This window comes from Odocoileus virginianus, chromosome 29 (assembly GCF_023699985.2).
Source record: "Odocoileus virginianus isolate 20LAN1187 ecotype Illinois chromosome 29, Ovbor_1.2, whole genome shotgun sequence".
Lineage (NCBI taxonomy): Eukaryota > Metazoa > Chordata > Mammalia > Artiodactyla > Cervidae > Odocoileus > Odocoileus virginianus.
The window spans coordinates 19,207,424-20,201,521 of NC_069702.1; the positions used below are offsets into that span (position 1 = coordinate 19,207,424).

At 41.5% G+C, this 994,098-nt stretch overlaps 2 protein-coding genes, 1 long non-coding RNA gene, 3 other non-coding genes and 1 pseudogene across 10 annotated transcripts; 2 read left to right on the forward strand and 5 right to left on the reverse strand.

The window, feature by feature from the left end:
* Positions 1-9,806: 9,806 nt before the first annotated feature.
* LOC110136866 (uncharacterized) lies at positions 9,807-49,781 on the reverse strand. Of its 5 annotated transcripts, none has more exons than XM_020892815.2 (7): positions 49,645-49,781; positions 39,296-39,366; positions 35,570-35,666; positions 33,624-33,725; positions 26,097-26,255; positions 23,557-23,678; positions 9,807-10,898 (listed from the first exon to the last, which is right to left on the reverse strand). In XM_020892815.2, the coding sequence occupies exons 1-7, from the start codon at positions 49,720-49,722 to the stop codon at positions 10,829-10,831; spliced, it is 699 nt and encodes a 232-aa protein (XP_020748474.1). In that variant the 5' UTR covers positions 49,723-49,781; the 3' UTR covers positions 9,807-10,828. The 5 variants fall into 5 exon arrangements, with proteins under 5 accessions (XP_020748474.1, XP_020748478.1, XP_020748477.1 ...); XM_020892819.2 differs by lacking the exon at positions 49,645-49,781 and adding an exon at positions 49,414-49,483; XM_020892818.2 differs by lacking the exon at positions 49,645-49,781 and adding an exon at positions 49,169-49,405.
* Positions 49,782-49,869: 88 nt separating this feature from the next.
* Positions 49,870-98,038, forward strand: LOC110136856 (uncharacterized). The gene is made up of 3 exons (XR_011484524.1): positions 49,870-49,929; positions 91,684-91,784; positions 97,896-98,038. It is a non-coding gene; the product is annotated as an uncharacterized lncRNA (long non-coding RNA).
* Positions 98,039-104,123: 6,085 nt separating this feature from the next.
* TRNAE-CUC (transfer RNA glutamic acid (anticodon CUC)) lies at positions 104,124-104,196 on the reverse strand. Its single transcript has one exon. It is a non-coding gene; the product is annotated as a tRNA-Glu (tRNA).
* A 148,736-nt stretch (positions 104,197-252,932) lies between these two features.
* On the forward strand, positions 252,933-874,355 carry RASGEF1B (RasGEF domain family member 1B). The gene is given in 18 exon segments (XM_070458246.1): positions 252,933-253,097; positions 391,168-391,215; positions 490,618-490,671; positions 706,408-706,491; positions 848,428-848,610; positions 850,291-850,413; positions 850,770-850,907; positions 856,554-856,766; positions 857,247-857,321; positions 859,350-859,445; positions 859,556-859,658; positions 861,093-861,172; positions 861,320-861,415; positions 867,865-867,888; positions 867,890-867,961; positions 868,330-868,453; positions 870,243-870,315; positions 872,950-874,355. Coding segments are annotated over 18 exon segments (1,680 nt in total). The 5' UTR covers positions 252,933-253,028; the 3' UTR covers positions 872,975-874,355.
* On the reverse strand, positions 474,825-474,931 carry LOC139032079 (U6 spliceosomal RNA). The gene has a single exon (XR_011484628.1). It is a non-coding gene; the product is annotated as a U6 spliceosomal RNA (small nuclear RNA).
* Positions 874,356-901,798: 27,443 nt separating the features above from the next.
* Positions 901,799-901,932, reverse strand: LOC139032098 (small nucleolar RNA SNORA70). The gene has a single exon (XR_011484643.1). It is a non-coding gene; the product is annotated as a small nucleolar RNA SNORA70 (small nucleolar RNA).
* A 2,903-nt stretch (positions 901,933-904,835) lies between these two features.
* Positions 904,836-905,735, reverse strand: LOC110144364 (stathmin-like; annotated as a pseudogene).
* Positions 905,736-994,098: the final 88,363 nt, after the last annotated feature.

A 994,098-nucleotide genomic window follows, 5' to 3' on the forward strand; every position in this document is an offset into this window, starting at 1 on the left:
CGTTCCAGATCAAAACCATTTTCTGCAAAAAGGTTGGAACTGGTTGAATAAAAAGTAGGTTTTAAAAAGTGACGTTTGTTTGTGTTGGATAATGTAAAGCTATCAACTTCATTTTGAGTTTTTGTTATATTAAAATGTTACAGTGCCCCATGATTCGGGAGATTTAAATAGAAAAATGTGCTCAGGTGTAATTCTTTGCCTCCAGCAGTTCAGTGTTTTAATTTTAGGGGATGATTTATCCCTACGTCTGACATTTTATAAAAGTTATACTTGCATACAGCATTAGGGTAAATGTTGATTTTTATACCATTTGTTTCCATATATTTGATACCACATTTAAAATGCTATTCTCAGATCCCTTTCGGGTGTTATTTCTTGACCAAGATGAATATTTTCCTGTGCACTGGGCTCTGATTTGCATCCAAACTTGGGCAGAATTGAAAAACTCCCTTCAATTTATTCATCAGCTTCATATTTTTTAGGTCTTTTATGTTTCAGTCTGAACTCCTTGCCCTTCAAAATTGTTGAATAAGTTGAGGCTTTGCTGTAATTCAGAGAGGGGTGGTGGTGATGATGGTTTCCTTTTCTTTACCTATCAATTTAGATTCTCTTTGCCTGAATCCCAGGTCTTGCTTTTGTATAGCCCATCTTCCTGCTGAGGCCTTTGCATCTATAAAGGTCTATTCCATCCTTGTAACTGAATTATCAGTGCTAGTTTGACTCGATAGAAAACTCAAGGTTTCATTAAGAGATCTGACCTGTTTTGAATCTTCATCATATGAAATGCTTAGTGTTTTACCACTTATCGTCAGTGTTCTCCAGTTTCATGAGTGTCTTGGGTTTGTTTCATCCATTGTGCTGAGCACTCAGTGGGTCTTGGCATTGTGTAAACATGCTCTTCAATTCTGGGAAATGTTACTGAGCTAGTCCTTCCACATGGCCCTTCACCACCCGTCTCTTTTTTTTTTTTTTTCATTTATTTTTATTAGTTGGAGGCTAATTACTTTACAATATTGTAGTGGTTTTTGTCATACATTGACATGAATTAGCCATGGATTTACATGTATTCCCCATCCCAATCCCCCCTCCCACCTCCCTCTCCACCCAGTCCCTCTGGGTCTTCCCAGTGCACCAGGTCCGAGCACTTGTCTCATGCATCCAACCTGGGCTGGTGATCTGTTTCACCCTAGATAATATACATGTTTCGATGCTGTTCTCTCGAAACATCCCACCCTCGCCTTCTCCCACAGAGTCCAAAAGTCTGTTCTGTACATCTGTGTCTCTTTTTCTGTTTTGCATATAGGGTTATCGTTACCATCTTTCTAAATTCCATATATATGTGTTAGTATACTGTAATGGTCTCTATCTTTCTGGCTTACTTCGCTCTGTATAATGGGCTGCAGTTTCATCCATCTCATTAGAACTGATTCAAACGAATTCTTTTTAATGGCTGAGTAATATTCCATGGTGTATATGTACCACAGCTACCACCCGTCTTTCTGTTCTCTGGAATTGTTATTCGGGTGTGAGCCCTGCACATCCATTTCAGGTTGCTAATTATACTTCGAGCAATTTTACAACTTTCAGCTTTTTTTTTTTTTAAGGTTTTAAATTTCAATCAATTTCTAAGGCCACCCCTTCCAACCTGTTACTCCATGGGTTATCTTTTCTTCATCTCTAAGATTATTTGTAACTTTGAAAGTTTTGTTTCCTGCAAGATATTTTTCTTTCCTGTTGCTTTGGCCTCTGCCCTTCATCTTCCTCAAATATTTGGTGATCTTTAGCGCATATTTAGGAGTGGAGCATTTTAAAAGCTGCTTGGATGTTGTGTGTAGGGCTGAGGGGTGGGGAGGATGGGGACTTGTCAACCATGGGGTTCACTGCTAGGCAGTCAGGCTGTCTCATTGAGGAACCTGTTGATGCATTTCTCCCCCACTTCTTGAGCTTATCAGGTTCCCCAGAGAAGTGTTTTTTTTTTTTCCATTCTGCTGCCTGGAGGGTAAAACTTGGCTGCCAATGTTCTGAGATCCCAGTGTTGGGAGAAACCTGAGGGAAATGAACAAGTAAAGTCCTTTCTAACTCCTTTGTTTTCATCACAGTATGCCTGTTCAAAGAACACCCTCCCTTACCTGCTCAGACAAGTTTCTGCCAGGATGAGTTCAGTTGTCCTGCAATACAGAGAGGATATGGAGGTTTATTTGCTTGTCAACCAGTCCTCTTTACCTCTATTTCCAGAGATAGCTCGGCTACCAATTGCTTAATAAGCCTTTGGAGGTTCTGTGATAACAATTTGAGTTACCCTCACTTGCCTGCTTAGTCAATTGCCATTTGTTCAAAAGCTTTGCAGTTTATATAATTCAGTAGTTTCTTCTTTTTTATGATTTCTGTTTTCATTTTTGACTGTATGACTTGTGGAATCTTAGTTCCCTGACCAGGGATCGAACCCATGCCCACTGACAATGAAAGTTGTATTGCCAGTGGTAATCCAGTGGTTTGCCGGGGGATTGCCTCTTGTCCACTTTTTTTTTGTCCTTAACATGCATTTTTTTTAAACAACCAGTTTTTGCCAGGGACTGTTGCCAGCCCGCTCTCCCCTTCCCCTGCTTTTTTTAAGCACTGGGTTTTAGTAAGATTTCAGAAGAGACTAGAAGTGATAAGCAGCCTGTGTGTGTGTGTGTGTGTGTCTGTGTCTGTGTCTGTGTGTGTGTGTCTGTGTGTGTGGTGATGAAAGGATTGGGGGAACTGAATGAGGCAGACAAAAAGTACAAGTAGTTCAGTGCCCTTCTAAAGTTTGGCCAAAAAGTAAAGTTTACAGGTAGGTTGCTAGTTGAACATAGAACCAATCTCATTTACTTGCTGGACAGTGTTAGGAAGCTTTGATTTCACTTCTCCCATCAGTATTGTAGACCTGTTAGAGCTACTGATCCCATTTTCTATGCCTGTTGTCCTAATTCAGATTTTGATACCTTTTGATTGACTAGATGTCTGCTATCAGCTGAGTTAATTTCTCCTCGGGGCCCTGGGTTTTCTCCTTTGTCCCTTTTCTTATCTTCAGTCTGTTTTACACAGTTGCAAAGGTCTTGTTTACCACATTACTCCCCGCATTGGTACGGAGACTGCTTCATTGTTCTTTGTTGTATACAAGTTAGAATATAGTGTGTGGACACCTCTCCAGTTCCATTTATGCTGAGATAATTTTGAAAGGTAATCTTACTAATAACGTTAGAATCTGATTATCAGTTCTTTGTGTTCTGTAGTTTATGTGCTTTGTTTTACTGCTTGGAAAAGTTCTTTGAAGTTGTTACCTTCCACTTTAAAAGTACTGTATGTGTGCGGCCTTGAGGTATTGGGAATTTTAAAACAAGGACTGATTCTACTGTCCATCACGGTGTTTGTTTTTTCCTGAAATGTATAATGAGTTTATTTGGTTTAGAGTCAGATTAACCAGAAATGTAAAAATCTGGATCCATGTATAATGGATACCTGACATCTCAGTAAATTTATTTGGGTGCAGTTGACTTAATAGTGCAGTTTATCAGTGCACTAATACTTAAGGATGACCCTAGATTTCATAAAGACTGGTTGTTACTACCTACCTTTGAAACAGTTGAGAAGAATGCATACTGATTTACGCTTTCTTCACTACAGGCCATATTTAGTAGTCTAACCTGAAATTTTGCATATGTAACATTCTAGCAAGATGAATATCCAGCTGTGTAAAATGAGTTGGCTTGGGCTATATATTGCTGTCAGTTGCCTATAATCTGAAAAGTAGCAGGGAAATTTATTATAATCTGTTGGTATTTAAAAAGAGGCTTGCAGCCAGTTTATCAGAATCAGTATTGTTTGGAGGTGTTGCCTGGAGTTCTGTATTTCACACACATCGGGTGATCTTAGCTGCATAAGAGTTGTAAGGACTTGCTTTAAGATGGTTAGTTAAGCGTACTGTTTTCATTTTTTGTTTTTATTTCTATCTTGTGTAAAGACAAAGGTTCATGTTTCATAAAACTTAACACCACTCAAGGATTTTAATCACAGACCCCAGGTCTAGCTTGAAAGAAAAAAATAGACTTGGTATTCTAAAGAGTGAATGAGATGGCAGCAGTAGGGTACAAGCTGGGGAAGGAATGGAGGTGGTGGGAGGAGGCACGTTCTATTGCCTGCATATTGCCCCCTTGGTTTGCCACTAATCTCATTGATTCCATTTTTACGAATTGTTAATCAGCAACTCTTTAAAATTCAGTGTTGTCTAGAATTGGGCTGATTACATATTGCCTTATTTGTTCATAAGCATCTTTTAGAATCTAATGAATGAGATGTAATTCCAACAGCCTCCAGTTATAAATGACTATAGTACGGGCTAAGTTGCTTCAGTCGTTTCTGACTCTGCTACCCTATGGACTAGCCTGCCAGGCTCCTCTGTCCATGGGATTCTCCAGGCCTGAGTACTGGGAGTGGGTTGTCATGCTCTTTAGGGGATCTTCCCGACTCAGGGATTGAACCCATATCTCTCTGGTCTCCTGCGTTGGCAGGCGGGTTCTTTACCACCAGCACTATCTGTAACTTTGGATAAAGACTAGGGCCCAAGGGACTGTAATTTAGAAGACAGCAATGGGGTAACTGCTAAGTTTTTCCCCACTAAGCCCTATGAAGGCAGATAGTTTGGAGGGACAGAAAGAGCATGAAGAGGACTTGATAACATTATTTTACTGTTTAAAAAAGGGTGAGCGACTTCACAGGAATGAGATCCTAAGTGAGCAAGGTGTTCTCTGTCACAGCAGTCCGAGTCAGTTATTTTAGCTGTCATGGGAGGAATTCTTTACAGTCTTCAAAGAAAGTACAGACAGTAGCAAAGGTTCTATTCATTAAACATGGATATTAGGGTTACTGGGTTCTATTTTGAGAAACTTACATAAGTTGCTTAGGAAGATAGTTTATTTCAAGGTATACATTTTATTTATGTAGGCATATTGTTTTGTTTTAGAATTTGAAGGCAAGGTTACTTTCCTGAATTATTAAAAATTTCTCTTAAAACACTAGAAGAAACTTAAGAGGTCTGTTAGTGCCAGTACCTAAATGTGACATTTAATATGTCATGGAAAGCTGTGCTTTTGAATAAATAAATACTTGAGGAAAGTAAGTATAATTGGCCCCTTTTTGTATGGATAGCCCTGATTACATAGGGCTTTATCACATATTTAGAAAACATTTGCCAATCTCAGACTGGTGAAGTGGAACCCTTTTTAGAAGAAATTAGAAGAGTGTGTTAGTTATGAGATTGGCTATGGCAATAAAGAAAACTTCGAAATGCTCAGAAATTTGTTGTAAATGGCTTCTCCAATCATTGATAAAGCATGCTACTACTAATCAGTTACATGTATTAAGGCCTATCAGCATGTCATTTTTAAAGAACCTGGTTGACTTGATTTTAAACCCAACGTGATGTTCTCTGTACCATCTGATATTTCCAGGCATACTTTCCCTAAGCAAATTCTGTTGGAACCAAGTGTTTCCAGTTCTAGGACTCTACTTCTAGAGTCTTCATATGGGCTTTAATGGGGTTTTGATTTGCACTAAACTTCCTTTTCTGACAAGATTACTCATGTTCAAATGACAATGTCGTGCTTTTGTTTTACAATTAAACTCTTACAGCAGTCATGCATTTTTTGCACTGTCTTTTTTCTTTTTTAATTTAAGCTTTCCCCTCTTGGGTGAGTTTCTTGAAATAAGATAGGTCTCACTTTCTTAGTTGAAAAGGTAAGGCAACTACTGTCAAGTCGAAAAGGACATAATGTTAAATGATGGGATTTTACGCATAACTGGTTAAATAATATTAAAGTTGAGATTATGATGGACTAAAAAAGGGCAATTTCTAGTTTTCTCTAGGATGTTATGAGAAAGGATGCCTGCAATAGGAGTAATCTCTATGGGGATGTTCAGTCTTTGCCCTCAACTGGGCTTGCTGTCAGATTGTGGTGAAACCACCAAAAGGCCTGGGAATGCATTTAATATCTTTGCAGACTTACACATTTTTCAAAAAATGGCAAATTAGAGGTGTGCAATAGCAGTAATGTTAATCAAGGTACTTGTAGTCAATGTAAATACAGAAAAAGCCTAGCTGTTATTTCATTATATTCCTATGTTTGTGTCCTCTGAGGACTCCTTTCAAGGGATGTGGGGGGTCTCATTGTGCTGGCCTGCAAAGAGAGAGGTTGCCATTATTGTGTGGGTCATAGTACTGAACAGGTGCTTCCCCTCAAATGAACTCTCTTTAACCAGCTTGTGATTTGTCTAAATGCAGGCTGGAATTAAATCATACATTCTGTAGTTCTAGGTTCTGCTAACATTCTATAAAGAGATAATGAACTTTCAAAAGTTAAAATAATTCTCAGACTTACTAGAATGTGTGGGACATTCTGTCTAGTAGATTATTTTTTAAATTCTTGTTTAGTATATTCAGTGGAATAGATATCAAATGAATGCTTCCTGAGGTTCTGCTCTGTCATTTGCCCTGTGATGTTGGGCAAATAAAATTTTAACTCCTCCAACAAGCATCAGTTTTTCCAGCTGTAAAATTTGATGTTCTTTAGGAGGTATGTGCAAAGTGTTTTGGTGGTGGTTCTCAGCTTCATACAAAAAGTGGTCAGGCTTGAGGGGAGTAGACACATAATTGTCCACCATGATGGGAAGGAGTGCCCTTTGCGAGGCTTGCTTGGGCACCTGCAGGGACTCCCTGCTTCTGCTTCTGTCACCCTTCTGGAGTTTCTTGCTATGAGGTTCCATGTAGTAGCCCTGTGATTTTCGTGAGTGATGCACAAAGATGAGATAAGCAGGAGGGAGGAGTTAGGGTAGGCTAAAGACAGTTCTAGGTTACGGAATAGTTGAAATAAACTATTTTGAAGTAAACTCAAGCAGTTTCCTGGGGAAGAGAAAAATATGTAGTTAAAAGAGTTTCAGGATTTAAAATTTGAGGTGTTTGCATGATACCCATGTGAATGTCTCCAGTAGAAAATCATTGGTGATTCAGAAGGAAGGTTATTGCCAGAGAAGGCAGTGCTGTGGGAGTGAATAAAAACACCCCGGGTAGTGTGGAAAAGGAAGAGACCTGAAGTCTGGGCTCTGCAGGTCCTCTGGATGGATGCATGTGTGCAAGATTGACCTCCCCAGGTCTAGCCCACCTCCACTCACACAGCCAGCGGTTTATCCTCACTCCTAATGACATTAGCCGGATGGAGGCTGGCAAGTTAACCTGTGCTTCAGTTTTCTTATCTGTAAGATGGGAAGAATATTATGTACCTCAAGGTTGTGAGGATTAAATAAGTATTTAAACAGTACTGGCACATCAGTGGTCAGTAACGTTAACGGGACTGCCTTTTCCTGTTGAGATAACTTTGATTTCCAGTAGGGTCCAGTTCCCATCCCTCTTAATGATTGGAGCCAGTGATGATCATTATCTTTCTTGTATTTATTCCCTGCCACACAATTACCATTTAAGTAGATGGTATTTTAGTGTGTTTATGATCTTTATGAGTCTTGCCTTCTCAACGGAAATGTAAGCTTCCCTTAACATCAGGACCACTTCTCACACTTGTGTATACAGCCATTCATTTCTTAAACACTGGTTATCTCTATCAGTATGGTGAAGTCGCTCAGTCATGTCCGTCTCTGCATAACTTAGAATAAATCCTAATGTTCTAGGACTGTTTTGGTGCCGAGTAGGAACTCAATACTTGAACCCACAAGTGAAAAATCTAAGATTATCTAAATATTTGTTCCTTCCTACTTGGGTATATTGTGACAGATGTGGCACAGATAGCAGGGAAACACTCCTTACTAAATGAGTGCTTTCCTTCTTCCTGGCAGCTTTCAAGAGTTGGTAAAAAATGCACATCATCTGGAAAACAAACTCAGACTGCCTGGGGAAACGCATTCTGTGAGACTTGCTTCCTGGAACCAGGGTGATGACCTGTACTTTAAACAGTGCAAGTGGAGAAGAGGTTGCAAAGGCATGTAGTAACATAATAACATAGAGCATAATATTCAGGCTTCTGGGTCTCGGCATCTCAATATGTAAAACTGAGGGCGGGGTGGTGGTTCGATGAGGTGATCTTTTAAGTTCCATGTCTTCAAGCAATAAAGATGCTAGTATTCACTGGCAATCAGTGAAGCATTGTTTTATGAAATGGCAACCCACTCCAGTACAGTACTCTTGCCTGGAAAATTCCATGGACAGAGGATCCTGGTATGCTACAGTCCATGGGGTCGCAAAGAGTTGGACATGACTGAGAGGCTTCACTTAACTATACATTGTTTTATACATAATTATTATAAATTGCAGAAATATTAGGTAAATTTTATAGGGCTCAAAAATAATGCCAGCAAAACTAATGACAACATCTCTTACAAAACTTTAGAATCCTATCTCTACCCTCCAGAAACAACTACTAACTTGGCCCAAAGCAAAATAGTACTGATAATGTTGTCTGGCTCACAATTAAGCAGTCAGATAATATACTCTGAGTTAAATGTGGCTATATGGCTATATACTTCAGTCAGTACTTAGTCGACTCAGTAAAATCTCAGCTAACTATGTGATCTTGAATTTAACTTTGCTATTTTCTCATCTGCAAAGTAAAGATAAAGGTATGTCTAAGCCTAGACAGCATATTCAAAAGCAGAGACATTACTTTGCTGACAAAGGTTCATATAGACAAAGCTATGGTTTTTCCAGTAGTCATGTACTGATGTGAGAGTTGGACCATAAAGAAGTCTGAGGGCTGAGGAACTGATGCTTTTGAACTGTGGTGCTGGAGAGGACTTGAGAGTCCCTTGGACTGCAAGGAGATCAAAGCTGTCAAATCTTAAAGGAAATAAACCCAGAATATCATTGGAAGGACTGATGCTGAAGATGAAACTCCAATACTTTGGCCACCTGATGCGAAGAGCCAACTCACTGGAAAAGACTTTGATGCTGGTAAAGATTGAAGGCAGGAGAAGAAGGGGATGACAGAGGATGAGATGGCTGGATGGCATCAGTGGACATGAGTTCTGAGCAAACTCCAGGAGATAGTGAAGGACAAGGAAGCCTGGCATGCTGCAAGTCCATGGGGTTGCAAAGAGTTGGACATGACTTAGCGACTGAACAACAACATTAACATAGCACTTATGTGCTTAGAACTACTGTTTTATGTGCTTTACATTATGCTAACTTAATATAATCGTTTTTACCTCTTCATGTCATTGAAACACCTCACCCCCAAAGCACTTACTACATTATGTTGGACTGTATTCCCCCCTCCCCCCCGGGTATAAATTACAGAAACTCCAAAAATTTCTAACATTGAAAATGCTTTAATAAAAAATATTTGGTGAATGGAAATGTGATATTGTGCTGGAGGAATTGGGATCTATTTATAATGGTGAAATTAGATCATTATTAGGATTAAAATAAGTTCTCTAGTAGTCAGGAACTTCTGATCTTTATTCTTCCCCACGAGTCACTATGACTTTTATGATTTTAAGGCTGACTTTACGACACTTCTGTGGCCATCCAGTGGTTAAGACTCCACACTTCCACTGCAGGGGGCATGGGTTTGATCCCTGGTCAGGGGACCAAGATCCTGCATGTTGTTCAAACAAACTAACAACAACAGAAACCTACCTCAGACCTCATGATCCCACTTAAGAAACAACTCATGAAACCTTGTTCACCAGCTGTAAAGAAGTTGAATGTTTTGGTTTTTAGAAATCTTAGTAATTCATAGTTATTGAATGAGTGTATCACTCGAAAAAAAAAAAGCTCTTGGTGTGGTAAAACAGAAGACATGACCTGTGATTTATTTGAGAAATGACAAAGTTATCTATTTTTTTTTTTTAACACTTTACCCCCCCAAAATACCTAGTATAAAACAATGGTTTGAATTTTCATTTCAATGAAAGAGTGTGTAAAAGAGGTGATGTCTATCTGGACTGTACTCATGTAAAGATTCTCATTAAAAAAATTATTTGGCTGCACCAGGTCTTAGGTGCAGCATGCAGGATCTTTGATCTTTGTTGCAGCATGTGGGATCTTTAGTTGTGACGTGCAGATTCTTAGTTATGGCATGTGGGATCTAGTTCCCTGACCAGGGGTCGAACCCGGACCGCCTGTATTGAGAGTCCAGTCTTAGCCACTGGACTACCAGGGAAGTCCCAAGATCAGGAAATTAAGGTCAGGGTCATTTCTGAGTAAAGAATAAGATGATGGGAATTTAGTCAATGCCATAAGTGGAATCATCTTTCCTATTAAGTAGTAATTAACCCTTAAATAGCATTTACTATGGGGTAGACAACTCTGTGTGGTATTATTAACTCCATTTTAAAGATGAAAACAGCACCGAACATAACCAGCTTGTCTAAAGTCACCTCTATGGGATGTGGCAGAGGGCAGAAGTGAAACTTGGCCGTCTGATTCCAGGGTTTGTGCTCGGAACAGTAACAGAAAAGTAGTGGAGCGATGGTGATAGCAAAAACAACCCCCCAGCGCTCAGACCAAATGGGGTTACAGAGATAGAAGAGACACAAAGACAACAGTCAAGACACCAAAGAGACAAGGAAATACTTCCAACCCCCTCTTCCTCCATTCCTCCTACCACTGTATCGTCCGTGTCACCAGGGAAGCCCTCCTACCACTAGAGAATGCTTTTGTCATTGTTGGTGGTAGAACTCTATAATTATATATATAACAATTTATTGGTACCCGCTGGGGATGGGGAGAAGGGTCAAGTCGGTATAACGTTTGTACTTAAAAGAATGATGATGATTGAAAGGAGAATTGCCATGCTGATGATTATGATCTTTTTGCAGTGTTTCCGCCATATCCTCCTAAGAATCTGTATTGTTTGGGGGGATTCTTTGGCCTGAAATAAAAAAAAAACAAATTTCATGATTTCTTCTGATTTCTGGATTAATATGTACCCTACAATACATATTAGAACTATTTAGAAGAATGGATTTAATTTGATTTTGATCAGTCACAAAGTCTCAGTAGGTCTGAGCAGCTGTTCTAAAACGATGCACCAAGATTCCTTATGGTGTTCAGCTGTAGTTTTATTGGCTTTGTAAATTTTTGACCTTTAAAAGTTACTCTCTGAACTCCAGTTTCCTCATCTTCATGATTTTACAAGTGTCACTCTCCCTTACAACCCTATTTAAAATTGCTAACTCATCTCCATTCCAGCAGCCCTCTTCCTCTCAATACATTATTTTTTCCCAAAGTACTTACCTCTCCTCTAACAATATGTAAATTTTACTTTTATTGTTTGTTGAGAATGTAAGCTCTATGAAGGCAGGAATTTTTGTCTGTTTCTTTCATTGCTATAGTCCCAACAGTGAACCAACGATATACAGCAGGTGTTTAGTTAATATTTGTTGAAAAAAAAGAATGACTAAATCTGCTTATTAAATAAGGATAATAGTACTTGCCACAGACTAGCCCAGATTGTGAGAATTAACCAAGATAGTGAATACAGTATATCAAGACTGGATATATGAATAAATTATGCTATTATTCATATTTTGAGGGATAATGAGATGGATTTCCTTAAGTATAATACAAAAAGTTTCATATCTTCACCTAATTAACCTAAACAAAATAGCTCACTTTTATTAACTATTATTAAAATTATTAAAAGAATTCAAGGAGCAATGACGAGAAATGAAACGTGGCCATGCAAAATTATAAAATTCTTCTGCCCACCCCCCTGAAGTAAGCTTTATTGTTTTCATTTGGTCCACTCCTTTTTGTTTTTAAAATACATGTAACCGCTTTTCATCTAGTCATGATACAAGTGAATTGCTTGATGCTTATATGGATTTCTGCTGTCCTCCACTTGGATGAGGAAAACTATCCTATTTCAGTTATCTTTCTTCATGCATCAGGTCTGCTGCTTTAGTCTCAGTGTACAGTGATTTTCCAGGAACAAAATCCAGGTAGGTGCTTGCAGTGCTTACTGTTAAGTGGCATGAGTCCTGGCATGCCACTCAGATGGCCTCATGACTCTAGTTTATGACAAGTTATGGGAGCCCAGGTTTGTATATCCAAGATGATGTTGATTATTCCCAAAGACTTGGAGTATGGAAGCTAGCGACTAGGTGTACTTTCCAATGTGTTACAATGCTTTAAGTACAGGTACCATAGGATGTGCATTATATGTATTTATGCACGATACTATGTAATACTTATAATAACCTTAGATTAATATTCCTGTTTTACAGTGTTGAAGAAAAATGAGGCTCAGAAAGGTTGAAGTTACTGGCCTCAGATTTAGAGAAAGTGATGGAGCTGGAATTTAGATCTAGAATTGTGTGACTCTATACTGCCTTGTATAGAAATATTGAATTAAGGTATAAATGGGCTTTACATTCTTCTCTTGGATTATTCTCTTTTATTAATCTAACATGCATGTACAGTTTGGGCAGTCAGAATCCTATAAGGCATGTGAGTAAAAAGCGCCTTCTCCTGTCCTTTCCACCCCAACCCTATTTTTCAGAGGTAATCACTTTCAGTTCTTGTTTGTGTGTTTTGTTAGTTGCTGTATCCCTATTACCCGGAACAGTGGTTCTCACCTGGGGATGCTTGTGCCTTCCCGAGAGCACTGGGCAATATCAGGAGACATTTTTGCCTGTCATGAATGTAGGGGGTGCTACTGGGCTAGGAGCCAGGAATGCTGTTGAACATCCTACAAGGCCTAGGGCAGTCCGAAGTGTGCCATGGTTGAGAAACCCTGACCTAAAACAGTGTCTGACATATAGTGGGTGATCAGTAAATACTTGCTCAATACATCTCATTTAACTGTTTATTTTTTCCTGGGCTCTTCCTGGACCAGGGATTGAACCCGTGTCCCCTGCATTGCCAGGCAGATTCTGAACCACTGGACCACCGGGGAAGTCCCTTCTGCTTTATCTTGGAAGTTCCACATGGAGTCTTTTGATCTGCTCCAGTGGGTTTTGGTTGGGGTCTAGGTTTGCTGTACCTAAAGCTTTAGTCTTCAGATCTTTCTTCACCAGTATTCTGGGCATGCCCTTTCTCTTGTGTTTGCCTCCTGTTTTTTCAATCCCATTTCTTTTCATTTCTTGATTTATTCCCTCTTGTTGGTAAAAAATTTCTTCTGAAAATTTCTTAGAAAGAGTGACTGGGAAGTAAGTTTCTGAAAATTTACGTACCTAGAAATGTCCTTATTCTACCCTTACATTGAGTTGGTAATTTGGTTATATAAATCTAGTGTGGAAATAATTTTCTTTCAGGATTCCGAAAGCATTCCTTCTTTTTGCTTTAGCACACCTATACTATTTTTGCAAAATCTGTTATTCTAATTGCCAAGTCTTTGTTTTTCTTTCTCCATCTGAAAGCCTTCATAATTCTCTCATCCTTTCTAACATTCTATAATTTCAAGATTATATGCTCTGCTATGGTCCTTTTTTGTTGTTCATTGAATCTGTAAATTCACGTTATTTGTTTTATGAATTTTTCTTGTATTAATCTGGTTTTCTCTCCTCTGATTCTTTCATTTCCTTTTTCTGAAACTCCTGTTATTCATATGTTGGGTCTCTTAGACTATCCTCTTTCTTCTCTTTTTTTGCTCTACTCTCTGAGAGAATATCTCAACTTTATATTTCAATAATTCTATTTAATTTAAAAATTTTACTACTGTTTTAATTTCCAAAAGATCTCTTTGTTTTATGAATAAGTTTTTATATAGTTTTCCATTCTGTTTTCAGAGTTGTATTATATTCTGTTATTTCTCCCAGGACATTAGAGAGTTCTTTTTCTTCTTTTTAAGTACAGTTGATTTACAATATTGTGTTAGTTTCAGGTATATACCACAGTGATTCAGTAATATATATATATCTTTTCAGATTCTTTTCCCTTATAGGTTATTACAAAACATTGAGTATAGTTCTCTGTGCTATATAGTAGGTTATTGTTGGTTATGTATTTTATAGAGAGGAGTATGTATATGTTAATCTCAAACTCCTAATTTGTCCTTCTCCCCTAGAGAGGATTATTATTAACAGCTTATTTTTTTCCCATGCCATGCAGCATATGGGATCTTAGTTCCCCAACCAAGATCTAATCTGTGCCCCCTGCACTGGAAGTACAGTCTTAAGGACTGGACCACTAGGGAAGTTAGAGGCTTTTTGTTTTTTGTTTTATAATGAAGCTTTCTTTTGCTTCTGCATCATCTGTTTTGTCTGAGTTTCTTTTTTTCCTGTTTACTTTATTTTTTTATTATAGAGATTTTTCTCAAATATCTCACGGTCGGTGTTGTTGATTTTACTAAAGTGATGGTTGGAAACTCAGTATGAGTGAGTGAGGGTATCATTTGGTGAGTTTCACTATAGGGTAACCTGGTGCACACCTGACCGTTTCACTGGGGGAATGCCTCAATACCTGTAGGTTAGTATCTGTAGGTCTTTTTTCCTTGGTCTAGTCAGTTTTCTTAGGGAGGAATCCTCTAATCTCCCGCTGAGTGAAGCTGACTGGGAGTCAGGTTGGAGAGTGGTCACCATATTCTGGGTGCACGTTTTCACTAAGTTCACCTAATTTTAATATGATGGTCACTCTGGCCTTAACTGCACCTGGTATCTGAATTTAAAATCTCTTAGATCTGTTGTCTTTAGATAATACAATTTATTATCCTTTGTCAGTGATAAGGAGAGGAAGCAGAGTGGTTGTAAAAAGAAGGGAGGGGACTCTACACTTGTTCCTTTTAAAAACTTTATACTCAAGTCACTTCAAAGACCCATACTGCTTTTATTTTATTTTATTTTGATGGATGTGTGTATTTTATTTATTTTTTTTCATTTATTTTTATTAGTTGGAGGCTAATTACTTTACAATACTGCTTTTAGAAGTACCATGTGTCTACTTTTAGAAGTACCATGCGTGTCCAGTTGCTGATCCTTTCCAAGGTTTTATGGCCTGGATTAATTTGCATCTTAATATCTTCTGCTACTATAAGCTTGTGTTTTCAGCTTTCACTGCTTGAATTGAAGCTATTAAATACAAAGAACCAAAATTTTTTCTAGCTCCTAAAATTTTGAGATTTCTTTCCTGTTATTCTTTTTCTAAAAAATCCTAGTGGTTTGTACATTAAAATTTGTAACTGTTGTTTTACTTATCATTTTATGGAGTTTTGAGAGCATACCATGAAAAATGTATATGCTTAATCTGCTAGGTTCAAATCCATGACCCATATTTATCTGTAGGCAGACTGACAGAAAGCTTATTGTCCTAGTTTTTGTTAAAAAAAAACCCTGCTTTTTAAGTACATTTAGTAGAGTCTTTTACAAAAAGATTCAGAGAAAAGAGAAGATTAATTTAGATAGCCAAAAATAGAGGATTTAGTGAGAAAGATTATATGATATCTGTGTGAAAATAATCTGAGAACAATTATAAAATACTTTAGTGAAATTTCATCTTGTTTTGAGCTGCTTCTACTCAACTGGCTTCAAAGAGAAAGTAATTTTTTCCCATGTAATCATGAAAATACAATGTATACATAAAAGTGGGATTCTTGGAAGGGAAGGCAAGAAGTCTCAACTTTTTTTTGCCAAAACTTTCTGGGATTTAGATATTGCTTCTTTTCTGACAAGAAAGATACATGATATAACCTAATAGAAAAGGTAAAAGGTCCAGTGATATAGTGGGTTATGTAACTATAACCTTGCCACTTTGTGTGGGTGTTCTCAGTCCTGTGATTCTTTGTGACCCCGTGGACTGTAGTTCGCCAGGCTCTGTTGTCCATGGGATTCTCCAGGCAAGAATAATAGAGTGGGTTGCCATTTCCTCCTCCAGGGGATCTTCCCCACCCAGGAATCAAACCTGTGTCTCCTACACTGGCAGGTGGATTCTTTATCACTGAGCCTCCTGGGAAGCCTGCCACTATTACTACTCAAAAATGCTAGATAATATATTAAGTTGGCCTAAAAATGTGCCAACCTAATATTAACTTATTAACCAACAATAACTTATGGAAAAACCCAAATGAACTTTTTGGTCAACCCAATATAAGAAGCAAACTTAAATGCCTAGCTGAGCTTGGAAGAAAGTAAGGGAAAGGTCAAGAGCAGGAACCCAGGGAAGCAGCAATAAGCTGCACTGATGGCATAGCTCCCCTGGATTCGGAAAGGTGATGATGCTGGCTTCTACCATTCAGGCAGGGCTTAGGGTTTTAGTGGTCACAGGGACAGTGGGCTAAGCCTTGGGCTCACATGAGGAGAGCAATGAAGGTACTCAATTTCTATCCTTCCAGTTAACTAGGCTCAGCATTCTCTCTCACCCTGTATTTAATCTGTCAGCAACTCTAATTCACACCACCTTCAAAATAAATCCAGAGTCCAACCACTTCTCACCACCTATACTGAAGTCAATATTCACTTGGTGTTACCTATACCTTTAGTACTTTACATACTTTAAAATGTTAATTTTATGTTATGTGAATTTTACATCAATTACAAAAAAAAAAAAAAAAAAGATTCTGCCCTGCATTAGAGATCAGATTAAGGGTATAAGCTTCCTATTCAACCTAGCTAAATGGCCTCAAGGTAGTTGGCCTTTTAACCTGAGAGGGAGGCATGAGTAAGAAAGCAAATAACCAGGCTTTAGAACTTCAGAAATATGTCTGGAAAAGAACTTTACATGTGTCTACAGGCCCTTGGAAATAATTAGATGCAAAAAGAAGTCAACTAAGTTTTGAATGAAATTATAAATAAACCAAAAACTGGTCCTTTAAAAAGATCAAAAAAGAAAAAACAAAAGCTTTGCAGTGTGGTCGCCAGAGAAAAGACATGTAGGAGAATGGACAAAATACATAAAACCATTTTTACTAATTTTTCCATCAGGAACAAAAATATTTCAGACATTACCATTTCTATTCAATATATTACTGGAGGTCCTAGCTAATGTACTGATAGGAAGAAAAGAAGAAAGAACAAGAGAGAGAGAAAAAAGAGAAGAAAGGAAGGACGGAAAGAAGGATGGAAAGAAAGAAAAAAAACAAAATATATATTGGAAAGGATGAAAAAAATCCAGTCATTTATTACATATTATCAATTCAGTTCAGTTGATCAGTCGTGTCTGACTCTCTGTGGTCCTATGGATTGCAGCACACCAGGATTCCCTGTCCATCACCAACTCCCAGAGCTTGCTCAAACTCATATCCATCGAGTCGGTGATGCCATCCAACCATCTCATCCCCTATCATCCCCTTCTCCTCCTGCCTTCAATCTTTCCCAGCATCAGGGTCTTTTCCAATGAGTCAGATCTTCACATCAGGGGGCCAAAGTATTGGAGCTTCAGCTTCAGCATCAGTCCTTCCAATGAATATTCAGGATTGATTTCCTTCAGGATTCACTAGTTTGATCTCCTTGCAGTCCAAAGGACTCTCAAGAGTCTTCTCCAACACCACAGTTCAAAAGCATCATTTCTTCAGTACTCAGTTTTCTTTATAGTCCAACTCTCACATCCATACATGACTACTGGAAAAATAATAACTTTGACTACACGGAACTTTGTCAGCAAGGTATGTCTCTGCTTTTTAATATTCTGTCTAGATTTGTCATAGCTTTTCTTCCAAGGAGCAAGTGTCTTTTAATTTCATGACTGCATTCACCATCTGCAGTGATTTTGGAGCCCCCCAAAATAAAGTCTGTCACTGATTCCATCATTTCCCTATCTATTTTCCATGAAGTGATGGGACTGGATGCCATGATCTTAGTTTTTTATAGAACTGCGGTATAGAAAATGAAAATAACTTTTTAGACAAACAGTATTACCATAAAAGAGTTCAGCAAGACTTGGGATATAGACCAGTATGCAAAAATTGACTGTGTTCCTATTAACCAAATTTTTTTTAAAAATGTAGTTAAAAATATAAAATAACAAAGACAGGTATCAAGAAAGAAATCTCACAAAAGTTGTACAAGATCCTTATGGGAAAAATTATAAAAGTCAAAAGATTTTGAAAGAGACTTAGAAAAAGAGACATAGCATGTTCAGAGATGGGAAAACAGTATTTTAAAGGTATTAGTTCGGTGTGGGCTGTGGCCGTGGGAAGTGAATGGTTTCACCCAGAGGGCCCTGCGCGGCCTTTCTCCGCCGGCACCGGAGCTGCTCCCTTTTCCCCGGCCATGGCGTTCACATTCGCGCCGCGCTCATCATCTTCGCCTTTTGGCACATTACAGCATTCGATGAGCTGAAGACTGATTACGAGAATCCCATAGACCAGTGTAACACCCTGAATCCTCTTGTCTTTCCAGAGTACCTCATCCGTGCTTTCTTCTGTGCCATGTTTCTTTGTGCAGCAGAGTGGCTTACAATGGGTCTCAATATGCCCCTCTTGGCATATCATATTTGGAGGTATATGAGTAGACCAGTGATGAGTGGACCAGGACTCTATGATCCTACAACCATCATGAATGCAGATATTCTAGCATATTGTCAGAAAGAAGGATGGTGCAAATTAGCTTTTTATCTTCTAGCATTTTTTTTACTACCTATATGGCATGATCTACGTTTTGGTGAGCTCTTAGAACAACGCTTAGAAGAACTGGTCCAATTAAGCGCATGCAAAAAGCCACCAACGAAGGGATTCTATCCAGCGAGATCCTGTTTCCAAGAGTAGCCTATGGAATCTGATCAGTTACTTTAAAAATGACTCCTTATTTTTTAAATGTTTCCACACTTTTTGTTTGTGGAAAGACTGTAAATGGAATCACGCATAAGCTAATATAAAATGATACCTCTGGTGTCGACAGGTTTGAACTTGCACTCCTTGAGGAAGAGCCGTGACCCCTCGAATGGCTGCATTGATTACTGACCGTCCTTAGTCCACTGGAAGCTTTCCTTTATAGGAACTTGTAGGGCTCATTTTGGTTTTATTGAAATGCCATTTAATTATAAATTAGCTGTAGATATCAGGTGCTTCTGATGAACTGGGAATATGTATCTGACCTGTGGGAAACTTCATGGGTTTCCTTATCTACCATGTAGGTGATTATATATGGATGCATTAAAAAACTAAGAGTGGGATTTTTTTCCCCTTGGACTTGAAATACTACCCCTGTATATTGCATGAATGAGAGATTTCCCAATATTTCCACCAGAGTAATATACTTGCTTTAATTCTTAAGCATAAGTGAACATGATACAAAAATATATGCTGACTTACTTGTGAAGAATGCATTTAAAGCTATTTTAAATGTGTTCTAATTTGTGAGACTTTACTTATTAAGAAATTGGTTACTAAATGTTCTAATCTGGTGGTAAAGGTATTCTTAAGAATTTGCAAGTACTTTAGATTTTCAAAACCAAATGAGAGAGAACATTGTATAACCATCTTGCTGTTCCTTTAGTACAATACAATAAAACTCTGAAATTAAGGAAAAAAAAATAAAGGTATTAATTCTTCCCATACTAATGTCATTCCAACTAATATCCCAACATTTCTTTTGTGTGTGTATAACTTGAGATGTAGATTCTACAATTCCCTGAAAGAGAAAGAAGCCTAACCAATGTAATTTCTGAAAAGCAGAAAGTAGATGAACTTGCCCTATAAGATATTAAGGCTTCTCATAAAGCCATGATAACTAAAATGGTGTAATACTGGCCCAAGGATATAGAAATAGACCAGTAGAATATAATGTATACAAATCAAAAGAATGAAAGTTGTTTACACATGAAAACATTATATGTGGCAAGGTTGGCATTACAAAGCAAATGGGGAAGTTTGAGCTATTCAGCAAATGGTTGTTGGGCAATAGTCTTTATATAGAAAATACTGAAATTTTATTCCCACCTCATGTGTGCTCAGTTGTTGTAGCCATGTCCTACTCTTTGCCACCCCATGGACTGTAGCCCTCCCTCCAGGCTCCTCTGTCCATAGTATCCTCCAGGCAAGAACACTGGAGTGGGTTGCCATACCCTCCTCCAGGGAATCTTCCTGACCCAGGGATTGAAGCCGCATCTCCTGCATCTCCTTCATTGCAGGCAGATTCTTTACCCACTGAGCCACCTGAGAAGCCCTCCTACCTCATACTTCATGCAAAAATAAAATGCCACCTGTTTTAATGATCCATGTTTAAGAAGCAGAATTAAAATTTTTGGAGAGATAATGTAAGAATATCTTTGTAACCTGGGCAAAGTCACTTGGGAAGCCCTAAATAAGACACAGAAAGCATAAATCACACAGGGCAAGACAGATACATTTGCCAACATGGAAGTTAAAGACTTCTGTCCTGATAAATGGATAAAGAGATGTGGTACATATATACAATGGAATACTACTCAGTCGTTAAAAAGAATGGAATAATCCCATTTGTAGCAACATGGATGCAACTAGAGATTATCATACTTTGTAAGTCAGAAAGAGAAAGACAAATACCCTATGAGACCACTCATATGTGGAATCTAAAATATGACACAGATGAACCTATCTATGAAATAGAAACAGAACCACAGATACAGAGAACAGACTGGTGGTTGCCAATGCGGAGGAGGTGGTTGGGGGAAGGTTGGAATGGAGGTTGTGGTTAGCAGATGTAAGTTTTTACATATAGGATAGATAAATAACAAGGTCCTACTGTATAGCACAGAGAATCATATTCTATATCCTATGATAAACCACAATGGAAAAGAATATAAAAAAGGATATGCATGTATATATGTATAACTGAATCACTTTGCTGTACAACAGAGATTAGCACAACACTGTAAATCAACTATACTTCAATTAAAAAAAACAGTAAAAAAAAAAGACTTCTGTCCTAAAAAAGATACTATACACAAAGCTAAAATCAAGCCACATATTGGGAGAACATATTTAAACTTTATGGAGAGGGAGGTGGTATGGGGGCTCAGGATGGGGAACAGATGTACACCCATGGCTGATTCATGTCAATGTATGGCAAAAACCACTACAATATTATAAAGTAATTAGCCTCCAATTAAAATGAATAAATTAAAAAAAATAAAATAAACTTTATACAACTGCCTAAGTATTAGGATGAAGAATTATATATTCATTCTTTATTCTAATAGTTGTAAAATCATTGTTTTGTATATTAATATATATTACAAATTATTAAAAAGATAAGCAACCAATTAGCAAGATGGCCAAAGGATATCAACAAACAATTTACTGAAGAAATTCTAATGGCAAATAAACATAAAAGTTGCTCATTGTCATCCAAAATGCAAATTTAGACAATATTTTCTTTCCCCTGATTGTTAAAAATTATAATCTCATAATCCCAAGTATTGGAAAGATACAGAACTTTTCATACAGTACTGATGGAAGTATAAATTGGCACAACCTTTGGAAAGCAATTTTAAATTATTTGCTTAATTTAAGGGTGCATATATTTTAAGATCCAGAAATTCAATTTCTATATATATATTCTAGACTGATCGGAGAAGGCAATGGCAACCCACTCCAGTACTCTTGCCTGGAAAATCCCATGGACAGGGGAGCCTGGTGGGCTGCCGTCTATGGGTTCGCACAGAGTCGGATACGACTGAAGTGACTTAGCAGCAGCAGCAGCATTCTAGACTGATGGTTTAAAATAGGATCAAGCATCTCAAGGGGTTCAGATGACCAATTGGAAAGCAGGAAAATAATATTAGAATCTCTATTTGTTTCAATCTAAAAAACAAGAAGGAAATGAAAATATTTAAATTTTAACATATGGATAGCCACTGACATCTTCCCTAGGTATGGTGTAAAATTTAAATCATGAAAGTTAAGGTGTTTTGAGGGTAGAGTGGAAATTCCACAGTGATGAAGAGTTGGCCACTGCATACTCCTTTATCCATTCTCTTATAGTATATTGCAACAGCTATGATTTACATACATCTGGGTAAGTGAATGTATGGGTAATATTATTTAGGTTTAACTAAGCTAAAGAATAGACGTGGCTTAATTATATTGATACTAATAAGACAAACCTAAACAAGAAAATGACAAAGAGGATATATCTCTGCTTCTAGTTTGAATACTCTACCTTCCATATTTAGAGACTTTAAAGTCATTTGTAATCAGATCTGACTTTTAATCACATTGCTATAATTAAAATACATTATTAAAATTTTTCTTAATCAGAGTTTTATTTTCTTAAGAAAACAAACCATTTAATTTTATTTCATCTTTGTCTCATTCTTTAAATTTCTACTTTTCTGTATATGTTTTATATAAATTATAAGATAATACATATAATTTATATATATTTAAATGCATTCTCAACAATACTTTATAAATAAATGTGCATGATCAAAAAATTCTGTAGACTGCTGTCTTAGAAACATTTTGCAAGTGTGTACCAAAAGACATGTACAAGGGTATTCAATGCAGTGTTGTTCCATAATAAAGAAGTTGGAACCTACATTAATATTGATAAAAGGGGAAAGGACAAGAACACTGTATTTCTTAAAATAGTAATGAGATGCTGTCAGAAGCTAAATTGATAAGTTAGAGTTAAGTGTATCAAAATGAATACATTTCAAAAAAGAATAATGTTGAACTGAAAACAGATTGCAGAAGGATAGGCTCATTAGAATGTCATACATGACAAAGTTTAAAAATGCAAACCAACTATAGATACATATTATAGCAAAGGAATCAAAACATTCATACAAATGATTCATATCGAATTCATAATAGTGTTTCTTTTAGTGAGGGAGTGGAATGAGCTTGGGAAAGATTCAGAGGTGACTTTAATTACATTCATAATTTTATTTCTTTGAAAACCAAAGGCCCATATCCAATATGGCAAAATGCGAAGGCCATATAAGGCTGGCTGATGATTACAAGGGTATTAGATATATTATTCACGGAAATCTTTCACATACTTGAAATAACTGTTGAATGATATGATACTTATTATAGAATTTAATGATTGTGATTTCAAAATGCATTGTAAAAATGTAGACACTCTCAGTTATCCATTCTTTGGCTGTTAGGCTTTATCCATCTTTTATGAACTTAACATATACTTATATTGCAGTTAGGTTTATACTAATATGTCTCCTGCAATAGCTTAAACTTTGAAAAGTATCTTATTCATTTTTTTAATCCCTGAAGACAACAAGCATAATACCCTCTACATAACAGGCCCCCAAAGAATGTTTATTAATGAATGAATCTAAATGGCTTGAACAGTTTTATCTGAACTCTTTTAAAATTCTCATAACGTACAACTGAATCCTAGATAGTGATTTTCTTTATTAATTCTTCTTTGTAGATTATATAAACTGATGTGACCTCATCTTTTTACTGCTATAAAAATAATGAGGGTTGCCCCTGGAGAAGGAAATGGGAACCCACTCCAGTATTCTTGCTTGGAAAATCCCATGGACAGAGGAGCCTGGTGGGCTACAGTCCGTAGGGTCGCAAAGAGTCAGACATGACTTAGCAACTGAATGTGCACATACAAGTTCCTGTCAACAAACTGCCCTTGTTTACTAGGGTGGCTGTAGCAAAGCTCTACTAACTGGGTGGCTTCGAACAATAGGACACGTACTGTCTCAGAGTCCTGGAGAACACAAGTCTGTAAAGTGCCAACATTTTAAGGGATGGTCCTTCTCTTCCAGCTTCTAGTGGCCCCAGGAAATCCTTGAATTTCCTTAACATGTAGGTATAACACTAAAAAAAAAATGTAGAGGGTTGCTTTAAGTAAGTAATATTTAATGTAACTATCATCGAGTGCTTGTTTGCTGGGGTTATGGCCTTCATACTTATTCTTATTATTCTTAGTGCCTAACATAGAGTTTGGTAAGACAGTAGGTATTCAAGAGATATTTGTCGAATTAATCAATAAATAAAAGGTGCAGGGACTGCACAGATGAAAGAGGGATAGACTCAGCCTAAGAAATGGATGAGGAGATGATTCTTGAGTTGGGTTTTGATGGATGAGTAGAAGTTTTCCAAAGCAAGGAAAAAGGAACAGTATGCATATAGGTGTGAAATAATGCAACATGTATTTGGGAGAACTAGAAGTAGTCTGATAATTTTTGAGATTTATAAACTATATAAATTCATATATATATAGATTTATATATGTACATTCATAGGTTTATATTTATATAGATTTATATAGACTATGACCCCTGGGTGATGTGACTGGCAATATAGTCAGAAGAAAGCTCATTAAGTTAGGGAGGTGAACTCTACCTCGCTTGGACAAAGGTGCACTTCTGGAGGGTTTTAAGAAGGCTGTAAGTAGGGACTTCCCTGCTGGTCCAGTCGTTAAGAATCCACCTTCTAATGCAGGGGTCATGGGTTTGATCCCTGGTTGGGGAGTTAAGACCCCACAGGCTGTAGGACAACTGAGCCCATGGGGCTCAACTAGAGAGAACCCCCCCATGCTGCAATAAAAGATCCTGCATGCTGCAACTAAGACCCATCACAGCCCAAAATAAATAATTTACAAAGAAGGCTAGAAGTAATGCTCACTATTTGCATTTTAAAAGAATACTCTAGTGTTACTGTGGAGGATGAATGGAGCAGAGCAGAACCAAAAATAGGGAGAACAATTAAATCTGGGAGTTACCATAGTCAGACAAGAGGTAACTGACCTCCGAGTGAGACAGTGAACAGCACTGGAATGGGCAGAGGGTGGGTGTAAAAGAGGTTTAGCCATTCTGTGGGACACTATACAGCAACGATAAGGAAGAAAACATTAACATGCAACAACATGAATATCAAAAACACTAAGTAAAAGAAGTCAGACACAAAATACTATACACTAAAAAAAAAAAAAATCCTATACTCTGTATGACTGTATTTATAAGACATTCCAGAAAAGACAACACTATCGTGACAGAAAGCAGAGGAGTGGTTGGTTGGGGTCAGGGGTGGGGGAGAGTCAACTACAGAGGAGGGCAGATTTGAGGATGGAAGAGCTAGTCTACAACTTGACTGTGGTCACACAATTGTTCACAATTATCAGCAGGTCATCACACTCCACACTCACACTCCGCACGAATATTATATGTGAATAATATCTTGTATATTGTTTTGAAAGGTGAAAAGAATGAGGCTTATAATAAAAAAGATTTAGGAGGTTGAACCAACAGAACTTGGTGAGTAAAAAGTATGTATATACTTTGCTTTATATGGTGTCTGTGTTTCTAGAAAAGATCTGTAAAAATAAAATTTAAAATGCTCACCGCAGGGAATTCTGTGGCGGTCTAATGGTTAGGACTCTGTGCTTCATTGCAGGGGGCACAGGTTTGACCCCTGGTTGGGAAACTAAGATCCCACAAGCCGTGAAGCGTGGCCCAGAAAAAAAAAATGTTCAGAGAGGACTCTTCAAACCTTAGTGATTGTTTTAAAACTATTCTCTAACAGACAGTTTCAGACATATAACACAAGTTGACAGGATGGTATAATGAATCCCTATATACTCAACATCCAGATTCAACCATTGTTAATTTATGGCCAATTTTTGTTTAATTTATACCCCATTCTACTCCCCACTCCTGAACTATTTTGAAGCAAATCTCAGATGTTACATAATTTCATTTGTATATATTTTAGTATATATCTCTGATAAGTAATGACTCTTCAAAAACATACCCACAATGCCATTATCACACTTAAAAATTAGTAATATTTCTTAATCTCATCAATATCCAGCCAGAGTTCAAATATCTGTTTCACAAAACTGTAAATGTTCATTTTTACAGTTTATTTGAATCAAAATCCAATAATTGCAACTGATATCTCTTCTAAGTCCTTTTTTTGTTAAGTTTCCCTCTCCTTTTCTTCTTGGAATTTATTTGTTGACTAACCTGTGTGTTTCTTAATGTTGGAAATCCTTCTGTTACATGAATAGCCAACTTCTCCTTTAATAGGCTTGAAAATTTGGGTTGTTTTAGAATTATTCTTTTATGATTTTAGTTGCACTGCAATAATCTTTGATAAAGAGATAGTCTGGTGATATAGCATCATCTCACCAAGTGTCCCAGTATGTTTTTGCTTTGGGCACTTTGTCTCAGGAGCAGGGATCATATGGCTGAGAGCACTGTTTGGGTATCAAGACAGCTGTGGAACACTCACAGTTGTTTGCGGATCATCCGTTCTATCAGTGAAGATATTCAATCTGTCTTCTCTTTCCAAAATTTTATCGATATTTTGGGTCATAACATTTTTTACATCAGTTACTTGACTCTTCAGTGTGGATATCGAGCTGTCAACTTGATTTGTATTGTATTTCATCTATAGAGAAACAAGTGAAATCTATTGTAATACATTGTACAAATCAGAGCAAAGGTGTCAGAGGGACATCTCACTGGTTTTTCAGAATCAATTGAGCCTCAAATTGTCCTACCTTAAACTTGCAGGAAAAAAAGGGGGGAATGGTGAGAGAGGGAATATATCAATGTATTCAATCAGCAATGTTCAGAAGTGTTTTTTAAATTTATATTACTTATTTGTACAGACTTTTTAAAAGAGCAGTTTAGGCTTCCCTGGTGTCTCAGGCTATAGAGAATTCGCCTGCAATGCGGGAGACCTGGGTTCAGTCCTTGGGTTGGGAAGATTCCCTGAAGAAGGGACTGGCTACCCACTCCAGTATTCTGACTTGGAGAATTCCATGGACAGAGGAGCCTGGCAGGCTACAGTCCATAGGGTCACAAAGAGTCGGACGTGGCTGAGCAACTTTCACTTCACTTTTTAGGTTGACAGTAAAACTGAGTGGAAATTACAGAGTTCCTGAATATTCCTCACCCCCCCATCCCCCCCACAGCCTCCCTCACCATCAACATCCTGCGCCTGAGTGGTCCATTTGTCACAACGGATGACCCTACAGTGATGCAATCATTATCATCCAAAGCCCATAGTTTACCTTAGGATTCACTGTTAATAGTCTACATTCGGTGGATTTGGACAAATGTCTAATGACATGTATTTGTCACTACAGAATCATACAGAACAGTCTCATAATGGCCCTTAAAATCCTCTGTGCTCCACCTATCCATGCTTCCCTTCTCCCTAAGCCTAGCAACAGCTGGTGTTTTTTTTTTTACTGCCGCCATAGTTTTGCTTTCTCTAGAATACCATATAGAGTCATACAGTATGGAGCCTTTTCAGATTGGCTTCCTTCACTTAGTAACATGTATTTAAGGTTCCTTCATGTCTTTTCATGGTTTAATAGCTCATTTCTTTATATCACTGAATAACAGTCCATTGTTTGAATATACTGTAGTTTATCCATTCACCTACGGAAAGACATCTTGATTGCTGCCATGTTTCTGCAATTATGAATAACACTTCTGTAATATCCATAGACAGGTTCTTGTGTAGATATGATTTTTAACTCCTTTGGGTAAATACTGAGAAACACAATTGCTGGGTCATAAGGTAAGAGGATGTTAGTTGTATAAGAAAGTGCCAAATTGTCTACCAAAGTGACTGTACCATTTTGCATTCCCACCAGCAGTAAATAAGAGTTCCTCCCGCTCCACATTGCTAGCATCTGGTATTGTCAGTGTTTTGATTTTTAGCCATTCTAATAGGTAAGTTAGGGGTATTTCATTGTTGCTATAATTTGCAATTCCCTAATACATATGATATCAGGCCTTTTCATATGCTTATTTGTCATCTGCATGTCTTCTTTGGTGAAACATCTATTCAAATATTTGGCCCACTTCTATTTTTTTATTTTTATTTTTTAAATAAATTTATTCATTTTAATTGGAGGCTAATTACTTTACAATATTGTAGTGGTTTTGCCATACATTGCCATGAATCAGCCACGGGTATGCATGCATTTCCCCATCCTGAACCCCCCTCCCACCTCCCTCCCCATCCCATCCCTCTGGGTCCACTTTTAAAACTGGACTGTTTATTTTCTTTTTGTTGAGTTTTAAGAGTTCTTTGTATATTTTGGATTACAGTCCTTTAACAGATTTGCCTTTTGCAAATATTTTCTTTCAGAATGGGGCTTGTCTTCTCTTTCTCATGACAGTTTGTTGATTGAGTTTGACAATCTCCGTCTTTTAATTGTATTTACACCATTAACTTTTAAAGTGATTATTGACATATCTGGATTAATAGCTACCATACTTGTTACTGCTTCCTATTCATTGCTCTGTTTGCTGTTTCTATTTTTGTCATCCACTCTATCCATATTAAAAATATATCTATATCGAGTATAAAAAATATATATCTATATCTGGATAAACTGTAATTTAAAGAGATACCTGCACCCAATATTCACTGCAGCATTATTTATAATAGCCAAGACATGGAAGCAACCCAAATGGCCATCAATGGATGAATGGATAAAGATATGATGCATATTTATATATATATGATATAATTGAATATTACTCAGCCATAAAAAAATGAAATAATGCCATTTGCAGCAACATGCATAAACCTAGAGATTATCACATTAAGTGAAGTAACCAAAGACAAATACCATATGATATCACTTAAATGTGGAGTCTAAGAAAAAAGATACAAATGAACATATTTACAAAATAGAAATAGAAAACAAATTTATGATTACTAAATGGGGATGTAGGGGCGGGGATAAATTAGGAGTTTGGGATTAACATATACACACTACTATATATAAAAATAGATAACCAACAAAGACCTAGTATACAGCACAGGGAACTATAGTCAGCAATATTTCACTATACTCAAAGTACCCAATACTTTGTAGTAACTTATAAGGGACAAGAATCTGAAAGAGAATACATGTGTATGACTGAATCACTGTGTTGTACACCTGAAACTAACATAACATTGTAAATCAACTGTATTTAAGTTAAAAAGTGGATCTTTAAGATATAGTATATTTAAAAAACAAGCTGCAGCTGTAGTCGAGTATTAAATAATAACTTATCAAGCACTTTGTGTGTGTCAGGTACTGTTTCAAGCACTTCACTTCATTTATTAGCTCATTTAATTCCCAAACCTTTATATAAAGTAGTAATCTTATCATCTTTTATTTTCTAAGTAAGAAAACCCAGACTGACAGAAGTAAGTATGTTGCCCAGTGTTACACAGTCATCAACTCAATGGACATGAGTTTGAGCAAACTCTGGGAAACAGTGAAGGACAGGGAAGCCTGGTGTGCTGCAGTCCCTGGGGTTGCAAAGAGCTGGATGTGACTTAGTGACTGAATGACACAACTAGAAGTAAAATTAGCATTTAGATCAAGAAGCTCTAGAGATTAAACCTTTACCTGTTGAATTAATGATCCCGGTTTTGTGAATTTAATATATATATGCATATATATATATGTATATAAAATTGGAAGGTTCACCCCAAACTATTGAGTGCTCACCTCAAGAGGGTCTGTTTGACAGTGTAAGAAATACTTACATTTCACTTTATATACCTTTGTATTATCTCACCTTATTACTGAGCATTATTTTTTAAATAAAAATGATATTAAAATCCCCTACTCTTTGGCAAGTGATCACATTAAACAGAACTCTCATCTTGGTCACTGGACCATGCAACTTACGACGGACATTCTGTGAGGAGCTCACCAGTTGGATTTAGAAAAGAGGGAGTTGCTAGTTGAACTGTGTCCCCCTAAGAGCATGCTTTCAAGTCCTGATTCTGGATACCTATGAATGTGACCTTGTTTGGAAATAAGGTTTTGGTGGCTTATGTTAAGGAAAGTTAGGTAGACTCTATGGCTCACAGGTTAAAAATTTTTATTAAGACACAGTCAAGTTAAGATAAATGGTGAATCTTTTATTTTTCTTTTTATTCCTTTTCCCTTTTTCTCTCCTTTTAAAAATGTTTAATCTTTTTAAACTAAGGGACTCATCTAAATTTTAAGATAATATATTCATAGTCCATTCAATGACATTTGGTACACACACACAGACATACACACACATATATATACACACACACACATATATATATTTATACACACACACATATATATAAATGTTTAAAACTCCCTCAAAACTACTTTTTTTCCCTGTGTGCATTTTGTTAATTATAGCATTAAAAAGTCAACAACTTTCATAAAAATTTTATACAGATTTAAAGCTCATTGGGTTAGTTTATAAATGTTAAACAGAAATTTCTTTGATGTCAGTTGTGTTAACTGCTTAACATGTGCATATTTTCGCAGGGTAACTGGTTTTCAGGGAGCATGTTAATAATAGATTTTGGCTGTGATGAATACTGCAGAATTCTCCATAGAAAAGTATTTAAATTTGATATATCTATCCTTCATTATTTTTTCAGGCATTGTGGTGGACACACGCTATGGGGACCCCCACTGAGTCACATCTTTGTAACATCCCCTCCCTTCAGTGTGATTTGCCCTTAGTGAACGGAAGAAAAGGTGACGGATGTCACTCCTGTGATTATCATATTATGTCACATTCAGCAGACTGGAATGAGAGATTCCTCTGCTGGCCTTGAAGCAAGCATGTGTGCTGAGGATGCCCTGGTGATAAAGAACTGCTGTCAGCCTTAGGACCGAGGGTGTCCTCCAGCCAGCAGCCAGCAAAAAGCTGCAGCCCTCACGCAGTTCTTAGGAAATCAATTCTGCAACAACCTGAATGAGGCTGGAGGCAGATTCTTCCCCAGTGCTAACAGATGAGAACACAGCTGGGCTGACGCACCGACTGAAGCCTGGTGAGACCCTGAGCAGAAAGTCCCAGTTAAACCATTCCTGACCCACAGAAATGGTGAGGTAATACATGTGTGCTGTTTTGGGCTGCTGACTTGTGGTGATTTGCTACACATGAACAGAAAACGAATGCAGGCATACTTAAAACATTTTATTATGAGGAATTCCCTGGTGGTCCAGTGAGTCCCTGGTGGTCTCAGCTTCCACTGCAGGAGGCAAGGGTTTGATCCCTGGTTGGGGAACTAAGATCCCACCAGCCGCAAGGTGTGGCCAATTTTTTTTTTTTTTAATTATGGAAAAGTTCAAACATATACAGAAAGAGTGTACCCATTGTTTAGTGTACTCATCACCTAGTTTCAGCAGTTATCAACACATGGCCAATCTTATTTCTATCTGTGTTACTATTGATTCTCTGGTGGTATTCCCTGCTGGCTCAGACGGTAAAGTGTCTGCCTGCAATGTGGGAGACCCGGGCTTGATCCTTAGGTAGGAAGATCCCCTGGAGAAGGAAATGGCAACCCACTCCAGTACTGTTGCCTAGAAAATTCCATGGATGGAGGAGCCTGGTGGGCCACAGTCCATGGGGTCACAAAGAGTCAGACATGACTGAGCAACTTCACTTTCTTTACTACTGATTGAAAAGTCAAAAGTGTTAGTTGCTTAGTTGCATCTGAGCAACTCTTTGCGACCCCATAGACTGCAGCCCACCAGGGTCCTCTGTTGGGATTCTCCAGGCAAGAAGACTGAAGTGGGTAGCCATTCCCTTCTCCAAGGGATCTTCTCAACTCAGGGATCAAACCCAAGTTTCCCACACTACAGGCAGGCTCTTTACTGTCTGAGACACCAGGGAAGCCCCTACTGCTGATTACCCCTTCCCCAAATGTATTATTTTAAAGGAAATCCTAGGCAGTCTATTATTTTAATTTGTAGATGCTTGAGTTTGTCTCTCTAAAAGCTATGGCCTTGTTTTTTTTTAAAAACAAAACCATGGGGCTTCCTTGGGGGTCCAGTGGTTAGGAGTCTGCCTGCCAATTCGGAGGACAGAGGTTCAGCCCCTGGTCCAGGAAGAGCCCCACATGCCACACCGCAGCTAAGCCCCCGTGCCACAGATGCTGAGCCCGCGCTCGAGGGCCCGTGAGCTGGAGTAGCTGAGCCCTCGCGTTGCAGGGACTGAAGCTCGTGCGCGCTAGAGCCCATGCTCTGCAACAAGAGAAGCCGCTGCAATTAGTCCGTGCACCGCAAGGAAGAGGAGCCCCTGCACACGGCTACGAGAAAGCCCACGTGCAGCAACGAGGACCCTGCGCAGCCAAAAACAAATAAATACAATTTTTAAAAAGAGTAAAATACTGCCGCTTGCAGCAGCATGAATGGACTTGGAGTGCAATATGCTAAGTGGAATAAGCCAGCTAGAGAAAGAGAAATCCTATACGATATCACTTATATGTGGAATTTTAAAAATACAGCAAACTAGTGCATATAGCAAAGAAGAGGCAGACTAACAGATATAAGGCACCAACTAGTGGCTCCCAGTGGGGACAGGAAAGGCAGGAGGGGGAGGTAGGTGTAGGAGATTAAAAGGTTCAAATTATTAAGTGTAAAATAAGCTACAAGGATATATTGTACAACATAGGAGATACAGCCAGTATTTTATAATAACTATAAATGGAGTATATAACCTTTAAAAATTGTGAATCACTATCTTGTATCACAGTAATTTATACAATATTGTACAGCAACTATACTTCAAGAAAAGAAAAAATTTATAAAATGTACAATTTTAACCATTGTAACTGTATGGTTCAGGGCATTAAGTATATTCAGATTGCTGTACAACTGTCACCACCATCTATCTCCAGGATTTTTTTATTTTCCCAAACTGAAACTCTGTATCCATTAAACACAATTCTTCCTGCCCGCTTCCACCCAGGCTCCGGCAACCAACCTTCTACTTTCTGTCTCTAAGTCTGACTACTCTATGTACCTCATGGAAGTTGAATCACACATCATTTGTCTTCTTGTCACTGTTTTATTTCACTTATTAGGGACTACTTTTTTAAAAAAAAATATTTGGCTGTGCCATGTGGTATGTGATATTTTAGGTCCCAGACTAGGGATCGAACCCACGCCTCTGTAGTGGAAGTGTGGAATCTTAATTACTGGACTGCCAGGCAAGTCCCAGGACTCCTTTCTAAAACAAATTTTACTTAAGTATAATTAATTTACAATGTTAATTTCTGCTGAGGGCCTACTTTTAAAATATTTAATAATTTTATATTTATGTAAAATATGTACAGAATGATTGTGTAAATATTTTACAATTTTTATTTTTTTATTTTTTTTTAATATTTTACCATTTTTAAAACTGCATAAAATGTTTATGTGGTTCCAAGTCAAATTTGCAAGACAGGTTTCATTCACAGAGGTCTAGTTTCTATTCTCATCCCCATCCCTACACAGGCCTGTTTTCAGTTTATCCTTCCCTTGTCTCTCCATCCTCCCCTTTTTCATTATAAGCAAAACATATATTTGTATTTATTCCTCTTTCTTAAAATGGTTGTATATAAGAGATAGTAGGTAAATAATAGTATGCCATATATATTTTCTCTATCTTGCTTTATTCACTTACCAATATATCATGGATCTCTTTCCTTACCATTATAGGTAAGGTATACCATCTTTCCTTACCATTATCTTTCCTTACCATTTATATAAAGATAAAAGTTCTTAGTTCTCATTCATCTTAACAGCTCTTAAACTGATAATTCCTAACTGATTTGTCAAAAGTGATACTGACAAGGTTTGTTTTTGTTTTTGTTTTTGTTTGGCCACACTGCATGACTTGGAGAATCATAGCTCTCTGATCAGGGATTGAATCTGGGCCCCCTGCAGTGGAGGCTGGAGTCCTACCCAGTGAACCACCGGGGAAGTCCCCCTGACAATGTTTAGGAATACAGTTGGAGGCTACATACCATATACTCTCCTAATACTTGTTGAAAATCTGCAGCAACTGCATTTGAAGGAGAAAAATGTTCTTGTGACATCAAAGGATTTTTCAGAAAAGTCTCACTAACCTGGAGAAATCAATGGAAATATTTAAACTGTACAGATAATTTCAACCAGAAAATTACAAAACAAGTGTTAATTTGAAGCCACGTCTGGTAGAAACTTGCAATAAGAGAAGACAGAACAGTTCTAGATTTTTGGTGGCAGGGTATGTTTATATTTTAAAGATGCAGTATAATGAAAACTGCTCATATCTCATATCATGAGACTGCAGGTGTACCCTGATTCTTTGGTGTTGATATTTCTCGGGACTTGAGGGAACCCACAGATGTTACCTCTGGCAGACAAGGAAAGATAGGGGTCTATGATATTCTCTAAATAAGCTTTTCATTTCCCCCTCCTGCCTTACTTTCAAAATCCATTCAATGACAACAAAACAAACCCACCCAAATGTTAACCCTATAAGGTTGTTAAATGACATTTCAAAGCTTCAAGAAGGAATTCTGACAGCTGTTTGTACTTAATGTTGTATCACCCCAGAAGCAGTGGTAAAAATCATTCAGTTGAGCAATTTTGTGTTACCTAGTTTTGAGAAGTTGGTAAAGTTGGGATGTTTTTCCATAATGGCAGAGAGGGGAAAAAAATCCTAGTCTGTTAAACTGCTAACAGAGTTTATCATGTAGATGCTAACAGTTTAGGCATAAAGGTAGAGTGAATTACAATATTAGGCCTTCGACTCCTTGATTCTATGTGGTTATGATTTGAGTTGTGTTAAAACAAGTTGGTAAACTAAGCAAATAAAATCTATGCATGATTCATGAATATGACTGGAGAATATCTATTAATAATTATAGTATACTTGACTGATTTTTCCATTAGTATGTCTTTGTTAAAATATTTATCCTAAATTATATATTTGTGAATAAAATTGAAGATTAGCATTATCTACTTTTTAAAATAAGAAACAAGCATACTACCTGGATCATACAATTACTAGAATAAGGGCTTATCCCTCGTTTGTCTCTGAGACTGCCTTTCACAATCTTATTTTTGTTGTTGTTGCTTAGTTTCTCAGTCATGTCTGACTCTTCTCAACCCCATGGACTGCAGTTATTAAATGCTGGGTAATCATCAGTAACAGATGATAGCTATTAGAGAATGTTAATTACCTTTTAAGAAATTTATAAAATCTCATGTATCTACATAAGCACATACACATAATTACTCTATTTATATTTTATATTTGTTGGTAACTTTTACATAAAACCTTCCCTAAAGGTAGTGTAGGGCTCAGTGATAAAAGAATCTATCTGCAGTTTCAGGAGATTCAAGTTTGATTCCTGAGTCGGGAAGATCCCCTGGAGAAGGAAATGGCAACCCACTCCAGTATTCTTCCCTGGAGAATTCCATGGACAAGAGGAGCCTGGTGGGTTACAGCAGATGGGGTTGAAAAAGAGTCAGATACGACTTAGTGACTAAAACAACAAAAAAGGTAGTATGTCTTGATTAAAAAAATTTTTTTAATTCTTGTAATTGATTCACATTTTCTGCCAGAAGTGTGTTACATGTGTTTGAAAATTAAATACATATGCTACTGAGAAAGCATACTAAATATTATTGATACTAAAGCTTAATTTTTTTACTTTGAAAGGACAAAAGAAACATAAAGAGAGATTCTGATAGATCTGGGTTGATTGTCTTTGCAGATCTTGCTTTAGAGTGGGGGGAAGTGTGGAGGCAGGAGATAGGTGAAGGGTGAGGGTGAGAAATCTCTGAAGGTCATTAATGGCTCTGCTATATGGACAGATGGCTGATCTGCTCTTGGCTAGGGACATTACTACTAATAAACTATAAATCAGACCTCATAATTTCAGTAATTGAAAAAGTCAAAGTAGTATAAGAAATTACTTACATTTTTAAGAAATGCAGATGGTGTTAAAATATCTAAGGCATTGTCTGAGGCACAAAGGTAAGTGATTCCATCAATAAGGAGAGTATGGTAGACAAAGCTTTGAAAAGAATACATTCATTTACATATAATATTAAAGAAATTAAATACTGATACAGAGAATTGAATTTTGTTTTCAAGCTTTCATTAATAGTATAAAAACTATGTAGGTAACTTTTCATAATCAGAATAATTAGAAAATCATACATTTGAAGAATTCAATTATGTTAGATAAAAGCTCTCTAAAATGTGAATATGTATTTAACATTGCATCAAGAAAAATAAATTGCAAGAGAGAAAAGTCTAATAATCTAATCATATATATGTATATTTGACATGCTTTTGATGGAAGTCACTCACATTCCAAGGTTACATCTAGATTCTGATCAAACAGAAAATTCTATTTGTTCACTGATTTTTACTATTCTTATATTTTTAGGTAGACATGCTTAATTTTGGCAGTTCTTGGCTTTCTATCATGACAGATTAGAATTTAAAAGTCATAAACTGCAAAGATTAAATATTCTGGAAAATGTGAGTTTGGGGGGGCGGGGGAATTAAACTTCCCTATAGTAATCCAAAGTGTACCTTTTTCAGACCACTTAGCTTTCTAGGTACATTTTGTACCTTCTCAGACATTTTAGGAGGATATAAGATTTTTGGAGAGTGTTGCCACCTTTACTGCCCAGCAATCCAGAAAATGTAGGGATATAGCAAGCATTCTTGGTGCCTAGGCTTTAATCTAGTCATTTTTGAACACCCTATATCCAAATGGTTAATAGGCAACAGACATGTTCAAATGCTAAACTGAATATATATGAGAATGAGGAATCTCAAAACATGTAGAAAAGATAATCCCAGAGGTAGAAAATTTAAAATATGCACCCCTTCAAAACAAATCCTTCATATCATATCATGAATACAATATACTACAAATATTTTTAATGATAGTATTAGTTGACATGCATAACATCCACTAGGGCTTCCCAGGTGGTTCAGTGGTAAAGAATCTGCCTGCCAAGCAGGAGATATGGGTTCGATCCCTGGATCAGGAAAATCCCCTGCAGAAGGAAATGGCAACTCACTCCAGTATTCTTGTCTGGAGAATGCCATGGACAGAGAAGCCTGGTAGTCCATGGGGTCACAAAGAGTCAGACACGACTTAGTGACTTAAAAAATATTTATTTTTATTTTTAAATTGGGGAGAGTCTTTATAGGAAAAGAGTTTCTAATTCTATCATCTCTTCAAAAGTTACATGTGTGATTTGAAGTAAATTGATATTGGATGTGATTTTAAATTTATGTTTAGTATGCTTAGTGAATAGCATTCAGAAATGTCCTTAAATATTAAAAAACTTGAATACATGATGTCTAGGATATACTGTTAACTGACAAATGCAAGGTGGAGAAAAGTGCTTATGATGTACTACCATTTATCTGTCATTCTTGTGTGCTACCGTAAAGGAAATACAAATATATGGATGCACCTCTTATAGAAAAGAAAAAAAAAATGATAAGCTAAAAACTTAGTCAAAATAGTTACCTACATAGAGGGAGAGAGAGTAGTATGAAGAAAGGAACAAAAATGAGACTTCTTGAAGGAAACTCGTTTGTAGATTTGACTTTGGAGCCATACAAACGTTTTACATAATGATAAAATGTCATTAAATCAAACTTTAAGAGTGCAACCCTTAAAAATAAAAAACAAAAAGAAAAAAAGAAAAAGAATCTAACTTGATGTCAAGTAACCCAAGCAAGAGATGGTGGTGGAGGCAGTCAGATTGTGGATATATTTGGAAGGGAAAGACAACAGGAGTTGCTGATGGGTTAGATTTGGAAGTAAAAGAGATAAAAATCAAGGATCACAGAGGTTTTAGACCTGAGGAACTGGAGAGGTGATGTGGGGACAACTCCAAGAGGAGGCTTGACTTTGAGCCTAAGTTGGAGATGCCCATTAGACATCCTCTGTAGATATGGAATGAATGGTTGGGTATACAAATCTGGAGACCAGGGAAGAGGTCCTCAAAAGATTCAAATTAAATGTTCGATATAGGTAAGCAAATAGAGGAGAGAATCCCTTTTTCAAATCATTCCAGCTAGTAAGTAAAACAAAACTAGAATATCACGATTTTGCAACCCCCAATAAATTAATGGCTCTAGGGTGTAGGCCATGAATATCAATGGGTGCTAGTATGCCAAAAGGCAGAATTATGCACCATCAGATCAAAAACTGATGAAAAACCTACAGTCTTGCCAAAGGGATCAAGTCACTGGATCCAACTGCTTTGATCAGGATGAACTTCATTTTGAATATGCAATCAGCAAAACCAGACTATGGGAAACTCTGTAGGTTCTTCAACAATAAATTGTAAGGAAAAGAAAGGGATGTAAGGGCAATATGTGGATTAAAGAGACTTAAAAGACACCAAACTAAAAAATGGGTGGGACTGGGCTCTTTTGCCTGAAGATGCATATTCAGGTGCTGAGGTGATGAAGAAATAGGATAAGTGACTGCTGCAGAAGTTGGAATGGTTGTTGATTTGGGGGAGAGGGAGGAAGTTGTGAATGGGGTATCATGGTGGGGAGTTTCTGGAGTAGTTGGCTGGGATAGTAAGCCAAAGAGATCTATTCTTTGGCTTAGGTGGTAGTTGCAACTGGTTGGTGGGAGTGAGTCCTTTGAGAAAATTCATAAAACTGTGCATTCATTTAATGTGTCTTTACATTAAGTGTAAGCTAAAACAAATCCCCTCTTTAATAAACAATGATGAGTCTAAAAAAAAAAAAAAAAGAAATTGGGTTTCCTTGGTGGCTCAGATTGTAAAGAGCCTTCCACCTGCAGTGTGGGAGACCTGGTTTTGATTCCTGGGTTGGGAAGATCTCCTAGAGAAGAGAATGGCTACCCACTCCAGTATTCTGGCCTGGAGAATTCCATGGACAGAGGAGCCTGGCAGGCTACAGTCCACGGGGTCACAAAGAGTCGGACAAGACTGAGTGACTTTCACTTTCACTATTCCCCACTTGTTCTTTTACTAGCAAGATATTTACTTGGGAAATTACAGTATGGTTTAAGCCACATCATGTAGTATCTCAAGTAAAGTAGAATGATCTTATTGAAGATATTTTCAAGTGGAAATTGCCCTTTTTATTAATGAAATATTTTGGTATACCAAAAAAGGTACAGAGAATAAGAAGAACATTTGTAGCCCTACTGTCCAGTCAAAATGTTATAGATACAATTAATGTCCCCATATACCATTCCTCAATTTCTTCTCCCTTCTCTTTGTAGAGGTAACCACTTTCTTGAATTTAATGTCATCCTTACCATTCATAATTTTATACCCTCATTTCTGAGGATTCAATCAGGAGTCCATGCCATAAATATTTCCCCCCATGTCATTATCCTTATAATTACCAGCTTGTGGTTGTTGTTGTTGTTTAGTCGCTAGTTCAAAAGAGTTGAACCCCATGGACTGTGGGCCATCAGGCTCCTCTGTCCATGGGATTTCCCAGGCAAGAATATTGGAGTGGGTTGCCATTTCCTTCTCCAGGGGGGATCTTCTTGACCCAGGGATTGAACCTGCATCTCCTGTATTGGCAGGTGGATTCTTTACCACTGAGCCACCAGGGAAACCCAGCCCAAATATCAGCTAGTAATGATTAAAAAGTAGAATTTATTAGAATATAACTTACTTTCCCATTTGAATCATCATCTTTGGTTCAGCTCTAAGAAGTACTAGCTTAAGCACCACTGCTGCGGCTTCCTAAAAAAAAAAATTGTTAGCATTTACATAGAAGATTGTAGTGCCATTCATTATTCATCTCCTTAATTTACAAATGTTCTTTTTATTAAGGAACAACTGTTTACTAGGAGAACTAATGGGTAGTTATTCATAATGCATGGTAAGAGACAAGTTATCATGAAATATTCATATGAATCTGAAGGAATATATTAAAATTACATCCCTGGTTTGGGAAGATCCCCTGGAAAAAGGAATGGCAACCCACTCCAGTACTCTTGCCTGGAGAATTCCATAGACAGAGGAGCCTGGTGGGCTACAGTCCATGGGGTCCCAAAGAGTTGGACATGACTGAGCAACTGACATTACTACTACTAAATATATATATACTTTGTTTTTATACATATAAGTGTGCAGATATAAGTTGCACTAATTAGTCATTTTTATAACACATTATTAATATGACTGGTTATTATTAATATAGTCAACAAGAGAGTCTGAAATGCAGTACTTGGGTGCAGTCCCAAAAATGACAGAATGATCTGTGTTCATTTCCAAGGCAAACTATTCAATATAACAGTAACCCAAGCCTATGCCCCAACCAATGCTGCTGAAGAAGCTGAAGTTGAACGATTTTATGAAGCCCTACAAGACCTCCTGGAACTAGCAACCCCAAAATATGCCCTTTTCTTCCTTTTTTTTTTTTTTTGTCCTTTTCATTATAGGCAACTGAAATGCAAAAGTAGGAAGTCAAGAGATACCTGGAGTAACAGGCAAATTTGGCCTTGGAGTACAGAATGAAGCACGGCAAAGGCTAATAGAGTTCTGCCAAGAGAATGCACTGGTCATAGCAAACACCCTCTTCCAACAACACAAGAGAAGATTCTACACATGGACATCACAAAATGGTCAATACTGAAATCAGATTGATTATATTCTTTGCAGCCTATGATGGAGAAGCTCTATACAGTCAGCAAAAACAAGATCAGGAGCTGACTGTGGCTCAGATCACGAACTCCTTATTGCCAAATTCAGACTTAAATTGAAGAAAGTAGGGAAAACCACTAGACTATTCACGTATGACCTAAACCAAACCCCTTATGATTATACAGTGAAAGTGACAAATAGATTCAAGGGATTAGATTTGATAGACAGAGTGCCTGATGAACTATGGACGGAGGTTCATGACATTGTACAGAAGGTAGTGATCAAGACCATCCCCAAGAAAAAGAAATGCAAAAATGCAAAATGGTTGTCTAAGGAGGCCTTACAAATAGCTGTGAAAAGAAGTGAAAGGCAAAGGAGAGAAGGAAAGATATACCCATTTGAATGCAGAGTTCCAAAGATAGCAAGGAGAGATAAGAAAGTCTTCCTTAGTGATCAGTGCAAATAGAGGAAAACAATAGAATGGGAAAGACTAGAGATCTCTTCAAGAAAATTAGACACAAGGGAACATTTCATGCAAAGATGGGCACAATAAAGGACAGAAATAGTATGGACATAACAGAAGCAGAAGATATTAAGAAGAGGTAGCAAGAATACACAGAAGAACTAAACAAAAAAGATCTTCACAACCCAAATATCACAATGGTGTAATCACTCACCTAGAGCCAGACATCCTGGACTGTAAAGTCAAGTGGGCCTTAGGAAGCATCACTACAAACAAAGCTAGTGGAGGTGATGGAATTCCAGCTGAGCTATTTCAAATCCCCAAAGAAGATGCTGTGAAAGTGCTGCACTCAATATGTCAGCAAATATGGAAAACTCAGCAGTGGCCACAGGACTGGAAAAGGTCAGTTTTCATTCCAATCCCAAAGAAAGACAATGCCAAAGAATGCTCAAACTACTGTACAGTTGCGCTCATCTCACATGCTAGCAAAGTAATTCTCAAAATTCTCAACAGTACATGAACCGTTAACTTCCAGATGTTCAAGCTGGGTTTAGAAAAGGCAGAGGAATCAGAGATCAAATGGCCAATATCCGTTGGATCACTGAAAAAGCAAGAGAGCTCCAGAAAAACATCTACTTCTGCTTTACTGACTACGCCAAAGCCTTTGACTGTGTAGATCACAACAAACTGTGGAAAATTCTTCAAGAGATGGGAATACCAGACCACCTGACCTGCCTCCTGAGAAATCTGTATGCAGGTCAAGAAGCAACAGTTAGAACTGGACATGGAAAAACAGACAGCTTCCAACTGGGAAAGGAGTACATTAAGGCTGTAAATTGTCATCCTACTTATTTAACTTATATGCAGAGTACATCATGAGAAACGCTGGGCTGGAAGAAGCACAAGCTGGAATCAAGATGCTGGGAGAAATATCAATAACCTCAGATATGCAAATGACACCACCCTTATGGCAGAAAACAAAGAAGAACTAAAAAGCTTCTTGAGGAAAGTGAAAGAGGAGAGTGAAAAAGTTGGCTTAAAACTCAACATTCAAAAACTAACGGAGAAGGCAATGGCAACCCACTCTAGTACTCTTGCCTGGAAAATCCCATAGATAGAGGAGTCTGGTAGGCTGCAGTCGATAGGGTCGCTAAGGGTCGGACACAACTGAGCAACTTCACTTTCACTTTTCACTTTCATGCATTGGAGAAGGAAATGGCAACCCACTCCAGTGTTCTTGCCTGGAGTATCCCAGGGACAGGGGAGCCTGGTGGGCTGCCGTCTATGGGGATGCACAGAGTCGGACACGACTGAAGTGACTTAGCAGCAGCAGCAGCAGAAAACTAAGATCAGGGCATCTGGTCCCATCACTTCATGGCAAATAGACAGGCAAACAGTGGAAACAGTGAGATACTTTAATTTTGGGGGCTTCAAAACCACCACAGATGGTGACTGCAGCCATGAAATTAAAAGATGCTTGCTTCTTGGAAGAAAAGCTATGACCAACCTAGACAGCATATTAAAAAGCAGAGACATTACTTTGCCATCAAAGGTCCATCTAGTCAAGGCTATGGTTTTTCCAGTAGTCATGTATAGATGTGAGAGTTGGACTATAAAGAAAGCTGAGTGCCAAAGAATTGACACTTTTGAACTGTGATGTTGGAGAAGACCCTTGAGAGTCCCTTGAACTCCAAGGAGAGCCAACCAGTCCATCCTCAAGCAAATCAGTCCTGAATATTCACTGGAAGGACTGATGCTGAAGCTGAAACTGCAATCCTTTGGCCACCTGATGTGAAAAACTGACTCCTTGGAAAAGACCCTAATGCTGGGAAAGATTGAAGATGGGAGGAGAAGGGGATGACAGAGGATGAGATGGTTGGATGGCATCACTGATTCAATGGACATGAGTTTGAGTAAACTCAGAGAGTTGGTGATGGACAGGGAGGCCTTGCGTGCTGCACTTCATGGAGTCACAAAGAGTCAGACACAACTTAGTGACTGAACTGAATATGACTGGGGATTGGACTATCTAATCAAACATCTTTTCGGTGGCCTCTGTGAAGCTATATGTAAAATGTTAATCGATTAAAAGAATTCAGCTTTTAGTCTCTGATAAACTATGTGGTCTTTTTTTTGATTAAGATAAAAATTTTATTCATTATTATTCACTGATGTATTTGTATAAAAAATAATTGCTAAGATTTCTTCTGTTTATTATAAGTCTCATTCTTTGGGGAAAATTTGCAAGGTATTATGATTATTCAGGGAGTGGGGCATGGCAACCCACTCCAGCATTCTTGCTTGGAGAATCCCATGAAGAGAGGAGGCTGGCAGGCTACACTCCATGGGGTTGCAAAGAGTCAGACATGACTGAAGAGACTTAACAAGCAAGTACACACATGACTATCCAGAATACCTTAACTATACCTAATTATATGGAATCCCATTAATTTACTTTAGAAGCATGAAAGGAACCCGAAAATGACCTAAGAAGACTTGAATAGGCATGCTCCTGATTAACTTTTCCATTTGCAGAAAATGATGCTTGAAATAAAAACTTTTTGGGAGAGAAGAGCTTATTACTAATGATTTGGGAGACAGTAAAACTTGAAATTCTTGGTATTACCTGAAAAATCCAATTGTATTCTCTAGAAAATGATTTCCTAAGAAACATCAAGGGAATTAAGAGAATACATAATCTTTCAGTTACTCTGTTCTCATCACTGGAATATATTCCCCTAGATTTCCCAAAGTGTCTCTTTTAGAGTAAATAAACTAGGAAATCAGAAAAATGTGAAAAAAAGCAAGTGGCAACATGAGGCAGTAAAATAACTGACACATGAGGCTGTAGTGCTGTTTCTAGGATTGAAGTGCTCACAACTTAAGAAAATGACTTGTCTGGGTCTGTTTCCTTGTGTGAAGAATGAAGGGATTGGGTAAGATGAGCTCTACAAGAAGAAACAGAGACACAAACATAGAGAGCAAACGCATGGACACCTAGTGGGGAAAGGATGGTGGTGGGGTGAATGGGGAGATTGGGATTGACATATATACATTACTATGTATAAAATGGACTTCCAAGGTGGCACAGCAGTAAAGAATCCACCAGCCAATACAGGAGACGCAAGAGACACGGGTTTGATCCCTGCGTCAGGAAGATCCCCTGGAGAGAGAAATGGCAACCTATGCTAATGTTCTTGCATGAAAAAATTCCATGGACAGAGGAGCCTGGCAGGCTATGGTCCATGGGGTTGCAAAGCTCCAGTATTCTTGGGCTTCATTGGTGACTGAGAGGGTAAAGAATCTGCCTGCAATGCGGGAGACCTGGGTTTGATCTCTGGGTTGGGAAGATCCCCTGGAGGAGGGCATGGCAAATATTCTTGCCTGGAGAATCCCCATGGACAGAGGAACCTGGTGGGCTTCAGTCCATGGGGTCGCAAAGAGTCGGACACGACTGAGTGACTAAGTACTGGAATGAGAACCTACTGTATAGCACAGGGAACTCGACTCAGTGCTCTGCGGTGACCTCAATGGGAAGGAAATCTGCAAAAAGGGGAGACATGTATACATATGGGCTTCCCAGGTGGCACTAGTGGTAGACAGCCTGCCTGCCAATGCAGGAGACATAAGAGACAGGTTTGATCCCTGGGTCAGAAAGTCCCCTGGAGAAGGAAATGGCAACCCACTTCAGTGTTCCTGCCTGGAGAATCCCATGGACAGCAGAGCCTGGCGAGCTACAGTCTACAGGTTCGCACAGAATCGGACACAACTGAAGCAACTTAGCACATACGCACTCGTACGAAAGTGAAAGTGAAGCTGCTCAGTCGTGTCCGACTCTTTGCGACCCCATGGACTGTAGCCAACCAGGCTCCTCCGTCCATGGGATTCTCCAGGCAAGAACACTGGAGTGGGTTGCCATTTCCTTCTCCAGGGAATCTTCCCAACCCAGGGACTGAACCCGGGTCTCCCGCATTACAGGCAGATGCTTTAACCTCTGAGCCACCATAGCTAATTCACTTTGCTGTACAGTAGAAGCTATTAATGTGTTATGCACTCAGTCATGTCCGACTCTTTGCCATCCCACAGACTGCAGCCCACCAGGCTCCTCTGTCCATGGAATTCTCCATTCAAGAATACTGGAGTAGGTTGCCATTTCCTTTGCCAAGAAGCTATTAATAACACAACATTATTGTTGAGTGGTGGCCAGGATGGGAGGGGACTTTGGGGGAAAATGGATACATGTGGTATACACGGCTGGGTCCTTTCGTTGCTCACCAGTAACCGTCACAATATTGTTTGTTAGTCGGCAGTCCCCCAATACAAAGGAAAAGTTAAAAAAAGAAACTAACATAATATTATAAAGCAACTGTACTCCATTAAAAATTAAAACAAAAAGATGATCTCTACAGTCCTGTCCAGCTCTATTTGATTTCATGATTAAGCTTTGGTTGGTATTAGTATTTTCTAATGAGTATAAAACATTTGTGACATCAATATTTAGCACTGAAGGAATATAGGACAGAACTGTCCCTTAAAGTGCCTTCTTTTCTCTGGTCAGCCTTCCACACAGTAGTCATTTCAGACCTTTAATCCTGTCCTCCACCACCTTCCACTTTCTTACCTCCCTGCGTGCTTCATACAGAGAGTCCATTGGGCTTATAAACTCCTTCAACCTTCTGACCCTCTCTCTTCATAACTAATCAAGTGGTTATTGAGAATCTACTATGTCTAGGCATCATACACTGTAAGGGCAGAGATGGAAACAGTCCCTGTCCTGAAGAAGTACAATGGCAGAGACCGATAAGTAAAAGAAGATTCCAGTTCAGCCTGGCGAGTAGTTTGTTAAAGGGATGTAAACTAGCCTGGGCATTGAGGAAGCTTCAAGGAGGAATGCAGAAGAGGTGATACTGCTAAAGAATGGAGATAAGTGTGTTCAAGGGAGTGGGGACAGGAGATGCGAACAGAGACCTTGGTGAGACTGGAGAGCGGTGTGAAGTTCAGGGTGGGTGGAGCACCCGGGGGGTGGGGAAGAGGAGACAGTCATGGAAAAGCCCTACTAGGAGGGCCGTGAATGCCAGTCTGAGGACTATGAACTTTAAGATGAAAGTAATCAGTTGCCACCCAATGATTTGAAGCAAGGGAGTGACATGATCATATTTGCTTTTAGGAACAATCTCCTGAGTAGTAATGTGGAGGCTGGTTTTGAGAGGAACACGGCTGAAGTCTGGGAGATGAGTTAGGGGGCATTTTCAATGACCCTGATGAGAAGTAATGAGGGCCATGATGAGATGTGGTTCTGACACAAAGAGATACACTCACAAGACAGAAATGATAGAACTTGGTGGCAAAGAACAGATGTGAAGGTACAGAAGAGGCAAAAATGGAAAGTGACTCTGTTTCCAGCTTGAATGGTTCGGCAGAGCTGCCCAGCAAGACGAGAAATATAGGAGGAGGAATCTGCTAGGAAAGAATGAATTTAGTACTGGACACAATATGCTTGAACCTCTATTAGACAAATCTAATGGTGGAGAGAGATGAATACTTTGGAAGTGGATTTGGCAGTGATCAAAGCAAAAGTAATCCAAGGCTGTGAACGAATGTGTCAAGTTAAAAAGAGGACTGAAGTCAGAACCCTGAGGAACACAGCATTTAAGGGACTGGCACAGAGGCGAGCCTCAGAAGGAGACTAAGTTCCATGTCTACATCCAAACCCCTACTTTCCCCAAAAGAAAGACTACATTCCTCTAATCCAAGGCTCACTTCTCTACGGCCACATTGGATTCCAACCCTTCATGCTCCTTCAGGTCTTGCTCTCTCAAAAACTGCCCTCTTCACAAAATTTTCCACCTCTTCTCTCCATTAGCCTACAAACATGTGAAAGTTCTCCCTGTACTAACAAATGAGGCCTTTCTTGGACCATGCTTCTTCTAGCTGTTGCCCTCTCTCATTCCTTATATAAATTCTTGAAAGAATAGCCCAACTTCATTCTTCCTGCTTCCATCTCCCATTCACTTGTTGTTGTTCAGTTGTTAAGTTGTGTCTGACTCTTTGCAACCCCATGGAGCGCAGCACGCCAGGCTTCCCTGTCCTTCACTATCTCCCGGAGTTTGCTCAAACTCATGTCCATTGAGTCGGTGATACCATCCAATCATCGCATCCTCAGTCTTCTCCTTCTACCCTCAATCATTCCCAGCATCAAGGTCTTTTCCAATGAGTTTGCTCTTCACATCAGATGCCCAAAGTATTGGAGTTTCAGCTTCAGCATCAGTCCTTCCAATGAATATTCAGGACTGATTTCCTTTAGGATTGACTGGTTTGATCTCCTTGCAGTCCAAGGGACTCTCGAGAGTCTTCTCCAGCGCCACAATTAGAAAGCATCAATTCTTCAGCCCTCAGCCTTCTTTACGGTCCAACTCTCACATCTGTACATGACTCCTGGAAAAACCATAGCTTTGACTTCATGTCAGCAAACTGATGTCTCTGCTTTCTAATACGCTGTCATAACTTTTCTTCCAAGAGGCAAACATTTTTTAATTTCACGGCTGCAGTTACCATCTGCAGTGATTTTGGAGCCCAAGAAAATAAAACCTGTCACTGTTTCCACTTTTCCCCCCACTTGGCTTAAAGCAATGTCTTCTTCCTCCACCTCTACCACTATCAGCAAGATCACTTATCATCTCCTAACTGTCCAAGTTGACTCTTGTTCAACTTCTTTGGGGCACAAGACATTCTTGTAAGTTTTTCTCTTGGCTTTCAGAATACCACTGCTCCTGTTTGGTGACCCACCTCTCTATTCAAAAATTTTTTATTACATTTATATTTATTGAATTATTTATTTGCCCATGCTGGGTCTTAGTTGTGACATGCAGGATCTAGTTCCCTGATCAGGGCTTGAATTCAGGCCCCCTGCATTGGGAATATGGAGTCTTAGCCACTGAACCACAAGGGAAGTCCCTCTATTCTGTTCTTAATAGTGTCATGCCTTCTGATGCTCTTCTCTTCTCACTCTCTTTCCTTTTCTTGGGCAGTCTTATCCACTTCTACCATCTTTAACTGTTAGCTCTGACCCGTTGGACATGTTTACAACTTAAATCTTTTAGGAATAAGATGGAGGAATAAATACACAAACAGATGGGCTCTTTCTAACTGGCCACAGAATTCTACTTGTCCCAACTTGTTCTCTCCTCCCTTGCAGTCCCTCTTCTAACTCCTTCTTCCACAATCCTATTTCTCCATCTGTAGCTGCCATCTTGTTTCACACCACTTAAGAAAAAAAATGGACAAACTATACACCTTAAACTTACACAGTGTTGTATGTCAATTATATCTCAATAAAGCTGTGGGTAAAAAGATTGGAAAAAAAAAAAAAAGGAAACAACAAAAAACAAAAACCCTGAAGACTTCCCTGATGGTCTTAGTGGCTAAAACTTCCAGCGCCCAATGCAGCGGGCCCAGGTTCCATTCCTGGTCAGGGAACTAGATCCCACATGCCTCAGCTAAGACTCAGCATAGACAAATAAATAAATAAACAAATATTAAACAAATAAACAAACCTTGAGATTCATCCTAAGCATGGCACTGTTCTCTATTCTACACATCCTGCTGCTGCTGCTGCGTTGCTTCAGTCGTGTCTGACTCTGTGCGACCCCATAGACGGCAGCCCACCAGGCTCCCCTGTCCCTGGGATTCTCCAGGCAAGAACACTGGAGTGGGTTGCCATTTCCTTCTCCAGTACATGAAAGTGAAAAGTGAAAGTGAAGTCGCTTCAGTCCTGTCCGACTCTGTGCGACCCCATGGACTGCAACCTACCAGGCCTCTCCGTCCATGGGATCTTCCAGGCAAGAGTACTGGAGTGGGTTGCTGATCCTACATATCCTACCAGTAGGTTCTCCGATCCTACATATCCTACCGGTCATTAACTCCCGAGGACTAGTTTGCAAAGTCTGTTTAGTATCTGTCCATTCCTTTCCTTCTGCACTGTCTTTGCCTTAGCTCAGGCTCTTTGATCGTCTAGATCAACTATAAAAACACCATCCTAACTGAATCTCTTTCCTCTAAACCACCTTCTATGTTGTAACCATACCAAGTTTTCCAGAAAATGGATCAGATTTTGTCATTTCTCTATTTATAAATCTTGAACTGCTTCCTGGTATCTCTAGGATAAGAGAACCAACTGAATCTAGGACCTTTCAATAACTAGTCTCTGTTCACTTTTCTGACCTCGTCGTTAGCTCCTCATATACTGTGACCCTGCGCTCAAGCCACACTGAGGCTCTTGAGGTTTCCCCACGCCCACCATGCTGCCCTCTGCTGTTCCAGGCTGGGGAACTCTTGTAATGCTTTTAAGCCAAGCACCCCACCATCATCTCCTCTTTGCAAGCAGTCACCCATCCTGAGTGCTACCGTAGCAATCTCGATCTGCGTCCATTGACATACTTTTTACACACTGCAGGACTGAATGCAGCCCTTGGGTATAAAAGGACAGCTCCAGGCGCCGTTTTCATCGCTGTATCCCCTACACCATGACTCTGGGATTTTGCAGCTAAAACATTTTCAATAAACGTGTGTTGAACTGGAGGCCATTTCTCCGCGGGGGGAGAGAAAATCTTTAAGGGGTCTCCGGAATTGAACGTGACAGCCAAGTTACCCTCAAGTACGTCACTTGCAGCACCAACACTGACCCCTGGGCGGCGCACTTGCGGCTCGGCTGCCCGGGAGTCCGAGCGGCTCCCGCCGGGGATTCACAGCTCGCCGGTGCGGCCGTTCACGGGGGCGGGCCTCACGCCCCTCAGTCCGCTCGGGACCGCCCTTCAGGGCCGCGGCCTGCGGCCTGCAGGGCGGGTCCCGTGGGCGCCACCCTCGAAAGGTGGAACCTGCGAAGGCCGAAGGCGGAGGTGCCGACCGAGGGGTACCTGATAAGAGCCGCCGGTTAGGGCCAGCTCCGCTAGGACCGCTCGGCCATTTGCAATGCAGCTGTAGGTGATCGTCATAGTAGGCGAGCTAATGAAGGAAAAGCTCCCGCCGTATCTAACCGCCCGCGACAGTCTCGGGGCGGTGACTGGGGCGGGGCTTCGGGAGAGGGCGATGTCTGCGCAGGCGCGAGGGCCGGTTGATTGGCAGGCAGGGAGGCGGGGCCATCTCTTGCCTGGGCTGAAACTGATGAAACCGGGCGAGGTCCCTGGAAAAACTGGCTTTGGGTGAGTGAAGCCTTTCTTCGTGGTCATTCTTAAAATCATTTAAGAGCCAGTTACTTCACAGTGTTTACGTAATATGATTCATTCACAATCTAGGACATATGAAATATCGACCTCGATCTAAAAGAAAATTCATTCATGAGTTCAACAAGCACTTTTGAACTCCCACTGTGCGCTCCCTAGGTACTTATGTGAATAGATATGCAGAGGTAGGTTCAGACCCTGATTTTGAGGAGTTCATGTTCTAGTAGTGGTCAAAGAGGCACATGCAGGCAAATGCCAATCTCAAGTGGTAGATGTGCGCTCTGATGGAAAGATAAACTTATCACACAAGCTGGAGTGGAAGCAACTAGTCCTCCTTGGGAGAAGAACAAAGCTTTCGAAGTCACTGTCCCATTAGGGAGGATGGGTTGGGGTTCTCTTAAATGGGGAAGAAAGGTAGGACAGTCTAAGCAGAGGGAACAGCTCTGGGAAGGCTTGGAAGAAGGCAGGTGGGTGTAGGGAATGGATGTGAGTGTGTGTCAGAGGGAAGGTGTGTGGTGGAGTGGGTAGGAGATGAGAGTGGGAGGAGTGGTAGAATGACTTGTTATTCTAGACCTGGAGTTTGACTAGGGTATTTTAAAGTATAAGCTTCAGATAAGCTTAGCTATTTTCATTAGCAAGGTGTTGTGGTAGAGTAGAATATAGGCATTGCCATTTACTCTGTGCCTTTATTGTAACTTAGCCTTTCTGAGACTCCGTTTGCTAATCTGTAAAACAGGGATAGTTGTCAAGTTTAAATTAAGTAATTGTGCAGAATACTCAGCACACCATAGATATGTAGTTGCAATCTTTAGTGTGACAAACACATTAACGAGAATTACTATCTTGCTTCTGATGGTATAACTTTAAAGGAAAAACAGTTGATGCCTGGCTGGTCTTGAAGACAGGTAGTCGATTGAATTTATTTTAACCCAGTGCAATCAAATGGGATTTGACAAGCAAGCAGCAAAACTGGTCTGGACTGTTACTATTAAAAAATGGCTTGTTGAATCCTATATCCTTTTGTATAAAGGAAATCTTGAATCAATGTGTCTTACCAGCTTAGAGATAATGTCTTGTGTTATAGGTGGGATGCCTGAATCATGAGTACTGATCATGTTACTTACATGTGGGAAAAAGAAACATGTTAATTCTGAGGTGATACATGGGTATATTCTTGCTTGCTGTAAAAATAAGCTTAATAAGCTTGGCCGCACTGCCTTGCTTCTTCTGTTTAGTAAATGGTGGTGCTGAAAGTGACTGGGCAATGAATCCTGAACTGTAGTAATGACAACAAGCATCTGATGGTTGGTGACGTGTATATGGGACCTTCACCATCATTGGTCTCATCTTGTCATATTAAAACAATCCTGTAAACTAGTGTGGGGGGTTAACTTTGCACAGTCCACAAATTCAGGCCTCAGCAACATAAAGCATAATTTATAACACACCTCTGCCTTTCTCGTGAGCCTCATTTTCCCTGGTATCTGTGCTTAATCTAGTCAAAGAGGTTTCCTCAGTGAACTCAGAATTTCCCTTCTTTGTACACCGGGCGCCATTTGTGTGTGTGTGTGAGAAACCTGGAGGAGCAGGAGGTCTCCTGATTGAGGATCTTCATCTCGCCCAGGTGGCATCTGCTGCTAATATTTGTTTTCTGTTTGTCTCTGCTCATCAGTTCACACACCCGACTTGGGACCTCCAGGTTCCCTCATGCACTTTGGTTCTCTCTCTACCTCTTCTGTGGCCCTCTGAGGGGCGGGGGAGACTTTCTGCTGCTCCCTCGTGCCATTTGGAGGCTTTGGGAGGTTCAAGAGGCTGTCTCAGGACTCTGGCCAACACACCACGCTGCCTTCCCTCCTGTCATGCTGTCTCTCTGTTGCCTTGAGGGAGCAGCTCTTGGACCTTACCTCACCTGGGCCCCAGCGGCGGAGTGTCTTCTCATCCCACACCCTGTCTCCCCTCACCTTCCAGCTGGGACTCGGCTGAGTGGATTGCTTCCTGTGGACCTTCTGTGCTCCTCCAGCCTGGAGAGACTCCGGTGAGCCCAGGTGGGGTGCTGCCCAGCTCTCAGGCAGACCTCTCAGTTTGTGGCATTACTGTTGGCTTCTGTATCTCCAGCCTTTTCTTTCTGTATGCTGTCTCTTCAGGGAGTTTCCAAAATCTATTTTGAAACCTTTAGGAAATTTTTTCCTTCTTTCCCTGCTCATCCTCCTTTCATTTTCTTTATTTTCTGTTTTTATGCCAGAAGAATGATAGAGCCTAAAAACCACAGCAGGCAGTATAAAACAGCACAGGTATTTCTGTCTTTCCCTAGATGGTTTTGCAAAATCTTGGGGGTGGAGTAGAAAGAGTGATGAGAAGATGGATCCATGAGAAGGAGAAATGAGACACTGTGCTCTTGTCCATTTATTTTATTTATTTTTAAAAATTAATTAATTTATTTTTAAATTGAAGGATAATTACTTTACATGTCCATTTCTTTTAAAGCAAGGCTTTTAGACCTTTCATGGACCAGCAAATCTACTATCATTGCTTTTTTAAAAGTTTATTTTTTATGTTTTTTGGCCATGCTGTGTGGCATGTGATATCTTACTCATATATGTGTACACCCCGCCCCCCCCATCTTCTTTATCCATTTCCCTGTTGATAGATGTTTAGGTTGTTTCCATGTCTTAGCTATTGTAAACAGTGCTGTAGTGAGCACTGGGGTGCATATATCCTTTCAGATAATGTTTTTCTCCAGATATAGGGGCAAAGAAAGAAAACCACAATCACAGAAAACTAATCAAACTGATCACATGGACCAGAGCCTTGTTTAACTCAATGAAACTATGACCCATGCCGTGTAGCGCCACCCAAGACAGACAGGTCATGATGGAGAGTTCTGACAAAATGTGGTCCACTGGAGAAGGGAATGGCAAACCACTTCAGTATTCTTGCCTTGAGAAACCCTTGAACAGCATGAAAAGGAAAAAAGATAGGACACTGAAAGATGAACTCCCAGGTTGGCAGGTACCCAATATGCTACTGGAGAAGAGTGGAGAAATAACTCCAGAAAGAATGAGAGATGGAGCCAAAGCAAAAACAACACCTAATTGTGGATGTGACTGGTGATGAAAGTAAAGTCTGATGCTGTAAATAACAATATTGCATAGAAACCTGTAATGTTAGGTCCATGAATCAAGGTAAATTGGAAGTGGTCAAACAGGAGATGGCAAGAGTGAACATCGAATTTTAGAAATCAGTGAACTAAAATGGACTGCAATGGGAGAATTTAATTCATATGACCATTATGTCTACTACTGTGGGCAAGAATCCCTTAGAAGAAATGGTGTAGGCGTCATAGTCAACAAAAGAGTCCGAAATGCAGTACTTGGGTGCAGTCTCAAAAATGACAGAATGATCTCTGTTCATTTCCAAGGCAAACCATTCAATATCACAGTAACCCAAGCCTATGCCCCAACCAATAATGCTGAAGAAGCTGAAGTTGAACGATTCTATGAAGACCTACAAGACCTCCTGGAACTAACCCTCAAAAAAGATGTCCTTTTTATTATAGGGGACTGGAATACAAAAGTAGGAAGTTAAGAGATACCTGAAGTAACAGGCAAATTTGGCCTTGGAGTACAGAATGAAGCAGGGCAAAGGCTAATAGAGTTCTGCCAAGAGAATGCACTGGTCATAGCAAACACCCTCTTCCAACAACACAAGAGAAGATTCTACACATGGACATCACAAAATGGTCAATATCAAAATCAGATTGATTATATTCTTTGCAGCCAAAGACAGAGAAGCTGTATACAGTCAGCAAAAACAAGACCAGGAGCTGACTGTGGCTCAGATCATGAACTCCTTATTGCCAAATTCAGACTTAAATTGAGGAAAGTAGGGAAAACCACTAGACCATTCAAGTATGACCTAAATCAAATCCCTTATGATTATACAGTGGAAGTGACAAATAGATTCAAGGGATTAGATCTGATAGAGTGCCTGATGAACTATGGATGGAGGTTCATGACATTGTACAGAAGGCAGTGATCAAGACCATCCCCAAGAAAAAGAAATGCAAAAAGGCAAAATGGTTGTCTAAGGAGGCCTTACAAATAGCTGAGAAAAGAAGAGAAGCTAAAGGCAAAGGAGAAAAGGAAAGATATACCCATTTGAATGCAGAGTTCCAAAGACTAGCAAGGAGAAATAAGAAAGCCTTTCTCAGTGATCAGTGCAAAGAAATAGAGGAAAGCAACGGAATGGGAAAGACTGGTGATCTCTTCAAGAAAATCAGAGATATCAAGGGAACATTTCATGCAAAGATGGGCTCAATAAAGGACAGAAATGGTATGGACCTAACAGAAGCAGAAGATATTAAGAAGAGGTGGCAAAAATACACAGAAGAGAAGAAAAAAAATACACAAAAGAACTGTAGAAAAAAGACCTTCATGACCTAGATAGCCACAATGGTGTGATCACTCACCTAGAGCCAGACATCCTGGAATGTGAAGTCAAGTGGGCCTTAGGAAGCATCACGACAAACAAAGCTAGTGGAGGTGATGGAATTCCAGTTGAGCTATTTCAAATCCTGAACGATGATGCTGTGAAAGTGTCGCACTCAATATGCCAGCAAATATGGAAAACTCAGCAGTGGCCACAGGACTAGAAAAGGTCAGTTTTCATTCCAATCCCAAAGAAGGGCAATGCCAAAGAATGTTCAAACTACCACACAATTGCCCCCATCTCACTTGCTAGCAAAGTAATGCTCAAAATTCTCTTAGCCAGGCTTCAACAGTAGGTGAATCGTGAACTTCCAGATGTTCAAGCTGGATTGAGAAAAGGCAGAGGAACTAGAGATCAAATTGCCAGCATCTTTTGGGTCATCAAAAAAGCAAGAGAGTTCCAGAAAAACATCTGCTTTATTGACTATGCCAAAGCCTTTGACTGTGTGGATCACGACAAAATATGGAAAATTCTTCAAGAGATGGGAATACCAGACCACCTGACCTGCCTCCTGAGAAGTCAGTATGCAGGTCAAGAAGCAACAATTAGAACTGGACATGGAACAACAGACTGGTTTCAAATCGGGCAAGGAGTATGTCAAGGCTGTCTTATCGTATTGTCACCCTACTTATTTAACTTCTATGCAGAGTACATCATGCGAAATGCCAGGCTGAATGAAGCACAAGCTGGAATCAAGATTGCTGGGAGAAATATCAATAACCTCAGATACGCAGATGACACTACCCTTATGGCAGAAAGTGAAGAAGAACTAAAGAGCCTCTTGATGAAAGTGAAAGGTAGGGTAAAAAGTTGGCTTAAAACTCAACATTCAGAAAATGAAGATCATGGCATCTGGTCCCTTCACTTCATGGCAAATAGATGGGGAAACAATGGAAACAGTGACAGACTTTATTTTCCTGGGCTCCAAAATCATTGCAGATGGTGACTGCAGCCATGAATTTATTTATTTTTTTTTCCATTTATTTTTATTAGTTGGAGGCTAATTACTTTACATCATTACAGTAGTTTTTGTCATACATTGAAATGAATCAGCCATGGATTTACATGTATTCCCCATCCCGGTCCCCCCTCCCACCTCCCTCTCCACCCGATCCCTCTGGGTCTTCCCAGTGCACCAGGCCCGAGCACTTGTCTCATGCACCCAACCTGGGCTGGTGATCTGTTTCACCCTAGATAATATACATGTTTCAATGCTGTTCTCTTGAAATATCCCACCCTCGCCTTCTCCCAGAGTCCACAAGTCTGTTCTATACATCTGAGTCTCTTTTTCTGTTTTGCATATAGGGTTATCGTTACCATCTTTCTAAAGTCCATATATATGTGTTAGTATACTGTAATGGTCTTTATCTTTCTGGCTTACTTCGCTCTGTATAATGGGCTCCAGTTTCATCCATCTCATTAGAACTGATTCAAATGAATTCTTTTTAATGGCTGAGTAATATTCCATGGTGTATATGTACCACAGCTTCCTCATCCATTCGTCTGCTGATGGGCATCTGGGTTGCTTCCATGTCCTGGCTATTATAAACAGTGTGCAGCCATGAATTTAAAAGACACTTGTGCCTTGGAAGAAAGACTATGACCAACCCAGACAGCATATTAAAAAGCAGAGACATTACTTTGGCAACAAAGGTTCGTCTAGTCAAGGCCATGGTGTTTCCAGTAGACATGTATGGATGTGAGAGTTGGACTATAAAGAAAACTGAGCACTGAAGAATTAATGCTTTTGAACTGTGGTGTTGGAGAAGACTATTGAGAGTCCCTTGGACTGCAAGGAGATCCAACCAGTCCATCCTCAAGGAAATCAGTCCTGAATATTCATTGGAAGGACTGATGCTGAAGCTGAAACTGCAATCCCTTAGCCACCTAATGGGAAGAACTGACTCCTTGGAAAAGACCCTGATGCTGGGAAAGATTGAAGGCAGGAGGAGAAGGGGAGGACAGAGAATGAGGTGGTTGGATGGCATCACCGACTCAATGGACATGGGTTTGAGCAAGCTCTGAGAGTTGGTGATGGACAGGGAGGCCTGGTGTGCTGCAGTCCACAGCATCACAGAGTTGGACACGACTGAGTGACTGAACTGATGAGCAAAGTGGATTCTTAACCATTGGACCATCAGGGAAGTCCCTGTCATTGCTTTTTAGAGATTAGCTTCTCAGAAGGAGAAGTCACTAATTTTGAATCATCCTCTTTCTTAGGTTACTAGAGCGTTTCCAAATATTCCACAAGGTGGAGACTTTCAAGTACTCACTAATTCAAGATGCTGCTTGTTAAGTATTAAGGTCTCCTGTAAAGGATTGTTCTTTTACTTATTGTTGTTCTTCAGAAATGGAAATATTTTTATAGTTTTTTTTTTCTTGTAGCATGTGATCACTGTAGAAGTTCTAACAGTACAGCAGTAAAACTGTTTGAAAGTGAAAGTGAAGTCGCTCAGTCCTGTCTGAGTCTTTGCAACCCCGTGGACTGTAGCCTACCAGGCTCCTCCGTCCATGGAATTCTCCAGACAAGCGTACTGGAGTGGGTTGCCATTGCCTTCTCCAGGGGATCTTCCCAATCCAGGGATCGAACCTGGTCTCCTGCATTGCAGGTAGATGCTTTACCGTCTGAGCCACCAGGAAGTCTCTTTACCATCCCATAAAAACAATGTAGTGATCTAATTTATATTTTTCTTTTCTTTTGTGTATTTTATGTTTAACATTAATGAAGACTTTTCTGAACTCTGTTTTTTGCTGTTTTTAAAATTAATAATGCATTGTTTTCTGTGACTGTCATATAGATCTCAAATATTTTCCCCCTGACTTTTACCATTTTCTCTTTCTTTTTCCTGTCTCTTCATTTCCAGACATTTTGTTTCTTACCTCATCAAACATGTCAGTCTTTTTTAATCATAATGTTGGACCTGAGTGGCATTTTGGGCAAGGCTTTCTTTCCTATCTCCATATAAAAATATTGCCTTATTTTTCTTCTGTTATTTTTATTGGTTTTAATGTTTAAATCCTTAATCCACCTAGAATTTGTTTTTATGTCTCTTGTAAGAGTAGGAATTTGTGTTTTCTCAAATGTACAGCCAGCTGTTACATACCACTTAGTGACTGTTTTCCCCACTAGTTTGAAATGCCACTTTTACCATAGACTAAACTCCCCATATACATTGTTAATTGAATTTTAGAATTGATGTATAGGTCTATTTTTGTGCTGATATCACAGTGATTCAATAACCAAATCAATAAACCAAATTTACTTTTTACATTTAACAAATTGAAGAGAATGAATATATTTGCAATATTGAGTCTTCTCATCCAGGAACTGCAGTTAACTTTCTATTTATTCTACATTATATGTTTCTATAAACGCTCTGTAAGTTTCTTCGTAAAGACTTGACAAGTGTTTAAATGTTTATTCTGGGGCACTTTGGATGCTCTTGTAAGTGGAAGTTGTTTTCCATTATGTTTTCAAACTAGCTGTTTTTTTGCCATGTGGAAAATCTATTGGCTGCATTTAATTTCTTTTGCATGTAGCCCCTGCTCCATTATATTGTACACTCCTTAAGGCCAGGGCCTTCACACAGGGCTTTGCTCGGTATGAACATGAAATAGGATACTATTGTTGACCATTACATCCATTATCCTCAGTGGGCTTCCCAGGTGGCGCTAGTGGTAAAGAACCCACCTGCCAATGCAGGAGACATGAGAGACACGGGTTTGATCCCTGGGTTGGGAAGATCCTCTGGAGGGGAGCATGGCAACCCACTCCAGTATTCTTCCCTGGAGAATACCATAGACAGAGGAACCTGGTGGGCTGCAGTCCATGGGGTCGCAAAGAGTCAGACACGACTGAAGTGACAGCACACACATTATACTCAGGTACCAAGTGGAGGGAAACCTCAGGTAGCAATGATATTTATGGAAACTAATACTGATCGTGGTAGTGGGTAGAGATTGAAGGGACCTTGGAGTCAAAGCAGACCTTGACTTGAATGCTGACTCTGCCACTTTCTGGTTGTGTAATCTTGGCATCTCTGAACCTAGTTCCTTCCTTAGGCTTATCTCTGAACCTAATTCATAAAATGAACTAACACGAATAAAACATTTTGTGACTGGCTCTCAACAAGTATTCCATAATAGTTGGCTATTATGATCACTGGCTGAGTCCATATTGTCATGTAACAAAACCTATCCAGTAAGATGCACATTTAAGAAGGCATGGCCTGCCCTGTTGAGTTGCTTCTTCATGTTTTTTTTTTTTTGGCCATGTTGCATGGCATGTGAGATCTTAGTTCCCTGATCAGGGATCGAATCCGCGCCCCCTGCATCAGAAGCTTGGAGTCTTAACCATGGGACTTCCAGGGAAGTCCTGAGTTGCTTCTTTATAGATTTAGTGAACTTACTGGAATCAGCATTCAAGCCGCATGTTACATAAATTTTATGAAATTCTTCCTTTTGAGAAATGGATTGTATGTTGGTCTCCTCTTTCTAACTTGCAAGTTCCCTGAGAGTAGAGGCCAAGTATTACTAATTTTTTATTCTTCAGCACCTCACATAGTGGTGAACACAATTTAGGTGGACTGCATTTTATAGTATAAAGTATAATAATTTATTTTACCATTCCCTTTTTTAAAATCATCCCCCCCATACTTTTTGTTGTTGCTGATAGAAAAGAAGTTGAACTGTCATCTCTGCTAGGAAGCATAGCCAAGTTTAAGAGTGAATGTGTAGATGGCAAAGATCTCTGCAGGCCACCCAAATGTAACTTTTATGCTGTAGTTGGTTTTATTTTTTAATTTTTAAAATTAAAGTATTTTATTTTTTTGACCACACCGTGGGGCATAAGAGGTCTTAGCTCCCACACTAGGTATCTAACCCGATGTCCCTGCGGTGGAAACCCGGAGTCTCAACCAGGAAATTCCCCTATGCTGTGCGCAGTCGCTAAGTTGTGTCTGACTCTTTGCAAGTCCAGGTACTGTAGCCCACCAGGCTCCTTTATCCGCGGGGTTATTTTCTGGGGAAGAATACTGGAGTGGGTGTCCATTTTCTTCTCCAGAGAGTGGTCTGGACCCAGGCATCGAACCTGTGTCTCCTACATTGGCAGGCAGATTATTTACGACTGAACCACCTGGGAAGCCCGTGCTGTAGTTGGTTTTAAACCTAATTGTCAGCAGAGGGCGCCCAGAGCACAGTTTTGAAGGAGAAATCGGACTACAGTAGTGGTGGGGAAGGATTAAAAAGGCGTGTTTGCATATATATGGAATTTAGAAAGATGGTAACAATAACCCTATATGCAAAACAGAAAAAGAGACCCAGATGTATAGAACAGACTTGTGGACTCTGTGGGAGAAGGCGAGGGTGGGATGTTTCAAGAGAACAGCATCGAAACATGTATATTATCTAGGGTGAAACAGATCACCAGCCCAGGTTGGATGCATGAGACAAGTGCTCGGGCCTGGTGCACTGGGAAGGCCCAGAGGGATCGGGTGGAGAGGGAGGTGGGAGGGGGGACCGGGATGGGGAATACATGTAAATCCATGGCTAATTCATTTCAATGTATGACAAAAACCACTGCAATGTTGTAAAGTAATTAGCCTCCAACTAATAAAAATAAATGGAAAAAAAAAAAAAGGCGTGTTTGCAGAAGGAAAGGAGAGCTAGGAAGGCGGCCATCCCTTGTTCTCATTCTCATCTACTTTTGTAACTCGTTCAGGCCCAGACAGGCCTGTTCTCTTTTGTTTCCTGCTCAGCAGCTTTTCCCGGCCCTCCCTGTTCCTTTAGTTAATTACACAGACCAGCACACAGGGGTCATTAGGTCCTCCGGGCTGGTTTCTCCTTCAGCCAGCTGGGTTACTTAGCCCATACTCGGGGGGTGGACATTGGTGAGGGTCTCAGAAAAACCCCGAGGAACCCAGGAGCCTCACTTCATCATCCCCACTGAATAAAGCCCTCTGGAGGGACTTACAGGATAGAAAGGGAGGGCTTCAGGTGGTGAAGAATCCGCCTGCAATGCAGAACACCCAGGTCTGATCCCTGGGTGGGAAAGATCCCCTGGAGAAGGGAATGGCAGCCCACTCCAGTGCTCTTAGGGGGATAATCCCATGGACAGAGGAGCCTGGCGGGCTACAGTCCATGGGGTCGCAAAGAGTCAGACATGACTGAGCGACTAAAGCTTTCAGTTTTCTTTTTTCACTGGTAGGAAGGAGGGCTGGAGTTGGGTTCTCTGCGTAAGGAACTGAAGAGGCAAATAGGAACAGACTGGAAGGGCTGTGGGAAGTGGGGTTTCTGGAGAGTAGGAGAAATGCCACTTCCTGCTTTATTATCTTGTGTAAGAAGATCTGGTGAGCACAGAACCACAAGTGACGTGCTCCAACCACATGGACGCTAATGTTGGCCAGTGTTTCTTAACTTTTTCTGTGGAGTGCTAGGATATTAATAGGTACTATGTGGGAATCAGATCTATGATCATATAAGTGTGTCGAAACTGGGTTAAAAAACGGAAGAGGGAGTTCTACTGTGGGAGTTCTTAGATCCTTTAGTAGTCTAATTTATATGGTTTGTGAACTTCGACAGAAAGGGATGTGGTATGAGATTTCCCAAACTTATGTGGACTGAACCTTTTTAACGAAAATCTATGGGTTGAGTATTGTGTGAATTACTCTTGAAAAGTGCAGAAATAGTCTTGTCTAACGCTTAGGAAATTAGTTAATTACTCCATGAAATACTTTAAAAAGTGGCCCTGAAGCACGTTATAAAGGACAGCATTTTCTTCAGGAGTCTCCTGTGGCTTCCCACGGCTACCCACTCCAGTTTCTTACCTGGAGGATCCCACGGACAGAGGAGCCTGGTGGGCTGTAGTCCAGAGGGGGATGTCACAAAATTGTTGAACACGGCTTAGCCACTGAGTGTGCAGGCAGGGATGAGTGGAGTGCTGAAGGAAGCAATATCGAAATGTCAAGTGGGTTTTTAAAAAAACTTATTTATTTATAGTTTTGCTGTGTTAGGCTTTGTTGCCGCACGGGCTTCTGTCTAGGTGCGGAAGGTGGGGGCTCCTCTCTAGTTGCGGCCCGTGGGCCTCTCATTGCAGAGGCTTCTCTTGACGTGGAGCGTGGGCTCTGGGGCTCTCGGGCTTCAGCAGCTGCAGCGTGTGGGCTGGGTAGCTGTGGCTGCTCCCCGGCTCTGCAGCATAGCCTGGGAGTTGTGGTGCACAGGCCTAGTTGCCCCAGGGCAGGAGGGATTCCCTCCCCAGCCCCCCAGTCAGGGATTGAACCCATGTCTCTAGCATTGGCAGGCGGATTCTTCACCACTGAGCCACCAGACAAGTGCCTTCCTTAAGTGGTGTTTTTGAAATCTGTCATGTCCATTACCACCCCTCTTTCCTCCTTAGATAGTCTGATATCATTCTCACTTCCTCATCCCTATAGTTGAGGATCTATTGAATTGTGGGCCATTGCTGGCCCTGGGAATAGCTGTATCCCTCAAGCATGCTGGAAGAGAGGATATGGTTGTGAACCATTGTCCTGGAGTCCAAAATTCTCTGCCTGTTGTTTAAACTTTTCTATTGTCTTCTTAAACCCCCCCAATCTCCCTCAATTTAACCTTCTTCTCTTCCCCATACTATTTACCACTATATTCTGCTCTTTGACCTCAGAGCATATTATGCTGATTCTGGGCTGAAAGCTCTTGGACACACAATCTTTCTCAGCATTCTCCTAAATCCTCTTCCATCCTGCAGAATTCCGTTTAGATGTTACTTCCTTCAGAGGTCTCCAGTTATCCCCCAGCCTACACCATTTATTTTTTTACAATATTGGTTTCAGCTCATAACTGCAGACAGCTAATTTTTTGTTGATGAAACTGTTGAGTTTAAAATGTTTATAGAAGGACTGGAAGGCAGAGCACATTTCTGTGCATAAATATTGTAACTGAGTCAAGGTGTATTTGAAATAGAAATAGTAGAATGCAATCTCTAGTAATTAAGCAAAACAGTAACTCTAGTGATTAAACAAAACAGGGAATCAATAAGATTGAATTAGCTTACTCTCATTTATCTTGGTGCCGGTGTTTAAGGGAGAGCAGGTTTAATTAAAGGCAGATGAACAGGTGCTGGAAATTAGTGGCTATCCTGAATGGGCCTTATGGGGCAATTTCACAGAAGACATAGGCTTTATGTTATGTCTTCATTAGGTTAAAACTCCTAACTCTCTTTTTTTCAAAGTCTTTATTGAATTCATTATAATACTATTTCTGGTTTATGTTTTGGTTTTTTGGCCCCCAGACATGTGGGATCTTAAGGGATTGAATGCACACCCCTCGCACTGGAAGACAAAGTCTTAAGTACTGGACCGTCAGGAAAGTCCCACAATTCTTAACTCCTTGTTCCCATGATGCTTGTGTCTGCCACTAGTGCTTTTGTATTTAGCCATAGTTCAGACTATTTTTGGCTTGGAAAAGGTTATGGGTAAATATCAGGAAAAATGGCAGAAAATAAGACCTCCAAAGATTTTTCTGTCTTTAAAGAGCAGTGAAAAAACTGGGGAAAATTTTCAGAATTAACTTCTTTAGAACTCTAGAAATTAATCAAAGGCTTGTAGTAACTCAGGAATTGTTTATTCATGAAAAATGGCTGAATCTTAGTGTGAGCATTGAGCTCTGTGGCATTTTAGCTTGCCCTAGTCCTTCCTGCCCCCACTTTCCAGTTATGCAATAGTCTTAAAAAATAATTGCCTACATTTCCAGGGCAGCTTGACAGCCACCAGAGAGGCCTGGAGGGCAAAATGTATTTGGAGTTAATTCAAAGCCTTTTTTGTTTTTTTTTAATAGAATTGTTGTGATCTGACTTATTTGTTGGTTCCCTGGAAGACTTAACTTACAAGACTGACTCAGAGCTCTCTCAGTGCTAAAAATCTCCTTGCACAGAAGGAATTGTCAAGAATAATTAAAAGCAAGGATTTTAACTTTGCAGATACTTTAGATGAATAGCGTTGGGGCAAACAATAGACTAAAAGCTTAAAAGGAATAGCTGGCGAATGCACTGTGCATAGGGGCTTTGAAAAACTCTAAAATATTCCTGGTAATCTAGAAGGCTGTGTACATGGATGAGCAATGAGCATGCTTAGAAGAGACCTGAGAAGCCCCTAAGCTCTCATTCTTGATTGACCTTGAGCTTATTTGCAAGCAGGAAGGGAAGGCTAAAGTGGAGTTATAAGCTGAGTTTTAAAGATATGCTCCAGCACACACACAGAGCCATTCATAGTAAATTCTGGGAGATTGATTGGTTCCAGGTATTTAAGGAAATTTCTGTCTAATCCTTAGCTCACCAGTAAGCTAGCCAGGTAGAGACACTATGTGATGAAGAATGTAGACTTTACAGAATTAGTTCAGGAAAGTCTCTAAAAAAATAGCAATAGCTCTAACAAGTGGTAACAGTAACAAGCACTATAGGTATGGTGAGCAAATCTGATTGCCAGAGTTGTCATATTATTTTAAGTCTTTAGTTTTTTTCCCATCAATATTTTAAAAATTTGTTAAAAATATTTATTTATTTATGTGACTGTGCTGGGTCTTAGTTGTGGCATGCAGGATCTTTGATTTTTGTTGCAGTATGCGAAATCTTCAGTTGTGGCATGCGAGCTCTTAGTTGTGGCATGTGGGATCTAGTTCCCTGACCAGGCGTTGAACCTGGGCTCCCTGAACTGGGATCATAGAATCTCAGACACTTGACCGCTGGACCACGTTTTTGCTGTTGTTGTTCAATCACTAAGTCACGTCTGACTCTTTGTGACCTCATGGACTGTAGCACACCAGGTTCCTCTGTCCTTTGCTATCTCCTGGAGTTTGCTCAAATTCATGTCCATTGTGTTGGTGATGATATCTATTAAAAAGTCTCTTTTTAATCTGTTTTAAATAAAGCAGCATGTACATGTCAATCCCAAATTCCCAGTCTATCCTCACCTCCCAACCCTTCCCCCTTGGTAATCATTAAAGTTCATTAAATGTTCAGTTTTTTAGCAAAAATTATGAGACATAATTTAAAAACAGATTAAAAATATCGAGGCATAATTTAAGGCATAAATTATGAGGCATAGTTTAAAAAACAGAATTAAGAAAATATGCTCCATACAAGGAAAAAATGCTATCAGTAGAAATTGTACCTAAGGAACCCTGGATATCGAACTTATAAGACACTTTAAATCAATTGTTTTAAGTATTCCAAAGAACTAAAGCAAACCAAATCTAAAGAATTAATGTGTGATCACAACATCTTACAAAATAGAAAATATCGATAAAGAGACATAAATTATGAAAAGAAATGGAAACTCTGGAGCTTAAAAGTACAAAAAGCAAAATGAAAGAAATCACTAGTGGAGCTAAACAGTAAATGTGAACAGCAGAAAGGAATCTGGTAACTTGAAGATGGGTGTATTGATATCCAGTCTGGGGAAGAGAAAAAAAAAAAAAAAGAAAAGATGAAGAAAAATGAACAAAGCCTCACAAACCAGTGGGACACCAAAAGATGTTCCAATACAACCATAATGAAAGGGGAGTGAGAAAAGGGCAGGTAAAAAATACCTGAAGAAATAATGGCTGAAAATTTCACAAATTTGATGGAAAATATTCACCTACATATCCAAGATGTTCAAAAGCTCCACATAGGGTAAACCCATAGAGATTCACACCTAGACACATTGTATAATCAAACTGTTGAAAGCCAAAGGAAAAGATAGAATCTTGAAAACAGCAAGAGAGAGGAACTCATTACATATGTAGGAACCTCAACAGCATATGGAGAAGGCAGTGGCACCCCACTCAGTACTCTTGCCTGGAAAATCCCGTGGACGGAGGAGCCTGGTGGGCTGCAGTTCATGGGGTCTCGAAGAGTCAGGCACGACTGAGTGACTTCACTTTCACTTTTCACTTTCATGCGTTGGAGAAGGAAATAGCAACCCACTCCAGTGTTCTTGCCTGGAGAATCCCAGGGACGGGGGAGCCTGCTGGGCTTCTGTCTGTGGGGTCGCACAGAGTCGGACACGACTAAAGCGACTTAGCAGCAGCAGCAGCAGCAATAGCATTAACAGCTGACTTCTCATCAAATGTCATGGAAACCAGAAGACAGAAGACATATTTAAAGTGCTGAAAGGAAATAAAAAACCTATCAACCAAAAATTTTTATCTGACAAGGAGGAATTAAGACCTCATCAAGCAATCTATAGATTCAATGCAATCCCTATCAAACTACCAACAGTATTTTTCACAGAACTAGAACAAATAATTTCACAATTTGTATGGAAATACAAAAAACCTCGAATAGCCAAAGTAATCCTGAGAAAGAAGAATGGAACTGGAGGAATCAATCTGCCTGACTTCAGACTCTACTACAAAGCCACAGTCATCAAGACAGCATGGTACTGGCACAAAGACAGAAATATAGATCAATGGAACAGAATAGAAAGCCCAGAGATAAATCCACGAACCTATGGTCACCTTATCTTCGACAAAGGAGGCAAGGATATACAATGGGAAAAAGACAACCTCTTTAACAAGTGGTGCTGGGAAAACTGGTCAACCACCTGTAAAAGAATGAAACTAGAACACTTTCTAACACCATACACAAAAGTAAACTCAAAATGGATTAAAGATCTAAATGTAAGACCAGAAACTATCAAACTCCTAGAGGAGAACATAGGCAAAACACTCTCTGACATAAATCACAGCAGGATCCTCTATGACCCACATCCCAGAATTTTAGAAATAAAAGCAAAAATAAACAAATGGGACCTAATGAAACTTAAAAGCTTTTGCACAACAAAGGAAACTATAAGCAAGGTGAAAAGACAGCCCTCAGATTGGGAGAAAATAATAGCAAACGAAGCAACAGACAAAGGATTAATCTCAAAAATATACAAGCAACTCCTCCAGCTCAACTCCAGAAAAATAAATGACCCAATCCAAAAATGGGCCAAAGAACTCAACAGACATTTCTCCAAGGAAGACATACAGATGGCTAACAAACACATGAAAAGATGCTCAACATCACTCATTATCAGAGAAATGCAAATCAAAACCACAATGAGGTACCATTATACGCCAGTCAGGATGGCTGCTATCCAAAAGTCTACAAGCAATAAATGCTGGAGAGGGTGTGGAGAAAAGGGAACCCTCTTACACTGTTGGTGGGAATGCAAATTAGTACAGCCACTATGGAAAACAGTGTGGAGATTTCTTAAAAAGCTGGAAATAGAACTGCCATATGACCCAGCAATCCCACTTCTGGGCATACACACCAAGGAAACCAGATCTGAAAGAGACACTGCACCCCAATGTTCATCACAGCACTGTTTATAATAGCCAGGACATGGAAGCAACCTAGATGCCCATCAGCAGATGAATGGATGAGGAAGCTGTGGTACATATACACCATGGAATATTACTCAGCCATTAAAAAGAATTCATTTGAATGAGTTCTAATGAGATGGATGAAACTGGAGCCCATTATACAGAGCGAAGTAAGCCAGAAAGATAAAGACCATTACAGTATACTAACATATATGAAATTTAGAAAGATGGTAACGATAACCCTATATGCAAAACAGAAAAAGAGACTCAGATGTATAGAACAGATGTGTGGACTCTGGGAGAAGGCGAGGGTGGGATATTTCAAGAGAACAGCATTGAAACATGTATATTATCTAGGGTGAAACAGATCACCAGCCCAGGTTGGGTGCATGAGACAAGTGCTCGGGCCTGGTGCACTGGGAAGACCCAGAGGGATCGGGTGGAGAGGGAGGTGGGAGGGGGGACCGGGATGGGGAATACATGTAAATCCATGGCTGATTCATTTCAATGTATGACAAAAACTACTGTAATGATGTAAAGTAATTAGCCTCCAACTAATAAAAATAAATGGAAAAAAAAAAAAAAGACCTCATCAGGTAAACAGAAACTGTGAGTTCATTACTAGCAGATCTGCCCTATATGAAAAATTAAACAGTGAGGACACTATGCAGTATGCCAAATCCACAGAAAGACGGTTGATAAACTGGATAAACATAGGTAAATATGAGCGGTAATATAAATATAGCTTTTATTTGTTACTCCTTCCCTCCATATCTGATGTAAGACAGCTGCATAAAGAATAGCTAAATATATGCTGATTAGTACATAATGTATACAGGTGAAATTTACGATAATCATGGTATAGATGAGTGGTGGGGAATGGAGTTGTTAAGAGTGATTTTTTTTTACACATTATTGAAATTATTAAGGAGTATTAATCAGAACCAGATTATTATAAATTAATATGTTAATTGTAATCACCAGGGCAACCAGTAGGAAAATAAATAAAAAATACATAATATAAGAATTGACAAGGGAACTTCCCTGGTGGTCCAATGGTTAAGAATCTACCTTGTAATACAGGGGACATGGATTTGATCCCTGGTTGGAGAACTAAGATCCTGTAAGTTGCATGGCATGGCCAAAAAAAAAAAGTTCTTATAAGAGGACTTAAAAAAATAATATTGACAAGGGTACTAAAATGGTACAGCAGAGGCAGAAACCAACACACTACTGTAAAACACTTATCCTTCAATTTAAAATAAGGAGAGATCGGTCCAATGTGTTCATTGGAAGGACTGATGTTGAAGCTGAAACTCCAATACTTTGGCCACCTGATGCTAAGAGTTGACTCATTGGAAAAGACTCTAATGCTGAGATGGATTGGGGGCAGGAGGAGAAGGGGACGACAGAGGATGAGATGGCTGGATGGCATCACTGACTTGATGAACATGGGTTTGGGTAGATTCCCGGAGTTGGTGATGGACAGGGAGGCCTTGTGTGCTGTGATTCAAAGAGTTGCACACGACTGAGCGACTGAACTGAACTGAACTGAAAGAACAAAAAAATGAAAACCTGAAAAAGAATTATTGGGATGCTAAAAAGAAATGGTACAGCAGAAGATATCTATTTAACACAAAAGAAGGCAGAATTGGAGGAATCAAGAAACAAAAATAATGTCATATAGGGTTATCGTTACCATCTTTCTAAATTCCATATATATGTGTTAGTATACTGTAATGGTCTTTATCTTTCTGGCTTACTTCGCTCTGTATAATGGGCTCCAGTTTCATCCATCTCATTAGAACTGATTCAAATGAATTCTTTTTAATGGCTGAGTAATATTCCATGGTGTATATGTACCACAGCTTCCTCATGTATAGAACAGACTTGTGGACTCTGGGAGAAGGCGAGGGTGGGATGTTTCAAGAGAACAGCATCGAAACATGTATATTATCTAGGGTGAAACAGATCACCAGCCCAGGTTGGGTGCATGAGACAAGTGCTCGGGCCTGGTGCACTGGGAAGACCTAGAGGGATCGGGTGGAGAGGGAGGTGGGAGGGGGGACCGGGATGGGGAATACATGTAAATCCATGGCTAATTCATTTCAATGTATGGCAAAAACTACTGTAATGATGTAAAGTAATTAGCCTCCAACTAATAAAAATAAATGGAAAAAAAAAATAATGTCAGATATGTAAAAAACAAATAAATGGCAGATGTCAATCCTACCTTATCAGTAACTAAATTAAAATATAAATGGATTATACTCTTCAATTAAAGGGTAAAGATTGATAGGATGAATTAAAAAAAGATGATACAACTATATGCTGCCTGTACTTATTAGATGAAAAAAACTCAACAGCTTTAAAATAAAAAGGATGTATAAAAGATATACTATGCAAATAGTCACCAGTAGTCACCAGAGCACTGATGTAGCTATACAAATATGAGACAAATAAACTTGAAGACAAAAATTCTAACTAGAAACAAAGAGGACATTTTATAATGATTGAAGTGCCAGTTTATCAGGAAAGCATAACTTATAAACATCCATGTACCTAGCAGCGGAGTTTCTGGTTACAGGAACTAAAAATTCAGGGAACTGAAAGAAAAAATTGAAAATTAAAAAAATAATACTTGGGACTTCAATGCCCCATTTCCAGTAATACATAGAATAAGTGGGCAGAAAATCAACAAGGAAATCAAAGAATTGTATAATGATGTACACCAAGGAGACTGATAAGACAGCTGTAGGACACTCCACCCCAAAATGGCAGAGCCCACTTTCTCAAGTGCATGTGGAACGTTCTACGAGATAGACCATATATTGGGCCATAAGGCAAGCTTCAATAAATTTGGAAGGATTGAAATAATCACAAAGTATATTCTCTGATCACAGTTCAATAAAATCAGAAATCAATAACAGAAGGGATTTTACAAAACTCAAGATATGTGAGAATTAAATAACATACTCCTAAGATAACCAGTGGGTCAAAGAAGAAATCACCAGAGATGTTCACTCATACTTTGACATTCATGAGAAATGAAAGCACAGCATGCCAAATTATAGGATGCAGCTGAAACAGTTCTCAGAGGGAAACTTAAAGGAACGAAAATCCTGAATACAAATAAATACAAAAGGCATGTTTTCATGGTGATCGCAGAGGAACAAGAGCAAATAAGCTCAGTCAAGCAAGCTCTTTCCAAGCCTCTTGACTGTGTTACATTTGCTAATATCCTGCTCACGGAAATAAATTACATGACTGAGCCAGAGTGAAGGGGAGGGGCACAGCATACTCCGCACAGTGGGAGGGCCCTGGTGTTCTTCGCCATATAATATTTCTCTGTAATGTGACTTGTTTTCTGTTTCTCTGCTTTTTTTAAAAAAAACAAGTGCATGAGTTATTTATCATGATATTCAGAAACTTTATTACTGATTAAACTTTTCTTAAAGTTATCTACATCAAATTATGAGATCAATTGAATGTAGTTTTAAAGGCAAGTTTTTGTTGGAGTATAATTCTTTATAATGTTGTGTTCATTTCTGCTCTCCAACAACGTGAATTAGCTCTGTGTATACCTATATATCCCCTTCTTGAGCCTCCTTCCACCCCCCAATCCGGTCATCACAGAGCCCCGAGCTGAGCTCCCTGAGCTTCCCGCTAGCTATTTTACACATGGTAGTGTGTGTATGTAGGTGTTACTCTCTCAATTCATCCCACCACCCCTTCAAACAAACATTGTATGTTAATGCATATATTAGAGTCTAGAAAAAGGTACAGTTCAGTTCAGTTCAGTCGTTCAGTCGTGTCCGACTCATTGCAACCCCACGAACTGCATCACGCCAGGCCTCCCTGTCCATCACCAACTCCCGGAGTCCACCCAAACCCATGTCCCATCGAGTCGGTGATGCCATCCAACCATCTCATCCTCTGTCGTCCCCTGCTCCTCCTGCCCTCAATCTTTCCCAGCATTAGAGTTTCCCAGCATTGGAGTTTCAGCTTCAACATCAGTCCTTCCAATGAACACTCAGGACTGATCTCCTTTAGGATGGACTGGTTGGATCTCCTTGCAGTCCAAGGGACTCTCAAGAGTCTTCTCCAACACCACAGTTCAAAAGCATCAATTCTTTGGCACTCAGCTTTCCTTATAGTCCACCTCTCACATCCATACATGACCACTGGAAAAACCATAGCCTTGACTGAACAGACCTTTATTGGCAAAGTAATGTCTCTGCTTTTTAATATGCTGTCTAGGTTGGTCATAACTTTCCTTCCAAGGAGTAGGTGTCTTTTAATTTCATCTGCAGTCACCATCTGCAGTGATTTTGGAGCCCAGAAAAATAAAGTCTGACACTGTTTCCACTTTTTCCCCATCTATTTGCCATGAAGTGATGGGACCAGATGCCATGATCTTAGTTTTCTGAATGTTGAGCTTTAAGTCAACTTTTTCACTCTCCTCTTTCACTTTCATCAAGAGGCTTTTTAGTTCCTCTTCACTTTCTGCCATAAGGGTAGTGTCATCTGCATATCTGAGGTTATTGATATTTCTCCTGGTAATCTTGATTCCAGCGTGTGCTTCCTCCAGCCCAGCGTTTCTCATGATGTACTCTGCATATAAGTTAAATAAGCAGGGTGACAATATACAGCCTTGACGTACTCCTTTTCCTATTTGGAACCAGTCTGTTGTTCCATGTCCAGTTCTAACTGTTGCTTCCTGACCTGCATACAGGTTTCTCAAGAGACAGGTCAGATGGTCTGGTATTCCCATCTCTTTCAGAATTTTCCACAGTTTATTGCGATCCACAAAGTCAAAAGCTTTGACATAGTCAATAAAGCAGAAAGAGATGCTTTTCTGGAACTCTCTTGCTTTTTTGATCCATCGGATGTTGGCAGTTTGATCTCTGGTTCCTCTGCTTTTTATAAAATCAGCTTGAACATCTGGAAGTTCACAGTTCATGTATTGCTGAAGCCTGGCTTGGAGAATTTTAAGCATTACTTTACTAGTGCGTGAGATGAGTGCAATCGTGCGGTAGTTCGAGCATTCTTTGGCATTGCCTTTCTTTGGGATTGAAATGAAAACTGACCTTTTCCAGTCCCGTGGCCACTGCTGAGTTTTCCAAATTTGCTGGCATATTGAGTGCAGCACTTTCACAGGGTCATCTTTTAGGATTTGAAATAGCTCAGCTGGAATTCCATCACCTCCATTAGCTTTGTTTGTAGTGATGCTTCCTAAACCTATTTGCAGGGCAGGAATAGAGACATAGGCAACGGACATCTGTTTCTCTGCTTTCGAAGTAGGCATAGAATTATAAAAATGCAAAATAAAAGCAATAAAAAACACATTGCTTTCCTAGTTGAAGATCCACTTAGCATGAGTTCATATATTAGAAAACTGCTTTAGCTGTGTATACTCATCATTGATATATCCATGGGGAAAATATTTACCTGTTATCATGCATTCCCTGATCAGCAATGTAAGTTCTGCTCAGATGCCACCATTTAAATGGTCCTGGGAAATGATTCTTTCATCTGGTTTATCTTTTGAGATTGCCCGTCTTCAAATAGTGAGTTCTGCTGAGCTCTGTTGGTTAGTCCAGAGTTAATAACCCTTCACTAACCTGTGAAGTTAGAGGATAGAATTGGAAAAAACCTGAATATTGTATCATATAAACTGATTTTTATTTTGTCCACTTGGTGGTAGAGTTGTTTTTAGAAAGCACTGTGAAGAGTAACGAGCCAAGTGAAAGAAAGCCATAAATACCTAGCCACAAGAAAAATGCAGCATGCATTTTTAGTAGGTATTCTTTTAGGCAACATCATTACTTTTACTAGAGTATAAAAGATTATGTAATCCAGGGTAGGTAGGTTCATGTTACAGGTTTTTCTTTTTCTTTTTGCTAAGGAAGCATGATTATTTCATTTCCCAACACATCAGATGAAGCTATTTGCTTACTGGTTAGAGTTCAGTGCTCAGAAATACAGATTTTAGAGATTGTCTTAATTTGGGTAATCCTCAGCACTGTCTAATCTGATATCATCATCATCATTATTTTTAATTTAGAAAAGTCATTGTGTAAAGTAAACACTCCTTACATAGTATGGTTTAAAGTCCTTCTTCCTCAAACAGAGGTTTCCGCATCAGCCACATTGACATCACTTTGGAGCCTGTTAAAAATGAAACATCTTGGCCCTCACCCCAGACCTTGCATGCACCCCAGGCCCTCACCTCAGGCTTCTTGCATGCACTGCGCGATGCACTCTTCTTCACTGGTGAAATGCAAGCAGTGGATGATGTACAGAGATAAGAAGTAGGGCAGATAGCAGGATTGGAATCATTTCACAGATATTCACAGATTTATCCTGAACCTTTGGCTGCTTATTTGAAACCATCCTGAAATGTCCATGCTCTAGTACTGGAGACTGTCTACATGAAGCCATCTTGAGTTATTTTAGATTCTAAAAGAAAAAGAAAGCAGAGTTCTATCAGTCATTCGCAGACTCATCAACCAATGCTAAAACACAGGAGATTCTGGAGACTGGTGTTCTGTTCTGGCTCAGTCAGTGACCAGTGGTGTGACATTTGGCAAGATGTTAATCTCTTAGTCTTCAGCTTCTTTATCTGCAAAACAGGGTGGTTGGGCAGGTTTAACCTTTTCAGCCTTTCTAAAAATGGTTTGATTTTCGGTACAGTCAGGGTTGAGAATCAACTGGTAAACCCAGAGAGCACTGTGACCCAGTATTTGTTTAGTCGCGTCCAACTCTTGTGACCCCATGGACTGTAGCCTACTAGGCTCCTCTGTCCAAGGGATTCTCCAGGCAAGAATACTGGAGTGGGTAGCCATTCCCTTCTCCAGGGAGTCTTCCTGACCCAGGGATTGAACCCAGTCTTTTGTATCACAGGCAGATTCTTTACCGTCTGGGCCACCAGGGGAGCCACCGGAGAGCTCAGTACCCGTCTGCATCATGGTATCTGTTTGAGTGGCTGGTGCTCATGCCCCCGGGTTCTCACACGGCGTGACTACTGTCAACTGATGATTTCAGGGGAGCTAAGTGCCAGGGACTGTTGTTTGGTCGCTAAGTTATGTCTGATTCCTTGTTTCTTGTACTAATCCTTGGTTCAGTCAGAGTTAAAGTAGAAAGATGAATGATGTGGCATTTTCAACTTTGAAAGAGGAGCTTGTTTATTAATGTGTGATATGGGTGTCAACTTGCCATGATATTTAACTTTTTTTCATAAACATTTTTTCATTTGTTTTTTGGCCATGTGCCACAGCGTGTCAGATCTTTGTTCCTCAGTCAGGGATCAAACCTCTGCCCCTGCATTGGAAGCACAGAGTCTTAACACCAGGGAAATCCCTTGTTATGATATTTAGATTCAATTGTGTACACTATTCACAGCATGCCAAGATTGTATCATTTGAAAGTACTTCTGTTTTAATGAAAAAGATAGATGTTTCACTTAAAACTATGTCAGATAAATAGGCTTCAAAACTCTGATGCTGTACTGAGCTGAGTCACTCAGTCTTGTCCGACTCTTAGCGACCCCATGGACTGCAGCCCACCAGGCTTCTCTGTCTATGGGGATTCTCCAGGCAAGAATACTGGAGTGGGTTGCCATGCCCTCCTCCAGGGGATCTTCCCAACTCAGGGATCAGACCCAGGTCTCCCGCACTGCAGGCAGATTCTTCACCGACTGAGCCACCAGGGAAGGCGTCAAAACTCTGACGGTGAGATGAGAGCACTGGAGTCCGGCATCCTGCTCTTAGGCTGGGCATCATTATCTCCAGAATGTCCTTTGAGGTGAAGGACCACGATTTTTGGCTTCAGCTTTAAAAAAAGTTTACTAACTTTTACAAATCATTTTTTTTTTATTCCTTCCATGACAAAACAGCATGTGTTTATTTAAGACTTGCAGCACAGTACAGATGTGATGGTCCTGCCTGCAGCCACACTTCTGCAGGTACCTGTACTGAGCAGATTTCTGTTCTGAATCTTTCTCTGACGCAGGAGCAGCAGGAGAACCTTACTGGGTACATGGATGACTTCTTGAGCTGCCTCCTGGCATCTGAGATTGAAATACGGATTTGGTGCCTTCAACTGGACTCTCTGAGTTCCTAGCACTGTGCCCTCCTTCTAGTACCTAATGAACCTTTGTTGATGTTGACCTCTAATTTAAATGATTCAAAAGGAGCTAAAAGTAGATCATCTAAGATGTTAGTCTAAAGCACACATCTTTATGGGTAGTGAAGATCTTGTGCAAAGCTGGTGCTTTTTTGTAATTAAAGGTTACATTTACTTTTAAACAGTAGAGAGCTATCACAGAGAAATGACAAAGGTCTTTTTAGTCAAGTTTTACCTTCTTGATCTTCTCAAAATGCAGTGATTCCTCAGGCTATATCATTTCAGTAGAGGTAATACTGATAACTTTGACATTTGTAGTTGCTTTGTGTTTTACAAAGCACTTTGAGGTATGCCTGTTGGTGCAGACTTACTAAGAAGTATACCCATCTTAGAAATGGGTAAATGGAGGTTAACAGAGTTTCAGTGACCTTCTCAAGGTTACATAGTTAATGGTAGAGCTTGAATTAAAACATTTTTACTTTAGTGTTCTTTTCCCCATCCACATATAATGATTGCCTTTGTTAAATGATGATTTTTTAAAATTCATTTTTATTGGAGTGTAGTTGCTTTACAATGTTGTGTAGTTTCAGCCACATAGCAAAGTGAATCAGCTATACATATACCTACATCCACGCCCCATGGACAGTGGAACCTGGTGGGCTACAGTCCATGGAGTCACAAACGGTAGAACACGACTGAAACGGCAGCACGCACTCTGTCTGGATTTCCTCCCATTTCGGTCCCCACAGAGCATTGAGTAGAGTTCCCTGTGCTGGAGTAAGTTATCATTAGCCGTCTATTTTATACACAGTATCAATAATGTGCACATATCAGCCCCAGTCTCCCAGCCCACCCCACCGTCTCTCTTCCCCCCATTGGCATCCACATCTTTGTGCTCTATGTCTGTGTCTCTATTTCTGCCTTGCAAATAAGATTATCTATATCACATTAAATGATAATGTGGGTAAGATGACTTTGGGGGACAGTTATGGGATGGCTGGCATATGCTTCTGCAATTTCCGCTTATTCTTGCACAGTTTTCCTATCTTGGAAGCTAAGTGACAGTTTAGCACTATTAATATAGCGCAATAATTAGTTGTGACCGGATGAGGGCGCTCTCATTCAATGCATGGTTCAAAACCTGATGCTCAACCTCGCTTATAACTTCACATACAGCTTAAATAAATGAGTGAGTATATTTATCTTGGACCAAATTAAGTATTTCAGTTCAGTTTCATCTTTTTTCCCACCTATGCAAAGAACTAGAATCTGTTCTTTCCCCCTTCCTTTTAATATACTACAGTGTAGACTGAAAATAATAAAGAACCTTCCAAAGATTGGATTGATTTTACTCTGATTCCAGAGGGAGAGTGTGGAGGGGGAAATGGGGCTGGATCTGTCCATCTCTGAGATGATGGTCAGCAACTGGTGAAACTCTTTAAAGCAGCCCTTTGACCTGCAATGCAGGCGGCCCAGGTTTGATCCCTGGATCGGGAAGATCCCTGGAGGAGGGAATGGCAACCCAATCCAGTAGTCTTGCCTGGAGAATCCCAAGGACAGAGGAGCTTGGAGGGCAACAGTCCATGGGGTCACAAAGAGTTGGACACAACTGAGTGACTAACACATTTCCTTTTTCTTGACCTTCTTTCTTTAACTCCGTCTTAGCAGTGCAGATGTAACATAAACAGTGTTCCCTACGTGTGTGCTGACCTTCGGTGTTCAGATTAGCTTGCCTGAACTTTTGGCTAGTGCCAAAAGTCATAAAGTTTACATTCATGTTTGTTGATTTATTGATGGAAAAGTTAACCAGAGCTTCTGTTTTCGCTTCTGAGCTGCTGTTCATGGACAGACTTGCGTCATACCTTCCTGACTGGGCTGATTCGCTTCCCTCACCTGCCACCATCACAAACCCACACACACACTCAGGTCTCTCTTGAGCAGGTGCTGTCCCGCCCACCTGGGCCTGGGGGTCCCTAGACAGTACAGGAGGGTCACGTGGCCTGCCAGCCCACTAATCACTCTCATGGGCTAGTCTGTCTTTAGTTTATTGAAATCCATTATACCATAGTACACTGAATTTCTTTGTTTTTTTAAAAAATAATTTTATTTATTTTCGGCTGTGCTGGGCTTTCGTTGCTGCTCGAGCTTTCTCTGGTTGCATCGACTGGGGTTACTCTTCGTTGCAGTGCATGGGCTTCTCATTGCAGAGGCTTGCCTAGTTGTGGAGCACAGGATCTACAGCGCAGGCTTCAGTAGTTGTGGCACCCGGGCTTAGTTGCTCTGAGGCACGTGGGATCTTCCCGGACCAGGGATTGAACCTCTGTTTCCTGCACTGGCAGGTGGATTTTTTCCCGCTGAGCCTGCTAGGGAAGCCCTGGATGTCTTCAATAGTGTCAGATAGCGGTGACTTTGCCACTTCCAGAGCCGGATGTTAGATCCAGGCAAATGGCTTGTTGAAGAAAGTTTTTGCAATCATATAAAGAAATCATGTTGGCGTATTAGGTGACATGTTTGGCAGTGGAGGGGTAGTAGTGGTGGAAATGGTGAGAAGCAGCTGGATTCTGAATATAATTAGAAGGATTTGCTGGTGAGTTGGATATGAGGAGTGAGAGAGACACAGATGTTGCGAATGGCTCTAAGTGTTTGGTCTGAACAATGGGAGGAGTGGAGTTGATATTTGTCGAGGTGGGGATCTGGAGGAGCTTGGTGGTGTTTCATAAAATAACATGTATCAGAATTGTTAACAGAGATGGGAGGTAAGGGGCAGCAGGGAGTGTGAACTGGGGCTGAGATGGAGAGCTGGAATCAGAGCCCTGCCTCAGGTCCTAGGACCTAGACAGGTTGAAGAGGGACCCTGATATGTTGAAGAGGGACCTGGACAGGTTGAAGAGGGACCCTGATATGTTGAAGAGGGACCTGGCGTGGACAAGGACTCCTGTCTGCTGGAGCCCCCTCCCCTTGATCCAGGCCAGGGACCCCTCCAGACTTGATTGGCTACAAGTGTTCATTTTACAAAGAGCTCTGATACCCATTATTCTACTCAGTCTTCGGGAGAGCCCTGCAGTGTGGTGACTGCTCTTATGACTTGAAAACCATCTCAGAAAAGTTGTTATGCATGCATTCATTTAAAAAACATTTATGACATGGTGTCTTTATGTCAGGAAATAAACCCCAGTTCTCCTGATTCAAAGCCAGTGTTCTTTCCTTACAGCTGCTTCCATTATGTTGTTTCCTGCTTCACTTGCCTGCTAAATTTGCCTCTGAAATATTACCCTTCTGTTGTGACTTTGAAATGTCTACAAATTCATGAATGGTCCTCTTTTGGAGAAGGGGAGCCTCATCTCCCTCCCCGTGAATGTGAACTGGTTTACTTCTTTATTTAAAAAAATATTTATTTTTATTTGGCTGTACTGGGTCTTGGTTGCAGTATTGGGATCTTTGATCTTTGTTGCAGGATTCAGTATCTTTCGTTGTGACATGTAGGATCTAGTTCCCTGACCAGGGATCGAACTCAGGCCCCCTACACTGGGAGCACGGAGTCTTAGCCATTGGACCACTAGGGAAGTCCCTGGACTGGTTCACTTCTAATGAATTAGAATAAAGCAGAATGATGGTGTGTAGCTTTCCAGGCCATGCCATAAAAGGGACTGCACCCTCCTGCTTGTTCTCTCTCTCACTTGCTCTGGGGAAGCCAGCTGCCACACTGTGAGCAAAACTACGAAGAGGTTCACAGTGGGGAGAATTGAGGCCTCTGGCCATGAGCTGTGTCAGTGAGCTTGCAATCAGATCTTCTGGCTCTAGCGTGCATCTTGACTGTAACTCCGTGAGAACCTAGAACTACCTAGATAAGCTATTCTTACATTTCTAACCCTCAGAAACTGTGAGACAATAAACAATTGCTCTTTTTTCTTTTTTTAAACTTAGGTATTTATTTGGGTCTGCTGGGCCTTTGTTCTGATTCAGCACGTGGGATCTTTGATCTTCATTGTTGGCATACAGCATTGTTGTTAATTGTGGCATGTGGGATCTAGTTCCCTGACCAGGAACCCAGACTGCCTGCTTTGGGAGTGCATATTCTTAGCTACTGGACCACCAGAGAAGTCCCTAAAAAAGTTATGTTTTTAAAAAGTACTGAAAAATGAAGAAGAAAGAAAAGACAATCCACAATCTTGTGAATAAGAGTAGTATCTATCCCAACAGTGCAAAAAGCAAAAATTAAAACTCTTCTCCTATCCCTTATTTCTTTCCTCCCCAGTTTTATTTAGGTGTCATTGACATATAATATTATATTAATCCAAGGCATGCAACGAAATGATTTGAAGTCATTGTTCATTATTGTGAAATGATTGCCACAGTAAGTTTGGTTAGCATGGGTCACCACCAATTTCCAGTTCTTCAATGCAAGCTGACCAAATTATTCTTCTACAAACTTCATGTATATGCAAGTTTCATTTTATTTATTTATTTTTTTTGCAAGTTTCACTTTAAAATCCTGTTAAGATGTTCATAAAAATCATATTACACTCTTGAAAAAGCTTAATATATCTTGAAGATGCCTTCCTACCAGTACCTACATCTCTATCTTATTCTTTTTAATGGACTTTTCATTATTTGAATGCCTCATATTTCTTTAAATCAATCCCCACATTTGGATATTCAGGATATTTACACTTTTATTCCATTATAAAAATGTCTTGATGAACATTTTTGTGCTTTTGTGGGTACCCTTAGGTAAATTCCTAGTGGTGAAATTCTGACATTGGAGGGTGTGTGTACTTAAAGTTGATACTATCCACCTGTTTCTCAACATTTGCCCACAATTTACACTAAATATGAGAATGCCAATTCCCCAGAAACCTGTGCGTATCTTTGATAGGAAGCATCTTTTATTTATTTTTTGCCATGAGTTGTTTTTCTATTCTATTGGTAGGAGTTCTTCATATGTCATGAAGATTAACTTCTTTCCAATTCTACATGTTAGTATGTTACTTCTCTTTAACTTATTTGTCACATTTCTTGCTCCCCTTAGAAAATCCCAAAGCAGTAGTTAAAAATATGGCCCAAGATATTGTTGTTAAAATTTGTACTGGCTATTTGAAAATAGTAGTGACAATCATTTAGGTGTAACAGAGGAACTGTGATGTGGGTAATTTAAAGTCTCAGTAAATTAATCTAAATATGAAAAATAATCTCAAGGGAATTAGTTGCTTTGTTCACACTGAGGTCTTTTAAAATTACAATTCCCCTTTAGGCATCTTTATAATTGAAAAAGAAGGAGTTGGGGGTTTTCATATGCATTAGATTGACATTTGGGGAAATGAATTTTTACTTCATTTTCAACAAATGAATCCCAATCAGTTAAGTGGCTCTGGGCTAAGGGAACTACAGTGTCTTCCTTCTCTCATTTTGTTTCCACTCTTTGAAATGCCCTTTTTGGCCCCATGAAACTCTCCCATCCTGCTGGCTGATTCACATGTCACCTCCCTTGAGGCCTCGAAACCCCCTCTGATTCCCTGAAGCATTTTACACAGAGGCTTTGGCAAACATCCTTCTTGCCGTGAGAACCCCAAATTTGTCTAGGTGTTCCACTTTTCTTCCTGCATCCTCAGGGATAGACTCATACTGTAGGTTAGAGGTTGAATAGAACTGGCCAAAACCTAAACTGGTGTTTGCAAACTTTAGCATGATCACCTTAACCTCGGGGGCTTGGTAAGATTGATTGGTAAGATTGCTGAGCTCCAACCCCAGAGTATCTGATTCAGTAGGTGAGGGGTGGGGTGTTTCTAACAAGTTTTGAGGTGATGCTGATGGTTCAAGGACCATGCTTCAAGAATCATTGATCTGAGCCCATCATGATGGTCCAACTTTGCCTATGATTGACTTTTAGTTCCATTATTTTTCATCTTCTTTGTTTTGTCATTCAGACTATCTATCACACCTGGAAAGTGACACAAAAATAACTTCCTAGAGGAGAGCCCTCAGTATGTACCATGTGAAACGTGGTTTCCATTTTATACAGTTTCTGCTTCTGTTTCTGAAGATTGTGCACATAACACAAGCCAAGTATTTATTTTTATTTTATTTATTTATTCATATTTTTTGGCTGTACTGGCTCATCACTGCTGCAGCGAGCGGGGGCTATCCTCTGTTTGTGCTGCTCCGGCCCCTCATTGCAGTGGCTTCTCTTGTTGGGGTGCACCCTCTAGAGTGCAGGCTCTAGGGCATGCGGGCTTTAGTAGTTGTGGCACCCGGGCTTAGTTGCTCCGAGGTACATGGAATCTTCCCGGACCAGGGATCAAGCAGTGTCCCCTGTATTCCAAGGTAGATTCTTAACCACCAGACCACCAGGGGAGCCCTGGACCTCTAGGGAAGACCCAGAGTCGAGTATTTAAATACACAGGATTCATAAAGATATGTTTGTGACTCTGTATTTCAGATTAACTTGGTTTGTGAGAAAATCTGGCACATGGACTCGGATGTTAGAGCAGCCTGTGTTTGAATTATACTTTTTCTGCACTTATATGAACTTGGGCACATGACTTAATTTTTTGACCTTTGATTTTCTCATCTGTAAACAAATAAGAACATTAAAAATTCAAAATAAACCATAATGAAGTCTCCTTTGTCCCCAGTGACCCTCTACAGTTTGGTACATACAGTTAATAATGTTTAGTAATATTCATGTGACTACTTCATGCATTATTACTAGCTGTTAGTCTTGGTGGTAAAGAACTCGCCTGCTAATGCAGGAGATGCCAGACATACAGGCTCTTCTACCTGTCTAGGTCCTAGGACTCGGGGCAGGGCTCTGATTCCAGCTCTCCATCTCAGCCCCAGTTCAGACTCCCTGCCTCCCCTTACCTCTCATCTCTGTGTTAACACAGAGTTAATCTGATATATGTTATTTTATGAAACACCACCAAGCTCCTCCAGATTCCCCTCCTTGATAAATAGCAACTCCACTCCTCCCACTGTTCAGACCAAACACTTAGAGCCATTCTCAACATCTGTGTCTCTCTCACTCCTCTTGTCCAATTCACCAGCAAATCCTTCTGATTATATCCGGAATCCAGCTGCTTCTCACCGTTTCAATCACTACTACCCCACCACCACCAAACATGTCACCTAATACGCCAACATGATTTCTTTTTTTTTTTTTTAAATTTTTTATTAGTTGGAGGCTAATTACTTTACATCATTACAGTAGTTTTTGTTATACATTGATATGAATTAGCCATGGATTTACATGTATTCCCCATCCCAGTCCCCCCTCCCACCTCCCTCTCCACCCGATCCCTCTGGGTCTTCCCAGTGCACCAGGCCCGAGCACTTGTCTCATGCACCCAACCTAGGCTGGTGATCTGTTTCACCCTAGATAATATACATGTTTCAATGCTGTTCTCCTGAAACATCCCACCCTCACCTTCTCCCAGAGTCCACAAGTCTGTTCCATACATCTGAGTCTCTTTTTCTGTTTTGCATATAGGGTTATCGTTACCATCTTTCTAAAGTCCATATAACATGATTTCTTTATATGATTGCAAGAACTTTCTTCAACAAGCCATTTGCCTGGATCTAACGTCCAGCTCTGGAAGTGGCAAAGTCACCACTATCTGACACTATTGAAGACATCCAGGGCTTCCCTAGTGGCTCAGTGGGAAAGAATCCACCTGCCAATGCAGGAGACAGAGGTTCAATCCCTGGTCCGGGAAGATCCCACGTGCCTCAGAGCAACTAAGCCCGGGTGCCACAACTACTGAAGCCTGCGCTGTAGATCCTGTGCTCCGCAACTAGGCAAGCCTCTGCAATGAGAAGCCCACGCACTGCAACGAAGAGTAACCCCACTCAATGCAACCAGAGAAAGCTTGAGCAGCAACGAAAGCCCAGCACAGCCGAAAATAAATAAATAAAATTATTTTTTGAAAGAGAAATTCAGTGTCCAATGGTATAATGGATTTCAATAAACTAAAGACAGACTAACCCATGAGAGTGATTAGTGGGCTGGCAGGCCACGTGACTGTCTAGGGACCCCCAGGCCCAGGTGGGTGGGACAGCACCTGCTCAAGAGAGACCTGAGTGTGTGTGTGGGTTTGTGATGGTGGCAGGTGAGGGAAGCGGATCAGCCCAGTCAGGAAGGTATGACGCAAGTCTGTCCGTGAACAGCAGCTCAGAAACAAAAACTGAGCTAAAACAGAAGCTCTGGTTAACTTTTCCATCAACAAATCAACACACATGAATGTAAACTTTATGACTTTTGGCACTAGCCAAAAGTTCAAGCAAGCTAATCTGAACACTGAAGGTCAGCACATACGTAGGGAACACTGTTTATGTTACATCTGCACTGCTAAGACGGAGTTAAAGAAAGAGGGTCAAGTGAAAGGGAACATGTTAGTCACTCAGTTGTGTCCAACTCTTTGCGACCCCATGGACTGTTGCCCTCCAGGCTCCTCTGTCCTTGGGATTCTCCAGGCAAGAATACTGGATTGGGTTGCCATTCCCTCCTCCAGGGATCTTCCCGATCCAGGGATCAAACCTGGGCCTCCTGCATTGCAGGTCAAAGGGCTGCTTTAAAGAGTTTCACCAGTTGCTGACCATCATCTCAGAGATGAACAGATCCAGCCCCATTTCCCCCTCCACACTCTCCCTCTGGAATCAGAGTAAAATCAATCCAGTCTTTGGAAGGTTCTTTATTATTTTCAATCTACACTGTAGTATATTAAAAGGAAGGGGGAAAGAACAGATTCTAGTTCTTTGCATAGGTGGGAAAAAAGATGAAACTGAACTGAAATACTTTATTTGGTCCAAGATAAATATACTCACTCATTTATTTAAGCTGTATGTGAAGTTATAAGCGAGGTTGAGCATCAGGTTTTGAACCATGCATTGAATAAGAGCGTCCTCATCTGGTCACAACTAATTATTGCGCTATAATAATAGTGCTAAACTGTCACTTAGCCTCCAAGATAGGAAAACTGTACAAGAATAAGCAGAAATTGCAGAAGCATATGCCAGCCATCCCATAACTGTCCCCAAAGTCATCTTACCCACATTATCATTTAATGTGATATAGATAATCTTCTTTGCAAGGCAGAAATAGAGACACAGACATAGAGCACAAAGATGTGGATGCCAATGGGGGGAAGAGAGACGGTGGGGTGGGCTGGGAGACTGGGGCTGATATGTGCACATTATTGATACTGTGTATAAAATAGACGGCCAATGATAACTTACTCCAGCACAGGGAACTCTACTCAATGCTCTGTGGGGACCGAACTGGGAAGGAAATCCAGACAGAGTGCGTGCTGCCGTTTCAGTCGTGTTCTACCTTTTGTGACCCCATGGACTGTAGCCCACCAGGTTCCACTGTCCATGGGGCGTGGATGTAGGTATATGTATAGCTGATTCACTTTGCTGTGTGGCTGAAACTAACACAACATTGTAAAGCAACTACACTCCAATAAAAACTAATATAAAGAATCATCATTTAACAAAGGCAATCATTATGTGTAGGTGGGGGAAAGAACACTAAAGTAAAAATGTTTCAGTTCAAGCTCTACCATTAACTATGTAACCTTGAGAAGGTAATGAAACTGTTAATCTCCATTTACTCATCTCTGAGATGGGTATACTTCTTACTAAGTCTGCACCAATAGGCTCAAATAAGACACATCTCAAAGTGTTTTGTAAAATGCAAAGCAACTACAAATGTCAAGAGTTATGAGTATTACCTCTACTGAAATGATATAGCCTGAGGAATCACTGCATTTTGAGAAGATCAAGAAGGTAAAACTTGACTAAAAAACCTTTATTATTTCTCTGTGATAGTTCTCTATTGTGTAAAAGTGAATGTAACCTTTAATTACATAAACAAAAGGCCACAGGATCTGCACTACCCATAAAGATGTGTGCTTTAGACTAACATCTTAGATGATCTACTTTTAGCTCCTTTTCAAGGATTTGAATCATTTAAATTAGAAGTCGACATCAACAAAGATTCATTAAGTACTAGAAGGAGGGCACAGTGCTAGGAACTCAGAGAGTCCAGTTGAAGGCACCAAATCCGTATTTCAATCTCAGATGCCAGGAGGCAGCTCAAGAAGTCATCCATGTACCCAGTAAGGTTCTCCTGCTGCTCCTGCGTCAGAGAAAGATTCAGAACAGAAACCTGCTCAGTACAGGTACCTGCAGAAGTGTGGCTGCAGGCAGGACCATCACATCTGTACTGTGTTGCAAGTCTTAAATAAACACATGCTGTTTTGTCATGGAGGGAATAAAAAAAAAATGATTTGTAAAAGTTAGTAAACTTTTTTTAAAGCTGAAGCCCAAAATCACGGTCCTTCACCTCAAAGGACATTCTGGAGATAATGATGCCCAGCCTAAGAGCAGGATGCCGGACTCCAGTGCTCTCATCTCACCGGTCAGAGTTTTTATGCCTTCCCTGGTGGCTCAGTCGGTGAAGAATCTGCCTGCAGTGCGGGAGACCTGGGTTCGATCCCTGAGTTGGGAAGATCCCCTGGAGGAGGGCATGGCAACCCACTCCAGCATTCTTGCCTGGAGAATCCCCATAGACAGAGAAGCCTAGTGGGCTGCAGTCCATGGGGTCTCTAAGAGTCGGACAAGACTGAGTGACTCAGCACAGTACAGCATCAGAGTTTTGAAGACTATTTATCTGACATAGTTTTAAGTGAAACATCTATATTTTTCATTAAAACAGAAGTACTTTCAAATGATACAATCTTGGCACGCTGTGAATAGTGTACACAATTGAATCTAAATATCATAACAAGGGATTTCCCTGGTGTTAAGACTCTGTGCTTCCAATGCAGGGGCAGAGGTTTGATCCCTGACTGAGGAACAAAGATCTGACACGCTGTGGCACATGGCCAAAAAACAAATGAAAAAAAGTAAATGAAAAAAATTATGAAAAAAAGTTAAATATCATGGCAAGTTGACACCCATATCACACATTAATAAACAAGCTCCTCTTTCAAAGTTGAAAATGCCACATCATTCATCTTTCTACTTTAACTCTGACTGAACCAAGGATTAGTACAAGAAACAAGGAATCGGACATAACTTAGCAAGTGAACAACAGTCCCTGGCACTTAGCTCCCCTGAAATCATCAGTTGACAGTAGTCACGCCGTGTGAGAACCCGGGGGCATGAGCAGCAGCCACTCAAACAGATACCATGATGCAGACGGGTACTGAGCTCTCCGGTGGCTCCCCTGGTGGCCCAGACGGTAAAGAATCTGCCTGTGATACAAAAGACTGGGTTCAATCCCTGGGTCAGGAAGACTCCCTGGAGAAGGGAATGGCTACCCACTCCAGTATTCTTGCCTGGAGAATCCCTTGGACAGATGAGCCTGGCTGGCTACAGTCCATAGGGTTTCAAAAAGTTGGACATGCCTGAAGTGATTTAGGACATTCATCTAAAATCTAATTTGTCTGTAGGACAAGGGTTTACTGCATCTATTTTTGTGAAAACGGACTTCACAAGCCATTCAGTTCGGTTCAGTTCAGTCACTCAGTCGTGTCCGACTCTTCCAGACCCCATGAATCGCAGCACGCCAGGCCTCCCTGTCTATCACCAACCATTAGAGCTTTTCAAATGCAGATTTTCACTGCACTTGTGACTACGTCAAGGTCCAAGATCTGCTCCAGTGGTATTATGGAAACCTTTTAGAGTCCTGTATGGGTCACATACTTACAAATTGTATCTTTCTTATTTTGATGCTTAATATGCTTAAAAAAAAAAAACTTGAAAGGTCAGGAAAAATGCTTTATAGGAGAAAAATCTATATAGGAATTTTATTTTCTCTTTATTGGATCAATGCAATTTATTTTTTATCTTTTTTCAATTGAAGGATAATTCCTTTACAGAATTTTGTTGATTTGACTGCCAAACATCAACATGAATTTTATTTTTTATCTTTTAAAGCCTAAGTTGCTCAAGTGTCGACCCTCCAAAAAACAAATCTGTCTTAAAATAGACAACGATTCCAAAATTGGCCTTTGCTCTGTTTTTTTCTAAGGATAATCAGATTGTAAGTATAGTTTCTAACCAATTTACACATCATTAGACGCGCGCCTATTAAACCAGTTTGGATTTTCTGTGATCATCACTCAAACTTATTTACTAATTATTTTCTAAATAGCAAGATAAATCTGCACTCAGTCTTTCCCCCTTGGGCAGTCCCATAAGACATCATTTTGCTATTAGTCTGGAAATGTTCCATAAACAGAGCAGTGTGGTGGCAGTCTGCAGCGTGGCCTCAAGGGGGACATCAGATGTTGGTTCAAATGTGACTTTTATGCTCTTGATCCCACATCTGAAAGTAAAGACGTAATGTGTCTCTGCAAAGGTGGTGCTGAGCGGGGGCATTCTGTCTCTGTCAGCGTCTCAGCCTCTGGGGAAGTGCAGTCCGAAAGCCATCAGTGGACTCCTGGGCATCGTCTTTCATCTGGGTCTTTTTGGGGGTTCTTGAAATATGGCGGCAGGAACCAATTTAAACCAGTGAATGCTAATCCTGCAGCAGTCAGCCACACGAACACTTCTCATCCGGGGATTTAAAAACACTTTGCCAAACGTAAGTCATTAATCTTCACAGTGGCCCTTTGGAGTCATAAACATCTATCACTACCCATCTTTACCACTAGGAAGTCTGGGATTTCAAAGGCACAGGGAAGGGCTATGCCCAGGGTCCCAGGTGGGTCTCTGTGATCTGGCCATCAAGCTCTGGTATTAATCTTGGGAGCATGGCACAGTGGCCCCATGGGGAGATGTGACTGATGTGGAAATGGGTCACAATGGGGTCTTTGGAAGGGTTGGTTTTGGCTGGAGCCCACCCAAATGCTGTGTGTTATTTGAAGAAATGTTAATGGGAGAAGACTAGCTGTTATGTCTGGTCTTTTCCTTTCACTGATTATTTCTCTCCCTAGAGGTCTTTTTTTTTCTTATACTCATTCTCTTAATTTGATTTCTCACTTCTGAAGCCACAGATTCACAGCCCTTCAGAACATAGAGAAACCTCGGAAGTTGAGCACTTTTAATCTTTCTATAAAATTTTGATCTTCTGGGCAGGGGTATAAAGTTATTGACAGTGAAAACCCAAGCACTGAGTTCTGTTTCTGTTGCTTTATCGTTTCCTGAAAATTTCTGGCCCATGGCAGTTGCTTCATCAATGTTTTCTGAATGAATGTATGAATGGGTAAAACCATGTTGGGAATAAGACTTGGAAGAAAAGGGATCATGGCAGTGGTAATCATTCAGATATTACTCATGTAAGGCTCAGAGATTTACTAGATCATCTTTTCTGGTTGTTACATTGGTGCCTGGGAACCTTTAATCTATTTAAGGCCCTAACGTTATAGAACAAAATACCAAGGACACACAGAGACTGTAAGTGACATGCCTAAAGCTATATAATTCTAGAAAAGTATGAGAAACCAGTTTTGTAGAAACTTGTTTTGTAGAACCTAAAGTAACTGGAGAAATTACTCCAGTTACAATGTGTGTTTGTGTGTGTGTGTGTGTGTGTGTGTGTGTGCGCACCCACGTGCGCACACACTTAGTTGTCTCTGACTTTTTGCAACCCCATGGACTGTGGCAAGAATACTGGAGTGAGTTGCTATTTCCAGTGACTTAAAGTCCTCATCTGTCACTTATTATTGACCTAAGTCACTTAATTCTAATAAGCTGTTATTTCTTCATCTGTAAAATGCTAATAATGGTATTAATCTTACAGCGTCACAGTGAGGATTAATAAGATAGTGAATATGAGAGTGTTTAGTAGATGGTGGAGTATTAGATAGTAACAAATAAATATTTTATAATCCTATTTGAATATAATGTTTTTATTGGAGTTTTTCCCCCAAATTACTAAATTACATATAGTAACTTATTCTCAGATGGTGAAGAATTTGCCTGCAATGCGGGAGACCTGGGTTTGATCCCTAGGTTGGGAAGATCCCCTGGAGAAGGGAAAGGCAACCCGCTCCAGTATTCTTGCCCATGGACAGAGGAGCCTGGCAGACTACAGCCCATGGGTTTGAAAAGAGTTGGACATGACTGAGCGACTAACACACATACACACACAACGTATTCATCGTGACTCACTAGGCTTCCAGACAAATTTGGTAGTTATCAAGCAGGAGAGGATAGATATCATCTAGAAATATGTCTGGGTAATGTCAACCATTCGAAACACAGAACAGTTTTAGGTACTATATCACAGACCATGTTGAAATGAAAATATTAGAAAGTACATGGCTGGAGGCTTATTGAAGGCTTCTTGTGTGTGAGGAGACAGGGGAGTGACCCAGCAAGGGAGACAGAATGTGTGGGAGTGTCGTGACATATGTCATGATCTGTTCAGTTCAGTTGCTCGCTCAGTCATGTCTGACTCTCTGTGACCCCATGGACTGCAGCACGCCAGGCTTCCCTGTCCATCACCAACTTTCGGAGCTTGCTCAAAGTCATGTCCATTGAGTTGGTGATGCCATCTAACCATCTCATCCTGTCATCCCCTTCTCCCACCTTCAATCTTTCTCAGCATCAGGGTCCTTTGCAGTGAGTCAGTTCTTCACATCAGGCATATATGTCATGATATGTAGTTAGAAACCTTGAAGGCAAAAATTTTGACCTTGTAGTTGGACCCAAAAAGAAGCTTTATCTTTATGTAGATATGTAAACATTTGTCCACCCCTCTACTCACCACCAGCCCCATCCATACGTCCTGTATCTGAAGCTGTCAATTGATTGTCTACTCAGTGTATATTTTATACCACCTCTTCCCATGTAGCAAATTTCACTTCTCTCTTTTTTAAAAAAGTAATTAGTTAATGAGGCTGTGCAGGGTCTTAGTTGCAGCTTGTGGGATCTTTAATTGTGGCATGTGGGATCTAGTTCCCTGACCAGGGTTTGAACCTGGGCCCCCTGCACTGAGTGAGTGGCATCTTAGCCGCTGGACCACCAGGGAAGCCCCAAAGTGCAGCTGTCTTGAGTGAAGTTAAAAATGTCAGGTTTTCTCATTTTCTTAATGTGTTTGCAGCTAATGATGTCAGTATGACCCGATGCTGGTCAGTGAGCTGCCAGAGAAGTCTGCTGGGATGCAGTTGGGAAAGACGTCTTCCTGTTGGAGAGATTTGTCTGAGGAGGTCATTTTTTCCCTCTTCTGGGGTAATGTTCTGTGAGGTGAGGACATGATATTTGGAGTTGTTGTAGCAATTATAATACCGTGAGACATCCAACCAGAGGATGAAATCCAATGTGTTGAGACTCTCAGAGAATAAGGATGGAAGGAGCCTGGGACCTCGAAAGACATCACTGAGCTGCTAGACCAATTCTTGAGCAGTGTGTCTTCAGACTTATTACTTGAAAGTATTATGTGTATGTCTTTATTGTTTAAATCACTCTAAGTTGAGCATTCTGTTAACTGCAGTCATAAATATACAGATGTACTCTTAATTTACCTTTCCTTTGTCTCAGGAAGAATTTAAGGTACCCACCCCCTCACCCCCAGACAGTGTGATTAAAGAAATTTGAAATAGGTAAAAAATGATGCAACATAAAAACACAAAGGGAAGGAAGGAAAGATGGGATGAGGTCTGAGGTTAACCCACAAAAATTGTGTCATGACATCCAGTATACTTTCTAGAAGAGTGCTAACATTTTATTTTGTGGTCAAAGAAATACCGTCAGAGCACAATATTCAGTAGTTTCTCTTAAAAGTTTGTTGAATAAGTAAATGATAGTACCAGCCCCCAGGGGAGGAGCTCACACCTCTCTTCCCTCTACCGAGTGAGATGGTTTTTAGCACGGAAAGGAAGGGAAGTCAATGACCAGGCATTAAGACTGAGGCATGAGAGGACTTCCCTGGTGGTCCAGTGGCTGAGACTCTGCGCTCCCAAGGCAGGGGCCTGGGGTTTGGTCCCTGATCTGCCTTCCCAGGTGGCGCTAGCGGTAAAGAACCCACTTGCCAAGGCAGGAGACATAAGAGACATGGGTTTGATCCCTGGGTAGGAAAGATTCCCTGGAGGAGGGCATGGCAACCCACTCCAGTATTCTTGTCTGGAGAATCCCCATGGATAGAGGAGCCTGGCGGGCTACAGTCCATGGGGTTGCAAAGAGTTGGACACATCTGAACGACTAACACTTTCACTTTTTCACCCCCACCTTATTGGACCAAACTTACAGAACTGCATCATTAATCATCATTCTTGGTTAGTACACACTTTCATCTTTGCTTCTAAGTGATGTTCAAACTCTCCCTCCCTCCCACCCGGCATGCAGGGTCTTAGTTCTCTGACCAGGGATTGAACCTGTGCCACCTGGATTGGGAGCTAGGAGTCTTAACCACTGGACTGCCGGGAAAGTCCCTCAAACCTCCTTTAATTTTGTCAGAATCCCAATTTGATATCCTGTAACCTTTATAATCCTATAAAACTACATTATAAAATTTGTTACATCTACCATGCCTTGTATAAAATAAGGAAAAGGTCTATGGAAAAATGTATCAATAAAAAAGTAAGGAGAAATATATGTACAGCTACTACAATCCTCATTTGTGAGCCTGAGTATAATATTAGAGTTGGCATTCATAACTTTCTTTTTTCCCCTACCCATTCCATGTTCTCTTTGCTTTCAGCAAACACCTTAGTGGTTGTGATTTTTTTACCTGGTGAGTGACCCAAACATCTATCCCTGTTGAGTGTGAACCTTTGGTGGACCTGAGTATACTGGGGGGCTAAGTCTTCTGTTAATTTTTATCAACAGAGAGGGCAGCACTGGAAGCCACCAGCTCCTGGGTTCCAGATTTCATCTTCTGCAGCCCCTATGTTATAGCCGGCATCACCCGTTTCTCATTCCAGAACACGGTAGGTCTGTCTTCAGCCCCTCCTTGTCACTAGATTTTCTTTTTTCTGGGTTGCAGGTATGCTTAGGTTATTTTTTTTTTGACTGTGGAGCCTCTTCATTACCCTGAGCAGACTTTCTGTAGCTGTGGTATGCAGGTTTCTCTTGTTGGAGTACCAGAGCTCAGCTGCCCTGAGGCATGTGGGCTCTTAATTCCCCCATGAGGGATTGAACCCATTTCCCCCTACACTGGAAGGTGGATTCTTAACCACTGGGCTGCCAGGGAAGTCACACTTATTTTACTTTTGAGTGTAACTATGCCTTTGGCTCGCTTGCCAATGTGGGAGACATGAAATGTGAGTTCTATCTCTGGGTTGGGAAGATCCCCTGGAGGAGGGCATGGCAACCCACTTCAATATTCTTTCCTGGAGAATTCCAGGGACTGAGGAGCCTGGTGGGCTACAGTCCATGGGGTCACACAGAGTGGGACATGACTGAATGACTTGACACACATACTTTCGAAAGATTGAACTTTTCCCTGGTGGCTCAGGGTTAAGAGTCTGCCAGCAATACCAGAGATGCAGGAGACTCTGGTTCAATTTCTGCGTCGGGAACATCCCCTGGAGAAGAAAATGGCTACGCACTTCAATATTCTTTTTTTTTTAGCCATTCAAATTTATTAATGTAAACCTCCATTTTAAGTTGTGTTCATATTGGATCAGTAAAAATTCTCAGTGAAGCACTGCATCTTCCAAAGGACAAGGGTTTTAGGAATGAGTATTAATTTGGTTCTCATGCTGAAAGATATCTCTGCTAAGTTCCTTATGTATTTCTTTTTTAAAAATCTTTTTATTTTATTTTCAATTAATTTATTTTAATTGGAGACTAATTACTTTACAATATTGTAGTGGTTTTTGCCATACCTTGACATGAATCAGCCATGGGTGCACATGTGTCCCCATCCTGAACCCCCCTCCACCTCCCTCCCCATCCCATCCCTCAGGGTCGTCCCAGTGCACCGGCTTTGAATGCCCTGTTTCATGCATCGAACTTGGACTGGTGGTCTGTTTCACATATGATAATACACATGTTTCAATGCTATTCTCTCAAATCATCCCACCCTCACCTTCTCCCACAGAGTCCAAAAGTCTGTTCTTCATATCTGTGTCTCTTTTGCTGTCTCACCTATAGGGTCATCATTACCATCTTTCTAAATTCCATATATATGCATTAATATACTGTATTGGTGTTTTTCTTTCTGGCTTACTTCACTCTGTATAGTAGGCTCCAGTTTCATCCACCTCATTAGAACTGATTCAAATGCATTCTTTTTAATAGCCGAGTAACATTCCATTGTGTATATGTACCACAGCTTTCTTATCCGTTCGTCTGCCAGTGGACATCTAGGTTGCTTCCATGTCCTAGCTATTTTAAACAGTGCTGCAATGAACTGTACACTGGGGTACATGTGTCTCTTTCTCTTTCAATTCTGGTTTCCTCTGTTTGTATGCCCAGCAATGGGATTGCTGGGTCGTATGGCAGTTCTAATCCCAGTTTTTTAAGGAATCTCTATACTGTTCTCCATCTACTCCAATATTCTTGCCTGAAAAATTCCGTGGACAGAGGAGCCTGGTGGGCTATGGTCCATAGGATCACAAAGAGTCGGACGTGACTGAAGCGACTGAACACACACACTCACGCTCTTGGAGAGGAGGTGAGAATGGGCTTGACTCTGCTCTGTCACCCTGATGGACTGTGGCACCCACCCTGACTGCCCCCTTCAGGACTGGCACACCCAGGCCGTGAGTGATGGGCATATGGGCTGCCAAAGGCTCACAGCCGTGTCCTTCACTGTGAGGGGACCTCCGCTGCAGGGATCTGCCTTGCCCAAAGGTATACCTGTTCCTGGCTGGGGTGGGCGGTATAAAAGCCCACCTCCTTTGACTCAACCTGGAGCAACTATCGCAACTCCTGCTCTTCGTAGGAATGGCTGAGGTCTTAGTGGCAACTGCATGGCAGTCTGCCCCTCCCTCTGCCTAGACCTGCCCTCTTCACCTCCGTACAGGTGACATTTCTCCCAAGGACACACCCCAATAGCCCCCTGTACTCAGCTCTGCACCCTGGACACTATTTGGGAACTTTAAGACAGACTGGAAGTTCACCAGAGAAAGTATTCAGTAGCCTGCTAAAAACATCTGTGCTTTGACTGGTATGGTGGACATATATTAAATTTTTTCCTGGGAAGCCTTCTTTTTTCTCTAATTGGTCTTCATCCTTTTGGAAATTGTCATTCCCTGTGACCCCAGTCACTTTGTTTATTACAGGATCTGTATGTAACCCTACTTTTTATAGTTCCTCGTGTGGCTTTGTCTAGTCCAAACTAGAAATTCTGCTTCTTGCAACCAAATGTTCTAAGCTAGTTCACAGGGATAAAGCACTATTTTTATAAACTAGCAGGTTAATAGGCTTGATTTATCACATTAACTCTACTGCAGGTGAGCAAAGGGCAGTTTTTAAGACAGGATAGATTAATTAATATAAAATATTTGTACTTTTTCCTTAGCATGAAATTAGTGCATAATTGTTGTAGAAAACTTTGAAAGTAGGAGGGAGAAAAAAAAATGCTCTTCATTCCACTGCCTAGAAGTAGTTATTATTATTGTTTATTATTAATTTTTCTATATCCTTCTAGTCTTTTGTCTAAGGTTATCTGTTTATGTATATCTATTTTCTTTGAGAATAGTGGGATCATACTGTTGGTAAATTGCTTTAAAATAATTTTACTGTTTTATAAACATATTTCATGTCATTACTCTTCCACCATGTTCTTTTATTTAATTTATTTTTAAAACTATAGTTGATTTATAGTGTTGTGTTAGTTTTAGGTATACAGCAAAGTGATTCAGCTATTTTTTCAGATTATATTCTATTATAGGTTATTGTAAGATAGTGAATATAAAATTCCCTGTGCAATGCAGTAAATCCTTGTTGCTTAACTATTTTATGAATTGGTGGTGGTGCCCAGGTTCTCAGTCGTGTCCGCCTCTTGCAACTCCATGGACTGTATAGCCCAGAAGGAGCCTCTGTCCATGGAATTTTCTGGGCAAGAATATTGGAGTTAAAAAAAGAAAAGAATATTGGAGTATGTTGCCATTTTATGAATAGTGATTTGTATTTGTTAATTCCATACTCCTAATTCTCACCCCCCGCACCCCCACCATGTACTTTTAAATTGCTGCATGCCACTATCCTGGTGTGCTGCGGTTCATGGAGTTGCAAGGAGTTGGACATGACTGAGTGACTGAACAACAACAATAACAACAACAACTCGACTGTATAGTTGTATCATAATTTATTGACTCAAACTTAAATTTAGGTTGTTTCCAAGTTATTGCTGTCATTAGTGATATAGTGAATGAGATCTTAAGATGAATTTTTGAACACAATTCCCAGAAATGTAATTGCTGAATTAAAATATTGATAGATTTTAAGACCTTTACCATGAATTACTAGATTGATTCCTAAAATATTATATTGCCATACAGTTGCCAGCAGGGTATGAGAGTACACTGGTCTAATATGTGGTTGTTTTCTTAAAAGAATTTTGATAATTTAATAGGTAAAATGATGCTTTCTTCCTTATCTCATATTTCTTTAATTACCAATAGACGAATGTATTTTCATATGTTTATCACCTCTATGTGTGCATAGATATATGTATGTAGACACACACATATACATCTGGTATGTATGTATGTATGTGGGTTTGAATTGCCTATTATGTCCTTTGCTCAAATTTTTTGTGATAGGTTGACATTTTTCTGTACAATACAGATATCTTTTCCAGTTTGTCATTTGCCTTTTACTTTTGTTCATAGTGTCTCTTGATGTATACAGTCAGTTTAATAATTGTTTCTTTTGTGATTTCTGTTTTGCATGGGAAGGCCTTCCTCAACCCTAGGGAATAGGGACTTTGATGGGAGGTGGGGGTCCTCTGTGGCGAGGGGGCAAAAGGGAGTACAGAAAGGTTGATTAAGCCTGCGGCTAACTCCACAATCCCGACAAAGGCTCTGGAATTGCGTCTTCTACCTCCTTAATTTTACAGATGAAGAAGCAGAGGTCCAGGGAGAATAAGAAATAAGATTGAAGTGGCAGATTACAAAGTCTCCTAATACCAGCATTATCCATAAAGGAATATATTACATTTTTATGAGAAATAATTAATTTAGTGTGGGTGAAAAGCAAAAAAAAAAAAAAAACCAAACAATCCTTTTGTGTTCTTTCCTGTATTCTGATGTTGGTCATAACATTGACATAAAGAATTTAAAATGCTCCTGAAAGCTGATTACATCTTCACATGTAGAATTGATGGTTCTAATTTCTTTTTATTGATTGTGTAGCATATTATAAAAGCTGTATGGATGTCATGGTGCTTACCCAAAGCAAACTCACCAGAGCAATCATCATCCATCTATAATTGTTAACAGTGTCTACAAATTAAACTGGAGTGACCTGAAACTAAAGAGGAAGAATAGGCTATATAGTATTCAATATACAGCACTTTGTCTCGTTGGCTCAAGGAGTAGAAACAAACAATAAATAATGGAATATTCCAGAAGCACGCTTTACATCTATGAGGTGGAATATTAACTAATTTATAAGGTTGCTAGATTTAAAAAATAAAAATATCCACTTAAATTTGAGTTTCAGATAAACAGTGAATAATTTTATAGTAAGTATGTCCCACATAATGCATAGGACATACTTAACTAAAGAATTACTCACTGTTTGTCTGAAATTCAAAGTTAATGAAGCATCCTGCATTTTATCTGGCAACCCTAGCACTCAGGACCTTTTGTTACACATAGTGAAAAACTAAACCCATTGCATGCACTGTATGGGGCTGATTCGTTATCATTTCTCTTACACTAGTCAAATGAACAAGGTACTTTCAAGGAAAAGTCCACCAAGAATCTCACAGTGTTGTGAAAATTAGCAATAAGAAGCAGAGACACTGTATTAGATTCCACGGACTGCCATGATAAAATACCACAAGCTGGTGGTCCAAAATGACAGAAGTTTATTGTCTCACAGTTCCAGAAACTGCAAGTCTGAAATCAAACTGTCAGCTCCTTCTGAAATTAGTCGAGGGGTCCTTACTGGCCTCTTCCTAGCTTCCAGTGTGTGTGTTAGTTAATCAGTCATGTCCGACTCTCTGCAACCCCATGGACTGTAGCCTGCCAGGCTCCTCTGTTCATGGAATTCTCCAGGCAAGACTACCGGAGTGGGTAGTCATTTCCTTCTCCGGGGGATCTTCCCGACCCAGGGATTGAACCCGGGTCTCTGGCATTGCAGGCAGATGCTTTACTGTCTGAGCTACTAGGGTGGTTTGCCAATAATCCTTGGTGTTTCAGGATTTTAAGCTACATCACTTTTATTTTTAAGTAATTAAAATATTATTTTTTACTTTATTTTTGGCTGAGCTGGGTCTTTGCTGTTGCACTTTCTCTAACTGCAGCGAGTGGGGGCTACTCTTTGCTGTGGGCCGTGGGCATCTCATTGCAGAGCAGGGGCTCTAGGGTTCGCAACCTGCAGCAGTTGTAGCGCACAGGCTTAGTTGCCCCGAGGCATTGTGGAATCTTCCCAGACCAGGGATCGAACCCGTGTCCCCTGCATTAGCAGGCAGATTCTTTCTTGTAAAAAATTTATTTATTTGTTTTTTGACTGAGCTGGGTCTTCATTGCTGCGCGTGGGATTCTCTCTAGTTGCAGCAAGCAGGGGGCCACTCTCTAGTTGTGGTGTGAGGTCTTCTTATTGCAGTAGCTTCTCTTTTGTGGAGCACAGGCTCTAGGGTGCTTGGGTTTCAATATTTGAGGCACCTGGGCTCCATAGTTGTGGGTCTCGGGCTCTAGAGCACAGCCTCAGTGTTTGTGTCTCGGGGGCTTAGTTTCTCTGAGGCATGTGGGATGTTTCCAGATCAGGGATTGAACCCATGTCCCCCTGCATTGGTAGGCAGATTCTGAACCACTGGACCACCAGGGAAGTCTGCAGCTATAGCACTTATCTCTCCCTCCATAGTCACATGGTGTTTCCCAGTGTGTCTCTGTTTTCACATGGCATTTTCTTTTTATTAGGACACCAGCTATATTGGGTTCCTAAAAGAAATCAACCCTGAATAGTCCCTGGAAGGACTGATGCTGAAGCTGAAGCTCCAATACTTGGGCCACCTGATGCAAAGAGCTGACTCATTGGAAAAGACCCTGATGCTGGGAAAGATTGAAGGTAAAAGGAGAAGGAGGTGGCAGAGGATGAGGTGGTTAGATAGCATCACCGACTCAGTGGACGTGAGTTTGAGCAAACCCCAGGAGACAGTAAAGGACAGGGAAGCCTGGCGTGCTGCAGGCCATGGGGTGGCAGAGTCGGACACCACTTAGTGACTGAACAACAGCATACTGGGTCAGGACCCACGCTGATGATCTCATCGTGATTTGATTACATCTGTAAAGACCCTATTTCTGAATAGTCACATTCACAGGTCCCAGGGTGGGGTGGTGAGGACCTCAAGATAACTTCTTGGGGGGACACAACTCAACCTACAACAAATATGATCACCTAATATCTTTCATTATATATAAAAAATTGGAAAGTAACTTTAACTGTCATTTTATTACTTGCTAATTCCAAATACAGATACTGAATGGGAAGTCAGCTCCCATTCAATCATTCTTCATGGGAAAGATTTTCATTTTCCAAAGAACATGCAGAAATTTTTATCTGGGCTCCTTGAATTTAGCCTTATATGTTTGGCTTGCAACCCAAAGTTGATGTTAGAAGGAGGAGGCTCTAGGGACTGCAGAAGTTTTTATTTCCCTGCACATAAGGTGAAATTTTTCCTTTAAACTTTTTATTTTGTATTGGAATACAACCAATCAACAATGTTGTGATGGTTTCAGGTGGACAGCAAAGGAACTCAGCCGTGCATACACATGTATCCATTCTCCCTAAAACGCCCCTGCTATTCGGGCTGCCACATGACATTGAGCAGAGTTCCCTGTGCTAAACAGTAGGTCCTTGTTGGTTATCCATTTCAAATATGGCAGTGTATGCATGTCCAACCCAAACTTCCTAACTGTCCCTTTCCCCTTCTCTTCTGTCCTGGCAACCATAAATTCATTCTCTAGGTCTGTGAGTCTGTTTCTGTTTTGTAAACAAGTTCTTTGAATCATTTCTTTTTAGATTCCACATGTAAGGGATGGCATTGGATAAAGTGAAATTTATTTTTTTTAAACAAACTTTCTGGTGTGATAGTCAAGTGAAGATTTTTTTTTTAATAGTCCCAGAGGGGCCCTTTATAAACATGTTGACTTTTATTTATTTATTTTTGAACTTTTTATTTTGTGTTGGGATATAGGCAATTAACAATGTTGTGATAGTTTCAGGTGAACGGTAAAGGGGCTTCAGCCATACATATACATATATCCATTCTCCCCCAAACTCCCCTTCCATCCAGGATGGCATAACATTGAGCAGAGTTCCCGTGTGAGTTTTGGTGCAACTGCCCCAGAAAGGGAGGGGGAGATGTTATAAAGCCTTCAGAAACTTTTACTTTCAAAACTTGTAGAGCATGTTTATGTTAATGTGCTTTGGAGGGATCTTCAGACAACAACAAGGTCAGAGCAACTTCTTAGCGACAGCCATCCTGTAAGGGAGAGACTGAGCCAGCAGCAGAGGTGACTGTATAACATGTGAGTTTATGTATCAGCAACACAGAGGATAGTTAATCAAAGACTAGACCAGTTCAGTTTTCTAGTTCAGCATAAGCCAGGGAAAGAAGGGCATTTGAATATACTTATTTTTAGAAAGATGATATGACAACATTAAAGAAAAATTTGAAAAAAGTACCCTAATCTCAGAAGCCTTTTTTTTTTTTCATTTATTTTTATTAGTTGGAGGCTAATGACTTCACAACATTTCAGTGGGTTTTGTCGTACATTGACATGAATCAGCCTTGGAGTAGAAGCCTTATACAGATATGTTCATTTCTGTGACTTTCCACTCCTTTAGTAATATAGTGATATACCATTTAGAATCCACCTGCAAAGCGGGTTCAGTCTCTTGGTTGGGAAGACCCCCTGGAGAAGGAAATGGCAACCCACTCAAGTATTCTTGCTTGGAGAATCCCATGGACAGAGGAGCCTGGCAGGCTACAGACCATAGAGCTGAAAAGAGTTGGATATGACTGAGCGACTAAGCATATGCACATACCATTTTAAGGTTGGTGTGTCCCCATGACAAAGCAAAGCATATTTTTGTAAATTAAAATTTGAAAATAGAGACCACCCAACTTTAAAAGACATCTCCTACTTGGGCCTGTTATGTAAAAAGATTACAATAAAAATATTAAGTTGTTTGACATGAAAAGGTTGGTCTGATATGACGGGGACTTTGCTTGTCCTTGGGGAGGATTGATTGTCGTAAGTACAAACTCGTGATTCAGATTTACAGATGTTTAACCTCACAAACTCAAGTCTAGATATAAGAAATTATTGTATTTCCCAGGACTTTTAGTGTAATTTGGAGTATGAAGAGCTGCTTTTCAAAATGGATTCATCTCTGATGTGTTAATATTTTTGACGGTGTATTCTTAGGCAACTGCTATGAGTCACTAGCATTGAGTTTCTCTGACAGTTTTCACGTGGTAATCAGAGTAATGTATTTTCTTAGCTGACTCATTGGAAAAGACCTTGATGCTGGGAAGGATTGAGGGCAGGAAAAGAAGGGGGTGACAGAGGATGAGATGGTTGGATGGCATCACCTACTCAATGGATATGAGTTTGAGCAAATTCGGGAGATAGTGAAGGATGGGGAAGCCTGGCATGCTGCAGTCCATGGGACCATAGAGTCGGATACGACTAAATGCCTGAACAACAATGTTTTCTTGGCAAATCCTGATCCAGTAGACCTTTAGATGCTAGGGTATTTCCAAGATAGGGAGGGCCTTGATAAAGTCATAGAGAAGTGATGGGGAGCCTGTTCGCATCTCTTCTTGGCCACAGTTTTTTTTTTTTAATATAAATTTATTTATTTTTAATTGGAGGCTAATTACTTTACAGTATTGTAGTGGTTTTGCCATACATTGACATGGATCCACCACGAGTGTACATGTATTCCCCGTCCTGAACCCCCCTCCCACCTCCCTCCCCATCCCATCCCTCTGGGTCTTCCCAGTGCACCAGCCCTGAGCACCCTGTCTCATGCATCGAACCTGGACTGGAGATTCGTTTCACGTATGATAACATACATGTTTCAATGCCATTCTCCCAAATCATCCCACCCTCGCCCTTTCTCACAGAGTCCAAAAGATTGTTCTATACATCTGTGTCTCTTCTACTGTTTGGCATATAGGGTTACTGTTACCATCTTTCTAAATTCCATATATAAGCGTTAGTATACTGTATTGGTGTTTTTCTTTCTGACTTACTTCACTCTGTACAATAGGCTCCAGTTTCATCCACCTCATTAGAACTGATTCAAATGTATTCTTTTTAATGGCTGAGTAATATTCCATTGTGTATATGTGCCACAGCTTTCTTATCCATTCATCTGCTGATGGACGTCTAGGTTGGCCACATTTTATTATTATTATTGTTATTATTTTTACACATTTTGGCCTTTCCGTGCAGCATGTGGGATCTTAGTCCCTGGCCAGGGATCAAACCTGTGCCCCCTGCACTGGAACTGTGGAGTCTTAACCACTGGACCGCTGGGGAAGTTGTCAGCCACATTTTAAAGCTGAACCATTGGTTGGCTCAGTCCTCTCCCATCATTCACTTCCTCTGCGTCACCTTTTCTGGTGCCTCAAAAGTAGTGCCACAGAAGCCACTTATGTATCCTCCCCACCCTTGCCCTAGTTCAGAACCAGTTCTCCCCGAGACAGGACAGGCACTGTGTCAGGTCCCCTACTCTCTGCTTAGCACCATCATTTTCCTAAACCTGAGACGTGAGGACTCTTGGAGGCCCCCGCCCCGTGCCCTGGTTCTCTCTTGTTATCAGCCCAGGTTTCATGCTTCAGCGACTGCTCAGCTCCTACACGCTCTTCTTCTCCATCCTGTGTGCACAGTGACCTGGCCTGACTGTCAGCTTTGGTGCCTGTTAGCTTGTCTTGTTCTTGCCAAGCCTTCTCCCCAGAGCCAGGATAGGTAACCTAAGCTCTGCTTCCAGGGGTGGGTAGCATAAGCTCTGCTTTGCCCTGGAGAAATGTTATCATGTCATTCTGAAATCTTTCTTGACCCTGGATGTACAGCTGCTGTTCTCCACCCACATGCTGAGTAGCCTCCTGCAATCTTTCCTTTTAAAAAATTTTTATCTATTTATTTGTTTGTTTATTTTTGTCTGTGCTGGGTCTTTGTGGTGGCGCACAGGCTTTCTCTAATTGCAGAGAGTGGGGGCTACTCTCTAGTTGTGGTGCCAAGGCTTCTGCTTGTGGTGTCTTGTTGCATCTAGAAGGCTCTAGAGCCCCGAGGGCTTCAGTAGCTGTGGTGCATGTGGGCTTAGTTGCCCCACAACATATGGGATCTTAGTTCCTGTTCCAGGGATCTAACCCATGTCCCCTGCATTGGCAGGTGGATTCTTAACCGCTAGACCATCAGGGAAGTCCCGCTGCAATCTTCTCTTTAACTGCCTTGATGGAGCTTTGTTTCAGCCACTGATGTTCATTCCATTGTGTCCAGCCCATGTTCCTTTGCAGACCGGGTCTGTTTCAGGCAACCATCCTAACCTGAGACATATCTGGGACATGCTCTGAGACATATCTGTGGTATCCTTAACCCCTTTCCTTCCTGCTGAGAGACTCCATCTGTCTGATATTGAGTTCTGAGATGTAACAAGATGGGCCCACTGCTTCTGAACCATTTGTGGATTTTTGTCTTGAGATATTGAGTCTCTCCGAGTTCTTTCCATTTCTGCATTACCTGTTCAGAACTGTGACGGAGACAGCTTATAGCACATGCAGAAAGCTTTTATTAATTGAATGCATGACTGATTGAATGAATGAATGAATGAACAACCCATTGAGGATCATTCAGCTGAAAAATTCAATGCTCAGGTAGGATTTTAGCCAGCAGTCACTCACAGTAGACAGTGGAAGAGCTGGGATTCAAAACAACTTCTGCTTGGCTTCAATGCCCATAGGAAAATGCCAAAAGTGACAGCTAATTTATGTAGTGGAAGAAATACTCATAATTTTCTTCCTAGCTAGGGAATGTTTCAACAGCTCAAGAGGATGCATTGATAGGTTTTAACCTTTTTACATGGCTTCTGGTTTTATTGATTGCGTCTTGGAGCATTGACTGTGAACTATTGGACTTCTGTGCTATCGGTGATTATGTTGGAGGAATGCAGTTGCTTCATGTATGAGTGACTCACGCAGTGTGTGACGCTTCTGTGATGGCAGTGAAAGAAAGGGTTCTCTTGAGAGAAGCATGGGAGGAGAACAGCACCCAGTGGGGTTCGAGACTTTCTTAGTTTATGGTTATGTTGTAACACGCGGCAAACATGCCCCCAAACAAGAATTCTGATGTTTTGTTATCATATCTCAGGGCAGACCTGGAACAAGGATGTTTCTTTTATCCTAAGAAGGTCTTAGGAAGGAGTTTGGAAGCTCCTGTATAAGCCCCAGTGCTTGAGATACTCTCTGCAGAGGCTTGGAATCTGTTCTTTTTTTAATTTGGCTGCACCGTGTCTTAGTTGCAGCATGTGGGATCTTCGTTGGGGAATGAAATTAAAAAGATGCTTGCTCCTTGAAGGAAAGCTATGACAAACCTAGACAGCACATTAAAAAGCAGAGACATCACTTTGCTGACAAAAGTCCGTATAGTCAAAGCTATGGTTTTTCCAATAATCATGTACGGCTATGAGAGTTGGATCAAAGAATTGATACTTTCGAACTGTGATGCTGGAGAAGACTCTTGATAGTCCCTTGGACAACAAGGGGATCGAACTAGTCAATCCTAAAGGAAATCAAACTTGAATATTTATTGGAAGGACTGAAGCTGAAGCTCCAATAGTTTGGCTACCTGTTACAAAAAAGCCAACTTATTGGAAAAGACCCTGCTCATTGGAAAAGACCCTGATGCTGGGAAAAATTGAAGGCAAAAGGAGAAGGGGGAGGCAGAGAATGAGATGGTTAGATGGATAGCATCACCAACTCAACAGACATGAGTTTGAGCCAGCTCTAGGAGAGAGTGAAGGATAGGGAAGCCTAGCGCACTGCAGTTCATGGGGTTGCAAAGAGTCGGACATGGCTTAGCAACTGAGCAACAACAACAATGCAGGATCTTTTAGTTGTGGCATGTGGGATCTAGTTTCCTGACCAGGATTTGAACCTGGGTCCTCTGCATTGAGAGTGTGGCATCTTAACCACTGGACCACCAGGGAAGTCCCTCATAATCTGTTCTGCATGAGTGTGTGTGTGTTTGTGTGTATTGAGATTCTGTTTTGTTTTTCATTTTGGTACAGAATGCCAGACATCCTTCTGGCAGTCAGAAGAATGTTTTTGAATGCATAAAATGAAATGTATAAGATTACATAATATATAACAATCTTTATTGAAATCCAGCAGCATCACGATGTAGTAGGTCTAGTAACTGTTGTAATTTTGTAGTGGAGGGTACAAATGATATGAGAAAAAGTCAGCAGCTATGTGATATGATAGGAAAACACCTGGGATTTCTGGCAAATTCCGAGATGTTTCTAATATTTCTGTGGTTTGTGCTCTATATTATAACAGAAGGAAACCCAAGATACAGGTTTGTGTGTGGGGGAAGATGATTGTTTCCAACCCAAGTTCGAAATGCCCTGGTGAAGAACCCCTTCTCTTTGGGTGGGAGAACAAACTGGCTGTAAAGCCCCCACCACAAACCCAGTCTCCCAGGCCTCCTCACAGGTGGCAGAGGGACCCATCAGGCAACTACTGTGTGACAGCTGAACCAGATTCATCACGCCATCTCTTTATGCATCATTTTTTTTTCTGTGTCACTGAACCAGATATGTTGGCTCCATCTTTACCCAGAGGTTAAACGTAGTGATCTATGTCAAATAAAATATGTCACATGCCTTCAGGTCCTTAGAAGCAAAGTTAGTATTTAGCAGGTGTAATTTCATCTAGATAAATGTAGGGAAAATTAAATGGGAGAGATTAGTTTTCATTATTCATGATTCTATCTTTGCCCAGTTTTTTTCTTTGATGCCCTTCCTAATAAATATTGCTTCATGATGATCTTTTCCAGGATCTTAATGAAAACAAAGTAGCTCATCTCAATTATTCCTTTATTAAAATGTGGTTTGTTATCACATTATTATTAATAATTAAAAATTTCTTTGTTAGTTGAAAGATACTGGAAAAAACCCAATAAAGCCAATAAAAGGGAAAAAAGAATCACTTTCAATTCCTCAACTCTTTTGGGGAGTTACTTAAAAAAAAATGAATGTTATCCTATTCTCTGAACCTCTGCTCCACAAGATAAATAGAGTTTATAGTGAGGGTTTAAAAAATTTTTTTTCAACTTTTTCTAGCCTAGTTGCTATGTGTATGTGTGCATGTGGGTGTGCATTTGTGTTTCTGTATGTATGTGTGTTTTATTGGTCACTGGCATCAGCTGTGGTAACTCTAGTGCTTTCTATCTGGGTTGCTTCTCCATTCCCTTTCTTTTGCAAGACCAGTATTTCTAGAAATGGTTCTTCTATTCCACATGGTCCTTGGGGTTGGCCATGGAGCACTGCTCACCTTTGATATAAAGAGATGAAAATTGAGACCTGAGCATGACTGGCTGTTGGGATTGACCAGTGAGGAATAGAGATTTGTAGGGCATTAATCCAGGTTGGTTCACTTTCAACAGTCTTTCAACACCTGCTTCCATTTCCTTTGGTATTGAGTTTGGAATGCTAAAATTTCCCAGATCTCTTTGCAGTGGGGGTGTGGGATATGATGTTATTCAGCCAGTGAAAAGGAAACGAGAAATCTGCAGAGGGTTTAGGGGAACCTTTGTTTTCCTGATACAAGTGCTGTTTCTTTCTTCTCCGCCTGTCCCCAGAGATGCATTAGCTTGAGCACCAGTTGCCACATTGGGAGCACAAGACAGGCTGGAGAGAACTGCATAGCTTTGAATGGAGGCCAGTAGATACCTACTCTGGACACTTACTGTGATGTGCACAAAAACCTCAAAACTTTTATTGTGCTGAGTTCAGTTCAGTTCAGTCGCTCAGTCGTGTCTGACTTTTTGCGACCCCATGAACTGCAGCAGCCAGGCCTCCCTGTCCATCACCAACACCCACAGTCCACCCAAACCCATGTCCATTGAATCGGTGATGCCATCCAACCATCTCATCCCCTGTCATCCCCTTCTCCTCCTGCTCTCAATCTTTCCCAGCATCAGGGTCTTTTCAAATGAGTCAGCTCTTTGCATCAGGTGGCCAAAATATTGGAGTTTCAGCTTCAACATCAGTCCTTCCAATGAACACTCAGGACTGATCTCCTTTAGGATGGACTGGTTGGATCTCCTTGCAGTCCAAGGGACTCTGAAGAGTTTTCCCCAACACCACAGTTCAAAAGCATCAATTCTTCTGCACTCAGCTTTCCTTATAGTCCAACTCTCACATTCATACCTGACTACTGGAAAAACCATAGCCTTGACTAGACAGACCTTTGTTGACAAAGTAATGTCTCTGCTTTTTAATATGCTGTCTAGGTTGGTCATAACTTTCCTTCCAAGGAGTGTCTTTTAAGTTCATGGCTGCAATCACCATCTGCAGTGATTTTGGAGCCCCCCAAAATAAAGTGAGCCGCTGTTTCCACTGTTTCCCCATCTATTTCTGTTACCTGCCTCTAAATGCAAACCTTGACTGATTCAACATGTGTTTTGAGCTGGAGTTGTCAGGTCCATCTTGGACTTTCCTTTGGGAGCTGAAGGGGGAGACAGCTTGTTTCTCTGGGGTTGCTTGTTTGGATGGATGGGAGTCCCAGCTTCCAAGGGGCCACTTCAGCTACCCTGAGAAAGGGTTCATCTGAAGAATGAAGCTGAGGAACGACAAGCCCAGGAGAGTAACACAGGCCTAATGCATCTTTTGAGTTCCTGGATGCAGTTTCGTCTGAAGCCAGGAGCTCCCGATTTATGATAACAAATTTCCTTCTTGCCTGGTGTGATTTTTTCTTTTTTTTTCTTTTGTGATGAACCAGTTTTACTTTTTTTTTTAAATTTAAATTTACTTTTTTTTTAAATTGGAGGATCATTGCTTTACAATGTTATGTTGGTTTCTGCCATGCAACAATGTGAATCAGCCTTAAGTATACAGATGTCCCCTCCCTCCTGAAGCTTGCTCCCACCCCCATCCTATTCTGCACCTCCTGGTTGTCACAGGGCGCTGGGTTGGGCTCCCTGTGTTGTTTAGCGACTTCCCACCGGCTATCTATTTCACACATGGCGGTGTTTATATGTCAGGGCTGCTTTCTCAATTTGCCCCAACCTCTCCTTCCCCTGCTGTGTCTGCAAGTCTGTTCCCTGGATGGGTGTTAGTCATGTTTCTCTCACTTGCAGCTGACAGACTTCTGACTAACTGGGTCTACAACTTCTTCATTGTCCTACACCCACATGACTTGCCTCCATTCCAGAGATGCCCATGGTTAGTTTAATATGTGTTTTCCAGTTTCTTCTAATTTCTCCACATCCTCACTAACACTTGTCATTATTACTAGTTTTAATAATAGCTGTCTGAATGGATGTGAGTAGTATTTTATACTATCTTAATCAGCATCTCTAATTTACAAGTAATTTTTAAAAAACTCAAAGGTACTAAACTAGAGTGGATTTGACATAATTTCTTTAGTAATATCGGCTTCATCTATCTGCATTCTTGGGTGCTTTCTTGGGACTTCCCAGGTAGCTCAGTGGTAAAGAATCCGCGTGCCAATGCAGGAGATGCGGATTTGATTCTGCAGGGTCGGAAAGTTCCTCTGGAGGAGGAAGTGGCAACCCACTCCAGTATTCTTTTCTGGAGAATCCCATGGACAGAGGAGACTGGTGGGCTGTAGTCCATGGGGTCGCAGAGTTGGACCAGACCAAGTTTGTACGCAAGTGTTTTCCTGAGTGGAAGAGTAAAGGGGTAGAAGTGTATCGTGTGCCAGGAATTAAGTATAACCTGTACATTCAGTAATCTGACCATGTCCATTTCATGTGCAGGTAAACATTTTGCCAGATGGTAGTGAAGCAGATGAATAAAGCAAGATCTCTTATAGTCTATTGTATGTTTACAGATGTGGGAAATTTTTTTTGCTAATAATGCTGTTAATAGAATTTGATATATGAAATGGCTAACTATTTCCAAGATTTAGCAAAAAATTTACATTGGATGTGACTTTTTTTGTGTGTGGTTTGGATAGTTCTGAATCCTTTTAAAAATATTTTTATTTTTTACTGAAGTATTTACAATGTGTTAATTACTGTTATATAGCAACGTGATTCAGTTTTTATATATATATATATATATATACATTCTTTTAAAAAATATTCTTTTCCATTATAGTATATTGAACTATATTGAAACTATATAGTACTTTCAGTGAACTATATAAATAAACTACATTTTAATAAACTATATATAGGACTATATAGTTCTCTGTGCCATACATTAGGACCTTGTTATTTTTCCATTCTCTGTATAAAAGCTTACATCTGCTAACCCCAACCCCCAACTGCACCCCCCCCCCCCAACCCCTGCTCCCTTGGCAGTCACAAGTCTGTCCTTTCAGAGAAGGCAATGGCAACCCACTCCAGTACTTGCCTGGAAAATCCCATGGACGGAGGAGCCTGGTAGGCTGCAGTCCATGGGGTCATGAAGAGTCGGACACGACTGAAGCGACTTAGCAGCAGCAGCAGCAGTCTATCCTTTATGGACATAAGTGTTTATACTCCTTCTCAGAGTCCTTGAATCATGTGCTTCTTCTGAAGGAGTCCCCTTCTCTGATGCTGTCACCTCTTGTGGCTCCCTTGCTTTCTGAGCTGAGGCCCTGGATCCGTCTGGCATTCACAGTTCCAATGCTGAGCTCCACCTGCAGGAAATGAGCCTTTACTTCTGCGTTTGGGCACTCAGGGCATGGGATCCAGCCTCCTGAGCAGGTGCTGAGAGGCTGGATGTGGGTTCTGAGAACCTTTGATCAAGGGGCCCTGGAGATAGGGAATGGGGTAAATAAGCTCTCCTTTTCCTCTGCCCTGGACTGCTCCAGGGTGCTTACTTCTTGTAGTTAATTACTGAGAAACCCCAATGCCCAGTGAACACTTGACTGAGTGACCCACTGTGTCTCTGCAGATTGTAGCAAAGTGATAGGTGGCTTGCAACTTCCAAGGAAAGTACCAGCACTTTAATCCTTGCTTTGAGGTCTGCTTCCTAGGGAATTTGGGCTAAGACAGAACTCCATGTATATTTTGTGTTGAATTGTTCTGAACTAGTAGACCTTAATAGCTATGGATGATTATTGGCCATTAAACCCATGAAAAGATGCTCACATCATAGAGAAATGCAAATCAAAACTACAGTGAGGTATCACCTCACACTGGTCAGAATGGCCATCATCAAATCTACAAACAATAAATGTTGGAGAGGATGTGGAGGAAAGGGAACCGTCTTGCACTGTTGGTGGGAATGTAAATTGATACAATCACTATGGAGAACAGTATGGAGATTCCTTAAAAAACTAAGAATAAAACTACCATATGACCCAGCAATCCCATTACTGAATGTATACCCTGAGGAGACCATAATTGAGAAAGACACATATCCCCCAGTGTTCATAGCAGCACTATTTGAGTAGCCAAGACATGAAAGCAATCTAGATGTCCGTCTACAGAGGAGTGGATAAAGAAGATGTGGTACATATATACAATGGGATACTACTCAGCCATGAAAAGAATGAATTTGAGTCAGTTCTTGTGAAGTGGCTGAACCTAGAGCCTGTTAAACAGATGTAATAGGTCAGAAAGAGAAAAACAAATATCATATAGTAAAGCATATCTGTGGAATCTAGAAAAATGGTATTGATGAACCTATTTGCAGGGAAGGAATGGAGATGGAGATGTAGAGAACGGACTTGTGGACACAGTGGGAGAAGAGAGAGTGGTACAAATGGAGAAAGTAGCATCGACATATACACACTACCATGTGTAAAACAGATAGCTGGTGAGAAGTTGGTATATTAATACAGCACAGGGAGCCCAGCCTGGCATTCTGTGATGAACTAGAGGGCTGAGATGGGGGGAAGAGGTGGGAGGCCCAAGAGGGAGATGATTTATGTATAATTATGGCTGATTTGTGTTGTTGTATGGCAGAAACCAACATAATGTAAAGCAATTTTCCTCCAATTAGACAATGAATTAAAAAAAAAAACTATGGATGATTATAAGACTTGATGAATTCTGTTATTTCCAAAAATGCCTTTTCTAAAAGCAGTTCAAATTAAGGTCCCATTTCTCTTTGGCCTTAAGCTATGATTATTGAAGTGTACTGATTATTAAAAATATAAGGTCACTACTTCTTTCATCATATATGATTATCTTTTCCTGATCACACATGTAATACATGTTCATTGCAGATATATCAGAAAATAAGTGAGAAAAATATAGTCAGTAATCACGATGCAGGGAGTACAGTTGGTTGATATCTTTCTAGCTTCTTTTCTATGTCTATGTATATGTATGTGTATATATGTGTATACTTTCTATGTATATGTATGTGTATACTTATGCATACTTATGTGCATTGTGATTCCTGACTATATTTTTCTTGTTTGTACATATTTTTTTCTTTTTTTTACAAAAACAATACCAAAAAATCCTTTCTCTTTTGGAGCCAGTGTTTTGGACTCAATATTTCCATGTTACTAGTTCTACAGTGTCATTCTTTTTCCTGGCTACATAATAGCCCATTGTTGTTATGATATGCTCTAAAATTACTTTAAGTAGGCCATTGTGAGAATCACATATGGAATCATACACTTAAAAGTTCTTAGTAAGCTGTAAACCACTATACTAATGATAATATATTGTAAATGATAATAATTATTCTTATTTGCTGAATTAGAAAGTTGAAAACCTTTTGTTTGTGGTTTTGTTTTTCTGCCTAATCTGTTATTTTAGCCTTTGTCTTTTTGGAGTTATCTATTCAGAAGAGGTTGAAATAATACCGAGTGAGGGAAACTTTTTCTGCTGCAGGACACTGGAATTGAATTCTGCTGCCCTGAAGAAAACTCAAGAAGGATATTATGTGAATTTAAGTCATCTCATCTCTTTGGAGGGCTGGTAAGGCTGATTCAGAAATCAGCTCACTCTGTATAACTTTATGCATGCTCATCATTTTACATTCTAAATACAAAATACATGACCACTACATGCTGTTAGTGGGCACATGTGCAGTGTAATTTAGACATGTCAACCCTTTCTGACACCACCTAATGATTTTTGCTGTGCAAAGAATAATGTCACCTTGAGGGGCTGTAATAACGAGCAGTTTCTTTATCAATAATAGATAGAACTAGTCAGTGCCAAGGTCCAAATTGTTGGGTAAATTGGGTCCAGGTCCCTAGTGGTCACTGGTGTTTCTCCATGATTATCTGAGAATAGTTTCACTTTCTGGATGAGTGGAAAGCTGAGTAGGTAATTTTTGAATACCTCCTAAGGGATACCCTTTGTCTGGTAGCGAAGTCTTGGGTTGGGATAGGAATTGGTAGAACGTTGAGATTGCATGTTAGAGTAATCTTTAGTGAAAGAAGTTGTTGAACATTTGTATCTTTGTATCACTCAGAAGGAAGCTAGGGCACACACACACAAGCCAAATGATCCAGGAAGCTGTTTTGGTTGGCGGCTGAAGGCAAGGTTTATTATGCTCAAGTGTTTGACTATGGTGTTCATGATAATTCAAGATATTTTCCCACCTTGAAGATCCTTTGGGGGTTTTACCTGAGTCAGAAAAGTCTGAGTAAAAGGAACAAAGCGTTTTCCTCGAGTAAAAACTTCTGAATTTGGCCCAGAGAAATATTGGTCTCTAGCAATCTAGAAAGATTGGTCTCTAGCAGAGCATTCTTTTTTTCAGGCAGGGTTAATAAGGAGTAATGTTTTATTTATAATATTAGTGAGAGAAAATACAGAGAATTCTGTTGCTTCAGGAATCTGCCTGAAGAATCTGAGAGGATCCTTCCTGTTTCTGGGAAGGATACTGTTCATTGTTGTGGTCCAAGGAGGTTTAGGAATACATCCTAGGGTGGTTTGGGCTCCCTCAATTTCCAGGCTGCTCAAGAAATGGTCTCACTGCCACCTCATATCTCATTTCTACCCCTTCCCCCACCTCACCCTAGTTAAATTATATATTGGAGAAATATGTGTTTAATGGCAATTAATTATCTAGAATTTTATTGTTAAAAAACATATAATAGTCTCAAGTCAATTTGCAATGTAGGGATAAAGAAAAGGAATCATGAAACTGACACAGATTGTTCAAGTATTTTTAGTAGTCCTGATTAGAGTTTTGGATTCTATTCCTATTGCCTGTCAAAACACAAATCTGCCTCCTGTGGTGCTTAGCATAATGTTTGCTTTTCTTATTTATCAATTAAGCACTTTTATATTTGCCTTATTAGAAGACTTTTGTTGAGGAGGGGTAGCTTTTTATTTATTGATGGTTAACACATTGGACTTGACTCTGGATCTGCTTCATCCCAGAAAATAGATTTTAATGATGATTTGTGTCTATTCTTTGGGGATATTTGACCCAGTTTTCATTAGCAGAGCTGCCCTGTGCTCAATTCCAGTAGCTGTTTTTAAGTGATTTCCTCATCCTCCTTTTCTTCTATGAGTCTTGGAGAATGCCATGTCCCTGCTGTGTGACGTCACTCAGCCGTTAGCATGCATCATTGAAGTGTCAGGGCCAGGAGAGCTCGAGAGGGGATTTAAAGGGAGGAGGTCAGCTCTGTCATCGTTGTCTGTTACATTTCATTCAGTGAACTCCCCATATTATTTCCAGAGACTTCACCATCTTTCTCTGTTCCTACTTTGGCTTTTATACATTTGTTATCTGTTTGGGTCAATTTGTGGACTGGTAATAACCCTACCAAGAACCTACTCTTCAGGAGATACAAAAGAAAGACATTCATTTCCCAGTTTGTTTTCCCCTCAAGGAGGTATAGATAAGAATTGTCATAGCACAAAATTATAAATAATGTCAGTCCATTATTGGGGAACAATTAAATATACTAATTTATCCATACATTGAAATACTGTAGTGTGAATTTTTTTTTCATTTATTTTTATTAGTTGGAGGCTAATTACTTCACAACATTGCAGTGGGTTTTGTCATACATTGACATGAATCAACCATGGAGTTACATGTATTCCCCATCCCAATCCCCCCTCCCACCTCCCTCTCCACCCGATTCCTCTGGGTCTTCCCAGTGCACCAGGCCCGAGCACTTGTCTCATGCATCCAACCTGGGCTGGTGATCTGTTTCACCCTAGATAATATACATGTTTCGATGCTGTTCTCTCGAAACATCCCACCCTCGCCTTCTCCCACAGAGTCCACAAGTCTGTTCTGTACATCTGTGTCTCTTTTTCTGTTTTGCATATAGGGTTATCATTACCATCTTTCTAAATTCCATATATATGTGTTAGTATACTGTAATGGTCTTTATCTTTCTGGTTTACTTCACTCTGTATAATGGGCTCCAGTTTCATCCATCTCAGAACTGATTCAAATGAATTCTTTTTTAACGGCTGAGTAATATTCCACGGTGTATGTACCACAGCTTCCTTATCCATTCATCTGCTGATGGGCATCTAGGTTGCTTCCATGTCCTGGCTATTATAAACAGTGCTGCAATGAACATTGGGGTGCATGAGTCTCTTTCAGATCTGGTTTCTTTGGTGTGTATGCCCAGAAGTGGTATTGCTGGGTCATATGGCAGTTCTATTTCCAGTTTTTTAAGAAATCTCCACACTGTTTTCCATAGTGGCTGTACTAGTTTGCATTCCCACCAACATTTTTTTTAACGCAGTAAGTTTATATATACAGACATGATCTTCTACAGTTTTTGTAAGGTGAAAATATCATGTTTCAGAATGTTACTTGAAAGATGATGACATTTAGATAGGAATGATATCATCATATTATTGGATTCATTTTCTTTGTGACTTATTTTTTATGTTAGGTGTAATTTCATATTTTGCTTAATTTTTGCATGTGTATTCTGAAACCAATTTGGTCTTGTATCAGTTAGTTTTTGCTGTGTAATGGAGAGTTCCAAAACAACTCCAGAAACATAGAAGCTTAAAGCAGTGGTTTTGTTGACTGGATAGTTCTCCTTCTTCCCTCACTGTGCACATTCTGCCCCTATTTTGCTATTGATCAAGGAGATCTAAGGTAGATTCAAGAAAGGTGCTCTTGGGAAAAGAGCATACTTTATCAGTGATATATCTGTGCTTTACTTAATTATGATTAGTATCAGGCCAAGCACATAGTAGTTGCTTAAGAATATTTGTTAAAGTTAAAAATAATACTTAATTTTTGTGGACTGCTTCTGTATGCTGGGCACTATTTTAAGTGTTTTCTACGCAGTAATTCATTTAACAAATAAATGAATATTTTGAAAGATAACAGAAGAAATGCTTCTGAATTGACAGACATCAATTTGATCCATGTTTTATTGACATTTCTGAACATGCTCAAACTCATTTTTGAATTTAGTAGGAAATATTTACTAAATGCAGGTACTTACCATAATAAAAATTTCACTCTCAATTTCTGTGCTTGCAGCAGGTGTTTAAATAATGTTTCCAGGGATCTGAAGAATCAGAAAATAAATTTCCATTTCTCCTTTTATCATGTTTGATTGAGTGGTTGGATGTTTGGATGTTTGGAAGTTGTTATTATAAACCAAAATTATTAGTCTTATTAGTATTTTCTTACATATGCTTGAGAATGGGTATTACAGTTTTAAACCACAAAAGCTTGTATAATAATAAACTCTGGGTGGACTGTTTTGTGCTGCATCATACTATTTTCCCTGATAACCTCAGTTGCAGGGAGGAAATGACTGTCCTTAATACTATAAAAGTGACTAATAAGCATTAATAAACAACATGGCAGTGCTTTATATATCTTTGTCCTAGTTCAGGGCCTTACACTTAGGATCTCAGTAAGTGAGCATTGAATTCAATAATTTGGAAACAGGCAAAAAATTCATTCATATTCTCATCAATAAACACTTCCACTATTAGCATTTATGGGTATTTTATTCTGGATTTTTTTTCTCCCAAAGATAATGAAGATGTTTCCATGGGTTATTATTCTAATCTTTGTAACCATCATTTCAACATTTTTAAAAAATGGAAATGTCCTCCTGTCTTTTTTTCTCATTATAACAGGAAATAAATATGAAATTCAAACCTTAAGAAACACATTAAGTGCAAATGAAAATTCTTTATCACTTCACTTCTCAGAGATAACATGTTTAACAGTTTTATCCATTATTTGAAAACGTGCTTATAATTCCATTTAGTATATTTACTTACCTAAGTAATTTACTTAGGTTTTATTATTCGATATATAAGATTTTTCTTCTAATTTTTGCTATAAAAATAATACTCTAATGAATATCTTTGCAGACAAAGCTTTTCCTATTTTTATTTCTTTAAAGAATTGTATAGAATAAGATTAAATCATGGAAATGGTAAAGTTACTGTAAAAATGTCAAAACTTGCAAAATTTATTTTGGAATTACTGGGTCAAAAGCTATGAATGAACTTAAGGCCTTTGAAGAACATTTTCAAATTGCTTTCAAAATGGTTGTGCCAAAATACATCATCAATGATACTGAAATGTTGACACCTGGTATAAAAGTACCAGGTTAACATATATATTCAGTTCAGTTCAGTCGCTCAGTCGTGTCCGACTCTTTGCGACCCCATGAATCGCAGCACGCCAGGCCTCCCTGTCCATCACCAACTCATAATATATTACCATATGTAAAATAAGGACTTCCCTGGTGGCTCAGCTGGTAAAGAACCCACTTGCTAATGCAGGAGACACAAGAGACCACGGGTTCAATCCCTGGGTCTGGAAGATCCCCTGGAGAAGGAAATGGCAACCCATTTCAGTACTCTTGCCTGGAGAATCCCACGGATAGAGGAGCCTGGTAGGCTACAATCCACAGGGTCACAAAGAGTTGGACATGACTGAACATGCATAGACACACACACACACATACATGTAAAATAGATAGCTGGTGGACAGGGGTGGGATCACGTGGGAGGTGGGAGGGAAGTTCAGGAGGGAGGAGACATATGTGTACCTGTGGCTGATTCATGTTCATGTGTGGCAGGAACCAACACAGCGTAGTAAAGCAACTATCCTCCAATTAGAAATAAATTTTAAAAAATATATAAGTAATAACAACACAAAAGTGACAAGTGAAGTGAAGTGTTAGTTGCTCAATCGTGCCCGATGCTTTGCAACCGCATGGACTGAAGCCCACCAGGCTTCCCTGTCCATGGGATTTTCCAGCAAGGATACTGGAGTGGGCTGCCATTTCCTTCTCCAGGGGATCTTTCTGACCCAGGAATTGAACCTGGGTCTCCTGCACTGCCAGATTCTTTACCAACTGAGCTATGAGGGAAGTTAAGTGATAGGATTGAACATAAATAGAATAGAATTGAACATAAAAAAAATTAAAAAAATAACAGATACACAACATGATGTCTGTAGAGAATGTTATCATTCAACAAAGCACTCGCTAATTTCATGAGAAAAATAGCACTTTCCTATGGTTTTATTTTGTATTTCTTTAATTTCTACTGTAATGTTTCTTCATGTTTGTTTATTTGTTCTATCTTCTTTTGGGGATTGTCTGTTTATAAAATTGTCAGAGTTGTGGGTCTCTCCTTGGTGTATATATGAATCCTATATGTTGTAACAAAAACAATAATTTGTCTGCTGAATAAGTTAAATTTGTTCTCAGTTACAGTTTAGTTTGGCTGCTCAGTTATGTCTGACTCTTTGTGACCCCGTGGACCACAGCACACCAGGCCTTCCTGTCCATCATCAACTCCTGGAGTTTACTCAAACTCATGTCCATTGAGTCGGTGATGCCATCCAACCATCTCATCCTCTCTCATCCCCTTCTCCTCCTGCCTTCAATTTTTCTCAGCATCAGGGTCTTTTCTAATGAGTCAGTTCTTCACATCAGGTGGTCAAAGGATTGGAGTTTCAGCTTCAGCATCAGTCTTTCCAATGAATATTCAGGACTGATTTCCTTTAGGATTGACTGGTGTGATCTCCTTGCAGTCCAAGGGGGCTCTCAAGAGTCTTCTCCAACACCACAGTTCAAAAGCATCAATTCTTTGGCTTTCAGCTCTCTTTCTAGTCCAACTCTCATATCCATACACTCATACCAGTTGTTATGAATTGGTCCCCAAATTAGACAGGAGTAATTTATTTGAATCTTGGCATGTGTGCCTTTTGTTTACTTACATATGTATTAAATGATTTTAACTACCTGATTTTGTAGTTGACAGGATATATTTATTGAGAGCTCACATGTATCAAGCTCAGTAACTTACTAGTGACATCTCTTTTATACATTTTTTGATATTCTTACTTGCTTACTCTTTCAGATGAATTTTAAAATAAAGTATCCTCTACAATCCTGTTGAAACTAAAGGCAAATATAAATTTTGATATTTTTATAATGATTTTACCATTCTCATTACTTATCTCATTCTGTAAATATTTATTTTTATGGTATGCATATTTCTCATGGATAATTTCTCTTTAAAATTTTTGCTATTTTTATAGTAAATAAGATATACTTAAAAATTATATTATCTAAATGGACTACTATATAGAAATACTATTGACTTAAAGAAATATTTATATTTGGCCATTTTTCTAAACTCTTTTCTTAGTTCTTCTAGATTTTAGAATTCTTTATTTAAATATTATCTTCAAATAGTGGTAATTTTATAATTTTCTTTGCAGCATTCATAGCTTTTATTATAAATAGCATGAAATACAAGTAGTAGAAAGTGTCATTGTTTTGTACTTAATTTTGTTTTATTTTATTTTTTTCATTTATTTTTATTAGTTGGAGGCTAATTACTTTACAATATTATAGTGGTTTTTGCCATACATTGACATGAATCAGCCATAGATTTACATGTGTTCCCCATCCTGATCCCCCCTCCTGCCTTGTTTTGTACTTAATTTTAATGTTATACCTGTAGAATTTATTTATTGACTGTGAGGCTGGTTATTGGTTTGATTTTAAAAATAGCTTCCATTTATTGGGTACATATCATGTACCTGGAAATGTGTTATGTATGCATGAGGTTTAGTGGTGTTCTTTGACCCTGGGTCTATTTAATTTCAGAGTTTTTCCTCTTCTTCGTCCTGTTTTAAAGCTATTAACAAAGTCAGGAATGGAAGTTAATTCCATCAACTCCCTTTTTGGCATCTGGGTGTTTTATTTACTGATGTAATGATGTTACGAATGAATATTTGATCCTTTGTATAAAATGATATCCTTCTTTATTTGAAAAAGGATTTTAGTAGCTCTCAAGTATTTAGATATCAGGGTAAAAAAAAAGATGACAAGTTGAGGCAAATGATTAAATGGAAAACTATCTTATGGATTTTATTTGGCTTTTTATTAGGACATATCTTATTAATAAATTTTGCACCACTGGGCCATTCTTACTTTCCCTGTTTAATTCTGTTTGGTTACCTTAGATACTATTTTATTGAATTAAATCTGCTAATACTTTATTTATAATTTCACTTGTATTCTTGAGTGAAAATTTGTGACGTCTCCTCTCTTCTTCCCTTTCTTCCCTCTCCTTCCTATCCTCATTTCCTTAAAAAATTTTTTTGTATTGTCTTTGTGGGGTTTTGGTATTAGGGCTATATTTGTTTTTCTAGAACCTATTAGGTTCTTTTCCATTTCTTCTTTGTGTTCTGGAGCTAAGTCCATTTATTTACTACAACACACTCTCTGCTCCTAAAATTTTGCAAGTCTTTGCTTGTAAAAGAATGTGATCTGGGAATACAAGCATTCCAGTACATAAGACAAGAAATTAAGTGTGTGAAGACAGTATATATATATATATATATATATATTCCTCGCAAGTGTCTACCCTTCTTTATAAGTAAATTTCTCTTCTCAAATAAGAATAATAACAAGGACCTCTGTACTTTGAGATTAATCCATGTTTTAAACTGGAATTTTCCTGCTGTAATAATTACATTTGCTGGTCCATCAGTTCAAACTTGATGATCTGTTGACATTAGTGGTCCCTGAAAAGCTTCTTGATGGCTTATTATTGTTTCTGCTCCGCCAAGGCAACAAATCCACTTATTTTCTTCTTTGTTGTCATCTTGCTGAGAGCATTGCGTTGTAATGACTACCAGGGCTTCCCCAAAGGGCACGGAGTCCTTCTCTTCTTTCTCCTTTGAGAGAAAGCATGGTGCAGTCCTGAGAGCGGGGGCCGCTCTGGAGCAGCCACTCTTCTTAATGACAGTTGCCTTTTCTAAGCCTCATCTTTGTCAGCTATAAAGTGGGAACATCAATACAACTTAAGCCACTGGTTTTATGAGAAAATGCTTTTAAAGTGCTGAACATAGATTCTGAAACATTGTAAATACTTAATAAATGGTAGCTCTTCTTATGTGATTCTTGGTATTTATTGCTGCTTTTGTTATTCCACCAACAATGTCAAAATATTTTCAACATGTAAAAAAGGTAAAAAGAGTAACATTCTTATTTTAAAAATATGCTTTTTTTGAAATGTAATTTACCTACAATAAAATGCTTCCATAAATGTTGACAAGTGCGTGCACAGTCAAATACAGACCATTTCCACCGCCCAAGTGATTCCATGTGCTTTTTTCCTAATCAGTCCCCAGCTCCCAGCTCCAGCTCCAGGCAGCCACTGATCTGCTTTGTATCATTATAGATTAAATTTGTCTTTTGTAGAGTTTTATGAAATTGAAATTATGTGGTAGGAACTCCTTTGTATTCTTTTTTTCACACTCAGCATGTTGTTTTAGAGATTCAACTACATCGTTGCATGGAGCAGTTTTTAAAAAAAATTGCAATTCGTTTGTTCCTAGTTTTTGGGTATTATGAATAAAGCTGCTATAAACATTCATATAACAGTTTTATAAACATCTTTTTATTTTACTGATTTTTATTGGAGCATAGTTGATTAACAATGTTGTGTTAGTTTCAGATGTACAGCAAAGTGATTCAATTATACATACACATGTATCTATTCTTTTTCAAATTCTTTTCCCATGTAGCTTGTTACATAGTATTGAGTAGGGTTCCCTGTGCTGTACAGTAGATCCTGGTTGCTTATCCATTTTAAAAAAGGACATGTTTTCTTTTGAATGATACTTGGGGGAGGAATATTCCTGAGTCACATGGTAAATGCAGGTTGAATTTTCTAAAAAGCTGTCAAATTATCAAAGTGGCCATATTGTTTTACATTTTCACCAGCAATGTCTGAGAGTTCCCGTTGTTCCACATCGTCACAAATATTTGATATTGTCAGTTTTTAAAATTTTAGCTATGAGTAAGGAAGTCAAAGAGGAGAGTGAAAAAGTTGGCTTAAAGCTCAACATTCAGAAAACTAAGATCATGGTATCTGGTCCCATCACTTCACGGCAAATAGATGGGTAAACAGTGGAAACAGTGGCTGACTTTATTTTTTTGGGCTCCAAAATCACTGCAGATGGTGATTTCAGCCATGAAATTAAAAGACACTTACTCCTTGGAAGGAAAGTTATGACCGACCTGGACAGCATATTAAAAAGCAGAGACATTACTTTGTCAACAAAGGTCCATCTAGTCAAGGCTATGGTTTTTCCAGTAGCATGTATGGATGTGAGAGTTGGACTATAAAGAAAACTGAGTACCGAAGAAGTGATGCTTTTGAACTGTGGTGTTGGAGAAGACTCTTGAGAGTCCCTTGGATTGCAAGGAGATCCAACCAGTCCATCCTAAAGGAGATCAGTCCTGGGTGTTCATTGGAAGGACTGATGCTGAAGCTGAAACTCCAATATTTTGGCGACCCAATATAAAGAGCTGACTCATTTGAAAAGACCCTGATGTTGAGAAAGAATGAAGGCAGGAGGAGAAGGGGACGACAGAGGATGAGATGGCTGGATTGGATCACTGACTCAATGGACATGAGTTTGGGTAAACTCCGGGAACTGGTGAGGGACAGGGAGGCCTGGCGTGCTGAGGTTCATGTGGCTGCAAAGAGTTGGACACAACTGAGTGAATGAACTGAACTGAACTGAACTGAAGGAAGTAGTGGCATCTCATTGTGGTTTAAATGCATTTTCTTTAGGAATAAAGATGTGGAGCATCTTTACATATGCTTTTTGGCATTCCTTGCATCTCCTTTTTCAAAATTTCTGTTCAGATATTTTGCCCTCTTAACTGGATTATTTGTCTTCTTTTTATTGAATTATAAAAGTTTCTACAAATTCTGGAAACAAGTTCAGTGTCAGATAAATATATGCACTTTGAATATTTTCTTCTGGCAGTCATATGGTTTGGTTTTCATATTTAGGCTTATGATTATTTTCAAATTAATTTTTGTGAATAGTGAGGTGGGGATCAAGGTCTATCTCTTTTCCCATGTGACTATCCTATGGTTCTGTTACCATTTTTTATTGAACATATAGATGGATCATATATTAATATGTTTCTGTTTCTTTTCATTGATCTATATGTCTTTTTTTAAAATACCAAACCATTCTCTTTTGATTACATTAAGTCTTTATACTCTTTAAATCATGTAGTGTGGGTTCTTTGTTTTTCTTTTTCAAAATTGCTTTGACTATTTTAGGTTCTTTACATTTCCATATACATTTTAGAATCAGTCTGTCAATTTCTACAGTAAAGTCTGCTGGGATTTTGATTGATATTATGAAGCATCTATAGACTAATTTGGTGATAATTGACATCTTATCATATTGATACAGATTATATGTCTCCTTTTATTTAGGTTTATTTCTTCAGGAATGTTTTGTTGTTTTCAGTATAAAGCCTTGCATACATTAAAAAAGTTGTCCTAAAAAAAAGAAAGTTGTCCTAAGTAATGTTGTTTTTTTATCCTATTATAAATGACATTGTTTTTTTAACTTCAATTTCTAATTACTTATTCCTGGAATTTAGGAATACAGTTGATTTTTGAGTCTTGCCCTTGCATCCTGTACCTTCTTTTACACTCTCATTTCTAGTATCTTTTGTCTAGACAAAAGATTTCCTTAGGGTTTTCTATGTACATGAGCATATCATATCCACTAATAAAGACAATTTTACTTCTTTTTCCCAATCTGTATGCCTTTTGTTTCCTTCTTTTACCTGTTACATTGGCTAGGACTTTTAGCAAAATGTTGAATATGAGTGGTAAGAAAAAGAATTCTTGCTTCTGATTTTAGGGAAAAAGTATTCAGTCTTTCAACACTGTGTATTATAAGTATAGGTTTTTCATGTATCAGTTGAAGTTCTGTTCCTAGTTTGCTGAGAGTTTTAAACATGAATGCATTTTGATTTTTGTTGGATGCTTTTTCTGCATTTTGTGAGATAATTGGATTTATCCCTTTTCTGTTAATATTGTGAATTACATTCATTGGTTTTCCAGTGTTAAACCTTTCATTTCTGGGATGAACTCCATTTGATCATTGACATTTTACTCTTTTTACATATTGTCCAATTTAATTTTGCCTGAGATGCCAATTATTTCATTAAGTTGGGTGCAGATCACTTAGGATTTCATCTATCATTGATGATGTTCAAAGAAGTAGTAAGATGCAAGATATAAGGCAGAAGAGATGTTCCTCTAAAAGTGAGAGTAAGGGCTTCCCTAATGGTCCAGGGGTGAAGAATCTGCCTGCCAATGCAGGGGACACAGGTTTGATCCCTGGTCCAGGAAGGTTCCACATGCCGCAGGGCAACTAAGTCTGTGTGTCACAACTCCAGAGCCTGAGTTCTAGAGCCAGAGCTTAAAGCAGCAGGAGAAGCCTCTGCAGTGAGAAGCCTGTGCACCTCTAGAAAGCAGCTCCTGCTCACCACTAGAGAAAGCCTGTGTGCAGCAGTAACGACCCAGTAGACCCAGAAATACATAAATAAATAGCTTAAAAAAATCTCAGGCAACTCTGTTGGCCTGGACTTGCATTCCAAACCAACAAACAGAACTGAAAAAACCATCAAGGACAGTGGGTCATGTGTTTTATTGCCATAGTATTAACTGACCCAAATCCAGAGCTTTCTGTTTTATAGAGAAGCTTTTAGAAATGTGGGAAACTTCATGGTGAATATAATCTCATAAGCCTTTTTCTTCCTTATTTTCTTGTGGAAGTTGTCAATTTATATTCCTGCTCATGAGCTAGAGAAAGCTTCACAAATGGACTTCAGTTATTCTACCTGCCTTGAGAGCTGACAAATGCAATAACCTAGATATGTTACCTAGGCTCTACAATCCAATATCAAGGCCTTTCTTCCCAATAGAATTTAAGTAATGTAAACAACAAAAAAGGGGCATGAGGGAATGGAAATGTACAGAGCAAAGTTCTTAGGAGTATATCAGTTCTGAGTGATGATCCAAGGGTTATGCTTCTGGTGCCTTTGAGGATTATTCTGCATTGTGCAATCAGAGCCTGTAACTGTAAAATAATCTTTAACATTGCCATTTAATTTGTCATAGTGGAATACTTCTCCGGTAAAAGGTAAAGTTCTCACCAAAGCCTCCAGAGCAAATGTGTTGGGAGCACTTAAAATATATACAATGAAAAAAATTCTTTTAAATCTACACTGAACTGTGTGCACACCTTTTTTTGAGATTATCATAGTCTTTTCCCAAGGCCCTCCAGATTCTTCTAGTGCCCCATACTGTGTCCACTTACAGAGAGGGATTGCCACCCCAAATATTAATCCAGAAGGCATCTTGCAGTAAAAAATCAGCATGAACACTTCTCTGTAGGAGGCTCAGTACTTCTGTTCTTGTTTGAAGACTTCTTGAAAGCAAGATCTGCACACTGCTCAGTGATTGGTACATTGTAGGGCTCAGGAAATGTTTGCTGAGAGAAGGAATGGACAGGGGCTTCTCTGGTGGTCTGGTGACTAAGTCTCTGAGTTCCCAATGCAGGTGGCTTTGGTTCATTCCCTAGTCAGGGAACTAGATCCCACATGCCACAACTAAGAGTTTGCTTGCTGCTGCTAAAGATCCTACATGCCACATCTAGGATTGAAGATCCCGCATGGGGCCTCTAAGACCCAGCACAGCCAAATAAATAAATAAAGTATATTTTTTAAAAAGTATGGACGTTTCCATGAAACAATGTGTTTGCTAATTTATTCAGAAGTTGCGATGCTGGAAATCCTAAAACTATAGATACAGTCCAGTTTCTGGATTATAGATTTTTAATAGCTGAGGAATATGAACTCTATTTTTTAGAACAATTTATTGAATTTTGACTGTGCTGGATCTTGATTGCTTTGTGAGGGCCTTTCTCTAGTCACAGTGAGCCCGTGAGCCAGGGCTAATTCTTCTTTGAGGTGCAGGGGCTTCTCACTGCAGTTTCTTTTCTTGTTGTGGAGCACAGTCTCTAGGCATGCAGGCTTCAGTAGTTGAGGCTCGTGGGCTCTAGAGCGTGGGCTCAATAGTTGTGCTACATGGGTTTCTGCAGCGTGTGGGATCTTCCCAGACCAGGGAATGAACCCATGTCTCCTGCACTGATAGGTGGATTCTTTACCACGGGAGATGCGGGGGTGAGGGACCCAAATGGGTGTGGCCAGAAACACAGAGGAAATCCCTGCACGGAGGAATAAGCCAAGCGAGCGTTCTGATCCAAATGCCAAATTCGTCTGTAAATAGGAAATCTCTTTTTTTTTTTCCGGAATATGCAAGCAAATTAAAAATCATCCTTTATGCACAGCCGGATTTCAGAACAGATGTGTGCTCTGCTGCTCAGCTTTCAATTTGCAGGCCATGGCAACAGGCCAGCTCTATATGTAAGTGGAATAGGAAACCGCCCACACGCCAGAATTCTCTATAGCAACAACATGAGAGTTAGCGATTTGAGGCACGAGGCGTTCTTCTATTCCCCCGTCCTTTCTGGCTACTCACTGGTGCTTGAAATACATTGAACAAGGGACAAGGGCTTTGAATCACCAGTTGGAGAAACACTTCCTAGTGGCTACTCCCCATGGCTCTGGTATCATTCTGTATATTTTAATCCTAGTCCTTATCAGAGTGTACAGCCCCGGAGTGTGAGTTATATTTCTGTATTCCCAGGATCCAGCACAGTGTCAATCCTAAGATAAGTTGATTATTAAATATTTGTTGAGTGAATGGAAGTTACACTTAGGTGTTTTTTTTTTTTAGGATTTATTTATTTTTGACCATGCTGGGTCTCCGTTGCTGTGAGGGCTTTTCTCTAGTTGTGGCAAGTGAGGGTTACTCTTCTCTAGCTGTGATGTGCAGGCTTGTCATTGCGGTGGCTTCTCTTGTTGTGGAGCAAGGGCTCTAGGGTGTGCAGGCTTCAGGCGACGCGGTTCCCAGCTCTAGAGCGCAGGCTCAGTAGTTGTGGCACACAAGCTTAGTTGCCCTGAGGCCTGTGGGATCTTCCTGGATCTGGGATTGGACCCATGTCCCCTGCATTGACAGGTGATTCCTAACCACTAGGCCACTAGGGAAGACCCTACACTTAGGTTTGTTGTTGTTTTTCAGTAGCTAAGTTGTATCTGACTCTGCGACCCCGTGGACTGTAGCACGCCAAGTTTCCCTGTCCCTCACTATCTCCTGAAGTTTGCACGAACTCATGTCCATTGAGTCAGTGATGCCGTCCGACCATCTCGTCCTCTTCTCCCCTTGCCATCAATCTTCCCTAGCATCAAGGGCTTTTCTAGTGAGCCGGTTCTTAGCATAAATGACTAGTATCAGAACTTTTGCTGATTCCTGGTTTCTAAATGGTCTGGGTGAGGAAGGGACTCCAGGAGAGGAGGAAGGAACCAGAAGGAGGAAGCTGAGAAGACTCAAGCAAACTTTATCTCCTTCATAATTTTCCTTGCGGCCTACCCCAGCTTGGCTGGCTGAGAGTGGGGCCGCCTCAGCGACATGGGAAAAAACTTATACTTTTGTTCTTGTGCAAATTGAAATGTGATGGGTCCAAGTCATTATGAATGTTTCCTCTGGTGCCCAAAGTGCACAGCATGCTACCTAGAACTGTAATCCTAAGACAACAGGGAAGTCCTCTCTTGGACATTGAGTCTTAGAGTTGTACATTTATTCATCTGTGGGCAGATTTTTTTCTTCTGGTTTTAGGGTTTGATGCTAATATCTGTTCACATCACTAACTTAATCAGCAATTTCCAGGGGGCCAGTTGTGGGGTAATGCTGTCCCTTGCCTGGCAGGCTGGAATTAGTGACATGTCCAAAGCTGGCCAGAAATGCTGAACCAGATACATACACCCACACACAAATGTCATTCAGCCATTAAAAAAAAGAGAACTACTATTTACAACATCATGGATGAACCTGGAAGGCATTATGCTCAATGAAATAAGTCAGACATAGAATGACAGATACTGTATGATCTCACGTATATGTGGAATCTTTAAAAAGTAATAAAAATCAGAAAACTCATAAAGGCGCTTCAATACTTTGGCCACTTGATGCAAAGAACTGACTCATTGGAAAAGACCTTGATCCTGGGAAAGATTGAAGGCATAAGGAGAAGGAGCAGGAGACGATAAGAGGGTTAGATAGCATCACCGATTGAATGGACATGAATTTGAGCAAACTCCAGGAGTTAGTGGAGGACAGAGAAGCCTGGCATGCTGTAGTCCATGGAGTCACAAAGAGTCAGACATGGCTTAGTGTCTGGATGACAGGAACACCAAAAGGGACTTCTCTGGTGATCCAGGGGCTAAGACTCCATGCTTCCAATGCAGGGGGTGTGGGTTCTATCGCTGGTTGGGGAAGTAAGATCCCACATGCCTTGTGACCAAAAAAATAAAAACTCTTAAAAAAAAATTGGTGAACCCTGAATAGCCAGGAATTCATCCCTCCAGGGAGCAGTTGTCAGCCAATGGCTGATGGGTATTTTGGGACAAATCCCTCACCCGTTGCCTCTTCAGCGGGATGGCCTGGGAACGTGTGTTTCATACTGTTTCCCAGTTTCCCCATGAGATGAGATGAGATGCTGGTCACCCCCACTGGTAGCTCACTTGCCATCACACCTTCATTGCCGTCCATCCCTGCCCTCTCTCACTTCCTAGTCACCTACTGGAGGTAGTTCTTCCTGTGACCTCCAGGCTTGCACTTAAAATGTTGCCAAGGATCTGCTTCTGGGAAACCCAAGCAAAGACAATAGGTTTTTCTCATTCAAGAGTAGACACTAGGATCGTGCGGTCATTACTTAAGATCTGCTGGACTTGTTTTGGCAAAGTTTGGGAGGAGCACGAGGTGGAGGGGCAGGGATGAGAATGTATGGATTTCTGTTGACACTTGATTTCCTGGGCACACTGTGGGCTCGGAGCTCATCAGTGTTGAGAGTTCTTCTCATTTCCTAGTAATTGCCTCACTTCGGAAAATCCCTGCTTCAATAGAGCTCTTTATGGCCAGCCTATTCATCAGTGTTTGCAAGGCTGATGTTGATGGCCTTACTCGGGAGCTCGTCTTCAGAAAAGCCCAGATGAGAAAAGCCGTTCAGCTCCCATCTCAATTAGGTCCCAAGACCTCTTTGCCCTCATCCTCGTGCGCGTCATTTTCTTCACCCGGACGGTGTTGAACACACACCAGCATGTGGCAGAGCATTGAGGGGAGGTGTCAGGGCTGATGCCACTCTGGTCAATGTGGTGTGTCACCCTGCTCTGCGCAACTTAGGCAGCACGGGGCGTGATAAGACAGCCTGTTGGAGTATTATGAACATGTCAGGATGATGGATTCACTATAACAATATCACCATTGGCAGCACACGCAACACACTATATCTCAATCTGTCATTTTCCATGGTCATGCATTGTGTGGAATCATGCTATTTTTTTTTCTTTTGGTTTTGAGTGATGCTGATAATAGTGGTGGTGAGAAAAGCAGAAGTAAGATAATGCTTTCGGATAGCCTTGTTTGAGTTAACTATCGTTGCCAGGAGACAAGGGCCTGTGCGGGGTGTGTGTGTGTGTGTGTGTGTGTGTGTGTGTATGTATGTGTGTGTGTGTATGAGATACACAGAGACAGAGACAAAAAGAGAGAGAAAGAGAGAGAGGATGGGAAGCTGGGAAAGGGTGAAAGGAGATGGAAGCAAGATTATTATGAAAGCATTTAAGTCCTGGGGTAAAGTCTTTGTTGGGTTATATAGGAAACTCATGCAACATACAAATTTACCTGTACTCCCCTTGCAGGGACTGCTTGCTCCAACAGAGGGTAGAAAATTGGAAGCTTTTATTTGCAGCCCCTAATGGGTTATCAATTTGGAAAATGACCTTTAGCATCTCATGCTTTTCTCCTTTGTTTTCAACCCTGCCATGACTCCCCCCTCCCCGCCCACTGCCTCACCACTCACCCTGTGGCTGCTCATCACTTCTGGAAACTCTCAGATGTAACTTATTGGCAGACTGCTGCTTCTCTATAGAGGGTAAGCAAAACGAAAAGACACCCCACCCGCTGGGAGAAAATATTGGTAAATGATGTGACTGATAAGGGATTTGTCTTCCAAATCTGCGAACAGTTCATGAGGCTTAACGTCATTAAAACAAACAACCTAATCAAAAATGGGCAGAAGATCTAAATAAGACATACAGCTTCACCAAAGAAGACATACAGATGGCCAATGACACGTGAAAAAATGCTCAATGTTGCTAATTATCAGAGAAATGCAAATCAAAACTACAATGAAATAGCACCTCACACCAGTCAAAATGGCCATCATTAAAAAGTCTACAAATAATAAATGCTGGAGAGTGTGTGGTGAGAAGGGAATCCTCCTACACTGTTGTTGGAGATATAAATTGGTACAGTATGGAGGTTCCTTAAAAAACTAAAAATGGAGCTACCATATGACCCCCCAATCCCACTCCTGGGCATGGTCTGAAATGATACACGCACCCCAATGTTCATTGCAGCACAGTTTACAATAACCAAGACATAGAAGCAACCTAAATGGATAAATAGAAGCAACCTAAATGGATGAAGAAGTTGTGGTACAACATGTACAGTTCAGTTCAGTCGCTCAGTCATGTCGGACTCTTTGCGACCCCATGAACTGCAGCACGCCAGGCCTCCCTGTCCATCACAAACTCCCAAGTTTACCCAAACTCGTGTCCATTGAGTCAGTGATGCCATCCAACCATCTCATGCCCTGTTGTCCCCTTCTCTTCCTGCCCTCAATCTTTCCCAGCACCAGGGTCTTTTCAAATGAGTCAGCTCTTCACATCAGGTGGCCAAAGTATTGGAGTTTCAGCTTCAACATCAGTCCTTCCAATGAACACCCAGGACTGATCTCCTTTAGGATGGACTGGTTGGACCTCCTTGCAGTTCAAGGGACTCTCAAGAGTCTTCTCCAACACCATACTTCAAAAGCATCAGTTCTTCGGTGCTCAGCTTTCTTTATAGTCCAACTCTCACATCCGTACAAGACTACTGGAAAAACCATAGCCTTGACTAGACAGACCTTTGTTGACAAAGTACTGTCTCTGCTTTTTAATATGCTGTCTAGGTTGGTCATAACTTTCCTTCCAAGGAGTAAGCATCTTTTAATTTCATGGCTGCAATCACCATTTGCAGTGATTTTGGAGCCCAGAAAAAGAAAGTCAGCCACTGTTTCCACTGTTTCCCCATCTATTTGCCATGAAGTGATGGAACTGGATGCCATGATCTTAGTTTTCTGAATGTTGAGCTTTAAGTCAACTTTTTCACTCTCCTCTTTCACTTTCATCAAGAGGCTCTTTAGTTCTTCTTCACTTTCTGCCACAAGGGTGGTGTCATCTGCATATCTGAGGTTATTGATATTTCTCCCTGCAATCTTGATTCCAGCTTGTGCTTCTTCCAGCCCAGCGTTTCTCATGATGTACGCTGCATATAAGTTAAATAAGCAGGGTGACAATATCCAGCCTTGATGTACTCCTTTTCCTATTTGGAACCAGTCTGTTGTTCCATGTCCAGTTCTAACTGCTGCTTCCTGACCTGCATTCAGGTTTTGCAAGAGGCAGGTCAGGTGGTCTGGTATTTCCATCTCTTTCAGAATTTTCCACAGTTTATTGTGATCTACACAGTCAAAGGCTTTGGCATAGTCAGTAAAGCAGAAAGAATACAATGGAATATTACTCAGCCATTAAAAAGAATGAAATAATTCCATTTGCAGCAATGTGAATGAACCTAGAGATTGTCATGCTGAGTAAAGTTAGCCTGATAGCAAAGGAGAAATATATGCCATACCTTATATGTGGAATCTAAAAAGACATGATACAAAGCAGCTTACTTATGAAACAGAAACAGACTCACAGACTTAGAGAATGAACTGAGGGTTGTAGGGGGTGTGGAGAATGGGGGAAGGAGGTAGTTATGGAGTTTGGGATGGATATGTACACTCTGCCATATTTAAAATGGATTTCCAACAAGGTCCTACCGTACAGCACAGGGAACTCTCAATGTTATGTGGCAGCATGGATGGGAGGGGAGTTTGGGGGAGAATGGATACATGTATGTGTATGGCTGAGTCCTACTGCTGTTCTGAGATACCTGAAACTATCTCAATATTGTTAATCAGCTATCAGTCAGTCAGTACAGTTGCTCAGTCGTGTCCGACTCTTTGCGACCCCATGAATTGCAGCACGTCAGGCCTCCCTATCCCTCACCAACTCCCGGAGTTTACTCAAACTCATGTCCATCGAGTTGGTGATGCCATCCAGCCATCTCATCCTCTGTCATCCCCTTCTCCTCCTGCCCCCAACCCCTCCCAGCATCAGGGTCTTCTCCAATGAGTCAACTTTTCGAATGAGATGGCCAAAGTATTGGAGTTTCAGCTTCAGCATCAGTCCTTCCAATGAACACCCAGAACTGATCTCCTTTAGGATGGACTGGTTGGATCTCCTTGCAGTCCAATCAGCTATACTCCAATATAAAATTAAAACTTTTTCTTGTTGTTTTTTAAAGGCAAGGTGAGAGTATGTGATCAGCTTGTGGACATGCTTCATATCGGTTGGTGGCAAGGTAACAGGGTGGTATTTCGGGAATTTCAGTTATTGGTTTTTTGAGTCCAGCCCATCTGGAGTGCATGTGCTAGTGGTCAGTATGCAGTTCTACCTGGTGGGGGTTTTAGTATCTGCAAAACAGCTCAAAGATCTGGCTCAGGACATTATTGCCCTTGAGGAGGAACTAAATTTCCCTGGCTTTGTTTTATGACTAAATTATTATTCCTTTGTCTTTCTTGAGTATTTTCCTTTGGTCCTACATTTTCTCACTTCTCTGATTCAGTTTGCTCTTTGAAACTCCAGGAAAGACTAGGAGGCTAATGCTTTTCTGAAAACAAGAGGCAGGCAGGGGACATGTAGGGGTCTGTTCCTGGGAAGGACCCATGCAGTCCTTCTTGGTTTCAATACCACCTTTGAAGACTGTGCTTCCAAGGATCATCTCTATAGTTTGTCAGTATCACCTTTGTTTATATGTGTGTGTGTATTAAAACTTTTGCCAGATTTTGTTTAAGATAGTTCATACTATTTCCCTGTGACCTGCATCATTTATTTAGCCATTTCCATATTGCTGGACATTTAGTTTATTTCCATGTTTTCTCACTAGAAATATTACCGAAATGAACATCTTTTTTTTTTTCCCCCATCTTTAGGATGATTGCAGTATATCAGAATTGGAGTATAATTAATAACTTGATTTTCAAAAGAATCTTACATTCTCACCAGGAATATATAAAGACTACATTTAACCAGGTCTTCATCAGCACTGGGTATTCTCATCTTTGCTTTTCTTAATTATTAAAAAAATTTATTTATTTATTTTAGTTTACTTTTTATTATTTTATTTTATTATTGGAGTATAATTGCTTCCTTTCAGAATAGCTCATCCTATTTAATAATTCTGCCTCTAGCTGGTTGTTAAAAGACCAGTTTTCTAAAGACACTGAGAAGTATTCTTAAACACTGAGGGAGGAATGGGTAGCAATAATTACTTGCATGGGGATGCCACCTGAAGGAGGGAGAGAGGAGAGGGGCTTAAACAAATTAAACCCAGTGTGGCTCTTTTGACTTGGTGTCAGGAATGAGAGGATATTTCTGTTGGTTTCACTAGCCGTACGTTCATTTCTTTGTTATATCCCCTGATTCCATATGCAGATTTTAGAATATAGTTGCTTTTTGACAGATTATTTAAATCCCAGTGAGGTGGAACAGTATTCAGATTGTTTATAATGACTATCATCAGTGGCAAATTAGTTTAGCCTGTCTCAGTTGATTCTTTTTGACAGCTTCATGTTTATTTCACCCCATGGAGGCTGAAAAAGAAAACACATATAAAGAAGAACTTGTTTTATTGTTATTTAATTATATGAATAATAATATGATCAAGGATGTGTTTAGGACCCTGTCCTAGCCACAGAATGAAACTGGACCTGAAACACCATAATGCTTTGATTTCCTATTTTTTCTCACATGCAATTTTTTTTTATTGAATTCTATCAAGTTCATATTTTTCTAGAAATGGAAACTTAGGAAATAGACCACTCATGGTAATTGCAAACCACCCATTGCTTTGCTTTTGGAATATGTTGAATGGGATACCACAGATACCATGTCTTCTAGCCATGAGTTTAACAAAGGATGCTCTTTTACCTATTATTGCAATTAAAAAGTTAAGAATACACTATGTCTCCAGAATTCATTCATCTTCCGTAATTGGAACTTTGTACCCTTTGACCAACATCTCCTTTCCCTCTCTGTTTCACCCCTGCAACTACCACTCTACTCTCTGCTTCCATGAGTTTGAAAAATTTTAAATTCCATATAAAAATGAGATCCATGCAATCAATATTTGGCCATGTTGCCTTGTTTCATTTAGCATAATATCTTCCAGATTCATTCACATTTGTTACAAATGGCAGGATTTCCTTCTTTTTAAGAGCTAAATAACATTTCATTGTGATAAATACACTGTATTTTCTTCATCCATTGACAGATATTTAGGTTGTTTCCTTCTCTTGGTTCTTATTATGAATCATGCTGCAATGAACATGGGAGTGCAGATATCCCCTTGATATAGTCATTTTATTTCTTTGGGTATGTATCCAGAAGCGGGGTTGCATAGGGCAATTTAATTTTTAAGTTTCTGAAGAACCTCCATACTGTTTTCTGTAGAGGCTGCACTAATTTACATTCCCACCAACAGTGTGCAATGGGTCTCTTTTCTCCACCTCCTCACCAACACTTTTTATCTCTTATCTTTTGGAAAATAGCCATCCTAACAAGTGAGAGGTGTTGTCTCATTGGAATGGCATAGTGAGTACAGCTAACAATATTGTGCTGCGCACTTGAAGTTTCCTAAGAAGATATTGAGTGTTCTCACTATCAAAAGAAAGAAAAAGAAACAAACAAAGAAAAATGGTAATTCAGTGAGGCAATAGATATGTTAATTAGATTGATTGTGGTGGTCATTTCACAATGTTTACAGTGTTTTGATACCAAAACAGCAAGTTGTACACCTTAAATGTAAACAATGATAACTGATAAAATTCTTATATTTCAATGATAACTGATGAAACTGAAAAATTTTTTAAAAGATTAGCAATAATTTTTAATGTATCTAGGCATTTCCTTCTTGATAGTCTCAGTTAAGTTCAGTCACTCAGTCGTGTCTGACTCTTTGCGACCCCATGAACCGCAGCACGCCAGGCCTCCCTGTCCATCACAAACTCCCGGAGTTTACCCAAACTCATGTCCATTGAGTTGGTGATGCCATCCAACCATCTCATCCTCTGTTGTCCCCTTCTCCTCCTGCCCTCAATCTTTCCCAGCATCAGGGTCTTATCAAATGAGTCAGCTCTTCACATCAGGCACCAAAGTATTGGAGTTTCAGCTTCAACATCAGTCCTTCCAATGAACACCTAGGACTGATCTTTAGGATGGACTGGTTGGATCTCCTTGCAGTCCAAGGGACTCTCAAGAGTCTTCTCCAACACCACAGTTCAAAAGCATCATTTCTTCGGTGCTCAGCTTTCTTTATAGTCCAACTCTCACATCCATACATGACCACTGGAAAAACCAGAGCTTTGACTAGACAGACCTTTGTTGGAAAAGTAATGTCTCTGCTTCTTAATATGCTGTCTAGGTTGGTCATAACTTTCCTTCCAAGGAGCAAGCATCTTTTAATTTCATGGCTGCAATCACCATCTGCAGTGATTCTGGAGCCCAAAAAAATAAAGTCAGCCACTGTTTCCACTATTTCCCCATCTATTTGCCGTGAAGTGATGGGACCAGATACCATGATCTTAGTTTTCTGAATGTTGAGCTTTAAGCCAACTTTTTCACTCTCCTCTTTCACTTTCATCAAGAGGCTCTTTAGTTCTTCTTCACTTTCTGCCATAAGGGTGGTATCATCTGCATCTCTGAGTTTGTTGATATTTCTCCTGGCAATCTTGATTCCAGCTTGTGCTTCATCCAGCCTGGCATTTCGCATGATGTACTCTGCATATAAGTTAAATAAGCAGGGTGACAATATACAGCCTTGATGTACTCCTTTTCCTGTTTGGAACCAGTCTGTTGTTCCATGTCCAGTTCTAACTGCTGCTTCCTGACCTGCATACAGGTTTCTCAAGAGGCAGGTCAGGTGGTCTGGTATTCCCATCTCTTTCAGAATTTTCCACAGTTAATTGTGATCCACACAGTCAAAGGCTTTGGTGTAGTCAATAAAGCAGAAATAGATGTTTTTCTGGAACTCTCTTGCTTTTTTGATGATCCAGCAGATGTTGGCAATTTGATCTCTGGTTCCTCTGCCTTTTCTAGAACCAGCTTGCACTTCTGGAAGTTCACGGTTCACGTATTGCTACTTGAGACTATTTATCTCTTCTGAGCTGTGCCTCTAATTAGTGCAGGATATTGTTGGTATTGAACTTCCCTGGTGGTTCAGCAGTAAAGAATCTGCCTGCTAAGTAGGTGACACAGGTTCTATTCCTGGGTCAGGAAGATCCCCTGGAGGAGGAAATGGCAACCCATTCCAGTAATCTTGCCTGGGAAATCCCATGGACAGAGGAGCCTGGCTACAGTCCATGGGGTCGCCAAGAGTTGGACATGACTGAGTGACTAAGCATAGCACAGCATAGAGCACAATACAGAGAAATCTATTCATAGAAAGCCTGTATAATTTTCTTCCAAAAATCTGCTTCCACCAGGAGAATGGGGGTATATCTACCTGGGGACAGACGTTCACCAACATTAGAAATCAGCCATTCACCAGACCCATGTGCACAAGAGCAAGTAGAGTGATGAGCTTAGGGAAAAGGGCTGCCTAATTGGAGTGCCTGGGTTTGTAACTTGGCATTACCACATACCAACTGTATGATCTTAACCAAGCTTCTTAATTTCTGTGTTCCTTGGTTTCCTCATCTGTAAAATGAAGTTGTAAAGATATTGTGTTAACATGTGTAGATTGTTTGACACATGTAAATACTCGGTGCATGTTGGCTGTTATTAGTTTACATCTGCAACCCCGAGTGAAGTCCAAAGGCAGTGAACACATTGAGTCTCAGAGACTTCTTGGGCCTCATCCTATTCTGAGAATAGGCTGCTAGTGTCACAGCTCTCTGGGAGCAGCCTCTGAGATGGAGACTGGTAAGTGAGTTGCTGTTGTTAGGGACCGTTTTCAAACTCATCACCTGGGAAGGGAATGAAGCGGAGGTTGGGCAGAGGTGGTTTTTGTTTTCCTGATTAGACTTTGATCCTCCCCCGCTCCCCCAGTTAGCAAGAAAACCCCATGAGGGCAGTGGCTTTGTTTGATTTTGCTCATGGAGATATTACCAGGATTTGGCATAGCAACTGGAAGAAATTTCAACAGCACCTGCCATCATTCTCAGTCCTGGACTCAGCATCACCCTCCAGATTGTTCGGTGTAATCTCAAATGCTAACAACACATTCTGATGACAATTGCAGTTTTTCTGACCCTCTCACTCCTTTACTTTCACACAGTTCAAAAGGAGCACAGTAAATGAGGAATTTATATGTCTGTTTTTTTTTTTTTTAAATAGCAACCTTTCAGTTCAGTTCAGTCGCTCAGTCGTGTCTGACTCTTTGCGACCCCATGGACTGCAACACACCAGGTTTCCCTGTCCGTCACCAGCTTGCTTAAACTCTCGTCCATCGAGCCAGTGATGCCATCCAACCATGTCATCCTCTGTCGTCCCCTTCTCCTCCTGCTTTCAATCTTTCCCAGCCTCAGGGTTTTTTCAAGTAAGTCAGCTCTTCGCATCAGGTGGCCAAAGTATTGGAGTTTCAGCTTCAGCATCAGTCCTTCCAATGAACATTCAGGACTGATTTCCTTTAGGATTGACTGGTTGGATCTCCTTGCAGTCCAAGGGACTCTCAAGAGTCTTCTCCAATTAGCAACCTTTAATTGAATGTGATGTATATGTGCTTAGTTGCTCTGTCACGTCTGACTCTTTGTGACCCCATGAATTGTAGCCTGCCAGGCTCCTCTGTCCATGGGATTCTCCAGGCAAGAATACTGGAGTGGGTTGCCATTTCCTTCTTCAGTGGATCTTCCCATCCCAGGGATCGAACCCGAGTCTCTTGTGTCTCCTGCATGGGCAGACAGATTCTTACCACTGAGCCACCTAATACAATGCTGTGCATTTCTTTTCCTTTCCTTCACTCCATCCCTTCCTTCTTCCTTCCTTGCATCTCCCTCCTCTTACTCCCCCTTCTTTCCCTTCTTCCTCTTCCCCCTTTCCCTCTCTCCCTTCCCCATTTCTTTTGCTTTGGCTGCCTAGAAGCCCAGAACCAGATCTTTCACTTGAATATGATAGCTCTGTCAATCACCCATTTATTTCATTGAATACATATTTATTTTCATGGCTACCAAGTCCAGGTACCAGCGTTACAAAAATGAGTCAGATGTGGCGCTTGCCCTTTAGGAATACTAATAGAAGAAACAGACATGTGAGTACACGTGCTATAATAAAACCAAGTGTAGGAGTTCAGTTGGAATGTAGTAGAAAGGCTGACTAATTCTGTGGAGGTATATAGGTAAGCTATCACAGAGGGTTTGTGTCTGGAGGGATGAATACAGTTTTTTCAAGCAGATACTGAGGGGAAGGTGGTCCAAACAGAGGGAACGATAAAAGCATTATTAGCATCAAGGACTGGGAGCAGGTTCTCCGGCCTTCAGATAGGATAGGTTGCAACAGTTCAGGTCTGGAGTGCTATATGGGGAGGGGCAGATCTGACAGGGGAAAGTTGCGCAACCAAATCATCACGGCTCCTCGAACTTTGCCGAGGGGTTCAGACATCACACTGTGGTGATGGCGAAACCTCTGAAAGATTAGAGTAGGTGAATGCTTGCTAAGTCACTTCAGTCGTGTCTGACTCTTTGTGACCGACCATATGGGTTGTAGCTTGCCAGGCTTCTCTGTCCATGGGATTCTCCAGGCAAGAATATTGGAGTGGGTTGCTATTTCCTCCTCCAGGGGATCTTCCTGGCCCAGGATGTTTCTTTGCATCTCTGGCATTGGCAGGCAGAGTCTTTAGCACTAGGGCCATCTGGGAAGCAAAGCCTAATAAACACCATGATATAATTTGCTCTTATACGTAGAGTACAACCTGGAGGAGGACACGGCAACCCCCTGCAGTATTCCTGACCAGGAGAATCCCATGGACAGAGGAAGTCTTTAGGGTCGCAAAGCATCGGACACAACTGAAGCCGCTTAGCACTCACGCATATAATACAAAATGAGTCAGAGAGGTCTCAGACCAGAGGCTTTCATTATTATTTAGGCAAGAAACGATGCCTGAAATAAGGTGTGGTTGTGGGCTTGGAGACGAGGCTGTAGATGAATGTGTTTAATCAGGTGAAACTGATCAGAGTTTGGGTGACTGAAGGTTCTGGAGCCAGCCTTCCTAGGTTTGAATCTTGGTTTTCTCTTAGTAGCTGTGCAGACTCAAGATACTTCTTAAGCTTGGTGCTTTCCTCATCATATGCTATGGTAAAGCATATGGTTAATATGGTTAATGTATGGTTAATACATTAATAAACAAGCTTAGAGCAGTATTGACACATAGGAAATTACATTGGGGTGAGGCGGGGGTGAAAATAGGATGACATCAGATTTTGGCTGGGATACAAGATAAATGGCTGTCCTATTAATTTAGGGGGAAAAAAAAAAAGAAAACAGAAGGAATAGCATGCTGGAGGTGGTGAAACTTGAGTTTAGTTTTGGCTTTGTGCATTCCAGAGGACATCACTTGTACACTGTGAACTGACCTAAGCCAATTCGTTTTTGCATTAACTCTTAGGTTCTTTTTGGTTGATGATAGTAGGAACTCAAAAACTATGGTGACTGAGGGTCAGCTATTCTATAGAGTGATATCAGTCTTAGTGGCAAGTCTTAGATCAATTTCTGCCATAAGCTTGGACTTTTTAAGAATTTGTCAGCAGGCAGGCACAAAATAAGTCATATAAACCATTGTGTAAGGTTGATGGTGTCTTAGGGTGCTGTCCTATTAACTGTCACAATGATATCTTTATAAAAGGTTCACCTGGACTTCCCTGTTGTTCCAGTGGTGTTTGGAATCCATCTGCCGATGCAGGGGACACAGGTTCAATCCCTGGCCCGGGAAGATTCCACATGCCGAGGGACACCCAGGGCCTAGAGCTGCGACTACTGAGCCTGAGTGCCTAAGAGCCTGTGCTCTGTAACAAGGGAAAGCCTGATTGCAGCACCAAAGACCCAGCACTGCCGAAAGTAAACACATGAATTTAAAAAAATAAAAGGTTCACCTGTAGCAGGTGTATGGGGCCGCTGGCGTCCTCAGTCCCAGTGGTGGACTAAGTAGAGGACTTATTTCAAGCATTGGCCATAAAGATTCAGACTATGGGCTCTATTATCTTCTTATTCTCTATTATTATGAGGGAGGAGAGTGTCTCAAAAGTATTTTATTCAGTACATATCAATGGATACCACTGATTTTTCTGTTGAGAGCTCATTTTTATTTTTTATTTTTATTTTTTTGCCATTTGCTTCTATTTTTTTTCCATTTATTTTTATTAGTTGGAGGCTAATTACTTTACAACATTGCAGTGGTTTTTGTCATACATTGAAATGAATTAGAGAGCTCATTTTTAATATCCTCTGGGTTATTCATTTACCAGTGAAAACTTGTTTTTAAACATTTATTATGCTAATGAGCAAACCTCTGGCGTTGATCAAAGATAAAGACGATAGAAGCCCAGTGACAGCTGCAGCTGGAGTTGGAATTCCTGATTAGAGCACATACTGACCAACCCCTGACTTCCTTGGTGGCTCAGATGATAAAGAATATTCCTGCAATGTTTGAGACTCAGGTTCGATCCCTGAGTTGGGAAGATCCCCTGAAGAAGGGAATGGCTACCCATTCAAGTATTCTTGCCTGGAGAATCCCATGAACAGAGCAGTTTGGTGGGCTACAGCCCATCGGGTCACAAAGAGTCAGACACGACTGAGCGACTGACACTTTCACTTTGACCACCCCTGGAATATAGATTCCTGGTAACCCCTAAGATGCAGCTTAAACTTATTAATACAAATATACATAGAACACTGTCTATGTTGAAGCTTCTTAAAGACCAATATATCACAGTCAAGTCCAACAGAAAATAGGATTATGTAAGGCCGGGGCTCAGGGAAACATCTAAATTGGAAACATTTTTGGCAATCTTATGGTTTGTCATATTTACTTCTACTTTAAAAATAATACTGCTTTCCTTTTTTCATTCCTGTTTTATGAGCTTTTTCTTATGTACATTTATTCTTTCCTGCCCATTTTAAATACTTTTTAAATTTGGAGAGTATATATATCAATAAATAAGACTTTCCCCCCACCATATCAATTTTTAAAAATTTTTGCTAAGAACTATTTCTTCTGCAACCAGTTTCTTTTGAGCATATTGTGTTGCATTATTGTTTATTGGTTTTATTATTAACATGATTTCAGACAAAATCATATTAAGGAACTCTTTTAGAAGAAATATAACTTTTTTGCATTTCTTTTTTGAAAAATAAAGTATAGTTGATTACAGTGTTGTATTAATTTCTGCTGAATAGTAGAGCGATTCAGTTATACATATATACACATTTTAAAAAACTTTTTATTTTATATTGGAGAATAGCCAATTAACAATGTCGTGATAGTTTCAGGTGTCCATCAAAGGGACTCAGCCATATGTATACATGTATCCATTCTCCCCCAAACTCCCCTCCCATCCAGGCTGCCACATCACATTGAGTAGAGTTCCCTGTGCTGTACTGTAGGACCTTGTTGGTTATCCATTTTAAATATATTCTGCAACTAACTTTTAAAACTATGTGCAAGATATTTATTGTCTTTGCAATTTTTGTCACTTTACTTAAAGTAAAATTTTAGGTCAACTTCAGATTTGGATACACACACACACACTTTTGATGTTGCAAACCATATTTATTTTGCTCCTGTTAGAAATACCTCACAATAATGAGACTGATGTACTTTGCCAAGCAGCTGAGAAAAACAAGGTTTTAACTTTTCATATTTTCAGGCAAGGACATAAACTTAACTTTTTTTTCTAACTGATTCCTTTACATAAATTACTCTCTCCTCAATTGCTGGCCCTCAATTTAAATGTCACCACTAGTTCCATGGCGATGATATTTTTGTATTATATACTAAAAGGAGCAATAAATATTTTGATTTAGTGATATTTTAGGGATACTTTCTTTTGTAGACTTGAAAAAATTTTGTTATTTAAAATAACAAGCATATAGAAAATGAACAGATTTTAAGCATAGAGCCTAAAGAATTATCGCAAAGTGAGCACACCCGTGTATTCCCCACCCAAGTCAAAAAATAGAATATAGCCAGCACCTCCAAGGCTCCTCTTAGCTCCCATCTTGCTGCAAACATTTGTGTATGAGCTTTTTGTGTGAACATATGCTTTCCTTTCCCTCTGGTAAATGCCTAGGAGTAGAATGGCCAAATTATATCTTAGGTACATGTTTAAACGTCAAGAAAATGAGAAAGTGTTTTCCAAAGTGCTTGTAGCATTTTACATTCTCAGCAACAATGGATGAGAGTTCTAGGTACTCTACGCTTTCTCCAACACTTTTATTGGGTTCTTGGATCCAGTTTCAATGTGGGGGAGGCATTTTCCCCACACCAAGAAATTGCCAGACTCCAGCTGGATGTCCTACACTTCAACTTAATTCTGATACTATTTTCCTAGAAATAGCATAGATGCCACGGGTTTAAGGCTCAGCCTTACTGCCCCCTGCCCCCACTTCAGATGCCAGTGGGAAGCCCAGTTTGTCTCTTGTGCTTCTGAGCTACCAGCTATAGATTGGGAGTTCCAATGACTCTCTCCTTGGGTTCCGTTAACTTGTTAGCTTTTACATGGAACATTTAGATAATTATATTTAATGTATTACTCATTACTGAAATGTTGTTATTTTAATTGCTAAGTTGTGTCCGACTCTTTTGCAACCCCATGGACTGTAGCCTGCCAGGCTCCTCTGTCCAGGTAAGAATACTGGAATGGGTTGCCACTTCCTTCTGCAGGGAATCTTCCCGACCCAGGGATCAAACTTGAGTCTCCTGCTTGGCAGGCGAATTTCTTTACCGCTGAGCCAGTTGGGAAGTCCAATTACTGAACTAGTTGGTGATAAACCTATGATCTTCCTACTTGTTTTCAACTTCTTATTGCCTTCTTTTGAATTAAAATCTTTTTTCTTATTCATTTATTTCTATTAGTAAGTTGATTATAAAATATTTTACTGCGCTTCTAATGTTTACTCTTGATCGTAGATAACAGTCTGTCCTTGACTTATTAAACTTTAATATAAAGAAGTACTCTCAACTTTTCCAGGAAAATTCAAGAACCTTTCAAGAAAATTCAAGAATACTTTAACTTTGTTTATACGCATCCTGACCTATTATTGCTGTGTATTTTATTTAATTCTATCTGTATTTTGAGTCCTGCAAGATATTAGTGTTATTGTTTTATACAACCAGTATTAGTTTATTTTTTACTTTTTTCTCTGTTCATTCCTTTATTTCTTAAATTTTTGATATTCTACCTGAGATGATTATTATTTTTGCCTATAGGCTATCTTTATAAAAAAATTATTTTTATTTGGAGGATAATTGCTTTACAACATTGTATTAGTTTCTGCCATACAGCAAATGAATCAGCCGCAGGTATATATATGTCTTCTCCCTCTTGAACCCCCCTCCCACCTCCCACTCCATCCCACCACTCTAGGTTGTCACAGAGTGTTAGGTTTGAGCTCCCTGCATGTAGGAAAACTTGTGATTTCCTTTTGTGTGGGTCTAGAAGTGGCTTTCTTGTTTGCCTGAAAATATTCTTATTTTACTAGCATTCTTGTTTTTTCCCTCGCACATAGTGTGGCTTGCAAGACCTTGTTTCCCTAACCAGAGATTGAACCTTGGCCCTTGGCAGTGAAAGCCTGGAGTCCTAACCACTGCACCACTGGGGCATTCCCTTTATAAGCATTCTTAAAAGGTATTTTCACTGGGTATAGTTTGGCAGGTTTTTTTTTTCCTTTCAAAGCACTTATATATTTCCTTTTGAAGACATTATGCATTATTTTTTGGCCTCGTTGTTTCTGTTGAAAAGTGATATTTTCTTTTTTGAAGGCAATATTTATTTTGGAAGAGCTGCTTTCAACATTTTCCTCTTTCTCTTTCAGCAGTCTTACTATGGTTTGCTTAAGTGTATTTTACTTTGCATTTATCTTACTTGAGGTTTATAGGGCATTTCAGAGCTTTGGCTTGATATCTTTCACCAGCTTGGAAAACCTTCTCAGCCATTAACTCTCCATTATTTCTGTCTTTTTCCTTTTATATTTTAATTATCCTTTTATTATATCCCCTATATGTCTTACCCATTTTTGTACTGTCAGTCCTCTTGTTTCTTTTTCATTCAGTTTGGACAGTTTTTAACTTACCTTGCAATTCACTAATTCTCCTTTTGATTGTGTTTTGAGTGCTGTTTGACATATATAGGAAATCTTTAATTTCAATTATTTTATTTAAAAAATTTATAATTCTCCTTTGGCTCACTTTTATAATTTCTGGTTCCAAGTTGAAAATTGTGCCTTTAGTATCCTTGAGCATACTAAGCATATCAGATTTTGTGTCTGTTAACTTCATTTTTTTTTCAATCTCCAGTGAGTCTGTATTTGATTGTTATTGTTTATTTTTGTCTTCATATTGTCTTATCATCTCATGTTCCTTACTATTTTGATTGAATGCCAGTGATTTTTGAGGAACTGGAGAAAATTTGTAGCTTTAGATGTTATCTTCCTGCCAGGGAAATTGTATAATTGTGTGCAGAGTACATCATCATATGAAATTCCGGGCTGGGTGAAGCACAAGCTGAAATCAAGATTGCTGGGAGAAATATCAATTACCTCAGATATACAGATGAAACCACCCGTATGGCAGAAAGCAAAGAGGAACTAAAGAGCCTCTTGATAAAAGTGAAAGAGCAGAGAGAAAAGCTAAAACTCAGTGTTCAATAAATGAAGATCATGGCATCTGTCACATCACTTCATGACAAATAAATGGGGAAACAATGGAAACAGTGACAGATGTTATTTTCTTGGGCTCCAAAATCACTGCAGATGGTGACTGCACCCATGAAAATTAAAAGATGGTTGCTCCTTGGAAGAAAAGCTATGACCAACCCAGACAGCATATTAAAACGCAGAGACATTACTTTGCTGACAAAGGTCTGTATAGGCTAAGCTATGGTTTTTCCACTAGTCATGTATGGATGTGAAAGTTGGACCATAAGGAAAGCTGAGCACTGAATTGATGCTTTTGAACTGTGGTGCTGCAGAAGACTCTTGAGAGTCCCTTGGACTGTCAGGAGATCAAACCAGTCAATCCTAAAGGAAATCAGTCCTGACTGTTCATTGGAAGGACTGATGCTAAGCTCCAATCCTTTGGCCACCTGATGTGAAGAACTGACACATTTGAAAAGACTCTGATGCTGGGAAAGACCGAAGGCTGGAGAAAGGGATGATGGAGAATGAGATGGTTAGATAGCATCACTGACTCAGTGGACATGAATTTGAGCAAACTCCTGGAGATAGTAGAGGAAAGAGGAGCCTGGTGTGCTGCAGTCCATGGGGTTGCAAAAAGCTGGACACAACTAACCATTAAACAGCAACAGGCCAGATATACTAGTAATCGCAGACCTTCACAATCTAATCAGTATTTGAAATGACAGAAAGTTGAATTTCAACTTCTTTGGGCTCTGATCTGTGTTAATTTTACCCTTAGGTCCTAAAGGATCTCAACCCTATGCCTTGGGAGATGGCAGCGGGTGGGTCCTGGATTTATCAGCTGCTATCTGCTTCCCAGTAAGCCCTGAATTCCAGATTTTGTCTCCTAGCCCTGTGAGTCTGTTAAAAACTCATAGTTTCTCAGCCTCTCAGCCACTTCTTCTGGAACACTGGCACAGTTTTGTGGTAGAAAAATGGTTCCAAACTTCAGGTTCACATTTTGAATGTCCTTATTCTTCTGGACCTTGGCTATGTCATTTGTCACAGCTTTATTGTCTCTCTGTGCCTTCAAACATTTAAAAAGTATGTGTTCAGCTTTACAAGTCATTCTTAGCAATAGGTTTGGTCTAAATCACCTAGTCTTCATTAATGAAACCAAAAACCTTCCTTAATGAAACCAAAATAGGCTTTTAATACTCAAAGGACTGTATTTTTGCTACTCCAGAATTTCTGGAGGAAACTCAAGTAAATGCTTTAAATTAACATGATGTTTTTAATTTAAATTTGCTTACATCTTTGAATAAAAAGATGTACCTGTCTATAAAATAATACATTTTCATGGTTGAACTATATATATATCATCTTTTTTTTTTGGAACCATGTAACATGGAGAGAGGAGCCTGGCAGGCTACAGTTCAGGGGGTCACAAAGAGTTGGACAGGACTGAATGACTAACACTTTCACTTTCAATCTTTTTAAAAAACCTCTTTCCCAAAAGTGTGTCTTTATTTATAATTAGTATGTGTGTGTGCTCGGCTGAGTCCAGCTCTTTGCAACCCCATGGACTCTAGCCCGCCAGGCTCCTCTGTCCATGGGATTTTCCTGGCAAGAACACTGGAACGAGTTTCCATTTCCTACTCCAGGGACTCTTCCCAACCCAGGGATGGAACCTGTGTCTCTTGTGTCTCCTGCATTGACAGGTGGATTCTTCACCACTGCGCCACCTGAAAAGGCCATTATTAGTAACAATACACTTAAAATTTTTTTTAAATCGGAGGATAATTGCTTTACAATGTTGTGTTTGTTTCTGCTCCAACAGTGTGAATCAGTCGTAAGTATACCTCCATCCCCTCAGTCTTAACCACCCCTCCCACCTCCCAGCACATCGCTCCAGGTTGTTACAGAGCACCAGGTTGAGCTCCCCGTGTTACACAGCAGCCCCACTTGCCTTCTGTTTTGCCTGTGGTAATGTACATGTTTCAATACTACTCTCTCGTTTTGTCCCACCCTCTTCTCTCGCTGTGTCCACAACTCTGTTCTTTGTGTCTGCGTCTCTATTCCTGCCCTGAAAATAGGATTCATCAGCACCATTTTTCTAGATTCCACACATATGCATTACTATACACATACAATCCCTTAATGTTCTAGTTCTCTTTCAAATTCATCCTAAACGTAGGAAAAATAACCTGAACTATCTTTCTTTAGCTCCTTAACACATATGAAATAGGATGTTAAATGAAACAAGGCTCCTGAACTGAGTGAGCTGGAATCTGGCAGCTACGTTTTGTAAACTTAAATCTTAAGTTCTCTGGGTATTTTCATCTCATTTGGAAATTGACTCTAGCTTCTCTTATATGGGGACAGATGAATTGGAGTTTGATTTTATACACATTCGAGTCAGAATATAAAGAGAGGGAAAAGCATTCCCCTGAAAGTGGGAGTGTTGGTAACAAGATGGAATTGGAAAAACTCTTTTGCAAGAGACAGATGAAACTAAAGAGGAAATAAACAGGTTTCTACATATCTACCACTCCTCACTCAGAAATTTCCTTGAGAGATGCTTTATGTTCCATCATTGTAAAAGTTTGCCATTTCATGCAATTTCTCTCATTTAATAGGCAGAGCTCACTGTGGATCATAAGATCACTGCTTACCATTATCTATATCATTTTATGATGTCATCATTCTTATTAGTTGTATTATCCTAGCTACACATTGTACTGCGTGTACCACCAGATCAAGGGAAATCGAGCTGATTAATATTCTCCTTGCTTCGATGACCCTAGAACACTCAGGGTTTGATTCTTTTCTCAACTGGGGAAGCAGTGAAATTTATGTAGAATGCATCAATTCTCCAGAGATGTATGAGCAAGCAGAAGTTAATTCTTTTTTTTCACATAACTAGACTGACAAATGACTGGGTAAAAGACAGGGAAATAAAATGAAATTTTCCAAGTGGACTCCAGTGGAAGAATTTTAATGTCACAGTTTATCACAATATGGATAGATCAACTGTAATAGTTGGGCAAACATTGTTAGAAAGCAAACAAAATGATTTCTTATTTTACGGGGCAGAAAATGCTCTCAGTACTTTTTTATTTAGTCACATCTGTGGTCTCTTTTGTAGGATGTGTTTCTCTATTTAGTGATATGTGTATATGCATGCAGACTTACATATTATTTCTGATTACACTGGTTCCTTATGGCTTTTCATATGTGGGTGTTTATTATTTTGTAGCTTATATATGCACATTATATTAAATATTCCTTTAGTGTTGATGAGAAAATAAATCATTGGTATGAGAAAATGGTAGCATTACAAGGTATTCATCTGGAATTATTCAACCTTTCACAAGCAAATGAGAAAGATTATAGGATTAGAGCAAATCCTGGATTCCCTTTCCTCGGTGCCCATCTGTATTCATTACAGTTGAAAGACAGACAAATGAAACTATTGGTAGCTCAGTCTTTAAAGCTTTATGACAATTTAAAAGCATTAAAATAGAGAGAAAATGGAAAAATCTTATCAAAGGCTGGAAATGATCATCATGCTGAATAGTTGAATTTTCTGGCTTAATGACAATGAAAAATGAAGAGAGGTGTTGTAAAGATATGACTTCATTATTGGTATCACTCAGTATTCTCAATTCCAAAGAATTGAGCATAGAGCTTTTAAAAGCCTCTGTCAGAATATAGAACTGACAATTGGGCACATCACTGGAGGAAATGATATGGGTTAGTGATTTTCAAGTCTGTGTACACTGCTTAGGACAAGCTCACAGTCTTGGCTAAAACTCACACCTGAATCCAAGACTCCTGTGGACTGTTGCTCTGGTTATCGTTACGCTTCTTGGACCCCAGGAATGTGGATCGAGCAAAGGGAAGGGCTAGAGAGCACAAAACTGCCGCGTGAAATGCAGAGGATGTTGTTTGTTTTCTCCCAGTTCGTCTCCCCCTTTCCAAAGTACCCTCTGTTTTAAAAATTTATTTTTAGTTGGAGGATAATTGCTTCACAATGCTGTGTTAGTTTCTGCTATACAACACTGTGAAACAGCCATAAGAATACAGATCTCCCTTACCTCTTTTTTTTTTCCCTTGTTATTATTTATTTATTTATTTATTTTTCCATTTATTTTTATTAGTTGGAAGCTAACTACTTTACAGCATTGCAGTGGTTTTTGTCATACATTGAAATGAATTAGCCATGGATTTACATGTATTCCCCATCCCGGTCCCCCCTCCCACCTCCCTCTCCACCCCATCCCTCTGGGTCTTCCCAGTGCACCAGGCCCAAGCACTTGTCTCATGCATCCAACCTGGGCTGGTGATCTGTTTCACCCTAGATATACATGTTTCGATGCTGTTCTCTTGAAACATCCCACCCTCGCCTTCTCCCACAGAGTCGACAAGCCTGTTCTATACATCTGAGTCTCTTTTTCTGTTTTGCATATAGGGTTATCGTTACCATCTTTCTAAATTCCATATATATGTGTTAGTATACTGTAATGGTCTTTATCTTTCTGGCTTACTTTGCTCTGTATAATGGGCTCCAGTTTCATCCATCTCATTAGAACTGATTCAAATGAATTCTTTTTAATGGCTGAGTAATATTCCATGCTCCATGTCCGGGCTATTATAAACAGTGCTGCGATGAACATTGGGGTGCACGTGTCTCTTTCAGATCTGGTTTCCTTGGTGTGTATGCCCAGAAGTGGGATTGCTGGGTCATATGGCAGTTCTATTTCCAGTTTTTTAAGAAATCTCCACACTGTTCTCCATAGCGGTTGTACTAGTTTGCATTCCCACCAACAGTGTAAGAGGGTTCCCTTTTCTCCACACCCTCTCCAGCATTTATTGCTTGTAGACTTTTGGATAGCAGCCATCCTGACTGGCGTGTCAATTATGGTTTTCTCAGGATTTATGCCTAGTAGCAAAGCACTCCTCTTTAAATCCAGAACCTAACCTTCTCCAACACAGCTTAAGGACCTCAAGGGAAGCTGAGCCCATTCCCAGTTCCTGGGGATTTCTGGTAGGTTTAAGGGTAGTTCTCAGTGTCACAGCTATTGATTCTGGAATAAATATGTCACAATAAGGTCCCCAGATGCCTGCTGGGGACCTCGGGTAGAGCGTTTTTTTGGCTTTGAGGGAGAGCCACCAGGCACAAGGATGCCTCCTCTTCCTCTGGACATATTTATGATGTTAGTCCTAAAACTACTGTAGCCAATGTGAAGTAGACACATGGAAACGGGAGAAAGAGAATTCAAGAGAAGTGAGCCACAGCTCTGATAAAATCATATCTGATCATTGCTTTTAAGAGCTGTGAGTCAGTTGATTTCCTTAATTAATCATACAAATTTAAGTGGGCTGTTCCTTGCAGCCAAGATATGGTTCCTAATCTAGAAAATGACCCTCAGGATGTATTTTGGGGATCTCATGGCCAATTAGATCTCATGGGAGGGTCACAGAGACATCTCTGCTCTGTGTCTGCTTTTCAGTTTTTTGGACCTTTTATGATCATGCTCTTCAAAGTTCTCTGGTTTGTAAGCTGGAGCATTTCTTCAAAGACTATCCCTGCTGGAATGAATCCTCTAGATGCAGTTTGGTCCAGATCCCCACTCTTGAGTCCAGAAGTTCCTTCCATGGTCACCTTCAGTCTGTGGAAAACAAATCACAGGATTCTTCTCTCTGGTCATCCATCATCTCCAACTCAATGTCTAATAAGAAGACCTTTCCGTGGGAGATCCATTCTCATTCAGACTCACTACTGGCTTTTCTAATTTCCCACGCAATTTTGCTTTTTACAATAATTTTAGTCTAGGCACACCATCAGTTTTGGGAAAACATATTGAGCTCTTATTAAAGTGGAAGCCATTGTTATAGAGACAATTTGGCACTGCAAAGGTTTTGGTCAGGTGTGATGATAAAACTGCATCCAAATGATCTCTAAGCCCAATAAGAATAGATTGGTTGCATTCCAAGGGTAAGATGCCTATTATGGAGCTACCATATATAAATAAATTTCTATAGTGAGAGATCTGTGGTGTGCATGGAGTATAATATTATGAGCCTGCAATCATATGGGCAAGTTTTGTACTTCTGTTTAAATAGAACTAAATTAAAGACCAGTGGTTTCCATGCTTGGTTGGGAGTTGAGGTGGGGTGAGGGGTAGAACATTTAGAAGTCATGGTACTTAAGATACAACACTGTGAAGCAACACTTTATTTAATACCATTCTAAGTATTAGGCAGATTTTGGAGGCAGAAAATTGGATTCTTGCATCTATAACCCCAGAGATGCTGGACGTTTTTGTTCTAACCATAGAGCCTATCTCTGTTCGTTATTCCAGGCACAGAAGCACTAGTCTAACATTGAAAAATAATTGCAAAGTAAGGTTTTACTGTAATCTTTTGGACAATGTGAAGTGGAGATGACATTCATAAAACTGCAAAACTTTTTTAAAAAGTTTTTTACCCGTTCATCTTCTCAAAGTCTCCCTTATTGTGATGTGGTAAGTGCCTCTGAACTCTCTTATTCTCCTCTAAATTTTCAGAAATTCAAAAATAGTATATGCTGGCCTTTATCCTTTTGTCTCTACTCTCTTGTCTTCTGGTATGTTTTCTTCTTTTCTAGAGTAAATTTTGCCCTTTCCTATAAAAATTAAACAAGCCAATCTAGAATTCTCTTATAGCTCCCTATCACATATTACTTAGATTTCCACAGAGAGGCCCAGGAATTGTGCATGTGAGGAAAGAATTCTCCCTAGCATTACTTTAGAAGCTTTATTTATTATTCTTACCTTTTTAGCATCAGTTTTGATCTGACCAACATCTACCGGTTCAACGCCATTTCCCATGACAGCCCCACAGATGTGGCACACTTCGGCACAAAAGGATTTTAAGCAGAGAAGTTGTGTGATCATATTTACATTTTAGAAGGATTATTCTGAGTGCTGTTTAGAGAATGGATTGGGGTTTTGCTGAGACAGGGGGAGGGAGAGATGGTAGGAAAATCAAATTAAGAATAGGATTGTCTAGGAAAGAGATGTTGGTAGTTTGGACTAGGATGGTGGCAAAAGGAAATAGAAATAAGTTGAAAGGTTTGAGATGTATTTTGCTAATTTCTGGCTGGAGAAGAAATGAGGTTGTTATCCAGTGTAGGGAATACAAACAGATCTATTAGTTTAGACTGGCCTGCAAGACTTACAAGCTGGAATCAAGATTGCCGGGAGAAATATCAACAACCTCAGATATGCACATGATACCACTCTAATGGTGAAACTAGGAAAGGAACTGCAGTGTCTCTTGATGAGGGTGAAAGAGGAGAATGAAAAAGCTAGCTTAAAACTCAACATTCATAAAACAAAGATCATGGCATCTGATCCAATCACTTCATGTCAAGTGGATGGGGGAAAGTGGAAACAGTGACAGATCTTAATTTCTTGGGCTCCCAAATCACTGTGGACGGTGACTGCAGCCATGGAATTAAAAGATGCTTGTTCCTTGGAAGGAAAGCTATGACAAACCTAGACAGAGACATCATTTTGCCAACAAAGGTCCATATGTTCAAAGCTATGGTTTTTCCAATAGTCATGTGCATAGTAAGAGTTGGAGTGTAAAGAAGGCTGAGCACTGAAGAGATGATGCTTTCAAACTGTGGTGCTGGGTAAGACTATCGAGAGTCTCTTGAACAGCAAGGAGATCAAACCGGTCACTCCTAAAGGCAATCAACCCTGAATATTCATTGGAAGGACTGATGCTGAAGCTGAAACTCTAGTACTTTGGCCACCTGATGTGAAAGAACTGATGTTTCATTGGAAAAGTCCCTGATACTGGGAAAGATTGAGGGCAGGAGGAGAGGGGGGCCACAGAGGATGAGATGGTTGGATGGCATCACCAACTCAATGAACATGAGTTTGAGCAAACTCTGGGAAATAGTGAAGGTCAGGGAAGCCTGGTGTGCTGCAGTCCATGGGGTTGCAAGGAGTTAGACACAACTTAGTGACTGAACAACAATTAGTTTAGAAAGTATTGAGATTGGTATTGGATATGTTGAGTTTGAGGACCTATGGGGTATCTACTTGAAGTGTCATTTGGCATTTGACTTGGGTAAGTCTGGGTGTCAGAGCTAGAGATAGGGACTTGAGAGTTGTCGGCTTACAGATGACTGTGGAGTCCATGAGTTTTTCTGAGCATATTTCACGAGTTTATTTATTGGGACCGTATTTGCCAAGTGGAAGGGGAGTTTAGTTTTGTTTTTATGTTTCCAGAAAGAATACTGAGGAAGTACAAAGAAACACCAGTCAGTATGAAAAATTCTTTTACAAGCTGGTGAAAAATGAAATGGGCTTCCCAGGCGGCTCAGTGGTAAGGAGTCCATCTGCCTACCAGTGCAGAAGACCTAGGTTCAATCGCTGGGTTGGGAAGATCCCCTGGAGGAGGAAATGGCAACCCACTCCAGTACTCTTGCCCATGAAATCACATGGACAGAGGAGCTTGGTGGTACAGTACATGGGGTCCCAAAAGAGTCAGACATGGCTTAACAACCAAACAACAACAACAGAAAATGGAACAGGTTGGCTTGTTTGGAGTAAGGACCCTTTGATTAGAGGTGTTTGAGCAGGAACTGGCGATCTCCCATTCAGGAATGGTGGAGCAGGGATTCCTGTCTTGAGTAAGAGATTTACCTATGGAGGTAGCTTCTAATTTTAGAAGCCAGTGACTCTGTGGAGTTGTCTTTCTCTCTTTCCATATTTGAGGCATATATTGCAGATCACTGCACACATTGGGCCAGTGTGATGTGTCATGCAGTAAGCTTAGGGTGACTGTAAGGAGTGACATTTTATTCTTTGGAGACTGAGTGAAAGTGACATGAATCCTTCCCACGTTCATATCGGTACTCACGAAATTTTGTTGAGAATTCCTCTGAGAGAGAATGTCTTAGTATTGAGCCATTTTGTGGCCTTGAGCTGAGACAGTTGACGAGATATCTTATAATAAGAATAAGAGGGCAAGATGCCCTAAGGGTTTCACATGCATTTATATCAAAATGCTGTGAGGGAAAATCAATATTTAGCTTCTGGCAGTGAAAATCCAAACCTCACCAAATTACTAGGGATGGACACTTTATTTTCAAACACCAGAGAGGAGAAAACACCCTAAGTTCAACAAATGCTACTTTGGCCACGTGATGTGAACAAATTGGAAAAGAGCCCGATGCTGGGAAAGATTGAGGGCAGGAGCAGAAGGGGGCGACAGAGGATGCAGTGGTTGGATGGCATCACTGAGTCAACGGACATGAGTTTGAGCAAACTCCAGGAGATGGTGAAGGACAGGGAAGCGTGGAATGCTGTAGTTCACGGGGTCACAGAGTCAGACACAACTCAGTGATTAAACAGCGGTAGCATGTAAGATGATGTCATAGGCTTGGCAGTGTCGCTGTTTCAGAGCTTCAGTGCTGTCATCCCTTCTTCCATTTAGTCTTTCATCAAAATCACCTCAGTGAAGCCTTTGTCATGCAATCTCAGATTGTACCCTACTCAATACGTCATCCCCTCTTTCTCTGCCTCATGTTTTCCTTAACGCTTGTCTTGCCCAGAAGCAAGATCTTGGACAAGGGTTTGAATGCAGTGGTTTGTATGGGAGGTGATCCCAGGATCGCAAGTCAGGTTTGGGTTAGGGTTAGTGGGAGAGACTGGGAGGGGAAGGAAGCCAGGGTTAGGGTTAGTGGGAGAGACTGGGAGGGGAAGGAAGCCAGTTCAGGGTATGGCAATCAGAGGTTACTGTTGTCGGCAACTTGGACTCAGTCCTGCTGGGGAACTTGGGGACACTGCATAGACACGCCTTGAAGTGTGTCTGAGGCATAAGGAAGTGAGGGTGTTTATCCACCAATTCTCATCAGTTCATGGTTGAGAGCTGCCCTGGGGATGGGGGTGGGGTGGAGTTGGGACTTAAACTTTCCAGCATCTCCCATCACTGTGCTTGTAATTGAAGGACTGAAGGGTCCTTCAGCTGCCAGGGGAAGCCTTCTGAAGTTTGCAGGGGGAGCTCTGGGGTCAGGCCGGGTGGGAATGGAGTCCAGGGAGTCTGAGAAGGGCACTGATCATATCTGCTAGAGAACATGTTCCTCTCTACTGAACTGTATATTTTACTTATCATTTTTTCCCCTGTCATTATCATTCTTTTTTTATTTTTGTGCTCAGTTGCTCAGTCATGTCCTGCTCTTTGTGACCCCATGGACTGTAGCCCACCAGGCTCCTCTGTCCGTGGGATTTCTCAGGCAAGAATACTGGAGTGGGTGGCCATTCCCTTCTCCAGGGGATCTTCCCAACCCAGGGATTGGTGTTGGAGGAAGAAGACACAGACACGATGGAAGCTGGGATCCTGGGTTCATGAGCACCAGAGAAACCTTATAAAAAAAGTCAAGAGGGAAATTTAGGGTCTTCCCTGCCAGTTCAGTGGCTAAGACTTCGCTTGCTGTGCAGGGGCCGCGGGTTCGATTCCTGCTTGGGAAGCTAAGATCCCACGTTCCTTTTAGTGCAGTCAGAAACCCAGAACATAAACAACAGGAGCACTATTGTAGCAAATTTAATAGAGAATTTTAAAATGCTGTGCTGTGCTTAGTCGCTCAGACGTATGAGCGACTCTTTGCAACCCCATGGACTGTAGCCCACCAGGCTCCTCTGTCCCTGGGGATTCTCCAGGCAAGAATACTGGAATGGGTTGCTATGCCCTGCTTCAGGGGATCTTCCCAACCCAGGGATCAAACCCAGGTCTTCTGCCTTGTAGGCAGATTCTTTATGGTCTGAGCAATCAGGGAAGTCCAAGAATACTGGAGTGGGCAGCCTATCCTTTCCCCAGTGGATCTTCCCAACCCAGGAATTGAACCAGGGTCTCCTGTATTGCAGGTAAATTCTTTACCAACTGAGCTACCAGGGAAGCCCAACTTTTAAAATGGTCCACATAAAAAAAAACTTCAAAAAAGGATTACAAGTAAAGATGATAATTGGTGGTGTTAGCTGCTCTGTCAAGTCCGACTCTTTGTGATCGCAAGACTGTAGCCCACCAGTCTCCTCTGTCCTTGGAATTCTCCAGGCAAGGATACTGGAGTGGGTAGCCATTCCCTTCTCCAGGGGATCTTGCTGACCCAGGGGCTGAACCCAGGTCTTCTGCATTGCAGGCAGATTCCTTGCCATCTGAGCCACCCAGAAAGCCTAAAGATGATAATTAGACAAAGGCTTTTTTTGTAACGGGAGCATGAACTGCTAAATCAGAGAAAGGTCAACAGAGGGTGGAAGAGAAAATGCAAATGAGAGATTAGAGTGCTTACTCTAACCCCAGCTTCCCCAGAGACTCTCCTTGCTCACTGAGTCGCCACACGGGAAACCTCAGTCCAAAGCCTACCTCTTCCTGGCAGTTGGGTTTAGGAAGAAGATGCAACCTTAGGACCATAATCGAGGAAGATACTTTTCATTTGGGCTCTATGCTTCAGTTAATGCAGGCTTAGATCTGCCAAATGGCAGGGATGATTCATTGAGTAATTAACAACCGTTCCATGTATGACTGTTGAATTACTCCGCACCTGCTCTGAACTTTTTTCCTGCAACTCTAAACCCAAGTTTAGCATAGTTTTAGCACATGGAAGCCAATGTTTAGCTCTCACTTATCTACTCTGTCTTTTGACTCTCCATCTCATCTCCTGCCCTTTCCAACACAGCAGATATGATTATTATTTTTTAAAACTCTGAGCCCTAGTGTATTTAAAGAATTTTTTATCGAGAAAAATCTAAGTGCATTTGATTATACAATTATTTGTGTATAGCCATACCTCTTTCCCTTATATTAATGGTGTTTAACAAGGATTGACAAGACCGAAAATTCTTTCCGGTTGCATTTCTGAAATTTCTAATTTTGAATCTTTCCTCTGGGGTCAAATCTACAGGCAGCCAAAAATGTCAAAACACAGCCCATTGCTCTGGTTATTCTTGTTAAAATTTTGTAGTGTGGTTTCTAATTGGAGACTGTTTTGTACCCATCATGGGAGTATGTACTGTTTTAAAAGCAGTCATGAGAACCTCTAGAGTATCTCCTCAAAGTTGGGGAGGAAATTTATTTCTAAATGCAAACCTAAATATAAACGTATTTAATGATTTATTTGGTTGCAGCACACAAGATCTTTGTTGCCATGTGCAGGATCTTAGTTGCTGCATGTGGGATCTTTAGTTGTGGTATGCAAACTCTTAGGTGCTGCATGTTGGACCTAGTTCTCCGATCAGGGATTGGAAGAGCAAAGTCTTAACCACTGGACCACCAGGAAAGTCCTGCAAATCCAAATATTTTTAAAGTATAACTGCAGGAAGGAAAATTTGGACGTTTGTTTTATGCAGGCACATCTGCCTTGGAAGTAAAGGTAGGTAGTTACCTCCAACTTAGGGCCTTTTGGTAAATTAGGTCATCATCATCAAAATAATATTTTTGAATATTATTTATCACGTGCTATTAGGTGGACATTACACAAAGTGTGCATACTCAGTTGCTGGTTGTGTCCGATGCTTTGCAACCCCGCAGACTGTAGCCCTCCAGGCTCCTCTGTCCATGGAATTTTCCAACAAGAATATTGGGGTGGGTTGCCATTACTTTCTCCAGGGGATCTTCCCAAACCCAGATCTCCTGCATTGGTGGGAGGTATTTTACCACCGCACCACCTAGGAATCAATGTGGTCATGTAGAAATGCCTGTAGGAGAATTAAACGTGGCTGGGAGTTCAAGTGGCTCAATGCATCAAGGTTTGCCAAGAGTGCCTGTGAGAAGAAGAATTTAGTGTTTCTGGGATCTTTCTGTGCCAAAGATGGCATTTAGACCTCAGCATGTCAGCCAAATCATGAGGTTATGTGTGGACCCACCAAAGCCATTAAGTCTTGCCTGAGACTTTGGCTTATCCATTCCTGTAAGTTACAACAGTGGCACGAACAAGCACATGGACAAACCATGTGGTTGTGCAAACACCAAATAATAACTTGGACAAATAGAGAAAAAGCCCTTACATTAAGTTAAAAAATTAAGGACAGCAAAACGTACATCTGTGAGCTGTGTGCTACCTTGGGATTCCATAAAGGTTTTCTCTCAAGTAAAACAATGAGCTTACTGGTGTGATAAATTAGCAGACACCTCCTTTGGTGTGAAGTATTCCTGTGTTGCAAATCACCAATTTTATTAGATGGCAGCTTTAGCAGCAATCTAATGGTGCCTCATGAAAAATCTATAACAATTCAATCTAATTTTAATGGTTCTGGAAACTAATAGTACATATTTGAGAACAGCCCACTTGCTCATATTCCCACTTTCTAGTCAGGTCTTTCAGCGTGAATGTGATTCATGGGCTTTTGTGGCTATTTTTTTTAAAGCAATGTGCAAACCCCATTTGGTTTATCTTTACCTGTGTGATTCACGCCTCATCTCTCCTCTCAGCATATTTTTTTGCATCTTGCATATGTTTCTGGCTTGTTTACTTATTCATTTGGTTTCTAAGCTCATTGGAGGAAGATCAGAACTAATTCAGTTGAACATTTGAACCTGTTCTGATACTTGTTCACGGAAAAGATGCACATAAAAATGGCTTACATTTTTGTTTTAGAGAATAACCGAAAATAACTGTGCTGACGATTCTCTTTAGACATACAAGAGAACAGGAGGATTTTCTAAGATAAACACAAAATTGATGAAAGCCAATCTAGGAGTAGACCGTGACTCTGACTTATAGTCCTCCTAAATATTTTACTTATTTATTTATTTAGGCTGAGCTGGGTCTTACTTGCCCTTTGTTGTGGCATGCTGACTCTTAGTTGCAGCGTGCAGGCTAGTTCCCTGACCAAGGATTGAACCTGAGTCCCCAGCATTGGGAGCACAGAGTCTTACCCACTGGACCACCAGTGAAATTAAATGCCTTTCAATTTCATTTGTTTACTTACATGTAGATCTTTATTCATGTGACACCTTCATTGTGTGATAGTCATGCCATTTTCCTGTGAAAACCCTCTGGGAATACACAAGAGCCTGATGTTTATTTTCAACTAGATCACTATCTTTTTCTTTGGTTATAGTTGGAATAATTTGTCATCTTCAGGTCCAATATTGGAAAAGAACAGGACATTACTGTATTTTTGTATGTTCTGGTTCTGGTGTTAGCACTACTATCTGTCCATTGATTAAACCATACACATCCTTCAAATATCTCAAGATGAGACCATGTTCCTTCTCAAATTCCACAGTTTTTTAAATTCATTTTCTAGATATACATAGTTATCAGAATATGTTCTTTACATGATTTATTCTGTTAGGAGCATCATTTGTCAACAGCAAATATTTAGTCTGTTAATAAAATATTAGTCTGTATCTGTTTCTCTTACAGTTTTCTTTATTTACATATAATTTTACTGTGGTGTATTTTTATTGGCTTACAATTTCAAGATGAAGATTGTTGATATTATTCATTGTTTTGTTGCATTTTAATGGTTTCTACCACCAGTTGTTGTCTGCTGCTATTAAGAAATCTATCCTTTAATAGGGATGCAGTACTTTAAATGGGCTTTCCTGCTGGCTCAGATAGTAAAGAATCTGCCTGCAATGCTGGAGACCCAGGTTCGATCCCTGGGTTGGGAAGATCCCTTGGAGAAGGGAATAGCTACCCAGTCCAGTATTCTTGCCTGGAGAATTCCATGGGCAGAGGAGCCCAGTGGGCTACAGTCCATGGGGTCACAGAATTGGACATGACTGAGTGACTAACACTTTCGCTTCACTTGACTTTGAATAAAGACACAGATGTAGAGAATGGACCTGTAGACATGGAAGGGGGGGAGTGAGGTGATGACTTGGGAGCTTGGGATTGACATATATACACTACTGTGTGTGAAATAGATGGCTAGTGTATAGCACCGGAGAAGGCAATGGTCACCCACTCCAGTACTCTTGTCTGGAAAATCCCATGGACAGAGGAGCCTGGTGGGCTGCAGTCCATGGGGTTGCGAAGAGTCGGACATGACTGAGTAGACTCCACTCTCATGCACTGGAGGAGGAAATGGCAGCCCACTCCAGTGTTCTTGCCTGGAGACTCCCAGGGACGGGGGAGCCTGGTGGGCTGCCATCTGTGGGGTCTCACAGAGTCGGACACGGCTGAAGCGACTCAGCAGCAGCAGCAGCAGTGTATAGTGCAGGGAGCTCAGCTCAGTGCTCTGTGATGACTAGAGGGGTGGGGTTGGGGTTGGGGTGGGAGGGAGTCTCAAGAGGGAGGGGATGTATGTATACATATAGCTGATTCACGTCATTGTACAGCAGAAACTAACTCAACATTGTATAGCAACTACACCCTGATTAAAAAAAAATGGATTGGACTGTGGGAAAAAAGATACCTATTCAGTGCTTTGAACAATAAGTGGTAATAAGAATTTTGTAACAGAAGATCAGAGTACTGAAATAACAGTAGAGGTCTGTTGGTTGCCTCAGCTCTACCAGTGAGACAGAATAGCTTAGCCTAGAGCCGTACAAGTTGAAACAAAGGCCAAGTTCGTGGACTTTGCTCCGCAGGTGTGCAGGCCTGCGTAAGACCATTTGCCCAACTCACTGTTCTTGGAGATTAGCGAGGTCACAGTCTTAAAATTAAAAGTACTAATTAATACTGGGGCTTCCCTGATGGCTCAGATGGTAAAGCATGTGTCTGCGATGCCGGAGACCCGAGTGCGATCCCTGAGTTGGGAAGATCCCCTGGAGAAGGAAATGGCACCCCACTCCAGTACTCTTGCCTGAAAAATCCCATGGATGGAGGAGCCTGGTAGGCTACAGTCCATGGGGTCTCAAAGAGTCAGACACAACTGAGCAACTTCACATTTTTCACTTTCAATTAATACATAATTAGTCCTTTTAATTGGTAATCATCCCTAGAGGTGCTTGCTCTTTCAGAAGTCAGATTCGATCTATTTTTCTAGTCTTGTATTCCTGCTCTTTCAGAAGTCAGATTCGATCTATTTTCCTAGTCTTGTATTCCTGCTCTTTCAGAAGTCAGATTCGATCTATTTTTCTAGTCTTGTATTCCTGAGCTTTAAAGTCAAATATACTTGCCTTATACTGTTGCCTCTCAGGTGAGTAAAAGATTTATTACCATGCAAAAAGATAGAAAGCATAGTCCAGATAGCCTGTGTATCTGGAAAACTACTGGACCATACCATATAAAAATCTACTGTCAAAAGCTTAAAGGAGAAATAAGTAACTTAACATAAATTTTGCCTGATATTTCTTGTGTCAGACAAAAATGTCAATTAACCATTCATGAATTCTGGAAAAAAAATTAGACTATTTTGTTTTTAAATTGATTTTTTAAAGTCTGAAAATATATTACTGCAGCATTTTTTTTTTTCCTCCAGAAATACCTGCTACAAAGTAGGCTGTGGGATAGTTGAACCTTTATCTTCTCCAGCCCGTTTCAGAATTGATACTAACATTCCTGCTGGAGAGAAAGGCTAGGGCAAACCTCAACAGCGTATTATAAAGCAAGACATTACTTTGCTGACAAAGGTCTGTATAGTCAAAGCTGTGGTTTTTCAAGAACAATTCCCAGCTAATGTCTTCAACTTGTAGGTTCAGTGTCTCCAGTTCCTGAATCAATCCTTGATAAATCCAGAACAAGGCTCTATAAAAGTATAATATTGTTGTTGTTCAGTCCCTAAGCTGTGTCCAACTCTTTACTGCCTCATGGACTGCAGAACCCCAGGCTTCCCTGTCCTTCACCGTCTCCTGGTGTTTGCTCAGATTCATGTCTGTTGAGCCGGTGATGCTATCTAATCATCTCATCTTCTGCCGCCCCCTCCTCCTTTTGCCTTCAGTCTTTTCCAGCATCAGGATCTTTTCCAATGAGTCGGCTCTTTGCATCAGGTGGCCAAAGTATTAGAGCTTCATCTACAGTCCTTCCAATGAGTATTCAGGGTTGATTGTCCTTAGGATTTGGTGGTTTGATTTCCTTGCTGTCCAAGGGAATCTCAAGAGTCTTCTCCAACACTGCAATTCAAAAGCATCATTTCTTCAGTGCTCAGCCTTCTTTATGATCCAGCTCTCACATCCGTACATGACTACTGGAAAAAATCATGGCTTTGACTATACAGACCTTTGTCAGCAAAGTGTTGTCTCTGCTTTTGAATATGCTATAGGTTTGTCATAGCTTTCCTTACAAGGAGCAAGTGTCTTTTAATTTCATGGCTCCGGTCGCCTTCCACAGTGACTTCGGAGCCCAAGAAAATAAAATCTTGTCACTGCTGTCAGTTTTTCCCCTTCTATTTACATGAAGTGGTGGGACTGGATGCCATGATCTTAGTTTTTGAATGTTGAGTTTCAATTAACTCCTGTTTCACTTTTATCAAGAGACTCTAGTTCCTCTTCGCTTTCTGTCAAGAGGGTGGTATCATCTGCATATCTGAGGTTATTGATATTTCTCCTGGCAATCTTGATTCCAGCTTGTGCTTCATCCAGTCTGGCATTCCACATGATGTACTCTTCATGTCAGGGGATTTGTAGTGGTAAACTTAGGCTCATGAGTTTCTTACAGACTTTAAAGATAGGTGATTGCAAGTTAACTGCTTTTATGGTGGGCCAGGACTCATCGACTGTGGATAATGAATTTATTTTTTTCTGCTGCTGAGAACTGACCCAAACCACTTTGCTATGCACAAGTATTAGGTTCTTTTTGGTATATCTTGGGAGTTTTAATGGTTGCCAGTATTGAGGGTTAATTATTCTCTCATAACCTTGTATCAGATTATTAGGAAAACAAATCTCAGACCAAATTCTGCTACTCATTTAGACATTTCTGCAAGCAGGCACAAAACAACCATAAACCCCTTCTGCAAACATCATTTAGGGATATCACCTAGGGCTCCATTCCTAAGGATGAGGATGCCGGGCTCACTGGAGTCTTACCTCCTGTTCTTGCAAGCACAGAGTCATCTATAAAAGTATTAGGCAATTCACATTTCTCCACTGCCACTAATTTCCCAAATGAAAGCCTCATTTTTATCAATTAATGGGCCACTAATTCCACCAATGAAAACTCACTTCTGACATTATGCTGATTAGGAATGCTCTTGTGTTGAAGGCAGAAAATAATGACAGAAGACCTTTTAGTCCTTACCTCTAGTGTATGACTTTTCTAATAACACTCAGCCAATCATTCACAGAATGTAAATTTCTGATTAGGGCAACATCCTGCCCCAAGAGTATAATTGTAACTGACACACACTGTCTGTACTAAAAACTATTAAAATTAAGTATAGATACAATAACATAAGCTTTAAAGAGAGCTTTGGTTGAAGAGTCTGAGACACTTTCACCAGAGTATAAGAAATTAGGACCTTGGGGTTAAGCTTTGTGGATTCATTGCTTTTGGAAGCAGCAAGATCTCAGTTCTCAGGTAACTTTTTCCAGAACTAAGTTTTGTGTACATAATTTAAAGTCCATAATTTAAAATTTTATTAAAATATTTATTTGTTTTTGGTATCTGTTTCTGAGCATACACAAAAGTAGAAGCTGCTCTGATCACCCAGCTTCAGGGAGTATCAATTATGACCAATAATTATCTCTACACCTCTCCTTAACTTCCCTCCCACATGACTTGAAGTCCAGAATTATCTTTTCACCTATAAATACTTTAGTGTTTATTTCTAATACCAGGTAAGGATTTTCCTATTAGCATAAACTTAATACTATTAAAATACCTAAAAAATAAATAGTTCCTCAACATCCAGGCAGTGTTCACATTTCTCTGAATCATAAATATCTATTTATATAGTTGCTTTGATTCTGGATTCAAACAAGATTCTTAGACTGTGTTTGGTTGATATGCACCTTGGGCCCTGTATTTCTTGAAGTTGGCTCAGAACTGAGTTTCCTAATCTAAGCACTATTAATAATTTGGACTGGAGAATCATTTGCCATAGGCGGTTGTCCTGTCATTGTAGGATAGTCTACCTACTAGATGCCAATCGCACCAGTTTCCCTTGTGAAAATCAAAAATGTCTCTAAACATTGCCTCCTGTGCCCTTGGGGCAAAATTGCCTTAGCTGAGAACAATTGATCTAGCATTCATGTTTAATATTTTAGTAACAGTATTTCACAGTTGATAATTGTATTTTTTTTATTGTATCACATCCATAAGCACAAAACAATTGGTTTTTGATTAGTGAGTCCCAATGTCATTTACCTGATTCATCCCTGCTACAGTTTCTCATTTATCTTTTATCCAAGGATTTTAATAGCCATTGATGATTATTGCCTATATCCATTGTTTTTTTAGGGATTACAGAATGGGGATTCTGTTATTTTGTCATTACTTCAACATTTATTAGCTAGAACTCTTCCATAAAGGAGAACATCCCCTCATCAACAATTTGGTTACACTGTAAATGAGGAAATACTGTGTTCCTTAACCGTGGCTCAGACAGTAAAGCAAGCGTCTGCCTGCCATGTGGGAGACCCAGGTTCGATCCCTGGGTTGGGAAGATCCCCTGGAGAAGGGAATGGCAACCCACTCCAGTACTCTTGCCTGGAAAATCCCATGGATGAAGGAGCCTGGTAGGCTACAGTCCACGGGGTCGCAAAGAGTCGGACACGACTGAGCGACTTCACTTTCACTTTCACTACTCATAACACTCTAGGACTCAGTCTCACAAGACTGCTCCCCCCCAACTTCAGAGGCTAGTTTTAAGTCCCGGGTTGTCACTTGTACTTCTAGTCAGCTGGTTGTAAATTGGGGGTTCCCAAGATCCACTCTGGGTTCATTCTTGAGCCTAGAATGGCTGACAGAATTCAGGGAAACACTTGGCTTACTAGAGCACCAGTTTTTTAGAAGGCAGGCAACTCATGAACAGCCAAATAAGATACATAGTGCAAGGTATGAGATTGTATACACTTTCCATGTGGTCACCCTCCAGCATGTCCATTTGTCATCTTCCTGGGAGCTCTCAAACTCCTGCTGAGGGTATTTCATAGACATGATTGGAGGTTGGGGGTTGGCGATGAAAGTTCCAGTTCTCTAATCAGGTGGTTGGTTCCTCTGGCAACCAGCCCCCGATCCTCCAAAAGTTACCTCATGAGTATAAACTCAGATGTGGTGGAAAGGGGCTTATTAGGGATAATAAAATACTCTCCTCCTTCTCCATCATTCAGGAAATTACAAGGATTTTAGGAACTCTGTGACAGGAACTGGGTATGCAGACCAAATATTTATTTCTTATTATATCACAACATCACAGTTCACCCCCTGGTCTTTGAACACAAATGTCTTACAGTAAAATCTTGACAGAAGTCAAAAGATACTGGCACATTAGTAAAATCAATTCTATCATTAATGATTATCCAGCCCATCATCCTATTATATGAAAATGTCTCCCAGAGAGAGGCTACTCAGATTTGCAGGCTTTCATTTAATCTTGTCAGTTTCCAAATAAGGTATGGTCTCAGAAATAGATGTTCTTCATTGCTCTTATCACTTAACATAACTAAGAGAATACTCTGTAGTAGGGATTGTCCACTGCAGCACTATGGACCGGACAAATTTTGTTTTGAGCGACTGTTCTGTGTTTTTTAGGATATTTAGCAGTATCCTTGGCCTCCACCCACTAGATGCCCGTGACTCTTCTCTCTGCCATTAGGCAATAAAGAAGGTCTCCAGACATTGCCAGAAGTCATGCCTAGCTGAATTCCAGTCCCTTAACACTGAGAGCTTTCTCATTTCTTTTTACAATAGCATTGTACTCCATTTTGTACCATAGTTTATTCAAGCAGTTCCCTACGGTCAAGTATATAGTCTTTCACTATTAAAAAGAGTGCTACAGAGAATGGTGTCATGCCCACACCATTTTGTATTTTTGGCAGAATTCCTGAAGTAGGATCACTTGGTCAATGGGTAAATGTGTATATAATCTATCTAGATATTGCCTCAAATTCCCCTCCTTGGGGATTGTTCAGTTTTATTTCCTACAGCAAGGTATGAGAGGGCATTTTTTTTTTTTTCATAGAGTGTGTTTTTAAATACTTGGAATTTTGTTTGCTTTTCTTTTTCTATGAATTGTATCATTTACTAATTTTTCTATAGAAATTTCCATCCTCTCAAATCATTAAGACCTCTTTGTATATTAGAGATATTAACACTTTATGAGTAATTTAAGCTACATTCCCTCTGCCCCAGTTTGTGTTTATCCTTTGATTTTGTTTATTGTTTTTTCATGCAAAGGTTGCTGTCTTTTTGGTCAATTTTGTCCTTTTTCCTTTATTGCTTCTGGATTTTACATCAGAGAAAAGTTTTCCCTATTTCCAGGTTATAAAAGAATGACCCATGTTTTCTCCTAATATGAGTATGTGTGTGTGTATGTATGTGTTTTTATTTATTTATTTGCATCTGGTTGGGTCTCAGTTGCAGCACACGGGATCCTCATTGCATCATGCAGGACCTTTCATTGTGGACTCTGGTTGTGGAGTGGGAGTTCAGACACTCTGTGGCGTGTGGGATCCTAGTTTCCTAACCAAGGATGAAAACTGTGTCCCCTGCATTGCAAGGCAGATTCTTGACCACTGGACCACTAGGGAAGTCCCTGTCTGTGTGTATTTAACATTTAGTTCCATTTAGAATTTATTCTGGTGTACCCTGTGAGAAATAGTTTCTTTACACATTTTCTATATAACTAAACCACTTTCATTAGTTCATTTTTTTCCATACTGATTTGAGATTCTGCTTTTGTAATATCCTAAAACTTCCATATTTGGCTTGATGTGTTTTGGATTTTCATTTCTTTTCCTATTGCTCAGTCAATTCATGTGCCTAGACTGACAGTTTTATAATAGGTTTTAATATCTAGCAACACTGTCCTCCCTGCTCAATTGTTTTGTTTTGTTTTTAGTGTTTCCCTGGATATTCCAGGTTGTTTTTTTTTTTTCAAATAACATTTGTAACCAATTTATCTAGCTCTGGGGAAAACACCATATATATTTTTATTGAGATTATGTTCAGTTCAGTTCAGTTGCTCAGTCACGTCCGACTCTTTGCGACCCCATGAATCGCAGTACGCCAGGCCTCCCTGTCCATCACCAACTCCCGGAGTTTACTCAAATTCATGTCCATCGAGTTGGTGATGCCATCCAGCCATCTCATCCTCTGTCGTCCCCTTCTCCTCCTGCCCCCAATCCCTCCCAGCATCGGGGTCTTTTCCAAGGAGTCAACTCTTCGCATGAGGTGGCCAAAGTATTGGAGTTTCAGCTTCAGCATCAGTCTTTCCAATGAACCCCCAGGACTGATCTCCTTTAGGATGGACTGGTTGGATCTCCTTTCAGCCCAAGGGACTCTCGAGAGTCTTCTCCAACACCACAGTTCAAAAGCATCCATTTTTCGGAGCTCAGATTATGTTAAATTCATACAATCACTTAGGGAGAACTGACATTTTCATGATGCTGAGTTTTCTGATCTGAAAATGAGAAATGTCTTTGCATTTGTCCAAGCTCACTTCCATGTCTTTCAGGAGTATTTTATAGTCTACAAACACTTTGGCTGTCATACAGTGTGAAGAGTAAAGCTTTTCTCCCATTTCACTGACAACTTCCGAGCACATACATGTTTTGAGACTCATCCTCTCACTTTTGTAGCTATGATCATTGAAACCTGATTCTTTCTCAGAACCTGGGAGGTAGGGGGAAGAATGGCCGGTTGAGTGGTACGCGTATGGGGCTTAGGAGTTAGATTGCTTTTGGTTTGAGTTTGGCACTATCATTTATCAACTCTATGACCATAGGCAAGTCCCTATTGGTAAAATAGAGATTTCTCACCTTTTATAGTACTAAGGACTGAAGGAGATGATATATGTAAGGCAGCTCGCACAGTGCCTGGCATGAGTAAGAGCTTACTTTCAGTGGTAGCTGATGTCACTTAGCTGATACTTGTGGGCACTTAGTCATCTCAGTCTGTCCTGGTCATGAAGAATTTCAGGTATGGATTGAAAACTGTATCACTGGCCTTCTGCATGTGTTTGAAACCTAGCTGTCTCGTACATGACACATATATTTAAAAAAATAAACCCATCCATCTTCTGTCTATGTTAATTTCATTGGTGCCTAGCAATACCATGTTCTGAGCTTTTCCTTTCCCCCCATGAGTTGGCATTTTTTTAACTTTGTATTTTGCCTCAGTTTTACAAAATGCTGGAACAACCTGCAAGTTATGGCAGAAGCTTTGCTCATCTGAGCTGTGACAGATCTTCTTTTCCGGAAGCCATCAATCAAGAGCCGCTAACAAGAATCTGGAGTGGGGTAGGAGTGGGAGAGGCTCTGAAGGTCACTTTACTTGGTTCACTGACTACTTGCTGTGAAGGCTTATGATTGATGTTGTGGAAATTTCTGCTGATTTTGTCCCTATGTCAGGACAGGGTTGACTTGCTTTCCCCAAGCAGATTTCTGATTTTAGTTGAGAATCAGCATTCTAAAGTTCAGAAATTTCAGGTACACAGCAACAGTGATTGAGCACTCACTGTCTACTGAGTACTATGCAACGGAGTTAAAAGCAAGTAGAAGAGTGACAAAATACACCGTATGGGACCAAAAGTAACCGCTTGCATGGGCAGCTGGGGCAAAATTATGGACAAAATATACAAAGAGGCCAAAAAACCCAGCTGCCACTTTTGAAGAGCCTGGAGCAAAAACAGAATGTTGGGAACAAAAAGCAGGGTACTGCGCGTGCCCCCTTCACTCAGCACCACCAGTGAAAGTGAAAGTTGCTCAGTCAAGTCCAACTCTTTGGGACCCCAGGGACTTAGTTCATGGAATTCTCCAGCCCAGAATACTGGAGTGGGTAGCCTTTCCCTTCTCCAGGGGTTCTTCCCAACCCAGGGATCAAACCCAGGTCTCCCACGTTGCAGGTGGATTCTTTACCAGCTGAGCCACAAGGGAAGCCCAAGAATGCTGGAGTGGGCAGCCTATCCGTTCTCCAGGGGATCTTCCCGACCCAGGAATTGAACCAGGGTCTCCTGCATTGCAGGCGGATTCTTTACCAACTGAGCTATGAGGGAAGCCCCAGCACCACCAGAGGGGTGAGCAAACTGCTTAAGCCACTATTCCAGCCTGAAGTGGATGCATGCTTACCCCGAATGAGGAACAAGCCTGTCTCCCTGAGGTGAGTGAGCAAGCAAGGAACCTGCTGTTTGTTCTTATTTGCCCTCTGCTGTGACAGGGGCCCCAATAAAACCTTGGCTGGAAAAACTAAGTAAGTAGAGAGCCAGTGATGGGCTGTACCAGGCTGGGGGTAGGTGGGTTAGGCTTGGCCCCATTCTGGAAAGGTGGATCTGGCTGACTGATCAAGGTGGGCTTCCCAGCCCACTTACTCCTGGTTCGAGGAAGGTGGGCTAGTGAGTGCTCAGCTTCCATGATGGGTGCAGGGCTTGAAGTGCTGATTTACCAGGGCTGAGTCATCACCTGGAAGTCGAGGTAAGAAGCAGGAATGAAGTTAAGATCCTTTCTTGGAGAACAGGTGAAGTTTGGTGCTGTGGCCAACACCAAAGTGAGAAGAGGCAGTCTGTGGTCTGAAAGCCTTGGTTGAAAGCCGTGGAAACGGAGCAGATGGTGGGGCAGGAGTTAGGCCAAGATCAGAGGCGAGTAAACAGTTTCTCTCGGGAATGGGTTGTGATGACAGGTTGTGAGGGGCAGGGCCACCTTTCTCAAAGGGCAGCACAGGACATCCCTGAAGTCAAGCCGGTAAGGCACCATCCCTCATCTTAAAGGGACCCTGTCATCAGGGTCAAGAGACTCGGTGCCTGGGTGAACAGTCTCCGTAGTCTATAAGCCAAAGTGGTACCCAGCCAGGAAAGAGTCATGTTAGTAATAATAGCATCTTCATTTATTTCATGATTTAATACTTGAGTGTTTTCTCCTCTTTTAATGCACATGTATACCATGATGTTCCTTCCCTAGGAAGATGACGCCAAAGGCTTCCCATTAACCCTGTCCTTGGTTTTGTTTTTCCAGAAGTGTCTATGGACTTGGATTGATTAAATCACAGTTTTCAGTCTCCTAGTGACCTCCAGGAATTGGAAGCATCAGAGTGAAACTGTGTATTGTCTGTATATTCACTTGCTGTGAAATATGCATGAGCACATGTATTTATTCAATTCCAAATTCTTAGTGTGCATCTACTAGGTAGCAGGCACTGCTTTGGTGCTATAGATGTACAAATCTCTCTCTATAAAAGTTGTGTCTCTGTGTTTATTATCCTGTAATATCACCTGTTATCCAGAGGTCAGACTAATGGCGGCCCCAAGCATCCAGAACATAAATTGGAAAAAAACAGTGAGAGAGGCTTAAAGCTGCAGCATGCTGAAAACTTTATTCTGCAGGAAAGACAGAATTGCCCTCAGGCAGTTGCTCAGAACAACTGTGTGTATCAGGCAGCAGATGATTGCAGCAGGACTCACTGACCGCACAAGAAATGATAGCTGACAGCAGAAGAAAGAGAAAAACTCGTGGGAGTGGCATGATTTCTTTTGAATTCTTCTTAGTTGTTCAGCACAGTGATCTGAGCCATTTACTTTAGCAGAAAGCAACCACAAGGGCCCCAGTAACCTTTGAGAGCAGGATTGCGTTAAACAGGACCATAATTGATGATCATAATGCTACTAGCTTGAATTTCCATAGCTTTTCTTTTCTTTTTTTTTAAATACAGTTCTTTGTATTATGTGTAACATCGCATTAAGTCAACACAAAATCCTTCTGGCAGCACACATCAGAACACATCAGGATATTTGCATGTATAACTGAATCACTTTGCTCTACACCTGAAACTAACACAATATTGTAAATCAACTACAGTGGTAGTGGGTTAGTTGCGAAGTCATATCCGACTCTTGTGACCCCATGGACTGTAGCCCACAAGGTTCCTCTGTGCATGGGATTTCCCAGGCAAGAATACTGGAGTGGGTTGCCATTTCCTTCTCTAGGGTATCTTCCTGACCCAGGGATTGAACCTGTGTCTCCTGTGGCTCCTGCATTGGCAGGCGGATTCTTTACCACTGAGCCACCTGGGAAACCTATATATCTATATCTATATCTATATCTATATCTGTATCTATCTATCTATCTATCTATCTATCTATCTATCTATCTATATCTCCATTTATTTCCTTTATATATATAAAGGAAATATTTAGTTATGAGAAAGAAGGACATCCTGCCTTTTGTGACAACATGAAATTTCGAGGGCATTATGCTGAAGTGAAATAAATTAGAGAAAAACAAATTCTATGTGATCTTACTTATATGTGGAACTGATAGAAATAGAGTAGACCTGTGGTTGTCAAGGGTTTGGAGGTTGGAGAAATAGGAAGGTCAGAGGGTACAAACTTCCAGTTATAAGCTAAATAACTTCTGGAGTTCTAATATAGAGAATAGTGACTATAGTTAATGCTACTGTATTATATACTTTAAACTTGCTAAGAGAAGAGATCTTAAATGTTCTCATCATAAACACACACACACATATATACACAAAGATAGCTATGAGGTGATGGATGTGTTCACTAACTTTACTGTGATAATCATTTCAAATATATACATATATCAAATTATCACACGTATACCTTAAACTTACATGTTTATTATATCTCAATAAACCTGGAAAAATTGCCAGCCTTGTTTATTAGAACATTATGTGTATGGCATATGTTCTTTTTTCACAGTGCTGAATGGGGATTTTGGTATGTGCATTTTAAAAAGATTTTTAAAGCTTCTGGAAAGATTAGGACACTTTAAATTAATCTCTTACCAGTTATAAATGAGAATTCCCAGTTCCCTGAACTCTCACCAACACTGGTCTTACCATATTTAAAAAAGCTTTGCTAATTTAATAATTAAACATAGTATTTGTCTTAATTTGATTTTCCTTGATTGTTAGAGAGGTTAAACATTTGTCTGTATGTTATTGCCTATTTATATTTATTTTCCTAATGAAGTTATATTTTTAGCTTATTTTTTTCTATTGGCTTGTTAGACTTCTTTAAAAATTGACTGAAGTAGCTTTTCATGTATTGAGAATAAAATCATGTACCTCTTGTACATGTTGGAAATATTTTTCTCAAATTGCTGTTTGCCTTTTTGCATTTCACATTATACTTTCTAAAGAGTTTACAATTTTTATTTAATCAAAATTTCAATCCTTTTAGAAATGGTATCTGCTCTTCAGGCCATGCTTTGAAAGTCTTTCATTCAATATTATGTAAATATTCAAGTATATATTTCCATGCTTTTAGAGTTTGATTTAAAATTTTTACACTTTAATTCTATTAGGAATTTCTTTCATTATCACGGAGAGACGAAGCCAGGGATGATGTTCAAAATATTTAACAACCAGTATGCCCTGAGTGCTGACCAATCAGAATGAATGTCAGTCATGGAAACTGGTCAGACTGGTAGTTTTTTTTTTTGTTGAATATCAGCCCTGGATGAAATTGATTCTTTTCCCCAAATGATCAGCGGTTAGCCCAACACATATTACATCTTTTGCTCATTGATTTAAAATGCCTCATTTATCCTATGTTAAATATTTTAAAAATTAGAATCTCTTTCTGAAGTTTACTATTGACTTTCCATTACATGGCTGCCTGCTCTACCTATTCATAGTAAGGCAGTCAATTCAACACTGTTTTTGGTTAGTGTAGCTTCAGAAAACATTTGACTATCCAGTAGAACATTTTATTAACCTCTTTTCAAATTAACTGTGACTAGCAGGTAAGAAAGGGTGTCACCACCTTGACATTTGATCTTCAGGAGGTAATACAGCTGCTCTTACACAATGGGAGCAAGAAAGAATATTTTGCTCTTAAGTGTTCCATTGGGACATCTTCTGAGGCTCCCATCCCGGTTTCAAAGATATATGGACAACACCTACAGCAGTTATATAAATATTAATACACACACACATATATGTGCATTCCTTTTCATATTTTTTCCATTATGATTTATCACAGGGTATTGAATATAGCTTCCTGTACTGTATAGTAAGACCTTCTTTATCCATTCTGTGTTTAGAATCAGTTCAGTTCAGTTCAGTTCAGTTCAGTCGCTCAGTTGTGTCTGACTATTTGCGACCCCATGAATCGCAGCACACCAGGCCTCCCTGTCCATCACCAACTCCTGGAGTTTACTCAAACTCATGTCCGTCCAGTCAGTGATGCCATCCAGCCATCTCATCCTCTGTCGTCCCCTTCTCCTCCCGCCCCCAATCCCTCCCAGCATCAGGGTCTTTTCCAATGAGTCAGCTCTTCACATCAGGTGGCCAAAGTATTGGAGTTTCAGCTTCAGCATCAGTCCTTCCAATGAACACCCAGGACTGATCTCCTTTAGGGTGGACTGGTTGGAACTCCTTGCAGTCCCAGGGACTCTCAACAGTCTTCTCCAACAGGATAGTTCAAAAGCATCAACTCTTCAGTGCTCAGCTTTCTTCACAGTCCAACTCTCACATCCATACATGAGCACTGGAAAAACCATAGCCTTGACTAGATGGACATTTGTTGGCAAAGTAATGTCTCTGCTTTTTAATATGCTATCTAGGTTTAGAATAGTTTGCATCTCTTAACCCCAAACTCTGAATCCTTCCCACCCCCATGATGTTTTCCATAGTGGCTACACCAGTTTACCTTCCCACCAACAGTGTAGGAGGGTTCCCTTTTCTCCACACCCTCTCCAGCATTTATTAGTTGTTGACTTATTAATGATGGCTATTCAGATCAATGTGAGGTGGTATCTCACTGTAGTTTTGATTTGCATTTCTTTAATAATTAGTGATGTTGAACATCTTTTCATGTGTCTGTTGGTCATCTGTATGTCTTCTTTGGAGAAATATGTATTTAGGTCTTCTGCCCAGTTTTTAATTGGGCTATTAGTTTTTCTTTGTTGTTGAGTTGTATGGACTCTTTGTATATTTTGGAAATTAAGCCCTTGAATCCTTTGCAAATATTTTTTCCCAGTCTGAAGATTGTATTTTCTTTTTGTTTATGATTCCCTTTGCTGTGCAAATGCTTGTAAGTTTGGTTAGGTTCCAGATGTTTATTTTTGCTTTTATTTCTATTGCTTTAGGAAACTGACCTATGGAAACATTGGTTTAATTTATGTCAGATAATGTTTTTGCCTATTCTCTCTTCTAGGAGTTTTATGGTGTAATGTCTTATAATTTATAATTAAGCCCATAGAGCTTTTATGGACTTAATTGTAAATTAGCTTTGATTATATGAAGTCTCCCTGTGTATTAGAGATATAGATTAACTACAAAAAAGGATTTTCTTGAATTTTAAGTTAAATGAAAATGAGTTATTTAAAACTGTCCTACCCCCATCATTTCCTGAAGTTTTCCCCCATATACAATGTAGCCTGTGTAGATAACACACTTTTACAATAAGAACCTTCAATTTCATGAAACTCATAGTTCTCTATGAAGACTCTGCCCAGGTAATGACAAAATTAGGGATGAAGCTACAGGCAAAGCCAAGTTTGGCAACTAGAGTCTACTATAGGCCACATGTGAAGTACTTGGAAATAACTGATCAAATGCCAGGAAATGTTCCTTACCTTTGGGACATTAATAAGATTAATTTGATGTAGATTTTTTACTTGTGAAATTTATGCTTGTTTTTGGTAAAAAATTAAAACTACACAGAAGGCCTTCCCACACTGCAATCTCACTTCCAGAGTTTTCTGCTCTTAACAAATGTCTCCTGTATCCTTCAGAAAGTTTATGTATATACAGAAAAATATAGAATATCCCTTAAAATACCTTCTCCATACCACTTTTCACACGGGATTATCCTGAATGTGATGGCTTCCATCTTGCTCTGTCAATTAACAAATTGACAAATCAAGCCTTAGACCTTTTTTTACATAGCTGTGTTTATATCTGTTACTCTATTGTACACAGTAGTGTGCTATGTACATATGCCATAATTTATTTACTAGTTTCTTTTGATGCTCATTTGGTTGTTTCCAAGGTTTTGTTCTCAGAAAAAATACTGCAGTCTGCATTCTTGTATTTATGTTTATGTGGATTGTTCAAGATATTTGTGGATAAAATCTCTGAATAAATTCTTGCAGTAGAAAGTATGTGCATTTAAAATTTTGGTAGGTATTTCCAGGAACCAATTTATTTCCTTATGAATAGAGTATAAAAACGTGTGGGCCGAGTAGAGTATAAAAATGTGTGGGCCCAGATGCGTGACCTGAATCTAATCATGAGGAAACATTGGGCAAAGCAAACTAAGGCACATTCTTAAGATGAAACAAAACAAACATTTATCTTTAAAAGTGTCAAGTTCTTGTTAAAATAAAAATGGAAAAAAGGAAATACAAAAGCAATATTTTAATAATAAATGAGGTTGGTTGGCATGGACAAAAACAGAAAAAGAAAGTCTTTCAGCCGTTCATTGTGGTCTGTGATATTGGTTGTGGACTTGTCATGTAGGGCCTTTGTTATGTTGAGGTATATTCACTCTATGCACTTTGTTGAGTATTTTTGTCGTGAATGGATGTTGAATTTTGTCAAGTACTTTTTGTGCATCTATTTAGATGATCATATTTCTGTCTTTCATTTTGTTCATGTGGTGTGTCACATTGATTGATTTGTGGATGTTGATCCATTCTTGAGTCTCTGGAATAAATCCTACTCATTCATACCAAAAAATAAAATGAAAAAAGTGTCAAGGTCTTGAAAATGACAGAAAGACGGCATCATTTCAGACTGCTAGAAACTAAAGAGGCATGACAAATAAATGCAGCGTATGGTTCCAGACTGGATCTTCTTGCTATAAAAGACTTATTGGGAAAACTGGTTAAACTTGAAAGGGGTTTGTGGATTAGATGGTTGTGATGTACTAATGTTAATTTTCTGATTTTGATAGGTATTTTGGGGCTACATAGGCTAATTATCTTGTTTGGTGGCTCAGACAGTTCAGAATATATCTTCAATGCTGAGACCTGGGTTCTATCCCTGGGTTGGGAACATTCCCTAGAGGAGGGCATAGCAACCCATTCCAGTATTTTTGCCTGGAGAATCCCCATGGACAGAGGGGCCTAGCAGGCTACAGTCTATGGGGTTGCAAAGAGTCAGACACGACTGAATGACTAAACACAACACAGCACATCTTATTTATAGGAAATATATACTAAGGTATTCAGAGGTGATGGGTATCATTTTGGCAGTTTCTTAAACAGTTGAGAAAAAAAGTTCTTTTACTATATTTGCAACTTTTCTATAGATGTGAAATTGTTCAAAATAAAAATCTAAAAAAATATACAAAAGAAAAAATTTATAGGGTAATTTAAAATGCATATTTTATTAAAAATTTGCTCACCGAAGAGATCAGATTTATGCAGTTTCAAACTAGAGTGCTATACTAAGCTTTCAGAATTATATGAGTGAATAATTTAAAAATAACTAAAAAAATAGAATTATTTTACAAATTGCATTAGTAGACAATAATTCTATATGATTTCCTTTTTTGAGTTGTAGCTCTTTCATAGTTTTCCTTAGGAAATTGTTTCTAATATTTCAATCAGTCTTAATATTTGGGATATGTTGTTAGTTATTCATTTCTCTTGCTCTAATTTACCTGTTTTTCCTGATTTAATTTCATTTAATCATATTAAATAATATCTCCCATTTCCTTTTAAAAGTTATTTTGTTTTGTCCATTTCTTACATACTCCTTAATTATTTCTTGCATGAATGTCCCTTCATAGCTATATATTTTCATATGTGCCCACATTAGAAAATGATAGTGTTGTTTGATATTAAAAAGTTCAGTATTCTTGTTGGTTAGTAAAGCTTTATGCATGTATGAGTTATTGAAATAATTATTTACAAGACTTAATGTGATTTTGTTATTTTTATCATGAATGTAAGTAGTAATATATTTCAATTTAGATATGATTTAATGCAACTCTTTTGTTTGATAAAATATAATCTCTGTAAATAATTATTGCTCACATTCTTCACTGATGACCATTCATTAGTAATTTTTCAAAATAATTCTGACAGTTTTACATGTCACATATTATTGAGTAATCTGTAAAATGAACTTGTTTATTTGGAAAAGACAGCATCATTTCATAGTTGCATGGACACTATTATGATGCGATGTAGCAGCAATAAAAATATTAACAGTTGTTATGTCTGGGTTGTAGGAAGTTCTATTTTTCTCCTTTTGCTTACCTCTATTTACAGATTTACTTATAATAACCACATACTGATTTGTTTAAAAAATAAATAACATTTCAAACACAGTGTGTTTTTCAACAGGGGCTTCCTTGGTGGCTCACTCATAAAGAATCCATCTGCCCATGTAGGAGACGCAGGAGATGTGGGTTCAATCCCTGGGCTGGGAAGATCCCCTGGAGAAGGAAATGGCAACTCTCTCCAGTATTCTTGCCTGGGAAATCCCATGGACAGAGGAGCCTGGTGGGCTACAGCCCAAGGAGTCACAAAAAGTTGGACACGACTGAGCATGCATGTACACATGCATGTGTTTCTCAAAGAATTCAGAGGAGACCCATGAAAAGAGAGGTGAAGGGAGTGTGGGAGTGTGGCCAACAGTTCGCAGTTCTGTTCCTTCCCTGGTTCTTAAGGGAGCTGAGCAAAAATAATTCTTATGTTCTTTACTCTTTCTAAGAATGCATTATTTAAGTAGATTAACACATTTATTTTTCCATATGAAAAAGAAACACGAGCTCTGGAAACTTTCTACTTGCAAATAGTCTTTTGGTTTTTTTCCTGACCATAGGAATATGCACTCTGAAGTGAATACACTAAGCATCTGTATTAGTTTGCTAGGGCTGCCATAAATATGCACAGACTGGGTGGTTTAAACAACAAATTTGGTTTGTCACAATTCTGGAGGCTAGAACTCTCAGATCAAGGTGTTGGCAAAGTTGTTTCCTTCTCATAGCTGTCTTTGCCATGTGTGTTCACATAGTCTTTCCTCTGTTGGTGTCCATGTCCAAATTTCTGCCTTTTATAAGTGTCTGGTGAGTGTATGCTGCTCAGTTCTGTCTCATCACAACAAAGATTTGAAGTGACGGACATTAAAGCCCTCGGCGCGTCACAGCTCTCGGGTCTTGGACAGACTGTGTTACAGCTCTCAGGTCTCGTGTTATAGCTCTTAGACAAATCAGTGTTACAGCTCTATTTTATTTAGAAAATAGCAGGAGAATCCATCCTCCAGGTGTGAGGGCATGCCGACCCAAAGATGCGAACCAGCGCGTGGGAGAGAGAGAGAGAGAGCCCTTTGGCTCTTCTTTTTACATGTTTTTCCCTCCCCTGGGCCTGCCCTATGTAAATTGGGCTAGCCAGGAGTGCTGTTTATTCTACCTGAGGCCCTCACTCAGGTCCTCAGACCTTCCTTTGTTCTATTTTCATGGGCTTTTCCCTTCCTTGTCTTTTAGCCACCGCCATTCTGAACTCCTGTTTCCTATTCTAACTACCAACATTAGGATTAAGGATGCTAGTCATGTTGTATTAGGGCCCATCCTAATGATCTTATGTTATCTTAATTGTCTCTGTAAAGATCCTATCTCAACGTGCAATCACATTTTGAGATACTGGGGGTTAAGATCTCAGCATATGAATATTTGTTGTCGTCGTTCAGTTGCAAAGTCATGTCTGACTCTTTGTGACCCCATGGACTGCAGTACGCCAGGCTTCCCTGTCCTTCACCATCTCCTGGAGTTTGCTCAAACTCATGCCCATTGAGTCAGTGATGCCATCCAACCATCTCATCCTCTGTTGCCCCCTTCTCCTTCTGCCTTCAGTCTTTCTCAGTGTCAGTGTCTTTGCCAGTAAGTCAGCTCTTTGCATCAGGTGGCCAAAGTATTAGAGCAATAGCTCCAGCATTAGTCCTCCTAATGAATATTTGAGGTTGATTTCCTTTAGGATTGACTGGTTTGATCTCCTTTATGTCCATGGGATTCTCAAGAGTCTTCTCCTGCACCACACTTTGAAAGCATCAATTCTTCGGCACTCAACCTTCTTTATATATTTAAATATTTATGAATATTTGGAGGGGCACAATTCAGCGAGATGGTTAGATAGCATCACTAACTCAATGGACATGAACTTGAGGAAACTCTGCAAGACAGTGGAGGACAGGGGAAAGCCTGGTGTGCTGCAGTCCATGGGGTTGCAAAGATTCAGATATGACTTATTGATTGCACAACAGCCATTCACTCTATAAAAGCATCTGAAAAACATGCCTATCAGTTCAGATACTCTTTGGTTCCGTAACCATACATGGCTCATATAGAGTGAGTTAGGGACTCTTTTCATAATGAAAAGTTGGAAACTTCTACCCAGAGAAATGCACATACACAGTGAATTTCACATCAGGGAGTTTACAGATGTCCCCTGGCCCCTGCCATATCACCCTGTCTATGGATCCCTATGGTTTGATCACCTGGTGCAGGCGTGCTAAGTCTCTACAGTTGTGTCCGACTCCTTGTGACCCCATGGACTGTAACCCAGCAGACTCCTCTGTCCATGGGATTCTTCAGGCAAGAATATTGGAGTGGGTAACCCTGCCCTCCTCCAGGGGATCTTCCTGACCCAAGAATCGAACCTGTGTCTGTTATGTCTCCTGCCTTGGCAGGTGGGTCTTTCACTACCAGCACCACCTGGGAAGCCTCAGGTACTGATGCTATTAAAACCACAAAGTCAGGGAATTCACTGATCAGATCCATCAGACTGGTTGTTTGTAAGTCACAAAACTTCAGAGTTAGCCAGTAATAAATTACAGTTTTAGATCTTTTGCTTCAATGTTTATAGTCCATTGACTATAAGCTTGATACCTCAAGGAATTGAAAGCAGTTCTCACTCTACCAAAATCAATCTCCAGGTGCCTGCCAGCAACTCTCCTGCATGACTGGAGCAGTTCTCTTGGTTTCCAAAGATGTTTCTTGACACCAGATTTTAAGGATACACCGATAGTGAGGGAGGCCAGGCCTACTCTCAGGTGGTCCTGGGTTTGGACCTCTTAAGAATGAAAGGAGGTGGCCACACCAGATTACATCTGGAGCTTCCTTGGAGATGTAGTCGGGCTTTGACTAATCAGTGGATAGGGAGATCATAGGCTAATTAGGTTGATTTCCGTTTCAGACCTTCTTCCACCTAAAACATGAAGTCCTTTGGTGCTCGAAGCTCAAAAGGAACTTAATATTACTTGAGGCTGAGTCAGATTTCTGAGGGCTGGGCCTCTTAACTATTCCTGTGAAGTGAGCAGGATATACTGTTAGTATTTGTAAAAATATTTATTTATTTATTTGGCTGCGCCTGGTCTTAGTTGTGGCATGTGGGGTCTTTAGTTGTAAGATTCTCAGTTACAGCATGCGAACACTTACTTGTAGCATGTGAGATCTAGTTCTCTAACCAGGGATCGAACTGGGACCACATGTATTGGGAGCACAGAATCTTAGCCACTGGACCACCAGGGAAGTCCCCTTTAGCATTGTTTTTGCTTATAAATAAAGACAAGGGAAAAATCTGTTCCAGCTTTTATAGAAGTGAGCTCGAGGTGGGCCCTATACCAAGTATATGTAGCTTCCCATAGAATATATGGACTGGAATGAATGTTTAGACCCGGTGCAGAGAATATTTTGATGACCCTGTTTTTTTCTGGTACATTAGGTAAATGTGTCCATCTGAGTCCAGTTACTACTTTTTGTGTTGTTAGCACAACAGTTTGGCAGGGTTTGTGAGTCAGGAAAAATTTGATATTCGGGTTTAGTTTGTTTCAGCCTTCTGAAACATCATGTGGTTCTTTCCAGCTTTTATTTTAAAGTTCATTTAGATTTGATTTAAGTCCATTGTCAAAACAAAATTGAAAATGCTTATTCAATAACACAGTGCCTCTGGAAATCAGCTAATTCCACATTATATAGCTACATCAAAATTCTGTACATAAGCCAAAAATATCATGAAGGAAAAAGCTTGCTAATCTACCAGAAATTCTTTAATTAAATTATAAATTTTTAATGTATCTTTGGTTTTGTGTGAGTGTATTTTATTTTCTTTGTCCTTTTTAATTGCAGTGTGGCTGATTTACGATATTGTGTTAGTTTCAGGTGTACAGCCTAGTGATTCAAAAACTTTATCGATTATACTCCATTTAAAGGTATTAAAATATATGAGCTGTATTTCCTATGCTGTACAATATGTCCTTGCGGCTTATTTATTTTATGCACAGTAGTTTGTACATTTTAATCCCCTGTCCCATCTTGCCTCTCCTCTCTCCCCTCTCCTCAGTGATAGCCACCAGTTTGTTCTCTATATCTGTGAGTCTGTTTCTGTTTTACTATATTCATTTATTAGTTCTAATATAAAAAAAGGAGAAAAAAGTGACCATAGACTCCATAATCAAAACCAGTATACAGTCTCTTTCTCCTTATACATTTGTCTTTTTCATATGATATATGTGTAAACCTCCTTGGGAAAATTATATTACTCCATTGGTGACTGAATAAGTGAAAGAATAAAGATGGTTCAAAATTAAAAAAAAACAATATGTGGTACACACACACACACACCTATCAGAATACTACTCAGCCATAAAAAAGAATGAAAGTTTGCCATTTGCAACAGCATGGCTGGACCTGGAGGGTGTCATGCTTAGTGAAATAAGTCAGGCAGAGAAACACAAATACTGTATGATAGCACTTTTATGTGGAATCTAAAAAACAGATTTTTCCCTTGTCTTTGTTTATAAGCAGAGACAATGCTAAAGGCACCAGCGGCTGAGGCTCTGCTCCCAATACAGGGATCCCCGGCTCGGCCCCTGGTTGGAGAACTAGGTCGCAGGTGCTGCAGCTAAGTCTCCCACAGCTAAAGATCCTGCGTGCCATAACCAAGACTTGGTGCAGCCAAATAAATAAATATTAAAAACAATTACTAAAGGCATCTAATGCTGCTCACTTTGTGGGACTGGTTAGAGACCTCAGAAATCTGGCTCAGCCTCAAGTATCTTCAGTTTTGGGTACAGATGTCAAGAGTTCCTTACAAGTGGCTTTTTTTTTTCTTTACAGAAAACTACTCAAATTTTATTCAGATTTCATCAGTTTTTCCACTAATGTCTTTTTTCTGTTCCAGGAGCCAATACAAGATAACCACATTTTCTTTAGAATGCATTTTCTTTTATAAAGTGATTTTTGTTATTCCCATATTTTATAATAATTGCTGACTGGTAGAAATCCTGACCATGCTTATGTGTATGTTTATGGATTTTCTTCCCCTCTTCTTTGGGAGAATAGCAAAAATAATCCTATGGGATTCGGAGTCACACTGGCCTGAGTTTTAATTCTTAATTTTCTACTTAATTTTGTGGGGTACCAGTAAGGTCATCTAAATTCTCTAAACTTCAGTTTCATCTGTAATATGGTATTAATAATGATAAAAAAATAACACCTACCTCACTGAGTTGTAAGGACTAAATGTGAGTATACAGTGAACTATGATAATGATTCTTGGTTACTATTACTTACTATCTAATGACAATATTAAAGAAAAGAGAATTATCTAGAGAGCAGATGGTCAAAGATGATTTTAAAAATTGGAGGAGAAGAAATGGCATGGAAAAGCCACAAATTGGAAAAACTCACTCAAAAACAAGCCGCATTTGATTACTGAGTAAAATTAAGAAGCTTTCCTATTTCTTGCCAGCATATTTAGATGAAAATGTGTAACATGGGGCCAGTTTTGTTACTTGGCATGTTTCTGGCCATTTGTAAAAAAAAAAAAAAAAAATGTTCAGCAGCTGTTGTTCTGGGAGGCATATGGATGGATGACATTATGAATTGTATTTTTCAGATGGAGAAACTGAGGCACCCCGTGTTTTTAATTGTTTTTCCACATCGATGAATTATTGCATTTGAAATGATAGCACCCAAGTATCTTCTGCCTTCCAGCTACGCGCTGCAGAAAGGAATTGTCAGTGGATGAGCTGGTAAAAATGGGGAGCTTCCTGTGAGGGAGGCCAGCTGAAGAGTCGTGCTTTTGTGTCTGGTACAGATGGCCAACTGGTAGTGCTGGGCTCCCCTCCCCTGCAGCCACCCACCCTCAAGTGACAGCTTTTTGCATTTCCTTGTCTAATTAAACCACCAACAGAGAATGCCAGTTATAGGCTTGCATGACACCTCTGAATATTAAGTAGGTTTTGTAATTAATTATTTTTTGAAAGGCTTGATCCTCCATAATTAAAAAAAAATCTTTGAGAATTAATAATAGGTGAACACGATACATAGACTAAAAACACTATGAGCAACAGCTTGGCAGGGAGGGAACAACTTTGCCTCCAAGATAGTGTCTCTATTGATCAGCCTTGGATGGTCTGAATACTCCCAATACTAACATCACGATGTGTTTCTTCTCTTTTCTATATTCCCGTGCACCCAAGTGGAACCAATTGCTTCTGCACAGGATAAGATATAAAAATGCAGATAACTTAAATAACTTATTGCCCAACAAGGCTGCCTGTGTCGTACATGAGAATACATCGCAAGCAGCTGCCTGCCTCTTGTTGCCCTCTGGGTTAGTTATGACAGCAATGCTGTTTAGTAACTTTTTCGCCTTTTTGTGCTGATGGCGACACTAAGGCCAGATGATGGATGCTGGTATAATCTTGAAATCAGAGGCATGGAAAGAGCACCTTTGATCAGGTGTTCTTATTCTCCTATGGCGAGCTTGTAGGGTGTAGCGTAGCTGGCCCACCCCAGAGGACAGTCCAATATGCCACCGCTGTTTAGATGCAGGGTCTGCTGTTTTGCCCTTGAGGAGTTGGGCAGCTGCAGAAGCAGGAACTTGCTGCTGGGGGTTACTCTGCCTCTGGGCCTGGTGTTGTGTAATGTTGCTTTTTTTGGTGAGGGCTTTTTATTTTTATTGTTTAGTTTTGGCTGCGTAGGGTCTTAGTTGCAGTCTGCAAGCTCAGTTGCCCCATTGCATGAAGCATCTTAACTCCCTGACCAGGGATCAAACCCGCGTCCCCTGCCTTGGAAGGTTGATTTTTAACCACTGGATCACCAGGGAAGCCCGGGTAGAGGCTTTTTTTAAGCTAAGTCTGTTCAGTCTAGATTGTAGACTGCCAAAACTAGATAGTACAGGCATGCTGTAATTCATGGGGTCATAAAGAGTCGGACACGAATTAGGGACTCAACAGCCACCACAGCAACAGATGTTTAGCCAGCAACAGCTGGGGAAGGATTGATGGAGTTAGGTGAGCAAAAATGGGAGAGGGATCATACTCACATTTTTATTTAAAGGAAACTTCCTGCCCTTACCTTTCGCCAGGTCTCACTCTCCTCCCATCTTCACTTGGGATTCTCAGGACAAGGACTGGCCACGTGTCCTGATTTTGCATTTTTGTTTTAGTGGTTGGCACCAGTGTTGTTTTGCTTAGATTTCAACTTTGAGAACAGCAGGATCATGCCTCAGCAGAGTAGAATTTTAGATCTGGGAGGTATCTTGGGAGTTCTGGACCAGCCCTGGAAAGTCTTGAATCTTTAAGATTCTGAGAAGATTTCAAGGTGCCTTCCAGGGGTTTGACTTTTTGTTAGATGAACCCAGAAGTCCTATCTGGCTGAGAAACTTAGATGTAAAGGTAATGTCTGAAGATGGTATTCATCATAATAAGTAATTTGTATTGACTGATGCACACTCTATAAGCTTTGTCTTTTGACATTTTAGTTAATTTTTTAACAGGTAATAATCTGCATGTATTTTAATAGGTAACACATCACAATGCATAATTATGAGATATTTGATAACAATTTTCCCTCTCCCCTCCACTGAGTTACCACCTCCCAAAGAAATAAGTAATAACTGCTTCCCATGTGGCACTACTGATTAAGAACACTCCTGTCAAAGCAGGAGATGTAAGAGACGTGGATTCGGTCAGGAAGATCCCCTGGAGGAGGACATGGCAACCCACTCCAGTATTCTTGCCCAGAGAATCCCATGGACAGAGACCTGGCAGAGTCCATGGGATCACAAAGAGACAGACACGACAAAAGCAACTTAGCACGTATGTTCAGTTCAGTTCAGTCGCTCAGTCATGTCCAACTCTTTGCAACCCCATGAACTGTAGCATGCCAGGCCTCCCTGTCTATCACCAACGCCTCGAGTCCACCCAAACCCATGTCCATTGAGTCGGTGATGCCATCCAACCATCTCATCCTCTGTCGTCCCTTCTCCTCCTGCCTTCAATCTTTCCCAGCATCAGGGTCTTTTCAAATGAGTCAGCTCTTTGCATCAGGTGGCCAAAGTGTTCAGCTTCAACATCAGTCCTTCCAATGAACACTCAGGACTGATCTCCTTTAGGATGGACTGGCTGGATCTCCTTGCAGTCCATGGGAATCTCAAGAGTCTTCTCCAACACCACAGTTCAAAAGCATCAATTCTTTGGTGCTCAACTTTCTTTATAGTCCAAATCTCATACCCATACATGACTACTGGAAAAGCCATAGCTTTGACTAGACAGACCTTTGTTGACAAAGTAATGTCTCTGCTTTTTAATATGCTGTCTAGGTTGGTCATAACTTTCCTTCCAAGGAGTAAGCATCTTTTAATTTCATGGCTACAATCACCATCTGCAGTGATTTTGGAGCCCAGAAAAATAAAGTCAGCCACTGTTTCCCCATCTATTTGCCATGAAGTGATGGGACAAGATGCCATGATCTTAGTTTTCTCAATGTTGAGCTTTAAGCCAACTTTTTTCACTCTCCTCTTTCATGTTCATCAAGAGGCTCTTTAGTTCTTCTTCATTTTCTGCCATAAGGGTGGTGTTATCTGCATATCTGAGGTTATTGATATTTCTCCCTGCAATCTTGATTCCGCTTCCTCTAGCCCAGTGTTTCTCATGATGTACGCTGCCTATAAGTTAAATAAGCAGGGTGACAATATACAGCCTTGACGTACTCCTTTTCCTATTTGGAACCAGTCTGTTGTTCCATGTCCAGTTCTAACTGTTGCTTCCTGACCTGCATACAGGTTTCTCAAGAGGCAGGTCAGGTGGTCTGGTATTCCCATTTCAGAATTTTCCACAGTTTATTGTGATCCACACAGTCAAAGGCTTTAACATAGTCAGTGTACACTATCCATTTTTTGTATGTTCTCTCAGATTTTTGGAGAAGAAATCTAGTGTCAGAGAAGACTCTTGAGAGTCCCTTGGACTACAAGGAGATCAAACCAGTCAATCCTAAAGGAAATCAGTCCTAAAGATTCACTGGAAGGACTGATGCTGAAACTGAAGCTCCAGTACTTTGGCCAGCTGATGCGGAGAACTGACTCATTAGTTCCCCTGATGCTGGGGAAGATTGAAGGCTAGCGGAGAAGGGGATGACAGAGGATGAGATGGTTGGATGGCATCACTGACTTGATAGACATGAGTTTGAGTAAACCGTGGGAGTTGGTAATGGACAGGGAAGCCTGGCGTGCTGCAGCCCATGGGGTCGCAAAGAGTTGGACGCGACTGAGCATCTGAACTGAACTAACTGAACTCAGATTTTTATGCATAAAAAAGAAAGTCTGAATATAAACATATATATTTTCCATTTCCTGGCCAAGTGGTAACACATTACACATTGTTCTTTGTTTCATGTGTTGTTTTTACTTAATTCTCACAGCAGTCTTATGTGGAATGAGCTATTATTACCCCATTTTACAATTAGAATTAAGCTCTAGCTGAGTAACTTGCCCAGGGCAATGTAGCAGGGTGGAGGCGCTGGGATAACCCCCGACTGTCTAACTTGATCAGCCGTGATCTCAATCACTAGGCTGTCCTGCCTGGCTGGGACTGGTACGGACTCCCAGGAGTGCCTGCTGATTTGTACAAATTCCCTGGAGGCTCAGGTCAATGCTGGCTCCTAACCACAGACTCCAGCCAACAATGTGGGAAGGTGGCAAAACTTCATTCTGAATCAGTTGGTATTTCTTTCTTTCTTTTCAATGAAATAATGATTTTTTTTAAAAAATTGTGGCCAGATACATATAACAAAATTGGCCATCTCAACCATTCCATGGACAGTGGAGCCTGGCAGGCTACATACAGTCCATGGGGTTGCTGGAGTCAGACACAAACTTAGTGACTAAACAACAACGAAGCATTTTAAAGTGTACAGTTTAGTGGCATTAAGTTTACATAATTATGAAACCAGTCTCCAAAACTCATTTCATCTTCCTAAACTGAAATTCTGTATCCTTTAGACAGGAACTCGCCATGTCTCTCCCCACAGTGACCCGGCCCCTGGTAACCTTGGTCCTACTTTCTGTCATGTAAGTGGGATGATATTGTATTTGTCTTTTTGTGATAGACTTATTTTGCTTAGCATAGTGTCTTCAAGTTTTATTCATGCTGTAGTATGTGCTTTTGTTTTTAAGGCAGGATAACATTCCATTGTTTGTAAGCACAGCATTTTGTTTATTCATCCACCCCTTGGTGGGCACTTGAATTGCTTCCACTTTTTGGCTGAGGTGAATAATGCTGCTGTGAACATAAATGGACTCATATCTGTTGCGTTTCTGCTTTCAATTCTTTTGGGTACAAAGTGAAATTGTTGGATCGTATAGTAGTTCTGGAGGAGGAAATGGCAACGCACTCCAGTATCCTTGCCTGGAGAATCCCATGGACAGAGGAGCCTGGAGGGCTATACCATGGGGTTGCAAAGAGTCGGACACGACTAAAGTGACTTAGCACATAGTAGTTCTGGGCTTCCCTGTGGCTCAGATGGTAAAGAATCCGCCTGCAGTGTGGGAGACCTGGGTTTGGTCTTTGGGTTGGGAAGATCCCCTGGAGGAGGGCAGGGCAACCCACTCCAGTATTCTGGCCTGGATAATCCCATGGACAGAGGAGCCTGACGGGCTACAGTCCATGGGATTGCAGAGTCGGGTACAACTGAAGTGACTAAGTGCACGCGTGCGCGCACGCACGCACACACACACACACACACACACACACAGGGTAGTCCTACTTTTAATATTTTGCAGAAATGCCACACTATTTTCAATTTTGCCATTTCCAATAGTGCACAAAGGTTATGTTTCTCCACATCCTTGCCAGTGTTTGTTATTTTCTTCTTCCTCTTCTTTTTTTTTTTTTTGCTAGTAATCATCCTAATGGACATGAGATGGCATTTCTTTGATAACACGTTAATTCTTGTATAGGTCCACCTGCCAAAGAATTCAGAGTTCTCACTTACTGTCCCTCTTGCCGGAGGTGGGGAGAGGACTATGAAGGAACAACCAGCCTGGAGGCCAAGTGAGGCTGATACTCAGCTCAGTATACCTGGCCAGACCCCTCCACCGACCTGGGTCCTCGGTGACCCCACTCTGGCTTCACTGTGGCTGCACCTTCATGCTGGTTATTCCTCAGCAGGTTTTTTTGACCTTTGCCAAAAAGGCCAGGATGGGTTCCCAGAATGCAGAGGAAAACTTCCCATCTCGTAGATAACTCACATTACTTATCCCTTCTTCCTGGGTGGTTCTTGCTTTGTTAAAGTGACCTAGACCTTGACTTTGTTAAAGTGACTAGATTTTTAAATCTAGTAGCATTTTCATTCAATAAGTCAAGTCATTGTTAGGTGTCCACCTTCCAGTTTACATTGTTCTTTGTTTTATCCTCTCCAGGAAGAAGATGGGGATGTACTTGTCCCACAGTGTAATATGCAAGATATATCACGTCTCATGCAGACTCCCCAGATAAGTGACTTGGTCTGACATGTCAGGTGAGCCACTTTTTTCCCCTCCAGCTCCCAGCCCTGGGTTCTCTGGCAGTGTTTCTTGGAATAATTAGTTAGCTTCAGTTACTCAGGGTTCAGGCACGGCCTCAGAACGGTGAGGTGTCTGTGTTCCCAGCCGTGTTCCCCACGTCTAACTCAAGGCTTAGCTGCCGCTTGGGAGGAGCACTGCACCTCCGTTTGCGCTGTAACCCGTTCTGCAGTCATCCGCCACATGTCCTTAAATGCTGCATGTGCTCGGTCCTTGCGATGGACTAGAGCCCACAGGCTCTTCTGTCCATAGTTTTCTCCAGGCAAGAATGCTGGAGCGGGTTGCCATACCTTCCACCAGGGAATCTTCTCGACCCACGGATAGATCCTGTCTGTCTCGTGTCTCCTGCTTTAGCAGGCATTTTCTTTACCACTAGTGCCACCTGGGAAGCCCTGAAGTCTGTATAACCATCTTAAAAAGTAAATACTTTCTCTAAATACAAAAGCAAGCACATGTTTAAAGCAGAAAACTTGGAAAAGAAAGATAAACACATCACTATAAATGTAGTGCATAGGATCATAACACAGGTACTATTTTATAGCTTGCTTCTTTGCTTAAAAGATAGTGTAATCTTTCTACACTAACAAATATTTCTTTACCGTATGAATTTTATTTTTTTATTTTTAATTTTTTTTCTTTTAATTTATTTTTATTTTATTTTTATACTTCATTTTTTTTTTTTTTTTGTCATACATTGACATGAATCAGCCATGGATTTACATGTATTCCCCATCCCGGTCCCTTCATGGCGTAATATGGATATTCTATACTTGATTTAAAAAGTTCTTTATTGGGGTGCACGTGTCTCTTTCAGATCTGGTTTCCTTGGTGTGTATGCCCAGAAGTGGGATTGCTGGGTCATATGGCAGTTCTATTTCCAGCTTTTGGAGAGGGAGGTGGGAGGGGGGACTGGGATGGGGAATACATGTAAATCCATGGCTAATTCATTTCAATGTATGACAAAAACTACTGTAATGATGTAAAGTAATTAGCCTCCAACTAATAAAAATAAATGGAAAAAAAAATAAAAAGTTCTTTATTGTTGGATTTTTAGACAGTATCCTCTTGACTGTTAGAAGTTTTCATGAACATATTGGTGCATATACATATTGAAACTTATCTTATTTTTAAATGCTATTTGTTTGGAAAGATGTATAGGAGGATCTGTTTTATTAGGGGTGACCCTGACTCCACAGGGAAGTGGGCTGACAGTGTAGGGACAAATACTATTACCAGGAAATGGAAGAGAGTGCCTTCCCTTGGAGTTAGGACAAGAGTGTCTGGGCAGTGCCAGCAACTCCAGAGAACTCAGGACAAAAACAACATCGTTATTGTTTTGCCAATTTCATTTGACACCAGTGTTCTAAGGTGTTCAGGATGCTCTGTTTAATCCTGCCCTGCTGTTTATGGTCCTGATAAGTGGAATCTTTGGAAATATGTCTCTTGCAAATCAAGCCAACAGCCACACCCTCAAAATGTAGATCTCCCCCTTTGATTGTTTGTTTTGTGAGCTGTTAGATGGTCATCTCAGGTCGTTTCCGTTTCTGAAGTAGTCTCTATTTTCCCAGGACGTGTCTTTGGTTCTTACTGCAAGCCCAAAGAGCATTGTATCATTGTCATTCTCATTGTTATTCTGGGTATCTCCTCTGTCTCCTCTCCCTTGGTGATTTACTGCAGACAGTCCTGGCTTTTTTTGCCCTAACACATTCCTGAAGACTATGTTCTCAAGCAGATTTTTAAAAATCATATTTTCTAATGAGGATAACACCACAATTGAAAACCTGCATGTTCATACCAAACAATTTAGAATCAAATAAAACATAGGTATGGCAAATTATATGTCATTAAAACAAAGAAATATCTTTCTATATTTTTTTTTCTAAATCTTCTTCAGAGCTATCAGAGGCATTCAAAATACTTGCACTTATTCAGGTCATACAAAGTAAGCATAAATATACAGCATATATTGTGTATTCAAAGGGCCCCAAATGTACATAGAAAGTACAGGTAGAGACTGTAAGAACATAATTCCACAACGTGATCAGTTTAGCCCACATCTAGATCTTTTCGATTGAAGAAACTTGAGAAAGTTCTATCCTGCCTCACTTGATGGTTAAGGAAAGTGGGTCCCACAGCATAAAGTGACCTGCTATCAGTCTCCATGCTGATATTAATTCAACATGTAATTAGTGACAGTTTTGCTTCCTTTCTGAGACATAAAGTAGGTTGTGTGGGGGTGCTTATCAGCATTTCCCTTCAGGAAGACTGAAGACCTATTATCCCAACCACTAGGAGAACAGGCAGTGGACAGTTACCAGCTGAGTTTCTCTCCTGGGGCTTGTACTGGGCTGCGAAAATCCTCTTTATCCAAGGGCGGCTCCCATCTGATGGCTGCCTGGTTGATGTAGAGATATAAAGGCCTGGCCCCCCCAGCCCCAACTGAGACAACCCTGAAGGGCCAGTAGATCAACTGAAGCCTAATGTTGTCCCTGCATGTGGTCCAATTTTTCCCTCTGCCAGTGGTCCTTCCTTCCCTCTGGATACTAATCCTGAAAGCACTTTCTAATAAATACCCTGAAGGCAAACTCCATTTCAGAGTGTGCTTCTCAGGGAGCTGAACTGTGAGGTTAAGCAAACCTTTTGGGGATATTTGGGATCAACAAGTCTTTCAAAAAATGTGTAGCATTAAGTTTGAACTGATGCCTTACTGATGCCTTATTCTTTATATACTGTTTGTAAATTTTCTCAGAGAGTTAACAGAGGTGGGTGGCTCTGTTAACTCAAGTTGGAATATATGTATACACATATATTGTATTAATCAGTTCAGTTCAGTTGCTCAGTTGTGTCCGACTCTTTGTGACCCCATGGACTGCAACACTGCAGACCTCCCTCTCCATCACCAACTCCCGGAGTTTACTCAAACTCATGTCCATTGAGTCAGTGATGTCATTCCCTTCTCCTCCTGCCTTCAATCTTTCCCAGCATCAGGGTCTTTTCAAATGAGTCAGCTCTTTGCATCAGGTGGCCAAAGTATTGGAGTTTCAGCTTCAGCATCAGTCCTTCCAATGAATATTCAGGACTGATTTCCTAAAATCAGTCCTAAGATGGACTGGTTGGATCTCCTTGCTGATCTCCTTGCTGTCTCCTTGCTGTCTCCTTGCTCTCAGGAGTCTTCTCCAACACCACAGTTCAAAAGCATCAATTTTTTGGCTCTCAGCTTTCTTTGGAGTCCACCTCTCACATCCATACATGACTACTGGAAAAACCACAGCTTTGACTAGACAGACCTTCGTTGGCAAAGTAATGTTATGCTGTCTATGTTGGCCATACTTTTCTTCCAAGGAGCAAGGAGCATCTTTTAATTTCATGGCTGCAGTCACCATCTGCAGTGATTTTGGAGCCCCCCAAAATAAAAGTCTTTCACTATTTCCACTGTTTCCCCATCTATTTGCCATGAAGTGATGGGACCAGATGCCATGATCCTAGTTTTCTGAATGTTGGGTTTTAAGCCAACTTTTTCACTCTCCTCTTTCACTTTCATCAGAGGCTCTTTAGTTCTTCTTCGCTTTCTGTCATAAGGGTGGATCATCTGCATATCTGAGGTTATTTCTCCCTGCAGTCTTGATTACAGCTTGTGCTTCATCCAGCCCAGCGTTTCTCATGATGTATTCTGCATATAAGTTAAATAAGCAAGGTGACAATATATAGCCTTGATGTACTCCTTTCACGATTTGGAACCAGTCTGTTGTTCCATGTCCAGTTCTAACTGTTGCTTTCTTACCTGCATTCAGATTTCACAGGAGGAAGGTCAGGTGGTCTGGTATTCCCAACTAATACATATATTTCTGAAAATATTGCAACATTTTAATAAGGAGTTTAGTTTGGAAGGGACATAACTTTTTTTATTAAAGTTTAGTTGATTTACAATACTGTGTTTGTTTCAGGTGTATGGCAAAGTGATTTGGTTATACATATATATATATATATTCAGATTATTTTCTACTATAGATTATTACAAGATACTGAATGGTTTCCTGTGCTATCCATAATCCTTTTTGTGTATCTATTTTATGTGTGACAGTTTGTATCTGTTAATCCCATACTACTAATTTATCCCTCCCTCCTCTCCCCTGTGGTAACCCTAAGTTTGTTTTCTGTGTCTGTGAATCTGCTTCTATCTTGTATATAGATTTATTTGTATTATTTTTTAGATTTCATATATAAATAATATCATATAATGCTTGTCTCTGTCTGACCTACTTCTCTGAGTATAATATTCTCTAGGTCTATCTATGTTGCTGCAAATGGTGTTATTTCATTACTTTTTCATGACTGAGTAATATTCCATGGTGTGTGTGTGTGTGTGTGTGTGTGTGTGTGTGTGTGTGTAAAACATCTTAAGTCAATTGTTTCTTGATGACACTTGGGTTGTTTCTATGTCCTGGCTTTCGTACATAGCTCTGCTGTGAACATTGGGGTACATGTATCTTTTTGAATTGTGGTTTTCATTTTTTATGGATATATACCCTGGATTGGTAGTGGATATATACCCTAGATCATATGGTGGCTATATTTTTAGTTTTTTAGGAGCCTCGATACCATTCTCCTTCGTGGCTGCAGCAGTCCACATTCCCAGCAACAGTGTACGAGGGTTTGATTTTCTCCAAACCCTCTCTAGCATTTGCTATTAATATTTGCAGACTTTTTGATGATGGTTATTTTGAGCAGTGTGAAGTTAGTCATTCAGTTGTGTCTGACTCTTTGCGACCCTATGGACTGTAGCCTGCCAAGTTCCTCTGTCCATGGAATTCTCCAGGCAAGAGGTGATACCTCATTGTAGTTTTGATTTGCATTTCTCTAATAATTAGTGTTTTGAGTACACTTTCATGTATTTATTGACCATCTGTGTATCTTCTTTTGAGAAGTGTCTAGTTAGGCCTTCTGCCCATTTTTTGATTGGGTTGTTTGTCTCTTTGATATTGAATTGTATGAGCTATTTGTATATTTTGGATATTAACCCCTTGTTGGTCTCATGGTTTGCAACTATTTTCTCCCATTCAGTAGGCTGTCTTAGAAAAGACACATCTTGCTTATTTTTTTATTCTTCCCTTTCTCTCCCAACAAATTCACAGCCTAATTAAAGGGAGAAGAAAATTCCTCAAGTTTTGTTTGAGAAGGAGAGAGGGATGACTGGTGGGAAAAAGGAGATGAAGGAGAATAAAGAGGTGATTTTATGGAAATTAAATTTGAGGATTAAAGAAATAAAAAACATAAAATGATGTAGTAATAACAAATATTCATATATTTATTACGTATAATGAATATGTTGTAAATTTTCATGATTTGATTTTTTAAAATAAACAATAGAAATTTATTTCTCACTGTTCTGGGGATTCCAAGATCAAGGTGCTGGTAGCTTCAGTGTCTGGTGACAGTCCCTTTCCTGGTTCATAGATGGTTGTCTTTTTGCTGTGTCCTCACTTGGCAGAAGGGGCAAGGGAGTTCTCTGAGGTCTCTCATTTTTTTTTCCTTTTGAACTTTTTGTTTTGTACTGGGGTGTAGCCGATTAACAATGCTGTGATAGTTTTAGGTGAATAGTGAAGGGACTTAGTCATATAAACATGTAACCGGTTCTCCCCAAAACTCCTCCTGTGATCCAGGCTGCCATGTAACATTGAGCAGAGTTCCATGTGCTATACAACAGGTCCTTGTTGGTTATCTGTTTTAAATGTAGCAATGTGTACATGACTACCCCAAACTCCCTCTGGTAACCTTCCCCCTGGTAACCACAAGTTTGTTTAGAAGTCTGTGAGTCTCTTTCTGATTTATAAGTAAGCTCATTTATATAATTTCTTTTTAAATTCCACATATAAGGGATGCCATACGATGTTTCTTCTTCTCTGTCTGACTTGCTTAATTCAGAATGACACCGTCTAGGTCCATCCAAATATGAAATACAAGGTAGAGACAGAGCCCTTAGGATTTTCTCTTACCAGTACTGAAGAGCTATCCTGTTTGGGCTCAGTGCTTGGCTGAATCACTAGCCACACAGCAGCTGGTTTTTGACATCAAAAACACCAAAGGTGTAAACGTGGACAGGATAGCATCCAATGAACAGGGTGATGAAATAAGTGTTGAAAGCAGGACACATCTTCCTGGTATGTGGACATTTATTGTAATGGAGTCAGGACGGTACAAATTGAAATCTAGATGGTGCAGCTGCAGAGAACAATCCCTTGGGGAGTATAGCTCTCTCTCTTTTTTAAATAATGTAGGCAATAGCATTTTATTTATTTTTTCTGACAGTAGCATTTTAAAAGCCTTCTGAATCTGTGGATGTTGAATGGCTTGTGTAACGTGATTTGGAATTCATGATGAAATTTACCAGTAACTCCTCATTTCCCAAACAAGATTTCCTCTTCCTTCCCTGCTTCAGTAAACTTATCGCCAAATCACCTGAGTCAGAGACCTGGAAATCTCCCCAGAATTCTCCTGATCTGAGGACACGCAGTTGCTTTAGCCTGCTACAGAATCTTTCAGATCCACCCCTTCCTCTTCATGCTGGCTCCTTCAGTCCTCATCTGGAATCTCACCGGGTCTGGGTTGGACTGTTACAAAAGTCTCCTGAGTGGTCTTGGTACCTTTCACTGTGATGCCCTACCATCAGCCCCAACCCAGCTCAGAAGCAAGATTCACACCACCACAAGTGAGGTCTTCCTAAAAGGCGATTCTGGCATATCATTCCTGAAAAGGAAAATCCATAGCAATTTCCCACTGCTCAATTAATCAACTCAAGATACTCTGTGAGGCCTTCTTGCTCTCCACATCCTGGCCTCTGACCTTCTGCAGCACCCTTCCCTCCCTGCCATGCCTCACACTTCATGATTTAGTGATGCTCAAACACTGGATACCCCCACACCAACTATTTCACACTTTCTTGACTTTGCTCATGCCTCTTCCTTGTCTTGAACTAAATCCATCCTTCCTCCTATTTCTTCAGCTGGCAAACTCCCACTCAGACTTTTTTAAAAATAGCCCTGGGAGTTGAGCTAAAGAAGTAATAATAAATAATACAATTTTAAATTTATTTTATTTAAATTTTTATTTTTAAATTTAAATTTATTTGTCTTTGGGGGCATCGGGTCTTAGTCACCACACATGAGCTTCTCCTTAGTTGTGGTATGCGGTCTGGGTAGTTCTGGGTATGCGCTTAGTTGCCCTGCGGTACGTAGGAGTGCAGTTCCCTGACCAGGGATCAAACCTGCCTCCCCTGCATTGGAAGACAGGTTCTTAACCACTGGACCACCAGGAAAGTCCCTCCGACTCAAACTTTGAGGCTCAACATCGCGTCTTCTCCTTGAGGAAATCTTCCACAATTTCTTCAGCAGGTGTGGCTGTCTCTTTTTCTGTCTGCCCCTTATAATCTGATGTGAACTTCAAAGTGAAGTGAAGTGAAAGTGAAAGTCGCTCAGCTGTGTCCAACTCTTTGCGACCCCATGGACTATTCAGTCCATGGAATTCTCCAGGCCAGAATACTGCAGTGGGTAGCTGTTCCCATCTCCAGGGGGTCTTCCCAACCCAGGGATCGAACCCAGGCCTGCAGTGTTGCAGGCGGATTCTTTACCATCTGAGCCACAAGGGAAGCCCAAGAATACTGGAGTGAGTAGTCTATCCCTTCCCCAGTGGATCTTCCCCATTCAGGAGTCGAATCAGAGTTTCCTGCACTGCAGGTGGATTCTTTACCAGCTCTACCAGGGAAGTGATGTGAACTCTAAATCCTATTAAACCCTGCATCCCAGCATTGAACACAGTACCTGACTTCATAAATGCTACTCTTCGTAAATGCTTCTGAGTATTTGTTGAGTGCTGGCTCATTGCATCTGGGAAAGGGGTTGAATGCAGAACACTGGGTGGGTGGTGAGACCTTGCTGTGTGTGGCCTACAGGTTGCTGGATGGAGCGTGAGTGGAATGAGCTGGGGCATCTCTAGCACGTCACTTGCAGGGGTCTCTTCTCTAAGAAGGAGGCAGAAGCTTGGGCGATAGTCAGGTTTTGACTCTTTACTGAATCTCTGAGAGCTTCCTGGGCTCACACAGGCTAGATCACTGGAGTTGGGAGAGATTGTGGGAACTATGTCATTGGGTGAGTGGAAGGGAAAGGTAGAGGTGATAACTGGAACAAGAAATTGTTGAACGCTGCAGGACTGCCCAAGAACAGTAGCACGTTTTGCTTGGAAGGGACCTATGGGGAGTCATTTTCTTCCTCCTTCTCTTCATCTTCCTCTCCCACTCTTTCCTTTACTTCCCTTTCATTTCTCTTTTTTTCAGTGTCCTCTACCTCTTTCCTTCAGTTTTGGCAGACATGTTACATTTTATGTCCCAACGAACCATTTACTAATAGCAGCACAGAGAAAGAAAGGTAGAGAAAAATCTGGAGAAGTGCAAAATAAATTTGGGCTTAAGAGGAGGGTTGAAATTAAAGAGATGACAAGTAAAGTGGTTCATTCATTAAGTTGGGCAGCACGAGCCTTAAAATCAATTGTAAATCAAGCACTCGCATTATGTGAGGCATGTTGCCTTGGTGCATAAATCAAGTCACATTATCGCCACTGAAATAGAGTACAAGTTCAAGATGCTGGGTTATGAACCCAAATAGGAAAATATATAGTGTTGGGTGATACGGCGCGATGTTGAGTGTCTCCCTCGACCCTGTCAGTCATGCATAAGATATTGAGTTTCTTTGGTCACTGATGGATCAGAATTTGCATAAGGTATTTATGGCTTCTTGTGAATAGTTTGCAAGCTAAAGACTAACACTAAACTTTAGGGCATCTGTATCATCGGTAAAACTGCCAGTGCTGGAATTAAACCCCAGCAGGATTTTCATGCCGTTGAATTTATGGTGTCTTTGAAGGGACTATTTTCCTGTGTTTAGTTTAAAATATGTTCACAGGCCAGGTCGTCATTTCAGCCTCTTTACTCGTGCTTTCTCACAACACAGGCCTTTGACCCATGTTAGAAAAACCTGAAGTGTTTGCCTTGGTCTGGATTCTTGGGCCTCCCCACTCGGATCTACAGAGCAGGATTCCAGAGGGTGGGTGCTGGGACTCTGCAGTTTGCTTTAACGCCACCAGGGTTTTCTGCAGCAGGTTCACATGCAGAGCCTGCTGACTGTGCCTTATGAAAGTGATGCTTAGTGTCTGGTCCGCATGGACCAAAGTGATGAAACATCACATCAGCTCCAGATCACGTCAGCTGGAAGATGTGATGTGCTGTCAGCAGTTAGAGATGATGCCGTTCATGTCACACAGATGGGAAACCTGGCAACCCAGTGATGGGCAGGGGCTCCTCGGTAGCCTTGGGAACCCATCCCTGCTGAGGTGACAAAGCAGTGGCTTGAACAGTGTCCATGACCCTGGAGGGGCCCCTGGCAGAGGGTCTTAACCGCAATTGTATTTGGCTGCCTGACTCACACTTGGGAGGTTTTTCAGAGTGTAATCCCGACCTTGAACAAAACCGCACAGAGAAGCAGTCTGTTTTGTAGGCTGTGACTGGCATCCAGACCACAGCCAAATTTATCTGTGGCTCTGAACAGTTCCTGAGCCTCAGCTAGCCAGCTCTTCTGCAACTGCAGGGAAGCAGGTCTGCAGGAAAGCTTTGGGCCCAGATGCACTGGCAGCTGGCCTGCCATATCTTAGTGCACGGAACACGAAGTTATATTATGATACCCCTTCATGTCATTCAGCCCATTTGATGGTATTGCAGAAATACTTAAACATATTTTCCTGGTCTGAGCCACTCACCTTCTGATGACTTAGGACATCCCTATATCTTTCTGTCTCTGTGTGTGTGCTAAAGTGCTTCAGTCATGTCTGACTCTTTGCAACCCTGGACTACAGCCCACCAGGCTCCACCAGTCCATGGGAATTCTCCAGGCAAGAATATTGGAATAGTTGGTTTGCCGTGCCCTCCTCTAGGAGATCTTCCCCACCCAGGGATCAAACCCATGTCTCTATGTCTCATGCATTGGTAGGCGGTTCTTTACCACTAGTGTCATGAGGGAAGCCCCATCTTTCTGTCTACATCAATGTAATTCTTAATACAGTATGTCATTGAAAATGCACCCCCAGTCCCACCGATTTGAATTGATAGATGCATAACTGTCTGATATACTCACATGATGTCTTGAAAAAGCATCCTGGATTTGTTCCAAGAAATCTTCAGTTTACTCGAGCTTTGAGCTTCTGGGAGCGTGTGAAGATTTACTGCTGATTCTGAAAGTGGTTGTTTATCTATTGTAGCCCTCCCCTCTAGATTCATCATTGTTGGACCGCTTGTTTGGACTCTGGGTGTTCCTATCTGGCTACCAAGTAACACGGTGGTGGTGCCCTTGAGGGCTTGAACATGACCTCAATGAGCCAGCAGCTCTGCCCCTGCACCTGTCTGCTTAGAACTTTCCTGCAGACTCAGGATTGTCGTGCTTGTAACACACTTTTGTCGCTTCTGCAGGGAGGCCCACACTTAGCTGGATGCGAGGATAAAGGAAGGCAGAGAGTAAAAGTCCTTTAATCAGGGCCTCTGATGGTCTTGCCCATTGGTTCTGGGTTCTTGCTTTTATCTCTGACCTTCCAGACTTAGGACCTCATCTATCCAGAGCTGTGGCACCTACCAGTCCCTCCCAGCCTTAACTGGACTCTCTGGGATGCACTGCTGATTATAAGACTGATCCTTCTTTATTTATTTAAATAGATAAAATTTTATTATTTATTTAATTTACTTCTTTATTCTTAATTATAAGACTGATTCTTGCAACCTCATTCACTTGACCTGCATCTCGTACCTCTAGTATCTGTCAGCTCCCCACCTGTCAAAGCAGGCCTCTAGTACTGACTCTTCCTGGCTCACTGGGTCCTGTTTCCACCGGAACCTAGAACTTATCTAAACCTTGACTTAAGCTCTACATGGGTGGGCATTATGTTGATTTGCTCTCTATTTTCCTGTAACAGTTGCTCAATAAATGCCGGCCACATGTTGAATGAAGCTGTGTAAAGACGTCTACGTTTTAAAAAGTAAGTATAAATTATAGGAGTGAGAACCTGGAAAAGAATTTATTTGAATGAAGAACATGAAAGCTGTGATTCTCTTTCTCCTGTTCACAGTAATTCCTGGGGTCCCCGCTGTTATCAAGAGATTTTCCCCATATTTTTTTTTAGCTCTTTTAGGAATAACAGGTAATATTGCTTTGATGATCTAAGATACTGGTTTCCTTCTTGTAATATGAACTGTGCACAGAAGAACAAGCAACTTCTCCAAACCAGGGACTTAAACTGAACAGTTCTGGAGTCTAAAATTTACAAGAAGCCATTATAATTAATACTACCGACTCCAGGTACTTTCCTGGTGGTACAGTGGTTAAGACTTTGCCTTCCAATGCAGGAGTGAAGGCTCAATCCCTGTTTGGGGAGCTAGGATCCCACATTCTCTGTGGCCAAAAAGCCAAGATGTTAAACAGAAGCAATATTGTAACAAATTCAATATACACTTTAAAAATGGTCCACATGAAAGAAAAATACTTCTGACTCTGAAACATTTTTTTTTTTGGAAACACTTTTTTTTATCCTAGGCCACCCCTCCTCCCTTAAACTCACATTATCATACAAGCCAACTTTTCCACAAAAATTCTTGATACATGTTACTGAGCCAGAATGAAGTCAGTAAGGACACAGTTTTTTTTTTCTCAAGTCTTGTTTGTTGTAAAATAATAAGAAAAATCACTTATGATCTTACTGCCTTAACTAAATCAACTACTTGCCTCTCTGTTTCCTCAGATTGGAATATTTGTCTTATCTGAATGAGAGCCCGGGCTATGTATTTTAAACTCTGATTTGGCTTGCCTTCTTAGTAGTCACTTCAGCTTATCAAATGACTTCCTGAGGCTGATATCACTATGAAAACTTTGCATAGACTGTTCTATTTTTCCTAAATAGAAGGAACTAGATAAAGCATGTGGACAGTTGAGACGAAGCCAAACTCTGGATAAGAGCACATGTTTTGACATAGATTTTTTAAAAAAAATGTATTTATTTTTAATTGTAGGATAATTACTTTACAATATTGTGTTGGTTTCTGCCACGCATCAACATGAATCAGCCATAGGTATACCTATGTCCCCTCCCTCTTGAATCACTCTCCCCACTCCCACCTCTTCCTGCCCCTCTAGAATATTATTGAGCCCTAGTCTGAGTCAAACAGCATATTCCCACTTGCTATCTATTTTACATATGGTAGTGTATATGCTTCCATGCCACTCCATGATTTTTTTTTTTATATTAACTTTCAGTTTTTTATTTTGGCTGGAATTGTAAAAATTCTTTTTATTTCCCTTTTCAAGTCCTTTATCAGATATGTGTTTTGCAAATATTTTCTCCCAGTCTCTTAGTTATCTTTCATTTTCTTGAGGGTGTCTTTTGAAGAAGTTTTAAATTTCAATTAAGTCCAATTTATAGATTTTCTTTTATGATTCTTCTCCTTTGTCTAATCTCAGAAACCTTTGCCTAACTTTCCCTCCCTTTTTCTTTTTTTTTCCCAGTTATTTTTATTAGTTGGAGGCTAATTACTTTACAATATTGTAGTGGTTTTTGCCATACATTGACATGAATCAGCCATGGATTTACATGTGTTCCCCATCCTGAACCCCCCTCCCACCTCCCTCCCCATCCCATCCCTCTGGGTCATCCCAGTGCACTAGCCCCGAGCACTTGTCTCATGCATCCAACCTGGACTGGCGATCTGTTTCACGCTTGATAATATACATGTTTCGATGCTGTTCTCTCAGATCATCCCACCCTCACCTTCTCCCATAGAGTCCAAAAGTCTGTTCTATACATCTGTGTCTCTTTTTCTATCATGCATATAGGGTTATCATTACCATCTTTCTAAATTCCATATATATGCGTTAGTATACTGTATTGGTGGTTATCTTTCTGGCTTACTTCACTCTGTATAATGGGCTCCAGTTTTATCCATGATTTTTTAAAAATCAGGTTGACTCTTTTTATTTTAAACTTGACTACTTGTGGCTCTGGCTCTTCATTGCTGCATGTGGATTTTCTCTAGCTGTGATGAGCGGGGGCTACTCTTCGTGGCAGTGCATGGACTTCTCCTTGCAGTGATTTCTCTTATTGTGGAGCACGGGCTCTAGGTGAACGGGCTTCAGTAGTTGCAGCACATGGGCTCAGTAGTTGTGGCAGACGGGCCCAGCTGCTCTGCGGCATTTACGTAGATTTTTAAAAGAGCAGGCTATACCTTGAGATGGGAAGAGGCCAGTGAACCCTCAGTTGGTCTTTGCTGTGTGTTCATGAGGAGGAAAGATGGCTGGAAGAGGGATTCTGATATCTGACTTAGGACAGCTCTATGGGGCCAGTAGCATGGTAGCAGTTCCGTTTCCCGTGTTTCCTTGTTTGAGTCTCTCGACAGTCTTGTGATGTACATGGATAGGTTAGGTGGGTCACTAAACTTGTCTTCTATATGAGAAACTGATGCTCTGAATGTTGCTAAGTCTCATTCAGCAAATAAGCGTCAGAGTTGAAAATCAGACAGATCTTTTGATGATAAATTTTGCTCCTTTCCACATACCAGCTCCTGGAATAGTGCCTGTTATGTGTTCTTTCTGGAGCTACGAGCAGGCCAGCTAATCTCCTTTGTCGTGGATTGCCTGAAGACGGGGGCTGGTGTGAGGTATTTGCCTTTTCCTCGGTTTTGTTTTTGGTTTCTTCTCTTAATATTTTTCAAGATCATTTCCCATGCACACTGTTACTTATGAGGTCCAAATTCTTGAACAAATATTAGAGCTTTACCTGCCTGGAATTAATTCAAATAAAGTCATATCTTTGATATAAACATAAGTCAAAGTAAAGAGAAATCTGAAACATGTTCAAGGGGTTTGCTTTTCATTCTTTGGCTACTTTAGATTTGGGATGTCTCTGACGGGAAGTAGGATGGAGGCCTCATGGAACTGCCAAAATATATAGTTTTTCTTTAAATTCCTCAAGGAGTATGACTTGTGTTTCTTTTCTGTGGGAGGAAAAGACATTAAAGCGGATTTATTCTAAAGCTCCTTGGAAGGAAAGCTATTTCAAACCTGGAAAGTGTATTAAAAAGCTGAGACATCACTTTGCTGTCAAAGGTCTGAACAGTCACAGCTATAGTTTTCCCAGTACTCATGTACCGATGTGAGAGCTGGACAATAAAGAAGGCAGAGCACCGAAGAACTGATGCTTTCAAATTGTGGTGCTGGGGAAGACTCTTGAGAATCCCTGGGACAGCAAGGAGATCAAAACAGTCAGTCCTAAAGGAAATCAACCCTGGCAATTCATTTGGAATCTCCAATACTATGGCCACCTGATGCAAAGAGCTGACTCATTGGAAAAGACCCTGGTGCTGGGAAAGATTGAGGGCAGGAGGAGAAAGAGGCAACAGAGGTTGAGATGGTTGGATGGCACCACCAACTCGATGGACATGAGTTTGAGCAAGCTCCGGGAGATGGTGAAAGACAGGGAATCCTGGCATGCTGCAGTCCATGGAGTTGCAAAGAATCAGATACCACCTAGCGACTGAACAACAACAATTTTTTAGGTAATACTTAAAAAAAAAATTCTTGTTTGTACTTGTTCACTACCATTACCTGCAATTATGAATTCCAGAAAGCTTTGAAAATCCTAATTTTTTTCCCCATAAGTTTGGTGCAGACTTATTTGGTAGAAATATAAGGTCTACATTGAAATGTGACTGTTTCTAGTCTTTATTTATCCCATTTAATGTGGATATTTATGTGTTTTGCTGCAGAAGTGTTAATACAAGTTGCTGCCAAGATCCTGTTAAGTGTAGTACCTAAAGTATGGTTATACCATAACATCTGAAAAATTCAGATCCTGAAATACATTTAGCCTCAAGGGGTTCAGAGAAGGGACTTTCAACCTCTTCTTGAGAAGAGAGGAGAGGTGTGTGACTAAATGCAGAATAAGGAAGAAACACAAGCAGTTGGCTACAGGACCTTTCACCCACATTGATGCCCCACCTGATACAGGATGACGCGTCTTCGTCTCCATCCCCTTGAACTCATGCACTCCCATGTGATCGATTTTCTCTGGAAAACAAAATGTGAGCAGAAGCGAAGAGGTGAGTCATTTCTAGGCAAAGCTTTAAGAGCCAACGTGTAGCTCTTCATTCTTTTTCTTCTTCTGCCAAAGCTCAGTAGGGCTCTGTGTGAAGGCTGGGGTCTATTAGCTTGGGTTTCCCGTGAAACCTGGCACGGAGCTGTGACTGCTCGGTGCTGGAGATGTCATGTGAATGAGAAAGAAACCTTTGTTTGGAAGTCTCTCAGTCTGTTTTGAAGTCTCACTTGGTTTATCTTCACTGACGCATGTAAAATCAATGCTCTTTGGGATGGAGCCATCCATTAATGTAACATCTGTGGGCACCAACACAGCTAATGACCAACAGTCCAGTGTCCTCTGGGGTCTGTAGTCCAGCTTATACAGATCAATAGTTAAGAAGTCAGGTCTGGGCTGCTGCCCTGCCATGCCCTCTCATCCACCCGAGTCCTGGTTTCCCTGTTTCTACCCAAGGCCAGATGTCTCCTGACTTTATGTATCCAAACACATGCTTGGCTATTACTGCACACTTTTTGTTACTTTACTGGATTTAACAAATTACATAATTCCTGCTTATTATTATAAATTAAGCAACATGAAAATATATAAAGAAAAAATTTATTCTCTCTTCCTCTCTCTCCTTCCAATTGTGTGTATCCTTCTATAGATTTTTATGTGCAAGGCAAATATATATATATATATATATATATATATATTCAACATCCATCTACTTATTTATTTATTTGGCTGTGTCGGGTCTTAGCTGTGGCATGCAGGATCTTCAGTTACAGCACGTGAACTCCAGCTGTGGCATGGAGGATCCAGTTCCCTGACTAGGGATTGAACTTGGGTCCCCTGCATTGGGAGCTTGGAGTCCTAGCCACTGGACCATCGGGAAGGCCCTAGGGAAATATATTTAGAAGTTTTTTAAATTCTAAATTTTTAAAATTTAAAAAATTTAAAAATTATAACTTTTAAAAATTCATTTTTAAAATATTATCCTCCCTTGAGCGTTACTCTGCCAAGGCGTGCATGCTAAGTCACTTCAGTCCTGTCTGACCCTGTGTGACCCCATAGACTGTAGCCCACCAGGCTCCTCTGTCCATGGGATTCTCCAGGCAAGAATACTGGAGTGGGTTGCCATGCCCTCCTCCAGGGGATCTTCCCAACCCAGGGATTGAACCCAGGTCTCCCGCATTGAAGGTGGATTCTTTACCATCTGAACCACCAGGGAAGCCCCAGTATCCAAATCACTCTTGTGAATACTTCATTAAATCCCTTTTTTGAACCCTGTGAGGTAGATACTGTTATCATCAACTCCTGCCATTTGAGAAAATTGAAGCCTTGAAACATTGAATTTGTGAATGTCACATAGTTTAGGATGTGGTGGAGTGAGAAACCCAGGCAGCCTGACTCACACTCCATGCTTTGAACCTCCAAGTTATATCACTCCTGTGGTTGCATAATAGTCTGTGAATGAATGGATTATAATTTATTCAAGCATTTCCCTGTTGATGAAGATCTAGGTGGTTTCCTACTTTCCTCTTTTGATTTTGCTCCCATGAACAGTGTTGAGGTAGACAACAACATGCAGGTGCTCTTTTTTCCCGTTGAAAGAGCCCCACATCAGTTTCTTCCTGGGCCTTGTTTGGGACATCACTGCCAGCTCTGGGAGCTGGGTTCTGGTGAGGCAGGGGTTATCATAATTCCTATTCCAGTGACCAGTGAGGAATTCTTGCTTCACCAGTTCCTCTGAATCCCCTACATGTCTCTCTAGTCCTGGGCAGAGAGGAGACAGGCCTGTTTAAGTCAATGCAGCTTACATGTAGAAACAGGAGGAAGTGAACTGTAAGGGATTATGTTCTCCTAGATGTGTCAGATGCAATCACACAGCATAGATTTATGAAGCGGAGTGAAATATTTGTTTTGATTGCTCGCTGATTAAGAATACACTCTAATGCACAATCTTGACAGACATCTAGGGCAACTACCCTTACTTGAAAATCTGGGTCAGAGGTGCCCAACTTCTTCTAATTCAGCAGTCTCATTTCATTAAAGGATTATGCAAAGAAATCTCAGTTGGGTCTGTGCAATTGGCCGCTTCATCTTCAGTATTTAATATTGCAGGAGCCCCAGTGGTCGCCAGTGTTATTGTCTGTCAGTTTGTAACGTCTTCTTCGTCGTTGTTCAGTATGGAGTTTGGAAAAAGCAGTCAGTTGGGGATCTTGTGAAAAATGAACATACCCTATGAAAAGTGGACGTGTAATTTGATCCTAGAATAACTTGTGAATATATTCAGGGTAAGGTGTGAGACAGAACCCCACATGTTGGAGATGCTTAAAAGTGGGGTTTTGCAAAAGCCTGAACATTATTTAAAAGGAAATGGTTAAAAGTCTTGAGAGGTTTGTTTTAAAAATTTAATCTAGAAGCACTGCAGGGTAGGTATTTATCAACAGATTGCTATAATGTGTTACTACATGAAAATTGGACAGTAAAACACATTTGGCTATTTTAAGTTAAATTATCCAGTGAAATGCACTGGTGAAAGTCATAGCATAAATTGGGAGATCTAGTGTTTGGCCTGAATAGTGTATTTTTGTGTGAGGTAGAAGGTAGGGGTAGCTAACCATGGGTGCTGTGCTAAGTTGCTTCAGTTGTGTCCAACTCTCTGTGACCCCATGGACTGTAGCTTGCCAGGCTCCTCTGTCCATGGGATTCTCCAGGCAAGAACACTGGAGTGGGTTGCCGTGCCTTCCTCCAGGGGATCTTCCCAACCCAGGGATCGAGCCTGAGTCTCTTAGGTCTCCTGCTTTGGCAAGTGGGTTCTTTACCACTAGTGCCACCTGGGAAGCCCTAGATAAGCATATGATCTCCTTATTTATTTATTTTTTAGTACAGTGTAGGCTTTAGGGTAACCAGTTGTTAGTCTGTACAGTCTATGTTCGAAAGAAATGCTTTCAAGATCTTAAAAATTAATGATTACAAAAGTAAGAACTTCTACTTTCAGAAGCAAAGCATCACATCATCTCTGTCCTGAAGCGTCTGTGTGTCTATTTCTCGCCTCAGCAGCCATCTCCATTTCTGTTTACTCAGGAGCATGTGATTGAAAGGCTCCCTGGTAAGTATCCAGGATGCAGGCCTCAGTCCATTCTTTACTCTGTTCATCAAAGGTGGGAAATGTGACTGATATTTTATTTATTTATAAATATTTATGGGACAGATATTTTATTTATTAATATTTTTGAATACATATTTATAAAATGTTTATTTTATTTTTTAAAGATTTTTTTTGATGTAGGGCATTTTAAAAAGTATTTTACCAAATCTATTATAGTAAACTGCTTCTGTTTTATTTGGGCCTGAGACATGTAGGATCTTAGCTGCCCTACCAGGGATGGAACCCACACCCCCTCCACTGGGAGGTGAAATCTTAACCACCGGACTGCCAGGGAAGTCCTGATAGATGTTTTAACTAACCCACATTATCTTGAATACAGCAAGTCCCCAACATGTGAACCTTCAAGTTGCAAACTTTCCAAGATGTGAATGTTGATTTGTGTATCCAGTCACGTGAGTTCTGTGTCTGGCGTACATTGTCATGTGCGTGCATCCTCTACAAGTGGTTGTGCTTCTGTGCACGTCACTGCATGGTACTTGTATAGAGTACAAGAGTTCAGTATCTTTATTTCAAGCCCAGGATGTCCAGAAGCAAGTGTAAAAGCAGCAGTGATGTAGCTGGCACTGCTTAGAAGCCCTAAGCGAGAATGACCATGTTAATTGGGTACCTAGGCTCACTTTGTTGGATCTCTGAACAAATTGGACTTACAAATGTGCTTGGAAGTTGTTCGCATGTGGGGGACTTACTCTTCACCAACGAGAGCCTGTTTCTACAACCATGGTGCTAAGATGCTGCTGATTTCACCAAAGGAATTCCATTTCTGAAATTCTTTATACTCATGAGAAAAACACAGATAAGGACCAAGAAATGAACACCTGGCGTGCAAGTAGCTGCAGTCCCTCTGGTGTGTGGTCTTCCACCCCCTGATCGTGGGGTCTTATTAGGCCCCTTGAGTAAAGCCGAAACTGGCTAACACATTCTTGGGTCCTGTTGTCTATGCTGAAGATTTTAAAGTTAAGTTGTGGACATTTATCTGTGATGGACCTGTGTAAGCCCTTGCACTCAGCTGCTCTCCATCTGTTCCTTTCTATAATATATTCACTCAGATTTGCCTTTGGCCATATGCTTGTTCCCCTTTCTAGCTCAGCTCCGGCCCCCCTTCATACGTGATGACAGTTCCCTCTTTATACATAAGTATATGAAAAAGTATGGTTACTTTTTTGAGTGATCATTTAGGTTACTTTATTTGCTACTGCCATTGTGCTAAATGAAATGTTTTCACCTGAATGATTTAAAGCTTTGCCAAAAGAGGGGCAAAAAATGACAAGTTTCCCCTTGGTGTGAAATCAGTGTCTTTCACCTTCATCCTTTGGGCCTTTGCTTCCTTTCACCTGTAAAGTGAGGAATTTGGACCAGAATAGCTACTCTTTCCCTGGGAGCTCTGATAATCTGAGATGACTGTCTCAGCAATTACTCCTTAGTCTTGGGCTGCAGCTCCCTGTGAGGCAAGTCCATGGAACAGGGCTTGCTGCCTTGGGGTGTGGGTCTTTCTCCTTACGGCGATGAATCAGAGGACTGATTCATCAGTCCTGGCATCACTGTTTGATAATCCAGCCAGCTCTGTTCCTGACATGACTAACAGATATGTATGGTGATGATGCAGAAACTCTACCATAGGTGAGTCATCCATTAGACCAGGAAGTACATCATGAGGGGAATCCATGGTAATCAACTGCCTGGCTTTAGTTTTAATGTAGTCATTGATCAAATAAGCGTGAACAGTGTAGCTCACCTTCCCATCTTTGCCTTTATATTGAGTTCTGCTCCCTCAGCAGGTAGTATGATTTTTTTCCAAGGCAGCAAAGTTTTGATCCCTGGGTCGGGAAGATCCCTTGGAGAAGAAGATGGCAACCCACTCCAGTATTCTTGCCTGGAAAATTCCATAGATAGAGGAGCCTGGCGGGCTACAGTCCATGGGGTGGCAAAGAGTCAGACACGACAGAGACCAAACAACAACAACAAAACACCCTTTGCCTCTGAATATCCAGTGTTGTCTTTGAAGGAATGATGGGCTGGTGTTGATGCCTGTGTTTAATTTCACTTTAAATATTATTTTATAATAGGCTTTTGTTTCAATGTCCATTTAGTGTTTAGTGGTGGAGTTATTTGTCCTCACAGATAAATTCAGTAGACGGAAATGTGAAAGAAGATTTTATAGATATCAATATTTATTCAATATATGGTGCCCGTTGACTGAATTCAAGGAACGTACAGCTCCCTTGGCTGATATGCTGGTAAAACGACTCCTGTTTTGTTCATTTGTGGCTGTTTCTATCTGTTGTTTTTCTCTCGTCTTCAGTTCTCATGCCTTTGCTCATCTCCAAAAGGGAATGGTTTAGCTCGTGAGTTTGCTATCCCCTAGGAAATATGGGGCAAGAGGATTGGCAGAAATTGCTGCTTTTTCAACTCAATTGTTTTCCCTGGATAGTTTAGTTCAATTCTTTGCTTTTTCTTTCTCTCATTGAGCCATCAGGTCAACCAGAGAAAAAATCAAGCACACTTACAGTCATATTTTGATTATTCTTAATTAATCAGAGGGCTTCCCTGGTGGTTCAGACAGTAAAGAATCCGTCTGCAATGCGGGAGACCTGGGTTTGATCCCTGGGACAGGAAGATCCCTGGAGGAGGATATGGCTACCCACTTCAGTATTCTTGCCTGGAGAATCCCCATGGACAGAGGGTCCTGACAGGCTACAGTCCGTGGGGTTGAAAAGAGTTGGACATGACTAAGTGACTAAGCAATCAGAACGTAAAAATTTAAGGATAAAATATTATTTTTAATAGTCTTACCAAATGTGATCTATTATTATGTTCAAAGCCAAGCTTTACCTACCTCTAATCCCTAACCTCATCCTTAGGACTAATATATCTTTCTTTGCATTTTCACACTGACCCTGGAGAAATCTCATGACACCATGATCCTCACTTAAATTCATGTTTGGCCCATCTGTTTCTTTTTTTAAGGTTCACTCCTCCACCTTGTTCTGTGCCCTGGGAGTTTGATGTCTTCACCAGCATACCTTACCTCTAGCTCAAAGTTGGCTTGGCCAATGGGAGCCTTGGCAGGTATGAGAGGGAAAGGAGACTGAGTCGTGTGTGTTCATCACCCTTCCTGTCTCTTTGTATGGGCTTATTCTGGACTGTCTTCTACTTTCTCTAAAATGTCCCTCCCCACACAGCCTCTGTGTTTCCAAATTCCAAAGCCACATTGCCCCTTTAGGCTTATGGGTGCTAACAGGGACCACTGATACCAACTCTGCATTGTCCCTTGGGATTCATTATCCCCTGCATGCCCCTTTGTGGGCAAGACCCTTATGAAAGTTTCCCTGTGGTATTAAGTTGGAATGTGCCATCTGTTTTTATATTGGAGCCCTGGTGGATGGAATAATTCAATGAGTGCTTATATTACTGGTAGGCAGTGTGGTATAATGGTTGTCTTCCTTGGGGTCTCAGACAGAGCTAGGCTTGAACACACCCCATCACTTGTTAACTCAGAGAAGAGATTATTTAACCACTCTAAGACTTAGTTTCCTCTAATTTATTTACTTAATTTATTTGGGCTGCGCTGGGTCTTAGTTGTGGCATGTGGGATCTAGTTCCCTGACCAGGGATTGAATCCAGGCTCCCTGCACTGGAAGAGGGGAGTTTTAGCCACTGAACTACCAGGGAAGTCCCAGTTTTCTCTAATTTAAAGTGAGGATAATATTATCTACATCACAGAATTGTTATAAGAATATGTATGAATACTCAAAAATGTCAACTATTATATATAATTATATGCAGTAACATTAGAGCAATATATAGTACTATATATTATGCCATAATATATAATAACATATAATAATGTTTTATGTAATAGCATTATATATAATATTTTGGTTTCCCTTCAATTTGTACTGCTTCATTTCCTCACAGGTAAGGTGTGAACAATTACACATTAGTCATTTTTCGTTCCTCTTCACCTTATGCTGTTGATCTTTGTGATTCAAGTTATGTGGACTGCCTCTTCCCTTGTGCCCCACGAACTCCAGCTTATCTAAATGGTAGTTTGCTTCCCGCAGAGGGTCCTGACTGCTCTGCTAATCTTCCTTCAAGTCTGTGGAATTTTTACATGACTTTTCTTCAGAGGTAAGTGCTAAACACAGGGGTCCCTGGTGGAGTTCGAGTCTTTTGCTTTTGGGTTAACCCTGAGCACAGGCTGCTTTTCTGCACAGGAGCTAGGCATCACTGGGTAATCCCATGCTTTAGAGGATAGCCGTTTTTTGTTTCTACCTTCTTTAAGCAATATCTCTCAAATGTTCTGAGAGCACTGGCTAAGCCCAGAGAGGTGGTGCAAGGATTAGCTAATTGATTATTGTAAATGCTTTGAAACTGGCAGAGAGTTTAGCAGGAAGGACAGGCTAAATAATGTTTGCAGCCTTAATAGGAGTACAATAGGCCCTTCCCATTTGCTTTGTTATCTAGTAGAACGTGCCGATTGTATAACATGTCCCATTACAATGAGTTATATATGTTATTGCATTTAAAAGATGACCTGTGGGGATGCTTTAAGATAAAGAGAAGTGTTCGGAAGAATATACAAACATTTTGTCAAATGGATTTGCAGTTACTGAAACCACTTGGGTTTTTCTGACTTGAGGGAAGTCCTAGGAGGCACCACCCAGTTGCATTTGTTTTCTCAGGGCTTGTCATGTGTCAGGTCTGAATTGGTCACCATGGTTATGAGCCTTGAAGGCCCATAGACTAGAAGAGGACCTGGTATACACATAGTCAGAACCCTTTGATAGTATGTGATAGGGGCTGAGATGGGTGAATATACAAGGCACAGTGGAAAAAAAAAAGCAAGTGGTAATTAGCTCAACCTGGGGAAAATCAGCGAAGATGCATTATGGAAGAGAGGTTTGAATTGGTCTTTAAGGGTAAGAGAAGTTTGCCAAGGGATAAAAGGATTAAGGACATTTCAGACACAGGGAACAGCATATGAAGAGCCTTTTCTCCTCTCTCCCTGTTTCATTCAAACATCTTTAAGAGTCCCTGCTTCCTCAGTATCCTGCTTTATCTTATTCCTTGCTCATAGTAGATATTCAGTTAATTCTTATAAATGAATAGAATGGGTAGTAGAATTATAGGCAGTGATTTCAGTTTTTATTCATTAGGTTTTTCCTTATTTTCTAAATCTTCTAGAACAAATATGTCTTTATTTTGTAATCAGAATATTCTAGAATATTCAGGGAATGGTTATCAGAGTCCATGGCTGCACTGGACTTGGAGATGAATGGAGTCAAAGAGGTTGATGAACTTTTGGTCTTGTTAACCTGGTGGAGCAGAGGCTTGAGATGGTGGGAGGTATCACTGGAAATGAAGCTGAAATGAGAGGTTGGGGCTCAGAACTTTGGACTCTCTGTTGTAGACCATGAGAAACCACTGAGATTTTATTAGGCAGGATGTCTGTGTTGCATCCTCTGGCGATTCTCTAGAGCATGAACTGGCTGCAGGAGAGATTGGAGCGAAAGGACCAGTTGTGATACTTTTATAATCCAGGTGGGAAAGTATTGATGCTTCTCATGTTTGGGGAGTTGGGGAAAAGATAATACATTTCATTTTAGACAGAAGGGTACATTTGTCGTGTCCGTGTGGTAGTCCGTAGGAAGGTTGGTACGTGTTTGGAACTGCCTGGGGAGAGGAATCAATGCCTAAAACATGACTGACACCAGAGACCTTGGACAGCATGGTCACAAAAGCAAGAGAAAAATGAAAGCAAATGGTGTTGTGAAAATCATGAGAGGAGAGAAAGGAAAGGTGGTTCTGAAATGAGCAAATTATCTAGTCAGGGAGTAGAGTATTTTCCTTTCTCCAGACATTCCTCTTCTTCCCTGCATTTAGGTTTCTGCTCAAAAGACGTTTCTTCAGAGATGCCTTCCCAGACCACCTAAATAAAACAGCACCCTTCATCACTCCCAGCCACCTTCCATGAGCACTGTTTCAGAATGCAGCCTTTGTTATTATTCAAGTATGATGAGGATCAGGAAGTGAGTGCCACTGAAAAGGTAATTTGTTATCCATAGTTTCCTGAGGCGGGGCGGGGCATTGCCGTGCCTTGCAAGGCCACAGAGGGGAAACACTGGGGCCAGTCAGGACTTGGAGGGCAAGTCTTATTTTTTAAAATTTTATATTGGGGTTTAGCCAATTAACAATGTTGTGATAGTTTCAGGCAAACAATAAAGGGATTCAGCCATACACATATATGTATCCATTCTCCCCCAAACTTCCATCCCGTCCAGGCTGCCACATAACGTTGAACAGAGTTCCATGTGCTATATAGTAGGTCCTTGTTGGTTTTCCATTTTAAATATGTTAGGCAAAAGTCTTTACAGTGGTTTCCATGCAACGGAATAGGGGAGGCAGGATAAGCAGGCTTAGGATTGGCTAGTTTTCATTTTTTTTAAAAATTTTGGCTCTGATAGGTCTTCGTTGCTGTGTGTGGGCTTTCTTTAATTGCCTCATGTGGGCTTAGTTGTCCCAAGGTATGTGGGATCACAGTTCCCAACCAGGGATCAAACCTGCACCCTTTGCATTGAAAGCTCGGAGCCTTAGCCACTGGACCACCTGGGAAGTCCCCTGGGATTGGAGAGTTTGAGTAGTTCATGTGGACTCTTGGGAAGAAGGGCTGTGCCTTATGGTCTGGTACCTGCCCCTGGGTGGTTAGGGCAGGAGCTAGTGACCTGAGTGAAGTGGGTGGGATGGGCTTGGATTGGTTGGTTCGTATAGGAAAGACTTGCTGGATAGGTGAGTTGTTTACTATCTCTAGGAGTTACCCTCAAAGAAGAACAGCCCTGGGAGGGCAATGAAAGCCTCAGAATAAAAAGCCATGTTCAATAGGAGCACCACTTGACATTATGTTCATGTTCATGTGTTTGCAGGGCAGCTCCAGGCCTGGAACTAGGGTGTGGTGAACAACGCTTTTACCTCAGGCACAAAGTGTAAGGGGGTGGGTGTCAAAAAATTCAGTAATAAAGTTGGATAATATGTTAATATGAAGAAAGTCAAAATGGACACAGATATATAGCTAATGAATAAAAATACCAAGGTGGTAAATAAAGACAGGATCAGTCAGTGCTAAGTCATGCTGGAGCCTGAAACAAAAGAAAAAGGAATCAGTAATATGGATCCTCTCTTTGATTTTTTAAACTGTTGCATTAAAATTATCCAGCCTTAAAAAGGAAGGTAATTCTGACACACGTTACAACATGAATGAACCTGAGGTGAAGTCACAAAAAGAGTCACTTGCATAAAACACTTAGAGCAGTCAAAATCACAGAGACATGAAGCAGAACGATGGCCACCAGGGGCTGGGGGTGACAGGATTGGGGAGTAGGTGTTTAATGAGTATAGAGCTTCAGTCTGGGAAGATGAGAAGAGTTTCGGAGATGGATGCTGGTGATGGTTGTACATTGTTATGAATGCCTTTGATTCCACTGAGCCATGCACTTAAAAATGGTTAAGATGGTAGATTTTATGTTACTGTATGTATATTTTGGAGTGTGAGAAAAATCATTATTTGCTTAAGCCATAGTATTCTGTGATTTGCAGCCAAACATCTTCACTGATACAGTTCTTCTCATTAAACAAAATGGTCCCAAATCAATGATAAGTGGAAAAATCACAATCTGAAGAAGATCAGCCAAACCTCAGCTTCTGATACCCTCCCACCTTCCCCCTGACTCCCAGCTCCTCCCATAGTACTCCCCAGGCTCGAGAGGATGGTGAGGCCAGTGCGAAATGTAAGGGTGTGCCAACAAACTCAGTAATCAACATAGGAACTATTTTAATACAATAGTGATTTTTCACTTTTATTTTTTAATTTTTTTTCCCATTTATTTTTATTAGCTGGAGGCTAATTCCTTTACATCATTGCAGTGGTTTTTGTCATACATTGAAATGAATTAGCCATGGATTTACATGTATTCCCCATCCCGGTCCCCCCTCCCACCTCTCTCTCCACCCCATCCCTCTGGGTCTTCCCAGTGCACCAGGCCCGAGCACTTGTCTCATGCACCCAACCTGGGCTGGTGATCTGTTTCACCCTAGATAATATACGTGTTTCGATGCTGTTCTCTTGAAACATCCCACCCTCGCCTTCTCCCACAGAGTCCACAAGTCTGTTCTATACATCTGAGTCTCTTTTTCTGTTTTGCATATAGGGTTATCATTACCATCTTTCTAAATTCCATATATATGTGTTAGTATACTGTAATGGTCTTTATCTTTCTGGCTTACTTTGCTCTGTATAATGGGCTCCAGTTTCATCCATCTCATTAGAACTGATTCAAGTGAATTCTTTTTAATGGCTGAGTAATATTCCATGGTGTATATGTACCACAGCTTCCTCATCCATTCGTCTGCTGATGGGCATCTAGGTTGCTTCCATGTCCTGGCTATTATAATCAGTGCTGCGATGAACATTGGGGTGCACGTGTCTCTTTCAGATCTGGTTTCCTCGGTGTGTATGCCCAGAAGTGGGATTGCTGGGTCATATGGCAGTTCTATTTCCAGCTTTTTAAGAAATCTCCACACTGTTTTCCATAGTGGCTGTACTAATTTGCATTCCCACCAACAGTGTAAGAGGGTTCCCTTTTCTCCACACCCTCTCCAGCATTTACTGCTTGTAGACTTTTGGATAGCAGCCATCCTGACTGGCGTGTAATGGTACCTCATTGTGGTTTTGATTTGCATTTCTCTGAAAATGAGTGATGTTGAGCATCTTTTCTTGTGTTTTTTTGCCATCTATATGTCTTCCTTGGAGAAATGTCTGTTGAGTTCTTTGGCCCATTTTTGGATTGGGTCATTTATTTTTCTGGAGTTGAGCTGGAGGAGTTGCTTGTATATTTTTGCGATTAATCCTTTGTCTGTTGCTTCGTTTGCTATTATTTTCTCCCAATCTGAGGGCTGTCTTTTCACCTTGCTTATAGTTTCCTTTGTTGTGCAAAAGCTTTTAAGTTTCATTAGGTCCCATTTGTTTATTTTTGCTTTTGTTTCTGAAATTCTGGGATGTGGGTCATAGAGGATCCTGCTGTGATTTATGTCGGAGAGTGTTTTGCCTATGTTCTCCTCTAGGAGTTTGATAGTTTCTGGTCTTACATTTAGATCTTTAATCCATTTTGAGTTTATTTTTGTGTATGGTGTTAGAAAGTGTTCTAGTTTCATTCTTTTACAGGTGGTTGACCAGTTTTCCCAGCACCACTTGTTAAAGAGGTTGTATTTTTTCCATTGTATATCCTTGCCTCCTTTGTCAAAGATAAGGTGACCATAGGTTCGTGGATTTATCTCTGGGCTTTCTATTTGGTTCCATTGATCTATATTTCTGTCTTTGTGCCAGTACCATACTGTCTTGATGACTGTGGCTTTGTGGTATAGTCTGAAGTCAGGCAGGTTGATTCCTCCAGTTCCATTCTCCTTTCTCAAGATTACTTTGGCTATTCGAGGTTTTTTGTATTTCCATACAAATTGTGAAATTATTTGTGCTAGTTCTGTGAAAAATACCGTTGGTAGTTTGATAGGGATTGCATTGAATCTATGGATTGCTTTGGGTAGTATAGCCATTTTGACAATATTGATTCTTCCAATCCATGAACACGGTATATTTCTCCATCTGTTTGTGTCCTCTTTGATTTCTTTCATCAGTGTTTTATAGTTTTCTATGTATAGGTCTTTTGTTTCTTTAGGTAGATATACTCCTAAGTATTTTATTCTTTTTGTTGCAATGGTGAATGGTATTGTTTCCTTAATTTCTCTTTCTGTTTTCTCATTGTTAGTGTATAGGAATGCAAGAGATTTCTGTGTGTTAATTTTATATCCTGCAACTTTACTGTATTTGTTAATTAGCTCTAGTAATTTTCTGGTAGAGTCTTTAGGGTTTTCTATGTAGAGGATCATGTCATCTGCAAATAGAGTTTCACTTCTTCTTTTCCTATCTGGATTCCTTTTACTTCTTTTTCTGCTCTGATTGTTGTGGCCAACACTTCCGAAACTATGTTGAATAGTAGTGGTGAGAGTGGGCACCCTTGTCTTGTTCCTGATTTCAGGGGAAATGTTTTCAATTTTTCACCATTGAGGGTGATGCTTGCTGTGGGTTTGTCATATATAGCTTTTATTATGTTGAGGTATATTCCTTCTATTCCTGCTTTCTGGAGAGTTTTAATCATAAATGGATGTTGAATTTTGAACTTTTTTTTTTTAAACCAGGGTAAAATCCACATGTTGTTGTTGAGTAACTGCATGGATAGTAGGCCACCAGGCTCCTCTGTCCATGGGATCTTCCAGGCAAGAATTCTGGAGTGGGTTGCCATTCCTTTCTCTAGGGAATCTTCCTGACCCAGAGATCTGAACCCGTGTCTCTTGCATTGCAGGTGGATTCTTTACCACTGAGCCACCAGAAAAGTTCTGAAATATACACACAGTAATATAAAATCCACCATCCTAACCATTTTTAGTAATCCCTGGTGGCCCAGTGGTAAAGAATCTGCCTGCAATGCAGGAGACTCGGGTTTGATTCCTGGGCTGGGAAGATCCCCTGGAGAAGAAAGTGGCAACCCACTCCAGTATTCCTGCCTGGAGAATCTCATGGACAGAGGAGCCTGGCAGACTACAGTTCATGAGGTCACAAAAAGTCGGACACGACTGAGTGATTAACGTGTGCATGCGTGTGTGCTCGCACGCGCGCGCGCGCGCACACACACACACACACACACACAGCTTAAGAAAGCAATTCAGAATTTGTGTGATGCTCTCTATTGCTTCAGTAATTCAATAAAATTAAAATAATACTTAAAACTCAAAGTTTGCTTACATTCTCATAAGGGCATTTCTATGTATATAAAATAAATGTATCTTCTGAGGGTCTGGAAGACGGTTGTGGATGAGGGTGAAATTCACATTCAGCCTGGATCAGCTGACTTGAGAGTATGATTGGGTGGTTTTGAATGTCCTGGCTTTTCTTGGTTGTGGCACCTGCTTCCACAGATTCTCCCTGGTGTCTGAAAGGGAACTTCTTCCAGAATCTCTTCAGTTTAGTTTAATAATTCTTGGCATAAATGTTTGTTGGATAATCAAAAGCCTGAGCGGCAAGTTTCTCTAATCTTACAGAGGACTCTCAACAGTTCTGAAGATCGTCACCGGAGATGTTCAAGAATCCCAAATTTGCAAACAACTCTGTAGCATATAATTCCCCCATAAAATGGATATTTCACCCACTGGTTGGAGCAGCCACTGAAACAGTGTCTGGATACCCCCTCCTCCCATTTTCATATAGAGCAAACTGTGGACCCTTTCAAGTCCTAGATCCAAGTTCATTTCCAAATTTAACATTCTACTATTTGCTGTTTGTTTGTTGTTATTGTTCATTTGCTAAGTCATGTCTGACTCTTTGTGACCCCATGGACTGCAGCATGTCAGGCTTCCCTGTCCTTCACCATCTCCCGGAGTTTGCTCAAACTCATGTCCACTGAGTCGGTGATGCCATCCAACCATCTCATCCTCTGCTGTCCCCTTCTCCTTTTTCCTTCATTCTTTCCCAGCATCAGGGTCTTTTCCAATGAGTTGGTTCTTTGTATCAGGTGGCCAAAGTATTAGAGCTTCAGCTTCAGAAACAACATATCCAGAACTCCCTTTTGGAATCCAAAACATATCCAAAATTCCCATAGGAATTCAAGCTTCATTCCAGTTCCTATAAGGAATCTCCAGGGAATTACGAATTATGCTCCAAGTGCAAGGTCTCTCATTCAGCCTGCAGAATTTACTCTGATGCTACAGATGGCACCTTGTCCATCTTGAGTCGGCTGCACTGGCCACAGTGGCTGTGTTCCTTTGGCTGTTCATCCTGAGAGTGGCTCCTACATGGCTGATGTCCATCAAAGGCATGGCAGATGCTAGGACCTGTGTTGTTGATATCAGCTGGTACCTGTGCCCAGGATGTCTGGATGCCATGCCTGATGGTGGGACTCTGCAGTCTGCACCAGGGATGCTGGCTCCCAGAGCACAGAGCTGCCCGTACCCACACCCAGATGCCTTGTCTCAGAGATGATGATTGTGTTGCTTTTCTTCCCCCTAGGTACCCTTCCTTCCTTCCTTCCTTCACCAAGCTGGAGTATAAAATAACAGAAACCCTTGTAGCATAACAGTGTACAAGAGAAATGGTAAGACACGGTTTAGACAATGAGAAAGGTCTGGTAGTCTTCATAATTATTGTATTTGTAATATACCAGACTTGGGGAGTTTATTGCTTCTTCAATTTTAAGGAGTAATTGTGTTCTATACTGTGGCTAAGTTCTAAAGCCAGCATGTGAAAAAAAGCAAAGTGGACAAAGTCACTTGAAATCCCCTTCAGTTGCTCATAGACTGAGTATCCACAGCCATATTTATATGCCACAGTGAAGATTGGCAGGCCATTTTTTGATGAACCTAACACAGCTGGTTTCTTCACTGGCTACTGAAATAAACCATTGTTTGTTTGACTGACTGCTCAAAGTTGTTGACTTGGGTAGAGGGGCCACATTGTATCAGAAATTCAGATCTCTGGCTGTCACAGTGTTGTGGAATCCAGTAAAATGTTGGCACCACGAGAGTCATAAAAACCGAAGCCACCTAAGGGAAGATATGTGTTGTATTCACTCCTTTCAAAGAATAACGATGGTAAACCAACATTTATTGGAGACATGCTGCCAGGCACTCTTTAAAAATTTTTTTTATTGGAGTATAGTTGATTTACCGTGTTGTGTTTCAGATGTACAGCAGTGTGAATCAGTGATAAATATATCTGCTTTTTCTCAGATTCTTTTCCCATATAGTGTCAAGCACTCTTTTAAGCACTTTAATTGTTATTAACTCATTTAATTCTTACAACAACCCCCAGAAAGTGTTTGTTATTATTATACCCATTTTTTTTTTAAAAGCATAACTCCAATACTTTCGCTACCTGATGCGAAGAGCTGGCTCTTTGGAAAAGACCCTGATGCTGGTAAAGATTGAAGGCAAAAAGAGAAGGGGGCCGCAGAGGGTGAGATGGTTGGATGGCATCACCGATTCCATGGACATGAACTTGGGCAAACTCTGGGAGATGGTGGAGGACAGGGGAGCCTGGTGTGCTGCAGTCCATGGGGTTGCAAAGAGTCAGACATGACTTAGCCACTGAACAACATCATAACTGAGGCAGAGGCAGGTCAAGTGACTTGCACGGTTAGAAAGTGGCAGGGCTTGACTCTGAACTCCAGCAGTCTGGCTCGAGTGCTCGTGTTCTTGCCTGCTTTGCTCTACACTTTCGACCGTGACTCTACCATTTAAATGTCTTTTTCTCTCCTTCTTTCCATGTGGAATGGAGTGGAATTTACCAACTTAATGTTTTCAGCGGTGTGACTCCAGTGTGTTTTCTTGCCGTTGCAGAAGTTCAAATTATACTGAAAGGCATAAAATATACAAAGGGGTGATGTCCTACGTTCTCACCTTTAGCTGTAACAAATGTTAATGGCTGTGCGTCCACCCCCCACCCCCAGGATTTCTTTTATGCATGCATTCACACACGTATTTTGTTTTTGTTTGACATATACTTCAATTTCCTTTGTCACTTAGTAATGTCACAGACCTCTTTCTATTAATATGTCAGAATATAGAATTTCACCTCCTCTGTTTTTAAAAGGACTATTTTTAATTGGAGAACAATTTCTTTTTTGGGGGGTGGGAGTGGGGGCATGGGATGCGGATGGGCAAGAATACCATTCCCTCTCCAGGAGATCTTCCTGAGCCAGGGATCGAACCCAGATCTCCTGCACTGTAGGTGGAAAGCTTTACCACCTGAGCTACCAGGGAAGTCTCTGGAGAACAATTTCTTTACAATGTGGTGGTGTTTTCCGCTGTACAACAACATGAATCTGCTATAAATAGACGTGTATCCCCTCCCTCTTGAGTGTTCCACCCCCCAATCCCTCTTCCTACCCATCTAGGTCATCACAGAGCAATGAGCTGAGTTCCCTGTGCTACCCAGCTGCTTCCCACGAGCTAGGTATTTTACACATTTACCTCCTTTTCAAGAGCTATTTTAGTAAGTGCAGATTATTCTGCTGCACGAGTTAATCATAATTTAACTTTACATATTCCCTTACTGATGGATAGTCAGGTTTTAAAAAAGTTTTTGCCGAGTTTTTATTGTTATTGACTTTGTGGCAGACCGGCTTATTTGTTCTCCTAGTATTTTACAGATTTAGATTTTAGTTTTAAATCTTTGATCCACATGGAGTTTGTTTTGTGTGGGAAGTGAGGTGGGAATTAGAGCCATTTCTTGACTTGCCTCATCCAAATGATTACCCACCTGAAGAGATTTGGTCTCCAGGCACCCCAGTAATCACATTGCATCTATTAGAGGAATACTTGGGAAATTGTAATAAGGAGAATCTCTGTGGTGGAAAATATTTGATAGTGTGTGTTGGGGAGAGGAAGCAGAAACAGCAGGCTCTGCCAATGTGGACGAGAGGCCTGAGCTTTGCTTTCAGGTCGGAATGCTGCATTTTAATTAGCAATATTACTCCCAAATGTTTAGTTGCAACAGTAGGGGATTAGAGACCCCTGCTTGCTCATCATAATTCGGAACCTGCGCATCAGAGTGTCTAATTAGATCTGCTCACTTTTGAAAGGTCAGCCAATAAAATTGTCATGTTGTGTCATTCAAGCTCTAGAAGTTATTCTGCTATAAACTTGAAGGATTTTTTTTTAAAGTTAAAAATCGCCTATTCATGTCTGGTGTCTTTAAGTGAGCTTTGCTCGCCGAAGATGTTGGCAGGCCATCATGCAAAGGATCTGTGGGGTCTTTCAGCCACTTAGAACAATTCGTGTCCTTTGTAACTTTTTTTCGTTATCACTTTGGACACTGCTAGAAGGAGCCACTGTATCTTAAGCCGTTGGTTTTATTTTCCTACTCACAAGGAAAACAGCATTCAATTTGGTCTTTATTTTGAATCTTGAACTCTGAATTGAATATCACTTTCAATTAATTTCCATGGGAAAAACAATTCCCCAAAGAGCTGTGCTCCTCTGGAAAAATCATCATCATACAGAAATGAATGGAGCTAGGTTTTCTTAATTTTATTCCTTGGCTATAGTGAAGGAAGTTAGGGAGTGATCTTAATTCTTTTAAAGCCACTAGAATCTTAATTAGAATTCTGGATGGGGTGGCAAGTTCAGAGGAAAACAAATGTGAATTATGGGCAACTCTTCCATCTGACAGTTGCTGTTGTCTCGCTCGGCTTACTCAGCCACCATGAGAGGGACTGCCTCCTGGGTCCTTTGGGCCTCACACCAGCTTTTTCCACGCTCAGAGCTGTTGGATTTTTAGCCTAAAGGATCTGAGATGAGGGGGAGAGGGTATTCAAAGCTGAAAGTGATTATTACTCCTATTTCAATTATTTTATGGATTAAATTAGCTTTTGTGGGGGTAGGAAAAAAATCTTATCGCTCCTACTAATATCTTCTAAAGTGTGGTTGCTTCGTAATCGAAATGTTGCTCATTGGAGTCCATTCCTGAATGGGAATCTCTGGCAGCAGAACTCAGGGATCTATTTTTAACAAGGCTCTTATGCTATTCATTTGTGCATTAGAGTTTGAGAACATCTGATTTATAACATTACTTCCGTGGGAGAAATGAACTCCTGCTTCCAACCAGTTGGCTTCAAAGTATACCCTTGGAATCTAGCGTGTGGGTATGTTGGGGCTTGCCTGTGTATGAAATCCGTAGTCTGGATGGCAATCACATTTTAAAAGTGTAAAGCTAACAACTGGTGAGCAGATTATGGCTCTGGGTATTGAGGTTAATTAAATTCTAAGGTATGGAGCTGAGGAATTAAAGCGTACAATGGATACTCAGCTGGAAGGTGAAGCTGCAATAGTGGTTTAAATATCTGTACCCAGATGTCAACTGATTACCCTGACACTTGAGCTTTAGATAAGATGGCTCAAATCCTTTCCTGCATCCATTGGAATGTCCAGTGTTCTTTCCAAGATTTCTGCAAATCCTGGAGGACTTACCTTCCCAGGGTTACTTTAGGGGGATCACTTTTTTTTTTTTCTGCTTTGCATCTTTTGTTTAGTTGTTTGATTGCACTGAGTCTTCGTTACTTTGTGCTGGCTTTCTCTAGTTGTGGTGAGTGGGATCTAGTCTTCGCTTTGGTGCTTGGGCTTCTCATTGAGGTGGCTTCTCTCGTTGCAGAGCACAGGCTGTGGACACACGGGCTTCAGCAGTTGTGGCATGTGGGCCTAGTAGCTCCGCAGCATGTGAAATTTTCCCAGACCAGGGATCGAACCCCTGTCCCTTGCATTGGAAGGTGGATTCTTATCCACTGCGCCACCAGGGAAGTCTGCTCTGCATCTTATGATGATTGTTTATCTCTCTCTGGTATAGAAGACTCCTTCTTTTTGATTCCTCCAGCAACAAAGAGTTGTTTCATTTATCAGAATCTTCACAGAAGATGGTGGAATGAAAGGGCAGGAGTCATGCTGCCACATCACTCATCATAGATTACAACTTACACTCCTGTACGAAACACCCTTGTTTTTAAACATATTTTTGACCACACTGTCACGGGGTATGTCTCATTGGCCCAGACACTTCATATTGTGTCCTGGCCTCTCCCCAGACACTTCATATTGGTTCCTGGCCTCTCCCCAGACACTTCATATTGTGTCCTGGCCTCTCTCCAGATACTTCATATTGTACCCTGGCCTTTCCCCGTCTTGCTGGCTTCTCTGTCTCCTTTGTCTCAGCTAGCTTTCCTGACTTGCTTTCAGAATTCCAAACTCTTCTCACTCTTTTACTAGGAAACCATCAATCCTCTCATTGCCCCGACCCACCAACTCCCAAACTCATCCCCAGGTCCACCTTTGCATATCCAACACCAACCAAGCTGCTTGACTGAGCAAAGGGGCCACCCATTCTCTTCTTTAATAGAATGCATCCTCCTTAGAACACAGGTTGGGGATTAAATAGAATTTTCCTAAGATCTATTATGTATTTCTTCTGTGGAAGGATTAATTCTGTCCAGGCTCTCCTGAATGCTTAAGAGCTGAGAAAGAATCTGTTCATCCTACATCATTAAAGAATCCTTTTTGTTGGGAGAATGGCATCTGGAAAGAGATAAGCAGGATTTTTGTAAGGTTTTAACAGGCAGGTGCACATCAGTGCACTCCCATTAGTTACCCTCATCAGTCTTTACAGCGCTTCTGCTAACATGTTTAGGAGTAGAGCATCTCTGTTTGTAGCCAAATAAACACAAACAGAATTGCTTCCCATTTACCAGCAAAAAGAGTGCTGCTGACGCCAGGTGAGTGGCATCTGTAAGACCGTTCAGAGCGTTCTGTGTCATAAATCATATCTTGAGAAGAAAGCAATGGACTTAAATTGTTTTCAGAAGCATTTCCTTTCTGGCTCTGTTATCTTTTGTATATCTGAGAGCTTTCTGCTTTGCTTGAAATGGAAAGTCATTTCCCAGGCAAGAGATCATTTTATTTAGTGCTCTTATTTTCTTGGTACGGATTCTGAATTTTTTTCCTATTAATTTCTATTTTTATGCACAGTGATTCTCAATTGGTGAGAAAATTATGATCTCATAATCTCTTTTCCTTGTACTTGCTGAATGATTAGTCTCATTTGCTGTGTGAGTTCCACTTCATGGTTGTGAAATGACGATTCTCCCTGACTCTGGCTAAGCATGTCAGCTTGATGGCTTTGACCTTTTCCACAAAAACAAGGGAGATGAAAAGATGTGACATGTGTGTAAATTGTCACTCAAATGGGGTTATTTTGGCTAACGGCTTGGAATACATGCTTTGCTAAACTCCCTGAAGGCACCAGTGGAATGTTTTGTGTTTGGGGTTTTCTAAGACATTTGACAGTCTTGTTATTTTTAAGCAACGAGAAAAATCTTGATTGGCCATTAAATACAAACAATACATTTATATCCTGAATCACAAGCTCTGTGAATAAATGCATTATAGATTCCCAAGAAAAACCCTGTTCTCAAGTGGTGCAGTTAAATTCGCTTCATCTACACTGTGATGGATATTACTTCCACTGCACTTAATTGGGATAACTGACAAATTTAGATTCAGAACATTTCAGTGACTCCAAGGGATGTATAAATATCTTACCAAATCCATTTAAATGGTATTCTGGATTTGGTCAGGGGTCTCACTGTAGTAATTTGCAGGTGTGACCGATATTAACTTATAAATTTCCCATGACTGGTCCTTTGTTGATTTCAGGCTTCCTCCCTGTTCAGTAATGATGGCTCAGCAAGCATATTTTACCTTCCTTCTCTGCAGGCCCTTTATTGCTTTGAGATGTGTCTGTGTGTGTGTGGGTGTGTGTGCGTGCGTGCACACATTTTTAATAGTAATGCATGAGACAGTATTTCCCACGAGAGCATATTCATAAGAGCTTGTGGAACTGTTTCTTACTGGACATATTTCTCTCTTTATTTGTCTGTGCTTTTAGTTAAGGAGATGGAGATGATATTTAACTGGATAAACAGTGACAAAACAATAAGAATGGTGTAGAAGTATACACATGCTCTAATGATCTGGACATATCACACTTGGTTAATGGTCCTATGATGGGAGTTTTAGTAATGACCATCAGGGTCGGCATAATAACCCTAATGTGTTGCCAGAATGGAGCTGATAAATTTACATATGAGTAGAAATGATTCATTTTTAAGTCTGTTTTCTTTCTCATGACTGAAAATGAGGTTCTCATTCCCTGACACGATCTTTTTGTCATTTGCTCTCTTTTTTTCTATCACTAGAATTAAAAAAATACTTATTTACCCGTTTGGCTGTGCCAGGTCTAGATGCAGCATGTGGGATCCTCAATCTTTGTTGGAGCATGCAAACTTTTAGTTGTGCCATGTGGGTTCTAGTTCCCTGACCAGGGATTGAACCCCGGTTCCCTCCATTGGGAACTCAGAGTCTTAGCCACCAGACCACCAGGGAGGTCCCACTTCAAAATTTTTAAACAGATATGTGACATGATCAGATAATGTGTTTAAAAAGTAGCTCTAGTAGCAAAGAGGATGATAGAATGGAGAGGCATCCATCCATGGGACCCATCCATGCATCATTCACTTGGAAAAGACAGCTATAGCTTGGAGATTTAGGTGAGTCATGTAGGTGAGTTTGCTCAGGAAGGTGTGCAGAACAAAGAGAGAAGAGGGTGATGATCACATCCTGGGGAACACTAACATTTAATTTGGGAGCAAAATGAGAGACGCCAGAAAAAGAGAATAAGAAATGGTAGCAGAATATAAGGAGAAGCAGGAAAGAGCAAATACTGATGGACCTCTTTGCAGGGCAGCAATGGAGACGCAGACAGAGTGAAGAGACTTGTGGACACAGTGGGGGAAGGAGAGAGTGGGATGAACTGAGAGAATAGCATGGCAACATATACATTCCATATGTAAAACAGATAACCTGTGAGAATTTGCTCTGTAAGACAGGGAGCTCAATCCAGTGCTCTGTGACAACCTAGAGGGGTGGAGGGGGAGAGGGATTTAGGAGGGATTGCTGTGGATGTGTGGCCAGGCCAACACAATATTATAGAGCAATTGTCCTCAATAATTGTATTTTGTTCTGTACTTATCAATATTGTACAATTATAATCTTTAATAATGAAAAGAACTTATTAAAAAAAAAGGCACTGGGTAGATCAATGATGTCAAATAGTACATGGACAGAGACGATGGCATTGAACTGGACACCTGGGCCATTTTAATTTTTTGATCAAGATAGCTTAAATTTAATTTCATTTGCTGCAAGGAGTTTATCATCTTTTGAGTTACCTTACAACCTTGTGCTTCTGTGAGATATAGGACAAACTGCAGGAAAGATGCTGTAGCTCTCAAAGGGACATCTGAATCATATTCTAAAGATAACATTTTGATGATTATTGTTGTTTTCAGTTGCTAATTTGTCTGACTCTTTGCAGAAAAAGAGTCCCCTTTTGATGATGGGAACAATAATTTTTAAATGTTCTGGATAAGAGGATCTGAGTGTGGCTGGAATAAGCAATAGGAAGTCTGACCTAGGTAATGAGGGTCAAGTAAAAATGGTCCCACTGCCATCTTTAATTATTTTTTTTTAATTTTGGCTATGCTGGGTTGTCTTTCTGAGCTTCTCGAGTTGCAGTGTGCAAGCTTAGTCGCCCTGTGGCAGGGCAGTCTTAGTTCCCTGACTAGGGATTGAACCTGTGTCCCCTACCAGGGAAGTTCCCCACTGCCATCTTAAATGCAGGTGGGCCTTGAAGACAGACAGTGTCCACACCTATACGTGCTCTCCTTGGCACTTCATTACACCTCTCCTGATGGAAAAGGAAGTAGAAGCTATGCATCTGGGTCCCAGAGTTAAGTATGCTCAATAATCCAAGTCTCCTACCTTTCACTTTTATGATAGATTGTCCCCTCTTCCTCTCTGGAAGTCTACAACTCTAAAGGGAAAGTGTGTAAGCAAGTTGAGAGAGGATGAACACAAAAAGCCTGGGGTTCGCTGTAGTCAGTCTTAAAATTTCATGACTTGCTGCTGGTGAGAAAGGGTTAATTTGGCAACAAAGCCACCATGAGGTTATATTCATCTCAGAACCGAGTTGCTGGAATCCAACCCAGCATTGTAATTAACAGATACAGACTCCCTGCCTGGAGCCTTGGAGCAGAGGCTAGATGTTGAATTCAGAGAAGGAAGGCTCATTGACATCTAGTGTCTCTCCCTAGCTGCTACTCTTAATACGTTTTGCTGTCAATTCAGTTATATTTGTGTGTGACAAAGTGACTCTTTAAATGCTTCAAATGATCAGACCTTTATTTTTGACCTTTCAGGGGAAATATGTAAACAAATAGAACTACAAGACCCAAATGAATGATGGTGCTCAATTGTAAAATTTAATGCAATGAAACTAATGGTTATAGCAACACCATTATCCAGCTTAAGTAAATCAATAGCTTCCTAGTTGTATCTATAGCTGAGGATCATTGTGGCTGTGGCAGATTTTCTGCTGCAAACTTGAACTGCGAAGAATTAATACCAATGACACAGAATCCTGTTGATGTGGCTCTGGTTGCCCAGCTGGAGCAGGGAAGGATGCTCTGGTGCACTTTTTATGGCAAATGCAAATTAGCAGATAGTTGTGGGAATAAAGTTCTCTTCTTGATCTATGGCAGGAGAGAGCTAGTCTGCAAGAGTTCTTTGCAGACTGTAATTAGTTTATTCATTAGGGTTGGGGAATTCAATGACACAGCTGCATGAGGTAGCATGGAAAGCTACCTGAACATATGGCAGAAGGATAATGCAAATATCGTTCTTGAGAGAAAAAGGCAAAGGGTACAACTTTGTGCTTTTATTTTACATCCTGCAGTGATTTTCTGAAGGGAGATGGTGAGTTGATTACACTCCAAACCTTGTAATATATGTTGATTTTGAATTGAGGGGCATATTTATTTTCCTTGTGTGTTACATATAACACTTCAGTTCAGTTCAGTCGCTCAGTGGTGTCTGACTCTGCGACCCTATGGACTGCAGCATGCCAGGCTTCCCTGTCCATCACCAACTCCTGGAGCTTGCTCAAACTCATGTCCATTGAGTTGGTGATGCCATTCAACCATCTCATGTTATATAAACATATAAATGTATATAACATATCCCCCCACACATCCCTAGGCATCTCGACACATACACAAAAGACTGAATGCAGTTCTTTGGCCTCTAGCAAGAAAGACTAACACTTATATCCATTTATGGTGTTTCAATGTTGCCTTTTGTTTTTAGTGTTACTTATTAATCTAACAAGGTTTTAACTCTTATTAGAGGTGCATATGTTTGTGTGTGTGTGTGTGTGTGTGTGTGTGCGCGTGCACTCAGTTGCTCTGTCCAACTTTTTGCAATGCCATAGACTGTAGCCTGACAGGCTCCTCTTGTCTGTGGAATTTTTCAGGCAAGAATACTGGAGTGGATTGCCATTTTCCTCCTCCAGGGGATCTTCCTGACCTAGGGATCGAACCCATGTCTCTTGAGTCTCCTGTTTTGGCAGGCAGGTTCTTAACCACTAATGTCACCTGGAAAGCCACAGAGGTGAAATAAAACTATTGGTTGTATCCAACTTCTGAAAGACTATGGGTATTCATACCTGTAAAATTCAACCTTGCTTGTGGAATGCAAACACTTTCATAGCAGAGGTTCTCTTAAATCTGTTTTTTTGTACTGTAAAGACTAATCTGACTTCACATGTAGCCATCGTTATGCAAGATTTAAAATCCATATAGTAGTTGACTTAAAGAAAAAAACCAGATCTGAATTCAAGTAGGTTATAGAAAGAACGAAATCTGCATCATTTGTAAGGAAGCCCAGTAGGTTAAAAAAAATTAGAGCAAAGCAAAACTCGATTTGAACCATTATACGAAACCATTCTTGTGTCTCTCCTTATAATCTTCACGTGTCACCTGTAAACATTCTCAATGAAAATGTTATTGAAGTCAGAGCATTCAACCAGGGAAACAAGCATGTGTGGAAAAGCAACAGAGCCTGAATACTTTTGTTCTTGGCAATTGATTTACTCTATTTTAATGCCAAAAGCTATTTATTGACTATCATCTGCTCACATGGTTTCTTCTTCTTGTAACTCTCAATCCAAACTCATGGCTAACACAGATGAAACAAGATTCTTCTGCCAAAACTAAGATGGTAAATTAGGAAGGAACTCACAATGCACAGTCAGATGTACTCGTGATTGTTCCTTGGTATCTGGTTACAAGGAAGCTTTACAGCTTATTTTGTGGTTTTCTGTGCTGTTTATATTTTCTTAAAATGTGTATGTGTGTGTTGCTTCTGTAATAATTCAAAGTCTTTCAACTTCAGAAATGTATTTACTTCTGTTCAGAACCTGATGTTTGTGGCTGTGGCTCTGAGAGCTGGTTGTGGGAAGCAGATAGTTGTGGGTAAATGGACAGGAAGGGGCACCCACAGCTGTAAATGGTAGGTCAGGGATATGGTAGGGAATGAGAGTGAGTCTGGGATCTGAAACTTATATGCCTGTCAGAGAAGTGTTAGTCACTCAGTCGTGTCTGACTCTTTGCAACCCCATGGACTATAGCCCGCCAGACTCCTCTGTCCATGGGATTTTCCAGGCAAGAATACTATAGTATGTTGCCATTTCCTCCTCCAGGGTTTTTTTTTTTTTTTTTTTCCAACCCAGGGATAGAACCTTAATCTCCTAAATTACAGGCAGATTCTTTACTGTCTGAGGCACCAGGGAAGTGATCAGGGCAAACATAGCAGCAGATCAGTCAAGTGATGGGTTGAGTTAAGTGAATATGTTAAGAATCAAGTGGTGATCAAAAATCAAGGAGTCAGACCAGTACCATAATTCAGGATCTAGTCTGATGGTGGTTGATGAGAGCTGAAACAAAGCCAATCAGGAGTCAGATGGTACAGATCCAGCTGGGATCAGGAGACCCTCCTAGATGGAGCAGCTTCCTACATCCTTCTCTGAAACTTTCATATGTTTAGATAAAATAATTCCTGTGACAGGGAGAAACCTACTCCAATGTAAAGAGGAAGAGGCAGGTGAAAACACCTTGGTCGGTTAGAGAGACCAGAGCTTGATTCCAGTTGCATGTATAGTCCATGGTGTTAATTAATCCCATGAAGATATTACAATAGAGAATAAAAAGGCATTTTTCTGATAGTCAATGGATCATTCTGCAATTTTCATTTTTAAAAAAATTTTTATTAAAGCATAGTGGATTTGCAATGTTGTGTTAGTTTCAGGGGTACAGCGAAGTGATTCAGTTATACATACACACATATATACCTTTTCAGATTCTGTTCCCATATAGGTTATTGCAGAGTATTGAGTGGAATTGGTGCTTGTTAATTATTTTATATATAGTAGTATATACTGGTAGGGCTTCCCAGGTGGCTCAGTGATAAAGAATCCGCCTGCCAATACAGGAGACACGGGAGACTTGGCTTTGATCCCTGGGTTGGGAAGATCCACTGGAGGAGGAAATGGCAACCCACTCCAGTATTCTTGTATGGAAAATCCCATGGACACAGGAGCCTGGCGGGCTACAGTCCATAGGGCTTTCAAAGAGTTGGACACGGCTGAGTGGCTAAAGAGCAACCGTGTATATGTGTTAATTCAAAATTCTTAGTTTATCCCTCCGCTGCTATCCCCTTTGGTAACCCTAAGAGAATAATAAGACATTTCTCTGACAGTCAATGAACAGTTCTGCATTTTTTAAAAAGCTTTTTTTTCTCTGGAAGTAAGGGGAGAAGCAGCAGAGTTTTGGGTCTCTTTCGATAGCATTAATTTAGCTGGGTTGTTTTGTGGGTTTAAAGTCTAGACTTTGGTTTTTTGCATTTTGGGGGCTGTTCCTCCTCAGAAACTGTGTGTGCTAAGGAGTTATCTATTGACCGATTCCTCTACTGACGTTTTATGTATGAAGAAGAAATAAAATTTACAATCCCTGCCTTTGGGAATTTTGTAGCCCTTTTGAGGAGGCTAGATACAATCATGCCTTCATTTTTACATTCATTCACTCACTTGTACTAGATGCCATGTCTGTAATAATAAATTCGGTAGATAATTCTTGTCTTCAGGGAGGTTATAGTCAAATGAGTTACCAAGTGAAGCAAAACTTCTCTTCTACTTGCCTGTTGCAAATGCCCTACCTCTTTGCTTAAGGCATTTTTTATTTTGCAAATATGGAATAGAATGAAATAAAACAAGTTTTTGTAGTCTTAAAGCTTTATTAATTTTACAAGATGGTTTCAGCACATTTACTAGTGTCTGGTGAAGAATTGGAATAATTAAAATTCAGCTGTACTAATTAAAACAAATGAATAATGTCTTTAATGTTCTTTTCCTCACAATTTTTAATTTCCTTTTTGCTTACTCCTGACTTTGCAGAATTCTGTAATAGTCATTGGGGTTTCTACTGTCATTAGGGAAATTTATGAAGTTATATAGCTCAGGAAGCCTGAAGAAATCCTATAACAGTAATATTTGAATAAATTTAGTTTCCTTTGGGTCAGCTTTTTAAAATCAATGAATTTAAACTGATCAGTATTCTGAAAGTCAAACTTTCATAAGAAATTCTGACTGATGTTTATTATTTTAATGTGCTAGGGTTAAAACTGAGTCCCTGTAGGCTTTCTCAAGTCTCAGGAATTAAAAGCAATATTTGTGATATGAAATCAGCTAACTAAAAACTGCATAGAAAACAGAAGAAAATTATACAAAACGCTAATATTGGTTGTCTCTGGGTGCCGAGATAATTTTGTTTTGTGTTTTTGTTTATTTGTTTACATTTTTCTACATTTCTAAATTTTAAATTTCTCATATAAGCGACTTAGAAAATTACAATAATAGCAAGTGGGACTGATGCTGAGGCTGAAACTCCAATACTTTGGCTGCCTGATGTGAAGAACTGACTCATTGGAAAGGATCCTGATGCTAGGAAAGACTGAAGGCAGGAGGAAAAGCGGACGACAGAGGATGAGATGGTTGGATGGCATCACGAACTCCATGGACATGAGTTTGAGTAAGCTCTGGGAGTTGGTGATGGACAGGGAAGCCTGGTGTGCTGCAGTCCTTGGGATCACAAAGAGTTGGACACGACGGAGCGACTGAACTGAACTGAAATGACTTTGATAGGCTTCCCTGGTGGCTCAGATGGTAAAGAATCTGCTTGCAACGCTGGAAACCCAGGTTCAATCCCTGGGTCGGGAAGATCCCCTGGAGAAGGGAATAGCAACCCACTCCAGTATTCTTGCCTAGAGAATTCCATGGACAGAGGAGCCTGGTGGGCTACAGTCCATGAGGTCCCAAGGAGTTGGACATGACTGAGTGAGTATCAAATGCTTTTAATGGTTGAGATTTCTGCTGTAGATGGGATTTACCTTTCAAAGGCAGGTGTCAACTTCCTTTTGAACAATCCTTTCACATTTACAATGGAGGCATCCTTTGGCATATTTTGTTTTATGAATTTATATTTCATTTCTTTCTTTCTTTAGAAAGAAATTTGCCATTTATTTCTTTAGAACACTAACTCATCAGGTCCTTTCTGAATTAGTTTGATAATTTGATATTGCCATTGGATAATGGAGCATTTGGCTTCATGTTTTTAATTTAGTTCACCCTTGAAAATGTAGTGCTTCCCTGTTTATAATAGCCGGGACATGGAAGCAACCTAGATGCCCATCAGCAGACGAATGGATGAGGAAGCTGTGGTACATATACACCATGGAATATTACTCAGCCATTAAAAAGAATTCATTTGAATCAGTTCTAATGAGATGGATGAAACTGGAGCCCATTATACAGAGCAAAGTAAGCCAGAAAGATAAAGACCATTACAGTATACTAACACATATATATGGAATTTAGAAAGATGGTAACGATAACTCTTATGCAAAACAGAAAAAGAGACTCAGATGTATAGAACAGAGTTGTGGACTCTGTGGGAGAAGGCGAGGGTGGGATGTTTCAAGAGAACAGCATCGAAACATGTATATTATCTAGGGTGAAACAGATCACCAGCCCAGGTTGGATGCATGAGACAAGTGCTCAGGCCTGGTGCACTGGGAAGACCCAGAGGGATCGGGTGGAGAGGGAGGTGGGAGGGGGGACTGGGATGGGGAATACATGTAAATCCATGGCTAATTCATTTCAATGTATGACAAAAACCACTGCAATGTTGTAAAGTAATTAGCCTCCAACTAATAAAAATAAATGGAAAAAAAAAGAAATTAAAAAAAAAGAGGCAGACAATATTGTATATTAACATATATATGGAATCTACAAAAAAAAAAAAAGAAAATACTTTTGGAGAATGTTGCAGGCTTTATGTCCTTTTTGGAGATCTACAATGCACATTAACTTATAAAAGTCTCTGAAAAGTTCTGTGGTAAGAAAACCTATTAAACTTTGTTTAACCCGGTGTTTAAAAAAAAAAAAGAAAGAAAATGTAGTGCTTCTTGTGATTTATTAATAGTATAATATCAGTAATAATAAGTAATGCTTTTACAAAGTGCTGAATTATGTAAATGGGGGAGTTTTGAGGGAAATAAGATTTCCACCTGTCAATGTATTGGGTTGGCCAAAAACTTCATTTGAGTTTTTCCATTAACATCTTATGAAAACCCTGAATGAACTTTTTGGCCAACCCAATAATTCCTAACTCCTCTCGATACCCCCAAAATAGTAGGAACTTGGTAAGTGGTTTCAAATGAAATGAGAGAAAGAGTTCACTCCTGACTTCTTGAGTGTGCGATGAAGTTGAAGTCTTGAGTCGTGTACCCAGTAAGGATATGGGCTTTTGAATCTGAGAGCTGATTTCAGTTTCTTTCACTAGGTAGCTGTGTGATCTTTGATAAATTATTTTACCTCTCCGAGTTTCCTAATCCATGAAATATGGAAGGAAATTTTTACCTTTCAAAGTTACTTTGACTCGGTAATGTGCAGAAAACGTTTACCATGGTACTTGGCACACATGGCCATTGTTGGAATAGGAGAAAGATACCTATGGGTGGAAAAAGCCTCATATAATAGTCTTGACTACTGAATTTAGGAAAGTCAGCCTTTCTCCAGAATAATAGTCAACTCTGACAGGAAGTTATGAACTTTTGTAATAGAGGATGTATTACAAAGCACTGTTGGGGTTTTGAGTCTTGTTAATGACACCAAGTGGTCTTCTAAGCGTGGAGTGAGTACCATTGCCCACACAGCAATTAACTTCACCCTTCATTAGTAATGTGCCTGCAGACATGATTTCTTTTGCTCTATCTTATCTCACTAGGATGCCATCCAAGAGAACACTTAAATAAAAATCCAGTTGTCATGTCTTGCTGTTAGCTGAGCAAATGTAGGGTAAACACCATTAAGGTTAAATGTGTTACACTAACCTCTGTTGAATGAGTAATAAGAAGGCCAAGAACGCCATCTAAGCTGAGGAACAGCTCATTCTGAATGACAAAATGGAACCTTCTAAATTTAGACCTGGGTTTAATGAGGGGTTTCAGGCATTCTTACCTGAAAGCACAAGAGAAAAACTGAAGTTGTTCCTTCATTTGGGGTCTGTTTATTACTTATAATTATGCTCCCTGTTCAGGATCACAATCGAGGATTTTTAAAATATTTTTTTCCTTCCCCCTTTTCCTCTTTCATTCTCATCAGGAATTATTTACTAAGTCACTTCAGTCATGTCCAACTCTTTGAGACCCTATGGATCATATAGCCCACCAGGCTTCCCTGTCCATGGGATTCTCCAGGCAAGAGTACTGGAGTCAGTTGCCATGCCCTCCTCCAGAGAAGGAATTATTTACTGAGCATCTATTATGGCCAAATTACTAAGCTAAATTTTGAAAGCCAAAGGTATAACAGAATTTCTGCTCTTCATATTTATTCCAGCAGTTTAGGTGGCTCAGACAGTATAGAATCTGCCTGTAAAAATTCGGGAGACCCAGGTTCAATCCCTCGGCTGGGAAGATCCCCTGGAGAAGGGAATGGCAACCCACTCCATTATTCTTGCCTGGAGAAATGCATGGACTGAGGAGCCTGTCAGGCTACAGTCCATGGGGTTGCAAAGACGCGGACACCACTGAGTGACTAAGACAGGGAGGACAGAATAGCCATCGTAGGAGGTAGGTTTTGATGACGAATGCCAGATAAATTTCTATATAAAATATTCTGAGTTGGCAGTTTAGTAGAGACAGCCTGTCTTTCCCTCAGACTCTAATAGATCAAAACAGTTTATTTATCTTCAATTTTCCCAAATCAAAGCTGGCACTGCTACCTTAATCTACTTTTTTTTTTTTTTTTTTACAGGCATTTAAATTCTAAGGTGTCATCTGGAATTTGAGAGCCATGCTCCATTAACACTAATGAGTGACTTTTGGTTAAATCTTCATGGATCAGGCTGAACATTTCCCTGTGGGTATTGATTCACCTTTCATTTCAGTGGGCATCACACCAGCCTGCACTAAAATTGTTTGCATCATTTAACCTGTAAGGGTGTCCAACACATCTATGATTTATGATTTGGAAAGTATCCAGCTTGGTCCAGATTGTTACTGAAAATTTCCTGATTTCTTCCTTTCTATTCAGGTCAAATAGAGGCCTGTAAATTTACAGGCACTCCTTGTTTCCTGTAGGGCTCAGGTCAAAATACTTTATAAATGGGCTAATATGACTTCTTAAAATGACTGTTCTAACAATAATGGAATCATGTAAATTTACTTCTGAAAGTTGGAGGTTCAAGTTAAACATCCATGACAGACTATATATTTTTGTCTGTATATTTTGAAATAACCTTCAGATTCACAGCTATGTGGGTGGGCAATTTTTAAAAATTCCTGAACAATGCAAGGAACCTCAAAAAAATCATATTTTTACTTCCTACATAATTCTGAATAGTGTTTATATTAACTGTATCTACCTTGAGTGCAAACTTGATGTCAGGAAATACTGTTGAGATGTGTAATTCAAGGTGAATAAGAAGGTGTTAGGCTTCCCTGGTGGCTCAGAGGGTAAAGTGTCTGTCTGCAGTGCAGGAGACCAGGGTTTGATCCCTGGGTTGGGAAGATCCCCTGGAGAAGGAAATGGCAACCCACTCCAGTACTCTTGCCTGGAAAATTCTATGGATGGAGGAGCCTGGTGGGCTACAGTCCATGGGGTCGCAAAGAGTTGGACACAACTGAACAACTTCGCTGTCTAAGAAGGTGTTAGGTTCTATGATTTTGTCATGAAGCATAACTTTGAGGCCTCAGCCTCCTATTACTAATGAATTTTCCTCTCATGCTCCAAGATTTTGAAACTTTGAACTGCTGGAGGTCAAGTGTGGATCTTTGTGCCTGTATCTCCGCCCTTTGGTTTGGGGACCTGGTCCTTGCCAGCATTTTCTTAACAAGTTGAGTCCCTGTTATAGTCTGACTGTTAGATTGGGAGCCAATAATACTTGGCAATTTGTTGCTGTCATAATGATGCTGAGGACTTTCCAGATGGCTTTTCCCTTTCTCTCTAGAAGAACTATGACTTAGTTATTCCCTTTGATGGGGTTTTAATCAAGCAGACATTCATCATGACCTTGATCCAGAGTAGGGACAAGACTTGGTTGGTTCATCTCTAGTCTGAGGGTGACATATACAATACCCCTGTCTTGTACTCCGTAGGACAGGCTCACATGCTTGTCAGAGGTTTGGCTTTCTGATACGAGGATGAGGCTTTAGGAGGGTGGGAGTCATGTTTATTAGGATTGGGGTGTTGCCAGGATACATTTTAAGGAAAAAAAGAGACAGAAATATCCAATTGAATTTTTGAAATAACTAAACCAGCTGTGAAGGGAACAGGAAGTAGACAGATGAGAATGTTCTGTTTTCTTTGGGCCTGTCTCTGTAGTACTCTCAAAAGTGAAAAGTGAAAGCCAAAGTCATTTAGTTGCGTCTGACTCTTTGCGACGCCACGGACTATACAGTCCATGGAATTCTCTAGGCCAGAATACTGGAGTGGTCTTCCCAACCCAAGGATCGAACCCAGGTCTCCCGCATTACAGGCAGATTCTTTACCAGCTGAGCCACAAGGGAAGCCAAGAATACTAGAGTAGGTAGCCTGTCCCTTCTCCAGAAGAGCTTCCCGACCCAAGAATCAAACCAGAGTCTCCTGCATTGCAGGTGGATTCTTTACGAACTGAGCTACCAGGAAAGCCGCTGTAGTACTCTCAGGCTAGGCACTTAATGTAAGTTCAGATTAGGAACGAAATGAGACTTTTCTGCTATTAAGTTTAAAGGTAGATACTTTTCTCACATCCAACGTTGTTCCCCATCTTTTTCTATGACACCTCCCACTCAACCTTAAAGAGAAAGAAACGGAATTTTCTATAGAGTTTTATGGTTAGTGTTACCTCAGCAGTGTTCTCCTTCGGAATAAGGGTAGCGGTAGTTGGGCAATGTCTCTCCTGTGGGAGGGATGAAGGTTCCGTGTCAAGCTTCTTTCTGCCTTACAGTTCTCGCGTTTGGGCTGCTCTTTGGCCAAAATCCTTCTCTTCAGCCTTCGCTGAGGTCTCTGCTTAGACGTGCCCCCCTCTTTCATGTTCTCCGTGACCTGTTCCATCTGAGCTGGAGTCTCTCTCACGGTCACTCCGTCTCCTCACCCTCTGCCCACTGCGTTCCGCTCCACTGCACTCACCACTCCCACGAGACAGTAAGCTCTCTGAGGGCAGACACGTCTTACTGCTGTACCCTCAGGGTCAGCTCCCTGGTAGAGCTTCAAAATATATATAAAGAGATATTTATTTATTTTTTTAAGTGGCTGTGGCGGCAAGTCTTAGGTAAGGCTCTCAGGATCTTTTGTTGCCACTCATGGGCTTCTCTAGAGTTGTGACTCTGAGGGGCTCAGGAGTTGTGGTGGGTGGGCTTCGTTGCCCCAAGGCATGTGGGATCTTAGTTCCTTGACCAGGGATGGAACCCACGTCCCCTGCCTTGGAAGGTGGATTCGTAACCACTGAACCACCAGGGACGTCTCTCAGAAAATCTTTATGGGATCAATGTATTCATTTCTCACCTTAGGCTCTGTGTGTAGCCTCTGAGCCTCTATAAGCATGGAGCTCTGCTCGGCCTGTTGCGTGATCATAGATGCCCTGTTCCAAGACGTGCAGTTTTTTGCATTTCTGAAATCAGGATATGTATCAGAAACAAAGATTAAATAGGTGGTGGTTATCGCCATCAAAGCTGAAAGTAAATTGATATGCATCTTATAAGTCAATGTGCCTTAGAATCAAGGACACTGTGGTAGACAGAATGTATGTGCGTGCTAAGTCGCTCATCATGTGCAACTCCGTGGGATCCTATGAACTGTAGCTCACCAGGCTCCTCTGTCCATGGGATTCTCCAGGCAAGAATACTGGGGTGGGTTGTCATGCTCTCCTTCAGGGGATCTTCCCAACCCAGGAATCGAACCCATGTCTCTTAAGTCTCCTGCTTTGGCAGACAGGCTGCATTGGCAGCCACCTGGGAAGCCCCCGTAGACAGAATGCCCCCCACCAAATGTGTCTGTGGTCCTGATACTTGTACATATATGTCACCTTACATGGCAAAAGGGACTGTGCAGATGTGATTCAGTTAAGGATTTTAGGATGGCAAGGTTTTCCTGGGCTTTTCAGCCCACGCGCCTGTGTGCTTTTTGTGACCCAGTGAACTACAGCCTGCAGATTGGTCAATGTAATTACAAGCATCTTTATAAGAGAGAAGTAGGAAATTCAAAGTCAGAGAGGAAGATTTTGTGATGGAAGCAGGAGTTAGAGTGATGCCACAGGATAAGGAAGGCACCCTCTAGAAGCTAGAAATTCAAGGAAATGGGATTCTTCCCTAGAGACTCTGGAAGGATCATGACTCTGCCCGTCATTTTAGACGTCCACCTCCAGAACTATATGATAATAAATTTGTATTGTTTTAAACCATTAAACTTGGTTGATTGGGTACAGCCATATTATTACAAGCAAGAGCATGAATTATGTTCTGGAAATTTAAAGTTTTTATTTAATCTTTCCAACAAAGAGGGGTGAGAGTCAGTGGGTCATGTCAGACATTCCTGCCCCTCAGTGGGAGCATTTGGAGGTATGTTTCTTTTTTTTTTTGAGGTATGTTTCATGCAACCCTCCAGGGAATCCCCTTCAAGACTGAGCCCTAATTGCCCTCAGTACTCATTAGCGACCCTCTTACTGACTTGCCTTGCTACCTTGCCTTCAGGCTTCTTGGATTATTTCCGAGATAAACCTTTGGCATCCTAATCCTCACCTCAGGTTCTGTTTTTGGATGAGCCCAAACTGGCACGTCACCCTAGGTCAAGAGACTTGGCCCCAACCATCTTCCCCTCTATCTTCCTCCTTGCTACCCTCTCTCTTGCCCACCAACAACCAACGGCAGCAGCTATTATTCAGCATCTAATCTGTTCTGAATTCCTGCCTCCCATAGGATGTTTGCACTTCCTCCAACTGCGTGACTGCTCCTAAACTGGGTTCATCCTGCAGGTTCCCAGTCAGTGTCCCTTCTTTATGGAGTTTCCCTGGCCCTCCAGACTGTGAGTGTTTTCCCCTAATCCTCCTGCACTTTTCATGGCACTGACTACAGATGAAATGAGTTGATTATTTTATGGGAGGATGATTATCTGTTAGTATCGCATGATGTGGGTGTCAGGTAAGATTTATGGGAAACTCACAGGCAGAAGGGGCAATGTGGTGCATATGCCCCGTCCTCTCAGCGGCTAGCTGAGACGCAGGCTGGGCTAGGCAGAGCTGGACAAATCACGGGGAGTGCTGCAAGAGGAGGACCCTGCTGTGTACCATGTATGGATTTATAAGGTAACTGGGAGGAGGCAGGGCCAGCTAATGAACACATGATAGTGGAAGTTCCTGGACAGAAATATGTACCAGATCTACCTTATTGTGCCAGGGCTTAGCTGGAAGTCTTATCCTAATTTTCTTCCTTCCTTCTTCCCTCCCTTCTTTGCTTTCTTTTTCTCTTTCTTTATTGTTGAAGTATAGTTGTTTTACAATGTTGCATTAGTTTTAGGTGTACAGCAAAGTGATTCACAAATATATAAATATAAAATCTATTCTTTTTCAATTCTTTCCCCTTATCAGTTCAGTTCAGTCGCTCAGTCGTGTCTGACTCTTTGCGACCCCATGAACTGCAGCATGCCAGGCCTCCCTGTCCATCAACAACTCCTGGAGTCTACCCAAACCCATGTCCATTGAGTTGGTGATGCCATCCAACCATCTCATCCTCTGTCGTCCCCTTCTCCTCCTGCCTTCAATCTTTCCCAGCATCAGGGTCTTTTCCAATGAGTCAGCTCTTCGCATCAGGTGGCCAAAGTATTGGAGTTTCAGTTTCAGCATCAGTCCTTCCAATGAACACCTAAGACTGATGTCCTTTAGGATGGACTGGTTGGATCTCCTTGCAGTCCAAGGGTCTCTCAAGAGTCTTCTCCAACACCACAGTTCAAAAGCATCAATTCTTCGGTGCTCAGCTTTCTTTAGAGTCCAACTCTCACATCCATACATGAGCACTGGAAAAACCATAGCCTTGACTAGATGGACCTTTGTTGGTAAATTAATGTCTCTGCTTTTTAATATGCTGTCTCTTTTTATATGCTTTTTTAATATGCTTTCCCCTTATAGGTTATTACAAAATGTTGAGTATAGTTCCCTGTGCTATACAGTAGGCCCTTATCATTTATTTGTTTTATATATAGTCATGTACCGACTTGATGGACATGAGTTTGAGTAAGCTCCAGGAGTTGGTGATGGACAGGGGAGCCTGGCATGCTGCAGTCCACAGGGTTGCAGAGTCGGACACAACTGAGCAACTGAACTGACTGGCTGAATGTACATATGTTAATTCCACACTCCTCATTTTACCTTAAGTTTTAAGTGGATGGCCCCAACAGTTGAAAAAAAGGTTGAGTTCAGACTTCCAATATATGTATATGTATTTGTGTTTATACATGTTTCACTGTCACACTAAATGTCAAATGGTGAAGCTGAATTTCTCTTATCGAGATAAACATACACAAAATAAAAATAGACAAAAACAGAAATGACATTTTAAAAATAGAAAACTGCAAAATGGCTTTGCACGTCCTAATAGATCATTTCATGTGTTTTCTGAGTGCACACATCACGGGGTGATTACTGAGCTAGAGCAGTGCTTTCCTGAGGGACAGACCCCCTGAGAGCTGGTTAACATGCAGACTGTGATTCATCAGGCCTGGGAGGGGCCTGGAATTCTGCATTTCCCAGGTGATACCCATGGAATTGTTTTGGGAACCACACCTTACGTAGCCAGCATCTTGTTATCCAAAATATTCATAAGCCACTGAGATTTAGATGCTTGGGTTGAACAGATTAATATGGCATCTTCTGTCATTTTGGAATGATTTGCTTTGTCTCATGTTTTGCTGTTTCCAGGTGGACTCAGTGGGATGTGTATGACCTTCACTGCATCGTTGAATGATTGCCCGTCAGAAAAAAACAAAAAGTGAAGGGCAACTCGGCAAGGTAAAAGTTTGTTGACTCTTCATTTCTCTTGGCCTTTAAGATCCAATTATCTGTTTTTCTTCCTCTGAAGGGATAGCAGAAACCCAGTGAGCCCCGTGAGCAGGCTCAATGCCGGGTGCTTTCCATGTGCTGTTTCATTTCAGATCTGACTCTAATGGCAGAAACCAGTCTGAATACAAAGAGATCTGCTGTGTGTGCATGTGTGTGTGTGTGTGTGTGTGTGTGTGTGTGTGTGTGTGTGTGTGAAAGGGGAGGGCTCAGCTTTCTCTTCTGACCCTCTCTCTGATCTGTCGTGACGGATGGACCAAACCATTCAAACTCCCTCTGCTCAGGGATGCAGCTGAGGGTTTCCCAGTTAGTGACAGAATCTGAGTGATTTGTAGGCATTTGTGTGCTGATTGTCTTGCCCTCTAGGCATGAACTGTGTTGTATCAGGAGGGCAAGAGGGTTCCAAATAGATTTAATATGCCTTGTATGAGCTTCAACCATCTGCCCGCCAGCTCTCAGTGTGAGCATAATATATGTTTCCAGAATCAAACACAAAGAGTCTGTTTTTTTTTCCCCCTCTTTCTTTTTCCTTTTTTCAGAGGCTTTTAGTTCAGATCATTTGTCTTTTCCTTTTTTTAGCGGGGGTAGGCTACCAGGGTCATCCTTTCTACAATTATGTTGGCTTTCATTTTGTTTTCTGATTCCTCTGGCATATTTAAATAAATGGGTTTCCCTTTCCTGCTTGCCATGTACCCCCAACAGAAACGTATCCTTGGAATTGGTATATATCCATGAAATCTTGTGATACATCTATGAGGTGGTTGGAATGGAACTGCAGGCATTCCCAGTGAGTACAGATTAGACCCTGGACATCTGAAAAATCTTCCCAGGCTAAATCCGAATGCTGTTCTTCTGAATAATGCAACTTGAACCTCTTCTCTTCTCTCAGTGGAGATCGTGTGACTGTTGATGGGCCTGTTCTAGTAGCTATAACTTGTAGGACTCAGGTTATTCCAGTGTTGAGCGTCCTTGCCCTGGAACCCTTGTGTCATTATGGGGATCTTAGGCTCTGAAAGAGATGAAGTAAGTTAAGCCAATCACAGCGTTCTTAACTTCAAATGTCACTTAGGTTACAGGAATTTAGCAGAAGATTCAGGAAACTCTTTGCATGAAAGTTGGGTGGGAACATGATTAGAACTCTCCTAGCATCACTCAGCAAGCAAGGGCTGGGCAGGGAGGGACTAGTGGAAAGTGAACTTTCAATATGCTCTTCTAAAGGCTCTAGGGCATAGGGGGTCACAATTCTTCAGTTCTGCTTTTTTTTGTTTAGTCCGCAAAATTGGCATTGTTTCGTATTAGGCAGTGTATGTTTGAAAACTGCTTCCTCTTTAAATGCATTTCACATTCAATTCTCCCTACAGTGGAGGCTAAAAAAGCTCCACCCCTTGTTGCTCTTCCCCTCTAACCTGCATGCCTGGACAGGCTCCATCTCTTTCTAGCTGTGTGACCTTGGGAAGGTAATAAACATCTCCGTGCTGTATTTTTCTCAGTTGTAAAGTAGGGATTATGATAGTGTTTCATTATGAGCTGAGGAAATGATCAAATATAATAATGCCTAATGGTATATGTAAAGTACTGAGTAAGTGCCTGCCACATAGCACCGTGTTGGCTACTGTTACTGTCATTACCATGGAGATGAAGGATGGAGAAGATTGAAAGCGTGGATTCCCCATAACGGCTTGTGCTGTTCAGCTGTGGAAGACGTTGTCTGGACACATCTCTGCCCCTAGAGAACTAAGAAGTCAGGGCTTGATGGCAGGGAATGAAGGAAATAGAAATAGTATTTTTTTTTTTTTTTGAAGCTTTGGTTTAAGTGTGTGGCTGCCATAGGTGTGTGGTTGGATGGGAACCGTTCCTTCCTTCCTTTCAGGCAGGATTAGCCTTGCCCTCTCCTCCTTCTTTTAACCCCCAGGTATTTAGACTTGGTCTAAACTAGAGTCATTTTTTGTTTTGTTTGTGATGATGATGGAGCTTTAGGGGGACCTTGTCCAGAACTCACTGAGTGTCTGATGCAAAGCAGATCTGGGCCTCTGTGGATAGTTAGAACTAAACAACCTTTAGGGGGATGGCATGCTTTGGACCAGAGCCCAGAACCTGTCCATTCACTGTCCCAGCTGTCTTTCCTGTGGATTTTTTAAGGACAGCGGCCACAGCAATTAGAATGGACCAGTCGAAGGAGGGATGTGAAGCAATGAAATGCAGACAGAGATGGTGTTTGCCTCAAGTGCCTTCTGCTCCTTCCCCCTACCCCATCTTTTGGATCTTTAGCTTTCTGGCTCCCGTGGGATCTCTTCTCACATGTTCAGCTCTGCTTTTTCCTGCTGGTTCCCTGCCTCTGCTCCATGGTCTGTGGCCTCTGTGGAGCGATGGTCATGACTCTGATGTTCCTTTGTCGGGTCTCAGCCACATTGTTGACTGCTGCTGCCCATTGTTGCACTTGGCTCCATATCGATGGAGTTTCATATCGATGCCCCACGTGCTTCCCAGGTGCCCTCTAGCTCTCCTCCCTTGAGCTGTGGTACTTCGGGGTATGGCATAGTCTTGATACCACTGAGGGTTTGGTTATTATGCAGTATTAACTGGTTGGATAGCATCACCAGCTCAATGGACACGAACCTGGGCAAACTCCGGGATATAGTGAGGGGTAGGGAGGCCCGGTGTGCTGCAGTCCATGGGGTCTCAAAGAGTCAAACACGACTGAGCGACTGAACACCAATAACATACAGGATCAGTCCCATCATTGTCATCGGCGCCGACCTTGGCACTCCTACCATGACCATGATGAACCAGACCCTGTCCCACAAGCACAATGACACTTGTATTAAGCCCCAAACAGGCGACGTATAACTTATTCTCTTAGTCTCTTATCACACCTGTAATGCTGCACCTTTTCCATTTATCTATTTGGCATCTTCAGATTGTATGTTTCTCATGAGTCAAAATACAAGTTCCTTCCAGGGTTGGGTTCGAAGAGGATCGATATCACACTGAATGACTTAACCCCTTACACGGCCCAACTTCCTTTTGTGCTGACCATCAGCCAATTATATTGGCCTAAGTCTTGAATCTTTCCTTTACTAGAGTATGTCTCCTTCCCATCCCAGACAGCCAGAGCAGGACTTTCTTCCAGGAACCCCTTTACAACTTTCCAAAGAACTAAACCTTGACATCTCTGAAGTACAAGGATGGAAACCCCAAGTTCCTGCATCAGAGGAATAAGCTTGGCTGGGATGTGGGAGTGGTATCTAAAGGCTGTGATGCTGAGTCCTTCTCTGTCCCTCCATCTCCTCCCTCCCCTCTTTCTCTCTCCCTCCCTCCCTCTTCCTTTCTCTCTCGCTTTCTCCCCCTTTCTCATTTTTTTTTTTCTTTTGTTTTGCACCTAGCTCAAAGTAAAGCTTTTGGGGGCATGATTTAGTGAAGATGTAGGGGCACTGAGAAAATGACTCATTGAAAAGAGCATGGGCTACCAGGAGATTTAGAATCGGAGTTCCGCTCTGCCAGTCTGCTAGCTGTGTAAACTTAGGGAAAAACCTTAACGTCTCTGTGCCTCTCCTTCTACAAGTTTCTCTTGTTCTGTTGGGGCGAGGGCGGGGAAGGAGGAAGTAGATTGGACTAAATTCTCAAAAACATTCTCTGATGGAAATGGGCCGTTCGCAGTTAGTATTGGAAGAGTCCCAGTGTATATTAGACTTTCCCACCTCCCTTCTCGGTAAGGCAGACAGGGGTGCCCAGACAGAAGCCACACGCTTATGCGTTGTACCAAGAAAGAAGGGAGGCAGATACTAAGTTTGAATCAATTGTATTCCTCGAGCACTGAAGATAGAACTGTTTCCCCCAAATTGTTTTGATTGCTGCCAGTAGCTGCTATTTGGTATGAAATCCATTCAGATCATCAAAAACCAAAGGAACATACAGTGCATGAAAAGATGTGGTAATTGGCATCATTGTAACTCTATACAGTGTGTGATCTTAGCTGGGAGGAAGGGAGGGTTGTTAGATAACTTGTAATCTAATTTTCTTTGTTGTAAAATAGAATGTTACCATTGTATTCCTGTGGAATTATAATTATACCATCTCAGCCAAGTAGAGCTGCCTTTCTCAGGAGGTGCTTAAAGAGCTCAATAGACATCCATTCAGCCTTGTAAACATAGTAAAACCTGGCTTGCTTGCATATCTCTCGACTGAAAATTCCTATTAGCCAGCCTCTCCCCTCATCCTTCCTATGGGGATAAGTGATTTTTATGCTGGTGAACCCGACATCCCGAGAGACACTGAAGTGCCTTCTGAATCATCAAAGAATTATGAAACCTTCCGTAGAGTTTCAGTGTTAATTGCAATTTATGACAGCCTAATTTTTTGAAAAGTGGTAATTCACGTGTTGCATAAGTGATAATTAGTTGGAATAGTTGATTAATCAGACTGCTCTATTTTCTGACCACACTGAGGTAAAGTATTTACAGTAACTGCAATACTGGCTCTTTATTAGTGCCACGAGGGAGGCAGGGTAAATGAAAGTAGTATTCTCTATTTCATCATCATTATTATTATTTTAAAAATTTATTTATTTAATTGGTGGGAAGTTGCTTTACATTTTGTGTTGGTTTCTGCTGTCGAACAACTCAAATCACTCATATAATTAAATATATATATATATATTTCTTCCCTCCTGAGCCTCCTTCCCCTCCTCCTATTCCACCCCTCTAGGTCATCACAGAGTACCAGTCTGGGCTCCTTGTATTATTTAGCAACTTCCTACTAACTATCTATTTTACACGATAGTGTATATATGTCAATGTTACTTTCTCTAGTCATCCCACCCTCGCCTTCCCCCACTGTGTCCACAAGTCTGTTCTATACTAGTTTCATCAATACCTTTCTTCTATATTCCACATATATGTATTAATATTCAGTACTTATTTTTCTCTTACTGACTTACTTCACTCTGTGTAAGAGGTTCTATGTTCATCTCCCTCACTAGAACTGACTCAAATTCGCTTTTTATTCCTGAGTAATATTCCATTGTATATATAATATCCTTTATCCAGTCATCTGTTGATGGATGTTGAGGTTGCTTCCCTGTCCTGGCTATTGTAAATAGTGCTGCATTAAGCATTGGGATACATGTGTCTTTTAGAATTGTGATTTTCTCAGTGTGTATGCCCAGTGGTGGGATTGCTGGGTTGTATGGTAGATTTACTCCTAGTTTTTTTTTTAAGGAATCTCCATACTGTTTTCCATAATGGCTGTATCAGTTTACATTTCCAACCAACAACGCAGGAGGCTTCCCTTTTCTCCACACCCTCTTCAGCACTTACTGTTTGTACATTGTTTTGATGATGGCCATTCTGACTAGTGTGAGGTGATACGTCATTGCAGTTCTGGTTAGCATTTCCCTAACAATGAACATCATTTCATGTATGCATTATTATTTTTTATTAAGGTATAACTGACATATAATGTTAGTTTCAGATGTGATATGGTCCCTACTTACTGCAGTGTTCTATACTGTTCTATAGTGTTCCACCCTGTTCTATAAACATAGTTATAGGATTTCTTTCTTGCAATAAGAAATTTTAAGATTTACTCTTAGCAACTTTAAAATACACAGTACAGTATTTTTAACACATTACATCCTCATGAGTTATTTACTTTATAGCTGGGATACTACCTTTTGATCCTCTTCACTCATTTCAGACCTCCCCCACCCCACCCTTAGTCCCTGCTTCTGACAACCACCAATCTGTTCTCTGTATGGACTTGGTTGGTTTTGATTTTGTTTTTAAGGTGTGAGATTGTATGGTACTTTTCTTTCTCTATTGGACTTATTTCACTTAGCATAATGCCCTCAAGGTCCATTCATGTTGTCAAAAATAGCACAATTTTATTCTCTTTATGGATAAATAATATTCCATTATATTTATGTGTGATATTTTCTTTATTCATTCATCTGTTGATGGAGACAGTAGTATTCCATATAGCCTGGCAGGTGTACATTATTACTCGTTCTGGGCAAATGGTCATTTTCAGGACTTATTCCTCAATTTCTGCATTAACTTCTAAAATATATGAGAAAACAGGTAAATTATACAAATATATTATATTTGCTTTTCATGGCTTTGCAATCCCCAGGGTCATTGCTGATAACTAGACTATTAGCTCTTACAGTAAAGGTGAGTAAAATTGAATTTTGTATGATATTTAGCAGAACCTCTTCACAAACAGAGGTTTCTTAAGGGGAGTATCAGTGCAGTAGACTTGTGTTAATTGGTCCATTCTAAATGTGTTACAAAAGGGATAAGATCTTAAATCGGTTAAGATTAACTTGATAACTTTTTTAAATGCTCAAGTACCTAATAATGGGATCTTTAAAAAGTATTGGAATTGGGGTTATAGTCAGGTTCACTGCAAAGGAATAGAAAAATTCAGGAATATGTAAGAAGAAATAAAAAAAATCCATTATTCTATCACCCAGAGAGAACTATGATTGCCTTTGGTATATGTCCTTCCATTTTCTTCCTATGTATACATGCAAACATTTTACAAAGTTAGCATATACTACATGTACTATATGCTGCCCCCATACAACATACATAAAGGACATTTTCTAGGTTAGTAAATATATTCTTTAAAACCATACTTAATGCTGACTGTATTTATGAATTGTAATTTATCAATATAGTCTTCCATCATCAGACTTCAAGTGGTTTACAAATTTTAGCTTTATACTGCTTCAGCAAATTATCTTTGCTCATTCATTTGCTGATCCATCCATCCAATCAGTTTTTACTGAGTATGGTGTGCCAGGCTCTGGGTCAGTAATTAAGGACATATCATTAATCATAATCCTCCTAAGAGTTAACATTTATTACCATTTCTAACTATGGACCAGGAACTTTATGAGTATCTTAATTATATGAATAGGTATTAATATAATAATCATTCTAATAAGTTAGCATAATAATATTAACTAATTAAATCCTTATGAGGTAGACAAGGAAAACAAATAAGAAAACAGGTTTATCTAACTGAAGTGACTTGGCCCAGATCACTTTAAGTCAGTAGTTGCAAGAACCAGAATTCAAACCCAGGCAACCTGACTCCAGTCCTGGTCTTAGAACCACAGTGGCTACTATGTCAGTAAAAGCACACTCTCTTGCTCCTATGAAACAATTTTAATTGTAGTGCTCTTTGAATCATTTTGTTTTTTTGATTTGATTTCTGAATATTTTCTTAGGATAAAGTCTTAAAACAGAAATGCTGAGCCAGGGCTTCCCTGGTGGCTTAGTGATAAAGAATCCAGTTGCCGATGCAGGAGACACAGGGTTTGATCCCTGATCTGGGAAGATCCCACACACTGAGGAGCAATGAAGCCCATGCACCACAGTTATTGAGCCTGTGCTCTAGGCCTGGGAGCCACAACTACGGAAGCCCACGTGGCCTAAAGGGCGTGCTCTGCAATAAGAGAAGCCACTGCAATGAGAGGTCATGACTAGAGAGTAGCCCCTGCTCCCTGCAGCTGGAGAAAGCCCAGGCAGAGCAACAAAGACGCAGCGCAGCCAAAAATAAATAAACAGAATTATGTAAAAAAATCTAAATTACATTATAAAAAAAGAAATGCTGGGTCAAACATTATGAATAATCCTAGTGAATAATACTGTGGTCAAGGTCCCAAATGGGGGAGGACCAGGGATGAGAAGACGGTCTTTCTGTGTCTCTATCTACCCATCCATCTATCCCTCCACTCATACATCCATCTTGGGTCTCTCTTACTCTAACATCAGGGGAGACAGCAGGAAATAGATGTGGTAGTGATTCAGACCTGGGCAGCTTGGAGATGGTGTGGGCAATGCTCTTCCCATCAAGGCAGAATCAGTGGGTGGCTGCCCTTCAGGGATGTTTCTCGTGACACTATGTGATGCGGGATGGCAGAGGGGAGGTAGAAGGGATACGAAGAGCTCATCAAAGGAATGAGTCTAGATCACAAGTGTGAGTATACAGCCCCTTAAGATGACTATCGTTACAAGAAAATGCCTCCACCTCACACCAGTCAGAATGGCCATTATCAAAAAATCTGCAAATAATAAATGCTGGAGAGGATGTGGAGAGAATGCAAATTGTTACAGCCATCATGGAGCACTGGAATGCACTGTTGGTGGGAATCCAGCCATCATGGAGAAGAACAGTGTGAAGACTTCTTGAAAAACTAGGAATAAATCTAGCATATGATTCAGAAATCCCACCACTGGACATATGCCCTGAGAAATACCATAATTAAAACATGTACCTCAATGTTCATAGCAGCATTATTTACAATAGACAGGACATGGAAGCAACCTATATGTCCATAGATAGAGGAATGGAATAAGAAGTTGTGATATACACACACATAGACACACACACACACACATATTCCAATATGACTCAGCCATAAAAAGGAACAAATTTGAGACAATTCTAGGGAGGTGGATGAACCTAGAGCCCGTTATACAGGGTGAAGTAAGTCAGAAAGAGAAAAACAAGGATCATATATTAACACATATATATGGAATCTAGAAAAATGGTACTGATGAACCTATTTGCAGGGCAGGAATAGGAACTGAGACATAGAGAATGGACTCAAGAACACAGCGGGGGAAGGAGAGGATGGGATGAATTGAGAGAGTGGCATTGAAATATATACATTAAAAGGGAGGGGGGCTCAAATGGTAAAGAATCTGTCTGCAATGTAGGAGACCTGGGTTTGATCCCTGGGTCAGGAAGATCCCCTCGAGAAGGGAATTCATTGAAATATATACATTACCATGTGTAAAACAGATAGCTAATGGGAAGTTGCTTTATAGCGAAGGTAACTCAGCCTGGTGCTTTGTAACAGTCTAGAGGGGTGGGTTGGGGTGGGGAGTGGGAGGTAAGTTCATGAGGGATGGACATATGGACCTGTGGCTTATTCATGTTTATGTATGGTGAAAACCAACACAACACTAAATTATCCTTCAATTAAAAATAATAAAAAAGAAAATGCCTCTATTCACTAAAAATCACTAGTTCAGTTAAAGATTTTCTTATTTCAGTTAGTATTTAATACAGCCTTCCTTGTTCCTAAACCATAAATTACTCATATATGGCAAGTGACTCTCTATAAATATTCCTTCTGTTCCTTAAATTCCATATTTTTTCTTAAGTTCTGCTCCCCAAATGAACATTATTTGTTCTTTGCCAACTTTCTGTCATGTGGTATCATGTAATAGCAAAAATACAGATCTGACTAGCAGTTCCTGTCTCTGCCATGAACCTGCTGTGTGGTGTTAGCCAGTCTTTTTAATTCTTGATTTCTTACCTTTAAAGTAATACAGAGTTGTAATGACAATCATATGAAGTGCTATGAGCAGAAAAAAAAAATAACAGTTAACTTATATTGAGTTCTTATTTTACATATCACAAAATAAGACACTGTTCTAAGTGTTTAAAATGCATACATGTGCTTATTCCTCAGAATAATCACATGGTAAGCTGGATTCCAAATAGCTCTATGGCTTTCACCCCTGGTTTCCTTCTGTGATTATGTTACATTATGTGGGACTTTGAAGATGTGATTACGTTGACTAATCAGGTGACCTTAGGACAGGAAGATGATCTAAGTGGGCCTGGATATTATAATTGTGTAATCACATGAACCTCTTTAAAGTGAAAAGTCTTCTCTGGCTGTTTGCAGGAAAAGAAGTTAGAGAGATCTGAAGCCTGAGAAGGACTCAAGACGACTGTTGCTTAGAAGATGGAAGAGGTCACGTGAGATGGAATCTGGGCAACCTCTCTGAGTGGAGGGTGGGCACCCTGCTGACAACTGACAAGGAAACCAGGACTGCAGACCTATAGCTGCAGGGATTAGAGTCTGTCAACCAGTTTGCTTTAAAAAATGGTTATTTATTTATTTTTGGTTGTACTGGATCTTTGTTGCTGCACATTGGCTTTCTCTAGTCGCAGTGAGCAGCTGTGGTTCATGGGCTCCTCATTTTGGTGGTTTCTCTTGCTGTGGAGCACACGGGCTTCAGCAGTTGTGGTGTGTGGGCTCAGGAGTTGCACTCGTGGGCTCTGGAGCTCAGACTTCAGTAGTTGTGGGGCATGGGCTTCGTTGCCCTGTGGCATGTGTAACCACACATGCAGGGATCGAACCCATGTCTCCTGCATTGGCAGGTGGATTCTTAATCACTGGACATCCAAACCCGAATATTTATAGATAGAATACAAAAGATAAAACCAGAGATGTCAAAGAAATTTTGTTTTTGAGGATCTCTTTACTGCAAAAAAAAAAAAAAACTTGATTGAAAAAAGCTTGAGAAGCACTGAGCTGATATATTCAAAGTAATTTACACCTTTCCTTCATATTCTATTCCCTAAATTTACAGTGAGTTTGTTATACCAGCTAGAATTCTGGAATGAGAATCAAGAAATGGACCCAGCTATTCATCACCATCCATCCAACCACCCATCTTCTACTCATGGTGTCCAACAAGCATTTATAGGGTGCTCCTAAGACTGTGTGACTTGATGAAGTAATACAGGTTCTTCTATTTCTGTTTCCTTGCATTTAAAACTAATTAGGTGATGCGACAAACCTTTCTCTATTACCAACGGGATGCTTTTATAGTTCTTGTATGTGTTGACCTCTGGGTTTGACAAGGTAGGGCAGTATTTCTCCAAGTCCAGCCTGGGTATCTACCACCTGCAGCAGAATCTCCTGGATGCTTAATTAAAAAGCAGACCCTGAGGTTGCCCCAAACCTTCTGAATCAGAAACACTGGAGGTTGGAGTCCAGTACTTCTGGTTTTAAACAAGCTCTCCGAGTTATTCTCATGTATACTTCAAGTTCGAGGGGTATAGCTATGTTGTTCAATCGGCAAGTCCTGCAGACTCTTTGCAACCTCTTGGACTGGAGCTCGCCAGGCTTCCTTGTCCCTCACCATCTCCCAGTTTGTCCAGGTTCATGTTCATTGACTCTGTGATGCCATCCAACCATCTTATCTCTGTTGCCCTCTTCTCTTTCTGCCTTCAATCTTTCCCAGCTTTTTTTTTTTTTTTTAATTTTCTGGCTGCAAAATAAATATGTAAGGTAGGTTCCCGTGTCCTAAAATTATCTCCCTTATTAGAAGACAAGCCTTACAGGTTTGGAAAGAAAACAGGACCATACCTGTGTGCATGAACCTCCTGGCCATGTCCATCCGTCCCCGCCCTACCCCCACCCCAGCCAAGGTTGTGATTATGGAGCATATTTGTGCCCAGATAGCTCCCTAACTGTGCCCTGTACCTGCAAAGTCACCTTTCCCCTTCTGGGCCAGTGCCTGTCCCATGCATGATGAGGGGTTACAGGGAGAACGTGAGCGGGAGTCCTCTTCCCAGGCTTAGGGCGCCTTTTCTCTTCCCCGAGGGAGGGTGGGGCCGGCGCCAGCCGCCGGGGGAGCCCCTGCGGGCAGCGCGCGCCTGGCAGCCGTCACCCGGCGGGTCAGCCGTGGCCGGAGGCAGCCCTTCCCACCTCCCTGGGCGCGGAGAGGGGAAACCGGAGAAGTGGGTCACCCCGGCCGGCCCCGTCCGCCCACCCTCCCCGGCCTCGCCTCCCGCTCTCCCGCCGAGCTTCAGGCCTGGGCCACCGCCGAAGCGGTGTGGCTGGAGCGGCGGCGCCCGAGGCCGGGCCTCCGGTGCCCGCGCCTCGGCGCTCTGCCCGCCCGTGCCCTTGCCCGCGCGCGGCGCCCGTCCTGCGGCGCGTTGGCCCTCCCGCCCCGCCCTCGGCGGGGCCCTTCCCGGTACTCGGGCGAGAGTGACATTCAGCGGGAAAGGCTAGCGCAGACGGCGGCGCCCCGCTCCCGGGCGGACCCGGCCGCGCGCACTCGCACCCCGCACGCCGGGCGGCGGTGGCGGCCGGGCGGCAGGCGCGCTCTTCCCGGGCCCGGCCCCGCCGCGGGCCGCCCCCAGCCCCGGGCGGCGCTGGCCGGCCGGCTGCGGGCGAGACCCGGGCGCTCGGGCCCCCGCGCCGCGGAAGGACGGATCCGGCGCCTCGGGAGAGCCCCTGCCTCATATGGCAAAGTTTCTAGCCAAGCTCCTGGGCTGCACGTTGCCGAGCAAGGGCGCCTCTCCCATGTTTGAGGTAGGTGGAGGGCGTGTCCCCGCGGCGCGGCCGTCGGCGCGGGCGGCGACCCCCGGCCGGGGCCCTGGACCGTCTCTCTCGCTGGTTTCCACCTGCAGGTCTGGGGTGGGGCGCGAGGATGGCCGGGGGTGGTGGTCGGGGGGAAACCGGACCGCAGGGAGCCTGAAATCTAGCTCCTCTGGACCTCGGTGAAAATTTTGTTTTCCTTCCCTACTAGGCAAACACGTTTTCTGTTAATCGAGTTTTACGAGTTGCTCTTTCCCTAAAAGGCCAGGAACGTGTGAAAATGAGCGGGTACCCTGCAGTCCCTCCCTGCTGCCTACTTTGTTTCTTGCCTTTTCCTTTTCATCTGAAAAAACCTCAAACCCCAAACCCCAAACAAACCAGGACGTGCGATCTTTGGGCCGGGAGGTTCCCACCTTGCCGCCCTCCTCCGCTCCCCTCCCCCAGCCTCTTGCACAGCGCCAACTCCATTGAAGTTAACTCCTTTCTTCTTTCCGGAGTAAGATCCCTTGCGGATGAGAAGGGTTAAAAATGGGATTGGCCACCTCGGGTGAACGAATCGCAGTGCTGAAAGCAGGTACATCGAATTGCTCCCACCTGTCTGAGGCGGCAGTGATGCTGCGGTGAACATCTCTGCAAGGAGGCGTGTTAAGAGGAGGGCGGCTGGCTTCTCCTGGGGTGAAGGATGGCACCGACGGTTTTATAGGAATCCCATGGGGGCCACTCAGTAGGGACAGCGTCACACTGTGCACAGCTCCCCTTACCCCACGTCTGGAGCCCGTGTATCCTTTGTCTGCTCCACCTGCTGACTGCCTGACTGCCAAGCCTGGACCAGAGGACGGTGGCCGTGGCCGTGGCTGTGGCCAGGTTAACCTGCACTGCGGTGCGTGCCTGTGCTTTCTCCTCAGTGAGTCCTAGGCCCCTGCCAGCCTGAGGAAATAGCAACCCCCTCCGGTATTCTTGCCTGGAGAACCCCAGTCACAGAGGAGCCTGGTGGGCTACAGTCTGTGAGGTCACAAAGAATCGGATATGACTGAAGCAACTTAGCATGTTAGCACGACCTAAAGGTTAGGCATCATTTGAAGGTGGTTCTGGACACCCGAGGTGCTTCTTGAAAATAGCTTTTCTCTTTGGCTTTCTCTTCACTTGCGTTTGGATTTTTGTTCTGAAATTACCAGAATCCATGCCAAGCAATTTCAGTTGTACATGCTGCCTTTTAATGGTATATTCCTGCCTGTTTTATCTTCAAGCCAACAGATGCCCCACCTTAACTTCTTAAAATAATTGCCTCTCAATCATGGCTGGGAGGAGGGGGCCTCAGAAACTAGCCAGAGACCTGTATATTTATTTTCAACAATTTTATTTATTTTTGGCTGTGCTAGGTCTTCGTTGCTGTTGCGGCTTTTTCTCCAGTTGCGGTGAATGGAGGCTACTCCCTAGTTGTGGTGCGTGGGCTTCTCACCGTGGTGGCTTCTCTTGTTGGAGGGCACCGGCTCTAAGTGTGCGGGCTTCAGTAGTCGCAGCACACGGGCTCAGTAGTTGCGGCTCCAGGGCTCAAGAGCACAGGCTTGGTTGCTCTGTGACACGTGGGATCTTCCCGGATCAGGGATCAAACCCACGTCGCCTGCTTTGGCAGGTGGATTCTTTGCTACTGAGCCACCAGGGAAGCCCCTAGAGACGTATTAGAGAGTTAAGAAAATGAGTGGCTGTTTGGTCTTTGGAGAGCTCTAGGGAGTGGGAATTCCCTCAGTCCTTGGCGTCTCCTTGTGTCTTGCTCTGGGTTATTTTTAAGCACCCAGAGGCAGGAGCTGCCGTGGTATCTGCTGTCTTCCTTTCTACAACCGATGGATGCAGTGTTGGCTGAATCAACCCCAGACACTTCACCCAGGTGTCACTTTTAATCAGTGCTGCTGGAGCAGTTAAGTGATCATCCGTTTCCTCCCTGTGAGGGGAAAATCTGTGCCCTCAGACAGATGAATAACTGAGTCAGGAATGTGTTTCAAGGATGCTTTCTTCTCAGGCAGCAACACCTTCAACGTGCTCAGTCATAAACCAAGAGGCAGTTGTTGAGAGCTCTCGACGTCTGGGAGGGAGAGAAGTGTTGTAAGAAAGAGATTCTTAAATCTTTCTAAATATTCCTTTTCTAAAAGTGGAAGGCATGCTAGGATCTGATAACATTTTAGGCAGCTTTTCGTTTCCACCACACACTCTAACTGTGGAGGTTACCTTCAGTTTCAGGGAAATCAAGAGCAGAGATGGGTGTTTACATGATGCATGACCTTTGGTTTCATTTTGGTTTGGAGCTGACCAGGAATTTAGTTGCTTCCTCTGTGTGTGTGTGTGTGTGTGTGTGTGTGTGAGTTGCTCAGTCATGTCTGGCTCTTTGAGTCCCTATAGACTGCAGCCCTCCAGGCTCCTCTGTCCATGGATTCTCCAGGCAAGAATACTGGAGTGGGTTGCCATTCCCTTCTCCAGGGGATCTTCCTGACCCAGGGATTGAACCCAGGTCTCCTGCATTGCAGGTGGATTCTTTACCATCTGAGCCACGGGGGAAGCCCTAGTTGCTTCCTACGCAGGCCAAATAGGTTTATGCAGAAGAAATTCTACCTGAAAGAGCCCTGAGTCCTGACAGGACCTCTCTATGTGCTTACCATTGTCTGACCAGGGAGGACGGGTGCCAGGCTGTGGAGGACACGGGAGCCAGAAGTCACTATGGTTGAAAAACAATGCCAGTGCGTGTCCGGCTGCATCATCTTCAAAGGCTAAGGACAGATGGTGTGCGTTTGAAACAGAATGTCTTCGTGATCATTTTGTTTCATCTTTTTCTTAGTATTTCAGTTAACAAGCCAAGTCTTTGAGAAACGGCTTTAAAATTTCAAGGAAAAAAGAAAGCAAAGAACCATAAGTTCACTCCAGCCACGGTGGCACCGTGAGCATGGGGCTAGGTGTTTGGAATGCAGTTTGCAGTACATGAAGGCAGAGGTCCTGCAAAAAGAGTGGGCTTCCTGAGCGTTCTGATATCTAAGCACACGGGTACGTGGTTTCAGACCCAACAGGTTCTACTTCTCTGTGTCCTGTGGGCTTGGATGGCTGGATGTAGGGTCCTGCCATCAATTTCTTCCCCTTTAAGCTCTGACATATTAAGAACCTGTCCCCACCTCCACCCGCAATATTGCTTTGCGCCTCAGGGCTGGTCAGTGATGAGGTCTGGCTCCAGGATAGGAAGTGGCAGAAGAATCATGTAGGCAGAGGCGAATGCCTTTTCTCCTCCCAGAGCCCTCTATATTCAGTCTGCAAAGCTGCATGTTTCATCCTGCCATCCTCCATTGTGTAACCTCGCGGGGCACCTTTCAGAGACCACATCCTTTGGTCAGAACACATCTGGCTCTGCAGAAAAGGGCTGTCCGTTCCCCACCACTGTCATGGATGTTCTTTAGAATTGTCACACCTCATGTGCATTCTACTTATCTCCACCTTTTGTTTTCTGTCTCCCCTAGTATTACTGCCTAACTGCAATTACTGTTGTTCAGTCGCTGTGGTGCCCAAGTCGTTGTGACCTCATGGACTGCAGCACGCCAGGCCTCCCTGTCCATCACCAACTCCCAGAACTTGACCAAACTCATGTCCATCAAGTTCGTGATGCCATCCAACCATCTCATCCTCTGTTGCCCCCTTCTCCTCCTGCCCTCAATCTTTCCCAGCATCAGGGTCTTTCCCAATGAGTTGGCTCTTGGCATCAGAGTATTAGTTTCAACTTTAGCATCAATCCTTGCAGTGAATATTCAGGGTTGATTTTCTTTAGGTTTGACTGGTTTGATCTCCTTGCAGTCCAAGGGACTCTCAAGAGTCTTCTCCAGCATCACAAACCACCTCCTTTATGGTCCGACTCTCACATCTGTACACAACTGTAACTATAGTTTCATTTAAATTTATGTATAACATGAAATAACTATTATTTATTGCCTACTCTGGGCCAGGCATTGTTCTAAGGGCATAATATACATGATATCAGCTGTCCTCTCAAAGGCTTCATAATTTTGGTGTTAGCAACCATGTTTTACAGACAGGAAAATTGAGTTTTGGAGAGTTTATTTGCTTAAGACTATCCTATTAATGTGTGTTAGAGTGAGGATCTCTAGGTTCACCTCCCTTCCTCAACTATAGTTACTGGGTATTTAGTTTTTTATTTATTATTATTATTATTTTTTGGTATTTAGTTTTTTGCTTTTACTTTTTGTTTTCTACCTCAGCATCATTTCTAAATATACTGTTTGTCTTTGGAAGTAGGAAAAGCAAACCCCATTCTCTCACATTCTTTCTCTCACTGTATTACTGTTGGGATGGCATGAGTATCTTACTTCTGGAAATGGTCAACCCGAGGTTGATTGAACTCAGAGGAATTGTTAAAGGAAAGATTCAAGTTCCGTGTCTGTGACCCTTTACAAATAGGCTCCATTTGAAGGTGGGGTGGGGTGTTTCTTGTATGTCGTCCTGTCTTATTCCCATGTAACGTTATGAGAGAATTGATGTCTTCCCTGTTTCAGAAGTGAGGACGCCAAGGCGCAGGGTCATTACACGAATTGCCCAAGGTCACTTACCCACTCCAGATCTAATCTGGGAGGTAAATGTGGGATTCTGATTCCACATGCTTTGCCAGCCAGCTGCACTGAGTTATCTAAATCTTTTCCTGGCCTCTGATCTCTGTCTTACCCACTTGGTCTCTTGCACTGTTGCCAAAGTCATTTTCCTTAATAGCCCAACTGAGCGCAGTGCTCATTTATATATCCCCAGTTTTTGGTGATTCACCACTGCACACAGATTTAGCGGGATATGTAGTTCCCCTCAGCAGTGTGTTCCTACCTAATTTTCATATTCAGTCTTATCTTCTTCCTGTTATCTTTCCAGTGTTCTTGTGACTTTTTAGTCTCTTCCCATTTCTTAACCATATCCTCTCACCTCCAAGCTCTTCCTCTGCCTGGAATATTCTCCTACTAACATTCTCTTCCCTTTCTTCAAATTTTAGCTCAAATCTCATCTCCAGATCCACTTGCTGGACGACATCCAACCCTCTCCATGGGGCCACTGAGTGTTATTTATGTTTGTTCCTCTGTGAGACCTTGAACAAATTTCTCTTGTAACTCCTCTACGTTTCACTTTTCTAGCTTTAGTGGGAATAATAGCACTGCTGATTGCAGGGTGGTGAAGGTCAAATGAGTTAGTGACTAGAAGAGTGTTGCGCTGACAAAAAATTTTGTTTGGGTTTTTTCATTAGATGGTATGGAAAACCCAAATGAACTTTTTTAGCCAACCCAGTACTTAGACTAGTGCTCAGTACATGGTCATTACTGATTCTAGTCTGTGTGTCTCTGACCTCGTCAGGCCTTTACAACTAAGTCCTTTTTCCTTCCAGAAGACCTAACAGAGCATTTTGCACCTAGCTCTGCATCAAATAAATGTCTGATGCTTTCAACCTTGAAGATTCATGGTTTTCTTTGCCATTAAATTATTTGTTTATCTGAAATTCAAATTTAACTAGCATCCTGTACTTCTATTTGCTAAATCTGGCAACCCTTGCTTCCCTTCTTCCTCCTCCCCCCAGAACCCAGCTCCTAGAGTCCAATCCCACTCAACCATGGGAAGCTTTTCCCCATCCTTCCCTCTTTAAAGCCCCTTCTGTGCCAGAGATCCTGTCCCAGGCCAACAGTGTCACCTGTAGGGAATTCTAACCGGGCGGCTGTCTGTCCCCACTGCCTCACTAGTATGGAAATGCTGGAGTGAGCAGGCTTTCCACTGCAAGTTCCAGGACTGTGACAGAGAGCGGTGTATTCCTGGCATTCTGTGTGTTCATTCTTCATGTGTTCACCAGCTCAGTCACTCATTCATTCATTTACCGAATGTTGTGAGATGCCAGCTTTGTGCTGGATGCCCTGTGGAAGCCTTGCTAAGAGACATTCAAACTGTTTTGACTGAGAGTCACTGTCAGAAATATATTTTACATAACAATCCTGAAGGCACATCGCTATTTATACCTGTAACACTGAAGTTAAGTTTCAAAAATAATACTTCTCCTTACACCTGGGATGTACTTGATCTTTGCAATTTTATTCTTTCCTTTTCATTTATTGCATTCTATTAAGAATTAAACTGGGAAGGACTCATTGAATCGATTTCATGATTTGTGACTCATAATTTGAAAAGCACTGCTATGTAGGATGGCAAGATTCTATTTTTACAGAGCAGTTTGTATTACTTCATTATCCCAGTACTCTACTTACACCGTATTATACTATACATTAGATTTTTGGGGCCTGTCTTGGGAAACCGTTCACCATGCATAACTTTTCGGGGTGGGGGCATATTTTCAGAGTTTCAGACAACTAACTTACCAAATGACTCTTGATGAATATCCTGCCTCTAAACTGGGTAAAAGGTTTGACATGTTACCTGATAATATTTTATGACACAGTTTTTAATCTTGAACACTGTACTCAAATTTCAATTTATTTCTCTTTTTGCATTCACTAATAACAAATGCGCTCCATTGGTTGGATGGCCTCCCCAGGCTACATTTAATGGATCTTTCTGGCTATATATTTTAATTGACTCCATCCCTTCTCCCTTGAAGAAAGTTGTACTTTGAAGCAGTGTTTTTCCCCTTCTAATTTGCCTGGGGAAGATCTTGATTTTATCCACTACAGTGAGCTCCTTTGTCTGCTTAAATGAATCTTGCATACTCTCATCCACTTGGTCCTTCTGACCGCTTCAAGCATCTAAAGGCAGAACCATGTGGTCTGGCTGTTTTGAAAGCAGATAACTTGCATGAGTGTGGCTACTGCTTCAGTGATTGGATGTTGGTAGATGATCATAAAGGAGAAGTTTACTTTGAGAATAATAGCTCCCATTGCCACAGCTGGGCTTGCTATGAGGGTCATTTGAATTTTAAGCTAATGGATACTGAGTTTGTCTTGTAAATTCCCCATTCAGTTGGTTTGAGGGCCAATTGGATGGCTCTACCACATCTGAGCCATTGTATACACACAGGCAACTCTGCTTACCTTTTGTGTTGGCTGCTTTTAAGCTCCGCATGTGGTCCTAAATGCTCGTGTTTCAGTTATAGGAATATGTGGTCCCATTATGATTACATCTGTCTAATGGCTTCTTGCTGAGAAACCGTTACATGATTTTTTTCCTTTTTTTTGTATTTTGATAAGGAAACGCTAGTGTTTCACATCTGTCAAATCGCCAGTGCTGGCTGCATGTCATGGGGAGCATGGATGGGAGCTTAACTCTTTGATTTTTTTTCTTTTTGCTTAGGTCTTTTCAATTCGTAATGACCTTCTTGTGTATTATGAATTTCTACTTTGTGAATCTTTGAAAAGATACAATTGATCTAATGGTGATGTTTATATTAGGAAAGTTCTGCCTACTTAGATTTGCCTATTGAAGTGGCCAGTAAATAAAAACACAACTTTAATTTGAATTTTGTGATGAGTAAGGACTGTGCTTCCCACTCTTAGAGAGTCTTAAATGTACTCTAGGTCTATTTCTCCAAGTATCTATAATATATTAACAGTATTCTAACGTCCCTTTCAAAGTTTGCATTTTCAAGCCAAAATCATCATTCCCTCTGCTCCCCATCTGAAACCCACTTTTCCTTTCCAACACCATCATCATCCCAAAGCTCCCCGTGTCTTCTTTTCACCTAGAGTAGCACTTTGGTGCCACCTTTGCTTAGTCTCTTCTCTTCTTTCTTCATGAACACTGTCAGTGATTCTTGCAGATTTTGTCTTGGATTTGTACCATTCTTTTTATTGCTTCTAGTCATCATCTACTGATGTGACAAATATTTATTGAGTATATGATATGACCGAGGACTGGTGGGGTCTGTAGGGGTTTTCATGGTAAGCTACTAATTGATTTGCCCCCCTGATGTCTCCCTCCTCTCCACTTTTCCTGAATATGCTGCTGGGACACCACAGTGCCTTTTCATTATCACTTCCCTACAGATGAGTCTGTATGACTTTCTATTCCCAAAGGGTCAAATCTTTAAATTCCACCTAGGTTATTTGTAAGGTATTCAGTTAAATGTCTCACTCTGCATACCCAACTTTACTGCTTGTCATTGATTTCCTTCAGGGATCCTCACCTGTTAGATATAAATTCTTGCCTTTCGTATTTGCTTATGCTCTTTGTTTATCCTGCAATATGATGACCTATCCTCATTCTTCCCATTCATCCTGCCTAAACGCTATCTAATCTTCGGAGCCATAATAAAGACCCAGTTGTTTATGAAGGCTTACCCAAATAAAGCAAAGAGGTTAAGAGTACATGTGCTCATAAATCAAACACTTGGCTTCCAATCCTGGCTCCCTTACTTCTCAACTATGAGACTAAAGAACAACAGCCACAGTCTAGTATTTTAATCCCAAACTCCTAATATATCCCTCCACTCCTTTCCCCTTGGGTAACCATTAGTTTGTTTTCTAAGTCCGTGAATCTATTTCGATTTTGTAAATTAATTCATTTGTAGCATTATTTTGGATTCCACATATATGCAGTATCTTATGATATTTGTCTTTCTCTGTCTGACTTAGTATGATAATCTCTTAGTATGATAATCTCTAGGTCCAGCTGTTTTGTTGTAAATGACGTTTTCATTCTTTTTTTAAGACTGAGTAATATTTCATTGTGTATGTGACCCTAATTAAGTAAATTACTTTCTTGTGTCTCACGTTTATTTCCTGTAAAATTAAAATAATAATAGTGGCTATCTTATTGCATTGTTATGAGAGTTAAATAATTCAAATAAAATACTTAGCATCGTATCTATAATAGTACTTACTATAACATGTATTTTCACCTTGATCTTCATACCCTGAGTATCCCCTCTTCTTTGACTGATCTTACAAATAATATCTTATTGTTGTTGCTGTTGTTCAGTTGCTAAGTTGTGTCTGACTTTTTGCAACCCCCTGGGCTGTAGCAAGCCAGACTTCCCCTTCCTTCACTGTCTCTCAGAGTTTGCTTAAACTCGTGTCCATGGAGTCGGTGATGCCATCCAACTGTCTCATCCTCTCTTGTCCCCTTCTCCTTCTGCCTTCAATCTTTCCCAGCATCAGGGTCTTTTCCAATGAGTCGGCTCTTCACATCAGGTGGCCAGAGTGTTGGAGTTTCAGCTACCAGTAGCATCAGTTCTGACCAACGCATGTTCAGTGTTGATTTCTTTTAGGATTGACTGATTTGATCTCCTTGCCATCCAAGGGACTCTCAAGAGTCTTCTGCAGCACCACAATTCAAAAGCGTCAGCTCTTCGGCACTCAGTCTTCTTTATAGTCCAACTCTCACATCCATACATGACTATTGGAAAAATCATAGCTTTGACTAGACGGACCTTTGTTGGCAAAGTGGTGTCTTTGCCTTTTAATATGCTGTCTAGGTTTGTCATTGCTTTCCTTCCAAGGAGCAAGTGTCTTTTAATTTCATGGCTGCAGGCATTGTCAGCAGTGATTTTGGATCCCAAGAAAAGAAAATCTGTCACTGCTTCCACTTCTCCCCTTCTGTTTGCCATGAAGTGATGGGACTGGATGCTGTGATCTTAGTTTTTTGAATGTTGAGTTTCAAGCCAGCTTTTTCACTCTACTTTTTCATGTTCATCGAGAGGCTCTTTAGTTCTTCACTTTCTGCTATAAGGGTGGTGTCGTCTGTGTATCTGAGGTTGTTGATATTTCTCCCAGCAGTCTTGATTCCAGCTTGTGCTTCATCCAGCCCAGCATCTCTCATGATGTACTCTGCATATAAGTTAAATAAGCAGGATGGCAACATACAGCTTTGATGTACACCTTTCCCAATTTTGAACCAATCAATTGTTCCTTGTCTGGTTCTAACTGTTGCCTCTTGTCCTTCATACAGGTTTCTTAGGAGGCAGGTAAGGTGGTCTGATATTCCCATCTCTATAAAATTTTTCCAGTTTGTTGTGATTCGCACAGTTAAAAGGCTTTAGTGTAGTCAATGAAGCAGAAGTAGGTGTTTTCCTGGAATTCTCTTAGGTTCTCTATGAGCCAGTGGATGTTAGCAATTTGATCTCTGGTTCCTCTGCCTTTTCTAAATCCAGATTGTACAACTGAAATTTTTTAGTTCATGAGCTATTGAAGCATAGCTTGAAGGATTTTGAGCAAAACCTTACTAGCATGAGAAATGAACACACTTGCATTGTAGTTTGAAGATTCTTTGGCACTGCCATTCTTTGGGATTGAAGTGAAAACAGACCTTTTCCAGTCCTGTGGCCACAGCTAAGTTTTCCAAATTTTCTGGCATATTGAGTCCAGCACTTTAACAGCCTCATCTTTTAGGATTTTAAATAGCCCAGCTGGTATACTTTTATGAATTCTTCATAGTGCTGAGCACAACATAGGTGCTCAATCAGTGCTGATCAATTTTGAAAACATTATGCAGCTTTATAAAAATCTGGGTACCAGTTTATTTCTGGATATATTTAATTGTAGTTAATTGAAATGTGACAGCTATTGTCCTTTAGTGACTTGTCCTCAATCTATGGGATCTGTGTTAATTCTAACTTAGGCTGCTGTTGTGCAAATGGTGATAATATACTTTTATATGCAACTGTGACAGAAGCAGTTCTTGAAAAATGTACCAATTATAAGTGTCATTTAAATGAAATTCAACCATAGATTGAAATTTAATTAAACACAGGGTATTTTTTGTTTTTCAGTTGGTTTGCAAAACATGTATCCTCAAAATAGGTCAAGTGAAGCAAATCCATGCCATAAGTCAAGGTTTTATTCATCAGACTTTTGTGTTCCATGCTGTTAGTGGAGAATTCTGGCTTAAAGTCAGGTTGGATTATTCCAAAGTTAATTTACTCCAAAGGACACTTACTCAGTGGGCTTCCTTATCATATTTCCAGTGGGACAGAGGGAGTAATGATGCCCTGCTTCCCTGGAAAACTCTGTTGGATGGTCTGAAAGCATGGGGATTTACTTTCATGGAGATTGTTTGAATTTGGTTGAAAGTGAAGTGGGGGTACCTACAGTGAGACACATGGGGCTGAAAACTAAAGAGTATCAGCCTTATGAATTGCAAAGAACCTGCACCCAGAGTCTTAAGATCTGAATCCTGAACCTGGCTTATCTCCCCACTGGCTGAATGCAATTGGGAGAAATCTCCTTACCTCTCTGAGTGTCAGTTTTCATAGCTCTGAAATGCACGTATCAATATTCGATTTGCATTATTCACAGATGATGTGAGGCTCTGGTGTAATAAATGTGAAAATCCTTTATATAAAATATCAAGCATTATACAAACATGAATTGCCACCACTGGTACTGTAACAAAGAGGACGGGAATGTATGGTAACTACTTGGTGTCCTGGGCATGTAGGAACCTGCTGGCAAGTGGCTTGTTGGGGATGGTATGAATGGCAAAGAATAGAAATGTTTCTGTTTCAAAGGTAGAGAAAGAATATGAAGTCATAATTTACAACCAGAGCTTGAACACTTGTGTAATAACCCCTGGAATCTCTGTATGCAGAGATTTTCTTCAGGAATAATGCACTTTTAAAAAAATATTGGAGGATAATTGCTTTACAATATTGGACTGATGCTGAAGCTGAAACTCCAATATCTTGGCCACCTAATGCGAAGAACTGACTCATTGGAAAAGACCCTGACGCTGGGAAAGATTGAAGGCAGGAGGAGAAGGGGACGACAGAGGATGAGGTGGTTGGATGGCATCACCAACTCAATGGACATGGGTTTGGGTAAACTCTGGGAGTTGGTGATGGACAGGGAGGCCTGGTGTGCTGCAGTCCATGGGGTCGCAGAGGGTCGGACATGACTGAACTGAACTGTGGTGTTAGTTTCTGCCATATAGCAAAGTGAATCAGCTGTACGTATCCATCTATACCCTCACTCTAGAGCCTCCCACCCTCCCATCCCACCCATCTCGGTTATCACAGAGCCCCGAGCTGAGCTCCCTGTGATGTACGGCAGGTTCCCACTAGCCCTCTGTTTTGTACATGGCGGTGTATGTATTTCAGTGCTACTCTTTGAATTTGTCCCACCCTTACCTTCCCCTACTGTGTCCACAAGTTCATTTGCTACATTAGCATCTCTGTTCCTGCCCTGCAAGGTTCATCAGTACCAGTACCAGTTTTCTAGATTCCACATGTATGGGTTAATATACACTATTTGCTTTTCTCTTTCTGACTTCACTTTGTATAACTGGCTCTAAGTTCGTCCGTCTCATTTCCACTGAGTCAAATTTGAGGAAGAATGCACTTTTTGAGACATAAACTTGAACTAGATTTATGAATGAAATTCTATCAGCATGGGAGGAGGAATGCAGATTATCAGTGAAAGAAGGAAAACTGCAAGGTGGGACTGCTGGAGCAGACTCAGAAATAGGGTGTGAGGATATAGGACCCTAGATGGAAGAGACAGACAGTGGTTCCAACTCTTTTTGTCCCCTGAATCTAGCTACCTTGTGCCAGCAAAAAAGAACTTGACATATGATGACGCAAATAACCTTGCTGTGGGGCCATTTCAGATAGTAGAGGTCAGACAGGGCAGCCTGTTCAATGCAGGGGGAGCACTGTGGGTCTGGCAAGGAGGCAGTGAGTAGTTTTGAGCAGGAGCAGTCCAGACATACAGGCAGCCTGGAGCCAGCAAGGTTCAGTGGCTGCTTGGACTGGTTCAAGAGTTTTTAGGATGTAATCTCCCCCAGAGAACACCTACTGATACCAAAGGAAGAATGGATCCTTGGAAGAGAACCTGAAATGCTCAATGTGTGGGTAGGGTTATGTGGCTAGCAAAATTTGGATGTGAGTGATACGATGATTTCATTTGTAACCACATTTGGGTACTTTAAACTTGCTGGTGTTATCTTGTCAATTTCCTTCTTTCCTATTCCAGTTTTCAACCAGGGTAGGCCTTTTGTGAAATCTAACCCCCGAGGCAATTTTTTATTTTTTAGCCTAACAAGCTTATTCTTGATGTTTATTTTAACCAAATTTCATGTGTTAACATGTATTGTGTGTCTATTTGAGAAAGGTGGGTGGTGTGGAAGAGGTCAGGCTGACATAACAGAGCCACACATAGACAGAAAGACACACAGACACACTGTGATTTGCTCCTGGAGTGGTCATGATGATTGAACCACACCATAACCAGTGGTTAAAATGAATCCAGAAATCTCACTGATTTTATTTACCAGCTTTGCTCTGAAACCTCAAATGTGTTTATGTACGTGAGGCCAAGCTCATGGTACACTTCTCAAGCATTAGCAAATGGAACTTCCTTTCCTTCAGAGTTTCTCTTTTGCCTCCTTCCTCTCTTCTAGCTTAGGGAGGCCGTTTCTAAGAATCTGTGGCATCACTGTGTGCAGTTTTCATTTTTTTTCTCATCTCACTCTGCAAATAGAAACTGATTTCATTTTTTCTCATGTATAAAGAAATAGTGCATCTGATTTTATAGGCCAGAAAGAAATGATTGGAAAGCATCCAGCCAGGCCCTGGGGAAGCCCCTAAAATTATCCTCTGCCTTATGGACTGTCCAGATTGTTTGTACGTGTGGCTAGGGAAGATGGGGGTAGAGAAGAGGGATTTGGGAAATAGACTTTTCTTGTGCCCAGATGCTGTGAGTGAGTCAGATGGCTGAGCGAATACCCCGATGCCTACTGTGATTTTTAGGAGTCCATTTGCTCAGTGCCAGCTTTGGACGTCTAGGCAGCTGGGTGGATCCTCTGGGGTTCCTCGCTGATGCCGCACCCTCTCTCTGCTCATTGTGTGGACTTCCCTTTTGCGTGAATACTTCCTGGATAAATAGACTTCTCTTGGCTTACCTTGAGTTCTTTCTTTGATTTGGAATTACTGCTGGTTAGAATGACTAAGAAAAATGCCTTCACTTAACAGAGTTGATGGATCATAGACAATAATAGCAGTTCTTTGTCGTGTTTAGAATTCACCAGAACACCTCATATACATAATCTTATTAGAAATGGGAAACAGTAGGGGGGTTCTTTTACTCTATTTACAGATGGAAAAATGAAGGAAGAAGGAATTCAGAAATATTAACCTTTGGAAAACAGCTTGGGTTTAAAATTGTCCAACAGCCTTGCAGATAATAATTTCTCATTTTTTTCTGTGTTTGTCTTCCTCAATAGAATTAAGCAGATAGCACTAGAGAAACACCGTCAATTGAAACCATTAATATGAAAGTCTTTGAAACTCATAAAGTAGTGCAAAAAATTGGCTTTCCAGGTGGCAGTGATAAACAATTCGCCTATACTGCAGGAGATGCAGGAGACCTAGGTTTGATCCCTCAGCTGGGAAGATGCCTTGGAGGAGGAAATGGCAACCCACTCTAGTATTCTTGCCTGGAAAATTCCATGTATAGAGGAGCCTGGTGGGCTATAGTCCATGGTGTTGCAAAGAGTTGTACACATGACTGAGCGACTAATGCACTCTGGAATATTGCAAGACATACCTAAATACTGTAAAATATTATTATTATTTAAATGAAAAGTTTCCCATTTATGGCCTTGCAGATGGACATGGTAACAGAGGGGACCATCTTTTTTAAATTTTATTTATTTATTTTACTTGGAGGCTAATTACTTTACAATACTGTAGTGGTTTTTGCCATACATTGACATGAATCAGCCATGGGTGTACATGTGTTCCCCATCCTGAACCCCTCTCCCGCCTCCCTCCCCATCCCATCACTCAGGGTCATCCCAGTGCACCAGCCCTAAGTACCCTGTCTCATGCATCGAACCTGGATTGGTGATCTGTTTCACATATAGTAATATACATGTTTCAATGCTATTCTCTCAAATCATCCCACTGTTGCCTTCTCCCACAGAGTCCAAAAGTCTGTTCTTTTTTTTTTTTTTCATTTTTTCCATTTATTTTTATTAGTTGGAGGCTAATTACTTTACATCATTACAGTAGTTTTTGTCATACATTGAAATGAATTAGCCATGGATTTACATGTATTTAAAAGTCTGCTCTTTACATCTGTGTCTCTTTTGCTATTCGCACATAGGGTCATCCTTACCATCTTTCTAAATTCCATATATATGTGCTAATATACTGTATTGGTGTTTTTCTTTCTGACTTACTTCGCTCTCTATAATAGGCTCCAGTTTCATCTACCTCATTAGAACTGATTCAAATGCATCCTTTTTAATAGCTGAGTAATATTCCATTGTGTATATGTACCACAGCTTTCTTATCCATTCATATGCTGATGAACATCTAGGTTACTTCCATGTCCTGGCAATTATAAACAGTGCTGCAATGAACATTGGGGTACATGTGTCTCTTTCAGTTCTGGTTTCCTCAGTGTGTATGCCTAGCAGTGGGATAGCTGGGTTGTATGGCAGTTCTATTTCCAGTTTTTTAAGGAATCTCCACACTGTTCTCCATAGTGGCTGTACTAGTTTGCATTCCCACCAACAGTGTAAGAGGGTTCCCTTTTCTCTGCACCCTCTCTAGCATTTATTGTTTGTAGACTTTTTGATAGCAGCCATTCTGACTGTCATGAGATGGTACCTCATTGTGGTTTTGATTTGTATTTCTCTGATAATGAGTGATGTTGAGCATTTTTTCATGTGTTTGTTAGCCATCTGTATGTCTTCTTTGGAGAACTGTCTGTTTAGTTCCTTGGCCCAGTTTTTGATTGGGTCATTAATTTTTCTGGAATTGAGCTGCAGGAGTTGCTTGTGTATTTTTGAGATTAATTTTTTGTCAGTCGCTTCATTTGCTATTATTTTCTCCCATTCTGAAGGCTGTCTTTTCACCTTTCTTATAGTTTCCTTTGTTGTGCAAAAGCTTTTAAGTTTCATTAGGTCCCATTTGTTTATTTTTGCTTTTATTTCCATTACTCTGGGAGGTGGGTCATAGAGGATTCTGCTGTGATTTATGTCAGTGTTTTGCCTATGTTTTCCTCTAGGAGTTTTATATTTTCTGGTCTTACATTTAGATCTTTAATCCATTTTGAGTTTATTTTTGTGTATGGTGTTAGAAAGTGTTCTAGTTTCATTCTTTTACAAGTAGTTGACCGGTTTTCCCAGCACCACTTGTTAAAGAGATTGTCTTCTCTCCATTGTATATTCTTTCCTCCTTTGTCAAAAATAAGGTGTCTGTGGTGCATGGATTTATCTCTGGGCTTTCTATTCTGTTCCATTGATCTATATTTCTGTCTTTGTGCCAGTACCATACTGTCTTGATGACTGTAGCTTTGTAGTAGAGCCTGAAGTCAGGGACGTTGATTCCTCCAGTTCCATTCTTCTTTCTCAAGATTGCTTTGGCTATTCAAGGTTTTTTGTATTTCCATACAAATTGTGAAATTATTTGTTATAATTCTCTGAAAAATACCATTGGTAACTTGATAGGGATTGCATTGAATCTATAGATTGCTTTCGGTAGTTTGCTCATTTTCACTATATTGATTCTTCTGATCCATGAACATGGTGTATTTCTCCATCTATTTGTGTCCTCTTTGATTTCTTTCATCAGTGTTTTATAGTTTTCTATATATAGGTCTTTTGTTTCTTTAGTTAAATTTATTCCTAAGTATTTTATTCTTTTCATTTCAATGGTGAATGGAATTGTTTCCTTAATTTCTCTTTCTGTTTTCTCATTGTTAGTGTATAGGAATGTAAGGGATTTCTGTGTGTTAATTTTATATCCTGCAACTTTACTATATTCATTGATTAGCTCTAGTAATTTTCTGGTGGCGTCTTTAGGGTTTTCTATGTAGAGGATCATGTCATCTGCAAACAGTGAGAGTTTTACTTTTTCTTTTCCAATCTGGATTCCTTTTATTTCTTTTTCTTCTCTGACTGCTGTGGCTAAAACTTCCAAAACTATGTTGAATAGTCATGGTGAGAGTGGTTACCCTTGTCTTGTTCCTGACTTTAGGGGAAATGCTTTCAATTTTTCACCATTGAGGATAATGTTTGCTCTGGGTTTATCATATATGGCTTTTATTATATTAAGGTATGTTCCTTCTGTACCTGCTTTCTGGAGGGTTTTTTGTCATAAATGGATGTTGAATTTTGTCAAAGGCTTTCTCTGCATCTATTGAGATAATCCTATGGTTTTTATCTTTCAATTTGTTAATGTGGTGTATCACATTGATTGATTTCTGAATGTTGAAGAATCCTTGCATCTCTGGGATAAAGCGAGGGGATCATCATCTTTGATGATCTGTTTCTGAAATCTTTTCTAAGCCCTTCTTTGTCCCACAAAATTAGCATAAATTCCACCTGCCATCTCTAACCAGCCGCATCAGCCCCATCTCTTCGAGTTCCTTGTATCACTGAATGAAAAGCTCCTAAGCCAAGGCCTGTTGAGAACAAATCAATTTTTGTCTCAACACAAACCCTTCCTAAGGTACAGCCTGTGGGCTAATTGAAAGATTCAGAAGCTGAGGTTCATCGAGATAAAGCAGACATCCTAAGATAACCACAGCCAGGAGGAGAGCTGAGACTTTGGCTCCAGGTCTTGTGTTCTCAAGTTCCACTGCTTTTCCCAGGGCAAGCTGAGTGTTAACTGTGATGCCCCATCTCCCCCGCCACCAGTGTAAGGAGACAACTGAGTCTCAGATATGTTAGTTCTCTTCATTCTCAAGTCCCCCACTCTTTCCAGGGCAAGGTGGGTATTAACTGTGATGCCCCCTGCCACTAGTGTTAGGAAGCAACCGAGCCTCAGATATGTTAGTTTTCCGCATAATGACTCCATCACCAAGGCAAAGCCGTGACTCTTCCCACTCCCTGTATCTTTATTGGTACCAAAGTCTGTTCTTTAATGATTATCTTCTAGAGTTTAAGCCAGATCTCTACTCTGTCACTCATCACTTATTGTTGTGTGAACATAGTCAAGTTACTTAACTTCTCTGAGCTTCAGGGTCTGTTTTTCCATAAACTGAGGATGGTGATTACCATGAGGATTAACTGAGAAAATAAGTATAAAGTGTTAAGCACTATGCCTGGTGCATAATTAATGTTAGATGTTACCTTTCTTCTGCTGCTTATTTAAAAAAAATTTCCACCTCATGGTTGGGCTTGATTTACATTTTAGCCTGGTTCTTCTCCTGTTAATTTTTTGAAAGTGAGGTGGACATTGAATGGACTTGCGATGGGAATGGGAAATGCCCAAAAGAAGTCACCTTCTATATATATTTTGTTCCTGGTACATGAAAACTGTATTAGATGCCATACTCTAGTGGTGATAAAAGATTGGTTTTCAAAAATTTTTTTTCTCATAGATGGATGTTGAGTTTTGTCAAAGGCTTTTTCTGTATCTATTGAGATAATCATATGGTTTTTATCTTTCAATTTGTTAATGTGGTGTATTACATTGATTGATTTGCGGATATTAAAGAATCCTTGCATTCCTGGGATAAAGCCCTCTTGGTCATGGTGTATGATTTTTTTAAGATGTTGTTGGATTCTGTTTGCTAGAATTTTGTTAAGGATTTTTGCATCTATGTTCATCAGTGATATTGGCCTGTAGTTTTCTTTTTTTGTGGCATCTTTGTCTGGTTTTGGAATTAGGGTGATGGTGGCCTCATTGAATGAGTTTGGAAGTTTACCTTCTTCTGCAATTTTCTGGAAGAGTTTGAGTAAGATAGGTGTTAGCTCTTCCCTAAATTTTTGGTAGAATTCAGCTGTGAAGCCATCTGGTCCTGGGCTTTTGTTTGCTGGGAGATTTCTGATTACAGTTTCGATTTCCTTGCTTGTGATGGGTTTGAATATTACTCAGCCATTAAAAAGAATTCATTTGAATCAGTTCTAATGAGATGGATGAAACTGGAGCCCATTATACAGAGCAAAGTAAGCCACAAAGATAAAGACCATTACAGTATACTAACACATATATATGGAATTTAGAAAGATGGTAACGATAACCCTATATGCAAAACAGAAAAAGAGACTCAGATGTATAGAACAGACTTGTGGACTCTGTGGGAGAAGGCGAGGGTGGGATGTTTCAAGAGAACAGCATCGAAACATGTATATTATCTAGGGTGAAACAGATCACCAGCCCAGGTTGGATGCATGAGACAAGTGCTCGGGCCTGGTGCACTGGGAAGACCCAGAGGGATCGGGTAGAGAGGGAGGTGGGAGGGGGGACAGGGATGGGGAATACATGTAAACCGATGGCTAATTCATTTCAATGTATGACAAAAACCACTGCAATGTTGTAAAGTAATTAGCCTCCAACTAATAAAAATAAATGGAAAAAAAATGAAAAATAAAAATTTTTAGACACTGAAAAAAAACTAAAAAAAAAAATAAACTAAAAGTTTAAAAAAAAATAAAAATTTTTTTCTGGGTAAATAAACTAATGTTTACTTTTCTTTCTGAAGTCTCTTGCCCATCACATACTGTGCTATGCTGATTACTCATTGAACAAGTATTTATTTAGTCACAATTATGTGCCCTATTCATGTGCTTGGTGCTGTAAGAATTACAAAAGGAATAACACATAAGCTCTTCCTCAAGTTTACTTGAAGAGGTTTGATCTTTAAGTGCAAAAACAGGGGACAGTTCTGAGCTGAGGTCTGGTAGGACACCACTATGCCTGTTCTAGGGACAAGATTTCACAGGCTCTTTCCCCAGAATGTTTCCAAGTGCTGTGGCAACCATTTAAAATCTTTTAAAACCATTTAAAAGAAGGAGTTGATTTCAGAAGAGAATCTGTTTTTCTAGATTGATATGATAAATAGGCAAAATAAATTATCATTTGTGTTTTACAACTTGCCAAGACACCAGAAATGATTTAAAATGGTAAAAGGTGGAATTATATCTGAGGTCACATCAGACATAAAACCTTTTAAAAACCAAGCCTCTTTATTGGATTTTCTAATATATTTTGCAGTACTTTCAGCAGATTACTTTCCTCATATGTATAATGTTCTAAAAAAAAAAATCTCACTGGTCTTCCCTGTAGATTTTATGAGTTATGACATGAAAACACTCAATACAGGCCCCAGCACATGGTAGCAAAGTATCCAATTAGTAATATTTTTCTTTCTTCGCTGATGAATATGCTCTTTGTCTTTTCTAGATCAGAGGTTTAAATTAAGTTCTCCCTTTGAAGTCCCTCCTCCTGTTATCCACTTTTATTCTGCTATCTCCTGGAACGTTTCAATATTGTCTACAGCTCAGCATGGCTTTTCCTACCCCATCAAAGAGTTAATAATGCCACGCTCTAGCTTTTCTAGTTAGCTGGAACTACTTCATCAGAGAAATCATTGTGGCTCCTTTTGTGCAACTCACTGATGTCCAGAACAACTAATTAGAGAGGGGGAATATAGAAAATCAATCTTTACTAACATTGATGTTTCTTCCAGTTTAAGCAATTGGTTTGCTTAATTCTTTGTGAAAACCTGTTGAGATCTAAAATTACCCCAGATGACTACGTTAGAGAGTTCTAATAGGCACTTGGTGTTAGAATAAAGATTGCCTGAGCATTAAATACATCGTCAGGATTTGGAAGGGATCCAACACATTATGTGAACTCACTAGACAGTGGTTTGTACTCACAATACCATTTAAGAAGCTTCAGGCAAAGATGAGACTAGTGTAACTTCATGAGAATCTAGCCTAGTTAGAGGAAAGAGGATGGTATTAGATCTGTTTCCCTTTGCACCTTTATTTCTTGATTTTTCCCCACTGTGGACTCAAGGAAGTCAACCTGTATGAAATACATCCACAGCATTCTCTTGGCCCCAGCATCTAATTACTGGCTTTAGCCAGGGGAGAGCATTGGCTAGAGATTGGAGGGAGTGGTGATTGTGAGGGCAAGATGTTTATTACCCTGACTCACAGTTTTCTAGGTTACCTTGAGCTGGTAGGTTCCTGCTACCTGAGATCACAGCTCCTGTAAGGTGGACCTCTCCACATAGCCTGTCTGTCTCTAGCTTCCTGCAACTCTCCCCTTTTCTTGCTGGTTTAAGCAGGGTGCTGTGCTGTGTTTAGTTGCTCAGTCATGTCCAACTCTTTGTGATCCCATGGATTGCAGCCTGCCAGGCTCCTCTGTCCATGGGGATTCTCCAGGTAAGAATATTGGAGTGGGTTTGCGTGCTTGGGCATGTTACTAGTCCCAAGACACAGTACCATGCCTTGTGGTCTTTCTTATATCTTTCTTGCATCTTTGTAAAATTTTACTGAACTTCTCTCAAATTACCCAATTCGAGTGTGTCATCTGTTTCCTATGAGGACCCTGAATGATAGAGGAACATTAGCAACATCCTTTTGAAAGATCAAAGCGGCCATTGGAATTACTGGCTTGAAAAAAATTCTGCCAGTTCATAAAAATGCGGTGTACCTTGCTACCTATTCAAGTCAAAGTGGGAAATCACAGGAATGACGTATAAAGATGTGGCTTGTGTTGGTTGTGATTGTGGTTACATGGAATGTTGTTTGGGTTGAATGATGTATTACTAGAGCTTCAGTAAATGCCAGAATCTTAACAGTGGAGCATTTAGAGTGGGAAGCTGAATGCATTGCACCTCAACTTCTCAGCTTGCACGTGAGGAATCTGAACTGTCAAGAGAGTTAGGTGAGTTGCCCAAGGTCAGCTGGTTAGTAAGTATGTGGAAAAGCTGGGTCTTGAACCATGTCTTGTGATTCTGACATAGTTCATAGTGGTTTTACTGCTTCTGATTGTGGAAAGGTGTCAAATTTAGTTTCCATTAAGCAGAATACAAGACCTTTAGAACTAACTAACACCCAGAAAAGATGTCCTTTTCATTATAGGGGACTGGAATGCAAAAGTAGGAAGTCAAGAAACGCCTGGAGGAACAGGCAAATTTGGCCTTGGAGTACGGAATGAAGCAGGGCAAAGGCTAATACTTTTGCCAAGAGAATGCACTGGTCATAGCAAACACCCACTTCCAAAAACACAAGAGAAGACTTTGCACATGGACATCACCAGATGATCACCACCAAAATCAGATTGATTATATTCTTTGCAGCCAAAGACGGAGAAGCTCTATACAGTCAGCGAAAACAAGACCGGGAGCTGACTGTGGCTCAGATCATGAACTCCTTATTGCCAAATTCAGATTGAAATTGAAGAAAGTAGGGAAAACCACTAGACCATTCAGGTATGACCTAAATAAAATCCCTCATGACTATACAGTGGAAGTGAGAAATAGATTTAAGCGACTAGATCTGATAGACAGAGAGCCTGATGAACTGTGGATGGAGGTTCATGACATTGTACAGGAGACAGGGATCAAGACCATCCCCATGGAAAAGAAATGCAAAAAAGCAAAATGGCTGTCTGAGGAGGCCTTACAAATAGCTGTGAAAAGAAGAGAAGCGAAAAACAAAGGAGAAAAGGAAAGATATTCCCATTTGAATGCAGAGTTCCAAAGGATAGCAAGGAGAGAGAAGAAAGCCTTCCTCAGTGATCAATGCAAAGAAATAGAGGAAAACAACAGAATGGGAAAGACTAGAGATTTCTTCAAGAAAATTAGAGATACCAAGGGAACATTTCATGCAAAGATGGGCTCAATAAAAGACAGAAATGGTAGGGACCTAACAGAAGCAGAAGATATTAAGAAGAAGTGTCAAGAATACACAGAAGACCTGTACAAAAAAGATCTTCACAACCCAGATAATCATGATGGTGTGATCACTCACCTAGAGCCAGACATCCTGGAATATGAAGTCAAGTGGGCCTTAGAAATTATCACTATGAACAAAGCTAGTGGAGGTGATGGAATTCCAGTTGAGCTATTTCAAATCCTGAATGATGATCCTATGAAAGTGCTTCACTCAATATGCCAGCAAATTTGGAAAACTCAGCAGTGGCCACAGGACTGGAAAAGGTCAGTTTTCATTCCAAAACCAAAGAAAGGCAATGCCAAAGAATGCTCAAACTACCGCACAATTGTACTCATCTCACACACTAGTAAAGTAATGCTCAAAATTCTCCAAGCCAGGCTTCAGCAATACGTGCACTGTGAACTTCCAGATGTTCAAGCTGGTTTTAGAAAAGGTAGAGGAACCAGAGATCAAATTGCCAACATCCGCTGGATCATCAAAAAAGCAAGAGAGTTCCAGGAAAACATCTATTTCTGCTTTATTGACTATGCCAAAGCCTTTGACTGTGTGGATCACAATAAACTGTGGAGAATTCTTCCAGAGATGGGAATACCAGACCTCCTGACCTGCCTCTTGAGAAACCTGAATGCAGGTCAGGAAGCAACAGTTAGAACTGGACATGGAACAACAGACTGGTTCCAAATAGGAAAAGGAGTACATCAAGGCTGGATATTGTCACCCTGCTTATTTAACTTATATGCAGCGTACATCATAAGAAGCACTGGGCTGAATGAAGCACAAGCTGAAATCAAGATTGCAGGGAGAAATATCAATAACCTCAGATATGCTGATGACACCACACTTATGGCAGAAAGTGAGGATGAACTAAAGAGCCTCTTGATGAAAGTGAAAGAGGAGAGTGGAAAAGTTGGCTTAAAGCTCAACATTCAGAAAACTAAGATCATGACATCTGGTCCCATCACTTCATGGCAAATAGATGGGGAAATAGTGGAAACAGTGGCTGACTTTATTTTTTTGGGCTCCCAAATCACTGCAGATGGTGATTGCAGCCATGGAATTAAAAGACGCTTACTCCTTGGAAGGAAAGTTATGACCCACCTAGACAGCATATTAAAAAGCAGAGACATTACTTTGCCAGCAAAGGTCCATCTAGTCAAGGCTATGGTTTTTCCAGTGGTCATGTGTGGATGTGAGAGTTGGACTGTGAAGAAAGCTGAGCACCGAAGAATTTATGCTTTTGAACTGTGGTGTGGGAGAAGACTCTTGAGAGTCCCTTGCACTGCAAGACGATCCAACCAGTCCATCCTAGAGATCAGTCCTGGGTGTTCATTGGAAGGACTGATGTTGAAGCTGAGACTCCAATCCTTTGGCTACCTCATGCGAAGAGTTGACTCATTAGAAAAGACCCTGATGCCGGGAGGGATTGGGGGCAGGAGGAGAAGGGGGTGACAGAGGATGAGATGGCTGGATGGCATCACCGAGTCGATGGACATGAGTTTGAGTAAACTCCGGGAGTTGGTGATGGACAGGGAGGCCTGGTGTGCTGCAATTCATGGGGTTGCAAAGAGTCGCACCCGACTGAGCGACTGAACTGAACTGATCTGAACTGAAGCAGAATACATGGATTCGACTTTAACTAGTCAGCTTGCATGGAGAAGGAAATGGCAACCCAGTCCAGTGTTCTTGCCTGGAGAATCCCAGGGACGGGGGAGCCTGGTGGGCTGCTCTCCATGGGGTTGCACAGAGTCGAACACGACTGAAGCGACTTAGCAGCAGCAGCAGCAGTCAGCTTGCAATGAGCTAAAAACATCCCTAAACACAGTGTTGTGGATTTTGATTTATTGTAAACAGGAAATTAAGTGCAAGTGAAGAATTTCAGTTTATGATCATTCATTCATCTGTTGCATCAGTTTATCTACATAGAACAATGTTTTGGAGATGTTAACACTGTTTTGGAATTGGTCTGTCCTTAAGGAGATTTTTTTTTTTGCTGTATAGAACTTTTAGTTTCAGAAAATGTAATTTATATTTGTGCTGAGTGATGGATTATAAACATACTCAGAAAACAATCCTAATCTCTGAATGTGTTTCATTTTAAAAGAGTTTGGGGGGAACTCCCAATGTGTTTCACATGAGAGAAATGTTTGATTTTCTATTGTGTCTGTGGTGTGTGTTCCCTATGAATTGGTGTAGTTGTGATATGGAGAATGTAAATGTTTCTGCCCTTAAGATAACAGCAGCCTAATGCTGTTATATTGGATAGAGATTATGTTCCAATTGGAAAACCAACAGGATAAAATTTCCTGCTTTAGTCAACTGTTAGGAAGACCTGAAAGATAACCTCTTCAATTAAAGTATAGACCTCTGACTTCAAGGATGGAAATTTAGATTTCTTTCATAGTCTCTTCTACCTCTTTGCATGGTGGACAGGGAAAGTGATAATTGCTTAGTAAAGACTTGGCCAGTAAAGAAATGAAATCATGGTAGATGTTCTTATAGTATTTCAGGAATAGGAATGGGAATTCACTACTGTTGTTGTTTTATCCAGTTCATAATTGCTAGGCTTGATGGCTCACACAGAGGGAACATCACTTTGCTATACATTGTATGTGAGTGTAGTGGCAGCTTTTTGTTTTTTTTCTATTTAGGTTTGCATACAGAGAAATTGGATTGTTAATTCAATGTTATCTTTTTAATCAAAGAGTAAAACTGTTTAGGTAAGCAAATTAATAGTATATTGATTTAAATCAATTTTTACTATGAAACATCATCAATTTTCATACATATAAGCTTGAAGTTTAATAAATATAAGTGATTTGTTGGCTTCAGTTTTTGTGCTTTGATCCATAAAAACGGTGACTCACAGCAACCAGATGTGTTATTTTTCTTGTACCTTTGCAAGGTGCTGGGACAGTCTTTTCTTCAGTCCTGCTTTCCTGGATAATGCTTATATGTTATTATATTACATGAATTGTTTAGAATTTTGAGCTATCAGTTTTGCCCTGTATAATGCAAACAAAACTGCGAATATATATCACTCCTTTTAAAACATCATAAATGGGTCCTTTTTAAAGCAGATGCCAAGATTGGCTTAATTATATTTTGAATGGGGGAGCTTTCAGAGAAACAGGTCTGTTGAAAAGATAATAGTCATCTACGTGCTGACCCTTATGTAATAATTGTACTTTGATAATGATATTTCCTCCAGAAAGAAAGTTAAATAGAAAGTTATGCCATAGTCCTCTGGGGTGCGTCCTCAATGTTAACTTATTCCTCATCCTATCAAAGTATTCCTCTGCCTCATTTGACCCCAAGATGGAGGCCCGTGAGTCCTAGAGGTTACAGGCCTCAGATTAGGCCATACCTGTGAGTGAGGGGAATTGCTCTGTACGTATATCTGCCACTTTTTCTTCTATTTTGCCTTCTTTTCTTCCTTCTAAAATGGTAGGAACGCCCACTTGTGAAAATGCCCAGTCAACTTCCCCCACTTTTTTCCTCTTTTTCTCTTTTTTCTTTTATTATTTTCTCTTTTTCCTATTTTTTTTTAAATTGGAGGATAATTGCTTTGCAGTATTGTGTTGGCCTCTGCCATCCATCAGCGTGAATCAGCCACAGGCATACATATGTCCCCTCCCCGTGAGCCCCCCTTCCCATCTCCATACCCCGTCCCACGCCTCTAGGTTGTCACAGAGCACTGGGTTGACTTGGCTGTGTCACACAGCAAATTCCCACTTGCTCTCTGTTTTATATATGATAATGTCTATGTGTCCATGCTGTTCTCTCAACTGGCCCCACCCTCTCCTTCCCCCAGGGTGTCCGCAAGTCTGTTTCCTATGTCCGCATCTCCGTATTCTGTATTGTGAGAGTAGAAAGCTGTGCCTTTGAAGAGATGCAGCAGACTTTCTTGCTCTCTCTAAATTCACTATCCTCATTCCACACTGCAGCAAATGTGGAGTGACTGTCCTACCAAGAAGCTTAATATTAGACAGTGAGAAGAACTGTGTATTTCTTCAGTATTATATCCCCAGCACATTACAGTGTTTCCCGAACAGCAGGCTTACAGAACTAATAAAATGACTATAGTCATAAAGCCACACCATACCTTTTTCACAGACCTTCCTCTTTCCCCATCACCAAGAAAACTTGAAAAACATTGGTCTCTGTGAATTTACATACTTAAGGATAGAAGGTACTTTTTTTTTTTTTTTTTTGATGAACTCGTTCCCCCTTCTCTTTGGTCTTGAAGACTTACCAATTTGACTTTCTTTTAACCTGCTTCCAATTGCTTTAAATATTGAAGTGGATAGAAAGAGATGTTAGAATGTGATTTTGCCCATCTTTAGGGAAGGCATCGGACCCTAAAATATTTTAGGATGACTTTGATTGTAAATTCTAAGATATATTATGAAAATAACTTTAACATTGTTTAAGTTGATCAATAATATTTATATGTCTGACATTTTTGATTGATACAGTTGAAAGTTTTCATTATTTTCAAATCACTAGTATTCAATTGAAGAACATAAAATTTAGTTTAATTCACTTTTTAAAATTACTTTTTGTGTATATATTTACATCTTTTGAGGAAATTTCTGTATAAATCTTCAGTTCCTATTAATTGGAACACAGTAGATACAGAGATTTTTCTCACAAATTGTTATATTAAAAAATGTTCATAATTTTAAAAGGTAGTTACAAAAAATGAAATTGGACAACTTTCCTTATTATCATAAACACCACATTAACTTGAAATATTAACACTTTCTGTGAACTTTTTGTCTCAATGACATCTAAAACAACCCTTGTTTTTCTGCTTGAGTCAGTGACCTTTTCAGTCTTGTTATAACTGTCCATGGTGCTGAAAATATACTGTCTTAATAGACATAGTCACAAAATGATGACAGTGTGAGAAGTTTCCAGACTAATGTCCCCATTTTCAGTGAAGAAATATAGAGAAGTAAACTCATTAACCTAATTTGATGTAGTTTGTAATGGCTGATCAAGACTAGAATTCATGTGTTTTTTCTGTTATGCTAGGCTGGCAAACCTGGCTTCAAACCCTTAGTAGCCCCCCAGGCCCCTCTGTCCATGAAATTCTCCAGGCAGGAATACTGGTGTGGGTAACCATTCCCTTCCACAGGGGATTTTCCCAACCCTGGGATAGAACCCAAGTTTCCCGCTTTGCAGGGAGATTCTTTACTGCCTGAACCACCAGGGAAGCCCATAGTAGAGTTAAATGCCCAAAACTCTAGGGTTCAATTTGAAAAAGCAGTTCCTGCATTATGAGTCTTCATAACCCTTTGGACACAGGAAACTATATGAAGATTTTTTTCTTTTTGAGGTATAGTGATGAGATTTCATTAGCTTGCAACAACTCTACTGGTGATGGCTCTGAAACCTTTGGGAAAAAGAAATTTTAAAAAATTCCAAATCGTTTCTCACATTTGAGTCTTTTGAGAACCTTCTTAAAATTCAGACTGACTTGTGAGTACTTTCCAAATATGAACAACTACCTCATTATTTTAAAATTTACTATTAAAATTCAGTGTCTATTTATGATTTTAAAAAAAGTGTTTGAGAAAGATAGCAAGATATGGAAAAATAAATCTTGAGATTTCTGGGTAAAAATTCTGCGATAAAGTATGAGCCACCCCTTATAAATGATGCTTAGAAGAATTTTATGTGGTGAAGATTTTCTTTTCCTTCTTAATAGTTTGAGAAGCTACCTACTTAGTTTGTTCTTGCAGTTTGGATTGATAATTTTATTTTTCTCATTATTTTTGCCTTGGTTTGACTATCTTATAGAAACATTTGAAATCTGTTTTGGTTCCATCTTTGAAAGATTCATAAGATTACTTGTATTTTACTTAGATTATGGGAGTATTTTTAGAAAAGTTCAGACATTTTGTCTTCCAAATGTTTCTATAGGAAAAATAGAAAAAACCATCACTTAAGTTAATTCTATGTATTCATAGATATGAATCTATGTATTCATAATACAATGAATACATATGTATTATAAGTGCATGCTATTTTCTCTCTCTTTTTTTTTTGGTGGTTATATTCTCTTTTTAAATTGAAGTATAAAGTACAATATTATATAAATTGGCTCCCCAGATGGCTCAGTGATAAAGACCCCACCTGCCAGTGCAGGAAACACAGGAGACAGGGGTTTGATCCCTAGGTTGGGAAGATCCCCTGAGGAGGATATGACAACCCTCTCCAGTATTCTTGCCTATGAAATCCCATGGACAGAGGAGCCTGGTGGATTACAGTCTGTGAGATTGCAAAGAGGCAGACACGGCTGAGTGAGCACAACAACATATAAGTTACAGGAGTACAGTATAGTGATTCACTATTTTAAAGGTTATACTCCATTTATGGTTATTATAAAATATTAGTTATATTCCCTACGTTGTACAGTATATCCGTGTAGCTTATTTTAAACATAGTAGTTTGTACCTCTTAATCCTCTCCGCTTAAATGCCTCTTCCACCTCTCTCCCCACTGGTGAAAGAAAGTGAAGTCGCTTAGTTGTGTCCGACTCTGTTGCCCTATGGACTGTAGCTCACCAGGCTCCTCCATCCATGGAATTTTCCAGTCAAGAGTACTGGAGTGGGTTGCTATTTCCTTAAATAGTCTATAAAAAAAGATAGAAATGGAAAAAGGCAAACCCGAGTCAATTCTTCATGCCATATAAATTTATTTCTGAATTCTCTACTGTGTTCTGTTGATTTATTTGTTTATCTTTGTGCCAACACCAAACTGTCTTGAATACAATTGCTTTATAATAAGTCTTTAAATTGTGTCCTCTCATTTGGCTATTCTTTCTCAAAGTTGCTTTGGCTATTCCAGGCTCCTTAAATTGCCATATAAATTTTAGGGTTCACTTACCAGTTTTTTTTTTTTTTGAGGGATCTATAGATCAATTTAAGGATAACTGACCTCACAACAATACTATATATTCTAACCTATAAGCATGAAGTATCTCTTCACTCATTTAGGTCTTTAAACATTTTTGTTGGCAATGTTTTATAGTTTCCAGTGTATAGGTTTTGCATCATTTGCATCTTTGTATTATATATATTTTGTCAGATTCATCCCTAGGTATTTTGTATTTTTAATGCTGTTATAAATTGCATTATTTTAATTTCTAATTACTCATTGATTATATATATAGAAATGCAATTGGTTTTTGTGTATTGATCCTGCAAAATTTCAAGCCTCACTTCTTAGTTCTAGTTGCTTTTCTGTAGATCCCGTTGTATTTTCTATTAATACAAGGGCAATCATATTGACATATTTTTCTTTTGTTACTTTGAAGATCTTGCTCCATGTTTTTTTCTGTACCCTGTTTCCAATGAGAAATCTGCTGTCATCCTTATATTTGCTCTTGTGTATATAGTGTGTTTTTTTCCCTGACTGCTTTAAGATTTTTTTCTTTTTAACACTGATTTGAGTATTTTTATTATGTGGTGCTTTGGTGTCATTTTCTCAGGTTTCTTGTGCTTAAGAAGAGTTTCTTGGTTTTAATTAAATTTGTAATATTTTCATCAGTTATTCATTAAAATTTTTTCACTCCCTGTCTCCTCTTTGGGACTCCAGCACATGCATGCTAGACCTATTAAAGTTGTCCCACCACTCACTCAGTCTCTAGTTTTAAAATGTTTTTTTTCTCCATGTTTCATTTTAGAAAGTTTCTATTAATGTACCTTCAATGTAATATTTTCTTCTATAATATTTAACCCGCCACTTATCCCTTGCAGTGTATTTTTCCTTCTAGACATTATGTTTTCATCTCTAGAAGTTTGATTTGAATTTTTTACATGTCTTCCATGTCTCTATTAAATTTTTGAAGGTATGAAATAGTTATTACAGCTATTACGATGTCCTTGTCTTTTAATTCTAACAGTTGTGTCAGTTCTGGGTCACTTGTAGTTGAATATTTTTCCTTATTAAAATTTATGTTTTTCTGCTTTTTATGCTTGATAATTTTTAATTGGATGACAGACATTTTGTGTTCTATAATTTTGTGCTTTATTTTGGAATGCAGTTATTTAGAAACAGTTTATTCCCTATCAGGTTTTATTTTAAAGATTTTCAGCTCACCTAGAAGCGTGTTGTTCTTTAGTCACTAAGTTGTGTCTGACTCTTGAGACCCCATGGACTGTAGCCCACCAGGCTCCTCTGTCCATAGGATTTACTGGGCAAGAATACTAGAGTGGGTAGCCATTTCCTTCTCCAGGGGATCTTCCTGACTCAGAGATCGAACCCGAGTCTCCTGCATTGGCAGATGGATTCTTTACCACCGAGCCACATGAGAGAACCCAAGAGGTGTGTTAGTCTAGGGTAATTATCCCCCACTTCTAAGGCAACACTCTGGTGAGTATCCTATCCGATGACCTATATGTTGTGATGTTTCCTTGTCTGCCTTGAAGGAAGAGGGACTATTCGCAGCCTTAGATGAACTCTAGATATTGTTCATTCTAATCCTTTCAAGTAGGTCTTTCTCCAGCCTCAGATCCTTTCCTCACTTTTATGTGCAAATCAGTACCTTGCTTATTGTTTTTGGAGAGGTCTGCAGAACTCTGGAGTTCTCTCTTTGTGAAATCTCTCCTTTTTGGTACTCTGTTTCGTGTACTGTGTGTGCTAAGGTGCTTCAGTTGTGTCCGACTCTTTGCTATCCCATGGACCATAGCCCACCAAACTCCTCTGTCCATGGTATTTTCCAAGCAAGAATGCTGGAGTGTTTTGCATATAGGGTTATCGTTACCATCTTTCTAAATTCCATATATATGTGTTAGTATACTGTAATGGTCTTTATCTTTCAGGCTTACTTCGCTCTGTATAATGGGCTCCAGTTTCACCCATCTCATTAGAACTGATTCAAATGAATTCTTTTTAATGGCTGAGTAATATTCCATGGTGTATATGTACCACAGCTTCCTCATCCATTCATCTGCTGATGGGTGCATGAGACAAGTGCTCGGGCCTGGTGCACTGGGAAGACCCAGAGGGATCGGGTGGAGAGGGAGGTGGGAGGGGGGACCGGGATGGGGAATACATGTAAATCCATGGCTAATTCATTTCAGTGTATGACAAAAACTACTGTAATGATGTAAAGTAATTAGCCTCCGACTAATAAAAATAAATGGAAAAAAAATAATAAAGGGCTTTGCTGACAAAAAAAAAAAAAAAAGAATGCTGGAGTGGGTAGCCATTATCTGCTCCAGGGGATCTTCAGACCCAGGGAGGGAACCCATGTCTCTTATGTCTCCTGCATTGGCAGGTGGGTTCTTTACCACTGGTACCACCTGGGAAGCACCCTGTGTACAATCTAGCTGCCTTAGTCTCCCTAAGACTTTCACTCTGTCTTTTCAACCTGTTTAGTCAGCTGACTTCCCCCTGGCTTCCCTCTCCTTGGGCTGCAGCCTAGAAGCTCTGTCAGAGTAGTATACCAGCACAAATGTAGGGCTCTTCTTATTTGTTTCTTATCTTTCAGGGAATGTTGTTCTTCATTGCCTGCTATCCAGTATCTTAAAGACCACTGTTTCATATATTCTGTTAGTTTTATGGGGTAGTTTTGGGCAGGAGGGTAAATCTGGTCTCTGTTACTTCAGATGCTCTCATTATTGTTGGGAGAATAAATATATGCTAAATCATGTGCTAGATGTGGAGAGTTCTTCAAGAGATGGAAATACCAGACCCCCTTACCTGCCTCCTGAGAAATCTGTATGCAGGTCAAGAAGCAACAGTTAGAACTGGACATGGAACAACAGACTGCTTCCAAACTGGGAAAGGAATATGTCAAGGCTGTATATTGTCACCCTGCTTATTTAACTTATATGTGGGATACATCATGCGACATGCCAGGCTGGATGAAGCACAAGCTGAAACCAAGATTGCTGGGAGAAATATCAATAACCTCAGATAGGCAGATGACACCACCCTTATGGCAGAAAGTGAAGAAGAACTAAAGAGCCTCTTGATGCAAATGAAAGAGGAGAGTGAAAAAGTTGGCGTAAAAGTCAACATTCAGAAAACTAAGATCATGGCATCTGGTCCCATCACTTCATGGCAAATAGATAGGGAAACAGTGAAAGACTTTATTTTGGGGGGCTCCCAAATCACTGCAGATGGTGACTGTGGCCATGAAATTAAAAGACACTTGTTCCTTGGAAGAAAAGCTATGACCAACTTAAATAGCATATTAAAAAGCAGAGACATTACTTTGGTGACAAAGGACCATTTAGTCAAAGCTATGGTTTTTCCAGTAGTCATGTATGGGTGTGAGAATTGGACTATAAAAAAAGCTGAGCACTGAAGAATTGATGCTTTTGAACTGTGGTGTTGGAGAAGACTCTTGAGAGTCCCTTGGACTGCAAGGAGATCAAACTAGTCCATTCTAAAGGAAATGAGTCCTGAATATTCACTGGAAGGACTGATGTTGAAGCTGAAGCTCCAATACTTTGGCCACGTGATGGGAAGAGCTGACTCATTGGAAGAGACCCTGATGCTGGAAATGATTGAAGGTGGGAGGAGAACGGGGCGACAGAGGATGAGATGGTTGGATGGTATCACCAACTTGATGGACTTGAGTTTGAGCAAGCTCTGGGAGGTGATGGATGGGGAAGCCTGGTGTGCTATAGCCCATGGGGTCACAAAGAGTCAAACATGACTGAGTGACTAAACTGAACTGAACTGAGAAACCCATTACTGGAATGGGTTGCCATTTCCTCTTCCAGGGGATCTTCCCGACCCAGGGATCAAACCCATGTCTCCTGCATTGGCAGGTGGATTCTTTACCACTGAGTACTTGTTGGCAAGTTTTGGATTTTCCTGTTCTCAGATCCATCAGATACTCTTTGCTTCTTTCTCTTTCCTCCTGCATTGCAGGGGATTCTCCATGGGACTTGAGACTGCTGGCAGCTTATTCCTTTCTGCTCATATTTTCAGGTTCCTGGGGAAATCTCATCACTTAATTGTCACTGTTTAATGTAAATATTATTTGTAAGTTTTTGGTGTTGTTATCCTAGTTGCTTTGTTTTTATGGAGGGTTTGGGGGAGATTTAAAAATGATATTGTGTCTGCTATTGTGTCCTCAGAATTCATCCCTGATCAGAATGTTTTTCACATTTATCTCCCCATTTGAGACATAGCCAACAGTTTTCTGGAAGCTTTGACCCAAAGGTTAATGAAATGGAAACTAGATCGTGATAAAGGAAACTACCCTAGCTGGAGGTGGGTTTCTCGCAGAGTTATTTTAATGGAACCATTTAATTTTTCTGGATGTGTCTGTGGCTTAGGATATGTTACTTCCTTATTATTTAATTTGCAGTTTTGGCTGTGTCTATATCATTTTTATGCATTTCGGATATGCCAAGAGTCAATGTCTGCTCTCCTGTCTAATAAACATGAGAATTACTCAAAATTTTTTGATGCAGCTCTATTAGCTTAAAGTTCAGGTATTGGTCTTATTTCCTATCCAGAATTGTAAAGGGATTTTACTTTTTTCCATGTTGAGCGTGTTTTTCTGATCTTTTGTTGAGCTGGGATTACCTTTTTTTTTCCTGATCTCTTGTTTTTCTTGGTCTTTAAAATCATTGAAGTTGGAGATGGAGGAGGTGAAAAGCTTTTTAGAGTTTTCATTGCCTTCAAACCTAGGAAGTGTCAATTAAACCAATCTATTATCTTTTGGAATTTTTCCTCTTTTTCTGAGGATATTAATCACTGTAGAAATAAACATGTCATCTGGTCATTTGAAACCTTATAGATTTTTGTTCAAGTTTAAAATTGATTACAAGTAGTGCCAGTAGTGGTGTGGGGTGAGTGAGAACGGAAAGGAGCAGAATTAATTATCTCCTGAAATCTATCCTTCTCCAAGGGCATCTTCTTCAGCATCATTATTTTGAGTGTATTGTTAGACCTCACCATGGAAGACAAGTGTATTAGCAATTTTACCTGATTCACAGGAGAGGAAAATAGGAATCTGAGAAATTCTTAAAAGTCTAGGAATATATATTATAATTAGTTCCCCAAAGTCTTCCTTGTGTTCTATGTTCTGCCATAGAAATAGCTGAACTTTTATCAGCAGTCATCATTAATGACCTACAATCTCTCTTACAGTAACAATTTTCACTTAATTTTCAGAGAGATTCAGAAAGCTTTCATTTTGGAAACCAGAGAAAAGACTACTGACCACACACATTTTTGTGCACCAGTGGCCTTTGATGTACTTGGATGATTTATATCAAGGAGAGGTTTTTCTCCTTATTTGACTTCACCGTTTTGTCTGCATTGCAGCCCATGTGCTCCTCTCTAGAGTCTTGCTGTGTGTGGAACGCGGTTCATGACTGCCTAATTCCCAGTTCCCACCCTTGCCAGGCTCTTGTCCGCAGACTGAAATGTCTCCTGTCATCAGTTTTGTTAGTAGGAGTTCATTTCTCCACTTTTATCTAGCTCAAAACTAAATTCTTGCACAAAGTCTTCTGTTGAATGCTATTTGTTCCCTCTGAAATGCCATTAGGATAGCATCACTTTGCACATATATTTTTGATTTGAATAATAATGCTTCTCGCTGCATTTAGTATAGCTTTTAGTCCAGACTGAGCTCTTAACATATGATGCTTAACCAACTAACCTATTACCTTTCCTTGTAGGAACACCAGGAAGTAAGCCTCATGTGTCACACATCTATATTTCTTAACATTTTGAGGGTTTGAGGGTAAAATGAATGCTTTATGAAAATACAGGATGGATGAGTTTTGATGAATTGATTTTTATACGTAATCTGGTTGTATGCATACCAACACAGATAAAACATATGGTAATAACTCTATAAATGCCTCTTGGATGATAAAATAGCTGCTGTGTGTTGTTGTGTGCCAGGTTTCTGCTTAGGAACCTGGATCATCTTGTCTTGTCTTTGCCACACTTGGAAGTATGTGGCTTAGTGGTAAAGAGTCTGCCTGCAATGCAGGAGTCGCAGGAGACACAGTTGCGATCCCTGGATTGGGAAGAACCCCTGAAGGAGGGCATAGCAATCCACTCTAGTAAGCTTGCCTGGAGAATCCCATGGACGGAGGAGCCTGGCAGACTATACAGCCCATAGGGTCTCAAAGAGTTGGACACAACTGACATGACCTAGCACACACACGCACTATTAATATACTCATTTTACATGCAGATGATGACCTTGATGAGCTTAAAGAAGCTAGGTAGCTTGCCCAAGATCACCTGGATAATAAATGGCAGAGTTGTGGTTCAGTAGTTGCAGCACATGGGCTTAATTGTCCCTCAGCATGTGGGATCTTAGTTCCCCAACCAGTGATCGAACCTGGGTCCCCTGCATTGGAAGTAGGTTTCTTAACCACTGCATCACAGGAAAGTCATCAGAACAATACTTCTTAAAAGGGAGATTTTTGGAATTAATTTTAATAAGGATGTGGCAGACATAATAATGGCCCATGAAAAGTGTCCATGTCCTAATCTGTAGAGTCTGTGAATGTGTTAGGTTGCATGGCAAAGAGGAATTACGGTTGTATACAAAATTAAGTTGCTAATCAGATGACCTTGAGATGTTGAGATTATCCTGGAACATCAGAGAGGGAGTCAGTTCAGTTGCTCAGTTGTATCCGACTCTTTGCGATACCATGGACTGCAGCATGCCAGGCCTCCCTGTCCATCACCAACTCCTGGAGCTTGCTCAAACTCATGTCCATCGAGTCAGTGATGCCATCCAACCATCTCATCCTCTGTTGTCCCCTTCTCCTCCTGCATTCAGTCCTGCCCAGCATCAAGGTCTTTTCCAATGAGTCAGTTCTTCGCATCAGGTGGCCAGAGTATTGCAGTTTCAGCTTCAGCATCAGTCCTTCCAATAAATATTCAGGACTGATTTCCTTTAGGATTCAGTGGTTTGATCCCTGTGTAGTCCAAGGGACTCTCAAGAGTCTTCTCCAACACCACAGTTCAAAAGCATCAATTCTTCAGTGCTCATCTTTATTTATAGTCCAACTCTCACATCCGTAAATGACTACTGCAAAAACCATAACTTTGACTAGATGGACTTTTGTTGGCAAAGTAATGTCTCTGCTTTTTAATATGCTGTTTATGTTGGTCCTAGCTTTTCTTCCAAGGAACAAGTGTCTTTTAATTTCATGGCCACAGTCACCATCTGCAGTGATTTGGGAGTCTCCAAAAATAAAGTCTGTCACTGTTTCCATTGTTTCTGCATCTATTTGCCTTGAAATGATGGGACCAGATGCCATGATCTTAGTTTTCTGAATGTTGACTTTGACGCCAACTTTTTCACTCTCCTCTTTCATTTTCATCAAGAGGCTCTTCAGTTCTTCTTCACTTTCTGCCATAAGGGTGGTATCATCTGCATATCTGAGGTTATTGATATTTCTCCCTGCAATCTTGATTCTAGCTTGTGCTTCATCCAGCCCGGCACTTCACATGATGTACTCTGCATTTAACTTAAATAAGCAGGGTGACAACATACAGCCTTGACTTATTCCTTTCCCAGTTTGGAAGCAGTCTGTTGTTCTATGTCCAGTTCTAACTGTTGTTTCTTGACCAGCATACAAATTTCTCAGGAGGTAGGTCAGGTGTTCTGGTATTCCCGTCTCTTGAAGAATTTTCCACAGATTGTTGTGATCCACACAGTCAAAGGCTTTGGTGTAGTCAGTAAAGCAGAAGTAGATGTTTTTCTGGAACTCTCTTGTTTTTTCGATGATCCAATGGATGTTAGCAATTTGATCTCTGATTCCTCTGCCTTTTCTAAATCCAGCTTGAACATCTGAAAGTTCATGGTTCACATACTGTTGAAGCCTGGCTTGGAGAATTTTGAGCATTACTTTACTAGCATGTGAGATGAGTGCGATTGTATGGTAATTTGAGCATTCTTTGGCATTTCCTTTCTTTGGGATTGGAATGAACCTTTTCCAGTCCTGTGGCCACTGCTGAGTTTTCCAAATTTGCTGGCATATTGAGTGCAGCACTTTCACAGCATCATCTTTTAGGATTTGAAAAAGCTCAACTGGAATTCCATCACCTCCACTAGCTTTGTTCATAGTGATGTTTCCTAAGGCTCACTTGACTTCACATTCCAGGATGTCTGGCTATGGGTGAGAGATCACACCATTGTGATTATCTGGGTCATGAAGTTCTTTTTAGTATAGTTTTTTTGTGTATTCTTGCCACCTTTTCTTAATATCTTCTGCTTCTGTTAGGTCCATACCATTTCTGTCCTTTCTTGTGCCCATCTTTGCATGAAATGTTCTCTTGGTATCACTAATTTTTTTTGAAGGGATCTCTAGTCTTTCCCCTTCTAGTGTTTTCCTCTATTTCTTTGCATTGATCACTGAGGAAGTCTTTCTTATCTCTCCTTGCTATTCTTTGGAACTCTGCATTCAAATGGGTGTACCTTTCCTTTTCTCCTTTGGTTTTCACTGAGAACCCCATGAACAATATGAAAAGGCAGAAAGAGAGGGAGAGTCTCATTGTAATCAGAATAGTGGAAGAGGGAAACCAAAGCACCATTGTGATCTGAGAAGGACTAGATCTGTTGTTGGCTTTGAAGGTGGAAAGGGATTATAAGACCAGCAATGAAGACTCCCTCCAGAAGCTGGAAAAGATAAGGAAATATGTTCTCCTCTAAAGCTTCTGGGAAGAACACAGCCCTGCTGACATCTTAATTTAGCCCAGTGAGGCCTTGTGGGACTTCTAACATACAGATATGTAAGATAATAAATTCATATTATTTTATACCAACTCAAGTTGCTAGTAATTTTTTACAGCCACAATAGAAAACTGATACATGAAATTAAATGTGGGGAGGGTGATTTCAAATAATAATACTTTAACTGGGGTCATTTACCCTGCAAACCTTGAAGTACGCGAAGGCTGTAATTGTCGTGTCTGAATGTTTGAAAATTTAATTCATTCCTTTGGAGCTTTGGTGGGTGCCATCATGACTTTTTGATATTGTAATTATGGGGTTGACATGGAAGCACATTATACACAGAGAGTGAGTACTGGGAATGTGTGGTGTGCTATTGGTACCCATTCGGAGCCAGGTCTTGATGGCCTAGCATGTAGCTGAACTTCAATGAGTGGCATGCCAGCCCCGTGAGACATGGTATTTCCGTAGAGACCCTGTTCCTTTGTGTCTCTGGTAACTTATCAGGCTATCACTATGCCGGTTATGGAGGCTCGGCAAGAAGCAGGAGCACCTGTGTGATTGGTTTGTTTATCTTATGCATTTTCTGTAGTATTTTTTGTTTTACTTATCTCCCAGTTCTCATATTAAAACATTTACATTTGCTATCATATTTTTAATTTCCAAGAACTAACTTTTGATTTCTGAATGATGACAAACTTCCACTGAGCCCCTTTCTTGGCTAGACCAGCGGGAGCTGGGCTCCCAGCCCAATTTTGGCAAGAATCCTGCTAAACTAGTTTAGGGTGAATCCCCCCATCCCAGTCAAATTCCTCATCTCCCCAACCTTTAATGCCTAATAGATTTTTTCTTAGTGATTCCCCATCTACTGACTCCCTTATCCTGCCTATGCTATAGATCCTCAACTGCTTCCCAGGTGAGAGAAGTGGGTGCTCAGTTGTGTCTGACTCTGCAATTCCATGGACTGTAGCCCACCAGGCTTCTCTGTCTATAGGATTATCCTAGCAAGAATACTGGAGTGGGTTGCTATTTCCTCTTCCTGGTCAGTGGCTCAGTGGTAAAGAATCTGCCTGCCAATTTGGGAGACACAGGAGATGCAGGTTTGATCCCTGGGTCGGGAAGATGCCCTGGAGGAGCAAACAGCTCCTCCTTCTTAAATATGAAAAACAGGGGAAAAAATCCTCAAATAAATCTAAGTGTATTTTTAAAACTCCAGAGCCACTGGTGGTCCAGTGGCTAAGACTTTGAGCTCTCAATGCAGGGTGCCCAGGTTTAATTCCCGCTCAAGAAACTAGATCCCACATGCTGCAAGTAAGACCTGGTGCAGCCAAATAAATAATTTGTTTTTAATGCAGAGGGGAAAAAAGCTTTAAAAACAAAAAAGCCCATCATTAATGTTCTCTGATTAGTAAGAGAAGAAAGGGGCAAAGTCTGTATGAAAGAAGCACTGCCAAAGAGAAATTGCACTGGACAGTTAAACAGATGAGGAAGATTTTATTCAGGATTACTGCAACAAGGATCAAGACTACTTGCAGTAGGGAAGAAAGAACTGAACTCCAAATACAATAGGGAAGTATGCATGTGCTCAGTCGCTGAGTTGTGTCTGACTCTTTGTGACCCCAATCGGACTCCCTCTGGAGTTTTAAAAATACACTTAGATTTATTTGAGGATTTTTTCCCCTGTTTTTCATATTTAAGAAGGGGACACAAAAGTTCTTACTGGAAGTTCCGCATATGACTTGTTAATGCAGGGCTTTAGTGTAGGATGATAGGTGAAGTCACTTCCATCATCTCTGCCTCTTTTTACAGTCCCCTGTCAATACCTGTGGCTGCATTCTCTGGGGCTGGTATGTTTCTCCAGAGAGAAATTTCCCAAACTCTTGCCTGTTGGGAAAGATAATAAAAGATTAGTTATGTGCGTTCTGGATGCAAGGGTGAATGAGAAACTGGGACTCTCACCTTTCAATCTGTGGCTTTTATGTCATCACATTATCTAAAGTGTGATGTCCATTTTTCTCTGTGTCCCAGGTATCCCTTAGCCATAATCCCTTCCATTCCCCATTACCAGAAAGTGAATCTAGAGTCCTCTGTAGGTTAGAGAGGATCTTGAGCAGTCTTATGTAGACTCCCAGTTGATCTTCCTGTTTTTAACCCTGCCCAATTTCCCATTGTTTTGGAAGTCCATTACTACTCTACTGAGTCTTTTAATCATTCTGAGGGAATAATTGGTTGGCTCCTTGGTTTCTTTCAATGCTGTTTTAGGATTCAAATTTCTCAGGTCTGCTAAGTCAGGATGATTTGTCTATCTGCTCTCCATCCTCCAATATTTTGTTTCTGTCTTCCCCACAACTGTTTTTTGGTCTTTCCTAAAAGTAAAGTATCAGAAAGTGTTCAATGCATCATGTTTAACTGGAAGTAAATGTACATTTTAGAAAGGTTTCAAGATATTAGCTAATTATTTTCTGGTTTCAGTCAATAAGAAATTCAATTTACCTTAACCTCCCAGTTCCTCCCCACAAACATAGAATTAGTAAATGGTGATGGAATGATTGATTTATTATGCAAATAGACACACTGTATTTCCTTGACTCTTTTTAGAGGACATAAAGGAGTACTATATTAAATAAATCCAGTTGAAGGCAAAGTATTTCACAACAGAGTATAAATTACATAAATAGGAACTGCCTCACCCAGCATATTGCATTAGAGGCGAGGATTATCTCAATAATAACCCAACAATAGGGGTCCGTATTGATTTTAGCTACTAATTATGTCAGGGATATGCCCCCGAGTTAGAATTTTAAATCCAATTCTGTTTAATCTGAAAGCACTTCATGAACTCTGAGTTGTAATTTAAACAGAAAGGATTACAAACCCTGGCAAAACAACAGATCTGAGTAGTTTATCCCACAAGAACTGATTAAGAAGGTTTTCGTCATCTTTTATGATGGCAGAATCTGGCTTTGTATTTTGGACCAAGGAGTCACAAACTGGGATACTGAAGGCTAACCCAAGTGGAATAAAGCTCCCAACAAAGTGAGAATCAGTAAATGATGATGGGACTATTCAGTCATTAATATTGGATATTTCCCTTGTGTTTCAAGGACATTTGATTATAATTTAAGGAGTAAAGTAAAAAAAGAATCAAGAGTAGAGGAATATAATGAATTCCTATTTGGTAAAATCCAGGACTCATCTTTCTCTGGGATAATGCCTCAAATCTCTGCCTTCTTGTTAAAGGATACAGAAGTAAACACTGATGGCGGCTTTTTCTCAAAGCCAAGCGTGATTCTTGGATCAATCTTTTCATGTTCTTCATTTACATAAATTTGATAGTGGCTGAGATTTTTGGGATGTATTTTAGGTCAATATTGATCAGCTCAGCCACCTAAAGGACCTTGTTTAAAATATGATCCTGAAACGTCATTTGAGCATTTCATTTTCTTGGATGTTTAGCTCTAAAACAGGGCTTAAAATATCTTGTTGGTACATAGATATGAATTTTTGGCTGTCAAGGAGACGTAGAAGATTAGTTGAATTGATTATTGCTTCACTCCATTCTGAATATGTGTTTTAATGTTCCAGAACATTTCCAAATTAAAAAAAAATGCTTCTTATTGAAAACAGAGTTCTGTAAGTTGTTGCCAGGTGGTGAGGAGAATAAATTTCTAAAGCATCCTGTGGTACATATCTGTTTTGATTAATATAACCTTTAAAAATATTCTTTTGATAAGCCTCTTTCACCTGTAAAATAAAATTTCTGTTCAGATACTCTTTCAACAAAGCCAAATGGTTTTCCATACAAGGAAAGGTATACTATTAACTGACATAAGGTATACTATTAACTGTCTTAAGTTTCAATACAATGAAACAGACTTAAAAGTTTTTTGAACTACCTTTGTCAAATATACAGTTAGACTCTTGCATTGTCAATATTTCAGTCTGCAAGTATGTATCAATCAAGTGTTTAACATTTGTGGGTTACAGAAAAACATGTTTTCTTATTTACTTTTATGAAAACACCTGCCATAGTGCCGGTCACACGATAGATGCCTATTTAACATTTTTCTGGACTTCCATACCTGTTCAATTTGTTGACTACCCACTGAAAAATAAAAAGTCTTCAGAAATAAATTATTAAGCAAAACTTAAACCTTTTAGGCAAGTGAAGATGAAGCCATGTTCAAACCATAATCTTAAAGTAAATACGTCACCACTTCCTCTTAGGCACAATTGATAGTACTGTGAAGAAAACTGAGCGCTGAAAAATTGATGCTTTTGAACTGTGGTGTTGGAGAAGACTCTTGAGAGTCCCTTGGACTGCATGGAGATCCCACCAGTGCATCCTAAAGGAGATCAGTCCTGGGTGTTCATTAAGGACTGATGCTGAAGCTGAAACTCCAGTACTTTGGCCACCTCATGCGAAGAGTTGACCCTTTGGAAAGACCCTGATGCTGGGAGGGATTGAGGGCAGGAGGAGAAGGGGATGACAGAGGATGAGATGGTTGGATGGCATCACCAATTCGATGGACATGAGTTTGGGTAAACTCCGGGAGTTGGTGATGGACAGGGAGGCCTGGCGTGCTGCGATTCATGGGGTTGCAAAGAGTCGGACACAACTGAGTGACTGAACTGAACTGACTGACTGGATGTAAAATATCAACAATACCAGTTGGTGTATACCAGCCACTGTTCTGAATACTCACCCCTCTCTCTGTATTTAGCATCCTGGGCCTACCTACAACCCATCAATTAAATAATTACAGCCTGGCACAACAGGCAGTCTTCATGGCCTAGAGTCTGTTCTGATTGACAGATGTCTGGGATATTCTGTTAGAATCTTGATTATCACCCTCTTCACTCACCAGGTGATATTTGCTTAGGGAATGCAAATAAATTTCCATAGTAGCTGGGTGCAGATTTTATTAGTATGCAAATCATTTTTTGGGGGGAGGGTAGATGAGTGGAATAGAATGTAGCATTTCCCAAGGTCTTTTTTTCATGGAAATATTATTAGTTGACTTGAAAAATGCTGGATTGAGCAAAGTTACACCTATTATTTTTGTGTGTGTTAGTTGCTCAGTCATGTCTGATTCTTTGCGACCGAATGGACTGTACCTTCAAGCTTCTCTGTCCATGGGATTTCCCAAGCAAGAATACTGGAGTGGGTTGCTATTTCCTCCTCCAGGGGAAATCTTCCCGACCCAGAGATTGAACCTGGGTCTCCTGCATTGTAGGTGGATTCTTTACCATCTGATCCGTTCCTTTGGTGTAGAACCTAAAATATATGACTTTATATTTTAAATCTCTAGGAATGGATATCTCTTATTTCCCAAACTTACTTTACTCTAAAACACTTTTTTCCCCTCATGGGACACCAATTAATATCAATTGATACAATGTATATTAAAACTCTAAATATTTAGGATAGCACTTGGTGCTTCTCACATATATATGTGTGTATATATACACACACACACACATATATATATATATATATATATGTTAGGTTTATTCACTCTTTTTGAATTATCAGTTTTATGGCAAGGCAGAAGAAAAATTAATGTTGATCAAGGCAACGAAAAGTGAGAGCTGACTATTGTAGTCAGAGTAGGTTAGGTCAAACTGTTGATGTTCAGTTGCTCAATCATGTCCAACTCTTTGCAACCCCATGGACTGCAGCATGCCAAGATTCCCTGTCCTTCACTGTCCCCCTGAGTTTGTTCAAACGCATGTCCATTGAGTCAGTGGGAACACCCAATACCCAAACCCTAGTTGGTTTGATACAGCGGTGGCTCACTCATGCAAAGGCTGCTGTGTTCCAGACATTGTCCTTCAAGTAGTGACCCAGAGATGTGGCTGCTTTTTTCTTACTTGGAGGAGCTGATGGAATGTTTGATGAGCCTTGTCTCTGCTGAACCTGTATTGCAAAAATCAGTATTATGTAGTTTAATATGTTGATTGTCCTTCATTTTGGTAAATAAATTACAAGCTATGTGTTTTTACCTTCTTCCAAAAGTACTTTTCCATTCTGCACATTAGCCATGGGAAAGTATCAACTGGCTTTGCTTAGCTCACTCTTAAGAGTATCTATCATTTTACCATTACATATTCAGGTGTTTAGTTCAGGTTTTTAAGTATCCAGTCAGTGCTGTAGACACACAGAGTTGAGAATATGGTTATCTGATTTCTTGCTTTTTGGCATCTTGTTTACATATCAGAATTGTTCATTTTAATGTTACTTATTCTTTGTGACTGGTCAATTTATTTGTAGATACTTAAACAAAAACTCTACATTTTTTCCCCTAAACATGAGAAGTGCTTTCTCTTACCATAATTCTTTTCTAAAAGACTTGCCAAGTGAGAAATCTTCCCTGATTTTGTCAAAGCTGACAGTCTGTTTTGAAGAAAGAGTCTCATCTTTTGTTAACCAAGGGAATAGTGCAAAGGGCATGAATACCGACAGAACTTCACAAGAGCAGCACGTGGTATCCTGTAGTGCCTCTAAATCAATTGTTATTAATTTTTCAGTTTAGTGAGTAGCACATCCACCCACAGTTATTCAGATGTTAATAAAGCCTCCAGTATCACCAGTATTACCTCCTGCCTCTTCAACACTTTATTGGAAGGAAAGGAGCTAACCTTAAACTGATGTGAACTGAGGCTCAGAAATACTGTCGTGAGGGACGAGATGAGTCCCTTCCACTCGTTACTTAAATATCTTTCCAAAAATTATTTGAACTTAACATAGTACCCTCATATAGTTTTTCTTTATGGTGCTGTAAGGGGCGAAAAATATCTTTTCCTTCTGCGCTTCTAAGTTCTTGGTTGGGTCCCATATAATAAGACAGATGAACAAGAAAAAGGCATACAGATGTATTTTTTTCCCAACTTTTAATTTTGTATTGGAGTATAGCCAATTAACAATATTGTGATAGTTTTAGGTGGACGGAAAAGGGACTCAGCTATACATATGTATGTATCCATTCTCCCCCAAACTCCCCTCTCATCCAGGCTGCCACATAACATGGAGCAGAGTTCCCTGTGCTATACTGTAGGTCCTTGTTGGTTATCCATTTTAAATACAGCAGTGTGTACAAGTCGATCCCATACTCCCTAACTATCCCTTTCCCCCATCCTTCTCCTCAACCATAAGTTTGCTCTTTAAGTCTGCGAGTCTGTTTCTGTTTTATAAATAAGTTCATTTGTATCATTTCTTTTCAGATTCCGCATATAAGGGGTGTCATATGATATTTCTCCTCTGCTGGACTTCTTCTCTCAGCCTTCAGATGTATTTAATATAACATTTACATGACATGAGAACCTTGATAAAAAAAATAAATACTTGAAAGAGCAGTTAAACTAGAGTGTTTTCATACTAGGTTTGATAAAGAGTAGAAAGTCATGGAAAAATGTGATAGGATAACAGAGTACGAGCTAAGGGTGGTACATAGGGAAAGATGTGATCTCAGCATCCTTCCACCTTGGAAATAAGGAGGTTCCTTTCCTCCCAGCATGGGGAAGGCCCCTCTCCCATGAGGGTTTTGTGACCTCCTTCAGGGGAGAGTCACAAGGTCCTTTCTGCATGTGATATTTTTGAAGTTTTTTTCAGCTTAAAGTATGATACCAAGGTGTCATATCTTGGCATAGGTTGTCCTGAAGACCATCAGTGTTATGAGTTAAAGACCCAGAGAAGCTCATTAGTCTCAATTGTACTTGATACTCTCCTTTATGGGTTTCCTTACTCATTCTTCCCAAGTTCTCCCAGCAGAGGTGGCCTTTTCCAGTTTAAGAAATTCATAATGTACAGGTGCTGCATAGCAGATATACTAAGCCCCAGATGATAATATTTTCTCCTACCCTTGTGAATTCAATGCTTTGAAATAATAATTTTCCCTCAAAAATGTTGGAGATGGGGTTTAGAGTCTTTAGCCTCTTGGATCTTTAAAATTAAAGATTTAAAAAAAATATTAAATTCAAAAGCAATATATTTCATTATAAAAATATTAGAAATGACAGATAAAGAGAATAAGAAAAAAAAATCCAGGGATTTCCCTGGTGGTTCAGTGGTTAGGACTCTGCTTTCATTGCCAAGGGCCTTGGGATCGGGGGAACTAAAATCCCACAAGCCTTGCCATGTGGCCGAATAAAAAGAAAAAAAGTCACCTTTGACTGCCCCCAGTCCCCTACACAAAAATAATTACTATCATCCTATGTGTGTATATTGTTTATGACTTTTTAATGACCTTTTTTATACAGGTGTAAATAATTTTATCTATGTAAGTGATTTCTCAAGGTTGTAGTAATAGTATAAACACAATTCCATGTTTTCTTTGGTTTTCCTTTTTATAAACTCTTTTCCATGCTTTTTGTATAATCTTCATAGTTACCATTTTAGTGGCTAACACCATTATTTGAAAATGAGTCATTGTTGGAAGAAACAGATTCTCAGAGAAACATTTTCCCTTCTACTCTTTTAGTTTGAACAAAGTTCTGGAGTATAGGGGCTACCCAAGTCGTGTAGCGGTAAAGATCTTCCTGCCAGCGCAGGAGACAGAGGTCCAGTCCCTGGGTTGAGAAGATCCCCTGGAGTAGGAAATGGCAACCCCCTCCGGTAATCGTGCTCGGGAAATCCCGTGGAGAGAGGAGCCTGGCCGGTGCAGACCTTGGGGCTGCAAAGGGTGAGACAAGACAGCACACAGCAGCGGCAGCTGGAGTATACGGGACCCTTCCCTCCCCACCGTGGGCATGTGTTCACCCATTTCCTCTTCCTCTGTTTTCCCCTTCATACTAGAAAGATTTTTTTCATCCAGGCAGATGAATAATATTAGAAATTTTTGTGGAAAGAAATAACAAGTGAGAGAAGTATTCTCTGAGGAGGATCTTTTTGGATAGGGTGGAAGACAGGGTTTTTCATGCGATCTGACACTGGCTTCCACATGAAAGTGAAAGGAATGGCAGCTGTATTTTAAGTGCAGAATTGTGCATATCTGTGTCTCTGAGCAACTTGATGAAACAGCTTAGAAAATGATCATCAGTGCCTTCAACAGATCCATCACCAGGTGTGTACTTATTGAAAGCACATTCTTGGGTCCTCTGCATTCACGTGGCCTGCTTTGTAATATATGCCTTTTTTCCCCCTGAGTTTGCATATCAGAGAGGATGTCTTTTTCTCTCCCTCCCGGTATGCACTGCTGCTGCCTCTACCTGGGATTATGCAGATTCTGGTTTAAACCTCTTTATTCTTTTCTGCAAGTGTACGGCATGATGGGCTTCATTTCTGGGAGTAAATGATAATGGATTTCAGCTTTCAGCCGGTGACATTTGGAAACTACATGTCTTCAATAATACGTGCGCCATACAATAAAAACAGTCACCCTGTTCCAAGGATGGGAAAGTGTAAATAAAATAGCCATGCTGTAAATATGGAGAAGCTAAATCTTCCAATGAAGGTAGGGGGTCCTCATTATTTTAATGGAGCCAATTTTATGATTTTTCAAGCTGGATGTAGAGGACAATCTTATCGATAGTGGGTACTTGGGATAATCAGGGGAAGGCTCTTAAAAAGGGTTTAATTTATTTTGTCAGATAGTCAAGGCTATAAAACATTTCAACAAATCAAAGCCATCGTTTTGAGAAATAATAAAGATTAAAAGCCAGCATTGGACACCACAAATTTGGGTCCTTCCTGCCCTTGAATCTGAGTGCCAGTTTTATATGAAATAAAGCATGCTTATCACTGATTAGCATTTATTTCTATCTCCCTGGGTGTGCAGTGCTTTTTGATGGTCTGGATGTAAAGGGACCCAATTTCTTGTCTGAAGCAACTGAGCATCTATCTTTTGTTTATAATGATAAACTCCATGCGTGAAGGTCGGCAAGAGAGAGTTTTGATCAATTTGTCAGACCTGGGCTTCCTGGCTACAGTTCACAGGGGGAGGAGAGGCAAGGATGTTTGAAAAGAGCAGGGAGATTTCTCTAAAGAGCTGTGACCTCAAGAGGTAAGGTTACTGAAATCTTAAATCTCAGTTTTGGTTCTTGAGGCAAAGTAGCCTCTGCCGCATCCCGAAATTTCCATCTTAGCAGAGTCTGGGCATCAGTTTCCTACCTTTATGAAAACAGTTTATTGGGCTTCTCATTTCCACATTCTCTCTTCTGTAAGAGAAAGAGGAGGCTTTTCTGCTCGAAATGCCTGGGGAGGACCGTCCTCATTTCCTATTCCTGAATCATCTGGGTCCTCGCACTTGGAGTATTGACTGGTGGCAGCGACACCTCCACCTTGCGGTAATATGTCTTTCAAGCGAGAAGGCTTTCCTGGTCAATACTGAATCAATTTGCTCTGGCAGTCTAATTGAATGCCTCCCTCAGACAAATGGGTCACTGGGGGAAAGGGCAAAACCTTGATATGCAGATCTGAGTCGAAGCCCCAGAGAAGGCTGTTTTTAAAATATATATTCCTCTTGAGAAGTAGCCTGTGTAACAAAAGCAGTGCTAGTTATTTGCTCAGCAAAGTGGACATAAATCAATCTGTTTACATCCTTCTTTTTATTGGGCTACAATTTTACTTTAACTTGATCCCTGTATAGCAAGAGAGAAAGAGAGACAGACAGACAGAAAAAGAGAGAGGAAAGAGAGAGAGATCAAAGCTCTAGCATGACCTCTATGATGAGAAATCTCTTGCCTTCAAATTTTGGGTATGTCGATCTCTTTTTTAGATTGCACACCATTTCCATTTAGCTTGATGCTTAAATTCGTTGATATCCTTAATATTCATAATATACAGCTTGTCCTAAGATGACTATGTTTTTTTCTCAGTGTTTCCTTGGGGGTTTATTAGAAGAAAGTGGCAGTTGAGTGTCCAGCATTGTGTTAGCTTCTTTCTAAAAACTCTCTCTTTTAAACTAAAAGACTAAAACAGAACTACCATATGACCCAGGAATCCCACTATTGGGCATATATATACCTAGAGAAAACCATAATTCAAAAAGATACATGCATCCCTATTTTCATTGCCGCAATATTTACAATAACCAGGACATGGAAGCAACCTAAATGTCGTAAACAGAGGAGTAAAGAAAGAAGATGTGGTACATATCTACAGTGGACTATTACTCAGCTATAAAAAGAATGAAATTGTATCTTTTGCAGAGACAACCTAGATACTGTAATACAGAAGGAAAGAGAGAATAATGTTGATTATTAATGTATATATATGGAATCTAGATAGTGGTATAGAGGATCTTATTTGCAAAACAGAAATAGAGGCATATATGTAGAGAACAAACGTATGGATACCAAGATGGGAAAGGAGGGTGGTGGGATATACTGGGAGATGGAAACTGGCATACAGTCACTATTGATACTATGTGTAATTAGCTAATGAGAACCTACTGTACAGCTCGGGGAGCTCTCCTCAGTGCTCAGGGGGACCTAAATGGGAAGGAAACCCAGCAAAGAGAGGATATATGCACACGTTTAGCTGATTCACTTTGCTCTGCAGTAGAAGCTAGCACAATGTTGAAAAGTGGCCACGTGTGTTAGTTGCTCAGTCGTGTCCGACTCTTGTGTGATCACATGGACTGGACTGTAGCCTGCCAGGCTCCTCCGTCCATGAAATTCTCCAGGCAAGAATACTGGAGTGGGTTGCCGTTTCCTTCACCAGGGCATCTTCCCGACCCAGAGATCGAACCTGGGTCTCCTGCATAGCAGGCAGATTTTTTACCATCTGAGCTACCAGGGAAGCCCCTATACTCCGAAAAGATAAAAAAACTCCCTTTTCGTCCTTACTCCAGCCCTATGAGAAGATTCACAGAGCAGGAAACTCGGAGCTTTGTTATCTTGCCCCAGGTCATTTAGTTACTTAGGGGTTTCCCAGGTGGCGCAGTGGTAAAGAATCTGCCTGCCAATGCAGGAGACACAAGAAAGGTGGTTTTGATCCCTGGGTCAGGGAGATACTCTTGAGTAGGAAATGGCAACCCACCCCCCGCCCCCCCGCCCCAACACACACTAACAGACTTTGGTGTTTTCAAGGCCAGTGCTTCTTTTCCCATAGCATTGAATTTTGAATCACTTTTAAAAATAATATCTTGGGGTACCTTGGTATTTTATTCATCTTTTTGCCTAAATAGTATGAAAATGTATACACATTTAGTATTGTTTTCCAGTTGCTGCTGTAACTAATTGCCACAAACTTAGTGGCTTTAAACAAAACAAATTTATTATTTTTCAGCTTTGGAAGTCAGAATCCCCAAAATGGGTCTTACTGAGTTAAGATCAAGGTGCTGGCAGGCGTGTGTTCCTCCCTGGAGGCTGGAGGGGAGAATCTTCTTTCTCACCTTCTCCAGCTTCTGGAAGCTGCTCTCACTTCTTGTCTCATGGTCCCTTCCTTCCTCTCCCAAGTGATTACATGGGTCCATCTGAATAATCCAGGAAAATCCTCACATCTCAAGGTCAACTAATTAACAACGTTGATGCCATCAGCAACCTTATTCCCCCTTTGCCATGTAACCTGACATAGTCAACAGTCAGGGGAGTAGGACTTGTACATCTTTTGTTGTTGAGTTGCTAAGTCGTGTCCAACTCTTTGTGACCCCATAGACTGACCCCATGGAAGACTGACCCCATAGACTGACCTCGTGGAAGACTGACCCCATAGACTGACCCCGTGGAAGACTGACCCCATAGACTGACCCCATGGAAGACTGACCCCATAGACTGACTCCATGGAAGACTGACCCCGTAGACTGACCCCGTGGAAGACTGACCCCACAGACTGACTCCCTGATAGCTCAGTTGGTAAAGAATCTGCCTGCAATGCAGGAGACTCCAGTTGGATTCCTGAGTTGGGAAGATCTGCTGAAGGGGTAGGCTACCCACTCCAGTATTCTTGGACTTCCCTTGTGGCTCAGCTGGTTAAGAATCCACCTGCAATGTGGGAGACCTCGTTTCGATCCCTGGGTTGGGAAGATCCCCTGGAGAAGGGAATGGCTACCCAGTCCAGTATTCTGGCCTGGAGAATTCCCTGGACAGAGGAGCCTGCCAGGCTACAATCCATGGGGTTGCAAAGAGTTGGACATGACTGAGTGATTTTCACTTTGAATGTCACCTACTTTCATGGACTGTATAGTCTGCCAAGCTCACCTCACTCCAGTGGAGTGGGTTGCCATTTCCTTCTCACTGGGTTTGAACCCATGTCTCCTGCATTGGCAGGTGGATTCTTTACCACGGAACCACCAGGGACATCTTTGGGGGAACCATTATTCTGCCTGCCAAATATTATGAAATCTTTTAACAGAAGTACACAGTAGTGAGAGACCCAGCGTTTGAAGTCAGAATGCCTGAGTTCAAGTCCTAGCCCACTGCTTTCTCACTGTGTGGTGTGGGGCAAATCAGTTACATTCTCTGTGTCTTGGCATTCTTATCTATAAAATGGGACTAAATTTCTGGTGGAGATTAAGCATGTGGCCTATAGTAGACATCCAATAATTCTTGGCTCTTATTGTTTACAAAACATTACATGAGTGTGCAGTGTATTGTACTGCACAAAAATTTTCACAGATATAAATTTTTTATTGCTGTGACATTTATTGTTAACACATTTTTAGTTTATTGTGAAATTATTTTTAACCCAAGTTGAAATTATTAAAAAAATGGCTTAAAATTAAGGAGAATTTGTGGGAAATCCATCATTTAATTTTTAATACTTCATTTTAATCTTTTAATACTTCTAGGTCTTTACCTGCGTATGTTCTATAGTTATTTATGAGCTTCTAGAAAGTAGAGATAGTGTTTTTGTTCATTCTATAGGCACTGGCTTGAACATAATTAGCATGTAATGAATGCAGATAAATGCTTGAAGGAATCCAAAGAGGCTGAAATGACCAGAGATGAGGGCATAGGCTAGGAAGTGATGAGGCTTTTACATTCTCTCACTTTTTCTGCTGCTTTGAAAGTTGCCTAGTGGGCCCCTTGACCTTGATATGTTCAAACTTTTCAATTCATTGAGGACATAGTGACCTACTAAGAGCTGCCTTGATTAGTTCAATGAATTGGCTTTAGCCATGTGCAGGTAACAGAAAGTTGGTCTCAGATTGGCTAAAACAGTGAGGCATTATCAGCTCATATAACTGAGAAGTCACAGAAGTAAATCAGGCTTTAGGTCAGGCTAGAGCCAGTGGTTTGTCGATGCCATCATTTTGTCTCTTTCTTCTTGTTTTCATGACAGCTTGTGTATCACAGGATGACTGGTAGCAGCTTCTCAGGGCTCTACACTTCCTTGTTTATGTCTTGTAAGGAGAGACAGCCAGCTTTCAGTAGCAGTCACAGAAGAGCCAAGAACAAAGTACTCAAGCTGCAGAGGGGAGAGGTGGTTTCTGAGCAGCCAAACCCAACAGAAACGAAAACAGCTCAGGACATCTGGGAGTGTTCAGGAAGAAATTCTTCTAAGTAAGGAAATCTGTCTGAGTTGTGTCCTAGTCTATTATACCTTTAGAAGCTGGTCTCTTGAGTCATTCTTCTTGCTCATTTTCTTGTTGACTTATACAGCATTTCCTAAAGGTTTTGCGATTTCCTGTTAGAGTATAAACACTGCATTTATTCATTTGCAAGGATTTATCCAACACCTACTCATGAGAGCTGCTCTTCTAAGTGCTGGGGGATCCAGAAGTGAATAAAACATGGTCCCAAACTTGACCATTAATCTTACCACCAATGAGATAGAATAGAGCCCCCGAGCTTCAGAATCCTTGGTTAGTTTCAAGGGTAAATCCTTGTCAGAGTCTCAACCTGACTGCAATTGGGTCAAGAAAGCTGAATCTTCAAACTTGTACATAAGCTTGAAGAACCCACTCACTTATCTCAGATAGAGTGATTTGGGGAAGGATATAAGTAGCATGGTTGAAAGGTGTACAGTCAGCAACAGAGATTGACACTGTTTAAATTTCTCGCATTAGAGTCATAAACAGTAGGGTGGCTGGGAGCAAGACAGGGTGATTGAGATGGGATGCAGAGAGAGATGGAAGCCGGAAATGCGTTCCACGGGGCCCTGGTGTGAATTGAATGGAAAGTGGCTTGAAACCGTGCAGTTACTTCACAGTTCATGACCTCTATTGGAGGAACCTAGGATCGAATCTGTCAATTAAAATCCTATTTTCTCTCCAGGAAGTAGGCCCTCTGGGTCATCCTGTGAGCTTCCACTGATGATGAACTTCACAGTTTAACTGCTTTTTCTCTAAGTAACTACCGCCCTAGGGTGGAAGACGCAGATCCTTTGGTGCATACAAAACTTACTTAAGCAATGAATCGACTTCCTGTAGGTCAGCTCAGGGTAGCTCACAGGGTAGGGGCTAGTTGGGGGCAAGGACTAGGGTTAAGTCAGGTTACTTAGCCTGTATCCACTCATGTGGCTGCCATTTTTTTCTCAGTTTTGTAATGGTTGAGTGCTAGGAGCACAGAAACTTGAGTATATTGAAACACGTTTATTAAATTTCACACATTATGTTTCAAAGAAAAATAAGGTGACCCACCTTAATGGTATTTTTAGTAGTTGTTATACATGTTGCGATTAGTCATAGTGGAGTTTTCCACCAGTTATTCTAGTTAGTATGACTTTGACATAGTGTTCCCTTTGCTTTCTTAGTTTTCCAGTATCCACAAAGAGCATTCAGGCTTGTTGGGATCCTTGAAGGGAACCCATGAAATTAAACCCTTTGTCTTGCTTGAGCACTAAGAAAATTAAGAATTAAGACAACACAGTAAAACAGATGAGAATCCAAAACACCACTGTGTGTGTTAGTCCCTCAGAATCGTGTTTGACTCTTTGCAACTCCATGAACTGTAACCTGTCAGGCTCCTCTGTCTATGGAATTCTCCAGGCAAGAATACTGGAGTGGGTAGCCATTCCCTTCTCCAGGGGATCTTCCCGACCCAGGGACTGAACCCAGGTCTCTTGCACTGCAGGCAGATTGTTCACCATCAGAGCCACCAGGTAAGCCTGAAAATACTACCTTAGTTACACTTAAAGACTCAGCAGGAGGATATATTTAACCCTACTTTCCCACTTGGTTGTTGGCTGTGCTGAAGTACCACTGACTGTCTGTGGCTGGGGCAGGAATGGAGAAGGGATGTCAGGGCGTGACTTGGGGCTGCCCTGGAGGGACACAAAAGAGCAAAAGAGGTATAAAGCAAGAGTGAGCATGTTCATTCAGTTCATTCCTTCAAATTTATCAGATAGGTCACTTCAGAGAGGTCAAGGGTGTTACACGGAATGAATTCCCTTCATCCGGAGTATTCTTTTTAACTTTGTAAATAGTTTTTCTAGATGTTTGTACAGTTTAATCCTCCCTTTATCTACTGACTTGACCATTTACTGTTGTTCAGTTGCTAAGTCATGTCTGACTCTTTGTGACCCCATGGACTGAAGCACTCCAGGCATCCTCTGTCCTTCACTATCTCCTGGAGTTTGCTCAAACTCATGTCCATTGAGTCGATGATGCCATCCAACCATCTTATCCTCTGTCTCCCCTTGTCCTTCTTCCCTCAATCTTTCCCAGCATCAGGGTCTTTTCCACTGATCCGACTCTTCATATCAGGTGGTTAAAGTATTGGAGCCTCAGCATCAGTCCTTCCAATGAATATTCAGGTTGATTTCATTTAGGATTGACTGGATTGATCTCCTTGCTGACCAAGGGACTCTCAGGCCCTGTCATCCCAAAAACAAGATCTCAGATTCAAAACAGTCTTTGTATTTCCTTTGTCCTTCATCATCCCTGTTTCCACCTTGTTCCTCTTCCTTTTACGGTAATTCTGGCCACTGGGGTCAGACTTTGCGAGGTCCTCTTCTATACTGATTTAAATTATTTAGATTATATCCCACATTTAGTCCCATTTGGGAACTTCATAGATTGTCATGTGCCAGTCACTTTATATATATTATTCCATTTAATCCACAACAAACCTGGGCAATAGGATTTATTCTCATTTCCAGATACAGAAACGATCTCTTAGAGATGGTGATTCATCCAAGGTTAAAGAGACAGTAAATGATGAAAACAGAATTCCTGTCCCTTCACTCCAAAGCCTGAGAGAAGCTGATAACCCCAAGCACTCCGTCCTTCCGTCCCTACAGTAGGGAAGAATGGGGTATGAGTCAGAGATGAAATACATCTGCCTTGACCCATGGAGTGAGCAAGGTCACATGGGTCTTTGGCAGAAGTGGGTGTAGGACAGAGCATGGTTGAACCTGGAACTCGCTGAAAAGGCAGAGGGGAAGTTAAGAGAAAAGTAACTTACATCTTTGACACAGGCCTCTGTCCTCGTAACCCTATTCTACATGGAGAGAAGTTAGAAGCTGGCCAGGCTGCAGAGTTAACTTTTCTGGCTTTGCTGTGACCACAGGCCAAGGACTTGGCAAAGACTTAACTTGCCTTTGGGTGGCAGCCCCAGGGCTTCCCAGATGACTCAGTGGTAAAAGAAACTGCCTGCCAAGGCAGGCGACTCAAGAGATGCAGTTTCTATCCCCTGGAGTAGGAAATGGAAACCCACTCCTATATTCTTGCCTGGAAAATTCCATGGACAGAGGAGCCTGGTGGGCTACAGTCCATGGGGTTGCAGAGAATCAGACATGACTGAGCACACACTTATTCCCATTACTCCTAGGGCAGAAAGATGTTCAGGTCTGTGAACAGTTGAGCTGAATCATTTCTTGACCTTCTTTTCTCAGACAAGGATCTGTTCTCCCCTGCTGACCCCCAAGGCCTCTTCTCTGCTGGGACCCCTCTTCCCTTCCCTTCCGCCTCTCCACAGGCCAGCAAGATAGCAGGAGTGGAGTACATGCAACCTACACTGTTGAGGACCCTTCTGGTCCAAGGTTAATAAGGCTTTCCTGTTGCTGATGGAGGAGAGAGAAAAGAAAGTGTATCTTTTAATTTTTTTTTTTTTAATGAGGGCCATTTTTAAAGTCTTTATTGACTTTGTTACAGCACTGCTTCTGTTTTATGTTTTGATTTTTGGGCCAAGAGGCATGTGGGATCTTAGTTCCCTGACCAAGGATCGACCCCGCATTTCCTGCCCTGGAAGGCAGAGTCTTAACCACTGCACCGCTGGGGAAGTCCCCAAAGTGTGTCTTCTGTTTTTCTTTGTTGTGGAGTGGATAGCTGTGTCCTTGCATGACTGTTTCTGAGGATCTGTGGTTTCCTGACCAGCTTTGCCTCTGGAGCAGAATGCTTTCCTTGACTTTCTGCTGGGTTGATGATGCTACAGACCTTGCCTTCCTGTTTTCTCTGGGAGTATTGAGCGTGCCTCACCAGCCCTGCCACCACCAATCTAAATACTGACAACACTCACATCCCATGTGCCTAAGGCGTGAGCTCGGAATAGTCACATGGTTGACTGTACCACATGCACGGAACTTGCTTTTTCTAAGAAAATAACGGAAAGCATATCTATTTTATTTTTCTCTGTGAAGTATCGTTTCTTTTTTGTTTTATCTTGTATTATTTTTTAATTGGAGGGTCATTGCTCTAGAATGCTGTGTAGTTTCTGCTGTACAATGGTGTGAGTCAGCTGTGTGTATACACATATCTCCTCCTTCTTGAGCCTCCCTTACACCCCCAGCTCCATCTCACTCCTCTAGATTTTGTTTTTTGATTCAATAGGAATTGCAAGTGTTATATAGCTCAGGGATAATGTGCTGGTATATTCATAATAAGTCTTTCCAGGTGGCACTAGTGGTAAAGAACCCTCTTCCCAAATCAGGAAATGTAAGAACCTCGGGTTCGATTTCTGGGTAGGGAAGATTCCCTGGAGGAGGGCATGGCAGCCCCCTCCAGTATTCTTGCCTGGAGAATCCTATGGACAGAGGAGCCTGGTGGACTATAGACTGTGGGGTCACAAAGAGTCGGATACAACTGAAGTGATTTAGCATGCATGCACACATATTCATAGTACCTAATGTTCTTCTTTCCACTTATCTGGATACCTGATAAGAGAAATAAGCATCTCACTTACTTATGGGCAAGATTCTAAACCTGTCGTGTGAAAGTGACTAAATATTGGGCTGAGACTTGTGAAATATAGCAGTAATTTATTGGTTTGTTCTGTGCTAAGGGCTTGAGTTACATCATGAAATTCTTAATTGCACAGTGGTGGCACAAGAAGATTTTAGAACCTTGTTGATAGTGTTTCTGAAACACTGAGGATTTCCCAAAACAGAATGTCTTGTTGCTCAATCTCTGCTCCATTGGTCATTCTAACTGGCCTTTGTAGATATAGTTATTTCTCCAGTTTATACCAAAAAAGTAAAATAAATAAAAGAAAACACTGAAAATCAATTTTCTTCATTTCCACACTGCCCAAGGAGACTACACAGGAAGTATACTAGGAAACTTAACTTGATTTTAAATTCTTTTGGTACATGTGAAAAAGAAAAAGAAAATCATTTCTGATTGATTTCTTTCACTCTACATCCATCTCCTTTACAAACAAACTGGAAACTCTGACAAGATTCTATTCCATTGATTTCTTTCTTGGTTAGGGTGATGAGGGAGTCCATCAGTCATTTCTGTGAAATTGTATCTTTGAGGTATCTGTTTTGTTCATGAAGGACTTATGAGTTTTGTTGTTGAACTGATTCCCAAGCAGTTTCTCATTTACAGACTTCAGGAGAAATATGTAACCTGTGTATACCTGAGTTAGGCAGGCTGGCTGAAAAAGTGCTCACACGTTATATACAATATATTTTTTTGTAAGATGCCTTAGTGCCATGTCGTAGATTGAAATGGGCAAGATGGTCCTGGTCAGGAACATACAGATTGTTAAAGCTAGCTAGGGTTGGAGGCTTTGGGCTTATGTTTAGCCTGATGTTTCTATCTCACCAAAGAATAGTGTGGCTCACTTTTCTTTGTGTGATTGCGAAGGCGAGGGAAAGTGAGGAAAATTCTTTAACTTTCCAGAAGGTCCTCTTATCATCTCTTCTATTAGCAATAGCTCTTATTTCTGTTTCTTTTTTAAAATTTATTTTTATTGGAGTATAGTTGCTTTACAATATTGTGTTAGTTTCTGCTGTATAGCAAAGTGAATCAGCTATAAGTAGCCCATCTTTTCTTTGGATTTCCTTCCCGTTTAGGTCACCACAGCGTACTGATTAGGGTTTCCTGATTAGCTGCTCTTTCTTGAGAGCTAACTATGGGCTAGCTCTTGTGCTAAATGCATGGGTTTACACTGGCAAATGTTAAACAATTGGCTCTCAATAAAAGTTGTAGTCTGTAGCATCTGTCAGTTTCTGTGGTGTAAATACTCCCACCGTGACCAGTGTCACGCCATGTGTGTGATGTCACCAAAGGGAGCCTTGGGAAGAGATGCCATCCATAGGCTCTTGTGAGCTAAAAGGAGTCAAGTCCAGCGCATGCGTGAATGTGTGCTAAGTTGCTTCAGTCATGTCTGACTCTTTGTGACCCCATGAATTGTAGTCCACCAGGCTCCTCTGTCCATGGGATTCTCCAGGCAAGAATACTGGAGTGGGTTGCCACAAGTTCAGTACACCCCTGGCGAAATGTTTTACTAAATTCGCTGACTCTCACAACAGCTCTGTGACTTGGGTACTGTAACAGACTCATTTCAGAGGTGAGAGCACTGATGCCCTGAGAGGGGAACTAACTTACACCTGGTCACACTGCTAGCAAATAGCACACCATGATGTGCACACAGCAGTCTGGCTCCAGAACCTGGGCTCTTAACCACCATGTCATATCACTTGCAGGTTTATATTGGTTTCATCTCCAGTTCGGGGTTTCCCGGGTGGTGCTAGTAGTAAAGACTACACTTGCCAATGCAGGAGATGCCAGAGAATTGGGTTTGATCCCTGGGTCAGGAAGATCCCCTGGAGTAGGAAATGGCAACCCACTCCAGTATTCTTGCCTGGAAAATTCCATGGACAGAGGAGCCTGATGGGCAACAGTCTATTTGATCACAGAGTTGGACATGCATGCACACATCTCCAGTTCAGGAGTTTAATGAAAATGCTGTTTAGGAATATGAGGTTCTTGAGCGTGAAAACTTTCACTTGATGAAACTGAACGAGGAGAGTGAAAATGCTGGCTTACAATTCAACATTCAAAAAACTAAGGTCATGGCATCCGGTCCCATCACTTCATGGGAAATAGATAGGGAAACAGTGACAGGCTTTATTTTCTTGGGCTTCAAAATCACTGCAGATGGAGACTGCAGCCATGAAATTAAAAGATGCTTGCTTCTTGGAAGAAAAACTATGACCAACCTAGACAGCATATTAAAAAGCAGAGACATTACTTTGCTGATGAAGGTCTGTCTAGTCAAAGCTATGGTTTTTCCAGTAGTCATGAATGAATGTGAGAGTTGGACTATAAAGAAAGCTGAGCACTGAAGAATTGGTGCTTTTGAACTGTGGTGTTGGAGAAGACTCTTGAGAGTCCCTTGGACTGCAAGAAGATCCAACCAGTCCATCCTCAAGGAAATCAGTCCGAATATTCATTGGAAGGACTGATGTTGAAGCTGAAACTCCAATCTTTTGGCCACCTGATGAGAAGAACTGACTCATTGGAAAAGACTCTGATGCTGGGCAAGATTGAAGGCAGGAGAAGGGGACAACGGAGGATGAGATGATTGGATGGCTTCACTGACTCAATGGACATGAGTTTGAGCAAGCTCTGGGAGTTGGTGATGGATAGGGAAGCCTGGCGTGCTGCAGTCCATGGGGTCACAAAGAGTTGGACACAGCTGAGCCACTGGACTGAACTGCATTTGTATCTGTGGAAGTTCATCTCTGTAAAATAACTTTAGGTAATGATAGTGAGGGGCCATCATCTGGGGGCTAAGATAGAGCTCACATGGGGACATATCTCTAAAAGTAACAACTATCTGAAAACAGTGCATGAGCGGACAGGTGGAGGGTGGGAGAGCCTGTGGATGAGTAGTGATGACAAGAGGTGAGGATCTGGGAGCAGACAGTCCAGGTGCCTGTGAGGCAGATCCACTGAAGTGAAACAGCTTCATGGAACACTACCACCTGGATTTCCTGGAGGAATGCTTCTGCTTGTCTGCTCACCTGCCAGTGAACTCCAGAGAGCCGCTGGGACTCAACACGCTGTAAGTAAGGGTGTCTCCATTAATTGAGCCCTGAACTCCAGGAGAAAAAAGCTGATATGCTCCCTTAGTAGCTCTTCTGTGGTTCTTTGATGTTCCAGTTTTTTTCTCTGGGTGTAGTATCTTTTTTTTTTTTTTAAGGAGGCTAAAACTCTCTTTCTGTATTCAAAACACTTTTGACATCAGATATGCATTTTTTCCCATTATGCAATTCTCCAGTTCTCAGCAGACACCAACTGGGTAACCTATAGTCTCACTCAATTTTGACACTAACCGGCTGGAATTAGCAGACTCCACAGGGCAGGACTCTGTCCCTCTAGACTGTCCTCCACTTTGAATGCCAGTCACAAATCCCAGGTTATGAAAGTGAAAGTGTTAGTCACTCAGTCATGTCTGACTCTTTTTGACCTCATGGACTGTATAGCCCTCCAGGCTCCTCTGTCCATGGGATTCTCCAGGCCAGAATACTGGAGAGGGTAGCCATTCTCTTCTCCAGGGGATCTTCCTGACCTAGGGATCAAACCCAAGTCTCCTGCATTGCAAGTAGATTCTTTATCATCTAAGCCACCAGGGAAGCCAGCTGGCTGTAAGTGAGGGTCCTCATGATCCCCTCTTCAGGTGTGATAATTTGCTAGAGCAGCTCATGGAACTCATGAAAGTGTTTTTACCATTACTGGCTTATTTTGGAGGATACAGCTCATGAGCAGCCAGATGGAATAGACATTGGGCAAGGCATGTGGTGCAGGTGCCTGGAGGTTCTACATCCTCTCTGGATGCTCGACCCTTCAGCAACTGTGTGTGTTCAGCAACCTGGAAGCATTCCATGCTCCTTCCAATAGGGTTTTTATGTAGGTTCATTTGTACGTTTTTCATATGTATATTTCTATGTAGGCACAATTGATTTAATCAGTGGCCATTGGTGATTAACTTAATCTCTGGTCCTTCTCTCCTCCCTGGAGGTTCAGGGGTTCCCTGGAAGGTGAAAATACAAACCCTTGAATCTCCTGGTTGGTTCTCCATCCTCCACGAGTCACTTTATCAGCAGAAACTCAGGTTTGGCTGAAAAGAGCTTGCTGTGAATCACAAAATACACTCTTCTCACTGCTGTCACTCAGGACATTCCAAGGGTGTTAGGAAGTCTGTGCCAGGAATGGGGAATGAAGACCAAGCAGTATTTCTTTTTATATCACAATATCCCAGAGCCTTTCCTCTGAGTTAAGCAAAAGGGTGTGTGACAAAGAAAATTATTGCTAATTATAATTACTGTTTTTAACATTCAAAATCAATACATCCATGCTGGTATAACCCAGATGTCCCTTGAGGGAGGCTGTTTCCTGGTCACCTCTGACTTCTAATCCTGTTTATAAGTCAGCTCACTATTGCATACATGCTGTCCCAGTATTGCAAAGTCAGCACAAACGGAGATCAAAATCAAAAATACCTTTTTTTGGTGACAGTTCCTCATCCCATATCCAATCCATATCCCATATGCCAAAAGAATGACCAAAGCCAACCTCCTACGATCTTTGAGTATGAGGAAGACCTTGTGGAGAGTCAGAGAGGGTTTCCATTTTGCAATAACATTAATAAGTTCATATTAAATTTTGATATTTCCCTTAAAAATTTTTTTTGATGTGGACCACTTTTAAAGTATTTACTGAATTTGTTATTATATTGCTTCTGTCTTATGTTTTTTTTTTTTTAGCCATGAGGCATGTGGGATCTTAGCTCCCTCAGGGATCAAACCCGAACCCCCTGTGTTGGAAGGGAACTCCTAATGACTGTACTGCCATGGAAGTACCAGAATTTTGATATTTCCTTTCACAGAAAGTCTCTTGGCCATTTCCTCCAACCTGAACTCCAGTTTTCCTCCATTTTCTTGTTTTTCTGTTTCTCAGGTTTTTTTTTTTTTTTTTCTGTCTCTAGATACTCTTCAAAGATCTTGTATTTCGTTGTCTACTTTTCTCTACCTACTACCTTCAAAGTCAGCTCCAGGCCTCTCTCTGTAAACTAAAGACCCATTCCAGTCCAGTCCAGTTCAGTCGCTCAGTCATGTCCGACTCTTTGCGACCCCATGAACCACAGCACACCAGGCCTCCCTGTCCATCACCAACCCCTGGAGTCCACCCAAACTCATGTTCATTGAGTCAGTGATGCCATCCAGCCATCTCATCCTCTGTCATCCCCTTCTCCTCCTGCTCTCAATCTTTCCCAGCATCAGGGTCTTTTCAAATGAGTCAGTTCTTCGCATCAGGTGGCCAAAGACCTGTTAGTAAACTCTGAAACACGTGGGTCTTTCTTCCTTCTCTATGCATCTTTTATAGAGGAAGAGACAGTGCAGAATAGATCCTCAATGATATGAAATATGCACCCATGCACACCTCTACCCACCCCACCCCGTCCTGAGTAGAATGGGCTCACTCACTTTGGTTCTGGTAACATTTGATTTGATTTTCCATTTTCACCTAGAGCAAATATAATTCTCGAATTCACTCAAATGCAGTTTGGTTGTAGAATAAGTAGGCACGATATAGCGGGGGAGATCGTTGCATGACGTGATTGTCTGACTCCACAATCTGTTGTGTCCCTCGGGGGCACAATCTCATTTGTGTTTTCTTAGGTCAGTGTTGGTTTTATCCTTTAAATCTGTTTATCAGCATAAGGGTGGATTTGACAGAATAGAGATTGTAGAGCTGTCTGGGAGCTTAATAAATTTTGAAAAGCCTTATCAAAATTTATTAAGCAGTATGTCCAGGTGTGTTTGGAGGGTTGGATGGCCTTTGTGAACAGACCTAAGCCCACTTGGATATGCTTTTGGGTAGATCTCAGCAGCCCCTACTAGTTAGAAGGGCATGATGGTTTGCCATCCCTTCTCCCCTCCCCTCAAGTTACACATACTCTTTTTAAAAACACGTTTATTTTATTTAACTGCACTGGGTCTTAGTTGCAGCATGCGAGCTCTTTAGTTGTGCTTGTGCATTCTTATCTGTGGCAAGCGAGACCTAGTTCCCTGACCAGAGATCGAACCCTGGCCCCCTGTATTCGGAACACAGAGTCTTACCCACTGGACCACCAGGGAAGTCCCCTCACACATAGTCTTGATACCAGGTTATAATGAATTATACTGAATTTTTTCCCTCATGAAGATGCTTACTAGCCAACACAGTCATTGAATGTGTTCTGTGGGTAGATGAAGCTCCAACTCTGTCGTTTTTGGTCACCTGAAAACATCTTGCAGGAAAGGTTTACCTGCAGTTATTGTAGCGCTACTCCAGTGTCAGGATTCAGTGAACTGCTGGGAAACCAAAAATCTTCTGATGCACTGACTAGGCACAGGATGTTTAGAAATTAGGCTACAACTGCAGAACTTACTATTGGGCTTCCCAGGTGGCTCAGTGGTGAAGAATTCACCTGTCTATGCAGGGGACGCAAGAGACACTGGTTTGACCCTAGGATCAGGAAGATCCTCTGGAGAAGGAAATATCAACTCACTTGATTGTTCTTGCCTGGAGAATCCCATGGACAGAGGAGCCTGGTGAGCTATAGTTCGTGGGGTCGTAAAGATTCAGGCACGACTGAGTACATACCACTGCAGGACTTACTATACTATTATACTGGTTTTCATGTGTATCTAAATGAGTGTCTCAGATCATCTGTTCTGAGTATTTCTAATTTCACCAATGAAAACCCTCACCAAAATTTGTTAAGCCAATTGCCAAAACCTCTGGTGTTGATCAAAAATAAGGATAGCTGAAGAACTGATGCTTTTGAACTGTGGTGTTGGAGAAGACTCTTGAGAGTCCCTTGGACTGCAAGGGGATCCAGCCAGTCAATTCTAAAGGAAGTCAGTCCTGAACATTCATTGGAAGGACTGATGCTGAAGCTGAAACTCCAATCCTATGGCCATCTAATGTGAAGAAGTGACTCACTGGAAAAGACCCTGAGGCTGGGAAAGATTGAAGGCAGAAGGAGAAGGGAATGACAGAGGATGAGATGGTTGGATGACATCACCGACCCGATGGACATGAGTTTGAGCAAGCTCTGGGAGTTGGTGATGGACAGGGAAGACTGGAATGCTGCAGTCCATGGAGTTGTAAAGAGTTGGACATGATTGAGCAACTGGACTTGACTGAGCGACTGGACTGAACTGAACTGAAGGATAGCTGAAGGCTTGTAGTACTTACCTCTGATTCAATGATGACTGACTACCCCTGGAGTATGATTTCTAATTAAGGCAACTGTAGTTAGATTGTAGTTTAAACTAACAATGATATAATACCATGCTGTAAACAAATAGAAGCTGTGACAGGAGCATCTCTTGTCCCAAGATGTTCAAGTATTTTGAATGTTTTTTCTAATTACTGAGCATCCTTACTCCTCCCTTCCAAAGAATGTCTCCTAAATTGCAGAGAAAACTGACCACTTTCTTTTCTTTGTGGTACAAATAGGAGCAGAATGCGCTGTTGTAAATAGACATGACTGGAGACAGTCTGGTTTGATAGAAATACATTTGCAGCCATTGTGATGGATTAAGTTGTAGAACCGTCTACAGGGTTAGATATCTACTTTTCTGGCAATAAACTTGGTTTCCTTTAAGTATGTACTGAAAGAAATACTAGAAAAATGCAGAAAACAAATCTTCAGAACATTGATGTAGCTCCTTGTTTTCCATTTTTTTTTTTTTTTTGTAGTAAATATCACCCACAATTTGCAGATCAAATGCGCAGCAACTTGAAACTCTTGACTACCATTAAGTCTTTTTTTCTTGGTAATTTTGTGTGCCAGTTCAGACACATTGATGGCTTATCCCATTAAGAAGAAAAAGATAAATAATGGGAATAGACGATTAACCTTCCTAACCAACCTGCAAAATAAAATATTCATGGAAACCAAGGTTCTTAATTAGCCAAGGGCCATGGAATGGCCAAGTTTATGAAAGGCTGCTTGAAAATTGGAATTGGAAACACATCTGAATTTTTATATTGTTCAAGATAGATAGCAAATTTATTTCCCTAATTAGAATCTCAAAAAACTCAATGATAAAAAATTGATGTCAAGTTCTTTGGTTTTGTTCAATCAAATCAAGTTCAATGATTTTGTTGAAACTCGTGTCCCAGAGAACAAGGTTCAGATCATGATGTGTTTTATTTTAAAGACAGACGTGAACGAATGGGTTCCTGTCAATGGGTGTACTGCTTATGCTTGGGATAATTCTGTACTTTCTGGCCACCACATCTTTGAATATATTCCCCCTACTTGGCACTGTTTTATCCTTGCTCTCACCCTGACCTTTCCAATCTCAGGTTTGTTGTTTTTACTGTGCTAAGTCTAAGTCTAGGATTTCTTCAACAGCAGGGTAGCGAAATGAAGGAGGAGACTTGGGTTTGGATTGGGGTCAGTTCTGTGTTTTGGAAGTAGGGTCAGAGGGCCTGATCCAACTGCGAGTGCTGAGAAGTAGGTGAGTGTGGTAAGTTAAATATGGTACTGAGTGAGGAAGGTAATGAAAAGATAATAGTCTGTGAAACAGGATTAGGAAGGATACAGCCTTTGTACCCACCAGCCCTATCCTTCCACGCCACGGACAGCCATCACTAATGGATCATGACGTCCTTCCCTCTAGAACCTAGACAAGGCCTTGGACTTTTTTCCAACAAAGTATTCTCAGCAGCAAGTCCTGTGAAATGAATTGATATTCGTGGTTTAATTGGGTGACCCATGTGGGGCATAAGAACCCACGGAGCAGGCAGTATCTGGAACAGGCATGGAGCCCTCAGCTATGAAGAGTCTGGGACATGGGCAGATAATCAAATTGGGGAACAGGACAACATTCTCAAACTGGACTGTTAAGTGGGGCCAAGGGTTTGAGGAGATACAAGAGATGCAGGTTCGATCCCTGGGTTGGGAAGATCTCCTGGGGTAGGAAATGGCAACCCACTCCAGTATTCTTGCCGGGAGAATTCCATGAACAGAGGAGCCTGGCGGGCAACAGTCCAAGGGGTCGCAAAAAGACACGACTGAGTGCACACACACACACACACACACACACACACACACACACACCTCTCTACACATACACCAAGGGTTCGAAAAGAAAGAGAAGTCCTGTTATCAGGACTGGGGAGCAACGATGAATCTGGATGGGCTGCAAGGAGAGCTTGGTGCCATTCCGTGGAGTAACGGGAGAGAAAGCAGAGAGAGAAAAAGCCATCTTCACTGGGTGCCTGCTCTGTGCCAGGGACTGTTTGGTATTTTACGGGCTTGAGCCGATTACGCAGGCAGTTCCTGCAGTTCCTTCTGCCCAAGAGTCGCTTGATTCCTGGGCCGGATGCCCGCCAGCCTGTAGAGGCCGGAGCCGTCGCTTGCCACCTACTCTCTTCACTTGTCTTTGAAAAATCTCCAACTGGATTTCTTATTTTGGACCACACGATGCAGCTTGCATGTGGGGATCTTACTTTCCAGATCAGGGATGGAACCCGGGCCCTGGCAGTGAGAGCGCCGAGTCCTAACCACTGGACCTCCAGGGTAGTCCCAGCCCGGACTGGATTTTAAGCATTTGAGGGAAGAGACTGGGCCTGCTGCTTCTTTGTATTCTCCTCGTGTCCTACTTGCCTTAGACACTCGGTAAATATTTGTTTTTTGATTGCTGCCTCCTGGTACCCATGGCGTCTGTTTTAGGAGAAACCTATTTCTGGGATTGTGTCTCCACGCTGATCTCTGTAGACCAGACGCTGATTGTCCTTGAACCGCTCTCTTGTGGAATCACTGAATGAGCAGGTAGCGAGGGGAAAGCGTGCAGTCCAGGTTTGAATGTGTTGAAAGTAACAGGGCAGAGTCCTCCCAGTGGGTGCTTTCAACACTGAGTTTCTATACAAGGAAGAGTTTGGGCTAAAAACTACAAAAGCCAAGGAAGGAAATAGTGCAGAATTCTTGGTGGGGTTTCACGAGTCCCGGGATATGTCTTCCCCAGCCCCCTTCCACCTCAATATGTCTTTTGTGTTGTCTGAAATTTCCATAGTACTTAAAGTGCTTACCTGTTGTTCAGTCACTAAGTTGTGTCCAACTCTTTTCTACCTCATGGACTGCAGCATGCAAGCCTCCTCTGTCCTCCACTATCTCCTGGAGTTTGCTCAAATTCATGTCTATGAATGGGTGATGTTATCTAACCATCTCATTCTCTGCCGCCCCCCTTCTCCTTTTGCCTTCAGTCTTTCCCAGCATCAGAGTCTTTTCCAATTAGTTGACACTTCACATCAGGTGGCCAAAATATTGGAGCTTCAGCATCAGGCCTTCCAATGAATATTCAGGGTTGATTTCCTTTAGGATTGACTGGTTTGATCTTCTTGCACTCCAAGGGACTCTCAAGTGTCTTCTCTGGCACCACAATTTGCAAGCATCAGTTCTTCAGGGCTTAGCCTTCTTTAAGGTCCAACTCTCACATCCATACATGACAACTGGAAAAACCGTAGAGTTGACTATACACAACTTGCTGACAAACTGCTTACCTGTATGTTTGGGCAGATCCTTGTGAGTATATGTTAAAATACAGTCAATGTTTGGAAGATTTAAATTAAACATATATCAGTCCTTTGTTTTGCAAAATCAATATTATGATACTCTTAAACTAAGTTAGAGAAAAATAGCATAAATTAGTATATATATGTGGAATCTAGAAAAATGGTACAGGTGAATCTATTTGCAGGGCAGGAATAGAAACACAGACATAGAGAATAGACATACGGATGTGGCAGGGATAGGGGAGGAGTGGAATGAATTGGGAAATTAGGTTTGACATAGATCCACTACCGTGCGTAATGTAGATAGTGTGAACCTGTCGTATAGCACTGGGAGAAATCAACTCTGTGCTCTGTGATGGGGTGGGGAGAGGAGCGCCAAGAGAGAGGGAACATATGTATACATATAGCTGGTTCACCTCATTGTACAGCTGAAACTAACGTGACATCGTAAAGCAATTATATTCCAATAAAAAAGATCATGATACTCTTTTCTGTTAGGGCTGTCAGGTTAAGCTTGGTACAGCAAAATGATTGGAGAGGAAACTTGTGTGTAAATTAAAAATAACCCTAAAAGACAGGTCCAATCATCATTTCTCAATCTGGGCTGTCTTCCTTTAGATATTCTTGGTGGGTGCTGAGACATGCGGGTGAAATAACAAGGCTTTGATCTTAGAGGGTGTTTTTACTTTGTCACTTACTTACTTAGGCAAGGTAATTAACCTCTCTGATTCTCGGTTTCTTTATCTCTAAAATGAGGATAACAATGCCTGTGTGCACAATTTTTATAAGGATTTAAGAGAACGCTACACATTGTGCAGCATGAAGTGGATGCCCAGTAAAATGTGGGTGTTATTAAACTTTTGACTGGTCTTTGAAATGAGGAGACAACCCTATTCTTATCTGTTTTTATTCTTTTCTGACTTTTCGTTTAACTAAAAATCAAATCAATAAACCAAGAAAGTACAAAGTCATTCTGATGCATTTTTTTGGCCTCTTTATTCATTGGATGTGGAGGTTTTGTCATTTCTTCTTTTATCCTTCAGGCAACATATACCCCAATGTATGTGCAAATGCAAATGTTGAAGTTCATGCTTACAGTTAGAGCATTTTGTTGCAGACCATTAGGGAATTCACAGTAGAGAGACAAGGGCAAGATAAATCTTTGATCTATAGAAGCTACTGAAAGAAGCACACATTAATTCCAAGATGCAGATATTGAGGCTGTTTGCCCAACATCATCTCTGCCATGTTCTTCTTTAACATTATAGTTTTGAGTATATATTCTAGCTTTCAGCCATCTTTCAATCCTAAGTGATCTTATTGAGGAGCCGTCTCCCATTATCTCTTAGGCAACCATGACAAATTGAGTGAGATTGTACTAAGGCAGTTCTAACCCAACAGTATCTTGGCACACTTTTTTCACTTAAAGAAAAATATAAACTCATGATGAAAGAGAACCTGCTATGCTGTATGTATATGTGTGTGGCCCCAGTCACTACAGAGCTGTTTAATATTCTGTGAAAATATTTTTACAAGTTTAGTTCCAGTTACTACAATCATGATAATAAATTTTCACACCCTGGCACCTATTAAATTAGCAACCAAGTTCTTTTCTTGAGCCATTATTCAAATGGATTCTGTCTGCATTCAAATTAATCTCAAGATCATAGAAATTAACAATGGAAAAAGTACATTAAATCACCTACTCTATTTCTTTGCTAGGGGAGAATTGATCTTTACCTCATAATCTCTAGCGCTTTGTCCAGTCTGTTTCAAACATCTTGAATAAGTGTTATTCTGATTCTGGGTGGTCATCTCATCAAATTCCAGGGGAAATTCTTTTTCACAGCCTACTATAATATATATGGATTTTCTGATGCTATGCAATTTACCAGTGTTAGAGCTGCCAGAAATGGGGCAATGAATTTTCCAGAGAAGTATGTGTGTGCATGTATGAGTGTGCGTGAGTGTGCATTGAAGGGGGTTGGATAGGCCTTGTTGGGGATGGGAGACAAAGACAAAAAGAAGGCATCCTGAGAAGGATGGTACCTTTGATTATATATGAGATTTGACTGTTGTTTGTTTTCATTTTGTAATATCCTGAGTGGCTTGGGGAATTCAAGGGTGAAGTAGATGTAATCACAAAGTGAAGAGAGGGGCAGTGAAAAATGTGGGTGAGTCTGATGTCAATTTGAATAGTAATTATGAAATTTTTATGAGGTCAATATCTAGAAGCCAGAGAAAAAATTCTTTACCTTAAGGTTATATTTTATTAATCTTACATATGGAAACTTTAAGATATAGACTCTAAAGTAGAAAGTCAGAGTGTAGGCATTTTACTGATAGTTATTTTTCTCTCTTTATAATTCAGTTTCAGCATTCTAATTAAACAGCTAGAAAGGTAGATAGTAAGACAGGCAGATAGAGAGATAGATAAAATAGGCTTCTATATTCACCATCCAGCTCAAGAAATAGAATATTGATAGTACAACGAATCCTTCCTTGATTGTTGTCTTATTGAACTCAAATGGCCCCTGTTTTCTTATTTTTAAAATGAGATAAACATAAGGGATGAATCAAACACTTTATAAATGTTAGGGCACAGCAAAAATAAAGCAGATTTTGTGATTTTCTTGTAACACATTCATTGTTCAAATTTAACAAGTATAACAGGGAAGGAGTTGGTGCCCCAGAACTGACATTAAAAGCATAAGGATCTTTTCTTTCAGAATCTCATGGAATATGAGGATCAGAAACTCCCCCCCTCCTTTTTTTTCCCTGCCATGGTGCAAGCATGTGGGATCTTAGTTCTCTGACCAGGGATGAACCTCTGCAAACCCACGCTGCCTACATTGGAATCTCTGCTTCTTAACCACTGGACGACTAGGCAAGTCCCCAGAAAGCACTTTAAATCCATTTACCCTCTGTTATGCTGCTTGAATCCCCACTTCAGCATCCAAGACAAGTAGTTATTCAACTCCTAGCTGAATACCTTCTGTGGTGAAAAAAAATCATTAGTACTTAAGACTTCAGTAAAAATGGTTTGAAGGTTCTTATTTCCAGTGAGACCCAAACTCTGCCTCCTTGACAGTTTTATCCATGGATCCAACACTTAAGGGCTGAACAGAACTAATCTAATTTCTTATAACAGCTCTTCACATGTTTGAACACAGTTGTCATTGCCCCTTCCTTAACCCACCCCGGTTCTTTAAGCTAATTCACTGTTGCCAGAAAAGGTCATCACTTGGTTTGCACCAGTCTTAAGTGGTGGCTCCAGGCAAACTCATTCTTCACTGTCTTCCTGAAATGTGTTCCTTCAGAGACATAGCAAGGGCTTAATGTATAATTGCTAAATGGATAAGCTTTGTCTAGCCAATCACAAAGCATATTTATCTATATTGTAAACCTTAGTTTTGAAAAACTTGTTTTCTTTAATATCTCCCATATCATTCTCTTTCCAAGTCTCTGTCCCCAGAAAAGATTAAAATGCTGCCTTAAAAGATGAAAATGCTGCCTTTGGTTCCAGTGGTTTCAGTCTTTCAGTAACTGATCGATCCTTTCTTTTTTTAAATTTTTATTTATTCACTTATATTTTTGACCGCACTGGGTCTTCGTTGACGCTTGCAGGATTTCTCTAGTTGCCGTGCAAGGGGCTTCTCTTGCCGCGGAGCACGGGCTCTAGGGCTCTCGGGCTTCAGTAATTGTGGCCCACGAGCATACCTGCTCTGTGGCATGTGGGATCCTTCCGGACCAGGGATCAAAGCCGTGTCTCCTGCATTGGCAGGCAGATTCCCAACCACTGGACCACCAGGGAAACCCCAATTCATCCTTTCTGATAAGCCCAAAACACAGCAAGCGTTATTTCAAGACTTCCTGTTCTCCCCACCTACTCTTTAAAAAAGGGAGAGTCTGCACTGAACACAGAACATTGAACAATGGCCAGTTGAACTGTCCCAGGTCTGAGTTGTACACTCAACTACAGAGCCCTTCTACAACCTCCAGAGCCGGAGGTGGCCTAGATTTTACAGCAATAGCTGGTGTTACTCAGGCTACTGCTGACGTTGGGGAGGGAGGTCTTTGTGCAAAGCAGGAGAAGGGGCCCCTCTGGTGCCTCTAACAAAAGCCCCCTGCCCCCAGTCTTCGGGTGGCCCCACCAGGCACCTTTGTGGGCTCCACGCTCAGACAAGCCGGTAAATCAGATGACTGATAATAGAGAAAACTCTTGGAAACATTTGTTGGTTAAAGGGTGATGTCAGGAAAAGAAACAGACTAAATGCCAGTAATCGCTTTAAGGAAAATGAACCACATGAATTTGCTTACGTTTGGCCGTGCCTGCAAACGCAGTCTGCTTGGCTCACGACGTGTGCACTTCTTCACAGAGAACTATTAACAGAGCCCTGAAGGATGGAGAAGGCTTGTCATCTGGAAGGGGACTTGCTGTGCTTCCCGATGCCATGGAGCCCACCGATCCCCCGACAACAGGATCGCCAGCTTTGCCTCTTTAGTTCAGTGTTGCTGCCCAGGAGGGGCTTCCCAGGTGGTGCTAGAGGTAAAGAACCTGCCTGCCAATGCAGGGGTTTGATCCCAGGGTAGGGAAGCTCCCCTGGAGGAGGGCATGACAACCCACTCCACTGTTCTTTCCTGGAGAATCCCATGGACAGAGGCGCCTGGCGGGCTGCAGTCCATGGGGTCGCACAGAGTCGGCCGTCACTGAAGCGCCTTACCAAGCACAGACAGGAGGGGGAGAAAGCGCCCCAGCAGGTTGCCTGCTGCTTGATGGTCCCAAGGCTCAAGCCCAGAGTTTGTTTGGTGATGAAAAGCTGAGCTCAGAAGGAAGTGAAGAGCCCTGGAAGAAAACACAAGCACATCTCTTGTAGGGAGGCCAAATATAAAGTCAGTGCTGTCATCCTTCCACTGAAGTGACTGCAGGGGAAAGAGGTGTTCTTAATTTTTGCACATCGCTGTCAGCAGCTTGGAACTGAGTTCTGTCATCAGCCTGATTCTCAGGCCCAAGTAGCTGCTATGCTGTAACCTTTGGGCTCCAGTCAGGGACACACCCTCCCACTGCCATTGTTGCCACTGGGATGAGCAGATCAGGCTCTCCTTCCTTTTGTCCTTGTCCCTCCAGTTCTTCCTTCCTTTGTGGTTGTTCAGTCGCTAAGACGTGTCTGACTCTTTGCGACCCCATGGCCTGCAGCACGCCAGGCTTCCCTGTCCTTCACTGTCTCCTGGAGTTTGCTCAGATTCATGTCCATCGAGTTGGTGATGCCATCCAACCATCTCATCCTCTGCCGCCCCCTTCTCCCTTTGCTTTCAGTCTCACCAATGAGTCGGCTCTTCACATCAGGTGGCCCAGCTACTGCAGCTTCAGCATCAGTCCCTCCAGTGAATGTTCAGGGTTGATTTCCTTTAGGATTGACTGGTTTGATCTCCTTGCGGTCCAAGGGGCTCTCAAGAGTTTTCCTTCCTTCCCCCGGTACAAATCTGAGATGCCCTTGTAGTAGGACCATAAAGAAAACTTTGCATCCGCATATAACAATTGGTGACTGACTGAAAATGCTTTTCTACAACCCATGGGGAAACAATAATGTGTGTAAAAATGAAATAGGTTTATTGCATGTGGTTTTAAGAGACCATTTGGAACCACAGAAAATAGCACCCAGCTTTAAAGTACTGGAAGGTTGATCTTGCAGTTTGTTTATGATTTTTTTTTTTCTCCAAGAAAAGCCTGTAATTTGTCTTTTCGGGGGAGGGGAATGGAGAAGAGGTAATGGAATGATCAGCAAGAAAACCAGAATTCACCCCCTAGCAATATGAATAATTGCAAGTCCTTAAATGGAATTGGCAAGGTTACAGATGACATAACATTTGTTGGTTTAAAATGGGGTGTCCCCAGAGGCATAGATAGCTTTAATTGTTCTTGAGAGCTTTTATGAACCCGGGAATAGCTGCAATTTTATAGTATCTTTGTGGCAGGTGCCCTGGATAGCAGCAAAGATATGTTTAATAAAGTTCTCTTTCTAGACAGAGCCCGAACACTCTGAGGCTTTGCACTGCCTTGGGAGTGTAAGATGCCAAAGCTAATTTCCATTTGCTTTTTGTTTGTGTTCTGTCACATATAGGGTGCTCCGTAGAGTTTAGCCATGTGCTTGACCTCAGTGAAATTCTCTGTTCATGTCCTCATCTCTGCAAGTGTTTCTTCCTCGGAGGTGCTGGGAGGAAAGGTGACATGATTGGAGTTTGGGGGAGGAGGATGGGAGGTGTATGTTCTGAGCCAGGCATGTGGGAAGGTCAGACTGAGCTGACTGAGGGACTTCTTCTGGGGGACCTCTTATGCTGATAGCTCCTGTCCCCCTCTAAGGGCTTGGGAAAGTGTTACAGCTATAGGTCGTGGAGGACCACTTTGTGACATTATTTCCAAGGCTCGTTGGTTCTTGACGTCAACTTGCCCCTGTTCACAGATTATTCACGGAATCACAAACAAAGAAGCACAAACCTCGGGCTGGGGAGGCGGGGGCAGAATCTCTGCAGTGTGTCCAAACTCATATTCACTAATTTCTTTTTTAAAATTAATTATTTTATGTTAGTTGGAGGATGATCACTTTACTATGCTGTGATGTTTTTTGCCATACATCAGCATGAATCGGCCACCAGTATACATGTGTCCCCCCATCCTGAAACCCTTGCCACCTCCCTCCCCACCCCCCTATCCCTCTGGGTTATCCCAGAGCACCGTCTGTGGGTGCCTTGCTTCATGCATTGAACTTGCACTGGTCATCTGTTTTACATATGGTAATATACATGTTTCAATGCTATTCACTAATGTCTAAGCCTTTACAGACCATGTGTCAGTGGAAATCATCTTTGAGCATACTGTATCCACTTAATGTGCACTTGTCTTCTCTGTGTTCTGATATAGCAGTGAAGAGACTCCCGGGCTGTGAGAAGTCCACTTCCATGGCTCCACCAGGGGCGGCCAGGCCTTAACAAGTACTGATCCATGCCGGAGGCCTGGACACTGCTCTTGCCCCTTTTATACACTCTTTGTGTTGCTGTAAATCTCACACACTGGCTCTTTGATCTCTCTGAGATGGCTACACTCCAGACTTACCTCCTGAACTTGCCAGCACTCTGATCTCCACCTCTTACTCTATCCAGGCTACATTTCATGGCTATCTCTTCATTCAACACTTTCTAATAGCAGGCAAATGAATCTCTGTCCATATGGAGCTCATATTCTAATTGGGAGAAAGAAAAACAAGCAATATATGTATGAAGGCATGTGGGTGGGAAGGTGGCAGGGTTAGATCCCATGATCATGGGCTGCCCACTGAAGAACTCAGGACTGAGTACCTACCACCTTCTTTCTGGGTAGCCAGAGAACTAGCCTGCCTCATCCTTCTTGGAGTTCTAACTCCTATAGAAACTGAGTCAATGGGGAAATTTTGCTGAAGATGGAGAACTCCCCCAGTACTGGCACAGAAATAGACACAGTGAGGATATCTGAAAGTATGCAACTTTGTCTTCATCCACATCCCAGTATTTGATGTGGGTTGACTGACCTAATTTATTGTAGCACTGAAATACCATGCTCACTACTGCTCATGTCCAAACGAAATGGATGGACATATTAAAAATAATACAGATGGGGCTTTGCTGTCTAAATAAAATGTTTGTACGAACACAGTCTCATTTTAGCTTTGCAAGAGTCCAAGAGGAAGGCAGAGTAGATAGCATCTTCCACATGACAGTATCATACCTGTAAATCTGGTCCTACTGTGTTTTCCTGGACAAGTTCCTTAAATTCACAAAGTCTTTCTTCATCTCTAAAATGGGAATAATAATAATAATAACGATACTTACTCTTCAGAATTCTGGAGAGGGTTTAATGAAAAAACATAGGTAAGTTTCCTAGATCTTACCTGACGTGTTATTGGAATGCTGAATGCCAGCTATTGTTATCATTATTACTATTTACAGTGGAGAAAATCAAGGCTAACAAAGGAAAGCCACTGGGCTAAGTCTGTTAATAATTGGCTGGAACCCAGATTCAGAGGCTGTTGTTTTCCCCCTTAACACCAAATGTCTGTGAGTTTGTCATGTTCTGATTATGAATCTCTGTGCATCACCCACATTTAGTTTCAGACACATGGTCTTTTATGCTCCCCAGAAAATTAGTGCCATTGATCTTGTGAAATGATGCTTGTTTCAGGGCAGATGACATCTGTAGTCAGAGATACTGAATTTTTAGGGCCTAGGTGCTTTCTTTAGGTCCTAAAGCATCCTCATGGACTCGGGTGAAGAAAGCACCAGGAAAGAGTAAGAGTGAGAAAGCGCCTGCTGCTCTGGGAGGTGAAGAAGGGGGCCCCATTTCTTTCTAACTCTTTGGGGAGCTTCATTTGCCTGTTCCCAGAGGATATTTTCTAAGGAAGAGCATCTTCCATCTGAGGCATGTAAATGAATTGATTCCCTAAGTGTGAATGATTGAGATACCTTACCCTACGCTCCTGTCTGAAAAAAAATGATCAGGATAGACATACTGCTTGGCGGAAATTGGCATGAGGAAGCACTGAAAAAAGATTGCACCCGCCAGATTTTATCTGTTTTCACTGTTTTCTGCAATAGACATTGTATGCATGTGTGGTCAGTTGCTCAGTTGCGTCTGACTCTGCAACCCCATGGACTGGAACCTGCCAGGCTCCGCTGTCCATGGGGTTTTCCAGGCAAAAATACTGGAGTTGGTTGCCGTTTCCTACTCTAGGAGATCTTCCTAACTCAGGGATCAAACCTGTGTCTCTTGAATCTTCTGCACTGGCAGGCAGATTCTTTACCACTAGCACTACCTTGGAAGCCCAGGCACAGTATAAATGAGTACTTTTTTAAAAAAGGCCTAAAATTCTGAGTTTCAAATAACCAGTCACATTTTATAGCTTTATGATGTATGAAGTACCTTTAGCAAACTTGATCTCATTTGAGCAACAGTTTTGCTACATAGAAGGGCAGATGGTGTTCTCCCTGCTTTAGTGATGGGGGCTGTGACCCCTGGAGGGTAACCAGGGTTGCAAACTCAAACCCCATCAGTTGTGAAAACAATAGGGTGTGGGAGGTCATTGAAGACTGCCTGGTCCAAAAGTGTTTACATCTAAAAACTAAAACAGGGACTTCCCTGGTGGTCCAATGGTTAAGAATCCACTGTCTAACATAGGAGACTCGGGTTTGATCCCTGGTCAGGGAACTAAGATCCCACATGCTGTGGGGCAGCTAAGTCAGGGTGCTGCAGCTAGAGAGCCTGCATGCCACAGCAAAAGATCTCACATGCTGCAACTAACACCTGATGCAGCCAAATAAATAAATATTTAAAAAATTGAAACAAATGAGCCCTGTGTTGGCCTATTAAAACATATCTGTGGAGTCAATGTGGCTCATCTCTTTATATCATTATTGATTAAATCATAAATCTTGTCAGTGGTAGAGGTAGGCCTACATCCTACATCTGTCTCTGCATTCAGTGCTCTTTCTATAGAACCTCATCCCCTTACATGATTGATCCCCTGGGTTTCTGTGAATAAGAGCAATAGTAATATTTATCAAGCATTTTGCAGTTGCTGGGTCTTTTTCTCCCTCCTCCGGTGCATTCGTTCATGCAAATCTCATGACAGCTCTATGGGGTTGGTAGCTTATTGCACCTATGTTGCAGATGAGGACAGTGAATCCCTGTGAGGAGGAACAAGCTGCCCACCAGTCTCACGTGGTTCAGAAGCAGAGGAGCCAGCCCTGGAAGGCAGGCAGTCCTGGCTGTAGATCATATGTGTGCGTGCATGTGCTCAGGCGTGTTTGACTCTTTGCAACCCCATGGACTGTAGCTCACCAGGCGTCTCTGTCCATGGGATTCTCTAGGCAAGAGTACTAGAGTGGGTTGTCATTCCCTTCTCCAGGGGCTCGTCCCGACCCAGGGGTCCAGCCCACGTCTCCTGTGTCCCCTTCACTGCAGGCAGGGTCTTTACTGCTTGAGTCATTCAGGAACCCTTCAGATCACGGCTGCATACTTTTAACCACTGCGTAGTGTTAGAGCACTAATTCTTTCTCTGAAAATTTAGAGACAAAAACAACCAACATATTTGTTAACCTGAGTCACAGGCACAATGTCTTCTTCATAAAAGTATGCTGTTTTGGGGAAACCTCTTTGAGATCTAAAATGCAAGGTAATGATTGAGCATCTTTCTCAGGGCTCTGGCTGGCCCACCCAGCATAGGCAAGGTTGGCATCTGGAAGTCAGGACCCTCTGGCCTTCAAGTAGCAGGAATGGAAAGGGGACTGAGAACCCTGAGAGGTACATGCTTTGATTTGGTAGGAGATATGACCCCAAGTATAATGGATATATGTCCTCAGACTGAATTGTGTATTTTTCATATCTTTCCCCTCTTAATCAAAATTTTCACTTTACATTAAAAAAAAATGATGCGACTGTGTTGGATCTTAGTTGTGGCACATGGGACCTTTTGTTGTACACATGGACTCTCTAGTTGTGACTCTAGGGCTTCAGTAGTTGCAGCAGGCAGACTGTCTAGTTGCAATGCGAAGGTTTAGTTGTTCTGCCATATGTGGGATCTTAGTTCCCCAACAAGGGATCGAACCTGCATCCCCTGCATTGCAAGGCAGATTCTTAACCACTGGACAACCAGGGGAAGTCCCTCTATTTTGCTTTAAAATTAAAAAAAAAAGGTTCCATCACTTATTTTCTATGATTGGAGATGTGGCCTAATCTCCCTGTGCCTGTTTCCCTCTCTGTAATGATATACTTATATCAGGAATAATGTGAGGAATAAATGAGTGTATACAAAGCTCTTTGTGTAGTTCCTGGCATATCCATTATAAATGCTCAATAAGTGTTAGTTTCATCTTCATTGCCGAAGCTGAAGCGCCAATACTTCGGCCACATGGTGTGAAGAGCCAACTCACTCGAAAAGATCCTGATGCTGGGAAAGATTGAAGGCAGGAGGATAAAGGGACGATAGAGGATGAGATGGTTGGATGGCATCACCAACTCAATGGATATTAGTTTTAGCAAGCTCCAGGAGATGGTGAAGGACAGGTGGGCCTCGCGTGCTGTAGTCCACGGGGTCGCAAAGAGTCAGACACGACTGAGCGACTGAACTACAACATCATCATTGTTATTCTTTTAAAAAGTGCTGGTAAATTCTTACGACTGATATATTTCAACTCAAGCCAAGATAGAAACGTATAAGCTGATCACTTGGGTTGGAGATTTATTTCCTTCCAATTAAAGATAATAAACAAAACATTTGTTGAGCCTCACTGTACCTCAGGCCCTCTGCTGGGGGTTGACATCTTGTTTAGTGACTTGATCCTAGTCCATGAGCTAGCTGAGCAGAGACACATGTTATTCCCATTTGACATATGTGAAAACTGAAGCTCAGAAAAAATAAGTGATTCTCAAAGTCATTCAACTAATAAAAGGCAAGTCCAGACTAAAATTCATGTTTTCTGACTTAAAACCTGATGCTTTCTCCATAGTACCACCCTATCACTTTCCCCTGACCTGAATCCACCCATCTCTGTTGATTGATTACCATGCTTTCCCCAAATTCTGGCTTGGTGTAATGACAAGCTCAGTTCCTTTGCCTGCAGTCTTCAGGATCTTCAGGCAGATCTTCAGGCATATCTTCAGGCATGAGATGAAATGCTTTCATTTCAAAGATTTTTGAAATCCTTACTTTACAAAGATTTTTAATGCTTAAAAAAGTGTTTTTCTTTGGCATGTGAAATTTCTTGCTTTCATTTCAGTTCAGTTCAGTCGCTCAATCATGTCCGACTCTTTGTGACCTCATTTTGTGACCTCACGCCAGGCTTCCATGTCCATCTCCAACTCCCTCCCAGAGCTTGCTCAAACCCGTGTCCATAAAGTCGGTGATGCCATCCAACCATCTCATCTTCTGTCGTCCCCTTCTCCTCCTGCCTTCAATCTTTCCCAGCATCAGGTTCTTTTCCAGTGAGTCAGTTCTTTGCATCAGGTGCATTTCTTGCTTTGCAGTTGCCCAAATCTGTAAGTCCAATGTCTTATATCTCGTTAAAGAACTGGATGATAGCTATACTGAGTAATCTGCAGGGTTTATGCTGAGTAACTTGAAAACAATCATATTAAGATAAAGGTAAATTCAGAGCTGATGACTGTGCCATCTATGAGAAAGACTCAGAGTACCCCAGCGCCCCGTTGCGTGTTTTAGGTAATGAATGAAAATTTGCCCGACTGTTCAGTTGATTGTAGCAACAGAGTAAATGGGAGAATGTTTCTTTACAAAGCAAAAATTTCGCTTTGCAAAACTCAGTTTTGTTTGACTTTTGGCCTGGTTTTCCTTCTTGCCTTTCTTCTTCTCCGGGCATGGCTCCATCCATTGTAATTCGCAGTGTCCCAGCCTGCCTGACGTCCCACTTGGATCAATCGTGCGGAGCTCTGATCGGGTCCCGCACGGTCAGCTTGCTGCTGCCTGCTCCGTGCTTACGCTGGTTGCAGAAACGCAGCACCGTGAAGGGGATCCACAGGAATTGGGTCCTGAGTGGGATGAGGCAACCCCCTCAAATCTCTTTGTCATAGGCTGATGTCAGAGAATTATTTAGTGATCTGGACAGTTTCTAGGCTGTTTCTGTGGGTAGAAAATGCTAAGGACTTGTATATAAGTGAGTCATTTGTAGATTCAGCCATTCACCAAAACATTTTCTTTAAAAACTTTAAAAATCTTTGTTTTAATTGGAGGACAATCACTTCACAACACTGCGGTGGCCCCTGCCACACATCAACACCAATCAGCCATGGGTGCACATGCGACTCCCCCAATCCTGAGTCCCCCTCCCGCCTCCCTCCCCACCCCATCCCTCTGGGTTGTCCCAGAACATCGGCTTTGAGTTGCCCTGCTTCATGCATTGAACTTGCACTGGTCATCTGTTATACATATGGTAATATACATGTTTCAGTGCTGTTCTCTCATATCATCCCACCCTCGCCTTCTCCCACATAGCTCAGTAGCCTGTTTTTTACATCTGTGTCTCTTTTGCTGCCTTGCATATAGGATCATCATTACCATCTTTCTAAACCCCAAATATATGCATTAATATACTGTTTTGGTGTTTTTCTTTCTGACTTACTTCACTCTGTATAATAGGCTCCAGTTTCATCCACCGCATTAGAACTGACTCAAATGTGGTTTTTTTTTTTTTATAGCTGAGTAATATTCCATTGTTTATATGTACCACTACTTCCTTATCCATTTCTCTCCTGCCGGGCATCTAGGTTGCATCAAAACATTTTCAAGGGTCTTTCTAGTTGTTTCCCTTTAAACTTCCACTACTCAGCACAGACGACTCATTGGAAAAGACCCTGATGCTGGGAAAGATCAAGTGCAGAAGGAGAAGAGGGCATCAGAGAATGAGATGGCTGGATGGCATCACCGATGCAATGAACATGAACTTGGGCACACTCCGGGAGGCAGTGAGAGACAGGGAGGCCTGGCGTGCTTCAGTCCATGGGGTCAAAAAGAGTCAGACACAACTGGGTGACTGAACAATGGCAACTCAGCCTTACATGATCGTTTCTCTTGACTCAATGAATGAATGAAAAATGAATGAGTGAAGAAAAAACACTGTGCTGTGGGAGCATGTAAGAAAGAGGCTTCATTCCTCAGAGAAGACTCCAGGAGGAAGAGATACGTAAGAGGAGCCTTGAAGGACGAGTAGGTGTTAGTCATGAACTAAGGAAGTGTTTGCAAATCTGTATCTGCTGGAATCCTCATCATAAGAAAGGACAGAAAGTGGCAAGGAGGGGCACAGCCAAGTACAGAGACAGTCCAGAATGTTACACACACGCTCTTCCTGCTCCAGGAAGAGCGCTGGACATGGGGCAGGAGGTAGCTAGATTTATTTTTCTTTGTTCAACGAATACTTATTAACATAAGTAATAAGTAAGCCCAACATAACAATATGAGTTGGGCACTCTTGGGCTCCAAAATCACTGTGATTTATTTGACTGTGTTTGGTCTTACTGCAGCCTGAAGGTTCTTTAGTGTTGGCTCGCAGGCTCTTTGTTGCAGCATGAGGGGTCTAGTTCCCTGATGAGGGATCAAACCTGGGCCCCGTGCCTTGGGAGAACAGAGTCTCAGCCACTGGAGCACCAGGGAAGTCCCCAGCCAGATTCCGTTCATTCCCAGGAAGTGATGCTGCTGAGATGCTCCTGCGTGCCCACATCTGCTTGTTACTAAGTCTGGGCTGTCCCTTCTGCTCTGTGTTGCTTCAGGCACAGTCAGAATCTCCAGATGAATTTTTTTTTATTGTATTGTGGGAGGAACACTTGACATGAGATTCACCCCTCTTAATGAATTTTCAGTTGGATGATACAGTATGGTTAGGGCTTCCCTGGTAGTTCAGCGTTAAAGAATCTGCCTGCAATGCAGGAGACATGGGTTTCATCCCTGGGTTGGGAAGTACCCCTGGAGAAGGAAATGGCAGCTCACTCCAGGATTCAGGTCTGGGAAATCCCATGCATAGACGAGCCTGGCGGGCTACAGTCCATAGGGTTGCAAAGAGTCGACAACTTAAGTGACTGAGCTGAGCATGCATGCTCCTTGGTGCCTATGATGCAGTCAAGAGGCATGGCTGAAAGGCCAGTGTGGATAAAATTCATGATATGAGCCCCCTGAAGGAGCCTTGGTGATTCAGATTTGCTAGGCTGGATTGACAGATATGACTTTGGATGAAAACAGCATGTGGCTATTGTTTCTAATAGATTGTGCTTCTAACCTGTATTTAGTGAGTAGTCCCCGCAGCCGATGGGCTATTGGCTTCTGGACCCAGGAGCTCAAGCTCATTTTTCTCTCCCTAAAAGCACGATCATTTCCAGAGGGCAGCACATGTTAGAAACCTGTTCCTGGGGGCTGCTTTGTCAGGAGAGGGAGATACAGTAAGAGTCTGTCGGGAACAAACAAAGACATCCTTGACAATGGCGATTTATCTTGCTACCTGCAACATGCCCTTTGGTGTGATAGCTGCCTGGGCTGGCTGGGATTATTTATCTTGAGCACACACTGATATATGGAAGTGAGCTCCTGGCAGGCTTCCTTCCTTTCTTCCCTCTCCCTGGCCAGTCTTCTCCATTCACTCTTCCATATCAGAGGGCTGTCAGCCAGCGTGTTCCTGGGGAATAAGAGGGGAGGGCAAGTGCCTTGCAATATCTTAGGAGAAATTATCTTCTTTGTAAGCAGGACTTGATCTGGTTTCTTCTTTCCTGTTGGTTCAGCCCTGGGAAATCAGAGATGCCGAGGAGAGGGTCTGGCAGGTGTAAGGAATGCAGAAGTGGGCTACTCCCCAGCAGTGATCTCCTTTCAGCAGACCCTCCCTCCTCTTCTGCCGTTTCAAAGAATGGCTTCCTTCTGCTGCTTGGGCTCATTGCAGGTGATGCTAACTTCACAGTGACAATTGCAGGAGAACCCCTGGCAGCAGCTCTCCCCCATTTTGTGCCTTGGAAAATACTACTCCCTCTGTTAAGAGTCTTGCTTTCTCCCTAAATTCCCCTGGCCGACTCCTGCTGGATATTATACATTCAGCTCAGGCTTGACCTTTTTTCTCAGCATCACTTGTCCGGTTTCCCATCTCAAACTGCCAAAGGTTTTTCAGGACCATCTAGAGAAAGAGTTACTATTCAGGGGCCCTGGTATTTTTCCGAAGTCCCAACACAGGTGTGCAGTGGAGGTGGGCACACACGCGTGCACACACACACACACACAGACACACACACACACACATCTGCACTCTGCCACCCAGTGAGAATGAGGTCATAGCCTTAATGGCTTAGTCTACAAATTGTGAACTCAGTGTCTGCAAATGTTATCAGAATGGCAGGAAATGGAAATTGTTCTCCAAAGACTTAAGCTGAGCAAAGTTTAATGAAGGGACTTTCCAGCAGTGTGGGTGAGCCAGTAAGGGGTAAAATACTCAGAAACTGGTGATAGGAGGAAGGGGCAAGGCTTAGGATTCTAAGGTGCTTCCATGCCCTGGCTATTGTAAATAGTGCTGCAATGAACATTGGGGTGCATATATCTTTTTGAATTATGATTTTCTCCGGGTACATGGCCAGGAGTGGGATTGCTGGGTCATATGGGTTCCTTAGTTTTTTAGGGAACCTCCATGCTATTCTCCATAGTGTCTGTGCCAATTTACATTCCCACCAACAGTGTAGGAGGGTTCCCTTTTCTCCACATCCTCTTCTGCATTTACTGTTGATTTTTTTGGTGATGGCCATTCTGATTTGCGTGAGGTGACATACCTCATTGTAGTTTTAATTTGCATTTCTCTAATAGTTAGTGATGTTGAGCCTCTTTTCACGTGTCCATTGAGCATCTGTATGTCTTCTTTGAAGAAATGTCTAGTTAGGTCTTCTGCCCATTGTTTGATTGGGTTGTTTGATTTTTTGATATTGAGCTGCATTTTGTATATTTTGGAGATTAATCCCTTGTCAATTGCTTCATTTGCAAATATTTTCTTCCATTCTCTTTGTTTATGGTTTCCTTTGCCATGCAAAAGCTTTCAAGTTTGACTGGGTCCCATTTGGTTTTGTTTGTTTTTAGCTGCCCTGGCACATGGGGTCTTAGTGAGGCATGTGGGGTCTTAGTGAGGCATGTGGGGTCTTAGTGAGGCACGTGGGGTCTTAGTGAGGAATGTGGGATTTCAGTCCCCCAACCGGAGATGGAACTGGTGCTCCCTGCAGGGGAAGCACTGGACCACCAGGGGAGTCCCTACTTTTTCTTTTCTGAACCACTTTGGCAATCTGGAAAGCTAATAGACCCTTTTTCAAAATAATATTTCTAAATGCAAAAATAGAATACATAGGGTTACAAAGGAAGCCAGTTATTTTAAAATACAGTTACCAAAATGGTAAAAATACAAACTTGTTGTATAGTCATATATTTACTTGTTTATTAACACGTGGACTACGCAATCTAGTGGCAGAATGAACAATTGCCAAACTTTCTGCATAATGATAAGTGTAAATGCTATTTCAAGATACCTGTAATAGCTGAAATGAATATGAAAGTATCTGATGTTTTTTGTTGGTGATAAAGCCTTAGGCACTTTTAATACTGGCGTTTCCCTGGTGGCTTAGTGGTTAAATATCTGCCTGCTAGTGCAGGAGACACAGGTTCAATCCTTGGGTCAGGAAGATCCCCTGGAGGAGGAAGTGGCTACCCACTGTAGTGTTCTTGCCTGGGAAATCCCATGGACAGAGGAGCCTGCTGGGCTACAGTCCATGAGGTTGCCAAGAGTTGGACATGACAGTGACTAAACAACAACAATACTAATATATCTGTGCTTTGTTGCCTACCTTCATAGTTGAGGAAAATGCTAAATTTCAGGTGAGTAGAGTGTAGTGATAGAGATCAATATATTAATTTTTTTCCATCTAAGTTCACTGATCCCTGAATTCTGTTCAAGCGCTACTTCAGTTCACTTCAGTTCAGTTCGGTCACTCAGTCGTGTCCGACTCTTTGTGACCCCATGAATTGCAGCACACCAGGCCTCCCTGTCCATCACAAACTCCTGGAGATTACTCAAACACATGTCCATCGAGTCGGTGATGCCATCCAGCCATCTCATCCTCTGTCGTCCCCTGTCCTCCTGCCCTCAACCTTTCCCAGCATCAGGGTCTTTTCCAATGAGTCAACTCTTCCCATGAGGTGGCCAAAGTATTGGAGTTTCAGCTTCAGCATCAGTCGTTCCAATGAACACCCAGGACTGATCTCCTCTAGGATGGACTGGTTGGATTTCCTTGCAGTCCAAGGGACCCTCAAGAGTCTTCTTCAAAACCACAGTTCAAAAGCATCAATTTTTCGGCACTCAGCTTTCTTTACAGTCCAACTCTCACATCCATACATGACCACTGGAAAAACCACAGCCTTGACTAGACGGACCTTTGTTGGCAAAGTAATGTCTCTGCTTTTTAATATGCTGTCTAGGTTGGTCATAACTTTCCTTCCAAGGAGTAAGTGTCTTTTAATTTCATGGCTACAATCACCATCTGAAATGATTTTGGAGCCCCCAAAAATAAAGTCTGACACTGTTTCCACTGTTTCTCCATCTATTTCCCATGAGGTGATGGGACCAGATGCCATGATCTTAGTTTTCTGAATGTTGAGCATTAAGCCAATTTTTTCACTCTCCTCTTTCACTTTCATCAAGAGGATTTTTAGTTCCTCTTCACTTTCTGAAATAAGGGTGGTGTCATCCGCATATCTGAGATTAATTGATACTTCTCCCGGCAATCTTGATTCCAGCTTGTGCTTCCTCCAGCCCAGCATTTCTCATGATGTACTCTGTATATAAGTTAAATAAGCAGGGTGACAATATATAGCCTTGAAGTACTCCTTTTCCTATTTGGAACCAGTCTGTTGTTCCATGTCCAGTTCTAACTGTTGCTTTTTGGCCTGCATATAGGTTTCTAAAGAGGCAGGTCAGATGGTCTGGTATGCCCATCTCTTTCAGAATTTTCCACGGTTTATTGTGATCCACACAGTCAAAAGCTTTGGCATAGTCAATAAAGCAGAAATAGAAGTTTTTCTGGAACTCTCTTGTTTTTTTGATGGTCCAGCAAATGTTGGCAATTTGATCTCTGGTTCCTCTGCCTTTTCTAAAACCAGCTTGAACATCAAGTGCTACTTAGGGCTCTGAATATCCCAGGTTGAGGCAATTTGCCTTAACTATAAGTGTAGGGATGTTAAGTTCTGGTGGCCTGGTGATGTAAGCTGGATCACAAGAGGGTAGCAATGTAGACGGAATCCAGCTTCTTAAAGGACCAGAATCCTCCTTGTGCAGTGTCCCAGGGCCCTCAAAAATCCATGCTAAGAAATGATGCATCTGCTCAACTCCTCGATCGTCATCTACATCTGTTAAATACTATTAATACATCCTTGGCTCTGCTAGAATGTAAAACTTCATGAGGACAGAAAATGCTAAAAACTTGTTATTGAAATATTATATAAGTATAAATGTATATTTCATCCACTGCACGGCTTGGTGAATTTTCATGAACTGAACACACTGGTCTAGGTGGGACCTGGATCATTATCTGCATCCCAGAAGCCTCCCTGAGGTCGCCTTCCTGACATGCCATCTCCCCTAAGGATAACTGCTCTTCTGATTTCTAACAACCTAGAGTAGTTTTTGTTCTTTCTGTAAGTAGAATAATACACAGTCTACTTTTTTGGTGTCTGGCTTCTTTCTCTCAACATCATACTTGCGGGATTCACCCATATCTGTCCATGTAATTGTAGATTATTCATTCTCATCTCTCTATAGCATCCACTGTGTGAATATTATCCATAATTTATCCATTCTGCTGTGAATGAAGATCTGGATAGTTTTGAGATTTTGGCTATTATGGATAATGTGTATGTGCTCAATCGTGTCCAACTGTGACCCCATGAACTGTAGCCCACCTAGGCTCCTCTGACCATGGACCTTTCCAGGCAAGAATACTGGAGCGGGTAGCCATTTCCTTCTCCAATTATGGATAATACTTGTTATAAATATTCTAGCATGTGCCTTTTGGTAAGACTATTGAAGTATTTCTGTTGAGTATATACTTAGGAGTGAAACTGCAAGGTCTTGGGTCTGACTTTAACTTCAGTAGGTATTGTCAGTTTTCCAAAGAAATTGTATTGATTTCTATACTTCTGCTGGTTCCAGTTACTCCAGATCCTCACCATCACATTGCATTCTCTTTTTCGTTGTGACCATTCTGGGGGTTTATGTATTGGTAACTCTTTGTGGTCTTAATTGGCCTTATCCTGGTGATGAAAAACCTTTTTTAATGTAGGGTATCCTCATTTATGAAGTGTTTGAGTTTTTTGTCTATCTTCCTATGGCCTGTGGTTAGATATCTTGAGCAAGTTATTTAATTATTCTCAGTCTCCTCATTTTTTAATGTAAAGACAATTTTATTTATTTATTCTTTAAATATTTATTTATATAGTTGGCTGCACTAAGTCTTAGAGGAAGCTTTTGGGATCTTTAGTTGCAGCATGCAAACTCCTTAATTGTGGCACACGGGATCTAGTTCCCTGACCAGGGATAGGATCTGGGCCCCCTGCGTTGGGACTGCAGAGTCTTAGCCACTGGACCACGGGTGAAGTTCCAAGTTTCCTCACTGTTAAATTAGGACTTTAATAGAATCAATGCAAAAGGTTATTGTGAGGATTAAGAGGGATAGCCTATAAAATGTTTAGCCTGGTGCCTGTCTACTGGCCTGTGGTAAGTGCTCAATAGTTTCTAACAATTATGATTAATCACTGAAGCAGTGCATATCATGGATGCTCCATCTATGCTTGCTGCATATCCGAATTTAAAAATATTACTGTAACAGCGTTATAAATAGAACCTGCTAATCTTGCCTGTAGCTAGGTGGGGAGCTCAGTGGCTTTGGGATGGGATGAAGGAGAATTTCTTATTTTTTATCCTCTTTAGTACTTTTTGAATTTTGCATGATGGAATGAATTTCCTATTAAAACACATGAAACTAAAATCCAAAAAGAATAGCTGAAATAGGGATGGAAATAATCTGGAGCTCTACCACCTGTGCTGCCAGGTATATCCAGGATATACATGGAGAAGGGGCGTGTTTAACTGCGGTGAAGAGGAAACTCTTTGAAGAAATAGATTTAGTCAGGAAGGTATGATGTCCAAGTATTATGAAAAAGTTACGATAATGGGAGGAGAAGTAAATTATGATGTATGATTAAAGTTTGAGTGTTCCCAGGCCTCAGGGAGATGGGATGTGATCTTAACGTTGGGAGAAAAAAAAAATATCAGGGGAGCAAAGTGAATGGAATGCTTTAGTCATGTTCAGTCCAGCCTCTAAGGATTCCAAGAAGTTTCAAAAGACATATTTTGGTCCAGAGTTCTTGAGGATGAAGGCACACATTTCCGTGTCTCTTGAAACTTTGTTATGCATAATAAGGCATTAGCCCTTCTATTGGATTGGATGATTGGATGGTATCACCAACTCAATGGACATGAGTTTGAGTAAATTCCGGGAGTTGGTGAAGGACAGGGAGGCTTGGCATGTTACAGTCCATGGGTTTGCAAAGAGTTGGACATGACTGAGCGATTGAACTGAACTGAATTGAGCCTTTCTTAGTGAATTTTATGTTTCACTTATCCAAGATAAGTCACTTTTGAGTGACCCAGGAGACAGAACCCTCTCAGGGTGTGTTTCTAAATTATTATTACTGATAACACTACTGAAATTAATATCAGAGTTGGACTAGAAAGCTGAGCCCTGAAGAATTGATGCTTTTGAACTGTGGTGTTGGAGAAGACTCTTGAGAGTTCCTTGGATTGCAAGGAGATCCAACCTGTTCATCCTAAAGGAGATAAGTCCTGAGTGTTCATTGGAAGGACTGATGTTGAAGCTGAAACTCCAATCCTTTGGCCACCTGATGTGAAGAGCTGACTCATTGGAAAAAACCCTGCTGCTGGGAAAGATTGAAGGCGGGAGGAGAAGGGGATGACAGAGGATGAGATGGTTGGATGGCATCACCGACTCAATGGACATGAGTTTAGGTGGACTCCGCGAGTTGGTGATGGACAGGGAGGCCTGGCCTGCTGCAATCCATGTGGTCGCGAAGAGTCCGACACAGCTGAGTGACTGATCTGAACTGGACTGAACTGGGTGACAGTTTCAAGATCACTTGTGACAGCCTCCTTGGAATTTTTCAAATGAGGGAACTAAGACCCGGGGAGGCAAAGTGACTTGTCCACCATCACAAAGCTGGTTAATGTCGAGGATGGAATGAAATAAGTGGGAGGAGAGTAAAAGAGCAGAGTTGACTGTCAATAAGGGAATTTTTCTGTAGAAGTTGATTACAGTGAATTTTCAGGAAGGCGAAAGTTCTGGTAGTTCTATGGAAAGAGAAGGATTGCTTTCCAGACCAACAGGAATTTTACTCCTCTAGCTGCCAGGTGATGATGGCAGATGGTCGCCGTAGGGTTATTGTAGATATGGATAAAGAAGGTCTTTAGTCACCACACTCGCTGATACCCTGTCAGTTCAGCACTTTGATCCTGAACCAGTGCTGAAAATAGAAACTCCTGAAAGGACATGGCAGGATACCGAGATGGCTCCAGAGATTATTGCCGTTTTTACACACGCTCTTTATAACGCTTTTCCCCTTGAGGATGGACGGGTCTGTGTATACGACCGATTTCACTCCCACAGTGAATTTACATTGCATGACAAAGATGAAGGAATTTTGCAGATATAATCTCAGATCAGTGAAGGGAGGTAATCCGGGATGGATTTGAGATTTATTCAAAAGGGACTGAGACTCAAAGGGAGAGCAATTCTCCTGCTGGCTTTAAAGAAGTAAGCCTTTATGTTGTGAGAGACTCCTAAAGCTAAGACCTGAGACAGCTCCGCTTGGAGCTGAGGTAATCTCTGGTGACAGCTGGATCCCTGGGTCAGGAAGATCCCCTGGAGAAGGAGACGGCCACCCACTCCAGTATTCTTGCCTGAAGAATCCCCATGGACAGAGGAACCTGGCGGGCTACAGTCCACGGGGTCGCAAAGAATTGAACATGACTGAAGCGACTTAGTACACCCTGGGTGACAGCCAGCAAGAAACCAGGCTCAGTCCTACAACCACAAGGAAGTGTGTTCTAATAACAACATGTATGAGCTTGAAGAAAATCCCGGACTCTGGACTTCCCTGGTGATCCAGTGGTAAAGGATTTGCCTGCAAATGCAGGGGTCATGGGATCGATCCCTGGTCTGGGAAGATTCTACATGCTGTGGAGCAACTGAGCCCGTGTTCCACAACTGAGCCCGTGTTCCACAACTACTGAGCCCTTGAACTTAGAGCCCGGCTCTGCAGCAAGAGAAGCCACCACCGCAAGAAGCCTGAGGACCACAGCCAAGAGTGGCTCCTGCTTGCCGCAACTGGAGAAAACCCGTGAGCAGCGATGAAGACCCAGTGCAGTCAAAAATCCGTCAACAAATTAATGAAAAAGAAGAGCCCAGCTGCTGATAAGATCATAGCTTCAGCTGACACCTTGAGACCTGGTGAGATCCCGGGCAGAGGACCTAGTTGTTACACTGTGTCCAGTAGTGATGTATGGATGTGAGAGTTGGACTATGAAGAAAGAACCGATGCTTTTGAACTGTGGTGTTGGAGAAGACTCTTGAGAGTCCCTTGGACAGCAAGGAGATCCAACCAGTCCATCCTAAAGGAAATCAGTCCTGAATATTCATTGGAAGGACTGATGCTGAAGCTGAAACTCCAATCCTTTGGCCACCTGATGTGAAGAACTGACTCATTTGAAAAGACCCTGCTGCTGGGAAAGATTGAAGGCGGGAGGAGAAGGGGATGACAGAGGATTGAGGTGGTTGGATGTCATCACTGATTCAATAGACATGAGTCTGAGTGAACTCCAGGAGTTGGTGATGGACAGGGAAGCCTGGCATGCTGCAGTCCATGGGGTCGCAAAGAGTCAGACATGACTGAACGACTGAACTGAACTGAGCTGAACTGAGACTTCTCATGTACAGAAGTTGTGAGATAGTAAATTTCTGTTGTTTGGGAAAAAAAAAAAAGGAATTTTCCTTTCTAAGTACCACTTCCCTGGAATGTCCAAGTTCAGAAGCATAAATTCAGGCAAGAGAAGCCCCCTTGGGGGACACCTTGTTTCTACTTGGAGTCAAGGCTGATATATTCCTTCTTAGTATAGCCTGTGAGCTAATAATGGCCAGTAATAGCAGATTATCAGAGAGCTGGCTTATCACAGTTTCTGTGAATCATTTTACAGAGAAACAATTTTCTAGGGAGTCAAGTCAAACTTTGTTAGAAGCTTTAGGGAAGATAATATCCCTGGAAACCCATCAAAGATTCAAAGTAGATCTCCTGCTCTTGGAGACAGCATTCTTTCAATTTATCCAAAATCTTCACTTGCTTAAAGAGGAAAAAGTCTTTCTGATGTATGAGGGAGCTCACTTCTGTTTTTCTGCCCTTTTACCTTGTTTTCGAGAATACTTCTGAATTCTTTCCTGTACTTACTGAATGTGCTGCGTGCTCAGCTGTCTTGTCTGACTCTTCCCGACCGCATGGACTGCAGCCCACTGTCCTCTGTCCATGGGATTTCCCAGGTGAGAGTACTGGAGTGGGTTGCCATTTCCTACTCCAGGGGATCTTCCCAACCTAGGGATCGAAGCAGTGTCTCCTGCATCTCCTACATTGCTGGTGGATTCTTTTACCACTGAGCCCCCTGGCTAGCACTTACTAAACAGGAAATAGTAAACAGTATTTGTTTCTAATTGGTGCGTGGTGTACTGGGGAGAGGAGGACTGAGATGTTTGAGAGGGACTGGCCTGTTTATTTTTTCCTTTTTTTTAAAGAGTTTTCTTGGGGTATAGTTGGCTTACGATGTTGTGTTATTTTCTACTGTACACCAAAGTGAATCACCCTAGTGTGTTAGTCACTCAGTCGTGTCTGGCTCTTTGTGACTCCATGGATGGGAGTCCCCAGGCTTCTCTGTTCATGGGATGCTCCAGGCAAGAGTACTGGAGTGGGTTGCCATTTCTTTCTCTAGGGGATCTTCCTGGCCCAGGGATCAAACCCAGATGTCCTGCATTGTAGGCAGATTCTTTACCATCTGAGTCACCAGGGAAGCCCAATATGTGTATGTGTATATATTCCTCTCCTTTTAGGTCACCGCAGAGTACTGAGCAGAGTTCCCTGTGATAAGCAGTCGGTTCTCATTAGTTATCTATTTTGTACATAGTGGTGTATATATGTCAATCCCAATTTCCCAAGTCATCCCACCTCCTTCCCCCCCACTTGGTGTCCATACAGTTGTTCTCTACGTCTGTGTCTCTATTTCTGCCTTGCAAATAGGTTCATCTGTACCATATTTCTAGATTCCACATATATGCATTAATACACAGTGTTTTCCAAGCCTTTTGTTGAACGGGGCTCTCAGAGTCAACTGCGTTTCTGGTGGTCTGCCTGCTGCATAGTCTTCACTCCATGGTACCAGGCCCCCTCTGCTGTGAGGGCAAAACAGGGGAGTTGGCAAGATTCTCGCTTAGGAAGAGCCACTTTCGGGGACTTATTTGTGACATTTCTAGTAAACACGTATAGAAACGTAATTCTTTATTTCAACTCTGTCATGGCTGAACACCTGTAAAGAAAAGATTGTTGTAGTCATGTTCAGTTGTATCTTCCAGATTCTCTTAGACATTGTGAATATCAGTCCAAATAAAAGCTAAAGACAAGCTTTCTAGTTTGTGAGTCTCACAAAAGGGGACTTTGAGAAATCATGTCTGTAGTCAGGGGCTTCCCCAGTGGCTCAGCGGTAAAGAATTTGCCTGTAATGCAGGAGACACAGGAGATGCAGGTTCGATCCCTGGGTTGGGAAGATCCCCTGGAGGAGGGCATGGCAACCCACTCCAGTATTCTTCCTGGAGAATCCCATGGACAGAGGAGCCTGGCAGCCTACAGTCCTTGGGGTTGCAAAGAGTCAGACATGACTGGAATAATTGAACATGCTCACAGGCACATCTGTAATCAAGGGAGCTCTAGATGGGGGGCTCTGCATGTTCCCACAGTGCAGTGTCCAGGCTCTTTTGTGAGATGCAAGTGTTAAGGGCAAGGGGATGAAGTGAGGACATCACCTCCGAGGAAGCATGCCAGATTAATTCAAGCTCATTTGACGGTCAGAAATAAATCTCTAAGTAAGGATCCTTGTGAGTGATTCCACTCAGGAGAACAGGAAGAACACTTAACTTTCGCCAGTTCACAGAACTGTTCAGAGCCTCGATGTCCTTGGGTGTAAGCGTGGGTGTTTCTGTAGCAGTCTTTGTCTCTAAGGAGCAGAAGCTAGCTCTCGTCGGCTTAAGCAGAAGACTGTTTGGAAGATGCTGGGCTACTCCCAACACCTGTAAAGGCTTGAGACCCTGGGTGGGGAAGGGCAGGAAGCAGAGCCGGCCCGAGGTCTGTAGAGTGGCAGCATCTGCCACGGTAGTGACTATGCTCAGCCTTGGTGGGAGACGTACTTCTTTCCCATGTGAATATAGACAGTCCAGGGCTGGAATGGAGGCTTCACAATCACTGAGGATCCTCCTGGCTGAGTTCCTGGTTTTTGGCTTCCTAGAACGGAACTTCAGATTCATGATGTGTGCTTGCTAAGTCACTTCACTTGTGTCTGACTCTGTGCGACCCTGTGGACTGTAGCCCTCCAGGCTCCTCTGTCCATGGGCTTCTCCAGGAAGGAAGCTGGAGTGGGTTGCCACACACTTCTCCAGGGGATCTTCCCAACTCAGAGACTGAACCCACCTCTCTTTTGTCTCCTGTATTGGCACGCGGGTTCTTTACCACTAGCGCCACCTGGGAAACCCTCAGATTCATGATATGAGTATGCAATTTATATGAAAAAAAGATGGACATTTCCAGTCTTTCTTTTCTGGAACAATTTCTCTTCTTGAATATATGCATTTGTTCAGCAAAGTTTTGATTTGATTGAAGTTAATATACTTGCTACCAACCTCAAGCTTGAAATGTTTAATAGAACTCTAATTTTATTATTAAATGTTATAAAGAAGGTAGAGACAGCTCTAGGCTTGACATCCTTGACATTTAAATCTAACTTTGCAAAACAATCTACTGGGCAAGAGAATTATTTCCTAGGCTTCCTCACGTCTGCCTGAATATGTTGTTATAAAATGGTAATGAGCTTCCCTAGAAGGGGCTAAATGCCCGTTTGAAGTTGCATTTTTATTTTCTATTTTATTGAAATAGATTCTCTAGATCTAGATTAGAATTACGATTTGGGAGATATTTTTAAGGAAGTACACTGGCATTGAATGCATCAGACACTTCTCTCTGCTATTCCGAAAGCCAGTTGGAACTCAGCTGAGAGAAGTGCTGGTTTTAAGGAGCTCAGATTCACGTCATTCATTCAGTTTACTGCATAGTAGTCACTCCGGAGTTTAACCATTTCAGATCATTTTCTTCATCTAAAAATGATAGAATATTTGTGTGCTGGCACCAGAAATATTTTTCATCAGCATAATCAGATGTTTTAATCAGCAGATATTAAATAAACTCAAAATATTGACTGCACATTTTTTTTTTTTTAATACCAAGAGATGGGCGAGGATTATAAGAGCCTCAGTCTTGGCTTTACACTCAGGTTTAGGAGACGATGGTTTATCTTCATACTTAGTACTCTCAAGCAGCATTTTCCTCTCAGTTGTTAGTGCCTGGGATGTGCTGTAGAAGCAGGGCTTTTGTTTTCCAATCAGATTCCCCAGGGAGCATCTCTCACAGGCACAGACTGTCATGTATGTCCGAGTGATGGAGCGCCCACTGGATCCCCATGGGAAGAATGTGGCAGAGGGGGCTAGCAGTACTCCCAAATTCATGCTCCTCTTTCTATAGTACAGAGTTGTCCCTGCTAAGTAGCTATCCATCTGAGGCTAAATTTCTCAGCCCCTTTTGCATCTCAGCACGGCCATGTAGCTATTTCTAACTAACGGAATGTGAACGGGAATGATGTATGTCACTTCCTGGCCATAGCGTCTAAGAGGAAGGATGCTTCCTCCATGTTTCTGCTTTTTTCTACTGACTGGATGCAGAGAACACCCCTGCCCTTGCCCCCTCCCTCCACCCCGAACTGCCTCAGGCTTGGTGGAACCACAGGATGGAGCCATTGTGAAGAGCGGCTCCACCTATCGGCTGGGAACATCCACCTTGTATTCTTTTCTTTAAAAAAAATATTCCTTATTTTTTTATATTATTTTTGGCTGTGCGGAGTCTTCGTTGCTGCGCAGGCTTTCCTCTAGCTGCCCCGAGCACCTAGGATTTCTGAGGTCACTCTCTAGATGCGGCACACAGGCTTCTCATTGCAGTGGCTTCTCTTGCTGTGGAGCACGGGCTCTGGAGCACCCGCTCAATAGTCGTGGTGCCCCGGCTTACTTACTCCGCAGCAGCTGGGATTTTCCCGGATCAGGAATTGAACCCATCCATGCCTCCTACATTGGCAGGCTGATTCTTTACCTCTGAGCCACCAGGGAAGCCTCACCTTGTATTCTTACTTGAACAAGACATACATTTTTATTGTGTTTGAGCTTTTGTACTTCTGCAGGCTTAATTGGTATAGCTACTAACTTTACCCTATTACAGGAAATAGATTCCCTTGGGTCACCGCTGATCTTGCTACTCTATATTTAGTGTATCTTTGAAATCCTTTGCCATTTTGAACTTACAGTGAAAAGAAAAGAGTAGTCTACATCTTCAGTGCTTATCCAATCTACAGACGTGTGAGTGAAAGGAAGGAAAGAGTGGGAAAATAACAAGGAAACTTACATTACCATATGTAAAATACATAGCCAATGGGAACCAGCTTTATGGTTCAGGGAACTCAAACTGGAGCTCTGTAACAACCTAGAGGGGTGGCGTGGGGAGGGAGGGTCAAGAGGAAGAATCTAAGGTACACCTATGGCTGATTCATGTTGATTTTTGACAAAAACCAATACAATCCTGTAAGGCAATTATTCTTCAATTAAAAATAAATAAATTTAATTAAAACATTGTCACTTCTCAGATTTATCAATCATCTTCCTAAATTCTTCTCCTGAAATTTTAGCCTTTTGAGAGACAGTGCGACCTAGTGCTTAAATGTATAGGCTATGGAGCGAGCACACTTGGTTGTAAATATCCCCTCTGTTGCTTACTATCTCTGTGACCCTGAGTAAGTTGCTTGACTTTTCTGGGTCTCTGTCTCTTCATCTGCAAAGTGAGGATAACAACACTGCCTTTCTCAAATGATGGGATTAGGAGAATCAGTGCAGCTTCGTGCTTATGGTGGTTTCTGGCTTAAAGTAAGCACACAATAAATGTCATTTCTTGTGACTACTGAGGGTCTTTGTTGCTGTGGTTTTGCCTAGGATTTCTAAGGACCTTTGCATTTATATGTGGTTCTTTCGTCTTAGGAGAATCCCGGAAGCTTATGTATGAAGGGTGATGCCTTTGTTAACAACACAGAGAGAAATCTAACATTAAATAAAACGATCTGCAAACACTAGCTCCCTTGTGGATTGCACTGTGCTTAGTAGCTCAGTTGTGTCAGACTCTTTGCACACCCATGGACTATAGGCTGCCAGGCTCCTCTGTCCATGGGATTCTCCAGGCAAGAATACTGGAGTGGGTTGCCATGTCCTCCTCCAAGGGATCTTCCCAACCCAGGGATCGAACCCAGGTCTCCCACATTGCAGGTGGATTCTTTACCATCTGAGCCACCAGGGAAGCCACCTTGTGGAGTAGAAGATCTAAAAACATGATGATGATAGTTTAGGTTAGTGCATAATAAGTGTCAGGCATTATTTTAACTTTGCATATATTAGCTTATATAATTATCACAGGGCCTCCCTGGTGCACACTACCCTTTTGAGGCGGGTATTATAGTTTTCCCTATTTTACAGATAGGGAATTTGAGGCACAGTGAGGTTAAATTACTCACCTCAGGTCACATAACTGGTAAGTGATAAGAGTTTGGATTTTTCAAATCCAAGCAGTGTGGCTGCAGAAGCCATGCATAAGAAACTCCTGTTCAGCTTTAACATTTAGTCAGGGGGCTCCTCTTCTGTGAGGGTTTCTGTGAATTCTTTCCTGGTCTGTTTGAGCTCCCCAGGTAGCGCTAGTGGTAAAGAACCTGCCCGCCAATTCAGGAGACATAAGAGTTGCAGGTTCAATCCCTAGGTTGGGAAGATCCCCTGGAAGATCCCCAGAATCCAGGTGTGATGGTTAATTTTAGGTTTCAACTTGACTGAGTTCCCGGGTATATGATCAAACATTATTAAATAGAGTCAAGCAGATGGCCCTCTCTAATGCAGATGGGCCTCATCCAATCAGTTGAAGGCCTGAATAGAACAAAAAGGCTGACTCTTCCCCAAGGAAGTGAAAATTCCTCCTGTTTGATTACTTTTGAATTTGGACAAAGGCGTCTTCCTGCCTTTGGACTCAAGCTGATTCATCAGTTCTTCCTGGATCTCAAGTCTGCCAGCTTTGAACTTGAGCTACACCGTTGGCCCTCCTGTGTCTCCAGCTTGCCAAGTCACCCCATGGATCTTGGGACTTATCAGCCTCCATAACCGTGTGAACTGGTTCCTTATAATAAATCTCTTTCCTCCTGCCTCCCTCTCTGTCTCTCTGTTGGTTCTGTTTCTCTGAAGAACTCTGACTGCTACAGTGGATCTGAGTGAGGTCTGAGACTCTGCCTTTCTAGCAGGTTTCCAGGAGACACCAAAGCTCCCAGGCAGTGGTCCGTATTTTGAGAAGCAAAGACAATATGGTCTCATTTACCTTTTTATCCTTGGTCTCTAACACACAGAGGGCACCCAGTGAATTTCTTTTGAATGTTTTGGATGAAGTGTCTTACCAGGTGAAAGATTCTCTAAAAGAAAAGTGAAGGAAACAGTGATCAGATGAAGTAATTTTGAAAACTCTGACTTCAAGTTTAATATAGTCCAAATGTGACCTAAATAAAGAGGAGAAAAGAGAAGGGAAAAGTCAGGAAAATTACAGATTGTAAGAGCTAAACATCTAGGAAGTGGAAAGTAAGATTAATGAGGCTGATTGGGACTGACTGACTCCATCAGCATAGAGTATAGAGAAGATCAAATTACTTTTAGCACTTGTGGTTTTAATAGCAGGGATTTGAAACTAGGCACTGCCTGGGTATCTTAACGTTATAGAAAATTTACTTCTGCGCATTCGTGCATCAAAAGTCACTTTAATCATTTGTAAGTATGATAATGTATCCATGAAGTCTGAGCCTGATAACCTTCAGTTAGTTTCATGGGTCATTATTTTCTGATGTGGAGATGGTGTGGTTCATTGGATGTGTTTCCTCTTGGAACTCTGTTCCCAAAGTTTGGTTACACTGTAATCAGCTCAACGAATGCAGGACTTGATTTCTGTATGGTAAATGTTGACAACATGTTTCATCATTGCCTTCATTTGTTTTCTCCTAGTAACTAAGGTTTATTTACCACATTTATAGACCTTAAGATTGAAATTGCTCCGGGAGTTGGTGATGGACAGGGAGGCCTGGTTTGCTGCAGTTCATGGGGTCGCAAAGAGTCGGACACGGCTGAGCGACTGAACTGAACTGACGATTGAAATTATCCCAGGAAGCACATAGTGCTAAAACAACAACAAAAGAAGACAGTAGGAGTAAGATACACACACAAACATATGTATTCAATTTAAGATCCTGTTGATTGTAAGATGCATCATTACGATACATACTGTTAAAACTGAAAAAAATGCTGCACTATAATTATTTTATGTTATATATATAATATATAAATATATAATACAATATATTATAATATATAGTGTAATATAATAAATATATAATGATTATATTATTATGTTATATAAAAGATGTCACATGATTATAAGGTGCAGTTTCAGAGATGTTAACCTAAAAATATGTGCATTTTAGAATTTATGGTATACATTATGTTTTTTTAATGTGCATATGTGGGGCTATAGAATACATACATATTTATTAATATTTATACATACCCACTTAGGTGTATAGGCAATATTAAAAGCTATGTCTCAGTCTAAAAGTATACAGACACTTTATACATAATGTGTAGAAAAATGTGTTGCTTTTTATTCCCCAGAGCTAGAAAAGGAGACCACTAGTGGTGTTTTCAGCCTATTCTAAATGTTAGGAATGATTGAAGCAGAGTCCACTGTAGTGTTCCTAGGGCTTAAACTGTGGTGTTGTGTTGTTCAGTCACTAAGTCTAGCAGCATGCCAGACTCCCCCGTCCTCCACTCTCTCTCGGCGTTTGCTCACATTCACCACCATTGAGTCAGTGATGCTATCTAACCATCTCATCCTCTACCACCCCCTTCTCCTTTTGCTCCAGTTTCAATCTTTCCCAGCACCGGGGTCTATTCTGATAAGTCGGCTCTTCCTATCAGGTGGCCAAAGTACTGGAGCTTCAGCTTTAGCATCAGTCCTTCCTGAATATTCAGGGTTGATTTCCTTTAGGATTGACTGATTTGCTCTTGCAGTCCAAGGGACTCTCAAGAGTCTTCTCCAGCACCACAGTTCAAAAGCATCAGTTCTTTGGTGCTCAGCCTCTTTATGGTCCAACTCTCACACCCATACATGACTACTGGAAAAACCATAGGTTTCAGCAAAGTGGTGTCTCTCCTTTTTAATATGCAGCCTAGGTTTGTCAGCTTTCCTTTTAAGGAGCAAGTGTCTTTTAATTTTGTGGCTGCAGTACCATCAGCAGTGGTTCTGGAGCCTAAGAAAAGTGTATCCACTTTTCCCCATCTTTTTGCTGTGAAGTGATGAGACTAGATGCCATGATCTTAGTGTTTTTTTTTTTCTGACTTCATTTATTTTTTTTCCCATTTATTTTTATTAGTTGAAGGCTAATTAACTTACAATATTGTAGTGGTTTTTGTCATACATTGACATGAATCAGCCATGGATTTACATGTATTCCCCATCCTGATCCCCCTCCCACCTCCCTCTCTACCCGATCCCTCTGGGTCCAGTGCACCAGGCCCGAGCACTTGTCTCATGCATCCAACCTGGGCTGGTGATCTGTTTCACCCTAGATAATATACATGTTTCAATGCTGTTCTCTCGAAACATCCTCACCTTCTCCCACAGAGTCCAAAAGTCTGTTCTGTACATCTGTGTCTCTTTTTCTGTTTTGCATATAGGGTTATCGTTACCATCTTTCTAAACTCAATATATATGTGTTATATACTGTATTGGTCTTTATCTTTCTGGCTTACTTCACTCTGTATAATGGGCTCCAGTTTCATCCATCTCATTAGAACTGATTCAAGTGAATTCTTTTTAATGGCTGAGTAATATTCCATGGTGTATATGTACCACAGCTTCCTTATCCATTCATCTGCTGATGGGCATCTAGGTTGCTTCCATGTCCTGGCTATGATAAACAGTGCTGCGATGAACATTGGGGTGCACGTGTCTCTTTCAGATCTGGTTTCCTCGGTGTGTACGCCCAGAAGTGGGATTGTTGGGTCATTTAGTTTTTTAAATGTTAAGTTTTAAGCCAGCTTTTTCACTTTCCTCTTTTCACATTCATCAAGAGGCTCTTTAGTTCCTCTTCGATTTCTGCCATTAGAGTGGTATCATCTGCACCTCTGAAGTTGTTGATATTTGTCCTGGCAATCTTGATTCCAGCTTGTGCTTCATCCAGCCTGGCATTTTGCATGATGTACTGTGCATGTAAGTTAAATAATCAGAGTGACAGTACTCTTGTGCCTTGTGGTACTCCTTTCCCAATTTTGAACCAGTCAGTTGTTCCCATGTCTGGTTCTAACTGTTTCTTCTTGACCCACATACAGGTTTCTTAGGATACAAGTAAGGTAGCCTGGTATTCCCATCTCTTTAAGAATATTCCATAGTTTGTTGTAATCCACACAGTCAAAGGCTTTAATGTAGTTAATGAAGCAGAAGTAGATGTTTTTCTAGAATTCCCTAACTCTCCATGATCCAAGGAATGTTGGTAATTTGATCTCTGGTTCCTCTGCCTTTTCTAAACCTAGCTTGTATATCTGAAAGTTCTTGGTTCACGTACTATTGAAGACTTGTTTAGAGAATTTTGAGCATTACTTTACTAGTGTGTAAAATGAGTGCAATTGTGTGGTAGTTTGAACATTTTTTGGCATTGCCTTTCTTTGGGATTGGAATGAAAACTGACCTTTTCCAGTCTTGTGGCCACTGCTTAGTATTCCAAATTTGTTGGCATATTGAGTGCAGCACTTTCACAGCATCAACTTTTAGGATTTGAAATAGCTCAGCGGAAATTCCATCACCTCCACTAGCTTTGTTCATAGCAATGCTTCCTAAGGACCACTTCGCACTCCAGGATGTCTGGCTCTAGGTCAGTGATCACACCATAATGGTTATCTGGGTCATGAAGATATTTTTTGTACAGTTCTTCTGTGTATTCTTGCCACCTCTTCTGAATATCTTCTGCTTCTGTTAGGTCCTTACTGTTTCTGTCATTTATCATGCCCATCTTTGCCTGAAATGTTCCCTTGGTATCTCCAATTTTCCTGAAGAGATCTCTAGTCTTTCCCATTCTATTGTTTTCCTCTGTTTCTTTGCATTGATCACTTAGGAAAGCTTTCTTATCTCTCCTTGCTATTCTTTGGAACTCTGCATTCAGATGGGTTTATCTTTCCTTTTCTCCTTTGCCTTTCGCTGCTCTTCTTTTCTCAGCGATTTGTAAGGCCTACTCAGACACAATCACTTTGCCTTCTTGCATTTCTTTTTCTTGGGAATGGTTTTGGTCACCACCTCTTGTACAATGTTACAAACCTTCATCCATAGTTCTTCAGGCATTCTACCAGATATAATCCCTTGAATCTATTCATCACCTCTTCTGTATAATCATAACAGATTTGATTTAGGTCATATCTGAATGATCTGGTGGTTTTCCCTACTTTCTTCAATTTAAGCCTGAATTTTACAGTAAGGAGCTCACCACCTGAGCCACAGTCAGCTCCAGGTCTTGTTTTTGCTGACTGTATAGAGCTTCTCCATCTTTGGCTGCAAAGAATATAACCAATCTGATGTTGATATTAACCATCTGTTGGTGTCCATGTGTAAAGTCATCTCATGTGTTTCTGGAAGAGGGTGTTTGCTATGAACACTGTGTTCTCTAGACAAAACTCTGTTAGCCTTTGTCCTGCTTCGTTTTGTACTCCAAGGCCAATCTTTTCTGTTACTCCAGGTATCTCTTGACTTCCTACTTTGGCATTCCAATTCCCTATGATGAAAATGTCATCTTTTGTGTGTGTGTGTGTGTGTGTGATAGTTCTAGAAGGTCTTGTAGATCTTCATAGAACTGTTCAACTTCAGCTTCTTTAGCATCAGTGGTTGGGACATAGACTTGGATTATTGTGATGTTGAATTGTTAATCATTCTTTGAGACTGCACCCACGTACTGCATTTCGGATTCTTTTGTTGACTATGAGGGCTATTCCATTTCTTCTAAGGGATTCTTGCCCACAGTAGTAGATACAATGGCCATCTGAATTAAATTCACTCATTCTTAGCCATTTTAGTTCACTGATTCATAAAGATATCAGTGTTCAATCTTTCCATCTCCTGCTTGACTATGTCCAATTTACCTTGATTAATGGGCCTAGCATTCCTAACAGTATGCAATATTGTTCTTTTTATAGCCTCGGAGTTTGCTTTCACCAGCAGACACATCCACAACTGAGTGTCATTTCTGCTTTGGGCCAGTCTCTTTATTCTTTCTGGACCTAGTAACAAGTGCTCTCCACTCTTCCCTGGTAGCATATTGGACACTTTCTTACCTGTGGAGCTCATCTTCTAGTGTCATATCATTTTGCCTTTTCATGTTCTCATGGAGCTTCTGCAGCAAGAATACTGGAGTGGGTTGCCATTTCCTCCTCCAGTGGATCACATTTTGTCCAGACTCTTCACTGTGACCTGTTTGTGTTGGGTGGCCCTGCATGGCATGGCTCATAGCTTCATTGAGTTATGCAAGCCTCTTCACCACTAAAAGGGTATGATCCATGAAGGGGTTAAACTGTTTTAGGCTTCAAAAATAATGTTTATTTGACCTACAAAATTGAGGATTTCTGGTTAACAAAGGAAATTGTAATTCAGATAAAAGCTATTTCATTATTCATATGAAAAATATGGTCTGTGATGTCTTCATGCTATCTTGATTTTTTTTCCCCAGACATTTTAGTACAAATCTGCCACTTTGTAAAATTGTATTTGATATGAGGTGTCACTCAGATGGACCCTGTTAATCAAATCAAATTGCCAAGGCTTTCTCTGTGTGACCTTGGTTAAAATCTCAGAGCAAGTTGAGAATTGCTTCAAGCATATAGAGCTCCCCAAAGGTCAATAATGATCTTTAGGGTATGTGGATTTAGTGACAAGTAGCCATGGACTTTATGTGAGAAACAATTAAAATAGCATCAATACCCACTAATGTCTTGCACCAAGGGATCAGAATTGTGAAAAAGCTATGAACCCCAGGAACATGATGGATATCGTAGGCAAGCCACAGTTGTCATGGAACAGCTAATGATCATTATTTTTCATGGATGAAACTTTCACACTGCCAATAAAACCTTTCAAATGGCAGACACGGGTCCCCCAGGAAACATGTTTAGGCATTGCTAGAATCTGTTTTCCTCTGTCTCCCTAAAGTCCCTTTAAGAGATTGATTATTTAATGTTGAGCCTTTTTTATTTCATGTTGCTTTCTGTTGATATCTTGTATTTGAATTAAGGAGGCTATCTTATTTACTGCTCAAGCAGGAAATAGAAGAGGGACCTTTGGGGCTACCAGGACTATAGGGGTCAATGACAATAAAACTTCATTTTAGAGGATGGAAGTCCATGGGAATTTTGTAAAATATTATTATTATGCCAAGTAAAGAGTATTTTTTGTTTTGAAAAAAGAATCCACACTATTTGAATACTGGAGTGGGTGGCCAATCCCTTCCTCAGGAGATCTTCCTGACCCAGGGATCAAATCCGGGTCTCCTGCTTTGCAAGCAAACTCTTTACTGTCGGAGCCACCGGAACAGCTCCACTGAATAGCGATAGGAGATGCAATGTACTTGCAGTTAATAAGAATTGAGTTTGGCTTTGAAAAAGGGAAACTTTTTTCCACTGGCAACAATCCTATAAGCAGATACTCTTACTAGACTGTGCTACTGACAGACTGGGGAGCACAGAAGTGTTAGGTAACTCACCTAAGTTTGTCAGTTAAGGCCCTGACAGGAAACACCTTCAAGTTGGGTAATCAGAGGAGAGTTTATTAAAAGGATTATTTACTAGACTTCTAGGGAATTACCGGGTGGCTCAGTGGTAAAGAATCTGCCTACACTACAGGAGACTCCAGTTTGATCCCTGGGTCAGATCCCCTTGAAAGGAAATGGCAGCCCATTTCAGTATTCTTACCTAGGAAATCTCAGGGCCAGAGGAGCCTGGTGAGCTCCAGTCCAGGAGATCACGAAGAGTCAGACACAATTGAGCAACTCAAGAAGCACAAGAGTATTGTAGGGTTTAGGGAAACCAACACAGACTTAGCAACATCAGGGGTCATTTCTACTCCTAGGATTGAAGGGGTAGGGGAGTAGAAAGTGCCTGGATCCAAAGCTATGTAAGAGGACTGTCTGACAGGATCTGTGGATTTGGGGAGGAAGTTGGGTCAATAAATAGCAATCCTCACTCGGCTTCTGCACTTGGGTATCCTCCCAGTGCCTTCCACTGATTGGATCCCACTGGAACCAGAGGGCAGGAGAGCCCATGGAGGCAACTGGTCCCCAAGGCTCAGCCTCCCAGAACACAGAGTGGGATGGTGTGTGGTCTCATTCCAGCACCAGTGCTCCTAGCCCCTGACTTGTGGTAGATGCTTTTAGTTCACTTTCATAATGAATCTAGGATCGAAAAAAAATCCCATAGAAATGTCTTAACCACCCCAAACATCATTAACTTGTTCTTTATTATTCACTTGAAATTTCACTTAACTTCCATTTCTAGTATTACAAAGAACACCTTATCCATCTTTCCCCAGGTTGCATGAAGTTCAGACTTATCTTTGACTCTCACTGACTATGTGTTTCGTTACTTCTTCATCTCTTTGTGCAGAAGTTCATCCCTAATAATTGTTTTATTGTTGTTTAGTCGCTCAGTCATGTCCGATTCTTTGGGACCCCATGGACTGTAACCTGCCAGGCACCTCTTCTCCTTGGGATTTCTCAGGCAAGAATAGTGGAGTGGCTTGCCGTTTCCTTCTCCAGGGGATCTTCCCAACCCAGGGACTGAACCCGCATCTTCCGCATTGCAGGTGGATTCTTTACCGCTGAGCCACCCGGGAAGCCCTGATAATTGTTTTATTTGAAAAGAAACAGGTTCTTAAAGTGATCTTTAAGTCTGTTAGATTTGAGAGTATTTTGAAATATCAAGAAAGTATCTATTTCTAAGAAAGAGGAGAAATTGCCTTTTAATGCATGTGTCAAAAAGCTGAATCATCTTGAGAAAAATAATCCAGATAAATGAGTAAATGATTATCCATTTTTGTATTGAAGTGTAGTTATTTCCATAGATACCAATTCATAAGGATTACTTATACAGTTGTGTTTTCCAAAGTCTGTTTGAATTGTATTTGGCAATGGTATAATAAACTTCTAATTTCCTACTCTAATACTTCATATTTTTCTTTCAAAAGTTAGTAAAGCTTAGTTGAATAGGTTCAGCCTTCCATTTTTATATTCACAGGATACGTTTTAGAAGAATGGGTGCATGTGCTTAGTTGTGTCCAACTCTTTGCAAAACCCCATAGACCCCTCAGGCTCCTCTGTCCATGGGATTCTCCAGGCAAGAATACTGGAGTGGGTTGCCATGTCCTCCTCCAGGGGATCTTCCCGACCCAGGGGTTGAATTCGTGTCTCTTGCATCTCCTCCATTTTCAGGCAGATTCTTTACCACTAGCGCTGCCTGGGAAGCCCTTGGAAGTATTTTAGAACTTATTAGTTACAATAATCTTATTTTTTATTGTTGAAAAAAGTATAATGAAGGTTTTATATGTTGAAATGGGTTGGTATTATGATGACGTTTTGACCAGAGCAAGCTGTTCTTCGTAGTGAGTACAGAGCCCCAGTTTAGCCATGAATCTACATCTGGTCTTAGAGTGTATAATAAGTCATGGAGCTTAACATGGCTTCTGGTAGCCCTGGTGGACTGCCAGTTTGGTGGATATCCTGGTTAATGGTAATAATAACTAATATTCCTATATAGCTTTAAAACTTACAATACTTTTACTTCCATACATTGTTTGATACTTGTTGAAGAAGGTCCTTTGGAAATACTTGCGGTGTAGTTAAGATACTTGCTTCAGCAGATGTCCCCTGAGATAGTAAGTCATGCTAATAAGGACAGTGGGATAGAAAAGTTACGTAAATGTAGACAGGTCTCTGTGCTTGTGTGTGTTTTTGTGTGTCTGTGTGCAGACATAGGTAATTCCAAGGTAGTTTCTTGATGTCTAAGTGGTGCATTGGATGTACAGTAGTTCCCCGTTATCTGTGGGAGATATGGTCCAAAACGCACAAAGTTTGAAACTGTGAGTAGTACTGAACCCTGTATTATACTATGTTTTTTCCTATATATGCATACCTATGATAAAATTTAATTTATAAATTAGGTACAGTCAGAGATTAATAACAATACAATGTTACAGGGTTAGTCACTCAGTCATGTCTAACTCTATGCAACCCCATGGACTGTAGCCCACCAGGCTCCTCTGTCCATGGAGTTCTCCAGGCAAGAATACTGGAGTAGGTTTCCATTTTAAAATAGAATAATTATAACAGTATACCATAATAAAAGTTGTGTGAATGTTGTCTTTCTCAAAATACCTTTTCCATCTTAACTATTTACTTATCATATGTGGCCTTAACTTTTTAAATTTTATTTTGGAGTATAGTTGCTTGGAGAAGGTAATGGCAACCCACTCCAGTATTCTTGTCTGGATAATCCCCACTTATGGGGAGCCTGGCGGGCTACAGTCCATGGGGTCGCAAAGAGTTGGACACGACTGAATGACTAAACACAGCACAGGTTACAGGGAGGTTAAAATTCCCAGAAAATTCCGTTTACATAAATACTATGTATATTTGCATGGACTTTAAATTAAGCTGCACTTATGAAAGCCCTGTGAGCTCTTTGGATTAAATACTACATTTCAATCCTAAGAATTATGCCCGTGCCTAGAGTGTACCCAGAGGAATACTCTTTCTCTGATTGCTTATGCAACCTCCCCGTCCTAGCTCAGCCCAGTTTCATTAAAATCTCTATTAGTGCAACACAGTTATGATTAAATATTCTCCTACTTTTTCAAGAAGAAAAAAAAAATGCAGCTAACTCTTGATCGCCTGTGTCAACTGGGGACATGGATCACAGGGATAAATTAAATCCATAAATAATCCAGAACCTTCATTTAAGCCAACAGCTTCAATCTCCATCCTCAACAAACCTTTTCCAAGAGCTGCTAACAAAGAGTTCAGACTGGCTGCAGCGAGCCTCCTTTGTGCAGGGTCAGCTTCAGGCAAAATTGGGAGGTGACTGCCTGCTGCCATCTACCCCCCGGAACCCCCACGGCCTCTGTGCCCTGCGTCTCACTCATAATAAACCTCCTAAATGCCAGATTGCTGTTGTCATCTTATCGGACCTTTCTGTAGCTCCTGACGCTGCTGACTACTCCTATCCTATTTTCCTGAATCTCTTCCTACAGACTTTATCTCTTCTCTCTCCTGGTTCTCTTCCTACGTTGTCAATATGCTGTTTCGGGATATATTTTATGTCAGTGTTTCCCCTACCACCACACCCAGTTCATTTTTTAAAATAATTTTTTTTATTTATTCATTTTTGGCTGTGCTGGGTCTTTATTGCTACATGGGCTTTTCGCGAGCTGTGGTGATGGGGGCTACTCTCTAGTTGTGATGCGCAGGCATCTCATTGCGGTGGCTTCTCTTGCTGTGGAGCATGAGCTTGAGGGCATGTGGGCTACGATAATTGCAACACATGCGCTCAGGAGTTGCAGCTCCCGGACTTGAGGGTACAGTCTCAGTAGTTGTGGCGCACGGGCTTAGTTGCTCTGCAGTCTGTGGGATTTTCCCAAACCAGGGGTCAAACCCATGTCTTCCGTATTGGCAGGTAGAGTCTATACCGCTGAGCCACCAGAGAATCCCCCCAGTTCAGTTTTTCTTTGTTTGGTTTTCCTGGAACATATTTTTCTTCTTTATTTTCCCAATTATTTTTTTTTCTATTTATTTTTATTAGTTGGAGGCTAATTACTTTACATCATTACAGTAGTTTTTGTCATACATTGAAATGAATTAGCCATGGATTTACATGTATTCCCCATCCCGGTCCCCCCTCCCACCTCCCTCTCTGCCCGATCCCTCTGGGTCTTCCCAGTGCACCAGGCCCGAGCACTTGTCTCATGCACCCAACCTGGGCTGGTGATCTGTTTCACCCTAGATAATATACATGTTTCAATGCTGTTCTCTTGAAACATCCCACCCTCGCCTTCTCCCAGAGTCCACAAGTCTGTTCTATACATCTGAGTCTCTTTTTCTGTTTTGCATATAGGGTTATCGTTACCATCTTTCTAAACTCCATATATATGTGTTAGTATACTGTAATGGTCTTTATCTTTCTGGCTTACTTCGCTCTGTATAATGGGCTCCAGTTTCATCCATCTCATTAGACCTGATTCAAATGAATTCTTTTTAATGGCTGAGTAATATTCCATGGTGTATATGTACCACAGCTTCCTCATCCATTCGTCTGCTGATGGGCATCTAGGTTGCTTCCATGTCCTGGCTATTAGAAACAGTGCTGCGATGAACATTGGGGTGCACGCGTCTCTTTCAGATCTGGTTTCCTTGGTGTGTGTGCCCAGAAGTGGGATTGCTGGGTCATATGGCAGTTCTATTTCCAGCTTTTTAAGGAATCTCCACACTGTTTTCCATAGTGGCTGTACTAATTTGCATTCCCACCAACAGTATGGTACTGGCACAAAGACAGAAATATAGATCAATGGAACAGAATAGAAAGCCCAGAGATAAATCCACGAAACTATGGTCACCTTATCTTCGACAAAGGAGGCAAGGATATACAATGGAAAAAAGACAACCTCTTTAACAAGTGGTGCTGGGAAAACTGGTCAACCACCTGTAAAAGAATGAAACTAGAACACTTTCTAACACCATACACAAAAATAAACTCAAAATGGATTAAAGATCTAAATGTAAGACCAGAAACTATTAAACTCCTAGAGGAGAACATAGGCAAAACACTCTCCAACATAAATCACAGCAGGATCCTTTATGACCCACATCCCAGAATTTTAGTAATAAAAGCAAAAATAAACAAATGGGACCTAATGAAACTTAAAAGCTTTTACACAACAAAGGAAACTATAAGCAAGGTGAAAAGACAGCCCTCAGATTGGGAGAAAATAATAGCAAACGAAGCAACAGACAAAGGATTAATCTCAAAAATATACAAGCAACTCCTCCAGCTCAACTCCAGAAAAATAAATGACCCAATCCAAAAATGGGCCAAAGAACTCAACAGACATTTCTCCAAGGAAGACATACAGATGGCTAACAAACACATGAAAAGATGCTCAACATCACTCATTATCAGAGAAATGCAAATCAAAACCACAATGAGGTACCATTATACGCCAGTCAGGATGGCTGCTATTCAAAAGTCTACAAGCAATAAATGCTGGAGAGGGTGTGGAGAAAAGGGAACCCAGTTATTTTTATTAGTTGGAGGCTAATTATTTTACAGTATTGTAGTGGTTTTTGCCATACACTGACATGAATCAGCCATGGGTTTACCTGTGTTCCCCATCCTGAACGCCCCTGCCACCTCCCTCCCCATCCCATCCCTCTGGGTCTTCCCAGTGCACCAGCCCCGAGCACTTGTCTCATGCATCCAACCTGGACTGGCGATCTGTTTCACCCTTGATAGTATACTTGTTTCAATGCTGTTCTCTCAGAACATCCCACCCTCGCCTTCTCCCACAGAGTCCCAAAGTATGTTCTATACATCTGTGTCTCTTTTTCTGCCTTGCATATAGAGTTATCGTTACCATCTTTCTAAAATTCCATATATATGTGTTAGTATACTGTATTGGTGTTTATCTTTCTGGCTTACTTCACTCTGTATAATGGGCTCCAGTTTCATCCATCTCATTAGAACTGATTCAAATGTATTCTTTTTAATGGCTAGTATTCCATGGTGTATATGTACCACAGCTTTCTTATCCATTTGTCTGCTGATGGGCATCTAGGTTGCTTCCATGTCCTGGCTGTTATAAACAGTGCTGCAATATCTCTCATACCTGTGAGTTTAACTATGATGTCATATAAGTGTAACTCTTGTCTGAGCTCTTTTTTGACACATATTAGATGTTTAATAGACACCTATTGTTAGTTTAATAAACACCTATTGTTGCTTATTGACCAGAAGTTGGGTTCTGCCCTACTTCTCCAGCCCATTTCTTAGTAGAACCCCTCCTCCATGTACTTCACACGTCAGGCAAAGCAGTTGTCTAACAGACTGTGACTTACAGCTTTATGGCTTGGCTAATAACTTCATCCCCTTCTCAACTTCAACTCATCTTTCAAAACCCACTACAATGAGGTATCACCTCACACCAGTCAGAATGGCCATCATCAAAAATGTCTACAAACAATAAATGCTGGGGAGGATGTGGAGAACCCTCTTGCACTGTTGGGAGGAATGTAAACTGATACAACCACCATGGAGAACAGTATGGAGTTTCCTTAAGAAACTAGGAATAAAACTACTATATGACCCAGCAATCCCACTACTAGGCGTATGCACTGAGAAAATCATAACTGAAAAAGGCACATGTACCCGTGTTCATTGCAGCACCATTCACAACAGCCAAGACATGGAATCACCCTAAATGTCCATTGACAGATGAATGGATAAAGAAGATGTGGTGCATATATATATAATGGAATATTACTCAGCCATAAAAAGGAACGAAAGGGAGTCATTTGTAGTGATGAGGATGAACCTAGAGCCTGTCGTGCAGAATGAAGTAAGTCAGGAAGAGAAAAACAAATGTGTATTAACGCATATCTGTAGAATCTAAGAAAATGGTACTAATAAACCTAGTTGCAGGACAGCAATAGAGACATGTATGTAGAGAACAGACTTGTAGACAGTGTGGGAAAGAGAGGGTGGGATGAGTTGAGGCAGTAGCATTGACACATATACACCACCGTGTGTAAAATAGCTAGCTAGTGGGAAGGGGCTGTATAGTGCAGGCAGCCCAGCTCAGTGCTCTGTGATGGCCTGGAGAGGTGGGATGGGGGTGGTTGTGGGAAGGAGGCTCAAGAGGGGTTGGTATATGTATACATATGGCTGATTCATATTGTTGTACAGCAGAAACTAACAACATTGTAAAGCAATTATCCTCCAATTTAAAACACTCTTTTTTAAAGTCCACTTGCAGTGTCAGGTCTTCTGTGAAATTTTATCAGCTCTTTCTTTCTATTCCTGAAGAATTAATAACCGTGACCACTGGACTCTGAAGACACACTTCAGTTATACCAATATGTAATGGCATTGAGCGCACTAAAAAATACTGATGGAATACTGAACCATCTGCTTAACTACATTTGAAAACTTCTTGGAAGTAGGGACCATATTTTATTCAATTTTGTTTCTCAAGTGACAGGTACAGTGCCTGTCTTGTAGGGATCATATCCACTCTATCTAGATAAAGGGCTTTGACTGAAGGAAAAGGATGGATCCTTCTGGATCATGCTGGGCAGGTTTCAGGTTGAGGACTTGAATGGATGTTTAGGCCAGAGTAAGGGAACTGGTTGGAGAAGGAAATGGCAACCCACTCCAGTGTTCTTGCCTGGAGAATCTCAGGGATGGGGGAGCCTGGTGGGCTGCCGTCTATGGGGTCACACAGGGTCGGACACGTTTGAAGCGACTTAGCATCATCAGCAGCAGCAAGGGAGCTGGTAGTGGGAGGATGTTATGAGCTGAGACAAGGTATTGGAGCTGTAGATCTTTTCCTGCATGTGCAGATTCCTTTCTAAGGGAATATGAACAGCTCATGGCACCTGCTGCCTCCACGACAGTGTTCCCATCACATGACCTCACGCCTCACCTCAGGCACAGATGGTTGGCCCAAGGATGGACAAGTGACCCAATGGGAAGCCAACAAATAGGCTGGAAAGCAGTCTAAAGCCTCACTCAGAAAGATGAGGATGACCAAGAAGATGTCTTTCTCCCTCTGTCTACCTCCCTGCTCCCTCTCAGAAGACAGCCTGAAGCATTTAGTAATGGGAACTAAAGCTTAACAGTTATGGTATAAAAGGATCCTAGAAAGTGTTGGTCATGATGACTTTTTAAAAACATGGTTTATAAGTCAAAAGAGTAAACAAAGCAGCAGAGAATAGAACCTATAACAGAGAACAGCTGGGACCCCAAGGGAGGGTGAGAGAGAGGGAAACAAACTGAGATTTTTCTCAACAGCTTCCCAGTTGGTATTTCTGTGAGATCTGGTTCCCTCCATGGTTGCCCACTTTATAATCTTCTTTTTCTTGGCCTTTCTTGAATAAACCTCTGTCTCTTACAATAGTCCATATAAAATAAAGACGGCTGCAGGAAAGAAATTATGAAAATGCTGAAGACAAACTTTTGTTATACTTTGCCTACTGCTAAATCTGTATATAAGAAAATGAAAGCAGACCCCTACCATATACCATACACAAAAATTAACTCAAAATTGTTAAAAAAGTTGAATGTAAGACCTAAAACTATAAAAATCCTAGAAGAAAGTGAGCTTCTTGACATTAACCTTAGTGATGATTTTTTTTTTGGATTTAACACCAAATGTAAAGGAAACAAAAATAAACAACTATTAACAGGATTACATCAAACTAAAAACTTCTGCACAGTGAAGGAAACCCATCAATAAAGTGAAAAAGCAGCCTACGGAATAGAAGAAAATATTTGCAGATTATCCAAAATACATAAGCATCTCCTACAACTCCAGAGCAAAAAAAAAAAAAAAAAAAAAAAAATCCAACTGAAAAATGTGCAGTGAACATTTTTCCAAAGAACACATGCAAATGACCAATGGGTCCATGAAAAGGTGCTCAATATCACTAATTATCAGGGAGATGCAAATCAAAACCACAATGAATTGTCACCTCATAACTGTTAAAATAGATAGCATCAAAAAGATAAGAGATAACAAGTGCTAGCAAGGATATGGAAAAAAAGGGAACACTTGAACACCATTGGTGAGAATGTAAACTGGTGCTGTCACTATGGAAAACAGTATGGAGGTTCTTCAAAAACTAGAAACAGAACTGCCATATGATCCAGAAGTTCCACTCCTAGATATATATTTGAAAGAAATGAAAACACTAACTCAAAAAGATACATGCACCCCTAAGTTTGGTGCATTATTTACAATAGCCAAGATATGGAAACAATCTAGATGTCCATTGATAACAGAATGGATAAAGAAGGTGTGGTGTGTGTATGTGTACATATATATTTATGTATATGATATAATATTATTTGACTGTAAAAAAGAAAGAAATCCTGCCATTTGCAGCAACATAGATGGACCTTGAAGGCTTATGCTAAGTGAAATAAGTCAGACAGAGAAAGACAGATAATGTATGATCTCACTTGTATGTGGTATCTAAAAAAAAAAAGCAAGAACTAAAAAAGAAAATGAACTTACAAGTACAAAGAACAGATGGGCAGTTATCAGAGGCAGGGATAGGGGACGTATATGAAATGGTTGAAGGAGGTTAAAAAATACAAACCTCCAGTTATAAAATAAGTAAGTCACGTAGGCATAATATACAGCATGATGGCTGTACCTAGTAATATGCATTGTATGTTTGAAAGTTGCTAAGAGGGTAAATCTTAAAAAGTTTTCATCACAAGAAAAAGGGAAAAAAAGAAAATGAGAGTAAATTATCCTTCTCCTTTCCTTGAACTCCACTTCATAGTCCCAGCCCTCAGAACCCATAACTCAAGCCACTAGTCCTAGAGCCATGGATAAATTATGTCTTGAAATAAATAGGCTTTTATGGAGTGCCTGAGAAATCAACTGTTATTTCTGACATTTCTGTGGGACAGTGAATTCCAAGATGATTCACTCAGCAGATATTTACTGATCACCGGCTGTGTGCAAGACACTAAGCAAGGAACTTGTTCCACGGGAATGGACTTTGTTCTTGTGGAATTTACTTACTGGTTAGGAAGAGAGAAATACGTAAGCAGGCAGACAAAAAAGGTAATTACAAACCCATGTGTTATAAATGAAACTACAAGAAACTGAGAAAGAGAAGAACAAGAGAAAACTGTAAGGCAAGGCCTCTCTGAAGAGCTATTTGAGCCAAGACAGACAGGATGGAGAGCAGGAGCCGAGTGTTCACGTGTGATGTGGAGACAGCAGCAGCAGAGCCTTACGGCAGGGGGCCCACGATGTGCTCAAATCACTGGACAGTGTTGGCTGAAGACTGGAAAGTGAGTGGTTGACCAGAGGCAAGAGCCATATCATCTACGAGTTTGTAGCCCCTTAAAAGAATTTTGGAATTTATCCCAACTACAATGAGAAGTTCCTAATGAATTATAGCCAGGGGGATAAAATGGATTGATAAATATCTTTGGAAAATCATACCTATCTGTGGATAATTGATGAGGGGGGACCCAAGGTTGGAAGAAGGGAAGCCAGCTAGTACACTAGTGTAATAGTACAGGTGAACAATAAGAATGTATTAGACTAAGAAGGCGGCAGTGTCCATAGGTCAAGTGTATGGAGTCAAGATATTTCAGAAGCGGCAGGACTTGCTTATAGAGTGTATGTGAGTTGTATCAGAAAGAGTTACATCAACAGTTGGTGGATATGGGTGCCATCTGTGGAAACAGGGGAGACTGGAGACAAGGGGATGTTTGGAGGAGAAAATGCTTCATTTAGGATATGCCACTTTTGAGACGTTTGTGAGGAATCTCAAGGGAGAAGTCAAACAGTCAGATTACCTTTTGAATATGTTTGCTAAATCAATGGCTGCCTGCCTTAATGTTTAGCTATTTCACTGTTATTTTTCAAAGCTATTTCAGTCTTCATTTTTCACATCTTTCCTTGTGACAGTAAACAAAGGGAGTTCAAAAATGGGACTAATTCCATTTCTCCTTCAAATACTTATTATAATGGTCTAAGTAGGGATCACAATAATCAAAAGAAATAAAGTCATGAATAGCCTCTGTATTATTTATGTGACTAATTATCACCTTCTGTATTATTTATAAATGACTGAAATGTCGTTCCAACCACAAAGTTCCAGCCACAACACTGAACTCATCTATAGAGAAATCTACATAGAAACTCTCTAATTATAGCTAACTAGGGCACCATGATTTTTGTACTCTGCAGGTTGTCAATATGGCATGCTGACTGGAAATTATAAAAACATATGATAGATCTATGATTATCTTAGTGGCAGCCTCCTTCCCCAAGAAGGGGGTCATTGTTGTACTAACTTATCGAAAGCTCACTTCTCATTCCCGACTACAATAGCTTGTGGGATCAACCACATAAAAACACCAAGACAGCATTACATAAAATCAGCACAAGGGACTTCCCTGGTGGTCCAGTGGTTAAGAGTCTGTGCTAGCAATGCAGAGGATGTGGGTTCAATCCCTGGTCGGGAAACTAAGATCCCACATGCTGTGCAGTGTGGACAGAAGATTAAAAAAAATTTTTTTTTAAAGCATGAAAAAAAAAAAAACTCAGCACAAGTATGCTTGATCAGCTACATCTGTGAGTAGAGTTTTTGTAAATCAAATCTGGCTTTCATTTTGACTCACGTTTTGCCTTAAGAGAAGCTTATCTTTGTTTCTAACTGATTTCTAATTGATAGTGGCTCCTACAGCTTCACATTTATGTTCTTTTTCTCCTTAGTCACTTTGAATTCATTAATGCTATATAAATATGTACCTGAATGCCTAAGGAATAGCTCTGTGTGAAAATAATCCTATAGTGACTCTTTTCTTTAAAACATGGGATCCTTTGAAATGTAGATGTTGATCTTCTGATTTTCCTGTTTAATTACTTGGAGAATTTAATGTGAGTACCCATTCAAAACACCTGTGTTTTCTTAAAAGAGTAGATGAGAACATGCTATGGCCTGTATTTCCATCCTCTCACTACTGTGACTCCCCTTTTTCAACTCTCAAGATGATGGAAAGAAATACACACCAAGTCTGGATTCTGAAAGCATCCAGTGGGCGCTTCATGCTCTTCACAAGAGGTTCTTTTCCTCCATCAGAATAGTCCCCGGAAATTCTACAAGAAGGGCTCAGAGACCCCCAAAGTAGAATAAATTCCTGGCAGTCTGAAGTATGTGCCCTCCTCTGCCACCTACCCTGTCATAAAACTTCAATTTGGATTTCTCCAACCATAAGTCTCAGCATCAGACCTCTACTCCTACTTACACAGCAGTTTCTTAGGGCTTATATATGTCCACCACTTTCTACAAATTCTGCTTGTTGGTCTATTCCAAGACATAAAAGATGATTCTGCTTTTTCTGGCGGAGAAGGACGTGGCAACCCACTCCAGTACTCTTGCCTGGAGAATCCCAGGGACAGAGGAGCCTGGTAGGATACAGTCCATGGAATCACAAAGAGTCGGACACGACTGAGCAACTTCTTCAAACACAAATTCTCCAATTATATATTAAAAACCTCCCTTTTTCCAGAAAGACCATCTGGCACTTCTGTGATACTACTGTAGACATGCTGTGACTTTCGGGGATCCTGCCCACCATGTCAAGTTATTGAGATTCACTTCCAGGTCTCATAGGGGCTGCTCCCACATTCAATCACTTGGATGCTCAAATTGGAAGCTTTAGAATTTATTTTTAATTGGACGATAATTACTTTACAATGTTGTGTTGGTTTCTGCCGTATAAAATATGAATCAGCTGTAGGTATACATATATCTGGGCTTCCTTGGTGGCTCAGTGATGATGAATCCGCCTGCCATGGCAGGAGACTCAGTTTGTTTTTTTTTTTATTAGTTGGAGGCTAATTACTTTACAATATTTTAGTGGTTTTTGCCATACATTGACGTGAATCAGCCATGGATTTACATGTGCTCCCCATCCCGCCTCCCTCCCCATCCCATCCCTCTGGGTTTTCCCAGTGCACCAGCCCTGAGCACTTGTCTCATGCATCCAACCTGGGCTGGTGATCTGTTTCACCCTTGATAGTATACTTGTTTCAATGCTATTCTCTCAGAACATCCCACCCTCGCCTTCTCCCACAGAGTCCCAAAGTGTGTTCTGTACATCTGTGTCTCTTTTTCTGTTTTGCATAATGGGTTATCGTTACCATCTTTTTAAATTCCATATATGCACATTAGTATACTGTATTGGTGTTTATCTTTCTGGCTTACTTCACTCTGTATAATGGGCTCCAGTTTCATCCATCTCATTAGAACTGATTCAAATGAATTCTTTTTAATGGCTGAGTAATATTCCATGGTGTGTATGTACCACAGCTTCCTTATCCATTCATCTGCTGATGGGTGTCTAGGTTGCTTCCATGTCTTGGCAATTATGAACAGTGCTGCGATGAACATTGGGGTGCACGTATCTCTTTCAGATCTAGTTTCTTTGGTGTGTATGCCCAGAAGTGGGATTGCTGGGTCATATGGCAGTTCTATTTCCAGTTTTTAAGAAATCTCCACACTGTTCTCCATAGCGGCTGTACTAGTTTGCATTCCCACCAACAGTGTAAGAGCGTTCCCTTTTCTCCACACCCTCTCCAGCATTTATTGCTTGTAGACTTTTGGATAGCAGCCATCCTGACTGGTGTGTAATGGTACCTTATTGAGGTTTTGATTTGCATTTCTCTGATAATGAGTGATGTTGAGCATCTTTTCATGTGTTTGTTAGCCATCTGTATGTCTTCTTTGGAGAAATGTCTGTTTAGTTCTTTGGCCCATTTTTTGATTGGGTCATTTATTTTTCTGGAATTGAGCTGCAGGAGTTGCTTGTATATTTTTGAAATTAATCCTTTGTCTGTTGCTTCATTTGCTATTATTTTCTCCCATTCTGAGGGCTGTCTTTTCACCTTGCTTATCATTTCCTTTGTTGTGCAAAAGCTTTTAATTTTAATTAGGTCCCATTTGTTTATTTTTGCTTTTATTTCCAATATTCTGGGAGGTGGGTCATAGAGGATCCTGCTGTGATTTATGTTGGAGAGTGTTTTGCCTATGTTCTCTTCTAGGAGTTTTATAGTTTCTGGTCTTACATTTAGATCTTTAATCCATTTTGAGTTTATTTTTGTGTATGGTGTTAGAAAGTGTTCTAGTTTCATTCTTTTACAAGTGGTTGACCAGTTTTCCCAGCACCACTTGTTAAAGAGGTTGAGGAGACTCAGATTTGATTCCTGGGTTGGGAAGATCCCCTGGAGAAGGAAATGACAACCCATTACAGTATTCTTGCCTGGGAAATCCCATGGATGGAGGAGCCTGGTGAACTACAGTCCATGGGATCGAAAAGAGTTGAATACAACTTAGCAGCTGAACGAATGAATGATACATATACCCCCCTTCCTCCTGAACCTCTCTCCCACCCTTCTAGACCATCACAGAGCACTGAGCTGAGCTCCCTGTGCGATACAGCAGCTTCCCACTGTCTGTCTGTTTTATGCATGGTAATAGTGTATATTGGAGAAGGCAATGGCGACCCACTCCAGTACTCTTGCCTGGAAAATCCCACGGATGGAGGAGCCTGGTGGGCTGCAGTCCATGGGGTCGCAAAGAGTCAGACATGACTGAGGGACTTCATTTTCACACATTGGAGAAGGAGAAGACAACCCACTCCAGTGTTCTTGCCTGGAGAATCCCAGGGATGGCAGAGCCTGGTGGGCTGCCGTCTATGGGGTTGCACAGAGTCAGACACGACTAAAGCGACTTAGCAGCAGCAGTAGTGTATTTATGTCAGTGCTAATCTCTCAGTTCATCCCACCCTCCCTTTTCCCCTCTTGTGTCCACAGGTTCATTCTCTATGTCTGACTCTATTCCTGCCCTACAAGTAGGTTCAACAGTACCATCAAATTGGAATTGTTTTTTTTTTTAACACGTTTTGCTGAGTCAGAGAGATTTGTCCTCAAACATGAACTTTACCATATTTCTGTTTGTACTTTCTTGACTGTATTTCTTCAGGTTTCTGAGCCTTGATTTCTATATCTGCAAAATGACAGTGCTAATAATAGCTACTTCTTAGGGCTGTTACAGCATTAAAGGAGAAAATGGCAGAAGTCACCGAGCACCGGGCCTAGAGTAAGCGGACGAGAAATGATAGTTGTTGAGGCCGTGGTGCTGATTGTGGTGGTATTTTAGGTAAGGGGTAATCTGCATGTGCCTTTGTGTTACTTCTTCAGTCAACTCTTGAATACACAAGTTCTCTAGCAGTAACTCAGCCCAAGATATTATCCTCTAAGAACACATCAAAATATAGCAAGATACTCTGATGTGACTCACTAGATTGCCTCACATGGGCTATGTCCTAAAGGACAGGAATGATGTTCCAAGATCTCAGTGTCTTTCTGTGATTCAATGTTCCATTGTGACAGCATCTTCTACCTTTTTGTGTTCCACAGTTGATCTCTTTTTCCCCTCCCCAAGGGTCAATTCCATTTCTTAAACAATTATCAACACGTATATGAATTGGAAAAGACCCTGATGCTGGGAAAGATTGAAGGCGGGAGAAGGGGACGTCAGATGATGAAATGGTTGGATGGCATCACCGAATCAATGGACATGAGTTTGAGCAAGCTCTGGGAGTTGGTTATGGACAAGGAAGCCTGGCATGCTGCAGTCCGTGGGGTTGCAAAGAGTTGGACATAACTGAGCGACTGAACTGAACTGATACGAAAACCCATGCAGTTGCACAGAGCACAGAGGCATATACGTGTGCTCCAGGATTCTGATGTACTTGGGCAGTCGTGGGAACACAAAGGGAGACTGGAGAGATGCATCTATAGTGGTCAAGACAGCAGTAGATGTGACCACAAGGGAACTTGCTCTAGATGTGGGGTTCACTAGCTGTGCTATTTATTTCCAATATAATAAAAAAGGAAAAAGAAGTTCATAATTATTTTTGCAATATATGCATTGCCTGACATATTTCAAAAAGCCCAGAATTTATTGAAATCCTAAGTGAATTCTCAAGGGGAAAATTACTTCATTTTATGAAAAATATTCACTACTTGGACAGGTAGTTGTGGTTTATTAAGTTGGTATATATTTGGAAGCTGTCTCCCTTTCACAGATTTTACAAGTATGACAGTTGTGTTTTTTTTTGCTTCAGACCTACCTAATGATCTGAATGTCACAAATTTCATCATGGGATGCCAAACGCTACCCGAGTGGCATCAAAATGTTAGTGTTGTTGTTGTTTAGTTGCTGAGTCGTGTCCAACTCTTTTGTGACCCCGGGGACTGTAGCCCACCAGGCTCCTCTGTCCATGGGATTTCCCAGGCAAGAATACTAGAGTGGGTTGCCATTTCCTTCTCCAGGGGATCTTTCTGACCCAGAGATTGAACCCAAGTCATCTGCATTGGCAGACAGATTCTTTACAACTGAACCACCTTGGAAGCCCCCAAATGTTATAGTATTTTGGCCAAAAGAACATTGTAGCCCCTAATGAGTGGTCTCATATTTGTGGAAACTATGTCTACTAATTACTACCCATAACTGAGCAGGAACTTCTTACTTTTGTAAACTAATGCCTGCTTACAGGATTGTCCCTGATGTTATTGCAGGCCCATTCTGACGTATCAGTTTCTATTCCAAGAGAAAGGAAAAACTGAGCCCCAAGAGGAGAACGAAGATCATAACTTTTCAGGGAAATTTTTGTTTGCTTTCTCTTTTTATCAAACCTCTTCACTGATGTACAGAGAGTCCAGGAAAGTAAGAATCCTCGATGCCACGGTTCAGAGACTTGCAGGTGCATTAGACAATGGGACCGAGAGGAAGAACAAACCAGACAGGCAGTGGTTCAGAACGGGGCTGCCTGAGATAAAATGTTGGCCTTTGAGTGGGACATATGCTATTACAGAGGAAGAATGTTGTATTTACCACCTTACAGACTTCTCTTGGGTCTTTACGAAGCAAAGGAAAGCAAAAGAAATTTGGAGCTGATTAGCCTCATATCTGGATCCGTGGGCTCTTCACTTTTGGGACGTAATCTCTTGGTTTAATCTGGGCACTCTGGGCTTCTGACTGAGAAGCAGACCGCGAACTGTGATCAAAATCCTTCCTTTAGCATTTGTGTCACATTATTCCAATGAGTGATCTCTGTGGGCTGGCTGTCAACAAATGACCTAACAAGGGATCACTGAGCAAAAACAGTGGGAAAACTTGATACTTATAGAGGTAGAAACAACCACCCGATACTTGATATGCAAATGTGAAACTTCAGACATGGGTGAAGACCTAGATTGATCACACCCTTAGATATAAATGACCAATCCTTTTGTTCAGGCTGAAGAATGGCCACAAGGGGGACATAGTGACCCCAAGGCATCTATGATAGTCCTCACTTATCTGCAGTTTCAGTTACCCATGGTCATCCACAGTCCAAAAATATTAAATGGAAAATTCCAGAAATAAGTAGCTCTTAAGTTTTAAAGTACATGCAGTTCTAAGAAGCATGATGAAATCTCACGTGCTGTGCCTGGGACATGGCTCCTCCCTTTGTTCAGAATATCTTGCACCTTAGTACTTAGTGGCCATCTGAGCAATCACATAAACTATCACAGGATCACAGCATGTGTGTTCCAGTAACCCACATTTTACTTAATATGGTCCCAAAGAACTAGAGTAGTGATGCAGGCAATTTGGCTCTGCCAAAGGAAAACCAAAGAGGAGAGTGAAAAAGCCAGCTTAAAACTCAATATCAAAAGAAACTAAAATCATGGCATCCAATCCCACCACTTTATGGTCAATAGAAGGGGAAAAAGTGGAAGCAGAGATAGATTTTCTTTTCTTGGGCTCTAAAACCATTGAGGATGGTGACTACAGCCATGAAATTAGAAGATGCCTGCTTTTTGGAAGGAAAGCTATGACAAACCTAGACAAATGTATTAAATGGCAAAGACATCACTTTGCCAACAAAGGTCCGTATAGCCAAAGCTATAGTTTTTCCAGTAGTCATGTACGGATGTGAACATTGAATCATAAAGAAGGCTGAGTGCTGAATAATTGATACTCTTGATCTATGGTGTTGGAGAAGACTCTTGAGAGTCCCTTGGACTGCAAGGAGATCCAACCAGTCAGTCCTAAAGGAAATCAACCCTGAATATTCATTGGAAGGACCAATGCTGAGGCTGAAGCTCCAGTACTTTGGCAACCTGATGCGAAGAGCTGACTCCTTGGAAAAGACCTGATACTGGTAAAGATTGAGGGCAGGAGAAGGGGCAACAGAGGGTGAAATGGTTGGATGGCATCACTGATTCAACAGATATGAGTTTGAGCAAATTCTGAGCGGTAGCAGGGACAGGGGAGGCTGGTGTGCTGCAGCCCATGGGGTCGAAAAGACACGGCTTAGTGACTGAACAACAGTAACTTTGATAAAACATAAAAAGAAGATCTTAGATGTTTGGCAGCATGGGGATTCCCTGGTTGTCCAGTGGTTAGGCCTTGGTGCTCTCACTGCTGAGGGCGCAGTTTCAATCCCTGGGCGGGAACTAAGACCCCATGAGCTGCACAGCAGTGTAGACAAAAGAAAAAAGAAGTCTCACCAAACAAAGAATGTCAATAAAGATAAAAACTATTTTTAAAAAATTGATAACATGATCATTTAAATTCATTTACTTTCCACGGAAATCAAGGTAAAGACTGTTGACTGAAACTCGACCCTCCCCTTCTATGTATTCAACCTTTCCTTGAGAAAGTGAGAGGGTCTGAAGAATTGTCACCATCTAGAGCTTAGGGATCATTTCAGACAACTTCTCCATTTTGCAGTGAGAAACTGAGGACCACAGAGGAGAAAGAAATGATATGTCCGAAGTGCTGATCTGTTTTGTGCCTGAGCTGGGAAAAGAACTGAGTTTAGGGTACTCATGTTATACTGATAGCTCAGACAGTAAAGAATCTGTCTGGAGTGCAGAAGACCTGGGTTTGATCCCTGGGTCAGGAAGATCCCCTGGAGAAGGAAATGGCAACCCACTCCAGTATTCTTCCCTGGAGAATTCCATGGACAGAGGAGCCTGGAGGGCTATAGTCCATGGGGTCACAAAGAGTCGGACACGACTGAGTAACTAACACTTTCACTTTTACTTTAGGGTACTTACTACAGAGTGAAACCTGCGTTACTACTAATGCTAGCAATAAAAAAGCAACATGCAGATGTCCCTGGTCCAGTGGTTAATCCACCTGCCAATGCAGGGGAGACAGGTTCGATCCCTGGTCCAGGAAGATTCCACATGCCACAGGGCAGCTTAGCTCATGTGCCTGCACACTTAGAGCTCATGCTCTGCGACAAGAGAAGCCACTGCAACGAGAAGCCCGCTCATCACAACTTGAGATAGCCCCTGCTCATTCCAATTAGAGAAAGCCCACGTGTAGCAACAGAGACCCAGTGTGGCCAAAAATAAACAAAAACAAACAAAAGCAACATGGGTACAGTCCAGCCAACTCTCTGAACTCCTCTCTGGGCCTCTTTAATCCTGCCGGACTTTTCTGTCCAAAACAAACCTGGCTGTTATTCCTTCTGTATAAAAGTCTTCAATCACTACACTGCATGTAGGATGAAGTCCAGATTCCTTTGGATAATAAACACATGCCTACTTCTCTGGTCCTGCCTGCCCACTTCCTGCCCCTTGAGATCTGCCTTTTAGACACACTTACCCGTGTGCAGTCCCACACTCATGTTCTCACACCTTTTCTCTGTCACATTCTGGAATCCCCGTCCCCGCTCCCAGTGCTTACCCATCAGTGGCAGTTCATCATCTGAACTCAGCCCAAGCACCACCTCCCTCCCTCTCACACCTTCTCCCTTTGTGTTTTCTTTCTCAGTTCAGTTCAGTCACTCAGTCGTGTCTGACTCTTTGCAACCCCATGGACTGCAGAACGCCAGGCTTCCCTGTCCATCACCAACTCCCGGACCTTGCTCAAACTAATGTCCATCGAGTTAGTGATGCCATCCAACCATCTCATCCTCTGTCGTCTCCTCCTCCCGCCTTCAGTCTTTCCCAGCATCAGGGTCTTTTTCAGTGAGTCAGTTCTTCGCATCAGGTGGCCAAAGTATTGGAGTTTCAGCTTCAGCATCAGCCCTTCCAATGAATATTTAGGACTGATTTCCTTTAGGATTCACTGGTTTGATCTCCTTGCAGTCCAAGGGACTCTCAGAGTCTTCTCCAACACTGCAGTTCAAAAGCATCAGTTCTTCAGCTCTCAGCTTTCTTCAGGGTCTAACTCTTAGATCCATATGTGACTACTGGTAAAACCATAGCCTTGACTAGACGGACCTTTGTTGGCAAAGTAATGTCTCTGCTTTCTGTTCTCTTTCTAGGAGGTTGCATTTCTCTGTATAATACTTGCCACATTGATTGAAAGTTGTTTGCTTGTGTGTTTGACTGTTTGCCTAGGAGATCCTTGAGTTTAGAGAGAATGTCTTACTTATTTGTACAATTTGAGTGCACAATACCTGGAATGTCTTGGTGACCATATATGATTGTGGAAGTGAATTGTAACAATAACTGCAAATCCCGCAGTTCTGAGCCCCTAATAGACTATTTAGATGAGATTGTCCCAGGAGCTCTTTACGGTTTGAAACTGCCCTATCCTGCCCACCTCTTCTTCACAACCTTATGGAGAAGTTGGCCAGCTCAAGTATTCTCCACGGACACCATATACATTAATTCCTCCCCCTGTGCTCTTGTCCATGGCGTTAGCCCTGCTTAGCAAGCCCATCCCCTTTGTTTATCTAAAAGTTGTTGAAGCTGCCAGTATGTCTTTCATGGTGCTGGACTCTCATGTTTCCCTGTCTATATAGGACTCTGCCATTCCAGGTCCCCTTGCCCTATTCTCACTTGCCTCTTCTAACTAATGGGCTCAGCCCTCTTTGTCACTTTACCACTTCATGTAGGTTCTGCATATTTGATATTTAATATTAACTACTCATTTATGCTTAATTTTCATTCTGGGACTTTTCACATACCTATTCAACTAAGTTACAAGACTCTTGAGTGCAGGAACTGTGCTATATATTAACTGAATATTAGGAAGTGCCTTAATAAATGTTGACCAATGATTGGAAGCACTCAGGGGACTTTCTCATGCTGAGGCTCTGTGTTCTAGCTCCTGGACTCAGCTGAGTGTGTTATTCATGGAGGCAGGTCAGCCTGGCTGTGATCCGGGGTTGTGAAATTGAAGGGTGACTTTCTGAAGCATGGCTCGGATAGTAATCTGCCTACAATGTGAGAGACCTGGGTTTGATCCCTGGCTCTGGAAGGTCCTCTGGAGAAGGGAATGGCTATCCACTCCAGTATTGCCTGTAAAATTCCATGGACTGTAAAGTCTGGTAGGCTACAGTCCATAGGGTCGCAAAGAGTCTGATATAACTGAGCGACTAACACTTTTACTTTCAGAAGCATAATTGCCCATGATATTAAAAGCAAATATCTCCCAGATGAAAAAACTACATCATGTAAAGATTTCCCCAATTTGCAGTGATCTATAGACTTACTACAGTAGCAATTAAAATCTGATTGGGATGGGAAAAAGTTTATCTGAAAGAATAGTCAGAATTTTCAAAGGAAATTCTTAAAAAGTACCTTTTGAAAGGCTATCCTTTCAGATCTTAAAGCACAAAAAATTATAGTAGTTAAAATATTTTTGTACTTATCCTGGTGTCTCAGATGGTAAAGAATCTTCAGATCTTAAAGCACAAAAAATTATAGTAGTTAAAATATTTTTGTACTTACCCTGGTGTCTCAGACGGTAAAGAATCTTCCTATACTGCAGGAGACTGGGTTCAGTCCCTGGATTGGGAAGATCTCATGGAGAAGGAAATGGCAACCCACTCCAGTATTCTTGCCTGGAGAATTCCATGGATAGAGGAGCCTGGTGGGCTATATAGTTATATAGTCTCAAAGAATTGGACATGACTGAGCGACTAACACTTTTACTTTCCACAAATTGAAAGATATATCATTCTATGGTTGTTGTGTGTATGTATTATACTATAATGCATATGTAAAAAAAATACCTATAACTAGTCTCATCTTGCTCTCAAATCTTCACTGAAGAAATGGTGGGGAAAAAACCTTAATATGCCTTTACCTTTCCCCTTCCTAGGGAGAGCAGAGAAAGGAACCAGATTAACAAAGGCAAAGCATTGAAAGTATATCAAAAAACCATGACTCTTTCACATGAAAAAGTTAATTATGTGATTTAAGAGATAACGTAAAACTGGATAGATTTATCCTGGCAAAGGATAGATTTAAAAAAAATATTGTTTAGATGACTAGTAGCAATTTGGGGGCAAGGATTAATGTAAAATATCTAGTAAAATAAATACCAAATAGAAAGTATAAGAAGAAAAAGTAAATATTAAAAAATTAGATCACAGTCTACTAGCATGAAGAAAATAACCTGAAGATGTATCGAACTTTAGAAGGGGGTTGTTTTACATGTTTGGGGTTTAGAAAGGGCTTGGTGATGACTTGGTAGCACATGGAGATGTCTAGTTATTGTCTTGACTGTGCAGCTCTGTGTCCTCAAGAGCATCTGCCACAAAGTGGGTTCTGTAACTACTTGTAGAATGTAGGGGGACATTTGGATGTCTGAATGAATGTGTAGACCTTTAGTGTGATGAGCTATGAGAGTTCTCTGTGTGCCTGTTTTGACTGCCTTTGAACCTTGGGGAGAGAAGGGGAAAAGACATCGGGCTATCAGGCATCACTTCTGACACTTCATCTGTGCTAGTCTTCATGCTCTGTGGGAAGAGGGTGCAGGGGAGGATGAGACCTCAGAACCAAAGGATAAAAAGATAAAGCTCTTTCAAGGGTGTAGGATGACTAGGAAATGTATTGGTGGATGAAGTAAATTTCTAAATGCTCCTTGTGTGAGTGCTCAGTCATGTCCAACTCTTTGCGACCCCATGGACCAAAGCCCACCAGGCTTTTCTGCCCATGGAGTTTTCCAGGCCAGAATACTGGAGTGGGTTCCCACTTCCTCCTCCAGGGGATCTTCCTGACCCAGGGATCCAACCCAAATCTCCTGCGTTGGCAGATTCTTTACTATTTTGCCACCTGGGACACCCTTTAATGCTCTTTAAGTAATCTTATTTTAAATGTTATTTACACTTTCACCTCACTTAGTTTCTTTTATTCTCTAAATGCTTTCTTCTTTTCTTCCTCTTCCTTGCAAATTTATAAGTGAAGATAGTTTTATATTTTTAGGAGTTTCCCCATAACTGTAAGTAATCTTAATCCTCTTCTGTTTTTTGTTGTGTCAAATAAAATGGTGGCCTCTCTGGCTTATGTCCCCTTTTCTGACTAAAATAGCTAACAGCGAGTTGCAAGCTGAGAAAGGCAGTCGTTCATCTGGATTTTTGTCAGTTTCATGAATAACTTCTTGCTTTGTGCCTTCAGAGAGCAAGAGAGAAGACAGACATAACCCTTGCTTTGGAGTTTATTGTGTGAAAATAACTGGTCTTTATTAGTATTTTCTTTGTGGCATTGTGTTTTCGGAGAATGCTCAATATTAGACTTCAGCACATTAATTAGCTTATGAAACGTATGAATCCAGAATACATTATAGTCATTTGTCTTGGCCTTGTTGGTGCACTGTGCTCACCATTGTTTTAGCTTTGAGCACGGCTTTTTCTTTTCCTCTTGTCTGAGGAGTTATTAATAGTAATAGGAGCTTCCCGGCTTCCGTGAGTGGCGTACCTGAGAGGAATGTTCGAAAGAGATAGGAAGGACTCATGTCCCAAGTAATTTGTATGCTAGGCAGTACTGCTCCTTAGAAACATTTGTAGCTGACGTGGCTCCTGTCGAGGCTGGCAGGGAGGGAGAACCATGGCAACCAGGGCAGAAACTGGCCCTTAGACTAAAGCCCCCCGCCCCCCCACCTCCCACTACCACCCTCCATCCCAGGGCTAGACAGCTGCTAACAGTGAGCCAGGTGAATGCACCAGCTGGCAGTGGGGAGAAAGAACAGGCAGGTAGGCACACCACGGTGCCCAGGCAGTCACGGGGCAGTTGTGGAGGAAGGTGTGAATGCAGAGAGAAGACAGCAGGGCACATGGGATGTGACTGCATATCATGCTTAGGACGGGCAACCAGTAGAAGTGACACAGATGTCCATTAACAATGAATGTGTAGGCAAAACATGGTATAGACATACAATGGAATATTATTCAGCCTTAAAAAGGAAAGCAGTCCTGACATACGCTACGATATGGATGGACCTTGAGGACCTTATACTAAGTGAAATAAACCAGTCACACACACACACATACAAATCAGCATATATATATATGATTCCACTTATATGTTTCCTAGATTAGTCAAATTCATAGATAGAGAAAGTGGAATAGTAGTGGTTTCCAGGGGCGGGGGAATTGGGGAAGGAGGAGTTATTTACCAGGGGTAGAGCTTCAGTTTTGCAAGATGAGAAAGCTCAGGAGATAAGATGCAGAACAGTGTGGAGGCAGTTACCGTTACTGAACTGTACACTTACAAATGGCTACTATGGTAAATTTTGTGGCGCATATTTTGTGTTTTATTTTATGTGTTATTCAGTTTATAAATTGGGAAGAAATCAGAGATGGTCTAAAAGGCAGCTTTGAAGACAGGCCATCTGAGTTCAAATCCTGGTGCAGACACTGACTAGATGGGTGCGTGTGTGTGTGCTAGTCTCTCAGTTGTGTCTGACTCTGTGACCCCCATGGACTGTAGCCCCCAGGACCCCCGTCCATGGGATTCTGCAGGCAAGAATACTGGAGTGGGTTGCCATGCCCTCTTGCAGGGGATCTTCCTGACCGAGGGATCGAACCCGCGTCTCTAGCATTGCAGCAGATTCTTTACTGCTGAACCTCTGGGGAAGCCTGACTAGATGGGTGCCTTTGGGCGAATCAGGTAATCTCCCTGAGCTTTTTTTTTTTCCCCCTATGGGTCTGACAATAATAGTACCTGTACTATAGGATTTGTTGTGAGAATTAAGTGACATACTATATGAAAAGCCCATGGCACTTGGGAGAATACAATGGTGTTACTTTTCACCATGATTATCGGACTAGTATGTGACATTTTAAGGGTACAGGCAGGCAGCTTTCTTTAGGATGTCTATGGAGCATTCTGAGGGAATAGGGGCCAGGATACTAGTTTCGGGTTGAGGGCTATGACTTCAGTTCATAGTGGGCCCTAAGGAGCAAGGTGTGACCCCAGAGAGCAAATATTCATGGAGTACGTGCTAGGGGTTGGGTTATGCTCAAAGTGTAGAAAGACAGTAATATAATATCATTCATAGTATGGCGGGTGTATTGTCAAATTATTAAGGGGAAAATCCAGTTATATGAATGAACTATGATACCTAATAAAGACTAAGTATTAGATATATTACAGAACCTCAGTCAGTTATTATAGAATTATACCACAATACAAAAAATAGATTAAAAACGGAGGTAATGCTATTTATTAAGACTTTACCAATTGCTAGTGACATAAATCCCAATTGAAACTAGCTTGAACACATAATTTAATTATTGCCTTACATAGTGAAAATCTGGTCGTATATCTGGCTTCGGGCATGACTGGACCCAGATGTTCCCATGATATTGGAAATCTGTCTCTTGGCAGCTCTTATATCCTATCCCTGTATTGGCATTTTTCTTAGGCAGTTCTTTGTGATGGGGGTAACATGGCCACTAATGCCCTTTGGTTTATATTCTATCAAGTTAATACTCGTGTTCTTCCTCTTTCTGTTTCTTTTCTTCTTCCGTCTTTTCCTTTCTGTTGCTGAACCGCTCCACTCAAAACCTATTAACTGAGATTGAGCAAGCTAAGAGACGTCCCTGCGGGCAGGGGTGGGAAGCCGAGATGGCGCAGAGCAGGGTGTTGGACCCAGTGGGGATGAGGAGCGCATCCCAGTGGGAGAGTGGTCTGTGCAGGGTGTTAGAATCCAAGGGGGTTAACGAGAGCATCCAGTAGGAGGGCTCATCAGTGTGTTGTGTCAAAGCCTGTGTGGGGTGAGGAGGCCTCCACCCACTGCAGGTGCTGGAGATCAGGCAGGACGAGGAGGATGGGCAGAGAAGGGTCTAGCCCGGAGTGTTGGGCCCAGGTAGATGAGGAGGGTGTCTGTGGGTGTAGGTGGCCCAGAGTGAGGTGTCAGTCCCTGAGAAGCCTCTCCCTGTGGGGGACAGTCAGCACCAGGAGAGGGTCCGGGCCCAGGAAGGGCAAGAGAGACATGTGGTACAAATATGGAATGGAAAAAAAGTAAAATCAACTCTGGCAGTGGATTGGAATTGGAGGTATTGGTGTGAATTCATGATTTTCTTGCTGTCGATGGACAGGTAGATGGATGGAAAGAGATGCAAAGCATAAATATAAATGTGTATCTCTGCAGTAGGTGTTGCTTTTTAAATGTATATATTCTATGGCTTCTAAATGCCATTCTCCACTGAAAGGAACCAGGGGCCACATCTGGGACCATTTGAGCTTTAAGATAAATAGCATGCAGGCTCAGTCGCTCAGTTGTGTCTGACTCTTCGTGACCCTGTGGACTGTAGCCCACCAGGCTCCTCTGTCCATGGGATTCTCCAGGCAGGAACACTGGAGTGGGTTTCCATTTCCTCCTCTAGGGGGTTTTCCCAACCCCAGGATGGAACCTGCGTCTCCTGCATTGGCAGGTGGATTCTTTACCACTGAGCTACTTGGGACGCCCCTGGAGGCTAATACCTACTGACTGGCAACCGTGAGTTCAGACTGACACACGTTGAATGATGGTGAAGAACTTTGAAGAATGGACACATATGTAGTCTCACCACAAAATACTTATTTATGACCAAGGGAAAAGGCACGGGAAGGTGGCATTTCCTAAAGAAGGGCTGAAGTGCTGATGCTCAGGGTGTTAAGGGGAGGCTAACCGCTACAGATGCTAAGTCCCCTGTCCTCTGGCTTCCACCCAGTTTTGGCTGATGGGCCGTGGTGGCAGGTGCTGGGAGGGGGTGGGCGTCTCTGCCTCTTTGCCAGCTGGGTTGCCCTGTGGAAGCCGCAGTGCTTGCTGTGGTGACCTCGCCTATAGCTCGCCCTGCAGTCAGTGGTGATAATTACTAACCACTGATGTTAGCTGAGGTTCATCCCCACTCTTATTACTGGTTTCCCTTGATCCTATCTACACCTCTGTGCAGCTCTCTCTGGGTGCCCTCTGTTTCCTGCTGGGAGCCCCACTGATACAGTGATAAGGCACTGTTATCAGAGAGAGACAGACAGACAGATGTCCAGCAGCAACTGATGTTGACTCACCACTACGGGGGTGAGGTCCACAGATAGGGCTGAGTCCACAGCTGTCCAGTGACCCACAGTGTGGGAAGAGAATAAAATCAGAGACAGGGACTCTAGAAGGACCTGACAGCAGCTCAGTGACCCGAGAGGAATTTTGTCCCAGTTATTTATACCGGAAAGGAAAGACGCCTCAGTTTGCTGTTGAAGAATCAGAAATTTCCCCTCTCCCTCAGTTAAGAAGGCGCTGGCCCCACGTTATGAAGAACTGCAGTTTGGAACGTCATAGGCCTTTTGAATTCAGCTGTCTGCCTGATTTCTTCCAAAGATAACTAGACTAAAAAGCAATGCACAGGTCAAGGCAATGTCTTCTTTCAGTACCGTGCGGTCTTGACTGCACGGTTATCACCTGACAAATCAGTAAGTGCCAGCCACTCTTATGTCTGGAACCTTTTCCGTTTCAGCCATCTCTTCTTTTGTATTCTGGAAGGCAGGCACAGACAAGGACACGAAGTGGAAGGCTTTCTTATGTCACATCAGCTCAAAGGTGTCCCTTGTTCCAGCCTCTGAACAAGGGGTGACACTTCTGGGTACAGCCTGCTAAGAGAGTCAGCTAGTACTCACGTGACTTATTGGGTTGCTAATCACCTCATTTGCAGACTGAGCCTGTAAAATTAGCCTGCAGCTCCAGTTAAGGGAACTCAGACCAGAGCTCATGTTCAAGAATCCTCCCTTGTCAGTTTCATCCTGGGGTTTAATTGAATTCTTCATGTTGGTAGAGAAAACTGAAACATGTCCTAATTCTGCTAAAAGTAGCAGGGAAAAGAGGCCCTATTCGAGGTGGACAGGATCACTGGTGGGCCACAGGCGTTGTATGTACTGGGAGAGGTCACTTCAGTTCCCTTCTGGTTTCTAATTAATCCCTGCGTGTTATATACTCGATAATAACTGCAGACTTAGATGTCAGAACACCCATTTTCCTAAGCAGGTCTGGAAAACACAATCAGATTCATCTGTTGCTATTTTCAACTTTGGAGTAACTTACAGAACCCACAGGTTTAATGAACACTGACTTATATAAGAGTTCAAGTCAGAATCCCAGGACAGCTTGGTGTCATTTAACTACAGAAGAAAATCATGGGTTTCATTTATGTTTTCTTCACCTGCTGCTGTCTCTTTTTTATGTACATTGTGGGCAGTAAGGGTGGAGGCGTAGCCTTATGGGTAGGCGACTTTTATTTAAATGTCTTAAAGACTATAATAAAATACCATGCAGGCGTCCAGGGGGTTAGCACACCTGATTTCTGTGTGTTTGCTGCAGATGTGTTGCCAGTTAGGTAATAAGGTTCCTCATCCCACCTCACCACAAAGCTGCTCTGCTCTCCTCCCTTTTTACCATTTGCTGCCTTTAGAGAACATCTTGGGTTTCTTGGGCACGGATGCTAGCTCAAGTCTGACTTGGATGAATTTCTGATCTATTACCTTTCCCCTACAACTTCCTTTCTTTCTCTTGAAGCAATTATTTGTCAACACAGTTTCTGGGTATTCTCTGATTTTTGCTACCCTAGACGGTTCTAAATTCTTCCTTCGGCATTAATTCTTATATAAATAGTAGAGTGACTGCATGTGCTAAAGCACTTCAGTCATGTCCATCTCTGTGACCCTATGGACTTTAGACCGCCAGGCTCCTCTCTCCATGGGATTTTTTTTTTTTTCCCATGGGATTTTTCAAGTAAGAATACTGGCGTGGGTTGCCATTTTCTACTCCAGGGTATCTTCCTGACCCACAGTATACAATTTTTTTTTTAATTGAACTTGCAGAGCATTTCGATTATATCAGAGGTTAAACAGGCCTTTGTGTTATAGCGTATAAAATTACTTCTAAGGGGAAAATAAGCTCTGAGTCCTCAACACCTAACTAAAGAAAGAAATTTTTAGAAGGTCAGAAGTTTTTAAGTGGGGACTTGATGTATAGCATGATCTGTATCATGCAGGTGATATTTTATCAGGCCCAACCTCCATTCTGCCTTGATAATAAATTTACCAAGAGAGATCAAAGAACTCATTTAATGTCAAATGAAAATGTTATTTCTCTGGAATTAAATTGGCTTTTGTATTAGTCAGTGTTCTCCAGACAAACAGAACTAGTAGGAAATATGTATGTATGTATGAAAAATTATATCTATATCTATATATATATATATATATGTATAGACATATACACACATACATAATTCCTCAAGAGTAGGAGGAGATGAGCATCCCAACTCAAGAAGACAGGGAATTTGCTTTTCCTTAGCCTTTGGTCCCATTTGAGGCCTCATTGGGTAGGATGGTGCCCACTCATACTGATGAGAATGGATCTCATTTCTTAGTCTGTTAATCAAGTGCTAATAATCTCTTCCAGAAACATTCTGATAGACATACCCAGAAATGATGTTTTACCTGCTATCTGGGCATCCCTTGGCCCAGTCAAATTGACATAAAATTAACCATCACAGCTTTTTATCCCTTTTATAAATGGAAGTCTTGTGCTTTGGGTCATGTCTGCTATTATGACTTTGAGTTTAGTGCAAAGGCCACATTCAGGGATGTTTATGGCATTTACGGTAATATAGAAACCCAACCACATTTATAAAAATATAAATAAACACAGATTTTTTGTGCTTATGTTTATAAACTGGAGAGGTTAAAGAATTGTTGTAGATCTGCTTTTGGACTAGTTTGAATAATTTACCAACATTCAGCCTGTTTCAATTATCCTGGTCCACCCACTGGTTCAATCAAATTAAGAATTTTAACATCAGACATTGAAAAGAGAAAGGGAAAGAGGTTTATTTATTTGTATTCTTCAAAGAGAAAGAGAGAGGGAGAGGGATTTAACACCATTTTCCATATTTTCCTACTTCTCACCCCAAGTTACCACCATCCTTGGCAGGCAAGTGGTCCAAGTATCTATCTGAATTTCCTTAGCTGCCATTCCAGACCTCCTGACTGGAAATTTCTGGAGTTGGGTTTCAGCAAATTGCATAGTTAAGAGCCCCCTCAGTGATCCTTGTGAACTCTAAAGTTTGAGAACCACCGGTCCAGACATTCTTCCTTAGGGTGTCTGTGGTTGACTAGGAATGTGATGATAACGGTCCCTTTTGATTCAGGACTTGGTTTTGCTGGACCTCCATTTCTGGATTCTTGACTTTTTTGGGGTGGATTTGTCAGGGTCTATATAATATTGGTTTGCTAGGGTTACAAAGCAAAATACCACAGGCTGGGTGGTTTAGACAACAGAAACTTATTTTCTTACATCTCTGGAGGCTAGAAACCCAAGAACAAGGTGTCAGCAGAACTGGTTTCTGGTGAGAGATCTTTCTTTGGCTTAAAGATGGTGTCTTCTTTGTCTTCACTTTGTTTCTCCTCTATGCATGTGTGTTGTCTGTGTCTTAATCTCTTCATCGTATAAGAGTGCCAGGCATATCGGGTTGTTTTTCATTGTTTAGTCGCTAAGTTGTGTCTGACTCTTTGCAACCCCGTGAAGTTCAGCACTCCACACTCCTCTGTCCTTCACCATCTCCTGGAGTTTGCTTAAGATCATGTCCATTGAGTCGGTGATGCCATCCAACCATCTCATCCTCTGTTGCCCCCTTCTCCTCCTGCCCTCTGTCTTTCCCAGCATCAGGGTCTTTTTCAGTGAGTCAGCTCTTCACATCAGGTGGCCGGAGTATTGGAGCTTCAGCTTCAGCATCATCCTTCCGATGAATTTTCAGAGTTGATTACCTTTAAGATCGACTGGTTTGATCTCCTTGCTGTGTTTGGACTTTACCTTCACCACCAGACACATCACAGCTGAGCATCATTTCCACACTGGCCCACCAATGGATTTCTTTCTGGAGCTATTTCTCTGCTCTTCCCTGGTAGCATATTGGACACCTACCACCCTGGGGGGCTCATCTTCCAGTGTCGCGTCTTTTTTGCTTTTTCATACTGTTATTGGATTAGACCTACTCATAGAGCCTTGTTTTACCTTATATACCTCTTCATAGGACCTACCTCAAAATATGGTCACATTCTAAGGTGTTGGGAGTTAGGAATTCAGCATATTAATTCTGGGGGGAAACAATCGAGCCCATAACAGAAGGAAGTATATTCCTATTGGCCTCTTGATCTCTCTTCTAAGGCAGCAGGAAGGAGGTAGGGACAGTGACACCTTGCTTTTCAATGGCTTTGTTTCTGCTAAGTTCCAGTTTTTTGAATGTCTAGTTACTTTGAGAGTTTAATTACCACTGGCTCAAGTGCTTTAAATGACCAAGAGTGGCAGTTCTCAAAGGAAATCGGAGAAGTCAAAACTCTTTCTTTGCCTTTTTTTTTTTTTACTGAGTAACATCTGCACTGATTGTGCAAGAGCCATGGAACTAAAGCTGTTGATATTTTAGCGTGGATTAAGGCAGTAGCACCAAACTATACTGGTAGTCATAATTTCACCATTGTGCATCTGTATTTCAGGAAATAAAATACCAGTTTCACTTAAAAATACCCTCGATGAAGTAGGAAAAATTATTAGGTTGACTAAATTTCAACCTTTGAAATTTTAGTATCATCTTCTTAGTATTTCATGTGACATAATAGGATGCGTGCATAAAGCATTTCTACTGCATGTAAACATTCAGTGACTGTTTGGAAGAAAAGCACTTCTGTGATTGAATTGTGAGCCAAACTCGCCTCTGTTTTCATAAAACACCATTTTAACTTCAAAGGATAAGTGATAGGTGAACTATGCTTATTCAGATTCACGTAGCTGGCAGACATGTTCACAAAAATAAGTCAAGTGAGCCTGTCACTTCAAGAAAAGCAACTGACAGTATTTGTTGCTCATAATAAAATTCAAAGCTTTCAAGTGAAAATTAGAATTTTGGAAAACTTGTATCTGTTACTGTGAGCTTGATAGCTTACCAAGAGTTTATGATTTTTCTGGTGAGGCTGTGTGTATGCGTGCGCGCAGTTGTGTCTGACTGTTTACAACCCCATAGACTGTAGCCTACCGGGTTCCTCTGTCTGTGGGATTCTCTAGGAAGAATACTGGAGTGGGTTGCCATTTCCTTCTCCAGGGAATCTTCCTGACCCAGGGATGTAACCCGAGTCTCTCATGTCGCCTGCATTGGTAGATGGGTTCTTTACCACTTAGGCCACCGGAGAAGCCCAATGTATTCATAATCTGACATAGTAGTAAGCCTGAAAAACTCTCTGCCAAAATATTCTTGATCAATGGTTGTTTTACCTTTCTAATTGCAAATAAGATTAGATAGTCATGAATAAGCTGGGAAAAAAAAGCCCTCTATAAGAACTATTTTTTTTTGAGAGAGAACTTTGTTTCTATCGAGTTAGAATTCATTTAAATTAGCAGAGATTGGAATCTGTCCTATTGAAATACACTTGAAAAATCTTGCCATAAATGTCCCCTTCTCTTCCTTCTGCCTCTGTTTTCTCTTTTTCTAATATTTATAGAGCCTTTTTTTCTCTTTTCTCCTTCATTTTTCCTTTCCTCTTCTTTCATTCATTTCCCCTCCTTTTGCTTTACCTTAGTACACTGGAAGTATTTCCTCATATGTTGCAGTTTTCAGTTTCTGCCGGTGTCCTCTAGGAGAGATGCTGAGTCGGTACATATGAGGCAGGCATTGACAAAGTGTGAGTGCATCTTTGCCATCTCAGCTCCAGGACTTAAACAGTCTTCCATTCAATATGCAAAACTCAACACTGGAGTCTATGCTTGGCTTCTATTCTTAGATTTCTAGAGGCTGTGAAGGAAGGTCAGGGGAAAGGATTTTAATGGAAAATGTATACCTTCCAGAAGAAGTGACTTCAGAATCAGCTCTACCATTATATTGTGTTCTTTACAAATTTCTTTCTCTTTTTTCTTTTAGTCCACAAGTCACTCCCGAGTTGGCCTGAAAGCAAGCACCAAGCAAAAGGTACGTTTTGTTTCCCTCTGTGTTGTTCCTTTCAAAAATAATTATTTTGGTGAGTGCTTATATATTTTAAAGAGTGACTTGTTTTTGGAAGGCAAGGGTATATACCCAGAAACAAAGTGTTTTTGATTTTCATTTACTTTGCCTCCATAATAGCAAAACTGAAACTGGAGGGAGATCCTTGAAATGAAATGGAATGAGAAGTAATCTAGATACCCAGTGACAGAACCTCAGAATTTTCCATGGCTTACAAACAATTCTGAAAGCAAGGTCAGAAGGTACACTCCCAGGTTCAGCTCTTATATTTTTCTTAGCCCTTCACAGTGAAGGAATTTGTTCCTGTCTCAGTCCATATTTCTACTAAAGTTCGTTCTCTCAGCATCTGCTATGGAGAATGACCCTCACCTATGACCTGTGTTGAATTGGCTAAATCATGAGCTCAGAGTCAGAAGGAATTGGGTTCAGTTCCTGAGTCTGTCACTTTAATACTTATGTGACCTTGGACATATTTGTATGAAGATGACTGTATCTTGTAATGTAGTATATTTTAACAATAAAATGAGATAATACATGTGAAAATAGGTGCACCATGATTTTTTAAATTATACCATATATATCATTGATATTTCCAGTGTACAAAACAATGGAAAATTTGAAATTCCAAAATTTTAATCCTTGAATGCACACACACTGTGTCTAAATTATGCTCACTGCCGGTGACACATAGGGCAATGATGTAAATAGGTGTATTAGGATTTGGAGAAGTTTGTGCTAAAAAACTATTTTTCTAGTGTAGACATTTGCACTGTTTGGATAACTTGCCAGACCTCTCAGCATAATGGATATCTTAGCTCAGAGGACCTTTCTTGATGTCAGTTGTTGGAGGAAAGAAACACCTGAGAGGTGTTTAAGCATATTAAAAGAGGTGACTTCTAGGAAAGCACTAAGCCCAGTGCCTGAGAAGATTGTAGCCTTATTTAATAGAGAAACATCATGTTGACTGGAAAGAATATGGGCAGGCCTGGGCTCTAACCCAGGTTCAGCACTTTTCAGGAAGTGATAGCTGACCTCAATATGGCCAGTTCTGTGCTCCAGATAGTTGTGAGCGCTTTGCAAGGACCGATTCATTTAATGCGCTAGCTAGGTGTTCTTGTGTCCCTCAGGGTTGGTCAGGAGAGTAAATCACACCAATAATTTGAACAGAGAGAATTTGATGTGAAGAACTGTTAATCGGTTATAAAGTTGTCAACTAAGTAATGGAAAGAATGAAAAGAGAACTCTAAGGCAGTGGTCCCTCAACCTTTTTGACATCAGGGACTGGTTTCATGGAAGACAGTTTTTCTGTGGGTTGAGGCGAGGGGGATGGTTTTGGGATGATTCAAGGGCATTACGTTCATTGTGTATGTTATGCACATATTATTATTACATTGTGATATATAAGGAAATAATTGTACAACTCACCATAATGCACAATCAGTGGGAGCCCTGAGCTTGTTTTCCTGTGACTCGATGGTCCCATCTGGGGGTGATGGGAGACAGTGACACCCAAGGTGACCAGATCCCGCCTATGCACACTTCACAGTAGGGCTCACGCTCCAATGAGAATCTAATGGCATCACTGCTCAGGTGGTAATGTGAGTGATGGAGAGCAGGTATAAATACAGATGAGCTTCACTCACTTGCCCACCGCTCACCTCCTGATGTGCAGCCTGGTTCCTAACAGACCACAGTACCAGTCCCTGGTCCAGGGCTCGGGGACCCCTGCTCGAAGGTATAGGGTGGGGAGTAGCAGTTCTAGGAAGCAGCTACCACCCCCAGGGCTGAGGGCACAAAGGAGAGAGTGGGGATTACTTAGACTTCTCACGTCCTTAGAGGAAGGTCCCCACAGAGCTGAAATGCAGGCCTCTGAGGAGAGGGTGCTGGCAGCAGGCTCTGAGGCTGATTCTACAAAAACCCTACAAACCAGATTCAGTGGCTCCGCAGGAGGGAGAAAAAGGTGGGACCGCTGAGTGAGTGAGTTCCTTCTTGCTCTTGCGTCTCTGTACCCCTCGCTAGCGCCCCCTACCGATATAGCTAAAAAGAAGTGAAAGTGAAAGTTGCTCAGTAGTGTCCGACGTTTTGCGACCCCGTGGACTATAGAGTCCATGGAATTGTCCAGGTCAGAATACTGGAGTTTGTAGCCTTTTCCTTCTCCAGGGGATTTTCCCAACCCGGGGATTGAACCCAGGACTCCCGCATTGCAGGCAAATTCTTTACCAACTGAGCCACAAGGGAAGACCGCTAAAAAGAAACCAGCTGACTAAGCAGGGATTTGTTCTGCAGAGTCCCAGCTTAGCATCATAGACTGGTTACAGAAAGTGCGTTTGGCCATGAGAGACTGGTACACGTACTAGCTCCGTTTTGTAGATGAGGAAACAGAAACAAGTGTGTTACGCAGTGTTTACCCAGTGCTATAGTCTGAATGTTTGCATCCTCACTCCAAATTCAAATCCTAGCTTCCAAAGGGTTTGTTATTAGGAGGTGGGGCCTGTAGGAGATGCTCAAGTCACCAGGGTAGGGCTCTGATGAGTGGAATTAATGCTTTTTTAAAAGAGACCCTTCCACCATGTAAAGACTGTGGGAAGTCTGCAATCCTCACCTGAGCACGCTGGTATCCTGATCTTGGGCTTCCAGCCTCCAGAACTGTGAGAAAAAAATTTCTGCTGTTTAGAAGCCACCCAGTCTATGGCATTTTGTTATAGCAGCTTGAATGGACTAAGACACCCATCTAGGAATTTAAACCTAGACAGCCTGGCTCCACAGTGCATGCTTTTTAACTTCTTGAATAAGTGAGTCAACACTTATTCTAAACATGGGTCAAAACACTTCTCTAAAGCTTACTTTTAAAATCTGTAGAGTGAGGAGGACAATTTCTAATACGTAAAGTTAAATAAACAATGAAAATGATGTCCTGTCCTATTTCCTGGCACATAGTCGATTCCTAACAATACTAGCTCTTACTATGTGTGGCATTTTTCTTGCTTCGAGTCTAGAGGACTATTCATTTGACCTCAGTGAATTTGTATGTAGTTTTGGAAAGTATTGCCTTTGCCTTTGTTGATCCCATTTCAAATGGATTGTTTATCTCTCTGGCTTAGCATAGTTGGGTGTTTACATTGACAAGTGAGCAGCAGATCAACCTGGAGCTTGATCAATGGAGGCTTTATTGATGATGTCCTTAAAATCAGAGTTTATCAGGGGCTGCATCAGAGTGCCGAGTTGGTCTTTCACTTTGAATTTTAAGTAATGGGGGAAATCACTGAATATATTCATTCATTCTTTAAAGCAACAGTTATTTATTGAGTGCTTAATTGCAGTAGACACTGTGCTAGGCATGGGGGTGGTAGAAACAGATGGATGGACCCTAACCTGAAGATTGTTTCTTCCAGTCCATTGGGGGTTGTGGTGCAAAAACTCAACAGCTCATTTTCCCTCACTCCTCCGGGTGTGCATGTGTGTGTATATATATATATTTTTAACATAGTTTTAAAGCCACTGGGCTTCCCTGGTGGCCCAGATGGTAAAGAATCTGCCTGCAATGTTCGAGACCCAGGTTCAATCCCTGGGTTGGAAAGATCCCCTGGAGAGGGGAATGTCTACCCACTCCAGTATTCTTGCCTGGAGAATCCCAAGGACAGAGGGGCCTGGCAGGATGCAGTCCATGGGGTTGAAAAGAGTCAGACACGACTGAGTGACTAAGTAGTTAATGCCGTCATGTGGGGAAAATCTCTACTGGACCTACTATGGAGTTAACCGGTATCTAAGGGAGGTTGTGTGGGGGTAGACGTGTGAGGGGAAAGCCTGTCCTGACGGATGGGGTCACTCATTAACCAGGGGAGAGGGAAGTCTCAGACCAGACTCGGGGAATGAGTGGGCGGGGCAGGGAGGCAGCAGCCCTGGGGAGCTCTGGGATTCCTGGTGGTGGGTCATAAGATGTTGTGTGCAGGGGTAGGAGGGTTTAGGGCTCCGGGGTGCATACTGTGATACTCTAAGGGCCTTTTTGCTCTCGAGTGTTCTGTAGAGTGGAAAAGAGAGCCTGGGACTGGCAGGGCCTTGTTGTGTTGTTTAGTCACTCAGTCTTGTCTGACTCTTTGAGACCCCATGGACTACAGCACACGAGTCTCCTCTCTCCTTCACCATCTCCTGGGGCTTGCTCAAACTCGTGTCCATTGAGTCAGTGTTGCTATCCAACCATCTCATCCTCTGTCTTCTCCTTCTCCTCCTGCCTTCAATCTTACCCAGCATCAGGGTTTTTTTGGGCAATGAATCAGCTCTTCGACTTAGGTGGCCAAAGTATTGGAGCTTCAGCTGCAACATCAGTCCTTCCAGTGAATATTCAGGGTTGATTTCCTTTAGGATTGACTGGTTTGATCTGGCAACCCGCTGCAGTATTCTTGCCTGGAGAACCCCATGGACAGTGTGAAAAGGCAGGGCTTTAAAGCCCTGGAAGTAGCTGACTGGTGGGATCAGGATCCTCTCCTGTACAAATCAGGCTGCTTTTATCCTTTATTTCCCCTCTATGTTTTATTTTCTTTTTGCTTCAAAGTGCCAAGTATCTTGGTATCCCTAAGAGAACTAAGGGCAGAGCTTTATCTGTGTTCTTTGGCCAGAACTTGAAGGAAAAGCTGGCCTTGGAGACTAGCATGGTAGTTGTTTCATTCAGGATGCTCATGAGAGAACCCCAAGGTTGAAGCCTTATATTCAAGGTCATACTACATCTTGTTGCTCTTTCTAGAAATTCTGGTGAAAACTAAGGAGTTTAGTTTATATTGAGATATATTTTGTAGGACATGGGAATATCCAAACCTCTTGTTGACCCTCCTCAGCTCAAGGGAATTTATTTTAGAGGAAAATAAATATATAGAGGGAATAGACAGGGAGATGAATATTCTGTCACCCCAATGTAGAACCTCAGTGAGCAATGCTGGAATAAATAGAAAACTCTTTTGTCTCCTTCCCACAGACTTTCTGCTCCCCCAGTATATTTTCAAGATTAATAACAATATTAATGGTAAAAATAATATGTAAGTGTTTTGGTTGCTTTGCGAACATTCAGTGGTAGCACTGTTTTCCTTTGATTTTAATCAAAAAGAAAATTGGATTGCCAGAGCCTACTGTTAACAGTGTGTTTTAAATATTCTAAGTCTCCTGCCAAACATTTCTATGACATTCAGTGATCTCGAGTTTACTTTATCCTTGCTTTTATCAAAGCCATCTTTTCAGATCTTAAAAATAAATTCACAGTAAGTTACATTTGAATTATATGGCTTAAAGTGTAATCTTTCCTAAGGGTATTTGCATTTTAATAGATGACAGAGCTAATGAAATTGAGTCGAAGGGGTGGAATTTCTGGCACTAGCAAACAGGGGACAATTTTTAGTTGGTAGAAAGATCTTATCCTTGTTCCTAGAATTACATCGTTTGCATATAAGATTGATTCAGAAGGAAACATTAAGTGGTTAGATGACCTAGGTCACAGATGTTTATAGTTGGTAGGGAGTCAGTATTCCATTTGGGAGCACGGAGGCTGGGTGGGGCTTGTCTCTTCAGCCCATGACTATCTCTTCCTTCCACACCATCCCCTACCAACCCCCTTCTTTTTAAAATTAATTAATTAGTTAATTTGGCTGCACCAGGTCTTAGTTGCAGCACTGGGGATCTTTGATCTTTAGTTCTGGCATGTGGAATCTAGTTCCCTGACCAGGGATTGAACCCAGGCACCCTACATTGGGAGCACACACCATTGGAAGCACTTAGCCCCTGGACCACCCAGGGAAGTCGTCAGCCTCCTTCTTAGATGAGTGTAATTTCCTTTTCCATAGAACTGTAAGCTTTCCTCCAAGCACAAACGGATTTTCTTAATATTTGTGCCTTTTTTTCTATCCCCCTCTCTCTGGCACCAAGTATCTGAGAGCTTCCTAAATGTTGCTATGCATGTTGAAAAACACCCCGGCCCCATTTATACCTGAGCATTCCATGGGGACTTCCTTGATGACTCAGATGGTAAAGAATCTGCCTGTAATGCAGGAGACCTGGGTTTGATCCCTGGGTTGGGAAGATCTCCTGGAGAAGGGAATGGCTACCCTCCCCAGTATTCTTGCCTGGAGAATTTCACGGACAGAGGAGCCTGGCGGGCTACAGTTCATGGGGTTGCAAAGAGTCTGACACGACTGAGCGACTTTCATATACATACATTGGTGATGTTCATTCTCTGGGTTTGGACAAATAACTGACACGTATGCACCATTGTAGTTTCACATAGAATAGTTTCACTGCCCCTAAAGCCCACTATGCTTTACCTGTTCATGTCTCCATCCCCAACCTCTGGCAGCCACTGGTCTTTTTCATCTCCATTGTTTTACCTTTTCTAGAATAAAATATAGTTGGAATAATAGAACCTTTTCACATTGGCTTCTTTCACTTAGTAATTTAATGGTCTTCTGTCTTTTCATGGTGTGATAGCTCATTTCCTTTTAGCACTGAACAATATTTCATTGTCTGGGTGAATCGCAGTTTATTTATCCATTCACCTACTGAATGGATAAAGCTTGATTGCTTCCAAGTTTTGACAATTGGGAATAAAGCTGCTGTAAACATCCATGTGCACATTTTTGGGTGGACAGAAGTTTTCGTCTCCTTTGGATAAATACCAAGGAATACAATTGCTGCATCAATTTTTCTTTATAAGTTTCTTCTCACAAATGACTGTCAGCCTTTGCTTGATTGTCCTCCAGTGTCTGCTCCAGCTTGTGTATTTTCCCAGGCATGTTTCCGCTTCTTGGCTGGGTCTGTCCTGTACTGAGGCTCTGACATCCCCAGGGATGATCTGTGCCCCACCTGGAGGAATGTAAGGAAAGAGAGAAACCTTATGCTGCAGTAGTACAGGGAAGATTTTAGTTGTAGCAGCTGGATTTGAGCAAGTTAGGAAGAAGAGACCATAAGCTGAGTTTATAGCACCCAAGAGTTAAATTCTGTCTGCCCAGGCAATTCTTACTGGCATCGGAAAGAGTCACTTAGGCCTTTTACATCGCTGTGAGCCTCTGAACGCTGAATCTAGCTTAAGGGAAATTAAAAGTCACTGCTTTCTGGTAGTGACAATTCCCCTTGAAGGTCCTGACAGGAGATGGAAGGGAAATCAGGCTCCCTGAAGTGGAGTCCATATTATCCTTCATCCATGTTAACTTGCTGTGGTCATGCAAGATGCCTGGTGGCTTTCTGAAAGACGCAGCCAGAATTAAAAAAAATGACAAAACCAGCAAGATGAATTTAAAAGAGATGGAGGTCATCCCCACAGACTCACAACAATAGAGCTTTTAGGTGAGCCTGCTATTTTTTTTCCCCAGAAAAACAAACCACGCCATATTAGCATTTTTATATTTCAGTTATTTAAAAATACTATTTTATTTTCCTGGAAACAGGGAAGTTTTTAAGGCAAATACTGTTCAAAGGACCAAAGGCTATGTATCAGATGCACTGACACTAAGTTTTACAGTCATCTTGTTTCTGAATTTTAGTCATAAGAGACCCAGAAGGACACACTGAACATTTCAGCAATGTAGGTCAAATTCTGTTGCCATGCGCTTCCGGGGACTGGCTGTCAAATGCCTTTTCTCCTCTTGAACTTGTATTATATTGAATAGTAGTTGGCAAATACGAGCTTTGGGCTGAGGCTTTGGGAGAATAGCATGGATTTTTAAGGTGATGGTGTTTGTGAAGTGGGTACTGGAGTCATTTCACTTTTCACTTAATCCTTTCTTTCCGCTCCCCATGGTGGAGAGTAGCCTGTCTTATCAAACCTGTGGTCCTCGTGTCTCATGCCCCTACAGCCCAGGTCAAGGGTCCGCTTCAGTCTTATCTTCTTTCTTCTACCTCTCCAGTATCCTGAGACAGTCCCGAGATAGAATGCATGCTCAGACCTGCTTTGGTTACGGCCTAGTATGCCAAACTCAAAAGAGTCAGCTTCGAGGAGGGTGTAGGCCTGTGGTTTTAAGAGTCCCTTTCATCAAAGAGCAGATGTAATCTTATAAATCCTTTGGGAGGTGAGGCCTGAGCAGGATTGCTCAAAGCCCATCAGCCGTATATTTCTGGAGCAAAGGAAAAATAATAATGCCTCCAAGCATAGCTCTCCTTGTTAAATATTAAATATGGTCATGACCCAACTGCCCCGTGTTTCTCTGAGTTCTGGTAGGTCTCTTCAAGCTGGCCCTCTAATGGGCTTTTCTGGCCTGTGAGATACACCCAGTGTTTTGGAATGGCAGTCATTCTACAAGGAGAACCAATGAACTTAAATCTAATAAGAGAGAGAGTTCCATGTGTTATACAATAGGTCTTTGTTGGTTATCCATTTTAAATGTAGCAGTGTGTATATGACCTTCCCAAAGTCCCTAACTATCCCTTTCCCCTGGCAACCATGAGTTCCTTTTCTAAGTCTGTGAGTCTCTTTCTGTTTTGTAAATAAGTTCATTTGTATCATTTCTTTTTAGATTCCATTTGTGCCAGCCTGGATGGGAAGGGGGTTTTGGGGGAGAGTGGATACCTGTATATGTATGACTGAGTCCCTTCCCTGTTCACCTCTAACTATCACAACATTGTTAATTGGCTATACCCCAATAAAAAATGTTTTTGGTTCAACAAAAAATAAAAATGAAATAAATTTAAAAAAAGAGATAGAGACTAGGGGAGGTTTTTCTGGAACAGGACATGAAGGATCTGTAAAGCAACCTGAATGCAATGCAGCTGCTTCTTTTCACTGAAGGAAATATTAGCTCTGAAAAATTCATGACAATTCAACTCAGAAAAGTTGGTCAAATACCCTTGTATCAGGTTGTTCTGAAGTCCAAACTTTGATTTCTGTGTCCACAGGTTCCTCTCCAAGTGGCCTTTTCATTTAGCCTCACTGAAACGAAGAAGGTGTTTTAATTTGCATAAAATAAAATCTTCCATGCATCAGAAAAGCTCTAGATAGGATTTCAGAAGGAAAGAATGAAAATTCTCAAAAAGAATGAGAATTCTTTTTTCTCCCTTTTCTTTGTTTTTAATTGGAGGATGGTTGATTGACAATGTTGTATTAGTTTCAGGTGTATAGCACAGTGAATCGATTAACTTACATATTCATGGGTACCCACTCTGTTTTAGATTCTTTTCTCATGTAGGCCATTACTGAGTATTGAGGAGAGTTTCCTGTGCTATAGTAGGTCCTTACTAGTTATTTATTTTATATGTAGTAGTTTGTATGTGTCACTGTCAGTCTCCCAGTTTATCCCTCCCCGCCATCTATTCCCTGTTTTCTGCCTCTGTGACTCTCCTTTGGTCTAAATAAATCATCTCCCTTTTCTTATAACCAAGATGATTCTCTCTGCAGAGATTGGGAATTCACAACTCAGCCATGTTTTGTTTTGCCCATTTGAGTGATTTTTATCAAATACTGTGCTAGTATTGTCAAATGTGAGTATTTTCATACCAATATGTGGATTTGTGCTTGTCCTGAAAAATTGAAATATCTAGCAATGCCGAGACCCAAATGACAATAATCTACCATAGCTAAGAGTCTGCTGCTCGCTTTGAACAAGGCAAGGCATCTTCAGTTTCACCATGTGCCTCACCCCTCGCCACCTCCGTCTTCCTAACACCCTCCAACTGATGCCTTTCACAGCTTTCCTGGACTCGAGAGGCATTTTAAGTTTTTGACCTCTCTTCTAGGAGTATTATGCTACTTCTTTCTTGAGGAATTATAAATCCTTCTATAGATATTTTAGCTGAGATCAATCCTGGATTGTCTTGCAAACACATTCTGTTTAGCAAATTCATTATTAGGGTTCAAGTTTTCTTAGCAACATGTTAGGCTTCAGTGAAGAGTTACTTAAAACATTCTTTGGTTTAAACTTATTTTCTTCTAACTTATTGATATTTAAGACTTTTTTGGTTAAAGACAATTCTGTTTCATACTCTTCCATTTCCTATCAGACACTTGATGTACAAAACAGCAGTTCTGCATTCTGTTTAAGCTTAAAATAATTTTCCTTGAAAATGAAACTAAGGACAGAATTCTAAAATATGAATATGTTAGCTTCCTATGTAATGACATTACTCCAAGTCCATACGTTTTTCCAGACACAAATTTGGCAAACAGAAATATTCTTAGACCTCAATAACTTGATCACAAAATAGCCAAGATAGGGATAAAACAATAAAGAGAAACAGGATAGTCCACAAAAGGAGGGAGTAGCAAGGGAAATCTGAGCATTAAAATGCAGATGATGGGATTCTGGAAGGTTGTTGCCTGAACCAGTGGATCTAGAAACACAGCATCACTGTCACGATCTGGTCCAGATCCAGAATGAACTGACTGAGGCAGGCGCAATATTTAAGAGGGTGCCAAGAAACTTGGTAATTATAACAAACACAAACATTTTAAAATGGTGATGCACTATTTTAGAAATCATAATGAGTGCACAGAAAGCCACGGTGGATAAAATGGTCTTGTTGGCCAATAGGCTGACATTTGGCCAGCATGTGGGAGTTACTTACCCAATGCCAGGTATGGTGCTAAGTACTCTTCATACTTTAAAAATAATTAATATGTTAGGCATTACTTACCCAATGCCAGATATGGGGCTAATCACTTTCAACTTTTAAAAAAATTTTATATACAGAACAGCTCCATGAGATAAGTTCTCTTATTGCCTATCTTTCTCCACATTTTATAGCCAGGAAAACTAAGGCTTAAAGATATTGAGTAATTTGCTTGGGTTAGAGCTAATAACTGACCGGGCTGGGATCCAGGTCGCTTGAGTGTCACAATTGCTCGTGTTCATGGTACTGCCCACCTCTGCGGAGATGGCTCAGCCCCCGGGTCATCAAGTTCTGCGATGCTAATATGCTTCCACTTTCCTGGCGTTCCTCCTGGGTCAAGGATAGGTTCATGACCTCAGAGCAGCCATGTGTATATATATATATAGAGAGAGAGAATCTGGAAACACACACAGACAGAATCCTAAAGACAGTGAGGACAAGACGATCAATAGACACCTGCTGTTGGCAGAGGCAAGGACATAGAGGAAGAGGCAGATTCTCCATAAGCTTCAAGCCCAGAATGGAGAGCAAGGGAACCCTGCAGCCACAGGGAGCCCACATAACTCACCTAGAGCCGCAGTGGGATGATGCTCTAGTCCCTGGGAGTAGGTCTGAGTTCACTCAGACCTGTTTTCTGGCTTCTTTATTGTGTGTCCCTCCCCTGTCCTTCTCTACACATCCTCACTTAATAGACAGCTTGAAGAATTCATTACAAACCGAAACAGCCCAATGGGCTCTCATTCCCAATTTCACAGTCTTCACCTCCAGTCTAAATTGTCTTGTCTTCCTATCCTTCCGCGTTGAAGAGGATGGAATGTTAACAGCCTTTTACTCATTAGTGTTTACTTATTGGGTTTCCCTGGTGGCTCAGTCGGAAAGAATCTGCCTGCCAAGCTGGAGACACGAGTTTGATCCCTGGTCGGGAAGATCCCCTGAAGAAGGAAATGGCAACCCACCCCAGTGTTCTTGCCTGGGAAACCCCATGGACAGAGGAGCTTGGTGGGCTACAGTCCATGGGGTCACAAAGAGTTGGACGTGACTTAGTAACTAACCATCACCACCACCACCACCAACAACAATCATTTATTATGCTTTATGTACGTAGAGAAAATTTGCAGCTATGCCTCAGATGCTTTAGGATGTCTGTTTTTAGAGTGGGTGGGTGGTTTACTTGACACATTTGCATCATTTGAACTTTTTGCAGGGGTCAGTCAGTGAAGTCAAATTTATTTGACTTTCATGTATAAATTCTAAATAAAAAATCTTAGAAGAGGTTTCCTTTATGGTAGTGTAAACCTTCTCTAGGCCAGCTACTTGTTTTTCTATATAATTTTTCATGTGTTTTCATGTGTTTCATGAATTTTTAATTCATTCACATATTGATTTATTCCATACTTGCTTATTGAGTCTCACTCTGAACCAGGTGTTTTCTAGGCACTGAGATAAGGCAGTGAACAAGAAAGACCATGGGGCTCACATTCTAGTGGGGAATATAGTCAGTAATACATCAAGTACTGTATACTAAGAAGAGAAGAGAGCAGGATACAGAGATGGAAAGTGTTAGGAAGTTCTGATTTTATAGTCAAACAGGGACTCTTAGAAGGGCTGTTGTGTGAGCATCTGCCTGAACGAAATAAGGGAGAGAACCTTGTGAATATCTGATGAAATGCATTTCAGAATGTAATTCATAATGTTTATGCAGTAGTTTGGGTTTTAATTTAAAATCAGAGTCAATCATATCAACAGTACTTATTGAGCATGTACTCGCTGCTTGGTGAGTGAGGTGGGCTATAGGATAATAGGGAAATATGAGATCTGACCTTGGTCACCTCGTTTATGACTTCCATGGGAGTTGAGAACAGCACACATAAAATATTTAGTGGTAAAACAGTAGTTATTTGATGCTAAACTGTGCGGTGACACAGAGTCTAGGTTTTGGGAGTCTCTTTTGGGTCTTATGTATTCAGAAGCAACAGTCTAATTCTACTAGATTCAAACATTTTTGAGGACAAGGCCATAGACTGAAACCAGAGGGAGGAAAAAAGTCCTCTGTGGGACTTTAGTTCTCACTCCTGTGGGGATTTCCTTCTCTTGGAGGTTATTTTTATATTTAGACAAGTGAAAATATTAGTCGCTCAGTCGTGTCTGACTCTTTGCGACCCCAGGGACTGTAGCCACCCATCTCCTCTGTCCACGGGATTTCCCAGGCAAGAATACTGGAGTGGGTTGCCATTCCCTTCTCCAGGGGATCTTCCTGACCCAGGGATCGAACCTGGGTCTCTTGCATTGCAGGAAGATTCTTTACTATCTGAGCCACCAGGGAAAAGGCAGTATATTTAGAAACACAGTCCTAATTGGGGATAGCATACTCTGTTAAGAATCCAGACAGTGGATTTACTGTCTGTGGGATCCCAAGCAGTTAGCATCCTTTGAACTGTGTTGCTATAGGATGGTGGCAAAGGTAGCAAATGCATTCTTTTCCTGCTTCTCCTTCCCATCGCTCCCCTGTGCTATGAAGTGGGAGTTTCCATCATGGTTTAGACTTGTAATCAAATTGAGACTCTCCATTTCCTAGCACAGAACTCTCAATAATGGTTCCTAATTTGGTCTTTCAGTAAATGGCTTGTGACTGAACTACCAACACGCTAACAGTATTTGGGCTGCGGAATTATGACATTCTGGGTATTTTCTGTTTTCCACAAATCCTAATTGCTCATAACACAGTTTCTGATTGTACTTTAGTTTTGGATTCTATTACCATTGAAATTTTTAAAAAGGAAAAATTACTGTAATGATTCAAACACATCATTGGATTCATTACGTTAATGAGTGCTTATTCAGCTTGCACAATAGACTTTTCTCTGCTAAATTTAAATTTTTTGCTTCAAAGACTCATGCTTGAACAAACTTTTTCTTTTATTTTGATCATGACTATCCTTGCAAGCATTAATTATAATACCTAGTGTTCACACTATGATTTTCACCCAAAGTGATAGAAACACATTTTTAAATTCAGTAACCCCTTATTAAAGCTAAAGCCTAGACAGTAGATACTTACGTTTTATAGAAAAGCCTGGAGGTCAGGTGATGACAACAGCAACAAACCAGATACATTTTTCTTTGATCTGATTGGAGATAAGCTTTTTTTTTTTTTTGCAAAGCTGCCTAGTCCCTTCCCAAAGCTGTTTCTAAGGATGCTAGTGAGAAGCTTTTCTGAAATAACACTTAAGTGCTGCTGCAAACCTGAGTCAGAAGGCTCTCCCTGTGGTTTTGATTTATAGTTTCATTAGCTGCACAATCAAAGACTAGATTCCCCCTTGTTTTGTTCTCCGGCGTTAGAATTCCAGGCAGTGATCTCGACGTGCCGCTTCGCACGTGGAGAGCCTTTGATCGTTTCGGATCTTTGTTGCGGTGTTTAGCATGCCGTGTGCTCCGTCCCTCTGCCTGCGCGTGCCTTCCTTGCCCTTCCTCTCTCTGCTCCCGGTGACGGGGACGAACCTGGCAGACTGGACTGATTCCCCGGCTCCTTGTGGTCATTTGGTCCCTGGTGGCTCAGACGGTAGAGAATCTGCCTGCAATGCAGGAGACCTGGGTTTGATCCCTGGGTCGGGAAGATCCCCCGGAGAAGGGAATGGCAACCCACTCCAGTGGTCTTGCCTGGACAATCCCCTGGACAGAGGACCCTGGCGGGCTACACGACTGAGCGGCTAACACTTTCACTCTCACACAGGGCTCCGCCAGCCTGTGCGGTTGGAAGAGGGCAGGGCAGCAGCTCCTCCAGGTCGCCCAGCTGCGGCCTGCTTCCTTGATCCCTCTCGCCTCGGGCTGGTCATGGCTTTCTGCTGCTGCGCATCTCTGGGCTACCTCACTTTGCTCTTTGGTTTCTCAGCAGCTCTTGCATCACCTCTGCCACAACTTCTCTGCTACTAAAGTCCCTGTTCCGAGTTTGTAAAGTGGTTTCTGATTTTCTCATTTGACCTTGATTGATACAGATACCAGTTCTCAGGGATGATTGCCAACAGAATGAGCGATTATTGTCTTTGTGACAGTTCTCAGCAAATAAAAGTTTATGAAATTTACTTCACTTTGGACCTCCAAGAGCACGGTAAGAGGGGGAAACAGAAAATAGCTTTATCATTTTGTAGGCACGTACTTCTGAGCTGATGAATTATTCTACATACTGCTGTCAAATGAGACATGTTAATTACATCGGCCTGTGAGTTTCTTTGTTGTCCTCCTGTATTTGTAACACTTTGGAGTTATTGAAGAGTGTGGAGTATGCTGGGGTTTCCCAGGTGGCTCAGTGGTAAAGAACCTGCCTGCTAAAGCAGGAGATGCAGGAAACGTGAGTTCAATCCCTGGGTCAGGAAGATCCCCCCTGGAGAAAGGAAATGGTAACCCACTCCAGTATTCTTGCCTGGAAACTCCCATGGACAGAGGAGCCTGGCGGGCTATAGTCCAGGAGGTCACAAAGAATCAGACACGACTGAATGACTAAGCATGCATGCACACATGCATAAAGTATGCTGCTGAAATATGTTAATTGAAATATTTAAAAGTTTGTATCTATTGTACAACACGGGGAATATAGTCAATATTTTGTAGTAACTGTAAATGGAAAGTAATCTTTAAAACTGTATAGAAATTTGAAAAATTTAGAACAAGTTTATACCTAAAAGCCCAGTATCTTTGTCCTTATTTGAGGCAGACACGCTTCTTAGTAGTGTAACTTTAAGTAACGCTGAGAAATAAGTTTCTGTGATTTTTCTGAGACAGGAAAATTGTTCATCTGGATGAGTGACCAGTGTTAATAAGTCAGGGGCTAGTATGTAGTGTCTTCTAGATCTCTTTAACCACATGACCTTCAACAGTGGTGAAACCACCAGTCTAGGAATCATAAAGCATAGATCCTATCTTAGGTTGGGTTCCCGAGAGACAGGGGTGTGCAGATGATTTATTGAGTGGAGTATCAGTAGGAGGTGAGAAGATAGAACAGCGTAGAGAAGAAGATAAGCAAAGAGGCAATTTTGGCTGAAATCTAACCACAGCCTGATCACATGGGGAAGCTGGGAGCGTGAATGACACCAAAGAGAAGTCCCATCTTTTTTTTAAAGTTTGTACTTTATATTGGCATATAGCCGATTAACAATGTTGTAGTGGTTTCAGGTGCATGGCAGAGCTACTCAGCCATATTATACATGTATCCATTCTCCCCTAGTCTCCCCTCCCATCCGGGCCGCCACATGACATTGATCATAGTTCCCTGTGCTATACTGTAGGTCCTGGTTGGTTATCCATTTTAAATACAGGGGTGTGTACATGTCCATCTCAAACTCTTGAGAAGTCCTGTCTTGACACAGGGAAGCTGGGCTCTCGTCACCCTTCATCAGTCAGTTATTCACTGCAGGAGCCCGAGAGTAGGATAGAGGTACATACCCTCCCAAGCATTTATAAATTGCCAAGGAGGGCAATTTCTGGACAAAGGTGTAGCTATGAGCTCTTAGCAGCAACACCTCTAGCAGCTGAGTGATGGAGAAACTGACCTGATACAGGAGGCGTGTGTGTGAGGAGGCACCCACAGCATCTACCATCAGTAACGGTATACAGAATACCCTCTCCTCCTCCTTGTACAAGCCCTTTAGCGCGGGACAAGACACAGCCTCTCCAAGCTGCAGCTTCCTTACCTGTCTAAAATGAAAAAGACTGGGAACTGGTAATAACAACCACCCTATCACTTTCCTTTTTACTCATACGCGTGCTCTTTCTTTATATGAAAGAAATCAAGTGCTGTAGAAGTGTGTTATTTCCCTGGGTAGCTGGTCTATAAGGGGAGGGGGCAGTGCAAGGTTTGTAAAGTTAACTTGAAAACTTCAGCTTAAACATGATCATGGTCTTCGCTCGGATTCCCGAAAACATAGTCTGAAACAGGGAGGTTCTTTATTTTGGAGGTGACGCTAGCAGTCAGGACTGGAGGAGTGGAGGGTGAGATAGGGATGAAGGAACAGCCAGGGGACAGGTATGCTGCTGGAGTCCCTGCAAGGCCTTGGGTTGGGCTCATTTCCACACTGGAGCAAGCTGCCATCCTCAGGAAGTCAGTCAAGCCTGCGTGTCACTGCTCACACCCACTGCCACAAGTGTCTGGTGTGCATGCTCTTGGCACTACTCAGACCCACCGATGCTCTTCATCAGTTCCATTGTCACTGTTCTTCAAAGACTAGGCTGACCCCTGCCTTGAAGAAAAGATTTCAGTGTAGTGAGCCACAGTCCTCCTTACCGCGGTGGGTTCTGCAGTCACAGTTGGTACCCATCATCTCTCTTCTCTGCTATGCCCTGCAGGCTTCCCTCACCCTCAGCCAGGAGGTTGTTGAATCAGGTGACCCAGCCTCTCAGGGTCTGAGACTGGGTGAGTTGACTTCCTGCCTGTTCCCTGTGATCAGTGGGTAGCAAACACCAAGAGATGCCTCGGAGGATAGCCCGAGATCCAGACTTTCTCCTCGTTTGCTTTTCCACTGTGTAGCGTGGGACATAGATGGGGAGACAGTGGAAACAGTGTCAGGCTTTAATTTCTTGGGCTCCAAAATCACTGCAGATGGTGATTGCAGCCATGAAATTAAAAGACGCTTACTCCTTGGAAGGAAATTTATGACCAACCTAGATAGCATATTAAAAAGCAGAGACATTACTTTGCTAACAAAGGTCCGTCTGGTCAAGGCTATGGTTTTTCCAGTGGTCATGTATGGATGTGAGAGTTGGACTGTAAAGAAAGCTGAGTGCCAAAGAATTGATGCTTCTGAACTGTGGTATTGGAGAAGACTCTTGAGAGTCCCTTGGACTGCAAGGAGATCCAACCAGTCCATCCTAGAGGAGATCAGTCCTGGGTGTTCATTGGACAGACTGATGCTGAAGCTGAAACTCCAGTACTTTGGCCACCTCATGTGAAGAGTTGACTCATTGGAAAAGACCCTGATGCTGGGAGGGATTGGGGGCAGGAGGAGAAGGGGACGACAGAGGATGAGATGGCTGGATGGCATCACCGACCCGATGGACATGGGTTTGAGTAAACTCTGGCAGTTGGTGATGGACAGGGAGGCCTGGCGTGCTGCGATTCATGGGGTTGCAAAGAGTCGGACACGACTGAGCGACTGAACTGAACTGAACTGAGCAGTGACCCTGCTTATTATCAGTCAGTTTCTCTGCCAGTATATTGAGAAACATTCCATTCTTTGACCATGGTTCATGGCATGAAGAGCCTGAGTGGTTAAGTGGAGTTGCAGCTTCAGGCTCAGTGTCCTATGAGAAATGCCTTTCAGAACCAAGACCTATATTCTAGCAAAACTTAAGGTTGTGGAAACAAGCAATCTGAGTGAAGCAATAGTGATGATGAGAAGAGCCAACCAATGTGTGCACCTTGGTGCCCAGGCATTTGTTTTCTGGCTTTGGGGGACCCAGTGCCATGTAATGACTTTTGTTTCAATGCACAAAATGCATCTTAGAGAAGAGCCTCCTAACTCTGTAGGTTGTGGGCTGAGTGGCGCCATGTGCTATGCTCTGCTCCATCACTCAGTCAGGTCTGACTCTTTGCAACCCATTGGACTGTAGCCGACCAGGCTCCTCTGCCCATGAGATTTTTCAGGCAAGAATGCTGAAGTGGTTACCATTTCCTTCTCCAGGGGATTTTCCCAACCCAGAGAACAAACCCGTGTCTCCTGTGTCTCCTGCATTGCAGGCAGATTTTTTATCTGCTGAGTCGTTGGGGAAGCCCATAGCTGAGCCAGTATGATGTTGTTGTTTGGCCGCTGAGTAGCGTCCAACTCTTTGCGATCCCTTGGACTGCACGCCAGGCTCCTCTGTCCTCCGCTGTCTCCTGGAGCTTGCTCAAACTCATGTCCATTGAGTCAGTGAGGCCATCCAACTATCTCATCCCCTTCTCCTTCTGCCTTCAATCTTTCGCAGCATCAGGGTCTTTTCCAGTGAGTCAGCTCTTTGCACCAGGGGGCCAAAGTATTAAAGCTTCAGCTTCAGCATCAGTCCTTCCATTGAATATTCAGGATTTATTTCCATTAGGATTGACTGGTTTGATCTTCTTGCAGGCCAAGGGACTCTCAAAAGTCTTCTCCTACACCACAGTTCAAAACCTTCAATTCTTTTTTTTTTTTAATTTTTAAAAAAAAATTTTAAAAAAATTAGTTGAAGGCTAATTACTTTACAATATTGTAGTGGGTTTTGTCATACATTGACATGAATCAGCCATGGATTTACATGTATTCCCCATCCCGATCCCCCCTCCCACCTCCCTCTCTGCCCGATCCCTCTGGATCTTCCCAGTGCGCCAGGTCCAAGCACTTGTCTCATGCATCCAACCTGGGCTGGTGATCTGTTTCACCCTAGATAATATACATGTTTTGATGCTGTTCTCTCGAAACATCCCACCCTTGCCTTCTCCCACAGAGTCCAAAAGTCTGTTCTGTACATCTGTGTCTCTTTTTCTGTTTTGCATATAAGGTTATCGTTACCATCTTTCTAAATTCCATATATATGCGTTAGTATACTGTAATGGTCTTTATCTTTCTGGCTTACTTCATTCTGTATAATGGGCTCCAGTTTCATCCATCTCATTAGAACTGATTCAAATGAATTCTTTTTAATGGCTGAGTAATATTCCATGGTGTACATGTACCACAGCTTCCTCATCCATTCGTCTGCTGATGGGCATCTAGGTTGCTTCCATGACCTGGCTATTATAAACAGTGCTGCGATGAACATTGGGGTGCACGTGTCTCTTTCAGATCTGGTTTCCTTGGTGTGTATGCCCAGAAGTGGGATTGCTGGGTCATATGGCAGTTCTATTTCCAGCTTTTTAAGAAATCTCCACACTGTTTTCCATAGTGGCTGTACTAATTTGCATTCCCACCAACAGTGTAAGAGGGTTCCCTTTTCTCCACACCCTCTCCAGCATTTATTGCTTGTAGACTTTTGGATAGCAGCCATCCTGACTGGAGTGTAATGGAACCTTATTGTCAAAACCTTCAATTCTTTGATGCTCAGCCTTCTTTATGGTCCAACTCTCACATCCATACATGACTACTGGGAAAACCATAACTTTGACTATATAGACCTTTGTCTGCAAAGTGATGTCTCTGCTTTTTTCACACTGTCTGGGTTTGTCATAGCTTTCTTTCTAAGGAGCAAAATTCTTTCAATTTCATGGCTGCAGCCGATATGAGGTGATTCGAATATCCTATTAAACAGAGTCCTTCTGGGTGATGCAATATGTGATAAGAGCAGTGGATCCCAGGGTTGTTCATCTACTGTTGCATCTTCTCTGGAAGAGGTGGTTATTATAAGGTGTGCTTAACTCACATGAATGTCCATGCCACCCATGGCTGAAATCATAGGCGAGCCCCAAAGAATGTCATTTGGGGGCACCTAGTGTGTCTACTGAAGTTGCTCTCACAGATCTTTGGTGAGATTCCTCGTTGTGTGTGGTGCTGGGCTAGGGCCTTGTACCCAGGAAATGCTTAGACACTGGTTCTGCCTTCTTTGATCTTCTATCCCGTTTAGTGTTAGTCGCTTAGCCCCGTCTGACTCTTTGCGACCCCATGGACTATATAGCCTGCCACGTTCCTCTGTCCACAGGATTCTCCAGGCAAGAACACTAGAGTGGGTTGCCATTTCCTTCTATCCCCTTTACATATGAAGAAAATAGCAGATAACTCTCATGTGCCAACAGGTAACTCTCAAATATGAAAAACGTCAGGTAACTCTCTATGTTAGGTAAATATGAGCAAAGTTTCTGTTCTTTGCGAACTTACCATCTAGCACAAGGAATATGTATATGAAGAGTGAACTATACTTTGTGATAGATGGTTTGGATATAGGAAACACCTAAAAGAGAGTAATTAATCCTGTCTGGAAAGGCTTCATTGAGGAGATGATATTTGAGTGGACCATTAAACTGTAATATAAGTTTTTAAAATAGAACTTGGGGGACTTCCCTAGTGGTCCAGTGGTAAAGACTCCGCCTTGCATTAGGGGGCTGTGGGTTCAATCCCTGTTCAGGGGACTAAGATCCCACATGCCGGGGAGCAACTCAGCCCTCACACTACAGAAAGAATCTGTGCGCCACAATGAAAGATCTCACACGTCGCGTGATTCTCCCATGTGCCCTAACTAAGACATGACGCAGGCAAATAAATAAATATTAAAAAAAAAACCAGCAAAAAATAGCCCTTGATAGAGAGAGGGCAGGCTGGGTAGAGAAAACAGCATCAGCAAAGGCACTGATGTGAAGGAACATGACAAGACTAGGGATGATGGGAGGTTTAGGGTCCAAGCAAAGTGTGTGTGTTGCTGGGTAGGGTGGAGAATGAGAGAAGATAGAATTTGAGGAGGAAGAGAAGGCTGAAACTGGTCAAAATGAAAGGCCCTTTATTATATTTAAGGAATTTGGACAGGATAGGTATCTCCGATATAGACATGTGTATAGACTATGTCGTCAGCCTAGTGGAAATGGTACATGCTTGCATGCTAAGTCGCTTCAGTCTTGTCCCACCTTTGATTCCCAAACTAGTTATCTCTGTTGGGTGAGAGGAGCAGAGTGGGGAGGGAAAGAGAGAGGAGGGAACACACCTCTGAGTGGAGGTGGGGTGGGTAGCAGGACACAGGGACCTGGCAGAATTACCTAGGGATTTCCTCGCACCACCCACGGCTCTTATTCCAGGAGCAGAAATGCTAATGACGCCCCCTAGTGGAGGAGGTTAGCTGATGCGCGAACCTAAGTCACAACAGACGGTCCTGTCTTCTGGAGGTGGTGTCGAGAAACGAGCTTCAGAATTCCTGATTCAGCCTTTGCTTTTGCCTTACCTTTCTGATATATTCTGGGAGAATCCGTTTAAATTTCATTTTCTTCGTGATATCAGAAAATTGCTAATTCCTGTATTTGTATATTGTAGCCGTTAGGGTTTATAGTGAATTCTAATTAATGATAACCTGATCAGCATGATGAATTTGACTGCTGAAAGTCTTAGGCTCAGATGGTAGACAGTTCGGGACAAGTGTCCCCACTTCTTTCATGTGTTAGCAATAGAGAGAGGTGAGAGGGAGGAGGTTTCATGTATGTTTATTGTGATGCTCCATCATGAAGGCATCCCCAGTGCTCTGAGCCACTGTTAAACACCTCCAGTTATGGGTGAATAATAATGACATGAAAAAGAAAGAAGACTGCAGAGGGCTTTGTATTTTGGTAATTTGTGATCCATAATGGTGGTTGAGGGGGAGAGATTAATTACTTACTACCAAATCTTTTAAATAACATGTTTAGTACAAATGTATAGCTTAGTTCCAGTAATGAGAAAGGCTTTTATTTCCCCATGGTATTTTAGAAATATTTAAGTTGTGAAAAGAAAGGGCACAGCATTAGCTGTATTGTAATTTCATCCAGTTTTTTAAACTTTGTTGTTGTTGTTCAGTTGCTCAGTTGTGTCTGACTCTTTGTGACCCCATGGACGGCAGCATGCCAGGCTTCCCTGTCCTTCACCATCTCCTGGAGTTTGCTCAAACTCGTGTCCATTGAGTAGATGATGCCATCCAATCATCTCATCCTATGTCATACCCTTCTCCTTTTGCCGTCAATCTTTTCCAGGATCAGGATCTTTTCCAGTGAGTCAACGCTTTGCATCAGGTGGCCAAAGTATTGGAGCTTCAGCTTCAGCATTGTCTTTTCAGTATTTAAAGAATTTATTGCATAAATAATTGCACTTGGTTTTAGAAGTCAAATATTGCTGTATATACATAAATGATCAGTTTAGTTCAGTCGCTTAGTCGTGTCCGACTCTTTGCGACCGCACGAGTCGCAGCACACCAGGCCTCCCTGTCCATCACAAACTCCCAGAGTTTGCTCAAACTCATGCCCATTGAATTGGTGATGCCATCCAGCCATCTCATCCTCTGTCATCCCCTTCTCCTCCTGCCCCCAACCCCTCCCAGCATCAGGATCTTTTCCAACGAGTCAACTCTTTGCATGAGGTGGCCGAAGTATTGGAGTTTCAGCTTCAGCATCAGTCCTTCCAATGAACACCCAGGACTGATCTCCTCTAGGATGGACTGGTTGGATTTCCTTGCTGTCCAAGGGACTCTCAAGAGTCTTCTCCAACACCGTAGTTCAAAAGCATCAATTTTTCGGTACTCAGCTTTCTTCACAGTCCAACTCTCACATCCATACATGACCACTGGAAAAACCATAACCTTGACCAGACAGACCTTTGTTGGCAAAGTAATGTCTCTGCTTTTTAATATGCTATCTAGGTTGGTCATAACTTTCCTTCCAAGGAGTGAGTGTCTTTTAATTTCATGGCTGCAATCACCATCTGAAATGATTTTGGAGCCCCCCAAAATAAAGTCTGACACTATTTCCACTGTCTCCCCATCTGTTTCCCATGAGGTGATGGGACCAGATGCCATGATCTTAGTTTTCTGAATGTTAAGCTTTAAGCCAACTTTTTCACTCTCCTCTTCACTTTCATCAAGAGGTTTTTTTAGTTCCTCTTCACTTTCTGCCATAAGGGTGGTGTCATCTGCATATCTGAGGTTATTGATATTTCTCCTGGCAATCTTGATTCCAGCCTGTGATTCTTCCAGGCCAGCCTTTCTCATGATGTACTCTGCATATAAGTTAAATAAGCAGGGTGACGATATCCAGCCTTGATGTACTCCTTTTCCTATTTGGAACCAGTCTTTTGTTCCATGTCCAGTTCTAACTGTTGCTTCCGACCTGCATACAGGTTTCTCAAGAGGCAGGCCAGGTGGTCTGGTATTCCCATCTCTTTCAGAATTTTCCACAGTTTATTGTGATCCACACAGTCAAAGGCTTTGGCGTATATATATAATTGATGCTTTTGAATTGTGATCTGTGGTGCTGGAGAAGACTCTTGAGAGTCCCTCGGACAGCAATGAAATCAAACCAGTCAATCCTAAAGGAAATCAACCCTGAATATTCATTGGAAGGACTGATGCTGAAGCTGAACCTCCAATACTTTGGCCACCCAATGCGAAGAGCTGACTCATTGGAAGAGACCCTGATGCTGGGAAAGATTAAGATCAGGAGGCGAAGTGGATGACAGAGGACGAGATGGTTGGATGGCATCACTGACTCAATGGACATGAGTTTGAGCAAGCTCCGGGAGATGGTGATGGACAGGGAAGCCTGGCGTGCAGTAGTCCATGGGATCACAAAGAGTTGGACAAGACTTATTGACTGAACACACACACACACACACATATATAAATGGTATGTATGTAAGTAATGCCATAGATATATGTGTATGCATAATAGTAGTCATTTCCTCGCTCATTGAATGTCATGCTATTCTCTAGAGGCAATTAACTGTTCCTAACTCTTTATTTGTTCTATGACTTCCTGTTCTATGAAGCTAGAAATTTTAGTCCTATGCCCTATCTTCCAACCTCCTGTATCCTTTTGATATGGTTATTTCACAATTTTTGGCATTGTTTTTAATATTTTTACTAGGTAAATATTATTTTTGTTTGAGCTAAATAGTAGGCAGTGATTACATTTATTTTATTTTAATTTTTCCTGAAATTAATCATCACCTCATTCATTGTTTTTATTGGCTGCACTGCCTTCAAATCTCTGGCCCAACTCAATTTTTCCCATCCCCTCTGGCTGTGTGAGATGTCTTTCTTATTTTTCTCATAGTCAAACCTACCAAACAATCGATATCATATCCCATCCTCTTTTTTATTTTTATTTTTTGAAACATCTTCTGTAGCCCTCAGTACTCTGTCCTAGGCTGGTGGATTCATTTTTTTTTTTTTATGATTTTTTTTTGATATGAATCATTTATAAAGTCTTTATTGAATTTTTTACAATATAGTTTCTGTTTTATGTTCTGGAGTTTTGGCCATGAGACATGTGGGATCTTAACTTCCCACCCGTGGGGTCAGACGTGAACCCCATGCCTTGGATGACTGAGTCTTAACTGCTGGACCGCCAGGGAAGTCCTGATTCCTACTGCAGACCTGTTGTCCTTTGCCCAGTTCAATTTGTTTCTCTCCCTTGTGTCCAGGATTCATGTCATTTTCTTCCTTAGTTAATTTCTTCCTCCTCCTCGTTCCCTGGGAAGGTAAATTTCCTGAGACTTTACATATCTGAAAAAGAGTGTTTATTCTGTTTTTACACTTCATTGATGGTTTGGTTGAATCTAGGGTCATTGGTGGCCGATTATTTTCTTTCAGGATTTTGGAGCTGTTCCTACACTGACTTCTAGATCATAATGCAGTTTTTGAGAAGAGTGATGCTTTTCTTATTTCTGAGCTTTTGCCTGTGACCACTTTCTCCTTGCTGGAAAACTTTGAGATCTCTTTGCCTCTGGTACACTCAACTTTTACACTGCTACCCTCAATACGAATTCCTTTTCATTCATTTTTGCTGTCTTTTAAGCGAGAAATTTCTGTCCTTCAGTGCTGGTGTATGAGCTCCTTAAGCACATGCGTGCTAAAGTCACTTCAGTTGTATCCGACTCTTTGTGACCCCATGGGCTGTAGCCCACCAGGCTTCTCTGTCCTTGGGATTCTCCATTCAAAAATACTGGAGTGGGTTGCCATGCCCTCCTCCAGGGGATCTTCCCGACCCAGTGTCAATGCTGGGAAGCTTCCTTAAAATATTTCTTTGAGAACTTCTTCATCAGTGATTTCTTTGTTCTCCTTTTCTGGCACTCCTATTGGCTGGCTTGAACCTCTAACCTTCTTAAGCTTTTTGGCCTATTTTCCACCTCTTTGTTCTTTTGTCCTACTTTCTGGGTGAATTCCTTGACCTAATCTTGCTGTCCGTTTGCTGTTTCTTATTTTTAAATTCTTGCAGTATTTTTAATATCTTAAAGAATTTTCTTTTTTTGTGTTTATTTTTGTTATAGGTTTTTATTGCATGGATGTAGGTTTTAAAATTATGTTTAAATTCCCTATTTCTCTTTCTCTGTCAGTAGAGAGCTAATAGGCCCCTTTGTTATTATTATCATTATTTTTTTTTTTGCCACACTGCATGACATATGGGGTCTTAGTTCCCTGACTAGGGATCAAACCTGCACCCCCTGTATTGGAAGCAGGGAGTCTTAACCACTGGACTGCCAGGGAAGTCCTGTAATAGGCCCGTTTGGCAGGAAGGAAGGAATTACTGCTCCTCTTAGCAGGGATGTCATACCCCTTGGCATTCTGGGAGAACAGTGACACAATGCCTGAGGATACCGAATAGAGTGGTTTTTTTAGTTTTCCTTTTCTTCAGGCACTGTCTCTGTTTCTTCTGAGTTCATTTTATTTCTCATCATTTGTGGGTTTTTTTTTTTTGAATGACTTTAACATTGCAGACTTTCCTCAAATGCCTGGAGTCCTTGGCTGTCCATTCCTGTTTCTGAGTGAATCCTTAGAAAACCTGCTGAAGCTTCTGTGTCTATTCACTGGACTTTCCAGCTGCTGGCTCTCTGTGTAGGGGTCCTTAGGATGATACGGCTTTTTCACTGGGGACCTTTCAAATGTCAGAAATTGTGGTACTTTGTCAGGTGAGTGGTTTAGTTTTTCTAGAGAAGATTCTTTCCGCTGTCTGTAAGTTCTCTCTGTTAAGAATGAAGACTTCCCTTTAATCGCTCGGTTTTCATTTGCATGCCTCACCTCCATTCTTTCTTTTACCTCTTGTCCCTGAGTTTGGACCCCTGCTTTCTCCTGTAGGGGTGGAGGCAGAATAGTCAGACCCAGGTTTACCCTACTTTCTGAGGTAGCTATGCTCCTACTGTCTGGATTCTGTAGGTATTTTTGACTCACTTCTCATCGTTACCTTCTTCTGCAGGCACTTAGATGTACTCTTCCTTCTCTCTAGCAAGGTATTTTCTTCTCTATTGCTTTCTGCCGTCTTATAATTGGATTCAGAATTAAAATTATCCCCTAGACTTATCAAAGATTGAATTCTATTTCTGATTCTTACTTCCTTCAATATTAGGGAGATTTTTAAGATGAGAGAGGTTGGAAAATGTCTACAGTCTTGAACCTGAAAATTCAACTATCATCACTTTAGTTATAATGGAGAATAATTGTAGGTGGCTAAATTAGTTGGTTGGAAAGACTTTTTCTCTTAAATTCCCTTTCTGTTGAAAGCTGAAACACTTGATATCATGAAAAAATATCTTTTTCTTTTTTCTTTTTTAGTTTGTGAGGGTAGATGGGGAAACTATGAAAGGATTATGGCTGAAAATCCTATTGCAGCATTTTTTCCATCGTTGATAGGATGGTAGTTTCTTGCCTGCTTTTCATACAAATTCATACTTTCATAGCACACCAAGGTTAGAATGCAGGGAGGGGGGGAATTGTGAATTTTTAGGCAGTCTGTAGTAGTCTGCATTTTTGCAGAGTACAAACTTAACCTGTGAGAAGAGTGCTCAGTTTTCTGGTATCACCTACACCAATGCAGCATGTAGACACTGCTGTATTTAAAGTGAAGAATTAGCAAAGACCTGCTGCATAGCACAGGGAACACTGCTCAGTATTATGTAACAACCTTCATGGGAGAGTAATTTGAAAAAGAATAGATACATGTATATCTTTAACTGAATCACTTTGCTGCCCACTATCACAGCACTGTTAGACAACTATGCTACTGCTGCTAAGTCACTTCAGTCACGTCTGACTCTGTGCGACCCCATCCCTGGGATTCTCCAGGCAAGAACACTGGAGTGGGTTGCCATTTCCTTTTCCAATGCAGAAAAGTGAAAGTGAAGTCGCTCAGTCATGTCTGACTCTTCTCGACCCCATGGACTGCAGCCTACCAGGCTCCTCCGTCCATGGGATTTTCCAGACAAGAGTACTGGAGTGGGGTGCCATTGCCTTCTCTGGTTAAACAACTATACTCCAATATAAATTAAAAAGTTAAAAAATAAAGTGTATGTTAAAGTATTTGTCGCTCAGTTGTGTACGGATCTGGGATCCCATGGACTATAGCCCACCAGACTTCTCTGTTGAAGGAATTTTCCAGGCAAGAATACTGGAGTGGGTTGCCATTTCCTTCTCCGGGGGATTTTTCTGATGCATGGATCAAGCCTGAGAGTCAGATGGCTGGATTAAGTTGGGGGAAGGATGGTAAAGTGCTTCCTGAGAGACATGAACTAAGTTATTGGTGGTCAGAGAGGGCAGTTGATGACCATTGGTTTTGAGCACTTACTGTGTGGCAAGTACGTGCCTGGAAGTGCCTCTTACAGACATTATGCCATTTAATGCTCGTAATAACCCTATGCTGAAAACGCCATTACCTCTCTTTCACAGGTTAGGAAGCAGAGAATGAAGTGACTTGCCCAAATTTACACACAGCCAGGATTCAATCCCTGGCAGTCTGACCCTGAAGCCTGTGCTCCTAACCTACTCCGTACTAATGGAGAGCCCGTGGAGATAGTACTAGGAGGAGTCAGCAGTGCTAGACGAAGGACAGGGGAGGCTGCCAGTCCCAGCAACGTTCAAGGAAACTGCGCCCCAGGGGTCTTGTGGGTCCCGCTGAGAAGATGGGGTGAGGAAAGGAACTGTGTAAACATTTGCTTCTGCTTGAGTGTATTCCTTCCAGCACCCCCCACCAATTAGGAGAGCCGTCTTGAAGAATGAAGAATGCTGCCTCGGCTTCTGTAAAGAAGACCCCAGGACATGCATTAATGAGAGGAGGGGGAGTCGCAGCTGACAGAAAAGTAAAGGTCTCAGCAGGAGCGCTGGGCTCCCAGCAAGCCCCGAGCTTGTTGACTGAGCGGCGGGAGACGTCTGCCTGTTGGGCTTCCCCAGCCGGGCTGGCTCCCTGCTGCATCTTGGAAGAGCACTACCCCCGAATCCCTTGATTCACCTTATATGGGACAATTAATGAGCAGTTCGGGAACAGCAGACACCTCTCCGTATTGTTCAGAGCTTGGCCTTGTGACCAGACAATTCGCCATTGCTCTTCCAGTTCCATCAGAGAAATGCCTTCTCAGCAGTTTGTAGAATTAGGTTGTAAAAGCAAAGGGTACAGTGTTCACTGCATCACGTCGTTCATTTCTTCAGTCGTCTGCGTTGGGATGAAGCATGGATTCATTTCTTCAGTCGTCTGCGTTGGGATGAAGCATGGATTTAGAAGGGAGGGCTGTCTTACTCTGAGATGGAGTTTCTCCTTAGTCGATATTAGGTTGCTTATTAGAATTACTTTGAAAAGAGCAACTGGATTCTGTTACCACTAACTTAATACAAAAGGAAATCCCTTAAGGCAGAGTTTTTGAAAGGCTTTCTTCTCCTTAACCTATTTTAATTCAAGAGGAAGGTTTTATTCCCTTTCAAAAGATAGCTAGAGATGTTTATGTAAGGACTGTACCCAAGGTCACATGGGGTTGAAATAGAAGTGGAACTAAGGTTGACTTGCTCATAATTCTGAGCTCTTTCCCCAGTGAGTTACCTGTTGCTCAAAGTTTGCTAAAGGCGATAACTCCTCAAGGCTTAAAAGGCATCTTGGAGATGTCTTATTATGCGGCTCCAGGAGATCAGCCAGGAAGAGTCAATCACTAAGCATTTCTTTTTAGATTATGTAAGTTCTCAATAGACTGCTAGGTACATAGAGAAAATAAATTAGGTTGGGTTTTATGTCTCTAATAAGTTTTCAATCTCATTGGAAGATAAGTAGTGTAAACAAAATATTTAAAGAACAACTAAGTTCTTCTAGAACAAAAAAATTTACAGTTTGTTTGGAAACATAAGAACAGAGCTGGAAGAATCAACCTTCTTGACTTCAGACTATACTACAAAGCTACAGTAATCAAGATAGTACATGCTGTGCCATGCTTAATTGCTCAGTCGTGTCCGACTCTTTGTGACCCTGTGAACTGTAGCCCGTCAGGCTCCTCTGTCCATGGGATTCTCCAGGCAAGAATACTGGAGTGGGTTGCCATGCCCTCCTCCAGGGGATCTTCCCAACTCAGGGATTGAACCCAGGTCTCCCACATTGTAAGTGGATTCTTTACCATTTGAGCCACCAGGGAAGCCCAAGAATACTCCATCAGTAGTCTATCCCTTCTCCAGGGGATCTTCCTGACCCAGGAATCGAACCAGGGTCTCCTGCATTGCAGGCAGTTTCTTTACCAGCTGAGCTACCAGGGAAGCCCCCAAGATAGTATGGCACTAACGCAGAAACAGAGAGATCAATGAAACAGGATGGCAAGCCCAGAGATAAACCCACGTAGCTATAGGTACCTTTCTTTGACAAAAGAAGCAAGAATACACAGTGAAGAAAGATAGTCTCTTCAATAAGTGGAACTGGGAAAATTGGACAGCTGCATGTAAAAGAATGAAATTAGAGTACTTCCTAACATCATACACAAAAATCTACTCAAAATGGATTAAAGACCTAAATGTAAGGCCAGAAATTGTAAAACTCTTAGAGGGAAATAGACAGATCACTCTTTGACACAAATTGTAGCAAGATCCTTTCTGACCACCTCCTAGAGTAATGAAAATAAAAACAAAGGATGACAAAGGAAACCATGAACAAGAGAAAAAGCCAACCCTCAGATGGGAGAAAATATTTGGATATGAAACAGTGGACAAAGGATTAATCTCCAAAATGTGCAAGCAGCTCATGCAGCTCAATATCAAAACAAACAACCCAATCAAACAATGAGCAGAAGACCTAAATAGACATTTCCCCAAAGAAGATATACAGATGGCCAATAAACAGATAAAAAGATGCTCGACATCACTAATTATTAGAAAAATACAAATCAAAACCACAGTGAGCTAGCACCTCACGCTGGTCAGAATGGCCATCATCTGAAAATCTCCAAACAGTAAATGTTGGAGAGGATTCAGAGAAAGGGGAACCTTCTTGCACTGTTGGTAGGAATGTAAATTGATACAGCCACTATGGAGAATAGTATGGAACTTCCTTAAAAAGCTGAAAATAGAACTACCGTATGACCCCGGAATCCCGCTACTGAGCATATACCCTGAGAAAACCATAATTCAAAAAGATGCATGTACCCTAATGTTCATTCCAGCACTATTTACAATAGCTAGGACAGGGAAGCAACCTAAATGTCCATCGACAGATGAATGGATAAAGAAGATGTGGTACATATATACAATGGAATATTTCCCAGCCATAAAAAAGGAACGAAACGGGGTCATTAGCAGTGATGTGGATGAACTTAGAGTCTGTCATACCAGGTGAAGTAAATCAGAAAGAGAAGAACAAATGCTGTATACGAACACATATATATGGAATCTAGAAAAATGGCACTGATGGACCTATTTGCCGGACAGGAATAGAGACACAGACAGAGAGAACAGACTTGGGAAGATGGGGGGAAGGGGAGGGTGGGATGAACTGAGAGAGTAGCACTGACATACATGCACTGCCGTGTATAGAACAGACAGCTGGTGTGAAGCTGCTTTGTAGCACAGGGAGCTCAGCTCAGTGGTCTGTGATGACCTGGAGGGTGGGATGCGGGGGGTGGGTGGGAGGGAGGCTCAGGGGGAGGGGATATGTGTATCAACATATGGCTGATTCACTTTGTTGTGCAGCCGGAACTAACACAACACTGTAAGGCAATTATAGTCCAATAAAAAATAAAGAACAATTAAGTTCTTAATTACAACTAAATAATAAATGTAGAGTTGCTCAGAAAAGGGATCGAGAGCGTATGCTGGAATACTTGGGGAGTGGGGAGTGGATGCGGAGGAAAGGGTCGGGGTGGACATGGATGAGACATAAGAAGGCAAGAAAGGGTTCTTTCCTTCCAGTGCAAACACAGAATTAGAACAGGAAAGGAAGGTTCTGGGCCAGCCCAGGAGTTTGGGGTCATGATGTCATGCTGCTCTTGATTTTCTTCTCTCACCAGAATGCATAACATGGGACCGAGAAGAAAAAAGCCACTTTTTCTTGCACCTTTACTTATTGTATTTCTTAATCTATCCATTGTTCTAACTGGATTTTGAAGGCAGAGGACAAAAGTGCCCAATACCTCAAAAATATTTTTAGGAGAGTTATTAGTAATCACTGAACATATTGTTTTGACTTTAAATTCGAACAACCCCACACTCCCCAGTTGATTTCAGGGATTTTTTTTTTTCTCCAAATCATGTCTCTATGTTTATCAGAATATCCACATGGAAAGAATTTATATAAGTATACATTCAGAAAACATAAGTAAAAATAGAACTGCTATGTAAATATCAGTGCCTCCCCAGGGGAGAAGCTACATAAATGAGACCAGGCAGAGCCCATCTTTCCCCCTAGTATTTCCATGATGTGAATAATCAATCTCTCTTCTTCAGTATGCATCTAGAAGGAAGAGACCATGTCATGTGCATCTCTACATCCTGGTATCTAGTATATGACTAGTGGTAGAGATTACTCAAGTGGCCTCTACCGTTCATTTAGTCGAATGAATAAGTATATATCTATATAAGTGCAAGGCTAGCTTTCATCTTGTTGTTAATTAGGGTAGTGCCAGCTGCCATGACCGGGCCCTCAGTTTCAGTTTTGCATAACAGAGCTTTAGTTATCACTCATGAGAGTCTAATGTTGATGGGTGGCTTTCCTCTACTTGGTGATTCAGGGACCTGGCCTCTTTCCATCTCATGGTTCTGCTTTCCACTGGGGCTTCAAAGCCCACTGCATATGGTAGGCAGACAGGAAAGAGAACATGAAGAAGGAACAGATGACACACACCACGTCACAGACTGGCCACCTGACCCTGTCTGGGGACAAGGTGGGCAGGCATATGTGGTCCCTGGCTGGGTGGCTTCCTCAGAGAAACACAACACCATGGAGGAGAAGTCTGGGTTTTGGTGGACAGTTGGCCATATCCGGCCCTTAGCCCTTCCTAGCTGTGTGATCTTAGGTAAGTTCATGGCCTGTCCAGGTCTAAGTTCCTTCCTTGCAAATGCAGTCCCTGTAAGATTATTGTAAATGTTAAATGACACATATATTTGAAGTAGCGAGAAGTGGTGCTGATGAGCCCCACTTTATTGGCTTAATATAGGAGATATTACAATACTGTTACTTTTCTTGTTTCAGTTAGGTTAAGGTATTTATTGTGTTAATGTTTGTTTTTCTTCAGTTACAATAATGGTACATACAAAACTAGGGAAACTCAAGGAGACTGGGTAGTTTTACCTATTAAGGTAGAAGAATAGGTAGAGACTTTTATTATTTTTAAAAAATATTTATTGGGCTGCACCAGGTCTTAGTTCCAGCATACAGAATCTTTAGTTGTGGCGTGCAGGATCTATCTATCTATATTTAAATATTTGTTCATTCATTTGTCTCCGTCGGGTCTTAGTTGTGGCATGTGGGCTCTTCGTTTCGGTGTGAGGGCTTCTCTAGTTGCTTCTCTCTAGTTGCGGCTCACAGGCTTAGTAGTCGTGGTGCCCGGCTTCGTTGCTCCCCAGCATGTGGCATCCCAGTTCCCTGACCAGGGACTGAACTCACGTCTCCTGCATTGGAAGGTGAATTCTTAACCACTGGACCACCAGGGAAGTCCCAGCACACAGGATCTTTAGTTGCAGCTTGCAAACTCTTAGTCGCGGCATGTGGGATCTAGTTCCCTGACCAGGGATCAAACCCAGAACCCCTGTATTGGATGCTCAGAGACTTAGCCACTGGACCACCAGAGAAGTCTCTAGGTAGAGACTTTGAAATTGAGAAACCCTACTGGGGCCATGAAAACATACTAAGGCCAGGATAACACATGGTACCTGTTTGGTGGTATAAACTTTAGATAAAAAGAATTGTCTCTTGAAAATTTAGTGCAAATCTGCTAAGAGTGGCTACATATTGTCAGTGTGAAAGGCTGATAGGCTTGTAGGTATCATCCTATCCTGGTGGTGGAAGATGGAACAGAATTATTACAAGGCTTGTCCCATAGACCAAAAGGAACAAAAGGCAGGACTCTAGGGAAAGGAGAACAAAGGCATGTAGGACTCAGGATGCCCTGGAAAGAGAAGAGAAGGGAAGAAAGGGAAGGATAAGGAGGAAGGGAGGGGGCAGTGGCTGGGCACCTGCCTCTCCCTTCAGGACTGAATTTCTCTCCTTCCCCAGCTGCTTTTGAACTGTGGTTGTTGGAGAAGACTCTTGAGAGTCCCTTGGACTGCAAGGAGATAAAACCAGTCAATCCTAAAGGAAATCAACCCTGAATATTCACTGGAAGGACTGATGCTGAAGCTGAAGCTCCAATACTTTGGCCATCTGATGCGAAGAGCCAACTCATTGAAAAAGACCCTGATGCTGGGAAAGATTGAGGGCAGAAGAAGGGGGCGACAGAAGATGAGATGGTCGGATGGCATCATTGATTCAGTGGACATGAGTTTGAGCAGATTCTGGGAGGTAGTGGAGGACAGGGAGCCTCATGTGCCGCAGTCCATGGGGTCACAAAGAGTAGGACAAGATCAAGCGACTGAACAACAACCCAGCTGCCGGAGCATGTTGGTTGCTGAGGGCTTGTGACTGAGTCTTCCCTCTTCCAGAAACTGACCTTGGTTGAAAGGAGCTGCATCTCCCAAGATTACAAACCTCCCTTGTCACTATTGTGGCCCACTGTGGACATCTCTGGGGCCATCCCAGCTCTGCAGTTCCCAGCAGGGCTGCCTGAGGCCTTGGCGGCAACTGAGTTCAACTTCTCTGCCCAGTTCTGCCTTCCGCATGCCTTCAGGGCTGTGGTTCCCAATGTGCTCCCCAGGAAAGTTCCTGCATAGGACTGCAGTTCAGAGTCTGTGTCCTAAGGATCCGGACCTGTGAGAGTAGAGAAGGAAAAAGAAGAGAGGAGACGGGGAAGGACGGAAGGCTAAAGGAAGGGAAGAGGACGCCTAGGAGAGGGCATCTGTCCTTATGGGTTGTCACCTGCCGTAGACCCCGGGAAGAAAGTGAAAATGTTAGTCGCTCAGTCATGTCCCACTCTTTGCAACGCTATGGGCTGTAGCCCACCAGGCTTCTCTGTCCGTGGGATTTTCCAGGCGAGAATACTGAGGTGGGTTTGCCATGCTCTTCTCCAGGGGATCTTCCCAACCTAGGAATCGAACCCAGGTTCTCCAGCATTGTAGGCAGATTCTTTTCTGTGTAAGCCACCAGGGAAGTCCCCGGAGACATCACAATAAAAGGAATCCTATTTACCTCCAGGAAAACTCAGTGTCGTTAGACAATACGATTCTAGCTTGAAGTGAGGGGCTCTTTGTGCATCTCATGCTTGCCCAGCTAACAGTTTAGTTTGTTTAATAATGGATTGTTGTGCTTACCTTCTGCTATCAACGGTATGGCTGGTAGTGTTACATGGTCCTTCTGTATAAAGAATCAGCTTTTTACAAAAATCTGTTTTCTCCCTCCTTCCTACTCCCCACCAAATGTAGACTAACTCATCCATTTCTGCTTTGAACTACAACACAAATGTGCCTTCCGAATTCATGTGCGGGAAAACAAGGGGAAAGGTCTATTACCAGTGTCTGTCTTGGGCTTTTTCACTGAGAGGGCTGATGCTGCCCCTCTCTCTCCTGCCAGGAGTGAATGTAAGTGGGTTTCATGATCTTTTGCACCAAGCACCCAGTGGGCCTGCAAAAAGTGCATTTTAAAGTGAATTGCACTGAGTCTGTAATCAGTGGGATCTCACTGGCTGGGGTGAAGGGATCTCCCTGGAAACCTGACCTTCCAAGGTCGTTCACCTCTAGGCATTCTCATCTTTATCTAGTTGATGCCTTTGGGAGACTGCTTTCACAACAAGAGCTCCCAATTCAAGGATACTGGCAAGATTCTAAATTGCCCTGTATTTCAGGTGGTTCTGTTTCCTTGTGGGTGGGTTTGCCATGATGAGTTTCAATTTCCCTGATAGAAGTGTGTTTTCTGGGCTCCCGTGGTGATTAATTCAGGGGAAGCCTTTATCAGTTGTGATCTAAATGTGTATTTGTTTTACCCTCAGCCAACAAGACAATTACAAATGTTGTCTTGCCTGCCACGGCAGGCTTGGAAATGCAGTTGTCACAGTGAAAGCTGCAAAGCATATGAGTTCCAGGCTCTGTGCTGACGCTTGACTAGCTGAATACATGCAGGAGCCAGAAAGTGGAAAATATTTCACAGGAGATGATGAATGCTCCTCGGCTTCCACAGAATTGGTAATGGGCTTTGCCGGGACTTTAATTTGACCCAGAGTTGTTCCTAAAAGTGTGCAGGGTGACATGACAGTCTAATCTCTCTACATTACTATGTGCCTGTGTGTACGTACTCCAAGAATATTAATTGCAGAGAAGTGTCCTGCCTTCATTTTTTAATTTTAAAATTTATTTGGTTTTGGTTGCACTGGGTCTTTTTTTTGCTGCACATGGGCTAGTTGTAATGAGCAGAGGCTACTGTCGAGTTACAGCGCGCTGGCTAATCATTGCGATGGCATCTCTTGTTGTGGAGCACCTAGGGTGGGTGGGCTCAGTAGTTGCGGCTCTCAGGCTTAGTTGCCCTGAGGCGTGTGGGATCTTCCCAGACCAGAGGTCAACCCATGTCCCCTGCATTGGCAGGTAGATCCTTAACCAGTGGACTGCCAGGGAAGTCCGTGTCCTGCCTTCTTCCACCTCAGGGTTTTCATGGACTCTAAAAGGTCTGATGGGCTCCAGCATTTGGGACAGACACTGATTGGACCTGGGCAGGTGGATTATTCTGTATTCAAGAACTGGGGTAGGGTTGGTGCTCACAGAGAAAGCTCAAGGATGGAGTATCCCCACTGCTATCCTGCAGAAGGTGGAGCCTGGGCGTGTGTGCATCTTAAGTGGCCTCAGTTGGGTCCGACTCTGTGACCCCATGGATTGTAGCCCTCCAGGCTCCTCTGTCCCTGGGGATTCTCCAAGCAGGAATACTGGAGTGGGTTGCTATGCCCTTCTCCAGGGGATCTTCCTCAGGAGCCTACTGGACCATAATCCACGTCTCTCATACTTACGTGCCCCAAACCCATCAGTCTTCTGTCACATGTTAACATTCAGAGTCAATACTTTGCTGCCCATAGTTCTAAAGACAGAGATGATAATGAAAACATGCTGATAACTGTGCTATCTTTGTCACTAAAACTGAAAAAAAAATGTGATTTAGGCGGTGCCCTTCCTAGTGACAAGTCTGAGTATTTAATGCTACCTTGAGATGGCTCCTTAGGGAGCTGTTTTATGTCATTTTCTTGTAACTGTCACTCTAATGTGCTGAAGGGAAGTTTTATTGTCATTTGCATATTCTGAAAGTTTACTGAATTTTAAGAGATGCATGCTAGAGCAATAACTTGTCTCGATATGTTTAGGAATTTAGATTTTTTTTTTTTTCCTGGTTGGAGCTGCCAAGCTCAGCTGCTTCTTGAATCATTTATTTCCTATAGTTTTACGTGGATTTAGTCTAAGTGCTTGGGATTTAAAGAGGCATGAGCCATGATTGCCACGCACAGTGGCGTGATGGGGTCATACATGTAAGTACTGGGAGTCCAGAGTTCTCCACCGAGCTTCTGGTAGAAGAAGCACTTCTTCTACCAAGTGCTGTGAGAGCAGAGAGGAAGGACGAAGAGCTGATCGGTCACCTTGGTATCCCTTCAAGGTGGGAATGGCACTTGAACTGGGTTTTGAAGAATAATTAGGAGTTGAGGGGATGAGGAAAGGTAACAAAGACCACCCCAGACAAGGGGCAAAGCATGAAGAGACAAAGAGATGCAACACAGTGGGGTGTACTTATGGATTTGACAAGCATTCTGTGGGTAAGAAGGTCCCTGGAGATTGGAAGCTTTGTAAGAGTCTAGGGGATTTGAAACTCTGGTGGAGCCAGGGAAGTCTTTTAGGTAGGAGATTGAGTGTACATGTGGGCAGTGATCATATGCTGCCTGGAGGGTGAGTGAGATGAGAATTGAGATGTGGCTGTAAATAGGTTGACCTCTGAGGGGGCAGTTGCTGTGGGGTGGTGTTATGGAACCAGGCTGAAAGAAATGACAGAGTAGGTTGAAAGCTCAGAATATTAGCAATAAAGAGATCAGGAGAGTGTGGCATGGTAGAGAGAGGATGAGGATGGTTAAGGGAAGGTGAGAAGGTGAAGATTTGTGTAAGAACCACCACCTATATGAACTATTTGTTATGTGTATGTTCTCCTGGACTTCTTTGATATATTTGATCCTCCTAAAGTCCCCCAGGTAGAGATGAGCTTTGCTTGAACGTTCTTCTTGGCTTCCAAAATACTCGAGAAAGCTTAGCTGCTTACATATTTGCCTTCCCCTTCTAGGCCATAAACAGCTTGAGGGCAGGGATTGTTTTATTAGTATTTGTGTCCCCCATCTCTGGCACTTAGTAGGTGCTCAGTTGGTATTTGTTGAAGAGGGATTGAATGATGATATAAATGTGATGGGTTGAAGGGCAGGAAACTGTAGAAATGAAGAGGTCGAAGATAAGAGAGAGAAGGAGAGATATTAAGAGGAAATTTCAGAGGGTACAAAAGGATAGATCCTCCAGAATAGGGGTCAGCAAACTTTTCTGTAAATGCCTGGATAGTAACTATTTTAGACTTTAGGGGCCAGATGGTCTCTGTTTCTCATCTCTGCCATCACAGTGTGAGAGCAGCCATCCACATTAGGTCAGAGAAGGGCATGGCTGTGTTCCAGAAACACGGCTTCTAAAAACAGGCCCTGATCTAGAACAGCGATGCCCAACCTTTCAGGCACCAGGGGCCAGTTTTGTGGAAGACAGCTTTTCCATGGAGCAGGGATGGGATGGTCAGGACAATTCAAGTGCATTTCATTTATTGTGCACTTTATTTCTATTATGACTACATTGTGATATATAGCAAAATAATTATACAGCTCACCATACTGCAGAATCAGTGGGAGCCCTGAGCTTGTTTTTCCTGCAACTAGATGATCCCATCTGGGTGTGAGGGGAGCCATTGACATCCGAAGTGTGTTGCTCAATTGTCACTTGCCGCTCACTGATAGGGTTTTGATATGAGTCTGCAAGTGATTGATTTATTATGGTCTCTGTGCAGTCAAACCTCCCTGCTAATGATAATCTGTATTTCAGCCACTCCCCAGCGCTAGCATCACCACCCCAGCTCCACCTCAGGTCATCAAGCCTTACGTTCTCATAAGGAGTGCGCAACCTAGATCCCTTGCAGGGCCAGTTCACAGTAGGGTTAGAGCTCCTATGGGAATCTAATGCCACTGCTAATCTGACAGGAGGTGGAGCCCAGGAGGTAATGCAAATGATGTGGAGTGGCTGTAAATAGAGATGAAGCCTTTCTGCTTTCACTGGGTGTAAACAGGTGAGGTATACCTTGGCATTAACCAAGGAAACATACCAATACTTTTGTGAATCTCTCAATATGCTATTGTTGGGGTAACATTTAAATTTGATCACAATGCTGGCAAGTATGACTGAAAAATTAAATGAATCTCTTTGGATACCTTGTAAAGCTTTTGGTAGGTGTGACTGTACATAGCAACAAAACTGCAGTGTGACAGGCATGCTAGGCCGTTGCTGGGCTCACTCACCGAGTGAGTCCTCAGCAAGCTGACAGATCTTTACATGTCACGGCCCTTTAGGGGTCACTTGCAACTAGTGAAACTGCAAATGCTAATGCAGTTTGTTTTATATGTTAGTTGTAGGCTTGTTTTTAGTTAAGTGAATAGATTGGGTATCTGTGCTCAGTCATGTTCAACTCTCTGCAGCCCCGGACTGGTGCCCACCAGGCTCCTCTGTCCACAGAATTTTCTAGATGTGAATACTGGAGTAGGTTGTCATTTCCTACTCCAGGGGATCTTCCCGACCTAGGGATCGAACTTGCATCTCTTGTGTCTCCTGCATTGGCAGGTGGGTTCTTTACCCCTAGAACCACCTGGGAAGCCCCTAAACTAATAGACTAGATAGTAAATATGTCAGCTCACCCTTTACTTTGCTTTTTAAGTACTTCATGTGTTGATCAGAAACTCATGATTATTTAATGAATATCTGATAACTGAAATGAATAGCTCTACAAATGTAATTGAGACCATGTCTATGGATAAATGAATAAACCGTGTCTATCGATATGAATTTTAGCAAGCTCCGGGAGTTGGTGATGGACAGGGAGGCCTGGTGTGCTGCAGTCCATGGGGTCACAAAGAGTCGAACATGACTGAGCAACTGAACTGAACTGAACTATGGATAAAAATGAAATCATCTTATCGTTAATGTCACATTTATAAAGCCTTAGCTGCTATCTTATGCCTTGAATAGCTCAGGTTTCCCTCAACATTTCCCTCATTTGTAACTGACAAAGACTTGGGTTTGTGTGAATAGCAATTTTTAAAAATAGAATTTGGTCAGGTAATTAGAAAAGAGAGGTATTACTTCTATTCTTCCAGTGGGTTTCGTATTTAAATAATTGATCACAAACCTCAGTTCAGTTCAGTCGCTCAGTCTTGTCTGACTATTTGCGACCCCATGAATCGCAGCATGCCAGGCTTCCCTGTCTATCAGCAACTCCTGGATTTTACTCAAACTCATGCCCATCGAGTCGTTGATGCCATCCAGCCATCTCATCCTCTGTCGTCCCCTTCTCCTCCTGCCCCAATCCCTCCCAGCATCAGGGTCTTTTCTAATGAGTCAACTCTTCGCATGAGGTGGCCAAAGTATTGGAGTTTCAGCTTCAGCATCAGTCTGTCCAATGAACACCCAGGACTGATCTCCTTCAGGATGGACTGGCTGGATCTCCTTGCAGTCCAAGGGACTCTCAAGAGTCTTCTCCAACACCACAGTTCAAAAGCAAAACCTAAGACGCTGTAAATGTGTTTTATTTGCATGGCATTTATAAAATGTCTGAATTGCTTGCCAGTAATAAAAATCAAGAAATCTTGCCAGAAAACCTAGGCTTCCTAACAACATGGGTGCTCTCCCTGACTAGAGGGAAGAAGCTGCTGTCCCATTGGAAGGTGCATGGCGGGCTGGCCCCAGGCAGCCCAGCTTCGCTTCCCTCATTTCCACTGCCTGCCTGCCTCCTGTGGGCATTTTAAGTTTATGACCCATGTAATAGCTTATGACTGAATAAATAAAAGTTGTCACCTAGAACTGGAATGTGGGGCCCTCTTAAGAGATCACATTGTTAAGAATGTTCAGCCATCGGTCATAAAAACTGATTTGTAATTCATCTTCTTTGTGAAAAAAAAATTATTTGGTTTTCTGTTCTGGGCTATGCAGATTTTGAAGATTCACAAATTAATTCCTATTTATGCTATCATTAGCCTCTTTATCCAGCATTCTTTGAGCTAAGTTATTATAACCTCTCCAAGTTATAATAAGCTCTCTTGCTAAGTTATTATTTTCCACCCAGAAAATGGCACTTTATTTTATTTTTTAAATTAATTTTTATTGGTGTATAGTTGCTTTACAATGTTGTGTTAGCATCTACTGAACAGCAGAGTAAATCAGCTGTATGTGTACATATAGCCTCTCTTGTTTGGATTTCCTCCCCATCTACATCACCACATAGGACTGACTAAATGTTTCCTCAACTGCACAGTAGGTTCTCATTAGTGATCTATTTTATGCATGGTATCAATAGTGTGTATATGTCCATCCCAATCTCTCAATTCATCCCAAACCCCACTCCCTGGCTTCCCCCACTGCACGTTCATACGTTTGTTCTCTGCATCTGTGTCTCTATTTCTGTTTTGCAAATAAGCTTATCTATACCATGGGCTTCCTGAGAGGCACTAGTGGTAAAGAACCCACCTACCAATGCAGGAGACATAAGAGGCATAGGTTCAATCCCTGGGTCGGGAAGATCCCCTGGAGGAGGACATGACAACCCACTCCACTATCCTTGCTTGGAGAATCCCCATGGACAGAGGAGCCTGGTGGGCTATAGTCCATAGCATCACACAGAATTGGACATGACTGAAGCAACTTAGCATGCACACACACAACTATACCACTTTTCTAGATTCCACATACATGTGTTAACATGCGATATTTTTCTATTTCTGACTTACTTCAACTAAGTTATTATTTATGCAACTTGGAGAACATTTTTGTAACCATGGTGTTTATGTGCCTGGTCCGTCTTTGTGATCTTCTTAGATGACTCTTTTCTTCCATCCTTTAGGATTGTCTGTCTTTGCCGGCTTCCTAGGGGAGATTGTTCTGCTCCGTTTCCTCCTCTTTGCTCTAGTGCATTGTTTTGTGTGCTAATATCGGTATCATCCTTTTCCCTTCACTTTTTTAGCTTGAAAAATGTATCACTTCATCATGAAGCATATGCCTGGAAAATGAACATATACCAACAATCACTATTTTGATAAGATGTACACAAACAGCCAGTATAGCTACTTGAATATATATCAAGGAATTAAATTTATTCACTCAGTCCTTCACTCAGCGGACACTTCTTGAGCACCTAATGTGTGCCTGGTATTTCTGGATCCCAGGGATGCAATGGTGAACCAAAGAGAGCAACATTCAGCCACACTCTAGTGGAGAGACACTCAACCTATATCTGATATCTTGTCAGTAGGGCCAGTGCTATGAAGATGATAGAGTGGAGGTGATGATTGAGTCCCATGGGTGCTATTCTAGCTGGGCGAGGCAAATAAGGCCTTGCTGAAGAAGTGGCATTTGAGCAGAGCCATGAATGAAGCAAGGGGACAAGCCATGTGGATGTTTCTTGGAAGCTTTACTGGGTGTTGGAACAGCTTTTGCAAAGGGCCTGAGGAAAGAATGGTCTTGGTGTGTTCCTGAAAGGTCAGTGTGGGTGGAATGAAGAGCCTGTGGGAGACGGTAGGACAGGGTTCAAGTCAGGTTAAGTAGCTTTGTAGACCATGAAAAAGAATCCGGGTTAGATTTTAATTGTGATGGGAAACCATATAAGGAAGATTTGCTTGTTGGTTCTTAAGATGGGAGATCCTTGAGCGTCTATGAATATACCCGCAGAGGAGAGGAGTGGCTATGGAGAATGTCTGATCAGTGGTGGGTTGGTTTCCGGATACAAGTTCAGATTCATGTGAAGGAAGTGGTACACAGAGCTTGCGCTAACTGTGGCTGGCTGCTGCTGTTTCCCTGCCCTGAGTCCCTGGGCTCTTTTCCCTCTCCCTGATTCACTCCTACTATTAGAAAGTATTCCCTGTGGAGTGTATCAGCATGATGCAGAAGTGGGGCATGCTAGCTTCTCATACATTTGTGATTTGTGATGTACCTGCTTCAGTGTTCATTTGAGTCTTCCCAGGAGAACATGGATTCCAGGAACCAGGGTCTACATATTTGACTATGTAATCGCAACAGTATGAATATCTGGATGCTCACTCAGGGATGCATCCACATTTACTGAAACAGAAAGGCTGTGCAGCATCTTTCTGTTCAGAATCCTCCAGGTGCATGTTTGGAGGGATATGCATTTGCGTGCGTGCTTGCTCAGTCTGTCAGTTGCGTCTGAATCTTTGTGACTCCATGGACTGTAGCCTACCAGACTCCTTTGTCCATGGAATTATCCCATCAAGAATCCTGGAGTGGGCTGCCATTTCCTCCTCTGGGGGATCTCAAACCTGTGTCTCCTGGGTCTCCTGCATTGGCAGGTGGATTCTTTACCACTGAGCCCTGGGAGGCCCTGTCAGGCATACCTTTCAGGAGGGATAATTTTGATAGACAAGCTAGTTTGTGATATTCCATTGATCAAATGACAAAAGCACTCACTTTCCCATATTCCAAAGCTCCTCAGTAATTATTTAACTGTTTGGAGGTATCATTCTCATGCTAAAGGCCTTATTACTTTTCCTCTTGTAACACTGATTTACCTGTTTTTCCAGTAGAGAGGGCTTTTAACTAAAGCCCACTGATAATGTGTTCCTCTTGTCAAAAATTCACTGTCATCAGAAGTTAGAAGATTATTATTGTTTGTTCCTATTTTTGTTTTGGCATGATTTTTAACTCAAAGCAACACTTGAAGGCAAAAGGAGAAGAGGGCATCAGAGGATGGCATGGTTGGATAGCATTACTGACTCACTGGATGTGAACTTGGGCACACTCTGGGAGATAGTGAGGACAGGGAGGCCTGGCGTGCTGCAGTCCATAGGTTGCAAAGGTTGGACATAACTTAGTGACTGAACAATAACAACCACAAACACAGCAGCACAATGTAAAACATTATCTTGCCTCCTGCTCTGTATTTTACTACTTCAGGACTCTAGCTTTCCTGTTTCCAGCCTCAGTTTTTGAATTTGTTGCTGTCTCTTCATTGAATTCTTCCCAAGATGCACACAGCTCTATCCTTTCTTTCCTCAAGGTTTCTGTACATGTGTCGGCTCACCAAAGCCTTTTCTGACCATCTTTTGTGAAATAAATACCCCACCATGGTGCTTCTCTCTTTTGTTCTGCCTTGTTTTTCTCTGTAGCATCATCACCCCTTAGCAGGTTATTTATTTACCCATTCACCTGGTTATTTATTGTCTCCTTCACTAGAATGTAAGCTCTGTGAGAGCAAGGACTTTGTTATGATCGTTGCTTATGCCCTGAGTTCCTAGAACACTGTTGTATACAGAAGAGTCAATCAATATTTTAAAAACAAAACTATGATGATTAATGGCTGGTGAAGTCAAGTTTGCCTTCTCATACTGTTCTTGGGGTTCTCAAAGCAAGAATGCTGAAGTGGTTTGCCATTCCCTTCTCCAGTGGACCACATTCTGTCAGACCTCTCCACCGTGACCCGTCCGTCTTGGGTGGCCCCACACGGCATGGCTTAGTTTCATTGAGTTAGACAAGGCTGTGGTCCGTGTGATCAGATTGGCTAGTTGTCTGTGATTGTGGTTTCAGTCTGTCTGCCCTCTGATGCTCTCCCTCAGCGCCTATTCAGTGACACCCGTTTATATTCTGAGGGTATTTGGGAATACATAACAGTAATGATTCCCTGGTGGCTCAGATGGTAAAGAATCTGCCTGCAATGCAGGAGACCGGGGTTTGATCCCTGGGTTGGGATGAACCGTGAACTTACAGATGTTCAAGCTGGTTTTAGAAAAGGCAGAGGAACCAGAGATCAAATTGCCAGTATCTGCTGGATCATCGAAAAAGCAAGAGAGTTCCAGAAAAATATCTATTTCTGCTCTATTGGCTATGCCAAAGCCTTTGACTGTGTGGATCACAATAAACTGTGGAAAATTCTGAAAGAGATGGGAATACCAGATCACCTGACCTGCCTCTTGAGAAACCTATATGCAGGTCAGGAAGCAACAGTTAGAACAAGACATGGAACAACAGACTGGTTCCAAGTAGGAAAAGGGGTACATCAAGGCTGGATGTTGTCACCCTGCTTATTTAACTTATATGCAGAGTACATCATGACAAACACTGGGCTGGAGGAAGCACAAGCTTGAATCAAGATTGCCGGGAGAAATATCAATAACCTCAGATATGCAGATGACACCACCCTTATGGCAGAAAATGAAGAACTAAAGAGCCTCTTGATGAAAGTGAAAGAGGAGAGTGAAAAAGTTGGCTTAAAGCTCAACATTCAGAAAACTAAGATCATGGCATCCGGTCTCATCACTTCATGGCAAAGAGATGGGGAAATAGTGGAAACAGTGGCTGACTTTTTTTTTTGGGGGGGGCTCCAAAATCACTGCAGATGGTGACTGTAGCCATGAAATTGAAAGACACTTACTCCTTGGAAGGAAAGTTATGACCAACCTAGACAGCATATTAAAAAGCAGAGACATTACTTTGTCAACAAAGGTCCATCTAGTCAAGGCTATGGTTTTTCCACTAGTCATGTATGGATGTGAGAGTTGGACTATAAAGAAAGCTGAGCATCGAAGCTGATGCTTTTGAACTGTGGTGTTGGAGAAGACTCCTGAGAGTCCCTTGTACAGCAGGTAGATCCAACCAGTCCATTCTAAAGGAGATCAGTCCTGAGTGTTCACTGGAAGGACTGATGTTGAAGCTGAAACTCCAATACTCTGGCCACCTGATGTGAAGAGCTGACTCTTTTGAAAAGACCCTGATGCTGGGAAAGATTGAGGGCAGGAGGAGAAGGGGATGACAGAGGATGAGATGGCTGGATGACATCACTAACTCAATGGACGTGGGTTTGGGTAGACTCTGGGAGTTGGTGATGGACAGGGAGGCTTGGCGTGCTGCGGTTCATGGGGTTGCAAACAGTTGGACATGACTGAGTGACTGAACTGAACTGAACTGAAGTCAAGTTTGAGTTCTAGACCCCCATTAGCAACATATTCTTGTCAGTTGAGCTAGTTGCCATTGAGACTTGAAAGGCCAAAGCAAGCAATCCTTCTAGCCACAGATTTGTAGAGGACAGTTTTCTTTGGATGTTGGGTTATTTTCTCTTAGGAAAGAGAACTTTGCAAACATGATGAATAGACTACTGTACTGGGTCTCTGAATCCTTGCTCCTCAAAGCATAGTCTGCCTACCAGCAGCATTGGCATGGCCCCAAGCTTGTTAGGATGGCTTCCCTGGAGACTCAGTAAAGAATCCACCTGCAATGCACAAGACCTAAGTTTGATCCCTGGGTTGGGAAGATCCCCTGGAGAAGGAAATAGCAACCCACTCCAGTATTCTTGCCTGGAGAATCCCACGGACAGAGGAACCTGGGGGGCTATATATAGTCCATGGGGTTGCAAGAGTCGGACACTACTTGGTGCCTAAACCACCACCAGAAGGATATGGCAACCAGTATTGGCCGATACACTCCAGTATTCTTGCCTGGAGAACCCCTTCTCCCTGACAGAGAAGCCTGGCAGGCCATAGTCTACAGGGTCACCAAGAGTTGGACACGACCAATGAGACCCTGCATGTATAGACGCAAGGTTTTTTTTTCCTGTGGCAGCTTTGCCCCAGTGAGAGTTGAGCCTGAAGGTGGTGCAGCTGCTTGGCTTACAGGGACCCTGGTAGCGCAAAGTGTGCAGGGTCATGGACTGTCTCCACCCCAGGAGTTATGGCCCTATCTGAGTCTTTTTTCGAGCGTCTTGTAGCTGGTGATCAAAAGGCCTCTTTGGCCAGTCTTTCTCTGTAGCTCCGTCCGTTCAGGCACTTAGAGGGCTCCCTTGCCTGGGGTCCTTTGTTGTTTGGCGTGTCCGGCCCATTGAGGGGCCCCCTGGCTGGGGTCCTGCTCTGTAGTTTGGCACATCAGTCACTTAAAGGAGCACCCTGGCTGGGGTCCTGATCTGTAGTTCACTGCCTCAGGCGTTTGATGGGCCAGCCTCTATTGTTCAGCTGCCGATGCTGGCAGTGTGGGGGGAGAGAGGTTATGGTGATGGCTCCTCCCCCTATGCGAGACTCAGCAGTATTGCTTTATTTCCGTGACTTCCTGGCTTTTCTCCACAGGCATTTTGCACCACAGTCTCCTCCCTCACATCCCCTTGATCTGTCTCTCCGAAGTCTACAGCAGCCCTCGCCCTGGGATTGCTCCACAGTCCCTAAATTCCAGCTCCCAGCCTTCCAGGGGACTTGCAATCCTGTCGGGGTGTGTATGGCTGTGGCAAGAAATGTCGGATTTTCATTCCATTTAGGCTGCCACAGATCAGCTGTTTCACTTTCAGCCTTAAATGCTTCTCCTTTGACTCAGACAATTGGCCCAGCATGGGGATCGGACCCCTGCTTCAGTTCATCCACCCATTGAGGGTAGGTCCAGTCCTACTAACACTCCTGTTTTCCCGCCTAGTTCCTTCGTCCTACCGAGTTTTGCATGGTTCTAGATAGTCTTTTCCGCTGGTCAGGTACTCCTGTCCACTCTCAGCTGGTGTTCTGCATGCACTTCTGTGTCTGAAGGTGTATTCCTGATGTATCCATGGAGAGAGAGGTACTCCACGTCCACCTGCTCCTCCTCCATCTTGTTCTCCCCCAATCCTTTATATCCTTAGTTTTTCTTTTTAGGTTGAAAACAGATGGATTTGGAGTTGGTCACTTAATCTTTCTGTCCTCAACTTCTTTGTTTCTATGAGGAGGGTACGTATGTGCATGCTCAGTCCGTCAGTCGTGTCTGACTCTTTGGGACCCCATGGACTGTAACCCACCAGGCTCCCCTGTCTGTGGGATTTCCCAGGCAAGAAGACTGGAGTGAGTAGCCATTTCCCTCTCCAGGAGATCTTCCTGACCCAGGGATCAAACCTGGGTCTCCATCATTGCAGACAGATGCTTTACCATCTGAGCTACCAGGGCTGACATGTCTGTGTGTGTAGATGTATATTTGGCGTGTACCTTTATTTCAGACCCAAGTCAGAGTAGATCTATAGATATCTTCTGTTCTCCTTCTGGCCTTCTAATGATCTAGAAGGATGGAGAAACCTTTCCGGGGAAAATGGTGACCACATTCTGTTTGAAGAAAGCAGTCATATGTGCTTAGCCCCAGAAAGAATGTCAGCTGATGTGTTAGTTAGACTGAAAAATTTCCTATTTGAGCTCTTGCTCTGTCTGAGGGCACTGTCTGTGTGTTTTACATCATGGGCTGACATAATCCTAAAAACATCTTGAGAAGATCAAACTGGTGCTGTTGTCCTCATTCCACAAGTAGTGGAAACCAAGGCCTGAAAGGAGTCAAGTTCCTCAGTTACTAAGTGGTAGATCTGGGATTCCAGCCAGGCAGACTGGCGCCCAGACCTGAGTGCTTCACTGTTTCTAAAGGGGGACCCTTGCAGATTTATCAACATCTGTTAGACAGAAGCATGGTTGAAACATTGGTCAGAGGCAATTGTGGGTTCTTCAGTGAGACTGACTGTGAATTTTGAGCTGAGTGATCAAGCTTTGTTTATTTCTTTTGAGGCTCATATTTGAACCTTTTGTTATGTAAAGCTGCTGATGTGATCTTCCAATGCAAAAACTCTCCAGCATAATGAACACATTGCATATATTTATGATCATTATTTTTACTAAAGTATCATTTGTTGTATTATGATTTATATTTTATTGAAGCTGATTTACAAAGTTGCGTTAATGTCTTCTTTACAGCAAATTGATAGTTATATATATGTGTGTGTGTATGAATATATATACATTATTTTTAATATTCTTTTTCACTATGGTTTATCACAGGATTTTGAATATTGTTTCCTTATTATTCGTTGTAACTGAAACAGGAGGGAAGGGGGCAGGGTACAATCCTAAAGAGAATGACATGTTTATAGGACATGACAAAAACTGGTTAGAACCAACTAGATCTAAAATGGTGGAAAATTTGACTTCCAGTGGACCTTGAAGCTCATTATACTCTCATTGTAATATAGTAGCGTGCTCAATGGCACACCCATCAGAGCCGTGACAGTCCTGAGGCCAAGCATGAAAGGCCAAAATGTGAGCAGCAGTCCAATACCTGGATATCTCCTCTCTGTCCCCAAAATAATTGGAATAATCCGCCCACTCATTAGCTTGTGAAATTACCCTGCCCATAAAAACTCAGTTCAGTTGCTCAGTCCTATCCAACTCTTTGTGACCCCATGGACTGCAGCACAGCAGGCTTTCCTGTCCATCACCAACTCCTGGAGCTTGCTCAAAATCATGTCCATGTCCTGATTACTGACATCATCAGTCAGTGATGTCATCCAGCCATCTCATCCTCTGTCATCCCCTTCTCCTCCCGCTTTCCATCTTTCCTAGCATCAGGGTCTTTTCCAATGAGTCAGCTCTTCCCATCAGGTGGCCAGAGTATTGGAGTTTCAGCTTCAGCATCAGTCCTTCCAATGAATATTCAGGACTGATTTCCTTTAGGATTGACTGGTTGGATCTCTTTGCAGTCCAAGGGACTCTCAAGAGTCTTCTCCAACACCACAGTTCAAAAGCATCAGTTCTTTGGCACTCAGCTTTCTTTAGAGTCCAACTCTCACATCCATACATGACTACTGGAAAACCATAGCTTTGACTAGATGGACCTTGTTGGCAAAGTAATGTCTCTGCCTTTTAATATGCTGTTTAGGTTGGTCATAACTTTTCTTCTGAGGAGCAAGTGTCTTTTAATTTCATGGCTGCAGTCACCATCTGCAGTGATTTTGGAGCCCCCCCAAAATAGAGTTTGTCACTGTTTCCATTGTTTCTCCATCTATTTGCCATGAAGTGATGGTACTGGCTGTCATGTCTCAGTTTTCTGAATGTTGAGTTTTAAGCCAGCTTTTTCACTGTCCTTCTTCACTTTCATCAAGAGGCTCTTTAGTTCTTCTTCACCTTCTGCCATAGGGTGGTGTCATCTGGACTTTCATCAAGAGGCTCTTTAGTTCTTCTTCACCTTCTGCCATAGGGTGGTGTCATGTGCATTTCTGAGGTTATTGATATTTCTCCCAGCAAATCTTGATTCCAGCTTGGGCTTCATCCAGCCTAGCATTTCACATGATGTACTCTGCATACAAGTTAAATAAGCAGGGTGACAATAAATAGCCTTGATGTACTCCTTTTCCATGTCCAGTTCTAACTGTTGCTTCTTGACCTGCATACAGATTTCTCAGAAGGCAGGTCAGGTGGTCTGGTATTCCCATCTCTTGAAGAATTTTCCACATTTTGTTGTGATCGACACAGTCAAAGGCTTTGGAATAGTCAATAAAGCAGAAGTAGATGTTTTTATGTAATTCTCTTGCTTTTTCAGTGATCCAACGGATGTTTGCAATTTGATCTCTGGTTCCTCTGCCTTTTCTAAATCCAGTGTGAACATCTGGAAGTTCATGGTTCACATACTGTTGAAGCCTGGCTTGGAGAATTTTGATCATTACTTTGCTAGAGTGTGAGATGAGTGTAGTTGTGTGGTAATTTGAGCATTCTTTGGCATTGCCTTTCTTTGGGATTGGAATGAAAACTGACCTTTTCCAGTCCTGTGGCCACTGCTGCATTTTCCAGATTTTCTGGCATATTGAGTACAGCACTTTCACAGCATCATCTTTTAGGATTTGAGAAAGCTCAACTGGAATTCCATCACCTCCACGAGCTTTGTTTGTAGTGATGCTTCCTAAGGCCCACTTGACTTCACATTCCGGGATATCTGGCTCTGGTGCAGTGATCACACCATCGTGGTTATCTGCATCATGAAGATTTTTTTTGTACGGTTCTTCTGTGTATTCTTGCCACCTCTTCTTAGTATCTTTGCTTCTGTTAGTTCCATACCATTTCTGTCCTTTACTGTGCCCATCTTGGCATGAAATGTTCCCTTGGTAACTAATTGATAATTTCCTTTGGAAATATTCTCATAAAAACTAACAATGCCATATTTCGGGGCTCTCTCTCTGTCTCTTTCACCTTCTGAGATGGCCCATACTCTGTCTGTGGAGTGTGTTTTCTCCTATTTATCCAGTTCTTACCTATCACTTTGTCTCTGAATTCTTTTGTGACGAAGCAAGAACCGCAGATTCACTGGGTGCATGACTACGAACCAGCAGAATGACTAGAGATTGTTCAGTTGCTCTAACCACCTTCAGGCAACCCTGAGCCTGCAAGCAGAGGCAGCACAGTGGTAGCTCCCCTGAAAATTTCCCAGTGACTCGGTGCGGGGAAGGGGGAGAGTGAAAAGGGACCCCTGATTTGTATTTCACATCTGTGCTGGGTATCTTACAGTCATCATCTTTTTAAAAAAATTATTTATTTTTCACTGTGGTGGGTCTTCATTGCTTCATGGGCTTTTCTCTACTTACAGAGAGTGGGGGCTACTGTCTAGTTGTGATGTGTGGGCTTCTGTTTGCAGTGTCTTCTCTTGTTGTGGAGCACAGCCTCTGTAGTTTTGGTGCTTGCTCTTGATTGCTCTGAGGCATGTGCATTCTTCATGGATCAGGGATCAAACCCATGTCTCCTACATTGGCAAGAGGTTTCTTTACCACTGAGCCACCAGGGAAACCCTATCACCTTGTTTAATCTTCACAGCACACCGGTGAGGAAGTGTCATCTCCTGCATCTTTCCAAAAGAGGAAAACCAAGGTTTGGAGCCATTAAGTACTTGGTCTGAATCTTACAAGTAACTGCTAACTGATGATGGCAGTATTCAAACCAGATTCACTTGATCTCAAATTTACCCTCTTTCCATTTCAGCGCTTTGGAAAAACACAGGGAAGTGCATATGTTTAAAATATTGGAAATATGGATTTCAGGTTAACAAATTTATTCTAAAAAGATATCTCTCCATCCATCTGTCACTGCCTCCCACCTCAGATTGGCTGACAGCAGTAATATAAGTAAATTAAAAAAAAAAAAGATGAATGGTTTCTAAAGCCATCACTGATTGACTGAAAACAAGTGGGGTGAACAATCAGTTTACCTGTAGTCAGACACATTATCTATTGCATCTCCAATCATGGTAAGTAATCCATTTGTTCACTTTATTTGAGGGAGAGATAGGTTTTGCCTGGAGGTACTTGAAGGTATAAATACACACACGTCTCTAGCTATCTTCTTAGCATCGTGTTCCATGGCTGGGGTGTATTGACCTGTTCTGTCAACACACTCGGTAGGAAATCCAACCCAAGTCTTCACTCTTGTGATTTGCTTCACTGGATGCAGTTATCCTTGTGTTGTTGTGTAGTTGCTCAGTTGTGCCGGACTCTTTGCAACCCCGTGAACTGTAGTCCACCAGACTCCTCTGTCCATGGGATTTCCCAGGCAAGAGCACTGGAGTGGATTGCCATTTCCTTCTTCCAGGGATCTTCCTGACCCAGGGATTGAACCCGAGTCTCCTGCATTGACAGGCAGATTCTTTATCACTAGCACCACCTGGGAAGCCCACAGTTGCCCTAATGCTGGCAAATTCTTCAAATTGAAAACTCAGGCTGATTTTACTTCTCCTCATTCTCAACTCCTACCATACAGAGCATAGGAGATTTTGATCTAGACAGGTCACCCCAGCCATTCCTATGAGTTGGGATTCCTTGACATATTTCCAGGTGTTTTGATGAAGCAAAGTTTGCAAAGGAGAAGAGATTCTCTTTTTATTGAAAATGCACAGTATTTTTTCTCATTCTTAAAGGATGACATCTGAGCTTCTCAGTCACCGAGGAGGCATGCTGGCTTTCTGCATTTCACAAAGTGCCTTCCATGAGGGCAGCAGCCCTAGAAATTCCTAGGAAATCAGCACATTTCCCCCTTTCCCAGTTTAAGTGGTTTCTTCCCTTTAAAACTAGGGCTTCCTGCAAGTCCTCAAGGGCTTCCCTGATGCCTCAGACAGTGGATTGAGAATCCTTCTGCAAATTAAGAATCCACCTGCAATGCAGGAGACCCGGGTTTGACCCCTGGATTTCAAAGATCCCCTGGAGGAGGGCATGGCAACCCACTCCAGTATTCTTGCCTGGAGAATCCCCATGGATGGAGGAGCCTGGTGGGCTACAGTCCATGGGGTCCCAAAGTGTTGGACACGACTGAGCGACTAAGCGTAGCACAACACAGGAAGTCCTCAAAGCAATCCATTTCTATGCTGCCTCTTCTTGCGGCCTTTCTTACTGAGGGATCTTTAATGTAGTAATTTGGGGAATTATTCTTGAAAGTAGTTGTCAGCGCTTACGGAGTGATCATTCTAATTTGAGTCACCCTTGCAATGTCTGGTGCAGAATGAAAAACGGAGGCTGATCACGTCTCGGCGCCATTCCCCAGTCAGGGCTTCTTAAAATCCTTCGTGTTATTCTCCAGTGACAGTATTTTTTCAGCTTCCTGAGGCAGCTAGTGAAACTCTGATGTAAAAGGATTTGTCATTTTGATTCTAGTCGAAATGAAGCATTTTGTACAGTACGTGAAAAAATATAGAAGTCTTTTCAGTGGATGAACAGCCTATTATCCATAGCAAAACTACTGTGTTTTACGTCTGTCTGAGAATTACCGATTGCAGCCCCAGCCCAGGCGGGAGGCAACTAAGCTGCTGCTAAATTGTCGTGGCCTGGATATGGATGGAAGCTTCATTTTTTTGAAGCATTTTCAATTGGTGCCATAGTCTCCATTTTCTAAAGTACAAATGAGCTCTTTGCTTAGAAATCCTGAGGGTAAAAGGCAGCCCCGTAAATGGAGGAGACATTCTCTGACTGACCGGTCGGTTTTGGAGTTGGAGGGGAGTGATGGATCACCCATTCATTCCACTAGTGACAAAGCTGCCTCTTTGAAACCAGTTTACTTTTACAGGATGATCCATCAGCATTTCCCAGTTGCGTCTGTGATGACCGCTTTGAGGGCAAGATCAGTGCCTTTTGTGACTAATGTGTCTTAATTTTGGCAAGATCACAAAACAGTCTTTTACGGAGACTTACTGCAGCTTCAGTGTTTAGATGTCATAGCTGCCAAAGTTTAAGCTTGCCTGTTTCTTGGGTATAAAACTCTGACTCTGGGAATGGGAGACAGGAAGAAAATGTAATCACAGGAGGAGTCATTTGCTACTAAAAAATTTGTAGTAATCCTAATGATAAAAAGCTTTCTGTTCTTATACCCAGCATGTACTTCATGGGTGTGCAGACCACACAGTTGCTCAGGGCTGGATTTCAGAAGGGCCTCTTGCTTGGTTTGATCCCTGCTCTCACCTTCTTGAAATTCATCGTTTTTGAGCAGGAAATCCTTCATGTTTATTTTTCACTGAGCTCCACAAATCATGTAGCCAGTCTTGCTTATAGTTTAGTCTTAAAAGATGATAAGCAGGGACTCTGGCCAAGTAGGGCTAGGTAGCACTAGTGGTAAAGAACCTGCCTGCCAATGCAGGAGATGTAAGAGGTACAGGTTTGATCCCTGGGTTGGGAAGTTCCCCTGGAGGAAGGCATGGCAACCCACTCCAGTATTCTTGCATGGAGAGTCACATGGACAGAGGGGCCTGGCAGGCTATATAGTCCATGCGATCACAAGGAGTCAGACACAACTGAAACACCTTAACACGCATGTACACACGTGGGTAATTGATCCCATGCCCGTCGGTGGATTTGAAGTGTAAGTTGAGAACTTACAAGAACTTTCACTTCCGGGAACATAGCTGCATTCCTAAATTATTTATCTTCTGCTATCCTGCACCATCAAAGCCTTATGTCTGCTCCAGATATTTTATTGATGCCAACTTTAGCATCCAGTCAATGATCAGGAAGTATTCGACACTAGGTAGATATTCCATCAGTTCCATCAACTTGCTATCATTGGAGTGGCTTCTGCAGTGGCTGGAGAGATAGTCTTTGGCAGTTAATATCTGGGTCCTCTGCCCCTGGATAGCACACAGATTGCCACAAATATGCAGGCAAGATCCTTTGTGCTAGGTGAGATTGCTTCTGTAAAGTTGGACTGTTCTACTCTATAAAATAAAATGAAGTAATCTATACTTCCCTTTGGATTCTGTTCATGTACAATGAATGATGAAGCTTTTTATTTTGCCCTCCTATTTTCCATAATTGAGGATGAAATTTATTTAGTGAACTGCACTGGCTACTTAGCATTTCTGCATTACCCAAGGTAATTGTTACTCAGAACCAGTCCTTTATTGCTTGCATTTAAAGGTTTACTTTTCTTTTGTTGTAGTTTCTTGACTTGGCTTTGAGTAGGGCAGACAAATTAATAGGCATCAGGTACTAAAGTCTTGCAATTAAAGCAAAGTGGTAATAAAAGTGACCTTTTCCAAGAACGCTTTTCTTTAAAATGAAGAAGAAAAAACCCTGCTTAAATCAATGTCCATTGTGTATGGATTGCTCTCTTTGCTGCAACCCCCTTTCCATAGTCAGATTTTAAATACTTTTACACTAATTTAAAATGGGTAATGATTGCAACTGTTAAATCTTTAGCTTTACCACAGCTCCTTGAGTGTTGTCAATTGTGTTTTGAGCTAGATCTCCCTTATATAAGAGAGACAGAAATAATGGCACCTATTTTAGTCCCCACCCCATTCATTTATTCAACAAATATTGACTGAGTACTTCTTTTTTAAATTAATTTTTTTTTTATTGAAGGATAATTGCTTTACAGAATTTTGCTGTTTTCTGTCAAGTCTCAACATGAATCAAGCTTTTTATTTTATATTGGAGTAGAGCTGATCAACAGTGTTGTGACAGTTTCAGGTGGGTAGCAATATGTGGATCAGGGAATCAGCCATATGTATACATGTATCCATTCTCCCCCAGGCCCCCTTCCCATCCAGGTTGCCACATAATGCTGAGCTGAGTACTTGTTATGTGCTTGCAGTTGGGATATAAAGGTATAAGACTATGGACTGTCCCCTTGACTTGTCACAGTTCAATAGAGAGAGACAGACGGAGGAATAATTGCCAAGTTATATGATTAGCTGAACAATAAGGAATATTGGAAATATAGAGGAGGCTTTAATTAATTCCGTCTCAAACAGTAGTCTTTATCTTTAATATTTTATTTTATCTTTTAATTAAAAATTTATTGGACTGTAGTTGATTTACAGTGTATGTTAGTTTCTGGTATATAGCCAGGTGAATCAATTATACATATACATACATCCACTCTTTTTTCCCCTAGATTATTTTCCCATACAGTCCATTAGAGAGTATTGAGTAGAGTTCCTTGGGCTATACAGCAGGTTTTTACAGTTATCTATCTTATATATTGTTTAGTCATTGTTTATGTCATTGCTTAGTCCCAAAGTTGTGTCTGACTTCTTTGTGACCCCCATGGACTGTAGCCCACCAGGCTCCCCTGTCCATGGGATTCTCCAGGCAAGAATACTGGAGTGGGTTGCCATTTCCTTTTCCAGGGGATCTTCCTGATCCATGGACTGAACCTGTGTTTCCTGCATTGGCAGGCATTCTTTACCATTGAGCCACCAGGAAAACCAATTGTAGTGTGTATATTTGGACAGTAGTCTTTAGGAAGGAGGTGTGTTTTAAGGGATGAGTATGAGTTCTTCCTGAAAACAAGGGGAACACCCTGTTGGGCAGAAGAAGGGGCCTATGCAAACCAGGGCAATGCCAAACAGCCTTTCTCATTTTGAGAACTCCAAGCAATTTGATATTTCTGGAATCCAAGGTCTGAGGTGAGAGATCTGGATGACTAGGCTGAAGGAGTATCTTGTGAAAGAACCTATGTTCTACCTGGGTTAAATGTTCTCTTTGGGGGATAAACATGATTTTTAAAGCAAGGGAATGATGTTGAATTTGGTAAGATCCTCTGGAAGTGAAGTAGATGTTATTTGCTAGTTTTAATGGAATACATAGTCAGCAGATGACTATTGATGATAATATGGGTCTAGGAAAGCATAAGTAATTGAAATCCTTGAATGGAAATTATTTGGCATAATAAGTGAAAAAATAGATATCAGCCTGGGATCCATTCCACTGACACTAAGTAACTTCGCAACTCAGAAAATTGTTTAACATCTCTGGACCTTGGTTTCTTTCTATTTCCTCATCATCTGACCAAGGATGCAATTGAATACATTTTCTGAAATCTCCTCCAAAGCTAATTCATCGTGGATGTCACCCAGTGGATGACATCTTTCCTCACCATACTTTTTTTAAAAATTAAAATGTTTTGTTTATTTTTGGCTGCCTTGGGTCTTCATTGCTGTGTGCAGGCTTTCTCTAATTGCAGTGAGAAGGAGCTACACTCTAGTTGCGGCACACAGACTTCTCACTGAGTGGCTTTTCTTTTGGCGGAGCAGGGACTTTAAGACACGTGGGCATCAGTAGTTGTGGTGCACAGGCTTAGTTGCCCTGGGGCATGTGGCGTCTTCCTGGACTAGGGATCGAACCCATGTCCCCTGTATTGACAAGTGAATTCTTACCACTGAATCACCAAGGCAGTCCCATCACCAGACCTTTTAAAAGAGCTGGAGTGGCAAAGAAGAGTGAATGTCTCCAGCCCTGTACTACCAGTACAGGATAGGACATGTTATTCCCTCATAATAGAATAGTTTATTTTGATTAGCAGATGATTGGTGGGTCTCCTTCAGGACTGTTCAGGTAAATCCAAAGTTTCATATCTTATGTTCCAGCTAAAACTTAAAATGTCTGAGAAGGCTAAAGGTGAAATCATATTTTATTTATCTGTCTTAGAATTCCAGCTGAGCTATTTAAAATCCTAGAAAATGTTGCTGTTAAAGTGCTGCATTCAAAATGTCAGCAAATTTGGAAAACTCAACAGTGGCCACAGGACTGGAAAAGATCAGTTTTCATTCCAATCCCAAAGAAGGTCAATGCCAAAGAATGTTCAAACTACCATACAATAGCACTCATTTCACATGCTAGCAAGGTAATGCTCAGAATCCTTCAAACTAGGCTTTAGCAGTATGTGAACCAAGAACTTCCAGATGTACAAGCTGAGTTTAGAAAAGGCAGAGGAACCAGAGATCAAATTGCCAATATTAGCTGGGTCATAGAGAAAGCAAAGGAATTCCAGAAAAATGTCTACTTCTGCATCATCAACTGTGCTAAAGCCTTTGACTGTGTGGATCACAGAAAACTATGGAAAATTCTTAAAGAGATGGGACTATCAGACCACCATACTTGTCTCCTGAGAAATCTATATGCAAGTCAAGAAGCAACAGTTAGAACCAGACATGAAACAATGGACTGGTTCAAAATTGAGAAAGGAATTCCTCAAGGCTGTATATTGTCACTCTGATTATTTAGCTTGTATGCAGAGTACATCATGTGAAATGCCAGGCTGGATGAATCCCAAGCTGAAATCAAGACTGCTAGGAGAAAGAGCAAGAACCTCAGATATACAGATGATACCACTTTAATGGCAGAAAATGAAGAGGGACTAAAGAACTTTTTGATGAGGGTAAAAGAGGAGAGTGAAAAAATTGGCTTAAAACTCAACATCCAAAAAGCTAAGATCATGGCATCTAGTCCCATCACTTCATGGCAAATAGATGGAGAAAAAGTGGAAACCGTGACAGATTTTATTTTCTTGGGCTCCAAAATCACTGAGGACAATGACTGTAGCCCTGAAATTAAAAGATGCTTGCTTCTTGGAAGAAAAGTTATGACAAACCTAGATTGAGTATTGAAAAGCTGAGCCATCACTTTACCAACAAAGATCCACATAGCTACAGCTATGGTTTTTCTGGTAATCATGTATGGATGTGAGAGTTGGGCCATAAAGAAGGCTCAGTGCCAAAGAACTGATGCTTTCAAACTCTGCTGGGGAAGACTCTTGAGGGTCCCTTGGACTGCAAGGAGATCAAACCAGTTAATCCTAAAGGAAATCAACCCTGAATATTCATTGGAAGGATTGATGGTGAAGCTGAAGCTCCAATACTTTAGCCACCTGATGCAAAAAGTCAACTTCCTGGAAAAGACCCTGATGCTGGGAAAGACTGAGGGCAAGAGAAGAAGGGGATGACAGAGGATGAGATGATTGGATGGCATCACCGACTCAATGAACATGAGTTTGAGCAAGCTCTGGGAGAGAGTGAAGGACAGGGAGGCCTGGTGTGCTGCAGTCTGTGGGGTCACAAAGAGTTAGATGGGACTTAGCAAATGAACAACAGCAGCCATTTATCTGTCTCCACTGTCCTGCAGTGAATTTTCTTTCTAAGGAAGTAACTGGCAGAAATCTTTTGAGGCCCCTTTAATTGCCATGCTCATCCAATTTTCTATTCATCTACTCTTCTATTTCTTCTTAGTTTGAGGTGTTCTTTTTTGTTAATCTCAAGGGTTATAGTTTTGCCAGAAAAGGCAGTGAAATAGCTGTTCTGTGTTACTGGAATTACTTGAAAAGTAGGCTTTTTCATGGAATGTTATTCATCCAGAGTCAGAAGGATATGGTGTCAAGCTAGTTGTTCCTCAGTAAAGGGTGAGCTGATGGAAATGACCTCAGAGAATGAAATAGAGTTTGTCATCATCTAGTTCACTGGTATGTGAGTTAGCATATACTCATAGTCAGACTGAGTCTTTTCACCATTGTGTTATGTCACATACTTAACTTTTTTTTAAATTGGGGTATAGTTGCTCGGCAATGTTGTGCTAGTTCCACTGTACAATGAAGTGAGTCAGCCATATGTACACATATCTCGCTTCCCTCTTGGACCTCTGTCCCACCCTCTCCCCCTATCCCATCCTTCTAGGTCATCATCTTGTTTTACACATAGCGGTGCGCACATGTCAATCCCAATCTCCCAGTTCACCCCACCCCACCCCTCTTGTGTCTGCATGTCCCTTCTCTATGTCTGCGTCTCTTTTCTTGCCCTCCACAGTGGAATATTACCCGGCCATAAAAAGGAACAAAATCGGGTTGTTTGTAGAGACATGGATCGACCTAGAGTCTGTCATACAGGGTGAAGTAAGTCAGAAAGAGAAAAACAAATATCATATATTAATGCATGTATGTGGAATCTAGAAAATATAGTACAGATATCCTTAACTTCTGATGTAAGTGACTTCTGCCTCTCAGTTCCCATGCAAAAGGAGGCATGGGATCACTATACAAGGCAGAGATCTGGAAATAGAGTCCTAGAAGGCACTTGAGAACCATTTAAGATGACCATAGTGATAAAAAAAGACTACAACATTTCCTATGGCATTTACATTTTTAAAATATGTGATTAATTCAATTTTCTATGAACTAGATGTAAGGTACCTAGAAAATGATACTGTTGTGAAATTCACATTTAGTACCCTCCACTGCTCTTTCAGAAGGTGTTTATGTAAGGCTTAAAGAAAGAGAAAACAATCACAGCTTCTCTTTCTTCATGCAGATTTGCATAGTTTGCATATAATTTGCATAACTTAATGTCAAGCTATACAGAGTCTTCTTCAATCTTTGCAGATTTCTTACCAGTGTCTTTTTCCTCTAAATAACTTAAACTGTGTTTCTTGATTATATTTACTTGCTGTTTAGTTTCTCGGATAAAAGACCTGCAGTTGGAGGAAATCCAGTTTTCACTTTGTCTAACAGTATTTCTCTTATCTGTGCAAGTTTCAGTGGATCATTTGGCTTAGGAGTACCTGTTTTCCTCATTATCCAAGGCTTTTAGGTATATACTTGCTGACTGAAGTATGCTATGTAAAGACATTGTGTGGTTGGCTTTGTTCATGTGAGAGAGTAATAAATGGCTTCCATTTAAAGAAAACATGCACTGTATGTTAACTGCATGAGGCAGTAGGATGTGGCAGTTACCCACTCACCGTGGGTACCAGATCCCAACTGGCTAAATGTGAACCTAGGCTCTGCCACTTACTGGTTGTATAAGCTTAGGCAATTATTCTCAGAGCCTCAATAGAGATAATAAACTGTGTCTATCTTAGAGAGTTTATTATGAAAAATAAATGAATTCATTCATTTAAAAACTTAGATTAGTATTAAAAATATAAGCTATAATTATTATTTCATCAGTCCAGTTAAGTCATTCAGTTGTGTATGACTCTTTGCAACCCCATGGACTGAAGCAGGCTTCCCTGTCCATCATCAAATCCTGGAACTCATGTCCATGGTGATGCCATCCAACCATCTCATCCTCTGTCGTCCCCTTCTTCTGCCTTCAATCTTTTCCAGCATCAGGGTCTTTTCCAGTGAGTCAGCTCTTTGCATCAGGTGGCCAAATTATTGGAGCTTCAGCTTTAGCATCAGTCCTTCCAAAGAAAATTCAGGACTGATTTCCTTTCAGATGGACTGGTTGGATCTCCTTGCAGTCGAAGGGACTCTCAAGAGTCTTCTCCAGCACCACAGTTCAAAAGCATCAATTCTTCAGTGCTCAGCTTTCTTTATGGCCCAACTTTCACATCCATAATGATAATTATTAGACTTACTACTGTTCCAAACCCATACATAATCTTCTGTGGCACAGTAACCTATAATGCTGCTCATTCCTTTTCAACCTGGTACCAGAAAGTGATCTGGGAAAAAGGATCTGAAAAGTCTCTATTTTTTAATGTTAAGAAGGGCTCTGCCACAGTTAAATGTAAATAAATAAAGCTGAGCTGCCTTTAAGTTAATCTCTGCCCTCTGTCACTTGGGCTTTCCTGGGGCTCAGATGGTAAAAAATCTGCCTGCAATGCAGAATACCCAGGTTTGATCCCTGGGTTGGGAAGAGCCTCTGAAAAAGGAAATGGCAACCCATTCCACTATTCTTGCATGGAGAATCCCAAGGACAGAGGAGTCTGGCAGGGGTCACAAGGAGTTAGACAGCACTGAGCGACTAACACTTTCATCGTGTTACTTAAAAACACCCGGAAAAACACCCAAACAAAGCAAAAATAAAACCCCAAACACCTATCCAATGGTGCCTTAAGAAGTGTTAAAAACAAATTTTAATTTTAAGTGTCTCAAATAGCCTCTTGATGCAGTGCAAAGAGGAAATAAAATCCCTTTCCCCATCTCTTTTTTTTTCAAGTCTGTATTTCATCGATATGTACAATGATGATGAATTGATACTGTTTGAATAATAACATCTCAGATGCAATGAAACAGGATATCTCCCACGGCATAGCAGTTGCTCCCAAGACTTCTTTTCTCAAAGGACTTTGCACTAATATTTGTCTCTCTCGTTGTCTTCCTTGCATTTCTGGATCTCCTCTCTCCTTTTCTCCCCTCTCCTCTCTTCTCTTTTTCTCTCTTGATACAAGTCATATTAGCTGTTCCAACTATTTCTGTTCTCTAATTTCATCCTGTACCTCGAATCAATGCAATGAAAGACCCAGGCCTGGCAGCCGTCCTAGCCACAGAGGCCCACATCCCTGGTAAAGTAGAAGAAGGGGAAAAGTTATGACTACATTAATTTGTTTTACAAATGGTTTTACAAGGATATCTGCAGAAGCATGTTTCAATCCAATATTCACCTCTCCAGGTGCACTAGTGGTAAAGAACCCACCTGTCAATGCAGGAGACTTAAGAGACATGAGTTTGATCCCTGGGTTGGGACAATCCCCTGGAGGAAGGCATAGCAACCTGCTCCAGAATTCTTGCCTGAAGAATCCCGTGGACAGAGGAGCCTGGTGGGCTATGGTCCATAGGATTGCAAAAAAGTTGGACATGACTGAAGTGACTTAGCACACATTCACGTCTCCAGCCTGATTTATCTGAGCCCGTCACCACCTGTCTGCACTCCCGTTTCTTAGACATCACTGAGAGAGCATACACCCCTCCATCCCAGTCTGCTCTTGATGGAGAGCATGACTCACTAGATTAGCACAGTGGCAAATCTCAGGGTTTCTGAGATTTATTTTGGAATTGAAAACAGCTAATGTTTTTCTACCGTCTTTTTTCCCATATGGTTGTAATAATCATCTTTGCCTCATTGCTTAAGTGTTTGGAGCATAGAGGTGTCGGGGGAACTCACAGAAGGAATGACTATCTACTTGAGTGGGAAGAGGATTTGAGGAGAGGTGATAATTCAAATGTATTTTGAGAGATGAGTGAGTGTTGAACAGGCGTATTGCTGGGGAAGATTTAGGAAGGAATTGGGTAGAGATGAGGGGATATAAGATCAGTTCAGGTGAAGATGTGAGCAAATAGATCGAGTCGGGGTGTCTCACAAGAGCCTCCTCAGTGGACGTTAATGAGTTTGGTTTGTGTGAAGGGCAGGGCTCAAAGAGAGGGCAGGGTTCGTGAGGAAAATTGATAAATTTAGTGTAGATGTGCTGAGTGTGTGTGTCTTTACCTATATATCAGGCAAAGCGATCTGAGAGGATTGTATATGGTTTGGAATAGTTATAAGTCTGAATGAAAATATAGACTTGGGAGTTGTGAACAATTTAAAGAACAGTTGTTTGGAGAAATGGAATAATAAAGATGGATGGGCACATGATTGTGGTCATAGATTGTTATGCTACAGTTAAGGACTTAAGAAATATTTTTCCCTTTAGAATTATTTTATTAAACAATAAATATACAGCAGCTTCTGAACTCTACGCATGCACTTAAATATTTTTAAAGGAAACGTTATATCTTACCACACCGTATTCCTAGTTGATAGTTTTCAGAGCTTTAAGAAAAATCTTAAAATGTTTCACATGTTACCAGTCAAGTGATAATAAACTCTAGGATGAGAAAATTAAAATTGAGATGATGCAAAATAGTGTAATTGATTGCTTTTATAATTATATTTGAAAATGACTTTGCTGTTTTCAAAAATCTTTTCAATTAAAATAATGAAGAATATCATAAGACCTGGATTAGGCATCTGAATGTCTTCTTTTCCTGCTGCTCTGCCAAATTTCTTTACAACTTAGTTCCTAATAGAAAGTAGCCACTTAGGCTCATATAAGCTTTGACTTTTTAAAAAGACTTCTCTAAAGGAGGGAGTGAGTTAAGTCATTTGGTGCCTATAAAAGTGATTGAAGTGCTAAATAAGTTGCTGGGAGTAATATAATGAAGACAGTAGAGACTGTCAGTAGTGCTGACAATAACTGTCAATAGTGAATGTTAATGTGTCCCAGTGTAGGAAAGATGATGGTCCAGGGCAGGTCTGAAAGTGGCTCTAACGAAAGATGGGATCGAGGCTTTCTGAGGACTGCATCTAGGTTCTGCTCCTGCTCACAGTGAAATTCACTTGGGTCATACATAACACGGATACCTGATTGTTGTCCTCTTGACGATGTTAATAAACTCTATACTGCTGCTTGTTTAGAGATTGTACAAGTTGTCTTGTACCCAGGCCTTCATGAAGGATGAGTTCCCACCCTCTCTACTTCATTCCATAGTTTTACAGTGATGCCTTATAGAAGTTATATTCACCATCTGAAATCTTTTGGAGCACTGATTGTTGAATCTCATTTAATAAAGCACTTTTTGCTGATCTATATATTTATTTATGTGTTAATTATTAATTACATCAAGATGATTTTGATCATGATTAATTACTTTAAATTCTTAACTGGACATTTGCCCCAAACTAAGGAGCTATAAAGATACACACACATACATACACACACACACACACACACACACACACACACACACTCACGCACAAAATCAAGGCTGAACAAATGCTTTCCCCTTATTGCTAAGATTTTCAGTCACAAACCATCTGGCAGTCTGTAGGTCTTCTGGACAGCAGTGTGTGGGACCCCTCCCCCCAGAGCAGGTCTGAGGCTCAGACTGAAAACTTGTCCCTACTAATGGGTTGACCAAACAGTTCATTTGTGGTTGTCCCCCAAGATGTTACAAAAACCCAAATGAACTTTTGGGCCAGTCGGATAGTTCCTCAGCCTCCTTCCTTGAGGTTCACTGTGTTCTATTATGCGCATCCTGGTAGTCAGAGGAGGCAGGAGAAGAGGACTGAAGGAGAAGAAGGCCATGTCTCTGGGAGCCTAGCGCAGAAGGACTAGGACAGCTTCTACAGAATCTTTTACCCTGTGTTTTAGTTGCTCAGTCATGTGTGTGTCCAATTCTTTGTGACCCCATGTCACCCGCCAGGCTCTCCTGTCCATGTGGATTCTCCAGGCAAGAATACTGGAATGGGTTGCCAGGCCCTTCTCCAGGGGATCTTCCCAACCCAGGGATGGAACCCAGGTCTCCCACGTTGCAGGCAGATTCTTTACCACTGAGCCACCAAGGAAGCCCTTTTACCCTGGGTCTAACCCTGTTGTCTGCTTGCTGTTCTGGAGGGGAGTAGAGGTGATGAAGGAGGAGGAAAAGAATGATGCCTTCTACTGTTGGGCTGGAGTTGGGATCCAGTAGGAAGAGGGCAGCTGAGAGATCCTAAAAGAAGTCAGGATTCTAAACTGCCAGAAGGCAGACCTTTTCCACTTATTACACCTAAACTTCACCCTCTGGGATCCACTGTCCTTGTCTCTACTGTGAGCATCACATGCTGTCTTTAGAAGAAGAGGTAAGGGAACAATGGAAGGAGACTTTTGTGGACCATTTGCTTTGTGCGTGACCTTTTTAAGTTATTAGTTTTTAAAATCAGTACTTTTTAATGGAAACAACTTGATCAAAAATCTATCAGAGAATTTGAGACCCATTTTAAAAAGTTTAATGAGAAAATAAGAGAACAAAAGAGAAGCTGTGGGTTTCCTCTGGAGATCAACATTTGTTTATTTGTTTGTTCAATACACATTAATATTTTTTGATTTCTTGTGCTGGCATTTTTCAAGACACTGTTGTACAAATATATAGTGAATGAGAAAGAGAGATTGAGAAGAGAAAGTGAAATTTTATTTGTCTCTGGATTTGTACAGAATGAAAAATACTGTCAATTGCTCTGATATAGTAATCTTGCTTATGAACAAGTGTTATATGAAATGTGGGTGGGTGGTTTCTATATCACTAACCTTTGATATATTAGAGTCATTTTCTTCCATGTATTTTTATTTTATTTATTTTATTTTTATTTTTTTCATTTATTTTTATTAGTTGGAGGCTAATTACTTTACAATATTGTAGTGGTTTTTGTCATACATTGACATGAATCAGCCATGCTTCCATGTATTTTTAAAGTATATTAATATATTGTGTTGAATGACTATAAATTAGGAAATTTAAAGTGTCTATTTTTATTCTGAGTTAAGAAATTGTATGGGAGATGTCCCAATTTATTGTCTTGGCAAATTGCTTAGAATGGCTGTATGGTTTTTAGTCTTCTGATAGCCAGGTTGAAGAGTGCCAGGTTATTTGGCAAGATTTCTGTCCCGCTGTGCAGTCAGACAGACATATGCTGAACTGTGGAATAAACCCAAACCTTTTCTTGGACTGTGGACCATCTGAGGATATAGGTCATGGTCACTAATATATAGAACTTTACATTGAAGACCAGCCAGTACTTAGCTGAGATGGTAAATTTGTGGCTTTCTGTTGGCTGAGAGTAGATATGAACCATTCTGACTGAATGTAGAGTTTCTGGACTGCTGGTAAATTAACTAGAGATTACCAACACAGGGGTGTCCCCATGCTGCTAGTTGGCCAGAGAATGTTGGCACCAAAGAAGGCTTTCTTGGCCAGCCCCCATGAACAAACTGGCCTAGAGTCTGACATTGAGAGTTGACAGTGATCCAAGACCAGGGTGCATCTTTTGAAGAACGTATGGAGTTGTTTTTGGTCATCTTTTTTTATTTCTTTCGTTAATTAATTTCCCTATAAATAGCTATAACTGAATGATACTTTTTCCCTTTTAGTAACTACATTTGAATTCAACCATATGCTCTTTTGTAATACTTTCTAAGTCAAATTATCAAGCATTTCTAAAGAGAGAATTGGTATGGTATTCCCTTTTTGTTTCAGTTAAGTTTAAGAGGTTGAATTCTGTATCTCTGGGGCATTTAGGAGGTTCCATACACTTCTGATGATGGGGTTTGGAAACCCCTAAGTCCATAGGAGTAAAGCGTCTGGTAGGAATAACTGGATGTGAAAATATAAAATTAATGACCAAATGTCCTGCTGGCTCAGATGGTAAAGAAACTGCCTGCAGTGTGGGAGACCCAGGTTTAGTCCCTGGGTCAGGTAGATCCCCTGGAGGAGGGCATAGCAACCCACTCCAGTATTTTTGCCTGGAGAATTCCATGGACAGAAGAGCCTGACAGGCTACAGTTCGTAGGATCGCAGAGTCAGACACGACTGAGTGACTCAGACTTTCACTTTCATCATTTTACAAATTTCATGCCCCTTGTCCTGAATGTCTCTGTAAACATGGAGAGTTTGAACAGCGACAGGTTGCTTCCTTCACTTAAGTCATGAGTTAAAAGTCCTTGATGAAACTGGGAAGGTTTCCAGCAGGAGAGCCAAGCCTGTAGTGTTGGCGTGGAGTGCTGGACGGTGGACAGCTCCCTCACCCAGACCAACCTGGCCCAAGCTTTTGCTACTTGTTCCATGTTTTGAATAGATTACTGTCTCTCTTGAGTGCATATGTATTTAATCATCCACTCGTGTTTGGCTTCCTCTAGCCCTTCATTTTACCTTGTTTATTTCACGTTTTCATAGTGTTGCATTATATGAAGACATGAATTGTGTATGTCTCATTTAGTTTTTAATATTTATCCCGTTTATAGTGGAGATCATTGACTTAATAACTGGCAGTTGCCAGCCTCTCTTATGACATATCCAAAGATGTATGATGGTCTCTGGCTTGGTCCAGGCCACTGTCCTTACCTGGTGGCGTCTGACTTGAAAATGAAGATACATTTGCAGGCAGGTTTCCCACCGCCCCCCACCCCCGGCCACTCCCAGCATTGGCTTCATTATTCCCTTTTGTATACCCACTGCTCTTGTCAAACTGGATTAGGAATTTTTTCCCAAACACCGCCCTCATCCTTTACCCTTTCCTCGTAGTTATTACATCTGTCTGAAATTACTCATCGACATTTTTCGTCTGTCACACTCTAATCCAGTGTTGAAAGGCTAGTTGATCTTGAGGAGATTAAACAGGAAATTGTAGCAACATTTCACCTGCTTCCTTCTCTTCCTTTCTACTTGTCTACCGCATAACCATGGCTGAGCGACTAAACAACCACCACCGCAAGCACACAATCATACACAAAACTAGCAACCTCGTCTTCTTCATAACGTCCTTAGCGCTTTTCACGCCTTGGTCACCTTCTGGTTTTATAGCAGTTGTTGTATATTGTAAATTCTCTATCAAATTACAAACTTGTCAAGGAAGGAAGCCCCACATCTTAGTCACCGCACACTTAATTCACGGTCCATTCTCCTCTGTCTTTCCCCTCCTCACTTTCCACTGTACTTTGTATATAGTAGATATTCAGGCAAATATTAAATTATCTTGAAGATAAATTTCATTATTAAAATGAAATAAGATCAAAGCATGCAATATGTATGTTAAAAACTCTCTGAAGTGGGAAGTTAGGGAAGGTGAAAGAATCAGGGGCCTTTGTTTTTAAAATCATTTAAATGAAAATAATGTTAGTAGTATATCTAGTGGCACAGTAAAAAGGCCTGTCTCTGACCCTCATGTCAGAGTTTCGGGAAACACACTCTGACGTGGAGTTTTGTATGTGAGAAGTTTCCTGGGGAGACCACCCCCCAGTGTGAGGCCAACATCTCTAGAGAGGGAGGAGGGAGAAACAGGATGCAGGCTCAGCTGATTCCCCAGAGAGTTCTAGAGCTGGCCATCACTGCAGGGCTGGTCCATCTCACGTCCAGAGGGCTCAGTCTTTACACAGTAAGTCCCCTACAGCTTTCAAAGATGCGAACGTGCGTCCCATCAGTGGCAGGCGTGAGTGAAATTGCAGCCTGCCCTCCATCTCCTGTTGCTGACGATCCTTCAGCTCTACCATCTCCCACCTCCTCTCTTCCTCCAGTCAGGAACTCCTCTTGCCTGGACACTCGATGCTAGCCCCTGTATGCCAGCTGTTGTACCGTACTGTAAGATTAAAAATATTCTCTTTATTTTTTGTGTTTATTATGTATTATTTGCACAGAGTTGGACGTGACTGCCGCAGCTTAGCACAGCACAAACATCTCTATGTTTATATTGTTATTTTTGTTTGAACTTTTCAGTTTTGATATTGCCTCTTGATGTCTGCTACAGGAACTGATGACTTAGTTTTCTTCTATCTCCTGTCTCTGTCTCCCTGGCCCTATTTTTCAATACATACTTTCCCTGATGTCTTCCAGATATGGTTATGTTCTAAAGTTGTGGTTTATGTTGCTGAGCGTATGTTACTGTCATTTGTAGCTGAGCTGTGTGCTATGTTATGATTGCATTTGCTTTTCTATGTAACTTTTAGGGAGTTTTTGGAGTTAATAATTACCAGAAACTCTATGCCTCAATTTCTCTAACTATAAAATGGGGATATTAACTGTACCTATCTCATACAGTAGTCAGAATTATATAGATTTTAATTAGTTTTCACTGACTTTGTTTTTTATATGCGTGCTTGCTAAGTCAGTTCAGTCATGTCCAACTCTTTGCGACCCTATGGACTGTAACCCCCCAGGCTCTTCTATCCATGGGATTTCCCAGGCAAGAATACTAGAGTGGGTTACTCTGGGGGATCTTCACAAGTGGTTTCACTGGGTTACTTGGAAAGCCCCTGTTTTTTTTTTTTTTTTTTTTTTTTTAATATCAGCCCCTAATTCAGCTCAGACTTTCTAATGGAACTGTAAATATGCTCAAAACACTTCATCACATATTAAGTGTTCAATCAATAAGGGCTTAAAAATATGCATGGTTAATACTCATGAATCCCAGAATAATTTAATTGAGAGAAGAATGCATTCAGAATTGGGAGGCCTGATTCAAGGTCTGGATCTGCCCATATCTAGCTGTATGACCTTGGGCTGGCATAGTTGAATTGAAGTTTTATAATGTGCAAATAAGAGAATTGGATTAGATAATCCCTAGGGTCTCCGCCAGGTCTGGGACTCCATTAATGAAATAAAGGATGTGCAGAAAATATCAAACAAATTAAGGTTATAGTGGTATTGGCTGCCACCAATTTTGGAACCACCTCTAGAAGACCTGTTAACAACCTCTGTCTGGCAAGAGTATGGAGCTATCACACACACTGTGATAAAGAACATTGCTTAGTCATTTGATTGGAGCAGTTGTCCCACCCCTATGGGACACCTGGTTGTAATTTAAGGGAGCCACCACTACATGTCGCTATGCTTACGTAACTAGAAGGTCAGGAGGCACTCCAGTGGCCTCCAAGCCTCAGAATTACCCTGTGGTTGGCCTTCTTACAGAGTTAGAACTACACACTTACAGTACTTAAGCATCTAGAATACTTAAGTGGAAATTAAAGGATTTAAAAGGAAGACTGTAATACCTTCCAAATTCTTCCACTTGCTGTTCCCTCAAATACTGTTTCTACATGTCTAGTTACTGATGTAAACTGAGTAAGTGTTAATCACTCAGTTGTGTCTGACTTTTTGCGACCCCAGGGGGCTCCAGGCTCCTCTGTCCATGCGATTCTCCAGGCAAGAATACTGGGGTCTGTAGCCATTCCCTTTCCAGGGGATCTTCCTAATTCAGGGAACGAACCCGGGTCTCCCACATTGCAGGCAGATTCTTTACCATCTGAGCCACCAGGGAAGCCCAGGAATACTGGAGTGGGTAGCCTATCCCTTCTCCAGGGGATCTTCCCAACCCTGGGATCAAAGCCAGGTCTTCCACATTGCAGGCCAAGCCATAAAGGAAGCCCATGAATACTGGAATGGGTCGTCTATCCCTTCTTCAGCAGATTTTCCCAACCCAGGAATCAAGCCAGGGCCACCTGCATTGCGGACAGATTCTTTACCCACTGAGCTATCAGGGAAGCCCATAACTTTTTGTTATTTTTCTCCCCTGAAAGTAAAGAGATTAAGCTACAGAAGGGAAATATGAAATCTTTTTGTTTCCTGGTTCTTGCTTCTGTTTTATCTCTAAGCTTCTCTGGAATCATAAATACTTAACTGATTTCACTGATTTTATGAAAATGTACACATATTTTTCATATTTTAGCTTTTATGAAATTGTGATGCTTCATAGGGTCAATGGCAGCATATGATTAGCAGCACTTTTTCCTTTTTAGTGATGTCTTATGATCAATGATGTCTTTTATGTGATAAAATATTGTATCTTGTATTGTGGTATATCCATCTTCATTTACTGGGGCTTCCCAGGTGGCTAAGTAGTAAAGAACGCGTCTGCCAGTGCAAGAGGCATGGGTTTAATCCCTGGGTTGGGAAGACCCCCTGGAGAAAGAAACGGCAATCCACTCCATATTCTTGCCTGGGAAATCCCATGGATAGAGAGGCTTGGTGGGCTACAGTCCATGGAGTTGCAAAGAGTCACACATGATTTAGTGCCTCACTAACCAACAATAGTCTTAATTTATTAGTGTTCAGTGCTACATTAAAAGTTATTTGACAGGTAAACTTCCTTTTCCAGTCAAGTTTTTTTAGGAGCTCGAACTGGAAGAGAGAGCAATGTTTCTCGAATGTTCACCGGTGTTGGAGCTGTGGGCTGTGTGTTTATGATTGTATTTAATCCTTTCTATGCTGTGAAGTGGGGTTTTTTTGTTTCCATTTTACAGTAGAGGAAACTGAGGCCCAGAAAGCTCAGTAACTTGTACAAAGTCATGTTGCTGGTGAGGAATGCTGCTGAAGACAGTGTATCTATGTATTTTGGCTATAAATCCTACGCTTTTTGTGCTTGCATGTTCAGTCGCTAAGTCATCTCTGACTTTTTTGCGACCCCATGGACTGTAGCCCACCAGGCTCCTCTGTCCATGGGATTCTCCCAGCAAGAATACTGGAATAGGTTGCTATTTCCTCCTCTAGGGGATCTTGCCAACCCAGGAATTGAACCCATGCCTTCTGCATTGGCGGGTGGGTCCTTTACTGCTGAACCACCAGGGAGGCCCATACTTCTTGTACCATACTGCAAAGATATTGTAGGGCAGTGGTGCTCAATCTTTTGGCACCAGGGACTGGTTTCCACGGACCATGACGGGGTGAATCGTTTCAGGATGATTCAAGTTTATTACATTTATTGTGTGTTTTATTTCTATTATTATGACGTCAGCTCCACCTCAGACCATCAGGCATTAGATCCTGAAGGTTGGGGACCCCTATTTTAGGGCACACTGCCTCTCTTTAATACCAGGCATTTCTGACTTAGCCCGTAGAACTCAGCCTTCTTTGAATAACACACACTTTTTTCTGACAGCCTTTAACAATGTTGAATCAAACAACATAGAAGTGGTTTTTTGTTTTTTTTTTTCTGAATTCCGGACTCAGTCTTTGTGGTTAAGAGGATGGAGTGAGACTTGATGTATCTAAGATGAGAATAGCTTCTCGGTGGGGCTGTGGGCTCCGGGTGTCAAGGATGCTGGACAGGAGCCACGTGGGATCTAGCACAGCTACTTCAGGGCCTTTGGATTCCCTTAGTCTCCTGGCAGACCTCTCTAGGAAATAGTTTTCAAAATGCATTGAATTAAAAGTATTTCCCCCAAGTCTCTAATGTACAGAAAGCTGGTTTATCAGCTTTCAGAATGTGGCTCCCATCAGAGTACAAAGCACCCTGGAGATGCAGGCTATGTGCCACATGTACGTGGTAGGAAGAATTTAGTCTCTCTTGGCTTAACTTTCCATGGGGGCAGGGCCGAGAAAAGGGCAAATTCTTTTTGCACATATCTTTGCTCTGACGCTCTCCTGTATGCAGATGGCACCCGCTGGCAGTCAGGAAGGAGGAGAGGGTGGGAGGCAGTGTACATCATAATCATCATTGTGTTTGCACAGGCCCAGGTAGGCTGAATTTTCACTTCTCAGCAACTCTCAGAAATTGCTGAACCACATTTCATTCTAATTCCCCACCTCATGTCCTGAAGGGCATTGGTTGTCTGCAGACTGCACTTATGTTTTCCACTTTTATTTTTTTTATTCCACAGTCCTTTTTATTTCAAGTTCTCATTTGTAAATCTGAAAACAAAACATTAACAATCTGTCAGAGGTTCTGCTTCATTCATTTGTCTAGGGATTTATCATCAAAATATTCCTTTTATATCAGTAACTTGGGGGTCTTATGGTGATGAATAATCTGTGATTCTACTTCGCAAGGATTTCTCGAATAGAGGGCATGTGACTATAACATGTACAAGAGATAATAGTAAAAAAATTCAAGGTCACTCAGAGATGGGTTGATTATAATTATTTTAAGTTCCTTGGCTTAAAGACAGTACTATTTGCTGAAGCAATTTTGAAATGATGTGTTTAACCTTCCATCTCTTAAAGCCAGCCCATCTCTGTTGGGCTTCCCTGGTGCCTCAGATGGTGAAGAATCTGGCCACAACCCAGGAGACACAGAAGACTCAGGTTCAATCCCTGGGTCAGGAAGATCTCCTGGAGAAGGAAATGGCTACCCACTCCAGTATTCTTGCCTGTCCCTAGACAGAGCAACCTAGTGGTCTTCAGTCCATGGGGTCACAAAGAGTCAGACATGACTCTATTATATGTTATCTGGATGAAAACCATTGGATAAAACCTACTTGCACCTCTTCAGAGCTATCCATCCATTTTATAGAGATTTTGCTCTTGGAAGAAACGCCAAATGACTAGCAGGAGACTTTTCATTTTATCAGGAATTTTTGAACCTTCCAATGTGAAACTCATGAAAGTTATGTGGTAACATACAAGAATAGAAGTCAACCTTTATTTTCCTGAATACTAAAATCAAGGATCATCTTTCATCCTCATCTTATGTGATGTCTTGACTGCTTTCACTTATTTATTTAAATATTCATCTCTTCAGTTTTTCAGCAGATATTTATTGACTAGTAGGTATGTGCCGTGTATGTGTGAGTACTCGGTCACTCAGTTGTGTCCAACTCTTTGCGACCCTATGGACTTTAGCCTGCCAGGCTCCTCTGCCCATGGAATTTTCTAGGCAAGAATACTGGAGTGGGTTGCTGTTTCCTTCTCCAGGGGAATCTTCCTAACCCAGAGATCGAACCCACATCTCTTATGTCACCTGAATTGGCAGGCAGGTTCTTTACCACTAGTGCCACTATGTACCATATGTTGTCAATAACACAGAGTCCCTGCCTTTGGGGATTTATTGCAAAATTCAGACTTAAATTGAAGAAAGTAGGGAAAACCACTAGACCATCCAGGTATGATTATACAGTGGAAGTGACAAATAGATTCAAGGGATTAGATCTGATAGAGTGCCTGAAGAACTATGGACAGAGGCTCATGACACTGTACAGGAGGCAGTGATCAAGACCATCCCCAAGAAAAAGAAAGGCAAAATGGTTGTTTGAGGAGGCCTTACAAATTGCTGAGAAAAGAAGAGAAGCTAGAGGCAAGGGAGAAAAGAAACGATATACCCATTTGAATGCAGAGTTCCGAAGAATAGCAAGGAGAGATAAGAAAGCCTTCCTCAGTGATCAATGCAAAGAAATAGAGGAAAACAAGAGAATGGGAAAGACTAGAGATCTCTTCAAGAAAATTAGAGATACCAAGGGAACATTTCATGCAAAGGTGGGCTCAATAGAGGACAGAAATGGTATGGACCTAACAGAAGCAGAAGATATTAAGAAGAGGTGGCAAGAATACACAGAAAAACTGTATAAAAAATCTTCATGACCCAGATAACCATGATGGTGTGATCACTCACCTAGAGCCAGACATCCTGGAATGTGAAATCAAGTGGGCCTTAGAAAGAATCACTACAAACAAAGCTAGTGGAGATGATGGAATTCTAGTTGAGCTATTTCAAATCCTGACCGATGATGCTGTGAAAGTGCTGCACTCAAGATGCCAGCAAATTTGGAAAACTCAGCAGTGGCCATAGGACTGGAAAAGGTCATTCCATTCCAAAGGTCATTCATTCCAATCCCAAAGAAAGGCAATGCCAAACAATGCTCAAAGTACCGCACAGTTGCACTCATCTCACACGCTAGCAGAGTAATGCTCAAAATTCTCCAAGCCAGGCTTCAACAATATATGAACCATGAACTTCCAGATGTTCAAGCTGGATTTAGAAAAGTCAGAGGAACCAGAGATCAAATTGCAAACATCCTTTGGATCACTGAAAAAGTAAGAGAGTTCCAGAAAAACATCTACTTCTGCTTTATTGACTATTCCAAAGCCTTTGACTGTGTGGATCACAGCTGTGGAAAATTCTTCAAGAGATGGGAATACCAGACCACCTGACCTGCCTCCTGAGAAATCTGTATGCAGGTCAAGAAGTAGCAGTTAGAACTGGACATGGAACCACAGACTGGTTCCAAATAGGTAAAGGAGTATGTCAAGGCTGTATATTGTCACCCTGCTTATTTAACTTGTATGCAGAGTACATCATGCAAATTGACAGGCTGGATGATGCCCAAGCTGGAATCAAGATTGCTGGGAGAAATACCAGTAGCCTCAGATATGCAGATGACACCACCCTTATGGCAGAAAGCCAATAAGAAATAAAGAGCCTCTTGATGAAAGTGAGAGAGGAGAGTGAAAAGTTAGCTTAAAACTGAACGTTCAGAATACTAAGATCATGGCATCCGGTTCCATCACTTCATGACAAATAGATGGGGAAACAATGGAAACAGTGTCAGACTTTATTTTCTTGGGCTCCAAAATCATTGTAGATGGTGACTGCAGCCATGAAATTAAAAGACACTTGCTCCTTGGAAAAAAGGCTGTGACCAACCTAGATAGCATATTAAAAAGCAGAGATATTACTTTGCCAACAAGGTCCATCTAGTCAAGGCTGTGGTTTTTTCCAGTAGTCATGTACGGATGTGAGAGTTGGACTCTAAAGAAAGCTGAGTGCCAAAGAATTGATGCTTTTGAACTGTAGTGCTGGAGAAGACTCTTGAGAGCCCCTTGGACTGCAAGGAGATCCAACCAGCCCATCCTAAAGGAAATCAGTCCTGAATATTCATTGGAAGGACTGATGCTGAAGCTGAACCTCCAATATTTTGGCCATCTGATGTGAAGAACTGACTCATTTGAAAAGACCCTGATGCTTGGAACGATTGAAGACTGGAGGAGAAGGGGATGACATAAGATGAGATGGTAAGGTGGCATCACTGACTCGTTGGACATGAGTTTGAGCAAGCTCCAGGAGTTAGTGATAGACAGGGAAACCTGGTGTGCTATAGTCCATGGGGTTGCAAAGAGTCCGACATGACTGAGCAATGGAACTGCTTTTGGGGAACTAATATTCTATGAGGCTTGCAGACAAATACATAGTTAAAGTCACTGTGATAATCATTCTGACAGAGTTTAGTATGGAGTGAGGTGGGATCACGTAGAAGGGGGTTCTGGTTCTGAATTTGGGAGATCAGGGAGAGCTAATGTGAGGAAGTGCTATCTTAGGGTTCCTTCTGGAAGTGTTATTCTGTGACAATATTCTGGTTCTTCCACTTCTCTCACTGCTTTTTCTTAATTTCCTTAGCTGGTTCTTCCTTCCTTTCATCTTAATAAATATCAGTGCTCCATTGGAGTTTGTCTGAATCCCTCATTTCTTATAATTATCTATTTGTAAGAACTTAAAATCATAACCATGGTTTCAACTACCCTTATCCACAATTGGTGCCTAACTATATCTTTAACTAGCTTTAGACTGTTAAATTAGTGACTCATTCATTGTTTTTGCAAACATTCATTGACTTTCAATCACATACCAGACTTTGCCCAGGGTAAAAGAGATGAATCAAGTTGACTTCTTAACACTCCCTGAGCTTTCAGTCTCACTAGCAAGAGCTTCATTACAAAATTATAAAATATGTGAAATTAAAAACTTTAGCAACAGAGAAAGGGAAACCTCTAACTGCTCCTGGTAGTGTCAGAAATCTTTGCAGAGGGAAGAAGCAATTGACTAGGTGATTTAGGAGAAGGGATTTCAGGCAGAGGGAATATTGTAGTATGTTCAAGGACTTGGAGTCTCCCTGCTTGTCCAAAGAATAATCAAACATTTAGTGTGGTTAGATTATAGGACGTGTAATGGAAAAGGTCAGAATCCAGCCTGATGGAACAAGTTGCAGTCAGATTGTCAATAGGTACCATGCTCAGAATCAAGGACATTTTTCTTTTACACATTAGGGAGCCAGAAGAGATTTTTCAGCTGTCAATTTGCAAATTTAGATTCTGCAATATCTGGTGGCAAGGTAGAAGCTGCTTGTGGCATGGAGATTTGGTAGGAAATTAAATAAGAGGTGATGACAGTCTGAACTAAGGCAGTGACAAGGCAATGGGAAAAGAAAGGTTTATGACTTGAACATTTTCCATAGTCAAATCAATAAGATGTGATAGGTAAGGAAAGAGAAGAATCAAAAAAGACACTGTAATTTGTGGTTGAAAGGGGGAATAGATGGTCTCACTGTTTAACCAAGATATGAACAACTGGAGGCAGATTTGCTGTCAGGGAATATGGTGTGTTCAGTTTTGGACAAGTCAAGTTGTAGATACCTATGGACATTCCAGTGGAGGTGTTTAATAGACAATTGGATATAATTAATTTGAAGCTTAGGAGAGAATTAGGGATGAACATACACAGTAAGAATGAACATCACATAAAGGAGATGTGGTACATATATAATGGAATATTACTCAACCATAAAAATAAAATAATGCCTTTTGCAACAACATAGATGAACCTAGAGATTATCATACTAAATGAAGTAAGTCAGACAGAGAATGACAAATACCATGTGATATCACTTATATGTGGAATCTAAAATATGACACAAATGAACTTGTCTATGAAACAGAAACAGACTCACAGGCATAGATAATAGATTTGTGGTTGCCAAAGGGAAGAGAGGGGGACAGGGATGAATTTGGGAGTTTGGGACTAGTAGATGCCAGCTATTCATTATAGAATGAATAAAACATAAGGTCCTACTGTATAGTACAGGGAACTATATTCAATATCCTATGATAAAACATAATGGAAAAGAATATAAAAAAGAATGTGGTTATATATTTTATATGTATTTAAGTGTGTATATTTTAATATACACATTAAATATAAATGTATATATACATAAATATAAATGTATGTATACACATATATGTGTGTATATATATAGGCTTCCCTGGTGGCTCTGAGGGTAAAGAATCCACCTGCAATGTGGGAGACCTGGGTTCGATCCCTGGGTTGGGAAGATCCCCTGGAGGAGGGCATGTCAACCCACTTCAGTATTCTTGCCTGGAGAATCCCCATGGAAAGAGGAGCCTGGTGGGCTACAGTCCATGGGGTCGGACACGACTGAGCAGCTAGGCACAGCACACACGTATATATATATGTATCCAACCATCCCCAAGGAAAAGAAATGCAAAAAAGCAAAACGGCTGTCTGAGGAGGCCTTACAAATAGCTGTGAAAAGAAAGGAAGCAAAAAGCAAAGGAGAAAAGGAAAAACATACCCATCTGAATGCACAGTTCCAAAGAATAGCAAGGAGAGATAAGAAAGCCTTCCTCATCGATCAATGCAAAGAAATAGAGGAAAACAAGAGAATGGGAAAGACTAGCGATCTCTTCGAGAAAATCAGAGATACCAAGGGAACATTTCATGCAAAGATGGGCTCAATAAAGGGCAGAAATGGTATGGACCTAACAGAAGCAGAAGATATTAAGAAGAGGTGGTAAGAATACACAAAAGAACTGTATAAAAAAGATCTTCATGACCCAGATAATCACAATGGTGTGATCACTCACCTAGAGCCAGACATCCTGGAATGTGAAGTCAAGTGGGCCTTAGGAAGCATCACTACGAACAAAGCTAGTGGATGTGATGGAATTCCAGTTGAGCTATTTCAAATCATGAATGATGATGCTGTGAAAGTGCTTCACTCAATATGCCAGCAAATTTAGAAAACTCAGCAGTGGCCATAGGACTGGAAAAGGTCATTCCATTCCAAAGGTCATTCATTCCAATCCCAAAGAAAGGCAATGCCAAACAATGCTCAAAGTACCACACAGTTGCACGCATCTCACGTGCTAGCATTAATGCTCAAAATTCTCCAAGCCAGGCTTCAGCAGTACATGAACCTTGAACTTCCAGATGCTCAAGCTGGATTTAGAAAAGGCAGAGGAACCAGAGATCAAATTGCCAACATCTGCTGGATCTTCAAGAAAGCAAGAGAGTTGCAAAAAAACCATCTATTTCTGCTTTATTGACTATGCCAAAGCCTTTGACTGTGTGGATCACAATAAACTGTGGAAAATTCTGAAAGAGATGGGCATACCAGACCACCTGACCTGCCTCTTGAGAAACCTGTATGCAGGTCAGGAAGCAACAGTTAGAACTGGACATGGAACGACAGACTGGTTCCAAGTAGGAAAAGGAATATGTCAAGGCTGGATATTGTCACTCTGCTTATTTAACTTATATGCAGAGTACATCATGAGAAACGCTGGGCTGAAAGAAGCACAAGCTGGAATCAAGATTGCTGGTATCAATAACTTCAGATATGCAGATGATAACACCCTTATGGCCGAAAGTGAAGAAGAACTGAAGAGCCTCTTGATGAAAGTGAAAGAGGAGAATGAAAAAGTTGGCTTAAAGCCCAACATTCAGAAAACTAAGATCATGGCATCTGGTCCCATCACTTCATGGCAAATAGATGGGGAAACAAAGGAAACAGTGGCTGACTTTATTTTTCTGGGCTCCAGAATCACTGCAGATGGTGATTGCAGCCATGAAATTAAAAGATGCTTGCTCCTTGGAAGGAAAGTTATGACTAACCTAGACAGCATATTAAAAAGCAGAGACATTACTTTGTCAACAAAGGTCCGTCTAGTCAAGGCTATGGTTTTTCCAGTGGTCATGTATGGATGTGAGAGTTGGACTATAAAGAAAGCTGAGCACCAAAGAAATGATGCTTTTGAACTGTGGTGTTGGAGAAGACTCTTGAGGGTCCCTTGGACTGCAAGGAGATCCAACCAGTCCATCCTGAAGGAGATCAGTCCTGGGTGTTCATTGGAACGACTGATGCTGAAGCTGAAACTCCAATACTCTGGCCACCTGATGGGAAGAGCTGACTCATTGGAAAAGACCCTGATGCTGGGAAAGACTGAGGGCAGGAGGAGAAGGGGACAACAGAGGATGAGATGGTTGGATGGCATCACCGACTAGATGGCCATGGGTTTGGGTGGACTCTGGGGGTTGGTGATGGACAGGGAGGCCTGGCGTGCTGTGATTCATGGGGTCACAAAGAGTCAGACACGACTGAGGGACTGAACTGAACTGAATCACTTTGCTATACAGCAGAAATTAACACATTATAAATCAACTATACTTCAGTAAAATAAATTTTAAAAAAGAATAAACATCTTTCATCTAGTAGTTGAAGCCATAGAAGTGAATGGACTATGTTTTATATTCAACACATTAAAAAAAATCTACTATATAAGAGTCATTGTGAATATGGGATGTGTGAATTATGAATTCACATTGTGAATAGGAATATGAGTATAGCATGACCGTCTGGCTTCCAGAGTTCTCTGGGCAAAGGACATAATCTAATAAATGCACTATAATATGAGAATGGTTATTAATAGAAATGTGTTCAAGGTATAGAAGTGGCACAAAGGAAAAAGAGATCACATAAGCAGGATGGAAGACACTGAAAAGAAGAAAGCCAGGCTCAGAAATGAGTAGAACTTCTTCAAGGAATATGAAAAGCTTCATAGATTTGCTTGTTATTTCTTCAAGGCATATGTCATATCTCATTCATCAATATACTCTCCACAGAACCCAGCCTAATGTCTGCAGCGTAAGTGTTCAGTAATGTTTGTTGAATAAATGAGCCCAGGGCAGTTGGAAAGACATGAAAAAAAAAAAGTGAAGCATGGGATTTCCCCAAGCCCTGGGGAACACTTTAATCATCTCTTATTAGCCTTTCACATGGAGAGCTTGTGCAGGTGGATCTCAAAATAAACTGAAGAAATGAAGATGCAGCAATTTGGAACTAGGATAAGGACTGCATCTGTCAGTCCTGTAATTATGAAAGGTGCTTATGGCAAGCTAGATCTTTTATTTTTATTTCTGGTGTGCAGTAAAAATTGTGTAGCCATGGATTTCCTGTCAAACCATCCCTTAGAGTGCTTGAGATAATGCCACATCACCATTCATTGATTAATGACAGTGCTGGGCTTTTAAACAGGAACCCATCCCACTGAGCCCTGCAACCTCCATTCTTGTTGTGTGTCCGTTTAAATGATTTGTAACAGCCAGTAATTATGAGAATGTCTTTCTTTTTTTTTTTTTTTGAGAATGTCTTTGTTCCTTGACCTTCCCCTTCCTCTCCTCCCCACCCACTAAATTTACAAGTTAGTATTTCATCAGCTTGGATTATAGATTAACATATTGTTTTTTCAGAAGACAGATCTATGTAGGTACATATTAGTACACAGAGTCACTGTGAAAAAAAAAAAAGAGGAAGATACTGTGTGAAAACCTCGTGATGAAAGATATTCCTACCACTCTGCCAGTAAGAATCTCTCCAGGGGCTGAGCACTTCAGTTTCACTGCCCAAGACTGGCCGTGTTTCTTTACTGTCTTACCTGAGAATTTTGAACGAGGGAATCTTTTTTTTTTTAATTTAATTTTATGTATTTTTATTTTGGCCTGTGATGGGTCTTCACTGCTGCTCACGCTTTTCTCTAGTTGTGGCGAGTAGGAGTAACTCTCGAGTTGCAATATGCTAGCTTCTCATTGCGGAGGCTTGTCTTATGGCAGAGCACAGGCTCTAGGGCTGTGGGCTTCAGTAGTTGTGGCTCAGTAGTTGCAGTTCCTGGGCTTTAGAGCGCAGGCTCAGTAGCTGTGGCTCTAGGGCTTAGTTGCTCTGAGGTCTGTGGGTTCTTCCTGGATCAGGGATCGAACCCATGTCTTCTGCTTTGGCACACAGATTCTTTACCACTGAGCCACCAGGGAAGCCCTGAAGGGGGGAATCGTATTATCAATACCAGTGGTGCTTTATTACTTTTTAAAATTTGTTTCTTTTCCCCGCGTAACTTTTTTTTAGTTGATGTGTTATGTTTTCATTTTTATTCACTTCAGGAAATTTTCTTTCCTTTTTTTTCTTTGCTCACACAGCAGGTGGGATCTTAGTTCCTCAAACAAGTATTGAACCTGTGCGCCCTGCACTGGCAGCACAGACTTTTAACCACTGGACCACCGGGGCCTAGCAGTGCTTTTTAACCACCCACCCTACGCCCTCCGAAATAACTAAATGTGGTATCATGTTTTTCACCGTTTTCTCTGGCTGACGTGTAGTTTTTCCAAGTCAATTTTTTTTTTCCTGATTGTATTCTCTATCTGCCTGAAATATCATGCTTTTCTAGAGGATGAGCTATAGCAGCCTCTGGAATATTTTCGCAATAATTCAGACCTGCAAGCATAACCATGTGTGTTGATAGTGATGCTTCATATCACTTTTCTCTCCTCTCAGAGACTGCACAGTATTCACAGCATGAGTCATTACCCGCCTAGTTCAGCCAGGGGCATGAGAATTCACTAGCTTACGATGGACCAGAGATCGTTCGAGGGAGGAGGGGCTGGTCCTCCTCCCTGGCCCCCAGCCACTTGCTCTTCTAGAGCCCAGGCTTCAAGTAACCTTGTCGCCTTCCTCTGCTTCCTCAGGCGCCACTGTGAACTTCAGTGGCACAGGTGTGTGTGTTTTACTCACTCAGCTCTGTCTGACTCTTTGTGACCCCATGGACTCTAGCCTGCCAGGCTCCCCTGCCCATCGGATTTCCCAGGCAAGAATACTGCAGTGTGTTGTCAGTTCCTTCTCCAGGGGTCTTGCCAACCCTGGGATCAAACCTGGGTCTCCCACATTACAGGCAGACTCATTACCATCTTGGTGGCCAGGGAAGCCCAGTGGCACAGATAGACCCCTGTAAATAGGCATTTGTGAAGTCTGTAGAGTAAGAACAGCTGGAGACAAAGCTAGAGAAGAAGTCCATAATGCTCTGAAATAATAGTGATAGCTACTATTTTTGGAGCACACATCCTCTTAAATTCTTACCAAATACTCTCAGGTAAGCTGTCTTGTTTCCATTTTCAGTTTAGTTCGGTCACTTAGTCGTGTCCGACTGTTTGAGACCCTGTGGATTGCAACACTCCATGCTTCCCTGTCCATCACCAATTCCTGAAGCTTGCTCATGTCCATTGGTGATGCCGTCCAACCATCTCATCCTCTGTCATCCCCTTCTCCTTCTGCCTTCAATCTTTCCCAGCATCAGGGGCTTTTCCAATGAGTCAATTCTTCACATCAGGTGGCCAAAGTTTTGGAGTTTCAGCTTCAGCATCAGTCCTTCCAATGAACAGTCGGGACTGATCTCCTTTAGGATGGACTGGTTGTATCTTCTTGCAGTCCAAGGGACTCTCAAGAGTCTTCTCCAACACCACAGTTCAAAAGCATCATTTCTTTGGTGCTCAGCTTTCCTTATAGTCCAAATCTCACATCCATACATGACTACTGGAAAAAACCATAGCTTTGACTAGATGGACCTTTTTTGGCAAAGTAATGTCTTTGCTTTTTAATATGCTGTGTAGGTTGGTCATAGCTTTTCTTCAAGGAGCAAGTGTCTTTTAATTTCATGGCTGTAGCCATCATCTGCAGTGATTTTGGAGTCCAAAAAAATAAAGTCTGTCACTGTTTTCCTTTGTTTCCCCATCTATTTGCCATGAAGTGATGGGACCGGATGCCATGATCTTAGTTTTCTGAATGTTGAGTTTTAAGCCAGCTTTTTTTTTTTTTAACTCAAAAATATATGGAACGCTTCACGAATCTGCATGTCATCCTTGCACAGGGGCCATGCTAATCTTCTCTGTATCATTCCAATTTTAGTATATGTGCTGCCGAAGCGAGCACTTAAGCCAGCTTTTTTTTTACTGTCCTTTTTCACTTTTATCAAGATGCTCTTTAGTTCCTGTTTGCTTTCTGCCATTAGGGTGGTGTCATCTGCATATCTGAGGTTATTGATATTTCTCCCAGCAATCTTGATTCCAGCTTGTCCTATCCAGCCCAGCGTTTCTCAGTATATACTCTGCCTATATGTTAAATAAGCAGGGTGACAACAAACAGCCTTGATGTACTCCTTTTCCAGTGTGGAACCAATTTGTTGTTCCACGTCTGGTTCTAACTGTTGCTTCTTGACCTGCATACAGATTTCTCAAATCTGTTTGCATTTTACAGATAAGGAATTGAGGCTCAGAATTTAAGTCATGAGCTCTAGCCGCATAACATGGGCAGAGCCAGAATTTGTGTTTGTATCCTTTCCATCCAGCTACCCTGCTTCCAAGAGGGACAACTTTGGCCTGGTCATGCTTTTCTGTGAGCATCTTTTAGAAGAAGGGCATCAGGTTGCTAAGAGATCATCACTATGGCTTTTTTCTCTGTTCTTTTGAAGACAGGTGATGACATGCCAGGGCTTCCCAGGTGGTTCAGTGGTAAAGAGTTCACCTGCCAATGCAGGAGACACGGGTTTGATCCTGAGATCAGGAAGATCCCCTGGAGTAAGAAATGGCAGCCTTCTCCAGTATTCTTGCCTGAAAAATCTCATGAATAGAGGAGCCTGGCAGGCTGCAGTCTATGGGGTCGCAAAGAGTCAGACATGACTGTGTGACCGAGCGTGTGTGCGCACACACACACACACACACACACACACACACACACACACGGTGATATGCCAGGGTGGATGGGGATGGAGAGGAAGACAGTAAGGGGGATGAAACTCCCGATACTGGTGGCAGCCAGGAGTTGGCAAAAGATGCGATTTCTTTCCTGTTCACTGCAAACATGAGTGCTAAGAGTTAGGAACTGAGAATAAGTTTAGTGACCACACTTGTCTTTACATCCAGGAAATGCACAGTCTTAGGGACAAAGGAGAATCAGAATCATTAATTTGGAGTAAAATCCTTGTTTAGGACCACAGCTCATGTGTGCTAGCCATTTGGAGGGTCTGCTCTGACATCCTCAAGGAATTACTCCGTCCCAGGGAAATCTGCAGCCCTGTGTTGTGTGGACAAAATAAAACTTCCTCCTGTGAGCTCTTGTCTCTCTTCTGTGGTGCTTACTTTGGCTGTGCCTTGTGCCAGACCTGAAAATCTGGAGCTGTCAGCTCTAGTCCAGCCCCTGTGGAGCCCAGTGGCAGGGTTCCAATTCCTTGCGGTGGCGAATGTGAAGAAGTGCTGTGTGTGGGGTAATATTTATGGCTTTGTCAGCTGTTGGCACCGTAGCAACAGACTCAAGAATGGCCAAAGGAGCTTTAGTGATGATGAGTGTTTGTTTAGAATGATAATCTAGGGAACTGAGCTCTAGGCTGTCATCAGCAGGCCTGTCCTGGTTGAGAACATTCCCTAAAAGAAATTCTTGGTTCAGCAGTTAGCCCCAGGTCAAGTGTGACCAAAGACGATAATGTACATTTGCAGTGGAGATGCTGTCTATCCCAGAAAGTCCTTCATCTGCCCACACCCTTGTGTGTGATAGGCATTTTCTTTTCCTCCTTGCGTGATCCATCTGAAGATGTGGGTGATTTAAGGGAGTTGTGTCTTTTTTCCACTCTGCCCTGGCTCCATGATTCAGGGTCACTTGATCATCACCCTGACCTTAGTGTTAGTATTTCTGAAGAGTGAGACAGAGCTAAATCTATCCAAGTATCAGTAGGGTTAACTGTATACAAAGTGTTTTAAAGTATATTATTTTCATCTCATCCTTGTAAACTTCCACGTGGGGAAGAAAAAGTTTATTATAGTCTTTGAAGATGGAAGTCAATGATTTAATTAAGTTGCAAGAATAATAAGTGGAATCAAGACTACAGGTAGGTATTTCTGATTCCTAGATCTGTACCTTGGAATAGACAAGTTAGAGCTTGCTGGCCAAATCTGGCCACTGTCTGTTTTTGTACAGCCTGCAAGCACAAAGTTTTCACATTTTTAAATAGTTGGGGGAAAAATAACAAAAGAAGAATATTTCCTGACACATAGCATAGGTAATTCAAATTTCAGTGTCTAAAAAATAGAGTTGTATTGGAACACAGACACGTTTATATATTTAGGCATTGTCTGTGATTACTGTTATACTACAATGACAGACTTGAGTTTCTGTGACAGAGAGACCTTATGGCCCATGGCACCTAAAATATTGTAAAGGAAAAGTTTGTCATCCCCTGTAATAGATGATCAATGAACAGAAACCCATGGAACAGTCTCTCTGCACTAGTCTGCTAAGGCTACATAAAAAGTCCCATGAACTGGGTGGCTTCAAACAACAGACATTTATTGTCTCCCAGTTCTGGAGGCTGGAAGTCCAAAATTGAGGCATTAGCAGAGCTATGCTTCCTCTGAGACTCTGGGTAGAATCCTTCCTTGCCTCTTCCTAGCTCCTGGTGGTGGCCCAGAGTCCTTGGTGTTCCTTTGTTTGCATCTATGTCCATCTAGTCAATTTCTGCCTCCATCACCAGATGGGTGTCCTCACCTCATCATCCTCTGTGACTGTCTGTCCAGATTTCCCCTTTTTGAAAGGACACCAGATATATTGGGTTGTTGTTGTTTAGTCACTAAGTTGTGTCTGACTCTTAGGACCCAAAGGACTGTAGCCCATCAGGCTCCTCTCTCCATTGGATTTCCCAGGCAAGAGGACTGGAGTGGATTGCCATTTCCTTCTCAGGGGATCTTCCCGACCCAGGGTTTGAACCTGCATCTCCTGCATTGGCAGGCAGAGTCTTTACCACTGAACCACCTGGAAAGCTGCTATATTGGATTAGGAATCCCTCTAATGACTTCATCTTACCTGGATCATCTGCAAAGACCCTAATTCCAAACAGGGTCACATTTCCAGGTACCAGGGATTATGACATCAGTGTCTCTTTTTGGGGGACACAATACAACTCATAGCACTTTTCCCAATGTAGGGTGTCATTCACACTTTATCATTGCTCTTCCTTATTCCTCCCTTTGTACCTCCTTCCCTGCTTCTTCCCTCACCCTCTTGCATCCCTTATTCACTAGACATTCAACAAACATTTATGCAGTCATTACAGTGTCCTCACCGCTATGCCCATCACTGTGCTAAAGTATAGTGTACAAAAATGATTGAGTTTTGGCTTCTGGCCTCAGTGAGCTAGCAGTGCATGATCAGCTGTCTGTGATAAGTCCTCTCAGAGGGATTTGTGTAAGCAACAGTAGAGATTTGAAAGGATCTTTAGCTTTAAATTCTCAAATATTGAGCAATAATCTTTCAAAATAATTGATGTAGTCTTCTTTAACATACCACGGCTGTTGACTCAAAAATAACAGATGCTGATATCCTTAGAATTGTAGAGTTTCCTTACTGTTCTTTTAAAAGTCAGAAACCTTCAGCCCCTCATCTGCCTTTATTCCTTCAATCTCTCTTCCGTTCAGCACTGACCATGTCAGGATGGAGTGTCTGTTCTGGGAAAAAACAATGGAACGGCCCTGAGGAGGGGCTCTGGCCTGGTTAAGTTAAGTTGATGGCTTTTAGGGAAACTTAGTCGTGGCTTTGTGGGATGAGGCTGGACAGCACTCCGTGCCTCTTGTCCCTATACGTGTGTTTTGTTGTGTCTTCTTTGAGGCTCTTTGTCACTCTGCTGTCTCCTTCTGGCACTAATTGGTTACATTCAAATATAGTCATGAAGTGCGTGAAATATGTTCTGACAGCTTTTTCTCCCCTGGCCCCAGAACTCAGCATCTCGCTGGTCTTGTAGGATCCTCATGGATGTGAAGGCACAGCAAGGAAGGAGGTTCGTCCTCTCTGTGGGGGATTCTGGTGGGACTGTTTGTGGACTGCATCCTCGGGTCCGATTGTATTATCTCTGTGCAGTTTGTCAACCATGGAGTTCCCTCTGCTCCCTGCAGATTCAGAATTTCCTACTGGTTCTCAAACCCTAAGATGCTAACCTGATGGAAACATCAAAGATCCCACTCCCTGTAGGAAGAGGGTGAGGAAACTGATGCTAAAAAGTAATGCCTCTTCTCCCAGTGGTGTCCTCTTCTCAGAGTTCACAGTTGCTGCTGACTTTTGTATTCAGACTTTGTGTGTGTGTGTGTATATATATATACACAAAGTCTATATATATATATCTGTTCTACTTAGCCTTTTAAAGGAGCTTCTTTGATTTTTTTAAAAATTAAATTCACTATGAATGCCAAGATTCTTCAGCTTTTATAAATGGTGTGGAGTAAGAAGAAATTAATACTGACTTATTGGTAAAGAACCTCTGACATTGATATTGCGAGACTACAGTTACCTTGCTTTGTTAATTTTAACTGAATTTCACATTTTACCCTAATGCTCCCAGAGTTCAATTCCTGTGTCACAGTCTACCCCAGAAATACTTCTGAAGGCCAACGACCCAAATCTTGGCTTGACCACTTACTACTTAAGAAAACTGGGGCAAGTTGCTTAACCTCTCTGTTTTCTCACTGTCCTGAAATGAGTGAAACAGGTACTTTACGGGGATGTTTGGAAGTTCAAGTGAGACAGTGTGCATTAAAGGGCTTTAGAAATGGGAAGTTTCGTATAAAGGTCAGAAGGTATTATCACTACTGTCCTGATGAAAATTAATGCTATGGAAATTCTGGTCAGAGATACATTTTCTTCTTTTCTGTGACCTTAAAAGGCAGAGTTATCATTGCCACTAATTTGTTTTGGGTATTTCTTAGACTGTGGGTTCTCAAAGTGTGGTCTCCAGGCCAGGAGCATGAACTTTACCTGAGAATGTGTTAGAAATGCAAGTTCTTGGACCCCCACCTCAGACCTCCTGAATCAAAGTCTCTAAGGTGGAGCCCAGCATCTGTGTCTTAGCAGGAACTCCAGGTGATTCTCCTGGCACTAACGTTTGAGGCCCGCTGGCTTAGAGTTACACCCAACTGCGTGTGTGCAGGCTCTGATTTAGCTGATGTTTTAAAAATGGAAGTAGAGCTGCTTGACAGTGTTGTGTCGGTTTCCACTGTGCAACAGTGTGAGCCAGCCGTGTGTGTACATACAGCCCCTCCCTCTTGGACCTCCTCCCACCATCCCTGCCGCACCCTCTAGGTCATCACAGGGCGCTGAGCTGATCTCCCTGTGCTATGCAGAAGCTTCCCGCTAGCTCTTTATTTGACACATAGTAGCGTGTACATTTCACTGCTTGTCTCTCAGTTTGTCTCACCCTCTCCTTCCACCTGCCACGTCCACAAGTCTGTTCTCCATGTCTGCGTCTCTATTCTTGCCCTGCAAATAGGTTCATCAGTACCATTTTTCTAGATTCCATATATATATATATGCATTAATATATGATGTTTGTTTTTCTCTTTCTGACTTACTTCACTGTATATGACAGACTCTGGGTTCAAACACATCACTGCAAATGACCCAATTTCAATCCTTTTTATGGCTGAGTAATACTCCATTGCATATGCGTACCATATCTTCTTCATCCTTTCATCTGTCAGTGAACATTTAGATTGCTTCCATGTCCTGGCTATTGTAAATAGATCTGCAGTGAACACTGGCGTACATGTATCTCTATGAAAATACTACACTTGATCTTAGCCAAAAGGCCGAGAAGCGATTCTGTGAAAATAGAACTACCATATGACCCAGTAATCCCACTGCTAGGCACATACCGCCCCCCTCTTTTTTTTAACCTGGCTTTTCTTTCAGACCTGGAAGGGATTCTGAAAGACAAATGTGTGCATCTAAGATTGAGTTGCCACCATCCGTTGACTTCCTAGAACACGCCTGCCTGACAGGTGTGCCATTTTTAGCATTGCCATTTTTAGCATTGACAATCCTACGAATGCAGGTCCTTAAAGCAGCCTGTTGGTTAAATACTACTTGTTGGGGATATGCTGGAGGTCCATAGCAGTGCTGTCTACTTAAGTGCGTTAATAACAGTTGAATGAGATGACTGGTAAACTCTTCTGTGAGATTCAGTATAGCTCCTGCTGAGCTTGATTTGTATTCTGGCCACCCTTCAACATCAGGTGTCTTCCTCGCTCTAATAGTCTCTTGGCTTCTTCAAAGGAACCACTACCTCTAGATGAGTTGGGGCCCCTATCCTGAAGTGCTCTGACAGGTCATAGAAATATCCAGGGGTTTCCCTCGTGGTCTGGTGGTTAAGAATCCACCTGCCAGTTCAGGGGACATGGGTTTGACCCCTGATCCAGGAAGATCCCACACGCCTCGGAGCAACTAAACCCCAGTGCTGCAACTGCTGAGCCCAAGTGCCGCAACTGCTGAAGCCTGTGCTCCGAAAGAGGAGGAGTCCCCACAGTGAGCAGCCCTCGCGCTCCGCAACTGGAGAAAGCCCGGGTGCAGCAACAAAGACCCAGCACAGCCTAATAAATAAATAACTAAACTTTAAAAAAGTGAAATAGCCAGCTGCCCCACTGCACACCCTGTACTTCCCCATCATTCCCCGGGATTGCAACTATGCTGTGGCCGTCCTGACAGTTAGATGGACGGTAGTTACCTTATACTGAAAACAGAACTCTAAAGGTAATTAAGACCGAAGCGAGAAAGTGGTGGGAAAAACCTTAGGGAAATCACGGTGCTATCGGGCTGATCCATAAGGGCAGAGGTGCATGGTAGGTGTTCAATAAATACTTACAGAATAAATGAATGAGGGCAGAATTTTGTGTTTGGGAAGTGATCCTGCCTACTTCACTTATGAGCATCTATCTTATTCCAAAGGAGCAGACATTATGCCTTGATTGAGTGAACTATTAGATATGTTTAGTTTTAAATGCAGACATAAATAGATTTGATCTTTCCATGGTTCGAATTTCCTCCCATCAGCTTTCCCTTAATTATCCACAAGTGTTCCAAGCCTTCATTAGCTAAATAGGATGCAGATGATGGTCATTAGCCTGGGATATAAATCCTGCTGGCACATTCAATGGCTTTTCACTCAGTTAATTGAAATTTTCAGTATTCATGGACTACAAGAAAACACTAATTTTGTCATTTATTTGGGGGTACAATTTTTTTTCCTTTTGCTGGTTGTGTTTCATAATTATGAAGTTAAAAATAAAGATGAATGCCACACTTTGCCTGGAGAGGATACCACTGTTTTAAGTGCACATGTATCAATACTAGTCTGCTAAAGCATGGAGACCAAATGGAAAATCATACATTGTCTAGAAATCTTAGAATTGGCCAACTAAATGTCTAAGAAAGCATCCAAGTAGCATGCACTTTGGGAACCCATTGATTCAAGTGTAAGGGACTTCCAAATTGTTAGTAATATGAGTAGGTCTGGTCTTGACATCTGCCAATGAATAAGAAATCATCCAGTTGTCCATGGAGTGCAAATTGCAGGTATCAAATAGAGATGATTAATGCAGGTGTTATTCCTGTAAATGGTTCTTAGCTTTTGACTGCATTTGACCATTTGTCAGAACTAACTGGCCTCTGTTTAGTGATATTGAGAGTGAAACACACATACGCAGACACATGTGTGCAACTGATATGTGAAATAAAATTTCATAAGATTACCATCTATCTTAGAGATTCGGTTTCTGAATTCCTTAGTTTTTATAATCCAATACTTCAGCAATGATCTCTGCTCCCCCCCCCCCACTTTGTTCCAATTTAATCGAGTAAGTGTCATCTGTGTGCTGTTTTAAAAATATAAATCTTGGTTATGGACGTTACATGGCAGAAGTTGGCTCAGTAGAGGCAGAGTATATCTATTTCTAAACCTAATTTAGTGGGAATAAAACAGCATTGTAATAATTCTCAGAGGTAAACTCTCCCTTAAAAAGGAGACTAGAACATATGGAGTCTCTTTTCAGTACTCAATCACTTTGCAAAACACACCCACCAGTGAGAATAGGGTAGGCAGCTGCCCTTTCAGAAGTCTTTTTGTAGGCTGGACTGGATGAACCCATCCATCACTGCTCCTCTGTCTAGGTTGGAAGAAGCCTTATCAGTTTCAGTTGTTTGGCACTCTTCCTTCTGGGGTTGCTTTGACCTTTTTGCCCCTTGGAATGTTTCTGTGAATGATTCTTAATGATAATTTAAGGAAGATATGTTTAAGCACCTCAGTCTTCTAAATCAACCATTATATATATATATATATATATATAATATACATGGCTTAATATTGTGGGTTCAGTCACTAAGTCCTGTCCGACTCTTTGCAACTCCATGGACTGAAGCTTGCCAGATTTCCCTGTCCTTCACTATCTCCTGGAGCCTACTCAAACTCATGACCATTGAGTCAGTGATGCCATCCAACCATCTCATCCTTTGTCACCACTTTCTCCTCCTGCCCTTAATCTTTCCCAGCATCGGGGCCTTTTCCAATGAGTCAGCTCTTCATATCAGGTGGCCAAAGTATTGGAGCTTTAGCTTCAGCATCAGTCCTTCCAAATGAATATTCAGGGTTGATCTCCTTTAGAATTGACTGGTATGATCTCCTTGCAGTCCAAGAGACTCTCCAGAATCTTCTCCAACACCACAGTTTGAAAGCACCAAATTTCTGGCACTCAGCCTTCGTTATGGTCTGACTCTTACATCTGTACATGACTACTGTATAATATATAAATACATATATTTAATATGTATGTCAATATTTAATTTATATCTGTCTCAAAGTCAAATATAGAGACATTTTATCAGTTATGCTTTTGGGAATTCCCTAAAAAATTCTCCTTTCTGCCTCTGTAGTTAATCAAAATATGAATGTATTATTCAGCCAGATGTCCTGCCCTCAGAGGATGCAGAAAAGAAGTAGTCAGTCTTCTCACTGATTTCCAAAAATGTGCCTGATAAGATCCAGCTTTTTTTCTCCAGATTAACCAGGGTTCTCATGACCTAATGGGAAATGAACAGGGGTTTCCTCATTTCAAAATGAAGAATTCAAGACCTCTAGTCCAACAATCTGTCTTAAGCTTACAAGGTTAATGTTTGTCTTTTATTAAGAAGAGACAAAAATCAAATGCCTAGATTCCTGAGCAAGTGACCCATTTGTTTATCTCTCCAGCAACTCTTATCATAAAAGACCAGCAAATGTATAAACTCTAATAAGGGGTCACATGAGCTTCCCAGGTGGCGCTAGTGGTAAAGCATCAGCCTGCTGATGCAGGAGATGCAAGAGATGCGGGTTTGATCCTTGGGTTAGGGAGATCCTCTGGAGCAGGAAATGGCACCCCACTCCGGTATTCTTGTCTGGAAAGTTTCATGGGCAAAGGAGCCTAGTGGGCTACAGTCCATGCTCCTGCAAAGAGTCAGACATGATTGAGCGACTGAACACAAGGGGTCACATTTTTCAACTAGAGCACATCTGTCATAGCCAGTATCAGCCCTTGGCAAAACTGGGTCAAATTAAAGTGTACTGTAGTAAACAGAGCCAGGCTCCACACAGATCTCCATGCACACAGCTGTCTGCCCTCTCAGGAAATTGCCCTTGGCTGAAATGAGGCATCATCCTTAGGGTTTGCCCCCTTCACAGGGGAGCCCTTTCCCTTGCCCCAGCTTAGGACAAGTCTAGCCTAGTTTCAGAGCTCTCTATTTGGTTGGCTGAGACCTTGGTTGACTTTGTACTCCAGCCCATCAACCCATTGCATCTCCCTCTGCTCAGTCCTGCACCTTTGCCTTCCCTTCTCCAAGTGGAAATCCGAAGGTCTCCCTAACGAACCTCCTGCGGGCTGGTCTCCACCTCATAGGCTGCTTTTGAGGCAGCCTAACCTGCGACCTGTGGGATCTTTTCCATCAGCATTGAGTATCTGAGATCTTCATGTTCTAAGTCATCGTTTCTCTCAAAATCTGCTTTGAAATTAATAAAAGACAAGGAGCATCTGCTTGTAGGAAAGAGAATAAATACATTCCTTCTCTCCAAGATGCACCAGGCCAAAGATTACAAGACTCAAAATTTCCAGTTTCCCCTTTGTGGTGACTCTTACCCCTAGCATCCCTCGAGGGTCTGTCTATTGTGATTCAAAGCCTTCTGCTGGAACCAGAGCTCCTATACATGAAATTTCAGGTATCACTATGTAAATGAACAACAGTGGGACCTCAGCTTTCTAGATTCATTTAGGAAATTGCTGCAACTGTCCATGTAATACTGTTCACCCCATGCTATTCATTCTGCCTACAGTCTTAGAAGTCAGCACTCTAAAAAGCCACGGTATATGTACACCACAACTTCCTTATCCATTCATCTGCCAATGGACATTTAGGTTGCTTCAATGTCCTAGCTATGGTAAATAGTGCGGCAATGAATATATACACAATGGAATATTACTCAGCTATAAAAAAGAATGCATTTGAATCAGTTCTAATGAGGTGGATGAACCTAGAACCTGTTATACAGGGTGAATTAAGTCAGAAAGAGAAAGACAGATATCGTATATTAACACATATATATGGAATCTAGAAAGATAGTGCCAAAGATCTTATTGCAGGGCAGCAAAAGAATCACAGATGTAAAGAACAGACTTTCAGACACAGTGGAAGAAGGAAAGGATGAGATGATTTGAGAGAACAGCACTGAAATACAGAATCTAGAAAGATAGTACCAATGATCTTATGTGCAGAGAAGCAAAGGAAACACCAATGTAAAGAACAGACTTTTGGACACAGTGGGAGAAGGAAAGGGTGAGATGATTTGAGAGAATGGCCTTGAAATATACACATTACCATATGTAAAAGAGATGGCCAGTGGGAGTTTGATGTATGATGCAAGGAACCCAAAGCTGGTGCTCTGAGACAACCTGGAGGGATGGGGTAGGGAGGGGAGCGAGGCGGGGTTCAGGAGGGGACATACGTATGTCTATGACTGATTCATGTTGGTGTATGGCAGACGCCATCACAGTACTGTAAAGTAATTATCCTCCAATGAAAATAAATAAATAAAAGCCATTGTGCTTCCTTGCAACAAACTCAGCATCAGGCAAACTTTGGTGGAGGGGCCTCATTAGCGATTTCCTCTTTAGTAGAAAAATATTGATGCAACAATCAAGAAGGTCACGGCATGGGTAAGTCACCATGTTTTGAGGCTTTCATTTTCAGTAATTAAAGTGAGCATGTTATTGGAAGGTTTAGAAAGCCCACCCAAAGTCATTCACAATAGCTGCCATCAGGAAACTGGAATGCCAGCGAAAGTCTTTCGACGGAATGAAATGAGACTGACCAAGCGTGTAAGCACAGTCTCCTTAGAAAATGGCCAAATTAAGGATATGGACTCTCATTGACCCTTGCCGTATTACTTCCACACTTGTTCCATGTCCTGAGATTTCACTGTATATTTATGCTTTGTCTCAAGTGATTCTTTGCTACGAGTGCAACATTTAGAGCTATATATATATATATATATATATATATATATATATACATTTTTTCTTTTTAGTGAAGCCAATTTCACCCATCTCTGACTCTCATTTCTCCTCCAAACATGTTTCTCAGGTTACCTGAGACTGTTTTTGAAAGTTGAATGGTGTTGTTTAATTTTGAAGATCATTTCCCCTGGGGGCAGAGCACTAATGTCTGCATTCTTAGACATGTTCCTTAATTTACTCTCTCCAATGGTGTATGTTAAGCTTAGTTAAAAATGCAATTAGAGCCGCTCAAGTTGCCCCCACTTGGCAACTGCATGGAGTCTTCAGTAGCTGAGATTTGTGTCACCGCCCCCCCCCACCCGCCCCAGATTTTTACTTCCATTTAGGACAGAAATTTGTTGTTAAGTTGCTCAGTCACATCCAAGTCTTTTGCAACCCCATGGACTGTAGCTCACCAGGCTCCTCTGTCCATGGGATTTTCCAGGCAAAAATACTGCAGTGGCCTGCCATTTCCTTCTCCAGGGGATCTTTCCAACCCAGGGCTCGAACCCTCGTCTCCCGCATGGCAGGCAGGTTCTTTACCACTGAGCCACCAGGGAAGCCCTAGGATAGAAAATGAGACTTGAAATCAGGAATAGGAAGAGAAATTCCCATGATTAGACTTTCCCATTTCCTGGAAAAAATTTAGTTGCACTGATCAAGGAATTATGATCATTTCTACAAACTAGCTCAGTGAGAGTTTATACCTTTTGTTCTCAACTGGGGATAATTTTGCCTGCCTCCCGACCCTTGGCAATGCCTGGGCACATTTTTGGTTGTTATGGCTGATCCAGGGAGGAGGGTGTGCTGCTGGCCTCTGAGGGGTGGAGGCCAGGGATGCTGGCAGCCATTCTGCAGTGCTCTATACAGCACACACATCCCACAACAATGGATTATCCAGTCCAGCGTTCATAGCCCCAACACTGAAAAACTGATTCAACCAAACCATGTGGATGAGACAATGGATATATGCTAAACAGAGAGAAAAATGTTATTTTACTACAATTCAGGAGGCTTTTGTGTCTCTCCTTTGGCTTCACTTTGTAGCTCTATGACACATGAGTGAATCTGCGTCCAAAATAATGTTTTGGGATGAGACTGCAGTCTTTTTTTTTTTTTTTTTTTTGCATTTTTTTTTCATCTGGTGCATATTTAGTGGATACCTTTTCTGTGCCAGGCACTGGGCTAGGTGGTGGGGCTACAGTGATGACCGAGTCTTGTTGGGTCTTTCCCTGGAGCAGAAATCTGAGCGTGAACATCAAGATCTCCCTCGTGGTACAGTGTTCAGTGTACAGGTGTGTAAAGATGAGGAAAGGTCATGAGGAAGGCCTTTGATGGGAAGATTGGAGAGGATGCTTCATTGTTATACATGCCAGCTGTCTGCTACTTTGGCTCTTCTTTCTCTCCTTTCTGGTCCAATCTTGATTTTCGCTTTTTCTCATTTTTTTTTTTCTGCTGCCAAAATCTTTCCTCCTTTCCATTTTCCCCTTTCAATTCAAACTTTTGAATAACATGTATCCCTTCCTTTCCAAACAAAATTAAAACACACGTAAAAACTACCAGCAATCCACATGTAAAGATCATGCCCACCTAAACCTTGAACTTAATTTGTCTTCATTAAAGATCCTTTTTTGTATGTTTATCTATGTCTGTGTTTTCTGTCCTTTAATACTGCATATTATTTGGGGACAGAATACATTCTGTCTCAGATTCTTAACTTTTTCTAATTCTTATCCCAAAACATATCAAAACCCTAAGTAAGTTGATAAATATTTTTATGTTATATGGAGAAAGAGTGAGAGAAAGTTTATACACATTAGATTTTTGAGCCATACCAAAGTCTTTGTATACATTTCTTCCAGTTTTTTATTTCTATTCAACCAAAATAAAACTATCAGTGTGCATATATATACATATATACACACATATACATACCCGTACACAAGATACACATACATACATCTATGCACACGTATACATAATGCATATGTATGCATATTGTTGTTCATTCGCTAAGTCATGTCTGACTCTTTGCGATCCCATGGACTGCAGCACGCCAGGCTTCCCTGCCCTTCTCCATCTCCTGGCGTTTGCTCAAACTCATGTCTATTGAGTCCTGATGTCACCCAACCATCTTACACTCTGTCATCCCCTACTCCTCCTGCCCTCATCTTTCCCAGTGTCAGGGTCTTCTCCAATGATTTGGCTCTTTGCATCAGATGGTCAAAGTATTGGAGCTTCAACTTCAGCATCAGTCTTTCCATTGAATATTCAGGGTTGATTTCCTTTAGGATTGACTGGTTTAATCTCCTTACAATCCAAGGGTCTCTGAAGAGTCTTTCAGTACCACAGTTTGAAAGCATCAATTCTTTGGTGTTCAGCATTCTTTATGGTCCAACTCTCACATCTCTACGTGACTACTGGAAAAATCATAGCTTCGACTATTTGGATCTTTGTCAGCAAAGTGATATCTCTGCTGTTTAATACACTGTCTAGGTTTGTCATAGCTTTTCTTCCAAGGAGCAAGCATCTTTTAATTTCATGGCTGCAGTCACTGTGCAGTGATTTTGGAGCCTAAGAAAATAAAATTTGCCACTGTTTCCACTTTTTCCCCATCTATTAGTCATGAAGTGATAGGACCTGATGCCATGATCTTCATTTTTTGAATGTTGAGTTTTAAGCCAGCCTTTTCACTCTCATATATGCGCACACATACATAATACATATTTATGCATATATTACATATGTATACAATAATATTTATTGCAATAAAATAACAAAAGAATGAAGTCCTGGAAACCATCAAATCTCTGTCAGTAAAGGAAAGCATAAATAAAGTATGACAAATCCATATTATGCATGTTATGCAGCCATCAAGAAGAATGTGTGACTCTACGTGAAGTGACTGGAAAGATGTTGATAATGTAGTCTTAGTAGGACGGTATAATCTCAAGAAAGAAAGAAACTTCTCTGTGTGATATGTAATATAATGTGTATAACTAATATGTAATACATACTTATTTGCATAAAAATAAAGTGTGGAAAGATGAACAGAGATTTTTACTATTGGTTACCTCCGAAGGGTAGGTTAGAAAGGGGATTGACTTATTAAGAATATATATTACCGTGCCATGCTCAGTTGCGTTAGATTCTTTTGTGACCCTGTGGGCTGTAGCCTGCCAGGCTCCTCTGACCATGGGATTTTCAAGGCAAGAATACTGGAGTGGGTTGCCATTTCCTACTCCAGGGGATCTTCCCCACCAAGGGATGGAACCCGCATCACTTGTATCTCCTACATTGCAGGTGGATTCTTTACCTGCTGAGCCATTTTAGTTTTGTAATTAATTAAAAAGTGGAAAATTTTGCTGAAAAAATTATTACCATTATGTCCATAGAACTCTTCATAGGATAGTCCAGAAGGAACAAACTTGCATGTAAATCCCAACTGGCCTTGAATACCAAAGTGCCTTTATAGTGGCTCACGAGGCCAAGAAAATATCCACACAGCTATATAAAAGTCAATTATGCAAAGAACAAGTGAGCTAAAGAGAGGGGATGAGACAGCAAGTCCGATACCACTGTTCAGGCTCACACTGCTTACGGGTGGAGAGAAGCTCCACTCCATCATTCAGCTTCTTCCAGGTGTCATTTGAAAGATACTGGCATTTGACGATTTGCATGTCTCTTCAAAAGAGAGAGAGTCCCTTGCATGGTTGAGAAGGTGGGTACTAGAGTCAGACTGATTGGCTTTCATTCCTGATCTACTGCTAAGGTACGACAATTAATCTAATGGCGCTATAGTCCTTTATTTGTGAAATGAAATAAATAAGACTCTTCATCCTTACTAGATCATCGTTGGCCCACATTGAATGTTCTGACTTGGAGGGGGTGGAAAGTGGGATTGGTGAAAGACAGGCACTTTTTATAATCCAGAGAAATCAGGAAATTCCTTGGTGGTCCAGGGGCTGAGACTCCGAGCTCCCAATGCAGGGGGCCCAGGTTTAATTCCTGGTTAGGGAACTAGATCCTGCATGCTGCAACTAAGGGTTCATGTGCTGCAACTAAGATTCAGGGCAGCCAAAATAAATAAATAAATAAATATTTTTAAAAATCCAGAGACATCAGTGGGGTCATGGGAGATGGTCCCCACCTTGCATGGGAGATGCACAGGCCAGAGTCAACATCATTACACTTTTCCAGTTCTAATGGGTCTTCCACCTTCTTGTGTTACAGACCACCATCTTCAGCACACTGGCCAATGAGAAGTCCTTATCTGACTGCAAAAAGGTAAGTCAGCCTGTAGGAATTCCAGCCTGCAGTCAGAGTAACAAATGACTTTAGAATTGATGACATTCAGTTGAAAAGCTATGGCATCAATGAAAATGCTCTGCTAATATTGTGTGGTCGTCTTTCCTCAGAGATGGAAATTTGAATGGTTCTCTTTAAGGATGTGGAGGACGCTGTTATCATTTGACAGTGGTTTCTTATACAGAAGCTCTGGTTCCATCTATTTCTATCTTGCTATTATCTGATATTTTATTCTGTAAGATGAGCGTCAAGGGAGTTCAGGGCAAGCTGCATGGCAGGCATCTCTATCTTTGTTTGCAAATTTAAATGTAATAAACCTAAACCCAATACAAAATAAAAATGATTTTGTATTTGGAAAGCTGAACTTCTAGCATAAAAATCTGGTTTGGATTCACCACAGTCGAGTTTGAGAAGCTGTCAGGCTTTGCAAAAGGATTAGCCTCGCTGGCATCTGAAGGAAGCCGTCTTGTAATGGATCATGTCTGAGGACTGCCTGCTGGAGCAGCAGCGTGTCTAATTCCTGACCTCTGCAGTGCAGGGGGCACTTTTATCCGCCTCTTTAATCTCAGGTTTAACTAGATCTTCTCCTTCTTGAGGGGAAAGAAGTGATTTCACAGTCTGAAAACTCAAATAAATTCTTTGACACTATCTATTGATATGGCAACCAGGTGCATGAAGAGTTGACCTATGCCTTGTGTATTAGTTATTTGGCATTTCTGGGGATTTGATGCCATGACATTCTTTGCTGGGCTGTTTCCGTTTCTAAATTTACTTGATATGGAAATAGGTAGCGGGGGTCCTTATCTTTAAAGGTGGCATAGGAGCCCACTGTTCTGAGTGCTATCCATTTCATTACCTTGATCATTTTTTTTATTATTGTGTATTAAGTCGCCATCTTAATTGGGTTCTGTAGTGTTTGTCGGGTTTTGGGCTCCCTGAAAGTGAGGCCCATGTGGAATTCTTAAAATTATAGAGCTTAGAGAACAAAACAAGAGGAAAGGGGACAGGGGCACAACCTTTAAAAGAATGATATTGCCCAAGGACACAACCTAAATTGCTTAGAACCAAATAGGTCCAAGATTGCAGATAAGCTGACTTCCACCAGAAATCCCCACCCCTTCCCCAAACTAGCTGGAATACTCCTCCCACCTTTTTGCCTCTGAAATTACCCACCCCTGTAAAAACTTCACAACCACATACTCCCCGACCTCTCACCATCAAGAGATGACCCAAACTCTGTCTGTGGAGTGTGTTTCTCTCTAAATAAATCCACTTCTTACCTCTATTACTGTGTCTGTCACTGAATTCTTTCTGTGGTGAGACATCAAGAACCTGAGCTTCGTTAAGTTCTGATAGCATCTGTGATCTCACTTAAAAGACTGTGGGTTCAAATCCTAACTGGGTTTAGGCTGGGCTCGAGTCCCAGCATGTGGATTCAAGTCCCAATCTGCATTACACGGTTTCAAAAGGACTTCAGGGGTTCTCTAGTCTCCTGCTTTTTCCAGATTGGACTGCCATAAATGTCATGTATAGATAATGATAATGAGGCTGGTGGGCCTCTAGCCTCCACTTGAATGTTCTACTGATGGTGTACTTAATGACTCTGTCACTAGAGACAAAGTATTAGAGACTTAGTTCTTCATTTTACTGAGCCAGTATCTGCCTCCCTTTGACTTCTGTCTAGTGATTAAGTATGAAGCCAGCTAATATGCTATCTTCTGAATCTTCTCCCCACCCCATTGCAAGGCTATTTATCTTCCTTATTTATTTCTAATAGGATGTTGATAATGATTGATTTCCAAAAGCTTGGCTGCTGGGAGCTTACTGTCCGGTTTAAAAACCTGGCTCTGCTACTTGTTACTTATGTGACTTTGGGTTGGTGACATAACCTATTTGTGCCTCATCTTTGCCATCTGTAGAATGGGCATAATAGTTGCACACTTCATATGGTGGATGAATTAGCATACACAGAGTGTTCTGAACAGTGCTCAACACACAGAAGCACTGTATTAGTTATTATTATTATGGCTTCTAGACCAGGTTATCCTTTTCTTTGGGTGGGAGGAGCTAGTGTTTTTGTAACCAGTGTCAAGAATTGTGCTTTCCACTCGTCATTCAACAAGCTCTGTTTACAAACTTAGTGTGTGGCAGGCACAATAGAAGATGTGATCTGTGATGAAACAATAAGCTGTAGGCATTCTTGAGTGCAGCAGTAACATTCTACTAACAGTCTTAAGATGGCACAAGTTTCTGTTTATAAGCCATGTCCTTCTGTTGATCACATGGTGCTTAATGTCCTTGCATGGGCCCTTAAAACATTTTTACATGAACTGGCTTTAAAACACAAATCTGTTTTATATTTATGTCAGTGATTCTTTTAGTACAGATGCAGGCCATTATGTTTATTTTTATTGAATTAAAAAATTTTGGTCAGTCAAGATAATTTATAAACCCAGGCCTGTTATCCAACTTATTACTACCTCTCCCAGTTCTGTGTCATATACAAATGAGAGTAGCGTAGTTGGTCTCTGTGACTTCACTTTCCTTCATCCATTTATCCATGTTCACAAGTATTCACTGAGCATCTACTATGGAATGTGAACTGGAATATCCTGTGAACAAGTGACATCTGATCTTACCCTCACAGAACTAGTAGGTTGTCATTAAACAAGTAAAATTGTCATCGATGATGTGTTGTGTTGGCCAAATTGTGATAGATGATCTGATTTTTTTTTTTTTAAGTTAGGAGGTTCTGAGATCATATACCATGAGAACCTAAGCTAATCTAGGGGCCAGGGAAAACTTTCCTGAAGAAGTGACTTTCCCACACAGTAAATGAATGGGATTTGGTTGTGTGAAGACAAGGTGGAGACAGAAAAAGAGCAAGTGTGAAAGTCTGTAAGTGAGAGGTAGAGAACTGTCAAATGTTCAGAATGTCTAGAAATTATAACTGGAAATAGAAGATGGGGAACAGTGAAATAAAAGGCAGCCTGATCAGGAATGGCCTTGTAAAACTATAGTAAGTGTTTAGATATATTGTAAGGGTAACAAGCAATTTTTAAAGGACTTTGAGCTAGGGAGGGTAGGTGTGTATGACATGATGTGATTTTTATTTTAAGATCTCTTGGTTACTAAATAACAGAAGCAGCTAGATTTTAGATATGAAGTCTAAGAGGGAGGCTATAATTTAGGCAACAGATGGTCATAGCCAGAACCAGAATAATGGCATTGGGAATCAAGAGGTTTATAAAGTTAACAGCATATAATAATAGTTTGGATACATGGGAGAAGAAGTTGCTAAAGATGATCCCCTGATTTCAGACAAGAGCAATGGGCAGATTTGCAGTGCTGTTTTCTGAGACAGAGACAGGGATAGGGAGGAAGTTGGTGTAGTTCAGATGAGTATTGCTTGGTCTGTGTTAAATGAGTTCAAAATGATATGTGTTAGATTTGTGAGATCGCCTGGTAAGGATGACCAGCAGGCATCTGGCATGTGTAGCGTTACAATTCAGGAAAGCTTTCTGGGCTGGAGATATGAATATGGGAGTAATATGCATGTAGAGAATGATTGAGAGAGTGGGAATGGGTGAGGTCACCCAGGGAGGGTGTGGAGAGTGAGAAGGAGGAGGGTTTACAAAACTCTAGAGGGGTATTGATATATAAAGTCAGGGAGAAGACTGTGCACTTGCCCTCTCTAAGACACCAGCTGACTGTACAGACATACTGAGGCGGGGAAGAGGCTCCACTCTGCTCCCCAGTTCTGTGGCCAGTTGGTTTTTGACAAGAGTAGCAGGTCCATCAGTGGAGAAGAAAATCATCTTCAACAAATGGTGCTGAGACAGCTGATGTGCATATGCGGAAGAATGAAGTTGGACCCCAAACTCACACCATAGAGCAAAATGAACTCCGAATGGAGCAGTGACCTAAATATACAAACTTGGAGGAGAGGAGGATAGAGGAGAACCTGTTTAAGAAGTAAGAAGTTTTGCTCTGCTGTGATGGAGATGTTCAGGTAGTAGGTAGAGGTAATGGTCGCACAACATCGTGAATGTTCTAAATGCCACTGAATTGTCCGCTTTACAATGGCTATGTGATGTGAATTTTACCTTAATAAATTATTTAAAAGACATCTAAGAGATCTCAGTTTTTATACCAAAGAGCCCCTAAACTCTGCATCACTTGAGCAGTCTGAAGACCTGGAACAGACTGCTCGAATACCCCTGCCTTCTCATCGGCTTGGAAAACTCACTCTTCCATGGAGAGATCTCTTTCTTTGTCCCTTTCCTTTTCAAGATTTTTGAAAGACTCTTCATGGTTTCTCCAAGAAAGATGAGTGGTTTTATCTCCTGAGCTCATAACATTTGGTACTAACTTCAAGTATAACCTAACAACAACCATACAACTTGTCAAATATTGACCATGTTCACAGCCCTGTGCCAAGTACTTTACGTGGATTTTCTCTTTCGATTTTTATAACAGTGCTCGAAGGTAGGTAATAAAACCATCAACTGGTAAAGAATCTGCCGGAGGAGCACTCCAGTAGTAGATGTTGTAGTCAGGATGTGAGTTCAGCTATCTGACCCTAGAGTCATCACTTTCAGTGTTTTTTACCTTCTCTGCCACTGTATTATAAATACTTATTTATCTTAGGTCCAGCTTCCCCCTAAACTGTCAGTTCTTGGAAGGGAGGAACCATGATTCTGTTAGCAGGAGTAAAAAAAAAAAATACCCCACAGGTAGTATGAACTCAATCAATGAATTATTGAATGAATTTGGATGAGATCCATGAGAGAATTTGCTGCAAACATGATAACGAAGGACAGGGAAACCTAAGGTCCTGCATGCAGTCCACAGGGTCACACAGAATCGGACATGACTTAGCAACTGAATGATAAATGGTTGTCTGTTAGCATAATATTATTATGGCACCATTTTGTTCTAAAAAGTATTTTAATTTCCTTTTCACAGGAGTTGAGAAAAGAATATTTTATATTCACTATAAAGGTAATTTCTGCATTAAAATGAGGTGTTAATGGATGGCTAGTGGGGACATGTTAAGGTTGGGCAAAGACAGCAAATATTCTAAAGCTTACTTCTTAAACACCATCTGATAGAGTTGTAAGAACTCTATTCTTATTTTCAGCCAAAGACTAGTTCATGCTGTAATTTGGAAAACTTAAACACCTCTAGGTAATATGCATAAATTCATTCGTTATTCATGAATATTTATTATCTCCTATTGCAAAGCAGTTGTTATTCCTAACATGTTATAGGAGAAAAACAAACATGTCAAGACATGAGATGACTTGCTCTAGGGCACATATTAAACTCAAGATAAACTCTTAGAGGATAGGCCTGATTCAGATCTTCTGATTTCCTCTCTCTAAAACCCTTCGAATAAAACTAGCACATGACACAGCCATGCCACTACTGGGTATATACCCTCTGTATGTGCGTGTGTGTGTGTGTGTGCTCAGTCGCTCATTCGTATCTGTCTCTTTGCAACCCCATGGCCATGCTCCTCTGTCCATGGAGTTTTCCAGGCCAGCATACTGGAGGAGATTGCTATTTCATACTGCAGGGGATCTTCCTGACCCAGGGATCGAACCTCTGTCTCCTGCATCTCCTGCATTGACAGGCAGATTCTTTACCACTGCCCCACCTGGGAAACCCTGAGAAAACCATAATTCAAATTAACATAGGTACTCCAATATTCACTGCAGCCCTATTTATAGTCTTAAGGATAGGGAAGCAACCTAGATATCCATCAACAGATGAATGGATAAATGAATGTGGTATATATATACAATGGAATATTACCCAGCTATAAAAAGGAACAAATTTGAGTCAGTTGAAATGAGCTGGATGAACCTATTATGCAGAGAAAGAGAAAAACAAATATCATATGTTAACACGTGTATATGGAATCTAGAAAAATGGTACTGATGAATGTGTTGGCATTGATTTGTATTCATTGCAAGAATACACAGATGTAGAGGATGGTCTTGTAGACACAGCAGAGGAAGGAAAGGGTGGGACAAATCAAGAGAGGGCATTGCACATACACAATACCAAATGTGAAATAGATCGCGAATGGGAAGTTGCCATATAACACAGGGAACTCAGCCCAGCACTCTTTGATGACCTAGAGGGGTGGGATGGCTGGGGGGTGGGTGGGAGGGAGGCTCAAGAGGAAGGAGCTATATACTTATGGCTGATGCCCCTTGTTCTTCAGCAGAAACCAACACAACATTGGAAAGCAGTTATCCTCCAGTTAAATTTTTTAAAAATTACAAAAAGATAAAACCTCTCCACGCCACACTATTTATCCAGTGTTGACACATGAAGGGTGTGTATTCAGTGGACAGGCAGCAGAGAATGATCCTCAAGTGAGCTTCATGACGTCTCCTGCCACCTGTTTTGTGTTCATTGGTATTTGTATTTTTGTGTCTTGATGCTTTCCCATCTCTCAGTGCAAGATATGGACCCGCATGTGTCAGGACTTTCCGAGAAGCACTATTGAACTTCCAGCGTTTTAATTGGAAGCAGCGCATAAGACAGATGCCTTCACCCCTTCGCCAAGGCTCCTCACCCTGACCCCCACCCCTGGGACACAGGTCAGAGATAGGCAAGGGGGGACCGAGAGGTGAGGGTGATGGATGGGGTGAAGGTCAGGCATAAGATGAATCTGAGGGATGGGTCAAAGGTTAGAGATTTCTGTTTCACAAATTACTTAAAAATGAAAAACAGTGGTTTTCCAGTTTGACATCAAAACGCCCTACCTTATCCTGCTGTGTATCCCACCTACACATAGTAACCTAGACTCCCAACTGTGTAAGAGTAGTCGGGTAAATAGGTTTTTCAGGTTGGAGCATTTATTTTAAAAATTCAGCTGTCACTTGATGGTATATTGTACCTTGTGTGTGTGTTGAGGGGGTGGGTGGGCTCAATTTCTCTCTCTCGCTCTGCCCTCTCTCCTTGGACTTCTGATATCAACCTATATACATGAAAACCTTTAAAAAATTCATTTAGGAAATGAATCCTTATCATATTAAAACGTATTGGCTTGGGGACTATGTGGGAACCTAAAGGAAATCTGTTTGTTGATGGTGGTAATTTGTGGGGATATTTGTGGCTGTACTGACTCTGCTTCCCTTCCATCCAACCATTGACTTTGACTTGTCCCTCCACCGTGACCAATGATATATGAATATGCAGAGCACATGCTTATGTCATCACTTAGCCCACTGGATGAATTTTTTACTTTTAATAGACATAGAAGATGCTTCACTCACACAGGCAAGGTAATTTTCCTTCAGGAAGCGGTGATTAAAATAGACAATGTAACAGGCTTTTGGAAGTTTTCATCCGTGTTGATGAATGGGTCTCTGTGTAAACACAGCCCAAGATAGTAATATCGGTTGTTAAGATATTTACTTAGAGTTGGTTCCTCAGCCTTTGAGACTGTATTATATCTGGCTTCCTCTTTTAAAGACCAAGACTTGGTGTCTAGACGGCGTTCGCTGACCTCCACAAAGCAGGCTGGGCAGATTCCCATGACTCCTGGCCTCTTGGCAGAATTTCCAGGCTGGCAGGTCACCGTGGCTTCTTCCCATGGCCTGAGAAAGGGCACGGAGACAAAATCAACCTTGTCAGCATCGAGGAAAATTTTCAGTTCCCCCCTGAGAAAGGCAGAATTCCATGTTCTGGAGCAGTTACAGTGAAGGGTATCATTTCGAGTAAATTTAAATGCTGTTTTCTTTCTAAATAGGTTTTTTGGGAAGCTATGAAGGTTCCTTGTTGGCAGAGTGCTGTTTTTGCTGACTTGCTATAGGGCTGTCTGCTGGATAAAGAATGACAGTGACGTATTTGCAAAGTTCTATTCCTTTTTTCATATGTGCCAATACAGATCACTAACTTATAGGAAGGAAAGTTGTATCGCTTTGAACAGAGGGGCAGTATTGCAGCCAGCGCCCCCCTCCCTGTCGCTCCACGTCTCACCCGTTTAGCCAAGAATGGGCTCTTGGTGCTCATTTGCAGTATTTGGGATAAGGATGCGTGGTTCTGGACTGTGGGCACTCTGCTTTCAGCAATTATTGCCCAGTTTTTGGTTTTTATTCTTGCATTTTTCCCCATGCCCACTCTCCTGAGAGGCAGTATGATGCAGGGTTAAGAGCACAGACTCTGGAGACCAATGTCTGTGACTTGAATCCCAGCTCCACCATCCAGGAGCTCTGCAACTTTGCCCAAGTCACCCAGCCTCTCTGTGCCTCACTTATGTCATGTATGAAATGAGACAAATGATGGTATCAACCTCCAAAATTGTTGTGAGGGTTGAACAGGTGGATCCACATAAAATTCTTCGAACAGCCTCTCAGTAAGAGATGTTCATTATTATTCCACCCCTGTGCTTACAGAGAATAATTTGAACTTTGGTGCTCTGTGTCCGCTATATCTTTTTGCTCTAAAATACCAAAAATATCAAGGAAAGTACTCAAAAAACTTGGGCTAATGTCAACATTTGGAAAGAACATAAATAGTAATTGCACTAGAGAAATACCCTCATGTGGGTCTCTAATTCTTATTTAATTCTTAATAACTAGAGTGCACTCAAGTTCAATGTTGTTGGGGGTTTCAGTTCTGTAGAAGAAGGCATTTCTTAATAAATGAAACATAAAATCTTTCTAATTGTACAATGAATATACTTTTTTTATCTCTTCTAGTACTGGACACAATTTTGACCCCATAGAAGACATTTAATACTGCTTGTTAATTCATAAGTTTGGCTTGGTATTATTCTTCCAAGAGCCTCCAGGAGAAGGCTTGAAGTGGAAAAGAATCTACTTTTTGTAGATGGGCTTATGGCTTGTTTCTTATCAAAAGGAGGCATTTCGATGGATGGAGGCTTTGGGTTGGTGACTATGAAAAAGTGCTGTGGAAACGTTGGACTTCCTTGCTTTCAGTGTAGCAGCCATGCACATAATTTAAGAGAGTGGATATCGGTGATTCCTTCCTAATGATTTTATAGCCTTGGCCTAGAAATTTTTCATTCTTTTCCATATGATTGCAACATTTTCAAATATACCATATATTTTCACATATACCCAAGGTCAAACCAAGTAGTCCTAATTTACAGGATTGAAACCGGCTGTGGAAAATAGTCTTAGGACCAGAAGAAATTCTTTTCCTATTTTTGTGTATGTCCTACCTTAAGCAAAAAAACCAAGGAATACATTATAATCATTATTTGGACGAGGTATAATTTGCAGCAAATAAAATGTAGGGATAAGTTGACTGTTTAATGATATAATTGTTTTTTAAATTCGGCCACAGAATCTCATCAGTGCCATTAAGATATGCCTTTTGGGGAGTGAGCATTTTCATGAATGCGGCCTTACTGCTCTGGTGATGCCAGGGCACCCCCTAATTCTCTCCCAGCAGCTGCAGTAATTGTCATCATCATTTCAGAATCAACAGCACATTCAGGTCCATAGTTTGTCTACGTATAGTCATTGTCTTAAACAGGAACACTGCTAATAGGAAGGAAGGTAGTTAAGGGCAAGTGTCACGAAAGTTTGCTTTGATCCCTTCTGAGCTATAATTATCGCTCTGCATCTGCATTTGAACAATTTTCAAGAGCACCACCTTGGAAGTCTGTGGTTCATGCCTAACTGCTCATGTAATATACATTGTAGGATATATTTGAAACAGTGACAATTAGTAGCAACCCTTTCCCCCCACCACACATACCTACACCTGAAAAAATCTATTTTGAGCCACCAAAAAAATAAGTGGATTTTTGTCATAGTAGTTCTGGACTGCCAAAATTATTTAATGGGGGTGGCAGAAATAAAGGGATGCTGACTAATTTTGCAAATTATACTTGCAAAAGGGCATTTAAGAATTGTTTTATTATGTATGTGGGTGTGTATATAAATAATCCAGAGATATAAAATGATAATATTATGGAGGAATCACCAATATTTACTCTCTTCAGTTATCTCTATGGCTGCTACACCGAAAGCAAGGAAGTCCAACGTTTCCGTAACACTTTTTCATAGTCACCAATCCAAATACATCATCCATTGAAGTGCCTCCTTTAATGAAGAGAAAAGTTGTACGCCCATCTACATTGGGCTAAATCCATATATATATATATATATATATATTTGTGTATGTGGGGGGGGTGGTTAAAGATCACAAGAAACTACTCCATTCAGCTCTACAATCACTAACTTGATCTCCTAGTTTCTTTATCAAGTACTAAAGATATTATTCCCTGATGGCTCAAATGGTAAAGCATCTGCCTGCAATGTAGGAGACCCAGGTTCGATCCCTGCATTGGGAAGATCCTCTGGAAAAGAGAATGGCAATCTACGCCAGTATTCTTGCCCGGAAAATCCCATGGACAGAGGAGCCTGGCAGGCTATGTATGCTCCTTGGGGTCGCATAGAGTCGAACAGGACTGAAGCGACTTAGCACAAAGATATTATGGTGAACTTCTGGCTGTAAATTCTGTTTCCTTTGTGATTCTAGGTGGTTTCCTTTGAGGCTGTAATGTTGCTGAGTCTCAAGGGCACCATGGCAGCTTTCTCTCTTTTTTCTTCTGTTTTTGGATTTTCCAGACTGTTATATAATCAGGATTTGGCATAGTTAAATAGACTTGTGTGCCTGCACACACATAAACACATTTAATTTTACATAATATGCTCTGAAAGATGAGCTTTCCTAGAGAGATTTATCTTGTTTTCTAAGTCCACAGCACAGTGTGCTAGATGTGAAAAGAAGGCAGAAAAAAAAAAAAAATTAAAAGATGACTCCATAAGAAGAATGGCTCAGAATTCGTGTAAATTGGATCTCTCTACTGGCTTACAACTCTTTTTAGAAAAGTGGAGTTGTCAGAATACTTAATTTGCCTCAATTAAGAATGATCACTCTCGCTATTGTTGCTCAAAATGGGACCAAGTCACTCTGCAATCAAGCTAATTGCAACCTCTGATTTTAGCAGCTTAGCTCTGCGCTTCGCCTTTGTTTTCATAAAGGATCTGTACAGGCCAAATAATCCATCCCCTCCCACTCCCCTCACGCGGATTGTTTCTCTTCATTATTTTAATTCCATACTTTGAGGATTGCTATAATCTTCTGAAGCCGTTGCTCAAGCCAACTGCTAAATAAGACAGCTGATGTGAGGATGAGGACAGGGCACTCGGATAAGGAACCAGCGTGGTGGCTGCATTGTGAGGTCCAGAGCCAGCCCTGAGATGCTGCTCCAAGAATTTTATGTGGATCCACCTATTCAATCCTTTCATCCGTTCTCTAAATTGATACCATTATTTGTCTCATGTTAGACATGACACAAATGAGGCACAGAGAGGTTGAGTGACTTGGGCAGAGTTGCAGAGCTCTTGGGTGCAAGGCCTGGACTCCAGTCACAGAAGTTGGTCTCCAGAGTCTGTGTACCAATACCGCCTCTCAGCAGAGTGGGAATGAGAGAATGCAAGAATAAAACCCAAAAGCCCGGCAATAATTGCTGAAAGGAGAGTGCCTGGAATCCAGGACCAAGCATTGCCCATGAGCGCTAAGAGGGCCTTCTTTCCTGGACAGTGAGAGGAAGGGGCGCGGAGGAGGGGGTGGGGGAGGGTGGACTCTGCTCCTTCCCTGCGTCAACAGTCATTCAGCTTATCAGTGTATCAGCACCTTCTCAGTGACCACCGGATTCAAAATTGCAACCTGTTTCTGCCCCAGGAATCTCCAAGCTGCCTATGTTTTCACTTCACATTTTGAGATACTATGTAACTCATTTTTTTCCTGTATTGTTTATTTCACGTCTCCTGACAGAATCAGTTCCAGGATGACAGGGATATTTAGATCTGCTTTATTCATGCATGTAAACTGAGATTTGAACATAATAGCTCCTCAAAATTACCTGTTAAATGAACTACTAGGACCACGACCACCACCACCGTCCTTAGTCATAGCAAGGGATGGCCATAGAGTTTTAGAGCTGGAAGTGATCAGAGGTTATCTCTAGACCAGCTCTGCCTTTTGTCAAAGCAGAGACTCCTGAGTCATGTCCTGGTCTTCTCAAAGACTTGTCTGCCCCCTGAAATGAGCGGGCTGATTCTCCAATGTAAAGTGGCTAGCACTTTAAATATTGTTCTGGGCGATCTCATACTCTGCCCTGCTCTGGGGTTGAGCCTAAATTTAATGATCTTTAAAACCACAGACCATGAAGGCTTGCAGAACGACCTAGATATGTTGGAAAAAAGAAAAAAAGAACAGTACTGCTGGTGTGGAATTGCAAGATAAGCAGAGAACCCAGTAAATGACTCGATGGGAGTTTTCCCCAAGAGAATGATAAAGAAAAGAGTGTACTGTTTTTTTGGCAACGGAAACTGGCACTTAACATGATTATTGCAACTCTGGGCACTTGGCTTTTCCCACTGGGGAGATCAAATGTGATAAAAGCAGAGCTGCTTTTCCAAAGCTAAACCTTCGTGTGCTTCCGTCTCCAACTGAGGTGTCAAAATGGCCGATATCCCTGGCTAGAAGAGTGGTTTAATTAATTAGACCTTGAGCTGGCAGTTTGCCACAAAAACACCTGACCATGGTTGCCCGTGAAAGGAAGTGCAGAGGGCCACTGCCAGGGACTTTCAGAGCATCTGCCTGTCTCCATGGGAAAGACAAGTGTCGTGTTCTCCTGATGGAGGACCTGTTTCCCCTTGATGTTCTTCGGAGAAAATTTCCTGGCAAAGCCTTACCTCTCAAATAGCTCCAGAGGTGGGGGAGGGGGGGATAAAAAAGATGAGAAGGAAATTACTGCTTCTGCTTGTGTTAAGAGAGCCACAAAAGTCAGCATCCGCCGCAAGCAGAAGGTGTCCAAGGAAAGGTGATCCTTCTGGCCGAATCAGAGCTTGTCATCTTGCATCAACTCTGGAAATCCCAAGGTTCTCTAAGTAGGATGACGTTTTGAGGCTCTTTAGTGTCAGTGAGGTGACCTGGCATGTTGAGGTGCATCCCCCCCGGTGATCTAAGGGGCTTGGGGACTCGGTTGTCAGAAGCAGTATTGCTAGGTGTCTCCGTGGAAGTGCCCTGAAGGCTTGTAGATGCTTTCCTGCCCTGGTTGCGCTTCTGAGCGGCACCTGCTGCGCGTGTTGTTGCAGGAGATGCCCTTTGGAAGAAGGGTTTCTGTTTACTCAGAGGAGATGGAGATGGGCTGGAGCACAGGGCTCTGCTCACCTTGCCTTGAGGAAAGGTGCCGAGGGCGGAGTCTTGTAACTGTAATGAGGATCGCTGACTGCAGCTTCACTGCTGACCTGTGCAGGGCATCTGGCTCCCTTCCTCTCCTTTGACTCCTGGGCCACTCCATTTATTTTTATAAGCAATTTTTCCTTTTTAAAATCAATTTTCATTTTGTGTTATTAATATTTATGTTTATTTATTTTATTTGGCTGCTCCGGGTCTTGATGCAGCCCATGGCATCTTTGATCTTTGTTGAGCTGGCACACGGGATCTTTAGTTGGGGCATGTGAACTCTTAGTAGTGGCCTGTGGGATCTAGTTCCCTGACCAGGGATCGAACCCGGGCCCCCCTGCTTTGGGAGGTGGGAGCCTTAGCTACCGGAACACCAGGGAATCCCTCCTGGGCCACTCTTAATCATGGCGGGGGAAACGCTTCCTGTGACCGTTTCTTCAGTGCTCCTCTCAGCTCTCTAAAGTAGTTCTAAAAATCTTTTAAGCTTCTAAAACACATGATAATGTACTTTCAGACATCAAATGGAGTTGTTACGGATTTACTGGTCACATATGCTATGTAATATGTAGAATATTTATGGCATTGTGTGACGTATTGTCCAGTTTCTATGTAACTACTAATGACTCTGGAGTAAACTGACTAATAAAATGCTGCCTTAGCGCCCATTCACTCTGTGATGCTCATTGTTACCAAGACCCCTCTGTGCCTGTATTTCTCCTTCCCTGCCTTCCCCTTCCCCACCCTCCACTCCTCCTTCTTCATTTTTGGAGAAACCACTTGTACTTCAATAATTTAGAAAATTCTATCTTATTTATACTGAGCAAGAGTCAGTTAACAAACTTCCAAACCGCTCAAGAGCAGCTCACAAAGCATTGCATGCAACCTATCACTGTGATGCCAGACTGAAGTCCAGAGACAACATGTGCTTTGTTTTCCAATTTGAGAAAAGAAAAACCCATAAATGCAAAATTAAAATATTGTATTACTGAGTACCTGAGTTAGCAAATATTTTGGCCCAGAGGAGAAAATAAAACTTGGCAATATGTGGATTTTGTATCTGCTCTTGTTACAGTCGCTTCTTAAAAATCAACATTTTAGGCCACATTAGTATTACTAATGATTTAGATTTGGGAGTGACCCTCAAAAATTATAGTTATTAAAGCTTTAATAGTAAATGTCAACCCTTAGACAGGCTGAAAAGATCAAGGTAGGAATCAAGGTGAAAGGAGAAATTGGGGAATACCACTATTTAGGGGTCAAACAGAAAAGTAGACAGAAAGGGAGAGGAAGCCATCTCAAGCCTGTAGACAGGACCAGAGAGTTTGAAGGCACAGAGAAAAAAAGGAAATCAACTGATGCAGGAATGTTGTAGAGATGGAGAGGTAAGGGTATTGGTCATGGAAGCCAGAGGGTCAGTATAGAAATTAACCTTGACTAGAAGGAGAAACAGCTCACCAGCAAAGAGAACATCTCAATATAAATGGATTTGGGTGTGGGACCTCCTCATTCTTTGTTGTCAGTTGTTCAGTCATATCTGACTCTTTGCAACCCCGTGGACTGCAGCACGCCAGGCTTCCCTGCCCTTCACTGTCTCCTGGAGTTCCCCCAAGTTTATGTCCATCGAGTCAGTGATGCCATCCAACCATCTCATCCTCTCTTGCCCCCTTCTCCTCCTGCCCTCAGTCTTTCCCAGCATCAGGGTCTTTCCCATTGAATCAGCTTTTCACATCAGGTGGTCAGTGTATTGGCACTTCAGCATCAGTCCTTCCAATGAATGTTCAGAGTTGATTTCTTTCAGGATCGACTGGTTTTATCTTCTTGGTGCCTAAGGGACTCTCAAGAGTCTTCTCCAGCACCATAATTCAAAAGCATCAATTCTCTGATGCTCAGCCTTCTCTATGATCCAACTCACATCTGTACCTGACTTCTGGAAAGACCATAGCTTTGACTATATGAATCTTTATAGACAAACTGATGTCTTTGCTTTTTAATACACTGTCTAGGTTTGTCAATAGCTTCCTTCCAAGAAGCAGTCCAGTTGTCTTTAATTTCATGGCTGCAGTCACCATCCACTTTAAGGTGGATTCATTCTTAAGGTGGTAATAATGATAGTATCTGGCTCGGGAAATTACTGGCTCAGTGGGTAAAGAATCTGCCTGCCAATGCAAGCGACACAAGAAACACAGGTTCCATCCTTGTATCAAGAAGACTTCTGGAGAAGGAAATGGCAACCCACTTCAGTATTCTTGCCTGGGAAATCCCGTGGGCAGAGGAACCTGGTGGGCTGCAGTCCATGGGGTCTCAAGAGTCAGACACAACTGAGCATGCGTGCACTCAAGATGACATCAAACCCAAAGTTCAGGATCTCGTGAGAGGCTCTATCTCATTTCTGCATCTCCTTCTCTTGATCTGGAGGCAGATCTACCCACCCCCGTTCGGGGCAAATTATCTACTCCCTTCCCCACCACACAATAGGCAGTGGTGGAACAGAATCGGGATACCCACATGCATGCCTCTCATCAGGAAGGGGAAATCCAGATGCACACATAGGAGCTGCTGATGGTACAACACTGACATCCCTGCAGCCTCTGACTCTTGGGTGAGCCTCACTTCTGTTTCTAGGAGATAATTTCCCAGGCCTCTGGCTCTCCCTCTGAGAGGGTTTTCTTTTACTAGCGTCCTCCTTGGACACAAGTGAAAATGGCATTAGCGAATGTGCCCTACTTGAAGGAGCCTTTCTCAGCCTTCTCCCTGCTGGTTGAGTTGTTTTTAGTCCCAGGCCCTGTAACTCACTAGGAAACTGGTAGGCTTCTTCTTATCTGATTCCCAGTCAGTTCTATGTGCTCATCGGCACACTCTTAATTATTTATTTTAATTTATATCCTCTACCTTTTTTCTTTTTATTGATGTATCACTTAATATACATCTGCAGTGCAGGAGACCCAGGTTCGATCCCTGGGTCAGAAAGATCCTCTGGAGTAGGAAATGGCAACCCACTCCAGTATTCTTGCCTGGGAAATTCATGGACAGAGAAGCCTGGTGGCCTACAGTCCATGGGGTCACAGAGTTGGACACGACTGAGTGATTTTCACTTTCATCACTTACATATGAAAAATGCACATATTGTAAATAAACCAGCACAATCATTTTGGGTATGCCCATGTGTGCACTATCCATATTGAGCAATAGCATTTTCTAGCAACTTCTTGAACATCCCTCTTCTGGATTCTGGGAAGAATTTGGGTCCTTAGGCCTCAAACCAGTACTGTTCATTCTTGGAGTTTCACAGCCTTTCTTGAACACAGCACCTATAGCTTCTGGCCTTAACTACCATCCCCACTGGGTTCAAGATGAGTTTCCCGAATCTAAGAGGAAAGGTCTCTGCTGCAGCATTTCCCTCAATTAAGCTCATCCACTCTTCCTTGTCTGTGTCTTCCCTTTCTCCTGAACAATGTTGCTCCAAAATTTATGCCCTTCCATCTAGAAAGAGCTCTCAGATATCCTAGACCACAAACATATGTGCTCAGGTAGTAGCCAGCCCAGTTCCATGAACAGGGACCCTTAGCATTCTAATCTAGATAGCTGGGATGCTCTGAAAATTGGTTTCTCCGAGCTGTGAGTAGCTCAAAGTCTGGGCTCAGAAGACATCTAGTTCCAGGAAAGTATGAGTTAATTAAGCAACGTGTTGGCCTTTTTGTTCCTCCAGACACCAGTCACTTGCTGGAGGAAATCCGTGTTTATGTTTCTAATGCTCTGTATATCTGTAATGTGCCTTTCAACAATGTCTGGATTTAAAGGATTGAGAAGGCCAGAGTATCTGTAGATTCTTATCTTGACCTTCTTTCATAAAGAAAGGAAGCTAGATCACTTATTGAACAACTCCTTCGACATCCTAAGAACCAAGCTTACTATCCCAGCATTTTAAAAGTTGCCTTTTGTGTCTGCAGACTCTCCTGTGGAATCAGGGAGTCCCAGATAAATCATGACCTGGTTGGGAAAACCTGTCAGTTTGGCTTCAACTTAATGTCATTTTGTTGCCATTTGTTACTGTGAGGTTAAAAAAACTTTTTTTTAGATGAAGGAATAGACATAATTCCCGGAGGAAAAGAAAACTGAAATTAGATCATTTCTGTGAAAATTAGCTATGTCTGCTCTGGGAAAATAGTATCAGTTGATCCAGGGGAAGTTGCGCTGTGACGCTGCCTGCATCTGGGAAGCACAGGCCTGAGGAGCGTGCATTTGGACACAGAGGGTGGTGGATGGCTGTGCTGAAGGGCACAGGGGCTGAAGAGAGAAATTCAGGGGGTGGAGTCGGATGCGTTCCCGGTCCTGGGGTGAGGAGCTGAGACGTAAGTGATAGGTCCTCACAGCCTCAGCATCCCCTGAGGACAGTGAACAAAACTAGAGACCCCTGCGCTCGGCTTGGCTCCCCGAGACGCTTCTTATTCGGTTGTCTTGACAGGAAGTCTGGACACTGACAAGCTTAAAAGCTCCCTCTGCATTCTGGCTTCCCCTGTGGCTCCACGGTAAAGAATCCACCTGTAAATGCAAGAGACATAGGAGATGCAGGTTTGATCCCTGGGTCAGGAAGATTCTCTGGAGGAGGAAATGGCAACCCACTCCAATATCTGTGCCTGGAGAATCCCATGGACGGAGGAGCCTGGTGGACTACTGTCTGTGGAGTCACAGAGCGTTGGACACGACTGAGCACACCCACACATACTGGGCATTCTTCTGTGCAGCCAGAATTGACAACCATGGAGTTAAAGGAGCAAGTGGGTTCCCAGGTCTAAGTCCATTTTCACGTGAACTGGCCGTGGTGAAGTGGACCCAGCCTGGTCTCCCTCTGCCATGGGCATTGCTCCCAGGTCTGCAGTGCTCGGGAACAGAAAGCCGGGACACTCCCTCCCTGGCCTTTGCCTGACCACCCCAAGAGGCCTCCATGCTGTCCCTGCCTGGGGTTGTCTGAGCTCTCCTCGGATCCCTTAGACCTGCTCCTTAAAGCTCAAGTCCGAAGGGGGCCCACCTCATCTGGGCCTCAGAGGGTGACACCTGGGAAGCACAGGTCTAGATGCTTAGAAATTCCTCAATGGGTGCTGCGCTAACATCTGCAATGCCTCGCTGTCTTTTCACCCATAGCTTCTCAACGGAGACACATGTCAGAGTCACCTGCGGACTTCCCTGGTGGTCCAGTGGCTAAGACTCCATGCTCCCAATGCAGGGGACCTGGATTCAATCCCTTGTCAGGGAACTAGATTCCATGTGCCAGAGCAGAGTTCACATGCTGCAACTCAAATGCTATAGTTATGCCATATAGAACACCCTACATTTTATCTTCTTATTTTTTCTGTACCCCCCAATATGATCACAACCCCAGTGTTTCTCAGGTACCTGGAAAAACTGTAGTTATTTAAGATCTAGAAACACCATGGAGAAGGCAATGGCACCCCACTCCAGTACTCTCGCCTGGAAAATCCCATGGACGGAGGAGCCTGGTGGGCTACAGTCCATGGGGTCGCTACGAGTCGGACACGACTGAGCGACTTCACTTTCACTTTTCACTTTCATGCGTTGGAGGAGGAAATGGCAACCCACTTCAGTATTCTTGCCTGGGGAATCCCAGGGATGGGGGAGCCTGGTGGGCTGCCGTCTATGGGGTCGCACAGAGTCAGACACGACTGAAGTGACTTAGCAGCAGCAGCAGAAACACCATTTTCTATGTCAAGAAGCCATTCAGTGTGAATTCTTATAGGCTCTGGGCATGGTGGAAACTGTATTTTCTAGAAGATCACTCCTTGGAACTATTTAAGATTAAGATCAGGGGACTTACCTGGTGGTCCAGTGGTTAAAGATTTGCCTTCCAATGCAGGCAGTGCATTCCTTGGTTGGGGAGCTAAGACCTCACATGCCTTGTGACCAAAAAACCAAAACATAGAACAGAAACAGTATTGTAACAAATTCAGTAGCGACTTTAAAAATGGTCCACATCAAAAACAAAAGCAAGAAAAACCCTTTAAAAAAGATGAAGAACAGTACTGGCATTCCACTTCCTACTATCCTGTGCCCATGAACCCACCTTGGGTTTCACTGCTTCCTGTCTCGTCTGCCCCCAGAAATTCTGTTCCCATCTCTATTCTCAATCTACCCTTTGAAGCCTAAGATAGAGAAACAGAATATGTGTGGATGGCGTTCACCCCCACAGAGAACAATGGCAGCTTCTGCCACCTGCTGCAGGGATGCTATGGGCCTCAGCTCACCGCTCATCTCAGAGTGTGCCACCCAGCAAATCCGGGTTGGACTCAGGACCCCCTGCCCAAGGACAGGCCATTGGAGAAGGGCTTGTGCAAACTTGACCTTATCTAGCCTTCTAAAGTGGAGCCAACTATGAACAAAAGCTGCAGAGGCTAGCTGGTTGTGTTCAGAACTTCCACTCTACCCTCCTCTCTGACGCTGACCCACTTACTTTCACTCCATGTCTAAATCTGCCTCATATCTGATTTCAACAACCACATGTGCCTTTTTGCATCTTTGTCATGCTTTCTACCTCTCCCACCAGTATTGGGGACTTCTATACTCTTTTAGGGCTTCTGGTTTAACTTACCTAACCCACTTGTCTGTCTATTCTGGCAATTATAACAAAATATCATAGAAGGGTGATTTAAGCAACAAATATTTATATCTCACAATTCTAGAGATGGTAGACCAAGGTCAAGGTGCTGGCAGATTTGAGGTCTGGTGAGAGCACATCACTGGTTCACAGATAAATGTCATCTTGCTGTGTCATCCCCTAGTTAAAAGAGGGTGAGAGAGCTCTCTGGTATTCCTTTTATAAGGGCACTAGTCCTTTTCATGAGTTCTATCCTCACGACCTGGTTAGTTCCCCAACGTCTCACCTCCTAATACCATGACATTAAGATTTCAACATCTGAATATCAAGAGGAAACAAATGTTTAGTCCATTGCATTACTGCCCACCTGTACCTGAATATACGTGCACAGGTGTGCACACATATGCATGTGTATTCACACGTGTGCACACAGAGATATGGGCCTATAGACGTATGAGGCAAGAATAATAGCCAGGGGTCAGATGATGAATGGCCTCCAAAGTAGTTTGGATTTCATCCTGCAGACTGTGAGGAGTCACTGAATGTTCTAAGCAGGAGAATGGTTCAACGTGCGTTTTAGAAAGATCTCCATTTATTTTTATTTGGCTGCATCAGGTCTTAGTTGCAGCACCTGGTATCTTTTCTTGGCATGTGTAGTCAGTAGTTGCTATGTGTGGGCTTAGTTGCCCCATGGCATGTGGGATCTTAGTTCCCCGACCAGGGATCAAACCCACGTCCCCCACATTGCAACGTGGATTCTTAACCACTGGACCACCAGCGAAGCCCAAGATCTCCATTCGTAAATGCAGTGTGAAGATGCTTGAGACCTTATAAGGCCTAGAAGCAAATGCTAATGTGTCAGCCCAGCCCAGGTTCCTCCTTATTACCTGACTTTTAGCTCTTTAATTCACAGGACACTGTTTTTCTACCTCTGTGTTCTGCCTGCTGTATACTGGTTGCTCAATCAATGTTTTTAAAATTAAGCTAAGAAAGCAGGCTGAGTCTTCACAATTGATAGAAATATGTATAGAATCCTTAGAGAAGGAGACAGCAATAGGGGACCAAGAAAATGAGGGGCTTGATAGAAAGGTGGGCTTTCATTTGGGACAAGAGAGATAAGAATGGATAAAACATAAAGTTGCTGGGGGAAAAAAGTACAAGTTGGAGTAGGCTTGTATGACAGGCAAAAAGCATCAGATAAGAAAGACTCACAATGCAGATTGTGTGGCTGGAGGGAAGAGACACTTGATGTGGATTTAGTTGCAACAATCAAGCTGAATACAAAGAGGAAAGTCATTGTTCCTTAAGGAAGATAGAAGAGTTATATCAAGGTGAGATTTCTCTTGCATGAAATCTGAGTTGGAAGATGTAGTTCATGAAAAAGAAGTATAAGGCACCAAAAAGTGAAGAAGAAGCAAAATATTTAATAGTGGGCATGATAGCTTGGGAAGTGAATAGCACAACTGAGTTTTAAGAATATAAGCTTTCCCATGCCTGTGGATCCACAGTTGCACTATACAAAGCTTTTGGAGGACCTTTGGCAAATAGGGTGAAGAGAAATAAATAATGACTATCAGAGACCAAGAAAGATTTTAGAAAGTGAAGGCTACCACCATCGCTGAAAATTTATTACAGTAGATTTTACCTGCAGGACAGTCTGTTGCGGTTGACTAGATTAACAAAAGGCATGTCACAGGGTTTTGTAATATCGCATGTGTGGCGGTAAAAATATAAATTGAAGAAAAATCTCAGAACATTCCAAAGGAAAATAGAATCTATGCTATGTTTGAATTAATGATATGCTCTTGCTTTATCCAACACACTCTTACTACTTTTCTTTAAGACCATGTAAAAATGTATAGTCCTAATAAGATGGGTTGAAAGATCTTTGAGTTACCCTCAGCCCATGTGACCATTTTTGAATTGAGTGATTAGGAGGGGGAGGAAATGTAAGCATGAGGGCAGTGAAACTTGAGAGCCAACACATGGCTTTATTCTATGTATTTGTGGTTCAGTCGCTAAGTCTGACTCTTTGCGACCCCACGGACTGCAGCATGCCCGGCTCCCCTGTCCTTCACTATCTCCCAGAGTTTGTTCAAACTCATGTCCATTGAATCCATTGATGTCATCCAACCATCTCATCCTCTGATGCACCCTTCTCTTCCTGCCCTCAGTCTTTCCCAGCATAGGGTCTTTTCCAGTGAGTCCCAGTCTATGTATAGTCTGTTAGTAATCTCTGTATTCACCCAGATTTCACTGAGAGAAGCAGGACCAGGAGGAGACACGTATCAAATTTATTTCAAGGAATTGGTTGCACAGTTGTGGGGCTGACTCGGCAAGTCTAAAATCTATAGTGGGAGCTCAGGAAAGCCAGAACTCTCAAGGACAGGCTGAAGCTGCTGCCCACAGGTGGAATTTCCTCTCCTTCTGGAAGCTTTACCTGTGCTCTCAAGGTCTTTCAACTGATTGAATCAGGACCACTCAGCTTTCCAGGATGAGCACCTTCATTTAAATGTCAACTGATTATCTTTAATCATAACTTTAATCACATCTGCAAAATACCTTCACAATAACTAGATTAGTGTTTAACTGAATTATTGAAATTGTAGCTGGCAGGAGAGAATAGCATTGAAACATGTATATTATCAAGTATGAAACAGATTGCCAGCCCAGGTTGGATGCACGAGGTAGGTTCTCAGGGCTGGTGCACTGGGAAGACCCAGAGAGATGGGATGGGGAGGGAGGAGAGAGTGGGGATCAGGATGGGGAACACATGTAAATCCATGGCTGATTCATGTCAATGTATGGCAAAAACCACTAAAATATTGTAGAGTAATTAGCCTCCAACTAATAAAAATAAATGAAAAAAAAACATGTTGCTAATGATTAAAAAAAAAAAAGAGACTATGAAACTCTATTAGGGAAATTTGGTAAGAATGAGGCATTAAATGAAATGTTAGTCATTCAGTTGTATCTGACTCTGTGACTCCCTAGACTAGCCTGTCAGGCTCCTCCATCCATGGAATTTTCCAGGCAAAAGTACTGGAATGGGTTTCCATTTTCTTCTCCAGGGGATCTTCTCTATTCAGGAACTGAACTCAGGTCTCCCACATTGCAGGCAGATTCTTTATTGTCTGAGTCACCAGGGAAAAGGGGTCTAATTATAGGAGCTCAGCCAAGGAGCATGCCACTCATTTATTCTGACAATTAAAGAAAGGGGGAATGTATTCAAAGTCTGTGAGTAGAATTTGAAAAAGTGTTGGATGGAGCAAAAGTCATTAATTCACTCACTTGATTATTCACTCACTCATGCACGTGGTCATTAATCAAACATATGCCTCTTGCTAATGTATGAGACGTATTAAAAAGCAGAGACTTTACTTTGTACACAAAGGTCTGTCTAGTCAAGGCTATGGTTTTTCCAGTGGTCATGTATGGATGTGAGATTTGGACTGTGAAGAAACCTGAGCGCCGAAAAATTGATGCTTTTGAACTGTGGTGTTGGAGAAGACTCTCGAGAGTCCCTTGGACTGCAAGGAGATCCAACCAGTCCATCCTAAAGGAGAACAGTCCTGGGTGTTGATGCTGAAGCTGAAACTCCAATACTTTGGCCATGTCATGCGAAGAGTTGACTCATTGGAAAAGACCCTGATGCTGGCAGGGATTGGGGGCAGGAGGAGAAGGGGACGACAGAGGATGAGATGGCTGGATGGCATCACCAACCCGATGGACATGTGTTTGAGTAAACTCCAGGAGTTTGTGATGGACAGGGAGGCCTGGCGTGTTGTGATTCATGAGGTCACAAAGAGTTGGACACGACTGAGCGACTGAACTAAACTGAACTGAATGTATGAAACATGGAGGTTATAGCAATAAAGCACTGCCTCTTCCAACAAATAGTTTCCAGCTTGGTGGGAGAGATACAGAAAAAGGCATTTGCAAAATGTGTAATTTTGGTATGTGAGATCCTAGTTCCCAGGCCAGGGATTGAACCTGTGTCCCCTACAATGGCAGGCAAATTCTTAACCACTACACCACTAGGAAAGTCCTGAAAATGTGTGTTTTAGAATAATGTTATAGAAATGTGTATATATGATGGGAACAGCAAGGAAGACCAAGGAGGATGGTAGAAAAATGGAAATGAATGTGTACTGAATTGTGGAAATAGGTGATAGGCCAGTGAGAATTCTTGGTGTATATGACTGAGGATTAATAAACAAAACGGCAGTGAAAATAGAGGAAGTAAAAAGTTAACAGGCATGGGGGGGGGTAACATGTCTTAATGCTAATTTTCCTTTTACACATTCATGATGTGTGGCTCTTCCCACCAAGAGCATGTGTGATCCCACCAAGAATAATGAAGATCCTTTTATGGCCCGTGGAAAAGCAGCGCAATCTCAGAGGGCAGCTGTGCATCTGCTAGGCTGGAGGGAAAAGAATGTGCTGCACAGAATGTTTTCACACTTCAGGGTTACTGAATTTCAACTTTAAGAAGCCCGGAGGTAAGGACAGTGGTGGAGTGTGTGGGTAACTGAAATATGAAGTGCTGAAGTTGGCTCAGAAGGCTCCCCTGAAAAGAAGTAATGTTTATAGTGAATTTATCTGTCTGCAAAGGCACCAGGTTATGTTTGCTCCTTTTCCTCCTGTCTTTCAGAATAGATCTCTACTGTATGAACTTGCACTCTTGATTGCAAGTAACAGAAAGCAATTTAAGCAGGCCAAGCAAAAAAAAAAAAAAAAAGATTATTTGTTAGACTGCAGGAACAGATTCTAGAACTGAGAGTGGGAAGGTAGCCAGATCTCAGATGCGGGTGGTGGGGTGGGGAGATGGGGGGAGTACCTGGGATTTTCACCCTCCCTCCCCTTCTCTCCTTTCTGCTCATTGGCTTTGTCATCCCTGAGAATCAGAGATCTCTGTTCTCCAGTCCCCCTGGTAGAATATCTGCCACATGGAGGACTATTTGCTCCAGAGTTAACAATTGCGGCTTGAGCAGTGCACAGGCTTTCCCAGTTCTAAACCTGATTGGCCTGTGTTGAATAAGATAGCTGCCCCATTTAATCAGATACGGGCCAGGACGGGGGCCAGAGGAGCTCTGAGGTCTGGGAGAGGTGGGTCATGGGTTAGTTAGACGTCCCCAGGGAAGCTCACAGAAAGAGAGGGGAGACATAGGCACCCTATAGACCTTTAGTCTCTGCTATGAAGTTCTTGATTCCTATCTTTATTCTTTCATATCCTGAGCTATGGGTGGGTCTTACTTTTGTAGCCCTGGAAAACTATGATGTCCGAGATCCAGAGTGAAGTCTTTAGGAAACAACAGCCATTGTGCTTCATTTGTTTTTCCATTTCAGTAAAACCATAATAACACACTGATCCAAACAGCTGGCCTTTTGGCTTTTCTTGCACTTTAGTCCACCTACCCCAGAAACTGAAAAGCAAAAACACAGTGGATCATCATATCTCTTCCCTCCTGTGTGTTTAGCATCGTGGAGATCAATATCAGAGATACAGAGGAAACAAAAGACATGAATCTTGCCAAAAATAAAATGGCTTGAAAGTGAAAGTCGCTCAGTCGTGTCCAACTCTTTTGTGGCCTCTGTACAGTCCATGGAATTCTCCAGGCCAGAATACTGGAGTGGGTAGCTGTTCCCTTCTCCAGGGGATCTTCCCAACCCAGGGATTGAACCCAGGTCTCCAACCCAGGTCTCTCACATTGCAGGCAGATTCTTTGCTGCTGAACCACTGGGGAAGCCCCAGAATGGCTTATTACTATCTATTGAAAAGAATAAAAGGAATAATTGAGAATAAGCTGAATTAACCAGATCAATATTGGGATACAGCATATTGATATATATGTATTATATGCATATAATATCAGAAGATACTAGAGGAATAAGATATTGGGGGAACTGCTCTCTGTGGGCCTCATGTATACCTGTGGGTCAGTCTTCTGAGCACAGGGAAGGAAAGGCTCAACTTGTCCCTTCTCCTTCTTCAGAGAGAGAGAGGAGAAAGCCTGATGAGATCAGAGCAGAAACGCTAAGAAATGCAGGGCTGGGGAGAAAGTGAACGTGAATAAGGAAATAGTTCTAAACCCGCCTAGTGGTTTTTGAAATCAAATTTATTAGCCTTCTCTCCTCATTATACCATACTGCCTCTCCATAGATCTATAAGTGATGGTAATTGCTCTATTTTTCTGAGCTTTAGCCCTTATAATAGTCTTATAATGATAATATATTTTACATGGTAATATCCTAATAAGAACACTACATATAAGATTAGGTGAATTGTATTTGACAAATTTAATTTTAAAAAGCTAACAGAAAAAAAACCCACATCCCAGTGAGATTAAACGCCGACTTAAGTCCTCAAAGCGGGAAATTGCCAGAAGGTTAATTTTGCCTTTATCATGGCCCCACTGCCTTCTCCCAGAGGGCCTTGCAGCTGCTCTCATGGCCTGCGCTCCAAGCCTCTGAGGCACTCGTGGACTCCTGAGTGAAAGGCAGGTGAACTTCAAAGTGAGTTTTTCCTTCTTACTATTACTGCTGCTAAGTCACTTCAGTCGTGTCCGACTCTGTGCGACCCCATAGGCAGCAGCCCACTAGGCTCCCCCATCCCTGGGATGCTCCAGGCAAGAACACTGGAGTGGGTTGCCATTTCCTTCTCCAGTGCATGAAAGTGAAAAGTGAAAGTGAAGTCGCTCAGTCGTGTCCGACTCTTAGCGACCCCATGGACCGCAGCCTACCAGGCTCCTCTGTCCATGGGATTTTCCAGGCGAGAGTACTGGAGTGGGGTGCCATTGCCTTCTCCTCTTACTGCTACTAGTTATCTCTTAATGAACTCTATAAAGATCAACAAACAGATGACGTTTGAGTGAATGAATTTAGAGGTTTGTGGGGAAAGGTGATCAATAGGTTTAAAAATAATTTAATATCCTCTGGATCATTTTCTCCTTCTTTTGTAAAATAGTTCAACAGAGTAAAATCTGTATTAGTTTTTGATAGGAAGGGGCTGAGTAATTTTCCAGTGTATCAGTAATTTCAGAAGTTTGCTTTGTTAAAAAAAAAAATCTCAAAGTTCATTAAAGTTCACAAAGAGAAGTTTGAATTTTGAAGGCAAATCTGTCACATGGTTTTAAGGAGATGGAACAAAGAAATAGTGGTTCTGTTTCTCCATCAGAAATAGTACTGAAAAGGGAGACAGCTCCAACTGTGGTCACTTCCTAAGGGTATAAGGAAGGAACTCCCATCGTAAGCAGTCAGTGAGAAACAATCACATTTTTTTTTATAATAAAGTAAATATAAAATTAAATTTCTGGTGGCTCAGATGGTGAAGAATCACCTGCAATGCAGGAGACCTGGGTTTGATCCCTGGGTCAGATCCCCTGGAGGAGGAAATGGCAACCCACTCCAGTACTCTTGCCTGGAGAATCCCATGGACTGAGGAGCCTGGTGGGCTACAGTCCACGGGGTTGCAAAGGGTTGCATATGACTGACACAAAATTAAATTTAATGGCAGTAGGAAATAAAGTGCTTTTTTCCTCTCATCTATAGTGTACCCAGTTTATTACATAGCATGTTCTGTCTGAGGATATGATTGTTAATTTTATGTGTCAGCTTAGTTGGGCCACAGTGTCCAGATATGTGTTCAGATCTTATTCTGGATGTCTCTGTGAGGGGCTTTTCGGATGAGATTAACATTTACATTGGTGGACTTTGAGTTAAGCAGACTGCCTTCCATAGTGTGGGTGGGCCTCACCCAATCATCTGAAGGCCTGACTCGAAGAGAAGACTGACCTCTCCTGAGCAAGAACACATTCTGTCAGGAGAAGGCTTTTGAACCTGAATTGTATCAGTGGCGCTTCCCTGGGTCTCTAACCCATAGGCACACCCTGCAGATTTTAGACGTATTTAATTCCTTAACATATATCTCTGTCTCTCTTTCTCACTTATGCACACACACACACACACACACACACACAGAGACATGCATGGTGCGTACACGCACACACACACACATGCATGCACGCATGCAAACTCTTATTGGTTCTGTTTCCCAGACTAACGCAGAGGTTGTTATTGATCAGTCTCTAAATTGTGTCCCACTCTTTGTGACCCCATGGACTGCAGCACGCCAGCCTTCCCTGTCCTTCACTGTCTCCAAGAGTTTCCTCAAACTCATGTCCATTGAGTCACTGATGCCATCCAGCCATCTCATCCTCTGTCACCCCCTTGTCCTCCTGCCCTCAGTCTTTCCCAGCATCAAGGTCTTCTCCAATGAGTCAGCTCTTTGAATCAGGTGGCAAGTATTGGAGCTTCAGCTTCAGCATCATCAGTCCTTCCAATAAATATTCAGGGTTGATTTCCTTTAGGATTGACTGGTTTGATCTCCTTGCTGTCCAAGGGACTCTAAAAAGTCTTCAACACCATAATTTGAAAGCATCAGTTCTTTGGTGCTCAGCCTTCTTTATGGTCCAACTCTTAGACCCGTTCATGACTGCTGAAAAAACCATAGCTTTGACTATGCAGACCTTTGTCAGCAAAGTGATGTCTCTGCTTTTTAATATGCTGGACTTTACTTTCACCACCAGACACATCCACAACTGAGCGTCTTTTCCACTTTGGTCCAGCTTCTTCATTCTTTCAGGAGCTATTTCTTTACTCTTCCCTAACAGCGTATTGGACATCTTCTGACCTGGGAGTCTCATCTTCCAGTGTCATATCTTTTTGCCTTTTCATACTGTTTGTGAGGCTCTCGAGGCGAGAATACTGCAGTGGGTTGCCATTCCCTTCTCCCGTGGACCGTGTTTTGTCAGAACTCTCCACGAGGACCTGTTCGTCTTGGTCCTGGGTGGCCCTGAAAGGCATCACTCATAGCTTCACTGAGTTATACAAGCCCCTTTACAATGACAAGGCTGTGATCTATGAAGAGGAACGCAGAGGTTGAGTTCTATTATTTAAAGGAAAAAGAAGAGAGAAGAGAGAAAAAGCAGCTCCCTTTAAGAGTAGCTCCCCTTAAAAATTTCTTTCAATGATACAGACTATTGCTTCCTTTAAAACATTGTCTCTTGAGTGTATAAGTTTATAAATCATTTAAAAGGTGCTTTATTCAAGTAAGTACTTAATGAATTGGAACAAAATCTGCAATAAGAAGTAGATTGTGTGGGCACGCATATTAACAATTATTAAATTGTGAACTCATGGAAGACAAGGTCATTTACATCATATCAATTTCAATTGCTGATCTATTGTATTGAGCCATATGAAATGACTGATATTTGAGTATTTCTGACCTATTAAAAAGAAAAGCAATTACACATGGTTCAATCAAATAGAAATATAATAGTATATGATAAAGGTCAGAAAAAAAGCATTTCTAGATTTTTTTTCCCCATGTAATCTAGACCAGTTTTTTGTTTAGTTTTGTTTTTTTTTTAGGACCAGTAAGATGTGTGTGAGATGAAGGTAATCAAATACTTTATGTGAAAAATATACAAACTTGAACATGGTGGTTATCCTTTTAAGTATTTTTGTCAAATTTTAAAATTTCAGCTCCTTTTTTGAGTACATGGCAACACTCCTAAAATCATAGATACAAATTCTTCCCCCCCATAATGTAGCTTACATCTACGGCGCATTCCATGCCAGTGGACTGGCTGTGTGCCAGGCATTCATATGGATCCTATTGAAGTGCCAGTTGAAATACAGTATGTCTCTTAGGTGTTATCCAGAGATCTGAACAAAGATAATTTGTGATGTCCCTAGTGATCTCTAAGAGGATCTGGAATTGTGTCAAAGTATCTTATATTTGGGTAACACTTGACAATCTAGAAAGCTTGTTCTCTTTTCATCTTTGCACAAACATCATACAGCATTTTGTCTTTCCCTTATTTATCATAGAGGTAATGCAGTACAGATAGCTGAAGTCATTTACTGAGGCTACATAACTTAATGGAAAGAGCTGAAACTTTAAAGCACTTTGAGCACTGTTGTTGTTGGTTTTTTAAATTTTCATTAGGGTATCCATCAGTCATGTCTGACTCTTTGTGACTCCATGGACAGTAGCCCACCAGACTCCTCTGCTCAAGGAATTTTCCAGCCAAGAATACTGGAGTGGGTTGCCATTTCCTCCTCCAGGGGATCTTCCCAACCCAGGGACTGAACCCCTGTCTCCTGCATTGAAGGTGGATTCTTTTCCACTAATGCCACCTGTATAGGTGCTTTACAATGTTGTCTTGGCTTGCTATAGAGCAAAGTGAATCAGCTATACGTATACATATATCCCCTCTTTGTCACCGCAGAGCATTGAATAGAGTTCCCTGTGCTATTCAGTGGGTTCTCATTAGTTACTATTTTATACATAGTAGTATATATATGTCAATCCTAATCTCCCAGTTCGTCCCACCTCTTCTTCCTCCCCATGGTGTTCATACATGTGTCCTCTACATCTGTGTCTCTAGTTCTGCTTTGCAAATGGGTTCATCTGTACCATTTTTCTAGGTTTCAGATATGTGTGTTAATATGTGATATTTATTCTTCTCTTTCTGACCTAACCTCACTCTGTATGGCAGACTCTAGGTCCGTCCACCTTTCTGCATGTGGCACAGTGAGCACTGTCACTTTAGCACTGCGAGATTCATTTCTAGCCTTCCTGCACCTTGCTCTTCCCCTTCCAGTTTGCTTCTAACCCTTTTTGTGGATTAGTTCCCCACAGGACCCTGAGTTGCTCATGCACAGGATTCTGCAAACATTTTCAAGGCAAATCTTAGCGGTCCCCTGCTGCATTCTGCTGAATCTGTTTCTGAGCTTGTTCTTGTTCCAAAATACAGTGCTGATTTTGCAAATGGCCCGTAAAGCAAGTGTGCTTTGAAGTCACAGCCATCTGTGTGCAGCAGAGCTGGAAATGTGGCATCAAGCAGCCAGCTGTTTACAAGACCACCTCCCTTGCCTCGTCCATTCAAAGAAGAGACAACATCAGGATACATGTGTAGCTGTTTTTTTGTTGCTGTTGGTCCCTCAGTTGTGTCTGACTCTGCAAACCCATGGACCATAGCCTGCAAGGCTTCTCTGGCCATGAGATTTCCCAGGCAAGAGTACTTGAGTGGGCTGCCCTTTTCTTCTCTAGGAGATCTTTCTGACCCAAGGATTGAACCTGTGTCTCCTGCAAGTCTCCTGCATTGCAGGCGGATTCTTTTCCACTGAGCCACCCCGGAAGCAGTAAGCTGAATTCAAAAACTGTGAAAAATGAGGGGCGAAAAAGTGGCAAGGAACTTCTTAAAGTCCCACCTGAAGCACTGGAAAACAGCGGAGACTAAGGGGAATATGTGGCCATAGAGCAGCCTGGCTGTCACCGACTGTGGATGGAAGTGTCCTTTACCAGCGAAGATACAGACAGTTGGCCCAAGAGAAGATGCCCTGGACTGCGGGGACTCTGCCTAGCTCTGCTCCGTGTTTGCCTGAGGACTATGCATGCAGCCCAGACTCACAGATTGGAAGAAAATAATTGTCAAAATCAGCAGAATGTTCTCTGTGGTCATAGAATAACAGACTCTCTAATTAAGGAAAAATGGTCCACATCTTTGTTTCAGCATGTTTTAGCACCTTTGCTGGTGGTATCTTTTATTCTTGGAAGGAAAAAAAAAAATTTTGCCGTTCTTTTTTGCTCCGGCTTATCAGAATCTGTTTTCTTCACTACCATATAAATTCACAGAATTTGTGAATATATCTTCAAATTTAGTTCACAATTTCCCCAATTATAGATTTTCTTTCTTGTGAATTTATTTTTCAGGCTTTTGCCTAGACATTTTAGTTGCTTCGTTCTTTCTGGCTTAGTGCCACAGGGACAGTGCTGGCATAAAACAAACATTAGCAGACTAGAATCCAAGATCAATCTCTTATCTTCCTAATTACCACCCATTCCTGCTGACAAAGTCTTCAGGTCTTAAAGAGAAAACAAGCAGTCTACCTGAAAAGCAGAGGCAGTCTGTGCCTGCAGCTTCACCTGGCTGGGTGTGTTATGCTGGAGGGATTTTCAGTGCTGACTTTCTGGTTGTGTGTGTGCTAAGTCACTTCAGACATGTCTGACCCTGTGGGACCCCATGGACTGTAGCCTGGCAGGCGCCTCTGCCCATGGGATTCTCCAGGCAAGAATACTGGAGTGGGTTGCCATGTCCTTCTCCAGGCAATCTTCCCAACCCAGGGATCTAACCCATGTCTCTTATGTCTCCTGCCTTGGCAGGGGAGTTCTTTACCACTAGTGTCAGCTTCAGGTTGGTACAACTTAAACAGTAACTGCAGTAACAAGGTCACCTCTGGCCTTGAATCTCTCAGCTAATAAATTAAATCTCAATTTCCCCATCTGTAAAACTGGAATAATCATAGCTGCTTCACAGTGTTTGAAGATCAAATGACTTAATGAATGAGAAATGGCCTTGTGAACTTTAAAGTGTTGTAAGAGTTTTAGCGCTTAGCTCAGTTGGTAAAGAATCTGTCTGTAATGCAGGAGACTCAGGTTCAGTTCTTGGGCTGGGAAGATCCCCTGGAGAAGGAAATGGCTACCCACTCCAGTATTCTTGCCTGGGAAATCCCATGAACAGAGGAGCCTGGTGGGCCATAGTCTGTGGGGTAGCAGAGAGTCGCACACAACCGAGCAACTAAACCAAACCACAGGAGCTTTAGCTGTGGTCAGGTGATGATGATTGCTGTGAATTTTGGGAGTTAAAGAGTTTTCTACAGTCAATTTTAAGTTACTCTTTACTTTTTTTGGTCCTGTTAATGAATGAACTTGTTCATAGGTAGTGCAATTAGAACACACATACACACACCATACAGTTCCTTATAGATTTTTTTCCCCTTAAGAATGGCCAAAAGATTGGTTTTAAAAGTCATGACTACATAGAATTTTGAGAGGGGTTGGCAAACAATGGCCCATGAATGAAATCTGGCCAGCTGCCTGTTTTTGTAAATAAAGTTTTATTGGGACACAGCCTGACCATTTGTTTACAAATTGGCTGTAGTTTCTTTTGCAACAGATTGGTTACTTGCCGTAGACTGCATAGCCCTAGAAGCCTAAAATATTCACTACCTGACCCTTTATAGAGAATGTTTTGTGACTCCTGAATTAAATAGAAGGATTGGCAAAATAAAAGAAATGTTAACATGTCAGTCTGAACATATTCTTTACTATCCCCAGTGGTTCAGTTAAATGGACATTTTGATACACTGGTGGTGAGAATATAAATTGATGTGGCCTTTTTAAAGGGCAGTTGGGCAATGTGTATCGAGAGTTTGAAAAATTTGCATCCAACTTTAGTCCCTGAATATAAATACGATGAATATTAACAGTGTTTACTTCTGAGATACAGTTCTTCAGATGCTCTTAGAAACAAAGGAAAGCTCTTCTAACTCTTAAAATTCCCTGCTGTCATTTTAGAATCTTCATGAGAATCTGATAAAAACAAAAACATACCAACTTACATGATGTTATGGGGAAAATATGCCCCTAGTTCAGTTCTACTTCAGCAATTGTTATTTCAGGAGCTATAGAGAGAAGCCTTTTGGTATGTGGATAGGCAGCCTGTATTTTGTTTTGCAAGTTTAGAACACTATTTTTAGGTTTCCTTTAAACAGATCCAGCACCCTAAGTGCTTCAATGTACCTTCTGATCAAATATTTCTGTTTCTCATATAATTGATACACACATACTCCCCAAAGGGCAAATCAGCATTAGTATAAAAAATATTATTATCTATTTTCAACTTCTGGAGCAAATAATTTCATGTAGAAATTCCTGTGCTTAACAGTTTATTTGGTAGAAAGGAATTACTGTGGCTGAATATATTAAAGTTTCAGAAAAAAAAATTATTTTCTAGTTGCAATAGCAAAACTTCACCCTCGAAAAGGGAAACAGAAAAAGAAATGGAATGCAAGTTTGGAGCCTTTGCTTTGGTTTCAAAATTACTTTATCCAGGAATCTATTTGCATTTATTACTCTTTTGTAGTCAGTGGTAGTTCTCTTCCTTGCTATCTTAACATTCTTCCCCCAGGATAAACGTATCAGAGAGAGTGGTAACCCATGGCAACCAGGCACCATGTGAAAGGGGCAAACTAACTTGGAGGTGTACTTAGTATTTTCTTGGTGAGGAAAACTTGTGGAAATGATTTCCCTTTTTCCTATTTTCATAATTCACAAGGAACGCATGTGGAATGTCATAATGAATGCACTATGAGATACGCTACTGGTAGATGGCACATAGTTATCAGCTTCTGAAGTTCAGTTTCAAGGCTGCATAACTGCATTCAAAGGCCTGGGGGCTTCTCGGTGCATATGCAAAAGCTAAATGAGTGCTTACCAAAAGTGTGTGTTTTCTCACACTTAGAGGTGCAATTTTGGTGATTACTATGAAGCGACTTTTGTTTCAAGAGTCAGAAACCAGGATTATGAAAAAATAGACTGTGTATTCTGTGTGCATGTTGTTGGAGATAAGATACATGAATAGGATTTATAGATAAACATGCCCTGAGTGTGGAGATGGAGTGCTACTTTCTTGAAAGGACTAGATACCTGATAAGAAATTCCAAGACAGACCTTTCCTTTTCCATTTTCATATATAAACACACCACAAGTTGTTTTTGTTTCTTTGGAAATAAAATGAGTATTGTTTCTATTCTTACAGTTAATAGAAACAGTAGGTTTCTATTACTGTTTCTGTTACTTTTACAGTTAATAGTCACAGTTCAAAATAGGAAAGCTTGACGAACTGATGATTAAATCCAAGAATATGGACAAAAGCGTAAAATAGGATGTAGAGGGAAGAGCTTTCCATACTTCACTCTCTAGAACAAAACTCAGCTATGACTCTTCTCAAATAAAGAGGAACCGTTAAATCACAGACTTGTTTGATCCAACTCTGGGAGTTAGTGAAGGACAGGGAAGCCAGGCATGCTGTAGTCCATGGGGTCATAAAGAGCCATGACTGAGCCACTGAGCAACAACAAAGTTAAATCATTAAGGGCAAGAAATTAATGGTGATTCTTTGCATTTGCAGAATATACCACCTTCATTCCAAGGATGATGGGCACATGTTGGCCTTATTAATTGTACTTTACCCTGTGACTCTGTGTTGCAGTTCATGGTGTCGCAAAGAGTCAGAGATGACTGAGCGATGAACAGTAACAACCCTGTGAGTTAAGTAAGCAGAGCAGATTTTATCACAGGGGAAAAAATATATTATTATAATATCTGTGTGTATTTGCTGAAGCTGAAGCTCCAGTTCTTTGGCCACCTGATGCAAAGAGCTGACTCCCTGGAAAAGACCCTGATGCTGGGAAAGACTGAGGGCAGGAGGAGAAGGGGACAACAGAGAATGAGATGGTTGGATAGCATCACTGACTCACTGGACATGAGTTTGAGCAAACTCTGGGAGATAGTAAAGGACAGGGAAGCCTGGCATGCTGTAGTCCATGAGATCACAAAGAGTTGGACATAACTAAGTGACTGAATGACAACAATGTGTATTTATAACAGATGTGTATATTGTGATATACTGGTATTTTGATATATATGGATGTGTGCATACATATGTATCATACATACATGCTTCTGCATTATTTGCAATAGCAGAAAACACAAGGATCAAGTAACTTACATGCATCTCAATAGGAAATGGGCAAAATGAATCATGGTTCTATGAAGAGCCTTTTAAAAATGAGGTTTAGAGGAAAGTGGTCAAAAAGTACAAACATTTTTTTTATAAGATAAATAAATGCTAGAGATACAATGTACAGCACAATGGCTATTGTCAACACTGCTGTGGGACATACAGGAAAATTAGAAAATAAATCTTAAGAATTCTCATCACAAGAAAAACATTTTTTCTTCTTTCTTTTTTAAAATATTGTATCCACAGGAGATGATGGATATTAGCTGAACCTATTACAAAAATCACACAGAAGTATGTAAACAACACCATCATGCTGTAGGCCTTAAACTTATACAATGATGTATGTCAATTATTTCTCCATAAAACTGGAGAAAAGAAAGGAATTAAATAAAGCTCTATTGGCTGATATGAATGTTCTCCAAAATGTAAAATTAAATTAAAAAAATCACTGTGAATTATCTCATTTATATAAATAACAGGATACGTACACAGACACACATATGCTAGCCAATTATAACTTTTTGTTTTGGAAGGATGAATAAAAAACTATTGTTCATAGTTAGGTTTGGAGAAAAGTGTAGGGTTTGGAGGAGAAAGAATTCTACATCTCATATTTTCCTAAACTGCATGAAATTTTTACTATGTGCATATAATAATTTTATCATTTAAAAGTATTAAGATTTATCTGGGGGTAGAAGTTTTGTCCAATATCTTTTTCAACATTTGAAAATATCTATGTTGTTAAAAACACTTCCCAGGTGGCTTAGTGGTAAAGCATTGGCCTGCAATGCAGAAGACGTGGGTTTGACTCCTGGGTAGGGAAGATCCCCTGGAGAAGGGAATGACTACTCACTCTTTATTCTTGCCTGGAAAATCCCATGGATAGAGGAGCCTGGTGGGTTACAGTCTATGGAACTGCAAAAGAGTTGGACATGACTCAGCAACTAAAACATCAACAATATTATTAAAAACAGTATTTGTTAGCTACAGTGGCAGTTGACCACCTTTTTAGCCATACGGGATAGTAAGAGAATTTTAAATTTGTGTTGCTCTTTGTTCTACAGTTAATAATGAAGTCAGGTGGAACTTAATGTCACCCTCAGTCATTTCCTGCAGAAGGAAATGGTAACCCACTCCAGTCCTCTTGCCTGGAGAATTCCGTGGACGGAGGAGCCTGGTGGGCTACAGTCCATGGGGTTGCTAAGAGTCGGACACGACTGAGCAACTTCACTTTCACTTTTCACTTGCATGCATTGGAGAAGGCAATGGCAACCCACTCCAGTGTTCTTGCCTGGAGAATCCCAGGGACGGGGGAGCCTGGTGGGCTGCCATCGACGGGGTCGCTCAGAGTTGGACACGACTGAAGTGACTCAGCAGCAGCAGCAGCAGTAGCAGTTATTTCCATTATCTACAGATGATGCTCTCTGCAGTCTATCTCACTCGTGTGTTTTAACTGCCACAGTTGCAGTTGAGGTTCCCAGGTAGTACTAGTGGTAAAGAAACTGCCTGCCGATGCAAGAGACATAAGAGATGCGGGTTTGATCCCTGGATCGGGAAGATCCTCTGGAGAAGGAAATGGCAACCCACTCCAGTGTCCGTGTCTGGCAAATCCCATGGACAGAGGAGCCTGGCAGCCTGCATTCCAAAGGGTCGCAAAGAGTTGGATACGACTGAAGCAACTTAGAACGCACGTGTGTTGCAGTTACCAGTTCACGTCTGATAACGCACAACGCTGGATGGATCTAATAGCCAGTGTTCTGTTGGTTGAAAACAGCCAGGCCTAGTAGTTCAGGGTTTACATCCTGTAGAGGCTTCAAATTCTATAGTCAAAAGAGCCCAGGTTTCTGAGCTGTGGCTCCACAGAAGAAGCCAGAGAAGGGAAGAAGAGGTCAGTGTAATATCCAATGGAAAGCAGACATCTGTATTATCACCTGTAGTACCTGATTTCTAAATTTTACATGAACAATATGTCTCCAGTCAGAATATAAGTAAAGTTTTCATCAGTTTGTACACATATATTTGAAATCGTGTCTTAAATCAGGGGGCAATATCACTAAAATTTAGGGGCTTGTGATAGATTACATTGAAGTTCACCCTCTTTTTACTCAATAATGTAATCAATTTTATATTAAATTTTATATTAAATAAAGAAAGGAATTACTGACTTGCCTGTCAGGGAGGTCCAGTCGTGACTGGAGACATAGGTTGGTGGCTAAATCAAGGGATCAAACCGTGCTGTGTTTGTATTCTTGATTTTGTCCACTTTGCACATTGCTGTAATTGTCTGCTAGTGCTTACTCGCTTGTTTCCTATGTAACAAAAACGACGGTTCTTGGAAACCGTCGGCTCATTGGGTTATGCTTCTCTGTCCAGTGGGATAAGGACAGTCATTTTTCCTAATGTCTATTAACATAGTCCAGGGAGGATTCCTGTTGGCTTTTTGAGGATCAGGTGTCGGTTTCAGAGCTAATCATTGGTCCTAGAGGATGTGGTCTGTGAGTGGTGTCACTTGGCTCCTCTGCCCATCTCTGTGTATGGGGCTGGTGGTTGGAGAGGTTTCAGGATTGACAGTATCAATAATAATGGCTTCCCTGGTGGTTCAGACAGTAAAGAATCTGCCTACATTGCAGGGGACCTGGGTTTGATCCTTGGGTCGGGAAGATCCCCTGGAGGAGGGCATGGCAACCCACTTCAGTATTCTTGCCTGGAGAATCCCATGGACAGAGGAGCCTGGTGGGCTACAGTCCATGGGGTTGTTAAAGAATTGTACACGACTGAGTGACTCACACACACTTAGCAACAATAAAGTTCTCCCAGGGCGACCAGCATAAGCGTGGTTTTGGAAATGAAAAACAACTACAGCTTTTGTAGTTTACCATGCCTGTGTGCTGAGTCACTTCAGTAGGAAACCTGCAGTCTACTCAGGATGGGATCAAAAGCCATCATTTTGCTTTCAATCATAACCTGAACATAACTTCATTTAATTCCACTTGTATCTACAAGTGGATTCAAGTGAAGGATTAAGATGGCATTTGGGCACACATTTTTCAAGTATCTTTCATTAATGAAAGCTATTCTTACATCTTATTCCTCCCCCCCCTCCCAATTTTCTCTCATATTTTATAGAAAAGTGTTGAGAATTTTCCAAGCCAGGACTATTCTGTGTTAATTAATTTTAAAAATTAAAACTTTTGTCCTCCTAACCCTTCAATTAATAAAAAGTGTTGAGAAACCAAACCAAAACAAAAATAGGCTTATTAAGTTACCAGGTTGGCACATCACATGAAAGTCAGAAGTTAAAGGAACTTCCGTGAATAAGATGTCCCTCGTGTGCATCCTCCCCTTGACTACAACAGAGTGGTGTCTGTCAATAGATTAAAGTGCCGTTGTGGGAACTGTGGGGTCCAGCCCCATACGTGATACACGAAAGCATCCCCAGGTGAGCCTCACCCCATGGGCTGCCCTGCCTCTGTGCTGTGGGCTCTGCTGTGGCCCGTGAATGACTCCAGCCCTTCTTGGCTGTGGTCTGGCAGCTCCTGGAAACAGTCTTAGATGCTTCCCCACAGACAAGAGAGGCTTTGTGGAAGCACAGGTTTCCAGCACAGAAGTTCCAACAACTTTTGTTAGAGCAAAAATCACCAGTTTGGATACTGCAGAGAGGGTTGTTTTTGCTTAGTCACCAAGTCGTGTTCAACTCTTTTGCGATCTCATGGACTGTAGCCCACCAGGCACCTCTGTCTATGGAATTTCCCAGGCAAGAATACTGGAGTGGGTTGTCACCTCCTTCTCCAGGGGATCTTCCCGACTCAGGGATTGAACCCGCATCTCCTGCATTGCAGGGACTAATTTGACTTTACCAGCATCTGCTTTCCCCCAAGAAAGCACATTTCAGTGCCAAGAGAACCCCTACCCCCGGCCTACCCCGCTGCTGCACCAGTCCCACCAGAGTACTGAATCAATGAGCTGAATGACTGGAAGTGGGAAAAGACTGGGATGTTCTCAGAGGACGTTAAAGGGATGTGGGTTCTACCAAGTGTGTTCTGGACTCCATCAAGACGAGCCCCCATGAGCTGCTGACATGCCTTGCCCACGGATTCCCCCCACCTGGCCCATGGGCACCCCCATGCTTCCTGTCCCTCACCCACACACCCACTCACCTTGTGGCCAGCTCTCTGTGCATGCTCCTGATGGTGGCGATAGTGAGCTATGGCAAATGGCTAGTGAGCATGCATAGACATACAGATGGCCAACAGGTACATGGAAACATCACTGATCGTCAGCGAAATGCAAATCTAAGTTACAATGAGCTCTATCACCTCACACCTGTTAAAATAGCTGTTATCACAAAGACAATAGGTAAGTGTTGGCGGTGATGTGGAGAAAGGAAACCCTTGTCCACTGTTGATGAGAATGCAAATTGGTGAAGTCACTATGGAAAACAGCGTGGAAGTTTCTCAAAACATTAGAACTAGAACTGCCATGTGATCCACTAATCCCATTTCTGTGTATATATTCAAAGAGAATAAAATCAGGATTTTGAAGAGGTATTTGTACCCACCTCCATCCATGTTCATCACATCGTCATTCACAGTAGCCAAGAGAACAGCCTAAACATTTGTTTTTGAATGAATGAATAACGAAACTGTGGTTCATGTAGTGAGTGGACCATTACTCAGCCACAAGAAAGAAGGAAATTCTGTCATTTGCAACAATATGGCATTAGTGTTAAAGAACCTGCCTGCCAGTGCAGGAAACGTAAAAGATGTGGATTCAATCCCTGGTTCAGGAAGATCCCCTGGAGGAGAGCAAGGCAACCCACTCCATTATTCTCGCCTGGAGAATCCCATGAACAGAGGAGCCTGGTGGGCTACAGTCCATAGTCCAACTCTTTGGACACGACTAAAGCAACTTAGTACACACAGCATGGATGGACCTTGAGGGCATTATGCTAAGTGAAGTCAGCCAGAGAAAAATAAATACTGTATGATATCACTTATATGCAGGATAAAAAAAAAGTCAAACTCATAGAAACAGTAGCTGGGGATAACTAGGGGCTGGAGGATGGGGAAAATGGGAAGATATTGGTCAAAGAGTACAGACTCCAGTTATAAGATGAATAAGTTCTGGGAATCTAATTACCGTATGCATAGTAGTGATAGTTAATAATACTTTATTACATATTTGAAAGTTTCTAAGAAAGTAGATCTTCAATATGCTCACCACAGAAAAAGAAATGGTAATCATGTGAGGAGATGAAGGTGTTGGTTAACCCTGCATTTCACAATAGGTAAGTGCAGCAAATCAATACATTGTATATCTTAAACTCACCCAATATTCTGTCAATTATGGGCTTCCCAGGTGGCACTGGAGGTAAAGAATCTGTCTGCTGATGCAGGAAACATAAGAGATGCGAGTTTGATCCCTGGTCGGGAAGATCCCTTGCAGGAGGGCATGGCAGCCCGCTCCGGTATTCCTGCCTGGAGAACCCCACGGCCAGAGGAGCCTGGTGACCGTAGTCTGTAGGGTCGCAAAGGCAACCTTGTTGTTCAGTTGCTCTGTTGTGTCCAGCTGTTTGCACCCCATGGACCTCAGCACCCCAGGCTTCCCTGTCCTTCCATCTCCTGGAGCTTGCTCAAACTCATGTCCGTTGAATCAGTGATGCCATCCTACCATCTCATCCTCTGTTGTCTCCTTCTCTTCCTGCCATCCATCTTTCCCAGCATCAGGGTCTCTTGCAATGAGTCAGCTCTTCATATGAGGTGGCCAAAGTATTGGAGCTTCAGTTTCAGCATCAGTCCTTCTAGTGAATGTTCAGGATTGATTTCCTTTAGGATTGACTGGTTTGATCTCTTTGCAATCCAAGTGACTCTCAAGAGTCTTCTCCAACACCATAGTTCAAAACCATCAATTCTTTGGTGTTCAGCCTTCTTTATGGTCCAAATCTCACATCTACACACGACTACTGGAAAAACCATAGCTTTGACTAGACGGACCTTTGTTGGCAAAGTAATGTCTGTGCTTTTTAATACGTTATCTGGATTGTCATAGCTTTTCTTCCAAGGTGACCTAGCACTCACATATCTCAAATAAAACTAGAAAAAAGTCAGAAGTTATTTATGAATATAGAGTTTGTATCTTACTCTGTATACTTATATTACATTAGAGATGGGGCGAAATCCCCAAACTTGAATATGGCAAATCCCAGTGGGAGAGCTGACTTCCAGGACTCATGGTGATGCAATCAGGAATTTGCCATTGCTTTACAGCATGTCATTGGCTAGCGATGATGTGGAGGATATTTGAAAAGCCTATTCCTTTATAGGAATTTATAAGGTTTTTATTTTCCATTTTCTTAAACATGATATTTAATTTCGGTTATGCATGTGTTCTTGTTTCCTTTGAAAACTCTATTTCTTATTGGGGAAATGATTAAAATTTTATAGACATTGTGCCCTTTTCTGAATGGACTTTATAATCATCCTTTTGTATAGCAATTCAACTAATAAGCTTCCTGGAGCACTTGATGAGTATTTCTTATTTCAAAAATTGTTTCAAGGCTCATTCTAACTGATCCACGACAAGTTGCTTTAAGTAATTTCTCAGGCATGATGTCCTCTAAATGATTTCAGAGTGTAGTTTAGAAACTTAATTATGATATACCAAAGCTGTAGAATCATCACTTTTCTAAATATTTTCTAAAAACTTTATTCCATGTTTCTTCTAAAAAAAGTGCATATTTGAGTCCCTTGATCCAGTATTTTACAAGAAGAAATGAGTGGGTTTCAGACATAACTATGTTACTAAAGGAAGCACAAAGGTATAGAAGTTACAATAGTAATAGTTTAGAATCAGTGAATGCTGAGTTTTTATTGGGTTGGCCAGAAAGTTCATTCATAACATGTGATGGAAAAATCTGAGCGAACTGTTTGGCCAATCCAGTATTTTGACTTTGCTATATGACAGGTTCCTTGGACAAAGTTTCTTTACCTTTTTGAGCCTTGATTGTCTTCCTGCTAAACATCAGAAATATTTATTAGGTAACATTGAGAATGCTAATGGGATAATATTGATAAAAGACTCATTCCCAAATCAACTGCATAGTAAATATGTACAAATCTGTGTTTGTTTAAATTGTTGTTACTTTTTACTGTTATCATATATTTTTAATATTAGAGGTAAACATCTGTCAAAATCTGTACCAGATTGTGTGTTCCCTTTATTGATTTCTGATTCTACATGCTTATTTATGGACCCAGCTATGTGACCCAGTTACCAAGAACCTAAATCTTTTCTTGCTTAAATGTCATCAGGTGCCATCTTTTCAGATATTTCTGCATTTGCCTTGAAATTGTAAAGATAACGTCTGTTACATCATGGAGTGATCCCTGTTCCCTCCTCACATGGGAAATTTCTATCAGAGTTTGGTTCTAGGAAAAGCTTTATCTCCCTTGGGAAAGTAGTGAGTTTCCTCTTCTCAGGTCAAATTGACTTATGTGATTTATCACATTTTCCCCTTTGTCTTGTTTGTCAGGAAGATTACAGTTGATCTTTTCACTCAACCACTTAACTTTTTGTATTTTGAATATTTACTTTTCTCCTCCTGTTTCCCACTAAAAATATTAGTTTATTAATTTATTTTTGTCCTTCTTTTACTAAGTGCCTCATATCCTTTTGGGAAAGAGGTGAGGCAGGAATGTATGTATTTATGTGGGTGTGTATGTGTACACACACAAGGTGCTGATTACAAAGTCTATTTAGAAAAAGACCCAGTGTCTATAAAATTTTATTGGATAATCATTTCCCCAGTAAGAAACAAACTTTTCAAAGGAAACAAGTACACTTCATACATGCATAAAAAAAAAATCTTGTTGTTTTTAAGAAAATGGAAAATAAAAACTTAATAAACACCAAAAAAGAATAGATTTTTCAGATGTATATATTCTTATATATTTTCAGATATATATGTATATATATCTTCATGCAGAAATATTTTCTTATTAATTTTTACTTTTAAGTTTGACACCCAAGTTTAAGTTTTGATATTAGCAACTTCTTTAAATCAACTAGTGCCTTCTTTCCCCTTTTTGCATTTCATTCTTATGCTTGTCCAACAAATATATCTTGGTTTTTAGATGGTTTTAGATTTTTAGGTGGAGAAAACTCTATGAAAATAAATCAAATTGTCATCAGGGAGCAGATGTGCTACTGGGGGATATGGACTCCTGAGAGGAGGAACAGACCTAATGAGATCAGAGGTGCTTTCCTTAAAAAGATGTGAAATTTGAATAGCATGCTAATTCTGATTTAAAATGACAGGTAGGAGAAAGGCCTGGGCTTTTTTCCTGACATTATTACTGAATCTAATAGGATTCCACTAGTTTGCCCACAGCCTCAGGTGAAATTGGTTTTTCTGTTCATTAGCTTGGTGCCTTTTCTACAATAGCTACAAATAAGATGTCCTTTCATATCTGCGAAGAAAGAGAATGAAGTTTGTTTTGTCACATCCCTGCCTATACTCTTCAGGACAGGAAGAAAATACGGCCTAAGAGCCCCTGGTTGTTGAGTCCCATTTTCTTGTTATTGTGCTATACTTTTAGGATATTTTGTAGGATGACTTAACGATCCTTATTTACCGTTGTCATATTTTCATCCCTGTGGTTGTTTAAAGCAACAAGAGGTCTTTTATCCTATTTCATGGAGAAATGCAATGCCTTATTAATCATGATTATTTTATTTATATGTCAACACTGCTTCAGTGGAGCCTGGATCACCCCAGGGATAATTCTTTTTTTTTTTTTCCAGGGATAACTCTTGATGTGTGAAGGGAGACTTTCAGCTCAGGGGTCTCTTTAGGGACGTTTCTGTTCATCTCAGAGAATGTTTTTGACTTTAATATAATGGTACGTTTTATCTATGAACGCTCCTCCCATGTTAGAGATGTGCTTGGTAGCACAGTTATGTCCAATTCTGTGCATCCTCATGAACTGTTGCTGCCAGGCTTCTCTGTCCCTGGAATTTTTCAGGAAGGATTACTGGGGTGGGTTACCATTTCCTACTCCAGAGGATCTTTCTGACCCAGAGATCAAACTTGCATCTCTTTTGTCTCCTGCATTGCCAGGTAGATTCTTTACCACTAGGGCCCACCCGGGAAGCCCATGTTAAGGATGATGGCACTCATTTTGAGCTTATCTTCTCAATGCCCACTGAGCTGCCAGTGTGAGTTTTATGCCATGTTGGAAACTGGACTGAACATAACTGCAGTATTTTGTATGTTAAAACTGTAGTGAAGACTGAAAGTAAGAATATAAGATACTTTGTGGGTATATAGTTTTTGTTGGTCTTCTCTCACACTCTTACTCTAAGAAGAAATATTGGATATGGGAGGGGCTTAATGAATTTAGGATAGACCCTGTTATTGAAGTTAGGGTAACCAATGGTTCTAGTTTTCAGCACTGAAAGTCCTGGCTCCAGGAAACCCCTCACTTTCGGGCACAGTGGCATGGTTCAGTTCAGTTCAGTTCAGTCACTCAGTTGTGTCCGACTGGACCCCATGGACTGCAGCATGCCAGGCCTCCTTGTCCATCACCAACTTCCGGAGCTTGCTCAAACTCATGCCCATTGAGTCTGTGATGCCATCCAACTATCTCATCCTCCGTCATCCCCTTCTCCTCCTGCTTTAACTCTTTCCCAGCATCAGAGTCTTTTGTAATGAGTTGTCTCTTCACATCAGGTGGCCAAAGTATTGGAGCTTCAGCTTCAGAATCAGTCTTTCCAATGAATATTCAGGACTGATTTCCTTTAGGATTGACTGGTTGGATCTCCTTGCAGTCCAAGGGACTCTCAAGAGTCTTCTCTAACACCACAGTTCAAAACCATCAGTTCTTCGATGCTCAGCTTTCTTTATGGTCCAGCTCTCACATCCATACATGACTACTGGAAAAACCATAGTTTTGACTAGATGGACCTTTGTTGGCAAAGTAATGTCTCTGGTTTTTAATATGCTGTCTAGGTTGGTCATAGCTTTTATTCCAAGGAGCAAGTGTCTTTTAATATCATGACTGCAGTGCAGAAACCTGAATTCAATCCCTGAGTTGGGAAGATTCCCTGGAGGAGGGCATGGCAACCCACAATGACTGAGTGAAAGCGATCTCGATCTAGATTTGTCATAGCTTTTCTTCCAAGTAGCAAGTGTCTTTTAATTTCATGGCTGCAGTCACCATCTGCAGTGATTTTGGAGCCCAATAAATAAAGTCTGTCACTGTTTTCATTGTTTCCCCATTTGTTTGCCATGAAGTGATGGGACCTGATGCCATGATCTTCATTTTTTGAATGTTGAGTTTTAAGCCAGCTTTTTCACTAGAATGGTTGATCATACTGCATTTGAAGATCAGATGGAAGCTGTGTCATAACATAACCATAAGGCGACTTGGACTTTAGGACCTCAGTTTCCAGTAAGGCAACCTTAAACACAGGCTTCCAAGGTGATTTAGTGGTAGAAAATCCACCTGCCAATGCAGGAGATGCAGATTCCATTCTTGGGTTGGGAATATCCCCTGGAGTAGGAAATGGCAACCCACACCAGTATTCTTGCCTGGAAAATCCATGGACAGAGGAGTTTGGTGGGCGATAGTCCGTGGGGTTTCAAAGAATCAGACACGTCTGAACAACTGAGAGCTCGTGCAACCTTAAACACGGCATTTTTCTTTGCAGGAAAATTATACCTACTAGCTTAAGTAAAGAGGGTTTATTATAAGGAGTCTTGTAGAAATAAAGAAAAACTGAGCAACTAGGGTCCAGAAAAGGTAAGACAGGTGACTCTGAGGACCTCAGCAGCTTATGTTTAAGGAATTTAATGTAGTGTTCTGTCATTAATGAGCTTTTCTGGTGGCTCAGACAGTAAGTAAAGAATGTCTGCCATGCAGGAGACCTGGATTCAGTCCCTGGGTCAGGAAGATTCCCTGGAGAAGGGAATGGCTACTCACTCCAGTCTTCTTGCCTGGAGAATTCCATGGAGAGAGGAGCCTCATGGGCCCCAGTCCATGGGGTCGCAAAGAGTTGGACATAACTGAGTAAGCAATACTTTCACTTTCATCCTGTCGTTAATATGAGCTGGTTCCCAACTCCCTTAGGCTCTGTGCCCCTTAGTTCAAATTTTTGAGAACAAGAATTTTAGTGACTTACATGTGCCTAGGAGTTGATTACTCTTTGGTCTTATGTCCGAACGCAGTCTACTTAGCAGTTGCCCCAGGTCCGAATACTGATTATCGCAACTGACTGGTGAGCACCCACCACCCCAGCTGATCATGGTAATTCTGATTTCTTTACCTGTGATTGGTTTGGGAAAGGATATGTTACCCAGTTCTCATCAATGAGACCTTAGGGGAATCTTCTGGAGGGCTTTTGGGAAAGTTTCATAAATCCTCAGAATGAGACACATGTCCTCTGCATAGTGTCATATCTACTTGTATTGTCTAGAACTACGGAAGCTGTCTTGCTAGCAGTCTGAGGGTGAGGACTGCACAAGAGGGGCAGACAGAGAGGATGAAAAATCTTGAGGCTTTTATGAAATCTTTGAGTCAGTGAATCAACCCAGAGTGTGCCTAATGCTGGACTTCTTGAAACTGGAGAGTTAAAAAGATTCTTTCCTTGTTTAGGAAACATATGATTTACCCTGTATCCTAGGATGTATAACGCATCCTAGGGTAATTATAATGTATCATCATCATCATCTCACAAACACCAGTTGGCTGGTGGGAGCTGGTAGAACTGCTCCTGTTAGTGGAATATATTCTTTATTTAAGAAAGCTTGAGAAGGAAGAGAATGAAGAGTATCACTTCTACACAAGTAAACCAGAGATTCGCTGCAGTTCTTCATTTGAACCTCTGCCTTAATGACTTGAATCCTCTTCTGAGTGTGCTGATTACACGTCTTCTCTCTCTTTAAAGAGAACAAGAGATAAAAGATCCTACATCCTTTTACTTACAAATGCAATTGCTCTAATCACAACCTAGGAAGGGTTCCCATAAGCAATGGGCCCTGCTGTCTATTGCTTGCCAGGAGGAAGCACCTCAAAAAGAGAGTATCACAAAAGGTTAGACATCTTCTAATGTTAACTGGATTATAATGAGCTCTGTTCAGGGAAGCACCTTATCTGATTACCCAGGATACATTTTGTAAGCAGTTCATTTTACAATATGTACAAGGAAGATTCATTGCTAAAGGGTAAATGTTTTACAGATGCTTTACATATGTGTGAAAGTGTTAGTTGCTCAGTTCTGTCCAAGTCTTTTGTGACCCCATGGACTGTAGCCCACCTGGTTCCTCTGTCCATGGAATTCTCCAGGCAAGAATGCTGGAGTAGGTTGCCATTCCCTTTTCCAGGGGATCTTCCTGACCCAGGGATCAAACCCGTGTCCCCCACATGGCAGGCTGATTCTTTACAGTCTGAGCTGCCAGGGAAGCCCCGTGTGTGTGTGTGTGTGTGTGTGTGTGTGTGTTATGTTTAATGATCAAGCTAGACATTTTATAATATCAAAATTTGTAATTGTCCAGGCTTAACATGCTGCCATGTTTGTGTCCTTGAACTATAGATGTCATGATTTTTGATTCACCTGTGAGTTAGACTGGGAGAATCTTGGTAAGAAACAAGCTTCATGGGAAGGAGGGTATTTTTTCCAGGCCACCCACGGGCATATCTCAGAGCACTCTGACTGGCTGTTAAAGCATGTGATCCGAGTTGGCTTCACAGGTGTGTGATCGTATACAATTACACAGGGCCCCCCCTTCTAGAGGCCCTTGTACTGGGTTGACTATTCTTCTTTAGCCATCTTGAAAATCTTAATGACTTTGAACAGGGAACTCTACAGTTTCATTTTGTGTGAGTTCCTACATATGATTCCTTACTCGTCTGGATCTGGCAGCACCAAAGACTTAGATTCTTAGTTCTGTCAGAGAATAGAATTTTGCATACACAGCCCTTAGTTCTTATCAAAATTCATAAAACAGCATTTGTGAGGTTTGGCTGAAGGCTGTGTGGCGTTTCTGCTCCTCTGAACATGCTAAAATCAATTTCTGGCTTAACCCACTGTTTTCAGTGCTTGGAACTCATGATTTTCTGCTCTCACTGCCCATCCCAGCCCCCGTTGCTTTACTGAATTGCCCTTTGGTGGCGGGCCTTCCTATTGCAGGATGTCTAAAAAAAGTCTATATCACACTCATCATTGTATTTTCTGGAAAGACAGTGTCGAGAATGTTGTCTTTAACAATATGCATTATCCTTTTTAAAAACGATTTATTTATTTTTGGCTGTGCTGGGTCTTTGTTGCTACATGGATTTTCTCTAGTTGTGGGGAGCGGGGGCTACTCTTCAGGTGCGGTGCATGGCCTTCTTATTGCAGTGTCTTTTCTTCTTGTAGAGAACAGGCTCTAGGGTGCATGGGCTTAAGTAGTTGCAGCTCTTGGGCTCAGTAGTTGCCATCCCTCGGCTCTGGAGCACACTCAATAGCTGTGGTTGCTCTGTGACATGTGGAATCTTCCTGGACCAGGGATCGAACCCATGTACTGCCTTGGCAGGTGGATTCTTTACCACAGAGCCACCAGGGAAGCCGTGTGCTATCCTTACTGTGGGGATCCATGGAAGATATTTTTATTTGTTCTCAGTACCAGGAATGCTTTTCCTGACTTGTTTACCTAGTTTATCTCTTGGATATAGAGTCATGAGGTTGCATTTTCCTATTTGTCATGGTTGCTAGAAAGCTTAGGAAAGAAGTGACTAAGGATTACAGGCACAAACTTCATAGTTTGTGATTTGTTTATTGACTTCCTTCTTGCTTTCATCTTTTCCCTATGCGTTCATTTTTTCACTCACTTCAATTTAAAAACAAATAGCAATCTCTTTTTGTCCTAGCATGTGCTATAGTATCAGTTCAGTTCAGTTGCTCAGTCATGTCCGACTCTTTAGACCCCGTGAATCGCGGCACGCCAGGCCTCCCTGTCCATCACCAACTCCCGGAGTTTACTCAAACTCGTGTCCATCGAGTTGGTGATGTCATCCAGCCATCTCATCCTCTGTCGTCCCCTTCTCCTCCTGCTCCCAATCCCTCCCAGCATCAGGATCTTTTCCAATGAGTCAACTCTTCACATGAGGTGGCCAAAGTATTGGAGTTTCAGCTTCAGCATCAGTCCTTCCAATGAACATCCAGGACTGATCTCCTTTAGGATGGACTGTGCTATAGTATAAGTGGCCTTAAATTCTTCTAGAATATGTTGAATAATAACTATATAACAAAAGTTCTGTCTTGTATATACTATATTTCCACCTGGGAACATATAAAGGAAACATTTTTAAAGAGTGGCAAGATTTAAGGAGTGAAGAACAGTGACAGAGTTTTTACCGTGTAGGGATACAAAGAAATCATTTTAGAATGTTATTGCAAGAAATGACAAGGGAAATGTTTGGTGATAGTAAAATGTGACTTGAAATAGATTCTCTCCCTAAAAATCAATTGCGTTTGAGTTTTATTTCATGGTGACTCTTGAAAAAAAAAATCCCCATTTCTTTGTGCTTTATTGTCATCTCTGAAGAGTGGATAATAACATACCATATGTTTATACATATCCAGGAATGGTATTTAGTATTACCATAATTAAAAGAAAAAAGAATTGTTTTTAAAGAGATATTTTTGTAAGTACAAAGAATTTATTATAGCTGATTTTTAAAAAAAATCAGTGTTGCTGCTTCTAGTTGTTTTGTAAAGGATGGAAGGTTGCTTACACTGGAAATAAAATAAGTTTAGAAAGAAATAAATGAATTATGTATCTTTGTTTTCTGACTTCAAAACATACATTGTCTTGTTTCCTCATGACACTTTTGATCCAGTAATTAATTCAGTATTCTTTCACAGGTGTTTTTTGAGGACCTACAAAGTATCAGGTATTGTTCTAAGTGATAGGAATATATCCGTGAGCAAAAAGCACCCCACCTTATGGTTCTCCTATTTAATGATTTCCCCCAAATCATCTCTATCAATTGTTTGAGTTTATATCTTTTTCCGCTGCTATATTTTATTTTGTTTTGGCATGTTGAAATCAACTTTGCCTCTCAATGTTCTGGGCTTTCCTTCTCTTTCTTTTTTTTACTGATCAAATGCCTGGAAGCTTCACTTGATTTGCCAGTGAGCCACATATTTTACTGCTTACGGGGGTTATGTGATGTGCTTGATTTGGGCTAATTTACATATTTTCCTGATTAAGCTACATATTAGCCTTTTGACCTTTGCACTTTTTCAAAGGTAGAGAATAATTAGTCTGCACAATTTGATAGAAAGAATTCACATCTGTTAAATCTTTTTTTTTTTTTTTGCTTCAATTAACAGACACTTATGATAATATATAGATTTTCTTCCAGGCTAAATATGAAGAAACTATTTGCATTCTGTCATGAATGGCACCATTGAACATTGTCCATATTTTTTTTTAAAAAACAAAAGCTATGCCACTTCTTTTTCAAAGCAAGTAGGAAAAAAAAATCAAGGCATTTGTCAATGGAAGACAGCAGTTTCTTTTTTTAATTAATTTTTTTGAAGTATAGTTGCTTTACAATGTTGCGGTAATTTCTACTGTATAGCAAAGTGAATCAGCCATACGTATAAATATATATCCCCTCTTTTTGGATTTCCGTCCCATTTGGGTCACTATAGACTTGATTAGAGTTCTCTGTGCCATACAGTAGGTTCTCATTAGTTATCAGTTTTATTTTTTAAATTAATTTTTATTGAGCTTTGCTTGTGGCTCAGCTGGTGAAGAATCCACTTGCAATGCAGAAGACCTGGGTTTGATCCCTGGGTTGGGAAGATCCCCTGGAGAAGGGAAAGGCTACCCACTCCAGTATCCTGGCCTGGAGAATTTCATGGAAGTCCATGAAAGCTGTTTTACAATCTTGTGTTGATTTCTTAGCCCTGATAACTTACTAGCTGTGACGCAGAAGGAAACAAAAAGGGTGATGCTATTTGCAAAAACATATGAGTCTGCACTTGGCACTCAAATGAATATGTACTACAATATCTAGTTAGATGAGGATTTGAGATTTCTTTTCTGGAAGGAATACCTTTTAACTCTTCAGCTCACTTTTCTGACTAGATGGAGAAAAGCTACCTCAGAATAGCTTTGTCCTGAGGATAATTGTCCTGGAGGAAAGAAATAATAGGACTCTTTGGGAAGGCTTGATAGAGGATAGGAGACTTGACGCTGTGATCCTTCCTTCTTGATGCATGCTGATATTAGCAGTTCGGTGGGTTATGACGGCTCTAGGGTGACACGCACCCTTCCTAGCCCAGGGGAAGCTCATCAGGAAGAAGAGAGGAGTGCCAGCTTCTCCATGCAGCTCACATCAGGACTGTCAGGTCCAGGCGAGGTGCTGCTTTCACTCAAAGGTTTCCTCTACCCACCTTGGCATTGCTTTAGACACATGGGCTCGCTGTGTTACCGCAATTAAAGAACAAAGGCCTTGCAAGTCACGGGGTTAACCTTGAGGAACAGAATCTTCTTTCCTTGGTAAGCCAGCTGGGCCTCTGCAAGCTTCTGAGTCAGCAGCGGAGCCACAACAAATTGGTCAAAGGCCTTTGGGCCTCTGTGAAGTTTTAGTAGCAATTTGTGCGGTGGCCCCGAGAGCAGCGTCCACTTGGAAATGAAAGTTGCTTTTCAGAGGACTGAGCAGACATCTCAGGTTTCTCAGTGCAGAGCTCGGAAATAAGGATTTTTAGTAAACTTCCAAGTGAAAGTGAAAGTGCTAGTTACTCATTCATTTCCAAATCTTTCCAGCCCTGTGGACAGTAGGGTCTTCTGTTCATGGGATTCTCCAGGCAAGAATAATAGAGTGCGTAGCCTATCCCTTCCCCATCGGATCTTCCCGACCCAGGGATTGAACAAGGGTCTCCTGCATTGCAGGCAGAGCCTTTATCATCTGAGCCCCCAGGGAAGCCCCAAACTTCCAAGGCCCTTGAACAGATCAGCAGGGAGGGGGAAACCTGTGTAAGAGGGAAACTTCCTGCTGGTGGTGGTAGCTAGAGATGGGTGTTTTTAAATTTGAAAAAATATAGAAGAAACGAACTGGAATCATCTCATTATATTCACCATCCATATCAAGATGTTTGCAATGAATTGACTGGGACTGATTTTCTAAAGCAACTAAGGAGGGACTTCCCTGGGGGTCCAGTGGTTAAGAATCTGCCCGCCAATGCAGAGGACACAGGTTCAGTCCCTGGTCTGGGAAGATCCCACATTGCGTGGATCAACTAAGCCCATGGACCACAGCTGCCGAGCCTGTGCTCTAGAGCCCATGCTTCAAAACAGGAGAAGCCACTGCAATAAGAAGCCCACGCAGGGCAATGCAGAGTAGCAACCACTCGTCACAACTAGAGAAAGCCTGCCTGCAGCAACAAACACCCAGTGTGGCCATAAGTAAACAAATAAAGCGACCAAGGGTAGTTGTGGGCACTTTAATAAGGACCGTTTCAGGGAAGCAGCACTTGTAGATTCCTGGGTGAAAGAAGTACTTGGGTCTCTCCAGGAGTTACTGTGAGTGGTATAATTTGAAATTCAAGTGTTCCCATTAAAACTGGCCAACCACTTGTAAAAGAATGAAACTAGAACACTTTCTAACACCATACACAAAAATAAACTCAAAATGGATTAAAGATCTAAACGTAAGACCAGAAACTATAAAACTCCTAGAGGAAAGCATAGGCAAAAGACTCTCTGACATAAATCACAGCAGGATCCTCTATGACCCACCTCCCAGAGTAATGGAAATAAAAGCAAAAATAAACAAATGGGACCTAATTAAACTTAAAAGCTTTTGCACAATGAAGGAAACTATAAGCAAGGTGAAAAGACAGCCTTCAGAATGGGAGAAAATAATAGCAAACGAAGCCACTGACAAAGAATTAATCTCAAAAATATACAAGCAGCTCATGCAGCTTAAAACCAGAAAAATAAACAACCCAATCAAAAAATGGGCCAAAGAACTAAACAGACATTTCTCCAAAGAAGACATACAGATGGCTAACAAACACATGAAAAGATGCTCAACATCACTAATTATCAGAGAAATGCAAATCAAAACCACAATGAGGTACCATCTCACGCCGGTCAGAATGGCTGCTATCCAAAAGTCTACAAACAATAAATGCTGGAGAGGGTGCGGAGAAAAGGGGACCCTTTTAAACTGTTGGTGGGAATGCAAACTAGTACAACCACAATGGAAAACAGTGTGGAGATTCCTTAAAAAACTGGAAATAGAACTGCCATACAACCCAGCAATCCCACTTCTGGGCATACACGCCGAGGAAACCAGAATTGAAAGAGACACTTGTACCCCAATGTTCATCATAGCACCATTTACAATATCCAGAACATGGAAGCAACCTAGATGTCCATTGGCAGAGGAATGGATAAGAAAGCTGTGGTACATATACACAATGGAATATTACTCAGCCATTAAAAAGAATGCATTTGAATCAGTTCTAATGAGGTGGATGAAACTGGAGCCTATTATACAGAGTGAAGTAAGTCAGAAAGAAAAACACCAACACAGTATACTAATGCATATATATGGAATTTAGAAAGATGGTAATGATGACCCTATATGTGAGACAGCAAAAGAGACACAGATGTAAAGAACAGACTTTTGGACTCTGTGGGAGAAGGCAAGGGTGGGATGATTTGAGAGAATAGCATTTAAACATGTATATTATCATATGTGAAATAGATGGCCAGTCCAGGCTGGATGCCTGAGACAGGGCGCTCAGGGCTGCTGCACTGGGATGACCCAGAGGGATGGGATGGGGAGGGAGGTGGGAGGGGGGTTCAGGATGGGGAACACATGTACACCCATGGCTGATTCATTTAAATGTATGACAAAAACCACTACGATACTGTAAAGTAATTAGCCTCCAATTAAAATAAATAAATTTAAAAAATAAAATTAATTTTTTAAAAAGTGTTCCCATTTAAGTCTGTCTATGAACTTTTGAGGTAGCCTCTTATTATTAGAGAAGGTCTATGCATAGTTTTGAAACCAAGACTAATCTATGGTTTTAAAGTTTCTCATGAGCCAGAGTAAGGAGTGAAGCCTGTCTCTTTAAGAAAACTACCTCAAACCTCTTTAGTCTATGAGACTTTTTCTGTCCACACATAGAAATAATTTTGTTAGGATCTGGAAAGGACTTTATTTGGTTCTTATCGGAAAGGACTTTATTTGTTTCTTATCATGGGGCTTTGGTATGGAGCTTTTTTTTTTTCTCCTCCCAACACTTCAGTGGACATAGTCATCTCTTTTTTCTGTGTTGAAACTGGTTCTAATGCCCATGAAAGTGAAAGTCGCTCAGTCATTTACGACTCTGCAACCCCATTGACCATACAGTCCGTGGAATTCTCTCAGCCAGAATACTGGAGTGGGTTGCCTTTCCCTTCTCCAGAGGATCTTCCCGACCCAGGGATCGACCCCAGGTCTCTGGCATTGAAGGCAGATTCTTTACTAGCTTAGCCACAAGGGAAGCCCAAGAATAGTGGAGTGAGTAGCCTATCCCTTCTCTAGCAGATCTTCCTGACCCAGGAATCGAACTGGGGTCTCCTGCTTTGCAGGCAGACTCTTTACCAACTGAGCTATCAGGGAAGCCCATGGGCCCCAGCAAGACTCCCTGGAGGCACGTTGCATAATAGTGGTCCAGCAGAGTGTGAATATTGGTTTCTCTCAGATCTAAAGTATGCTCTGGAATATGTTTCTCTTTTCCATTTTAGGAACTATGTACAGTATTTTAACTGTTCAACATTTAGTGACCATGAAAAGCTGTGGCAGGAATAATAGATCTGACATTGCCTTACATAGTATCTAGCACATAACAAGTACACAGTAAATGCTTGTTGAAAAAGTAAAGGAAAAACTGCTTCTTAAGAAAACATCCCATCGCCTCCTCCAGGGGATCGTCCCAGTCCAGGAATCAAATCTGCATCTCCTGTGTCTCCTACATTGGCAGGCAGGGTCTGTGGTACATATATATCATAGAATATTACTCAGCCACAGAAAAGAACAAAATAATGCCTTTTGCAGAAACATGGATGGACCTAGAGAGTATCATACCGAGTGAAGTAAGTCAGATAGAGAAGGAGAAATATATGACATCCCTTATATGTGGAATCTAAGAAGAAATTATACATATAAACTTACTTACAGAAAGAGACTTACAGATTTGGAGAACAAGCTTATGGTTGCCGGGGTGGGGAAGGGAAGGTTGGGAGAGGGATAGTTAGGGAGTTTGGGATGACTGTGTACACACTGGTTGGTTGCAAGGAGATCCAACCAGTCAATCCTAAAGGAAATCAGTCCTGAATATTCATTGGAAGGACTGATGCTGAAGCTGAAACTCCAATACTTTGGCCACCTGATATGAAGAACTGACTCACTAGAAAAGACCCTGACACTGGGAAAGATGGAAGGCAGGAGGAGAAGGGGACAACAGAGGATGAGTTGGTTGCATGGCATCACTGACTTGATGGACATGAGTTTGAATAAGCTCTGGAAGTTGGTGATGGACAGGGACAGCATGCCAGCATGCTGCAGTCCATGGAGTCGCAAAGAGTCAGATATGACTGAGCAACTGAACTGACTGACTGACTGAGTACACACTGCTATATAAATGGATAACCAACAAGGACCTACTGTATAGTATAACTGTATAGTGAAACTCTGCTCAGTGGTATGTGTTAGCCTGGATGGGTGGGGAGTTTCGGGGACAGTGGATACTTGTATATGTGAGGCTGAATCCCTTAGCTGTTCACCTGAAACCATCACAACATTGCTAATCAGCTGTACCCCAGTACAAAATAAAAAGTTTTAAGAAGCACAAAGAAAACCCCAAAAATGATCTATTTGAAAAGGAGGGGATAATGATAAGTCACTGTCTTTCTTTTCTATTTGGAAAGAAAGGAACAATGATAAGTCACTGTCATATTTGCTGACTTACAGAGTCTGCAAAAAATCCCAAGAAATAACTACACAAGAGAATCCTAATTAGTGATACTTGTAAAAAGCACACGGTCTTTTTGCATCCCTGATGTCTGATTGGTGGCAAGGTAAGCCAACCTAATCACAGTTGTTGCTCTGGAAAATGGATTTACTCCTTCAAATTTTTAGTCTACTTCAAGATTCTTAAACCAGGAAGGGAGGAGCAGGAACCTGAAACTTAAATTGTACTTTTTTCTAAAACCCCTGATGTGGAGGATTAATGTAAATTATCTGAGTAAAGCCCTAAGAAGCCGAATCACCCTTCACACGTTACTCATTTTACCCCTTTATGACACGTAAGAGGATAGAAAGAGGATTTCTCTGGGTAGTCATTAATTATGAGAACAGTAACTTTGCTTTAAAAATAGTGATGTTGAGCCACAGGTAACAGGAATATACAGGCACTCAGGGCCTTCAAAGCAAGTTTCAACTCTCTTGCATTATACTTTCTCTGTATAAAAAAGGCATGGCTTAACTTTTCCCTTAAACTGGAAGCTTCATCCTGAATAAAAGACACCCAACTCAGGCAGTGATTCAAAACCACCAGTGGGTTGACCAGCTGCATTAGTATGAATTAACAACTTGCCAAAAGACTGGTTTTAGGGCCACGCTCTTGAAATTTTGATTCAGTAGATCTTGGTGAGGTCTAGCTCTGTGTGCACATTGAAAGGGTTTTTTTATTTTTGGTTATAGAATGGATTAGATGATTAGAGAAATCTTTCCTGATCATTCATTTAAAAATGAACAGTAAGATAGGTAAAATTAAAGCTATCTATGTATTGCTCTTTCTAAAAGAGTGACAGAGAAAGAGAGAAAGATACCTTGGACTTCAGGTCTTTAGTACTGTGTAGGAATAAACACAAGCACGTTTTATAAGTAGTTGAGTTACAAGCAGAATAATGGAATTCATTTGGTTGAAGTGTGATAAGGAAGCTTGACTACATAGAATTAAAGTGAATGTGTTAGTCACTCAGTTGTGTCTCTGACTCTTTTGTAGCCCTAGGGACTATAGCCCGCCAGACTCCTCTGCCCTTGAAATTCTCTAGGCAAGAATACTGGAGCGGGAACCCATTCTCTTCTCCAGGGGATCTTCCCAACCCAGGGATCGAACCCAGGTCTCCCACATTGCAGGTGGATTCTTTACCATCTGAGCCTCCAGGGAAGCCCCCATAGCATTAAGCGAAGTGCCAAATCTGGTATGACCCAGAGGCTTTGTTAATTGCCGGTGTCTGACAGCCTGGGTTTTAATTGTCCACGTGTGAGCTGAAGGAGGAGCCAAAGCTTAGGGCTCCCAAGCAGATTGGAAGTCAGATCAGAGTTTGCACATAAACCCAGAATACTCTGAAGATAGTGTGCTCAGGGTGTGCCTGAAAATTGTCTGCCCCTAGGTGATGCAGACATGCACCTGTTTTAGCTTTGGATCTGGGTGAACAAACAGATTAAAAAAATGGCCTCTTCTGATAATCCCTGAGCACAAGCTCACACGCTTGTGGGACTGTGGCTTGCATTCACTCTATCTTGTAGGTGCCCAGTCGCGCCCAGCAGTATATTTACTGTGAAGTGACCCTGCCTGGTATAGCCTCCAGGGCGCATATGAAAGCCAGACAAATCCTCCTGAAAGCTATGCACTTTAAACAGGGTCTCAGGAAATCCCATGGATGATACTCCAAGTTAAATGAACCCATAATTTTTAAAAAAATCCCTGCAGATACAAGGAAATAAGCCACTGTCAGTGAGAAATAGCAGGAGTGAAGAACTGCAGTGGCAGATAGGCAAACAGTACAAGAATTGGGATTATCAGATATCAAGAAGTATGAAGACAGATATTCGCTCAGTCTTGTCTGGCTCTTTACGACCCCACAGACTATAGCCTGCCAGGCTCCTCCATCCATGGAATTCTCAGGCAAGAATACTGAAATGGGTTGCCATTCCGTTCTCCAGGGGATCTTTCCAATCCAGGGATCGAACCTGGGCCTCCCGCATTGCAGGCAGGTTCCTTATCATCTGAGCCACCAGGGAAGCCCAGTCAAGAAGTAGTAGGCAGTAAGAAAATAGAAGGTATTCGTTTTATGATCAAGAATAAGAAGATGCCCACTCTTGGTGCTCTGTGTTCTCCGCTGGGACAGGAATGAATCAATAAACTGTGGTTTATGTTGGTGTGTGGTTTTTTTTTTTTTTTTTTGACTTGTAAACAAATAAAAGAATGTGTCTGTTTTAGTCTGCTTGGGCTGCCATAACAAAGTACCATGGACTGGAGGGCTTAAGAAACAGGTTTATTTCTTCACATTTCTAAAGGTCTGAAGTCCAGGGTCAAGGTGTCAGCAGGGTTGGTTTCTTCTGAGGCCTCTCTCCTTGGCTTGCAGACAGATGGAGGTGGGAGAGTTAATCAGGGGGCAGCACACACATGGCCTTTTAGGCAAAGATGAAAAATTTAAGCTTTATTCTAGGTTTGGTGAGGAGTCGTTGAGGATTCAGGGCAAGGAAGAGAATGATCTGATTTCCTAATTGACGTAATTACTCTGGCTTCTCTGAGAAGCCTATAGGAGGGAACAGAGAGGCAGGGGAGGGCAGTGTGTGAGTTCCAGTGAGAGAAGGGGGTTGTTTTGTTTAGGTGTCAGAAGTAGAGAGGAAGGACTTCCCTGGCGGTCCAGCGATTGGAAATCTGCCTGCCAGTTCGGGGGACATGGGTTCGATCCCTGGTATGGGAGGATCCCACATACAGTGGGGCATCTAGGCCTAGGTGCCAAAACTATGAGCCCATGCGCTGCAACTACTGAAATCCGTGCACACTAGAGTCTGTGCTCTGCAACGAGAGAAGCCATTGCAATGAGAAGCCCGTGCACTGCAAGTAGATAGTAACCCCCCTGCCCCCTCGCTCGCTGCAACTGGAGAAAGCCCTCGTGGAGCAGTGAAGACCCAGCACAGCCAAAAGTAAATAAATAAATACATTTTTAAAAGAAATGGAAAAATAAAAAGAAGTGGAGAGGAGAAAGATAAATAAAGGGCTTACATAAAGATTTTGGATTTTATTTTTCGTAGGTAAGGTGGACAGAGCTGTAGGTAGATTAGATATCGGGTCTGGGGGAAAAGGTAACCCTTTTGATTGGGCCTGAGCACCAGGTAACATTCACAGAGGTGGGAAAGCCCAAGGAGAACAGAGTTGGGAGGGTAGGTGGGTAATCAGGAGCTCTGTTTTGGGCAAGTTTTTGAATGACTACTACATATCCAGTTAGAGATATTAAGATAGGATGGATGTGGTAGCTGAGATAAAAACTTCAGAGTTATCTGCATATAGATGATTGTATCAATTATAACATTTCCTGCTGGATGTAACAGGAAACCCAAGTTCAGTGAGGTTAAATGAGGATGACAAAGAAGAATGCTACCTAACTCAGGTCTGGATGCTCAAGGAGCAAAAGCAAATACCAAGAGGCAAGTGCTGTTAAGAAAGGAAAGTTTGCTTTGTTTCAGAGGCTGGCAACCGGAGGAGAAGGCAGACTCATGTCCAAAAGCCAACTCCCCCTGCTGAGCAGGGGACAAGAGCTTTTAGAGTGGAGTTTTTCAGGGCTGTATAGGCAGAGGAAAGGAGCTATGTATAGGATGGTACAGTCAGCTCTGACAATCTTGAAATTGGTCATGCAGTGTTCTGATCAGCATAATGTTGATTGTTTTAAGTACAGTTAGCCTTCAGTTCCAGGGTCAGCTCATTCCCATTTCTCCATTCTTGGAGGTCAATTCTTGGAACTGTGCAAGATGGGGCAGCTTATGTCATGGTTACATGACAGTTTTGTCATCATGTAATTAACTTCTTCCACCTGGTGAAGGTTTTGGTATCTACAAAATAGCTCAAAGGATATGGCTTAGAATATTATCTATCACCCTTAAGGAGGAACTAAAGGTCCTTGACTTTGCTTAATGACTAAACTGTTATTATTTGGTTTTGTTTGCCTGCTTTTCTTTGCTTTTGTTTTTTTCACATCCCTGATCAAGCTTATTCTTTGGCTAAAGATTTTCTATGGACAAGAGGCAGGTGGAGGAGATGGTGAGAGGGTGGGGTCTGTCCTGGGAACGCCCCATAGGGTCCTGCTCTGTTTCAAGAGAAAGCCCAGACATAAGTCAAGCTTCTGGTTTGGTTTATCCAACACTTCTGTGATGTCTCCAAAGACTCAACTATTTCCTTCTCTTTATTGTTTTGTACTAGTGTCTTCATTTGCCCAGAGTTGCCTTTTTATGGTTGGCATCAGAGCTATGGGTTTCTTCATTCATATGTGAAGGAGAAGATAGATGTCTCTTAAGAACAAAAAAGACTTCCTAGAAGTCCCAGTCTTCTAGGCTGGGAGCCTCGAAGCTCCCAGCAAATCTTTGTGTGTACCTTATTGCTTCAGGTTGGCTTAGACATGCCCATCCCTGAACCATGATTGGCAACAGTCCTGGGGTTTCTAGTGTTGACCTAGATGAAGAACCTGGAGTGAAACCAGTTTGGGGAATCAACCTCAATATCCTTTTTTAAACCCGTGTAATCACTTCGGGAAAAACAGAGATAGTGAAAGGAAGATAATCCAGGTATGCTCTGTGGGTTTCTAGTGTTTAGAGACTGACCTGAAGAGCAAGAGCAGACAGCAAAGTAGACCAAAGGGCAGAAGTCAGCAAGGGAATAGGGGAACCAGGAGAGTGCCATGGCTCAAAGGTTGAAAGAAGAACGTGTGGGGAAATGTGCAAAATGCTGCTGAGGGAAAATAAAGTGAGGCAGGAAAGTGATCTTTGGATTTTATGAGAGTCAGGTGAGGCCTGTAGAACATTCATTCTCATTGCGTTGGGGCTGTAAGCAGGGGACTAACTCCACATTCATAAAATCCAGTATTGATGTTATTCTTCTGGAGGAAAGGTGAGGAGTGGTAAGAGTTTATAGCTCCTTTTTCCATTTGGTGATTGTGAATCAATAGTCATCAGGAATAGTAGTTGCCCATAATAGACCTTGTTGCGTGCATGCTCACTCTGTCATGTTCGACTCTTTGAGACCCCATGGGCTCTAGCCCACCAGGCTCCTCTGTCCATGGAATATTCCAGGCAAGAATACTGCAGTGGATTGCCATTTCCTCCTCCAGGGATCTTCTCAATCCAGGGGTCAAATCCATTTCTAAAGCATCTCCTGTACTGGCAGACAGATTCTTTACCACTGAGCCATGTGGCAAACCCAATAGGTCTTGTTACGCAGGTAAAAATGCCTCTTTTTTTAGACCTTTGTAGTTTCATACGTAGATATCCAGGTCTTTGATTCTTTATCACATCATACACTGGAATGAAAATGCAAAGTGAATATGAGAGTTGAAAAATCTGATATCTTTATCCTCCTTCCTAGACCTCTACACATTCTTTTGTATTCATAAGTGCCCAGCTAGACCACAGTTGTGCAGGAGACAGGTGCATCAAAATTCCCTGTGACTAAACAATTGAAATTGTGTAGATGTCAGTGACAATTCCATGTTCTCTTATGCCAAGAGAGAAAATCATGGATGGATGGATAGATGATGATGGATGGAATGCTGAAATGCTGTATGTTCAAAATTTCTTAATCAAACCCAAGGTAAGACAAGGTCATAAATCTGATAGATGAAGTGAGTGCAGTAAAAGAAACAGGAATATGCAAGAATGATAATACAGCAAGTCTTGCAGGGCATTTTGACTTGTCTATTTGTTTAAATTAAAAGTATATTTCTCCCTCAAAAATTTTAACTCCTTTAGGGAAAGGACTGTATTTTAGTTACTTTTGTATTTTTGGAACTGAAATAAAGTACCATGTCTGAAAAAATGTTAAATAAATGTAAAGGAGGTTGGATGGAATGAAATGGGTTACCATAGGACTGAAGTTATATAAAAGAAACCAGTAGTTTTGCATCTTTGTGTGAAGTCATTGGGCTTCCCCAGTGGTGCTAGTGGTAAAGAACCCACCTGCCAGTGCAAGAGACCTAAGAGATGGGAGTTCGATCCCTGGGTCAGGAAGATTCCCTGGAGGAGGGCATGGCAACCCACTCCAGTATTCTTGCCTGGAGAATCCCATGGACAGAGGAACCTGGTGGTCTACAGTCCATGGGGATACAAAGAGTTGGACATGACTAAAGTGCCTTAGCACACCCATGTGAAACCATTAGTTGTGCTGTGAAACCTGGCAAAAGAACCCCCATGTTAAGAACTCAAACTTTTCCTTAAAGGCCCTATCAGTTCCATTAAGCCAACGGTTCTACCAGGGGTGATTTTGCTCCTAAGGCATATTTGCAAAAGTCTGGAAACATTTGTTACCATTTTCTGCATAGTAAGCTGTGCATTTATTTCCTGTCTCCTTGTAGAGTAGAGCCTTTGGTAATGATACCTGGAGAAAAGCAGAACCAACCCTAGATTCTTCAAACTCTCTGGAGCTTTCAAGAATATTCCATGTAGTATGTTGGTCTGGAATTTACAGACACCTTGTTTGCAAAGAATTTGAGCATCACCTGCTTATGTTGTTTCTCTAGATGGAGTCTTCATCATCTTCCTTTACAGGAGGATGTAATCAAGACGCCTCCAGTGCCCAGTAGATTAAAGCAAAAGTGAAAGTGTTAGTCACTCAGTCATGTCCGGCTCTTTGCGACTTGATGGACCGTAGCCCACCAGACTCCTCTGTTCATGGGACTCTCCAGGCGAGAATACTGGCGTGGGTAACCGTTCCCTTTTCCAGGGGATCTTCCCGACCCAGGGATTGAACCTGGGTCTCCTGCATTGCAGGAAGATTCTTTATCGTCTGAGCGAGCACCAAGAAATCCTGCACTTTAGATGAAACAATGATCAAATGAATGGCAGGGTGTGTAATGAAATGGACTCCCCGCTCCCGACCCTGTACTCAAATGACATAGCGCTAACACACGCCACAGTGCTGCTGTGTCCACTTGAGATTTCCATTTGAAACTGAGCAGCAGGTGGTATCTGACAAGCTGAAGGATGCTGAATAAAGACTCGGCACAGCTGTAAGTAGTAGGGAGCTCCCCAGGATAAGGCAGGGAGCGTGTGGATCCTGCCAGATTTGCAGGCTTCTGTGCAATCGCATCTGCGTGTGTAGCTCCAAGGTCTCTCATTACAATTTTAAATGATGAGCTTATTTTTTAATGCACATAAATTGCCATCAATAGACTTGGTGATTGAACACAGTAAATATTTTTCTGTGCCACTAAAAATAGCAAGAACTCTGGAAAGCCTTTCTCTTGCCTTTTCTTGCAAAGGCTTGTCTTTCAGCAGAGCAGGAGCTCTTCTTGAACATGGTCTTTACACACACCCTTCGCACTGTGTTTTTTTGTCATCTCCTTTCTTAGACTGAGCTCTCTCCAGCACCACTGTCCTCTGTAAGCAGAGCTGGCCCAAGGAATCTGTCGTCCTTGGCGTATGTGCCCGTGCGGTGGCAGGGGGGCAATGCCTTTGGGAAAAGCTGCTGGACTTGGGACAGAGGGGGTCCTCCTCCAGCTGGCTGCCTTGTCACATGACTGGGCAGCTGTACCTCTGTTCCTTATGGCAAAAACCCAGCTTGCTCTTTCTGCATATTTTCTAGGGCTTGCCATCCCTCCGAGGAGCTGCTCATGTAAATTATATCTGCAAAGGTTGTCCTTCTCTGTCTTCTGTTTTCTGTGCATACCCATCTTTGTCTTGGTGTTAGCTGTCTTGGTATCACTCTAAGGGGTCCCCACTATCCAGGCCCCCAACAACACATTCCTGTAAATTGCCCTTGGCTAGGGGGCAGGGAACTTGTATAAACAGAATCTATGCTTGATGGTTCCAAGCGTGATCATTGAGCATAGCACTGAATAAAATAGCTTTTCTTCAAATTCATTTAAAGGACAAGTGGATTGAAATGAGATACAGAAATCTCCAGCTTAGGACAAAGTTCACAGATATCCAGAGGGCTGACCTTCAGACACTGCACTTTTAATGTCACTCTATATTTTCAGAAGCTGGTGCATTTCTGTCTTGCCTCATGTGAAAGTGAAAGTGGTAATTGCTCAGCCGTGTCTGACTCGGTACAGGCCCCATGGACTGTAGTCTGCCAGGCTCCTCTGTCCGTGGGATTCTCCAGGCCAGAATACTCGAGTGGATAGCCATTCCCTTCTTCAGGGGATCTTCCCAACCCAGGGATCGAGCCCGGGCTTCCTGCATTGCAGGTGGATTCTTTACTATCTGAGCAGTTTCATAAAATGTCAGTCTAGTGTCGATCTCTCTTTTGACTCCTGGTAGTTTATTGAGTTCTTTCGGCTCTAAAATGAGAGTGGTTATTGCCTCAATCGACTCCAGGCAAAAATGAGAAGAGAGATGCTTTTAAAATCCCAGAGAAATTGAAGTGTCCATTCTTTGAAGGGAAAACACTGGCTGAATATCCTTTCCTGCCTGAGGTGTGTGCATGTATGTTTGTGCCTATGTGCATGTGTGTGTATGTGTATGTGTTTGTGTAAATGTCACAGAAAGCTGCTGGAAGGGAGCAGGTCTTGGGTCCAAGTGCCATGTGGACCAGAGGAGAGGGGAGAGAACCTTGGGACTTTAAAAAGTGTGGTTCTCACCAGTGTTCACACCAGTAGACAAGGCATTGCCTTAGATGTGCTGCTCAGAGACCATAGGGGCTCCTTGCTGGAGAGGCTGCTGGTGGGCAAGGTGAGAAGAGCTGTGAATGTATCCCCTTGCTGGTGGTGGGGAAGCAAAGGACAGGCTTCATGCATGGAGCAAAGGAGCTCCAGCCACAATTTCCGGGTGGACGCCTTCTGGCAGCTCTTTCCTGGAGCTCAATCCCCAGGAATGACTAGATAACGCAGACTCTCCATGAAAGCAGATCCACTATTAATACATTCAGAAGTAAAATAAATTTATGAATGAGATCACCAAGAAAATGACATCCACATAGTTGTCTCTTATTCTCCAGTAAGTGTGTAAAACACTTCGTGATATTTTTTTTAAAATTTTGGGGCTTTGTATCATGTTAAATTAAGATTCTGAGGTTTAGAAACTAGCTCACTTGAAATCCTTCAGGCATTATTGTGAGGAATGTAAATGAAGACACAGCTCAAGAGAAGGGAAAGAGTGGGCCGTGCTGATTCCTAGCACACACCTCTGCATACTCACCTTGTACTGTGGGCTGATTGTGTCCACCCCTCACAGTCATAGGCTGAAGTTCTCACATCCAGCACCTTACAAATGACCATATTTGGAGACAGGGTCTTTAAAGAGGTAATGAGGTCAAAGTGAAGTTATTTGGTGGGGGCCCTCATGCTATATGAGTGGGGTCCTCGTAAGAAGAAGAAATTTGAATACAGACCAACTTCTTCTGCATGCAGATGGAAAACCATGTGAAGGCAGAAAGAGAAGGAGGACATCTACAAACCAATGAGAAAAGTCTCAGAAGAAGCCAACATGGCCAACACCCTCTTCTTGGACTTTTTGCCTAGAGAACTGTGAGAAAATGATTTTTTGTTGTTTAAGCCTCCCAATCTGTGATATATGGTGTTTTATTAAGAGCGTTCTGGCAAACTAATTGGGCTTCTCCAGTGGTTCAGTGGTAGAGAATCCACCTGCAATGCAGGAGACATGGCAGGAGCCATGGGTTCAATGCCTGGGCCAGGAAGATCCCCTGGAGAAGGATATGGCAACTCACTCCAGTGTTCTTGCTTGGAAAACCCCATGGATAGAGGAGCCTGGCGGGCTACAGCACATGGAATCACAAGAGATTTGGACACAACTGAGCAACCAAAGCAAAGGCAAACTAATACAGCTGCCCATTCAGTGGAGAGTGGTGTGACACGGGCTATACCTCTTAGTCCAGAGTCTTCCTTCACCTCGTATGTAAGAGAAAATATGATTAGAACATGTTCTTCCTAACTCAGTCCATCCAGCAAAGCAAAGAAGCAGATCGAGAAATATTAGCCAAAAGAGTATTATTCTCAGTAAAGAAGAAGTTAGATTATGATCTGTCAGTTAGTCCTCTGAATACTTCCCTCTCCATCCACCTTCTCTTTTTGCATCCTTCTCCCTCCCCTTCATCCTTCCACCCATCCTTCCACACATAACTACACAGATGGTCGTTGGCGTGGGTGGGAGGGAAGAGTTCACATTCCCTGGAGAACTGAAGGAGGCCTGGGTGGTTGGAGAGCTGAGAGCAAGGGAGATTGACATGCAAGGAGACTGAAGACGTGGGCAGGGAATAATAAATGAGTATGAATTATGACAAGAATTTGTGTCTTAATCCTGAGAGCCACAGAAAACCATCGAAGGATTTTTAACTCAGCAAGCAGCACAATCAAATTTGTATTTGAAAGGATCACTCTATTCATAGTGTAGGCAATAAATTGAAAGACTCCTAGAGTGGATCCAGGGATCCATGGGATTGCTACTGTCCAGGCTTGTGGCATGGAGATGGAAAAAATGGATTCCAGAATTGAGGTTCACTTAACATCCATTCAGATGGCTACTGCCAAAGAACCAGAGAATCATAAATGTTGTTTAAGGATATGAAAAATTGGAACCCTGGGCAATGATGGTGGGAATGTTAAATGGTACAGCCACTGTGGAAAGCAGTACAGCAATTTCTAAAGAAAGTTAGAAATAGAATTATTACATGATGCAGCAATTCCACTTCTAGGTATATGCACAAAAGAATTGAAAACCAAGTCTCAAAGAGATATTTGTGCCTTCATGTTCATAGCAGCATTATTCTTAGTAGCTAAAAAGTAGAAGCAACCCAGACATTCATCAGAAGATAAATGGATAAACAAAATATGGTATATACATCCAATGGACTATTATTCAGTCTTAAAAAGTAATTCTGACACATGCTACAGTATGGATTAACCTTGAGAACATAATGCTAAGTGAAGGGATAGGGTTAGGGTTAAGGATAGATACTATATAATTTCACTTATATGAAGTATGTAGGGTTGGTTTTAGAGACAGAAAGTGGAATGGTGGTTTCCAGTGCTTGGGAAATATGGGGAATAGAGTTATTGTTTAATGGGTACAGAGTTTCAGCTTTGCAAGATGAAAAATTTCTGGAGACTGGTTGCATAGCAATGTGAATGTTCTTACTACTGAATTTAAAATGTTTAAGATGGTACACTTTGTGTGTATTTTACCACAATAAAAATTCCTTTGGAAAAAAACCAAAAGGGATTAGGGGGTGAGGTAAGATGGAGGTAAGATGGGAATCACCCGGTCCTGGGCTGGATATGGGGTAATAGAGAAGGAGTGTCAAGGACAATGCTTAGATTTCTGATTTGTATAATGGCTGAAAAGTGGTGTTACTCACTGATGTATCAGACAAGGTTATTGGACACAAATAATAAATACCACCTGGACATCTTGCCTTTGAGATGCATTTGAGACACTGACATTGTGACGTGGCGTTGGCATCTGGATACATGAATATAGAGCTTGGATGAGCAGCATAGGGATGAAGTATAAAGGTCACCAAGTTACATGTGAGTGGGAGTGTGGGGCAAGGGAATCAAGGAATGGAGGCCAATCAGAATCAGTTAATCAGGAGGTTATTTAGTGTCCGATGAACTAAGTAATGATGGAGAGAAAAGGATTTCAGAGATACTTGTGATGTATAATTACAAAATATGGAGACTAGTGGGAGTAGGGGATCTATTTGAGGGACATAGTTAACTCCTTCAAGTTTCTAATTTGGGGAACTGGATGGATGGTGAGATCATTGGGTAAGCCCAGAAATTTAGGAGGCAGAAAAAAGGTAGGAAGGCATCATACATTTCAAACCCGTTGAACAAACAGTTCCAAACTGAGATATGTGATAGGCCGTCAGATAATCAGTCTGGGTGTCTCTCAGGAGTTCTGTTCTGGGGAAACAGTCTGGAGATCAAGAGTGTACAGATGAGAGTGGAAGGTGATTCTGAGAATGAGCAGCAGGCCAAGAGAACGGGCACAGTAGAAGATAATAAGGCTAAAACCAAGCCCTAGAGACACTGACAGGTCAGCAGAGGAAGAGGAAACAAAAGGAACATCAAGTTAGAGGCAGAACTTCCCTGGCAGTCCAATGGTTAGGATGTCACCTTCCAATGCAGGGGTTACAGGTTCGGTCCTTGGTTGGGTAGCTAAGATCCCACCTGCCTTGTGGCCAAGAAACCAAAACAAAACAGAAGCAGTATTGTAACAAATTCAATAAAGACTTTAAAAATGGTCCACATCAAAAAAAAAAACCCACAAAAACAACAACCATTAAAAACAAACATCAAATTAGAGGAGAATGAGAAGAGTGTATTGTTACAGAATCCAGGGGTGAGGTTAAGAAAGGAGATGCTGCTAGTTGTTGTGACATTGGGTACATCAAGGTCAGTGAGATTAGAACTGAGAACACTGGTCCATAAAGAGACCCTTGCTGGAAGGGTTTGAAGTGGATGGAGACATGGATGCACAGTAAAAAAACAGAGGTAGTGTCTGTAGGTTATCCTTTATAGAGACTGGCCAGAAGAAGATGAGAGAATGGAGGAATTGGTTAGAGGAAAGACACTGACTTGAAGGATGGTTTTTAGATGCATGTACCCCAGTGCTCACTGAAGCACTGTTTATAACAGCCAGACATGGAAGCAACCTAAATGCCCATTGACAGATGAATGGATAAAGAAGTGGTACATACACACACACACACACACACACACACACACACACACACATATATATAAAGTATATAGTGTATATACACACACACGCATGCACACACAATGAAATATTACTCAGTCATAAAAAAGGAACAAAACTGGTGATTTGGAGAGACATGAATAGACCTAGAGACTGTCATATGGAGTGAAGTAAGTCATAAAGAGAAAAATAAATATTAATGTATATATGTGGAATCCAAAGAAAGGGTACAGATGAATGTATGTGCAGGGCAAGAATAGATACACAGATGTAGAGAATGGACGTGTGGACAGGTGGGGAAGGGTAGGGTGGGAGGAACTGGGGGATTAGGATTGATACATATATACACAGCATGTGTACAATAGAGAGCTGATGGGAAGCTGCTCTGTGGCGCAGGGGGCTCTGCTCCATGCTCTGTGATGACCCAGAAGGGTGGGATGGGGGTGGGTTGGGAGGAAGGTCCAAGAGGAAGGGGATAAATGTACACATACAGGTGATTTACTCTGTTGTATAGCAGACACTAACACAACATTGCAAAGCATTTATGCTCCAATAAAAAATATTCTGTAGTGTTAATACAAAAGAAGAGGATGAAAAAAATTTGTAGATTGAGAGAAAGGGGCTATTTAAAAAAAAAATAGAAGCTTAAAATATAGGAGGAAAAGGCATGGGGAGGCACCTAAGAATGAGGGAAACGATACAGTTGATCCACATGGGGAATGTGTAGTCATCAAGTATGACTTGATGCTTGAGGAATGAGGTCGGCAGAAGCATAACTATGGATAATTCTGATGATGGTGAGGGAGAGGAGGATGTTGAGGAGATTCAGGCCTCTTTTTCTGTGAAATAAGATGAAAGCTCACCTTCTGAGAGCAGCAAATAAGAGTTGGGCTAAGAGATTCTAATATAGGGGTGAAATATTGAAATCCTGGGTGAAATGCAAGAGGAAGTTCACTGGGTCAGGCCAAGGAATTGCTGGCTGGTCCTGCGGTCTACAGAGCCTGTAACCATAAGTTGTACTCGTTGATATAGTGGTGTTACCATTTTGAAAAATGATCCATGGTCTGGGGAGAGGAACACAGAAGGCAGATGGTTTAGAAATTAAGGAATTTGAAGAGCAGGTGCAAGGAAAAAGTTTAAGAGAGTGAAGGAATTAAAAATGGTAGTCAGTGAGGGATTGAAGTGATCATGGTTTGTTGAGTCAATCCTGGGAGCAGGAAATGAATCAAGGGGGAGAAAAGTGAGAAGTCAAGTCATGTAAAATCTGAAAGAGGTCTAAATGCAAAGATATTCAGAGTTCGAGATTGGAGGGCTGTTGGGATAGAACTTCGTGGTCACAATGTGACATTTTGGAGTATAAGATTCTGGAGATGGAGCAGTACCAGATGAAGAAAAGATTATGGTGGGAGAAAAGGCTATTCAAGTAAAGTGTGGTTAAAAGTCATTGAAGGTGAAAAAAAGGGGCAGAGGTTCATTTTTATCACAATTTACCATGACAAATAAAACAAGGTGAAATATCCGTGAGAAGTGACCAGTCAGGGCTGGAGTTGCAAAGGATAGACTTAATGATGATTAATTATGAGAGATTTTTTTTTTCCACCTTAGGAAAGGGCATTTGATTTGCTTGCTTATTTATTTTTGTTCATGCTTATTTAAATAAAGGGAATGGACAGTCTGGTTTTTCCATTTCTAATGTCAAATAAACCCCTAGGAGCTGGAAAAAGAGCAACACAGATGTGTTTGCTGCTCTAAATAATGAATTCTCCCTCAATGCCACCAAATTGCAAATGAGTCATGATACACTCATGATTATTTCTTTAATGAAAATGTGACATTAAGACATTCCCAGCGACATAGTAAACTTCTATTTGCTGATGCAGCTGGCCTTTCATTAACCTTTTCACACATGCTATAGGATCTATTTTCAGTTCATCAAAGCTTTATATTCAAATTCATCATAAATATTTTATCAGTACAAATGGAGAGTTTTCCTTTTAGCACACGAGAGAGGCAAGTAGGAGGCCCTACCTCCCAGTTCTACAAGCACCAAAGCCACTAAAAGCAGGATTGATGGCTGGAACAAATTGAGATCTTGAAGGATGGTTGTCATGGAGAATTCCAAATCGCTCTAAAATTCACTTAGTGAACTGCTATTACCGAACTAGCTCAGAGCTAGCCTTTATGTTTTACACTGTTTTCTGTTTGCTTATCTTGAGAACAAAGTTGATAGAGAGAAAGAAAAGAGGTAAGGTGACTTGAAAAATACTTGTTTAGGTTAAGAAATCTGTCTAGGAGTCTGACTGATTTAGTTTCTAGGACTCAACCCTCTCGCTTTTAAAATTTTTTGGTGTTACTTTTTAAATCGTTTTTATTGAAGTATACTTAATTTATAATATTGTGTTAGCTTCAGGTATACAACAAAGTGATTCAGTTATATATGTATACTATATATATATATATTATATTTAAGTGTATGTGTGTGTGTATGTGTATGTGTGTGCTCAATTGTGTCTGACTCTTTGCAACCCTGTGGACTGTGGTCCATCAGACTTCTCTGTCCTTGGGATTCTCCAGGCAAGAATACTGGAGTGGGTTGCCATTCCTTCTCTAGGGGATTTCTCGACCCAGGGATCAAACCCACATCTCTGCACTTGCAGGTGGATTCTATGCCACTGAACCACCAGGGAGGCATTAAATATACATAAACATGTTCTTTTTCAGATGCTTTTCCGTTATAGATTATTATAAGATATTGAATCTAGTTCCCTGTGCTATACAGAAGGTATGTATACTGTATAAATAAATACAGTTTATTTATTTTATATACAGTAATGTGTATATGTTAATGCCAAACTCCTAATTTATCTCTCCCCTGTCTGCTATCCCTTTTGATATCCATAAATTTGTTTTCTATGTCTGTGAGTCTATATCTGTTTTGTAAATAAGTTCATTTATATCATTTTTAAAGATTCCACATTTAAGTGATATCATATATTTGTCTTTCTCTGTTTGACTTGCATCACTTAATATGATAATCCCTGGGTCCATCCTTGTTGCTGCAAAAAGCGTTATTTCATTCTCTTTTATGGCTGAGTGATGTTCCATTGTATATATGTGTCACATCTTTTTATCCATTCACCTGTTGATGGACGTTTAGGTTGTTTTGTCAGTAGTGCTGCAGTGGACATTGGGGTGCTTGTATCTTTTTGAATTACTTCCTAAGATTCCGTTTTCTCACTTTTAAGTGATTCCTTAAGCATGCATGCATGCTAAGTTGCTTCAGTCTTGTGCTACTCTTTGCGATCCTTTGGATGGTAGCCCGCCAGTTTGCTTTTTCCATGGGATTCTCCAGGCAAGAATACTGGAGTGGGTTGCCATCCCTCCTCCAGGGGATCTTCCCAACCTGGGGATCAACCCTGCATCTCTTACATCTCCTACATTGGCAGGCAGATTCTTTACCCACTAGTACCACCTGGGAAGCCCTTCTTAGGCATATCAGGTCCCTAAGCTGTGCCCTATAAATTGTTCACTAGGAACATTCCAAATTACTTATGATGTAGCTTATATCTTCAGAGCTGTTTCTTAAACTGCTGCATAGAAAAAGCCAAAGCAAATTTACCTGAGCAAGGCTTCTGTCAGCTGGGGAGGCACTCAGATTGCCGGGGAGCTATGAAGCATGCATTTCTCAGGCTTACCTTTAAAGGGGCAGAGAATAACCTGCTCTTGTTTTCTTCCTCATGGTTTCATGTTATACATTGTCAGTGCTGCTGCTGTCAGAAACTTAATTATGCTGGTCTGGATCAAAGACTTTCTTCAGACAGTGTGGGCAGAAGAATACTGGAGGGCCACGGAAACATCATTGGACAGAGCCAGAAATGAGGGATGCATAGCAGGCAAGATTGTTCCGCTGACTCATGGGCTGCTGAAGGGACAGTTTCACCCAGCACAGATCCTGCAAGCCAAGTGGAGCTTCCTTCCCTCCACTTCCCCCAGGTATATGGGGGTCTTGAATTTTTTCAAGGAAACTCATGTTCCTTGTACCCCTACCAGTATTTCCTGAAGCTGGTTGTTATTCTTATCCCACCCCAGGCCACTGTTCAATGTCAAAGCATATAAATCTGCTATAAACCAACAACATGGATTGTCTGACTTTGAGTACCTGGTCTTTTTCTGGACCAGTTCCTGACAAAAGCTTGGTTGCAAGAAACTGTAATTATAAAGGAGCATTTGCAGATGTTTCAATCCACCCACTGCTCCAGATATAAAAAGCTTTTCCCTTGGCTAAAGAAGACCATCAAAGAACTGTCCACCTCCATCCTTATAATCATTTCTTATTGAAGTGCTTTAGCTGGATTGTACTTCAGACTTTGAACTTTTCTGTTTTAGACAGCAAAGGAAACTATAAACAAAATGAAAAAACAATCTATGGACTGTAGAAAATATTTGCAAATGATGCTATCAACAATACAAACAGCTCATACAGCTTAATATTAAAAAAAAAACCCAATCAAAAAAATTGACAGAAGACCTCAATAGACAGTTCTCTAAAGAAGACATACAAATGACCAACAGGCACATGCAAAGATGTTCGATATCACCAATTATTAGAGAAATGCAAATCAAAACTACAATTAGGTATCACCTCACACCAGACAGAATGGCCATTATTTAAAATAACAAATAATACATGCTGGAGAGGGTGTGGAGAAAAGGGAACACTCTGACACTGTTGGTGGGAATGTAAATTGGTACAGCCACTATGGAGGACAGTGTGGGGATTCCTTAAAAAATAAAAATAAGAGTTGCCATATGACCCTGCAATCCCATTCATGAATATATATCTAGAAAAAAACTCTAATTCAAAAAGATACATACACCCCTATTTTCAAAACAGCACTATTCATAATAGTCTGACCAGGGAGGCAATGTAAATGTCCATTGAAAGATGGATAGAGAAAGAAGATAAAGTATACAGTGGAATATTTGTTGTTGTTCAGCTGCTAAATTGTGTCCGACTCTGCAACCCCATGGACGGCAACGTGCCTGGCTCACCTGTCCCTCACTATCTCCAAGAGTTTGGTCATATTCATGTCTGTTGAGTCGGTAATGGTCTCTAACCATCTCATCATCTGCCGCCCCCTTCTCCTTTTGCCTTCAGTCTTTCCTAGGATCTTTCCCAGTGAGTCAGCTCTTTGCATCAGGTGGCCAAGATATTGGAGCTTCAGCTTCAGCATCAATCCTTCTGATGAATGTTCAGGGTTGATTTCTTTTAGGATTGACTGGTTTGATCTCCTTGTAGTGCAAGGGGCTCTCAAGAGTCTTCTCCAACACCATAGTTCAAAAGCATTAATTCTTCGGTGCTCAGCCTTCTTTATGGTCTGACTCTCACATTTGTACATGACTACTGGAAAAACCATAGCTTTGACTCTAAGGACCTTTGTCGGCAAAGTGACGTCTAGGCTTTTTAACACTCTGTCTAGGTTTGTTATAGCTTTCCTTCCAAAGAGCAAGTGTCTTTTACTCAGCCATAAAAAGAGTGAAATAATGCCATTTGCAGCAACATGGATTGTCCTAGAGATTATCATATTAAGTGAAATAAGTCAAAGACAAATATCATATGATAGCCCTTATATGTGGAATCCCAAAAAATGATATGAATGAACTTATGTACAAAACAGAAACAGAGTCATAGACCTAGAAAACAAAATTAGGGTTACCAAAGGGAACAGCGCATGGTAGGGGAGCCAGGGCAGAGATAGACTACAGTTTGGGATTAACATATATACACTACTATATATAAAATAGTAACAAAGGTCTACTGTGTAACACAGGGAACTCTATTAAGTAGCTTATAACAACCTCTAATGAAAAAAGATTCTGAAAAAGAATATATATATATATATATATTAACTATATTTGAACTTAAAAAATGGTTTGAAAAAAGGATTTGAACTGCTCTTGGCTTGCAGTGCTGGCTTTCATCAGCAATAGTTAATGATTTTCAGTTCAGTTGCTCAGTTGTGTCCGACTCTTTGCGACCCCATGGACTGCAGCATGGCAGGCCTCCCTGGCCATCACCAACTCCCGGAGTTTACTCAGATTCATGTCCGTTGAGTTGGTGATGCCATCTAACCATCTCATCCTCTGTTTTCCCCTTCTCCTCCCGTCTTCTATCTTTCCAAGCATTAGGGTCTTTTCAAATGAGTCAGTTCTTCACATCAAGTGGCCAAAGGATTGGAGTTTCAGCTTCAACATCAATCCTTCCAATGAATGTTCAGGACTGATTTCCTTTAGGATGGACTGGTTGGATCTCCTTGCAGTCCAAGGGACTCTCAAGAGTCTTCTCCAACACCACACTTCAAAAGCATCACTTCAGCACACAAAAGCACACTTCAGCGCTCAGCTTTCTTTATAGTCCAACTCTCACATCCATACATGACTACTGGAAAAACCATAGCCTTGATTAGACAGACCTTTGTTGGCAAAGTAATGTCTCTGCTTTTTAATATGCTGTCTAGGTTGGTCTGTGAGATATTAATATGTTTGAGGGCCTTCCTAACCACACCCCGCAATGTCCCCTACATGAGATCCCACAGGCGACATGGCTCTCAAGTCTCACTACGAGGAAAAACCATGTTACTCCCAGGTAGTTAGCTTGCTTTCCTCTTAAAGATACAATTCATCTTGTAACATGCTTTTCATTCTTTGCTTTAGCAATTAGAAAGTTAGAGCTATATTTGGGACATAGCTGTAAAAAGCATAGAGCTAGTTTACTCTTAGCTTTATTATATTCCTTTCCGTTTTACCTTAGGTACCATCTTCTTCAAGAATTCAATATCCTTGTGTGATGACATAATAGCAAAATTTGTATAAAAAAGAAAAATGTGATTTTATGTGATTACGTAAAATTTCTCTCTAATTTGAAGAAAGGGTAATGCAATCACAAGAGTTTGCAAGTAAAGTAGTGAAACTTTAGCTCTGATGCTCAAAGAAAATAAAAGTAATGAGCCCACACAAAGGAGCCCACGAGTGAGTGGGCCTGGCTCAGTTCAGAGCATATGGACGATGCAAAGAATGTCTGCCACGCAGCTTCGTGTCATTTAAGTCAGAAAGGCATGGCTAGAATCAATGTTCCCTGCAGTGTATTCCCTTTAATTCTTAAAGGAGTCTATGTTCAGATATGTGTGGGACACTCAAGGAATATACTTAACTGTTTCTAAACCTTAACTGCAGGATTTCTAAAAGTTCTTAACATACATTCATTATGAATCTTCAGGAGGGCAGTCTGTGGTGCAGAGTTTCTAAATTTATTTGACCATTTATTTTTCCTGGAGCAAGTCCAAGAGCTAATCTTCTCTGAGAAACGTAGGGTAGAATAATGCCATAATAATAATTATTATTGTTAGAGAGGACTTTCTGTTTTCTTTTAAAAAGTCAATGGTGAAGGCCTAGCTGTTTATTGGTGGTATTCTTAATTTCTTATTTTAAAATTTAAAGTGAAAATGCACTGAAAAAAAAAGCAACAAAAACGTTTATAAGCCGCATGGGGTGGTTTGTGGGTTTATTTAGTGGAGTCTTTTGTATTTAGGTTAGTCCTTCTTAATTTAATATATAAGGTTCTTATCTATAGAATAATGTGATGTTGCAATGGAATTGTTGGCAACATGCTGATTTGATGACTTAATTACACTTCAGGAAGGCATAGGAGTGAAGTGGCTGGAGTCTGGAACATGGTTTCAATTTCTGGTTCTATCACTTACTACATATCTGAATCTGTGACTTTAGGAAACTACTTAAGTTCTATAAGCCTTGGTTCCCTTCTCTGTAACATGGGGATTATAACTGTCTCCTAAACTTGTGAAGATTAAATCAATTCATGTGTGTGTGGTGCTTAGCACTTACTATATTGATTTTCAAATAGAACCTAATAAAGAACCTAATAAATCATGCTTGTTATAATTTTTGGTTATTCTGCAAACATTTATTAAGCAACTGCAAGGCAATGGGTCCTGTGTGGTATGTATGGATGTAAATACGAATGAGTCACAGTCCCCACCCTGGAAGAACATAATAACTTTGACAAGTTAACAGGCAGTTACATGCATGGATAAGTGAAGTGCTTATGTATTGTTGATAAATATAAGTACAGAAAGAGTGGAGTCATCGAAGAGAGGTTGTCAGTTCTTCTGAAGCAAGGAGGAAGGGGGCTTCCAGAGGATCCATAGTGGATGCTGCATTAGAGATGAGTTTTAAATGGTGATTAGCTGTTTGCCATGGAAAGGACAGTGAGGTCAGGAATGCTGATGAGAGGGGTTCCAGGCTGGCTTAAGAGAATGAACAAAGGTGGAGTAAATCTAGGAAGCTGAAAATAGCGCAGAAAAGCAGGATATGGCAAGTGGGACGTAGGGGTGGGGAGGGGAGGTAGGATGAAGAACAAGGTGGCTGAGGGTGGCACTGGCTAGATCAGGAGGGCCCTAAATCCCCAAAGGGGAGCATCTGTAAGTAATGGGAAAGCACTGAGGAGTGTTGGCAGTGGGGTAACCACATCAGATTCATTTTAGATCAGTCCAGCTTCATAGGTGGGCTGCGTCCTTGGGGCATGTCCATCACCTGGGGGCTTTGTTAGCAACGTCCATTTTCAGGCCCCACCCAAAGCTATTGGATCAGAGTCAGTGCTTTGTGTTTTGGTAAACTCTCTAGATGAATATTTTGGTAACATCCATGTGGAGCAGCACTGTTTTAGATAGGTCACTCTATGCACTTTATAAAGGATAGGCTGGATGCTCTCCAGTTAGAAGCAAACAGATGAATGCCTCAAGAGCCGTTGCTCAGGTGAGGAATGATGGCAGAAATGGAGAAAACAGGAAGAGGAGACAACTGATAGAAAGGTTAATTAAGTTTGCTTATGGAACCTTAGTCACCACCTGGCTAGTGTGTTAGGAAAAAGGATAATTCAGGAGTGATCTCCAGATTTCCTGCTATATTAATACGATGCTGCTATGAGATGGGAGTAAAGGAGGAGTATAAGGCTTTTTGCTTTATTTGGGGTTTTTCATTTGTTTGGTTTGAGAGTGAAAGGGCTAAACAATAATGGGTTTTGTTTTCAGTATATTAGAAGTGCCTGTAAGATATCCAGATGAAGGTGTGCTATTGGTTTCGGACACATGGCCCCAGTGCTGAGAAGTGAGGTTCTGACCAATGTGATGGATGTAGGGGTCATGAACATCACAGCATAGTTGTAGCAGCAGGAATGGATGAAAGTGAAAAGAGATCCAGGTACAGAAAGTTGGGTAACAGCACATGTTTTAGTGGGCCTTTATTATCACGGCACTGTTTATTTTTCTGATCTCATCTCACACCACTTGCTCTCAGCAATCTACGTACCAGTCAAATATAAACCACGTGAGGTTCTCTGACCACACATGCTCTCTTAATGTACATGCTGTTCCCTCTGTCAGGAATGTCCCTTGCCTCATTCTGTTGCTCAACTCTCTGCATTTAGCAAACTCCTATTGATCCCTCAAATATTTGTGTGTGTGTGTGGGGTGTGTGTGTGGGGTGTGTGTGTGTGTGTGTGTGCGCGCGAGCGTGTGTGCTCAGTCATGTCTGACTATGGTGACCCCATGGACTGTAGGCTGTCAGGCTCCTCTGTCCATGGAATTCTTCAGGCAGGAATACTGGAGTGGGTTGCTGTTTTCTTCTCAAGGGGATCTTCCCAACCTGGGATCAAACCCACGTATCTATGTCTCCTGCATTGGCAGATGGGTTCTTTACCACTGGAGCCACCTGGGAAGCCCCCTGGTCCCTCAAGGCCCACCTCCAAAGTAATCCTCTCCCCAGGAAAAGTACCCCTTGTATGCGCTTTCCTGGAGTGACCACATTACATAAAATGGACTCTTTGCTTCTCTCTTTTGTGCTTAGGTCCTGATGATAAGGTCTGTGTCTTGTTCACCATTTCACACCAGTCCCTGGCAGTGTACCTGACATGCAGCCGGTGCTCAATAACTAATTGTTGGCTAAGGTATGAAAGAGTGGTCCTAAAGTTGTCAAGGAGAACTAAGAAAGCATCGTATTAGAAGTGGAAGGAATACAAGGAAGGAGTGATTGAAGGAAACCCAAGAAGGATGCTCTAGAAGGGAGTGGTCAGTAGTGTCAAAAGCTTCTAAGCAATCATGTGAGATAAAGACTGAAAACGTTCATGTGTGTGTGTGTTAGTTGCTCAGCTGTCTGACTCTTTGTGACCCCGTGGACTATATAGCTCGCCAGGTTTCTCTGTCCCTGGGGTTTCCCAGGCAAGGATACTGGAGTGGGTTGCCATGCCCTTCTCCAGGGGATCTTCCCGACCCAGGGATCAAATCCAGGTCTCCCACGTTGCAGGCAGATTCTTTACTGTCTGAACCACCAGGGAAGCGGAAAACCGTTCACAGGGTTTAATAATCAGGTTAGTGGTGCCCTGTGAACTGTAGTAGAAATCAGATTGCAATGTTTGAAGAACAGTTGATAGATAAAAGTAGGGCCTGACTGCTATCCAAAAGTCTACAAGCAATAAATGCTGGAGAGGGTGTGGAGAAAAGGGAACCCTCTTACACTGTTGGTGGGAATGCAAATTAGTACAGCCACTGTGGAAAACAGTGTGGAGATTCCTTAAAAAGCTGGAAATAGATCTGCCATATGACCCAGCAATACCACTTCTAGGCATATACACTGAGGAAACCAGATCCGAAAGAGACACATGCACCCCAATGTTCATCGCAGCACTGTTTATAATAGCCAGGACATGGAAGCAACCTAGATGCCCATCAGCAGACGAATGGATGAGGAAGCTGTGGTACATATACACCATGGAATATTACTCAGCCATTAAAAAGAATTCATTTGAATCAGTTCTAATGAGATGGGTGAAACTGGAGCCCATTATACAGAGCGAAGTAAGCCAGAAAGATAAAGACCATTACAGTATACTAACACATATATATGGAATTTAGAAAGATGGTAACAATAACCCTATATGCAAAAAAAGAAAAAGAGACTCAGATGTATAGAACAGACTTGTGGACTCCGTGGGAGAAGGCGAGGGTGGGATGTTTCAAGAGAACAGCATCGAAACATGTATATCTAGGGTGAAACAGATCACCAGCCCAGGTTGGATGCATGAGACAAGTGCTCAGGCCTGGTGCACTGGGAAGACCCAGAGGGATGGGGTGGAGAGGGAGGTGGGAGGGGGGACTGGGGTGGGGAATACATGTAAATCCATGGCTAATTCATTTCAATGTATGACAAAAACCACTGCAATGTTGTAAAGTAATTAGCCTCCAACTAATAAAAATAAATGGAAAAAAAAAAAAGTAGGGCCTGAAACTATGAGGAACTGGCCTAGGATAGAAAGCATGGAAGGAGACATGGAACACAGGGAAGGCTCTTCAAAACAAGAGGGGATGAGGTGGAGGAGTCGGAGCCTGGTAGAATGAGGAGTCTAAAATAATGGAGGAGGAATGATAACTGAACCCAATTTCTGCTTCCAGGAAGGGATAAAACTTCATGAAGGAGAATTAGTCTTGAACTGGAAGAGGGCCTGGAAGGGAGTGAAGATGGGTGTGGATGTAAACATGTTTATAGAGGTGGGGAGGAACTTTCAGAGAGTTGAGGATTTGATAGCTTAATTTTCTCAGGGAAGTAGGGCACAAGTTAGACATTCCTGTTTGTGACTTGTGTGTGTGTGTAGGGGCTGGTTTGGACAGGCTTGGGGGTGTGCTTATGAACAGAATAAAGGTTCCAAGTAGTGCTGTAAGACCTGAGAGAGGGAGCTGACCAGAAATACATTATTCTTCTCTTAGAAAAGGAAGTCCCATCAATTTAAGGTTTGTGCCCTTTATGAATTCTGAGAGTTTATTGATTTATATGAGAACTTTTTATATAGTACATAGGGAGTGCCATAAGTTCATTACTGATTTATGATATTACACTTGAGATACTATCAGTGAAGAAAAAGTATTTTTAAAGGAGGGTCCTTCCATAATTCAAAGAATGTTATTTGTCTCACCATCTAGGTATTTACATACTATATAAACGACCTGAACATTTAATAACAATGTGACCCAGGTCAGCCTCCCACGTTACCAAAGGAAAGGGGAGAATTCAACCATGTTATTACTTTGGTTGAGTTTATCACATCCCTTAGTTAAATGCACGAGCGAGCCATGCTTTGCTGCCTTGAATAAACTATTAATCTGTATAAAAGTAAAAAGACATGCACCTTAAATTATGGTTTTGTATCCCAGGTGGCCCATTAACATTTATTGAATTCTTACATAATGCCAGGTGTGCTGTGCTAAGTCGCTTCAGTTGTGTCTGACTCTGGGACCCTATGAACCATAGCCTGCCAGGCTCCTCTGTTCCTAGGATTCTTCAGGCAAGAATACTAGAGTGGGTTGCCACGCCCTTCTCCAGGGGCTCTTCCCAATTCAGGGATTGAACCCCGGTCTCTTACATCTCCTGCATTGGCAGGAAGATTCTTTACCACTAGTGCCACCTGGGAGCCCACGTAATGCCCTATATTATCCTATAAAATTTCCCAGTATATTCTCATTTAAACTTCATAGCCATTTCAGGGGCAGGAAGTATTTAAGTCCTATTTTATAAATGAACACACCAAGGTTTAAAAATAGGCATCTTGCTTCTCTTTTAGTTTGCCACTCAGAGAAGACTATGTCAAGTTCAGAGGGCCCACTATTTAGATAGAGTTCTGTATTTTAACTGCACTTTTATAACTTTTTCAATTTTACGGCATTGCACAACCTGTGTAGGGTAACCTGAATTAGCCCCTTGCTCATGACACACAAGAACATGACATGTATGCATCCCCATACTTCTCTGGCCACTGCAGACATTGATCATCAACCGTACGATACCTTCTGTGGGGCCCAGGATTGGTGTCAGAAACCCTCATGAGGTGATGATCCAGGCAATCACCAATTGATTTGTCATCCAGAAGCTAATATCCCCAATTGTTTTGTGAATCACACCTGGTGGACAGAACTGTGTGTCATTTCAGATCCTCTGAGAAGCAGCCAAGCTGGGGTAAGACTTATAAGAACTTTACTGGGGGAAAATGCCCGTGAAGATAAAGAGGAAGGGGGAAATGGAGCTGCTGTAGAAAGGGAGGGTCTTCAGACCACAGTGTAGGTTTGACACCTGTGAAAGAGGGAAGACAGGGGAGGAAGGACTGGGTAAGTAGGGCTTTTCTGACCGTAGCACAGTTCTAAGAAAGTCTCAGCCAGGATAGTGGGTTTCCTGAGCAAAGGTGTCTCTTAGCAGAGTCCCACCCTGGGCAGGAATGGGCTGGCCCTCCCTGCTATTCCCCTTACCACGCCCAGGGACTGGCTGCAGGGAAGCGTGGCCTTGGCGCTGGAAGCCTCGATGAGCCTTTGAGTGCACACTTCCATGGCAGCTTCAGCAAGTATCCCTGAAAATATCTCAGCTGATCTTCTGTAGATCAACCAGAAACCACTGTGCTACCAGAGCTGGCAATTCACAAAGGCCCTGAAGGTTTCTTAGCAGCTAGAAGGTTAAAACTCTTACTTCTCTTTCCTGGAGTTGTGACTCATCTTCCTGAGTTTTAATGCTTGTGGGCTTGTGAAGTCCTTTGTGCTCCCACTAACCATCAAACCCTGAGAAAGAAGAAGGAGTGGCAGCCACTATTTCTCTCATTATGCTGACTGATTCCTGGTCTTATCACTTCCTTTGGTTGGAAATTATGTCTCACTTTCACTTAGTAAAGCTATCTTCTTGGTTACAAGGATTGTAAAAATAATAGCGTATGATTTATAGAGTATCACAAAACACTGGTATCTACAGGGAATATGTGTGAGATCTGCAAATATTCCCTGAAATTACAAATATAGAAATGTTTAAACAGCTCATTGGCTTTCTCCCAAATTATATTTTCACTGAAAGACACACGTATTTATCATGTGAGAAACATTTTTTTCCTTAATAAATAAACAAAGATTTTGCCACTTATGGAGAAGTAGCAACTCAGCAGTGCTGATAGGCTGGTAACTAAGTTTCTTCAATAGTTAAGTGAATTGCTCCTATACAGACTCTCAGAGTGTGTGGGATTCAGGTATACTTTTCATTAAGGTTACACATTCAGTTCAGTCGCTCAGTTGTGTCCAACTCTTTGCGACCCCATGTTCTGCAGCACAGCAGGCCTCCCTGTCCGTCACCAACTCCTAGAGTTTGCTCAAACTCATGTCCATTGAGTTGGTGATGCCATCCAACCATCTCATCCTCTGTCATCCCCTTCTCTTCCTACCTTCAATCTTTCCCAGCATCAGGGTCTTTTCTAAGGAGTCAGTTCTTTGCATCAGGTGGCCAAGATATTGGAGCTTACGCTTCAGCATCAGTTCTTCCAATGAATATTCAGGTCTGATTTCCTTTAGGATTGAATGGTTTGATCTCCTTGCTGTCCAAGGGACTCTCAAAAGTGTTCTCCAACACCACAGTTCAAAAGCATCAATTCTTCAGTGCTCAGCTTTCTTTATAGTCCAACTCTCACATCCATACATGACTAGTGGAAAAACCATAGCTTAGACTAGATGGACCTTTGTTGGCAAAGTAATGTCTCTGCTTTTTAATATGCTGTCTAGGTTGGGCTTCCCTTGTGGCTCAGCTGGTAAAGAATCCACCTGCAATGCAGGAGACCTGGGTTCGATCCCTGGGTTCGATCTCCAGGGAAGATCCCCTGGAGAAGGGAAAGGCTACCCACTCCAGTATTCTGGCCTGGAGAATTCCAGGGACTGTATAGTCCATGGGGTCATACAGAGTCGGACATGACTGAGCGACTTTCATTTTCACATTCACTAGGTTGGTCATAGCTTTTCTTCAAGGAGCAAGCTTCTTTTAATTTCAAGGCTGCAGTCATCATCTGCAGTGATTTTGGAGCCCAAGAAAATAAAGTCTGTCACTGTTTCCATTGTCTCCCTATCTATTTGCCATGAAGTGTTACGACCAGATGCCATGATCTTAGTTTTCTGAATGTTGAGTTTTTAGCCAGTTTTTTCACTCTCCTTTTTCACTTTCATCAGGAGGCTCTTTAGTTCTTCTTCACTCTGTCATAAGGGTGGTGTCATCTGCATATCTGAGATTATTGATATTTCTCCTGGCAATCTTGATTCCAGCTTGTGCTTCTTCCAGCCCGGCATTTCACATGATGTACTCTGCATATAAATTAAATAAACAGGGTGACAATACACAGCCTTGACATACTCCTTTCCCAATTTGGAACCAGTCTGTTGTTCCATGTCCAGTTCTAACTGTTGCTTCTTGACCTGCATACAGATTTCTCAGGAGGCACATAATGTGGTCTAGTATTCCCATCTCTTTAAGATTACACATTACCACATATTGTAATAAAGACAACTGTTATTTTTGTTGTTCAGTCACCCAGTCGTGTCCAATCTTTATGACCCCATGGATGGCAGCACACCAGGCCTCCCTGTCCCTCACCATCTCGCATAGTTTGCCTAAGTTCAAGTCCTTTACATCAATGATGCCATCCAGCCATCTTATCCTCTGACACCCTCTTCTCCTTCTGCCCTGAATCTTTGCCAGCATCAAAGACTTTCCCAATGAGTTGGCTGTTTGCATCATATGGCCAAAGTATTGGAGCTTCAGCTTCAGCATCAGTCCTTCCAATGAGTATTCAGGGTTGATTTCCTTTAGGATTGACTGGTTTGATCTCCTTACTGTCTAAGGGACTCTCAGGAGTCTTCTCCAGCACCACAGTTTGAAGGAATCAATTCTTTGGTGCTCTGCCTTCTTTATGGTCCAGCTCTCACAACCATATGTGACCACTGGGAAGACCCTAGCCTTGACTGTATGGACTTTTGTTGGCAATATGATGTCTCTGGTTTTCAACACACTGTCAGTTATCACCTACCATTTATTTATTGGTCATTGCCAACACACTACATCTGAATACATTAATATCAGATATTTATCACAACCCTGTGAGGTAGATGATACCACGTCTTATAGAGAGAGAGGACATTTTTATTGCCTATTATATTTTTAATTTTTAATTAACTTTTATTGGAGTTTAGTTGCTTTACAGTATTATGTTAGTTATTGCTGTAAGCAAAGTGAGTCAGCCATATGTTTACATATATCCCCTCTTCTTCAGATTTCCTCCCCATGTAGATCACTGCATTGATTAGTTCCCCATGCCCTACAGTAGGTTCTCAGTAGTTATCTACTTTATATATATAGTATCAATAATATATATATGTCAGTCTCCCAATTCATCCCCCTCTTCCTCCTTGGTATCCATATGTTTGTTCTCTATGTCTCTATATTTGCTTTGTAAATAAGATCATCTATACCATTTTTCTTGATTCCACATATATATGTTAATATATGATATTTGTTTTGAGAGAACATTTAAAAAAAAAAAGCATCAGAGAAGTTAAAGAAGCTACCAAAGTCAAATAGTAAATGGCAGAACTAAAATTTAAAGCCACACATCCTTGACATTAAAAATAGAAAACAACTTCTCTGTTTTTCTCCTTTCAAAATTATCTGGAGGCCAAGCTCTAGGTGAGCAGAGTCTATGTCTGGTTTATTCCCCGCTTCTAGCATCATGCTTGGAACATAGGAGAAACTCCATATAGACATAGCATGAAGGGTTGCTGGCACATTTGGCTTCTGAGAAAATGTGATATTCACTTAATAGAAGATTGTAGGCTGGAGAATAAGTTCACTTAAATTAAGATGGGCAAAAAATCCAGAAAGTTGGATACTGCCAGTTTGATCAGTAGTCTAGTCTTCTTTGAGGTTGAGGATGGTTCTTTGTGGGTTTGATTTTCCCAAGGGACACAATAAAGGGGCAATTGGCTTAGCAATTGAGAAGAGAAAATGAAAAGGAACATCTGACCACTATTTTTTGAAATGCTTTATTACAAGCCCTAGAAAAAATGTGTGCAGATCAAAACAGCCAGGTGTTCGCATAACAGCCCTCCGGGGCCAGCTGGCAGAGGGCAGCTGGTCATCAGAGTAGATGGAAAAAAATCTTCTGAAAAATGAAGGCTTAGCCCAAGAGAAAGGACAGGAAAACACACAGTGTAGGGGAGGCTATGGACAGACCATAAATTATGTGGATGGAAAAGGATTAAAGGAGCACATTTTAGAAGGTTCTAGGGACTAATAAAAGGTCTCTTTAATAAGTAGAGTCAGACATCCACCTAGAGTGTCAGTTGACCCTTCCAATGTCGGTGGGTCAGTAGACATGCACAGAATTCAAGAGGTGGAGAAACTTACGTCAATGCTGGTGCAGTGTTGAGCACCTAAGCTCAGGGATCTAAATTACAAGGCATGACACTCCAGCTTAAATGCAGGAAATTGAAAACTACTAAAATTTGGACAAACAACCATGTGATTAATACCCTTATGGGGAAGTAATCCAAAATACATGTCTTGGAATTTGAACTTCTCATCCAGCAAAATTATGGATTAGACAGCTGGATGTGGTTCTCATCTGCAGATTCAACCAATCATGGATAGAAAATATTTTTTTTGAAACTTCCAGAAAGTTCCAAAAAGCCTAACTTGAATTTGCCACACTCTGGCAACTATTTATATAGCATTTACATTGTATCAATATTTGCAGATATTTGCATAGTATTTACACTGCATTAGGTATTATAAGTAATCTAGAGATAATTTAAAGAATATAAGGGAATGTGTATAGGTTATATGAAAATATGATGCTATTTCATATAAGGGGCTTGAACATCCCATCCCATCAGATACTAAGGGATGACTGTACTTATAAAGGAGAAATTTGAAGTTTTGCTGTGGTCTCCCTTTTCTTCACCCCCTCCATTCTTTGACCCTTTTTCTATTTCCAAGCCAACAACATATTATATATAACAACAATTAACATTGCTTGACCCCATTTTAAGTGTTTTATGTAAATTGTCTATCCTCACAGTAGTCCTCTAAGGTGACACTTTTCTTATCCCTTTTTACAGATGAGGAAACTAAATCACAGAGAGGGAATTGATTAAAGAAAAAAGAGCACCTAGCACCCAATAGAGTAAGAAAATGTAGTCAGTCCCACCATTATTAAAACAAGCTGCTACTTACAGTGACTGAGAGCTGACAGATGGGAGGAATGGACAAGAAATGAGGTTAGAGGAACAACTTTGATAAGGAGGTGGACGAACTGAGAGAGCAGCATTGAAACGTATATATTACCGCATGTAAAATAGACAGCTGGCTGGGAAGGTGCTGTGTAACACAGGGAGTTCAACCCCGTATTCTGTAACAAGCTGGAGGGATGGGATGGGTGGGTGGGAGGGAAGTCCAAGACGGAGGGGATACGTATGCATGACTGCGTGCTAACTCAGTCGTGTCAGACTCTTTGTGACCCAGTGAACTGTAGCCAGCCAGGCTCCTCTGTCCTCGGGATTCTCCAGGCAAGAATACTGGAGTGGGTTGCCATTTCCTACTCCCGGGGGTCCTTCTAACTCAGCGATTGAATCCGCATCTCTTGCATCTTCTGCCTTGGCAGGCAGATTCTATACCACTCTGCAAGCCCAGATATGTGTGTACTTCAATTTTATGAACCCAAGTTCTTACATTTTCCCATATCTAGAAAGGCAGTAAAATCATTAACAGTGACATGTACTTTAACATTGAGAAGGGGAATGCATTTGAAAGTCGAAACAGAATAACTATGGTAGAACTGGGGCTTTCCGGTTAGCTCGGTGGTAAAGAATCCCCCTGCAATGCAGGAGCCACAGGAGACTCGGGTTCAATCGCTGGGTGGGGAAGATCCCCTAGCATGGCAGCCCACTCCAGTATTCTTGCCTGGAGAATCACATGGACAGAAGAGCCTGGTGGGCTACGGTCCACAGGGTCGCAAAGAGTCGGACATGACTGAAACGACTGAACAGGCACCGCTGATTCACATTCTTGTGTGGCAGAAACAAACAGCATTGTAAAGCAATCATTTTCCAATTGAAATAAATTAAAAAAAAAAAAAAGTAAGAAGTAGGTCTAAAGACTGTAACCTTAGACCAATGTTTACTTATTAGAGGAACTTTACAGCTAGAGGATAATCTCTAAACATATTTGGTCTGTTTCCTCCAGTCAGCCTAATGAGCCCCAACCTTGAAAAAGCACCGAGAATAAAAGGAAGCGAAAGTGACGCGGAAGAGACCGCAGACGCGGGGGCGGGGGCGCGGGCTCAGGAGAAGCAGAACCCTGGTGTTGACTGGGTCGGACTGGGATGGTCATCTGTCTTGGCCTGCAAGCCCTCAGGGCTTTGGCTCTCAACGCTGAAAACCCTCACATCTATTGTGGGGTCCTTGGAGGAAAATTCGCCAGGCTCCCCCACCCCCATCACATAGATTCAGATTGCAACGCTGTCTTCTATGAGTATCTGTTTTTCACTTAGGCGAATCTGAGCTCAATCAGCCAGCCCACCCAGGGTCCCAGGCCATTCCTCGCTGAAGTCTGTCCCGGTCACTGCACTTGCCTGGCCCCCTCCCAGGCACCCCAACCCAACGTCCCCAGTGATCCGTGAGGACAGAGACTCCAATGGTCCGTGTTCAAGGGCTCTCTCTCTGCCTCATGAGTCTCTGCTCCGGCCACAAGAGACACTGTTGCCAAGAACTAGGCCAGTGAAAACACAAGGATATTTTTCAACCAGATAAAAATACGCAAACAAGCTGGTTGGAAGGGAGGTGGGAGGCAAACCCAGAGTCTTAGCTCCTGAGCTGGAACAGAGGGAGAAAACTGGGGAATCCGTGTGATTGTGGCTCAGAAGTAGAAGTGTAGGGAACCCATGGCTGGGAGGATCCATGTGGAACCCGAGAACTGAAAAACAGAACCAGAATACAAGGAACGTCATCACACTGGAGCCCGCAACACACAAGTTTAGATTACCATCTCTCTTCTCTCATTTTGTAAGCTGTCTGATGTTGCTTATCTGAAGGCGTCACATAGCAAGTATGGAAGGGTTCTCTTTCTGATCTCCTGTCTGCTCTCGTGTGACTTTGGGGACACTGAGACCCTGGCCACACTGCCCTTGGTCTGCTGCTAAGAAGAAAATCCTGTCCCTGCCCCCCTTTTTTTGCGGGAGTGGAGGGAGAATGGGAGTGTATCTCAAAGTTTACTGTCTCTTTTCTTGAGGAGTTAATCTCCTGAAGCATCATGTAGAAGAAATGAGATGGGTGTAAACAGCAAACTTCCTGAGTGAAGAAAGGGGCAGAAAGACCTGTCTCTGCTGGAAATCATAGCAAACTGGGGCAGGCAGAAGGGTGTGTGTGTGTGTGTGTGTGTGTGTGTGTGCCTGTGTGCGCCTATGTGCTTTCACATGCACACCCATGAGCACATCAACTTGATTGCCGGCAGCATCTGTCTGGTCAATTTATCAGGTCAGTCTTCAGGATTAACTGATCACAGACCCCTGTTTCGGCTTACTTGTTTTTTCAGTGTATTGTTAGTCTCAGGGGTATCTACATTATTTAGTCCAACAGCGGCTCTCAACATTGGCTATACATTGCCATTATCTGTTATCTGAGTGTTATCTGAGTGTTAAGTCCCACTCTGTGTGACCCTGTGGACTGTAGCCCGCCAGGCTCCTCCGTCCATAGGGATTTCCCAGGCAAGAATACTGGAGTGAGTTGCCATGCCCTCCTCCAGGGGGTCTTCCCTACCCAGGGGATCAAACCCGCATCTTTTCTGTCTCCTGCATTGGCAGGCAGGTTCTTTTACCGCTAGTGCCACCTGGGAAGCCATTGTCTGGGGAGCTTTAAAATACCTGGATGGGTGGGAGAGTTGGATTCAGTTGGTCTGGGTGTAGCCTGTGGAGCTGGACTTTTAAAAGCCCTCCAGATGATTCTCATTTGCCGTCAAGGCTAATAAGTACTGAAGGTGTAGAGTTACTTCCTGATGAGAAACTTAGAAGGACTGCTTATACTACTGGGCCAGATGAAAGGATATATTATAGTGGCACCATTAGTCAAAAGGAGGAAAAGACATTGGAAGTAAATATCTAAATGAGGGCCTTTCTGTTGACAAAACAGCAGCACCAACAGCTCTGAGTCTATAGGGGAGGCCACAGAAAACACTAGATCTCTTCCAAGTTTCATGCTTATCATTGATCCCTTGGGATCAAGGTGTGTTACTGTCTCCTCTTAAACACTAAGAGATGATCAGGGCAAAGGTACAACTTTATTAGCAAGGTGTCCACCAGACCCCCCTGGAATTCAGCAACAGAATAATCACTGCAAACAAACCTCATGCTTTCAGTGCACATCAAGATAGACACCAAAGCCAAGTTGTTTAGGTCTGTCACCCCTGATCTCCAGGTGAGTTCAACTGTGCAACCGGAAAATTATGCCACTGAGAGTTCGGACAAGAAAATGTCAGTCAGATTCACAAGGTCTTTCTGCAGTTGGACTCCCAGGCAGTTTTGCAGATATGACTTGAATTTAGTCAAGGAGTTCTCTTCCCTGATACGGTTCTATCAGATAATGTCACTGCTGTGTATACACCACACATTCTGCTGAGGGATTTATATGGATTGTCTCATTTCATCCTTACAGCCTCCACAGGCAGTAGATGTTGTTTTCCTCATTTTACAGGTGAAGAAATTGAGACTTACTATGGCTTTGTGGTATGGCCATTGCCTTGTGACTAGTATATGATTGAGGAATGGTTTATTTTTCTAAGTTTTCTTTTTGTACTGGACTATAGCCAATTAACAATGTTATGACATTTTTGGATGTACGGCAAAGGGACTCAGCCATATATATACATACATCCATTCTCCCCCAAACTCCCCTCCCATCCAGGCTGCCACATAACATTGAGCAGAGTTCCCTGTGCTATACAGTAGGACCTTATTGGTTATCCGGTTTAAATATAGCAGCGTGTGCATGTTGATCTCAGACTCCCTAATGATAGAGCAATGGTTTAATCTGTATCTGTGACTTTAAAATCCCAGGTTTTCACAATGAGGTACCATTTCACACCAGTCAGGATGGCTGCTATCCAAAAGTCTACAAGCAATAAATGCTGGAGAAGGTGTGGAGAAAAGGGAACCTTCTTACACTGTTGGTGGGAATGCAAACTAGTACAGCCACCATGGAGAACAGTGTGGAGATCCCTTAAAAAACTGGAAATAGAACTGCCATATGACCCAGCATCCCACTCCTGGGCATACACACTTAGGAAACCAGATCTGAAAGAGACACGTGCACCCCAATGTTCCTCACGGCACTGTTTATAATAGCCAGGACATGGAAGCAACCTAGATGCCCATCAGCAGACGAATGGATAAGAAAGCTGTGGTACATATACACAATGGAATATTACTAAGCTATTAAAAAGAATACTTTTGAATCAGTTCTAATGAGGTGGATGAAACTGGAGCCTGTTATACAGAGTGAAGTAAGCCAGAAAGAAAAACACCAATAGAGTATACTAACACATATATATGAAATTTAGAAACATTGTAACGACAACCCTATATGCAAAACAGAAAAAGAGACACAGATGTATAGAACAGTCTTTTGGACTCTGTGGGAGAGGGCGAGGGTGGGATGATTTGGGAGAATGGCATTGAAACATGTATATTATCATATGTGAAAAGGATCGCCAGTCCAGGTTCGATGCATGAGACAGGGTGCTCGGGGCTGGTGCACTGGGATGACCCAGAGGGATGGGATGGGGAGGGAGGTGGGAGGGGGGTTCAGCATGGGGAACACATGTACACTCGTGGTGGATCCATGTCAATGTATAGCAAAACCACTACAATATTGTAAAGTAATTAGCCTCCAATTAAAATAAATAAATTTATATTAAAAGCCCAGGTTTTATCACCAAGGTACTGCCCTGATTTATAGACTTCTAGGGAAAAAACCATTCACTTTTGCTTGTTTTTCAGTCTCTTGGTTTATCCCTTCTTAAAATCTGAATCCAAGTCATTATAATCATGTGGAATGTTTTGGTGATTGATATCTTTAGAACTTAGTCTTTCTAGAAGAAATTTGCCAATGCATATGTGAGCCTCAAGCAATAGCTAACTTTATAACTGGGGATTGAGATGTTTCCTTATGCAGTCAAATTAATCACAAGAAGGAGGCGACGGCAATAAAAATGGAAAGAGTGGCTGAATATGCTCCCGTGCTGAGTCATATCACTGGTGCTGCTATTTTGTCAACACTGAAAACTGGATTTTGTACTTTATACTGTTCCTTTTCTGTTTTAGCTCATGATTGTTGTAACATTCTGCTCAATCTGCCGGAGATACTTGAAAATCTTCCCAAAGCTATCATTAGCATGTAATGCAAGGCAGGGCCAGCCGTCATTTCTCTGCCTACTAGCATGTGGGTGTACTGGATGAATGTACAAGGGGTGATGGTACCTGAGCTTTTCTGATATTGACTGTATTGCTACAGAGTAAACAGGAAGGACAGGAGGGTGGCATTTGAAGGTTTTGTTAATCTGTGCTCGAATGTGTGTGTGTAAAGTAGTCTCCAAGTTCTGGGTCTTCTACTAGGCTCGCATCCTGCACACTGAGTGTGAAGCCCAGCCTCTGGGAAGCCTTGTCATTTTCGTATGGAGTGAATGGCTTGGGCTTTCGTACTGTCTGAGCTTGCCTTGTCCTTTCGAGGGACTGGATGGGATGGCTCTTCTCTGATGGGGATGTTTGTCTGGCCATTATAAAATAGTCAGGACATCTTGCCTGGGGCTCTACACTTGAACTCACACTATCAGTGGGTCAAGGCCGGGCATGTGGATTTATGGAGTCTCCTTTAAAATCTGTTGCAACTTGTCAGAGTCTTCTGAGGCCATATAGCCTAGAATAAGTAATCTCAAAGATCAGCTTATTCCCTTTTTAAAGGTTTTGCTCCTCTGAGAAGATGACCAGATTTTTTTTTTTTATCTCCCCAAAGAAAGCATGTAACAACATGCCTTTTGATGTTGTGTGATCCTGTAACTTCTGCGCTCAAGGACAGGATGGAATTGAAAAGGAATCTTCTTATAGACTCACTGTGGACATGTAGAGAGAACAAGAAATGATTTTTTGTTATTTGAAACTGCTGAGTTCTGGGGTTCTTTGGATTGACAGCATAGTCTGACTGACAAGAAAAAACATCATATCAAAGCTCCCATATTGAGGGGTAGTAGAAATATGACAAGGGAGATTGCTTAAGAGGAAAGGCTTAGACATTTGTTTATTTGTTTGCTTGTTTTAACTTTTGGAACTGCTGGCCAGCAAGTGTAGGAAAAGATTGAAAAGATAAGATGCCAAGGTCAAGTCCTATAAAGCCTCTGCTTTTTAAAAAAAGTTTTAGTAAAATTTGCCATTTTAGCCATTTTTACATGCGCTGTTCTGTGACATTGAGTATCAGTACATTCACACTATTGCATAACCATCACCACCCTTCATTTCCAGAACTTTTTCATCATCACAAACTGAAGCCCTTTACCCATTAACAACAGCTTCCCTTTCCCTAGTCCCCAGCAACCACCATTCTACTTCCTGTCTCTATGAATTTGACCTCTCTAGATACATCTGTAAGTGGAATCCTTCAGTATTTCCCCTTTTGTGTATGGCTTATTTAAAGCTCCCCCCTGTTAAAAAAGATTGCATTCTAGTTTTTGCTAGGAATCCCTATATCTGTCTAGTTATTCCGATGACAGTCTTTGCTCAATGAAGAGAGAAGGATGACAAGAATCTGCCTAATCACTGACTCTGGCAGTGGGTTGAGGTGACTGCTTGCTTTCCAAGCCAGAGGTCAGCAACCTTTCTGAATTGGAATGCCAGAGTTCCAAGCCCTGTGCTTCCTTTGGGTCAAAGGTCAGGGATGGTTTCAAACCCTGAGTGAGCAGGGTCTGCCTACTGATGCTGTGGGGAAGACAGGTTGCTCTCCTGCAAATTGAGTTGGAGAGACAGCTTTGATTTCTTTCAGTTGCAGAGGAAAGGTTGAGCCCAGTGACAGCAGGTGGTTATAACTTTCAGGAGAAGCTGTGACAGAAGTGATACGTCCAAAGGCCATCAAAGAAGGAGGGAGCTTCTTTACCATTCTTTCCACTCGAAGAGAAGTCAGTTGTCCGAAGTTGTCTGAGTAAATGATTGCCTTTTTGGTCATTGCTTTTCTTCTTTCTAGAATTGCAGTTGTTGGTAATATATGGATGATCTAAGGTGGACATTGGAGGGATGAGGGGTCAGAGGACTGCAAGTCGGAGGATGCAAACTGACCTGCATTGATGTGGTCCCCAAGCTCCTGTTCAGGGAGGCAGGCCACCCTTGGAAGAGACAGGTGAGCCCTGCAGGCTGCCTCTGAAATCTAGCTTTTGTCTACTCCATGAGATCTGCGGGCCACGTGGGCAAGAGTGCTGAAAGCCCTATCTTCTGGGCATATTGAAGTTTTTCTTTGGAAATTAGTAGGGTCAGAGGCTTACTTTTTAAAAAGGATCACGGGAAATTTCCATAATTGCTGTAGAGATAATAAAATTGTGCTCTAGGAAGGATGTGGGGGAAAGGACAGTTAGGGGAGATTGGGAGTGGACATGTACACACTGCTATATTTAAAATGGATAATCAACCAGGTCCTGTTGTATAGCACAGGGAACTCTGCTCAATGTTATGTGGCAGTCTGGATGGGAGGGGAGTTTGGGGGAGAATGGATGCAGTATATGTATGGCTGAGTCCCTTTGCTGTCCACCTAAAACTATCACAGTGTTGTTAATCAGTCATACTTTAATGTAAAATAATAAAAAGTTTTAGAAAACTGTGCTCTGGTTTACGTATTTTGCTCAGTGGGTATCAGCTTTGTGTCAGGCAGTTAACTAAGTGTTAAGGATGCAGCAGAAGTATAAACACACGTGGTTTCCTCCTTCATGAAGCACACAGTCCAGGGATCAGACAAATATAAATCAACCAGTAGGTCAGTCAATAAGTATTTATTGAACACGCATTATGTTCCAGACACTGAGGATATCCGAGGAAGCCAAGCAGATACAAATCATGTAAAGAGATGTCAGATGGTTACTCTGATGAAAGCTAAGTAAGGGAGGTGTTCTGAACCAGGAAAGCCTATAATCCAAGCTTAATAGCCAGGGAAGGCTTGTTTGGAGATCTGAGAGATGGAAGAGCTTCACCAGGGAAAGGGGACCAGAGTGCATACCACGCAGCGGGAAGAGCACATGCAAGGGCCCTGTGGCAGGGATCTGGGTGGGCATGGGGGTGAGTGGACGCCATCTGTGGTTGGAGCGGGTGAGAGGGACTGGTGGACCAGTGAAGGCTGGAGAGTAGGTGGAAGCTAGTCAGGAAAGACATCCACATACAAGTGAGAGGAGTCTGACTTGTCGTTTTTCTTCTTAGAAAGTCTTTCTTTTTGCCCTCAGCACCATGTTTAAGAGCATGGGTTCTGGAGCCAGACTGCCAGGGTTGAATCCCTGCTTCTCCCACTGACAAGCTTAGTGACCAGAAACATGCTGCTCAACCTCTCTGTGCCTCAGGTTTTAAATCTGTAAAATGGTGAATAGTGCCTACCTCATAAAGTTGTTAGGAAAACTAAGTGAGTTTATATATGTAAAGTGGTTAGAACAATGCCAGAGACTAATTATAAGCATCACATAATAATAAGACCTATTATTATTACTCTGTATAGCAGAGGGCATCATTATTCACCAGGTATTACCCAATCAGTTTATACGTAAGAAATCCACCCTGGATTATATCCAGAACACATAGATATGTAGAACACAAACAACAACAGAAAAATCTAAAACAAGCTGTAGGTCTCTTTAATGTCCCCTGATGGTATGGAAAATTGTGTTCCTCAAGTCAGCTATCTTGGAAAAAATCCTGTTTCAGAATTGAGAGAATTAAATGCTTTGTACTTTGCTCCATGTGTATTTGAAATTTGAGAAAAAAAAGCGTATTCTTGTTAATGATTCAGGTGATACTCAGAACCAAGGGCAGAATGTACCTCAGATCCTTTCATCATTTTATCAACTCATGCAATTGAGCAATCAGGATGGCAGAGCCAGAAACAACCTTAGAGATCAGCTAGTCATTTGTTCTGACTTAATTGACTTGTTGGTTTCTCCATGAGGTGATCACATTAGAAAAAAGAGCTGAAATGCCTAAGAATTTAATAGACAAGTTAATTTCACTGAGATGCTTCTGTGAAAGTAACAAATGACATCTGCAGCTTCTCCTTTGGAAGGTGGTAATGCATTTTTGCTGAATTTTTTTTTTTTTGGTAACTATTTCTGAAAAATACAAATAACAAGTGGCATTACTTTGTACCTATGGACTTGGTGACACTGAGTCATCAGGTCCTCTGTGTGCACAGTGGTATGTTATTGAACAAACAAACTTTTATTGAAAACTCCCTGTGTATGAGACCTTATGATGGATGCTTTTATATGATGCCTCATTTAATCCTCACAGTAATTATATGGAGTCTTGAAGCCTGCATTGCCCTTCCTCTGCCTTGCTCTGCATTGAGGGGGCCTGTATCCTGTAGCTACAATTCCTAGCCTCTCCTATCCACAAGTTCCTCACTGGGTTTGAAGACAGAGGCACTGGTGGAAGTCTAGGGTAGGGTGGATAAAGAAGGCATATTTCTCGCATGTTTCTCTGCCTTGGGCTGCATCTTCTGAATGGCACCAGCTCCCATGGGTCTGACAGATGATAGTTCTAGCTTCCATGTGGTGGATCCACCCCTAGGCTCTAATAAACATTCTCTCCTTCCTTGGTCTCTCCAGCAATGGGTAGTAGACCTTTCTGCTCTTGTTTATCCCTGGATTTCCCCATTGTCTGATCTTTGGCTTATAGTCTCCAGTACCTGTATAACCAGTTCCTGCATTAAACTCCCTCTATTAAAAATAATTGAAGTAATTTTTTTTATTTAGGCCCTAACTGCTTGATTTCAGTATAATTATACTTGTTTTGCTTGTTTTCAGTATATGAGGAAACTGAAGACTATATAGGCTACATGTCACAATATTAAACCCCTTATCACAAGTCTACTAATTAGACTTTGCCCTACTAAATTCATGTACACTTCATCTATTATTTCACTGTGATAGCTTCATGACTTTATAGAAAATGGAAACCTTTTTCTATAGGGGAAAGCCCCCATCTGGACTTTCCTGATGGCTCAGATGGTAAAGAATCTACCTGCAATGCAGGAAACCCGGGTTTGATCCCTGGGTCAAGAAGATCCCCTGGAGGAGGGCATGGCAACCCACTCCAGTATTCTTGCCTGGAGAATTCCACGGACAGAGGAGCCTAGCAGGCTGCAGTCCATGGGGTCACAAAGAATGGAACTCGCTCAGTCATATCTCCCTCTAGGACCATTAGTATTTGAGGGGTTTTGCTGCAATCCCACTTTAGCTCAGTTGGATTGATGACTTATTTCAGGATGAATTTGATGGTCAACATCTTATATCTCTCCAGAGACAGAATGATTTGACTTCCATGCAACAGATCAGAAAAGATGCCCGTTTGGATGAAATTATCCACAGGTCCATGGAGCCACCAAGTTCTGGCAACTCTTCCAGACCAGGTGATGGTTCCCGTTGTTTCAATTCACATAGAAAATTGAGATCTTCATTCCTGGATTTACAGAGTCAGGATAGGAATACTCAAATTATTGCTAAGTCCCACATAAGATCAAAGACTTTGGGCCTTACCATAATTTTAGGCATAATTTTTAGACTCCTTTCATAGGAATAAATCATAGGCTAAAATGTCTGTGGTCTGAGAACACTGAAGAAATCCTAGGATACCATTGGTTTACATATACAGACTCTTCATATGAAGAAGTTGGCATTCTAAAAAGGACAAGTTAAATGCTAAACCAGCAGTAGAAAAATAGCCTCTGAATTCTCTCCTTCTGTTTAATAGTAAGAATAGATAGAAAGGACCAAGTATTGGTTTGTGTGTGTGTGTGTGTGTGTGTGTGTGAGTGTGTGTAGGGATAGGGGTACAGTGTAAACCATCAGCACAAGCAATTGAGTGGTTTGACTGTGTGTTTAGGGAAATAGGTAAAATTGTGTTTGTTGAACTTACAGATGAGGAAGAATGTCTGGATTAAGGGTACTGTTACAATACTACTATAGATTGTATACATAGCCAATACTATGTAATACTGTTTGGTAGTTAAGAAGAAAGATGAACACTTGAATTGAGTGACTTTGGAGTCAAAGCTACAGGTGGATGCATGAGATGACATGGAGGCAGAATTGATCCGATTTGATCATTGATGGGGTAAGTGGTAAGAAGGGGAGAGAAAACTTGAGGATTATTCTGAAGTTTGGAGTCTTCATGACTCCATCTTTTTCTTTCTCATATAATGTGCTCTGCTTCATTGCTCAGTCATGTCTGACTCTTTGTGACCCCGTGGACTGTAGCCCACCAGGCTCCTCTGTCCATTGTGATTCTCTAGACAAGAATACTAGAGTGGGTGGCCTATGCTTTCTCCGTGGGATCTTCCCAACCCAGGGATTGAACCAAGGTCTCCTGCATTGCAGGTGAATTCTTTACCAGCTGAGTTACCAGGGAAGCCTTTTTCGTATAATATCCAACTCAAATAACTTTGTGTCCTGTTGCAAGACTTTCGTATTGCAACCAGAAACTGATAGTCATTCTTCTTTGATGAGGACAGAGAAACCTACCAAGTGGAGTTAGTACAGCTGCATTGCCATACGTGAGACAGAAAGAGAGCAATGTGGAGACTCTGAGGTCATCAGTACTCCTGATCACGTACTGAGACCATGGTGCACTGGGAAGACCCAGAGGGATCTGGTGGAGAGGGAGGTGGGAGTGGGGATCGGGATGGGGAATACATGTAAATCCATGGCTGATTCGTGTCAATGTATGACAAAGAACCACTACAATATTGTAAAGTAATTAACCTCCAACTAATAAAAAAAAAAAAAAGAAATGGGGCAACTTGCATCTCCTCATCACACAGAGCATGACTAAAACTAGGGCTTGACAGTAGTTTTCGATCTCTAGGTAAGATCTAAAGATCTCTGGGTAAGAATCTCGCACAGAGTTAGACAGGGATGAGGTAATCACCCAGCTCACTTTTTCCGGGATCAGAAGAAAGCCTTGCAGGGTGTTCTCATACCTAGTGTAGCCCTGCCCTCTAGTCCGGGAGGTCTGTGTGCTGCCTGCGGGCAGGTCATGCTTCTGCATCTCTGTCCTTGCTTCTGCTGCTCCCCTCACCTGCAGGACCCGCTCCTCACCGCCCTTCAGATCCTCCATCCTCAGAACCTAATGCCTCCTGCTGCCTGGGGTCCGCCACAATAATTTGCTTTCCTTTAACTTATCACAGTGTGCGTATTTCATTTTTTTTTTTCAATTGGGGTATAGTTGTTTTACAGTTTTGTGTCAGTTTTTGCTGCACAGTGAAATGAGTCATCTCTGTATATACACATGTCCCCACCCTCTTGGACTTCCCTCCCAACCTCCCATCCCACCCCCGACCCCACCCCACCCTCTGGGTCATCACAGAGCACCAAGCTGAGCTTCCTGTGCTATAGAGCAGGTTCCCACTAGCTGTATGTTTCACACATGGTACTGTATATATGTCGATCCCAACCTCTCAATTCCTCCCACCCTTCCTTGTCAACATGTTTTCTACGTCTGTTTTCTATGTCTGCATCTCTGTTCCTGCCATGCAGATAAGTTCATCTGTGCCATTTTTCTAGGTTCCACAGATATGAATTAATATTCATAGCAGCACTGTTTACCCTAGGCATGGCATGGCAGCAACCTAAATGTTCGTATTCATCAACAGATGAGTGGATAAAGAAGGCGTGGTACATATACACAATGGAATATTACTCAGCCATTAAAAGGAACAAAATTGGGTCATTTGTGGAGACATGAATGGACCTAGAGACTGTCATATAGAAAGAAGTAGATCAGAAAGAGAAAAACAAGTATTGTATATTGAATGTTTTTTGTTCTTCATTATATATTGCATTTTGTTATCCTTTCATTTTCCAGTTGCATTAGTCTTCTCTTTCAAGTATCTCACAAACTCCTTGAGGGAAGAACTATTTCTTGCCCTTTATCATCCTTCACAACACCTGTCTAGAGTGAATACTTTTGAGCAGTTGGTTCAGTGTGAAAATTTTGCCCCAGTCTGCCCTAGCTCCTAGCCACCTGATTGGCTTAGCTACCTATTGCTTCTTGAGCTATTGGGCAGCCATCACCCAGTACAAGTTCTGAACGTGCAAATATTTCTTCCAGGACATAAAGAGTGCCAGATATGGTAGTAAGGGTGGAGGGAGAAAGAAAGGAAAATGCATGTAGAAACACAGCTTGTTCTTTGACCTGGGAGAACTTGTTTGCTAGAAGTTATTGAAAACCAAAAGCTGCTCAGAACAATTATTGGTCTATCTTCAGACTCTGGGATGTCTTAAAATAATAAAACAGTAGGAAATGACATGAGCCAATCCTTGGTGGGACTTTTGGGTTAAAAGTATTTCTTGCTTTAAGAACATTCATTAGCCACGGACCTACTGTATAGCACAGGGAATTATACTCAGTAGTCTATAATAACCTATATGGGAAAAGTATCTGAAAAAGGATGGATATGTGTATATGTATAACTGAACTGAATAACTTTGCTGTCCATCTGAAGCTAACATCACATTGTAAATCAACTATACTCCAATACAAAATTAAATTAAAAAAAAAAGAACATTCATTAGCTTCAATATCAGTATGAGAGTCCAGTAGCTATTATTTCTTGAGTTAGGAATATGTGGCAACTTATATCTACATGTTGAAGTTTTTAACATCAATGTAGGTATAGTATTCTAAATTCCACTAAAATGAGAAAACTTTTATCTAGAGGGTTTCGGTGGCATTAATGTATTGCCTCCTCCAAAAAGCCTTCCTTGAACCTTTAGGATGGGGTACGCACTGTTATATCTCCCAAGAAAACTATGACTATGTTTATCATAGCTCCTACATATTATTTTATGTAGTGAAAATGTTAGTTGCTCAGTCATGTCTGACTCTTTGTGACTCCATGGACTGTAGCACATCAGGCTCCTCTGTCCATGGGATTCTCTAGGCAAGAATAGTGGAGTGGGTAGCCATTTCCCTCTCCAGGGGATCTTCCTGACCCAGGGATCGAATCCAAGTCTCCTGCACTGCAGGCAGATGTTTTACTGTCTGAGCCACCGGGGAAGCCCTCCATAGTTTTATGTAGTAATACAAGATAATAATCTGTTTTATCTATCCGTCTCCTCTGTTAGGATGCAGCTTCCCTGAGGATAGAGAAAGTTCCATTTCTAAGTCCAGTGCTTTTTTTTTTTTCTTCTCTGTGCTACACTGTGATTTTCATACATGCCAGAGACCTGGAAGTTTTAAACCACAGAATGCCTTTCAGTCATTGAGAATAAATTACTAACTTTATTATACAATCAGGGTTACTCAATGTGTCCTCTTTCTATACGTAAAGTAATACTTAGGACATTTCCTTTCTTTTCAGACACCCACCCCACTGCATTTTAGTGGATGGGGGAGGCTCTGTTTCCAAAAGTTAACATCACAGGAGGACGGCTTATAGTTATCATTGCCCGCTGGCAGAAAGGTTGCCCCGGACACTGGAGAACATTCACGGTTAATTTCATACAACCATGACTAATGGGACAAATCGCTCAGCTATGGAGTCTCTTCAAGCTGAAAAGCCATAAAAAGATGTAAACGGGGGGGGAGCAGATCATGGGCTCTGCCCTGGGATTCAGAGGGGACTCATAGCCAGGAGAAAGCAGGCAACTGTGACTCACTGTGGGTGGTGTTGGCCTCAGCTCTTGCAGCTGGACTGACATCTGCAATACGTGATTGACATCATTGCAAAGAGGGTGTGTGTCAGGGTCCACCAGGGTTTGAACCCATGAGAACAGTGAAACCATCAGTGAGCCCTCTCTTTCTGTCTAAAGCCTGTCTAGTCTCACCTGACTTAACAGCACATCCGAGAGGTGCTGTGCGGTGTCTTAGATCACACAGAAGGTTAGAGGCAAGGCTGGGACTATTAACTGGATGGTCTGACTCTTCATAGATCCCAGAGAAAGACAGATATTTAAGAAGTTGTGAAATCAGGTTAGGAATGACCTGACTCTTGCTTCTTCAAAGCACAGAAGGTCACTGGGGTGTTCAGTGACTGCAGTGATTTGACAGGGCAGCTTGCCTTTGTTTCCTGGACGTGGTTTCTTACAGATCAAACAAGAAAAATATTGCAGTAGAACAGTCATCATGCATAACTGATCTTTACTGATGTATAAGAAGCAACAACCAAGCATGCAAGAAAGTGATGTACGTGGGTTCTCTTCCTGTAGAAGCAACACCGTGCCCTTTGATCAGGGAGCAGTAGTGCATTAATTGTTGTTATCGTTCAGTCGCTAAGTCATGCGCAATTCTTTGAGACCTTGTGGCCTGTAGCAGGCCAGGCTTCCCTGTCCTTCGTGCATATGTGTGCTAAATTGTTTCAGTCCTGTCTGACTCTTTGCAGCCCTATGGACTGTAGTAGGCTCCTCCACCAGGCCGCTCTGTCTATGAGATGCTCCAGGCAAGAATACTGGAGTGAGTTGCCAAGTCCTCCTCCAGGGGATCTCCCTGACTCAGGGATGGAACCCGCATCTCTAATCTCTCATGCATTGGCAGCCAGGTTCTTTACCACTACAGACACCAGGGATGCTCATCCCTGTCCTTCACTAGTGCATAATTAAGACTATAATATTCTTTAGAATAATTTTTGAAAGATAGTAAACAGCTTGAGTTTGCTAAACACTTCACTTACTCAACATGCTTTGATGAATCCTGTTTCATTTGAACTTCACAGCTATTTCTGCATAACTCAGGAGGCGGTGAAAGTGAAAAAAGTCAAAGTAGCTCAGTTGTGTCCAACTGTCTGTGACCCCCATGGACTATACAGTCCATGGAATTCTCCAGGTCAGAATACTGGAGTGGGTAGCCTTTCCTTTCTCCAGGGGATCTTCCCAACCTAGGGATCGAACCCAGGTCTCCCTCATTGTAGGCGGATTCTTTACCAGCTAAGCCATAAGGAAGCATAGGAAGCAGTAGCAGGCCCTCATTCTGTAGATGAAGAATCTGAAACCAGAAAGGTTTGGTGATTTGCCCAAGATCACACAATGTTTACTGTCAGAAATAGGACTAGATTTTTGCTTCTTTATCTCATGTTTTTGTGTAGTAAAGTTCACCATCCTTTGTCTAAAATGCTGAAATCCAAACAAAAACAACAGGAGTCTATTTTTATCCCTAACTTATTTGGTGGCAGAACTTCCCCTGTCTTGACCTACTTTGGTAAGAAAAATCTGTTTTGAGATGCTGTGAAGCTCTTCATTGTCCTCTTAGGGAGAATGTTCATGTTTTATTACAGAAATTTTAATGTGTTTAATTACCAGGTGTCCCAAACCAGTATATTATCTTTGTTTTATGAGTCATCTTGTCTTTCTAAAAAGTCCACACACAAAAAAAGAATTCTAATTTTTAGAAGCACATTTGAACAGAAGAGTTTTGGATAATAATTGTCACCCTGAAGTAGACTGGCTCTGCCATCTAACAGTCTAGAAATTAAGTATTTCTATTCACTAGATATAGTTAATAGTCAATATAGGTGCAATATGTGCATTACTATGTTGAATAAATTAGACTATAGTGAAATAAACTTGATACCAACCTAGCAGTTGTTGCAAGGATTAAATAAGATAATTCAGGTAAGTCATTTGGCACAGTATCTGGCTTACAGGACACATTCTGTAACTAGAGTGTCAGCTACTACTTTTCTTTATAAACTTTGCATCCCCAAGAGTTAGTGACAGGCAGAGAGGTTAAGTAACTGGCCAAGGTCACACAGCTAGTAAGTGGCACCGTCACGACTGGACACCCAGACTGTCTCTTCCACCCAAAGCATATGCAAAACCAGTAGGGTGGAGATAATTCTGGGATCTTCCAGGGGACTCTAGAAATCCTTCCAGATCATCATTATGAAAATTAATTACCGAATCATTGGACTGGAGCATGTGGAAGTGCTGTTTAATAGCCTGCTGGGTAAGCCAGCTTTTGCTGTTCTCAACAGAGAGGGAGGGAAAGAGGAGAGAGAGAGAGAATGGGAGATGATTCCTGACTAGAGAATACTTTATAAATTAAAATGTTGGGATGCCTTTATGGAGTGATTGGCAAACCTCTATTCCAGAGAATCCTTATAAGAACAGTAACTTCCTTGGATGGATTCATGAGGTCTTTCTGGGAATTAGAGCAAAGACAATTCTTTTCTTTCTTAAGACTTGCCCCCCAAATTCTGTGGATTAGGCCAATGAAGCCTATGGGTTTGAGGGAGATGAATGATGACATATAGGTGTGTGTGTGTGTGTGTGTGTGTGTGTGTGTGTGTGTATATATATATATATATATATAAGGGGCTTCCCAGGTGGCTCAGTAGTAAAGAATCCTCCTCCCAGTGCAGGAGACTTAGGTTCGATCCCTGGGTCGGGAAGATCCATAAAGTGTTAGTGTGTTAGTTGCTCATTCCTGTCTCACTCTTTGAGACCCGATGGACTGTGGCCCACCAGGCTCTTTCTTCCATGGGATTTTTCAGGCAAGAATACTGGAGGGGGTTGCCATTTCCTCCTGCAGGGGATCTTCCCCACCCAGGGATTGAACCCAGGTCTCCAGGGAAGCCCGTCTGTATCTATAGGCGTATCTATATATGTACGATGAGAATCTGCTCCCATCCTGCCTGCTCCCCCCACCCCCCACAGTGGCCTTTTTACCTTCTCCATGCCCTTCCTTTAAACCTAGGACTTTGGTTTTCCAACCAGGCTTTGGAGGTGAGTGCGGAGCTGGGGGTGGGGTATGGGAGAGCAGCCTGGGATGCGGGGATGGGGGAGCTCCGGAGAGGAGAGGGGGGCAGCGCCTGCCTCCCAAACGGCTTCTCATCCCGCAGCTCCTTCCCCGTCACAGCTCACATCCCAGATGGTGGGAGGAAGGGCTGCGGTCTGTGAGGACACGGGCTGGCGAGAAAGCGAGCCCCAGGGCGGCTCGGCCCGAGATGAAGCGACCCGGTGCCATTGTGTTGGCAGCTGCTCCGCCTCCCCCCGTGCGCCATCGCGTCTGGTCTCATTTGCGCTCGGGGAGGCGGCACTTGAAAGGTGGCCCCTCCCCCAGACTCTTTGACATTTGTCCAGAGATTAATTGGGCTAATCCCCTTCTTGGAAGAATAGGTTGCGGGGTGTGTGTTCGGGGAGGGCGAGGGGGCCGGCTGGGATTGAAGAGACGGGCATTAATGAAGGCGCTGGGACTCGCTGGAAGCCTTTGAAGGAAGAAAAGAGCAAATTTCGCCGCTGTTCTCGGCCCAGGCTGACAGGTGGGCAGGGAGACTGCAGCTCTTCTGTTCTGCCCGGCTTTGCCAGAAGGTCTGTGCACACCAGCGGTAACGACTTTTGACAGCACCAGCTGTCACTCACGGAGGCCGGGCTCCCAGCACACCTTGGCCTGCCATTCTCGAACTTGTAGCCAGGGCAGAAGGTGAGAGCCCAGAGCTGGGCCGTCCTGCTGTCCAAAGCCCACCTTGCTCAGATTCTTGTCTGGGATACTTAACAAAAAGACGTTTACATTTCATTTTGAATCAAGCATGCAAAATACGCACCATTTATCAGTTGAGATTTTTGGCAGAGGACCGTGGACAGTGTTTTCTTGTGCTTGTGCAGCTAGCTGTCCATTACTGGGAGGGAGACGCGCAGCTTTTCACCTTATTGTCTAATAAGTGTCGTTCAGTCCCTAAATCATATCCAACTCTTTGCAGCCCCGTGGACTGCAGCTCACCAGGCTTCCCTGTCCTTCACAATCTCCCAGAGTTTGCTCAAATTCATGTTCATTGAGTTGGTGATGCTCTCTATCCCTCTCATCCTTTGTAATCTTCTTTTTCCTTGCATCTTTCCCAACATCAGACTCTTTTCCAGTGAGTCAGCTCTTTGCATCAGGTGGCCAAAGTATTGGAGCTTCAGCTTCATCATCAGTCTTTCCAGTAATAATAGCTAGCATTGATTGGGAGCTTATTAGGTGTCAAGGCATCATTCTAAACATTTTCCATGTGTTAATTAATTTTTTATTCTTAAATTTAGTCTTTATTTTATAGAGCTAGTAACCTGCCCAGGGTCATTTTAAATGGTGGCATGAAAACTCAAACTTCTACAGTCCAACTTGCAACCCCACCCTCTTCACCCTCTTAACCATTGCACTAGGCTGCCTTGCTAACAGAGGAAAGGGAATAAGTATTTCCAAGTTTAGAACATGACTTCAGTGAGATTGAACAGTTAATTGAGGATTATGCATCCCAGGAGAGCTGAAGATAAAGAGCCGTGGAAATACTTTGAGGTCCCTGGAAACCGCTGAAAGATATGTGCCTAATTGCACTATAGGTAGAAAAATTCTTTTCCTGCTACGGGATTCCAATCATGTGCTATGTTTCTTTGTAACTTACTGCAGTCACTGGCATAATGAATATGAAAAGAGTGGTGGTTAATCAAATGAACTTGCAGGAAGAGAGTTCTTCAAGTAGGGTTTATATTGATGCCCATTATAAAAACTATTAATAGTGAGGAGTTTTAAAAATGTCACTGCAAAGTGAAAGGAAATCTGCAAAGGTATGAATATCTGTTCATCCTTTACCAGAGGTAAGATAACTAGGTCACAGAAATTACTTTGGGAGAAATTGAATCAACAGATCCGAATGTCAAAACAATGATTGGAGAGCTGGGGGCATATATGTGGTTTCTGAGCACAACCAGCAATGTTCGACTTAAGAGCGTCGAATTAAACCTGGTTCTCCCTTCTGTGTAACTGCTGTCCACCCAGCAGGCAGCACACACAGCCTCTTCATTTCCAACCGAGTTTTTTTTTTTGCCCCCGTGTCATGAGGATTGATTTCCAGGCACTAGAGAGACCAGTACAGATTCTCAAGTGGGGTAAGGAAGATAAGAGAGAGTAAATGTAGAGTCAGCTCATCTCCTGTTTGATCCTCAAAACCATCCAAAGAAGGTATGCTGTCTTCACTTAATGGTGAGGCAACTAGAGATCAGAGAGGTTGCTAACTGGAGCCTCTCCAGTGAGTAAGTAGCCAAACTGGCTTTGTGCATAGGCGGTGACGCCCAGAATGGGGCTTCCACACTGGGTCCACTCCTGCTTGTCACCGTGTGTCCAGGGCCAGGTAGCAAGGATGGGGAAGGAAGGAGGGGGAAGCCTCATCCTGCCACCTTGCCCACGCCTGCTTGCTGCTAGGTCCTTTTGCTTCATCCAGAGTCCGTCTCCTTGCTATAATAAGGGAGAGGGGAAGGGGGAGGGGAAGAAAGTAAGCATCCCTGCTTCCTAATTCCTCATTTTTTCCCTTTCTCCCAGTTCCCACAGCCCCCTCCTCATCTCGCAACTCTGGTCTCCTCCCACGCAGAGCCTCACTGCATACTTGGACCAACCAGAAACTACACTGCTGTTGACTCCTTAAGATAGAAGTGACTTTAGATTTTTGCCTCCATCGTGGAATGACCTCTAGGTCAGCGTCGCTCCATCTGCCACTCCGGGCACCTACCTGCCTGCTCAGTGGCCAGTACCGTGCGCCTGCCTGGTGTCTTGTCTTACATAACACCACCAAAACCAACCCTCCCCTCCCTGCCCTACTTTAGCAAAGATAAAAGAGCACACTCCAGGGTGAAAAAAAAAAGAGAAAATGACTTCAGTCATCTTTATTGAACTCCTAGGTCTGACACACACCTGAGAGGTGAATCCTCTTGTGTCTTCTGCAGTTTTTCGATAGTCATCACTCATAGAGGGATTTGGCTGAAAGTTGGGTACATCCAGAAAAAAACTTGATGCTTCAGGTTTTCAGAAGAGCACCTGTTCCAAACCAAAGATTTCCAAAGAAACTGGAAGCAACCTCTTTTTCCAAGTTGGGAATCACTGGACAAATGCATTGGACAAATAGAGTAGTTTCTAATAACATGCTCAGTGGTTTTTGCATGAATTCAGTGTCTTAATTCTACAAAGTAATGTCATCTAGAGGCTTCCCTGTTGGCTTAGCAGGTAAAGAATCCACCTGTAATGCAAGAGACACAGGAGACTTGGGTTTGATCCGTGGGTTGGGAAGATTCCTTGGAGGAGGACACAGCAACCCCACTCCAGTATTCTTTCCAGGAAAATCCCATGGACACTAGGGCTATGGTCCATGGAGTTGCAAAGAGTCAGACATGTCTGAAGTGACGGAACACACACACACACACACACACACACACACACACACGATGTCATCTACATTCATCTGACTTTATTTTAATGTGGCCCAACTTGATAGGTGACAGGATCAAACCCAACCTTTCCTCCTTGGTGCCTTGCCCGCCTATACCACATGGCGATCATTCACTCTCCTGCCTTTGACTCACATCAGATGTGAACTCTTTGGCCGCACAGACCCCCGTTTTAGCTTACTTTGCATCTTAGCGTAACATCCTTCCACTCTTACCCTGTCCAATCCATTTTCCACACATCAGCTCGAGAGAGCTTTTGAAAACATAAATCAGATTGTGTCATTTTCTCGCTTAAAACTTTCAGTCTCCCCACAGCCTTAAAATATGATGTGCGTGCCTGACTGGGACTCCTTGCCTCCTGCAGGTCCAGGCTCTCGTCACGTCTCCAGTCTTGCTCCGGGCCTGCTGGCCTTTGCTCATTGCTCGGCTGCCTCAGGGCCTTGGAGCATGGTTTTCTGTCTGTCTGGAATGCTCTTCTCCTGGCTTTTGCAGAGTTGGCTCCTTCTCTTGCCTCCAGTCTTAAACGCTTAAATGCCACCTTAAATGTCAGAGAGACCTTTCTCTGAATGCTCCATCTGATATAAGTCTTCCCTGTTACTTTTTATCTCTGCATTCTGTTTAATGTCTTTATAGTATATGCACAATCAGCAGTGACTTTATTGCCTCATTTGGGGGGTTTTCGGGGTACATGTTTGCTTTTTTTTATTGGAGTATAGTTGCTTTACAGTGTTATGTTAGTTTCCGCTATACGGCAAAGTCAGTCAACCACACATATACATATGTCCACTCTGCCTTGGATTTCCTTCCTGTCTAGGTCACCACAGAACACTGGGTAGAGTTCGCTGTGCTGTATAGTTAGTTCTCATTAGTTATCTATTTTATGCATAGGAGTGTATGTATGGCCATCCCAATCTCCCAAGCCTCCCCACTCCCTTCCCTCTGTGGTATCATCCTGTTGGCTCATTTTTCACTCTCTATTTCTCTTACTAGAATGCAGTCATCATGAGAACAAGGTTGGCGTGTGTTCATAGATGTATCTTTGGCACAAAGAGTAGTCTTGGCGTGGAGTGGAATTTATGTGTTCAATATTCAATAAAATGAATGCTTGAAAGAAAAAATGAACAATTGAACTGATGGACAATTCAGTCATTAACCAGCAGGAATTACATGTAAAGAGTCTACCAAGGGTTTGTAACTTCTGTGTGTACTCAGGTGGATACTGTGACCACTCGCATTTGTGAACAGACCATCCACAGGGAGCCAGAAGAAAGGTAACTGTTACTAGGAGAGTGCTGCCTGTAAGCAGAGTTGGTGTTCAAAAGTCCCAGTGCTTCTCAGCTGCTCACCTGCTCCTGCTGAGTCCTGTATCCTTCTAAGTCCAAGATGGCCAGAGAACTTTTGGATGCTCTATATGCAAAGAAGAATGAATTGGGAGGTTCACTCTTGATTTGGGGAGATAAAGTATTTTCATAGGAAGCTTTAAAATAAATGCATGCTTAGTCACTCAGTCATGTCTGACTCTTTGCGACCCCATAGATTGTAGCCCACCAGACTCCTCTGTACATGAGATTTCCCAGGCAAGAATACTGGAGTGGGTTGCCACTTCCTTCTCCAGGGGATCTTCCTGACCCAGGGATCAAACCCATGTCTCTTACATCTCCTGCATTGGCATGTAGATTTTTTACCACTGCGCCACCTGGGAAAGAAATTGATTAGTTGGGATCTGACCCCAAAGGCTGCTACCTGCTGCTGACCAAACAGGTTATTTGTACTGCCTGATCCAAAGCCCTATGTCTCTAATTAAAAAAAAAATTTTTTTTTAATTTATTCATTTTGTCTGTGTTGGGTCTTAGTTGCAGTGCTCTGGCTTAGTTGCTCCATGGCAGGTGGGGTCCTAGTTCCCAAACCAGGGATCAAATCTGAGTTCCCTGCACTGGAAGGCAGATTCTTAATCACTGGACCACCAGGGAAGTCCCACCATATGTCTCTTTTTTAGGCCGTTTTAGCATCCTGAAATGCAAGGGAGCGAGTTTCACTAACTCTATAAGCCTTTAGGATGACTTATTTTTTGGTTCAGCCTGATGAGCCCCACATTTAAAACAAGGAAAGGTGGCGTGATCCCAGCAGCCCATGGTGTCCCCTGTCCCTCTATCGCTCCTCAGTTTTGCAGCAAAGCCCTGGGAGCTACCATGGAAAATAACTTCCCCTAAACATCCAAGTTATTCAGATTATTTGAAATGCATTTCCGTGGACAAAGATGCTGTTGTGTTTTAAACATTATATTTGCTTATACTTACAGTGCTTAGCAGAATTTCCAGTGTGGCGTGTTGGTTTATTTCCTGTAGCACTATTCATGATAACTAACACTGACTCAAAAAAGAAAATGACAGGGATTGTTCTAAGGAAAAATTTATTTCATCCCGGCATTATCAGCTCTTTTGAGATTGAAAACTAATTTCCTAAATTGTGGCCTAAGGTGATCATCTCCTCCATATAGTCTCCTGTCTCAGTCAAAGAGTTGAAATCCTTGTTTTGTTTATTGCCTTTGAATCATTTATGGATTTAAAGCCACCCCGCTGAGCACCGACTCATCTCAGCCAGGTGCACTGGGCCTCAATGGGTTGGCAGTGAAATGTGGGGTCCCGGGCAGGGAAAGAGATGGAAACCGCATTCACAGTTTATTTGCTCACAGATGTTCACATAATAGCGGCTGAAATTTAAGAAGTAGCTTCTTTCTCTTTGTATGGGACAGAGACAAAGAGAAACAGTGGTGTGGGGGTTGGGAAGGCAAGGGGCGATGAAGCTGTGAGAAGAATCGGGAATACCTATGTTCTCCAGCCCAGCAAAGAGAATAAACTCATTGACAGGGGTATTGATTTTCATTTCTGGAAATATAGTCCTGGGTATTTGGATGATTCGTCAGCAAGTGATTTTTACAGGAGGAAGGAACTAGGAGGGCTGATCATGGATGAGGGCTTGATCATTGATTGTCCCCACTCCCCCCGCCACCGCGCCGTCCCCGTCCCCTGAAATGCAACATGAGAATCATCACGTAGCATCAGGGGCATGACTGCCCTCATGCTTTGTGATACTGCTACGATGTCAGCTATATATTTCTCCTCCGCCCGTGTCAGCGCACTCAGCTTTGGTCTGTTTGCCACAGGGACCTGGCCCCGTGCGGTACTGAGTTCTCTGTTTTCTCAGGCAAGAAAAGGTGGGACAGCATGAGTGAAAGAGAGACTCTGTGATTTTCTCGGCCAGAAGTGTATGTAGAAGCTGCTGTCTTTCCTCCGATGTCTGGTGGTTCTGTAATCAACGGTCAATGATCAAGGGAATAATTGCTTCTGAATTATGATTTTTATGGCCCGAACAAGCTAAATTTCTTTCAGATTTGGTTAAGTGTGCTCACTTACTCATAGTGTCTGACTTTTTGTGACCCCCATGGACTGTATCCTACCAGGCCTCTCTTTCCATGGGATTTTTCAGCCAAGAGTAACGGTGTGGGTTGCCATTTCCTGCTCAAGGGATCTTCCTGACCCGGGGAACAGACCCACGTCTCCTGCATCTCCTGGATCACAGGCAGATTCTTTACCACTGAGCCATCGGGAAAGCCCCAGTGAGTCAGTGTTTAAGATGCTTTTCCAATATACTATGATTCTTCTAAAAATTGTATTTATCATGCCATATGTTAATTTCATGTCACCCGGAGGGCTCAGATTCGAGTTTCTCTCTTCTCACTTGTCCTAGCAACCAGTGCTTATTTCTGTTGACGCATCAGTGCAGAGAAGACCATGATTGATTTTCAAGGCCAACAGACATTATTCTATTGCTAGCTCCAGGTGTCTCATTCTTATCAGTATGAAACTTAAACACATATTAATACATGTAATTTGGCTCACATCCCTTACTTTCTCTAAAACTTTCACCTTGTGAATAGTAACACTCACTAATCAGGGAAGGCTTGCTGCTCTACAAAACGACTCCCACATTTCAGTATCTTAACAAAGCAAATATGTGTGTTTCTTATTCAGATGGGAGGGGTGGGGACATGCTCCATTCAGAAGCTCAGGGTCCTTCCATCTTGTGGCTCCACCTCCTTGTAGAACTTCAGTGACTTGTCCATTCTGCTGGTGATGACAGGAGGGTTAGTATTATGCACTGGAGCTGTTTATGGGTCAGACCTGAGGAGTTCACATTACACCCATTTTACATCACTTTAATTTTATTGACTATATATCTATGGTGAGTATTTGTGTATTTGTTTTCTCAAGCAATCACATGTGTTATCTGGAAAATCCCATGGACAGAGGAGCCTGGTGGGCTATAGTCCATGGGGTCACAAAAGAGTCGAACATAACATAGTGACTAAACAACATCAACAACCCACTATAATTTTATATACATACACATATATGTGCACATATATACACATATATATATGTACATATATACATACATTCAGGCTACAGTCTAATTGTATATACATACACATATATGTGTGCATATATACATACATTCAGGCTACAGCCCATGGGGTTGCAAAAGAATCAGAAATGACTTAGTGAATAAACAACAACAACTCGCTATATTTGTGCGTGTGTGTGTGTGTGTGTGTGTGTGTGTGTGGTGTGTGTACATGTATACACACATACATATAGTGGGTACTTCACTGTTTACTGTTCTCAATGAAAGAGTTCTCATGTTTAATTTGTCCTTGCTTTTAGTTCATGTGTAAGTACAATACCTAGAGACCCTTTTCTAGAATTGAACTTTCTTTGATTCATCCATAAGAATGGCATTTCTTCAGTTTCACCAGATGTCCCATCAAATCCAAGTTGATACCCTGATTTCAGTTTGTGATGCTGCTTTTGGATTTCTGGCTTCCAGAAGAATGAGAATAAATTTCTGTTGTTTATGTCACCAAGCTGGGGTAATTTGTTGGAAAGCCACAGAAAACTAATACAAGCAACGGTTGCTAAATTTTTTGTTTTTATACCTATCAGCAAAACATATATAAAATATGTGTACTCAAAAATATTTGCACATAGTACTCTGCCAATATATGATATACATTATATGATACACAAAATAAAAAGTAAAACCAAACTGTTAAGAAAGGAAATAAAAATAATTTTGTATTACTAATGATATAAAAATCTTTTTTTCCTACTAAGAATTATATTTTAGTGAAGGCAATGTGTTTGAATATGCTTCCATAGTTTAAAATTTTGGCTTTAACACTTTGTTAAAGATTTTTGTTAACACGCTGTTAAAGACCTGGTTCAGAGTTGAGTTTATTTTGATATAACCATTATTCTAATGACTATTGTAGCTGAAAAGAATACCTCACAAGGATATGCAAATCCAAAAGAAAGAAAGACTTCCTTGACTGTGCTTACTAAGTCAGGACAGTCTTTTATTATCCCATCCCATTTACTAATTTTACAAATTATTTTTTTTAACAGTTTTTAATTTTTAATTGGAAGTTACTTACTTTACAATAGTGTGATGGTTTCTTCCATACATCAGCGTGAATGTGCCATAGGTATACATATGTCCCCTCCCTCTTAAACCTCCCTTTTATCTCCTTCACATCCCACCCCTCCAGGTTGTCACAGAGCACCAACTCCGGGTTCCCTGTGTCATACGGCAAATTCCCACTGGCTATCTATTTTGCATATGGTGGTGTATGTTTCTGGAGAAGGAAATGGCAGCCCACTCTAGTGTTCCTGCATGGAGAGTCCTAGGGACGGGGGAGCCTGGTGGGCTACCGTCTCTGGGGTCGCACAGTCAGACACGACTGAAGCAACTTAGCAGCAGCAGCAGCAGTGTATGTTTCCATGCTACTCTCTCAAATCATCCCACTTTCTCCCTCTCCCATTAGGCCTGAAAGTCTGTTCTCTAAGTCTGCATTTCCATTGCTGCCATGTAGATAGGTTCATCAGTACTGTCTTTCATATATATGTATATATATATGCATTAATGTATGATATTTGTCTTTCTGACTTACTTCACTTTGTATAATAGGCTCTAGGATGAACCTAGAACCAATGAGTTTTTAATACCCTTCAGGTAATACATTTCCACGTTAACCTGGTCAATCAGTACTCTTCTAAACTCATCAGATGATGTCAAGTTCCTGAACTTTTAACAGATAGGTTCATCTCACATTCACCTAACAAAGAATTTCAAACCCTACTGAATGTCTTTATTGGGAAGATTTGAAAGTAGATGCAAGTCTTTAAAGAGAGCAGATAAAAGAATATTTTAGGTGGGACATAGTGTTTTCAGACAACAAGAGTGAGTTGCCATTTCCGTCTCCAGGGGATATTCCTCACCCAGGGATTGAACCTGTGTCTTATCATAGCCCTGGGGTGGGAATATCAATGACCTGTTAAAAAGAAGAGACTTGAGGCCAGGAGGAAACACTCAACCCGTCAAAAGTTCACACGAGTCTATGATAGCTGAGGACCTAGAACATAAACTGGAGCTTTATTCACTTGAACACCTGATTTTCCAGGACAGAGAGCAAGCTGGTTTCTCCCCAAAGGTGAAAATGTTTTCTGTGGTGTCTGACACTCCATTTTTCTTAATTACCTAGTTGTGCTCACAAAGATTCGAGTGTCTTTGTGGGACTAAAAGAGAAAAGTCAGACTGTTCAGATATGAAACAACCGCATGTGCTGAAAGGGACATATTATCATCAACAAACTGTCAGAAGAAATAACCATGAAAAATTGCCTTCAAAGAAAACTGATTTCTTTATCAAGAGGAGTCAGAGTTTCCAAATACTGGGCCTTAATCCATACCTTCCCTCGGGGCATAAAGTGCACCCAGAGAGTGAGTTGTATAGTGCGTAAGTCCTGAGGCGCCTTTAGCATGAGCGTGGTGCCAGGCACATCTTAGGTACTCGACAAATATTTGCTGGATGGGTAAATGCATTGGCTGCTTTCCTCAGCTTTCAGAAGCTTTTCACTGCTGGACTGTAGCAAACCCCTCCACTCGTCTTCCTGGTTAGGATGTTGTAACACTGATGGAAGGGACAGGTAGTATGACCTATTTTTTACAAGGCAAGTCCTTCCATAGATACATGTGTGAATGGGCTGGTGTACTGAGGGTTTAGGAACCAGAATGCTTCTAGTTTCACCTTTGTCCTAGAGGCCTGACTTACTCTGTTGTCAAATATTAATGAGTTGGCTTGGACCTACACAGTAGTGGCCATTCAACTGGGGCTTCGCTGGTAGCTCAGATGGCGAATAATCTGCCTGCAATGCAGGAGACCCAGGTTAGATCCCTGGGTTAGGAAGATTCCCTGGGGAAGGGAATGGTTGCCCACTCCAGTATTCTTACCTGGAGAACTCCATGGACAGAGGAGCCTGGTGAGCTACAGTCCATGGGGTGGTGAAGAATCAGGCACGACTTGACTAACACTTTCACAAGCACTTTTTGAAGACCTGCTGTGGCCAGACATTAAGCTATGCTGGGGGAGTACAAAGATAAATGATTTAGACTCTCCTCTCAACTAGCTCATTATTTAGTCCCTGGCAGCCCCCCTAGAAGAGTGGGGGTTGTGGGAAAGTCTACCAGTATAAGGGCTGCACTAGGTACGTGCACTTGAAGGAAGGCTGTGCTGTTGGTATATTCTGTGGACCCCCTGGGATATAGTTAAAGATAGAGTTGTCAAAATTGAATTTTAATGATATTCAGGAAGAAAAAGGAGAAAAATGAAGCTTTTGGGGCTCACTTTTTTTAGAGAGAGATTTATTTTTTAAAACTTCATTTATTTATTTTTGGCTGCTCTGGGTCTTGCTTGCTGCATGTGGGCTATCTTTAGTTGTGGTGAGCAGGGGTTACTCTAGTTGCAGTGTGAGGGCTTCTCATTGTGGTGACTTCTCTTGTTGTAGAGCACAGGCTTTAGATAACACTCAGGCTTTAGTAGTTGTAGCATGCAGGCTCAATAGTTGTGGCTCATGGGCTCTAGGGAATAGGCTCAGTGGTGGTGGGGCATGGGCTTAGTTGCATGTGGAATCTTCCTGGACCAGGGATCAAACCATGATCCCTGCATTGGCAGACCGATTCTAGTCCACTGTACCTCCAGGGAAGTCCTGTGGCTCGCTTTTAAGCTCACCCTCCATTCCCTAAGCGTGGGCCTAAGCAATAGTCAATTTCCCCACCCAAAGATGAGCCTGAAAAGATCACTGTGGCAGCAGTGTGAGAACAGCAGCAGAGCCCAGTTGAAGAAAGCAAGACTGGTTTTGGGGGAGTGGGGGCTGTGGGGGATGGTAGTGAGGTTACAGAGAAGAAACTGTGTGAAAGACGTGCTGCGTATAAGGATGTAATCAAGAGTTTATAAACAACTAATGTTTACTGAGCACTCATCATTTGTCAGGCCCTGTTCTCAGCACAATACATTCATTATTTCCTTGAATCTTTACAACAACCCTATGTGGTTGATATGATGATGATGATGATGGTGTTTTTCAGATGCAGAAGCTGAGGCATGGAGTCACAGCTAGGAAGTGGTAGGGGCAGGTTTTGAACTCTTAACCTCCACTCTGTTCTTCACTATACTTGACAGATTGAATGTAAGAAGTGCATTGAAGGGAGGGCCCAAGGTTAACACTGGATTTCTGGTTTAGAAACCACTCCCCATGATGGCCTCACTGTGGTGGGGAACACAGAGGACGAGTACATCGGGGAGGCCAGGAAAGAGTGTGGGCTGGGACAATTTATTTTAGAGACCGGGGCATCTTTGGGATCTGCAGATGGAGAGGTTCAATTAGCCTGTGGCTTATGGTTCTGGAATTCAGGAGAGAAATCTGAGCCTAGAGAAATTGAGCTGGATCTGAAGAAACAAACAGAAATCAAGAAACAAATGAAAAAACACACATAGCAGGAAATGAAACATTTTTAATAATACTTGAAAATTTGACTTTTTGTTTCGAACTGTTGATATCCAGAGTCGCCAGATAGCCCAATCCTCAGAATTTATGCAACAGCGACCTTCATGCATAAAGATGATATATCTGACTTTTCTCATTAGGAGGTCAAGCTCTGAGTGATACATATGCATGTGCGCTCAGTCGATCGGTCATGTCTGACTCTTTGCAACCCCATGGACTGTAGCCCGCCAGTCTCCTCCATCCATGGGATTTTTCAGGCAAGAATACTGGGGTTCCCATTTCCTTTTCCAGTGGGTCTTCCCAGCCCAGGGATTGAACCCACATCTCCTGCATTTCTTACATTGCAGGTGGATTCTTTATAGCTGAGCCACCAGGAAAGCCCTGAGTGAGATATATATTTATATATCACACATATGTATACATATATATATGTATATTATAGATATAAACATATCTAGATATAAACATATAGCTATATCTAGATATAAACATATATAGATGTAAACATGTATCTGATGATGGACAGGGAAGCCTGACGTGCTAGAATCCATGGGGTGGCAAAGAGTCGAACACAACTGAACGGCTGAACTGAACTGAACTGAGACCTATCTATCATTCTAATCTTTTGATAGCAGTAATGGATTTACAATCATGTATCCCTAGTCTTTCCCTCGGCATTTATGACAGCAGTGACGAGCATCGTTGGTAGAGTTTACGTCTACAGAACTAATCAACCTACACAGACATCAGAAGCAGGGCCTTGATCCCCCTGTCGTTGCATGTCCCCCAAAGGGGCTGACCTGGCAGCAGTACCAAGAGAGACGTGACGCTGCTGACATTTTTATGAGCCTGTTAAAATAATGTTTCGGAGCTTATCTATCCCATCAATCTACTTCCAGAATGGATGGCATATTCTACATGGTGAGGCAGATAAATCAGCTGCATGCCTATGCAGGTCTTTGTTCCCTGTTCAATAAAAGGGGCTGCCCACCTGCATGTCTGCATGTCAGTCTTCAGTCAAGGATGTACTTCCAGGGCCGCACGTGTACCCTCTCCAGCCCCAGATCAGAGTATGGCCCCGTGTTCTGACTTTTGTTGAATGCCTATCAGGGAATCAGTTTCATGAGGCTCGCAGGTGATGAGTGGTTTCAAGCCAGAGGTCTTAGCATTAGGTTGATGCTGCCTCCATGGAGGAAGTCGTTGCCCGTAAGCTCACAAAGCCTCTGTCTGTCTTTCTGTGGGGCAAGGTGGTGGGCAGTGCTGCTCCACACCAGAACTCAGGGCCCCAGGGACCTTACTAGTCAGAAAATGGACAGAAAATTGCAAAGAGAAAGAAACCAGTATATTAAGGAGCCAATACATTAAGCGGTGGAATTCACTCTGAAGAAAACCTGGGGCTGCAGATTTCTGAAGAAGCAGGATGACAGGTGCCCCAGGACATGCCTCTCTTTCTCTCTAATAGGAATTGCCTGAAGGGCTATTCCTTCTTGTCTCTGTGTAGCCAGGATAGCTGTTGCTAAGAGAGTCACCTCTGGGAGAAACCCATGTTTTCTTGAAAGGGATTTAGCATTATTCTCCATTCTCTCTTTAAGTTACAAGTCTTTAAATTTTTAAAGTGTCTTCGCCTCTCTACAGAAAAAAAAAAACCAAAACACTTGACTGAAGATTCTCAGTAAATGTATATATTTTTAAATTGTGTGTATTTGTATGTTATGAATGTTATAAAATTCTACCGCTTGCTCATTCAAGTGAACCGTATTGCAATGCCCATGAGTGAGAGTAGTAGTATTGATCAATTTTGGTTATTGATTATTAGGAATTGTTAGTGAAAAAGAAAAATTTGTTGTCATGAACTCTCTCCATATATATGGATATCCCAAACTGAGAAAGCCAGAATTGGGGAGCAAGAAAACTGGGAGAGATTTCTGCTGGGGTTTAACAGAGACACGATGGTAGAAGTCAGCACGTTCATCTATTTAATGGGTAGGCATTGCACACCTCCTTTGTGCCTTGGAGCAAAGCAAGTTCCCATCTGAATGGACCTCTGTTTTCCTACAGGGGCCCAGCTGCCCTGTTTACATGACCCAAGTGGGTGCCATTTACAGAGGCTACATGGAGGCCTTAGGGGAAGGTGGCATTGGTGAGGGAAGCTAAGGAGTCTACTGGGTCTGGAGGGGATAAGTGCTCTGATGAATGATGCCAAGTGAGAGGGAGGGGAGAGGAGAGGGAGGGGCTGTTTTTTCTGATGGTGGAAATCTCCTGAGAAGGTGGAGCTGAGGCTGGCCCTGACTGCCAGGAGGCAGCTAGTCCGGTGGTCTCTGAGGAAGAGCATTCTGGGTATTTGTCTTGGGTCCCATCCTGCATCCCTGGCTACAGGTGACCACAGCCCAGAGGGCCTGAGGGCCTGGGAATGACCTCCTGAGGGGCCAGCGGGCTCCCGAGGAACAGGAGACTCGTCCTCAGCAGCTGGGAGCTGCCACATAAATAAGGCACCAGAGCTTTGTCGCACTCAGGCTGCTCCCTGTCAGCCGGACAATGCACCCGCTTTGTGCTCGCTAATGATGGATCTGCTCTCTGAGGCGCCATCCAGTTCTGAAGCGTAAACTGTGAACTGGTTAAGCCCAGCTCCTCTCTCCCCATGTCTCCTCCCTCTACAAGACCAGGTCCTCAGAAGTTTTTAAAGACTGTTATGAACATGGATTGCCATTGCCTTGTATCGAATGAATGTCCAAGGCATGCAAGCAGTTTGATCATCAGCTGGCTAGACCTTGGCCTGTACAGTAAGTCCCCTACATATGAACCTTCAAGATGGGAGCTTTCAAAGATGCAAAGTGCATTCCATCAACATCAGGCATGGGTGGAACTGCAGCTCGCCCTTCGCTTCCTATTGCTGACGACCCTTCAGCTCTACCATCTCCTGCCTCTCCTTCCTCCTCCAATCAGTAACTCTTCTTGCCAGTTCACTCGATTTCAGACTCAATGCCAGCTGGTGTATTGGACTACTGTGCTTTTCAAGGTCCCGTACTGTAGAATTAAAAATGTTTTAAGTTTTTGTGTTTGTTTTTATGTTATTATTTGGAAAGTATTATAAACCTATCACAGTACAGTGCCATATAGTTAATTGTGTGAGTTAAGTACCTAGGCAAATTTTGTTGGACTTATAAACAAATTGGACTTAGGAATGTGCTCTCAGAACAGAACACATTTGTATGTAGGGAATTCACATACTTACCCAGTGTTTTAGAAAATGCATCTATATGATACTGCTTGTAAGAAGAGGCCGAGGTAGGAATTTTGAACTTTTGCTTAAGGACAGTTGGGATCTTTCAGAGTGTCTTTCCCCATATGTATCTACTGAACTTTTTAAAATTATAGGAATAATATATTTCTTAGTAAGTCCAATAGTACAGTGGTATTTTAAAAATTAATAACCCCCAATCCTCTCCTTCTCTAATAACTTGTATCATAGAATAGTGCAGAGTCAAGAGTGTAGACTCTCAGTCAGACACCTAGGTGTAAAGCCTGCCTACCACTTGCTAGTTATGTGACCTGCACAAGTAAATCTGTTTTGGCCTTGGCTTCCCTGTTTGTAAAATGGGAGTGATAGCAATCTTTTACATACCTTAGGAGATTGTTGTGTGAAATGAATAGCACATAATGCGCTTAAAATAAGACCTGGTAAAAAGTAAAACCTATATTCATATTAGCTAATATGAGGTGTTACTTCACTCTTTCTTTGTTTTCTCTTAAATCGAATCATTGTATAGAATTTAGTAGCTCATTAAAAAAAATTTTATTGGACTATAGTTGACTTACAGTGTTGTTTTAATTTCTTCTGTACAGCAGAATGAATGAGTTATACATGTACAAATGCCCACTCTTTTTAAGATTCTTTACAGAATATGAGTAGAATTTCCAGTAATATATAGTAGGTCCTTATTAGCTATCTATTTTATACATAGTAGTGTCTTTTTTCACCACTTAATCTATCATTAGCATCATTCTAGATCCAGATTCAAACATATATAGAGATTGTTATAGATTTTTAACAGCTGCATACTCCTATTTAATATTTATTTGTTTGCACATTACATTACATTCTTACATATGATTGTTTCTAAGTTTTTACTCTTACAAACAAAGCAGTAATAAAGACTTTTGAACATCTATCCTTTTGTATTTTTGCTTTTGTTTCTGAAAGATTCTCAAAAGTGAGAATTCTGGATCGAAAGTCATGAGATTTTAAGATGGTAATAGATGTCCCGAAATATCATAGCAATTTGCACTCTTACCAGAAATATATGAGTGCTCATTTCCCCATGTGCTTACCAGCAGTGGATATTATCAATCTTTAATTTTTTTTCCAGTCCACCAGGCAAAAAATAGAATCTCATTGTCCTTTCAGAAGACATTTCTCTGACTGCTGTTGAGATTGGGTGCATTGAAATTTCTGAGCTGGAGGGTTAAATAGTAAGATTCCTACTTTGGAAGCTCACTGGGGCTATGATATGGGGAACAGGTTAGAATGAAAGTGGGGATCTGGAACTAGGGAGAATGGTCAGGAGACTGTTTCTCTTCTCCTACCTTTACCTGTTACCTTAATAATAACCTCTACTCCCAGATGTCATCCTCTAACCCTTGATCTTTGTCCTGGGCTCTAGCATCACATTTCTTTTCCTGTGTTAGACATTACTCTGTGGGTGTCAGTTGTAGAGGCAGCTCAAACTCCAAATGTTCAGAGTAAGTTCCTATATTCTGTGCCCCCTTTCTACCAAACCAATCCTTTCTTTTATTTTCTTTTCTTTTGAAAAATGTTGTCTGCCCTGGATCTTCGTTGTAGTTCATGGCTTTCTTCATCTTGGCTCGTGGGCTTTCTCTAGTTGCCCAGATGGGGGATTCTCTAGTTTTGGCTCATGGGCTCAGTAATTAGGGCACTCGGGCTCTCTAGTTGAAGTGCACAGGCTTAGTGGCCTCCACCATGTGGGATCTTATTTCCCTGACCAGAGATCAAACCCATATCCCCTGCATTGGAAGGCGGATTCCTAACCACTGCACCACCAGGGAAGTCCCTCTCCTATTTTCTTGACTTAGTTAATGGCCTCACTATCCCCTTAACCCACTCTAGCACTAGGTTTAGTTAGCCTTTCCTGAACTACAGAACTTGGAGTCACTTTGCAGTCCTTATCCTTTCCCTCCCACAGCCAGTCCATCCCTGAATCCTCTGATTTACCTCTGGCTTGATCATTTCATCCTCCCTGCCTGCCATTCTCTCTGGAGCTGTCATTGGCTTACATTTCATCATCTTTTTCTTGATTATTAGATAACTCCATGGGTTCCCAGCCTGATTATATTCCCTCATCTTCTCTCTGAAATTTTCTTCCATCATTCACCCCTAAATTGGGAAGGGAGACTTTCTTCTAAGCTCAGCTGAGTGTTTCTTTTCCTGTGAAGCCCCCTGCTTTTCACATTCTGATTCCAGGCAGAACTCATAACTCCTTCATGCTCCCCACATTCTTAGGTTGCAAAACTTATCCCCATGACCAGCACTTGACTGCATGGTACTCTCTCTTTCAGATGCATGTGACATCTTTGAGAACATGGGCCATGACCTCCTCATCCTTTTTATCCAGCACACTACTGGCAGAGGTAGCAGTTAACAGTTTGTTGAAACAAGGACGGCCCCCTGGTTTAAACTTTTGCTGCTAAGAATGATATTATTCATAAAATATCTCACCCTTAAAATTCTTCAAAATTTTAAATTGTAAAACATCATTTACTTCTTGTAGAAAATGTGGGGAACATAATGAAAAGTAGAAACCAAAAGTGATAGAGTCATACTTGTTCCTATTTATCTTTTTATCTTGCCTTTCCACCTTTTAGTTTAAGGATTACTTAATCATGCATAGTGGGAGATTCCCCTTCACCTCCAGGTCTCCATTCCTAGATTCTTGAGAGTCTTAGACTAAACTGAAGAGGAGGGAGCCTGCCATCATGTCAGTTAATACTTCAAAGGGGAGGGCAATCTTTTAATATAATGAAAGTAAAGAATAATGCTAGCAGAGGTTATCCTTCACAGTGTTTTGATAAGATGTAATATTTTTCACTGTGGTGCCGCAGGGTCTAGAATTAAGTTTTATAGAAATGAAGCATTGGATTAAATGAATAGGTCGTGGGTGCTCATCTTGACTCCCTACCACTCAGTGTAGGCTTTATCTCTCATCTGTGTTTTTTTTTTACCCCTGAACAGTAGACTTTCTCTGGTGAGATTCTACTTCTCTGTTTTTTTTTTCATTTTAAGTGACCAACTAAAGCAATGAGAAAACTTGTGTTTGTTGTCTGCTTTATAATAGGGCTTGAGAACAGACAAGGGAAATGAGACATATCTCATCCCACCAAATCCCTATATCATTAGACCCAGGAACAAATAAATAAAACAGTTGAATTTCCTTTGGGATTTCTGGTCAGCTATGACAGTAAATTTATTTTGTAACTGACATTTCTCCCTCTTTCATAATGAGAGATGTGATTGCAATTTCCACTTGTTTGAAGTGCTATCTTAATTTGTATACTGAATCCCATGATGTTGGACATTTAAGTCTTCCTTTTTTATATTATATTGATTATATTCCCTGATAGCTTAGTTGATAAAGAATCTGCCTGCAATGCAGGAGACCCGGGTTTGATTCCTGGGTCAGGAAGATCTGCTGAAAAAGGGATAGGCTACCCACCCCAGTATTCTTGGGCTTCCCTTGTGGCTCAGCTGGTAAAGAATCTGCCTGTAATGCGGGAGACCTGGGTTCAATCCCTGGGTTGGGAAGATCCCCTGGAGAAGGGAAAGGCTACCCCCTCCAGTATTCTGGCCTGGAGAATTCCATGAACTGTTCCATGGGGTTGCAAAGAGTTGCGCACAACTGAGTGACTTTCACATGAAACATTTTTCAGTATTTCAGCTTTATATCCTTAAGCCTGTTCTAGAATTACTGAATCAAAGGGTAAGAACAGTTTGAGGCTCTTGATACATATCCCTAATTGTTTCTAAGAGTTTTTCAAATTTATACTTTCTCTGTAATGTATGAAAATGGCCATTTTGGTCACATCTTTTCTAGGAATGACTGTTGACAACTAAAAAATTAATCCCTGCCTAATTTGTTACGTGATCAGCAGCCCTAGAATTTTTGCAGTGTGTCTTCACCTCTTCAGGAAACCTCTTGATAGACCAAGAGTTCATCTATCTATAAAGGTTTTAACTGGGCTAAAAGTCTGTTTCGGATTACTTTAAATGTTCTGATAGTCCTATAATTCTTGGCCACCCTGAACATTATTTCCATTTACAAGGTGCACAGTTGTGCTTCAAAAATGGGTAGTTATAAATAATGTGGGCTGTGTCATCTTTGTGTAGGAGGAATGACTCCGTGTAAGAGAGATGGCAGCTGGAGGCCCCAGGGAGAAAAGAAAGGAAAGAAGATGTTTGATTAGGGTAAGTTGGGTAATCTGGGGGAAAACGAGCTCACTGAAATTTGCTAACCATAAATCATAGTTCTATGACAAAAGGACTGTTACAGAGTATAACTAAGGGCTTGCTTTTCTTTTTTCAGGTTAAAATAATATTGCACACATCATTCTCTAGGTAAAGGCAAGAGATGGGAAAGGAGGGAATGACACAGCAAAAACCTTGGGAGTCTGGACTACCTTCAAATTAGTATGTGCTGAACAGGCTTCCTTCAGGCCTGTTCAGGCAGTAAAGAATCTGCCTGCCAATGAAGGAGACACAGAGGACACAGGTTCAATTCCTGGGCCAGGAAGATCCCCTGGAGGAGGCAGTGGCAACCCACTCCAGTATTCTTGCCTGGAGAATTCCATGGACAGAGGAGCCTAGCAGGCTACAGTCCATAGAATCACAAAGAGCTGGACATGACTGAGCACACATGCATGCTGAACACTCATTGTGACCCACTAACCGTCCTTGTCTTTCATGACATTTGGTGGCTTCTCTAGCTGTCTGCCTTTTGACTGTATACAACGCAGAATGCAAAGGTTGAATTTCCAATCACTATTTGGAAAATCATTTCAAAGCCCCCAGAGTAGGAATTTGCTATTTGTGGCAAATGCTTCTCAAATAATTTCTAGCACTTCACAGATATTTTGTCACCAATCACTGTGTATTTTTGTTGCTGTTCTTTGGTAGGAAAGTTGGCCTGATGAGATGAGATTCTGCTCCTCTACCTTATTCATTTTCAGCGCTAACTAAAGCAATTGACAAGTGTGTCTTGCTCTCTAGTTTGTGTCAGGCCTTGAAAAGAACCAAGAAGGCTGGCTTGGCAAATCTCATCCCATCAGATCCTTCTGTTTAGGAAAGAAGCTCAAGTTGATTAGTAACTAAATGAAGTACTGCTTTCAAATAGATTACATTCAGGTTTTGTAGAGAAACTTGTTGCACCAATAATGGAATTTTTTCAGTGTGTGATGGGTAGATGCCAAATGTTCAGGGTACAAGTATGAATGCAGACCAAGATTAATAAATTATTCTTATTTGAACTTCACCAGAACCTTGTCTAGTATTATAGTCCTCATCTTCAGCTAAAGATACTGAAACTCAGGACTTCCCTGGTGGTCCAGTGGTTAAGACTTCACCTTCCAATGCAGGGGCTATGAGTTCAATCCCTGGTCAGGAAGCTAGGATCCACATGCCTCAGGACCAAAGAACCAAAATATAAAAACAGAAGCAATGTTATAACAAATTTAATAAAAACTTTAAAATGGTCCATATTTTTTTAAAAAGGCAAAATTGAGGCTGAAATTTTAAATAAGCATCTTATCAAGCAGAATCCCATGATTAAGGGCATAAATGGCAATCCACTGTGGTATTCTTGCCTGGAAAATGCTATGGACGGTGGAGACTGGTGGGCTGCAGCTCATTGAGGTCACAAAAAGTCGGACACTGCAGAGTGACAGAATACATAAACATTGTTCATGACTCAGTAAGGAGGTTTGCCTGCTTGGGTTAGATGCTGCTACAAAGTGATATGGAGAGAATATGATTTTGGAGGTAGAGTAGAACCTTTGGAACTAAATTAGATGTCTTTGATTTTTTTGGAAAAGTTTTAAGCAGGAATATGAGTATTAAAAATGATGCCTGTCATAGGTATATTGGTTGAATTGGGATGGGGAGAGAGAGATTTATAAAGGTTGGCTAAATAATGTTGTGATAGCCAATGTTTGGGGCTTCCCTGGTATCTCAGTGGTAAAGAATTGCCTATCGATGCAGGAGACTCAGATTCCATCCCTGGGTTGGGAAGATCCCCTGGAGAAGGAAATGGCAACCCATTCCAGTACTCTTGCCTGGGTAATCCCTTGGACAGAGGAACCTGGTGGGCCACAGTCCATGGGGGTCGCAAAAGAGTCAGACGTGACTGAACAAGTAAACAACAACACCAGCCAATGTGTGATATGCTGGACTTAAATGTGAATGGAAGAATGAAGAGGAGAAGATCCCAAAAAGGAAATATCAAAAGAAAAATGTGGAAGTCTTAGTAACGAAATGGACATGATCACTGATAAAGCAAGGAAGAATAAAAGGTGATTTGGTTTTGAAGCTGGCAGCAAGTGGATTGGCAATTCAGTTGACACGGAATTGGCTCCTTGAATTCACAGGAAACCAGACAATTCTCTGAAAGTGTTTCTGGTGCTGGAGGAACACAGAGGCAGAGTCTGGTTACAAAGCAGGAGTTTCTCTGGCTTGTGTATAGTCACTAAGTTGATTCGATGAGTTCAGTTCAGTTCAGTTGCTCAGTTGTGTCCAACTCTTTGCGACCCCATGAACCACAGCACGCCAGCCTTCCCTTTCCTTCACTGTCTCCTGGAGCTTGCTCAAATTCATGTCCATTGAGTTGGTGATGCCATCCAACCATCTCATCCTGTGTTGCCCCCTTCTGCTGCCTTCAATCTTTCCCAGAATCAGGGTCTTTTCCAATAAGTTAGCTCTTCATATCAGGTGGTCAAAGTATTGGAGTTTCAGCTTCAGCATCATTCCTTCCAGTGAATATTCAGGGTTGATTTCCTTTAGGATTGACTGGCTTGATCTCCTTGCTGTCCAAGGGATTCTTTTGATAATTTAGGTGTTTTAAATGCAGTTACAGCTTGGCGAAATTTTTAACTTAGGGTGGCATGTATAGGGTTGTGATCCCATCGTAAATGGGGGAAGATCTGTAGCTGTAATCAGCGGTTTTCAGATCTGACTGAAAACTCTTTGATCTGAAATGAAAAATTAAAAAAAATATGGAATATGACCAGTGACCTTCCAGTGTCTGGGGCCGAAGAGAAGCTGAGATCTCTTTCTTCTTCATCATCCACATACTTCTTGTCCATCCAACCAGCTAGCTCCTTCATTCTCTTAACTTTTTTAGATTGTCTATATGGACTTCCTACTTTGGAAATTATTATATATTGTGTTCTAAAAGTGTATTCCAGATATTTCACAGCCAGTTGACAAGCATTACCTGAAAAGCCACTGTATGCCCTGAGCTAGTTCTTGTGTAAGACCTCTCTTCCATGTTGACCGAGTCTGGCTCTTTGTCTCTATGGAGACCTTGATAGAATGCTAAGTAACAAAAAAAAAAAAGAATGTTAAGTAACACTCCCAGTAAATTGCCATTTGCTTTGGGATTTGGGCAATGCTGGGACAAGAGTTCCTTAGCGAATTAGTATTGTATGTTACTGAGACTGCTCAATACCAGATTCTTTTCAGTGACTGTGAGCCTTCCCTGATATATATATCTATATATAGATACCTGTATATGGAGTCGGACATGGTATTATATATGTTGATATTATATATATGTATATATAAATATATGATGATATTTTATAAATGATGTTCATTTATTTAAATGCTTCCCAGCTGGCTCAGTGGTAAAGCGTGATGATGATGATGATGATGATGATGGTGCTGAGTCACTTCAGTTGTGTCTGACTTGTTGGAACCCTATGGATACAGTCTGCCAGGCTCCTCTGTTCATGGGATTCTCCAGGCAAGAATACTGGAGTGGGTTGCCATGCCCTTTTTCAGGGGATCTTCCCAACCCGGGAGTTGAACCCATGTCTCTTATGTCTCCTGCATTGGCAATCTGCCTGGCAATGCTGGAAGAGACAGGAGATGAGGATTCAATCCCTGTGTCAGGAAGATCCCCTGGAGTAGAAAATGGCAGCTCACTCCAGTATTCTTGCCTGGAAAAGCCCATGTTGCCTGGAAAATTCCATGGACAGAAGAGCCTGACTGGCTACAGTCTGTGGGGTCGCAAAGAGTTGGCCATGACTGAATGAGCATACACGTTTATTTATATTACATGGTCGGACACACTGAGCCACCCAACTGAACTGAACTGATATATAAAATATCATATGTATTTCATGCATATAAATATATCTACCAGAGGCTACTATTAAAAAATAGAGACAGGATGTAGTGAAGCAGTGAAAAGAGACCATGAACAGAAGATTTCTATTCTTGAATTTCCCTAGCCTGCTGGGAGGCTTTGTCCTGGTTGTCTAACTTTGGGCAAATCCTTTGGTTTTTCTGTACCTTGGTTTCCCCATCTGTGAAATGAATGGTTGGTCTAGGGACTGCTTGTCATTCCTGCCCTTTGCCCTAGCTCTGGCAGAAAGAAGAAAGAAAGATAGGGCTAAGTCGTATATGATTCTTGTGATCTATGAACCATAGCCTGCCAGGTTCCTATGTCCCCAGGATTCTCCAGGCAAGAATATTGGAGTGGATTGCCATTTCCTTCTCCAGGGGAACTTCCTGACCCCAGAATTGAACCCAGGTCTCCTGCATTGCAGGCAGTTGCTTTACCAGCTGAGCTATGCGGGAAGCTCTGGGATTCTGTTATCAAATCTTTTATAACTTTCATTAGGAAAAAGTGGTGTCTTCTATACTCTCAGAATGCAGTAAACTGATGTATAGTGTATTAAAGTGATGGTAATAGTAAACGATACTTTGCTTGCCTTTCAAAAACCCACCCTTTTCCTTTATTGGAAAATAAATCTATTTGAATGGATTATTTGTGTGAAGTTACTCTCAAGTCCCTTTTAACTTGGGTGTTTTGTGGATATAAAATAAGTCTAACTTTTTTCAAAAGAGATAAAGGCTCAGTGTTTAATCAGACCACTTTACTGTTATCCAGGGGCAGTATATGTTCATTTCATGGAAAATGATTTTTTTTCAGTAGACTAATACGGGCCTATCATATTTCCATGGTGGACCTGGGGAACAAGATTGGTATGTAGAGTTGAAAAAATACAGAGAAAAGAGAAGTAGGTAGAACAAAATGGGCCCTATTAAGTCTGTGTTTTCTTTAGAGAGGAAAAATGGCACAGCTGCTCCTGTGAATTTAAAATAATAAAGATTTGTTGTTTAATTATTCAGTTACATGCTCCCTGTTAGTCATGAAAGTGAAAGGGAACCGAATAGTCTATTTAAATTAAACTGTCGCAGGGCATTTTTCTGGGCTTTAGCTGCTTCTCTGACTCATCCCGGGATGTTCACTTTCTGGTTTGGCATCAACCCCATGACGATGGTCGTGTTGCCCTTGACAGCAGGTGAACTTAACAGGTGGGAAGGTGGTGGGGTGCCAGGCAGGAGGGGGACTTGGGACACCTGCACTCATCTTCCCAGATTCAATCTGGGGAACATATGCCCTCTGAGAAGGCAAACCCCTGCCTGGCCCTGTGATCTAATGTACCCTGTAATTTCTAGGGCAAAATCATAATTTCTTTGGTTACTTTTGAGACTTGTTCTTTTGAACCAAAGCTGGACTCTTCCACAAGATTTCCTACCCAGAGTTTAAAGCTCCCTCTGATCTTTCCCCAATTCACTGCAAGCTTTTATTCCCTTGCCAGGGCTCTATGGCCATCAGTTACAGGACCCGGGTGCGATTTTGCCAGCAGCTAAATATGGTCCCTTGATAAGGACCAAAGGCAGTGGCTTCCAACAGAGGCTGCTCTGGCCTTCGGCTTGTTGTGTGGTCAGACTACTAACTGCTGCCTCTGACGTTTGTCAGATGCTTAGGAATGAAGATATTTTAGTCTAAGATTCCTTTTTCTATCCCTCCTGTGAATTTGAAGTTTGCACATAGATGGTTCTAAAGGGAAACAAGTAGGTTGCCTGAGGTCACAGTTCTTCTCTGGGTCTCGTCTTCCTCATCTGATAAAGAAGAGAGAGTTGTCTTTTCCAATTTGGATTCCTTTTATTATTATCACTTATACGTGGGATCTAGAAAAGTGGTACAGATAGACTTACTTGCAAAGCAGAAATAGAGACATGGATATAGAGAACAAATGCATAGATACCAGTCCCTGTATGAGGGAAAGGTGGTGTGAATTGGGAGGCTGGGGTTGATATATATACCCTATTGTGTATAAATAGATAACTAATGAGATCGAACTGTATGTCACAGGGCAGTCTACTCAGTACTCTGTGGTGACCTAATGGGAAGGAAATCCAAAAAGGAGGGGATGTATATCCTTCCCATTTAGGCCACTGCAGAACACTGAGGTCACCCCAGAGCACTGAGGTCACCCCAGAGCTCTGAGGTCACCCCAGAACACTGAGGTCACCCCAGAGCATTGAGGTCACCCCAGAGCACTGAGGTCACCCCACAGCATTGAGTAGGGTTCCCTGTGCTCTGCCACTGCTGCTTAGTTACTTCACTCGTGCCCGACTCCGTGTGACCCTATAGACTGTAGCCCGCCAGGCTCCTCTGTCCATGGGGATCCTCCAGGCAAGAACACTGGGGTGGATTGCCATGGCGCGTCCAGGGGATCTTCCTGACCCAGGGATCAAACCCAGGTCTCCCACATTGCAGGCGAATTTTTTACCATCTGAGTCACCAGGAAAGCCCAAGAATACTGGAGTGGGTAGCCTATTTCCTCTCCAGGGGATCTTCCTGACCCAGGAATCAAACTGGGGTCTCCTGCATTGCAGGCAGATTCTTTTCCAGCTGAGCTACCAGGGAAGCCCTCCCTGTGCTATATATATGTAGCAGAAACTAACCCGACATTGTAAATCATATATGCCAGTAATTTTTTTGAAAAGGAGAGGGTGGTCTGAGGTCTTTGCAGCTCTAACACACCAAGATATCACAATATCCACATGTTTATCTCTGTTTTCCTACCAAGTTCCTGCTCAAACCCCTTCCACTCCATGAGGCTTCTTTGTCCCCCATCTCCATCAAAATAAATGTCTCTCTTTGCAATATCATCTCATCATGTTCTATTATAACTGTCATCATAGCTCACTTTTTGTTTCAAGCCATTAATCTGTGTCTGTCTCCCTGACCAGACTGTTAACTTCTAAATATCAAGACAGCTCATGTGTTATTTATCTTTCCATTTCTTCCAGTGCTCTCTGCATTGCAGGCAGGCACTGGAGAAATGTCTGAGTTGAACGGAACTTTCCACTTGCAGGAAACAATCTGTGAGCAGGTCCATAGAAATGCAACAGGTTAACTCTGAGAGATGGGGAAGGACAAGGAAGCCTGGTGTGCTGCAGGCCATGGGGTCACAAAGAGTCAAACACGATTGAGCGACTGAGCAACAACAAAAATCTCAATTCTTGTTAACCTCTATAGAAGCTTAGCCATGGAGGAGACTGTTAGCTCCGTGCTCCCAGACCAAAGTTAATTAAAAGGACAGTTGGCTCTGAGACTTCTAGTTCCCTAATGCATTTTTAAAGTTCTGTGGCAAATAAGGTTATTTCAATTCCTGCCAGATTAATGACCCCACAGAGAAGCTGCCTGTACAGACAGTCCAGAGATAGCCAGCTTTGCAATCCACTGAAAACAGAGACTGGTCAGAGTTCTTTTTCACTGTTGTGGCAGAAAATTCAAAACGGTATCATTTCAGCATATTCTTCAGAGTATAGCAGAATGTGCAAGGATGAAGAGAACCTACCTTCTGCTCTTAGAAGTTAGCAGCTTTATGGAAGTTTATAAGAAATTGCTTACATGAGTCTAATGTGAGTCTGAGTTTAATAATTGCAACTAGCACATGAGAAAATGCCAGTTACAGCGTTCAGAGGAGAGAAAGCTTACATGTAATTGAACTAATTCAAAAAAGCTTTTATTTTATTTTTATTTTTCATTGAGTTGATTCTTTCTGCTTTATTTTATATCATTATAAAGATTACTTTCCGTGTACAATTATTACAAAATAGTGGCTTCATCCCCTGTGTTGTATAATATATCATTATAGGGCTTCCCAGGTGGTTCAGTGGGTGAGAATCCACCGGCAGTGCAGGAGATGAGGAGATGTGGGTTCAAGCCCTGGGTTGGGAAAATACCCTGGAGGAGCACACAGAAATCAGCTCCAGTATTCTTGCCTCGAAGCTCCCATAGACAGAGGAGCTGGGCAGGTTGCAGTTCATATGGTGGCAAAGATTGGACACAGCTGAAGCAACTGAGCATGCACACACGAATAGACTGTCTTAAACCTAGTAGTTTGTTCCTCTCTCTCCCCTAGCCCTATATTATGCCTCCTTCTCCCTCCCCACTGGTAATACTAATTTCTTCTCTGTATCTGTGAGACTGCTTCTTTTTTTGTTATATTCATGAGGTTGCTGTATTTTTTTGGATTCCACATATGAGTGACATCATGCAACATTTGTCTTTCTCTGTCTGACTTATTTCACTAAGCATGGTATTATCTAGGTCCATCCATGTTGCTGCAAATGGCAGAATTTCGTTCTTTTTAAGGGCTAAATAATATTCCATTGTTTACATGTGCCACATCTTCTTTCTCCATTCATCTGTTTATGGACACTTAGGTTGCTTCCATATCTTGGCTGTTGTAAATAATGCGGCTGTAAACATTGTGATTCACGTATCTTTTGGAATTAGCGTCTTGTTTCAGAAAGCTTTTAGAACACAGAGTTTGAGAATGGCATTGAAGGATACGTGGAATTTTAGTGGATAGGGGAGCTGTATGAGCAAGATGAGGAAGTGAGAAAACCTGAAGAAATAATATTCCAGCCTTTGCAGAATGGAGATTATGTACATCAGAGTGCTGTGAGATAAAACAGGGGAGGTGGGGGGTTCATGCTGTGGAGGAGATTGAATTCCAAGAGGATGGCTTGTCCTGGAATTGGTAGGATAGGGCATGAGAAAAATTTCTGATAGGAGAGTGAATATTTTAAATCAGAGATCAGCAAACTTCTGGCAGTGGTCCAAATCTGACCTGCTGTTATATTTTCTCAGAACACAGCCGTGCCCATTTATGTATTGTTTATAGCTGTCTTTGGCCGACATGGGAGAGTTAAGTACTTGTGACAGAAATGCTGTATGTCATATACATGTACAGAGATCCTGTGAGCCGCAAAGCCTTAGCTCTTTACTATCTGGCCTTTTATAGAAGAGACCCCTCATATAAACATCATTCGTTCATTCAGCCATCCATTTATTTACTCATTTATTGATTGATTCAACAAACAACATTTAATGAGTGCTCAGGATATGTGCTGGTATTGTTTCCTCCATTGTTTAAGTTGGGTCCTTATTCAAATTGCTCTTTAGAATTGTTCAGAGAGATTTAAATTCTTGTGTAATTCTTGTGTGATCCATTATCGGACATGCAGTTTCTTCACATGTCAAGGAAGCGTTCCTTTTAGAAACATTCATAGCTAATATTATCAAGGCTAAAGCTCAAGCAATATTTATATTAATGACAGAGGTGGAAAGTGAAAATGTAAGATTATAAATTAAATAATGCAGCCAAGAATGTTAACTACAGTGTAAATGAAAGACAACGAGGCCGATTGTACTATGTAAGTAAGAATTAGTTTGGCCACTTTCTTAATCACTGGTTGTCTTAACTTCTCTCCTAAGGAAAGATGGTAGCAGAAGGGAAGTGTTTGCCCCATATACCAACCTCACACCACTTCTACAACTGTTGTTACATCACTGCATCTGCCATTTCTAAATACTATTACTTCTTATGGCATTCCGCTATGGCACATGAAAGTAATCCTGTGTTATTTTGCTAGATCTGCTATAACAAATATCAGAGACCACATAGGTTAAATTGTTGTTATTCAGTCCCTAAGCTGTATTCAACTCTTTGTGACCCCGTGGACTGTAGCCCTCCAGGCTCCTCTGTCTGTGGAATTCTCCAAGCAAGAATACTGGAGGGAGTTGCCATTTCCTTCTCTAGGGGATCTTCCTGACCCAGGAATTGAACCCAGGCCTCCCATATTGCAGGCAGATTCTTTATCCTCTGAGCCACTAGGGAAGCCATGAAGTGATGGAGGATCATGGCATCCTCTATAGCATAGATGCTATGATCTTAGTTTTTTGAATGTTCAGTTTTAAGCCAACTTTTCACTCTCCTCTCACCTTCATCAAAAGGATCTTTAGTTCCTCTTAGCTTTCTGCCACTAGAGTAATATCATTTGCATAACTGAGGTTATTGATATTTTTCCCCAGGAATGTTGATTCCAGCTTGAGCTTTATCCAGCCCTGCCTTTCACATGATATACTTTGCATATGAGTTAAATAAGCAGGGTAACGATATACAGCCTTGATGTACTCCTTTCCCAATTTTGAACCAGCCCATTGTTCTGGTTCCAACTGTTGCTTCTTGATCTGCATACAGGTTTCTCAGGTGACAGGTAAGGTGGTCTGGTACTCCCATCTCTTTAAGAATGTTCCACAGTTTGTTGTGATCCACAAAGTCAAAGGGCTTTCATATAGTCAATGAAGCAGAAGTAGATGTTTTACTGGAATTCCCTTGCTTTTTCTATAATCCACCGGATGCTGGAAATTTGATCTCTGGTTCCTCTTCCTTTTCTAAATCTAGCTTGTATATCTGGAAGTTCTTGGTTCATGTACTGCTGGAGCTGAGCTTGAAGGATTTTGAGCCTAACCTTGCTAGCATGTGAAATGAGTGCAATTGTATGGTAGTTTGGACTTTCTTTGGTGTTGCCTTTCTTTGGGATTGGGATGAAAACTGACTTTTCTAGTCCTGGGACCACTGCTGAGCCTTCCAAATTTGCTGTCAGCTGTCATACTGAATGTGGCCCTTTAATGGCATCATCTTTTAGGATTTTAAATAGCTCAGCTGGAATTCCATCACCTCTTCTAGCCTTGTTCTTAGTAATGTTTCATAAGGCCCACCTAACTTCACACTCCAGGATGTCTGGTTCTAGGTGAGTGACCACACCATTGTGATTATCTGGGTCATTAAGACCTTTTTTTTTTTAATAGTTCTTCTGTGTATTCTTGCCACCTCTTCTTAATCTCTTCTGCTTCTGTTAGGTCCATACCATTTCTGTTCTTTATTGTGCCCATTTTGCATGAAATGTTCCCTTGGTATCTCCAATTTTCTTGAAGACATCTCTAATCTTTCCTTTCTATTGTTTTCTTCTATTTCTTTGTATTGTTCACTTAGGAGGCTCTCTTATCTCTCCTTGCTATACTTTGGAACTCTGCATTAGGTTGGGTATATCTTTCTTTCTCCTTTGCCTGTAGCTTCTCTTCTTTTCTCAGTTATTTGTAAGCCCTCCTCAGACAATCACTTTGCCTTCTTGCATTTCTTTTTCTTGGGGGTGGGTTTTATCACTGCCTTCTGTACAGTGTTATGAACATCTGTCCACAGTTCTTCAGGCACTCTGTCTAACAGATATAATCTCTTGAATCTATTCGTCGCTTAGAAGGGGATGACAGAGGATGAGATGGTTGGATGGCATCACCGATTCAATGGACATGAGTTTGAGCAAGCTCTGGGAGTTGGTGATGGACAGGGAGGCCTGGCATACTACAGTCCATGGGGTCACAAAGAGTTGGACATGACTGAGTGACTGAACTGACTGACTGACTGACTGTATAATCCTGTTAGGTCATATCTGAATGATCTAGTGGTTTTCCCTACTTTCTTCAAATTAAGCCTGAATTTTGCAATCAGGAGCTCATGAACTGAGCCACAGTCAACTCCCAGTCTTGTTTTTGTTGACTGTGTAGAGCTTCTCCATCTTCAGCTGCAAAGAATATAATCAATGTGATATCGATGTGTATTGACTTCCTGGTGATGTCCATGTGTAGAGTTGCCTCTTGTGCTTTTGGAAGAGGATGCTTGCTATAACCTGTGCATTCTGTGTCGACACAGGTTTGATGAGTATAATTTTTGCTAACAAGATAAAGAAATTTCTTCCCATGAGAAAGGTGGCAGAGTTGAACATCTTCTCCCCAAATTGCGCTTGTTCCTGCCCTGGGTTTGCAGTGAACAATCCGGGGTTTTTTGAAAGTGGAGAACAACCATCAGCACAGAGCAAGGTTCCCCTGCAGATGCCTGGGGCACGCAGACAGTGGGCCAGAGTCATGCGTGCAGCCCATTTATGTTTCTTTGGCCTTGGTTGTGTCTGAAGAAAATTGGGAGGTTTAGGGAAAAATCCAGAATTCTAGCTTCTAAAAAAACTGAACATGCTGTATTCCAGTTGCGTATGCATTCTAGTACACATCAGCTACTGGTGTGAATTAGGGAGGTGGTGCTGCTGCTGGTTGCTGTTATTTCCCAGCGCTGTGGTTGCAGTTCATCAACCCACATGAAGTACTGCTGGTGAAGTACTGCTCCTTTGAATAGAAAGCTAGGCATAAGCACCTTGTGTTTCAAGAAGAGAGTTTTCCTGAGTGAAGGTGAGGACATAAACCTTCGGTATAATGCACTGGCGTGTTTACTCATTTTGGTCACCTGCCTGCCCCTGTTGTGACTTGAAGGGGTGACCCTCCTGTGGACATTGAGGAAGTAATGCTGAGAGTCTCCCAAGGGATAAAAGGAAATAGGTTGTCACAGCCCAGGCCCAGGCTGAGTGAGACCGAGGGGTGGGGGAGAAATTGTAAGAGGACTACATGCCTCCCTCTGTCAACCTCCCATGAGTTCTGGGGTCTTTACCCTGGTGAAGTGCTGGGTCTACCAGAGAGACTTGGTGATGCTATGGAAACAAATGGCCCTTAAATCTCGGTGTCCTAAGGCAGTGGTTTTCATTTCTTCCTCGCACCACACGTGTCCATTATGCGTGAACTGCAGGTTCTGTGTTGTGCCAACATCACTGCAGCATCTCAGCTGACAAAGCAGACACCACCAGGAACAGTGCCAGCTGTCAGGGGGAAGGAGAACTGTGGGTGCTTGCTCACTGTTCTTCAGACTCTCCCTTGGAAATAACACGTGCTCTTTCTTTTCACATTTCATTGGCCAGTTGTCACATGGCCTTGACAAACTACTACAAAGATCATGCTTCATACAATCCTACCGTGCCCAGAAGTCAGAATTGGAAACGTTTGGCAGATAGCACTAAGAACTAAGACATTAACCTCTAGAACAGTGGTTCCCAACCTTTTTGTGCACCAGGCACCTATTTTGTGGAAGACATTTTTTCTACAGACCAGGGTGGAGGGAGATAACTTTGGGATGTTGCATTTATTATGCACTTTGTTTCTATTATTACATCAGTTCCACCTCAGATCATCAGACATTAGATCCTGGGGATTGGGGAATCCTGCTCTGAAGAATCTCTCTTAATTTATTGGTACTACAGGAGTTGGAAGCAACCCAGCTTACATTGAACTTTAGAAAGAAATGACTGGTAAAAATTCCCATGACTGGTCATGTAACAGCCATGGAATCAGAGACCATGTGCTTGGACATGAGCTTTGAGGAAGTGTACTGTTTGTTTCAGTTGCCCTTTGGTCAACTGAGCCTAGGAAGTTTGAAAGGATTTCTGACCCAAAGCACTAAAAAACATTCCCATTTTAACAGCACAGCAGAAGCTTTTGTTTTCTTCCAGAAATAAAAAAAAAACAAAAAAACAAACCCATGATTTTGGCCTTTCATTTCTCTTTTTCTCATCTCACCCTCAAAGTGACTTTCAGCATATGTGCTTTTTGGACATGGCACGATTTGAATGTGTTGACAATTTAGTGTATTCTTTTACAATTCCATAAAACCTACACAGGCATTCCCTAAGTATATCTGTAGAGTAGTAGTGAATAGCTTGCTAAACATTTAAAATTGGATCATCAAATAACCAAGTATGATTTCAGAAAGCTCTCAGGACTTCTAATCACTAAGTCAGTGCACTTGACTGGTTTATATTTTCCTAAGGGAATGCATCAGTATTGTTCCCTGAAAGATGTTGATGGTGCAGAGGTTTTCAAGCAGACATCTTAATCTTTCAGGGGAATTTTAGCTGCTGAAAAGTCACATCTACTATCATCAAGATTTATACTTTTTTTTTTTAATTTTTAAAGTAGCTCCGTATGATTTTTCTTAGTAGAGAGAAAAAGGTTAATTACTGACTAGATATACAGAAATAGAAGTATTTTGCCCAAGAATGTGACCAGTAGCTGGGAGTCATGCTGTCTCACCAGACATTTATGTGCTTTAATCAAGGAGGGGTATGAGGAATATTCTATAATATTAGTTAAATAGAAGACATAGAAGACACAGATAAATGAAGTTCCACATGTTGGGGGAAATAAATGCTAGAAAACTCTATGTAATTTGAAGTTCTTTTATTTTCATCAAAGAATCAAACATCTTTTTGTGAGTCTTTTTATGTTTTACTTAGCCTGTTAACAAGGAGAAATGAAAAATATAGAATTCCTTTTTCTAGAGATCTTTTTTTTTCTAAAACACATAATTCACAATGACATAATTATTTGATCTCCCCAAGTCTAGATCTGTGAAATACCCAAGAAGGCATGATCATACAATGCAACTTGACAGGTCATCTCATACTACATGAAAGATCCTAGTTTGAGGCATACCTATCCATGGATTTCTAATAACTGGTGTTGTATCAGTATAATAAACCCTTTGAATTAGGAGTAGAAATAAAGATGTCCTCAACAAAAGAGACAGTAGAATCAACGTCCCTTTGAGAGAATGGAATATAACCACTTTTAATCCCAACAAACAAACTCCCAAAGTTCTCATCTAACATCCTGGCTTCTGGCAGACTGGTTGTTCTCAGACTCTTCTGTGGGGTCAGTGCCTAGGTGGCCTTTATGAAAGACATCTAGTACTCTAATTTCCTCCAGAGAAAAGTGATTCCTTCATTCCACCCAGGAGCTTGCATTTCTTCTTTCCATAGCAATATGCGCCTTCTTTTCATCTAAGGGTCACTGAAGGACTTTGCAAAAGCAATTGTTTGCAGATCATGGAAAGTATGTTATTCCATTTGTCAGACAGAGAAACTGAGCCAAAGACTTAAACAGTAAAAAAAAAAATAGGGCCATTATCCTAAGTATAGGAAACCAGGAGGCATAAATCATGACTGTGATTCTAATGAAGTGATCTGATTAAATTGCAATCCATAGTACTTTTTTTTTTCATCTTAAAAATCAACCCTGCAATTAAAACATAATTATGCTTTGCTCTTTTGTGGTATCTTTCACCCAGGGAACAGAAAGTGCTTTACAAACATTAATTAAGCAGTACAACACCCCTGTGAGGAAGGTAGGAATTATCCTGCTCTTAGATGTTGGTGACATGGAAACTGAAGAATTTAGTAACTTATCCATGATTACAATGGGAATTGTCGCTGAAGTTCCATATGGTTGAAGTCTCTCTGTGGTCTTATACTTCAGTTAGACAGTCTTTGAAATGTATTAATCATCTTTTGTGAAAAATAGTTTCCACTGCTTATTGTTATTGGCATTTGGCGTGTTTTTAAAAAAGCTATCTTTTGTGAATCATTTCACTATATATCTTTTTAAAATTTTAAGTCTGAGCTTAGTGATAAGGAACATTTTGGGTTTGTTTGTTTTATTTTTTGGCTTGAGTACTCTTTCTAGGGTCGCACCTGAACCTGAAAGTCATAAAAATATCTTTTAGTAAACTTTTTATGAAATTATATTGAGACAATACATAGCTATACAAGCAATGCAAAAATCGTAAATATAAGGCTTGATGAATTTTCACAGAGTGAATGTATCTGTGTACCAGCACAGCACCCAGACCTTCACCCTGGTTGCCGCCTCGCAGTCACTGCTCACCCAAAGGTAACCAGTAGCCAGTGTGCTAACAGCATAGATTAGCTGTGCCTGTCTTTACTTCCGATGCATGAAGTCACACGTTTGCCTCTGGCTTATTTCTTTTGGTATCATGTCTGTGAGATTCATCTATGTTGTTGCCAGCAGTTATATTCATTTCCTTCTCATTGGTATACAGTATTCAGTTGTTGAAACCTCACAATTTCTTTATCTATTCTACTGTTGATGAACAATTGGGCAGTTTCCAGTTTGGGGCAACTTAAATATTATTTTATATCTTTTAAATTAATATTTATTTATTTATTTATTTGACTATGCCAGGTCTTAATTGCAGCACTCGAGATCTTTGATCTTTAGTTGCAGCATAGAGAATCTTTACTTGTGGCATGTGGGATCTAGTTCCCTGACCAGGGCTGTAACCTGGGCCCCCTGCGTTGGGAGCACAGTCTTAGCCATTGAACCACCAGGGAAGTCTTAATTATTATTTTAAAGGTATGCTCCTATATAGACTTTCCTTCAATTAGGTTGAAATAAATCAAAGATATCTTTTTTCACATGCTTTACTCATGAAGGCACTGAGATAAATGATGTGTTCTAAAGAGTTGTTGGATGTTATTCATATAAGGAAGAATGAGAGAGAAGAACCTGTTTCCCAATTGCAGGGTGGGGATAATTAAACTTTTTCTCTAAACCTGAAAATGTAATCTGCCTTTATTCATTAATTGAGTTCACAAGAGGCATCTTAGAGAAGCTTAGAGAGCTCAGTGACCAGGTAGACCTGGGTGTGAACTCCAGCTCCAGCACTAACTGTGTGATCTCGATCAGCTCAGCCTCATTTAGCTACTCTTTCCTTAACCATCAAATGGTCTCCAGGTTTGTTGAAAAATATGAAGTTAAATACATTTCGTGAAGTAGGAACTCCAGGAATCCTATATGCTATTAGATATTTTTTGACCCAATGTGACTCTTATGTACTACCAGATGGAAGTCTTACTGACTTGGATTATAATTTTGGATTATTAAGAATACTTATTTGAAAATTCAGTAAATACTGTACAGTGAGTATGCATGCGTGCTAAACTGCTTCAGTCACATCAGACTGTTTGAGATCTCATGGACTGTAGCCCAGCAGGCTCCTCTGTCCATGGGATTCTCCAGGCAAGAATACTGGAGTGGGTAGCCATGCCCTTCTCCAGGGGATCTTCCCAACCCAGGGATCGAACCTACATCTCCAGCAGCTCGTGTATTGCAGGCAGTTTCTTCTGTTGAGCCGCAGGGGAAGCCCGCATATAGTAAGTATGCTGCTGCTGCTAAGTTGCTTCAGTCGTGTCTGACTCTGTGCGACCCCATAGACGGCAGCCCACCAGGCTCCCCCATCCCTGGGATTCTCCAGGCAAGAACACTGGAGTGGGTTGCCATTTCCTTCTCCAGTGCATCAAAGTGAAAAGTGAAAGTGAAGTCCCTCAGTCGTTTCCGACTCTTCTTTACCCCATGGACTGCAACCTACCAGGCTCCTCTGTCCATGGGATTTTCCAGGCAAGAGTACTGGAGTGGGGTGCCATTGCCTTCTCCGTACAGTAAGTATAGGAACATCTATATTCAAAGAGACCTCTGACACTAAAGGGACCTCCACCATTAAGGATATCTATATTTCTGTTTGAGATATATTCATGATCAGTATACAGTGGTCAATTGATTCAATCTTGGCCTCCCTGGAAGAGTTTATCATAGAAATAAGAAAAGAGCAGACCAAGTATCATTACAGACATACTCTATAAACAGCTTGATTTAATGTATGGTTTAGGTTAGAAAATTGTTGGCTCCAAGCACAGAATTCTGTAGAAGTGGAAACTTCAGGAGGAAATTGTTATGGGACTTTGCATTTGTTGGTTCCTAGATCAAGGAGCCTCATGTTAAATGATATTTTCTAAATGATAATAGTTGGAGTGAACTGAACTGAAGAAGTAGGTAATATTTTTGCCGGATGTGTCTGGCTGCCAGTTAAATTCACTTCACATGTTCATGTATTTCCATGGAGAGTCATTTGTCTGAATCACTACATTGTCCTAGTCTACCTTTTCCTATCTGAAAAATGGTCCACAGTTGCTGAAGCTAGAGCCTGAATGTTCCTTTTTCTTTTTGCTACGCTGGGTCTTTGTTGCAGTGTGTAGTCTCTCCACAGCAGCATGCAGGCTTTCTTTTATTGCAGCCCAAGGGCTTCTCTAGTTGAGGCACACAGGCTTAGTTTCCCTGCAGCATGTGGGATCTTCGCTCCTTGACCAGGTATTGAACCTATGTCCCCTGCATTGGTAGGACTGAACAACAACAGTATATCAGTGGGTTCTCTGTGCTGAAACATCTCTAACAAGAAAACAGACTGTCAACCGTACTATGTGATTTGGGCATACGTATGCCTGAAGCATAAAGCTTAACCAAAGGTCTTTTAAGATCCTTTAATCTTTGTGTTTGTATGACTCCTTATTTCAAAGTTAAAGCCAGAGAGCCTTTACTGATGAACAAATGTAATCTGTATTTCCTAGAGTTAGCCTCATATATGCCTTGGTGTCAGTTCCTAAATCTGCAATGATTAGGAACTAGGCTGATAGTTTTCAAACTCTGTTATTTTTGTTCAGTCATTAAGTCATGTCCAACTCTTTGTGACCCCATGGACTGCAGCATGCCAGGCTTCCCTGTCCTTTACTGTCTCCTGGAGTTTGCTCAGATTCATGTCATTGAATCCATTGGGGTTTGTCATGGAGACAATCAAATAATCATAGGTGATCTTTCAACTTTAAAACCTTTCATGTTTACTTAGGATCCATTTCTTCTTGTTTGGTACCTTGTGAACATGGAGAACAAATTAACATTATCACCATCTTAATATGTACAGATGTCTCATTATCCAAGAGGACCAATTCCCAACAAGATCCCTCTCCTCCACAAACTAATTGGGGGTCCACTCACCCACATGCAGTAAAGCCGATCTACTGACACCAGGTTGCAATAAACAAAGTGAAAGTCACTCAGTCGTGTCTGACTCTTTGAGACTCCATGGACTGTACCCAGCCAGGCTCCTCAGTGTGTGGAATTCTCCAGGCCAGAGTACTGGAATGGGTGGCCATTTCCTTCTCCAGGGGATCTTCCCAACCCAAGGATCGAACCCAGGTTTCCCGCATTGCAGGCAGATTCTTTACCAGCTGAACCACCAGGGAAGCCCAAGAATACTGGAGGGGGTAGCCTTTCCCTTCTCCAAGGGATCTTTCTGACCCAGGGATCAAACCCAGGTCTCCCGCATTGCAGGTGGATACTTTACCAGCTGAGCCACAAGCAAAACCCCCACAAACTTATTGTGTTAGAGCAATCTTAGACACTAAAGTTGAACCTCTTTCATTTTATGTAAACAAATGCAGGGATTATATGTCATTCAGTTATAAATCTGACAGATTTATGAGTTAATTTCAGCACCTCAGATGAATTTTTATCCTGGGTTTTATTTTCCCATGGTACAGTTGGAAAGCATCTGGCCCATTTAAATTTGGATCTGGTACAAATCCTCTTCTATCACTACCTACCTGTCTGATTTCAGCACATTATTTGACAAACCCAGGCTTCATTTTTATCATATGGTAGATGAAGATATAAACTTGTGTTGTGTAATTGTATTGAGAATCAAGTAAGAAACAGCATAGTGCCTAGCATGTAATAAGTACTCAGTTAGAAAATGGGTGTGTTTGTTGTTGGTACAGTATTTTGGAAGACAATTTGGCAACCATCAAGTCATCAGTAGGCATATTTTATATCTTGATACAACATTTAGAAAAGTAGCTCACTATCATAGGACTTTATTTACACAGTGAGTCAGAGATTGTTTTCTTAAGAAGAACACAGAGTAGGACTTCCCTGGTGGCCCAGTGGTTTAAACTCCGTGCTCCCAAAGCAGGTTCAATCCCTGGTCGGGAAAGTTCCACATGCCACAGGATACGGCCAAAAATAAAATAAATTAATTAATTAAAAATTTAAAAAAGAGACTAGATTAAATCTTGATATAACCCAAATGTCCGAGAACAGTGGTGCTGTCTTCTGACAACCGTCTGGAAGAATTTAACTACAGCTACTTTAGTCATAAGAAGAAAAACATTATGATAAATGAGTTGATAGTTTATTTAACATGTATGATGTGCCAACCCTAAGCTTATTCACTTAATCTTTGCCATAACCTTTTGACACAGATACATTATCCATTTTTAAAGAGATTAAGTAACATGTGCATCTTTGGGTAGTAGTGGAGTGGCAAGGGTGTCACAGAGTTTGTTGGTGGTTGAATAGGGATTTGAACAGAAGTTGCTTTGATTCCAGACTCAAGTGCTTAACTCTATAAGTTTTACATGTAGAGATTAAAACAAAACAAACAAACATTAATGTGAGGGCCCGGGCTTCTCTGCTGGTTCAGACTGTAAAGACTCTTCCTACAATTCAGGAGACCTGGGTTCCATCTCTGGTTCTGGAAGATTCCTTGGAGAAGGGAACGGCAACCTACTCCAGTATTCTTGCCTGGAGAATGCCATGGGCAGAGGATCCTGGCAGGCTACAGTCCACAGGATCACAAAGAATCAGACATGACTGAGCAACTAACACACACACACACACACACAATGTGAGGGCCCATCCCAGATTTTCTGAACCACAAAGATGTAAGACAGGCAGAGTTGAAAACAGCTGTCACAACCATTAAGTTTTTCTGTCTCTATGTGCCTTGTATTTGGTCTGCTTACTAGAAAGAAAATATACTACTGTGCATGACAAGAGATTATCTTAATCATTTATTGTGGTCCTATTTTCACCCATCAAACTCTGCAGGCAGCATCCTTGAATTGCCTCGGGGTATGGGCTCCCCATTGGAAAGACCTTGATGAAAAACCCTAACTAGGTACAGATGCCCTTGAATGTTTGTTTTACTTACTAATGGTTGGGTGTAGCTTTCTTTCTTTTCCCTTGTCAAGGAAGCTGAGGTTCGGAGGCAACCACAGACTACAGCATAAATATGGGGAGGAAGGCAGGAAAAATCTTGGAAAACTCAAAAGCCGGCTATTTCCCAGACAAGCCCGGATCTGCCTTTGACATCACTCCAAAGGGAGCGGTTTCCAAAGCAGCTTGTGTGTAACCTAATGTAACTTGACCTTCCTGGAACCAGGCTGCATTAGATGCTTAAGATGTTTGCTTTTTCTTCCCTGCAGCCAGGGACTCTATTCTGCAGATCTACTTGCTGGCTGCTAAGAGAGGGGTGGGTGCTTGGGTTCCTCAGGCCAACAGCTGTCTTCATGGCAGCTCGGCTCTCAAAACTGCTTCCTCCTCCACCGACATCACCAGGTCCAGTGGGAGTAATTTGTGCCCCAGGTTACATGTGTGGTTGACAAGTGTTCATTAATTATATCCTTCCTCTTATTTCTAACTAGCGCTGCTTGGTAATCCATCTGAGAGCTAGAAGAGTTTCTCTTTACATTTGGCAGCAGCAAAGATTGAGAAAGGTTTGGGAGGTGAAAGAGTCTGCCCAAGGCAGCATGGGAATAGAAACTGAGCCAGACAGACCTCATCTCTTAGCATTTACAGTCCATCAGGCAAGATGACCTCCCAGTTTGCCATGTGGGCCATCACATTCTCCGTGTATCTTCTGACCCGAACTGTTTTTCTGAGATTGACAGCGAGGTTGGAGGAAGGGTCAACAGTCTGGTGACTTGGCATTAGCTTCCATTAGGACTGCTTCTTTCTCTGGAATGGTGAAATTCAATCTCACAGTTTAAATGCTTGTCCCAAAATATTGCAAAATGTGAAATGCATGTGAGCCAAATGACAAAAATGTTTTTTGAAAAAACAAAAACATGGGCTTCTTGTCATCCACCACACTGGCTGTTTCAATGTCTGTTCAGTCAGTAAATTATTCTTTCTGATTTTCATTTCTGATGATATCCAGATGGTCTAAAAGTCAATCTTTTTCTGTGAGAGAGAAACTCTCTGTGAAGTTAAAAGTGAGTAACCCTCATGTTCAGATAGCGTGGCTGGGAATTAAGTGGAATGACACAGGATTGACTGTACCCAATTAATATAATATTTAACTAATTACAGTGTCTATATATTCAGCTTGATGTTGGGCTTAATTGTTAACGTTCTTAACCATTAAAGGAAGACTGTATCTTTCACCCTAAATTATAGGAGACTGTAAAATCCAAGACTGCTAATGTTAACTTTTCCTCCTTTCTGTTTCCTCCAGATTTTCTAGAGTTAAAATACTATTTTGATGGGTTCAAAGATGTTCTCTAGTCAGCCTACCACAGGTTGAATCTGAGAGCTTGAAATAAGTCATGGTGAAATAAGTCATGCATGAGAGTGTTTAAGATTTGTTCTGTTTCTTTTTAAATATAGCCTTTAAATGACTAATTCATAATAATAACAAAATGTTCATATTATCTTTGTCATCATTATTTATCAGACTTTGAAAAAAGATACTCTTTTTCAGAAAAAGAAAAGCAATACTAGCTTCTCTTTATTGAGTCTTTACTATGCACTAAGCTTTATGGTAGATACTTTCATTTGTTATCTCACTTATTTCTTTTTAGAACCCAAAAGGTAAAGAACCTGCCTGCCAGTGCATGAGACATAATAGACATGGGTTTCAATCCCTGGGTCGGGAAGACCCTCTGGAGAAGGTAGTGGCAACCCACTCCAGTATTCTTGCCTGGACAATCCCATGGACAGAGGAACCTGGCAGGCTACAGTCCATAGGGTCACACAGAGGCAGACACGACTGAAGTGACAGCACACACACAGGAGCCTGTTAGAAATGTAGAATCTTGGGCCCTATCTCAGACCTAAAGAATCAGAATCTACCTTTTAACAAGGTCCTCAGGGAACTGATATGCATGGTAAGTTGAGAAGCTCTGGCCTAGAAGAGTCTAATAGGTCTTTCCCTCCAGAGCAGAGTCATTGATCTCAAGGTAAAAAGAATCGTCAGAGAATATGGGTTCCAGGCTCCTTCTGGAGTCAGAACCAGGACTGTTCTGTGGGTGGGGAGACATGTGTTACTGCAGGTAACAGACTAGGACAACCCTGCCCAGGTAACAGAGTATCTAGTGGGAATTGTGGGTACCATTCTACTACCGCCGTTGACAAGGTTGCTGCAGTCCCTGCCCACAGATGTGCATGCAGACACACATGTACACGCATGTGCAAGTGCTGTCGCCACATCACAAAGAGCTGTGTTGTCCCATCACTAAGTCATGTCCCACTCTTTGCAACCCCATGGAATGGAGCACGCCAGCCTTCCCTGTCCTTCACTGTCTCCTGGAGTTTGCTCAAACTCATATCCACTGAGTCGGTGATGCCATCCAAACATCTCATCCCCTTTTCCTCTTGTCTTCAATCTTTCCCAGAATCAGGGTCTTTCCCAATGAATAGGTTCTTTGCATCAGGTGGCCAAAGTATTGGAGCTTCAGCCTCAGCATCAGTCCTTCCAATGGATATTCAGGGTTGATTTCCTTTAGGATTGACTGGTTTAATCTCCTTACTGTCCAAGGGACTCTCAAGAGTCTTCTCCAGCACCACAGTTCGAAAGCATTCAATTCTTCACTGCTCAGCTCCGGAAGATGGTGAAGGACAGGGAATCCTGGCATGCTGCAGTCCATGGGGTCGCAACGAATTGGACACGACTGAGTGACTGAAAAACAACAGCCTTCTTTGTAGTCCAGCTCTCACACTCCCATACATGACTACTGGAAAAACCATAGCTTTGACAATATGGACCTTTATCGGCAGTGACATCTCTGTTTTTTAATACACTGTCTAGGTTTGTCATAGCCATGTGTGCACCTAAAGGCGAGGGAAGAGAGAAACCCAAATGTATTACGTCTCCTGTGTGCCAGACATTGCAGCAGGTGCTTTCGTTTTAAAGACTAGACAACACATAAAAAATCAGATTATTGTGAGCACGCATTCAATTACTAGCCAAACTTCATTAACCAAGACCTTCTCATATTACATAGGTCTGTAACTGGTGTTTTTAATGGTGACCTCATTAAATGATTCAGTTAAATGATGAGATCTTAAAAATCTAAATCAAAAAGAGTAATTAAATTATATTAGAGTTCTCATATAGTATCATCTTAAAAAGACAGTTTCCAAGTGACCTCAAATGCAGAAAACATATTCTAATCTAAAGTATTATACGCTTAACCTCAGATATTTGCAGCTTGAAAGGGACTCTCTTTCCTAGGAGTAGCTTTCTGGAGCTGGATACTATGTTATGAGTACAATAATTTAAGCAGTTAGCTCCTTACCACGCTCTGGGAAGCCGATCCTTTACAATATTCCTTTCTTTGATAGGACCTAAAAGTTCCCCAGTGCTTCACCTCTACAAGGACAGGCGTTCCCAGCATGGGGTTGTGCACAAATCCTTGAATAGATTCTAGCCTTGTTACTGTTCTGACTGGCTAGGAGATCTGGGATGTGACTGACTCTTTTGGGTCCCAGGTTTATCCTCTATAAGAAGCAGTGAGCTTGTATAGCACAGGGAACTCTACTTACTGCACTGTGGTGACCTGAATAGGGCTTCCCAGGTGGTGCTGTGGTAAAGAGTCCACCTGCTAATGCAAGAAGACTCAGGAGATGTGAGTTCGATCCCTGGGTCGGGCAGATCCTCTGGAAGAGGAAATAGCAACCCACTCCAGTATTCCTGCCTGGGAAAATCCCATGGACAGAGGAGCCTGGCGGGCCACTGTCTATAGGGTTGCAAAGATTCAGACACGACTGAGCGACTGAGCATGCACATAAGTGACCTGAATAGGAAGGAAGTCCAAAAGGGAGGAAATATATGTGTATATGTGGCTGATTCATTTTGCTGTATGTAGGGACTAACACAACATTGTAAAGCAACTATATGCCAATAAAAATTAATTTTTAAAAATGAATGAGCTTGACTGGACTCTAAGATCCCTTTCATCACCTGAATATTCTAGAGTCTACAGATAGAATATTTTTTACTAGAATATCAGCATGAATTCAAATGAATTCAGTTGGGTCTCATCACATGCCACTGACATTTCCCGGCATCCCAAAGTCAACATCTTCCTCTCCATTTCTTCTCATAGACTTAGCTTGTGTCAGACACCAGCTCAGCTACTGAGGCAAGACGGCAGGTGGTGAGGTACTGGCTGGTGATCACTACACAGAGAATGTTGGTGTTTTGACTGTACCATGGCTTTTCAGAAAGGGATCTGGGTCTCTGTAGTCATTTCCTAGGTTTCATGTTGAATATCTTCTTTTGTTTTTGAAATGTTCATCCCAAATTCAGGACAATGCCCAATGTATTTGTTTTAATTATTTGAAAATTATAAATCCTGTGATAGTATATGGAGTATCTATCTACAGAAGCAAATTTTTGACTGGCAGCCTATGTAAGAGAAAAAATTGTTATAAACTTTGAAGTTAGAAGGACCTGTATTTATATAGCAATGCTTCCTAGCTGGGTAACTCTGGACATGACAATTATGTTCTCTGAAACTTAGATTCATAATCTCTTAAATGGGGGTAATGATATTGACTTTGTCGAGTTACTGTTAATGTAATGATTCAAGATAATGTCTACAAATCCCCTGGCATAAAATAGTTGCTCAATAAATGTCAGCTATTATTTTCAACTAGAAAAATTATTCCCAAATGCCAGTTTGTGAATCAGCATGTTCTTTGATACCATTTTCACCATTCTGTGATAAACAGTACAGAATAACTACAGTATAGGTAGTTTTTCACAAATTTAGATTTATATGGTAGTTTTTTTAATAAAATGATATTGACACTGGATGATAATGATTATTTTAATTTGTTTAACAAAATTTTAAGAACTGGCAGTTCTGTCTGTATTATCCATATTTAATTCGTCTGCTCTACATAAAAATAGGACTCACTGAATTAAGACATCCTAATCATACTGAGAGGCTTCCCAGGTGGACTGATGATAAAGAATCGGCCTGCCAATGCAGGAGACACAAGAGACTCGGGTTTGCTTCTTGGGTTGGGAAGATCCCCTGGAGGAGGGTATGGCAACCCACTCCAATGTCCTTGCCTAGAGAATCCCACGGACAGAGAAGCCATACTGAATATTAGGGTCAGATGAATCAAATGATTTTCACTTTCAAATCATTTTAATGGGTGCAGTGGGATTCTGAGCATTCCTTTCCTTCATAGCACAACCAGTATTATCTCCTGACTTCCTACAATACCTGTCATAGGGGTAACTCAGTTCACATTCCCTGTGTGTGTCCTTAGCACCAGTACTCACTGTGGTCTCAATGCGTCCTGTGTCTCTGTGTCTGATTCTGGAGTCAGGCGCAATAACAGAAGGAGGCCGTATACCGTGATAGAGTCTGGGCTCTGAAATCAGACTTCCTGGGTTCAAGTCCTGGTTCACCACTGGGGAGCTGTATAACCTCGAAAGTAACTTACTTTCTCTATGCCCCAGTTTCATGATCTATCAAATTTCAGAATTAAGATTACCTATGTAATAGGGTTATTCTGAGGATTTACTCAGATAATCCATGTGAGCATTTAGTGTAATGTCCGATACATAGTAAGAGTTCAGTGAAAGTGAAGTAATAGTGAAAGTTGCTCGGTCGTGTCCGACTCTTTGTGACTCCATGAACTATACAGTCCATGGAATTCTCCAGGCCAGAATACTGGAGTGGGTACCCATTCCCTTCTCAGGGGATCTTCCCGACTCAGGAATCGAACCAGGGGCTCCTGCATTGCAGGTGGATTCTTTACCAACTGAGCTATCAGGGAAGCCCACCCTATCATAGCAGATCAATAAACAGACAAGGAACAAGCAGACAGAAAATTCTAGAGTCAGACTGGGTTGAGATCAGACACACCCACCTCCATCAACAACCCCTCCTCCGTTGCACAGCACGGCTTTAGGCAAGTTACTTAGCTTCTCTGCCTCTTATTTTCCTCATCTATATAATGTCTACTTTGTGCATTTGTTGTCAGCATCAAATAAGTTATTATATGTAAATTATTTAATATTGTGCTTGACTCATTGTAGTTGCACAATAAATGTTTTATCAGTTCCACAAGTCTGTGTTCCACACAGTCCTTTCTCCCGACTTTGCACATAATAATTAATAAGCATCTGTTGCAGGCCTATAACCCACCTCTCTGTCTTACTTCCTGTCACCTGCATTGTCAGTTACTCTGCGAGGAAGGACAGAGATCCATGTGCTCTAAACACACAGTAGGAGTCTCACTGTTATGGAGTCAGGTTCCTCAGACCTGTGGGCCATTTCTCTGCTTTGGCCAAGATCAGTCCTGACAGACTCCTCTTATGACAAGACAGCTAATCAGGAAGAACACTGCATTGGGACATTCTGGGTCATCTTGTCACAGATGAGAGAGTTATGGGCCCAACACATTATTTTAAAGACATGTTCTTTTTCAAGTTTGTGGTTGGTGTCTCTCTCTTTTCTGAGGTCTCCAGTCTCAGCTTTTTCTTTTATGTGATTCTCTCATTGTCAGACCACGAGGCCAAGGTGAACTGCCTTGTTGGACTTGACCTCCAAACCTGACATGCCCAGGGAAAACTTGTGAGACATATTTTCAGGATTATACTGATGTGTCCCTCAAGTTAAATGAATACTGTTACTCTTTAAAAAAAAAAGACAACACTCTTTTAAAAGCCATTTTGGAGCAAGATTATGCTCATTTTCACTGCTGGAATGAGGGAATAAAAGAATGAGTGGCTGCAGAATAAATCTCTATAAATAGTTTAAAAACACACACACACACACCCAAACGCACGTGCACACACACACACACACACACATATATAAACCTACTTTGACATTAGTGTTCTAATGTATGCGAATGCAATGCTCCTTGTACTAAACCCTGGTTCTTTACCTCTTCTCAACTTCTTCTAAGTTGGAACATGTTTCTTTGCCTTTTTGTTTCTTTATTCATTTTAATTGGAGGATAACTGCTTTACAGTGTTGTGTTAGTTTTTGCTGCACAACAATGTGAATCAACTGGAAGTATACATATATTCTCTTCCTCTTGAACCTCTTGCCTTTTTCTTTTTAAATTTTTTCCCCCCAATCAATGCAGCATTTTAGGAGAGACTCTTTCTAAAAATGAAAATTTAGGAGTGGTTGAAATGCTGACTATTTGTGATTCCAAGATGTACTCTGACAATTAAAAGTTTATAAAGCAGGGAGTATGTTCTGCGCCACCTTGCCAGGAACAGGAAATATAGATGTTCACTTTGGGCACCTTCATTGCAGTGTGTTGATCCTAAGATGCCTACCATTCCCCTTGCTCAGCATAGAATGTTTCTTTACTACAACTCAAGCACCTACAACTGGCTCCACAAACAATAATGTTTTGTAATTGTTGGGGAAGAGTCTTTGTAAAATCTCATTATGTTGACACTCTTGCTCTGCTCTGTCGGAAGACTGAATTTAGACTGCTTTGGTACTCTTTCCCTCCCATCGTTTTTAGTATTCCATTTTTTTTTTTTACTTCGTGACAGTGCATCTTAAATAAAATAAGGTTGAGATCTCACAGCATATCACCCCATTTTAGGGAGACAAAGAGGAGCAAGAAACAGACCTTTATTATGTGAGCCAGACTTGGTCATGTTTTCCCAAACTTAAGTTCTTCAAAAACTGTTTGTGATTTTTTCCCTTGTCTGTACATTACTCCTCTTATTAGCTCATAGATTTTTTTTTTTTTACTTTAAATTGAAGCGCTTTAAAAAATGTAGCTTTGTCCTAAGCAATAGCGTCTAAGAAATTATAGGTTTTATGTTCTAAGTTCTTGACACATATAAAAAGAAACCCATGAAAGCTAACACTAAATTTTAAAATATATGTCTTACTTAGAATCATCCTATGTAACACTAGTGGTGGTGGTTGTTCTTCAGTTGCTCAGTCGTGTCTGACTTTTTGCGACCCCATGGACTGCAGCGCACCAGGCTTCCCTGTCCTTCACTATCTTCCGGAGTTTGCTCAAACTCATGTCTGTCGAGTCCCTGATCACATCCAATCATCTCGTCCTCTGTCACCACCTTCTTCTCCTGCCCTCAATCTTCCCCAGCATCAGGGTCTTTTCAGACTGAACTTTGGGAAACGTTGAACTGGGTTATCCCACTGTTGAAGCTGAAATCAGGAATCAAAATCACATTCCTTATGTGGGATTGGGAACATAGGAGTTGATTTGCAAAGCCAAGGTTGGTAGAAATACCTGTAGGCGTGCCAGGTATTTAAGGCCTCCTTCCCTCCCTGTCTGCTTCCAACCTGCTCTATTCTAATCCTGTGGGCCTGAACCCTAGGATTCTCTCTCCTCTTCTTTTGTATCTTGACCTTCATTCTTAATCACTGCCTTTGCTTCACCACTGACTGTGCTTGTGGGTTGCCAACCTCAGACTGAAGACCTAATACCTCCTTTGCTCCTTTGCAGGCTTTACACTGATTTCTTTTGCTATAGAACTAGTAATAGCAAATTAGTATAAAACAGTAAATGAGAGCTGAAATTTCTTTGGGAAAAACTTTGGAAGGACTTTGTGTGATTAGAAGTGGGGCCATTACCAATTAAAACAGAAAGTCTTGTGAGAAGAGAATTTGTGAAAAGCTTACAATAAAAATAGAGTGTCTGCCTATATCTCTCATAAACATTTTCTATCTTCACTGTGAAAAATGTGGACCACCCTCACTGGTCCTCTCATTATTTCCTGAGCCAAAATGATGTTCCATGCTGCAAAAGTCATTTCCAAATATTCTTAAACATGAGTTCACCATTGTTCACATGTATCCCCAGGGACCACTGACAGTTTTAGGACTGGAAGAAGAGAAGTTCTAATAACACACCGAGGAAATGTCCTAGTTTAAACCTCAATCCCCTGGGCTTCCCTGGTGGCTCAGATGGTAAAGAATCCACCCGCGATGCGGGAGATCTGTGTTCGATCCCTGGGTTGGGATGATTCCCTGGAGGCAGGCATGGCAACCCACTCCAGTATTCTTGCCTGGAGAATCCCCAAGGACAGAGAAGCATGGCTATAGTCCATGAGGTCACAAAGAGTCGGACACGACTGAGTGACTTAGCACAGAAGAAACCTCAATCCTCTATCTCCTTCACTGATCTTTTGTATTTTCATTTTTCTTAGCTCGAAATAATATGTCCATTTTTTTTAAGGGACGAAGATCTGTAAAGAGCCCTGTTAAGTAATATTACAACTGTAATTGGTCTGTTAAATTTATAAGAATGCCTTTGATAAAAATACCAACACTCTGCTATACTTCTAGACAATGAGATCAAATTCTGGGGCCACGAGTTTCCACTATATGCACTGATAGCTTTCACCTGGAGTCTTATATGTATTGATGCAGTTGCACAAGTCACCTTTTTGGCAAAGAAGATTTAAGTCATCAATACAACAAGAGAAGAACATCTAGAGACCCCAACACTTTTGGAGTCTTCTTCTTCTTAAATGCCAGAATTCTAACTGGACTTTGGGAATATGAATTTCCTGAGTCATACTAACCAGCTGAAGTAAATTTTAAGCCAAAGTGGCACATCCATGAAAGGCTTGCTGCCAAGGGTGGAGGTAGAAAAATGTCAGTGTTCTTGAGGCCAGGGCGGGATATTATTCATGTGTGTGGGCAGCTGGTAGGTTCAGAGTCCTCTAAGAGATGGCAAAACATGCTGTGTCTGCAATATTCACTGCTTTACTCTGTCCCCACCATGTAGCTACAAGCATCTGAGAGCTGCAAGCCCTTTATGATGGTACCTACCAAGTCTTGCTCTTAGTTTTGCTGGACACAGTCACCAGCAACCTGAAAGGGTTAAAAAGCATGGTTAAAGAGAAGCAGAAATGTAAATGTCTTATCAAGTGTTTCCAGTAATTGTTTGAGAATGCTGCAAATGTTTACTCACATAGCAGGATCAAAACTGGCGTTGTAGATTAAGAATATCAGAAAAGCAAAGACTTGGTTTTGACTGATAACACCCACCCAAAAATGAACGGACAGAGCACTTCCAAGGAAATCTAGGTCAAATTTCCCTTTTGACTGGTTCATATTTCTCTCTCACCTCCAAATTCCCCATACTTCTATTGTATGTCTCCACAATTTATAAGGCAAGGATGAAGCCTGTTAAGATGAAAATGATTTGTTTATTCATAATTCAGCTCATAACTCTGCTTAAGCACATGAATTAACAAATAATTGCAGAATTCCTTAATCTGAGAGCTCTATTTTTGGCCAGTTTGATTTTTTCCCTTGACTTTAACACCACATGTGTGTGTGTGCTAAGTTGCTTCAGCTGTGTCTGACTCTTTACAGCCCCATGGACTGTAGCCTGCCAGGCCCCTCTGTCCATGGGATTCTCCGAGCAAGAGTACTGGAGTGATTTGCCATGCCTTCCTCCAGGGGATCTTACCAACCCAGGGATCGAACCCACATCTCTTATTTCTCCTGCATTGGCAGGCAGGTTCTTTACCACTAGAGCCACCTAGGAAGCCCTTTAACACCATAAACACTGATAATTCATTTATTGAAGGAAAAGGACTAACACTTTTTGCTGAGCAGCAACTCAAAAGAGCTCCATCTATCAAATGTCTGCAGATGCCTTTCAGAAAGAGTCTCCCCTGATGGTTTCCATCAACAAAATTCTTACCCTTCTGGGTGGGAATTCAGGTGACATCAGCTCAAAACCCTCTGTGGTCTAAGCAAGGTAGTACATCACAGAAGAAAGAGCACTAGAAAATAAGCTTCAAATTCTAATTTTGCCACTAAGTAGTTTTGCGACTTTAAACAAGTTATTTAATCTTTCTGGACCTCACTTTTAATGAAACCCAAATGTTGGATCAGATCTGGACTTATCTCAAGTGCTAATTCAGATTCATCAGCAGTGATATGCTGGAGAATGTTGAGAACATTTGTAAGACTGTATCCAGACACAGTGGGAATGAGTACCCTTATTTATTTATTCAGACTCAGGCATATACTAATAGATTTGCTGTATCTGTCCTATACAGGTAATGGCAGGAATGCCTTGCATGTGTTAAGCCCAGCTAGAAATGCTGTCTAAGGTGCATTTCATCTCTATTTAAGAGAGGTAGGGCACATTTCAGAAGCAGCAAGATTATTTTCTAATGTTTAGAATCAGAAGTAGAAAATTCTCTTGAATAAATGTTCAGAGGCAATTCTTTCCAATTCCTTGGCCCAGTATCTCATATTTTCCTTCTGACTATTAATAATTAGTTGGAACAAATGGCCAGATGATGCACCCTGCCTGGGGAATGGATGGAAGCACCCAGAAATTCCTTCCTCACTCACACTGATTAGACAGAATTTGAAAGGTTTAGTTTGCTTACCGGTCAATGAACTCACGATATGCTATTAAAAAGTGCTTAGAGCTAGCTGTAAACTAGATTTTATATAATTTTCATTTGATGGGATCAACTTTGAGAAGTCTTTAAATCAGGCTGAAATCATACAATTATTTAAGTCTACAACATCTTTAGGAGAAAGTTTGCCATCTAATTGTAATGTTGACTTCCACACTTTGGAATTCATGCCAAGTACCCTGAGTAGCTTCAAATACACAAGTCTGTCTTTTGTTAGTTTGTTTATTTAATGAAAGTTTTGCTACTTCCTAAAAAAAATCTCAGAAATTTGAAAATTCGGACCATTGTTTATTTATCCATTAGAGCAGTTTGCTTGAATTAAAGCTGAGACCTTGAAATCAGAGTTCATTACCCTTTGGCTGTGGACTTTATATTTGACTAAGAGTCAGAGTTTGGGGCTTCTGGTCCTATTTGTCTTTTTACTGGATCTGTTCCTAGTTTTAGGAAGATTGTTGAAGCACAGTGTTTCTGCATCCCTCTCCAAACAATTAGATATTTGCTTTTGCCTCTGATTGTATCTCATAGATATTTGAGGCATCAAAGAAGTCCCAGGAGGTCCACAGAGGCCCTCTGGTGAGAGCACTTGTGCCATCACCATAGTTGTTGTTGGTGAAGTTGTAACTTACCCTGTGCCTTCATCTTAAATAGCCCTGCATGGGACTTCCCTGGAGGTCCAGTGCTTAAGACTTCACCTTCCGATGCAGAGGGTGCAGGTTTGATTCCTAGTCGGGGAACTAAGACCCTGCAGGCCTTTGGGCCAGAAAACCAAAACATAAAATAGAAGCAGTGTTATAACAAGTTCAATAGAGACTTTAAAAATGGTCCACATCAGAAATCTTTCAATGAATAAATAGCCCTGTGTGTTCTCTTGAGCACAGAGAGGCCATTTACATGCCATTTACCACACCCAGAAAATGCAGAGGCTCAGAAGAAATAATTTCGACTAAGAAGTACTAGTAATTTTTACCTTAATCCATAAAACAAGTTCATCTACTTGGTGATTTCTCAAATGTCTGGGAGAATGTAAGCAACAGAGGCTGTTGCCAGGTCATAAGGGTGTGTGGGCAGGTGTCCTAAGCAGGTTTTATACACCCCGGACACCTGTTGTCACTTCTCTGACATTCACCTGTTCTGTTAAAGGCAAAAAGGAACAAGACTGACATGTCATGACTTCATTGTCCTTAAAAATCTGTTAACTTCAAGAGGACAGGTGTACACACCTTCAGAGAATATGATTTTATTTCACTGGTCCTCTGCTAAACTATACTGTTACTGGATTTTCTACATATTATTAGAACTGATTGTTTTTCTGCCAATATTCCTTTTCTTTCTCCTTCTCCACAATCTTCCCATTGTTTATTCAATATGAGCAGTGGTACATGAGTCAAGGCTTAAAAATCGGATCTCTGAAGAGAAAAATGAATCATGATTTGTAGCATTTGCCAATGGTATGGTCTGAATACTCCCAGCATGCTATTTTTGAGTTACCAATATGTCATCACAGGACACAGAGTTGAGAAGAGATGCACAGTAGATACCACTATATATAGTATTACCACCACCCCAAAACAATGGATGTGAATGAACTTGAGAGTGTAGATAAATAGTAAAACACAGGATTAGGAAATGATGTTTTTAGTATATATTACCCTTGTTTAAAACATAATTTATTTGATAGTGCATGTAATTTAATTTTTAATAACAGCTGTTTCTAACAATCAGTTCACAAATTTCCTGAAAATTTAATAGTCGGTTCTTGTGAGCTGGTGTGGACTGGTTCCAGCACACCATTACAAATGAGTTACTTAGAGACTCAAGTTTGTTAATTCCCTAGGAATGCTTGAAAAACTGGGCCGAGAAATGGAAGTGATTTGAAACTCCTATCCTAAGCAAAGTAAATTAAAGAGCAGGGATGTATCCACTTAACATGCTTTATTTGGTGCCAGAACAAAGCCTTGGCATTTGTGCTTTTAATGCATAGATCATATCAACAGTGAAGAGTGGGGAGACCCAACTTGCCAGAGAGGCCCCTCCTAAAACCATCAAAAAGACTCTTTAAAATTTTGAAAGGAATATAAACACAGCAGAACATGAAACTCGAAGAACTGGAGAGATAGATTTTTTTTTAAGTTAGTTTAATCTAGACAGTATAAATACACAGAGATACTATTAAATCTGTCTGGGTAGGCAATACTGTAGATATCATTGTTCATTGTGTATGAAATGAAGGAAGTAAAGAAGACAGGCCAAAAGGAAATAGAGCCTTAGATTTGATGTATGTAGGTAGATTAAGAAAGTATAATTTGTATTTGCTTTGGCTGCAGGTGAATGGATCTGAGGCCAGCGTAAGTCCGTCTTCAAAGCTTGGCTGCTTGATTAGCATAGCTCACAGTGCCAGGAGGGAATCTGAATTCTACTGTGTCTGGCAATGGTGGCAGAAGAAAGGAAAACGGCCTTCTATGCTACAGACCTTTCTTCTCTTCCTCCAGAAACTGCCTCTGAGCAACATACTCCGTCACTCCCCAAGTGCTGTTGATTCTCCCTTCAGTGCTCTTGCCAAGGGTTTACTTGGAAGTCTCTTTATCTGCTTCTTGCCTTGTCTCCCTCACTGTCTCCTCCCAACTTCTGCTGTTCTTGGAACTGCCGCCCCAGCATCAATTCCAAGAAGCCTTCCTTGACCCTCCAGCCCTAGCTGGAAGTCACGATGTGTTGACATTTCGTGTTTATTGGTGTGTCTCTCCCAAGAGACTTAAAACTGCTTACAGATGGAAATATAACTCGTGCTATTGTATCCTTTGTACTCAGGGCAAACCCTGATGGGTGCTCAACAGAGGCTTTCTCTGAATGGGTATAATAAATGAATCAATGCCCACAAGGGAGACGGAACCCAAAGGGTCCTAGGAGGCTTTCCATTGCTTAGGACACATAGTAACGCCTGTATTACTGGGTGATAATCCCCCTGGTACTACCCTCTCTGAATAAATGAGCCCAACAAAGTCAATTGTGAATATTCGTTCAGCGAATGTACTTCTTGTTGCCCTTCCTCATTCCGTTGTTGTTGTGCTATGCTTCAGTAGTGTCCGATTCTTGGCGACACTTTGGACTGTAGCCCACCGGCTCCTCTGTCCTTGGGATTTTTTAGGCAAGGATACTGGAGTGGGCTGCCGTTTTCCTCCTCCAGGGGATCTTCCCCACCCAGGGATCGAACCCTTGTTTCCTGTGTCTCCTGCCTTGCAGACAGATTCTTCACCTGCTGAACCATCAGGGAAGCCCCTTCCTCATGCTCATCTCTGATATTCTCCCATCAATTCTGTTAATAGCCTTTTCCCTCTTCCTTTAATTGCCTTCTGGAGCTCCTTTCTTACTGTACCAAGTATCATAGATGGTCTGAAATTACCTGGGGTGAAATAAAGGAGGACCATGGGTTCCAATGTGAGGGATTCACCACATTGGAGCACATGTGTCACTTCTGTCTTTACACAAATAATTAAGTACACGCTCCTTTGTATTACTCTTCGGCACTCTGGCAAACACTGCTCTCTACATAATCATGGAGACAGAATAAAATGGAGTAAAGAAAAATTACAGGTTAGACAAGTGTCTGGTGATAGCCTAAATTATTATCTTTGCAGAAAGCTAAAGGTTGACGTAGGCCTTTTATACACCTCCAAAGACATGAAATTCAGGTTCTAAATTAGAGGTGGAATACATTATGGAGCTTGCTGCATTACTCTCAGGTGTGGGAGATGTCTGGAAGTAAAATAGTGTTAGCCACTGTAAGACTGGTGCTGTTTTACATTGGGAGATAGGTTATTTGCATGATTTTTTTTTTCCAGATGTTCAAGCTGTTTTTTTTTTTTTTTAATTTTTTTCCATTTATTTTTATTAGTTGGAGGCTAATTACTTTACATCATTGCAGAGGTTTTTGTCATACATTGAAATGAATTAGCCATGGATTTACATGTATTCCCCATCCCGGTCCCCCCTCCCACCTCCCTCTCCACCTGATCCCTCTGGGTCTTCCCAGTGCACCAGGCCCGAGCACTTGTCTCATATTTGCATGATTTTTAATAGGCAGAGATGCCTTACACTTTGAAGAGATTCACTCTTTTTCTCTTGCTAGAGTAAACATGGATTTTATTCACTGCCCTCAAAGTCATTTAGGCACAACTGATGACCATCTGTTAACAGTGAGAACTTTTACTGCCTTTGTGACCGTAGCATGCGGACTGTCCTATCGGCATTGGTGAGATTATTAGTCCTTACCTGCACTTCTTCTGCTTGATCTTATTACTTCTATCAGGTATGAGCGTCTCAGGTACTCTCATGACTCCTTCAAATGCTTCCAGAGAAAGTGAACAAGACTTTGGTATTGTGGTTTTCTCTTTCAGTTTTTTTTTAAATTTTTTTTTTTCATTTATTTTTATTAGTTGGAGGCTAATTACTTTACAACATTGCAGTGGTTTTTGTCATACATTGAAATGAATTAGCCATGGATTTACATGTATTCCCCATCCCGGTCCCCCCTCCACCTCCTTCTCCACCTGATCCCTCTGGGTCTTCCCAGTGCACCAGGCCCGAGCACTTGTCTCATGCATCCAACCTGGGCTGGTGATCTGTTTCACCCTAGATAATATACATGTTTCGATGCTGTTCTCTTGAAACATCCCACCCTCGCCTTCTCCCACAGAGTCCACAAGTCTGTTCTATACATCTGAGTCTCTTTTTCTGTTTTGCATATAGGGTTATCGTTACCATCTTTCTAAATTCCATATATATGTGTTAGTATACTGTAATGGTCTTTATCTTTCTGGCTTCCTTCGCTCTGTATAATGGGCTCCAGTTTCATCCATCTCATTAGAACTGATTCAAATGAATTCTTTTTAATGGCTGAGTAATATTCCATGGTGTATATGTACCACAGCTTCCTCATCCATTCGTCTGCTGATGGGCATCTAGGTTGCTTTCAGTTTTTATTATTGTTGTTCAGCCTCTGTCACGTCTCTTTGCGACCCCGTGGACTGCAGTACACCAGGCTTCACTGTCCTCCACGGTCTCCCAAAGTTTGCTCAAACCCATGTCCATTGAGTCGATGATGCTATCCTACCATCTCATCCTCTGCCACCCTCTTCTTCTTTTGCCTTCAATCTGTTTCACCAATGAGTCAGTTCTTCTCATCAGATGGCCAAAGTGTTGGAGCTTTGGCTTCAGCATCAGTCCTTCCAATGAATATTCAGGGTTGATTTCCTTTGGGATTGACTGGTTTGATCTTCTTGCAGTCCAAGGGACCCTCAAGAGTCCTCTCCAGCACAATTCAAAAAGCGTTAATTCTTTGGTGCTCAGCCTTCTTTATGGTCCAACTCTCACATCCATACATGACTACTAGAAAGACCATAGCTTTAATATAACCTTTGTCAGCAAAGTGATGTCTCTGCTTTTGAATACGCCATCTAGGTTTGTCATAGCTTTTCTTCCAATGAGCAAGTGTCTGTTAATTTCATGCCTGCAGTCCTTAGCCACTGGAAATGGCCATTTTTGAGCTGTGGGTATTTGTTCATGGTCTCGTCTCTCTTTGTTGAATTAAATAGCAACTTTTGTAACTGACAGTAATTTAAAACTTGGAGGTTCCAAAATATTTATATTCAACTTTTTTAAAGGATCAAAAAGAATAACTCTCTATCTGAATGTGCTTACTATAGAACTTTGTCAACCCTTTAGGATCCTCCCCAAAAATTCAAAAGAGTTTATATCCAATTACATTTCAAGAATATTGATTCTAAGTATCTTTATCTGCATGAATATTATTAAGAAAACATACAGCAAATATTTTCAAAGCAGTCTTTAATGTATTCTTTTTCAAAATGTGGACCGGTCTTCCTGCATCTTATTTGGAGAGCTTGTTCAAAATGCAGATCCCTAGGCCTCATACTGGATATTACAAATCAGAATATCTGAGGGTGGGACCTAGGAATCTGAATATTTAGCAAGTTCCCAGGTGATACTGATTACATTAGAGACTAAGGATCATCAATTTAGAACAGCAAGAAACAAAATGTGAGAAGTACCTGTTGTTTTTCTTGAAACACATGGAAATAGCATGCTCAGTCGCTCAGTCACGTCTGCCTCTTTGTGAACCCACGGACTGTAGCAGGCCAGGCTCCTCTATTCATGGAATTTTCCAGTCTAGAATACTGGAGTGGGTTGCCATTTCCTCCTCCAGGGGATTTTCCTGCCCCAGGGATCCACCCCATATCTGTCTCCCATGTCTCCTGCATTGGCAGGCAGATTCTTTACCATTGTGAAATAGAGCATTCCTCATTACTGCCGTGAGTTGATAAAGATATAGGCTTTGTTGGGCAGCCATGTAGGTGGATGTGAATGGCAGAATCTGAGCTGCAATGGGTCGTAATCTGTATAAGTTCTAAAAATTGGTAGCTGTATTAATCAATAGCAGAATGGCCTACAGTTGAACATTATACATTGTACTTGAAATGACCCATGTAGAACAGTCAGGTTCAATAATCCAAGTGGGACTGAACAAGTAGGTTTCCTTACGATTTCCGTGAGATATTAATAAGGGCAAAGATTTCATAGTACTTTTCATTACTCATTCATTCAGTCATCCATTTGGCAGATAATTATTGGGCACTTTGTCTTAGGCATTACCCTAGATTCTGAGAATACTGATGTGAGCAAAACTGTTGTGGTCCCTGCCTTCATTGGGCTTAAGTCAGCATGAGAAGGAAGATTTCAGATAAATAATCTAGAAGCATAGAACTAAGTACATAGTTATAATTTGTAGTAAATCTATGAAGAAAAACTACATGGTGTGGAGAGTGACAAGAGTATCAAATACAAAGTAGGCTGTACTGTTTATAGTGAAGTTGACAACTCCAGCAGAACAATCTGAGTGCTTCTGCTCCATCTCTTTCTTATCTATGTAACAAGTATCATCAAAATAGTAGCTAATATCATGGAGGGCCAACTATCTGTCTTGGCACCATGGTAGATTTTTCACGAATGTTTTCTCATTTAACCTTCTCAATGACCCTTTGAGTTCCATCTCATTTCACACATAGAGAAGTAGAAGCTCCCAAAGCTATTAAATACCTCCACTGGGATTCAGGCTCAGCTGTCTGATCCTAGTGCCTGTATTCCACTCACCATTCACTAATCATTTGTCAGACACCATAGATGCATAGAGTATTTGTGAATGGCGTATCAGAAGTCATCTCACTCTATTACCACAGGAGCCAAGCACCTATCAAAACTCTTGTCAAGAGTTGTTGATAACAGAGCTGAATCTAGAACCCAGGTCTTGAGCCCCAGTCCAAAGCCCTTCTTGCTCTACCATGTTGCTTCTGAATCTCATATTATTGGCTTGGTCAAAAAGTTCACTTGGGTTTTTCCATAATAGTTTATGGAAAAGCCTGATTGAAATTTTTGGCCAACCCAATATATGTGTCCTGTTAGGAATTTAGCATGCAACTCATTCTCTGTGCTAGATTTTTAAAAACTGGTTGGTTTAGGTAGCGGAAATAATTCTGCACTCTGTTGTTCTAACTGATTAGCACTATATTGTTCTTATTTATCATTATTCTCATGCTTTTCTTCTAACCATTTAAATTTTACCTTGTGATCATTACTGGTAGCCTGCTGCTTTTTAGGTGCAAATAATATGCAATTGGTGCACTCTTTGGTAGGAAGGGACTTCTCAGTTGTGTTTTTGGTAATGGAAATGTCTTTATTTTTTCTACTTTTTACTCTGGGTTACAGTAATCTGGCAATGTGCCTGAGATCCAAGGACCTGCAAGATAAACACCTAGGAAGTTACACCTTCCTAGAGCATTAGTTTAGCCAAACAGGTATTTTTAAGCCTTTTATTTAACATTCCAGCAGACATGAATATGTTATGGAATAGAATGCAAAATTAGAATGAATTGCTTAGGTAAATAAAAGGCTTCAAAGGAATTTGAAACATTAAAAAAAAGGTTAAGGAAACAATTGGGATAAGAATTTTTTTTTCTCTGACAGACGTTTTGTTGAAATCTAGTCTTTATTTTCTTCACATCTGTTGTGGAACTGATATGATTTATGATGTCAGGATCATAAATCCGTTGCACCATAACTAGGGCTTCCTGGGTGGCTCAGTGGTAAAGAATTCACATATGATGCAGGAGCCACAGTAGACAGGTTCAATCCCTGGGTCGGGAAGATCCCTGGGAGGAGGAAATGGCAACCCACTCCAGTTTTCTTGCCTGGGAAATTCTATGGACAGAGGCTCCTGGTGGGCTACAGTCCATGGGGTTGCAAAGAGTCGGACATGACTGAAGTGACTTAGCACACATACATGCTAGATCTAGTGCCACTCAGATTTTGCCTTAAGTTAGAATGTTCTGATTTTTCTGGTTTCCTTTCCCACTTCCTGTTTCCAAAGCCAAGAGCTTTAAAAAGGTCAGAAAATAATTATCACACAATATTAGGCCCATAGGAAAAAATGTTTTTATGAGTCAAGTGCCACTTGGTCAGAATTATATAGCTTAAAATATCTTCAGAGGCTATATATAAGTTTATAGGCAAAATCCCCTTGGATCCTATTCATCCAAGCTATGAAAACTCTACTGTGAGTTGACAAAACCAGCTGACAAATTCCTATACTCCTTTGCATTGTGTGTGTTTGTGATGCATACGTTATGGTGCATGAAAGCCTCAACAACAGTTCTATACAGACTCACCTTCTATCTGGTTCTTCCAGAGAAGAAGTAAAGAGAAGGCAGTTGCTCTGAAGATCAGAAGAATGTTGAGCCTGGCTGTTGGCCTGGGGGAGGAAGATAGAATGATTTCCAGCCCCTCCTCCAGAGAACATATTCTCCCCACTTCTGTTCTATGTCAGCTGTGTATCGGTCTCACCACAGTCTTTGGTAAGACTGTCATCTTCCCTAACTGTAGAGAGGACAACCTCATGGTCTCTAGCTTCAAACCAGTAACATCTCCTTGATTAAACATATAAGGAGTTTGAACATCTTGGCATTCTTAAAAAGTTTTAATGTTATTTCTAAAATTAGAAATACCTAAGAGAAATAAGAACCTCCCTGAACCACATTCCCGAACGACTCTGTCGCATTTCTTGTTCAAATATACTTCTCAGGGCCTCTCTTCATCATATCTTTTGAGGATATTCAGAGATACCTGTCCCTTTGAGCAATCAGAAATAGGTAGAGGTGACAGAGCTCTCAGAAATGCTCACCTTTTTTTCTGCCCTGTCAGACATCTCTGAACCATTGCATCACACCCAGCTCTAACAGAGAAAAGTCTTGCCTAGCTAGAAGGTGTCGTTGGCTGGCCTACTTTGGAGAACAGATCCACTGATCATCTCAATAGTGCATGACTAAAGCACAGAGGAAGGAAAATGCTGACAGTTTTGATTGAAGACAGAGATGGCCTAACCGGATGCAGGCAATTGTCAGGTTAAGAGCTCAGACCCATGAATCATCCTTGCCTCACAGAGATGGCAGGAGGCAAGGGACTTGGGAACTTGCTCTGCCTTGTGGCACTGGGACGAGGTGCAAAGAGAGGGTATTGAAGGAATCCTAACAGGCAGGGTTCGAGCTTGAGCTTTCAGAGAAACATCTGGGTGTTTGATTTCAACATAGTAAAGAATTTAGATACATTTCCTTCTCCGCTGAATTGGCTTTTTACGGACAGGGAGGCCTGGCGTGCTGCAATTCATGGAGTCGCAAAGAGTCGGACACAACTGAGACACTGAACCAAACTGAACTGACCTTATAGACACATATAATTAGGAATTTTCATATTATGTACTTTCAGGTGACAGCCCTCAGGGCTGATAGTCAACGCTGAAGGAACTGAGATCAAGATCACTTGGCATATGGAGTGAATTGTTGTTGCCTACCTCCCTTTCAGCAGCAGAAGAAAGTTTAGAATTTGAGGCTAAGTGAAGGCTTTCCTAAGACTCTTCTTAGCCATGTGTGGTCACTTACTATGTGTGATACCTGGAGTCTTACTTCATTCCACCATTATTTATTGAGCTAGGCACAATGCTGGATGCTGAGGAAAAACAGAAAAGGAAAGTCCCTGTCATTGAAGAGGGTACAGGTCGACAGGAGAGGCTCAGGTAAATGCTTTGATTTCTCAGCTCTGTCAAGCCCGCTGATCTGCTGTATCTTGGTCTCCTGGAGCTTGTTCGCAGCACTTGTTTCTGGGACTAACACAATCCTACAGAATCAAAATCTCTGACATTTTAACAAATGTCCCCAAATACTTCTGATGTCATAAATTGTCTCATCGCCCATTTTAACCATGACAGGGCTTTATTTTATGATGCTTCTGCAAGAGGGAACACGTGAGCAAGCGTGTTGGTTTGGGGTGGAGTGAGCACTGAGTTTGTGGCTTTCAGACCTGACTTTCAATTTTGATTCCTCCAGGTATAGCCCCTCCGCTTCTTTACTCTCCAGCCCCCTGGAGGGTTATCTGTGACAGTGCCAAGTCAATGACCTCTGATCGCTTCTTTTGACTTCTTTATTAAATAATGTACTCATAAACAATGTTAACACATAAGCCAAAGACAGGGAGAGTATACTTGCATTATTTATATATAATATATAAATTACTGTTGTTCTGATTGTGTAAAACAAAAGAATGTCTACAAATCATTAGACAGAAAAGACAAATGTAACTGCATAGAGAAATGGGCAAAGGACGTGTATAGGCAAGTGACAGAAAAGGAAACAATCAGAAAAAAAACTCAGTTACAAGGAGTTGTGAATTAAAACAAACATGAGGCAGATACCTTTTACTGTAGACAGGACGTTAGCAAAAACTCAGAAGTCTGAAAGTCTCAGCAGTTGTCAACATGTGGGTGAAATGGTATCCTTCCTCATTGGTCTTGGGACTATAACGTGATATACCAACTTTCAAGTTATACTGACAGCCACTAGTAAAATTCAAGATTTAATACCTAGGTCTCAGTAATTCCACTTCTGTGTATATACCCAGCAGAAACTCTGGTGTATATTTACAGGATCATGTAATAGGGTGGGTATTGCAGTGTTGCTTATAAGAGTAAATGAAGTTGGAAACAATCCACAGTCCACTATAGAGGAATAAATGGGCAAATAGAATGAATAGGAAGAGAATGAACAGGCAAAAATAACCATCTCAATCAACTGGTTAGAGCTCTAGAACTTTATATGTAGTGAAAAGAAGGAGAAGAACAAAACATTCAATGTGAATCACTCATATAAACAAGAAACAAAAATAATATTATATTATTTAACAAATTTATTAATAGTGATAAGTACACAATAACATATTATTAATAAAAACAAAACATAATACTATATGTTGTTTTACAATGCATGTTTATATATGTAAAGTTTTAATGAAACAGAAGGAATCAAATCTCATGATATTTGTTGCCTGAGAAGGATAATGGAAAAACGATAAGTGGTTAAAGATCTTTGACTCTGTCATTTAATTCCATAAAAGCTGGGACTTGCCTGGTGGTTCAGTGGTTAAGACTTCGTACTTCCAATGCAAGGGGCATGTTCCGTAGTTCCCCAATTAAGATCCCACATGCTGCATGGCCTAAATACATAAACAAAAAGAAAGATCTTTTAATTCCATAAAAATAAAATAATAAAACCTGGAAGAGATACAACCAAATGTTAAATCTGCATGTAAGACTGTGAGTGTTTATTGTCACATTATTCTTTGTAGTTTTATACAACATTAATGTTTTGAAAATTAATAAATGGCACCGATTACTCCTCGTTGCCTCAGAAACTGTCCAGGCAGAAAAGGGGTGGTCATGTCTAACCTGGAGTGCACTGGGGGGTCCCGGTTTACCTTCTGCGGGGTTCGAAGTTGGCTGCAGAGTGTTGCAAGTCCCCGAAAGACTCCCATGGAGGGAGCCCCTGAGAATATGAACTGTGTTTGTATCAATAGTATGGTTGTGTTTGTTTTTAATGCTCTCAGCTACTGTTTATGTAGACGGTGAGATTACCACTCAGAGACTCAGAGGATAAATAGGTCTCTTTCTTCTCTTGCATGTCCCCCCTTCTTACCCCCCACTCGCCTGTGGTTTGGCAGCCACACTTGAGGGCCTTACAATTGGGTGCTCCTCCTTTCTGTTTCATCTTTCTGTCTGGTGGGTGGCTACAGAGGAAGGATGAAGGAAACAAGGAAAAGAGAAACCAAAGAGGGAGAGTGGAATCAACTCTGGATAAAGAGAGGACATCTCTTGGTTTATCATTCAAAGGGTCAAGCTTCACGCCCTGACCTCACGTGACTGTAGGAGTGAGGACACCAGAGATTCTCACTTCCAGACCCCTGAGCAGTTTGTTATTATTATTATTATTTATTTAAGGGGAAAAAGTGAAAACAGTGACAGATTTTATGTTCTTGGACTCCAAAATCACTGTGGATGGTGACTGCAACCATGAAATTAAAAGATGCTTGCTCCTTGGAAGGAAAGCTATGACAAACCTCAACAGCATATTCAAAAGCATCACTTCGCCAACAAAGGTCTGTATAGTCAAAGCTATGTTTTTTCTAGTAGTCATGTATGGATGTAAGAGTTGGACCATAAAGAAGGCTGAGTGCCAAAGAACTGATGCTTTCAAACTATGCTGGAGAAGACTCTTGAGAATCCATTGGACTGCAAGAAGATCAAAACAGTCAATCCTAAAGGAAATCAGTCCTGAATATTCATTGGAAGGACTGATACTGAAGCTGAAGCTCCAGTACTTTGGCTACCTGATGAGAAGAGCTGACTCATTGGAAAAGACCCTGATGCTGGGGAAGATTGCAGGCAAAAGGAGAAGGGAGTGGCTGAGGATGAGATGGTTAGATAGCATCATCGACTCAATGGACATGAGTTTGAACAAACTCCAGGAGATAGCGTAGGACAAGGAAGGCTGGCGTGCTGCAGTTCATGGGGTCGCAAAGAGTCGGACATGACATAGCAACTGAATAACAACAGAATTTAATTATTTGACTGCTTTGGGTCTTAGCTTCGATATGTGGGATCTTTGTTGCAGCACCCAGGCTTCTCCAGTTGCAACCCACAAGCTTCAGAGTTTGTGTGGTCAGTACTTGTAGCACATGGGCTGAGTTGTCCCATGACATATGGGATCTTAGTTCCCCAGTCAGGGATCGAACCTGAGTCCCCTGCACTGGAAGGCAGATTCTTAACCATTGGACCACCAGGGAAGTTCCCGCTGAGCGGTTTTGTAGTGATCCTTGTTTCTTGTAGCCTGCAGCACACAGTGACGCACAAACATACACTCACTCCTCACTCCCACCACTCACACTTAACCAAAACCTCCAGCTTGTTTGGTCAACCTCCACCCCTATAAATAAAAAACAGTGCCCCAGAGAGTAGAATGTAAGGCATCTTGTTCATTTTCAGGTGCTTCCCTACACATGCATTTAACTTGCAAGCCTCAATTGATACATGTCAGGGAAAACGAGGGCTCATGGTTCTTTGCAATTCATGGGTTATCATTTGGCTTGGACAGACCATCTAGGGTTTTCTCTTCTTGGAAACAGGGTGGATATTTGTTGATTCTTTCCTTCTATAAAAAGAGCTGCCGTGGTACAGTATAATGTAGTGGTTTCCACAAAGTATGGTCCCAGTACTAGCAGCATCAGTGTCACTGGAAACTTGTTAGAAATGCAAATTCTTGGGCCCTACCCCCGACCTGGGCTTCCCTGGTGGCTCAGTGGTGAAGAATCTGCCTACGTTTGTAGGAGATGCAGGTTTGACCCCTGGGTCGGAAAGAGCATGTGGAGAAGAAAACGGCAACCCACTCCAGTATTCTTGCTTGGAAAATCCTATGGACAGAAGAACCTGGCGGGCTACAGTCCATGGGGTTGCAGAGTCAAACACCACTTAGTGACTAAGCAACAACCCCAGACCTACTACTGGGTGAAGGTGTGACAATTGCTGTTTTAACAAACCCTCCAAGTGATTCTGATGAATGTTAAATGGAACCAGAAATCCAGAGAGGTGAGATCAGATCAGATCTCGACTCCTTTACTTACCATCTGTGCCACTCTGGGCGAATAACTCACTAGGATAGAGTATTTTTATAAAATGTAAACAGCTACTAGTTACTGAATGAGTCATATCTGTGAAGGTTCTCTGAAAATTGTGATGGATCCTGTAATATACATTGTTATTATTGCTGTTATCTCATGAAGGGAGTGGTTTTGTTTGCTGAATCAGAAGCCCTGATTTAAGTATCTCTTCTACTTCTCTGAGAAGCTGTTTACTACTGTCCATGAAGATCTGCCAGATACAGTGAATGAAAATACAGGATACACAGTTAAATTGGAATTTCTAATAAACCACAAGTAATGTTTAATATAAAGAGTCCTAAATATTGAATGGACATACTAATATGGAAAAATTCCTTATTGTTTTTAACAAGTCGTATATTTAATTTGGTGTCCTATGTTTACTCTCGTGACCATTTCTAGGGGTCTTTTTTAAGGTTAGCCACCAGTTTTTGTTGATCGCAGAATGTTCATGTGTTAAAAAGAAATGCTTTAAGCCTAAACAAACTCTTTAGGCATTAAGCCTAAATAGAAAGTCTTGGAGTTTTTAACAAGCAGAGTTTATCTTTCTTACATAGCGGGTAGTCTTGGAGAAAGGTGATTCTATGAAAGCTTCAGTGGCTCAGAGACATCAAGCGTCTGAGTCTGGCTTCCTGTGATTCTCTTGGTCTTTCCCTCATGAGCAGTAGCTCTAAACATCTCTCTTCACAGAGCTCTCTTGTCAGCCACTTTTGTCGTGTCAGGAAGAGAAATATCTTTCCCAAAATCGTTCTGAAAACCTGGTAAGGTACCTAGCCTTTTCAGTCCCCAGAATGAAGGTCACCAAGGAGGGATGGGCTAAGAAACATTTGGGGTAGCTCAGTGAAAGTGTATGCTAGTATTGAGCAGACATTTATTGAGTGCCTCCTGTATGCCAATTCTGTGCCTAGTGTTACAGACACAGAACGTACAAGACAAAGTTTCTTCCATCCAGGAGCTTATAGTCTATTCCAGGAAGGCAGGTGTAAGTCACATGCAATGATATAATTAGTGATGTGCTTTGTTAGAGCCCTGTGCCAGGTGTAACAAGAAATCACAGCAGGGCACTTCTCTTGCACCAGGAGGTTAGAAAAGGCTTCTGGAAGGGATTCTTCTGTTTAGCACATAGTAGATGCTTGGGATTGTGTGAAGACTGGATGAGTTTATGCATGTATCAATTCAAATCTTTATTGTGGTGTCTGGGACATAATAAGGATACAATAGGTGTTAGCTCTCATAATGATTATTATCCTAGCCAAGGAGCCAGTGGTTGACCTGTCACATGGGTGTCCATCGAATTTAAGGTAAGTGACCTGCCTTACCTGACATAGGATTAGGAAATTGAACAAGGAGTGGTGAGAATGAGCAGAAACTGAGCAGGTGGCAGAACCAAGGAAATTAAAATTCATAGATCTGAAGAGCTGTCTAATCAGTGGCTTTCAAAATTTTTATAGCCCTTGCTCCTTTATGTATATGAGTTTGTGATCTTCATATGATCATTGGTGTGAACTGCAACTTAAACTCGCAACTGTAACTAAAACCAAATAAAAAACAGTGGGATAACATGCTGCTTGTATCTCATCTTGCCTTGCCCCACAAAACCTGTTCAGATAACTTCCCTCTGCCTACTGTGTTAGCTTGCTATTGCTTTGGAGATCATATGGATTGGTGGGTTTTTATTCTGTGATTCCCCGGGTCTCTGGAGGGTGCCACAGGGCAACTTCAGGGACCAGTGAAAAAGTCAAGTGTTTTGGACTGTATTGTATTAACAGTCTCACATGCCCCCTTCCTCAATAACACACACACACACACACACACACACACACACACACACACATACATGCATGCACGCGCCTAACAGGGCTTCCATTTAGCTGGAGATTTAGAGCAAAGACTGGAGTGTCACACTGTCTGCTCTCTACCAGCTGGGTGACCCTGGACAAGTATCTCAACTTCTCTGTGCCTCAGTTTCCTCACACATAAAACAGGAATGACAAACTTGCCTAGTTCTTAGTGTTAAGAGTTAGAACTTAAATGAGGTTGTCTACCTGGAGTGCTGAGTACAAAGCCAGGCAGAGTCTAAGTGTGTAATAATTGTGAATTGTGAGTAGTGCCACTTTTATTATGATTAGATATTGGGAATTTGAATGTGATATCTCAAGAGAATTCCACTACTTAAAGAAAGACCACGGTCTCATCAAATCCCCTTGTTTTGTTGCTAAAGCCATTGAGGTCCAGAGAGGCAGTGACTTGTTTGAGATCGTTCAGTTAGTGGTAGATTTAGGTCCATCTGGTCCCCAAACTCTCACTGCAGATCCTGTAAAGACTCACACAGATCACAGGGTTTTTACAGCTCAAAATAATGTTACTTGAATTATTACAAAACTGGCAACAGATAGCAAGTGTTTGTGGGAATGTACTTGAAGCACAGGTTTCTATGTTTCATTCAAGGTCTGATGTGAGCAGTGGGTGGTGTGTTCGTTACTCAGTCGTGTCTGACTCTTTGCGACCCCATGGACTGTAGCCTCTGTCCATGTAATTCTCCAGGCAAGAATACTGGAGTGGGTTGCCATGATCTTTTCCAGGGATCTTCCCAAACCTGGGATCAGACTCAGGTCTCCTACGTTGGCAGGCAGTTTCTTTAGCATAAGCAGTGGGTAAACCTACTTTAACAGCAAGACTTAGCATCCACTTGTCCCGCTGATAGTATTCCCTTTCAATCTGTTTTAAGTTACTCCCCAAGACACAGGTCCACTCTCAGCAGTTTTAGGAAACAATTTCTTCTTCTGGCTGGATGACCCCTCACTGAACCACAAACTCAGAGAGATGGCCTTAGAAAACTAATAATTTCTCCCAGAGGAGAAAGTAACCTATACCCCTTATAGGTCATCCCATTCTCATGGGTTCCCAGTCTAGAGACTTGGAATTTATTTCTAATTCTTCTTTCTCTTTCCCACATTTCTATTTTACTTTCTATAAAACCTTCAAAGGCCCTTTTCCAAAACCAGGGTCTCCTTGGTTTCACAAACATGATCTCCTTCATTAACCACGTCATTCTCTTCACTGGACCCAGCAAGTAATAAATCCAATTAAAATGGGCTTAGACGGGAAGAGGCATTGTCTCATATGACAAGAAACCTAAGGAAAGCAGTTACAGAGTTGATCATCAAGGGTGCTGGAGCAGCCTCTCTGTAATTTTTTTGTGTGTGTTCATCTCACAGTACTAGATGGCCACCACAGTTGCAGAGATTCTGTCCTTGAAGGACTGTGTCCTGGGAAGGACTTTCCCCCACCTGTCTCTTCTTGTCGATGAGAGAAGAAGCCATTTCCCAGAGTGCCTTGCCCTTCTGCACCAGGATGGTGGAAGTTGTCCATGGCTTAGCACTCAAGGCAGTTGGAAGACTCTGTGGTGGAGGTGGGCTCTGCCAGATAACAGACAAGAGTGAGGAGTGGTGGTTGGTAGTTGATTAGTATTGTCGTCACAAAATACCACAGACTGGCTTGGCTGTCTTGTACACCTCAGGCTTGCTTTTTCACCTTTGTGGAGGCTAAAAGTTCATGGCGGATGTGCTGACAGGATTGGTTTCCTCTGAGACCTCTCTCATTGGCTTGGGGTTGGCCATCTCCTTCTCTGTGCTCACGTGGTCTTTCGTCTCTGTGTGCACCCCTGGTGCCTCCCTCTCTGTGCAAATCTCCTCTTTGTGTAGACGCCACTGAAGCATCATGGCAGAGCTAGAGCTCCCTCAATTCCACACTCTCAGCTAAATTTCTCAGCCCCCTGGCTCTTGGATGGGACCATGTGACCAGTTTGGAGCAAACGACAGTATTTGAAAGTGAAAAGGGTCATGTCAAGGCAGTCGAGTCTGTGTCTCCTTCCCTCTTTCTCTCTCCCCCCCATCCATGGCCATCTTGGAGGCCATCCATTTCTGGTGGCATAGCCATGAGATGAAGGAAGGCCATGTGTCCTACAATGGACTTTGTATTCTAGTGAAGAAGAAATAAAGCTATTATATTAAGCTAAAAAAAAAAGATCTCCACTTTGTATAAGGACCCCTGTCAGTTGAAGTAGAGCCCACCTCAACGGCCTCGTTTAACTTAATTGGCACTTTTTTTTGTTTTGTATTGTCCTGTGTGCTTAGCTGCTCAGTCTTGCCTGACTCCTTGTGACCTCATGGACCTCCCATGGACTGTCAACTCCCAGGCTCCTCTGTCCATGGGATTCTCCAGGCAAGATTACTGGAGTGGGTTGTCACGCCTTCCTCCAGGGGATCTTCCCAACCCAGAGATTGAACCCAGGTCTCCCACACTGCAGGCAGATTCTTTACAGACTGAGCCACCAGGGGAGCCCATCTTGTGCTGGGGGACAGCCAGTTAACAGTGTTATGATAGTTTCAGGGGAACGGTGAAGGGACTCAGTCAAGGGCCTATTTTGTATTGGGTGTATGCTAAGTCACCTCAGTCCTGTCCAAGTCTTTGTGACCCCATGGACTTTGTGACCCCATGGACTATAGCCAACCAGGCTCCTCTGTCCCTGGAAATTCCCAGGCAAGGTATTCCATGGGAATACCCACTAGAGTGGGCAGCCATTCCCTTTTCCAGGGGCTCTTCCTGACCCAGAGATCAAACCAGGTCTCCTGCATTCTAGGCAGATTCTTTACCACTGGAGTCACCAGATTGGGGGACAGCCAGTTAACAATGTTGTGATAGTTTTCAATGAACAGCAAAGGGACTCAGCCAAGGGCCTATTTTCAAATACAGTCACATTCTGAAATACTGGGGGCTGAGGGGGCGGTGGCTAGAGCTTCAACATGTGTATTTTGAGGGGGACAGAATTCACTCATGACAGAAGACAAGCAGCTGTCCCTGTCATATCGCCAGTGACAGATTCCTTTTTACCTCTTCCTTAGACTTTGTTTGTTCCATCCTTATTTTATGGAATCCCCTTTGCCTCTCCAGATATCCAAAAGACACTCATTTTCAAAGAAAGTATATCCAAAGCCCACTTTCCCAGGAATCCTATTCCTGCACCTTTTATCTTCCCTGTCCACTTCCATGGAACCCTGCCTCAGTTCACAGGCATGCATCTTTATCACTGAAGACTTGTATGCTTGAGAATACCTTGCTTAGAGCTGAAGAAATATGATAAACAAGTCATGACATCACATAGTGTGAATCATTGTTTAAACAAAACCTGGGTTTGAACTGTGGCTGAAGGAGGGAAATTCCGATGGGAATGTGATTTGAAATCTCTTATAAAATCTGGGTGTTAGTTCATCGTGTTGAAGTGAGAACTCGAGAGGAACTTAGAATTCAATCTGGCATCTTTAAAGGGGACTTTAGAACAAGAAACTGAAGAATGAGTTTTAGTTACCCAAGGAGAATTGGTTGGGCACTGCTTTATTTACTGTTGAATTCCTGATTCTCTGTACCTGTTACCTTGTTAGAATGTGTTACTATGGAGATGGGGAAATGGCAATTTCAAAAACTCAGCTCATCTAAAAGGAAATCAACCCTGAATATTCATTGGAAGGACTGAGGTTGAAGCTGAAGCTCCAATACTTTGGCCACCTGATGCAAAGAGTCAACTTATTGGAAAAGCCCCTGGTGCTGGGAAAGATTGAGGGCAGGAGAAGGGAACAAAGAGGAGGAGATGGTTGGATGGCATCACTGACTCAGTGAACATGATTTTAAGCAAACTCAGGGAGATGTTGAAGGACAGGGAAGCCTGGTGTGCTGCAGTTCATGGGCTTGCAAAGAGTCAGACGTGACTTAACGACTGAACAACAGCAGCATAGACTTTTATAGCAGCAACCATGCCACAACTGGATTTTGAAATGTGTAATTAGCTTCTCAGTCCTAAAAGAGTCTGTTCCTCATAGGAGGGTCTGGGGCCCCTTATTATAAGACTGTCCTGGGTCTGGAATTCTTATTTGTCATAGCTTTTCTTGGTGACTTTTTGAAATGGATATTGCAAGATTATTTGAATCTGAATGTTGGAAAAAAAAAAAAGAAACTACATGGGCCTGTTTAAGGCACTGTGCTTTCAAGCTTGCTCCCCTCTGTCCATGCAAAGGTCTTTTTATCTCTGATCAGTGCTGGTCTTCAAAGAGAAGGACACATCTTGGACATCTGGCCTTCCCACACTTCCTTTCTTTGCAGCTTCTATTGAAAGAAAGCCAGCTTACACCTACACATGGAACGTGCGCACAAAATACCAGGTGTTTTGGGCCAGGACCTTCCAACGTCCACCCCAGTTGGGCCTTGAAAATAGTCTTTCAAGTCAACAGAAGTTTGTTGTCAGGCTCATAAGGAAAATACAGCATCAGAAGTTTGGCTTTATGCTGGAACCATCCAGTTTTTGAGACATGCACATTTGCCATGCTTTCTTATTTAAAATCTTCAGCAGCCTATGAACTATAATACGCTGTGATTAGTGCCAATGACTGGTGTAAATGAAGTGCCACAGAAACAATGTTGTAAACCACCAATATATAAGGTATTGTTAGTTCTGTCTGACACGGCAAGACTCCTAGACAGGTTGAGAGGGAAGGAAGCCTTCAAAATGAATAAAGTAGAATTTTGTTGGATTGGAGAGTAAGAAATTATGGGCAGAGGCCAGAGCATGGAGGAGTGAAAATGGCAGGTCTGTTGATGGAAAGATGAACAGTGGCTCTAAAGTTGGGGCAACAGGACCAGGGTGGGTAGAGAAGACTTTAGAGGGAGGGAATAAACACACTAGTTAGGTCTTCAAAGATGCAGGGTACTGAGAAAGCAGAAAAGGGAACACGTGTGGAATAAAAAAGTATACACGGAAAGTTCTTGGCACTAGTATTTTACACAATGGGAGTGACTATAGACACTTATCTGTAAAGTAGTTAGAGAGCAAGAAGAGTATTGTGTTATGTTCTCAACTCAATTCTCTGGAGGTTAAGCGCATATTTCTTTTAAGGTTATTCAGAGGTCAGCGTATTCAAGGAAGTCTTCCTGGAGTGGGTGGAAATGAGGACTTGATTTATCAGAGGAGAGAGGAGAAGGCATTCGCCCTGAGCCAGCAAGTAGGACTGTGGGAACAGAGGTGATAGAGATTCAGGACAAAACATAGATTAGCTTAGCAATATGGAGGTGGGCTTCAACTGCAGATCTGTTGGTTTGTTTCAGTGCCTCTCCATCTTGACTGCACACTGGAATCACCTAGGGAGATTTTTTAAATATTGGTGTCTGGATCTGATGCCCAGGAATTCTGACTTAATACACGTAGAACATGTCTTGAGCAACAGGATTTTGCAAAGCCATTTTGCAAAGACTCTAGTGTACCAAAATTCATGGAGAAATCCTGGAGTGAATATCTATCTGAGCATCAGGTCAGCATTGTGCCTGTGGGGAAGGAAGGCACAGGGCAGACCTCAAAGACACATTAAAGAGGTATCTCAGAAACCTGATGACAGGGACAGCAATATTTAGCAATAAAAAAGTGGTGATTCTAGACCCAGATTCAAACTGAAGCTCTGCCCAATTGCTAGCATTATGATGGGAAAAGCCTTTAACTCCTCCTTTGGATCATTTCTCTGCTTTAGAGATAGGAACAGTACTTACCCAGCAGAGGCATGGTGAAGAGCGGTGAGATAACGTATGTAAAGTACCTGGCATAGGGCAAGTGTTTAGTAAGTGCAATCAATGGTATCTTTCCAATAGGGAATAAGAAAGCTGACTGTTTAACAGTATCCTACATTGGAAATAGACCACTGATCTAAAGCTAGCTTAGCCCCTTGAAGATGGAATGACTTTGGATAAAGGATGCATTCTCTCTAAACTTAACTTTTACCCATTTGTGAGATCAGAACTTACTTCCTTTCTGTGTGTGTTAGTTGCTCCATCATGTCCGACTCTTTGTGGCCCCATGGACTGTAACCTTCAGGTTCCTCTGTCCATGGACTTCTCTAAGCAAGAATTCTGGAGTGGATAACCATTCCCTTCTTCAGGGTCTCTTCCCGCCCCAGGGATCGAACCCAGGTCTCCTGCATTGCAGGCAGATTCGTTACCATCTGAGCCACCATTGGTGGACCAATGGGAAGCCCCATTGGTTGCATAATAGTAGTCCATTGAATGAATATGCTTCATTTTATTTATCCATTTCTCAGTGGATGGACACCTGGGTTGTTACTTTGGGACTTTTATGAATAATGTTGCTATGGGTACTTGTGTACAAATTTTTGTGTGGAATATATGTTTTCATTTATCTTGGGTCTATACCTAGGAGTGGAATTGCTAGATCATGTGGTAACTCTGCTTAACGTTTTGTTTTCCACAGCACTTGTACTGTTTTACATCACTACCATCACTGTATAAGGCTCTCAGTTTCCCCATATCCTTACCAGTACTTATTATTTGTGATTTTTTTTGTTATAGCCTTGCTAGTGGATGAGAAGTGATATCACATTGGGTATTAATATTTTGCACCAACCTAATATTTTTCTAATAGCTAGAATATTGAGCATCTTTTCGTGTCTTTATCAACCATTTGTAAATCTTCTCTGGAGAACTGACTAGTATTTAAACCCCATGCCTATTTTTAAATTGGGTTATTTGTCTCTTTAGTGTTGAGTTGTTCAAGTTCTTTATATATTCTGGATACAAATTCCTTATTGTAGGTATAATAGGCAAATATTTTCTCCCATTCTGTGGCTCATTTTTTTCACTTTTCCTGATGGTATCATTTGAAGCACAAAATCTTTCAGTTTACCTATTTTTACTTTTGTTCTTAGGACATGTTATCTTGCTTAACCCAAGGTCATGAAGATTAACACCGGTGCTTCTTCTAAGAGTTCTAATAGTTTTAGTTTTTACATTTAGGTCTATGATCCACTTAGAGTTAATTCTTATCTATGGTGTGAGAAAGGAGTCCAGCTTCATGTTTTTGCAAATGGATATGCACCCTTTGTTGAAAAGAAAAGACCATTCTTTCCCTATGACATTGTTTTGGCACCCTTGTCAAAAATGTGTATGTCTAGTCTTAGGCTGCCTTATCTTTTGGATGAGAAAATAATCCAAGTTTGAGAAATATTATAGGACTTGCTGCTGTGACTCTCCTTTGTTAGATTTAGGCCATTGAAACATTTTAAATGATCTACCAGACCTTTTAAACATTTGATCTAATTTAGACTTTATTCTATATTTCACATAAAAATTAGTGAGAAAATTATTACCAAGATTTTTTTTTTCAATTTTCCAAAAAAGAAAAAAGCATGGAGATTTGACTTGAGGTCACAGGCGTGGTGCACACATGCTTACTGTCACACATTTTCCTAAACATCTCTCTCTTGGCATTCTTTCTTTAATGCTTAACCCGGCTTGACCAGCAGTCGGTTTTGTGGCCAGGGAACCATGCTTAATTCTCTCTTTATGTTCATCACTGTGGATTTTCAGTAGACCTCTGGCAGTCTTGTTTATCCAAAATATCTCGAAAATCCTTTTTGAAAATGTGCATTGTTTCTCTGCCCTGAAGGTAAACACAGCAACCTTGTTTAACAGCAGAGCCCACATGGCTAGCAGTTCAGGGACAGAAGGATTGACTGTCTTCCCTCTGGGTCTTGTCCTCATCGGTTCAGCCAAAGGATGGGGAACAGAGCTGAAGAGGGGCAGCCAGGCTGGCGGGGCAGAGCTGCGCTCTATTGCCGGGAAGGCAGCACATGGGGCAGCCTCGCAGGGGCTGTTCTGCCTGCGGAGTCCGTGAGAGGTGGCCGGTGGCAGCAGGCCTTGTGTGCCGCGTGTTTAGTCGCTCAGCTGTGTCCAACTCTTTGCCACCCCGTAGACTGTAGCCCTCCAGGCTCCTCTGTCCATGGGATTCTCCGACAAGAATACTGGAGCGGGTTGCCATGCCCTCCTCCAGGGGATCTTCCCAACCCAAGGATCGAACCCTGGTCTCCCGCATTGCAGGTGGATTCTTCACCCTCTGAGCCACCAGGGAAGCCTCAGCAGGCCTTGAGAGTTAATCCATACCCACAAGGACACAGATGATGTCTAAGTCTTTAAGCTGTCCCAGTTGTGGTCTTGAGACACCAGACTAACACAACAAAAGGTGATTTGGACCCAGAATGGAGGGTATAAAGTGATCTTGGAATGGAACTTGATATCTACCAGTCTTTCCCCTGGCCTAGACTCTTCGGGATTATCTCCTCAGTGACACATGCTAGGGTATTTTATCTCACCCTAAGTGTAATGCAGGGGCTTTCCTGGTAGCTCCTGGTAAAGAACCCGCCTGCAATGCAGGAGACCCAGGTTCGATCCCTGCGTCAGGAAGATCCCCTGGAGGAATGGCATGGCAACCCACTCCAGTAATCTTGCCTGGAGAACCCCATGGACAAAGAAGCCTGGTGGGTTACAGTCCATGGGGTGGCAAAGTTTCGAATATGACTGAGCAACAAGTTTCATGCATCCAGGAATAGTAGACAAGACAATGTCTGATCAGCCTTGAATCATTTTTGTGAGATAATGTAAGGAATGAATGCTTGGTTTTGTTTTCTCTGAAGCTAGTGCCTTTCGAATAGCATGAGAAATGAATTTGTTAACAATTCTGAAAGAGAGATAATTATTTCAATCACATAATTTATGCAAGCTTCTGCTTTGTTCTCTGTTGGTGCTCACCAGGCACATAGGATTGGTCTACTCTGCACCAGGAAAGAGAACTTACTACCCTTACTTAGCTTATTTCTTCTTTGTAGGTGAAGTGAGGATAGAAAGGTACAAGTAGCATGGATATCATTTATTTAATTTGGATTTTCCTTTGAAGAACTATGTATCAATTTAAATTTATCAATTTATCAATTTGTAACATGGATGTCTTCTGAAGCACTTACATTCAGTTGAGCCTGTTAACTTTGAAATTCTAGATCCCTTTTCCAGATCTAATCTAGACCTTTTCTAGGTTAAGATATTTCAGTCTTCCTTGGTTGAGATGCTTTCAAGTTCAAGATCATCATAGTTAAAGAGCTGGCTGTCAGTGGTAGACATCTAACCTAGATGTTTAGAAACATCTACCCTAGGATGTTTAGAAAGTATTGTCATGGAGGCTGAGGGGACTACTGGAATGGAATGGATCAGGCAAGAGATGTTAGACATCTGTCTAGCTGTGTGGAGGACAGTCCCGCACAACGAAGAATTCCGCACCCCTCACCCTGCCCAGAGGTGAACAGAGCTTCCCTCTTCCCCATGCTGAGAAGCTGATCCACTCACTTGAGCCTGAGTGTCATCTCTCTGCTTTCGAGTGGATTGATGCATTCTTGTCTCCACATCCGGGGCTGACAACTACCCATCTGATGCAGTTACAACATCACTTGGATCTGCAGTCTTTTTCCCCTTCCTGCATCCCCTGTGATCTAGACTCTGCTAAACCATCTTCCTTCCATGCCTCATTCCTGCCATCTGAAGCAGGATGTTAGCATTTACTCAGTGCTTTCTTGATATCAGGGAAGATGCTGGATACTATTTCATATACTATTTTATTTTGTTACTGCAGTAATCCCAAGAGGAGGAACTTTTAATATCCTTCACAGAAAGATTTTGAGGGTTTAAAGAATTTGCTTACAGTCATACAAAGAGAACAGAGCAGTTTTCAGAGTTGGAATTTGTTCCCATGCCTGGACACTCACAAAGCCGTGTCCCAGGACCTGCTCTGCTATGGGCTTCCCCAGCCTTGGTCTCAGCGACAGGCCCTGCCTTGGCTCCCCCACTGGCTCACCCTCTCTACTTATTGCCCTCTCTGCTAGGAAACTTCCTCCTTCCTCATCCTTATCCCAGCCTTCTTTGCCCAGCTGATTGCCAGTTCCCAGTCTCACTTTCTTAGGAAGCCTTCATGACTTTCCCCAGTTTGGGTTAGGGGACTTCATCTCTGTGCACCCTCTATTTCCTCAATTGTGGGTAATGATGACCATGCTATAGTTGCAGTTCACATGTCTACACAACTTTCTAGACTCTAAAGGACTTATGGTTTGTTTGATGCTCGGTCCTTGAAGCCTAGCTCGGCCCTGGCACAGACCAGGTGCCACATAGACATTTGTGGGATGTGCAGTGGACTCACCCCTCTAGTGCTTAAAGAGTGGTTCTGGTGGGCATGACCCCATAACCCCAGCTTACTGATCACATCTCGCCTTCATGATGGGGACTCGCTCCCAGGCCAGCTCTAAGTGGGGAGCATGAGCAGAGCTCAGTTGGGGAGACTTGCGCTGATGAATATGGAGACAAGGGTCTTCATGAGAGAGGTGGCCCAGAATCTGTGGTCCTATAGCAGGACCTCTGGCACAAATGGGACAAAGTGCCATAATGTGGACTTCCTGGGAAGTAGAAATGGCTTCCAGATCCACTGATTTCCTCTCAACTTATTTTTTTTTAATATTTATTAATTTCCTTACTCATCTATTTTGTGCTGTGCTGGGTCTTCACTGCTGCTCACAGGCTTTCTCTAGTTGTGGAGAGCAGGGGGCTACTCTCTAGTTTTTGTGTGTGAGTTTCTCCCTGCAGTGGTTTCTCTCTCTCTCTCTTTTTCTTTTTTTTGCATTGGTCTCTCGTTGCAGAGCATGGGCCCTAGAGCTCTGGCTCAGCAGTTGTGGTGCATGGGCTTCGTTGCCCCTCCCCGTGTGGAATCTTCGTGGAGTAGGGATTGAACCCGCATCCCCTGCATTGGCAGGTGGATTCTTAACCATGGGACCACTAGAGAAGCCCATCCTCTAAACTTATTGCAATTAAAGTAAGGCCCAAACTGGATCCAGTGGGGTAGCTACCCCCCAAAACCTCCGTGACTTGATAGGGAAAAAAAGCTCTGGGTTTCATGAGGAAAACAACAGAGAAGAAACAATTCTTGAATAATGCTGCTGGCATTTAACATGAAAGAAAACCAGTTCATTACTCAGAAGTCAGCAACTCAGGCACATTTTTATAGGATTATATAGATCCACAACATAATTATGACCTGGCGATGGTACCTACTGTGTGCTAAGGGCATTAGACATGTATATGTGGCTTCATTTATTTATTTCTTTTTCTCGCTAATGTTTGCCACAATCCTAAGAGTTGGGTATGGTTTCCCCCATTTTACACAAGGTTATGTAACTCACTCAAGGTCATGTACCTTGTCAGGTGGCTGAGAAGGAATTTGAACTCAGGTCTGTCTGAATACAGTCTGACGAGTTGCCAGTGGCCTCAAGCAAAAGCATCACCTCTCTCCTTACGCACCAGCACCTCCTCCCACGGCGCTTTCACTTCCTCGTTCTTTACAGAGACAGTGTCCTCTGTCACCTGGCGTGAGCACCTGGCCCAAGAAAGCATGAGCAAAGGGAGACTCAGGCGTGACAGGGGTGGGTGTGTGAAGAGGAGGAAACCTGGCCTTTCTCTGCCAAAAGCTGGGATAAAACCTCTGCCAAGCTGCAGGCGGAAGTGACCTGTGATAGAAATGCGAAGTCTTTCTTTTCTTGCAGACCGCTTTTCATTTAGCAGAAAGGATGGATAATGCTCCAGAATAAAGAATTTTCCTAACTTTGTTTGTTCTTATGCAAAGTTTGTTGTTTAAACCTGGAACCGTATTCAGTCTGACTCAGCCAGGAAACCTGATCATAAATAGATCCTCCTGAACATAATCAAATGATATTTCGTCCTCGGGGCTCGACCAGCTCTGGCCGCCTAGCTGTAATTATCGTCCACCTGCCAGTCTCCAGAGTGAATTCATTCTGTCAATTCACACTCATTTCTAGGCCCTGCAAAGAGTTGCATGGCTTTTTTATTTTTTATTTTTCCTGTAGCTCAAATCCTCCCAGTCTCCAGAGGCAAGCGTGACTGCTGTAAGTCGAATCAAATTTGCAATTCCCAGGAGAGCCTTTATCACTGTTGTGCAAACACCGTGTCCTCCTGAAAACCTGTCTAGAGCGGCATGTGATACCTTGGCGTCACCTGACTCCATGAGGTCAGAGGTGAAAAGCTCGCTTTCCTCTGCACACATTTTCATGGCACCAGCACAGATTGGGCTTCTTGTATCATGAGAGGGCTGCCCTTGTCTGGAGTCCCTCACATAGGCGGCTCCCTGAATGGGCTCAGTCATCACTTAATACAGGAAATGAGTGAGTGGAGGTGACATGCTCAGTTGCTTCAGTCATGTCCAACACCGCGATCCCATGCACTGTAGCCCGCCAGACTCCTCTGTCCATAGGATTCTCTAGGCAAGAATACTGGAGTGGGTTGCCATTCCCTTCTCCAGGGGATCTTCCCAACCCAGGGATCAAACCTGGTTCTCCCACGTATGCAGTCAGATTCTTTATCATTTGAGCCCCCAGGGCCGTTTATCTAAATTCTGCCAGCTCCTATTCCTTTAACTTTAGTTTCCATAAGGATCCAGTCAACAAACTTTGGTCTTGGGGAAGAGTTTAGGAGGCTTTTTCTTTTTGTTCACTGTTTATTTTACCTACTTTTATATAAAAGCCTCTGGGATTCCCAGGGTCAGATAGAGCCATGGAAGTCAGGCCCCCTTTAGCCTAGCTGTCCCCAAATAACTGGTCAGATAGCTCCATGTGTACATGAGTGGGTCCATTTCTGTCGAGCCCCTTTCTGTCCTAGATCCCCCCTGCGAAGACGGGACCATCCCAGGAGGTGTGTGAGCTGAATAATTACACTACGTGCTGCACAGACACATGGAGAGCTTGTCACCAGGACAACCGTGGATGACAGGCAGGAGAGCACTCTGTTTCCAGGGTCCAGAGAGAGGAACTGATGAGAGGAAGGTTTCGGCCTCATAGCTTGTGTCTGTTAGCGCTGACATGGTCAGCTTTTGAGAGTTTAGAGGCTGTTTTTCTGCCCAGGGAATGAGTGAGGGCCTTTTATCCTGTGATTGCCAGCCCTTCTTTCCCAAGAAGGGCAGAGGGAGGGGAATCGAGATCAAACTGAAACACATCCATTTTCCAACTCGTCGGCAGCTCAGCCAATAGTGGCGATGCCCTACAATGGTTTTAGGATGAAGGATATTTAATATATATGCATCACTCTGTTCCTTAAAGTTGACGCAGATGAGGTTTTTTTTTTTTTAGGCAACTAGGAAGTTGGAATTCCCAATTCTGTAGCCCTGTTGGTGCTCAGGGTCTCACTGCCTGTTGGGTACCACCAGGCAAACATCAAGTAGGCATTTTAGACTTAATTAGTCAACAGTCAAGCTAAACTATGGTCCCTTCTTTCCCCTGGACCACCCCGGCCCCCACCCCTCACAATTGCTCATCATCACTAAGAATTTCCTTTTATTGTTGGTGGAGCAAAAATTGCTTCACCATCTTTGACAAGAAATCTGGAAGACTCAGTGACAATGAAAAGTATGTATATCCTTTAACCCAGCAATCCTACTTATGGGTTCTCTTATTGAAGTCAAAGCACATCTCTGTATGAGCATATGTAAGTAAGGATGTTTATTTTGCGTCGTGGTGAGAACTTGGGAACAAACAGAATGCCCATCGGGGGAGAATAGATGACAGCGAATTATAGCCATTATTTAGCTATTTGATGTGAAAAGAAGTCCATGGTGTATTCTGAAGTCAAAAAGCAAACTCGGAAAGTAATATGTACAGTAGTATCTAGTATATCAGGTAGTATTATCTAATTATTGTATAAAGTCAATCTAGAAAAGCATATGTGTACACGTGTCTCTCTGTGCTTGAATGGATATGAGGTAAGCAATAGACATTCGGCAGACTGTTAGGATTGTTTCCCGGGGTGGGGCAATGCCCAGGAAAACAGAGCATATATTGTTTTTATAGTAATTGGAAAAATATTTAATTGCTTATCCTCCTGTATTTCTTGCTAGTCCCTCAAGTAAGAATCTTAGCATCACCTTAGGCACCTCTGTCCCCCTTCCTCTTTCCAGTGAGTCATTGTTCTTACAGTCCCATCCTCCACTAGACTATAGAGTCATTGTGAGCAAGGGCCTTCTGCACGGCACCTCACATATATCGCTCAGTATATGGTTATTGACATGAAATGAAGATGTTAGTGTCCTTGTGCCATATTTCTATTCTCTTACATCTCTAAGCTTTCTTCTAATTCAGAGTGATACCAATGCTTTCACCAAAACCTTTTAATACACATCCCCTTCCCCCACCCCTGCTCTAGAAAATTGGCCCTTGGAATATAAGATATTACATTATGTACTCTCCCATCCCAGGTTCACTTATTTGATCTCCTTTTACACATATTTTTACTCAGCTCTGCATCCTGCTTTCAGTATCATTTAGAGTTCCCTGGATGGGAGGCAGGTAAACGGGATAAACAGCCCCCAAAGGACTGTTTGCAGATTTGCACTGAAATAAGCAGAGAACGAACGCCACATGTGTCAAACATAATGATGAAGAAACCAGTCCAAACATCCAGGTGTCTCCTGGTGTCAAATCTCTGGCCATTTGAAACCACGGCATTCAGACATTTTAGAACCAGTTCTTAAAATAGTACATAGGGAACGTTTTGCCACACCCCAGGGAAGCTGTCAGTACACCCACACCTTTATACACCCACACCCACACCCACGCTGCATCGAGCTTTACCTGAACCCCCACTTGCTGAATCACGACTTTTCTGGCTCAGTTCCAGTGGCTTTCCAGGGCTGATGGCTCACTTCTGAGTGGCCTGAGAAGGGAGTGGTAGGTGTATAGTCAGACTTGATGGGTGAATTGCCCCACTGATCTTTCCACCAATTCTGCACGTACTATTCCTGTCTGCCTTTCAGGACTTGAACAGCTTCCAATACAAAGATCTGTGATTGACCATCCTCCCAGTGTGTGGGATCTCACAGCACTTTCAATGACCAGGCAAGCAAATAAACAAGAATACGGGACCTCTGAGAGCAGATTGAGTGAAATCATAGCATGCTATTTATATCCCCAACGTCTTTCAGCCTGAGAGTTCAGCATAATCGCAAATATCAGTCACAACGCTCCTTTGTTCCTGGAAGTTGCTGTTTATCCCCTTTGCCATTTTACTAAGAGGGGGACAGGGAATAACTCATAAGACATAGAATCAGCATTCTATTAAAGGACCTCAACTCTGCCAATAGTGAGACCCAAGAAGTTAACATCAATTGATATGAAACAAATTGGGGTTTCTTAAGAATGCAACCATTGTGATGAGATCTATACATAGTTATGATATATCAATAAGTTCCAGACTGAACACAGCCAGTAGATAGAATTTCACGCAGGAGGTATGCTTCTTGACCCCCCCCCCCCTCTCTGTTTGCTCTGCATTTTTAAGAGCTGGTGTCAAGCTGGTCCCTGTTAGGGGGCTATATTTCCACCTACTCATTGTGAATTCTGAATACAGCCTCCTCAGTCCAATCAGTTGACTATTCTGCTTGGAGTCAACCCTTTGGAAAGATATTCTTATGCATTTTGGCTCTTTATCGAGCCCCCCTTCTCTACACCCCACCTCCCCAAATAAAGAAGAAATACCACCCGAAGCAGCAAAATGTCCTCAGAGTGAGCATAATCTCCTAGCATCAGAAGTTAGTGGGAGCTTTGCCGAGGGAGAGGAATTAGAAATCAGCCCATAAAAATAAATGAATCTGTTTCCATAGTGACGGGAATCTTTCTCCTCATAGTTTTTATCCTGTGTTCCCCCGCGGATCCCTTAGGCAGAATAACAATAAACTCGAAGAAAACATTTTATTATCTTAATGGATTCTTAATTTAAAGCCAAAAGCCTTTAAATTATCTTCCCAAGGATACCGCTGGCCATAACTTTTGGAATTGAATACCTGAACAGCGTTGCAGGAGGAATATCACCTCCCAGAGCCCAGCCAAGCAGGAGAGGCGGAGAGGGGAGGACCTCATGGGTCACACAAGCGTTTTGTATGCTGCTTTCCTGATGGGTAACGCACCTGTCATGTTTAATATTTCATCGGAGGAGGAAACGTGCATCTGTCTACGTTCATCTGCTGAGCGAAATTCTGCTCCGATGAAGCCTGCATGCGGTAAACGCGACAGGGCGCCCTCATTATGCCCCTAAATCACTTTCCGTAGCAACCAGGAGGGATCCAGAGCAGCAGCGAAGCCTGAGCCACTGCTCTTTCCCCACCAGCCAGCTCCAGGGAGCGCTTTACCTGTGTTTTTGCAGCTGCGGCTAGGCCTGCCTCTGCCATCACATTGGAGAGGCAGAGGGAAGCCCAGCAGCTGTACTATGGGAAGAGTACTGCAGAGAAAAAGGACTCAGAGGCACAAACCTCTGGGCCAACACGAGAAGGGGCTTCCCACCTGGTACTAGTGGTGAAGAACCCGCCTGCCCAATGCAGGAGACCCAAGAGGTGTGGGTTCGATCCCTGGGTGGGGAAGATTCCCTGGAGGAGGGCATGGCAACCCACTCCAGCTTTCTTGCCTGGAGAATTGCATGGACAGAGGAACCTGGCAGGCTACAGTCCGTGGGGTCGCAGAGTCAGATACGACTGGAGTGACCTGGCAGGCATGCATGCCGGTGAGAAACTGACAGGCAGAGCTGGTGGAAACGTCTTGGTGTCAATGCGGCAAATTCATCAGATAGATAGATGGTTGGTCCATATGTGGAATGGTGCAAACCACACGTGTGGAAATGATTTCAGCCTTGTCGCGAAACTGACCAAGACAGATCTGAGTAGATACCCTTGATTTTCTCAGAAGCCATGTCAGTAGAAAAAAGTCATGACTCCCTTCCTTAATCCCTTATGAGAGTGAACATAGGTCTCTGTTTTGGGGGGAGGTTTAGGGTTTATGTCTATTGTCTTAGGATAATGATTAATGCCACCTCTTTTCATTCTTGAAAGTATCTAAAAGGCTTGAGCAATAAATGTGAAGGTCACCCTACTTAAAGCCTACAAATCTAAGTCTAGTCTCCCACTGCTGACCTTATGTTTATTTCTTTCCATAAATATTCCATGCCGTCTGTAGACAGATTTGCCTCTTTCCTGTAATGTAGCAGTTGCCAGGTATAGACTCTTTCAGGCTAAGATACGTGGAGCCAGGGAGATATGATTCTGAAAAGGAAAAGTAGAGAATGGAGTTGCTTCTTCCTTACATTGTAATGCTTCAGGTGTATGAAAAAGCCCATGAATTACTTTTGTAATTTTGAAATTCAGATGTGAATTTCCTGAAGACAGAGAGAGAATATTACTCATCTATTGCCAGAAGCATTTAAGACATTCACTGCATGCGTGCTAAACAGCTTCAGTCATGTCCGACTCTGTGACCCCAGGGACTGCAGCCTGCAAGGCTCTCTGTCCATGGAATTCTCCAGGCAAGAATACTGGAGTGGGTTGCCATGTCTTCCTCCGGGGAATATTCCTGACCCAGGGGCCAAAACTGCATCTCTTACATCTCCTGCATTGGCAGGCGGGTTCTTTACCAATGGCACTGCCTGGAAGCCTACAGGCTCTCAGAAGAAGTGTGTAACTGCGTGAAAGAATGAACACAGCAATAGTAAGGAGGGAGTTTATTTGGGCCCAACATGAAGCAAACTTTGGAGGAGAGGGTTTGGATACTGACACATAACTGTGGGGTTGAAAAGGCAGGGGGAGAAAAGGAATTTCTGAGACCATTATCTTCTCTCTTCACATCGTTCATTAACCTTGGTTATTGCATAAAATTAGAAAAAAGAAATAGGCAATAAGAAAGAAGAAGATTTAAAAAGGTCACTTACCTCCCAGAATAATCATGATGAATTTTCTGGGACGTGATGTCTTGTGTTTGTCCCTCGTATTCACACAAGTGGAAATGTGTGTCTGTATTTTCGTGTGGGTCTCTGGTCAGGATCACTGCTCTGGGAAGAACTGCAGTATTGCCATTAGCAAGAATCGTCGTCAAGAGCAGCCTGCCCCTGCTTGTTAAGGTGGCAGATGAGGGCTTGGAATTATTTGAAGACTTTATGTGAGTACTGCAAGTGGTGGAAGAGAAACCTGCGGGAAGAGCAGTGATTGTTTGGGGTTTTTATAATTTTATTTATTTTTTTATTTTTGGTGGTGCTGGGTCTTTGCTGCCGTGCGAGCGTTTGGGAGCACGGGCCTCCCATTACAATGGCTTCTCTCATTGTGGCACGTGGACTCTAGAGCTCAGGCTCAGTAGTTCTGGCACATGGGCTTAGCTGCTCTGAGGCATGGGGCATCTTCCCAGACTAGGCTTTGAACCCATGTCTCTTGCATTGGTGGGTGGATTCTTTACCCCTGATCCACCAGGGAAGCCCCGGGCTTGACTTTTTTTTTTACTTTATTCAGACTCAAGTTTTCCAATGTTTTTCAAGGATATTCTATCTTTGCCAGAGGCTTCTGTCACTTAGGACCAAGTGAGTACAGTTGAAAATACTGGACTTGGAATCAGAAGATTTGTACCACTTCTAAATTCATCTCTTGTCTGTTATCTGAACCTGGGCTAGTTCTTTAACCATTCTGAACCTTAGTTTTATCACCGTGGAGGCATTTATTCCCACCATATAGCATCAGTATAAGGATCAAATGGAATCAGAAACATACTTGATGGTCTAGAACATAGGGAGTGATCTGCGGATGGTGGCTGATGTAAAGAGTGGTAAATATGTTCTTTACAATTCTTATGGAATAGTGTTTTTGTGGAAAACAAAGGCTTTGGGACATGGAGTTGGGTTTGAGGTTGTGTGGAGCCCATGATTGTAATTTTAAAGCAGTTTGTTTAAGTTTTTTAAGCCTTTGTTTCCTCATGTTTTGTGCTCAGTCATTCAGTCGTGTCTAACTCTTTGTGATCCCATGGACTGTAGCCCACCAGGCTCCTCTGTCCATGGGATTTCCCAGGCAAGAATCCTGGAGTGGGTTGCCATTTCCTCCTCCAGGGGATCTTCACCACCCAGGGATTGAACCCATGTCTCCTGCATTTTCGGCATTGCAGGCAGATTCTTTATCTCTAAACCACGTGGGAGGCCCTTGTTTCCACATTAACTACCTGAAATTATTTACATAATAAAGTGTTAAATTAACAAATCAAACTTCACATCATCATCATCGCTTTTGTGATGATGATGAGGAGGATAGCTTCCTTATTGGTAGAGCTGAACAAAGAAGGAAGAGGAGGAGGAAGTGTTTATCGTGCTATTACAGAGACAGACAAGAGGATGATATTTTATTATTATTCTTTAAGTCCTGCACTTTCAGATGGAGGTCTGTTTTATTTCAGCTGTTTTCAACCATAACTGTGCATTAGAATCATTGGAAAAGTTAAGAAAAAAAGCAAAAAGAAAAAAAAAAAACAGTAAAATGAGAGGCTCTGAAGAGCTACACTGGCTATCATTATTTTTAAAAGCTCCTTAGATCATTGCCATAAGCTGTCAGGGTTGAGAACTGCTGCTCTATATCTCTGCCTCCAGAAGGGAGCTACTGGTAAGAAGTATGACTAATTTTCACAACTCGGAAGGGCTCCAACAGGAAACTGGTGGGGACCCTATACCCCATATTGGCCGGGAAAAGGAGAAGCTGGGGGAGCCAGCCAGCCGTGGAAAGTAACCGCCTCCCAAGTGGCTGGGTGTTTTACAGCACCAAGTTTAGAGGTAGTGGTGAGCTGAACTCAGCGGGGAAGGCCTCCTTGTGGTTCTGGGCACTCAGCCCACGTCTGCATAGCTGCGGCAACCCCCTCCCTACCTCCCCGTCTCTGGTCTTAATCCTCACGTAACTGTTTCCCGCACAGTCCAGCAGAAGCCTGTGTTTGTTTTCTGCTACTGCGGAGCAAATCTCCAGGGATGGGGTGCTGTAAAACCATGCCCCCTGTGACCTCACATTGCTGGAGGGATAGGGTAGCTGGATTCTCTGCTCGGTACCTCACTGGGCTGAAATCAAGGGGTTGGTGGACTATGTTTTCAGCAGGAACTCAAGATCCCGTTCCAAGCCCCTTCAGGTGGCTGATAGATTTCAGTTCCTTTCTGTTGCAGGACTGAAATTCCCCTGTGCCTGCTGCCTGTCAAGTCAGGGACCACTCTCAGCTACTGTGCACCGTTCCCACTCTTTCTCACATGGCCCCTCCAGCAGTGAAGAATATCTGTCATGTCAAATTTATCTCCTGCTTTGAATCTCTGTTGCCCTGATGAGCTCAGTCTGTTTTAAGGGCTTACCTGATGGGGTCGCAAAGAGTCAGACACGACTGAGCTACTGAATGGAACTGAACTGAACTGACTAGATCAGGCTCACCTAGGATAATCTCTTTATCTTCAAGTCAAATGACTTGGGACCTTAATCACGTCTGGAAAATTAGTGTTTCATTCAATAACTGAGAGAGGGTATGTGTACACAGTGGAACTACCTTAGGATCACAAAGTCCAAATATATGCTTAAAGCTTTTCAGTGGCTGTTCATTTTACCTATTTCATAAAGCTCATGCTCCTTAGCATGGCATTGTTGTTGTTCAGTCTCTAGGTCATGTCCGACTCCTTGCAACCCCATGAACTGCAGCATGCCAGGCTTCCCCATCCTTCACTATCTCCCTCCCCGAGTTCGCTCAAACTCATGTCCATTGAGTCAGTGATGCTATGTAACCATCTCCTTGTCTGCTGCCCTCTTCTTCTCCTGCCTTCAATCTTTCCCAGCATCAGGGTCTTCCAATGAATCAGCTCTTCGCATCAGGTGGCCAGAGTGTTGGAGCTTCAGCTTCAGGCCTTCCAATGAAAATCCAGGAATAATTTCCTGTAGGATTGGCTGCTAGGATCTCCTTGCAGTCCAAGGGACTCTCAAGAGTCTTCTCAAGCACCACAATTTGAAAGCATCAATTCTTTGGTGCTCAGTCTTCTTTATGGCCCAACTCTTGCATCCATACATGACTACTGGCAAAACCATAACTTTGATTATACAGACTTCTGTCAGCAAAATGATGCCTTTGCTTTTTAATATGCTGTCTAGGTTTATCATAGGTTTCCTTCCAAGGAGCAAACATCTTTTGATTTCATGGCTGCAGTTACCGTCAACAGTGATTTTGGAGCCCAAGAAAATAAAATCTGTCATTGCTTCCACTTTTCCATCTTCTGTTTGCCATGAAGTGATGGGACTGATGCCATGATCTTAGTTTTTTGAATATTGAGTTTTAAGCCAGCTTTTTCACTTTGCTCTTTCACCCTCATCAAGAGGCTCTTTAGTTTCTCTTTATTTTCTGCCATTAGAATGGTATTGGTATCATTTGCATATCTGTGTTGTTGATATTTATCCTGGCAGTCTTGATTCCAGCTTGTGATTCCTAGTGGAGAGTTCTGACCAAACACCAAGGACCAAGACAGGGAAACTGAGGCTGGAAGCCTAGCTGTAGGGACAAATCCAATACACTGACAGTAAGGAACTTGGGGACAGTGGGCTGATCCCTGGCTGTGTGATGTGAGTTTCCATCCTCAGTACTCACTTTGTGAAGCTCTATTGCCATGTATCCAATTTTGTTGAAAATGATGGTTGACAGGTCTGTTTACTGGTCTCCTGGAGGTGGGAATCAGTAAAGATCTCCCTTCTGTGCCTGGTTTCCAACACAGTTGTCTTCAATATCCTCCACATAATTATTGGTTCTCAACCTGAGAGCTTCCTGCATGAAATCAGAAACTGGCCCCAGCCAGGGAGGGCAGGGATCGGCTGAAGGTAAAAGCAGACTGCTCCACATTGATAGGTGGTCATTTTAACAGCAAGAGAACTAACCACAGATGTGTGTCTCCAGCAGCTGCAAGACAAGTCAGCCTCTGTGCCCTCCCACCAGTATCTTAAAGTTTACACAGAGGCCCATGTAACAGGGTTCCATCATGTGCCCAATCCAGATGGTCTCAACAACACATTGCTGTCTTGAGGCTGTGTCCTTGGAGTAGCTTTGGCTGTGGGAATACTGGACAGAACATTTCATAGACAGGAGTGGGGGCGGGGAGCCTCTGATTACTGGGGTGCAGCTCATAGGTCAGTCTTCGGTCAGGTGCTTTCTATGACCTCTTCCAACAATGGTCAAGTTGCCGAACGGGGTGGGGTGAAGCATGAAGCCTGCCAGGACCAATAGGGTCTGGCTGTTGACTTCACTTTTCTGAATGACCTCCTCAAGGTGACTTGGGGAAAATTGTTTGTTGTAATGATGTACACTGATTCAGTATTCTCTTTAGAACTAAAATGGGACAGTTCTCATGGTGCAGCTCTAGGGGATGGTAGAGGACATGCAGTCACCTTCTTTCTTTCTCTCCTCTTTCTGGACCCATCTCCAAGTGCTTGCTTGTTTTACTATAAAGCTTTTTTTTTTTTTCCTTTTTGCTTACTCATAGTTTCTATTAATACTGCCTCATAATTTTGGATTGCATGTTCCTTTGGCTTGCCATGAACCCAAGTCTGTTTCATGGCTTTTTTCAGCTTCATTTCATATCACCAGCTGGTACACTCTGCATGACTTAACCCAAACTTAGGAGGCAGAGAACTTAGTCATCCCAGCTCATCTTTTTTTAACACCAGCAAGCCAAAGGATTATGTTAGTTCAGGTGCTCACCATTTAGCTTAAGTAGCTGAAGCCTGTATGATTGGGGAAAGGAAATAAAGAAAAGGGATCATGTGCATATAATGTAATGGCTTAGATACTAGGGGTCTGAGGGTGGGAAAAATTTCCTCCAAAGAAGATGTAGGTTAGCAGACATCAATTGACATTTCTTAAAAAAAAAAAAAGAAAAAAATGTATATATCTTTGGCTGTGCTGGGCCTTAGTTGCCACTTGGGAGAATCTTTAGTTGCAGCATGTGGGATCTAGTTCCCTGACCAGGGATCGAACCCAGGTCCCCTGCTTTGGGAGCATGGAGTCTTAGCCACTGGGCCATCAGGGAAGTTCCCAATTGATATCTCTGATTCCAGCAGTGAGATGAGTCCTTGAGGGGGGATTGAATATTAACTCAGGCATTTAAATATCATCACTAAATACTGAGAGTCAAGAGGAGGCTTGTGAGGGAAAAGTGAAACCAATATTAAGCAAAGTCGAATTGTGAACAGAAGGCAGTGAGCAATCTGAGGAGTCTAAGGAGCATGTCTAATGACAGCTGATCTTTGTTTTCCAAGTTAGCACCTGCCATTCCTACTCTATTGGGCAATAGGAGAAACAGGGCAAGTCCTCAAGCCTATACACATACAGAGAGATGTATTGGGCTGATCCAAAATAAAAGCTGAGAGTTCCTGTAAGTATCATTAGTATGCACCAATGGCATTCATTCATTGAAGCTTAACTTGGTCCCAAGCATTGTCATAAATACTGGGACTCTGGCAACTCTTCCTCACCCCTGACACTCCGTAATCCCCCTCCCTGGCTTATTTTTGCTAATAACACTTTCCAATTTCTAAAAAAGCTGCCATTTCACTTACTTCTTTATTTTTTATTCCTCCCCTGTAATCTAAGATCCATGGGGTCTAAGCTCTATGAGAACAGGGATGGTCTGTATCTTTTTTTTTTTTTCAGTTTTATATTTAGAACATCCAGAAAGTAGCTTTCTCAAAAATAACTGGCTGAATAAATTAATGAATTCCATCATTTACTTGGTTACTTGGGGGTAAGTAGCTGGCAGTGGTTGTGAGAAAGATGAGGGAGGTTGGGGGGAGTGGTGTTAGAAGAGACCATTCCCACTTCTAGTGTTAGTTGATCAGTCATGTCCAGCTCTTTGAAATCCCATGGACTGTAGCCCGCCAGGCGCCTCTCTGTCCATGGAATTCTCCAGGAAAGAGTGCTGGAGTGGGTTGCCATTCCCTTCTCCAGGGGATCTTCCTGACCCAGTGATCAAACCTGGGTCTCCTGCATTACATGCAGATTCTTTACCATCTGAGCCACCAGGGAAGCCCATTTAATCATTTATATGTGTTACTTGCACAGAAAATAAGATCATAGTCATAAGTCAGAAACCATACAAGAGTTCCCTGGAAAACATGGATGAAGTGTGTATACATTTCTGGATTAATAAGAGAGGATTTCCCCCTCTTATTGAGTAAGAATATGTCTCAACATGTTTACCAGTATACTAATCAGTATAGGCTATATTATGCTGTGATGACAAATAAGCCCACAATTTAGCTTAACTCAACACAACATATGGAACACTGGGTAGCAGAAAGCTCTGCTCCATAGACCCACTCAGGAACCCAGGCTAACAGTGTTTCCAGCATCCTTTGACACCAGCACCTCAAAACTTCAGTTTGCTGCTGCAAGAAAAAAGAGAACAAGGCAATGTACTCTCTTTATGTTTGCTCAGACCTTGCTCCTTTCTCTAACAGGACCATGTCTTTTTCCAACATGACCTCAGGGGAGATAGGGAGGGATTCCCATTCAGGAGGAAGAGAAAAGCAGTTATAGTAAGTCCACAGCCAGTGACCCATACTGTGGAAGGACCACTGGTGTTTACCATAAAAGCCCCTGGAGAGGAAAGGAGTGGTGGTGGGAGGAACTGGACGATTGGGGCTGACACAAATATGCTGTTGACACTGTGTACAGTGAGCATGCGAAATTGTTTCAGTCGGACTTTTTGCAGCCTTATTGACTGTGGCCTTCCAGGCTCCTCTGTCCGTAGCATTCTTCAGGCAAGAATACTGCAGTGGGTTTCCATGCCCTCCTTCAGGGAATCTTCCCGGCCCAGGGATTGAACCTGAGTCTCTTGCATCTCCTGTATCAGCCGGCAGGTTCTTTACCACTAACACCACCTGGGAAGCCCTTATGTATAGAACAGATAACTAATGAGAACATATATACAGGGAATTCTACTTATTGCACTCTGAGACCTGAATTGGAAAGAAAATCCAAAAGGGAGGGGATATATGTTTATATATGGCTGATTCGTTGTGTTGTGCAGTAAAAACGAATACAACATTGTAAAGCAGTTATACTCCAATAAAGATAAATTTTAAAAAGGTGCTTGGAGAACACAGAATTGACTTTTTGGGTCAAGTTGTTTGGTTTAACAAGATTTGAAATTTAGGGCTAGAACTAAGTAATGATAATTACATAAATGTTTTTGCAAAAAAAACACTTCAAGCAAAATTTTTTGAGGAAATTAAAGGAAAACATCACAGAAGGATGTCAACATGTAGTCACTGACCCACTTGAGTAATTGGATCAAGACTCTCTGGCTTGTTGGAAAAGTTTGGATCTAAACCAGCTCTCTCAGCACTCATTTCCTTTACCCTCATTAAGTTGGAATTTGTTGTTATTATTGTTGTTGTTTTTAATCTCTTATTAATGTAGAATTGCTTCAGCAGAATCCATCTTTCTGAGTAGAGATGTCTATTTGGGCCTGACCTCCAAGGCCCCATTAAACATGAAAAGCAAGTGCTTACTATCTTCTGAAGACAACAGATTCTGGTTTTTTATCTTATTATGAAGGAAATTCCGTCATACCAGCTCAGTCACTGACCTTGAGCTCTCGGGCTTGGCAGGACGAGTTGTGCATAGTCTCAACAAGCCCAGTTATCATAAATTCACCCTGCTCCTAGTGGGAAATGTTTGCAGAGAGCAACTTTATGAACAGGCAATTGATGAACTTATATTGATACATCACAATCACCCAAAGTCCACAGGTTACCTTAGGGCTCATTCTTGGTGTATAATAACATGATAACATATATCCATCAACATGTAGTATCACCCAGAAGTAGTTTCACTACCCTAAAAATCCTCTGTGGTTTGCTTATTCATTCCTTCCCCTACTTCCTGGAAACCACTGATTTTTTAAAATTAATTTATTTTTAGTTGAAGGATAATTGCTTTACAGTATTGTTGGTTTCTGCATACGTCAACATGCATCAGTCATAGACATACACATGTCCCCTCCCTCTTGAAACTCCCTCCCACCTCCTACCCCTTTCCACCCCTCTAGGTTGTCACAGAGCCCCGGTTTGAGTTCCCCAGGTCATACAGAAAAAAATTGCCATTAGCTGTCTGTTTTACATATAGTAGTATTCTTGCCTAGAGAATCCCAGGGCCGGGGGAGCCTGGTGGGCTGCCGTCTTTGGGGTCGCACAGAGTCGGACAGGATTGAAGTGACTTAGTAGCAGCAGCAGCCGCAGCCCCAGCAGTGTATATGTTTCAGTGCTACTCTCTCCATTTGTCTCGCCATCTCCCTCCTCACTCCTGTGTTCACAAGTCTGTTCTCTATGCCTGCGTCTCCATTGCTGCCCTGCAAATAGGTTCATCTGTACAATCTTTCTAGATTCCATGCATGCAAGCATGCTAAGTCTCTTCAGTTGTGTCTGACTCTTTACTACCCTATGGACTGTAGCCCACTGGGCTGCTCCTCCATGGGATTCTCCAGGCAAGAATACTGGAGTGGGTTGCCATGCCCCCCTCCAGGGGATCTTCCTGACCCAGGGATTGAACCCATGTCTCTTATGTCTCCTGCATTGTCAGGCTGGTTCTTTACCACTAGCACCACCTGGGAAGCTCCCTAGATTCCATATATATGCATTAATACATGATATTTGTTTTGCTTTTTCTGACTTACTTCACTCTGTATAATAGGCTCTAGGTTCATCCACCTCATTAAAACTGACTCAAGTGTGTTCCTTATTGTGGCTGAGTAATATTCCATTGGAGATCAGTCCTGGGTGTTCATTGGAAGGACTGATGCTGAAGCTGAGACTCCAATACTTTGGCCACCTCATGTGAAGAGTTGACTCATTGGAAAAGACTCTGATGCTGGGAGAGACTGGGGGCAGGAGGAGAAGGGGATGACAGAGGATGAGATGGCTGGATGGCATCACCGACTCGATGGACATGAGTTTGAGTAGACTCCAGGAGTTGGTGATGGACAGGGAGGCCTGGCGTGCTACAATTCATGGGGTCGCAAAGATCGGACACGACTGAGCGACTGAACTGAACTGAACCGAATATTCCATTGTATATATGTACCACAACCTCTTTATCCATTTATCTGTCAATGAACATCTAAAGAAACCAATCTGAGAAAGCTACGTACTGTATGATTCCAACTCTATGACATTCTGGAAAAGGTAAAGCTATGGAGGCAATAAAAAGATCAGTGGTTGGAAACCACTTAGCCTTTTCTGGAATGTCACAGAGTTGGAATCATGCAGCATGTAGCTTTTTCATATTGGCTTCTTTCACTAGTAATATGCATTTAAATTTCCTTCAGGTCTTTTCATGGTTTCATAAGCTCATTTCTTTTTAGCACTGAATAGTATTCCATTGTTTAGTACCACAATTTGTCTATCCATTCACCTACTGAAGAACATTTTGGTTGCTTTCAAGTTTTGGCAGTTATGCATAAATCTGCTATTAACATCTGTGTACAGGGTTTTTGTGTGAACATAAGTTTTTAACTCCCTTGGGTACATAACCAGGAAGCGTGACTGCTGGATTGTATGGTCAGGGTATATTTAGTTTTGCTAAGAATTGCCAAACTGTCTTCCAAAGGTGTTGTACCACTTTCCATTCCCCTGTTGCTTCACACCCTCACCAACATTTGATGTCAGTGTTCTGGATTTTGGTCGTTCTAATATGTGTGTGGTATCTCATTTTAATTTGCATTTCTCTGATAATGTATGATGTGGAGCACCTTTTCATATGCTTATTTGCCATCTGTATGTGTTCTTTGGTGAAGTGTCTGTTAAGATCTTTGGCCCATTTTTTGTTTTCTAATTGTTGAGTTTTCAGAATTTTTTGTATATTTTGGATAACAATTCTTTATCAGGCATGTTCTTTGCAGATGTATCTTCCCAATCTGTGGCTTGTCTTCTCAGTCCCTTGACACTGCTTTTTGCAACACAAAAGTTTTTAATTTTAAAGAAGTCCAGCTTATCAATTATTTCTCTCATAGGTAGTACCTCTGATGCTATATCTAAAAAAGTTATTGACATACATACCCAAGGTCATCTAGTTGTTCTCCTATGTTATATCCTAGGAATGTTGTAGTGTTGCTTTTCACATTTCAGTCCATTTGAGTTTATTTTTGTGAAAGGTGTTAGGTCTGTGTCTAGATTCACTTTCTGTTTTCCCTGTAGGTGTCTAGTTGTTACAACACCATTTGTTGAAAAGACTATCTTTGCTCCATTGTGTTGCCCCTTGGCTCCTTTGTCAAAGATGAGTTGCATATAGTTATGCCGGTCTGTTTCTGGGTTCTGGATTCTGTTCCATTGATTTTTTCCCCCATTGTTTTGTCAGTACTATGTCTTGATCACTGTAGGTTCTTTCTAGTCATTTTCATTTTTATTTGCACACACACACTGTTCAGGAGGCTGAAGCAAATGGGCATGGCTGCGGTTTATAGCTGCTTTGAGTGTAGGCTATTTTCAAATCAAGTTCATTTTCAGAGTGTATGAGAATTCTTTGACCCTCAAAATCAGGACACCTGCGCTGGCCTGACATTAGATTACAAAAAGCAAATAAACACCTGCATCTCCTCCATGATTTTCATTAAATTAACACAATTCAGAGCTACATTTCAAATGTGTGGATGGAATCTTTTAAAAAGTAACCAAGCAAATAAATCCCCTTAATCCATTGCAAGGTTTAATATTAAGCTGAATTCCTAGATAATGTTAAGACTAACCCTGACTTTAGATAAATTCCAAATTTCAGCCAAAACAAATAGATTTCATAGAGAATAGAGTTCAAATTCAGCCAAAGAGCAGGAGGACTCTCCCGGGCAAACATTAGTGAAACAACTCTTTCTTCCTCTATGAATTCTGTTGTGCTTTCCTTTACTCTCTCATCTATTTGGTGATTAGGTACAGAAATTCCTTAGTTCTTATCATGCCAGGTCAAGGTGAGTCCAGGAATAGACCAAATGTAACAATAAATTAAGGTGGATCAACCTCTGTTTCTCTTTTCTTTTGCTATGTGTATGCATACACTGATACCAAAAGGTAAATCCTAAAATTAAAAAGAGAAGGTTAAGAATATAGTGGCTGTATTGCCATGTTCAATTTGTATGTTTAACTTTCCCTAAAACTTTAAGTAAATACATTAACATCATACATTGGGAAATAAAGAATTAGAAGGAGAGTGACTCAGTCAAACTAAACACCAGTTTGGCAAATAAAGCACCTAAATACCAGGTTCCAAACCTGCAGTGATGGCTCACCCTCTGTGTTTCTTAGATTTTTTTTTTTTAAAGCAATTCAAAACCTAAATGGATGTTTCTCCATTAAGAGTTTGTCTAATACTTCAATCTGTCTTTAACCATCAAGGACACTTTTATAATGCAAAAGTAATTTTATTTATGATTATAAATTAGATGGAAGAGACACTCAGGAAGAACAAACTCTCCTTTCGGAATATTGAGGATCAGAAGGAAAGTGTTACTTGAGTATGACTACTGGGTTCTCTGTTTTCCTGTTATTGCACAGGGGGGCCTTGCATTTGCTCTGTGTCTGCCCTTTTCCAAAGGAAGCTCCCTTTCCCCAACAATGGGGAGGTGTTTCCCTGCCCACAAATATGACTGGGGATGAAGTCCATGTAGATATTCAGGCTCACCTGGCATAATGTATGAAGGAGTCAGCTGCCCACATTCTGTAAGCTGAAGTGCCCCCAACCCCCTCGCTCCCCCAGGAGTAGCAGCTGATGTTTATGTGCTCACATCAGCCCACAACACTGCAAAAGTAGATAGTATCAACACCAAAAATGAACTTTGTGTTTGGATGGAGGGCACAGTTTTCACTTCTCTTCAAGGCTGATTAATGACATGATTTGTACCAGCAATCACTTGTCAATTATAAGCAGCAGGCAGCAGATGATACTGTAACTATCTGGTGGATGATAATTTTTAGAGAGGAGTGTTCAAAAATAAAATTGGTTTAGGAAACAATGTAATTAAATAAGCAGCCAAGAGAAAATACTTCAACTGTTCTTATAGCCCTACTCTGCTCTTGTCTATTCAGCTAAGAGTTTTTCCCTAGGGGTTGATTGTTACTACCAATTTCTAAATGGAGTCCAGTGTTGCCTTTAGACATGGTTCCGTAGCTGCAGTTGCATGGTGCATAGAAATGCCCTTGTGCGTGCCTGCGTGCGTGCTTGCGTGCATTCTCACTCCCTTTAGTAGTGTCTGGCTCTTTGCAACCCTATGGACTGCAGTCCACCAGGCTTCTCTGTCCCTGGGATTCTCCAGGCAAAAATACTGGATTTGGTTGCCCTGCCCTCCTCCAGGGGATCTTCTTGACTCAGGGATCAAACCTGTGTCTTCTGCATCGCAGGCACAGTGCAGAGCCACCAGGGAAGCCCAGAAATGCCCTTGGTGGGTTTCCGGGTAGCTCAGCTGGTAAAGAATCCGCCTGCAGTGCAGCAGACCTGGGTTCGATCCCTGGGCTGGGAAGATCTCCTAGACGAAGGCATGGCAACCAACACCAGCATTTTTGCCTGCCGAATCCCCATGGACAGAGGAGCCTGGCGAGCTATAGTCCATGGGGTCGAAAAGAGTCAGAGGTCTGAGCAACCAAGCATAGCACACATGCCAAATCTATTCAATTTCAGTTGTTTCTTTTAATGTCATCTGTGTTTCAGATAGAAACTTAAGGGAAATTCCACCGAAGCAGAGAATCCTCTTTATGTTAATAAATTGTCCCTAAACCAATAACACTTTTTGCCAAACAACAAAAACTACTACTAACAGAACAACAACAACCAACCAACAAACCAAACACATCAGTCTCATAATCTGTAAAATTCTTGCAGGTTAAATCAGTTTTGAACTGAGTCACATTTAGTATTTATCTGTTAAAAAAAAAAAGAAGCATAACAGAAACAATTATATTCCTTCTCTACTCTGTACTCATTCTGAAAAAAAAAAAAAAAAAAAGGCATCTTTCAAAGAAAGACCAGTGTAGGTGGTGAAGAAATATATTACTGTTTATGACCCAGCAGTGTTCTATAATGCTTTAGAAAGACTGTAAAATATTTTATGAATATGAATTACCATTATTACCTAAGACTCTATTTAGCAGAGCTGGACTATAGCATCAGTGTCTGCCAGTAACTGAAGAATATTGGCAAGCAGTTTGTCATGCTCACCACTCCATGGAATGTTCGTCCTTTCTGAATCACATCTACCACCTTGCCTTGGATACTCTACACAGACACTGGGGAAAAGAAGGAATCCTGAAAGATTGCTGGTGCTACTTGATATCATTTAGAGTTAACAGGATCTGCTTTACATGTCCTTCATAAATTAATCAGCTCTTTTCTTAGCTTCAGAAAGAGAAATCATCAGTATGGTATGTTGTTGAGCAGCATAGATTTTGGAGGCAGACAGTGTTGGGTTAAAATTCTTGCTTTGTCATTACATAGATGATCTTAAGCCATTTATTTCAGTTTATTAAATGTCCGTTTCCCAGTTTGCATAAATGCTAATCATACTTCATAGGATTTTGCCTAATTCAATGCCTGGCATGTCACTGTTGAGTGAGAATGATTAACTGGGGTTATCTCTGACTATTTAACTCCATCTAGGGGAGTGTGTATGTGTGTGAACACTTAGTTACAATATCTGATTAGAAAGTAATCAATACAAGGTGGTTACATAATGGCATCAGGGCCTCTCTCCCTGCTACTCTTAACCTATAACATTCTTCTCCAGATTTTTCCTCATGTCTCATGAAGTTCTTATTTGCAAGCAACAGAAACCAGCTCTGGCTAGTAGAAACAGAAAAAGAAATGTTATATAGTCACAGAATGATAAACACGGCAGTGAAAGAAAATGAACTATTGCCATATACAATGCCCTATAATATATCTGTTTTACAGTTTTACCTTTCATAATAAAATTTCAGATTAAATGTCCCTGGTGTGTGTCCTCTCCACTATCACTGTAAATTCCATTTCTTTGGTTTGTTTGAGAGAAACTAATCTTTGTGTGGGCCTTCCCTGGTGGCTAGGTGGTAAAGACTCTACCTGCCAATGCAGGAGATGTGGGTTCGATCCCTGGATCGGGAAGATCCCCTGGAGGAGGAACTGGCAGCCCACTCCTGTATTCTTGCTGGAGAATCCCGTGGACAAAGGAGCCTGGTGGTTTACAGTCCATGGGGTCGCAAAAGAGTTGGACACAATTTAATGACCAAACAATAACAACCGCTTCTGTTTGGAGCTGGCCAGGCTCCTCTGACCATGGAATTTTTGCAGGCAAGAAAACTTGCCTGGAATTTTCAGGGGATATTCCTGACCCAGGTATCGAGCCCTCATCTCTTGCGTCTCCTGCATTGGCAGGCGAATTCTTTACCTCTGAGCCACCTGGGAAGCCCCATTCTTTCTTATTGTGAATTGAATCCAACATGCCATCTCTCCCAGGGAATTTCACACATTAAAATTTTTGCTGTTAATTACAGAATGAATATCTTTTCTCTAGAAAAGAAATTTCAAGTGCAGATAATCCGAAGATGGGCTTCCTAACCTCTGCACTTGAAATTGTATCACCTATTTGCTCTTTGGGAGAATTATGCCCATAGCTGTGGCTCCATTTGTGGTCTGCCAAATATTAAATATTATCAAATTATTAGTAAGAATTTTATAATTTATATCTGTATTGTACCATGTCAGTTTAAGAGCATTGAACTTATCTGCTGACTTCCTGAAATTGTACAATTAATGCTTAGGAGCTTGTGCACGTATGTATGTCATTCTTAGCAGAATGGCTTGACACTCTGCACAACAGGGTGTGTGCGTGGGAGAAAGCAAAAATACTTGGTGGCAGTGAAAATTTCAAACTGAGGCAAGAAGGCAGGGTAAGGCCAAAATGTAGTACAAATTTTACATCAATAAAAAAGACATTTAAAATCAGGGCTTCACAGTGGGGAGTGCTCTTTGCACCTTTTGGTGCCCAGGGCAGACCCTGAGGCAAACAAACTCCCCCTCAGCTGTATCCTCATCACGTCCTTTCCTTCTCCTGGAGTCTATCGTCTGTGCCCCTTGCCTCCACTCCCTCACTCTCTATACCTCTGTCTCTCCTGGTTTGTGACCAGGGTGGCCCAAATGTTTGCCAAGCTCCTAGTCTCTCCTCGTCTCAAATGCATGCTCCTGTCTGCTGCCCAGCAAATCCATTCACATATTGTTGTAAGAGAATCGTGGGCCTCTTAACCTACTTCTCCAGAGTCATCTCGCTCTACCTCTGTCTCACCCTTTAAGATCTAACAGCCCCAAATTATCTGTGGTTCTTATAAAAACCCTTGGGTAGGAAATGGCAACCCATTCCAGTATCCTTGCCTGGAAAATTCCATGGACAGAGGAGGCTATAGTGGGCTATCGTCCATGGGGTCCCAGAGAGTCAGACATAAAAGCTCAACACTTCTTTATATTGCATACCTCTTGCACTCATGACATTTTCTCCTCTTTTGACACCATAAGTCTCTTTCTCTATCCCCAGCAACCCACCACCCCACATCCACCCTGCCCCATACCACTTCTCTGACTACCTAACTTTGTCCTCCTGTCCTTAGCCCCTGTACCAGCTTCCTCCAGTAAACTTCTGGTCACAGAAACCCCTCCCCTGGCTGGGCTAGCTGTTCCTCCTTTGCTCCGACTCCATCTTCTGTGTATCTATGTTCTGAATGTGCACCCTCCTTTGAATATTATTTGTTCACCTCTCTCTCCCACTAGACTGGAAGAGCTCCCTGAGAGTAAGACAGCATCGTAGTCACCTGGGCAGCCCCAGGGCCTGCTCAGTACTGAGGTAGAAAATCCTGTCCATGCAAACATCTGCATATGTTTTGTCACCAGTCAAGGCAACACCCAATTCCTTTGGAAACCTTTCCTACACTCACTGCCTGTGCTTAAGTCGCTTCAGTCGTGTCTGACTCTTTGTGACCCTAAGGACTGTAGCCCACCAGGCTCCTCTGTCCAAGGGGTTTACCAGGCAAGAATACTGGAGTGGGTAGCCATTTCCTCCTCCAGGGGATCTTCCTGACCCAGGGATAGTATTTGCATCTCATGTCTCCTGCATTGGCAGATGGGTTCTTTACCACTAGCTCTACCTAACTGCCTCAGAGTCCCCAAAAGCTTCTCTGCTAAAAGTCCTTCCTCCTAATATTGAATCTGTTTGTTGTTTTGTTTTATTTTTGCTGGGAAGCCTTCTATTCATTTTCTAGAGTTTCCAAATTGAGTGACTGAAACAACAGAAATTTATTTTCTCACGGTTCTGTGAGACTAAAAGTCTGAGATGAAGGTATCTCCAGAGTTGATTTGAGACTTCCCTCCTTGGCTCACAGAGGGCCGTGTTCTCCTTGTATCTTCATATGACCTTGCTTACATGTGCATCTGTGTATACATTGCCTCTTCTTATAAGGACTGCAGTTATTTGGATTGGGGCCCACACTGATGATCTCATTTTAACTTAATCACCTCTTTAAACACCCTACCTCTAAACACAGTCACATGCTGAGGTGCTGGGAGTTAGGACTGTAATGTATGATTTTGAAATAAGCTTATAACTTGCCGCTTACCTATGGGTACTTTCCCCTAAATTTGCCACTGATCACCAAGCAGATCCCATCTGCAAAGATGCAAGTTACAGCATCCTTCCCTCCCTTCTGTAAAAGTTCCATATGATTATTTTATGAGCCTATACTTCCTGAATCATTTTGCATATGATATCGACCTCCAGTGATACATGGAAGGTCAATACAAGGGAGAGAACTATTTCTTCTTTGACGTAATATTTTCTCACCTTTGGATAGATGATGACTTTGCATTTTTATTTTCCTTCCTATTTTTTCTGAACTCCTAGATAATTTAGGGTTCTTATCATACAAGTGAATGGACAAATTTTGTGGTGTAACTGTCACACCTGGGTTTTGATGTATCAAAAAAGCTGTATGATTTTTATCTGTTGTTGATTGTTTTCAGAAACATTGTCTCACTGGATCTTTTTTTTTTAAAAAAAAGCAAATTATATACTATACTTTTTATTGATAAAGAAATGTGGAACCGCAGAGAGGTCATATACCAAGCGAGTGTCAAAGCTATTCTGAAATCCAAGACTTCAGAATGAGGCACCACAGCTATTTTTGCTTAATCATTATTATCTTGTTTACTAGGTCCTTAGAGCCAGACTTCTGCTTTTAAAAATAAGCATTTATGTTTATGAGCCAATGCTTATTTTATTAACTCATGATTGGTTATTTTTTAATATTTAAAATATTTCCATTTTAGACTTTGTGTTTTACTTAAAATTTAAAAAATTTTAATTATAATTTAAAAGTCCTGAATATTTTTAATTTAAAAGTAAATATACCATTTAAACATAATTGATACATTTCTAAATAACTTCCTTGTGCCTTTTATAATTTTTTAAAATCTATAATTGCTATAAATTTTATTGAAACATTTTTATAAACCTTGACATTGCTTATGTAATCAATATTTTATATAAAAGTCATAAATTTAGTACAGATCTAAGTTACAGTAGCTCAGAGGATAGTTTTCTGATTGACAGTAGATGAGAAAATGTATTAAATTATAATAGGGAATTGAAGATACCTAATATTTCACTTTGAAGAGGGCACCAAGGAAGAATAACAATAAGCCATTTGTCATTAACATGAAAAATGATCTGAGCATTATTATGCAAGTTTCTTTGATGACTTGAATTTTAATTTAAATCCTCCAGATACGCCTATGACTTAGGTATCATCATGTTGTATGTTTGTGGAAACTGATGCTTAGTGATTCAGCAACCTACTCTAGATCTCCATGCTAGTGTGTTATGGGGCTGGAATTTGATCCCATGCCTCTGACTCCATCCCCATATTTGTTTCATCGTGACACAAGCTGAAGAAATTACAGGAGAGACACGCAGTCAGCAATTACTGCTGTGACATGTTGGATTCAGACACTTGAAGCCAATGAAGCCCGTAAAAGAGGCATTGCTTTGCTTTGGTTGGTCATCTAACACTTGAGTTTCCAATCTCTATGACCCTTGGTATCTTCATCTATAAATATGAGATTAATTAATTGTGGCATCTTCCTCAAAAGTTTGCTGTGTTGAAAAAAGTGTGTGTATACATACTTGATACACATATGATATATGGTAGTTGTGTAAACTTATTTAGATATTGTGTTTTGCTTATAATTACAAGTCTAATCCTTTCAAAAAGCAGTATAGATAGTAAATAGCAAGGGCCATAAAAATGTCCGTAATTTTGGCACAGGACCCCTACTCCTGGAAAAATAAAGAAATGATTTAAAAGACCAAAAAAAAAAAAAAAAAAAGTGTATTTTCATAGGTATTAATTGCAGGGGAAAATAGTTTGATAGTTCCTCAAAATGTGAAATATAGAAATGTCTTATGATCTGGCATTTCCATACCTAGGTGTATAACCAAGAGAAATGAAAATTTGTACATGAATGTTCATAAATGCCTCATTCATAATAGCCTCAAAGTAAAAACAACTCATATGAATAAATAGATCAATAAAATGTGGTATATCCATTCAAAGGAATTTTTTTGGACAGCAAAAAATGATGAAGTGATGATATATCCTACAACATGGATAATCTTTGAGAACATTACACTAGATGAAACTCACAGAAGACAGCATATTGTATGATTTCATTTATATAAAATGTTTAGAATGGGCAAAAATACAAATAGATAGTTTACTAGTGGTTGCCTAGGACTGGGGGGAGGGGACGGGGGAATGGTGCAGAGTTACTAACAGGTGAAGGTTTTCTTTTGGCAGGGAGCACAGGTACTTTAAAATTACGTTGTGGTAATGGCTGCACAAACCTAGACAACATATTAAAAAGCAGAAACATTACTTTGCTAACAAAGGTCCATATAGTTAAAGCTGTAGTTTTTCCATTAGTCATGTATGTACATGAGAGTTGGACCATAAAGAAGGCTGAGCACTGAAGAACTGATGCTTTTGAACTGTGGTGTTGGAGAAGACTCTTGAGAGTCCCTTGGACTGCAAGGAGATCAAACCAGTCCATCCTAAGGGAGATCAGTCCTGAATATTCATTGGAAGGACTGATGCCGAAGCTGAAGCTCCAATATTTTTGGCCACCTGATGTGAAGAGCTGACTCACTGGAAATGACCCTGATGTTGGGAAAGATTGAAGGCGGGAGGAGAAGGGGATGACAAAGGATGAGATGGTTGGATGGCATCACTGACTCCATGGACTTGAGTTTGAACAAACTCCAGGAGATGGTGATGGTGTCCATCACCTGGTGTGCTGCAGGCCTTGGGGTTTGCAAAGAGTCAGACGTGGCTGAGCGACTGAACAGCAATATTGGCTGCACAACCTTGTGAGGTGTTCTTTTTTCTTTTTGAGAAATATTGAATTGTGCATCTTAAATGGGTGAAGCGAATGGCATGTGAATTGTATCAATAGAACTGTTTTGAAAACTTAAAAAAAAAAATCAGAGCGAAAAAATGGAAATAAAATATGTATCAGGATAGTAAATGACATTATACTCCATCCTGTTGATGGAACATGATGTAATCACTAAATATTATAAGCCCTAAAACTACATAACAACACAGAATATACGTAATGTGATGTTCAGAGTAAAGCAAAGTGATGTTGTAGCTAAATATACATTCATTGGGATAAAGGCTGGCAGGAAACTCAGAGAGAGGAGACTGTGGTGAGGGGGCTGTACCATTTTCTTTCAAAAGTCTCATTAATGTTGTTGAGCATTTTGAAGGCACTTGTTTTAATGTGTTTTGTAATGGCAGCCTTATGGTAAGTACAGGTGGTACTGAAGATGCATAAAACATAGGAAAGGAAGGCACAAGCACAAGGGACATTTAAAAATCAACATGTAAAATATCTAAGAATTAGAAATTGACATGCAAAGATTCAGTGGAGCATTTAAGGGAAATGGGTATTGAGGGAGGCACTGAAGAATATTTAAGCAGGTCAGGTTCTCCCAGGATTCTGCCCAGAAACTTAAAAACTGGAATGCCTGCGAGTCTCTTCTTCCCCATGAGCCTCTCTCTGCTCACAAGTGTTGAGGGGAGGGGATTTTCATATATCGGAGCTGGTGTGGGTCTGTGATGATAACCCAAAGGAAGTGGGAACACTTAGCAGCGGGTGCAGTTTGCTTAAGTTCACCAAAATTGTACTGGAGTGTGGAAAAAGGAAGTCTGGTCAAGCCTGAGTGAGTCAACATTTAATGGGCCTCCACCCACCTCTCCTCCCTTCCCAAGGCCACCTCACCTCTGTGTCTGATGCTTGACCCTTGCTAAGAAGGAACTCCGGCTGGCCTGGGTGGGGTGAACCCAGATTCCTGTTGATTGGTCCCAACTCTTAGGTTGGGGGGACAGAGGGGAGAGGGGCCAGAGCAATGGGGCCTGGCCCCTCCTCTCTATATATCTGTATCACATCCCTTTTAGGAACTTTCCCTGCCCTGGTTCCCACTGAATGTTTGAAATAGTACAATCCCCTCAATGTCCTGAGTCCTAGAAGCAGTTTTTGAAAGTACTGCCCATATGTTTGCTGTGTTGAAAAAAGTGTGTATACATATGTGCAATACATACACGTATGTGATACACATATGACATATGGTAGGCTGTGTGAACCAGCCCAATCCTTTTGAAAAGCAGTATAGATAGTAAATCACAAGAGCCATAAAAAATGTCCATATCTTTGGCATAGGAACCCTACTCCTGGAAAAATATTCTGAAGGAATGATTCAAAAGACCAAAAATAAGAAAAGAGTGTGTTTTCCTAGGTGTTAATTACAGGGAAAAGTAACTTGATATTTCCTCCAAAGGTGCAATATAGAAGTGTCTCATGATCCTTTGGGGTAAAATTGTCCTCAGTCCTTTGGGAACTCTCTGTAGTCTCTGTTGTGGGACTAACACAACATGTATACGTATAGCTGATTCACTTTGCTTTACCGTAGAAGCTAACGCAATATTTTTAAGCCACTGTGTATGTGTGTGTGTGTTAGTCACTCATTTGTGTCTGACTCTTTAAGACCCCATGGGCTGTAGCCCACCAGTCTCCTCTGTCCGTGGAATTCTCCAGGCAACAATACTGGAGTGGGTTGCCATTCCCTTCTCCAGGAGATCTTCCCTACCCAGGGATCGAACCGAGGTCTCCCCCATAGAAGGCAGATTCTTACCATCTAAGCCACTGGGAAAGCCCCTATAAAGCAACTACTCTCCAATAAAAATTAATTTAAAAAAATTGAGATTTCTGAGCAAAGACACACTCTTTTCTTCAGAGTTATTAGGGTTGTTTGAGCTGCCCAGTGACACCCCCTTGGGCAGATGCCACCTGCACTGATCCCACTGCGCGATCAATGAGCTGAGCTGCCAGGTGATCCCTGTTTCCTTCCTCCTCAAAATTCTGGATTATTTCTGTCCTTCGGCACCAGGAATTGCCCTTATATTCCAGACTCCAGGGTAAACACTGAAGGTTGTAATTACAGTTCATGGTCTTAACCACTTCTTTGGTCTCCTTTTAGGAATCCAGTCTTACAAAAGTAACCCCAGGTAGCTGTCATTGCAGAGAGCTCTCAGCAGTTCTGTAGCTTCTCAGGAATGCTCTGAAGTTATTTTGGGAAGAAGATAAAGGGGCAGTTTCACCCTTATCTTGCAGAGAGCTGGAGAGGATGACCAGATTTGCCTGAGGCTTTGACTTCTCCCAAAGTTTCTCTTATTCCACTTTAAGGCCATCCTCAGAGTCCCTGTCCCCACATAGACCAAACAGTAGGGTAGATGGGGAACAGCTCCCAATACCAGCCACCCAGCCACTCAACTACCCAAATAATAGCAACAACAAACCCTGTGTTGGAAAACCTAAAATGACCAAAGGAGAGAGGGAAAGGGAAATACTATTTAGGGGGGCAGGAGGAGAAGGAGGTGACATAGGTTGGATGTCAAGAGGATGAGATGGTTGGATGGCATCAATGAAAGTTGATGAAACTCAGTGAAACTCAATGAAAGTTTGAGCAAGCTCCGGGAGATAGTGAAGGACAGGGAAGCCCAGTGTGCTGCAGTCCACGAAGTCTCAGAGTCAGACATGACTTAGAGACTGAATGACAACTATTTAATCATAACAACATGCCCCTGACTACTCTGTGTTTTGTATGTGAACCCATTATTTCAGAAATATCCTTTTATATATGGCTCAGAATCATCACATATTTTCCCACCCAACAAATAATTTCTAGGTAAGAGATCGATGCTTTGGGACACTTAGGTTGTTTCAGTCTTAAATATACCCAGTGCAATCATATCAAGGGACTCTTTAGTCCAAAGAAAATCAAGCTGCACATCCACCTAAGAAAACTAGTTACCTGTTGCCATAGCAACTGGACCAGCCTTAGAGGGAAGGGCAGAGTTCCTCAAATTCATCTACTACGTCTGCAGATTGACTTCCTTGAAACTAAGTCATGTGTCCTGATCATCAACACTGATCTGTTATTTTCATTAAGGAAAAAAAAGTCACAGTCTCAGTTGATGTATTTCAGCTTTTTCTCTGGTGCCACAAAATGAATGTCTTTTTATCTCTGAAAGGTGGGATTTGGTAGCTGGATCCTTTAGAACTTTCATGCATGCCCTAACGTGGTGGGACCTTGGGCCAATGGGTTTGGTAGTAATTAAACTTTGATGGCTGGAACATGACCTGTGAAATGAGTTGCAGGTCTCAGCTTCACTCCTAATGAACAGAAACCCATATGCCTTGGAATTTGACCATCACCCCTGTTTCTAGACCACAGGAAGAAAGTCAGAGGTTTGAATGGCTTTTCCTGGGGGTAGACTGCAGGGACCTCTTCCCTGGGAAACATGCTTTGCCTTTCTAGGCCACAGATAGCGCCACAATTCGTCTCAAAATGCCCTGCGAGATATGTGTAAATAACGCGAACCACATTTACAGGCAGGGCCACCCTGGTCGAAAGTACGAGTAATTTGCCCAGAGTAAGATAATTAGTAACAGCAGGGGTAGAGATTCCAGAGGGTCGTACTCCATTGCTTTGCTAAGACCACTGAAAAAAATCTTTCTCTCACTCAAGAGACATGGCCAATTAATGGAGAGCAGGAGGAGGGGATGGGTCAATACTTGCTTGATTCAGTTTTAAAGGTCATTTTTATTTTATGGGGTTGTTGGTACCTACGGTTAAGATTTTTTTTTCAATAACAAGTATCTTGATATTTCCTCTAATGAGACTGAAAAATGTGCTTAGTGAGAATGAGAGCTGAGGGCCGGAGAGAACTGGATCGGCTGGGGTGTTTCTACATAAAGAAAAGATTCAGCTGACAAAAGGCAAGAGTACTGTCATAGAAAGCACCTATATCTATGTCTTAGTCCATTCAGGCTGCTCTAACAAAATGCTACAGATTGGGAGCTTATAAGCAGCAGACATTTATTTCTTAGATTTCTGGTGACTCCAGGTCTAAGATCAGAGTGTCAGCACAGTTCAGTGAGGGTCTTCTTCCAGGGCACAGACTTATCCTTGTGTCCTCACATGGGAAAGAGGTCAGCCAGCACCCTGGGATGTCTTTTACAAAGACATTAATCCCAATCATTTCCCAAATCACTGTCTAAAGCCCCCACCCCCTAATCGCATCACCATTTGGGGTTTAGGATTTTTTTAAGGGTTTTTTTTTTTTAATGTGAACCATCCTTAAAGTCTCCACTGAATTTGTTGCAATAACATCTCTGCTTTTTATGTTTTGTTTCTATTAGCTGCAAGGCATACAGGACCTCAGCTCCCTGACCAGGGATCAAACTGACACCCTGCATTGGAAGATGAGGTCCCAACCCCTGGACCAACAGGGAAGCCCTTAGGGGCTTTAGGATTTCAACATATGAATTCTGGGGGGACACAAACATTCAGACCAGAGCTATGCATGAGACCTGCATTAGATTGTAAAGGATACAAAGATAACAAAGACAGGAGTCCTGTCTTTAGTAAGCCACTTCCCAGCAGATAGTGACAAGTACCCTAATAATAGTATGTGAATCCTGTGATTGGGAGAAGTTATATTTTGATTCTAGCCAGAGTGGAGGAATATAGCGAAATGTTTCTTAGGGAATCTGAGCTGTACTTTTTAGGACAGGTGGGAAGTCACAGACAGATAGTGAAGAAAGGATCTTTTAGAAACTAGGGGCAGTATAAACAAAGGCATAGACTGGAATCTACTGAAGAAAAACACATTTGGCCAAATGTGGCTTGAGGTTTAGGTTAAATTATAGGAGAGATCTGGAACTAAAGCAAAAAAGGGAAAAAGAGCCACATTTTGGAGTGTTCTCAAGGGCAGGTAGAGGATTTTGGACTGTACTCCTTTAGAATCAGAAGTTTGAAAACCAGAAGCTGAGCTGTGGTCAGTGTTTTTCTGTAATAAGATGAGATACTTGTAGTGTTATTATTTTTTTTAACAACAACAACAAAAAGATTCACATAGTCTAATCTATGTTCTGCAAGATACCTTAGCAGATTAGGCTGAAAGTATTCTGCGCTTCTGTCAATATTCCTTCAGAATGTCATGAAAGGTTTTGTAATGTCCCCGTGCACAAGGTTAAATGAGTTTGCCCTGACTGCAAGCTGAAGATGCTGGTGTAAAAACGCCGACTCAGGTATTTCCAGTGACAACCATTATGGTTAAGTGCTTGAGGCACTGTTGTGAAAAGCAGGAGAATGGCTTCATGCAGTAGGAGAGCCAGCCAAGTCCCTGAAATCTCTCTCTTTCTGTTTCCTTTCTCATAGGAACAGCAATGGAAACCTTCGATGTACAGCAGCGTAACTCCTATCTGCTTTGCAAGCCCTCTGCTTGAGAAGCCGGTTGGCAAAGTAAGAATGAATTCATTTCTTGCTGAATGGTTTAATTTGAGTCTGTTGGCTGTTCTTTCTTTTTGTCTTGAGCGATTTGGGTGACGTAATCAAATTGATCTCATAAAAGTGGCTGATAAAAGTCCAGATTTTGAACTGTTTGGTTGGCCCTCGTTGCATTGATCCATGGCAAGATGTTGAGCTGAGTGATGTTGATCTGAGATTCCCTGGTCTTCACATGGATCTTGATGCTGTCCTCCCCAACTCCCTTCAGTGCCCCGCTTTCTCAGCTCTTCGTCTCACCTTCCATTGCCTATTGGAACACATTAGAAGGAAAGAGGTGGCTTTTAGTCATCTACATTGTAGGGGAAGGGAAACCTTTTTCCTCTCTCTTTTAGCTTAGTGCACGGGGTAATACAAAGTAAACTGAGAAAATAAAAAAGACAGGTAAACAGAGAAAAGATTTATTACTGTGAATAAAGAGGCCTTCATAGAAAAGAAGTGAAGACCCAAAGAAGCAACTGTATTTGAGACTTGTAGAATATTTTAACAAAGACTGACTAACTGGAAAATTGATAAGAGAAAGGTGAAGGGTTTTGGGCTTCCCTGGGCCATAAATTGTGAGCTGGTCAATATATGGGGGGAAATTAATGAAAAATTAAGACTTATTTGGTAAGGTGTGTTATACTAACTCACGTTGGTGGCTTTCTATTACTAAGAGTTTTTTCTAGTGATTAAAAGTCATCTTCTTCCTGATATGAAAAAGCAAGACACTGTTACAAATTTATGTTACTTTTACAAAGGAAAGTTTACATGCTACTTTTAGACAGAAAGAGAGAAGGCAGAGAGCTTTGCCTACACCTGCTATTTCTCAATTGCCTTTGACTCAAAGTAATCCTTATGCAACCAACCTAGATAGCATATTAAAAAGCAGAGACATTACTTTGCCAACAAAGGTCCGTCTAGTCAAGGCTATGGTTTTTCCAGTAGTCATGTATGGATGTGAGAGTTGGACTGTGAAGAAAGCTGAGCGCTGAAAAATTGATGCTTTTGAACTGTGGTGTTGGAGAAGACTCTTGAGAGTCCCTTGCACTGCAAGGAGATCCAACCAGTCCATCTTGAAGGAGATCAGTCCTGAGTGTTCACTGGAAGGACTGATGCTGAAGCTGAAACTTCAATACTTTGGCCACCTCATGCGAAGAGTTGACTCATTGGAAAAGACCCTGATGCTGGGAGGGATTGGGGGCAGGAGGAGAAGGGGATGACAGAGGGTGAGATGGCTGGATGGCATCACCAACTCTATGGACATGAGTTTGAGTAAACTCCGGGAGTTGGTGATGGACAGAGAGGCCTGGAGTGCTGCGATTCATGGGGTCGCAAAGACTTGGACACAACTGAGTGACTGAACTAACTAACTAACTTAACGTGAAAAGTGGCATATTTTGGGGTGGCAAAATCTGATCCTGTTCAACATCTTATTGTGAAATCCAACCACCACACTCTCTCTCCCAAACATATTTGTTATTTAAACTATCTTGTAGAATGAAAGACTTTGGTTCCAGAAGAGAAATTACAGTATTTGCCTGAACTGCTACTGTTCTGAATCTGAAATCACACCCATCGGTCCCACCAGGGAGTGTAGAGCTAGGTTCTTAAGAGTCAAGAGGTGGGTTTTTAGAGTCAGGATGCCTGGGGTCACCAGCTCTGTGACTTTGAGCAAATCAAATGTAAAGAAGGCTTCACACCAGTACCTGCCTCATGGGACTGTCATCAGAATTAATTTAATAAACATTCATGAGAACAAGGATTTTTTAAACCTATTTTGTTTACTGTGTATGCAACTACTCAACAAATGCAAATGAGTTGAACGAATGGATGAATGAAACACTATACACATGATAAACTTAGAGGAAACACATTCTCAATTTGCTTATTTCAACAAGTGGGAGCTGGGGGGTGTTATATATAGGGAGGGACACCATTCTTGACACTTTGGCAAGAATGCCAAGGACAGTTGCCAGGCACCGATCTACCTGGGATAACAGTCACCTTCCTGTCCTTTGCAAACAGTTATTGGTGCATCTCCAGACCACACACAATCTAACCACTAGGATGAACCATAGTCACTGTCTGGACAAGTCAAAAACAAACAAAAGTTCTTTCAATAGGTCTTTTCTCTCCAACTTCTGCATATGTGGGCAGAGCTGGAGCTTTTGTAGTTTTTAAAAGGAAATGAATCTATTTTTCCCAGCAATTCCTGGTAATTCTGCCTTGGCAGTGAGTCCTGCCAAGACAGCTGTCTTTGGAGTGCGACCTCCCAGTGGAACAGGAAGTTTCCTACCCATGCTCTCAGCACGGTTGACGTTTTGCCGGCGTAGCAGGGGAATGACCCAAGCTTCTTGGGACTGACTTTTCTGTACTTCATGTTCACTAAGGCCTGCACTTCCCCTCTGCTGACTTCAGTTCCAAGTAAGAGGAGTATCCTTTGGCCCAAAGATTAAAACAACAAACAAACAAAACACTCCCTGAACATCACAAAATGTGTTGGCAGCAGCTCCGTTTCACTGCTTTGTCCCTGCCTGGGTCCCTTCCAGCCCTACTTCCTTTGACTTTATTTCTGTAGGTTCCAAATAGCCCACCACTTTGTGGGGATGGAAAAAAGCCATTTCAAAGGTTGAGTTCAGAAGTCTGTGAGCCCTGGAGAGACTCTTTTGACTAAATTTCATGTCAATATAATAGCCAGTCCTGAGTTTACTTGTTGTGTTTTCCTCGACCTGATTAGAAACACTAACAGCAATGTAGAAATGGTAGAGAGTGCCTTTGATAAATGCTTGTCAGAGAGCCGAAGGAAGTCAAGGGCAGTGTGACCATCCTTGGATTTCGCAGATGGCTCATTGGTAAAGAATCCACTGGGAGATTCTTGATGCAGGAGACATGGGTTTGATCCCTGGGTCAGGAAGATCCCCTGGAGAAGGGAATGACAGTCTATTCCAGTATTCTTGTCTGGGAAATCCCATGAACAGAGGAGCCTGGTGGGCCCTAGTCCATGGAGTTGCAAAGAGTTGGACATGATTTAGCGACTACACAATGACAACATGACCATTCTTGGTTCGATAATATTTTGAGTCATGTTCCTCAGGTTTCCCCACCCACAGAGCTGAATGAGCAGGTAGTTGTCTATCTGTACAGTGACACCAGGACTGTCCTGGGGTGAGAGGTGCTGCTCCCAAAGGATACTCTTTCTTTTCTCCCCATAGCTCTGGCTTTGGCTAAGCACTTGTTCTGTGAAATATTCTAATGAATTCATTTTTACAATCAGCTCTCTGATCCATCCACCTGGGGGTGTAGGGGAGGGGGGAATGATGCCAAATTGTGAGAAAGGCAAGCTTTAATTATAGAGGTCAGTGGAAGGCAGCATTTGGGGGTGGATAATTACAACCTATGTTTAATCTGCCCAGAATCCAAACTCTCTTCTTCACTGACAAGAAACTTTCTGTTGGTTAAAAGGCTGCGAGGTGGACCCAGAGACAGTTCCTACCACCCAGATTAGGGTGCCCTAAGCTGAACCAAAGACCAGTGTTTCCTTGCTACAAGGAGGAGGAAAAGTGTTGAGAAAAGATCAATTAGAAAACAGAAGATTGCCATGTGAGCTCACAATAGAAGAAGGAATATTTTGGTGCCAACTCCAGTCTTACCACTAAATGATAACTCTTTTCATTAGTGGTTATGATTAGAGGGCAGGAATTAAAGGAGGGAAACTTCCTTCTTTTCTAGGGAGAAGCCCGTGAAATCACTTTGGGCAGCAGGCAAGCCTGGAATGTGTGAATATCCACTCTCAGACCAAGAAGAGTTTCCTGTTTTATTTTACATAACTGGAGTCAGCGCCTTTTGAATGGAGCTTATAAATTTATGTAAACAAGAATGCAAATGTTAAAAAATATGTATCTTGACATTTCCTGGGGATGACTTGGTAGCTTTGTCTTCCTGCCTTTGTATCATCTAAATATCATGTTGTGAAAACTGGGGTGAACTTACTTCCCCAAATCCCACAATGTTATAACTAGAGGGCTTTCTTTATCATTTATAGGAGATTTTTTGGAGAATGAATTAAGACAGACTAATGTATTTGACATTAAACATGTTAGCTCCAAGAAGATACACAGGCCAACAGTAAATGCAAAACGGATTGGAGAATTTCAATAAATTAATGGCAGATTCAAAGTGGATTATTGAAAGGGAACTAGAAAATGATGATGGAAACAAAGGCAGGGATTTAGGGAGATAGGTGACATGAGAAGATGCCATAAAATTCAAATTCCATACTCTCCTGCAAATTCTCACTGGAGCTACTGACAAGAGAGTGGGTTGAAAGAAGTATTAGTTCAACTCAGCATTACAGTCCATGCCAAGTGCAGATCATGCCAAGTCTAAATGACCCAAGCAAGTGCCATGACCTCTGAAAGCTGCAGAGAATACAGAGAATGGAACTGTTTGGGATTAAAAGCTGCCCATGAGTATGGCTGTGCCAACTTGTCTTTCTCAGTAAAATTTAGGAGACAGGTAAACTTGTCCTCAAGTCTAAGGAAGTGTAACTTTAATACATGATTTGATTTGGCCAGAAGGAAATGGAGAGAGATAAATAGCCTTGAAGGATAGCAGTGTTATTGAATGGAAGGGTAACTAAGAAAGTAATGGAGGCCCCCTGGGCCTTCTATATTTCTCTGTGAGTAAAGAGGGAAACTGGAGGAGCTGGGTGGAAGTACTGGATAAACAACAGATAAGAAAGGAACTGGTGAACTCAGAATTAACCACACATAGAGCTGCTTTATTTCAGAGTTGAGAGGCATCTGTGGGAGGAAAATAAACAGAGGTGTCCCTTTTTTGCACACTGATCTTTAGCTTCTTTTAGCACTGGAGAATTTTTCTTACCAAAGGAAAATTTTAACTTAGCCAAAATGAACCACTTTAAGAGTTGTCATCTAAGTCATGGCCCATTGAGAATCTCTGAGTGTGTTACATCATTATATCATGGCTAGGTCTGCATAGACAGCACCAATTCAATGAGAAGTACCTTGGAACTTAATACTCAAGATTTCGGGCTCTAAGTGACCAAAGAAGATGGAACCAAGAAATCAACCCACAAAGTACTCTGTGGCCTCTTGCTGCTTCCAAAAAAAAAAAAAAAAAAGAAAAAACCCAAAAGTCGGGAATGGAATAATCCAAAGAGAATAATAACTTTAAGCACAGCAAGCTACTACAATTACTACAGTCATAGATAAATGTAATTTTCATTAATTGAGAATGAGGGCACCTGATGTGACTGGTTCTCTTTCTCTATACATTTAGCTCCTGGTCACTGAGGTAAAATGCATTAAGCCAACTATTCTTCAAGGTGAAAGAAACTTCCAAGGTAAAGGGTCAGCTTTCTTCTTCTAAGGTAGTGGAGGATTTAGTTGGGCGTATGTCCACCCAACTAAAGAGCACATTTTCAGCATCCCTTGCAGCTAGATGTTGGCCATATAATATTATGGCCAATGAGATGTGAATAGAAGTGATGTATGTAATTTTTGAATCATGCCATTCATATTAAAGGCAGACCCTTCCTGCTGGCTGGAATATAAATATGGTAGCAACAATTGAAATAGCCACCTTAGACCATGAGAGGATGGCAGAGAAACCACATAGAACCATTATCTGCTTGTGTTCAGACAGCTGTTGCCTGAGACAGAAATTGGCTTTCATCTTGTCTACATCTCTACTAATTTGGCCATTGGTATAGTAGCTACAATGGTATCCTAGCACACAATTAAAATGGGAGAAAGTAGACTGCATGCCCTGTGAGAAGTCATGTGGGATTCAGTGAAGGCAAAAGGCAGAACCTACACAGTCAATATCAGTTAAAGGGATGAAAATTCTGTGTTGCTGTCTCCCCAATCAATCTGGATAAGGAAGAAGAGTTACAGAGACTAATTTCCGGCTCTGAGGATAAGGGGATGAACAGAACTCTGCTTAGCTGAGCTCTACTATAGTAAACCCAGATAGCTATCATATCCTGAATTTTGGAGTTCTCCTTAGAACTGAAACAAATTTCTACTGAAAATATTCAGATTCAAGCACTGTAGTGGAACCGGTTATCTGGCCAAATAACATCCTATTGATAATTATTATATGTCGGAGCTACATTAGTTTGGAAATGTTTATAAATATCTCCATGTATTTGGTATAATATTCTATTCTTTCATCATCTGGAACAAGTTTGGATTCCCTGGGGCTTCAGGGAATCACCTTGGGCTTCAACTTTTGCTATAATTCTATTACAAAGGATTTTAAGGGAAAAGCGAATTGTTATCTCATAGCTTAGTCTAGATGCACTGTCCTTTTTTTAACATAAAACATAATAACATGTATTATTTGGGCTTAATAAATTAAAACATCAGCCTTTACTGCTATCACATATTAAAGTCCATGTCATTTTTTCCCATCATCTCTTTCCTCAAAATGTCTGACATGATGACATGTACATAGTAGGCAGGTAGTGCTTGCCCAAGGATGGTTAAGTGAATGTGGATTTTACTCCATTACTCAGCTATTTTAATCTTCTTATCCTGATCACAATGGTTGTTGAATAGTATTCTATGTGAGTGGGCTACTATATCTACTAAAGACAGAAAAAATTCTTATTCAATAGCATTAGCACTGTCCTATGAATATTAAGTAACCAGTGGTGAAAATATATTTCCCTTGAGTTTCGATTCCTGGATTCTCACTACCACCTAAGCAAAACCTTGACTGAAATTTACTACATTAGGTCCATTGATAAGAGTTCAGAAGGATAAGAAATGCTTCCTAATGCACAAGGATAAAAAGTCTTTGCATCCCAACATTCCTACCAGGCAAGATGGTTCTACAAACAGGCTTGTAAGGACAAAGAGTTGGAACAAGATTGAACAAACATGCTGAAACCAATGGCAGTTTGAAAGCTTTGACCAACCTAGACAATGTACTAAAAAGCAGAAATAAATTACTTTGCTGACAAAGATCCGTACAGTCAAAGCTATGGTTTTTCCAGTAGTCATGTATAGATGTGAGAGTTGGACCGTAAAGAAAGCTGAGTGCCAAAGAATTGATGCTTTTGAACTGTGGTATTGGAGAAGGCTCTTGAGAGTCCCTTGAACTGCAAGGAGATGTAACAAGTCCATCCTAAATGAAATCAGTCCTAAATATTCATTGGAAGGACTGATGCTAAAGCTGAAGGTCCCATCCTTTGGCCACCTAATGGGAAGAACTGACTCATTTGAAAGGACCCTGATGCTGGGAAAGATTGAAGGCAGGAGGAGAAGGAGACAAGAGAGGATGAGATGGTTGGATGACATCACCAATTTGATGGACATGAGTTTGAGCAAACTCTGGGAGTTGGTGATGGACAGGGAAGACAAGAATGCTGCAGACTATGGGATTGCAAAAGTCAGATACGACTGAGCGACTGAACTGATAAGCATAGAAGCATATTCAGTTCTGGCTCCCAAACCTATAGGATATAAGCGAAATATGAACAATTAATATCTATAGAATTTATTTTATTATGCTTATCAAACAAGACTACTTGAGTGGGTAGCCATTCCTATCTCCAGGGGATCTTCCCGACCCAGCTTTTGAACCTGGATCTTCTGCATTGCGGGCAGATTCCTTACTGTCTGAGCCACCAGGAAAGCCTTGTCAAGGGTTTTAATTCATAAGCAGTTAAATGCCTATACACAATAAAAATGAGAAACAACAAACTTAGAAATCATTCTTATTCTCTGATCTTGTTTTACAGCTTATCTCTTTTAAAGGCTGAAATATAAGGTACAGTATGTACAGCTCAACTGCATAGACGTATCACTATATACTTGATGTTTAAATATGAGATAAATGGCTTGTTAACATTGCACACACACACACACACACACACACACACGTAATTACCAGACCCTTGCTATCACAGACTGCACCATTGTCAAAGGTCTCAGAATCATATTTGTATTACATGGGACTATTGTTTATTTTTCCCTTAGCTCGGTGTGCTCACACTTTCCATTTAACACCACATTGATTTCTCTTGCACAACCTGGTTGAAAAATACCATGTGGAACTTCTGAGGGAAAAATGCTAAGTAAAAATACTGCCTGCTCTGGTACTGACCAAAAGAGAAATTTTCATTTGTCCCACCTGGGGGCAGGGAAGAAAGATGACCTTGAACTGGCATAGAATACATGTTGTCTCTATTCACAAAGATCAGAAAAATAGAGTATCACTGTATTCTGAGACATAGCAATGCAGAATTATCAACAGAATTAGCCCAGAATTTATGCAGTTTTGCTCCTTTCTCCATATTCTGGGTCCCCTTGAGAAAGCCAAAGGAAGCTCCTCTTGGAAATATTGCATTCTAAGCATTCTATGCCAGCTGCTTATTTCCACTAAGAAATGCCTTCCATGTGTGAGGCAGTGTGCTATAAACAGTAATTCAGGGCAATTTGATATAAATGATAACAGCAATAATCATTATTATAATAGCTTCCATTGTTTGAGAACTCTGTGCCAAACACTAACCTAAGTTCTTCATATCCAGTCTCTCATTTAATTGTTTTACCCATGAAGCCTGGAAAGGATAAAGGACTTATTCAAGGTCACGGACTGGTAAACAATAGGGTTGGCATCCAAAACTAGGCAAGGACCTATGCCTTAACCACCTGCCGGAGAGACATTTTAAAAATGTATTCAGATGATCTCTTTTCTCTTCCTCGTTGAAATATAATCAAAGTTTCCTGAGAGGACACAGAAGGATGCCAAAAAAAGTATGACCTGGCTTATATTATGGGTCACAGGGGCTGCAGTTAACCAACCTTAGATTTTCTTTTTCCAAAAGGCCCTGTTATAAATAGCAACCCGGCACAAGTGGGAAATAACGTGTGAGCATGCGGCGTTAGGTTGCCCCTTTAAAGGCAGCTGCTTTACAAAGGACTTTAAAGGGGATATGAACTGCAAAGAGAGCGGCATGAGGTTACTCAGATCAGAATAATATTCCTCAGAAGCCATTCCATACCTTTGGGTGTCCCAGTTTATCTCCTCTGGAAGAAGGCGAGCTGGTGCTCACCTAATCCTTGAGGCAAGGCATTTAATTTTAAGAACTCTAACGCTCTCAATGAAAAAGGGTCAAAAGTGGCCTTATTAAAGTTCAACTTAACAGAAACTCATGGTACAGACAAGGGTAGAGCTGAAATCTGCACTCACCACTAATGCCTGTTCAGTTTTTCATGGAGGCAGTTTAGATGCCTGGTGAAATAAAGGCATCTGTTCTCTTTAGTGAGCAGAGAACAGATTGCGTAAAAGTTTATGGTCTGAAGAGTAGGGAGGTAATTAGTGGTGCGATGAACTCCCCAATTGTGTCTGTGTTTTTAAAGGTCATTTCCTGGATTTTATGAGAAATGGGGAATTACCTCTGGGCCCCCATAGAACTTTACTTTTACTGTTATGAATGTTTATTTCAGCTTACCTTACCTTAGGGTTGGCTGATTGCATGTCTGTCTTTTTTGCAGGGGCTTGTAATCTCCTTGTCTGGGGGCTAGGGTGGAGCAGAATTGGGCCTTACTCATTATGTGTGTCCCCAAAGCACCACACATAATTCTTTCCATACAGGAGCTGGTTATTGAGGAGGGGGAAGTTGTAGAAAAAGAAAGGGAAAGGAATTCTCATTTTGTTTATCTGAGATCACTCTTTTTAGATTACCTGGGTTTGGGCTGCCTTTCATGAAATGCCTTCTGAAACCTCTCTAAGAACAACTTAGTGAAAAAATTCAACTTTACTTTAAAAGACATTTGCTGACAACATTTGCTTACAGAATAACTCTTAAAAGGCTCTATTCATTTGTAAAAGGCAGAAAGTGAAGTTTTTACCCTAAGGACTTTCACAGAGAATCAGCGATAAGAGATGTGTTGAGATTAAAACAAAATAGAAAAAAATAAAAAAACAGAGAATGTGCTCATGTTTCATGGCATGGAAGTTGTTCCTTCCTTCGCTGCACCAGTCAAAGTGATCTTGCCAAGGTCGGTAGGGAAATCCTAACTGCTAAACGCAGAGTACATTTCATTTCTTCTGGAACTTAACTCAGTTGACCCCTCCTTGAAAGTTGTTCTTCTCTTGGCTTTTATGAGAGATGACTGTTGTAATTCTCATGTGACCTTCTCAGTCTCTTTCGTTATTTCATTTTCCCTCAATAATACTTCCAGTTTTGTGTTCCCCAGTGTTCCATTCCAAGTGTACTTAAAAAAACTCAGCACTGTCTCAATGAGCAATAGTCTGTTTTCTTCTTTCATTTGCTCAACACTTTCGAACCTGAAGAAGTCAGCACCTCTTTTGGGTCTCTGATTCCCCTGCTCTAACAGATGTTCTGTTCCTCTCTCAATGACTGTTCCTACCTTCTATCCAGCAATTCAAATCAGATTCTTGGGTGTCATCCATCATTCTTTCCCCACTCCCCACCCCACCTCATCCTTTCAGTCAGTCATCCAATTCGGATGGTTTTAAATCCTTTATATCTCACCCTCTCCTTCCCTGTTGTGATTGCCGTATTTAAGGCCTTCATCATCTCTCATCTGCTTCCTAAGGAGCCCTCTTCATTCTCATCATCTTCCTTCAGTTCCTTGTCAGTATCACTACTGACTTACCCTTTCAAATGGCAACTATGATCAAGTTACTTGCTTGACTTAAAGGTGGAATGGCTTTCCACTGAGTTAGTCTGTGTCCCTCTGAATGGTCGAGGTGGGCGCATGTGAAATACTCCCCTGCCCCTCCGCCACCTGCCTCTGCTTGTGCCCTCCCAAATCCTACAGGAAACTCTGCTTCACGAGACTGTCATCGTACGTGCTACTCCTTCTACTTCGTCCTGCCTAATCCCTCTTCTTTTTAAAAATCTCTCTTAGATGTCCCTTCTATTCTCTTTTTTCCCTCCTACAACCTCGATGCTGAGTTACAGCTGTACGGTGTATTTTTCCTGTTGCAGTTTTTCTCTCACTTTACTGAAATCGCTTGTACTCTGTCTCCTCTTGGTAATGGAGCACGTTTGTCATCTTGTATTCCTCCAGGTCCAGCACAAACCATAGCACACGACGTGAATAGATGCTCCAGAAATCTTACTGGTACCTAGGAATGCGTTGCCTGTTCATTTCACAGCAAGCCGAGAATTCAGAGTTCATTCAAACACACAGTTTAGAACTCTTCTCGTCATGTTATACCTCTCAGGATTTTCTTGGCCAGTGTACCTGACTCTGAACTTTCATTAACGAGGAAGGTAAACACTGCTTATAGAGGTTGAATGCCCACTGCTATGCTGAAGCTCATCATAACGAAGGAAAGGTTTTCATCAGTTGGAAACCACAAAGACAGCACCCTGGTCTGTGTGAATTTCTTCCTATTGACTGGTGACAGTGAGATCACTGCGGATGGAATTCTCTAGGCCAGAATACTGGAGTGCGCAGCCTTTCCCTTCTCTAAGGGATCTTCCCAACCCACAGATCGAACCCAGGTCTCCCACATTGCAGGCAGATTCTTTACCAGCTGACTCACAAGGGAAGCCCAAGGAGATAGGCATATTACCCCATTTAGGTAAATCTGTCGGATCTATTTTATTAGCTTGAATTACAGTAGAAGTTAGAAGTGCTTGCTGTGACTTTAGAAGGCGAGAGTGATCATGATCAGTGTTTCCAGATGCTCTGTCTACAAACAGGAGGAAAAAAGGTTACTGGCTCCAGCTTGGACTTTGGATAGCAGGTCAGTCACCAAAGAAAGTTCAGCCTTTTTGTACCTTGAAAAATCTGACTGGTTTAAAATTAGACATTCTGATACAGAAAAGCCAAGTGGGAAAAAACAAGGACTTTGAACATACCAATTTAAATGTCCCCGAAGAAGAATCTGTAGCACTAAAATTTACACTCTTTAGTTTTTGTCACTATGGTAATCATAAAAATAAAATGTAGTGGTATGCTTGTTTTAGAGAGACAAAAATGAATCAAGAATTCTCACACAACTTCATTTCAGCATGGAACAACTCTTAATGTGAGAAAAATTATGATTATATCATCAAAAATGTTTATTAAATATAGTCAATAGACATCATTTGATCAATAGTGCCAAGTATTCTGGGAGATACTAAGGAAGTTATCTTAAGGAATATAGAATGACTTATTTAGCATTGGAAGATAATTTAAATATCATCCAGCCCAACTTCTCATCTAATCCTTAATCTATCCTACAAATTCCTGCCAAACCTCTTCAGAATATCTCCAGTTAGAGGAAGCTTTCTGCCCTCTGAGGCAGTTCATGTCATATTTAAACAGCTCAATAAAATTTATTGAGTGCTTACTGCATGCCAGACACTGAGCTAAGCATTTTATCTTCAAAAATCCTATTTAATCTTTATCACAACCTTATGAAATGGTACTGTTATTATTTCCATTTTAAAGCGGAGGAGGAAACTGGGCAACTGCCCAGCATTGCATGGCTGGTAAGTGGAAGACCCAGCTTTGACTGTGCAGTCTGCGTTCTTAAATAATTTACACCTGCACGCTCCCTAACCACTTCTTTCCTATGCTGATCTGAAATCTATCTTCTTATACCTTCTACTCATGGGTCCTAATTTTTTTGGTCTATAACTCTTATTTTTTAATTGATTTTTATTGGAGTGTAGTCACTTTACATATGTTGTGTTAGTTTCTTGTGGTTGCTGTTCAGTTGTTAAATTGTGTCCACCTGTTTGCAACCCCATGGGCTGCAGCACACCAGGCTCCCTGTCCTTCACTATCTCCTGGAGTTTGCTCAGACTCGTGTCCATTGAGTCGGTGATGCCATCCAACCATCTCATCCTCTGTCGTCCCCTTCTCCTCCTGCCTTCAGTCTTCCCCAGCATCAGGGTCTTTTCCAATGAGTCAGCTCTTCTCATCAGGTGACCAAAGTATTGGAGCTTCAGCTTCAGTATCAGTCCTTCCAAAAAATATTTAGGACCGATTTCCTTTAGGATTGACTGGTTTGATCTCCTTGCTGTCCAAGGGACTCTCACGAGTCTTCTCCAGCACCACAGTTTGAAATCACCAGTTTCTATTGTGTAGCAAAGTGAATCAACTAAATATATATAGTGCTCAGTGCTCTGTAGTGATCTAAACTGGAAGGAAATAAAAAAGGAGGGGAGATATATATATATATATATATATATATATATTAGTGTTAATCATGTAGTCATATCCAACTCTTTGTGATCCCATGGACTGTAGCCTCCCAGGCTCCTCTGTCCATGGAATCCTCCAGGCAAGAATAGTGGAGTGGGTAGCTATGCCCTTCTCCGTGGGATCTTCCTGAACCAGGGATTGAACCTGGGTCTTCCACATTGCAAGCAGATTCTTTACTGTCTGAGCCACAGGGAAGCTCTTTTTTGGATTTCCTTCCCATTTTTAGGTCACCACAGAGCACTGGGTAGAGTTCTCTGAGCAATACAGTAGGTTCTTACTACTTTTCTATTTCATACGTGGTATCAATAGTGTGTATATGTCAATCCCAATCTCCCAATTCATCCCCTCCCTTTCCTCCCTCAGTATCTATATGTTTCTTCTGTACATCTGTGTCTCTATTTCTGTTTTGCACATAAGATCATCTATAGCATTTTTCTAGATTCCACATGTATGTGTTAATATATAATATTTTCTTTCTCCTTCTGACTTATTTCACTCTGTATGACATTCTCTGGGTCCATCCACATCTCTACAAATGACCCACTTTTGTTCTTTTTTATTCATGGGTCCTAATTTTTAATGAGATAATACCTAACATATCCTGTTTTATTCCACACAATAGCTCTTCAAATAGTTGAAAACAGTTATCTTATTTACTCTACACACCTCAGTCTTTCTACTGGATATGCAATTACATTGCCTTCCATTTCCCCTCCTGTGAAATGGTCTGTAGTCCCTTTAACATCATGATCCTTTGAACAAACCTCACTTTGGGGTCTTATACATTGAACACAGCATAAAATCATATAAGATTTTTTGTAAGAGTGGAAACAAAACGTTAAGTCATATGCTTGTGGTCAACCAAAGCCAACGTGTTCCGCATATATGAGGGTAATCTGTATCTCTGCTCTTCTGTATTCACACAACTGTTTATATTAAACTTGAACTTAGAGCTTTGTACTTAAATCAGGTATGTGTTTGTGCGTGCTAAGTCACTTCAATAGTGTCTGACTCTTTGGGACCATATGGACTGTCGCCTACCAGGCTCTTCTGTCCTTGGGATTCTCCAGGCAAGAGTACTAGAATAGGTTGCCATGCCCTCCTCCAGGGGATCTTCCCAACCCAGGTATCGAATCTGAGACTGCTGCATTGCAGGAGGATTCTTTACCGCTAAGCTACCAGGAAAGCCCTAAATCAGTTATATTTCATATTGGTTGTATCGTTTATGATTCTAGAAAGCTGACACCTTTTAGATCAAGATTCTGTCATCTAAAAATTTTTACCCTTTGTGTTCTTTAATGTTTGCCGCGTATGAAGCCATCCCCAACTTAATGGATTAAAAGAACAATTTAGCTTCTGATTCTATGTGTCTGGACTTAGACTGGGCTCAGTTTAGGGCTCTTTGAACTTGACTGGGCTTACTCACACATCTTTGATCAGCTGCTAGGTTGATTGGGGGCTAGTGAGTCTAGAAGAACCTCATCTGGGATGGCTGGAGAAGGTAATGGCACCCCACTCCAGTACTCTTGCCTGGAAAATCCCATGGATGGAGGAGCCTGGTAGGCTGTGGTCCATGGGGTTGCAAAGAGTCGGACATGATTGAGCGACTTCACTTTCATGCACTGGAGAAGGAAATGGCAGCCCACTCCAGTGTTCTTGCCTGGAGAATCCCAGGGAAGGGGGAGACTGGTGGGCTGCCGTCTATGGGGTCGCAGAGAGTTGGACACGACTGAAGCGACTTAGCAGCAGCAGCAGCAGCAGGGCTTGTCCACATGTCAGAAAAAGGATCCCAAGAAAGCAAATGAAACTAAGAGAGGCCCCGTGAGTCCTAAGCTTAGGACAGGGACACCATCATTTCCCCTGTCTTCTGTTAGCCAAAACAATTTTAAGGCCAGAAACCTCCAAAGGCTGGAGAAATGGACTTGATGGGAGGAGCTTCAAAGTCTCTTTACAGTGGGTCTCAATAGAAAAAGAAAACATGACGATTGTGTCCATTTTTAAAAATCTGCCACGCTTTCACGGTCATACCATTTGTAGATCTCATAAGCGCATCATCAAATTGATCCTTTAAAAATTCTTGAGTTTTATTTTAATAAGATCTAAAAATAAAGTCCTGAAAAAGATCGCCAGTCCAGGTTGGATGCATGAGACAAGCGCTCGGGGCTGGTGCACTGGGATGACCCAGAGGGATGGGATGGGGAGGGAGGTGGGAGGGGGGTTCAGGATGGGGAACACATGTAAATCCATGGCTGATTCATGTCAATGTGTGGCAAAAACCACTACAGTATTGTAAAGTAATTAACCTCCAACTAATAAAGATAATTGGAAAAAAAAGAAGTCCTATGTAGCATACTACTTTGGCTCCTACAGCCTAGTTCAACAACCATAACAAATGTAAACAGTAAAAGAAAAAAATTACATGTTATACTATACCATTCTGTTTACAGAGAGGCATGTGTAAAGGCCACCACCAGGAAAATGCTTGTAGATAAGACTGAATTTGATATATATGGACTTTTTTTTAAAGGCTAGAATCTTTACTAGGAAAGAGAAATTGTAAAAGTGTTCAGATTAAGGATTAGCATGTGCAAAAGCACAACAGCCTAGAGAATAGACTAGAGTGAAAATATTGAAGGATTATTCTGAAGAATAAGTGGTAAGAGAAAGGGTGGCTACTTGGTGGGGGATCCATAATGAGAGAACTTGGAACTAGAAATTTGAATTTGACTCTAAGCAGTTGGGCAATATGGATGGTTCTTAAACAAAAAGATAAAGTGATTGAATTTTTGCACAATTAATCTAGCAGTAGTTTGAATGGTACTTTTTTTGCAGTCAGGGAAATCATTGAGAAAAGCCTTACAGCTTTTTTATTCCTAATTAAAATCAAGTACCTAATATCACTTTTCCTGTGGTCGTAAAGAAAATGACCTAAATAATTGTCTTGCCAATATTTTTCATTTCTGCCAATTGAAAGAAAAGACAAGGTACCAATATCTGGAAAGAGGTGACTATATTCTTTTTCTTAAAGAGGAAGAAAAGAAAGTATAACTACTTCTGCTTAAATTTGAATCATGTCATGTGTACAGATTTTTTTCCAAGGTTGTTTCCTTCAATGGCAAAATGATGGCTAATGGAAATAAAAAGCTGACATTTTCAAAATTCAAAAACTTTGTGATTGAATAAAATCCTGACTACTCACAAAAGTCTTAGTTTTCCATTCTGGTATGGAACTGCTACTTACTGTAAGAGGATGTAAAATCACCCCAACCTCCTCAGATATTCTTAGTGTGAGTCCTACTGTAGGGTCTCTGTAAATACTGAAATTTCTCTTTAACCGATGTTCCAATACCAGGACATGGAGAATGTTGGAAAAAATATTATATGTTTGGAAAACACTTTGGAATTCCCTTAGGAAAGGAGTGTAGCCAGTCAGAAATTCCATTGCTAATTACATGATGTAATAAAGGCCATCTAGATTACTTGTCTGAAGACTTTCTTGGAACACATCCTTTCTAGAAGAAATCAATTTAAGTCCTTGTTTGCCTTGAGAATCCCATCGACAGAGGAGCCTGATGGGGCTACAGTCCATTGGGTTGCAAAGAGTTGGACAGGACTGATCAATGTTGATGGGTGTGTTGGTTGCTGATTGAAAAGTTCTGATCAGCAAGAGATACAAAGTGTTTACATGTGACATGATATTATGTCTGAGATTTAATTTAAAATACTTCAGCAAAGGACAGTAAGGGGACAGGAGATAATAGATGAAACAAGCAGAATTGTGACAAGTGCTAGTCAATGAGTACTTTGGATTTATTATCATATTCTCTTTACTTTCATGTATGTTTGGTAGTATACTGTTCAAATTATTTGAAAGTTGTTGGAAAAATCATGAAGGCAAACATTAATACAATCTACCATGTAAACAAAGTTGAGAAATTCTGTGCCTTCTTAAACAGCAGGCTGGGGAAGATATTTGTTACAAATGCGGCAGACAGAATTAACATTCATTTTCATACAAATGCACATATATGTGTATATACACTAACACACATATCTGTATGTGTATACACACATAAAAGTTGATAGGACAAATACTAAGAACCCAACAGCTAAAAAATATAAACAGAATTTAAAAGGGGAAATGCAAATTGCTTAAAATATTCCTTTAGAAAGAATCATAAAAAAAGCAAGTTGAAGTTTTCTCAACTGCTGAAGCAAGCTATTCTCCAGAACATATATGCCTTTTATGTCCTGGAAAACAGTCATTTTCAATGATCAATAGAGAAATCTTTAAAAATAGTAGCAGCCTTTTTATTAAATGCCAAAATAGTGTCATGTGCTGTACAGTAAGGATTATTTTTGGAAAGTCTTTCTAACACTTCTCCAGTGCTGATAAAATCCTGGCCAAGAATCCCTGCTGGGGCTGAAGAGGGAGTGCTTAAAAAAAAAAAAATGAACTTAGGGGAGGGTTGTGAGAAGGAAGTCTTCACAGGGTGCTTCTAAGGGTGTTGACAGTGTTCTCAGTTTGATTGATAGCCATATGGGTGTTCCTTTATAACTAGTCCTTAAAAGTGATTTCTTATTTGTGTATATACATTTCATGCCCCTTTTAAATATAAATGCAATGTATTTTATAATGACACTTTTTTTTAAGTAAGCTCCAGCAACTGTAGTCACCCACGTGACTTGAGTTGCCTTATGTGTTGTCCTGATATTATCCTGATTGAGCACAGAGGACCCTGACCGCCTTGGAATGGCGTGAGCTTGAGGTTCTACAATGGCAGAAACTGTTTCCCAAGAGGAACTCTTAGCTCATGTTTGATTACAGGGCTTCTCCAGGGACATTGTTGGCTATTGGAAGAGTGTTCAGCTCTGGAATTACCCTACAGTTAGAAAGCGCGCATGTGTGTTCCTTCGCTCAGCTGTGTCCGACTCTTTGTGACCCCATGGACTGTCGCCTGCCAGGCTCGGTCTATGGGATTTCCCAGACAAAAATACTGGAGTGGGTTGCCATTTCCTCCTCCAGGGGATCTTCCTGACTCAGGGATCAAACTCGAGTCTCCTGTGGCTCCTGAGTCACGTGGGCAGTCCGTAATGTTAGAATACCCCAGGAAAACCCAAGAGTCCCCTGAGAAGTTGTTTTTTTGTTTTATTAATCCCAGCCACCTGGGATGTGTTTAGTGACTAGAAGAAAAATGTGAATATTATCCATAAAGATACTGACAATGGGACTTTCTAAGAGTGGGCAGGCTCTGAGATGGTTTTCTAATAATGAAGATAGATTTACTGTTACTTATTTTCATCTTCTTACCTAATTCCTCCAGGTGGCTAAAAAGTGTTTGCAAGATGGGTGGTGGGGGTAAAGGAGTGAATGATTGGTTAAACTATGATCTTAAAAAATATGCAAAACAGAAAAAGAGACTCAGATGTATAGAACAGACTTGTGGACTCTGGGAGAAGGCGAGGGTGGGATGTTTCAAGAGAACAGCATTGAAACATGTATATTATCTAGGGTGAAACAGATCACCAGCCCAGGTTGGGTGCATGAGACAAGTGCTCGGGCCTGGTTCACTGGGAAGACCCAGAGGGATCAGGTGGAGAGGGAGGTGGGAGGGGGGACTGGGATGGGGAATACATGTAAATCCATGGCTAATTCATTTCAATGTATGACAAAAACTACTGTAATGATGTAAAGTAATTAGCCTCCAACTAATAAAAATAAATGGAAAAAAAAAAATTAACTGAGTTGATTCCCCAGCATTAGCTTTCAGCTTTAAGATTCAATGACTAGTTTGTAATGGATGTGTCCAGAAGGCTTGTATGTTAAGCAGTCATATCTGGTCAATATCTAATCCTCTTCTTAACATCAAGTACCCAACAATGATTTGTCCATGGTCGTGCAAGAGAAAAAAAAGATAAATGATAAAAACAAACCCAAATATCAGAGAAAGATGTGACCATTTGCTGATCAAGTTGTGGAGGTAGTCTATTAGAAAATCCTTTTTAGAAAACCTAATGTGTCAGATAAATGGGAAAATGTGGCTTCTAATAATTCACTACAGTCTTTATCATTTAGAACAAGGTACTAAAGCTTCCTGAAACCATACAACTCACATTACACACTTTAATTCTTTCTCCTCACATATCTCCCCAGTTCTCTCCAAATTTATCAAATTACCTGGAACCTGATTATTATATGCTTGCCTTCTAAGAAAGTCTCTCCCAGGGATAAGGGATTTAGTCTTTAAGTTTCATCCATGAATTTGAAATATTAATTAACAACAAATAGGAATTACATTTGATAATTTACAGTAGAATTTGGATGTCTTTGTTCTTAAAAAAACTCTTCTTATTATTATGGGAGTAATACTCTCTCACTCTTCCTCATTATGGGTAACTTGGAAAATTCAGGGAAGGTCAGAAGGAAACAAAAATTTCCACAATCCAAAGTTAACAGTTTAATGCATTTTCTTCCTCTTTATGCATATGTTTGTATTATATAACTGAGATTATTCAACATATGCAGTATTCAGTAAACTCTAACTTACTTTATTGCATGAGCATTTACAACATCATTATATAGATATTTTAAATCTTGATTTTAATAAGTAATATTTTAGTGTATCACTGTAGCTAAGTTATTTTTACCAGCAAGCCAACTCTGGACATTCTGGTGGTTTCTAACTTTTGTTATAAATAATACTAAGATAAATAATGAACATAATTATAGAAAGATCAGTGTATATTTTTCTGATTATTTTGTCATAGTTAGTCCTAGAAATAGCAGAGGTTAGAAACTTTTAAAATTTCACACGTTATACTGCCTAGTTGCATTCCAAAAAGATTGTTCAGTCTGTGTTTCCAGTGGCATCATATAAGAATGTCAACCTCACTATACTTTCATCAGCATTGACTATTGTAAGTTTTCATCTCTGCTAAGTAAAATCATGGCATGTTTTCATTTGTTAGTGTTTATTAGTGGGATTGATTTCTTTGCTATATTTCTGCTTCTGTACAGTGTACATTCCTATCCTTTATTCATCTTCTTTTATTTGTTATTTATTTTTGGCTGTGCAGGGTCTTTCTTGCTGCATGGGTTTTTCTCTAGTTGCGGAGAGCAAGGGCTACCCTTGCACAGGTTTTCATTGCGGTGGCTTCTCTTGTTGCCAAGCAAGGGCTCTAGCCTAGAGCACATGCACAGACTTCAGTAGTTGCGGCTTGCAGGCTCTGAAGCACAGGCTCAATAGTTGGTTGCTCCCTGGCAGTGGGATCTTTACATATTGGGGATTGAACCCATGTTTCCTGCATTGGCAGGCAGATTCTTTACCACTGAGCCACCAAGGAAGCCCTCCTTTATTCATTTTCTATTGGAGCTTTAGTATTATTATACTGACTTTGAGTGACAGAGATAAAAGGAATATGTGTGACAGAGATAAAAGGAAATTATATTGAACCACAAATGTTTGTTATCCCTCTGTCTTTCCCCTTCTCTCTTTTCCAATCCCATTTCTCTACTTATAAGAAGAAATGATGAGCCTTTATCTCAGCTAGTTAGAGTGAGGTGTGGTTGGGAGAATAGAGACTAAATTAATGTACATAAGAAAAGGCATAAAAATATTTTTTCTAATGTGGAAATATGAAGATACTGGATGGGGAGGGGAGATTTGTGAAAATAGCAAGAATTTGGAGACATTTGGCAAGAGAGAGAAAAGAGGGGGAAAGCCAGAATGGGCTACAGTTTGGAAACAGGATGATAAAGGAGGTTATCTTCCCTGGTGGCTCAGATGGTAAAGAATCTGCCTACAATGTGGAGACCAGGGTTTGATCCCTGGGTCCAGAAGTTCCCCTGGAGAAAGGAATGGCAACCCACTCCAATATTCTTGCCTGGAGAATCCTGTGGACAGAGGAGCTTGGTGGACTACAGTCCATGGGGTTGTGAAGAGTCGGACACGACTGAGCAACTAGCACTTTGGCTTTGATAAGGGAGACGAGAAGCTACTCTGATCGATGAGACTTCAATGGAAAGGCTGAGCAAGAGGCTCTTTAGTATATTTCACTGTGTTTTATGCAGTGAAACCTTGCATTTGCTGCCATCTCTGCCCCTCAACCAAATAAAACCTTCTTCAATAAAGTATACACATTAATCTTCAAGGTTCTGGAATTAGATTTGTGTTTGGATGTGTCGCTGGGCTAGGACAGGTCTTAAGAGAGAAGATAGCCCAGGTTTATTATGAAGGTTAAACTCACATAATTAATACAAAGAACCCTGTCATAGTTTTCAACAAATATTTTCCCCTACTGGCTATCTAATTTTATGAGAATTTTGTACAGACATTCTGGAAAGTGGAAATAGCAGCTTACAAAACTGAGACTGAAAAGCAGTCTCCTATCTGGGGAAGATGTTTTCTTTAACCAAATGTGTGGTGTTAGACGTACATATAAGGTCATGAGGTTGGAGAGAACCCCTCCTGACCAAGCAGATCACTTGGATCAACCCAGGTGATCAGTTGACACAACCAGGAAGTCTGCCTTCATACAGTCATACTATTATGATACCTTTCCACATTAAAGTAAGTATCTACAGCTAAATATCTCTGTTTCTATATGGTTATGTTTACATGTGCGTGTGTGTGTGTGTGTGTGTGTGTGTGTGTATGTGTGTGTGTTGGAGTGACCCAATAATATCACCTTTCTTTTCTTCCAGTTTTTCTGTGGTATCAATATTAAATGATTATGTAATGAATGACTTTTTTAATAGGTAGGATGAGACAAATATCTGTGTTGATTATTTTTAAAATTATCCAGTTTGTTCTCATGTCATCATTGGAGAGCTAATTCCTTCCTTGTTAGTATGTGTGACTCACTTTGTGCCACGTCAAGTCCTCATAAGTTTTAGAACCATTGGACTTTTCTTTTCTGGTAGCATGCTATGTTGATTTTTTCAGATTTATAATGGCTTTTGATATTCCCTCATAACTATTTCAAAGTTATTTTGGAAACTTTATCAAAAGTACATTAGAACTATAAATTACTTTGCAAAGAACTGACATCTTTATCACATTTCTTCATCATGTTCAAAATAAAGAACATCTCTCTATTCCACTATCCTCTCTATCTCATCAGAAAAAAGTTATAATTTGTTCTTATGTAAGCTACCACATGAAATCAAAGTTATTGTTATTGTTTTATATATTCTATTGCTATTATAAATTACATGTTTTTACATCACCTTTTTTTTTCTTCATATTCCCTAACTGGATGTTGTAAATACATAAAACAACTTTTGAATTTTGAACATTTATTTTGAAACTGATCACCATACAGAACTTTAAAAAATTAATTCTAATGTTTTATTAGCTAATTCTCCTGCAGTTTCCTAAACAGATTTATACTATCTCTAACTAAAAATAAAATATCAGAAAGGAGGTAAAATCAATTCCGTTTCTTATATTTTGATTGGAAAATCTTTCAGGAATATTTTTACATAATATTGAAAAATAGTAGCGAGGTCATAGGTCAGTTTGAAACACCAGAGACATCCCTGTTGATTTCAGAAACAAGACAGGAATATCTTTAATACCACATTAAAAAAAAAAGACCACATTACAAAGATCATTTAAGCTCATTAACATAGAAGGCATAATTAATACAGAATGCATTTAACCTTGATGAGATATACAGTACATCAGTATTATCATATTATAGTTGAAGAAATCAAAACAGAGTGATGAAGAACTTGCCCTGGTTCTAATAGATAGGATTTGAGTCCAGTTCTGTGATATTCCAGTCTGTTCTGTTCACTAGACCTTTTTGCTTACTTGACCTTCCAGCAAAAGGAAAGCATTTTCTTTTTTAACTGCTTAAAATTTGATAACATGCCTTTATACATGTCATCTCACATTTTCTCAGAACTAAACTTGGAGTTAAGGGAACCCATTATCATTTTTACATAGTATTAAACAAACACTAAAACCTTGTCTCTTACTTCATAGGTGGTTTGGCTACATCAGAGTATCATCTATTTCCTGAAAAAAAAAAAAAGATAACACAAAGCGCTTAGAGAAAGCCTACTTTATATTCAGAGTTGCCTTTGCTGCTTTAATTACACCTGTGGGTTTTTTCTCTAAAATATATTTGATAATATTGAATTGGTGTAATTTTGTGAGAAAATTTCGGTGAGTTTAGGGGTTTGTGAAAAACCCAGCTGGAAAGAGTCATTTTCCTATTGTGTTGGGAAGAAGAGCTACAGAAGAAATTTCAAGTTATGTTGGGGATAAAATTTGTATGAGGGAATGTGATAAACTTTTTCCCCAAACAAGTTCCAAACCCACAAGGAGCAGCATTGGATACTGTATTCTGAAATAGAGAATGGAGCCAGGATTCCTCACATCTTGTCCAGGGTTTTGCCAAGGATTGGTGCCAAATGTGTGCTGATATCATTTTCTTGTGCTGTGCTTAGTCGCTCAGTCGTGTCCGACTGTTTGTGACCCCGTGGGCTGTAGCCCTCCAGGCTCCTCTGTCCATGAGGATTCTCCTGGCAAGAATCCTGGAGTGGGTTGCCACGGCCTCCTCCAGGGGAGCTTCCCAACCCAGGGATCAAGCCCAGGTCTCCCAGATTACAGGCAGATTCTTTACCATCTGAGTCAGCAGGGAAGCCCATGAATACTGGAGTGGGTAGCCTATGCCTTCTCCAGGGGCTCTTCCCAACCCAGGGATCAACCCGGGGTCTTCTACATGGCAAGCAGATTCTTTAGCAGCTGAGCTACCAGGGAAGCCCAATTGTACTGCTGAGAGAGGTTGTGCTGTGTGCTTAGTCATGTCCAGCTCTTTGTGACCGCATGGACTGTGGCCCTCCAGGCTCTTCTGTCCATGGGAATTTTTCAGGCAAGAACACTGGAGTGGGTTGCCATGCCCTCCTCCAGGGGATCTTCACAACCCAGGGTTGGAGTCCAGGTCTCTCACCTTGCAGGTAGATTTTTTACTGTCTGAGCCACCAAGGAAAGAACTGTATGACATTTTATGTTCTTTCAGTCTTTCCATTAGAAAATATAGATTTAGGACTTACGTGCATGTGTTGATTCTGCGTGTCTAACCTGCTCATCTGGACTTTACAATGACCTTTATCCCAGATGTTCTTGTCCTGTGACTAAGATCAAGTTAGGGTGGGGCTGTGCCCGCCTCATTATGAGTTACAGTGGATTGGGAAGCTGGAAAAACACCCACTGAGCTCTCATAAAAACGTTTGTAATGGGTTCAGTTAGGAAAACAGTACTCAAGGGATTTTTTGAAGGCAGGCTAGATTTCTCCACACTAAATTCTACTCAGCTGTTGTGTGTGTGTGTGTGTGTGTGTGTGTTTGTGTGTGTGTTGCCACATTTGGTAGGTAATAAAAAGATTTGTGAAAGCATATTGTAGGTCTTCTGAATCGTTTGAGCAACCACAGGTCTCAGATTTCTTAACACCTTGGGAATAATTTTAATAGCATTAAAGTAATCAACTTTGTTGTCATTTAGACTTATTTTGCAATGCATTCGTACTATGAAATGTTGTTATTGTTGTTCAGTTGCTAAGTCGTGTCCAGCTCTTTGTGACCCCATGGACTGTATTCCACCAGTCTCCTCTGTTTATGGGTTTTCCAGGCAAGAATATTGAAGTGGGTTGCTATTTCCTTCCCCAGGGGATCTTCCCGACCCTAGGATGGAACTGGCATCTCCTACATTGGCAGGTGGATTCTTTACCCCTGAGCCACCAGAGAAGCCCATTAAAAACTGACTGAGTAATATTTAAAGCATATGCAATTTAAAGCATCTATAATAACTTGGGGAAATATTTTAAATGGTCAGTAAAAAACATCAATTTAAATTTTCATTGTTTGAGTCAGGTGTCTTTTGTTTGTCTGTAACATTGACCCAGCTCAGATAAAAGGGGCTTTGAGTATGTTTCAGAAGTCTTGTAAGGATCAAAGCCTAGGAATCGAGGACAGATGGATCTCTTGAAAATGAATCTAGAAAATCACTGAGCATAATGTTTCTTTCTCTTTCTATTGGCTTCCTTGTTCTCCATCTCTCTGTCTCTACCAAGTGAACCTCCTCTCCTTAAACATAATTTTTTGCTCTGTCATAAATTCAGCTTGCATGCAGTTCAAAATGTTTTTGTTAGCTTCTGTCTCACATGTACTCATTTCAGCTTCGTTACTCACTGGCTTCATCTCTCAGCGTCCCAATTCTAAATTCTTAAACTGATTGGCTCAGCGTGTCTTTCTGAGCCAGACGACAACTCTTGGGTCCTGAGTCAGCCTGAGATTGGACCACCCTTGAGTCTGGTGGTCAACAAAGCAGCTCGCTTTACAGCTGGGTGAGAAGCATCACAAAAGTGTCTAGTATTTAAATGCTATGTAGTAATATGCATGGATAGAAAGTAGAGTTAGGGAAATAAACCTAAATATTAGCAGCAGTTGTCTCTAGGCAGTAATAATACAGTGAGTTCTTTTTTTTCATTTTGTTTTTTTCTTCAGGGAACACATGTTTTATAATTACAAACTTAATAGACCTCAAAATACTGAAAAAAGTTTTTTTTTTAAAATGATGATCTTCCCCATCCTGAGCCCTGCTCCCACCTCCCTCCCCATCCCATCCATCTGGGTCATCCCAGGAGGAGGAACACGTGTACACCCATGGCTGATTCATCAATGTATGGCAAAACCACTACAGTATTGTAAAGTAATTAGCCTCCAATTAAAATAGATGAATTAAAAATAAATAAATTAAAAATAAATAAATTAAAAATAAATAAATTTCACAGGAAAAAAATGATCTTAATAAGCAAAAAGTTTTCAGGATAATGTAATTCAACACCACTTCAATAATTTAACACCACTTCAACCTACAAAGGTTGAAACAGGCCCATGTTCATTAGTGACTTGACCAAAGTCATAGAGCAAAGGAGTGACGAAGCTCCGAGTGTCCTGCCTCATTCCTGGATGACCTCGGTCCCACAGGGTGCTGCCTTGTCTGAAGCAAATGAGATTGACACCCCTGGTTGCAAGTCAAAGCCTGTGGGTAGCAGATCCCTGAATGTGAGGTCTAACGGTAAACCGCATGCTAAATCTTTAGGACTTGAGCGAGTTTGTTAAAATAATATCCAGTTGAGCTGAAACAGAAATGTACCCCCCAGGTTTCATTAAACCAGCATTTTCTATGATCTATATTTTGCTAAGGGCTTCTACTTACACACTCCAAATTGTCAGCTCTGCTTTGTGTTAAAGTAATGCCGGCAGCAGAGAAGCAAAGGAGGACTTGGGGAATTTCCAGACGTAAAGTGAAAGCTCCCTCTACACTTGTGTCTGTGTCTCTGCTCCGGTGGTTGGGGCTTCCTTTCCGCCAGTGTGTGTTTTTTTTTTTTTTTCTTGATGGATTAATGTGATCTCTTAAGAAGAGAATAAAGTCTTTTGGGGTGAGAGCAAAGTATAGGCTGGGAGGGACATAAAATCAGATCTACACTAAAGGAGAAAAGGAGAGAAAAATTAGACGTCTCTTAAGGTTTCATTCAAAAACAATACTTCAAGTTGAAATAAAATACCATGCTTGGCAGGCAAAAGTTCCCACACAGTTTGAAGCTGGCTCCTGCTTAACCTAAAGGAAACAAAAGTCCTGAGGGATTTAGTAGTTCTGGGCATCTAAATGCTTAGAGATAATCCCATCTCTAAAGCATTTACTGTGTGCTTTATAGTGTGTGAATTCCTCCTGCATTGAGCCTCAGAGAAGCTTGAGATGTGGCTCAGGTAGAAATCCCTGCTTCCATGTTGGCTCAGATGGTAAAGAATCTGTCTGCAATGCAGGAGCCCCAGGTCCAATCCCTGAGTTGGAAAGATTCCCTGGAGAAGGGAATGGCAACCCACTCCAGTATTCTTGCCTGGAGAATTCCATGGACAGAGGAGCCTGGCAGGTTACAGTCAGTCATGGGGTCACAGAAAGTCAGATATAACTATGTGACTGACACTTTCACTTTTTTCAGTTTTTCTTTTCACTGTTGTCTTAGAAGAGGATGATCCAATATGACATATGTCGAATGATAGACTCAAGATTAAAGAATTCTCCATAGTTTGTAATGATAGCTTGAAAAATTCTTCCTCCAGAAAATGAAATGAAAAAAAAATTAATGTATAAATAAAAAGTCCTAAACTCAGAAACTAGCAAAAAAGAACCATACAAATCAAAGATAGGCCAAGGTTGCTAATTGAAATTGACATGAAAACCTCCTTGATGTATCAATTTCCAGTTCAATGTGAGTTAAGTATGCCCAAGGCAATGATTATAGAAAAATGTGTGCAAAATATTTTTTTAGATTTTGGTATTTGGAAATACTAGGAAATTGGCACAAGCAGACAGGAGCAGCCAAAGTAAGGAGGAGGTCTGTAAATCATGTCTTAAGAAATCAGGAATATTCAGTTTAGGGGAGGAAGGAGGAGGAATATACAATAATGGTTTTCAAATGCTTCAATGATCCTTATGGAGTTAGAGGTCTTTGATAAAGGATCAAAGCATTGAATTTACAGGAGGCAAAATTCAGTTTGAAAGGAGGAGGATCTTTATAGCAATCAGAGTTAACCCCCAACTGCCTTGTGAGGGACTGTGTCCTCTGCTAGTAAAAGAGTTTAAACAGAGGCTAAAGACTCTACTTCCCAGGTGGCTCCGTGGTATAGAACCCGCCTGTCAATGCAGGAGATGCAGGTTCGATCCCTGGGTCGAGAAGATCCCCTGGAGGAGCAAATGGCAACCCACTCCAGCATTCCTGCTTGGAGAATCCCGTGGGCAGAGGAGCCTGGCTGTAGTCCATAGGGGCATGAAAGAGTCAAACACAACTTTGTGACTGAAGAGCAACAAAGACTGTACTAGATTGTGGTGGGGGTTCTCCTAGGACTAATGATGGGACTCTGTACTAGAAACTTAGTCATTTAAATTATTTTTCTCTTTTTATATTGTCCTCTGCAGGAACTTAGTGAGATCATTGCCCGTGTTATTTCAAGGTGGATATTGAAAAAATAAGAATATAAAAATGGCTTAACAGCAGAATACCAGCAGTCAATGTTGCCTCATGTATTCCTTAAGTAATGAGCTTACACTTTGTAGGGGGTGCTATGAGACCTCTACATTATTTATAAACATTTCTCAGCATTTACGGAGCATCTGCCCTGTGCTAGGCAGGCATTGTACCAGGTTCCAGACTACAAACATGAAAAAGATATGGTTCCCCTGCACACAGTTAGAGTTGGAGTTATGACCCATAGAATGGGCAGGGTGTTATGTTCTTCATGCTAAAATCGGTTGTAAGTTTTCTTTCTTGATTGAATGTTCCCCCCATTTTGTTAGATGCTTTCACATCCTTAGATGGAAACTTGTTCAAGTAGATCTTGGTGAACCACCCCTACATTCGAAATCTTTTGATGTGTCCAAGACAAAGAAATGGCTTTATTACATTCTATCTGTGTGAAAGTGTCAGTGGCTCAATCCTATCCAACTCTTTGCAACCCCATAAACTGTAGCCAGCTAGGCTCCTCTGTCCATGGAATTCTCCAGGCAAGAACACTGGAGTGGGTTACCATTCCCTTCTCCAGGAGATCTTCCTTAACCAGGGATCCAACTCAGGTCTCCTGCATTGCAGGCAGATTCTTTACCATCTGAGTCACCGGGGATAGAAAACAAGTAAGTGTGTGTTTAATTCAAGCCTTGTCGTCTATACTGCTGTCTTTGAATACCTAGCAGATTGATGCAGTACTTATCATACCTAAGGCATCTTTTTATCTTAGCAAGTTGAGCTGGTGAAATTCAAGTTCTGAAGAAATCTCTAATAATTAGAGGCCCTTTGATCTGGAGTATTCCACAGTTAATGTGTGAGCAGATGTTGGCCTGCATTGAGCATTAAGATTTAAAAAAAAAAGAGTTAAATAGGAGGTTAATTTTGCAGAAGTCTTCAGTGGTAACCAATCAGTAGGATTTCTGCTTAGAGGAGAGGAAACTGGCAAGTAAGTTTCAGTGTTATTTGCTCCTTGACTACTTTGCAACTATCTGCTTTCTTTGTATTTTTTTTTATTTTTACAAATTACATCAGATTTTTTAAAGCAGCCTCTAAAATTGCATTTAATTTGCTAAAACCACCACACACCATCTGTGTGTGCAGGTAAGGAAGTGGGGGAGAGGCGTCTTGACCAAGCCTATATGGCTACTTTCCCACTGAAATGTGATCCTTTTCAACAGAAGCAAAGACAGATTAATTCCCCAAGGAGGAACAGCCAGGCTGCTTACTAATCTGACCACCTCTTTATCACTTCTTGTCACTTAGGTTTAGATATCTACTGAATCTGTGTTCCGTGGACCCAAGTGTCAGTCATGTTCTTAGAAAGATGTATATCCACTTTTCTGAATCCTCCTCTCCTTCGACAGGGCAGCACAGTTGAGTGTAGATAACTTTCTTTCAGAATATCCAACAACTATTTTAAAAACCGTAATGGTAACCTCTGACTCTTTTTGTTTTAACATGTATCAGCGCTGAAATGAAACCACTGGTGGTAAGACCTACTCTCAATCAGGAAAAGTACAATTGTAGGAAATCAGATAGATCATAATAATAACAGTGAAACACAAACTACCATATTAGATGATACCCCCCTTTTCAGTTAGCTAGTACAGTCTGATCATTGGAGTGGGGCAGGGGCACTGAAATAGCCAGGCCTGGTGACTTTCCAGGAGTTCCTTCTAATAACACTTTTGCCTGGTGACCCTGGAAAAAGCCTGGAAGGACCCCTTTTCAAAGTTGTGTCTGTATAGATTAGTGGGAACAGAAATGCCAGATGTCTTAAGCAGTTGCTGGGATCTGAAGAAGACACTGATTTGTGTCTCTCCAGTTTTCATAATTTTCCCTGGTGGCTGAGATGGTAAAGAATCTGCCTGCAATGCAGGAGACCCAGGTCCAATCCCTGAGTTGGGAAGATCCCCTGGAGAAGGAAATGGCAAACCACTCCAGTATTTTTGCTTGGAGAATTCCATGGACAGAGGAGCCTGGCAGGCTCCACAGGGTCTCAAAGAGTCGGACACGACTGATCGACTTTCACTTTCAGTCCTGGTGATCACTGGGGTGGGGTAGGGGCACTGAAATAGCCAGGCCTGGTGACTTTCGAGGAGTTCCTTCTAACAATACTTTTGCCTGGTGACTCTGGAAAAAGCATTTCCATAGTCCTCCCTTCTGGACCACCTCTGGACCCTGGCTCTTATGGAAGACCAGTCTGTGATGCTCACAGTAGGAAGAACTCACACTCATCTGATCATGGTTCCTTTTAATGTTTAACAGTTGGGTCAAACTGAGCAGAGAATAAGAGCAGACTCAAAAGGATCCATTTTACCTGTGTTTGTTTTGTAAGTTTTCAGCTAAGACAGGCCAGAGGAGGAGCATGTAAATACGTCTTCCAGACTGACTTGTCTTTTTCAGTGCGTCTTGAAGTATGTTCAGCTCTGGTATCCTTCCCCAGCTCTTTTATCCTTTCAGCTTCCATTCATGCTCACATTTTAGAGCACAATACTGTCAGCCCAGGTGAGTTTCAGTGCCACACATTTCTGAAAGCCAATTGAGAGAAAATTCAAAATCCAGTGCCAGAAATACCCAAGTATCACTCCTACTCGTACAGAGTTGTGATGGACCAAGTGAAGGATGGAGCAGGAAACACTGATGCTAGTTTGCATCATAATTAAGAAAGTTCCACAGTCCTGCAGAGTCAGTAGAGATTCCTGTCTGGTGATTCTTAATCATTTGCTATGGTTCTACTATAACCCTGAACCTCTATATTTTTCTCAAATTCTATTTCAGACCATTAGACACTGGCCAAAAGTGTCATTTCTTTTAATATTTTTCAGATGTCTTGCCTATAGTAGTGGTGATTTAGTTGCTAAGTCATGTCTGACTCTGGCGACCCCATGGACTGTAGGCCGTCAGGCTCCACTGCCCATGGGATTCTCCAGGCAAGAATACTGGAGTGGGTTGCCATTTCCTTCTCCAGGGGATCTTCCCTAACCAGGGATCGAACCCAGGCCTCCCGCACTGCAAGCAGATTCTTTACAGACTGAGCTGCTAGGGAAACCCTGCATATAGTGAGGCCAAGGTAAAATATGAATGTCTCAGAAATGAAAACTATTCAGAAGCCATCAGTATAAATGCATTGCTCACTAATGATGAATTCTAGGGAAGAAATCATGCTATTATCTCAAGAGCCTCTGAATGTTCTCATCTCCCAATTTGACAGGAATCAATCTGAACTCCTGTGTTTTAAATGTACATTCTGACTGTAATAACAGGGTGAGTCAGAGAAGCTTTTGAACATCAAAATATCAGTTGGAGCTGGCGTACAATAAATTAAGGTCCACCTTTACAGATGGTCAGAGTATCAACACTGGATATAATAGCTCTTCCGACTTCAATAAAGCATTTAACAAAAGACTCCTTTTTAGCATCCTTGATGGTGAATCTAAGTAGGACATTGATAGTGGACTAAGTAAAAACACCAGGGAGATGTCTCTGGCAATACAGTGTTCAAGACTCTGCACTCACACTGCAGGGGGCATGGATTCAGTCTCTGGTCAGGGAAACAAGATCCTGCATGCCATGTGGCACAGCCAAAAAAGTCCTAAAAAATTAAAAATTTTTAAAGTAAAATAAATCGAAGAAGCATTTAAAAAATAATGGCACCAGCCACGACATTGTATTAAAATACCCAAACAAGTTGATAGCTGTTATTGTTAATGTTATTTCCACACTCAGACCAACCAAGGCCCCAGGCCAAAGGAGTGTTGCATTAAGACCGGTCCCTGTCCCTGCTCATTGGAGAGTGTTGACTGGGAGCAGTGTTTCCTCTAAACCTCTGTTTCAACCAAAGTCTGGTGGCTATGTGAGCATCAAGCCACAGCCTCCCTTAAACTGACTGAGCGGCTAACACTAACACACGCTGAATATGGTAGGTCCCTCAGAAAATAATTCTGAATAATTAAACGATTTTGTTTCTGTGTTAATCCAAATATTCCCAAATAAAGAATATTCTAAGTCAGTTCCCATTTCCTACTGTGGCTGAACATTTCAAAGGAACCAAAATAATGAGGATCAAAGCGCAATTCTATTCAAATTCTTCTATTTTTTCCCTTCTATATAGAATAGATAGAATAAAACCCTCTAGGCCCATGAACTTCAGAATGCAGACGTCTTCATATACCCATGGGTGCCATTTTAATAACAGAGGCTATTTGATCTTTCATTTTAACAGGATCTCATACTTTCTATCAATAGGTATTTTCTGTCAAATGATAAGAGAGGCAGAAAATAAAGGGTTTTTAGCTCCTTGATACTCTTGAAGTCCAAATCATTTGACAAATGAACTATTAACAAATATCGGTTAAAGATATTAATTGTACAAAAGTTTGTATTTACATAGGACCAGAAACACTTTCATTTTTCAGAAACAATCTCAGTGTCCAACAAGGTGGGACCAGTTAAATACATCATAACAGCAAGTCTCGAAGTGTGACCCATTGACCCATGGGATTGATTGTAAGATTAAAACTGTTTTCTAAATAATACTAAGACATTATTGATCTTCTTCATTGTTTTGATGTTCGCACTGATAATGCAAAAGCAATGGTGAGTAAAACAGCTAGTGCCTTAGCATGAATCAAGGTAGTGCACCAAACTATGCCAATAGTCATTGTATTCTTCACCGCCTGGCATGTTCATTACAAATAAAAGCCAGGTTTACTTAAGACTGTCTTTAATGAAACAGTACAAATGACCAATTTCATTAAATCTTGACCCTTGAGTACTTGTTTCGTAGTATTTTGTGTGACAGAATGGGAAGCATGCAAACAATCTTTGGCACATCCTCCAGTGGGGGATTTATTGCAAGGAAAAGTACTCATGTAATTGTTTGAGTTGTACACTGAACTATAATGGAACATTTTCAACTGAAAAACTGATTGCAAGCTATAGTTATTCAGAATTGGGTATTTGGCAGATACTGTCTAGAGAATAAGTGAATTTATTCAAGGAAAGCAATAGACCACGTTTCCCACCAATGGGATTTCCAGAGAAAATTAAAATTTTGTAGCCCCTAGGAATTTGACAAGTTCTTCATATTTAAAGATATTTCTAGGGAGATTAGTGGTGATACTAATCGCCACTAATTAGTGGTGTTTAGTTATTGTGTTTATGTTATGTATTCACTATGCAGTGGGCTTACAATTGTCATTTTAAATCTATTAATATATTTTTGAATTTTTTTCTCAGCATTAATTCATAATACATAGAAATCTAAATATAATAAAATTATATATCAATATAAGAAGAAATCCTTGGACACTTCAGTAATTTTTAAGAATGTAAAAGTTCCAGAGACCATGAAGTTTGAGAACTGCCGAGTGATGGTATATTACTAAAATGGAATTCTTTGTAACAGTGGAATAGAATGAAACAGATTTGTAGGTGCTTGTTGGAATTCACTCCATCGTATATTGTTAAGTGATTAAAGTGAGTTGCATTATGTATGTATAGTATGCTTCCATTTGTATTAAAATGAGGGAATAAAGATGTTTAAGGTTATAGTTATGTATATATTCATATACAAATACATGTGTTTTTATTCATGAATGGAGATTTCTTGTATATTCTAAACTGTGGTTGCATCTGGGAAAATGACCTGGGATTTTAGTAGACAAGAGAATAAATTTTATGGTATTTCCTTTTGTATTAATTTTTTTTTTTACAGTGGATGCTTACTGTTAAGAAATTTAACAATTTTTTAGAAAACAAAACTCATGCAAAGAAGTGATAAATTACTTAATATTAGACAAAAACATGCAATAGGACAGAATTGATAATAGACCCTAGGCCTAGGCGTATTAACACTGAGTTGGCCAACTCTGGCTTATCTATTAAAAGAAATGGCTCTTTTTGAGTTCACAGTTTCAAATTTTAACTTCAACCATAACAAGTAAATGCGTTTTGTCCTGCTTCTTATCTTTCTGCAAATATTTATTTTTCATTAATGTTAAGCAATTCTACTGGCAGTGCTGTTTTTGTTAAAGTGGAATGGCAAAATTTCACAGACAGTAAATGTCCTTTCTTCTCGCTATGTTCAATTTATTGGAAGAGGGGAAGAAACACAAATAGGACATGAAGGACAGGAAAGATAAGGAAGTTGCCTAAAAGAATAAGGGAAAGGATTAAGTTGAGGGAGGGAATGGATGACAGTTGGAGGAGAACAAGACAGGGAAAGTGAACCAGGAAAAAAAAGTCAAAAATAGCATGGAAAGAAACCAGGAGAGGAGGAGGCAAAATTAGTACAAGGTCAGAGAGCAAGCGCTTAGAGATAAGAGGACACGGGAAAGAAAAATAGAAATCCAAACACAGGGAACCTGAGTTGAAAACAAAAAGTAATCAATCAGAAAGAAATATCCTTGACCGCAAGTAACTAGGAAACAGATGACTTTGGCTCCAAGAGAGAAAAGAGTGAAAAATCACTAAATAGAAATTTGGTGGAAAGTGAGACATTGAGTGGATGTGACACTTGGCAGGAAGGGAATCTAGAATGTTAATTTAGATGAGACTCTTCTTAAAGATGTAAGCTCGAGGTAGAAAGTTTCTCGGCACAAATGATGTTGCCCCCAACTTTCTATGCTTCATCTGTAAGGCTGATGGCATAGAAAAGACAATGCTGAGCTGTGATGGGGTCGGGGGTTGGGGTGCTGCAGCAAAAGGCAAAAACTGAAAGAAACCTCTGTGATCCCGTATGCTGGAGGAGGAGAGAGGGAGGGGAACCCTGTATCTGCTGGCCTTGCAGCTGGAGCGCGATTCTGTCTCTCCGGCTGAGCGTCAGCCCAGTCACTTCTGACCCAGACAGTCCATGACAAACCGCGTTCCACCCACAGCCTTGGACTGCTGCCAGGGGCTGTGCAAGGCGGGGAGTAAGCAGAACAGTCTCCAGATTAGAATATTAGGGAAATGGAAATTTTGAGAGAAAAGAGGAAAGATAGGTTGGACATTAGCAAAAGTGAAACTTTAACAATACAAAAACTTGAGTACCTAAATTGGGAACAAAGAGAACAGGGGCAGCATGTGATCCAAGTATCCATCAGACAAATTACACCCACTTGGATTTTGACTTGAAGGTATGCTTCTTACTCCTTTTAAGGAGTATTCGTTCGGTGATGATAAAGAATTTGGAGATTCTAGGTCAGTATTTTGTTATTGTTTTTACCATCTCCTGGATCCTAGGTCCCCCTATTTTAGATTTCATCTTTTTTTGTTGTTTTGTTTTTTTACATTTTGAACTTTTTATTTTGTATTGGAGTATAGCCGATTAACAATGTTGTGACATTGTTTCAGGTGGACAGGGAAGGGACTCAGGCATACATATACATGTATTCATTCTCCCCCAAGCTCCCCTCCCATCCAGACTGCCACGTAGCATTGAGCAGAGTTACCTGTGTTATATAGTAGGTCCTTGGTGATTATCCATTTTAAATATAGCATCTTTTATGGCTGAGCTCTTACAACCAGAGTAAGATTCACCATGATCTGCTCTTTGCAAGCAGCTAGTTGTGTCAAGGTACCAAGAATAATTTACCAATTTGCTAGTGTAAGACATTTATTAGCCTACAATGGACACTGAATGAACATCCATAGAAAGCAAGGATGGGACAATTTAGTCACATTCTTATCTTTATATGCTGTTACCTTTTGCTTGTAAGGTATTTGTCTATAGGGGAAATATTAACATAATAGTCTTTAATACTAGGCTAACACTAACCAAGAAGGAAATGTTCTCAAGTGATGAGAAAAGTGAGCCAAAGTTTAAAAGATTACAATAAAAATTTTTCCTGAAACATCTGGAGATGAGTCATTCAATGAAGTTGACAATTTGTCTCTTGAAGCACCAGAATATTTTTTTATTGTATTTGCTTTATGTGGAAATAATATTAAGCAACACAATTCATTTGTCTCTTTCTTAAAGAGTGTATTGTGATTACATTTTTGCCCTTTATTACTCAGTGTTCATTATTGTTAAAATTAGTTTTTCACCAACTATATAGTGATGATATGAGTCACTTAAAAGATTATAAATTTGTTTGCCACTCTGCTCAGCCTCTGGATCGTTGGAAGTTTAAAGATTTTCTCTTGAATTTTCTTTTTAAGGTTTTCTGTTGTTTCCTTGTTGCCAGCTATCAGCAGTTGCTCCGCCCCCTCCCCCTTTAAACTTGGGATCTCTGAAAGTCAAAGGACCATGTGTACAAAAGCTATGCATACACTATCAGGAGACAGGTCTGAATCAGGATAGCAGCAAAGCCCCGAGCTTCAGCTTGGAGGATTTTCTGGTCTCTTGGTTTTGGTGTGCGACCTTGGTGACACCATTTGGGTGCCCACCGTTGTTCTTGTTTTATTGTATCTTCTCCTTTATGATCTGGTTAACAGAGGCTGCAGGTGAATTCAGGAAAAAGGAAGTACTTTGAACACCAATTGAGGAAATCTTAGTTGTTGCTAAAGCTTTCTCGAACACAGACTTGACAGAAGATAATTTTTGTGGAAAAGGGAGGGCAGATTCCAGCTCCCTGCGCCCCCAAACAAAACACGTTTATTGCTCTCAAGACTAGAATTCATGATTACTTTTCAAAATTTCAAAATACTTTTTAAATTTCAAAAGTAAAGAAAAAGGAATAACAAGTATCTCAAAAATATTAGCAATATTATTACCTTTATTAATGTTGATATGATTAATAGTCATATCTTTCAGGAAGCACCGCTTAACTAACTGCAGGTTTTCTCTTACATAGGAGTAATAAGACAGAAGTTATGTAATTCTAGTCATTTTGTATATGTATTTGTAGCCTATCTGCTTAATATATCATAAATTTTTTTGCTTTACTTCATAATCTCCATAGAGTTCAATTATTGCATAATATATCAAATGGATACACTTTAATGTGTATATTTAGTACATCCTGGTGTACTTATATTTTTCCACTTATTTTATAAATTTACCTATTTTGGTATTTTGAGCATAATTATTCTTTTAACATATTGTTGCAGTCTTTTTTCTTAATATTTTATTTTGTCAGTTAGTTTTGACCATACTACTCAAAATAGTAAATTCACTTTTCTAGCAACATATTTTACAAATATAAACTAAAAAATAGAAGTCATTTGGATGGATATTTTGTTGACAGCAAACTCTGAAAATACACTAATCAAAGACATCTGAGATTGTTTGCTCACTCAGATGTCAAAAAGTTCTTTCTCTCTTCCCCATCTTGCTCATTTTAAGCTGTCTTCTCTTTCTCATTCAAAATAATGATTTTTAAAAGGCCAGCATTTTTCTGACTCTGTCATATTCTCTAACTTTATAAATAAAATTCTTAACTCCTTTAAAGTAGCAGTGACTCAATCCTTATATTTAAACAGGTTTATTTTTTTACATGCATTGGTAGTACAAGATAATGTTTCTTCACAGCATTCAACTGAACCAAGAAAATTGCTATTATAGACTATATATTCTGCACAGAAATTTGCTTGGTATTGATCTTCCTCACAGATATCTTGAGAAAGAAAACACAGCTTTTATTTCTCTGCATCGGAAGTACATGAAAAAAAATAGCAAGGAATTGAAAATCAGATTATATGATTTAGTCACATTTATCAGAACTGTGTGAGTTTTAACTGTCTAGCATGAATTTCCATAAGAATAAGAGGAGAAACTTTCATTTGGAAACTCAGTTATAGATTTAAAATACTAAAATCGGATATTACACCTTTCCCAGAGATTTAAGGTATCCTTGAGAAAGAGTCTAAACGCAATAAGTCAAACATATCTAATCTGTTGAGGGATATTTTAGCATTTCCAACCTGGGAACAGGCTATCTGACCTTGGGCTTCTCACTAGCCAGACTGGGCCTCTGTCTTCTCATTTGTAAAATGATATGGTCACGTGACCAGGTCTCAGCGAATCACAGTATTTTACACCTGGATGGAATCTCAGAGAGGGTCAGCCAAAGCTAAGCTAAGGATGTCCTTCAGTTAAGACCTTGACTCAACTGCCTATAGAAGTGGTAGTGGAAAATCCAAGATGGTCCCACTTTCATTATTTCAGCTGCTGGTTTCATTTCCTCCACAGCAGGAACCCCCTGCTGTGACGTCCAGGAAGGATGCTTGAAATGGAAGCGAAAGCAGAAACTCCAGGCAATATAGGAAACACCGAGTGAACCATATGTCTGCAAGGGGGTGCTGGCTATTTACTGTTTTGAGTGTTTTGGAAGAAAAAGTACTTAACAATATCCACTTCCTCTACTAATCCCTTCCTTAAGTGAGTGTACTGCCTAAAGACAGTAAACATAAGACCAAAATTTCAAGGTGAAACTTCCCTAGGAATTTTCTTTTAAGAGAAATAAATATTGTCACCAGCTGTCAGAGGTCAATTGGAATTTTTGGTTCTTAAGTGCCTCTAAACGTACCATTAAATAAACTTGGGTGCCATCAAGGAGAAAAGCTCTAGAACAAGGCTGGTAATAGAGATGTAAAGAGAATAGATTCATCAAAGATTTATTTATGAGTGGCTAGTTCAAGCCCTTGAGAAATACCATTTTATTTTGCCAAGTGTGTGATTGGCATGGGTATGGACAGGTTGCTAATGAAGGCCCAAGACACTCCTCAAATTCCACATCTCTCTGCTTGGTTGCTCATGCTCTCAGCTATTTTCCATAGCCATGGGCACTTGTAAGGTTGGTTCTGGAAGAGCATTTTTAGGTCTTTTTTGACCACAACCCACAATAAAAACACATTTTAAACCATGAACCAGTTCTTATGTATGTGAGTGTATGCATTGTGTATTTAAATAAACACATCTGAGAAAAGTCCCAGGAAGTGATCCACTCACCATATGGGATGCACTCTTAGACTTTCTGTGTTACTCTATGCTGCTTTATTTACTAAAATGCTGTGACAATCCAGTATATTGACTATAAAACCCATACATAGGCTGAAGTCCATAGTTTGAAAAACATTGGCCTAGGTTAATAGTAATCATGATGATAAATATAACAATAATATCTTTTCTCCAGTTCAGGAGAATTTTCTAAGATGACAACTGACAACCATTTGGAAAGTTTTGTCCCCAGTCCACCTCTGTTCCTGATTCATCACAATAGTGTTACGTTAGATGTTTGAAAGATCTGCTTTTCATATACTCTCATCTTAACTGGATTTGAGAGTTAAAGGGTTAAGGTTATGTTGTTGTTCAGTCGCCCAGTCATGTCTGACTCTTGGCAAACTCTGTAGCACACCAGGCCTCCCTGTCCCTCACCATCTCCCAGAATTTGCCCAAGTTCATGTCCATTGAATCGGTGATGCCATCCAGCCATCTCATCCTCTGACACCCTCTTCTCCTTCTGCCATCGATCTTTCCCAGCATCAGGAACTTTTCCAATGAGTCGTCTGTTCACATCAGGTAGCCAAAATATTGGTAGCTTCAGCCTCAGCATCAGTCCTTCCAATGAATACTCAAGGCTGATCTCCCTTAAGATTGACTGATTTGACTTCCTTGCTGTCCAAGGAACTTTCAGGAGTCTTCTCCAGCACCACAGTTAGAAGGCATCAATTCTTTGGCCCTCTGCCTTCTTTATGGTTCAGCTCTCACAACTGTACGTGACCACTGGGAAGACCATATTCTTGACTATTTGGACCTTTGTCAGCAGAGTAATGTCTCTGCTTTACAACACATTGTCCAAGTTTGTCATTGTTTTCCTGCCAAGAAGCAATCGTCTTCTGATTTCATGGCTGCAGTCACCATCCACAGTGATCTTGGAGCCCAAGAAGAGGAAATCTGTCACTGCTTCCACCTTTTCCCCTTCTATTTGCCATGAAGTAATGGGGCCGGATGCCATGATCTTAGTTTTTTTTTTTTTTTTAAATACTTAGTCTTACACGGGCTCTTTCACTCTCCTTCACCCTCATCAAGAGGCTTTTAGTTCCTCTTTGCTTTCTGCCAATAGAGTAGTGTCCACATATCTGAGGTTGTTGATGTTTCTCCTGCCTATCTTGATTCCAGCTTGTAACTCATCCAGCCCAACATTTTTCATGATGTGCTCAGCGTATAGACTAAACAGACGGGTGACAGCAGTCAGCCCTGTTGTACTCCTTTCTCGATCTTGAACCAATCAGTTGTTCCATACAGGGTTCTAACTGTTGCTTCTTGACCCGTGTACAGGTTTCTTAGGAGACAGGTAAGTCTCCTTTCTTAGGAGACAGGTAAGATGGTCGGGTATTCCCATCTCTCTAAGAGCTTTCCATAGTTTATCATGATCCACACAGTCAAAGGCTTTAGCATAGTCGATGAAACAGATGTTTTTCTGAAATTCCCTTGCTTTCTCTATAATCCAGCAAGTGTTGGCCATTTGATCTCTAGTTCCTCTTCCTTTTCTAAACCGAGCTTTGACATCTGGAAGTTCTTGGTTCACATAATGTTGAAGTCTAGCTTGCAAGGTTTTAAACGTGAGCTTACTAGCATGGGAGATGAGTGCAATTGTCTGATGGGTAACACATTCTTTGGTACTACCCTTCTTGGGAACTGGGATGAGGATTGACCTTTTCCAGTCCTGTGGCCACCGCTGGCTCTTCTAGATTTGCTGGCATAATGACATAATAGTGTTACATTAGATGTTTAAAAGATCTGCTTTTTATATACTCTCATATTAACTGCTTTTGGAAGTTAAAGGGTTAAGGTTATAGCACACTATTATTTCATGAACTGCAAAGAAGGAGAAAATTCTGTTAATTATGATTGTGAAATGCCACCATTATGTGACATATCTATTTCAGATATGTTAAAATATAAAAATATATATACATTTAAAAATCAACACTGGGTTAGCTCTCCTCAAGTCTTTTAGGTCCCCTGTTTTTTCCTTGAGGGGACTATCAGAGGTTTTTTTTTTATCCTTGGGGAAAATTACCTAGGATTACATTTTACTAATCTCATACAATTTAGTAGAATTCTAAATTTAAAAGTCATTCTCAGTGATGATTTGGATTATTCCTCCTCATGTTACAGTTGAAGAATCTGATACCCAGAGAGATGATGTGACTTGCCCCAGTTAACACACCAAGGTGGGGACAGAAAGAATTGAAAATAAACATAAAGATCTAGGGTTGTCAGACTGCAAAGAAGAAGTAGCACAGAGAAAAATCAAGGCTAAAACCAGAAGTCTCTGGTTCATTTAGGCTGTCTCTGTAGTTTTTGATATAGAATTGGTTGTATCAAAGCAAGGTTATTAAAAGGAAAGCAGTGTACATAATCCAGTTATGTTCAGTTCAGTTGCTCAGTCCTGTCTGATTCTTTGCAGCCCCATGAACTGCAGCACGCCAGGCTTCCCTGTCCTTCACCATTTCCTTGAGCTGGCTCAAACTCATGTCCATGGAGTCAGTGATACCATCCAACCATCTCATCCTCTGTTGCGCCCTTCTCCTCCTGCCTTTGATCTTTCCCAGCATCAGGGTCTTCAATGAGTCAGTTCTTCTCATCAAGTGGCCAAAGTATTGGAGTTTCAGCTTCAGCATCAGTCCTTCCAATGAATATTTGGGTTGATTCCTTTTAGGATTGACTGGTTTGATCTCCTTGCAGCCCAAGGGACTGTCAAGAGTCTTCTCCAACATCACAGTTCAAAAGCATCAATTCTTCCGTGCTCAGCTTTCTTATGGTCCAAGTCTCACATTCATACATGACTACTGAAAAAACCATAGCTCTGACTAAAGGGACCTTTTTTGGCAAAGTGATGTCTCTGCTTTTTAATATGCTTTCTAGATTGGTCATAGCTTTTCTTCCAAGGAGCAAGCATCTTTTAATTTCATGGCTGCAGTCACCATCTGCAGTGATTTTGGAGCCCAAGAAAATAAAGTCTGTCATTGTTTCCGTTGTTTCCCCATCTATTTGCCATGGAGTGATGGGACCAGATGCCATGGTCTTAGTTTTTTGAATGTTGAGTTTTAAGCCAGCTTTTTAACTCTCCTGTTTCACTTTCATCAAGAGGCTCTTTAGTTCCTCCTCTCTTTCTGCCATAAGGGTCGTGCCATCTGCATATCTGAAATTATTGATATTTCTCCTGGCAATCCTGATTCCAGCTTGTGCTTCATCCAGCCTTGAATTTTTCATGATGCACTCTGCATATAAGTTAAATAAGCAGGGTGACAATATACAGCCTTGACGTACTCCTTTCCCAATTTGGAACCACGTCCTTTCCATGGAGCTCCTTTCCATGTCCGGTTCTAACTGTTGCTTCTTGACTTGCATACAGATTTCTCAGGGGGCAGGTAAGGTGGTCTGATATTCCCATTTCTTGAAGAATTTTCCACAGTTTTCTTTTTGAAATCTCTCAGGAGAAGTTCTCTCTTACTGCCACTTTGTCCATGTTCCCTTTTGTTGTACATCCACGGAGCCCTGAGCAATTGTGGTCCAACCTAACACTTGTCATTGTATCATAACTGTCTGCTCACAGATTTCCATTCTCAACTAGCCTGAGAGGTACTTGAGATGTGGTGCCAAGATGCGTCTTGGAAACGTTGGCACCTAGGATAGTGCTGACCATACTTCATGGTCAGTTCACACTGTTCCAGGAAAAGAAAAAGAAAATAAATTTGAGAAAAATATTTGAGAAATATATCCACCACTGAACAACTCTTTCTGGAGTTAGTGCAAAAACAGAATCACAGTGATTTCTCCTAGATATTAGAGGTTATTTTTAGAGTCAGGTTATTCTTTAGATCCCATCTTTGGTGTGGAATAAGTTGTGTCAGCTTGTTAGTCATATGTTAGAAAAAAAATATTATCATCTAAAGGTTAGAGCCAGTTGGACTTCTGTTCAGTGACTCATCAGGCAGCCTTCAAGATGCTGTTTTTCTCTGTAATGCTACTGCCATTTTATTGCCATAATATTGTCTGGATTGGATAATGCACATTATATTGATTTGCTCATGTCTTTTTTTTTAAATTTGCTCTTGTCTCTTGAATTAAGGTGTTCTTTACCCTTTAAAACCAGTTATGTATGTATTAGCTTTAATAAACCTTCATCAATTCATTTCAGTTCACCTCTTTCTCTATTATTGTTACTGCACCATTGGCAAAGTTTTCCGAGTCAAAGAAAGGATCCTCTCAAGGAATGAGAAGACAGCTACAGTTTACTTTCAAGTATTCCATGAAATACCTGCATACCAGTCAATTTGCATTCTGGAATCCATAATCTGAGAGGTATTCCCTTTCATTTGAACCACACAAGAAATACATCTCTGGAAAGACCTGTGGGTGGGGCTCAAATATAAGTCATTTTAGAGTTTCTCACTTTCCTGCTTTGTTAGATGTCAGGAAGTCTAGCAAAATGCAAATGGAATGGACTCTGTAGTAATGTTCCAACATCTGTGGAATGCCACATACATTATAAGGATGATATAAAGAACATGTGAGTCACACAAACTTGATTTAACCTTCTGCCATTTGCCACCTGGGTGATGTTGAGCAGCTTACTCTCCCTCTGTGCCTCAGTTACCTCTTCTATAAAATGGGATTTAAAATACCTAACTTCCTCGAATTGTTATAAAATGTATGTAAAAGAGTATATGTCAAGGCTCATGTGTATTAAATGTCAGATGATGAACAGGAGGCCTGGCGTGCTGCAGTCCATGGGGTCGCATGGAGTCGGACACAACTGAGCGACTGAACTGAACTGGACATATTAAATCTTTAAAATGGTTATTACTACTATCATCACTTCCAGGTTATTATGTAAAACTATAATCTCATTTAAATAGTTTTTCATCAATATCTTTTGCAAAGATTTAAAAGCACAATCAATAGCTTCTGGGATGGCTGGCACCAGCACTGACATTTTAGATTTAGGGTTTCTTGTGTAACTTGTTTTCTTCTGTTTATCATTCAGGATTTCCTCCTGGCTCACCTTGTGTCAGGTACAAGTATCATTACAAAGTTGAATTATTCATGGAACCAGAATACCATATTGATGCTCAAAAGAGTTCCTTGAATGCAGAGGCCATGGTAAAACCCTCCGGTGGTTCCTTTTGGCTGAATAAATTACTTTGGAAATTTTTATTGACCCAGGAAAAGCCTGAGCTGGAGAGACAGTATCATAAAATGACTCACAAATCCAAAGAAAGCTTCTAAATTATTGGGCTGGCCTAAAAGTTTATTTGGGTTTTTCCATAACACGTTACGAAATTTTTGGCCATCCCAATATTTTGTCCATGATTATGTAGAAAGATAACTCTTAGAAAGTCAGCAAAAACAAGAGGGACTGATTCTAAACAAATAGGCATGCCTACCTAGGCCATGACAGATAAGCTTAAGGTTCTGCTTAAAGAAAGATTCAAGGTTGTGGGGCAGATTCTATAAGCAACAAGTCTATTTAAGAGAATATGACATTTTGGTTTTAAGTAAAAAGACAAATTCCAAAATGCTGAAAATCTAGATATACAAACATTAAAATGCACAGAAGGAGTGATGAGATTGCAACTGGCTTTTTATTTTATTTATGTGTCTCTCTAATTTTTAAACAATAAACCTATATATCTTATGTATTAAGATAAAAGCCACGTTAAAAAGAAAGAGTGTGGTTAAAATTTATCTGAATGATGTTCAAGGACTTCTACAACTGTTCATATCATCTGATAACAAATTACTTGAGTATTATATAGCAGTGAAAGGAGAATGGATTATATTGAAAATATCCAGGCCCCTAGAAAGTGCAGTGTTGCCAGAATACTCAGTAGTACCCAGGAGAGCATGATAGATGTCTACATTTGTTTTCTACCCTTGTGGGTAAAAGCATCTCCCACGGAATATTTTCAAAGGCACTTTTGCTGGAGTCATTGAGACCAACATGCTTCCTACAATATTTCAGTAAAAACTGTTGCTATAAACTAACTTATGTGTTAAAACTATAATCCTGTCATTGCAAGGGAGTGGCACAGAAACCTCTTGGTAAAGAACTGGTTTATCTCACCAGTAGTGGTGGTGGTGAGTGCTGGTGGTGAGTTGTGTATGTGACCCTTTGTGACCCCATGGACTGTAGCCCACTAGGCTCCTCTGTCCTTGGAATTTTCCAGGCAAGAATACTGGAGTGGGTTGCCATTCCCTTCTCCAGGACATCTTCCCAACCCAGGGATTGAACCCGTGTCCCTTATGTCTCCTGCACTGGCAGTCGGGTTCTTTACCACTGAGCCACCTGGATGCAAAAAGCCAACTCATTGGAAAAGACCCTGATGCTGGGAAAGATTGAAGGCAGGAGGAGAAGGGGATGACAGAGGTTGAGATGGATGGATGGCATCACTGACTCAATGGACATGAGTTTGAGCAAGCTCCGGGACATTGTGAAGGACAGCCTGGGGTGCTGCAGCGCGTGGCGTTGCCAAGAGTTGGACCCAACTGAGAAACTGAACACCACCACCTGGCAAGCCCAATAAACTTACAGAGCTTGTTCTAAATTCAGAGGATTTAAAAAAAACTGAATAGAATTTTACCAAAACAATTTTTATATTCATAAAAATTAAGATTGGCCATATGAAGCAGAGCTTTTCAAAGAAATACTCAAGCTTGCCTTACTTTCCAAAGCTAAAAATCTTAGTAATTAGAATTCAGGAAATAAACATTACAAAGAACTGCTGCGTAGTGGCTTACCACCAAGGAACAAAGCTCGCCAAACACCAGACCTCAGAACCTCACCGAAGTCAACTTTCTAGATCAGGAAGGATAAGTAGACAGTCATAAAATAAAGACTGCTTTGTGTTTTTTTTTAAATTTTGGTTTAAACTTGAGGTGGTAAAGAGTCTCTTTACTAAAATGAGGCCAAGCAATCTTGAACATGAATTCTGCTGGCAAGAAGCCATTAGACATTGAACTTTCAGTTAAAGCTCAGTTAGAGCAGACCTGCAAGTTAGAGAAAGAAAATCCAGAGGCAGACTTGTTGAGTGACACATCCAATAATTCAATGCCTATTAGGGGGTGAGCCTCAACTTCTTGTCAATTAAAAGCTATAGTTGAAGGCAAGGGCAGGAAAGAAATTGGGTATGCCAAACAAGTATGGTGTGATAAGAGTCTTGTTCATTTTTGTATGGCTGTTCCTTTCAGACCTAAGTCCTTCATGATTGAGGAGATGGAGTGGAGGTTAATTATATACTTCTTCATTCTAATAAGATTTTGTGATTAACCTCTACCTTTTCCTGCCAGTCTAAACACTGTTTGTCTTGAATGATAAATTATATGTTCTGTGAGTTGTTGATCTTTCTTAATTATGAATTCTTATTTATCCAGAAATCCATGGATAAGTAGACCCCTCTGAAAGGCAGTCTATTTGTGGACCTTTTAAGGCTGGGTCGTAAGGAGAAATTCCAAATTGTTAAACATTTTTACTTGAATACAGGATGATTTCTACCATTATAGCGTCACTGCCCTGAGTTAAGGAGAGTAAAGTGAATGAGTGAATCAGGCTTATTGTGTGCCTGTGTGTGCTTAGTCACTCCGTTGTTTCTGACTCTTTGCGACCCCCATGGACTGTAACCCATTAGGCTCCTCTGTCCATGGAATTTTCCAGGTAAGAATACTGGAGTGGGTCGCCTTTTCCTACTCTAGAGGACCTTCCCGACTCAAGAGATCAAACCCACGTCTCTGTGTTTCCTGCATTGACAGGCAGATTCTTTACCACCGAGATATCTGGGGAGCCCCTATCAGGCTTATTGTATTTTATATAACATAGAAGTTTATGTATTAGGGTCGGGCAAAGGATGTAGACTGTGAACTCCTTGTAGGTATCTAGTGTCTCTAAGACCAATAACTTTAATTATAATCAGTATCAGTATCAGTTCAGTCACTCAGTTGTGTCCGACGGTTTGGGACCCAGTGATCTGGAGCACGCCAGGCCTCCCTGTCCATCACCAACTCCTGGAGTTTACTCAAACTCATGTCCATTGAGTTGATGATGCCATTCAACCATCTCATCCTTTTGTCATCCCCTTTTCCTCCAGCCTTCGGTCTTTCCCAGCATCAGGGTCTTTTCAAATGAGCTCTTCGCATGAGGTGGCCCAAGTGTTGGAGTTTCAGCTTCAACATCAGTCCTTCCAATGAACACTCAGGACTGATCTCCTTTAGGATGGACTGGTTGGATATCCTTGCAGTCAAAGGGACTCTCAAGACGCTTCTCCAACACCACAGTTCAAAAGCATCAATTCTTCAACGCTCAGCTTTCTTTGCCTGAAGGCAAACCTTTAGACATTAGATTCAATGGGTTTCTGTGCTATGACAGTTTCTTCTTTATACCAAATGTCCCTATTCTATTCTATACTTGAATATAGTCTGTAAGGAGAGGTCCATACTAGGCTATTCGAGATGAACACACAGAATTAATTACTAAAACTGAGGTCCATCAAAGAGCTGAGCAACCTTCAAATGTACCACCGAGAAGCCCAATGCATGAGCAGAAAAAAAACAAGAGATTGTCTTGGAAAGTAAAGCGGGATCAAGGAAAGGGAAACAATGTAAAAATAAAAGAAACATGGTAGACTCCGTGTAGCATACTCCCAGGTCTTGAATCCATTGGTATTTAGGAACAGCTACTATGAATAATTTTAGAGATTTGGCCCACCAGCCTGGAGAGATAATATTGGATCAAATAAGCTACAGTGTCTTCCAAGTCATTAAAAAATTTCAAACTAAAAGTTGTGCTTTTTAACTGTTTCATTTTTATCTCAGATAACTGAACACAAGCAAGAAACAAATTTAAAAACCTGAAATCTGCCTTCTTTTCAGAGCAGTATATTTGTTTGATTTTCCCAAATGTTGTTTGAATGATGCTTTAACGTGGCAGGTCAGTTACATAAGCAGGAAATAATTTATCAGTAAACACATAACTGTGTTTTTCCACAGGACTAAGATGTTCCAATGGTTTTCCAGTAAATGAATTTATTTTTATTGGAGATCTATTTTCATAAGCTGAAGGTCATTACTGGCCTTTGCTACTATGAGTATGCCCTAAATAAACCCCCAAATAAGCATATTTTTTAAAAAGCTATGGAGAAATCCAGGATTGGGAATAGTCATGTATCAAAAAATTAAGACTAAGTTGTCATCTTTCACATGTTCTCAAATCTTTCCAATTTAGAAATAGTCTAATGATTTTATTTAAAAATACTTGTTCCCCCAACCCCTGAACATCACAGCACTTTTGTGCCTGTTATTATAGCATTTTAATAAAATTTGTTGTGCCTTTTTGTGGTAAAAGTTTTATGACACGTATTTGCTTCTTTACATTACTGACTTTATCCCTTGACTGTGAGCCCCTTAAAGAAAAGAATTAAATTTTTAAGTTATCTTTTGATCTTCAGAAACTGTGTTTGGTACCTGTAGCTGTTTTAGTCACTAAGTCGTGTCCAACTCTTTTGCACCCCGGTGGATGGTAGCCTGCCAGACACCTCTGTCCATGGGATTTCCCAGGCAAGGATACTGGAGTGGGTTGCCATTTCCTTCTCCAGGGGATCTTCCCAACACAGGGATCAAACTTGGTCTCCTGAGTCTCCTGCATTGGCACTGGGATCCTTTTCCACTGTGCTTACAGAATTAGATTATGATTTGTGCAGAAATTAGGGAGTGACAACTTGGACCAGAGCCCGTGCTGGAGGATAGGCATAGTTGGCAGTTTCTGGTTAACTCATAGGACAGACCACTAGTTGCCTTTTTGTGTTGAGTAAAGAAGAGACTCCTGGTGACAAAGCAACCAACTGTGTCTACTGCATAAAAACTCTATTTACCCATACACAAGCAGGTGTGTTTGGCAAATTCTTGAGTATGCGCCAAAGAAGATTTTTCAGGTTAGGGAACTGTGATACCCTCTGAAGAAGAATTAATTTTAAGGGAAATAGCCAATCATGATGGGCAGGCCATTGGCACTTCTTTCCTTACTTTGAAAGGAAAGAGTGTTCTGTGCTCAGGCAGATCCACCACACGGATTGTCTCTGAAAGTGGAAGCGTTAGTCGCTCAGTTGTGTCCAATTCTTTGTGATTCCAGTGGACTATCTGTAGCCCGTCAGGCTCCTCTGTCCATGAAATTCTCCAGGCAAGAATACTGGAGTGGGTTGCCATTCCCTTCTCCAGGGGGCCTTCCCGACCCAAGGATTGAACCCAGGTCTCCTGCACTGCAGGCTCCTGTCTGAGTTACCAGGAAGGATTGTCTCCATTAGACCCATTAGACCCGGGGAGGGCAGAAGTTTGATGAGCCAAAGTCAGAAGGACTCTTTTAATAAACGCTCTAACATCTGGGGTATATTTTTACAGAACTTAATCTCCCATCTTCCTGTTTTCACAGAGGCAGGAACTTCTCTTCTTCCCAACAAGCCTGTGGCTTTGAAGATGCCGTCTAGCTTCTCTTCCCAACCCCACATTCACTTCTCCATGAAGGAGGTAGGGCAGTTCTCAGGAAAAGGTCGCTCTGTTGAGAATGACAGCGCCTACACAAGCCGCCTGCTCTCTAGGACCTTCAGGGGAGCAGTGGGCACTCAGGCTCCCTAGCTCTTTGCTTCTGTATGAGAAACGCACTCTGGGAGATACTTCACCTCTTATCCGTCCTCTTTCCTCTCTGGCCAGCCACTAGCAGGGTTGATGAAGCCTGTGACCTGTGCGCAAGGGTGGGTGGTGAGTTTATGCTGAAGACTGTTTCTCCTCCCTGCCCTCAGCCCACCCCAGGCTGCAGCGGCTCTGCAGTCTCATCTGGATGGGGATGGGATGAAACATGTTGGCTCTGGATCCAGACTGCATTCTCCAACCCAGCATTTACTAACATTTGCAGAGTATCTTGGGCACTTGCCCAGTTTGTTAATACATGTGATTCATGAATAAACCCACAAGTGATCATCAATTAGCTATGAGTTCCAAGGGTCTGTAGTTTCTCCATGGGAATCTGGTGGAGAGTCAGCATGGATCATAACCTCCTCTCCCACCTAACCCAGATCCTACTCTGACACGGTCAAAGCCCAGGGAATCAGTGGGCTGTGCCCAGCAGGGTCGTGACAGAGGAGTGATATATGCCTTAGAAAAGCCAGCATGGTTGATGTCATGGAGTGTTGATGAAGCACAGGAGGGGCTGGGCCTGGTGGCGCAGCAGGAGAAGCTGAGCATTGATGGAGCAGCTGCAGTGCCCAGCAGGAATCTTTTCACGATTGTATATGAGAGGTTCCAGTGGCTAAGAGTCCTCGTTCCCAATGCAGGAGGCCTGGGTTTGATCCCTAGTCGGAGAACTAGATCCCACAGTTCAGGCCAGTTCAGCCACTCAGTCGTGTGCCACTCTTTGTGACCCCATGGACTGTATCACACCAGGGCTCCCTGTCCATCACCAACTCCCGGAATTTACTCAAACTCATGTCCATTGAATCAGTGATGCCATCCAACCATCTCATCCTCTGTCTGTCGTCCTCTTCTCCTGCCTTTAATCTTTCCCAGCATCAGGGTCTTTTCAAATGAGTCAGTTCTTTGCATCAGGTGGCCAAAGGATTGGAGTTTCAGCTTCAGCATCAGTCCTTCCAATGAATATTCAGGACTGATTTCCTTTAGGATGGACTGGTTGGATCTCCTTGCAGTCCAAGGGACTGTCAAGAGTCTTCTCCAACACCACAGTTCAAAAGCATCAATTCTTCGGCTCTCAGCTTTCTTTATGGTCCAACTGTCACATCCATATATGACTACTGGAAAAATCATAGCTTTGACTAGACAGACCTTTGTTGGCAAAGTAATCTCTCTGCTTTTTAATATGCTGTCTAGGTTGGTCATAACTTTTCTTCCAAGGAGTAAGTGTCTTTTAATTTCATGGTTGCAGTCAGCAGTGATTTTAGAGCCCCCCAAAATAAAGTCTCTCACTGTTTCCATTGTTTCCCCATCTATGTGCCATGAAGTGATGGGACCAGATGCCATGATCTTAGTTTTCTGAATGTTGAGTTTTAAGCCAGCTTTTTTCCTGTCCTCTTTCACTTTCATCAAGAGGCTCTTTAGTTCCTCTTCACTCTCTGCCATAAGGATGGTGTCATCTGCATATCTGAGGTTATTGACATTTCTCCCGGCAATCTTGATTCCAGCTTGTGCTTCCTCCAGCCCAGCGTTTCTCATGATGTACTCTGCATGTAAGTTAAACAAGCAGAGTGATAATATACAGCTTTGATGAACTCCTTTCCCGATTTGGAACCAGTCTGTTGTTCCATGTCCAGTTCTAACTGTTACTTCTTGACCTGCAGACAGATTTCTCAAGAGGCAGGTCAGGTGGTCTGGTATTCTTATTGCTTTAAGAATTTTTCACAGTTTGCTGTGATCCACACAGTCAAAGGCTTTGGCCTAGACAATAAAGCAGAAGTAGATGTTTTTCTGGCACTCTCTTGCTTTTTCGATGATCCAAGGGATGTTGGCAGTTTGATCTCTGGTTCCTCTGCCTTTTCTAAATCCAGCTTGAACATCTGGACGTTCATGATTCATGTACTGTTCAAGCCTCGCTTGGAGAATTTTGAGCATAACTTTGCTAGTGTATGATATGAGTGCAATTGTGCAGTAGTTTGGACATTCTTTGGCATTGCCTTTCTTTGGGATTGGAATGAAAACTGACCTTTTCCAGTCCTGTGGCCACCACTGAGTTTTCCATATTTGCTGGTATATTAAGTGCAGCACTTTAACAGCATCATCTTTTAGGATTTGAAATAGTTCAACTGGAATTCCATCACCTCCACTAGCTTTGTTCCTAGTGATGCATCCTAAGGCCCACTTGACTTCACATTCCAGGATGTCTGGCTCTAGGTGAGTGATCACACCATCGTGATTATCTGGGTCATGAAGATCTTTTTTTGTACAGTTCTTTTGTGTATTCTTGCCACCTCTTCTTAATATTTTCTGCTTCTGTTAGGTCCCTACCATTTCTGTCCTTTCTTGAGCCCATCTTTGCATGAAATGTTCCCTTGGTCTCTCCAATTTTCTTGAAGAGATCTCTAGTCTTTCCCATTCTCTTGTTTTCCTCTATTTCTTTGCATTGATCACCAGGGAAGGCTTTCTTATCTCTCCTTGCGGTTCTTTGGAACTCTGCATTCAAGTGGGTATATCTTTCCTTTTCTCCTTTGCCTTTAGTTTCTCTTCTTTTCACAGCTATTTGTAAGGCCTCCTCAGACAACCATTTTGCCTTTTTGCATTTCTTTTTCTTGGGGATGGTCTTGATCCCTGTCTCCTGTACAATGTCATGAACCTCTGTCCATAGTTCTTCAGGCAGTCTGTCAATCAGATCTAATCCCTTGAATCTATTTGTCACTTCCACTGTATAATTGTAAGGGATTTGATTTAGGTCATACCTGAGTGGCCTAGTGGTTTTCCCTACTTTCTTCAATTTAAGTCTGAATTTGGCAATAAGGCGTCTTGATCTGAGCCACAGTCAGCTCCTGGTCTTGTTACAACTAAAGATCCCCTGTGCACAACTAAGACCCAGCACAGCCAAATACATAAAACAAATATTGAATTAAAAAAAAAAAACGATAACTTATGAGAATACAAGATACCGACTGGTGGTTTCCAGGTTTGTGGATAGGGAACTCTTACTGGCTATTGAAGATATACACAGGTCATGTAGGTGGAGCAAGTGGAAATTAAATGACTATTTTAGGTGATCTCATTCATAGTCACAGACTGATGGCTGCTGGGAAAATCAGGGTTCCTCTCCTTCACTCTCTGAGCGCTCATTCACTAGAACACCTTGTCCAAAGTGGGCAATTATCATGGGACTGGAACTGGTTAATTCACTTGAAATGGTGACCATCTCATATGTTGCTGTTTAAAGGTTTGTTAGTTGAAATAAGAAGGCTAGTATTGTTACGAGGTGTTAATATGCTATTACAAGAGTTTTCAATTTTTGTTCACTTCTGTGTGCCTTGACTTTGGAGTATGGTGAAAAGTAAGCCTGCAAACTAGCAATGAAGGCTTAATCCTTTAAAAAAAAATTTTTAAGCCAATATAATTATTTAAAGCTGATTCTCTATGTCCTAAAGAAATTCTCTTTCTTCCTACCTCAAAACCACATTGCTTATCAAAATTGTTTAATCTCAAAATGAATATCTTTCAGCTAAGTTATTATTTCAAAAGATAATACCAGATTGGCCTGCAGTTTCCATTTGAAATTCATTCCAAGTAGATGCTGCTTAATGCATTTAAAAAATTTTAATATTTGATTTGACACCTAACTATATACATGTATACACATGCATACACAAAATTTTATTTTGCTCTAAAATGCATTTTCTATCTACAAATATTATGGTTGTAATTTTAGACATTTCCCAAATTTTATAGCATTTTCTTCTTTTCTATCATAACCAATACCTGTTCTCTTCCACATAGCGACAATATTTGTTTCCTATTTTTATTGAAATGGAAGCAAAGGGGGATGGGTGAAAGGAATCAAGGTGAAGGTGATTAAAAGATATAAACCTCTAGTTATAAAGTAACTAAGTCATAAGATTGTAATACATAGTACAAGGAGTATACTCAATAATATTATAATAACTTTAAGTGGAGTATTTGTTGTTCTTCAGTCATGTCCAACTTTTTGCGACCCTTTGGACTGTGGCATGCCTGGCTTCCTTGTCCTTCATCATCTCCCAGAGTTTTCTCAGACTCATGTCCATTGAGTCAGTGATGCCATCCAACCATCTCATCCTCTGTTGCCGCCTTCTCCTCCTGCCTTCAGTCTTTCCCAGCATCATGGTCTTTTACAAAGAGTCAGCTCTTCACATCAGGTAGCCAAAGTGTTGGAGCTTCAGCTTCAGCATCAGTCCTTCCAATGAATATTCAGGGTTGATCTCCTTAGGGTTGACTGGTTTGATGTCCCTGCAGTCCAAGGGACTCTCAAGTGTCTTCTCTAGCAGTTCAGTTCAAAAGCATCAGTCAATCTGCAATAATTTTGAATCACTATGTATATACCTGAAACTAATATAAAACTGCAAACAAACTATACCTCAATATAAAAACTAAAACAAAATTAAAAAATTAAAAGGAATGGAAACTATTATAATCTTGAGACCACAGAAATACTTTAATTTGTATTGTAATATTTATGTAGTTTCTATTTTTTTGCTCTTAAGAATGACATTTGTATCAGTTATTCTTTGTAGCGTGTATCAAGTATTAGAGTTTGCTGCTGCTGCTAAGTCACGTCAGTCGTGTCCAACTCTGTGTGACCCCATAGACGGCAGCCCACCAGGCTCCCGTCCCTGGGATTCTCCAGGCAAGGATACTGGAGTGGGCTGCCATTTCCTCTCCAATGCAATGAAACTGAAAAGTGAAAGTGAAATCGCTCTGTCGTATCCGACTCTTAGCGACCCCATGGACTGTAGCCTACCAGGCTCCTCCACCCATGGGGGTTTCCAGGCAAGAGTACTGGAGTGGGGTGCCATTGCCTTGGTTTCTCAAATGGCAAATTTGCATCTAAATTGAGTTTGATAAACTTTCAAATCACCAATCTACATCATATATTTAAGAGATTAGTTTCAAAATGACATATGTTCTCAACAAGTAATTCTTGGGTTGTTTTTCCAGTTGGGTTGTCAAAATGGCAAATAGCTTTTCTTTTTTTTTTTTTCAATTCTGATCCAGTAGCTTTATCTCAAAGGTAATGATAATAATGCTCTGCTCTGATCATGGACGGGTGACTTGATATGGTGGAGGAAAGGAGTGGACTTTTGAGAAAAGGAGACCCCAGTTCAAATCTAAGCTGTACCACCTACTGTCTGTGTGATCTTGAGTAAGTTACTGCACAGCTTTAAACCTCATTTTCTGCCTATGTGCTTCCATGGTAGCTCAGACAGGAAAGAATCGCCTGCAATGCAGGAGACCTGGATTTGATCCCTGGGTCTGGAAGATCCCTTGGAGAAGTTAATGGCATCCCACTCCAGTATTCTTGCTTGGAGAGTTCCATAAAGGAGCCTGGTGAGCTACAGTCCATGGGGTCTCAAAGAGCCTGACACAATTGAGCCACTAACACTTTTCATTTTCTGCATGTGTGAAATAGGAATCATGTACATATTCTGGGCAGAAGAAACAAGACAGTGTTTGCTGAGTCCTTGTAACATGATAAACACTGAAAAATTCCAGTTTTAATATCTAGTAACGTTTCTCCCTGGAAGCTCAGCTATCTCTGTGGATTTAAATATACTACTCATCTTTTTAATAGCTATGAAGTCATAGTACTTTGGGACTAGACGTTACCTTTAAGATCAACTAATTAGTAGTATTCACAGATGGGGAGGGATTCCCTGGTGCCTCAGATGGTAAAGAATTCACCTGCCAATGCAGGAGCCATGGATTCCATCCCTGGGTCAGGAAGATCCCCTGGAGAAGAAAGTGGCTACCCACTGCAATATTCTTCTCTGGAAAATTCCATGGACAGAGGAGGCTGGTGTATAGTCCATGAGATTGCAAAGACTCGGGCACGACTTACTGACTAAACAACAACAATGACAGATTGGGAAAGCGTGACACTGGAAAGTTAAACTACATAAAGAGTCTTTTTCTACATGTTTGTATAATAAAGAAATTGGAGACAGAATCATTACTTGCTCGAGTTTCCATTTGAAAATGGTAGACAAAGCCAGCCCTCAAAGAGGTGGTACCAGGTATGAGGTAAAAGTCGATCAAGGCTTATGGTTTACACCCAAAGTAAGATAAACACAATGTATTTTGAGAAAGAGATTCCTTCCCTTTACTGTTTTAATGCATCTGAGTGCTTTGGAGAATCCTGAAAATTATTAACTGCCTATAATCAGTTATTCAACATCTGAGGAAGTATATTCACTGTGATTGCTAACACTACATCCCAAAGGTTTTTAAGATGTGCTTGAGATATTTTTATCCAAGAAATATTTTTGATCACTATTTAATCATATTTTAATCACTATTACTATAAGTTTGATTCTGAGGAGTAAGAAATCTTAGGCCCTTACTGTGTGTGTATGTGTGTGTGTGAGTCACTATCTGACTCTTTGCGACCCCATGGACTATAGCCCCCCAGTCTCCTCTGTCTATGGGATTTCCCAGGCAAGAATATTGGAGTGGGTTGCCATGTCCTCCTCTAGGATTCTTCCCAACCCAGGAATCAAATCTGGGTCTCCCAACTTGCAGGCAGATTCTTTATCTCTGAGCCACCAAGGAAGAGGTCTTCATTTTCATCTGAAGACTTTAAGAGTTGTATTAGGGGAATATTTCCCACATTGCAATCTTTTTATAAAAACTATCTAATTAAAGAACTTATTTGGCTGCACCAGGTCTTGGTTGTAGCATACAGGATCTTCGATCTTAGTTGCAGCATGTGGGATCTAGTTCCCTGACTGGAGATGAAACCCAGGACCCCCATCGGGAGCAAGGAGTCTTAGCCACCGGACCATCAGGAAAATCCTTGCAATCCTTTACGTTACCGCAGTCACAGTTTTCATTGTATAACACACCTGTAATGTTATATGCTGTTTTAAAATGGCCTGATTTTGTAAATTTAACCTAATCTTGCACAGTATGATGTAGGAAGTGGCACATTTGCTACACTGATTCTACTGTTTCTAATATAAATATAACTTCATGACTGCCAAACTAAAAGATTCCTGTATATACCACCTAAAATCATCTCATGAATCATGCTGTCTTCTTTAGAGACCTAGCAGAATCTTATTCTTACTTCTGTTTACTACTAGGTTTGATCAGAATGAAGTATGATTTGCGATGACAAAGTCCTTTCTTTTTTTTCTTTTTTTTTCTTTCTTTTTTTTTAATTTTTATTTATTTTTATTTTTATTAGTTGGAGGCTAATTACTTTAAAACATTGCAGTGGTTTTTGTCATACATTGAAATGAATTAGCCATGGATTTCTTTTCCAGGCTCAAGTGTTTAGTTTCTGGTGTTAAAAAAAAAAAAAAAAAAAAAAAGGCTCCTGTCCTAGGTTCATGTGTTTCTTGAGGATGAGGAGGTTCAGGTCTGTGTGCCTTTTGGATAGGCACTATGGGAAATGCAGCCAAATCCAGCAAAATTTCCTGTTTAAAAAAGATTGAACCACCACCATTAGGAAGTATTATTTATTTTCAGATTAGTTCCAATAAAGCAAATTAAGTCCAAATCATTCATATCAGTGTGTACTTATCCAAGGAGACTTCATCTAAAGACTAATGTTCTTAGTAACATTCCTGAAGGCCTATGGAAATTGTAACAGCCCCCAAAACAACATTCCTTCAAAAATAAAATATTTGAATAGGAACAAGTGGGAGAAAGTACATTAAAAAATTAGCCCTCATTAATGAAGAATGTATATTTTGGAAAAGATCTTGGAGAGTAATCTCAGACCCACATACACATTTCCCCGTAGACACAGACTTCTTAGTTGAACTGATTCATTGTTCATTTTCATGAAATTCCTCTTCTCTTCACTAAGAACTTAAAATTGCATTCCACCATTTCTTTCAGACATGGCAGAGGCATTTTATTTTTTGTTTTCATTGAATATATAAATAGAATCATGGCTATTTTCTATTAGATAGATAGATATAGGGAGATAGATAAATACAGTGCATGCATGCTGACCCCCTTCAGTCATGTCAGACTCTTTTCAACTCTATGGCCTGTAGTCCACCAGGCTCCTCTGTCCATAGGATTCTCCAGGCAAGAATCCTGGAGTGGGTTGCCATGCCCTCCTCCAGGAAATCTTCCTGAACCAGGGACTGAACTCAAGTCTCCGCATTTCTTGCTTTGCAGGCAGATTCTTTACCACTGAGCCACCAGGGAAGCCCAGATGAATTTAGTATACACACACACATACCACACACACACACACACACACACACACACACACACACACATACACACACACAACTATATAATTAACAGAGACATAGAATGCTTTATTTGGGAGGACCTTAATGCTCACTGAGCCCAGCATCACCTAAACTGTGCTCCATAATTTCCATTCAGTGTTGAATGAGTGTTCCATTGAGAAAGGGATCCATGATCAAATAATGTTGGTAAATATTGGATTAAACAAAACTTAACTTATGACATTATATACTTTTGATTTCCAAGAAGAGCATACATCAGTGCTTCTCAAACTTTAATGCATATGTAAAATTGCATATTAAGTGTGAATCAGGGCCTCAGATTCTAACAAACTCCCAGTGATGCTAATGCTTCTGGTCCAAGGACCACACTTTAAATAGCAAGGGTGTCTCTCTTAAGACCTTATTTTACCAGTGTACCATGTCCTGCTTACACAAAGTTGGTGTTTTGAAATGTTTGGCTGGTTGGTTGACTGACTGGCTTGTTAATTAGTGTTTGTTGATTTTGAAAGTTAAACATCAGTAATTTACAGTTTTCCAAACTGTTGCTGTATCTGAATAGCCTCTCTTATAGAATGTCATTATAGATGTGATTTTTAAAAAAAATCACCCTACATTTACCTAATTAACTTTTACCTTTTCAGTGGCTTTGCCTTGTTTCACTTGAGTTATGCTTGGGAAAACATGAATCCCTATATGATTGAAGAAAGGGATGAAGGAAATAAAAGGACATAAATCTCTCGAATTCATTCCAATATGCAGTAAAGTGTGTGCTCACTTTATAAGCCCACTGAAAAATAAGCTTGACTCATATAGCCAGACTAAAACTTATGTGCAAACAATTGTTTGGATTTATATTATTGATCTTTTTTTTCTTGTCTGTTCAACAATTAATCATAGAATCATACAGAAAATCATCTAACTACCTTAAGTATCTGGCAGGCCAACCACTCAGTACTCTCCACCTACTCATCCACCCACCACCATTGACCTGTGAATCCACTTGTTTAACTATACACTCATCCACTCACACATCCAGGCCCACTCGATCACTCAGTCACATGCTCACCACGTGTCCACCTACCCATCCATATGCTCATCCATCCCTTTATATCAATTTGGTCAATGATATTTATGTGACATTGTTTCTTGGCAAACATGGAGTAAAAGCAAAATTAATCTGCAAGTTTAGGTAAAAGAATCAATTACATGTTATTTTACAATCTCCTAAAATACTTCCTTGTGTGCTAAACTCTCATCTGTAAAAGAGAGTTATTTCAATGGTAGGTTTTAAACAGTGGCTTGGATGGTGCCAGTGTAGGGAAAGAAACAAGTTGCCTGTGAGCGGAGAGCTGAGCTGTCCAGCATAGCTCCTTAACTTGACATTCCTACTCCTTCATTCCATGAAGAATTCTTTCAGTCCTTTCTACCACATTGCCTGGCATTCCTGTTCATGCTTCTCTCCAGCTAGCTAAACTGAGCGATTGAAATTGCCCAAACCATGCCTTTGATTGTACTTTTTCTTCCATCTGATCTGTTTCCTGACCATCCTGGATGTCTAGTTCATAGCACAATACATTTCTTTACTAAAGTTTTCCCAGATCTTCTCTGATTTGTCATCTGTCAGTCTCCTCTGACATTTACAGTTGACCTTACATTCTAGTTTCTATATGCATGTCTGATCTCACCTGTTAAGCATAAAGCTCCTAGAAAAATTAGGTATGAACCTAATTATCTTTGCATCTGCCACAGAACCTTAAATAGGGCCACTCAGGAGACATTTCTGGAATAAATGAATCAATCCACCTACACTTCTCATTGAATTAAAATTTTGAGTGTGCTGATTTCATGAGTAACTGAAGAGTTTGAGGCTAAGAAACATCCTGCTATATAAAATCATTTGTTAACTGTATTAGTGGATTATTACTGCTGAATCTTTTGTAAAGTACTTTGCCATGACTTTATCCAAGAATGTTGGTATGTTTCAAAGTGATGGGATAGTCTTGATTTAATTAAAGTATTGACTTTCTGGAGCACAGGCTGTTAAAATGATACATCCTTACTCTAAGATGTATTAATTCGAACACTATTTTTTCCTCTAAAACTTTTCTGCTGGTAATAGCAATTCAGTGTCAAAACTCGTAAAGAATCACATGGGGTTGTAGCTTGGAACTTACTAACCAGTGACAATTTCTATTGTTCCCTTTGGCTGTCAGATCACTTGAAGATGCAAAGTCTCTTTGTCACCAGCAAGATTTTTACCTACCCTTTTCCATTTTAGAAAATGATAATAGCTTTTGTTGTTGTCACTCTTCATTCCTTTGCATTGTCCCAAACACTGCATGAATTCTCAATAATTATTATATGAAGGAGAGAGAGAAAAAAGATAATGACTCCACTGGTAACTCCAAGTCATAGCCTGTAGAATTGTCCCAAGGATGGAAACAAAAGTGAATCTTGTCTTTCTCATTTTCCTACAAAAATTCTTGCTTTCCTACAAACTTTTCTCTTTAATATGTAGTCTGGGACTTCCTTGGTGGCCCAGTGGTTAAGAATCCATCTACCAGTGTGGGAGACACAGGTTCAATCCCTGGTCTGGGAAGATTCCACATGCCGTGGGGCCACTCAGCCCACGTGCCACCACTACTGAAGCCCTCATACTCTAGGCCAAACCCTGCAACAGGAGACGCCACCACAACGAGGAGCCCACGCACCACAACTAGAGAAAGCTCAAGTGCAGCAATAAATACTCAGCACAGCCAAAAATAAGTAAATAAAGATTTTTTTTTAAAAAAGAGGCATTCTGACATTTCAGGTCCTAGTCCTAAGGTCTGCTAATCTATACGATTGTGTTGAAGTAGACCTAGATTATATCTTGTTTTTTCACTTTGTCATGAAACTCTATGAATTTTGCAATGCCAATTTTGAAAATTATATGTATATATATATTTTTATATATATATATATTACTTTGAATAAGGACAGGAAATATAAGAAATATATAATATATATAGGTAATAAAAATATAAAAAGAGTTTTATTTACATTGATTCCATTGTCAATGTAAATTTACCTGGCCCTCTTCAGACTATAGGTGGAACTGTGAAGCTCTGAGAGATAGAGCTGCTTCCATAAGAGCTCAGAGTCTCCTGGCCTCGTTACTCAGTACCCATACTTTGTCAGCCTTTTCCTTTCATCTTGACGACAATGAATAACAGTATTTAACACATATATAGACTCTTCCCATGGTGTCCCACTGCCAGGATCACTCTTGTTTTTCTGCTACCACCATGCTTCCATTAGGCTGGGGCTGTCATCCCACCAGGAATGGGGTTGTTAACAGCTTTGAGCACTCCAGATTTTTGCCCCTTCATGAAAGAAGAGCAAACCAAAAAAAAAGAACAAGAAAAGTACATGTCATCCAGACAGTAGTTTTCCCTTTCTCTGAGTCTTGAACAGTGTACTTGAGAAATGTTTGGACATGCTTATTAATTTTCAGCCGTCCTGAAGGTTCCTTTTTTTCAGTACGTACAGATGGGTCCCCTGACCCTTACTAAGTCCCATCTGGCTTGCCTCCCTTTGGAAGCGCCCTTTGCCACTGGTGTCCTCCACTGAAGGGCCCCACGCCTGCACATCCCACCCACTGTCACGGTCAGCTGCCCAGGATGGAGCGGCATTGAGAGGTGGCCCCCGAGGGGGACTCCCCAGTCTGGTATAACTTCCCTTTGCAAATGTTTCTGCTGACTCTACAGTTCTGCCCCTCAGTCCTTCCCACAAAATCCTTCACCCCCTGCGCCTTGAAAGCAAGAGAGCCCGAGAGCTTCCAGCACCATCTCCCTGAGAGACCCATAGAGACCCAGTCCATCATATCTAACGTGGCCTCCTTTGGAAAAGATAGTTTAAATCCCAAACAGTCAACTGTCTCATGAATTTGGAAGGCAGACTGTGTTTGATTTGGGGATTCTGTGTACTTACATGGAGGAAGTGGGGCTGCATATAGAAACTACAGTCTAACTGCTGAGTGAGCACTTAACATTTTTTTTGATATATATATAATTTAATTCTCTAAAGACAGGAAACTGCAGCCAGCTGCATTTCCACCATTCAAGAAGCACTTTCCCCTTTACAGCAAGAGAACTCAACTATGAAATGAACTTTGCTGTCTGAATGGGAGCTAGGTATTTTGGCAGTCTTTCAAAAGTCTTTTTCGGTGGAGTGTCCATCAAATAGCAAGTTTGTTAAGTACTGCTTAGAAATGCTTGCTTTTATTCTTTGATGATTAGAGCAGGATAAGGAGGGAGCAGGAATCCAGAGATACACATAATTTTTTTTTTTTTGCAGCTGGAGAAACTGAGTCAGTGAAAAGAACATTATGCGAGGTCACAGAGGGGAGCCTGCAATTTTGAGAAAATCATCTTCATTTACTCAGTCATTTCCAGGCAGCTGGTTGAAAGCTAATCTTATTTTTAGATAAGCTTAGTTGTCTGGGATATTATTGGCCACTCCATCACTGGTAAAGGCGGTGTGTTTTAGGAATAAGGTTAGTTATCAGACTTCTATCAAAGACAAAATTTAAGAAAAAAAATAGACTTGCTTCCTTATAAAGTTGATTAACAACTTCACTTTTTTGTTGTTGGGTATAAGCAAAAATATTAATGTACAGATTGAGGAGTATATTTAAGTTATGAAACATAATAACCACCTCCCCAACTTAAGAACTGGAATATGAGCAATGGCATAGAAACTTCTGGCATATTCTTCCCCAGACTTCTCCACTTTCCCCTGCCTCCTGCACAGAGGTGGTCTTGTTCCTAGATTTTGTTTGTCTTTTCTGTAGCTTTATTATGTATCATTAGACAATTAATGTTAATTTTAGCTTTCTTAGAGCTTCAGTGAAATGGTATCATAGTGAATGTATTTTTCTGCATCTTAGTTTTTCATTCCAATAGTGTGTTTCTAAGATTTATATTGTTTCATAAAAGCTGGAGCTTACTCATATTCACTGCTGTATAATATTCATCATATGACTATATCAAATTCAGCAAGTCACTCTTGACAGTCGAATTGTGGATTTGGGAATAAAGGATGAACCATCAGGACTGGGCTGATATTCTTGTCCAACAGTCTCTTCAAGTCAGAGGCTTTCAAAACTTTTTTCCTTCACTCTTATCAAAAACAAAACCTATTTGCAGGGCAGGAATAGAGACACAGATGTAGAGAATGGATGTGTGGATGTGGTGGGGGGCGATGAATTGGGAGATTACGATTGGCATAAATACACTATCATGTGGTGAAACAGTTCACTAGGAGGAACCTGCTGTGAAGCTCAAGGGGCTCCGCTTTGGTGCTCTGTGATACCCTCGAGGGGTGGGGTGGGGGTATGGGAGGGAAGTCCAAGAGGGAGGGATTACATGTGTACTTATAGTTGATTCACTTCGCTCTACAGCAGAAATTAACACAATGTTTTAAAGCAACTGTACTCCAATTAAAAAAAAAACATTTTATATCTCAGTACACACACACATAAATAATTGAAACAAAATATAATGAAATAATACTATTTTTATTTTGTGTGATATACTCTAATATTTCTATTCTAGCCCATTCTATTTCATTTTTACTTTTGAACACTTAACCATTTAAAACAACTATTTAATACTTCATTGGCAAGGTCCAACAAATTGATTTTGTTACCCTCTGTGTTGCTGATCATAGTTTGAAAAACACTGCTCTAAGTCTTGCGGTGAAGAATCAATTAGTCGGTCAAAAAGTAAAGCATGCTTATTTCTAATATTATGAGTTTTATTGGGGTCAGGAAAAGCAATATAGCAAAATCCATATAACATTCACATACGGTGCTTTTTATTGTGATCACTGTAAGATTTTATCCCTCATGTCAATAAAGCCTCCTTAATGAGATTTTAAAATGTTCCACAGACGTAAACACTTCTAAAAGAGTCTTTTGATCGAAACTAAATTGTGAAAAAGTCCAGCACAACACTGAGTCTTTAAAAAAGTACATTTTCATATCATTTTAGAAAGTTTAATTTTGTGATCAGAAAAAGCAAAATATTTTTTTCCTTTCTTTTGCCATGGGAGATAAGAGATTGCTTTCCAGATTATGAGTCAGAAAGTTAAGCACACACAGACCTTGTTCTTGACTGTATCCCCTGTGAGTTCCTCACTCTACACAGCAGGCAAGAGATACCAGTATCTTAAGGTTTGCACCCATCCCTCTTACTGCAAGGACATTAGGAAAAATCCTGTATTTTAGCCTCCTCAGGGGAACACTGGAGAAGAATCTCTTCTATGAATCCCCAAATGCAAAGCAGCACTGAGTTCCTTTTTATACTTTATCAGAGTTGATGGAGATTTACCATTTTTGCCCCAAATTACAGACATCTTCAAACCTTGACAGTTTCCTTCCTATTACAAGAGACTTATGGGAAGCTGGGTAGAGCTACTTGCCAGGTGTCCTCACTTGAAAGAATCAGTAAAAAATTTACAAACAATAAATGCTGGAGAGGGTGTGGAGAAAAGGGAACCCTCTTACACTGTTAGTGGAAATGTAAATTGATACAGCCACTGTGGAGAACAGCATGGAGATTCCTTAACAAACTAGGAATAAACCTATTGTGTGAACCAGCAGTTTCACTCCTGGGCATACACTCTGAGAAAACCATAATTCAAAAAGATACCTGCACCCAATTGTTCATTGCAGCACTGTTTACAGTAGCCAGGACATGAGAGCAACTTTATCCATCAGCAGATGAATGGATTAAAGAAGTGGTGCATACATACAATGGAATATTACTCAGCCACAAAAAGGACTGAAATTGGGTCATTTGTAGAGACATGGACGGACCTAGAGACTATCATACAGAAGTAAGTCAGAAAGAGAAAAACAAATATTGTATGTTAACACATATATGTGGAATCTAGAAAAATGTTATAGATGAACTTATTTGCAAAGCAAAAATAGAGACATAGACATAGAGAACAAACATATGGATACCAATGGATTAAGACTGACATATATATGTCATATTGGAACTGACATATGTTCACTACTGTGTATAAAATAGATAACTAATGAGAACCTCCTATAAAGCATGGGGAACTCTACCTGGCGCTCTGTAGAGACCTCAATGCTCTGTGGTGACCTCAGAAAAGAGAGGATATATGTACACGTATAGTTGATTCACTTTGCTGTACAGAAAAAGCTAACACAACATTTAAAGCAACTATGTGCTGTGTGCTAAATCCCTTCAGTCGTGTCCAACTCTTTGTGACCCTATGAACTATAGCCCACCAGGCTCCTCTGTCTGTGGGATTCTCCAGGCAAGAATACTGGAGTGGGTTGCCAAGCCCTCCTCCAGGGGATCTCCAATAAAAAAAAAAAAAGTTTAAATAAGTAAATGATTAAAGATCATAAAAAGGAATGAATTCTGTTGGTACTTTCACCTTTGGCCCTCACACACCCAGAATGAGGAACAAGTTAAAGAGTTTGCAGTCCTCAATGAGATACCCAAGATTTTAGACAATCTATTTGTCTCTAGACCTTCTCCCTGTTGCTTGGGAATGGATTTATTCTATGTCGGAAGAACTACTGTGTCCTCTCCAAGTAAAGCAGAAATAATTTTTGGAAGGGTTAAAAGCATTTTTATAATTATGATAACCTTGAGTTATTCTTGGATCATAAATTAGTCTCTTCCTTCTTAACCTTCCTTTCTCTTTCTTCAGAGACTAATGAAAAAGAAACACTTCCATTTCTAAATCTTTGAGCAGATTTTTAGTTTTTATGATCCTCTTCCTCTCCCTGGGATTTTATTGTTTTGATTAGCTTTCACAATAGTGCCTATCCTTTTTTCCTCTTTATTTTTGTTTGTAAATCATTGGCTATTTTACTGTTTTGTTTAAGAAACAATGTTTAAGGAGGAGAAGGGGACGACAGAGGGTGAGATGTTTGGATGGCATCACCAACTTGATGGACATAAGTTTGAGTAAACTCTGGAAGTTGATGATGGACAGGGAGGCCTGGCGTGCTGCGATTCATGGGGTCGCAGAGTCGGACACGACTGAGTGACTGAACTGAACTGAACTGAATGTATGACATGAGATGCACCAGTACATAATGGGTAGCATAAAATATGAGTTATTACTGGATCCTTACAATTCTATTGGCAAAGGAAAATCAGACCTAATGTCCCTCAAAGATAGAAGTTTGGGGCTGGATGAACTGGGTGTTAATTCATTTTGCTGTACCGCAGAAACTAACATGACATTGTAAAGCAACTAACCTCCAATAAAAGTTAATTTAAAAAGAGAAAAAAAAAAAACAATGTTTATATAAGGGACAATTTACATTTTAGAAAGAGTCTTGAGTGGTTGAGTGAGTCTTCTGGAGCCAGACTTCTCAGGTTCAAAGCCCAGGTCTTCCACTTACTGCTTGTAGGACCTTAGCAAGTTACTTAAACACTTGTGCCTGAGTTTCCTCATCTGTGTAATGGAAATAATACCTTCTGCATGGGACTTTTATAGGCTTATGCAAGTTAATACCCAAAGTGCATAGACCAGGACAAGATATATAGCAAAGGTTCAATATATATTATTCTTGTAATTATAGTCCTTGCTATATTATTATAAAGTTATTATATGTTGTGGTAATCTGTGATTTCCTTCTCATGCCTAAGAAGCTAAGACTGATTTTTTTGTTTCTAAATTTGTTAAAACAAACACAATTTTTTCTCTTTGGGGAACTATATAACCAATATAACTTTCTGATGAAAATTTGGCTTTGCTTAGTTATCAAGTGAGATAAAGCCTATAAAGTACTTCGTAAATCATAAAGTACTATACAAATGTCCATTATTATAATACCTACTACTAAGAAAATGTCTATTTTCTGGATGCCATTATTTAAGAATTCTTATCTTTCCTTTTGGAAATAAATTTTAGGCGATTTTCCCATAAAGAATAATCTTTATGGTGCCGCAAAGATTTTAGATCTGTTGATGGCATTTTTCATTATTGGGATAAGGATTTAGATTGTATCAGATTGAAATATATTTGCAATTTCAGCCTCTCCTTCCACAGAGATATGAAAAGATTGCTCTCCCTTGTCTATCAAAAAAAAAAAAAAGCAAAGGACTCTTGGTTGCAAGAATTTCAAAAATAAATGTTAAATAAGACAAGTTCTCAGAGATTTCAGCTCTCAGACCATTTGATACATACTTTATGTAGCTAATTGTAAACCTGTAATTAATTGTGTATCTTAAGAAATTTCTCAGAAGGAGATATCTAATCTACCGACAGGCTCTCAATTGGTGAAATTTCTTAGACCATCAATGCACAGAATTCTCCCCTTCTTCAATTTCCTTTTGTACACGTAATGCAACTCTCCCCTAAGTAAGACCTTATCATGGTTTATATTATCCTTTCCTCAGGCTGTCAACCCTATACAGCCTGGCATTTCGTTATCAGCATATTATGTTATCATAGGTAAAATTATTTCCTGAGTGTATTTAGCCTCCTCAGCTAAATTTTAAATTCTTGAAATCAAGGCTTATATTTTATACTTTTCATAATCTTTGTATATATAATGGCCAGCAAAATCCTGATCATATAATAATTGCTCAGGGAGTGCTGACTGATTGGTTAATTGAAATTCACATGAGCCTACTCTAGAATCCAATGAGACAAAGCCCATATTTTCCCCAAATGAAAGGCTTCAGAACGGAATTCTTTTTCACTCTTCCTCAGCCTTCCTACAGGCTTGTCTGATGCTTCTGTGACCTGCAGACACAGCTGTACAGAAAGAAAAGAGCTTTGGTTTGGGTTTCAAGTGTCTGCGTTTCAAATAGTAAATGTAAACAGGATATTTGACCTCCCTGAGCCTCAGTTTTCTCATCAATAAAATGGGAACAATAACGTCTGCCTTAGTATTTTGAGGATTGGAGAAAATAATTGATCTAAAGTGCTTAACATGGCACCTTATTGGGACACAATAAAAGTAGCTGGTAAACACCTACTTAAGTGGAGGTGCTGACTTGACCTTTACCTTAAAGACTCAGTATTTCCAAAACCAAGCTCCTGATTTTCCCTAATTCCCAAAGCTGCTCCTCCTTCAGAGAATGGCACCACCACCTATCCGAAATCTAGACTTCATACCACTCACACGCTCTTTCACATCACCCATTTCCAAACCAGCACAAACTCGTTGCCTCCAGAATCTCCCCATACCTCCGTACCTGAGACAACCCTCAGATAGTGGAAGCTCCCGTCACCTCCCATTGGGACCACCACGACACCTCCCACCGAGCTTCCAATCTGCTCCCGTGACACCAATAACCTTCCTTTATGAATGCAAATCTGATTCCATCTTTCCCTCTTTGCTGATCATGTTCAGAAGAACAAATGCTCGAGTCCCTCACTTGGCTGATAAGATCTGGAACCACCGGGCGCATACTCTGCAGGACATTTTCCACTTGCCCCTTCAGGTCCGCTTTATTCCTCTCCACCCTGCGGTGTGCGCTGAGAGCTCACTTGTGGTAAGGGGCATCACGGGGCTCCCCCGTCATCTGACTTATGGTGCTTTTGACTGAGGAAGCTTCTCTGGTGGCTCAGTCAGTAAAGAAACCGCCTGCAATGCAGGAGACCTGGGTTTGACCCCTGGGTCAGGAAGATCCCGTGGAGAAGGAAACGACAACCCACTCCAGTATTCTTGGCTGGGAAATCCCATGGACAGAGGAGCCCAGTGGGCTACAGTCCATGGGATTGCAAGAGTGGGTCATGAATTAGCAACTAAACCACCACGGCTAATGAAACGCTGGAAATAAGGAGGTGGCTGGAGACTGCAGTCTGGTACTTCTTCTTGCTGTGTAGCTTCAGACTATCTGCATCTCCTTACAGCTGCAGCCACTGTGAAGTGTCTCTTTCCCAGAGCCCTTTTCTCTGATAAATACTCCTGCCCTCCACTGTGATGCCCAGGCACGGGAACAACTTTTCATTCTTGGGTACCATACAGTCATGTTGACTTCCCTTAACCATTCAGACCCCACTGCAAAGAGTCCCTGCATTTAACTGTCCCCAGTGGCCCTACGTGTGAGCATGCCCTGTTTCGCTGACTGAATCTTTCTTCCCTCCTTAAGCCACTGGCCTTTCAGTACTTCGAATATATCCCACCTCTGCCTGCGTGAATCTTTCTCTTTCCCTAGTTAATGCTAACTCATCACTCACATCGTGGCTCAGATATCACCTTCGTAGTGGAATCTTTTCCTGTCTCCCGAAGTAGGTCAAGTAACTCTACAATATGCTTTCCAACTTTCATGTAATTTTCCACAGCACTTAGAACAAGATAACAAATGCATCATTTAATTAAGGAATGTCTCTGCCGTGAATGGAGGAACCACGTCTGATTTGCTTGCTCATCACTTCTCCCTAGTTCTCAACACAGTGTCTGACACATGTGGTCCTCGGAACATAAATAATAAAAGAATGAATGGTTTGAAGTCAGGGAGCCTGATTCCTCCAGCTTCATTTTACTTTCTCAAGATTGCTATGGCTTTTCGAGGTCTTTTGAGTTTCCATACAGCTTGTAAAATTTTTTGTTCTAATTCTGTGAAGAATTCCATTGGTCCTTTGATAGGGATTTCAGTTGTGTCCTTTTGTAGAGTTGTGGATGGACCCAGAGTCTGTCATACAGAGTGAAGTAAGTCAGAAAGAAAAAAATGAGTAGCTTGTGTTAAAGCATGTATGTGGAATTTAGACAAATGGTACTGATGAAACTATTTGCAGAACAGAAATAGACACCCAGACATGGAGAACAGACATGCAGACACAGGGGTGGACGGGGAGGGTGGTACTAATCGGGAGATTAGGATTGACATGTATATGCTACTAGGCGTAGAATAGATAACTTTTTCTGTGATACCCTCCCTTACCTGACTCAATATTTTGATAACTTTTATTATCATCTAGCATCATTTATGGGCTTCCCGTGTGGCTCAGTAGTAAAGAATCTTTCCCTGCTATAAAGCACAGAACCTCAGCTTGGGGCTCTGTGATGACCTAGAGGAGTAGGATGGGGCATGGGGGTGGGAGGGAGACCCAAGAGGGAAGGATATATGTATACATGTAGCTGATTCACTCCATTGTATGGCAGAAACTAACACAGCATTGGAAAGCAACTGTGCTTTACAGATGGGCAGTCATGTCCCACCGAAATAAATTATGCTCAGTCACATGGTCGTGTCCAACTCATTGCGACCCCCTGGGCTGGAGCCCGCCAGGTTTCTCTGTTCATGGGATTTTCCAGGCAAGAATACTGGAGTGGGTTGCCCTTTCCTTCTCCAAGGGATCTTCCCAACCCAGAGACTGAACCCAATTCTCTTGTGTCTTCTGCACTGGCAGGCAGATTCTTTACCACTGAACCACCTGGAAAGCCTCAAAACTATACTCCAATTAAAAAAAGAAAAAAAAGAATGTACCCAATGTGGTATTTACTAACTAGAAATATGCCAGAATTTAGGTGTGTACATGTTTACCTGTTTATTCTGTAGATCCATGTCCATGTGCTAATCATATTTGGACAAAGAGATTATTTTTATTATTTTTCCCAATCACAATTTCCAAAGCCAAGCATTTCAGAATTACTTTAGGGATTTCCTGGCAGCCTATTTGCCACCAATGACTATCCTTTCTTCTTCTTCCCATAGTCTGCCCTTAGTATTTTTGCTCAATAAATAATTTTCTACTTTCCATTATGTCTTATATGCAGCCAGAAGTACCCCAACCTCTCATATCCATGGGACTAACTCCTTTATTTCCTTCAAGCCTCTGTTCAAACAAAGGTATCTAACCTAACCACACTATTTAAAATTCCAGAAGCTACCCTTTCTCTGATACCCTCCCATAGCCTGCTCAATATTTTCATAATGTTTATTTTTGTCTAGCATCGTTTATGGGCTTCCCTGATGGCTCAGAGAGTAAAGAATCTGCCTGCCTTGCAAGAGACCCAGATTCAATCCCTGTGTTGGAAAGATCCCCTGGAGAAGAAAATAGCAACTCACACTAGTATTCTTGCCTGGAAAATTCCATGGACAGAGGAGCCTGGTGGGCTACAGTCCATGGGTTAGCAAAAAGAGCTGGACATGATTTGGTGACTAAACAACAAGAACATCCTTTATATTTTCATGAGGCCTATTTATTGTCTGTTTCCTCTAGTAAAATCTGTGTATCTCAAGTCGCAACAACAGCACTTGGAACATAATAGACCTTCAAAAATATTTGTTGCATGAATTAAATTGGTGTTCTTTTCTCAATCTTTGACTTGCCTGCAACTCTTTATTCACATCTGTTCTTTTCTCACAATCCAAAAGATTTAATGATTCTCCCTTTCCCTTCCTCTATCTGGATAAAACTCTACCTAGACAAAACTTTCTGGTGCAAAAAAACAGAAAAGACATCTCATAGGATTTAAAGGAGATGCCCTTACCCTACATACTTCTTAAATGATTAATTAAGCCATGTGAACACAAGAAGCATGCTTTTTGCTTTACATGTCCCACATTCAATAAATATTTTGTTATGAGGGCGGTAAAAATGAAAGCAAGTGTTCATGAAAGTCTGTAAAGGTGTAAGTAAAATGCCTAGTCTCTATTTGCTAAGCAATTTTCTCCATTTTATCGGCAAGTCACTTTAGAAATACTGCATAAAAAGCAAAATTGTCACATAATCTAGCAAGAGAAACCATTTATGACTTTGTTATATTGCATTCGGTGTTATATTCATCATTGATATCCAAAATAATTAGTCTAGGCTCTGCAAGATCCCACAGTGCCTTCTGAATTGTTAAACATTAAATTTTCAATAATATTTCAGGCCTCACCTTATTTATTGGACACTGGTTATACATGTCCTGTGTATATGGTCACCCTCTAGTAAACTGGAAGATTCCAACCGATCAGACAGGAAGTAGCTATTAAATGACTAGCATAGACTCATTCTCATATCGTTTTATCAGTCAGGATACCATGCCTTGGACTTCCTGGTGATCCAGTGGCGAAGACTCTGTGGTCCCAGTGCAGGGGGCCTGAGTTCGATCCCTGATTGGGGAACTAGATCTCACATGCCACAGCTAAAGATTCCACACATGGCATCAAAGATCGAAGATCTTGTGTGCTGTAACTAAGACCCGATGCAGCCAAATAATTTAAAAATAAAAATACAAGGACAAACTCTTCTTTAAAAAAAAAAGAATCCCATGCCTCTGAGTATGCCAAATCCTGCGAATTTACTGTATTATTAACTATGAACATCCGTCAGTCTGAAATTGCTTTTACCCGGATGTCCTTATACGGCTGAAGAAAAGGAGAAGTGAAGCCTATTAACAGTCCCGTGGGTGCTTCTGCCTTCACGATGCTGCCTCTTCTCTGAGGTACATACCTCCTTTCTCCTCATGATTAATCATGTCCAAACTCTAATTGTGTTTTCTCCTTTAAGGGAAACATGGTAGAAAATTTTATCTGAAATATTTTACATGTCTTTTTGTCTCCCTTTTACCTTCAGTTCCGTTCAGATGCAAAATTGTGTCTGACTCTTTGCAACTCCATGGACTGCAGCATGACAGGCTTCCCTATCCTTCACCATCTCCTGGAGCTTGCTCAAACTCATGTCTATTGAGTCAGTGATGCTACCTAACCATTTCATCCTCTGCCACCCCCTTCTCCTCCTGCCTTCAATCTTTCCCAGCATCAGGGTCTTTTCCAATGAGTAGGCGCTTGGCATCAGGTGGCCAGAGTATTGGAGCTTCAGCTTCAGTATCAATCCTTCCAATGAATATTCAGTGTTGATTTCCTTTAGGACTGGTTTGATCTCCTTACCATCCAAGGGACTCTGAAGAGTCTTCTCCAGCACCACTTTCAAAAGCATCTGTTCTTTGGCACTCAGTCTTCTTTATGGTCCAACTCTCACGTCCATACATGACTACTAGAAAAACCATAGCTTTGGACCTTTGTTGGCAAAGTGATGTCTTTGCTTTTTAATATGCTGTCTAGGTTGGCCTTAGCTTTTCTTCCAAGGAGCAAGTGTCTTTTAATTTCATGACTTCAATCACAGTCTGCAGTGATTTTGGACCCCACAAAAATAAAGTCTGTCACTGTTTCCATTGTTTCCCCATCTATTTCCCATGAAGTGATGGGGCCAGATGCCATAACCTTAGTTTTTTTGAATGTTGAGTTTTAAGCCAGCTTGTCCACTTACTTGTCAATAAAAAGAGCAATTAGGAAGTACAGAGAGAGAGACAAAGCATTAATTCCCAATTCTCCCACACAGTTCATCACTAAAGGAAACAACTGTTATTGGGGGATATTTTTCATGGTTTTTACACACACACACACACACACACACACACACACACATGAGTGATCTGCAGCTTGCCAGTAGTGGAGAGCTAGAAAACAACAGTCCAATCCCATAAAAGTGACATCTATTAAAAAAAAAAAATACCTAAAAGAAAAACAAGAAAGAATGAAAACCTAGCCTCCAGGGTAAAGGTTAACCACTGAACTGTCATTTAGAGTTGATGATTTGCTTCCCCCTAAGCCTAGAACTTTCAGGGAATTAGTTTATGATCCCAGGCAGCTTTCTCGGCAGGGGGGGAGGGTGCCCAGTTAGCCCTAATTATGACATTTTGTTTCACATTCCCACTTAAACAGCTAACCTTTTTTTTTTCTAATAGGTCTGGACTCTGGCAGCCACAGCTTGAACTGACTGAGCCTTTCTTTCTCTAAATGGCCTTTTGTGTGTGGGTAATGACTCCACTCTCTTGAATAGGGATTTTTTTTTCCCTACTTACTGTAGCTAAATGCATCTTTGGAAAAAACAAAGCAAAGAGAAATTGCAGTAAAATGGTACATGATGGCCCCCTGGGTGGGGAGGCAGACTTAACTCTTAGACTTTCACACTTTGCTACCTTTGAAGTTTCCTACAGAATAATGTTTTGCTTCAGAGGTGGGGTGGGAGAGGGGTGTGGATTGGGGCCATGTTCTGGGTTGGGATTTAAAACAAGCTGTCACTGAGTTAAGGGATGCCTGGGTCTTCTCAGTGCAAATACTGCTCTGCTTCTTGAGTGAGTTTATTGAGTGAGAGCCTGCCTCAGAGGAAGTACTAGAAATGTTTCTTCTTGGTCAGCCTCCGGCTTCTGAGGGACATGGGTCATCCTTGTGCTACAATTCCATGTGCTGTCTGAGCGTACCATGTCTGTAGCATGGGAAAGAGTTGTGAAACATGAATGAAAGCTCTTGGAAACCCACTTGGTGTACCAAAGATTTAAAATTATATTCAAAAATTTCCATATTATAGAAAGAGTAATGGTATCAAAATTTACAAAATTGTAAGGCACATTTTGATCTACCAGTGTTATATTTTGAACTAATTAAGGAGCTATGTAGATTTCTTTGTCATCCCAATATATTTCCTTACCAACTTAAAATCACAATAAGGCAATTTTAAGGTCTAAGGACTGTGTGTTAGTGGAAGCTTCCTACCTATACTAATTCCGGATCCTCTTCACTCCTTTCATTTATTCTCCTCCTGTATGTAAAAAGCACTTTGTAAATTACTGTGGGTCCTGTCTGACTGTGGACTGTAGCCCACCAGGCTCTTCTGTCCATTGTGTAAATACTGGTCTGTGTGATCTAATTGCCCTTCTATCCTGCACTGAATTCCCTGCATTGCCCCGTGTTTACTTGGTCCTTAACTAATTCTGACCAATCCATTTCTGCCTCCTCATCCCTTGAGTATTTTAATAGCTTCATTTAATAAATTAATAACCCATAATGGGTTAATAAAAGGCATTTAGGGATCCTAGGTTACAGTTCTTAGAAGATCTGTGACTTATTCACTCCCACTTTTGAGTGCCCTGGGCACTTCATCTTAAAAGGGAGTAATAATAACATACCTTCTTTACTCAAACAAGCGAAGATATGTGTGGTATATGTGTGTGTGTTTAACATTTTTAAAGTTTGGCCTCTGCATAAGCAAGAGGACAGGAAATGGGACTGAAACGCAGAGAGAAGGAAGTTGAGGAGATTGTTTCATACAAAAAGACAAACTTGAGGCTTCCTGACGGCCCAGTGGTTACAAATCTTCACTTCCAGTGCAGCAGGGTGTGGGTTCGATCCCTGGTTGAGAAACTAAGATCCCACATGCCTCTTGGCATGGCCAAAAAATTAAAAATAAGTATATCTTTGTGAATAGATATAAATATTAGCAACAACAGCATATATATTAATTGAAATCATTTTCAGTATATCACCAGAAATTTTGAGTAGATTTCAAATATGCTACATTTTTAAAAAAATACTACTAGAAATCCAGTGGGGTTTGGAGAAAGTTCAGGCGAGCAAACTCATCCCCTGTGAGGGTGTAAGTCAGCCATTTGTGAATAGTCCTTCTCTTCCTGGAAGACTTTAGAGACAAGTGCAGCTTTGCCCAATAGCTTTGGGCTGCAGCTGCTGAAGAGGAGGATGGAGCTAAATCGCAATACAGATTGGTTTATAAACCTTGGCTTTCCGTGTGGACAGAGTGCTTTTTGACTCATCAAATCTACACTTTCGATGTGACGTAGTCTTTAAAATCCATGTGAGAATCTGAAAGGTGACTAAAGTTTTTAGGATGAAGAATGCTGACCATCTCAGAGTAACACTCCTTCTAAATGTTCTTTGTCCGTCTAGAGTTATCATGAGGCAAACCACTGCCAGTGACCTGGATCTGCATACACAGCCTTGGGATACTTTCTGAGCAAATGCTGACCAGTGACAGCTAAACCAAAGAAAGGTTATAGACTAGGAGTGACAATTACAGTTCCATCATTGCCCATGAAATGGTGGCATTCTATGTTGCTTCACTCTATATGTGGGACCCATTCATTTGTATGTTCACAAATCTTTATTGAGCATCTCTTACTTGCTAGACATGATATTAAGGTCCAGCGATACAGGCGATAAACAGGATTATCTCTTCCCTCAAGAGATCACTTTCTACTGGAAGAGACTGAATATAAATAACAAAATAATTATTCTCACTTGCTCCTGCTAGGTGAGTTCCTGCTACTGTTCTAAGTCAGCAGTACCCAACCTTTCTGGCACCAGGGACTGGTTTCTGGAAGACAATTTGCTATGGACCTGATTGAGGGGGTGGGAGGGGATGGTTTGGGGATGATTCAACCACGTTACATTTACCGTGCACTTTATTTCTATTATGATTACATCAGCTGCACCTTAGATCATCAGACATTAGATCCCAGAGTTTGGAGACCCCTGTCCTAAGTGATTTGTATGCATTCACTCTCTTCATCTCACAATTTTAAGGGGTATGTGTTATTATAATCCTTTTCTGCACTTGACTGAACTGAGGTGCAGAGCTGTTTGTACTAGTACAAAGTCACACAGTAGTAGATGATGGAGTGGGTATTCAAACGCTCTAAACCACTGCCTCTGACACCGTATTCTAAAAGAAAGGTATAGAAAGAGGATCGAAAATCCCTGGGAAGGTATTAGCACTTTTGTTAAAACTTTGTTTTAGTCCTACTCCCATATATAACTGGGCTTCCTTGGTGACTCAGCGGTGAAGACTCCACCTGCAATGCAGGAGACATGAGAGACTTGGGTTTGATCCCTGAGTTGGGAAGATCCCCTAGAGGAGGACACTGAAACCCACTGCAATATTCTTGCCTGGAGAGTCCCATGGCAGATGAGCCTGGAGGGCTACAGTCCATAGGGTCATAACGTTGGACATGACAGCAACTTAGCATGCATGCACCCATGTTAAGAGTTTGGTGAATTTCCTTTCGTCCCAACCAATCTATGTGTCTGGTTTGGCTGCTTTAAAAGAAATAACTGTAATTATATTGTATATACAATTTTAAACATGTAATTCTGAAGTCTGGCTGTAGGCCTTGAATGTTATTAAGCAACGACAAAGGAAGTCCTTGAAAATCATTGTTTAAGGGTTTTCATGGCCCGAGAGATACTGGTTTTTACACTACCTTTAAAAAACAACCTAGTTCACTTGGGAAGTATTCATTTACTTGTATAAAGTGTACATTACAAAAATAAGCAATTTCCCTGTATGACTCATCGTGAAGGCTCACCTACATATTGAAATAACTAGAAGTCTTGGGTATGAAAATGATATTTAAATACTTTTACATCCTCTTGCTGTTTAACCTAAGCAAGTTAAATTGGTACATCAGAATTGTAAATGCATTTATAATTTTAGAAGGTTCCCCAAATATTCATCAAGAACTCAGTAAAAGTAATGTTTCTTTTATAGCAGCACTAAAATTTAGCAATGGTGGGGAGGGGACTCCAAGAACCATAATGATAGCCAGTCTTTCCATAAAGTGTACATCTGTTCAAATTTTAATGGTGGTATAAACAGGAGTACTTTGCACCCCAAGGGTTACACATTTTAACTATTAGGAAAGCATGTGACCCTCTTATTAGAAAAATAAGGAAGTAGGTAGGGGAAGAAGAAGAAAATGTGCTTCGGAGTTTTAAACTGTAGCTACTGACTTTCCTATCAGAAACCAATTTTACATCTGAACCCCCAACAGATCTGAGCAAATTTTTGGCTTGCCAACTGATGAGTTTAAAAATGAAGACCTCCTGTTGTTGCTTGATTTTCTTTCTGCTTCGGTTGTTCTTTCGAATAAACAACGCTGAAATGCTAAGGAAGCAATTTTCAGAAATACGTTAGTAGTGAAATCACAGCTGTATGGTTGAGATCCCATGTAGGTGGGCTTCATCTGTGTTACCCAAAGCCTCAGTAACATTCTAATGTAACTTAAAGGTGGAGAAATCAGTGCTTAGGGAAGGGAATTTCTTAGCTGGTCAGACAAAAACAATAAAATTGCATAGTCATGAAGTCATTAAAACAAACTCTAGCTTTTTCCTTATGATTGTCATGTTCACTAAAATCTTGCTGTAACATTGATTTGATAGTAAATTCTTCAATATAAGACAAATTTGAAAAGCAATAATATTAGGCCCAAGCACTTCACTTAGATTATCTCCTTTGAGCCTCATAACTACTATATGAGATAGCTACCATCATTTCCTTGGTTGTCTAGATAAGGAAGTTGAGGCACAGAGATTTTTAAATATTAATAACTAGCCCATGTTTACAGTTAGGGAGTGGTAGGGCTGGAATGTGAACACAGATAAGGTTTCCCAAAGCCTTATTTTTTGTCACTTCCTCCTTCAAAATCTCCAATGGCAACTAATAGCCTTTCAATCCAAATGATAAGAGATGATATATCTTTTTGGCACTATCTTGGGAGAAGAGGGAATGAATGAAGGCACAGGGAAGGGAAGGCATCATTTTTTTTTTTTTAAACCCGCCTTTCAGGAAAGTTGCCAAGGGAGTAAAACTTCAAAGTTCTCATCACAAGGAAAAAAATTTTGTAGCTATGTGTGGTGATGGATGTAATTTATTGTGGTGATCATGTCACAGTATATATAAATACCAAATCATTAACTTGTACATCTTAAACTAATGTAATGTTCTGTGTCCATCATATCTCAATAAAAAGAAAAACAGCTTGGTGATTCTGTTTTCAGTTCTCCATCCTTTTCTCTCCTGCCCTCACCATCTCTGGCCTGTAGTTGGGTTCAGCCGATAGGAGGCCCTGGCAGGAGAAAGCAGGGCTGGAGGAGATAGAGACTGCAATATTTCTTCCTCACATCGTCCCCACTTCAGTACTTGTCTCTGGTAATTACTACATCTTTTCTGCAAAATGACCTCTCTTGCTCTTTCAGCCCCAGGGCTGCTATCAGCCTTCTGTTGCTAGAAAAAAAGTGAAAATGTTAGTTGCTCAGTCTCCAACTCTTTGCCTGCCAGGGTCTTCTGTCCATAGGATTTCCCAGGCAAGAATATTGGAATGGATTGCCATATTTTTCTCCAGGGGAATCTTCCCAACCCAGGAATTGAACTCAGGTCTTCTGTGTCGCATGCGGATTCTTTACTCTCTGAGCCACCAGAGAAACCCCTGTTGCTAGTCCCATCCCTTCTTACTCCTCTCCTTAAGTCATCCCTTCAGTAAAGTGGAGCTTGAATTATTAGAAGGAAATTCTGTTTCCTCCTGAACCTGACTGCTAGACTTTGTCCTTCTAGTCTTATTCCTCTCTCCTCTCTACAGAAATCCTTTCACTGATTAAATATTCACTGAGTTGGATGCTCTCCCAAGGCTGGTGGTGAAGAACATCAGATTAATGATATGGATAAAGTCCTTGCTTTCTTGGTACTTAAACTATATGCTTTCATTTCCCCATGCTTTTGTTCATTCCCCATTCCTCACTCATCTCTTGACAACTGAAATTTTTTAAGCCCCGGTTCCAATATTTCTTCTTCAACATGGCAACATTTAGACGTCTTTTGAGCACTGTAAAGGGCTCGGTTCTGTGCTAGCAGTGAAGATTCTAAAAAGAATTCTGAAAGCATTCATCGGTCACCCCTGCATTCCAGTTCTTCTTTCTGAGAATCCAGAACTCTGAAAAACCCAGAGGAACAGAAGGAATTTTCCTAAGTGGGCGGCCACTGACTGTTTGCCCCTTTGAAATGATCAGCTTCCCCAGATGATAAAGAGATGTTTGTGTCCCAGGATGATAAGATTATGAAAGCATTTTTCTCTAAACCATTTCCAAACAGCAAGGCTCTGGGGCTCCTTTGCCTCAAGATAGGGGTGTGTTGCAGAAAGCAGAAGTTTTCCTTAGACAACCTGCCTTCCTGATTATTGTTTCTAGAGGCCTGAACTCTTGAGGAAATCATGATGGTGGGGAGAGGGGGATGAAGGTGGTTGGAGGCAGGAGATGAAACTGGTGAAGACTCAAGACAGGGCAGAGGCCACTGCATGGCATTCCAGAGAGGTGGCCATGGTTGTATGTGTTCCCAGTAAGTCTGACTTCTAGTCCCTCATCCAGGATAAAGGCCCAGGGAGGCTAGAGCAGAGAGTTCCCAAGCTCCCTGCATCCCCCGCCCAGATTGGCACCACAGTGCCAGCCCCCACCTTCTAGGGATATAGGTAGCAAGATATAAGACCACCTTAATCTCCTCTGAAGTTTTTTTTTTTTCTTTTTTTTCCCCAATTATTTTTATTAGTTGGAGGCTAATTACTTTACAATATTGTAGTGGTTTTTGCCATACATTGACATGAATCAGCCATGGATTTACATGTGTTCCCCATCCTGAATCCCCCTCCCACCTCCCTCCCCATCCCATCCCTCTGGGTCATCCCAGTGCACCAGCCCGGAGCACTTGTCTCATGCATCCAACCTGGACTAGAGATCTGTTTCACCCTTGATAATATACATGTTTCGATGCTGTTCTCTCAGATCATCCCACCCTCGCCTTCTCCCATAGAGTCCAAAAGTCTGTTCTATACATCTGAGTCTCTTTTTCTGTCTTGCATATAGGATTATCGTCACCATCTTTCTAAATTCCATATATATGCGTTAGTATACTGTATTGATATTTTTCTTTCTGCTTACTTCACTCTGTATAATGGGCTCCAGTTTCATCCATCTCATTAGAACTGATTCAAATGAATTATTTTTAATGGCTGAGTAATATTCCATGGTGTATATGTACCACAGCTTCCTTATCCATTCATCTGCTGATGGGCATCTAGGTTGCTTCCATGTCCTGGCTATTATAAACAGTGCTGCGATGAACATTGGGGTGCACGTGTCTCTTTCAGATCTGGTTTCCTCGGTGTGTATGCCCAGGAGTGGGATTGCTGGTTCGTATGGCAGTTCTATTTCCAGTTTTTTAAGGAAACTCCACACTGTTCTCCATAGTGGCTGTACTAGTTTGCATTCCTACCAACAGTGTAAGAGGGTTCCCTTTTCTCCATACCCTCTCCAGCATTTATTGCTTGTGGACTTTTGGATAGCAGTCATCCTGACTGGCGTGTAATGGTACCTCATTGAGGTTTTGATTTGCATTTCTCTGATAATGAGTGATGTTAAGCATCTTTTCATGTGTTTGTTAGCCATCTGTATGTCTTCTTTGGAGAATGAAGTTTGGTTTTTAAATAAGGCAATTGACACACATCAGATCCTGATGTTGCTTTATTTCTTAGCAGCTGGATGTACAGCCTACTATGGTTTTTTTCTAGCATGGCTCGGTGCTATTGAGTTGACATCACCTCAAATCTGTATCTAAATTTGTATGTGAGTCATTAAATTGTATTTACAAAACCCTGAGCTGCTTATGAGAGAAATAAAATTGTAGTTCCCTGAGTAAGTAGGAGGATTCCTTCCAAAAGGGCTTTTTGTTTTCCTTGTTTGCTTATAGTTTTAGTAGAAGAGAAGGAGAGAGAGAGAGAGGAAAGAGAGAGAGAGAGAGAATTGACCAAGTTTAAGAGATATTTTATCAAATCATTGTCATTTAGGGTAGGAGTTGGCAAACTATGTCCCACAGGCCAAATCCAAGTGTCACCTGCCTTTGTATGGCCCATGAGCTGAAGATAATCTTTACATTTGTAAATGGTTGAAAAAATCAAAAGAAGAAAAATATTTGGTGACACATAAAATATATGAGATTCAAATGTCAATGTCCATAATAAAGCTTTATTGAAACATGACTAGCCTCACTTGTCTATGGGGCTGCTTTTGTGCAATAATGCAGTGGAGTAGTTGCAACAAAGACCCCCTAAAACCCAAAATATTTACCACCTGGCCCTTTATAAAAGTTTGCTGACCCTTGATGTGGTGTGAATGTGGCAACTCTTATTCCTAGGCTTTCATCCTGGCTGTCCAAGAGAGGATCTGGCTACCTAATACCTGGATTCTGTTTAAATACGGAGAAGACAAAGGTTATTACTCACACAGGGGTGGAGGTCAGCACCAGAATAAACTAAGTCCGAAAAGGGGGCCATGGGATTTCCCTGGAGTTCCTGTGGTTAAGACTCTGCCTTCCAATGCAAGGAGTGTAGGTCTGATCCCTGGTCAGGGAGCTAAGACCCCACATGCCTCATGGCCAAAAAGCAAAACATAAAACAGAAGCAATATTGTAACAAATTCAATAAAGACTTTAAAAATGATCCACATCAAAAAACAAAACAACAACAAAACCAAAAGGGGGGCCATTTTTATGAGTTAAACAGAAATCAATGCATTTTGAATGAGTTTAGCCTGAGGAAGTACTCCCAGAGACATTCTAATAATATTAATAGCTTCCACTTACAGAACTCTTATTATATGCCACCTACTTCGTTAGCAACTCAATTTAATCCTCAAAAACAACCCTGAAAAGTAGGCATTTTAAAGATGTGACGAAGGTAAGGCAATGAGTTGAAATATAAAAATCAAAAGATGTGTTCAATCTACATGAAACGCTAGAGGTTGGGGGAGGCCTGAGAAAGTGCTTCTGAAGTACGGGACCAAAGGTTGAGATTTCTGCCCATCTGACAGGAGGTCTGTTCTTGGGATGGATAAGACCAACATCACAGGGTTGTCATAGGGGATCAGTAACGTAACTCATAAGACTAACAGCGTCTGGCAAGTAGTGGTTGCCAACAAAGGTTGGTTTATTTTCTTCCCTTTTTTTTCTAATTAACTATCCTATTTGCAACATGGATGTGGATTTTGCCTAAAGAAAGACTATGAGAGTGCAGCAACAAATAATACAAATGGTTACTGGCAGGGGCTGGGCAGGGTACAGGGCACACAGGGACAGGAGTGTGAGCATTGATTCTTAAGATATTATTTCCATATTATTTTGATTTTCAACCATGTAAATATATTTGCTATGAAAAAATTAAATGAAAAATATGTAATGAAGGGACTTCCCTGGTGGTCCAGTGGTTAAGACTCTGTGCTTCCATTGCAAGGCGTGTGAGTTCAATCCCTGGTTGAGGAAATAAGACCCTATATGCTCAGCAGTGTGGCTAAATTTTTTAAAAAAGAAAAAAGGAGAAAAATGTGTAATGAGTTTTAATTTGAGACCTGTAGATTTTAGAGCCTCCCTACTTAGAAGCCTACTCAATTGTATGATTGTGGCTCATCATTACAGATTTCACTGCATCCTATTTTTTTTTTGTTTGTTTGTTTTGTTTTCTTTGGAATTAACTTATTCCTTGGTTTGAAAACTTAAATACATATCCCAGTTTCTTTGTTATACAGTTAACTCCTATGAATAGTAGTGATTCTTAGCCAGTAGTTTATTTTTATAACAAAAATAGTTTTTAACAAAAAAAGTTTCTGAGAGCTTGGTACATTGTAGTTCCAGGTCCTTTTCTATCTACTAATTCAATCCAGTAGCATTATTGTTTCAACCACATGTATCCAGAGGGTGAAATACGACTTAACCAAAGTGTTAGTCACTTAGTCCACTTTTGCGAACCCATGGACTATAACCCACCAGGCTCCTCTCTGCATGGGATTCTCTAGGCAAGAATACTGGAGTGGGTAGCCATTCTCTTCTCCAGGGGATCTTCCAGACCCAGGGATTGAACCCTAGTCTCATGCATTGCGGGCAGATTCTTTACCAGAGTCACCAGTCAAATGAAATACTAACATACTTAGAAGTTAAAGGAATTGTTTCTGAGCTTACTAAAAATTTCAATGGCTTGTGATTATAGAGAGATTCAAGTCCTAGCTCTGTACCAGAAAGTGCACAGCCCTCTGGGGCCTGGATTCCGCCCTCCTCTCTGCAGCTCAGCCCCCAAGACTCCCTGCTTGGTATTCCAACATCCCTAAACAGCTTGCCTATCTCAGATTCCTCATGCTCACCTAAGTGCCTGCCACTTGGTAGATGCTTAATCAATATTTGATAAACTGATGAATGAATGACCAGTAGACTCTCTGATATTGATTTAATTTTCCAGAATACTGTTCCTATTCGAGAGGAATGAGACAGGCTAAATTGCTTACCATGCCTGCAAGCCATTCCTCTTCATAATTGTGTGTAACTTCCTAAATGCTTAAATTGGCTTTTATGAACAAATCTCTTCTGAGTTTAGTTTACTATGGATCAAGTCATCTATAGTAAATTGATGAAAACAAGCTTCAAGACCCACTTGACCTATGGCTTGGAATGGACACTACAGAAGTCAGTGAGGGAAGAGGTTTCAGAAAAAGAAACCTTCTTTCCTTATCCCTTAAGAGTAACGGTGTAGAGTCTCACGGGGGATGAGACAGGTTGGGACCTGGGACCCTTTGTGGCAAGGCCACAATGCTTGTACCTAGACACGTCCCTCCTTGAGCAACAAAATGCAAAGAAACTATATGGGACTAAAAATAACTGTGTGAATGCACAGTTGGGGCAAATTCTGGACAAAAGATACAAAGGCATCAAAAAACCCAGCTGCCACTTCTGGAGAGCTCAGAACAAGTGCAAGGTACTGCGGTACTATGTGTGCCCCCTGCACACAACACCACCAAAGGGGTGGGCAAACCACCTAGGCCACCCCTCTGGCCCAACCCCTCGACACACACCTCCCCTCACCTCAATAAGGAGCAGACTCCGCCCCGAGGGAGCCAGCAGCAAGGGAACCTATTGTTTGTTGTCGCTTCCCCCCTTGCTGTAGCAGGGGACCCAATAAAACCTTGCCTGGAAAAAGAAGAAGAAAGAAGCATTTGAGAAGCACAAACAAGTTACCTTCCCTCTCACCACTCTAGAAAAGTACCCAGACCCATACTCTGTTTCCAGGACATTCTGAAGAGCCACGGCCTCTTTAGAAGTCTGCTTTTACTCTCTTTCTAAAGACTTCATAGACCATATTCTAATTAGGATAATGTTCAAAGCTTTTTTTAACTTGGTCCCAACTGTACTCTTTTGCACCATTTCCCCCAATAAAGCTCTCTACTCTGATTTGGTCAGTTTCCTGAAGATATATGCTCTGTTCATTTCTACCCTCAAATCTTCAACCATATTCTTCCCATTAAAAAAAAAAAAATCCCTAGGTTGGTTTGTTTTTAAAGTGGTTTTTTTGTTTATGCCAATTAAAATTCTGTATGTCATGAAAGCCTAAATAAAACTTATCTGTTTCCCACGATCTTCCCTAGCACCTGCTGTTTATACCATAACATCTAATACTTGTCTATAGGTACCCTAATTGCTTCCCAGTTGCAAATAGGAGTTTATCTATATCTCTTGTCTCCTCAAATAGAAGGAATATTCTTCTGAGACATTGTGTGGGCCTTCTCATCCTTTATTATTTTTTCGTAATGCCTACCGCAGAGCTAGTTGGACTGAGTAGGCATTCTAAGAACACCAATTAAATTGAATCTCCATAAAGTATTTTCTATTGGAAGGAATAGAACAAATCTATAAGACCTACCATGATAGGTGTTTATTCTTTGTTATCTAAAGTTATCCCCATACAATGCTGCCAAGTATGCATTATTAGCCCCGTCTTTTAGAGATGAAGACCCAAAACATTTAGCAACTGTTCACAGACATTTAGCAACTCACCTCAGTGTCACCCAGCTTGTATATGAAGAACTGGAATTTGAAAACACGTCTGCTTGATAGCAAAGCTTTTTTCTCCCTCCTTCCAATCAGTCTTTTACTAGTAGCTGACAGTGGTACTAATCTTTTAAGACCGAAGGGTATAACCTGTTAGTATGTATTCTAAGTAGGTAATTTGATGGAAAGACATTAGTTTTGCCTATATAATGGCTTTCTTATCTTTGAGACAAAATTAAAATTGCATAAGGGACAGCTTCTCATGATCAAATAAAATATGGAAACACAAGGAGGGATCATTAAGGAAATAAACTCAATAGATAGAGAAATAAACCCTTGCCCATCTTTGTTAACTAACAGAAACGTTCTGCCTTTAGACAAACTTCAGGCTGCCTGATTTCTTGGAGAGACAGCAAGAATGTCAAGGTATATTTTCTACTGCTTGGAAAAGGATCTTTCAAAGACAGGATATTTTTTTCTTTCTTCTTTAATTTCAGAAGACCAGCTAAGATAGTAGTATAAGTTTAATGTCTAATATTTTCCAAAGTAAAATCGAGGCACAATATGTCAAGAAACCAAAATGGCAAAAAAAAAAAAAAAAAAGTCTTGTAAAATTCTTTCTGGAAACCCAGATCCTCTTTCCACCTATGAACATCAACCGCATAACCCATTCTCCCTAACCCTGCGTCCTCCACCGACCTTGGAGATGGAGTATGTGTGTGTTTCCTCTGCTGACTTTTTTACTTCTCTTATGGTTCTCATTGAGTAGGAGGCCCTGGTGTTCTGGGCTGGGTGTGGGCAGAGGGTATCTCCAGAAGCTGCCTACCCAGGCAGGATGGCAAATGGCAGACAGAAGAAAGGATTCAGCCCCACTCATGGCCAGGCAAGTCCTCCTGAGAAACTTCCAAGCTCCAGGTGTGAAATGACTACAGATACATTCATTTACTGGACATCTTTGTTTCTAGTGCCCACTGCTTCTCCTTCCAGTCAGATCCGGAAACTCACGTAACAAGCCATAGCTCTGTAAGTCCTCCCACTGATAAATATCATTCTGAGACTGGATAATAAGAGGAAGGGAGAGGGTGAGGGGGAGGGAAGGGGCTTTTTGGAGGAGGATGAAGCTTTCTTTACATGGAAAAGCCATTTCCTTTTATTCTAACCTCGGGCTTCTTTTAATTTTAAGCTATTAATTTGAAATAGCTAATCAGTTGCCACAGGCATACACACATTGCCAAGACTGCAAAATACCTGTCCTTTCCTAATCAACCCTAGAGTGATCATGATTTATATGTATAACGTGCACTTAGCCTGAAAAGCCCAGGCACTTTCTGTAGGATGATTCGCAGAGATTATTCAGTAGGATTTTCTAATCCATTCTGATGGCTGAGAGGCCCAGGGAGAACTGCAGTGTTTTCACGATGGAATAAGAGTGAACACACGCACTTCATAAAAACAAAACAAAATCCCCAAAACCGTAAACTCCAGGAAGAGCTTTCACAAAACTTCCTTTACCCATTGACTCGGTCAAGTGTCATTTTGTTTTGAATGTTTTATCATTCTCGGTGGAGTACTTGTGGAAATGTCCTAGGAGCCCCCAAAGTGAAGCAAGGTTTACGTAGCACGAGCTTTCATTGCCGCTCTGATACCAAATATTTACTGGGAAGCAGGATGGGTTTCTTCATTTAAATGAGAATTATTTGGTTTGGCTTAATGAAGCAAGAATTAACTGTTAGCTCTCTCACTTAACCCACTGCTGTGATGTATCTGTCTTTATTAAGGAAACCTAATATCGCCTTGGCAGATCACAGCAACACTATGCTTTTGAGGGAATTGGTAAGAGAGAAGAACACTGACTCTAATTGAAATGACAGCAGGAATTTGAGCAGAATGCAGTAGTCTGCGTTGAAATGTTCCTGCCATCCCAGTTAGAGTTTGTGTCCTGACTTCTACCCAAATGGTCAATCAGACCTTCAGTGACCTTGCAAAGCAATATTTTGGCCACACTCTTAAATCTAGTCTGGGGACTTCATTTCCATAATGGAGTGTTCATTCAAGGAAAAGCACAACTCCATCTTCATTAAGTGTCAGACTCAGCATAGCAACTTCGCCTGGCATTCTGCTATTCAAGTCAACTGCAGTGTTGACCCAATTAAGATTATGAAATATCTTGGGAACATTATTCTAGGGGACACGGTTGGGAAATGGTCAGTTTACACTTAATTGAATTTGACTCGTCTTATCCAAAAAGTCTTTCTCAAAGTGAGGTGTATTCAATGTTGTCATTAAAATATAATCAACATTCAAGTAAGTAGATTTCTTAGGTGAAACATGTTTATTGTTAAGCTATTACAGTATTAGAGATAAAGGGTCATAAGAAAAAAGAATGTAGGAGCCAAGAGAAGTCACTGAAGACTAGTTTTTCAAATAGAAATTCTATTTGAGATGCTACTTTATGATAGTACTATTTTATTTTAGTGCCTGCCTCTCAAAAATCTCAATATACTTTACCAAAAATGTCTTTTTTTACTGTTGTTTTAGATTCTGAATTTCATAACTTCAAAGATATGCCTTTTCCCAGTAATAAGAGAGAATTCTTTAACTTTTTTTTACAGTAGATCGCATAGCAGATTGCTTTACAGTAGATCACATAGCAGATTGCTAAAACACTGTTTTGGTGGAATAATTTTTTTGTCCCTTTCTATAGATCCTTGTCACTGTTTCCTAATTGAATATTTTAAGACATAAATAATATATTAAAATATTATTTAAATAATATATTTATATATTAAATATATAGAGATTAAAATTATATAGAGACATATATTATATATAATAAATATGTAGAGATTAAAATAGAGATATATTAAAATATATAGAGATATAAGATATATAGAGTTATTATAATACATAGAGATATATAAAATATATAGAGATATATAAAGTATATATATATATAGATATATATATAGATAGATAGATAATATATTTAACCCCATACTGCCTAGAATGAACTGGAACATGAATATCTTCAGGCCACATTATTCTTAGGGAATTTGTTTTCTTTTGGCTAAGATCAAGGGAATTTGTTTTCAATCTGGTATTGCAAACTTGGGAAAATAATTAGTAGAATATGGAATTAACTTGTTGTGTTGCATGTCAATAACTAGGGTTGCCATATCAGTTGGACCTCAGGTCTAATACATGCCCAGTAACTTTTTGGATAGTTGTAGGTGGAGCAATTACTTGGTGACGATATGTCTGCAGAACACCTAGATACCTTGGAATGATGTATTGATAATTCAATTCCCCTTGGCCAATTTTTAACAAATCTCTGTGTGTATAAAGGGAACTGAGTGTGCTCCTGAGAGATGCTCTGTAGTTCACCCGGTCTAAGGTTTCTCTCTCCTTGTTCTAACTGAGGTGATCCCATTTTAATGTTACCTATCAAAGTGGATGTCAGAGTACATTTCCCCTACAAGAGACAGCTTCTGTGGATAAGCGATGCAGGAATATCTAGATTGTCACATGCTCTAGAAACCTGTTGGGTTTTACAAATGCTCTAAATTTAGAGTTGCTAGTTTTAGGGCATGCAAGCGTGTGGGAGACTGTCAGTCAAAAGCAGAGCTTAACATTTACAGTGACTTTGGATATTAAAATAGGATTCCTTTTTGTCCTCAGCTGTAAGCTCAGAAACGGAGTGGAACAAGTTAATTAAAACATTGGTGGCTTAATATTTTTCAGCCTCTGATAGCTTCCAGTCAGCACCCCTTGGGAACATTCTCTGTTACTGTGAAGCTCATCCAGAGCCAATAGAAAGATTCCTTAACAAACACAGTAATTTCTTCTAAGCTCTTTCTATCCTCTCTTTTAAGATCTGAAGATGACAGTTTTTTGGACTATCTGTTGATGCTTCAACTCCTCTATGATACCATGGGAAATGTAGAGAATATCACGTTTCACAAGTATATACCTAGAAAATAGCTTTATCAGCAGGCATCAACTTATCCTTTCCTATGCACAGACTTTGAACAGTCTGCCCACTAGCAATTGGCTAAATCCTGAGGAATAAATAACAACAAAATCCTTCATAGGTTTCTAAGGTTATTTTTGGCCCTTGGTGTCCTAGATATAGAAATATACGGGAAGAGGTTTATTTGTATGTTGAACTCTTTGCTCTGTGTGGAATTATTTGAAGAATTTTTTTTTTCACCAAAATATTTTACTATACAAGGAGTGAGAATGTATTCATGGAATGTTCCTCTTCTAGAAGTTGCTCACTGGTGGCCCACAGGCCACATCTAGCCTGCAGACATGCTTTTTGTGGTCTATGCATCTTCTAATTAATTGACTTAGGAGGCCTTTTATGTCAATTGGAAATTTTACATAGAAATAGATTTCAGGATTAAAAACAAAAAAAATCTGTCACCAGTGGGTCTGCACTGTCTTGAGGCAGAAGTTAAGTAGAATCTGCCCTTTAGATGTGACTCAGTCCCTCCATAGATGGGAGTGGACCCTCCTATATCAGGCATAAGTTCTCTAATTGCCCTCTTCAAATGGGACACGGGCCTTTTGGTCACCCCCTTTAGGTAAGCATGGGCCCTCAAGTTTGCCATGGTTCTCCACAAATCACAAATCAAATCCTACTGCAGGCTTACCAAAGACATTTGCTTTTGTGATCACTGTTCTTGACAAAGAACTTTTGGATATCATAATCTTAATTAGCAGTAACAAGAGAGAAACTAAGTCAGAAAGAGAAAGCCACACATCGTGTATTCATGTATATGTGGAATCTGAAAAAAAGTGGTACAGACTCTCTTATTTACAAAGCAGCAGAAATAGAGACACAGATGTGGAGAACAGATGTACTATACCAGATACCAGTGGGGAAACTGGGGGTGCAGTGAATTGGGTCACTGAGATTGACACATATATGCGTTTGATACTGTTAATATGTATATAATGAGAACCTACTACATAGCACAGGGAACTCTGCCCAGTGCTCCGTGGTGATCTTAAATGGGAAGGAAAAAAACAGAAGAGGAAATTATATGTGTATGTATAGCTGATGCACTTTGCCATAGAGTAGAAACTAAAACAACATTGTAAGGCATCTGTATTGCAATACAAATTTAAAAAACAGAAACTATGATACATGCTTTTTTGAGTTCCTTAAGTAACTTCCTTTCCATGAAGATGAACCGTCATTTTTTAAGTGCCTGTCATGTGCCCGGTGTCATTCTTACCCTGTCTCATGTGATCATTACAAAAACTCCAAGTAGTTATTCTATAGACTAGAGAAATGGAGCTCAGAGAGACTGAGTGACTTGCCCAAAATCACACAGCTCTTAACTGGTAGCACTAAATAGCATTTCTAGGCCCTCCTGTTTCCAAGTTTTCTTCCCTGGTGGCTCAGATGGTAAAGAACTTGCCTGCAATGAAGGAGGCCCAGGTTTAATCCCTGGGTGGGGAAGATCCCCTAGAGAAGGGAATGGCAACCCACTCCAGTAATCTTGCCTGGGAAATGCCATGAACAGAGGAGTCTGTGGTCCACAGTCCATGGGGTCGCAAAAAGTTGGACGTGACTGAGCAAATAACACTTCCACTTCCTGGTTCCAAAGCCCAGACTCCTCCATTAAACCTCCTGAAGACTTCAGATGGCTTACACAGAATCGCATTCCTCTTACCACATCCCTGTTGAGAGTAAGGAACTGAGTCAGAGAGGTGGAAGAGAGAAAGGGAAATTTTAAACTTTTTTTCTCAATGGCTACGTAAACATTTCCTTCTTAGAATTACAAAAAAATTTCCTATTTTGGATTTTGTAATTCCTCAGGACAAATTATGAAATGTACACGTGGATCCTGTAGGCCACTCACAGGCTGGCATCCACGTGGCTTTTCTTTTTTTCCCCCACTGGCTGTGTATTCTCACCTCTCAATTGCTGCACAGCTGTAAAGAGCTCAAATTGTAACTAAAGTGGTTTAGTGCCAACTGTACATTTATAATGGTCTTTGATTTCCCCCTAGGCTTTGACAATCTCTCTTAATTATCTGTCTGTAGGCTTGAAGTTTCTTTGCCAAGTCTATCTTCATTTTCTGTAGCGTCCCAAACTACCACTTTAGAGGAATTTCTTCAGAAGTGAAAACTGGCCCCAAGCCCTCATATGGGGGAAGGTCAATACAAGTGATGAAGTTGACTTGAAAACTTACTCCAGTGAGGAGGCCCTTTAAGAAAAGGCATTAGGTGGGAATTTACTGAATGACACAGGGAGCTCAAAGCCTGTGCTCTCTGCTAACCTAGAGGAGTGGGATGGGATGCGAGGTGGGAGGGAAGTTCAAGAGGGAGGAGGCATACTTATACCTACGGCTGATGTATGGCAGAAGCCAGCACAATATTATAAAGCGGTCAGCCTCCAGGCAAAAATAAACATTTAATTTAAAAGCACACACACACAAAGCCACACAGGGCCCACTCTGTTTTAAAAATAAAAGTTGTAAAAATGGGAGTGAGGGAGGCAAAAAAGAACACTAAACAGTCCAGAATTGGGGGGGAAATAACAATTTAGTTGAGCTGATGCACTGGTGAAGGTTAAGCTTCCTTCTGCTCTGTGTAGCTCCAAATTCCTGCTTTTGCCCCAACAGACTTATACAACCTAATCCATACCTTCATTCAGCTATTCATTGAAACCTTCTCTGGGCACATATATAAAATGAGACCTGCATCCATCTCTAGCCCCTTAAGCTGCTTTATCCTCTTCTTTTCACTCTTATCACTGCCTCATTCTATTATATATTCAGTTGTTTTATATATTGTTTGCCCTCTCACCTAAACATCAGCTCTCTGAGCACAAGGACCTGGTCTATGTGTTCACTTCTTATACCACTAGCGCCTTATACATGACACATGATAGAAGCTCAATAAGTATCAGTTATTCCTCCTATGTACATAGAGTCTGAAAATGAATAAGACATGGTTTCCACCTCCAAATTATTCACAGTCTTTTTGGAGAGACAGATGCAAACAGAAATGCCACTCATTCTTTGAGAACTTGACCTGTATTCACAGGCTTCCCTGTTAGCTCAGCTGGTAAAGAATCTGCCTGCAATGCAGGAGACCCTGGTTCCATTTCTAAGTTGGGAAGACCCGCTGAGGATGGGATATGCTACCTTCTCCGGTATTCCTGGGCTTCCCTGTTGGTTCAGCTGGTAAAGAATCCACCTGCAATGCGGGAGACCTGGGTTTGATCCCTGAGTTGGGAAGATCCCCTGGAGAAGGGAAAAGCTACCCACTCCCGTATTCTGGCCTGGAAAATTCCATGGACTGTATAGTCCCTGGGGTCATAAAGAGTCGGACATGACTGAGCAACTTTCACTTTCGTGACTTTAGCAAAAGTGATTTAACTGATTGGTTGTTGGATTCCATAGTGGGATGGTTAAGTTTATGTTTCAACTTGACTGCCATAGAGTACAAAGGTATTTGGTTGAACATTATTCTGGGTGTGTCTGTGAGGGTGTTCCTAGTTGAGATGAACGTTTGAATCAGAAGACTGAAGAAAGTAAATTGTCCTCCCTCATGGGGTTGGCCTCATCCAATCAGTTCAAGGCATAAATAGAACAAAAAACCAGACACCACATCAGCACCACCACTACCGCCCCACCCTCCCGCTCCCCAGGAGTAAGAGGGGACTCCTCCTGCCTGGATACTCTGCCCTCGGTCTTGTCTGATTTTTGGACTTGGACTGAACCATTATCAGCTCTTCTTGGATCTCAAGCCTGTCAGCTTTCACACTGGAACTTGAACTATCAGCTCTTAGACCTTTAGATTCCAAAAATGGAATTCCACATTGGTTCTCCTGAGTCTGCAGCTTGCCAACTGCAGACCTGATGGCATCTCAGACCCTATGACTACGTGAGCCAGCTCCTTATAATAAATGTATATCTCCAGTAGGTTCTATTTCTCTGGAGAACACTGGCTAACCCAGTGGGCCAGGCAGGCACTTTGGAAAATGACATGCCCTGCTTCTCTTAGAAGCAGATGCCAAATGGAATTAAATCTGCAAGAGGTTTACCAAAGGAAGTGCCTGTGAGGGATGAGGGGTAAAGTGAGAAACAGCAGTATAGTCAAGGGTAGCCTTCAGTCCATGATATAGATCTGAGACCTATTAAAGGAAAGAGGAAGGAAGGATTGAGTAGGAAGAGTTTGAGGCCACAGCACAGCTCTGAGAAACTTTCCGTTATCCTGGTGGAGAGTCCCCAAGCCAAAAGTGCCTCTTTGAAGAGTCCCCCTTGGGAAAGGAATGACCCAACTCTAGTTCCCCTCACCCACCACTTCCCTACCCCCGCCCTGTGCTCAGTCAATAGTTGGGAGCAGCCCTGGGGTGGTGTGGCTTCAGAGTAAACACATTAATGGATCCAAAACATGGCATCTGGTGGCCGTCTATCAGCTACGCTCCACACCAGGTTCTCCGAGCAGGGTACCTTCATGACCTGTCCTTCTAGAATGCCCTTCTGTTCTAGAAAACCCACCAGCTTTCACAGATGTCAGTCATCATAGAATCTCTATGTGGGAGGGACAGAGTATAAGAGGCGATCCCAGGAACTCACCTTAGAGCACGTGGTCTGACTCAAATTGTATATTCACCAAAGCCAGTCTTAGAGCCATCCCTGTCCACAAGCAAGAATGGGATCGACCAAGAAAGGCTGGTGGTGGGAATCAGGGGAAAGGAAGGGACAGAAGCTGGACTGTCTGTCAAGTCTGCCAAGTCCAAGGGCATGGGAACAGCAGGCACTTACGATGCTAAGTGATGGGAAGAGGATCTGGTCTTTGAAACCAATAATACATCAATCCATGGGCCAGCTTTAGTACCAGTGCTATACTTGACAGACCTCTGGTTGAGATTTTGAGGATCTGGATACATTTCAGTAGAGCTGGGAGGGAAATGGCAGAGATGAGCTTTCTTAGTTGGAGTGAAAAGCTCCTGTGAGTGGGCAGGAAAAGATAGGAGGCCACCTGTTCTTCTGGCAAACCAAAGAGTGCTTGTTTTGTTCAATGATTAAAAAGCAAGTTCTTTCTTTTGTTTCTTCTTTAGGATCAAAATTTATTAGCATTTCAGAAGCTTTTACGTGGCCTGGGCTTCCCCTGTAAACATTTTCCGTCTTTAGTGTATTTCTTCACTTCTGCAAATGAAGAGAACTGCCACTGAAAACTTGTCAAAAATAACCTTGTCAATGAATGCTGATGGAATCATAGTGATGAAGCATTAGTACTAGACAGGAATTTGGAGATCCTTTATTGTTACGTATAGAAAGATTGAAACCCACAGAAATAATGATTCCCCAAGGTTAGTGGCCTGACTGATGGCAAGAAGTCTGGAACCCAAAGCTTTAGTTTTTAGGCCAGAGCTGTGCTCATCACAGCAGCCTAGCCTTCTTCTCTGATTGTACCCTGCTTTTTATTTTAAGTTCTTTAAGTTGAATACATACTTGGTTAGCCAGAGATTTTTCATAGCACCATTTCTAAGAAATCACTTTTTTTCTCTGGTTAAGAATTTTGAAACCTAACTTAATCTTGGAAAAACCAAACCAAACAAAAAAAAAAATGACTCTGTAATTCAGGAGCTTGTGCAAATGCCATTGCCTTGAAAATTGACAATGGCAATAGCTTAACATAAACCCTGTGGAGGGAAAAAGAGAAAGTGAAAATGTTAAGTCACTCAGTCATGTCTGACTCTTGGCGACCCCGTGGACTATAGCCCTTCAGGTTCCTCTATTCATGGGATTTTCCAGGCAAGAATACTGGAGTGGGTGGCCATTCCCTTCTCCAGGGGATCTTCCTGACCCAGGGGTTGAAACTGAGTCTTCGTGTTGCAGAAGGTCTCCTGCATTGCAGGCCGATTCTTTATCATCTGAGCCTCCTGAAATCATCTGACTTCGTAGCTGGTAGATCCAACCCTCGCTTACTGCTGTGGAAGATTCCACTGCTGCTTGTCTACAGACTCTGAAACTTCCATCAGCTGCAAGGAACTCTGACAATTATTTATGAAACCAAAGCCCCAGGAAAAGCAAATTAAGACTGGAACCCACATTTTCTTTTAGCCAGGTGATTGTTGATAACCTAATACTTTGAAGGATCCAAAGATGAGGGTTTTTATTTAAGACAAGCAAGGGCAAATGAGAAAGTCATGTCCAAAATCAGAGCACACTGGCAATGAGAACCACTATTAATTCCTTCTACCAGGCACTGTTCTAGGTACTTTACATGGATGGAGAACTTTCACTGGGCAATGAGTCAGCTTCACCAGGTTATGTCCCAGTAACAAGCCCAAATCAGTGGCCTTATAACACAGTGGCTTATTTCGTATGTATTATATGTTGATTGTTATAGTGGAGGCTCTATTTCCTGTGTCTTCTTCATTCAGGATCTAGCATGAATGAAGGTGAAAGTGTTGGTCACTCAGTCGTGTCTGACTATTTGCGACCCCGTGGACTGTACCGCCAGGCTCCTCTAGCCTTGGAATTCTCCTGGCAAGAAGATTGGAGTGGGTTGCCATTCCTTTCTCCAAGAGATCTTCCCGACCTAGGGATCCAACCTGGATCTCCTGCATTGCAGGCAGAGTCTTTACCATCTGAGCCACCAGGGGAGCCCAGCATGAATGAGTTGACCGTATTAGAGATGAGCCATCCTTGTGGCAGAAGAAAAAGAGCACAATGGCTCTGAAAACCTCTGCTCCCTCATGGCGTATGTAGCTCGAATTCCACAGGTCAAAGCAAGTCACACGGCCAAGCCTGATGCCAATGAAAGAAACACAGCAAGTCATATGATAATGGGTATGTGTTTAACATGAAAGGCAAAATATTTGAAGCAATATTGCAATATACCACAATGAGAATTGTCACATTTATTAGCTCCTTTAATTAAAAAAAAAAAAAACCTATGAGATAGGTAAAGATATCATTTGATGTTCAAAGTATATAAAACACTTAAGAGACAGAACTAGAGTAACCTTCCTTTCCCCCGCTGGGAGCAAAGACTGCCACCATGTCCTGCCAGCCATTTACTGCACATGGTGGGATGTCACTCCAGGATCCTGCTTCCAGTCTGTAGGATCCCTGATCCATTAAAACACTGATGTCTCACAAAAAAGGAGACAGAGACAGAGATAGAGCTGATGTTTGAACCCAAGCAGTCAGGCTCAAGAGTTCACGCTTAATCAATAGGCTGTATCACTCTTCATAATATGATGCCTTTAGTCCAGTAACCTTCTGACACAGGTTCCCTCACCTCTCTCCCACTACCAACAAGTAAAGTCCACCTAACACCTCACCCAGAGACTTCCACTGTCTGTGATTTTTACCTGCTTTCCCACATGTACTTATTTATTCAAAAAACACATATGTGCATCTGTGAACAGGCCATGATACCAAGCAGTAGGCAGAGAGTAGTTACAAAAATAAATCAGAAATAGATGATGAGCCCTGTTCTCAGAAACCTAGTCAGGATATGTATAACTGAAATGTGGAATAAAGTGATAAATCTTCAACACATATGAACCTACTGTTACTTGCTATGGGGAAGTAATAAGAGATTTCATCTGAGGAGGGAGGCCTGAAAAAGGATGGGAGTGGAGCATTAGTTTGGCCTTTGAAGGAGGGGTTGGGTATGAAGATGTGCAGATGGAGGGAAAGGAATGGGATGCAGGAAAATGGGGCCCTCGGGGATGCAGTGGGCCAACAGAGCCGTTGGTTCAGGGTACACGTCCACCACGGACCTCAGCAGAGTCTGTGCTTTGACTCAGCAACACATACACTGGCAAGAGTGCAGAAGCCCTTGTCACCTGTTTTAAACTGCTGTTCCAATACTGAGCCACACTGTTTAAAGTGACTCAGAAGAATATTTGTATAACTCCTGTAATTATCTTTGAATGGCACAATTATATTCCATTGCGTTTAGTAAACATTAAGAGCATTAATTTGATAAACATCACCTTCTCATATTTAGCAAACATTTAAAAATCCTGTTTTGGCTTTTCTTCATTAAAAAAAAAAAAAATATATATATATATATATATATATACCAGGGACTTCCCTGGTGATCCAGTGGCTAAGACTCCCTGCTCCTAATGCAGGGGCCCTGGGTTTGATCCCTGATCAGGGAACTAGATCCCACATGATGCAACTAAGAGTTAGCATGCCACAACTAAAGATTCTGCATGCCACACTAAAGATTCCGGGTGTGACAACTAAGACAGGGCATGGCCAAATAAATAAATTAAATTAATGCATATAAAAAATATACCAGCAGCCTAAAAAAAAAAAAAAAAGAAAGCAGATTTTATATCTTTCAATGTCCAACAGGTTCTATAGTAAAATCACAGTAGAAAGAAAGTTCAATCATTCTGACTGGGAAAATTGCTTTCATTCACTCAACCAACAAATATTTAATGAACCCTTAACAAGCTATGATTCCAGGTATTGGGAATGAAATAATGAATAGAGGCACACATTTCTGCCCCCATGGAGTCTGCATTCTGCTGAATACACAAAGAAGTAATGAGAACCAAAAGGCCAGATTGCACATTTTTGAAGGAAGTGAACCTTGACTGTCAAGCTGACTAGTCTCATTTTTCTTCTGAAGACTATGGGGAGTCATCAAAGCCTTTCCACAAGGAAGAGAGAGGTTTGCAGCTTAGTCTCTGGTAGGGACCACACGGTTTAGCCCAGAGGTATATGGTGGACTTTGGCACGCTAGTTTCCCAGGTGACTCAGTGCTAAAGACTCCACCTGCAATGCAGGTGACACAGGAGACTCAGGTTCGATCCCTGGGTCGAGAAGATCCCCTGGAGAAGAAATGGCAACCCTCTCCAGTATTCTTGCCTGGGAAATCCCATGGACAGAGGAGCCCGTTGGGCTACAGTCCATAGGGTTGCAAAAAGAGTTGGGCATGACTGAGCATGCATGGGCACAGACCCTAGCTTTGGAGTCTAGCCTGACAGTTGATAGCTGTGAAGCTTTGGGAAGATGGCTTAACCTCTCTGGGCTTTAATTGCTCCATCTGGAAAAACAAAACATAATCCCTAACTTGCATTAAATAAGATAATAAATACAAATACACAGAACACAGACTAAGTGCTCAATCCCTTTTTGTTGTGATTATTATAGTTACGGGGAAGAGGAACTGGCTTGGAGTATACATTTGAAATAACTGCATACTCATTTGAAGTAACTCCAGAATAACTTCAGAAGTAACAACTTCCAAAGAGAGGTGTTGAGTGGACAGAAAGTTGGGAGGCCTTACACAAGCCCCTAAATTAATAATGACAATATATTCGCATCTATTTTTTGAGCATCTACTGTGCTAATGATTTGATAAGGTTCAACCCAATTAGTTCTTCCAGTAAGCCTACAAGAAATACATGGTTGTCATCACTTAAAAATTTGACTTTGTTTATTTTGGCTGTGTTGGGTCTTCCTTGTAACACAAGGGCTCTTCATTGCTGTGCGTGGGCTTTCTCTATTTGTAGTAAGCGGGGGCCACTCTCGAGCCAAGAGTGGAGAAGAGACTTGTATGATACTGTTTGATATCACTTACGTGCAATTTAAAAACAATACAAATGAATACACATGCAAAATAGAAACAAACTCAAGTTTAGGGGCTTCACTGGTGGCTCACTGATAAAGAACCTGCCTGCTGATGCAGGAGATGTGGGTTTGATTCTGGGTCAGGATGATCTCCTGGAGGACGAAATGGCAACCCACTCCAGTATTCTTGCCTGGAGAATCCCATGGACAGGGGAGCCTGGCAGGCTACAGTCCATAGGGTCACAAAGAGTCGGACATGACTTAGCAACTACACAGACTCTCTAGTTGCAATTCGCAGACTTCTCATTGTGGTGGCTTCTCTCGCCGAGGAGCACTGGGTCTAAGGCGTGCTAGCTCCCATAGTTGTGGTGCAGGGACATAGCATGTGGGATCTCAGTTCCTGGACCAGGGATCGAACTCATGTCCCCTGCATTGGCAGATGGATTCTTAACCACTGGGCCACCAGAGAAGTCCATGTCATCACTGTTTTAAAATGAAACATTTCTTTTCTAAATTTATCCCAGCCTACACAGCTGATGAGGCAGAACTTGAATTCAGGTCCCATTGACTTAAACATTAAGAGTTTGGAGTGGCAAACTCAGAGGTGGCACTTCATTTAGTTTAAGAACAATAACTGCCCGTTCATCCATACTCAGACCCCTCCCTAACCCTGCAAGAGGGCGGCCTGGATTCTCTGCTCTGCTTATGAAGGTAACCTCCTTGCCCATCTCCACAGCACCTTTTGTAGACTGGAGCTGATTTCATGGTTCCACTCAAATACCTATTCATAATCACAGACAGCTCCTTGGCTCCGGAAAGGTCTGCGTGTATGCTCAGTCATGTCCAACTCTCTGCGACCTCAGGGACTGCAGCCCACCAGCCTCCCTTGTCCATGGGATTTCCCAGGCAAGAATACTGGAGTAGATTGCCATTTCCTACTCCAATCCAGGTTGGCTCTATCTTTCTCTAGTAATTTTGAGCAAGCTACCTGAGACTGGGAGCCAGTGCAATAAAAATATACCAGTCCAAAAAGTCAAGACCCCAGTTCAGTCTGGATCTTCATCATTTATTACCTGTGTTTTTGGAGGAAAGTCCCTTATCTGTTTTGAGCCTGTCTCTCTTGCTCATTTGCAAATCAGAGAATGACCTCAGGCTCAGAACAAACAAGAGAAAAATAAGGTGGTTTGGAGAAGGAATCTGTAAATAGCAGCTGTTCCCTATGACATTTCTGTCCTACCGGTGGTCAACTGGAAGAGGGAAGAAAATCTAGGTTCTTAGTTCCCAGAAGATGTCGAAGCCGTGAGCCACAGAATGCTCCCAAGGGAAACATCTCACCTGACCCTTGAATTGGACCACCTTGAACTTAAGTACAAACCTATTTCCACTCTTCTTTTGTTTCCCAAGTGCAGCTATATTGAGTCATTTTTCACTCAAGGAAAAGTGTCACATTCACAGTTCTGCCCCTTCTATTTCGATGTTAATTTTAGCGTTACCTTTGCAGATTACAGGTTTCCGATTCCAAGCAAGCCTTGCTTAGGACAGAATGGAGGCCTCTCTCTGACTGACTTAACAGCTTAATATCAAGCTTTGCCATTTCTCAGTGAATAGTTTCTGGCAGCATAAGTCTCGTGGGCTATATTCTTTCCTAATAATTTTCTGTATGAGGAACTGACAAATTGGCTTCCAAAAATGCACCACGCAAAGGTGGCACTGGCCAGCTAGTGTTTGGGAAAAATTTTGATATTGATCAGAAGACATGATGCAGATTGTTCTATGTATTACTCAGGGAAGCCTGACTTTATTTCTCATTCCGGGTCAGTCTCTTAAAAATATGAACTTGTCCCAGAGAGCAGAGACTTGCCTTTTCATCAACATCCACGCCTCGCTTCGACTGTCTCACAAGCAGGCATCTTCTTGTTGTTGTTTTTTTTTTCCTTTTCCTTGAATGTGCGATCTGGCCAGTCGAAGGAAACATCAAAATGCCAGAGCAGTCGAGCAAATAATCGGCATTTACTCTGGGCTCCGCCACATTTTCTAGCCAGAAGGACGGCAGAGTTGAATGAGTGGGGGTCTCCAGCATGTGGCTTTGTTCAGCAGGCCTGCCAAGCATTACTATTCCAGCCCTTAAGCCTGTGCCAGACTGTTAATGTCTTAATGCTTATTCAAGTGTCGGGGAGTGCTGGCAGATGTCAGGGAGAATGGGAGGCTGTCAATAAGGAAATGACTTACATTCACAGGGTGATTGCTGCAGTCTGTCAGGTAGCATTTGAGAAGATGTCAAGCTGAAAAGAAGGAAGCAGAGAAAAAAAAAAAAAGGTGGCAGCAAACAGCGTAGGGGGAGGGCCCTTTTTATTTTTATAAATTGTTTCAAGATATTTTTATTTGCCTATTTTGTCTAGAGCTAAACACCAGATCCAGCAGTCATAGGTCAAGAAATAAACAAGCAGTCGTTTCCTACTTCTGAAAACCTTAAGTGTCAGTGCTCCGTGACTGGGGCCTTTTGTTTTTGACACACGACAAATCATTCAAGCTCTTGCCCTAAGAAGACAACAGGAGTCAGTTCCCTGGTCATCAGGAAACACACATGGTTTTCCTTGAAAGTGTATTAGTTGCTCAGTCATGTCCGACTCTTTGCGACACCCTGGACGGTAGAGCGCCAGGCTGCTCTGTCATTGGAATTCTCCAGGCAAGGATATAGAAGTGGGTAGTCATTCCCTTCTCCAGGGGGTCTTCCCAACCCAGGGATTGAACCTGAGTCTCCTGCCTTGCAGGCTGATTCTTTACCATCTGAGCCAGCAGGGAAGCCCCATGGTTTTCCTTACATTCTACATCTCATTCAGCCATGACTTACTACCTTCTATGTGCCAGGCATGGCAGGTAACCCAAAGATTTGATGTACACACGAGTGTATTTAAAACCACATTTTTGAAATGTTAGGAAGGAAAAGACTTCCTTGCTCTGTGGTTTAACATTAAGAATTTGAACTGAGTAAAATCCCACCCGTGTAACTTTGACAGCACCTGCCTTTCTTCTTGCCTGTTTGGTGAGGACACTTGGGGAATAGAGCTTTGGAGAAAGAGGTTTACAGGCAATCTTGCCCTTAAAAGCTTTTCTTAATTCCGGATCTGCTATAGTGATTCTATTTATTGCCTTCTTATGCATGAGAGGACAGACAGAATGAAAACCACAATCACAGAAAACTAACCAATCTGATCTCATGGACCACAGCCTTGCCTAACTCAGTGAAACTATGAGCCATGCCGTGTAGGGCCACCCAAGACAGATGGGTCATGGTGGAGAGTTCTGACAAAATGTGGTCTACTGGAGAAGGGAATGGCAAACCACTTCAGTATTCTTGCCTTGAGAACCCCATGAACAGTATGAAATCATCCACCTATCAACAAGGTAATTGATATATGTTCTTACAGTGGGAAGATACCCTGGAGAAGGGAACAGCTGGCTACCCATTCCAGTGTTCTGGCCTGGAGGATTCCATGATGTGTAGTCCATGGGGTTGCAAAGAGTCAGACATGACTGAGCAACTTTCACTCACTCACTCTATGCCTGTAAAGCCCTATTTCTGTCTTTTTTCTGGTCTTTATACCCCTTACCCCATCCCTCTGTGTATGTATATGTCTGATGTCTTTGGCCAACACAACAATCTAATTACAAGGGGGGAAATGCAGATGTGGTTACAAAACCTAGCTTTGTAAGTGAAAGGATGGGTCCTTCAGAAATACCCTGGAAACATGAGACCCCTCTGATGTTTATCCCTAATAATGGGAAAAACATCTTTGCATTTAAAGGGAATATGGCAATTCCATTCTTAGTTAATGATGGCTTTTTAGGGCTGTCTGCGCTTAAGCTATAATATCTCATGTTGCTCAGTCCTGTCCAATTCTTTGCAACCCCATGGACTGCAGCACACCAGGCTTCCCTGTCCATCACCAACTCCTGGAGCTTGCTCAAACTCATGTCCATTGAGTCGATACCATCCAATCATCTCATCCCCTGTTGTCCCCTTCTCCTCCTGTCTTCAATCTTTCCAGGCATCAGGGTCTTTTCCAGTGAGTCAGTTCTTCGTATCAGGTGGCCAAAGTATTGGAGCTTCAGCTTCAGCATCAGTCCTTCTGATGAATATTCTGGACTGATTTCCTCTAGGATGGACTGGTTGGATCTCCTTGCAGTTGAAGGGACTCTCAAGAGTCTTCCCCCACCCCACATATTTCCTACCATAACCTAGCTCCCTTTACTACTTTAGAAATTCTCCCAGGAGGAATAGAAGAGGGGAAGTTAGGCACATTTGTGAGTTGCCGTTGGACTACTTAAAGGAAAGCAGGTATTTTACTGATGGATACTCCAAGGTGAAAGGTGCCCAGGAATACAGGATTCAAGGACAGGGAACATCTTCCAACAGAGCCTGAGTCAACCAAGCTCCTGAAAGATGCCGCTGGAGGACTGGACTCCTTGGGGACAAAACAGGCTGGGATGAAAGCTGTAGTCTAGACTTAGCCTTTTCATACAGTTCATGGGATTCTCAAGACAAGCATACTAAAGTGGTTTGCCATTCCCTTCTCTGGTGGACCACATTTTGTCAGAACTCTCCACTATGACCTGTCCGTCTTGGGTGGCCCTACATGGCTTGGCTCATAATTTCATTGAGTGAGACAACGTTGTTGTGGTCCATGTGATCAGTCTGGTTAGTTTTCTGTGATTGTGGTTTTCATTCTGTCTTCCCTCTGATGGAGAAGGATAAGAGGCTTATGGAAGCTTCCGGATGGGAGAGATTGACTGTGGGGGAAACTGGGTCTTGTTCTGATGTGCAGGGCTATGCTCAGTAAATCTTTAGTCCAATTTTCTGTTGATAGATGGGGCTGTGTTCCCTCCCTGTTGTTTGGCCTGAGGCCAGACTGTAGTCAGGGTAATGAAGGTAATGGTGACCTCCTTCAACCAACAAAGGTCTGTCTAGTCAAAGCAATGGTTTTTCCAGTAGTCAAGTATGAATGTGAGAATTAGACTATAAAGAAAGCTGAGCACCAAAGTATCGATGCTTTTGAACTGTGATGTTGGAGAAGACTCTTGTGAGTCCCTTGGACTGCAAGGAGATCCAACCAGCCCATCCTAAAGGAAATCAGTCTGAATATTCATTGGAAGGACTGATGCTGAAGCTGAAGCTCCAATACTTTGGCCACCTGATGCGAAAAATTGACTCATTGGAAAAGACCCTGATGCTGGGAAGATTGAAGGCAGGAGGAGAAGGGGATGATGGAGGATGAGATGGTTGGATGGCATCATTGACTCAATGGATATTAATTTGAGTCAGCTCCAGGAATTGGTGATGGACAGGGAAGCCTGGTGTGCTGCAGTCCATGGTTGCAAAGACTGAGTAACTGAACTGGAACTGGAGACTTAGCCTGGACAGAGAGGTGGCCCCAACGGCTCCAGTGGGGGCCTCCAGGCCACCTCTCCCATCCCAATAGTTCAGAGGACGCTGTGTGAGATTTGGATTCTGGACAAGAATGTGCTCGGTCCACATCATCACAGCCCCCCCCGAGGAGCACCCCACCTCCCGCTGCTTGGGCTGTGTACTCTGGATTTCCGGGGCACATGCCACATACCTTCATGGCTCTCACCCTAGTGGTGGAGGAGGCCCCTGGCCTTTGAAGTGTCCTCTGAACCTTTGAAGTGCTCACCCCAAGAGGCCATCGGCAGATTACTTTCTGAAAAATGTGGCATTACTTAACCCATCCCAAGAGGCATTCTTCCAGGGACACCTCACATTTCAGGAAAAGGTAATTAAGTTTCTATCAGCTGAATTTACAACAGCTTTGCTTCTTTTCCTTGCTAAGTTGAAGCAGAGATCAAGCTGGACACCCTGTGGTCTATATAGTAAGTTTTGAAACATCTTTCCTTGTTAGAGCTGTCAGTTCTTTACCCTCACCTGCTCCACCCTCATCTCCTATATGCATCCATCTCCTATATGCTGCAATATAGGACTCTGGGTAAAAGAGCATATCAATCAATCAATCCAGGACTAATGCTGAAAGAAATACATAAAAATACAGGAAAACACAACCTAAGCAATATTAGGACAAAATTCTGGAGATGTCACTAAAACATTATCAAGGCCCCAGATTTCCTGTATGCATTTGTTTTCCCACTTGGTTATTTACCATATACTGCTCATTTTAATGAAACATTCTATTTTTAAAAAATTAAAATCCATAGCATTTTCAAAATATTTTGTTTTCCTCCCCTATCCTTTCTACTTTCATAATTGCTATTATTATATATCTTTGTTTCTTTTATCCTGTTCTCTAACTGGATACTGGTCAGGGAGTAATGAGAAAAATGAAAATAACAAGGTCAACTAATTGTGTCATTAATTAAGTACTTACTAAATGCTGGGTTAAACTCTTCAACATCTCCTCACTAAGATTTTAGGAGAATCCACTACCCCTATCATTACAGAAGACTGATGCTTAGAAATGGGAAATAACTTAAGGTCTTAGATTTTGTAATCCCAGTGCAAGGTCATTTCCTCGGGGAACCACTCTCAATTAGGACGTATACCTCTTTAAATGTTCTTATACTCTTATAACATTTTGTAACTTTCCTTCATATTTCTTATGAGAGTTTGTAATATTGCATTTATTTGTGTAATATTTTTGAATAAAGTGTTTCTCCCCACTACACTCTTGAGTTCTAGGATAGCAGAAACCTTGTCTGTTTTTGCTATTACTGAGTCTGGTACATAGTAGGATTATGATACATATTGAGTGACTAAATACTGAAATGTCTTAATTAGTGGATAAATGAATCTTTGTCTAACTCTGGAACTTGAGAGTTTTAGTTTAGGTGGCAAGAATTGCTTTTTTTTTTTATTTATTTATTAGTTGGAGGCTAATTACTTTACAATATTGTAGTGGTTTTTGTCATACATTGACAAGAATCAGCCATGGTTTTACATGTATTCCCCATCCGGATCCACCCCCCCTCCCACCTCCCTCTCCGCCCGATCCCTCTGGGTCTTCCCAGTGCACCAGGTCCGAGCACTTGTCTCATGCATCCAATGAAGTTCTAGGGAACAGAATCTGTAAAGTGCTACATCAGTTCAGTTACTCAGCTGTGTCCGACTCTTTGTGACCCCATGGACTGCAGCACATCAGGCTTCCCCGTCCATCACCAACTCCCCCCCAAGAGCTTATATATATATATATATATCTTATTTAGATTCTTTTCCCTTATCAGTTATTACAGAATACTGAGTGGAGTTCCCTGCTAAACAATAGGTCCTTGTTGGTTATTTATTTTTTACACAGAAGTGTGTGTGTGCTACACACTCCCTTCTTATTTTCCTTTTTATAACCATCCCAACTGGAATCTGACCAATACTTCACTATCTTTCTGGGCCTTCTCCAAATCAGTTCTTCAATGTTTCCCCAGCCTTCCCAGGACAACAGTCATCAGGTGGTCCTGATTCTTCCTATTTCCTGAATGCTCTCTAGGCTCAAAGTAACGGAAGGACCATAGTGAAAAGAAAAATGAGACATTCAATCAAATCTCCTGAATGGGGATTTGTCTTCAGGCCTGCTTCTGACTGGCTATTTGATTTTGAGCAAGTTGTTTCACTCTTCTAGGTTTCCCATTGTCCATCTGTGGAAATGAGACTAATTCTCCATGAAGTTTGTTCCGGAATTGTTTTCCCTTTCTCTGCCCTGTTTGTTTAGATCTATGTCATAAGAGCAGTAACAATAGTACACGCTTTCAACTTACACTTTCCAGAATCTTTTGTATTGTTTGGTCACCGTGTCAAAAGTCTGAGGATTTCCAGCTGGACACTATCACTCCACTTCCAGATAAGGAAAGTGAGCTAAGACAGGAAGAGCATATGTGACTTGGCAAGGTCACAGAGGCCCTAGAACACAGATGTATCTGACTGTGGTCTCCCAGACGTCCATGGTATGTTGTATGCATTGTTCTGGGCAAAGTGCTAGTGATACACCACCAATCCCATATTTTTTTTGGTAATGGAATATGCACACAAAGATTACCTGTTAACCAAAGGTATCTATTACTGAGTAATTGAGTAAACTACAATTCCTTTTCATCTTATGGACTTGACTGTGAAGAAAGAATCCCTTCTTTTTTTTAGATGAAATTCCCCCATTGTTGTATGCTACACACTCCCCTCTTATTTTCCTTTTTACAACCATGCTAACCAGGACCTGACCAATACTTCCCTGTCCTTCTGTGCCTTCTCCAGATCAGTTCTCCAATGTTTCCCCAGCCTTCCTAGGACAATAGCCATCAGTTCAGTTCAGTTCAGTCGCTCAGTGGTGTCCGACTCTTCGCGACCCCATGAATCTCAGCACGCCAGGCCTGCCATCAGGTGGCCTTAATTCTTCTTGTTTTCTGTGTGCTGTCTAGGCTCAAAGTATTAGAAGTACCGTAATGAAAAATGAGACATTCAGTCAAAACCCCATCTCATGTAGCTACATGGAAGACAGAGATTCATTTTACTTTACATCATTATTCAATTCTATGTCAGCACTAGCCTTGGAATGGGTATCTTTCAGCAATGGTCTGTTTGGACTTGAACTACTGTATGTTTTGATTTATTCCCAAACTTTGAAATTCTGTAGAAGAACAAAAATCAAGATTGGAAGCTGTCTTGATAATTTTCTTGTGAGGTTTTTTTGTTTTTGTTTTTTTGACTCCGTGTTTTAGTTCTAATTGTATGAAAAGTATGCAGAGTTTCAGTTTCATTTTCAGTGAAACTGGGGAGTGCCAGAATTGACTTGGAAACTCCACAACAAGAATAAACACTAAAAGAATATCTGGAATTTTTTCTATTAAGAAAATTACATTTTCTTAGGACTTTTGGTAGTGCTTTTAAGGAATTTAAATTTTTGAATGTATTCACACAAATACAAACATGGTAGAGTGAGAAAAGCTGTCTTGAGAAGTTTCCTTTCTATCTCTCCTTCTCACTGTCTTCCACTCACATAGTTCTCATCTCTTCCACCGAATAGCTAACCAACCACTTGTCGGTTGTCTGTTTATCAACCCAAAGATTTTTCAGTGTAAAAAAAATAATGCATTACAAATATATCTTCCTTCTTGTTTCCTTTTTTCTTTTACCTAATAGCACACACCACATAATAATCTGTATCTTTTTTCACTAAACAATATGTGAGTACTTCATATCAGTACACAGTTTCCTTATTATTGTTTATTGTATTATATTAGCTGAGTGTTTGAATTCTGTGCATTTATCAAAACATATTTATTCAGCTCTTTAATGAGGGACAGTAAGTTGCTTTCTGAAGTTTTACCTGAAGAAATGAATTAATACTTTGTTCACGTGTTACTTCACATACTGAGTAGAGTGTATCTATAGGATAATTTTCATTGGCTCATATTGGTGAATCAAAAAGTGTGTAAGCTTGTAATCCTCCACAACATGGATTTTTTTGCTAATCTGAGGCGTGAAAGAAAAAAGATACCTCAGTATAGTTTTAATTTACACTGTTCTTAGTATGAGTCAGAGGGAATATCCGTTTAAAAACCTTTTCAAATACAAGCTGTGTGTTCACACTCTGATTTTCTCTGGGCTCTTGATGATTTTCATTCAGACAAAACACAACAAATAAGTGTATATTCACTATTCCCTAAGTTTGCTATGGGGTAGGCTTCTTTGTTGGGAGAAGGTGGCTATTCTTACCTTCTTTATAACTGAAGCTACATACAGGTGGTTAGTTTTGGCAAGCCCCAACAAACCCTACATCTTTTTTTTCTATTTTTAAGATTTGACCAAGTTGAACTGGAACAAACAGAATTATATTTATCCCCAAAGTCCTTCTCTTTGTATCACACTTCTCCACATGGTTGAAATTTGCTCAGTGTAGGAAAGAAAAAACAAGTTCAACTAAGAAAAACTCCCAGTCTTTTTTCCTCTGTTAGTCGTTTTAAAATCATTCACTGGTTCTTACAATAAAACTGGAGTAACTGATAATGTGAAAAGAAAAAAAAGTGGAATTGTCTACAACAGAATAAATCTAACACTATCACTAAATGATGATTTGCTCTTTTTTCCTCTCTTCCAAGTTTGAAAACAATTTTTCAATCCAGATACAGTTTTCAGAAACTTGGAAAAGCAACAGCATGTTCTGGTATCTCTAAACATGTTCTAAAATTAACCTATTGGCTTCCTAGTGCGCCACATGAAAACAAGGAAAACCTGAAGTGTGAAAGGAGGATGAGGTGGCCTGTACTCTGAATACTGATTGATTGAGCATGTATTGTTGAACAGTAATTATGAGCTAGGGCTTCCCTTGTGGCCCAGCTGGTAAAGAATCTGCCTGCAATGCGGGAGACCTGGGTTCGATATCTGGGTTGGGAAGATAACCTGGAGAAGGAATAGACTTCCCACTCCAGTATTCTGGCCCAGAGAATTTCATGAACTGCGTAGTCCCTGGGGTCGCAAAGAGTCAGACTCGACTGAGCGACTTTCACAGTCACTTATGAGCCAGGCCTTCTACTGAATGGGCTTCTCAGGTGGCACTAGTAGTAAAGAATCCTCCTGCCAATGCAGGAGATGCACGAGATGCAGGTTCAATCCCTGGGTCAGGAAGATCCCATGGAGTGGGAAATGGCAACCTGCTCTGGTATTCTTGCCTGGAAAATTCCATGGACAGAGGAACCTGGTTAGTTACAGTCCGTGAGTCCATGGGCAGCAAAGAGGTGGACACAACTGAGTGACTGAGCACACTTCTACTGAACAGATCAAATACATGCATGCATGCTAAGTCACTGCAGTCTTATCTGACTCTTCGCGACTCCATAGACTGTAGCCCCCCAGGCTCCTTCCTCTGTCCGTGGGATTCTCCAGGCAAGAATACTGGATTGGGTTGCTGTGCCCTCTTCCAGGGGATCTTCCCCACCCTGTGATTGAACCTGTGTCTCTTTACCACTAGCTTCACCTGGAAAGACCATGAAATATGAATTAGTAAATAAAAAAGGTGTGCTCCTGCCTTCTCAGAGCTGGGATCCTACACTCAGCCATCTTTACCCAGATTACAGTGAGGATTATCTGGAACAGCTTTGCAACAATACCAATGCCTGGACCCAAGGTAAGAAATTCTAGGGGTGCAACTCAGGAAAAAGTATTTCTCAAAACTCCCCAGATGATTCTAAGAGAAGCAAGAGTTGAAAACCACCAGCCTACATACCCTAGAGGTAGCTACAAAACCACAAAATATTTTCAAGAGGAAGTGGTCGTGGAAATTTTCTGTGATGTAATATGAACTACATAGCATCAACTTTGAAGCATTCTTGCCATGTTTATCTTAAAATCAATAAAGTTTTAAGCCTCTCAATCCAATTTTTGGATAACTTAGAGGATAGAAGGAAAAGTTAAATGGCATCTCAAGGAAAAATAGCAAACAGTTCCAGAATGGCACTTTCTCCAAGACGAATAGATTGGTTTCTTCACAAAGAAAGCAATATCAAGAAAAGCAGAAAGGGGTTAGGAGTGGAGTGGGGACTGGTACACATTAAAAGAGAAGGAACAACAGAGTTTCAAGGGCTTCAATCCCTGAGTCAAGAAGATCCCCTGCAGTAGGAAATGACAGCCGACTCCCTGGGTCAGGAAGATCCCTGGAGAAGGAAATGGCAACCCCCTCCAGTATTCTTGCCTGGGAAATCCCATGGACAGAGGAGCCTGGTGGGCTACAGTCCGCAGGGTTGCAGAGTCAGGCATGACTGAACATGGACACAAAGAAACAGCAACCAAATAAAACACTTTAATTATGTCCTGGTTCGCAAAATTCTTGGGAACAATTTTGAGGGGCAATTTAGGAAATTTAAGTTATACACTAGAAATTAGATGATATTAGTTAACATTGTCAATTTTTCTTAGGTGTTTAGAAATCTCAATATCACTGTCCAAGAATGTCCTTACTTTTAGGAGATCCATGTTGAAGTATTTAAGCGTGTCAGCAACTTTCAAATTGTTCTTCAGCAGCCCAAGAGGAAATCACACATATAGATAAGCAAATATAGTCATATTTTTTAAGATGTTCGAAAGAGGCTCAAGTGTTAAAGATGAAAGCGTCTGCTGAATAGTGATGATAATTATATTTAATTAACTACCATTTACTGAGTTCTATGTTCCAGATACTGTACTAAAGACTTTATATGTTGGTATTATTTCGTTTTTCAAGCAAGCATTACCATTTTAATTTCACAAATGAGAAAACTGAAGCATTAGTATTTTAATTCCATGAATGAGACAACCGAAGCTTGTAAAGAATAAACAATTTTTTCAAGTTCACACTGAACCAGATTTTGAACCAAGTTCTTCCTCTTTCCATTGTGGGTGATCTTGAGTATTACGTGTGCAACATTGCTCTGCCCCAAAAAGTACACACGCTTTATATTTGCTTCCTTACAGCACTTATTACCATGAAAGTCCAGCGAGTGTTTATGTATCTACTCTATAGACTGTGTCTTCCTTGTCACAGGAAGACTACGGTCTTTGGAGTCCGGCCCACCTGGATTCAGATCTTGGCTCTGTTACTTAGTTACTTTGGCAATTTTTAAACACTTCCCTCAGTTTCAGTTCCCTCTTTTGCGAAGATGGATATAATATTGTTTTATAGGACCGAAAGCATTAGCACAGTTCTGGCATATAGTGAATGCTCAGGAAATATTTCCTCTCTCCTTACCTTTTTAACAATTTAATTTGGATGACCACAAATGACTTCTGCTCATACTGAGAAATCCCCGATGCTCAGTGATTGTTTAGTACTGAATCCTGCAATTGTGTCCATTCACTGTCAACTTGGCATCAGGGACCATAGCTTTGAATCCCTAAAGCCTACAACAGGAGAATTCAGCTAGTCTTTAAAAATATATACGTGTGTTAGTATTAAATCATTGGCATACCTGGAGAAGGAAATGGCAACCCACTCCAATATTCTTGCCTGGGAAATCCCATGAACAGAGGAGCCTGATGTGCTACAGTCCATGGGGTCACAAAAGAGTCAGACACGACTGAGGAACTAAACAATAAGAGAGTGCAGTGAGAATCTATATTTATTTCTAAGAAAGAGGAAACAGACACTTTTTAAATAGGAGAGAAGCTGATATTGCTGGAGAAAACTTAGTAAAGATGTGTTTTGCTTTGAAAAGGTAAAAATAAAATTAATGATCAGTATGCTAGTCATTGTGATTTCATTTATTAAGCTTGTGCCGGGTATTAAAAGTTCCCTCTAGGAACTTAAAATTATGATATTTTCAATGGGTTTCTAAAATTCAGGCAGGAATAGTCATTTGTGATATATTTAGGAACTAAGAAATGACATTCCAGGTAAATGGAATAGTCTGAGTAAAGTCATAGAAATGGGAAAATGTAAAAAAATTTTTCCAGAGACAGGTAGTAAACTCAGTTGTATTGCTATACATGTAAAAGCATAAAGAAGAGTTAAGATTGGAAAGTTTGGCTGAAAACCTTCAGGCTTCAGTATGAAAAACTACTATCAGTTCTGGAGCACCTGAACAATTTAAGTTTCTGAGATCTCACATATCAAACCTAGTCTAATCTAGAAGTATGTTGTATGTGTATCTGTATGTGTCCTGTTGGGCAGATGCAAGGGTGGCAATTGGGTAGGTGGTCATTTCTCTATTCTCTGAATGCAATGGGACTAGAATGGTGAGGGAAAGTAAGGGAGATTTAGAGGGTAGAAAAATTAGAGGATATAGCTATTGACTGGATGTAGGCAACAAGCATGGATAAAGAGGCCAAGTTGGCTTTGAGGTCTGTAGCCTGAGTAACTGAGAAAATAAAGGTACCATGAGCAGAAGTGAGAAAGTCAGACTCCCCTCTCATCCAGGCTGCCACATAACATTGAGCAGAGTTCCCTGTGCTATACACTAGGACCTCGCTGATTGTCCATTTTAAATAGACCGTGTGTACATGTCGATCCCAGACTCCCTATCTGTCCCTTCCTCCTATCCTTCCTCCCTGGCAACCATAAGTTCATTTTCTAAATCTGTGAGTCTGTTTCTGTTTTGTACATAAGTTCATTTGTTAGATTCCTCAAATAAGGGATGTCATACTACATTTCTCCTTTTCTGTCTGACTGACTTCACTCAGTATGACAATCTCTAGGTCTATCCATGTTGCTGCAAATGGTATTATTTCATTTTTAATGGCTTAGTAATATTCCATTGTATATATGTTGTACATCTTCGAGCTTCTCTGGTAACTCAGCTGGTAAAGAATCTGCCTGCAATGCAGGAGACGCTGGGTTGATTCCTGGGTCGGGAAGTTCCCCTGGAGAAAGGATAGGCTGCCCACTCCAGGATTCACAGGCTTCCCTGGTGGCTCAGATGGTAAAGAATCCATCTGCGATGTGGGAGACATGGGTTTGATCCCTGGGTTGGAAAGATCCCCTGGAGAAGGGAATGGCAACCCAATCCAGTATTCTTGCCTGAAGAATCTCATGGACAGAGGAGCCTGGCGAGCTACAGTCCATGGGGTCTCAAAGTCAGATATGACTGACTAAGCACAGCACAGCACATCTTTATCCATTCCTGTGTCTTGGCTATTGTAAACAGTGCTGCAATGAACATTGGGGTGCATGTATTCTTTCGGGGTTGGGGGAGAATGGATACACGTAGTTGTATGTCTGAGTCCCTTTGCTCTCTACCTGAAACTGTCACAACATAACTGTTAATCCGTTTTTCTCCAATATAAAATAAAAAGTTAAAAAAAGTAAGTGAGAAAGTAATAATAATGAGCTGTTTCAAGGGACTTGAGAAATTTCCTAATGGAAAAGGTAAATTAGTTCATTTGTTAGATTCTGCTAGAATCTAGCTAGAGTTTGCTAGACTTGTGCCTTCTTTTAATTAGTAGCACCACAATCCACTAATAGAGGCAGGTCATCATAAAGCTGAAGTCTTGAAGATCTATCTCTCCTCAACTTAGGTCTCAGAACACCTGACATCCTATGAGCTGATGCCTGGGCATAGAGCAAAAGCAAGGGCTTGGCACAGTAGGCACAGACTGGTTTAGAAGAGCCCTGGCCTGAAGCTTCATGGCTGTTCCATGGCCCATATGATCAATACTTCCTTCTGCCTCATGGATAGTCTGGTTGAGAAAAAAGATATAATTCGGGAAAAGTAAGTTTAGGGTAGCTACATAGTATTAATAAATCAAAATATTACTACTCTCCTTTATTTATTCAATAGATATTGAACACCTAATAAATACCAGGTATTGTGGGTACCATTGGCATTGTAGATTAGATCTTTATGTGATGCATTTTTATTCTAATTATTCTATTAGCATTTTATTCTCCATCTGATTCTAACAGTAAGCACATAAATGGATAAACAGTTTTGGAGAGTGATAATATTCTCCTAAGATTTTCTTGAAATGTCTCTTAATTTTTAGAGATGATCTAAAACTTACCTGCCTTGGCAATACTCATGACTGACTCCATATCCTTCAGGTCTAATTTAAGAGAAATCTTTTTGACCCCCTCTAAGTAGAGCCCAACAGCTGTTTCCCTCCCAGTAACGACCACCATCTGTAATGATTGTTTATTATTTATTCCCTTGTTTAATGTCTGTCTTACCCACGTGAATGGTAGCCTCATGACAGCAGGAATCTTGTCTGCTTTGTTCTCATGGGGGTTTCCTTTTTCTAGGGCCAGACCCATAGGAGGTTCTTGGTAAACTCTGTGAAATTAGGGTGACCAACTGTGCCAGTTTGCCAGGAGCTAACGGTTTGCCCAAGACATAGGATTTTGGGAGCTACAACCAGGATGAAGTGAAAAAAGTATGAAGTGGAAGTGTTAGTTGCTCAGCTCTGTTTGACTCTTTGCGACCCCATGGACTGTAGCCAGCCAGGCTTCCCTATCCATGGAATTCTCTAGGCAAGAAAACAGGGGGAGGGGGCAACCATTCCCTTCTCCAGGAGATCTTCCCCACCCACGGATCAAACCCAGGTCTACTGCATTGCAGGCAGATTCTTTACCATCTGCTTCCATTCATGGAATTCTTCAGGGAAGAATACTGGAGTGGGTAGCCATTCCCTTCTCCAGGGGATTTCCTGACTCAGGGATTGAGCCTGAGTCTCCTTCAGTGCAGGTGGATTCTTTACCACTGAGCCACCAGGGAAGCCCAGAACCGGGATAGTCCTGAGCAGATTGAGATGCTTGGTCACCCTATATGAAATGCACATCTGTTAGATAAGAAATTAGCCCCCAAATTAGCCCCAGACCTTCCGTCATTGAAGCTGAATGTCAGAGCTTATGAAACCAGACCCAGAAGAGAGGTATCACTGTGCCATGGGATGGTGAGTTGCAGCCACTGCCTCTAGTGTTAGGCCGAACCTTAGGGAAAGTGAAAGCAGATCCTGGGGACTCTGAAGCATCCTCATCACTATAATAACGCAGGCATTGAACTCTAGGGAGAGATATAACCACAACTATAGTCATAACCAAGTCTGTGGAGTTGGGTCAAGTCCATCACTTCTGGGCCTCCTCAGGCCTCTTGGCTGGCTGCTGAAGTATCCAGATGGAATCAGTCTAAAAACTGACAACTAAAAACAGTCTTAAGATGAAGTAGTATTTGCCAGCTAGAAAACACCTCCGAAATCGAATCTCCAATCCCCTCATGTTACAGTTGAGCAAACTCAATGGAAGTGTTAACTTCTCCAACAGAGAGCCGGGTTCTATAGGATCCCTGTTATTAATACTTATTCCCTTGCTGACCAGGGTTCCTTTCAAAGAGTATTCACTGCTTTCACTTTACAGGTGAGAAAATGAGTCCTTTCTGTTATCTGCTCTAAACAGGCTGTCCTGTTTTACATTTTCTTCCTCATTTTGTATGCTCTGGAACAAGTTCAGCTAGCCTTTTTTGCAAATGACTTATTTCAATATACTGGTTGGTTCTCCCTAAAATAACTGTCTAGCAGATTCAAACATTACTTCTTCCTGGTTTAATTACTCTGAGATTTAGAGTAAAAAATTTCCCTGCTATGTAAATCACAGAGAAAGAAAGAAAGGGAAATTTTTTTAAAAAGAAGATAAAAGAAAATAAAAGGAAAGAAAGCCTAAAAACTCCTGTAAAAAATTGTGAAACCTAGTATAGGCACCTTATCAAGTTAGATGTTCCTAGAGTTATATCACTGTGATATACTTTAAAGGCTAGGTTTTTTCCCTCACCGGTGGAAAGACACAGGCCAAACTTCACATTCATTTTTATTTTGTTGTATGTTTTGAATTAAAAAATGACAACTGTCAACTATTAGCCTTAGTGCAAGAGTGGAGGCAGGGCTAGCCAAAATTGCATCTATTTAGAGATATTTTCAAAACAGTATGTCCCAGTTCAGCTATTTTGGGGGGAAAAGTACAGTTTGTTAGTATTTTGGAAGTTAGAAAGTTTGGGCTCACAACTGCCTTTTGTAACAGCTGGTGTTTGACTTTTAACTTACGAAGGCAGGGCATTTCAAAAAGAGTTTGTTATGAGTTCTTAAGAAATAAAACAGAACTTAAGACAAATGTTTCATATATCTGGGGGATTTTATCCAGGCAAAGATACTTTATTTGACCTTCTGTTGTGGATTTCTTGTTGTGAGAGGTGTTAAATTCATCCTTTCACAGAGAAGGCCTTGGTCTTTCTTAGGCTTATTTTCTTACATGCTTTTTCTGGGGAGATAATCTCTTTAAAATCACTGAGATAAAATTCTGGACTGGAAAATTCTTACTTATTCCATCTCTTTCCAAATTTCACCTCTGCTGGCAACAGGCATGTCCTTCCACCCCATTTACTCATCAAACACATCTCGAAAACATACACTCTCTCTCCACAGACCTGAAGTGAATGGACTATTCCACTAATAGACATTTCCACGTATTCAACCTCCATTTTCCTTTCATTCTTGACCACTCTTCAGAGACAGCTAATTGGAGATAATTATGTGGGTAACTGTAGATTCTAAGGTTATCACTAGTTAATTCCAAGCCCTAGAAACATTAGTCATACGCTAGTGGTGTTAATGTGTATGAGGTTTGACTTTAAAGAAAATATCTATCCAGACTCAAAGCTCTTTTGTGGGTTTAATACTCATAATACACATCACAGTCTAAGAGAATACATACACAGTCACGTCACAGCAAGAGAAAGCTCATCTCGATAAACTCTGTGAGATGCATAACATTCTTTAACAAACATTTCATATATATAATTGTGTGTGTATATGTGTTCATGTGTTTATATGCATGTGTGTGTGCTCAGTCGTCTCCGACTCTGCAGCTCCATGAACTGTAGACTGCCAGGCTCCTCTGTCCATGGAATTTCCCAGGCAAAAGTACTGGAGTGGATTGCCATTTCCTTCAAGAGGGGATCTTCTAGACCCAGGAATCAAACCTGTAGTCTCTTGTGTCTCCTACACTGGCAAGTGAGTTCTTTACCAGCTGAGCCACAAATTCTCTGGACTTTTTATTAAGTTATACTTTATAAATGTGATTAATCAATGAGCAGAAAAAGGTAAAACAATAACTTGACCAGTATATGTTGCTTTAAAATGCAAACCTTAAATACAGACATTTAGGGAGTTCCTGGCCTAGTGGTTAGGATTCTGAGATTTACTGCCGAGGTCTGGGTTCAATCCCTAGTCATGGAACTGATATCCTGTAAGCTGCATCAGTTCAGATCAATTTAGTTCAGTTGCTCAGTCATGTCTGACTCTTTGCACAGCACAGAACTGTAGCACGCGAGGCATCCCTGTCCATCAACTCCTGCAGTTCACCAAAACTCATGTCCATTGAGTTGGTGATGCCATCCAACCATCTCATCCTCTGTTGCCCCTTATCCTCCTGCCCTCAATCTTTCCCAGCATCAGGGTCTTTTCAAATGAGTCAGCTCTTCCCATCAGATGGCCAAAGTATTGGAGTTTCAGCTTCAACATCAGTCCTTCCAGTGAACACCCAGGACAAATCTCCTTTAGGATGGACTGGTTGGATCTCCTTGCAGTCAAAAGGACTCTCAAGACTCTTCCTCAACACCACAGTTCAAAAGCATCAATTCTTTGGCACTCAGCTTTCTTTATAGTCCAACTCTCACATCCATACCTGACAACTGGAAAAACCATAGCCTTGACTAGATGGACCTTTGTTAACAAAGTAATGTCTCTGCTTTTTATTTTTATTTTTTTAATGTCTCTGCTTTTTAATATGTTGTCTAGGTTGATCATGACTTTCCTTCAAAGGAGTAAGCGTCTTTTAATTTCATGGCTGCAATCACCATCTGCAGTGATTTTGCTGCCCCCCAAAATAAAGTCTGACACTGTTTCCACTGTTTCCCCATCTATTTGCCATGAAGTGATGAGACCAGATGCCATGATCTTTGTTTTCTGACTGTTGTGCTTTAAGCCAACTTTTTCACTCTCCTCTTTCACTTTCATCAAGAGGCTCTTTAGTTCTTCTTCACTTTCTGCCATAAGGGTGGTGTCATCTGTATATCTGAGGTTATTGGTATTTCTCCTCTCTATCTTGATTCCAGCTTGTGCTTCTTCCAGCCCAGTGTTGCATGGCACAGCACAAGAAAAAAAGAAGAAAAGAAATAATTTTAAGGTTATATAACGTAGTTATATGAAAACACCCAATTTTCACCATAAAAATCTTTTGTGTTTTTGGAAGAAATTTACAAAATTTAAAAAAGAAAAGTTATTGACACCTGTGTAGTCACCACCCACAAATGATAATATCAAACATCTTGTCATGTCTGCTTTATATCTTTCTTTATTAAGGAAATAAATACTATATTGGAAAAGACCCTGATGCAGGGAAAGATTGAGGGCAAGAGAAGAAGGGAGTGACAGAGGATGAGATGGTTGGATGGCATCACTGACTCAATGGACATGAGTTTGAGCAAGCTCCGGGAGATGGTGATGGACAGGGAAGCCTGGCGTGCTGCAGTTCATGAGGTCACAAAGGGTCAGACATGACTGAGAAACTGAACAACAACAGTAAAAACACAACACATGAAGTTGGAATCCACTTTGTCTCCCATGCCCAGCCCCACCCCCACCCCTTCCCAGGGACAGCCATTCTAATTCAGTGAAATAATTAGATCACATGATCTGCTCCATATGTTTTTGTGCATAAAAATATACTTAGTGTCACATTTTTCACAGCAATATTTAAATATATTGAACAGAAATGCTGCTGTTACTATGAAAATAATGGCTGTCCATGAGTCAAAATGTCTGGACATTTTACAAAATTAAACTTCACAGAATTATCTAGAAATCACAACAATGCTATAATATTTATGAAAGAGGATACAGTCTTATGAAAATTATTTTATTAAATTAAATAAAAAATACCTTTTAGGTATATGTTTTCATGATGACAACAGCAAATGCTTACTAAAGAAGGTTTTTGATTTCTTTTTTTGTGGGGACGGCATGCTACACAACTTGTGGGATATCAATTTCACAACCAGAGGTTGAACCCAGACCCATAGTAGTGAAAACTCAAAGTCCTAACTACTGGACTGCCAGGGAATTTCAGAATTTCTTGAGTACAGTTTATAAAGTCTGATTAATAGTCTAAACTATGGTTATGTTAATGATAAAGCAACCAAGAGTTTACTATATTACTATCTTGAATATTAAATAGATAAATGGTATTAGCACTATTTAGAGAAATCTAATAAAAGGCATTAGCAACATCTAAAGCATTCTTCTTTATCATTTCATCAACAAGTATTTAATAGAGAGTATTTGTCATCAATATTTGAAAACAAATTATACTTCCATAAGCTCAAAGTTCATCACCAGATGGTCAGCACTGAAATCAGTTTGATTATATTCTTTGCAGCCAAAGATGGAGAAGCTCTATTCAGTCACCAAAAACAAGACCAGGAGCTGACTGTGGCTCAGATCATGAACTCCTTATTGCCAAATTCAGACTTAAATTGAAGAAAGTAGGGAAAACCACTAGACCATTCAGGTATGACCTAAATCAAATCCCTAATGATTATACAGTGGAAATGAGAAATAGATTTAAGGCACTAGATCTGATAGACAGAGTACCTGATGAACTATGGACAGAGGTTCATGATATTGTACAGGAGACAGGGAGCAAGACTATCCCCAAGAAAAAGAAACCCAAAAAATCAAGATGACTGTCTGAGGAGGCCTTACAAATAGCTGTGAAAAGAAGAGAAGCAAAAAGCAAAGGAGAAAAGGAAAGATATACTCATTTGATTGCAGAGTTCCAAAGAATAGCAAGAAGAGATAAGAAAGCCTTCCTCAGTGATCAGTGCAAAGAAATAGAGGAAAAAATAGAATGGGAAAGACTAGAGATCTCTTCAAGAAAATTAGAGATACCAAGGGAACATTTCATGCAAAGATGGGCTCAATAAAGGACAGAAATGGTATGGACCTAACAGAAGCAGAAGATATTAAGAAGAGGTGACAAGAATACACAGAAGAACTGTACAAAAAGATCTTCACAACCCAGATAATCACAATGGTGTAATCACTCACCTACAGCCAGACATCCTGGAATGTGAAGCCAAGTGGGCCTTAGGAAGCATCACTACGAACAAAGCTAGTGGAGGTGATGGAATTCCAGTTGAACTATTTCAATTCCTGAAAAATGATGCTATGAAAGTGCTGCACTCAGTATGCCAGCAAATTTGGAAAACTCAGCAGTGGCCACAGGACTGGAAAAGGTCCGTTTTCATTCCAATCCCAAAGAAAGGCAATGCCAAAGAATGTTCAAACTACCACACAGTTGCACTCATCTCACATGCTAGTAAAGTAATGCTCAAAATTTTCCAAGCCAGGCTTCAGCAATACGTGAACTGTGAACTTCCAGATGTTCCAGCTGGTTTTAGAAAAGGCAGAGGAACCAGAGATCAAATTGCCAACATCCGCTGGATCATAGTAAAAGCAAGAAAGTTCCAGAAAAACATCTATTTCTGCTTTATTGACTATGCCAAAGCCTTTGACTGTGTGGATCATAATAAACTGTGGAAAATTCTGAAAGAGATGGGCATACCAGACCACCTGACCTGCCTCTTGAAAAATCTATATGCAGGTCAGGAAGCAACAGTTAGAACTGGATGTGGAACAACACACTGGTTCCAAATAGGAAAAGGAGTATGTCAAGGCTGTATATTGTCACCCTGCTTATTTAACTTATATGCAGAGTACATCATGAGAAATGCTGGGCTGGATGAAGCATAAGCTGGAATTAAAATTGCTGGGGGAAATATCAATAACCTCAGATATGCAGTTGACACCATCCTTATGGCAGAAAGTGAAGAAGAACTAAAGAGCCTCTTGATGAAAGTGAAAGAGGAGAGTGAAAAAGTTGGCTTAAAGCTCAACATTCAGGAAACAAAGATCATGGCATCCGGTTCCAACACTTCATGGCAAATAGATGGGGAAACAGTAGAGACAGTGGCAGACTTTACTTTGGGGGGCAGCAAAATCACTGCAGATGGTGACTGCAGCCATGAAATTAAAAGATGCTTACTCCTTGGAAGGTAAGTTATGACCAACCTAGACAACATATTAAAAAGCAGAGACATTACTTTGTCAACAAAGGTCCATCTAGTCAAAGCTATGGTTTTTCCCGTAGTCACGTATGGATGTGAGAGTTGGACTATAAAGAAACTCAGTACCGAAGAATTGATGTTTTTGAACTGTGGTGTTGGAGAAGACTCTTGAGAGTCCCTTGGACTGCAAGGAGATCCAACCAGTCCATCCTAAAGAAATCAGTCCTGAATGTTCATTGGAAGGACTGATGTTGAAGCTGAAACTCCAATACTTCGGCCATCTGATGGGAAGAGCTGACTCATTTGAAAAGACCCTGATGCTGGGAAAGATTGAAGGCTAGAGAAGGGAATGACAGAGGATGAGATGGCTGGATGGCATCACCAATTCACATGAGTCTGAGTAAACTCCAGGAGTTGGTGATGGACAGGGAAGCCTGGTGTGCTGCAGTCCATGGGGTCACAAAGAGTTGGACACGACTGAGCGACTGAACTGAACTGAACTGAACCTCAAAGTAGCTCCATCAATTTCAGCCCTGAAGGAATAATTAGGAAGTCAAATAATGTAATTTTTGAAATCTTGGACTTACCATCCAGGCTTTTTGACTTGTATAACCTTGGCTCTGACCTTGTTGGATGGCCTTGGAGAGATCATCTAATCTCTTAGTATTCAATTTCCTCAACTAAAAAATGCCTTGTTTGGTGGCATTGAGGTGGGGAAAGATGAACAGAGATGATCATTAATTTTTCTCAGCTGCAAGATTTTATTATTCTATTATTCATTTTCTCCCTTCCCTACAACACTCAATGTTCTAGGACATAGACTGGTAATTAGTCAAAAGTGAGGGGATTGTCTAGCAAAATAATCATATAATATTAAAGGATATAAGAATTTGAAACATAAAAACTTCTTCTTCATTCATTATAAGATCAACTCCTCCACAAGAAACCAGACCAAACCACTATAAAGAGAAATTTGAACTAGAGAAATAGTATATTTACCATTCACTATAAAGATTTTACAAGATGAAGAGTATTTATCTAAATAAATTAATGTTAAATATAGTTGAATCTCCACTCAAAAGAATGATTTATTGTTTAGTTACTCAGCCGTGTCTGTCTCTTTGTGACCCTATAAACTGCAGCACACCAGGCTTCCCTGTCCTTCACCATCTCCTGGTGTTTGCTCAAACTGATACATTATGTTAAAATAGTGTTTAAGGTTATGAAATATTTCTTATTAAAAAAATCACTATGCATTAAATAATCAATGATGATAAGACTGTCTCAAAAAACCTTATGATCCGGCCAAGCAATATTATTTCTCAATATCAATATCCCTTCTGAGAGTATTGCAAAAATTACTTGGTATGAATAAGTAAGAATTGGCAAATGAACAAAATAATGATGCTTATAAAGAAAAATAATATATTTTTCTTCCTGCAGTTCTTATCTAGTATAAATGAAATAATGGTAGCTTTTACATCTTCTTAGGGCACTTTGAAAACCTACTATGAAAACCTACCCACTTTGTGGAATTTTCCATGCAGTTGTGACATTCTTCTTTACAACTTTAAAGTCCAGTAGACAAACAGTGACAGTTTGTCACCTAGAGGATCACCTAGATGTGTGGAAGAGACTTCCCTGAAGTTACCTTTTCTAGTCAATTCCCTTTTACTTAGTGGTAGCTTCTTAACAAATCTAAATGAATGGCTCTCTATAATATTTTTGGTGATCCCAGGAAAGGAAAATGTATGCCTCTGTAACAACCACCATTAGAACTGAGTGACCTTCACGAACTCAGTATTCTCCCTAAATGAGACAGTGCTGTGAAAGAACATTGTAAATGGTAACAATTGTTAGGAATTATTATTGAGGAGACCATTCCAAGGCTGACCCAATCATGTTTCATTGCAAAAATTCCTCCCAAATGGCAGGGTTCATTTTATAGTTATGAAGGCCCAGGGACTTAGAATCTTGAATATGTAAATTTTCAAGTCCTGTGTTCACCATCCTTCCTTCAGGTTCCAGGAAAAGATAGGAACAGAGGTCAGTGTCAAAAACATACACACTTTATTACTGTGAAATTCCAACATAACCCCCTCATAGGGTAGGAGGGCCCATGGGCAGAATTTATTTTACTCAGGCTAGAATGAGGAAGAGGCCATGAAACCCAAGCATGCCAAGCAGCTTCCTTCCCTGTTTCATTCTAGGCTCTCAGATGAGGAAGGGGAAGTCAGGGGAAATCATGCTAAAAAACAGGGGAATATGAGGGTTTTTTGTAAGGTCTAGAGCCAGGCTGGTCTAATTGACCTGATCAACATCTCATCATACCATTTTAGCCAAATGGGGGGGAGAATCCAAACAGAGAGGATCCCAATAAATCAGACCTCTGGTTCCAAACTGTCTTTGTCTCTACTGAGCCACACCACTGTAATATTTCAGCCTCCCTTTGTGCAAAGGGTGCAGTGTAGGGGAATCTTGTGGTTTTCTTTCCTCCCTCTTCCTTTAAATTGATTATCATGCAAAAGCAATCGCTTTTCCCGCCCTTTTATATAAAATAACAGTATCTGTGCAGTACCTAGCTATTATAGAGTTTGATTTCTTTTATCTGTTGATTTAGTTCAGACAAAGGATGAATTAACCAGCTACAAACTTGTACTAACATACCTTGCTTAGGAACTGTTTAATGATTTTTCTCAAAATTGCATCTGGTCATTCTTCCTGTTTCTGCTTTCTGAAATTCTTGTAATCTTCTGTCAAAATATACGTGAGGCAGTGTACATCATACTTATAAAACATGGGTTTGTCTTCCTTGGCTTTGAAAGTGAGAAGGCTGAGGATGTGGTCTAGACTGGCTGTTGATAAGCAGTGTGACCTATGCCTTTGTTTCCTGCCATTTATAAACTGGAGCTGAGATTCCATATCCTTGGGCTCTTCATCTTCATATTTCAGAGTGACACTAGGAAGCTAAATGAAAGAGAATATTTGGAAGTGTTCTAGAGAGTTACTTGGCCATTTTGCAAGGCCCTTTAAGGTCCAGAGAGAGGGAATTCAATACCAAAAAAGGCTGCTGTTCAATTGGGAGCATTGTTGTTCAGTCACTAAATCATGTCCAACTCTTTGTGACCCATGAACTGCAGCATACCAGGCTTCCCTGTCCTTTAGCATCTCCTGGAGTTTGCTCAAACTCATGTCCATTGAGTTGGTGATGCCATCCAACCATCTCATCCTCTGTCATCCCCTTCTCCTCCTGCTTTCAATGTTTCCCAGCATCAAGGTCTTTTCCAATGAATCAGCTCTTTGCATCAGGTGGTCAAAGTATTGGAGCTTCAGCTTTAGCATCAGTCCTTCCGATGAATATTCAGGACTGATTTCCTTTAGGATGGACTGGTTGGATCTCCTTGCAGTCCAAGGGACTCTCAAGAGTCATCTCTCCAGCACCACAATTCGAAAGCATCAATCCTTTGGCATTCAGCATTTTTTATGGTCCAACTCTCACATCCATACATGACTACTGGAAAAACTATAGCTTTGACTAGACAGACCTTTGTTACTGTTTTTCTTACGCTGAAGCCTTGGCCCATTCCTTTATACTTTTCCCTATTTAGTTCTATTTGGTGTTCTGGAGCCTTATTCCTCTTTGATAAGGTGTGCTTTAAGCATCTGAAGGCAGTTATTCTTTGTGAGATTGTCATTTAAATTTCTTGTGTCTTAAGAAAATCATAAGCCACAAATAATGATTTTTAACTTGTGTCTGAGACAAGTGATAAACCTTGCTTTGCAATGAAAAGAACTGGTCTCTGGTTTATCTACATGTATCTACCAGTTTTAAGAGCAATGAAAAAGCCAGACTCTGGTTTAATTTATGTACACATAGCTACTAGTTTTAACCGAAATACCTTGGACATGTGAAATGACCAAGAAATAGAGGATTTTTTTTTTCAGATATTATTTCAAAAATCTTACAGTAATTATATCCATTCTGCAGAGTGGATTGGAACATTGGAATCAGAGAGATACAAGTTTAATTCATGACTTCTCCATTTGCATGTTCTTGGCAGTTATTTACCTTCTTAAGCCTTAATTCCTTATCTCATAAATGGAAAAAACAGTACCTATATCTCAGAGTTTTGGTGAGGACAGACGATAATGTAAACAAATATGAAAGTGAAAGTGTTAGTCTGTCAGTCCATAAAACGAATATGATGAAATACTCAACAGCGAGTAAATGAAATGGACAACATCAACTTATGTCAACATGGATGGATAGATGATCAAAACTTAGAAAAAACCACGAGAAAGAAAATGAGATGGATTGCACAATAATGTTTAGGTAAATAAACTCTTGTGGTGTTCACATAAAATATATGTCATCATTCGTGAAAGGCAGATCAAAACATCTGCACCACATCTGTGAGAAGGATAAGTGGCTTTGGGTGAGAAGTGGGGTCTTAGATGGGAAATGAAAGAGAGTGAAATAAAAGGAGGAATGTGGGACATGAATCAGTCGTGACGACTGTTCTAATTTTGTGAGCTTTAGGTCCAAAGGGAAGGGAAAGAAAAATAATGTTCAGCACAGAGCTGGCCACATAGCAGAAGCTCAATACAGGTGGCTGTTTTTATTACCCAAGTGAGGTCCTACTCAGCAGGGGTTTATCTGCATCAATTTGACCAACATTACTGACCTTACCAACATGTCAGAGACAAGAGCTGAGCTAATGGAGTCCAAAGATCAGGAAAAAACTATAACAAGTAGAGGATGGAAAGAATATCTTTTCATGATAGAAAATAATTAAATACATACTCATAAAAGCTATTATCTACCATTTGTGAGGCATTCATTCATTCAACCAACATATAGATAGCAAGTGTTTATTGTGTGCTAGACACCGTTAGATGTTGGAAACAGCAGAAAGACCACAATTACAACAACAAACCACAAACTTGGCTCTTATGGAACTTACATTCTAATGAAGGGAGGGAGGCAAATACTAATAAGTAAAATAGACAGTATGTTAAATGGTAGAAAGTGCTATGGAAGAAACAACAAAACAGAGAAGGATGAGATGGATGGGTGGTGATTACAGTTTTAAATAGGAAGATCAAGGGACTTTCCTGGTGGTGCAGCGGCTAAGATTCCACTCTCCCAATGCAGGGGGCCCAGACTGGATCCCTAGTCAGCGAACTAGATCCCACATGTTGCAGATAAGATCCCACGTACTGCAGCTAAAGATCCTGCATGCCACAACTAAGACCTGGCATTGTGTGTATGTGTGCTCAGTCGGGTTCACTCTTTGCGACCCCACGGTCTATAGCCCACTAGGCTTTTCTGTCCATGGGATTTTCCAGGCAAGAATACTGGAGTGGGTTGCCATTCCCTTCTCCAGGAGATCTTCCCCACCTAGAGATCAAACCCAGGTCTCTAGTGTCTCCTGCATTGGCACTGGATTCTTTACCACTAGCGCCACCTGGGAAGCATTAAATAAATACTAAAATGAATTTAAAAGATAATAATGAGGTCAGAGAAGGCTTCTCAAAGGGATGCTTTTCCAAGCTTATTTTATGTGTTATCCCTTTTCATCTTGTTCCATGAAGAATTTGCTTTTATAAAGCATGACTGCTATTTTTTAGATGGGTCAGCTGGGCCTCAAGAATCCTTCCTTGCCTTTTCTAAAGTTTGATCGCTGGCTAAGAGATAGGGGATTAGAGTTTGAGCCCCCTAACTCTGGAGCAGTCTCCATATGTGTTACTCTCACACAGAGAGCTGGAAGAGGCCCCGGGGGATGAGCCAGAATGGGGAGCAGGAATGTGGTTTGGAAAAGCACCGAATCAATAGTATCATAGTATCTATTTTAGATTTTTGAGAAATTAAAACAAACATCTTTTATTTGGATGGAAGAAAGAAAAACTGCAGAATGTAAAACTGGGCAAATCTTTTGGGCTGGTGGGTATATCTGGAGGCTACAAAGGATGCCAAACACTTCCATTAAGAAATCATGATTTAGTCCAACTCTTATTTATTGCTCCAGGAGCAAGAACCTCAAGATTGGAAATGACTTGCCCAACCTCTTAGGGCTTGTTTGCCGCAGAATCACAGTGGAAAACTGAGCTTGAAAGACTCAGCACAACCACAACAGAGCTGGGTCACCCAGGCCTGGTGCTTTACTCGGAATAGCTAGCTAGCCATGCCAAGCTGTCTTGGCCTTATGGTTCCTTCTTTAAACTGTAGAGAAACTCAGATAAGTGACAGTGGCTTCCTGGGGGAGGGGGCGGGGATGGGAGTGTAGGGGTGGGGGTGGGGAGGTGGGGGAAACCCATTTATAGAAGAGACGGATGGAGTATAATTAGTGAAAGAGAAGCCCCAGAAGGCACAGATGAAGAAGCTGAGGGGAGGGATGAGCTAAGCATAGGCAAGGTGAACTTCAAGAGCACTGTTTCCATCCCAGGAAGGAAGAGGGAGGGAGGGAAGATGGCACAGAGACAAAAAAAGTTCCTCCATCCCAGTAATCCTATTTATAGTCCTATAGGCCAGGTATGAATAGTGTTGTTTTATACATGGGAAAACGGAAGCTCAGAAAAGCTGCTTTACTTATCCAAGGTCACATAGCAGGCAAGAGAGTCTGTTGATGTGTGTGTGTGTGTGTGTGTGTGTTTTAACTTTTTATATTGTATTGGAGCATGTAGCCAATTGGGTTTCCCTGGTGGCTCAGACTATAAAGAATCCGCCTGCAGTTGAGACCTGGGTTTGATCCCTGGGTTAGGAAGGTGCCCTGAAGAAGGGAATGGCTACCCGCTTTAGTACTCCGACCTGGAGAATTTCATGGACAGAGGAGCATGGCAAGCTACAGTCCATGGGGTGGCAAAGAGTAGACAGGACTGAGCTACTTTCACTTCACTTCACTTCATATAGCCAATTAACAATGTTGTGATAGTTTCAGGTAGACAGAAAGGGACTCAGCCATACATACACATGTATCCTCCTGATGCTTTAAGATTTTGTTCTTTTCTTGCATCTCTTCCTTCCCCTATTTTTCATCTTTTCTTCCCTCCAGGCTCTTTTCCTTCATACAAGGTGAAGTACTGGGGGTTTTACTTCTTTTTCTAAAATAGTTATCAAGTATCCAATGATAAAGTATGAGGTTACTATGACAGCAAGACATTTGCCTCCAGAGTCTTATTTCACAGCACAGTTCCCTTTCATTGTGGCCCCTGTAACAGCCTCAATTTTACGTTTTGTTCGGGTGACGATTTTCTTAATGTTTGTCCTCCACTAGACTGTAAGCTTCATAATGGCAGGGACCAACCTGGAGTGTGCTCCCAGCGTTTGGCACAACCCTAGCTTTCCGTAAATATTTGCTGAGCGAATGTTCTTGTGGTTTCTCTCCGCTCTCTTCTGAAAGTTACACGGACAGTAACCTCTAGCTCATAATTATGTTAATAGAGACGGTATAACAAGTCGGGCCGGTATTTACACAAGTAAACGAACACACACAGGCACACACATGACTGCACAAACAGCCTCCGGCAGGTGCACTTGGGAGGAAGCGCACGCCGTCCGAGCGAGCCGAACCAGCGTTGGTAAACACTGCGGCGCGGCGCTCCGCCGGCCTCCGCAGCGTGGGAGGTCACCGAGGCAACCTCGCTGCTGGAGTCCCGGGCCCCTGGGGACGCGTGGGCGGGGCCCGGGCGCCTGGGGCGGTGGCGGAGTGGGCGGGGATCTACGCCGTGATTGGCCCGTGAGGACGGGCGCGGGGCGGGGCTGACGGCGAGGGCGGGCCCTCGGAGCCAAGTGGGTGTGCGCCCCGGCCGCCGCCGTAGTTTCAGTATAAACAAGGCACCGGACTGGTTGGACAGAGTTGGGTTTTTTTTTTCCCCCTTTCTTCCCGCGCGCTTTCGCTCCCTGTCCTTTGGTTGCGTTGGTGGGCACACGGAAAACAATCGGGAAGCCGAGGACGCGGGGTCCATCTGCAGGTGAGTGGTTTCCTGATCAGTAGTTCTCCCGGGCGAAACCAGAGCCAGGCTGCGGGAACGCGCGACCCTGCTGCGCGCTGCCCTCTCCCAGGCTCTCGGACTCGCTCCGGCCGTCGGTGCCCCTGGAGGCGGCGGGAGAGCCAGGCGAGCGAGCGCTCCTGGTGCAGAGCGTTCCGCGAAAGCGAGTGGAGTGGGGAGTTCTCCTGCCTGGCCGCCGAGGGCGTCTGGGGCCACCCTGGGAGCGGTCACGGTGTCAACAGGTGCGGGACCCAAGCCGATGGGGTCCAGGAAGGGACAGGCTTAGGTTTTTGCCTTGTTTCTCTCAACCGGATCCCACAGCCAGGCCTTCTGTCTCGAGATCTTGGTGCAGTTTTTGAGGATCTATCCGAGTCTTACTCGCTGTTCATCCTTTCTAAATCCTCTTCTCCCTTCTTAGGTTGTTTCCTTCTACTTCTTGGCTAGTTTTCGTGCGTGGGTGTGGGGGGGGGAGGGGTGCTGTTTATTATTGGTGTCGGAGCCTTAAAATCTAAGGTCTGACTCTTAGAAGAGACAAGGGAACAGAAGTCATGTGCTCACCACTGACATGGTGATATTCTTTAATTCCTCCGTTAAGCTGGCTACTTGGGACAGAGTGTCCCCTTGCTCTTGCCTGAGCTCAGGTGAGTAGTCTCGGGTCACCTGGCTGGGAGATTGTAATCTGAACTGTGGGTACCTGGGAGCCTCGCGGGCTGCTGGCGGGAGGGAGGCTCCTTTCTGGGGGAACCGTGGAAACTTCAGTGCTGTTCCTGAGAAAAAGCCGAACAGGGGGCTGGAGGGTACGTGGGTGTGTCTGTCTGTCTACGTACCACTGGAGTATTGATTCCCACCTTACCCCAAGGTGATCCGCGCAGGTCAGGCTAGAGCAACGTAGCTAAGTCCTCTGACAGTGCAGAGTGGCGCAAGTGTACCAAGAGGGCATCTCTAGGGAGCGACCCTCTTTTCTAACTGGATGGATATGCCCATCTTTGCTAACGCATTCGGTGGGTATTGTGTATGTGGATAGATATGCACACAAATTTGTGTACGTGTGTTTGGGTCGAAAGCGTCTCCAAGGAGTCCTTCGTCAGCAGCACCATGTGACGGTGGTCAGGGACTGCTGGTGCGCGTAGATCTATATTTAGACCTCGATGATCTCTGATGGCCTGGGAGGGTCTCTGAACTGGGTGCATAAAGGGGAAGAGTTCAGGGATCAGGCTTTTGCCCTCTTGATTAATGTCTGGTACAGTCAGACTCAGATGGGGTGAATAATTATTCTTTCCTTCTGAAGACAGCGGCTAGAGCTTAGCATGTGACGGCTGTGTCTTAATTTAAAACATAGACCATGGTGATAAGCCTAGGCTAAGAAACAGGGAGGTTACAGTTCACCAGAGTATATGCCTGATCAGAGATTTGGGGGGAAAACAACTAGTCAGGTGAGGTTTAGAACAAATGTAGAAGTGACTTCTAAAAGGAAATAAAAATAAAAATGCTTGGCTGTTGAGATTTTCATAACAGATTAAAAAGTGTGGCAGCTTGTTGGATCCTATTATTAATGGTTATTTTATTTGGGGGGGCGGAGAAGGGAGGGGGTTGGGCCAGGGAGGACCTGGGGCATATTTGACAGAAATCAGGGTTCACAGTTGGTGCTATGTTAAGCCTTTCAGGCAAAAAGTGGAGATGATCAGCTACTGATTAGCAAGCTTCTTGTTGACATTCTTCTACGACATGTTGGTCAATCCTTTGTTTTCCTAGAGGTGGCAACATTTCTGGCTACTAAGTCTAGTACTTTCCAGTGGTCTAATGGACTATTAAAGTCTTACAATTTATCTCACCCTTGGTGCATTTTCAGTCTTGCTCTATTTTATATGCTCCACTAGACACTTAATCTGATGCTTGAGATCATACTGACTTTCGGAATAGAAACTCATAAACCATTTATATTTATTGTTTTCTAAATTTAATGTATTCTCATCCATATATTAAATATTTAAATATTATTTGTCATAATTCACGTTTCTCATATTATTACTAACACTGCATTCTTACAGTCTAAAATTAGCTGCTAGCTAATAAGCTACAATAGACCAAAAAAAAAAAAAAATCAATCAAATAACACCACTCTAGGAGAAAAGAGAAATGGTTAAGAAAATTGAAAGGGCAAAGCTAGGTGATGGTCTGTGTTGGTAAGGTACCTAATATGGCACAGGTAAAGGTGGGTTCAACTTCATCAGCCTCCAGAGGTGGCCTGGAAGAATTGGACTTTGGAGGAGCATTCAGATGACCCCAGAGAGAGTATCTGCTTGGACAGGAGATGAGGAAATAAGGGTATCCTCCCTTCCTTGGGAGAAGAATCTGGTCTCTCTAAAGCGGGGACTTAGAATCTTGATTCTGGTGCCACAGATAATAAATGGAAAAGCCATTATAATATTTTATGTGGTCATAAGGAGACAAACTGTACTATTGAAAATACTGCTTAAGATTGATGAGGTTTTTGTATTTAGTGCTTGAATTCAGATGTTACCTCCCCTTCAGTTGTACTTTGGGGTTTGCAGTTAAATTGATAAAAATTAGATTTGTGCAACCCACTTATTCTAGAATGACAGATGTAGCCAAGTGCTATAAGCAGGTTTCTGCCTTGGAAATAGAGACTAGGGTTCTAATCAGTCTGGAGCCCTAACAAGTCACTCCGTCTCTCTCTATGCCTGCGATATCTGTGAAATTGATGAGTTGTCAACTAGATGATTTATGAGTCTCTTTTAGCTCTGTGTTTGCTGACTTATTTTGCTATACTATCACTTCATTCATTTGCACCATTTATTGGCTGTGGAAGAATGAAGGCTGAAGTAATGATCTGTGGTTAGATGTTCAGCTACTTTCTGGGTACACAAAAATGAAGACAGGAGAGTGAAATTTCTTATTGATGAAAATTATGTAGACATTTATTATTCGCCTGAAATGCCTTTTGTTTTTCTCCTACAAGTGTTTTTAAAAATGCTAGTTTTCAAGAAGGCTGAAAGAGGAAAATTTTTTGACCTTTTAAATTAGTGTTACTGTTAAAACCAATCATCTTAAAACCAATCTTTTGACCAGTCATTTTTTCTTAGGTCTGTATATTATTTTGCTTCAAGGTATGTCTATGTCTAGAAGTCATTCAGTTGATTCATATTCTATTAGGAAACCCTGGTATGAAAATTACTGTAACACAGAGAAAGCACAAGGTAGTCTTGTAAGAAAGGAAAGCGCTTTATAGAGAGCACTAATATCCATCTATTTATCTTAAAGGGAAGAATGGAGGAGGGGTGCGAATAAGGGTAATTTTTCAAGAACTTGCAGTCAAAAAATAATATTATCCCAGTAACCATGTTAATAGAAAATTATACTTGTTTACTAAATGTCCTAAGTATCAGGTTATTTTCCTACTGAGGTAAATTGGGTTTAGAAACATAAACCCTTTTAGTTAAGGTTGCTTCCCCATTTGATATTCTGTAATTTGACTTGAAATCTATCATGTGTGAATGATGATTCCACTACTTATCTCTGTGCTGTTCAGTATGGTAGCCAGTGCTGTTCAGTAACTAGCCACATGGGGATGTATGAACTTAAGTTTAACTAAAGTAAACAAAACAAAAAAATTGCATGAGTCATGTTTTAGGTGCTCAATAGCTACATGTGTAAGTGGCTGATGTATTGGCCAGAAAAAGAACGTTTCAAATACCTCAGCAAGTTCTTTTTGACAGCCCCTAATTAGATGATGATGATTTTGATTATCCAGAAGATCATTTTTATTCCTCTGGGAAAATGACAATTAATTCTCATCATAAACAGCACCCAAGACATAAGGAAATAAGACTGACTGGCTTTGTATGGTTGCAACTGTATATCATGAGCAATGCCACCTTCCAAAGTTCAGTAATTTGCCACAATCACAAACACCAATTTCTCAAAAAATTTCCCCCAGAACCCCAGTTAGCCTTTCACTTTTCTAAACCAGTGCCTACTGCTTCTGCTAGAATGCACCAGCCCTTTCAACGACAAGGAACATGGAGCCATCTACTGTTAAGTTCAGGAACTGCATGGAAGTTGTAGATGGAAAAACAGTGCAGGAAGAATATCAACATGCAGGGTGATCAGTTCCTACAAAAAAAAAAAAAAAAGTAAAGATTTATCTCATAGAAAGATTTTAAATGATTCTCCAGGCCTATTTCTAGTTTCCATGTACTGAATTGTTGTTTTGTGTCTTGATAAACTGCTGACAAGATATTCCCAAGTCAAAAGATGACAAAGTTTAGCTTTGCTTTTCTTTCAGGGAGACCAAAGATAGTAACTATTTGACTCAGAATTCTTTTCCTTCATTATTTAGGAATTAGTTTGTTTTTTTTTAAAGGTAGCATCTAGGACCAATGAAGCAAAATGCAGATTCATTTTTTATATGGAAACCTGTAACAAATCAGGAAATACCCCTATTTCATCCTTGTAGAGAGAAATAGGACCTTCTTTCCTCAGAAATACTGATTATTTCCCCTTGACTGTGAGATCGCCTAAGCATTTGGTGCTCAGTTCCAAAAAATGTACTTATCTGGGAGTTACTTACTTTTTGTTCTCGTGCCAAAGCGGTGAGTCAGTTCTTACTTGTCTACTCTGTATTGTTTGTAATCGCAACACAATACCTCTTTTTTCCAAGGAGGTTAGCAAAGGTGTAGCTTTTCTAGCATCCAGAGATGCTGCTAGGAAGCAATGAGAAGATAATCTTTGAGATGCTTTCAAGCTCAAAATAAGCATGTTTTAGCTAGTGTTGGAAACTTGATTTTACTTTCTTTCAACTCAGATCCATAATTAGAGAAACACCCTCTGAGCCTACTGTTGGCTGTTGTCTTCTGAGATTCCGCAGTGCCTGAAGGAGGATAAAAGTACTTGAGATCCCACTTGGACTTAAGTTGAAATATGTGAACCCTTTTTTCATTCCCATCTCTGGAACCTCAAATGAGAAAGGGAAGTGGTGGCCTCTCATCGAAGGGCAAAGTTCCTCTGGAATCTAGATGGGAATTTGGGAACCAGTCATTCCCGGATCTTAAATTAAGCCTCTCCTTACTAAGCAAATATGGTTTCGAAGTTCAACTGTGATAAAGTGGCTGTCCTCTACCTCACTGGGACACATGCCCAGCATTTTTTAACAGAAGCAAAAGGATAGCCATCAATATAAAGGCATTGGATTTATTAAATATCTCACCAAGGCACTCTATGATGAAACAGGGATTGAAATACAGCTTTTTTTCTTGCACTCCTACACTTTGCGATCTCATTCTCCTGGGTGTAAACGAAATGCTGACTTGACATCTTGGTAGAGATTTACAAAACACCTAAAGCAGATGTTGAAGGATGGCCTTTGATTTAGTTCCCACACCCATCTTTTCCTGGCCCTCTTTTCCAATTTGCATTGTCACCTGAAACCACCTTAGCCTCATGCACCTGCCTCCCCATAAATAACCTTGTGCAAAAGCAGTCGCTGATTTAAACACAGTCTGCTGTTACAAGAAAAGGCAGCTTTTCATCTGGTGCCTTAGTTGGTTTGAAACCATTAGGCATGCCTTTCAAATCCATTCATCCCTTAAATCACCCAGAGTCTGCTTCCTTGCTGCTGGATCAATGTCACGCTGAACTCTGGCAGGGTCCTTGAAAGAACATGATATATCTTTGTGACTGAATTAGCTGCTCCTGTGAGATATCTTGTCTGTCAACCAACTTTCCAGGTTCCCAAATTCATTTTAAGAAAGAACATTCATCTTGTATACCTGGGTTGGATATCACTTACTTCCCCTTGAGAAGTTTCCCAGAAGAACCTGTAATCTGTATGCTAATTCTAGCAACTCAAAGCTTTCTTTTATCCTGGGTCATTGTTTTAAGAACCAAATTCATTTCCCACTGTCTCTTTGCCTTCTCTCCATTCCAAAGTCCTCAATTTGTGGAGGATGTGGGAGGAGGGGTGGAAAGGCCTATTTAATTATCTCTTCCCCCCAAAAAAGAACTGTCTTTTTCATTCTCTTTAACTCCATTGGATCAGTACTACTAGAAAAAAAAAACAACAACAAAAACAAATATTTATTGCTTTCTAAGGAGCCAGTTTTGAATGTGTTACACCAAGGTTCTCTTCAGAACCACCATATTCTCTTTCTTTGAGGAAGTGGGTAATAAATACGATCCAAGTTCTGTACAGGCCAGCACACATACTTCCTAATCTGAGATCTGAACTCTAAAAGTATATACACATTTGTTGGTTGATTTCTTGCAGAGAAGTTTGTGATCTCCCTAAAAAGCTAAGAGCCACTGGCCAAATAGAATATATTCTGAGTTTCCAGCAACTGGTTTACAAATGAAACATTGCAAGGTGAGAGCAGTTTGTGAGATTAACCTGTCTCTTAAGCCTTATCTTCCTGGTAGTCATTTGAATAGAGTCAACAGCTTTTTCAAGCATCTCACATAAATCTAACTTTTTCCAAAGGAGTTAACTGCTTTGAAGTTTGACTTAACCAGCAAATTAAGGACAGTGCTTAATCACCTGGGGGAGGAAATGGCAATCTGGTCCAGTATTCTTGCGTGGAGAATCCTATGGACAGAGGAGCCTTCGGGCACCAGTGCATGGGATCTCAAAGAGTTGGACAAGACTGAGAACAGCACAGCACTTAATACCTTCACTTATTTCAATTTTGGAAAAAAGTGAATTTCTCCTAAACCAGAATTTTGTTAGCTGGTCCCCACAGAGCAGGTACATTGGGTTGGGCAAAATTTGTACTAAAGAGAGATGGAGAACTTGGTGGAGGATGTGCTAAAGAAGGATGAAGTTAGTGTTGAGATTATGTTGGAAAGGATAAAGAAGTTAAGTAATTTGAGAGTTTACAGAACCCAACAGACAGAACATAGTAATTGTGAGAGCTATAAAGAGAAGGTTTGCTGCAGATAAGAAGAAGCCAGAGCTTCACTGAGATTAAAGAAAAGAAATGGAAGCTGTGGGTAGGAACTACCTTAAACTCAGTCCTTCGTCCACTGGGGTAACATTAGCAAAGGATTCCTGGAATTAATAGCACCCAGGGCTAAATGCTTCTCTAGATTCTCATGTCCAGTACTTTGACATTCTGCGAATTTGTTTTCTTAAACAAAAACCAAGCCAATATTTAATCTTCTGAGCCTCCCTATTTACTTCTAGAACTGTAGCAAGTCGAACTAAAGTCTTGGACATCAAGTTTGAGTAATGCTAAATAAACAGTAGTTCCTGATGTGGGTAACAAGAGGAGAGATACTTGAGAGAAAAAAATTCCACTATGTTTATCTTTGGAAGTATTTAAAAATCCACTTCACAATCAGTACTTTTTGTGCCGTTCTGCTGACCCTTCCCCTTTTTTAACAGATACAGCTATTACACAAGGCAGTTGATCTTTCCAGAAAACAGACTGGCCACTTGCTAGAGATTGTCCAGAAATTAGTGATGCCTGCTGTGATCTATGAGCTTTCTTTGTGTCATTTTATCTCATCAGATTTTTTTTTTTTTTTTTTACTGGAACTCTATAAAGTACACACAAGCAAATATTACTGTATTTCAATGAATCTAAGATGTCACCCATTATAAGATGCTCTTTTATATATTACTAAAAAGAAGACTGATGGTTAAATGTGTTTTCTTGTCACTCAACTATCTAATGAATGCCAATTTCAAAGAAACTAAAATACAAAGAAGTGTATATTAGCATCTCTGAAATCTCTGATTAGAGGGGATTATTCTTTGATGGCAAAGGTCAGTATCTTAAATACTTCTGTTGACAGTGTTGCTTTTTAATAAGAGTAATTAATGGCATTTCATACGTCTTTGGAGCAAGGATTTATATAGTACTTGTGAAGCATATAAATTACTCTAATAGACTACAATTTGGGACAGACTGACAGGCTTTTCATTTTATGGGTAAACATTAGAAGTTCAAAGAAGACCATTTGCAGTATAGCATGATGCAGAGTTGTAAATTTTGAACCTGGAATGTGAAGTCCTGGGTTTGAAATACTTTATGCAAGTGGGATTATCAAGATGGTTTGTGGTCAAATCAATCAGCTGATCAGCAACAGAACTTTGGGCTAATTAGAAGGCAGAAAGCAACCAGTGACATGGTCTCTTCTTAAATTGATTTTTGTAAAGTAAAACTTGATTTTTAGTAAACTAAAACCTCAATTAACTTATCTCAGTTTACCATTCTTTGCTATTTGCAGTATTTTCTTTTGGTACCTGGCGTTTTTTGATACTTTTGTACACATTTCCCAGGAACAATACGAATGCCTTTTGTCATTGCTCTAAAAAAATGCTCTAACCTTGCCATAAAGGAAATGGGTAGTTTGTTATTATTTAGAATTTTGGAAGGAGAGAGAAAAAGTGGAAATAATTTTCCAGGTGAAGACTATATCTAGTGGTGAGTAAGTGACTCTCTATAAAGTTTTCAAGGCTCCTAAGCCCCAGATGAGGGCTTCATACAGTCCGCGTCCTTGTCCAGATCTGGATCCTTGTCCGCTTTATGGGAGTAAATAATTAAGAAGTACTTTTGGTGCTGAGTTTTTGAAAGGGAATTCTGAGTAGTTTATGACCATTTTGTGGGTTAGTGATTCTTGGCAATCAACCAAAGGCCACAGGGGGTGTGTGTGCAAGATGCAAGAAAGTTCCATTGGGCTCACTTGATGCTGTAGCCACGTGACTGTGTGGTCTTAATCTGGTCACTTCACCTCACTGCATAGGGTCTCAGTTTGTACATTGGTTGACAGAGGAGAGTGGACCTGACTGTCGTGGCTCTTGGAGCTTGGCTTCTTGCCGAACTGTTTTGCAGTCATTGCTGATCCCTTAGCACCTAGTTACAGCCTTAGATGCTAATCCCTTCGCATATGCTCCCCACCTAGTTACAGCCTTTGAATCCTTACTCTTTGTAGGGCCTCTGGGCAACCACTTCAGATGGATTGCAGTTAGAAAGTGAAATGAAACCTATTTCTATCTTCGACTAGCTGATTTCCTATGGTCCTTTTGAACTTTTGGCACTTTCTGATTGTCTGAAATTCCCAACTCCTGGCCAGCTGTCTCCCCAAAGCACTTTACTATGATGGTTTCAGTAGCAATGAGTCAGTGGAAAAATCAAGGAAAATTCATGATTCTTGGTAGAAGGGGAAAAAGAAAACCTTCAAGGACGTGATGGAGTGAGTTCCACTCGTCAACCTTGGATGCCAAGGATACAGTGTGGTTTTAACCATCTAAAGCTTTTTTAAGCCAGAGGCAGGTGACCACATCCAAATGGAAGATTCCTTCCAGGCTGTAACTTTTGGATGTTTCTCATCTCAGTCTCTGGTGTCCCAGTTTAAGGACGTTTTGACTTTCTCAGGGCAAGGGCAGATGGTCTCTCGTTTTTCTTCCCACCAGGGACAGCCCATTTGCAAAGATGATATTGCATGTGAAACAGACCCATTGAAAACTGGCAGTTTGAAAAGGACAAAAGCATACTTTCTCCATTGCCTTATAATATGTTAGCATTGAGTTGTTTATTTAACTGTGATTCCTGTGTATAAGATCTTACCAACTAAGTGGAGAGCATTTGTGTTAATGTCTACATCTGATTGTTCCTGGTCCCTTGGCCATTATGACCATGTGCTGCCCAAGCGAGAGGGATGGCAGCGACGACTCTGGTGGTTACCGGTCTCCCCAGACAGAGTGACTCTCAGTCCTCACTTTCTTCCCATCTGTGACTATATTTTTGGAGTGTAGTTGATTTACAGTGTTGTGTCAGTTTCAGGTGCACAATAAAATGATTCAGTTACATGTAAATATACTGCTGCTGTTCAGTCGCTAAATCATGTCTGACTCTTTGTGACCCCATGGACTGCAGCACACCAGCCTTCCCTGTCCTGCACTGTCTCTTGGAGCTTGCTCAAACTCATATGCATTGAGTTGGTGATGCCATCCAACCATCTTGTCCTCTGTCACCCCCTTCTCCTCTTGCCCTCAATCTTTCCCAGCATCAGGGTCTTTTTCCAATGAGTTGACTCTTCACAGCAGGTGGCTCAAGTGTTGAGCTTCAGCAGTAGTCCTTCCGAGAATATTAAGGGTTGATCTCCTTTAGGATTGACTGGATTGATCTCCTTGCTGTCCAAGGGACTCTTAAGAGTCTTCTCCAGCACCACAGTTTGAAAGCATCAGTTCTTCGGTGCTCCGCCTTCTTTATGGTCCAGCTCTCACATCCCTGCATGACTCCTGGAAAAAGATACTCCTTTTTCAGATTCTTTTCCTTTATAGATTATTACAAGAGATTGAATATAGTTCCCTGAGCTATACAGTAGGTCCTTGTTGTTTATCTATTTTATGTATAGTAATGCATATCAATTAATCCCAAGTTCCTAATTTATCCCTACCACCACCTCCCACCACTACTTTCCCCTTTGGTAAACACAGACGTTTGTTTTCTGTGTCTGTGAGTCAGTTTCTGTTTTGTAAATAAATTCATTTATATTGCTTTTTAAGACTTTGCATACAAGCAGTATCATATGAGGCTTATCTTTCTCTGTGCTATTTCATCATGAATGGTTTTATGTTCTCCCTCTCTTGGTTTATGGATGGGATGGACCACAAAATACTGAAGTTATTACTTTTCTCCTTTTTCACTTTCTTGATGCTTCTTTCCCTAAATGCCATTTCACCTGCCAGGGCGGCTTTACAGTGGGTGTTGTTTGTTCCCAGCACCCCAGCCCCGGCGGCCCCCTGCCCAGGCACGTGGCAAGGGGTGGCAAAGGGGGGACCTGGGACAGAGGTGCTTGGAGAGGGATGTATAGCCCCACTCCCTGCCCCTATTCAGATGCAAATATCTTAAGCCTCTTGGAAAGAAGGATTAGTCCAGGTTGTGTCCTCCTGCAGCCTCCAAACACCCTGGGCCTGTCAGTCCAAGCCCTGGAGTTTGTCTTTCCCTCATTGTTTGCCTCCGAAACCCTCCATCTCTGCAGCTCCTAAATGCCTCCATTGTCCAGACGGGCTGCCGGAAACGGGAGTCTGTTCTGGGCATAGGAGCTCATCCCTCGGCATCCAAGTAATAACTTAAGAGCCTCTGGCCACCACCAAACACCGTCTTAGGAGGGCTCTGTGAGCAGGAAGGCGCACAGAGGGAGAGGACCTCACAGCGCTCCTTGTTCCTCAGTCGGGTGCTTTCTCAGCCTGTGTGTTTACTGAGCACTGAGGCTTTATAGAGCCCTTCACCCCGAAAGAATTTGACACGAAGGGGCAAAAATGAATAGCATCAGACTTCAGTGAAAGCTGGGGAGTCGGCATTAAATCTCCTGATATATATATGCCTCTATAAACTTACACAGTGCTTCCCTGGAGGCTCACTGGTAAAGAATCTACCTGCGGTGCAGGAGACTCTGGTTCAATCCCTGAGTTGGGAAGATCCCCTGGAGAAAGGAATGGCAACCCACTCCGGTATTCTTGCCTGAGAAATCCCATGGACAGAGGAGCCTGGCAGGCTGCAGTCTGTGGGGTTGCAAACAATCAGATGTGACTTAGCGACTAAACAAGGACATAAACACACACACACATGTGTGTACACACACACACGCACACACACACACTTTAATTCTAGGCTTCTTTTAGGTTTTAGTTTTTCAGTTTTTTAGGTTATCTCCTAATATGCCCAGTGCTAGTTCAATATTTCTTAAGCATTATGTAATTCTTTCCTGCCAACTTTGAAGGTACATGCTTCCACCTTAGGATGATATTTGACTGGGAGGAGAAAGCAATTTAAAGCTCAGCCCCCATCCCTGCCTTCCTAACCAAATGTGAAGGAGTAAGATCTAAACACAGCAGCCAGAGACTTGACTTTAGGTATAGATTGGAGCCTTTGATCCAAGTATTTCATGGTATTTTATTGAACAAGTTTGGTACTCAAAAATATGCGTTCATGTGCTGTTCAAAAGCAGTGTGCTTCTTGATGGGTTCTGAGATTGTTTCGTAATCTGGGTTTAAAATTGCCTGCTTCTTCATGACTGTGAAAGCCTCGTGCCTATTAAAGTTTACTTTTCTTTGGGACTGCCTATTACTGACAACGTGTTTCTTCCTTTCTTATTCATTTTAGGAAAGCATGCCTCAGACTCCTCCGTTTTCTGCCATGTTTGACAGCAGTGGTTACAACCGAAACCTTTATCAGTCTGCAGAGGATAGCTGTGGAGGGTTGTATTACCATGACAACAACCTCCTCTCCGGGTCTCTGGAAGCACTTATCCAGCACTTGGTACCCAATGTGGATTATTATCCAGATGTAAGTATTCACCTGTTTCTGAAACGCATCCTTGGTATCCAGCAGAAATTACAATAGAATGCACAGGGACCCTGGATGCTACAGAATTATATCTGGGTTGCTAAAGAGTTTTTCTAACAAGAAATTGCATGTTGATTATTGAGTGCTTTGAGATTCAGTTGAGCCTGAATATGATAGGTCTGTATATCACTTTTCTTTTCAGGGTTGGCATCACAGGGTAGACAGTCCGAAACCATCTAAATGAAATAACTATAAGGTTTGACTCGTGCGTGTACTGTGATCCTTAAACAGAAATGCCAGAGAACCTTGGATGCTCCTCGAAGGTTTAGGGCCTTTTTGGTTTCCGAGACCATCAGTATGGTGAGAAAGGTGAAGTGACACAGGGAAACTTCGTAGAAAAGAGAACACGAGTTACATTCAAGATGCAGTTTTTTGTAGATTGGACATCAGATAATGCTTATGTTTTCCTTTAATCCCTGACATTTGAAAGGTGATCCTTTCTAATTCAGGAAATCCATTTGTATTTTCTCAGTCTTTAGAGCAATTCCAAGAGACTCAGAGAGAAAAAATTTGAAATTTGGGATTCAGTTGGCACGTGGTCTCATGCACGACATCAGCCATCAAACCCGGGTTTTCTATTTCTAGAGCAAGTGATGTCTCTTCCCACTTCCTTTGTGCTGTGGCTGACCCCGTTGCTCAACAGCTGCTTGTTGATAAAGATTTAGTGAAAATAACCAGACACTGGATTCAAATGCTTTTATAAAAATAATAATGACCTTGGTGTGCAAACGATAGTCTGTGCTTGCCACTGGAGTTCACCATAGTGTTTCTTCCTGAGCTCTCTCTCTCTCTGTGTGATTTGTTACATAGCATTTTCAAATATGTTGCCACACAGGGAAAACTTGTAATCAAAAGTAAAAGGCATCCCTTGTTCAGCCCTGTAAGTGTTTATGAGCTATAAAAGGGTGCCTCAGGGGGAGAAAAAACCCATGGAATTTTTCTTTTTATTGGGAGTCTGAAGCTATTATAACAAATAAGCATTACTTCGTTACTGGCTTCTTGGGAGACAGTGTGCTTAAAGAAAAGTATATAGTGTGATATTATGTTTTATCAAATTGCTTAGCCTTTGAGCAAGTGAACAGATGACTTGAACGCCTGTCTTTGAATATTCTAACAAGCACACAAATGCTCCAGTGTGTAATACTGGACCCACTGGAAAATTCTTGAACTGATGTGGGTTGGGTGGTTTTTTGCTTTTTGTTTTTTAATTTCCATTGAGTCACCATAATATTTGGATGCAGAACAAGATTCTGCATGGGTGGTGTGTGTAGTAAGTTAGATTGATCTCCATGGCCTGAATTTCATTCTTCTTTACTGGGCTGAGTTTTATTTCCTGATATGCAGGCTCCAGAGGATTGATGTAAAAATGTGCTGTGAATAATTTAGTAGCTCAGCTTATCCTGTACTTCTGTTATTTTTAGTATGGTTTAAGGGAAAAGATATATCAGAAGGTAAAGGAGAAATCCATGTTGTTTTCCTACTAGTAAGCATCACTTTTGAAACTACAGCATTTTCACTTTGATCAGGAGAACTTGATATATGATGTATCATGTTTAGGGAAGCTGCTAGTTTCAGATGTAGGATCTAACCATGATAACTTTTTTTTTTCTCTTGCCACAGAGAACATACATATTTACCTTCCTATTGAGTTCTCGGTTATTTATGCATCCATATGAGCTAATGGCCAAAGTTTGCCACTTGTGTGTTGAGCACCAGAGACTAAGTGATCCTAATAGTGATAAGGTAATGATATATTTTGAACTTTACTCTTTTTTATTGGGTTTGGTAGCTTTATGGCTTAAATCTTGTGAAGTTGGTCTTGTGAAGTTGGTCTCCTGAAGTAACCATCACTTCTCCCTGGGCTGAGGAGTATCATGGCTATGCAAAGGAAATGGGGAATGATATAAAGAACAAATATAAGTCTAGTGCCATGGAAGATCCCTAGGTCCTTCCTGAAGTTGGTAGCACTTGACATTGACTTGGGAGAGGGGGACTAGAGCTTCTTTAGCCTCAAAGACTTTGCCCTAGAAGTTTATCAGTAACATTGTAATTATTTCTTTGATAGCTATTACTGAATTCAATTTGCCTTTCCTCCCTAGAATCAGATAAGAAAAATTGCACCGAAGATTCTTCAACTCCTGACAGAATGGACAGAAACATTTCCTTACGATTTTCGGGATGAAAGAATGATGAGAAACTTAAAAGATCTGGCTCACCGAATAGCCAGTGGCGAGGAGGTTGGTAACCTGAACTGAGTACAGTCATTCGGATTTCCAGGCAGGGTCTTGGTTGGGAAGTGGTGCTGACTTGTGCATTGGCATCTGCACTGCTTCCCCTGGATTTCTGCCTTTGGACAAGTCCTCTCCACAGAGAACTGTTCTGTTTGGTGTGCCAAACGGAGCTGATTAGACAATCCCACTTCAAAGGGGTGTGATCTGAAGTTTTATGTGATTAATTTGGGGGTACGTTCATGTCAGTTCATGCAGAGGATGCATGTTGCAAGTGTGTTTTCATGTCGTTTTATTTATACCTTTCTTCCTTCCAAAAAGGTTTGATCTAGCAAGTTAGATAAAGAATATCACAATAGGAGCTATAAATACTAATACATGTAAAATAGCATATTTATATATTAACAGATAATAAGGAATATATTACTAAATCAGAAATAGTTTGTATCATGGGAAGGAGAAAACAAATAGTCTAACATTAAGAACCAGTTGACTAGGACAAGATTGTTGTATTTCACTGTAATCTCTAGGTAAAAGGAAAACACAGTTGGTGATATAATTTTCACTATCAGAGGAGCAAAACCATACAAATTCTTCAAAGAATTAAATAAAATTTTTAAAAAATGTCCTGCAAGGACTTGGTAAATATGATCATGGAAACTGTTCTGTTTCCATTGTGTTTGCAACAAATACTGCTTGGTAAAAACTGCAGCCATTAGATTATTATAAATTAGCAAAGGTAATTCTTTAGGAGTAGAAAAGACAGAGATAAAAGGATTCAAGTCTTGTGCCTGGAAGTTGATTCAAGGCTAGCACCTAGACTAGGTGGAGATGGAAAATAAGTCTGTTAGATAATCTTTCGTAAATATCACGTTCCTCAATTGAGCCTTTGATAAGCACTAACTAGCTATGACAAATTCAAGGTTATCCTCTTTGAAGCAAGCCCGGAGGACTGGTATTCTGTGTTGAGGCTTGTTGGGCAAGGAGGTCTTTGTAGTTTCCGTGTTGCTAGCGTGCTCCAGGGAACACATTACTTAGGCCCAGATACAATCTTCAAAAAAGATAGATGAAACATTTGGCATAGCCAATGGTGTCTTGTTTCATTTGTCTTAAAATGCATTTTCCCATTATGGATACCCTAACTGGAGAAATCATTCTTTCAGTGATGTGCCGTCAAGATCCTATAACAAGACACCCTATCTATTCTGTCTACTTCTGGTGAATACATTTTAATACTATTTCTCCAAACTTTAAAAAATCGACAAATTTTTCTAAGATTAACACTTGAAAAATGTGTACATGCTTCCCACATTATGTTCTCATGAAAGTGGAATTAATCCTTTTACAGTTCTCCTATGACTTTGTCGAGCTATGGGTTGGGAAGATTACCTGGAGGAGAAAATGGTAACCCACTCCAGTGTTCTTGCCTGGAGAATTCCATGGACAGAGGAGCACGGTGGGGTAGCAAAGAATTGGATGTGACTGAGCACATAAGCACATATGACTTTATATTGAACACTGGTGCTCAGAACAGCCATAACTTATACAAGGCTGAATGAGTGGTTCCCTGGGTCGTTTTGCAAATTCTGACACTTCTAATCATTTTGCTAGTTTGTGTGTAACAGGTTCTAGCAAGATAGGAATTGGTGTGTTCATCAATCATAAAGGCAAAAGTTAGGCATCACTGTTTTTTAGTAAATCTTTTCTTAAAGGGCTAAGCTGCTATGCTGCTTGGCAGAAGCAGGGCTGGCTCAGTGACCTAAGTTTATGACAAGCCGCTCAAAAGATTAGTGGTTTCATAAGGACTTTTTCTTGTGTGAAGGCTAAGCCCTGAGTCAGGCAGTGCTTCATTTCAGTTAAATTGTGTTTAGATACTTAACTTGATGTGGCAGTCAGCTTCCTTTTTCTCTATCGCCTTTTAAAAAGGTAGAAATGATGCCTTGTTTTTTCCCAAAGGAATACCTTAAAAATCTTTTTCAGATACAGTGCCAAGTGGATGGCTTCTTGTCCTTCCTGTCATGGAAGTTCATGAGGGGATTGCTGCTATCTGTGTTGGCCAGATTGGGTCCGATCTCTTTTTAACAGGATCAGGCCATCCCAGAATTGGATGGAACCAAGCAAGGCAGCCAGACAGCCTTGTGCCTGGGCTTCTTCTCAGCCCTCCTGTGCTCATAATAAATCCTTGATAAACCTTGACATCTTCAGAGAGTTGTAAGTGTGAAAAGAGGAGATGAGAAGATAAGCCAAGTGTAACCACGGAGTTGGTAGATTCATCTAGGGCTTGAGTGGAGAGATGTCACCTGCCATGATTTGATTGGGTTTTACAGTGAGATGCTATTCCTTTAGCCACTTTATAGCCTGTATTCAGAAATGGGTCCATGGTTTGGCAGCTGGTTGATTTGAGTGCGTTGGCAAGTTCTCTAAATTCTCTGCTCCTCCTTCATTTCTATCAATCCTAGAGGTAACCCCTGTAGTAATGTTGTGAAGTTTTGTGATTGATGCTCTTATCCTCGGTTCCGTGCTTGGCAGGCCACTTACCTGTCTTGTGCTGAACTGTCTTTCCTTGGAGAGATCTGCCCCCACCACCCAGCCATGGTCACTCCCCGTTGCTGGCTCCCACCACAAATTTCTTCACAGCACTCTGTGGTTAGTAATTACTTTCTTTATGACTTGTTTTCCCTCCTCTAGACGCCATGCTGTGCCCCTTCTGCTCACATAGCACCTTAACTCCTAGCCCAGTACCTGGCATTTAGTGGGCACTCAGGAGTGTTTGAATGGATGAATGAGTGAATGAGTGAACAAACTAATCAATTAGTGGAATAGGAAAACATATTTCCCTCCACTGGAAAAAGGATCTCCCTTCTTGGGAAGGAGTGTGAGCTTGGGTTGGGACTTGTTGCATCGTGCCTGGGACTTATTTATTTATTTTTTTTTTTGGCAGTCAATGGATCCAGGTGTGCCCTCTATGTAATTTAGTTGAGTTCTGAATCTGCTAGAACAGTTCCGCATAATATGACCTAATATGTTTCCTGCCTCGGGATTTGCCCAAAATGAACAGGTTTATTAGGACTTGGCTGCAAGGAACCCAAAATGAAACTGATGATTGAATTACATGACAAATGACTATTGTGGGTAGAATGCAATTTTCTCTCCCTTAAGGGGCTGGTCTTTATTCTATCTTTCTTTGCCAGGTAATTACTGACACTGGCATTTGAAGTTATAAAAAAGATTAAGTACATATTTAGCAATCCACGATTCAGGAAGGAAGCATGCATAGTGACACCAAGCTTTGGCTTCTCAAATGGGGTCAAGTGGCAGCAACAAACTCTGCAAAGAGGTCACACACATCGTACCACACATACGTATTCCTGTCTGTCTCTCACAGACAGACAGACAGACACACACACACACACACCCCTGCGTGTGCACCTGCACACACACTCGTTCTTTGTTATTTGAATGGCTTTTCCCCTGTACCCTATTGCATGCATGTTCCCCTCATATTTTACTGCTTTTTGCTCACTAGGTGAATCCTCCAACTGTACATTCCTCTGCCTCTTCCCTAAAAAGCACTTTTTAAGTGTACAGTAAGAATCTTTCACCAGATATACTTTGCTGTGTGTCAGAATCACCTGGGGAGCACTTATTATGACATTTGGGACCATAGACCGCAGAAACCATTTGAAGTTGATGGATTTTTATGTAACTTAAGATTATGGAAGTAGAAGAAGCAAAGGAAATAGGGATGAAGGATTTTTATTTTTATTTAGTTTCATTGAGGTGCAGTTGACATATAACCTTGTATTAGTTTTAAGTGTACAGCATAATGATTCATTGCTTATGTACATGGAAAAATGATCACCACGGTAAGTCTAGTTAACATCTGTCACCTTTCATAGTTACAAAATTTTTATCTTGCATTAACTTTTAAGATCTCTTAGCAACTGCAATGCAGTATTATTAACTGAAGTCACCATCCTTCCTGGACATTACATTCCCATGACTTATTTTATAACTGGAAGTTTCTACCTTTTGACCCCCTCTTACCCATTTTGCTCATCCCCCGGTGAAGAATTTAAAATATCCCTCAATTTGGCCTGAAGTGCTTTGAATTCTGAAGAAAGAGGCATTTTCTTTGAGTGACAAGCATATTATCAAATAGATAGCATCTTCTAAACTGATAACTTTAGTGCTGTGTGGAAGATAGCTTCTTTGAAGGCTCAATTTTTTAAACACTTAGGTATTTCATTAGTGACTTTAGGGTGATCTGTGAATGTAGAAGGGGGGAAAAGGTCATCTAATGCTCCAGTTTAAAGAACTCAGTGGAATATATGCCAGACAAATAGAGAAGAGAAAGAAGGTTGTGTGTGCTTTTTCCCCTTGACTGTATGAGAATTGTTCATTCCCTCCTGTTTGTAATTTTCCTCCTGTTAAGTATGAAGACATCTGTTCATTTAAAATTTTATAATATGCTCTGCTAAAACAAATTACCACTGTTGGAAAAAAAAAAAAAAAGGTGGTTCTTAGACTTGTAGGTAAGATGCCATTTAATTTTCAGGTAATTAATCTCAGAAAATGTTATTGTGGTACTTTTTGAAAAGGAGCTGATAAGTTAGTAAAGCATGGATATAGGATTTTCATCTGGAAATTCACTGGGACTGTCCTCCTTTGGAGCTTTAACTTAAGGACCACACTAGCAATGAATCAGCCTGTGTGCCTTTTGTGATACCAGCGTCTCAATTTACTTAGATGGCTAAGTGTTTGGCAATGTTTGGCTGGAAAGGAAGAATAAAAGAACACCCTTAACTTACATCATGATAACTGCCCCCTATGTATTGATTGTGGAGTTGTTTTTTGGACTTAGTAACTATTTTAAAAGTCAAGAGGCTAACATTTATCTATAACATGTGCATTGCTTTTAATACTAATTTATCTTAAGTGTGTGGCTGTAGCACGATGTAGTCACAAACCAGGCAACAGCATTACAGGGAGATTGCCATGTGAAAGAATTTGATTGTAAACATTAGCACTGACTCAGGAGTGCAAAAGAAACAGACATGAGCCAAATGGAGGTCAGATACCAAAAAGGAATATCCAATGCTTCTTTTGGTGGGAACTCATGTCATATGTGGAAGTCAGGAAAGTGGTTAGGGGCTGAGTAGGAAGTGATGGTGTATTTCTTTCAAATAGTTGTTTGTACTTAGACGAATGAGATCGGGAATGATAGAAGTAGAAAAATCAAGAAGGTGGGCCTAAAGAAAAAGAATTAGGAAAATGATGCTCTGACTTGAGATCTGTGCATCTTCACCTCCCAGAAGAAAACCAGTAGGTTCCTATTTTAGTCCAGAGAACATTAGTTGTATGCGGTTCCTATTATATGGAATTCCCTCAATAGCTCATTGAAAATATCATTATGGTAGTTTCATGGCCCAACTTGAGTCACACTCTCAAGAGCAGCCCAAGGAAAGAACTAAATCTTACAGGTCTGAAAAGACACCATATGTATATGTGTCTTTTAAATTGTTAGAGCAAAGCTGAATCCTCTAACTGCCGTCCACCAAGGCGGCTGTCCAGCATCAAAGTAAAAGCATCGAGTACAGTCTCTGAGTTTGTGGCGCGGTGCGAGGAGGTCATCCTTTGCTTGTTTCCTGGCAGACGTATCGGAAGAATGTCCAGCAGATGATCCAGTGTCTGATCCGCAAGCTGGCCGCTCTCAGCCAGTACGAAGAGGTGCTGGCCAAAATCAGTTCCACGTCGACGGATCGACTCACAGTCCTCAAGACCAAGCCACAGTCCATCCAAAGGGACATCATCACGGTCTGCAGTGACCCTTACACGTTGGCCCAGCAGCTGACTCACATAGAGCTGGTGAGGCCTTTGTCATACTTGTCCTTTATAACCCAGACTTGGTTTGCTGTGGTAACCAGATAGCATGTTTCTCAGCAGTAATGTCAAGGGAGAGGTGAAAATAATCCAAATGGGAGCTAATCTATGAAATAGCTGCAACATGTTTTGTTTAGATATTTGCGTATGACTGTTTCTGATATTCTGAGAATTCACTTTAAAATAAATACTAAGCAAGAGCGAAGAGGTTATTGATCTTCCTCATGTTCCCCCTCTAATGAATTTTTCTGTAACTTTCTCAGCCTTTTATTTTCTAGTATACATTGATCCAAGCAGAAAACTGTCTCTGCTCAGATCTTAAAGATGATGATGGTTTTGAAGGTTAAAGGCTCATTTTACAAGCTGCCTGTTAAAAATGAGGATAGTGGCAGAAAGTAATAGAATGGAAAGACCATTCCTTCTCCCTTTCTTCAATACTGTTGACCTGCTGGGTTTGTGTTTCAGGAGAGGCTCAATTACATTGGCCCAGAAGAATTTGTTCAGGCCTTTGTGCAGAAGGACCCTTTGGACAATGACAAGGTAATGGGTCTACCCAGAGGTTATCTCCCGAATTGGAAATGGAATTCTTTAGTCCATGATAGTGGGTATGAGAGACAGAAATTGGAACAATTTTGTTTTAGGTTTTAGAGATCAGGAAGTTGTTGTTTTTTTAATTTATGTGACTCTGTTTATTGCGATATTTGTTTTATTGCGGTAGTCTGGAGCCAAACCCACAATATCTCTGAGGTATGCCTGGACTTTGTGCACGAGCCTTTTTTTTTTTTTTTTGGATCATCCTACACAGCATGTGGGATCTTAGTTCCTCAACCAGGGATCGAACCCATGCCCCCTGCAGTGGAAGCACAGAGTCTTAATCCTAACTACTAGACCACCAGGAAAGTCCCTCAGAAAGATTTTTTTTTTCCAGCCATGTCTGAGTCATCGCATTTTTATTCTTGAGTCTGATCTCCAAGTGCCATAACAGAATTCTTACCCTATCACCAACTTTTATCCTCTTTTTCTCCTTATTGGGAAATTTAATAAGCAAGTAGATGCAAGCATCTGTGGTGATGAAGGTGGGAGATAAAGGATAATGGTTTTAGCAGATTAAGTCAGAGAGAAAATACGAGAGGATGCTCGGCTCATGATTCAGCAGCAGCAGGGGCGGTAAAGACAGGATGCATGTCCAGTGTGCTAAGGACAGGTCTTCGCTGCTCTGCCTCTTGTTTTAAGGTGAATCCCTCACGACAGGTTAATTGCCTGAGTAAGTCCATATAGTCAGAAACTGATGGTACGCACGGCTGTAAGATCAGCGTACACACACACAAGAAACTTTTCCTCTCGTTACCTCCAGAAGTATTAGGCAAAGATGGTATCACCCACTAATGAGAGCTCCTCTTTCAGAGTAGGGGCAGCAGCTGTTTTCCGGCCTTAGAATAGTTTCGCTCAGTACAGGAAGTGAAGATCAGGTTTTGCAATAGAGGCTAGTGGACTTTTTTGTTTGCCTCACTTGGAAGGAAGGAAAGAGGGGTGTAATTAGCCTGTTTAAGCTTGGCCTTGAACTCTGAGATGAGCTTAACTTCTTTTTGCTTTTGAACAATGTGTCGTCACTCTCCAAAAACCAGGATGGTGTAAACTTCCTCTTTACCTACCTTGGAAGATACTAGTGTTTGCTACACAGTGTTCCAAAATTGTCTCCTAGACCTAAGGGAAAATTTTCTAGACCTCTGCACTCTCAGCTTCTCCATGCTATGTGAATAGCAGTAGGTATTCACACCCCTATTAATTGGTCAAGATTGTTTTAGAGTGCAGTCAAGACATATATAATATATATATATATGCATATATATATATATATATATTATATATGCTGCTGTTGCTGCTAAGTTGCTTCAGTCATGTCCGACTCTGTGCATCCCCATAGACAGCAGCCCACCAGGCTCCCCCATCCCTGGGATTCTCCAGGCAATAATACTGGAGGGGGTTGCCATTATATATATATATAATTTTTTGGAATGGTGCTTCTGAGAACCATTCTCATCCAGACTAATTTGGTTTCCTGGGAGAGAAGGCACTGTCATGAATGCAGCAGAATAGGATTTTAGATCTTCAGGTTTTCACAGGACTATACTAAGAGACCGATATTTCTGTCTTGAGAGTCATGGGCTTCCCAGGTGGCACTAGTGGTGAAGAACCCGTCTGCCAATCCTGGAGATCTAAGACATGCATGTTCGATCCCTGGATCAGGAAGGTCCCCTGGAGGAGGGCCTGGAAACCCACTGCAGTATTCTTGCCTGGGAAATTCCATGGACAGAGGAGCCTTGCAGGCTGCAGACCATGAATGTCCCAAAGAGTTGGGCAGGACTGAAGTGACATAGCACACACACATGCAGGAGAGTCAAGACTATTAGTGATTTGTTCTCTTTTTCCCCTCCCTGCTGCTCCCGCACATCCTCAAAAGTCTTCCTAATTCGTAAACTGAGAATAAAGGCCCATATCTGACAAAAACAAGAGCCTCATACGCCCTTTTTTCCTTCAACTCATCTGCTCATTTTCCTTTCTCAATAGAGTTGCTACAGTGAACGGAAGAAAACACGGAACTTAGAAGCCTACGTAGAATGGTTTAATCGCCTCAGCTACTTGGTTGCTACAGAAATCTGCATGGTGAGAAAATGAATTTTTCTCCCAGCCCTCTATCTTAATTTTTCATACTTCCTTTATATTTGTTGGGCCTACATGTTGGACAACTGCTCTCTTTTTCTCGTTCTATACAGCCTGTCAAGAAGAAGCATCGAGCAAGGATGATTGAGTATTTCATTGACGTGGCTCGGGAGTGTTTTAACATTGGCAACTTCAATTCCTTGATGGCAATAATCTGTGAGTGTTTTCTGAGAGATACGTGTCCTTTGTTTGTATAGGTTCTGCGAAATGGACCCACTAAGAATTAGCAAATTGTACAGTTTTGTTAATGAAAACTGTACTCATTAATCCAGACTTGTTTCAGAATGATCAGAAAGCTTTAAAAATACAAACTGACACAAATATGTTTAATCTTTTATAAGTGTATAAGAATCCATGGAATATGTTTAGTTAGTTTATCTTCATCTGAATATTTATCTATAAAAGATATTTGCCTAAATTAAGGATTTTAGAAAGCATTTGAGCAGCTTGTGTATTGAGCATTATAGAAACATGTGATCTGAGAGTAAATCAAGTGATTCCACTGGTAAGACAAGAGGGTGGCCTGAGAAACTGGAACATTTTCTGACTACCTGTGTTCCTAGTACTAGTCATCTGCTGACCTCATTAGCCTCACAAGGGTTTTTAGTGCCAGAGACTATTCATTCAGTAAACACAGGGCATGGGGGTAACACTGTGTCTTGTTTTTTTCCAGTTTACACCTGTTTTCTTGCTATGATTATTGATAATGACTGTTTTATTTAAAATGTCCTAATTTATATGATAAACGATATGGCTATCTTACACATTATAAGTACTCAGTAAATGTATGAATATTTACCTGGCTCTTTAGAATCAGGGTCAGTTTGAAGCCAGAGAATCTACTGAATTTAATTCAATAATTTTAATGTTAATAACTCCCCTCACGAATCCCTTTTTCTCTTAAAAAAATTTTTTTTCCTCTTCGTTTCCCCCATAAAAATAACTGGTGTATCTTCAGCTTATTATCTGGTTTACTGCACAAAAATAGTGAACAGAAAGGTCATCTAAATCAGGGACTTGAAAGGTCCACAGTCTAGGTAATAGGAGATTACCTAATTTCCCTCTTGTGCTGTTAAGAAAATGTCAGGGCAATTTATATCACAGGAGAAAGTATTTGTAATACATCTAGCTGAAAACTTGTATTCAAACTCTATAAAAGACCCTACAGAGCAACACTATGTAGACAAATAACCCAATGAAAACAAGGGCAAAATACATGAACAATTCATAAAAGAAGATATACTGATGGACAGACAGTATATGAAAAGAAGCTCTATGTCACTAGTCATTAAAATTAGAATCACAGTGAAATACATTTCACACACTGGAGTGACTGAAATTAAGAAGACTGGTTGAACCAAATATTGTGAGGATTATGGACCAAGTAGAATTCTCAGACCTGGGTGGGGTTGTGAAATGGGCCCACTACTTTGGAAAATCGTTTGGCAAGTTTTTTGTTTTTGTTTTTTTAAAATAAAGCTAACTTCCTTTCACTTAGTAATGAACACTTTTTCAGAATGTACCTTAGAATGACTTCTCTGATTTCTCTGTTTCCACTTTCTTTTTCTCGCCTCCCATTGTAATCGGAAGCTGGCATGAACATGAGCCCGGTCTCTCGACTGAAAAAAACTTGGGCCAAAGTGAAGACTGCCAAGTTCGATGTTCTTGAGGTATGTGAAGCGGATCTCTTGCTGTTAAGTAACATTTTGCCCCCGGAATTATTTGGACTTCTTGAATCCAGCATTTAAAGTATGATCTCATAAACTTTCTGCAGGTGAGAAGTGTGTAGTTAATATTCTCCTCTCTTTTGTCTACAGCATCAAATGGACCCTTCGAGCAATTTCTATAATTATCGAACAGCTCTTCGTGGGGCAGCGCAAAGGTCTTTAACTGCTCATAGCAGCAGAGAGAAGGTATGTGTTTAAACAAGTTTTATTTATGGCATAGTTGCAACGTGTTGCACTGAAATGCACTGTGTGTGCATGCGTGCTAAGTCGTTTCAGTTGTGTCTGACTCTTTGCGAACACTCCTCTGTCCATGGGGATTCTCCAGGCAAGAATATTGGAGTGGCTTGCCATCCCCTCTTCTAAGGGATCTTTTCCACCCAGAGACTGAACCCATGTCTCCTGCAGCTCCTGCCTTACAGGCAGACTCTTTACCACTGAGCCTCCGGAGAAGCCCTGAAATGCTCTGTACTCAGCTTTTACCTGTTTAGATCTAAGAAAGAAAGTTCATATGCTGTAGACATGTTTGTCACTTGCCACATAGGGAGGGGGGATGCTAAAGAAGGAGGAAAGGGGAAGGTAACTTGGTAGAGAGCTTTGCAAATGTTATTATTATGTTATTTAAATGATTATTTTGTAATGTGTCATAGTTGTGTTTCAAGCAATAAATTAAGTCCTACGTTAAGATGACTAATGGCATTAGAGAGTAATTTGATTTAATGGAATACAGACATTTAAGCTCAGCACAAGGTAGCTGACTTAATGTAATCTTTTAAAGAATTAGCTTACCTCCCATGGTTAAGTCATTTATTTTCAGAAAGTAGGTTAGTTGCTGTAGCATTAGGCCTGCTGTTACTAATTGGGTATGTGGGTGGCAGAGAAAGTGCCAGGATGATGTCTGAGAAATGAATGGTCTTCACTCTACCTGCCCTGCCCTTAAATAGTTTCACACTGTCCTGGATCAGCCTTGCTCCTGACTTGGAAGGGCCTTTACCCACATTTCATACATGGGAAGCAGGAGATCATGTTATTTGAGAAGTAAATACAGTAAATGGGCTAATTAAGGTTGCTTGGTGAAAACTATTTTCTGCTTAGGTTCTACCCATCTTTTAACTTGAACTGTATGCTCCAACAAATTAAAGAAAATGAGGATACAAAATTTTAGGCCTTCTTAGTCACTTACCCTCAAAAGCTTCAGCCTCCATGATCTAAAATGAAAACAAATGCAAAAAGAAACCCCACCTTTTAAGCACACTAAATTGCTTCTCACCAAAATCTAAAATATTGGTTCTGATCATGTTTGAGAGCTATTATAAATACATTAACTTTTTATATAAAGCAGCAAGGTCACAGTAGGGATGAGGCAGAGAAAACTATCTCAATGTAGCCCAAAGGAGTATATGAGCTTTTATTATCATTTTCTTTTAATGTTTATTTATTTGGCTGCTCCAGGTCTTAGTTGTGGCATGTGGTATCTACTTCCCTGACCAGGGATCAAACCCAGGTCCCCTGTATTGGGAGGGTGGTGTCTCAACCAGGGGACCACCAGAGAAGTCCCTGTATGAGCTTTTAAGTACTGCTTTTCCACACCTCAGTACTCCATGACGAGATTGAGAAAAATCTAATCAGAAGCTTTTTTAAGCTTCAGAAAATGAGCACACTTGTGGGAGGATACCAGTGCCCTGAAGGTGCAAGGCTTTCTCTGCAGGACGTCTGTGAGTTAGAGGGGTCTCTGTCCTAGGGAGGAAGCGACTGTAGAATCATCTCTCTTCGTCGGGAGCTGGCTGCATTTGTACAGGTCCAGTCAGTTGCTCGGGCGTGTCCGACTCACTGTGACCCCATGGACTGTAGCCCACCAGGCTCCGCTGTCCATGGGATTTTCCAGGCAAGAATACTGGAGTGGGCTGTTAGTTCCTCCTCCAGGGGTTCTTCCCAACCCAGGGATCGAACCCGAGTCTCCTGTGTCTCCTGCGTTGGAGGGCAGGTTCTTTACCACTAAACCACCTGGGAAGCCCCTAGCCTGGAGCTGCAGCACTGGCCAGCCCCCCAGCTAAGATCTCAGTGAATGTTATACCTGTGGGACTCTGATAGCTTTTTCCAGAAAAACAGTATTTACCCTTTCTGTCATTGAATAAATTCTGTTGACTTTAATTTCATTGTTTTCTTAAACCAGTTCTGTCTGAGCATATGGATTGTATTCTCCAGTTCATAAAACAAATGGTATCACCACCAATTTTTTTTTAAATATGACATTTCTCGTTCACAGTTGCCCTCCAAGTCTGTGAATGAAAGCATTTGGGGGACAAGAGCCATCTTTGATTCAAGAGAATTGGGATCCTTTTTTTCTTTTTTTGAAGTGAGGGTAAACTCTGAGTTATTGCCTGTTTTAAAGTCTTCCTGGCAACACGGCTAGAGTAATGCAATCTTTGATAATTCTTTGAATTGTGTTTATGTGGCCAATGTGGTTTCTCTGTAGGAACCACATTAGAACAGATTAAATCTATCTGTCACATAGGGGCCGTTAAATGATCCTTAAGTAGCTGTTTTTCCTATGAGTCCTTGTGTCTCCTGGTTTTTAACCACTCATGCGAGTGTATGGTTTTAAATACTGTCACCATCCCATTTCTGATCGTGGGAACTTACTCCTCCTCATCACCATTCATTTCTAGGTGTGGAACTGATAACTCCTTTAAGGTGTAGCTGCCAAGTTTCTCAATTTAGAATATTGTGAAGGGGAATTAGGAAGCATTACTACTTGAGAGGTTTTCCCACTAAAGCCTTCATTGAAAGACTTCTCAGAAACCAAACTTTTGTTCCTGTTAGTAGCCTGTATGTCTACCTTAGCTCTGGAAATCCAGAGTCCTTGTAGTCTGATTTTTACTGTGGTGGATTTGCATAGGGGCTGCCGATCTGAAGGGAACCATTCATGAGGAAATGAGAAGGTGAAGGAGATTGTGAGACTGCTCTGTCTAGCATATGGGCGTCAGGAACAGAGCAGGAATAATGAGGGCCATTATTTCTGTTGCTGCATCTTGGAAACGTAGTTCTGACAATCAATAGTGGATCAGTCCAGCAATTCCACTTTTGGGTACTTATCCAAGTATATAAAAAACACTATATAATTCAGAAAGATATATGTACCCCGTGTTCATTGCAGCATTATTTACAAAGCCAAGATATGAAAACAATCTTGTCCACTGATGGATGAAGAAATTGTAATTTATGTATAATATATACATACACACATACATATATATAAAATATATACATACAAATATGTACACATTGCAATTTATTCATTGTATATGTAATAGAATATTATTCAGCTATTAAAATGAATGAGGTCTTGCCATTTGTGGTAACATGGGTAAAACTGGAAGACATTAAGTGAAATAAATCAGATTGAGAAAGACAAGTACTATGTGATCTCTCTTATATGTGAGATCTATATGTGTATATGTATACGTACATATGTGTATATATATATATATATATTTTTTTTTTTTTATTTTAAGACAAGCTTAAAGATACAGAGAACAGATTGATGGTTGCCAGAGACATGAGGTAGGGGATGGGGAAAATAGGTGAATTGTTCTTTGTATTTTTCTGGTTTAAGTAAATTTTATTTTTAAAAAAAGACTGGATTGTATGGCACACACCATGAATGCAAAACTCACATATGTTATAGCCTCTGCCACCTAGCTAGAGGCACGTGACAAGAACTTCTGAAGAGTTTAAATATCCTTGTAAGACAAAAAAAAAAATATATATATATATATATATCCTTGTAAGACAGTGAGTGATCAGTACCATATGTAGGTCCACCTTAATTATAATTCAGTCCTCATTTTCCTGATGATGATCCATCAGCAGTATTTGTCCCCTTGTATGGGGCCCATGGGTTTGAGAGGGATGCTTAATTGAGATCAAGCTTTGTATTATTTAATTTAATCCTTGCCACAACTCGATGAGGCACTGTTTCCATTTTAAAGTGAAGAAACTAGGCTTTCTTTGTATGTTAGCCTTATACCCGGGGTTGGCAAACTTTTTCTCTTAGGGACCAGATCATAAATATTTTAGGCTTTGTAAATTGCACAGTTTCTATTGTAACTGCTGAACTCAGACACAGTGGCACGAAAGCAGACATAGCTGATGTGCAGGTGAGTGGACGAACGTGACTGTTTCCCACTAAAGCTGTCTGGACACTGGAATTTTAACTTCATGCTCATGAAATACCATTCTTTGACTTCATGCTCATGAAATACCATTCTTTTGCTATTTCCCCAGCCATTTAAAAATATAAAATGCATAACCTCTAGGCCATTCCAAAACAGGTGGTGAGATGGGCTGGCTTGTGGGCCGCAGTTGGCAGACTCCTGGCTTATATGGCCAGTCAGGTGTGGAGCCAGATTTGGAACTGCGTCCTGGCAGAGGCAAAGCCCAACCCCTTGCAGGCACAGGTGGTCTTGCAAGGAAGTGAGGTGCAGGAGTCCTTTTGTCCTTGTTGTGATGGCTGTTTAGTCCTAAAACCATAGAAAAAATAGCCAGTAGTATCAGGAGAACGTTATGAAGCGACCTTTACGAATTCAGTTTAGAGACCCAGACAGTAGCAGATAATTCAGGGCTTCCCTGCTGGTCCAGTGGTTAAGAATACGCCTTGCAGTGCGAAGGACGCAGGCTTGATCTCTGGCCCAGAAAGATCCCACTGCCTCAGGTTCAGCTGAGCCCGTGAGCCACAACTACTGAAGCCTGCTTGCCTAGAGTCTCTGATCCACAACGAGAGAGGCCACACACCACAACTCGAGAGCAGCCCCTACTCACTGCTACTAGAGAAAGCCCGTGCAGCCACAAAGACCGAGTGCAGCCAAAAGAATAAAGTAAATAAGGAAGTAAATTTTTTTTTAAAGTACATTCAAAAGTGCTATCAAGAAATCAGCAAAACAAAAAAAAATAATCAAAGCCTATCTTTTTAAAATGACTTTAGGGGAAAATCTGAATTTCTTTCTAGAACTGAAAATGTCTGCGAATATTTTTGTGTATGAGCCAAAACATATGTTTTCCAGACCTCCCCTTCATCTAGTATAGATGTACCACGTGAGTCCTAAGCTTAGGGAAACTTCAAAAACCTGCTCTTGGGTAAACAGCATAGGCCCACCCACGGGTGTTTGCGGCATTCTTTGCGCTGTCGCAAACTTAGAATCTTCAAAAGCATGTTAGCATGTGAGAGAAAGGAGAAGTTACAAAGGAGAAGAACAGAGAGTCTTATTCTTTGTTCCTTCTGGATTTAGCAGGAATTAGGATACTGTCTCAGAGATTATAATTTTAGGTTAATTCGTTAAATACCACTCTTTCAAACGAAAGATGTAAGGCAGGAAAGGCTTACTAAAGAAGGCTCATTGTTTAAAACAACTCTTAATTTGCACATTCATATTCCCCCCTCACCTGGGCCTCCCTCACAACATTGTGCAACGTATTATACTACTTTGGTGCTTTCCCAAGAGAGCAGGTGTTTACTTGTTCTGACATACAAGGCCAGATTTGCTTAATAGGAAGTTTGTAGCAACTATTACTCAAAACTCCCAGTTCTCATGTTATCTTGAGCTGTGTCTTCAAGAGAAGGGGCTTCCCAGGTGGCCCAGTGTTAAAGAATCACCTGTCAATGCAGGTGAGTCAGGAGACGCAGGTTCCATCCCTGTTTTGGGAAGATCCCCTGAAGGAGGAAATGGCAACCCACTCCAGTATTCTTGCCTGGAAAATTCCATGGACAGAGGAGCCTGGTGGGCTACAATCCATGGGGTCACAAAGAGTCGGACACGACTGAACGACTGAGCATATATTCAGTTCTTCAATGGAAAAGAAAATGTTCCTCTAAAAAGAAAAATCATCTGAAATGTAGATGTGATGTAAATGATAGATGTAAATGATAGAAAAAGTATAGATCCTCACAGACAGATGGGTCACATATTTTAAAATCAGTACCTGTGGGACTTTGCTGGTGGTCTGGTGGGTGACTCTCTACGCTTCCAATGCAAGGGGCCCAGGTTCAAGCCCTGGCCAGGGAACTAGATCCCATAGACTGCAACTAAAAGATTCTGAGTGCTGCATCTAAGACCCAGCACAGCCAAATAAACATTTAAAAAAAAAAAAAAAAAATCTTTGTACCTGCAGCAGCAGGTATTCTATTAATATTTGGTTCTAACTGAATGAAAAGTAAGAGTCCTTTAGATCTTGTCCCTTTGGTTGTAACTATAACGCTCAGATTTTACTATATTCTATTATGTTGAGAAAAATAAGGAAAACAACCTGAAGCCATCCACCTCCCAGTGCCACTCATCTTTGCTTCGTTTTGGTTATTAACAGCATTTGCGTGTTCAGAAAAATTATGTAAGGAAGGAAATGGCTGTCATGGGAAGTCAACAAAACACTGCACCCATCCTAATCAATGGTAGCCTACTATGGGAGATGGGGAGGGACGGGGAGGCCTGGCGTGCTTCAGTCCATGGGGTCGCAAAGAGTTGGACATGACTGAGCGACTGAATAGCAACGATGTAATCCCTTCATTAACATCTGGTATTGTTTGATGAGAGACTAAATGTTTATTTGCCCAAAACAAACCAGAATCTTTTTGTTTTCTCTAGATTGTGATACCATTCTTCAGTCTGTATAATCAAAGATATTTATTTCCTCAATGAGGGCTGTGCCAACCGCCTTCCCAACGGCCATGTCAACTTTGAGGTAAGGGTAGGCTGCAAAAATCTGAGCGCAGAGAACGAGCCTCTCCACCAAGAGCAGAGAGGCCAGGCCATCTGACCTTGATTCTGAAGTTCTCAAACCAAGTTTTCTCTTTCCTTGCTAATCTGTGAGAAGATAACAGTGCTGAGCAGAATAAATTAGCTACACCATTATTATTCTTATCCAGAGATATTTGAGTAACTTTTCACCACTACCTAAAAATATCAATAGCTGATTTTTCTTAAATTAAGAAAATGGTGTAGTGCAGAAGATTAGAAGCCAGAAGAGAACATTAAATGGAGTGGTTTCATCCAAGCTCATGATTTTTGACAACTGCCTTTCAATTCAACTTTCATTTGATTCTTTCGTAGAAATTTTGGGAACTGGCCAAACAAGTGAGTGAATTCATGACGTGGAAACAAGTGGAGTGTCCATTTGAGAGGGACCGGAAGATCTTACAGTATCTGCTCACAGTACCAGTCTTCAGTGAAGACGGTGGGTAGCCTGTTAAGCCGTGACCCCCTACCAGGATCTGTAGATCCTATGATCAGGAAATCAATGTATTAAGTGCTTGGTGTCTGGTTCCTTATGTAGTATGAAGCCTGTCTTCTGACCTGTTCCATCTTGAGTTTTCTGTTGCACAAAAAACTGTGTGATTTATCCCTAAAATATTTGAGTCAGGCGCTCACTCACTCTTCACCCACAAATAGTACATTTCTGGTTTAAACAAACTTTTATAATGTTAGATCTGCAGAGCTTTGGGGCACAAATGGAAAGTTACTGAGGGATTTTTTTCCCCTTGTGCAGGCTTGCTTTAATGGAGAAAAAAGGTGTTTCATGACATGTTGATATTCAAGACAAACTTGAAAAACAAAGCAGTTGCTACCCGCCGCTATTTGTAAAACATAAACCATGGAAAGTCTTAACCTGTTAAAACATTAGGGACTTTGAGGCAGAAACAGTGATTGTGTACCAAAAAAACTGACAAGATATTTAAAGTTCGTAAAAGACTTGGGAATTGATTATATTACTCTATTATAGCCTAATATTATACAAATCAATTGCACTATTAACTGTTTCTCATGGTAGATTGATAGTGTTTATGATAATGACTAAAGAACATTTTGAATTAATAAGATCTATTCCAGGGGGCTTGATTGTTATTAACCTCTGAAGACAGGATTAATACCAAGCTTTTAGAGCTTTGAAAATCTTTTTGACTTAAAATTAAAATGAAAAACATTAGAAAAGTGAAAAATTGACCTAAAAACCCTAACTTTTTACCTGCTAAAAGCTCTTTTAAAAAGCTAATGGGGTCCAGGAGTCTTTTTAAAAGCTCTGGTGGTCCAGTGGCTAAGACTCTGTACTCCCAGTACAGAGGGCCTGGCTGCGATCCCTGGTCAGGGAACTGGATCTCATGTGCCGCAGTGAAGACTGAAGATCCCATGTGGCACAGCTCAGACACGGCACAGCCAAATAGATAAATAAATCCAGCAGAAAAGGCTCCCCATCCCATTCCCCCTTTTTGTAAAGAGTATAAATGTGAGTGTATATTCCAGTCCTGTGACTTGCCTTTATAAGCTTTTTTTTGCCTCAAAAATTGTCTGAGTTACGGGCCTCCCTGGCGGCTCAGTGGTAAAGAATCTGCCTGCCAATGCAGGAGATGGAGTCCAATCCCTGATCCGGGAAGATCCCACGTGCTGTGGAGCAACTAAGCCCGTGCTCCACAGCTATTGAGCCTGTGCTCTAGAGCCTGGGAACCGCAACTAGAGCCCACATGCTGCAACTGCTGAAGCCTGAACACCCTAGAGCCCATGCTCTGCAACAAGAGAAGCCAGCACAGTGAGAAGCCCTCTCACTGCAACAGAGAGTTGCCCCCAGTTGCTGCAGCTAGAGAAAAAGCCCACCCAGGCCAGCCAAAAATAAATAAATGTAAATATATACATATAAATAAGCTTTAACAAAATAGAACCTTGGAGAAATGCTATGGTCATGTCAGACTTTGCATGTCTTTCACAAGTATCCCTTTAAAAAATAATAATAAATTGTCTTAGTTAACCAAGTACTTGTTTGGTCTAGAGGCCCCTGGCGTTTTGTTGAGAGGGTCCAGCAGGGGCAAAGTGGTGTTCTGTGTTTCTAAAGCTTCCCAATGGTAATTTGATGTTTCAAAGAGTGTGCTTTGCTGTAGGATTTCGCTGAGGTTGAGTGGGGGATGAGTGGAGGTGGGTAATGTATCGGAAGAAGGCTTCAGCATTCATGCATTCTTCCTTTTGGTTGATTGTAGCTCTCTACTTGGCTTCCTATGAAAGTGAAGGGCCTGAAAATCATATAGAGAAAGACAGATGGAAGTCTTTAAGGTGAGTCTCATGGCTTTTCATTGCTGTGCAAATCTAAACATGTTGGCCTAAGTGAAAAAGGCCATGTGCTTGCTGTAGGAAGTCCCTGCCTGCGTGTTGGAAGCCCTCTCTGTAGCTTATCTCTTGTTTACTGAATCTTTGTGGCTCGAAATCTTCATTGCCATCCTTCAGTTTTATTGCTCTTTTTTTTTGAAATACTGACGGATATACAGTGACTCTGTGCTTCTTTTTCTCTCCCAGTATTTTATGGGATGAGGAACTGAAATTGCCCCATGGTGTGTTAAAAAGGCCTCTGACACATTTTCTTCATCTAAAAGATAAGAATTGTTCTAACACTAAAATTTTATTTGACCTGAGATAAAAAAAGACCAGTTGGTTCAGTAAATCTGAGAGTGTCACTTATTGCCTAGATCTTGGTCCCCTCTTTGGTTTGAGAGAGAGTTAGGACTTGAAACGTAATCCACAGTCGTTTCAAATTTTAAACATTTTTTTATTCTATTAGTGTTTTTGAACAAAACTAGGATAGATAAGTTTGTCTTTTAACCACTTGAGATGCTTTAGTGGGTGAAAGTAGCCCAGGATATAGAATTACTATAACCAAAATTGCTGTTTGTCAAATTTAAACATTTTTTTATTCTGTTAGTATTTTTGAACAAAACTAGGATAGAGAAGTTTGTGTTTTAATCATTTGAGATGCTTTAATGGGCGAAAGTAGCCCAGGATATGGAATTACTATGACCAAAATTGCTGTTTGTGTATTTTTACTGAGAGACTCTGGGAGCGTGTGCCTTTTGGTACCAGGCCCATTTTCTCTTCTTTCCAGAGTTGGGAGCCTTCGTTAAACTTGATCAGGGCTAGGTTTTATGAACCAGGGTATCTAAGATATATTTGCTTTTGTGTGACTTTGTTTCAAAGGAAAATGTAGGCCTTCTTTGAACCTCTTGTAGAGGAGAGATAAGGTATTGGAATAGGCATTGGAATTATTATCGTTAGAACAAATCGTGGTAACAGGCAAAGGATTGGGGCGGTTTCTTCTCCGCCCTTCTGCTGTGTGAGCCCTTACGCTGAGCACCAGCCCCTCCCTCGTGTCTGCCGCAGCTCTGGGCGTGCTCTTGTGCTGCTGAGCAATGACATTGAGGGTATTGCAGGTGTTGGGCAAGGCAGAGCACCCCCACGGAGGATAAAAAAAGGAGTATGCGATGGCTCTTTGCAAAACCACACATGCCAAGTGGATACTAATGCTCATTAAAAACAGAGACATCACTTTGCCAACAAAGGTCCGTCTAGTCAAAGCTCTGGTTTTTCCAGCAGTCATGTATGGCTGTGACAGCTGGGCCATAAAGAAGGCTGAGCGCTGAAGAACTGATGCTTTCGAATTGTGGTGCTGGAAGAAGACTCTTGAGAGTCCCTTGGACTGCAAGGAGATCAAACCAGTCAATCATAATGGAAACCAGTCCTGAATACTCGTTGGAAGGACTGATGCTGAAACTGAAGCACCAGCACTTTGTCCACCTGATGCGAAGAGCTGACTCATTGGAAAAGACCCTGATTCTGGGAAAGATTGAGGGCACGAGGAGAAGGGGATGAAAGAGAATGAGATGGTTGGAGAGCATCACTCAATAGACATGAGTTTGAGCAAACTCCAGGAGATAGTGAAGGATAGGGGAGCCTAACACACTGCAGTCCATGGGGTCTTAAAATGTTGGACACTGCTTAGCAACTGAACAACAACAACAAATTCTCAAATGATGTACCTGCCAGAACTAGCAGTTCTCCCAGATAATATGAAAGACTTCAGTGCTTAATATTTTTCTGTCCTTTTTTAAAATTTATTTTTAAATTATTTTTTATTATAGTTCATTTACAATATTGTGTTAGTTTCTGGCAAAGCAGTTCGATTTTATATATGTGTACACACACATACATATGTGTGTATATATATATATATATATCCTTTTTCAGATTTTTAATAGGTTATTACAAAATACTGAGTATAGGTCTTTGTTGTTTATTTTATATACAGTAGTGTGTATATGTTGGCTTCCCCCGTGACTCAGAGGTAAAGAATCTGCCTGCAATGCAGGACATGTGAGTTTGATCCCTGGGTCAGGAAGATCCCCTGGAGAAGGAAATGGCAACCCACTCCAGTATTCTTGCCTGGAGAATCCCATGGACAGAGGAGCCTGGTGGGCTACAGTCCAGAGGGTCACAGAGTCAGACATGACTGAGGTGACTTAGCGACCCAATATACTTTTATTACTTTAGAGGTGTGGAGAAATTCCCAAACTTGAGTATAGCAAATCCCAGTGGATTAGTGACTTAGCATGCATGGACAGTGTGTGTATGTTACTCTAAAAGTCCTAATTTATCCCTCCCCCACTTCCCCCTTTGGCAATCCTGCTTTGTTTTCTATGTCTGTGAGTCCTTTTCTGTTTTGTCCATCAGTTCGTTTGCGTCATTTTTTTAGATTCCTCATGCGCGTAATATCACATGATATTTGTCTGACTTACTGTAAACTGTTTAAAAATCGAGCTTCAAACACGGGACAGACAAAACTAGTGCTAGGTGAGGATTTTCATCCTCCTTCAGATCATCTGCTGCCCTCCTTCTGATCGTGTCTTCTTCCTTCCTCAGATCCAGCCTCCTGGGCAGAGTTTAACACACGGGCTGCTGTTTCTGCTGCCGCCGCCGCTGCATCACATAGATCATCGAGGGGCTGGCCTTTGTGTTCAGGCCTCTTGTGCTACAAAAAAAAAAACCCATGAAGTCCCTGCAAGCACGCTCCCTCGAGCAGATGGGGACCTTGCTCCCCGCAGCTGACCATTGACTCAGATTCTGTGAGACTGAAATGTTCGCCGAGGACACTTGAGAGAGAATCCTCTAAGGGTCCCAGCTCTGCGATGATTCATCTCCTGGAATTTCCATGTGAATCACAGCTCTGCACCTGGATGGAGCTTTCTTTGTGTGTGTGTGTGTGTGTGTGTTTGTTTTTGTTTTTTTTTTTAATTTGGTTCAACATTTGCTGCTAATGGGACTTGCCCCGCTGAGGGCTGGCTCTTAGGAAGCCCATGTTTCTTTGTTAACTTAAAAGAAAAAGGGAGAGAAGGGAGGGGAAGCAAGCCTTCCTTTTAGATCCCAAACTGCAGCTCAGTGGCATTGCCCCGGAGGGATCAGGCTGGCTGGAAGCCAACCTCGGACTTAGTTTCCCTGAGCTCTGGCCGTGTTGTGAATTCCCCTCTTCCCTCTTCCTACGAGGTTTTGAGTTGGCTGCTGGTTAGCAAACTCCTTTTTACCCATATAAGTTATTTAATATAATAATGAAGCTCAACACTGTGGTAGGAAAATAGCCACTAGGAAAAAAAAGGCAGAGTTTGTCATTGGACTGCGTAACGTTCTAGAACAACTGTCTGTTTTCTTTGCCCTTCTGAGCTGTTTACAACTGACCACTGTGTTCTACGGATGTATTTTTTTTGTAGTTTTTTTGTTACTTAGTTTTCCATGATGTGTATTATTTTTTCCTCTTGTAAATTTTAAATTATCTGACTGTAAGGGTCTTGGGAGAAAAAAACCCCATGGTCTAATTACAATTTAATTTTTTAACAGTTTGTTATTTTTCATTACCTTTTGGAATCTGTTGGCAACTGAACATGTGAACAGAAAACAAATTGGAAAAGTTACCCCCCGCCCCCTACCCACTAGAGCAGTGAACAAAACAAATGAAAAACATCTTGCTGTTAACTCAAGAGGTCGATCTAATTGTGAAATAGTTCACCGTGTTAAACATCTAAACAAATCTGTAGTTGCTCTGCAAACAGCCATTATATTTATTTACTCTAGGAGAATCTGTAGAGTAGTAAACTGTGCTAATGAAAAAAAAAAACAAGACATCATGTTCAAAACAGAGATGTATTTGAAAACTTAATGACATGGTTTCAAAAAACAGAGCATGTCTGTATACTGCACGCCATCTCAGCAGACCGAAAATGTCTCTAAGCTGTCCTTTTACAACCATCAATATATTTGACACTCTGCGGCCTGGAGTTGTGATGCCTTTCTTTTCTTTAATGGATGGAATTGATGGGGGAGGTAGGGGCGGTGGGGGACTGGAGTCTCAGTCATTCGACTCAAGTGACTGGCTGGAAATGTGTCTTGTCCTTGGGGAAGTGGCCTTTAGAAGTATGTGTGTGGATCCTGACTTTCTTGAACCCATTCTCGAAAACAGGAAAGTGGTAGTTGCTCAGTTGTGTCCCACTTTTTACGAACCCATGGACTGTAGCCCACCAGGCTCCTCTGTCAGTGGGATTCTCCAGGCAGGAATACTGGAGTAGGTGGCCATTCCCTTCTCCAGGGGATCTTCCCAACCCAGGATCGAACCCGGGTCTCTTGCACTACAGGCAGATTCTTTAGCACTGAGCCATCATTTAATAAGCATCACTTGCTAGACACTTCTGAATGTTTGGCATGGATCATCATCCTCATGCTTTTAGGTGTGGAAACAGGTGCCTCAATAATGATGATGATTTGTTCAAGGCCATGTAGCTAATAAGAAACGCAAAGACTTGACTTAAACCTTCTAATTTCAGAGCCCAGGCTTTAAATCACACTCTCCAGCCTTCTCAGACTTCAGTATCACCTTCAAGCTTTCACAGGGGTCTTGTTGACTTGCAGGTGTGGATTTTGTAGGTCTGGGGTGGGGTGCTGGGAATGCTGATGTTGCTGGCCCTAGAATCCGAAGAGCAGCAGGGTGCCCTACCGCTCTGCCTCCCAGTCCCTTCACTGCCTTTCCGTGAGCACTGCATCCTGCAGGTGTTGCCATGACACCAGCAATGGCCATCTTTCAACCACTTACATTGGGGGGGGTGGTCTGCAAATGATGGGCTGCTGGCCAAATCTCCTTTTATTTGAGCCACAAGGTGACAATTGTTGGAAAAAATTGAGAAAAAAGTGTTTCACGATACATGAAAATGATATGAAATGCAAGTTTCCACATCCATAAATGAAGTCTTTGGGATACAGACACACTCACTTGCTTACACACTTCCTCGCGGCTGCTTTTGGCTACCAACCAGGGTCTTATAGTTCAACAGAGACAGAATGGCCCACAAAGCCTCAGATATTTACTCCCTGCCCTTTACAGAAAGAAAGTTTGCTGCTGACCTCGACTCTCTTAACTGGTTGTTCCGAGTATTACAGTGAGTTTGCAAATATGCTCTAAGATTTTCTATTTAAGGCATTGTTGTTGTTGTTCAGTTGCTAAGCTGTATCTGACTCTGCGACCCGACAGATGACAGTACACCAGGCTTCCCCGTCCTTCACCATCTCCCAGAGTTTGCTCAAACTCATGTCCCCTGAGTCAATGATGCCGTTCAACCATCCCATCCTCCTCTGTCGTCACCCCCTTCTCCTGCCCTCAATCTTTCCCAGCATTACGGTCTTTTCCAATGAGTCAGCTCTAATGAGTGGCATTAGATACATAAATGGGGCTAGTGAACATTTTTTTTTCCTAAAGTGATAAGAGGCTTAACAAATTAGGGATTTTTAGAGATTATAAGGCTGTTTAAACAAAAACTCTTCACGGAAAGAGTTACCATTCTCATGTGTGTCTTTTGTTTTCATGCCCAGATAAGCCAGCAGTTTAAACTGAGCCGTGGCAGTCATTCACCATCCTCCTCCGGGTGCCGCCCTCGGGTTTGGGTCTAGGTGCCTGGATCATGGCTGCGGCTGGATGGAAGTCTGGGTAAACACAAGTGTGAACGGCACCCCGTAGGTGTGGATTCCGATGTGTTCTGTTCAGGCACGCCCTGCATTCCTGGGCTGCAGGCTCTGAGCTGAGGCCTCACATCAATCTGAGTTGGGTGGGGAAGGAAGACAGCCCCCTTTCAGGATTTGAAGTGTCCCTTGTGTTTGAGGACAAACCCCCTGTGTTTGAGGACACAGACCCAGGTTCCCCAGCGGTAGCCCGCCTTACATCTAACAAAGAACATCATTGGAAAAGGGTTGCCTCGCGTCTGTCTTTGAAGGTTTTCAGCCTTCCCTCTCCGCTGGCCCCAGCTCTGACACCCCTGCTGTTTCCTCTCGTAGCTCTTGCACCTTCAGCACACTTGTGCTTCTTTCTGTTCTGCTGCCTGTTAGCCTCCTGCACATAGAATCCCGGGAAAGCATGGCCCAGCCTTGGAAGGAATGTTCAGCTACAAACGATAGAGGTTCTCTGCCTTCCACTTGGGTGCATTCTGTTTACCCTGTGGCCTGTCTCAACAAAAGCCTCTGCCTCTATTCCAGACATGTCTTGCTATTCTGATGGAGAGTGGACCACTGGGGATAGAAACGTGGGCTAGAAAAGCTGATTTTTGCGGGGGGTAGTGGTGGAGGGGAGCTAAGACTTCAAAGGAATTCCTGAATTTGCTTCCTGGAGAAAAACGTGCTTAGTGACCTGGAAACTAACTAAACATATCGAACTCGAAGAGATTCTGATGACGACTCAATTAACTTTACCCTTAAGACATTTTGAAAAGGAAAGACTTTTGTCAGACCTGGGCTTCTAGAGTTTTAATAGAAAACTGGGGACTTCCTGGATAAGTCAAGCCAAAATTTTTTTTCTGGGTTTGAAAGATTAGGCAATAGATTCAGTTCTCTGCTTCATGTCATCAAGATCACTTTATTCTGTGCTAACAGAAGAGATGTTGGGATCTGAGATCAAGGTATCCAAACGCTGCCTTTGTTAAAGGTTAGAGGCTTGTCATTTGAAACTAGCGAATAAGTCCAGATCCATGCAAAATAGACCCTAATTAAAAATCTGCCTTAATTCCGTACTTAAGAATCAACTTCTCTTAAAGGATGCATTTTTTTCCTTTACTTAACGCAGTGAGGATGTTCACAGGTAGTCAGTTCCTGCTTTAGTGCTAGCAAGCTTTGGCAGGTTTAAACCCCACTCCACAAGCCTGAACCCTCCTTCATTTCATTAAGATTTGATCTAATGAGAAATGAAACATCCCAAAGTGTGTACTCACATTCTGGATAGCATGAGATAGCAGTTTTAGAATATGGTTGTGCGTGATTCTCCAGGCAAGAATACTGGAGTGGATTGCCATGCCCTCCTCCAGGGGATCTTCCCAACCCAGGGATCATCAAACCTGCATCTCTCTTGTCTCCTGCATTGGCAGGTGGGTTCTTTACCACTAGTGCCACCTGGGAAGCCCCAAAATATGGTTAGTTGTTAGCAAACTTAAGTTTAAATGTGCACATAATCCAACATTTTGGGACTTCTATGTAATGGTCTATGGAACACAATTTCCAGAAGTAAAGAAAAAGGGAACTAATATTTCTCAGAATAATCAGGAAAATTTTGTGTTCCTTGAAGAGTGCCAAATCAGTGGGCTTTCTACCCTAAAAACAAGTTTGCTTTCTTTCCCTCTTTCCACCTACGCTGCTCAGAGAAAATGAAAGCATGAAATTGTCTTTTCCTGGATGAGTCACTGTGGGAAAGTCCGTTCAGCAGTGTTAGTCCGCTTGGTTGAGACACAGCAGTGGGAGGACCGTGGGTCTTGTTCATTTTTCACAAAGCAGTTCTGGATCCTCATACGTGCAGGTGAACAATGTGGGGTCTACATGTGTGTTCAGGACTAAAACGGTGAATCCTGGAGCTGGTTACCTGTCTGGGAATTGGAGCTTCATGGGTTTTGCTTTACTGGGGCTGAATAAATCCCAAGTGCCCCCCTATAATAGTTGGACTTTGGAAATGAGTGTAAATTTCAATGATTCTGATCCAGTCTCTTGGTGACCCCAAGGACTATAGCCCGCTAGGCTCCTCTGTCCATGGGATGCTCCAGGCAGGAATACTGGACTGGGTTGCCGTGCCCTCCTTTGGGGCATCTTCCCGAACTAGGAATTGAACTTGCATCTCTTATGTCTCCTGCATTGGCAGGCAGGTTCTTTACCAATAGCACCATCTGGGAAGCCCAAAGAATGGGAGGCCTATGGGCTAAACCTCACTCTCCCCAGATTTTCTGGACTTTGGGAGAAGTTTCCCCCCGCTTTGGGACCTCAGTGTCCTCAATTGGAAGTAATGGGTCTGGATTAATTGATGTCTGCTGTTCATGGTCTGAGAGTTTGTGATTTGGGAAAGCACTTCCTCACCTTACTGAACTAAGAGGTGAGTTAGCAAGTCAATACAGCATCCTGCATTTATGCTGCCAACCCCTTCTTTCTGCCTGACTCTTTATTGTTTTGTTTGTTGTATCTGAAAGGGGAAGGAATAAGAAGATAATTGCTACTTGATTGGAGACAAAGAAGTTACAAAGGCTCAGCTCCCCCCTCCAGTTCCACTCCACACAAAGGTATAGGGTTCTTTATGGTAAGGAGTGATTGCTACCCAGACCAGAAACCAAAAAGTTCCCTTTGTGCAAGTCCAGTTCTGTGATTTCAAAGGTTCTAGATGAAGAAAACATAGTTTCCAAAGACTACAAAAATGCTTTGTTGTGTAGACTATATCTTTGCCATGGCAGCTGTTGCAGTTACGCTGGCTTGTACAGATAAAATCTTAGATAAAGTGCCTGTTCACACCTAGTCATTTACAAATGAGTCAATATTTGGCTTAAAAGACCAAAACTCAGACTCATGATGATCAGAGTCCGCTTCTGCATTTTGTCAATTTTCATGTCTTAAAAATGATTGGAGGCCTCCTCTGAAGACTCCTGAATTTGACATACCTTTTACAGGAAGTCCTATACAGAAAGAAACCAGAATGGGCATGGACCAGTCATGTGAGTGTGGATACCTTCTCTCCTTTGGCTACAAATGCTCCCTGAATCCTAATCCAGGAAGACCTGTGCAAAAGAGAAAAGATCAAAGGAAGGAACAGGCAAACAACTCAGAAGAGAGAGAAAATTGTAGAGGGATATGTAAATGACAGAGCTTTGGCAAGTGGAAGAATTTGGGAAGAGATGTAGCATTAGCAGTGTTGGAGCTTTTGAAATACTCAGACATTGAAGATCGAATAAGAAAACGAATCAAGGAAACCTGTCCTCTTGGGAAACTACAAGCTATTTAGCTACTAAAATCGGTATTAGGGAAATGGATAGAATTAGATAACTAGGGAGGATATTTTTAATTACAGTAATTTACTGAACTCCATAAAATAAAGTTTGTAAAATTCTGGAAAACAGGCATCACCAACCCTTCTCCACCTATTCAAAAATTATCAAGGCCTTTGTGCAGGGCAGAGAAGAGCTGGCAGGAGGGCATGCTTTTTCAGGCAGTTGAGACTCAGATGGGAAATAAGGATAACCCACAGGGTTCCTAGATGCCCCCCTCAAAGGCTTAAGATTTGTAAAATGCTCTTTTTCTTTCAGGGTGTTCACTTGGCTTACAGGTAAACCCAGCCATGCCGCAATGGCCAGGTACACAGTGGGATAAATGGGATCCCTTAGCTCTGTTCTTAAACTTTATGAGGTGGGGGTGCAGGCCTATGACCAAGGTACGCTTACAAAGAGAACTTGGAATATTCAGAGATTTCAGAGTATGGTGCAAAATCGTTCTTGGATTTTTCTTGAGTAGTTTTTCAGCCTGTACTCTGTTAATCTGGAAAGAACCTGAAAGGAGTTTTACATTGCCCTCATGGAAGGCAAGAAGCTTTCCAAGTGGTGCTAGTGGTAAAAAAAAAAAAAAAAAACAAAAACAAAACCTGACTGCCAATGCAGGAGATGTAAGAGATGCAGGTTTGATCCCTGGGTCAGGAAGATCCCCTGGAGAAGGGCAGGGCAACCCACTCCAGTATTCTTGTCTGGAGAATCCCATGGATGTACAGAGCCTGGCAAGCTATAGTCCATAGGGTCGCAAAGAGTTGGACACGACTGAAGCGACTTAGCACCTGGAGGGCATGGGGCTTCCCTTCAGATGGTAAAGAATCTGCCTGCAATGCAGGAGACCCAGGTTTGATCCCGAGGTCAGGAAGATTCCCCCTCGAGAAGGGAATGGCCTCCCACTCCAGTATTCTTGCCTGGAGAATTCCATGGACAGAGGATCCTGGAGGTTCCCAGTTTCTGGGGTCACAAAGAGCTGGACACGACTGAGCAACTAACATACATGGAAGGTATGAAGGAAGTTAGTTCTATAACCGCTAATATCAGGGGAACAACTGACTGAAACTGCCTGCATTTCGAGCAGGCATAGTGATAACCAGTTGCATGAATTATCTTAAACAAGAGGTCCTGGTAAGGGATATGGAACGAACAAGCTACCACCAACCGGAAGAGTTCAGGAAAGGTCAAAAGGAGAGCGGAAACACCAGCCTACATATGCTCCCAACCTCCCAGAACCCTCCTCGCTGGAATCCATCTTGGCTGAGTGATGCATGCGCTGCCAGGAAGGACCCTAATGGGCCAGCCAGAAGCAATTCAGACACTAACCCCGTCACCATAAAACCTGAGACAGCAAGTCACATGGCAGAGTGTTTCTCCTGGGTTCCCTTACCTTCCTGTTCTCCACCTAGCTGTCCTTCCCAATAAAGTCTCCTGCTTTGTCAGCAAGCAAGTCTCCCCAGACAATTCATTTCCGAGTGTTAGACAGGAGCTCACTTTCCGGCCCTGGAAGAAGTTTCCCTTCTTGCAACACTAAGCTTGGCCACCTCTTTCAGCATAATCCCCAGGTGCTAATGGAGTCTCTTTTCTTTGCCTTAACAAAGAGTCCTATCCATTATCCTTGCTTGGAATGGGCCTAGGCCCCGGGAGGTCAATGGGCAGGTGCTCTAGGGGGTAGGGGATGAATGGAGGCCACTCAGCCTTGTTAATATCAGACAACACTATTTCCAGCAAGGCTGGCACAGCCCCACCTCCCATCCTTCCCCCTTAACATTCTCCATGCCCTGGAGTTTCTCCTCACTCCTCATTTCAAAAAGTGCATTTCTTTAGGGCCTGCTATTTTAGCATGCAATTTAAAGGTTTAAATTTGTTAAGCCAACTCATACTATTGAGCGATTGACAGAATCATTTCAAGTAGGTTGTCTAGCTGGTAGAGTATTACGACATATGTGTGCATGCGTGCTAAGTCTCTTCAGTCATGTCCTACTCCTTGTGACCCCGTGGACTGTAGCCTGCTAGGCTCCTCATTACATGGAATTCAACAGGCAGGAATACTGGAGTGGGTTGCCATGCCCTCCCCCTGGGAATCTTCCTAACCCATGGGTTACATTTCCTGCATTGGCAGATGGGTTCTTTACCACTAGTGCCACCTGGGAAGCCCATTTGGGCATACAGTAGAGTAGAATTTAGAAATTCTAGTAGAATTTAAAAACTTAGGCAGCGAGGAGAGAAATGTGGACAAGAGGACCTTATAAAACCATACATTGGAAGAACTTTAAAGGTTTGACCAAGCAATTGATTCCTCTAGCCATCAAGCTAGTTGGTGAGTGGCCTGGGACTAGAGCCACAATCTAGGACCATTCCTTGGCCCTAAGCGGCTTCCTTTTGGAGCAGGTCAGCCTGTCTGGGACTCTGCCCAGGTTCACACCCTCAGCAACTTGTGCTGTTTTCAGCTAATCCAGCACTTTTGAATTCACAGTTTCTACTTTTCAAAAAAAAAAAAAAAGGAAAAATCTCATTTGAGATGGACAGAGTATGCTGCACAGTGTATTGAGTGCTGAGATACTGGGGTGTGAATAAGACCCAGAACCAAGGTTGAAGGAGCTCACCTTCCCCTGAGGAAACTATCCTGCAGTGAAATAGGTGTTGGGAGTCCATCTTCCCTAATTCTCCCATTGAACTGTCTACTCTGAACAAATCAGCTTGGGAGATCAGAGAGTTTTCCTTGTGGATGCAAATCTGAGACCTTATGAATGTTTGCCTGGGCAAGTCCTACCGATGTGCGTGAAGGGCCAGGAAGCTATATATGGATATATTATTTTGTTCTGATTGGCACTGAAATCCATCCCCAAGCTGTGTATGGAGCCTGTACTGAGGCAACATCCACCCTGAGAAAGGAGGGCTTTATTGTAATTCATCCTCCCTGATGGAGAACTTTTTCCTACTTGGCACAGAGGCTCTTGGATCCTAAGAGCAGCATTCCTGAAGGACACAAAGAAAATATGCCATTCAAAGAACCACCTTGTGTTTGTTACATGTGAATTAGGGTTTAAGCTGAGGCTTGAGAGGTCGTCAGGACCCAGAAGGAGGAAAGGCTGGAGATCTGTGCTGAGAAATGGCACTTTATCCAAAAGGTCTATGCCGAGCCACTGAAGGATTTTTAGCAGTGAGGTGACAAGGTCAGACATGCATTTTAGCAAGAAGATACTGGCTGCTCAGTTCAGTTCAGTTCAATTGCTCAGTTGTGTCCAGCTCTTTGTAACCCCATGGACTGCAGCACGCCGGGCTTCCGGCGTGTCCATCACCAACTCCTGGAACTTGCTCAAACTCATGTCCATCGAATCGGTGATGCCATCCAACCACCTCATCCTCTGTCGTCCCATTCTCCTCATGCCTTCAATCTTTCCCAGCATCAGGGGCTTTTCCAAGGAGTCAGTTCTTTGCATAGAGTGGCCAAAGGATTGGAGTTTCAGCTTCAGCATCAGTCCTTCCAATGAACATTCAGGGCTGCTCAGCAGAGGACAAATAGGTGCTGGGGGGAGGGGTGGGGAGGATGGAGAGGTGGGTTGGGGAGGGATGATCTTATAAGAATAACTTGCAGGGGCTGGGTAGGTGAGTCTTGTCTTAGACCAGACAATAAATTAGGAGGATATGGGCCCAAACAGGGAAGATAGAGAGGAGGAAATAGGTTCATCAAACGTCAAGGAGGCAGAGATAAAAGCTCTGGGGGAAGGTGACTCACATTGTGAATGCCCTTGAGAATGAAGAGGAGTTGAGGCTGAGGGCAGCAGTTGTTTGTGTTATGGGCTGAATTTTATCCCCCCAAAGATGTCTTGGAGCCCTGGTACCTAGGATTCGTCCCTACATGCTCTCCGGTCCGAGTACCTCAGAATGGGACCATATTTGTAGGGAGGGTCTTTTTCAGGGAAAATCAAGTTGAAGTAAGGTTATTAGTATGGGCTCTAAACAATACAACTGATACGCTTCTAAAGGGGAAATGCGGACATAGGCACAGGCACACAGAGGGTTCAGTTCAGCTCAATTCAGTCGCTCAGCCGTGTCCGACTCTTTGCGACCCCGTGGGCACGCCAGGCCTCCCTGTCCATCACCATCTCCCAGAGTTTACTCAAACTCATGTCTATTGAGTCGGCGATGCCATCCAAGCCATCTCATTCTCTGTCGTCCCCTTCTCCTCCTGCCTTCAATCGTTTCCAGCATCAGGGTCTTTTCAAATGAGTCAGTTCTTCACATCAGGTGGCCAAAGGATTGGAGTTTCAGCTTCAACATCAGTCCTTCCAATGAGTATTCAGGACTGATTTCCTTTAGGATGGACTGGTTGGATCTCCTTGCAGTCCAAGGGACTCTCAAGAGTCTTCTCCAACATCACAGTTCAAAAGCATCAATTCTTTGGCACTCAACTTTCTTTATAGTCCAACTCTCACATCCATACATGACTACTGGAAAAACCATAGCCTTGACTAGATGGACCTTTGTTGGCAAGGTAATGTCTCTGCTTTTTAATATGCTGTCTAGGTTGGTCGTGACTTTCCCTCGATATTGCCATGTAAAGATGGGGTTATGCTGCCACAAGCCAAGGAACTTCCAGAAAGTAGGAGATTGAGAGCAGGTCCTTCTCTGATGTCTTCAGAGGGACCATAGGCTAGCCAACACCTGCATCTCAGACTTCTGGCCTCTGGACTCCAGAGGTCATACATTTCTGTATAAGCCACTCAGTTAGTGGTACTTTCCTACAGCCGTCTTAGAAAACCAACCGTCTGTCTCTTTTATGATTAAATTATATGCTAGTTGGAGTCTGCCATTAATTAGTGTTGTGACATTAATTAAACCCCTCTAATAAGGAAGAGGTTTATAAAGGGATTAGGTAATCCTTCCTACATTTTACCTTGAACTCTGAAACTACTCATTCCATTTTATTGCAAAATATCTTTTTAGGGTTCCATATTTTATTTGTTGATTACCTTCAACTGCTCCAATCTTAATCAGTGTAAAATGAATAGGGAACTTGAAAAGTTTGCACAAGTCAGCGAATGTTAAATACATATCATGGAAATTGATGTGATCTAGACCTAAGATCCAAACCAAGGTGACATGGAATATGTGGGCCAAATGGTAGAGTCATACAGGACTAAGGAGAAAATAATATACCTCTCATACATGCATACATTGTGGTCCAGAGGATTTATGTGACCTGGGGCTAGTGTTTAACACATTTGTGACAGGGTTGAAAGTTAAGATTTCATCTCCTGACCTGTGGTCAATTATTTCTCCTATACTGCTGGTTCAATGTTGAATTTCTCTTTGCACTGAATTGGTCTGAGGCCACCCCCAGGTTTTGAATGCAGATGCTAAAAGTCAAATGATATAAGGCAGTCTATCTTGCAGGAGTTCAAGAAAAGAGCTGTTATAAAAATAAACAGCAGCATATGGGAGAGCAAGCACAAAGTCAATGCAAAGAGAAAAAAATATTTATTATCAAATCGGTCTCACTGGCTACTTCTCAGTCTCCTTTGCTAATTGCTCCTCAATTTCAAATACCCAGGGATCAGGGACTCCTTTAACATCACTGCAGTGGTGACTTCCTTCAATCCAGTTGCTTCAAAATCCTCTGCTACCTGGTGACATCCCCATTTGCAGGATAAGAATATATATATGCATATTCTTTTTCAGACAAGCTATTGAATATAGTTCCCTGTGCTATATAGTGGAGAAGGAAATGGCAGCCCATTCTAGTATTCTTGCCTAGAGAATTCCATGGACAGAGGAGCCTGGTGGGCTGCTGTCCATGAGGTCACAGAGAGTCGGACACGGCTGAAGTGACTTAGCAGGAGCAGCAGCAGTGCTATATAGGGACTTATAAATAGTAGGTCCTTGCTGCTTATCTATATTTTGTATGTACACTGTGTATGTATCTGTTCATCCCAAACTCCTAATTCATCCTTCACCTTTGACTTCTTAACCTTAAATAAAGCTTCCTGTAATATAAACTCTCGGTTCCACAAGCCTGGGTCCACCCTTTACTGTCCCCTGGGACCCAGACATGTACACTCCACTCCACTTGGATGGTCATGTCCAAAAAATGAAAACAAAAACACTCCTGATTTTCTCATCAGCAGTAGTCACTGGAGCAAGTCACCAAATACTTCCATGTCTCGAATTCCTAGGCATGTGCTGGGTTGCATTTCCCATCATCATCTTTGAAGTTAGGCAGAGGCCAGTGGTGGCTTTGTCTGGTGAAATGTGAGAGGAAGTGACTTCATTTCCCAGCAGGCGCTTGAGAAACCAGAGTACAGTTCACTAAGCGCCCTTCCCCGGACCTTAACCTCTCAATTTCTTCCCTCTGGCTCTTCCCAAGTTCTATCGTTTCATAATAAACGGGTGATTTAGCAAGTGAATATGTCTCTGAGTTCTGTGAGCTGCTCTAGCAAATTAGTTAAACCCAAGGGGGAGGCTGTGGAAATTTTCAAAATATAGCCAATAGGTCAGAAATACAGGTAATAGTCCATACTTGTGATTGGCATCTGATGTAGGGGAGCTGGGAGGTCTTGCAGGACTGTGCCCTTAGCCTGTGGGATCTAACTCAGAGTTCAGCTGAGTTGTAGGACCTCCAGTTAGTGTTGGAGAATTGCTCGGTAAGTGTGGGAAGAACCCCCTCCACATGATGAATTAGTGATCATAACTGTTTCCCCTAAGCACCAAACCCCTCCCCAATGCTTCCATTAATTTGTTATAACATGTATGGAATTTGACTGCGATATGTTACGTGTGTGTTGTATGTTCAATCATGTCCAACTCTTAGTGATTCCATGGACTGCAGCTCACCAGGCTCCTCTGTCCATGAAATTTCCCAGGCAAGAATACTGGAGTGGGTAGCCATCTCCTTCTCCAGGGGATCTTCCCGACCCAGGGCTCGAACTTGCGTCTCTTGTGTCTCCTGCATTATCAGGCAGATTCTTTTACCACTGAGCCACCTGCTATGTGCTAGATTCTCTGTTAACTCTGGATACAATAAACTTATTTACTTAACAATGGTCTTATGCAGTGGAAACCATTCTTACTTTTACTGAAGTGTTAGGGAAGCCGTGGCATAGAGATGTTAGCACCTTGTTTAATGTCACAAAACTGAGTGGCACAACTCATATTTATCTATGGCAGACTCTAAATTCACATTCTTGATTGCTCTATGATTTTACTCCATAGATTAGGAAGATTTCAAAGATATAAGAACAATTGATTCTGGCAATTTTTAAAATAAGTATTCATGCTATCTTATGGGTGAGTAAATTCAGACCTTTGCCAGCACAGAATTCAGAGCTCACTGCACAGCGGTACCCACAGACTATAGATGGATGTCAGCGTTGCCTGGATACCGGTCTGGCAGGGAATGACAGCATTCCCGCACGATCCAGGTCCACTCACATTTTCATCACTGACCAGCAAGAAGATTGAAAAGGTCACAAAACTGATGTGGCATCAACATTCAAAACATTTCTGCTTTGCTGCAATAAGGAATAAAACCTGGGGATTCCCTGGCAGTCCAGTGGTTAGGATTCCAAGCTTCCACTGCTGGGGGCCTGGGTTCAAACCCAGGTTGGGGATCTAAGATCCCACAAGCGGTGGGGTACAGATGAAAAAAAGAGGAAAAAGAGGAATAAAACTAAATCAGATGAAGCTTGACTGGCTGAAGTTAGGTTCAAAACTCACTCTTATAAATGCAAGGAAAGAGAATGTGTCTTACAAAAGTTCAGATAAAGGGCCCCAGGGATTTAAATTGACCTCTCTCTCCAACGGACCAATAGTGTGGCATCATGCAGCTGCTTTTAGCAGCCATCTCAATCTCACTTAGAAAAATCCTGGGGCTTCCCTGGTGGTTCAGTGGTTAAGACACCAAGTTTCCAAAGCAGAGGGGGTGAGTTCAAAACCCTGGTAGGGGAACAAAGATCCTGCATGCCATGTGATTCACTTTGTGGTACACCTGAAACTAACACAGAATTGTAAATCAACTATACTCTAATAAAAATTTAAAAATAATAATAATAGAATCTAAAAAAAGAGAAAAAATCCTGCATCTGGATATAGGACTAGAGGTTTTTGACCATCTGTGCTGCTAAACCACATCTGTAGTTTTGTCACCTTATTCTTTTGTCATCCTGTTGTCTTTGCTTCTGAGGCTTTAAGAGGGACATTGATAAACTCAGGAGCACCAAAAAGACAGTGATAAAGATAGTGAAGTTTTAGGAATCCAAGGCACATGAAAGTTTGGCCAGACCCAGAGTAGTTAAGCCCTAAGGGATAACTTGGTGAGAAATAACCACCACCAGAAGCTTTCAGTCTATGGTGTAACAAGAAATAGTTAGGGCCCCAGATTGAAAATCGCAAGGATACAGACTTCAAGTCAATGGAAAGAATTTTCTAATGAACAGATATGTCCTGTGTTCCTAATGGTTTCAGGAGATATTCTCATGGATGGTAGTAGAACCATATCCCTGCCTTCAAAGTGCTCACTGACCAGTCAGAGAGACAGCTCACTGACTTGTTGACCTGCTTAAATGCAAAGCTTTGAAGTTGCTGGAGAAGTCAGCACCGGCCCAGGGCAAGGAGTGATTGATTCTCCCTAGGTGGTCAGGGACCCTTCACAGCAGGGATCATTAAGCATAACTTGGAACCACAAGTATGAGTTTTGCAGGGGATACTTGCAAGGGAAGCGTTCCCAGGAGAAGCTGGTAAGGGAGTTCAGGATATCATATGAAGATGGGAGGGAGTGTGTGACTGTCAGTCGCTCAGTTGTGCCTGACTCTGAGCAACCATCCAGGCTCCTCTGTCCATGGAATTCTCCAGGCAAGAATACTGGAGTGGGTTGCCATTTCCTCCTCCAGGGGATCTTCCTGACCCAAGGATCAAACCTGGGTCTCCTACACTGCAGGCAGATTCTTTACTGTCTGCACCACCAGGGAAGCCCAAAGATTAGAAGGAGCCAAGCAAGTGTGAAGTCCCAGAGTCAGCCTGAGCTCTGGAGCATAAATGACACCCCAGTGTTTGTCCTCCTTGAAGCGAGAGAGCTGGGCTTCTGTAATTCCACACCAATCTGTCACTGGTAATGGGCTTCCCTGATGGATGAGCAAGGGGAGGGGATGAAACTCCCCAGCATACCGGGAAATACACAGCATCTCCAGGGTCACGGGTGCTGGGAGGGAGGAGGAAGCCACCAGCAGCAGAGCAGGCAGAAACTGGAGCAAGGCTGTGAGATAGAGTTTAAGGATCTCGTGGTTCTGGCAATCTGGTTTCACTCTCCGGGTCCTCTCTCAGAGTCATGTGAAAGTGAAAGTTGCTCAGTATGTCCGTCTTTTTGCGAGCCCATGGACTGTAGCCCGCCAGGCTCCTCGTCCATGGGACTCTCCAGGCAAGAATCCTGGAGTGGGTTGCCATTGCCTTCTCCAGGGGATCTTCCCACCCCAGGGATCAAACCTGGGTCTCCTGCATTGCAGGCAGATTCTTTACCATTTGAGCTCCAGGGAAGCCCAGAGACATGGACGGGAGCTAGCCAAAGAATCAGCTGAGTGAAGGTACAAAAGTGATGTGCGCTTAGAAAGATAGATGCAGTATTTCTCGACACAAAGGGTGAATACAACAGAAGCCAAAAAGGCTAAAGAGCTGGGGGTGTGGGGGGGTAGAGTTTTGTGGTGCCAAGTGAAAACATATTCCAGCAGGATCAGGAGACACAAGAATCTCAAGTAATTCTAAGAAAAAGTACTGCAGTATGTTGACGCGTGATGGAAGCTGATTATGGAAGGCCGTTCAGGATTCCAGGGTGGCCTGAGGGTCTCCTAAGCAGGAATTAATGGATGCATACTTTCGTTCTCTGACAGATTTTCTCAAACTTTCCTGGTACAGAATTCAAGGTTTAGAATCGCTAGTCTAAAGTAAACATCACCAACTTTTTGCCTGAGCAGAACTTTGTGTATCAGCATACTTCTGAATCTGCTATAAACCTTTCGGGAGGTACCTGACCTGGGTGCCCAAGAGTTGTCACGGATGTACAGAGCAATATGTCATAGGTCTCGGGTACTCGGACACATGTCATAGGACATGGCAGGGAGATTAAAGGACCAGTGGCCAAGGAACCAATTTGAGAAGATCCTAGTATCATTATGCATGTGTGCTAAGTCACATCGGTCATGTCTGACTCTTTGTGACCCTATGGACTGTAGTCTGAAGCCCTATGTCCGTGGGATTCTCCGGGCGAGAATACTGGAGCGGGTTGCCATTTCCTCCTCCAGGGCATCATCCTGACCCAGGGATCGAACCCATGTCTTAAGTTTCCTGCATTGGCAGGTGTGTTCTTTAACACTGGTGCCACCTGGGAAGCCCTCGTTATGCATAGCTGGGTACCCAACTATGTAGGACCAGGCCTAAGGTGAGAGGAGGGGGTGAGTAAGGCACCTTGGGTACACAGTTTAAAGAGCTTCATGTTCAGGGTCATGGAGGTACAAGTGAAGTCCTCTTTACATTTTGCACCCTGGGGCCTCACTTCCCTGACCCTGGTTCTGATCATCAGTCACCCCAAAACTCAGTGGTGGTGGCTCATGAACCTGTGGATCAGTAATCTGGGGTGATCCAAGCTCGGAGGTTCTTCTGCTGGTCCAGGCTGTGTCCATGTATCCGTGGTTTGGCTGGTTGATGATGGCTGGAATGTCTAGGATGACTGGACCCTTGCTCTGTATGGTCTGTCATCCACTGATTTGTTCACATGGATGTCTGAAGTTTCCAAAGAAGAGTAAGAGAGAGCTTTTAAAGCCTCTGCATGTATCGGCTTTGCTGTTGTCCCAATAGTCAAAGCAAATCGCAAGTCCAAGAAGAAAGGGTGGAGAAATTGACTCCATCTCTTGATGGGAAGAACGGCAAAGTCACTTTGCAAAGGTGCACGCATCCAGGGAAGGGACAATTTTGTTGCCATTCTTCAGTTTACCAAAATCTCATGTGCAGAGGAAAGGGTCGTGATTTCTATCCATAGTCAAGGGAGCCGTGGAAGCCTTTTAAGCCATGGAGTCATGATCAGATTGAGCTGCCAGAGATGTCTCTGTAGCAGCTGGAAGAAAAAAAGGAAGATTGGCGACAGGAGATGGGGGTTAGAAACGATTGGGTAAAGGTGAAAAATGGTGAAACCTTGTACCAAGAGAGCAGCAGTGAGGATGGATCAGGAATGTTTAGCACTTAGAGTGAACAAGTATGGAAGCTGTCACCAGCTGGAGAAGGAAACTGTGGGATTAGAGATGGAAGCCACTTCCGGGTCAGGGTCTCCAGACTCAGGTGAGCTCTCAATGCTTCCTTCTTCCTGTGGTCGGTCCAGCCGTCACTTTTTAAAAAGAATTCTTCTTCATATTCTTTTCCATTGTGATTTATCACAGGGTATTGAATACAGTTCCTTGTGCTCTACTTTGCTGCTTATCCATCCTACATATAACAGCTTGCATCAGCTAACCCCAAACTCCCAATCCATCTCTCTCTCCCCCACTGCTCAGCCTTCCCTTCAAAACCCCTTCCACCCTCACTCCTATTCACTCTCAGCTGACGATCTTGCCTTCTGATACACCAAGAAAATTGAGGTCAACGGGGAAACCCCAACCCAACTTCCATCTCCCTCCGTCTACTCCCCACCCTCCTTTCTAACTTACCTCCATCCGCATCCACTGTGACTTCTTGCCAGGGCTTTCTGAGGACACTCTTCCTGTAAATGGTTAAGACCTCGTCCTGTGATTTTCATCCTGTTTCCTCTGTTCTCCTTGAATCTCATTTCATGTCCTTTTACAAAAGGTTATCATTCCTGTTGTAAAGTTTAAGTATGATGAGGACAGAGATATTAAATGTATTATAATATATGGTAGAGGCACACTTTCAAGATTTCTGTTATGTGTAGAGTGGCCCAAGAGTCAAGCACTTTAAAACCAGTTTGGACATTTTGTACAAATAAAGTGTTGAAAGTGTTAGTCATTCAGTTGTGTCCAGCCCTTTGTGACCTCACGGACTGTAGCCCACCAGTCTTCCATGCGAAAATACTGGAGTGGGTAACCATTCCCTTCTCCGGGGCATCTTTCTGACCCAGGGATGGATCAAACTTGATTCTCCTGCATCGCAGGCAGATTCTTTGCCATCTGAGCCACTAGGGGGTCCCTAAGGTGTTCCATAACGAAGCTTTTTTGTTTCTGGTTCCAACTTGGTATTAAAAGAGTTAATTCTCCTCTGAGGGTGCACACCCTATGTTTCTTCTGGGTAACTCTGGAGGTATTTTACCTGAAACAATAAGTTGTCAGTGAGAAGCTCTGGGGCCCAAAAGAGATGGAAATACTGGAAGAAGATCAGAGAGTAAGGACAGACATGACTGAGGGAGTGGGAGGGATTCATTTATGTGGAAACATGAAAGCAGAACTAACTAGGCAGTGACTAATGAGATGATAACTGTCTACAAACACCCATGTGTATGAAGTGAATGCCAAGAAGTCATCGCCTCGTTCAGCACAAAGATACAATCTGATCAGTAACACGGTAGACAAAAACAGAAAAACAGAAAAACAGAGCATCCTTAATTACAGTCATGGGAGAAAAAAAAAGAGTCGAGATTGACATGATATCAAGAAGACTGCTTCCTTTCTCTGAGGACAACTTTTATTCATTCATTCATTCATTCATTCATTCGTCAACAAACTTGAAATACTTAAAGAGCTATAAAGAAGCCACCTCTTCAGGTTTCCTGGCTCAGCAGGTCCCAGCCTCTAACTTTTCCTTCATTTCTTGAGGGGTTTTCCTGAGTCCTCTCCATTCGACATTCAGCCAAGAAATATTGCTAAAAAGCCCCACACTAATAGCATCTTGATGTATAATTTAACTCACCTCAGGGAAAAATACCCACGGAAGGGTCAGCATTGCATTCCAGTTGACTGTTGGTCCCAGAAGCATGCCAGCCTAGAGGGATGAAGGCTCAGCATGGAGGGAAGTCACCCCCACTGTGGAAGCCCACCAAGGGCTGTGTCCCGATCAGCACACTGCTCATGGTACTCCCTGAAACAAATCCTCCCCTTCTGCCATGTGACAATGGCTTACCCACACAGCCTCCATCTTCCTGGGTTACCAGGGCCAGTGCAAGGCCCACGTCAAAGCAGACGTACTGACAGTATGCCTCTTCTGGGGAAATTCATCATCAGCATCACTGAAGCAAAGGAAATGGCCTTTTCACAATGACGCATTCATTCAATAAACCCACATGGAGTGCAGACATGGTGTAAGGCTTCCTGAAAGCTCAAAGCTGGTCTCACAAAGAATGCACAAGGTATGAACTCAGCTTCAAGGAGGTGTCTGAGGGCTTCTTGCACCACCAGATACAGTGGGATAGGAACCGCATTGCACAGGGCCAGTGCCTAAAAACCTGTGAGGAATGATGGTAATGCAGGGTCATGGGAGTCAGGAAGGAGTTGGAAGTTCAGGAACTATTTGAAGGAGGGACCCAAGAAGGCTTAGTTAGTGCTGGTTGTTGTTGCTGTTTAGTTGCTCAGTCGTGTCCAACTCTTTTTGACACCATGGACTCCTCTGTCCATGGGATGTCCCAGGTAAGAATACTGGAGTGGGTTGCCATTTCCTTTTAAGGGGATCTTCCTGACCCAGGAATTGAACTCGAGTCTCCTGCATCTCCTGCCTTGGCAGGCAGATTCTTTACCTCTGAGCCACCTGGGAAGCCCATTAATTCTGGAGGGATGTGGATTAAAGGTGGAAAATTACTAACTGTATTAGGCCAAGCGCAGGGAAAGTGTGCCTGAGAACCCTATGCTAGCTCCTGAGGACAGCTCCCAGAGCGATGAAGGGCCTCCTGAAAGATGGGGCAACCTGCTCCCAGCATCTTGAATGGAATGGGACTGGGAATCATGAATAAAGCACAGATTGATGAATTTTTGGAGTTCTTTGTTTAAAAATTTTAATTGTATAGTTAATTTACCATGTTGTGTTAGTTTCAAGTGTCTCACAAAGTGATTCAGGAATACATATGCATTCTTTAAAAAAAAAAATTTATTTGACTGTCTCAGTCTTTGTCGCGGCATGGGGCTCTCTAGTTGCAGCATGTGGGAGCTAGTTCCCTGACCAGAGATTGAACTTGCATCCCCTGCATTGGGAGTGCTGAGTCTTATTCACTGGACCACCAGGGAAGTCCCCATATGTATTATTTTTCAGATTCTTTCCCATTAAAGGTTATTACAAGATGCTGAATATAGGGATTTCCCTGGCAGTCTAGTGGTTAAGACTGAACTCCCAACACAAGGACCAGATTCCATCCCTACTCAGGGAACTCAGATACCACATGCCACATGACATGACCAAAAAATGAATATCGTTCCTTGTGCTATATAGTAGGTCTTTGTTATTTATTTTATACCTAGTAGTGTGCAGAATTACCAACTATCAAAAAAGAAAAGGAGAATTAGATGTTGAAGGGGTCTTTATCCCCATCAAGTGGTGGAAGAAGGCAGTGCTAAAAAAGTTGGCTATGAATTAAATTTTTCTAAGCTGCAGAAAGGCTGGAGGCTACCACATTTGAACGTACGGTTTGAAAGCCGTTATTTCAGTAGCGCACAATCACAATTTTGGAACTTTTCTTCTTTTTATATGTTTCATATTAGTTATCCCCTGATTTCTACTTCCAGTTAGATCTGCCAATCCCTTCAGCGGTCATTGCTGACGACTGTATCGTTGGAGAAATGCTGCCACCTTGTGGGCGAAGTGGAACGATGTACTTAGGGCAAGCGGGACACCGTCTAAGCTCTGTGAGGAGGAAAATTGTGAAGCTGGCAGAACTAACCTTGGACATTTCCGTCCTTTTTGCAGGAAAAGGACACACACTACTTTGTAATTGTAGTTTGATCAGTTCTGTGTTGTTATTGTTCAGTCGCTCAGACGTGTCCAGCTCTGCGACCCCATGAATCGCAGCACACCAGGCCTCCCTGTCCTTCACCAACTCCCGGAGTTTGCTCAAACTCATGTCCACTGAGTCAGTGATGCCATCCAACCATCTCATCTTCTGTTGTCCCCTTCTCCTCCTGCCCACAATCTTTCCCAGCATCAGGGTCTTTTCCAATGAGTCAGTTCTTTGCATCAGGTGGCCCAAGTATTGGAGCTTCAGCTTCAGCATCAGTCCTTCCAATGAATATTCAGGGTCGATTTCCTTTAGGATTGACTGGTTTGATCTCCTTGCTGTCCAAGGGACTCTCAAGAGTTTTCTCCAACACCACAGTTTGAAAGCACCAATTCTTCAGCACCCAGCCTTCTTTATGGTCCAACTCTCAGGAATGTGTTAGCTTCACTTTCCTTATCTGTAGACATAATGACATAAAGAACACAATTAATATTATTTTCTCTATTTTTTGCCTTCTTTTGTACAAGAGCTTCTTGTCTTTTTCATCTTCAAAACAGAAAAAAAAAAAGTGCCCGGTTTACATTAATTCACACTAAAGTATGTGTACCTGTTGTGCTGTTTTATAATTATACTGCTGCTATTTAGCCACTGCGTTGTGTCCAACTCTTTGTGACCCCATGGACCGTAGCCCACCAGGCTCCTATGTCCTTGGAATTTTCCAAGTGAGAATGCTGGAGCAGGTTGTCGTTTCCTCCTCCAGGGGATCTTCCTGACCCAGGGATTTAACTCAAGTCTCCTGGTTGGCAGATGGGATTCTTTACTATTGAGCCAAGGGGGAAGCCCTTGCTCTGGATTTTCTGGGGAACATTCTGCCCTCCCAGCAGCTAGCAGGGGGAGGCTGCCGCTTTCTCTGGGAATGAGGCTGGGCTCCAGCCCGGCAGCTCCTTGGCCCCTTCCCAGTCCACAAGTCCTTCTCCCTGTAAGAGTCTTAGCTTTGCCTTTCTTCAACTTACAGTCTTAAGAACAACGGAATCATAGATGCTTCAGCCTGAGAGGGACCAGGCTTATTTACGAATGTATCTCTTAGGAAACACTTAGAAGGCGTCCTTGAGTTTTAGGTAAATGCCGAAGAAAGAGCACTTAGAGAACGAAGCCATTTCTGTGTCAGCTGTCATTGCTGAGAGGTGAGGAGTGTGTTCAGGTAGGATTTCCAAAACGTCTCTGAAAAGTACTTTGGAAAGTTCAGAGTCACAGGTGAGGTGGGTGGAGAGTGCGGCAGGGTTGCCACCTGCTGCCTGGTTGCTGTTATGTTGTGACACATGGAGGGCATTACCTTCACGGAGTGGGGACCCGATCTCCGTCATCACCTCGGGTTCCTACTTTGCTTCCGAAAGATACTTGGACTATCTCGAGGTGCCCACAGGGGCAGCTTCCCATCAGCCCGTCACTCACGAGTCCCGCAGGGCAGCCTGCCTCAGATCGTCTCCTTCCAATTAATTACAAATGTATTTTGCCTCCCACTCAATTCCATCTCTCCGCAGCACTTCCGGCTCCTTGGAAACCTTTTGGCCAGAGGCGGGTCCTCCGGCAGGCGGTATGGACAGTTCCTTTTCCGTGGTGCCAGAGCGGGGCAAAGGTCCATCGATAGGAGCAGGCATGGGAACCGTCTGCACCGCCCCCCCCCCCCCACCCGCCCCGCCACACACACACACACACACATCCTCACCAACACCAGGGAGCAGTGACCGAGACATTTCCTCTTTTCCAATGCTTTGGGACGAGCTCAGTTGCTGGGACGCATCTGTCTCTTCGCAACCCCATGGACTGTAGCCCACCAGGCTTCTCTGTTCATGGATTTCTCCAGAAGAATACTGGAGTGAGTTGCCTTTCCTTCTCCAGGGAATCTTCCCAACTCAGGGATCAAACCTGGGACTCTTGCGTCTCCTGCTTCGGAAGGGTTTGTTTGTTTTTTTTTTCCCCACCACTGCGCCACCTGAGGCCCAGACAGAAGGAAACTGCTTTGGGATAGAATTATTTTAGGTGAGTCTGGACCTTCCAGGCATTGCAGAACTTGCCTCTGTTTTCTCCTAATGCCTTTGACTGTGTCCCTGCTGCTGGTGTGTGGTGTGTTCCGGAACTGCCTGAGCTCTGATAAGGTTTCCAGAAGCTCTGCCCTCTGCTTGCTCCCTTCTCTCTCCTGGTGAACCAGGAGGAAGTAAGTAATTGCTTACTTCGAAATCGTACATTCAGGGAACACTTCAGATGACCTTGAAGAGCTTCCTAAAGTTCAAGAGTCTTGATTTTAACCCAAGACCTGCTGCCACTGTGTTCTATGGCCTCAGGGAGTTCACTGGGTTTCTGAGTTCTTTCATTCATATGTAAGATTGTTAAATAGAGCCTTTCTTTCTTTTTTGGAAAATATTAGTTGCTTCTTTTAAGGAATGCAGTTCAGATATTTCAAGTGTCTATCACTTGCCTGAAAACACCAGAGTGGACACTGGGGTGGGGGAGGAGGTGCTAAACAAAAAAGGAGCCAATAACTTGATGATGAGGGTCTTATTCCCATTTTACACATAAGTAAACTGAGGCTTCGAGAAGTTAATTAAATCATACAAGGGCCACCAGCCTTGAAACACAAGCCGATTTGATATCAAAGGCTGTGTCCTTCTCAATGTCCCATATTTGCTGCAAAAATGATTGAAATATGGTTTCTGTCTGTAAGGGGCTTTCCGTGTAGAATGGGTGATAATACACATACAACAGCTACAATTCAAGGAGGGGTCTTAAGTTCTGCATAACAGAAAAAGCACAGGGCTATGGGAGAACCACGAAAGCAACTCTTACTTAGGGTTATGTTTGGGTCTTCACTATTCATGGTGTTGTTCCCATAGTTACAGCTTAAACCTCTCACAGTTGTGAATTAAAAGCCACACAGATGTCTACGAGGATACCCTGACCCTAACCGGTAAATCCATGCCACAAGTGGCATCAAATGCTGGCGTCAAAGATATTCAGGGGGTGGTAGGTGTTCCAGCAGCCATGGTGCTCTCTCCCTGACTCTGCCCTGCCGCTTCTCCCCCGGGTTCACAACTTACCCTCTCTGTGGCTCAATGAGCTACTGCGGGGACCAGAGCTGGTCAGAGCTCATCCTGCCTCTATCACTTAAGGTTAAGCGAACACCATTCCCCAAATGCGGGAATGCAAGATTTCCAAAGCCCCGTGGCAACGTTCTGTAAGGAACCAAACACTCCTGCTCGCAAAGGTTAATCTTCAGATCCCCGATACTCATCCCCTGAAGCTCTAGGGAAGAGTTCTTCCTGTATCCAGAGCCATAGGATCTGGCCCCATAAAAACAAACCAAGTTACAGCTGTGTGACAGACACACTTTACTTGTAAAGCTCAGCTAAGAGGCTGTCCATGCTAGTCGAGCAGCCCGGTGACGGGTGTTCCTGCCAGACCAAAAGCAGAGTCATTTGATTTTTAGATGCTGCCTTCTTGGGATTGGACCCACCAGGTTCCACAGCCCCGGAAGGCTGCTCCGGCTAGAACACCTGTAGGCAGCGCACCGGGATTCCGAAGCACTGTTGCAGCCTAAGTCTTGCCAAATGTCTTCACCCCGCAGAAATGGCGTGACATCCGGGTTGTGCAGAGGGCAGGGGGCCCCCAACTTGCGTCACATTCTTCCAGACTTAATCTACTCAACAACCAAAGTGGAAACAGCTTCTGTCCCCACCCCCAACTTAGGCCCATCATGACCAACCGAGTGTATGATAGAATCTACTGTCGTCGCAGAGCCGGCTTCAGAGGTGACTAACTCTGCCCCGTGTTCCCCCAGAGAACTATCCAGAATTTTACTGAGAGCACGATCTGGGGAGACAACTGTTCTTTCCCCAAAAGGAGAATGATCTGCACCTGGGAAAAAGGAGAAGCTTTGAATGACACTGACAGTTCAGTTCATGGTTACCTTTCAATTGCTTCTTTGATAAGCAGAACCGGTAAGACATTACGGATGTAGGACATAATCCAGCGCAGGTGGTCCTGGAACTTCTGTTACAGCTCTGATCTTGTCCCTTCCAGAGGGGGCCGGCCAGGGGGCTGGGCACATAGCATCTTCGGTGCCTCTCTGTGTGACTTTATTCCTGGGAGCAGAAAGTGGGGGGAAGGCAGCTTGGGGCTGACTTCACAATGCGTGGCAGGGTGAGTGCTCTGAACTGGTTCCAGAAAAGGTGGAGGCCTGACTGTGCTTCAGTCTTTCTTGCCTCCCTCAGCCAGCCCCCTGGAGGAGGACTTTTCAAAGACAAGTGGCAAGTGTCATCTAGTACAGGGCTCTGTGACCTGTTAGGAACTGGGCTGCTGGCGGTGAGCGAGTGAAGCGTCCTCTGTATTTACTGCCGCTCCCCATCACTCACACTAACGCCTGAGCTCTGCCTCTTGTCAGATCAACAGCAGCATTAGATTCTTGTAGGAGCCCAAATCTGCTGTGAAATGGGCATCCAAGGGATCGAGGGTGGGTGCTCCTTGTAAGACTCATCCTGAAACCATCCACCCTGTGGAACCATCCATCCCAATCTGTGGGAATACTGTCTTCCATGAAACTGGTTCCTGGTGTTGGAAAAGGTAATAGACCTCTGATCTAGTGTTCAACAGTTTTTTCATACTAAATTCATCATTTCAATAACTATTTCTAACAAGAGCCCATTGGCTACCTCACTTGCCTCATTTTCATTTCCTTTATCCTGTCTCTTCTTCCTTTGGAGGTAAGATAGTAGAGTATACAAGAGACTTGGACCTGACTGTTCTCCCCCAGAAACTCTGATTGAGGACTAAGCAAGAAAAATGTCATTTAAAATTATTTCAGTTATTTTATGCTTTATTAGAAATGGCGAGTTGGATTTACTTTTGGGGAATACTATCCTTTTGTCCTGGGCAAAAGTAAAACCAAACAGAAATACTTAGTTGGTAGAGTGGTTTCGTTTTGAAAAGCAGCCGTTGTTGTTCTTGGAAGAAAAGCTAAATGCAGTGAAGCAACTCTAAAATGAGAAATGAAATGCTCTGTTGGTAATGCAGGCAGTGAAGGTTACTGTACCAACACTGCCTCTCTTATTTCTCTCTGTTGAGAACGCTTTGAAGGGAGAGTGTCTGGTGCCCAGTGGGCACTTAATATATATGTGCTGACCAATGGCTTGACTGTGGCTATGACTTTAGAACTTCTGGGGTTTCCTTTGTTCTAGATTGGTGGATTTCTCATCTTGGACTTCAAGAAGGTGGGTCTTACTTTAAGCAAATGCTATGTATTTCTCAAGTTCTGTGTAACTTCAATTCTTGCAAAATAATAAGTTAAAATGCACCAGGAAAAAAACAATTAGAGGACCTTACTGTGAAATTTCAGTAGTGATTATATCAGAATGATGAAGATGTAATACATAGTCTATTAGCTTTTGTTTTTTAAAGCAGACCACTTTTCACAATTAGTGAGGATTGCTACCACTGGTAGAATTGAGAGTCTTTTCCTCCTAAACAGTCTGTGTCGGTTTTGTTTCTTACATACGTGTTGTTGAAAATGATTATGTGCATGTGTGCCTGTTAAGTCGCTTCAGAGGTGTCTGACTCTTTGCGACCCTATGGACTGTAATCCATGGGATTCTCCAGGCAAGGATACTGGAGTGGGTTTCCATGCCCTTCTCTGGGAGATCTTCCTGACATAGGAATGGAATCCGCATCTTCTAAGTCTCCTGCATTGGCACGTGGCTTCCTTGAGACTGGAGCCATTGTATCTCACCATACTGAGTTCACTGAATATTCCTGCTAAGGTCTTACAGGAAATCTGTTCTGATGCATATAACTTTTGTTCACTGGTGGGAAGGACTCTCCTTTGAGACCCTCCAGAACACTGAGGGGGAAGGTTCTAGAAAGAGACTGAGTTTTGGTTTATTCTGTTCCCAAATAGTTCCTATATGAGTGTAGTGAGAGGCAGAGGGCAAGTGGGTGGAAAACCACTCAGTTCAGTTCAGTTCATTCAGTCGCTCAGTCGTGTCTGACTCTCTGTGACCCCATGGACTTCAGCATGCCAGGCCTCCCTGTCCATCACCAATCTCTGGAGTTTACTCAAACTCTTGTCCAACGAGTCGGTGATGCCATCCAACCATCTCATCCTCTGTCATTCTCTTCTCCTCCTGCCTTCAATCTTTCCCAGCATCAGGATCTTTTCAAATGAGTCTGTTCTTCACATCAGGTGGCCAAACTATTGGAGTTTCAGCTTCAGCATCAGTCCTTCCCATGAATATTAAGGACTGATTTCCTTTAGGATTGACTGATTTGGTCTCCTTGCAGTCCAAGGGACTCTCAAGAGTCTTCTCCAACATCACAGTTGAAAAGCTTTAGTTCTTCGGTGCTTGGCTTTATAGTCCAACTCTCATATCCATACATGACTTCTGGAAAAACCATAGCTTTGATCAGATGGACCTTTGTTGACAAAGTAATGTCTCTGCTTTTTAATATCCTGTCTATGGTGGTTATAGCTTTTCTTCCAAGGAGCAAGCATCTTAACTTCATGGCTGTAGTCACTATCTGCAGTGATTTTGGAGCCCAAGAAAATAAGGTCTGTCACTGTTTCCATCGTTTCTCCATCTATTTGCCATAGTTGGAAAAACAAATCATCCTCCAAGGAAGAGGGGGTGAATAAAGATAAAGCCTCAGGACAACTGAAGTCATCATATACATTTGAAAAATTGTCATATGTATGCCTAAAGTGTACAAAGTACTACTAGGGAATGTAGCTGGAGCTCCAATACTTTGGCTACTTGATGCAAAGAGCTGACTCATTGGAAAAGACCCTGATGCTGGGAAAGGTTGAGGGCATGAGAAGAAGGGGGTGACAGTGGATGAGATGGTTGGATGGCATCACTGACTCAAAGGACATGAGTTTGAGCAAACCCTGGGAGATAGTGAAGGACAGGGGAGCCTGGTGTACTTCAATCCGTGGGGTTGCAAAAAGTCAGACATGACTTAGTGACTGAACAACAACAACAACGGAATGTACTGCAGTGTGGCATCTCAATATATACTTTTTTTATAAGAAAGCAGGACTTATTGGTGGACATGAGTAAGGAGGGGACAGCGCCAAGACTCTCATGAGTGCAGGGCCCGCCATTTGTCCAGAGGGCCACCATTTGAGCTGTATATATAATATGTGACCCCCCAGCCATCCAGAATGTGCCACTTTTCTGTCACATTTTCAAGTTCATCTGCACTAAACTTAGTAAATGCCCACTTCTTGGAGATGTGGATCCAAGATGTGGTGGCTGGGGAACTTGAACTTGGCCCCAAGGAGGGTCTCAATCACAGGCTCTTTGTTCTGCATCTCAGTGGGGATGGACATTATGACTCGGCCAATGTGGACCCTGGCCAGTGGGCCCCGGGGCTTTCCGGAGGCGCCCCGCATACCTGTCTGGAGCCTAGACTGGGAAGAGCATGCCAGTCATGGAAGTCCACTGGGAAGAGCTGTATCCAAGGTCGCTCAGGGCAACCTGCAGAGGCAGCAGGCTGCACACACTGCCGAGGAGGCTGCTGTTCGCAGCCGCTGCACACTGGGCCCCCACGGGGAAAGGGCCCAGTCGGCTTAACTAGCTGCAATGGTGTGCGTGCATGCATAGTTGCTCAGGCATGTCTGACTCTTTGTGATCCCGTGGACAGTAGCCCACCAGGCTCCTCTGTCCATGGGATTCTCCAGGCAAGAATACTGGAGCGGGTAGCCATTTCCTCCTCCAAGGGATCTTCCTGACCCAGAGATAAAACCCATGTCTCTTGCATCTCCTAAAATTGGCAGGCGGATTCTTTACCACTGTGCCCCCTGGGAAGCCCAGCTGCAGTGGCATCTCAATTTAGAAGAAGAAGACAAAGAGGAGGAGGAGGGGGAAGAAATCCCACAAGCCAAATCAATAAAATTGTTTGGTTACATAGTACTTAGGTTTGCCTAAATGTGTTTGTGTTTAAGCACTATTTGTCGTCAAGTACAGAAGGATCTTCTCATAACAGCTATTGATTTTATGGGTTCAATACCCTGTATGTCTCCTGTTTCTGGTATCAGGAGTAACTACAAGTGATGTTGGTCTCATGGATCACAGCTGTTAAGTTCCTGAGTGAAGTGTGAATTCAGTCCCTTTGTCTGTGACATAAAGAGTTTCTACTGTGTCTGTCACTTAAAAACATTCAGCTCACAAAAGCTATCGCTAACAAAGGGTCCAACAAGGTAGGTGGAAAACAGATCGATTCAATTCCTCTGAGATCCACATCAACAGGTTATGGGCTGACAGGTAAATATTGACAAAAGCAGACCTGAGAGCTGAGGGGAGGCAGATGTGCAGAAGAAAATCCTTTCCTCCTTTCTGGGGCCAAGTCCACCGTTTTTAGTTTTCTTAATGATGAAAAGCTGTTGGAAGTCAGGCATTACATGGCAGTGGCAATGTAATTTACTTTACATTTACTTTAAATTTACTTTGCTACTTTAACCTCTGTAGCAAACGTAGCTAATTCTGTCACCCACCTGAGGGTATCACAGGAACTCGGGAAATAGGAAAATCAGGGAGTGTGGTATAGTGGTGATAACTTGTTATCATAACGACGAGAGTGGAATAACTGGCCAGAGGTGACTAGAGATATGAATCTGACTAAATGTCTTTTTCTATTTGATTAAAAAAATTTTTATTGGAGTATAATTGCTTTACAATGTTGTGTTACTTTCTGCTACATAGCAAAGTGAATCAGCTATAGAGATACATCAATAATCTCAGATATGCAGATGACACCACCCTTATGGCAGAAATTGAAGGGGAACTGAAGAGTCTCTTGATGAAAGTGAAAGAGGAGAGTGAAAAAGCTGGCTTAAAACTCAACATTCAAAAAATTAAGATCATGGCATCCGTTCCCATCACTTGATGGCAAATAGATGGGGAAACAATGGAAACAGTGACAGACTTTATTTTCTTGGGCTCGAAAATCACTGCAGATGGTGACTGTGGCCATGAAATTAAAAGCCACTTGTTTGTTGGAAGAAAAGCTATGACCAACCTAGACAGCATATTAAAAAGCAGAGACATTACTTTGCAGACAAAGGTCTGTCTAGTCAAAGCTATGGCTTTTCCAGTAGTCATGTATGGATGTGAGAGTTGGACCAAAAAGAAAGCTGAGCATGGAAAAATTGATGCTTTTGAACTGTGGTGTTGGAGAAGATTCTTGAGAGTCCCTTGAACAGCCAGGAGATCAAGCCAGTCAGTCCTAAAGGAAATCAGTCCTGCGTATTCATTGGAAGGACTGATGTTGAAGCTGAAACTCCAATACTTTGGCCACTTGATGCAAGAACTGACTCATTGAAAAAGATCCTGTTGCTGGGAAAGATGGAAGGCAGGAGAAGAGGATGACAGAGGATGAGATGGTTGGATGGCATCACTGACTCGATGGACATGAGTTTGAGCAAGCTCCGGGAGTTGATGATGGACAAAGAAGCCTGGCATGCAGCAGTCCATGGGGTCACAAAGAGCTGGACACGACTGAGAGACTGAACTGAACTGAACTGAATAAATATACATATAGCCCCTCCCTCTTGGACCTCCCTCCAACTCCCTAGCCCCATCCCACCCCTCTAGGTCATCACAGAGCACTGAGCTGAGTTGCCTGTGTTATACAGCAGCTTCCCAAGATGTGGTGCATGTACAGAATGGAATATTGCTCAACTATAAAAAGAAATGAAATTGGGTCATTTGCAGAGATGTGGACAGACTTAAAGTTTGTAATACAGAGAGAAATAAGTCAGGAAAGGAAAAACAAATATCATATATTAATGCATATACATGGAATCAGGTAAATTTTAAAGCTAGGAATGTGGAAAGTTACTTTCAAAATCGCCATCCTGTTCTCACCCATAACAAATTTGGTTTTAGAAATTTTGCTCCATTGTAGCAAATGGTGTCTCTAATTTGTCATGGCATATGAATTAATCTTAGGGTCTGTGGTAGAAATGATATTAAGTCAATGCAGTAAGTGGAAGAGAAACTTTACATCAAATTATTTTGTACTTCTCCTGGAAATGAAGACATGTTTCACTGAGTGAATAATGAATGCCAATAATAGAGAGCATTTATTCAGCCTGAAAGGCAAATTCAGTATAGATATCTAATGAAAATAATGTGGTTTAGTTGTTAAGTTGTGTCTGACTCTTGGCAACCCCATGGACTGTAGTCCACCAGGCTCCTCTATCCATGGGATTTCCCAGGCAAGAATGCTGGAGCATATTGCCATTTCCTTCTCCAGGGGATCTTCGTCACCCAGGGATCGAACCTGGGTCTCCTGCATTACAGGCGATTCTTTACCAGCTGAGCTACCAGGAAAGCAATGAAAATGATAGATCACATTTTTTTTTTTTTTTTTTTTTTGCCACCAACAGCACTGTGCAGCTTTATTAACCATTCAAGTACAGTAGCATCTGTAAGATAGGGACAGAATTGGGATTTAAAAGTGAACAGATAATCAGCATCTAACAATTTGAAAGAAGCCACTACATACTCTTTTCACAGACATGTTTTCACGGAGCCAATACAGTACTAGCCATTAACCCAGCACACCAGGCGCACTGAAGTAGAAAAGATGCAACAAGAAAAATAGCTACATTAGAAAGACTTCAACACTTTAGAAAAAGAGTAAAACACTTTTCGTTTCTCCCCCTTAGCCCCTAGAACAACATCATACCGTCTGGATCTACCTATACAGTCCTACATCAGCTTCTAGAATATTTGCCAGGAGGGCAAAAGTAAAATGACACTGGCCAGTACAGTCTTTGGATATTTAGGAAGGGGAGGGGGAGAAAGTCGGTTCTCAGATCAAATTACTCAGCTTCAGTCTCATCAGCAGGGTCTTTGGTTTCTTTGTTCTTCCGCACTTCTTCAATGTGCTTCTCCTCTCGCAAACGCTCCAGTTTGGCAGCCATTTGTGCCTCCTGGTTCTCTTTGTTGGCTTCCATCTTGTGGGTCAGCTTCTCTTCCGCCATTTTACTGAAGCTGTTGTTCTCCTCTATCGCTTTCTGAAGCACTTCTTTCTCGTGCTCCCGTTTCTCAGCAAGCTGCTTCAAGACTTCAGCTTCATGGGACTTGCGTCTTTCTTCTGCAGCTTCTAATTTCTTCTGAATTTCCTCCAGGGAAAGATCCTTCTTCTTAGGAGGGGAAAGGGGAAATTCTGGGACAGATTCTTTTGATCAAGGGCTGAGAATCATCTCAAAAGCCTGGCCTGAGGCACGCTTCTCCAGTTCCTTCACCTGGATATCAGAAGAAGCCATGGTGAAGAGAAGACAAGAGACTGGCAGTGTACTCTACACGATTCACTGGCAAGGAAAACCCTGCTTAGTCCGAGCCGCCTGGCCACACTCTTGATAGCTCACGTTTATCGCATACTTCATATGTAACAACCACTGTCCTAGGTGTGCTGTGTGAGTGACGACAGCGCTCATCTGGTTCTGTGAGGTCGAGTGGCCAAGGTGGATTCATGCTTTATGGCATCAGGCTCCATGGCCCCTGGCCTGGGCTGCTTCTGCCTCCTCCTTTATCCCTCATGAAGTATTGGGGTGCACTCTAACTGCTCTTCTTGGCTTCGCTATCCATGTTACATCCCCACTGATGTTCTTGAAGCCCACATACATCTTAGCTGGGTTAGAAATGGATGCTCACTTAGAACAGATGAAGCACCCGAGCTTTCCCAGGAAGAACTAACTTCAGCAGACCCGTGATTTTAGGCAAATAAACAGGACGAAGTAAAAAAGATTCAGGAGCACAGTTGGGGCAGGGGAGGAGCTGGGGTCAGAGCTACACGATGGGGAGTGAAAGAGGTGATTTCCCAGGCAGGGGGTGAGCGGACAGAGCCCATAGGAGTTAAGTCTGGCAGGGCTTAGTGCTCTAGGTGCCTGAGGCTTCGAGCAGGAGGAGTGAGCCTGAGTCTGCAGTGGGGGTGGGGGTGGGGGGTGGGGGACAAGTAAAAGGGGCATGAGCCTTTGACTCCCTTTGCCACTGGTCTTCCTTTTACTTCTGTAATATCTTTTTTATCATTGACTTAAGAGTGGTTTTGTGGCATACATTCTGAGAAAACCATAATAGAAAAAGACACATGTACCCCAATGTTCATTGCAGCACTATTTACAATAACCAGGACATGGAAGCAGCCTAGATGTCCATCGACGGATGTATGGATAAAGAAGATGTGGTACATATATACAATGGAGTATTACTCAGCCATGAAAAAGAAAGCATTTGAGTCAGTTCTAGTGAGGTACATGAACTTAGAGTCTGTCACGCAGAGGGAAGTTAAGTCAGAAAGAGAAAGACATAAAAACTCATACTTGTGGAATGTAGAAAAATGGTGCAGATGAACCAATTTGCAGGGCAGAAATGGAGACCCAGGTGCAGAGAATGGACGTGTGAACCCAGGGAGGAAGGAGAGGGTGGGATGAATTGGGAGACTCCCTTTGCCACTGCCATGTGTCAAACAGATAGCTAGTGGGAAACTGATGCATAGTGCAGGGAGCTCAGCTCAGCGCTCTGTAATGACCTAGCGGGGTGGGATGGGGTGGGAATGGGTGGGTGAGAGGGAGGCCCAAGAGGGAGAGGATATATGTATACACGCGCATGATTCACACTGTTGTAGGGCAGAAACTAACATGACATTGTAGAGTAATTATGTCCCAATAAAAACAAAGAACGATTATGTCAACATGTTTCCTCAAAACACTTATTGAGACAGTCCTACATTGGATAAATGTGCTGCTCCCCAACTCCCACCCTCAGCTGCTTCAGTTCTGACATTTGCAGCCAAGCCAGAGAAGGTGGCTCTGTGAACAGTCTGAGAACCTGCCCAGACCTTGTCTAGCATGGATGCTAAATGCAAATGGCCATGGCTGAGTGCATGGACCAGCCCTGGCCCTGATGGGCAGGTGAGAAAGAACCAGAATCTGTGCTTGAAAGGACATGAGCTAAAAACAACTTCAGGCTTCACTGGCATGAGGAACCCATGCTCTGTGACCTCACCTATCTCTCCACCTTTGTGCTTTCCTTTCTTATCTTTGGTTGCTCTCCCACTGTTCTTTTGTAGTGAATCTCTTTTAGAAACTTATAAGATGCTTGCTCCTTGGAAGAAAATTTATGACCAACCTAGACAGCATATTAAAAATCAGAGACATTACTTTGCAGACAAAGGTCCGTCTAGTCAAGGCTATGGTTTTTCCAGTAGTCGTGTATGGATGTGAGAGTTGGACCATAGAGAAACCTAAGCATGGAAAAATTGATGCTTTTGAACTGTGGTGTTGGAGAAGACTCTTGAGAACTCTTGAGAGTCCCTTGGATTGCAAGAAGATCCAACCAGTCCATCCTAAATGAAGTCAGTCTTGAATATTCATTGGAAGGACTGATGTTGAAGCTGAAACTCCAATACTTTGGCCACTTGATGCGACGAACTGACTCATTGGAAAAGACCCTAATGCTGGGAAAGATTGAAGGCAGGAGGAGAAGGGAACGGCAGAGGATGAGATGGTTGGATGGCATCACCGACTCGATGGACATGAGTTTGAGTAAACTCCAGGAGTTGGTGATGGACAGGGAGGCCTGGTGGGCTGCAGTCCATGGGGTTGCAAAAAGCTGGACACCAGTGAGCGACTGAAGTGAACTGAAATCTTGCCTCGGGGCTTCCCTGGTGGCTGAGTGGTAAAGAATACACCTGACAATTAGGAGAGATGGGTTTGATCCCTGCTCAGGGAGGACCCCCTGGAGAAGGAAATGGAAACACATCCAGTATTCTTGCCTGTGAAATCCCATGGACAGAGGAGCCTGGCAGGCTACGGTCCATGGAATCTCAAAGAGTCAGGCATGACTTAGCGGCTAAACAACAGCAATCTTACCTCAGTTGAATTGAGGGGCTGGGCCCAGGTGAAGTGAAGCCACAGAAAAGGAGCTGCTATGTCATTCCCCCAACCCCCAACCCCCACCATGGGTGCCTCCATACAGATGAAATCTTGATTGTTAGGGTCAATGGAAGTCCCTTGATGGGAATCTAATATCTTTCAGAAGCACTTTGTCAAATATTAGTGAAGGTAAGTGTTGGTATCATCAGTTAGGAAAGCTGAGCCAGAGGAGACTGAATCATTGGACTCTCGACCACTTCCTGGGTCAGGGGTCACAGGGAGTTGCTTGAATCTAAATTCAATGCTTAGGAGTCTGAGTTCAAATTTCAGATCCTTCAACCTGTTTACTAGACAGTCTGAGGAGAGGAGAGAGCATGAGAAAAGAGGTAAGAAAGATCACGAGTTTAGAGTCAGACACAGCTGGGCAGAAGGCCTACCCTTTAATAGCTATGTGACCTTGAAAATGTCCCTTAATCCCCCTGCCTCAGCTTCCTCAAAGGCAAACTGAACATAAGAATTCACAGTAGAAACATCCTAACAATTAGATGAGATAATATAGATAAAAGATTTAGCACAGACAGTGGCCCATAATAAAAGCAAATGGAATTATTACTTATCTTATACCTAATGGAGTGTCTGGAATATTGGTGATATACAATAATTATGTGTTGAATTTAATTGAATCCCGATATTTCACTGGACACACTCAGTAAGCTTAGAGAAGTGGTGGAGGTTTAATATAAGGTTCTAGACCTGCTTAGGGTCAATCTAGAGTAATGAGGAGCTGTCACTTGCTCCATTACATGAGACAGCTAATGGAATGTGAGTGATCAGGGTTTAATATGTTTGCTTTTTAGATATACAAGGGGAACTCTGAACTGAAAGCGGGAGTAAACTGAGGGCAGGATCCTGGCTGAGACTGGTGGCCAAGATTCCTGCTGCCAAGGATATGCAAGCTCCCCTATTTGCTAGAAAGTGAACTTCCAGGTCCTGGTCCAGTGACAGGAGGGCAGAGACCACACATCTGGGGTGGGTCCACACAGGACTCAGTCTCTTATCCCCATTCCTCTCTGCTCTTCTAGATATAGTACTTTCTTATCTTTAAAATAGCCAAGTAGCCTATTTAAAAATAGTTAAATTGCTTCTTATTAGGTAAACACCACAATCTGAAAGGACAAAAATCAGCTGCCAATAAGAGAATAAATAAAAGAAGTTAACTAAAAGAACTTACAAGGACTTTTCTTAAGAGAAAAAGACAGATCAATCATCCAGTCAATGAGTTATTGTCTTCTGTGTGCTAAAAGCTGTGAATATGCAAATCATAGGTTAAGTAGAAAATGACTAAATAGACAAATGTTGTTGTCCAGTTGCTTATTCAAGTCTGACTCTTTGCAACCCCATGGACTGCAGCATATCAGGCCTCTCTGTCCTTCACCATCTCCCGGAACTTGCTCAAACTCATGTCCATTGAGTCCATGATGCCATCCAACCATCTCATCCTCTGTCATCCCCTTCTCCTTCTGCTCTCAGTCTTTCCCATCATCAGGGCCTTTTCTAATGATTTGGCTCTTCTCATCAGGTGGCCAAAGTACTGGAGCTTCACCGTCAGGATCAGTCCTTCCAATGAATATTTAGGATTGATTTCCTACAGTCTAAGAATTTAGAGGAGGAAGGGATAGTAGGTCAAGAGGGGAACATAGTAAGTGGTCTACTTCAGTTGTGTTTTCCTGCTTCCCCATTCATTCCACACCCTACTTGGTCCACAGGCTTTGTCCTGGAGAGCCAGGATAGAAGCTAGGAAACAGCCAGTGAATGAGGACTCTTGATGCCTTGTCCAGAGCTCGCCATCTTGGCTGACTCCCCTCTTCCTTGGAGTGGGGCTGGGGGAGGTTTGCACAGGCTTTCCAGACAAGAGAGGACCTGACATGAGTTTTAAAGGATGGATAGACTTTGGAAAAGTAGGAAGCTAGGAAAACTTATTCCAGCTAGGGGAAAGGAAATAAGTAAGTGAAATAGGAAATGTGGGAAAATAAAAGATACATTCTGGAAACACTGATGAAGTACTATTAACTATTACCGTTGGGCAGGATCCAGTTAAGGGGATGATCCCCATCATGGTCTTTGTCCTCAAGATGCTACATATGAGGGATATGCCTATGAGAGATTTTCATCAGCTCTTTTCCTCATGCCTTGCTTTTGTTTGCACATGGTCGGGCCACTTAAGATAGTTCTCTTGCTCTCTGTACATCCTTTCCCTGGTAACCGATGAGCCAACCTGACATTCGTTCCTCCCAGTTGCCAGTCCACGCTCCCAACCCTCTGCTGCATATACAGGAGGGTGTCGCTTCAGGACCTTGCTTCAGACATGTAAGCTCCTCCATCCATTAAACCACTGATGTCTTTGTCACTGACTCTGGGCTCTTTGGTCTTGAAGCTGGGCAAGCATAGGACTTGTAAGCCTGCAGCGTGCAGCCCAACGCTCTGGGATCTATGCTGGTTCCCTTCTTTCATTTTTGGTCTGAAGCACTTCTGATTATAAGATGACCTTAGGTTTGGTGTTGCTTTCATTCATAAAGGACGAAGGCATGAAGAGTGTTCACTGTGAAGGAGAAAAGGAAAAGAGTGTTAGGAGAAGAAGAGCACTTTCCCACTGGTATTTCTGTAGGTAGCTCCCTTTCCCCCTTGCTAACACTTCCATCCTCTAATTGATGCCTTTGTGTTTCCTCGAGGCTATGACTTCGGTTTCAGTGAGTAGGCTCAGGAAAGGCCTAATGTGTTCCGGTCAGATGTATAATGATTCCATGAACTAAGAAGTAAACTATGCTCCAAATTATTTTATTATACCTAATTGCATCTTGGTCACCCAATTCCAAAATGTGTGTGGGAGTGGGAGGGGGTTCCACACACCTCCAAAAATGATTCTCCCAGACGTCAGCCAGATGTCCTACAATTCAAGTCAGTTCTAACATTGTCTACCAGGAGACTGAAGCTGAAGCTCCAATACTTTGGCCACCTGATGAGAAGAGCTGACTCATTGGAAAAGACCCTGATGCTGGGAAAGATCGAAGACAGGTGGAGAAGGGGATGACAGAGGATGAGATGGTAGGATGGCATCACCGACCCAATGGACATGAGTTTGAGCAAGCTCTGAGAGATGGTGAAGGACAGGGAAGCCTGGCATGCTGCAGTCCATGGGGTCGCAAAGAGTTGGACATAACTTAGTGACTCAACAACCGAGAGACGACATCCAATACCACAGATAAAGTGCTAATTTCCATACGACTCCACCTTAGTCACAAATGCAAACCCAGGCTATTACCTGTGTTTCTGATGACCGGTTATAAATCAGAGGTTCCCATAATCCTGTCCTTGGGTTCAGTTAATCTGTTGGAGTGGCTTATAAAACTCGGGAAACCCATTTACTAAGACCACTCATTATACACAAAAGGTATTAAAAGATACAGATGGACATTCAGATGGAAGAGAGGCAGAGGGCAAGCACTTCAGTGCCCTTTCCAGCGTCATCCCCCACTTCTGTGTGTTCTCAGTCTTCTTTATGGTCCAACTCTCACATCTGTACGTAGCTACTGAAAATTAGCTTCTCTTTTTGCTCTTGGCAAGGTTGTCTCTGCATTTCAGTCAACACTGGTCTCTCTATCCAGACAATTTTTCCAACTCTGCTTTCATTATCTTGTCAACACTGGTTTAAGGTAGAGTCACTAGCTGCCTTGATGGTATAATTTGAAAGATGCTGAGAAGTTTATCCTAGACAAAAGCACTATTTTGTGGGCTTTCATAGAGATTCTTTTCTTTGGGTCAAGGCATTATCATTAGATAGTGTTCAATATATGCTTGACAGAGTGTGTATGTTACTCAGTCATGTCCCCCTCTCTGTGACCCCATGGACTGTAGCCTCTCCAGGCTCCTCTGTCAATGAAATTCTCCAGGTAAGAATATGGAGTGGGTTGCCGTTTCCTTCTTGGGGGGATCTTCTTGACCCAGGGATTGAATCCAGATCTCCTGCATTGAAGGCAGATTCTTTACCATATGAGCCTGCCAGGGAATACCTCTTTATCCACTATTAACTTAGAAAATTCATTTATTGGCACATTTCAAGTGTGTGGTTATCTGAGGATAATACTTGAAATGGGAGAAGGGGAGGGAGAAAGAGTAGAAAGATGTGTTCAAGATGCTGGTATGCTGCTATAGATTTAGTAATTGACTGAATCCCCAGGGAGGAAAAGAGAGTCCTGATCTATAGCACTGGCCAATTTCAGTGGTGTAAACACTCCCACCACAGTTCATTGCAAGCTTCATTGTGGTCACTGAACATGGAGTTGGGAAGAGATCCACAGGGTCAGCTCACATGAGCAGGCAGCAGTTTGATTCCAATATACCCTTGGGACAACTGGAGGAAGTCTTTATGAGAATCCAGAAAAATAGAAGAGACATGGGGGAACCTGGGAAAGTTCTTCAAGCAGACAGAAAGTTACAGAGTGCAGAAAGGAGAAGCGAAGGCTTTGTGGCTTCCTCAGGTCTGGGGAGGAGCGCCAAGCTGGAGGAATGTGCTTTCTGCCTCAGGTTAGGTCTTCAACCTTTTTCTCTTTCCCAGCTTTTCAAATATAATGGACAAGAGGTACAGTCTCACCATGTTTTTTTTTTTTTAATTAAAACAATTGATGGAGTATGTTCATGACTTCATAGTTCAATGGAGAGTGGTTTCTTTTTCCAACTAACATGTAGAATTAAGCTATTGTAAATTCAGTCCTGGGTGTTCATTGGAAAGACTGATGTTGAAGCTGAAACTCCAATCCTTTGGCCACCTGATGCAAAGAGCTGACTCAGTGGAAAAGACCCTGATGCTGGGAAAGATTGAGGGCAGGAGGAGAAGGGGATGACAGAGGATGAGATGGTTGGATGTCATTATCGACTTGATGGACATGGGTTTGGGTGGACTCTGGGAGTAGGTGATGGACAGGGAGACCTGGCGTGCTGTGGTTCATGGGGTTGCACAGAGTCGGACACAACCAAGCGACTGAGTTGAACTGAAATTTGTGTTCAGTTACCTCCACTCCCATGGCAGATATGCAAGTGTATTTAGCCTTTGATCAAATAAATGAGAAGATTCTCATATTTATGGTAATAGATATCCCCCAAGTACAAATTAAGTCCAAGAAAAAAATTATGCCATGTTTATCTTATTAGCAATTATTCTTTATAAGAGGATGTCTGCTATGCTTTAATTTACCCTTTAAATAAGAAGGAGTCACCAGGAGGCTTATGAGGGGCCAAACATTTCAGACTTTTGAGAAAAATAATGAAACAGTACTTGAAATAGGCATTTTAGACTCTAAAGAAATAATAAACTTTTCCTAGAAAGAGATGTGGGCTAAAGGTTGCCTTTGGGATTTTTTTCCCTAGTTATTTCTAATTGGTTATGTGTTGATGGTATGTGTGTCTCACATCAGCTGCTTTTTTTCCCCCTCTGTGATCAGGCCCTCTGTGATCAAAAGTTAGGATCCTCATCAGAAAGAAACTGAAACCTTCTTTTTTATAATGACATGCGTGCGTGTATGCATACTCAGTCACTTTGGTCATGTTCAACTCTTTGTGACCCCATGGACTGTAGCTCACCAGGCTCCTCTGTCCATGGGATTCTCTAGGCAAGAATATTAGAATGGGATGCCATGCCCTCCTCCAGGGGATCTTCCAGATAGAGTGCTTGAATCTGCATCTCCTGTGTCTCCTGCATTGCAGGTAGATTTACCTCTGAGCCACTGGGGAAGCCGCTTATAATGACACAGTGGATATTAAAAAAATAATAATAGTAAAGGATTTTAGGTAAGAGAGTTAAAGAAGTATAATATAATCTCTTTACCATTTTTAAACAGAAAAGGGATTTTAAATCTATAAATTTAAGATTCTACATGAAACTGACATATGGGCTCAGATTCAGGAGAATAGTTTTTGTCAGGTTTTTCTCATTTAATGCTTTTCCTGACCTTCCAGCTCTCTCTTCTATCCCAGAAGAGGAGGATCTCAGTCTCAGGAGGGGCTCACAGGTCACAGACAATCAGTGAATAAATGCTTTCCTGCACCTTTGCTTTTACTGGAATGATTTGTTCGTTTCACAGTCATTCAGGCACATCAAAAATGTTTGTTGAACTTAGAAAAATGTCAGGGTTTGGATGGGTTTTGAAAACAATTGTAATAGCTTTTCTTCCCCTTTGTTTTTGCTTCTGTAACAAAATGTCATGCCCCAATGGCCATTTAATAGAAAAACAAGCAAGCAATAATACAACCTGACATACAAATTCTGAGGTGTGTGTGTGTGTGTATTAGTTGCTCAGTCGTGTCCGACTCTGTGGTCCCATGGACTGAAGCCTGTCAAGACTCCTCTGTCCATGGAATATTCCAGGCAAGAATACTGGAGTGGGAAGCCATTCCCTTCTCCAGAAGCTCTTCCCCACCTGGGATTCGAACCTGGTCTCCCACATTGCAGGCAGATTCTTTACCATCTGAGCCACCGAGGAAGCCCGTACATTCTGGTGGAATCCCTAATTTGCACTTTCGTGTTCACTTAAGTAAATCTTTGTTTAGTTCATGCATGTACAGAAAAGTGGACTAGGGGTTTTCAACACATAAAATACATTAATTTATGAAGAAGTAAAACTAATTATCACAAGTATCAGAGACAGGTGGATATCTTCATTTCTTTAAGTAGATAAATACTTGAAGATATGTTTAAATACATACATACATAGATTTCCAGCCATATGACTTTTTTTTTTTTTTTTAAAGTTTCTGTTGGCTGTTTTGATAAGCACTCCTTAGCTCGTTTGCAAACTGAATGATTTCCTGGTCCTCCACTTGGAAATTTTTGTCAATTCTCTTGAACTATATTGTTCTTTGTAACTCTTTAATTGTATATACCTTATGACAACAAAGCCAATCTTTCCCCACGATGGCTGACTTCTAAATTGTTAAGGTTAAAAAAATTAAAAAAGGAACTTCCCTGGCAGTCCAGTGGTTAAGACTCCACACTTTCAATGCAGAGGGCTCAGGTTCAATCCCTAGTTGGGGAAATAAGATTCCACATGCTGTGTGGCACAGTCAAAAATATATGCTAAATTGTTAAGGTTTCTAACCCTATGGTTTTTCCAGTGGTCATGCATGGATGTGAGAGTTGGACTATAAAGAAAACTGAGCACTGAAGAATTGATGCTTTTGAACTGTGATGTTGGAGAAGACTCTTGAGAGTCCCTTGGACTGCAAGGAGATCCAACCAGTCCATCCTAAAGGAGATCAGTCCTGGGTGTTCATTGAAAGGACTGATGTTGAAGCTGAAACTCCAATATTTTGGCCACCTGATGCAAAGAGCTGACTCATTTGAAAAGACCCCGATGCTGGGAAAGATTGAGGGCAGGTGGAGAAGGGGACGACAGAGGATGAGATAGTTGGATGGTATCACCGCCTCAATGGACATAGGTTTGGGCAGACTCGGGGAGTTGGTGAGGATAGGGAGGCCCGTCGTACTGCGGTTCATGGGGTTGCAAAGAGTCGGACACGACTGAGCGACTGAACTGAACTGAACCCTATGACTGGGTGAGGAATACACAAACTTCCCAGAAGGGCAGTGTTGATTATTCGAGTTTGCCTCTTTGAGCTGGGATCAGTGTTTTATATTTCTCTTTCTTCCCAGACCACTTCTGTTTCCCTCCTTGAGTAACTAACCATCTCAGCCATGAGGTCTGTATGCCTCCAAAGTGTTTATGGGGCTCCTGCACCTGAGAATTTGATAAGGAATTCCTGCTGTGATAAAAAGTGCTCTTAGGTCAAACGTGTAGTGGTAAAATTAATTGTTCTGAGACTGTGTGTCTCAAGCCATCTATAAAAGTCGTATTATTTACTGCCTGGGATACCACCTGTGTAAGGCAGCTGTCTCAGCCATTTTGCACACACATCCACACCCACACCGGCATACAGATTTACAGATTGAGAGAGAAATACAGAAAGAGAGCTAGAGAGGGAAATTATATTCAAGGGGAGGTTTTATTTGGGTCAAAGCCATACTCCCTGGAGGTTTTGCTTCCCCCCTTAATTGAAAACATCTACAGTACTTCTGCCAAAGAAACCCGAACACAGGCCAGCCTGGGGATGAGGCCCTCTGGTCTCTAAACCATGAATCACTGATGATCTTGCCTCAAATCTAGGCCCAAGTATAATGTTCTGCTTATCAAATAAAAATAGTAGCAAACAGCAGGATCACCGAAGTGACAGCGACTTGATTCACAGCCAAAGGATTGTCACTAGGCTTTTAGTCCCCAAATGTTTCATGGAAGTAGCTGAAGTGAGGCTAATTTAAAGGTCTCAGGAGACTCAGGGAAAGGTTTCTCCTACTTGTACTCCCTGGCGCATGGTTCGAATCCCCAGTGGGAATGTTCTTGCCTTCTGTAGCCCATCTTCATTTCTTCTTGGAGATTTGAAGAGTGACAAGATCTTGTTCAGCTCTTTTATTTGCATTCATTTAGGATCTCAAGTTAACTCACCTTTGAGATCTAGGACAACAAATAGAGCAAAGACCATTCTGGGGCTGAAAGAGGGAAGGCTGAGGAGGCTCCTGTTTCTTCAGCCTAGGTCAGGCTTGGCCAACTGTAGATCACAGGACAAATCTGGCCCTTCATCTGTTTGTGTAAATAAAGTTTTATTGGAACACAGACAAGCTCCTTTGTGTCTATGGCTGCTCCATCATAATGGCAAAGTTGAGAAGGCATGGCAGTTCACAAAACTGAAGATACTAATTTTCTGGCACTTTGTGGAAAATGTTTGCTGACCCCCAACCACTAGGGGCTTGTGTTTGAGGCCTTTCTCGGGGGTTGGAAACAAGAATTCAGTTGCCAAGTCTCCTCAGCCTGTGAAATGAAGTATGAGAGAAACCTCTGGAAAATGATGATAGCAGGACAAACCTTGTCTTTGTATGGTGAGCTGTCTTTATATGGTGAGCTGTCTTTGAGAACTCACCACCCTGGGTGTATCTAAATGTGGAGAGGATATTTTGAACGATATTTCCTGAACATTGTTGCATAGAACCTTCATTTTCTTCCAAAGCAAAATCGTTTCATGGTGAAAGGATTCCTTTGAGGAAGTAAGCTTTTTCAATACTTGAGCTAAATGAAGTTCAAGAGTTTTCTTTACTCCAGGACTTGTAATTCACTCCTGTATTGTGGAATATAAGAGGGATATAATTTGTACAGTGTTGCTCAATCTTACTTGACCAAAGAAATATTTCTCTTGGAACATCTAGAAATATCTTATGAGCTACATTTTCTTATGGAACACAGTCTAGGAATCCTTTCCAGGATCCTAGCACATATGAAATCTATTTTCCCTTTTCAAAATTAATGGCTCCAATTCTCATTGTTTGGTTGGCAGCACTTACATTTGCTGGGCACTAAACAGCGGTTTGTCCAATTGTTAAGTGTCTTGAGATATGTATCAGTTGGCAAGTAACAGTTTCTCTGAACCCTCAAATATCTCCCACATTCCTGGCTATCCTGGCTTCTTCTCTGAGAATGTCTAAACTTCTGTTCATTCTAATAAATAAAGGTTATTATTTGTGGGAGACAGGGAAAGAAGCCCTAGGACCATGCTCTAGTGTTACCTATGTGTGTTCGGACTGGTCACTGCCTAGGGGCTGGAAAATATTTTGAATATCACTATTCAAATTCCAATACTTTGGCCACCTGACGTGAGGAGTCTACTTATTGGAAAAGACCCTGAGGTTGGGAAATATTGAGGGCAGTAAGAGAAGGGGGCAAGAGAGGATGAGATGGTTGGATGGCATCACTGACTCAATGGACATGAGTCTCAGAAAATTCTGGAAGATGGTGAAGGACAGGGAAGCCTGGGATGCTGCAGTCTATGGGTTGCAAAGAGTTGGACACGACTGAGCAACTGAACAACAACAAGAGTCCAAATTCCAGCACAAATGTGTTGGTTTTTAGGGCCACTGAGAAATGTCCTGCCTGCCATGATGCAAAAGTCACAACATTGCTGAAGCCAAACAGCTTATGGTGACATGTCCAACTCTTTGCAACCCCATAGACTGCAGCATCCCAGGCTTCCCTGTCCTTCACCATCTCCCAGAATTTTCTGAGACTCATGTCCATTGGGTCGGTGATGCCATCCAGCCATCTCATCCTCTCTTGCCCCCTTCTCTTACTGCCCTCAATATTTCCCAACATCAGGGTCTTTTCCAATAAGTAGACTCCTCATGTCAGGTGGCCAAAGTATTGGAATTTGGATAGTGATATTGTCCACTGTAATGTGATGGATAAAGGCTGTGATGGGAAGAAGCACAGAGCTAAGTAGCTCAGCAAGGCTTGGGAAGAAGGAATTGACCATAAAATATTTTCTGGAGGAGAAGACATGAGCCAAGTCTTAAAGCAGGAGCTGGTTGTGGGGGTAGGGGGATGGGTAAGGCTGTTCTAGGTAGAGGGAACAGGGTGCTCTGAGCTCAGTTCTATTTCTTTTGCCTTTTTATCCCATTCCTGCCCCTAAAGCCTGCCTGCTGTTAAAAACTCAGCTCAAACACTGTTTGGCTTGAAGCCCCCTTCTGCTCTCCATCTGGGGGCTCCCTGCTTTGTGCTACTGTGGACCCTGGTATTGCAGGGAAGGATAAATAATTTTCCCTTTACCCTTGAGTTCTTAGTTGGGACCGCTGTAGTAAAAGACACGTTAAGAACAGAAAAACAAACAGAAGTTTGCTAACATATTCCTCATGGGCTACTCAGAAGGAAATGAATCACTCCCCGGGGTGGCTTAGAATTCAGGATTAAACAGCAACTTATAGGGGAAGCAGAGGAAGGATGCAAGACTCTTAGGAGAGAATAGATGATCTTTAGGAAAGCTGAATGAAGAACCGGTGGGAGTTAGTGACAGGGTTTGTTAGGCTGTGGTGTCACTTCCAGTCTCCTTGCTAGTGATGAGAGTGTCTTCTCTGGTTGATGAAACTGTGACAACTGACTATTTGAGGTGGCCGGTGGGGGGAGGGATCTGTCTTTAGGCAGAAAGGGAAGTTCCAAGAATCCTCTTCCTGTATCTACAGCTTTTCTTTCTTTCTTAAAAATGTTTATTTATTAGGGACTTCCCTGGTGGTTCAGTGGTTAAGACTCCACCTTCCAATGCAGGGGGTGCAGGTTCAATCCCTGGTCAAGGAGTTAAGATCCCACATATCTTGTGGCCAAAAAACCAAAACCTAAAGCAGAAGCAATATTGTAATGAATTCAATAAAGACTTTAAAAATGGTCCACTTCAAAAAAAATCTTTAAAAAATTTATTTATTTGACTACACTGGGTCTTAGTTGCAGCACAGCACATAGGGTCTTCAGTCTTTGTTGTGGCAGGGGGGATCTAGTTCCCTGACCAGGGATTGAACCCAGACACCCTTCATTGAGAGCATGGAATCTTAAGCACTGGACCACCAGGGAAGTCCCTGCATCTATTGCTTTTTGGGTACTTTCAGCTCAAAGTCAGAGAAGGCAATGGCAACCCACTCCAGTACTCTTGCCTGGAAAATCCCATGGATGGAGGAGCCTGGTAGGCTGCAGTCCATGGGGTCGCTAAGAGTCGGACACGACTGAGCGACTTCACTTTCACTTTTCACTTTCATGCATTGGAGAAGGAAACGGCAACCCACTCCAGTGTTCTTGCCTGGAGAATCCCAGGGACGGGGGAGCCTGGTGGGCTGCCATCTATGGGGTCGCACAGAGTTGGACACGACTGAAGCGACTTAGCAACAGCAGCAGCAGCAGTCAGCTCAAAGCAATCTATATACCTAAGTGGCATATTTTGGGGTAGCCTGTCCTGCCATCCTCCTGTTCTTCCCTTATAGTGCACTTCTAGACTTCTTAGAATTACTATACTATACACTTGTATTATCTCTCCTATTAAATTGCAGTCTCTTCAAGACCAGAATCTCATTATCTTTTCACATACTCACCAATATCCTTTATGTTGTACGAGCTTAAACAAAAATTATAAAATTGAGTTGGGAAAAGTTCCCATTTGTCTGATCTCCGTCTTCTCATATTTTTCTTCCTTACCTGCCAGATTCTCTTATCATGTTCCTTTTGAAACAATGGATGGTATCCTTTAATAGAAAGTAAGCATGTTCTTGAAAAGGAAGTACTATAATTGTCTGCATCTTGAAAATCTGATACAATTTAACAATTTAACAGACTGAAAATATTTTTGGATAATTTTATTATTCACCTAGACAGAGTAGGTGTTCTCTCATATTGTTTTTTCATCTCTTTCCCCCTTTCTCTTATTCTTTGGGTAGCTTTTCCTGCTCTGGCAATGCACAAGGCTAAATGACAACCACTCCCATTTTATCTCCTCAACTCAAGTAACCAACCTTGATATCTCAAGATTTCTTATTTCCAGGCCAAGACTGTGGAGTTCGTTTTTGTCTTATTCAGTCACTAAGTCATGTCTGACTCCTTGCAACTCCATGGACTGGAGCACGCTAGGCTTCCCTGTCCTTCACTGTCGTTTGCTCAAACTCATGTCCATTGGGTCGGTGATGCCATCCAACCATCTCATCCTCTGTTGCCCCCTTCTCCTCCTGCTTTCAATCTTTCCCAGTACAATCTTTCTCATTGGGTGTTATCCAATGAGTTGGCTCTTTGAGTCAGGTGGCCAGACTACTGGAGCTTCAGCATCAGTCCTTGCAATGAATATTCAGGCTTGATTTCCCTTAGGTTTGACTGGCTTGATCTCCTTGCTTATTTGTTTGAATAAATGGCTTTCTATTCAGTCAAGGAGGTGGAGCTTCTCTCATACAGAACAAGCATGGCTCCCATGAGACATGGGAGCCGAGAGCCGAGAGCTGAGAGCTCCTGTGTGGGTGGGATAGAGATGTAAAGCTTGTTTATTATATGGTAAGCCCCCTACATATGAGCAAGTTCCATTCTGAGAGTGCGTTCCTAAGTACAATTTGTTTGTAAGTTCAACAAAGTTAGCCTAGGTATCCAACTAACACAATCGGCTATATTGTATTTATACTGTAATAGGTTGATAAAACTTTCACATAAGTAATACAGAAAAAAAAACCAAACACAAGAAATAAATAAAACGTTTTTGATTTTATAGTACAGTATCTTGAAAAGCGCAGCAGTACCAACTATATCACTGCTGCTTTTATGCTTGCTTCTGGTCATCCTGGGCTTGAGAGAAAAACACTGTACTACTGTAGTCTATGCAATACTGTGAAGTACACAAAAGCATAACCACTTATAGAGGATGCATGCATGTAAATGGCAATATACACCAGACACATGAACTAACTTATGTGACTGGACATACGAATGCATGTTTACATCATTGAAAGCATGCAACTTGAAGGTTTGTATGTAGGCGAAGGTTTGTATGTAGGGGAAGGTTTGTATGTAGGGGACTTTACTATACTTAATGCCACTTAGTATAACAGCAGTCCTACAAAGCACCTCTTATTATTTCTACCTTATGGAAGAGGTAATTGAGATTCAGAGGGACCAAATGACTTCCTCCAATTGCGAAGTCAAGATCCCAAATTGAGCATCAAAGTCACAATGTTAGTCAGTCAGTCACGTCCAACTCTTTGCAATCACATGGTGTAGCCGGCCAGGCTCCTCTGTCCATGGAATTCTCCAGACATGAATCCTGAAGTGGGAGCCATTTCCTTCTCCAGGGGATCTTCCTGACCTAGGGATTGAAACTGGGTCTCCTGCACTGCAGGTGTATTCTTTACCGTCTGAGCCACCAGGCAAACTAAATCAAGCATATCTGACTCCAAATCTGTTCTCATTTATTTCCACTCATTCCATAACATACTTGGGCAAAGTAGACTAAATACTTGTCTGTAGGACACAGGTTGTGATGGTGGGCAAGCCACTTCTACATTTACTCTTTTTTTCAACCAAGAGCAGAATCAGAGGAAAAGCAAGAGCATTTTCCTGGGACTCGTGTTAAAGGGATGCGGCAGAGCCCTTGGTCCAGAGTGGCATGGACTTGAGTGACGCTTGAAGCATCTGTGACACCTTCGGATTTCAGAAGCAACTGTACTCTCAGAGACTGGCTGAATCATCAGTGTCTTCAGAGCACGTGAAAAATACACAGACAGAAATCTTAAAAGATATTATTCAGAAGCCAAGATTCAGAAATCACCCTGATATTTTTCATGTCCCACAAAATATATCTTCATTCATAGAAAAAGTAGAACTGCTTTGTATTATTTAGCAATGCAAATGGGCTCCTAAGATTGTCTTGATATTCTTCACCCTTCAGTCCCTGAAAAGCCTGAAAATAGGGTTACATATGGTCTCAATTATGGGCCTCACTTCCTCAAAGATTTTGCTCCTCTTCACATAAGCAGGATTTTTCAGCAGGTTTGTGACACTCAACTAGACAAAGTGAAATGGAATAGGACACAATGGTCCTTGCCCTCCATGTCCTGTGGCTGCCTCTTGTCAGTGGAAAAACTTTAGCCAAAGAAAAAGTTTAACCAGAGAAATGAGAACAGGCACAAACAAAGGAAAACAGTCAAAGGAGAGCGAATAATGTACTCACTGAGCAAAGTCGAGGACCTTTAGTTCCTTCTCAAGGGCTATAAATAATATTCTGAGCCATATCCTGTGAGCTGTCTTTTAGATACTGAAAACCCCACAAGGTGGAAGAAGCTAACTACATTGTAACCAGACAGTGGCCGTGACATAAGCTGCCAGGATTCCAAGAACTGGCCTCAAGGAAATGGGAACAAATCAACCCTGGGACTCAAGATTAGTGTTACCTAAAACAACTAAGATGACGCTGTTAAGACTAACACTGACCAATTTCAAGATGACTGTTAGAGACGACTGTGCTATTTCTACATGGTGCCCTCTCTGTCTGTAAAAGCTCTTGCATCCTGATTGTTGGGGTGGGGGTGGGAATTGGCCTTTGGATGGGCATCCCCTCTCCCTCTCCCCATCCCCCTACCCCTAGTTGTCAGCATCAAAATAAAGCAAATTTTTAACTTTCCACCAACCTGGACTTTAATGGCTTTTGAGCAGCCAGGAGCCAGACCCCACTTTCAGTAACAAAAGAAATCTACCTTCTCGCCTGGCCTCCTTTTGCCCTCTCTTTTCCCCAGAAGAGCTTCTGCTTATTTTCCCCCTCTCTCAGTGGGCAATTTTCTGTTTATTTCTCACCCTTGGGATTTTTTTCCCCTCATTTTTTTTAAACTCAAGGTGTCACACTGTATTATTTATCCTTATTTAATTAGAGTTTGTATAAAGCAATTCAGGGATATAATTTGGCAGTGCCATTGTTAGGCACGTTTCTGTCATTCTAACTAAGTTCCCAGCCTCCCTGGTGAGGCATTTCTTAACATCTGTCCTGAGTTCCCATTGGTGGAGCCTCCCGGGACCCCTCACCACTTCTGTGATACCTCCAGACCCTTCGTCTGCCTTGCAGAGCCTGTAGGCAGCACATCACAACCACCCAATGACTACAAAATGCAGACTTCCATCTGCCTGGTCTGGGAATGATCACTCAACAACTATTGATTAAGCGCCTGCCTATACGGTCCTCTGAGCTTTGTGGAAAGCCCAGGTGACTGGGAAAAAATAGAAAGAAGGGGGAAAAATAAGCACACAGGTCTTGTTCTGAGGAAGACTACACAGTTTAAGACTACTGCACAGTTTAATAGGGACAGGGGATCTTCCCCACCCAGGGATCAAACCCATGTCTCTTATGTCGCCTGCATTGGCAGGCAGATTCTTAGTGCTAGCGCCACCTGGGAAGCCCTGATAAAGTTGCACATGGATTTTTCACTGCATTGCAGGCAGATTCTTTACCTGCTGAGCTATCAGAGAAGTTGGATATTTGTATACACATAGCCGATTCACTGTTGTACAACAGAAACTAACAGAACATTGTGAAGCAACTATCCTCCAAAAAAAATATAAGAAAACAATAGGGTTAGCAGCCCAACCCCAATCCCACCCCCTGCATTCGAGGGTCAGCTGCATTTGTATAGAGATCTGGAATAATATTCATCAAATACTAAAAAATGTTTATTATCAGGTGGTAAGATTTGGGATCATCTGTGCTTTCCCTTTTTTGCACTTTATTGTTTAAAATTTTTATCATGATCATGTATTGTTTTCATAAAAACAAAGTCATCACTCTAAAAAAATTATCGACATAAGGTCACTTGCAAAATTACATCCGAAGTCCTAAAAGCCACAGAGAGCCTAGGCCACACACTCTCATTACACATGATGACTTCAGGTGACACTGGGAAAGTCCAGGTGAATTCTTTGTGAGAGTTTTTAAACACTTTCATCTTGGAGGCCAAGATGAACTAGTTGGAAAGTGAAAACTGAAGTCTAATTATTTCTTTAACATCAGAAAGTCAAATGGTGTCTGCCACTCAATAATTTTCTAAGCTTTTTAAAACAAGTTTGATATCCACACATCCAACAACTTTCCACTTGCCTGTTTCTATTCAAGGGAGAAATGAAAACAATTAATAGGCAAACATGAAACAACATACACATTTAAAGCATTTTTTTTTTCAAAATACAAATGGTTTTACTAATGGAAAACACATTCATTACACATACATATAACTTGGTCTTATTAATCCATTTACAAAATACTAAGTTTTTTTTTCTCTAACCAAGGACCAATCCATTTACAAAATACTAAGTTTTTTTTTTCTCTAACCAAGGACCAAATAAAGACTTAATTGGGGTGTCACTCGAATTTACTACGAAGATAAGAGAAAACAACTTATCTTCACTCATTTGAACCAAGTATTAAATATGACCACTTTGATACTAATTCAAAATGAAATCTTGATGGCCCCGTATTCTAGGAAGTGGTATAAGAGGTTTTTAGTGAGTTTTATGAAGGAAATCACTTTCTCTAAATATTAGTACCAAAATAACAGATTCACTGCTTCAATAGAAAGCATATCAATTATTTGCACTGAAAATAATGCATCACACCCAGACATCAAACATTATCATTGATATTTTTATCAAGAAAACTCTAGTTAAATTTGCATTTTATTAACTTTTGACTTGACATTTAAAACATGTGTATTTGGGATTTATCTGGGGTTTGGCCACCTACTTACCCACACTATCGTGCAGATGTGTGAAGAGGCCCTGGGAGCCCAGATAGTGTGGGGAGGTAGACTCTGTTAACCTCACTTCGGGAGAATGAATGCGCATGGGATCATTCAGCCCCAAACTAAGATTAGCTGCAGACACTGCACTGTTTATTGACTGTTTTAGGTCAAAGAGAGAAAGAGGTTAACATAGATTCACATATACTTTAAGTCAGAAGGGATCTTAGATTTTGTTCTAATTTAAGGCATTTACAGTTCAATTGTGTGGGTTTTTTTTAAAGAAGATATACATCTGTTTATTACGTGTGTGTGTGTGTTCGGTTGCTTTAGTCGTGTCTGACTCTGTTCAACCCTATGAACTGTAACCCACCAGGCTCCTCTGTCCATGGGATTCTCTAGGCAAGAATACTGGAGTGGGTTGCCATGCCCTCCTCCAGGGTATCTTCCCAGCCCAAGAATTGAACTCATGTCTCCTACATGTCCTGCACTGGCAGGTGGGAAGCCCACATTTATTTGTAACAAAGTCTGTTTATGCAGTTTCATATACATTGTTAGACAAACATTTCACCAAAAGACATCTTCATAGATTGCTACCTCAGTAACAGCCTGATATACATACCACTCTCGACCTACAAGGTTAATTCACCCTATACCCCAGTGCCAGCAATTTGTGGTACTCTGTAAATTTTTAGCACTTGATGTTCTGCTTTTTGATCAATATTTAAATTTCCATTAGGCAAACAACACTTAGGTGATTACAAAATTGAGAAAGAAAGAAAGAAAGAAAAAAAGACGCTAGACACTTCTGGAGATCACTTGGTGTTGCAAAATTTAATTCCCAAAGGATCAATACAGAGAAGATCGAGTGACTGAAAACCGTGGGTATCACATATGCTTCATAAGGAGATGTTTTTATTCACTGAAAACTTAATATAAAGAGAACCTCTGGGGCTTCCCTGATGGCTCAGTGGTAAAAATTCACCTGCAAATACAGGAGACATGGATTTAATCCCTGATCCAGGAAGATCCCAGATGTCTTGCAGCAACTAAACCCATGCACCACATGAGCCGGTGCCCCAGAGCCCAGGAGCAGCACCTCGTCTGTGCTCTGCGACAGAGATGCCACCGCAGTGAGAAGCCTGAGCGCCACAACTAGAGAGCAGCTCCTGCTGGCCACAACTAGAGAAAAGCCCGCAGCAACGAAGACCCAGAACAGCCAAAAATAAACAAGTAAGTAAAGCTGTATTTTAAAAAATAGAGAAACTGACTTTGAAATGATTATCTGAATTGTTGTTCCAATTTGTCAGGGTGCTTTGTTAGAAAAAGAGGCTCATTTATAGAATAATTGCCTCTTACAACTGAAAAGGACCTAAGGAATGATTGCAGTCAACTTTTTGAGAGTGAGTGAGAGCAAGTGACACATTATCTATGACATTTTCCCAATTCTCCATTGAGAATTAAAAATATCCCTTATTTATGATTATCAAATTATTAGCCATGCCCTAAAGAAAATCTGATGAATACAAAGTCTTACTTAAATCTAGTCCATTTCCTTCCAGAATCTTTTCCATTTCTATTATACAATGTCTTGTCACAATATCCCTTAAAATATTTTTTAAAATGTTGGATAACATGCCATCATGTCGATTGCGCTCATTTCACAAGCTAGCAAAGTAATGCTCAAAATTCTCCAAGCCAGGCTTCAATAGTATGTGAACTGTGAACTTCCAGATGTTCAAGCTGGATTTAGAAAAGGCAGAGGAACCAGAGATCAAATTGCCAACATCCGCTGGATCATCGAAAAAGCAAGAGTTCCAGAAAAACATCTACTTCTGCTTTATTGACTATGCCAAAGCCTTTGACTGTGTGGATTATAACAAACTGTGGAAAATTCTTAAAGAGAAGGGAATACCAGACCACTCGACCTGTTTCCTGAGAAATCTGTATGCAGGTCAAGAAGCAACAGTTAGAACTGGACTGGTTCCAAATTGGGAAAGGAGTATGTCAAGGCTGTATATTGTCACCCTGCTTATTTAACTTATATGCAGAGTACATCATGAGAAAGGCTGGGCTGGAAGAAGCACAAGCTGGAATCAAGATTGCTGGGAGAAATATCAATAGCCTCAGATATGCAGATGACACCACCCTTATGGCAGAAAGAGAGGAGGAACTAAAGAGCCTCTTGATGAAAGTGAAAGAGGAGAGTGAAAAAGTTGGCTTAAAACTCAACATTCAAAAAATTAAGATCATAGCATCTGGTCCCATCACTTCATGGCAAATAGATGGGGAAATAATGGAAACAGTGACAGACTTTATTTTCTTGGGCTCCAAAATCACTGCAGGTGGTGACTGTGGCCACGAAATTAAAAGATGCTTGCTCCTTGGAAGAAAAGCTATGTCCAACCTAGACAGCATATTAAAAAGCAGAGATGTTACCTTGCCAGCAAAGGTCTGTCTAGTCAGTTATGGTTTTTCCAGTAGTCATGTATGGATGTGAGAGTTGGACCATAAAGAAAGCTGAGCACCAAAAAATTGATGCGTTTGAACTGTGGTGTTGGAGAAGACTCTTGAGAGTCCCTTGGACTGCAAGGAGATCCAACCAGTCCATCCTAGAGGAAATCAGTCCTGAATATTCACTGGAAGGACTGATGCTGAAGCTGAAACTTCAGTCCTTTGGCCACCTGATGAGAAGAGTTGACTCATTTAAAAAGACCCTGATGCTGAGAAAGATTGAAGGCAGGAGGAGAAGGAGATGACAGAGGATGAGATGGTTGGATGGCTTCACCAATTCGATGGACATGAGTTTGAGAAAGCTCTGGGAGTTGGTGATGGACAAGGAAGCCTGGCCTGCTGCAGTCCATGGGGTTGCAAAGAGTGAGAAATGACTGAACAACTGAACTGAACTGAACTGGTGATTTTATTTCAGGACTAATTTCTCGAGGTGGAGCTCTTGTTTAAAGATAGGGGCTGTTAGTCTGCTTTTCAGAAAATACACACAATAGCAGCATAGGAAGATACCAATTTATCTTTCCTGACTGTAGCACTTCATACTTACATAAATGCACAAATCATGTTATCTCTGGTGGTCAAATTAGTTGAGGACATGCCTGCATCATTATAGAGATAAGAAAACCAAAATCCAGATTACGTGGTTGAATCGCCCAAGTTCTCATCATTAGTGCCAGAGCTAAAGTTAGAATGAGGCTTTTCTGCTATAATTCTTTATACAGTTCTTAACCAAATATGTGTATTATCATTATGTGTGTTATGTGTGTTAGTCACTCAGTCGTGTCTGACTCTTTGCAACCCCAAGGACTGTAGTCCGCCAGACTTCTCTGTCCATGGAATTCTCCAGGCAAGAATACTGGAGTGAGTTGCCATTTCCTTCTCCAGGGGATCTTCCTGATCCAGGGGTCAAACTTGCATCTCTTGCATAAGTAGGCAGATTCTTAACCACTGAGCCACGAGGGAAGCCCTAGTGCAATAATATATTTAAGGATTTTGTCTCTGGAAATCAGTTTCTACCATAAAAGCAGCAAACCTGATCACAAAATTAAAAGAACATGTTATAAAACAGAAATTAAAAAGTTCAGACTATTAAAAAAATATTTATTTGATAAAACCAAGTATCTTTTGCTTTCTTTTGAGGGTGTTTCTAGAGGCTGGATTGATGATATATCTTAAAGTCACATCCAGTGAAGTTAGGAACATAATACAGATTCTTATCCCTGGCAAACTTTTAGTATTGCAAATAGAAGTATTCTTCATTGCTCAGCTTGCTAAATTGTGTTCAAATTATGGCATTCACCCTTAAAATAGTTCTTGCTAATTTGATGCATATGAATGGTGGAGAAAATCTTTGAATGAGAACAGTCAGGGAAAAGCTGGATCCTTTGTTACCTTGTGGTGGCCTTCTTTTTTTTTCTTCTTCTTTTTCTTTTTTTTATTGTAGTGGTTTTTGTCATACTTCTGGTGGCCTTCTGTGTTTTACCTTGGTTGCTCGTTAAGATGAGTTTCATTTTTTTCTTTAGATGGCTTTTGTGTGATAGGAAAACTTAAATGGTTCATGGAGTTTTTTTGCTGTTGTTTAAGATTGAGATCTCTGTTTTGATGCACCTCTAGGAAGGGTCCATTGTTTTCTGGGAAGACGGATATGCTGGCTATAAAGGAGGCAAAGAAGGCCACTGTAGGGTATACACCCATTAACTGAAGTCTTCTCAAAACTTAAGGAGTCAGAAGAAAATGCTTAATTCAAAGCTTCTGACTTCCAAAGAGTCAGTGTGAAAAGGGCCTTGAAATTTCAATAATTAAAAATAAACCCTTGTAAAACAGAAATTATAGGAGCTTCCAATATTTAAGACACTTTTTAAAAGTCACTTTGTAGAATTTACTGCCAATTTGCTGTAGGAGACAAAAACAGTTGAGAAAAGTTTTGCTTTTCCAAAAGTTTTCCAAATATGAGATCCGTTAATTTGGACTTTATGAAACCAAATAACTCTTTTTGATTATCATCCACTTATCTCCCTCCCATCCCCTGACCCTGACCCCATAAAAATATACACTGGATATTGATTCAATATTCCTTGCCCTTGTAGAGAAAAACCAGTTAAATTTACCCACCAAAACTGTTTCTTTTCCATTTCACTCCAAACTTCTTTAACTTATGGAATAACAGTTCCACTTCCAAAATACTCTCAGAGAGAAAAGACTAATTCTAGCTTAACTTCTTTTTTTAAAAAAATTATAGCCAAGGGGATTTTCTCCCTCAATTCCGCTCTTGGTAAAAATTGATTTCTGCTTTACAATGTTGATAATCAATAAAAGTCTTTACTCAAACTCCCCAAAGCACCCGTGGTAACCTAGTCCTTCGATAAATCTAGGGCCTCTCCCATGGGGTTTCCAGGCCAAGCCACCCCACCACTTTTATGGTGATATATGAGCATCAAATCCAGGGACTTACCCAACATCCTCTAAATTAAAAGTCATTGGAGCAGGTAGTTTAAGGAACAGATTTATAACAAGTTTCAAATGAAACAAAGGTATTCCTCACAGCTGTGAGCCATCTGCAACCAATTTTCTCATACTCGGGGTATATTGAAGATAAATATTTTTCCCATACCCAGCCCAACCCCTCAGCACACACAGAGACTCATATAACATGCCACCCAGAGGAACCTTAACATTTCCGAAGCTAACAGCTGCTCAGCCTCGCTTTGGCCTTTCTCTTGTAGTTCATATCAATTTCAAATCATTGCTACACTTATTATGCAGACCCTTACCTGTTGTTGAGCCTGAACATGCTGGTTGGAAAAGTAAGGATCATTTAATTGCCACGAGGTTCATAGCTATGACTGATTATTCAATGTGGTGGTGAGTAATACTAGAATCACAGTCTGGAGAATGTCCCCAAAGAGTGCAGAGATAGATAGGGATACAGAGCAATATATCCCAGTGGTCCAAAGCAGGGCTGGGCTCTGACAGACCTGGGTTAAGGCTTTCTCCTAGCTGTGTAAACTTGGCCTCCATTTTCTCAATTATCACCTGTGGTGGTGGTTTAGTCACTAAATTGTGTCTGACTCTTTCAACCCCATGCACTGTAGCCTGCCAGGCTCCTCTGTCCATGGGATTCTCCAGGCAAGGATACTGGAGTGGGTTGCCATTTCCTTCTCCAGGGAATCTTCCAGATCCAGAGATCGAACCCAGGTCTCCTGCATTGCAGGCAGATTCTTTACCAATTGAGCTACAAGGGAAGCTTTTTAATTATAACCTGAGGATATGAATAGTACTTGCCTCAGGGTTCTTGGGAAGATTAAATATGATAATATACAGAAAATCTCCAGAAGATATTTCACCTTCAAGAAAGATTAGTTGTTATTATTATTATTATCTTCATAAATAATAATATGTTCAATGCTACTTTTTAATAACCATGATGTCATATAATAATCTCTTTGATCTGTCATCTCATAGCACTACATCCTACACCACACAACACAAACTTTGTTTATCCCAGTATTTACTTCTCAAAGTGTCCTTCATAGCACATCAGCATCCCATAAGATGTAACATCTCCATCTTTCTTTTTCTGTTGAGAACAAGAGAAATGCTGGGTTGAAAACAATCTAATAGTCTTTTGTGCATAACTCCACAGAGCCTTTGATATATTGATTATCACTGTCAATTTCAGTAGTGGTGGTAGCTGTGGCTAGTTTTATGGTGGGGATTATAGTTTGCATTGCTTCACAATCTTATTTTACCAAAGAACACTTTTTCATTCATTTTTCACATAATATCCATTCAGGTGGTTTACTAAATGGTTTGAAGTTGCTGTGTGTCTTAGTCCACCTGGGCTGCTATAACAAAAATATGGTGAACTGGAAAGCTTAAACACAGAAATTTGTTTCCCACAGTCTGAAGACTGGGGGGGGGTCCAAGACCAAGGTGCCTGCAGACTAGGTGAGACGAGAGCCTATTTCATGTGTCATAATCAGTTGTCTTCTTGCTGTGTCCTTACCTAGAAGAAGGGGCAAGGGAGCTCTCTATGGTGTCTTTTATTAGGGCACTAATCCCATTCATGAGGGATCCGTCCTCAAGACCTAATCACCTCCCCACCTCCACATGTCATTGCACTGGGGATTAGGTTTCAACATATGAATCTGGGGGGAAGTGCACAAAAATTCAGTCTACAATAGTGTGGGGTGCGTGTGTGCTCAGTTGCTAAGTCATGTCTGACTCTTTGCAACCCCACGGGCTATAGCCCTCCAGATTCCTCTATCCATGGGATTTTCTAAGCAAGGATACTGGAGTGGGTTGCCACTTCCTTCTCCAGGGGATCTGCCCAATCCTGGGATTGAGCCCACGTCTCCTGGGTCTCCTGCATTGGCAGACAGATTCTTTACCACTGAGCCATGTGGAAATCACATAACAGTGTGATATAAACATGAAATACTTAATTTTTTTCAGTTACTTCCTTCAATTACACACCTTATGCCATAATGATATAGCCAGATCCTACAGCTTTCTAATCATTCTATTCCAATCTAGTCCAGTTAAAAACTCAATCTCCTATCCAGAGTGGTACTGTACATCATTCTGTTCCCCCTGCACAGGCATTCAAAATGGGAGGTGGGTGTTGGTTTGTCCTATTGTTGAAGTGAAAAGGAAAAAAGAGGAATGAGTTTTTCTCTTTCCCTTTCCTGAGAACAAAGAAGATAAAGAGAACAGTAAGTAGGCCTGAACTTTCTTTCTTTTTTTTTTTTTTTACTTTAACTGGTCCTAACTCTGTAACTAAGTTTGCTTTTCTGTCTCCTAACTCTGCAGGATGTTATCAAAGACTCAATGGACACGAGTTTGAGGAAATTCAGGGAGAGAGTGAAAGACAGGTCAGCCTGCTGTGCTGCAGTTCATGGGGTTGCAAAGAGTTGGACACGACACAGCGACTGAACAACAACAGCTTTGCAGGAGCTACAATTAACATCTTTTCCTTTGACTCTATGCTAAGTACATCCCCTATCTGTTATTTACCCTCAAAACACTCTTCCCCTTGTAGTTACATATCAGAAAGAAGGCCACAGGGCCCCCAGACTGCCAGACTCAGTTACTGGGTCACTGATGCCAGTTTATGACTGTCTTTGAAACAATGCAAGAGGAAGAAATCAAGATCTTATCACCTTTGTTCCTCATCACTGGCTCCTGACTGTGAGTACTTGCCGTATGTAAGCTCCTAGACTCCTCATGGCAGGGGGGCAGTGTATGCACAGTTCTTGAGGTGTGAGGGTACTGTGTTCCCCTCTCTGCTGGCTGAGAATTAAAACCACCTTTCTATTTCCTTCAAACGCTTCAATGAGCAGAGAAGGCCAAGGTTTTGGTCAGCAACACTATCACCTCTCCTTTCCAACTTCTGGGTTTTATTTTATCTGTGTTGGAATAGAAGAGAAAAACTGAAGTTTACAAAGAGCAAATGTTCTTTTTTCTGTGTAAGTGGAAATGTAATTTAATACACTATTGTGAGTCACTTTGCAGGGGACCTGGTTAACTGAAACCCTATGTGTGATTCAAATGCTGATTCTCTCATAGGGCCCTTGTTTACATTCTCTGAGATGTGTTTACATTCACTGCATAATGCATGGATGAACTCCTGGATCGATCTCTTCCAACATTTCTCAGTTCCCACCTGCATGGTGGACCCTACAGCTTCTAGGGATCCTTCTAGGGATCTAGGGACCCTTCTTGCTTCTAGGGATCCCTCATCAAATGACTGCCCTCCCAGGTGGGGAGTTGACTCAAATCCAGTGATCTTCATGAGCATACAGGTTGGTCCACTGCCACTCCTTTCCACACTGCCTCCTCTCTCAAGTTCTCTGCAACCTAGCTGAGACAGCTACAGATGGTAGACCAGCAAGCCCACTGCATAAGTAGACATTTGACAAGGGAGTTAGATGTCTAGCTCTCCTTCTGAAAGGAAGAGATGTCTATTCTCTCCTGCCAATTTCTAAAGGAGTCTCAGCTAGCACCTTCTTTACTTGGTTTTTGGCATGAGGAGGCAATCCCTCTTTTCACAGTGGGGAGAGGGAAGTGCTGTGATACTGAAATGGATCAAGACCCTATGGTACTTGTCCTCCATGCCCTCTGCCTGTCTTTTGTCTGTGGAAGAAATTTTGTTGTTGCTTTTCAGTCACTAAGTCATGTCCAACTCTTTGTGATCCTGTGGAAAAACTTTAGCTAAAGAATAAGTTTAATCAGAGAAGTAAGAAGATGCAAAAGCAAAGAAAAACAGTAGACAGGACAAAACAATAATAATTTAGTCAGTAAACAAGTTCAATGACATGAGTCAAGGACATTAGTCCTATATGGCTAATATTCTGAGCCATATATCCTTTGACCTATCTTCGGTTCAGTTCAGTTCACTTGCTCAGTTGTATCTAACTCTTTGCGACTCCATGGACTATAGCACACCAGGCTTCCCTGTCCATCACCAACTCCTGGAGTTTGCTCAGACTCATGTCCATTGAGTTGGTGATGCCATCCAACAATCTCATTCTCTCTCATCCCCTTCTCTTTCTGCCTTCAATCTTTCCCAGCATCAGGGTCTTTTCAAATAAGTCAGCTCTTCGCATCAGGTGGCCAAAGTATTGGAGTTTCAGCTTCAACATCAGTCCTTCCAAAGAACATTCAGGATTGATTTCCTTTATGATATCCTGGTTTGATATCCTTGCAAGCCAAGGGATTCTCAAGAGTCTTCTCCACCACCACCATTCAAAAACATCTTTGGTATTCAGCTTTCTTTATGGTCCAACTCTCACATCCATACATGACTACTGGAAAAACCATAGCTTTGACTAGACAAACCATAGCTTTGTCAGTAGTGAACTAGTGAACTATCTTATAGATACTGAAACCTTCACCAGGTGGAAGAAGTTTACTACATGATGACCAGACATAAGCTGCCACAATTTTGAGGATTGGCCTCAAGGAAATGGGAACAAACGGACCCATGGAACTGATTAATTGTGCCTAAAACAATCAAGATGACGCTGGCTAGATCACTGATGACCAACTGCAAGATGACTGTCAAAACTGACTGTGCTGTTTCTACATGTAGTCCCCTCTCTCTGTCTATGAAAGCTCTTGCTCCCTAACCGTCAAGGGTGGATAGTCAGCCTTTAGACAGGCATCCGCCCCCACCCTTATACCCTGCCCCAGTTGCTGGCATCCAAAATAAAACAACTTTCCTTTCTACCAATCTGGCCTCTTTGTTGACTTTTGAGTGTCGAGTTGCCAGACCCCACTTTCAGTTACAATACTATGGTGAGAGCTTGGCACTTTGTGCCCTTGAACTGATGCCTCCTCTTCCCCTCTTCTTTTTCTATGCATTCCTCATGCATAGAAAATGGGATTGGTAGGACTTCCCTGGTGGTCCAGTGGTTAAGAATCCACCTTGCAATGCAGGGGACGAGGGTTCCATCCCTGGTTGGGGAAATAAGATCCCACATGTCATAGGGCAACTAAGCCTGTGCATCATAACTACTGAACCCTCGCATTCTGGACCCTGCGAGCCATAGCTATAGAATCCGTGTACTTCAGCCAAAAATAAAAAAAATGATCCCACATGACCCAACAAAGATCCTGTACAGCACAACTAAAACCCAATGCAGCCAAATACGTTAGTTAAAAAAGAAAATTGGTTTGGGCTTGGGTGATGATGGCAGTTAGAGGTAGATCAGCTGACACTTACTAAGCCCTTAAACGTAGTAAGAATCTGGTTTCCAATTACTTAAAATTCTATTTACTCTTTAGAACATGGGTTATTCTTGACTTGGATCCTGCTCAGTAGAAAAGTTTGCAACAATTGTTAAGTTCTTGTAGGATGCTGGAAGCCTATGAGACACAGATGCCAGATTCTAGGTTTCCTGGAGATAGGGACTGTGATTGTCTTATTCATTTGCATCCCCCAGTATTGAATAGGAGCTCAGTAAATGTTTGTTAAATGAATACATGAAAGAATGAATGATCCAGCCTAGACATTCTTTAAATTTTAGAATAGATAAGAATTACTTGTGACTTCCCTGGTGGTCCAATGGCTAAGACTCTGCATTCCCCACTCAGGGGGCCCAGGTTTGAGCCCAAGTCAGGGAAACAGATCTCACATGCTACAACCTAAACCTGGTGCAGTTAATAAATCAATAAATATTTTTTAAAAAAATCACTTGGGGAGGTATTCTTTTTAAAGTAGATGCTTTGGCCTCACTGGCAGAGGGTCTCCTTTAATAGTTCTAGGGAGACAGGACACACTTTGAGACATACTGGCTAGTCCATGTGCTGATTAACCCTGTGTGGTTCTGCACTTACCGGGTAATGATTGCTTCAGTTCAGTTCAGTCGATCAGTCATGTCTGACTCTTTGCGACCCCATGAACTGCAGCACGCCAGGCCTCCCTGTCCATCACCAACTCCCTGAGTCCACCCAAACCCATGTCCATTGAGTCAGTGATGCCATCCAACCATCTCATCCTCTGTCGTCCCCTTCTCCTCCTGCCCTCAATCTTTCCCAGCATCAGGGTCTCTTCAAATAAGTCAGTTCTTCACATCAGGTGGCCAAAGTATTGGAGTTTCAGCTTCAACATCAGTCCTTCCAATGAACACCCAGGACTGATCTCCTTTATAATGGACTGGTTGGATCTCCTTGCAAGTCCAAGGGACTCTCAAGAGTCTTCTCCAACACCATAGTTCAAAAGCATCAATTCTTCGGTGCTCAGCTTTCTTTATAGTCCAACTCTCACATCCATACATGACCAATGGAAAAACCATAGCCTTGACTAGATGGACCTTTGTTGGCAAAGTAATGTCTCTGCTTTTTAATATGCTATCTAGGTTGGTCATAACTTTCCTTCCAAGGAGTAAGCATCTTTTAATTTCATGGGTGCAATCACCATTTGCAGTGGTTTTGGAGTCCCTAAAAATAAAGTCAGCCACTGTTTCCACTGTTTCCCCATCTATTCGCCATAAAGTGGTGGGACTCAATGACATGATCTTAGTTATCTGAATGTTGAGCTTTAAGCCAACTTTTTCACTCTCCTCTTTCACTTTCATCAAGAGGCTCTTTAGTTCTTCTTCACTTTCTACCATAAGGGTGGTGTCATCTGCATATCTGAGGTTATTGATTGTTTAAATGCATGTTTTTCTTTAAGAAAAACACATAATTTTCTTCAAGAAAATTAGAGATACCAAGGGAACATTCCATGCAAAGATGGGTTCGATAAAGGACAGAAATGGTATAGACCTAACAGAAGCAGAAGATATTAAGAAGAGGTGGCAAGAATACACAGAAGAACTGTAGAAAAAAGATCTTCACAATCCAGATAATCACCATGGTGTGATCGCTCACCTAGAGCCAGACATCCTGGAATGTGAAGTCAGGTGGGCCTTAGAAAGCATCACTACGAACAAAGTTAGTGGAGGTGATGGAATTCCAGTTGAGCTATTTCAAATCCTGAAAGATGATGCTGTGAAGGTGCTGCACTCAATATGCCAGCAAATTTGGAAAACTCAGCAGTGGCCACAGGACTGGAAAAGGTTCATTTTCATTCCAATCCCAAAGAAAGGCAATTCCAAAGAATGCTCAAACTACCGCATAATTGCACTCATCTCACATGCTAGTAAAGTAATGCTCAAAATTCTCCAAGCCAGGCTTCAGCAATATGTGAACCGTGAACTTCCAGATGTTCCAGCTGGTTTTAGAAAAGACAGAGGAACCAGAGATCAAATTGCCAACATCCACTGGATTATCGAAAAAGCAAGAGAGTTCCAGAAAAACATCTATTTCTGCTTTATTGACTACGCCAAAGCCTTTGACTGTGTGGAACACAATCAACTGTGGAAAATTCTGAAAGAGATGGGTATACCTGACCACCTGACCTGCCTCTTAAGAAACCTATATGCAGGTCAGGAAGCAACAGTTAGAACTGGACATGGAACAACAGACTGGTTCCAAATAGGAAAAGGAGTACGTCAAGGCTGTATATTGTCACCCTGCTTATTTAACTTATATGCAGAGTACATCATGAGAAACGCTGGGTGGAAGAAGCACAAGCTGGAATCAAGATTGCTGGGAGAAATATCAATAACCTCAGATATGCTGATAACACCACCCTTATGGCAGAGAGTGAAGAGGAACTAAAAAGCCTCTTGATGAAAGAGGAGAGTGAAAAAGTTGGCTTAAAGCTTAACATTCAGAAAACTAAAATCATGGCATCTGCTCCCATCACTTCATGGCAAATATATGGGGAAACAATGGAAACAGTGTCAGACTTTATTTTGGGGGGCTTCTAAAATCACTGCAGGTGGTGATTGCAGCCATGGATTTAAATGATACTTACTCCTTGGAAGGAAAGTTATGACCAACCTAGATAGCATATTAAAAAGCAGAGACATTACTTTGCCAACAAAGGTCCATCTAGTCAAGGCTATGGTTTTTCCATTGGTCATGTATGGATGTGAGAGTTGGACTGTGAAGAAAGCTGAGCGCCGAAGAATTGATGCTTTTGAACTATGGTGTTGGAGAAGACTCTTGAGAGTCCCTTGGACTGCATGGAGATCTAACCAGTCCATCCTAAAGGAGATCAGTCTTGGGTGTTCATTGGAAGGATTGATGCTGAAGCTGATACTCCAATACTTTGGTCACCCCAAGCAAAGAGTTGACTCATTGGAAAAGTCCCTGATGCTGGGAGGGATTTGGGGCAGGAGGAGAAGGGGATGACAGAGGATGAGATGGCTGGATGGCATTGCTGACTTGATGGACATGAGTTTGAGTAAACTCTGGGAGTTGGTGATGGACAGGGAGGCCTGGCGTGCTGCAATTCATGGGGTTGCATAGAGTTGGACACGACTGAGGAACTGAACTGAACTGAACTGAGCGCAACTGAAACACATGTGTTTAATGCTGATTTCAGCAGCTTCCTCCTGATTCAGTTCAGTTCAGTTGCTCAGTCATGTCCAACTCTTTGCGATTCCATAGACTGCAGCACACCAAGCTTCCTTGTCCATCACCAACTCTCAGAACCTGATCAAACTCATGTCTATCGAGTTGGTGATGCCATCCAACCATCTCATCCTCTGTCGTCCCCTTCTCTTCCTGCCTTTAATCTTTCCCAGCATCAGGGTCTTTTCCAAAGAGTCAGTTCTTAGCATCAGGTGGCCAAAGTATTGGAGTTTCAGCTTCAGCATCAGTTCAGTTCAGTTCAGTTCAGTCGCTCAGTTGTGTCCGACTCTTTGTGACTGCATGGACCACAGCAAGCCAGGCCTCCCTGTCCATCACAAACTCCCGGAGTTTACCCAAACTCATGTCCATTGAGTCGGTGATTACATATGAAAAAATATATACATATATGCAGACAGGCAGGCAGAAATGCATACACATCACACAAAGGTAAAGAGAGGAGAAGGAATATGATACAGGATTGATGTCTGAATCAATACTTTGGGACTCATGAACATATCACCTCAAGGAAAATGTCCTTGGAAAATTCTCTAACCATTTCTGACTTTTACAAATGGGTAAAAGCTCCTTTCCCAGTGATGATTAAGTCACTTGTCTGTATGCTGCAAATCAAAATTCTGTAATTCCCAGGGTTCATGTCTGTGGTGAAATGCAGGAAGAAGTCATGGGTGAGGCTGTGATGCTTCCACTTTGCAGGTGGTACCAGTTATAAGAATAAATGATGGATTTGACTTTCTGGAGTTTTCAGTACAACGTGTTTCATAAGCACAGAATAAAAATTGTAACCCCAATATTTTGAAAGAGTATAGATGTAGAAAATCTACTTAAATAATATACCAGGGATATGTGAATCCCAATGAATCTGATTTAACTGAGAAAGATTTGGATAGGCAAACCCAATATTTTTAACAGAAGTGAACTCAAACACCTACAACTTATCTATTTCCTGTATTTCTTGTAGAGACTTTTTTTAAATTGAAATAAATATACCTGTACCAAAATGCACTTCATACATTTGCTCTTATTTTAAAGTTGCATAACTGAAAGTCTGTTGGAAGCATTATAACTATTCTAAAATATATTTATTATTTGAAATAAAGTTTTAATCACAATCATGTAATACATAGTCATAGAAGTTAATTTCACCAGATTAAGTTATCATTTTTCAAGTCATGCTATTCTCAGATGTTTTCTAGGCAGTTAGAGGACATTACATAACATTTTACAGTCAGATAAAGCTGACATCTCAGAGACAATCAGGCAAGATTGAAGTGAAGGTGGTTACAACTTCATGGGTTTAAAGTGACGAACTTGTCAAAGCAGAAGTCAGGAGGAATCTCCAGTCTTCAAGTGCATGAGTTTTGAAACAGACCCAAAAGCCCCTTTGCCTCAAAGATGCAGCTTAGCATGAGAGCTGTGACAGTAAGAAGGAAACTCCAAGGGCTTGATACCAAAGATTTCTTAGATACCAGCAGAGACTCAAATATTCATGACATAATGTAAATCATGGGATTAAAAAATATGACTTACTAAGAAATAAATCATCAAAATTCAAATCTTCTATCATGAAAAGCAAAATGTCACCTATATATCCTGCTGTGCCCACCTCCTCTCCTCCCCTCCCTTTTTCCCTTCCTTCTTTCAATTTTGTTTTGTAACTTCAGATTATTAATGTCTCAAATAGACATTAACAATGAAGTTAACCACTTGCAAGGAAGCCCCAATTTTCTCAACAGTGAAGAATCTGCCTGCAATGCAGGAGATGTGGGTTTGATCCCTGGTCCAGGAAGATCCTTTGGAAAAGAAAATGGCAATCCACTCCAGTGTTCTTGACTGGGAAATCCCATGGGCAGAGGAGCCTGGTGGGCTACAGTCCATGGGGTCGCAAAAGCACAACTAAAGAACACCAGCAACAACAAAACCACTTATAAGGGAGAGACTAGAGTCTGGATAATAAAAATGGACCACTACTCTGTCATTAAGTTCTAGAAGAGCGGTCTTTCTTGAGTCTCTGTTAATATTCTGGCCCTTTGCGGACATGTGTGGGAAAGGAGAGAAAGCACCTGAGGAAAGAAATGGGATCAGGCATTTGTAATCACTTACAATGTCTATTCTGGGTGGGCCTGTTTACTTGTCCAGAGCATTCCTGAAGTTTTAATTCCTTTCAGCACTGAGCTCTAAGTACTTCTAGAGTGGTCATAGAAGACCTAGTTTGATCTAGACTCCAAGGACAGCCTTCAGACATCAAAAGAAAATCTGGATCATCTTTGTAGTGTCTCAGAGAAGAAGCTGGGACAAAGCAAAGTCTAGGAGGCCCTGGAGGGCAGGACAGGGTTTGTGAGGTCCCTTCAGTCTGACTGTAACCCCCGGATGGCTCAGGTATTGCCCAAAGCTCAGCACTGTTTATTGACCAAAGGTGGTGGCATTTGTCCAACTGAAGTGGTACATTTTGATCTAACCACTTTCCAAATATATTATGATTAGAATCAATCTTTTAATCTTTTAAAAAGAATGCAATGAGCCTAAGTGTTATCAATCTCTCCCCCCAAACTGAAAAATCAATCAATCAATAAAAATAAATCCCAAATCAAAAAACCAAAACTCCTGCCTGGGTGTAATTTCTAACACTGAAAGTGACATATTTGCCACTTCATTTCCTGAACTGCCAGGACCCTGGCTGGTACTACTGCAGGAAGCTGTTAGCTTACTGAACAAGGGAAAAAAACCAAACTCTTATGGGATATAAATCCATAGTTTACAAATCTAATGGATTCTTGTATCATGCTGACTGATTAATGGTTGTGAAAGGGAAATTTTAAAACATACTCTATCTTTAGGTTTCTCTGCAACTGCTATGAATGAAAAAAATTCAAGTCTAATGAAATGTTTTAAAATCTTCTCACTGCTGTTTTTCTTTGTTTTATTTATTTATTTTTTCTGCTTTGGTTCTTTAGTAGAGTACTCAACAGAAAACAAAACATAAAAATGCACAGCATGATTACGACCTAGAATTACAGTTGTGAATCACCATTAAGCATATGTTTATGCATTCCCCATGAGGCTAACAATGATACCCAGACACTCTGCTGCTGAACAAACACAGAGTCATCTTGTATTTTACTGTCAAATTTCTTTTTCAAGTGTACAACTCCAATCCATTCCTTTACTCATTTTTATTAACTCACAGTTGTAGTGCAGTTTTTAGTGATCCACTGTAGATTGATGACTTTATAATTATTCACAGGCTGGGTTATTCTTCCTCATGATCTCTCAGAGGAGTCTCTCTCCATTAAAAATAAAAAGAGAGATGCTGGAAAGAGGCTGGGTACTGAAATGAGGATCAAAAGCATATGCATGTCTATGTGTGTCTTTTTAAAACTGATATGTGTCTCTAAAACTGAGAGCCAAATAGAAATTATTTCTTTTGTTTGTTCACAATATGAATCCAACAAATAGATAAATAGATAAAGTGAAATTTTATGACTCAAGTAATTAAATGAATATTTTTATCAAACTATTTTCTATTTCTTAAGTGACTCCTCTGCCTTTTCTAAATCCAGCTTGTTCATCTGAATGTTCTCCGTTCACATACTATTGAAGCTTAGCTTGAAGGACTTTGAGCATAGCCTTACTAACATGTGAAATGAGCACAACTCTTTGGTAGTTTAAGCATTTTTTGGCATTTCCTTTCTTTGGGATTGGACTGAGAACTGACCTTTTCCAGTCCTGTGGTCACTGCTGAGTTTTCCAAATTTGCTGGCCTATTGAATGCAACACTTTAACAGCATCATCTTTTAGGATTTGAAACAGCTCAACTGGAATTCCATCACCTCCACTAGCTTTGTTTGTAGTGATGCTTCCTAAGGCCCACTAGACTTCATAATCCAGGATGTCTGTCTCTAGGTGAGTGATCACACCATCGTGATTATCTGGGTCATGAACATCATTTTTGTACAGTTTTTCTGTTTTCTTGCCACCTCCTCTTAATCTCTTCTGCTTCTGTTAGGGCCTTTATTGTGCCCATCTTTGCATGAAATATTCCCCTTTGGTATCTCCAATTTTGTTGAGGAGATCTCTAGTCTTTCCCATTCTATTGTTTTCCTCTATTTCATTGCACTATTCATATCTCTCCTGGCTATTCTCTGAAACTCTGTATTCAGTTGGGTATATCTTTCCTTTTCTCTTTTGCCTTCACTTCTCTTCTTTTCTAAGCTGTTTATACGGCCTCCTTAGACAACCACTTTGCTTTCTTGCATTTCTTTTTCTTGGCTGGGATAGATTGAGGGCAGGAGGAGAAGAGGGCAATAGATGATAAGTGGACATGAGTTTGAGCAAACTCTGGGAGATATAGAAGGAAAGGGAAGACTGGTAATGCTGCCACTCATGGGATTGCAAAGGGTCAGACAAGACTTAGCAGCTGAACTAATTTTGTTAACTTTTGTAACTTTGTTGTTACAAAAAAGAGGCTAAGAGAAATCTCATTCTTTCTCCACTAGCAGGTACTGAGGAGAAGCCTGGTGAGGACACGAGAAAGTGGCAGTCTACAAGCCAGGGGAAGACTCTCACCAGCTTTCAAATCCTTGAGACCTTGATCTTGGACTTGCAGCTTCCAGAACCATGAGAAATAAATTTCTTTTGTTTAAGCCACCCAGCCTATGGTATGTTGCTATGGTGGCCTGAGAAGGCTGAGACAATGTTAGGAATGTACTAGTCGGTTATAACCAACACATAACTCTATGAGAGTGGGGCAGTGTAGGTGCCTGACATTAAGCCTTTGATTGTGGAGAAATCCATTTCAAAAGACATCTATTTTGATTAGGCATGTCCCTGGCTGTATGAACCTGCTCCTTAGCAGACCAACCAGGTAAGGATCTAGGCCACCCACACTCCTGAAGTTCCCCAGGCCACCTGGATAACTGACCCCTGCCTGTAGTGACCCTTCCTCCACTCCCCTGAGCCCTAAATCCCCCCATGCTTCAAATTACCCCATAATGAGTGACCCCACAGAGCCCCAAACACCTCACCCTCAGACCCGAATAAAAGCAGAGTCCCAGGTCCATTCTATCTGTCTCTGTCTCTGACTGTCACCTCAAGATCTTGCTCTGTGGCCCTCAGATGTGTAGTATATTTTCCAGGCTCTCTGAGTAATAAATCTTGTCCCTTACAGTTTCCTGACATTTTTTTTTTTTCTGAAGTATATCCTGTGTTCATAATAAAAATCACAAGGATGGGCATTGGCACAACGCTGGGCCCAGTGTGGGGTTGGGAACACGTGTGCCTTGTTAGGAGGGATGGGGCCCAGGGCAGGTGCCTCAGACCTTCCTAGCCCAGAGCATTACCATCAATATGATGGGACCCACAGGACAGAACAAGGGACTTAAACATTAGGATTTTTTTGGCATACAAAGAAATTCAGGGAAGGGAAACCAGTTCAAGGCATACGCAGTAGCTCAGCAGGATGATCAGTGACCCATTCCACCGTCTTTAACAGTTAAGCCCTCATTTTGATGCTCATTGCTTCATAGTCACAAAAGGCTGTTGTACCTCCTAACCTCCCATTTGTGTTCCAGGTATGAAGAAAAGGGTGAAAGAAATCTGAAAGTGGTCTTGTCCTCCTAAGGAGGCCTTGCATTTTTAGTTGGGAAAGGTTGCCCTCACACAGGCTTCCCAGGTTACACTAGTGGCATTTGTGTCTCCGCCAATGCAGGAGACATAAGAGATGTGGGTTCAGTCCCTGGGCTGGGAAGATCCCCTGGAGGAGGAAATGACAACCCACTCCTAAATTCTTGCCTGGAGAATCCCATGGACAGAGGAGCCCAGTGGGCTAAAGTCCATGGGATCACAAACAGTTGAACATGACTGAAGTGACTTAGCATGCACTCCCTCATGGGGAACTTCTATCTCTCCTTGGCTATGTCACATTGTTACCAACCAGGGTTCTTGGCCTCCTTAAACAATAGAAATTGATCAGAGGCCAGACAAAAAAATTCAGGCAAGGCTTTACTGGGGCCCCTACTATAGCAGCAAAGGCTTCCCTGGTGGTTCCATGGTAAAGAATCTGCCTGCAATGCAGGAGACCTGAGTTTGATCCCTGGATTGGGAAGATCCTCTGGAGAAGGAAATGGCAACCCACTCCAGTATTCTTGCCTGGGAAATACCATGGACAGACAAGCCTGGCTGGCTACAGTCCATGGGGTCATAAAGAGTCAGAAGAGACTAAACATGCGTGATGCATGCACTGCAGCGGGGGGAATTGAGAACAATTTTACTTACTCTTGTTTACTTACTCCAGAGGTGTAAAGGCTACGGGTGTGAAAAGCAGAGACATTACTCTGCCGACAAAGGTTCGTATAGTCAAGGCTATGGTCTTCCCAGTGGTCACACAGGGTTGTGAGAGCTGGACTGTAAAGGAGGCAGAATGCCAAAGAACTGATGCCTTTGAACCATGGAGCTGGAGAAGACTCTGAAAGTCCCTTGAACAGCAAGGAGATCAAACCAGTCAATCTTAACGGAGATGAACCCTGAATATTCGTTGGAAGGACTAGTTGAAGTTCCAGTATTTTGGTCATCTGATGTGAACTGATGACTCATTGGAAAAGTCCCTGAAGCTGGGAAGGATCAAGGGCAGAAGAAGAGGGCGTCAGAGGATGAGATGGCTGGACTGCAAAGAGTCAGACACAACTGGGGGACTGAAGAACAACAGGGTGTGTCCAGGAGTTGTGGTGGAGGGTGTGGCTTAGGTGGTTTGCCCACCTCGTAGGTGGTATTGTGTACAGCAGCGCATGCACAGTACCCTGCTTTTGCTCCAGGCTCTCCAGAAGTGCCAATTAGGTTTTTTGGTCTCTTTGGATCTCTTGTCCAGAATTTGCCCCACTTGCGCATGGACACAGTTAGTTTTAGTCCCATATAGTTTCTTGGTATTTTGTTGCTCCAGGTGAGGTGTATCCAGATGCAAGCATTGCAGCACTGCAGCAAAGGTCCCAGGCCCCAGGCCTGTCTCAACTTTGACCCGCAGAGAATGCTGTATTTGTCTACAGATTCAGGGAATCTTCACTGGGGAAAATATCTTGTACCCCCTGCGCTCCTTGGACAATCTGCCGTCCAGGCATCCCCTCCTTCACATGAACACACTTCATACTGAACGCCCTGACACCTCTGGGAGAACATGCCCAATTCTCCCCCTGCCATCGTATTCCTCTTTGAGCTCAGGACTTCTAGCCGATACACAGGTCGCCTGGGCACATCTGCCTGGGGCTCCCTTGCTCTGGGGGGCTCATCATCCCACCTGGGCTGCACTAGCTGCTGACCTTGGATGTGCCACCCGGACGAACATGGGCGGCATCAGTGAACCTTCCATTTGTATCTTCGATGCCATCTGTAACGTTTGCATATTTTTTGCTGCTTGGGTAATAAGACTTAAATGAAAGCAACCTTGAACTGAATCCAAGTCAGAATTCTTGTAAACTGAGCTCAGTCTTTGTGGTCTGGCCTAGCTCATTGGGCTGGTTTTGCTGGTTTATGAATCATCAAAAGGACTGGTGGGTTCAGGGAAGAAAATAATCAGTTAAACCCATCTGACTGAACCATGGTTAATCCAGTCAGTCTGGTCAGTCCTGTATACTTGGAAACAGCCACAGAGTTTTTGTTTTTCTGATCCACAGACTCTAAGAGGCCACAACAAACAAACTCACAAATAATGTCTTGAGTATACTCACAGCTTTCACCTGTTCTTCCTTCTAACATGAGGCTTTTTAGAGAATTATTACTAGCCTTCTCTATTTTTCCTGCAAAGCCCCCGCGTTCTCCCTCAGAGTCAGAAGAAAATGCCAGAATTCCTAAGAAGTGGGCTGCATTCCACATTTGTATTTCATTGTAAAACCGACAGTGCCATCTGATTTATGCGCCCTCTGGGACATGGACAAGGAAGGCTCTGCTTGTAGAGCACAGATTAATTACCACCACTCTCTTCTCTGTGTACTTCAAGGCTTTTACTTAGTTTCTGATCAACGGATAGAGGAAGACTGAGAAAATGCTTCTGTACTCGAAGCTGATGAAATGACGCGTATTTTATTTGGAAGTGTCTCTTCAGTCCTTCTGAACCCCTCTTCCAATTCTGGGTTACTGGGTTGCTGCTACTGCTGCTAAGTCGCTTCAGTCGTGTCCGACTCTGTGCGACCCCATAGACCTCAGCCCACCAGGCTCCCCTGTCCCTGGGATTCTCCAGGCAAGAACACTGGAGTGGGTTGCCATTTCCTTCTCCAATGCATGAAAGTGAAAAGTGAAAGTGAAGTCGCTCAGTCATGTCCGACTCTTCGAGACCCCATGGACTGCAGCCCACCAGGCTCCTCCATCCATGGGATTTTCCAGGCAAGGGTACTGGAGTGGGGTGCCGTGGTCTTCTCCGGGTTACTGGGCAGAGATAGCATGTAGATGCCCATGTACCATTCAACACGTGCAGATGTTTGTAAATCTCTGGATGCCTTAGGAAGACATACAACTGATTCACTTTGCTGTACAGAAGAAAGTAACACAACATTGTAAAGCAACTATACTCCAATTAAACAACAATAACTCAGTAATGTTTAAAAAACAAAAAACAAACCGCGGCTTCTGAGCCCCAGTGAAAAGTTACCCCTTGAACAGAAGCTGCATTTACTTTGGCCACTAGAGGGCAGCACCAAACAGAAAGTGAGGCGCAGGCCGAAGATACTTGTCTGATTTTTAAAAGATGTGAAGGAGATTTCCAGGGCGCAGGGCAATCCAGGAGGGAGTCCTCAGAAGGCAAACAATCAAAAAATAACTCCTACAATTACCTCGTGTAAAAATTAAACAGATGTGCAAAGCTTGCCACATTGTTTCGGAATTCCAGTACTTTGGCCACCTCATGTGAAGAGTTGACTCATTGGAAAAGACCCTGATGCTGGGAGGGATTGGGAGCAGGAGGAGAAGGGGACGACAGAGGATGAGATGGCTGGATGGCATCACCGACTCAATGGACATGAGTTTGAGTAAACTCCGGGAACTGGTGATGGACAGGGAGGCCTGGCGTGCTGCGATTCATGGGGTCGCAAAGAGTCGGACACGACTGAGCGACTGAACTGAAACGAACTAGAGAAAAATAGACAAATATATTTAGATATTTATCCTTTCATACCAGTCATGGAAGAAGGAATGAGCTACTCAGTTAAACTGAGGGCAGGGTACCAAAGTCAGAAAGAGAGTTTAAAGTATACTTTTACTCATTTTGGGGACATGGCCCTAAAAAGCATTTAGACCTAGGTTTATACACCATTTCCATCATTACTGAGCTTTGGAATGCTGTAAATTTGTTTAATTTTCTAAGTTTCAGTTTGCTTATCTGAGAAGTGGGGATAATAATAATAATAATAACACCTCCCTCATAGTGGGATTGTGAGCTTAAACAGAATAATGCATTTGAAGAGATTGACTCAGCTAGGTAGCACTCAGAAATGTAGATTCTGGCTAGGATTAAAGTCATCCCACAGTTCATTGTTGGAAATAAGCTTTGCCATTCCAAAGTCTTTTCAACCCTGAATCCAGACTCCTAAGGTAGATACAGGAGCCAGGAATAATTGGAGCCAGCAGGAGAAGGAGGCAGAGATGACAAGGCCAGCACTGTGGTCAACACCCTGGTCCTCCCAGGGGCCTGAGCAGGCTCCCTAGCTGCAGGCAGGACACTGAGGCCACCAGTTGGCTGGCTGTGTCTTCCAGGCTCCAGGAAGGGGATGAGCAGGTTGGGAGCTACCTTGCAATTTCTTTGTCTTCTAAAGGGAATAACGTGGAGACTAACATCTAAAGGGTTTTCTGGGCAGCTCTCATGGCTCAGATGTGAGGTGGACAAATGTGAGCGAATGTTGGGAAGAACAAAGCCAGCACATACGTTATCACTGGCAATTTCAAATGCGTAGCCCTTTCCAAACAACGATCTCAAACACTACCCAAAAAACTGAAGCCAGTTGAAATAGCCCAGATGCTCCCCCTGCTTGTAAAGTAACATACACCACAATGAACCAGGAAAGATGACATCAAAGTGGTCCACAAAGCCAGGATCTTCGTGGAATCAGAGATATCCCTCAAACTTTCAGGCATCTGCTCCTGCCCTGTGGCCTGGGCTCTTCTGTATCTGGCCAGTGTATATCTGGAAATCACACATCTGGAAACAATGTCGTGAGCATTCCTAAAGCTATTTCTTTCTTTGATAAGAGGTTGCTTTATTCAGAAAAAGATGATATAGGGCAGGTTTCTCAGTTGGGCAGATTCTTTACCTCCAAGAAAAGTAAGGAGTTTCCAGGAATAAACTAAAACAACAGAACAGACAGAATAACCATACAGAACCCCAGTCTGACTTGTTTTGATTAAGCCTGGGTGAGGATGTGAGATCTTCTGACAGGCTGTGTGTGTGTTCTCCTTATATCTTCTTGGATCCTTTGCCATTTTCATGCACAGTGTCCAATACCTACCCTTGGACTGCTAGAACCTGCTTTGCCTTTTGAAATGCCTAGAAATTAATGACTCCCTAGGGGCATCCTTACAAATTACTTGAGAGTAGGAATATAACTATCCCAAGCTCCTCTGTCTTTGGCAGGATAACCGGGATGTGTGAGTGCTGATATCTTTTCCCAGAATTTCTAAGTTGGATTAAAGTCTGGTTGCCCCCCTATGTCTCCTCCCCACAATTTCTCTCTTCATTCTGGGCCCCTATTAGCTGCCTTACTTGCTATGTTTCATCTATCATGAACCTCCCAAATAAACCATGTATTCAGTCTGCATCTTGGGACCTGCTTCTCAGAGGAACCCAACTACTCCACACACCTGATGAAATGATTTCCCTCTCCTTAACATTTATATAGAAAAGAAGCACATCTCCTACAAAACAAGGAGTGCTGCAATATAAAAGTCAGCTGATGTTTCCTATCATCTGTGCAGTGGAAGCTGGCTGAGATCAGTGAAGACCTACACATCAGTGAAGGATTGCCAGGCCTGCCCTTATTCACCCCCTTTCGCCTTCTCTTGTGCTCTGCTCCACCTGTAATATGGGAGGAATTCAAGTTTAGAATAGACTCCTTAAAGTGTCCCTTCCCATCATGTGGAGCAAGATGGTTGTAGATACCATGAAATATGCCTTGATCAAGAACCAGGGGACCTTCTTCACTCTGTATGACAGATTCTAGGTCCATCCACATCTCTACAAAGGTCACAACTTCATTTCTTTTTAAGGTTGAGTAATATTCCAATACTTTGGCCACCTGATGCGAAGAACTGACTCATTGGGAAAGACCCTGATTCTGGAAAATATTGAAGGCAGGAGGAGAAGGGGACAGCAGAAGATGAGGCGGTTGGATGGCATCACCGACTCGATGGACATGAGTCTGAGCAATCTCTGGTAGTTGGTGATGGACAGGGAGGCCTGGCATGCTGCAGTTCATGGCATCGCAAAGAGTCAGACACGACTGAGTGACTGAACTGAACTGAATATTCCATTGTATAAATGTACCACATCTACTTTATCTATTCATCTGTTGATGGACACTTAGGTTGCTTCCATGTCCTGGCTACTGTAAATAGTGCCGCAGTGAACACTGGGGTGCATGTGTCTTTTGAATAATGGTTTTCTCAGGGTATATGCCCATAGTGGGATTCACTTTATTGTACAGCAGAAGCTAACACAACATTGTAAAGCAACTACACCCCAATAAAAAAAAAGAGACAGGGGAGGTGGAACATTTATATTAAAATAGAAGGTTCCAAGATGATATATAAGTTGTACTTTTGTCTGCTTAAAAACAGTTTGGGGTGCCTATTAAAACCATATTCCCATCCTCAAGCCTCAGAAATACTGATTCAGTGGGTCTAGAGTAAAATCCAATGATCCAATGATTTGCTTTTTAGGTAAGTGTAGCACCTGTTTCTTTGACTCTCCTAGTATTGAGAACTGAGTTCCATGTCCCCTCTCCTTGACTCGGTACGGTCATCACTTGACCAATAGAGCCCAGTGGATGGGATGCTGTGCGGGTGTCTGGGCCCAAGGCTTAAGAAATAGGTAGCTTTCACCTCCTGCCCCTTGGGGGTGCTTATTTTTGGAACCTAGCCACCATGCTGTAAGGAAGCCAAGAGGCTGTACTCGTGTGTACATGCTAAGTTGCTTCAATCATGTCTGACTTTGCAACCCTATGAGTTGTAGCCAGTCAGGCTCCTCTGTCCATGGGATCCTCCAGGCAAGAATACTGGAGTGGGTTACCATGCCCTCCTCCAAGCTATCTTCCTCCAGGGATCAAACCCGATTCTCTTCGGTCTCCTGCACTGGCAGGTGGGTTCTTTACCACTAGCGCCACCTGGGAAGCCCAAGCAGCTGTATAGCAAGGCCCTTTAAGAGAGTTCCAGATGATCCCCCAGCTGAGGACTGACACCCAACAATAGCCCCAAGTCACGTCACTGAGCCCTTATTCTGAAGATGTGGGTCACCTTCAAGCAGCACCTACTGACGTTTAGTGGAGTAGGGACAAGCCTGCCATGCTCTGCGCAAATCGAGGAACAGCTGTTCTTGTTTGCTAAACAGCTATCCTAACCAGAACAATAAATTCTCCAGGTGATGATTAAGTGCATGGCTCGTGCTCTTTGAAAAATGAACTTTCTGATTATCAAGTACATCAAGAGATTATGCTAAAGTGAATGGTGTTAAAAAGCTATTAAAAAATACAGAGGTCAGTAGGGAGATGCAGAAGAAAACTATTTTAATATGAAGTCTCCATCTATAATGTGAAGAGCGTGAATCTTAGTCTATAATTCAGATATAGAGGATAATTAACTCTGAACATTTTAAAAATATTTTATTTATTTATTTATTCAGTTGCACCAGGTCTTCGTTGTAGCATGTGGGACCTTTAGTTGTGCCTTGTGGGATCTAGTTCCCTGACCAGAGATCAAGCCCCGGCCCCCTGCATTGGGAGCATGGACAAGCCTGGACCACCAGGGAAAGTCCCAACTTTGAGCATTTTTTAATGTATTTGTGGGGAGGCTGGCAATCTCCCCATCTTACTCTTCTGCCATCTTCTTCTGCCTTCTGAACATTTAAAAACAAATTATTTATTTATTAGCATTTTTGGCTGCACTGGGCCTTGGTTACTTTGTGAAGGCTTTCTCTATTTGCAGAGAGCAGGGACTACCCTACAGTTGTGGCATGTGGGCTTCTCATTGTGGTGGCTTTTCCTGTTGTGGAGCACCAGCTTTAGGCACTCAGGCTCCAGTAGTTGCAGCACGTGGGCGCAGTAGTTGTTGCGTGCTGGTCCTATACTGCCAGTAGTTGCGGAACACAGGTTTAGTTGCTCTGAGGCATGTGGGATCCTCCCCGATCAGGGATCAAACACGTCCTGTGCATTGGTAGGCAAATTCTCGTCCACTGCTCCACCAAGGAAGCTCTAAATGTTTTTGATAGCCAACTTAACTGGTCACCTGATGCGAAGAGCTGATTCATTGGAAAAGACCCTGATGCTGGGAAAGATTGAGGGCAGGAGGAGAAGGGGACAGCAGAGGATGAGATGGTTGGATGGCAGCATCAATTCAATGGACCTGAGTTTGAACAAAATCTGGGAAATGGTGAAGGACAGGGAAGCCTGGTGTGCTTCAGTCTATGCAGTTGCAAAGAGTTGGACACAACTGAGTGACTGAACAACAACAATAATTGGTGCCTTTCTTCATTCCATTACTGGAAATGCTGAGACACTGGGTGTTTCTGATCTTGGCCACTATGTAGTCACTCTTCAGCTTCCACGGATGCCTACTTGGTCCTGTGTCCAGCAACAGAGATCCTGCTTGGAGTTTTTAGTCTCCAGCTTCAACTACAAGGTCTCTTGGCATCCAGATTTTACACTGCATCTGTCTCTCCTTAAACAGCACAGCAGCACAGTGCCTGAAGCCATCAGGTCATTGCTCTGCATCATGTTGCTGCCCTGGGGCGTCAAGGAGAGAATCAATCAGTGAAGTGGACCAGTTGTTTGCTCTAGGTAATTGATGCCATGAGGGAAAATGGGAGCTAGACATCCTGATATGTTGAAAGAATCCTAAAGTGAGAATTTTTTATGCAGAATCTCCTGATATTCTGTGTATATCAATAACAAAGACACAATTTTAAAATATACTGTAGGGATTTCCCTTGTGGTTCTGCACTCCCAATTCAGGGGGCTCAGGTTCCATCCCTGGTCAGGAAACTAGACCGTATGTACCACAACTAACACCTAATGCAGCCAAATGAGTAAATTAATTATATATATATATATATATATATATATGTAACATATATGTATACATATACTATATACACACTTGTATATAAGTAAATATATATACTATATAATGTAATATATATACACATACATGTGTATATATATATATATATATATAGAGAGAGAGAGAGAGAGAGAGAAAGAGTAAAGGTTGAACAAAAGATATCTGCAAGCCAGCCTTATAGTCCGACAGTTTGCATGTTCTGACATAGTGAATTTTATGTGTGTGGAGTTGTCAGGTACACTAACTACAAAGCAAAGAATAAAAAGAAATATTTGAACCAAGGGCCTCTCTGTGAGTTAAAACATTATTATACCAGTGAAGAAGAGGAAATAAGGTACAATATAAAACTTGAAGAAAAAGAGATTTCAACTTAGTTTCAAATGGGGGCATTTCTTTTTTGTTGTTGTTGTTCAGCCACTAAGTTATGTCTGACTCTTTGCAACCCCATGAACTGCAGCATGCCAGGCTTCCCTGTCCTTCACTGTCTCCCAGAGTTTGCTCAAACTTGTGTCCATTGAGTCAGTAATACCATCCAAGCCTACTATCCTCTACCGTCCCCTTCTCCTTTTGCCTTCAATCTTTCCCAGCACCAGGGTCCTTTCCAATAACTCAGATCTTTGCATCAAGTATTGGATCAAAGTATTGATCTTTGCTTCAAAGTGTTTGAGCGTCAGCTTCAGCATCAGTCCTTCCAATGAATATTTAGGGTTGATTTCCTTTAGGACTGACTTCTTACTATGTGTGAAATAATCAGCATGCAATGAACAGTGCTCTGCCCAGACTCCAGAGCCCAGAGCCCAGGGTTTTGAGTATTCTATCTGAAAAGGAGAGGAGTGAGGGAAGAGAAGTCAGTAGATGAGAGCTGTGAAGCTCAGAAAAGTCAGTTTGCAGAGATTTAAGCAAACAGGCTTTCTAATGACCATTTTCAGCTTTTACGTTCATCTTCAGATTCAAAAACTGAAGCAAGTGAAATTTACAATCAGTTCTTCCTTTTGAATATGATCCCAATCCAAGAGTTATCATGCACCCTTCCACTCAGACATAATCCTAGCTGAGAGTTTAGCTCCTAAAATGTTAATTAAAACAATATATTAAACTTAGAGGTGCAAAAACTGAACAAAGGGCAGAGGAATGCAAAGGTTTGCTGGATGAATATAGGTCACTTGAGATCCAAAGAGGAAGAAAAACTTATTGTGAATGTCCTGTGGGCAACCAGGCTCCAAGAACAACGCTGTTGCTTTACTGGGAAAGGCCCAGAAGGAAGATTATATATTAGTTGGGGGATAGAAAATTGGTCTACAGATCTCCATAATAGGATATTTTCCCTTCCTTATGGAAGGCATGGAAGTTATGGAAGGATGAGGGCATTTGGAGACTGCATAAGAGTGAAGGAGTATTTATAGTCAGGACTGTCACTGAAGGTGACAAAACAAAACCCTCAATAGTCTAAAGCAAAATGGGAAATATTTGCTCATAGAACTGACAAGTCCAGTGATAGGACTGGCATAGCTTTCTCTCTAGGGCCTTAAATGATGTTACGAGGACTCAGTTATTCTCCTCTCTTGGCCCTGACTGTACACCAGCACAGAAGTTCCAGACTAACGTCTAGGACCCAGGTTCAGTTCTAGTGGAAAGGAGAATATTTCATTCTGGAGCCTGAAGCCCAAGCTCCAACATCAGATCTGATTGTACCAACCTGAGCCACATGGTGGCTCTTGAGTTAGCCATATAGCCAAGGGAATAGAACCCTCTGACTTGTTGGGACTACGGCAGGTCACACAATCTAGCATCAGAGCTTTTCTGATTTATTTTTTCCCCCAATCCTTTTTCTTTCTGTATTTCAGTTGGGATCCTTTGCTTTGATCTTTCAGTTAATGAATTTTATCTTCTATATGTCCGATCAGCTACTAAATCAATCTGTTTTCAGTTCTTACTTTCATATATTACATTTTTCAATTTTAGACTGTCCATTGGTTTTTTTTTTCTAATGGATTCACCCAAAGGCATGACAAATATGCTCTAAAAAGCATGATTTGTAACACCAAAACTGAAACTAAAGTAATTTCTATCAAAAGTGGACAGATACCTCTGGGTCTTCCCAGAGGAATAGGGTGGAGAGGGAGGTGGGAGGGGGGATCGGGATGGGGAATACATGTAACTCCATGGCTGATTCATGTCAATGTATGACAAAACCCACTTAAATGTTGTGAAGTAATTAGCCTCCAACTAATAAAAATAAATGAAAAAAAAATAAATTTGAATGCGTTAAAAAAAAGTGGAGAGATAAATAAATGGCATTGTATTCTTAGAATGGGATACCATATACTAGTTAAATGAATGAATCCAACTATATCCAACATCATATATGACAGTTGAAAACACAAAATTAAGATAAAGACATCAGATACAAAATATTGTGTGATCACATGTATATAAAGTAGTTAGGGCTTGATATTTAGGTATTAAAAGTATAAATAAAGGCAGGGAGATAATTACAAACAAAGACAGTACATGTATTTTGGGTAGATGTGTTATGTTTTACAATAAGGAAAGACTTAGATAAAGGAAAGGGGTACCTGTAGGTTTTGAAAAGCCCATGAGAACATAAGCCTCTTACCTCTGTGGTCTCCAGTTGCCTCCTTTAGATACCATCACAAGCCTTCCAGAATTATGATGGCCTTTTTTCCTAGAAAAGTGGTGAATAACATCATCACCAGAAGTCTTCTGTTACAGTTTAAGTTATCTAGTGAGGTAGAAAGGAAGGCAGTGTGTACTCTAGAAATAGTTATATCATCATCAAGTAAGATTATCATGTGAGATCTTAAACCTGATGTGGATTTAGCTTTTAAAACTAAACTTCTATAAGCACACTAGCTCACTTTACCTGGTAAATAATTTTCACACTGTAAGGCAGAATTAACCATGCAACCATTACATTTCAGTGATGTGATACGGTAGAGGGGCTTTCCAGATGGTGAAGTGGTAAAGAATCCGCCTGCCAATGCAGGAGACATGGATTTGATCCCTGGCTTGGGAAGATCCCCTGGAGTAGGAAATGTCAACCCACTCCAGTATTCTTGTCTGGAAAATTCCATGGACAGAGGAGCCTGGCGGGGTATAGTTCATGGGGTCTCAAAATGTCAGACAAGACTGAGCACACACCAGCACAGATATGGTAGAAGAAGGTTTAGAAGGGTGCTCTGGCCTAAATTATGTACCCTCCAAATTTGTGTATTGAAGTCCTAACACCCAATGGATAGTATTTGGAGATGGGACTTTGGGGAGGTCATTAGGTTTAGTTGAGGTCGTGAAGGTAAGACTTTCATGAGGAGATTAATGCCTTTATAAGAAGAGACACCAGCAAGCTTCTTCCTCCTTCTCTCTCTCCTTTGCTCCACCCCACACCCTCCCCATGCAAAAAAGAATCATGTGAGCATGTAGCAAAATGGTGGCCATCTACAAGCCAGGAAGAGAGCTCTAACTTGAATCAGAACATCCTGGCAGCCTGATCATGATCTTCTAGACACCAGAACATGAGCAAATGCATTTCTGTTGTTTAAGCCACTCAGTCCATGGTATTCTGTTATAACACCCTGAGCAGACTAATACCTCTTTCCCAAGGGTTCACAGCTCTTCTTTGAGTGATGGAGAGATACACTGGTGGAGATAGCACAGGCTCAAGAAATCTGAAAGACCATCTTAAGAAAATGAACAACACAGACAGCATCATCTTAAAGAAATCAGAAAACTTACCCTGGAGCTTCCCTGGCAGTTCAGTAGTTGAGACTCTGTGCTTCTATTGCAGAGGGCACTGGTTTGATCTCTGGTTGGGGAACTAAGATTCTAAGTGACACATGGTGCAGCGCATCATGCACCCACCGCTCCCCCCGCCTACAAAGACCTACCTTTGTTTTCTTTAGAACTGTGTTACACCTGGTATTCTGTACCAAGCCTTTGTCTGAGGTATTTCTTTGCCTCGTTCAGCAGAAACATTGCCCTAGTGTCATCAATACTTGAAACATTTTTAGAAAGCAAAACATTTGCCTCACTAAAAATGTTTCATTACATCGTATTCCTACTGCAGGTCATTCTTTCCTTTCTGGAAAAGAATCGGGTTATAAAACCTTGGATATGCAGTTAGCAGGACCTTTAAATGGTGTTTGATTTTTTAAAAAAGCATAGGCATCTGACCATAGTTTTTCCAACTCAAACTGGGAGGCTTTGAAGTCAGAGGCCTGTAATGCTGTGGGCTACTTCTCTGTCTCTCTCCTGAAATAGTAGGTGAGATCAGATGAGAAAATTAGTACAGATACTGTTTGTGTTTCTCTACATAGAAGACCATTTCTTAAGAGTTTGACCTATAAACCTTACTTCGGTTCTATAATACACTGAGTCACTTTTTGGAAATATATAAGAAAAAAAGTTCAGTATGCTGAAGAAACCTTATTTAACCACACTGCTATTACTTTTAAATATAAAAAGTGTCATTTTTTTCTTTACTTTTCAAATAATGAACAGAAAGTCCCAGAGTTTCAGAAGACCACAAAACAAGCCATGACTAATCCTGATTTTAAACTCATGATAATAGAGACCTTTATAAATTTTCCTTTTTAACTGAAGTATAGTTGATTTACAATGTTGTATTAATTTTTGCTGTACAACAGAGTGATTCAGTTATATGTAAATTATTTTTAAATATTCTTTTCTATTATGGTTTATCACAGAAAATTGACTATAATTGCCTGTATTATATAATAAGACTTTGTTGTTTATCCAGTCTATATACAAGAGTTTGCATCTGCTAACCCCAAACTGCTACTCCATCTCTCTCTCACCCCCTTCCCTTGGCAACTACAAGTCTATTCCATAGAGGCCTTTTTAAAGAATGCAAAGATCTCAATAATGATAGTTAAGTGTGGTGCTGGAGAAGACTCTCGAGAGTCCCTTGGACAGCAAGGAGATCAAATCAGTCAATCCTAAAGGAAGTCATCACTGAATATTTTTTGGAAGGACTGATACTAAAGCTGAAGCTCCAATACTTCAGCCACCTGATGGGAAAAGCCAGCTTATTGGAAAAGACCCTGATTCTGAGGAGAGTGGGGGAGGAGGAGAATGGGGCAACAGAGGATAAGATGATTGGATGGCATCATCGACTCAATGGATATGAGTTTGAGCAAACTGCAGGAGATAGTGAAGGACAGGGAAGCCTGGACTGCTTCAGTTCAGGGGGTCTCAAAGAGTTGGGCACAACTGAGCAACTGAACAACAACCCTTTACATTGTACTTACAACATCCCAGTCATAATCCTTGTCATCTTGGATGATTTTTCATTGTTTTAGGACGTCAGCAATGAAAATACTTATAATGGATGAAGAAGTTGAGGTTCAGAGTGATTAAATAACTTGTCTAAGATACATGATTGATAAAAAGTTGGATCACAACTCTCTAACTCTCTGCCTCCAAAGTCCATACTCTTTCTACTACTATGCCATGAACATCCATAATGTTCTGCATTTATGGAGAGGCCAGATCATCTATTAATAATTTATTTCTCATCCTGGAATAGTAGAAAGCTCTCAATGAGAGAAACATGAATATCGGTGGTCTGGTGACTTGAATGTTACTATACTTCTCTACTGTTGAAATTCTTCTAAGACAAAGTTGATTTAAAAAAAAATAATGATAAGAGTGTTCATGGTGTACACCATGGTGTCCATGGTGTTGCAAAGAGTTGGACATGACTTAGCGACTGAACAACAACAATAAGAGTGTGCTGGGAAAATACTGTTGGTAGCTTGATAGGGATTGCATTGAATCTATAGATTGCTTTGAGTAGTATACTCATTTTCACTATATTGATTCTTCTGATCCATGAACATGGTGTATTTCTCCAACTATTTGTGTCATCTTTGATTTCTTTCATCGTGTTTTCTAGTTTTCTATGTATAGGTCTTTTGATTCTTTAGGTAAATTTATTCATAAGTATTTTATTCTTTTCATTGCAATTGTGAATGGAATTGTTCCTTCTTTTCTCTTTCTGTTTTCTTACTGTTAGTGTATAGGAATTCAAGGGATTTCTGTGTATTAATTTTACATCCTGCAACTTCCCTATATTCATTGATTAGCTCTAGTAATTTTCTTGTGGTGTCTTTAGGGTTTTCTATGTAGAGGATCATGTCATCTGCAAATAGTAAGAGTTTTACTTCTTCTTTTCCAGTCTGGATTTCTTTTATTTCTTTTTCTTCTCTGATTGATGTGGCTAAAACTTCCAAAACTATGTTGAATACTATTGGTGAGAGTGGGCACCCTTGTCTTATTCTTGACTTTAGAGGAAATGCTTTCAGTTTTTCTCCATTGAGGATAATGTTTGCTGTGGGTTTATCATATACGGCTTTTATTATGTTGAGGTATGTTCCTTCTATGCCTGCTTTCTGGAGAGTTTTTATCATAAATGGGTATTGAATTTTGTCAAAGGCTGCATCTATTGAGATAATCATATGGTTTTTATCTTTCAATTTGTTAATGTGGTGTATCACATTGATTGATTTGTGAATATTGAAGAATTCTTTCATCCCTGGGATAAAGCCCACTTGATCATGATATATAATCTTTTAAATATTTTGTTGAATTTTATTTGCTAGAATTTTGTTGAGGATTTTTGCATCTATGTTCATCAGTGATATTGGCCTGTAGTTTTCTTTTTTGTGTGTGTGGCATATTTGTCCAGTTTTAGTATTAGGGTGATGGTGGCCTCATAGAGTGAGTTTGGGAGTTTACCTTCCTCTGCAATTTTCTGGAAGAGTTTGAGTAGGATAGGTGTTAGCTCTTCTCTAAATTTTTTTGTAGAATTCACATGTGAAGCCATCTGGTCCTGGGCTTTTGATTGTTGGAATATTTTTGATTACAATTTTGATTGGGATGGGTCTGTTAAGATTTTCTATTTCTTCCTGGTTCAGTATGGAAACACACAAAAAAAACATCAAATAGCCAAAACAATCTTGAGAAAGAAGAATGAAACTGGAGGAATCAACCTGCCTGACTTCAGACTATACTACAAAGCTACTGTCAACAGTATGGTGCTGACACAAAGATAGAAATATAGATCAATGGAACAAAATAGAAAGCCCAGAGATAAATCTATGCACCTATGGACACCTTATCTTTGTCAAAGGAGGCAAAAATATACAATGGAGAAAAGACAATCTCTAACAAGTGGTGCTGGGAAAACTGGTCAACCACCTGTAAAAGAATGAAACTAGAACACTTTCTAACACCATACACAAAAATAAAGTCAAAATGGATCAAAGATCTAAATGTAAGATCAGAAACGATAAAACTCCTAGAGGAAAACATAGGCAGAACACTCTCTGACATAAATCACAAGATCCTCTATGACCCACCTCCTAGAGTGATGGAAACAAAAGCAAAAATAAGCAAATGGGACCTAATTAAACTTAAAAGTTTTTGCACCATGAAGGAAACTATAAAAAAGGTGAAAAGACAGCCTTAAGAATTGGAGAAAATAATAGCAAATGGAACAACTGACAAAGAATTACTCTCCAAAATATACAAGCAGCTCATGCAGCTCAATTCCAGAAAAAAAAACGACCCAATCAAAAAATGGGCCAAAGAACTAAACAGACATTTCTCCAAAGAAGACATACAGATGGCTAACAAACACATGAAAAGATACTCAACATCACTCATTATTAGAGAAATGCAAATCAAAACCACAATGAGGTACCATCTCACACCAGTCAGAATGGCTGCCGTCTAAAAGTCTACAAACAATAAATGCTGGAGAGGGTGTGGAGAAATGGGATCTCTCTTACACTGTTGGTGGGAATGCAAACTAGTACAGCCACTATGGAGAACAGTGTGGAGATTCCTTCAAAAACTGGAAATAGAACTGCCATATGACCCAGCAATCCCACTGCTGGGCATACACACTGAGGAAACCAGAATTGAAAGAGACACGTGTACCCCAATGTTCATTGCAGCACTGTTTACAATAGCTAGGACATGGAAGCAACCTACATGTCCATTGGCAGACAAATGGATAAGAAAGCTCTGGTACATATACACAATGGACTATTACTCAACTATAAAATACACATTTGAGTCAGTTCTAATGAGGTAGATGAAACTAGACCCTATTATACAGAGTGAAGTAAGTCAGAAAGAAAATACCAATACCATATGTTAACACATATATATGGAATTTAGAAATATGGTAATGACAACCTTATATGCAAGACAGCAAAAGAGACACACATGTAAAGAACAGGCTTTTGGACACTGTGAGAGAAGGAGAGGGTGGGATGATTTGAGGGAATAGCATTGAAACATGTATATTACCATATGTGAAATAGATGACCAGTCCAAGTTTGAAGCATGAAATAGGGCACTCAAAGCCGGTGTACTGGGACAACCCAGAGGGTTGGAAAGGGGAGGGAGGTGGGAGGAGAGTTCAGGATGGGGGGAGACATTACACCCATGGCTGATTCACGTCAGTGTATGGCGAAAACCACCACAATATTGTAAAGTAATTAGCCTCCAATTAAAATAAATTAATTAATTAAAAAAAAAAGATTGTGCTGGGAAGAAGGGCCAGAGAGACTGAGGACTGCACTTTACCAGCAGGTTCTAATCATGCCGTGATGATAGACCATCAAGGTATTGATCTGCAGAGCTTACAGTGATCATAATAGTTTACATTTGTAGAGATTTTTAGGGCTGAAATACATTGCCTGGAAGAAGACAAGACAACTAACTGGATCAAAGAAGAAGCTGTGCCATGTAGATTACATTAGCTTTCCAAGTGTGTTGGGGAGGGAACCTTGCTTGGATCCCTGTTTCTGTGGGGAAAATGGGGAATTGGAAGTCAGAGTCCCCAGGGAAGCTGTCTACCTGCAAAGTACAGTAACTATAAAAGTTTTCTGAAATTAGGAATTGGTTCATTATAACAATGGTTTATAAAGAAGGGTGAAGAAGGGTGAGGAAGTTGAGGCAGTTACAAATACCCTGAGTAGAAGGAGGGTTGCCTGAAAAATAGGGGTGACAGGGCATCTTTGTGAACAGTTGCCTGCACTAAAGAAGGAAGGTTGTCTAGTCTGCCCAACAGACCTATTTCTATAGAGAAGAATGGGAACTCATTAGCTTGCCTTATCTTCATGATAATGTTTCCAGAATCATCCAACTCCCCTGGCTCTGATTCTGTATTCTCCAAGCAACCTTCTGATGGTAATTGAGCTTCCCAAATAGATTTCTCTTCTGGGAAGGAAATGAGTGGACAGACTGACGTGACTATCCAATCTTCTTAGCGGTGATTTCTCACCGTAAAATTAAGCCCCTGGCTCCTGCTTGTGATGCAGTTGGGTGTTGTGAGTCAGGTCTGACTTCTGTGGCAAGCTAAAAATCAAGGCCCTAGGTACTGCCGTTAGAACTGCTAATAGCTACTTACATTCGTATGGTAAATCAGTTACTAAAGCCTTTGACTCATGTCATCTCATTTAGCTTTCATAGTGTGCTTGTGAGGTAGTTACTATGATCTCTATTTTATTAAGATTTGAAAAGGTCGAGTGAATGTCTCAAGGTCACACAGCTAGAGGCAGACAGGATGTAAAACCCAGGAATTCTGATGATAAATACAGAAAACTTCCACTACCAGGAACAGGTGAGTACGCAAGTATGTGGAGACTCAGGAGATGGTGTTTCCAACCACTTGCAGCCTTACCAGTCTTCTGTGACAGCAGAACCTAGAGGGTAGAGGATGAACCTTATTTTTATTAAGCTTATTTAACCATCATCCCTGATCTCCCCAACACCTTTAGGCTTAGGAAACCACTACTTTCTGCCTCTTCAGATTTGCCTATTCTTGATATTCTGCATACATAGAATCACACAATTGTGTGGTCCTTTGTGACTAGTTTCTTTCACTGAGCATAATGTTTTCAAAGTTCATCTGTGTTGTATCAGTGCTTCATTCTTTTATTTATTTATTTTTGGCTATTCTGGTCTTTATTGCTGCTCATGGGCTTTCTCTAGTTGTGAGTGGGGGCTACTAGTTTCTAGTTGTGGTGCGCAGGCTCCAGGTGCATGAGGTCAGAAGTTGGAGCATGTGGGCCCAGTTGCCCCCGAGGCAGGTGGAATTTTCCCGGACCAGGGATCCAACCCCTGTATCCTGCATTGGCAGGTGAATTCCCAGCCACTAGACCACAAGGGAAGTGCAGTACTTCATTCTTTTTTTATTGACAAATAGCATTCCATTGTAAAGATGTACTACTACATCTTGGTTATCTATTTATCAGTGGATGGACATTTGGGTTCTTTCTACTTTGTGACTGTTGTGAATAGGGCTATGAATATTTGTGCACAAGTTTTTGTGTGAACATAGGTTTCCATTTCTCTTGGGTGTTTAACTAGAAGTAGAATTTCTGGATCATAAGATAACTGCGTGTCTTTGTAGTTGAAGAAGTGCCAGACTCTTTTCAAAGCAGTTAGAGCTGTTTATAGTCTTGTTAGTAGTTTATGAAGCTTCCAATTTCTCCCCATTCTCATAGACTCTTGTTACTATCTGACTTTTGGATTAGAGTTAACCTAGTGGGTGGGGGCTACCCTGGTACCTCAGTGGTAAAGAATCCACCTGCCAATGCAGGAGATGCAGATTCGATCCCTAGGTCAGAAAGATCCCCTGCAGAAGGAAATGACAATCCACTCCAGTGTTTTTGCCTGAGAAACCCCATGGACAGAGGAGCTTGATGGGCTACAGTCCATGGGGTCTCAAAAGAGTAGGACACGACTAAACAACAACAATGACCTAGTGGGTATGCAGTGGTTTTCACTGTGGTTTTGGTTTCTCTGGTTAATGGTTTTCTAATGGGTAATGATGCTAGACATCATCTTTTCATATGCTTATTGACCATGGTATATTTTCTTTGGAGGTATGTCTATTGAAATCCTTTGTCCATTTTAAAATTCTGTTATCATTTTAATCATTGAATTTTAGTAGTTCTTTAAATATTCTAGACACAATATCCTTAAGAGATATATGATTTTTTATAATGAGCTTTCATTTTGTGGGTTGCCTTTTCACTCTCTTGATATTATCTTCTGTATCACACAAGTTTTAAATTTTGATGATGTCCAGTTTATTTTTTCTTTCATTTCTTATACTTTTGATGTATAGATGAATCTTTTTGAATAATGAGAAAATCTGATTAGACATTTAAATAATGTTAACTGTTACTGTGAGGTTACAGAATAAAGAACAATTTCAGAGGAGAGGTGTCTGCTTTCATGGAGTCGACATAGTGATGAAAAGAAAAACTAAAGAAAGAAAGAAGGTAGAAAACAGTAAAAGAAGGATAGGAAAAGTGTTGGTAAGGAATAAATATTGAAACTGAAATTTCAACAATAGCTTATTCTAGCAATGTTTATTGTCTTTTTTTTGGTAGTACAAATACATTATATCAGCAAAGTACAATCCTTAAATATATATTTTTCCCTTAAATTTTTGGATGTTTTTCTAGAGATTGAAACAATTGTGGCTATATTGCATATTTGCCTTCAAAACTAGTACAAACGAAATCTTTGGGAGATAGTGGAGGACAGAGGAGCCTGGCATGCTGCAGCCCATGAGGTCACAAAGAGTAGGACACAACTTAGTGATTAAACAGCGACTACAACATATTTGTATAAGATTTAACTATTTATTTTAGACTCATTTACTTCTGTGTCTGTATCATTACTAAAACATCACCTTGGTTTATACAAAAGTCTTAAAGTTCCTCTGAAACTCTCTTTTAACATAATACTGTCTCTTTAAACAAACCAAGATATATGTGGCTTCTACCTATGACACAATTAGATTTCCTTCCTGGTCTGTTGACAGGTATTTTATGAATAACATCTGTAATATCCAGTAATCTGTTGCAAGAAATAGTGCTGATTTCATTAGAAAATAATTTGCCTTTCAAAATACTTTTTCATATACTCTAAGCACTCTCCTAATAATAGATCACCAAGGAAAATTCTGGGAAGAGTAAAAAAAAAATAAGTATATTCAGTTCAGTGTTGAAAGGAAAATGAGTGGAGAAACTTTCTTAATCTATTCTTTTACATGTGTGTCTCATTATGATGGTTATGGTTGCTCTGTACCTACATTTATTTCTAGGTTTAGGTTTATGGCTCAGACTGTAAAGAATCTGCCTGGAGTCCCAGATTCAATCATGAAGATCCCCTGGAGAAGGGAATGGCTACCCTCTCCAGTATTCTTGCCTGGAGAGTTCTACTGACAGAGGTTACAGTCCATGGGGTCCCAAAGAGTAAGACACAAATGAGCGACAAACTCCTTAGGTTTATTTACTCATAAAAATTAAATTTTGAAGTGCTGATGAGCTGTAATATCTAGGAATACTACTGTGGCCCTTGAATTCAAAGAACAAGGTTTAAGTGCTCAATCAAAGTTTTAACTAAACTGTTACTTTGGAAAGACCTATCTTCATTAAGCCATTTAAATCTCACTAAGAGTAAGCAAGCACTAAGAATGAAGTTTGAGGGTCACTTTTGAAATATACCAAGTGGAGGGTATGGCTTCTTAACTTCCTCCGTTTATTTTCAGTTTTTCTCTTTGAACGAATTCTAACTGCATTGTTATGTACAAATGTTTACCAAAAAGTTCTTCTATGGTTGACCCTGTTTGTCCAATATGAAATTAACTCTTCTCAGGTTTTGGGCCAGTTTCCCAGATTTTGGGATAATTTTTGTAACAAAGTGACTTTAGGATTTTTTCCCTCTGTCACATCTCACTGATTTTTTTTTTTTTCAAATTTAACTCTCTGCTGCCAGAAACACACATGCACACTTATATAAAATATTATTTTCATTGTATTTTATAAATTAATACTAATATTATATAATAATATATATGTACTCTACATAAGTATGCCTTTTAAAAAATAAGTTTTAAAAATATATTAGTGACAACGTAGTGTCCAGCAGTAAAGTTTCTTTATGATGTATTAAACATCTATTGCTCAGTTGTTCAGTTTTGTCTCAGTTTTTTGACTCTTTGTGACCCTATGGACTGTAGCCCACCAGGCTCCTCCGCCCATGGAAATTTCCAGGCAAGAATACTGGAGTTGGTTGCAGTTTCCTCTAGGGAATCTTCCTGACCCAGGGACTGAATCCATATCTCTTTCATTTCTGGCATTGTCAGGCAGATTCTTTACCACTAGTGCCACCTGGGAAGCCCCAAACACCTATCATTGAGGATAATTAAATAAAAAAGATCATATTTAAATGAAGTATAAAGTAAAGAAGAAATTCAGTTGTCATGGTTTACATTCTTAGTTTCAAGTTCCAAGTGTTTGAGCTAGTTCAGAGAGGCCTCTGATGTTTTCTGTTTCACGTGACCTTTTTTAAATAATGTGATCCACAATGACCTTGCAGGACAGTGGCACAGCTGACAGCACTTCAGGATTTAGGAAGGTGTGTTGACTTCTGCAAAATAGATAAAATCTCCCATTGAGAGAAAGGGGCTGCTAATCCTGCAGATCAGGGTCCACTCCTTGGCTCACATGCCCTTGGCATCAGCAGGAGGTCGAGGCCGCCCACGGGGCAGGGCTGAGTCTAGAGCGGATTTGAGGCTCAGTGATGTTTTGGAGCCGGATGGCCAGTCTTCTCACACTTGGCCTCTCAGGAGGGGACCCTGCACGTGCCCATGTCTACCCAGGAGTGTTTGAACTGAAACTCAGCCCTGTGATTCCATGGTCCCACACGATATGTCTGTGAAACGACTGGTACAGAATTGCTCTGAAAAGTCTGAAGTCCTATGCATTCTGAACCTCCTCCTTACATTCAGTTAGGCAGATAGGAGACTTTCCCTTCTGCCCCTCCTCATCAGATTCCTGCATTCCATTTCTCGTTTACCATTTTCCTCCACTCTTCAGATTCACTGGGCCTTTGATCAGTGGCCCTCTGCCCGCAGGGAAAGCCACGCTAGCTCTGCAGGAAGCCCGTCCCTCACTCTGCACCTGGGTGCCCAGAGCTCAACTAGGAAACCTGAACACTGCTTTACATTATTTTGGGGGAGTTAAATTTTTTTTAATTAAAATTTTTTTTGATTAATTTTTTTGGAGTAGAGTTGCTTTACAATGTTGTATTAGTCTACCATACAGCAAAGTGAATCAGCTAGATGTATACGTATCTCCCCTATTTTTTTTTATTTCCCTGCCTTTTAGTTACCACAGAGCCCTGGGTAGAGCTCCCTGTGTTTTACAGTAGGTTCTCACAACTGGTTTGTGATAGCACAAATTAGTGGGTTTATTAACTAGCCCAGTGACCTTCAAGTCTGTTTCTGAGAATTCTTCAGCCTTTTCTTCCTGAATGGCCCCCTTTCATCTTTCTTGGGGTTTTCAGTCTCTACCCTTGCCTGGAAACAGAAGCTGTTTTCCCATCACACTGTTGCCTTGGATTTGTTCCATGATCAGAGCTGCCTTCATTCATGGGCATGTGACAATCACACATCACTGTGTGCTCCAAGAGCCCCTTTCTTATTTTAAGGCCTTGCTGTCATTATCTTGAAATTCTTAATAATTTCTGAACAAGGATCCTGGGGTTTGTTTTGCACACGTGGCCGTGAGCCTACCTGACTCATTCCTTTGGTTTTTACCCCCTGATTCACTAACCCAGCCTGAGGCCCTGTGCAGAGAGAGATCCAACCAATGGGGGTGAGGCTCAGTGGTTCTCTCCTTGACTGAATGGGTCCAGCTGTACCCACAGCTAGAGGGCCTCTGTGACACCAACTGAGGTTCCCATGGGTAAGCCAGGATTTGAGAGCTTATTTAACAAGCTAATTTGAATGTGGATATTGGAAGCTAGGACTAACTTAATCTTTCCTTCTCCCAGACAATATTTAATCTCACTTTCACTCTCACAAAGAGCAGAAAGAAGCAGTCAGTGCCCCTCCTTCACCTCCCAATCTTGCAAAACAGGTGACTCGGTGGTAAAGAATCCTCCTGCTAATTCAGGAGGTGCAAGAGACATTGGTTTGATCCCTGGGTTGGGAAGGTCCCCTGGAGGAGGAAATGGAAACCCACTTCAGTATCCTTTCTTCTACTATGTGGACTTCCCTGGTAGCTCAGATGGTAAAGCGTCTGCCTACAATGAGGGAGACCTGGGTTCAATCCCTGGGTTGGGAAAATCTCCTGGAGAAGGAAATGGCAACCCACTCCAGTATTCTTGCCTGGAAAATCCCATGGATGGAGAAGCCTGGTAGGCTACAGTCCATGAGGTCACAAAAGTTAGACACGACTGAGCGACTTCACTTTCTTTCTTTCTTGTACTCTGTGGAATCCAGCTTATTTAATAAGCTACGCACAAGAGCCTTATTGCCTTAAGGCCAGTGGGAGAATGAGCAAGTGAATCATGAGGACATAACTTATATTAAACTACAAGTCCTGTTCTTTTTATTCATGAGGCTGGCCCCTCATTGCAGGCAGATTAATGCAGGACTCATCTAGTCCCTACTAAAATAATAACTACCAATTTTTTTTTGCTGTTTACAATGTGCCAAGCAAAGTAATAAGCATATTTTATGTATTATATAATTTCTACTTCACAATGAGGTCTTGTAATAACCACATTATATAAATGAGGAAATTGTATGTTAGAAAGATTAAAGTCACCTAGTCATACAGTGGGTAAGTGAAGAAACCAGCATTTGATGGCACCTCCATATAACTCCAAAGCTCATGTTTTAACCACTAATTTATTCTGTTCTTAATGGAGCTAAAAAACTGAGTTATTCAGATTTTTTTTAGTATGCCTTTCTGGACAGTCTTTTCTGCAAAAACTCATATATAGCAGCCTTTAAAATAGCATCATTTTCAACCAAACAAAAGCAATGTAATTCCTTTCTCTATTCTCTTGCTCTTTTATATTCGTACATATGAACAAGCAAGAATACCTAAGTTGCTTAATTATACTAGCATTACCATTCAACCATTTGTATAGCTTTTGTAGGTCCTGCCCTGCTAAAATTAAAACCAGAACCAGACAGACAAAGAAACTCAGGTGTTATCTAATTTCTTGTCAATATCAAGTTTCAGATGATGAAGAAAACAATGAGAATTACTGTTCTAGATCAAAACCTGATCAACACAATAGAGGACCTGAGTGCCCAAGAAGAGGAAGCTGACCATGGTCAGCTGTATCCTCAGAGGTCAGCGAAACAGCATCAGGTGAAGGGCATAGAGTTAGGATCTCAGATTTGCAAATGCCTGTGAAGATAAGAGGACAAATATAGCTGTACAGAATTCTCTCTAAAATCTTGGTTTACATAAAATCAGGAATAAGACTTCCCTTTTGGTCTAGTGACTAAGACTCCTCTCTTTTAATGCAGGAAACCTGGATTTGATCCCTGGTCAGGAAACCTGTGAAAGTGTTAGTCGCTCAGTTGTGACTGACTCTTTGTGACCCCATGGTCTGTAGCCCGCCAGACTCCTCTGTCCATGGAATTCTCCAGGTAAGAATATTAGTGTGGATTGCTATTTCCTCCTCCAGGGGATCTTCCCCACCAGGGATCAAACCTTGGTCTCTGGCATTGCCGGCAGATTCTTTACCATCTGAGGTACCAGGGAATGTTCTCAAATGGTGCTGGTGGTAAAGAATCTTCTTGCCAATGCAGGAGACATAAGAGACATGAGTTTGATCCCAGACTTGGGAAGATTTGCTGGAGGAGGAAATGGCAACCCAGTCCAGTATTCTTGCCTGGAGAATCCCATGGATGGAGGAGCCTGGTAGGTTACAGTCCATAGGGTCACAAAGGGTGAGACATAATTGAAGTCATCTAGCATGCATGCAGGGAACTAGGTCTTGCAGGCTGCAACTAAGATTCAGACTCCTAGGTGCTGAGACTATTTACGACTGTCAGAGCCAAAATAAATAAATAGTTTAAAATAAATAAATATATATTTTTAAAAAGTAATAAGATTAAAAAAGAAGAATATGCTTGTATCAGGAGTTATATGAACCTGAAACAGCAGTAAGAAATAGGCCACTATTCAGAATAAACAAAGGTTTGTGGAACCACAGTGTACTAAAAAGCAGAGACATCTCTTTGCCAACAAAGCTTTGTATAGTCAAAGCTGTGGTTTTTCCAGGAGTCATGTAAGGATAAAAGAGTTAGGTTGTGAAAAAGGCTGAGTGGCAAAGAAATGATGGTTTCGAACTGTGGTGCTAGAGAAGACGCTTGAGAGTCCCTTGAACTGCAAGGAGACCAAACCAGTCAATCCTAAAGGAAATCAACTCTGAATATTCATTGGAAGGACTGATTCTGAAGCTGAAGCTCCAATACTTTGGCTGCCTGATGTGAAGAGCTGACTCATTGGAAAAGACCCCAATGCTGGGAAAGATTGAAGGCAAAATAAGGGGCCAGCAGAGGATGAGATGTTTGGATGGCATCACTGACTCAATGGACATGAGTTTAAGCCAACTCTGGGAGATAGAGAAGGACAGGGAAGCCTGGAGTGCTGCAGTCCAGGGGGTCAGAAAGAGTCAGGCACGGTTGAGCCACTGAACAGCAACAATGGAACCACTCCCTAATCCTGGTTCAAGTGCCTTGCACACCCCGACAAAAATATTTAAAGGATTCTATCTCCATCCTGGGACTGGGGTTGGAGGAAAGACTACAGACATTTGGAGGAGGGAGAGACCTGACTTACCTTCCCAGAACCGTGAATAACAAGACAATAACCTTCCCCTACTTTAGGAACCTTGACTCGGCCCTTTGCTATTTATCCCAAAACCTTCAAGGTCCTGTGGGCCAGAGAAGGCAACACTTTCTACACAGATAGGATTTTAATATATTTTTTTAACTGTTAGAAAAAGAAGCCTATTTGCCTCCACCCACATCCTTTCTTCTACAGCATGTGGCAGAAAACAAAACAAAACAAAAAAACTGTATTTATCAGAATTTCCTTCTAGCAGAGAATGTGATCTTCAAAGAAAATCTTTAATGAGCCCATTTCGAGAAGGTGAGACCCCAGAGGACCTGCCAAAGGGGATCTGAGCCCTCCTTACCTAGAGGACTGCTGTGAAGCGTGAGATGTTAAGTCTTATAAAGCACTGGAGGTGATGCCTGGCATATGGCAACTGTAACATTATGATTTTTAAATTATTACCTTTTCTAGAATCTTGCTCCAGATGAACCTCAAGATAAACAGTCTTTTATTAATATCTGCCATAACTAGCTTATTTCTTTTTTAAAATGAGGATGACATTGGCAGATGTCTCTTCTCTCTGTTTTTTCCCTAGAAGACCATCCACTGTCCTGTAGGTGCTCCGTGCTCTGAGCATTCAATGTATGGGCGCAAGGGGACTGGCAAGGTCATTGACAATCTCCTCCCCTGTTTCGGACTTTGCTCCAATAATCAGGACTTTCACTGATAGAGAAACATAAGGGGAATGAGCAATTGGTTGTTATTTTAAAAAACTTAAAAAAAAAAATTGAGGTATAGTTGCTTTACAATGTTGTGTTAGTTTCTGCTGCACAATGAAGTGAATCAGCTATACGTATCGATATATCCCCTCCCTGCTGGACTCCCTCCCTTCCAATCCCATCCATCTAGGTCCCCACAGAGCACAGGGCTGAGCTCCCAGCACTATACAGTAGGTCCCACTAACTATCTATTTTTACTCATGGAATTGCACATACATCAACGCCAATCCCCCAATTCATCTCATATTATCTATCTCCAGGGACTAGACCTATGTTTTCCTTACTCTTGTTTCTTCTCCAAAATTTAACACTTTCACAGCTCTTAACAACACTTTCACAGCTCTTAACGTCTTGTACAAAGCTGGCTAATCTACACCTTCTGTCTGTCACTCCACTCCACCCCTCACCTCCCATGGTGGGGGCAGCGTGGGCTTCTGCAAGTCTGAATTTGGGCAATGATACTGCATACTCACGCTGAAAGGTGTTTCTTTTGAGCAACAAGATGGGGAGGGAATAATATGAAGAGTTAAATGACAAGTCTCCCCTGGCTCAGATTCCAAGACTAGTCCCCTCCTCAAACCCTACCTCTGTTTCTGTACTGTCTGAGCTTTTGCCCCCCACTGGAAGTGAGGGACATCCTGTGATGATGTAATAGGTCAATCATGGGTGAAAGACTGAAATACACAGAGGAAAGGAGATGTGTGAAAATCAAATGTAGAATGTGTAAAGGTATAAGCTATAGGAATACCAAACACACTGTTGTTGCTGTTCAGTCACTGGCCTGTGTCCCACTCTTTGTGACCCCATAGACTGCAGCACCCTGTTTATTGAACTTATATGCAGAGTACATCACGAGAAACGCTAGGCTGGATGAAGCACAAGCTGGAATCAAGATTGCCGGGAGAAATATCAATAACCTCAGATATGCAGATGATACCACCCTTACGGAAGAAAGTGAAGAAGAACTAAAGAGCCTCTTGATGAAAGTGAAAGAGGAGAGTGAAAAAGTTGTCCTAAAACTCAACATTCAGAAAACTAAGATCATGGCATCTGGTCCCATCAATTCATGGCAAATAGATGGGGAAACAGTGGGAACAGCAACAAACTTTATTTTAGGGGGCTCCAAAATCACTGCAGATGGTGGCCACAGCCATGAAATTAAAAGACACTTGCTCCTTGGAAGAAAAGCTGTGACCAACCTAGACAGCATATTAAAAAGTAGAGTGATTACTTTGCCAACAAAGGTCTGTACAGTCAAAGCTATGGTTTTTCCAGTAGTCATGTATGGATGTGAGACTGGGGCCATAAAGAAAGCTGAGTGCCGAAGAATTGATGCTTTCGAACTGTGTTGTTGGAGAAGACTCTTGAGAGTCCCTTGGACTGCAAGGAGATCCAACCAGTTTTTCCTGAAGGAAATCAGTCCTGAATATTCATTGGAAGGACTGATGCCGAAGATGAAACTCCAATCCTTTGGCCACCTGACACGAAGAACTGATTCATTTGAAAAGATCCTGATACTGGGAAAGATTGAAGGCAGGAGAAGGGGACGACAGAAGATGAGATGGTTGGGTGGCATCACCAACTCAATGCACATGAGTTTGAGCAAACTCCACGAGTTGGTGATGGACAGGGAGGCCTGGTGTGCTGTGGTCCATGGGGTCACAAAGAGTCGGACACGACTGAATGACTGAACTGACTGACTGACTGCACAGAAAGAGTTAACACTGCAGGCCTGATTCCTGGCTTAGCTGGCATTAAAGAACTTATATTTTGGGAGGGATCATGTTATTCTAACTGGTAAGGATGGCTCTCTGTTTCTAAACTGTATAAATAATTTGATTTATGTTGAACACCTGCTTACTTCTTGAAGTCTAGAATTTTGGTGTTAGGCGTGCATGTGTGCTCAGTCACTCAGTTGGGTCTGACTCTGTGGCTCAGTGGACGATAGCCCATATGCCCCTCTCTCCATGGGATTTCCCAGGCAAGAACACTGGAGTGGATTGACATTTCCTCCTCCATGGGGTCTTCCTGACCCAGGGATAGAACCAGTGTCTCTTGCATGGGCAGGCAAATTCTTTACCACTGAGCCGCCTGGAAAACCCAAGTGCTAGGCTGAGGATGTCTCTTTGTCCATCTACCAACAAATCCCTGGACACTGAGTTTCTAATGAAATTTCTTGATAGAGAACATTTCACATGTGCTGTCACAGCCTATAGCTATGTGAGTCCTTTGGGAAAGGACTCTATTTTAAAAATTTATTTTATTTTTTGGTCTCATCACATGGCATGTGGCATCTTAGTTCCTTGACCAGGGGTCGAACATTCGCTCCCTGCATTGGAATCTCAGAGTCTTAATGGCTGGACTGGCAGGGGAGTCCTGGAAGAGGACTCTTAAAAGCCTGCTCCTGGTTTCCTCCAAGTCTACTACATGGGCCTTTATCCTTCATTGATTTTGCCTTGTATCTTTTAGCTGTAATCATCATAAACCATAAGCATTTCTATGTGCTGATCCTGTGACTCCTCATAGGGAATCATCAACCCCCAGGATGGCCTTGGGAATCCCCAACCCAGTGTCACTGAAATGTTTCCTTTTCTCTGTGTCATTTCAGGGACTAGTTCATTTCGGAGATATTTTTGGTAGGAATAATCCTAAGTTATATACCAGTTTCCAACCCCGCATAGACAAAATGAATGTGGTAGCCATGTTAAGTGACTTGGGATGTAAAAATCCTATTGCCTTTTTATCTAAGTGTTCTCATGAACTTAAATATTACAGAAAAGTGATTTTAAAACTTGAAAACTTTTCAGTCATAAAATCCTTTGTGTATGGAAAGATCTTATGGGAAAGCCAGTGTGTGCAACATTTAAAATAAGGGTGTTCTGATTGGGAAAGGTCTCAAAGCCTTGACTGCTTGCTGTCATCCCCCTTTCTGACATCAAGCTAGGAAATGTGACCTGGAGGTTACTTTTTAGTTTTTATAGCCTACCTCATGCATGCGTATGTGTTCAGTCATTTCAGTCATGTCTGATTCTTTGTAACCCTATGGACTGTAGCCTGCCAGGGTTCTCTGTCCATGGGATTCTCCAGGCAAGAATACTGGAGTGGGTTGCCGTGCCCTCCTCCACAGGATCTTCCCGATCCAGGGATCAAACCTGAGTCTCCTGCATTGCAGGTGAATTCTTTACTGCTGAGCCACTGGGCAAGTCCAATACATACCGTGAGTGTAAGTATTCCAAAAGTTTACTTCCTCGCAGAGGGAAGTAACTTGATGATAAAGCAGGTGCATATTTACCAGTGAAATCACTAAGTGGAATGACAAAATTAGGTTATGACAGCATCATATTTATCTCTCTAATCAAAAAACAGTACTGAGCACTAGGGGAGTCAGAGATGTCATAGCTAAAGGCACAGCTGAAGTCCCACTTCTGTACCTTACTGTTTTCCCTCAGCATATCAAAGGGTAGGAGTGTAACTATTTTTAAACCATCTATTATGAACATGTGTTTGTGTGAAGTCACTTCAGTCATGTTTGACACATTGCAACCCTGTGGATCATAGCCCGTCAGGCTCCTCTGTCCATAGGATTCTCCAGGCAAGAATACTGGAGTGGGTTGCCATGCCCTCCTCCACGGAATCTTCTTGACCCAGGGATTGAACCCACGTCTCTTAAGCTTCCTGTATTGGTGGACAGGTTCTTTACCACTCATGCCACCTGGAAAGCATTATGAACATGCTACATATTATTCCACTTCATTTTTAGAAAACCATTTTCTGTCCTTTTTACAGACTAGAAAGCAAAGTCTCACAATGGTGCAGGGTTGGGATTTGAATCTACCACTGACTCTTTTGGGTTTCTCAGATGGGTCAGTGGTAAAGACTCCGCGCGCCCCCCCCCCCCCATTACAAGAGATGCAGGAGACACAGATTCAATCCCTGGGTGGGGAAGATCTCCTGGAGGAGGAAAAGGCTACCCACTCCAGTATTTTTGCCTGGGAAATCTCGTGGACAGAGGAGCCTTGAGGGCTACAATCCATGAGGTTGTAAAGAATTAGACATGACTGAGTGATTGAGCTGACTCTTTTTGCTGAAGCACATTGCATTCCTAGGTGTCAACCTGTTAGGTTGTCTACCTTCTGGCCCAGTGCCACAGCTCACTAGCCTCATGTGCTGTGTTCCTTTCTCTTGAGGCTACTAAAGTCCTTTTACCTGAATGAAGGGTAGCTGCACGGACCTCATTCTGTACGCCGTGTGAAATAGACAGGAAGATTAGGGGACTGCCATGTGGTCATCCTGCTCAGAGAGTTGATGTTGAAATCTGCATGATCATGTACCAAAAATACCCTCAGTGGTCCAGCAGTCCTTGTTAAACTGAGCACACAGGAAATGTCCTTTAATTACCACTGGCCACAGCGCTCTGAAAGATATTTTGCCTTTTGTGATATTTTGCCAGCCTAATGCCGTGTTCTTGATAGCCGCCTGTCAGCCTGAATGTCCTATTTGTCTCCAGTCTTTCTGTTTCTTGAAGCTGTGCTTCAGTGAATCTGGAAAGTGTTTCCTCTTCCTTCCCGGCTCATGATTATCCCTCTTCAGCTTGCCATACGACAGCTGTCTGGAATCCAGCTGTCACCCTCCAATGCATGTGAGCAGTCCAGCAGAACATTACTCTGTATCCTGGCTTCACCCCAAGACCGTGGGAGGACATCGCTCCCCACAGAGGATGGAAAATTGAAGAGCCAAGAAAGTTACAGCAAAACAGGGTTGGCAACACTGCATCGGTCAGCAAGGTGTGGTCCCAGCAGGTGATGCAGATTTAATCCTGGGAGATAACATACATCCTTATTTTTATTCAATCCCTGCCCCGAGGCTTAAAGACAGCATTGAAGTAGGGCACGCTTCTCAACGCGGGCTAAGAAGCACGAAGGGAATAATGGGATTCGGCTCTAGGTACCAGGTGGGGCATTAGGAAACCAACCTGTATGGCACAAAGGACAGGTTGTAGGCCACGGGAAGAAGTTCACCACTCACTGGCAAGGAATGAAACAATGCCATCTGCAGCACATGGATGGATCTGGAGATTCTCAGACCGAGTAAAGAAAGTCAGACAGAGAAAGACAGATATCAGACGGTATCACTTACATGTGGAATCCACATAAATGATACAAATGAGCTTATTTACAAAACAGAAATAGACTCACAGACATAGAAAACAAACTTACTGGTTACCAAAGGGAAAAGAGGGGGAATAAATTAAAATTTGGAAATTAACAGATATACTTTACTGTATATAAAAGAGCTAAACAACAAGGGTCCATTGTATAGCATGAGGAACCCTGTTCAATATTTTGTAATAATCTATAAAGGAAAAAGATCTGAAAAGAATACTTGAATATGTATTAATATATGTATAACTGAATCAATATATACCTGAAACATCAAAAACCAGCTATACTTCAACAACAACAACAACAAATCATAGGAAAAAACCCCACATTAACTAAATTTAAAAAAAGACCAAGCAGGAGCAAAACAGATTTGGTTTGGGTTCAGATTGGACTTGGGAAGGTCTGTGGAAAGATTGTTAAAAGGGTTATGAATTTAGTTACTATGGTACATTTTAATCCTTACAATTTAATAAGTATGTCTGTATGTATATAAGTGTGTATATATGTATCATCAATTCTGTTTAACAAATGAGACAGTCACAGCTTTGTGGACTTAAGAAACATGCCCAAGGTTAGTATCATTAGTTCGTGGCAGAGCCAGGATATGAACCTGCTACAGCTGAAGTGAAGGCCAATGCCTGTCAACTATGCCACACTGGGATCCAACCAAGGAAGCAGTACTATCGCAGTGAAACGCCAAAGGTGAACTCTTCATCTTCTCCCAGAGGTGGGTCCTCCTTTGTTCATCCTCAACCTTGGTTAATGGCACCAAGATGCACGAGTTTCCTGGGTCTGAAACTCCAGATTCATTCTGGTACCTGTGCATCTCTCATGCTTCAAGACTCAGCTCATCAGTCTTCTCCTGTATAGGTCTTTCTTAACCTCTTCCAGGATCAACACTCCCTCTGCTAACATGCCCACCCCAGCCTGAGCATCCTGTAACATAATATGTGACTGTCCTCTTCCTCCACTATAAGTGGGCATCTCCAGAGGGGAGGGACTGTGTTCCACTCATCTTTATATGCCCAGTGCACAGAAAATGCCTGTCACATAGTTAGTACTTTAAATGAATAATTGAATGAAGACCAGAATATCAAGAAAAGTATTTTTCTCTTTATTAGTCATATTTCTCCCTAACTGGTAGAAAACTTTCCACCCAGGAGTGTTGAATGTTGCAGCTGACCTTGTCTTTGGTGACACATTTAAAAGATGAGCAGGAGGGAAATGGCCAGTGTGCAATATGTTTGTGGTTTTAATGATCACTAATTAAGCGCTTTGGATGGACACCAAATCTTATTAAAGAAAATGGCTTCTCCAAGTTAATTCATCAAGCATTCAGTTATAGAAGGCTATTTGGGCATTAAAACAGGATGAGATTTACATTGACTATCTTTTAGAGGTAGCGTTCATTCATCTATCTTTATCTATCTATCTGCCTGACACTGGACAAATGTTCATCCAGGCTCCTTTCCCTTCATTCATACACAGCTTAGCAGAAGTCACCTGGCAAGTCTAGAGCTAACTGTGAGGTTGATCAGCTCCCCCATTTGATCACTGTCTTGTACCCAAGTCCTATGTAGTTGTTATTACTTGTCTCACAAGCCTGGGGAATAAATATGGTCAAATCTTGCATTTTTCCCCAACAGTCATCTGAGAAGACCATTTTTCTTACTCATAAGAAGTCCAGCATCAGTCTTTTAATGCTTTCCACAGCCTGCTAAACTGTCCAGCAGCCTTGAGGGTTTAATTAATTTGGGGAAGGAGGCTGGGATTAACCCTGCTTCCAAATGTGAACCACAAGAACAATTGGAGAAGTGGATCAGTCCGTGGCTGCCATTACTTCTGGCCGCTGCAATTGTAGTGTCAGACGGTTGACTTGCTCTCTGTTCACGGACTCATTGAAGCCCTCTACTTAGAATGCTAGGCTAAGGCTCTTTTCCGTTCACACCCACACAGTCAGTTGTTCTTTTTGTTGTTCAGTCACTCAGTCATGTACTCCATGAACTGCAGCAAGCTAGGTTTTCCTGTCCTTCCCTATCTCCCAGAGTTTGATCAAACTCATGTCCATTGAGTCGGTGATGCCATCCAACCATCTCATCCTCTGTTGCCCCTTCTCCTCGTGCCCTCAGTCTTTTCCAGCATCAGGGTCTTTCCCCATGAGTCAGCTCATTGCTTCAGGTGGCCAAATCATTGGAGCTTCAGCTTCAGCATCAGTCCTTCCAATGAATATTCAGGGTTGATTTCCCTTAGGACTGACTGGTTTGATCTCCTTGCCATCCAACAGACTGTCGAGAATCTTCTCTAGCACCACAATACAAAAGCATCAATTCTTCAATGCTCAGCTGTCTTTATGGTCCAACTCTCACATCCCTACATGACTACTGGAAAAACCATAACACTGACTCTACAGCCCTTTGTCAGCAAGTGATGTCTCTGCTTTTTAATACGCTGTCTAGGTTTGTCATACCTTTTTTTCCAAGGAGCAAGCGACTTTTAATTTCATGGCTGCAGTCACCATCTGCAGTGATTTTGGCATCCAAGAAAATAAAATCTGTCACCGGTCAGAGAATGAATGGCACCAAGGCCTGAGGATAGAATGAACTGTGATTTTGTAATTGCTGCTGCTGCTGCTAAATGGGTTCAGTCGTCTGACTCTATGCGACCCTATGGACAGCAGCCCACCAGGCTCCTCTGTCCACTGGATTCTCTGGGCAAGAATACTGGAGTGGGTTGCCTTTTTCTTCTCCATTTGTAATTGCTAGAGAAGCCCTATTAAGCTGATTAAACTACAGGTCTACTGTTGATGAGCTGAGTATTCATGAGAAGAATATTTGTATGTGGTAAGAACTTACTTTTCTTTAACTAGTTAGTGTTTATCTTACAAACACCATGAATGGAACATTTAATTGTGTTCTTCGGGGCTTGAAAATTCAGAACTAAATGGATAGGACCTGGGGTATGCACATATTTATTCTAATACTCCCCTGATTTATCAAAAATAGTTTACCTATACTTTCAAATTAACTCTGCTTTCTTTATTCTGAGTGAATACATTTCCTTAGTGTACCTTTAAATTTCTAAACATAATTGGATAGAGATTATGTTTAAAAACTGAGGAAGGATTTGTGGTATCTTCTCTTTTTTGCAAGGGTAATTGTTAGTATTATCTAGATCAGATGCTATTTAGAAAAATTGTTATTGTTGTTCAGTTTCTATGTCATCTCCGATTTAAATAATCAGTGTGATTTACACCCTGTGCCAGTTCTTAGTACATAATGTAATAATAAATCCCAATGGACAAAATCCCATTGACAAGATAATAACCCTATTTACATCTCCGAGGAAAGCAGACAAGGCCATTTGAATTTAAATATAGAAATATCTTTTGAATTCACTAAAGAATATATTTTTAGGCTATTTAAAATATGCATTCATCAGAAGATGACAACTGATATGTAATGAAGTTCATTTGCTTAAGCACTTCCTAGAACTGGTCATGAAGTCACCTCTATGTGTAGACAAAATTAAGAACCATTTAACTTCTAGAATTCTTCTCTCATGTGCCCTGCTGGGGACCTGTCTTGGACTATTAATTGAGATGTTAATTAACTAGTTAAAGGAATAAAAAGACCCTTGGTATTTTATCTGCTACTATTCAAGCATTGTTAAATAAAGAACTGAGAAGTTGCCAAGAAAATTCAGTATAAATACCCCTCTTAATCCAAATGCTAAACACTGGTTGGGCTTGCCTCATAGCTCAGTCGGTAAAGAATCTGCCTGCAATGCAGGAGATCTGGGTTCGATTCCTCAGTCAGGAAGATCCTCTGGAGAAGGAAATGGCAACCCACTCAGGTATTCACACCTGGAGAATCCCCTGGACAGATGAGCCTGGCAGTCTACAGTCCATGGGATTGCAAGAGTCAGACATGACTTAGTGACTAAACCAAATACTGGTTAACTCACTTCCTTAGAATATGGTGCATTTAATGTCAAAACCAAACTCAGTAACTTCCAGGGCCAGATAACTGCATGGAAAGAAACAGCCACAGGCTGTGTACACAGAGCCAGTAAGTGTCCAGGGCTGGAAGAGACAGATTATGAGTAAAGCAGACTCAGAGCTCATGGTGTAGGCCTGTGTTTGCGGGGTCATATTGTTACTGAGTCCAAGCTCGTTTTGGTTGCCACGTGATAGGCCAATAAATCCGAGAGATGGGGTGTTGAGGCAAGGAAGAGATTTTAATTGGGGAGCCAGCAGACCGAGAAGATGGAAGGCTAGTGCCTCAAAATAACCATCTTATTAGGGTCTGGATCATCTTTTATTGATTAGAGATAAAGAAGCAATGAGGAACTAAAGTCAAAAGGCAAAATATAGAGGGAGATGCAGTGGGGAAGTAGAGTGAAAGGGTCTTCAGCCTCGCAAAACATCTCCCAGGGAATGTCCAGCCTTTAAAAAGGGTATGTTAATCTCTTCTATTCACGGGCGGGCAGGGACAAACTATCTCTCCAAGAGCTGAGCAAAGGCGCTTTAGTTTACCATGAAGTAGAGGGGCAGGGTCCTCCAGGTAAGCCACTGAGTATAATTATAATAATAAAACCAAATCGGAGAAACAGTTTCCAGCATGGAGTCAGAACTGGCTTCCTCCCTGCAACAATATTTCAAAGACAGAATGGTTGTTCACTGGCCTCTTCACTTAAGTGCACAACCAAGAACCAGACGCCCTATCCTATATGCAAAGCACTGTACTGCAGACTTGACATACCTTGTCTTATTCATTTAGGAACTCAGAGCTGAACCAGAAAGAAGGCTAGAGGCCAGGATAGCAGTGCAAACTATAGGAACTGTTGTAACTTCTTCATGTGCTTATCAGATTTCTTGTTACCTTGCAATAGCTTCAGTTTCCTAAAAATGACAAGATCCTGTTTCTTTTTAGGGGCACAAGAAAATTCGGAAGATTTGTGTGGAATAGAGTTCAGGGTTGGAGAGGATGGTGGAAGCAATAAGAGACTCCCCAAGGCAGTGGTGAGCCACTAAATGTTTTAAAACTGACTGGTAAGCCCTGAGTTGCAACATTTGCTAGTTTGTTGGTTCCCCTGTTGTTAATTTTCTCACCACTGTCAATCAATAAACGACATAGTGTCACTGAACATGGAACTGGGAAGAGACACATACACCTGGCTTTGTGAGCTGGTTGAGAGCCAGTTCTAGCATTCCCCAGAAAAGAGAAGTGCTGGGAGTTCCCCTGAGCCCAGAGACTGGAGCCACATGTCTTGGCTTCATGCTTCTTAAAGCTAAGACTGTGACTATTCATCTTTATGTCCTTAAGTTCTAGCACAGCATCTGACACATAGCATACTTGTGAAGGGTCTGAAAAGCAAGAGCCCAGATCCCAAATTTGACTTCTATTACTGTTAGAGTGTTCGTCCTAGAGGATATCACTTAAACCTCATTTTCCTTATGTGAAATATTGGAATTTAAAATAATGCTGTTCCTATGTCATTTCTGGCTCTGAGATAGTATGAAAAAAAGTATTCATTTTCTTCAATTAAGATGCATGTAAAATCACTACTGGGCTTCCCTGGTGGCTCAGCTGGAATCCACCTGCAATGAGGGAGACCTGGGTTCAATCCCTGGGTTGGGAAGATCCCCTGGAGAAGGGACCAGCTACCCACTCCAGTATTCTGGCCTGGAGAATTCCATGGACTGTATAGTCCATGGGGTCGCAAAGCATCAGACACAACTGAGTGACTTTCACTTTCAAACTCACTACTGTATATAAAGTAGATAACCAAAAAGTGCCTACTATATAGCACAGGGAACTATGCTCAATATTTTATAATAATCTATATAGAAAAAGAATCTGAAAAAGTATGCATATATATAAAGAATAATATATAAGAATATATTATATTCTGAATACACATATATATATATCTGAATCACTTTGTTGTACCCTGTAACTAACACAGCATTGCAAATCAACAATACTTCAGTTTTTTAAAAAAAAGTGCATGTATACAGTGTTTCCCAGATTTCTCAGATTTTTTTTTCAAATTGAGAACAGTGGTTAGTTTGACAGAAATTATAATTTGTAGACTCATGTGGGCTCTGGAGTGATAAATGCTTCCTTTACTGGTGCTTAAAGGACACTGGATGTTTTGTCAGGTAGGGATTTTATAAGCCACATCTTTGTTGTACAAAAACAGTACCTTTGTCTTTAAAAACTAAGCTTCACTTCATTCTTAAACTCCCATTCTTAAATTCTCTCTAAAAACACACGTAATTGTGCAAAACCAAAGAAAACTCCACTGAATTCTGCAATTTCCCAAGCAATTCAGGGCATTTCTCTCATTTTGGCTCATCCAGGTTTGTGAACTCTCATTTTCACTTCTTCAAATGGAGGATTCAGAATTCACAGGAGCAGCATCAATTTACTCTGAAGGCTGTTTGCAAACACATATGGGAATGGAACAGATTATCCTGAAATGACTAAGTTAGCAACTCCTATCATCTCTCTGAGAAGAGACCCTGGGCCGTGGTCACATGTCAGGCTGAAATTGATGGGGGCTTCCTAGACTCCGGTTAGCAACCTTTGTCTCTCCACATGGATACGGTTGCCCTTGGAAAGGGCAGTGTCCCTTGTCTGCCCCGAGGACCTTCTGCAAGGATTTATATTTGGAGCAGGAGCCTCACACAGGATGTAGTCAGACAGAGCGGACTCAAATAGAACCAGCTCCTCCTGACTAGGAGAAGAGACAACATGGAAATTTCTAAAGTGCTCCCTAGGGCTTAGGCTCAACCTCAAGAAGGAAAGACAGAGAAAAAAAGCCTAAGAGAGTCTTTCTATATCATCACAAACCTGAATGAGAAAATGGCTGAGTTTCACACAGTTTAACTTAGAGACAAGTAGATTTTCTTTTTTTTTTTTGGCCGCACAATGTGACATGTGCGATCTTAGTTTCCTCAACCAGAAATCAGTGGTGAGAACACAGAGTCCCAACCACTGGACCGCCAGGGAATTCCCTTACATTGTTTTCCTTATCGTCTAGAATTGTGGCTGATCACCAGAAATCAACCTTGATTATTGAGTTGGTAATTCCTACTTGATAAAACAATAATTTATTTTAGCGTTTTGTTAGATATTTTCACCAAATATGTCTAGTTCCTCTTTTTTTGAAGTGGGCAACTTTTCCACTCCTAGATTTTCAATATTGCCTCTGTTTTCTGCAATTATGCAATGGTTACACAAATGAGCAATAGTCACATTTGCAGTTCTCAGTTCTTTGGGAAGGAATTCATCTGTCTGGAGATATGTGTTTATTTAAAGCCACTAAGAGCTTTATTGCCGATTGCTTTCTACATATCCTGAGTTTCCATTCCTTTGCCCTCATGTTGTCAAGCCTTTCAGCTGGAAGATGACTGCTCCTGTGGATTGTGATGCCCTTTATACTGAATGGGCTCCCCTGGTGGCTCAGATGGTAAAGAATCTGCCTTCAATGCAGGAGACCTGGGTTCAGTCACTGAGTCAGGAAGATCGCCTGGAGAAGGAATGGTTACCCACTCCTGTATTCTTGCCTGGAGAATTCCATGGACAGAGGAGCCTGGTGAGCAATAATAGTCCATGGGGCTCCAAAGAGTCAGACATGACTGAGCCACTAACACTTTCACACTTCATACTGAATAAATAGATAACATTAACACAGTTTGCATGAGTTGTGATTGATAAATGAAGGGTTATAATTAAATGTAGTCCGGTAGATCATACAATCCAAGTGAAGTGGGAAATTAATATAAATATGCAGATGAACTTGACCAAGAGCACTTTTAAATTGGTCTAGGTTTCATAGTTTTGCAGCTTCAATTATTTGGATACACTAAGTGCTCTGGTTTGTCCCTTTACAGTTCAAGGTAGATGTTTATCTGCAAAGAAAAGACACTGTGGTCAGATCCTTAGATAGTTAGAATTTTGATTCCCTGCTAACTGGCCAAGAAAGTCCAAATCAAAGAATTAAGGGAAGCTTTTATTTTTTCCTATTTGGATTTTCTTGTATTAAGGACAAACTTCATAGGTTCTAATGTTTAAACATGTATAGAGTGAATTCTAAAAGTTTTTTCTATTATAAGAGTAATACATGCTCATTATAAAAAATTGATAGAAGTATAAAGTGTTAAGAAAAGCAGTTCCCCAACAAGGTCCTCCTGTATAGCACAGGCAATTCTGCTCAACGTTATGTGGCAGACTGGATGGGAAGGTAGCTGAGAGGAGAATGGATACATGTATATGTATGGCTAAATCCCTTCTTTGTTCACCTGAAACTATTACAACATTGTTTATTAATCTGCTATACCCAAATATGAAACAAAAATTAAAAAATACATTTAATTAAACATTTGCTGCACTGATACTTCCAGAAACAAATAAATAAAATATTAATTTAAAATTAAAAAAAGAAGATGGTCCCCCTACCAACCCTTAGTGGATAAAAATGGCCTTGACAGTCTGTACTGTCTTCTCTAAAGTTTGTCAGAGGGTTTCAGTTAGTTATTTTAGCATCAAATCTCCAGCTAGAAACCAATATGATCATCTTTACAAAATATAATTACAAATTGTTGTCAGTTGTCAATGGACAATACTGTAAACAGCCATTTTAAATTATTTTACATTTATTTTCTATTCACAAATACTTTCCACAAAGAATCATGAGAAGCTTTTGAAGTCCTAATAAATTTTCAATCTTCCTGCACACTCCTCCCTATAACCCTTTGCATGAGGACAGAGGTAGTTCACCAGGATACTGGGGAAGCTTAAACTTTAAGGTCTTGGAGCAGCCCAAGCGATGTCTTCCTACAGCCACGTGTTTTTGTAAATTTCACAAAAGGATAACATTTAACTGTAATCTTCCCAGACCACTGAGTTGTTTCTCTCTGACCTTCTCTTTTCATGTTATTCTCCTATCAGGAGGCCTTGGAGTGTCTGTGAACATTTTGGGGATCTTGAGATGAGAGCAGATATAGGTTGGTACTGTTATCTATGAACCTTACAGTCAATTAACTGATAGCTGGCTTTTGCTCTGTGATGCGGTTTTCAGGTATGGTGTGTGACACGGAGGTGCAGGATTGCTGGTGTGCTGTGATACACCACTATTTAACCCAGGAAGCACATGGGTCCTAAGGAGAAACATGACTTGAAATTACAGGCTCAAAAGCTAATTTGTGGAAGATTATTTCAAGCATTGAATGTGTACAGTTTTAAGCAGAGGATTTCATTCTTGTTGATTCCTCAGTCAAAGTAGAAGTTCTTACAGGTCCAGAATAGACTCAGTTAAACAACATATACAATTATCAACCTACCATACACTTGATAGGAGTTACTGAAGTAGAATTTGTCAGAATGAATCTGCATTTACTGGACAAAAAGCTGCAGTCATTTTATAAACAGGAAGAAAGCCTGTGGCGGGGGCACAGGGGTGGTGGTGGTTTATTCCTTTCAGTCATTAATTAAAGAAAGCATTTCCACTGGTCTTATTAGAAGAATGAATTATCTCTTTGTTCTTTCTATAGATTGCTATTTTTAAAAATTATCGACATATAAAAAGCTGATAAAGGAACATGCAACCAAAAAATGTAGAGAAAAGCTATTATAGAACTATGTGAGTAGTTATCTCCAAAAATCTTTTTGCTATTTTCTGGATTTTTGCAACGTCCTAGGTATTTTTCGGCTTCTTATAATTTGTAGTTTATGGTGATTTATTTTCTCATTCTGAACAAATAATCACTTTGTTACCTAACTTTGGTATTGCAATCTTTTATTCTTTTCCTTAAAAACGTCTCCCACAAACCCCAAATCTCTTTTCACAACCTATCATATTTCTAACTGGGGCATTCTTTATCACTCTCACAGAAAACACATCAAGTATTATTTGTTGAGAAGTTATGATGTACAAAAGTGTTTCATAGCTATGGTTTGACTTGGGGAAATTTGCTCAGATTCCCAGGGCTGAAGATTATCTACAAAACAAAGCACAGTTTGGCTCACAGCACTGCTTTCCAGAGTCAGTGAGGTTAAATGATGCACATGGGAATATGCTCTAAATCAAGTGCTCTTTAAATAGTTGATCTGGCATACAGGCCACTATGAGAATGGACCACCCTCTGTTATGTTCTGGCTCTGTCTTACTAAAGACACTTTCCTGGATCTACTCATTTCTTCACTTGTAAAAAGGGAGAAAATGTATCCAATTCATAGGACTCTTTGTTATCAGCATTAAGTTGGTAATCGACATTGCCATTACTATTAGTATTATTGAATTGGAGCTCTTATTCATTATCAAAATCAATGCCAAATAATGCCTCTAAAGAACTTCAGGGAGTCATAGAGCCCTTTCAAAATCACTGTATTGCTTTTTATTAAAATGCATTTATTATTATTTCTGTACTTTTCATTTGTATGAGATTCACTTATTTTTGCAGTCATGAATATTCTACCAGCGTTTAGTTTTGTAATTGATGGTGTTCTGACTTTTTAGCTTCAGCAATATGAATATGAAATATAGCAATACAGCATGTAGCAGAGTCTTAAATATTTTGTCACATCACTTACATTGTGAAGACACATCAGGTCAAAGAGACAATGTTGGTGCTGCTAAGTTGCATCAGTCCTGTCCGACTCTGTGCGACTCCATGGACTGCAGCCCACCAGGCTCCTCCGTCCATGGGATTTTCCAGGCAAGAGTACTGGAGTGGGCTGCTATTGCCTTCTCTGCAAAGAGACAATAGCAGGTGCTATTAAATATCCAGGGCCTTGTAGGCATCAAAATTTCTTGTGCATTATTTGGCAAGACACATTAATAAAGCATCTTTCTTTTCTACCAATTTTTAAAAAATGTTCTTTCTTATTTTTTCATACCTCATTTATTTCAAAAGAATAGAATTTAAGAGTAACCTTTATAAAAAGAGGTTTCCCAAACTTATGCTCTTTTTCTTTCTTACCCCGTAGGAGAGATTTCTCCTACTGTCAATTAAAATTCTCCCCACTGATAGCTATGTTTCACATATAGTTAACCATGGAAATTGTCTGAGAGTTATCTTTGGGGTGTCTAGTGTAGCATCAGAGATGAAACAACAAGATAGAGGCAGAGGATTAGGAGCAGATGACAACATTTGCTAGTACTAAAAAAAATAAGGATAGGAGATGCTGTGTACCTGTACAGTAACACTTGAGTCTGGTTTCCTGGTAACAGCATCCTTCCATGCTTCTCCCTCATACAATATGTTTCTTTTTTGCAGTGAATTTCCACCTCTATGGCTTCATGTTAAATGTTCCAGTTACTACTACTGGAAAACAAAGCACCTCTAATTCAGTGGTATAGAACTACTGTTTTATCATGCCCACAGGTTCTGGAGGCCAGGAATTTTGACTGAGTACAGCAGAGATACTTTTATATGCTCCATAAATCTAAGGCCTTCATTGGGAAGAGTGGAACAGCTAATGATCTGCATGGCTGAGAGGAGTCAGCTGGAAGCTTCTTCACTCACATGTCAACTTCTGGGCTGGAGGAATTCAAGTTTGGCTTCACCTGGAACCACTGACCAGAAAGTGTTTCTGGCCTCTGCATATGGGAGGAGGGGTCTCTTCTTAACAAGGCTGCCATTCAGGACCCCTAAAAAGTGTTCTCCGGGTCGTAAAGTGAAAGATGTGAGGCCTTATACGACCAAACTCGGAAGCAACATAGTGTCACTTCTGTCATACTCTATTGGTCAAAGCAGTTATAAGCCCACCCAGATGCCAAGAAAGGAAACATAGACCCCAGTTCTCAATTGAAAAAGTGTCAACATTTTTTCAGCTATTTTTAAAAAACTGCCTTAGGATACAGCTTCTGAGGATCAGGGTAAATGCACATAATTGGCTTTCCTGGGCCACACATCTCAAGATAGAAATCTTGGTGAGACAAGTGAGATGTGATCTCTCAAATTATTTACTTATTTTTATTTTTTGGTTGGGCTGTGCAGCATCTGAGATTTTAGCTATCTGACCAGGGATTGAACCCGCGTCCTCTGCATTGGAAGCATGGAGTCTTAAACACTGGACCACCAGGGATCTGATGCAATCTAAGAGAGGCAATATTCTGTACTAGGAAGGGCTTTGTGTGGAAGGGACTGATGAGTCAAAATCTTGTATTTTATGCTTGATGTTTTGCCTTGAAGGATCTTTTCTCTGGTGAGGGTTAATAAAACGTGTTAATATCCATGGTTGGCAGAAAGGTCCACTGAGACAATGTGGAAACCAATGTGTGGCTTTTATTAGCATGCCTGATCTCCAAGGTAAATCTAAGGCAGAAAAAGATCAAAATTCAATTGTCCCTGAATATCCAGTCTGAGCTTAGGTTAATTAATCACAGATTACACTTAGAAGGGAAATGATGACAATCTGATGGACATTAAAAATTCAGCTTTAGGAGAAGCTTTGTGACTGGCAGTTGGGGGTATGATTCACTTAAAGACCTAAGTTACCCTTTAGGCCTGTTATGCATTATGACCACATACCAGATTGATCAGTGACATAAAGGCATAATAATACAAAAAAAAAAACAAACCACATTTATTAAGAGCTTTTGTGTTCCAAGTATCATGTTAAATACTTAACAACAGATTTAATCCTAACAACTGTATTATTAATATCTATGTGTTAGAATGGAGAAACTGAGATTTATGGGAATTATGTATTTGATGAAGTTCTGGAAGCATGTAAGATATGGAGATAGAATTTGAACCCGAATAGCATATATTGTACTGGCCAATGATTGGCTTACCTAGTGGCTCAGTTGATAAAGAATCCACCTGCAATGCAGGAGACCCTGGTTCAATTCCTGGGTATGGAAGATCCACTGGAGAAGGGATAGGCTACCCACTCCAGTATTCTTGGTCTTCCCTTGTGACTGAGCTGGTAAAGAATCTGCCTGCAGTGCAGGAGACCGGGTCTCCATCTCTGGGTTGGGAAAATTCCCTGGAGAAGGGAAAGGCTACCCAATCCAGTATTCTGGTCTGGAGAATTCCATGGACTGTATAGTCCATAGGGTCACAAAGAGTCTGACACAACTGAGCGACTTTTACTTTCATTTTACTTTATATTTGTAGCTAATGATGATTTCAAAAAATTACTTGTAAATGTAACTCCCTTAAAATTTACAAGCAAATGTTTACTACAGTGAGTACTTAAAATTCCACAAGCCATCTTCATCTGCATTTGATTCTAGAATTTGATGTTGAAAGTATTTTCTCTTGGAATTTTGAAGGCACTTGGACTTTGTCACCAAGAAGTTCATGTTGCTATTGGGGTGTTTGCTTTCGTTCTTTTTTAAAAAATAATCAATTGATTAATTTGTTTTTGATTGCATTAGTCTTCCTGCCTGCCTGAGCTTTTTCTAGTTTGTGGTGGGGGGGGCTCCTCTCTAGTTGTGGTGTTCAGGCTTCTCTTGTGGGACTTGGGCTCTAGGTGCAGGGGTTTCAGTAATTATGGCACATGGACTCTAGAAGGCAGCCTCGGTGCTTGTGGTGCATGGGCTTAGTTGCTGCACAGCATGTGGAATCTTCCCAGACCAGGGATCGAACCTGTGTCTCCTGCACTGGCAGATGGATTCTTATCCACTGTACCACCAGGGAAGTCTTTGGGATGTCTGCTTTCTTATCTTTGTTTTTGATCTTCTTTTCCTCTCTGGAAATGTTTTGAATTTCCGCTTTATTCCTGTTGCTCTAAAATTTAAAAATAATTTTGCTTTGTGTGTTTATTTTCAAGTCAACGTGCTGGACATCCACTAAATCTTTCATTTTCCTTTAGCTTTGTTACAAGAGTTTCTTGACTTTATCAGCCAACCATGTTATTTACTGTTATTAAGTTTCAAGAACCATATTTTTAAGTTTCTGAAATGTGTTTCCAAACCACTTTGTTTTAAATCTACCATATCAGCACTGAGTGGATTTTAGTTAATATCCAGAATGAGAATCTTTTGTTATTATAGTTGACTTTGAACCATTTGTTCATCGATGAGACATATATATTCTGGTCCTAAATTGACCCTTTTATTTAATGTTACGCTCTTTGCTTTTCATTTATTTTGCTAGGTATTTGATGGGATTCTTTAAGTTGAAAATCAGAGTGTCATGGGCAAATACAGCATGACATTGGAGTTTGTTAATTTCATAGCCTAAGGACTAAATCATCCTTTATTTCTCTACACCTTTCCCACCAATCCTACAGTTGTAGAATAATGCTGAATTTCCGTTATGTATTAATAGATACTGTTTATTTAACATTTCACAGTTGGTTACTCTATAGAGCCGGTCAGGGACCAAATTTATTTAATTCTCTCCATGCTTAGTGTTATTAGGCTTCATAAAAATATTTTTATTGAATGAATAAGTGGTAAGAGTAACCCATTCAGAGAATAGCTTTAAAAAAAATAACATGTTTTCTCCAAATTAATTTTTATTTGTGCACTATATGGTGCAAATACATGTAAATCCATGGCTAATTCATTTCAATGTATAACAAAAACTACTGTAATGATGTAAAGTAATTAGCCTCCAACTAATAAAAATAAATGGAAAAAAAAAAGAAATACAACTGAAAAAGAAAAAAAAGAAAACTCAAATACAATCTACAGACTAGGAGAAAGACAGCTGCAAGCACTTCTTGGGTTATAGACCTTTTAAAGAAAATGCAGTCCTCATAGTTGTATTACATCTATGTATTACTACTCTTTTTCTCTGTGAGTCCTCCAATTTGTGATAGAAATCAGTAAGGGAAATTTTCCTTATAGAAACTTACTCTATGATCTCAATTGAGTCCATCTGTTCCATAAATAACAAAATGCCTATAAAAAAACAATAACATAAATGTCCATTACACAATTTTCATACTTATCACATTATTAGATCTCTTTTAAACACTTGGGACTTCCAAGGTGGTGCTACTGGAAAAAAATCCACCTGCCAATGCAGTGACGCAAGAAACATGAGTTTGATCCTTGGGTCAGGAAGATCTCCTGGAGGAAGAAATGGCAACCCAATCCAGTATTCTTACCTGGAAAAATTCCATGGACAAAGTCCATGGAATTACAGTCCACCGCTTACAGTCCATGGGGTCACATGACTGAGCACATTCGTATCATATCTATTACACAATGTTCATACTTACCACATTATTAGATCTCTTTTAAACAAGATAGGTATTTAAATAGTTAAATGACACAGCTTAAAGTATAACCTAAGATTTTCCCAACTTAGCCTCACTTTTTTTTTAAGTCCCCTGTGAACCTTGACCAAGCTCCTGGCTCATTAATGTTGAAGTCTATCCAAGTTTCTCACAATTTCCTCCTTAAATGTAATGCATATCAAACTCTTTAGAAAGGAGAGATCTAAGATGATTCGGACCTGGCTTTTCATGAATCCAAAAATAATATGCTCTGTAGAGTTTATTAACACTTCTTATGTGAATGTTGATTAGCACCTGTCACTAGACAGTTTCTGGGCAAAGTCCCACTCCATTGCCTCAGGTTCACTCTAGAGAGTTCTTTCTCTCCTCCTCTCCCTCTCCTTAATTTCTTGTTTCCTTCTTTCACATTTTCTTCCTTCATGTTTAGATGAGAAGGAACAAATTCACCCCAGTGTTAGTCCTTGACAATACCTCTATTAGCCTTTCCTGGGTCTCCTGGGTTTCTGATGAGCAGTAGAGAGGCAGGGAAGTTGGCCAGGAGATAAGAGTGAAGAGAGTGGGGTACCTGTGTGCCAGTCCTTAAAAGACATCAGCTTGGCATCAGTGCCAAGCCTGGCATAATTTATTAGTCATTTAAGTGGATATTTCATTTATGGGATCACCATTTGGTTCCAACAATAGACTAAAAGAGCTCTGAGAAGATCACATAACTGGTCGCCCTGTCTGTTTCCTTCTTTCCCATGCACCACCACTCCGTGCCAGACACCACCCTGGTGAACAAAACACTTGGGAGGAGACTGTCAGAGAAACAATATACACACTAGATAATTTACTTATCTCGGATCCCTGGTAGCTCAGGCTGTAAAGAATCTGCCTGCAATGCAGGAAACCCAAGTTCAATCCCTGGATCAGGAAGATCCCCCGGAGAAGGGAATGGCCACCTACTCCAGTATTCTTCCCTGGGAAATCCCACTGACAGAGAAGCCTGGTGCACTCCAGTCCACGGGGTGGCAAAGAGTCGAACACAACTGAGCGACTAACACTTTCACTTTCAAGATCTTCAAAAGGGCTAAGTGCGGGGAAGAAAAGTTAAAGCGGGGAAGATGACAAGGAGTGCTAAAAAAAAAGAGGAGCAAAATTTTAGGCTTCCCCCAAAACTACTGAATCAGAATATCCAAGGGTGCGAGGAGCAGGTAGCTGAATTATGAACAAGCTCCCTACAGGTTCATGTTGCATTCCAAATTTTGAGCATCACTGATCTAAATAAAATTTTTTGTATTGCAATATGCCATAAGAAAGAATAAATATAAACATTCTTCTCCAAAAATTTCATAGATTTTGTAGTTTTTTGAAACTTTTTTTTTTGGTTTTGGCTGCACTGGGTCTTTGTTGCAGTGCATGGGCTTAGTTGCCCCCTTTGTATGTGGGATCACAGTTCCCTGACCAAGGCTCGAACCCACATCCCTGTACTGGGAGGTGGCTTGTTAGCCACCAGTGAAGTCCCCACTGAAGCTTTCTTCATTTGCTTTTCTGCTGAACAATTTTTGAAAATTACAGCATCCTCGTGATCTTTTCCATGGGTCTCCTGAAGGTTGGTTTTCAGAGGAAGTGGTGAAGGCAAGAATACTAGAAATCTCTGTCAGTAAGTAAGGTATCTGGTCCCATTACTTCATGGCAAGTAGATGGGGGAAAAGTGGGAAAAAAAAGTGGAAACAGTGACAGATTTTCTTGGGCTACAAAACACTGCAGATGGTGACTGCAGACATGAAATTAAAAGATGCTCGCTCCTTGGAAGGAAAGCTATGACAAACCTGGACAATGTATTAAAAAGCAGAGACATCACTTAGCTCACAAAGGTCATATAGTCAAAGCAATGATTTTTCCAGTAGTCATGTATGGATTTAAGAGCTGAACCATAAAGATGGCTGAGGGTGAAAAATTGAAGCTTTTGAACTGTGATGCTAGAGAAGATTCTGGAGAGTCCCTTGGACAGGAAAGAGATCAAACCAGTCAATCCTAAAGAAAATCAATCCTGA

Bases quoted from the DNA above. Each gene is read 5' to 3' on its own strand.
- LOC110136866 (XM_020892815.2), bottom strand. From the start codon at position 49,722: ATGACGATCACCTACAGCTGCATTGCAAATGGCCGAGCGGTCCTAGCG. The intron at 39,367-49,644 runs GTACCCCTCGGT...TTTTTTTTTTAG, and splicing joins TAACCGGCGGCTCTTATCAG to GAAGCCGCAGCAGTGGTGCT. The intron at 23,679-26,096 runs GTGAGTGTTCCA...TTTTTTTTTTAG, and splicing joins CGGATGATCCGCAAACAACT to TGTTATACCTACATGTTAAG.